This window comes from Leptinotarsa decemlineata, unplaced genomic scaffold, assembly GCF_025532065.1.
Source record: "Leptinotarsa decemlineata unplaced genomic scaffold, Ldec_3_MD MMD2_tig00001393_RagTag_RagTag, whole genome shotgun sequence".
In the NCBI taxonomy this organism is placed as follows: Eukaryota; Metazoa; Arthropoda; class Insecta; order Coleoptera; family Chrysomelidae; genus Leptinotarsa; species Leptinotarsa decemlineata.
In genome coordinates, this window is record NW_027412562.1 from 3,384,614 (window position 1) to 4,425,513 (window position 1,040,900).

Consider the following 1,040,900-nt stretch of genomic DNA (forward strand, 5'->3'; position numbering starts at 1 on the left):
TTAAAAATAATAGTCGTTCTCAAGACTTTACATTTTAAGCAATAACTCAATAACGCCGTAACCGAATTTCAAAAACCAAACATGAAATGATATCAGAATTTAACGTAGCATCTGAATATGTAATGATATACAGGGTGTTCTATTTTAAAAAATAGAATTTTGGTCTGTAGCACCTACACCAAACACCCTGTATATTTAAAAATTATATCAAAATATAGCTCTCATGAACTCCTAAATCTTTTGTATGAAACATTTTTGTGTATCTCCTTCAACAAACCAGATATTGCCTGTCACATAAAATGTGGGACACCCGGTATATTGTGCTGATTGGTGATTCAGTAAAGACATTTGTTCCCTGGGGAATTATAGAATGTTAAATTGTTCCTGCTAGATCTGAACAATTGATAAAATTTCCAACAAATTATGTTTGAAAAAAGGATACATAAAATTCGACCAATTATTTTTGTTGAAATAGCTTCGGAAATAACTGAAACTAAGGATGGCTGTCATGATTTATTTAAAAAAGTGAAGTGAATAATAAATAAAACAGTTGAAATTAAAAAAATATATGAGGTATGTTCAGAAAACAACAGGAATCTTTAAATTTCTGGGGTTTGAATAGCCCGTTAGTCATTTGTTTTTTTATTACATCGGAATACATGTCGTGAAGTATGATTAAGATTTCAACTGTATTCGTTGTTTACTTTGTCTTTAGCAAAACGTAGGTTTGGACATGTTTTTAAGAGCTCGGCGATAACAAGGTGGCCGTGAAGACGTGGAAGATGACTATCGCCCTGGACGCTCCAGCACATCAACAACCGATGAAATCATGGGAAAGTGAAAGAAACTGTTATGAATGATCGCCGATTCACAATCAGAAAAGTCATCATGATTTACGTTGAGCAATTTGAAATAAACACCCAGTATTGTGGAAACACAATTTATGGCTTTTGCATAACGATAATGCAATTATTTACACTTCATTACTCGTTCTCGAGTTTTTGACTGAAAACAAAACTGTTACGATGCCCCAGTATGCATATTCGCCAGATATGGGTCCGTGTGACTTTCTCGTATTTCCAAAAATGAAGAGAACCTCAAAGAGCCATCGTTTTACAAGTACAGATGACCGCATCGCTAATGGGGACTATTTTGAAGACAACATTAATGTGAATAAATAATTTTTTTAAATGTAAATTACCATTATTTCATAAACACACCTCGTACAACGATAACATTCTTATGAAAATCTAAAACAAATCAACAATAATTCGCAATACTGGATTGTTTTATGTGTGACAAGATAGTCCAAAAAATTTTCCTAACAGTCATCTTCATGATCGAAATCTTCGTCAAATGATTCTTCGTCAACATCTCCCATATCTTCACTTGTTATCAGCTCCATTATGGCCCTAAAAACATGAAATGTGATGAGAAATTACAAAGCTTTTATTCTCATTTATCAAATAACACAAGGTACAACGAAAAATACTTATAATTTTTGAATGGAACAAAAATGTTTTATTCATGATGATAATTAAAAATCTTCACAATATACCCTTTATTTCCATAATATGCAGGGTGTTTATTGAACATGCGGTAAAAAATTAAGGAACTATTCCTTGGACTATTCTAAAGATATTTCGTCCTTTGATGATTTTTGATAGGGCGCGTTTCGAAGATACGGAGCGAAAAAGAATTTCGACAATAACAATTTATTACCAGAAATTACATGTTTCTTAATCTCAATCATGAAAATAACAACCCCCACTCGGACTCAAGAATCCAATCTTCTCCTCATCGACTCACAAACTCTTTCAAATTGTTTCTGATTGCGTTAAGCCCAGCAATTATCCAATTTCTCAAATCTTCCACATTTTTCACTGGAGTAGTGTGAAATAATAACTTTAGGTGGCCCCATAGGAAATAATCCAGGGGGTTTAAGTCCTGTGATCGAGCAGGCCATAAGTGAGGTCCACATCAACCAATCTATAGATCTCTGTATGTTGCTGTTAAAAACTCTTGAGCCAATATGCTAAAATGCGCTGGTGCACCACACAAACCACATTGCATTTCTTGTAACCAATGGTACAAATTCTAGAAACTGAGGTAGCGTTTGTTCCAAAGAGTTGCGGTATACCTCGCCGGTAAGTCTTCCTGGCGGAAATACCGGTCCAATTAGGAAGTCACCTACAATTCCTACCCAAAAGTTCAACGAGAACTGATGTTGAAAGCGATCTACAAGCACCTCATGTAGATTTTCTTCAGCCTGAACATGGTTATTGTGGAAATTCCTTATGGCGTTTCTTGAGAAACTGGTCTCATTTTTCGAGTAGAAGTACCTGGATCTTCTTCTATCATACCCCGCACATTCTCTTCTACTTCTACCGTTCTTACTGTCATTGGCCTTCCTGGTCCTCCGTATCTCTTCAATTCTCCTGTTTCACGAAGTCATTAGTGTATACTTTGAAAGGCACATTACGACTAGGAAATCGTTTACTGTACAACCGCCTAGCTTCCAATGAATTGCCATCAGCAAATTCGTTAATGAAAAGCATCTTAGCCATCTTTGCGTTACTATAGCTATTCATGATAGAGGACTTCAATAACAAGACTTCAAATATTGAACACAAAAAGTGCACGTCAATAGATAAAGTCAATCAGTTTCAACCTATTCGACATATACAAATGATCACTTCCAAGACATACTATTCAAATTGATTGTGACTGAAAGTTACTTCTTTGCGTAATCTACACATCCATGTATAGAGTTACTTATTTTAAAATTGATTACTTTCTTCCTTTATTTGGAAGATTTCCACATTTTCTTGTATCAAGATGGAGTAGTAGAAAGCCAAAAACTTTCTTTCCCAAAAATTAGTCACTCCTGAAAATATAACCCTTTCAATTTAATCTGCTTTGTTGTAGAAATTTTAGAGTTGGCTATTCTAGGCTAAATACTAAAAATTTAAGATTCACAGTTCACTTGAAAGAATAATAATTTCGATAGCAAGATTTTGAGACCGAACACAATTAAATACACCCCCGCGGTCCTTTAGTGCTGGACTATCGCGAGTCAACTGTATATATACAGTGTCACACATAAAGTCCGCATCAAATGGGATTTTTTCTGTTCATCTCTTCAAGCAACTTTTGATATCTCCATTAGGTTGTGCTTTAAAAATGATGCCAAATGACATGCATATTACCGATCAAGTGATTTTTCTTCCCTGTCAAATTTGACATTTTTTCCAAAAAATGTTCAGAAAAGCAGTTATTGCTCCAAATTTCGAAAATCGGTAAATAGAAAAGATGATTGTTTTTTCATTTTTTACCCATATACCAATTTTTAGCTCTCTAGTACAAATTTAGTTTTTTTACAGTTTTTCGAAAATTTGACATTTGCCGATTTCTCAAATTTAGCCAAACCTCAACAAAGTTAGTGCTTTATGCCTAACTTATCTTTCCAACTCATTTTTATTACCAATTGCAATTCTAAATACAACTTATTTCGCAAAAATTTAAAACACCAGAATAAATTATGCCAGAAATGATGCAAAGTTGATACAATTTTCAAAAACAGATAAATATTTCACTTTATTTTTACTTTTTGCGAAATAGCTTGATACATAAGCATAATTAAAAAACAATATCAATGAAAAGTCAATAATTTATTCTTTACTGCCCTTTTCAAACAGTTAAACTTTGATTTACTAATTACGAAAAATTACAACGAAATTAAACTAAGGGTACTGTGGAAACAATTGAACTGAACTGAATAAGCAAAATATTTTATTGTCATATGACATTTGTTGAATAACTCAAAATAGTGTTTATCAGTTTTAGATTTAAAATAGTTTATTCGTTGTCTAGTGTGTTGTTAAAAATGCTGAATCTTCAAGAGAAAATTGAAATTGTTTTAATATGCGTCGAGAATACCGATCACCGACAAGTAGCTGATATTTTCAATGCCAGACATCCTGCAAGAAATATTCATCAGTCAACAGTTAGTAGGATAATAGCTAAGTTTAAATCTACTGGCTCGGTTGAGAGTAATTTTAGAAAAGCACATCAGCCTTCTAGACATACTGAAGAAGTGGAATTTGAAATATGTTTGGATGTCGTAGAACATAAAAAAACAAGTATTCAAGATATTGCAGATAGAACAGATGTTAACCGAGAGAGTGTACGACGTATTTTACACAAAAATAAATATACGCCTTATAAACCGAAATTTATCAATACATTAAAAGAAAGGGACTTCGATATGCGCTTGTATTTTTCTTTTTGGTTTCAAGGGGAAAAAGAAGAAAATTATCATTTTCCTTATCAAATTTTATGGACAGATGAAGCGACCTTCTCTTCAAATGGCGTTGTGAGCTCGCAAAACTGCAGGTGGTGGGCAAAAGAAAACCCACATTCCGTAATCGAATGTCGAGATCAATATTCGTTCAAGACGAATGTATGGTGTGGCATATTAAACGATCAAATTATAGGACCATACTTTTTTAGACATAATTTAAATTCTGCGGACTACCTACACTTTGTGAATACCGAACTATCTGAAGTTTTGGATAATATGCCCCTTCAAGTAAGAAATGTTGTGTGGTATCAGTGTGACGGTGCACCTATTCATACTACAAGGGTGGTTAAAGAGCGTCTTTTGGAAATATTTAGGAGCAAAGTAATCAGTCGCAATATGGAACATTTTTGGCCGCCTAGATCTCCTGATATAACCCCACTAGATTTCTTCTTGTGGGGTTACTTAAAACAAAAGGTGTATAAGCAAAGATCTTTTCGAGATATAAATCATTTAGAGACAATTATTCGAGAATGTGTTGTAAGCACGAAACCCCGTAGTATAAAGAATGCAGTTAAAGATGTTTTAAAAAGGACAATTGCGTGCATTGAACGTGGTAGAAGGCACACCGAAATGTGACTTTTTATTTTGTATTTCTATTGGTATTTACATGGTTTAGGCATATGTTTCGATTTGATTTAGTGTTCTTAATTTAAATTATAACTTTATTTTAACAGATGTTTGTTAGAATTTTTTACGGTTTAGTTTTCTAGGCAACAAAATCTAAATTGATTTCTGAAGTAATTTTGTTCATTCATACCTCATAAAAGATATTTAGTAAATGTGAAATTACTTTCATATAATTCCTTCCCTTAGTTTAATTGCGTTGGATTTTTCGTAATTAGTAAATCAAAGTTTAACTGTTTGAAAAGTGCAGTAAAGAATAAATTATTGACTTTTCATTAATATTGTTTTTTAATTATGCTTATGTATCAAGCTATTTCGCAAAAAGTAGAAATAAAGTGAAATATTTATCTGTTTTTGAAAACTGTATCAATTTTGCATCATTTTTGGCATAATTTTTTCTGGTGTTTTAAATTTTTGCGAAATAAGTTGTATTTAGAATTGCAATTGATAATAAAAATGGGTTGGAAAGATAAGTTAGGCATAAAACACTAACTTTGTTGAGGTTTGGCTAAATTTGAGAAATCAGCAAATGTCAAATTTCCGAAAAATTGTAAAAAAACTAAATTTGTACTAGAGAGCTAAAAATTGGTATATGGGTAAAAAATGAAAAAACAATCATCTTTTCTCTTTACCGATTTTCGAAATTTCCAGCAATAACTGCTTTTCTGAACATTTTTTGGAAAAAATGTCAAATTTGACAGGGAAGAAAAATCACTTGATCGGTCATATGCATGTCATTTGGCATCATTTTTAAAGCACAACCTAATGGAGATATCAAAATTTGCTTGAAGAGATGAACAAAAAAAATTCCATTTGATGAGGACTTGATTGATTAATGGAAAACATTTGGAAAATTATGTTAACACACTTGCCTAATATACAAAAAGTTAGAGAAGGTAGGATTAGGTTGAGGTAAAAAAAATTGAAAAGTTCTTTCCAAATGAAATTTATACTAACTTTAATACATTCAGTTCATCAGATGAACTTGTCCAATTGACACTGCCAGGATGAGTGATCTTGTGTTCCAAGAACCAGAACAGCCTATCCCTCAGATCTCTGATGATAGAGACCGTTCTTTCGGAGTCCGCCGTAAATCTAACCATATTGTTGACACCGACAATGTGCTTCCCATTTGCCTCGGAATGGATGTACCGATCACCGAAAAATAAAATGGGTAATGGATGTACCATCGTGGCGTCGTAAATAAAGTCGCACGTCGATTTCATTTTTTTGTAGTACACCACTAGAGGAAATGAAAAACTCCTCGTACGGCTCAAAACTGATTTTGGATGAAATTTGCACGATTGTCCTGTTTGCATTGAAGTCATGTACGGCTTGATTATTCCCTTTTTAGAAACCCTGTAACAACAAAAAACAATTGACGAAATTATTTTCCTAAAGTGCTTTAAGGTGTTATAACAAATATTCATCATTAGATATAATGAATATCTAATGATATAAATATGAAGAATTTTGTTATCTGAGAGATAAATTAAAAGCTTTGAGAAATACTTGCTATCAAGCATATATAAATAAATCAGAGAATAACATCAACAATAATCCCAAATATTTCTAGATCTGTCAGCGAAAATAGCAATGATTCTGTGAATCTGTCTGTATACTATTTCTTATATACAGGGCTATTCAAATTCGTTTCTGTACATGGGGATCTCGTAAACGATAAGAGATAGAGTGTCGATTAAATTATGGCAAAGTTGCGTATTTTAGAGACCTATTCAATGATGTAAAGAAATCGAATATAGCTCTTTTGGTTCTGGAGATATACAGGAAAAACAAAAAAATCCCAATTTATTTTTTTGCCTATATCTTCTTTACTCGGAGACATATTGAAAATCTGTCCACATTTTGCTATTGGCACTTGATGTAGGCTCTCAGAATATATCCATGACTCTTTTATACAGGGTGTCATCTGACTTGGGCCACCCCCATCTTTGAATTTGTAAATACGGACCTGTATTTTTTGTTGTAGTTTTTGGATCGTAGACGTTCACTTCATACTGAGAAATTGAATAAAATTTTATATTTCGGGATTTTTCGGTAATCTGTTTTAAAATCTGTTTTTCCGTTAACCAGCTGTCGCACCCCTACGAACGACAACCCTCAGAAGTCGAAACTTGTGCGAGCTAAGGATTAACGAGGTCTTACCTTTTAACGTGTGATTCCTAACACGATTATAATTTTGTGAATTATTCCCTTTTGAATTACGGCCCTGAAAATTGGTTGACTGAGTTGAATAAAAACACAATAGCAACATTCACGTCTCCCTATGTACCGTAGAGTTTTTTTTTACTTTTCAGGGACATATTCACATTTTTTCCATTGCTCCGAGCGTTTTCTACAATGAACTTCGAATAAGAAAACCTTGTATGATTATCTGAAACATATCTACAACAAAAATATATTATATGTGTTTTGATGGCAGAAAAAAAATGGTAGCAATAATAACATCCGAAACGAACACTACAGTTATAATGAAAATTGAAATGAAGTAAGTAATTTATATACACAAAAAAATTTATTGTGCAATAAATGTTCGAATTGGAGTCATTCCATTTCGTGACAATTAATGGGCTATTGGACTGTTTTCTATGGGGGACATTGAAAAATAGGATTTACGCTGGCAGAGAGATAGAAAACGTTGGAGACTCGAGATTGAGGATTTTGAATGATTTCGCAACAATGCAGCAAATAAGTGTATTAAGGGCAATAAATAATATAATAATATAATAATAATAATAATAATAATAATAATAATAATAATAATATCGTCTTTATTATCTTCTAATACATTTAGCAAATTAATTATGTAGGTACAGTTCATTTATTATAAGAAGATAAAAGGCGAAGTTCAATTTACATGATGACAAGTCATCATTCAATTGCTCTTCCACTTAACCTCAAAAATGTTGCCTAGTACGCAAAGGAATAAACAAAAAGAATTTTTATATCTCAAAATAATATGACTATTTATAGATTTCTAACAGGTAGGGAGCTATTGGGTCATTAATAGTTTGAAGATAATAAGAATCGTTTGAAATTGATATTAAAATGATTGAAATCATCTCGTTTCATGGGCTCGGGAATGTCATTATAAATTGCACAGATCTGGTAGCTGAAACTCCTTCTAAAGAACTCTGTGCGAAAGGATGGCGGAGTTAGTCGGCCTTTATACCTTACATTAATATTATGCACATCAGTTCTAAAAGTAATTTTCTGGTGTAAGTAAGACGGCACTTTACTATTAATTACTTTGTGAAACCAAGTTGCAGCATGTAACACTCTCCTGTCGTTCATATTTAACCAGCCGGTATCCTTCAGTTAATGTGATATTCTTTCTCTTCTTCTAATACCAAAAATTAACCGTAAGCAGGAATTCTGAACTTTTTGTATCTTTTTCTTGAATTGGTTGGTTAAACATAGACCATACAATACATCAGCATAATTGAATATAGATAAAACTAATGATTCGCACAACCTTCACCTTCATGGGTAGGAAATTTCGGTGTCCATATATAATTTTGAGCGAATAATATGCACGCCTAATAAACTGATTAACCAGGCTTTCGAATTTCAAGTTCTTATCTAAAACATGATGCCCAGGCTTTTGGCTTCTGGGACAAACCCAAGTACATGATCATTTACTACTACTTTCACAGATTTGCAAATATCATTTCTAGGGCCTTTTGGTCCGAAAACAATAACATTGGATTTACTACAATTTATATTTAAGCAGTGATCGGAAGCATTTTTCATAAATAATTTTAAGTCACTATTGATTTGAGTACATGCATTATACATCATTTCATGTGAGAAGCTATAATAGAACTGGGTATCGTTTGCATACAAATGTATATTACAAAATTTTAAACATTTTGCAAGATGAGATGTGTAGATAGCACACAAAAGGGGTCCCGAAATAGAGCGCTGTGGCACTCCACATATCAGCTTTAACTATTGTGAGCTGTTTCCTTCTATGGAAACCTTTTGTTGACGGTTGGTGAGATAAGAACTTATACTATAAACTAACAGTGGTTCATTACATTAGCCCTTATATACCACACCTGTAGGTACTAATAGAGGTACTTTCCTTGAAAATGTCCGCATAAGACGAAACTGCAGTAACATTAGTTACACATAAAAGTGGTAAAAAACATAGAAAGTTCAATTTCTCTTTTCTTCACAAATCTGGTCATTTATCAACACTTTACAATAAATGCCTTTGAAAAGAGACAACAGGTTGATTCTATTTGCACAGATTTTTCAAAGGCATTTGACCGAGTTTTTCACATTATGTTGTTGCATAAACCAAACGCTTTTACATTTTTTGAAAATTATTTTACCTACAGAGTCCAATATGTAAAATATGAAAACCCGCTATCTTCACCAATCGCAATCTGGTGTACCTCAGGGATCTCATTTGAGACCATTACTTTTCACCCTAACTATGAATGATGTTATTCTCTATTGTGAATTTCTTCTGTTTGCTGATTATCTGAAGATATTCAAAGTTATTCATGACACATCTGATACTCAATTATTACAGTAGAATTTATCTAACTTTGTATGCTGGTGTGATATAAGCTTATTACAATTGAATGTAGACAAACGTCATAAATTTACTTTTTACCGAAACAAAAATCCCATGAGTCCATATAAAATCAAGCAATCGGAAAAGGAAACAACAAATACAATACAAGATTTAGGAATCACTCTTGACCCATATATGTCATTCAAACCCTATATTGCTAATGTAACTTCTAGAGCACTAAAAATGTTAGGCTTCACTCTTAGATCTGCAGAGGAATTTTCTCTCTCTTCTTTAAAAATCATGTATTGTTAAATTGTTGAAAAAATAATCGAATACTTCACAATTTGGTGGATATTGATATGCTTGATAATGTTCAAGGCACTCTGGAATATTATATTGGTAAATATAACTTCTTTGATTGACGACTTGTTTATTTTGTGGAAATTCATGTTCACACTTTTGTCTATTTTCCACGATACTTCTTTATTGTTGACTAGTTTCGGCTATTACACCATTTTCAAAACTAACTGATTACATTTAAATCTGAGTAATTTCTACCCAAGTTGCCTATCCTATCATAAATAATTTGGTACCTACATTTTGTATACTTGTAATATCCATGAACATAACCAAACAAAGTTTTTGATATAATGTAGGTTTTGGGAACTGGATTATAGATTCAGGAGAGGAATATTATTTAGATCAAGTTGTTTGTTGAGGACAATAGAATTGGGATTTTTCTTTGACTTGTTTATTCCCATAGATTCCAACAGATTCATCATTTTCCCTTTTTCGCATGTATGAAGGATCTTTAAATTATCTTTATCTATTTTATGTTTCGAATTTTGAAGATGTTCGTACAGTAATGATTTTTTATCCGAAATGACATGTTCATGGTACCTTGTATCAAAATCTCTACTAGTTTGGCCTGTATATATAGCGGGGCATTCACCACATTCTAGTCGATATATACCAGATCTCTTCCTTTTGTCTAATTTAGGTTTGGCATTAAATAATATGTTTCCTAAATTTTCGTTGGATGTGAAGGATGTTTGTAGATTGAATTTTGATTGATAATTTTTAATATTCTCGGAGATTCTACCGGCATAATTGATACTAACATATTTGTGTTCTGGTCTTGCGGAAATTGAATATAGTTATTTCATTATTGATTTTTGTTGATATTTCATTATAATGTTGTTAACTAGAGTGGTAGGTATTTTGTTATTAACTGCTATTTGTTCGATGATTGAGATTTCATTTCGGAGCTTTTGATCAGAAAGGGGTATTGTGAAAGCCCTATGTATCATTGACCTGAATGCAGACAATTTCTGTGAAATCAGGTTAAAAGAGTCAATGGGTATTGTGCAATCTGTAAATGTGTTTTTTCGGAAAATGTTGAAGTCGAGTTTATCATTGTTTTTGGATACTGTCAGATCTAAAAAATTTATCCCATTGTTCTCTTCTGTCTCTACGGTGAATTTGATCTTATCGTGTAGACTATTGAGGAATTTCAAGTAATGAGATATTTGTCTAGTTGAACCATCAAAGCCTACTAATATGTCATCTACGTATCTAAACCAGAATACAATATGTTTATGGGAAAGAGAGATATTCAAAATTAGATTATTCTCTAAATTATTTAGGAAGATATCAGCTAGTAACGGACTTATTGGTGATCCCATCGGTAGGCCTGAATTTTGTATATAAAATGTATTATTGAATTTAAAATAGTTTTGTTTTAAACACGTGTTGAACAGTTCACAGAGTTCACTGTTGACATATGGGTTAGTATTATGTCTATCTAATATGTTTTTTATCAGGAGAAGGCATTCATCTGTTAGAATATTTGGAAACATGTTCTTGATTTCAAACAATACTAATTTAATGTTATTGTTAATTTTTATGTTGTTGAGTTTGTTTGTCAAGTCTATAGAACTTAGTATGGTGTGAGGTTTGAAATTAGTGATCCCCCTGAATTTGCAATTTAAGAATTTCGATAGCTTATAATTAGGGGTATTGGTATATGAAACTACTGGTCTGGCTGGGTTACCTTCTAGTCAATGCTGTAAAAAGTGTGTTTTTGTAGTGTATCCTCAGTGGTAAATATAACTATGATATTGGACATTCTCAACTTGAATACTCTGGCTCACAGAAGATTGGAATTACATCTTACACTAATTCACAAAATAATCAATGGTAGCAATAATTCCCCGGAACTTGTTGAACTTATAACTAAATGTGAATTCAAAGAGAATAAGAAATACAAAAATCTTCAAAGTATCCTTTCATCATACAAACTATGGCCAGAATGAGTGCATAGGCAGAGTTTTGAGACTTGCAAACACTTACAACATGGATTTAGAACTTTTCAATTATATTTTGGAACCATTTAAAAAGACTGAAAAGTTTGTAATTGTTTGGCTTATTTTTGCCTTTCTTTTATATTTTTCCCTGCATCTAGCTGATAGTTAAAGATTATTGTTATAGTGCATATGTGTGAATTTATTTATATTGTAAAAATAGTCAACGCTGTAAATAAATAAATACGACAAGTCCCTCCTCTCCTGCCGTGTCTACCAGTCTAAATGCGATATACTCAAAAACTACCAAATGGATTATCATATGGTTTTCACCAATGGGCAGAGATTCAAGGAAAAGGTTTGTTTGTATTGAACAAGAGTCATTGTTTGTGGAGGAAATGAGAAATTTGTATCTATCTTTCTGAGGATTTTCACCTTCAACAATCTGAAAAACACGTTTGAGTTGGTTAAATTTTGAAAAAAATGAATAGAAGGAGAAAACTGCAAGTTATATTTTAATTTTTTTCATTTCGGATAAAAACGAAAATTTTTGCCCTGCACAAAATTAAGGTAAGTATTGAAACTGTTAAAGAGTCAGAAAAATGTTTACAAGTGGTAAAGCTATAAAAAGTCGAAAAGATGTGAATCACGACGCTCGCCCTGAACGCTGCATGTGAAGAAAATTGTTATAGAGAATCGTCGAATCACTATTAGAGAAGTTGCTGAGGATGTCACAGTATTGATTGGCTTATGCCATGCAATTTTTTCGTGAATTTTAGGCATGTGGCAGCGAAGTTCGTTTCAAAATTGCTGAATTTTGATGTAAAAATCGGTCGCATGAGCATCCCTCAGGAATTGTTGAGTAACATCAACGGCGATCAAAATTTGCTTAAAAGGGTCATGAATGGTGACAAATCATGGGTATATGGTTTTGACATCTAAACCAAAGTCTAATCATCCCAATGGAAGAGCCCAGGAGAACCAAAAAAAGCTCGCCAAGTTCGATTAAGTGTCCAGGTTTTGCTCACTATTTTCTTCGATTACCGTGATGTAGTGCTTCAGGAATTATGCGCCGCTTGTGAGGAGCAATACGAAGAATACGTCCGGTATTGTGCAAAAACAATTCATGGATTCTTCATCTGATAGAGCTCAATGACATACCAAAAAAAAGGATACTGGAACTGCTTCTAGGATTGGAAAAAACGCTGACACAAGTGTATTACATCCAAGGGAGACTACTTTAACGAGGACGAAATAGAAATTGATGAATAAATAAATATTTGAGAACAATCAAAATTTACCCTATTTTTTCAACAGGCCTCTTACTTAGGTTAACTGGTGTTCATTGACAAGGAAATGAGAATACACTTGGGGTACCTATTGGAATATAATAGTTAGCTCTAAAAACGAAGACTCGTTCATGAAATTTTATGGTCAAGTAGACTTCTCGAATGTCTGGCTAAAGAAAATAAATTAATTCCAATTGGTTGAAAAATATATGTATCACAAAGGATACTTCCATTTTCAATGGGTCAGACAGTACATTTTGTATGGCAACTTGAATAAATTAATTCAATTTGTAAGATACTAAGCCTTGTCAGATCGGCAACACTAGGTCATATTCTGATAGTTCTTTTTGGTGAATTGAAGGGGTTATATTTTTAGGAGTGATTAATTTTTGGGAAAGAAAGTTTTTGGCTTTCTACTACTCCACCTTGATACAAAAAACAAGGACGAGGGAATCTTCCAAGGAAAGGAAGGAAGTAATCAATTTTAAAATAAGTACCTCTATACATGGATGTGTAGATCATGCAAAGAAGTAACTTTCAGACACAAACTGAAAGAAAGTCCTCCTGAAACAGTTACTTTCATATAAACATTGAATTACACGAAAGAAAAAAATTCTTTCGAAATAAATACTTCTATGTGAACACTGAATTATACAGAAGATACTTTTCTCTACTCAGTTTGTATTTCAAACATTCGTTGTGGAATAAAAATCAGATGTCATTCACATGAGTTCTACTTTAAATGAATGGTAATAAATTGCACTTACATGGAACACTGTCACCCTCACTGGTATACACCGATGTTTCGCCTTAAGACACTTGCCACAAGGCTCTTCAGTACCAAATTGGATAACATTATAGAAAAAACACACAGTTCATTCATGATTTACAATTTTTTATGTCACGGAATAAGCTTGATCTGCTTATGTCATTGATGACATCGTAATGTCATTCATTCACCTATTTGATTTAATCCCGGCCATGTGAATGACATCTGATTTTTATTCCACAACGAATGTTGGAAATACAAACTGAGTAGAGAAAAGTATCTTCTGTATAGAAGTATTTGTTTCGAAAGAATTTTTTCTTTTGTGTAATTCAATGTTTATATGAAAGTAGCTGTTTCAGGAGAACTTTCTTTCAGTTTGTGTCTGAAAGTTACTTCTTTGCATGATCTACACATCCATGTATAGAGTTACTTATTTTAAAATTGATTACTTCCTTCCTTTCCTTGGAAGATTCCCTCATCCTTGTATTTTGTATCAAGGTGGAGTAGTAGAAAGCCAAAAACTTTTTTTCTTTTTGGTGTTGTACTGATGCGTCAGAGAGTATTGTTTTCATGCGTTTCAGTTGTGAGTTATTGGAAAATTTAAATAAACAAAAAAGGTGATCTTATTTTACGGACTACTATAGTTATGGAGATACTTGTGCAAGCAAATACATACTTTAGTATTGCAACATTGGGATATAGCCCAGCACAGATCACAGCCTTAACCAAACTCATGTTTTTAGAATTCTGGTTGTTTTCAGCATTCTTCGGATTCAGATTGGAAACAAAATCTAAATCCTTCAAGTATCCCATAAATTGTTCCTTCATTTTTTTCAGCAGCTTGAGGGTGTACGGACTTAAAAAATATTCCCAACAAAACCGGCTCGGATCACTTTCGTATTCAAACGTTTCTAATGCCTGAAAAGAAACAAGAAGGCAAATGTTATTTTTTTTTAAAGGTTTCAATTCTTTCACTAAATTTAATAATCGTTTTTTGAGAAATGTTCAAAAATTCCACCTGTTCAATTTTGAAAAGAGGTGGTGATATAAGGTTCGTTCCAACCTTGAGTCACAAACAGATTTCCAACTGTTTGTAAATCGTTGTCAACGCGCATGTCTGGTAAATATTGGTTTCTGATTAATTTGAAATTTCTGATTGGAACAGCTGATAGTTCAACTGAAGTTTGGCATGGAATTTCAACATAACCTTAAAAAATAAATCTAGTCAAATGTATTTCTGGAGAGTAAAAGAAGGTTGCAGTATTTTATATCTCTATTCTATTTACTAATCAACATGGAACTGGAAGGTCACCGCAATAATTAATTTGTGTAATTAAAGATGTTCATATTTCAGGTTCACTTAAAGAATTCCTAATTTTTCCTGCGCCAGAAAATACATAATTTATTTTATAACAATGTTTGCAGGTTATGTTGTTTACAAGTTGCATGAAAATAAAACAGAAACAGTTATACGGAATACGCATGCTTCAGATTAATGGTTAGAAGATAATCCTCAAACCATTCTGATAGATTTCGAACAGGTTTGAATCTTGGATGGAACAGAAAACTGATAGTTTACTAATGGTTGGAAACTCACGTTGGAACGCAATCACATTACTGCGCAGAATCCTGACTGTCAGAAACTGTTTCTGACGCTGGTTGGAACGAACCTATAATAACAAAAAAAATACGAAGGTGACTTAGGGAGAATGTTGTAGCCAAAAGATTCGGAAGTGGAAGTTGAATGCTAGACAGAAGCCTACTTTTGTAATCAAAGATTACTTGCGTGCATGCAGATGCATTTGTTCACTGATATCAGTAATATAATTTCTGAGTTTTCTATGTATTCCCAAAGCAAGTGTGTTTGAGAAATTTATTATCATCGACTTGTGTAATATCAACTGCTTACACAAATTGGATGTTGTGAAAGTCAGAAGTTAACCTAGAATTACAGCTAAAGAAAAAAATATGTACTTCAACAATCTACATAAGTATCTATATGTGCATACATATAAGAGAACGTAGGATGAGTATGATGCATAAATAATAATAAATGATAATAAGTTTATTTGCAGTCTCTTCAAAATCAAATCAAATTAAAAAATCTTTATTTTCGTAGACTTAGGGAAGGCATGGAAAAAGTCACATAACTCAGTACAATTACAATGAGGTCACAATCATAAAACAACATAATTATAAGACATATTATATAAAATTCAGACCATAAAAGGGATACAAAAATTAAAATTTGAAATTCCAAATCAGACTGAAAAAATTCATCAAGTGAATAAAATACCTTTTCACATAATAGTTTCCTAACTTTTTGTTTAAAGAGCTTTACACTAGTTATTTTTTTAATGGATATTGGGAGCGTGTTGTACAGTTTTATTGACATGATATGAGGTCCATTAGTCATCTTGGCTAACTTATGACTAGGAATTAAAATGTTATAGTTTTTTCTCAGGGTGAAGCCTGAAAGAAGACATGTATCATCTCTGTTCTGAAACTTGGAGCAATTTGATCTAACGTAGATTACGCAATTAAAAATAGACATGCAAGTAACAGTTAATATATTCCATTTTGCAAATTGTGGTTTAGAGGAATCGAGGGGTTTTAAAACAAATTGTTCTAATAATCTTTTTCTGGACAATAAATAAGTCACTGATTCTATTGCAGTTGCCAGAACAAATAATACAGTAATTGAGGGCAGAGTAAACATATGCATAATAGTAACTTTTAAGAATTTCAATAGACACAAAATTACGCAGATTCCATATAACGAAACAATGTGTCGCTTATTTCTTAAGTATGATATCAACATGATGATTCCAATTGAGTTGGGAATCAATAAAAACTCCTAAAAATTTTTCATAGTCTACCTGTTCAATCTCAGACCTAACCAATACAGAATGGTGTTGGTTTTAAGATTATTTAGAATCAACCCATTCTTAGAACAATAATTTTGCATGTTGGATACAGCATCATTTGCTCTCACTGACAATGTTTCACATTCCGAACCACTGACAGTAAAAGATGTGTCATCAGCAAATTGTATAGAAGTATAGAGCACTGTGGATGATTAATTTTTGAAAGGTCATTAACAAATAAAATAAATAGTGTAGGCCCCAAAACACTACCTTGGGGCACACCTGTAACAACGTTTCGAAATTCAGAGAAAAATGACCCAGTCTGAAGCCTAACTTTAACAACCTGTGTACGACCAGTAAAATAGGTTTCAATCCATTTCAGACTTGGACCACGGACGCCCATGTCAAACAGCTTATCAAGAAGACCATAATGTATGGTATCAAACACTCGTGTCAAGTCGAAAAGAACACCGTTGTCGAAGTTTGATAATACATGATTATGTAGAGAAAGGATGGCATCCTGGGTTGACAAGCCCACTTGAAACCCATATTGGTTGTCAGATCCGATATTGTATTTATTTAAAAAGGACACAAGTCTGTTTTGATATGATTTTTCAAATATTTTCGAAAGTGGAGATAGTAAAGCAATAAATACCTCTGTAGTTCGACATTACATGCTTATCGCTTTTTTTATAGACTGGGACGACCATTGCTTGCTTAAGCCGGGAAGGAAAAATACCTTCAGAGAAAGATAAATTGATTAGATAAATCAGAGGTTCCATTATTTTCGAAGCAGCCTCTTGGTGACAATATAAACCATGTACAAAAACAAAGCAATTTCTTGAAACTAAAAATAAACAATAATTCCACAAAGCCGTGGATGTCTTTAGTATTGAGTTTATCTATGTCTAATCTTTTGAAAACCAGTAGTTACCAAGAACACTTCAACTATCTAATAATATTGTAATGAGTATAATACTCCAATCATCGAAAGTACATATATCCACACACTCACTCATATTAATGAACATATTTTCATACGAACAAATTTTGGATATCAGATGCAAATTAATGTGAAGAAACTTTAGATAAATATTCATTAATCGAACATTTGAAAAATTGCGCTTCTTTCTATGAAATACCATACTTTTTTTTAATTCAAAAGGAAAGTATGATTCGACTATTTCTCTTGCTAGGTAATTTAAAAATCGTGGGGCTGAAAATGCTTGCCATTTTTGACTTATTGTTTTCTTAGCAATTGGAATTTTGGGTTTGATGGAGTCCTATGCTTTAGTGAAATATCTATTGGAATATATAATCAAGCTCATTAGTTTTTTGTGTTCGAACAAATATATGATTGACTTGAAAAAACATAATTGTCTCATGATTTTGAAGAAAAGTTTTTGCATAACTTTCAGTTTGTGAAGATGTCTATAAAATGCAGCTCCCCAACCCAAAATCCTATAGGATAACGAGATTCAATTAATGCAAAAATGAAGTGTTTTTAGAAGAAACAGTGTCAATATTCTGCTCATGTTTCTGAATCTCCCTCGTAGTTCTCAGAACATTAGTGACATCTATGACAATCCCAACGTACCCAACGTAAATGACTGCATCGACTTTTATCCCTGAATATTCAAAATCTTCAACATAACTCTCAGAATATTGCTATGATTCTTCACTTCTAGATATTTGTAGTTGGGTAAACCGATTATATTACTTGTGATAGGCAGTGACATACTTTTATTTTATCAGAATTAATAGTGAACAGTCAATGATGGTATTCAACGAAAGTCATTTTTTGCGGAGGAAAAAATCAGATTTTTATCGACCTTTTTTGGGTAATTGTTACCTTCCACAATCTGAAAAAATATAAAAATTATAATGGAGAACTTTATACAAGTGTAGAAGGGTAAACTTTTTAGTTTACCCCGATAAGTTACTGCGTAAAATCAAAGTATTTTTCACAAAAAAAATCTTCTATTTATCAGTAACTTGTCGTATTTAACAATTTTTTTTTGACAGGCAAAATTGTTAAATACGACAAGTTCCTGATAAATAGAAGATTTTTCTTTGTGAAAAATACTTTGATATTTACGCAGTACCTTATCGAGGTAAACTAAAAAGTTTGTCCTTCTACACTTGTATAAAGTTCTCCATTATAATTTTTATATTTTTACAGATTGTGGAAGGTAACAATTACCCAAAAAAGGTCGATAAAAAACTAATCAATGATGGTATTTTGATTTTCTTCAATTTCGCACTTGAAGTCATTCCATGTCTCACCGGAACAAAATAACAGTATCGTTAGCAAAAGTCACTATTTCACCAGAGGGTTGTGAAGTTAGTAAGTTATTGATATAAATAATGAATAATATCGGTCCAAAAACCGTCCCTTGTGGAACTCCACACTGTACTACTCTATCCTTGCTTACATGACTATCTATTTTTACGTATTGCTGGCGACTATGATTCAAATATGCTGTATACACAGTGTCGAAGGCCTTTACAAGATCAAGGAATACTCCAATTGCGAGTCTGAAATTTTATATTGCATAATACATTTTTTGATAACTACTGAAATAGCATTTTGTTTTTGTTTAAAAAAGATTGTTATCGGACCTTGATAGTTTTCTCTGAAATTTTAGCAAAGTTACTAATAACCGAGATAGATCTATAGTTTGAGGGAGTGACTTTACATCATTTTTTATGAATGATGACATAAGGGTGCCGCTATTTCAGTGGACATTTATTTGAGTGTATAAACTTTAACTAATGAATTCATCTGCAATACCTTTGTTAATCATTTTTGGACGATATTTGTTTGTCAAATGATTCACGAAAGTTTTTAAATCAATTATAAACTGATAAATAATCATAGTGAAAAAAATTCCGTCAAACCTAAAATATCCGTCTGGAAATGTGTATTATTCAATGTAAATGAATAAAAAAATTGTTGAAAGCCAGAGCCCAAAAACAATGCATTTGATCCAACACTAGACAGCGCTGTTTTGACTTACCATAGGTCCCATCAGTGTTGCTAGGCTGGACCACAAATGCATTGCTGGAATCAGTTGTTCTTAAAAGACAAAGCTGAGTATGTATGGGCGATGACATCTTCTCTTACGAAGACTCCATCTATGGGATTGATAGATAACTCAATTCTTGATTTTCAAAGATAAATGAGCCCTCAAAGCGGTCAGTTGCAAAGCCAAGCTGAGGTTCAGCCTAGCACCACTGATGAGACCTATGGATCACAAATGGGTTGTGTTTGGGCTCTGGTTGCCTTTCAGTGCCTGCATTGAAAGACAGAGGGCGAACCTCGTTGGCGATCAATGTTGGAGCTTGACTTTGCAACTGACCGCCTTGGGGAGCCTAGTTTATCTTAGATATTCAAGGATTGAGTTATACATTATGTTACCATACTTTTGATGACAACTAGATTAGATATAAGTATTAGGAATAGGAAATGTCATGTTTGCAGTTAGTTACAAAAGCACGTTGTTGAATCATTAGCTCTTGAAGTGAATATTTCCTTTATATATTACATATTTAAATAAAGAAAATCAAAAATATAACATGGTGGCAGCGGTGTAAAAATAGACGCATAATTTTCTATCAATTTCACAGTTTTCACTTACATTATCCACTCGTTTAAGAATATTCAGTTTAATACAGCCTTCCAATCCTAAAATAGGTCGAGATTTTACATTTGTTATCAAGAAACCCAAATTGTGTTTATTATTGCATATTAATGATATTTTACCCAGAGCCTTACGTTTTGAAATTACCATAACTAACTAAAATCGCATTTGTTGACTGTACATTAAGCTTCAAATCATATAGAATTATTGGAATAACGAAATACACCCCTCAAACAATTACAAAAATCTCCAGCATAAATTATGCTCAATAAAACACTAAGAACAAAACTGCCCATTTTAGAAAGTGAGCTGATGCCAAATATCACTGAAGGGATTTAAGAAAAGAGAATATTAGCACATGAAAAACAAAAATTCTATTAAATAGAGGAGCAAAAGACCTACGGCCTTTGAATGAAGGGGATAATGTGTATTACAGAAAAGGAAAAGTTTGGGAGAGAGGTAAAATAAAGGGAATTCATTCATCTCCTAGGGCCTATGTGGTAGATACAGATGACAGTCAACTTTTGAGAAACAGAAAATTCTTTGGGTCAGAACCAACTATTAATAACAGTCCAGATCACAACACAACAAAAAAATATTTTTTGAATGTTTCCTACACTAAATTAGTCAATTCCTACTAATTTTGGGGTGATAAAAACGAAAATAACAATGAAAAATTTTTATTAGCTCTGGTTTTTGAGATACACAGTACTTAATCTTAAAGAGTAGTTATACTATACGTGAAAAGTGAAAGTACATAAAACAATATTGTTATGTTTCTTTTAGAACATCTTAAGTACGAAATTAATAAAAAAAACATTATTCTTAGTGTATTGACAAATAAAAGAAGTTTGTACCACCAAATTTCAATTAAGTCCATCCGATTCATTGTAAGATCGCTGTCGTTTAGCTTGTCTTTTATAAAACACTTCTGGAGCATCCCTACACACAGACCAGCAGTAGTCTGCAAGCATTGCTTCATTCCAACGGCCCTGATATCTCTGTTCCATTAAGGCAATGTCTTGATGGAATCTTTCTCCATGTTCGTCACTCACAGCTCCACAGTTTTGTGGGAAGAAATTAAGATGAGAGTGAAGAAAATGAATTTTTAAGGACATGTTGCATCCAAGTTGGTGGTGAGCTTGAAGAAGCTCTTTAACCAATGCTGTGAAGTTATCATCTCTTTTGTTACCTAAAAACCCATGTACAACCCCCTTAAAGGCTTCCCAGGCTCTTTTTTCATTTCCTGTTAAAATCATGTCAAAAGCAGGACCATTTACGATTTCACGGATTTGAGGCCCAATAAAGATGCCTTCCTTGACTTTAGCATCACTCAACCTGGGAAACTTTGCTCTCAAGTACTTAAAAGCTTGTCCTTCCTGGTCCATGGCCTTCACAAAGTTTTTCATTAGTCCCAACTTAATATGTAATGGGGGAAGGAGAACATCCTTAGGATCTACAAGAGGCTCGTAAACTACATTTTTCTCATTAGGGTTTAGGTCTCGTGTAGGCCAGTTCATTTTTTTATAGTGAGATTTTCTATCCCGACTGTCCCACAGACACAAAAAACAACAGTACTTGGTGAACCCTAATTGCATTCCTAGGAGTATAGCAATGACTTTCAGATCACCACAGATGTGCCACTTGTGTTGTTCATATTTGATTGATTGGAGAAGTGTTTTCATATTTATATACGTTTCCTTCATGTGAACTGCATGACCTATAGGAATAGAGGGTAGCTGATTTCCATTATGCAGAAGTACAGCTTTTAAGCTTAGTTTTGAAGAGTCTATAAACAGTCTCCATTCAGATGGAGTGTGATCCAAATTCAAGCAGTCCATCAAACCATTAACATCAGAACAAACTACGAGGTTTTCTTTTTTCTCAAAAAAAGGAAGCAAATCTTTTTGACGCTGTCTGTACTGAGATATTTTCACATCATGTTTTAGAAGATTCCACTGTTGTAGTCTTGACCCTAACAGCTCAGCCTTTTCCTTAGACAAGCGAAGATCTCTTATAAGGTCACTCAACTCTGCTTGACTAATTCTGTGCGGATCACTAGACCTATCGCTTACCTCAAAATCAGGGTCATAGGATGTAGAAGGATGGGTTGCTCCTTCTAAACAGTCTTCATCACCTTCCTCTAAAATTTCATAGTTTTGGGGTGGAGAAGGGACTGGCAAATTGTCTGAGTGTGGTACAGGCCGAAGAGCAGATGGGAGATTAGGGTATTTAACCGTTCCTCTTTTCTTCATAGATAAACCTTGCTTAATGGGAGGAGTCGTCTGTATGATTGGTAGGCTCACGCCAAACCATAGGTACTGCAAAAGCCATTGCCCGGTTTTTATTTTTCAGCCACTCTCGCAATATGACGGAACAAGAATTACAACATATATGAGGAGCCCATGATTTATCTTGGTCCCCAACTTTCACACCAAAATAATGTTCATAGGCTGTCTTAACGATAGGTGTCATTTTACGTTTCTGAGCCTTAAATGTTATTTCACCACATATATAGCAAAAGCTATCGACAGAATTCACACACTTTCGAGGCATTTCAGATCAGCACTTAAATTAATTTAAAAATCAACTTCACACGATAATTTCAATAGCAACCACGTGCGTACAATTGACAAACTCACATAGGTTATGTTTACTACTGATGAGAGGGGTGTTATGTAAACAAACATGTGTACCAACTGTTGGTGATGAAATATTTCATTTGTTGAAAACTCAATATACATATATATAATATAATGATACTATATCTTGAAAACAAGAGCTAATATATAATTTTTATGGTCACTTTCGGTTTTAACACGTGGAAATACATTAAAATCATCTAATTTCAACCCCGAAACAAAAACTTTGTTGTGTTGTGATAATCAGCCAGTGTAATCAGTGTTGTAGAGTCGAAACACATTTGCCATCGTCTTTTATTTCACCCATCCCTAGAAATTCAAAGACTTCGAATTATATAAGTAATTGAACTTGAACGGAGAGATGTTATATATTATATTACCATACTTTTGATGACAACTAGATATAAGTATTAGGAATAGGAACTGTAATATTTGTAGTTAGTTACAAAAGTATGTTGTTGAATCATGAGCTCTTGAAGTGAATATTTCCTTTATATATTATATATTTAAATAAAGAAAATAAAAAATATAACACTGTCGATCCCATATAATGGCGTATTTGTGAGGGAAGATGTCATCGCCCTTGAAAAAATCATAAATTTCATATTTGATGAGAAGTGACTTACAGAATCTGTGATAATTTGTGTTTTCTCGATATTCATCTTCAGTTCATTGGAAATGAACCATGATTCAGCTCTGGTTAATATTGTAGTCATAAGCTTCTCATAAGTACAGTGATTCTGACAAGAATTCATAAGTATCATCAGTAAAAACGATACACATGCTTGGTAGAAGAGTATGAAAAATGTCAACACATAAAGTTAATTACAGTTATGACACATGGACTGGTGTCATATGTCGATTGTTGGGATATAATTTAATGAAATTGCAAGGGAGTTTCCCTAACTATTTTAAAAAAATGTGTTCGTTCTGAAAAGTTTTTTAAAGATCTTGGAAGGAAAACATATCCAAAAGTTTCTACGACTATTTAAATAAATACATCTTCTAGAGAAAGCTTTCAAAATTATTCTGTATATAAAGGTGTACTCATATATGGAAGCATAATGTTCATCATTTCTTCAAATGTCATAACTGTCGGAATTTTCATTCAATTATTTGTTATTCGACTATTCTCTTAAAAAAATTAACATTGGATCTCACCCTATGTAAAACAATATGATCGCTCATGGTGTCATCTGCAAGTTCAGACCTTTTCTTGTCAGCCTCTTGCTCTTTTCCGAGTGGAATTTGAAATGCGTCCTTGAAATCCAAAGACACAGCAACCGATAGTATAGGATCCAAGCAACTGAATATGGCTCCCAACAATATCATTTTTCCCATTTGTGGAGCAACGGGCAACCTGGCTAAATGGTAACCAAGCGGGGTTAAATTTTCAACACTGTCCAAAGCATTTAAACGTTTGAGGAGGGCTAGCGCAATACTCAATGATTCCGCATCTGGGCTGACCATCAATTTGGAAAAAAATTCTTCGATTTTACCTGTCAAAGGAAAGATACCATGTGTTACTTCTGACTTCCAAACCAGTAAGATTCTAATATACAGCGAACACAGTGATTATGCAAACTATCAAAAATTATAGAAAAGTTTTAAACTTGGTTCAATTTATGTCGTTTCAAAAGTTTTGTCCGTTTCAATGTTCTGTGTTTTTGTAGCTCCATGTCTTTCCAAATTGAGAACAATTCGAACACTTCAACCGTTACCTCATGGCCTTTGATAATGTATACCGCAGCGGTAGACGAAACGGGCATAAAACCTGCAGATGATGACCAAAAAAACTGCAAAATAGCTTTGACATAGTTATCTCCGTCCGTGGGAGTTTAAACTCTTTGATCAATGATTCATCACTGCCATTAAAAAGAAAAAACCCAATCCACACCAAAATCTAATTTTGATTTTGTTACACTTTGAAATAATATCTAGATGATCCCATAAACTCTGCTAACTGGCTTTCTTTTTAACTGCAATCTGGACAGGTGACTTTCTTTTCAGTAAAACATCGAAGGCACATCTAAAATTACATTGTAGTAAGAAAGGCACAAAAATCAAGTAATTACGGAAAAAGTTGAATATTTGAAATGTTACTTATTCATTCAGTAGGTACTTCACTTTTAGAGGGGTACATTTATATTCCAGATATAGCAGATATTAATCATTTTTTAATGAAAACAGCTTTATTGTTTTTTGAAATATTCCCCTTGTGATCAATACACTTTTGGATTCGTTCAAACCATTTGTCAAAGCAGTTGTTCCATTCCTCTTGAGACACCTCCAAATAATAATAATAATAATATTTATTCACCATTTATGATACATAGCGTATATATGGTAGGTCAATGATTAATTAGGTAAAACAAAGAACAGTAAGTCACTTATGAATAAAATAATGAAATCAAAGCTTAAGCAAAAATTAATATTTGCATATACAAAGGTATAGGTACATATAGACATAGAGATATAAAATACTAATAGAAAAATAAATAAAAATTGTGGCAATTTTGCTTGCCGTAGTCAAATAAATATACTTATATTTACATACATATACACACGTATATACCCACATACATATATATAAAAAAACGATAAAATCGCCAGTCAGAACACTGAAACTAAAGCAAAACAAAAATTAGAACAATTGTATATTAGGTAAGATATACATCTTATTATTCTTCTGTGAAAGAATCCTCTAAATATTCCCTATGACTGTAGTAACATTTGTCCAGAAAGTTTTTAACTTTCTTACTGAACAAATGTGCAGAATCCAACCTCATTATAGAAAGTGGCAGTCTGTTATAAAAATGTATGGCATTATATAATGGAGATTTTTTGAAATGACCACTCTTATGTGAAGGGACCCTCAGAGCAGTAGCATGGCGAGTATCATGACCGTGAATGCTCAAGTTCGTCATGTACAAGTCAAGGTTCCTGTGCACAAAAATGACACATTTCATTATATATATTGCGGGTGCAGTCAACAAGCGTTCTCTTTTGAAAACGGGTCTACAACTTTCTTGGTACCCCAGGTTGAATATCAATCTTATCAGTCGTTTCTGAGAGATGAAAACTCTAGAAAATTCCTTCACACATCCCCAAGCCATTATGTTGAATCTGATGTGGGAGTATGCATTCGCAAAGTAAACATTTAGTAAACCAAACCTATCTAAACGATGTTTTAACTGTTTGATTGAATAATGAGCTGAATTGAGTTTACTGCACACTTTTTCTATGTGACTTCTCCAGGTGAGATTCTCATCTAAAATAGTTCTAAGAAAATTAACTTCTTTTGATATTTTTATGTCATTCAAAGTCACTAAATTACAACAGAAATCCCTCCTAACAAATGTTTTCATCAGCACCGACTTAGATTTATTTAAAATCAGTTTGTTACGTTGACACCAACTACTGAATTCGTCAATAACTAATTTTCATTCTAGTTTTTTCCAGAAACAGTGATTGTAGTATTGTCAGCGTACATAGTTATGTGACAATTTGATATGAATTCAGGCAAGTCATTGATGAAAGTCAAGAATAACAATGGACCCAGAACAGATCCTTGTGGAACACCTAGTTTCACATCATAAAGGACTGATGTAATTCCATTACATTTAACCACCAAACTACGGTTTTCCATGTACGATTCTATCCAACACAACACATCAATGGGAAAGCCTATTACTAGTAAGTTTTTCAATAGAAATTTGGAAGAAACAGTATCTAATGCTTTTGATAGGTCTAAAAAAAAAAAAAGAAAAAACCAGGTTATTATTATCCACTTGTGCATAAATATAGTTCAATAGTTGGTAAGATGCAGATTCAATTGATTTACTCTTCTTAAAACCATGTTGATTATTGCAGAATAGGACAAAACCAGGTTATTAAATGCTTCAACTTTTTCTTTGGCGATCGTAAATCGTTGACCACGCATTATATTTGGGAACAAGAAGAAGACATTGGGTGCCAAAGCAGGACTGTACAGAGGATGAGTTATCAATTCGATGTTTTGGACTGCTCAAAAGTTCACCTGTTTGACGAGTTGTGTGGGAGCTCGCATTGTTATGATGGAGAATGATTCATCTTCGGCGATTAATTTTACGAATTTCTCCAAAGACTTCATGCAAACAAGTCGTGTATCACTCAGAATTGACCGTTCACGTTGCTCAGTCGGAACAGTGACCCCATAATCCATTCGGCCGTAAAAACAGGCGATCATTTGCTTCGCTGTGCTTCTTCCACGAACAATTCTTGTTGGTTTTAGCTCGTCTTGGAATGCCCACAAGGTCTATTGCTGTTTTGTTTCCGTCTCATACGCATATTTCCATGATTTGTCACCTGTCACGATTTTATGTATAGATGTTGTTTTTGAGATGATTTCCTGAACTTCTTCAGGTGTTACAGGAGTTAAGAAAAAACTTTTATGAAATTTATCGAAATGTTGATCAAGGTTTGGTTTAGGACAATTTTGAAAGGAGTATATAAAATAATCATTGATATAATTGCTTTTTTCCAGTGGATCTGTTATCAGTTCACCATTGTCGTTTTTTACACTTATAGAAGGGTTCACCTTATTGTTCTTATTTTCTTTAATGATTTTACAACTTTCCCCCATTCTGTTGTTTGATTTAAGAACAAAGGACCGAGTTCATCGACACATTCTTGTTGAGATAATCCACGTCGAAAATTGTGAAAAGTAATCCAACGATAACCTTGTCTTGAAATTTCCAATTTTTGGCAAATTTATTTTCTTAACTCACTGTAAACAAAACAAATAGCACTTGTACATTGAAACGTTATGAGTACGAAATATACATAGTCCCCGATCGTACTTTTATGAAACTAAGTAGAGCACAAAGTAGAGACAAAGGTCAATAATATTACCTCCTCCGAAATTATTAATGATAATGGAGTGCCACAGGGTAGTACACTTGGGCCCTTACTCTTCCTTCTGTGTATAAATGACCTTGTTTCCGAGATCTCAGTGCAGATCACTCCTTAATATACTACTATTCTTATAACGTTAATGAGCTGGTAGATACTCTAAATAGTAAGCTCTGCAGAGTTAGTCGATGGTGTAAGTTCAACACTCTTGAACTGAATAGTGAAAAGACGAAATTTCTCTTACTGAGTAATAAAATAGGTTATGACAAAATCAAAAATAGAGGAGTAAGTATAAAGATTGCTAATGAGGATATCGAAAGTGTAACAGTGGTGAAGTATTTGGGAGTATTGATTGACCAAGGACTAACATTCAAAGAACATGTATTGATAAAAACAATCACCAATAAGGTAAATTTTCTGGTGAGAGTATCTACTAGGCTATCTAGATGGTCAAAAATTACAATTTATAATACATTAGTTTTACTACATCTTACTTTCTGTTCTTCAATACTATTTATTGCTAATATAAACAACTTGGATCGACTTTAAAAGCAACGAAATAGAGCCATGAGAGTCATACTGGGGGTACCAAGAAACACGCCAATAGTCAACATGTTGAAAGAATAATTGAAATGGATGTCATTAAAAGACTATGTGTACTATCAAACAATGGTAATGATATATAAGATGCATCACTATCTATCTCCGAACTACTTGAGCAGAAAAATAACATATAATGAAAATTATCATAATAACAATACCAGTATCAACCGAAATATCCATGTAGGAACCAAAAATAAGAGGTGTACTGAAAAATCTATTTACCATGCAGAAATGTTGGTTTTCAATAATTCAGATGATGGTATCAAAGATTGTAATTTGATAAGTCAATTCCAAGAAAGGTTGAAAATGCACATAATGGGCGAGCGATTTTGATATTGATTTATTGTTAATTCTTGGGTTCAATAACTTCATTACTATTCCAAGGTTTTCAAAGTGTTGTGTTTGTTGCTTTGTATCTGTATCAATACTTCTGTCTTACCTTTGCTGTCCACCTACGTGTAGATATTTCATATGAGGGTTGAAGTTTATTATTTGTGATTGTAACCAGTTATGTATATATGTATATATTTGTAATTCATTGTTTGAATATTTTGACATTAGCCTAATGATAGTTAGGATCAAACATATTGTATATTAGCGTATGCTAAATGAAGGAATTAATACAGTAAAACAGCTCCGGCAGTGATGAACTGTTTTTTCCACTCACCCAGTTGTAAGATTTTAGCTGTTAAAATAGTCCCTTCGAGCCTTTTACAAAGAATTTCAGGCTTCAGGTACTTTTCCAAAATCATATGCCGTGCCCTGCTATACAGATGAAAACACACTCCAGGCTGTACCCTTCCGGCACGCCCTCTTCTCTGATCTGCATTAGCAACGCTCACCCATCTTATTTTCAAAGTTTCCGTTTTCAGTTCTATGTCGAAATCTGCAGTCTTGATTTTGCCACAGTCAATGACGTACACGACATCGTCTGGAAATTGATGAAAAAAACAATGAAAAAACACATTTTTCCAAGAGAAAACCAACACAAACCTATTGTAATGGATGTCTCTGCGATGTTGGTTGACACAATTATTTTTCTCTTGCCTTGCGGAGCTGGATTGAAAATTTCTTTCTGGTCTATAGATGGCATCTGCGAGTGCAACGGAAATATGATGTATCGGGAAGGTGGAAACTTTGAAGAGTTTTCAATTTTCTTTATGAGGCCCGATATTTGCGATAATCCGGGACAGAAAATCAGTACTGATCCGTGTTTCTCTTCCTACAATATTGGATAAAAATTTATTATAAAGTTTACCAACATTAAGTCAAAAAGTAATAGTTTGAAAAACTTAATAAAAACACACTTTAATAGCAACACAAAAAGTAATAGTTCAAAAAACCTAAAAAAACACGCTTTAATAGCAACACAAACTAAAAAATTAAAAATAATTCGAAACTAATTTAAGATTGTGTTCAACATAGATAATGAGTCCTATGGTTTTATGTAACAAATGACTTTTAATCTGAAATCAGAATAAATCCATTTCCAAAAAAAATACTTTGTTGTAAAAAAGCGTGAGGATGCTAAATATCCATTGTTATAAATACTCGGTTAGGAGCTGTTTGCCAGATTGGCACAACAAAATAATTTTTTTTTGTAAATAGACTTATTCTGATTTCAGACTTATTAACAGTCATTAATTACATCAAGCCATAAGACTTATTTATTTATATACACTGTTCTACAGGTTACACCCAACTACAGAACAGGGATATAAGTCAAATTACAATACAATACAATTTCAATAAGTTATAAGGTAAAACCAATACATATAGAACTAGCGGAAGTAAAAAGACCTAATCTCAGAGATGGAACAGTAGAAAATGTCGAGCTGACAACTTGCAGAATTGCATTTGACACATGTTAAGCAGAGGTGAACGTTTCAGAATATTTGTATGTCGTGTTAGTATTGTATTATTGATAAAAACAATACTCTTTCCTTTTTACAAAACGGCTTTTATTTACGACTTCCACGTTTTTTAACAGAGTAGTAACAAAGTTTTATATTCAACTCAAGGACATTTTTATGCATCACACACATGATCCAAGAATATATATCGTTAATGTAGAAAACTTAGAAATCTGATTTGTATCGCCATCTATTTAAAATGGACCAAACTAAGGCTCAAACAGCATTTCATTTTAGCGTAACGATACAGATTTCTATGTAGATTCTTAACAGTTAGTAGATAAACAGGATTATCCACTCTAGAGGTTGGTCTAGGTACATTGAAATTGAGTTTTTGCAGAGTATGTGGGTCATTAATTAAATTATTAATCAGTTTAAAAAGAAAAATTGTGGAATGACAATCATGATGGCAACTCAAGCTATTCATAGCATGTCTAGCTAACAATGCATCATGGGGAAATTCAATTGGTGGATAGATGTTGTCTGATCTATAGGAGAGAAGTTCTAGGAAACGACGTTGTACTGATTCAACTTTCTCTATATACAACTGATGAGATGAATTCCAGATTGTGGATGCATATTCTAATTTTGATCTGACGAAAGCATAGCATAAGGTTTTCGATGTAGATGAGTGGCTTCAATGTGTGGCATGAAGGAAATTTTTGTGTCGTAGTTAACACCTAGATCGGTGAATGTAAGAGGCTGTTGAAGTGGAATATCGTTTATTAAATATTGATATGAAAATAGACAATTTTTTAGTGTGTACGTCATTACATCAATTACATTTACTGGCGTTTAAAGGAAGATAGTTGCTAAAACACCATTGCTCAACGCGTTCCAGATTGAGGGAGAGTTGAAGACAGTCCTCGATGCCATTGATCTCACGATATAATTTCAGGTCATCTGCGTATATCAAACAGTTCTAACCTCAACTATGTCGTTTATGAAGGCGTTAAAGAGAAGTAGACCTAGGTTGCTTCTTGTGAAACACCCGAGGTAGCTGCATATTCCACAGACTTGAAGCCATTGAATATAGGTTAGGTCCAAAGTAAGTAGGTCTATTCGACCCTCCACCGCAAACCGCATGGGTTTATTGTGGCTCACACCTATTCGCACTCCACCAAATAAACCCAGCCTCTTAAAGAACCCGATTAGTTTGTATGGTGAGTGGTCTCTCAGGTCAGATGGTAAGAGTACGGCTCTGTAGAACTCTGAAAGTCAAATAAATCCATAAAAATAAATAAGTCCATAAACCTTCTTGCCATCCAGGTGTTCAATCTTTGTTTGACAAAGCCTATGACAGGTTCTGGTCCAATGAAGCTGCTTGCAGCAGTAGCCTCATTGCCTTACAGGCCAGTATGGCCAGGAATCCAGACCAGAGACACTTTGTTAAGTCTTCCTATCGAGGAGAGTCGTTTTTGGTATTTTGCTACCAATTTAGACGTTGCTCGATAGGAGCCAAGAGCTTCCAACGCCGCTTGGCTGTCCGAGAATATTTTTATTGACTTGTGTATGATGTTGGATTCTTCCTATATCTCCGCACACAATTCAATAGCGTAAATTTCCGCTTGAAATACACTCGCATAGGTTCGTAGGCAGGTTGATATCTCTGTTCTGGGTCTGCGACTGAAAACACCTGAACCAGAACCGGAAGATGTTTTTGATCCATCTGTGAACCAACAACTATCTGCTCTAAATATTTTCTTCTCCCTGAGGATCCAGTCCTCTCTACTCGGGAACAGTACTTTATAAGGCAGTTCGTAGTCAACAGTTGGTGGCATAAAGTGAGAGGTCATTTCCAGAATGCTGTACTTCCAGTGTCAACCAACAGTCTGTTGTAGTCTGCATTAAATTAATTCGTGCAATTGGAAATGTGCACAATTCTATATGCAGTTCACCTAGCCTCTCTCTCCAGAAAAATGTGTAGAGGAGGTAGTTCTAGAAGGATTTCCATGGTCGCTAACGGTGTGTTACTGATGGCATCACAGATAGCCAGACAAGCCTGTCTCTATAAGTCAGAGATCTTCGCCTGGGCCCATTGAATATAACATACTGTCAGTGAAGTATGATACAAAAAGTGGTATGAGGGTCAGAGAAAAGTCGTACCTGTATAATTTCGATAGCAGTAATCCGTGATCAAGTCTGTCGAACGCCTTAGAGAAGTCCGTATATATCACATCAGTTTGGGATGTTGAACACAATTTTAAATTAGTTTCGAACTAATTTTTAGTTGGTGTTGCTATTAAAGCGTGTTTTTTTAGTTTTTCAAACTGTTATTTATTTTTCACTTTTTAGTTTGGCTTGCTGTTTCAAGCCCATTTCTTTTAATATAAAATATATAGGCATGCACAGACAGTGTGGTTGTCTCACTTGCTCTCACACAGAGACTGTGTGAGGAAATTATTTAATCCTGGCGATCCTGATCAGGATAATGAGATAAACTAATGATATTATTGTATGGTCACCGATTCTTGATAAGTGTATAAAGTCTAAAATATATCTGTCCGTTTAAAATTAGTCAAAATCGAGTCTGAAGGAGTCGGTTACAAACAAACATAAAAGTGATGCTAATATAAGCGTATTGAAAATTAAAAAGTGGGTGAATCTTGTTACTGGCGTAACTTCAACAAACCATATCTAACTAATCAATAGTGAATTCAAAATTTGTGAAACTGGGGCTATCAAATATTTAGGTATAATGATGGGTAGGCATTCAAAGTGAAACCATCACATTTCTTATATCATAAAAAACTACAATACCTTGTACCTGAATTAAAATTTTTGAAACAATTTATTTTAGTTTGTTCACGAATTTATTTCTTTTTATTAAATTTTGTAAGTCCGGCAACAACACCAACAACAGTGTGTTGGTACGAAGTGATGCTAGGGCGACATAACAGAATTAATTTAAATGTCGAGTGTAATACAGTGTAGTTTAGTTAAGCATTCGTTTTGTTAAATCAAAATTCTCAAATAAATCAGCTCAGATTATACATTCCACTCTATTGAAGAGTACATTACAAGTACAGAAACCTTCACAGTTAAATATTATCAGATGTTATATTTTTCTCTGGTACAGTCACAATTGAAGTATGGTGTTTTAGGATGGGGTGGTGTGAAACAAACTGTGCATAATTTGGAAGTAATTAACGGCCAACGTCATTAACATGAGTTCCCGCTCTCTGACGGGAATCCTTGTTGAGGAAAGGCCCAAATTTCGCCATTGCGCCAACATCTGTGCCCACTTTAGAGATAATTACTACAGTAGAATCCACCAGTTCACTTATTGACCAGACCGAGGCAAAAGAATTCAGATGAAAAATCAGAGAACAGCTGGATCGAGAAACAGTTCCAATATCTAACATTAGCAATGAAGAACGTTGAGCTCTGAACGGCCTACGTAGAGACAACACCCTCAAGATCCTACCTGCAGATAAAGGAAACGCTAATGTGGTGATGGATACTGTTCTCTACGAACAGAAGATCGAAGAGATTCTTCAGAATCTCACGAAGATCGTACAGGACCCTACTGCATCAATTGAAAGGAAGTTGTACCAGATTTAGAAAAAACACCAAGTCTATTTTTCGGACAAGGAAAGATCATCGCTAACACCGTACCACAGTAAGCCCCCTGACTTGTATGGACTACCCAAAATCCACAAGAAGGGCGTTCCGCTCAGACCGATCATCAGCTAAAGAGATTCGGCTACTCAAAACTTGTCTAGCATTTTACTCTCCATAATACAACCATTACAAGGAAAAACATCGTCTTTTGTGAAGAATTCCGGGCGTTTTGTCAAACTACTAGGGGCAATTGAAGTCACACAGGAAGACCAACTAATTAGTTTTGACGTAGAAAGCCTTTACACCAACGTTCCGGTCTAAGAAGCACTCCAAATCATACAGAGGAAGCTGTATGAAGACGAGGACCTGAAAGATAGAACGAATTTACCTATAGAAGTAATCATGGAATTACTAGGATGCTGTGTGCGAAACTGTTATTTCCAACTGAAGGACGAATTCTTTACACAAGATGAGGGACTGCCAATGGGATCGCCACTTTCACCAGTCATACTCAACATATATATGGAGTGGTTTGAAACTCTGGCCGTTGAAGAAGCCCACAAGAAACCTCGTGTCTGGTTGAGATACGTTGACGGCACCTTCATAATATGGAACCATGGGAATACTGAACTAGACGCCTTCCTGAAACACATCAACAGCATGAGACCTTCCATCACTTTCACAATGGAGAAGGAAATCCACAACGAATTGCCATTCTTAGACGTATTGGTGAAGAGGACCGACACTAAGTGGGAAACATCTGTAGACTGAAAACCCACTCACACGGGACAGTAACTGAACCACGAATCCAACCACCATCAATCAACTAAAAGAGGAATCATCAAGACTCTATTAGACCGTGCTTTCGGGCTGTGTAATACAAAGGAAGGTCTCGGGAAGGAACTAGACATCATCAAAAATGATCTTCAACGGAATGGCTACTCCAAAGCGATGGTAGAACAGAGTTTGGCTAAAAGACTGCAGGAGCCTCGCAAGGGAGAGAAGCCGTCACAACCAGTGCTAGCACTTCCCTACATCAGAGGATTATTGGAAAGGATAAGAAGAATCGGTTCCAAGTACAACGTCAGAACCTACTGTAGATCCTGAAATACTATCCGTAGCAGCCTCACGAAAACCAGGCCACCAAACGCGGACTGCGATTCCAAGAATTGCATTCAGCAAATACCCTGTGTGTACGGAAAATCTTATATGGCTGAAACTAAGAGGTCATTGAATGTTCGCATTGCTGAGAACAAGAAACACAAACAACGAGGAGAAACCAGCAAATCAGGAATAGCAAAGCACGTTTGGGCCCATCAACATAACATCGAGTGGTCCCATGCTGAGATCATACACAGAGAGGAGCATTGGTTTAGGAGGAAATTCAAAGAAGCTGCATACATGATGTCCAACAATGTATTCAGCCAAGCTAGCGTAGAGATACGCAACATATGGAAACCCAAAAAGCGGAGATGAGTGACAGTACTCGAATGACCCATAAATAGTCCCCTCTAGTAGGAATCAGTCCTGAAGACGATTGTGGATAGTAACAATCGAAACGTCGTGCAGTAACTTGGCTTGGAATCTCTCAACTTTTTATTTTTTGTTCAATTTTTCTATTTTTACTTGTATTTTATTTGACTATTATTTCATTTCAGGTTTTTTGCTTAATATAATTGTTATTTTTAGCTATTCATGTTCAATTCTTCTTTTTTAGTTCTTTCAGGGATTTCAAATCATTTTATATAATATCAGACAATGGAAGCCCAAACTAATGAAATTCAGTAAATAGGTACTTTACATGCACTATACCATGAGTCTGTGTCACCCGGTATAGTTTAGGATCTTATAATGTACAATATTTTGATTATTAAAATTACCTTCTCAACTATATAGACTAATAACTCGTAAACTAAATCCAAATTGAGGATTTCGCTATCTGGATTTTTCAACTGTTCACACACAAGCGCATCATACTTCTTCTCTCTTTCCAGGTTTCTGGCATACGGCATGATATATTCTTTGAATTCTTGCTCTTCTACACTTAGCGGACCCCTATTTTTTTGCACACGCTTTTTGTAATCCCACCTCGATGTAGCTGCAACAATGTATTATTAAAAAATCTCAATTCAATGGATTGTGGATGAGATTATATCAAAAAGGAAAACTGGAACCTCTGTATTAGAATATATCCAAAAAAGGTACCTTTCCCAAACACCAGAACACAGTTTTATTCATCTTTTGAAAGCGCCAACTTGGTTGAGGAAACACGCGTCGAGAAAAGTATTGCAGTTCTGGTGTTTGGGAGAAGTACTTTTTTGGATGAGACTATATCAATCAAGAAAAAATTAGGGTAAAAACTTACAAGGTTCAAACTGTTGGAATAATTTGCTTTGAGTTTTTTGCAAGACATCTTCTAAAAAGTATTCTGTCACAGGATATGTGAATCCAGGAATATTGATGTGAGGGCAGTTGTTATAATATTTCGAAAAAGCTTCTGCATTTAGTGTTGCACTCATTAGAATGATCTGAAAAAGAAAATGAACTAGCAGTGATGCATGAAAGGAAAAACTATTTGCTTAATTATTGTAGCATCTTTCAGTTATTATGAAATCTCTATGAGTAATTAAAATCTTCTAGTCACTGAGTTTGCTCATGTACAGTTAGGACAACGAAAGAATACACATGTGTCACCAATCTATGCATCCAACAAAGTAACCTTCAAATTTATTAAAAAGTAACCCTTTGTTATGATTTTCAATCAATTTCGTGAAATTTGTCAGCATTTTATTGAAATATGTTAAATTATATTCCATTTGGCAATTCATATATCAGGCAATTTGGAATTGAAATTTATAATTGATATAAAATTGGCTCTACTTTGTTGGATGTGAAAACATCCAGGAAATGATTGAAACCGTAGAAACTTTTCAACTGTAATATCTTTCTTCAATGAACAGTGCGCAAGCTAGCACTAGCATGAATAGACCAATTTCAGTTTTACCAGTATTATCTAAAATTATTGAGAAATCAGTACATTCTAGATTGTTTGAATATCTTGAAAAGACAAAATTATTATATGATTTGCAAAAAGGATTTTGAAAAAATTGTGACACAGAGTCCGCTGTATGAGATGCCATAATCCAATTGCAGCTAGATTTAGATTCAAACAAAATATGTGGAGTTCTTTCATTAGACCTGAAGAAAGCATTTGATACTATGGACCATAAAATTCTCCTGAAAATAATGCATAATATAGGTATCAGAAGTTTAGTTTATAATTGGTTTAAAAATTATTTAATGTATAGGAAGCAGTATGTCTATATTGGCGGCATAATTAGTAAAAAAAATATGTGGGGTACTACAAGGATCAGTACTTGGACCTGTTTTGTTTCTTATATATTTCAATTCTTTGGCTATAGTAAATTTATTTGGTGAGTCACAAATGTTTGATGACACCACTTTAATTTACAAGAAATCAAAATTAATATTTGAAAAGACCTTGATCAAATATCTTTATGGCTTCAATGCCATAAAATGACACTGAATTTTTAGAAATCTTCATATATGTTCATATTAAAAAGGTCTATATCAATTGATTCAAATGATCCAGTTAAATTCAGTAATGAAAATATTAAATACTCTTCTAGTGCTAAATTTCTTGATCTTATTCTTGATGAAAATGTATCATGGAGAAAACACATTGGAACAGTAAGAAAAAAATAGTTTCCATAATTGGCCAAAGATGGCTGAACACTTTGAGAACTTTGGAGCGCTGTAACTCTGGAAATAACGGAGATCTCCGATTATTTCTTTTCGATTCGTAATTAACATGTCCAAATACGTGTGGTCACATATTTTTTTTAAATCAGTGGGTGCAACCTATCCAAAATTTTACTTTGAATAAATATAGTGAGTAAATGAAATATACATTGATATTATTGAATGCAAACAGCGTCATCTACTGAGTTTGAGGAAATCACAAGTGATTGTTTAATGTGCCTGTACAATACAAACTCCCAAGAAGTTCAGGAAGAATTATATAAGTTGAATAAAAATGTAGCAGCTGGTTATGATAACTTAAATACTAACGATCTTTTAACACTCAAGGATTATATTATACCTATTTTAGTCAAATTAATAAATGAATCTTTCAAACAAGGCATATTCCCAGATATTCTCAAAGTCAGCAAGGTAACACCTATACACAAATCAGGACCAAATAACATTATTTCTAACTAGTGGTCATTGGTTGGTAATGCTGGCACGCCCTCCCGAATGTTCGAATGGCTTCGGGGGATAGGGCATGACCAGCGCACACTGCGGGAAAAAAAATTCACTTGTTGAACAGTATGAAAGCATTACAATAAACATTTACATACCGTAACAAGGAAGACGTACATGTATAAATAAAAACAAATATATATAAATATAAAACAACAAAACACGGCAGATAGTTATTTTAAAAAAACGTATTATCAATTACATGAAAAAATGTGTTGCCTTTGACAATTACCAATATGGATTCCAAGAAAATAGTGGCACCCTGAGAGCAACTATCGACTTCATTAACCACAATGCTTCTTCACTGGATGATAAATACTACACTATTGCTGTATTTGTTGATCTACGAAAAGCATTTGATGTTGTTGATTTCTCTATATTACTTGAAAAAATTGAAGATATGGGAATAAGAGGAAATGCTCTTTCTTTACTAAAAACATACCTTCTAGATCGCAAACAATTCACAATGGTTGATGGCATTTCAAGCAAAACTGAAACTACCAAAGCAGATGTGTCCCAAGGCTCAGTCTTTGGACCCCTACTCTATACATTACATGTTCTGTCATTGAAAACTACTAACATTATAATAATAATGTTTATTTTAGAAAATGCCACAATTATTTGTATAAAAAATAATTACAACATGTAATAAAATGACGTCAAACACAATTAGGTATGTTTCAAAACTGATGTTTGAAAAAATCCTCAGCACAATAGGGTTCTAGATCTACAAGTATCTTTTTAATGTTGTTTTTTTAAATTGATTGCTACTAGCAGAATGTCTAACAAGTACTGGTAACTTGTTGTACAATTTCATTGCCATATAATAGGGAGATTTTTCAGTAAGTCTCAATGTATGATATGGATAAATGAGGTCATGCCTCCTAGTGTTATATTCGTGTTCTGTAGCATTCAGATTAAAAAGTTCTCTATTTTTAAACAAATACATCAAACATTCTAAAATATACAGAGCATATACAGTCATGATGTTATTATTCTTAAAAACTGTTCGACAAGAGTCCTTATAATGTTTGTAATTGATTATTCTAATTATTTTTTTTTGTATAACAAATATTCTATTTGTATTCTTGATGGATCCCCAAAAAATTATTCCGTATCTCATGACAGATTCAAAATTTGCAAAGTAAAGAGATAAAGCTGCTTGCTTTTCTAGATGTTTACTGATTATTCTCAGTCCATAGAACACTTTTCCAAGCTTCGAAGAGATTTCCTCTATATGTTGTGACCAGTTCAGCCATTCATCAATGTAAACACCCAAAAACTTGGTATCATGCGATAACTGAAAGGAATTATTGAAAAATGATATATCATTTGGTTTTTCCTCTGCTGTTAGATAGTTTGCAAATAGCATCACTTTAGTTTTCGACTCGTTCAATACTAACTTATTTGTTTTCAACCAGTTTTTTGTTTTCTGAAAAATGTTACAACAGTTTACCATCATCTCCGGATATGTTTCTCCCCCTGCCAGAAGACTTGTATCATCAGCATATATAGTTATAAATTGATTCTCTACTAATTCAGATTTACATAAATCATTCATAAATATAACGAACAACAGTGGGCCCGCTACACTTCCTTGCGGTATACCTATAGATGTTGTTATAATATCAGATTTGAGGTTTTTTGAGTCTTTAGTGATACTGACTCTCTGTTGTCTGTTTGCTAAATATAGGTAGATAATTAAAATTCGCAGATGATACTGTTCTTGTATTTAAGAGTAAAGACTTGAAACAACTTGTAACACAGTAAATACCGACCTTGAAAGGTATCACAGATGGCTTGCAAAAAATAAACTTCAGATCAATGTAAAGAAGACTACTTTTATAATCATCTCTCAGAAGAACATGAAACAACAGGACATCATAGTGGAGATAGGAGGCAAAGAAATAACGAGAGTCCATAATACCAAATATCTGGGACTAATAGTTGATGAAAACCTATGCTGGAATAACCATATCACTCATGTAGAAAAAAAAAGTAATTGCAATGGTTAGTGCCCAATATCGTTGTAGAACCTATTTACGCCCATCTTCACTCCATCAAATATACAGTGCATATTTCTTATCAATTTTTAGCTATTTAATTCCTATATGGGGTACACGTGGACAGACATTATTTAAAGAAGTAAAAATACTTCAAAACAAAGTCGTGAAAATGTTATTCAGGCTCGACTACAGAACCTCAGCTGATACTTTATACAGTGTAACCAAGATACTGCCTATTCAGGATGTTCTAGAAAACGAGCAAGGTAAATTTGCATACAAGGTTATACATGAACAAGTCAAATGTAATACCAACTTCACTTTCATTAATTAGCTTCACAAATACAATACTCGTACCCATTATAATGTCTTTTTAGAACCTGTACGTACTAATATTGGCCTAAATAATCCCATTACACTATGCATGAAAACTTATAATTCTCTTCACAAGGAAATAACACATAGCAGTATCTTTAAGAATTAAATAAAAAGTTTTTATACTAGCATACTCAACGAAGGAACGGCTTATATCTATTCAATTCTCTGTATTAATTACTATTAAGTTTTCCGAGTCCAGCATTTTGGTGCTGCTTTGGATAACTTTTTTTTGGATAGTGCTATTTAAAATATTTATTGTAACCATGATTGCATTATCTGAATAACATTCTTCGAAAAAAAAAAGTTTTGCAGTTTTTCTCAAAAAATAAGAAATACCTTAAGATCATTCCTTTTCTTAATAACCTCCTTCAAAACAGTTATCAAAAAGTCTGAGGGAATGCTGCGTTCATGAATTTCATCAAGTATGATGTGGGACACTGTGCTCAAAGAGGGATCAGATTCCATTTGTTTGAGAACAACTCCCGTTGTACAAAATACTATTGATCCAGTGTCTCTGGGTAATTTCCTGAAAAAAAAAGTGTTATGGGTTACAAATTTTGAAGAGAAATTTATTATTATTACAATTGATAACAAAATTATAACATGTTTACGAATAATTACAATTAATAGGAGAGCCCACGATGCTAAATGAGAATTTACTCGGGGGGGGGGGGTGTCGTGCAGACCTGTTACGTTACGCAGATTAGATGATGGAAAGAAAAAGCATTATATGATGTAGGTATACGTTTTCAGCAGTGGGGAAAACGTTTAGTCTTTCAAAACTGTAAAAAAATAGTTTTATGAATATACCTACTCAAACACGTCTGATGTGGATGCCTCTAACAGAATCCTAACTGTGGTCTCCTTATTTATATATGAAACGATCTGCCTTCCCTTTAAATAATAGAAACTTGTTCCGACAACTTGGGCGAGTAAATGTATCAAACCAGGCAAAGATTCAGCTTCAAATTACCGCTGCCTTTTTCGACCCTAGTTGAAGATTCCATTATTTACAACGGTCTCAAAATCTTCAATTACTTTCCTCAAGCTATAAGAACCATAATTGACTACAGAGCTCTTAAGAAAGAGTTGAAAGACTTGCACTACTAAGCTAAGTAGAATTCTATGATGATAATTTCAATTGAGTATGATAACCTGTAATATCTACGGTATTTTATTGATTTGATTCAATTTAGTTTAAATTGATTTATTTCATTTTATTGAGCATTTTCTTATATCCTGAACGTTTGTATTAGGTTATTGTTATAACATGTCTCTTTTCAGTTCATGTTATCACTTACTTTTAGTGATTTTACTTTTGTGATTTCGTTTATGTTACTTGGGTATATTTCGCACACGGCTTTGTCAATAAGAATTCACTTTTCAGACAAAAAATGGAAAAAAAATGAAATTTACTCAATTGCTTCAGATATTCAGAGACGATGTCAAGTGAAACCAAATGAAGCTCCCATTCAAAAGACTGTGAGTGTGACGGCTTATAACGCCATCTCGTGGTGTTTTTCATTAATCTGAAAAACAATAATTTACAAATGTTCCTCCACCGCCAAACTTCACCGACGATTTTTGGTACTTTGATTAACCGAAATCGACAGATTCTACTTGTTCCTAATCCTCAAATTAATTCCATCAAAAGAAAAGAAATCAATCTTGCTCTAGAATGTCGAGTTGACGTCTTTTTCGCAAGTTTGTGACATTTGCACTTCCTCAACTCAGGCTGAAATCATCAAGATTTGTAAAATGCACATCTTTCGGCTTGTAAACAACTCATCATAGCCAAATCTGATGGGCTCGAGTATTTGAGACTACAATTCTGATCGCCTGTCATACAAGCGTGGCCCTATACCAGTGACAGGGCATCATTCAATTGTTTGTTAGACAAGAAAATTGACATTTTGTTATTAGACAAAGGATATCCCTAACGATAAACCAATTGAAAATCCCTTCCGGTTCGAGCACAAACGGACACACAAGTCAAAAATTCTTAGCAAAACCCTGTATATTTTTTGAACCATCTGATAAAATATGAAATTGTCTTTCCAGCGATGATCATGTGTCCAATTTAATTGAAAATGGCGGGGTAGGAACCATTTTGTCAAAATTCAATATGGCGGCACTATGACATCATCAAAGAAAATAATGTCAAACAAACAGATGTAGTGAGAAACAAAATAAGAAGTTTAGCTTAGCAATTTCAAAAGTTATACTTTTTTATATTATTAATATAGACATAACTTACTTTTCAAGCCTAATTTGGAAGCCAACACTCTCTCCTAGTTTTTCAGCCCGTTCTTCTGCAACCCGTTCTGCCACAGATATAGCACTTATCCTTCTTGGTTGCGTACATACTATTTTACAGGCAGACCCTTTGTTCTTCTCGATATAATCATCCAAAATAAACTGAGCAACTTGTGTTGTTTTGCCACATCCAGTTTCTCCGCTTATCAAAACCACCTGATTTTCTTCTATAATTTTCAATAGATCTTTCCTTTTTTCATATGACGGTAGTTTCCTCCTTTTGTTCAACATTGCTTGATACCTAAGGTCATTCTTTTTATTGGTCAGCTCAGAAAGAAATCTTTTGTCAAGACATTCGTTTCGAAATATTCCTGGCTCCACAGCTTTCAATCTCTCCATCATATTTCCCCTGATGTTACTGAGGAACTGATACTTGAATAGAGAGTCTTCAACATGATCGTAAGAATTGTTGTCAGTAATGAATATATTCCCCATTGAATTTGATCTCAGCATCATACCAATTTGTGACTTTTTTGTTTCCGAAAGGGTAATGGAACCAAGCTGAGAATTACAGTAAAGTATTTATTATAATAATTTATTGAATCTTTTACGATCACAAGGTGATAGCTGATAACAAAATAACCATTCCGACTCCCAACTCGATACCCGACTCCCAAGTCATGTCATTATCAACATATGTAGCAAGAAATTTAGTACTGGCTGCCGAGATCACATCATGACTCGAAAATCGGCAATTTTCATGTTAGTTCTGAAATAGAACTGCATCAAAACAGTCTTACTGGGAGTTACAACTAAATAGTTTTTGCGGCACCAAAATCACTGAGTTTAACTTGGAGCTCCACTGGGCTATCGACTTCCGCAGCAAGCGTTGTGTCGTCTGCATATAGAATTATTTGGTTTGTATTTACATGTTCTGGCACATAACTAATGATCAGAAGTCCCAAGATGGATCCCTGAGGGACTCCATTATCGTTACCGTATGGTTGTGATTGACAGTTATCATATTTCACGCACATTTTTCTGAGAGTCAAGTATGACTTCAGCCATGAAAGTTCATTTCCTCTAAAGTTTAAATCCTAGTGAGTATAACTTACTCAGGATTATTTCATGTTTGATATCGAATCACTTGGATAAATCGAAAAAAAGAGCACCAACGTACTTTTTTAATCAAGGGCATGATGAGCATATTCACAAAACTCGTATAAAGCACTTTCAATCGACGAAACCCGCTAAAATCGGTGTTGAAACTTGGTTATTATGTTCAACTTGTCCAAAAAACTAAACATCTTATTATACACACATTTCTCAAACACCTTTCATAATACCATGGATAATAATATAGGTCTGATTAACGGAAAAACAGATTTTAAACAGATTTTTTTTAAACATTTTCCAAAATTGGTGAAAGAAGACCAATTTTCAGTTCATCAGGATATTCGCTGAGTTTGGTAGAACGAATAATTAGAAATGCTACTGGTTCGCTATTGTATGAATGAATACTTTTCAAGTTTTTTGTGGAAATACAATCGATTCCTTTTAGGTTAGTATTTTTTAAAGATAAAATGATCTATTAATATCACTTGAGTGTGCAGGGAAGAAATGAAAGGTGCAACTTCCATGCATTGTCGTATAGCAGAGTAAGAAGTTATAAAAGCCTGTACAATTAAATTCAAGTAATGAGAAAATATACATGAATAATGATACAATAACATACAAGAAGTAAACGAATAAATATAAATTTTAATTATTAGTTTACATCACATCATTTGCAATTGACATCAACATATATCAAAAGCAAAAGAAAATAGAAAGGTGTATATCAAATTTCAACATAAAGTAACATTCATCAACAATGGAGACGGTTTCACAGAGGAATAAAGGTAATATAGTTCTTTCATCACCTGATTATGTGAGGTTTTTATATATTCTAGCAATTTATCGAACACCTAGATTCCCATTAACTGTGTGTTGTTAGTCTATGGAAGAGTTTTTATTGGGATGATTCTATGTTATGAAGGTTATAAGTGGTAAATGTAGATTGAGATTGCATTTAGAATACGCAGCTCTTTGAATAGTTCACAACTACTCGTAATTCTTACCACCATCAATGCATCAAATTACCCTTTGATGAAATACAAAGTTTCTCTGTCATTCAACATGAATCGCTGTTACAAACATTATTGTTCCTTGGGATTAATAAAGATCAAAAAATATTTATGTATGCTGATGACTCTAATATACTGGTCTCAGAAACTAACACACGAGAGGTAGTAGTAAAGGTGAATGTCACTGCAAATGAATTTTATAGATGGTATCTTAATAATGGACTATTAGTTAATGTATCCAAAACTTTTTATATGAATAATGATGTTAGCTATTTGATAACAACCAATAATAAAAGCATTCAACAACTGACTTCCATTAAATTTCTTGGAATTGTTATGAACCATAAGATGACATGGGAGGAACACCTCTATGCTCTTGTGCGAAAATTAGACACTACATGCTTTCTTATTAGGCAGCTACAAAGAACAGTATCTCTGCAAAACTGTCATATTTAGCAAGGTATGAGATGCTCTAATCGCTTTAAGGAACTGTTTGGTGCAACTCACAAATTGTCAAATTAAAATTACTTCAGGAATGCTCTTTACATATACTTGGAAGAAAACATATTTAATTTTTTCCAGGAATTTTTTATGAAAATGTATGTTCTTTAACGTGTTGCTGTCTTAATGTTCTCTGTTTGTACGATTGTTTCCTTTTATTAATAAACAGATGGTAGTTCTTTCAATACATAGGTACTTATATTTTTGTAGCTTTCAATGTTCTTTGACATACAACTGTTCTTTCACTTATGACCCGATAAGAGTTCTTTTAATATATACTTATTTTATCTGTACTGCTGTAGCTTCTGTTATGACTGGTCCAATAATTTTAGATGACTATACATTTGTATGGACTTCGATGATGAATAAATTTTGATTTTATTCATTATTAAGTAAAACATACTTTTCCTTTATACTACAAAATTAATATAAACATGCGCGAGCAGTTTTTTACATATTTATGATCAAGTTGTATCTACCAACCAAAGTACTTGGCTAAATTGCTTCCTAGAAATTTAGTTGATTGTACTTGTTTTTAGTATTTGTTTCTAATTTATATCAGAAACGAAAGTATCACTTTGAAATTGTAATCTTTTCTCTGATCTACTTTTCAATATTTTGCATGAAATTTATTTTTCAAAATAGTTTTTTTTACAAAAATAATGACTTATAATGCTTCAGAATAATTTTGAAATCTTTAAATAAATTACATATCAATAATATTGACACCTTTTTTTTTAAGTAGAGTTTTGACTGAAAATGTAATAAATACATAAGAAAGATTTCTCATGAGCAATAAATAGAATTTAAGAAATTGTATCACAAACAGAATGATATTCAGTACATTGGAATGCCTTATTCAATTAGTAAAAAAAAACTATTAAAAATATTACTTACTGGTTTTGCGTCTCTTTTCAGTTTCCAGTTCCCCTTTCCTCTTTCCTAAAAAATAATAATAACCGTTTGTTTAGCACAAGACTAAAAAAATACAATTTTTAAGAAAGAAATCGCATATTTAGAACATATACAAATAAAATTTCACAGGTAAAACAAATGTATTCATTACATCACTTGTCGTCCAAAAGATATGATGTCAAGATTTGTAAAATACAAGTTTAAATATAAAGTAAAAGTACGTTCTAACAATCAATGCATGAAACAATATTATTGTGAGGAATTTTGATTGAAATATTTCGAAACTTTCTGAAATTTATATGTCGGTTGGTAGTTGATTGTGAGCTTGAACTAGTGAATAACTGGTAGACTGTTGGAGAACATAATGAAAATTTTTCGATACTAAAATGGATGAATCATATTACTTTCTTAGGATTTTATAGACAAATGATGAATGAAATATGATTCTTTCTTGTTCTAGAGTAGAGAAAGAATATTATATTGATAAAAAACTTCATTTATTCCCAGAGTAACATAAGCTTTTGGGAAAGCAATTATTAAAAAACAATTTTTACTCTGTTTCGCCTTGCATAAAATAGTCCAATTTCTTTTCCTCTGAGTTCAGGTGGATGCCTTCCTGTATTACTTGATTGTGAGGTTCCTTCGCCTCCTTCATTAATGTTCATATTTCCATACATGTCGTCTCTTTTTCTCTTAAAGCCTCTTTTTGGCATGTTTAGTACCTAAATACTTGAATACTGTAGAATAAAAATTGTTATTTTCCAGTTCAATTATTGCTGATCACCCCACTTATCGCTAGAAATTCATAACCCACTAGGTACTTTTGAAAAATCAGCGTTACAACTAAAAAACCGGGAGAATGAATATTCCATAAATGATTTCATATTATAAATTATGGGATAACCTAATTGAAAAATAACATGAATCACCCATTAACATCATAATATGGACTGGTCATTAAAGAGAGAAAACTGACTTCAACACCTTAAAAGGGTGGAGAGATCCATGTTTTGGCAATACGTATTCATAAACTTGTATGTCATATCAACGTCATGATGTTTTACGTGTTGCATACTTTCACTGTAAATATTTTGGAATTTTGATTTATTTGTATATGAGTTTTGAGTATTTCGGTATTTTTTAGACTTTTTGATTATGGTGATTATTCAATTGAAAGTTAATACGGATTAATTGGGCATAGAAGTGTTGAACAAATGCGCATTTCAAGTGCTTGTGTGTGATTGATTTGTTTTCTTTTGATAATAGTAATTTTTCATTTTTCAGTTCCTGTGGATTGTTTAGACTATTTCAATCAAGACCTCATTTCGTGATTTCTGTAACTTGCGTTGCTGATAAATAAGTTGAACAGATTAGTAGAGATATATAGTTTACTTGTGATACACTGTTTGGAACCTTTGGTGTAGTAGGTGATGAATATTACTGGAGTTTCTTTCCCAACACCAAACGGTTATTTCAACACCTCGACACGTGTTTCGATCACTAAGTGATCATCTTCAAGAGGAAGATGAAACTGGTGTGAAAATAACGGTTTGGTGTTGAGAAAGAAACTCCAGTGATATCAATATATAGTTTAGTTCAATAGAAAGTCTAATTTATAGAAGTTCAGAATAAATTCAATTCATTGAAATATGGTTAGGGCCATATAATTAGTAAAGTTTCAACTATTGGAAATAATTCAAATTCATTCAAGCAAATACATGAATTGAAAGATGTTTCAACCTCAACTTCAATAATCTAAAACGAAAACACTCAGTATTCACAATTCCATCTTTTAATATTCTAAGTTCATAGACATCAAAATTGATACGATTACCGGATATGGAAAGTTTCACGGATACATATTAAGTATTTTACCATAGTACGGTGACCGGAGCAAAGTTGCAACCTCAGCATATGTATCTCTATAAATATTGAGGGAGGTCAAAATCATCAACAGAAAGTATTGAGATATTCATTCAGTATTCATTGATCACTCTTAAGAAACGGTTCCAGAGCATTTTTAGAATGCAGCACATCTTCTTTTCTTCGATCCTGATGGGTAGCAGTATAATGTAAGTGTTTGATGATTCTTTGTATTTTTCTCAAAAATAACTATTTAATGTTAGTTCATTCGGAGCGTATTTTTTCTCGTTTTTTCATAATTAATGTCTTATTAGGTTTCTAAATGAGTTCTCATTATTTGGATGAATGAGGGTTGGGTGAAACTGCGATAAATCCTCTCGTAATAAGCAAAGCGAGTAACGGGTTCCGACAATATTAGTTATGCCATAGTTCTTTTGTGCAGTGACATCATTTCCAAAACCGCGAATGTATATAAAAGTCTCCATATTGTCAAGTCTATGAAATCAATATAAAGAAGTAGGGTTAACTTCTACATGTTTTTCAGATTCATTTTTATAGCCACAACTCTCAAAGGTATCAGCCATCAGGGTTTGTATATAAGGAGGAATTACGAAAGCAAAGATTTTGACCGCCACATTTGTGATATCACTAGAGGAAGCGAGCGCTAAAGTTGAATATGATATGACGGAATGTAAACAAAAATTATAATCCCGCAGAAACATGTATTGAAATTGGCATGCTTAACACTTTCGAGCCTATTTGTGTACCTCCGCTAGACAGTTTATTTTTGAGTTCAATTTGATGAGAAGACTGAAAAGTTACATTGTTTTTGAATAAAATGAAGAATAAAACCCATTTTCAATTTACTTCAAAAATAAAATATTTACAGATACAACATTCAAAGTTTGGATTCCGTTAGCCAATGGAACGTTTGTGGTTTTCTATCAGCTGTGGTATTGATGATAACGTTGATTATAGTGGGGCCATCTTTCATCGTCAGAGCTTCCTTAACAGCTTTTCTCAATTCCGGGACATTGTTAACGAAGAACCCGCGACTGCCAAAAAGACTCATCATATTTTCGTAACGGGTTACGCTTGACAAACATCCTGGAGGCGTTCTGAAATATATACATACGTTAATACAATAAGTTTTCAGAAAACAAAAAAAAGTTGTCATATAGTCATATCCACTGAAAATCAAGAAATTGATGAAATTCAATAATGAGTTTTGAACAAATTTGAGTATCAGTTTCTAGATTGATACAATACAATGATGGCAGCTATAAGGTGATTGTTTTCACCACGAATAAGTTAATTTTTTTAGGAACCTTCAAACTAAATTGCTTAGTAAAGTTTTCAGGTTTACCCCCCACATTACAAAAACTTTCAAAATATCGAGAAACATTAACTCCGCCACAAAAATTGACAGCTGGCGTATAAAATACCAACATTTTGTGAAATATGGAAGGGTACTCATCTTTAAATCTCATATTTTGTTTGGATCTAAGAATATTGAATGAAGAAATGAAGTTAGTTGGTTGCTAAATTTAGCACATAATCAGACCACGATTTTTTTCGCTTCTGCGTGCCATACACAAACAAGTATGAAAGCCAAGACAATCGAAAGAATCCAAAAGATGATAAAAAGCAACTCATTTTCCAAACTTTACGCTTAATGGACAGCAGTGAGAAATTCGTTGAGGAAACAAAGTTTCTTGGGATAACGTTTGACTACAAACTGAATTGGAGCGCCTATATTCACGATGTTAAGAAATCTTGTCAAAATGGTTTGAACCTAATGAACGTCTTGTCAAATCACACCCGGGGAGCGGACTGCAATACTTTGTTAACCATCCATCGGGCGCTAATAAGATCTAAAATAAGATTATAGATGTATTGCCCACTCTACTGTAAATAAGTCAGCTCTTGTCATTGATGTGATGTCATTCACCATGCCGCTATCAGGATAGCCTTAGGAGCATGCCGTAGTAGTCCAGTGGAAAGTTTATTTATTGAAGCAGGAGAGCAGCCTCTCGATCTTCGCGGTGAATACATAACCATTACGTATGCTGCAAGAATTTTTGATAATATAAACAACTCCGCCTATCACTATACCTTCAGTAACAGATTTCCCCTTCTTTTCGATCAAAGTAATAAAGGTGCATTACCACTCTACGCAAAAATGTCAAAAATTCCTAATAATCCTGAAGTTCCTAAAAATGTCATGTCACTTGGTTTCTGCTCTCCACCACCCATCACCATGGACCATAAAGATTCCAACGCCTAACTAACCGCCCACAGAAAAAATGATATCACACCAAGTTTTATCCAAAAAACTTTCTCTGAAATAATCTCCAACTACAAGAAATACAATCACTTATACACAGATGCTTCGAAATCTTCTGATTGTGTGGGCGCAGCCGTCATCACAAGAGATATGGAGCATGCTTACCGTCTGCCGCCAATCTGTAGTGTTTATACAGGTGAATTATACGTCATAGATCAAGCCGTAGCACACTGTGAAAGACTGGACGGCAACTCTGTTATCACCGATTCTCTCAGCGCAATTCATGGAATCAGACAGGTATACTCAAGCAATTCACTACTTGTCCGTATGAAGAAAAGGGTATCCAAGCTAATGCAGAACCAAAAATGTATCAAATTAATCTGGATACCTTCCCATACTGGAATCTGAGGCAATGAGAAAACCGATGCGGTCACTTGTATGTTACAGTTACTTCTTCCGCAACACTGTTTGAACAAATTCCCCACTCAGATTACTTTAATACCATAAAGAAACTAATAGTAAACACTTGGAAAGAAAGATTTATGGCCATGGAATGAAATAAATTACGTAAGATAAATCTCGACATGCGCTTCCAGAATTACCAATCGGCCCAACGAAGACATCAAGTCATTCTTACTCGCCTCAGAATCGGATACACAAGACTAACACACCAACACCTTATGAAGAAAGAATATGCTGCGAAGTGTGATATTTGTGGTGTAATCAACAGTATGAAACACATTATCCTGGAGTGCCCAGTTTTTGAATATGAAAGACAAGAAGCAAGACTTTCCAGTGATCTCAATTCTGCCCTAGACGTGGTGAACTTGAACTCTTTACTAACCTTTTTGAAATCTATTCATGTATTACATAAAATATAATCATACCTAATTGTTCTCGCTAATAACACTTCGCGGTTGATGCGGTTATTTTTTTAATAAAAAAAGACAGGTAAGTCGAATACCCACATTTTGGCGAGAAATCATTTCAAACTATTTCAAAACATAATGTTTTTTGTTGAAATAATTTTGTCACATCTATCAAATACTGAATATATCAACTCGTAACACTATTTCAAATGAGTCATCAAAAAAAGTTTGAAAGTTAGGTGTTTCCATTTCCCATATATATGATTTTGTGCTCATTTGATCGTGCACGGCACATGCTGCCTCTAGACAATAGCGCTCTGACGAGGTTTATCTGCAGAATAAGCAGGAAAATCTCAAGAAACGTTTCACACTGGAACTGCGTGTTTGAAAATTCCATGCCATGTCGCCTAATGTGGTTGGCCACACTAATTAATATTTTCAGTCACTTCATGAAAAAAAAGTTTGAAAGTTAGGTGTTTTCATTGCCCATATATATGATTTTGTGCTCATTTGATCGTGCACGGTACATGCTGCCTCTAGACAATAGCGCTCTGACGAGGCTTATTTGCAGAATAAGTAAGAAAATCTCAAGAAACGTTTCACACTGGAACTGCGTGTTTGAAAATTCCATGCCATGTCGCCTAATGTGATTGGCCACACTAATTAATATTTTCAGTCACTTCATGAAAATTTAAAAATTAAATTTGATTCAGAATGCTGTATTTTTATTAGTATTGTCCCTATTAGAAAAATACATATCACTGAACTACAGTAAAGTAGTAAGAAATATATTACAATTTGTAATAGACCGGCAACACTACAACATATTTTCTAAGGCAAACCTCGTTGCGATTCCTTATTATTATGTTGAACGTTGAACAATGCATGATTGAAATATTAATAATTTCGAGGTTTGGGATAATTTGTACATTTTTGCGTTACATTGGTAGACGGTAGTTGTTGAATTCAGCCGCTGGAGAAAACGACACCTGTCAAAAGTTTCAATTTTTTATTACTCTGATGGTGAAAGTTGGGCCATATTTTGGCATGTTTGTGAAAATAATAATTTTAAATCGATAATTAATCGATTTTCCAGCAATTACTAGTTTATAAAAAATAACGATTACTGTATTGTTGTTTTTTTTTAATTCAATGAAAGATGCTTGTGAGTATGCTCTCCTCGGTATATCTAACCACATAAAGAAAATCATATGAAATAGTTAGGTTTTTTAGTATACTTACACCTTTGCAATTTCTGTCACTTCTACGTCTCTGATTTCTTTGAATACATCGGGATCCATTCCAGTATATATTCCAGAATTGTTTACAATCACGATAGTAATAGGCAATTTATACCTCACCATGGTTTCTATTTCCATACCGGAGAAGCCGAATGCTGAATCACCTTCAACACAAATCACTCTTTTGTCTGGCTCGTTGTCTCTACAGTATAATGCTGCTGCGATTCCAAAACCCATACCAACCTAAAATAAATCATGATTTATAATATATTCAAGGCATTATAAAAGAGTATGAGCAAAGTAACGATTTCTACAGTTGGGTCAACGAAAGAATACATGTGCGTCAACAATAAAATACGCGATTCAACACATACTTCAATACAGCATCCTTTTCTTCTACAAATGCCAAAGACTGACATAATAGTTAAAATTTGTGTTTAGTTGAAACAAACCAGAAATGTAATGTTCGTAATAGTCATCTTGGTTTTAAACAATTGGAGCCTGGATCTCTTACCCTCACAGCTGGCGTTCGTCAGAAGTTCGTCTAAAAGTCCTCAGACTTTCAGACTCAAATTCAGGAACTAGACATCATCAAAGCGATGGTGGAACAGACTTTGGCTAAAAGACAGCAGGAGCCTCGCAAGGAAGAAAAGCTGTCACAACCAGTGCTTGCACTTCCCTAAATCAGAGGATTATCGGAAAGGATAAAAAGAATTGGGTCCAAGTACAAAATCAGAACCTGCTTCAGATCCGGAAACACTATCCGTAGCAGCCTCACGAAAACTAGGCCATCAAACACGGACTGCGATTTCAAGAATTGCATTTACCGGATATCCTGTGAGTGCGGAAAATCCTTTATAGGTGGAACTAAGAAGGCATTGAATGTTCGCATTGCCGAGCACAAAAATCACACACAGCGAGGGAAAACCAGCAAATCAGGAATAGCAGAGCGTGTTTGGACTCAGATCATATACAGGGAGGAACATTGGTTTAGGAGGAAATTCAAGGAAGCCGCATACATGTTGTCCAACAACGTATTCAGCTAAGCTAGCGTAGAGATACGCAACATATGGAAACCCAAAATCAAGCGAAAAATGGCCAACTCCCGCCAAACGGCCATCTCCCACTAAACCGGTGAAGCGGAAAAAGGAAAGTGGAGACAAGAGAAAGTACTTGAATGACGCATAAATAGTCATTTCTCGGAGAAATTAGTCCAGTCATCACCCGAAGACGATTGTGGATACTAATAATCGAAACGTCGCGAAGTAGATTGGCTTGGAATCTCTTTATTTTTTTTTTATTTTTTGTTCAATTGCTCTATTTTTAGTTGTATTTAATTTCACTACTATTTCATTTCAGATTTTTTTGCTTACTATAATATTTTCAGCTATTATTTTTCAATTCTTCTTTTTTTCAGTTCTTTCAGGGATTTCGAATTATTTTACATATTAGACAATGGAAGTCTGAACTAATGAAATTCAACTCATTTTGTAGTCTCTTCAGAATTGCGTGAGATGAAAAACAGAGGTTGCATCTTTAGATGCAACCAACTGATCTTCAGCCTTTCCCGTTTCAGTAAATGTTCACATTTATTTGTTGTATCATTCTGGGAATAAATATATCATTATTATTATATTGCTCGGAGCCGCTTGTCCCCAGGCGCCAGAAGCATACATGATGACAGGCTTGAACATCGTATTGTAGTTGGTAAATTTGTTTTTCTAACTCATTTTTGACTTTCTGTTGTTCAGAGGGTACAGACTTCTGATCCGACCCTCGATCTTTGTCTTAACGGATTTAGTGTGCGGGTTCCAGGTAAGCCTACGGTCTATTAGAAGTCCGAGGTACTTTACCCGCGCTTGCCAGTCGATCTCCCTTCCAGAGACTCTCACTTTCCTAGCCGGAGAAAAAATCGTTCTCCGCCTGAGTCTTTAACGGGTTCAAGGTACCAGCGCTCGAGGTCGTCCAATGCACGTTGCATGTAGACGATCCCGAGCTCCTGACCCATTGGAAGATGAGAGGAGAGCCGTGTCGTCGGCGTAGAGAGACACATTCACACGCTCGGACCTCGGAAGGTCGCTGGTGTAGAGCGAGTATAGCGTGGGAAAGAGCACGGCTCCCTGTGGCACTCCAGCGAGGATCTCTCTGTTGTCAGACAAGGAGCCCCCTACTCTAATCTGAAATGTTCTGTCTTTCAGGAAAGACCCAATCCATGCCTTCATGCCACACACGGCCGAAGCCTTTCAAAATGTCTAAAAGGACAACGTGAACTTTATGATTATTGTTCAGCTCTTCGATGGTGTTTTCGACCAGTCTTAGAGCCTGTATCTCGGTGGAGTGTTCTCTCCTGAATCCGACTTGTTCGTTAGGCAGAACATTTCGGTCCTCAACTTCTTTGTTGAGCCTTTGCAGAACGACTCTTTCAGCCAGCTTAGGCGCCGACGAGAGCAGACTGATATGTGGAAAGTCATCTTCGTTTCAAGCAGGTTGGAGCCCAGCTCCCTTACCCTTAGGACTGATGCTCGTCAGAAGGACGAGCGGTTCAAGACTGATTATTTGGTGGCGGTATGAAAGTTCTCAGACATCGTTACCGCCCTTCATGGTGAACCTCTACCTGGCTGGGGTGTTTGGATGAAGATGTTGTTCATCTTCTAACGGAGGACATGAGGGCCTCATTCGACAGAGTGTCTGGGCCTTCTATATCGGGAAGGGTCGTCTACAGTATAATCCATAGATTCCCTGAATAACGGATCAGACTTATATTGCTGGAGTCAACTGTTCTTAAAGGACAAACCTGAGTGAGTAAGAGCGATGGCACGAAGACACCATCTGTGGGGCCGACAGAGAACTCAATTCTCGAATATCGAAGATGAGCGTGGCTTTCTGTTCTCCTGCTTAGCGCTTAGAGCCATCAATCTTGAAGTAGTCCATAGCCTTAACACCGGCTCGATCATTCAATCAATCTTGAGAATTTCTGCAAGAAGAGTATTGTGAGACAAATCTAAGAGGTGCAGCAAAAGAAATAAATCAAACCATGTAAGAAATGGACCATTCCAGTATAATTGATTGTATATCTGGAAGAGGAGTCACTTTCAAGTGTATCACTCCCTCTTCACCTCATATGGGAGAAGCTTGAAAGAGATTGTTTGGAATAGTAAAAAGAAGTATTAGCAAAGTTCTCCATGATCAGAGTCTTCGAGAAAAAACACTGCAAACTGTTTTTGCCTAAACGGGAAAGATCGTTAACTCTCGACCTTTGACGAGAGTATCGACTATCCCTACCAATGCAGATTCACTTACCCCGAACCATTTCTTGATTGGTTATTCCGGTGGTGATGGGAAGTTAGTACCATTGAAAACAAGTGAGAAGGGAAGGGAAAATATCTCGCATGTTATCACATTCTTTGTAGAATACATGAAAACATTTCAATGTGGCATTAATATACTGTACTCTGTCCAACCAAGCAACGGAGTGCTCCAAAACATTATCATGCTTAATGCACGTGATGTCCCAGGAAAGGCTGCTTGTTCAGAGTCGCGCTGAGATAATATGCGGCTGGGTATAGACATTTGACATCGTGAAAATTTTAAACATTAAAATACCGTATGTGTACATTCCACAGGCGTTGAAACGTAATTGACCACTTCGACGCTGTAACAATGAATTCCCCAGTTGGTTGCAATTAAATCTGATTGGCTAGCGTAAGGAATCACACGCTAAAAGGTGAGACCTGGTTAGTCCTTAGCTCGTACAAGTTTCTCAACTTCTGAGAGTTGTCGTTCGTATAGGGGCGACAGCTGATTGACGGAAAAACATATTTTAAACAGATTTTTTAAGAAGACTTGTTTATTTTACATAATAGATGCAAATGGAGAATCTCAGGTTGTTATTGCAATACATTACTAAAGATCTCGAATTACAAATATCAATAATAAATGGTTCAATATAAATTCCACCATCATTAGAAAATTAATTAATTAATTCATTTGATGTTCCTGTTAATAACAAATAAGAAAAACATTCATGTGCTACTCGCTATCAGCTGATTTTGAAATACAATTGTATCAGTCTTTATGAAATTTATTCTTCAATTTACTTATAATTTATTAATATTTATTAATAATTCATTTTATAATATTATATGTTATGAAAATTCCACCCCTGTAATTTTGAACCCATCAAAATACGTTTATTTTGACAAATCACCATGGCAAAGGAGGTATTTTAGTGTCAATTTTTTCTCGTGGGATACCCAACGAATTATACTGAAACTTTTTTAACGTTTACAACAGACCATTTTTGACAGCTTAATGGCGAAAATGCAGGACTTTGAATGTTTTCAATTGAGGGTCTATATCTGATAAAATATATATAATATTTGGACATTAATTTGATCACCTTTTTCCCATTCAGTACTTTAAATTTTGCGTAGTTTAGATGCAAATATTCGTGAACAATTCGGAACTCTTCAAGTTGGAGCCAGAATCTTCTATTAATGCGAGTAAATAAGTCATGGTACGATAATTGATCATTACATTAGACAATTTCAGGCATTTTTTGCATATGGTATGATTTTCAAATCGATTAATTTTTTAAACGAAGAATTTTGTTAGTTTTACTGGCTCTGCAATATTCTTTATTGCAACAAAACACGAGTTTTTTTGATGTTGTTTTTTTGATTCTATGATCGATGCTTGCTCATGCTAGTTATGAACTCCATACCATTAAAGTGCGCATAACCCATATTAATAAAAACGCAAAAAAAACAATTTTCTACCGCATGTACTTACTCAAAACTTATGCAAAATTGAAGAATATAGTATTTTCTATCTTGAAATGGTATTCTCATGCAACTACAATGAAAATAATTGGGATTGTTGAAAATGAAAAAATAAATTTTAAAAATATTTGATTTTCCACCACAATTCGATGTGGAATTTTCTCACCGAATTCCACGCGTGGCCAAATTAATATCCAAAAATTTTTTCTCGCTGATGAATATTTCTAGAAAATTTCAAATATTCAAAATATTCATGAGCTCGAAAAAATTTCCGGAATATATTTTACACTTACTGACCCTTGAGACAGACCAAATATACGGTGGCTTAATGCACAGATAAATGCACACTTTAATTATGAAATATAAAAATATAATTAACTTACTGATGACTTGATAGTGTGTCATAATGTGATTTGGCTTTCCTTGCAGAAGGCTGCTCACTTTCACTTTCTAAATCATCATCTGTCAGACATATTTTATTTTCATTTATTTTTGAAAATTATTTATTAAGTAGAACACAGGTTATGTATACTGTAGTAAACACAACTGTATACACTATAGTTATCCGAACTCAGTGTGGCAAAAGAGAGAATCGCACAGTCGCTTGCGCATGGCGACTCGTCGCCATACCAGCAATCGGTTTTACGTGCGGCTATAGATGTTACACATCAAAGCGTATTCTGCTTTCAATTAATTGTCCAAAGATTAGTATTTTCTTACATTTGACAATTTGAATGTTGAAAGTAAAAGTAAATATGTTAAAAATTGATTGCACCTCAACTACTGGAGAGCACTGAGATCATTAATTTTGTCCCTAAAACTGAAAACTATCAATACGCGTTATTGATATGACGCTTTTTGATAATTTAGAGGCATGTTTCATGGATATGAAATTGAATTTCAACCTGCTACTTTCAACTCACCCCCATTGTTCCAAATGTTCCAGCATCCAGTCTGTGCCTAGGTTGATTATTCAATAACATCGACCTTCCAATATCCATGGTATTAGCTCCTTCACTAACAATGATACAGTCTTCAGGCAAACTGTCAAATAAATTCTTGAAAACCGCATAATAATTCAATGGAACAGACACATCTGCAGCCATCGCCTACAAAAAATTAAACGCAGCTATATTTTTAATTATTCTCACAATTAGTACTAGAACTATGTACTATGTTATATTATCATTATCAACTTCAGATTCAATTGAACTTCCCCGTCTAATTCCCTACGCACAGATTTCATCTTCTGTAGGTTTGCTCATTCATTCCCCTTTCCCGTTTATCTTCTGCAGTGTGTCATATATATGTACAAAAATGTAAAACAAGAGTAGAATAAATTATTATTATTATCATTATTACTTTCCTTTAAGAATCAATAAAAAAAAAGGTTACTTATGTACACCTTTATTTTGAATGACCAAGTGACCCGCCAAAATTATCATTATTGGGATAACCGAAATATTAGGATTTGGTATTCTGAAAATTTCTCCAATGCTACTAATTTTTTACAAATATTATTTGTTTGCCACTTTTCAGTTCATTACCACAGTATAGAATAATACAACCAGTAGGCTCTCTTACCACGTGAGCTGCCCGAGTTGCCGGGACCTTCAACCGCTCTTAGGATGAGATTCTCATCCAACGCGTTCAGTGCTGTAGTATCGAAGGATTCGACGGGCCCACCGGCACCGGATTAGTTATAATCAACGGCCGAAAATTGATATCGTGTTCAGTTTATTCGCTGTTGTTATTATTGTTTTTAGTTTTTGTAGTTGTTATTATTGTTGTAGTTTTTTTGAACCAAAGTGCTACCGAAGTAGCCCAAAAAATTAACCAGGCATTTGGCAATGACAGTGTTGATGAACGCAGATTGTTTTGCAAAATTTCGTTCCGGAGATTTTGGCCTCGAAGATGAGCCCAGAAGTGGTCAGCCTACAGTAATCCAGGAAGATTTGAGGATCCTGGTGGAAACTGACCCATCACAAACGGTGGCCGTTAGCTCCCATGCGGTTTTTGATGGTTTGAAACATATTGGAAAGGTCCAAAAGTTCGAAATGATTTGCCCAAGATTTGAACGATCGACAAAAATCGTCACATTGCGAGGTCTCTTTTCCTTTGCTTTTGCGCAACCAAAACGATCCTCTTTTGGACCATAGTTACTGTATGGTTGTCAGAAGCTGGTGTGACCGGACCAAACCATCACATCAGAGTCCTTATGTGGGAAAATAGACTATATGTATCTGAAATTTCGTCAGCAGCAGCCGGCATTGGGCAACAGAAGAGGTCTGATGCTGATCCACAACAACGCTCGTTCGCACGTTTCACAAAACGTTGAAGTCCTGCCTCACGTACCGTATTGCACAGACCTCTCGCCAACCGACTACCATATTTTCAAGCACTTCGATGATTTTCTCACCGGTAGAACCTTCGCCAATCAGGACCAGGCAAAACAACCTTCATCGACTTTATCGAATCTCGAGCACACAATTTTTATGCGGACCGAACTAATCGACTTGTGTTACGTTGGCAAATTTGCACCGATTGAAATATTACAGTTCAACGTAGACTCATACAAACTGGTAAAACTTCTGAAACAACCTAATAGATAAAGACAGAAACATTGTACCTTAACAATTTTTTGATTTTCTTGGCATTTCTTCTTCAAAAGTTTCCACCATTCGCTACGATCACTGTAGACATAATTTTGCTTTTGCAAACCATCTGCTATTTGTCTCACCGCCGTTTTGATATCACTTTGAATGCCCACTTCAGATTTCACGCTGTTGTGAAGCTCCTCAGCGTTTAAGTCTACTTGGATGATTTTTACGTTTGGCGAAAATCTTTTGGGGCGACCAAAGTGGAGAATCCAGTTCAATCGTGCTCCCAAAAGGAGAATAACGTCTGCTTGCTGTAAAGCTGTAGATCTGAAAGGTGATTGCTTTTTTAAGATACTGGTCAGGTAATTTTGTGATATTCAGACTTCACAATTTGTAGTCCTTTGTAAGTGATATACCAATTAAAAAAAAGTAAGAATGATTTGCATGTGGTTATTTTGCCTTCATCTGTGAAAACGTGGGTTTGGAAAACAGAATTGAAGAAAAGCAAAAACAACCACAAGCAACAATGAAAACAGAAACTCTTGAATGTCTATTTTCTTCAATATTATTTGGAATACCGTCAGACATACTATAACTATACCTACCTAGCTGATCCAACACATTTTGGTGAAGTATCAGGAACTACTCCTTTACCCATTGGAGTAGCTAAAAATGGCAAATTGGTACATTCTATCAAGTCTCTAACTTCTTTTTCTGCTCTGGAATATGCGGCACCTTTTCCCACAATCACTAAAGGATTCTTTGCTTGACATATCACAGAAATGGCTCTACTTATATCTTGAGGGTTGGGATAAATCTGTGGAATCGGGGTTGGTCCATATTGGTCTGGAATGGAATCCTCTGATACTCGACCTATGAAGTGAGCGAAAATTTTGAAGATACCAGTATTAATTCGAATTCACAATTTTCAAAATATCTCATTGTTTTTTTGTCAGCAGTACAGATAGTTCGAGTGATAACTGTTATCGAAACATCGTGAAGTAACTTGGTTTGGAATCTTTCAATTTTATATTTTCAATTTTCATTTCTTGTTGATGATTTTTTAATTTTTCCAGCTCGTGTTGATAGTTCAATTTTCTTGGTTTTTTTGGTTGTTGCTTGTAGGTATGTTATTTCACTGTAATTTCATTTTTTTGCTCAATGAAATTGTTTTTTCAGCTAATCTTTTTAATTTTTTACAGATTCTTTCAGGGATTTCAAATCAATTTATATCATTTGGGAAAGAAAGTTTTTGGCTTTCTACTACTCCATCTTGATACAAAAAAAGGGGATGAGGGAATCTTCCGAAGAAAGGAAGGAAGTAATCAATTTGAAACTCTATACATGGATATGTAGATCATGCAAAGAAGTAACTCTCAGACACAAACTGAAAGAAAGTCCTCCTGAAACAGCTACTTTCATATAAACATTGAATTACATGAAAGAAAAAAAATTCTTTCGAAACAAATACTTCTATATGAACACTGAATTATACAGAAGATACTTTTCTCTACTCAGTACTCTACTGAGTACTCTACTGAGTAGAGTACTGAGTCCCCTTTTTTTGTATCAAGATGGAGTAGTAGAAAGCCAAAAACTTTCTTTCCCAAAAGTCAATCACTTCTAAAAATATAACCCCTTCAATTCAATTTATATCATATTAGACAATGGAAGTCCGAACTGATGAAATGCACATTGAAATTAAATTCATTATTACTTGAAATCCTGACTAACCTCTCAAGATATTGTCTGGGAAGTCGAGATACGCTGCTCCTGGTCTGCCAGTTTTTGCAAGACGAACAGCTTTTTCTACGTGAAGCGGAATCAGGGAGATACTGGCAGGTCTAGCGGAATATTTGCAGTAAGGTCTTGCCAATTCTACCTAAAATAGATGTTGCATCAGTCACAATTTTGCTGGATCATGAACCCTTCACAACTAAAATAAGCAATAATTTTGGATAATATAGTTAGCAGTAAAAATGTTGAAAAGTTGAGTTTAATGACAGATATTTAAAAAAAAAATCGGTCAATGCAGGAAAGATCGGATCCAAACAGCGGTATGCTTGGAATTCAAATGATTTCATTGCGGAATCACTGCATATACGATATCATCGTCTGGGAGAAATATTTGTTGATTAGAAACAGCTCCATTCTGTGGAAAAAATCCGTGTTCGATTACTTCCTCTATATTTTCATACTCTTCATCCAAGTTGATGTCAAGTCTTTAGATGTGTACTCCTTATTTCTATTTCTAGTCTCAGTTTCCTCCTTTTTTTAATGATCATACAGTGCATTTCTTTGATGTCCCCCCCTTTAATTTTTGAACGGGTCAACTCAAAAAATTGAAATTTGGGATAATGAAATTAATTCATGAATACTTTATTTTGAAGTGGAATTGACAGATGAAAATTTCAAGATGGCGACTGGGCACTATCTGGGAAAAAATTCAAATAGAAAGGGGGGACACATCATTTTGAAGCTCCTGACAAATATTTCACAACCCTAGAATATGAAGTCGATATCTTCACCTATTGCAAAATGACGGAACATTTAATAATTTCCTGAAGACAAACATATTAATATCGATATTTCTTGAAATATTCCTTTTAATCTGCCATATGGCAATTCCAACAACCCGATAAGGTTTGTTATTTTTTATTTATAAAAACGACAAAAAATGTCAGTACGACAATGAACATCATTGTTCAGTTAGAATATTCTTATTTAGTGTTCGGTTTCACTAGTAGAAAGATACCACGTCAAAAATATCTAAAATGGTCAATTATCGTCCATTGGAAAAAAAAAATTGAAGGTATTTTTATTAACGGTGCGACGCGTAACTTTCACGAGACCGAAAATATTTTCAATGAACGTTTTCCGAATCGTCCTATCTGTAGAAAATATTTGAGGGAACTTGTATCCAAATTCACAACTATCGGTAGCCCTCAGGTCATCCATCCATTCCGAAAGAACAGCAAGTGCAAATAATTGGTGAGATGGTAGTAAATCCTGAATAGTCTAATCAATTCCGTCGCAAATGTTTGTGAGGTGTCTCCTTTTACTGTGTGGTTACTTTCGAAGAGTAATAGGTATCATCCATACAAAATTAAAATGATACACCAATTAACTGAAGATGAACCTGATTGAAGAATAAAATTCTGCGAAATCATGATGGAAACTAATGCAAGGCATCCTTCCTATCTCCACAATATTTGTTTTAGTGACGAATGTACATTTTTTAAACGGCAATGTTCACAGACGAAATTGCCGTAATTGGAGTGACACCAACCCTCACGTTTTCCGGGAAACACATACCCAATATCCAGAAAAAATTAAAGTTTGGACAGGAATATTGGGAATCCATATTGTAGGACCTCCATTCATTGGTCAAAATTAAACAGGGAAACTGTATTTGAATATGCTGGAAACTACTGTTCACTCTCTCATCACTGAAATCGCTGAAGCGAATCCTAATCAATTCGATATGGATATTGTATTCCAACAAGATGGAGCACCACTATATTACTCCAGACAAGTAAGAAACTATTTGGATACTACTTTTTCCGGTTGTTGGATTGGCCGTCAAGGTCCTACAGAATGGCCATCCCGCTCGCCAGATTTGACACCTTTGGCCTTTTTTTATGGGGCTCATTGGGTGCAAGAGGTGAAGAAATTGAACCTGCTTCAATATTGGATACACGGCAGAGAATAATAAATATTTGTAGAGACATTGACGTTACTGTGTGTTCGAAAATGTTCGGCGTGAAATATCGGATAGGCTGTTCATATGTCAAGAAATTCAAGGCAACCATTTCAAGCATCTTCTGAACTGACCTCAAGCTTATTACCTTATATTATGTAGTTAAATGTCAATGCATCCAGGCAATCATTAAAAGTTCCGCCATTTTGTAGTAGTTGAAGATATTGACATTAAATTCTAGGGTTGTAAAGCATTTGTCAAGAGCTTCAAAAAGATGTGTCACAAGACCCCCCTTTCCATTAAATTTTTTTTCCAGATGGCGCCCAGTCGCCAGCTTGAAAGTTTCATCTGTCAATTTTACTTCAAAATGAAGTATTCATGCATTGATTTCATTATCCTATATTTCAATTTTTTGAGTTGACCCGTTCAAAAAATAAAAGGGGGGACATTAAAGAAATACACTGTATATGAACAACTGACCATATCAACATTTTATAAAATTTTATTCCTATCATTCTACTTGGTATTCTGTTATTTAGCGTCATTCTGTATCTTCCTAATCATCACTTGAATTCATTCTTTTTCATCACTCCAAGGTAGTTGCAAGTCTTGACATTTTCAATTTTGAAGTTGCCAGTTATTGAGCACTACTCTTTGTTTAATAATTTTTGTACTTACTTACTTACATTTTGATTTTTCTCATTAATATGCAGTCTATATTCCTTTGCTTCAGTTTCTTGTTCACTACTTGATTTTTACAGAAAGTCGAGAATATATGAATGACGCTCATCCTGGACGCCGATGAAAATGTCGAGAAAGTGAAAAAAATTGTTATGGAGAATCGTCGAATGACTTCAAGAGAAGTTGCTGAGGATGTCGGCATATCGGTTAGCTCATGATATGCAATTTTTTCGGAAGTTTTGAACATGAAGCGTGTGACAGCGAAGTTCGTTCCAAAATTGAAGAATTTTGACCAAAGAAACCGTCGCAGGAGCATTGCTCAAGAATTGTTGAATGACGTCAACGGCGATCCAGATTTGCTTGAAATCGTCATAACTGATGACGAATCATGGGTATATGATTATGACATCGAAACTAAAGTCCGATCGTCCCAGTGGAAGAGCCCAGGAAAAGCAAGACCAAAAAAAGCACGACAAGTTCGGATCAAATGTTTTCTTCGATTACTGTGGCTTAGTGTATCAGGTGCTCTTGTCACATGGTCGTACGATCAATGTTATATCTTGAAGTTATGTATATTCACGATGAAGAAAAACTCAAAGTCGTTTCCGCAATGTATTATCACCCTCAGATGTTAGAACGGTAAAACCATCAATCAGTACACGTTTCAAACGTATATAGGTTCATCTTCAGCTAATTATTCAAAAATTCTACAATAAAAGAAGAACAGCATAACAATATAAGAACTTGGTTCTAAATCATCTCAATGTTAGAACATCAGTTCCCTCACACCCCCATTAGACTGAGAGGTATGACATTTGAACTGGCTAACCCAAAAACCATTGAAGGTTATCCCGATATACATTTTGTGGGGTCCAATGACTAATCCATTAGTCATTGGTCACTGGTTAGCCAGTTCAAATATTATTCCTCTCAGTCTTATGGGGGTGTGAGGGAACTGATGGTCTTACATTGAGATGATTTAGAACCCAACTCTAAAATACACAAAATGGAGAAGGTCCATTTACCGCAACTGAGAGACGGGGCAAGGTTCCTCGATTCAATGTAACAATAGTTAATACAATGAAGTATGAAAATGAAGTATGAACAAAACGTATCAACGAAACTATGGAAAACTGTAAATGAAATGTTGAATATCCAGAAGAGTGAAGAAACAAACACCATTAGAGATCCAAACGGCAGGATGATAAACGAACCTTCTGAAATCGCAGAGAAATTCAATGATTTCTTCATTAATATCGGCAAAAACTTAGCAAAACGAATTGAGAAGCTCTCAAATTATGTAGAACATAAAAAAAATCATGAGAAAACAATTTTTTTGAATCCGACGGATGAACAGGAAATAAAAAATGTTATATATGAACTGAAAAATAAAAAGGCTCCGGGAATCGACGGTTAAATATTATAATTAATAAACCTCTGGAAACAGGTGAATTTCCCTCTGCCTTTAAGCTGTCGGTAGTCACGCCTATTTATAAAAGCGGAGATAAAACTAATATGAGTAACTATAGACCTATTTCCTTGATTTCAAACCTCGCCAAAATACTAGAAAAAATTTTGAAAACTATAGATTGAGCAAATTTATTAACAAATATGGATTACTTTCAACAACACAATACGGTTTTAGGGAGGGAAAATCTACCCAGGACGCAATTCAGGTGTTAACTGGAGACATCTACAATGCATTAGATAAAGGTATTCCATCAATAGCAGTATTTATAGATCTCACGAAGGCTTTCGATACCGTTGACCATTCCATTCTTCTACGAAAACTTGAGGACATAGGTATAAGAGGTTCATCATATGAATTATTAAAGAATTATCTAACAGACCGAGGACAAATATTGAAATTCAAAGGGAAAACGAGTCGAAAAAAATCCATTACATGTGGAGTACCCCAAGGAACGGTACTGGGACCAATATTATTCACAATATACCTCAACGACCTACTATGTGCGGAAAAAAGTGGAAAAATCACAAGCTTTGCTGATGATACTGTCCTTTTTTATACAGACAACAACTGGTATGACCTGAAAAATAAAATTCAAACAGACCTCAATAAATTGAAAATGTGGTTCGACTATAACCTCTTATCAATAAATTTCGAAAAGACACACTACCTACCATTTAACTGTCAAGATGCATTTCTTCCTACGTTTGATATTACTCTAACAAAATGTGCAATAAAACCAAAAGAAAAAATTAAATATTTAGGAATCATCATAGATTCACATCTTCGGTGGGATCAGCATATTAGCTATCTATTGAAAAAATTGCGATGCATTTTATATAGATTCAAGTATGTGACGGAGTACTTGGACCAAGATCAGAAAATCATTTTGTACAAAAGTCTTGTCGAACCGCATTTGAAATACGGCATTCTCGGATGGGGCGGGGTGTCAAGAACACACCTTGATGCATTGGAAGTATCCCAAAGAAGATTCTTGAAAATCATCCTGAATAAAAATGGTAGATACTCCAATGATAAGTATATAAAGAGACAAAAACGTTTGATCTGAGACAAATATACTTTGAACAGCTGAATATTGCAGTATTCCAAAAAAATTGACCTTCTCAATCTGGATCATACGTATCTTACCAGAGGAAGAAACAAATTTGTTCAACCGATAATGAGCAAGTCAGTAGGCCAGAAAAGTCATCAATTTTTGGGTCCAAGGGCTTTCAACACTCTTCCTGATGAAATAAAAATTCAACAATCGATATCAAAATTCAAAAGAGAGTTGAAAACATATGTATATCAGAGGAACCGGAAAGCGATCCACCAAATAATTGAAAAAATTGAAAAATAACATCTTACAGCAAAATTAGTACACAAATATATAGAATATTTTCTATGTACCCCGGTTTCATTCGTTCTGTTCGACTGTTGATTCTTTTGTGAAAGTTTCAGTTTGTATCTAATTACACCTTCTCCATCAAATTTGATTATTAAAAACAGATTAATAGATATTTCAATACATTTTATTTCATGATTGAGATATTTCAATGTCATTGTGAAAATGTAATATTTCAATTATTATTATTATTTATGTGTTATTTATAATGTTATTATCTGTCATATTTATGTTATCACGCACAAGTCACTTCTGTGACTTTTGTGGTATTGTCTGTTTGTTCAACTAAATTCTCTATCAAATGTATATAATGATATATCTGTGAATAAACATTATTATTATTATTATTATTATTATTATTATTATTATTATTACTTACATGGGGAAGAAGATTTCAAAATGGAGAAAAGAAAATTATCACCAATTAATAATTGGTCACAATGACATATTAATAGTAATGAACATTTTATATTTAGTAATATGAAGGAAGTTTATAACATCCTAGCTATTACTGAAGTATTGGAGGATGAGAGCTTTTATATCCACTAATTATTATCAAAATAAAAAAAACCCACATTACATTATGTGCCGCTTGAGAGAAGAAATACGAAGAAAACGTCCGGTTGTGTGAAAAAATAGTTCATGGCTTTTGCATCACGATAATGCACCTGCTCGTTCGTGATTGCTTCTTTCTGATTTTTGGACAAAAACAACAGCGTTATCATACCTCAGTCACCGTATTCACCACATTTGGTCCCGTGCGACTTTTTCCTGTTCCCAAGATTGAAGAGACCCATGAAAGGACGACGTTTTGCGACGATTGAAGAGATTAAAACCGAATCGCTAAGAAAGCTCAAGGACATACCAAGAAGTGCATATCAAAACTACTTCGAGAATTGGGAAAGATGCTGGCACAAGTGTATTTATATCTGAGGGAGACTACTTTGAAGGGGACAAAATAGAAATTGATGAATAAACAAATATTTGAGTCAAATTAAAAATGAGTTTATTTTTTGAACAGACGGCGTACATAGTCGAAGATGTTGATGTTATTAAAGAATATGTATCATAGACACGTTCAAAGTCAATAAATATCACGTGGACTTATCTGATGATTTTTTAGGAATGAACAAATTGAAATAGGATGTATTAAGATATGTTTTTATGTGACTGAATTTGAATAATGTTTGTTACACATATGAAAAAATCTTTCAAGCCATCATAAGGTTCCAATAGATAGATAGAAGTTTATTGATCAGACACCAATAAAACTTTGGATTGACAAGTCAAAATACCTTAGTTACATTTTATTTATTGCTAAAATAAAATATAAAAATTATTAATGTCCGTAAATTATAAAAAAACTTGAACAGGCTCGACTGGTTAGATCAAGCCAAAGTAGACCATATCACTTCCTTTGAAGTTTCAACAGCGTTCGATCTGTGCCTGAATCAGAGCTACCTACAGTTCAACAACAAATTCTATAAACATGATTTAGGTTTACCAATGGGCTCACCCTTTAGTCCACTTTTAGCAGACATATTTATGAACAACTTGGAGACCACTATATTAAACTCCAACCAGGGTAAAAAACATATTCATTTCTGGTACAGATATGTAAACGATATTCTTGCCTGTTTCAGAGGTACTACACGACAGCTGAACCAATTTATGACATTCATGAACAATCTCAATATCAACATTCAGTTCACACTCGAAACAGAGATAGAGAAACAGATAAATTTCTTAGACCTGGCCATTACACACAATCGGAATAAATTTGAGTTCAATGTTTTCAGAAATCCTAGCTATACAGACATCACCATCCCAAGCGATTATTTCCATCCAGACAGTCATAAATTAGCAGCCTACAACTCAATGTTGCACATAGCATTCGCACTGCCTTTGTCTGCAGACAATCTAGCTAGGGAAATTGATACAATTACACAGATAGGTCATAAAAATGGTTTCAACGCAGATACTATCCAGAAGTTAGTCAGGAAACAAAGCCGGAAATTCACTCACAGATTAATATATCCTCAGGTCAAACAACCAGAAATCAAGAAATGGGTAACGCTAACATATTTTAGAAAAAGAACAGAAATAATCACAGGTTTCTTCAGAAAAAACAATGTGGAAGTAACATTCAGACCTCATGTCAGGTTATCTCATTTCCTTTTCAATGCCAAAGATAAGGTCGACAAGTTGGAAAAATCTGGAGTTTATAAGCTTAAGTGTCCGGAGTGTAATAGTGTTTATGTGGGACAATGCAGACGAAATTTCCAAAAACGGTATGTTGAACATGAAAGGTCCTTCAGACTAGGAAAAATGATTCGATGTTTTCAAATCATTTCTTGACATGCAATCACAAGTTTCCGAATCTAAACGATACGGAAATTCTGCACTATGCAAGGAAGAGTTGCAAACTCAATTATTTAGAATCCTTGGAAATTTAGAAGCATAAACATTGCGGGTGCAACCTGTTAAACGATCAAATCGATTTAATTTACTCTCCGGTTTTTAAATTGGCACATCCGCATTGTGAACTGTAAATTCAGGTACTCAATGAATGAATCATTGTTAGTTTATTGTATTAGTTTGAGAATGTCCATATAGGACGAAACTGCAGTAACGTTAGTTACAATTAAAAGTGGTAAAAAACATAGAAATTTTCATTTCTATTTTCATTATGATCTCCTCCCACGTAGTAACGGCTACATCCATCAATTTATTAAATATCTTTTCTCCTCCGTGGTTGAGTATTTGTAACTAGGTTTATATCATAGTACGTCAATGACATCAACAACAAAATAAAAAATCCTCATGTACCAAAAAATATTTTAAAAAAATATTAAATTTGCCAATGCAAACCACAATGACAGTATTTTTTATGTATACTAAATATAATTTTGGGTGGCGGCACTCAGAGTCGGAACAATATTTCAGATTATTATCTTCCGAATTCAGCCAATACCTTTTTTGATAACATGAACATAAATTACTGCAAAACAAATTGACAGATATGTATCTTACGAAAGTTGAAAAGGATAACATATTAAAATTTTGTTTTCCAATAATTCTGATTTTATAAGACGAAATTTTAAAATCATTTTCAACTTTCGAAATTGAAAACAAATGAAAAAATATGTCGCCCCTTCAGTGGTTCCTCACTAACCTGATTACACTCCTGGAATCCCCCGATTCCTTCATGATCTACAGGGGCGGACCCACCGATAACCAGTACCGGCCAACAGTTGACTTGGGCATTCGCCAGGCCTCCAAAGGTGTGCAGCAATCCAGGACCGGACACGACTAAAACAGCTCCTGGAGTGCCAGTCAAGTATCCCATAGCCTGAGCCGCGTAGCATGCTGCCTGCTCGTTTCTCATCCCGATGTAGTTTATCCCAGCCATTTGTAGAGCCATACTTAGCTCTATGACTGGGTATCCGATGATTCCGAAGACATAGTCGATGCCCTGAATGAATGATTTTTTAGTTACAATAGTTTTTTTTTCGTTGACAAGGGTTTATTGTGGCTCACACCTATATTTCTCTCTACAAATTCTACGGTTCAGATGAGCAGTCTAGTTACAGTGTGTATATACAGGGTGTCCCTGGACTTCCTCTTTTCCTCTCGGGAATGTATAGATGGGGTCAAAATATCACCAGTACTTCATATAACTTTTTTTCCTAAAAGTCTTCGTAACCAAGTTACGGGCCCTCGAAGTTACAAAATGAAAAATATTTTTCTTTGATAACTTTTCAAGTGAATATTCAAAATCATCCAAATTTTGGTAATTGACTAAACAAATGAATTCCGTCGATGAGCTTTCATGCAGGAGTCAGTTGTTTTGCTACAAAGTCAGGAACGGACTACCCCCGATGGTCCACACCCCAAAACTTTGAAATGACAGATATTTTTCAATATTTTTCAACAAAATAAGGTTACTTGGACAATTTTATGAATAAAAGTACTCGTGTGGAAAGTCGATCGGAGCAACGAGTCTTGATAAAAATGTAGTTCTACTCGACGACATCAAACCCGCTCGTCCACCATTATTTGAAATGAATAATTATCAAAGCAGAAATAATAATGATAACGTTAATTCAACAACATTTATAACAGGAATAATACAAAGTATGCTAAAATGAAGTCGTAAACAAAAAGTACAGTACCTATATGGAAGTTTAAGTCACAATTGTGATAGCAGATATTTTTTCAAAAGAAATATCAAGTTCTGTAGATTCGTGGTGTTTTTAAACTAACAAGCTACTCTACTATGAAATATCGAAGTCATTCCATATTTTGTATGTACATAATACGTGTGGAATAATCACGTTTCGTGTTGATCAGTTATCTGAATCTCATGAAACTCAACATTAGAATGTTTCAAATTCTTCTTCACAGCTAAACTGTTGAGGAGTTTCACTGATAATTATAATTTTATGGGAGAAATTCTTTAACACGAATCTAAATTTAGCTGAAAAAACGCACATCGGAAAAAATATTTACTATACTAATAAAAAGCAAACGAATGAACTACAAAAACGGCTGCACATGATCAGGTGAAAAATATCCAGGGAATAATATTTCTTTCACAGATGTTGACAAAATAACCTTTTAGAAAGTTTTGATAAAAAATGAGAAACTGGAATGCGATTTTGTTTTGTTGAGTGGTGCGTTGTCATATGACTATCATTGTATTGTCAATATTCTATAGGATATTTTGAATTTTTTTGATATGGCCGAACAGTTTACATTTAATGAATATGCAGATATGCATGTATTTTATGGACGAGCATTTTGTAATGCTGCAGAAGCTCGTCGTCTGTATTCCGAGCATTTTCCCAATCGAACGGTACCGTCAAGAGAAACATTCGAGCGTGTCGATCGCAGCTTGAGGGAGACAGGTATGTAATAATTGATAATTAATTTGAGCACGTTGTTTTATTTCGATATTATTGTAGGTACAGTTTTGCCAAAACGAGGTGGTGAGGGCGCTCCTAGGACTGTACGTACCGTTGTATTGGAAGAAAATATTTTGGAAGCCGTCGCTGATGATCCTTCAATGAGCATCAGAAATCTATCAGAACAGTTCCATACATCCAAGTCCACTATTCATAGAATAATTAGGGAACAACTGCTCCACCCACTTCACATCCAGAAGGTACATGCCATGACACCTCAAGATTTTCCAGCACGACTGGAATATGCCAATTGGTTCATGGATAGGCAAAGAGAGGATATGACTTTTATTAATCGAGTTTTATTCACTGATGAAGCAGGTTTCAGTAGAGATGGAGTTATCAACTTTCATAATCTCCATATATGGGCCGAAGAAAATCCCCATGGGATATTGCAAACCAAACACCAACGGAAATTCAACGTGAATGTTTGGGCTGGTATCATAGGAAACCATCTTATAGGACCATTCGTTCTACAGGACCGATTGAATGGAGAACGTTATTTGGAGTTCATTCAGAACGATTTGAATGGACTTTTGGAACATGTTCCATTGCAAACCCGAAGAGATATGTGGTTTATGCATGATGGCGCTCCTCCTCATTTTAGTTTGATTGTGCGTGACCATCTGAACCATATTTTCCACAATAGATGGATTGGTAGAGGTGGGCCATATTCATGGCCATCGCGGTCTCCGGATTTAAATCCATTGGATTTCTTTCTGTGGGGGCATCTAAAAAGCCTTGTTTACGCTACACCTATTCACACAAGATATGCATTGTTGAATAGAATAACATTACATTGTGAAGCCATACGAAACGACCCTGGAATGCTATTTCAAGTACAGAGAGGGTGTCTTCGCAGACTAAGAAAATGTATAGAGAGAAAAGGTGGTCATATCGAGCAGTTTCTGTAGCGGATTTTTCATTTCTGTTTGCTCTTGAGGCTCTTGAGTTTCGTTAGTTAAACGTGTTTGCATTATAAAAATTCGTTATGAACATTTTACCTATCATTTCCATTTTCCTTAAAAACTAATATTTTCGAATAATGGTAGACATCTCAGGATAAATGTTGTTGAATTAACGTTATCATTATTATTTCTGCTTTGATAATTATTCATTTCAAATAATGGTGGACGAGCGGGTTTGATGTCGTCGAGTGAAACTACATTTTTATCAAGACTCGTTGCTCCGATCGACTTTCCACACGAGTACTTTTATTCATAAAATTGTCCAAGTAACCTTAATTTGTTGAAAAATATTGAAAAATATCTGTCATTTCAAAGTTTTGGGGTGTGGACCATCGGGGGTAGTCCGTTCCTGACTTTGTAGCAAAACAACTGACTCCTGCATGAAAGCTCATCGAAGGAATTCATTTGCTTAGTCAATTACCAAAATTTGAATGATTTTGAATATTCACTTGAAAAGTTATCAAAGAAAAACATTTTTCATTTTGTAACTTCGAGGGCCTGTTACTTGGTAAGAAGGATTTTAGGAAAAAAAGTTATATGAAGTACTGGTGATATTTTGACCCCATCTATACATTCCCGAGAGGAAAAGAGGAAGTCCAGGGACACCCTGTAGAAGAGGTAGAAGGACAGGAGCAGGGTAGGAGCAGGGCAGGAGGAGACTTCAATGCTGAGATCTAGGATGTCTGTAAAAAAAAGTCATCTCATAGCCCCACGGTAGGGTATTGGAAACCTCCCCGCTGAAGATGACGGGTGGATCTCTGCCCAACAGAGCGAGAATTGTCAGGATGTTGCACTTAGATACTTGATGGCGTATTGTAGCTGTTGTTCAGTATTTAGGTTTGCCTATAATCTCCTGGAAAATGCTCATGCAAAAACCAGGTTAGAGTAACTTTCGTATCACGGGTGACCTGTGAACCATCCTAGCTAGTTTTCTCATGAACTAAATGCGACCGTTTTTTCCGACTGAAACAGTTTCTTTCCCGCAAAAGGGCGCAAAAATAGAAAGTTAGGTAGCTAAAATTGGCATGCACGGTTTCCTTATAATGTATAATGTATAACATTATAAGATAAATCATTACATTTCAAACTTAACTTAAGGTACTTAAGGTAGAGATTGTGTCTGAAAAGGACGACCTAGGCACAGGTGCCTGATGTGTCTTTGTCCATTTCAGACAATAGAATTATATAACAAAAGGAAAGAAAAGCGATATGTAGAGGTAGGTAGTTACAAGAGGCAGACAACCTGGAACAGAGACCAGTAAGTGGAATATTACGAAAATACTAATTAACTAATTAATTAATTAATTAATGAGGAACAATATAAGATTATGATTAGATGATTGGAAGAGGGATTCAGATGATTTCTCAGAAAATATTGAATTGTGTAGCACTGTTTAAAATAAGCTTCTTTATTTCATATTTAAATTTATTTTTATTGCGGATTTTTTTAATGTCAGCTGGAATAATGTTAAATAGTTTCGGTCCATAATAAAGGAATGATCTTTGTGTGACAGCCTTTTTGAAATGATTGACTTCGACGTTAAGATTAGATGCTGCTCTAGTATTGAGGGGCTTTCTTGGAAAGTGTTCATGATTTTGATGCATTCGCAGGATACACTGGTAGATGTAGGTTTGTCTTATTTGGAATAAATTAGTATCCTGATAAAGTAATTTAGTAGAGAAGAGTTTTTTTTGTGAAGTATAATTTTTAGTAAAGTGTTCTGAGTTGTTTGTAAGTTTTGCAGTGTGCTTGTGAAAGCACCTCCCCAAATTGTTATGCAGTATCTTAGGGTAGATTCAACTAGCGAGTTGTATAGGTAACATAATAAGATTTTTTCGTGTTAGAATATCTCGTAGCAGATAAAATTTGTGAATCAGAGCTCTTAGTCGTTTTATCACATAGGTAATATGGTCAGACCACCTGATATGCTGGTCAATCATGACACCAAGGTATTTCAAGACTGAAACTTTTTGCAATTCAGGGCAGTTACAACCATAAAAATCCTCGCATTTGGGAGAGTGTAATTTGATTTTTATATTAGGTTGATCGCTTATCGTAGGTGAGAAGGTGATATATTTCTTTTTCGCAACGTTTAAGCTTAATAAGTTGTGATCCAACCAGATTTTTATATTTTTCAGATCCCTTTCAGTTTTTTTGTAAACTTCATCCCAGCTTCTCCCAGTGAATATAATTGCTGTATCGTCAGCATAGCAGATCATTCGACCTTCAAAGTTATTAATGTTTGCAATACTATTTATATATATTATAAAAAGTATGGGACCCAGTACTGTTCCTTGTGGCACTCCTGTCTCAATTATTGATTTATTGCTCAACTTATCACCTATCTTTATCCTCTGTGCTCGATTGTTCAGATAGTTTTCAAATAGACTTAGTGATAATCCTCGAATACCGTAATTACACATTTTTTCTAGTAATTTGTTGTGGGAGACAGTGTCCAAAGCCTTGGCCAAATCAAGGAAGACCGCTAGGCATTTATTCGATTTGTCCAAGGACCCCACCACCTTACCAACAAAATTCAAAATGGCATCCTCCGTGTTGTAATTCTGCAGAAATCCATATTGACAGCTGGTTATTATGTGGTGTTTATCCAAAAATTCGATTAGCCTTGTCTTAAGTGAATGTTCGAATAGTTTTGCAAAATTATTAATAACAGAGATGGGCCGATAATTAGTCAATATATTACGTTTCCCAGCTTTAAATACTGGGGTGACTACGGATTCTTTCCATTGTTCAGGCATTTTTCCATTGAGGAAGCAGAGATTTATAATGTGTTTCAGTGGAGTAAGGATATGTTTGTGGATAGCTTTTATAACTTTGGTATCAATTCCATCCGGCCCTGGGGAGCAATTATTTTTCAATTTTGATATGAAAGTTATTAGTTCCGGGGCTGTTATGGGTTCTAGGAATAATGATGATTGTATAGACTTGTCATTAAGAAAATGCCGGGGTAAGTTAATTTTTTCAATATTACTTGCCATTTTCGACCCTAAACTAGAGAAGAACTCATTAAACACATTTGCTTTTTCGTTATCATAATTTATTGAGAGTCCGTTTTCATTAAGAACGTCAGTTTGAGACACGTTTAAATTTTTTTTAGCACCTGAGATATCATTGATTAAAGCCCAAGTTTTCCTACAGTTCCCGGCTGCCTCACTTAACTTTCCTTGATAAAAATCATTTTTACTTTTTTTATTAGTGCGTTGAGATTATTCCGGTATCGTTTATATTTCTGTTCAAGTTCAATAGAATAGTTGTTCAGTAGTTGTTTTTTTTAATAAGTCCCTTTTATGTACTGAAGTAATTAGACCTAAGGAAATCCAAGGTTTTATTTTCCGAAATTTATTTTTTACAGTTTTCAGTTTAGTCGATTTCGTAATAAATTCATTGAGTTTTTGAATGAAGTGATCGTAAGATGTTTGAGGATCTTGATTTCTTACCACATTTATCCATTGCTCGTTGCTAGTCAATTTCTCGAGTTTTTCAAGATTTATTTGTTTTACTATTATTTCTTTTCTAGATGTTGAAGGATTCGGATTTTTTCCTGAAAATTTTATGAAGATGGAGGTACTGAAATGATCAGTGATATCAGTATGAAAAATTATTGGGTCTATTTGTGTTGTATTCAATATGCGGTTATTTTTTTTGATAAATATATGATCAATAATTGATTTAGAATCCTGTGTAACACGTGTTGGCTTATTAATGTATGAAACAAATCCATTCAGGTTAAGTAAATCAAGGTATTTATTTGTTTCACACAGATCTAATCTCAGTAAATTGATGTTGATATCTCCCAGATAGATTTCTAAGTTTTGCTTACTAATTGATAGCAGATATTCTTCCAAGTCTTCAATATAACTTTGAGTGCTTGTTGAAGGGGGTCTATAATAGGCGGTTATACCAATTTCATTATTATGCTTCAATTTGAAAGTAGCACGAAGGAATTTACTATCGTTGATTTTTTTTATTACAATGGTAGGGATTATGTGATTTTTTATATAGATTACAGTTCCGTCACATTGATTTATGCATGAATCATTAAAATAGACCGTATAATTTGGTATTATGAAATCATTTACTTCAACTTGCCTCGTTTCTGATAAAACTATCACATCTAAGACATCTTTTCCCTTTTCCAGATAAATAAGCAGTTCATCAAAGTGTTTCCTCAAACTACGAATGTTAAAATGTACTATTCCTATACCATTCTCTGTTTTTTCTCTTATCTCATCAATATATTCTTGTAAACTACCTAGTTCTCTTGTGTCAATTTGCTGTTGACTATCTATCTCATTTAGAAAATCCAGCATAATGAATGCGAAACCTGAAGAACTCCTGCAGATATTATTCAGCGATTAAGGCATGAATATTTGATGATGTGCTTAAACATAAAAATTATAGGCAAAAATACATGTATATACATTAATTTTCACACATATGCACATATATACTCACATGTACATATGCAATAGTTGAAACATAATCATATGATGTACAAAATGAGAAATTTCACATTTATTTTATGACCCTACCACATTTCTTATTTATTTTGTAGCTCATGGAAATTATTCGTATTTGTAATTAATTGAATTCTTTCATTATAAAATACATAAATTTTCCCATTTTCGGACCATACATTCTTAAATCCAATTTTTTCAGCTATTTGATTCACCAATTCCACTTTTTTCTTGGTCAGGTCTTCTTTAATAACTATCCCAGTGCCTTTGAGCATCTTCTTCTTCGCATATATGTTTTGTTTCACTGTTATGTTGCTTAACTTCAAATAGATACATCGGGATTGTTTGTTAGTCTGTTTACCCACTCTGTGACATATTTCTATATCCTCAGATTTCAGCTTCATTCCCATTTTTGAATTAAGGAGATCAATTAATGCAGTCCTGGTGCATGAAATTACCTTTTGAATGATGTGTCACACTTACTACTTTCCTTCAAATTGTTTGGGTGATAGTGACCGAGGGGTGAGGGAGAGGTGTGACAGTTGAGGTTATGAAAAAAAGATGTCCCACTTGAATTACAAATCGACGTGTTTTTGCAATCCTTTCAGAAAACATGTGTTTTGAAGATATTCGATCGTTTTCGTTGCCGTTGACGTTCCTCGTCAGCGGGCCTTTCGGTAAAAAGAACTTGAAAAATGTATGAGACAGCCTTCTAATATGATCAGTAACCCTCTGAGCTTCAGCCAGATCTAACAGATCATTCAATGAAATGTATCTGTCACTATTCGTGCAAATACGGAGCACCTTATTCTGCAACGTCTCCGAGTCTCCGCAAAAGAGTTTTCTTGAGGCTGCAGAATACGGAACAAGCGTACAACATAGCTGGTCTAATGCCGATTATATTATTTGGTGATCTTATAGGCCAGATGGAAAAGTAAAACTCTGAAAACCCCATTAGGCACCGTTGAAGATTGATTTAATTATTTGCCTCACTCTTTATTTATTTTGATTTGATATAAGGCATTTGGGTATTCTTACCTTCCACAATATGAAAAATTTGAAAATTGATTGATACTCTTATATTAACGAAGAGCCGAAGCTACTGAACTTAGATTCTTGAAATATGCAGGTAGGTTCTTTGTATAGTGTAAATAAGCATCCCCCTTAAGGGGAAAAAGAGGGTTTCAAATATTGTTTTGGATTTCGTCAGTTTTGAAGTTGGAAACCTGAAGTTTTGGGTTACTAAGAAAATATTGTAGATATTTGTTTAAAATGGTCTGTTACGAAACTTAATGTGACAAACCAATGTCAACGCGGGCAAGGCCGCAGGCAGCAACTAGTTGTTTATATTTCTCAACTTCTTCGACAGGAGTTTTGAAATGTGAATTGTGTCAATGTTGTTGATCGAATCCTTGAAACATTGAATGGAGTACAAGGTGTTCTCTGATATCAGTCTGTAGCTGTTTCGCCACTATTCATATATTTCTTCAAGACCAGTACCTAAGTACAATCCATTTCTACGGAGCTTGTCGAAATACACTTCTCTTCAGATATGAGAAAATATGCTGAATTTATATTTTAGATTTACGTCTCTCAGAGTGAGGTTCATTCAGGTATATCATAAATGTAATTTTTTGTTTCTTTTTCTGTGTTGTTAGGTTTTGTATGTGTGAGTATGGATCTCAATGTATTTTTTGTTTTGTACGAAGTTCTAACATCATTTCTATTTCCAATTCGTCTTATCTTTTCAGATAAGACCACTAAAAAAAGCTAAGTATGAATACTGAATTTTTTCAATTTGTAAGCAAAATTTATGAATACAAGTAACTGACTAATTGGACTCTTCAGTGGTTTACATTACGCAGAAACTTTTGAGAGTAAAATTTTCAGTTTGCCCTTCATTACACTTCAGCAGATTCTTTATTGATTCAGCTTTGTTTATTTTTATTGAGGGAGGTTATATTCCATAAGAAGTATTAAGTCCTTCAAAAAAAAAAGAATGTCACAAAATATCACAGAGTTATTTATGATTGAAAACATTGTGAATATATTTTTTCCAACGATATCTATTAATCCTCCTTGATAAGTAAGTCTCATGTTCGAATATTCAGAATTAGAAATCGATATTCTGATAATATTTTCCAATGGTATCAGTTGAGATTCAAACAATAAATTGTATAATTTTTACAGTAAGAGGACAATTTTCATTCGAGTTGATACTAGGTTGGTTCAAAAGTTTTGTCCGTTTTTGTAGCATTATATCTCAATAAATATTTATTCTACTGTGTCGTGATATACAGGGTGGAGCACCGAAAACGAAACAGATGGAATGTCTTCAAAATACATGTGTCCTGAAAAAAATGCAAAAACACGTCGATTTTTAATCCAAGGGGGACATCTTCCTGTCATAACCTCAACTGTAATATCTATTCCCCCACCCCTCGGTGACCAGCACCCAAACAATTTGAAAGTAGTAAGTGTGACACATCGTTAAAAAAGTAATTTTATAAGGAATTCAATTTCAACTACCTAACTTTCGATTTTGGCGCCTACCTGCGGGAAATAACCGTTCCGTATTCCAAATTATGATACTTCATTTGCAAGCTAATTTGACATAAATTAGGTGACAATGCATTATGGAGTTTTTCTAGGGAAAAAACAAGATGGCGGCTTCTCAATGGCGGAAAAGATTTCCAATTATGTTCCGACTTGATTCAAAATTGATGAGTGGTGGATGACAAGGGTCGGAAATTATGAATTTTTTTTCAATGCAAAAAATCAAGATTATGGTTCGATTTAACCCGAAAACGAATTCTTCAAAACACATGTGTTGTGAACATAATGCAAAAACACGTCAATTTTAAATCCAAGGGGAACAAATCTTATCGTTACCTCAACTGTCATACTTCTCTTCCCACCCGTTGTTCACTCATACAATTTGAACAGGTAAAATACTAAGGGTGATACAGCATTGAAAAGGTAATTCCATAAGGAATTCAGACATGAGAGGGTTCGCTACTTAACTTTTCATTTTGGCGCTCTATTGCAGGAAAAACAACTGTTTCGTTTTTCAATTCACATTTTATTTGAAAGGTAATGTGAATAATTCACGAAAAAAGAACAACCATTGAAAAAATTACATAATCCAATTATCGCAAACTACTTTAATTCACAGTAGATGATCAAAGTGTTCGCTATGAACTGCCATAAATGAGTAGGTATAAGTTATTCTCGAAACGCCGTCTGACGTTTTAGAGCATTTCTGAAGTTATTTGATGACATTCATACCTTTGAAATAACAATTGACTTACTACGCCTATGTATTGGTATAATGAAAAACCTTTTGTTTCAGTGCTTATTTATGTCAGTTTCTTGACAGTAGTACGTCAGGTACATTAACGAGTGAAATAAAAAATGCTTTATTCTATTCAGGATAGGGTAGAAATAATTGAATATTATTTCAAAAATAATGAATGTGCCATAATTACAAATTTCGTCCGCCATTTTGGAGCCACCATCTTGATTTTGTGCATTAAAAAACAATTCATAATTTCCGACCCTGAAAACCACCACTTATCAATTTTGAATCAAATCGGACTATAATTGTAAATCTTGTCCGCCATTGTGAAGCCGCCATCTTGTTTTTTCCCTAGAAAAACTCCATAATGCATTGTCACCTAATTTATGTCAAATAAGCCTGCGAATGAAGTATCATAATTTGGAATACGGAACAGTTTTTTTCCCGCAAGGTACCAATATCGAAAGTTAGGTAGCTAAAATTGCAATGGCTGAATTTCTTATGAAATTACATTTTTAACGATGTGTCACACTTACTACTTTCCCTATTCAAATTGTTTGAGTTATAGTCATCGAGGGGTGGGGGAAGAGGTATGACAGTTGAGGTTATAATAGGATTACAAATCGACGTGTTTTTGCATTTTTTTTAGAACACATGTGTTTTGAAGATATTCGATCTGTTTCGTTTTCGGTGTCCCACCCTGTATATTGATCGATAGAAATTTTGTACTCTATACATCGATGCTGCTCTTTTTTTTCCAAATTTTAATTTATTCCATTCGAGCGCAATTCTCCAAATGAAAGAGTTCTTAAACAATGACGTTTAGGACAGTGTTTGGACACCGATGAGCCACCCACGCCCTTCTGAAAGGCAAAACACACCAAAAACAAGACCATGGTTACTGTATGGTGGGTAGCGGCTAATGTGATTCACTATAACTTTCGGCAACCGGGCCAAACCATCAAAGCAGAGTCCTATCCAGGGGAAATCGACGAAATGTACCACAAAAATTTCGTCAGCAGCGGCCACCACTGATCAAAAGAAGAGGTTCAATACTGCTCCACGACACAGCCCGTCCGCACGATTCACAAATCACCGTCCGGAAATTAAATGAAGTGAGCGTTGGAGGTCTGCCTCACCCACCATACTCATCTTTTCAAGCACCTCGATAACTTTCTCACTAATAGTTTTTCGCATGGCGACTCATCAAATATTCAGACACAGTTATAAATCGTACCTTATTAGTACCTACGTATTATGGTAGAACAGAAGGTACTTTTGGTATTTTTAGAATTCTTCATAAAAATAATGATACTTTTCGTGAGATATTTGGTGCCGCCAGAAAAAATATGTATTACTAACTTATCAAAAATGTTTTCCTCCTGTATGAAATTTACATTTTTTGACTTCCTTTTGAAAAATATAGAAACTGATTTATGCAGTGCAGGTCACAGAAAAGTACAAAGTTTTATGAAAACCAACCAATGAAATAGACTACTTCATCTCCTGAAGATGCCATTTTGATAGGTGAAACTCGCGTCAAGAAGATTGTTGCAGTTCCGGTATTCGGGAACAGTGCATATTTCGGACTAATAGTCCCTAGTTTAGGTATTTAGTTAGATGACTGACACAGACTACGTAGACATCGTTTCCCTAATCGCAAATAGTGAAATTCGTGGAAAAATACAGTTTTAAACAGAGTTCCTCATGTGCTGTTTTTTGCTAGCACCTTGAGTTAGAAAAACCAACTCTGTGCGCTCCTGAACCAAATCCTAAAGCCGGCACTGCTCCTGTGAAGTATTTAATTTTCACTTTTGACTTTTGCACCGACAGTCGACAGTAGAGATGTGCTTTTGCCTAATTTCTTTGGACTACTAACTAACACAATTCCGACTGACATTCACATTCAATGTGCGCAAGCCCTTATAGAATGAATGGAATAAGATGTTCATCTGGGTTACTCAATCTTAATAGGGTTAACCATGTGTGAATAACTGAGAATTGAAAATTGTTAATTATCGTAAGTAGGTGTAGTTGCAAATCCTTTCAAAAAATACTTACTTGTTTCTTTAAAGCTTGAGCTATAACAGTGTTTCCGTCCACTTCGCCCATTGTAGATATTTACACTGTGTCAGCAAACTGAACCTTGACAAAACACAAAACACTGATAATAATAATCGTTCGAAATGTACTCATCCACAAAACAAATAAAATTTTATACAAGTTATATTCAATGGGTGAACCACTTGAAAAGTGATAAGTCTTTAAAAGGAACACATATTCGCTTTGGAGTAGAAGTGTCGAAGTTCATGTAATTGTTTAGTGACTAGCGACAGGTACTGATCTGCCCAAATTGACGAGATGACATTGAATGCTATCTACCATATGATTTAACTATAACTTTTGTAACCTAGGTATAATTCAATGTGAAAACTTTATTTTACGAACTTTCATTCATTCCCAACAAAATAATTCATACAGAGTGTACAAGAAATATTCATATATAAATAGGTAATTCCAAAGGGAGCCATTTCTCAATTGGTCAAATTAATAACAGAAACAAACATATATGATTGAAGACAAAATGTAAATAACCAAGAAAAGTACCAAATAAACATAACTGCGTAAACGCAAGCGAAACATAAGTGGAACTACCCATTGATAGATAAATAGTTGTTTATTGACTACGTTATATAAAAAATTACATTTGTAGCAGGTCATGAGGTGTGGACAATTTGTATGTATAAAATAGTAGAACACAGTATGCACTTAAAGACAAAAAATCACATAGGCATAAAACATTATAAGTATAGATAAAATTTGCCAAGCAGGCAATCAGACAACTAAATTATTAGCGGAGTTTATTAGCGAAATATGGGAGGCAGATCTGTGAATATGTAGCATAAGTGTGTGACAGAAAATAGGACGAAACTTTATATAATGCAGGCCATAGATTCGTCAACTGTGTAGAAATAGTGGTGGGAGCATATTTTCTTGATTTCTGCTTTGTATTGATTATAATTTAGGTTTTTAATTTCGTCAGGTAATTTGTTATACAGGGTGTTTGATAGCTGGGTGCAAACCTTTAAGGGGGTGATACACTAGCCCATGTAGAACATATTCATACAAACATTTTTATTTTCTAGCGCGTTTTTGATTTTTGAGGGAACTTTTACGATTTTCAGTACAAAAACCCAAAATTGGTCAATTGAATGCTAATAACTTCGAATCTTAACAGAAATGTCCGTTTTTTTAAATTTATTTTAGTAGTCTTATGTGCCCCCAATCGTACTAAAGTAGTTTGAAGCACCATTGTGTCCAAAAAAGTTATGTACAGAGCATTTAAACTTTACAAAAAAAGAAAGAAAATAAAAAATCTGACCTTTGATGCCAATTAAAAAAATAAATAAAATACATACAGGTGTTCAGACACCTTTAAAAACATGCTTAGTTATTGCTCTTTCGTTTGAGGTATCATTTACCTAGCTAAGTCTTAAAATTTTTCAATTAGGGTACCTGAACCAGTTAAAGGTCGTAAATATGGATATTTGAAAAATTAAAAAAAAAGTAATTTAAATGAAATTCAGCTCAAAAATCTTTAAACGAAAATCCTAAAGCAATATGCGATATTATTTTTAGGCTTACATGGAATAATAAGAAACTTGGTCCAACTTGAAAGAAGAGAAAACTGAACAAAGGCCGGTGCCGGTGGCATTTTACAAAAAAAAATTTGACCTGAAGCTAGTCATTAATTGGAATGCATTCTGTTGTTATGATTTAAACCTTATGCTAGGGCCATAAACTTGCTTTTGAGTTTATCAATTTTTAGGTACCTGAGTTGAGTAATCATTTTGGACCCCTCGCCGGGTCGGTTTGGTTGGCCAAACAAGTTTTCTACTCACTGCTTTGCCCTTTCGAGTTGCGAGTAGACGTTGGTTTTGTGTTCCCCATTTTTATAATTCACCGTGTTCAGTTGTAGCCTTTCGCTCCTGCAGGTGTTGTTTATTTTGGACTATCGAACTTTTTGTTGTGTGTGCTGCCATGGCTGAGTTTACGAGTCATGAACAAGCCGATATCATTTTTATGTATGGCAGAGCTGATGGTAACGCATCTCTGGCACGACGTTTGTACCAAGAACGTTACCCGAACCGCAGGTAAATTAATTTCTAATTGTAGCGGTAGTTAAATTTTGCCATTTTCACCTTCAAAACACCTTAAAAATTAGTTATTTTATTGCAGGGTGCCTAACGTCCGTGTGTTTTCCAACACATATCGTAGGCTTTCTGAATCTGGTATTCATCATGCTGAACCTGCAGTAAATCCAGGAAGACATAATGTCAATGTTGAGGAGCAAATTCTCGCAGCCTTCGAAGCGGATCCTACCACCAGCATCAGAGTTGTAGCGAGAGATTTGAACCTTTCGATATGGAAAGTGTGGAGTACGATGCACAACGAAAAGAAATATCTGTTTCACGACACGGATGTGCAAGGTTTGGAGGAAACGGATTCGGCGAGACGGATACGGTTCTGCGGTTTTTTTCTAAACGCAGATATTGACGACGCGTGGTTCTCAAAGTCCATTCTCTGGACTGACGAATCGAAGTTCTTCAGGGAAGGAATTACTAATTTCCACAACCTTCATGAATGGGCTGATAAGGACAGCAATCCAAATTGGAAAAAAACAGGTAAATAAATTATTTTTATTATTATTATTTTATTACCCGTGTTCAACACGTGTTTAATTACCTAAATTAACAAATTTTATTGCATTTTTGTTTCAGATTTCTTTCCAAAGACAATTTTCAATAAATGTGTGAGCTGGGGTCATCGGACGCACATTGGTTGGCCCACACATTTTGCCTGACAATTTGAATGGACAAAATTACCTCGAATTCATGATAAACGACTTGCCAATGTAACTCTATGATGCCGAAGTGCCAATATTGGACACGGACAGGCCGATCACATTTCAGCAAGATGGATGCCCAGCACATTAAGCTGTAAGCGTCCGCGAACACCTGAACCGCTGTTTTCATGGCAACTGGATCGGGAGAGATGGACCCATCCCCTGGCCTGCCAGATCGCCCGACCTGACTGCGTTGGATTTTTTTGTGTGGGGTCGGGTGAAAGAACTCGTATACACAACAGAAATCACCACGAGAGAAGAATTACTTCAGCGAATAGAGGCAGCGTTTGAAATTATGAAACAGGAAATGCAAATGAAAGTAACCACAACTGAAGTACGAAATCGTTGTAGAAAGTGTATACGCAATGGTGGAGGACATTTTGAACACCAACAATAAATTTTTACAGTACAAAACATTTTTTTCTTTAATTCCACAAAAATCCATATTTACGACCTTTAACTGGTACAGGTACCCTGATTAAAAAAGTTTAAGGCTTAGCTAGGTAAATGATACCTACCTCAAACGAAAGAGCAATAACTAAGCATGTTTTTAAAGGTGTCTGAACACCTGTATGTATTTTATTTATTTTTTTAATTGGCATCAAAGGTCAGATTTTTTATTTTCTTTCTTTTTTTGTAAAGTTTAAATGCTCTGTACATAACGTTTTTGGACACAATGGTGCTTCAAACTACTTTAGTACGATTGGGGACACATAAGACTACTAAAATAAATTTAAAAAACCGTTTTCTGTTAAGATTCGAAGTTATTAGCATTTAATCGACCAATTTATGGTTTTTGTACTAAAAATCGTAAAAGTTTCCTTAAAAATAAAAAACGCGCTAGAAAATAAAAATGTTTGTATGAATATGTTCTACATGGGCTAGTGTATCACCCCCTTAAAGGTTTGCACCCAGCTACCAAACACCCTGTATATCCTAATATCAACAGAGTTTCTGGCTGACTTGCTCAGACGATGTCTTGGTTCTCTTAGCAGATTTTTATTTCTGGTATTGTAGTTATGGAACTCCGCATTAGTTGAGTAGGCATTTTTGTTTTTATGTAGTGAGTGGTATATGTAGTAGTGAGTGGTATATGTATAGGGAAGGTACATACATTATTCCATACTCGACAAACAGCGGCCGGCAGTGATGCCTATGTCCTGGAACTGTTATTTTAACACCTCGACACGTGTTTCGATCACCAAGATGAAGATGATCATTTGGTGATCGAAACACGTGTCAAGGTGTTGAAATAACTGTCTGATGTTGGGAGAAAACTCCAGTAATATTCTTCAATCTGAGATAGTTCTTCAGATACTGCATTCTAGTTTCTGACAGTGAAAATAAAATGATTTTTCATTTTGTAATCAACGAAAAACTAACAATAGGGATATTGCTTTCGGCTACAAAACTTCTGTTATTCAAGCGATGAAACTGAAAAATATCTTCGAAAAAATATAGCTTACTCCAAAATATATTAATTGGCAAAAAAACATTGTACATCAGAAAAAGAGTTCGCCAAAAGTCTCCTGAGTTTACCAAAATTGAAAAAAACTATGTTTTCAACACATGGTGTAATGTTTTGGTCATTACTTTAGGAATTGTAAACATACATTTATTGAAACATGTTACTATTAATCTCACTACATATTGGTATAATTTCGACATTAAAAGTAAACACCATTCTATCCAGCGGTTTCAGATTCCTCCTTTGGATCTCCTTTCTGATTCCACTCCTGTATTTTCACTGATCCAAATATTATCCAAATCGTTCCCATCACGATGTAAACAGATCCACCAATTTGGAAGGCAGTTCCCCATTCTTTTATACCGCTCTGCAAAAATTCAAATACAGACACCAATTGTGACAAGCAAATTGAACATTCGGGTGTTTTTATGGAGCGAGAAATTGAGGTGAAAATTATTTATGGATTGTTAGCAAGCAAAGTATGCACCTGACTATACGGAGTAATAGGATGGAGAGGACTCCCGTCTAAATCCCAAGAGACTAAATATTAAATGTGTTCGGTTTTTTCAAAGCAATATGCCACTTACGTAGTTATGGATTAGCGCCCCTGTAACAGCTGGCACTATGAACCCAGTCGATCCACCAATGAAACTGTTTATACCATAGATGGTACCGGCAAAGTTCGGAGCCAAATCTTGAGGGTTTTGTAAATTTGTGTGAACGCAAGCACCGTTCAGGCCCAAGCTGAATGTGAGTAGCACCATAACCGGTATCCAATTGCAACCTACGAAACTAATGCCAATCAACAGGATGCCGGGTATTATGTGAGCTGAAAAAGAAAATCGAAAGGTCATGATATAATGAGTAATTTTTTTGCTGGTATCTTTTTAGCAACAGTGTTTATGAGAGATCACGCGTAAATCATATCTTATGTGCCATTGTCAAACTTGCCCAGTTTGGTCTATAATTTAACCATGAATCGACTTACGAATGAACAACGCTTGCAAATTATTTAATTTTATTATCAAAATTTATGCTCAGTAAAGAAAGTGCATCGAGCACTTCTTTCAATTTATGGGCAGTTTCGTCGGCCTACCGAAGGAGCTATTCGGAAGCTTGTGACTAAATTTCGAACCCAGTTTACATTATTGGACATTAAACCACCAACACGTATACGTAGAGTGAGGACCGAAGAAAACATTGCGGCTGTATCCGCCAGTGTTCGTGATGACCGTGAAATGTCGATTCGCCGCCGTTCGCAGTAACTGGGCCTCTGTTACTCCACTACGTGGAAAATTTTGAAAAAGGATTTGGGTGTAAAACCTTATAAGATACAGCTGGTGCAAGAAATGAAGCCACACGACCTCCCACAACGTCTAACAGTTGGTGAATGGACGCTGGCAAAGTTGGAGGAAGATCCACATTTTTATCGAAAAATTGTGTTCAGCGACGAGGCTCATTTCTGGTTGAATGTATAAGTTAACAAGCAAAATTGCCGCATCTGGAGGGAAGACCAACCACAAGCATTGCAAGAGCTACCGATGCATCCCGAAAAAGTCACTGTTTGGTGTGGGTTATGGGTCGATGGCATTATCGGGCCGTACTTCTTCAAAGACGACACTGGCCGGAACGCCTTTGGATTATTTCTCGTAGGGTCATGTTAAGGATCATGTCTACAGGGATAAACCAGCAACTACTGACACTCTGAAAGCCAATATTGAAACATTTTTACGTGAAATACCGGTCGATATGTTAGAGAGAGTGTGCCAAAATTGGACCTTGCGCATGAGCCATCCAAAGCGGAGTCGCGGACAACATTTGCATGAAATCATCTTCAAACATTAAATTATATTGATCGTTCTATCGATTTCAATAAAGATTTCAACAATTTTTGTGTTCTTTTCAAAATCAAATCCTATACCTCTTAAAAAATCACCCTATATATATCATCATGAAATTTGCTGAAATTTTCCGAGGAGTATATAAATTGTTGTATCATCAGAGGTGAATTTTTTTTAATGGGTTAATGTATAAATTAGCACTGGACCAAGGCTAGATCTGTGCTGCCCTCTGAATTTTCAAATTTTTTTCCTATGAGACTATTTTGATTTTATTTGCAAACTTATTGTTGTGTATCACTTTTATGATGTGGAAACCCATTAAGGTTATTCCCTCTGATGCCAAAATAATTTAGTTTTGACATCAATATACCATGATGTACCAGGGTGGTCCCAGATGTACCAGGGTAGTCCCAGAAGTACCCGGCTTGACCTAGAGATGGCGGTAATTGTTTCAAAAATATCTTTGTATTAGAAAGTACACAATCTATAAAGCATGTTTCAATATTGAAGACGCCGCGTTATTTAGTATTTGTTTGGCAGCCGTCAATAGTGAACGTTTTTATGGAATTGTGAAAATGGGTCATCGTTATGGATTCTACTCTGGGTGAGTCTGCTCATTCGTTTGAAACAGTGAAATATTGAGTAGCGGAGTTTAAACGAGGCCGTACGAGCTGCCAAGACGAGCAATGCTGTGGTCGACCAAATGAGGTGACGATTCCAGAAACGGTGAAGAAAATCCACAAAGCGGTACTGAGTGATTGTCGACGGAAAGTGCGCGAGCTAGCAGACTTAGTAGGCATTTCAAAAAGTGCGGTACATCGTAGGTATACAGGGTGTAACTAAATAAGTGTCAAACATTTAAGGAGGTGATTCCTCATCGAAAAAAAGATAGGATCTTTCATATACATAACATTTGTTCAACAATTTTTTTCACAAGCACTGAAAAAGTTACAATATTGAATTTACCTTGACGTTTTGTACTACCAAAAAGACACTTAGCCAGTAATTTATTGGGTTTACCCCATGGTTGTAAGGGGTGAAAAACGCAACCACTAAATTTCATTTCCAATGTAACTTTTTGTCTTGTTATTTGTTTACCATTTGAAAATTCATTTCCCATAGCCTGTTTCATTCTGAACAAAAAATGTCTCCTGGGTTTTTTGCACAAAATAAACCAGTTCGCAGCAAAAAATTATTTTACAAACAACTACTGAGATACATCGTCATAAATGCGAACTGGATTTATTGTTATATTGTAGTTAGTACCTGCATTGAACGATTAAAGGGTAATAAACAAAACTAATTTATTAATAACAAAACACACAATATGTAGAAATCATAGTAAATGTTCAATATGTCTACCTTCAGACATTACGCATGTGTCTAGACGTCGGCGCATTGAGCCACGTATTCGCTCAAATATTCCTGGAGTCTCTCTGATTACCCTGCACGCATCGATGATGCAGTTTCTTAAGTCCTCTACATCGCGATCAGGAGTACGATAAACCAAATGCTGTAAATGGCCCCAAATACAAATGGTTGAGATCCGGGGATCGAGCGGGCCAGTTCTGTGGTCCTCCTCGACCTATCCACTGATTTGCATATGTTTCAGTTGAATGCTGACGTGCTACTTGACCAAAATGGGCGGGGGTCCCATCATGCATAAAAAACATATCCCTTCTGACGCCCAAAGGAACTTCCTCCAGCAGTACTGAATGCACTTATCTTAAAAATTGAACGTATGCCTCACCATTTTGGGATGCACGTGGAATAATTTTCGTTGACTATCTTAAAAAAAGGCAAAACCATCAACGGCGAGTATAATGCGAATTTATTGCAACATTTGAGTGAAGAAACCAAGCAAAAACGGCCTTATTTAGCTATATAAGAAAAAAAATTGCTGTTTCATCAAGACAATGCACCAGCTCACAAATCCTAAATCACAATGACCAAAATTACCGAATTAAAGCTTGAATTGCTACCTAATGCACCCTATTCGTCAGATTTAGCCCCCTTGGATTATTTTCTGTATCTAAACTTGAAGAAATGGTTCAGTGGTCAAAGATTTCCCAACGTTGAAGAAGTAATGTCGGCAGTTATGGCTATTTTGAGGAGCAAGACAGCTCTTATTATAAAAACGGTATCAAACTTATTGAACGTCACTGCGAAAAGTGTATAGAGCTGCAAGGAGATTATGTTTGAAAATAGTATATTACGAACCTAGGGAGAAAAGTACGGCATTGTCACCCGCGAAATTTTGTCACCCGAGCCAAAGGCGTCCAGGGGCAAGGCCCAGTTTTTCAATCACAGATTAAAAATTCAACTGCCGTCACGTATTCCAAGTTATCATAGAGAGTTTGATAAACAATTCGTCGCTAGGTTCCCGAGAGAAAAAGTTAGTTATGGACATGCGCGTTAGTGTTATCTAACCGTGAGAGAACGAGGCACTTTCGTCCCGCATACAGGAGAAGAAAAGCGAACTTTTCATCCCGCAGTGAGAAAAAAGAATTTTTTCTGGGACAACCACGTACAGTATCAGTACATAAATCTGAAGACAAGAGGCAGCATTTTTTATCACTGCCAATTTCATTTTGAATTTTTAAACTGACATCCATTACTGCTACCTGCCAGGAACGTACTGATCATTATATAAAATATTATTGTAATATAATGCTCGTTTTTATTTTTGATCTTCTACAAAGTCTAAATTAAGTAGAATATGTATGAATGGAATAGGTACTCACAAAAAACCATGAATATTTTTCTCATGACAGCCTTGCTTAGCAGTCCTTTCAGCATGAAATAGTCCCCAAGGAATCCAAAGAGAAGGCCAAAAATCATTCGTGTTAGAGGCGGAAGCGATCCCAATCCTCCTGCAGCTTGAATGTCGAATCCTATCACTTCCGAAATGAATTTTGGAACGTTGACCAATTGCAGATAGAGTCCCCATTCGTTTCCAAAATGGCATAACGCCAAAATCCAAAATGGCCACGACTTTGCCATATCCCAGTATGGTGGAACAGTCTGAAAGTCACAAGACAAGTTAACAGTAAAAAAGCCTACAGAGTTCAATTAATTTTTTTCAACTCTTTGGAGTTTTTTCTTATTGTCATACGCAATACGCAATGGTTGTGTTGGTTACCATTGATTTTAAAAGTCAAATTGGAATGTTTGAGCTAATTTTTGGCCAAATGAATGAAGGTACATAATTTGAATTTGTGTAAGGATGACAAATCTAATAGTTTTTTGGTTTATACAAGTTTACTGAAGGCTCCTTGTATTTCAACTTGTATATACACCTTATAACATATATAATATTGTAACGAATCTGAACCCGGCCCTGACCGATATCTCAGCCAGCGAATAAATATGACACCACCGCGAAAGAAGCAGTCTGACTCGCCGGAAAAATACTAGGCTAGTATAGAGATCACTAGTAATTTTTTCTCCAAATTTCAATATTTTGACTCTTTTTAGCTTATTACTATATAATGTCGTTGAGTGACTTTCAGCCAATTTTTCTCTACGAATTCAAATTGAAACAATGCGCTGCCGAAACGTCCCGGAAAATCAACCAGGCTGATTTGCGAAAATTCGTTCCAGAAATTGCAGCCTCAAAGATGAGCCCCGAAGTGATCGATCTACAGTAATCCAGGACGAGGATTTGAGGATTCTGGTGAATATTGCAAAGAAGAATAGACCCCGAACTATTAGTTTTGTTCTTGTTCTACGAAATTCAGGTTCTAGGATGTCAGGATCATGCGCAGTTGATATAGAGCATTCTGGTTTATTGAGGATAATTTGGGACTGATTAATCCTCTGTTCTGGTTTCGACTGCGAAATGATCCTAAACTGTTTTGAACCGTCCCGAATAGTTCTTGCTCTCGAGGCTGAACTGTTGAGAACTGTTCCCGTTGCTCATGCGCATTCATCTGAAAATTTGTTTGGGCTATTTGCTAGGATGTTTTTTCATTTATTTGATTTGAATAATTGATGATTGAGGTTAGACAACTTTTGTGCTGACTTTAAGGATAAGGACATAACAAAATGGACATGATTAATAGTATTTTCTTGGCTTCATCTTTTCATATATACGATAGGTGGCACAGTTGTTTCCTCAAAATCGTTTTGGTTTAGACAAGTGTCCGATACTATTTCGGACTGTTTGAGATTGTTTGCTTGTACGCATCATGTCTTGCATTGATTCCAAACAGTTTCGGATGTTAGAACCAGAACAAACCTATTCTTCTTTGCTTTTGCGCAACCAAAACGATCCTTTTTTTGAAGTGAATCGTCAAGTACGATGAAAGGTGGATTCTCTACGACCACAGGAGACGTTCAGGATAGTGGTCGGACACCGATGAGTCACCCAGACACTTCTGAAAGGCGAAAACTCACCAAAAAAGACCGTCGTTTCTGTATGGTAGTAAGAGGATGGTGTCATTCACTACAGCTTTCTGCATCAGGGCCAAATAATCACAGCAGAATCCAATGGGGAATGTTCCTCCTGACGCAAATCAAGTAGTTTTCATAAAAGAGCTCTAAAACAACGCATTTTAAATCTATCATTTCAATCTTTTACTTTAAAAAAGTATTTAAATACTTAAAAAACAGGAATAAAATAATGCATTCAACATTTGAAGGGATTCGTTTCTATTTCACCATTCGGCAACATCGGTTATAGCTAATAAAGGACAATGAATCTGTTACCTGTATGAGACAAACAATGATGACATATTTCAGAGGCGTGCTGTTCTGTTTACTTATGTTCCGACTTCCAAGACATTCTGTGACATATGACATTTTGTGCACCTAACCTATCTTCCTCTATATAAATAAATAACAAAACAACTGTTGTTTATGTGGCTTGTGGAGGTGGTATTGAACTATAATTTATATTTTGCCTTAATTGTTGATTTATAAAGATACTTTTCCTTTTTTAAAGTAGAATATCTAGGTACGTATAAATTATTTCATCTTGATATAGGCGCTGTTGCCAATATGTGAATTAGAAACAAATCCCTTTAAAAATTAAAACCCAACATTTGAAACATCAATTTGAATACTTTTCGAAGTGAATTTGAAAAACTCATGAATTAAAGTCAACTTTATTTTGTTCAAACTTGCATTTGCTGTAATAGCCCAAATTGAGGAACATTCCCCATTGTGAGGACATCGATGAAATGTACCGAAAATTATATCAGCAGCAGCCGGCACTGGTCAACAAGAGATTTATGAAAACAACTATTTGTTTGGTATAAAAGAATTGAAACCGTGGAAACTTCAATAAACATGTTGACAATGTAAACTTTCAAGCGTTCTGAAAATCAAAGAAATTGTCTACGACTCAGGCTTGTACAGAGTGGGTCAAATTGGATAGTTTCAAAGGAAAACTCCTGTTTTGAAACTAGATAGATGAAAGTTGATGGTTGTGTCTGGGGGTCAAATTTTATGAAAAACTCAATGGCGAAAACCACATATCGATATCTATAATCGTTTCTGAGTTTTTGAAAGATGTGCATTTTCAAAAAGTTGCTGTAACTTTTTTCCGGTCAAAAATGTCTTGTTTCTATGATAACATTTCCAAAGCACTTTTTACGCAGAATTGAATGGTGTAATGGACTTATTTTTTGACATGAGATATCAATAGTCATTTTTTAATGAGTCATCCTGTATATTCCTGCATTTTTCAATAGAGTTCAAAATTACTTTTCAAAAAATGTAGCACATTTGATGTTTGCTAGAGTCATCTTTTAGGTTTTTTCTTGTAGACTTTGAAATGCACATTTTCATCAAGTAGGCTTTGGACGACGCGGCTATAAAACAGAAATAAATTGTTGAGTGGTAGCTATCAACTGTTGAGAAAGCTTTTCACAGCAATAATTGAAACGTATTGTTTCAATAAAACTGATAACAATTTATACTAAATATAGTATTAATAAATGAAACTTCAACAATAATAAAAAACAAACAATGAAATATATTTCTTTAGAGAAGGTGTTAGAAATGTTTACTAGCTTCTCCTACAGACAGGCGATACCTTTTCTGAACGTTTTTTGCTGAATTAACTAGTTCAATAAGAGTGAGAGAAGCAAAACTTTGCATCACTACCGCTTCCAATTCGTATCTTAAATTTCCTTCAACCTTTCCCAGTGGTAAAAGTCCATAGGCGTTAGGTGCGGTGACCGGGCCGGCCAACGGTTGGGTCCTTCAATTATTACCAAAATTTGCTGATAATTGCAGTGTTGTGAGGCGAAGACCCGTCTTGTTGAAAATATATATTTTTCCAAGCTCCACTGGTGGTAATTTATCAACAAGGGGTTCAATATTTTGCCTTAAAATTTCTAAATACCTCTGAGATGTGAGAGTACCATTAAAAATGAATGGGCCGATAATTCTACCCCTGAAAGCACCTGCCCACACATTAAACCGAATCTGCCTTGACTTCTGTTCTCAACAATAGAATGAGGATTTTGTTGTGCCAAAGTACAAGAATTGTAGTGGTTGGAAATGCCGGCTCACATAAGCTTCGTCTGTTCAAAAACAATTCAACGAAAAAACAAGCACTTAGTAACGACTTTCTAGGAACCACTGGCAAAAAGCCATGCGGCGTTTAAAGTCTCCTGGTCTGAATTAATGAACTTTTCTGATCCTATACGGCTTGAATTTGTGATTCTTCAAAATCCTTCTAACATTAGTTTTTGGTAGGCCTATTGATATTTTCAAACTTTCCTTTACGTTTTGGGATTATTTTCAACAGCTCATAAAACGACTATTTCTTCCAACTCCTTATCTCTATCCCAAATCCTATCCCAAATCGACCACCATCAATTTGGTTGTGTTGCTATCTTGCTTAAATGTCTCTAAAAGGTTGTTTTCTCTCTGGATACCCCTCGTGATACAAACTGCTTACTGCTTCTGCATTTTCCCCGGTATGTATAAAACACACTATCATACTCCATTTTTCATAAATTTCATACTTCAATGCAAACGTATTTGAAAATTGAACAACACTTCTAAGAGCATATTTACTGCTTAAATCAAAATTTGACAGCTACTAGTAAAGATTTGCATTCTGTTTTATCACCACATCGTCCAAAGCCTATTTGATCAAAGTGTGCGTTTCAAAGTCTATGTGAAAAAATCTGAAATCTCTGTATTTCAAAGTGTGCTACATTTTTGGAAACGTAATACAGGGTGTCTCATTGAAAAAAAATGTTTTCCATCAATAACTATTGATATCTCATTTGAACAAATACGTTTTTACACCATTGAATTCTACGTAAAATAGTGCTGAAATGTTTTCATAGAAACAAAAAATTTTGGACAGGAAAACAGTTACAGCAACTTTTCGAAAATGCACATCTGCGAAAAACATGCTGTAACTCAGAAACGATGATAGAAATCGATATGCGGTTTTGACTTTTAGGTTTGTCATAAAATTTGATCCCCTGACACAGCCATCAGTTTTAATCTATCTAGTTTAAAAACAGGAGTTTCCTTTGAAAGTGTCCAATTTGGCCCTCTCTGTACATCTATTTCTTTTTGATGTACTATGTGCATCATCATCATAAGAGCTAAGATTGAACGTAAACTTCAACGAGATAGATCAAAATAATGTACTACGGTTTTGTACACCTTGAAAAAGTCTACAAAAAAGTCCGCCATATTATATCTCTATTTCTTAGGGATAACACATAATAACCATTATTTATCCTTTACTTTCGACGAGAAATAATGGTTTATTTACGAAGCAGTTTCAAGCAATACAGCATTAATCCGTATCCAATTGAGTACTTCAAATACATTGTGAATTCAATATAGATCGACAAGGTCCTTTACAGCATGTAATTTAAATGAATATTTTTGAAGGTATTACAGATTGAAAATGCAGCGACATAGCGGTTGCGGCGGTACCGGCCGGGGGGGGCGGCACCGTAGCGATCGCACGCATTTATATGTATATTTAGTATCAGCATTGTACTCGTGCGTAGCCGAGGCGGGTCGCTAGTCTATAATACGTGGACTATGGGTGTTATGGTGATTCAATAATCCAGTTTCGATAGACTCACCTTCTTTTTCGTCACCTGAACACCTTGTGCTTTTTTTATGTAATCTCTTTCCTCTTCTGTGATCCATCTATTTGTCGTAGGAGAGTCTGAGCAGATGAAATAAAACAGAACACAAAAAATGACGTTCTTGATAGACACTGCGTAAAATCCCCAATCCCATCCGAAGTGGGTTGTGATGGCCCCTACCATTGGCCACGTGATACAAGTGCCTAGTACATTGCCCATCAGAGCGCCGACGAACTTTCCTTTTTCATCGGGAGGAGCCCAATGGGCTATCAAGCATTGGAGCGCTGGATAAACAAGGCCCTATGAAAATGAAATTTCTAAAATATAGTAATAGCCAAAATAGCAGATCTAGTACAGCTTGGCAAATTTAGCTATGCCTCCTAGATGCGCGAATGTTAGAGATGATAATTGTCCACTACCTATTTTTATCAGGAAGTACAATCGCAAAAGAATTTTGACATATAAATTGTGCAAGTGTTGACAACTACATATATTATACCAGGAGAAAACGGGAACCCAAATTGTTCCATTTGTGCAGGTGGAAAATAGTAAATAGATAAGTACTCTTTGATTTTTCTGATTTTCATGGAATTATTTTCCAGCAGCTTGACTGCATTAACCTTTCTAGATTTCATATCATTTCTAGAAACATGTGGATTCGTTTTCCGAATGCATTTCAGGTTAGCTTCCCAAGTTTCTGCTACCGCAGTTGTCGGTTGATTGGTCAAACCACCAACACTGACATAAAAACTTGGTAAGTTGACTTGGGTGTCACACCAATAGGTGGTTCCACTTATGTTTCGCTTGCGTTTACGCAGCTATTTTTATCAAGTACTTTCTTGGTTTTTTCTCATTTTGTCTTCAATCGAGGACCGCCTGCCCGGTACTGACGATGCCCAATAGGCTGAAACAGCTGTATACCGGTGGCTCTTAAATTGAAATCAATATGGGAATGATCTAAGGGTACTTATCTATTTATTTTTTGATTTTCATGGAATTATTTTCCAGCAGCTTGACTGCATTAACCTTTTTAGATTATATATATATATATATATATATATATATATATATATATATATATATATATATATATATATATATATATATATATATATATATATATATATATATATATATATATATATATATATGTCATAACCATATACCCATGATTCGTCACCAGCTATGTCCCTTTTAAGCAAATCTGAATCGACGTTGACGTTATTCAACAATTTTTTTTTTGTTAAAATCCAGCAATTTTGGAACGAACTTCGCTGCCACATGCTTCATGCCAAAAATTTTCGAAATAATTGCATGGCATAAGCCAACCAAAATGCCGACATCCTCAGAAACTTCTCTAATAGTGATTTGAAGATTCTCCATGACAATTTTTTTCACTTTCTCAACATTTTCATTCTGTATCTGAATGATACAGAATATATTATTTACAGACTGTGAGTTCGTCAACTTATTTGCAGATACATTATTGGCCTGTACTGGAGTAAATTCAGAAGAAACTGTTGATAGAATGAATAAAGTTCCAAAGAAAGTAGAAAAATATCTGAAAACCTATAACATGAAACTTAACGTTAAAAAAACAAAAGCAATGATAATTACTACTAAATTAAAATATAATCAAACAAATACAAACAACATAAATATAAAAATTGAAGATGAACGTATAGAAATAGTAACATCAGTGAAGTATTTGGGATTTCAACTTGATAATCGCTCATCATTCGACGACCACTTCAAATTTATTGAAAAAAATATTGCAAAAAAAATATATTTTTTTTCAAGAATCCCAATAACTTATCAATAGATACAAAAATTATGGTATATAAATCAATAATCCAACCTCATTTTGACTACTGTGCATCTTTTTTATTCTATTTTAATTTGAACAAAGTACAACAAATACAAAAACTACAAAATCGAGGAATGAGAATAATTTTAAAAAGTAATAGGTATACCCCAATTTCTAGTATGCTATCTGCTCTGCAATGGCTCCCAGTATCCACAAAATGTTTCTATTGTTCCATGGTTTTCTTTTATGAAATATTAAATAAAATGACCCCACACTTGCTATCATTAATAACTTTCAATGAGGACATTCATCACCATTCTACTAGGCACAACAGTCACATTCATATAAATATAATAAATACAAGAAATATAATGAGCAGTTTATTTTTTAAAGGTTGTGTCCGATTCAATGATTCACCTAATTCAATAAAATCTACTCTCTCATTAAATATTTTTAAGAGCGAACTGTTAAAATATATTCATGATGGAAATTGAAAAATTCCCTTTTGTTCAGTTCAAATTATGTATGTATATAAAGTTGTATTATTTATATAAAGTTTGTTGAATATATTATATTTTAAGTTAGCTAACCTGTATATTAGGGAATCCTAATTCAATAAATAAATTCAAATATATTGTTGATGTGGTGAACATTCACCTTATTTTTTAACAGTAATGTAACTGAAGGCAAAAAGGTGAGTTTCTACCAAATATAGAAAAACAGATCATTTTTGTAACAGGAAGAAATTGAAAACAAAAACACAGGTATTTCTAATTTTTATAGTAAAATTTCAGATTATATGGAAAACTGGATCACAGAAAAGTTGTAGATCTTGATATTTCCTACAACATTTGTATAAAACTTTTTTATCAGTAGGTCTGATTTCTGTGGAGATTATTGAAAACCATTTCCAACCCCTGAAATTCATCCATTCCATCCCCTGGATCTTAAATCAACATTGAATTATATTTTATTTGGCGTACACTGGCGTAAACATGTATATTCAATTAACCAAAACGTTTACAGTTTTAAAAAAGATAAAATCTAGAAATAAAACAATAAAAATTTCTCGTTCCTTCATTAACAAAATTCTTTTTAGAACCACATTGAAAACATGCGGATGCAAATGAGGGGGTATCTGCGAAAGCTCCACATATGCGGAGGAGGAGAGGTTCCGTTACAACCCTACAAAAAACTACGTGTATGAACAATCTGAGAATTCGGGACTTACCCCACAACATCCTAGAACGAATCTGCATACCACCAGTAATGACCAATGTATCCATGCCGCGTATATCGTCAGAGTATTGAAAATTGCAGCCACGACGTGTGCCCAGAATATGATTAGGAACGGTCCGAAATATTCCGAGAGAAAACCGGCTGGCAAGGAAAATATCACATATCCATAGAAATATCCTCCCAAAATTGTACCTTGTACTTTTTCGTCCCAATCGTATCGTGGTCCATACTGCAACATTGAAAGTTAGTTTAAAAAATGGGGACCAAATATAGTAAATTTAAGAGATATTTATTTGGAAAGCTTTGTACTATTCTCGGTCACTATAAATTCAAATGAATAAAAAATGTGACAGACAGAGATTCTACGCATTTTGAAGAACTGAATAAAACTTTGTTTTTTACCACTTTTATTTGTTACTAATGTAACTGGAGTTTCGTCTTATAAGGATATCTTCAAACAATTACAATAAACTGGAAATAAATCATGTTAGCCCTCATATATCTACTGTAGGTAATAATAGAGGTTCTCAACTTTATTGAGTACCAGAAATTTGTTTACCTGTGACAATGTGGATACGCTAATTTGGAAACTGGTGAGTAACATAGATTAGCTTCTAACTTATCTTCTTTATGTGTTTTAATCAGGCCATATAGTTTAGGGCAAGAGGGGTTCAAGAAGATAACTCCATAGTTTAGTTTAGTTTAGTTTTTTTATTGGTCACAAGTACACCATGGTGTCTGGACAAGTCACATAAAATACACATATATGACATATATAAAATTGTAAATTATGAACCATTTACATTGTAAAATTACAACATGATTACTAACACATGACATATGAAACAAAATTTAAAAGTGAAACATAAACATATTAAGGTCCATATAGATTATTAACAAATCTGTTAGTCATATTTATAAATAAGAGTTAGGAGTATTATGTAATAATTTGAAACAAATTTAACCAAAAGAATGAAAAAATAACAGGAATTGTAATTCAAATTAACTTAGGATAATTCGAAATCATTTACTTCGTAGTAGGCTTTCCTCAACAGAATACTCTTCAGTTTCTTTTTGAATATTTCCAGGTGTGTATCTTTCATTTCAATAGTTCATTTATTGAACAGTCTCATTCCTAGATAATTGCGACTAGTACTTGCTAATTTATGTAAATAGGCTGTAAGTAGATAGTGTCCCCAATTTAATAATCCATATGTCATAACATTATGAAATAGTGAATGGTATGTTATGATAGCCGCTTCCCTACCTAAATTAATTTTAACTTGTCTAATAGCATAAATGGCCTTAGATAACCTACTCGAAAGATTGTCTGTGTGAGTTTTCCACGACAAGTTGCTGTCCAAGTGGATTCCTAAAAACTTTAACGACTGAGCATCATTGACTTGGTTTGAGAATATCATAGAAGCTGTTTTCGCTTTATTGATTTGTAATTTATTTGCGTTGAACCAATCATTAGCTGACTCAGTTATGTCCTGGATAACGGTGTTTTCCTCTCCTTGTCTTACACTCGTATAAAATGTTGTGTCGTCGGCATATAAGATAGTCTTCATATTAATTGAAGAGGGCAAATCGTTTATATATATAAGAAACAGCAAGGGTCCAAGAATACTGCCTTGTGGTACTCCATATTCTATTGGGGATTGTTTACTGAATTTATTGTCATGGTACACAGATTGTGTTCGATTTGTCATATAAGATCACATCAAATCAAGAGATATACCTCTGAGACCATAGTATTCCAGTTTTTCGAGTAAAATATTTTTTGAGACACAATCGAAAGCTTTACTCAGATCAACAAATACGGCCAAGGTTGATACTTTGTCTTCGAATCCCTCTCCTATGAAATTGGCTAGCTCAAAAACTGCCCCAGCAGTACTTTTCCGCTTTCTAAATCCAAACTGCGAACTAGTGAATAAATTATTTTGTTCTAAAAATGAGGCTATTCGTATTGCAATTATTTTTTCAGCAATTTTACCCAAAATGGGGACCAATGCAACTGGTCTGTGGTTTGATATCGATGTTGTATCTCCTGATTTGAATATTGGTATCACTTTCGCTATTTTTAGTTTATCCGGAAATATTCCAGTTGTTAATATATTATTTATTATCTAAGTTACTGGTTTTAGTAATGCATCTAAGTTTTCTTTATATATACACACTGAGTGGTTGTAGATGTCAGTTGAATCGGAATTCTTGAATGATTTTATTATATCAGTTATTTCTTCTTCTGATGGTTATCTTCTTGAACCCCGGTAAGAGAACTAGGAATACGTCTTAACAAGTTGTTCAAAAAGTCCCCCGTCACAGCATTGAAAATTAGCTGACTTTAGTGGAAAAAATAAGTACCTAATCAAACCATGCCACATAATTTAATTTTAGTTTCATTCGATGTAAGAAATATGTTCTTCAACATACCGTACAACGAATGTAAACCTCTCATTTTAGATATATTAGATCAAGCCAAAGTAGACCATATAATTTCTTATGAAATTTCGGCAGCTTTCGATGTATGCCTGAATCAAAGTTACTCACAGTTCTACAACAAATTTCATAAACAGGATTCAGGTTTACCAATGGACTCACCCCTTAGTCCACTTTTAGCAGACTTATTTATGAACAGCTTGGAGACCACTATAGTAAATTCCGACCTGGGTAAAAAATATATTCATTTTTGGTACAGATATGTAGACAATATTCTTGTCTGTTTCAAAGCCTCAAATTTACTAACAAATCAATATACCCCCAGATCAAACAATCAGAAATCAAGAAATTTGTAACTCTAACATATTTTGGTAAAAGAACAGAAACAATTGCTGGTTTTTTCAGAAAAAACAATGTGGAAGTAGTATTCAGATCACATGACAGGTTATCTAATTTCCTTTTTGATGCCGAAGATAAAGTGGACACGATGAGGGAATCTGGAGTTTATAAGTTTAAGTGTCCGGAGTGTAATAGTGTTTATGTGGAACAGTGTGGTAAAAGACAGACTAGCTAAAAATGATTGGATGTTTTCTAACCATTCCCTGAAATGCAACCATAAGTTCCTGAATCTTAACGATACAGAAATTTTGCACCATGCAAACAAAGGTTGGAAACTCAATTATTTGGAATCCTTGAAAATTGCATAAGCATTGCGGATGATTAAATCGACCTTAGCGTATCCACATTGTCACAGGTAAACAAATGTCAGCTATTCAATTAAGTTGAGGACGTCTATTGTTACCTACAGTAGATATATAAAGGCTAGCATTATGATTTATTTTCAGTTTATTGTAATTGTTTGAAAATGCCCAGCTTACGTTTGTGGTTCTTACATATGAGATATATGAATAGTTTTTCTACAATGAATAAAATACCTCAAGAGTAACTTCACTATATTTACTCGACTCATAAATTTTTTCATCCTTCTTATCGCCTTTTCTACGTGTACTCTAGCTATAGTTTTATTTTGCTGAATTTGAGCTTTTGTGACTTCAAGATTCCGAGAGAAAAAGATGTGTTTCCATTTAAAAATTGACCTAGACCTCCAAATAATTTGCAAGGTCATGATCAAGGTCGAATCTAATATCACCGTCGAATAGTCGTGAGAAAAAGTGAACATCTGATACATTTTCTTTTTTTCACCCTTGTAGTATATTTGACTCTTAACTGTCTTTACGAGTTCAACATTAGAGTGGCTAAAGACCATATTGAGTCGTTGTTGTTTCCACTCTTTTTATTTCCGCATTAAAAGTATTAGTTTCAATTGAAAAATCCGATTTCGACTTTTAAGGTTGCAAGTTATTTGTTAAGGTCAAATCATAGGTCACCATCGGGTAAACCTAGGCTTGATCCTTGGTACTCCCTTGGGTCAATACCGTCGTTTTTGGTGAAATGCTGTTTCAAATATTTATTCTACTGTGTCGTGGTTTATACTGATCAATAGAGAATTTTGTACTCTATAGGTACATTCATTTTTTCCAAATTTCAATTTTTTGCCTTTTTTCAGCTCATTGAAAACAAAAAGGAACACTATCAGCATCAGGGGTTTATCGCATACCGTGCTCTTGTGGTATATATCGGATCCACTAAAAGATCTGTGGGAACCAGGTTGAAGGAGCATGAGAGAAAGTGAATTCCACAAACATACGGATAATTTCAACAGAAAAGAAGAAGCTGTGAACCTCAATCGAAAATGGAATTCCATTCTAAGGAATTTAAGAATAGCAAATAGCATGACGACAGGCAGAAAAAGTTCATCAGATGTTATTGACAATTTCCCTAAACCAGGTACAGGTATTAGCACACCAAACTACCTCAGAAGTCAGCATAAATACGGGTTACGTAGCCATAATATCCAGCCATCGGAGATATAATCTCAAGATGACTAAGCATCTGAAAAAGCTAGCCACTCTCGGCAGCGAAACGTCAGAAAGAAATTACAAAAATTCACGGCCTTTCAAACCCGAAGAATATTCACACAGAAATTATAACACTTGATAGTTCTCTCACAATGGCGGATGGATTTAGTAAGTTGGCATTAAAAGCACTCAAAATGATGAGATTTTTTTAAAATTATACAGTAACTGTTCAAACGATTTCAATGCTACAAAACTCGTAATCCATTTATTTACAGTACACCGAGCTGACAGAATTATTCGACTTGTGTTACGATGCCAAAAGTGTATTAATTCAAATGGCGCTTATTTTGATTGAATTATTAATAATAATAATAATAAATATACTTTATTGTCTGAAGATACAATAATCTTATCGACAAAGTGTAGACATTCATAAAACTTGATATATCATGGTTCACATGATATTGTCAATAAAATATAGGACTATCAATTAATTTAATTTTCAATTGGTTATAACTAAGTATTAAGATAAATAAATTAAATAACACATATTCCGTAATACTAATTAAAGCCAGATCCAGAAGAGAAGTTTTCAATTTTTTTCTGAACACAGCATATGTTTCAGAATGTTTTATTTCTGTTGGCAGATGATTGAATATTTTGGCAGCGTTATATATGCATGATTTTTTTTTGGGATTGGAAGTTTTATGTCATTTCTCTGGCGGGTGATTCCATCAGCGAACTTGTAAAGTGTTTTGTTTTTATATACTAGACAGGCAGTTTCGAGAATGAATAATGAGGGCAGAGTTAACAACTTACGAGTTTTGAATAGTTCTTTACAAGATACCCTGGGAGCCGCCTTACAAAGATAGCGAATTGCACGTTTTTGAAGAACAAAGATTGAGTTAAAATGTACTTGATTACAGACTCCCCAGAAAGCGATTCCTTATCGAATGTGCGATTCGATCAAGGCATGATAAACCTGCATTGCTGTCGCTGTACCTAGTTCATTTACAACGATGCGTAGTGCATAACCACCCGAGGCGATCCTTGAACCTAGCTGTGTAACATGATGCTGGAAGTTTAGTTCCCCATCCATGTGCACCCCTAGAAACTTATTACATGCATTATTTCTTATTGCACCATCACCCAGAGGGATATCCGGCAAAGATATCCCTCTGGGATGATACGCAGTTAGTTTTTTTAATATTGAAGGAGAGTAAATTAGCATCGCACCACTCTTTGATCTTTGTAATCCCTAAAACTATTTTTGAGTGCAAGTTATCAGCATCTTTATCGTACCATAGAATGGTAGTGTCATCAGCAAAGATTGTGAAAGAACCGTCGGTTGTAATATTTACTAAGTCGTTAAAATACAGTAAGAACAAAATTGGTCCCAGCACTGAGCCCTGAGGAACCCCACACTCGACGGAACCTCCATCTGAGAGCCTATGTGTTCTCACAATCTGAGTTCTCTGTTTAAGGTACGATTCTATCCAATCATAACTCTATTTTCTGAAACCATACTGGTTTAGTTTACGCAGTAGAATTTTATGGTTTACACAGTCAAATGCTTTTGCGGCAAAACATCGCCGCACATGCGTCTCCACGGTTTAGTGTAGTGTACAGTTCATTAAGGAAGACAAACATGGCATCTCCAATTCCTTTCCTAGCCTGAAAGCCAAATTGCTGCCTATTTAGAATTTTATTTCTTTCCACGAACTCCATTATTCTTACCTTTACTAGTTTCTCAATGATTTTACCAAGAATTGGTATAAGCGATATTGACCTATAATTGCAAGGGTCATTAATATCACCACCTTTATAGATTGGAATTACTATAGTGGTTTTTAGGAAGCCCGGATATGTTCCCGTCACAAACGAGTTGTTAATAAGTTGGACTAGTAATTCTAAAACGAAAATAGGCATGTTTCCAATGATACTAACTGAGATACTGTCATACCCACAACACTTTTTGTTTTTTATGCTACTAATAGTAGCCATAAGTTTTTGTAAATTGGTGTTATATAATATCAAGTTTTCGGATATTTTGATACTATCCATATAGATCAAGGGATCAGGGGAATCTGGAATGCTTATGGATAGTTTTTTTGCTATAGTGCAGTAAAATTCATTGAGTAAATTTGGATCAAGGGTAACGGTCTCAGTTCTTGGCTTGTTTCTTCCACTCAAATCATTTACAATCTGCCATGCCTCTTTGATAGCGTTCTTGCTATTAGACATTTTGTTATAATAATAGCTCCTCTTCGCTAATTTAATGACATTTTTATATACTCTATTATACCTGTTGTAGTATTCATGAAAGAATATGTTATTTGTATACTTTCTTATATTATATAACGATCTAAGATTTTTTGAGGATGTTTTTATCTCTTGTGTTAACCACGGTTTTTTGTTTTTTCGTTTTATTTTGATTTTTTGCATTGGAAATGAATAATTGAAGGAATTAGTCAGAAGAATTAAATTAGTATTCACTGAGATATTACAGTTTTAAGTCGACTTATTAAAAGTGGCACAACTTTTGAAATGGCAAAAAATTACTTACATTAGGTAACACACGAGGAGCTTTTGTGCTATTGTCTGTTTTGTCCGATTGTTGTGCCCTTTTGATACAGTCCGGGACAATCTTGTTTTCTCCTTTTGTCATTGAAACAATACTGACAGATATGTTTACACGGGTAGTGTAGCATGTGTAAGTCGTTAGAAAAACCATGCATCCAATCCAAAATCTGGTGGGGATTTTTATTTCTACAGAAGAGGTAAACAATCATGAAATATCCTCAGTTGATGTGATTTTATAAGGAAGCAAAATTGCTGTCTTCACTTTACTTTTTAGTTGTTGAAAATTCTATAACTTACTCATAACATCCACGAGAAAGTCCTCACTCAATGTATGTTAAATTGAGAATCTATTTGGTTTTCTTGGACGATACATGAACCAATCAGCTCTAATTTAACTATTTCAAACATAACTACTCTTCATACGTGAAATTAAATTTGACATTTGTTCATTTAATGTCAAATACCAGGCGTGCATTGTTGGCAAATAATCCCATCAGTGAACGATGATTTTCTTTCTCGAATCTTAAGGTCTGAAATCTGTACTGATTTGAGCTCCGAAATAATAATAATAATAATAATGTCACTCACAAGAGGTAAGAGCAGTGAAGAACTATCTCCGCGGCAAGTATCAGCACAAACATCCAATCTTACTCTACTCGTTTGGGGTAGTGAAGTGGACTCGGCGGGAACTGTATCAACTCGACGTAAAAACCGGAAAAATGATGCACCTCCACAGGAGTTTGCATCCCAAATCGTCCGTTCCTGTAGTTCTCCCGACAACAGGGAGGCCGTGGACTTTTGAGTTTGGAGTGTCTACATGATAGAATGGAACTGGATGGAGCCTGTAAAGTCATCAGGAGTTCGGGTCCCCTCCACTGCATGGTCTGCGACCATGAGAGAGCAGAAATTGGAGCATTCCTCTTTATAGGGCAGCTACCTGAGCAGCTGGTGAACTCGGTTTAGTTTTTGACACTGAACGAACTGAACTGAACTCTGTCACCGAGTTGATACCCGTTCAGCAAAAGGTCTATATAAAAGCCGCAGAGATCATTTTATTCATGCGACAAAACAAGGGTAAGCTAACTTGTTCGCTTGATGACCTATTCATTTTGTAGAAATCCATATTGAATATAGAATAAGAATACTGAAGAATACTGAATACTGAAGAAATTAGCGACACACTGTTTCGTTATATGGAATCTGCGTAATTTTGTGTCTATTGAAATTCTTAAAAGTTACTATTATGCATATGTTTACTCTGCCCTCAATCACTGTATTATTTGTTTTGGCAACTGCAATAGAATGAGTGACTTATTAATTTTCCAAAAAAAGATTATTAGAACAATTTGTTTTAAAAAACCACTCGATTCCTGTAAACCACTTTTTGCAAAGTTGAATATATTAATTGTTACTTGCATGTATATTCTTAATTGCGTAATCTACGTTAAATCAAATTGCTCCAAGTTTCAGAACAGAGATGATACATGTCTTCTTTCGGGCTTCACCCTGAGAAAAAACTATAACATTTTAATTCCTAGTCATATGTTAGCCAAGGTCACTAATGGACCTCATATCATGTCGATAAAACTGTACAACAAGCTCCCGATATCCATTAAAAAAATAACTAGTGTAAAGCTCTTTAAACAAAAAGTTCGGAAACTATTATGTGAAAAGGTATTTTATTCGCTTGATGAATTTTTTCACTCTGATTTGGAATTTTAAATTTTAATTTTTGTATCCCTTTTATGGTCTAAATGTTATATAGTATATCTTATAATTATGTTGTTTTATGATTGTGACCTCATTGTAATTGTACTGAGTAATGTGACTTTTTCCATGCCTTCCCTAGGTCTACGGAAATAAATATTTTTTGATTTTGATTTTGATGCCAATACATGGGGTCTTCCTCAACAACAGTGAAGATCTTGGCTTGCCAAAGCGCCTGACCTTCGCTTTTCTCAGGTCGAGCGGGCTGAAGTCTGAAAATGAGGGGTTCATCATGTCCTGCCAGGATGGTGTTTTCAACACCTTAGTCTACAGCAGTCGCGTGATAGGTATAGAGGTTCCTGATAGAAAGTGCAGGGCCGGCCACGAGGCATCTGAGATTTTAGAGCACTGTCCGCATATGACGAGACAGCGGTGTTGCCCTACGATCCGGGGGATGAATCCGTTGTGTGGAAAGAGAAGTGCCAAATATATTGGAACTATTCGTTCCCCACCAGAACAAAACAATATGTATCGTGGAGTTTTCAGCTCCTGGCGAGACGAATATCATCCGAAAAGAGGGGGAAAACAATATCGAGATTTCCTCTTGGAACGCCGCAGACTCTATCCAAAACTCTCTGTCAAGATGATTGTTTTGAGTCCTATGAATCTCAAAATCATGCCGGCTTGCCGCACTAAGACAGAAATATTAGCCGGATAAATGCAGAGGGCTGTCATTCTTGGCTCACCGCGCTCTCTCAGGGCACGTGATTCTCGGACTCAATGATTACTGACCCCACGGTGTGAAGAGTGGTCGTTGGTTGATAGTGCTAGCGCGCTCTCCCGGATGTATCGGGGCTTCGGGAAATAGGGCATGGCCAGCGCAAACTTAGACAAATATAAATAATAATAATAAATACTTTTATTGAAAGGTTACTGAGTACAAGATATATTAACCTAACCTAACAAATGGCAGAATTCAACATGTGTACGAGATAAATCAAGGCAGTAATTGCTCTTCTCTTCAACCATCAACAGCTTACTCATATTAACACAAAATATTTTGCAGTTGAAGTAGAAAGGAAGAAAAGCAGGAGAGGTGAAAAACAAATAGATGAGAATTTTATCCCTTTCACGTGAAAAGTCATGTCATAAACATAAAGGAAATTCAATATAATAATATAACGATAATTTTGGTATTTTCCCATATTTATGGTAAATGAATATTTGACCCATTTTTAATGGAAGCACCCCCCTAAAATTTGAAGTTGTAAATCGATTTCAATAATTTTTTTTTAAATGTCAAGTACTGAAAGGTCTACCTTGGGACATGGAAAATGTTTATTAAAGTTTCAGGGCATACTACGATATTTTTTCTTAGTCGAAAATCGGGATTTTTCATTAGCGATTTTTTATTGAAAAAATCACTACGCCACTGGATTCAGAGTGCCTCTAAATAGGTGTGACCAAAATTTCATGAAAAAATATTCATTATTAACAAAGTTATGACAACTCAAAAATTCGAAAACTCACACAGCTCACAGTCACAATATATCATTTTTTTAAATGATTTCAACAATAAAGTGCCACCAGATGGGAAGAAAACAAATAGCTAAATATTTTTAATGAAAATAACGGAATTACATTCACACAATTAAACTAACAAAGCAAAAAATTTTAATAAACGTAACTAATAACTAATTATTGAAATGTTTCGATTCAGTGCAACAATTAATTATAACTCATATTCTAGTAGCTTCTACTAATCCACCACGTATTTCGATACATGTGTCGTAGCGCTTACGAATGTTTTTGATTACGTTCCTTAGTTCTTGAGGGCTAATATCTGCACATACCTGTCGAATTCTTGCACAAAGTTCATTTCTATCTCTTGAGCGGTTTTTGTAAACCTTTTGTGTGAGAAGTCCCCAGAAAAAAAAGTCCAAAACTGTGAGGTCTGGAGATCTGGGTGGCCACTCTATAAACGGACTACCACGGCCTATCCATCGGTTTGGAAAATGTTCGTTAAGCCATTGCCTCACAGCTCTGGCATAATGAACTGAACACCCATCTAACTGGACAATTAAATTTGATCGTTCATTGATTGGCAGCTCGTGAATAGCATGAATAGCAGCTGTGTTTAAAAATTCTAGAAACCTCTGCGCATTAATGTTTTCCTCAAAAAAGAAAGGACCAATAATTCGTTCGTTCAATATCCCACACCAGACGTTGATTTTTTGGGAATACTGGCTTTTACAGTTTATTACCCAGTTAGGATTATCCGCTGCCCAATAGCGAAAATCTGTGATGACACTACTCCATTTGTAGTGAAAGTGGCTTCGTCGGTATATAAAATATGTTTTAGGAAATTTCTATTGTTTAAATATTCTCCTTGGGCTCATGAAAAATATTCCAGGCGTCTTGCTTCGTCACCTTCTTGAAGTGTGTGTAAAAATTTTGGCTTGAAAGGTTTAATATTCTTCGCCTTGAGACATCTCCGAATAGTATCTTGTGGAATATTCAAATCTAAAGTGGCATTCCTTATACTGGCATTAGGATTATTTCCGAAATAATCTAAAATGATTTCATCATTCCTGTCATTCCTGTTTCGTCTTTGTACAGGATTACTTTTTGACATCATTTTTGATACTGCACCAGTTTCATTGAATATTTTATTTACCGTACCGCAGCTAATACGAGGGCGATCTGGATGTCTCTCATTAAATACTGTACAAACATCTCTAGCACTTCTAACGTCATCTCCCGAAAGGCGTACAATTTCAATTTTCTCTCTTACGCAAGTGTCAAACTGTAAAATCATTTCCATGGCAACTGAGATTTAAATTGAAATATTAGGTCTTAGTTTTAGTTAATTTGCGTGAAAACTTGAATGGAATTCCGTTATTTTCATTGAAAATATTTACGCTATTTGTTTTTTTTTTCATCTGGCGGCACTTTATTGTTGAAATCATAAAAAAATATTCTCATGGCTGTATCTGTTGATATAGGGTGTTTTTTGTGACTGTTAGCTGTGTGAGTTTTTGAATTTTTGAGTTGTCATAACTTTGTTAATAATGAATATTTTTTCATGAAATTTTGGTCACACCTATTTAGAGGCACTCTGAATCCAGTGGCGTAGTGATTTTTTCAAAAAAAATCGCTAATGAAAAATCCCGATTTTCGACTAAGAAAAAATATTGTAGTATGCCCTGAAACTTTAATAAACATTTCAAATTTTGTCCCAAGGTAGACCTTTTAGTACTTGACATTTCAAAAAAAAATTATTAAAATCGGTTTACAACTTCAAATTTTAGGGGGGTGTTTCCATTAAAAATGGGTCACACTGTATAAGCGTGTAGATAATGTTACGAGAAAAAGAACCTCGAAAAAGAAAGGCTTTATGTTTGCGTGCAGGCAAAAGACGTTTAAATCCTAAATCAAGATTATTTATATCAGTTCTAAAGGACAATTTAGTGAATAGGTAAGCTGGTTTTCCAGTAGATATGACCTTATGGAATATAGTAGTGAAATGCAGTGTCCGCCTAGCATCCATGTTCAGCCACCCAAGTATTGATACATGTTCACGTCTCCTTGCGCCCGTGACTAGTCTTTTGCAGTTTTTGAAGTCTCTGCTTGTTAGATTTCAAGAGTTCTGGACCATAAAGAGTATCTGCATAATTGGCATGATATACATCCAGTGCGTCGCAGAGTAAAATTTTATTTTCGCTCAAGTAGGTATACTCGTTTTAGATTCATATAACCCTTTTGGAGAAACTAAGAAACGTGTATAGTGTACCGAAGAAGGCCTACATTTTTCGTGGCGTCTCTATTTGGTAGTTGAACCCCATCAATGGAAATATTAATCATTTCGCTACAACAGTTTTTAGCAGTTGGCCTACCAAAGAGCTTGCATTTAAAGAGAGACAGTATTTACTCGATTCAGTTATCAGAGAGTGTGAATCATGACTCATTTGATCGAGCGCAATATTGAGTGAATTTTCATCGAATTCTTGATACAACTATGTATCATAGGCGTAACAATGCATGGAAGTATGAAGCAGGCACTGTGAGATCAAAAAGCATATATAACAAAGAGAAGTGGGCGTAAAATCGATCTTTGAGGTACCCTATTATTTACTTTAAGGGTAGTCAGTTTTTTGTTAACAAATATGATACACTGAAAACGGTTAAGCACGCAATTTCCAAGAAGAGTTACCATGCGAAAGGGCGGAAGTTTGATGGATCACTGAAATCACCACCTTTGTGCAATGGGATAAGTTTATTATGAACTCGAGTGCATTTCATGCGGTATCAGGAAGGTTACCAAAAATTTTAATTACAATTTCGTCTATTCCAGCGACCTTTTTATTTTTAAAAAGACTGAATCATTTCTTTGAGCTCATTTGCATCAGTAGGGTGTAAAATAAAGTTATCATCGATCCAAATTTTCTCAAAATGAACCAGCGGATTATAAATAATGGGTATGTATTTTGTTAATTTTTCTACTAAGGAGCAAAAACAATTGTTCAGTTTGTCTCCATTTATTGGTATATCAACTCGCTCTTTTCTTTTTTTTCCCCTAAAATCAAAAATCATGGACGACATCTCTTTTGATTTATTGCTTGCTTGCAAAATTCTGCTGATAATTTTAACTTTGAAATAATTATAGAGCGAATTTTTTCCCAAATGTCATTCATGAGAAATTGGCCTTGTTTCATATATTTCAATGAAAATATATTATTTAGGTGCTTGAAAAATAAGTAATAGTAAAGAATGGGTTCATTTTTATTTAATGTTTTTATTACAATAACATACTTCATTATATTTCGAAAGTAGCCGTTTATTACAAGAATTATACTATTGGCGATGAATGAATCATGATGATCACAGTAGTAAATGCCTCCGAATTCGTAATATGAGTTTCTGTTTTTAACTAGCTTGCTCCTCAGGTTCTGATTGAGCAGTATCAGCTTTCCTATTCCAGCTTTGTTCTTCTACAGATCCAAATACCATGAACAAGATTCCAGACGCCATGTAGACGCATCCTCCTATTATGAAGTTGTAACCCCATTCTTTTGTTCCACTCTAAAAATGAAAAAGAATGTGAAACATGATAATTCGCCTGCAACTTGTAACAATTACAAAAATTTAAATTACTCATTATACAAGTAAATTGTGGAAATAAACCATAACTATCTAAGTAACTTTTTTATTGATAGTATTTTTCAAGAAATACGTAATGATGATATCAAAAAATATTACCTCCAAAATAAAAGTTGCGAAACTCAATTTTATCTTGACTCAAAAGAAGATGTTTTGGTTGGTTTCTGGGTTTTGCAGTGGTCTTCTTTGGTTACAACGTTTCAACTGCAAGTGGGGCAGTAATCTTCAGTGGCATGAATATTACTGAAGTTTTTTCCCATCACCATATCGTTTTTTCAACACCTCGACACGTGTTTCGATCACCAAGTGATCATCTTCAAGAAGAAGAAACACGTGTCGAGGTGTTAAAATAACGGTTTGGTGTTGGGGAAAGAACTACAGTAATATTCATTACTACACCAAAGATTCCAAATTCAGTGGCTTGGTCGAAGACCACGGCAAAACCCAGAAACCAATGCCAGCCGTCAAAGCCTACGCATCAAAAAGAGATGTAGCCGAAAACTTACCAAAAATGAAAAAAAGCAGCGGGTACTGATGGACTGTCAATTGGATTAAAAAAAGTGTCTGCCACACATTTGACCATACCTCATTAATATCATAAAAAGTATATTGTTGGTTAGCATATTTCCTACCAGTTAGAAGATAGCTTTGATCATATCAATTCTGAAATTTAACAACCACAGGAACAACTGAGCTGAGCCCAGGAGTTTACTTCTTGGTGTACCTCAAGGGTTAATAGTTGGTCCTTCCCACTTTATAATATATACTAGTCCGCTACCAACATTTTAGGTGTTCTGTAAAATTCACAAGTTCGCAGATGACACCCACTTATATCAGTGATGGTGTAATAGCGGAGTTAAAATGGACGGTGACCTTCAAACAATCTTTGAAGTATCAACTCATTATTCCCTCCAACTCAATTCTCATAAATCCAGCGTTATTTTATTTGGTACACTATAAACATCAGTGATGGTCTAATAGCGGAGTTTAAAATTGACGGTGACCTTCAAAAAAATCATTGAAATATCAACTAATTATTCCCTTCAACTCAATTCTCATACATCCAGCGGTTTTTTTTTTGGTACACAACAAACATCAGTGATGGTATAATAGCGGAGTTCAAAATTGACGGCGACCTTCAAAAAATCTTCGAAATATCAACTCATCATTCCGTCCAACTCGATTCTCATAAATCCAGCGTTATTTTGTTTGGTACACAACAAACAATCTCTACAGCTTAACATCAACGGGTCTACTTTAGCAAATGTAGAATCCTTGAAAAATCTTGGTCCGATCATTTAGATCTCTTCATGCATACAACAAGCTTATGTAATGAGACTATTATCTGTTCAAAATATGTTTTTCCGTTAACCAGCTGGCGAACGACAACCCTCAGAAGTCGAAACTTGTGCGAGCTAAGGATTAACGAGGTCTTACCTTTTAACGTATGATTCCTGACACGGGTTGAACGATAGCAAGTGAAAATCGATTGTTCAGCCTGGGACTTGAACCACCGACCGACACAGCGGTCGATTTGAGTGAGTGAACAAAGCACCCACGTCGAACCGACCGGCTACCAACCGACCATAGACAAAGTTCATGCAAATATACAAAACAATTTCTTTCTGTTTGGGACGAAACATGATATCAAGACTGCCAATCTCTTTCATAAAGGTCTTCTAGCTTATTATTTACAGCGAATGATTTCCAGTATAATTGTACATAGCTGCTGAGTAAAGTAGTAAGTTACTGTATTATCATCAAAGCAATATACAGTTCCTTACAGACTAGTCAAATAAGGATTTACATGATATATAGTATAAAATCTGGTTGATCTATTTTGTGTTTAGTGGACATATCCACCGCTGAAAAATGTTGAAGTACGAAATACAAAGAAGGTTAGGAAAGAAATGAAAAAGCTAGTCTATAAAACTTACGTGATGTTGAATAAGACCTCCAGTTATAGCTGGCACAATGAATCCTGTAGTTCCCCCAATGAAACTGATTATACCAAATATGGATCCAGCAAAGTTTGGCGCGAGATCTTGCGGATTCTGCAAATTGGTCAATACTGCTGCCCCATTGATCGCCATGCTGAAAGTCAACAAGGCCACAATTGGCGGCCAATTGCAACCAACGAAAGATATGCCTATCAGCAGTATACCTGGTATGATGTGCGCTGAAAAAATTAATCAAATGTAGAGTAATTTGAAAAATAAATTGGGATAGATATTATTAGCTAGTTTCAAAAGTTTATTCTTTTTTAGTTGATAAGACCAGATGATCTTCAGTTACAACCAAAACTCCTTTCATTTCACCAGCAGGCAAGAAATGTGCTTATTTGATTTTCTTTCAAGAAAAGGAAAAGAACGTGCACCTCTATTCTATTTTTCAGTCTAGTCTATTCTTCAGAGATTCTGCTCAAAACGCACTTTACAAAATTCTGTGAAGCAGAAGCAAAATGGACACAATCCTACAGGGGACTACAACCAGCTTCCAGTCTCACGGCATCTCAATCAAAACTTAACCCTGAAGATGTCGTTACTGGTTCTGTGTTACTGGAAGCGGTGTCAACGGCTTCCAGTTACACAGAACCCAGCCATAACTGGTCCTCCTACAAATTTCACTCCAATCCCAAAGTGTTCGATGAAGACAAACAAGCTGGTGCAATAACCGCCATCTTGAATTTGTAAGGTATTGTACTGTAATACAAATCAACTAAAACAGGATAAAACCAGATGATCTTCAGTTAAAACCAAAACTCCTTTCATAATATCACCAGCAACCAAGAAATGAGCTTATTTAATGTTCTCTCAAGAAAAGGAAACGAACGTGCACCTCTATTCTATTTTTCAGTCTAGTTTATTCTTTAGAGATTCTGCTCAAAATGCAACTTTACACAATTCTATGAAGATTTTTCAAACAAAATGGACTCAAAACCTACCGGAGACTACAACCAACTTCCAGTATCACACCACTTCAATCAAAACTTAACCATGAAGATGCCTCTTTAGTTACATCAAAGCTTCCAGTAGCACATAATCCAGCCATAGCTGGTTCTCCTACATAGTTCTTTACAATCCCAAAGTGTCCGATGAAGACAAAGAAGCTGATGCAATAACTGCCATCCTGAATTTGTAAAACATTGTGCTGTTATCAGAATCACTAATGATTCATTGGAAAAGGTGGATGAAGAAGCTGAAGTGACTAATGAAACCGAAGAACAAAGAAATGCCGAAAAAATAAAAGTACAAAACCTTTGCGATGAGTACAGTTCCGATTCTTTTATTTACTTTATCGCAGAGAAGATGAAAAAGATGTAGAAGAATATACTGAGGAAGTGAGCATCATTTGTTATGACTTTGGTGAAACTGAAGTCTGGTATTTTTGCAACAAATACTGAAAGTACTTCTTACGAAGGTCCACAGGAAGTGCACTGTACTATTGAAGCTCAATAGAAATTATTTTTGATTATTTTCCCATATGAAAAATAATAAGGATCGTTCTGCTGTGAGACAGGGAAAAAGTTAATTCTCCAATAACTTCTATGTGGCTACTGCAACTTTCACTGCAAGGCCACTCGTTGAAAATCAGTGACCAAACTCAGTGTGCAAACACAGCGCATTTTATGACCGCTTTGGGGAGCCTCGTTTATCATTGATATTCGAGGATTGAGTTCTCCATTGATCCCATAGATGGCGTCTTCTCAAGGGGAGATGTCGTCGAACTTACTTACACAGACTTGTCCTTAAGGACAATTGAGGCCACCAACGCATTAGCGGTTTAGCCTAGCACCACTGATGACATCAATGACGGGTCGAAACAGCGCTGTCTGGTGTTCAATCATAAATGCGTTATGTTTGTGCTCTGGTTTTCAATGTGAGAGACCTTTTGAAAAGTGAAATCTGCAACTGAAAAGTATGACAGCAAGTAATATATCATAGTTTGAGTAAAAACTACTTCTTGCTGATACTCACAACACAGAACAAATGATTTTCTGATAGCCTTGTTGGATAAGATTTTACGGCGTTTAAGAAAATCTCCGAGAGAACCGAATGCTGTGCCCAAAAATAGCCTCAACAAGTGTGGCAGAGCTGAAAGTCCACCGGCTTCTTTCAAATTGAATCCAACTACTTCGGCCATGAACTTGGGAACTGTGGTGAGTTGAAGGTAAAGGCCGTACAAGTTTCCAAAATGGAGAATGGTCAGCATCCAGAACGGGAATGATTTCAATATTGACCAATATGGAGGCACCGCCTGAAAAAAATATCATGTTTTAGAAAAGGAGCACTCGTAATATAGGGTCTTTCATTAGGCGCTTCCTATCTTTAAATTTAAATAAAATAAAGTGTGTGTGAGATACCATCAAATTTTTTTATTCGTTTGAAAGACCTGTTGATGCCATTATTTGTGGAATACAGTGCATTTCTTTAATGTCCCCCCCCCTTTATTTTTTGAAAGGGTCAACTGAAAAAATTTAAATTTGGGATAATGAAATTAATTTCACTTCAAAATAAAATATTCATGCATTAATTTCAAAGATTCATCTGTCAATTTCGCTTCAAAATAAAATATTCATGCATTGACAGATGAGTCTTTCAAAATGGCGACTGGGTGCCATCTAGGAAAAAGAATTTAAATAGAAAAGAGAGTCTTGTGACACACCATTTTGAAGCTCCTGACGAATACTTCACAACCCTAAGATATGAAGTCAATATCTTCACCTACTACAAAATGGCGGAAACATTTAATAATTTCCTGAAGACAAACACATTAATATCGATATTTTCAGAAATATTCCTTTTTATCTGACATAAGGCAATTTCAACAACCCGATAAGGTTTGTTAAGTTATTTTTTGTTTATAAAAACGACAAAAAATGTCAGTACGACAATGAACATCATTGTTCAGTTAAAATATTCTCATTTTCGGTTTTACTAGTAGAAAGGTACCACGTCAACAATATCTAAAATGGTCAATTCTCATCCAACGGAAGAAAAAATTTAAGCGATTTTTATTTACGGTGCGACGCCAAACTTTCACGAGACCGAAAGGATTTTCAATGAACGTTTTCCGAATCGTCCTATCTGTATAAAATCTTTGAAGAAACTTGTGTCCAAATTCACAACTACCGGCAGCAAGTGCAAATAACACAACACAACAAAAAAATATTTTTTGAATGTTTCCTACACTAAATTAGTCAATTTCTACTAATTTTGGGGTGATAAAAACGAAAATAACAATGAAAAATTTTTATTAGCTGTGTTTTTTGAGATACACAGTACTTAATCTTAAAGAGTAGTTATACTATACGTGAAAAGTGAAAGTACATAAAACAATATTGTTATGTTTCTTTTAGAATATTTTAAATACAAAATTAATAAAAAAAACATTATTCTTGGTGTTTTGATAAATAAAAGAAGTTTGTACCACCAAATTTCAATTAAGTCCATCCGATTCATTGTAAGATCGCTGTCGTTTAGCTTGTCTTTTATAAAACACTTCTGGAGCATCCCTACACACAGACCAGCAGTAGTCTGCAAGCATTGCTTCATTCCAACGGCCCTGATATCTCTGTTCCATTAAGGCAATGTCTTGATGGAATCTTTCTCCATGTTCGTCACTCACAGCTCCACAGTTTTGTGAGAAGAAATTAAGATGAGAGTGAAGAAAATGAATTTTTAAGGACATGTTGCATCCAAGTTGGTGGTAAGCTTGAAGAAGCTCTTTAACCAATGCTGTGAAGTTATCATCTCTTTTGTTACCTAAAAACCCATGTACAACCCCCTTAAAGGCTTCCCAGGCTCTTTTTTCATTTCCTGTTAAAATCATGTCAAAAGCAGGATCATTTACGATTTCACGGATTTGAGGTCCAATAAAGATGCCTTCCTTGACTTTAGCATCACTCAACCTGGGAAACTTTGCAGTCCATCAAACCATTAACATCAGAACAAACTACGAGGTTTTCTTTTTTCTCAAAAAAGGAAGCAAATCTTTTTGACGCTGTCTGTACTGAGATATTTTCACATCATGTTTTAGAAGATTCCACTGTTGTAGTATTGACCCTAACAGCTCAGCCTTTTCCTTAGACAAGCGAAGATCTCTTATAAGGTCACTCAACTCTGCTTGACTAATTCTGTGCGGATCACTAGACCTATCGCTTACCTCAAAATCAGGGTCATAGGATGTAGAAGGATGGGTTGCTCCTTCTAAACAGTCTTCATCACCTTCCTCTGAAATTTCATAGTTTTGGGGTGGAGAAGGGACTGGCAAATTGTCTGAGTGTGGTACAGGCCGAAGAGCAGATGGGAGATTAGGGTATTTGACCGTTCCTCTTTTCTTCATAGATAAACCTTGCTTAATGGGAGGAGTTAAGCAGAAATAACAGTCGTCTGTATGATTGGTAGGCTCACGCCAAACCATAGGTACTGCAAAAGCCATTGCCCGGTTTTTATTTTTCAGCCACTGTCGCAATATGACGGAACAAGAATTACAACATATATGAGGAGCCCATGATTTATCTTGGTCCCCAACTTTCACACCAAAATAATGTTCATAGACTGTCTTAACGATGGGTGTCATTTTACGTTTCTGAGCCTTAAATGTTATTTCACCACATATATAGCAAAAGCTATCGACAGAATTCACACACTTTCGAGGCATTTCAGATCAGCACTTAAATTAATTTAAAAATCAACTTCACACGATAATTTCAATAGCAACCACTTGCGTACAATTGACAAACTCACATAGGTTATGTTTACTACTTAAGAACAGCTGATGAGAGGGGTGTTATGTAAACAAACATGTGTACCAACTGTTGGTGATGAAATATTTCATTTGTTGAAAACTCAATATACATATATATAATATAATGATACTATATCTTGAAAACAAGAGCTAATATATAATTTTTATGGTCACTTTCGGTTTTAACACGTTTAACACATTAAAATCATCTAATTTCAACCCCGAAACAAAAACTTTGTTGTGTTGTGTAATTGGTGAGCTAGTAGTAAATCCTGAACAGTCTACTTATTCCGTCGCGAATGTTTGTGAGGTGTCTCCTACTACTGTGTGGAGACTTTTGGTAGCAATAGCTTGATTCATATTTGGCCAACAAACCAATGAAGCACGAAAACGACTTACCAAAACGGGAAGACATGGATATATTGCAACCGGAGAGCTGCAAACTGATTGTTACTTTCTCTGGTATTGAACTTCGTCACACAAGATGAAGGACTGCGAATGGAATGGTTCAAAATGCTGGCCATCGAAGACGCCGACAAAAACTACTTATTTGGATGACATCGGTTGATGACACCAGTGAAGTATGGCGAAATGGAGACAAACAAAACAACTTTTTGGAACACCTCAATAGCACGGAGCTATTCATTGAATATGAACCGAAAAGAGATTTCAGAAGAAGTTGCTGATAAAATGAGGTGGAACAACACTAGGTAGGAAACAGTTCATCGTCGTCAATATACAAAGAGGGAAGTCGTTAAAACACTGATTCATCTTGTTTTTGACCTTTGTAATAAAAATGAAAGTCTCAACATGGAACTGCAACCCATCAGGGAAGATCTTCAACGGAACTGATATTCCGAAGCTGGTAAAAGTAACATTAGCCATATCACGACAGGAGACCAACATAGAGAAAAACAATTTTTACTTCTGTCTAATGTGAAATGAATAATCGAGTAGATTGAAAGAACTATTTCTAAGAGCTATATCAGAATTTACTTCATCCGGATACTCAAAGACCGTACCACCAAACGGAATCAACAAATGTAGCAAACGTAGCTAATACTTCATAGTAAAGTACTTCGAGTTCTGCAATTATTGCATTCATTTTGCGTAATGCATAGCATACTCTAGTCATCCTTTCAATAGTATCAAAAACATGATTTCAAAATTGAATTTGCATTTGCCAAGAACATAGTATTTGATCACACAGGAAGGCAAGCAATGTGATGCTTTGTATTCTGGATTTTCACAAATGGTTCAAGCTGATGCCGTTTTTACCACATAAATAAAACATTTCGGTAGGTACGAGTATTTCTGTTCGTCTCATTCGCAAGATTTCTAAGATTTTGAATCAATCATACACAAGTTCCATCAAAGAAATTGCTGTCAACAACGGTTACAAATGAACCAGGTCGAACCAACCTCAAAAACGACGATAAGCCGGACACATATTATGAAAAAGAAGAACTTAGACGTGGCTTGCATAGCAAATGATAATTCAAGCAAATTCATCAAAAACAAAAAAGACTTAACCTCATTATCCATAGACCAGGAGTATATAATTGTGATGCACTGTTTGTAACCTTTGGTGTAGTAATAAATATTACTGGAGTTTCTTCCCAACACCAAACCGTTATTTTTAATAACTCGACACGTGTTTCAATCACCATGTGATTATCTTCAAGAGGAAGATTAAACTTCTTGTCCAAAATTTTATATTGGCCAAACGGGAAGAGCCTTCATCCAAAGAATGAAAGAACACAGGAGTGGTTTTTTTCAACGTGAAGACCAATTCCACATTCGCAAACAGTTTTTTTGACAGAGGGCCATGAGTTCAACCAGGACTATGGCGTGTTATATTTGGAAAAGAAAAGTTTGATAGCTAATCTTTTGGAGTTCTTGGAAATCAATAAATTTAAGAATTCGAAACATTTACTGAACAATCAAATAGAATTTAATGAATTTCCTTAATGTTGATACTGGTATTTAGTTGACATTGAATCTCAGTTAATTTTATTTCACTACATGTTCATTTAAATGTGTTTGTAAAAATTCTTCCAAATGTTTAGATTTGTAATTAGTTTATACCACAACTTAGTCACTGAGTAGGTAGAAAGACATGTTATTCAAATTTTTGATTCATAAGAACCACTAAGTAAGTAGAATTCAGTTAGTATGAACTTTTATAATATAGTATTATAGATTTTGATCAATTCCATCACATATAAATCAGAAATGATGTAGCTGGATTGATTTACTTTTCAGTACCTACCTTCTTACTGGAAACTGATGCCCCTTGGGCTTCCTTGATGAAGCTTTTTTCTTCTTCGCTGATAAACGAATGAGTGTCTGGACTATCCGCAGCGACGAAGAAGAATATGACGCAAAATACCGCAATTTGAATAGACACGACGTGAAATCCCCAATCCCAGCCAGCCGAAGAGGTTATGGCGCCAACCAGCGGCCACGTGATGCATGTGGCCAGCGTGTTTCCCATCAAACCGGCGACAAATTTTCCTTTTTCTGCTGGAGGAGCCCATTTTGCTATCAGGACTTGAAGCGCGGGGTACACAAGGCCCTAGAAATAGAATATAGCGAATATCAGACAGCATGGACACGCCTGAGGAAGCTATTGTATGGCGAAACACGTGTTGCGTGTTCAAAAAAACTGTCACTTCAATCAAGTTTAACGTGTCAGAACATATTTTAACTTACGTAAATTTCAAGGCTTACCTGCCATTGAAAATAATTGAAACACAATTGTTATTTGTCCTCGAAGGCAGTGATTTATAAATCTGGTCAACTATGATTATTTCGAAGGTGTGAGTTATGAGACCATTGCCTACTTACATAACAAGTAACGATCAGATATTCGACTCTTTTTTCAATAGTCATAGAAAAATTTACAGTTTGGCAAACCTAGCTGTGCCTCTGAATATTGGATGTGCAGTAGATCAGCCGGCGGGGTGGGACGAGAGCTCATTACCATCGAGAAACTCGAGTAGTATTATCGTGCCAGTACAGTAAGAGGGGAAATTATTCTGTGTGGTGAACTGTGAGTTATTTGTTGCCCTTGATAATGTCTTCGAACAGTATTCTGTATTCAACTTCAAATTAAAAGAGATGTATCAGACATTCCAAAAATTATGATGGATGATGCTGATTTGTCAGTTTTACGCATAATTAATTTCCATATCAAAAAGAAACAAGTTCACACGCTTAGGAAAACCCATAAAACTATCATCCGAGATATTTACTATCAGGGTATTAAAGGAGTCTTTGCAATAAAATTCATGAACTTGGATTTCGATGAAGAAATGTGAAAAATAACAGAAAAATATTGTTGGAACCCAGTCCATTCGACTACTTAGAATAGGATTCACGAGGAAAATGTGGACCAATAGAGAAAAATGTCGACCTATTATGGATGAAACATATATTCACGTTACACACGCCCCAAAAAAGTTAGAGTGATCAAATCGTCGAAGGTTTGAAGAAAACTGTTGAAAAAGGGCAACGGCACCATATCACAATGAACAAATCGACAAAATGTCAAGGAAATGACCAAAAAAGCCGATATGCAATCATGCTCATCAGAGAAGAATATTACATTTGGAAAAAACCTGCTGAAACCTGAATTATATGCCTTTATAAAAAAACCATGAGCCAAAATTCTAGGCGGTATGAAATAGATCAGGACTTTCTAGCAGCAAATAACAACGTTGTACTATTACCGCCACATCACCCGGATTTGAATCCATTTGAGTTTGGGCTGGACTGAAAGATTACGTGGCGAATAAAAATGTTACTTTCAATTTAAACGATGTTATGCAATATTTCGACGATTTCTTTCTGAACAGTTATCTTCCGTCAAACGGAAATCTCGTTTTGAACGAGCAAACAAATTTGAGGACGATTTCATGTCAAATGAGCCCATGATAGACACCATCGTGGATGATCTGATTGAATATAGGATAAAGAAAATAACTTTTGTCTGATTTCTACTAAGTTTTTCATTTGTTACGACCCGTTTCTGTTTTTCAAACCATTCTAAAGTAAACTGATACATTTTGTTGAAACACGTCCCCAAATATACGATGATACCGTCAGGATCAGAATCACCAACTATTGATCCCCAAAAACCTTCTTGGGGATTTTTCCAGCTACCAATGAATCCTAAACTAGTTTTCAAAATTCATTAATTCAAAAGGGAACATCTGTTTCTACAAGTAGATTCAATTAGAATTCAAACGGGAAGAGCTTTTTCCACAAGTCGATTTGTGAATTTTGACAATTAGTTTAGGATCCATTGGTAGCTGGAAAAATCGACAAGTAGGTTTTTGGGGATCAATAGTTGGTAATCCTGATATAGTATAGAAGATGAATATTTATCGTTTTAGTCTTGGTTAATTACTTTATCTTAAATAGGTTATCAATCGAACAAGATTACCTGATTATTTATTTACATGATGAGGATAGCGACACTGTATCGGAACAGGAATATGGGAATGTCGTTACAGAGGATGAAAATGGTAATCTATCCGGAATCGAAACACTTCCAGTCGAAAACCATCCATCAACAGTATGCGAAAAATCATATTTTAATCTTCAGGCAACCAATCTTCGCAATGTTTTGTAGATTATCTACCTGCTACATTTTATAATTATTTCTAGAAACTATGCGTTGATTATCCTATCAATTAATTATCCATCAATTACTATCGGTTGCCGAATTTAGTTAAGCCAACATTCTTTTCCCGATTGTACTTTTTGACAAAAGTTGGTAGTGAACAGTTACCATCTGTTTTTTATCGTTCGCGCATCTCAGGGGCACAGCTAGATTTTCCAAGATCTAAATTAGCTGAAAGCGTTATTACGAAAAAACTTACAGCAGCTAATCCTAATACAATTCTTGTAATCACGAGTACGGAGTAATGTATCCAGGTTCCAAACACGGACAGGGAATTCATGATGGCTGAGAGAACGTGCGTCCAGAATATCACTTTAAATGGACCCCATGTTTCTGAAACGAATCCGGCAGGTAAGGAACCGATGACGTAACCGTAGAAGTAGCTCGCCAATACTAGGGCTTGGGTATTTTCATCCCACTCGTATCGTGGTCCATACTGAAAAAATAGAAAAACGATAAATGATTGTCACAAAAATAAACAAGCAACGACGAAGAAGTCGATGAGATTGAATAGTTTCGAAATAGGTGATTTTTCAAGTTTAAATACCACAAACAAAAAAGTTTAATCGAATCGTAGTAATACTTCAATATGTAGTATTAATACTTAAGTAGTAATAGTAATACTTGAATAGTAGTAGTAATATTTAAATAGTAGTAGTAATAATTGAATGGTAGTAGTAATAGTTAATTGGTAGTAGTGCTACTTAATTAATAGTTTTTTTTTTCGGCGAGTGGAAAAATCTTCGAAAGACACCTAGTCGCCCTGTGACCAGATAGTGTCGGATTTTTACCGACTAAAAAACCACTCATGAGTCAAGCAGGCTACCCTATAGCCGCCCTCGGGCATTACTTCGGAATAGCAGACTGCAGTGATGGATCAGGGCTCTTCCTTTTCCTTCAGTACTTCATTATTATTCATCTAGTTCTTTTCTTTGTCAGGATGGTCTTGGAGAGTTTACTAACGGCTTCCCAGTTTTCTATACTTTTGAGCATCTTCCCTATCATGTTTTCCGGTGTTAATTCTCCTGTCGTCATTTCTGCGTTTCGTCTCTGTTCTTCCCAACGTATGCATTCAAAAAGATTGTATGTTCTATCGGATCCATCATTCCGCAATACTTGCACTCTTCTGTGTCACTCACTTTAAACCTAAACAGATACGCCTGAAAACACCCACGCCCCGTTAGTACTTGTGTGAGAAAGTAATTCACTTCTCCCCATTTTCTGTTCATCCATGGTTCTACGTCTCTTATCAGTCTTCTTGTCCTGTTGGCCTTTCCATCGTCTATCTCCCAAGATTGTTGCCATTTTTCCATAATATTTAACCTTGCTAACCCTTTTGATACGTTGTTTTGAACCATTTTTCTCTCTTCCGCCAGCAGATCTATTGAGGAGGTTCTTGCAATCATCAGCAAAGCTTTAGTTGATGTTGTTTTATATGCACACACTATTTTTATGGCTGCTTTCCGTTGAACACTAAGTAATATATTCCTGTACACCTTTTTTCCATGGATTTTTTCCAAATCGTTGCGCCATATAGCATGATCGACTGGGCGACTGAGCATAGAATTCTTCTGCTACCTTCTCGAGGACCCCCAACGTTGGGCATTATCCTGCTTATGTTGCTTATGGCTTTTCCCGCTTTTTCTGCTATTTTTCTAACATGAGCTCCCATTTTCATATTTCGATCCATGTGGATTCTCAGGTATTCGGTAGACTCTTGGCTACGGATGTTCGTTTCCTCCAATTCAATTATAATACTTTTCCGTTTTCCGCCTGCTGCCAGCAGTTGATTGATAGTAGTAATACATAAATAGTAGTAGTGATACTAGTAGTAGTAATAGTTAATTAGTAGTAGTAATGCTTAATTAGTAGTAGTGACACTTGAACAGTAGTAGTAATACTTATTTAGTACTAATACTACTCAAATAGTAGTAATAATACTCAATCAAAATGTAATAATACTTCGACCATTGAAGAGTAGTATAACTACGGTCCTTACAGCGGACCTACAATTTTTGAATAATTCTCTCAGTCTTCCAGTCCGTTTACCCGTCCGTTCGTCTGTCTGTCGTGCGACAGACAGAGATAACTCTCGAAAGACCAGATATATCTTTTTGAAATTTTCATTAGTTGATAAGGCCGTGATGAACTCCAGATAATCGGAGTTGGGGTACAATCCGGAAAACGGGGAAGTGTTTTTCCGGATCTTTTCCAAAAATCTCCAAACTTTCCGAGGAATGATTCAAAAAATGGGTAGAAATATCGTAAAAATTCAAATGAGTGTGATATACAAGTTCATGAGATTTACAAAAATTGTCCATAAACTTTTTCGATAACTACGATAGTATGCAAAAATTGACCTATACATCTGAACATATTTTTCCTAACTTCAAAAGTTCTGGAATGATTTGAGAATTCATAATTTTGATTATTCAACTTGTAGACCATGAAAATATCGAAAAGAATCATAGAAACATTGCCCCTTGGAAATTAAACAAAATATATGGACTTCATTACAATCCAAAATTTCCATTGACTCTATCATAAAACATATCAGTTTACTTACTTTTCCAAAAGTAAACAGCATTGACAATTGAAATGCCAACTTGACATCGTCATGTAATTGAATTCGCTGTCGTTCATTTTGATGAGGAAATCAACAACAAATAATATCAGTGGAAACAAAATCAACGGATGAACTGTTCAAAATGCTTCCACCTAGTTCCGTACAATAATACAGTCTACTCTTGAAAGCGTTCCGTACATTATTCAAGATACCCGGAGTCGGCAATCGGCATTCCCGAACAATTCTCTGTCGCAGGTCTTTTAGATTTGTAGGCTTAGTAGAGTATACTTTCGACTTCAGGTGCCCCCACAGAAAGAAGTCCATCGGTGTGAGATCTGGTGATCTAGCTGGCCACTCCACTGGAGCCCTTCTGCCGATCCAATGCATTGGAAAACGTTCGTCCAAAAACTGTCTCACCCAAACAGCAAAAAGGTGGGGGTGCACCATCCTGCTGGAATGTTATTTCATTTTCTACTAAACTGTCATCATTTTCTAAAATTTGTGTAGGATTTACACAGTCTTGTACTAGATTTACGTATGTATCTCCATTGAGATTATTTTCAATGAAGAATGGCCCAACACCATGATTACCAAGAATGCCGGCCCAGACATTCCATGTTTGTGGAGTTTGTGAATGTGTTTACATCACCAAATGAGGACTCACATCGCTTCAGTTACGACAATTATGTCTATTCACTTCACCATTCAACATGAAAGAACTTTCGTCTGAAAAACATGTGTTGTATAATAGGTTTGGGTTATTGGTCAGTTACTTGCTGAACACCTCACAAAACTGTCGACGATCAGGATAGTCTTTGTTTAATCCCTGAACTACCCTTATTTTGAAAGTATGAAATTTGTAGGCTTTCAAAATCCAAAAAACACTACTAGCTGATACCAGACGCTCTAACTACTTCTCTGATGGATTGTCGATTATCCATTTTTACTTGTTCTTAAACTAAAACTTCAACTCTGTCATTTCTGACAGGCGGGATACTTCATGTTTCCTGTTGTCCACAGAACCTGAAGTCCGAAACTTATCCATTAACTGTTTAATGTATTGATGGCTCACGTTGTGGTCTGGATGATTCCAAGGATGAATGAATAATAATTTATGACAGTGGCTAACTACCTGTTTTTTGTTCTGCGACAACTAGATTCAACAAAAACTACCAGTGCAGAAAAAACTAACAGTGTCGTCTATTTCACATCGTTTACTACAAATTGAATAAATTCTACAAATCTAGGAGACCTGCGACAGAGAATTATTCGGGAATGCCGATGTCTGACTCCGGACATCTTCAATTGTGTAAGGAACGCTTTCGAAAGTATATGGAACTAGATGGAGGTCATTTTGAACAGTTTATCCGTTGATTGTGTTGCCATTAATATTACTTTTGTTGATTTTCTCAATAAAATGAGCGACAGCGAATTTTCTGTTTTTTCTTCAATAAAACGTTGTACATTTAATTTCTCAATAACGAATGAACCCATTAAAAAATACAGAAGTAATAGAGGGACAAAAGACCTTTCAAATGACGTATCACTCGACCCCCATGCCATTGAAAAAAATAGGGGGAGTAAGGGGTGAAGTTTCGGGTATGATTTCCATATCAGTATTAGTCCCCCTAAAAATAAAAATTGACGTGTTTTTTGGAACTTTCGATTACACGTCCGTTTCTGACTTACAGTGGAGGGGCCAAGTTTTCGTTGGGTGAATAAATTCAGTTTCGTGTCAAAGTCTACTCCAAGGTCCTTAATACACGAGGGCTGTTGAAAAAATAAGGTGAATGTTCACATTTCGCGGGCTACGTACATTAGATTAGTTGTATTTTTTCAAGTTGGTACACTCTTCTCGAACATATGTTCACAGTTTCAGGCGTTTAGCATGTTTAGTTTGCTGATGAGAGGCATAAAAGTTGGAAGTGTTAGGTTAGGTCCAAAGTGATTGAGTCTATTCGACCCTCCACCGCAACCCGCAAGAGTTTATTGAGGCTCACATCTATTCACAGTCGACTAAATAAACCCAGCTTCTTAACGAAGCCGATTAGTTTGTATGGTGAGTGGTCATTCAGGTCAGATGGTAAGAGTACGGCTCTGTCAAACTCTAAAAACCTGATTTGGTCCCCAGTGGGACAGGAACAAAGTATGTGCTCTGATGTTTCATCGTTTTCCAAACAGAGGCGACACACACTGTTTTCCGACAGTCGGAGTCTCTGCATATGATGATTCAAATGACAGTGACCTGTAAGAAGGCCTGTTCCGGAAGATTCTGACAGAAGTCCATAAATCTTCTTGCCATCCAGGTGTTCAATCTTTGTTTGGCAAAGCCTAAAGCGATGCCAATGATAGGTTCTGGTCCGATGAAGCTGCTGGCAGCACCCTCCTTGGCATGGAAGTCAGCAGCCTCATTGCCTTCCAGGCCAGTAATGGCCAGGAATCCTGGCCAGAGACAATCTGAAAGACAATCTGTCTTTCTATCAAGGAGAATCGTTTTTGTTTATTTGCTACCAATTTAGTCGTTGCTCGATAGGAGCCCAGAGCTTCCATTGAGCCTCATTGCCATTCGGGCCAGTATGGCCAGGAATCCAGACCAGAGACAATTTGTTAAGTCTTAAGGAGAGTCGTTTTTGGTATTTTGATTTAGACGTTGCTCGATAGGAGCCCAGAGCTTCCACCGCCCCTTGACTGTTCGAGAATATTTTTATTGACTTGTGTATGATGTTAGATTCTTCCAATCTCTCCGCACACAATTCAATAGCGTAAATTTCCGCTTGAAATACAGACGCATAGCTTCCTAGGTAGGTTGATATCGCTGTCCTAGGTCTGCGACAGAAAACACCTGCACCAGAACCGCAAGGTGTTTTTTATCCATATGTGTACCAAGAACTATCTGCTCGTAATATTTCCTCTCCCGAAGGATCCAGTCCAGTCCTCTCTACTTGGGAACAGTACTTTATAAGGCAGTTTGTAGTTAGAAGTGTACCTCTTTCCAAAATTGCTGAATTTTGACCAAAAAAACCGCATCGATCATAAATTATTGAACGACGTCAACGACGGTCAAATAGAAATTGATAAACAAATAAATATATTTTGAGAATAATTGAAAATTCACCTTATTTTTTGAATAGATAGCGTTATTCACTCTATTTATTGTGGCAAATACAGAAATAATATCAGTGTAAACTTTCATGACCAAAGATAACTGTGTCTAAGCCATTTGTTTGGTTTACTGGCTCCGATCTGCATGTTTCCATGCCTGACATTTCGTCTACAACTCCTGTAGCCAATAACGAAGATAATGAGCACTTCATCCGTTGCCTTATTGCCTTTGATAATGACAACCTCAGTTGTAGATGAAACAGCAGACATGAAAATCTGCAGACCGCGACCTACATATACGTAGAATAAAAAAAAATAGGGACGAACAAATGTATTTTTTGAGAACACACATGCCATGAACTTTTAACACAATTGTTGACAAAATGTTGACGTGCTATTGATTTTTGCAGCATTGATGATTATTGTGAATATGAGGAATATATTATTGAAGACATTATTGAAGTATATAAAAAGTACAATATTTCATAACTGAGAAGACGTTTTCTGAGATTTGTATGATTTCGTAAATACTTACATCGGGTAAATGTTTTGGTATTTGGGTTGTCGATGAATTATTTGTTGTTTCCATGTCTTTGAGAAGACATTCCGGAGTCGTTTTACTTTTTCCTTTCGTCATTGATATAATACTGATAGACATGTTAACTCTGGTAGTGTAGTTGATGTAAGTCGTCAGAAAGACCATAATTCCTATCCAAAATCGGACGGGAATGTTGAATTTTTTGCCTGAGAAAAAAAAGAAGAATTATTGAATTTTTTTGTTACTTTTAAAACAGTACTTCAGTAAACAATAATTACAAAAATCCGTTTGATGACATGTGAAGGAATTGGTAGTAACTTGAATCATATGTCTTCTTTGATTGACGACTTGTTTATTTTGTGGAAATTCATGTTCACTGATGATACACTATAAAAACTATATAAATAAAATAGTTTTCAAAATGGTGTTGACCGAAACTAGTCAACAAATATAGAACTATCGTGAAAAATAGACAAAAGTGTGTTTTTATAGTGTATCCTCAGTGAATCATATGACCTAAGGTCATATGATCCAAATTATTTTATTAAATAAAGCACTGATTAGCTACAACTTAATCAGTATGAACACGGTTGACGAACCTATTGTATAGCGAAACACGTGTTGCGGTTTAGTAAAAAGTTCAGTGAAAATCTCACAATGCCAACATCTGATATCTAAACTCAATTCCCTGAAGTTTCTTTTTAATAATTTGAGATCGGTATTGACTAGAGCTGAGTTATTTAGTGTCTATTATACTCATGTAGACTCCGGAATTAGGTACGGTGTTTGTTTCTGGGGAGGGTCAACTTCGGCACAAAATGTATTCGTACGAACGTATTGTACGATGCTTTGCAAAGAGATTCTTGTAGATAGTATATTAAAAAATATAATATTTTAACTCTTGCATCGGTCTATATATTTGAAATGTGTGTATATGTGTTGAAAAATAAGTAAAATTTTACTAAATAAGAGTATTCACCACCACGATACGAGAATCAAAAACCAGTTCCATGTGCCAACTGCCAAATTCATAGTGACTTATTCTGGGCCAGAATACATTGGTCCAAAAATTCACAATGATCTTCCTGGATATGTGAAGGCTTCAAAGCAATTGTATAATAAAAAAAAACACTGAAAGCATATCTGTTAGAAATAGCAGATTTCTTTAATAATAATTCTTAGGTCTGTACTTATTTTACTATCGCCTCATTTAATTTCAGTAATTAACTCTTAGTATGTTTATTTTTTTGTGTTGACAGTTTCCTATAAAACTTTATATGGCCTAAATAGAAATAAAATATTATTATTATTATCATTTGAATACATTATGATATCGTATTTTACCAGAAATACTTTCTATGCATATGTGATTCAACTGGTCGATACTTAATACAAATCAGTTTAATAGTATTGACAGTTTACAAAAATAGCAACCACAGAGTATCTTTGTTCCTATATCTTTATACAGTGCATTTCTTTATTGCCCCCCCCCCACTTTTATTTCTTGAACGGGTCGACTCAAAAAATTGAAATTTGGGATAATTATATTAATGCATGAATTCTTTATTTTGAAGTGAAATTGACAGATGGAAATTTAAGATGGCGACTAGGCCCCGTATGGGAAAAAAATTAAATGGAAAGAGGGGTCTTGTAAATCATCTTTTTGAAGCTCCTGACAAATGCTTCACAACCCTAAAATATAATGACAATATCTTCAACTACTACAAAATAGCGGAGCTTTCAATAATTGCCTGAATACATTGACATTTAACTACATAATATGAGGTAAAGAGCTTCTAGTCAGTTCAGAAGATATAAACAGCCTATCCGATATTTCACGCCGAACATTTTCGAACACAGTAACGTCAATATCTCTACAAATATTTATTATTTTCTGCCGTATATCCCAATATTGAAGCAGGTTCAGTTTCGTACACGTTTTACTTCAAATAGCTCCATAAAAAAAGTCCAAAGGTGTCAAATCTGGCGAGCGGGTTGCCCATTCTGTAAGACCTCGACGGCCAATCCAACGACCGGGAAAAGTAGACTCCAAATAGTTTCTTACTTGTCTGGAGTAATGTGGTGGTGCTCCATCTTGTTGGAATATAATATCCATATCGAATTCATTAGGATTCGATTTGACGATTTCAGTGATGAGAGGGTCAACAGCAGTTTCCAGCATATTCAAATATAGCTTCAAATCGCTTCAACTTTTTATTCCAATGGATGAGAATTGACCATTTCAGAGATTGTTGACGTGGTATCTTTCCACTAGTAAAACCGAAAACTAAATGAGAATATGCTAGCTGAACAATGATGTTCATTGTTCATTTTTTTCGTTTTTATAAACAAAAAATAAATTAACAAACATCATCGTGTTGTTGTGATTGCCATACAGAGTGGTCCAACGAAAAGTATACACCTTGCTTTTCTCCTTTTTTTGTAACTTAACGCAAAAATGCTCGGACAGGTCAATTTTGTTTTTGAGGGGGACACATTTTAGATGTATTTTTCTACCTGTGTATTTTTCTACCTAATTTGTTGTATTTCACTCAAACATGTAGGTATTATGAAGAAAAACAACTACAACCCATTACTTTGAAATGTGTAATTGACTTAGTAGAATCCTACTTCAGCAAGTGCTGAAAATGTGACCCATTTGCTTCCATACAATAATACAGATTTTGTTCAAATCTATTCCTAACATTCTGTAGCAGATCAGGTGTTATACTTCTGCACTCTGCTGTAATTCGTTGGTGAAGATCTTCTATGGACTCGGGCCGCATAGCAAAACATTTATTTTTCAAGTGTCCCCAAAGGAAAAAGTCTAAAGGCGATAAATCAGGTGACCTGGCAGGCCATACGATGGGGCCTCTCCTTCCAATCCACCGTCCAGGAAACCGGTCATCTAAAAACTCTCTTACCGGAGCAACATAGTGAGGAGGTGCTCCATCTTGCTGGAAATGAAGCCGATCATCATTATGATTTTGGTCATTTTCAATTATTTCTGTTATGAGAGGATCAATTGTATCTTCAAGCATGTTCAGGTAGACCTCACCAGTTAAATTCCCAGGAATAAAAAGTGGCCCTACGATATGATTACCTAATATGCCACACCACACATTGATTTTTTGAGGGTACTGGGTATGGACCTCTCGGAATGAGTGTGGGTTACTGTCATCCCAGTAACGGCAATTATGCCTATTCTCAGCTCCATTCAAAAAAAATGTACTCTCATCGGAAAAGCACGTGTTGAATGATAGGTGCGGATCATCAATTAGTAGCTGGCTCAGTTATTCACAAAATTGCAGCTTTCCATCAGGATCATCTTCATTGAGTGCCTGTACTAATTTAATTTTGTACGGATGAAATTTATAGGCTTTTAATATCCGTATTATGGACGAACGGGAGACACCTGAGGCTGCAGACAGCAGACGGGTACTTTGAGTATGATCCAATTCAACATGTCCCAAAACAGCGACTTCCACTGCTTCATTTCTGATCGGTTTCCGTGGCTGGTGTTTCACATTGCAGACAGATCCGGTATCGACAAACTTTTGGAATAACTTGGCAACGCACGAATCATTCACATTTTTCCCGGGATGACTGTTATTAAAGAGGCGAGCAGTAAGTCTAGCACAACTATTATGTTGATAATAAAGTTTAACAATTTTAACTCGTTCAGGAATGGAATAAACCATTTTTACAGTAAAGTTGAAATAATTTCAAAAGCAACCGAACTGAATCAATGAACGTTTGCCTAAATTCTTTTTGTACACTTATCTGCTGTTGTTATTTGAACCAAAAAACGCACGAGAGAAATTGAGGAATGTAATAGTGATAAAAATGCCGTTTTTCCGCATTTTCATTAACACCAAAAATATCGAGTAAATGTTCTTGCTTTTTTTATAACTATTCAAGTAAATACAACAAATTAGGTATCATTGGAAAGAGAATTTTGTGTCCTTTCAAATGATATATCACTCGACCCCACTTTCCATTTAAAATTTTAGGGTTGTTACTCACCCTCGCTAGGGGGTTGAAGGCACAGGTAGAAAAATACATCTAAAATGTGTCCCCCTCAAAAGCAAAATTGACCTGTCCGAGCATTTTTGCGTTAAGTTACAAAAAAAGGAAAAAAGCAAGGTGCATACTTTTCGTTGGACCACTCGATATAGGAGATAAAAAGGAATAGTTTTAGAAATACCTATCGATATTAATGTGTTTTAACATCAAGAAATTATTAAATGTTTCGCCATTTTGTAGCAGGTAGAGATATTGACTTCATATTCTAGGGTTGTGAAGTATTCGTCAGTAGCTTCTAAATGATGTGTTACAAGACCCTCCATTCAATTACATTTTTTTTCCAGATGGCGCTCAGTCGCTATCTTGAAAGTTTCATCTGTTAATTTCACTTCAAAATGAAGTATTCATGTATTGATTTAATTATCCCAAATTTAAATTTTTTGAGTTGATCCAGTAAAAAAATAAAAGGGGGGGACATTAAAGAAATGCACTATATAAACATATAGAAACAAAGATACTCTGTGGTTGCCATTTTTGTGAACTGTCAATACTATACATTGATCCAGGACAAGGATTTCAGGACCCTGGTCTAGACTGACCCATCACAAACAGTGTGTGGAATGGCGGAAGAACGGGGCGTCAGCTCTTAAGCGGTTTTTGATGGTACAAAACGTATTGCAAAGGTCATAATGGCTTGAAGAGTGGATGATTTGAACGATCAACAGGAATTTTCACGTTTCGAAGTCTGTTCTTTGCTTTCGCCTAACCAAAACGATCCTTTCTGGGATTGCATTATCACGTGTGATGAAAAGTACACCCTCTACAACAGGAAACGTTCAGGACTGTGGTTGGACACCGATAAGTCACCCAGGCACTTCCCAAAGGCAAAAACCAATCAAAAAGTACCATGGCTACTGTAAAGTGGTCATCGGTTTGTATGATTGACTATAACTTGGCAAAAGTGCAGTGATTCAAATGGCGCTTGATTTGATTGAAGTGAATATGTATCCACTGAGATATTACATTGTAAAGTAGACTCACAAAAACTGATAAAACTTCTGAAACAACCTAATATTCGAAATGGAATAAAATATCAAAAATAGAAAGGATTTTTGAATGTTGAGAAACTAAATGATGTTGTTAAGGTTAAGGCAATTAATGACCAGATTTTTTACCGAAATGTCCAAAATGGTTCATCAACTGCTTCAGAAGAAGGGTAAGGGTTTTTTCGGACGAAGCACTCACTGTGAAACATGATTTGTTCAAATGACATTTAAAGTTTTCAAGTATTGCGACTGTTTTTTTTTAATATTTTAATTAGTTACATTTTTTATAAATGTTGATTCAGAGGTTATTTTAAATATGTTCTTATATTTTCATTAATTGAAATGGGAAGGAGGTAAAGAAATAGTTTGAAAGCGCCCTTTTGTTTATGTAAATACCCTAACCACTTCCACAGGAATATTCCTAATTCTCATCCGAAGTGACAAAATATTCTTATTGAAAATAACCGAAACCTAAACTCCCTGAAAGATCTTTATTCCAAATACCAACCTAACATTTGCTTTTCGTTCATTATCACTAGGAACCAAACACAACACTAAAACGAAGATACCTTCAATGTTGCTATCCAAGAATTTTTTTATACTCATTTGCGATTCTTCAGCAATGGCCAAACAAATCAGTGGCGTGACTCGAAGGTGCAAATCTCTGAAACGCGCCTCATATCAACTGAATACGGATTAATTAGATTTTTAGGTGACCTTGCCAGTTGGCGATTATCCAGCAGGAAGTTTGTTTGTAGAATAGACGTATTCTTAGTTTTTTGATGTGCGACTGAGATGTTATAGCTTCTGAGTGAATGATTTTATGTAAATTGATGGAAGTAGCCGTTACTACGTGGGGGAAAAAAAGAGTATTCAAACTTTCTATGTTTTTTACCACTTTTATTTGTAACTAACGTTACTGCAGTTTCGTCCTATAAGGACATTTTCAAACTTATATATTAAACTAACAATGGTTTATTACATTAGCCTTTATATAGCACCCCTGTAGGTAATAAGTGAGGTACTTGGTTGATAGGGTACCTGAATTTACAATTTATAATGCGGATGTGCTAATTTGAAAACCGGTGAGTAAACTAAATCGATTTGATCGTTTAACAGGTTGCACCCACAATGTTTATGCTTGTGAATTTTCGAAGGATTCTAAATAATTGAGTTTTTAACCCTTCCTTGCATAGTGCAAAATTTCCGTATCGTTTAGATTCGGGAACTTGTGGTTGCATGCCAAGGAATGGTTTGAAAATGTCGAATCATTTTCTCCTAGTTTGAAGGACCTTCCATGTTCAGCATACCGCTATTGTAAATTTCGACCACATTGCCCCACATTGCACTACGGACATTTAAGCTTCAGATTTCTCCAACTTGTCCACCTTATCTTTGGCATTGAAAAGAAAATCAGATAACTTGACATGTGGTCTGAATGCCACGTCCACATTGTTTCTTCTGAAGAAACCCGCAATTATCTCTGTTCTTTTCCCAAAATATGTTAGAGTTCCCCATATCTTCATGTTGTTTGACCTAAGGGTCACTTACAGATTAATATACCCTCAGGTCATACAACCAGAAATCAAGAAATGGGTATCTCTAACATATTTTGGAAAAAGAACAGAGATAATTGCGGGTTTCTTCAGAAAAAACAATGTGGAAGTGGCTGACCAAATGCCAGGTTATCTGATTTCCTTTTCAATGCTAAAGATAAGAGTGACAAGTTGGAGAAATCTGGAGTTTAAAAGCTTTTAAGTGTCCGGAGTGTAATAGTGTTTATGTTGCTGCGAAGGCAGCGATAGCTACCTGCGTGACATAGCACTTTTTTGAGTGCTATGTCCGATAAATCACACTCGAACATCTTCATACTTGTATTATTTCCTGGACCCGGATGTCACGCAGGTAGCTATAGCTGCCTTCATGGTGATATTAGTAGTATTCTTGTAAACACAAGATCGATTAACTGAAATGTCAAATGACCGGCTGGCTTCTGCTGATGGCTCCGTGCATTTGTAGTTATTTTGACAACCATACTGATGATGGGCCAAAAGCCCGAAACACGTGTCTATGGTTTGCCACTTTTTTGAGTGTTATGTCCGAGTGTTATGTCCGATCGAGACGCTCGAAAATCTTCATATATATAAACATTCTGCACATAACTGTTGTTTCAAATTATTACAATTACTAAATTGACTAGATCGCATGTGAAAGAATTCAAATATAAGTGAAAGTATAAAGACGTTATTTTTTCCACAGGTTGAACGTTGAACAGATCGTGAACACCCTTGGAAGCTTGATACCAAATAGTTGTTGGACTACAGTAGAGATGAACTAACAGGCCTTATTGCAGGTCATCATATGCAGAGACTCAGACTGTCGGAAGACAGTGTGTGTCACCTCTGTTTGGAAAATGATGAAACAGCAGAGCACATACTTTGCGCCTGCCCCGCTGGGGACCGTATTAGGTTTTTAGAGTTCGGCAGAGCCGTACTCTTACCATCTGACCTGAAAGACCACTCACCATACAAACTAATCAGCTTCCTTAAGAAGCTGGGTTTATTTGGTAGAGAGTAAAAAGTGTGAGCCACAATAAACTCTTGCGGGATGCGGTGGAAGGTCGAATAAACCCACTCACTTTGGACCCAACCTAACCTAACCTAAGGAAAGCTTGTGATACTGTTGATGACGACACCGATTCCAATAATGACTGCGGGAAAAACCTTTGGGACGATTCAAAAATGTTTTCATAACAAAACAAGTAGACGAGCTGGCGCAATATGTGAAACCTGTGAAAGCTCGGATTTTAGGTTCTACAGGAAAAAATCTTCGCGTAATGGCTATGCGAAATCACATAATTGTAAATGCTGTCTGCACGAATTAAATGTGTACTGGTTTTGCCCCATAGTGTTTCCCATCTCACCTCGGCTATGGGACAAAATATGTAATTTGACGAGTTTACATTATTCATTGTTTGCCAAAAATTTTCGTAAATTTGTAATCCTACTACGTTCAATTCTGTTAAAGAAGTTCATCAAAGAGTTGAATTATTTTGTATAACGAGTTTTGTCTTAGCTATCTCATTTTGTTCCGGTCTTTCCTACTACTGACATTACTCCTGGCTATTAAAAAATTACATTACGTAGACAAAAAATTTGTTGGCTCGAAAAAAATTAAAACAATTATGTTGCTGTAATGCAAGAAAGTTGCATTTCCATCAATATTTATCTTATCTGAACATGCCTCAATACACTACTACTATTCAAGAAGAATTATTATCTGCTGAATATTCGTCACGATGATGAATATAAATCCAATAATTACGTACTGATTGGCGTATGAGCGATTAACTTGAATTTTTAACGGTACAAACTGGAATCGTTTAATATTTCTGAAAATTCCGTTACATTCTTCTCAGTGGAAAAGTACCTACCTTAATATGAAATGTGTAAATACACAGCAAAAACATGATTCAAAACTTGAATTTGACATGGTTAGCACATATTTCAACGGTTTGTGAAAAGAATAATGAACTGATTATTGAAAAAAGTATATTTGGACATTTTATAATTTTTTCAGTTTTAGGCAAGATGAAATGGATTAAAATGTTCAAAATCGAGAAAAAATATAAAAAAACTCTGCGAAAAGTGAGCACCTCATCTACATAGTTTTCTTTCAGAGACAATGTCATTACCATGCTTTTATTAGCTTCACCTGTATGTATGTATGTATGTTTGTTTGTTTGTAACTCTCCTTTTCATTTCATATTTATTCCCGTTTGAATGCAAATGCTTGATGGCTTTGTGCCATTTTTTTTTGTATATCAAGCGCCCTTCGCTTTTTTCACAATAATACTAGTATTTTTCGTTCGTTATTGTTTTAAGCTTATTTAAAAAAATATATATTTTTAACTTTTTAGCTCGATGTTCTTTGAAAGCGTGTTTTTTAATTTTTTTAAACTATATTTATTTTATATCTGAATTTTATTCGAGAATTTTAAGTAACGTGGAAGTACCTTTGTAAATTTCTCACAACACAAAAACGTGTCAGGCAAATGTTACCGCAATCAAACACTGCGTAGTGTGCGTATTACAGCTCCCTATAAGTCTTTTCGCGACTTGTAGGGCGCTATAATAGGTCCAGAACCCTTCTGTGGACTGGTGAAGACAATTTTAAAGTCATCTATCAGTTCGTGGATGCAAGCCAAATCGCTAAGTTCGTGGAACTAGCAGATACAGCAGATACAAAAGTTCATAAACGAACCCTTTCCCAACTTTTACTGAACCTACTAAAAACCTACTAAACCACAACCGCAAAGTTCTAAGGATAGTAGCACATCTGCTAACAGGACATGATATGAGCATTATAGGCGTGGCGAAAGAAACCTCTTGCAGGTTCTGTCAGTAGGAGAGAATGTGAAGGATAAGGCATGGGAGATGCGGGAATGAGATACCAGAGGCGTTAGCTATATGAAGGAGCTAATATCAAGGCTGGCGAGCCTCAATGAAGAGATCAAGCTAGATACAGAGCTCTGATAACCAAAGAGAATTTCCTCACAATAGGACTTTGCTGTGATGGTTTGGTCCGGTTGCAGAAAATTATAGTGAATCACATCAGCCGCTGACCACCATACAATACCCATGGTCTTTTTTGGTGGGTTTTTGGCCTTTGGGTACTGCCTGGGTAGCTCATCCGTGTCCAACCACTGTTCTAAACATCTCCTGTTATCGTAGAGGATCCGCTTTTATTCACACGTAACGATACGATCCAAAAACGGATCGTTGTGGTTGCGCAAAAGCAAAGAAGAACAGACCTCGAAACGTGACAATTTGTGACATCATTCAAATCGTGGGGCACCCACTTTTCGAACTCTCCAGCCTTCCCACACAACAATTTTGATGGGTCAGTATCCACCGGGGTCCCCAAATCCTCCTCCTGAATTAGTGTAGGAACGAAACGAAACGGAACGTTTTTTTAAAGGACAAAATACAAGCACTACCGAAAAATCCTCAAGGAGCTCTCAGAGCGGTGCGTTTGCGAAAGTAGCGATTCACCTTTGATTCCACCGCTCTTGGTGGAATCAAATGCGCCAAGTCACTTTGAACACCTCCTGTATCTATATAAGAGAAACAAATCTCCAATCTTCTCCGATGTTCTAGGATATCAAGGTTGCACGTGATGTTCGCATCTCCAGTCAGGCGGATGGCTCTTTTCTGGATGAAATCCAGCAGCTTCAGGATATGTTTGGGAGCAGAGCTCCATACATGAGAACAATACTTCAAAGAAGGTCTGATGTGAGCTTTATAAAGCATCAAAAGTTGCTGAGTTGTGTACAGTTTTCTGGCTCGCAACAGGGTTCCAAGCTTTTGAAAAGCAGCCTTTGCAAACCATCATCACTATTATTGCCAAATGCCTGGTTAATTTTTCGGTTTGTTTCGGCAGCTTTTTGGTTCAATTTTAATTGGAAGAGAAATATATGAGTTGCAGTCCTCGTGGTTCTGGTTCCCTTTCAATGGAAGAGCTTCATGAAGCAAGAGCCGAATCGATCCCTCTACGAAACCCTTTTTCACTTGGAAGGATCGATCGCAGCTTGGAAAATGGTTCTTATGCAGATTATGTAAAACATGTTCTTCCTAACGAATCAGTAGAGAGTTGTCCTGAAAATTATGAAAAGAAAATTGGATTCGGTAATTTAGGAAACACTTGCTACATGAATAGCATTTTACAAGTGTTGTTTATGAAAAAAAATTTCAAGAACGAGGTTTTAATGATGAACGAGAACGAGATTGATTCCTACTTATTCACCAAACTCAAACACCTGTTCATGCAGCTGCAGTTCCGTAGGAATATATCATGTTTCGCTCCAACCAATTTCCTGGAGTCTTTAAAGTCCACTAGATACTCGTTAGGATAACAAGACGATTGTTCTGAATTCTTGGAGTTCTTGTTGAATACTCTTCGTGGGCAAAACAATAGCAAAATCAATACTCCTGGCCACTTTGGATTGAATGATTCCGTACAGTCTATCTCGCTTTGTGTTTGTAAATCTTTTGCTGGAAAAATCCTCACTTGTTTACTTTGTAGTAAATGTTCAAGAGGTAGCAAAAACGTATGTGAATTTCTGGAACTTCATCTAGCGTTCCCTGATGACTAATAACCAGTCCGTGCAAAGCTTACTGTTAAGTCATCTGAAAATGGAATTTTTAACAGGTGATGATCGACTGTTATAAGGAAAGAAGTAAAGCTGAGGCACCAGTCAATTTAATAACAATACTGATGATCTTCAAACAAGACTCAATCTCTGACGGGAGCACCAAGCTCTTTCGAAGGTTCGAAATAGATAAACACTGTAATCTAGCAGACCACTATTATAATATTCATGCAGTCATTGTTCACTGTGGTTCAGGCGTTGAATTTGGTCATTTTTACGCCTTGGTCAAAGACGAAATGGACTGGTTTAAGTGTGACGATAGTCGTGTCATGAAGTGTTCTGGCGAAGTATTGAATTCATTGGAGCCTCTGGAGACATCCTACATTTTGTTTTATGAGAGAGAAAGGACATTAGCAGATCAAGATCTTCAGATGATGTGGTGCTGCAGGTTTTTCCGGGTTTTCCCGCAGCTGAAAAAGTAAATGCGCCACTGGAATCAATGAAGTCGCTCCGGAGCGCCAATTAATTTTTATTGTTATTGTTATTTTTATATTATACTACTAAGCTGAAAAGAGAAACAAAAAATTTTAATTTGGAAAAATATGGACAGCACCAGTGTAGAAAGTAAAAAATTCTCTATCGATCAGCATATACCACGTCACAGTAAAATAAATATTTAATGAGATATGGAGCTACGAAAATACATGAAATCAAAACGGACAAAACTTTCAAAACAACCAATTGTTGAATTCCGTGCACTTGTTAAACAATGTACCTACTATTTTCTGATAACTTCTTGGGGGATAATTAGAACAAACTAATATGGTCTGGTCATTGTGCAATTTTTAATTTTTTTGGTAATAAGCGAGCAAACCAATGGTATATTCAAAGTTTTGAAAAACTCAGGAATAAAAAAATTATCGCTAAATTGACGTCAAGTTAACGATACAAGTATTGAAAAAAAGGAGGAGCGAAACCATATTTTCTACCGCAACCAATTAGCAACAAAATAGCATCCTAGACGTAGCTCTAGATCTAGATATTTCTGACCGAAAATAATTGTTTTCACCTCTCCATCAGCAACTGCTTCAATACTTTTTTGAGAGGCGAGACATTCATTTCTCATACATATGAAATTAATACTTTATTTCACAGGAAGAGACAAAAATTCCGCTCTTGTTATGATGACAGTTCGTAAAAACATTCACGTGATTAATTTAATCCTCAGCCATATTTGTTTTGTCTACGATATTGAAGAACTTGGCAACCTGAAAGCATTTTTGGTTTTGCATCTACATAGTCTTTGATAATATTAAAGTGAAAGACTAACTTCAAAACGAACTTATTACAAAGATGATCAGATCATGCACAGAATTTTTTTTCAGATATAAATTGGAAGAAATATCCATCCAAAACAACTACTTTCACATATGTGATATTGATTTACGCGAATTTGTCATTTTTACTCAAATCATTCGTGAACAGAATCAATCAAAGGAACGCTACACAACATACTATAGGAAAGTGTACTGCAAGAAAGCAAAAAATATTCCCTTTTCCAATTAATTTCTAGTGTACAACACTGTGTTGTTGAATTGTGGTTTTTCGTTCCAGCCGAAGCTCCGTAACAAATGGCAACCCTCAGAAGTCGAAACTTTTGCGAGGTCTTACCTTTAAACAACATGCGATCTCTAGCACGGATCAGAGCTTGTGGTGCGGTATTGATGATACACCCTGAATGTATTTCACTAAGAGGAGAGATATTTTTGTTTCAGGCGGTATTTCTGGCTTTCATCAACAATACCATAGAATTTCAAAAATATAATAAATCCGCCCATGTTTTACAAAGGTCAAACCTTATTATTCACATATTGTTACAGAACATTCCCCAACTAAGAAGTTGAGTAATTGTGCGAGGTGATGGGTAAACATAAATGTTGAAACGGTTTCAGTGTACGTGCTATAACTTTTCAACAATGAGCTTGACCTTCAGGTGCGATATTGGAATTATGAATAAGGCGATATTCACAGACATATAACTCATTGTTTTCGTAATACGATTGTTTTGACGTTCATGAATGCGGTTATCATTTCATTCCTCAAATCTGTTGAGATAGTTAATTTGTTAAAATAATTGCTAATAATTTCAAAAAACTAGTTTGACTTGTAAATTAGCAGAATTCAAAATACTTGACAGGCAACTATGTTACCTCCTAGCAGAGGCTTATCCAACAATTATTTTTGAAGGGTATAACATATGGGTTAACAGCATATTATCGTGTGAAGTGGATACTGATATGATGCAAAAGGAACTTCATTTTGACTCCTCATTCGGGTAGTTTCACGATTATTTAATCATCTTCAAATTACGTTGTGGAATTGGAAGCTACTTGATGACAATCCTTAACGTATTCAGATACGTTCTCCTATGTTCTTTTATTCTTTGGGAAAAGCTTCTTTCCGTTTGGCCAATATGAAGTTTTAGACAAAAACCACAAGTCAAGTCCTGATCTATCCGATACTGTAGTTTTGTATTTACTGTTTTCAATATATTCGTTCGGTAACTATTTAGTTTTTATGCCAATAGAATTGACTTCATATGCATATACGTCACCCTTAGAATTTCAAATGGGAGGGGGGTCAAGTGGCACATCATTTTGATTGGCATTCAATTCTGCTTCCAATGGTACCCTGACTTATTATTTTTTGATAAGCATTTTCCGAAAAATAGCGTTCTAAACTAACAGAAGTAATTTTTAGTACGCCTATACTGCGATGCATGGTTTGACCAGAACTGGTAAGAATATTAGGTGGTACCGTTCCAACCATTTATTAGGGGTAACATTAGCCATTAGCTCCAAATAATTTACATCAAAAAGTAGTCTAATAGTAAAACGGAGACGATAGTAAAGTTGAGTCAAGTAAATGTTGATACTTTAATTTTCATCGCAGAAAGTGTACAGAGAGCCGTCTTTTTTTACTACTACTACTGTAAAAAGTTTCTGTTCTTAGGCGCAAATTTGAACGATGTGATAGTATTGTGCATACAATTATACCTGTTGGGCTATTTGGTGATTACTTCAATTAGTGTATGAAACTGTAAAAATGATTTCCAATTTTCAAGACAGAATTGATATGACTACAATTCATCCAAGACGTACTGTAATATAAGTCACCGGTATGTGATTGATTTGGTGAATACGTATTACGAAATTGGTTTAGTGACAAATAAAAAAATCCAGAGTACTAAATGAGGCAGCTCAAATTGAAGTTTTGGGAACATTTGCTGCAGAGCCCACGAGCTCCTTACGATAAGTATCAGAACAGACGGGAATGTCACGCGAGACTGTAAGAAAAGCATTGAAAATGCTTCCTTATATAATGTAGATGTTTCAAGAGCACCACGAGGATGATTATGATAGAAGAATAGAATTTTGTGAAATCATGTTTCATCGAGTCAATACCATCCCTAATCTTCAGTAAAACATCTGTTTCAGTAATGAGTGTTCATTTTTTCTGAATGGCAAAATTGTCGATATTGGACTGACCAAACTCCACATATTTCTCGGGAAGAGCATTAACAACATCCACAAAAAGTTAATGTTTGGGTTGGTATTCTTGGAAATGGCATTATTGGTTCATTATTTCTGGAAAAAAACTTGGCTGGCAATCTGTACCTTGAAATGCTTGAAGAGACTATCGATTCTCTAATAACTTTCGAGGTAAAAACTCAAATGGATGCAGGAGGTAATGAACTTTTGCAAGAGGATCTGACAGTACTTCACCTCATTACTTTCATTTAATTATACTTTTCACATGGTATGAATAGAGTAGTCTATCGTCATATGTAATAGCCAGATTTTTCAATAACACCTCTTTGCATTTTTTCACATTGAAAAATAATTTATTTTTACAACGCCACTCGCAAACATAATGCAAGTCCTTCTGCAACATAACTCTGCCCCTGACAGTCTGATTTTTTTTTTAAATTTTGAAATCATCTGCAAATAATAAAAAGCTTGAGTACTTGAGAACCGGGGGCAAGTTTTTCATAAATATAACAAAGAGTAAGAGTCCTAGATTGGAACCCTGTGGTACTTCATAATCTTCATAATTAGCTTCATATTTCTCCGAGTTATTATGCTTAACTACTAAGAATATATTTTCAAGATAACTTCCGCACATTCTCAGTGTGATATCAGAGAGTCCAAACTCATTCAACTTTGTTATTAGTACATCGAGATAAACTTTGTCAAAAGTCTTTTTAAAATCATTAACTATTACATCAAGTTGTGACTTACTATTAACTGCTTCATACGCTGTACAAACAGGCTGAATACATTTGTGTTAACAGATTTTTTTTGGAAACAAAGCCATCCCAAGTAGCAATTTTATAATAGTTACGAAAATCTTTCGGAGAAATAAATTATAAAACTGTATTTCTCCCATAAATTTTTTCAATCTGTTTATAAAACAGTTATAAGTAGGAAATTAGCACCATTTTTAAAAATATTTTAGTCTTTATTATTATTTTGTAAGGCCTTTTACAAACACTACAGTTTTATAAACATTTCGGCAGTTACTATGAAATTTTTCTAACACGTCTAAAAAGTAGTTTTGTAAAGATACTTATAAAATAATTGAAATACAATTTTATAACAGTTTTTTTAGTAGCTCCAAGTAAGCGTAACAAAATATAACGCAGTCTAAAACGATAACGATAAAATGAAAGAGTGTTCAAAATGTTTTCTTAAAGACGCAAAAAGTGATTTTGTATTGGACACTAGGAAAATACAATAGATATGTCACCAAGAAATACGAGAACCAACTGCAATAGCTCCTTGTAGTCATCTCTGGGGTGGGTCTCGATTAATTTTGTCTCGAATTCAGCATAGCAATAAATTTTGCAATTACTTCTGAAGTTAGCGGATTTTGTATTAGATTGACACTGATAGCTATGTCCTATTTTTCTTTGTCTATCTTGCGCCACGCACTGAGCAATCTTTTAAAAATGTCTGGATGAAATGAAAAATGTGACAACGACATTGCAGAAATAACCCTGACCAAATTTTCCAATGTAGAGTTGGTGGGATTATCTTTTTTTGATCCCACCATTAGGCTCAGACGATGACAAGTTGTCAACGGCTAATAAATTGCTCAGTAGCACAGATGAACCATCAGAGCACGCTAGGGTTGTAAATCCAAAAGTTAAGAGAGAAAAAATAAAAGAGGTAGTTGATGGGGGATTGGTAAATTTACTTACCAAAAAACGATTACGTTTTTTGGTAAGTAAAGGACAAAAAGCAATATGTCCTGCAAGTTCTAAGCAAATGCCGCATTATATCCTGATGTTCAGAGCCTACTTTAACAAAAGCTCTAGAATAGATTAGATAACTATGTAAAATTATCAACTCATATAGGTATTACGTCTGTATCTTTTCTGTCTCTTTTGTAAGTATTATATACCTGATTTTTATATTTTAAAATAAAAAATGTCATTAAACTTATCAGAATTACTTCTTTTTTTTTATTATATTTCTACTTTGAACTTAAAAATATACCAAAAAAGCAAAATTCACCTGTTTGTTGACTGTTGTACCTCGGTTTGACTTAAAATAACAACAATTATGTATATAATACAAATTTTTAAAAACAACATTAGCTTTCTTATGAGATTTTATAATTCACGTTCTGGAGTTATGGCTCCATATGTCAACTTTTTGGCCAAAAATTTGGATTTTTTCAAACTTTGAGCGACGAACGGCACGGGTTAATATCGTTTAATCGAGCTCAAATTTCGGATATCTCAATATCTGAAAAGGGAAATCGTTTTGTGGGATCCAGACGAACAGAATTCCGACATCGATTTTTTGCAGTCCCTCTCGATACATGGTGCTCCACTTAAATCGTCGGATTTTCAATCATTAATAACCTTTCTCTGTTTTTAGCAAGAATAAAATTGAGGCACTAGGTTACGTGGGTCTTCGTCTAATACAAATCATTTTTCTTAATTTTTTTCCAATGACTAATATTACACGACATTATTGGGAATATTGTTGGAACACTAGTCAAATAAAACTGACAAACTATACTTCATTATACGACCTCTACAAAATCAATGTCAGCTGGTTCTTCTTGAATGCTGCATTTTATTCTTGGTGACAGCAAATATAACAGTTATTTTATTTTTTTGAAATTATAGTATATATACCGCACTATAAAATGGAAAACAAAATTGTGTTTTAAAGCATTCCTATAAAATAATTTCATTGAAGCTATAGGAAGCAGTTATAAAATAAGCAAAGCGTTTCTTTGAGGAATTTGTAAAACACTTTTATTGCCTACAACTATATTGTGTTCACGGCTCGACTAATATAAAATCAATAAACAATTTGGAAGTTATTATAAAATAACAACAAAATAAAACTGTTGTAGCACCATGGAATTATAAAACAATTTTGCTGATTGGAATGTTGCTGGATATGGATTGTATGGATACGTATCAACGTATTTCACTAGTTCGGACTTCCATTGTCTATTATATAAAATGATTTGAAATCCCTGAAACAAGTAAAAAAGAATAATTAAAAAGAATAGTTGAAAATAACAATTATATTAAGCAACAATAAACCTGAAATGAAATGATAGTGAAATAACCTACAAGTAAAAATATAATAATTGAATAAATAAAAATTAAAGGAATGCAAAAAGAAAATAATAAAAAATAAAAAAGGTGTAGAGATTCCAAGTCACGTTAGTTCACGACGTTTCGATTGTTGGTATCTACAATCGTCTTCTGGTGATGACTGGACTGATTCCTCCGAGAGATGACTATTTTATAGATCGTTGAAATACTTTCACTTTCTCTACTTTCCATTTTCCGCTTCACTGATTCCGTGAGAGATGACCGATTTGGCGGGAGTTGGTCATTTTTCGTTTGATGATGGGTTTCCATATGTTTCGTATATCTACGCTGGCCTGGCTGAATACGTTGTTGTCCAACAACGTATTCAGCCAGGCCAGCGTAGATATACGAAACATATGGAAACCCATCATCAAACGAAAAATGACCAACTCCCGCCAAATCGGTCATCTCTCACGGAATCAGTGAAGCGGAAAATGGAAAGTAGAGAAAGTGAAAGTATTTCAACGATCTATAAAATAGTCATCTCTCGGAGGAATCAGTCCAGTCATCACCAGAAGACGATTGTAGATACCAACAATCGAAACGTCGTGAACAAACTGACTTGGAATCTCTACACCTTTTTTATTTTTTATTATTTTCTTTTTGCATTCCTTTAATTTTTATTTATTCAATTATTATATTTTTACTTGTAGGTTATTTCACTATCATTTCATTTCAGGTTTATTGTTGCTTAATATAATTGTTATTTTCAACTATTCTTTTTAATTATTCTTTTTTACTTGTTTCAGGGATTTCAAATCATTTTATATAATAGACAATGGAAGTCCGAACTAGTGAAATTCATCACGAAACATTGTCAATCACCTTCAAACAAACGTATCAACGTATCCATACAATCTTGAATATATTATTTGTTCAAATACTTTGGAATATTGATACTGCCGGGGTAAATTAAAAACGTTGCCCTTTTTACACTTGCATAAAGTTTTCCATTAAAATTTTCATATTTTTCAAAGAAGATCCATCCCAACTAGCACTTTTATATTTTATAATGGTTGTGAAAACGTTTCGGAGAAACAAATTATAAAACTGTATTTCTCCCAAAAATGTGTTCAATGTGTTTATAAAACAGCTATGAATAGTAAATTGGAACCGTTTTATGAAACATTATAGTCTTTATAAATATTTCTTAAGGCCTTTCACAAACACTACAAAACAGTTTCGTAAACATTTCGGCAGTTAATATAAAATTTTTCTAACACTATTCATAAAAAATTAGCCTAAAACGATAACGATGAAATAAAAAAGTGTTCAAAATGTTTTCTTAAAGGCGCAAGAACTCATTTTGTATTGGACATTAGGAAAATATGATAGATATGTCACTAACTGAATACAGAAAAGTTGAAGCCATTTTAATAATTTCACTTTCGTACTCATAAAACTGTTAAAGACATTGTGCTTCAAAGATTTATATTTTAACTGCGAATGAAATTTTGTTGACGAATATATAGCCTATTATTAGTAAAATTTAAGCGCGCCACCCTTTTATTAAAATTTCTGGAAAAAAAATATTAATTATACAAAAATTCACTCTGTAGACGTATACATTTTTTAATCGCAAATTAACTCTGTTTGTTCTAAATAATATAATCTTATAATATCTATGTACTTTTCATCTGTAAATATCACTATAATGTGCACTATATCATATTTTCAACTCATCTAATGTCAGTATTCTGAATTGCTATCATATTAAAATTGCGTCATTCTATAAAATAATTTCTTATCAATAGCAAGTGTTTTAACGTATTTTAGCTTATATGTTATCCCTATAAAACTTTTAAGAGACACTTAGTTCTAGGAGTGACGGGTATTGCGACAGAGTCAGACTACTTTTAAAGTTATAGATTGCTATAAGAATGAAAATAGGATTTCTCACGTATTGTTTGGATAAATATTAGATATTAAATAAGAAGCTTCTTCCTTCGTATATAAAAGCTGAATTTCGAAGGAGTTTTCAGCTAGTGATTTGAGTGTATATAAACATGGTGCTCCACTCAAATTGACGGATTTTCATCATCAATAACCTTTTCCTGTTTTTCGCAAGAACAAAATTGAAGCACTAGATTACGTCTAAAACGAACCACTTTTCTTATTTTTTTTTCCAATGACCAATATTACACGACGTTATTAGGTATATAGTTATTGGGACGCTAGTCAAATAAAACTGGCAAATTATACTTAATTACACGACCTCTAAAATCAATGTTAGTTGGTTCTTCTTAAATGCTGCATATTATTCTTGGCGACAGCAAATATATATTAGCGGAAGCAATTTGATTTTATAATAGTTATTTTATTGTTTGTGAATTGTAGTAAATATACCATACTATAGAATAGTTGGGAAATTATTATTAAAGTGACAATATGGCAATGAAAACAAAATTATGTCTGAAAGCATTCTAATAAAATAATTTCATTGAAGCTACAGAAAGCAGTTATAAAATAATCTTGAAACAGTTTTATAAAGAGCATAAAAACCTCAAAGAAAAGTGCTATAAAACTGCTACAAAACAATTTACTTTTATAGGAAAATATGTTTTATAAGTTAATTGTAAAAACTCTTCTGTGATAATTTCGTGACTATTTTATAACGGATTTTTAATTTTATTTTATAAACGTTTCTATGAAAAATTTATAAAACACTTTTACTGCTTACAACTGTATTACGTTTACGACTCCTCTAATATAATGAATCACCATTTTGGAAGTAATTATGAAATACCAACAAAATAAAACTATTGCAGCTGGTTGGGATATGACACTAGCCAAAGAGAACAAAAATGAACATTTCTTCAACTGCACCTGCTTATTTTCGTTCACATAAGGTGTGATTGTTTGGTTTTTCTTCAAAGACCGAAAGCAATTTTAATTAAAAAATGTTTTTATAGTTTCAAGTATCGTGATGATGTTCCTGATAGTATATAAGACACTGTTAATCTGTAGATATTTATAATCTTGTATTTCATGTTGAGTTTTTATAATCTATTTGCATTTTTAAATTGTAGGTTTCCTTTTCTTCGAACTTCCTACTACCAACAATTCCGATACTTATAAATGTCGAAAGAAAAATAAAGATTTCGAATTGAATTGAAATGAACTTTTTAAGTTTCAAACATTGAAATTTCAAAAAACTCTGTTATATCGATATCTTACTGGATCTTTTCTAAGGAAAAACAATGTGGATGTTCCAGACTGTGCTATGAGGCCGTCATTTTAAAATTCCTGAAAAAACTCACCCTCATCGCCACAGGAGTAATCTTACTCACCCATAATGCACTGCTGAACTTTTTACTCACACAGACAAAAACCACAAACACAACACCACGGAACTGCAGTCCAAATTACTCTAAACCACATCTGAGGTAATTTTTAACTCGGTTACATTTTTTACTACTGCGTCAAAAATTGATTGACTGCGATTACGGAATGTCAAGATAGCTCGACCATTTCCTAGCTACTCGTCAACAATCAGCAGCAAACAACCATTATGATAGTGTTGTTTTGCATTCTGTACGTGAAGTTATCCTGGTGAGTTGATTGCCATATATTTTTTCAATTAATTAGGGGTAATTATCGTCGATTCGTTGAATTTAAGTTACGTGATCATTTGATGTTATGTCTCGGTTTGGGAAGACAGTAATATTTATATCTCAGTTCTCAATATTGATGTCAATTCAAGCTGATCAATCCTCACCGTGTTAACGCGAAACGATTATCTGAAATTAATTCACACAACAGATTCGGCAAACTTTATGAGAATTGTTAATATCCACAATGCCATGAATAACGCTAAATGACGATATAACTTTATCATTTTGTCATTAGAAATTATTTTTGTGAAACGATTTGGGCTTTTAACTTGGTGTAATGGAAAGTGGAACTAATCAAAATAACACAAATGAAAAAAGGAATATAAACGAAGGCATTATAAAAATTCAGACAGGATTGAAGTCTTTTGATTTGCCCTTTTCCTCCAAGTTTCCGAAACACACTGCATGATATTATTATGTTTGACATCCACCCCAAGAACTTCGTCTCCTGTAGTTATTCGAAAGGGCTCTTTATAGAATGCATTTTTAGATTTTCATGGCCGAAGTCACAAAATACGTTCTCGAAGTTCTCGAAGTCTTAGTGACGACTGACATACAAGCTACGTGTTCACTCGTATTTATAATTCAGCGGGTGTTAGGTGGGGCTGATCATGGCGATGGTGGCGGGGGAGATTGCGGAACGTCCATGCAAATATTCAAATACATATAAAATTAAATATAAAACGGCCCACGAAGCATCAGATGCCTGTATACGATGAAAAACGTATGCCTAAAAATAAAATCTGAAATATAAAATATACTTAACATCGAAAATGTTAAATATACTATGTACATTCATCATCTGGGATGAACAGTCCTGGGCCTTAGAGAGAAAGTGCATTTTTTTGTTTAAAATTGGCTTCATTTCTCAACGTAGTCCCCATCAAGAGTCACACAATCATTCCAGCGCCGCTATACTTGTAGAACGATTTATCTTTCATTTCAAAATAGGCCTCAGTTTTAACAATAGCCTCTTCATTCGAGCGAAATATTTTACTGATGAGCATTTTTTTGAGGCCTATGAACAGCTCTAGTCGTTGGGAGCCAAATCTGGCGAATATGGTATTTGCGGTAGCAATTTGAAGCCCATTTCATGCAATTTTGCCATCGTATTCATTAATTTGTGATACTATACATTGACTTGATGAAGCCGCACTTTCTTTTTTTGAAGTGGGGTCGTTTTTCTGCAATTTCGGCCTTCACATGCTTCAATAACGCTAAATAATATTCACTGTTGATGTTATTACCCTTCTCAAGATAGTCGATGAATATTACACCACGTACATCCCAAAACACCGAGACCATAACCTTACCAGCAGTTTGTTGTGATTTCGGGCGCTCTGGGCGAGTTTCACCACGGCCCAACACTGCTCATAATCATCACATCGCGTCTTGCGTTCATAAGGATTGTTTATGATTATTTTACGCTCAGCTGAGAGAGGAATTTCACCCGTTTTCCACCGGGTGCTTTGTTATTTTTGAGTTCCTCAATTATTATATTCGCAACTTGAATTGGAATGGTGGATTCAGAAAACACACACTTTGGATTCATATTTTCCACAAAATTATGTGTTTTTTTATTGTTGTTTCCCATATCTATATACGTATAGTTGAATATGTTTGATATTCTTTTTATATCATGGGTTATATTTCCGTCTTCAGTATTATCAACTCAATATCGCCTTTGTTTGAGGGTGATTGACAATGTTTCATGATGAATTTCACTAGTTCGGACTGGTTCCCAGTCATACCCGAAGACGATTGTAAATACTAACAATCGAAACGTCGTGAACCAGCGTGGCTTGGAATCTCTTAACTTTAATATTTGGATTTTCATTTTTATTTCTTTTTATTTTTTGTTTCAATCGTTCAATTTTTACTTGTATTTTATTTCACTATTCTTTCATTTCAGTTTATTTTTGCTTAACTTAATTGTTATTTTCAGCTATTCATTTTCAATTCTCCTTTTTTAGTTGTTTCAGGGATTTCAAATCATTTTATATATTAGACAATGGAAGTCCGAACTAGTGAAATTCTTAATATCACCTCTTTCATTTTCATTCTCATTAATTTTTATTCTGACTGATCCGCACTTTTGCTGGGTGATTCTGATTGGACCGTATTGTTACTAGGTTGTATTTTAGGTAATTTCTGGCCTTCTTGAGTACCTACCACGTTCTGTTGAACCGTACGTCTTCTTTTTTCTTGAAAACACTTTTCCCCCTTGACGCACGTTTCGCTAACCGAGTTTGTATCATCAGAAGACGACTAAGATAATGCATATGCACCACTATCAACTTTTTTTTATGAAAATAGGGTCTTGTCATACCTTTGTCAATGGGTATTTCAATTTTCTATCCAACGCTTTTTAATTTTTGGAAATCGATTCAGCCTATATTATATTCGTACATACGATTAATATTATAATTACAAGAGATCATATATTCAAAACTCAGTCCACAACAACAACAACGATAAATGTTCAAAATGTTCCTCTCCTGAAAAAAATGAAGTCATTATGATTTTTTTTGGGGTAATTTCGTTATACAAGTTCTAAAATGGACTGCTATTGTATATTGTGAACTTAGACCACATATCACCTCTAAAATACCTAGCGACGTCTTATCAGGTGATCTACTGGTCTATTTTAAGACACCGTGTCTGTCCGTCTACCGGTTTGGATAGGTTAGGTCAGGTTAGGTTAGGTCCAAAGTGAGTGGGTCTATTCGACCTTCCCCCACAACCTGCAAGGGTTTATTATGGTTCACACCTATTTACACTCGACCAAATGAACCCAGCTTTTTAACGAAGCCGATTAGTTTGTATGGTGAATGGTCAGATGGTAAGAGTACGGCTCTGCTCTTTCACCATTTTCTAAACAGAGGCGACACACACTGCCTACCGACAGTCCGAGTCTCTGCATATGATGATTCAAATGACAGTGACCTGTAAGAAGGCCTACTGTAGTCCAACAATTGTTTGGTATCAAGTTCCGAAGGTTGAATAAACGCCTTGGAATGGGCCAATCCTGGAAGATTGTGCCAGAAGTCCATAAATCTTCTTGCCATCCAGGTGTTCAATGTTTGTTTGGCAAAGCCTAAAGCGATACCAATGACAGGTTCTGGTCCGATGAAGCTTCTTGCAACACCCTCCTTTGCAAGGGAGTCAGCAGCCTCATTGCCAAGCCAGTATGGCCAGGAATCTAGACCAGAGATAATCTGTTAAGACTTCCAATCGAGGAGAGTCGTTTTTAGCAATTCGCTACTCGATAGGAGCCAAGAGCTTCCAACGCCGCTTGACTTTCCAAGAATATTTTTATTGACTTGAAACAATTCAATAGCGTAAAGTTCCACTTGAAATACAGTCGCATAAGTTCCTAGGCAGGTTGATATCTCTGTCCTGGGTCTGCGACTGAAAACACCTGCACCAGAACCTGAAGGTGTTTTTGATTCATCTGTGAACCAACAATTGGTTGGTTCACATTAAATTGATATGTGCAATTAGCAATGTGCACAAGTCAATATGCAGTCCATCTAGCCTCTCTCTCCGGAAAAATGTGGTGAGGAGGTAGATCTAGAAGGGTATTCGGTTTGACTAATTATCATCGTCGTAATAAAGAAATATCTTATCGTAACATCAGTTTGAAACTCATATGGATTTGTTGATTATTCAAAACGGTAGGTAGGAAGACGTGGTGTCTTAGAGGAGCCCACTAGATCACCTGATATGTCGCCTCTAGATGTTTTTGAGGAGATATGACATCTGAATAGTACGATAAATGATCTCAGTTTATTTTAGAACTCATGGATCGTAAAAGAGGTGTTTGCAACGAAATTTGTTGGCGAAGGTTTCACAGTGTTTCGTTATATTTTGAGTATGATAAAACTCAGGGTCGTGGATACCAAGAAGAATAATAAATTAATTCAATAACATTTGCCCTGAAAACCTAGTTATTATTTTTATCGCACTTGATTGCTTTTCAGTTCGGACTTCGTGAGTTATGGGTTTCCATCTGGTTTCGTTTGATAAACATTTAACGTTCGTGTACTACGTAACTATGCGAGCTCAAATTAATAGTTTCCAAATATAATTCGACTCAAGTGTTGATTCATTTTATGAATGACTAAGTCTAAAAATAAATTAAAACCGTCGGCAAAATACCAATTCAAATTGATTGAAACTGAACATTTTGCGATCAACATCTCCCACAGTTTCAGGAATCTTCTTTTTACTGTATTAGGTGTATCCATGCTAGTGCTCGTATACTGGGTGTCGAAAATTTAATTGCACACTATTGCTATCTCGGTAGGGTTGCTCCAAGTAAACGATATTATGTCGTATGAAAAATAAAAATATTGCATATTGCAACTTTCGTGAAGGTCAATTAAAAACCTTCATACACTTCGTTTCATATTTTGTATACTATAGATACAGAGCAGAAAAGTAGAAATAAATCAACGATTTAACTTTCTCGAGAACAGCTCATGATATTCTGTGGGAAACTTTCAGAGGAAGGAAGAAAAAATCTCTTTACGTGACATGAATAGATTTAACTCTTTCGTGACATAAGGTGGTAATTTTATGAATTGAATGCTTTATTTTGCAATGTTATCCAGATTGATCTTAAAGAAGCAATAAGACAAGTGTCTTATTCCGAAACATCGATGTCCGCCAATGAGGATGACAGTGAAAGTGACATGTTTCCCTATTGTGTAGCAATTCTGTAAATGATATCTGATTCAATTCTATAACGAATGTCTGGAGTACAAACTGAATAGGAAAAAGTGTTTTTTGTGTAATTCAATGTTCATATAAAGGTAGTTGTTTCCAAGGTTTTTTTTGTTTTGGTGTAATTCAATGTTTATATGAAAGTAATTGTTTCTAGAGGACTTTCTATTCCAGTTTGTGTCTGAAAGTTATTTCTTTTGTAAAGAGTTTATTTTGAAATATTAATTGCTTTCTTTCTTCGAAAAATTCCTGCATTTATTTTTTGTATAAAGATGGACAAGTAGAAAGCCAAAATCTTTCTTCCCCAAGAATTGATCTCTTGTGAAAATATACTTCTTTCAATTTGAACCTTTTGAAATTTTTGGACGTTAAAATAAAAATGATTCCATTTTTTAGTTGAACTTTTTAGAACGTCAACCTTTCATGTATGGTATGCAACCAGCATTACAACAAAGCATACTTGCCGCGTAATGAACACATACAGCGTTGCCACATTGTTAACTTTATTCTCCCTTGACAGAAATTTTGAATTGAGTTACAAAATGGCAATATCTGTAATATTAACATCTCCGAATATCATCCTTGATGGCATTTTGAGCCAACTTGAGTTTTTCGGATCTCAACTTTGTTTCTCTCAACGCTATATATCTGTGATTTCCACTTCAATATGGGAATATATTCATTTCGTTTTCTCTATTTCCTTTTTTTTTCCTCTGTAGTTCCCACCGTTCCCTTCAATCACTTTCGCATATTTCTTCTCAATAACTATTGTAGAATAACTAGAATTAACGTAAAACCGATAATTCGAAAGATATTTGGAAAATACATTTTGGAACTTTTGAAGGTTTAAATAAAAATAACGTTGGCTTTTCGGTATAAAGTTACTGTGCTAAATTAGAACTGTCAGCTTTATTCTACCTTTCATGCCTGGTATGCAACCAACATTACAGTGAAGTGTACCCGCGTATTGTTCACATAATGCGTTGCCAAATTGTTAACTTTATCTTCCCTTGTCAGAAATTTTGATTTGAGTTATGGTAATGTCTGTAATATTGGCATCTCTGAATATCAACCTCAATGGCATTTTGAGCCAACTTGAGTCTTATGGATTTCAACTTTTGTCTTAAGGATTTCAACTTTTATTCTTTATAGGTATATAGGTATATAGGTATAGGGAAATATTATATGAATTTGTTGACAAAGTGATAATGAATCATAATATGATATTATATACGGGGTGTTCCATTTGAGAAATCAAAGAAGCCGCTACTTTATAGTAGAAACGCCGCTCCGTCTGAAATATTTTAGGCGTGTAGGTCATAGTGATTTATGCATACTGTGAAATTTTCAGGTTGATCCGTTGAATAGTTTGTCAGAAACGGCTAATTAACGCTCATCATGAAAAACCCTGTATTGTTTGATAGAGTTGTAAATAAAACTACGAAAAAAGCAGGCTGTCGAGTGTTTTGGAATAATAAAAGTGTGACGGTTTCGTGTCCTCGAATTATTCTGTGATTTGAAAGTTTTATATCTTTCATAAATATAATTTGGCTTTTTGTAAATGAGGAATTTATGTGTATTGACGAGTAGGTGGAACTGCCAGGCTTTAGCAATCGGTAACCAACCTGACTCCTCGAACTTGGGGGATATATGGTCGAATTTTCTCACACCATAAGAAAGACGAATGCAATTGTTTTGTATTCTTTGTAAGCGATTTACATCAGTTTGTATCAAAGCAGGCCCGTAGATTATATCGAAATATGCTAATCTAGACAATATGAGGGTTTCACAAACTTCAATTTGGAAGTCATAATATCTTTACTTTGATAGAGTTGACGTAAGATACTGTATGAGCTACGACAAAGTGAATTTATATGTTTGTGAAATCTCAGATCAGCATCTAGCCATACACCCAAGTTCTTGCTTTCTGTAATTGTTTGTAGCAAGTCTTATCCAAGTTGGATTTCAATTCTTCCTTTTTGTGTTTCGGGCCAAAAAGTATCAGCTGAAATTTTTTAGAATTCAATTTCACGTTATGGGCTATAGATAGATCCAGTAACTTTTGTAGAAAGCTGTTAATTTTTTCCATTGCCCCCTGCCAGTTACTTGGAGGAAATCTATAAAATAACTGAGTGTCATCTGCATAATGATGAACTGTGCAATGATCAATTATTTTATGGAAGTCAGATATATATATAGAGAGAACAGAATTGGGCCAAGGAGAGAGCCCTGAAGTACTCCATAATCAACAGGTAAAGCACTAGAACACTTTCCATCCAGACATACCGACTGAGTCCGATTTCTGAGGTAACTTTTCAATAAATCTACAGTCCCTTCACTAAATCCGACACATAACATTTTCCTACACATAATATTGTGGTCTAATGTATCGAATGCCTTACTGTAGTCCAAGAGTACCATAGCAATTACTTCATTATTATCAGTTGCTTTGAATAAATCTTGGGTGATGTTGACAAGAGCGGTGGTGGTGCTATAGAATGTACGAAATCCAGATTGAACATTTGTTATTGAATTATTATTGTATACAAAAGAATTTGATCTTTCAGAATCCACTCGAATACCTTAGATAGGATAGGCAGTTTGCTAATTGGCCTCAAATGAGGTTATTCAGTTGGATTTTCACCGTGTTAGGAATCACACGTCAAAAGGTAAGACCTCGTTAGTCCTTAGCTCGACAAGTTTCTAAACTTCTGAGAGTTGTCGTTCGTATGGGGGCGACAGATGATTAACGGAAAAACAGAAACAGATTTTTTTAAACAGATTACAATTGCATGTTTTCATGCAGAAGGAAAATGATTTGTTTCTATAAAGGAATTGAATGGAGTGGTGTCCTATTTACAGCCAACATATTATTTCAATCGAGAAAGTCCAGAAAAAGTTCTTAAAGTTTCTATGTTCAAAACAGAAGGAACACATCCACCAAGAGGTACAGATTACTTCGAGCTTTTGCCGAGACTTATGCTCAAGTTTGATTTGATATCATCGGAAAAACGTCGGAAACGGACTTCTGTAATGTTTTTGTATAAACTTTTGAACGCCAAAATTGACTGCTGAGTATTATTGTCTCTATAAATATCTTCGTCCACGACTAACAACTAGTCGAGCCTGTATTTTTTGTGCAACAGATCTTATACCAACTTTTTATTTGAAACTTCGATATATTTTATGTGCACCAATTTTATTGAAATACGCGACTATTTCTTCAGTTTCTTTCATCGATTTTTGTAGCTACTGTAATAACGAATTTAGCAATGTATTACAAAAAATAAAATAAACTAATCAATTTATTAGTTTTTTAATATGGATTTTCAAGTATCGGCCAGTTCTATTGAATTAATGTATTACAAGTCCTTATATAAAAAAATTAAGTTGATGGTGAAATCTAATGAAAAAAATGTCGCACTGCGACTTGTTACAATCAGATTATAACAAATATATCACAGTATTGAAAGTTCCTCTGCCTTTTTTATATCATTCGAAATGGAGGCCGGGTGGACAAAAATCGAAATTTGACAATTCTAGTGTTTTACGATTATTTCAAAAACAACTACTGATATTGTCGATCTGAAAACAGATTCTAGTTCCCCAAAATAGAAAACTTTTGTCCAATTTAACTTTGTAGGTCTTGCTGTTTCCGACATAGCAATAGTGGATCAGCTAAAAAAACTGCCTGTATATTACACAGTGTGTTAATTTTCACTTGGGCACTGTAGAAAATATATAACTGTTTCGTCTTCAAAAAGGTTTATACCTTTACTATTTTGAATTAAATTAAACTTTTTATCCCCTTCTTCTAGTCGATATATACAAACTGGCAACCCGGCAAAAATTATCATATTACTTCATTTGAATGCCTGTAAATGTAAATACATGACTGACGCTTATTGACTATTGAGATAAACGTTTGTCGTCTCATTTTGTAAATACTTTCATCTGCATATCTGAGGATAAACTTCAGTTAGGAAATACCGAGGGAAATACATATTATGGATATTGTAATAGGTTTATCAGGCCCCCTTATCTGAGTATAAGAAACAAATGGACACAATTACAAGTCTTCAAATGCATTATTGCTGATAATAGTTTATGATAAGGAGGAATACTTCGGCTAAGCAGTCTATTTAAAAAGAAGTTAACCGAAGTACTTGTAAACAGTTTTGCTCATTCGGCAAATTTCATGATGAAATATTGTTTATTGTTCGTTAATAGACTCTATTTTTAATGGACTTCAAGGAGAATTTTCCCAATTCGTTAGGATCTTCGTGAATAAAAATCGAGTACTCAAAGATGCAAAATATATTTTTATACAACTAGTTGATTTATTTATTTTTTGTAAGAATATATATTTTCGAAACAATCATTAAGTCAGTAAAAATTGACTGTTGTAATTCTTTTTTTTCAGAATTTATTGAAAAAAATAATATACTTAGTGGGAAATCTATATCTCTACTAATATTATGAATGTGAAAGCTAAACGCCTAAACGACTGAATGGATTTACATAAATACAGCTTATACATCAGAATAAGGCTACAATTTACTAGTCAAAGTTCTGGAAAACTTTATAATAAAAAAGTGGTATCGCTAACTTGATATCAAGTTAGCGAGACAACATGTATTTTTTAAAAAAAGGAGTGAAAAAATATTTTTCTTCGCAACTAATTAGCGAATAAATATACTAAACCAATGGTCTAGTCAAAGTTCTGGAAAACTTTATAATAAAAAAGTGGTATCGCTAACTTGATATCAAGTTAGCGATACCACGCGACGGAAAACGGTGCGCGGGGGTAGATGATCGGTCTAAGCAATGAAGCACCATCGCCGAGAACGCGACCTGAACGCGGTGAGGCAGACGTCGTTAACGGTTGTGTTAGTTTTGCGGATTTCTAACATAATTCGATTCTCGAAGCTATTCATTTTTTAGTATAGTTGGCATACTTTTTTCAGTTACTGTATTTTAAAAGTGAAAATATAAATTACTAGCTGTTGCTCGCTCTTATATCACCAAACAGCCGAAAAAACTGAACCTAGAATCTTGAAATGTGCAGGTAGGTTCTTTGTATAGCGTAAATAAGCATCAAGAAAAGGAATCAGCAATTTCCACCCCCAGGGGAAAAAAAGAGGGGCTCAAAGATTGTATTGAATTTCGTTTTGGAAAAGGAGACCTAAAGTTTTCGGTTGATGAAAAAATATTGTAATTATTTGTTCAAAATGGTTTGTCACGAAACTTGATGTGACAAACCCAATTCTACCCGGGCGAAGCCGCGGGCAACAACTAGTCAGAAATAAAACACCCTAAGTACAGGGAAAAATGATTTTCCACCCTTCAAAATCCCCCTTTAATCCTGCTTTTTTTGTTTGAGTCCATTCTGTTCACGAAAACATATATAGAGACCGTCTTTTAAAAAATAATACCGCAATTCATTTAAATTTATGATTATCGTGTACTTCAGTTGAGTTGGAGTCAAATTTTTTTTGGGAAAGAAAGGTTTTGCCTTTCTGCTTCTCCATCTTAATACAAAAAATGGGGAAATCTTCCAAAAAAAAGGACGAATGCAAACAGTTTGGACTCCAAACATTCGTTATGGAATTGAATCAGATATCATTCACATAATTGCTACACAATAAACTCTGTCCATCCAACAAACAAAGTAACCCAAACAATGATAGACGCGTGATCAAAACATGATCACCGCGCACATTTGTTTCTACTGGGTAAAATAAACGAGCCTCCTTACGCTGGCCAATCAGATTTGATTGCAATCGGCTGGCATTCAAATATATCGCTGCAGAGTCGGAGTGGTGGGTTACGTTTTAACGCCTGTGGTGTGTACATATACGGAATTTAAAAGTTTAAAATTTTTAAAATATCAAGTACTGATACGGCTGTAGAAACTGCTAATTTGTGTCCCTACACTCCACCTAAAAAAAAAATCCTATACCCAGCCGCATATCATTAAAAAAAATTCAATAATTCCTTATATTTCCTTAGTGCAACTCTGTACAAGCAACCTTGTCTAGGAGATCACGTGCACTAAGCATGATAATGTTTTGAAGTAAATCAATGGAAATATGCAACCCGCAAAACATCGTGACGTTGCATCTGACGTTAAGTGTATGAGTGACGTGAATGCTATGACGTGAATTTCTTCATCTTTTTCAGTCGTTGAAGTCAATGTTCTCTCTTCAATGGCCAATCCATATTTCTTATTACGTCACTATTATAGATATATTAGTGGTATGTATTGGGTCTTCAATTAGGCGATTCCTATTGAGTGAAATCATCGAATTTTTTTATCCTTCGAAAGACCTATTGATGCCATTATGTGTGGAATATAACATCGTTCAAATGTATGCTACGGCTTCTCTGTAGAGCGCACCCGAAACGTCCAATTTTCCGCTTAAATCAGGCTGAATTTGACCGATGGCATAGGTTATGTTGGCTTAGAGGACCGTTGTGGTTTTTGGCTCATTCGCATACAACCGCGACTTAGAAAAACCCCACAAGAAAAAGTCTAACGGGATCAAATCGCACGATCTTGGTGGCCGGTTTACATCACCTCCATGTGAGATGACCATGCCCTCAAATCACTCATGCAGAATATCCAATGTGACATGAGCTGTGTGACACATTGTCGAAACCACATTTCGTCGGTATTCAAATCATTAAATTCAGGCCAAAAGAAGTTTGTATTCATCGACCTATGGTGCTCGCCGTTGACAGTGATGGTCTGGCCAACGTCGTTCTCAAAGAAATATAGACCTATGACCCTCCTCCTCCTCTACTCCACCTCCAACGGCAAGGGCACTTCCTGCGGCGTGCGCCAAGAGCTCAGCCTTGAATAAATGCAAGGAACCAGTTGCCCCTGCAGGAAAGCTCCCTTACTTGTACACCTCTACGGAGGGAACCCCAGGAAGGTTGAAGAAGCGACACTAATTTCGCTGCATCTTCCAAAACCTTCGTGGAGGCCACCGTGAGACACCTCAAGGTTGCCAAAGAGAGTGTGTGTTCAGCGAGTCTTGGCCTACACCTGCCAATACGTGTCCACCTTCCTGGAAAAGACAGGATGGACGAAGACCTAGGAGGGCAACTTCTCGGGAGGATGTACAATGGGTCACATATGGCCCAATTGCTGTGGGTCTACACCCACCCTCCCTATTCTACAGATACAGACCGATGACACCGCCAGCCCAAAATCCAGTAACAGAATCCAATGAATTTTTTGGATGCATTGGACGCTCTTGGATCTCATGTGGATTAGTCTCGTCCCAAATTAGACAATTTTGTTTGATCACGTACCTATTCATCCAGAAATGGGTCTCATCGCTAAAGATAATTTTTCGATGAAAATTAGGATCAAATGTCAACTTCCCCAGAGACCATTTAGCGAACACAAATTGTTGTCTATGGTCGTTTACCTTCAGTTCCTGGGTCAGTTGAATTTTGTACGGGTACAGGCCCAAGCCACGACGCAAAATTTGCCAAGTTGCGATCTGCAAAATGCTGAGGTCTTATGAGCGACACGAAAACAGCTGCCTCGGATTCTCCTGCGCATTCTCACAGACAGTGGCTATATTTTCGACAGATATTGCATTTCGTTTTCGATGTACGGGTGTTAATGAATCGTTTACTGAACCAGTTGCCAGAATGTCATCGTCAATTCTTCCAGGTTTGGAGACCAGCTCTCCTACCCTTTTGGCTGATTGTTGGTCTTGAGAGGGACCAATGGGTTCATGACTGATTGATGACGGCATGAAGTCCTTAGACATCAGTGCCGCCCTTCACGGGATACCTCTACCTGGCTGGGGTAGGATGGATGAGAAAGTTATTCATCCGTTAACGGGGGACATGAGGGCCTCATTCGACAGAGTGTCGGGGCCTTCTATATCGGGAGGGGTCGTCTGCAGCATAATCTGTGGCTTCCCTAACTAACGGGTTTTCATGAGTTTCTGTTCTTTCAAAAACTCTCTCATTCCTCGACTGGATGGACTGCCGAATGGAAGGCAGCTGCAAATCTCTGCGGATGGCTTCATTCCGCACGAACCAAGGAGCATTCACAATCATCCTAATTATCTTATTTTGCAACCTTTCCAAAATGAAAATGTTGGACGGAGCCGCTTGTCCCCAGACGCCTGAAGCGTACATGATGACAGGCTTGAACATCGTGTTATAGATCATAATTTTGTTATTCGTGCTCATTTTTGATTTTCTATTGATCAGAGGGTACAGACTGGCTATCCGACCCTCGATCTTAGACTTAACGTATATGATGTGCGGGTTCCACGTGAGCCTACGGTCTATTAGAAGGCCGAGGTACTTTACCCGCGCTTGCCAGTCAATCTCCCTTCCAGGGATTCTCACTTTTCTGGCCGGAGAAGATAGTAATCTTCCCATGGTTATCGCCTGAGTCTTTTCCGGGTTTACTCGGATCTTCCAATCGAGGTACCAGCGCTCGAGGTCGTCCAATGCACGTTGCATGTAGACGACGCCGAGCTCTCGACCCATGGAAGATGAGAGAAGAGCCGTGTCATCGGCGTACAGGGATATCTTCACTCGCTCGGACCTAGGCAGGTCGCTGGTATAGAGTGAATACAGCGTCGGAGAGAGCACGGCACCCTGTGGCACTCCAGCGAGGATCTATCTGCTATCAGACAGAGAGCCCTCTACTCTGACCTGAAAAGTTCTGACTTTCAGGAAAGACCCGATCCACCGAATCAGGCCCCGAGGTAGGTCGAACGCGTTTAGCTTGTGCAGAAGGCCTTCGTGCCATACTCGGTCGAAGGCCTTCGAAATATCTAACAGCACAATATGCACTTTATTGTTAGTGTTGAGCTCGCTGATGGTGTTTTCGACCAACCTTAGAGCCTGTAATTCAGTGGAGTGATCTCTCCTGAAACCGAATTGTTCGTTAGGCAGAACATTTCGGTCCTCAACTTCTTCTTTGAGTCTTTGCAGTACAACTCTTTCAGCCAGCTTAGCCGCCGACGAGAGTAGACTGATCGGGCGATAGTTCTGCGGGAACAGCTGATTCTGACCCTGAAGCATGACGACGATCGCATGCTTCCACCTTCTAGGGAAGTGTCTGAGGGCCAACGAACTGTTAATTAGGTTCAAGAGAAATTCAACGCAATTCACCGGGAGTCTCTTCAACAACTTGTTGGTTATTGAGTCGACCCCCGGAGCCTTATTGGCCTTTGCAGCCTTGATATGACTCTTCAGTTCCTCCATAGAAGCCGGACGGATGTACTGAACCAGTGGACTCAAATTTATTCACCACATTTCGTCCTCTCGGTAGGACGTTTGTGGCGAACGTGGGATGGAAGCGCGTGATACGTTACCCGAACAGAACACCCATTTTGATGAAACAATTTTGATTATTTGCACGTGCTGTTGAATGTTGTATCCGTCCATAGTGATTTGGCAAAAAAGACTCAATAAATGACAACTAATTTGACAGATATAGCTTCAACAAGAGAACCGTTATCAATTGTCAAAAGTAAATATGCATATTATACAGTTTATAATTAATAATTACTCAACATATGAAACTGAAATCTTTATATGTAATATTCACTGTCTGGCTACATGCTAGTTTTAATCTCAAATTGTTTAAATTAAAATTTTCTTACATACATTTTTTTTATATTTCATTGTGCTAGTGTTATTATTACACTCATAGATATGTATATTAGGTTTCCTATTTCAATAAAGATTATTATTATTATAGTTCTCTAGTTGAATCTGAGTATTAATTCATTTAGATGAACCAGAAACTGAAAATAAAAAAACGTTTCATCAAAAGCTGAATTTGTGAACCTACAAGAAAGAGATATTGTTATTCCTGTTGATCGACTGGAAAAGATGGGCATTTCAGAGTTTTCTAGGCCTTCTCAGGGGATAAAAATAAGGTGAGAATAGAAAAAATCATCTTTGTATATTGAATTTGCACATCTATAAGATTGAGATATGATAATCATAATAACTGATTCAACAATAAAATGTTCGATATTACAGCTGGTCGATTCTACACGATGAACATGGGACGTCAGCGTTGGAATAAGGGTGCAAAAACAATCCTCTTCATAAACAATTTTATGATCTCAATGCATAGTAAGATGTGGCTTTCACTTTTCATATTCGATATACTGCTACTATTCTAACAAAGTTTCAAAAATTCGTTACTTATATGGCCACTGCAATCAGCCAAGTTTATAAATTCAACTTGAAATTCAATTGTCGAAATTATACATATTTTTTTATAATTCCATCATATTTTCACCCCCCTGAGAGCCTGAAATACTCGTACATGATGTTTTTTGTTGAATCGATCAACAGGAAGAACATAACTCAATTTTATAAGTGTATATATTAAATTTTAAAGAATATGATTTTTTATATATTTCCATCCCCCACATCGTACAGAAACTTGAACGAGATGTTCATCCTGTTGAATCTATCAGCATAAATAACATAACTCAATGTATAAGGTAATTTAAATTCAACTTTTGATGATACGATTTTTTTTATATTTCACCCCCCTCCCACTCAGACGGCCTGGAAAATTCAGACGTGATATTTACTTTTTTGGTTAAAACTGAAGACACAATTTGACCACACAGAAGCGCTGTGGTGGATGGCGGAGTACGTCGGTTGGCGAAAGATATTCAGAATATATTTAGCATGCTACCTTTAGGATTTGGAAATCTCTATCGATTCATCCTTCCAGAATCGCTAGTTTTACGTGAATTCGAACGAATATTCAATTGTATATTAAAATACACACCTCGCCAAAATTTTTAGACCCCCCCTCGTGAAATGTAAAACGAAATATTCATCATGGCCAGTTTTTTGTACATTTAATCCTTATTTCTTTCACCAGTGCAGAGATTCAAAAATATTCACAATAATAATGTCCATATTTGGTTTAGTTAGTGATAATCGGCGACACAGAGTTTGGAGAGGGCCAGGACGACAAGAAAGACTTTCTTTTGCCAGAGAAGTCGTTCCATACCAAGGAGGATCAGTAATGTTTTGGCGAGGCATAATGCATGGTCGTCGTACACAGCGTATTCCCATTCCAGACACTAGGAGCCCCATCTTACGAGAATAGTTCAAAGTGCACTAGAGATTGAGAATATTCAAAGATTACATCGGCCAGCAAATTGGCCAGACATGAATCCCATTGAGCACGTGCGGAATTTCGTCAAACGAACAATCTCAAACAGAATTAATTCTTCTATCATCCTTCAGGAACTCACATTGGCGGCCCAAGAAGAATGGAACGACATCTCAATGGATATTATTTTTTCCATGCACAGGCGAGTTAACACCTTAGTACAGAACAGGGGAGGACTCGCCGAATATAAATGTATTTTTGATTTCGCTACAAAGTGGTTTTTTTCTAGATTTCTGTTTTCAGTAATCATTTTATTATGCACTACTTATTTTTCGTTTGTATTTTTTTTCTTGTTCTGTCAAAACAGAATTCAATCAATTTTAATTGGTTACGTAACCAAATCAAATGTACTTCGTAATATATTTCTTCACTTATAATAATAGTGTCTCATTTAGACAAACATTAGGGTGTCCAAGAATTATAGCGATGTGTGTATTAGACACTTTAATTTCCACAATAAAGTTGGAATTAAATGAATCAGAAACAGATTTTTGTTTATTTAGACAGGGCCATAAAACTCACTTTATATTCGCACGAGAATAAGTTACACTGTTATGTAATTTGGAACTAAGAAAAATAATAAAGAACTATATTGACATAAAATAATTTTTTATTCAAAAATTAGACATTTTCAATTTAAACAATTGAGTCACAACGACTCCACCAGAGAAGTCAATTGCAACATCTGACCTTTGAAATGGTCACACCATTATTAAGTAGGTTTGTTATCTCAATCAGTGTTACATATTCTTGATGTCCAGTCTATATCTAATAAATTTTCAATGGAGAGAATAAAACTCTTTCAATAATGTATGAACTAAATGAAAAATAAAAATTAATTTATTTTCAACTTCCATAACCAGTGCTAACTGCCGCCTTATTTTTTCACTAAATTAACATCTTTCGCAATGTTATGATGTAGCAATAATTGTGCAAATATAGAAATTTAATCTATCAAAGTAACGGAGACGTTTGGCAACACCGTCAATATCACGCATTAGCAAGTCTTGCGTTATCACCGTCGAACTGTTTTTGAACAGAAGAGGTTATGTCGAACTTTGACGAAAGTTACGGATTAAGTATATATCTCACCTTTCCCTCCACGTGGTTGAACAACCACATTTTTCTCCTTGTTTAACAAGTCTTCGATTTCGAAAGCTTCAGCGGGCGCGGGCTTACTCATTTTGAATAATAATCTCACAAGCTCACTCACACTACACTGGGAGTTTGATTATTTCCACTAAGAAGTAATTGGTTATCTCCACATTTAATTATTCGACGATTCAGAAGTCCACTCCACGTTCTAGTTTATTCGGAACCGCACATTGAACTGTGGGAATTTTGCCTGCTCCCTATACACTCACTGGTCACAAGTCAGAACATCTCTGGATATGCGGGTAGACGATTCACTGAAGCATTCTATTGAAGCCCGCCTGAAACGGAACGGAGAAAACAATAAACAAGCATGTGATACGCAGATATGCAAAATAAAGTTTATTATAGATACAGGAAAGTTCGTGTAGCCAGTGCGTGCTTGCGTTTTACTTTCGTAGGCAGGTATAAAATACATCCGATATGAAACCAGGTAGTTATTCGGTCAGGACACCGGATGCAACGACCTTTTAGGCGACTAACGGTTCTTGTTGTTTTTACCCGATGCACTTTCGAGTTTCAAACTTCATTCTTCGGTCCCTATCCTATGCTCTGGGATGCGAGACGTGATTGCGTTTTGTGTACAGGGCCGGACTGAAACTACCATTAAAATATAACGTCTTGAAATGGTAATTTTCGTATAAGCCCGGCAGGTGACTTATGACAGTATTTAAATGGAACTGGCCGATACTTGATGAAAATCCGTATTAAAACTAATTAATACGACACGTGTTTCGCTATACAATATTTTTCTACGCTTGTGGAAGCTATTGTATAGCGAAACACGTGTCGCGGTTTTTGTGAAACTCTTTTATAGTGAAAAGCATAAAATAAACTGTATTAATTAGTTTATTTTTATTACAGTATGTTTTACAGACGAGGCGACGTAGGAGTCGAGTCCAGAATATAACCGAGTACTGTGTATCTAACGGACTGTATAGTTCAAGTAAACGATATAGTGCCCCCTACCTTTCAGCAGTTCCCCTTTAATAGAATAGTTAGGAAGCTATAGTCTATTTCAAAAGAGTGTAGAGTAATAAAATCTCATTAAGTATTCAAAAGCGCTACAGGGTGATCCGTCAATAAATTCTGTCACTTCCCTAGTCCGCATTGCAAAATTATGTCGTTTCATAAAGAGCAGGTAGGTATCACCCTGTTTTAAGGGATTTGTCCATTGTTATCGACGGATAAATACTGAGCCAGAGGCGCGCTAGTGGGATAATTGCCAAAAGAATATGCATTCATAAAAATTATATTAAAGGAAATAAAAATTTAATACAGCAGAACAGTGTTATTAAAAAAATATAAAATGTAACAATAAAATATATACGAACCGAAATCGGGAAATACTCACAAACACACACGAACGAACTTTACGTATTGAAACACTTGTGGGGACTTTAAATCAATTTATTCACAAAAACGACAAGAACTTTACTGGATACGTTATTACAATATGACACTTGAACAATACTAAAACTGTGAACTTCCCTTAACGTTTAACAACACTCTATTTATACCCTAATTGAATGTTCTAGAGATTACTAGGTACAATTTTCGAGAACCTTCCGAGAAAATAATTATTCAGACTACCCTTAATTCTAAACCCTAACCTAAGCAAAAGTGTCACTGTCACTGATACACTGGTCTCTGTCCAGATTGCTTATCCCGCTACAGTATATTTACAATTCAATTAAATTATTCTACATCAGTATAGTCTTCATCCGAAGAACTGTCATCATCCCCTGGTGTTATAATTATAGGGTCAACCACCTGATCGACCAAGTTGTCCAGTTCCCACATTTTATCTTCCTCTTTTAAAACATGCTGGATTGCTTTTTGCCAGTTTTCTGATGTGATTTCCATAATGGCTTGATCAAACAATACCTTGACATCTTTCATTTTAAATGTGGTATTGTGCCTTGCAACATATCCTTTAACTTGTGCCCATATAAGTTCTATAGGATTTAATTCGCAATGATATGGCGGTAGGCGCAGCACAGTTACTTTATACTTTTCTGCTACATCTTCTACGGCATATTTCATGAAGCGAGATTTATGTTGTTTTACTATGGCTAGTAGTTCCTTCTTTACTGAATTCGTCTCAAACTGAATACCTTTTTTTGACAGCCAGTTAATAATTTCTTGCTTTCTCCAAGCTGAAGTTGGTACCTTCTCTAAGCGCCTTGAATGGTAGCTTGCATTATCCATAACCACGACCGAATCAGCTGAAAGAAATTTTAACATTTCCCCGAAGTAGTCTTCGAAGACATCCGAATTCATGTCCTCATGATAATCTCCCGTCCGGCACGACTCAAAGCTTAACAAACCTTCTTTTAAAAATCCGTCTTCGCTTCCAATGTGAGCAATTATAAGCCTCTTCCCTTTTCCCGAAGGCACTTTAATACCCGTCGAAAGGCCTTCTATGAAAGCTTGGCGAGAACTTGTTATATTTTTATCTTGCCACATTTTTTGACTATATAACCTTCGTTTATCCACGTCTCATCAAGATAAAAAATTTTCTTTTGCTCTCTGCGGTACTGCTTTATAGTTGTCAAATATTTTCGTCTCCAGCAAACAATTTCATCACTTTCCAGTAATAGTGCCTTTCGATTGTGCTTTTCCCAGGTAAAATTCATACTTTTTAAAGTTTTCCATAAAAGTTTTCTGGATATCAAAGGAATATCGTTATCTTGGCTTATCTCGATAAATATTTTTTCAAGAGTGGGTATTTCCTTTTTAAAATAAAACGAATGAACTTTTCTTCGAATGTCACATTTGGTGTCTTCATCTAAGATTTTTATTGGTCTTCCTGATTTTCTCTTGCATGGACTTACCTGGCCTGATATCTTTCTTTCTCGCAATAATTTAAAAATCGTGGACTGTCCAATTCCAGTCATTCGGGCACATCGCTCAACACTTTCTTGCACAGACAAACTAGGGTGATCGTGTTTTATGCAATCATATACATTTAAAATTATAACTTTTTCGCAAAACATATAGCGGAGAATTTTTTACACTTCTTTTCTTTGGAGTAAATGTCCCCATTTTATAACTTTTTCACTATTTCTATATCACAATATCACTGTACGTTTAATTGGTGTACTAACAATTACTATTATAACTCGAATGTTTAAGACACCATTACAATATATTTAAACCCTTTTTCTTAATTACCTGGGTTTAATAGGTATTGCATGATTGGTGGGCAGGGTCAAAAAGGGATTATTATAATGACATGGCACTTCGGAACTAAGTGTTAACCCTTTTTTGAGAAATCATGCTCAAGTATATGAACCCAAATTGCATATTAAATAAGTTTACAAGAACCACTAAAATTAATCTTAATCTTTTTTTAAGAAATTTTACTTACCTAAATACATGTAGGTACTTAGTTTTAGACCAAATTACTTCCCAAAAATGGCCTTTTATTATTATCTATGTCTGTAATTTTTAATTTACTTTAATTATTAAGTTTAATAATCCTAAGATTTGCCTACGCCCATGGACGACAACGAAATTCAGGCAAATTTTATGACACTTCATGATTTATTACTCTACACTCTTTTGAAATAGACTATTACTAATTTTGAGAAGTGCCAGAAGATGACAGATAAATATTTCACTTTATTTCTACTTTTTGCGAAATAGCTTCATACATAAGCATAATTAAAAAACAATATCAATGAAAAGTCAATAATTTATTCCTTACTGCACTTTTCAAACAGTTAAACTTTGATTTACTAATTACGAAAAATTACAACGAAATTAAACTAAGGGTACTGTAGAAACAATTGAACTGAACTGAATAAGCAAAATATTTTATTGTCATATGACATTTGTTGAATAACTCAAAATAGTGTTTATCAGTTTTAGATTTAAAATAGTTTATTCGTTGTCTAGTGTGTTGTTAAAAATGCTGAATCTTCAAGAGAAAATTGAAATCGTTTTACCGGCGAGAATACCGGTCACCGACAAGTAGCTGATATTTTCAATGCCAGACATCCTGCAAGAAATATTCATCAGTCAACAGTTAGTAGGATAATAGCTAAGTTTAAATCTACTGGCTCGGTTGAGAGTAATTTTAGAAAAGCACATCAGCCTTCTAGACATACTGAAGAAGTGGAATTTGAAATATGTTTGGATGTCGTAGAACATAAAAAAACAAGTATTCAAGATATTGCAGATAGAACAGATGTTAACCGAGAGAGTGTACGACGTATTTTACACAAAAATAAATTTACGCCTTATAAACCGAAATTTATCAATACATTAAAAGAAAGGGACTTCGATATGCGCTTGTCTTTTTCTTTTTGGTTTCAAGGGGAAAAAGAAGAAAATTATCATTTTCCTTATCAAATTTTATGGACAGATGGAGCGACCTTCTCTTCAAATGGCGTTGTGAGCTCGCAAAACTGCAGGTGGTGGGCAAAAGAAAACCCACATCTCGTAATCGAATGTCGAGATCAATATTCGTTTAAGACGAATGTATGGTGTGGCATATTAAATGATCAAATTATAGGACCATACTTTTTTAAACATAATTTAAATTCTGCGGACTACCTACACTTTGTGAATACCGAACTATCTGAAGTTTTGGATAATACGCCCCTTCAAGTAAGAAATGTTGTGTGGTATCAATGTGATGGTACACCTATTCATATTACAAGGGTGGTTAAAGAGCGTCTTTTGGAAATATTTAGGGGCAAAGTAATGAGTCGCAATATAGAACACTTTTGGCCGCCTAGATCTCCTGATATAACCCCACTAGATTTCTTCTTGTGGGGTTACTTAAAACAAAAGGTGTATAAGCAAAGACCTTTTCGAGATATAAACCATTTAGAGACAGTTATTCGAGAATGTGTTGTAAGCACGAAACCCCGTAGTATAAACAATGCAGTTAAAGATGTTTTAAAAAGGACAATTGATTGCATTGAACATGGTGGAAGGCACACCGAAATGTGACTTTTTATTTTGTATTTCTATTGGTATTTATATGGTTTGGGCATATGTTTCGATTTGATTTAGTGTTCTTAATTTAAATTATAACTTTATTTTAACAGACGTTTGTTAGAATTTTTTACGGTTTAGTTTTCTAGGCAACAAAATCTAAATTGATTTCTGAAGTAATTTTGTTCATTCATACCTCATAAAAGATATTTAGTAAATGTGAAATTACTTTCGTATAATTCCTTTCCTTAGTTTAATTGCGTTGTAATTTTTCGTAATTAGTAAATCAAAGTTTAACTGTTTGAAAAGTGCAGTAAAGAATAAATTATTGACTTTTCATTGATATTGTTTTTTAATTATGCTTATGTATCAAGCTATTTCGCAAAAAGTAGAAATAAAGTGAAATATTCATCTATTTTTAAAAACTGTATCAACTTTGCATCATTTTTGGCATAATTTTTTCTGGTGTTTTAAATTTTTGCGAAATAAGTTGTATTTAGAATTGCAATTGGTGATAAAAATGCGTTGGAATGATAAGTTAGGCATGAAGCATTAACTTTGTTGAGGTTTGGCTAAATTTGAGAAATCGGCAAATGTCAAATTTTTGAAAAACTGTAAAAAAACTAAATTTGTACTAGAGAGCTAAAAATTGGTATATGGGTAAAAAATTAAAAAACAATCATCTTTTCTCTTTACCGATTTTCGAAATTTCGAACAATAACTGCTTTTCTGAACATTTTTTGGAAAAAATGTCAAGTTTGACAAGGAAAAAAATCACTTGATCGGTCATATGCATGTCATTTGGCATCATTTTTAAAGCACAACCTAATGGAGATATCAAAAGTTGCTTGAAGAGATGAACAAAAATAAATCCCATTTGATGCGGACTTTATGTGTGATATATATATATATATATATATATATATATATATATATATATATATATATATATATATCTATATATTTATATCCTGGACCCGGAAGTCACGCAGGTAGCTGTAGCTGCCTCCGTGGTGATGTTATGATATCCTAGAAATTCTAGGTCTCCTAATTGAAATCACAAATGTGCGGTAGGCTCCTGTTGGTGACTCCGTTCGTTTGTGCTGTTTTTTCGTTTTTGACAACCAAGTGTTGCCCATCTCTGCACTTGGCTACACCGCGCTGATGAGGCCAATAGCCAGAAACACGTGTCCGCGGTTTGCCAATAATTTTTCTTGAGTGCTGTTCCGACTAATCATTTCCTATTTGAATTAAATCATAGACACTCGATAACACCTCCTTCCTTATATATATATATATATATATATATATATATATATATATATATATATATATATATACAAATATGAAAGTTATTGAGTGTCTTGAGATAGAAACAGAAGTTAATATCGGACATAGCACTCATGAAAGTGGCAAACCATAGACACGTGTTTCGGGCTTTTGGCCCATCATCAGTATGGTGCAGCCAAGTGTAAGGATGGGCAACACTTGGTTACCAAAAGATAGAAATACAAATGCACGGAGCCACCAACAGGAGCCAACCGCACATTTGTGGTTTCAGTTGATAGATCTCGTGTTCACAAGAAAACTATCAAAATCACCACGGAGGCAGCTATAGCTACCTGCGTGACATCCGGGTCCAGGAAATTATACAAATATGAAAGTTATTGAGTGTCTTGAGATAGAAACAGAAGTTAATATCGGACATAGCACTCATGAAAGTGGCAAACCATAGACACGTGTTTCGGGCTTTTGGCCCATCATCAGTATGGTGCAGCCAAGTGTAAGGATGGGCAACACTTGGTTACCAAAAGATAGAAATACAAATGCACGGAGCCACCAACAGGAGCCAACCGCACATTTGTGGTTTCAGTTGATAGATCTCGTGTTCACAAGAAAACTATCAAAATCACCACGGAGGCAGCTATAGCTACCTGCGTGACATCCGGGTCCAGGAAATTATACAAATATGAAAGTTATTGAGTGTCTTGAGATAGAAACAGAAGTTAATATCGGACATAGCACTCATGAAAGTGGCAAACCATAGACACGTGTTTCGGGCTTTTGGCCCATCATCAGTATGGTGCAGCCAAGTGTAAGGATGGGCAACACTTGGTTACCAAAAGATAGAAATACAAATGCACGGAGCCACCAACAGGAGCCAACCGCACATTTGTGGTTTCAGTTGATAGATCTCGTGTTCACAAGAAAACTATCAAAATCACCACGGAGGCAGCTATAGCTACCTGCGTGACATCCGGGTCCAGGAAATTATACAAATATGAAAGTTATTAACTTCTGTTTCTATCTCAAGACACTCAATAACTTTCATATTTGTATAATTTCCTGGACCCGGATGTCACGCAGGTAGCTATAGCTGCCTCCGTGGTGATTTTGATAGTTTTCTTGTGAACACGAGATCTATCAACTGAAACCACAAATGTGCGGTTGGCTCCTGTTGGTGGCTCCGTGCATTTGTATTTCTATCTTTTGGTAACCAAGTGTTGCCCATCCTTACACTTGGCTGCACCATACTGATGATGGGCCAAAAGCCCGAAACACGTGTCTATGGTTTGCCACTTTCATGAGTGCTATGTCCGATATTAACTTCTGTTTCTATCTCAAGACACTCAATAACTTTCATATTTGTATAATTTCCTGGACCCGGATGTCACGCAGGTAGCTATAGCTGCCTCCGTGGTGATTTTGATAGTTTTCTTGTGAACACGAGATCTATCAACTGAAACCACAAATGTGCGGTTGGCTCCTGTTGGTGGCTCCGTGCATTTGTATTTCTATCTTTTGGTAACCAAGTGTTGCCCATCCTTACACTTGGCTGCACCATACTGATGATGGGCCAAAAGCCCGAAACACGTGTCTATGGTTTGCCACTTTCATGAGTGCTATGTCCGATATTAACTTCTGTTTCTATCTCAAGACACTCAATAACTTTCATATTTGTATAATTTCCTGGACCCGGATGTCACGCAGGTAGCTATAGCTGCCTCCGTGGTGATTTTGATAGTTTTCTTGTGAACACGAGATCTATCAACTGAAACCACAAATGTGCGGTTGGCTCCTGTTGGTGGCTCCGTGCATTTGTATTTCTATCTTTTGGTAACCAAGTGTTGCCCATCCTTACACTTGGCTGCACCATACTGATGATGGGCCAAAAGCCCGAAACACGTGTCTATGGTTTGCCACTTTCATGAGTGCTATGTCCGATATTAACTTCTGTTTCTATATATATATATATATATATATATATTTTGTTTATATAGATGAGTGGGAAAGTAGGGATTCAAATAACAGAGTGATGATTGAAAATACTTCCGAATACTACTTACTCGCACTTGAATAGGTGTGAACTACAATAAACTCTTGCGGGTTGCGGGTTGCGGTGGAGGGTCGAATAGACCCAGTCGCTTGTCACCTAACCTAACATAACTACTTACTCCCATATATATACAATCGATCGCTTCAAAAACACTTCACTAACTTTCTTCAAAAGCTTCTGATAATTCCTCTTCCATATTCTCTGTTTCACTATCACTGTCGTCATTTAAATCAATAATGAATTTATTTCCACCATTGATATGGGAGTGTCCAATCTCCATATAGTCTTTTCCAACTAAAATTTCTTTTTTAATCCTTTTCTGTCGGTCTTCTTCGGTAGTATAAGATACTTCTTCTTTAACTAGCTCTGTTACCTTCTTATCAAATTTTGGAAAATTATTTTTACGCCTGGTGCTCAGTTTCAATTTTCCCCAAATCAACTCGATGGGATTGAAAACACAAGAATAGGGGGGAGAAGTCTCAATATGGTGTGTCCATACTTTTCAGCAATACTCTCAAGGGCATACACTTTTTCAAATGTTTTTGTCTGTAAAACTTCAAGTAGTAGGTTTTTGGTCAAAATACAAATTGTTATTTATCCAATTCTGAAGAGTTTTGTCACAGCAGCTCACATTAGAGCCGGAAGTATTCAATTTCTTCCTTATGATTTCAATTGTAAGAATCTCATTGCTTTTGTAGCAGTCGTATATTGTTTTTATAATGATTTTATTACATGAACATTTAAAGATTTTGGTAATCCCTCATCAAATCTCGTCTTGCGTTCATAAGGTTTGTTTTTGACTATTTTACGTACAGTTGAGAAAGGAATTTCGGTCAAATCTGATGTTGCTTGTAATAGTTTTTTCCATCGAAACTAAACTTAATATGTAGATTCTTATATACATTGAAACATACTCTCTGTGTCCGAATCTTATTCACTGGTATCTCTTTTTCGCATTTTTCACCAGCGCTGTTGGAATCACCATACAGGAAAAACTGTGCGTTGTTATCACACTCGTTATTACTATAAGTACTTGTCCAAATACGCCACATTTTGAACAAATAAAAATTTTAAGTAATGATAACTTCACCAATATCGAATTTCAACACTCAAATCGCGATTAGTTCCTAAACTGAACACGACGGCTCGCATTCTATTCGTCACCGTAACATGACTTCAAATTTAATTTTATGACTCTTCAGCCAATCATAAAACTAGGTTAGTAAAAATTATCCAATACGAACCGCCAATTCTTCAATCCACTTGGACTAATTCCTAGCGGCATTAGTTCTTTGTGTTGGTTTTTTTTGGCCTTTGAGTTCGCCGATAGCTTTAAGATTACTATATCGGTTACTTTGACTATACGAGATCTGTTAAAAAAAATTAGGTAAATTTTTAATTTCCTCAAAAATTATTCATCAATTTCTATTTTGTCCCACCCTCAGATATGATATATATGTGTTGACGTTTTTTTCCAATTTCCGCAGCAGTTCTGCTATGCATTTTTTCGTATATCCTTGCGCTTTCTCAGCGATTCGGTTTTTATCTCCTCAATTGTCGCAAAACACCATCCTTTCATGGGTCTCTTCAATCTTGGGAACAGAAAAAAGTCGCAGGGGGCAAATCTGGTGAATACGGTGGCTGGAGCTTGACCACGGTGTTGCTTTTGGCCATAAAATCACGAACAAACAATGACAGTGAACAGGTGCATTATCGTGATACAAAAGCCTTGAATGCTTTTTCCACAATACCGGACGTTTTCTTCGTATTGCTTTTCGCAAGAGGCGCATAACTTAAGATACTACTCCTTATTGACCATTATAACGATTAGACGCGAAATTTGAAAATTCACCTTATCTTTGGAGAACAAAATTTCGAACACTTTAATTGTATTTGTAATAAAAATTGGTGTTCGAACAGAAACAGTGTTAGTTTTATTTATATCAATATGTATACGACAATTCGGGCAATCGCTAATATCATTGAAGGGAACCAATTTGTTTGAAATACTTGGTATATTCAAATACATTTTATTGAAGTCACAACAAGAAGGTAAAGTTTTCCTTTCACACTGATTGTTTTTATCTGATAATTTTTAAATGGTTTTGGCAATATTAATTTTGTTTGCGAGGGAATTGCCTATGTATCTTTCAGCGACATCAGTGGACTTCCAGCCACCGTGTCTCTTCAAATTTGTGATATTTCCACCATTATCAGCAAATAATGTCACTGAAGTTCGATGAATGCTATGCCCTGTTCAATTTTTAGGATTTGGTAAATTTGAAAATACTGCGATTATTAATCCGAAATTCCCAAAACTATGGATACCAACAGAATGGATCGGACATTTTTTTGTAATTCACGAATATTCTGTTACTGTTAATATGCAACAGCAGTTTGAAGATGGTTGACAATGTTTCGTGGTGTATTTCATCAGTTCGGACTTCCATTGGTTTTTGCTTGTATGTTATTTCTCTGTAATTTCAGTTTTTTGTTTAATAAAAGTGTTATTTTCGGTTAAACTTATTAATTTTTTTCAGAGATTTCAAATCAATTTTTATTATATTAGACAATGGAGGTCCGAACTGATGAAATATGCAACAGCAGGTTCTCTTGTTCAATTCTGTCTGTTTTAAAATTTTTTTTTCCGTTAATCAGCTGTCGCCCCCATACGAACGACAACTCTCAGAAGTTGAGAAACTTTTGCGAGCTAAGGACTAACGAGGTTTTACCTGTTAACGTGTGATTCCCAACACGGTTGCAGAATCATCCCCGCTTCAACCAGATAAATTCTCTCGAGAAAAATATCTGGTCGAGGCGGGAATCGAACCCACGATCTTTCGATGGTGAGTCGGGCGCACTACCACTGCGGCCAATTACAACAACTTTTCTGAATATGTGTTTTGGAATTTGAGATTTTCACAACCAACATGTTTTTCTTGTCGTTTATTAGATCAAATAATATTTTTATTAGATTATTAGTCTACACGCACCGGTTAACCCAATAATTGTTACTACCTAAAAATAAAGCAAATCAAGTTGATAGTTTTATATTCTACAATCGTAATATTTTGTAAAAGTTAGGTAACACCTGGATTGGAAAGTTCCGGACCTGACAAATAAAACGCGTTTTTCTTTCGTTCCAAATTGGCTTTATTGTTAAATGTAATCTCCATAGAGAGTCATACAATTATTCCAGGCCTCAGTTTCAGTTCTATCTGAAATTCTTGACTTAGGTTATGTTAGGTCCAAAGTGAGTGAGTCTAATCGACCCTCTACCGCAACCCGCAAGGGTTTATTGTGGCTCACACATATTCACACTCGACCAAATAAACTCCCCAACGAAGCCGATCAGTTCGTATGGTGAGTGGTCTTTCAATCCGAGTCTCTGCATTTGATGATTCAAATGACTGGCCTGTAAGAAGGCATATTCGTAGTTTATCCCTACTATAGTCCAACAACTGTTCGGTATCAAGCTTCGAAGGGCGAATAAATGCCTTGAAGAGAGCCAATCCTGAAAGATTCTGCCATAAAGCTTCTTGTCATCCAGATGTTCAATCTCTGTTTGGCAAAGTCTAAAGCGATGTCAATGACAGGTTCTGGTCCGATGAAGCTGCTTGCAGCACCCTCCTTTGCCAGGGAATCAGCAGCCTCATTGCCTTCCAGGCCAGTATGGCCAGGAATCCAGACCAGAGATAATCTGTTACCTCTTCCTGTCAAGGAGAGTCGTTTTTGGCAATTTGCTACCAATTTAGACGTTGCTCGGTAGGAGTCAAGAGCTTCCAACGCCGCTTGACTGTCGGAGAATATTTTTATTGACGTGTGTATGAAATTGGATTCTTTCAATCTTTCCGCACACAATTCAATGGCATAAATTTCCGCTTGAAATACAGTCGCAAAGGTTCCTAGGCAGGTTGCTATCTCTGTCCTGGGTCTGCGACTGAAGACACCTGCACCAGAACCGGAAGGTGTTTTTGATCCATCTGTGAATCAACAACTATCTGCTCTTAATATTTCATTCTCTCGGAGGTCCCAGTCCTTTCTACTCGGGAACAGTACTTTACAAGGCAGTTGGAGGCATAAAGAGGTAATTTCCAGAATGCTGCGACTTTCAGTGTCAACCAACAGATTGTTGCACTATTCATTAAATTGATTTGTGCAATGGGTAATATACACAAGTCTATATGCAGTTCATCTAGCCTCTGTCTCCAGAAGAATGTGGAGAGAAGCTACATCTGGAAAGATCTCCATGGCGACACGTGTTTCGCTATAGAATAGCTTTCTCAGTCGTAAACTAAAATTTACTTCTTAATTTCAACCATTTTATACTCTAACCTATTACCTAGTCGTCTGCCTAATGAATGAATCTTCCTGTAAAGGTCAGGTATGAATTCATTTACTACATCAATGGATTTTTCGAAAGTACCTGACTATTTCTACCTGTAAATGAACAGATTCAATAATGGCGAATTATTCAAATCAGTTTGATCATTCATGAGATATTGAGAGTTTATGAATTTGTTCATTTCCATACTCCCTAACAGGTTAAGTTTTAAACCTTTCTTCTGGAAATGGAGGGGCTTGTATTCATGGTTGAACTCATGTCCCTCTGTAATCAAATGAGTGGCATATGTGGACTTTATTTTTCCAATCTGAAAACTATATTTGTGGTCCTTTAAGCGGGCTTTGAATGTTTCTTCAGTTTGACCTATATAACACATGACCCACATGACTCCTGAATTTTCTGAAACTGAACTTTCATCTTTGTTATTCTTAATGGGCATGCCTAAGTTGTTGTTGATTATGAAAGCAATATTCACACCTTTGTTGTGCAGAAAATCTGAAATATTTGTAGTGGGTTGGCCTAAGCAGGTTAAGGTTCTATAACTTTTATCCTATTCTCTTCGAATTGGGCAAACTTATTCCAAAGCTTGACTGTATAACTTTTTTGATAATAAAGAATGTATTACACTGCTATCGTAATCATTGTTGACGGCTATTTGCTTCATTATATTCAGTTCTTTATTGAAATTCGCCTCTGACAAGGGCACATTTATCAGTCTGTGGATCATACTGTTGAAAGCTGCTACCTTGTGCTGATATGGGTGGGTGAACGAATTATGAATGATAATATATGTATGTGCCGCTTTACGATAAATTGAGAAATAATTTTTTTTTATTTATCGACACACTACAATATTTCAGATTTTCTGAACAGCAAAGGTGTGAATATTGCTTTCAAAACCAACAAGATCTTAGGCATGCACATTACGAATAACAAAGATAAAAGTTCAGTTTCTGAAAAATCAGGAGTGTACAAATTTATCGTGTGGGTCATGTCCGATGTTTTATATGGGTCAAACTGGAAGAACGTTCAAAGCCCGCATGAAGGAACACAAATATAGTTTCCAGAATGTAAAAATAAATTCCACATATGCCATTCATTTAATCACAGAGGGACATGAGTTCAACTAGAATACAAGCCCCTCCATTTCCAGAAGAGAGGTTTGAAACTTAACCTGTTGGAGAGTATATATAATATATATAAATAAACAAATTCAAAAACTCTCAAAATCTCATGAACGATCAAACTGATTTGAATAATTCGTCATTATTAAATCTGTTCATTTCCAAGTAAAAATAGTCAGGTATATTTTACCGTACTTTCGAAAAATTTATTGTAGTTAATGAATTTATACCGGACCTTTTCAGGTAGATCCATTCATTAGGCAGACGAGTAGGTAATAGGTTAGAGTATAAAATGGTTGTAATTTAGAAGTAAATTTTAGTTTATGCTTAAGAAGGCTATTGTATGTATAGCGAAACACGTGTCGCGGTTTTTGTAAAACCCTTTGTAGTGAAAATCATACAATAAACTGTATCAATTAGTTTTTTTGCCCTATCAAACCCAGGCATTGGACAAAATGTTATTCACCCCAAAAATAGTTTAAAACGAATCTGTGGTGCAACTGAATGCATTGATTTTTCATACCTTTTTCGGAGATTTTCAATTAGGTGGGTGGTATATTCGATACATATATGCTATAGAAATGTATGAAAATTAAATAAAACGACGACGTTTCATATATTTCTCTATATCCTAGTTTTCTCTGGATCCTAGTGACTTTCGATAACAAAATTATTTCCCCTCACAAAATATATCATTTAAACAAATCTTATCATTACATATTTTATTTCCAGATCATCCAAATCACTTGATAACACGAATTATTTTCAAATAAAAGTCCAGTAACATATTCCTAAACTTACTCGTTAGAAATATTAAATAAAATGTTAAAATGTGACTAATACAGAAGAACGAACATATCACTAAAATATGGGCACAAAATTCACTATTTGTAATTCCTAACTTCGATCACCACAGGCTTAGATCCAGAGCTGTTGTACCACCTCTCTTGGCGCACGGTTTTAGCAGGTTCACTCCCACTTCTGGAATGGCTACTCCTGGTGATTTTGGTCTCGCTGGACTGGATCGTTTCGATAGCTCTCCCGTTCTGGGAAGGCACCGTCCTTTTGCTGAAACTTTTAGTGGTATTCGTGACGCTGGGGTGTAAAGGATCATCGTTCCTTTTGGTGGTGTAGTAGGTTTCGGAATAATCCGTGCTGGAAGCGCTGCCCCTCCTCACCACAGAACGGTTGGGAGTAGAGTTGATCAGCTTGGTATCCCTCAGCCTCGTGGGGGGTTCGTAAATGTCGTAGCTCCTCCCGTTCTTCATAGGGGTATAACTGTCGGGTTCCTCCAGGGTTTTGAACAGTTCCGGAGCCCTGTTCTTGAGAGTCGACAGAAAAACTCTTTTATTCTCAGGGTCCTCACTGACACCGTTTCTGGCAAAACGGGTGGTGTAGACGTCTTCGTTGATGTCTCGCTGGCTTCGATTAAGGCTTGAAATTAATCCAGGACTTTTGAGCCCGATAGCGTTTTGGTCCAGTCTATGGAGGTGCGGGTTGCTGGTGTACATACCTGGACTCGAAGGGTCCAAACCCGCATGGACGTTCAAACTTTTGCTTCTGGATAAATTAGATTTGTAAGTCCTCACAGGCTTCGCCGGGCCCTCTACCTTGCGAGGAGAAGACACTGTATTGATGATGGACACGTTAATGGTGCTGTTGGACTTATTGCCGAGTCTTGAGGGAGGTTCGTGTTTCGAAGGATGCCGAGGGAGTGTCTGTGAGTTTCTTTCTTCCGTCGATTGACTGCTCACTAGTCGGCTTGAAGATTTACTGAATCTGCCTAGAGTGCTTTGGGACCTGCAACAGTCGAGAGGAAAGTTAAAGGTGTGGAGTGGTGGTTTGTTTTTTGAGTGGCGCCCACGGTGTTATCGATTTTAATGAGAATTTTAATCGAGTTGGTCGATATATTCTGGTGCGTCATTAGTTCCGTGGGCGGCCCGATACTAATTTGGACAAGAATGTGGATTTTTAATGTAACATTCACTGTCTCCTAATTTGAAGATTGAACACACTTGAATGATGTTTACAAACTTTCTAATGCAATCAATCATTAAGAATATGGTTGGGTTATGAGGTTATTTTCATCTCTAAAAACTATAAATGAAAAAAGCATATAGTTTTTGGTGCCACATATTTTTCAGGCAGAAAAGTAGCTTTTGAGAAGAGAAAAATCAATGAGATGATTTTTGAGAGAGATTTTTTTTGCAAGCTGAGTAAGTATATGAAGAACAACAAGATGACTCTACCACAAAGTCATCTCTCCTGACATTACATGACCAATACAGTTTCGTTTCCAAATACGTTATGATTTGCTGTTTCATTCATATATCTTGAACTGATTGAAGATATTCTTAGATAACCTGTTTTAGATATTCTCAGTTTCCACTTGAATCGATAAAGGAGATATTGTCCAGTTGAGAAACATTTTCAAAAAAAACAGTTTTTCGGTTTTCCACTTCTCCATCTTTATCCAGAAAAGAGGAGGACATCCGAAGAGAGAAAGAATATAATTAAGTTGTATATAAACACATTGCTTTCTTTCTTTTTTCGGAAGCTTTCCATTTTTTACTTTGCTCAAAGATAAATATCCTTTATTTATATTAACTATATGTAATTTCAATGTGGTATCTGTATACAATTTTTGTAGCGCTTTTTTGTTCATAGTAAATGTTTTCATTCACATTAACTATATGTGATTTTAATGTAATATCTGTATACAATTTTCCTAGTGCTTTTTTTTGGTTCATACTGAAAAAAACTTTATTTTTATATTTCATTCATTATAATCTATTGTATATTAAAATGATATAACCTACGCACATGTTTATCCTTCTGTGGAAACTATATTTGTCGTTAACTAAGATTATTGTGTATTTCAAATTGAATGGCAAATAAATATTATTATTATATTATTATAATAACTTTCCGTCTTCATCATCAGAACACAATAGTTTTCTTATAAAATGTTTTTTGTTTAAAGGTGGTTGATAATGTTTCATGGTGAATTTCATTAGTTCGGACTTCTATTGTCTAATGTGATATAAAATGATTTGAAATCCCTTAATAAATCAATAAAATTAAAAAGAATAGCTGAAAATAACAATGAGATTAAGCATAAAAACCTTGAAGTGAAATTGCAATGAAATAAAATACAAGCAAAGTCAGAACTAATGAAAATTTCCTTTGGTGTGCACAACTCCTTTCGACAGTCGTTAAAGGACATTTAAAATAATGTCAATGTCACGACATTGACTTTGTAAAAATTGTTGTAGTTCCCTAATTATCGCTATTTCTATCACGAACGACCTAAGAAGTTATTACACCATGGGTGAAAAACAAGGTGAATTCTTTCAAATTACTCTTTGAATAATTTATCTACAAATTGTTGAAAAAAGTATTGATGTAATTTTCAATTCTAGTTATGCTGAAAGAAAAAAAATTCCCATATTGAAGTCATTCATAGCTGAAGAACAATTCAATAAAATCAATACGTTCTTTCACATCTAAAAGTTATGGATACAAAATATTTTTGCACCATCTCGTCACCATATTCAATATTGGAAATTCCTTCCCAGAAAAAAACTGTATATTTCTTGGGAAACGTAGGTAAACATTTTGATTACGTTCGGGAGCTATTCCAAATGAAAGGTTTAGTATAGTATAGTATTGTATAGTCTAGTATAGTATACTATAGTATATTTAGTGTAGTATAGAATATTATACGAGTCATTTTTTATTTATTTAATAATTTATCCAAACAGACAAAATTGGTCTCATTACATGGATTAATTAAATCTAACTTGAAGCTTGATGTTTATAATACGCATAATGCAGGACAGCACATATTAGCATTTATATAGAAGAATTTAAATTAAACTTATATCATAGAAATAGGTAATTAGTTTAAAAATAAAAACAACAATAAAAATTAATTGGCGCTCCGGGGCGACTATATTGATTTCAGTGGCGCATTTGCTTTTTCAGTTGCAGGAAAACCCGGAAAAACCTGCAGCAGCACATTATCTGAAGATCTTGATCTACCAATATCATCTCATTAAACAAAATGTAGGGTGTCTCCAGAGGCTCCAATGAATTCAATACATCGCCAGAACACTTCGCATTAGTTGTTACCAATCAAGGTAAATTGAACATAGCTAGTGTTCGAGTTCTGCGAAGAAGTACATTGAATTTGGTCAAAACCGGCAGTTCAGGATGATTTATTATATTTGTGATAATTTAGTGAAGGAAAACCAACATCCAGAAGGTAAGCCTATTTTCCGAAGGTGAAATATTAAATTCATTTCTAAAATTAGTTGTTCGCACTATATTATAATCTGCTCTAGTGTAATATTTTTCAAAATACATATATCTCATGAATTTGTTTTGTATTTTTTCAACCTTCTGAGGTATTGTCCGACTTTTCCCTAACCATATTTTTGAAGCAAATTGAAATTTAGGTCTAACCAGTGTATAGTAAAGGCACTTGATTGTAAATAAAACTAATAAATACAGTTTAACCCTATAAAAGGGTTTTACAAAAACCGCGACATGTATTGTAAAGCGAAACACTTGTCGCGGTTTTTGTAAAACCCTTTCATAGTGAATATCACACAATAAACTGTGATAATTAGTTCTAAAATGGATTTTCATCAAGTATCGACCAGTTCTATTCAAGCACTTATTTGTTTTTTTGCGAAGAATATCAAAGTTTTTATCCACCTTTTCTTTGTTATTGTCACATTCCACAATCTGGATATGTTGTAAGGGAGAACTTTAAACAGGTGTTGCAAACTAAGTGTTTTTCACAAAAACAAGTTTTATTTATCAGTAAATTATCGTATTCGATAAAGCGAACCAAATAATAAACTGTAAGCTACTTTAGATCATTTCCAATTCTGAAGACGAAGACAGATTGTTTTCGACAAATTACTGATGAATAAAACATTTTCCTTTGTGACAAATATTTTGAATTTACTCAGTGAAGTGGGGAAAATTTTGCTTTTTCCGTACCGTATAAAGTTCTCTATTACAATTTTCATTCGTTTTAGATTGTGAAGGGTAAAAATATCCAGAAATATCGATACATTATAATATAGTAGTATACAGAGTGTAACATAAGTACGTTAAAATATTCGAGTGACGTATTCCTGAGAAAATTTTAAGAAAAAAAAGTCTTTAGTTGTTTATTTTGACGATATCTACCACATACTAAGTTTTTGTAATGTTCTCAGCAACTTCACTTAGCGCCCTAGGAGCTGAATAATATGCATCGATATAGAAAATTGTAGATATCTCGAAAACGATCACCTCCAGCGTTGTTGAGAAGGTGTACCTTTTTTACTTGGAAAAGGTGTGGGAATTAGGTTTTTTTATGGAAAGTACCAAAAGTTCACTGTCAAAAAAGTTAGGATAATTTGAAATAAATAATGACAGCGTACGCAGCGCCCTCTAGATGTTACATGAAAATGAATACGAAATTATGATTTTTCCACGTCAAAAAAAAGAGTTATTTTCAAGAAGCAAACAAAAAAATTCAATTTCAACACCCCGTATCTCCGAAACGAAGCACTTTTAGACACAAGTTCATTAAGACTTGTTTTTTTAAAATTGTCTCAGGAATACGTCACTTGAATATTTTTACATTTTTACACCCTGTATATTATTTCGTCCCAAAAATTATATTCTCTGAATATCCAGTCGTCAAATTCAAAAATATCTGTACGAATGCTGTTTTATAATAGGTTATGCTCGGTAAGGTCCAAAGTGAGTGGGTCTATTCGACCCTCCACCGCAACCCGCAAGGGTTTAATGTGGCTAACACCTATTTCCCACAGTTTGAGTCTCTGCATATGATGATTCAAATGACAGTGACCTGTAAGAAGGCCTGTTAGACATCGTAGTTCATCCCTACTGTAGTCCAACAACTGTTTGGAATCAAGCTTCGAAGGGTAAATAAACGCCTTGGAGTGAGCCAATCCTGGAAGATTCTGCCAGAATTCCATAAATCTTCTTGCTATCCAGGTGTTCAATCTTTGTTTGGCAAAGCCTAAAGCGATGACAATGACAGGTTCTGGTCCGATGAAGCTGCTTGCAGCACCTTCCTTTGCAAGGGAGTCAGCAGCTTTATTGCCTTCCAGGCCAGTATGGCCAGGAATCCAGACCAGAGATAATGTGTTACGTCTTTCTATCGAAAAGAGTCGTTTTTGTCAATTTGCCACCAATTTAGATGTTGCTCGGTTAAAGCCAAGAGCTTTCAACGCCGCTTGACTACCCAAGAATATTTTATTGACTTGTGTATGAGGTTGGATTCTTCCAATCTCTTCGCACAAAATTCAATAGCATGAATTTCCGCTTGAAATACAGTCGCATAGATTCCTAGGCAGATTGATATCTCTGTCCTGGGTCTGCGAATGAAAACACCTGCACCAGAACCGGAAGGTATTTTTGATCCATCTGTGAACCAACAACTGTCTGCTCTTAATATTTCCTTCTCCCGGAGGATCCAGTCCTCTCTACTCGGGAAGTTGACAGTTGGAGGCATAAAATCAGAGGTCATTTCCAGAATGCTGTCACTTCCAATGTAAACCAACAGTCTGTTGCACTCTGCATTGAATTGATTTGTGCAATTGGCAATATGCACAAACAAGTCTATATCCAGTCCATCTGTGGAAAGGAAGTAGATCTAGAAGGATCTCCATGGATGCTGACGGTGTGGTACTGATGGCACCACTGATGGCCAGACAAGCCTGTCTCTGTTAGCCAGAGAGCTCCGCCTGGGCCGTTTTCTGTAGAGCCTTCGCCCACCAGCCAATTGCAAATATAGAATTGAAATTGCAGATTCAACCAATAATAAAATAGGTCTCTTCCATTGAGATGGGGATTTTTTTCCATATGTTTTCAAATAGAGATAATCACTTTTAGAAAATTTCCTGTTTGTTTCGCGTAGACATGATCGGCATCCTGACTACGGTTCAGAACGCGACTACATCAAATCTTCAAAATGTTGGTTTTATTGATAATGAAACAGTTTTTCTGTGGTTTTCCTCTAATACGAAATATAACAACAACTGATACCAACACAAAAAACAACCTCAACAACTGAAGTATTGCACTACAAATTCACTGTGCATACTGAAAGAGAGTAGAAAAAAATCATGAAATATGCAAAAAAGTGTATGAGACTTTTTTTATCATATTTGCTATCAAGTTTCTTATATCCATTTCATTGTAACACATTTGGGCTGGATTAAATGTTGGAATCACTCCTAATCTCTAACACTTTAGTTATTACACACATAAGAAATACCAAAATTAAGTTTTTCATTGTTGTCTATTGTTTAGATTGTAATTTTGAACACATTTGGTGTATCTGCAAAGTTTCTCCAAATTTACCAAATAGAAATTCATTATTCTTGAAGACGTACAATTTTTCACGAAAATTATATTGAAAATGGTTTTCTAATACGGATTCATCATCCCCCAAAAATATCGGAGTGGGGTCTATCGATAATGTTGTTTGTTCGAACTCACTTGGCAATTAATCTATTCCCTGATGAAGTGTGCATAATGAAATTACAATTTCTTGTTAAATCATTTATTTACATAAAATATAATGATTAGTCAATTTCGACATATGTAAAAGAAACTCCACTCACAATCATATACATTTAAAATAAAGAATGGTTACGATAATTCACATACCTATATAATAATATCTAAATTAACCAAAGTTGTTATTTATTCTAGGAATACTCAGAATTAATTTAAGTTCTATCGGACATATATGTGAGAAATTACATCTATTCGAACAGAGTGCTATGTATTGTTCGTGTTTTTGTGGTTTCTGTGATGAAATATCTAGTAAATTAATAAAATGTTTTCATTATTATGAGTTATCGGTTTCAATCTAAAAAGTTGCAAATAACAAAGTTTCAAATCACCATTAAAGACAATCATTTCACGAATATATCAAGCTTAATTGTCACCAATGTTAATAGCATTAAGCCAGGTAACATAACTTAAAGGCAAATTATACGTCATAATTCCATAAAAGTCGAAAAGAACCATATTCTCTTATAGTCCTCGTAAAAACGACCTCAACTGACATTCAAAACACTTTGTATGGAAACATGAACATTGTATCTATCCGAAGGCCATCTAACTATTAAATTACGCTAAGCTACATAAATTACAGCGACAGTTTTGTTTACAGAGTCACGAAATATTAAGGACAAAATGAGTATTTGGTTAAGATAAAAAAATGGCACTGAAAACAATTAAATACATTATTCAACAGCCTAATATCAACCGACACATTTGAGCTGAACTTGTTCGAAAAACAAACAGTATTAGTGGAATCGGTTGAGAAAATGAGAGTAACAAAAAATAATCAAGTCCTTCGATTTTCGAAGAAAATATATTGCTGATTAGTGCTGTAGATTTTACAAGTTTTCATTTAATTGGAGGAGCAAATGGGCCGTCAAAAATCATTATGCCTCAGAGAGTTCGTGAAACAACAATAAATCTAACATCAGCCGATACAGATCCTCCCGACACTCAAAGTATTTGATATAAAATAGTCAAACTTATTTATCATTATCAATATCAAGATATTCTGACGAATGGACCAATTAGGATATTTTGTGCACTAAACATTGAAAAGCCTAAATCTCTTACTTTCGAAAAGCCATATTTATTATCTTCAAAAAATGGATCCAAACATATTCTAGATTACTGTTACGAAGAACTTCTAAAGCAGATGCTTAAGAATGGATTCGTCATCATCAATGTGGATTCAAAGTAATTTATTACATCATATGAATAGTTCACAGAATATGTCACACTAATTATGGAAATTTAAGAAAATATCTGGGATTTATTGCTTAGTATCAAAAAATATAATCGTATAATTAATCTTGCTGACAATAAAGTTATAACTAGAGTGATAGTGGAGACATCGGACCGTTTCCCAGAAATATCTGGTGTCCTACAAAGTGAAAATATAGGTCCACCTCTATATCTACTAGTTATCACAGACTTTTTGATAAATAAAAAAAATAACCCTCTATAATTTTGTATTCTTGCAAGACATACAAATCAAAAACAGCCTCCGAGTTACTCTGAGGACTCTCACTCAAATTAAAACATTTGAAAATAGAAATATATACAGTGCATTTCTTTTATGCTCCCTCTTTTATTTTTTGAACGAGTCAACTCAAAAAATTTAAATTTGGGATAATGATGGTGAAATTGACAGATGAAACTTTCAAGATGGCGACTGGGTGCCATCTGGGAAAAAAATTAAATGGAAAGGGGGGTCTTGTGATACATTATTTTGAAGCTCCTGACAAATACTTCACAACCCTAGAATATGAAGTCAATATCTTCACCTACTACAAAATGGCGGAACATTTCATAATTTCCTGAATAAAACACATTAATATCGATATTTCTATAAATATTCCTTTTTATCTATCATATGGCAATTCCAACAACTCGATAAGATTCGTTAAGTTATTTTTCGTTTGTAAAAACGACAAAAAAGTCAGTACGACAATGAACATCATTGTTCAGTCAGAATATTCTCATTTAGTTTTCAGCTTTACTAGTATCAACAATCTCTAAAATGGTTAATTATTGACCATTGGAAAAAAAAATTGAAGCGATTTTCATTTACGGTGCAACGCATAACTTTCACGAGACCGAAAGGATTTTCAATGAACGTTTTTCGAATCGTCCTATCTGTAGAAAATATTTGAGAGAACTTGTATACAAATTCACAACTACCTGTAGTGTACATAACAAAAAGCCCCCAGGTCATCCGTCCATTTCGGAAGAACAGCAAGTGCAAATAATTGGTGAGATGGTAGTAAATCCTGAACAGTCTACTTATTCCGTCGCGAATGTTTGTGAGGTGTCTTCTTCTACTGTGTGGAGACTTTTGAAGAGGAAAATATATCATCCATACAAAGTTAAAATGGTTCACCAAATATCTGAAGATGACCCTGATCGAAGAACAGAATTCTGCGAAATCATGACGGAAACTATTGCAAGGCATCCTACGTATCTCCACAATATTTGTTATAGTGACGAATGTACATTTTTTAAACGGCAATGTTCACAGACAAAATTGGCGTTATTGGAGTGACACCAACCCTCACGTTTCCCGGAAAACAAACTCAATACCAGAAAAAATTAACGTTTGGGCAGGAATATTGGGAAACCATATTGTAGGACCTCTACTTATTGATCAAAATTTAACAGGGGAACTGTATTTGAATATGCTGGAAACTACTATCGACCCTCCCATCACTGAAGCCGTCGAAGCGAATCCTAATGAATTCGATATGAATATTGTATTCCAACAAGATGGAGCACCACCACATTACTCCAGAAAAGTGCGAAATTATTTGGATATTACTTTTCCCGGTCGTTAGATTGGCCGTCGAGGTCCTACAGAATGGCCAGCCCGCTCGCCAGATTTGACACCTTTGGACTTTTTTATGGGGCTATTTGAAGCAAAAAGTGTACTAAACTGAACCTGCTTCAATATTGGAGATATACGGCAGAGAATAATAAATATTTGTAGATATATTGACGTTACTGTGTTCGAATTTGTTCGGCGTGAAATATCGGATAGGCTGTTCATATGTCAAGAGGTTCAAGGCAACCATTTCGAGCATCTTATGAACTGACCTCAAGCTTATTACCTCATATTATGTAGTTAAATGTCAATGTATTGGGGCAATTATTAAAAGTTCCGCCATTTTGTAGTAGTTGAAGATATTGACATTATATTCTAGGGTTGTGAAGTATTTGTCAGGAGCTTCAAAAAGATTTGTCACAAGGCCCCCCTTTCCATTTGATTTTTTTCCCACATGGCGCCCAGTCGCCATCTTGAAAGATTAATCTGTCAATTTCACTTCAAAATAAAGTATTCATACATTAATTTCACTATCCCAAATTTCAATTTTTTGAGTTGACCCGTTCAAAATATAAAAGGGGGGGGGGACATTGAAGAAAAGCACTGTATAGAAAAGTGGATATTTAAAATCAATGAAATGAAGTCTTTTCAACTAACCTCAACCTTATCGAAACAAATAAACATATTGGAAGGCACATTACAATATAACAAAATGGAACGACATTGGTGTTAACAACTCCCCCGGCTAATATCACGCTGCATATTTAATATATGCAGCGGAGCCGCGTTGAAATCGATGAGTCCCAGACACTCTGACTAGGATATTTCCTGCACTGACGAGAGGTAATACCTCGAAACCGGTCTGTAGGTGATCTTCTCGATTGATTTCAACATGGTCCTGCTGCTAAATGAACGAGTGTGGTATTAGCCGGGGAAGTAGTTGTTTTCTAGCAGGCATTTACCAGAACCTACCAAGTAGGTAGTTGGGAGAGATGAGTGTTTCGAAATTCTTTCACTCGTAAGTTTATGTAACGAATGTTTTAAAACCACAACGAAATGAGTCGAGCAGTATTTTTACAGAAAGATATGCTGCACTCGTGGTTCCATACGTGACCCCTGGACTGATCTGAGAATGCCGCAAATAACTAAAGAAACTGGTGGACAGGAATGGATTGACCCCAAACTGACTGTCGGGGGACAACCAAGAATCTCAGACAGAAGAAACGGTGATAAATAAGGTGAGCCAGCTTTGGGGGTGTCAAAATGTTTAGTATGAGACCAGATCAGAAAAGTTCGATGAAAACTATTGACTGAGGAATAAACACATGGGGTAATCATTATAATAGGATCGGTTTCATTAAAGCAGGGAACGGCTCAAAATACTTACAAGGGTACTCACTGGACATTGTCCATTGAGAGGAAACCTCAACAAAATAGAGCTATATGGCGCGGACCATAGCTGCAAATGAAAGAACAAGGGAACATAAAAAGATCGGTATATTCCTTGCATATAGAAGCCAGCATTTTATGGACAACATAAGGTATGTCAAGAATGATCTGACAAACATCCTACATGAGATCTATTCAACCTACACTCATGAAAACAATAAAAGGATCACTACTTTGTAATGATCGTGTACAAGAATAAGTTTTATGATGAATATAATAATGTGACCCTATGGAATTTACTCTTTTTGGTAATGTTGGTAAGGCCAGATTATATATTTAATGGCCCCATTTGAAGGTGGATCAATAATGGTGTGGGGTAGAATAACACTCAATGATGGCACATACTTTGTAGTCATCCGCAACGTATCCCTGACCGCCCAAAGGTACGTTGGAAAGGTGTTGGATATTTAGATACGTTACAGAACAGAAACAGGAGGGCACAATTTCATTTCAATGCACGATCTGGCCTGTCCCCACGCTACAGAAATCGTGCGTCAGTACCTACAAGGCCACATTATCACCACTTTGGGGTGGCCCGCTGGCAGCCCCAACCTGAATCCCATAACATGACTAGGATCAACTGGAAAGAAGCTTCCGAAGCATTCAAAACTAACCCACCACTTTGGAGGATCTGAAAATTGCTCTTTGAGAAGAATGGGAGCGTTTGCACCAAAAAACCTCAGGAGACTCATTAGAACCACGCCCCGGCGAATCCGAGATGTGATTTATGTCCGAGGAAGAAACACACGACACTGAACTATTAATTCTATCACAAAAACAAACTTTTGTTTACTTTTCATTTCAACAGTTGAAAGGTTTTCATTTTGATTTTGATAGTTATTTACTTTTCTCAGGCAATACAATACAAAGGCATTGTCTTTCAAAATAAAATAAGTTTTTTTATACTGTTAAAAAAGTTACAAGCTCATTAAGAAGTGACCCTTTAATTGTTTTGAGAGGAACAAGGTTGTTGAAAAAACCATGAAGAGACGGGAAGAAAACACAATGAATCTAGGAGAATGCAAAAGACTCGAGTGAAAAAAATCAATGAGTCGGACGGATTCCAATTTATGAAAAAAAAACACCAATATTTGAACATCTTTGACTTGAGAAGAACAATATACAGAGTGTAACATAAGTACGTTAAAATATTCAAGTGACGTATTCCTGAAACAATTTTAAGAAAAAAAGTCTATATGAACTTGTGTCCGAAAATGCTTCGCCTGGAAGATACGGGGTGTTGAAATTGAATTTTTTGTTCGCTATTTGAAAATAACTCTTGCAAAAAATAAGTTATTTGCACGAAATTTGGTACCCGGGGTTTTTTTGACGTGGGAAATCATAATTTTGTATTAATTTTCATGTAACATCTAGAGGGCGCTGTGTACGATGTCATTATTTATTTCAAATTGCCCTAACTCTTTTGACAGTAAACTTTTGGTACTTTTCATGAAAAAAAAACAATTCCCACACCTTTTCCAAATAAAAAAAGGACACCTCCTCAACAACGCTGGAGGTGATCGTTTTCGAGATATTTACAATTTTCTATATCGATGCATATTACTTAGCTCCTAGGGCGCTAAGTGAAGTTGCTGAGAACATTACAAAAACCAGGTATGTGGTGGGTCTAATCAAAATGAACAACTTTTTTCTATGAAATGTTTGATGAAAATAACTTAAATTGCAAAAAACTTATGACAAAAACCAACCATGTTTTGAAAAATTTCAACAATCTGTATTTCGAAAACGAATCATTCTTCGTTGAACATTTTATTGGAACAAGTTGTTTATTTTGACGAGATCCACCACATACTTAGTTTTTGTAATGTTCTCAGCAACTTCACCAACTAGCCTAGGAGCTAGTAATATGCATCGATATAGAAAATTGTGAATATCTCGAAAACGATCACATCTAGCGTTGTTGAGAAGGTGTACCTTTTTTACTTGGAAAAGGTGTGTGAATTAGGTTTCTTCATGAAAAGTACCAAAAATTTACTGTTAAAAAAGTTAGGGCAATTTGAAATAAATAATGACAGCGTACGCAGCGCCCTCTAGATGTTACATGACAATTAATACGAAATTATGATTTCCCACGTCAAAAAACCCCGGGTACCAAATTTCGTGCAAAAAACTTATTTTTTGCAAGAGTTATTTTTAAAAAGCGAACAAAAAAAATCAATTTCAACACCCCGTATCTCCGAAACGAAGCATTTTCGGACACAAGTTCATATAGATTTTTTTTCTTAAAATTGTCTCAGGAATACGTCACTTGAATATTTTAATGTAGTCACACCCTGTATAAAACAGTACGGTTAATAAGATCATGAGAACATAGCATTTCATCCACTATTAGAACTGTGAACTATGAATTTGAACTGAAGAAGATTCAAAAAATTGCCAGTAGAGCTAAGAATGGTTGAAAAGGGATAAACTAGCGATGGATAAGACAACGTGCCATATAACAGCATAGATACATTTTTTAATCAGCCCTTCATCCTATCAACTTCCATCACATTCTCATTGTTGAATAAATATACATATTAAAAAAGTTATGCTGACTTTTCTCAACCTTTCGAAACGAACAGTTCCTCAAATGTGTCCGGCGAAAACCCCACTACCAAACAAACACAACACCTCACCACCCCATTTCGCTAAAAATTCTGAACACTCCTACCTTCTCTCCTCCTGCACGTCCCTAGGCCTCCTCGAGTTCCGCTGGGGCTTCGCCCCCTCGTACTTATTCTCCCTGCCGTAAATGCTGCCGGCGAAAGGGTCTTCCCCAAGGTAGTAGCGTTGGACCGGGGGATGCCTGTCTAGCCTCTCCATGCTGTGGCCGATGTTACTGTCGATCACGTGTCCTTGCTGATAAGAAGGGCTCGGGGATCTTCGGGCGCGCTGCTTGGCTTTGCGTTCAGCGCTCGCGGATCGAATCTTGCCGACTAACTTACGGATTGACTGGCCTGCGGACAGATAGACAATCATGAATAATCGATGGGTGAGTAATAATTGTTTATTGCGCTGGGTGTGACGAGTTAACGTTGCTGTATTTGTTCGTCGGCGAGTTCTACGTAAAACTTGATTATAGTACGCGGAATGAATTGAAATCATTCGTAAAATCATTTGTGGAATATTTTATACAGATTTAAGGATGAACGAGTATACAGTATGTAACGAAAGAATACAACAAGAAATTATTAGAGTAACGATGGGAATTTGGGAGAGCTGCGACTGAACGTAAGACCAAACCAATAGTACGAACACAGCCAAGACGAATAATTCAACAAAAACAAGAGAAATGATATGAGTGAGATGGAATATATGATGAAAGATATGAACAAGATAAAATATCGACAAGATATGAACTGGATATGAACAACAAGATATGAACAACAATATATGAACGATACGATACAAACAAGACATGGAGAAGATATCAACAGGATATGAACAATATTTGAACAGGATATAATCAAGCATACATGAACAAGATGTGGACAAGATATGAATGAGATGTGAAAAACGAGATAAATATATGAAAGAGATAAAGATATGAACGACAAATTGCCATTCTTGGACGTATTGGGTGAAGAGGACCAATACTATATGGAAAACATCTGTATACCAAAAATCCACTCACACGTGACAGTATCTATATCACGTATCCAACCAAAGGAATCATCAACACTCTAGTGGACGAAGGAAGGTCTCGAGAAGGAACTAGGCATCATCAAAAAAGATCTTCCACGGAATGGTTTCTCCAAAGTGAAATGGTTTTTCCAAAGTGAAGGCGGAACAGATTTTGGCCAGAAGACAGCAAGAGCCTCACAAGGAGGAGAAGCCGTGACAACCAGTGCTTGCCCTTCCCTATGTCAGAGGATTGTTGGAAAAGATTAAAAAAATTGGGTCCAAGTACAACATCAGAACCTGCTTCAGATCCGGAAACACCATTCGTAGTAGCCTGACGAAAACCAGGCGGTGAAACTAAGAGGTCATTGGAAGTCCGCATTGCTGAGCACAAAACGAACACACAGCGAGAAGAAACCAGCAAATCGGGAATAGCAGAGCATGTTTGTTCTCATCAACATAACATCAAGTGTTCCCAAATCGAGATCATTCACAGGGAGGAATACTGGCTCAAAAGGAAGTTCATTTTTATTTCTCCTAATTCTGCGGTCATTTTCATCTTTCATCTTGATTTATTTTATTCGTTTGATTATCTATTTTTACGTTTTACTGCTTAATATAATTGATATTTTAGCTATTCATTTTAATTTCATTTATTTTTCAGAGATTTCAAATCATATCAGAATCATATTAGACATATGATGGAATTGGCCGATACTGGATGAAAATCCACAACTAACGTATTAAAAAAATACTTTTTTGTGAGATTTTCAGTAATCAATTTTACAAAAATCCAACACGTGTTTCGCCATACAGTGGCTTCTTCGGGCGTGTTTTTACAACATGAACAAGATGAAATATATAAACAACAAGAGGAAAGATATGAAATAGATGAAATATATGAACAAGATAAAGTTATGATTAAGATTGAAGATATAAAACTATACTAATATTATAAATGTGAAAAGTTATGAGGATGGATAAATGTATGAATGTATGTATGTATATTTGCGCACTGGCTCTGCCTTAGCAGAAATCATTGTTTCTTAGCACTGAAATTATTTTTCTCAGCGAAATACCTTAGAATGTAAACATATTTTATGTTTCATATTTTACCTGTTTGTGCTGCAATAAACATTATTATTATTATCATTATATTTGTGATTCTTTCACGCCTAAACGACTGAACAGATTTAGATGAAACTTTACATAAATACGGCTTATACATCAGAAAAACATATTGGCTACAATTTATAAAGGTTTTGTGTAATTTTGATCATAATATAACGATAGGTATTAAATTTTTGTCTTTCACACAAAATAATTTGGACGCAACGCAGTAAGGCATTGCGCGTCGCGCCTACTGTAAAACGGTGGGGACGATGTGCGAGGGTAGAGAGGCGGTCTAAGCAATAAAGCGCCATCATCGAAACATGAACCAAATGCGGGCAGACGCGTGAGGGCAGACGTCGTTGACGATTGTGTTAGTTTTGCGAATTTCTTTGTAGGTAACATAATTCGATTCTCGAAACTATTCATTAATTAGTGCAGTTGACATATTAACCCAAACCTTCCAACTTCAGAACTGACGAAATTTAATAAATATTTGAACTCTTATTTTTTTCCCTTGAGGGTGGAAATTCCTGATTCTATTTCTTGATATTTATTTACGTTAGAGTAATTAGAGCCCTGGGGAACTCCGGAGTTGGCCTCAAATTTACACGATGTATTGCCATTATATTTTACCATTTGATATCTGTATTGCAAATAACTTCTCATCAGTTTAATTGTTAGTTGTTAGTTAGTAGGTGATCACCATATTACTGAACAATTAAAATTCTAATGGAAATGACTATGATAAAACATATACTGGATTTGTTAAGAGAAGAAGAAAATTACCTTTTATAATTAAATGAATAATTACCAAAGAATGTTAACAATCGCCTACCAGTACTGTATTGTTATATATTCATATTCGTTCCGTTGTTCCAAATAGGGCCACCTGTTCATGTAGAACAAACCATAATTTCACCAACCTCCGCACTGACTTGCACAGGGATCTTTAATATTCAAACTGTGAATAACAAACATGTTGACTTCGTATGTTGAGGTATGCGGAAATGTCGATGACAACCTTAGTTGTTGTAAATATCTATTTCATAGAAATGTTTACAAAGTGGCTCCAAAAATTCAAATTATCTTACGGATATCCTCCTTCTTCATCATCATGGATGAATACAAGATTGTAGAGAAACTAGAGATTTAGAACTTTTGTATGAACCAAAAAAAAAAATCGAAAAACCGGTATTTTCGTTTTGAAAAATAATTTGTTCTCTCTTAAGAAGAAACTTACCTTCCTCGCTTCGAAATAAACTGAGTTTTCAAATTGGAATATTCAGTATTACATTTTATTATGGTGTTGAACTTTAAAAAATACCTCATTTTCAGACTAAAAAACATGTGCTGAATACAGTTTTCAAGTTAAACTTCTTCATACGCGCTTGACTTGGGGAGTAAGCTGGTGAATGCGTGACGATAGCGTTACGAAAAGTGTGATCGGGCGAGGCGAACGGATGTTGAGAGGGAGGTATATGTTAGTGAAGAGGGTAAGAGAGAAAGGGAGAGTTGAGTTTCGTATATTACTGTAAGGACAAGAGAGAGAGAGAGAGAGAGAGGTGCGAGCACACATTTACGATCGAATAAGCTCTGAAAAATCAGGAGAAATTTATTATACGTTGCCATTAATTTCAGCGAGAGATTTCAATGTTAATTTCGCGTCCGAAGATACAGAAATTTTGGTAAACTTTCTGCAAGATAAATTAGAACTACAAATGAATAATAACCGAAATGAGCCTACCACAATACGTAGAACTTCAATCGTTGCGGTTTACTCTAGATATCAATCTAATTTTCATTCGAAAACATAAGTATCTTATTTCTCATACCATAAGCCTGTTGTTTGGTCCAACAATCAATCACAATAATTACTGATGTAGTCCTATGTTCTACTGAATAGAGAATATTACTGTAACAAATCTGAAGCCGGCCCTGACCGATATCTCAGCCAACGAATAAACACATAACTCACCGCGAACCGCCGCAAAAAGTATAGTACCGAAACCACTAGAGAAATTTAGAGCGATCGTTACCGATATAAAAGGCCGACTTTTCGTCCCGAGATGGCAGTCTGAGTTCGGAAAGCGAATCGAACGGTTGAAGAAGGAATTCAAATAGTGAAGATGAATTACCTTTAGTTCCTAAGTGTTGAATATAAATTAGTTGTGATAGAGAAATATTGTTAAAAATTAATTTATAATCAATGATAACTATTATTGGAAAGAATATGAAGTGTTTTGATTCTGTGGGTAACATTAGTTTACCTAAAAATTCGATTCCAGCTGAAAGGGATGAAGTGAGGTGAAGTTTTAGGGATGGAAAAAGCTTTATTATAATTTCCAAAGGAGCCAGACCTTTTCGATTTGTGAGTAACAGTCATAAAATCACATCTAAAAATTTTTTCCTTTGAGTTTTTGATTTCTCTTCGGTAATTTTCTTTTTTTGCACTTTACGTAATCTCTTTTATTCTTACTCTACCCTCTTCTGAAACTGTTCGTACCACCGCGAGAAGTTAAATAATTCTTCAGTAAGACCAAGAAAGCCTAAAGACGATGGTAACCCAAAAAAATTGACAGCTATTAGTCACCATCTTTTGTTCATTTATCTAGCGGAAAAACATGGTTGAAAAACAAAATATAAATGAGGTTGGACGATGTTCGTAGTTGGTGCCAGAGTAAAACCGTGCTAATCCATTATCGCAGAAGCAGAGTTAGAGAGCTAAATGATTCAACTCCAGTTTCCTTAAAAGAAAAGTGATTCCACTTGCAGCAGACGTGAAATATCTAGGAATTATTCCCGATGAAAAAAACCCATCCGTAACACTCACTTGACTTTAGAAAGTCAGTCTATCCTTCTGTATCTGTAGAGTATGGAGGATGAGTGTAGGCCCACAGCACTTAGACCACATGTACATCCTCCCGAGGAGTTGTCCTTCTGGGTCATCGTCCATCCTGTCAATAACTCCGGACACTCATATAAGACATGCCTGACAGTTTCATCTTCCTGTTCACACATCCTGCATAGAGGTGTGCCCACTAGCCCCATAATATGGAGGTGTTTCCTTAGTTGACAGTGGCCAGTCAAAAATCCTACTGGTAAGGGTAGGTTTTTCCTGGTCATCGCCAGATATTCCTTCGGTGCCAGCTTCCCAGGGTCGCCCAGGGTGATCCTGGCAAGACTGCATCTTTTAATTCCATCCCATCTCTTTAGGGATTGAGCATGGGTGGTGAGCATGGTTTGGCTAGTTCCGCAATTGTCGAAGCCATCAGGCCTTAGGTGTCACGGAGTCCAGTCTATCCTCATGGACATATCGAAGGATATGTGGAAAATCTTGAAGCATATGTACCAACAAATTCTACGGATATAATTGATGACTGTCAGACCAATAACCACAAACGGAAAAACTGCTTGGCGGCAGAAAACTTTACAGTAAACGACCAGACGAAGCTTTCTAGTGTACATAGAAAAGCGTATCTGACTATCCCTGGTGCAATCAGCACCACACCGTCTGCGGCCATAGGTCTTTTATAGACCTCCCTCCTCTCTATATCTTTCCAGAAAGAGTCTAGATGGACAATGTAAATGCAATGTACGTATTGCCAGTTGCACGAGACTAAAAGTTACATCATCCTGGAAATGACTTCCTACGTAATGCCTCCAACTATGATCTACCTTATACAGTAAGGAGGACTCAATGCTCCAAGAGGACAAAATATTGATCTCTTAGCCCCGAGATATCAACCTGTCTAGGGACGAGGATGAGTCCATTCCAAGGCATGAATACATCTTCTGAAGAATGTCACCAACCAACGGCCTCTAACATGTCTACTTACTAATAATAGTAATGAATACATTTATTGAATGTACCAAGGTAAGCATCGAAACTGGTAATGGGTTTTTATCGTAGGTATGTTCCTCTTCAAGAAAAGATAATAATCTTCATAGGACATTGACATGCTTTGGTGAATCGACATCGCTCGTTTTTTCAAAATGACGTGGCTTACAGGACAAATAATGATTCAAGCAAATTTATTTAAAAAAAAACAGGAAACTTCAGTGTTGGGTAGATCAGGAGTATATAAGTTGACTTTCGGTTCTTGCCTCCATATTGGCCAAACGGGTAGAACTTTTTCTAATGAATAAAAGAACAGAGAAGTAGTTTCTTGAACTTGAAAACCAATTTCACATTTGTGAACCATCTTTTGGCAACAACAACTGTGACTTTTTTGGAGTAGAAAGGTACAAAACTTAATATTTTGGATTCAGTTTACTCCATCTCCTGAATTCAACTTGATTGGTGAAACATCTGTCGAGAAGAGTATTGCAGTTCTGATGTTCTGACTTGAACCATTTTTATCCTATAAAACATTATGTATATTAAAGTAATTATTTATGAGATACGACCGAACGAGCTCAAGACTTCGACCCCTGAATATATGTTTACTAATTTTAGTAGGAGGGAAAGATGATCCACGCTATAGAAAGTTTTGACAAGTTGAAGAATACCTCAGCCACATCGTTTCCTCGATTGAGACCTACGATGGTCACTGTAATCTGAATCATTATATGGGAGACTTGGCCTGTCAGACGATTTGTCGTGTCTGTATCTGTTTTGGTAGATGATGGGCACATACACCAAACAAATTAATCGGCTTCGTTAAGAAGAAGGAATTATATAGGCGGGGGATCGAATTAGCCCATTGAATTTGTTCCTTACCTAATCTAACCTAACCTAGAAGAACACTCCTTTACAAACCTATTATATTGCCACTCTTCGGAGGTTTCGGCGGAGGATCGACAGCGAACCTAGTTTTTTGGTTCGGCTTCTTTGAGGCAGGCATTTGGGACGGATTCGGAGGAGAATAATCCGGAGGAGGTTCTTCTACAGGCTCGATCCTTTGATTCCTGCTATCATCGAATCTAGTATTTCTGTATTCACTATCATATCTGAAACAATAAAAAATGACCAGTGTTTCAGAAAATTATTTGCTGACCTTCTGCAACTTGTAACATATTGAACGAAAAAATTCACCTTGTCCTGTCCTCCACGACCCTTTGCCTCTGTCGTTCGTTTTTCGTCCTTCGTGGGGGTGTCGGAGTGATATTGATAACTTCCCTCTTCGGAGAAATTCTTGTCGGTCGGGAATAATCTGGAACTGGCGAATGATGGGGTCGGTAATCGGGTAGGGGTGAGTTGGCAGGCTTATAATCGGGGATGGGGGATTGACGACGTTGATGCTCACTTGGGTAGGGCGGAGAAAGGTATGGCAAGGGAGAACGACGATCCATGTACTGGTGTTCCTGACGTTGTTCTGACCATTCGGTGATTCCTGCGACAAATAATTATACATATATCACTATAAGCTATAGTTATCATCGGCTACTTCAAAGATGGTTTCAAGATGGTCTTCTGATTTTTGAGTCTATTGAGGAAGGAAGATTTAAATGAACAGTCTACTATCAGAGACTATCAAGAGGTCTTTAATAATTACAAATAAGCAGAGATGGCAGTCCATCATCTAAGGTCTTTGGTGAAGACACTCACCCAAACAACTAGTACAAAACTGGTTGGCAATCTAGGTGTATCCGGGAGGAGGAATCCAATCCTTCCCCCAATCCCGAGGAAAGGGTTGTGACGAGGGCCGCAATTCTACACAAAGAGTAGAATTTTGAGATAATGCTTATGCTGTGTTAGATACTGATGAACCTGCGCAAAGGGGGTTGATGACGAGAATGTAAAAGCATAAAAAACATGCCGCTTTTTCTACCTAAAACCTTAGGCAGAAGTGCTATATAGCCCCTCAACAACTTCTCTACATCGAAGTGGTAGAATTGCCAGTGGTAGAGAGAAAACTCACATCATGCCAACAGAGGAGACGATCGGAACAAGCAGGGCACTCTATAGAACTGGGCTCCTGAAGCCATAACAACTGACTTGTTGTGTGATGTTGTTGTGTGATGAGTGTAAAGTTTTCTGACGCCAAGTACAAAGTCTGCCGGGAGACTCTTATATATTTGCTGTCGGCATCTTCAGCACAGGCGGCTTCAGCCTAGATCCATCAACCAAACGTGGCCTCAAAAGTACATTATCAACATCTTTGGCACTGTTTGAAGGTGACTGACAATGTTTCATGATGAATTTCACTAGTTTGGACTTCCATTGTATACTATATAAAATGATTTGAAATCCCTGAAACAATTAAAAAAGAAGAATTAAAAATGGATAGCTGAAAATAACAATTATATTAAGCAAAATAAATCTGAAATAAAATAAAAGTGAAATAAAATACAAGTAAAATAGAACAATTATTGAACAAAAATAAATAAAAATAAAGAAATGAAAAAAGAGGTTCTTCAGAAGGGACGATACACAAAGATCGTACGGGACCCTACTACATCAATAGAAAGGAAGTTGTACCAGATTTTGAAAAAACACCAAGTCTATTTTTCGGTCAAGGAAAGATCATCGCTAACAACGCACCACAGTAAGCCCCCTCACTTGTATGGACTGCCCAAAATCCACAAGAAGGACGTTCCACTTAGACCGATCATCAGCTCTAGAGATTCGGCTACTCAAAACTTGTCTACATTTTTACTTCCGTTAATAAAACCATAGCGAGGAAAAACATCGTCTTTTGTGAAGAATTCAAGGCATTTTGTCGAACTACTAGGGTCGATTGAGGTCACACAGGAGGATCAACTAATTAGTTTCGACATGGAAAGCCTTTACACCAACGTTCCGGTCGAAGAAGCTCTCCAAATCATACAGAGAAAGCTATCCGAAGACGGGAACCTGAAAGAGAGAACGAATCTACCTATAGAAGTAATTATGGAATTACTAGGATTCTGTGTACGAAACTGTTATTTCCAACTGAAGGACGAATTCTCTACACAAGATGAGGGACTGCTAATGGGATTGCCACTTTTACCAGTCATAGCCAACATATATATGGAGTGGTTTGCAACTTTGGCCATTGAAGGAGCCCACAAGAAAGCACGAGTCTGGTTGAGATATGTTGACGGCACCTTCATAATATGGAACCATGGGAATACTGAAGTAGACGCCTTTCTGAAACACATCAACAGCGTGCGACCTTCCATCACTTTCACAATGAAGAAGGAAATCCACAACGAATAGCGATTTTTAGACGTTTTGGTGAAGAGGACCGACACTAAGTGGAAAATATCTGTATACCGAAAACTCACTCATACGGGACAGTATCTGAACCACGAATCCAACCACCATCAATCAACTAAAAGAGGAATCATCAAGACTATTAGACCATGCTTTTGGGCTCTGTAACACGAAGGAAGGTGTCGAGAAGGAACTAGAGATCATCAAAAATGATCTTCAATGGAATGGCTACTCCAAAGCGATGATAGAAAAGACCTTGGCTAAAAGACAGCAGGAGCCTCGCAAGGAAGAGAAGCCGTCACAACTAGTGCTTGCAGTTTCCTACATCAGAGGATTATCGGAGAGGATAAGAAGAATTGATTTCAAGTACAACATCAGAACCTGCTTCAGATCCGGTAACACTATCCGTAACAGCCTCATGAAAACCAGGCCACCAAACGCGGACTACGATTCCAAGAATTCCATTTACCGGATACCCTGTGAGTGCGGAAAATCCTATATTGGTGAAATTAAGAGGCCATTGAATGTTCGCATTGCCGAGCACAAGAAACACTCACAGCGAGGGGAAACCAGCAAATCAGGAATAGCAGACCATGTTTGGACCCATCAACACAACATCGAGTGGGCCCAAGCTGAGATCTTGCACAGAGAGGAACATTGGTTTAGGAGAAAATTCAAGGAAGCCGCTTACATGTTGTCCAACAACATATTCAGCCAAGCTAGCGTAGAAATACGCAACATATGGAAACCCATCATCAAGCGAAAAATGGCCATTTCCCGCCAAACGGTCATCTCCCACGGAACCAGTGAAGCGGAAAATGGAAAGCGGGGATAAGTGAAAGTACTCGAACGACCTATAAATAGTCACCTCTCGGAGGAATCAGTCCAGTCATCACCCGAAGATGATTGTAGATACTAACAATCGAAACTTCGTGAGCTAACGTGACTTGGAATCTCTCAACTTTTCATTTTTAATTTCTTTTTTTCATTTATTTATTTTTATTTATTTTTGTTCAATAGTTCTATTTTACTTTTATTTTATTTCACTATTATTTCATTTCAGGTTTATTTTGCTTAATATAAATGTTATTTTCAGCAATCCATTTTTAATTCTTCTTTTTTAGTTGTTTCAGGGATTTCAAATCATTTTATATAGTAGACAATGGAAGTCCGAACTAGTGAAATTCATCTTTGGCACTCTTACTCACTTTTTGGTATTGAAGAGACACAGATTTATTCTATCGGATAAAAAGTAAATGTTGTATTGGAACTATGCAGATGTTCAATAATGATGTTCAACTGAACCAAATAAGCCTATAGTCTGTGCGTGTTATGAAAAGACCAAATGAACTAACTAGACATTGCTAGATAGCAAAATGACATATATATTACAATAACTTTTCGGCTGAACTATGCGTCAAAAGACAAACTTGAATTGAGGTTTTCTGTTCAGAATTACCAGAATTCCAAATTACGTTTATTAGATCGTGACAAGCGTCTCACCTTTGAAATAACCACCCGTATGGTTCCTGTCTCTTTCGGGTTCAACAGGACTGTAAACGCGAGTGGTCTCCTTGATAGCTGTCACGTAACTGTTGTGATTAACCGGATCCGCTCTTGCTGGTTGTGATTTGATGGTCACGTTGAAAAAACTCGTTTTGGGAGGTTGTTCCTCGTCTTCCACCGTCGAATTGTTCGATGAACGAGATTCGCTCCCAAAGTGATGCTCCAACCATTTGGAAGTTTCCACTTTCCTCGTTTCTTCTTCTTGATCGAAGTCCAAAGGTTTGCGGGTGAGGGCGTCTTTCCTGTCGAGGGGAGAGATTCCTGCGTCATTTTCCAGACCTTCAATAATATAGAAAACAGTATTAGAAAATAAGTTCCAGGTAGGAAAATTGTATGCACAAATTAAAAAAAAAATATTTTGTGGTGAGCCAGACTAAGTATCTTCATCAACCACCTCACAAAAATATATCTGACAGACCGCCACATAGTAAGTGATCCAATCCTAGTAGAAAAGCATATGCAAGAAGGTTCTAGAAAAGTTCACGGCTCCAGTTTTATATGAATCCAAAGCACTGACAGAGATTCTCCGTTTCTAGGGTTAGATACACGTCTGTTGAGTTGGAAGATCTCCGGTTAATCTTTAACCATTCCTGAATGGACCAGTTGAAGCCATAAATAGTAACAGTATTCATTACTTTTGAGATTCAATATTTAATATCTCAAAAACACACATGTGTCCTTTGGGATTTACCAGACGTGTGTGAATACGTGAATTTTGGACACATCTCCAGATATGTACGATTTTGAAATGAAATTTGGAGTGATACTTATTAATCACAGTTCAATTTGATAGATTCGATATGAAGTTCTCTGAACAGAAATCACTTCTCAAAGGAAAACTTGCTAGAAGGAATTGTTTTCAGTAGTTCTCAAATAAATAATTCATCTTAACTATACATATATGGTAAAAAATCATTCGAAACGCTGAAGTCCTTTGAGGAGAAGTATAGGGCTAACAGGACTCTTCGTTTTATAAAAATGCAAAATCTGACATTTCTTTTTCACAATATGTTGTATAAACATCATTTAATTAACAATTTTTTAAGACAAAATGTTACGAATGAAATTAAAAACTTTTTCCACATCAGATATAAATAATCCTCTCTTGATGCGCGGATCACTAACCATATTAACATAATCAGGATATGACAAGAGAAATAGTGCTTCAGTTCTGGGTGTGGAAAGTATTTGAACTATCGGTGAGGATCAAATAGGGTACCAAAAACTTCGGCATGGGACAAGATATATACTGAAATGCTTTAACCAGTAACACACATGGGAAAAACTCAGAGAGAAGATAAGGGGGTTATGATAAACGGAAAAAAAATCTTCAATAAAGCAGGGACAGTCATATACATGTCTAGTCATTGGACATTGTTCATTTAGAGGACTCCTGAACGAAATAGGGTTGTATAACGAAAACTTTAACTGCACATTCATAAGTAATCAAAATTAACTGCGCCAAAACGCTTTTGAAAGTTTGTCGGCAATAGTCTGCTTCACGTCCGATTCTTCGTCTACAACTGTGGTAGACGAAAAAAGACGATATCCGAGGTGAAAAATGCATTTGTATTCAGAAAGTCGGGTTCTAACACTTATTTCAGTGAGTCCCATATAGACCAATCCAGAGCTAAACGAACTTTGACAATTGATAACGGCAATCTTGTTGAAGCTAAATCTGTCAAATTTTTTCAGTCTGTTTTGAGAATTTATAGGCAAATCCAAGGCAGTCGATTTCGCGTGCTCACAAGAACACATACACTTTTTTCACCGTGATTTGGCCTTTTTGCGTCTTAGTTGATTTAACTACTAGTATAGTCGAAGTAAACGATATTGTGCATATTTAAAGGTGGCGGCACTCTCAAAGGCCAAAAAACCAATACCTTGAAATGAACCGGCAACTAAATAGTCTACGTGGACCGTAGACTTGGCGGTTCGTATTGGATAATTTTTACTAACCGACTTTTATAATTGGCTGAAGAGTCATAAAATCAAATGTGAAGTTATGTTACGGTGACGAATAGAAATCGGGGAATGGTTATAGCCGTCGTGTTCAGTTTAGAAATTGATCGCGATTTGAGTGTTGAAATTCGATATTTGTGCAGTTATGAGTAATTAAAATTTTTGTTATCTGTTTGAAATGTGGCGTCCTTGGACAAGTACTAGTAGTAATAACGAATGTGATAACAACGCAGACATTTTCCAGTGTAGTGATTCCAATAGCGATGGTGAATAATGCGAAAGAGATACTATTGAATAAGATTCGGATGCATTTGAATATTGAAACACAGAGAGTATATTTCAATGTATATAAGAATCTACATCTCAAGTTTGGTTTCGAGGGAAACAAACTACTACAAGCAACATCAGATTTGACCGAAATTCCTTTCTCATCTATACGTAAAATAGTCAAAAACAAACTTTATGAACTTAAGACGCGATATGATATCAAAACCTTCAGATGTTCATGTAATAAAATTATTTAAAAGAACAATATACGACTGTTACAAAAGCAATGAGATTCCTACAACTGAAATTATAAGGAAGAAATTGAATACTTCCGGCCATAACGTGAGCTGCTGTGACAAAACTCTTCAGAATTTGTTGAAAAAACTAAGATTTAGATTTAAAATAATAAATAAACGCCAAGCAGTTATGGAAAGCAGAAGAATAGTGGAATTGCGTAACGAAAACTTAGAACAAATAACTAAATATAGACAAGAACAACGGCAATTTTTCTATTTGGACGAAACTTGGTATGACACTCACGACACAGTTACGAAAGGGTGGACTGATGGTTCGAGAACGTGTACGCCTAACATGCCTGCAAACAAAGGATCGCGACTAATCATTGTGCATTGCGGAGGAAGCAAAAGATGGGTACCGAATTCTTTGAAGTTATGTGGAAAAAAACTTGAGGACTGCAATGTTGACTGTCATAAGAACATGGAAGCTAAAATTTTTGAGGAATAGTTTGAAAACACATTGATCCCAAATTGGGATGCGAATAGTGTAATAGTTCTTGACAACGCTTCCTATCATTCGCGACAGCTCATCAAAGTACCGAATAAAAATTCGAGGAAAGATAAAATACAAAGTTTTTCAGTGGATAACAATTTGAATTTTGAAGTTTACTATTTCAAAAACCAGCTACTTGAAGTTTAACAGACAATAACATTTGAAAAAGTATATAGTATATGCCCTTTCTGAGTATTGCTGAAAAGTATGGACACACCAAACTGAGATTTCCCTCATATTTTTGTGTTTTCAATCCCATCGAGTTGATTTGTGGAAAATTGAAAGAAAGCATCAGGCCTAAAAATAATTTTCCAAAATTTGATAAGGAGGTGATAGAGATAAGACTGACAGAAAAGGATTAAAAAGAGTAATTTTATTCGAAAAAGACTATATGGAGATTGGACACTTCCATATTAATGGTGGAAATAAATTCATTATTGATTTTAATGACGACAGATAATGAAACAGAGAATATGGAAGGGAAATTATCACAAGATTTCGGAAAAAGGTATCTATGGTATAAATAAGGATAACATTGTAAGTATATTTAGTTTAATCTTCCTCTTGAAGATGATCACTTGGTGATCGAAACACGTGTCGAGGTGTTAAAATAGCGGCTTGGGGTTGGGATAAAACTCCAGTACTATACATAAGAGTTAATTTGTATACAATGTTAATTATAATATGATAATTCTGCCGTGGAAATCTCAAACACTGTTAAGTTAAAACTGTGATAGCAGAAAATAATTCAAAATCAGAAAATATCTGGAGTGGAGTACCCATCATCCTCCACTTATAATCAAAATGTAGTATTGCACAGAGTATAATTGTCATTAGTCACGCAAGTGATTTACAACATTTACTATCTGCAGAAAAAAAATAGACAAGTCGGCAGCTTCAACATGAAACTCACGAAGCCACAACATGTCTAATTGTTGGAATCATCAATTTAACGAACAAGTGATTGCATCACAGGATGTACGTTTAAGAACAAATACCAACTATTCGTGGCGTTAAATTCGACTCTTCATAACGACAGTTTTAATTATCGGATCCGATGTTAAGATAGCAACTATGTTATTACATGAATTGTGCATCAATTCATAATCCTTGCGTAACTGTTACACAACAACACGCCCGAAGCTGATTTGGTCTTTTTAAAAAATATCAGATGTCATGAGACTCGATAAAGTGCGTTTCGATTCGATGTTGAAATGACTATTGTCTTTATAAAATCAATTTTATTTCGTTAACTTGAATCGAGTTGGCTAATTCTTTTAATGGAACCACTTACTGAATCAGGTGAATTTCACTTGCATGACGAATTGTTTGATTTTCGGGTGTTAATGAAGTTGTTGAATGATTTGAACCTACGAATTCTCTTATGTTTATATAGACGTCTGAAAATAGATAATTTGATCTTGTGAATTATATCTTTGTTGAGTTTCAAACGATGCAGCAATAATCATTTCCTCGAAATAAACTAGCTTGCCAACGATTTCAAACAAAATTTACGGTCGAATTACACCTTATTCGAAAAAAATGTCAGTTCATTACACTGGTCTACAGTGGTTTTGTTGCCCTAGATATAAGATTGATTTTGGGTGTATTTATACTCACAATTCATGAAATTATCAATGGTTTTGTAAGATTTGCTCTCGTTTCCTTTTAAATATTTATTTTGATTTTACATTACAAAAATTCGAAAACAAGAAACAAAATAACAGATATATTTATAATCTCAGTTTTATTTGGAAAAAAAATGATACTTTGAAGTAAATAGAGAGGGAAATTTCCAAAAAAATATGTTATATTTCCATGAAACGCATTTTAAGAGCTTTTCTTTTATAATTTTTCAGAGGACAAACTCTTTTTAAAGACCAGCAGTAATCGGCCATCATGTGACAATCCCATCAACCCTGATATCTTTCTTCCATTACTTTTAGATCCTGGTGGAACTACTCTCCCTGCTCCTCACTATAATTTCCTAAATTATCTGGAAATTTATCCAAATGGTTGCGAAGATAGTGTAACTTGATACTCATATTTGCTCCTAAAATTGGAATTGGCCGCGGTGGTGGTGCGCCCGACTCACGATCGGAAGACCGTGGGTTCGATTCCCGCCTCGACCAGATATTTTTCTCGAGAGAATTTATCTGGTTGAAGCTGGAATGATTCTGCAACCGTGTTAGGAATCACAAGTTAAAAGGTAAGACCTCGTTAGTCCTTATCTCGCACAAGTTTCTCAACTTCTGAGAGTTGTCGTTCGTATGGGGGCGACAGATGATTAACGGAAAAACAGATTTCAGATTTTAGAATCTGAAAGTTTGTCGGCATATTTTGTACAATTTCTTCATAATTTGGTGCTTTATCGTTACCTAGGAAGTTTAAGTCAATTAATTTACAGAAAATTATCATGTCAGCAAAATTAGCTTGTTGAACATTTGGGTTTTCGTATTACTGCAAAACCGTGATAATAGAGACATTGCCGCCTTAGTAGTTTCAGAAGATTTCTGGGGAGGGAAAAAGCACAAAAGTATACAGTACATTCTTAGCAACACGCCTAACAACAATTTCATTTATAATTTATGTGAGTAGTCATTTTGATTGTTATAAGTTGTTTTACTTGTTTCAATATATGTTTTTGTCATCTTATCCAACTCTCTGTGATAATCCTTTCGTATAATTTTGTACAAGCACAATAATAACTTATTAAGTACCTTGAACCCAATAACGAAGCAAGTACTTTCGAGCCTATATGATTCCTTCCGAAGCTTGTAGGGATACAGGACAATATACCAAATGAAAACTATGAGACTGAAGTGAGTCCAACGAAAAACAGTAAATTCTTGAACATTTCATCAGAAGGAGTGCTCAAAAATACTTGAACAAAAAGGAAAATATTATTTTCGATATAGAAGGCAATCATCTTCACAACTACAGAACTAATAAACAACTTAAACCAATAATTTCAGTTGTGTTTTGAACAACACATAGAGAATTTCAACCTGCAGACACCCATTACATCCTTGTATAATTATTCCATCACTCAAAAAATATATTACCTCTTTGTCTATTCTGTTGTCTGTTGTTTGCTCGTCGTCTCGCTCTAGCTGACAGTGAATCGAATATGTCTGGCTCATCAACTCCATCTCCCCGTCTCTCCGCCTCCATAGTTTCCGTTCTGAACCTCATTTCGTGGCCTATATTCACGCCGTCTGCCACATAATCTACGTCTTCTTGTTCTTTCGTCTTCAGATATCTATCAAAAATAAAGAAAATTATTATATGTTTTTTCAAACTAACCTCAATACACAAAAGCGTAGGTATCTATGTTGCAGTAATATTATCCAGGGATTAACAAAAAAAGCACAGTTACAGATAGGTTGGGTCTTCCCATCGTGTTAATCATTTAAAATAGAGTAAAGTCTATTTAAACCATTGCAATCATTTTGCCACCCAATTAACAGTTTCCATACGTTTTCAATTCCCAATCAAACCACTAACAAATTTTCTAAGAAGGTGACTGTTAGAACCCTAATCAATTCATCTTCAGTGTCTGTAACACCAAGAAAGGTCTTTACAGGGTACTGGGATCATCAGAAGGAATCTTCGATAGAATGGAAACTTCCAGAATCTGGTAGTCAGGCCAGATGAAGGTAAGAACTCAATGACTATCAGATAGGATGAGAAGAATTGGATCTAAGTATGAGATAAAGGCACAGCCCCAACATAGCCTCACTAGAACCAAACCACCTAACGTTGATAACGACTTCACAAACTGCGTTCGCTGGATACCATGTGAATGTGGAAAATTCTACTTCTGAGAAAGACTGTGAATGGTGAGCTTGAAAGACATCTACTGAGGAGAAAATAAAAGGTTGAGACATGTCTGGACCTATCAAAATAACATTGAGTGGCGACTTCATCGATTCCAGTGGCGCATTTGCTTTTTCAGCTGCAGTAAATTCCGGAAAAACCTGCAGCACCACATCATCTGAAGATCTTGACCTACCAATGTCCTCTCTTTTATAAAACAAAATGTAGGGTGTCTCTACAGGCTCCAATAGATTCAATGCATCGCCAGAACACTTCGTGACATAATTCATTGAGAGGAACATTGGCTCAGAAGGAAATTTAGAAAGGCCCCCTATATAGGGTCTTTCATGAAGCGCCCCCTATGTTTGAATTTGAATAAAATGAAGTGTGTATCAGATATTATCGAAATTTTTCTTTCATTTGAAAGACCTATTGATGCCATCATGTGCGGAAGATAAAATCATTCACATATCCGCCACGTTTTCTTTGGGTGGAGCGCATATCAAACTTCCAATTTTCCATGACTTTGGAGCATAAATCAGGGTAAATTTGACCTATCCCATGGGTTATGTTGGCTTTGAGGACCGCTGTGGTTTGTGGCTTATTTGCATACACCTGCGACTCAAGGAACCCAACAAGAAAAAGTCTAGCGTGAGATGATCATGCCCTCGAGTCGCTCGTGCAGAATATCAAATGTGGCATATACGAGGTGTAACATAAGTACGTTGATATATTCAAGTGACGTAGTCCTGAGACAATTCTAAGAAAAAAAGTCTATATGAACTTGTGTCCGAAAATGCTTCATTTCGGAGATACGGGAGTGTTGAAATTGAATTTTCTCGTTCGCTTTTTGGAAATAACTCTTGCAAAAAATAAGTTATTTGCGTGCAATTCGGTACCCGGGGTTTTTTGCCCTAACTTTTTCGACAGTAAACTTTTGGTACTTTTCATGAAAAAACCTAATTCCCACACCTTTTCCAAGTAAAAAGGTACACCTTCTCAACAACGCTGGAGGTGATCGTTTTCGAGATATTTACAATTTTCTATATCGATGCATATTACTTTATCGCCAAATTTGATTTCAATAATTTTTGTCACTCTCCGCTTGCAAATTAAGTTAATTAAATCGTTTTGGGTTTATAAAAAAAGAAGTTTGCTGTCACATTTTTAACTATTAATTGACAAATTCACAGGTCGGAGTTTATAAAGTGATTTTTTGGTACCATGCCTGACTAGCCTGACTTTACGAATGATGAAATGACTGATATGGTTTTTGCGTAGGACTTGGCTGACGGAAATTCAAGCGAGGCCTTTCCTATCAGGAAAGGTATCCCCAACGCATAACTCCTTGTGCAGCGACATTTGCGAATCTTTTCCGGCGACTTTCCCAATCTGGAAGCTTTGAAACAAAGTCTGCAGTAAGACGGCCACGGACTACAAGAACTGTAGAATTGGAGAAGGCGGTTCTCGAAGAAATTAGTGAACATCCAGAGACAAGTAAAAAAAAATTAGTCAAACTTTAAATGTGAGTCACATGACAGTTTACAGAATTATTTTAAAAGAATATCAATTATATCCTTATCATATTCAGCGTGTCCAGGCACTTACGCTACGTGATTTCCAACCACGTATCGAATTTGATCATTTCAAGAAATGGTATCATGAACTTCCATAACAACTACATCTGTGCGGCAGATAACCCACATGCGATAACACAAACTCATTTCCAAGACAGATTCTCTTTTAATGTATGGGTAAGCATAATTGGGGTTTATTTAATAGTGTCCTATTTTCTCCCCTTACGTTTGAATGGAGATGATTACCTACATTTTTTGGAACACGAGCTTCCCAAACTTACGGAAGATGTTCCCATTGGTCTCCGAAATCACTCTTGGTTTATGCACAATGGAGCTCCTGCTCATTTTAGTGTGACAGCAAGAAATTTTTTAGACGTAGCATATCCCCAACGATGTATAGGAAGAGGAGGCACTGAGCATTGGCCCCCGAGGTCACCGGATCCCAATCCCGTCGATTTTTACTTTTGGGGACATCTAAAATCACTAGTTTATGCTAGCTCCATTGAAAACGGGAAAATGTTGAGGGATCGCATCATAGCTTGCTGCGAAACGATAAGAAACACTCCGGGCATTTTTCAACGGGTGCGGAATTCTTTGATGAAGAGAGCAGAAGCTTATAACTTGAACAGTTGTTGTAATATACGTTTCGTTCAATTTTTATATGTTTATTTTCCTAAGAAATAATATAGTGCTTCCTCGAATTGTTTTTTTTACAAACTCCGAAATGTAGCACTTTCTGATTGAATAATTGAACCTGACAAATTTTTTAAATTTGGATTGAATAAGCAGTTCGATAATGCTCAGTTTAGAAGAAGTCTGTATGGGTATACTGCGTATAAAGTTTGATATAAATAACTAAAATTGCAAAAAACTTATGACAAGAACCTACCATGTTTTGAAAAATTTCAACAATCTGTATTTCGAAAAGGAATCATTCTTCGTTGAACATTTTATAGGAAAAAGTTGTTTATTTTGACGAGATCCACCACATACTTAGTTTTTGTAATGTTCTCAGCAACTTCACTTAGCGCCCTAAAAGCTAAGTAATATGCATCGATATAGGAAATTGTAAATATCTCGAAAATGATCACCTCCAGCGTTGTTGAGGTGGTATACCTTTTTTACCTGGAGAAGGTGTGGGAATTAGGTTTTTTCATGAAAAGTACCAAACGTTTACTGTCAAAAAAGTTAGGGCAATTTGAAATAAATAATGACAGCGTACGCAGCGCCCTCTAGATGTTACATGAAAATTAATACAAAATTATGATTTCCCACGTCCAAAAAACCCCGGGTAGCAAATTTCGTGCAAATAACTAATTTTTTGCAAGAGTTACTTTCAAAAAGCGAACAAAAAAATTAAATTTCAACATCCCGTATCTCCGAAACGAAGTATTTTCGGACACAAGTTCATATAGACTTTTTTTCTCAAAATTGTCTCAGGAATACGTCACTTGAATATTTTAACGTACTAATGTTACACCCTGTTTATTTATCATACTCTGCTCACCTCTGTGAACTCTCCTTCTGGAAATTCTGATCTGGTGCTTCTTCAGGAAGCTCGTCGTCCTTAAGTTCTTCGTGTTCTGTAGTTCGTTCTGTTTCGGTGACAATTTTACCATCTGGCCGTACAGAACTGAGTTCCCTGGTGTCCTCTGTGTCAGTTACTTTGTTAGTTTTTCTAGATTCATGGATCAGTTTGGGTCCAGTAGAGACTATCTGTTGACCTGCCTCGTTGGATCTGAGAACTTTACGTAGGTCTTTTTCTCCGCTCCGGACTGCAGACAAGAACTCCTGAAAAAAAATCCGGTTCAGCATAGATCATAACACAGATTCACAAATATGTGCAATAGAAAATGGTAACAAAAATTGTTGGAAAATTAAAACATGATTATGGAAACGGTGTAGAAAGAGCTCAGTTTCTTGGTTCATTTGATTTTAGTAGTGAGGACTTCATCTTTGAGAACTGATGAAAAGCCAAGAAGAGTTTTGGATTTTTTCGAATCATTGGTTGGCATTGGAATCATTGGATAGGTCAAATATTTCCTCAGACTACTGCTGATCGGATTTGATAGATGGATAGTGAATAAGAAAAATCTGCATAATTATGGTTCCAAAAACCTTTTACAGAACCTGCAGTGTTTCAGAAGGAAAAAGTGGCTCAGCATTTTAGAAATTAACGAAAATAATCTCTATTTTCTGTGATGCATCAAGGTGTCACATTATTGGTTGTGAAAACCAAGCGCGCAAAAGCATGAAATAGCACCCAGCAACCTATTCCAGGCCGAAAAAGTCTAGAATGATCAAGTTGAAGACCAACAAATGTCATTAGATATCGGATCTTTAAAACATCTTGAAACAAATCAATTTGTGTTTTCAGGAGGACACATTTCCACGTGTCAGTCTCTTGTTAAAACACCCATAAATTAAAATGTCAAAAATTTCAGATACAAATAATAGTCACACGTTATTTGAAAGGTAATTCAACTCTGCATCGTTTTTGCAGTGATAAGCAATCTCAAAAAAATAAAAGAAAGAAGATGAAATAAGATGAGATGAGAAGAGATGGGAAGAGATAGATGAGACGAGACAGGACAAAAAAAATATAAGGCTAGACAAGGTAGGATAAGATGAGATTAGATGTGATAAAAGTCTGGAAGAAACAAGGTGGAAGTGAATAGAAACATATACTTATCAAATGTTGGAACTGAGCACCATCAATTTGCATACAATGGTATATTCTTCCCTTACATTCTGAAGAATATCAGATTTTTGTACCACCATGTCGACTGTCCTTATACAACTAGTTGTCAGACATTGTAATAAAGTATTATAATTATTAGACTGCGGCACCTGGTAATTTCTTTACGAAAACTATCTACAGCAGTTGGCTGCATCTCGTAGACTTTTGATATCAACCAAGTCGGGAGATCTGGGTGGCCATTCTACATAACCTCTATTTCAATCCATTCCAATCCATCAATTCGATTTCTGTTATTATAAAGGAACCATCATTCTGGTACCACGCAATGAGAAGGTGTCTCATCTTGTTGAGAATTACCCCACTTTGCAATGGAAGATATAACTGGAAGGCGTTGTTATAACTTGATATAACTTTATTATTCAAAAAAATTAAATAGCCTGCACCATTTGGGTTTGCTTTTAAAAAGATTCGTTCCATGAAACGATTACTCAAAATTTCTACCAAAAATACAGTTTTTTGGATCATTGAGTGAAAATCTGTAGTGCCAAATTGAGATTTGAATTTACTCCAGTATCGGGAATTAAGACAATTTACCATTAAGTTGAAAGCTACATTACTGCCATTTTTAATCCTAGACTTGATTTTGTGTTGTTTTTTGCTAAATCATCATCTGTGATATATAACATATTTCAGTTCTCACTGACGTATGATGTACAGTGTTACCCATTCTAATTGGAAACACCCCCCCAAAATTTGAAGTTGTAAACCAATTTAAATAATTTTTTTTTGAAATGTCAAGTACTGAAAGGTCTATCTTGGGACAAAATTTGAAATGTTTATTAAAGTTTCAGGGCATACTACGATACTTTTTCTTAGTCGAAAATCGGGATTTTTTATTAGCGATTTTTTTATTGAAAAAATCACTATGCCACTGGATTCAGAGTGCCTCTAAATAGGTGTGACCAAAATTTCATGAAAAATTATTCATTATTAACAAAGTTATGACAACTCAAAAATTCGAAAACTCACACAGCTAACAGTCACAATATATCATTTTTTTTATGATTTCGAAAATAAAGTGCCGCCAGATAAAAAAAACAAATAGCGTAAATATTTTTATTGAAAATAACGGAATTACATTCACACAATTCAACTAACAATGAAGCAAAAAATTTTAATAAACGTAACTAATAACTAATTATTGAAATGTTTCGATTCAGTGCAACAATCAATTCTAATTCATATTCTAGTAGCCTCTACTAATCCATCACGTATTTCGATACATGTGTCGTAGCGCTTACGAATGTTTCTGATTACGTTCCTTAGTTCTTGAGGGCTAATATCTGCACATATATATACCTGTCGAATTCTTGCACAAAGTTCATTTCTATCTCTTGAGCGATTTTTGTAAACCTTTTGTGTGAGAAGTCCCCAGAGACAAAAGTCCAAAACTGTGAGGTCTGGAGATCTGGGTGGCCACTCTATAAACGGACTACCACGGTCTATCCATCGGTTTGGAAAATGTTCGTTGAGCCATTGCCTCACAGCTCTGGCATAATGAACTGAACACCCATCTTACTGGATAATTAAATTTGATCGTTCATTGATTGGCAGCTCGTGAATAGCATCCCAAAACTCTGTGTTTAAAAATTCTAGAAACCTCTGCGCATTAATGTTTTCCTCAAAACAGAAAGGACCAATAATTCGTTCGTTCAATATCCCACACCAGACGTTGATTTTTTGGGAATACTCGCTTTTACAGTTTATTACCCAGGCCACTCTATAAACGGACTACCACGGCCTATCCATCGGTTTGGAAAATGTTCGTTGAGCCATTGCCTCACAGCTCTGGCATAATGAACTGAACACCCATCTAACTGGATAATTAAATTTGATCGTTCATTGATTGGCAGCTCGTGAATAGCATCCCAAAACTCTGTGTTTAAAAATTCTAGAAACCTCTGCGCATTAATGTTTTCCTCAAAACAGAAAGGACCAATAATTCGTTCGTTCAATATCCCACACCAGACGTTGATTTTTTGGGAATACTCGCTTTTACAGTTTATTACCCAGTTAGGATTATCCGCCGGCCAATAGCGACAATTCTGTGATGACGCTACTCCGTTTGTAGTGAAAGTGGCTTCGTCGGTATATAAAATATTTTTTAGGAAATTTCTATTGTTCAAATATTCCCCTTGGGCCCATAAACAATATTTCAGGCGTCTTGCTTCGTCGCCTTCTTGAAATGTGTGCAAAAATTTTGGCTTGAAAGGTTTAATATTCTTCTCCTTGAGACATCTCCGAATAGTTTCTCGCGGAATATTAAAATCTAAAGTGGCATTCCTTATACTGGCATTAGGATTATTTCCGAAATAATCTAAAATGATTTGATCATTCCTGTCATTCCTGTTTCGTCTTTGTACAGGATTACTTTTCAACATCATTTTTGATACTGCACCAGCTTCATTGAATATTTTATTTACCGTACCGCAGCTAATACAAGGACGATCTGGATGTCTCTCATTAAATACTCTACAAACCTCTCTAGCACTTCTAACGTCATCTCCCGAAAGGCGTACAATTTCAATTTTCTCTCTTACGCTCAATCTTGCAGCCATGACACAAAATAATTCGAAGAACTGTAAGGTGAATATCGTTGACAATAGTACACTTAAATCTTTCACAAGTGTCAAACTGTAATATCATTTCCATGGCAACTAAGATTTAAATTGAAACATTAGGTCTTAGTTTTAGTTAATTTGCGTGAAAACTTGAATGTAATTCCGTTATTTTCATTAAAAATATTTACGCTATTTGTTTTTTTTTTTCATCTGGCAGCACTTCATTGTTGAAATCATAAAAAAATATTCTAATGGCTATATCTGTTGATATAGGGTGTTTTTTGTAACTGTTAGCTGTGTGAGTTTTCGAATTTTTGAGTTGTCATAACTTTGTTAATAATGAATATTTTTCCATGAAATTTTGGTCACTCACACCTGTTTAGAGGCACTCTGAATCCAGTGGCATAGTGATTTTTTCAATAAAAAATCGCTAATAAAAAATCCCGATTTTCGACTAAGAAAAAATATCGTAGTATGCCCTGAAACTTCAATAAACATTTCAAATTTTGTCCCAAGATAGACCTTTCAGTACTTGACATTTCAAAAAAAAATTATTAAAATTGGTTTACAACTTCAAATTTTAGGGGGGCGTTTCCATTAAAAATGGGTCACACTGTATATGACACCATTTTTATGTAACAACGTTAATAAATTATCTATCTATATCATTCATCCGAAAAACATGTGGTGTATGTACAAAAAGCTGGATGATGACGCGTTTCAAGAGGATATGTCAAAATCCTCAATTCATATATTATTTTCATTTTGAGAGGGTGGAATTTATGTCGCTGATCAATTCTGAAGACCTCTGTACGACTCACCCCTGAAACTTGAGACCATTCAGTTTTTCACTTTTCCTAAACTGTCATGTCTGTTATTGACGTTACCCAGTTTCCATGAATTTATATAATAATTCCAATACATATTTGTCTGCTTGATGTCCTCGACAGAAGAAAAGTAGATCTGTAAGCTTATGCAGAAGACCTTGTCATCTTGGTAAGATCCACGTCGGGAAGGGTAGCTTGTAATATCCTCCAAAACACGATGGACATTGCCTGAGAAGGCGGATGTCTCTCAACCGCAACAAAACTGTGATACTCCCCTTCACCAAGAGGAGAAAATTGGACGATCTAACGCCACTTTCCCTTAATGATGTGGTCATTCCATTTGGAACGGAGGTGAAATATCTTGGCATTGTCCTTGATAAAAAACTCACCTGGAACACTCACTTGGAAAAAGTTTTACATGAAGCCAGACTGTACCTATGGACATTTCGAAGGGTTTGTGGGAAAACTTGGTCCCAAACAAATCTACTGGATTTATGTGATGATTGTCAGACCAATGATCACTTATAGTGCAATTGCCTGGTGGCCGAAGGCTTCACTAAAAACGTCCAGGCTTGTCTGGCCATCAGTGGTGCCATCAGTATCACATCGTCAGCAGTCATGGAGGACCTTCTACATCTTCTTCCTCTTCACATTTTTTTGGAGAGAGAGGCTAGCTGGAATGCATATAGACTTGTGCACATTGCCAATTGCACAAATTAATTTAATGCAGAGTGCAACAGACTGTTGGTTGACATTGGAAGTCGCAGCATTCTGGAAATGACCTCTGACTTTATACCTCCAACTGTCAACTAAGAACTGCCTTATAAAGTACTGTTCCCGAGTAGAGAGGACTGAATCATCCGGGAGAAGGAAATATTAAGAGCAGATAGTTGTTGGTTCACAGATGGATTAAAAACACCTTCCGGTTCTGGTGCAGGTGTTTTCAGTCGCAGACCCAGGACAGAGATATCAACCTGCCTGGCAACCTATGCGACTGTATTACAAGTGGAAATTTATGCTATTGAATTGTATGCGGAAAGTCAATGAAAATATTCTCGGGCAGTCAAGCGGCGTTGGAAGCTCTTGGCACCTACCGAGCAACGTCTAAATTGGTAGCAAATTGCCAAAAACGACTCTCCTAGATAGAAAGACTTAACATATTGTCTCTGATCTGGATTCCTGGCCATACTGGCCTGAAAGGCAATGAGGCTGCTGACTCTCTTGCAAAGGAAGGTGCTGCAAGCAGCTTCATCGGACCAGAACCTGTCACTGGCATCGGTTCAGGCTTTTCCAAACAAAGATTGAACACCTGGATGGCAAGAAGATTTATGGACTTCTGGCAGAATGTTCCAGGATTGGCTCACTCCTGATGAAAATGATGAAACAGCAGAGCACATACTTTGTGCTTGCCCCACTGAGGACCGAATCAGGTTTTTACAGTTCGGCATAGCCGTGCTCTTATCATCTGACCTGAAAGACCACTCACCGTACAAACTAATCGGCTTCGTTAAGAAGCTGGGTTTATTTGGTCGAGTGTGAATAAGTGTGAGCCACAATAAACCCTTGCGGGTTGCGGTGGAGGTCGAAGAGAACCACTCACTTTGGACCTAACCTAACCTACATTTCTGTCCAGATGATTTTCATGGAAAATACGAATTTCTATGTTCTCAGTACAAAACCATTATTTCAATCTAGTCTTAGAATATATAAACCATTTTTATTCAACGAAACAGAATAAACTCTAGTCGAAGCAAAAATAAAAAACTCTAATAATAATGTCTTTCACATCGACATCAACCACTAGGTGATAGAATTCAGGACCACGAAATGTATACATTATTTGTGATTGTAGTATCGAAGACAATAAAAAATTATCATATTTTTCAATGGAAACATTAATTGTAATATATTCTTATGCACAGGTACAATATTTTTCAATTCTCCCCAAGTAGTTACAGTTTGATAAATAACAATGTCATCATTTACACACATTTTCAAAAGTAACGGACCAAAACGAATACTCTGGGGTACTCCTTAAAAAAAGTGGAAAAATATTCATTGAATTATTCATGTACACGAATTGCGTTCGTTTTATTTGAGAACCGAGAAATGCAAAAATATGTTTTTTGTTTGAATAATTTACCAGAATCAATAAAATTTTCGAATTTTTTTACTTGCACTCCTTTATATAAGCAATATTCGTGATGAACATGTATATGCAATCCATAACAGGACTTTGTTTATTTTGCTATAACCTTTCTCTGTCGTCTACGTGAACGATGAATATTCATTGAAGCGATGGTCAGGCATTCTAATCAAATCGCAAGGCGATTCCATTAACATTAATATCGAGACCTTGAAAGGAGTACTTCTGAATCATGTGCATCGCTGTACTTTTACCGAAACGAAATAGTTGTGTTGCAGGGTGTGTAAACGGTATATGTTTGGTTATTTAGATTGAAAGAGAAAGTTCCCCCAGGGTAATATACTGGTCTAGTCCGTAAATGAACATGAATGTCTCAGAATTATTTTTGAATCTGAAATTCACGTGAAATTCAACTGAGCTACTATGATAATGTGTGAAAAATTGACGAAATAATGGATTATTACGCAAAAGTGAATAAACATCATTTTGCATGAATGATTGAATTTACTGGAGTATGTACCTAATACTAATACACAGAGCCGGATTTAGGGAGGCTACAATAGGGCCTCCACAATAGAGATAAAAAATATCTATATTTTACGGGTGACAAACTTTAACGTTTTTCCTTCCAAACATTTCTTTTGTATTTTTAGTAAGAATACTTGCACACACCTAATAGCTAATAATGTTATTGATATATCAGAAAGCCCTGATTGCAAGTTTCCATTTACTATCCATTTTTGATTTGATCAAGCTTTTCAGTGGCAATAGTTTTTTAATGTGTAATCTTACTGAACGCGTCGATTTTCCCCATTTCCCTTTTTTTTAAATTTTCAATTTTCCTAGCGGAAAGTTAAAATGTTATAAAAACATTTTTGAAGGCACATTTTTAACATTTCAAACTTTTACGGGGAGAAGAGGTCAATCAAGAAGAAGAACTCAGATAAAAATCAACAACAATACCTATATAGTAGAAAGCAGATCGTGTAAGGACAGTCTACTTCCGAACACGTAACAAACATCATTTTACCTATATATTAGGGAGCGCATCGAGTAAGTTTGGTCGACTTCCGAACATTTAACAGAAATCACCAGTAGATGACAAATGAGACTAGGTCGAAACGTCGTGAGATCAATCCCATTGAGGCTAATAGCACAGAACACGGATCAAAACCCGGAAAACAGTTCAGCATATATATACAGTGTCACCATTAAAGTGCGCACCATATGAAAAACTTTTTTTTCGAAAAGTTTCAATGAAGTTTAACTTCGGCACTTGTTGTTTGTGCTTTAAATTTAACTTAAAATGATGCATCCAACTGCGACCCACTGACGTTCAGTGTTTGTCAAATTCAACTTTTTTTTTGAAAAAAATTGAAAAAGTGCATTTCTAGTCGAATTTAACAAAAAGTTACTTGAAAAAGTTGTGTCTACGGCAATTTTATATCCATATGCCAAATTTTATGCAACTAGGATAAAGTTAACGTTTTGCTTATTTTTGACAGATATCCCCTTTATTTTAAAAAACAAGTTCGGTTAATTGTCATCAATTCATGTATACATAACAAACTCATCATGAAGTTTAACTTTTCTGATACATTTTTACTTATACGGACATTTTTAGAGAGAAATTGAAACTTTGCACCAGTCATGTTAAAATTTTTATAGCAAATTTTTAATTTCTCTCTAAAAATGTCCGTATAAGTTAAAATGTATCAGAAAAGTTGAACTCCATGATGAGTTTGTTATGTATACATGAATTGATGACAATTAACCGAACTTGTTTTTTAAAATAAAGGAGATATCTGTCAAAAATAAACAAAACGTTAACTTTATCCTAGTTGCATAAAATTTGGCATATGGATATAGAATTGCCGTAGACACAACTTTTTCAAGTAACTTTTTGTTAAATTCGATCTAGAAATGCACGTTTTCAATTTTTTTCAAAAAAAAAAGTTGAATTTGACAAACACTGAACGTCAGTGTGTATGTGGGTGTATATATATATATATATATATATATATATATATATATATATATATATATATAATCTAGAAAGGTTAATGCAGTCAAGCTGCTGGAAAATAATTCCATGAAAATCAAAAAATAAATAGATAAGTACTTTTTTGATCATTCCCATATTGATTTCAATTTAAGAGCCACCGGTAGACAGTTCAGCCTTTATATATATATATATATATATATATATAATTCCCATATTGAAATCAATATGGGAATGATCAAAAAAGTACTTATCTATTTATTTTTTGATTTTCATGGAATTATTTTCCAGCAGCTTGACTGCATTAACCTTTCTAGATTATATATATATATATATATATATATATATATATATATATATATATATATATATATATATATATACACCCACATACACACTGACGTTCAGTGTTTGTCAAATTCAACTTTTTTTTTTGAAAAAAATTGAAAACGTGCATTTCTAGATCGAATTTAACAAAAAGTTACTTGAAAAAGTTGTGTCTACGGCAATTCTATATCCATATGCCAAATTTTATGCAACTAGGATAAAGTTAACGTTTTGTTTATTTTTGACAGATATCTCCTTTATTTTAAAAAACAAGTTCGGTTAATTGTCATCAATTCATGTATACATAACAAACTCATCATGGAGTTCAACTTTTCTGATACATTTTAACTTATACGGACATTTTTAGAGAGAAATTAAAAATTTGCTATAAAAATTTTAACATGACTGGTGCAAAGTTTCAATTTCTCTCTAAAAATGTCCGTATAAGTAAAAATGTATCAGAAAAGTTAAACTTCATGATGAGTTTGTTATGTATACATGAATTGATGACAATTAACCGAACTTGTTTTTTAAAATAAAGGGGATATCTGTCAAAAATAAGCAAAACGTTAACTTTATCCTAGTTGCATAAAATTTGGCATATGGATATAAAATTGCCGTAGACACAACTTTTTCAAGTAACTTTTTGTTAAATTCGACTAGAAATGCACTTTTTCAATTTTTTTCAAAAAAAAAAGTTGAATTTGACAAACACTGAACGTCAGTGGGTCGCAGTTGGATGCATCATTTTAAGTTAAATTTAAAGCACAAACAACAAGTGCCGAAGTTAAACTTCATTGAAACTTTTCGAAAAAAAAGTTTTTCATATGGTGCGCACTTTAATGGTGACACTGTATATATATGCTGAACTGTTTTCCGGGTTTTGATCCGTGTTCTGTGCTATTAGCCTCAATGGGATTGATCTCACGACGTTTCGACCTAGTCTCATTTGTCATCTACTGGTGATTTCTGTTAAATGTTCGGAAGTCGACCAAACTTACTCGATGCGCTCCCTAATATATAGGTAAAATGATGTTTGTTACGTGTTCGGAAGTAGACTGTCCTTACACGATCTGCTTTCTACTATATAGGTATTGTTGTTGATTTTTATCTGAGTTCTTCTTCTTGATTGACCTCTTCTCCCCGTAAAAGTTTGAAATGTTAAAAATGTGCCTTCAAAAATGTTTTTATAACATTTTAACTTTCCGCTAGGAAAATTGAAAATTTAAAAAAAAGGGAAATGGGGAAAATCGACGCGTTCAGTAAGATTACACATTAAAAAACTATTGCCACTGAAAAGCTTGATCAAATCAAAAATGGATAGTAAATGGAAACTTGCAATCAGGGCTTTCTGATATATCAATAACATTATTAGCTATTAGGTGTGTGCAAGTATTCTCTATATATATATATATATATATATATATATATATATATATATATATATATATATATAGGTTATTTTTGAGTGGGTATTTCAGTCAAATCTCTGTGGGATATAGAAACACTATTTTCTGGTATTCAAGCTTTCGGAAATGTATTTTTTCCTTTTCCTTTATCAAGAATATCTACAAAAAGTATGATGCAAACATTATATAGTAATAAAATATCCACTCACCAAAGTTATTTTAAAATATAAATAGGCATATAAATCCAAACATAGAAAAGTCAACAAGTCAAATGCAAATTTGACGTTTTGTCACAGCACCAGAGAAAATGTGATTTTTAAGATATCTGCAAATCAAGTGAGATTTTAATGATGTAAGTGATATATAATTTTTTATATTGAAATTATTTGTTCAATTTCATTGATCAAAAGTTAAAATATGATTGTAAATTTGACTTAAATTTTGTATTTCTGATTTTTTGTTCAAGTTATTATTATTATTACTTATGTGAACCATTTCCAGAAATATCCTTCTGACTTTATTATTTTCAACTGCTAAAACTTTTGTATTTTCATAATCCATAAGATGATCTGAAGAGATAACATGTTCAGCCAGTCCACAAGAAGAAATTCTAATATTTTTCATGTCTCGAAATATATTAAGTAATTTGGGGGTTAGATTTGGAATATATCTCATAGAATAATTATATATAATTTGATTATTCTCATTAGAAGAAGGAGAATTATCTGTTTCAGAAAGTGCATGCCTAATGTTACGTGAAGTTAGTGTGGATAAATTTGGGTCACTTGAATTATGATGATTGAATTTGGGTAACATTAGTAACACAGATATTTGACTGAAATACCCACTCAAAAATAACCCATTGTTATACAAGCCAGTCGAATAAACTTGATCTTTCATATATATATTTTGAATGATGCAACTAATTTTTCTTTATTTTCAGTATTTTAATATTAATGTAAGTCACAAAAAGGATTTGAAGCTTTATAACTTCTATTTAATTATATGCGGGCGCTTTCGATAGCTGGTCGTACTATCATCATCTAGGCTCTACTCAAACAGAGTAGAGCCTAGATGATGTAGTTATGTTCATTGAATATATTTAATATTTGTGACACTCATATCAATATTTCTATTGAAGACTATGAATTTTATTATTATTATTTTCCAAAAGGTTCCCTATCCCCAAGGTCTGGAATCATTTGGAAGAGCGCGCCAGCATCATCAATCAGGGACCACTCCCCACACCGCGTGGGGTAAGTAATCATTGGGTCTGAGAAGCGTGTGCCCTAAGCAAGTAGAGAAGGCACCATTCCACCAAGGACTCCAATAAGTAAAACAAAAATCTCTACAGATTGGTCTGGATAGAGTCTGTGAAGTTTGGAGAGAAAATCGCGATATTTCATCCGTTTCTCCTGAAGACGCAATCCTGGCAGGCCATGATGGACTACTCAGTGTTCGACCTCAACCCACTCGACCCGAGGAAAGCGACGGTCAAGTGCTCTGATGGGCAGAGGTCTTCAATGTTGTTAAAGAAGACCCCATGCATTGGCTTATCCTTGTGATATCTTAGTTGTGATCACCTCGTTCCGTGGCAAAAACATTATTTTCATACTGAACACTGAATATCTTCGAAAAATGGCATTGTGCTCACAGTAGCTCGCTTGAAAAGTATGTCATACTTTTCTGACAATACCACCAAAATTCACTATAAAGGCGATTGTCAAAATAGTTGAATTTCATGTGTCCAAGAAATCATCAGGTGGTTCAATATACTCATATGCAACTAGCAACCCGCCCCGGCTCCGCACGATTGCAAAACTGATACTAAATATAAATTCACTCACCGAAAATTTAAGGGCATGGTGAAAAAGTGATGAAAAGATAATTTTGTTTTATGGACACTTCTGTTGGCACCCCAGTCTGAATATTTGAAAATCCTTCCTTATTGCACATCTATAATATAAAACGAACCTACATACAAAATTTGAGCCTCCGAAAATATACCGGTATGAAGAATCAGTGATGAAAAGGTACCTTTATTTAATGAACGCGCCTTTTTTCCCCGCAGCTGGCGCCCCAGTTGGAATCTTCAAAAATCCATTTTTATTGAATATTTACAACATGAAACGAACCTACATATGAAATTTTAGCTTCCGAAAGTATAGCGGTACGAAGAAACAGTGATGAATAAGTAATTTTCATAAGTAAACGCACCCCTTCAACTCACACGGGGAGCGTCCTAGTTGGAATATTCAAAAATCCTTTTTTTTGCACATCTACAACATAAAACGAACCTACATATAAAATTTTAGTTTCCGAAAGTATAGCGGTACGAAGAAACAGTGATGACTATGTAATTTTCATAAGTAAACGCACCTCTTCAACCCCCACGGGGAGCGCCCCAGTTGGAATATCTGAAAATCATTCATTTTTGTTTTCTTATTGCACATCTTCAACATGAAACGAACCTACATACAAAATTTCAGCCCCCGAAAATATAATGGTACGAAGAAATAGTGATGAAAAGGTAAAATTGTTTACGAACGCGCCTTTTCCGCCGCAGCTGGCTCCCCAGTTGGAATATTCAAAAATCCTCTTTCATTGCACATCTACAACATAAAACGAACCTACATATAAAATTTCAGCTTCCGAAAGGATAGCGGTAGGAAGAAACAGTGATGAATAGGTAATTTTCATAAGTAAACGCACCCCTTCAACCCCCACGGAAAGCGCCCCAGTTGGAATATCTGAAAATCATTCATTTTTGCTTTCTTATTGCACATCTTCAACATGAAACGAACCTACATGCAAAATTGCAGCCCTCAAAAATATAGCGGTACGAAGAAACAGTGATGAAAAGGTAAATTCATTTACGAACGCGCCTTTTCCGCCGCGGTTGGCTCCCCAGTTGGAATATTCAAAAATCCTTTTCTATTGCACATCTACAACATAAAACGAACCTACATATAAAATTTTAGTTTCCGAAAGTATAGCGATACGAAGAAACAGTGATGACTATGTAATTTTCATAAGTAAACGCACCTCTTCAACCCCCACGGGGAGCGCCCCAGTTGGAATATCTGAAAATCCTTTCTTTTCGCTTTCTTATTGCACATCTTCAATATGAAATGAACCTACATACAAAATTTCAGCCCCCGAAAATATAATGGTACGAAGAAACAGTGATGGAAAGGTAAATTTGTTTACGAACGCGCCTTTTCCGCCGCGGTTGGCTCCCCAGTTGGAATATTCAAAAATCCTTTTCTATTGCACATCTACAACATAAAACGAACCTACATATAAAATTTTAGTTTCCGAAAGTATAGCGATACGAAGAAACAGTGATGACTATGTAATTTTCATAAGTAAACGCACCTCTTCAACCCCCACGGGGAGCGCCCCAGTTGGAATATCTGAAAATCCTTTCTTTTCGCTTTCTTATTGCACATCTTCAATATGAAATGAACCTACATACAAAATTTCAGCCCCCGAAAATATAATGGTACGAAGAAACAGTGATGGAAAGGTAAATTTGTTTACGAACGCGCCTTTTCCGCCGCGGTTGGCTCCCCAGTTGGAATATTCAAAAATCCTTTTCTATTGCACATCTACAACATAAAACGAACCTACATATAAAATTTTAGTTTCCGAAAGTATAGCGATACGAAGAAACAGTGATGACTATGTAATTTTCATAAGTAAACGCACCTCTTCAACCCCCACGGGGAGCACCCCAGTTGGAATATCTGAAAATCCTTTCTTTTCGCTTTCTTATTGCACATCTTCAATATGAAATGAACCTACATACAAAATTTCAGCCCCCGAAAATATAATGGTACGAAGAAACAGTGATGGAAAGGTAAATTTGTTTACGAACGCGCCTTTTCCGCCGCGGTTGGCTCCCCAGTTGGAATATTCAAAAATCCTTTTCTATTGCACATCTACAACATAAAACGAACCTACATATAAAATTTTAGTTTCCGAAAGTATAGCGATACGAAGAAACAGTGATGACTATGTAATTTTCATAAGTAAACGCACCTCTTCAACCCCCACGGGGAGCGCCCCAGTTGGAATATCTGAAAATCCTTTCTTTTCGCTTTCTTATTGCACATCTTCAATATGAAATGAACCTACATACAAAATTTCAGCCCCCGAAAATATAATGGTACGAAGAAACAGTGATGGAAAGGTAAATTTGTTTACGAACGCGCCTTTTCCGCCGCGGTTGGCTCCCCAGTTGGAATATTCAAAAATCCTTTTCTATTGCACATCTACAACATAAAACGAACCTACATATAAAATTTTAGTTTCCGAAAGTATAGCGATACGAAGAAACAGTGATGACTATGTAATTTTCATAAGTAAACGCACCTCTTCAACCCCCACGGGGAGCGCCCCAGTTGAAATATCTGAAAATCCTTTCTTTTCGCTTTCTTATTGCACATCTTCAATATGAAATGAACCTACATACAAAATTTCAGCCCCCGAAAATATAATGGTACGAAGAAACAGTGATGGAAAGGTAAATTTGTTTACGAACGCGCCTTTTCCGCCGCGGTTGGCTCCCCAGTTGGAATATTCAAAAATCCCTTTCTATTGCACATCTACAACATAAAACGAACCTACATATAAAATTTTAGTTTCCGAAAGTATAGCGATACGAAGAAACAGTGATGACTATGTAATTTTCATAAGTAAACGCACCTCTTCAACCCCCACGGGGAGCGCCCCAGTTGGAATATCTGAAAATCCTTTCTTTTCGCTTTCTTATTGCACATCTTCAATATGAAATGAACCTACATACAAAATTTCAGCCCCCGAAAATATAATGGTACGAAGAAACAGTGATGGAAAGGTAAATTTGTTTACGAACGCGCCTTTTCCGCCGCGGTTGGCTCCCCAGTTGGAATATTCAAAAATCCTTTTCTATTGCACATCTACAACATAAAACGAACCTACATATAAAATTTTAGTTTCCGAAAGTATAGCGATACGAAGAAACAGTGATGACTATGTAATTTTCATAAGTAAACGCACCTCTTCAACCCCCACGGGGAGCGCCCCAGTTGGAATATCTGAAAATCCTTTCTTTTCGCTTTCTTATTGCACATCTTCAATATGAAATGAACCTACATACAAAATTTCAGCCCCCGAAAATATAATGGTACGAAGAAACAGTGATGGAAAGGTAAATTTGTTTACGAACGCGCCTTTTCCGCCGCGGTTGGCTCCCCAGTTGGAATATTTGAAAATCCTTTTTCATTGCACATCTACAACATAAAACGAACCTACATATAAAATTTTAGCTTCTGAAAGGATAGCGGTACGAAGAAACAGTGATGAATATGTAATTTTCATAAGTAAACGCACCCCTTAAACCCACAAGGGAAGCGTCCTAGTAGGAATATTTGAAAATCCTTTTTTATTGCACATCTACAACATAAAACGAACCTACATATAAAATGTTAGCTTTCGAAAGTATAGCGGTACGAAGAAACAGTGATGAATATGTAATTTTCATAAGTAAACGCACCCCTTCAACCTCCACGGGAAGCGCCCCAGTTGGAATATCTGAAAATCATTCATTTTTGTTTTCTTATTGCACATCTTCAACATGAAACGAACCTACATACAAAATTTCAGCCCCCGAAAATATAATGGTACGAAGAAATAGTGATGAAAAGGTAAAATTGTTTACGAACGCGCCTTTTCCGCCGCAGCTGGCTCCCCAGTTGGAATATTCAAAAATCCTCTTTCATTGCACATCTACAACATAAAACGAACCTACATATAAAATTTCAGCTTCCGAAAGGATAGCGGTAGGAAGAAACAGTGATGAATAGGTAATTTTCATAAGTAAACGCACCCCTTCAACCCCCACGGAAAGCGCCCCAGTTGGAATATCTGAAAATCATTCATTTTTGCTTTCTTATTGCACATCTTCAACATGAAACGAACCTACATGCAAAATTGCAGCCCTCAAAAATATAGCGGTACGAAGAAACAGTGATGAAAAGGTAAATTCATTTACGAACGCGCCTTTTCCGCCGCGGTTGGCTCCCCAGTTGGAATATTCAAAAATCCTTTTCTATTGCACATCTACAACATAAAACGAACCTACATATAAAATTTTAGTTTCCGAAAGTATAGCGATACGAAGAAACAGTGATGACTATGTAATTTTCATAAGTAAACGCACCTCTTCAACCCCCACGGGGAGCGCCCCAGTTGAAATATCTGAAAATCCTTTCTTTTCGCTTTCTTATTGCACATCTTTAACATGAAATGAACCTACATACAAAATTTCAGCCCCCGAAAATATAATGGTACGAAGAAACAGTGATGGAAAGGTAAATTTGTTTACGAACGCGCCTTTACCGCCGCGGTTGGCTCCCCAGTTGGGATATTTGAAAATCATTGTTCATTGCACATCTACAACATTGAACGAACCTACATATAAAATTTTAGCTTCTGAAAGGATAACGGTACGAAGAAACAGTGATGAATATGTAATTTTCATAAGTAAACGCACCCCTTCAACCCACAAGGGAAGCGTCCTAGTAGGAATATTTGAAAATCCTTTTTTATTGCACATCTACAACATAAAACGAACCTACATATAAAATGTTAGCTTTCGAAAGTATAGCGGTACGAAGAAACAGTGATGAATATGTAATTTTCATAAGTAAACGCACCCCTTCAACCTCCACGGGAAGCGCCCCAGTTGGAATATCTGAAAATCATTCATTTTTGTTTTCTTATTGCACATCTTCAACATGAAACGAACCTACATACAAAATTTCAGCCCCCAAAAATATAATGGTACGAAGAAATAGTGATGAAAAGGTAAAATTGTTTACGAACGCGCCTTTTCCGCCGCAGCTGGCTCCCCAGTTGGAATATTCAAAAATCCTTTTTCATTGCACATCTACAACATAAAACGAACCTACATATAAAATTTCAGCTTCCGAAAGGATAGCGGTAGGAAGAAACAGTGATGAATAGGTAATTTTCATAAGTAAACGCACCCCTTCAACCCACAAGGGGAGCGTCCTAGCTGGAATATTCGAAAATCCTTTTTTATTGCACATCTACAACATAAAACGAACCTACATTTAAAATGTTAGCTTTCGAAAGTATAGCGGTAGGAAGAAACAGTGATAAATAGGTAATTTTCATAAGTAAACGCACCCCTTCAACCCCCACGGGGAGCCCCCCAATTGGAATATTTGAAAATCCTTTCTTAGTGCGCATCTAAGACCTAAGAAGCACCTATTTTAGCTTCGTAGGACACACCAGTACGTAGAAACAGAGATGAATGAGTGTTAAGTGACTTTCCATTTATAACTATAAATTTTAAGTATTAACATTTCAAATATTTTAAAATGAAGTTATTTGCAGAAGAAATTATTCACACGTGAAAATATTGTATGTTATAGTTTTAGAATCGAAACTGTTTTTATATAAATAACTTTGATTCAAAAATATTATTTTTTATATGTATTAATGAAACATCGATAAATGTTATTTTCTATCATTTTTGTCCTAAATTGTATCACTTTCGTGGCAGTTGTAGTAGCAAAAAAAACCGTACTCTTAGTAAAATGCGATCAGGGTGTCCCTGGACTTCCTCTTTTCCTCTCGGGAATGTATAGATGGGGTCAAAATATCACCAGTACTTCATATAACTTTTTTTCCTAAAAGTCTTCGTAACCAAGTTACGGGCCCTCGAAGTTACAAAATGAAAAATGTTTTTCTTTGATAACTTTTCAAGTGAATATTCAAAATCATCCAAATTTTGGTAATTGATTAAACAAATGAATTCCTTCGATGAGCTTTCATGCAGGAGTCAGTTGTTTTGCTACAAAGTCAGGAACGGACTACCCTCGATGGTCCACACCCCAAAACTTTGAAATGACAGATATTTTTCAATATTTTTCAACAAAATACGGTTACTTGGACAATTTTATGAATAAAAGTACTCGTGTGGAAATTCGATCGGAGCAACGAGTCTTGATAAAAATGTAGTTCTACTCGACGACATCAAACCCGCTCGTCCACCATTATTTGAAATGAATAATTATCAAAGCAGAAATAATAATGATAACGTTAATTCAACAACATTTATAACAGGAATAATACAAAGTATGCTTAAATGAAGTCGTAAACAAAAAGTACAGTACCTATATGGAAGTTTAAGTCACAATTGTGATAGCAGATATTTTTTCAAAAGAAATATCAAGTTCTGTAGATTCGTGGTGTTTTTAAACTAACAGGCTACTCTACTATGAAATATCGAATTCATTCCATATTTTGTATGTACATAATACGTGTGGAATAATCACGTTTCGTGTTGATCAGTTATCTGAATCTCATGAAACTCAACATTCGAATGTTTCAAATTCTTCTTCACAGCTAAACTGTTGAGGAGTTTCACTGATAATTATAATTTTATGGGAGAAATTCTTTAACACGAATCTAAATTTAACTGAAAAAACGCACATCGGAAAAAATATTTACTATACTAATAAAAAGCAAACGAATGAACTACAAAAACGGCTGCACATGATCAGGTGAAAAATATCCAGGGAATAATATTTCTTTCACAGATGTTGACAAAAAAACCTTTTAGAAAATTTTGATAAAAAATGAGAAACTGGAATGCGATTTTGTTTTGTTGAGTGGTGCGTTGTCATATGACTATCATTGTATTGTCAATATTCTATAGGATATTTTGAATTTTTTTGATATGGCCGAACAGTTTGCATTCAATGAATATGCAGATATGCATGTATTTTATGGACGAGCATTTTGTAATGCTGCAGAAGCTCGTCGTCTGTATTCCGAGCATTTTCCCAATCGAACGGTACCGTCAAGAGAAACATTCGAGCGTGTCGATCGCAGCTTGAGGGAGACAGGTATGTAATAATTGATAATTAATTTGAGCACGTTGTTTTATTTCGATATTATTGTAGGTACAGTTTTGCCAAAACGAGGTGGTGAGGGCGCTCCTAGGACTGTACGTACCGTTGTATTGGTTTGGAAGCCGTCGCTGATGATCCTTCAATGAGCATCAGAAATCTATCAGAACAGTTCCATACATCCAAGTCCACTATTCATAGAATAATTAGGGAACAACTGCTCCACCCATTTCACATCCAGAAGGTACATGCCATGACACCTCAAGATTTTCCAGCACGACTGGAATATGCCAATTGGTTCATGGATAGGCAAAGAGAGGATATGACTTTTATTAATCGAGTTTTATTCACTGATGAAGCAGGTTTCAGTAGAGATGGAGTTATCAACTCTCATAATCTCCATATATGGACCGAAGAAAATCCCCATGGGATATTGCAAACCAAACACCAACGGAAATTCAACGTGAATATTTGGGCTGGTATCATAGGAAACCATCTTATAGGACCATTCGTTCTACAGGACCGATTGAATGGAGAACGTTATTTGGAGTTCATTCAGAACGATTTGAATGGACTTTTGGAACATGTTCCATTGCAAACCCGAAGAGATATGTGGTTTATGCATGATGGCGCTCCTCCTCATTTTAGTTTGATTGTGCGTGACCATCTGAACCATATTTTCCACAATAGATGGATTGGTAGAGGTGGGCCATATTCATGGCCATCGCGGTCTCCGGATTTAAATCCATTGGATTTCTTTCTGTGGGGGCATCTAAAAAGCCTTGTTTACGCTACACCTATTCACACAAGAGATGCATTGTTGAATAGAATAACATTACATTGTGAAGCCATACGAAACGACCCTGGAATGCTATTTCAAATACAGAGAGGGTGTCTTCGCAGACTAAGAAAATGTATAGAGAGAGAAGGTGGTCATATCGAGCAGTTTCTGTAGCGGATTTTTCATTTCTGTTTGCTCTTGGGGCTCTTGAGTTTCGTTAGTTAAACGTGTTTGCATTATAAACATTCGTTATGAACATTTTACCTATCATTTCCATTTTCCTTAAAAACTAATATTTTTGAATAATGGTAGACATCTCAGGATAAATGTTGTTGAATTAACGTTATCATTATTATTTCTGCTTTGATAATTATTCATTTCAAATAATGGTGGACGAGCGGGTTTGATGTCGTCGAGTGAAACTACATTTTTTCAAGACTCGTTGCTCCGATCGACTTTCCACACGAGTACTTTTATTCATAAAATTGTCCAAGTAACCTTAATTTGTTGAAAAATATTGAAAAATATCTGTCATTTCAAAGTTTTGGGGTGTGGACCATCGGGGGTAGTCCGTTCCTGACTTTGTAGCAAAACAACTGACTCCTGCATGAAAGCTCATCGACGGAATTCATTTGTTTAGTCAATTACCAAAATTTGGATGATTTTGAATATTCACTTGAAAAGTTATCAAAGAAAAACATTTTTCATTTTGTAACTTCGAGGGCCCGTAACTTGGTTACGAAGACTTTTAGGAAAAAAAGTTATATTAAGTACTGGTGATATTTTGACCCCATCTATACATTCCCGAGAGGAAAAGAGGAAGTCCAGGGACACCCTGTATATTTTGGCCATTATTTTTTACGATTCTCCAGAAAGCGAAGAAAATAACTTACTTTCCAAAAAAAACGCAAAATGTTTGTCAAATTATCAAGTTTATTCCGAAAATTTCCATAATTGTCCATAAGCTCATTCATGCAGTTTCGGAGATGAAAAATGAAGTTAGAGTGTTCTAGTGATATTCTCAACTATCTTTGTAAGTTCGAAAAGGCTGAATAATTTCATGTCGGATAATACTGAGCAATTATGGATTATTTTAGAAACCTCTTCGATTATTGTAGGACATAATAAATGTGTGTTCATTTCTCATAATGCCAGGAATGTATACACAATACTCCAGCACATAACAGAGAATTTAATATCGAGGTGACCCTCTCGTTGTACCGAGAATTTGTAGATACCAGCTGATATAGCTTTCGGCGCAATTTTAGAAAGCATCTGGTGCTTTGTCATTACAAAAGCATGTTTGCGTTATTGATTTTAGCGGTGAAATAATACACACAATTATTTTGTGAACGGTTGTGGTCGGTGAACAGCCGAGAGTTCTAAATTTGCATTCGAATTCTAAGAACTCGTTGAACATCTTTTCTATGAACTTAGTTTTCAGTGAGCGCTTTATTATTCAGTCTCATACATCGTTCAGATTTATGTAACTGCTGGACGGTGGGAAAACAGACTACATAGTAGGTGAGAAGGAATATCATGCTTAGGGACCATGGCCCCTAAAAAAATGCACACCGCAGTTGTGGGCGAAACTTCCAATGATACAACTTCTGAAGCAGCCCAATGAAATGAAATTTTTCGAAAAACCAATGTTTTTCACTTTCAAAAACTTCTTTAATAGAGAAGTTTTACAAATACACTAAACAGTTTTTTTTGGATATAGTCATTCCACAAACCATCCCATCAAGATACATAATGAAAAAACTCTCAGTTATGTACTGAGAGTACCACTGAGAGTACCACTGAGAAAAAAAACTCTGAATTTCTCTTTGAAACTCAAAATATGAGAGAATATTGCTAACAGAAACTTTGGTAGGATAACAACATCAACATCTACAGTTCTTTCTCTTTCTCTGTCTCTGTGTTTTTATGATAAGTAGACCATTTCATGTTTTTGGATCTCATTCAACGATATTTTTAGTTGCTGACGTCAACTTGACTGCTTCATTTGATCGATATGAAAGCAATATGCAGCGTACTGCCACTTGCAAAACTCAAGATTCAGCTGAAGAATCAAAAGATACTCCTTCAACCACTGTATTGTTTCTCTCACGATCTTATTCGAAGCTTGAATTTTTCCTTGTAGAAGATGAACTTGAGTTTCATCAGTATTTATCATTGAAACTTGGTACTTATTTTTGGCCAGAAATCTCCAGATCACCATTTCGGTTCTTGAAGAAACTAGTGTGTTCAAAGTCATAGAGGAAGAGCCCTATTTCAAAATTTATTGCACAGCTCTATTCGTAATTATTTTCCTTCAGACCACCAAACACACCAGACTGTAAAACTCATTGAAAGGAGTACATTTTTTTTAAATCATTAACAGTATTGTGATTATTCTACCCAATAACCCATTTCACCAAATGTTACACCCATGTTCAAACCCTAAAGAGATGTGATGGAATCAAAGGATGCAATTTTGCCAGGATCACCCTGGGCGACCCAGGAAAGCTGGCGCCGAAGAAATATCTGGCGATGACCAGGAAAAATCTACGCCTAACAGTAGGATTTCTGACTGGTCACTGTCAACTAAGGAAACACCTCCATAATATAGGGCTAGTAGACACACCTCTATGCAGCACGTGTAAATAGGACGATGAAACTGTCAGGCAAGTCCTATGAGAGTGTCCGGAGTTATTGTCAATGAGAGAGTGTGTGTGTTCGGCGAGTCTTGGCCTACACCTGTCGATATAATGGAGATGTCTCTCAGTGACCTGTCCACCTTCCTGGAAACGATAGGATGGACGATGACCTAGGAGGACAACACCTCGGGAGGATATACAATGGGTCACATGTGGCCTAAGTGATGTGGGCTTACACTCTCCCTCCCTACTCTACAGATACAGAACCTATTTCGCATATAATTTTCAAGACCATCTCATCAACCCAATGATGAGCCCTAGGATTGAGGTTACCATCTTAAGTATATTACTCTTCCGAAGTGATGTAGACTTCAAAGTTAATCAAACATTTCTCAAGAAGATGACAAATCCTCAACCCAAAGATTGCTCTTGGTGCTTGTGGAAATAGCTGTTTATGATAAAATGCACCATCAACGGAGAACACTTAGGGGCTCCATGAACAGTTAGTAGTTACGCTCGTGTGTTCAGTTTTCTGGTTCATAACAGTGCTTGTTGTTGCTTTTTCAGCAACATGATTGGCCAAAGACATATTGCTTTCCCATTTGACCCATCAGATTCATATTCACTGTCTTAGAAAATACTTGTCAGAGGAATAATATATTGAACATTTCATTCTCTTCAATAAAAAAAACAATGGAAGTTTCCATTAATCTTGAACAAACACCAACATAGTCAAAGTGTCTGACAGTTAGAGATAACTTTCACAATATTTCAAAATGTTGAAAGACTATAAACCAAAACTATCGGGCAATTCCTACAAATGCTGGCCAAAATCCATTCCGAAAGATAAGGACCTCCTTGTTTGAAGCTTTATCTAAAAAAAGAACGTTATGTGGTCTATAGTTCTATAGCTCATAGAGAGTTTTTTTATAAAGCTCCACCGATGACTCTTCAAGTTATGAATTAAATCTATGACAAAAATGTCTTCTTTTCAAGAAAGTAGCATTTTTCCGGCCTATTCCGGAAATTATGTACTTCCAGGATTAGGTTCCGATCTAATCCGGAAACTGACAGCTACTCGGCATTATATTAGTTGACATTTTGGTTTTTGAAAGTTTGGATGGTTTTTGTTCTCAATCATCGCAATAAACTACTGACTGAAAAGTCAAAGACCAGGTACGAACACGTTTATGAATTGTTTTCGAAATGGATGGATATGAAGATATGCAAAACTATTACAGAGAATGTACGTTTGACTTATTCGACGCAAAATCTGAAACTGAGAAATTCTCTACCTTGTGGAGCATGTACTCTTTGTTGGAAAGTACCATTTCCACTTTCCCAAAGGTTGAGGAACCGAATGAAACCGAATGATAGAAAGAACTAATAAAAATGTCGATCTAATAACACGTTGCTTGCAAAAATACCGGGTTCCAAAACACATATTCAGACAACTTGTTGGGCAAAAAATTCTGTTGTTGTATAGGCAATCCCATATTCCACCTCACAGATTATTATTCGTGAATTACAAAAAAGAAAAATGTTCGATTCAGCATGTTTGCATCCACAATTTTAGGAATACTGAATTAAGAATCGCAGAATGTTTGAATTCACCCTAAAAATTACACAAGCCATAGCATTCGACGAACTTCACCGATATAATTTGTTAATAATGGTGGAAATATCACAAATCTCACGGTGGCTGGAAGTCTACCAATGTCGCTGAAGGATATTAAGACAATCTACTCACAAACAAAATCAAAATTGGCAAAACAGTTCAAAATTCATCAGATGCAAATGATCAATGCTAAACGAAACCTTCCTTCTTATTCTGATTTTAACAAAAGGCATTCAAATCTTCCTTCAACATTAGCGAATGCTCGAATTTTAAAAAAACAATATTTTCCGGACTTGTAAAGTAAATTACTATTTTACTCCTATTTTACCTTGGCTTTCTACTTCTCCATTGTTATAAAAAGTTAAAAAGTTTTAAAGAAAGGAAGATAATTATATGGATCAAATGTTTTCAACAAAAATGTGTAGATCAAAGTTTTTCTTTCGCTTTGTAATCTAAAGAAACTTCTGTGCTGTAATCCACAAATATTTGTGTAGACCTTTCCTTATTAAATTTAACTGTATTCCTTCCTTTTGAAGTTTTACACTTTTCAAATCTAATCTCTCCTACAAAGTATTCCTTTTGTAATTAAACCATTTGTCTTTCTTTAATCTCAGTCATTTTTCCTATATTGTCAAGCCATTATCATTACGCCCCAGGAACCGAAGAAGACTTTGGTCCAGAACTACGAAACCTAATACTGAAAAAATGTGCATATCTGTTCTTGCCACAACAAAGAAACTGAAGTTTACCTTGTTACAGGCGATACATCTTTGCGAGATCGGCAGTTTATCCTTGAAACAAAATCACTATAATTAGATCCGGTTTTCAACGCACACTAAAGTTCACGACAGGGTCGCAAAACCGAAGAATCACACACAAACACTCGCGATTTCATAGACCGTCGTCGCCAGAAGAGAATCTTTCACGCTTTTTCAGCATCTGCAACAGTCCCGGAGGAAGACACGATGACTTTCAGCGACGTCTCCATGAAGACGTCCAACTTCTTCGTCTTGCTAGAAGCCGTTGCCGTTCTCCAGTCACCAGTCTGACTGCTCTGGTCCCCCTTGTCGCAAGTGCCCCCTCTCACGATCTTAAGACAAGTGCTTGACTTCATGCACAGCCGTTCCCTTGATGATGACCGTTCCAACATCTTCAGCGACGTGCTTTATAATTTATCTCTTTGATATTCTAGGGTTATGGGATTTTATTTATGGCTCTCGCCATAGGCATGTAGCTATTTCGTTTCTTACTGGAGCTCATCGATCAGGGGTGGATCGTACGGGATAATTGTTTGATCATGTATACAGAGTGTTTCTTACTAGGAAAATAATACCATTATTTATTTCGCAGAATACCTTTAAATCAGATTTATTTTTTATCGTTTTCAAGCAGTAACAGTTAATAATATCACATCAGAGTTGAAACTTGTCACACACAGTGTTCCCAAGGAATCAGTGTTGGGTTCTTCAGCATTCATTATATACATCAATAATCTGTACAAATATTGTTCAGTTTCAATTCGTAATTTCTACAGATGATACTTTTTTTATATACGCGGAAGAAAAGATTACGAATTTCTTGCGAACCCTTAGAAACGTAACAGAAACATCTGATTATTGGTTTGCAGTGAATGACAGCCTTACATATACAGGGTGTTTCAAATTCGATCCTCACCATTGGGATCTCGAAAACTATGAGAGATAGAAAGATGGTTAAAGAGGGACAAAGTTGCGCATTTTTACCTGACTAACAATAAGCCGTTGAGAAAGAGTTAAAATTCCGAGTATATCCGAAAAAACAGAAATTTCGAAAATGTTTTTATTATTTTCTAGCTTTATTTTTCGAAGGATTCGAAAATAAATTGCACGTTCGCATTGCCACTTTTCCCTGCTACATAATGGTGTTTTCAGATTTGCTATCCGACGTTTCGTCTTCCGGCCACCATCATCAACTTTATTTTTTCTTATACAACTTTAAATACAACTAGATTTTACCTTTTCAATTAAGTATCATAAGTAATCTTTCTTTTTCGAGAAATTGGAGATATTGAAAAAAATTGATTTTTATCATAATATACTTTATTATACTCACTTTATTATCTCACGAATGAGATTTGATACGAAAAGAGATATGATACAAATTTATTGCAAATACGATAGAAACAGTGTAAGGACATCAGAAATGTATTTAAACTTGTATCCCGAAAGACGACAACCACATCGAACTATGTTCAAGGTATTGGATCAAAATCTCACCGAGTCTGGTTCATTTGAAAAGCCGAGGAAAAAATACGGAGAAAGAATGGATTAGGAAACTGAAGAAAATTTAATAAATGAGGAATGTATGAGGTTAGTTAGACATTGTGTGCTTTTCAATAAAAATTAATAATTTGCAGATAAACATGAACCTGGGGAAATCTACACGTCAAATTTTCTCCAAAATGAATATTTGTCATACAAGTGCTTGGAGACATCTCAAAAAAGCGGTTTAAAATGTTTCACAATACACATATCTCAAATATTGCACCCAGGTGATTCCGAAAGGCAATTTGAATTTTGTAATTGGCTAATAAAAAGAACTGATTTTCCTGTTTTCCTAGAAAATGTAATATGGACAGATGAAAGCTCTTTTACGAATTGTGGGATATCAAACCGAAATAACGATCACATTTGGAGCATAAACAACCCCAGGCAGTTCCGAGAAATTCGACCCTCAAGTGCGATTCAGTATTAACGTGTGCGCAGGAATGAACAAAAATAGAATTTTGGGTCTTCATTTATTTGACGGAATTCTGAATGGATAAACCTATCACCAGTTTTTAATGTCGATTTCCGAAGACTATTTGGATGATCTACCTTTGGCTAACTATAACACACTACCAGACGAGTATCTAATTACCTGACTGAAAAGTTTGGTGATAAATGGGTAGGGAATAATGGGCCGGTGAGGTGGCCTGCAAGTATTCCAGACTTGAGTGTTATGGATACATTTTTATGGGGTACACTGATAAAAAGAGTTCATAGTTAGAGGGAATATCAAAATATTAAGTACCTTCAACACAGCATTGTTAGAAAGTTCGAAAGATTGAGTAGGACGAAAATTAATCATGCAGCGAATAATTTTCGAAAAAGGGCGCAGTTGTGTTATCATGAACAAGGCTAGCATTTTGAGCATTTGCTGTGATTTACTTTTGTCTTTACAGTTTACTTAATTATTGTTATTTGTTCAAAGTTCTTTTTTCTTCGAAAAGGACACTATGTCTAATTCACCTTGTACATACCCCATTTATCAAATTTTGATTGTTGATTCTGTCTCCGTATTTTTTCATTGGCGAAACAAACTCGGTGAGATTTTGATCCAATAGCTTGAACATAGTTCGATGTGGTTGTCCTCCTTCGGGATACAAGTTTAAATACATTTCCAATGTCCTAACACTGTTTCTATCGTATTTATGATAAATTTGTATCATATTTATTTGCATCATGATGCATCATTGAAAAAATAAAATCTGGTTCTATTCAAAACAGAACGAATTCAATGTAGCGCCCATAAGATAAAATAAAGTTGATAATGGTGGCCGAAAGATGAAACGTCGGATTGCAAATCTGAAAACATCATTATGTGGCAGGGAAAAGTGGCAATGTGGAAGTGCAATTCATTTTCGAATCCTTCGAAAAATAAAGCCAGAAAAAGTTAAAAACCATTTTCCGAAATTTCTGTATTTTTTCCGTATATCTCCGGATATACTTGGAACATTCTCAACGGCATATTGTTAGTCATGTAGATGCGCAACTTTTCCCCAATATAACCATCTTCGTATCTCTCATAGTTTCCGAGATCCCAATGGTGAAGATCTAATTTGAAACACCCTGTATGAACACGAAAGGGTTAAAATACTTGGGTTTTTCGACAATGATGAAAATAATAATGTTTATTTTCGTATGCATTGATGCAAATTAAATAAAAAATAAACAAGATAATCACAGAAGCCATAGGGATCTATAGCTTTTTCGTGACAAAATGTATTAAGAATTCAATATAAAAAACAAGAAAAGGATATACCACTACACAGGCCCCATAGCGAGCAACAACTACTCAATGTGCCTTTGTGCTTATTAGAATAATGCAACACTCATTTGAAAGGGTTATATATTTAGGAGTGACTAATTTTTGGGAAAGAAAGTTTTTGGCTTTCTACTCGTGCATCTTGATACAAAAAAAAATGTGGAAACCTTCCAAAGAAAGGAAAGAAGCAAAGAATTAACTCTATACATAAAAGTAACTCTAAAGTTAATTCTTTCAAAATCTTTACATACATTTGGCATCAGATTCGCTTATTCAATAGCAAATAAAATCCTGTGATAGTAAAAATGAATTCAAAGTCATTGTGAAATAAAATAACGCTTTCCTTTAAAAAAGAAAGTTATTGTGTTATATCTGCCAACTAGGAAAAGTATTTCGAACAAAAAATAAATGCTTTACAACAGTCTTCAATTATAGTCAACAGTAGCAACACTCGTATATATTAGAGTGCAATTAGCCATGGTTAAAGATATAATTTGAAGGGAGTTCAGTGACATTTCTCAAGATTTCAATTCGCTTAAATGAACTGAATTGAATAGTTCAATTCAATTTCTAAGAAATAAAAACTTTCAATCCGTGTATGAAAAAAGACTAGACATTAATGTTATGTTCAGGAATTTTTTCAATGTGTTCGGTATAGAACTATACCGAATAACAAAAAATGTGGATAATGACATGATAAAAAAAAGGAGCAGAATAAAAGCATACTCATGTGCAAGAGGTAATACTATCAGAACAAACTTTCCAAGTCAGAGAGTATACAAGGTCGAAAAAAACAAATATGTATAAAACTGTGAGTGAACTAACTGGAAAAGAAAATAAACAATACCGTCAACAAATGTACATTGAACATGAACTGATAGGGGGTGAATCCATTATTACTAACGAATTCGCCAAACACTATCCAACTGAAGTGCCAAATAGTTTGAAACAATATTTTAAGGATGTAAAACTTCCAGGGAATATTGATCCTCTTGATAATTCGAACAGTTTTTATTTTAACCCTGTTATTCCATCGGAAATGCACAATGTTATTCTTGGATTTGAAAATTAAAATTCCACAGACATGGACTGTCACTTGACAAAAATAATCAGTCATTTCTGAGTATATATGTGAACCACTGGCATGTATCATCAACAAATCTGTGTAAAACGGAATTGTATCGTGTTTCTATGAACAACTACTTCCTTTCTTAATGAAACATAATATAATTAATAAATTTTAAAATGGATTTTGCTCCAGTAAATTGCCGGAAAGTGCGGCTACAACTTTTTTGTAAAATATCTATGAAGGTATTGACAAGAGAAAGTTTGTGGCTGCACTGTTTTGATTCTGTAGACTTCAATATACTGGCCAATAAACTAAGTGCAATTGGAATTCAAGGTAAATTTCTATCTTGGATTACGTCCTATCCATGAAATTTTGCAAGGTGTATGTAAAATGGGATGATGTGAACTCGAATAGGTATGACTTAGAAGTTGGTGTTCCACAAGGCTCAATCCTGGGACCATTACTGTTTTTGCTATACATAAATGATTTGTCACAACATATCGGTATCAATCGATGGCTCCTTTTGCCGATGATATTGATATTTCTCAAGAAGCCAACAGTCCTTTGGAACTCCAGGACAAACTGAATGTAATAAGTCAAAATTTCTCAAAGTGGTGTCAAAGTGATAGACTTATGGTTAATGCAAAAAAACAGTATTGGTACAGTTTTTTTACAAGAAAAGCTGTGGAATATCCTACACACGATCTTATAAATAACATGAAGATAAACCCTTCAGAATTCACAAAGTTTTTAGGATTTCACATCGACCACGTATTGAATTGGCAATTTCAAATCGACTACGTGAGTAAAATATTCAATAGCAATTTCAACGCCTTAATGCGAAGAACACTTGTTAGATATTTACTACACTCTTGTGAATTCTGTTATATCTTATAATGTGGTCCAGTGGGGATATGCAAAAAATATTAACAGGGATTTTGTTGCTCAGAAACGAATAATTTGTATGCTTCAATTTAAGTATTCAGATGGAGAATCGGAGACTGTCTTTGAGATGTTTTGATTGGTTTCCGGGTTTTGCCGCGGTCTCCAAACGTTTCAAATGCAACTGCGGCAGTCATCTTCAGTAACGTGGTGGAAATATATATATATATATATATATATATATATATATATATATATATATATATATATATATATATATAAATAAATATATATATACATACACATATATACATATGTATACACGTACATATATACACATATATAAATATTCACATATCGGTCGGTAGCCAGGCGATTCGACGTTAGCTCGCACAAGTTTCTACTTCTGAGGGTTGTCGTTCGTAGGGATGCGACAGCTGGTTAACGGAAAAACAGATTTCAAACAATTTTTTACATATATACATATACACATATATACATACACAGCATATGTACTTATGCTGGTTCATTTTATAATTTTTATTTAGGTATATTTTGAATATCCACATTCGCCAGTCTACAATTTTTTCATTAATTACCTATTTTGACTATCATATATATGTATAAACACTTTTGATTACTTTTTTCTCTATACAAGCATTCTCATGTGTTAAATTTATTCATTTTGTAATACTTTGTTCATAAATACTTCATGTTTTACCACTGATGACTCATATATCACTGTAAAATGGTCATTTCAAGGAATAAATTTACAATTGTATTGTATTGTATTGTATTGTATTGTATTGCAGTTTTTCTAATTCGGAAATCACATCAAAACTTTCTCCCGGTCTTGTCCAATTATTTTTGAATAAATGAAACTTATGAAAAATTCAATTAATTGATTGTATTTTCGGTAGTTGCGGGTGACGGTGAGATTTGTGGTCCTTCGAGACGGATTATAAAATATGTGTTTGAAATTTTTAAAATAAAACACAATTATAACCTCGTCACCACCCAGTATTCCACCAAGTTAGTTGTGAAAATAAATTTATTTCAGGAAACTAATTTTCACTTTCCATCAAAATTAAATTTCCTGCTTCATCGCACGTTCCATAAAAAAGTGATAGACTGTTACCATAACAAATTACAATCACATTTCTAGTTAGTAAATCATAATTCATGGCTAATTGTGAAGTACTGAATCAAGTTTCTTCCAAGTGAAAATAATAAACTTGATTACAATCATTTGACTGATGAATTCACATCTTTCTACAAGGAAAAGAATGCATCAATTATCGCGAATGTGATATTATCGGCAGACAACTAACTCATGGGAAATTGGGCTCGGGTCAAATTTCTTGAGAGGAACTGGCCCACTTTTGGACACTGATATACATGAGAGTGTATTTTATCTCTCACCTTGCTAACTTTTTCTTAGAAAAAATCCATGGTCTAAAAAATCACTAATACTCCAGTTGACATAAAAATGAGATGCGAGTGCTAGAGGAAACGTGTAATGAGATAAAAGAGAAATTGTGAATTGGAAAGGTATTTACTATTTTTGTTGGTGAAATCAATCAAAAGTTATTGAGTATTGGATTTTTTGAATACAAAACACAAGCACCAAGCACCAAGCATCCTTAAGGCGCTATTAGAGCAGTGCCTGTGCGGGGGTAGCGATACTTATTGAATTTGAATCGCTGGAGATTATTTTCATTTTGAGAAACGTTTGCAAGAAGTCAATTTCAAATAAACGTAATTCTCCAAATGTAAGAGTTCTTGAACAGGGGAATTCGAGGTGTACTGAGTTATTAATAATGATAATAATAATAATAATAATAAGTGCCGAATTTATTGGAACTATTCGTTCCCCACCCTCAGGCTCATACAAGCTAATAAGCCTGATGTAGTCCTTCTCGACCACCAGACCAAAACGATATTTGTCATGGAGTTTTCAGCTCCTGCCGAGACGAATATCGTCAGAAAAGAGGAGGAAAAACGGATAAAATATCGAGATTTTCTCTTCGAACTCCGCAGACTCTATCCAGATCACTCTGTCAAGATGGTCGTTCTGATTATTGGAGTCCTTGGTGGAATGATGTCTTCTCTACTCTCGAATCTCAAAATCATACCGGCTTGCCGCACTAAGGCAGAAATCTTAGCCGCACAGATGCAGAAGGCTGTCATTCTTGGCTCACTGCGTTTGCTCAGGGCACATGATTCTCGGACCCAATGATCACTTACCCCACGGTGTGGGGAGTGGTCATTGGTTGATTATGCTGGCGCGCCCTCCCGAATGTATCGGGGCTTCGGGGGATAGGGCCTGACCAGCGCACACTACGGTGAAAAAAAAATAATAATGATAATAATAATAATATGCTTTAGTATCATAAGACATAATCTTGCAGACAAAGCTTGGGTAGAACTTACTTAAAAAAATGCAATACATACCAACTGAAATTAAAATTAAAATATAAATGATGCATGGGTACAAACTATGTTAAAATGGACGATATAAAAGATTTGTATATACAGCGTGACTCACGGTGATTTCTCTGAAAGTTCCACCTCTCACATTTCCTTACCTGTTCTATCGATCTAAAATATTTTCAGAATTGCGGCGTTGCCACTTCTATCAAAAAGTCTTAGCAATTATATTTTTTTAAATGGAACACCCCATATATCAATACATTTTTGGAATTGCTCTAGTATTTTAATACTTTTTTGTCAATAATGTCCTATACCTATCTCTATCTGTTTTCGAGATAAAAAATAAATTGTGCTAAATGTGGTCCAAAACATAGCCTTAATTGAAATTAAGTACATTAGTACTCTCAATTCATGAAAAGTTGATATTTTGATGATAGTTTGGACAAACTCGAAATATTCAAATAACACCAAGAAATCGACTCCATATCAAACAGGGCGTGCTAAAATTACTATTATTTCCATTGTGCATAAAAGTAGTCAAAAGTTCATTTTTTCAAATAAAATCCTCTGTATATTACTCGGTGAATTGAAAGATGGTGAAAAGTGCTTCAAGAAGATATCATGTCCCTATACCTAAATCGTCAAGTTTTCTCAATAAAGTCGCTTTTTCTAGAAACATTATTTTTTTTTAGAATTTGGATTTAGGTAGCAGTGGAATTATCAAGCTTATAGCAGTTCGGTTAGTTTTATAAGTGATTTACAAAGAGTTATCGACGGCGTTTCGAATCATCTTCCAAAATGAATGCAAATATCGGTTATTCAAACGAAGTAGTCGAAAGTTCATTTTTTCAAATGAAACCCCCTGTATATTACTCGATAAATTGAAAGATGGCGAAAAATGCTTCAAGATGATATACATGTCCCTATACCTAAATCGTCATGTTTTCTTAATGAAGCCGTTTTTGTGGAAAAATAGTTATTCACGTTTTACCTACAAGTGTTGAAAGTGGCATTTTATTTTGTGAGTGGGGATTACTGCAAAACGAGCGTCAGCGAGTGGAGCAAACTCACGAGCAAAATAAAATCACTTTTAACAAATGTATCATACAAATCTTTTTGTATAACGTTACTGCTGATACTAAAAAAAAATTATAGGGTCCATGGGATTTGAACACACGATCTTTGGATTACAAGGCATATGTTACAACTACATACGCCAATTAACATTATTTTAAGGAGGATTATTGGTTAGTCATGAAGGACTTTCTACAGTTGAACGGAATACTACTTCGTCATCGTCAGTTACTTCACAGGGATTTAATATTACCAATAGCACGAACTGCATGTGTGAACTTTTCTAAATGATTTTTTGGTAGGTGTTCTGATTGAAGTGTTTCTATCAAAGAGATTTTCAATAACAGTTGTACAAAAAATAATTTTTAAAGAATTTGATTTCTAGGTAACCGTGGAAATATCAAGCTTATGACAGTTTGGTGACTTTTATAAGTAATTTATAAATGGTTATTGATGGTGTTTCAAAAAAGCGCCAAAAATGAATGCAAATATTGATTATTCAAATGAAGTTCTTATGAAATTATTTATTATACACGGACAGTATGATCAAATCATTGCCAGAACTTATAGAAAACTCAACCAAATGTATCCTGAATTAACACCAATGAACGAGAGGAAGTTTGTAAGATTACAAAATAATTTCCCTAACTATGGCTCCATGTTAAAAGCGACTTCAACATTACCAAAACCTGTTACTTCAAATGAGGACGATACTGTTAACGTTTTGGCATATTTATATGCATATCCAGAAGCTTCAATTCGCAGTGCAGAAAAAGATTTAGGTGTATCACATGCTTCAGTACAACGAATTTTGAAAAATCACGGAATGCATCCGTATAAATTTACCAAAGTTCAAGCTCTAAAAGCAGAAGACTTCGAACGTAGAATGCATTTTTGTGAATCCCTTTTGATTCATACACAGGAAGATCGGGAATTTTTGTCAAAAGTAATTTGAAGCGACGAGGGATGGTATTTCCAATAGAAGGAATAAACATCATAATCCTCATGTTACAAAAGAAATGGGTTTTCAACCAAATATTAAGGACGACTGTAACCGATTTTCTTGAAAATTTGAAAATTTGCCTTTAGAGGAATATAGGAATTCGTGGTTTCAACTGGACGGAGCGCCAGCTCATTCCACCCAAGAAGTTTCCAGGAAACGTGACGAACTCTTCGACGATCATTGATTTAGGCGTTGAGGGCCATGGGATTGGCCACCGAGATCACCCGATCTCACGCCACTTGACTTTTTTTATGGAGTGTTTAAAAGAAAGGGTATACAGTACTCCAGTGCCTACCAAAAAAAGAATTGCAACGGCGAATAGTGCGGAGTATTGAAGATCTGGATCCCCAGGAAATTGAAAAAGCAACCACAAGTCGCGTACAAAAAAACATTTCAAAGTGTTTAGAATATAATGGACAACATTTTCAGCATTTATTGTGAAAATGTGATATCTTTTTTTTACAATTTCGTTATTTTGAATCATCCTATTCTGTTATTGTCTGTACTTTCACATGTTTTAGCCCACAAAATGTATGATATGGGGTCGATTTCTTGGTGTTATTTGAATATTTCGAGTTTGTCCAAACTATCATCAAAATATCAACTTTTCATGAATTGAGAGTACTGATGTACTTAATTTCAATTAAGGCTATGTTTTGGACCATATTTAGCACAATATATTTTTTATCTCGAAAACGTTTAGAGATAGGTACTGGACATTATTAGCAAAAAAGTATTGAAATACCAGAGCGATTCCAAAAATGTATTAGTATACGGGGGTTCCGTTTAAAAAAATAAAGTTGCTAAGACTTTTTGATGGAAGTGGCAACGCCGCGATGCTGAAAATATTTTAGATCGATAGAACAGGTAAGGAAATGTGAGAGGCGAAATTTTCAAAAAAATCATGCTTTGCGTTTTCCAGAAACGTCTAACTCACCATCGACCGTGAGTCACGCTGTATAAAAGAGTAAAAGTCAAGTTTATAAAAGAGTAGGCATAAGAAGTAACAACTTAAGAGCTTCTTAATAAGTAAAGATAAAAAATATGCTGAAGTTAGTTAAAAGCTATCGTTAAAATATTCATCCAAGGTATAATAGGGTCTATCAGATAGAAATTGTTTGACTAACTTCCTGAATTGGAAATCATTTATATTGGCAGATCTTATGTCTATGTGCTCTGAGCAAGCGCAGTGAGCCAAGAATGACAGCCTTCTGCATCTGTGCGGCTAAGATTTCTGCCTTAGTGCGGCAAACCGGTATGATTTTAAGATTCGAGAGTAGAGAGGACATCATTCAACCAAGGACTCCAATAATCAGAACAACCATCTTGACAAAATGATCTAGATGTCTGCGAAGTTCGAAGAGAAAATCTCGATATTCAATCCGTTTCTCCTCCGATTTTCGGACGATATTTGTCTCGCCAGGAGCTGAAAACCCCACGATAAATATCGTCTTGCTCTGGTGATCGGAAAGGACTACATCAGGCTTATTGGCTTGACGGAGCATGAGGGTGGGGAACGAACAGTTCCAATAAATTCGGCACTTCTCGTTCCTCACAACGAATTCAATATCCCCCGGAGCGTAGGGTAACACCGATGTCTCGTCAATACCGCAAGAGTGCCGTAGATGGTAATATAGCACTCTCAGGGCCGCGTTATATTGATGGATGTAGGCCGAGACCGCATATACTCGACATGCTGATAGCAAGTGCATTAGGGTCTCAGGCGCCTTGCGACAGGCCCTGCACCTTGTGTCAGGAACCTATATACCAATCATGCGACTGCGGTAGACTGAGGTGTTGAAAACACCATCCTGGCAAGCCATGATGAACCCCTCAGTTTCCGACTTCAGCCAACTCGACCTGAGGAAAGCAAAAGTCAGGCGCTTTGATAAGCCAAGGTCTTCAATGTTATTGAAGAAGACCCTATGCATTGGCTTGTCCTTGTGATCTTGTGTTTCCGCAGAAGTGAGGTTATCTCAGCTCTGCTGAACGGGTTCCAACTCGGTGACAGAGTTGTGGTCACCTTGTTCAGTGTCGAAAACTATACCGAGTTCATCAGCTGCTGGGGCAGCTGCCCTAAAGAGAAATGTTCTAATTCCTGCTCTATCATGGTTACGGACCATGTAGAGAAGGGAATCCGAACTCCTGACGACTTTACAGGCTGTATTCAGTACCATTCTCTCATGTAGACACTCCAAACTCAAAAGTCCACGGCCTCCCTGTTGTCGATTAAAGTACAACCGTGAAACGGATGATTTAGGATGCAAACTCCTATAGAGATGCATTATTTTTCGGGTATTTACGTCGAGTTGATACACCTCCTCTCGAGCCCACTTTACTACTCCAAAAGAGTAGAGTACGATTGGAACTGCAAGCATATTTGTTGCAGCAAATGTGTTCTTCCCCGACAGTTTCGATGACCAGATCTGTCGAAGTTTGTGCTGATACTTGCCGCGGAGAGAGTTCTTCACTGCTATTACCTCTTGTGAATGGCGTTGTTCCACCCCAAAGTAAGTTTACGTCTCTACGGCAACCAAATGGTATAGGATGCTTTCATCTACGAGCTGCACATCCTCTCCGTAGTCCCCGCATCGTCCTCTTTTGAGATTGACCATTGCACATTTGTCTATCCCGAATTACACACCGATAGCATGCGTGTACTCTTTCACCACCATCAAGGACTGATGGAGATCCTTCTCTCCAGAGGCATAAAGTTTAAGATCATCTATATAAAACAAATGGGTGACTTTGTGCCTCCGGTTTTCGGGGGTGCCATAGTTATACCCTCGAGTATTTCTGAGCGCAACGGATAATGGCAATAGTGAGTTGCAGAAGAGAAGGGGACTGAGAGAATCACCCTGAAATACACCCCTTCTGAAAGTGACCCACACTGTTTCGACTCTTGCTTGACCAAATGAAATGAGTTAGCTAGAGTGGTATCAGTTGTTCAATGCACCTCACTATTTTGTCGGGTACCGCAAGGCATCTGAGCAAATTTAAGATGATCTCATGCGATATTGTATCAAATGCCTTACGGTAATCGATCCAGGTCATTGAGAGGTTAAGCTTGTATCCTATCGAGTCCTGCGTTACACATCTATCAATGAGCAGGTTCTCTTTACATCCAGCGACTCATCTCTTCAAACCTCTCTGCTCATCTCATTATTATTATTATATGTACCACCCTGTATATTACTCAATTTTTTAATTTTTAAGAACATTCTAGACAGACATAATTCGTGTACAATGTACTAAAATTATCTCCAAGATATCGAATATTTTTAGACATAATGCAAAAGTTAACATTAGATAAAAAATTATTTCAATTGTAATTCAAAATTTCAAAGAAATAATTTTTTCAAATATAGTTTCATTGAACCCGGAGTAAATGAGGAATCTATTGACATTAGCACCAGACAAAATTCTAGGAAGAACCAACGAAATATATGAGCCAGAAGTTAGAAAGGCTACATCATGGCTATTAAGTAATTCCAAACACAAAAGCGAAGATACCTGACCTATCATGAATTGAAACGTGACAGCATTTTGTTTTACAGAAACGTTAGCGATTTTTCAACTCTTCACAATAACAACGTTGCATAAGTTTTTCGTGCCCATTCTGGCAAACGAATCATAGAATCACGGCATAACGACTAATAATGAAACTTCCTATAATTCATTACGTTTCAATATACACTTAGATAGAGACATCAAAGACTACCGCAAAATCTTATGTAACAGCTCTGAATGTACTGAATAATCATTACACATTGCAAATTAAAGTCCCCTGCCGTGTCTGTCTGTCTGTCTGTTGAACACGATGAATTGAAAAACTACCGAATGGATTTTCATACGGTTTTCACCAATTTTCGGAGTGGTTCTAAAAGACGGTTTATGTGTACAACTCATTAATGCTTTCTCATCAAAAACGCTGCCTAATCCCTTTGAGATGCAACAAAACAGATAACTGCATATTGCTCTACTGAAGGTCTACAAAAAAGTCCACGGTGGTATTCGAAATCTTTAAAATTTCGCGGACTATGTGCATTCGATTAGCGTTTTTTTATTTTTTTATATTGATACACTCGTTTTGAACCTATGTCCATAATTTCAGCTGTTTAGCATATTTATTCTGTCGATGAGAGGATTAAAAGTTAAAAGTGTTTTGCGGCTACTTTCTGCTACCAAAAAGGATCAAAGAATTTGCACCAAACTTTAGGTAAAAAATAGAATTATTTGCTCAGAGACAATTGAAATGTTGACAGTGGCATACGGTGTTTGTACTCTGAGTCAGTAAGATGTTTAGAAGTGGTACAAGCTTTAAACGAAATGTCGAGAAGATATGAATGATGACTATCGTCCTGGATGCCCCAGCATATCAACAACCGATGAAAATGTTTAGAAAGTGAAAAAAATTGTTATGGGGAATCTTTGAGTCGCTATCACTAGTGACAGTGAGCAAGAATATGCTGAAGATAATAACACTCAGTTTAAATTTAAATGTTACACGAAAAAGGTGTGCAAAGTTGCTGTTTGTGAAAATTGTCTCAACATCTACCATCTGAGTTGTGCGAGAAAGTTGTCTCTCGAAGTAAATGACGGTAAACTCATTTGCTGTAGTCCCGGAAATGGTCATAGGAAGAAGTGCGGGAACAACACAGCCCAACAGAAAGTAGTGGATGAAAATGAAAAATTGAAGTTGGAAATACCTAACCTAACAAACCTAACCAAGCTGAGAATCGCCAAACCAGTTCCATCGTCGGAAATCGGGCATACTCGGACCCAAATGTCAAAACCGAAATGACAGCCGGTAGTTCAATGTCTCCACCGACAAGGAAGGGAAAACACAGCTGACAGCGAAAACAAACATGTCCGAATCGCTACCAAAATAAACCAAAACACGAAACGAAAGTGAAGAAATAAACACCTTTGACAGTCAACATGAACACGAAGAATATACACGGGCAACACCAAAAAAATAGAAACACACTCAAGAAAAATCTAGGGACAGCTGAAGTTTCAGATGTAGAACGTGAAAATGGTTTCTCTGGAGGCGAAGAAAGAGTGTGGTTATGTATATAAAGTCTATCCAAATCCAAGATAGAGTAAAACAAAACAAAACCGAAGCGTGAAGTTCACGTGATCGCCCAGTGTCAGATGGAAAGGGCAGCGTTCATTGGTGAATTCGCCTTCTTGGTACGAGTTCGGTACCAGCACAGGGTGCTAATCAGTCGTTTGCGTGTTTGTGTGGCATGCGTTATAGTATACTGTTTGAAATATATGAATTTTGTATGGAAAAAAACGAGGGCGCAATATTTTATTATTGGATAGAGAGGAAAATGTGTTATGGAGGAGAGAGTATTTGACCAAAATTAAATATTATAGGTAACAACAGAGAAAATTTATTAAATGGATGAAACCTGGGTTGATGCTGGTCATACTACCCCTGAAGTATGGGTCGATGAAACTGTGACCTCATCTAGGAGGGCCTTTCTAGATGGACTATCCACCGGATTAACAAATCCATCAGGTAAACTTATATTTATATTAAGACCTGCCTCAATCTCAATATATAAAAAGTAAACCTCGTATTTGTTTTATTTACTTACATACCTCTTCATAATTTCAGGTAAATGAAAACGGCTTATTATTTGTCACATCGGCAATGAGAATGGGTTTGTTGCTGAAGGGCTGTGGTGTTTTGAGTCGAAGAAAACTGGAGATTATCACCACGAACAGTGGTTTTCCAAAGTTCTACCCCATCTGGAGGATAATGCTGTGATTGTAATGGACAATGCACCTTATCATTCGCGACGGTTAGAGAAGATTCCGACAACGTCTTCAAAGAAGGTTGAAATCCAAAATTGGCTGCGATCAAAGAATATTAGTTTTGAAGACTCAATGCTAAGAGTACAGCTACTAAAAATTGCGAAGGAGCGCAAGCTTGAATACCAAAAATATATAGTCGATGAGATGGCAGCAGGCCAAAACAAAATTGTCCTTCCCCTGCCTCCATACCACTGCGAGCTCAATCCCATCAAGTTAATATGGGCGGATGTGGAGATTTTTGTAGCTCAGCATAACACCACGTTCAAATTGGCAGATCTCAAAGTATTTTTTGCTGAGGCTTTGAAAAGAGTCACAGCGGAGAAATGGGAGAAGTGTGTTCGGCATGTGATATCGGAAGTCGAGACAAAGATGTGGAAGCTTGATAGCATAATAGAGGCACAAATCGAGCCACTGATAATTCAGATTGGTGAGGATGACACTACTGATGAAGAGACAAATTCATCCAGTTGAATAATTTTGATTAATATACCTTTTGATTTTACATGAAATAAAAATTATCAATAAAGAAATAATTACGTCTCTTTTCATATAATGCTTGAGTGCGCTGTGAAAAATTCAATGAAAATCTTTTTATATTACACATATTATCTGCATTTTTCTCGTTAAAATGCAAAACTTGCGCATTTCACTCGTTATTATACAAAAGTTTTCCCAAGTATGATATAGCATTTGCGATCAACAAGATGTTGGTTCTGAATACGACCCTGGCCAATGTTAACATCCACTCTATCTTGGATTTGAATTTGTTTTAGAGTAAAAAGAGCAGCAAACGAAGACCATATCAGAGAATATATATCAAAAAAACCTGGGTTCAAAAAGGATGCAATAATAGTCAAAGAACATCCAGGTGAACAGAAACAACTCAAAAGATTTGTTGTCGCAGCACCACTGGAAAAAAAGGAGGAACTGTACAAACCTGACTTCTGGCCAAAGTATGTAGGAGTCAAAAGATTCAACTTCGAGCGGCATCGCGAATTCCTTAATGGACAAGGTGGGGATTTTTTATAGAAAACCGAGCCACAGAGAGAACAAAAAAAAAATGTACTGAAACAAAAAAGTGACGGGAAAAATCAACATATTCCATCAAAATGTACAGTGTATACCAAACTGTCTCAACAATCTCAACTTCCTCAAAACATAAAAGACATCAAAGTGCACAATGTATCTAAACACAAACTAAAACAAATGCTCATTGCAGCAGAACCATATGCTTTGGATAATGTGGATGAGGGCACTTTCAAGAGATAACTGTCTCAAGCAATATGATATATGTTGTTCGTAATCCTTTTAATCTTTTTAACAAATTACTTCCCGATGTAATGGGATGAAAATGTACACTATTCCTTTTGACTTGTACTATACAAATTTTGTAAATTGTCCCTTGTGCGAAATAAATATTATTATTACTATTATCAGAACATTTGCTGAGGCTGTCAGCATATCGGTTGGCTAATGCCATGTAAATTTTTCGGAAATTTTGGGCATGAAACATCGAATGAGCATCGCTCAGGAATTGTTTAATGACATCAACGGCGATCCAGATTTGCCTGAAAGGGTCATAACTGATGAATTATGGGTATATGGTTATGATATCGAAACCAGAGTCCAATCGTCCCAATGGAAGAGCAATGCAGAGCCAAGACCAAAAATAGCACGCCAAGCTCGATCAATTGTCAGTGTTACTCACTGTTTTCTTCGATCACCGTGGCGCAATGCATCAGGAGTTCTTGCCACATGGCCGTAAGGTCAATAAACAGAATCATCTTGAAGTTATCCGCCGCTGGCAAGAAGAAATACGATGAAAACGTCCGGCATTGTGGAGAAACAAATCATGGCTTTTGTATCACAATGATACACCTGTTCACTGGTCATCAATTGTTCATATTTTTTTGGCCAAAACAACTCTGTAATCATAACTCAGCCACCGTATTCACCAGATTTGGCCCTCTGCGACCTTTTCCTGTTCGCTAGATTGAATTAATGGAACGACGACGTTCTCCTCTCGGGAAGTTTTCCTCCTAGGGCATCGTCCTGTCCTTTTCAGGAAGGTAGACAGGTCACTAGGAAGCATCTCCTTCAGATCGGCAGGTGAAGGCCAAGACTCGCCGAACACACACTCTCTTATTGACCATAACTCCGGACACTCGCATTGGACATGCCTGACAGTCTCATCTTCCTGTTCACACATCCTGCATAGAGGTGTGTTCACTAGCCCCATATTATGTAGGTGTTTCCTTAGTTGACAGTGGTTAGTCAAAATTCCTATTGTTAAGCGTAGATTTTTTCTGGTCATCGCCAGATATTTTTTCGGCGCCAGCTTCCCAGGGTCGCCCAGGGTGATCCTGGCAAGACTGCATCTTATGATTCCATTCTATCTCTTTAGGGATTGAGCATGGGTGTAACATTTGGCTAGTTCCGCAATTGTCGAGGTCATCAGGCCGTAGGTTCTTAGACCAGCCGCTTCCTTGGCTAAAGAGTCAGCAATACATACAGATTTTTCCTGGTCATCGCCAGATATTTCTTCGGCGCAAGCTACCCAGGATCGCCCAGGGTGATCTAGTAGTAGTAGTCTGGTAGTAGAGAGGTAGTATAAGTAGCTCTGTGTCATATAACTATCAATAGGCAAAAGACAGCTGCGTGTTCTTTTGTATACATTGCCACTAATAATTCACTCAAATTCGAACACGTTTTTCTATTTCCCATTCAGTCAAGAATTCAAAACGTTGTTGTAGTTATTAGAAAGTTTTCCCAAAAATAAGTGATCAGTCCACTTGGATTTGTCGAACTCACAATGGTTCTTCCGTTGTTATCAGTTCCCACAGTTCCTTCATTGAGCTCAGTTTGTCGACGCTTCTTAAAGAAAGCTTTAGACTATTTTAGGGCTGTGGTTTCACCAGTGATTTTTTAGCAGCCACTAATATTCGTTTTATATCAATGTATTGCTAATTGATGATCAGCAGTATGCCTGGACTCAATGTGTGCCCTACCGAATACGAGAAAATTCTACTGGTTGCTCTGTTATCCACCACAAATTGGATACGAGATGAATACTGTAGAGCCGATCCAACCTGAGCAATTAATTCCATGTACTAACTATTCAAATTTTCAAACCAGAAAGGTGGAATTATTCCTGTCTGGTTGAGAAACATCTATCGCTTGTTGATGGATCCCTCTGTGTTCCAGGCAGAAATAGCGGCCATCGGACACTGTACAGGGGAAATAAAAAGGTAGAAGGTCACAAATAAAACCATTATCATTTTCTCCGATAGCCAGGTGACAATTAAGGCGCCCACCTCATTTCAAGTCTTCTCAAGACTAGTGGGAAGCTGTCTGAGCTCACTTAAGGAGCTAAGGGTCATTCTAGCTTGAGAGTCACAAAAGCAATGAGGAGGCCGATGTTTTAGCCCGTGAAAGCGCATCCAAGGCTATGAACGGCCTAGCGAAAGCATGTATAAGCGTGGTAGCGAAAGCATGTATAAAGCTCCCAGAAATGAGGCAGGTAAAAGGGTTCATAATTAAACCATCGCCCAGATTCACCTGCTGAACCTGCTAAACCACAACCGTGAGGTTGTAAGGGTAGTGGTGGTTCTACTTACGGGGCATAGCCGATCCAGAAAACATATGCGTAACATGGGTCTGACAGGGTCTGTCAAGAAGAGGAAGAAACCGCACCGCATGTGCGAAGCGATGGCAAGGCTAAGACACGCAAGATGCGAGGAAGAGAAACCAGAAGCTGCCAGCTATATGAAGGGGTCAGTGTCAGGGCTATAGAGTCTCATCAAAGAGATCAAGCTAGACAATGAGTTCTAACAACCAGGAGCATCACAATAGATCTGAAAAGGTGGCAGTGAATCAGACCATGGGCCAGCTCCCCGACAATCTAATCTAATCTAATAGCGAAAGTACTTCTGAGTTATTTTACTACATATATGCTTTTATAAAACATCATAAACCTCCGCATCCGAACGAGCTAGGCTTCATGGGCCTAATTTTATGGAGCGAACTATTTCAGTTTCAATTCCAATTATCTCCACTACTGGTATGTATGATAAGAGATTTCCTTCACTACCTTTCCTCTGGCCCTCCCAAATGAGTCAGTTTTGAGTGCATCTGCTTTTCATTTAGGAAACCGATTGCAGAGTATACCGAAAGGTGAACCCTGTAGACTCACGGTCATTTCGTTTGTGTCGATGATATATTTTTTATTTCATAATTATTCATACGGAATGGTGTTAGAAACATCATTCCAAAACAGAAATGAATAATCATAAATAACAACGTTTGTATTGAATTGATGATATTCCTATTTCCAAAGTTCACTAGAGGCTGTCATCATACCAAATTTGGGATTGATTGCATTATCTAAAACTAACCTCGTCTGTGATGTCACCCAGGTGCTGCACATCTTCCGTCTCTTTGACTTCTTCTGTTTCCTCTCTGGATATAATCTTGCGTTCCTTAACCTCTCTGACGACTCCATCTGGATTGGGTACAGAGACCCAGTTGGATCTCTCGGCAATAACGTTATCAGCACCACCTTCCACAGCTTTTGGACCATCGACTTCATCATCGCCAAGCTTTCTCAACTGAAAATTAGTAACAGAAACTCATGAGATATATTAAAACATATAATACATATTCTGGATGAGTCTACAGCAATGTTGATGTGTTTGTAGCAAAAAAGTGATATTCAAAAAATTACTGGCCTTGGTAATATTATAAGATAATAACGGCAAAAATAGCAAATTCCTCCCGTTTTTGAACGTACCCATAACAAAGTTCAACAGCAACTATCCATGATTATTCCCAAAACCTATACCGAGTGGAATCATCCAAAGAAGATCAATCCTCAAACCTTATTGAATCCCAATCTGAAAACTAACTAGATCTTTCGAACACATCATAGCGAACTCCTCATATCTTAGACATCGTGCTTTCCAAATCTCCATCCTCCTAAGAGCCTTCATAGATATACTTCCCTAGAGATTTGGATAATCGTTATGAAATACCAATTTTTAACATAATTCTTATGATACATCAGATATTTTATCAGCCGATTAACGGAAAAACGAAAACGAGAATATTCGAAAAAAGTTTTCAGCACCTAGAAACCTTTGGTGCCTCCTCTGATCTTTCCTAGTCCACACCATGCCGTCAACTAGTCTAGTTTTTAATTATTGTTTCATCTACGTGCCTTGCAATGAAAGTTGCACAGAAAGACAGAAAGCGATTTCTATCTCCGAAGTAAATGCATGGAAGTTACAGAAAAAGAAGGAAGACGAACTCGTTCAATGATCGATGTCCAAGCTTGCTTTCGAAACAAATCTCCGTAAGGAACCCTTGTTCATCTTGTTTGTATAAGCAAGAGCTGAGTTTTCTACAGATCCCATAGACGCCAACTCAGAGAGAGGAGGTATCCATGCCCACTAAAGCTCTGGATTGTTCTTCAGAAGCAGTTAAATTGCAAGAATGCATCTGTGGTTCAGACAAGCACTTCTGATGAGACCTATACCAGGATAAAACAGCGCCGTCTAGTGTTTGAAAATATTTCATTTTAACATTTTGGTACGTCCTCTCTAATCGGATGTAAATAATAAATGTCCAATCAATGTAGGATACTCATACTTAGATGAACTTGTGGTCCAACACCAGACAGCGCTATTTTGATCCGACAAGGTCTCATCAGTGGTGCTAGGCTGAATTACTCAACTGTCCTAGAAAGGTCAAGCATGGAAGTGAATATAATGAAATCTCTCCCTAGGAAGAATCCTTCAATGGGATCGACAGAGAACTCATTCCTTGAATATCAAAGATACATTAGGCTACCTGAGGCAATTGTAAAGCTCAGCTTCGACATCGACCGCTGTACGAATAAAAACCAACTTCGAGAAAAGATTTTAGATATGAAGCGTACCTTTTAAGCATTACACTACTCCTCCACTGGACGTCAACTGAACTACCTCAACTGTCATTTCTGTAACATCGAGTCGAGAGTGAGAGCTTTTTAGTTCTTCAGCTTCTGATTCTGTTAACAAACCTAGCAGGCTGAGCCAGAAGGAGGCTCAGTCGCATCCTCAAAAGCAGAATATTTTTGAATTTAGCAGCAGAAGAAGAATCTGCATCAATACAGGAAATAAACTTCTCCTCCACAGATCAGCAGGCATGTTTGCTCAAACGATGATTCACCCAAATGAAAGGCGAAATCGATGTATCATCAAATATATCTTACAACCTCAGTTACGACCAATCAATTGAATTCTCTTCGATCTGCTCTCATGGCTGTCCTAGAGACATTTCAGGATACCTGAAGGAACCAGGATAGCGTCTAGTACTTCTTGGCTGCTGGGTGCAGTTGTTACTCAGTTGTAGCTATGGTGAAGCACTGCTCTGGAATTCCTCACAAGAGACATATTAATGCGCAATAGATTTTGTTGTTGATCTACCTGATGAATTAGGTCCTGACTTGATTAGGGGAAATTTACCATTGTCCGTCAACCCTAAAGCGAACTAGTGATCACTGGAAAATTTCGGGTTTGTAGTCCTATGTTGAAGGACCCGACAAAAGGTGGGGTAACGCAAATCAGTTGTAGGCATCGATTGATTTGTTGATTATTGTATTGGACATCAATTATCACAACACAACAAAGATTTTGTTTCGGGGTTGAAATTAGATGATTTTAATGTATTTCCACGTGTTAAAACCGAAAGTGACCATAAAAATTATATATTAGCTCTTGTTTTCAAGATATAGTATCATTATATTATATATATGTATATTGAGTTTTCAACAAATGAAATATTTCATCACCAACAGTTGTACACATGTTTGTTTACATAACACCCCTCTCATCAGCTGTTCTTAAGTAGTAAACATAACCTATGTGAGTTTGTCAATGGTACGCACGTAGTTGCTATTGAAATTATCGTGTGAAGTTGATTTTTAAATTAATTTAAGTGCTGATTTGAAATGCCTCGAAAGTGTGTGAATTCTGTCGATAGCTTTTGCTATATATGTGGTGAAATAACATTTAAGGCTCAGAAACGTAAAATGACACCTATCGTTAAGACAGCCTATGAACATTATTTTGGTGTGAAAGTTGGGGACCAAGATAAATCATGGGATCCACATACATGTTGTAATTCTTGTTCCGTCATATTGCGAGAGTGGCTGAAAAATAAAAACCGGGCAATGGCTTTTGCAGTACCTATGGTTTGGCGTGAGCCTACCAATCATACAGACGACTGTTATTTCTGCTTAACTCCTCCCATTAAGCAAGGTTTATCTATGAAGAAAAGAGGAACGGTTAAATACCCTAATCTCCCATCTGCTCTTCGGCCTGTACCACACTCAGACAATTTGCCAGTCCCTTCTCCACCCCAAAACTATGACATTTTAGAGGAAGGTGATGAAGACTGTTTAGAAGGAGCAACCCATCCTTCTACATCCTATGACCCTGATTTTGAGGTAAGCGATAGGTCTAGTGATCCGCACAGAATTAGTCAAGCAGAGTTGAATGACCTTATAAGAGATCTTCGCTTGTCTAAGGAAAAGGCTGAGCTGTTAGGGTCAAGACTACAACAGTGGAATCTTCTAAAACATGATGTGAAAATATCTCAGTACAGACAGCGTCAAAAAGATTTGCTTCCTTTTTTTGAGAAAAAAGAAAACCTCGTAGTTTGTTCTGATGTTAATGGTTTGATGGACTGCTTGAATTTGGATCACACTCCATCTGAATGGAGACTGTTTATAGACTCTTCAAAACTAAGCTTAAAAGCTGTAGTTCTGCATAATGGAAATCAGCTACCCTCTATTCCTATAGGTCATGCAGTTCACATGAAGGAAACGTATATAAATATGAAAACACTTCTCCAATCAATCAAATATGAACAACACAAGTGGCACATCTGTGGTGATCTGAAAGTCATTGCTATACTCCTAGGAATGCAATTAGGGTTCACCAAGTACTGTTGTTTTTTGTGTCTGTGGGACAGTCGGGATAGAAAATCTCACTATAAAAAAATGAACTGGCCTACACGAGACCTAAACCCTAATGAGAAAAATGTAGTTTACGAGCCTCTTGTAGATCCTAAGGATGTTCTCCTTCCCCCATTACATATTAAGTTGGGACTAATGAAAAACTTTGTGAAGGCCATGGACCAGGAAGGACAAGCTTTTAAGTACTTGAGAGCAAAGTTTCCCAGGTTGAGTGATGCTAAAGTCAAGGAAGGCATCTTTATTGGGCCTCAAATCCGTGAAATCGTAAATGATCCTGCTTTTGACATGATTTTAACAGGAAATGAAAAAAGAGCCTGGGAAGCCTTTAAGGGGGTTGTACATGGGTTTTTAGGTAACAAAAGAGATGATAACTTCACAGCATTGGTTAAAGAGCCTCTTCAAGCTTACCACCAACTTGGATGCAACATGTCCTTAAAAATTCATTTTCTTCACTCTCATCTTAATTTCTTCCCACAAAACTGTGGAGCTGTGAGTGACGAACATGGAGAAAGATTCCATCAAGACATTGCCTTAATGGAACAGAGATATCAGGGCCGTTGGAATGAAGCAATGCTTGCAGACTACTGCTGGTCTGTGTGTAGGGATGCTCCAGAAGTGTTTTATAAAAGACAAGCTAAACGACAGCGATCTTACAATGAATCGGATGAACTTAATTGAAATTTGGTGGTACAAACTTTTTTTATTTGTCAAAACACTAAGAATAATGTTTTTTTTGTTAATTTTGTACTTAAAATATTCTAAAAGAAACATAACAATATTGTTTTATGTACTTTCACTTTTCACGCATAGTATAACTACTCTTTAAGATTAAGTACTGTGTATCTCAAAAACCAGAGCTAATAAAAATTTTTCATTGTTATTTTCGTTTTTATCACCCCAAAATTAGTAGAAATTGACTAATTTAGTGTAGGAAACATTCAAAAAATATTTTTTGTTGTGTTGTGATCGGCCACTTGCTTCATTGAAATAGCTAATTCACCTCCTCAAAATAAGTTTGAACCTTAAAGTTGTAACACCTCAGCAAAACGTCTTTAAAATCTTAAATGATTTATTTAACCATCCCCCCTAATATTTCACATACTCAATTTCAATATTCAATTTCTGTTAGGTTTTTCCGACATATAAGTAAACAATTATGTGTCCTCGAAACACACAATTCTTACAACTATCTATTACCTCTGTTTGATGATGTTCCTGTGTTTCGGTGTCTTCGCTGGTATTGGTGGTAACCATTGGACCAGAATCTTCCACGACCTTTCCATCTTCAAGCACTACTTGTCTCTTCACTCTTGTTTCAATTTGTTTGGTGTTGGTGACTTCAGTTTTTTTCTTGCTCACCCATTCCTCTGAAAATGCCAGAATATGAGATAATTTGGCAATTACTCGCAAATTAAATGTTGAGAGATAGTGGTCGTTATTCAATTATCAGTTTTTCAATTATTTCTTGATTTTAAGAGGCAATTCTGTTCAAATTCAACGCAACCTTAGACGTTGGTGTGCAAAATTTCGTTCCGATTATTTTAGCCTCGAAGATGAGCCTCAAAGTGGTCGACCTAAAGTAATCCAGGGCGAGGATTTGAAGACCCTGTTGGAGACTCAACCATTACCATGGTTCGAGGGATGACGGAAGAACTGGGATTCAGCTCCCATGTGGTTTTCGATGGTTTGAAACTTATTGGTGAGGTTAGAAAGCTCGAAAATTGGGTGCCCCACTATTTGAACGATTGACAGAAATTGTCACGTTTCTAGGCATCTGCTTTTTTGCTTTCGCGCAATCGAAATGGTCCTTTTTGGATCGGATCGTCACGTGTGATATGGAAAATGGATCCTCTAAGATAACAGGAGTGAGCCACCTAGGTACTTCCTAGATGCGAAAACCTAACCAAAAAAGACATTGGTTACTGTATGGTGAATAACGGCTGATTTGATTCCCTAAAACTATCTGCAATCGGGCTAAACCATCACAGCAGTATCCTATAGTGAGAAAGTCGACGATATGCACTGAAAATTGCATCAGCAGCAGCCGACACTATCAACTATTGTTGATTGACAAATCCGTTTTTAGGCAATAAACACATTTTTAGGAAACGATATTTTTCAAATCATAATTTGCATCGAATATTATTTCCAAAAATTGTTCGATTTGTCCTATGAATAGCACATTTGTTTATAACAATTTTTTCAACAACAGCAGATATAAATTTACAAAAATTATTTTCATCAAGCTTTTGATCATAAAAAAACGGATACTGAAAAAAAAAATTCGATGTGTAATGAAGCTTTTTAATTTTAAACCTAAGTATATTGTTGATGACAAATTGAAAAATAACATTTTTTTATTTTCTCAACAGGGATCTTTTGTGAGACTTTTCAGAAATACCTCCAAAAAAATCTCAGATTTGTTACTCAACAATTATCGTACTGTTTGAGTAGAAACAAAATTGTTGATAAACTAAGTACCATCATTACCTGCAAAATCACGATAGAAATTTTTTGACCACGAATTATTGTTCATTCATTTATTCAGTATTCTAAATTTTGATATTTAATAAGTTGAAATAATATTTCTTCATTAAAGGTAGAGAATGGGCGTGTCTTGCTCAAGCCAGAGCACACGTTTTAGAACACATTTTCAACCCTTTGAGAAAATTATAAAAATTGGTCCTACTTTCCGGAAGGTTGATATTTTTTTGTAAGTTTCCACCTCTTTTTGAATATTTTTTTAAATGTGAAAAATGTCAAATAGTTTTTGAGATATTTGCAAGAAAACCTAACCCCATTTTTTCCAGATGAATTATTTATAACTTTTGCAATTTTTGTATATTTGTTATTTTTTATAAATGATTTGCCAGCAATGCTGATGGAATTATCAGAGTGTCTAATGTTTGCTGATGACCTAAAAATGTATGAACAAGTACAAACAGTGAGGGAATAGTGTAATGCTACAAAAAGATCAGGATAGGGTTTATGAGTGTTAGGAACGACACGTTAAAAGGCAAAACCTCGTTAATCCTTAGCTCGCACAAGTTTCGACTTCTGAGGGTTGTCATTCGTAGGGGTGCGACAGCTGGTTAACGGAAAAACAGATTTTGAACAATTTTTTTTTAATTTCTCAATATTGATAAATGTTTATTAATGTCGGTTACGCGCAAAAAAGGCTCTTGAAATAAATATAGAAATAAACGACCCATATAATAATACATGGGACTCCATATAATAATACATTATCATTCAAGACTGACACAAGAAATATTACAAGAAATGCAAATAAAATGTTAGGGATCATTATCAGGCAAACTAGAAATTTCAGCGAAAATGTCACTCCATCTAGTGGACGAGGTACTAACCAACTGCATATCCGAAATTTGCCCGATTCCTCGGAATAAGAAAGAAAAACTTTCTTATTAGTCAGTGGGCTATGCTTGAACATTTAAAGTTAATTTCTTTAGATTTGTTTACTGCCAATCTTCAAGCATTGCCCACTGGCTAATAAAAAAGTGTTTCTTTCTTATTCAGAGGAATCGTGCTAATTTCGGATATGCAGTTATATACAGATATCGGTTAGTACCTCGTCCACTAGATGGAGTGACATTTTTGTTGTTCGCTCCAACTTAAGACGAGGAATGAAATACTCTGAAAGAATTTCGATTTTCAATTCGTACCCGTTCGAAGAGGCAACGGTTATCCACATCCCGAAACCCAAGAAGAACCACCTGTTCCCAGACAATCACAGGCCAATTAGCTTACTTCCTTCCATAAGCAAAGTGGCGGAGCGTGTCATCTTGAAGAGACTCGAAGACCAAACCAGAGAACTAGGAATCCTCCCGGATGAGCAATTCGGTTTTATATCCGGAACACTCGACAGAGCTACAAGTCCTGAGGTTAGTAGACTTCGCGACCGAGGGCTTCAACCTCGGCAAAAAAGGACACAAAACCGGAGCCATCTTCTTAGACGTCTCCAAGGCGTTCGACAGAGTTTGGCACGACGGACTACTGGCCAAAATGAGCGATTTCGGATATTCAAAACCAATGGTAAGATTAATTCAGTAGAGTAGGAGACGAATTATCAACAATTCGACTACTGGAAGCAGGAGTCCTGCAAGGAGCAGTCCTTTCGCCACACCTCTTCTCCGTATACACAGCGGACGTGCCCAAGCCAGGAAACAACTGGCACTCTACGCAGACAACACGGTCCTGCTTGCGAGATCCACGAGCCAAGTACATGTCACAAGGTACTTGCAACAACAGGCGAACAGATTAGAGAAGTGGGCCAACCTGTGGAAGATCAGTATAAACCCTGACAAGAGTCAGGCGACACTGTTCACTCGCAGGTTTGTACAACCGGAAGGCAACGTCACCTTTAACGGGCAAGAGATTCCGTGGACCAATAAAGCGACATACCTGGGGGTAACCTTAGACAGGAGATTAACATTTCAGTCTCATGTATGGCAGATAATCGGAATGGCCAGACACGCCAAACAACGACTGGCACCAATCATAGGACGCAGAAGCAACATGGGGTTGAAAGTGAAGTTGCTGATGATTAAAACCGTTCTCATGCTCATAATACTGTATGCCTGCACTGCCTGGGGCCAGTGTGCACAGACATACAGGAAGAAGATACAGTCGTTCATGAACGCGAGCGTAAGAGCCGCCGTGAACGCACCGTACTACATCCTCAACAGATTTATGTACAGAGACTTAGACCGGGACACGCAATATGTGGACGTGTATGTGAGAGAACACGCAGAAAGCGTGTTCTATAAAATCAGCTCGCACTACAACCCAGCGCTACGCGATCTACACGATGCGTTGAATATGGATGATTTCCAGTTTTCCAGAAAGGGACAAACACTCAAGGCCGACAAAACAGAATCTACGACCGTCCCCAAGAGTCGCCGTCAGTCGACTCCGGTAAGCATTATTAATCAGACTTTCTTTCAGCAAGTTCACCGCAGAACAACTCTACCGCGATTCAATTATCCTTAGATTCACTAAAGAACGCTCGACGCTAACAACAATAGCCACCGGTTAGTTTTTGGGGGCCCCCATGCAAAAATTCAGTTAGGAATAGTCATGACAAAAAATTTTACCGATCGCGACAGAATAGCACCTAAAGGCTGACTTTCGACCAAAAGTCAATCTTGCTGAAGTGCCCATCAGTAAGTTGAGGACCGCTCAGAGAGCGGGGGTGGATGGAGTGGGGTTGTAGGTTCTCCTCGCTAACTAGCCGGGGGGTAGGGGAAGCTTCTACTTCAGGGCACTCAACCCGGGAGGGAGCATGGGGAGGGATTTTCAATTATGGAATATCATAGACTCTAGGTCTAGGTCACTATCTTGCACTGACGACTGGCTAAGGAGCTCGAAACCGGTCTGCAAGTGTGCCCGTTCCAAAATTGAAGGTCGATTCTTTCAGTTGTATGGCCAATTGCATATGCAGGACAATTTGTGTGCAGATTTCTGCACTGACGCCTGTCGGATATAATCCAACACCGTTCGTGGTTTTAGCCAGTGGAGTGGTTGTTTTCTGATAGGCGTCAGTCCATTCAACCTACTGTGTAGGTTGAATGGACTGGCTTGAACATTTAAAGTTCATTTCTTTATATTTATTATTGTTAGTTAATGTTCACGTTTCAACCAGAAAGACAATATTAAATACAATGTTTCATATACAGAAATTCTACTCCATAGGAAAGCAGGCATGTTACGTCTCGCAAATAAAGTGAATGTAATAGTCGATATAGATTGGACAGATTCTCGAACAAATTTGAGAAAAAATGTCATTCTACAGCTAGTGACAATGTCTTTGTAGGATCATCACACTTAGTAATCGACCCCATCAGTAACTGAGTGTTTTTTAGTGTATTATATTGTAATTAATAAGGTCATCCTTGTAATTAGGTCTACGTGGTCTGTTAGGGTGAATAAATAAATAAATATCGTATGTAAAATGTATTCTTTGTGAATTGCCCAAAAGCATTATTGTTTTTTTTTTATAGAATGAATAAGGAAATAAATTGAAATATAAAACTCCAACTTTATGAAATAATGATCTGTTTGTATGAAACACTTAAAACCCTAAATAAAAAAATGAATCCTTACCTTCTTTAGTCGTCGCAAATGTCTCCCCAGGCTCTACCTGCGTATGAAACAAACTTGGTTTAATGAAAATCTTCGAACTGTACGTAACTTTTTTTTTCGGAAAATTCGGATAGTACTGACCACTCGGGTCTGTCACAAACACTATTACCACCATTCAACATAGCACATTCTAGTCAAAAATATTTTCATTCAAACATGTTATTAGAGTTTTTCACCACCTCGCACCAGTGTTAGTATATATCCAGATTATGTCAAGAGTGAAATTTGCAGGTTCACCGCTCTTGAGCATTGTCCGACAAATGACAATCGATTATTATTCAAGTACCAATAGGCACAGGAACAAGTCCCTATTTGGATTGAAATTACCATCTCGATTTGGTGTCTTTCTCAATCAATGGACTGAATAGAGGACAACGGATTGATATTTCTGCAATGGAAATTGAGGTTCGAGCATTTTTGTTATTTGAAATGCCTTCAGTGTGGATGTGCTTTTCCTGAATATGTGGGCTTGACTCAATAACTAAGCAATCTGAGAATTGGGAAAGGAAAATTCTTTGAAAAACATTTTTTATGTGAAGAAAAGAGAAATGAAACTTTCCATGTTTTTTACCATTTTTATTCGTAACTAACGTTACTGCAGTTTCGTCCTATACGGACATTTTCAAACTTATACAATATTGTATACGGACATATACAATGTACGTATAGGACGAAACTGCATAGAGCAAAGAAAGTTTAATTTCTCTTTTCTTCATTATGATTTCCTACCACGTAGTAACGGCTACATCCATCAATTTATTTTTTGTGTGGCGGAGAACGCCCCAAATGTTGAAAACAATCTGAAAAGTTCATCCCAAAAAGTTTTTTCAATTGTACGCTTGAAGTCTAATTGCTTATAAAATGTAATTGATAATAATAATGTTTTTTATCGACCTTTTTTGGGTATTTGTTACCTTCCACAATCTTTATGTTTCGGAGGCCAAAATCTGCCTCCGTCGTCAGAAATGGACAAAAAATATTTTCTAAGATATTTGCAGTTATTCCTTTTGATTATTCATTTCTTAACTTCTTCGACAGATGTCAAAGCAATAACTGCAAATATCTTGTATTTTTTTTTATCCATTTCTGAAGACGGAGACAGATTTTGACCTCCGAAACTTATAGATTGGTTGATGGTTGATGAAAAACTGATTTTCCTCCACAAAAATGACTTCGTTGAATGATTATATTGTTCATTTGAATAATGAAATAAAATATTACAAAACAATGTAACACATGTAAAAAACAAATAAAAAAATCACAAAAGCAGTTCAATCTGCTTGTACGTGATACACTCCAGGTGAAGTCATATTTGGGTTTTTTGATAAGTTACATGTAGAGTAAATGACATAATCAGGAGGTACCCTTTTTTTTCAAATACTCACTTAGAATTTATCATATTACTAAAAATATTACGTCCCGTCTTGAGAATCCACTCAGTTGAAGAATTTTTGAGTTTCCTAAATTTTTCAATATTTTGAATCTCATGAGGTATTTGCTTATATATTCTTGGTACCAGGTAATTGACACTTCGTTGTCCAATCGTTTTGTCACATCGGGGTAAAAATATAGAATCATTTTTTCCTGTATTATGAGCATGTCTCTGTTTAAAAAAAAACATGTGTTTCCGTTAATCAGCTGTCGCCCCCATACAAACGACAACTCTCAGAAGTTGAGAAACTTGTGCGAGCTAAGAACTAACGAGGTCTTACCTTTTAACGTGTGATTCCTAACACGTTCATGAACTTTCAATATAATTTTTATATTTTCAATGAGTAATAATATTTTCTTGCAGAAAAGTTGTCTGGTGTCCATGATTTGAGCTCCTTTAAATAAGAAATCACTGCTATGGTCGCGTGTCTTGTCAAATATTACTTTTAGAATCCATTTTTGAACCATATTTACGTTTTCTGTAAAACAATCACTTACACTCCCCCCATCATAAAATTCCGTATGTAAGATGTGATTTTACTATCGAGAAGTAAATCATTTTTAATTGTCTAAAAATCTATTTAAAATATGTTTTTTCGTCGCACCCCTACAAACTACAACCCTCAGAAGTCAAAACTTCTGTGATTCCTAGCACGGGTGGGACGATAGCAAGTAAAAATTGATCGTTCAGGCTGGAACTTCAACCAGCGACCAACACGACGGTCGATTGATCGCCATATTGTCGTTCGTAGGGATGCGACAGCTGGTTAACGGAAAAGCAGTTTTTTTTAACAGAATTCAAGTGAGTGAACAAAACACCCCCGTCGAACCGACCGGCTACCGACCGACCATAAATTCCTTGAGATATCTAAATTTCGGTAATTCGCTAATGTAAGATATAAATGATGCGTATCAAGTTTTTTGGTAATCAACAGTTAATTTATTGAATTGGAACGGTTTGTTTCATATTGTGCCAAGTTGAAGAAGTGTACAAAATGTCAGTATCATCGGCGAAATTGATAGTTTGACCAGTGGTATCTAAAGAAAACAGACTATTTATATAGATAGTGAAAAGAAGTGGCCCCAGCACAGTGTCTTGGTGAACACCATAGGTCACAGTTCTGGGAACACTTAGGACACCATTAATTTCAACATTCTGTTCACTATATGATGAATAACTGGACAATGGGTTGTATGTATTCTCACGGATGCCATAATCATACAGCTTTTGTAAAAGGGTTTTGTGACATGCAGTGTCAAAAGCCCTGGCGAGGTATATAAATATTCCAAGTATGGGTATTGTTTTATCTATAGCATTATAAACAATTGTAGTAAGTTTACAAATGGCATCCTCGGTTGATCTGCCTTCTCTAAATCCTTACTGAAATTCCGACAATATGTTGAATTTCTTCAAAAACTTGGTCAGTCTAACTTTTATCAATGGTTCCAAAATTTTAAAAATTTGGACAGTAAAGAAATTGGTCTATAGTTACCGATTTTTAATTTATCTCCATTTCTATATAAAGGTTTGTAACAGCAACTGAAAGGAAAAACAATCTCAAAAATGATGGAATAAGGCGCCGGGTATGAGACAGGCCAACATTAAAGAGCCATCGCCAAAATTCACGGATAACCTACTGAGTCTGAATAGGCGATCAACTAGAGTTCTGATCGGGCTATTGACGGGACACTGTAGGCTCAACAAACACATGAACAACATCGGACTGGCAGACAATATATGGGGAACTTGAGGTCTGGCCTATGGAGTCTAGTTACAAGGACGGGCCTAGACAAGGAATTCTAGCATATATGAGGGCACACAAAATAGACCTGCAAAGATCGCAGTGTAGTGGCTGTTTAGCACAGAAGCCCCATATTAATCTAATCTAATCTAATCTAACTGATATGGTTTTATTAGTTTCCTATCTACCCTGTGCGCTGTGCGTCTATGTGTATTTGTGCGCGCTTGCCATTATTTTGTTTTGTTGAAACAAGCGCGAGCGAGTATCAAAATCAGAGTTGCGGGCGTGTGGGTGGGGGAAGCAAACTATCAGACGTAGCGCAAACCGCGGAGCAACCATTCATTTGTTTTGTGATTTTTCGCGTTTTAATAATATTTTCGTACCTACGCTAATATGGATTCTAAAAAGCGTGTAGTGGACAGTGAAAATAGGAGGTTTCTGGCAGAATTGACTGAACAATATTGTTTTATGCTGCCTAATAGGCCTCAAGCGGTTCCAGTGTGCCTTATACGCAATAAAGCTGGTGTTATTGTTAAGAGTGCTAATTTGAAGCGAGACTACGAAACAACTCATCAGCAATTTCACAAAAACTTTCCTTTTGCCAGTGAGGCTAGTAAAAAAAACTTCAATCTCAGTTCTCACAAAAAAAACACAAAATTATTAGTTCGTTGCATAAGCGAGCAAGAAAAATCCACAGAAGCAGCGCTATGTGTGTGCTGGACGCTTAATAAACAACAGAAACAATTTTCAGATTCCGAGATGGTAAAAAAATGTATGTTAGAAGTAGTCACGGCACTTTTTGAAGAAAAAAAGATGTTGTTGCTGCATTTCAAAATATTTCATTATCAGCGAGAAGTAATACACGAAAAACGGAAATTTTTGCTGCTGATATTAAAAACACTCTTCTTGAACTTCTGTAAAAGGCACCTTGCTACGACATATCATTTGATGAATCATGTGACATTGCTGATGATGAACAAAATGTCTATTTTAGTAACATTTCTTGATATTGAGTGTCAGATTTTTAGGGAAGAGTTGCTAGCAATATTGCCGTTGAAAGGTTACACTCAAAGAGAAGGTCATTGATGAATTTATTACTAAATCTAACATTAGTTAAGATGAAATTGTGAATCAGATTCTTTATTGATGTAGATTTGCCTATTGTTTCGAGAAAAGAAAGATGTTAGAGTTTGAGTTTCAGTTATTCATCTCTAAGTATTCAAATAACTTCCAATGTGTATAAATTAGCAATTGTTTCATTATATTTTTTGTTTCTCATATTCTCAACATTCAATGTATTGCCAATAACATTGTCCTTTCAATAAATCATTCATGAGTAGATGAAGGCAAAGGTCTCCCCCACGAAACTTTGAAGTACACCAGAAGTGTGATAGATTTCCACGTGAGAGAAATTTTTATATAATACTGTGATGAATTTTAATTCCATTTCGAATATTTATAGTATCAACTAAAGTCTATCCGAATCCAAGATAGAGTAAAACAAAACAAAACCGAAGCGTGATGTTCACGTGCTCGCCCAGTGTCAGATGGAAAGGGCAGCGTTCATTGGTGAATTCGCCTTCTTGGTACGAGTTCGGTACCAGCACAGGGTTGTAATCAGTCGTTTGCGTTTTTGTGTAGCGTGCGTTATAGTATATTGTTTAAAATTGTTTTCCAAGATGTCCAGTACAGACACTGCTGATGACACTGTGAGCTATCCTCCGAGTCCAGCCAGGAAACGATCCAAAAAAAGACATTTGAGTGTTGAGATGAAAGAAGTGATTTTAAATGTGTTCAAGAAAGAGATGGAAGAAATTGAGACATCGACTGTCGACGAAGTCGTATCGAAAGTTTCCGATGTTTCTGATGTTTTACGGGAATATAAGCAAAATCATACATTTTCCAAACAGAATACAAATCAGAATCGTCAAACCATTATAAAATCAATAGATGATGCTCATAAACATGCAATCTTGAGTACTTTTTCAGAAATGAAATACCCACGATAGGCAAAGTACTCACAGAAATAAATGAAGATGTTTTATTGCCAAGTTTTAAGCGGTCAACATTCCATAAAGTATTGAAACATTTGAATTTTGTATGGAAAAAACGAGGGCGCACTAGTTTATTGTTGGATAGAGAGGAAATTGTGTTATGGAGGAGAGAGTATTTGACCAAAATTAATTATTATAGGGAACAACAGAGAACAATTCATTATATGGATGAAACCTAGGTTAATGCTGGTCATACTACCCTTAAAGTATGGGTCGATGAAACAAAGTGTGACCCCCTCTAGGAGGGCCTTTTTAGATGGACTATCCACCGGATTAACAAATCCATCAGGTAAACTTATATTTATATTAAGACCTGCCTCAATCTCAATATATAAAAAGTAAACCTCGTATTTGTTATATTTACTTACATACCTCTTCATAATTTCAGGTAAAGGAAAACGGCTTATTATTTGTCACATCGGCAATGAGAATGGGTTTGTTGCTGAAGGGCTGTGGTGTTTCGAGTCGAAGAAAACTGGAGATTATCACGAAGAAATGAACGGTGAATCTTTCGAACAGTGGTTTTCCAAAGTTCTACCCCATCTGGAGGATAATGCTGTGATTGTAATGGACAATGCACCTTATCATTCGCGACGGTTACAGAAGATTCCGACAACGTCTTCAAAGAAGGTTGAAATCCAAAATTGGCTGCGATCAAAGAATATTAGCTTTGAAGACTCAATGCTAAGAGTACAGCTAGTAAAAATTGTCAAGGAGCGCAAGTATGAATACCAAAAATATATAGTCGATGAGATGGCAGCAGGCCAAAACAAAATTGTCCTTCGCCTGCCTCGATACCACTGCGAGCTCAATACCATCGAGTTAATATGGGCGGATGTGAAGAATTTTGTAGCTCAGCATAACACCACGTTCAAATTTGCAGATCTCAAAGTACTTTTTGATGAGGCTTTGAAAAAAGTCACAGCGGAGAAATGGGAGAAGTGTGTTCGGCATGTGATATCGGAAGTCGAGACAAAGATGTGGAAGCTTGATAACATAATAGAGGCACAAATCGAGTCATTGATAATTGATGATTGGTGAGGATGACACTACTGATGAAGAGACAAATTCATCTAGTTGAATAATTTTGATTGATATTCCTTTTGATTTTACATAAAATAAAAATTATCAATAAAGACATAATTGCGTCTCTTTTCATATAATGCTTGAGTGCGCTGTGAAAAATCCAATGAAAATCTTTTTATATTACACATTTTATCTGCATTTTTCCCGTTAAACTGCAAAACTTGTGCATTTCACTCGTTATTATAAAAAAGTTTTCCTAAGTATGATATAGCATTTGCGATCAACAAGATGTTGGTTCTGAATACGGCCCTGGACAATTCTTGGGATTTTCAATATCACGTGCATAGGGCATGTCAATGTTTACATCCTCTCTATCTTGGATTTGAATTTGCTTCAGATATGAAAAGTGATTGAAAGTTAATTGCTTCCTTTCTTTCTCCGTGAGTTTTCTATATTTTTTTGTTCAAGTATGGTGAAGTAAAAAGCCAAAAAGCATTTTGCCAGAAACTAATATTTCATAAAAACATTTCCTTTTCAATTCAAATAGGAAATAAGTACACTTTTTTCTACATGTTCAAATATCCTTCAACATTGTTGATTGGTGTATACGCGAGAGTGCTGAATATAGATATGAAAAGCCAATTGTGCTTTGAATAATTACAGCTTCTCTTCGGTTTATTATTATATTCTCGATTATAAAAGGAACTGAAACGTTACTGGCCCGTACCACTTCTATGAAAACAATCACCCATTATTTATTCCGCAAGATACGAACAGACACGTGGGAAATTTGTGTGAGGCTATAAAATAATAATAATTATCATCTCGCGGTATAATTCTAATTTCTTTCTAAGTGCAGATCTCGTTTTCGCAATGCTTGACCTTTACTTTCATAAACGGCTCGGATATTAAATGATAAATATGCCAAATTATCATCCAAAGGTGAAACGGATATCTTTGAAAATGCTATCGATATAAATATTTCACCAGCCGTAATCATCAGTATTTTTATGAAAACTGTTTTATTCATTATTTATTGTCAATTAATGTAACGACTACTTAGAAGTAATTATCATTTCCAACTAATAACTGAGTCGTTTCGAAGCTGTTGACTCATTCGACAAGGAATATGTTTCATTTCTGATATTTCAGACAGTTCTACAGTGCGCATCATAAGTGTTACCCCCCCAACTTACTCCTTACCGGACTCTTGTTAGGAAAAAAGCCAAGAGACACGTTAATTTTTGATTTCTACAGTGTACATTTTTCTATGAATAGTTCACCCCTAATTTCATCCCTTACAGAGGGGAGCGACTGTGTTGAAAAATCTAAATAGCATGGGTTGGTGAGTGATAGCTCATTTGGAAAGGAGTTTCATACTCTATTCAACCGTGCAAAGAATTACACCACAAACAGAAAGGCAACTAAACTAACACTAACTTTTTCCGTTATTACAGTAAATATTCAAAATGTTCCCCGTTGACCTCCTAGAAAAAATATAGTCTATTTTTAGTTTTAGTCCTATCGCTTTGCAACACACACACTTCCGTAATCCGCGCACGCAACTGCTGAATAGAGTGACACTGAGTCTCGTAGACTTTAGATTTTAGGTAACCCCATAGAAATAAATCTAAAGAAGTTAGATCTGGTGATATTGGAGGCCATTTCACAGATTCTTGGCACCCGATATTCATCGTCCTGCATAAACAGTATTCGAATAATTCCTCACAGCAACTGCAAAATGAGGAGGAGCTCCATCTTGAATACTGTCCATATCAAATTCTTCTGAATCATTTTCGACACTTGCCACTATCAGTGGATCTACCACTGTTTTCAACATTTCAAAGTAGAGGGCACCAGTCAGATTTTTCTCAATGAATAACGGACCTATAATGTGGTCACCCAGTATTCCTGCCCACACATTACCTTTTTGGGGAAAATGGGTATGAGTTTCGCGAAAAAATTGAGGATTTTCATCGGACCAGTATCTCACATTTTGTCTAAACACCTGACCGTTTGAAAAAAAAGTATCCTCATCACTGAAACAAATGTGTTTCAAATAGCTGAGATTTTGCAAAATATTGTTGGAGTCAGTTCACGTACCATTTTTATTTTGTAGGGATGACATTTATTTTTTTCAGAACTCTCAATACCATCATCAGCGGAACCTCAAGGCAACAGTTCTACTCGATGAGGATGGATTATTCACAAATTTGCTCGTAATGTCTACTTGTTTATCTTCCCCTGTAGTTGATCGCACAAAACGTGTTTTATTTTGCATACTGCCGTTCTCATAAAAATTGTCACTAACTGTTTGAAATGATGACAAATACGTCTTATTTGACGTCAGAACGATATCATACAATCATAACTCTTCAATTAATGTAGCACTCTTCAATTCCTCTGCACGATTGAATCTGTTCTGTTTAAAATCTGTTTATCCGTTAATCAGCTGTCGACCCCATACGAACGACAACTCTCAGTTGAGAAACTTGTGAGGGGACTAACGAGGTCTTACCTTTTAACGTGTGATTCCTAACACGGTTGTAGAATCATTCCAGCTTAAGCCAGATAAATTCTCTCGAGAAAAATATCTGGTCGAAGCAGGAATCGAATCCACGGTCTTCCGATCGTGAGTCGGGCGCACTACCACCGCGGCCAATTCCACAAATTGAAAATAACATCCTCTATCAAATGAGCTGTTACTCGCCATCACATGCTATTCAAATTTTTCAACTGTTCATACTCAAATGCACATTGTAGAAATCAAAAATCGACGTGTCTCGGCGATTTTCCTAACAATAGTCCAAGGTTTCAATTTTCAACGTTCGACCCCAAGAGAATGACCGGTACAAGTACCACGGAATGTATCATTAGATTTGTTTGAAAACCAAAGCCTAAACCCAACGCATTTGTGATTCAACACCAACCAGACTACGCTGTTTCGACCCGCCGTAGGCCTCGTCAGTGATGCTAGGCTGAACGAAATATGTATTGCTGGACTCAAGAGCACTTAAAAGACAAGCCTGAGTAGGTAAGGGCTATGACATACCTCCTTGAGTAGACGCCATCTATGGGATCGATATCCGCGGATATCAAAGATAAACGAGGCTATGGTTTTCAATCTCAAAGAGCCGTCATTTTACAAGCATTGATGACATTAAAAGCGCATCATTGAAAGAGCTAAAGACTATTAAAAAAATCAAGTTTGAGAAGTTTTTCGAAAAAGCACTGGCGTAAGTGCATACTATCTACTGGGGGCTATTTTGAAGGGACAGCATTAATGTAGACCAATACATTTTATTTCCTCGTATATTTGTATGTCATACTATTTCTCGAAGCGCGTTTCGATAACCACCAGGAGATGATATCTCCTGGTTAGCAAAACGCACATAGATGAACATAATTTTTGTTCTGAAAACATATTTTCAATAGAATCATTCTCGTTAGGTGAATACTCATTTTAGAACCTTCTAATTTCCTATTTTTTCAATCCCGATCTCCAGAAATATATACAGAGGAGGTGGGTCTCCCCGATCTCCAGAAATATATACAGAGGAGGTGGGTCTCCGAAAATTTACAGGACAGCCTGTCCAATATGGGGTAACTGGATGAGGCTCCACATCTAATTTCTGAAGAAACAGGCTGAAATAGCAAGTGATCTCGAACTGGAATGACGGATCATTGTCAGATTTGAGTTTTTTCGGAACCTCGAATTGAAAGAATCTCTTCAATAAAACTTTAATGATTGATGGTGACAATTGAAAATACAATCTCCATACATAAAAGTAGGTACAAGTATTCGTCAAACACTTTCCATATATATTTTTCATCGAAAAAGAGAGAGAGAGAGAGCCAACTTCAGTTTGGTTGGATGTTGCAGCACTGAGCACTGAGTCCCTCTCTAAGGACCAGAAGCGTGACCTTAGAAGTCCAAAAATACCTACATACTCTCGATGAGTAAGCCTGATGATCTAGCGCCGACGAAATCACAACTATGTTTCCTCTTTAATACCTACATACACTCTTCAGTTCTGATAACAATTGTAAAAAAAAGGTTGAAAATGGGGTACTATTTATCATACATATACAGGATGTAATTAAATAAGTGTAAAACATTCAAGGATGTGATTCCTCATCGAAAAAAAGATAGGATCTTTCATATAAAGAAATTTCATTGGAGCATCCCTTGTTAAGATACAGCCCCTTAAAGGGGATACATAAAATTTGTATAACAATTTTTTTCACAAGCACTAAAAAAGTTACAATATTGAAATTGACCTGACGTTTTGTACTACCAAAAAGACACTTAGCCAGGAATCTATTTGGTTTACCCCATGGTTGTAAGGGGTGGAAAACGCAACCCCTAAAATTTATTTCCCATGTACCTTTTTGTCTTATTATTTATTTACCATTTAAAAATTTATTTCCGATAGCCTGTTTCATTCTCTTGGGTTTTTTGCCCAAAATAAACCAGTTCGTAGCAAAAAATTATTTTACGAACAACTATAGAGATACATCGTCATAAATGCGAAAATACGAAACTAATCTATCTAGTAGGTCGCTATTAGCGATAGTGACAATTAAATTGGTATGGCGCTGTCAGTTTGTGAATTTTCGAAGTTGCATTAATACTAATTGTGTGTTGTTGTTGTTCTGTTCTTAATTTGTCACTTTAATAATTCACTTGTTATTAAAATGGCATAAACAAATGAGGAATTACGTTTACGGTCTGTCGCAGGGGAATGGTTCAGAAGCTTCTAGAAGATATGCTGAAATGTATCCTCAACGGCAGCATCCTTCACATAGAATATTTGCTCGACTTCATCAACGATTACGAGAATATGGTTCATTCGACAAAAGAACGCAGGATTGTGGACGCCATCGAAAAGTACGAACACCACAGCTTGAGGAAGCAGTACTCAATTTGATTGAAGAACAACCTACTACCAGTACTAGAAATATTGCTTTCCAGCTAAATGTTGATCATATGACGGTATTTCGAATTTAAAAGGAACAACTCTTAATACCCTTACCATCTGCAACAAGTACTGTTACCGAGAGACTTTCCGAACCGTCTTGAAATTTGTAATTGGATTCTGGAAATTATAAGAAGAAATTGTGACTTTCTGAAGACGATAGAATTCACAGACGAATGTAGTTTTTCTTGGGATAAGATCATTTATTTTCATATTTACCACATATGGGCTGATGAAAACCCTCACGCTATTATCGAAACTAATCATTAAGAACAGTTTTCTCTTAACGTGTGGCTCGGAGTTATTGGGGATGATTTAATTGGGCCTCACTTCCTACTTTTTCGATTGAATGGTGAGGCATACGTTCAATTTTTAAGAGAAGTGCATCCAGTACTGCTGGAGGAAGTTCCTTTGGGAGTCAGAAGGGATATATTTTTTATGCATGATGGGGCACCCGCCCATTCTAGTCAAGTAGCACGTCAGCATTTAACTGAAACATATTGAAATCAGTGGATAGGTCGAGGAGGACCACAGAACTGGCCCGCTCGATCCCCGAATCTCAATCCTCTCGATTTCTCTATTTGGGGTCATTTACAGCATTTAGTTTATCGTACTCCTGTTCGCGATGTAGATGACTTAAGAAACCGCATCATCGATGCGTGCAGGGTAATCAGAGAGACGTCTAGACGCATGCGTGTTTTGTTATTAATAAATTACTTTTGTTTATTACCCTTTAATCGTTTAATGCAGGTACTAACTACAAAATAACAATAAATCCAGTTCGCATTTATGACGATGTATCTCTGTAGTTGTTCGTAAAATAATTTTTTGCTACGAACTGGTTTATTTTGGGCAAAAAACCCAAGAAAATGAAACAGGCTATCGGAAATACATTTTTAAATGGTAAACAAATAATAACACAAAAAGTTACATGGGAAATAAATTTTAGGGGTTGCGTTTTCCACCCTTACAACCATGGGGTAAACCAAAAAAATTACTGGCTATGTGTCTTTTTGATTGTACAAAACGTCAGGTTAATTTCAATATTGTAACTTTTTCAGTGCTTGTGAAAAAAATTGTTATACAAATTTTATGTACCCCCTTTAAGGGGCTGTATCTTAACAAGGGATGCTCCAATGAAGTTTCTTTATATGAAAGATCCTATCTTTTTTTCGATGAGGAATCACCTCTTCGAATGTTTTACACTTATTCAGTTACACCCTGTATAACGACAATGCTAAAAAATTGAAATTTGTGCAAGCTAAAGTCTCATCTTTAAATGTGCTATTCCTAGAACTGCTCAGATACTCAGTAAGCATCCAGAATCCCAGAGCTGCATTCGAATTCTTATTCACAGTAGCAATGATTTCATGAATAGGAGTCACCAACCTGCCGATTATGGACTGACCAAAGAGAATCGACATTTTATTATATTTTCCCAACTAGAATTTCATCAGGGCTATCAGCTATCAACATCTTGAGAAACCTTCGATCGTATACCTCTAATATTTGTAATAACGCAAACGAGAAACAAGGAGAGTCAAGAGCTGTTGCGCTTGATATTTCTAAGGCGTTTGACCGTGTATGGCATGAGGTTTTGCTGGCCAAACTTCGATGCTATGGCTGCAGTAGAAGGATGCATATCTTAATGAGGATACAGCCGAAAATTTCATCAGATTATTACTTTCAGATAATTATTTCAGAAAAATGTACACCAACATAATGAAAAAATTGACAATCAAACTCTCCAAGCTGTGAAATTTAAAAATTAGAGTTATTTTCTGAACTACTCTCGTATAAGGATTCCAAGCCTTATAAAAAAACGTTATCAAATCAGATTACCACACTCGTAACAATATCTTATTGTTATCCAGAATGACAACTCCATCTATTTCAACCAAAATCATGTCTTTGCGGTTATTGAGTAACAATTATTTTTCACCACCATTGACTGTTTTAAACAATGTGAAAAGTGCATTCATTGTTGTTGAGTTGCACTGCTTCCGTTTCAAATTATTCTATTGAATTACTTCCGTTTCCTGTTGCACTAAATTTTCCATGAAAAAATTATAATTTCAATCAGGCGTTTGGAGAGATATGCGTCAATAAATTCGAGGAAAAGCTATTTGTTTCGTCAGTGTTGAGAATTTTATCAATTTCATCATGTGGCCGTCAGCTTTCTCGGAATATAATATCAAAATTCGGTATTGTGCATGAAAATATCACATTATAACAAGGCACTGTAACATAGCACTGTAAGGGGCGGGGGATCTTTGCTTTGTTCATTTTTGATGACATAGGGGGCGGGGGGGGTTTAGATAGTGATTACGTCAGCAGTAGTCATTTACATTTTTAGACATATGGCAACCCACACATTGTCTTTGTTTGAAAACTGTCATGCTCATTCAAGCTCAGACTGACAATCACAAAACTCACTTAGATACCAATTTCTTCTAATGCACATGGAATATAGAATCAAATTGCCTGATCACGAATCAATGAGCGGCATAAATTAAAATCATCAGTTTATGCTGGTATCAAAATCACTTCCAGTATGCTAGGACAACCGCAAGCCGTTGGATATTCTGGACCAACATACATTGCTATTCGAATTAAAAAGCATAGTTCATCTACTGCTAAAGGTAGGTTTTCCTAGCGACGTGTTTTAACTTATCACACGGTGTTTTAATGTTTTCCTAAAGCGTGTTTATTTTTTCAGTTGACGTACTGACGGACAACGGGCAGTGTCTCGGGTGTGTCATTATGGAACGAATCCAAAGAAGATAGAAAATTATTGTAATGATTATTCTTAAAAAAATGAAAAATGATGAAGAGGACCATATTTTCTAGAAACACGCGAAATTTAGAAAAGAAAAAAGTGACTTTTATAAAAATCGGGAAAACGAGGGGTTTCTCAAACTTTTAATCGATAGTCATCTCATTGATGAAGAATAACAGTTCAGAACCCAACTAGCAATTTCGTATTTTATAATAGTTGCGGAAACGTTTCGGAGAAACAAATTATAAAACTACATTTCTCCCAGAAATGTTTTCAATGTGTTTATAAAACTGCTATGAATAGGAAATTGACACCGTTTTATAAAACATTATACTTATTATCAATATTTTGTAAGGCTTTTTACAAACACTACAAAACAGTTTTATAAACATTTTGGCAGTTACCATAAAGTTTGTCTAACACTCTTCAAAAGTAGTTTCGTAAAGACTTCCCTTAATGCACTTTTGCAACATATTTAAGCGATACCTATAAAATAATCAGAAGACAGTTTTATTAGAGTTTTTTAGTAGTTCCAAGTAGGCGTTATAAAATTCAATACAGCCGGAAACGATGACAATAAAATAAAAAAGTCTTAAAAAATGTTTTCTTGAAGACGCAAAAAGTAATTTTGTATTGGAAACTAGGAAAATATAAATGATATGTCACCAACTGAAAACTAAGAAATAGAAAGGTTGAAGCCATTTTAAAATTTCACTTTTGCACTCATAAAACTGTTAAAGACATTGTTTGTGTTTCGAAGATTGATATTTTTACTGCAAATGAAATTTTATTGACAAATATATAGCCTATTATTAGCAAAATTTAAGCGCGCCACTCATTTATAAATGTTTTCGGTAAAATTATTAATTGTACAAAAATTCACTCTGTCGAGGTATTAATTTTCTAGTCACAAACTTAACTCACTTCATTCTAAATAATATAATGTTGAAATATTTATGTATTTTTCAGCTGTAAATATCACTATTTGTGCGGTATTTCATATTTTCAACTCATCTAATTTCAGTATCCCGTCAGTAAACCGTTATTTTAACACTTCGACACGTGTTTCGATCACCAAGTGATTATTTTCAAGAAGATTTGTGTTGGGGTAAAACTCCAGTAACATATCTTACTCTTTGTTGAACACCGTGTCAATAAACTTTGTTTGAATGAATATTATATGCGTTAAAGTCCTCTATCCTGAATCTATTTTCTTATTTCTAGAATTATGACTGCTGTTCATGAGTCAATAAAAAAACAGAATACATTGAAAGAACGATGCATATAACAATGTTTAAGTAAGCATGGGATGGGGTAACAGCTTTGCTTACTTTTGCTGACAAGGGGAGTGAGGGGATGAATAATTGTAATAAATATGCTTTTATAATGCTTGGCCCCCAACTTCAAAAAATCTTACTTCATGGGAGGTAGACTGGAACTTTCAATCGTGACTTCGAGCCTTCCATTTTTACGAGTTTTACCTTTCCGTTCACCCCGTTCTAATTATTTCCACGATAAATTCACGACATATTTCATAACACAAGTAAAAGTAATTATATTATTCAATCCACATAAAATTTTTCATAGCTCTTGAAAACATAAATAGAATTCGATTACGAGTATAACTTTAAACGACTACCTATATTCTGCATTGTATCACGTTGTTTTTGATTATAGATTTCAGTTTCGATTATATCTGTTCGCGGATACTTAGTAAATCAATAGTTTGAAAATTATACGTTCATTGCTGATAATGATGCATGAAACTTATTGACTGGTTGCAATCTAGGGTGTAACATAATAAGTCAATTTACCATTATCGCAAATTTTAGACTCTTTCACTCATACACCTCAGATATCGCATCAATTTATTTGAGATAACCATTACCGAAAGGTGGCGTTGGAGTGACGGCAAAACTAAGGAAAACAAAACAATCTATTAGATGTTTGTTAATACATCAATGTAAGTATCATTAGTGATCCAAATGATATTATTACATTCTTTATCGAGTCTATTCCCCAAACCAAACCATCGGATGAAATAATCAATTTTTATAAATCCAACATTCTTACTGACTCTGTGTTCACTTTCCATGAAATCAATGATTTATTTACCTACCTACGAAGCAATTTCTGGTATAAAGAATAGGGCTAAGATTATTGATGGATTGGCTATTGATATGGTCAAATTATATTGTCCACATATTATCGGTCGGTAGCCAAGCGGTTCGGCGTGGGTGCTTTGTTCACTCACTCGAATTGACTGCCGTGTTGGTCGTTGGTTCAAGCCCTAGTATGAACGATCGATCTTCACTTGCTATCGTCCAACCCGTATTAGGATTCACACGTTAAAAGGTAAGACCTCGTTAATCCTTAGCCCGCACAAGTTTCGACTTTTGAGGGTTGTCGTTCGTAGGGGTGCGACAGCTGGTTAACGGAAAAACAGATTTTAAACAGATTTTTTAAACAGATATTCCCTACATAACGCATATAATAAATTTTTGTATGATCGAAAATGTATTTCCAAATGCATGGAGACGGGCGATTGTGAGGGTTTTACCAAAAATAAAGGCTCCTACTGAATTCAAAGACCGGCACGCAATTAACATTTTGCCGATGCTTTCAAAAATTTTAGTGCTCGACTGACATGATCCGATTGATGACTACAATTGAGTTGGCAAAACTGGATGGCAGAATAAGAACAACCAATACATTGAAATCTCTTCTCACACGTTTGAAAGTCAGAGTGTCGATGATAAATAATATACTTTTTAATGTGGCTACTATAGATTGAACTGTGTGTGCTTCGTCTACACCGAAACGATGAGTTGAAGGTGGAAATTCAAACATGAACAGAATATGGGACCACGTCAATCAATCTTGAATCAGAATCTAAAACTTTCCCAAAAAAATGCTCACTACAATAATTGTTTTAGTATTCAGTATTCACATAAACATGTTACAGCTTGTCAAATCTAGGAAGCGACTTAGACTTGGCTTAGAGCTCCCCTAAGATGCGCGTTCGTTGAGACACTGTGTGAGAGAGAAAGAGGTTAGGTTAGGTTAGCTCCAATGTGAGTGGGTCTATTCGACCCTCCACCGCAACCCGCAAGGGTATATTGGGGCTCACACCTATTCACACTCGACCAAATAAACCCAGCTTCTTAACGAAGCCGAATAGTTTGTATGGTGAGTGGTCTTTCAGGTCAGATGAGTGAGATATAATTCTCAAATCTCTTCCCAGTTTTGACAAGATGTGTTGGTTTATATTCAGTTTCAGGTTATATCGAACTTTTCAAGGTGACATTTTCAATTTGCCCTTCAATACCCTTGGTAAGATTCTGTGAATTCATTACCATGGACTGTTCAAAAATTAAGGTGAATGTTCAAATTTCGTGGGATACGTACATTCGATTGGCGATTTTTCAATGTTGGTACATCATTCTCGAACATACGTTCACAGTATCAGCTGTTTAGCGTGTTCAATTTGTTGGCTAGAGGCATAAAATTTAGAAGTGTTTTGCGTGCTCAGCGATTTTCATCTATAGAAAATAATTGATCGAAGACTTTGCATCAAAATTTGTTTGAAAAATGGAATCGAGTGCTCAAAAACAGTTGGAATGTTAACAGTGGCATACGGTGATTGTACTCTCGAGTAAGAAAAATGTTTGAAAGTGGTACAAGCTTTTCACAGAATGTCAAAAGATGTGAATGACGACGCTCGCCCTGGACGCGAAAATATTATGAAAGTGAAGAAAATTAGTAACATAGCGCAAAATCCCATGTATTTTCTTACGACGCTTCATTCTAGCGAATTTTGGACTTCAGGGCCAGTTCACACAGAATAGAAGCGACAAAGGTCCGCGCCTCTGCCAGACGTCCATTCTGTGTGAATTAGGCCACAGACTTTCAGAACCCACTCTTCCACTTTTGCCGTCATACAGTCGACCAATCAGAAGCCACCGTGCATACATCGGGAAATTCAAATCAGTAGATGAGCAAACTTTTATCCCATGTATTTTCTTATGGAGCTGACCTTTTTGCAATTTTCATAACATCCGATCGGAATCTTGTGGAACACCCAATTTGAGGTAGGTGTGTTTCGGAGAGTGGGAGAGAAACGTGTGACATAATCGATGCAGAGAAGAATGGAATGAGAATCGGAGAGATTCAAAGAGCGTAGCCCCCCTTGGGCCCCCATGTATGTAATGGAGAATCGTCAAATCACTATTAGACAATAGTCTGGTTCACATGTACTCGATTTAGTTATTTTTATTTTTGCCTCGAAAGTTCAAGAAAAGGTCCGAAAACGCGCCGATGAAAATTACAGAAGTTATAAACAATTAGGTGAAAAAAAAATGGGGTTTTAGTTTTTCCTTAATATCTCGGAAAATTTTCAAAATTTTAAAAATTTGAAAAAAGATTCGAAAAGATAAATGAATTTGCGTAAAAAAAGTCCCAACTCCCGAAACTATATCTCGATTATTTATAATTTTTACAGAGCCCTGAAAATAGAGCCAAAAGCGGGTAGTCTGGCTCCCGCGCGCCTTTCGTCACTCTGACATAAAAACAAAAAAAAATATTTAAACATATTAAATGTAAATATTAAGGAATGAAAAAATTCATGTAATGTTGGGATACATCAATAAACAATAATCCGCAGTCAAAAAATTTGTATCCCAATTTTAACGTTAATTATAAATTTGTTAATTAATAACTTTTTCTGAATTGAAAGTTAATATAAAAATCTCTATAATCATTAAACTAAAACCCTGGCATTTTTTTACTTTGGTGAAGTTATCCTTAATAGGCAAAAAAATAGATTACCGTTGCCAAAATTTAAAAAATTGTCATTTTCTAAAATACATTACAATTTTTTTTTATTTTTTATCGTTTCAATGTCTCATGGCTAAAAACTAATTAATAATATTTTTTTTACAGCTATTGTCAATAAATTTATTATAAACAAATACATTGTTTATGAGCGATTCAAAACTTTTTTTTGCATCATTGACAAAAATCATGATTTAAAAAAAATGGTTTCTTAAAAAAAATTCTTTTCTGCTAAAAAATACGTTTGTTAATTAATAATCGTTTCTTGCAACTGAATATTAAAATTAAGGACCCGTTTTTTTTTAATCATAAATTCTATTTGTCTTTAAGGTTTTGAACAAACTTTTTTTATTCTTTTTTTAATTGTTTAATTGTAAGATTGGGGTTGGATCAAATCTGAAACAATGTTCCTGCCGATAAAAACAACGGAAAAACTGGCGCCTGACGACTTACTTGAGCTGGTTAATTGTGCCTGCATCGATATCGAACTCTAATCGTCCCAATGAAAGAGCTCAGGAGAGCCAACATCAAAAAAAGCACAACAAGTTCGATCAAATACTAGGTTTTGCTCACTGTTTTCGTAGATCACCGTAGCGTCGTGCATGGGAGTTCTTGTCATACAGTCGTACGGTCAATAAGGAGTATTATCTTGAAGTTATGAGCCGCTTGAGGGAAGCAATACGAAAAAAAGTCCGGTATTGTGGAAAAACAATTCATGCTTTTGCATCACGATAATATACTTGTTCAATCATCATTGCGTGTTCGCATTCACAAGATTTGGGCCCCTGCGTCTTTTTCCTGTTCCTAACATTGAAGAGACCCATGAAGGGTCGGCATTTTTGCGTCAATTGAGCGAGTTCCTGAGCGAGCTCAAGGACTTACCAAAAAGTGCATGTCAGAACTGCTTTGGAAGATTAGAAAAAACGCTAGCACAAGTGTAGGAGGACTACTTTGAAGGGGACAAAATAGAAATAGATGAACAAAAAAGTAGTATTTGAGAAAAATGAAAATTCTCCTTATTTTTTGAACAGACAAGAAGAAATGCCCAGAAGAGTTCAAAAGTCTTCAATTGCACCAAAAACTTCTTGAAAAATTTGGTACTGTGTGCTGTAATAAAAATTCCACTTTTTCACAGCTACTCTTCAAAATCCATAGTTTGGCAGTTGTCAACTCAGAAATTCGTACGATTCTCCATTATTATTTAATTTTCAATCTGAAACTAATTTGAAATACAATACCGCAGAAAATATAAATGTTGATCTGATAGTTTACTCGAAAATTTCGTTAAACTCGTCTTTTTTCACACGCTGCATTTTTGAGAGAGCAACAAAATCGTCTTTCATAGCCACTTTATTTGTGCAAGTATCACTCTGCCTAGAGTAACTGTAACTAATTATTGTAAGGATATACGTTACAACCTGTAGACATGTGTATTTGATACCAACGTCCAAGGTGATGCATAATGACACTAAATTACTTGAGGGACTATGATTGTGCAGTGACCTGTGTAGAAAATAGTTTCAGATGTCCACTTATGGAAATGTTCCAAGTGTTCGATTTGAGGTCTAAAAATACATTACAGAAAATTTCGTCATTCAGGCGAGATAAAACAAGGTAATAAAACATTCATTTGTGTAGTCACAAGGTTTAATTTTGAATGAAGTAGCTTTTCGTGAAGAACCAAAATATAACTTTTAATCAAAGAAAAAACTCTAAGATGATTGTAGATACAAGATGAACCAGACTTAAGGATGTTATGCAGAAATTGTACACAAATGTTCTAAAAATAAGTCTTGCATAAACTCATTTCGTTCAGATATGTTGTATGATGTAATCCATAAGTTATATGTGAAAAACACATCAGACGATGATGACATTCGAAAATTTAGATATGTTCTGAGTAGGTATACTAGAAAACGATATAGAAAATAGATAAAGTAGAAAATGAACTTCTTGTTTTTGGCTATTTGCTTAACATACAACATAAAACAAAATTCTGAGCCCGTCAACGTTTTCCCCAATATAACTACTCAAAAATGAAATTGTGTCAATCCTGATTGAATTCCCATTTTTTGTCCTTTTGAGTCACCCAAATATTTCGTTTCTGTTGTTATCCTGTTATTGTCAATATTTTATTCATTTTTATTTAATTTTTTCTTTCATAGATTTCATTTGAGACAATGGAAGGCCTGTACTATAACATTTGACTGAGCCTTCTACATAAAGGTGCGTATTCAGCAAAAAAGCGAGCACGAGCGAACAAGAGTGAACGACCATTCTGTATCAATAATCGTCTGGTGAGTACGGGCTAGCGAGCGAACGAACGTACGCTTGTTCGCGTTCAGAAAAGATCGAGAAGACGGCGGTACATCGAAAGGTGCTCGCACAAAGTAGATGGATCAACTACGAATACAAACTTGAAGATATTAGCTCTGGTGTGGACGAGACATCAATATGTCGAGCAAACACGAGCGAACATGTGCAAACATACACGAATATTCGCTCATGCTCGCTCGTGCTCGCTTTTTTGGTGAATACGCACCTTTATAGAGTTAGTTTCTCTAAAATGAGGATCTGTAAAATGCAGGATCTTTCTACCTCAGAATCGATAAAATTTTGAAAAATAACGCAAAATAATATTTTGAAGATGAATGACATGACAGGAAATTATACCTAACTGTGCCATTTTTCAAAAGTCGACAAGAGCGGTAATGCGAGTATACATAATGATGCGAACCATCTACTTTGACTTCTCAACTTTCAGACATTCTACCAACGATACATTCTTAATACAATAAGTTAGGAGATGCAGCAATGAATGTATCCCAATTATCACTTGGTACAGGTGGATTATGTCATTTCTATGGTAACTATGATGTAGAAGAATGCTGAAAAACCGTACTCGAAGCAAAGTATAAATTTTATCGATATTGGTAGATATTGTAAGAGCTGGAAAAACCAGATTCATCGGGATAACCGGATATCCTGTTTGCACTCTCCTAAAGTTCATCCAAAAAAGCAGCGTTCAAATTCACAAGATAGTGTCTTACTGTGGACTAAGATAGACGACACTTTGAAGTCATTCATACCTGAATTGGAGAAGAGGAAAATTGGCATAATTAATGGCGCAGCGAATTCAATGGGATTATTGAGTAATTTCGGACCCCAAAAATGGCATTCTGGGAATATTGGCAGTCTACTACAGCCTGCAACAAGAAGGGCCAGCAACTGTGCTGGTAGGAATAAATACGACGAAATTGTTAGAATACAACTTGGATGTTGCGTTTAATGGAATGTCTGAACGAGAGCGAGATGTTTACAAAAAAGTTCTGAAGATTTTCTTTCTTATTAGTCAGTGGGCTATGCTTGAAAACTGGCAGTAAACAAATCTAAAGCAAATTAACTTTAAACGTTCAAGCCAGTCTCGATATACCTACACAGGTCAATGATGGTCACTATCTTGCACTGACGAGTGGCTAATGAGCCCGAAACCGGTCTGTAAGTTTGCCCGTTCCAAAATTGAGGGTCGACTCTTTCAGTTGTATTGCCAATTGCATATGCAGGAAATTTTCTGTGAAGATTCCTGCACTGACGCCTGTCGGATATAATCGAACGCCCTTCGTGGTATTAGCCAGGAGAGTAGGTGTTTTCTGTTAGGCTTCAGTCCATTAAACCTACTGTGTAGGTATATCGAGACTGGCTTGAACGTTTAAAGTTCATTTGCTTTAGATTTTTCTAAAGATTTTCACAAAGTCAACCACTGAGTACTGGGAAAGCTGATGTAAAGCGAAAAATGACGCAGAATATTTCAAATAAAATAAAAGGCATGGTCCTTATTTCAAAACCATACGTTCACGTATGGCTGGTTCATACACACTTCACTTCATCTTAAGAAAGTGGTCACAATGGTTAATCATTGTAGTCCGGTCAAATTGGACCAAAAAATAAGAGTATCTAAATTCCCACCAAGCTGAAAATCAGTAAGATTGTTTAAAATATGATTAAAAATGAAATTTGAAAGTTCCCCATCTTTCCCCAGCATGGAAAAATTTTTATTCAAGGTCAAAAGTCAAAAAAAAGTTTTTTGCGATTTTCAGCAGAACGGTAAGTTTTATCATAAAAATACTTCAGACAAAAATCAAAAATTGTAGATCATAAAATTATCTACAAAAAATGTCCTAATACTTTTTTCCTACGTGTCACCGTTTTTGAGATATAACGATTCAAAAAGTTGTAAAAGTTGTAATCGTCATAATATGCACACGTTTCCACGCCACCTATGAGGTTGTGTACTCAGTGCATTTTTTTAACGTGGTTTTCAATGTTGAAAGAAAAATTTACTGCTGAAAATATGTAGGTAAAACAAGCTGATAATGATGCTAATCTACTGATAATTGATACAACAATAGAGCAATTCAATTCGACAAATACAACTATTGTTGTTGGTGAAGATGTAAACTTACTTGTATTACTCACTGCTCTAACTCCAACTGAAAAAACTATTTTCTTCTTAAAACCAGGAAAAGCTCAACATCCATCGGAAATATATTCATCAAAAAGTTTATCTACTTTTGCAAAGTGTCAAAATCATGTAGGTACTATTTTTACACGCAATAACTAGCTGTGATACGACATCTGCATTTTACAGAAGGGGTGAAATAACAATTTTCAAAATGTTCGAAAAACAAAATTTAGTTCAATGTGCTGAAGTTTTTAAAAATAGTAATTCAACTCGACAAGAAATTATCACTAACGGCATTCGCTTTCTTTTTTTTAAGTATGGAGCTCCTAAAAAACCTACCTGCTCAGATAAATATAGATATGCACGTTTCGTTAAAAATACCAAAAGTAAAAAACAAGTACAATTACATTGTCTTCCTCCAACCTCAGTTGCTGCTCATCAACATCTTTTAAGGGTATATTACCAAGTTCAAGTGTGGATTGGTTATCAGCTAGACCCTACAGGCTGGGTATTACTGGAGTTTTTTCCCAACACCAAATCGTTATTTTTTCACCTCGACACGTGTTTCGATCACCAAGTGATCATCTTCAAGAGGAAGATAAAACTTCCTCTTGAAACACTCCAGTAATATTCATTACTACACCAAAGGTTTCAAACAGTACATCACAAAAACCTACAGGCTGGGGTTGGAAATTGGTCAACAATTCATTATAACCAGTCCAAACGTTACTTCCACCTGCGCCGAAAAATCTGCTGAACACAATTTTTTTCAACTGCAAAAAGGAGTACAGTGCTAAATGTGGTTGCAAAAAAGCCAGACTGTTGTGTTCTCTGGCATGTACACATTGTCAAGGCCGGTCGTGCTCTAATATTGAATCACCAACAGTGGACGGTCCGTTTGATTCCAACGAGGCGACATGCGACACAACTGACCCGTGGAATAGGCCCACTGAGAAACCACGTAAAAAAAAATAGTGCTAAGTACACTATCTCATAGGTGGCGTGGAAACGTGTGCATATTATGCACACGTTTCCACGCCACGTACAACTTTTTGAATCGTTATATCTCAAAAATGGTGGCTCGCAGGAAAAAAGTATTGATACATTTTTTGTAGATAATTTCATGATCTACAATTTTTGTCTGAAGTACTTCCATGATAAAACCTACCGTTTTGCTGAAAATCGCAAAACACTAATTTTTTTGACCTTTGACCTTGAATAAAAATTTTTCCATACAGGGAAAAGATGGACTTCCAAATTTTATTTTCAATCATATTTTAAATGATCTTACAGATTTACAGCTTGGTACGAATTTAGGTAGTTTCGAATGTCCAAATTACCCGGACTATTGGGAGTGTTTACTTTTTCTTAGAGGAAAGCTGTGGTTGAATACTTTTTCATTGAGAGATATATTATTTGTAACATAACCCTGCTTTTTGTGAAGTGTAACACCGACATAAATTTAATGTTATAAACAAGTATTTTATCAACTTTCCCTTACAACTCTTAACGTTCGCCAATTCAAAATTTTTCAAATCACCAATAACTCAATAAATTGAGGTCTACAGCGTAAGCGCTACTTTTTCTCCAACAATGGTGTATGGATTTATCAATTTTAATCATTATTGTAAAAGTATAAGTTTCGTGTGTGAATCAGCAATTACAGTACTTATGCATTTCATCCACAATAATAAATTTAAAAAATTTTACATTTTACGTAAGATAATATGTTATATTCTACCAATGTTCTGTGCCACCGCTAAGAGCTAACTGGCTGAAGCGGTTTATTGTAAATGAATAAAAAATATAATATTGTTAATATGAAATCTTATTCATGTCAGAAAGCCATCAATTTTTTGAGAGAATGCTCTTCATAATTTTTTTTCGAATGTGAGTTGGGCTGAAAAGTTCATAGGCTAACATAGAGAAAAAAATTGATTTTATTATCAATTATAACTGCCTTCCAGGGCGATACAACGATTATAGCGGTCATACAATCTTCATCGGCGCTAAATTTTTCTTTCCAGCGATGCGAAAGCAATTCATGCAGTTTTGCCATCATTCTCATTGATTTGGGACACGTTCCATTGTGTTGATGACACATCACTTTTTTTATCTTCAAATGGGGCCTTTTTTCGTGATTTCATTCTTCAAACGCTCCAATACGGCTATCTAATAGTCCCTGTCGACGGTTTTTCCCTTTTTAAGATAGTCAATGAATATTACACCATGCGCATCCCAAAATACTGATACCATAACCTTGCCAGTGGACTGTTGTATATTTGCAAGCTTTTGAGTCAGTTCACCACTTGCAGTCCATTCAAATGACATCAATCGTTTTGATTCTGTTGTGAAATGATGGAGCCATGTTTCGTCCATTTTCTCATATCGACACATAATTTCGGGTTTTTCATGGTGGAACAGCTTCAAACACTGCTCAGAATCATCAATCCGTTATTATTCTTGGTCGATTGTTAGCTCGCACGGTACCACTTTGAACAGATCTTTCGCATACCAAAATATTCGTGCACGATATGTCCACCACGTTCCTCTGATATCTTCAGAGCCTCAGTTATATCGATCAACTCCACTTTGCGTTCATCCAAATATACGTTACGTGGATGACACCTTTGTCATCTGGAAACATGGAAGAGAAGCCCTGAACCGTTTCCTAAACCACTTGAACGCCCAACACCCGAGCATAGAATTCACCATGGAGAGTGAGCAAGACCAACGGATAGCTTTCCTAGATGTAATAGTAGAACGATGTGGTACCAGACTAACCCACAAAGTGTATCGAAAACCCACACACACAAATAGATACTTGCATGAACTATCGAACCAACATCTTAGTCAAAAGGAGTCATCTCAACTCTAACGGAACGTGCTCGGAGAATATGTGAACCAGAACATCTGGAGAGGAAACTGAAATACCTTGAAGTGACCTTGAGATCTAATGGATACAGTGCCTCCGAGACCAGAAAAGACATGAAACCGAAGGGCACCACTGTTCAGAAAGCGAGAAAGGATCAGATGGTTGCACGCGCATATCTAGCGTTTATTCCTAGGGTCACGGACAGAATTGGAAAACTATTGGGCAAACACGACATCGAAACAGTCTTCAAACCCACGAGGAAGATACAACAAAGCCTCAGGTCGGCCAAAGACAAAAGAGACAGCAGCAAGGGTCTATCGCATACCGTGCACTTGTGGAAAGGTATATATCGGAACCACCAAACGATCCATGGGAACAAGACTAAAAGAGCATAAAAGGAACTGCAGACTAGGCCAAACGGACAAGTCAGCTGTGGCAGAACACGCACTTAGTGAAGGAGACCACATAATTTTGTTTGAAAACACTGAACTAATTTCCCCCAACCAGGGATATCATAGCCGACTGGTACGGGAAGCAATAGAGATCCACAAACACACGGAGAATTTCAACAGAAAAGAAGAAGCGGTGAACCTCAATCGAATATGGAACCCCATTTTAAGGAATTCTAGAATAACGAACAGGACAACAGGCAGCAAGATTGTTAATGTTCCAGGTTCAAGTGCAGGTACGAGTATAGGTACGAACACAGGTACAAATACAACTGATTACCTGAGAAGGTTTACAATACGCTTTACGAATCCAAAAAGGTAGTCATCGGACAGCAAGCCATGATGGTTGAACCTCTGAAGAAGCTAGCCACTCGGGCCAGCGAAACGTCAGGAAAAAATTTCAAAAATCCACGGCTTTCAAACTCGAAAAGCAATGACACTGAAAACTAAGTAAAGTTGTTTCACTCAAAATGCTCTATCCCACAAACTAATAATCCAACAGCTGTAGAATTTGTACACGTTTTTTTGAAGGATAGGGTTAACTGAAAATTATACAGATTCAATACTATTAGCGCCATCTGTGTATTGGCCTACGAACTTTTCAGCCCACTTGATATATCAGAGTTCATACCACCTACAAGATTGAAAATTCGTAGGTAGACTAGTAATACCTTAAAAGGAAATATATTGATGATCTTCGACATTGGAAGTGTTATAACCAAAGGTCTACCGCAATGAAATTTCGTTATATAACGCACCAATTTCTATGAAAAAATATGTTACATTTTTCGATACACCAAGTTCTACAGAAAAGTATCGATATCCCTCAGTTTCCTAGATTTTTGACATGTTCGTAATTTGTATAGATTTCGTTACTTACATTGAATATGTTTCTTGTAAATTTTCAATTTTGAAATATTGAAAATTTGCTGGGCATTCAAACTGATTATTTATTTTCCATCAATTTATTGTCTGCTGAATAAAAATGGAAATTGGTTCAACTGATATATTGATATTTTCGATTGTTTTCAAAATACGGCTTGGAATTAAATTTTAATTTTTCTTTGATATTTTTTGTACTATTACAGTCATTATGGAATGTGTCCAACTCTTCTGAAGAATTTATAAAAATGAATAAAATAGGTTCCGTGCCAGTTTTTTTTATATTTTCGATGGCTGTCGAGCTACGTCAATTGACATTTTTATTTACATTTGTTATGAGGAATTCAAATTCGTTGAGGTTTTGACATTCCCATTTCGAAATAATTTATTTTAATATTTTGTAATTCATGGAAAAAAACTGTTGTCCATGGAACTTCGACAAAATGAACCATTTTCTCAATATTCGATTTTACTTTTCTTTTTCAATAGATCTGAATATAAAGACGAAATTCATTTACATCCTAAATTGCATAAACATATTTTGAAATATTTATGTAAACAAAAGCGACGATTAATTATATGCCTAGCTCTCACAAATGATTGATGTATCGGAAGTGTATTTTTCTGTTCTCAAAATCAAAAATTTTTCATAAAAATTCCTCAAAATAAATAATTTTCTTTCCTCAGTTCAAAGGCAAAAAAGTCCCTTCACAGGGTTATAATACAGTAACTTTTTGGGATTAACTTTTTAATTTGTTTTTTATAACACTAGTGCAGATTCTCTATTGATCTAGATTCATTTTGCAGGTAGTGGACGATCAAAAACTCATAAAACATCAAGAAATAGTGACAGGCATACAAAAACTGAATTTCAAAGAATATTTTCAATTTCCAATCGAAAGGGGTATATTTTTAAAAGAGATTAGTTTTTGAGAAAAAAATATTCTGGCGGTCTACTCTTTTCTCTTTATGAAAAGTTTATTTTGAACTTGATTGCAATTTTTCGTTTTATATAAAGATAGAGAAGTAGATAGCCAAACATTTTTTTTCCAGAAATTCTCAATTTTATCACACCTTCAATAGCTAACGATTTTTCTCCGAAATAAAATTTGAATCATACCAAACTACTCCAGGTATTTCTTACAATTGCCCATTCTGAATGTATTTTTTCAGGAAACGAACTACACTGGAGCCACCTCAAATAATTATTAATATTTGCTATCAAAACAATTTCCTTCAAATTTCCTCAAATACGCACTAATTTCGAACACAAACAGCATGTCAACCGTGGCACTTTCTTTACTCTACACTAATCACATTTTAATTCAAATCTATTTACACTCGTAACTTTCACGATGTTCTCGATGTGCCATATCCATATTTTCCGTACTCTGCGCTAGGAACCGATCAGCACGTGAATTTTTATTGACTACTCTACTATTTCTATTCTAGTACTGAATAAATATGCCATTGAGAATTGCACCTAGCAAGGTAGGAACTATAGACTTTGTTTACTATCTCCGCGGGAAACATTATATTCAACTACTTAGCACGGTTGCTTCGACTATTCACGTTTAATTCGATCACGTTTATTATTTGTTTGAAGATGATTGACATGATGAATTTCATTGGTTCGGACTTCCATTATCAAATATTATATAAAACTGATTTGATATCCCTGAAAGAACTAATAAAAAGAAGAATTGAAACTGAATAGCTGAAAATAACAATTACATTAGGCAAAAAACCTGAAATGAAATAATTATGAAATAAAATACAAGTAAAAATAGAACAATTGAACATAAAGATAAAAGTTTCGACGTTTCGATTGTTAGTATCCACAGTCGTCTTCGGTTTCAGGTGTCTTGTACCGAAACTTCGAAGTACACGATTGAGGATTATAGTGTTTCATGAAAGTGACATTATTTATCAATAATTTTTGATATGTCTCATTGTGTAGCGTTCCTATGAATTATATTTGTTTCAATTCCATAACGAATTTAAACGAAGGTAAATATTCGTTTTGAGGGCACCCGGCGATTTTGAAAAAATGTTTGAGTGTACTTACGTATTTTGATGCGTAGATTATCCGAAAGAAAATCCGAAAGAAAAAAGCGGCGCTCTCCCTATTTACAAAGTTACAGCCCTTTAATTTCAGAAAAGGGCAACTTTTCAGCCTTCTTTTTCACAAGACAAACTATTTTAAAACACAACCATTTATTCACTAGGTCACCTTTACACCTCATCCCTCCTTTCTTGAAATAAGGGAGAGCGCCACTTTTTTCTTTCGGATTCGTAATCTACGCATCAAAATACGTAAGTAGACTCAAACATTTTTTCAAAATCGCCGGGTGCCCTCAAAACGAATATTTACCCCTTAATTTTCTTGCAACATATCTGGAAGTACCCATAAACTCAAATTTATGCAACTTGTCCAACGATAACACAAGTACTACCAATTTTTAAATCGGAATCTCACACGAGTGTTGCAAACTATACAGGTTAGAACACGATGACAGTCGGTCAATTGTATTTTGGAAAATACCGGAAGTCGGTACCGGAAGTCGGTACAAATTTTCTTATTTCAAATAGTACACACTGTAATTCTTGTTGAGGTAACTTCTGAACCGCTCGGTATATACATATATAATCAATGCCTGCTTAAATTAGTTTAAATTTATGAAAGAATATTTTTTTTATCATTTCATCAACTATATCTTGATAGAATTCTTATTTAAAAAATTGTGTATTCGTCAACAAAGCCATAATATGCCAGATCACCTGATTTGACATTTTTGTTTTCCTAATAGTATGACCTAATTATTTTTCATTGTTGAAATGAACAACCTTCCCAGGAATGTACTACTATTCTAGTTTCTTAGTACTACATATTCCACTACCACGAGAAACCCTCCTACTACATGAAGAATTTCATTCAACCATCAATGGGAAAACATCATTCATCCCTGCTAACCCGTTGAATAAATCTTGTTATGGAGTATTATACAAAAACAAAAACAAAACGTCACTAAACTACACATAAACCACAATTTAGTTACTAGAATTAACAATATTCATTGATAATTACACATAAACACATAATCCACAATTTAGTTACTAGAATTAACAATATTCATTGTAGAACTCATTTGAAAAATCTGTAAAACATCAAATATTCTTCGAGTTTTTTGAGGTTAGGTTGAATTGATTCTGTTAAACGCATAGATATTCAAATATTGGACTGGTGTATAGAAAGAGAAAATTGAGGAGAGTATTATTGGAGAAGGATGAAATACTTTGGGTAAGGTGTTACCTCCTAAATGTGAACCAAAGAAAGAGACAAAATGGAAAAGATGGAATAATTGAGGTCATATATCATTTCAACATCTACAGTTTGTCTTTCCCTACTGTCGTTTCGCAAGGTATCAAGAAGTATAATGATGGGACGTCTGATCTAATAGTTATAATGTCTATACCTAAAAGCTAGTGACAATTTCTAATTTCATGAGTGTTTCTTGTTGCACTTGTTCGTCTGGCTGGTCGAGTAAACTTATTCCGTAAAAGTAAAATTTATCAAACGGTTTGACTGATTTATTTTTTGAGCATTTCGCAAGTAAAGAATTATTAATAGTTCCCTTCAATTTTTCAATTCTATAATTACGAATATAATGGGTGTTTTACTTTAAAGAGTGGCGATGAATGGCAATAAACATGGAAAACTAGTTAATTTTGGTGTTAAACGGTGATCGTAATGATATATCAGAAGTACACTGAATATTGAGAATGAGAACAAAAATTGATTACCATTACCACCAATTGGTAAGGTTAATAATTACACAAACTAGTTTTCCATCCCTCTCGAATAATACTTTCCTCAATCTTCTCTTTCTAAAGACCAGTCCAATATTTGAATATCTATGCGTTTAACAAACAGAATAAATTCGACCTAACCTAAAAAAGTGGGAGCGTATTTGACGTTTTACAGAGTTTTTAAATGAGTTCTACAATAAATATTGTTAATTCTAGTCAGAAAACTGTGGTTTACGTGTAGTTTAGTGACGTTTGTTATACATTACTCCAAAACAAGATATATTCAACAGGTTAGCAGAAATGAATGATGTTTTCCCATAGATTGGTTGAATGAAATTCGTCATGTGGTAGAAGGGTGTCTCGTGGTAGTAGAATGTGTAGTACTAGAAAACTAGAATAATAGTAGTACATTCCTGGGAAGGTTGTTCACTTCAACAATGAAAAATAATTAGGTCATACTATTAGGAAAACAAAAATATCAAATCAGGTGATCTGGTATATTGTGGCTTTGTTGACGAATACACTACCTTTTTTTTAAATTACGAATTCTATCAAGATATAGTTGATGATATATTCTTTCATAAATTCAAACTAATTTGAGCAGGCATTGATTATATGTGTATATACCGAGAGGTTCAAAAGTTATGTCAACAAGAATTGCAGGGTGTACTATTTGAAATAAGAAAATGTGTACCGACTTCTGGTATCATTTTAGAAATAAGAGTCCAATTATTTTCCAAAATACAATTGACCTACTGTCATCCTGTTCTAACCTGTATAGTTTGCAGCATTTGTGTGAGATTCCGATTTAAAAATTGGTAGTACTTGTTTTATCGTTGGACAAGTTGCATAAATTTGAGTTTGTGGGTACTTCTAGATATGTTGCAAGAAAATTGATGAATAACTTTCTACTCCTCCATCATCTAACGTGAATGTGGGAAATTTTCAAAGAAACGAAAAAAGAAAATAATTACAATGAAAACTCTGTAGAGATATATTGAACTTACAAGGGAGTTTCTTTGAGAAATAAATTGGAGAAAAAACTCCTTTCGAAACAACTACTTTCATATGGACATTAAATGAAACGAAAATCACTTCTCAATCGTTTTGTATTCGTTAATATTCGTAAACATTCGTTATGGAATTGAAACAAATATAATTCATAGAAACGCTACACATTATGACATATAAAAAATTATTGATAAATAATGTCACTTCCACCGAACACTATAATTCTCAATCGTGTACTTCGAAGTTTCGGTACAGGACACCTCTTTTATCACCGCATCATATCCTCTTTTCTATTCAAATTAAATCCTTTATCAGGAAAAATGAGTATACATACTTTTATTATGACAAATACACAGTTGAATATACGAGAGAGTAATACAAATCTAGCAAATGCCCTTTAATGAAGTTATTTTTCAGAGTCGCAAATGCAAATAACGTTTTACTGAGTTTTTCGTGTTTTTTTGAAGTCAAGTTTTCTGTTTAGTTGTGTTCCTAAACATTTTGTAACGGATGAGGTTGTCATGGAAACCGAATCTATATTTAGATTCAAGTCATTAGACCTACCCAGCTTGCTGATGAATTCAAGGCAAACTGCTTTAGACATACTTTTTAATGAGATGGTTTTTTGGCACCATACTGTGGCACCATACAAATTACATAGGTTATTTTTTCTTTCAGGAGGGATACTCCGCTATTACTATGATACATGTATCGTCGGAATACATGAATGGCTTACCATGTTCAATGAAACGGGGCAAGTCATTAACATAAAGAAGGAAAAGAAGAGGTCCCAGTATACCTCCCTGCGGGGTATCGATTTCGATCTGCCGTTCTTCTGAGCACGTCTTATTTATCTTTAATTTCTTTAATTCTTTCAGTCATGTATGAATTAATCCAACTGTTGATGGATCCTCATATGCCAATTTTACATTTCACACAAGAATTTAGGATTTATGGTTTCGAATGCTCGATAGATCACAAACGTGGTCTATCATTTAAATTTTCATGAATATATTGTATCATTTCGGCCAAGATAGTCTCGATCGAGAAATTCCTTCGAAATCCATGTCTGTAGGTTCCATTGCATGATATTCGGTTCAATTGTATGAATTCATATGAAAGAAGTTGTTTGGAAAGGGTTTTTTCCTTCCGGTTTGTATCTGTATACGCTCTACCTATCTATAGAAGGAGTTTTTATTGTAGTTATTTTCTTTCTTCCTTTTTTTTTGGAACACTCCTTTATTTTTTGTTTATTGACGAAGAAGTAGGAATCCAAAAATATTTTTTTGAAAAACTAACGGTTTCTTTTACAAATCAAATGACAAATGACGTTTTCCAAACTTCCACTGCAGTGAAACAAAGACATAATAAACCGGACTAAATTTGTTCACACAACTCTTACATCATAATAGCATTGCTCCACCTGTTAATGATTCCCGTCCCAGTTGCAATTCAATAGTGAAGTACCCTCCCACAGGTACTGTGCAATATTCGTCAAGTGCAATAAAACGAAAAAAAAAATAGCGTGCTCAACTATTCGACATGTTCCACGTCTTATTATGCAAATGATGTAACCTCTATTGTTTTAAAAGCATAATTATTGTCGCAGTCGTCGCTATTGATCTCGCATAAGTTGTCACGGTGTATTAGCGAAGGATTCGTGTCCGTTCAGGCATTTCAAGGTGGAAAAATATACAGGGAATATGAAATCTACCATTTCTTCTCTTTGCTAATTTTGATACTGAAACGACGAAAATAGGTTGATTCAAATGCAACTGGCGATATAAGCCAATTCAAATTCCACCAAATGCATTTGATAAGTTAATTTGATGAGTACTCTTTCAAATCGAATGGCGAGATGAAATTTTGCTAAACACTGAAATCCTGATCAGAGAGAACAAAATTTAAGCTGGCAAGCAGTGGTCGAATGTAACTTAGTTTGTTTGAAAAGTTTCATCAGTTTTTATGAGTCTACTTTGAACTGTTGGGAATCACACGTTGAAAGGTAAGACCTCGTTATTTCTTAGCTCACACAAGTTTCCCAGCTTCTGAGAGTTGTTGTTCGTATGGGGGCGACAGCTGATTAACGAAAAAACAGATTTTGAACAGAATTTTTACAGATTTTTTTTAAACTCTGATATACCGGTGAATACTCATTCAATTTAATCGAAATAACCCATATTTGAATCGGTGCATGTTCCATGTTAGAGACTCGCACTGTATATAGTTCCTAACAAAAAACAAAGATTAAAATATATGTTCAAGAAGTCATAACAAGCATATACCACGGGAAAATGATATTTTCATTGAGTTCATCACTCAATAACAATATTAGAATAACACTGTTATGTCACACTAGCTTAACGATTGTGGCTTGATTGAAATTGATTAAAATAACGAGAATGAGAAGTCATAAAAATTGAGAAATAAAACTCACTATGTTTCACACTGTTACTTCCGTTTCGTCCAAAAAGGACATCTTCAAACGAATACAAAAAAATGTTCTTGTAGGACGAAACTGCAGTAACGTTAGTTGAACTGTTTTTGGATTTTTTCTAAGCACAAAACACAAGCATTATATAAAAATCCTTAAGACGTTCTAAGAGCGGTGCCTGTGCTAAAATAGCAATTCACATTGGAATTGAATCGCTGGAGATTGAATCCATTTCGAAAAACGTTCTCACAAAGTAGATTCCCTATAAACACAGATCTCCAAATGAAAGAGTTCTTAAACAGTGAAGTTCGAGGTGTACTGAGTTGAAACTCAAAACGATGCCTGGGTTTTTGTGGCATTGAATTGAAACTGGTTACTTTCACCCCAATTGGAAATCACTTTTAGATCCTCATTAAGATATACAACCTCCTGCTGCCGGTGAAGATGTACCTCCGTAGCCAACGTCCTGGAATCCAAATGGAATGACGAGACAAGTGTGCTGTCGTCAGCAAAGCAATATATTGAATTTTTGGTTTTTTCCAATGAGTCGTTAATATACAATAAAAAGAGGTTTGGAGACAATATGTATCACTGCCATAGCATCGAAGTTTGGCCAGCAAACACTCATGCCATACACGGTCAAACGTCTAGAAATAAAAGCTCTTGACTTTCCATGTTTCTCGATTGCGTTATTCCAAATATGGGTAAACAGTTTACGCTTGAGGAAGCTATTGTATAGCGAAACACGTGTCGCGGTTTTTCTAAAAATCATACAACATACTGTATTAATACTGTATTAATTAGTTTTTCATATAAGTAAGTCCTACCATAGTTTGCATGAATTTCAGAATGCTCTATTATGGTTTTCTGAAAACCATTCAATGCTGTCATTTTTCTTTTTTTTTCAGTCGTTTTGGGTTGCATTAAACCACAAGAGATACTTTGTTGAAGATGCCATATATTTGTATTTCAAATTCGAAAAGTTTCCAACCGTTTCAAGTTTACACTGTTTTAAACAGAACCATCAGAAATTCATAAACTCAATACCACGGTCAGCTTCGGCTTTGTAAATATATTGTTTATTGTAGTTTCAAGAAACTGTTCTGATTTTGTACATTGTTTGTATTGTCACCAAGAGACTGCTAATAAACTTATTATTATTATTATTATAAACTACATACAAAAATATTAGATCCACTAGAAAGTGAAACCACTATAGTGATAAAAGATGAAGCAACGATTAGATGAATAAAACTATCGCAATCTTAGTGCAATGCCACAAAAGATTGCTGTTTTATTACCATTTTTCAAAGCATTTTTGGAGAAAAAGAATTTGATGTCGTTTCGTTATTTAGATATCGTCACCTCGAAATTTTCAAATAAGCAAATGATTTTTTCAACATAGTGTATAGTAATTTCAACAAATCAAATGTTTTCTGTTAAAGTATAGTAAAAATTATTTTTTAGTATCATCACCTTGACACTCTTAGCTGGCTGCCTCACCTTCATAATACCTTTAAAATTCACGAGAGTTCAAAGGGGAATGCAATAAATAAGAGAGAAAATGGTATACTGTTTTTTTTTTCAAATGTTTCACAGCAGACTGAAGATGCGAGCCATTCTCATTAGCAAAACCTTTAGGAACATTAATCGTCAATAGACCATTATAAAAAAAGCATTGCAAATATCGAGTGATGTAAATGTGCCACACTACTGAAACCTTCAATGTTTTTTATTTTAAAAATGCACCTAAATACCTCCCATACTATCTGGAAGACACGTTCTATTAACATACCACACCTAGTAAACTGCTTCGGTTCGTTTTATGCAAATTCACTCTCTCAACAGAATTTTATTCATCCAAATAGGGCGGTGGTTTCACAAAATAAACGGCCGTAAAATCATTGCATGAAATCAAAATGTCAATGCGAGAGAGAGAAAGGAAAATAAATTTTCTTTCGACAGCAGTACAGAAAATAGTTTCTGATTACAAAATTCCCAGAAGCGATTTCTATGGGACTAGAATGAATAAAAAATCGAAAATAAATTTCTTTTACGACTTGTTCACTGCTTTTTCAACAAATATGACAATAAATAAAGAATATTGCGATAAAGTTCAATAACTGAAATGTTTATCAGGAGTTAAATAACTTTGAAGTCTCAGAAGTTGGAAGGACAAGTTATTTTTCAAAAATGTGTAATATTACACATGGAAAGTACAATATTTCATTCAGAAAAATTGTGGATGAAGTGTTCATATCCTCAAGATGGTGTGAAAATTATAGTCAAAAAAATCTGGTACTAACCAAACTACATATGATACATTTTTAACAGAAAAATACACAAATCTCCTGAATGAATATAGGGCAGGTAGGTACTTTACTGTAAATAATCTCGAAAATCAAGGAGACAACTGTAGAAACGTGACATAGACTCATATATTAGGAATAGAATATATATTAGGAATATATATTATATTATAGAATATATATCAGGAATAGAATATATATTTTCATCCTGAAGCTAACAAAAGCTACATATATAATTTGCTAGTATACTATCATTATTCATTTTATGGCTGGGATTTTTTAATCAAATGAGCGAATGAATGGCATTACGTATTGTCATCGATGACGAGTAGATTAAACTCATTCGTGCCATAAAGTCGTAAATTTATCAATGAATTGCTGCATCTCAAAACGTTATCTATATTTGGTGCTGAAGAGGCAATAAGGCAAGTGTCTTACGGCCAAACATCGGACGTCTACCAGTGAGGATGACAGTGTTCCATGTAAGTGAAATTTCACCTCTTTCATTCACTATATTGCGTAGCAATCCTTCCTTCATTTCTTTGGAAGATTCCCACATTTCTTTGTATCTTCTTTTCATCTCCTTCTTTTTATCAAGTTATTGCTCCATGAAAAGAAGGCAGAACATGATCGCGGAATACAGGTTATATTACCATTGAGATTCTCACAGCAAATAAATTTATCACCGGATTCGCCACAAGGGTCTCCTCTAGGGACGATGCCATCCATACTATATATTTTCATCTGAGCCCAAGAGAGTGTCTGATAGAATTAATACATTGCTGTTTGAGAAAAGTAAAAGCATTCTCACAGTAGTTATAAACTGCCTCAAAGCTCATAAAACCGTACAGATTGGTTGGGGAAATCGAAAAGAGTGTTACAGTTCTGATTTATAGAAGAAGTATTTTTGTTAGATCAACCCTATACCAGAGGTTCCATTTAGTATGACAAATAGAATGGTGGATTTCTGGGTTAGGGGTACTAAATAAATACAAGTATGGACAATAAGAAAGAAACCTGTAAACGTGTATACGAAGAATGAACGAAGGGAAAAAGTAGGAGACCGCTAGAAAAATAATATAAAACCAATGAAACTGCATATAACCTTTCTATAACAGCGGTTTTCAAAACAACACAAAAAAATTTGATAGACGTTGCAGGTATACGAAAGCAGAACACAATATACATGGTCGCCATCTACAACTTACTGAAAAAAGTAGCCCCAAGAAAATGGATAGTAGCAGTGGAGAAATAAAGTATATCTACAAGAAGGAATGATTAATTTACTATAATAAAAACAATTTTTCTGCGTCAGACTAAAAGTACTGTCTCTTTGTCTGTCAATTTAATTAGCGAAAAGCGCGTCGAGAGATAGCATTTTTGTTCTGGTGCGGGAAAAATGTTTTCAGTAGTTGAGTTTTGCGCTAAAGGTTCCAATTCAACTTATTAAGATAAGTGATACATTAAAGAGTGCTTTTCATATGGAAAATTTTAATCGATATTCAAGTGTTGAAACAACTTTGGGTGTTTAATTAAAAAAGAATATATTCATTATCAACGCGAATGTTCCATATTTTTGTTATCCACCGTATACATACAACTACGAGATTTAAGATCAGTTATATTAGATTGTTTCAAAAGCTGTGTCCATATTTATGAGTCTACTCCAGCCTGTAATATGCCAATGAATGCTTATTCAATTTAATGGAAATGGGCACCATTTAAATTAGTGCACTTTTGCCAACGTAACACAACTCGACTAATTCCGTCAGCAAAAACATTGTATGCTCGGAGTTCGATGAAATTGACGAAGGCCGTTTTTGCCCGGATCTGATTGGCGAGGGTTTTACCGGTTAGAAAATTATCGAAGTGCTTTAAAAAATGGTAGTCAGTCTGAGATGTATGGTAGGTGTGGCAGAACTTCGGCGCTCAATTCGTTCAATTTTCGGACACGGGCGTTGTCTTGGAGCAGAATTGGACCTCTTCTTCTGACCAGTGCCGGCTGCTGCTGACAATAGGACTCTGCTGTGAAGGTTTCGCCCAGTTGCAGGAAGTTATAGTGAATCACACCAACCGTGGTGGGTTTTTTGCCACTAATGTCCAACCACTATCCTGAACATCTCTTGTTATCGTAGAGGTTCCACTTTTCACCACACGTGAAGATCCAATCTAAAAAGGATCGTTTTGGTTGTGCAAAAGCAAAGAAGAACATACCTCGAAACGTAACAATTTCTGTTGCAAATCGTAGGACATACACTTTTCGAGCTTTTTTTCCACTCCAATACGTTTTGAACCATCTAAAATCACACTGGAGCTGATGCCCAGCACTTACGATATCCCAAGCAACGTTTGTGATGTGTCAGTCTCCACCAAGATCCTCATTCTGGATAATTAAGTCGACCACTTCGGGACTAATCTTCGAAACTGCAATCTCCGGAACGAAATTCCTCAAACCAACGTCGAACAGTGCCTTAATATGTTTAAAATATGTTTTTTCCGTTAACCAGCTATCGCACCCCTACGAACGACAACCCTCAGAAGTCGAAACTTGTGTGAGCTAGGGGCTAACGAGGTCTTACCTTTTAACGTGTGATTCCTAACACGGGTTGGACGATAGCAAGCGTTCGGAGCTTGAATTCTCGACTGACACATCGGCCGATTGACTGAGTGAACAAAGCACATTGCTAAACGGCTGGGTAATTTTTCGGGCTGTTTCGGCATCACTTTGTTTCAATTTGAATTCGTAGAGAAAAATTGGCCAAAAATTGCTTAATGTAGTATTGAGATGTAAAGAGAGACAACATTAAAATCAATGCATCAAGTACAAAATTATACAAGTATACTGTCGATCAGTATATAGCATATAGTGGATATGGAGCTACAAAAACACATGATAGTAAAACGGCCAACACTTTGAAACAACCTAATATCCAGTCATTCAACAACATTGAATATTTAAAATGAAGACGAGTACTACATTTTTCATTTTTTAACCGACTCTATTATGTTTGGCTAGATTAGGTGCAAACTGAGTGGTTCTATTCGACCCTCCTCTACCCCCCGCAAGGGTTTATTGTGGCTCACACACTCTCCAAATGAACCCAGCTTCTTAAGGAAGCCGATTAGTATGGTGAGTGGTATTTCAGGTCAGATGGTGAGAGTACGGATCTAAGAACCTGATTCGGTCTCCATCGGGGCAGGCACAAAGTATATGCTCTACTGCCAAATAAACCCAGCTTCTTAACGAAGACGGTTAGTATATGCTCTGTTAATGAGGTAGTCGAATAGTAAAGTTTCAAGATTCCCACCTTCATACCCATGACAACCTTCCCATATGAGGGTTTTTGCAAGTCAGCTACACCTGACGATGCCTTAGATTCAACCGTGCAGGGTTTTTTCGCCTCTGGTTTTGGTGAATCATCACTTGAGCGCAAACGTTTGCTAACCTGCTCATGAGGGGTTTGTTCCCCCACCTGAGACAAACAGCTCTCGCTCCTGAACTAAATTTACAGGGAGGTCAGTTGACTCAATTATGTACAGTAATTTGAAAATGTTTTGTTATTCCGCTACTTAAGGAAATGGTATACAGCATTTATCTAATTCCGTCCTATCAATAAAATATCTACTGATCCTAATTTTAAAGTTATTCTGTGCCGTGTAATAATACTTCCAACTAGCGTCCTGTTTGATTTGTGAAGAAGGGTTTGTGTATCACCCCAAACACTTTCTCATCCTACTTCAATGAATAGACGAACCAATATCTCAACATCTCCGCACCTGTTGAACCAGTTCGATGCATTTTATGCAAATTCACTTTCATAGCGCACACTAAAACAATGTTACCATTCATCTGAAATACAGCATTGTTGCGTTATTTACGTGTGTGGGAACCATAAATCTAGTCTCGGCATCCTTATAAATTCTGGAAAAAGGCGATCTGGAACGCGGGTGTGGTTTATCGGAATGTGAACTACAAGACTTTGTATCTACTTTCGTTTTTGCCAACGCGCGGGGTGATACGCTAAAGTTCACATTTTCAACACAATGTTGGGCATCAAGGTGTTGGAATGTTACTGAAATTACACACAATACCAAAGTCTCCCAAAGAATACCATTATTTTAAATTGAAAGGGATGTATTTTTAGGAGAGATTAATTTTTGGAAAAGAAAAGTTTTGGCTTTCTACTTCTCTATCTTTACACAAAAAAAATTGGAGTCTTCCCATGGTCCATGATTAATGATTTTAGAGGAAAACAAAGGAAAGATCAAGTTGATATACCAATAAAGGCAAACATACTGAACAACTACTATTGCTCTATAGCAGAAAAATTAACAAAAATCATACCACCTTCTCTTGATCCGCTGACTCATTTAGAGAATGTATGGATCGTTGATAACTTTATTTTACACCCTCCTGTTGCAGATGAGCTCAAAGAAATAATTCAATTTTTTAAAAATAAAAAGGCCGCGGGAATAGACGAAATTTCAATTATCATTTTTGCTAACCTTCCTGATACCACATTAAATGCTCTAGCGTTCGTAATAAACTCATCCTTCAAGACCGGAACATTCCCTTCCTGTCTAAAAAAATCAATAGTTATCCCATTGCACAAAGGTGGTGATCTCAGTGATCCTTCAAACTTCCGTCCTATATATCTCATTCCCACTCTAGGCAAGCTAATATAGAGAAACTGGTTGAATTGAGACTGACAATTTTTTTAAATAATAATAGTGTCATAAGCAACAGCCAGTTCGGCATTCAATCAAAATCTTTGTTATGTGACGTTTATGGAAATATTAATAAAAAAGAGTCATCAGCAGCAGTGTTCTGTAACTTTTCTAAAGCCTTTGACTGTGTAGATCATGGAATACTGCTGAAAAAACTATATCACTATGGCATCCGTGGAATTACTCACAAGTGTTTCGAAAATTATCTCACAGGAAGAAGTCAGATTGTGAAAACCTCATCATCCTCATCAGAAGGCGAAATAAAAAATGGCGTACCACAAGGTTCAATACCGGGACCGATACTTTTCCTGCTATACATAAACGATTTAGCATCTATCGATATAAAAGAAAAATTCATCCTATTTGCTGATGACACCACAATATTGTGGTGTATTATCAACTGTATTTTTTATTAAACAAAGTATGGTATACTGCATTTGAACATTTTAAACTTTTTTTATTTATATTTTTGATTCAACATATTTTATATTTGAAGACAAATTTTATAAACAAATATTTGGCACACCTATAGGTTCCACCATTTCACCAATTTTATCGAGTTTTGTTTTAGATGAGCTTATTGATGATTGATGTAGATGATTTGATTCTGACCATACCTGCAGATGGAAAAGAAGAAATTTTGAACGTATTCAATTCATATGATCTCAATATCCAATTCACTATTGAAGAGGAAATAAACAACTCTATTCCTTTCCTCGATATGAAGTTATTGAGATCAGAACAAAATATTATCATCACTGAATGGTACAGAAAACCAACATCAAGTAATAGATTTATTAATTACCATTCCTATCATCCAAATAAAATGAAAATTAATTTAATAAAATCATTAAAAAACAGAATCATCAAAATTACCCATCCCGATTTACGAAACCAAAATTTGTCTAATTTCAGTAAAATTCTGATCCAAAATTCTTATCCTAAATCTTTAGTAATCAGAATTTTATTTTGTGAAAGAACAAACTTTCAAAATAATAATGAAGAAGTTGAACATAACAACGTTATACCTTCATTCATATATAAATCACTCCCATATATTCAAGAATTGACACCAAAATTGATTAATGTATTCCGAAACAATAACCTCAAAATATCTAAAGCAAATGTCACTTCTATATCTAAAAGTAAACTAAAAGCTCCAATTTCAAATAAACAAAAATCCAATTTAGTATACAAAATTTCTTGTATGGATTGTTCTAAAACATATATAGGACAAACATCTAGACCTCTAAGTAGTCGCATCACTTCCCATAAAAGCGACTGTAGACGAATTGTTAATTCTTGTGCATTAACAGAACATGTTAATTCGGAGGATCATATAATTAATTTTGAAAATCCAAATATTTTAGATAGAGAAACTAATACAACTAAAAGAATATTTTTGGAAATGATACATATTAACAACGAAGAACATTCAATGAATAAACGAACTGATATTGATAGTCTTAGCAAAATTTACACGTACCTACCGAAATATATGATAAAGAAAATAAAAGATCTAGTAATTCGAGTATCATTCAGAATTTTCCCACTTGACATTGTCAGCCAAAAATTTTTATCAACTGTCATTATTTAATGTTTTTCTATCTGTTTTTGAACCTTTTATTCTCACGTTAGTAAGTTCTCCATATTAAGGTGTGAAATATACCGAAAGCTTGACATATAACAAAGAGTTTTCTTTGTAACAACAGCCCAGCTATCGACTGCAACCTCACGAATTGAACCGATTTATATATATATATATATATATATATATATATATATATATATATATATATATATATATATATATATATATATATATATATATATATATTTATATTTATATATAACAACAGCGAATAAACTGAACACAATATCAATTTCCGACCGTTTATTATAACTAATCCGATGCCCGTGGTACCGTCGAATCCTTCGATACTACAGCACTGAAAGTGTTGGATGAGAATCTCATCCTAAGAGCGGGTGAAGGTCCCCGGCAATTCGAGCGGATCACGTGGTAAGGGAGCCTACTGGTTGCATTATTCTACTGTGGTTGTGAAATGTACGGCGTGACAGTAATGATCTCCATGAATGAGATGCTTCACAAAGATTGAGGGTACATTTAGCTTCATTTCGGCAACATCCGCGTATTATGTAAACAGATATTGAGTATTGTAATTATTCTGGCATTATATAATAATACAGAAAAAATATAGAACATTTCCAGGCAAATTCAAAGGAAAACAGTCGATATTTTCGCATCTAGGTACAAATGTACTAAACAATCAAGATCCCAATATTTCGTAAATGGCTGAACTGTAATAATATTGAGATATTGTATCAAGCCTGCTTTTCAGGTTTTCTGTGGTCTGCATATTTTCATGGCAGGACGTTTCGTTTACTTCTGTGGTAGACATCATCAAACGCTACCATTGCCTCATAGTTTCTGACAAAGGTTACCGCAGTCGTAGACGAAACGTCAGGCACAGACACCTGCAGACTATAGAAAACAATCCTATGACATGGTAATAATATTATAAAGGAAAAATCGATAACGCCTAATACTTGTGATATATATTTTCCAAATTTTCCTTTCGTTCTCAATGTTAACATAACGCACTGGATATATTATATTTGGTATACAGGGTGCCTTGCCAAAATACTGAGTGTTGATAAATATCTCACATTTCTTTTCATTGAAAATAATTACAACTGCTACAGATTTTTTTCTACAATAATAAATTGCATTTATAATCTGTGAAATAAATTTGCAAAAATCAACAGAGTAAAAACTGACTTCAAATCTACAGACTTATTCGCAAATTCCGCATGGCGCCCTGTATTATTCAGGTAGATGTTATTATATAAGTCTCGGTAATGAACTTTCATGACAGTGTGAGAATTCGTAATTGGCATTTTCATTTCTTACCAGCTCTAGGTCTGGGGGCGGTCCGGCTTCATAGTGCCTCACACTCGTTACTTCATGCTCGGCAGGCATCGGACTCGCTACTTCCGTCATTTTCGATTTAAATCATCGCCCACTATCCAACAGGTCCATATGAGCTGAAAGAGAAAAGGAAGGTAACAGAAAACTATGAAAGTGTAAATAAATGAAAGTGGATTTTGGTTGAACGATCTATTTATGAATTACAACTTTATTGATATATCTAGAAAGTGGGTCATCAAAAACGTACCACAAGGCTAGCAGGAGAGAAGTTTTTGCAAAAATCCAAAAGTAATACCTTATGAAAAATGGTTTTCAATTTTTCATCCATTGCTACTCAGCTTTTCTGGAAATTGATTCGCTCATTCAGAAGATATAAGACTTCGAAATACCAACGGTAGGTATATATCATTTCAGGTATTCAAAAAACCGACTCTGATGTGAGATTTCCACTTGAAATTTTACAAAACCGCGACACGTGTTTCGCAGCATCACATTGCTGTTTTTACAAATTCTGTGTCGTGGTTTTATCAAAATTTGAATTATTATGAATATTTCCACGAATTTCTACATGCCAAATTCATCACCTAAATTATAGCAAGCGCCAAACGTGATGGCAAGCACGCCCTCATGCGCACAAACTCATTTCCAGGGTAATCCCCACTACATCTCTTCCAAGACATACAAATGCTCTGTACAGAGGCGTCTTCCAATGCTGTTGACGTTTGGCATTGTCTGATAATTTTTGTTGTTTAAGTTTGACTATCCTCAAACTTAAACCATTCTGTTCCGTCTTTGACCAATGCGTAAGAATGACCAGATTCAACGTCAGAACCACAGTGAACAATGACTGCATAAAGATTATAATAGTGGTCTGCTAGATTGAAGTGACTTTCGTAAGAGTTTGGTTCTTCCGTCAGAGATTGAGTCATGTTTGAAGATCATCGGTGTTATTATTAGATTGACTGGTGCATCAGATATACTTGTTTTCTTATAATAGCCAGTTAGTTTGGTGCATGTTTGGCAATAATGTCGATCATCACCCGTTAAAAGTTCTATTTTCAAATGATTTAACAATAAGCTTTGCACGGACTGGTTATTAGTCGTATTTTATACTTTTTTGAATGTTTTAAATGAGTAATTCACCACTGGGTAATTTTGAGTTAATCATAGTCTATTTGACCTGATGTTGTTATGTGATTGATACTATCGATAAAATATTTATTGAATGCTGTAGTCATCTCTAGTGAATCAGTAACAGAGGAGATGAAAAAATTATTTTATTGAAGTCTTGGAAAATGTTAGGTTTTATAAGAGACTTCAAACGTTTCCACAGTCTTTAGGATTATTTCTATTTGAACCAATGTTTTTCTCATAATACACAATTTTCTCCTTTTTAAATGAGTTAACATAACTGACTTCTAATTCCGTCACAGTTCTTCATTCTCTTCAGTTTTACAATATCTGAAAATTCGATATGCCCTCTCTTTCTTGTGATTTAATTTTCAATTCAGTATCATAATATGGTATTTGATTGGGTCTAATAATGATATTCCGTTGTGGAGCAAGCTCATTAACTATCTTTTCTGTCAACAACATCAACACAGTCAAAATTCCAGAACTAATTTATCAACTTCAAGTTGATCTCATGATATGTTTCTAGTAATTTTAATATTATCTTGCATATTAATGCAATTTTTGAAACAGTCAACTCCTATTATAGAGTGGTCTGTTATTTTTGATAATTCGAATATATTTGCATCTGTACTAGCACAGTTAGTTATTACATAATTAACTAGAGTTTTACTATTATTGGTACACCCTGTGCACTGCTTTACAACCTATTCGAAGAGTTCCTTTTTCATAAAATCAATGTTAAAGTCACCAATAGATAGATAGATAGATAGATAAATTAGATAAATTTATTCAAGTAATTACATATTTTGATAATGGTATAAGAATGAATGAAAAATAAAAAATTTTGAAGGCTGATCTACCTAAGCAGAGCTTGAGTTGTAGTATCAACCTATAAACAACTTAAACGTTGATTATATATACACATATACATGAATATACACATACACACATCGGAAAAGTCTAGGGATATTTTTAAAAATGGCAATAATTTTTTTAGATCGCTTTAGGGACAAAAAAGTTGACGGGTGATTATTAAACGAATGTAACTTACAACAAAATTTATTAAATGGTCAAAAATACTGAGTACGCATATAAGCAAAACTAAAAAAAAATATGGATCTTCTCTGGCACCCCGAAAAAAAATCATAATACAAAAAAAATTGGAATCAGTACAAAATATGGCCTCCACGCTGGTTTATTACGGCCCTACATCTATCGTGTATCGACAAAATGAGATTGTCAATGTCTTGTTGAGGTACATTTGCCCATTCAGCGATTAAAAGCTCTCTCAGTTGAAACGTTGTGTGAATGTTCCCCATATGCGTAGTAATTCTTCGTTGAAGCATGTCCCACACATGCTCGATGGGATTCAGGTCCGGTGATTGTGCTGGCCATGGCAATACATCAACTCCTTCGTTGGTGAGCCAGTCAGTCACTAGACGCGCGACATGTGGACGAGCATTATCGTGCATTAGGTAGAAGTTTTCACCAACAGCACCAACAAACGGACGGACGATAGGTAGAAGAATGGTGTCGAGGTACTGTCGAGCTGTGAGGGAGTGATTTGGAAAAACGAGATCGGTTCTACCGCCGATCATGATTCCGCCCCATAGCATTACTGTACTACTCTGTATGTGTGGACTTCCTGGACGTGTCTCAAACGTTCATTATTTCCAGGTCGTCTCCACAGTCTTACTCGACGAGAATCTGGATGAAATCCAAATCTGGATTCGTCTGTAAACAAAACTGTGGCCCAATCATTTGCATCCCAGTTTTGATGTTCTTGACACCACTCTAATCTTCTACCGCGATTGCCTCTCGACAAAGGTGGACATCTAAGTGGCCTTCTGTTGTGGAGATCTGCTTCATGTAGTCGATTTCTGACAGTATCACGACCAATGGTTACCTGGTGCGTCTGCTGCAACACGTTAACCAACTCAGGTGCTGTGATTGTCGGTTGTCTTCTTGCGGTTAAGACAAAAAATCGGTCTTGAACTGCAGTTGTAGCGCGTCCTCGCCCTGGATGTTGTTCGGCTCGACTGCCAGTTTCACGGAAACGCCGCCGCAATCGACTGATAACACTTTGGGAGACCCCCAAACGAAGAGCTACATCATTTTGTCGCATGCCACCTTGAAGAAGCCCTATAGCTCTATTCATCTCAGCCAATGGTAAGTGATGGCGTTCCATGTTAAAGCACAATATTTCCAGTTTAATTGCGGAGCAAGAACCGCATAGAATGTACAAACTCGACACTTTCAGATTATTCATTTTAGCCGAAAACCTACAGTTTGTAAAAAACTTGATAAAAGATTAGTTACCGTTTTTGCAGGCTTTGTTCAACCCATAGAAATCTACAGGGAGGTCGAGTGTACCAATTTAATCGAAATTAAACGACCTCATGCATTTATTTTTATGATATTTAGTATGTTATAAAAATATCCCTAGACTTTTCCGATGTGTGTATATACATATGCATACATATATGTGTGAATGAACATATATACCCATATACATATATAAACACATACATATAAATGAGGTATCATTGTTGCATAATGAAGCTAACACTGACAATGTAAATACTACTGATACAAATAGTTGGAAGAAAGGAAAACTGATGGAAAGAGAGAGTAATATTCGAAGAGAAGGTGTCGTTGGATTGTTCTACTAATTCAAGATATTACCTACAATAGGATGTAGTTTATATTCACAGCTTAGAGAACTTCGATTATGAATCCAGTTCATAAACAGATTTCAATATATCATAGCTTTGATTCACATGTTCTTTCAGTTTTGACTTGAATTTTTATTTATTGGAGATTGCTCTAATGTCTGAAGTAACTAGGTTTATTACATTTGGGCCAGAGTATGATATAAATCACTGAGTGCGAGTTAATCTACAGCGAGGGGCATTCGTTTTTTGATGAAGTTTGGCTTGGGTTTCATAAATATGATTTATATCATGGATGAGGTTATTATGCATCCATAATATGCAGTGATAAGTGTATAATTTTCTCACATCAAATAAGTCTGATTCTTTGTAAAGTGCTACAGTGGAGGATCTTTTTCTACAATTGAAAATGATTTTCAGGATAGTATTTTGCATTACCTCTAGATTATGTAACAGGCTTTTGCTGACGCCACTCCATATTATAATCCAATATCTCAGAACTGATTCTGCGAGTGAGTTATATATCATTGTTAGTAGTTTTTTATTATTGAGATTTCTGAGTTGGTAGAATTTATAAGATAATTTACCAAGTCTGGTCTACATGTTCGTTCTGTCGTAGATGTTGGTCTACATATACACCAAGATATTTCATGTTGCTTACCTTATCAACTGTAGGACATGTGAATATCATTGAGATTTGGCAAAAAGGTTTGTGTATAGTGAGCTTATTTTTGAAAGGTTTATCTTTATTTGTGGGGGTAAATGTTACGTACTTAGTTTTAGCGATGTTTAGGCTCAAAAAACTTGTGTTTAACCAAGAGAAAACAGATGTAAGTCCCCTTTCAGCTCTTTCAAAGACGTCGTCCCACGTATCGCCTAGAAATGACAGAGCTGTATCGTCTGCATAAGATATAATGCTGCCTTGGATGTTTTCAGGTTTATAAATGTCATTGATGTATTTTGAGAACAAAATTGGGCCTAGTACTGTCCCCTGTGGGACGCCCATGGTTGTAGGTAGTGTTTTCATAAAGCTTAAGGGTAAGTAAGATATGATGATTGACAGTGTCAAAGGCTTTCGCCAAATCTAAAAAGACTGTTAGGCAATTTTTGCCAATATTCCATATACTATGAACTAATTGAAAGACAGCATTTTCTGTTGACGTATGTTCTCTGAATCCAAACTGGCATTCATTTAAGATAATAATCTTGTCTGGGTAATGAACAAGTCTATTTTTCAAGCATTTTTCGAAATTGTTTGTGATAGTTATTGGCCTATAATTTGTGGCAAATTTCTTGATGCCAGATTTGAATATTGGGATTGTGAAAGAGTGTTTGAAAGCAATAGGTACATATCCTTGTACGAAACATAGGTTAACAATATGAAACAATGGAGTCAGAAAAAAGCGATTATATTTTTTAATAAATTGAACTGATACACCACGGAGCTGTTGTTTTTCAGAGTGGATATAATTTTCACTTTACTTTACTTTATCCTTTTCACTGTATTTTTCAAGTACATCATCCAGTTCATCAAGGAAAATTGCATCACTAGAAGATGGAGAGTGATAGACGCCTAAAAACCATTTTTGTCTACTCACTAGGATTTTAATTGGTACGTATTATTTATACTCAGTCGTGTTTTGAAATTAATATAGGATTGAATTATTTTTATGAGCATATCCGAAACATTCGCTGGTGGAGCCTTTACAAACAATACCACAGGTCTGCTTGGAAAATTAGTTTCACGTAATTTATTGAGAGAATGAAGATTGGGTGGTTGTGGATTCATGACAAATGCCCTGCGTTTGTCAAATTCATTCATTACTACCTCCGTTGACTTGATTGTTTCTTTCACTTTTCTCTCACTTATAGTAAGATGCTAAATTCGAAAAATCTAGTGTTTTCCTTGCGTATTCGATCTTATATATGGCAATTACTGATCGACCTTACCAAAAAGGGTTTTCGATTTTGTATCCATTACTATTTAGCTTCTGGAAATTGATTTACTCCTTTACAAAATATGAAGCTTCAAAATGTCAACGGTACAATTTTCGAAAAAATCCGCCTTTAAATCGATTTTAAATAACAAATATAAGTATATACATTTCAAATATGCTTCTCAATAATTTGCAGTTGTTGCTATCTTTGATTTGCGCTGAAGGTTTAAAACAAATGTTTAGAACCATGTTTTACTGTGGACCTTTATTGTTATGGCAGTCAGAATACGTTAACCTGCTCCTTCGCCATCCTATAGAAGTCTTCGAACGGTTATTAATTACTTCATTATCCTCAGAAAGAATACAAAATGAGATACATGAATACAATCAACAAATTTAAACGATTTGCAAAAAACTATTATGTTCCATTTTTGTAATTCAAAACATGTAATTAGTATCTATGTGTAATGAGTCTCTAAAAATATACTCGTATCAAAAGCTTTCGCGAGACTTAGGAATCACACGTTGAAAGGTAAGACCTCGTTAGTCCTTAGCTCGCACAAGTTTCTCAACTTCTGAGAGTTGTCGTTCGTATGGGGGCGACAGCTGATTAACGGAAAAATAGATTTTAAACAGATTTAAACAGTGGATATTACTGGAGTTTTTTCCCAACACCAAATCGTTATTTTCAACACCTCGACACGTGTTTCGATCACCAAGTAATCATCTTCAAAGAGGAAGATTAAAACTAGAAACTAATGCGAAGCTAACCTTATTTATGCTATATAGGTATCCCATACAGGTAAACCATCCAGGCGTACCACCCATACAGGTATACCAACCTAAATTAATTTTACAATTTTGCCTTATCTATTATTTTACAATATATGTTTATATAAAACAATTTTCAGCTATATAAAAATTAATTTCACAATATTGTCTATCCAAATGTATTTTTGCAATGTGTCCTTATGTAGTAATCAGTACACTCAACAACATTATTTTATTTTATTTTAACAAGCTATATAGTATGCTCTTTGGTATAGGTCCGTCATCGTTATTCATAATAATATTGTGTTTACTTATTTCTACACTCTCATAGGCATCTAGTTGCCTGTTGTTGTTAACTTGTCTAACTAATCTTAATGAACTGAAGTCTATGGAATCGTTTTGTTGCAAAATATGATGGGCGACTGCTGTGTGTGCTATGTGTTCCTTATATCTTACTTTAATAGATTTTTTTTTTGTCTGCCCATAATATTTTGCATCGCAGTCCTTACATTCAATTTCGTAAATTCCAGACTTTTCCGAATTCTCGACTTTGTCTTTTGGACTTCCCAAAAGGCTCTGTAGTGTATGCCTTGTTTTAAAAACCACCTTCATACCTAGTTCCTTGAAAATCTTTCCAAAGTTCCTCGTATATTGGTGATATGGAACTGAGATGTATTATTTATCTTGGTTTTTGTCCTTTCTGAAAGTCGATATTTCGGTCATTCCTAACCTAAACTTCTTCTTCCTTATTATGTCATCTACAATACCCCTCGAGAAATCGTTAGTGGCTACTATTTCCTGTATTGTACGTCTTTCTTTTGTGAACCTGTCATGTGTTAGAGGGAAAGTCAAAAGACGATGCACTAAAAAATTCAACCCAGCACGTTAGTGCTGTCCACAATGATGTGAAATATCAGGAATATACATGTACGTGCTTGTTTCTTTTCAAAATATATCGTATTCTAACCCTCCATTTTGGCTCCTCATAACCAAAACGTCAAGAAATGGTAGTTGTCCCTTATTTTCTAACTCATACGTGAATTTCATTGATGGAAATCTAATATTTAAAATGGAAACAAAGTCGTCAATATTCGATTTTTTGGAATCGAATATCGCGAAAATATTATCCAGATACCAATCATACCATCTGATACCAACTTGTCATCAACAATACTTACTAAAAGCTTTCACCGATAGGAATCACACGTTAAAAGGTAAGACCTCGTTACCGCTAGATTGCACATGTTTCGACTTTTGTTCACTGTCGTCTAGCAAAACACAAGACAGACATATTCGTAAAATCGGTATTTCCTAATCATTTACAGCCAAGAAAATCGAATTGATTCTCGGACGATTAACTTTATGATGTAGTTCATGCAATTGAGTGTAATAAATATGCTTTGCCTTGCCTTCATGTCCCTTTTATGGACGAGAGAAATGGATCCGCCAAGGTTTCAGAGACTAATGATCTGAACAGAAATCAATGATATATGATTGCGAAAGTGTTATACTGCGAATAATAAATCATAAAAAGAGATATCTATTTTGGCGTATTTAAACGACCTCTCAAAAAGCCAAATAACAGTAATTCTGGCTGTCTCAACAGATGTTTAATGCCATCTTTAACGACCAAATGGAACGTAAAACAACCGTGAATGGGTCCATGGCTTGATTGTGATGGTAGAATATGAGACAAGAATGGCTTCTTTTTTTGGTTAAGAAAGTTTTTGGCTTTCTACTACTTCATTTTGTTAAAAAACATGTGGGAATCTTCCAAAGAAAGGGAGAAAGTAATCAATTTTAAAATAAGTAACTCTATACATGGATGTGTAGATCATTAAAAGAAGTAACTTTCAGACACAAACTGGAAGGAAAATCCCTCCTGAAACGTTCATATAAACATTTAATTACACGAAAGAAAAACTCGAAACAAATACTTTGCATGATCTACACATCCATGTATAGAGTTACTTATTTTAAAATTGATTACTTCCTTCCTTTCTTTGGAAGATGGAAGAAGTAGAAAGCAAAAAACTTTCTTTCTCAAAAATTAGTCACTCCTAAAAATATATTTCTTTCAATTTAAACTGGCTTCTATGTACGATTATATCGAATTCGGCAATAGGGTGAAAGATAAGAAATGGAGCTCACACCTAGTATGATACAGCACAAACTAACTGCGAAGGCAGTTGCCTTTTTAGGCACTCCTCCTTGAGGATCCCTACAGGATTTCATGGACAAACGAGGCAACTTTCACCTCGAACGGAACAGATAGTTCCCAAAATTATCGCTGGTGGTCCAACAATAATCCAAATTTTGTAATTGAACCGTGACCAATATTCATTCAAGACAAATGTGTGGTGTGGGTTATTACATAACCAAATACTTGGACCATATATTTTTAGAGAAAATTTTAAGGCAGACATGTAGAGAAATTCCATTACGAATCTGTGTCTGAAGTTTTGGATAATCTGCCTCAAAGTGTTAGATGAAATTTGTGGTATCAGCTCGACGACGCAACGATCCACCAAACGGTAAAAGTGAAACAGTGTCTCAGTCAGATTTTTAGAAGCAAAATGATAGGACGAGATTGAGAAGAATATTGGCCACCAAAATCACCGGACTTATCTCCGATGGAGTTTTTTCTATGGGGTTATCTGAAACAAAAAGTGTATAAGCACAGACATCATCAAATCATCAATTGCATCAAAATATTTCGAACTCATCTGCTGCTAATGGGATACAAATCTGCTAAAAAAAGGAATACGAGTGTATTAAGAATGAAGAGAAATCCGTTTATTCGATTACTGACATATTAACGTGCATACATTCAGAATCCGAAACAGTTTAACAATGAAATGAAAAAACTAGATCAAATTTGCAACAACAAAGGCGAATTTATAGGGGTGTATTTATTATTATGAAATTTGAATCATGTTTCGTTTGAATCGATAGACCGAAAGATTGGAAAAATTTTGAAAAATGTAAAAAAGTCGAAGTGATAGTAGAGAGTCCAAATTTTGAGCAAGGGTGTGAAATGGGAAAGTGAGCAACTTTATTCTTTGGCATTTTTCGAAATTTACGAAAAAATTAGATTTTTTGAGGATTTTAGAAAAAATGTCAAATTTGACAAGTTGAGAGAGTAGCACACGACAAAAGGAAAGATGCTGTTTTTACTCATTTTTTAAGCACAAACTAACTGCGAAGTCAAATTATCATTATATCTAATAATAAAAAATAAATCGATACGTCGCAAACTTTATGTGTGACACTGTATATTCTTGTATTCCTGATGAATCGGTTGACAATAATCATTTCATCAACTGAATTGACGTACAATCTGAATTATTAATGGGAGTTGAATCGAATAACAGTGAATTCATATTAAAAAACTAAAAAATACTAGGAAATATCCAGTTGAAGAATAAAGACATGAATGACGGTGATTTTGATGATAATTGTTAAACCATAAACAATCAAGAAACAACTAAAAGTTAATGAAGTATCGAGATTTGACTTTGTAGATGACTGTAATCTACAACACAGGTTTAAATATCGAAGTAAATGTCAATAAAGAACATAACAATAAGAACAATAATCTGTGAAAAAAGTTGAAAGTGTAAATTTACAGTATCAAAACTACAAAATTAAACCTTATTTTTTCATGTTTGAACGGTGCACATACAATATTAACATGTATGTGTGAAACGCGAAATGAGTAAATATAATTTTGTGAAAAAATACAAGGTGAAATGTTGCAACATGAGGACCGACGTATACCCAGCATCCTATAGATTTTGACCTTGGGATAAATTACTAGCTAGGTTACCAGAAAGTCAGTTTGGCTCATTAAATGAAATAAAAAAATTAATTAATTGCAGGAAGCTGAATCTCAAAAGGATGCAAACGAAATAATAAAAAATAAAATCCAAATATAATTGTAAAAGAATCCAAGCAGTGAATTTTTAGGTTGTTTCATAAGTTTTGTGCGGTTTATTGTCATGTGTTTTTGTAGTTCTATATCTCAATACGAGTACATATTTATTCTACTGCGTCATAGATAGATAGAGAATATTGTATTCTATACACTGATGCTGTTGATTTTTTTCAAATTTTAATTTTTTGCCTCTTTTCAGCTTATTATCATTATATGATATCGTTAAGCCAGTTTAGGTAAATTTTTCTCTACGAATTCAAGTTGAACCAAAGCACTTCCAAAACAGACCGAAAAATTAACCAGGCACAGTGTTGCCAACTGGATGAACTATAAAGTCACTACACATGAAACAAACTTCCGCTACACTGCTTCATACTCCGTTGCGCTTGTATAACTGATGCAATAAGTTTGCACATGCATCCCATACAAATTAAATACTACAGAACTTACAGTTTGTGTACAAACTGTCAGGAATCAGGATCATGCCCACTTTCGACCGCGCAACTCAGTAGAAGAGCATTACCTCAAAATCAATAATATTGAAAAAATATTCAAATATTTTCTTCTTCTCTTTGACTGTGCATTCAATTGTCAGATGTCATCTGTCAGCGTCGAATGTCCACTGGCTCTTCTTCGTCCATATTTTTTCAATATTGATTATTTCTCGCTACCGTCGAGGCATTTGGCAACGATAAAGTTAATGAACTCACTGTTTGACGTTGGTTTGCGAAATTTTAATGTTTTAAAACGTATTAGAGGTATTTTCTGGCGTTTAATTGTATTCGAACACGTATTCAAAAACGATTCGTAGTGAGGTCACTAATAATAAGAGTCGCCAGAATGAAATGATTTAATTTGTGTTAGATATCAAATTCAGTGATAAAAAAAAACTCTTCAATTTTCTCTAACCTCAATCAAAATCGGATTTGTGCATACAGCTTCATTTTGTACATCCTTACAACGTATTTGATAAAATGTTTTCAGCACTTTATAAACGATCAATATAAACTGACAACTAACGTGACGTAACATCAAATTCCGTTCCAAAACCAACCTCACGCTAGTTTTGAATCATCATAAATACGTTTCAAATCATAATTGATGTGACGTCATCGTTCAACGCTAGAATGAATGTATTTGAATCACAAACGAATACGTTTTGAATACATGAGCGCTATAAAACGGCTTAGAAGGTTCGAAAAACTCGAAAAGTAGGTGCCCCAGTCTGGTTTTGCGCAACCAGAGCGATTCTCATTTTGAAAAGTTCGTCACGTGTAATGAAAAGTTTATCCTCAACGACAACAGGAGATGTTCAGGAAAGTGGTTGGACACTGATGATTCTCCCAGACGCTTTCCAAAGACGAAAACCAACCAGAAAATTACCATAGTTACTATAGGGTGGTCAGCAGCTGATGTGATTCATTATAACTTTCTGCAACCACATGACATCACCGCATAAGGAATGCAGTCGGCCGATTAAAGTCTAGTTGAGTACCGAAACAACTGTAGAATTCTAGAACGATCGTTACTGATATATAAGGCGGCTTCTCGTCCAGAGAGAGCAGCTGAATTCAGAAATTGAATCGAGCGGTTAAACAAGGAATTCAAATAGTGGAAATAAATTAAGCGTTAGTTACCAAGTGTTGTAAATAAATTAGTTTGTAATAGTGAAATATTGTTGTAAATAAATTTGTTCAAGACAGTTAATTCGTTAAATTGTTACAACTGGTGTCAAAAGTGGGATTTTTAAAATAAATCTGTGAGTACTTGCTGGACAATCTTTGTATTACGGTGAAATTGCCTATAAAACTTATTTGTTCGCGCACAGAGACTGATGATGTGATGTGTTTGTTCGCTGGCCGACATATCGGTCAGGGGCGGCTTTAGATTCGTTACAATATTTTTAAGCACTTCGACAACTCTCTCACCGGTATAATCTTTGCCATTTAGGACCAAGCAAAAACGGCTTCCGTCGACATCTAATCCCGAGCACACAATTTTTATGCTGGCGGAATTAATCGACTTGTGTTACGTAGGCAAAAATGCACTGATTCAAAAAACGCTTCTTTCGATTAAATTGAATTAGTATTCATTCAGATATTATATTTTGAAGTAGACTCATAAAAACGGAAAAACCTTTTGAAACAACCTTATAGTAAACTGTGAAATATATAGAAATAACACGAGACATAGCAATGGTTTCGATCTGAATTGAAAATTATTACACATGCACCAGAGAAAGGTACTGCAGACATAGAATGCAGACTAAATCATAGCATAAATTATTTCGATTTAATTTTTTCCAATTTTAGCAGCATGAGATACATTTTACGCCAGATGTTCTACTTCTATCTATCTCATTTGGCTTCATTTCCAACGTTTTAGACATTCCGAAGCATTCAACAATAGAACGTTGACATGTAGAGATATTGGGTAACTCCTTAGATGGCACTCTTTGAAGGACTCCACGAAAGTGTGACGGACTTGAATCTGGTGACCTTGCAGGTCAAGAAAAGCTAAAGCATTCAAGTTGCTGAAAAATGATTCATGAAAAAAAGAAGATGAATAAATAACTACTAGTACTATTACGAAACCAGCCTGAGATTAATGACTCAATTGATTTCAGCATAGACTTTTTCCAGTTTGGTTGTGAGATTTTATTCTAAATTGGCTCGATGTCGAAAGACACGCAGAAAATGACCTAGAACTAATAAAAGATTGGTTTGATTATCAACAGCTATCACTGAACTTTGAAAACATACTTCTTACCATTTTGCAACAACAGACCCTCTTTATCACCGTATCAAACCTTAATAATCCAAAATACCTTTCAAATATGCTCAGCTACAAATATAAAGTATTTGAGAGTTATTATAGACCCTCACTCAAGATTGAATTTTCATATAAACTATCTAGTGAAAAAATTAAGAAGTATCCTATTTAAGTTCCGGCAACTCAAACACACCCTGGATCAGAAGGATAAAAAAAACATATATTTCAGCCGTGTGCAAAACCACTTGATATGCAATATATCAAGGGATGGGGAGGAGTGTCCAAAACCCACTTGTACCCACTGGAAGTTATCCAGAGAAAATTCATAAAACTGATACTGAATAAACCACCAAGATACAACATTAACGAATTATATAAAGAATCAGAAATACTGCTGTTTTTCAAAACCCTTGCATTGCATCATATAAAGAAAAGGCAAAACTCACCAGAGCCAATCATACATATACCACAAGACACAAAAACAAATACATAGTACCATTCGCTTTCAAAACATTAAGACAGAGCTCTCATCATTTTTGGGCTCAAAGGTGTTCAATTCCCTACCAGAAGATAAACAAAATTGTGAATCTACCAAGCACATGAAAAAGGCACTCAAAAATCTACTACTAGGCTTCATTGAATATTACTGAAGTTTTTTCCCACACCAAATCGTTATTTTTAACACTTCGACACGTGTTTCGATCACCGAGTGATCATCTTCAAAGAGGAAGATTAAAACTATAATTCTAAGAGATTACGGTTAGTGTACAGATGATCGATTTCTAAATCAAGCCATTTTTCTTTGGCGAATTTTTGGACTTTATCAGCAACTGAAGACTTAATAGGAATATTTACGGTAACAAAATTTGGAAAAATTGAATATCTTTTACAGCTATTTAGAAACCAAATATCTGCTTGTATTAGCCTAATTTTAGTTGAATACTTACGATACAGATTCAGTTCCGTTGACCTGGCCGTCATTAGGTACTTATGATGCACTGTTTGGAACCTTTGGTGTAGTAATGAATATTAATGGAGTTTTTTCCCAACACCAAAACGTTATTTTTAACACCTCGACACGTGTTTCGATCAACAAGTGATCATCAAAGAGGAAGATTAAAACTCTCAGTTTTAATTTTCCTCTTTGCAGATGATCACAAGATTAAAACTCTCAGTTTTAATCTTCCTCTTTGAAGATGATCACTTGGTGATCGAAACACGTGTCGAGGTGTTAAAAATAACGATTTGGTGTTGGGAAAAAACTCCAGTAATATTCATTACTACACCAAAGGTTCCAAACAGTGCATCAAAGTACTAGTCTTCATTGTATAAACATTGGAAGAATATTCGACCAACATAATTAAGTACGGATTACATGTCATTATACATCCCAAATCCTTTTTATCCCCTGATTTTAATATGTATATATTTATGTTTCACGTGATCTATTCTAATGATTTTTATCTTATACACCATTTCAATGGCTCTTTGCTTTTTTTTATACATAACAGTAAACTTATATTTCCATGTAACACAAATATTATTTTGTAAATGTTAAATATTTCATATGTAGGTACTTATTTTAGAATCATTTTTTCCATTTTAGTGTTCTAATAAAAAGAAAGTGTTGAACCAAATTGTGTTTCGCGACGTACAAACAGATTTTACTATTTCTGTGGCTTTTTTAATGTTTATTTGCTGAATGTATACTCTTGTAATTGTTTATTATATATGTGTGTAACCAGATACTACAAATGCAATACGCATATATACAGACGGCTCAAAAACCAAAGAAGGCTCAGGATATGGAATGTGCTCCAAATCACTAAGCCTAAGGATGGGGGAATGGGAAAAAATACCAGCGTGGTTCAAACAGAACTGACTGGTATCTCAATCGCCACAAAAGAAATAACCAGGAAAGGAATTTCTGGCAAAAACATAACAATCTGCACTGATAGCAGATCAATTTTCATTACAATTATAGTGTTCGTTTCGGATGTTTTTATTGCTATCATTTCTTTTTCTGCTCATAAAAACACATATAAAATATTTTTGTTGTATATATGTTTCAGATAATCATAAAAGATTTTCTTATTCGAAGTTAATTGTAGAAAACGATTAGAGCAATGGAGATATGAAAAAATATGAATAGGTACCAAAAATTAAAAAAAATCTTTCTAAAAACTCTACGGTACATAAGGAGATGTGAAAGTTGCTATTGTGTTTTTATTTAACTCAGTCAACCAATTTCCAGGGCCGTAATTTAAAAGGGAATAATTCACCCAATTATGATCAAATACTACCGAAACATCCAGAAATATAAAATAAAATTTATTTCTCAGTATGAAGTGAACGTCTTCGATCCAAAAACTACAAGAAAAAATACAGGTCCGTATTTAAAAATTCGGATATGGGGGTGGCCCAAGTCAGATATATAAAAGATTCATGAACATATTCTGATAGCTCACATTGAGTGCCAATAGCAAAATGTGGACAGATTTTCAATTTGTCTGCGAATGAAGAAGATATAGGCAAAAAAATAATTTGGGATTTTTTGGTTTTTCCTGTATATCTCCAGAATCAAAAGAGCTATATTCGATTTTTTCACATCATTGAATAGGTCTCTAAAATACGGAACTTCGCCACACTTTAACCGACACTCTATCTCTTATCGTTTACGAGATCCCCATGTACAGAAACGAATTTGAATAGCCATGTATATGTGTGTATGTGAGTATAGACGTATATTCATATTTGGAGTTATTTTATTTACTTACATCACCTCAATCATATATACTATTTTGTACTTTTTTTCTTAGTGAATAAACATAAATATTTAATTGATCTCCTTCTTTCTTCGGAGATTTTTCACTTTTTTGTATGAATATAGATAAGTAAAAAACCAAAAACCTTTTTTACCCAGTACTCTAAACGTTTCGAAGAAATTCACAATCATTCATCTTCCTGTCGTCGTTTTTGTTGTGTCCATTCTCGAGAATTTTGTTGATTCAAAATCCGACGCTTCTTGAATTACCAAGTAGACAGATTCATGTCCCAACTATTTCCATTCCAGCGATAACTGTGTGTAATAGTCCGAGAAACAGAAAGCAACAATACGTGCTTTATAAACAAATTATGTGAGAATAAAAGCAAACGAAATCGGTTAAGGCTTGACCAAGGTCAATTTGAGTCAACGTATATGATCATCCTACGTCACCCAGTAAATATACCCACATAATTTATTCAGCTAGGAATAATAGAAAATGGAAGTATCCGCGAGCTGAATAAGTACCGAGCGACACATGAAAAATGCAGAAACGAAAAAAAAATTACTCAGCGAATTGTTGAACGGTTTGCCATTTTGCCGAGTTTTATTGTTGAACTCAAGTGTAAAACAGTTTGAAACAGTATTTTAAAGATGTATCCTCTCCGATGACTACTAGAACTGTCGGTAATTTGAGTAGTTTTTATTTTAACCCAAGGTAAATATTCTCGACTTTATTCTTTCCAAGAAATTACCAAAACAAACCAATAAACAAGTCTATCCCACTTCAAGAAACGATAATGAGACTCATAGATTATTGGATTACTTTGGTGTACCCACCAAAATCATCGCTAGTTTCTTGAAAGAAAAAGAAAAGGATGATTCAGAAGTATAAACTGAGTTAACATAAAATTCTTGCCCAGAACTTTGTATTGGCAAAACAGAAAGAATCTTTTCCAAAAGAATGAAAGAGTATCGAAGTAGTTTCTTGAATGTTAATTAAGACCAACAGCACATTTGCAAATCATCTTTTGGCAAACTATGAAGTATTACAACTATGAAGTATTGCAATACTCGCGTGCCAACATTTTTTTAATCCTTGAAGGACTTCTGATATGTACTTTTTGGTTTGTTCTTGAGCCCTCTTAGCGATTCAGTTTTCATCTCCTCAATCGTCGCAAAACACCGTCCTTTCATGGGCCTCTTCGGGAACATATAAAAGTCTGTATTCACTAAATCTGGTGAATACGGTGGCTGAGGCATGATAACACGGTGTTGTTTTTGACAAAAAATTACGGACAAAGTACAATCACCGAATGCTCCTGTCAACATTTCAAGTGTTTTTGAGTACTTGATCCCATTTTTCACACAAAATTGATGCAAATTCTATGATTCACTTTTTTTGACTTATTACACCGAGAACTCCACTGTTTGAAACTCATCATCTGGAGAACTGCATTTATGTGAAATGAACTTCCTGAGAACGAGTTTTCAAATGGATTTAATCTCCAGCGATTCAAATCAATGTGAATCGCTACTTTCGCACAGGCACCGCTCTGCGAGCTCCTTGAGGATTTTCCTGAAGTGCTTGTGTTTTGCCGTTAAAAAAAATGAAACTTTGACCATACGTTCGAAACGAGTGTATCAACATAAAAAAATTTATAAAATCGCTAATCGAATGTACGTAGCCGCGAAATTTGAACATTCACTTCATTTTTTCAACATAGACCTCAAATACTTGTTATTCAATTTTCAAACCGTATTTTATAATTTAAAGTTTAGAAATATTTTATACTTTATACCCAAGTGGAAAACTGGTCTACCAGAGACTTGCATTACTTCATGTTATGTCATTAAACAATTTCCTGGAACCGAATTGGCAGTTGGAAATATCAATGATTGGTGAAGCGAGAAACTAATCCTAACCTGCTAATCGAAGCGTGCCGTTTCTCAGAAGCACAACTGAAGTGTTTATCATTGTTTTGAATTCCGCTCAGTTCGACACTGAGGAATGTATGAGTATTCAATTCTCTATAATGATGCGTACCTAATTTCCTTAGATACATTTTTAAATGTTTTCACCATATCCGCTTGCTGAGTTCAATTCTTCAAATTGGGTTATTATTTCAATTAGAAAAAGGATCATGATTATTTTTCAAATGTTTCTCAGTCTAGTAATTCGACTTCTGCTTCATGGCACATCGTCACCATGGCAACGTATCAAGATTCTCTCAAGAACGAGAAAAGTTAGAAAAATTTTCAGCTGCCTTGGATTGGTATATCTTCAGTGTAGCCCATCCAGATTGGAAACAATTGTGTTAAAATTAATTATCGACCGATTTCAATATCATAAAAGATCTATTTCGAGAGAAAATTCTAACGTTCATTTCAATTTTCAGGGAATACCATGATATTTTTTCATAGGTGGAAATAGATAAATTTTATTCGCAATTTTTTTTTGTTGAAAAAAAAAAATCAATGATTACAAAAACACGACAACTCACTGATCTAACAGTCACAAAAAATCACTCTATATGAACTAAAAAAAATATGTTAAAAATATGTTTTTCCGTTAATCAGCTATCGCACCCCTACGAACGACAACCCTCAAAAGTCGAAGCTTGTGCGACCTAAGGACTAACGAGATCTTACCTTTCAACGTGTGATTCCTAACACGGTAGTTATATAGTTTTTTAATAATTATATCGAAAACCACCAATGTCTGAAAAAGTTAATAAAAAATCAGCAAATTTTTTGATGTATAGCAAATTTTGTATATTTATATTCGTTTATTTATAACATTTTTTAACTTTATGCTTCCAAATATTCAATATAATGAATATTTTTTTTACTAGAGTTTTTTTATTTTATTGAGTAGCCACACAAAAAACCGTATGTAACCTCAGAATAATAATGTACAATGTCAAAGAGAACAAAATCTAGGCTGGTAGTCCGTGGTCGTATGAACGTGAAGTACCAAACGTCTAGTCTACTACTGCGGCCGACATCATCAGTATGTGCATTTAGTGCGAGGACGAAGGTTATACCTGGAACTCGAAGTTTTAACAACCACTTTCAATGGAGAATGTTCCTCCTGACGAAAATCAAGTAATTTCCATAAAAGAGCTCTTAAACAACGCATTCCAAACTTATCATTTCAGCCTTTTTCTTTAAAAAATTATTTAAATACTTGAAAAAGCGGAATGAAATAATGCATTCAACGTTTAAAGGGATTCGTTTCTATTTCACCATTTGGCAACATCGGTTACAGCTAATAAAGGACAATGAATCTGTCACCTGTATGAGACAAACAAAGATGACATATTTCAGAGGCGTGCTGTTTGTTCTGTTTACTTATGTTCCGAGTTCCGAGACATTTTGTGCACCTAACCTATCTTCCTCTATATATAAAAAAATAACAAAACAAGTGTTGTTTGTGTAGCTTGTGGAGGTGGTATTGAACTATAACTTATATTTTGCCTTAATTGTTGATTTATAAAGATAATTTTCCTTTTTTGAAGTAGAATATCTAGGTACGTATAAATTATTTAACTTGATATAGGCGCTGTTGCCAATATGTGAATTAGAAACAAATCCCTTTAAAAATTAAAACCCAACATCTGAAACATCAAATTTGAATACTTATCGAAGTGAATTCGAAAAACTCATGAATTAAAATCAACTTTATTTTGTTCAAACTTGCACTTGCTGTAATAACCCAAATTGAGGAACATTCCCCATTATATCTGAGGGTAATGCATTACCCTTATGTTTTGACATATGTCAAAAAAAATTTCTCAGTTTGCAATTGAGGCGATTTTCAAAAGATAATTTTTGGATTTTGAAAACAGAAAAGGATTATTTTCCGAGACGTCTCCCATCAAACATCAGAGACACGTCAAAAGATGAGAGTAATGCATTATCCATATGTATGACAAATATAGCTGTTTTCAATAGGCTTGTTTCTTGATTTTTGGTTTACTGTTCATTTGTTTGTAATTTCAAATTGAAAAGTAGTCTACTTTGTTTCAGCTCTCTAAATAGCGTTGTTTTCTCGTAATTAATGATTAAAAATCGGATTTTCTAGGCCCGTGACGTCACGGGCCTAGTCCCGCTTCTTGTTCGATTGACCGATAATGTCAAATAATGAACATTGCCAAATTGTAATATTCACGGAGCATATAAACAATTTTTGATTCATTCGTGATTCAAAGTAAAATCACACTCACTTCCGACAACTAAATCTAAAAAGAAAGTGTAAGAAATGCATTAGAAGGAAAAACCAATTATACATGGGATCTAAATAACAAAAAACGCAATAAAATCGTTATATATAGCATGAAACAAGGCCATTGAAACGTTCTTCACAAATCAATGTTTGGGTTTTGGAAACGGAAAAGGATTATTTTCTTAAACATCAACAATCCAACGTCAAACACAGATTTAAAGATATGGAAAATGCATTGACGTTCTTCACAAGTGAGTTTTTGGGTTTTAGAAACAAAAAAGGATCAAATCATCCAAAAACAATTCGTTCAGGCCAGTTTCAACTCCCTACACTGTGGTGGGGCTGACACCTATGGGCTGATACCTATTAGAAAACAACTACTCCCCTGGCTAATACCACGAAGGGCCTTGGATTATATCAGACAGGTGTCAGTGCAGGATTCTTTACTGAAGTTATTCCTGCATATGCTGTTGGCGATACAACTGTCGCATATAATCCAACTGTCAGATATAAAACAACGCCCTTCGTGGTATTAGCCAGAGGCGTAGTTGTTTTCTCATAGGTGTAAGTCCATTAACCTACAGTGTAGGACGTTGAAACTAGCCTGAACGAATTGTTCTTTCGGATGATTTGATTTATAGCCAGTCTTCAAGTATGCCCTCTGTCTATATGTGAAAAATATGTCAAAAGAAAAAACTTCGTTTTTTCCATTGATTATTCAATTTGTATGCAAAATTTTAAAATAAGACACGTCACTGACTAACTAACTTTTCAATGGTTCATTTTAGGCAGTAACTTTTCAGTTTACCATTTATTGCACTTCAGCTGGTTCTCTATTGATTTAGCTTCGTTCATTTTTCGGATTGTGAAAGGTCATACACCTACCCAAAAAACACTAAGTAACCTTGTTTCTTTTTCATTGGTCCACACTGTATAAAAATTCCCGATAAGCTTTAAAATGTCGCTAAGTAATCAAATGTCCATCATCTCCCTAACGAGTACGTAATTTGAAAAATATCTGCTATGCTATCGTATTTACATACCACACAAAGGATTGTATTCATTTTATCGTTTCTGGAAAAGCCGATTGTCATTCAACTAGTTATTTACTTTGACTAATACGTAGAGCTAATAGAACAAGTTAAAATAGAACTTGACTAATTTTACTATGTTCGCATCCTACAATAAAAATAGTTTCAATTATGAAGGATAATTTCAATTCTGACAAATTCAAAAATTTTGCAAGCTTCAAGTTTCACCAATATTCTAAATGAAAGAAATTATAAATACTCACTGCAGTACTGCAAATTAATTCCACGTTTGTGTTGCTCACTAGCTCCTTCAGTATTATTTCATATTTCTAACTTTGCAACAAAGTTTGTTTATGTTTCGATGTGCGGGAAATTCAATTTTCATTTTACGTATCAGCCAATTTCCAATGTTTACATTACAAAAAAGATTCAATGAAGGGAAAGTATTCAATTCAATTTGGTCATTCATTAAATTTTCCGAATTGGTAAATTTCAGCATTCCAAAAGATTGAATTTGTAACCTTTCTCTTTCAGATATAACACGTCAATTGGTCTTCACCATTCAAGAAACCAATCTGATGCTCTTTCATTCTTTAAAAAAAGGTTCTTCCTGTTTGATCAATATAAAGTTTTGGGCAAGAACCACAAAACAATGTATTTTGTTCAAAGTAAATTTGGGGAAAGCCATGATGTTGAGCCTTTTGTGGCTCACAATAGAATCCGGAAGTTGAATATTAACTTCCGGATTTGTAGAAAAAAAATTCTTACCCTTATTTTCATTTACATTTTGAAATGTATTATGTTCGCTAGACATAATTTATCGTTACTTGCAACCAATGGATCTTAACGCGAACAAACACACTGCATGGAACCACTTCATAGATACCTAATCAGCTGAAGCTAATGAACAGTGATGATGTATTTCATAATTAAGTCAGATTGCTATCAATAAGAAACTGTTATGAGTGATATTTTGGCATACACAGATTTTAGTTAAATTCTACCCTTGAAACGGTACCAATAATGATTGCTTTTATATATTTGATTTTCCATGTTTTATTCTCTGACCAAATTCCGATTTTGATATCAATTATTATTTCTCACTGTTGAGTATTCTATTTTTTCTTGTCAATCGTTTTCAAATAATGTTATGTTTAAGAAATATGAAATAAATTCGCATTTTGTAGGAATTTGTTGGATCCTAATCAGCATCCACCAAAAAAAAATTAATTTGATCCCATGAAATATGGTCATTGTACTCGAAGCAGAGAAAAGAAACTTTCAGTACCAAATTGTGCAAAAAGGGTGAGGCAACGTAGTATTGAATGTTCAAGTCTAAAGTTATATAACATCCTACCAGGTCACTTGAAATACATCAAAAACTTCAACTCATTCAAAACTCATATGAAGAAATAGTTACGACATACGGAACGATATACAGGGTGTTCCTTAAACACATGCTAATATTTAAGGAGGTAATTCTTAGACCCATTTTAAGGAAAAAACGTCCTATGGACGAATGTCCTAAACGCCTTAACTTTTGAGATACAGGGTGGCAAAGTTTTCAAAAATAATCAGTTTTTTAATAATAACTGAGATAATTTTTTAGACATCTTTGGCATATTTGGTACATATGTTCCATGCCTCCTGATGTACAATTTTCTTAATTTTCTCTGCCAGTGGCGTACGTATGAGTTTTGAAATGTATATTTTTGGCGAAAAAAATACTACGCCACTGCCTTATCTTGAATTAAAAATTATTTTTAAAATCTCCATACATTTTTGAGCACATTTGATTTGCTGGGTTTTCTTTGTCCGACGCATGGTTTTCGCTCAAAAAATTAAAAATCGTTTTACTTAAGGATAAATTCCTTAAAAATCGTGCATCGACTGAAAGCAAACTAAGAGATCAGATTTGTTGCAAAATAATTGAGGATCTAAAAGGTATTTGTTTGTTGTCAGATGCACTGTTCTCAATTAAAATTACGTCATAACGCAGCACCTGGAATAACTGACGTGTAGCAGAATTTATTTACTGCACCTCTTGGAAATATGGAGTTTGTCGATATGTGATTTCTTTTAAAGATTAAAAGCAGATAAAACAGCGTACCCACCATACAAACGTCAGTAGTACTAATTAACAAATTTGTGCTATTCGTTTAGAATTAATGTCACAAAATAAAATAAAACTCGTTTTTGTGAAAAATTTATTTTTTTGCAGATTATGTTTTCAAATATTATTAGGGAATTGGTAATGCGTTATGAAGCAATTTTCAGATTCTCATTCATTTTAGAATTGATCTAATATGCCAAAGATGTCTACAAAATTATCTCAGTTATTATTAAAAAACTGAATATTTTTGAAAACTTTGCCACCCTGTATCTCAAAAGTTAAGGCGTTTAGGACATACGTCAATAGAAAGTTTTTTTCTTAAATATTAGCATGTGTTTAAGGAACACCCTGTATATTACACCGTATTCGCCAGATATGGCTCTCAGCGACACTGGCTATCCGCAGACCTCAAAAAAATGCTCGCCGGTAAAAAATATGATGGAATGAAATGAGAAATAAGACGCAATAACACACGTAGAGCTGCTCAAAAAGTTAGAACATAGCAGTTGCTAGTCAAGCAGTAAAATCTGTCAAAATGTACTGCTTCCGAAGTGATGACGGCCCATGTAAATACGGCTTCTCTAAGTTTATTTCAAGTAAAGTAAAGTAAAGTAGAATTGGCCGCGGTGGTAGTGCGTCCGACTCACGATCGGAAGACCGTGGGTTCGATCCCCGCCTCGACCAGATATTTTTCTCGAGAGAATTTATCTGGTTGAAGCTGGAATGATTCTGCAACCGTGTTAGGAATCACACGTTAAAAGGTAAGACCTCTTTAGTCCTTAGCTCGCACAAGTTTCTCAACTTTTGAGAGTTGTCGTTCGTATGGGGGCGGCAGCTGATTAACGGAAAAACAGATTTTAAACAGACAGATTTTTTAAACAGTAAACGATATAGTGCATCCTCCCTTCCAACAGCTTCCCTTTATTAATATAGTAAGGGAGCTAAATAATTTCGTTATTCAATAATAATTTCTGATTATACAAGAATCACAATAACAATATAATATATATAATGATATATATAATAAATATTTCGTTTATATAGGTGAGTGGGAAAGTAGGGATTCAAATAACAGGGTGACAATTGAAAATACTACCGAATACTACCGAATACTACTTACTCACATATATACAATCGATCGCTTCAAAAACACTTCACTAATTTTCGGACTTCTCTGGTTCACTATCACTGTCGTCATTTAAATCAATAATGAATTTATTTCCACCACTAATATGGAAGTGTCCAATCTCCATATAGTCTTTTTCAACTAAAATTACTTTTTTAATCCTTTTTTGCCAGTCTTCTTCGGTGATATTAGATACTTCTTCTTTAATTAGCTCTATTATCTTCTTATCAAATTTTGTTTGCTGGCATGTTAGGCGTAAACATTCTCGAACCATCAGTCCACCCTTTCGTAACTGTTTCGTGAGTGTCATACCAAGTTTCGTCCAAATAGAAAATTTGCCGTTGTCTATATTTAGTTTTTTGTTATAAGTATTTGTTACGCGATTCCACTATTCTTCTGCTTTCCATGACTGCTTGGCGTTTGTTTATCATTTTAAATCTAAATCCTAGTTTCTTTATCCAATCCTGAAGAGTTTTATCACAGCAGCTCACGTTATGGCCGGAAGTATTCAACTTCTGCCTTATGATTTCAGTTGTAGGAATCTCATTGCTTTTGTAACAGTCGTATATTGTTTTTTTTTTCAATGATTTTATTAGATGAACATCTAAAGGTTCTGGTAATCCCGTATCACATCGTGTCTTGCGTTCATAAGGTTTGTTTTTGACTATTTTACGTACAGTTGAGAAAGGAATTTCGGTTAAATCTGATGTTGCTTGCAATAGCTTGTTTCTCTCGAAACCAAACTTGAGATGTAAATTCTTATATACATTGAAACACACTCTCTGTGTTTCAATATTCAAATGCATCCGAATCTTATTCGCTGGTATCTCTTTTTCACATTGTTCACCAATCGCTATTGGAATCACTACACAAGAAAAAGTCTGCGTTGTTACCACACTTTTTATTACTATTAGTACTTGTCCAAGGACGCCACATTTCAAACAGATAACAAAAATGTTAAGTAATTATAACTGCAACAATATCGAATTTCAACAATTAAATCGCGATCAGTCCCTGAACTGAACACGGCGGCGATAACCATCCCCGCATTCCCGATTTCTATTCGTCAAATTTCAAATTCAACTTCAAACGTCAACTTCAAATTTAATTTAATGGCTCTTCAGCCAATCATAAAACTCGGTTAGTAAAAATTATCCACTACGAACCGCCAATTCGACGGTCCACGTAGACCACTCCGCAGCCGGTTCATTTTCATGTATTGGTTTTTTTGTCCTTTGAGAGTGCCGACAAATTTAAGTTCGCACAATATCGTTTACTTCGACTATACCTAATGTATCTGTTAGCGACTGCAGCTTACATTGTTTCGCTGGTGTTGATGGTAGAACGACCCTGATGATTATCAGAAACAGAGGTTTCAAAACAATCTCTGCGAGAAGGTGTCTCCAAATCACTCCTGATCGGGTGGTACTAATACCGTACCACAAAATTCCTCTGATTGAAGACACAATCATTAATAGTCTAGTAAAGATATTCTGGAGAGAATCTAAGGCATACAGAGTCCGACTGATCTTCCGTCGCTTTCGAAGAAGAAGTTCAGGATTCAAGTTCAAAGTTGGGATTTCGAAAGAAATCTAAGGAAGATGCTTCTGGAGCTCAGTTTAGTCTACGATGTATCGTCGCCCAAAAAGTGTACTTACCAATTCCTCCGAATCAAGATAATCCTAATTCGCACGTGACACACAAATCGCACTGCAACTGCAACTGGAATTCATTCACAGAATCGGCACGTGCTATTTTCGCAACAACAACGGACACGCCACGATGAATCAACAACGCACTCTTCGAAAAGATTCGATCACAGCGTTCGATGGAGAATAAGCCGGACCGCAGCCTCACCTTCTGCAGAGTGCGGATCACCTTGTCCGGAGTGTACCTGCGGCGCTACCATGTAGGTGTCGACCTGGACCCTCTGACGACGGCGATCGCCTCATTTGTCTGTTTGTCGTTCGCGTTATTCACTCGATTTCAGTCGATGGGTTTCTTAATGATCCACGTACCAGGTGGATTTCTCTTTTCTTCTTTCAGTTTTTTTAGTGTGCAGAAATTTCGGTTCGTAGGTTTATTGAAACTGAAACTTTACTATTCGTATGATGCACAGTCACAGTGACCAGCCCAAACACTTACCCACCCCTGCTAAAAATCTTTAAAAATGATAAAGAAGGCCACAATTTTTAATATGTTGTCTCCGGAATATTTCGAATTATAAAGTCAAAATTTCGAATTTTACGCTGGAATTTAGACTTCGAACTCGAAATTTAGACCTTAAACAAAAAGTTTCAACTTCAGTATCGAAACTTTGCACTTCAGTCTTGCAATTCTGACTTCAATCTCAATATTTTGCATTTCATTAGTTCGGACTTCTGTCTTATATTATATAAAATGATTTAAAATCCCTGAAATAACTGAAAAAAGAGAATTAAAAATTAAAGAAGAAGAATGAAAATTAATAGCTGAAAAAACAATTATATTAAGCAAAAAACCTGAAATGAAATAATAGTGAAATAAAATACAAGTAAAAATGGAACAAATTGAACAAAACATAAATAAAATTAAAAAGTTGAGAGATTTCAAGCCAAGTTAATTCTCGACGTTTCGATTGTTGGTATTCACAATCATCTTCGGGTGATGACTGGACTGATTCCTCCGTAAGCCAACTATTTATAGGTCATTTGAGTACTTTCCTTTTTCCGTTTCACCGGTTTAGTGGGAGATGACCGTTTAGCGGGAGTTGGCCATTTTTCACTTGATTATGGCTTTCCATATGTTGGAGAACATGTATGAGGCTTCTTTGAATTTTCTCCTAAACCAGTGTTCCTCCTTGTCAATGTTTTCAGCTTGAGCCCACTTGATGTTATGTTGATGAGTCCAAACATGCTCTGCTACTCCTGATTTGCTGGTTTCCCCTCGCTGTGGGTGTTTCTTGTGCTCGGCATTCAATGGCTTCTTAGTTTCACTGATATAGGATTTTCCGCACTCACAGGGCACTCGGTAAATGCAATTCTTGGAGTAGCAGTTCTCGTTTGGTGGCCTGGTTTTCGTGAGGCTGCTACGGATAGTGTTCCCAGATCTGAAGAAGGTCATGATGTTGTACTTGGATCCAATTGTAGGGAAGTGCTTCTCTTCCTTTCGGGGCTCCTGCTGTCTTTTAGCCAAAGTCTGTTCCACCATCACTTTGGAGTAGCCATTTCGTTGAAGGTCATTTTTGAGGATGTCTAACTCCTTCTCGGGATTTTCCTTCGTATTACAAAGTCCGAAAGCACGGTCTAATAGAGTTTAGATGATTCCTTTTTTAGTCGATTAATGGTGGTTGGATTCGTGGTTCAGATACTGTCCCGTGTGAGTGGGTTTTCGGTATACAGATGTTTTCCACTTAGTGTCGGTCCTCTTCACCGATACGTCTAAAAATGGCAATTCGTTGTGGGCTTCCTTCTCCATTGTGAAAGTGATGGAAGTTCTTACGCTGTTGATGTGTTTCAGGAAGGCGTCTAGTTCAGTATTCCCATGGTTCTTGTGGGCTTCTTCAATGGCTAGAGTTTCAAACCACTCCATATATATGTTGGCTATGATTGGTAAAAGTGGCGATCCCATTGGCAGTCCCTCATCTTGTGTAAATAATTCGTCCTTCAGTTGGAAATAACAGTTTCGTACAAAGCATCCTAGTAATTCCATAATTACTTCTACAGGTAAATTCTTTATTTCAGGGATTTCAAATCATTTTATATAATATCAGACAATGGAAGTCCGAACTAATGAAATTCATCATGAAACATTGTCAATCACCTTCAATCAATATTTTGAGTTCCACCTCTAAGTTATGATTTTGATTTCAAAATTCGTAGAAATTTCGACATCCGATTCAAATTCATAAAGTAATGATAAAAAAATACGTGTGCTTCCCATCTTTCCGTAACTATCAGACATTGAAAAACTAATAGTACGCAAATATCTGCTGAAAAACACTCTTTATACACTATCTTCTGATGATGCTTACTTAGTAAGCGAAATCCGTGTCGAGAGTCAGTATTTTGTTTGTATTTATGTTGCGTGTGTTTTGCGTATATTTTGCGTGTTCGTCGATTTTCTGCTATCGGAAAAAATGCTTAGAAATACTTGAAACATTGACAGTGGCATACGGTGATAGTACTCTGAGTCAGAAAAATGTTTAAAAGTGGTACACGCTCTTGACAGAAGATCGAGAAGATGTGAATGACGACACTCGCCCTGGACGCCCCAGCACATCAACAACCGATAAAAATGTTGAGAAAGTGAAGGAAATTGTTATGGACAATCGTCGAATCACTATTAGAGAAGCTGCTGAGGATATCGGCAAATCGATTGGCTCATGCCATGCTACTTTTTTTTGGAAATTTTGGTCATGAAGCGTGTAGCAGCGAAGTTCGTTCCAAAATTGCTGAATTTTGATAAAGAAAAACAAATATACCAGGTATAGGAATGTAATCTTTCACGGCAACGTTTTGGATGGTTTCCGGGTTTTGCCGTGGTCTTCTTTGGTTATGATTTCCAAACTGCAGCAGTCATCTTCGGTGGCGTTGGCAAAGTACTCTTCTTGACATGTCAAATAAAACTAAAGCTCCCATTTCTGCCGTGCTGATTTTTCGGGCACTGTAATGGCGGGTTCGCGAGTACTTCCCGCGCGATTTACTTGACTTGGCTTCGTTTTGACGCTTTTCATAGCTGTGTGCCAGATCTTTGGTAGATATGTTCTCTCATCCTTTCTGTTGAAGTTATCTTGGTGTTTGTGTATTTTGATGGGTCCTAAATGCATTCTTGTTGAATAATGTTTCGAAGTTGCTAGCCTCTCCGTATTCTACATACAAAAATTTGAAGAAAGAGCCATCCAAACCTCAGAAATACGACCGAAGCACTGGTTGAGGTATGTAGATGAGATGTTCGTTGTTTGGAGTCATGGAAAAAAAGAACTTCAGAACTTCCTAAATCATCTGAATAGCTTTCATCCGAAAATCCAGCTCACCATGGAGTTAGAAGAAAACCTCCAAATCCCTTTCCTTGGCGTTTTAAAAGTAATCAAATAGGCCATAAGGTGTACAGAAAGAAAACACACACAGATCGATACCTACATAATGGCTCCAACTATCATCCAAAACGGAAACGAATTGTCATCAACACCCTAGTGAAGAGAAATTTGAGAATATGTGAAAAAGGTACGTCGACGACGAAATAAAACACCTAACAACTGTGTTACAAGCGAATGGCTACGACAGAAAAGACAGAGAAACACCAGTGAAGATCAACCCCAACTTGAATGACAAAATGTTTTGAAAGAGCCATAGACTCCAACCTCCAAAACAAGATATTGAATAGTTATGAACGAGTGAATTGCGATTTAAGACTGATAAATAACTGTTTTTCACAGAAATTAGCAATTTTACAGTTTGATATCATCTATATAACAGATAAATAGTTTATTAAGTGATTTTTATTTGCTGAAAGACTGTTTTTTGTGAAGAGGAACCCGGCTCTTTCATAGCACATGGCCAGCTCTTTCATAAACATGTTGCTTTGAAAGAGCCGATTTCCCTTTTTTCTTTAAGTTGCCATACTACTAATTTCTGTCATGGTATCTCATTTTATTTTGATTGGATAACCATGACTATTAAACTAATTACTTACAAAAAGCAATTTTATTCAATAACCACCACCTGACGTTAACTTTTTTTGATGTTTTTCATAACTGGCTCTTTCATACACACTCTCCCATACCCGCTTAGTCGAGCACAAGTGGAGTTGTTGATTGGGACAGGCCGAGATGTCTCGGGAAGTACTCGCGAATGCGCCATTACAGAAAGTGCGCGAAAAATCAGCACGGCAGAAATGGGAGCTTTAGTTTCAGTTGACATGTCAAAAAGACTACTTCAAACACGACACTGAAGATGACTGCCGCAGTTGCAGAAGACCAGGGAAAACCAGGAAACCATCCAAAACAACTACACTAGATGTTTCAACGAAAAGAATTCATCCTCAAATACTTTTTAAACATTTTTTTGGGAAAGAAAGTTTTTGGCTTTCTACTACTCCATCTGATACAAAAAAAGGGATGAGAGAATCTTCTAAAGAAAGGAAGGAAGTAATCAATTTGAAAGTCTATACATGAATGTGTAGATCATGCAAAAAAGTAACTTTCAGACACAAACTGAAAGAAAGTCCTCCTGAAACAACTACTTTCATATAAACATTGAATTACACGAAAGAAAATAATTCTTTCGAAACAAATACTTCTATATGAACACTGAATTATACAGAAGATACTTTTCTCTACTGTTTGTATTTCAAACATTTGTTGTGGAATAAGAATCAGATATCATTCACATGAGTTCTACTTCGAATGAATGATAATAAATTGTACTCACATAGAACACTGTCACCCTCACTGGTATACACCGATGTTTCGCCTTAAAACACTTGCCCTAAGGCTCTTCAGTACCAAATTGGATAACATTATAGAAAATACACACACTTCATTCATGCATAAAGGGTCCTGTAGACGGTCAAATTTGTTTGTCGAATTTGTTTGTCAAACTTCATGTTTTCATCAAACAAAAGCGCATACGATCAAACCAATAGATCAAATAAATTTGCCCATATTTCAGTTTTCTCCTTGACGTTCGTGTGTTGTTATCATCTTCTGTCGTATATAACAATGAGTGATAATACAGATAAGGCGTTTTTGGCATTGACACTAGCACTATGTATGAAGAAAAAGAAAAAAGGTCGTCGATGGTCTAGAGAATGGTTGAAATTACGGGATAAATATACGCACGAAAATTTGTTACGGGAAATAGTGCTCACAGAACCAAATGACTATGCAAACTTCCTGCGCATGGACCATAAAACATTTGAAGATTTATTAACATTGCTAAGTCCTTGCATAGCAAAACAAGATACCGTTATGCGTAAATCTATACCAGCTTCTCAAAGATTATCTATAACCTTGAGGTACCTGGCTAGTGGCGCCGATTTTGAAGACCTAAAATTTCAAGCCTGCATTGCACCTCGTACACTCAGCGGCATTATCATTGAAACTTGTGAGGCAATAAATGAAAAATTAAGCAATATTCAGGTAAGATTTTTATTTCAAAATTACAAAATATATAATTTAAAGAGAATAAAAATTGTTTATAAATTTGGCTGCTGTATCATCTTCAGTTTCTGTATTAGTTTCATTTGTTTGCGAGTCTGAAATATGAATCACCACAGGTTGCTCCGTATTGGACAGATATGATTGTTGTGAAATAGGAGATGGGCTGTACGGAGTAGGTGATGGAGTGTTCCAAGCGAGTGCTGGCTGAGACGGATTAATAACTACCGAATGTCGATGAAGGTTTCCTTCTTCTCCTTCAAAGAGTATTTCGTTTATAAATTTTTCTGCCAGTCTTCTTTGTTCTCCAGACATGCGCTCTAGCTTAAAGGCCCAGTTTCTTGCCATCACCTGATATTCATTTTCAGGTTTTTTGAAATGATCCCTGGCTAATGTCAATAAGTCCTGTTGCAAGTCCTCCTTTTTCTTCTTTTTTATTTGTACAGGACTAATAGATGCTGAAGGTGGCAAAGGTGATTGTGTTGATGTTGATGTTGATAGTTTTGACGATTCCTAGAAACCAAAACAATAAATATAAACATATTACATAATAATAATAATACATAATAATAAACATATTACATAATAATAATAAGTATTTTTATGTTTCAGATACCCAAAACACAAGAAAGTTGGAAAATATTGGCACGACAATTTGGAAATTCATGGAACTTTGATAATTGCATCGGAGCTGTAGACGGAAAGCATATCACGTTACAAAAACCTGAGCATTCCGGTTCCTATTATTATAATTATAAGGGAACACACAGCATAGTGCTTATGGCCATAGCTAATGCAAATTATGAATTTATCATGATTGATGTCGGTACAAATGGTAGAGTGTCAGATGGAGGAGTACTTAAAAATACAAAATTTTGGAATATGTTTGAGAACAACCAGTTGCAGATTCCAGAGCCACAGGAATTGCCAAACTTTAATAAAAAAATGCCATTTGTATTTGTAGGCGATGAAGCTTTCCAGCTTCTTCCAAATTTTATGAAGCCCTACAATAAGCAGGTTTTAAATGACAACAGAAGGATTTTCAATTATCGTTTATCCCGTGCTCGGCGAATAATTGAAAATGTATTCGGCATTCTTGCGAGTCGTTTTAAGATTCTCCAAAAACCCATCAAATTATGTCCTACAAAAGCTAAAATTGTAGTAATGGCGTGTTGTCATTTACACAATTTACTAATGAAACAAAAAAACTACATTAGGAATGGAGAATTAGACATGGAAGATTGTGTTACAGGGACTGTCATACAAGGATCTTGGAGAAATGAGTCAAATCAATTGTTGAATATCGAACGTGCACGGGCTGGAAATAGCGCTACATTAGCAAAAGAAGTGAGAGATGATTTTTGTGAATATTTTAATTCAACGGGTGCTATTCCATGGCAAAACAAATGTTTAGAATAGGTACCTAATCGTATTTGCTGTACTTGTGAAAATAAAAAATATTTATTAATTGGTTAAGTTAAAATATTATTATTGGTTAGGTTAAAATATTATGTTGTACCTATTTGTAACAAGTTGTTTATAAAAATATTCTTTTGAAAATGAATTCTTATTTGAAAATGAAAAAATTTCAAATGTTTAGAGTGGGTAACTGTATATGTTGTACTTGTAGAATTAAAATAAAATAAACATTGTTACTATTTACCGTTTGTCCTGTTATTGAACTGATCCCCGATTCTTCCTCCACTTGGTCTTGTAGAAATTCAAGCTCTTTGTAGTACCATAATGAAGGTACATAGAGTTCATCAGTACCAGATCCAGAAAGCATAGATTTCTTCACCTTATTATTTTCACGCTTGAAAGTTGTTCGTAAAATATTAATTTTTTTTTTAACATCTTCTTCAGTGATGTTCCCGCGAGACACTTTCAATAACTCCGTCATTTTTTTGATCGCATTCATTCTCTTGTGTTTATCCATATAGTCTTTTGATTTTATTCTCCACAGCATCGGCATGTCGCGATATACGGAGATAAATTCCAAAAGACATTCTTTTTCTGACATGTTGCCGTTATTGATTGTCGCAGTTGTGTTCTCCATGGTATCAAGGCAATAACTGAGATCTTATTTGACAAACACCATTGCACACTATCAAACAGGTTTGCCAAACACACCGTCAATCAAAATTTCCATCAAACAGGTCAAACATTTACATTGTTTGACAAACACGTCAAACAAGCTCGCACACTTTCAAAAAATTTGACAAACACGTTTGTCAAACGAATATTTGACAAATAATTTGATCGTTTACAGGGCCCTTTACGATTTTGAATGTCACGGAATAAGCTTGATCTGCTTATGTCATCGATGACATCGTAATGACATAAGGTGAATAATAGGTGAATTTGTAAACATATTCTGTAGTCAAAAACACAAAGACTAGTCCAAGTTTATATCAAAGGGGTTATGTTATTGAGATTCAGTGAGTCTTCTTGATTTCATTTCTGTATCCTCCAGAGGCATCTCATACGTATTTTTATGGATTAAGTTATGGACACTTTGATTTACGATATTTTTATTCTTTATAAGCGTTATTTTTAATTTTGTTCCATTATAGATAGATTATAGATAAATTATAGATATAAAAATAAGGATATTAGATTGTTTTGGTTTGAGAAATCAAACTTTCTTCAACACTGTGTGAACACAGTGACAAGCAAATGATACGATACTCTAAAATGAAGGGATATTCGTTACATCAACTCCCGATTCACCTCCTTGAAAAAGACATGAAGATTGTCAAAAGATGTTTAAATAATGCGGTGAATTTTGATTTTGCTCAAAAAATATTCATTCATTCATCAATTTCCATTTTGTCCCGTTCAAAGTAGTCCCCCTCAGATATAAGACACTTGTGCCAGAGAGAGTGCTGATATGCACTTTTTGGTATGTCCTTGAGCTTTCTTAGCGATTCGGTTTTTATCTCCTCAATCGTCGCAAAACGACATCCTTTCATGGGTCTCTTCAATCTTGGGAAGAGGAAAAAGTCGCAGGGAGGAAAGTCTCGTGAATACGGTGGCTGAGGCATGATTACAGTGTTATTTTCAGACATGAAAATATAAACAAGCAATGACGATTGGGCAGGTGTATTATTGTGATGCAAAAGCCATATGTTTTTCCACAATACCGGACTTTTTCTTCATATTGCTTCCCGCATGCGGCGCATAACTTCAAGATAATACTCCTCATTGACGACTATGTGGCAAGAACTCCTACTGCACTACTCCATGGTAATAGAAGAAAACAGTTCGCAAAATCTTGACATTTCATCGAACTGCTTGCGATCGGCGTGTTTTTCTTGTCTTGGTTCTTCTGCGCTCTTCTCCATTGGGAAGAATGGGCTTTGGTTTCGATGTCATAACCATATGCTCATGATTCGTCACCAGTTATGATCTTTTCAAGCAAATCTGGAACGTCGTTGACGTCATTCAACAATTCCTCTTCAACATTTTCATCGGTTGTTGATATGCTTTCTACGCGACATAAGCTTGGGTGAGCTATTGTTTTTCCGTCGCGTGTCTGCCACACGTACCTAAAAAATCGTTGGTCTCACATGAGAGGCAAGGGTTTAGTATTTTTACCAGAACTTCTGCATAAATATACACCTCTCCAGAATATATTTGAAAGTTCAGTTTAGCTGTTTCATATCATCATGATACTGAATATTCATGCAAATGAATTCATCAATAATCAAAAGAACATCAAATGATGCTCGTTATTTATCAAAACATTTATATATGAATATTCCTATATAATTTGAAAATCCTGTAAATGCAATCTTTATTGGAACGGAAGTAGGTACTTAAATCAGATTAATTATTGATTTTAAATGTCAAATTGTAACCGCTCTCTCAAAAAACCCATTGGCATTGGTAACATCCGACCCATTTCTGAAAAAAAGTTATTTCAAATAAACGGAGTTAACATTTTGGCATTTAATTTTTGGTCAAGTTGTCTGAACAATTCTGAATATATCATCTTGCAACACTGCTCTAATGCAGAATTATCCGACGTACCAATATTAATCCACTCATCTTAGTAAGTTCATACCTCAGAATTTGAGATACCCAGCTATAAACTCGTATAAACTTGTATTTTGACATCTGAAAAGTTATCTCAAAACCTTCATATGGTAGGGTGTACGATACTATTAAAATCTAAGGTCAATAATTACAAAATTTTATTTTTTGCATCTGGTATCTATAGAGTAGGGAGTGAGTGTAGACTCACAGCACTTAAGCCACATGTGACCCATTGTGCATTCTCCCAAGGAGTTCTCCTCCTAGGTCATCGTCCATCCTCTCTTTTCCAGGAAGGTGGACAGGTCACTAGGAGACATCTCCTCAATACTGGCAGGTTTAGACCAAGACTCGCCGAACACACACTCTCTTTGGCAACCTTTAAGGTGCACGGAAAAAAAAGATTTGTTGAATGAAATAAAATTCACTTCATTCAAAGAAATAAAAGGGTCATATATGCACAACAAAATATTTTGTTGATGCAAGTAAGAAGAATTCTTGACTCCTAACTATTTCTTCAAGCATATGTTCATTGTATCAAACAAATATTTCATTGAAACAATCACATCCATTATCGACCTTTTTTGGGTAATTGTTACCTTCCACAATCTGAAAAAATATAAAAATTATAATGGAGAACTTTATACAAGTGTAGTAGGGCAAACTTTTTAGTTTACCCCTATAAGTTACTGCGTAAATATCAAAGTATTTTTCACAAAGAAAAATCTTCTATTTATCAGTAACTTGTCGTATTTAACAATTTTGCCTATCAAAAAAATTATTAAGAAATAATGTATATCTTTTACGTTTCGGAGGCCAAAATCTGCCTCCGTCTTCAGAAATGGATAAAAAAAATTCGAATATATACGCAGTTATTCCTTTTTTGATAGCGTATTTCTTTACTTCTTTGACAGATGTCAAAGAAGTTTTGAAATATGAAATTATGTCAATGTTGTTGACTGACAACTGAAACATTCGATGTAATTCTCCGATATCAGTTTATTGCCATTTCGCCACTATCCAAAGTTTTCTTCAAGATGGGTAGCCAAGTACGGTTTATTTCTAAGAAGCTATTCGAGATACAATTCTCTCCAGACATGAGAATATACGATGATTCTTTTAGCTTACGTCTCTTAGAATGAGGCTCATTGGTAAATAATCTTTCTTGTCCTATTCCATTCCACCCCATGTTCACCGTCTGATTTTAAAAAAGGTCGATAAAAAACTGATTTTTTCCTCTACAAAAAATGACTTTCGTTGCACATCCATTAGTTATTTCAATTCAAAGAAGAATTGAATTCAAGTAATATTTTGTGTAATTGATAGCGAAAATGATTTAGAGTAAGTAGAACAAACAAAATTTAAAGATGGCTGAAATAGTGGATCTGATTGAAACAATCAAATGTATTTTCTATTTGAGTAAAAGTTATGTTGAAGAAACATAATATATCTGCAGGATGATGGAGAACTTTGCTTGTTTTAATAATGGGAAAATTTCCACTAAAATAATGATTTTGTTGAACAAATAATGAATAGTAGTTGAACGAACAATATTTTTACCTCATTGTGAGTATATTTCTGATAGAGTAAAGCATCTCGAAAGTTCAAAATAATTATGAATAATGATGTACCAAATGAAATAAAGTTACAAATCCAAATCCTTCCCTCTTGTTTGAATTTGGTTATTGGATTTAATTAACCAAATATTATACTAATCGAACCAGCATCTTGTTGGTAGTAATGGAATTTCAGATCAGTTCTACTGAAAATTACTTTTCTTTTCTCTAAAACTTCAATATGTTTTTTAAGTTTGTAGATAAAAAGCATTACGTATAGTTTTAGTATATTGAGAAAATTACTTTTCGCCAGAAACAGAAATACAGAGTCAGTGATTGAATTTACATGAATCTCCAATCAAAATAGATCAAGTTATTGAATAATTGTGAGAATATATTATAGTTTGTTCAACAACCCGATTTCTCAATACATTAAATATACTTTGTATCATTTTCTCAACTGGATTATTGATCTACTTACGTATCACGATTTTTTAATCAACTGCTGATGGGAGTCTTGCGGATAATATTTCATATTCAATACTGATTATGTAAATGTCATGGAAAATTGTTCAACGTAAGAATGAGCAAAATATAAATGAAAATTGAGAAATTTTAGTACCAAATTTATTCAAACAATTAATAAATTATAATAGACTTCTACAAATATTTAAATGAAAATATAAATTTTTCACAAATGGTTGTGAGTAATGATCTAAAATGAAAGAGAACAGAGATTAGTGATAGTCTACATTTTCGCAATAATACTATTGGATCAATTTCTACTAACTAGCTTAGATATTATCTCATAGAAATATAAAAATATAATTATTTTTTTTTAAATCCAATTTAACAAATGGAGATACCTTATTTTTTGATAATAGGAAAAAAACAATGACGTACTTCATCACAGAAAAATTTTATTAGAAATATGACTGTGATGACAAAATTTACCTAGGTCTCCAATCATAACTTTCAGGCCTTCAAATCTATTAAATTTAGAATTCTAGCATTTAATTACTTAGGTATAGACCTGAATAATAATAAGTATCTACAGCAAATCGCAAAAATATATAGTTATTTGAGAAAAATGAATATGTTTTTAATTGTAATGGTATACATATTTATTATTGAAGTTATGAATGAAAGACATACCTCTGTTATATATGATTCTTAATTTATTCCATCAATTGCTTCCTTGATTGAATATTTTTTTTGCCAATTGGGGGAGTCATTTCTTTCATTTCTTCATCAGTGAGCCTTTTAGCTATGTCTAATAAGGTTACATAATTTTCTGTCTGAAAAGTATGTGTTTTAAGTATATTATTAGGGGATAAATAATATATGTATTTTTTTACCTTTAAAAATGCCAATCAGTTCATTTAATTCCAAGTTATTAAGAAATTCCTCCATGTCTAAAAATAAAAGAGATTATATTGCATGTTTTGGGTTCGTGCAGTTTTGTTGGATGTCATCATTTCTGTAAATATGTTACAAATAACTTTTCTTTTTCGGTATTACTGATTTTAATAAAGCAATACAAGAGAAAACTGTGATTATTTCACAATGTTCTTTGAAAGGAAAATCTTAAAAAGAGGTTCCTTCAAAGGTTCGGTATATACTATCATGATGAAAATGAAATCATTGTTTACGGCACCATTCAATTATTTATGATGTAAGAAATTTAGAATTCGAACTAAAGGTACAGCTCTTCGCTGATATTGTATACCTACCCCTATTTCTGCGGCAAACACTTTGATTGTATTTACTCTGAAAATGTCCAATTCCTCTGTATCCAAAGATCAAAGGTCAACTAGGTACCCAGTGTATGCATACCTACCTACCTCTCAATGATAATCATTTCACTCGATAACTTCTACTTTCTTAAAAACAGAATTGAAAACATGGAAGCTTTCCTTCAGTCATTACAATAAACAATAAGAACTTCAAGCCACTTTTATAGATAGCTGTCGAGAAAAATGTATCGGCACGTGCTTGAAAAAACAATGTCCATTTATCCAATACATGCTATTCATAATTATTTCAAAATATGGAATGAAAGAAAGTATATTATCAACATACCTGTGAAAACACGGACAATCAAAAAGAAACTGTAAACCTCTTCGTCATTTCCTTGAAAAACACAAAACACATTTTTAATTCTTATTCCATTCGTGATTAGTTTACGGATCTTGCGAAAACGCAAATGGTGCCGACCGGCACTCTATTCCTTAGAAGTATTTCAACTATATCATTTTTTTCAAGGAAACAATTTAATTTTTCAAACCAACAAATAATAAAAATATTGAAATGAAATTGTCCATAGTCTTGAAATTATTTCCAAAATTAGTTAAAGGTATTGATATGTATTGTTGAAGTGAAAATAAATATTCAGTTGATTCAATTATATACTAGTGTCAAAACAGCACCCTATAGTGTTAAACTGACTTGGAAAGTTTTCATTCAACAGACGTACTTTTGATTTGATGAAATTATATTGTTTGACTCAACCGAATTATTTTGAGAACTCAATAAATGTTATCCTTGAAATGATCCACAATTAATTTGACTAAGTAAAAGACCTCTTGAATCGAAATATTAGAGAAATTAAAATGAGAATTTCATTTTGTCTCCGCAAAATTATCATATAATCGATACAATACACACGTCGTTTGGAATGAATGATATTTAATCAAAGTGATGAAATAAATTAGACTAAATAAATTTCTTTGAAGTAACAAATCTTTTTTTCCGTGTATCTAACGGTGGCCTCCGCGAAGGTTTTGGAAGGTACATCGATATTACTGTCATTGCGCGGTTTCTTCAACCTCTTTGGGATTCCCTCCGTGGAGGTGCACAAGTAAAGGAGCTTTTCTGCAGGGGCAGCCGATTCCTTGCCTTTATTCAAGGCGGAGCTCTTGGCGCCCGCCGCAGGAAGTGCCCTTGCTGTTGGAGGTGATCTGTTATCTCCAGCCTCATTCCAAGCGGTAGATTGGGGTGGACATTTCTGTTCATCTCCAGCACCACCTTAGATTGAGGTGAGAATTTCTGTCCAGCCTCAGGATTGATTTTTGTTTTTGTTGTTTCTGTTTTTGTGTTGTTTCATTCATGTGTGTTCCCACGAGTAGCAAGGGAAGAGTTGGTCACCTCTGGCAGAGCCTCGCATTACCAGAGGTAGGCTGATTACAATGAGGTTTCGATCAGTTCCCCAAGTGGATCGTTCGTAACCCCATATCACGGGCGATTTTTTGCATATTTTTTGCAAATATTTAGTTTCCTATAGGTTTTTCGCTATTATGTATCTTCGTTATCAATATCGTAGAAGATTAAATTTCCAACAACTTTCGTTTCAAAAATTGTTTTATACATTAGATCGTTTCGAGATAGAGGGCGAAGTGCGCGTGGTAAGAGCATCATTTAAGGTCAACCGGTAGTCCTGGTCAAAAACACGCCATAAAATGTTTATTTATTATTAATGTATACATAATTACCAACAATTTTTATTTCTCATCAACTATTACATTATATTTGATAATTGTTTCACGTATGTATATATTTTTAATTAAGTATAGACTTTCAATTTATTAACAATTCTTTATTTCTTTTTTTTTCATTCATTTAAAAAGTAACTAAAATAAATTACATGGAAATTGAAATATGATTTCAAGGATTTTTTTAACAATTCTATAACTATACAAGCAGATAAGTGTTATCATATTTCAGTTTCAATGTCATTTATTTTAGTTACTTCTTAAATGAATAAAAAAAGAATTATTAATAAATTGAAAGGGTATATTTTCAGGAGAGATTTATTTTCGGGAAAAAGTTTTTGGCCTTCTACTTCTCTGTCTTGATAGAGAAAATGTGGGAATCTTCCAGAGTAAAGAATAAAGCAATCAATTTAAAAAAATTGACGCTGTACAAAGATGTGTAGATCATGCAAAGAAAGTAAATTTCAGACACAAACAGGACAAAAAGCTCTCTCGAAACAGCTATTTTCATATTAACATTGAATTACACCAAAGAAAATTACTTTCGAAAAAAATACTTTTATATGAACACTGAATTATACGAAAAACAGTTTTCTCTATTCAGTTTGTATTCCAAACAATCGTAATGGAATCGATTCAAATATCATTCACAGGATTCCTACACAATATTATTGATTAAAGAAGTAAATTTTCACCGTCGTTCTCACTGCTAGACACCCGATGTTTGTAAGACACTTGCCTTATCGGCTCTTCAGTAGCAAATACGGAATCCCTTACAATTTAAACAAGATTTCTTTGGCTCGGATTCAATCAAATAAGCGAATGAATGTTATTTACGTACGTACTATCACGATGACAAGGCTGGATTCGACTCATTCCGTGACAAAAACTCGTAATTTCATGAACGAGTTGAGTGTTTTTTTTTATAATGTTATTCGTATTTAGTACTGAAGAACCAACAAGGCAAGTGTCTTATGGCGAAATATCAATATGTCTACCAGTGAGGATGACAGTGTTCCATGTAAGTGAAATTTGCTTCTTTCATTAATTGTATTGTGTAGAAATCCTATGAATGATATCTGATTTAATTTCATTACGAATGTTTGGAAAACAAATGAAATAGACAAAAGTGTTTTTCATATAATTCATCGTTTATATAAAAGTATTTGTTTCGAAAGTAATTTTCTTTCGTGTAATTCAATGTTTATATGAAAATAGCTGTTTTTAGAGGGCTTTTTCTTCCAGTTTGTGTCCGTAAGTTACTTTTGCATGATATACACACCTTTGTATAGAGGAAATTTTTTCAAATTGATTGCTTCCTCTCTTTCTTTAGAACATTCCCACATTTTTTGTATCAAGATGGAGATGTTAATTAATGTTTTTATTAAAAAAGATTCCATACATTCAAGATCGTGGAAATTGAAAAACTTGAATAAAAATTACAAGATAATTTCAATTATCTTCTTCTTCTTCTTCTTTATCGTCTTCAACGACATTTGTCTCCAGGTCTTCCATGATTTCGGGATCAAAGGTTCTGTCTTCATTGACATTGCTCTGATATGGTGTAGCAGTGACACACGCTTGCCCATTACACTGACCACAAACTAAAGCACTGCGTCTCCGATCTCCTGCATCCACTTCGCGTATCACAACCATTCTTCCTCTGGAGCAGGTGCTAAAATTGTCGTTATAGATTCCAGGAAATATAATGTAATAGTTGATTATAAATGAAAATTATTAATAATGTATTTATCAATAATTAATAAACTTCATATGGCATGTTTTTGAACGGGGCTACCGGTTGACCTTGGGTCAACCGGTAACCACGCGCACGCCGCCCTCTATCTCGAATATGATTGAACGTGTGAAACAAATGTTTAAACAAAATTGTAAGAAATTTTATCTTCTACAATCTGAATCGCGAATGCAAATGGCGAAAACCCCATAGGAAACGAGATATTTGCAAAAATGAGATTGGAAGATTGCTCGCGTATAGCCTTTTTCAAAATGGGCAAGAAAACCCTTCCAAATAACTATAGACCAGTCGCTTTGTTATCAGTGATATCAAAAATCATGGAGAAAGCCGCGTAAACCACCATATCCTCAAATATTTGGAAGGCTTCAACATCTTGAGCGATCATAAATATGGCTTTCGGAAACAAAGATCAACAGGCGACCTTCTTTCGTATGTCACCAATATTTGAAATAACTAAATCGAGAAACATGGAGTTAATAATAGACACTTTATTCACAGTAAAAAAAAACAATATGAATATATATGAATAATACAATTGCATGGAGTGAACAAGTGATTAAGGATAAGTACAAAGTACTTGTTTCCTTGAAATTAACAGATAAATAGACAAATAAAAAAGGAAAAATATATGTATAAAAATTATCAAATGGTAAAATTTTAAAAATATACAATTCTAAAACTAATATATATAGTCAGCTTAAATTCTATAAAGAATACAATTCAAATAATACAAAAAAGTTAAATGACATACATTGGTTGTATTCCACTAGGGTTCAAATAGTTGGGAGATCATATTCCTTTCATTTTCATTGATATATTTCTTTAACTTTTTCTTGAAGTTTTGTTTACTTTTACATTTTTTTATTTCTCCTGGTAGGGTATTATAAATTTTTATTGAAACATAAGAGTATGCTCTTTGAGTTTTTGATTTTGTAGCATACGGTAGGATGTGTTTGTTACGGTTTCGAGTATTGTATTCATGGTTAGGAATATCAGCTTTATGTTTTTGAAAGTGGTATTTCATATTCACACGAAGGTAAAATAATTGCCTGATATCCATGATTTTTATTTCCTTGTAGAGGCTATCAGAGTTGTATCTAGAGCTTTTCTGTTGGTGTTCTCTAGTTGCTGGCCAAACTTCGATGCTATGGCTTAATGGATCATTTTTGTGTATGGCTTTTCAGCTTCCTGAAGTGCAAGTGGCCTCTGATGGATACCTCCCGAATACTTTCACCATCGATGCTGGTGTTCCCCAGGGATCCATATTGTCTCCAACCTTTTTTTACTGTATATCAACGACTTATTGGCAAAACCAAGAATCCAATATATTGCTTTGCTGATGACAGCACACTTGTCTCATCATTTTATTTGGATTCCAGGACATCGGCTACGGAGCAGCTATGGAGCGGCAGCAGGAGGTTGGATATCTTAATAAGGATCTAGAAGTGATTTCGAATTGGGGTGAAAGTAACCAAGTTCAATTCAATGCCACAAAACTCCAGGCAACACTTTTCTCCAAGAAGATAAATGTCTCCGAACTGGATATAACAATGTCAGGACAGACAATCCGCTTTCTGCTTCAATAAGTTTGTTGGGGGATTGAAATGGACACCAATATGTCTTGGCACAATCATGTCGCTGGAATTGCAAAGGCTGCTTCTCAAAAGCTTGGAACACTGTTCTGAACCAGAGAACTGTACAAACCTCAGCAAGTTTTGATGCTTTATAAAGCTCAGATCAGACCTTCTTTGAAGTATTGTTCTCATTTATGGAGCTCCGCCCCGAAACATACCCTGAAACTGCTGTATTTCATCCAGGAAACAGCCATCCGCCTGATTGGACACTCCAACATCACTTGCAACCTTGATAGTCTGGAACATCGAAGAAAGGTTGGAGATTTGTATCTCTTCTATAGATACTTTCACGGGAGGTGTTCAAGTGACTTGGCACATTGTATTCCACCAAGAGCGGTACAGATCAGAAATATGCAATGGACTGTGGCTGCTCATCGTTTTCAGGTTCAACTCAGTACACCTAAAACTTTACTCTTCAAAAACTCTTTCATTTGGAGAACTGCGTCTATGTGGAATAAAGTTCCTGAGAACGTTTTTCCAAATGGATTTGATCTCTAGCGATTAAAATCCAATGGGAATCGCTACTTTCGCACAGGCACCGCTCTAAGAGCACATTAAGGATTTTCCTGTAGAGCTTGTGTTTTGTCCTTACAAAAATCGGCTTTTGTGACTCTTGACCAGAGATTTTGAAACTTGCGTACACAACTTTTCGGATGTCAAAATACAAGTTTTTACAAGTTTATAGCTGGGTATCCCAAATTCCGAGATACCAAGATACTAAGATGACTGGGCCACAAGTATAATGTTTTCAGCATTATACTTGTGACGACCATATTTAAGCTCTCAAAATCGTCGAATACGAACAGTTAGCACTCGTCGAAAACCCACAGGTACTGACGCAATCGGTCAAGAATCTACCGAGCAAACTACAAGCGGAGGCGGCCACCAATCCCCGCAACCAATACCAATAAAGGGATCAAGAAAACAAACATCGAAATAATCAAGGAGAACCCGTTGTTATCACACAGTTAGTTGTTTTGAAGATATGTTAATACGGAGACAGTTTGGATAGGTATTTATGAAACTGGTCATGAAAATACTAAATTACCTACTCAAATTATTTTCTTCAGATATTATTTTATGAATAAAAATATGAAGACCTCTGTTTTTTTGTTTTTTTCCATTAGAAAAGTTCTAATGTAGGAATCTTTCAAAGGAAGGAAGAAAGCAATTATTTATTTGCGGCTTTGCCTATTTGTACAAAAAAATTAACAAATTCACACATATGTACTATAACTATCAGCTAGACATAACGAAAAAATGAAAAAAGAAAGGCAGAAATAAGCCAATCAATTAAAATCTTTCCACGGTCTTTTTAAACGATTACAAAGAAGAATTAGAAAGTTCTAAATACACATTGTAACTCTTTGCAAGTCCAAGTCCAAGGCCATAGTTGGTATGATGAAAGGGTACTGTATTTCTTGTTTTCTTTAGATTCACATTCAAAGTTATACGTTCAACAAGTTCCGGGGAATTATTGATACTACCATTGATTGTTTTGTAATTAGTGTAAGATCTGATTCAAATCTGCTATGAGCCAGAGTATTCAAGTTAAGAATATATTAGGTTGAGTGGAAGAACATTAGGTTAGTGGAAGTTTAGCAGTTATTTGCATAGCTGCAATAATTGAACTTCGCCTTTTGCAACTGTGAAAAAAAATTGGTGGTTGTTTATTATTATTATTGTTTATTCACCGACGTTTGCGCTAGTTAGGCCCTATCTTCCATTCTTAACAGAGTGGTCTAGATAGAGTCTGCGAAGTTCTGAGAGAAAATCTCGATATTTCATCCATTTTTCCTTCTCTTTGCGAACGATATTCTTCTCGCCAGGAGCTGAGAAATCCACTACAAGTGTCGTCTTGCTCTGGTGGTTATTATTATTTCTTTTACCATAGTATGCGCTGGTCAGGCCCTATCCCCCGAAGCCCCGATACATTCGGGAGGACGCACCAGCGTTATCAACCAACGACCACTTCCCACACCGTGGGGTAAGTGGTCATTGGGTCCGAGAATCATGTGCTCTGAACAAGCACAGTGAGCCAAGAATGACAGCTCTACATCAGCAGCCAATGCTGCTACAGCACAATCATTGCCTGAAAAATCAAAGTTCAGGTACGAAAACGTTCATCATTTGTTTTCATAATTTTTGGCTTATTGTCAAATTCTCTACCTTGTGGAGCATGTACTCTATATTGAGAAGTTGCGTGGAGAAAAATGTAAACATAGCCATTTTTCCAAAGGTTATCGCATTTCTTAAATGGAAGAATGTTGGTTATAGAGTAAATAAATCAGAAGTCTTCAATAGCGAGCAGATCAATATATTCATTAGGGAAGTAAATACTGAAACAAATCTAATGAGCATTGGCAATTTTAACAAAATATTACGATTGTATGATCAGCATAATTTACTTTATTTTCAGGTAGCAACAATTATTGGGTTAGGCGTTGCATGAAGAAGGGAAAAACTAACCAAAATGTCAATTGATCTAATAAACAACAAGGAAGACATGTTGCTTGTGAAAGTACAATATTCCGAAACACTTTTTTTTGTACCTTGGGAGCTGTCTGACTTGTCCATTCAGTCCAAGTCTCCATAAAACACTGCAACCTCTTGGGTTTATTCTCCTATCTTCTCATGACACCCATTCCATCAGTCTCGTTCCCTGTACTAGTTTGTACAGGTTCCGTGTTGGATGTTCGTCATATTCTTCTGGGCGTAATTTTGTACGTCCATATATTGCCTGCCTCCTGTGATTCAGTGCCTCACATTCGCATAAGATGTGTAGAGCTGTTTCTGTCCCTTCGTTGCATAATCTGCAGCTAAGGTCTCCGTTGTACAGCCTCATTTTATTCAGGTGTCCTCTAAGCGGACAATGACCTGTTAGTAACCCTGTAATTATTCTGAGCCGATCCCTACTATATTGAAGTAGTTCTTCGGTTCTTTTCTTGGACGGTTCCCTAATGAAGGTTCTACTGTATTTGTTGCCAGTACTATGTGTGCTTCGTAATGGTCCATGTCCTAATATGGTTTCGTACCAATGATTTTGGTACCCCCAGAGCTGGTTCAGGACCTATATATGAAGTTGATGATCCGCGTCTAGCGCATTCATCAGCTTTATCATTACCTGTGATTCCTGGATGCCCTGGCACCCAGTAAAAAGTTAATTTGTTCCTGTTTGCAAGTTCATTCAGTTCTTCATGGCATTCCCAGACCAGTTTTGATGTCACCTTCGGGTTTGTCAGAGCCCCTAGTGCGCTCTTGCTGTCTATAAAAATATTGATCCGCTCATTTCTTTGAGATCTCAATTTAATAAGCCTTGCACACTCCAAGATAGCATACACTCCATCCTGAAAGACGGATGTGTATAGTCCTAGCGGATAGCTGTAGTTTAGATTTCTATCCGCTCGGTATCCGCTATCCGCATGTTTGGTCTTCGATCCATCTGTATACCAGGTGTTTTTTCCAAACATGTTTTCGGGATGACTAATGGTCTTCCACTATTCACGGCTTATGATTTTGGCCGTGAAGTTTGTGTTAAAAGTGTACTTCGGTGTCATGTGGTCCGTGCACATATTCAATATGTGCTCCTCCACTTGTTCCGGAATTTCTATTCGGTCCGATCTCTTGTAGTTCGGTGAGTTTTCCAGTCTGAATTGGCCCATCCTGGCCTCCCCCATTATCACAAAGTGTAATGGAGGTAGATTCAGGAGTGTCTCCAATGCAGCTGTTGGGGTAGATCTCATTGCTCCCGTTATTCCCAAACATGCAAGTCTTTGCACCTCGCCTAGTTTGTTGATGGCGGTCGCCTGCTTCATCTTTGACCACCAGACCAGAGATGCGTATGTTATCATGGGTTTAACCACCATCGTGTATAGCCAATATACCATGTCTGGTTTTAGCACCCATATTTTTCCATAGGTGCCTCTGGCGATCATCAGTGCTACCTCCGCTTTCCTCTTTAGGAAAGCGGAGGTAGCAAACTGACCTGGTTCAGGTCAGTTTGGAATCTAGGATTACTCCCAGATATTTAACCTCCCCCGACACTTGTATTTCTTCACCTCAAAGTTTTAGAGGTCCGAGACCCTCCGTTTTAGTCCTCTCGGTGAATGCTACTATGGTCAATTAAAATGGGCTTATGCTAAGCCCTTCTTCTTCGGTCCATCTTGTTATAATGTTCAGGGCCTTCTGCATGCATCCCTTCACTACATTATTGTATTTACCCTGGACTAAGATGACTAAGTCGTCTGCATAGCCCAGTGCTTTATACCCATTGTGGTCCAAGAGATATAGTAGCTCGTCCTTTACAAGGTTCCTTAAAAGAGAGGATAGACTCCCCCCCCCTGAGGACAGCCCCTTGCTAGCCGTGCCACGACTGTTTCCCCCATAATGGTTGTATATACCAATCTTCCCTTAAGCATGCAGTCTATCCACCTACAGCTTGTCTTGTCGATCCCTCTTCACACCGACGCCTGGATGATTGATTCTAAAGACGTATTATCAAATGCGCCCTCAATGTCCAAGAAAGCAGCTAAAAGTACATCCTTGTTTTTCTTAGTACCTTCTATTTAAGAAATAGTATGGGCCAAACTCAACTCCGACATTTATCGCTAATAGCAATTGATAACAAAACCGTATCAAGTCTGGATTTAACCGAAGTTATTGATACTTTTTCGAAAACTAAAGCTAGGAAAAGATTGTAATTATAATAGCTATTTAGTCAGTTGACAGGTCCGATCTTTATATAATAATGATAATAAAAATAAATCTTTTCTATTTCGTTTTATTGTCCAATACCTACTCCAATTATTAAAATAATTGTGATTTATGTTGTTAGTGTTTAATATTTTTACTAACTGCCCTGCAATGCATGAAAAAGAGCTGATGATAAATTAGCTCAGCATTTTCAAAGTATTTGTATATTTAATGATTTTACTTCATGAAACCTTACCAGTTTTGATAGCAGTGGAGCCTCATTTTTTATTTGCCCCAAGGCCCTAGATTACCTAGCTAGCCACTGTACAGAAATGTGATGTTTGATGAAAGCCCTTCTTTATAGAAAAAATTATTGTTTTCAGTCTGATACCAGTCTCAGATTCATTACAAAACCACTAATGTTCTCCAGAAAAGTTGAAATAATCAAGCCAAAACCAAAGTGTTGGAAATAAGGATATTACTATGTGAAGTTTACATAAGAAAAAGTGTTGGTTCCAGGGTTGATCATTTTAAACTCCAAACCAATGCAGATTTGATGGGTATAAACTAGGTTCATCCGTCAATCAGCTGTCGTTTCCTTATGAACGACAACTCTCAGAGGTCGAATCCTATGCGAGCTGAGCCATCCTTTTTTTTTTCGTGTGAGTTAGTACGCTTCAAACTATATGCAAGTACCTATATTAGATTTTATGATCAGGACTCGCTTATCTACTATTGTCGATAATGTAAATGGAAAGGGTGCAATTAGACCTCTGAAAATCATTTTTAAACGTTTGGAATCGTAATAAAAAGTTTAAATAGTTTTGTAGCAGTATGTTTGGTTGTCTATCTTTAAGTCACAATATTTAAATTACTAAATAGCAGATTTCCATAATGTTTCTTTCAGTACTTCCAATTCTTTACATCTAGATGGCAGCACATATTCGATTTTGAAATCGAACGTCAAAATTAGTTTTAAAGTGCAGACGTACGAAAGCACAGAAAGACCACATATTTTTGTTTCTTGAAAATTACGACTTCAAAACTCCAAAATTCTACATCAATCTCGAAATTTCGACTTTAATCTGTAAATTTCGACATCAAACCAAAAAAATCAAAGTCAAAATTAAGAGATTAATGTCATAATTTCGAGTTTAAAGTCGTATTTTCAAGTTTATAGTCGAAATTTACGAAGACATTTCGAGATTGAAGTTGTGATTTCGAGTGAGGGTGATGAAATCACCGCTTACGACGCCATCTATGGGATCGATAGAGAACTCAGTCCTTGGGTACCTATCAAAGATAAACGAGGCTCCCCAAGACGGTCAGTTGCAAAGCCAAGCTTCGACATTGACCCTCGATGAAATTAGTCCTCACTTTCACTGCAAGGCAACTAGTTGTAAACTAGAGCCCAAACACATTACATTTATCTTTCATACCAAACAGTGCTGTCTCAACCCGCCATAGGTCCATCAGTGCCTCTAGGCTGAACCACAAATGCGTCCCACAGATGACGTCTCTGCAAAGAGAGATCGTCATCACCCTTACATACTCAGAACGCTCAAGTAAGTAAGGGCGATGACAATCTCCACTTCTCTCCTTTAAGGACAGTGAAGTCTAGCAATGCATTTGTGGCCCAACTGACTGACGCCACTGACGAGACCTTTTTTTTTTAATGTTTTTTTCATTATCATATGTAATTGATCTAAATGGAATAAAAGATTTATTATTATATATGAGAAATAGTAGTGGGCCCAGTATGGAACCTTGCGGTACCCCTCTGATTAATAATATTTATTCACCATTTGTGATACTTATCGTATGTATAGGAATTCAAAAATGATCAATTAAATAAAATAAAAAACACAGTAGTAACACAGTAGAAACATGTGATATATTTCTCAAATAAAGTTTGTGGAGATCAAATCGTAAGATGTAGTTTATGAAAAAAATATATAATGCAGGTGCAGTCAACAAGCGTTCTCTTTAAAAAATTGGTCTAGAACTTTCTTGGTACCCCAGATTGAATATCAATCTTATCAGTCGTTTCTGAGAGATGAAGACTCTAGAAAATTCCTTCGCACATCCTCAAGCCACTATTATGTTCAAACTGATGTGGGACTATGCATTAGCAAAATAAATATTCAGTAAACCAAACCTATCTAAACAATAATTAAACTGTTTGAATAATAAGCTGAATCAAGTTTACTGCAAAATAGGAAACAACAGATTATTATTATCCACTTGTGCATAAATATAGTTCAAAAGTTAAATATGATGCTATTATATCTAAGTAAACGCCTTGGGACTCCATAGAAATTTATTTTAACACGCTTTTATTAGCTTCACCTGCATGTTTGTATGGTTGTTTGTAACTCTCAAGGTCGGGATCTGTATTTGACAGAATTATCGACACTATTGCTTGATCTATTAGCGGGCAGATGGCGCAGTACGGAACCTCCTTGATATATCAACTTTATTGCTTGATCTATTCGCGGCCAGATGGCGCTGTACGGAACCTCCTTGAAAAACTCTTAACTCACATTACATGTATTTCTTCATTTGAAATAAGTATTTTTTCATTAACACGTGCACCTGCTGCCTTATTTGAAACCCTCCTTTAGGCGCCTGCTGCCTTGGGCTTGGTAGCTGATTTTCAGGCTCCCTCTCCGGAATCGTAAAATATCAATGGTCATTTTTCTGGTCATATACGGCTGATTGATCCCAAAGTTTAGATAAAGTAAATGGAAGACTAAAAAACACGCTTTTATAGCATACGAAACTAAAAAATGAAAAATAAATATAGTTTAAAAACTAAAAAACACTATTTCAAAGAACATCGAACTAAAAAGTTGAAAATATTTTTTTTAAATAAGCTTTAAACAATTACGAATGAAAAATACTAGTATTATTGTGAAAAAAGCGTGGGCGCTTTGTGCCATATTTTTTGTATATTAAGCGCCGTGGCTTTTTCTTTAAATAATACTAGTATTTTTCGTTCGTTATTGTTTTAAGCTTATTTAAAAAAAATATTTTCAACTTTTTAGTTCGATGTTCTTCAAAAGCGTGTTTTTTTAGTTATCCAAACTATATTTATTTTTTTAAAGAAAGTTGAATATGATGCTATTATATCTAAGTAAACGCCTTGGGACTTCATAGAAATTTATTGTTTTTAAAAGAAATTGGTGATTCACACTGTCAAAAGCTGAAGTAATGTCATTAAAACGACTGATTCAATTATTTGTCCTTACAAAGGCCAGTTTTATGTTGTCTATTAGGGTATTTATTCATTATCTCATTTCACGAAAAATTCCCTCTTGAATCAACTAACCCAGGGAAAATAATCAAACCACCAAATACCAACATGCATATACCATTTAATTTACATCAATAACAAACATCAACAGTAACAAAAATATATAAAAAAAATTAAACCATTTCTTGGAGACTCTTATACCAATGAACACAAATGCAATTTGATACCTAATTAGTTTTTTGTTTTTCAGTTCTGTTTTCTTCAATAGTACTGATTGTTTTCAATTTCAAATGAATCAATATCAAATTTATCACATTGACTACATAAATTGACACGCACACTATACAAAAATCATATAATAAGAAGTAAAGAATGTACGCAAAGTAGAGAGACATGATGTTTGAGAGAACAATTCCTAAAAGAGACACTAGCACCATGAACCTCGAATTGGATTGGGCTGAAACAAAAATGAAAATATTAAACAAAAGTCATTTTTTGTGGAGTTAATAGGAGTTTTTCTATGTATCTGTGGGAATTAAAATGGAGAATAGAGGTGCAGAAAGGGCAAATTTCTGGTTCACCTCGATAGGTTTCTGTATAAATTCAATGTTAAAAAAAAAATGCGCTATTATCAGTAATTTGTATAAGGTTGTTTCAAAAAGTTTTGTCCGTTTTCATGAGTCGACTTCAAACTATAATATCTCAGTAAATACTTATTCAATTCAATCGAAATAAGAGTCATTTGAATCAGTGCATTTTTGCCAACGTAACATAGGTTAATTAATTTCATCAGCATAAAAATTGTGTGGTCGGAATTCGATGAAGTCGACGAAGGCTGTTTTTACCTGACCAGTGCCGTGGAGCAATATCGGACCTCTTCTGTAGTGTGCCGACTGCTACTAACGTAGTTTTCGGTAGAGTTGAAAAACAGCTTTAGCTACTATCAATCAATCAATCTATCACTGTACTTTATTGTCTAAGAAAAAAATCTTATTGACAAAGCATATGAAAACAATTCTATTACACAAAATAACATACACATATATATACATACACATATATAACACATATATGCACATATATACACACACATATATATATGAAATACAAGTTATCAAGTAATTATAAAGAAAAATAAAAATAACAGGTGCAGACAAAATAAAAATATAATAAAATATAATAGTCGAAGTTATGTAAAATTTCCAGAACTGTAAAAAGTTCAAAAAATAAAACCTAAATCAGAAGCTGGTCTCAAAGCCTGTCTTCAAAATATTCGACCAAGCTGTAATACGCTTTTAAGAGCAAAAGTTCTTTTACACGGTTACAGAATACCTTGTAGTTCACTATACTTTTCATTTCGGTAGGTAAATAGTTGAAAATCTTCCGACTCTCAAACAAAACAGAATGTTTTGTTAACGTTGTTATTGGAATAGGCAGAGGTATGTCGTGAATTTGACGGGTAAAGTAGGTATTTTCTGATCTGTAGCATTCTCTTCTTTTAAATATGAGACTTACTGTTTCCAAGATAAAAATGCAGTGTACAGTCAGTAATTTATTATTGATAAATAGGGGTTTGCAATGGTCCCTAATATTGGCTTTGTAGATGAATTCCACTGCTCTTTTTTGCAAAACGAAAACAGACTGTAGTAACTGTTTGCTACAAAACCCCCAGAAGGCGACACCATATCTCAAGTGAGATTCGATTAAAGCGTAGTACGCAGTTTTACCAGCAGTTGCTCCCAGTTCTTTAGTGATAACTCTAATGGCATAACAGCTAGATGAAAGTTTTTTGTTCAGATATTTTATATGATCTTCAAATTTCAGAAAGTTATCAATCCAAATTCCCAAGAATTTAGCAGATTGTTTATTTTCTATCATATGAGTTTGAAGGCAGAAATTTCCGTGCACAAATTTAAATGATAGAATGTTAGTTTTGCTGAAGTTAAAACATAGTGAGTTTGAGTCACACCAATACTAAATTTTTTCTAAATCAGCTTTAATGGTACTCTTCAAGGAAACCAAATCCTTTCCACGCCACAATAAAGTGGTGTCATCTGCAAATAGTGTAATTTTACCATCAATATTGATGTTAGGAAGATCATTCACGTATAGGAGAAATAAGATAGGACCTAGAACAGATCCTTGAGGAACTCCACGGCATATTTTGGAGAGACTGGATGCTTTATTTCCTTCCTTGACAATTTGATTTCTGTCAGAGAGAACACTTCACCCATTCGTCGTAAGGTTTTCTTTAATTCATGTGAATACAAATAAGATATCCTTTATCTCTTGTCATGAATAAAGTCGATTAATACTAATATCATTTTGATTTCTCCGTTTGATTTGAATATATGTTGGACACAATTTTTTTTTCTTCATTGAAAACCTCATCTATAGATATATTGGAATTGCAACCACATAAAATACTATTATTTCCAAAACGTTTTTCTAGTTTTTTGTTGGTTAACTTTCTGTGTAATAATATTTCATCAGTTTCTAGAGTGTGCTTGTACTCTGTACTCGTGTTGTGGAATTGGCCGCGGTGGTAGTGCGCCCGACTCACTATCAGAAGATCATGGGTTCGATTCCCGCCTCGACCAGATATTTTTCTCGAGAGAATTTATCTGGTTGAAGCGGGGATGATTCTGCAATTGTGTTAGGAATCACACGTTAAAAGGTAAGACCTCGTTAGTCCTTAGCTCGCACAAGTTTCTCAACTTCTGAGAGTTGTCGTTTGTATGGGGGCGACAGCTGATTAACGGAAGAACAGATTTTGAACAGATTTTTGAACTCTGAAGAAGCACTCCAAAAGTGTATTTTGTGAGATGTCCATTAGTTTCAATGGTTTACCTTATATTCCACCAAATATTATTAGTCACAGTGCACCACGAAAAGTTGTAAAAAGTCTGTTATATCATATTGAAGTGAGCAAAATAATAGCAGAATCAATACTCCTGACCGCTTCGGATTGAATGATTCCGCACAATCTATCTCGTCTTGTGTTTGTAAATCTTTTGCTGGAAAAATCCCCCCTTGTTTACTTTGTAATGAGTGTTCAAGAGGTAGCAAAAACGTATGTGATTTTCTGGAACTTCAACTAGCGTTTCCTAATATGACTAATAACCAGTCCGTGCAAAGCATCTGAAAATGGAACTTTCAACAGGTGATGATCGACTGTATTGCCAAACATGCGCCAAACTAACTGACTGTTATAAGGAAACAAGTATACCTGAGACACCAGTCAATCGTATAATAACACCATTCATCTTCAAACATGTCTCAACCTGTGACGTAAACACCAAACTCTTACGAAGGTTCGAAATAGATGAACACTTCAATCTAGCAGACCACTATTATAATATTCATGCAGTCATTGTTCACTGTCGTTCTGTAGTTGAATTTGGTTTGATGATAGTCGTATCACAAAATGTTCTGGCGATGTATTGAATTTATTGGAGCCTCTGGAGACACCCTACATTGTGTTTTATGAGAGAGAGGACATTGGCAGATCAAGATTTTCAGATGATGTGGTGCTGCAGGTTTTTCCGGGTTTTCCTGCAGCTGAAAAAGCAAATGCGCCACTGGAATGAAGTTGCCCCGAAGCGCCAATTAATTTTTATTGTTGTTTTATAATTTCATGATTTGTATTGTGAAAGTGTTATTATTATATTACTATCAAATTAAATATTGTAGAAATGATGAAACAAATTATCTACTAATGGAACATTTTGTTTTACAAACTCATTATGATATCAATGTTTTAAAGTTCAATTTGTAACCTTTTGTAATGACCAAATTATATTCTGAATTATATACAAAGTCATAAGAAAAAAATATAGATTTTTCATTCACTAACAGATTCTGCAAATTGTTACATTCTGACATTTTTCAAAACAAACCTTGATTGATTATCATTTATCAGTTACAATACACAGAGCTTCAAACCTAAATTTCTTCCTGTAATATTATTGATAAGCATTTATTTCACAAGCACATGAAAGTTTTCAAAAACTGACAAGATCATGAAGGCTAAAATTGTTTGTGCAACATCATTTACATTAAAAGCATACCCAATTTAGAAGTCGGACATTCTTAGAGTAATGCAAATTTCATTGATCAGAAGAACAACAATTATTTCTGTTTTGGTTTGGTTTCCAGGTTTTGTCGTGGTCTTCTTTGGTTTTATTCTCCAAATGTGTTAGGAATCAGTTAAAAAGTAAGACCTCGTTAATCCTTAGCTTACACAAGTTTCGATAGTTGAGTGTTGTCGTTTGTAGGGGTAAGACAGCAGGTTAACGGAAAAACAGATTTTAAATATATTTTTTTAACAGAAACAGATCTTCAGTGGCGTTGTCGAAGTATTCTTCTTGACGTATCAATACAGTAGAATCCGGATATAATTACCTTCAAGGGACCGGATACACTATGTCGTACTAACCGGACGACGCACAAAACGGATTGATTTTGTTGTAGTAAAGTGTACATTAGTTCATTAGTCTTTAATTTAGTTGTTCGGATTATAAATCCATAGGTGAATAAAACATTTTATAGGGATTACATATGCTTTATTTTAATAGTTCTCAAATATCCTCATGTACAAACATATGTACTGTACTGTAATACAAAGAGATAAAATACACACGAAATGCACGAAAAAACTGTGTTACTGACGTAGAAAGTCTGTTATTTGAGTTTGTTTTTGACAAACTTTTGTTTGGTAGTAAGAATTTCATACAGCATTATGAATTCGCGACATCATTGTTTTCATAACATCATCATGCAAGTTAGTCTGGACAAAGACATTGGGCGTTTCCGCAGACTCCAGAGCTTCAGACATACTCAAGATTGGATAAATCTTCTCTGGTTCGTCATCATCACCGTCATTATCTTTGCTGTTCGCGTCGTTGGCAATTATATTGTGCAAAATGTTTTCATCAGACGGTTCCTCGCAAATAGCGACAGCCTTATCCAACTGCTCATGAGTAGAATTCCTTACACGTTTGCATTTAAAAACATTGGCATTGAACAGTGACTCGATCTTATCTTTATTCTTTTTAATTGTGGATATTGTAGAATGGGATACACCAAACTCCTTTGCAAGGGCTGCATTTGATTCACCGGCTTCTAATCGGAGTAATATTGTACTTTTTTCTTCAATTGAAAAACACTTTCGCTTCACAGAATTCATTTTGTCGAACTTTATGAACTTACAAGTGACAAAGACCTCATACTGGAACCTCAGCGGAGTGCGCAGAGGTATTGGTACGCAGATTGTGCAAACAAAACATTGCGCGGTGTGTCAACCGGATGAATTATCATGAAAAACAGTCGCTATAAGCGGTTGGATGCTCAAACCGGAGTCGCAATAAACGGTATATTTTCTCAATAACTAAATATGAAATTAAACTTGAGTAAACATTATCGTCGCTGTAAACAGATAGTCGTTATAAGCGGAGTCGTTATATATGAATTCTACTGTAGTTGATACTATTTGATACAGTTTATTGTAAGAATTTCTTAGTGATTTTATAGTGAAAATCATACAATAAACTATGTCAATTAGTTTTTTTAATATGGATTTTCATCAAGTATCGGCCAGTTCTATTCAATTAATAGTTGATATATCTACAACTGTGACAGATTACTGTCGCAGTTGAAACATTTGGAGACTGTAACCAAAGATGACCACGGCAAAACACTGAAACCAACCAAAACATTGATGCCAGCCCTGAAGGCCTAGACTCCTATAACAATTATTTCTCTTGGTAAAAGTGATGAAGAAATGTTGCTTAAGTGATTATTATCATTATAATTATCATCATCATTACTTGAAGTAATAATCATATCTGAACAAGAATATTGGAAATATCGTTTGCTGGTTGAAATAAAAAGATTCCTCATGACTTCAAAAGCCATAATGATTGTTGAAGAATTGTATTCCCTTTGCTTTTTTTTTGTGAATTTTCATCAACTCTCATTTATAAATGAATTTTGAGAAGTTGTGGCTCTTATTATGACTTATGTCAACTGAAATCCTTATATGCAGTAAGTCTGAACCTACCTAAAGTTGCAATCATACTATAGAACATGAGTCCGAATAAACTGTTGGGTTGGTGAAGAGAAGAATCCTTTCCAAATATTCCGAAACCTTTTCCATACCTACAATAAAAGAAATAATTAAATTAATTTGGTACAGTTGAATTCTATGAAAAATGCTTAAAAAAACAGGAATATAGAAACTATACCATTTCAACTGTATACAACTATTTATTCTGGATATGAATTTAACTTATATGGAAGATTACCAAAATAGTTGGAATAATTTCAAGAGAAAAACAAAATACGACAAACATTGTGGAGTTTTCTTAGGAAATACATTTTTCGGTAACCCAGCCTAGGCCGTGAAGAATCACCTTGTTGTTTTTATGGTAGGTATGGTTTTGATAAATGCAGTTGATTATTACCATAGCAGCTAAATTACAACTGACCGCTATTTGACATGATATTAGTTGACATTTTTATTTCTGAAAGATTTCATGATTTTTGTTAGCAATTATCTCAATAAACTTTGGAAAGCAGCAGCTATATTAAATTTTAAATTATGCTTCACGAAATTTCCAATGCAGCATAATTATTGCCTGAAAAAAACAAAGTCCAGGTATGAAAATGTTTATGCTTTGTTCTCGAAATGGATGGATATAAAGAAAGACAAAACAATTACAGAGGATGTAATTTTGACCTATTTTGCAGAAAATCAGAAACTGTCAAATCCTCTACCTTGTGGAGAATGTCCTATATGCCATTTTAGTGAAGAAAAATGAAAACAGCCACTTTCACAAAGGTTACCCCATTTTTTTAAAGGAAGAATGTGAGGTAAGAACAGGAAGAACTAAAAAAATGTCAACTGATTCAATTAAACAAAAATGAAGAGATGTTGCCTGTGAAAATATCAGATTACATTATATCTCTGTGCAGGTGTAAATTTTTCGGTATACTCTAAGACTGTTGCATAAATCCACCCACTGATATAAAAGTTTACTTTTAGGAATGACAAAGGTACTGAGTGTTCCTTAAATAAGAAAACTAAATAACTCACTCTGATTTAAATGCCTTGGTACAGCTGACGTGGGGATTAATATCACACATAGGGGCATACTCATCATTCTTTTCAATTTGTATTTCAACACTATAAGCGTACAGTGATAAACCTAATCCTATTAGACAAGAAAGGGTCAATAAAGAGTTAATTCGAGATAGTGAAATAATCCACATTATTTTTTTGAGATATTCAATTTGAATAAAAAAGTTAAATCTATCTACAACTTGCCAAAAGCACCGTACCGTATAGAGTATAGAAGTAAACACAAGTTACCCCAGAAGAAGAGCTTTGTTCGTTTGTAGTTTGTGTAAGTTACACAGAATTGTATAAATTCTGTGACAGTAACAAAGAACGAGTTCTGGAATTGACCGATGTGACCACCAATAAATTTAACTATTGGTATTGGTTCATTCGAAATGCTTTTGTGTTTTTGATATTTAACGCAATCCATTAGACATTTTCTGTTGAATTCAGGAATTCATCTAAAATTTCTTATCCAGAGACATTTACACAGGACACATTTAATTCTGTGATGTGTCTAATGTGAAAACATTAGATACTTTCAAGTTCTAGTATTATGACTATTATTATTAGTTCATACAGAAAAATTTTACTTCAAGAAAGTTGTCTTAATGTAAATGAATGGGAGCGTTCATACACCACACTTTTACGTTGAATAGTGATGTATGAATGCTTTCATTTATTTACATTGTGACAACTTTGTTGACGTAACGTAAAAGATGAACAAAAAAAATCGGTGTATGAACCATCCATCAGTATTTTTCACAAATTGTAACCTTTAGACTTCCCAAATTTTGAGGATTACGGTGAGAACAAGGTAGGCATCGTCAATAATGCTCATGTCCGCAAGGTACCTCTTCTTTATCTCTTCTTCAACTTTCAACTGATCTAATTTGAATGACTTACATAAGTTAACTTCCCTCGGTACCATTCTCAATGAAATGTGGCAGATACATATATGTATCAATGATGGTTTTCAGCCTATTGAAAATATACTATTCTTATATATAGATTTTCGCATATTTAGATTAATTATAATTCTTGTGATACCACATACAATAGATATACCGACACAGATAATCTGAAGTTTAATTTTTGTTTTTCAAATGTATTATCGTTACCGGAATATAAAAACATTTATCAATAGAATTATAATATAGACTGCTCGACTTGCTCTTATGTTTCCAAAAAAATTCCAATACTATGAAATAGGTACCATATCCATTTATGCGGCATCTGAATTCTGCTAAATTTTTTAATTGATACGATCGTGTCATTTTTTACTTTTCAATGATTTTTTTTGGCAAAAGACATTATAAATTACCTCCATAAAATATTTCACTTTTCATTCTAATTTAAAAATCTGCATTCTCTATTAGCGCCACCTCCTCGACTACAACGCAAACCTTGACCTGATCTGAAAGCCAGTATAATAGGTAACTAACAATGATATGAATAATCTACAATATCGTTATCAGTTTAATCATCTGAGTTAAATAAATTAGTAAAATTATAATATGACCTGTACGATCAAAAAAATGTCTAATTTTGTGAACATATTGTTGAAAGTTTAGGGGCGGATACAGGTCATATTCAAGTAAGTTTCAGTCGAATAAATCCTGAGGTGTTTTCTGTCGTTTAATGGTATTCGAGCGCGTATTCAAAAACAATTCGCAGGGACGTCATCAATAATAAGATTTTCCAGAATAGAATGATTCAATTTGTGTCAGATGTCAAATTCAATAATTCTTGCAACGTATTTAATAAAAAGTTTTCAGCATTTTATAACGATCAAAGTAAAGCAGAAATTGACATCTGTCAATTCCGAAATTGACAACTGTCAATTCCGAAATTGACAACTGTCAAATTCCGTTTCAAAACCAACATCACGGTAGTTTTGAATCATCATAAATACGCTCTATATCATAGTTGATGTGACGTCATCGTTTCAACGCCAGAATGAATGTATTTGAATCACAGACGAATGAGTTTTGAATACATGAGCGCCAGAAAACGACTCTGTTCAGGTACAACCAAGCGAAGTTTTTTACATTGTTGAGGTTAGGCTTCACGAAACAAAGACGAAGATTTACTCTCCTATGATTTTAAATCGAGTCGAGAATAACCACATTTAGAATAATATATTGATCTCATCTCTATTTGTATATGAATAGTCAGTTCTTGCTGAGACTTCGAGTTACTACCTTCGTCCTCACAGTCAACGCCTACACCATTGAAGATGTATGCCGCAGTAGCAGACGAAACGTTCGATACTTCAAGTTCCTTATAACCGTGGTCTAACAGCCCTGATCTTATTGTTTCTCATAACCCCGCATGACAAAGAGTTGATAATATTACAACATTTATCTAACTGATATTGTAACCTACTGAATAGTTGGATTTTAGCATTTTTTCAAGTATTTTGGCGAAATTTTTCATTCACAATAACTTTCGATATCACTTTAAAAATAATTTTTCTGTGCTAAGGAAAAATAACAGTTTCAATACATTTGTTATTTATTAGGGATGGAGGTTAGGTTATCAATCTGTAACGTTTTCAATTTCTTTGTTGTGGTCCTATTCTTTTCTGGGAGTGGATATAAACCAATCCAAAATTATTTTGATTTTTTTGTGTCAATTCATGCAATTTCAAAACAATTTATTTGTTTGTATTAGATTTACTTTCTATTGGAAACAAATATTTAAGTTATAACTAATACATACGGGGGTGGTCCCAGAAATACTCGGCCTAACAAAAAAAACATGAAAATTTTGGAAAAATGTATTTATTTTTCAACATAATCTCCTTATACCTCTATACACTTTTTCCAGCGATAAGTTCGATACCGTTTTTACAATAAGAACTGTCATGCTGTCATGCTCCTCAAAATAGCCATTAACTGCCGACATCACTTTGTCATCGTTGGAAAATCTTTGATCACTGAGCAATTTTTTCAAGTTTGGGAACAGAAAATAATTCGAGGGGAGTAAATCTGGCGAATAAAGTGTATGAGGTAGCAATTCAAACTTCAATTTGTTAATTTTGATCATTGTGAAAAAGGAATTGTGAATACACCAGTTCTCTTGATGGAACAACACTATCATCCTCAATGGTATACCTACTTGGTAGTTTCGGGTGAAAACACTTGTCTTATCATCGCACCAGGACGGTTTTGGACATCATAACGACTTTATGTTACCGAAAGAGAAAACGATTTTTACCAAAACATCTGATCTCTGCTTTTCAATTAAAAAATCCTCGACATTTCAGAAAGACTCGTTCACTTCAATAAATGTTGGGCAACTCGAAGGATAGAATGACGAGAAATGAAAAGTCTGGGATTCATGAAATAAATTGTGAGGATTGCTGCATAAAGTATGTTGGTCAAACTGACGCGTTTTAAAGAACATGTTTTAGATATTTGATTCAATTGAAGAGAAGTCTAGTGTCGCTCAATAGGCTTTAGACAACGGTCATAGTATGAATGAGAAATTCTTGGAATTGTCAAGACCGGTACATGGCAGTAGGCTTTCAGACACCTTCGAAAGTTTAAAAATCAAAGAGTGTGGAAAGAGATCTGCAAATAGCGTCAAAGGTCCCATTTCAAACAGCCCGTGTTTTATTCTTTCACGTAATAATCACAAGTGGAAACCAGGGAAATATAAGTATAATTAGTCATTAGTAATTAACACATAAATTGGAATACCTACATCAAACTAACACAATAACTAAAATTATGAACTTATTTAATGACCGAAGGTAAATGTTCGTGTAGTTGTATATGTTGTTCCAAAAGTTTTGACCATTTTTATGAGTATACTTTAAACTGTGATATCTCAGTGGATAATTATTCAATTCAATCCACATAAGCGCTATTTGAGTCAATGCACTTTTGTCAACGTAACACAATCCGATCAATTCCGTCAACATAAAAATTGTGTACCAGGGATTCGATGAAGTCGACGAATGCCTTTTTTGCCTGGCCTTGATTGGCGAAGGTTCTACACAGTTATCGAAGTGCTTGAAAAGATGGTAGTCGGTTAGCAAGAGGTCTGGAGGGTATGTTGGGTGAGGCAGAACTCCGAAGCCGAATTCGTTGAATTTTCGAACGGTGATTCCTGAAATGTGCGGACGGGCGTTGTCGTGGAGCAGGATCGGACCTCTTCTGTTGATCAGTGACGTCTGCTGCGGATACAATTTTCAAGATATGACTCTGCTGTGATGGTTTGGCCCGGTTGCAAAAACCAAGTTTGGGTGGGGAAGTGGCTGGGTGGCTCTTCTGTGTCCAACCAATTTCCTGAACGTTTCCTGTTATCGTAGTGGATCCACTTTTCATAACACGTGTTGATCCGATCCAAAAAAACGATCGCAAAAAATTTAACTTTGGAAAAAAATGAGCAGCATCATAGGGTAGGGGAAGGGTGGATAAAGTGGCCCAGGCAGGTGAAGTGATCACCTTCTTTTTCCGGACGAATCAATAATAGCTATCTGTCAAAAACATATGGAAATAATTCATTGGTTGACGCCATATTGTCTCCATAAACACCGGCCGGGTCCGTGCTCGTCTTCAGATTTTATGGTGAAATAATTGTGTTTTGTGGTATCTGATCTAAGGTGAGTGATTTGAACATAGCTGAAAAGTAATGTCATCAGTTTCATAGAAAGACAATGCACGATTTTATCGATTTAATGGATGAATTGAGCTATTCATTTCGCTGCAAAATGGATCAATATAACCTCATTTGTCATTCTTTGTATTTTTTTTTTCACCGCATGCTAAATCGGGTAAAATGGCCCACCAATAGGTAAGGTAAAGTGACATGGTGGGCCACTTTACCTCCTTACTGCTTATTTTTTCTGCAAACAAATAATGTTTAGTGTTATTTCAGGTATGCCAATTAAATACACACGGACGCCACAGCAGCAGGAATGCAGTTCAGAGGTAATGTAAAATATAAAAATACTGGAGTCTCGTCGTCCAATTTTTAGTCCAAAACAAGAGGAAGAATCAGGACGTTAATATAAATACACTAGCTGCAGTTACTCCACCAACATTTGATCCTTACTTCAACCCGCAACCCAGAACATCCTTCGCAATATATTTCCGATTTCCAAAGCATTGCCTAAGACTAGAGCTGTGAATAGAAAAAGGGGGCGTACGGTAATTTTAACCAGCAGCTCATATAAAAATGAGTTGCAAAAAGAAACTATACAGCAAGAACAAAAGAAAGCTACCAGGAGAGTGGAAAAAGCTACTATTGAACCAACCCCAACTAAAACTGCCAAAAAACTTAAAAATAAAATAAAATAACGTGGCACGAACGTTGCTAAAAAGAAAAGTAACAAATATACTGACGACGATGATGACACAGATGATGACTCTGAATGCTTTCACTGTGGCGAACTTTGGTCTAAATCAAAACATGAAGATGGTTGGATACAGTGTTCTAGTTGTAAGCGATGGGTCCATGAAGAGTGCTCGGGTTGTGATTTCAACAATGATAACTTTCATTGTGAACTTTGTTCCTGGGAATATTTTCTATTAGGTTCGATTATGAACGAACAAATACAAATGAAGAGGTTGTTACTTATACTATATAGATTAGTAACTAAAAGTTGATTTAATTTGTTGTTAATGAATAATTGAGAAGAAGCTAACAAGTTAAGACTTAATTTTTGCAATTATTATAAAAGGCTGTTGATAAGTAAATAAAGACTGTTTATGATGAGTAAACGTAAGTATATTTAGATCAAGAAAAATGAAATACTCTTGATTATTGTGAATCAATATGTAGAATTAATATACTTATTGAATTAAGAACTGTTTAATTTAAATATTTTTTTCATGCAAAATTTCAATAAATCTGCATTTAAATAACATAATTCTGATATTTTATTTGAAGTAGGCCACTTTACCCGTCTATGAATTTGTATATAAAATTTTACCCGACCAGGATAGGTAAAGTGGTCAATTTCCCATTTCGACTTCAATCTTGAATTATGCTAAAATTATCAGAATATTGGTCTGTAAACAATATAATATCGAAACTTAATAAGTACACGGATAATAATAAACAAACAAACTGTAAACAGGTTGACATTTATTCGGTTGGCGTGTGTTTAAAGCTTAGGGTGGCCACTTTACCCTACCTTCCCCTACATATATAGGGTAGAAAATTCTCTATCGATCAGTGTACACCATGACACAGTAAAATAAGCATTACATCACATTACATCAAAACGGACAAAACTTTTGAAACAACACCTAACATATATATAACTTAGCTGTAAAATTTGTTTTAGTCGTTTTCTGATGATGCTAACCTGATTAGCGAAACGCATGGTATACTATTTTCTTGTGTAAATTTTTAAGTGTCAACTCAGTTGACTTACATTGAAAGCAGGTATTAACTTGCTTCTTTTGAATGGAACACTTAATAATCAATGTTAATTTAACATTTTTATAGATACAATAAAGATTATAATAACGACCACGAAAAACAATGAAATGTTTAAAGCTATTACTTCACTACCAAGAAAACTGTCTGGAAGTTCAGTTAAGAAATTTTTTGAAATTCAGAGTTCGTTAATTTCATTATTTTTCTTTCCGAATTAAATAATGGTTTTTTGAATTTTCTATAATTCGATAACAACAGATGAAGATGCCAAATCCACAAACTCCAGCGATTATATGGTTCTATAGTCCGTTCATAATTTGTCGATAGCACAAAATGAGGGCCCAAGTCATAAAACGGTCGTAAAACTCGTAAAATCATAGGCGGAGGTTCCTGAGGTGTTTATTCATTAAATATAAAGCTTCAGTTTATATTCGAAACTTGCCTTGAAAGGGTGAAGTTGTTACGAACGAAAATAATTTTTGGTTTAGTACATTTTTTAATCGCATTTAATTTACGGCTCGTTGGTGTTTCGGCGTCTACGGCAGTAATTAACGTCTCTAATATTTATTTTGCGAATTTTGTGCAGTGCGTGAGTAACTTTTTTTCATATTCCTACAAACATATACGTACCTTTCGTTCCTGCTTGTTTTGTTTGATTGCTTGCGATGGCTTCGTCATCATCATCAACATCATCAAGTTTTACACCGGTACTGTTGCGTACAGTCAGTAAGTCTGTCTATTCACCAAGAGAGAAGACTATTGTTTTGAACGTTCACGATGCTCTGGTTTCTCAAAATCCCACAAACACTGTTCAGAACATAATCAAGAGTTGTGCCAACATGACGGGCGTAGGGGAGTCAACAATATATAGGTTCCTATCAGAAAGAAAAAAAAAAGGTATAGCTAACCCAAATACAAACGAATACTTAAAGAGGGGGAGAAAACCTATTGAAATTGATGAATTTGCCAAAAATGGTATTCGAAGGAAAATTCACGAATTTTTTTACAAAAAAGAAATACCCAACTTAAACAAAATTTTACAAGAAGTTAGAGACGACTCGGATTTGCCTCATGTCGGACGAACCAAATTGTGGCAAGTTTTAAAAGAATTAAATTTCCGGTGGGAGAAATCAGACCGAAAATCACTTTTAATTGACCGGGAAGAGATTATATGTTGGAGAAGAAAGTATCTAAGATCTATACGAAAATTTCGGGCTGAAGGAAGGCCAATTTACTATCAGGACGAAATGTGGGTAAACGCAGGTCATACTCTCACAAAAATTTGGACAGATAAAAATATATCAAGCTCCAGGCAAGCCTTTATGGAAGGTTGGTCTTCCAACCTTCCAAAAGCACAAAAGACTATCACGAGGAGATGACAGCTGATGTTTTCGAAGAGTATTTTGAGCAGATGATTGAACATATACCACCAAACTCAATTATAGTATTAGATAATGCACCTTATCATTCACGACTAGTTGAAAGACTTCCAACGACTGCGTGGAAGAAACAGGATATCATTGACTGGCTGCGGAATAAGTCCCTGCCTTACGAAGATGGAATGGTTAAAGCAGAACTTTTAAAAATTGCCCGGCAACACAAATCTAAGTTCAAGAAATACGTAGTTGACAAAATGGCGGAAAGACGAAACATCACAGTCCTTAGACTTCCACCCTACCACTGCGAATTAAATCCAATTGAACTCATTTGGGCACAAATGAAAAGCTATGTGGCTAGAAAAAATACGTCATATAAAATACAAGCTGTACGTGAATTGTTATATGAGTCTTTACAACATATTACAGAACAAAATTGGCGAGATGCAGTAAGACATGCAATAGAAGAAGAACAAAAAATGTGGGATCTTGACAATATAATTGATGCGACTGTAGAGACACAACCGCTAATTATTAACCTGCAAGACGACTCGGATTCCGAAGATGATCCTGTTTATTTTGAATAGTTTTGTAAGTAATCGTAGTTTATATCATTTAAAAATAGGTATTAATTAAATAAATGTATCTTTTACAAATTGCAAGTAACTTATTATTTTTGAATAAAATAAAGAAATTTTTTTTAAATAAAAATACAGTTTACAGTACCTACAGTTTAAGAATATTAATATATTTATTTATTTAAAGTAACTAATATTTTAATCATATACTCTACGACACTGGTCACTCATTTCCACTCAAAATACCTACATAATCGGATTAAATGTGTTATAGCTGTATTGTATTTCTTCAGATACAAGGTGGGTTAGTCGAAAACATCTTAAACTGCCAGTTTTAGTTTGGTTTTTGTTATTATATCATATTAGCTGTCCTCTCTGTATTTCAGTTCTCTAATGAGGGTCAAACTTGCAGTGAGCTATCAACAAATTATGAACGGACTATAGCACGGTGTACTATTCGATTGCCACATCGAAAATTGGCAATACCTCAAAGAAATAACGCCCAATCATTGGGTAGAGAGGCAAGGATCCATGGAATGGCCAGCACAAAACCCTGATCTAACGTTATTAGATTTTTTCAGAAGTCAAAAGTATTGTATGCAAAAGTAAACTCCTCGACTAAGTGGTCTCAAGACTATTTCGGACAGGCCTGATATGATATGCGGAGTCATGTTGGAAAAAATCTATATTCTAGATTAGAATATTGCGCTTACTGCGCAACCTCTGCGGCAGGCAACAAGCGATGCAATTGAACCCAGGTTTGTGTTTAATAAACCCTACAAAATACAAATTAAGCAGAACATAGAGTCAGATGATACAAATGCAATACGGATTTATACAGACGGCTCAAAAACCAAAGAAGGCTCAGGGTGTGGAGTGTACTCCAGATCACTAAGCCTGAGAATAACGTGGGGAATGGGAAGAAATACGAGCGTGGTCCAAACAGAACTGGCTGGTATCTCAATCGCCACAAAAGAAATAATCCAGAAAAGAATTTCTGGCAAAAACATAACAATCTGCACTGACAGCAGACAAGCCCTATTAGCCTTAAACAGACAAGGTATAACCTCAGGGCTAGTACTAGAGTGTCACCAAGATTTAGCCAAAGCCTCGGTGGGTTAAAGGGTACGACAGGAGTAAGGGTAATCGCATTGCCGACTCTTCAGCTAAGGAAGCGGCTGGACTGAGAATTTTAGGACCCAGTGGCACCTACGGCCTGATGACTTCGACAATTGCGGAACTAGTCAAATGTTACACCCATGCTCAATCCTTAAAGAGATGAGATGGAATCAAAGGATGTAATCTTGCCAGGATCACCTTGGGCGACCCTGGGAAGCTGGCGCCGAAGAAATATCTGGCGATGACCAGGAAAAATCTATGCCTAACAGTAGGATTTCTGACTGACCACTGTCAACTAAGAAAACACCTCCATAATATGGGGTGTTTTTGAATTACCTGCAAATTATTATTTATTCCTGGTCGAAGAACGAAATTTTATATTCTTTTAGAAAAGTCAGACGTCTTTCAAAAACTTTACTTTTTTTTTTCAACAACTTATATTTTCACATCAACCTTGATCACTACTAACAAATGTCAACTAAAAACGATATACAGGGTGTAATCAGATAACAATGATAAATCTATAACATTGAATAACAAATTACTACTATTTTATAACATCTAAAACGATGAGTCTTGAAACTGGTCGTCGAAAAATCGTGCCACTACTATTCTTCACATCGACGATCCTGATTTTACCATCTTTGGCAGGATAAACTTCGTTGATAATACCTCTCTGCTAAATATTTCTGGGTCCATTTGGATCTACCATTAAAACAACATCTCCTACACTGACAGATTTTGAATCACCAGGCCATTTTGATCTCCTGATCAAACTTGGCAAATACTCCTTTGTCCATCTGAACCAGAATAAATCAGATAATTTCTGTGCAGCACGCCAACTGGACATCAAATTCATATCCCTATCGCTGGTTTCGGTACAGGAGAGTGCAGCATACGACGGACCGATGAGAAAGTGATTAGGAGTCAATGCCTCTGCATCTTCAGAGTCCAACGAAACATATGTTAAAGGCCTAGAATTTAAAAAAAAATCGCATTCAATCAAAAAAGTTCTCAGAATATGTTCTGGATAGTACTTTGATTTTGAAATTTCTTTTAAAACCTTTTTTATACTTTGAATAAGTCGTTCCCAACATCCTCCCATGTGAGGTGCTAGAGGAGGATTGAAAACCCATTGCACAAAATCGTAATATTTCATCCTGGTTCAACTTCTTCAGTTCTTGAGATATTTCCTTTTCAGCTCCTATATCATTATTATATGATCTGGCTGACCAAAACGATTTTTCAGTAAATCAATAACTTTGTCAACATTTTGTGGCATTATTAAAAGAGATTGAACAATTTTTTTGGCATTTCCTTTTAGGCACTTCTGTAGTCTAGATTGATTTTCCTCGTTTGAAAATCCACAAATAGCGTTAGAATTATTATAATGATAAATAAAATTGGGCCATTCACTTGAATTTCCGTCAAAAATGGGAAGTTCTCGTGGCAGAGATTGCCTTGTTAATATTTTTGTCATCTGAGGAAGAGTCATTTGATACATATTGTTATGAAAGAAAGGGGTAGAATACTTTTCCGGACTATTTTTAGAATGAGAATCTCTTACCAATTCATCTTCTTTTACCATAAATATCGAATGCTTATCTTCACCGTCATGCCCGTTTGTCCATGGAGTTTTACCGTCGATCCAATCTTCCACGTTAGGCTTTTGGGACTGATGCATTGACATTGACTCACTTTCATCACTATTCTCTTCAATTTCTGCTACTTTCAGGGCTAGTTCTAGATCTATAAGCTCTTTTTCTAATGTTTTCTTCTTTATTGCCGTTTCGATTTCCAATTTCTTCAGTCTTGAAGCTTGACTACTCCTACTGCTTCCTTTTAGTTTGGAAGGAGATTTTCTGATTGCTCCTTGACCTTCAATTGCTGTCTACTTCTACATCAGATTTAGCCTCTAGCTTCTCTTTCTTTTCTTTCAATCTTTGACTGTACCTCAGGATTTGAACAGATTTGCTTGCATTCATGCTATCCATGGGGTTGTTTCTTTGCATATCTCGAAGGACCATATGTTTTTGAATTACCTGCAAATTATTATTTATTCCGGGTCGAAGAATGAAAGTTTATATTCTTTTAGAAAAGTCAGACGTCTTTTAAAAACTTTACTTTTTGTTTTTTTTTCAACAACTTATATTTTCACATCAACCTTGATCACTACTAACAAATGTCAACTAAAAACGATATACAGGGTGTAATCAGATAACAATGATAAATCTATAACATGGGGCTAGTGGACACACCTCTGTGCAGGATGTGTGAACAGGAAGATGAGACTGTCCTGTGCGAGTGCCCGAAGTTATCGTCAATAAGAGAATGTGTGTTCGGCGAGTCTTGGCCTACACCTGCCGATATAAAGGAGAAGTCTCCCAGTGACCTGTCCACCTTCCTGGAAAGGACAGGATGGACGATAACCTAGGAAGACAATTCCTCGGGAGGATGTACAATGGGTCACATGTGGCCTAAGTGCGTGGGCTCACCCTCTCTACTCTACAGGTACAGATTGCCAAGTTGATTGCGGCGAACATTTCCATCTCATGCATTGAAATTAAAGCATTTCTTGATTTTCTCATTATCAATGAAAAAACACTTAATAATAAGTACTTCATAAGTGTATTTGTAATAAATTTTTGTAATCTAATATTGCTTAAATGGTATTTTTTGTCATAATTTCAAAAACACATAATATTTATTGTCGAGACGAACACAGCGTTTATCAACAACAAAATGTATTAACAACAACACAACACAACAACAAACAAAACACGAGAAAGAAAATTACAGGGCAACCTCGAGAAACTAACGCTAAGTTTTTTCTCGATCAGCGAGGAGAGTAGTTTAGTTCTCGGCAGAAATCTCATAACAGAATGAATGAATCGGCTAAGAAATGTGTTCGAAATAACTTTCTCACTGACTAACTAACTAACTAACTGACGATGGTCGGGGTCATAAATATAGTCGAAAAGGGTCAACCACTTGTGCCCGAATTCCTTGTCTTAATCCCTAAGATATTAACAATGGGTACCTACTCGATACATCCCAAGTGGTGTCTGTCGTTCTAAATATACATCTGTTTTTCGGCAATAAACTTTCATTTCGAGAGAAGAGAGCATTTGATATGTGATGAGAAAATACGAAATTGATAAGTAAAAGTTAAAATAAAAGAATCAATATAAAAACCCAATCAGATGGATATTTTGGACGACTGTTCGATAGTGCAGTTATGAAAAGTTAATTTCTTAACAAAAATTTATAATACAAAATAAAAAATCAATAAGGAAATAAAATGTTTCAAAAGTAAATAGTTGTAGGAAAAGCCCTACATTATGAAAGAGTTGAAGAGTGTACGTGATAGATGGTCTATAATGTTCTGAAGAATCGAAAAATTCAAAAATACACAGCGTGTGGCATTTAATATAAGAATGGTGATATTTTCCACTGTTGCCTGGTAACCATGGTGAAAATTTTCAATAAAAAAGGCACATTTAAAAATACCAATCGACTTGTCCAAACATTTGTTGAGCATCTGAACATGCCCTCATTTAATTATTATCGAATGTATTCTCTTTGACTGATACACACTGTAGACATTCGAAATGTGTGTGCGTGTACAACAAAAAATTAAGAACATCAATCATGAAGTATCAAATGTCGTAAAATAATGAAATAGTATTGTAAATATAAAATGAAATCAACTCAAAAGATAGCCAATAAATTCAACCGATGGACTTTTACGGTAGTGTAGTTATGATGTGTTGAATGAAAAGAAAAGTAATGAGTTGGACAACCATAAAATTCTTGCATGAATTTCCATAATTATGTATTTGAGCAAATATAATGTGGAATGTTTTCACATTAACCAGTAAGGTATTACCATAAAGGCCCCTTTTATTTATTGTAAAAATGTTTACTATTTAACGAACAAAAACATAAAAGTAAGTCGTTTGTAGGTGAAATATGATCGATATAAATATAAATAATGATGATATAAATGAAATTTGGCTGAGATTTAGCAAAAATTCGTTTTTATTGCAAATTTAATGTCAATTTCAGAACTTTTTTGCAATGGACTGCGAATGTAAAGTCAAATTCCTGAAAATTATTGTTGACGAGAGACATATATGAACATGGAATTCCTGAATATCATTCATTTAATAATTTCATGTTACTCGACTACCTTCATGATAATAATGTTTTGTTTGTTGGAGATTTCAATATTCCTTTTTTGGACACAAATGCGAGCGACAGTAAAGGAAAAAGTCTGAAAAATTTCATGGAAATTGCCGGACTATAACAATATAATATACAGGGCTATTCAAATTCGTTTCTGTACACAATAAGAGATACAGTGTCGGTAAAATTGTGGCAAAGTTGCGTATTTTAGAGACCTATTCAATGATGTAAATTAATCGAATATAGCTCTTTTGGCTCTGAAGATATACAGGAAAAACAAAAAAACCGAAATTATTTTTTTGCCTATATTTTCTTTATTCGCAGACATATTGAAAATCAGTACACAATTTGGAATTGGCACTTGATGTGGTCTCTCAGAATATATCCATGAATCTTTTATACAGAGTGTCATCTGACTTGGGCCACCCCCATCTTTGAATTTTTAAATACGGACCTGTATTTTTGTTGTAGTTTTTGGATCGTAGACGTTTACTTCATACTGAGAAACTGAATTCAATTTTATATTTCGGGATGTTTCGGTAATATTTGATTATAATTGGGTGAATTATTCCCTTTTAAATAACGGTCCTGGAAATTGGTTGACTGAGTTAAATAAAAACACAATAGCAACTTTCACGTCTCCCTATGTAACATAGGGTTTTTAGAAAGTTTTTTTTTTCATTTTTAGGTACCTATTCATATTTTTTTCCATTGCTCTGAGCGTTTATTACAATTAACTTCGAATAAGAAAACCTTTCATGATTATCTGAAACATATCTACAACAACAATATATTATATGTGTTTTGATGAGCAGAAAAAGAAATGATAGTAATAATAACATCCGAAACGAACACTATAAGTGTAATGAAAATTAATGGCGCAATACATGTTCGAATTGGAGTCCTTCCATTTCGGGACAAATAATGGACCAATGAGATGGTCTGCAAGATTACCAGATCTTACTATTTTGGACTATTTTCTATTGTGGACATTGAAAAATAGGATTTTCGCTGGCAGAGAGATAGAAAATGTGGAAGACTCGAGATTGAGGATTTCGAATGATTTCGCAACAACGCAGCTAATAAGTGTATTAAGGACAATAAATAATATGAAAAACTGAGTTCAGAAATGTCATGAAATGGAAGGACTCCAATTCGAACATTTATTGTGCCAATAATTTTTTTGCATATAAATTACTTCATTTCAATTTTCATTACAATGTTTGTTTTGGATGTTATTATTGCTATCATGTTTTTTTCTTCTTATTCAAACACATATAGATAGATATATCTTTATTTAAATAGAATATCCCAATAATATACAAATCAACTAGAATGGTAGAAATAAAAAAAAGGTATGTGTTACATATAGAAATCACTTAAATGTATGACAAATATAAGTTCAATAAAATATTTTTAAAGACATTACTACAAAAACAGCAACATTATACATTCGAAAAATTTCAATGCAACATGTAGAAAGATAAATTACATAATTATTTGAAATATATAACGAACATTAGATGAATGGAATTATACAAATTACAGCTACAGGTAACAAAGACATAATACATATCATATTTGTACATTTAAAACAAATTTCTTCAGTTCATTTTTGAACATGTTCAGAGATGGGCTATTTTTAATTGCATTAGGTAATTTGTTGAACCGATCAAAACCCTTGAAAAACAATGAGTTCATAGTATTTTTGTTTTTTGTTCTGTTAATATTTTTTATTATTTTTTTATTTTATTTATTCCATGTTAATATACAATTTGTTGTATGACATACATAATTAATAAATTTCAATTATCTTGAATGAGTAACTTTCACCTAGACATTGAAATGCCTGTATTGTGATCTGTTACTCACCAAGATAAGAGCTCAGTAAGTACATTTTATAAAATAATAAAAAAATATGATAATATTATAATAATCCATGGTAATAAGATTAGTGAGAAAGAGAAAAACATAAAATAAACATTTTTTTTTCAAACTCTGAGGAAACAAAAACAAAAAAAAAAACAATATACAAACGGTATAGGAATTGCTATTCAATGTGTAAAATTCTTTTTTATTCCTTTTAGTATATGTCAAATTTTTGAGGGTTTTCGATTATGAATTGTTTGAGCTTTGTAATATATAAGTTATTATTATTTCGAGTGAAGTGGTGGTGAATATCGTGATGAAAGAAAATATACTGATTAAAATAAGATGGTCCTAAATTGTTCAATATTTTGTATACGAAGATCATAGTGAAGTATAGCAGTCTTTGGGAAATGGATTGCCAATTTAAAAGATTGAGCATAATAGTGATAGGAGTATCTCTACGGCACTTCAAAATGATTCTCATACCACGATTCTGAAGTTTTTGGAGTTGAGACAATTTATTCTGATTGAATAGATATAGGATAGAGGAACAATAGTCGAAGTGAGGCTGAACAATTGACTTGTAAACTGTGATACTTGACTCCGTTGAAAGATTATTGGCAATTGTAGAAGAAAAGAATAATTTCTTTGAAATTTTTTTATGAATATACTCAAAATGTTCATCAAACGATAGAGTGTTATCTATCTGGAATCCCAGATATTTAGTTGAATTCACTATTTCAATTTTGTCATCATCAATGTTGAGATTAATAGTTTTAGAGTCTATTTGGCTGTATTTAAACTTGGTGGTGATTATCATCGCTTTAGTTTTCATCACATTCAGCTTGAGTTTATTAATTTTTAAATACTTGTTGACACTTGCTAGATTATTATTCATTTTTTGTATAGCCATCGTAAGGTTCACATCGCTACAAGCCAATAGAGTATCATCAGCAAAAAAGTTCATAAATTCACAGTCGACAAACAATGGCATGTCGTTTAAATATAGTATGAATAGAAGGGGTCCCAGAACACTACCCTGGGGAACTCCAACGTAATTGTCAATTTCACAAGAGAACATGTCTTTAACTCTTACCCGTTGTTTTCTGTTGGTCAAGTAATTAGATAACCAATTATACACTTTGCCCTCAATTTCATATATATTCAATTTGGCTAGTAGTATAGACCTATCAATGGTCTCAAATGGTCTTTTGAGGTCAAGGAACACGACTACAACAAACTTATTATTATCCAGCTCAGATTTAAATTTGTTTAGAGATAGTTGCACTGATGACTCACACGAATGCAATTTGCGAAAACCCGATTGATGTTGATTAAAATGTCGTTTTTTTCCACATATTCTATTAGTTGGTTTCATACTGCTGTTTCAAGTACCTTCTCAATCGGAGGTAAAGTGTTGATTGGCCTGAATTCTTTACATTTAATAGTATGAGGAATTTTGGGTATAGGAACAATAGTACTACTTTTCAATCTTTCTGGTATTTCGCCAGTTTCAAGAGAGATGTTGATAAGGTGCAATATAACGTGACCGATAGTCTCAAAAACTTGTTTCAATATTTTGAAGTTGAGGATTTCATGTATACTGCACTTATTATCCAAGGAAATTATAATTTTACGTAGGTCATTTAACGAAAGCAATCTGAATTCTGAGAAAGTTTTGTATAAATTAAAGTTTTTATTGCACCATGACTCTGAATAGTCAATGCTCGCCACAATTTCATTCATGCTTTCAACAAAATAACTGTTGAAGTTATCTGATATTTCAATAACATCTTTTAGTAATATAAGTTCACCAGTTTTCTCAAACTGAATACAATTTGGAAAGTCAATGTCATCTCTTTTAACTAGTTTTTTGAGAGTTTTCCACATTTGTTTAGAGTTGTTTCTATACCGATCAATTTTTTCAAAATAATATTGATCTCTTTTTCTTTTCAACACATTGACAACATCATTTCTTAATTTCTTGAAAGTTTACCAGTTATTTTGTTTTTCTAGATTTGAACAGTTTCTGAATATATTTTTAATGTAGATATGTTTCAAATAATCATAAAAGGTTTTCTTATTCGAAGTTCATTGCAGAAAACACTCAGAGCAATGGCAAAAATATGAAAAGGTACCTAAAAATGAAAAAGAAAACTGTAGAAAAACTCTACGGTACATAGAGAAACGTGAAAGTTGCTATTGTGTTTTTATTCCACTCAGTCAACTAATTTCCAGGGCCGTAATTTAAAAGGAAATAATTCACACAATTATAATCAAATATTGCCGAAATATCGCGAAATATAAAATTTAATTCAATTTCATAGTATGAAGTGAACGTCGACGATACAAAAACTACAACAAAAAATACAGGTCCCTATTTAAAAATTCAAAGATGGGGGTGGCCCAAGTCAGATGACACCCTGTATAAAAGATTCATGACATATTCTGATAGTCCACATGAAGTGGCAATAGCAAAATGTGGACAGATTTTCAATATGTCTGCGAATAAAGAAGATATAGGCAAAAAAATAATTTGGGATTTGTTGGTTTTTCCTGTATATCTCCAGAACCAAAAAAGCTATATTCGATTAATTCACATCATTGAATAGGTCTCTAAAATACTCAATTTTGCCATAATTTAACCGACACTCTATCTTTTATCGTTTACGAGATCCCTATGTACAGAAACGAATTTGAATAACCCTGTATATATAATTATTTGCATTGTGAATTTCTATATTTTAGTTCAATTGACTTTTTCCATGCTGTAGAGTCTCTTGAAATGAACTGATGACTAAGTTTCAGTCTCATCCTTTATAACTCTCGGAATTTTCGAGTTATCTCTTCTGTTCTGCATGAAATTCCAAAATGCACTTGGGTCTTTATTAATTTTGCGTTAACTTTCGTTAAGGAATTTTTTATAAGCATTGTTTATTTGTTCTTTCACTTCACTTCTCAACGCGATAAATTGCTGCTGATAAAAAGGTATTTTATATTTTGTCAGATTTTTGTGAGCCCGTTCTTTCTTATAAATGTTTTCAATTATATTTCGTGTGAACCAGGGCGGGTATCTACAGGACGATCAATTTTCAGGGGGACGGGTACATCAAAAACACCATACAGCGTACTGTTTAGGTTTAGATGATAGCCTGCGTCATTAATATTTGTTTGTTTTAAAATATGGGACCAATCTATATGAGAAATGGGTTGATACATCAGAGGGAAATTTGCTTTTCTGAAGTTGTAACTTTTTGAGATGTCATTGGTTTTCGAAAAATTATTGAAAGATTTGTGAGGTTCTGATTTCAAACAACAAAAAAGGGTGATGACTATCCTCCTCTACCAGTGGTTCCAAATCCCTATTTATATCACAAGTAACTATTGATCTATTAATAGAACAAGATCTAAAGTATGGTTGTTGACAATATCTACAGTAGTTTTTGGATCGTAGACGTTCACTTCATACTGAGAAATTGAATTCAATATTATATTTCGGGATTTTTCGGTAATATTCGATTATAATTGTGTGAATTATTCCCTTTTAAATTACGTCCCTGGAAATTGATTGATTGAGTTGAATGAAAACACAATAGCAACTTTCACGTCTCCCTATGTACCGTAGAGTTTTTCAAGAGTTTTTTTTCAGTTTCAGGTACCTATTCATATTTTTTCCATTGCTCTGAGCGTTTTCTATAATGAACTTCGAATAAGAAAACCTTTCATGATTATTTGAAACATATCTACATCAAAAATATATTATATGTATTTCAATAAGCAGAAAAAGAAATTATAGCAATAATAACATCCGAAACGAACACTATAATTGTAATTATAGATAGATTATAGTTAGATAAATCGTACTGTAATAATTCTTTTGTTCTTGATTTTCATCAATGATTTGATTAAAACAATAAACAAATCAAAACTGCTCTACGCCGATGACCTTGAAATATTCAAAGTGATAGAAAATTATGGGGACTGCTTAGAATAAAATTATGAATTAGATCTGATATATGATTGATGTTCCAATAACCGTTTGAATCTTAACATGGCTAAATGTCATGTATTGTCTTTTCCAGAAATTCTAATACAATTTACTTATGACATTAATAACAATATCATAAATCATAAGTTTTTCTTTAATAGTTCAAAGTTTAAGTTTTAGAACTAGATTATAATAGATTTTGGAATGTGACGTCACAAAATTTACTACCCCTCCCACCCCCTTGGCACACAGTGTCAAGGGGCGTCCACACTACGACATAGGCGACAGTTGCCTCGTACACGTAATACTGCTGTGTACACGTATTTCATCAGTCGACTATGAGTAGTTGAGTGAGACGAGAGTGAGTGAGAAATATTCTAAAATGAATTATATTTAGTGAAACAAGCAAAACAAAAACAAAATGAGTGATGAAGATGTTCTTATTGTTGCTGCCATTGCCATATTTATGTCCGCGCTTGTAAACCAACATGTACATCGTTCCAGGAGGTTTTGGATTCGACCTAGCCTTGTTAATGGAAAAAAAGTACAGTACAACTGAATTTATAACGGATTTATTGTTGGATGAAGTAGATCCGTTAAATTTAGAATACAGGTTTCCACAAAACTAAGTATCAAAAACTTTGTTGACACGTTCTACACGTCCACACTTGGCAATTATTTTCATTCGACTGTTAGAAAAATCCATTTCATTTGGATTACATTCGACTCAACATTTGTCGATCGATTTAGTCGATCGACATGTCCACACTACGTCGACTGTGTCTTTCGGCACATTCGACATAGTGTGGACGCGCCTTCAGAAGTCGCCGACCCCCTCCCTCTCCCTTAACGTGTGGCGTAATTTATGGATGGCCCCTTCTTATACATTTCGAATTTTTTCAAAACATTAAATTTTGTTAAAATTCCACACAATTGAATTGAAAAAACAGAGGAAAAAACCGCAAAACTGTATTTTGTAACAACTAACTATATATAAAATACCATCATTTTCACAAACATTGCAAAATCTAGGCAAGCGTAAAGCCATTTCTGTTATCCTGACGTAAAACCGTATTTAGGTAACTGATATATAAGGCGAATGAGGAATACGTCTTCGAATAATTTTCCAATCCAAATGATTACCTAACAGTTCAAACAACCCTCTTCGTATTCCCTCAGGGGGTAACGCGACCACCGTTACCCCACCGACAATGTCCATTGTTCAATTCAGAACAAATAGCTCGACCAACTCGCCTATTAGTCCAGTCAATATAGACATTTTCATTTACAATGATTCGCGTACAACTGAAAATTGGTACAGGTCTCAAATATACTGTAATGAATGAATTACCAAAAGTCAACACCGAATCTCATGAGCAAATTATTGATTGTCAAAAGTCAGAATTAGGGTTTTTTGCATTTTTTTCGTTACCAGCAATTGCTATCTTTAAAATAGATCAGATGACAGTTGTAGAACATGCAGTTGTCTACAAAAATTGTTTCTATCACCTTTTTCTAGTAATCGTCATTGTTGGGATATCACCATTTAAATATTATTTCACATACAGTTAATATATTCTGTGCCCAGCATTTGGAAATCGGAAACATAGATAGAGATACAAATCCAGTTGAATTAGAGAAAAGCTGCCCATCACAGGGCTTTTCTTTAAAATATGTCTTTAAATTTAGGAAATTTCAATTAGTTTTGGAGATACCCGAAAAGAACTGAAATTTGCCAACTGCAATTAAATTTGTCCTGGCGTTTCAAAAAGATATTGAATAATGAAAAAACAGTTTCTCATTGACACATTTCATGTTGTATAAAATGGTTTGACGTTTCGTCCCCGAAAAAAAACACCAATTTTAATGTTTATATGAACCGAATTCACCCGACATATAACCTTTTTGGCAAGAACTTTACTGATGTATCACCATAATCGTTCAATTAGTGAATTTTAAAACGTTCTGGTTTCCAATATTTCCAAACTGGCTCTACTTATCTTGGACATATTGTAAACATTGCATTTCATGGGTGAGCCACAGGATATAATATTTCTGAACAGTTTTTGTAGATCTACACCATTTACAACTTTTATCCGACCTATTTTTTGCGATAAATTTACCATTATTGAGAAAAAACAAAATACAGATATTTTTGACATTTGATCTTCAATAATATTTTCAGCACTCACAAGTACAATCAAAACTTTTGATATTCCATTAATGATAGTGTGATTTAGGTCTGTGTCAATTTTCAGCTCCATGTGAGTTATTATAAACGGAAATGTTTATTTCTACTGGACTATACCCCGACCGACTCGCCTCATGGTGAAATCTGGGGAGTTTGCGTTCGGCACCGTATCAAGTTGGCTGCACTGCGGCCATTTACTGAGTTCGCATATCCTCCGACAGAAGGCGCGGGCGCGTCGCGACATTTTACATGGTTATTGACTGACTGGTGCCGTGCCGTTGTAAATATTGTTTTTTCGGTGTGTTGAAAGTCGTGTGTGTTTTCAAGTGTATGGTGCGAGTGCCGAACGGTGAGTGTGACCGTGTACGATGTCCAGAAAACCAGCGGGTTGATGGAAACCTTCGCGAACAGGGTGAAAAATCCGCCATAGGTCGAGTAGCCTGTGGTAAATGCTTGCTATGTCGGCAAAGGGCCTCCCTAAAGGCGGCTGTAATGTCTGAGCCATGGATGTCGAAGTGAAACAGAGAAACCGCCGAAGAAAACGCGCTCAGCGTATGCAGGCACAACGCGAGATCAACAAAGCTGACCATCTCGATGGGGACAGCGGAGACGAAGATGTCATTCCGGCGAAGCCCCCGAGGCCCCCCAATCGACGAAAAAAGGCCAAGGAGCCCCTCTGCGAGGAGGACATTATCGACGGCTTCTCGGTGCTGCAGTTTCGAACCTACGAGGACCTAGAGGTGAGTTTTTAATTGGTTTTCTCTTGAAGTTTTCCGTGAGAAAGTGGAGAAAAGTCCGATAAATCCTCTGCAGCGATTAACCATTAGAAATCGCCGCAAAAAACTCTGATTGCGGCAGTTCTTGAAGCGGTTTCTTTGTTATGGGTTACACAACCTACCTCCTTTTTTATTTTGTTTGCGAGAAAGTACTCCTGCATTGGGAGGCCATTAAACTCAAATCTACGATTTTCAAGCATTCTTTAAAGCCGAGAAATTCGGTTTAGTCCAGTTGAAACAGACATTCCGACTTATAATCATTCCCATAGATCTCAAAAATTGTTACAGGTATCAAATTCAATGTTACGAATGCAATATAACATGTCACCGCTTATCACATGTGTGCTAAAAAATTATGAAAAGTCAAAAAGTCAAAAATAATGTTTTTTGGCTTTCTTCTTCTCCAACTGTATACAAAAAATGTGGGAAACTCCCGAGGAAAGGAAGAAAGCTACAAAGTTTTTCACAAAGGCTTTATTATATACAAATGGGAAACAAGTACTTTCACATGAACACTGAATTCCACGATAAAAACTTTTTCCCAGTCAGTTTGTACTCCAAACATTTATTGTAGAATTGAAACAGATTTCATTCACCTCATCAGCACCTCTTCATTTTCAAGTTAATTGCTTCATTATTTTCTTTGGAAGTTTACCATACTTTGTACTGGAAATCTCCCCCTGTCAATATAATTGAACAAATCAATATCTGTAGGTATATTTTCATTCAGTTATCAAGAAATGGCCTTGGCAATGGTACATGTTGGAGAAGAAAGTAATAATTTTATTGCAGCTGCAGTTTCCCCCACAACCATTTCTGCAATCACAAAAAATTTTCTGGATCAGATGGCAGTAAAGTCGGAATTGATTCTGGACTCTAAAATATTAGCACTTCATCTTCTGGGCCAGCCACCCTTGAACGTGATAGTGAGAATAAGAAAAGAATATGCAACAATGTTTAAAAAAGGAAATAATCTTAACAGTTCTTTTTAGCAGTATTAACAAATCAGCATATTCACCAACAACGATTGTAGTGAGTTGCTTTCTTGTTAATTCATTAAACTGTCATAAATTTATTGAAAACAACATAAGGAGATGAAGATATTTTTTTATTCCAAGACGGTGTTATTCTGCAGCTTCATTATTTTTCTTATAATCAATAAGTGTAGCCATCAACTACTATAGTCAATATATGACCAGAATGTCTACATTATAACATACTGATCGTATTCATCAAAAATGAAAAAAAATATAGTAATAAGTTTTGAAGACAAAAGCATTTTCTATAACTTTCGTTTTGGTCAATTTTTCGTTAACGAGAAAATGCAGACAAGCGATATTTTGAACCTTTGACTTACAATAAAATTTTCAGCACACGTTATTTTCTTTACAAACAGTGTACTTGAGGCCTGTATTTGAACACTTGTCAGATTTCCACTTTTTATGACTGTATCATTTACTTGAAATTCAAAATTGTTACAATGTATTCATTTGTATGCTCTAATGAACATTACCATCCTTTCAAAATAAATACATGACTGTTTCAAGCATTTTTCAGTCATAAAATTAGTGAGTATATCTTGTGAACAAATAAACAAACATAGTGATATGTCAATAAGGTTAGTAAACATACAACACTTATGATTTAATGACACGCTGGACGTTTGTTTTATTGATGAATGGTGGCTGTTAAAAATGATTGTTGAAAACAATTCAGCTTCTACATAACCTGAGACATAACCTCATTCTGTCATCCCCTTGAATTGAATATTGATAAAATTGAATTGAATATGCATGCATTAATATTAAAATATAAATCTGTTGAATAACTTTTTTCTTAGTTATTTTAGCGAATATATTGAATGATGACTGGTTATTAAAAGAAGTTGCTTGGTCCCATGAATAATTCTATGCAAAATTAACATCAGGTAATCATAAGTTTATTTCTTGGAAAAACTATGTATCAAATTTCTAATAAATTTGCAAACGTACCTACTTGCCGTCGGATGTCTGAAACCGAATGAATATTGAAATTATTTTTAAATACGTTCGACTTTGTTGTTCCACTTTAAATTTCTATTTGCAATGAATCCATAGCTTTTAATTACGTGTGAAAATGTTTCTTTGTCATATTTTTGTTTGACAAACTATAATAAATATAAGATTACTCAGTTTTAATACTGGTGCATCATTCAAAATTCCAAATGAAAAACAAATTATTTAATTTGATAAACGATAGTCTTGTTATATAAGTAGATAAAAAAATCTGAAGTTGTTATTTATTAATAGACAAGTGATATTTAAGGAACCATTAATTGTTTTAATGGTTTGCGAGACTTGGTGAAATACAATAACCTGAATTTATAAAATGAAATTGTTCACAACTGATGCCTACTCTTTAATTTTGAATAAATTATGGAAATGGCTTAAACCTTTCTGGGAAATTTCATCTCACCTAAATTAATGCTTTTGTGTAAATCCCTAATTTAAGTACTTATTTCATGGGATTATTAGTAGGAATTATTGATTCCAAATTAATTGTTAAATACTCCTTTCATTAGGTTTTATATATGATGTTCAAAATTTATTTGTAAACAATTTCATTAAATGAAATATTTAATTTGAAATATATGTTACTGCAGTAGTGCACTAAAATCCATTTTCCTCATCTGGTGAAAGTAAATACAATTTTAATAAGTCAATAGTTAATAACTTTGCTTATATTTTCATTCCTTGGACTAATGATTAGGATAAATTATTGGACAACTGGACAACTATTTGTTTTGTAATACCTTCAGAAAAAACAAGATTGCGTTTCTCTTGTAATATTGAAGTATTGAATTTGAATATTTATTTTGAAACATTTCAGGACTAGTTTTGAGACAAAACTAGATATTTGCGAAATGAAAAACCATTTCACTAGCTATTTGCACGTTAATGATTACACTGTACAAAAATATGAACAACGTGTTGCAAATCTATATGCAGTTATTGTTTAGATTTTTCAATGTTTTCTGTATAAAAAAAACATCGCTAAAATACCTGCGAAGAAAAAAGTTAAAGTTAATGGTGAAAAATCTGGGTATCAGGCTGGCCGTTGCATCTTCAGATTGTAGTGAATGCTACTTATGGGTCCAGGTAAGTGTGAAATTTCATTGCCCAAAGGAGAGGGAACATACCTAAGGGGCACCCCTTGGGTTAGAAAAATGGAGTATTTAGATTGACATGCCCGATATTTCTTTGGAACTGATATCTCCACCACATCCATATAAAGTCAATGGAATCTTTGATTTGGCTATTAAATAAGTAGTTGTTGAAATACGAGTTGGAATACTCTTATTAGTTACTGAACTCGGCACTGAAAATGTTATTAGATTATTTGTTTTCCCAAATGGCTTTCAGGGCGAATTGAATAAATTTTCCAGTTAAAAATGTTCAACAGGCATAAAACATTTCCACTATCATAATGATAGAACGGTTCAAACGATTTTCCAAACTAACTTGAAAAAAATTAAACTAATACAATTTTCAAGTAACATCTGATGATACTTTTCGATAAAACACTCAATTGTTTATCAATCTGTCACGTATCGTCAAGTTGACGTCACTATCACTTGAGAGCAATTGTGAAACACTTCAGCTAAACCTGTAAACATTCAATTTCAATAAGCATAAATTGACATAAGTTACCTTCAATTAATGCAGTCATCGACTCTGCAAGTGGAACGAGATTACAAAAAAAGGGAATCATTTAAAGGTTTTGACGTAGTTGAAATAACCGGCAGAATGGAGAAATAAAAAACTACAGATGGTTATAATGGTTTATAAAAATCTTCTTTTATACAACGGATTGCACTTTTCGAAATGATAACTTGATGATGATTATTTCTTAAATCATAATTCATCAATTTATCCAGATGAGAATGAAGGAGAAAGAGCACAATAAAAGAGTGAAATTAATCAAAATACAATTGGGATGTGTTGTTCTAGAAGCTTATAAACACAAAATGAATAGACATGTGATATGACAAATTGCAGTTTTAGCTAAACATAAAATAAGGAATTTCGAAATACTATAGAAATGGAAATAAAAAATGTAAATGTTCTGCGTAAATATATAAACATGTAACTTCTTTGTGAGATTTTCACATGACATTTCATAAAATCGCAGTACTTACGTGTTTCATTATACAATACCTTCTTCTGTATAGTTTAAACATGTCCAATCACGTTTTAGGAATCGACACAATAAAAAATCAAGGAGATGAAATCTGGTGACCGTGGAGGCCTTTCGGTTTTGCCCTTTCCCCCAATCCATTGTCGTGGAATATATCGATCTAAATATTAACACCGTCTTGTTAAAACAACAAATGATATTCAACATGCTGTTGATGCATACCAACATTTTCCACGGCACCGAAATAAATGAAGGTTTCGATTGAAAAACTGAAAGTAAATGTTTCTATCAATCGAACAGGCAAAACACCGAAACCTTTTGATCTTTTCGTCTGCCGAAGAGACGTTTGATTGTTGTTAAAAACAGTAGCTCGCCACACAAAGATTTCAAAATGTCTCTTATTTTGACAACTCAAGGTTTTGTTTTGTCAAAATCGACAGAGTAGCTGTTTTGTTGTACAGTTCAAGTAAACGATATAGTGCAACCACCTTTCAACAGTTCCACTTTAATAATATAGTTAGGAGCTAACTAATTTCGTTATTTAATAATTATTTCTGATTATATAAGAATCACAATAACTATATTATAATATAATGAATGATATATAACAATAATGAATTAATTTCCACCATTAATATAAGAAGTGACTAATCTACATATAGTCTTTTTCAACTAAAATTACTTTTTCAATCCTTTTCTGCCAGTCTTCTTCGGTAATATTAGATATTTCTTCAACTAGCTCTATTACTTCCTTATCAAATTTTGGAAAATTATTTTTACGCCTGATTCTTTGTTTCAATTTTCCCCAAATCAACTCTATGGGATTGAACACACAAAAATAGGGGGGAAGTCTCAGTATGGTGTGTCCATACTTTTCAGCAATACTCTCAAAGGCATACACTTTTTCGAATGTTTTTGTCTGTAAAACTTCAAGTAGTTGGTTTTTGGTATAGTCATCTTCAAAATACAAATTGTTATCCATTAAAAACTTAGTATTTCATTTTTCCTCGAATTTTTAGTCGGTACTTTGATGAGCTATCGCCAATTATTGAAAGCGTTGTCACTATTGTCACTATTCGCATCCAAATTTGGGATCAATGTGTTTTCAAACCATTTCTCGAAAATATTAGCTTCCATGTTCTTATGATAGACAACATTGTATGCCTCAATTTATTTTCACATTATTTCAAAGGATTCGGAACCCATCCTTTAATTCCTCCGCAATGCACAATGATTAGTCGCGATTCTTTGTTTGTCGACATGTTAGGCGTACACATTCTCAAACCATTAGTCCACCCTTTCGTAACTGTGTAGTGAGTGTCATACCAAGTTTCGTCCAAATAGAAAATTTGCCATTGTTCTTGTCTATATTTAGTTATTTGTTATAAGTATTTGTTACGCAATTCCACTATTCTTCTGCTTTCCATAACTGCTTGACGTTTGTTTATTATTTCAAATCTAAATCCTAGTTTTTTTATTCAATTCTGAAGAGTTTTGTCACAGCAGCTCACGTTATGGCCCGAAGTATTCAGTTTCTTCCTTATGATTTCAGTTGTAGGAATCTCATTGCTTTTGTTACAGTCGTATATTGTTTTTTCAATGATTTTATTACATGAACTTCTAAAGGTTTTGGTAATCCCGTATCAAATCGCGTCTTGCGTTCATAAGGTTTGTTTTTGAATATTTTACGTACAGTTGAGAAAGGAATTTCGGTCAAATCTGATGTTGCTTGTAATAGTTTGTTTTACTCGAAACCAAACTTGAGCTGTAGATTCTTATATACATGGAAACATACTCTCTGTATTTTAATATTCAAATGAATCCGAATCTTATTCACTGGTATCTCTTTTTCGCACTGTTCACCATCGCTATTGGTTAGTAAAAATTATCCAATACGAACCGCCAATTCTACAGTCCACGTGGATTAGTTGGCAGCGGCATTATTTCTCTGTATTTTTTTTGGCCTTTGAGATGCCGACAGCTTCAACTATTCACAATACAGGTTACTTCGACTATACCGTTTGGTGGAAGTTCGCCATTTAAATACTGAGAATGACTTTCAAGTGTCTTCATAAACCGATTCTCGATGTAGCCCTACAATTATACAGTGTGTAACAACAAAAACTTAACAGAGCCGTTTTCGAATTATAAAAAGTAAGATTTTTAAAAAAAGCTCGGAAACGTCGATTTTTAATTAAAGGGGGATACCTTTCAGACTAATCAGATTTTTTGTAGTACGCAGTCCCTCGGAGGGGTATTCGAAAGACCTTTAAAGCAAGGTGCCACTCGACCTACTTTCCCTATCTAAATAAGGGTCGTCCCTTAGTGATTAGTCCGAAAGGTTGTCCCCTTTTAATTAGAAATCGACGTGTCCGAGCTTTTTTTAAAAATCTTACTTTTTATATTCAAAAACGGCTCTGTTAAGTTTTCGTTGTTACACACTGTATAAACGCCGACGATTTCGTGAGTACAACCTGTATATGACAATATCACCCGGCGACGGTAATTCGTTAGGACCGGACAGCCTCGACCTATTTATGGTATAGCGCGGTCCGCGTATTATGCTGTCGGCTCGATAAAACAACCCTTTGAGGATATACACAACCCCTCGTTCAACTCCATCGAACAACTTGTGTAATAATGAGACACGCGCCACACAAGCTCGGAGATAGGCCAGTAGGCCCTCGAGGATGTAGGTCAATAGGAAATAGCGGATTTATCAAAAGAAGTTCCGTGTCATACCAGTTAATAATTGCTTATTTAGCAAGTACATTTTACCCTTATGCGGGCGTAAAAACAAAAAAGCAGTTTCTGATTGACTTATTTATCACTTTTATTAACGAAATTACAAAATATGGCGTTAAATATTGAAGAAAAGTCATTTTTTGTGAGACCGGAGTATAAATGATTTGTAATAGGTACAGCTGAGAATTTTGATGATGGAGAAGATTCATAAATAAAGTTATCGAACTAATATTACTGGAGTTTTATCCCAACACCAAATCGTTATTTTCGACACCTCGACACGTGTCTCGATCACCAAGTGATCTTCACGGGGAAGATTAAACTTATCTGTTTTGAAAGAGAAAGCTTATGATTATTTGTTCATAGATTCCTTAATAAATGCAGCAGAAAACGGACAATTGAATATCACATGGTGGTACAAACAGCAACACCAATTCATCAACTATCAACTCAACAATTACCGACGCAACAGCCGCCTTTCACAACTAACGTTATACTTTATATCATGTCCAGGTTGAGTTGAAAAACAGCCTTGACTTATACTACTTCTATGCACCTTTATACTGATTTTTTTTCTTCTTTTTCAATTGTACCTACTTTTTATAGTGGATAAAGACATTTAATTATTAGGTTATTATTATTATTATACTCCAAAGCTGTCTGAAAAGATAGAACGAATTTGGAAATATATATGATGTTAGAACACCTTACAAAACAAATAATACACTGAATACATTGATATCTATACTCACTAGGGTGATGACCCATCTTATGCTGCTACCCCTCAAAAAGGTTCCAAACCAAAATCCAAACCAAAGGTTCCACCAAAATTTCATTTTGACCTGATACGAGGAAGTGGTGCCGCATACAATGTTAATTCTGATAAAAATTATTTAATTATTTTCAAACAAGACTCAACCTCTGACGGAAGCAAGAAACTCTTTCGAAGGTTCGAAATAGATGATAATTTCAATCTAGCAGACCACTATTTTAATATTCATGCAGTCATTGTTCACTGTGGTTTTGGCGTTGAATTTGGTCATTATTACGCCTTGGTCAAAGACGAAACGGACTGGTTCAAGTTTGACAATAGTCGTGTGTTCTGGCGATGTATTGAATCTATTGGAGCCTCTGGAGAAATCCTACATTTTGTTTTATGAGAGATAGGACATTGGCAGATCAAGATCTTCAGAAATGATGTGGTGCTGCAGGTTTTTCCGGGTTTTCCTGCAGCTGAAAAAGCAAATGCGCCACTGGAATCAATGAAGTCGCCCCGGAGCGCCAAATAATTTTTAATGTTGTTTTTATTTTTATCGTTGTATTATAATTACACAAAAATTATCGATTAATATTATTATTGAAATTTAACAATTGCCTAGTTTTGCGAATATTTTGTATTTGTTAAGGGGAAATTTATTACAAAACAATATTTGCTTTATGCTCAATAAGAAATGGTTGAAATAACACTACATGTATACTTTTTCAAATATGTATATCATTGTATGTCAACGACTTATTGGAAAAAACGAAGAATCCAATATGTGGCTTTGCTGACTATAATAATGTCAGGTCAGACAATTCCGCTTTCTGCTTCGATAAGTTTGTTGGGGTTCAAAATGGACACAAATATGTCTTGGCATAATCATGTCGCTGGAATTGCAGAAGCCGCTTCTCAAAAGCTTGGAACAGTGTTCCGAATCAGAAAACTGTACACACCTCAGCAACTTTTGATGCTTTATAAAGCTCAGATCAAACCTTCTTTAGAGTATTGTTCTCATGTATGGAGCTCCGCCCTTAAGCATATCTCTCCAGCGATTCAAATCTAATGTGAATCACTACTTTCGCACAGGCACAGCTCTTATGGCATCTTTAGGATTTTCCTGTAGTGCTTGTGTTTTGCCCTAAAAAAAATGTGAAAAATAATGTACATTAAATCAGTTTACCCTATAAGTTTACTCAAGACTAGTCTAGTCTAAGACTGCAACATTGCATTTTAACATCTGGAAACATAAGTTTCAGAGAAATGAATTTACTATCAACAAATCATTCACATATAAGAAACAAAATCGGCCCAAGTGTAGACCCCTGCGATTCGTTTATGCATTCGATATGATATGATTGAAACCATTTATTAGTATTTCACGCACATCTCAGACGAAGAAATATAATCATAACTGTAGTTGAACCTTGTATCATCACTGTTGAATTTTTCAATGGAAATGGATACTCATTTGGTATCAATAAAAGTACACGAGATATGTCAAAAAATAGGTGAATTTTTATTTTTCTCAAAACAAATAATTCATTTATCAATTTTTATTGTGTCCCCTTCAAAGTAGTCCCCCTTGGATATAATAAATTTGTGCAAGCGCTTTTTTTAATCCTCCAAGCAGTTCTGATATGCACTTTTTTGTATCTTGAGTTCCCTCAGCGATTAGGTTTTCAACTCCTCAATCGTCGCAAAACGCCGTCCTCCAAAGGGTCTATTCAATCTTGAAAAAAATAAAAAAGTCGCAGGGTCAAATCTGGTGAATACGGTGGCTGATACATGATTACGGTGTTGTTTTTGATCGTACGAGCATATGGCAAGAACTCATGATGCACACCGCTATGGTAATCGAAGAAAACAGTGAGCAAAACCTTGACATTTATTTATTTATTTATTTATTTATTTGTAATACAATACTCTACAGGACATGGCCCAATTACAGAGCAGGAAATAACATAGTATAATAATACATCACAAACAAATGACTGTAAAGTCTGCAAACACTATAAACAATACTAACAAGTGACTATAAAGACTACACATTTTATATTTATTATAGGCGACAAAACAATTATTTTAGAAAGTGGGATTTTATATCTGACAATTTGCAACTAAATATATGTAAATTTTCGCTAACAGAGTTTGTCACTTTACACATGGTTTGGATCGGAGAATTCTCCAGAACATTTGTGCGAGATGTTTTTATATAAAAGGTACTCGGGTGTCTGGAACAGACTCTAGGAATGCAAATATTCAACTTTTCCAGTAATGTTGGGCAGTCAACTATGCTTTTGATAATTTTATAGGTTGTTAGTACAACGCTATAATGTTCACGCCTTTTTTCGAGACTGAAAAAGTTATGCTTTTGTAGCAATTCAGCGTGGGTTGTTCCTATTGGAGAATAAATGCCATCAGTTTTTAGGCTTAGCAGTTTTAAAAATCGTCGTTGAATTGCTTCTAATCTATCAATATGATATTGATAAAAGGGGCTCCACACAACTGACGCGTATTCTAACTTTAATCTTATGAAAGCGTAGAATAAAGTTTTTAAGGTCGAAGTTTCTTTGAAATCTCTACTGTTACGTGCAAATAATCCGTACTAACGACAGGAGGAGGTTACAACATTATCGATATGCCTATTAAATGGTAGTGCAGTTTCAAATGTGACGCCAAGATCAGTAGGTAAATGTTTTTGGTCTCACCAGGGAAACGTTTTCTATTGAATAATCAAAGATCAAGATGTTCGTTTTCAAACTGTAAGACATGACCTTACATTTATCCGGCTTTAGCGACAAGTTATTTCGATAACACCATTCTACAACCCGTCCTACCTTTGCTGAGAGGTTCACACACTTATCTATAATCTCAACGAGGCACTATAGTTTTAAATCATCGGCATATAAAAGGAAATACACATCTATAACATCTGCAATATCATCAATGAATATATTGAAGAGCAATGGCCCTAGATTTGACCCTTGTGGAGCACCGGAAGAAGCACTATATTCGGTAGATTTGGACCCATTGAGCTGAACATAATGTTTTCGATCCCGTAGATAGGACTGAAAGAGTGCGGTATTTGATTGAACTTGGCGTACTTCTTTTTGCTCTTGGCTTTCCTGGGCTCTTCCATTGGGACGACTGAACTTTGGTTTCGATGTCATAATCACATACTCATGATTCTTCACCAGTTATGACCCTTTTGAGCAAATCTGGATCGCCGTTGTCATCATTCAACAATTCGTGAGCGATGCTCATGCGATGTTTTTTTTTTGATCAGCAATTTTGGAACGAATTTCGCAGCCACACGATTCATGCCCAAAATTTCCGATAAAATTGCATTGCATGGGCCAACCGATATGTCGACACCCTCAGTAACTTCTCCAATAATGACTCGATCATTCTCCATAACAATTTTCTTCACTTTCTCAATATTTTCTTCACCTTCTGTTAAAAGCTTGCATCACTTGTAAAAAAAATCCAACCCAAAGTACAATCACCGTATGCTACTGTCAACATTTCAAGTGTTTTTTGAGCACTCATCTCCGTTTTTTTACACAAAATTTCATGTAAATTCTTTCATCCATTTTTTTCGATATAAGAAAATTGCCGAACACATAAAACACTCCTAACTTTTATGCATCTCACCAACAAACTAAACCTGCTGAAACTGTGAACATACGTTCGAGACGAGTGTACCAACTTAAAAAAATGATAACATTGCTTATTGAATTGTATACGTATCCCGGAAATTTTAACATTAACCTTATTTTTTGAAAAGAATTCGTAGATAAGTTTTTGATGTTATTCTTCGATGCAGTGTAACTCCAGCCACTGTACAATAACAGATTTATTCCTTTGATACTTCTGATTAAAGTTCAGATCTGAAACCTGCGAATTCAATCATGAAATCATTATTGGTAATTAAATTACAACTCTCTAACCTCCCGACAAGTGGTGATAATTACAACTATAATACAAGATACGGTTGCAGATACCACAACATAGAACAACCCTGCCTCTTCCTTTACAGGGATTCAACTATACAATTAGCTGCCTGAGGATATTGCGAGTGAGAGGAATTACAGAATATTCAAAAACAAATTGACAAAGCTAATCAGTAAATGTTACTATGAAGTAGATGAATTTTTTATTGAGTGACTATGGTGCCTGAATGCATTTCAAATCTATTTCAAATATGTATTTTATACTCTTAGGTATATGACCGGTGATAATGTTTAGAATATTACTTTATAATTTTTACTATTATTCAAAATTTTATATATACATGTGCTGTGTTCTCTTTTTTTGATTGTTCCAATATCATTTGAATTGTGATCTGCCTGGAATAAAATTATTATTATTATTATATAACCACTTTACAAAACCTCACCGTTTTTTATTTTAGTAAACAGTTTTGGTACAAATCTCGCAATCTCGATTGCATCTTGTCGAATTAAACCACACCATAAAATACGTTATATCTACATCCTGTAACGTTTTCTTTCAATTCTTCTGTCGACTGATCTACGACTTTATCATGGTATACTTGGGAGATGGAGAACTGAATATTTAGGTTCATCCATTGATGAATATTTCAAAGCGATATTTTTTTTTTCATAATTTTGTTAGATTAAGCTCCACCTCCAGAAATGAAGTAAAGAAATAAAATTAAAGTACGATCCAGAAGAAATCATTGATAAAACCCTTCACCGTATATAGGTTCCTCTGCCAGATAATAACTTTGATTTTGAATACTCGTAATTCTATCTTCGACGTACTCGTAGTTGTGGATAACTTCTAACCTGTCTTCGAAGGTGTAATTATATCAATATGTTTATATGTTGGCATCGATCTTGTGTAAACATATATCGAGTTTCGATAATATTTAGCCTATATCGCAGAAAGCTTCCTTTTGATCTTTCCAATACCGATGTGTTGGTTTGGATTTATTATTATAGTGTTTGGCCGTTATTTTTGCCGACGTTTATTTAGCTAATGGGATCAATCAAAGTAAGAAGTTAGTTTTAGAAAATGTTTTAGGAGGTTGTTGAAAGACAAGGGTTTGGAAAACAAAAATCTAAACCAGTTGGTTTTGAAGGGTTTGTATACATTTCGTTGATTTGACTTGATTTTAATGAAGTGAGGTGATTATTTTTCGTTGATGATAACTAATATCCAGATTTCACGACGATACTATTTATAAAACCCAGACAATATTAGTAAACTTATAATTACACTTTTATAGCGGTCAAGATAAACATAGTTTTTCATTTCATTTGGAGTTGAAAATGTTTTTCCCGCTATTTTCTATTCTGATTTGATTTTTCGTATAGTTCGTACACAAACCCTCAGCTACTCGTTCTTGAACCTTTTAAGTTCTGTTTAAATCTAATTAAACTCTGTTTTTCCGTTAACCAGCTGTCGCACCCCTACGAACGACAACCCTCAGAAGTCGAAACTTGCGTGAGCTAAAGATAAGGGAGGTCTTACCTTTTAACGTGTGATTCCTAACATGGGTTAGACGGTAGCAAGTGAAAATCGATCGTTCAGACTATTAGTTACAATTTAATCTTTTAATAATAATAATAATAATATGCTTTATTGCCCAAAGAACATTAGGTCTCATTGACAAATCTGCAAATTTTCATCAGTCATCATAAACATAAGCATATATATACAAATGTAATATACATATACACACATATACATATCTATACACACACATACATATATAAGGTACAAATATTATTTCTATTACTTCTTACAAGAGGAACTCTCATTTCATTGGCCGTTGCTTACACTTGCATAAATATTGAAACGTTGTTCAAAATTTTTCTGCTTTGTCCGCTGAGAATCTTGTTTTTCAATTTACCGTTCATCACGATGTTCACTACACGAGTTCGTCGATGTTGATGAGCTCTCGCCCCACTCCGCCGGCTGATCTATTGGGCATCCAATATTCAGAGCCACAGTTAGATTTGCCAAGCTGTATGTAATATTTTTTCAGTTTTTCGGACGTTCTTGGTTTTTTGTAGATCTCAAAACATTATTTCTGTCATCGTTATTTCTCCTGATTCTTCCAGAGAAGTTCATGACCATTGTTCTTTTTTGTTGTTTTTCAACACCCTTTAATTTATACAAATGCTTTGGTTTGCACGAAGGCTGTTCAAAAAGAGAAAAGCACTTTTCGAAGTACCTTTCCACGGTCCTACCACGTTCATAAACCAACACCAGACTTGATTATGAATTTCCGCCCCATTAGCATAATCTTTATTTTCATAAACAGTTGAAAATCCCAATGGGGCCAAGTCAGGTATGTACGTTGGATACGGTACAGCGCTTGAAATTGATTTAGTTAAACTGTTGTTAATGCTTCTCTGTGTGGTAATTATTGAACAATTGAGACATTATGGGAATGGATCAAATAAAATATTGAAATACCATTATCTAGAAAACAAAGAAGATAGTGCAACAGTTCAGTGAGTTTGAAATACATTATTTTTGTAGAGGAGTCAATGTTCCCTTATGTTTTTTGGGTTTCTAACCGTCCACAACCTGAAAAATAAATAAATATAGACCAACAGAAAATCTGATATCAAGTACAATGAAAGACAAATTGAAAAGTTCTTCCTGATAAGTTACTGCGTGATTTAAACCTATGAAAAGTTCAGTTGGTCAGTAACTTGTCGAGATTTTTATAGGTTCAACTTTAGCTAAATTAGGAAATTAATTATGAGAAGTCCTTGGACCATTATGCACTATAAAAATTGCTTGCTTATAAAATTCATTTGTTTGACCCCTCCCAGTAACTATCCTCCCGTGATCAAATGTGTCCTAGCTACAGAAATGCTCATAAATATAATTTTCCATGACTCTGGCGTGGGTTATGTTGGCTATGAAGAAGTTTGTAGCTTATGTCCAATGTGGCTCCATAATATGGGGCTAGTGGATACACCTCTATGTAGGATGTGTGAACAGGAATATGAAACTGTCAGGCATGTCCTATACGAGTGTCCCCGTAGTTATCGTCAATAAGAGAGTGTTTGTTCGGCGAGTCTTGGCCTACACCTGCCGATATAAAGGAGATATCTTCCAGAGAGCTGTCCACCTTCCTGGAAAGGACAGGATGGACGATGACTTAGGAGAACAACTCCTCGGGAAGATGTACAATATGTCACATATGGCCTAAGTGCTGTGGGCCTACACTCACCCTCCCTACTCTACAGATACAAAAACAAATTGACTCCTGTGTTAGACACACCTCTCAGGATGTGTGAACAGGAAGATGAAACTGTCAGGCATGTCCTATGCGAGTGTCCGGAGTTATCGTCAATAAGAGAGTGTGTGTTCGGCGAGTCTTGGCCTACACCTGCCGATATAAAGGAGATATCTTCCAGAGAGCTGTCCACCTTCCTGGAAAGGACAGGATGGACGATGACCTAGGAGGACAACTTCTCGGGAAGATGTACAATATGTCACATATGGCCTAAGTGCTGTGGGCCTACACTCACCCTCCCTACTCTACAGATACAAAAACAAATTGACTCCTGTGTTAGACACACCTCTCATGATGTGTGAACAGGAAGATGAAACTGTCAGGCATGTCCTATGCGAGTGTCCGGAGTTATCGTCAATAAGAGAGTGTGTGTTCGGCGAGTCTTGGCCTACACCTGCCGATATAAAGGAGATATCTTCCAGAAACCTGTCCACCTTCCTGGAAAGGACAGGATGGACGATGACTTAGGAGGACAACTCCTCGGGAAGATGTACAATGGGTTACATATGGCCTAAGTGCTGTGGGCCTACACTCACCCTCCCTACTCTACAGATACAAAAACAAATTGACTCCTGTGTTAGACACACCTTTCAGGATGTGTGAACAGGAAGATGGAACTGTCAGGCATGTCCTATGCGAGTGTCCGGAGTTATCGTTCATAAGAGAGTGTGTGTTCGGCGAGTCTTGGCCTACACCTGCCGATATAAAGGAGATGTCTCCTAGTGACCTGTCCACCTTCCTGAAAAGGACACGATCCTAGGAGGACAACTCCTCGGGAGGATGTACAATGGGTCACATGTGATCTAAGTGCTGTGAGCGTACACTCACCCTCCCTACTCTACAGAGAACACGTGTACAGGATGAACGATGACCTAGGGGGACAACTCCTCGGGAGGATGTACAATTGGTACCATGTGGCCTAAGTGCTGTGGGCCTACAGTCACCCTCCCTACTCTACAGATGTCCAATGTGGCATGAACTGTGTGGCACGTGGCGCCGCTCCATTGAAACCACATGTCGTGGTGTCCAGACCATCTAATTCAGGCCAAAAGAAGTTGGTAATCATCGACCTATAGTGATCGCCGTTGACAGTGATGGCCTGGCCAATATTATTTTCAAAGAAATATGGGCGCCGTTGTATATCGTCGTTTGCATTCAGTTCCTGGGTCAGTTGTATTTTGTTCGTGTGCAGGCCCAAGTCTCGACGCAAAATTTGCCAAGTTGTGGTCTGCGAAAGGCCGAGTTCTTGTGAGCGACTGCATCGGATTCTCCTGCTCACTCTCACAGACAGCGGCGATGTTTTCGACGGATTTTACGTTTCGTCGATGAACGGGTGTTGGTTTATCGTTTACAGAAAGAGCGGACTCGAATTTGTTACCACATTGCGATTATGGCGACCGTGAAATGGGCGAAGCGCGCGGTACGTTGCCCGAACAGGACACCTATTTTGATGAAACAATTTTATTATTTGCACGTGTTGTTGAATGCTATACCCAGCTATGGTAATTTGGCATAAGGAACTGAATAATTTGACAAATGTGACCGTTATCAGTTGTTTAAGTTTGGAAGTCCCTGTTAGAAGACCCGTTATCTGATTAAAACGTCATGTGAATTGAACATATTAATCAAACAATAGCTCTAAACCATTCGGGTTTTCCTATTATTAAGGAATCTCACCTACTGTTAGTGTTAGAATGAATGCAAGCAGGTAGGTAGTTTTATATTTCCAGGAAGTTCCCTTGGTCAGTTTCGGTGAGCTCGAGGGTATCTCGTTTCTAATCTGAACTTTAGAATATTGAAATGTTTGAAAGGGACGGTAAGCTTTGAAAACTCCTTTTCGAATACAACTCTAGCTGCGAATATTTGGCATTGAGTTTTCAGTAAGCGACGGCTTTATTTTTGAACCTCATATTTTTTTAATAAACCGCCCATTACCGCATCCTTGAGTCTAGATTAAACAAACATTTCGTATTTATGTTGTCGAGATCCACGAGGGTTTTATCATAAAGAGCAACGCTACGCGGAGTGGGTTGAAAGCTTTAAAGGAGTATGAATAGATACATGAGCTCTGGAGACTAATAAATAACTCTGTACCCTTTAAAATGTGTCTACCTGTCTTCGCAAGGCACTTCATAATACGAAAAACGTGCATCTGTTTTTACGCCGCACCACACACAGAGAGTAGAGGTTATAAAACGATTATGGTTTCTGTATGCCTACCTGACAGCTCGAATTTGTTTAGAACGTAATAAGGCCGGCGATTAGTTTGCTCGGTTTTGAGTAAGGGAATGCCTATATTAGTCTGGTTCACATGTGACATTTTTCAGCTCTGTTCAAAAATTACGACCAAGGTGTCATTCGATTCGTATTTTTGCCTAGAAAGTTTAAGGAAAGGTGCGAAAACGCGCCGATAAAAATTACAAAAGTTATAAACAATTAAGTGAAAAAAATGGGGCTTTAGTTTTTTTTTAAAATCTTGGGAAATTTTCAAAATTTTGGAAATTTGAAAAAAGATTTGAAAAAATCAATGAATTTGCGTAAAAAAAGTCCCGACTCCCGAAACTATCTCGATTATTTATAATTTTTACAGAGCCCTGAAAATAGAGCCAAAAGCGGGTAGTCTGGCTTCCACGCGCCTTTCGTCACTCTGACATAAAAACAAAAAAAAATTATTTAAACATATTAAATGTAAATATTGAGGAACAAAAAAATGCATGTAATGTTGGGATACATCAATAAACAAAAATGCGCATTTAAAAAATTTTGATCCCAATTTTAACGTCAATTATAAATTTGTTAATTAATAACTTAATTATTAAACTAAAACCCTGGAATTTTTTCCTTTGGTAAAGTTATCCTTAATAGGCAAAAAAATAAATTACCGTTGCCAAAATAAAGAAAATTGTTATTTTCTATATTTTTATTAACAATTGAAAATTATAATTTTATAAAAAATACATAACAATTTTTTTTTATTGTTTCAATGTCTCATGGCTAAAAACTAATTAATAATATTTTTTTTTAATTTTTTACAGCTATTGTTAATACATTTATTATAAACAAATACATTGTTTATAAGCAATTCGAATTTTTTTTTGCATTATGTTAATGGAAAAAAATCATGATTTATAGAAAAAAAAATGGTTTTTTAAAAAAATTTCTTTGTTGCTAAAAAATGCGTTTGTCAATTAACAATCGTTTTTTGCAACTAAATATTAAAATTAAGGAACCGTTTTTTTTAAATCATAAATTCTATTGTTCTTTAAGGTTTTGAAAAAACTTTTTTTTAATTCTTTTTTCAATTGTTCATTTAAAAAAATTGTTATAAACAAACTATTTTTTTATTTCACTACTTTGTTCTATAATAAAAGTAACTATGTGTGTTTTTTTTAATATCACAATATTAAAAGTTTTTTAAAAAATAGAATAAATCAAATAAATATCACAATATTAAAAGTTTTATAGAAAATAGAATAAATTTTAAAAAAACACAGAGTATAGAACAAAGTATTGAAAAAAATAATAATAATTTGTTTATAACAATTTTTTTAAATAAACAATTAAAAAAGAATAAAAAAGTTTTTTCAAAACCTTAAAGAACAATAGAATTTATGATTTAAAAAAAACGGTTCCTTCATTTTAATATTTAGTTGCAAAAAATGATTGTTAATTAACAAACGCATTTTTTAGCAACAAAGAATTTTTTTTAAGAATCATGATTTTTTTCAATGAACATAATGCAAAAAAAAATTCGAATTGCTTTTAAACAATGTATTTGTTTATAATAAATTTATTAACAATAGCTGTAAAAAATTAAAAAAATATATTATTAATTAGTTTTTAGCCACGAGACATTGAAACAATAAAAAAAATAGTAATGTATTTTTTATAACATTATAATTTTCAATTGTTATTGAAAAAATAGAAAATAACAATTTTTTTATTTTGGCAACGGTAATCTATTTTTTTGCCTATTAAGGATAACTTCACCAAAGGAAAAAAATGCCAGGGTTTTAGTTTAATAATGATAAAGATTTTTATATTACCTTTCAATTCAGAAAAAGTTATTAATTAACAAATTTATAATTGACGTTAAAATTGGAATAAAAATGTTTTGACTGCGCATTATTGTTTAATGATGTATCCCAACAGTACATGAATTTTTCCATTCCTTATTATTTACATTTAATATGTTTAAATAATTTTTTTTGTTTTTATGTCAGAGTGACGAAAGGCGCGCGGAAGCCAGACTACCCGATTTTGGCTCTATTTTCAGGGCTCTGTAAGAATTATAAATAATCGAGATACAGTTTCGGGAGTCGGGACTTTTTTTACGCAAATTCATTGATCTTTTCAAACCTTTTTTAAAATTTTCAATATTTTGAAAATTTTCCGAGATATTAAGAAAAAACTGAAGCCCTATTTTTTTCACTCAATTGTTTATAACTTTTGTAATTTTTATCGGCGCGTTTTCGGACCTTCCCTTAAACTTTCTAGGCAAAAATACGAATCGAATAACACCTTTGTTGTAATTTTTGGACAGGACTGAAAAATGTTACAAAAAAAAAGTACATGTGAACTAGACTATATATATACTTCGAGTCGAGTTGTATTTGTGGTTTGACGTGTGCGATGAAAGAATGAACTGTCGTAATGTAAACTCTTTCGTCATGATTACAAGATGCCCGAGAAATTACATTGCGCAAAGGGTTTTCAAAAAGTTGCTGTTTCCCGAATAAAAATAGTCGATTCTTAACATTTTTTTCGGTCGCATATACATGTTGTGTAGCTAAGTGTAACTAGGTACTGTTGATATCAACTGATAACAAACAATAAAGACAGAAAAATAACTGTGAAAGGCTCATTCTTTCATAAAGTTCAATAACATCACACATAATGACCAGTTTTTCAAAATTTATAGTCATGATAAGATCTCCAAAGGACAAACTTTTTGATCGATACTTATCTAAGCAGGTGGTTTTTTTCGGAGCTTTGCACAAAGAAAGAAGAAACTGAATCCCGTTGGTGATAATTTCTTGTTGAGTCGAATTACTTTTTTTGAAAACTTCAGCACATTGAACTAAATCTTGTTTTTAAAACATTTTAAAGACTGTTGCTTTCCCCCTCCTGTAAAATGCAGACGTCGTATCACAGCCAGTTATTGCGTGTAAAAATAAATAGTACATGATTTTGACTCTTTGCAAAAGCAGATAAACTTTTTGACGAATATAGGTATTTCGGTTTGACTTTGAGCTTTTCCTGGCTTTAGAAAGAAAATAGTTTTTTCAGGTGGAGTTCAAGCAGTAAAAAGTACGAGTAAGTCTACATCTTCACCAACAACAATAGTTGTATTTGTCAAATTTAATTACTTTAAAGCTGTTTCAATAATTAGTACTTTGGCATCGTTATTAGCCTGTTTAACCAATATATTTTCGCCAATAAACTTATCCTTCAACATTGAAATGAACCGAGATTTGTTGTGAGTATTTGCAAGAAATTTCTGACTGGTAGGAACTGTCATACGTTCATCATTCACGCACACAATTGAACAGGGAGACAGATGTTGGCTCAAGATTATACTAGCGTACAAATTAAGGGACTGGATTTCATTCTACCTGATATTCTTATATTTATACTTATGTATACCAATAGAAAAATATTTTTACTTAAATTACAACTTCAGAGATGTATATACGTGGCATGCTTATGCATATAATGACGATTCCAACTTATTGATTCGTCGTATCTCAGAAACGGTGGCTCTAAGAAAAAAAAAGATTGATACATTTTTTGTAGAGAATTTTATGATCTACAATTTGATCTGAGGTTATAAAACTTACCGTTTTCCTGAAAATCGCGAAAAACCAATTTTTTTCGAGATTTTTGACCTTTGACCTCGAATAAATTTTTTTACAGGCATCGCAATCATTCGGAATTTTAAAATCTTATTTTTAACTATGTTTTGAACAATTACATGCATTTGCAGCTTGTTGTAAATTTATGTACCTTAAGTTTTAATCTAATTTGACCGGACTATTTCTTTGTTGTGCCGGGTACTTCTGAGACCACCCTCGTACATAGAAGTCAGTTGAAAAAATCCAGGCAGCTTATATGTTTCAGACTTGTGAATCAAGACCTGTTGCGAAGGTTCATCACCATATTGACACATCAATTCACTATCGTTCGATTTAGATTTTTTTGTCCGTGAAGAGCACGAATTAGTTTCAGTATCATTTATTTCAAACCAGAGTCTCTGAACTGTTTCATCTCACTCGTCTTTCAGATAGACCAACTCTTTTTATTTGAATATTCAAAATTTCACATTATCCGCGCAATTTGTTTCTTCAATAACGTGTGCGGAAAGACACCTGAAATATATTTCCTGCTCCCTCTAAATCATCCTTTTGCAAACATTCCAATCTGGTTTGTCAAATTGGACAAGAACTCTCTCGGATTGTGGAAGTCGGAACACATTCAGTCATATTTGCTGGCAAGAGCGGAAACATATGAAATGGCAGAAGAAACCCTTCTGTCTGGTTCTGATTTATGGTCTTGTTACTCTCTTTCTGCGCTGTCTTCGCTCTTATATTTCCTTTATAAATCCGGAGAATATGAGAAGAAATCGCCGGATCTGGAGAAATTTGCGTTTTCGTGTTATTCTGAATACTTGGATCCAGGAAAATTTGATTCATTTTGAGGCGCTTTGGGCTGCAAGACGTTATTGAACGAAATTCTAACGCAATAAGGTTTTGGGATCTGAAAGTTGGCATGTGAATTGAGGAGATATTGAGGTTATTATTTTGAGTGTATTAAAACAAAGGAAACATTCAAAATTGTTTTGGAAAGCCATGAAAAATAGTTTACAGGTCAAGTAAAAGTGAGACTTCTGACGTACTTTTGATTGAGGTAGTTTTTCTGAAAGGTGGATCATGTGAAGTTGCAAATTTTTCTTGTGTTTTTATGGGTTTCTAACCTTTGGCGATTCGAAAAATGGACAGAGCAGAATCAACAAAGAATTTGCTTGAGTGTAATGGAGGGTAAAGGGAAAAGCCCACCCTGACAAGTTACTGCTCAGTTAACCCCAGAAAAAACAACATTGACACCCCCTTCAAAAAATATTTGCAAATTTTAATTGTTTTACCAGCAATTCAGTTCAGCTTCTAGCCGTAAAGTCTTCTTTAACGAAGTGAATGGAAGCACTTTTGTCTAATTTCCACTAGTTCTTTTATTTTTACCATCGGTTTTGGGTTTTATCCCATTGTCAAGTATAAAAACTAACTAATTAGTTATTATTATTAGTTAGTTTTTATACTTGATATCGAGAATCAAAATATTTTCATTAACGATAACCTCACTGTAAAATTACTATTCGCTGTAGTAATATTCGTATTTTAATCGCGGCTGAATAATATAAAATGACTTAATAGTTCCATTTTTGTGAGTATACTTCAAACGATAATATTTCAGTAATTACTTAATCAATTTAATCCAAATTAGCGTCATTTAAATGCACTTCTGCCAACGTAACACAATTCGATTAATTCCGACAGTATAAAAATTGTGTCGTCAGGATTCGATAAGGTCGACGAAGGCCGTTTTTGCCTGGTCCTGATTGGCGCAGGTTCTACCGGTGACAAAGTTATCACAGTGCTTGAAAAGATTATAGTCGGTCGGCTAGGCGATATTGTGCAATAAAACAACATTCAGTATTAGTAGTGGAAAATAGTTTTACAAAAAAATCGCTCAGGGACGCTTAGAAACTCAACTAAACATCCATTAAGATAGATTGCTTTCTCGGTAATGAAATACAAAATGTTTCAGATCGAGTGCCGTCGCTGTTACAGACAGCGTATCACAGGGATCAATTTTGGGTCCACTTCTGTTCAGTCTTTATATATCATATTTTCACAAACACGCTGTCAACTGCAGAATACACCATTAAATAGCTGATATGCGAATGTGCTATTTTTTTAACAAGGGAAATGCAAAACGCGAATATGCTATTCTTTTAACAAGGGAAATGCAAATCTCTCCAATACCAGTATTAATCATGACCTTCAGTCCCTATTTCATATCTCTTCCGCTCATAACTGTTTCTCCATTTCGCAAAGTCATATTATTCGGGTCGAGGGTTCAGAGTGATGTCTTTAATTTTCACATCAGTTTCGATAACAACCGTTTAGTCTAGAGAACGAGTGCTAACGCTTATGATTAGATTGAACTTTGAGATTTTAAAGTCATCTGTGTCAATTTTGACAATTTTATCAACAATTGTATTGTCAACAAACTTCACAATGATATTGTGAGACATAGTTTGTCACAAAGGAAAATGGAACAATTTTCTATGTGCGAATATTTTTTCTTTGAAGTTTTTTTTATAAAATTTTTGAAGAAATTTATATTGATTATTTATTCATTGATGATAATCTTCTGAAAAATAGTAAGAGACAAAACAAATGTTGTATGACAACTCAACTCAAAGAATCGCGATAAAGATGATTTTTTTAAAACGATTTTTTTAAATATATAATCTACGTAAAAGTTTGTGGTTAGATCACGCCATTTTTTTTCACATCAGCGTTGACAATGGAAACCAGTTTTCTAACAACTGCCGCGTTTCGTTGTGGTGGTATTGTGCATACACGAAGCCCAAAAAGGCTTTATCGATGTGATAAAAACTCCTTGGGGGATACCAACGTGTACCTACCTATATTTGTAGCGACGTTGTTCTTTCAACCATGGGAAAGAACTGTGGTATTGCACACATGAATCGCCATTGAAGTTTAGTAAAATATGAGAGAAACACTTTTTATACGAGGAAGAAATTGATAATATTATATATACAGGGTGGCTGATTTGACAGAAGATTCATCAAATGAAAAACAGTGAGTTCTCCAAATTTTGTTTACCGGTGAAGAAAAATTGACGATATCAGAACCGTTCACGGAAATATGGAGCAAAATCCAAAATCGGTCGATTTCGAGTTTTGTTCCTGTTCACTAGTTATTTATTTATTCATTTTTTTATTTAATACACTATTCTACAGGATGAAGTCAATTACAGAATAGGGAGTAACAGTGACATTTACTAATATGTACTTACATAGTATAATTTGTGAATCTATATAAAACAAATTAAAAACAGAACTGTCAGTTAGCTAAGAAATGTTTTTTGATTTGTATAATCTGGCAGTTGAATATATCTAGGACATGACTAACAGAATTAGTCATTGTATAAATTGGAGATTTTTTCATTATATTTGTACGCGGAGTGTTGAGATAAAATGTGACACTATTCCTAAATGATCGTCTAGAAACCCAAAAATTCAACATATGCAACAGTTGAGAGCAGGTGATGATATTGTGTATGACCTTGAACAAAAAAGAAATGAATAATATTTACACGTTACCTCGAGACTACAAAAATTGTGAGTCACAAGCAATTCATAATATAGGGTATTCCTACAGTAGGATACGCTCCTTCAATATAAAAAGACATATATTTCAGGAAGCGCCTCTCTAGGGCTTCTAGTTAATTTATATGAACCTGATAGTAGGGACTCCACACGACAGATGCATATTCCAGCTTAGATTGAACAAAAGTGAAGTAAAGTAATTTCAGTGTTGAAGCTTTTTCAAAGTCTTTTGTATTTCTAACTAAGGATCCATACATGCGATAAGCTGTTGTAAGAGTAGTGTCAAAATGTTTATTGAAAGAAAGGGATGAATCAAAAGTAACACCTAGATCGGTAAGTGTGTCTGAAAGCTCCAGAACTTGATTGTTTATGACGTAGTTATGTGAATTCAAGTTCGTTTTCAGTGAGTAACACATTACATACTCAACATATCCATTACATTTGGATATGTTGAGAGATAGATTATAAAGCGTGTTGTTTATAGAGGTATAGAACTTTAAGTTGCAATAAAACAACGATGGATTATTCGATTGACATGAATTTTATTTATCCGAAAGATAATCTTGTGGCATTACATTTTAAATATGATTTCTGGCATATGACCGCCACGGCTGGCGCGGATGTAGTCCAATCTGGACGTCCAATTTTCGATGACTTTTTCCAACATTTGTGGCCGTATATCGGCAATAACACGGCGAATGTTGTCTTCCAAATGGTCAAGCGTTTGTGGCGTATCCGCATAGACCAATGACTTTACATAGCCCCACAGAAAGTAGTCTAGCGGTGTTAAATCATAAGATCTTGGAGGCCAACTCACAGGACCAAAACGTGAAATTAGGCGGTCACCAAACGTGTCTTTCAATAAATCTATTGTGGCACGAGCTGTGTGGCATGTTGCACCGTCTTGTTGAAACCACATCTCCTGGACATCATGGTTATTCAATTCAGGAATGAAAAAGTTAGTAATCATGGCTCTATACCGATCACCATTGACTGTAACGTTCTGGCCACCATCGTTTTTTAAAAAGTACGGACCAATGATTCCACCAGCCCATAAAGCGCACCAAACAGTCAGTTTTTGTGGATGTAACGGTGTTTTGACATACACTTGAGGATTACCTTTACTCCAAATGCGACAGTTTTGTTTGTTGACGTAGCCATTCAACCAGAAGTGCGCTTCATCGCTAAACAAAATTTGCTTATGAAAATTGGGAACAACGGTAATCTTGTTTTGGGCCCATTCGACGAATCTACGCCTTACTTGATGATCGTTTGGCTTCAATTCTTGCACGAGTTGGATTTTGTAAGCACGCAAACCAAGATCCTTCCGCAAAATCTTCCATAAAGTGGATGGACACAGATCCAATTCCTGTGCTCGATGGCGGATGGACTCCTCCGGGTCTTCCTCAATGCTACGCTGTACAGCAGCAAGAGCTTCATCTGTACGCACCGTACGGCGTCTCTGGGGATGCGAGTTATCAATAAGAGTAAACGTGGTGCGAAAACGTTCCATGGTTAATCGAATTAACTGCTCTGATGGACGATTTTGTCGACGATAAAATGGACGTAGTGCGCGATACGTTTTCCGCACAGAACCATCATTTTCGAAATAAAATTGCACTGTTTGCAAGCGTTGTTCAGGCGTGAGTCTATTCATGATGAATTGCCAAACCAAACTAAGAATAAATCACTTGACAGCTGTTAAATCGGTCGCCATCTTGAAAAGTAATGCCAACTTAAAGTTCTATACCTCTATAAAAAACACCCATTATATAATCTTATCAACTATAAAGTTCTCTTTTAAACAACAAGGACCTGGATTTTTGTGAAAAAAGCTGTATGGTTTTCCCTTCTCCTTCTATATACGATACATTGTGATAAACTTCTGAAGGAAGGAAAACAAATAAGTGAAAACCAAAAAGTTTTTTTTCCAAAAATCAATCTCTCCTTAAAAAATACCCCTTTCATTCAAACGTATATTTTATAATATTTTATTCAACACAATTGAAAAATTTACAGTTTTTGAGAGAAGGGACGAAACAATGAATGACAATGTGTTGGTTCAAACTCAGATGGATCATTTGAAAGATTCATTCAATCCTTAAAGCCAGAAAAGAAACATTAATGACTGCTACTTCACAGGTAATAATGATCAGTTTCTTGAAATGGTCAATTGCTGAAAGATGATCATTTACTCAAAGTGATCAATTTCATACCCAATTTAAAGAAAAGTCAGGTGGTATTCAAAGACACAAACTTTATGAACTTATACTCGTGGATTGTAAAAAAAAGGTGAACGTTCAAAATTCGTGGACTACTTACATTGGATTAGCAATTTTTTAAATTGTTCAGCATGTTTAGTTTGTTGATGAAATGCATAAGAGTTAGGAGTTGCGAATTCGGCATATTTCTGCTATCGAAAAAAATGGATCAAGGAATTTGCATCAAAATTTGTGAAAAAAATAGAATTGAGTGATCAAAAATATTCGAAATGTTGACAGTGATTGTACTCAGAAAAGCGGTACAAGCTTTTTATAGAAGGTCGAGAAGATGAGAATGACGACGCTCGCCCTGGACGCACCATGCACCACATCAACAACCGATGAAAATGATGAGAAAGTGAAGGAAATTGTTATGGTCAATCGTCGAATCACTATTAGAGAAGTTGTTGAGGATGCCGGCAAATCGGTTGGCTCATGCCACATGCAATTATTTCGGAAATTTTGGGCATGAAACGTTCGTTTCAAAATTTCCGATTTTGATAAAAAAAGCCGTCGCATCGCTCAGGAATTGTTGAATGGCCTCAACGGCGATCCTGATTTGCTTAAAGTTCCATCAAATGTCAAGGTTTTGCTAACTGTTTTCTTCGATTACCGTGACGTAGTGCATCAGGAGTTCTTGCTCCTTGGTCGTACCATAGTAAAAATCAATCAGTAAGTCCACTCCTACTACCTTCATTAATAAATTCACAAAGTTCTCGGTGACCTCGAAACGAAGTGCGGGGCCAATTTCGTTCTTTTACCATAGGCGTGCGCTAATATAAAAACGAAATTTGAGGATATTATACATGATTTTGTGGTAAGTGACTTATAACCAACTACAAAAATTAAGAACAATAATAACAACAGCGAATAAACTAAGCACAATATCAATTTCCGACCGTTTATTATAACTAATCCGATGCCCGTGGTACCGTCGAATCCTTCGATACTACAGCACTGAACGCGTTGGATGAGTATCTCATCCTAAGAGCGGCAACTCGGGCGGATCACGTGGTAAGAGAGCCTACTCGTTATATCATTCTACTGTGGTGGTCAATAAGGAGTATTATCTTGAAGTTGTGCCAGAACTGGTGACCGAACTGTCATACTTTAGTGTGTAAAAGTATTTTTTTCAAGGACAAAACACAAACACTACAAGAATATCCGTAAGGCTCTCTCAGAGCGGTGCCTGTGCAAAAGTAGCGATTCCCATTGGATTTTAATCGCTGAAGATTAAATCCATTTGGAAAAACGATCTCAGGAAGTTTATTCCATATAAACGCAGCTCTCAAGATGAAAGAGTTCATAAACAGTGAAGTTCGAGGTGTTCTGAGTTGAACCTCAAAACGATGCGCAGCCACAGCCCGTCGCGTATTTCTGATATGCACCGCTCTTGGTGGAATCAAATGTGCCAAGTCACTTGAACACTTCCCGTGAAAGTATTTATAGAAGACAGACAAATATCCAACCTTTCGTCGATGTTCCAGGCTACCAAGTTGCACGTGATGTTTGCGTCTCCAATCAGGCGGATGGCTCTTTTCTGGATGGAATCCAGCAACTTCAGGATATGTTTGGGGACAGAGCTCCATACATAAGAACAATACTTTAAAGAAGTTCTGATCTGAGCTTTATAAAGCATCAAAAGTTGCTGAGGTGTGTACAGTTTTCTGGTTCGGAACAGTGTTCCAAGCTTTTGAGAAGCAGCCTTTGCAATTTCAGCGACGTAATTGTGCCAAGACATATTGGTGTCCATTTTAACCCCCAACAAACTTATCGAAGCAGAAAGTGGAATTATCTGACCTGACATCATTTTATCCGGTTCGGATTATTATATCCGGTTGGAGAAAACCGATCCCTGGGTTTTTGTGGCATCAACCTGGTTACCTGGAACCTGGTTACTTTCACCCCAATTCGAAATCACTTCTAGATCCTCATTAAGATATGCAACCTCCTGCTGCCGGTGAAGATCTGCCTCCGTAGCCGATGTCCTTGAATCCAAACGGAATAACAAGACAAGTGTGCTATCGTCAGCAAAGTAATATATTGGATTCTTGGTTTTTTCAAAAGTCGTTGATATAGGTACAGTAAAAAGAGGGTTGGAGACAATATGGATCCCTGTGGAACGTTGATGGTGAAAGTATTAGAGATGATACTTTAATTTATTTAAAGTAATTGACAACAGATGAATACTTGAAAAAATACCTTTGATAGAAATTACAAATGAGAATTAAAATATACAATATCAACATTATAATCTCAACGTAATGAAAGAGAAGTCTCAAGTTTTACGAGTAAAAAAGAGTCAAAACATCAAATAATTCTAAAAGGGGAAATTCTACTAGAGAAAAATCATACGATGGATTTGGGAAAATGTGATGTAACAAGTAACTCAGTAATTTGTTGCTAGGGTAAATGTAGACTCTGAATTTTTATCGAAAGTAATAATAATTGATGACGCACGTGTGAAGATTCACTGACCGTAGTGTAACACAGTCGCATTATGAACCTGTCATCGTGGAATAATTAACGACCAAAATACTAACACGGAAAACGCTTTAACCAAACAACGATCAGAGTCAGTCACGAGTAATCAATTCGGTAAGGAAACAATTAAAAACGTATCAATTTGAAAGCGTCGAAATTAGACGATTCGTTCTGAACATTCTCGAGGAATAAATAAAAAGTAAATTAGCTCGGCATTAACAAGTGTTTACGACAAGTATACGAGTGGAATTTGATACAACTGTTGCTCGTAGATAATTTTGTTTGGACAGTTAATCGAAAACGATTCTAATGCGACGACGTTATTAATGAGTTTCGATTGTAATCTTGAGAGAGGACAAGTGATTTAATATGTCGACTATTATAATGCATTGTGATTATTATCGAACGCCACGACGAATTTTTTTTTATACAGGGTGTTTCCTAACTACGGTACGAAACTTCTGAGGGTGACTCGTTAGGTCGTTATAAGTGTGTTAATGCTTGAAAGAAGCAAGGGTCGAAAAAATAGAAATCATCCACAAAATCATCCGCCAGATGAATTTTTTTCGATTTCAAAAAAGGCCTATCTTGACTAGAAACTATAATATCGCCTCGTGCAATTTTTTGTAATGAATCACCACCTGAAAAAACTATTTACAGTTGTCAAACAGAAACGGCAAGGAAAGTAGAACAAGGGACGGCGTTATAACAATAACAACTTGAACAGAACATGAAATAGGAACAGCAAGAGCAAGAATCGTAAATGCTCCAACATATGAAGGAGTAGTAAGGACTAACCAAATCTTCCAGAAGGAAATGACCAATTGGAAGGTCATAATAAAGTTTCAACGATCCAAAAGAGTCATAGGTCATAACATAGATGAACACATTGTGGGACCAACTCGGCGATCATAGTCATATGGCCAGGGAATCGGTTCTACTCGGACAGAGTAGACACCCACCTCAATGATGACCTTCTAACCAGCAGAAATTCGACCCTCGCCAGATGAAACACCAAATCCTCCAACCAGCATCCAACGTCAGCAGCTGGACCGGAAGGACCACTGCCTTAGTTCCAGACCAGCGAGACCAAGCACCGTGGAAATACTTCATAACATTCTGGATAGTAGTCAGAATGATTGCAAAGAATCGTGGAAGCTTGGGACATGCGATATAGGTGCGGTATGATACTTGAGTACTTGAAGTATCATACCGCAGTAACGCAAGTATAGCTGAACAGAAGTATCAGACTCCGAAAACTGCTTGGGGAAAAAGAAAACCAGATTCTCTAGAAAGAGGCGCAGCTAGAGATGCGAAAGGACCCCTGCAGAAAAACTGTAGAAAAAAGTACACATTATACAGAGAAGGTATCTACAAAATAAAGTGAATTAGAAATTACGAAGTTTACAGAAGAGATGAAGGACCCCCCAACTCCTATGATCTCGTGTCATCTCCAGGGATATGACACGAGTCTCCAACTTCAGAGAGAATGCATAGATCATCGACCATAGAGAGGAGCCAAGTCCGCAAAATTTTTATTTTTGTATTATAAGTTCTTGTTAGGAAATTGACTTTTCATAACTTAATTGTCGAGCAGCCGTCCAAAATATCCATCTGCTTGGATTTTTTATGTTAATTCTTTTATTTTAATTTTTACTTATCATTTTCATATTTTTTCATCACTTATCATTGGAATGCCCTCTTCTTTCCAAACGATAGTTTATTACCGAAAAAACAGATGATATTAAGAATGACAGACACCACTTATGATGTTTCGAGTAGACACTCATTGTAAAACTTTTATGGATTTAGACAAAGAATTCGGGCACAAGTGGTTGACCCTTCTCGACAATATTTATGACTCTGGCATTATTGTCGGTGATGATTATTCGAAAGTTACTTCGAATACAATTTTTAGACGAGGCATTTATTCATGCTGTTCAGGGATTTTCTGCCGGGAACTAATCCTAATTCTGGTTCTCCTCGCCCCGAGGTTACTATGTTATTTTCTGTTTGTTCATTTGTTGGTGTTGTCAATAAATATTATTATTTGTAAACGCTGTGTCCGTCTGATTAATAATTCACCTATCACCAGTCTCGACAATAGTACACTCAACGTATTTCCAGGAGAAATAGAAGAAGTTAATGAGGTCACACAAAAACTGATCAACGGCCAGATGAAAAAGCTAGTTGTCATTTTTGATCATTAGATAAAGCAATCACATTTGAATGTACCACTTATTTATTTGTTGATAAATCATGTATAGACGTAACATTGATTCGTGAGAATATATTGACGGTTGTTTATTTATTTTTTTTATATTCCAGGAGTTCAGGAATATTTACACATAAACAATCAAAAAAACTAACGAAATCGCAACTATAAGTCAGCAAGTGTAAAGGGTGAAACTTTTAAGAGAAAATCCACCACCGAAAGTAGGGAGATATCCTGAACACAAAAGAATACACTCTCACAATAATAAATTGAACCGTTTTCATTCTCTTCAGAGATGCAGGGAAATAATTTACAGATGCTTTTCTCTCTCAGATATCTCTCCCGGAGGTTATTTATTTTCGAGATCCAGCTCTTTCGTGAATTACTCGGTTTCGTTGGGTTTATTGTTGGTTTTAATATAACAGGAATCTGAATTGGAACGTTGAATGCGAGCTTGTTTTTTTTTTTCATTTTCTTCGATTGAAACACATCCGGGGAATTACTGTATCCTCTGAAAATAAAGGTGGTTCATAAGTGTTGGATGTTTGTTCTCAAACGTGAGAACACAAGGGGTTTACTTTTATTGTTGAATTTAAAAGGTGTACTCTTGAAATGAAGGAAATAGGTCTAGTAAAGTCTAGTAGGTGGAAAATTCACTATTAACAACGAAAGTAACAGGAATAAGAATGTGCTTGGTACTCAGAAGAATTGAAAAAAGAAAGAATAGTGAGTGAAAAAGGACACTGTATTTTTTTATTACAGTGTCAAAAATATAGTGACCAGTGAAGTCCACATTATCTATAATAAATGGATGCAAAAAGTCCCCCCTACTTTTTTAACTGAATAAATGTTTTCGGAACTCACTCCAGTTTATCCCAATAAATGTTAGAAATGCACACCATTCGATTGCTGACAATAATGGAGATTATTTCCAAATTCATTTCTGGGGAAACCACATATTTGATTGCTGAACTTTGAAAAACACATCAGATTTCACGATTCGCGACAAACAAAGTTTACCTGTCGATTGATTTTGATAATTATCATCCAGACACCCTGTCGTAATGAGAAGGTATCTCATCTTGTTGAAACGTAACGTCTGTTAAAAACCCATTCGGTTTGTCGTTTATCCAAATCGATAGATAGGCAGGTACGCGTGGCCCTTTAGTATGGCCCGCTAGCTCACCTGATTTGAAGCCTCTAGATGGTTTTTAGCAGATATGTGATATCGGAAGAGTACGATTCACAACCGAAGTACATTTCAGTATTTGTGGATTTAAAAAGACTCCTGTTGAGGTAGCAAAACCACTTTGGGTTTTTACATTTATTTTCAGGTCATAATTGTAAGCTAATTTTGTACTAATTTCCAAATTTTTGCTCTTCTCTCAACGGAAATCTTCAAGAAACACTTTGTGAAATTTTCTGTAATACCAAAGGTTCTGCTAGCTTAATGTTGAGCTAATGGGATCCAACTATCGAAAAAAACCATTTTGTTGAATCAGGCTACGTCACAATTTTATACTCATTATTGGATAATATTTCCCCTTTTGCCAATTTTCTATTTGCTGTTTTTTTCAATCTGTGAGATCTGCTAGCTTTACCGTTGACTTGACTGAACTAAATTTTGACCTTGCAATAATTTTAGGTCCATTTAAGACTCCTTTAGCTATCTAGCTATTGATAATTTTTGGCTCCTTGACTGAATTTAATATTTGGATGACTGTCTCAGGCGTACAGGCCAGGAGGGGAAATAATTCTTTCCCACTTTCGAAGAATGTGGAAGAAATGGAAATATATTGAGACTTTTAGGCTCATTGAAGACTCCTGTTTCTCCCCAGTTGGTTTTTTATCAATGGGTTCAGCCAGCTTTAGCGTTAAGCTGGCAGAACCATATCGAAATTCTTCGCTTTTTGAAAACTTTCAACTTGTAATTAGGCTTATTTCCTTCATTGCTAATTTTTTCCCATATTCGACAAATGTGGAAGAAATTGAAATATATTGAGAATTTTAGCCTCATTCAAGACTCCTATTTCTCCGCAGTTGTTTTTTATTAGTGGGTTCAGCTAGCTTTATCGAAATTCTTCGCTTTTTGGAAATTTTAAACTTGTAATTAGGCTTATTTCTGACTCCTTCATTGCTAATTCTTTCCCACCTTCGAAGAATGTGGAAGAGATTGAAATATATTGAGAATTTTAGGCTCATTCAAGACTCTTTGTTTCTCCCCAGTTGTTTTTTTATCAGTGGGTTCAGCTAGCTTTATCGAAATTCTTCGCTTTTTGGAAAATTTGAACTTGTAATTAGGCTCATTTCTGGCTCCTTCATTGCTAATTCTTTCCCACATTCGAAGAATGTGGAAGAGATTGAAATATATTGAGAATTTTAGTCTCATTCAAGACTCCTGTTTCTCCCCAGTTGTTTTTTTATTATTTGACTCAGCTAGCTTTATCGAAATTCTTCGCTTTTTGGAAAATTTGAACTTTTAATTAAGCTCATTTCTGGCTCCTTCATTGCTAATTCTTTCCCATATTCGAAGAATGTGGAAGAGATTGAAATATATTGAGAATTTTAGTCTCATTGAAGACTCCTGTTTCTCCCCAGTTGTTTTTTTATTATTTGACTCAGCTAGCTTCATCGAAATTCTTCGCTTTTTGGAAATTTTGAACTTGTAATCAGGCTTATTTCTGACTCCTTCATTGCTAATTCTTTCCCACATTCGAAGAATGTGGAAGAGATTAAAATATATTAAGAATTTTAGGCTCATTCAAGACTCCTGTTTCTCCCCAGTTGTTTTTTTATTATTTGACTCAGCTAGCTTCATCGAAATTCTTCGCTTTTTGGAAATTTTGAACTTTTAATTAGGCTCATTTCTGGCTCCTTCATTGCTAATTCTTTCCCATATTCGAAGAATGTGGAAGAGATTGAAATATATTAAGAATTTTAGGCTCATTCAAGACTCCTGTTTCTCCCCAGTTGTTTTTTTATTATTTGACTCAGCTAGCTTCATCGAAATTCTTCGCTTTTTGGAAATTTTGAACTTTTAATTAGGCTCATTTCTGGCTCCTTCATTGCTAATTCTTTCCCATATTCGAAGAATGTGGAAGAGATTGAAATATATTGAGAATTTTAGTCTCATTGAAGACTCCTGTTTCTCCCCAGTTGTTTTTTTATTATTTGACTCAGCTAGCTTCATCGAAATTCTTCGCTTTTTGGAAATTTTGAACTTTTAATTAGGCTCATTTCTGGCTCCTTCATTGCTAATTCTTTCCCATATTCGAAGAATGTGGAAGAGATTGAAATATATTAAGAATTTTAGGCTCATTCAAGACTCCTGTTTCTCCCCAGTTGTTTTTTTATTATTTGACTCAGCTAGCTTTATTGAAATTCTTCGCTTTTTGGAAATTTTGAACTTGTAATTAGGCTCATTTCTGACTCCTTCATTGCTAATTCTTTCCCACATATGAAGAATATGGAAGAGACTGAAATATATTGAGAATTCACGCAGCCTATTCGCAGGATCACAAATTTTTCATTTTCATGCAATAATTGTATGATACTCCATAAAATTTGGATCGATTTGGTTCTGTCAGCTAATCCTACCGATTTAAAAAAATAACACATGTAAAATCGGCGATAGGGGGTAATATGAGCCAAAAATCCTTATTAAATTTCTATTCCTCCTCCCACGTTTGAAGAATGGTTCCAAAATATTTTTTTCCGCTGCTGCCATGTGTATCAAAGGTGAACACCCAAATATTCAACTCAAACGAGGAGCAGAAAATTTTTCAACAAGGAGCCTTAAAGGTGCCTAAAATTATGATGTGGTCTGTTTCAACAACATATTTTTTTTGTCTGTGCGTGGACAAAGCTCAAAAAGTTACAAAAAAGAATACAAAATTATGGCATGAAGATTTATAGTGGTTCTGTTAGCCTAACATCAGTTTTGTAAACTGTTATTCGGAATCTCATAATGAATTGTTGTTCAAACATGTTTATCGGCAAAACCAACGGTTTTGCCGATAAACATCGGCAAAACCGATGTTTTCTTAGCTCTAATCAATATAAGCATCTAGGTACGACAAATCCTACACACCTTTCTTCTATGCTTAGAGTTATATTTAGAAGGTAGGTACCCTCTTCTTCGCGATGGGCGCCCTCTCGTCAGCTGACAGAAGTCGCTGCGAGCGGTCAATGCCCGTTTGGAAGTGCTGCCGACTCCGATGATGGTACCACTCCAAGGTCAGTTAGCCAGTTCACTATCCCGAGCTGGATTCCAAACCGACCACCTCACGACTTCTCGGACACTCGGAATAGACGACGGGGTCGATGCCGTCGATGAGATGCAATTCCATGCAAACGCGGTTTAATCAACTGATTTTGTAACTACAATGATTGATGGTAAAAAAATGAGTCAGTTGGAAACATGTCTACCTTCGGTAGGTGTAGGCCAAGATTCGCGGAACACACACTTCCTTATAGACGATAACTCCGGACGTTCGCATATGACATGCCTGACAGTTTCATCTTCCTGTTCATACATCGTGCATAGAGGTGTGTCTACTAGCCCCATATTGTGGAGGTGTTTCCTTAGTTGACAGTAGCCAGTCAGAAATCCTACTGTTAGGCGTAGATTTTTCTTGGTCATCGCCAGATATTTCTTCGGCGCCAGCTTCACAGGGTCGCCCAGGGTGATCCTGACAAGATTGCATCCTTCGATTTCATCCCATCTCTTTAGGGATTGAGCATGGGTGTGACTTTTGGCTAGTTCCGTAATTGTCGAAGTCATCAGGCCGTAGATGCTACTGGATCCTAAAATTCTTAGTCCAGTCGCTTCTTTGGCTAAAGAGTCGGCAATGCGATTACCTTTACTCCTGTCGTGCCCTTTAACCCACCTCAGTATAATGTTATTATCTACCGAGGTTTTGGCTAAATATTGGTGGCACTCTAGTAGGGTAGGGCGGGGCTAGTTGAGCAATTTTTTACTCAAGTGATTATAGCTCCTATACAATAAGCGTTAATAGTTTTTGTGGCATATCGATGGATTACTGATTTATTCTTCTACAAAAAAGCCCATAGCGATTTATTTCTAACAAATCAAGTTCAGCTGTTCAAACGAAGAAAATCAAGTATGCTCAACTTACCCCATGGGTGAGGTAAGTTGAGCAAGGGTATGAGGCAAATTGAGCAGTTAGTCTAACTAAGTCTAGTCTAACTAAGGTCTAACTGTTACTTTATTAATTTCTAAGTGAAAAAAATAAAACAAAGCATAAAAATAGAATCAACAAAAACGCAACATATTTAATGATTAATTTTTGGAATAGATTCATCCTTTCCACTTTCAATAAGGATTAAATTAAGAAAAAATATCCATAATGACTAAAACTAATCATAATCATCATCGGAATTGCAATTGATACAAATGAAATGAAGGCCAGTAACTTGAACAAATTTTTTATGTGCCAACCTTCGCATTGGATCCACTTCTCTCCTGGTATGCTGTCAGACCAGAATTCGCTACAAACCAGGCAGATACATTCATCTTTGTCACTTTCATCACTTGGCTGAAGTATTTTTTTACTAAAACTCTCATTTCTTTTTTTTTTATTTTCTTCTTTTGCTTCTTAACTTCTTCACTAGATTTATTTTGTTCTTCTTGCAACGCGTTTTTCTCGGGTGTATCTGTGCATGAGAGTTGCAACTTCTCTCATTCTTCGCATACTTGTACTTATCTTTCTTGGAGCTGCCTTTGGGTATGGCTGAACATTTTCTAGGGCTGTTCATTTTCTTTATTGTTCGTACTGGACCCAAGTTCACATTGACTGGCAGAGGTAGACGGAACGCGATCAGGTTGAGTGGTGGACATTGCTTGTTCTTGACGATCTCTTTCTAGGTCAATAGATGCCGGATCTGGATGATCGGTTACAGACGATGGTGAAAACTCATCGTCGCTAAAAATGTTGGGGTTATATGGGAAGATGCCAGTCTTTTTGAAACCATTCATAAAATTTATACTTGTCTGAGCAAAGGGCAGTGAATCAGCGACTATTTTTGGGATATCGTAAATGGTTATAGTCTACCCTGAGTTGTTTCGTAGCCATGAATCTTGCGCAAAGGCGCGATATGTTTTGAACGGTCCGCATTCTAAAACGAGAGGGAAATATAAGTCACTATTATTTTTAATCACGGGGTAAGTTGAGCAACAGTTGCTCAACATACCACAACCCGAGTATTTGAATTTAAAATGAAGTTATGAAAAAACTGTATTAGTTTAAACAAAATCCATGATAGATATCAAAAATACATGAAATTAATGAAACTTTAGCACTTACTTGATTGAAAATGAATAACATTTGACCTGTACAGAAGAAATTTACACAAACACGATTTTTTAATTTTTTTTTCGCAAAATAAACAAAGCGCTCGCGTGCCTTACTCGATCGTCAATTCGCCACTAGCGGTCGCGTGATCTGTTCCCCTCCCGCGCCCCGCATTTCTTTCATTTGACGTGCTAGCGTCCGGTGTATAGTTTCGGAGGTATTTTGATTGCCCAACTTACCCCAATGCTCAACTAGCCCCGCTCTACCCTACTAGATCTGAGGTAACACGTTGTCTGTTCAAGGCTAATAGGGCTTGTCTGCTATCAGTGCAGATTGTTATGTTTTTGCCAGAAATTCTTTTCCTGGTTATTTCTTTTGTGGCGATTGAGATACCATTATATATTTTCTAGGAGTATTTTCTGAGCTACTTTTTTTATTCTGTTATAATAGACACACCTAATCCCTATAGAGATTAGGTAAGCTTGTGAATATAATAGTTTAGGTATTTTTTAATATGTGTTGAGATATTCATCCTTCTATTATTGCATGCTCTACACGAAGACAAAATAATCAACTGTTAATACCACTTAGTTTCATAGAACTGTATTAGTAAAAATAACCAAGTGCAAATTTGTGAACAATCATCTGAGAACCAAAACTGAAAATGCACTTATTGCCCGGATGCTACCGTAGCATCCGGGCAACATAGTACACAGAACAAAAGCGTTGAGTACTTATTCAGTTTCAACTGTTGAAACACATCTCTCTCTCTCTATTTTAGATGGTCGTTGCTTCCTATCGTCAGGCGCATATGACCAATGCTCCTCCACTTGGTTAACAAGAGCTTCGTCGGGGGGCGCAGCGATCTTGGATACCGGTGGTTATCCGAACCACCCGGCCTGGATACCGGCGTGAATAAAGAGGGCCACTTATTCATCACTTTTTTAGACACTCCACATTTCAATTTTAATACGACACAACACAAAACGGAGCCCCACGATAGCACATGGCATCCGCGTAACTTCTTTGTGGACGGACGTTATCAGCACGTCCGTCCCCTACCACGGCCACCACGGAACTCTGTTGAAACACATATTACGATATTTTCCTTGAGTGGTTTATTTCACAAGGACACCTGTTTTTATTAAAACATTTTATTCATAGTGGAGTGCGACTCCATGAACTCGGCCATAGAGAATGGTAAAAAAATGAATCGGCGTTTATTATAAATGACTGGTTTAACTTTTTTAAGCGAAGTCGTTCAAGCAGAAATACCTACAGACAAAAAAAATGAACCATTGCTGAACCAAATGTGCCGTACCAGATACATGAATTAAAATATGAGGATTTTAAGGATCTGCAAGCCTTCGCTAAGCAGAAATCTTGATGAAAATGGTGACATTGTATCGTGGCTGAAACTAAAATGTATGAAATTTGAAAAAAAATTCGCTCGACATCTTATACTGCCAGTATGACCACTCCTCAGTATATCGAAAAATTGATATCCGCACTACGAAAAGATATCTCTACTGTCCTTGGACTTGAACCAGCTTTATAGTCAACTGCTTCCAATGAGCAAACAGAAGAAAGAGGACATTTCAAAACTGTGTCGCAAAATCTTATTACCGGAGGAGGGGCACTACTGGTTTGAATATCTACCGCTAACTATAAGGGGGCCGTTTGCCGGAACCTGATGTAGAAGATGAAAATAACGAATAATGAATAGTTATAATTATAGTTTCGAATTTTATCCCAAAAAAGCAATAAAAGTTTTTTCTTAAATGATATTTTATTCACTAACTACTATTGTTTCAGTAGTCATCTTAGAAGTAGAAATGAATAAGTACATTTTTTCAAAATTCTCCTCAAAAGAAAATACCACTTTGGGTGGCTTAACTAGTTGGAAAGGATAGCATAATAAAGTATTATCGAAAAAACATCAGGAATATCAGACGCAAGTTAAAATAGATAAGTGAAATTTATTATTCGTATTTCATTAACTGTAGATTATTTCCAAAGTCAGTTATTGTACTTGGTGAGTTTTACTTTCTAAGTGACGATTTGGTCTTGTATAGGTAGGTAGGTAGGTCTGAAGTGAGTGGGTCTATTCGACCCTCCACCGCAACCCATAAGGGTTTATTGTGGTTCACACCTATTCACACTCGGCCAAATAAACCCAGCTTCTTAACGAAGCCGATTACTTTGTATGGTGAGTGGTCTTTCAGGTCAGATGGTGAGAGCACGGATCTGCCGAACTCAAAGAACCTGATTTGGTCCCCAGCGGGGCAGGCACAAAGTATATGCTCTGCAGTTTCATCATTTTCCAGACAGAGGCGACACACACTGTCTTCCGACAGTCCAAGTCTCTGAATGTGTTGATTCAAATGACAGTGACCTGTAAGAAGGCCTGTTAGACATCGTAGTTCATCCCTACTGTAGTCCAACAACAGTTTGGAATCAAGCTTCGAAGGGCGAATAAACGCCTTGGAGTGAGCCAATCCTGGAAGATTCTGCCATCCAGGTGTTTGGCAAAGCCCAAAGCGATGCCAATGACAGGTTCTGGTCCAATGAAGCCGCTTGTAGCACCCTCCTTTGCAAGAGAGTCGGCAGCTTCATTGCCTTCTAGGCCAGTATAGCCAGGAATCCAGATCAGAGACAATCTGTTAAGTCTTCCTATCGAGGAGAGTGTTTTTTGGCAGTTTGCTACCAATTTAGACGTTGCTCGGTGGGAGCCAAGAGCTTCCAACGCCGCTTGACTGTCCGAGAATATTTTTGTTGACTTGTGAGTGAGGTTGGATTTATCCAATAAGTTCCTAGGCAGGTAGATAACTTTGTCTTGGGTCTGCGACTGAAAACACCTGCACCAGAACCAGAAGGTGTTTTTGATCCATCTGTGAACCAACAACTATCTGCTCTTAATATTTCCTTCTCCCTGATCTTTGTATAAGATAATTAACTTTTTTTGTCAAAATATTCCAGGTAGATCCGTTAAGTTTCTCAAAATCAAGTTTCAAACATAGGGCTTTCCGTAATTTTCTTTTTCATTATTCTAAGCTCTCCGCCAACGTTTCCCACGGCCCGCGAGGCAGCCCGAAGGCTCTCCCATCAGCAGATGTGGCATATATCATCTTGACGACGACCCGTCGCGAAATATCCAGATCATATGAGGCACGAGTACTCAAAAACACGATGTTGAACAATAAAAATTGCCATACACTGCAACCATTAAAATCTGCGAACAAGAAATAAATTGTTTAATGGAGTTAGTAAAGAGCGGAACACGCTGAGATTGTAGAACGGTTTTAACGATTTAATCGACCGAAAATAAATCGGGGCTAGTGTCGATTTTTTTGAGAAGGGAACGTTTTGATTGTAAGTATAGGGAATTCAAAATAATCGATACTCCCCCTGGTTTCGATATTGCGAACTAGAGCCAAATACATTGTTTTATCTTGGTATTCGATAATGTCATGTCATGATAATGTGCCCGAAAAACACTACCGTTTAAAACAGTGCCAAATTGCGAATCCTATTTGCCTCATAACACGAGGTAAATTTTTTAAAACGGAGTATCCTATTTTAGACCACGTTTGGTATTCGGTTTGTACGGAAAATAAAACACAGGGCCAACAAAAAAGTTTTTCTCGTTTAATGGAGCCGGTTAACCAATCGCATTTATCGTACCAGCTAATATTAAATCCACGATTTTTTCTATTATCGGACGATTCAATTGAAATCAAATTTGGTTGAGGCCTTCCCAGAGTTTCAATAATGTAAAATTTATTATCATAAGATAAAGACTTAAAATTATTTGTCAGCAACCAATCGACTACATCGTCAGATTTTTTAATTTCGTCCAACTTATCCATAATAAATGAAAAAAAAAACTTACCGAAAAGTGAAAACCTGAAAACTTCTTGAAATTGAAAGAAAACACTTTAAAACGATTTACCGGAATGTTTTTTAGTCTCGGTCCATCACGGTATCCCGTCCGAATAATTAAATAAAAAACAAACGCATTCGTACACTAACGGAGATCAACTGGAGGCTAGCCTCCTCTGACGCTATAATTTCTGCAACCTGAAATTACAAATCGGGACGTATGTCTCTGGTTGGATCGGTCTCGTGGAGCCTGTGTTTTTTAAAGCGGTCGGAGGCTTGGCTCCCTTGCAACGTATGCCATTTATTATTTCGAGTTGATAGTTTATTCGTTATTCGTTCATGGGCGGTGCGTTTGAGTTTTGTTGATACAGAATACAGTGTGGTACGTACTACGTAGTAGGCATATTATATCATAACCTTGTATATAATTCACATCATTTAGGTGAATTATAAACAGCAGTGGTCCCAGGACACTTGAGGTACGCCTATATTGTTTGAAATTTCATTTGAGAAACATTTCCCCACTATAGTTATTTGTGACCTGCCACTGAGATAATTTTTGAACCAACTCAAGGCTATTCCATCGATTCCTTAATATATCAATTTAGGAAGTAATATTTGCCTATCGATAATACAAATATCAATACAACTCAACGTAAAACATCGAAAACCAAGTTTCAAATAATACAAACAATGAAAACAGCATTAACAACAATGCTCCACAAATAATAATTTATTTTTCATTACCTAATCTAGGTAGTCTTCAGATAATATAAAAAAAATGTTGAGGTCAATTTGAACATGTGAAATTAGCTTTCAGAAATCTGAAGACTCTTAAGAAACGTTCTTCCAATTTGAAAGACAAAAAAGATATCATTTACTCATCTAATGTGGTTTATTCCATTCCTTGTTCCAGTTGTGAGAAGATTTATATTGGACAAACGAGTAGAAAATTAAAAGACAGAATTAGTTCCCACAAGAATGACATAAGATGAAGTAAATCATCCTGCATCTTTCTTTGTTTAAATAAAGATAATAAATTCAATAACAATTAAGAATCCATAAAGGAACCACTTTACCTTAATTGTCTGTTATGTATCATTTTATAGTTCTTTGAGATCTCATTGGCATCACTGTAATGGCCAGAACAAGAAATTCTGTCAATCACTGTCTGTATAATTACATGTGTCCTGTCAATTATGTCCGACAACCTGTTGAATTCATTTTCTAATACTCAGTTACATGTTATCTGTGCAATCATCTGATTTTATCATAAAAATAGTACATATTGTTATGTTTTTAACCAAATTTCAATCTTGACATACAAACATGAGGATTATCTTCGTTACTTTCCTGCAAACTTCATTTTAATCTTACTTTCGTAAGTATGAACACGTTGTCCATACCTTTGTTCATTCAATAATTATTGTAGAGTTCCGGCAACTGTAGTTTGAGTAGAGCCAATTAAAACTAATAGGTACGACACTGGCCGGCAAGTGGCTCATCGTAATCCAATAGGAATTCAGTTGGGCGAGTTTATACCTGCGCGATGGCTCGCCATCACGTTTGGCAGTTGCTATATGAGGTTCGAAATGTCCACCTCAGCAACCTTCCTATATGAGGGCATCTGTAGATTTATCATATAGCCGTTGAATTTTTGGATTCCATTCTCATTACTTGATATTTTTCTGAAACAGAAATACAAAGTACCTCTAATACGCAACCTACATTTGATTCACTATTCCTGCGTGTAATATTCAACGATATCGTTTTGTAACGAACTTGTTGAATAATGTTTCACACTTTCACTTTATGGCTATCAGTGTGAATCATTTCCTGATTTGCTGATTGACTATGAACCGTTTGAATAACTTATTAATCCTTTTTTTTGTTTTTGTTTCAGTTGGTGCTGAAAATATCCACCAAAGAAAACATAAAGAGGTTGACGGAAATCGAAAGGCCTAAAATCGAACCGAAGGCACACATTACCAATCATATTCTGGTACAACACAACCACGTAAGTATATAATAATAATAATAAATAATGAAACGACTTAATCCACTCCCTAACAGATTTTGACAAAACGATATACCTATTATAATGTGAAAAGGTGAAGTGTCACAAGTATTTATCAACTTAACCTATTAGCATATTGCAGCTTGGAAAAAACTACACTCATTTCACCTAATTATCATCTCCAACAAGTTTTCTGAGTGGTAAACCATGTTCCATATCCTCGAATGCCTTTTGGAGATCGATATATACTGACATTATACGTTTCTTATCTCCGAGTTCTGTAAATATGTTATTTTAACAATGTTGAGCTGGTCGCATTGTTAAGTATTTGTTTTGTGTTTTATTTTATTTTTATTTTTATTCCAAGTATTTTGAATTAAACACCGATAACAAAAATTGACCCATTGATTTTTTTATTTGTCTTTTGGAACTTTTCAAAATATTTTGGTACAAATTACGGAACGATTCAAGGCTGCATTGCATTTTTTGTTTTTTTTTATTATTTCATTTGTGATGGATCCAAATACACTGACAAAGGATTTATTGAAGACGGTTATAGTTTTCTTAATCTTTTTGTAAGTAATTTCCCAATTTTTTTTCAAAGACAAATAATACTTTTCTTCAGTAGGGAAAATTTATGTTTCGCTAGTATACAGTGTGGCCAATAAAATCTGTATCATGTTTTTTCAATGATTGAAATGAAATGAATAGAGAACCATGTGATTAGTATTATATGACAAATATTAATTTTTGTTGGGTTTATTTATCGAAATATCAGAAACAAAAAGTGACAGTACCCTTTCAAAGATAGTCTTTTTATGAAATCACTTTATACAGTGCGAAAACAAATACACTTTGCATCGAATGTGACCAAACTTCATTGGCCCTATTTGGTTTTGGTGCTCTGTGGAAGAAAACGTGTCTGAAATGAAGTTTTTTCAAAATTAAGAAGTTTCATTTAGGTTGCGTTTATTTTGCAAGCGGTACATAATAATGGACAAAATATCAAAATCAGCAATTGACTACCCATGTCATTGAAAAATATAGGGGAGGTAGTTGCTGGTATGATTATGATTCTGGTATGATTATGATTATTATTCTGACTTTCAGGGGGGTCAAGTTTTTGTTGACACGCCCTGTATATATCCTATCTTTACGACGTGAACGGTTACACGTTGAGAGACATTTGATTATGACATGAGGGGATATTATATTGTGTGAAAGCGCTAGAACCACAAAAACAATGGCCGTTTGCAAGTTGATAGTTTTGTGTGAAATTGTATCAATTAAAGTTTATAAATAGAAAAATATGCAACCTTGCGTAGTCGGTCTTGAAAAAATTGTGTTAGCAACAAATGTCAGCTTCTAACATTTTAATGTACATCCATTTCATTGTCACGTATGCTTTTCGTAGGTCATTAAAGTTAATTGGGATGTTTTTTATTCGTTTATTAAGTGTACAAGCGATTATGGTTTAACCTATATCGTTACCTTGGATTGTATAAGGAGTGTTTCACAAAACAAGATTGAACAGGAGTTAATATATTTTACTCGCATGAAAATCAAATCAGAATTGAAAAATTTTCAGCTCCTATAGGAGTTACAAAAATGTTCAGTTTATCTTTTTTACTGTAACCATTCATTTTTCCACTCTTAATTTTATAGTGTTTGCGAGGCAATCTGAACACGAGTAAAACCATTCCGTCAATGTTAACTTGTATGTTGTAAGATTTCAACAATTTTTTTAATGACAAAATACAAACACTACAGGAAAGCTTTCAAGGGCTCTAAGAGCGGTGTGCGATTCTCATTGGATTTGAATCGCTGGAGATTATATCGATTTGAAAAAACTTTCTCAGGAAGTTTATTAAATATAAACGTAGTTTTTCAAATCAAAAAGTTCTTGAACAGTGAAGTTCGAGCTGCTCATCGTTTTGTGGTTCAACTCAGTACACCTCGAACTTCACTGTTTAAGAACTCTTTACTGCAGCAGTACACTGGTAAAAATTTTTCCACCGGTACCGGTGGCAATTTAATTACCGCCCATATTAGCGAGAAATTACTTTCGTGTGTGATCTTAGATTCCATGTGGAATATTATTTTGTAATTCTACCCCGAAGACAAGTGTGGAATTTTTCAGTGTAATTTTTCATTTTGAGTGTACTTTTGTGTTGAAATAAAACTTTATAGGGTAAATTTGCGATATAAATTCATATCGAGATATTACACTCTTGACAAAATTTTACAGTAGAATTTTACACTCTTATATAATTTCACAGTGGAATTCTATACTCTGATAAAATTTTACGGTGTAATTTTTCATTTACGGGTTATATTACCTTGGGATATTCCGTTGTAAGAAGGTCCGTATTCAGAGTAGTTTTGAAGACAATGATACCTCAATCGGATGTTGACTCTTGACTCTTAAGAGGCCATTTTTCCTCATAATTTAGATAATCGAATGCACAAGACATATTACACATTGATATATTAAAAAAAATATGTATATACAAAATTAGTTCATATACATTCTTGGAATGAAATTCTACAAAACATTTTTTTTCATTTTCAAAAAAGTCAAATAACAGTACAAAATAAAAAAACCATTCTTCAAATTAACACATTTTCTTTCTTGCTCATGGTGGTATTATTCGGAAAGAGAAATGAAAGTAATATTCCTTTTTCTATTTTCCTCAATTCCTGTTATTATCCTAAAAGAGAAATATCATCAAATGAATAGGTTTAGAAATCTAAAAACACAGTAAGTTGACGAACACACATTCCTAGAGAAAAACTACGACTAGTTTGACTTCAATATTAATATTTCTCAAAACTTTTTGATACATATTCAACCGTTTAAATAAAAAATTTGATTTTTCCAAATGTTTTCCAACATTTTCTGAAATATAGCAAATATAGCTATAATGATATGGTATGAAGTGGTGATGAAGTGTTTTGTTCACCTCTTCAACAGAAACAAAAAGGTCCTAAAGTGTTTCTCGATTCCTTCAATTTTGAGTTCCAACTTGCCTCCCATCGCAAAAATGTTTTCAAGTTCAATAATAAGAATCATAAATCCTCAAATTTATCCAAAATTATGAGAGATACGAATGAAACGTTCAGATATTTTTTAGGTGAATGAAATTACGATTTAACATTGTCCGATATTTGCAACCACCAATACGAAACTTTATTCCTCATAGAAATTCATTTTTAAAATGGATCGTGCATACGGCGTCACTGATGAGTCACGCCACTGCTATCGAATATATCTCTTTTTCTCAATACCATTCAGTAATTATCACAAACATTTTCATATATATGTTCTGTAATTATTTGAAAATCAGTTAAAATATGTTGTACTATTCCATATAGTATGAAATAATTCGCGATGTGAGGTTAGGATATACTTGTAATAAAAAAACACTCTATAATGCATAACGAGAAAACTCAATGAATTCATCTGTTTATTGGACTAGTTATTGAAATTTTACAAGAAATGTACTCACCTTCTTTACTTATTTTCACCAACAACAAAAATATTCTAATACACACGTCAGACAAACCGATGCGCTTCTGTAGACAAGAATGAACAATACAATAATCGCTCACAAATACAAGCGTAATTTTACATTCGATAAAGAGATGGCGAAAATTTACATTTCACTAAGGGGGAATACCCATCGTCCAGTTAGTAATTCTCTTCACATGAAATAATACGTTATGATTTCACACATATATTAGATGAATATTTAATTCTCAATGAAAAGTACATTGCCCACTGAAATTACGCTCGGGGATGTGAATTATTCAATAGAGAGAGTATATTTTCAATAAAACTGAAGTAATTTTCTTCGTTCGAAATGAAAATTCCGAGGTAGATTTCAATCATTTTTCCCGGTGTACTCCGTACGAGTAAATAATTGTCAAAATTCAAAGGTTCATTTATCTTGATGATTCACCAATCGGTTAATCAGATTGTTACTATACACAATCGAAACGTCGCGCGTCGTGAAGTAACTTAGTTTGGAATCGTTAATTTTAATTTTCATTTCTTATTAATTTAATTGTTCAATTTATCAATTGCTGCTTGTATTTCATTTCATTGTAATTTCAGTTTTTGCCTGATATAAAAAACAAACGAATTCGTACACTAACGGACACCAACTGGAGGCTAGCTTCCTCTGACGCTATAATTTCTGCAACTGAAATTACAAATCGGGACGTATGTCTCTGGTTGGATCGGTCTCGTGGAGCCTGTGTTTTTTAATGCTGTCGGAGGCTTGGCTCCCTATGTCATTTATTATTTCGAGTTGTTATTTTTTCAGCTAATTCATTTATTTTATTGATTCTTTCAGGAAATTTAAATTATGGTATATTAGACAATGGAAATCCGAACTAATGAAAAGCACGTACTTTAGGTTGAGATGCCTGTCAGGATTCTAATAATTGGACAACTGTGCTGTAGTATTAGTGCACCTACTATTATTATAATGAAGTTCAATTATCGTTACTCTTTTTGCCGTAAAATAAACCATTCAGAACAAAATGTTATCCTGAAATAATCAACGTCAAAATCTGTGAGATACTGAATGTATATAAAAAGAATTCTAGATACTTTTAAAGAGAGGTCGACAAAAACTGCGTTTGCATCGATGATACTGATACAAAATTGTAATTAAAACCAGTAAGGTAATTCAAAATAAAATCGGGCTAGCTGCATAGTAAACAATAAGTATAAGTGCATAGATTTAGCTAAATAAGGTAATTTATATTTTGGTTTTTTTTAAGTTTCACAACGGTTGTAAAGTAAAGCTCAATGCGACTTACTCAAAACTTCTCAGTTTTGACTTCGCTACAATGCTTTATTCCAGACATATTTTCTGAGAAGTATCATTTTTTCCCTAAAGAATCTAGATGAGATTATTACTATTTGATAAAGTCTGATGCGAATCTCATTTGTTTTCAATCCTATATAAGAGATTTTCATGAAATATCTATTTTTGAAGAGGTACTTTGTCCAAAAGTAATACACAATAATATTATGAAAGCATTTTTAGTAACGAGTCGTTTCTTCTAAAAAACTAGATATACTTTTGTAAAGTCAACCGTTAATTTATTTTCACTCAATGCAGACTTTACTGATGACACTCAGCCAACCAAGATCTAGTATAGTGTCATAATTTCAGACACAGAATAGACACTTTATCCCTAGTCACAAAATTAACTGTGTACTACGTGAAAGCCATTCAATAATTTTTAACCCTGATCATAGATCAGTTATTCTCTCCAGACGTTTATCGGTGTCACTTCTCACTCGATGAATAGCACGGAGTAGGGATGAGAACAAAGCCGGTCTACTGTATCTCTCACACAATAAGCCTTCTCTCACTCTCTATACAGTTTTCGGCTACTTTATTGTTTATCCATCGAGCGTAGATAGAGTTTGCTATACCACCGAAACTAACAACTAAAGGTTAGATCGCTCCGTAATTTAAATTCACCACGGCTGTGCAACAGGCCGCGATTAGTCCATAAAGAATTAATTAATGAAAAACGTTGTGGAAGCCAGCATTTTGATTGATAAGTTCCGAGGTGAAAATATATTAATACCACGAATCCCTATTATACCTACAGATGAGCCAATCCATTTTAAACACGTGCAATTTCCAATTAGATAGGCATTTGCAGTGACTATTAATAAGTCCCAAGGCCAAACAATGTGCGTTTGTGGCTTGGATTTGAGCACAACAATTGTTACAATTATACGTATCTTGCTCTCGAGTGGGCAAATCACAGTTCGTTTGTGTTAGCTCAACATGGCCTAACAAAAAATATTATACACACTACAGGATTAAAGGATTAATATCATTTGTAAGTAATTGACCGCGGTGGTAGTGTGCACGACTCACGATCGGAAGGCCGTGGGTTCGATTCCCGCCTCGGGATATTCGGGATATTTGTTGGGTCTTATATTGATATTTAGTACATCAATCGAATCAACTCTACTTTTGAAAAAAATCTTTAATTAAGAAATAACTGCTCGATCCGACTCTGTTCTAACACAAAAAAGCGTCTGCTCTCAGGATCATGTTAAACGCACATTGCGAAAATAATTTGTTATGCATGTATTTGCAGAGAACACCGATTCTGTGATTCGAGGCAATAACTGTCAAATATAATGGAGGCCATTTATTATTCGAATGATACTTCATTTCCATGTTGAGCAGTCGGAATTTATTTTTCGTAGTCTCGGAGTGCTTGCATCGAGATATTATCAAGATTGAGATATCACAACTGATTGATGCTGATGGTCATTAGGACCGTTTGGAATTATGATTCGATGAGAGAAGGAAGAATGCCAAATGAATGCGCATCTGATTAAACTTCTAGTTTTTCATCATGGAGGTGGAAAAAGTAGACAACATGCGCCTAGTTGTTTGTGCAACTAGTTGAGAAATGACCATCTTCGGAAACCAAACGTATGTGACTCTTTACAAAGTGTTGCAGTTTACTCGTCTTTTCCTAATTTGAATCGTCACAGTCTGGAACTGGCATGTTACGCCAACCATAATTTTTAATATCTTACAGCTTGGCGGATCTAGCTGTGCCTCTGACATGAGCGAACAATTAATAGAGAAGGTAACTGTCCACTACCAACAAGAATTTTGGTGTTGACAACTACTCATATACCAGTAGGGAACGGAAACCTCAATTCTTCCTTTCGTGCAGGTGGAAAATACTGATAATGAGTGATTTACAATAGCAAGTGATCTATATTGTGACAAATTAATGACTGTCTTAAACAAATTTATTTCCAACAATATTTCACTAATCACAAACTATTCCTTTTGTTACAACACACAACTAACGCTTAATTTATTTCCACTATTTGAATTTCTTGTTTAACCGCTCAATTTACTTTCTGAACTGCCCTCTTGGGTAGGGAAGCCGTGCTTATATCGGTAACGGCCCTTTCTAGAATTCTGTAGTCGGTTTGGTACTAGAATTTTACCGGCGATTCCCGACTGCATTCTTTTGCAGTCGGCTGGCGTACTGGTCAGGAGCGACTTCAGATTCGTTACAATATGTACATTACCATTAGAGATCAATGAATTAAAAGGATATGGATAAACCTACAACCGATAAATGATAGATAATTGAATGCATAGTTACTAGAAATGATTATGAAACGTAGCAGGTAGATAATCTACAAAACATTGCTTACAATATTGATAATGACATACCACTAAATACATGAATACAATTCATATAATATTTTCGAAAATTGGTTGCCTAAAGATCATCATATGTTGATACATGGTTTTCGTCAAGAACTGTTTCTTTTTCGGATAGATTATCATCTTCATTGTCTGAAAAGTCATCTCAAATCAGCATCGTCCATTAACATTTTGGAATGTTTGATGATACATCGCTTTTTATTTAGAGTTTTCTCACCATTTTCAATTTTATCATCTCTGAGTTGATTTTCTGTACAGTTCACATGCAAACCCATGTAACGTCAGCTACTCGTTCTTGAACCCTCAAAAGTTGAAATACATTATTGTTTACAATTTTACTTATTGTAACTATTACTTCTTACCTTCGCAAGGGGAATTATTTTTCCTTTCAATACGTTGTTCACAGTTTCTGTGCTTTGTCCAGTGAGAACGTCGTTTTCCAGAATACTCTTTGAATGTCTTTTCAAAGATAACAACTCGTAGTTTACCATACAGAATAATTTTTCCACTAACTGCACATACTCGATGTTCACTACACGAGTTCATCGATGTTCACTACACGAGTTCATCGATGTTCTCTACACGAGTTCATCGATGTTAATGAGTTCTCGCTCCGCTTCGCCGCATGATCTACTGCGTATCCAATATTCAGAGACACAGTTAGATTTGCCAAGCTGTACTAATATGGATATGAATGTGGAATTGAAATTTTGATGAAACGATTAGTTTTGAAGTTGCGCCCTGATTTTCCGGCTTCCTAGAAGTCCTGATGTTCATTTTAATTCTGGGATAGAATATAGTGTTGAGATTGACACATCCAATTCCCATATACCAGAACTAAAGACTTACGTTTTCCCAACCAATTATATATTCATATAGTAAGGGTTATAAGGTGAATTCTTAGTAGTCATTATCGTGTTACTTTATTATTGTATTTTGTTCTTTCATTAACATCGTGTTGTGATACCCAGTACTAATTTTCAAGTTACCACATGTAATTATCATATGAAAGGGTTAACAAAGAAATGTTTAAAAAACCGTTGTCGCTGTGCTTAGATCTCATTCGACATTTTACCTTCAAAAAGGCCCAAATGTTTGTTGTCATGTACAGGTTTCAACAATTTCAAGTTTTCATATCTATTCTATGGCCGTTTCATAAGGCACGTTGAGCGACTACGTGAAACGAGTTATAATAGTCCACCCAGTTTGACCAACATATGTTTTGTCGCACTTCTCAACAGCTTAATTCGTAAATCATAGATCTTGTCGTTTCCATCATCCTGTTTTTCTGGTTGCCAATACTTATTGAAGTATACGAGTAGTTTTGAAAGTTTCTTTCATTATTTATTTTTCAAGACCAACTCAGATTTAACATGTAGAAATTATCCGTATTTTTTGAAATCAGAGGATTTACGAAGAAAATCTCTAAATTATCGTTTTCCAGCTCACCTATCGAAATATGTCTGAAAGAAACCTAGTACTTTCAACTATTTCCTTGATAACTTTTTTTTGATATCGCGTATTTTCATTGGTTCCCAATTTTTTTGGCTGTCAGGGATACACCCGAAAGTGTTAGTATTTTTTTTTCAAATTCCAAACCTTTATCATCTGTATAACAACTGGTCAATTATTGATGAAAATAATAGTGAATGTATTTATCATATCAATAACAACAACAAAAAACATACGATAGAAAACTGATCAACAGTTCTGAATTTCGACCCAGAACTGTTTTTAAACCTGACCTAATGACCAGTTGTCCAAAAATTGGAAATGTGTCACATACATAAAAATATATACAGTGTGAACGTAGACAGTAAGTATTTTCTTATTAAAATAAAGAATGATTTGATAGAGAATTGAAATATTTTGAAAACAGATACCTCAAAAATGACAGGATTTTGAATTTTTTGTTAGCCACAGGATTGTTGATACACAAGATACATATTTGATACTTTTTTAAAAACCAGTTATGTAGTTAATTTGGGACTGATGAAGATTCTGTTCGAACCCTATAATTTCATTTAAGATTCCCGTGATATTATGTAGACTTGTTGAATGCTTTCACATACATTTCGGTTTCAAAGTTATGGCACATTGTTCAAGTTTTCAAATAGCCCCTCGGTATAAAAGTTTACTGTAAAGTTTAGGATTATTACCGTCTATAAACACCAGGTTTCGAATTAACCAAGAAATTATTAGTCTTCATCAACGTTATCGTAAAAAGACATCGTATTCCTGTCAAGACCCCTCAACGCATGTTTACCATAGCCTGCCTCGACGTGAATATTCCATTAAAACAATATAATTTTAATTATATTTCATTAGCCCACTCATAATTAAGATGCTCGAGTAATGTTCGCCATTAATCAAAAGAGAAATAGCCCGACGGGGCGTCTACAAACGACCACTTTTTTACTTATTTTTATGCGCCCTTCTTTTTTTTTAATGAAAGGCCTTCATTAACGCCAACGATCGGTGTAAAAACCAATTCAAGCTTGTTATTCTGTTGGCGTAATTAGGGTTTTTCGATTTTACTGTCCGAATAATTGTACGGAATTGTTAGGAATAAAGCGTCGAATTACCGAGCTTTCAGCATTTTTCTCAGGCGACAGACAGGTTTGAAAGAGTTTTTTTGTTTGATTGGACTCATTGTTTGTTTAATGTGCTCAGGTTTTTTTTTCGATTTTCCAGTGGGGTATTTTAACGCGAGGTTTTAGTCAGGTAATAATAGTTTGATATTGTAATGAAGTACACTGTACACCTTTTTGTTAAAACTCAGTTTTATAGTATTTCCAATACCAATTGGAACAGCACAGGGAAGGAATTCCCGCCTCGACATAGGCGTCGGTATATTATTTTTCAGTAGTAGTTTTTCAGTTACTTATTCGTGCAATCATAGCAATTGATCACCCCATGAAAAAGTTATCTCAACTGAATTTTTCTACCATAGGTAATTATGAAAAACTTCGAAATTTAAGGTAGTTGATTTCCGAGTCGAAAACTCTAAAATACAATGAAAACACAAATAATCACACCGAATTCTCGTCAAACATATATTTACAAAATGATGAGGCCAACAAAATTGCTAAAAAAATTAAAATTCTTCTTCGCTTTACTCGGATGAGGTGAAATCATCATCGGGTTGAATGACGATCGGATTTATGGAACTTTGCACATGATATTTGTTCTCTTCTTTTATAACCTGGGCCACAAAGTTCTTCCACACATCACTATTACCTACTTCATTCACCACTCGCCTTATATTGTCAAGCACTACAGCATTCAAAGTCGGTGACTGATTACATTTCCGCAAGCTTTCTTTCATTGTGGCCCAAACCATTTCAATTGGATTGAACACACAATAGTATGGAGGCAAACGTAAAAGGATATGTCCACGTGTTTCACACATCGAATCAATAATATACTCTTTTTTGAAATTACGTTGTTTTATGGTCGCCAGTAATACGTTTTCGTTGGAATTTTTTTCGGGTATTTCCATGTCATGATTTCGCATGAAATAAACAATATCTGCTTTTTTTGTGTTATTGTTTGGTATTGTAGTCAATAACCGAGAATGATACAAAGCGTTATCCATAACAATAACCGAGTTCGGAGGAATATTTGGGAGAAGCTGCTCACTGAACCAGGTTTCGAATGAAGCCGCAGTCATATAGTGGTAATCAGTAGACGAATCTTTCATATTTTTGGCCGACAGAAGCAAAGCGTTAGGTACGAAACCACTTTAATTCCTGGCATGTAAAATTATAACACGTTTTCCCCTTGAAGAAGGTGTGTTCAAAGCACAATACTTGGTTTCGTCTACCCAGCCATATTTGACATCATGGGTGTCAAACCAAATTTCGTCCAGGTAGATTATATGTCTGCTGGATTCTCGGTAGCTTTTCATTCGCCTCAAATTTTCTTGTCGGAATTGAACAATGCGTGTCGATTCCATTATGACTATCCGATTGTTCAAGTTTTTATATTTGAAACCACAAGACAATAAGACACCTCGTAGAGTTTCTAAAAATTTGTAATTGTAATCGGGATCGTCGAGTAATTTATACCAAATCATTTCCAAGGTTGGTACTTCATTTTTTGGTATATACCATAAATTGTTCGCCGAATCACATCTTTTGTAGCACCATCAACGTTTGCGAATTTTTTATTCCTTTATTTTCGTTTCATTGCATGGTCAATGACATCCCCTATTTTAATGACTCGAACGAGACAGTTACGTTAACTCGCATATTCTATTTACAATAAATAGTATTCTGTAAAGTGTGACAGTTTTCCTTCTTCAAGCATTCATGAATATTTAAAATTACTCGCTGAACTTGAACATGCAAATCCTTATTTTCAAATTCCGGATCCCTGTCGATTGACACAGATTCCTCACACGTAATGTTATCATTTGTTTCAAAAGGTCTCCAGAAAGCCATATTGATGAAAGTACCGAAAAACACTAAGATTTTCACAAAAATCGGTTTAAACGATGAGATTAGAACCTTTGGTGTAAAAGCTGAAAAGTTTTTCTAGAGATCAATTACCCTAACACCAAACTGATATTTTTGCACTCGACGCGCGTTTCGCTAATAAGGTTAGCATCTTCAGGAGAAGCAAATTGATACTGAATCTAAAGACAAGGGTTAGCTGTTTGTATACCTAAAGTTTTTTGGTCCGATGTGGACTTTGTTTGTTAAATGATGATTATCCTAATTGATTTTTCGGTAATTAACTAGTGGAACCACTACCTGAAAATTAATTTGTCCGCTTTTTAATCTATTGTTGACATTGAGGTTTACACCAGTCGTGCGCAATCGTAACATGGCCATTAACGCAACCTCCTTAACGTACAGGTTAGGTCCAAAGGGGTCAGACCACGTAGGTTAATTAGTTACAGGGTCTTACTTTTGAAACAGTGATGCTATTTACAAAAATTGTCAAAAAAATCTAAATTATTTTATGCAGCTGAAATTTTGCGTATGGACATAAAATTGCATTCAAAAAGGTTTTTCGTTTTTATTATATTTCGAGAAACAACCCCATTTTTAAATTTTTGAGTAAAAAACATTGCACGTCACGTGACTATTTTTTTTTTCATTTTCATCCAAGCAAAAATGGATGTCAAAGTCAAATTTTGAATGAACCTATTATTATGTAACAATTGATCCCCAAATTATGAGTAAACTCAAAACTTGAAAAACCTTGGACTTGTTGAAATTAGAGTATTCCTTTTCGTCATACTCCCCTAATAAAGATTATTATGTTCGATACCTGTATAGTAAAAATTCAACAATGAAAATAATCGCGTGACTTTCACATCTCCATAATTCATTTCGGTTATCCGCCATCGTTAATTCAATATTTACCGATCGACGGATATATCTGACGTTCGCATGTTGAAAACAATACACCCCATAACACCCTAAACATTGAGTTGTTCACCGCAAACAATATTAACGATCTACGGCCGACGTGCGATGAAATGGAAAATTTCTGCCAGAATAACTAAAGGCGGGTTCATGCACTCTGTCTCAAGTCGTAAAATATATTAAACAATTAATCGTTAATTTGCACGAACACTTACTTATAATATGTAAATAATTGATTTATGAAGTGTTACTTAAATAAATTATGCATCACTATATGCATGAGTCTCAAGTCGTAATATCCATAGGCATGAATCTTGAGTCTGAGATATCCTAAATAGTTGATCATTAATTTGCACAATTCTTAAGTCGTAGGTAATATCTATGTGCATGAGATATGTTTAAATCGTAATGTATAGATGCATGATTGTACCTATATATCTTAAGGCCTAATATCTATGTGTATATAACATTTTTTGTCATTAATTTGTACAATTCTCAAGTCTTAATAGCTATATATATATTAGTCTATCTATAGACCTCAAGTCGCAATATCTATATGCATTATTTTTTTGTCGTAATATCTACTCGTATATGCATGATATATCTTTAGACCGTAATATCTAGGTGCAAGAATGTATCTGTATATCTTAGTCGTAATATTTATGTGTATGAGTATCTATATAACTTAGTGGTAATATCTATATGCATGAGTCTCTCAAGTTGTAATATCTATACGCATGAGTTATAAGTTTTTAGTAGATACAACTGATAATAGTGGCCTTTGATGGATTTCACTCAATCAAGAGCATTTTCATAACTATCAATTTCATTTTGTTGTGGAATTGGCCGCGGTGGTAGTGCGCCCGACTCACGCCTTTCGATTCGATTCGGTTCGATTCCCGCCTTGACCAGATATTTTTCTCGTGAGAATTTATCTGGTTGAAGCTGGGATGATTCTGCTAACGTGTTAGGAATCACATGTTTAAAGGTAAGACCTCGTTAGTCCTTAGCTTGCACAAGTTTCTCAACTTCCGAGAGTTGTTGTTCGTATGGGGGTGACAGCTGATTAACGGAAAAAGAGACAGACAGATTAAAGTAATTATGTACTCAAAGACAATACAAAACAAAAATGCTACCTAAACCTTCATCACGTGAGAGGCAATAGCAAACTTTCTTTTTCAGTAATGTTTATCGTGGAGTTTGTTGCTCTGGGCGGAGCAGATGTCCTAAAAAGAAAAGAAAAGCGGGAATCCTTATTGGTGCCCTCTCTCAAACTTCCACATCTCACTGGTTTGCCGCCAAACGGCAGAAATCTTGCCGGACAAATGCAGAAGGCAGTCATTCTTGATTCGCTACGACTTCTCAGGGCATTATATTCTGGACCCAATGATCACTTATCTTACGATTGTGGGGACTAGTCGTTGGTGAAATAATGTTAACTTTATTCATTACAATAAACTAATAAACTTGAGAAATATACAAAGAAATAATTGATATGCGCGTGGTGGATTCATCAGACGTTTGCATATCGTAAATAATACACCCTAAACATTGAGTTGTTCGCGGCAAACAATATTAACGATCGTCGGCCGGGCCAAGCGTTGAAATAGAGAATTTCTCTGAGAATAACTAACAAATTGAATCACGTTCATGAAATTATAATCGAGTTAGAACTTCACCGCTGGAATATAATTAATTTGCATGAATTCTCCCAAGTTTGAAGCGAACGAAATATACGTCGTCGGTTAATTTGAGTTTTAGGAGCGCCGGAATATTTAATTTGCATAGATATTTTTCATTTGTCGGAAGCCGTGGAATTTGAAACAGATCTAGTTTGGTGTGGAAGTGTAGGTTTTAATTTCAATAGGAATTTCTATCCTAGAGGCGTGATGTAGGAATTGGAACTATACGTGAGTCTAACGTGGGACAAACTATGAGGTTTTTGGACATCAGTATTAGTGACAACAAAATTGAAACTCAATAATAAGAAGAAATCAATCATGGTCGAATTAGAAATAACAAAAATATATAGCAGTGGGTTGTTTGGTAATTTCTGATTCTAACGAATATAACCTACGTTTCGTCACCTGTAACAAAGTTGTATTTGAATTTTGCAGTTGAATTTTTGACCATTTTTCAAAGCAATCGGTATGAGCTTTTTTCAAGTATCAGTCGGTCAAATTAAACTGATTATGTGAAATCGAATGTATTGCAGTCTTACGTTACGCCAATAATGCTCTATGTTACAATAATGTTACATACCTATCTTTTTCAATCATCTTTCTCACTTCATCGACGTTTTTGAATTCAACAGTCGATCTCAATCATCCTTCAACCCACTTTTGTTAAGTTGGGCGTTTCTTGAAATCCTAGAGAAAATCATGTAAAGAAAATTTTCACGAGAGATTTTCACTTTTTCACAGACTAGTTTTCTTTTTAAAACACTCGCTGTTGATTATGAGGACACTTTTCAGTGTACTTTAGAGGAAAACAAATTTTCAATGTTGAAGTATTATTCAGCATAATCTCTTAATTGAATACATTTGTTAGGCTTTTGAACCTTTCTATGTTTTCCACTTCGTCGGAAAAAAAATTACGTCCTTTTCAACTTTTTTTAGTGACTTCTGGTCAACAGTCAGAGATCTGTTGATGCAGAGATCTGTAGAGCCTCAGATATTTGTTTAGCCCAATCCGTCGATTTGATATAAAAATTATGTCGTGAACCGCGTCGATATATACGGGGGAAGACATGGAAACTGACCTTTTCGATTGGTCTTCAACTTCAATGGAAAATTCACCACTTTCTTAGCTTGCAATCGAAATTTTCACGGTCGTATACGAAAAAAATTAAGCATAACCCTGTGACACTGCTCATTACTTAACCCCTTCGAATACTACAGGTACTTGTAGTCCAGACAACATAGACGAAATAAAGGTCTGAGAATGTAAAAAGTCCCAAAAAGCTGAATTTTTGTACAGACCTTACCTACGTCATTATAAATGAAATGTCGAAAGTCCCTATCGATCCCGCGTGTGCGTCGTTTTTTATTCAAGGTCAAAGGTCACACATTTTTGTTTTTGCATGGTGAGAGCTACCAGGAAAATGATCAATAGAAAGTTTATACCATAATTCGACTTCAGGTCGAATTTAGGTCTACTTTAGGTCGATGATAGCCACTATCTTGCGGAAAGTTTATAGATCGTGGAATTCTCGACGAAAATGGTTTTCATACTTTTTTTCTTATGAAGCACTGTTCTGCAGTCACAGCGATTGCAGACCTTTGGAAAGTTGTATTTTCAATTGTATGCACGACGCCACCTCCGATGCAGTGTGCTCGGCGCTATTTTTAAATACGGTTACCCCTGTAGGAATATTCAACAATTTATAATATCATCGAGAAAATTTAATGGCACATTATTTTGTTGTAGCAGCAAAAAAATTACATTATCCATCATCAAACTCTATATCATCACTTGGATCTTTTTCTTCGATGTTTTTCTCATGGATCTTATCTTCCTATTGTTTATTTCGTGCAAGAGTTGCATTGAAATGGGTAAATACTAGTGATCAAAACCACCCAATTGTTCGTGCAGCCTTTTTGCAATTACCAAAAATTGTATTCAACGATTTCTCTGGAGCAAGTAAAAATATATTCTGGATTGGCTCCAAAGTACTATTCGTCAATTTTTAGCTGCTGTCTTCAGGATTTAGCTCATTATCCTGTCACACTTGCACTTGGTAGAACACACAAACCAAGTGTTGCTATGCAGAGGCAGATGTTGGAGGCAGACAAGATTACTGAATATATTGTTGTTTTTATTTTTTACGGAATTCAAAAATCTATACTTGTCTGTCGACTTCTTTCGGAGGTCAACCGCCTAATTTGGGGATAGAGATTGACTTACTCAGAATCGTAGATTCCTCATACATAGGTGCGTGAGTGATAAAAATGAGGACTTTTGACATTTCATTTTTAAGGTGTGTACAAAAATCCTGCTTGTTAGGAATCAATGCAAACAGGAATGTCTATTTTATCTGAGCTATTGATAGAATAGAGGTATGGTAGAATAAAAAACACAATTCAGGAAGCGATAAGTGATATATCACTTGTTTCGCTTTCAGAAACAAAAATAGTAAATGTAAATGTGAAACTAAATATAGATGTGAATTTTAGTACAAGAGAATTGATCAGAATTCTTGGGATTCTTGTTGAATACTCTTCGTGAGCAAAACAATAACAGAATCAATACTCCTTACCGCTCTGGACTGAATGATTCCGTACAGTCTATCTCGTCTTGTGTTTGTAAATTTTCTGCTGGAAAAATCCTCACTTGTTTACTTTGTAGTAAATGTTCAAGGGGCATCAAAAACGTATGTGAATTTCTGAAACTTCAACTAGCGTTTCTTAATATGACTAATAACCAGTCTTTGCAAAGCTTATTGTTGAATCATCTGAAAATTGAACTTTTAACAGGTGATGATCGACTAAATTTCCAAACATGTGCCAAACTAACTGGCTGTTATAAGAAAACAAGTATAGCTGAGGCACCAGTCAATCTAATAATAACTCTGATGATCTTCAAACATGACTCAACCTCTGACGGAAGCACCAAGGTTCGAAACAGATGCAACACTTCAATCTAGCGGACCACTATTAATCTTCATGCAGTCATTGTTCACTGTTGTTCTGGCGTTGAATCTGGGCATTATTACGCCTTGGTAAAGACGAAACGGACTGGTTTAAGTTTGACGATAGTCGTGTCACTAAGTGTTCTGGCGATGTATTGAATTTATTGGAGTCTCTGGAGACACCCTACATTTTGTTTAATGAGAGAGAGGACATTGGCAGATCAAGATCTTCAGATGATGTGGTGCTGATGTGATCCTGCAGCTGAAAAAGCAAATGAGCCACTGGAATCAATGAAGTTGTTTTATAATTTCATGATTTGTATTTTGGAAGTGTCGTAAATTTTTAAACTCAAAAATAATTGATACACACGACATGAAAAAAAGAAAAATGTATTGGAATATAAATAAATTCTGATCGATGATATCTAGTAGATCACATACAAACAAATTAGAGTACAAAGTATCGAATTTTAACGTATAGCTCTTCAGAATAAATTTCGAGAGCAACCGCATTAGCCCAGGCAAAATTGTCTGTCTGCCATGTGCTTGATCAGAGTAATTTAGAATTGAATATACATTGTTTGACATGGTGAGTAAGCACTAAACATTGATGAGTGCATAATAGTTTAACATTTAATATAGTTGCTTCCTGATATAGCTTATCGGTGGAAAAACGTTTATTTTTTTTTAGGATGATTTTTAATAGTGAGTTTTGTGTTGTTTGTATAATGTTCAGTGTGTTGTTGAAAGCTCCACCCCATATTGTGATGCAGTAAGACAGATTTGATTCGGCTAGAGAGTTGTAGAGCATTATGAGGTGTTTTCTGGAGAGGATGTCTCTTAGAGAATAAAAACTGTGTATAAGTGTTCAAAGGCGTTTGTTCACATGCATGATATGATCAGACCATCGTATGTGTTGGACTAGGACTACCCCTAAATATTTAACTGATGATATTTTTCTAATAGTAGAACACACACATACATTTTTGTGACAGTTTGTAGAGTGTAGTTTCAGAGACAAATTTGTGTTGACTAATGACCGTTGATGAAGGCTGTGTCGTCATCATAACAAATAAGGTGTCCTAGACCATCTATTTTTGCTATATTGTTCATGTACACAAGAAACGGTATTGGGCCCAACAGTGCTCCTTGAGGCACCCCGATTTTCACTATTGACTCCGTACTTACCTCATTCCCATATATTATTGTTCTAATATCGTTAGGACCTCTCAAAATACAAAAAGTCTTATTATAAAAATAAATGCAGTGTTTTTTTTTATTTTTGAAGAATACTTTAAAATATCAACTCTCACCATCAAATTGAAATCAAAAGTGATAATTTTGTCATCGCTCAAATAAAATGTTCAGGGTTTTCTAATAGTTATCCAACAGTTATTTTATTTCTCTCATTTTGTGAAATGATTTTTTTTTCAGTTCGTTTCTGATCTCACATCTTTTTCTTATTGCCTGTATTGTTGTCGGTATCGTGTTGTACTTTTTAATACAGACGAGTATGCTCCTTGTGATATCGATTTTCCACCATGTGGGACGGTTTTTTTTATATTCGGTGTGTTGTAATCGTGTCTAGGAATATCTGCTTGTTTTTTGTTGAAGTGTTTTTTAATATTCGTACAGAAAGAATATAGCTGTCTCATATCCATTACCTGACAGTCTGTACGATTCATTAGAGGAATACCTCCAGTTTTTCGATATAATCAGTTTCAGAATCCTTTTTAGCAAAATTTCTAGTGATTCAATTTTTATTCGTAGTGTTGACACCCAAAGAAATAACTATTGCATCTATCAGAGCACAATATAAAGTTTTTAAGTTCATTAGTAGTTCATTGATGGGGGTTCGATACTCCAACTTTTGAATTTTTACAATTCCGTTACAATTTTCATTGCGCAACCCTAGTTTGACTTCCCCTAGCTGACGCGAAACATTATCATATTTCCATAATGCCATCTAATGGTGGTTTGTAAAAACATGAAAGGCAACCCTCGTGGGCCGTGTATTCTTTCACTCACATCTCATTTTAGGCTGAAAAATACTTGATTCGTGTTATCAACGTTAGCGTTGGTGTTAGCAGTCGTAAAGCGGGGGTATCGCCGACCCGCATTATGTGGTCGCACGTTCATCTTTCTCTCCCCGTCCCCTGGGTGGCGGCACACAAAAGGCAAAACCTAACGCACGCACCGAGAAAACTAAATCATTCACGGTGACATCGCGGATTATCGGCTATGCATACCAACCCAAGGGAAGCTTTCAATTAGCCCTGCCGCACGCCGGAAAAAATGTAATCTAACCCCCGGGCGTTCGAATAAATAATGCAAAACGTTATCTGGGTTTATTGGCCTTTAGAGGGTGGCGACGATGACCACGAAAATAATGTTGCGGATTTTTATCGAGTAATTTACGGGGCAGTTGATTTTGTCGCAATGAAAGAAACAATGACGGAAAAAATCAATGAAAGGCACTAATAATACGCATTCGGTAGATGTTTGAGGTTTGGACTTTTATTCACTGAAAAGGTGTTGACAGATTTGAAAGCTATGAGAAGAAGAAGAAAACGTTAACTAGTGAAAATATAAAAAATACCAGGGCCGAAATATTTTAAGGGGGTAGTTATAATAAATCTATTTCGATGTGGGAAGTCTGAACACCAATGTACTTGTCGAAGAAGCACTTGAAGTCATACAGAGAAAGCTATTCGAAGACGAGGACTTGTGCCCGGAAATTCTTCGTTTCGGAGGTACAGGGTGTTGAAATAGATTTTTTGTTCGTTTTCCAAAAATAACTTTTGCAAAAATTAAGTTATTTGCATGAAATTTAGTGCCCAGAGTTTTTTTGATGTGGGAAATCATAATTTCGTAATAATTTTCTTGTAACATCTAGAGGACGCTGCGTACACTGTCATTATTTACCTGAAGTTACCCCAACTTTTTTGACAGTAATTTTTCGGTACTTTTCATGAAAAAAACCCAATTCCGACACATTTACCAAGTAAAAAATGTACACTTTCTCAACATCGCTGAAGATGATTGTTTTCGAGATATTTACAATGTTTCATATCGATGCGTATTATTTAGGTCCTAGGGTGAAGTTGCTGAGAACATTACAAAAACTAAGTACCTATGTGGTGGATCTCGTCAAAATAAACAACTTTTTCCTATGAAATGTTCGAGAAATCATTCGTTTTCGAAATACAAATAACTAAAACTGCAAAAAATTTATGACAAAAACCAATCCTGTTTTGAAAAATTTCAACAATTTGTTTTCTCAAAAACGAATGATTTTTCAATAAACATTTTATAGGAAAAAGTTGTTTATTTTGACGAGCTATCACATACTTAGTTTTTGTAATGTTCTAAGCAACGTCACTTAGGAGCTAAATAATATGCATCGATATAGAAAATTGTAAATATCTCGAAAACGATCACTTGCATCGTTGTTGAGGAGGTGTACTTGGAAAAGGTGTGGGAGTTGAATTTTTTTCATGAGAAGTACCAAAAGTTTACTGTCAAAAAAGTTAGGGCAATTTGAAATAAATAATGACTCCGTTCGCAGCACCCTCTAGATGTTATATGAAAATTAATACGAAATTATGATTTCCCAAGTCAAAAAAACCGAGTACCACATTTCGCGCAAATAATTTATATTTTGCAAAAGTTATTTTGAAAAAACGAACAAAAAAATCAATTTCAACACCCTGTGTCTCCGAAACGAAGCATTTTCGGACTTAAATTAATATAGACGTTTTTTCTTAAAATTATCTTAGGAATACGTCACTTGAATATTTTAACGTACCTTTGTTACACCCTGTGTAACAAAAACCCAATCACATGGTAAAGTATCTAAAATGCAATTCCAACCATCACATATCTACCAAGAAAGGAACCCTTAATACCCTAATTGATCGTCCATTCAAACTCTGTATGCAACACGAAGAGGAAGTATCTGCAAGGAAATATACAGTGCTAGTCAAAAGTCCCCTCCCCCCCTCGTATCTTTGGAACGGGTATACTTATAATAATGAAATTTGGAGGGTGGAAATAAACGGATGTAGGCTTCTTAACTGGTCATAACAGGTGACGCAATAGTCATAAATGACGTCACAAGGCCACTGTGACCAAAAATTTTAAATGGGACCCTAAGGCAAGTGACAGCTCGTTTGAAAGGTATTGAAAATACCTATTCAGTCATACCAATTTTGTTTGGGATTCGGCTGATTTTGATTGATAAATTGAAGAAATACGAAAATTATTGTTTCGCATTTAATTAATAAAGATTTTAAAGTACGCCTCTGGTTCATTGTCAAAAAGGTTGACGTGTTTGAATTATCTACTTATGAAAAGTGTTTATACCTTGAAAATTTACCTGAGCTATTGTTTAACGAGACGTTTAAGTGTTTACATAGGCAAAATGGTACGTACTGTAGCCGACAAAGTAGCAGCTATCTTAATAATTGGTGAATGTAGAAGCAATTTCCATGCAGCGGAACGACTGTTTAATGAGAGGTACCCCGATCGCCCTATATCGAGGGTTTATTTGAGGGAGCTTCTTCGGAAGTTTGAAGCATCAGGTAGTGTTCAAGATGCCAAACGATCTGGTCGACCAACAATTAGTGATGACAAAAAAATTGACATACTTGGAGAAATGGTAGTGAACCCTACTTCTTCCACAGCCCAAGTTGCGTCTATCTGTGAAGTCAGTCAAAGGACAGTACATAGGGTGTTGGCTAAAAACAAATTTCATCCATACAAATTAAAAATGGTGCACCAACTTTCAGATGATGACCCCGACCGAAGACTAGAATTCTGTGAAACTATGTCCGATAAAATGAACCAACAACCAGGCTACATACAGACAATTTGTTTTAGTGACGAAAGTACTTTCTTTCTCAATGGAAATGTTAACACTCAAAATGTGAGGTATTGGAGTGACACAAATCCTCACATCTTTCGTGAAAAACATACTCAATTTCCAGAAAAAGTAAATGTTTGGGCAGGTATTTTGGGAAACCACATAGTTGGGCCTCTTTTTCTCAATGCTAACTTAACCGGTGAATTGTATCTGGAGATGTTACAAACTGATATTGAGGCGTTAATTCTTGAAATTCTAGAAGATAATCCAGATGAATTCGACAACTTGGAAATAACGTTTCAATAAGATGGTGCTCCTGCACACTATTACGGTGCAGTAAGACGTTACCTAGATGAAGAATATCGTGGTAGATGGATTGGACGACGAGGTTCGATCAAATGGCCAGCTCGGTCACCGGACCTTACACCATTAGATTTTTTTCTATGGGGGTACTTGAAATCTAAGGTTTACGCTACAGCACCTGACAGTATTGCCATTCTGAAACAACGAATTGTTGAAGAATGTAGGGCAATTTCCGCTGACACACTGGGACGAGTACGACAAGAGTTTAGCAATAGGATGCATTACTGCCAGGAAGTAGATGGAGCACATTTTGAACACTTATTATAAGAACTGGTTCTTAAATCTTTATTAATTAAATGCGAAACTATAATTTTCGTATTTCTTCAATTTATCAATCAAAATCAGCCGAAACCCAAACAAAATTGGTATAACTGAATAGGTATTTTCAATACCTTTCAAACGAGCTGTCACTTGCCATAGGATCCCATTTAAAATTTTTGGTCACAGTGGCCTTGTGACGTCATTTATGACTATTGCGTCACCTGTTATGACCAGTTAAGAAGCCTACATCCGTTTATTTCCACACTCCAAATTTCATTATTATAAGTATACCCGTTCAAAAGATACGAGGGGGGGAGGGGACTTTTGACTAGCACTGTATGTATGTATGATGTATAGGCATCATCAACAGAATGGTCACTGAACAATCTCCTGGAACAGACCTTGATCAGAATATAACAACAGTCTCGCAAGGAAACTATCTTTTCTTGACATGAGCGGGTGTCAAAGAGAATGAAAACAATTGGGTTTTTAAGTAGAACATTAGGAACGGCTTCAAGTTCGTGAACAACATCCGTAGCAGCCTCACAAAAATCAAGTCACCAAACACGGACTCCGATCAAAAGAATTGCATTTACTGAATACCATGTGAGTGCGGTGTCAGTGAAACCAATAGATTGGTGATAACAAGAAAAACGTACAACGAAGAAACCAGTAAATTGAGAATGGCAGAGCATGTTTGGACTCATCGACATAACTCCAAGTGGAAGTGTAAATAAGCTGGATACATATTAAACAACGTCGCATCAGAGCAAGATTTTCGCCCTGAACCGGAAGGCGAAAGGATAAAGTTTCCAAATTATCTTTGAAGCGTTAGGACCTGAAGACGGTTGTATTTACTAACAATCGAAATGAAGGTTTGTTTAACGTATTTTTCAATAGTATCCCTACATTTTTTCTCATTTTTAATGTTTACTAACATTGACATTTCAAGTTAAAATAATTTGTTTTCTTTAAAAATCAGCCTTCATATTTTCCTTGAATTCCATACTCATTGTTTGTTTTTTCTCATTCATTTTTTATATTGTTTTCTTCTCCTTAATGAACTCTTCCGAATATTTTGGTCTTGATATTTTTAATATTGCATTCATTTTACTTTAGTTTCATAGATTTCAAATCTGTTGAGACTTTTTAAAGCAATGTTAGAAAGAGACTTGAAAACTTTTTCTCTATTTCTCCTTCCTATCTCTCACTGTCACTGTCTTCTAACAAATGCAGATCTAGTGGGCGGGACCATGACGGAATTCAGAAAGCTCTTCCTACGTTTGACAAGCTGCAGTCGATTACAAAAGAACAATGGATGATCAACAGACATTTTATATAGACAATCGAGCAATGAACAATTTCTAAATTACAATTCTTGACCTTCGAGCAAGCCGAAGGGACCTTTGAACTTCAATAACTTTCAGCCGGCACGATATTTATGTCGATTTTTCAATTTGTCATCAAAATACTTTAATAAAGGTGTATACTAAAATGACTGGATTATAAATGCTCACAAAAATTATTGATTATTATCGTATTTTATCTATAATTTTTTTTTCAGGGGTTGACATTAAACCATGACCCGGCCACGAGCGATGACAGTGGCCGTGCCTCCGAACGCCTCACTGGGTCATCGGTGGCTCCAAGAGATGCAGACAGCTCGAGGGATAGACTGAGTGATGTAAGTCGCGAATCATGTATTTTTTATTCAATACGATCAAGGACAATTGAGAAATATACAATCGCGAAACAGCTTTGAATAAACCTTCATTCGTTATATTAGAAAAATAAATTTTGCTTTTGTTCTTCTTCTTAGTCAATGAAGTACATTTTGAGCTAATCCGGGCCTGGCGTAATAAATAGTATAATAAACTATATCCAGCCTACAAAGACAGTAACCCATCTATTGGATCAAATAAACAAGCCTCGTCACGATGGCCAATCAGATTTAACTGCAATCGGCTGCCGGAATTCATTGTTACAGTGGCGGAGTGGTCAGTTACAATTTAACGCCTGTTTTGTTTTAAATATTAAAATTTTTAAAATGTCTAGAACTGATACGGCTGAAGAAACTGCTAATTTGTGTCTCTACACTCCATCTATAAAAATGTTCTATCCCCAGCCGCATATTATTAAAAAAAATAAATACAATTTTGGTCGTTCCTTAGTGCGACTCTGTACAAGCAGCGCTGCCTGAGAGATCACGTGCACTATGCATGATATTGTTTTGGAGCACTATTTTGCTTAGATGGACAGAGTATAGATATTTCGAACATTGTCGAACTTAAGGTATTATATATTAAAAGTATGAACACGCCTGAAACTGGACAGTTTACAAATAGCTTCCTCAAGCTTGTTCATACATGTATTAACACGCTCAAAGAAGATACTCTATAGTGAAACACGTGTTGTGGTTTTGCAAACTTTTCATTGTGATATTTTCGTCTGAACGATTTTCAAAATCGCAACACGGTTTCATTATACAATAGCTTCCTAAGACGTCTTCATACATGTATGAATATGCCTGAAACAGGAAAATTTACAAAAAGCTTCCTCAAGCTTGTTCATACATGTATTAACACGCTCGAAGAAGCTAATGTATAGGGAAACACGTGTTGCGCTTTTCTAAACTTTTCATTGTGAGATTTTTTGCTTGAACGACTTTCAAAACAGCAACACGTATTTCAACATACAATAGCCTCCTAAAACGTGTTCATACATGTATGAATACGCCGGAAAACTGGACAATTTACAAATAGCTTCCTCGAGCTTGTTCATACATGTATTAACACGCTCGAAGAAGCTAATGTATAGGGAAACACGTGTTGCGCTTTTCTAAACTTTTCATTGTGGGATTTTTGCTTGAACGACTTTCAAAACAGCAACACGTATTTCAACATACAATAGCCTCCTAAAACGTGTTCATACATGTATGAATACGCCAGAAAACTGGACAATTTACAAATAGCTTCCTCAAGATTGTTCATACATGTATTAACACGCTCAAAGAAGATACTCTATAGTGAAACACGTGTTGTGGTTTTGCAAACTTTTCATTGTGATATTTTCGCCTGAACGATTTTCAAAATCGCAACACGGTTTCATTATACAATAGCTTCCTAAGACGGTTCATACATGTATGAATACGCCTGAAACAGGAAAATTTACAAATAGCTTCCTCAAGCTTGTTCATACATGTATTAACACGCTCGAAGAAGCTAATGTATAGGGAAACACGTGTTGCGCTTTTCTAAACTTTTCATTGTGGGATAATTGCTTGAACGATTTTCAAAACAGCAACACGTATTTCAACATACAATAGCCTCCTAAAACGTGTTCATACATGTATGAATACGCCGGAAAACTGGACAATTTACAAATAGCTTCCTCGAGCTTGTTCATACATGTATTAACACGCTCGAAGAAGCTAATGTATAGAGAAACACGTGTTGCGCTTTTCTAAATTTTTGTGAGATTTTCCGCTTGAACAATTTTCAAAACCTCAGATTGTGTTTCACTATACAGTAGCTTCCTAAGACGTGTTCATACATGTATGAATACGCCTGAAATCCCAACAATTTACAGATAGCTTCCTCAAGCTTGTTCATACATGTATTAATACTCTCGAAAAAGCTAATGTGTAGTGAAACACGTGTGCGCTTTTCAAAACTTTTCATTGTGAGATTTTCGCTTGAGATGTTTCACTATACAATAGCTTCCTCAGACGTATTCACAAATGTATGAACACGTGTGAATTTTGACAGCTTCTTCAGGCTTGTTCATACGTGTATTAACGCGCCTGAAGAAGTTAATTTGTTGTGAAACACGTGTTTCACTATACAATAGCTTCCTCAGACGTGTTCACACATATATGAAAACGCTGAATTTGCACAGTTTATAAATAGCGTCCTCAAGCTTGTTCATACATGTATTAACGCGCCTGAAAAAGCAAATGTGCTATGGTTTTGTAAACTGTTCAGCGAAAATCTCTTAATGAGTTAAATATGTCGAATCTATGATCAACTAAGCCATCTTCAGTATAAATTGTGATATATAACAGATTACACACATCTACGTTGTTATTTTCTCTGTGTTTTTAAGGGTTCTTCAAATCAAGAGCATTTAATTCGTTCGGTAAAGGTAGCGAAAACGGTAACCTTCAGGATCTTCATGAAATTTGCACAGCTGATTCAAAACATGAAAAAAACACTATAGCAAGCGAAATTTTTGTACGGAAAATATATTTTTGAGAGATATGCTCTTTTATAATAAAAAAAAACGAGTTTTTGGGAAAAGTCACTCTAGCAATCTGTAGAACACTATAAACTATCCTTTTTGTAGCCAACAAACCAACTGCACCTTTATTCACCTATTTACTGTTGTTTTTTGCAAATAACATTGGATAATTCGTAAAAACACAAATTTTTATTATAAACCCCATAATATATATATATACATATATAAACAAATGTCAAAGTTGACAGATGATTTCAGATGAATTTCCTCTTTTTTTAGCCATTTACTCACCAAATTATCGCTAATTTTTCCGTATTGGGATGGACGTCAGTTTCGAAATAACGTTGTTCTGCATAAATTCATCAGTTTTTTCAAATATTTCCATTTCTAACTTATTTTCCTTCTCTGCCAACCCGATAAAGAATATGCAGGCAGGGTAAAGAGATTTCGAAACTGAGGAGTTGGCCATGTTCTCAAATTGCAAATCTAATAATTGAGATAAACAATTGCTGTTCAATTTTGATAGTTCGTTGCATTTGTACTGATCAATAACAATATTGTCAAAACTAATAAAATTTGTGATAATAAGCATGATATACTTATGCACTTGATAACTGGCAGCTAATACCGCAAGAAAGTGAATATTTATGTCCCAAATGTGATGGACCATACTCCTTTTTTCTTTAATTCATTTGATTATTCAAAATAATCAATTTACATTTCTTTTACAGGCCAGCAGTAGATGCAGTTCAGGAAAAGGATATATCGTAAGTACAACTTTTTTATTCTCATGTTCATACTTGTAGGGTGTTCAAAACATGTTCTTGGCATTTACATTTAGTTGTGGCACCTATGAACTTGTACTGAGAAAATCGCTGAGAAATTTTACAGATACTAATCTTAACATTTCGGAAGCTGAAATCTTCCTTCCTCTTCAAAAATGGAAAAATCTACGGACATTAGTTCGCTTTATTTCTAAACATTCTCGAAACATGTCAAACGCCCATAATAGAGCTCATTCAGCGAACATACGTCGTTGTCTATAGTCGTTTACCTTCAGTTCCTGGGTCAGTTGAATTTTGTACGGGTGCAGGCCTAAGTCACGACGCAAAATTCGCGTAGTTTGCACTGCGAATGGCCAAGTTCTTATGAGTAACGCGAAATCGGCTGCCTCGGATTCTCCTGCACTCTCTCACAGGCAGCGGCGGCGTTTTCTGCAGATTTTGCGTTTCATCCACGTTAGTTGATCGTTTGCTGAACAACTGGACTCCACCACATGGGGAATAATCCTTTGGGTAGCGCGAAGCGCGCGGTACTTTGCCTGAACAGAACACCCATTTCGATAGAACATTTTTATTTGCACGTTTTTTTTAATGTTATATCCGTCCATAGTGATTTGACAACTAATTTGACAGATGTAGCTTCAACAAGATGGCCGTTACCAATTGTCAAAGTTCGGAAATCTCTGTTGGAAGACCCTATGTAATTATAATTTCATCATCGTTCAAAACCGTCGAAATATTTACGAAACATCAATTAGAAAATGTTGTTTACTGAAAAGTTAACCCTCTCTCACCAACCCGACACGTAACAGCCTAATACAATTACAGGATTAATCAATGCGGAAATAGAGCTGCACCTCGCTGCCTCCATACAACTTTTATGCGCCAGATAACGGCATTAAACAAGTTCACCCCGATGCTAATCCAGATCTCTGTGCTATGCCTTTCATTAGATCCTGTCAAGCCATAGTCAATTAGGGTCGAGGAGGCCATTGTTTAGCAAGAAAGCAAGGGTGCATTTCGTCAACAAAATGCAGAATAAGCCCCCTCAGACGGCGCAACGCGTTAGGGGAGCGTTTTATTAAAGAATGAATAACAGTTGCTTACTTTTATCTCGATAATGAGTTTGGTTTCTATGGGGGCAGTAACAGGGTGAGGATGTTTTCTGGTAGTCTTTTTTTATTTGAGACAAAAAAAATGTATATGATTAAAAACGTATAGAAGAATGTATAGAACGTGACTTTCATACTTAGAGAGCATCAGCGGTTCTAGTTCTAACAAGATATCCAGAATCCATGCTCTCTCTCAGATAAAATAAGTAAAAGTTGATATCATATGTAGAATATTCAAAAATTGCGTCTGTCAAATCCTTTGGAACCCCTAAATGTCTACACTATTCTACCATATTTCTAATACCTATTACAGATATTAGGTGGGCTGAAAAGTAGGTAGGCTAACATACAGATGGCGCTACTAGTATCAAATCAATATGATTTTTAGTTAACCATAATCTTCAAATAAGCAGACAAGCCCTATTAGACAGACAACGTGTTACCTCAGAGCTAGTACTATAGTGCCACCAAGATTTACCCAAAGCCTCGGTAGATAATAACATTATCCTGAGGTGGATTAAAGGGCACGACAAGAGTAAAGGTAATAGCATTGCCGACTCTTTAGCCAAGGAAGTGGCTGGACTAAGAATTTTAGGATCCAGTGGCATCTACGGCCTGATGACTTCGACAATTGCGGAACTAGCCAAAAGTCATACCCATGCTCAATCCATAAAGAGATGGGATGAAATCAAAGGATGCACTCTTGCCAGGATCACCCTGGGCGACCCTGTGAGGCTGGGAAGAATTGTCTGGCGATGACCAGGAAAAATCTACGCTTAACAGTAATCCATAGAGAGTGTGTGTTAGGCGAGTCTTGGCCTACACCTGCCGATATAAAGGAGATGACTCCTAGTGACCTGTCCACCTACCTGGAAAGGACAGGATCCTAGGAGGACAACTCCTCGGGAGGATGTGCAATGGGTCACATGTGGTCTAAGTGCTGTGAGCGTACACTCACCCTCCCTACTCTACAGAGAACACGTGTACAAATTTCACAGCTGTCTGACTATTTGTTCGTGAGATACTTTCGAGTGAAGCAACTTTTGTCTGTTTGAAGAAAATGATGAAGAAATGAAATGAATTCGTGGTATTAGCCAGGGGGGTAGTTGTTTTCTGATAGGCGTCAGTCCACTCAACCTACTGTGTAGGTATATCCGAGACTGGCTTCAACGTTTAAAGTTCATTTCTTTAGATTTGTTTACTGCCAGTCTTCAAGTGGGCATAGCCCACTGACTAATAAGAAAGTTCGTAAGTATAGATAGGAAAGTACCATCAAACTGACATGAAAGTTGGGCAGAAAAGTTCGTAGGTTAGCATAGTAGGCTTAGTTTCGACGATTGCCTCTTCATCGGAGCTAAATTTCTTGCCAGGGGGCGTTCTCTTCAGGTCTGAGAACACAAAAAAGACGCTGGGGTCAGATCTGGAGAATGAGGTGGATGCGGAAGCAATTCAAAGACTAATTAATGCAATTTTGCCATCGTTTCCATTGATTTGTGACACGATACATTGTCTTAATAAAATAGCACTTTCTTTTTCTTCAAATGAGGCCATTTTTCCGCAATTTCGTCCTTCAAACGTTCCAATAACGCTACCTAATAGTCACTGTTGTTGTTTTTTTCATTTTCGAAGTAGTCGATGAATATTATACCATGCCCATCCCAAAATACTGATATCATTACCTTACCAACCGCCTGTTGCGTCTTTGCACGCTTTAGAGTCGGTTCACCACACACACTCCACTCATATGACGATCGTTTTGATTTTGGTATGAAATGATGAAGCCATGTTTCATCCATTATCACATATCGACGCACAAATTTGAGTTTTCTATGGTAAAACAGCTTCAAACACTGCTCAGAATCATCAATTCGTTGCTTTTTGTCGATTGCAATCTCTCCTGGCACCCACTTTGAATAGAGCTTTCGCATACCCTCAGCTATCTACATCACATTCACTTTGAGGTCATCCCAGATTATTTTGTGTAGTTTTTTGATGTTTTCATCGGTAACAGTTTCTTTGGGGCGTCCACTGCATGCATCGTCCTTGGTGCTCATTTCACGTCGTTTAAACTTCGCAAACCATTTCTCAACGGTTGATTTCTCTGGTGCAAAGTCCGAAAGTCGTGTGTTAATGAAGCAATGATCTATTAACACACAAAATTCCTTGTTATCCATTTTATTGAAACTAACAAAAGTTAGTTCACACAAAATGTTCTATCCCACAAACTAATAGTTTGACAGCTGTGAAATCTATATACGTGTCTTTTGAAGGTTAGGGTTAACTAAAAAAGAACAATTCAGACGTCTGTCAAACTTCATAAGTAACAGTAGAATCCTTCAATCTCAAACCGAATAGAAACATCACCGCTCCAATTCTTCTCGCCTGCACCGGAATCCTTCGAATGTCTACAATTCGAGAGGTCATCTATCCATCTAACTCACCCAAACTCGACTATATCGTCGGAAAAGTATAGTTTCCGGACAATGAAAACAATTTCTTTCGTTTCTCGCACAAAGCCGGATGTCGGAAAGCTAATCGCATAACGCGGTCGAGAAGAGAGAGGGTGAGAGAAAGAGCAGAAAGAGAACAAGATGGCGTTTTCGCTAGAGCTGGCCAATCTTGGAAATTATCCGTCGAATCCCTCTTTCCTCTCACACTCGACAACTTCTTCATTGCCTTTTTATTACATTGGCTCAACATTTTTGCGGGCGAACTACTTCCGAGTTTTATGGATCCGATGAATTAATTATTGGTGGAGAGGGGGGGTGTAATTATATTACCGGAGAGTGCGAGGAAAAAGGTTTCTATTTGTGTTTCCATTTTAGGTGGAATCGGAGAATATGATGGGTTTTTGGAGTTGTGAGTTTTGTGTTGTTTAGGGGGGATGAGTCATTACACAAAAACTTTCTGGAGGAAAAGCTCAGGCAACAACCAATTAAACTATATATATTCACAGTACTCTAAATATATGTTTAACGACAGCAGTCTAATTAATTAATATTACAGGAGTTTCTTCCCAATACCAAATCGTTAAAATAATGGAATGGTGCTGGGAAAAAACTGCAGTAATATTCATTACTACACCAAAGGTGCATCCCAAATAGATATAGATACAATTGAATTCTGTTACAAATGTATTATACAGAGTGGTCCAACGAAAAGTATGCACCTTGCTTTTCTCCTTTTTTTGTAACTTAACGCAAAAATGCTCGGACAGGTCAATTTTGCTTTTGAGGGGGATAAATTTTAGATGTATTTTTCTACCTGTGCCTTCAACCCCCTAGCGAGGGTGACTAACAACCTTAAAATTTTAAATGGAAAGTGGGGGGTCGAGTGATATATCATTTGAAAGGGCACAAAATTATGTTTCCAATGATACCTAATTTGTTGTATTTCACTCAAACATGTAGGTATTATGAAAAAAAACAACTACAACCCAGTACTTTGAAATGTGTAATTGACTTAGTAGAATCCTACTTCAGCAAGTGCTGAAAATGTGACCCATTTGCTTCCATACAATAATACAGATTTTGTTCAAATCTATTCCTAACATTCAGTAGCATATCAGGTGTTATACTTCTGCACTCTGCTGTAATTCGTTGACGAAGATCTTCTATGGACTCGGGCTGCGTAGCAAAACATTTATTTTTCAAGTGTCCCCAAAGGAAAAAGCCTGCCAGGTGACCTGGCAGGCCATTCGAAGGGGCCTCTCCTTCCAATCCACCGTCCAGGAAACCGGTCATCTAAAAACTCTCTTACCGGAGCAACATAGTGAGGAGGTGCTCCATCTTGCTGGAAATGAAGCCGATCATCATTATGATTTTGGTCATTTTCAATTATTTCTGTTATGAGAGGATCAATTGTATCTTCAAGCATGTTCAGTTAGACCTCACCAGTTAAATTCCCAGGAATAAAAAGTGGCTCTACGATATGACTACCTAATATGCCACACCAGACATTGATTTTTTGAGGGTACTGGGTATGGACCTCTCGGAATAAGTGTGGGTTACTGTCATCCCAGTAACGGCAATTATGCCTATTCACAGCTCCATTCAAAAAAATGTACTCTCATCGGAAAAGCATGTGTTGAATGATAGGTGCGGATCATCAATTAGTAGTTGGTTCAGTTGTTCACAAAATTGCAGCCTTCTATCAGGATCATCTTCATTGAGTTCCTGTACTAATTTAATTTTGTACGGATGAAATTTATAGGCTGTTATTATTCGTATTATGGACAAACGGGAGACACCTGAGGCTGCAGCAAGCTGACGGGTACTTTGAGTATAATCCAATTCAACATGTCCCAAAACAGCGACTTCCACTGCTTCATTTCTTATCGGTTTCCGTGGCTGGTGTTTCACATTACAGACAGATCCGGTATCGACAAACTTTTGGACTAACTTGGCAACGTACGAATCATTCACATTTTTCCCGGGATGACTGTTATTAAAGAGGCGAGCAGTAAGTCTAGCACAACTATTATGTTGATAATAAAGTTTAACAATTTCAACTCGTTCAGGAATGGAATAAACCATTTTTACAGTTAAGTTGAAATAATTTCAAAAGCAACCGAACTGAATCAACGAACGTTTGCCTAAATTATTTTTGTGCACTTATCTGCTGTTGTTATTTAAACCAAAAAACGCACGAGAGAAATTGAGGAATGTAGTAGTGATGAAAATGCCGTTTTTTCCGCATTTTCATTAACACCAAAAATATCGAGTAAATGTTCTTGCTTTTTTTATAACTATTCAAGTAAATACAACAAATTAGGTATCATTGGAAAGAGAATTTTGTGCCCTTTCAAATGATATATCACTCGACCCCACTTTCCATTTAAAATTTTAGGGTTGTTAGTCACCCTCGCTAGGGGGTTGACGGCACAGGTAGAAAAATACATCTAAAATGTGTCCCCCTCAAAAGCAAAATTGACCAGTCCGAGCATTTTTGCGTTAAGTTACAAAAAAGGAGAAAAGCAAGGTGCATACTTTTCGTTGGACCACTCGATATACAATAAACACCAGCAAGAACTTTAAATGTGACTTTGAATAAAAAGCGAGAGCTGTAAATGATACTGTTTGTTGGTAATGAGGTGCCTAGGCTTTAAACGCCGATAAAGAAACGGTTAGAAAAATTTAACACGAGGAATTACACATAACAAAAGTATGTGCGAAGATATCCTTGAAAGATTACTGATGAAAAACATTATTACTTGCGACGAAACGTGGATTTTTCAATACGATGTTTAAGCAAAGCGGCAATCGATGCATTGGAATCTTCAATCTTACAGAATCAAAAAAGCAAGGATGTCCAAATCAAAATTCAAGGCAATCTTGATCATTTCTTCGACATTAACGGTATCGCAATGACTGAATGGGTTCCACAAGGTCAGACTGTCAACCAGATACAATTTGTCAGTTTTGACAACACTGCAAGAACGAGTTCGTAAGAAACGGCTCGAGTTGTGGAAGAACAACTCGTGCCCTTAACGCGCTATCTGTGAAGCGGTATTAGGCCGATAAACGCACTCCAGTGCTCTAACACGCGCCGTACTCGCCAGATTTGGCACAGTGCGACTTTTTTTTGTTTCCGAAGATAAAATCTGCTTTGAAAGGGACCCAATTTGAGTCGATGAAGCGGTAAAGCAAAAAACGCCAGAGCTCCTAAGGGCCCTCACCAAAGAAAACTTCCAGTACTGCTTCGATCAATGGAAAGGTGTGTGGCGAGGGGAGGGGGCATAAAAAAATCTGTTTAAAATCTGTTTTTTCCGTTATTCAGCTGTCGTCCCCATACGAACGACAACTCTCAGAAGTTGGAAAACTTGTGCGAGCTAAGGACTAACGAGGTATTATTACCTTTTAACGTGTGATTCCTAACACGGGGAGCATTCGAATGTAGGGGAGCATTCGAATGTAGAATAATTTTTATAATAAAACCCTTTTTTCGTAACCAGTCTTGTTACGGACCTCGTAAAACTCAAGTGACTCAAGAGGTCTGCCTATACATTTCATTTGGAAGCGCATGTTAGAAGTTGTCAAGAAATAAGATGTCTTAAATGTGAAAAAAATAATTTCATATCAAAACAAAATAAAGATCTCCAAAAGTCGTTTGGGGAGACTATATTTGCAATAAATACCCACTGATGGTACTAATACAAAACTGTAAAATACTACATACTATAGATAAAAATATACAATTATATTTGATGCATATATCAAATGATGATAAAATGAAAAATAAAAGATTTTTTAATGGTTTGAGGTGAAAAATTGAAATAAACGAAATTGGATCATCTAAAAGAACAATTCGTTCAGGTCTCAACTCCCTACACTATAAGTTAATGGACTGACACCTATCAGAAAACAACTACTCTCCTGGTTAATACCACGAACGGCGTTGGATTATATCCGACAGCTGTCAGTGCAGGATTCTTCAGTGAAGTTATTCCTGCGCTGTTGGTGATGCCCACTGACTATATGTGGAAAAAAAAACTGGTTCAAAACGTTTTTCTTGCTCCAATGCTAAAGTTCACTTTGTATACCAGGTTATTATCACTATTACAGAAATACCATTCATTATAAAAGTCAAATGATCCTAGGAGTCATGCAGAGATTTTTTTAATGTGTCCGGTTAGACTACATGTGTGATGTATTCATTTCAATGAAACTTATGCAGTTATAAATTGTTGTTGAATAAACATTCCCTTCTTTTTTGGCAAATCTAAATTTTAAACAAATTATATCGATACGGTTGAAGGATTGAAACGATTTGCATTTGCGGAATATAATCAAGCAATTATGAAAATCGAGCACAGTTATCTTCTGCCGTTTCGTAATATTCGATGGGAAATTCAAGGTTTGGAACGTAAAAACCATTAACCGTATCGATGTGGTCTACTAGGAAGTTAGTTATCTTCGCCCGGTTTAAAAAATCCGCTTAGCATTGTCTGCCTTTTTAAATATTCCGTTATCTACTCTATTCACGCTCTAATAACGTTAAAATTTTTCCTAATTGAGTCATTAGTTTTAACTGACAGAATTATTAATATTGTGTTAAGGATTTTGTTATTTCAAGTAAATTTTTGTCGTTATTGACGAGTTTAATCAAAGTGTTCAGAACCACGAACCTTATTTAGCCGGAAGCATTCAAAATTATGTTATTTATTACAAATAGTATAGTTCAAGTAAACTATATAGTGCAACCTACTTTCCAACCGGTCCCCTTTAATAATATAGTTAGGGAGCTAACTAATTTCGTTATTCAATAATAAATATTTCGTTTATGTAGGTGAGTGGAAAAGTAGGGATTCAAATAACAGAGTGATAATTGAAAGTACTTCTGAATTCTTCTTACTCACATATACTTACAATCGATTGCTTCAAAAACACTTCACTAACTTTCTTCGAAAGCTTCTGATAATTCCTCTTCCATATTCTCTGTTTCACTATCACTGTCGTTATGTAAATCAATAATGAATTTATTACCTCCATTAATATGGAAGTGTCCAATCTCCATATAGTTTCTTTCAACTAAAATTACTTTTTTAATCCTTTTTTGCCAGTCTTCTTCGGTAATATTAGATACTTCTTCTATAATTAGCTCTATTACCTTCTTATCAAATTTTGGAAAATTATTTTTATGCCTGATGCTTCATTTCAATTTTCCCCAAATCAACTCGATGGGATTGAAAACACAAAAATGGGGGGGAAGTCTCAGTATGGTGTGTCCATACTTTTCAGCAATACTCTCAAGAGCATACACTTTTTCAAATGTTTTTGTCTGTAAAACTTCAAGTAGTTAGTTTTTGGTATAGTAATCTTCAAAATACAAATTGTTATCCATTGAAAAACTTTGTATTTTTCATCTATTCTCGAATTTTCATTCGGTACTTTGATGAGCTGTCGCGAATGATATGAAGCGTTGTCAAGAACTATTACACACTTCGCATCCAAATTTGGAATCAATGTATTTTCAAACCATTCTTCGAAAATATTAGCTTCCATGTTCTTATGATAGTCAACATTGCAGTCCTCAAGTTTTTTTCCACATAATTTCAAATAATTCGGAATCCATCCTTTACTTTTTCCGCAATGTACAATGATTATTGCATGCATGTTAGGCGTACGCGTTCTCGAACCATCAGTCCACCACTTCGTAACTGTGTCGTGAGTGTCATACCAAGTTTCATCCAAATAGAAAATTTGCCGTTGTTCTTGTCTATATTCAGTTATTTCTTCTAAGTATTTCCTACGCAATTCCACTATTCATCTGCTTTCCATAACTGCTTGACGTTTGTTTATTATTTTTAATCTAAATCCTAGTTTCTTTATCCAATTCTGAAGAGTGTTGTCACAGCAGCTCATGTTATGATTTCAGTTGTAGGAATCTCATAGCTTTTGTAACAGTTGTATATTGTTTTCTTCAATGATTTTATTAGATGAACATCTAAAGGTTTTAGTAATTCTGTATCACATCGCGTCTTGTGTTCATAAGGTTTTTTTTTACTATTTTACGTACAGCTGAGAAAGGCATTTTGGTCAAATCTAATGTTGCTTGTAATACTTTGTTTCCCTCGAAGCAAACTTGAGATGTAGATTCTTATGTACATTGAATCTTATTCGCATTGTTTACCATCGCTATTGGAATCACTACACTGCGTTGATATAACCCTCGTTATTATTACTGTTAGTACTTGTCCAAGGACGCCACATTTTAAACAGATAACAAAAATGTTAAGTAATTACAACTGCACCAATATCGAATTTCAACACTAGAATCGCGATCAGTTCCTGCACCAAACATTGTGGCGATAACCATTCCCGCATTCCCGATTTCTATTCGTCACCGTAACATGACTTCAAATTTAATTTTATGACTCTTCAGCCGATCATAAAAAAGATAGTAAAAATCATCGAATACGAACCGCCAAGACTACAGTCCACGTGGACTAATTCATAGCCGGTTCATTTCTATGTATTGTTTTTTTGTCCTTTGAGTGTGCCGCCAACTTTAATAGTGCACACTGTCGTTTACGTCGACTATATCAAAACTATCTTGGGATGACTCTCATCCCAAGATAGTTTTTTTGTAATTCACCAAGTCACGAATTCTTAAGTGTTCTGTGTTGTTTTGAATGAATGTCCGTCTCCGCAAGTTAACCCAGTTCGAACTGAAAGAAGTATATTCTTAAGATAGAAGAAAACTTCATGGCTTTCTACTTCTCCATCTTTATTCAAAAAATGTTGGAAAAACTCCCAAAGGAAGGAAAAAAGAAAACAATTAAGTATGTAGATCTTGCAAAGAAGTAACTTTCAGACACAAATTAGAAGATAAATACGTCTCAAAACAACTACTTTCACGTGAACTTTGAATTATATGAAAATCACTTGTCTACATTCATTATGTACTCCAAACATTTCAGTTTGAACTTCATCATGATTTTCTGTTTACACTTGTTGAAATATACACTGTGTCCGTAAAGTATGGAACAAATTCATTTTTAGCTAAACAGGTCATTTTAAGAAATAATCCTGAAACACGTCGATTTTTGATGTTAATTTACCGTATTTTAAAATAATAATCTAATATACAGGGTGAATAACGTTCGAGTAATGCCGTCACCGTCATTTTTTTTAAATAGAACACCCCCATTTTGTCTCAATTTTCGGATTACTCTAGCTGAGCTGATTCCAAAAATGTATCACATGTTGATTCCAATTGGTACAGGGTGGACAAAAATACCGTAGTTGTGTGTGTGCTAATAAAGTAAAGCGTAAAATTCTTTAATAGGTAAATTAACAATATTATCAAAAATACTTATTGTCTAGCAGACAGAATATGCTGGAATACATGACCTTATATTAAATGTTCGAACTGCAGCCCTTGCTGTATTTGACAGTAACCCAAACGGTGTACAAATTCCTGTTGAACCTTGTGTATGGTTTCTTGCGTAATATTGTTTATTTCTGTTCGAATTTTCACTTGTACATCTTCAATATTTGCTGGTTTCGTTTTATAAATAACATTCTTCAGATGGCCTCACAGAAAATAATCCAAAGGATTTAAATCTGGTGACCTCGCTGGCCATTTACTGGGTTCACGTCTACCAATCCACCTGTTCGGAAAAATTTCATCTACGTACCTTCTAACATCTACAGCATAATGTGGAGGTGCGCCATCCTGTTGAAACCATAAACTTTCATCAAAACCTCCAGGATTACGTCTGCTGGGAAATAAATTACGTAAAGTAGGTACGAGATACCCCCTTAAAAACTCAAGGTACTTTGCCCCGTTTAAATTACCTTCGATAAAGTAGGGTCCAATGATTCGATTTCGTACAATTCCAGCCCATACATTTACCTTTTGAGGGTATTGTGTATGATGCTCACGCATCCAGTGGGGGTTTTCTTTTGTCCAGTATCTACAATTCTGACGGTTAACCTCACCATTTAACGTGAAAGTGAACTCATCAGAAAAAATAATGTTTTGTATCAGGAGAGGGTCTCGGTGACATTTATCCATCATTTCTTCGCAAAATTGGAGTCGTCTATCGGGATCATCTTCGTTTAATTCTTGCACAAGTTTGATTTTATAAGGATGCCATTTTTCAAGCTTCAATAGTTTGTGTACCTTGTTTTGCCAACACCGATTTCGCGACTAACTTTACGAACAGAAGTGTGCGCATCTTCTTCAAAACTCAGTAAAACATCTAATGCTGTATCAGCATTTGCAGGGGGACGACCTGATTTGCGTACATTTGCAACCGTACCAGTTTCTCGAAATTTCGTTTCCAGCTTACTGACTGTTGAACGCGTTATAGGTCTTTCTGGATATTTATCATTAAACAAATTGCACACTTCCATCTGAGTTCGCGATCTGTCTCCATACCCAATCATCATAAATATTTCAATTCTTTGTTTTACACTTAACTCCATTTCTACTTCCAATTAAATCTAAGCAATCATTCGAATATTCACGAATACCAAAAATATTGTAGTACTAAACTGTCACTGAACATCAATAAATTACTAAACAAATAATGATATTTCACAAAAAAACTAAACGACTATGTTTTTTATAAATGTAGATAAGAAATAATTTCTTTCATATTCTGTCTGCTAGACCACAAGTACCAAACATGTTTGGAAACAGCTCATTTTTATTACTCTAAACATGTAGCAAACTACGAGGTGTTACATTTAAACCAATTGCCGCTAGACAATAAGTATTTTTGATAATATTGTTAATTTACCTAATAAAGAATGTTAAGCGTTACTTTATTAGCACACACACAACTACTGTATTTTTGTCCACCCTGTACCAATTGGAATCAACATGTGATACATTTTTGTAATCAGCTCAGCTAGAGTAACCCGAAAATTGAGACAAAATGGGGGTGTTCCATTTAAAAAAATGACGGTGGCGTCATTACTCGAACGAAATTTACCCTGTATATTAGATTATTATTTTAAAAAACGGTAAATTAACATCAAAAATCGACGTGTTTCAGGATTATTTCTCAAAATGACCTGTTTAGCTAAAAATGAATTTGTTCCATACTTTACGGACACAGTGTATGTGATATTTGTGTTCATCAGGAATGAGAATATAATTTGTTTTGCATGCTCAGTTGGCATTTTACTTTTTACTTACTTTAACTAAAGTTCATCGTGATCGTGATCAAATCAGAAAACCTTTCAAGTATGCACTCCCAACCCCTTTACAATAACAACTAGTCATGCAAAAAACTCATCGCTGTCTAAAATTCGAACATATCAGTTGACATTCTTTAACCAATTCCCGAACGAAAAACATTAGGACGTTTCCATTTATTATGCAATTAATTCTCTAGAAGTTTGCATGTCTGTATTTACTTTGGTGGAATACACCCCTTGGAATACAAACGAGGATTATTAGAACTTGTCGAACACGAACAGGGTGTTTTCTGGATATTCTGAAATTAATGTTTCGATAATTATGGTATTATTGGATATCGTTCGTTATTAGCATGTAATAATCCGGTTTGAATAATTCAAGAAGAAATTGAAGGTATTTGTTTTGGAAATTCTGATTACTATTCAGTTTGAAGATATTAAGATTTTAATGAATTTTCAATAATAGTAATAATAAATCTAAAGAAATCAACTTCAAAAGTTCAAGCCAGTCTCGAATATACCTACACAGTAGGTTGGATGGTCTGACGCCTATCAGAAAACCAACTACTCCCCTGGCTAATACCACGAAGGGCGTTGGATTATATCCGACTCTTTCAGTTGTATTGCCAATTGTATATGCAGGAAATTTTCTGTGAAGATTCCTGCACTGACGCCTGTTGGATATAATCCAACGCCCTTCGTGGTATTAGCCAGGGGAGTAGTTGTTTTCTGATAGGCGTTAGTCCATTCAACCAACTGTGTGGGTATATTCGAGACTGGCTTGAACGTTTAAAGTTCATTTCTTCAGATTTGTTTACTGCCAGTCTTCAAGCATAGCCCGTTGGCTAATAAGAAAGTATTTCTTAATTATCCAGAGGAATCGGGCAAATTTCGGATATATTCTTCGTGGAGTTTTCAGCTCCGGATAAGAAGAATATCGCCCGAGAAGAGAAAAAACCGATGACATATCGAGATTTTCACTCCGAATTCCGCTGCTTTCTTGAAAAAAATCAATTTATTATTTTATTTGGATAAATGGAATTAAATCAACATCAATTATTCCAATCTCTATTCGATTAAAAACCCAAATTTAACGTCTAAAGCCCTACCGCACTCAAAAAATTCAACAAAAACCGTTTTAAATTAAAAGAAAGTTATTCAATTATAAATGCTTTCCTAAATCTCATTCATGTTTATGAATATATACCATTAATGTCCGAGGGGTTTTATTTAACCCTCAAAGAAACCAAGAATATTATCCGGAAAACGTTGTATAATTGGAAAAGTTCCTCAATCTCAATCGCGAATTTCTGTGATATAATTCATCGAATGCGTTTTGTTCTCGAACGACTTTATAAAATGTATTTATTTTCTGGCAGCCGACACCGATAAATCATGCCCGAACAACTGGAAACAATAAATCAGGAAATCCCCCGAATTCATTCCGAAGAAAGCAACAACGAGAAATTTCCTGCCTCTCTCTCTCGAAAAGCTCTTCCTCCGCATAAAAAATTAATAGGGTTCAAAGTAAAATTTGTTCTCATCGCGAAATGGTCTGACCAGGGCCGGCCGTGAGGCTTTTGGCAAGCGAGCAGAGCTGAAATTTGGTGCCATCCCCCCAGAAATCCTAACAACTTGAGTAGTTTTGGATATACTTAAACCTTGCTAGTAATCGCACGATAAAGAGTGAGACCTTTTTGTTCTTTAGCCGGCGCAAGTTTCGGCTTATAAGGCGTGTCGGAAAAAATATCTACAGATTTTTTCAACAGAGACCAAGTTTGCATTTTGTTTAAAATACAATGCTTTGAGTAAACGGGTTTGGCAAAGATCAAAGAGTTCAGTCTTTCACGGCCAGAGATGATTGTGTCAAACTATTTTCAGGGTTTGTAGACCGTGGTCTGCAGTTATTTATGGTTGACGCTTCGTCGACTACTGCGGTAGATCAACATTTTATAATATTTCTCATGATTACTTAATGGAACGTATTCAAGCAAGGGAGCAAAAATGCGAGAAAATTCACACAAAAGAGAGGATATGGAATCATTAGTTGAAAGTGAGACATTACCAAAGAGTAGATGTGTCCCATCTAAGGATGTGGGGTACCTCTGATAGTAAACGAAACTGATGCTGACTTATTTGTGATGGACTTGTCAGAAATACATAAAAATGTATGTGATTTCACTATCAATTGCCAAAAAATCATTTATATGGCTGTTTTGATGGCAAATAATGCATTGAAGGGAGTTGTTAGATCTTGTTCAATGTGGTTTGAAAATTGCAGAAAGCTTGTGAATTTTTAGTTGAGTAGCTATGCCATGTTTAATATAACTAGATATTTTTCAAATATTTAGTACAGGCTCCTTCCATAAATCAATTTCAAAGAATAATTAATTGGCGATATGCCATATGTCTCAGTTTTAAAAAATATCGATTTCAGAATATACTTCACCTCCTTGGAGGTCCAATATTTCACAGAAAGGGCCCGCCAAGTAACCCAATGGGTTTTTGAAGTCTATTAGATTTGCCAGGCATACCGCCGCATAATTTACAACTGAAGGTTGGATCGCTCCGTAATTTGAATCCACCACGGCAGTGCAATGCCACGCGATTACTGCTAAAATCGAGAATAGTAGATAACTATGTAGGATCATTCCAATTATATTTTCAGCTCAGAATAATTTGAAGAAAGAAGCGATTAGAGAATATTTTTGATTTTCTTTGGATTTATGAGGTTTGCATTTGTCCCGGTTTCCCCGCCTTAGACCGGCACTGGTCCAGCTCCTCTGAGAATTGAAGGGAATAATCATTAATTTTCAGTTTACGCCTTTTATCTCTCTTTGCTCGTGTGCGAGCAGAATTGAAAAACACTCCTGCCTGAATTGTTTTCGCTTTTATTGGAAAAGTAAGAAAAAGCGTGCCCGCTAAGGGAGAAACGAGGGAAACGAGTTGAAAAAAGTTCGAGTGACTTTTTACTCGGTTAGTTTTCCTTTTCGTCTGACGAACACAATATCTTTTTCCGTCTCTTTTTTTTTCGTTGATTGTTTTTTTTTGCAGGATTGTAATGGATTTTTTTTGTTTCAGTGTGATAGCGAGGGCGAAGACGATAAGGTAAGTTTTTTGTGATTCTCTTTGGTAAAAATGGTTCTGATTTCTTTTTTACTTATATTTTGACTTGCAGGAATTGGATATTTCAGTTTTTATTATGATATTCATGTGCCCACTAATTAAATTGGATCATACATGGAAATAAAATTGATTCAAATAAATTATAATTCAGTTGAGCAATCTTTTCATTCGGTAATGGCAAAATTAATCCATTATTTAAGGCAAAACTGACAATTAATGGATTCCAAAATGAATATTTGTTTGACTTGAAAAATACTCGTTTGAATGTTTCAGTTTATTAGTTCAATTCAATTATTTTGGGTAATTTCATACTAGAATCACATATTAATTTGAATTTAATAATATATTGAATCTCTGCGGAATCTGAAATTCCAGAGTGTATTATAAACACGTCGATGATTAATTTATCGAGATTGGATTGAACGACTATTTATTTTATGTAAGGATTGAGTGAAAACGCTGCCCATTTGATGAAAAAAAATTACCTGATAGAAAATTGGTATATTGAATCCAATAACAGTTTTTCGATTTCAAATAAATAATTACTTGATTTTAGATTATGTTACACCGAACTACATATAAACATATATATTACCGAATGGCTGTGAGAATAAAACATTCAAATTTCTTCCTCACCATAATAGAGTAAGATCCCAGAGCAATCAGACATAACTTATTTTCACACAGATGAAACCTTAGAGTCTCAGTAGCGTCTCGTGTGTTTTGAATACCTGCGTGTTTATGAAACTTGGTGAGTGACACCTGGGCAGGTACCAGGTGAGAAAGGTAACTGATTTTTATACATATTTTGTAGAATATTATTTTGAATTACTTTAATAAGTGTCAGGCACTTGTCATGGACCAGAACTTTTGTCAGACGCTTTAAAGCTCCACTAAAATTAAATGAGTGAGTTAAAGAAGGAGAACCGAGTTATTATGGACGTCTCACTCACTCTAAAATGCAAGCACAACACTGTCGCGCTCATACTTCTGGTTAACTAATTTTTGTGTTTGAGGGATGTTTGGTCATTCTAATTTGTCTGACCGATTAATTATAACTTTATTATAGTCACATTAATAACATATTTAAAAATCAGACATGTAAAAGTAAGTAAAGTTCATTTAATTTTATTGGAGCTTTAAGGCGTCTGACAAAAGTTCTGGTCCATGACAAGTGTCTGACACTTAAGTAGCTCTTATTTTTAGTTACCTTTCTCACCTGGTACCTGCCCAGGTGTCGCTCAGCAAGTTTCATAAACACGCATCTGTGTGAAAATAAGTTATGTCTATGTCTGATCGCTCTGGGATCTTGGACTATAAATCTGATAATGAAAATAATGTTAACGTTTCGCTGACGAACTGAAAGGTAATGTCACAGGAAAATCTCTAGAAAATTATATAGTTTGTCGGGGCTAAAAAGGTTCAATTTTTTTTCTGTTAGTTGTTTCATGGGATATCGATTTCAGTATGTATCTGTTTCATCAAAAAGCTGAACAATTTTTCGGAATTTCATTTTCAGAACTGATTACTTCAATTCATTTAAGTATACTCATTCTTCAAATTTGTTATAGAAATTATTTTCACAATACATGCATATACAGTAGAACATCAGTTAATTTGACTAATTGGAAAGTGCACGAAATTTCAATTGCATTTCACACATAAATACCATCTTTTCCTAGCTATATTTTCTTTAAGGATTTTATAAGTCCAGCGCAGGGTGGTCAGCCAACTTATAAAAAGTTTACTTCAATGAAAATTGAAATGGTTGTCTAGTTTGTATAATCGAAATCAAAAGAAGAGAATTAATAGAACAGCACTATAGAAAAGGAAGGGGCAAACCGTGGAAACGTGTTTCTGTCTATTGGCCTCATCAACGCGGTGCAACCAAATGTCAGGATGGGCAACACTTGGACTTGGTTGCCAAAAACAAAAAACATCGCAAACCAACGGAGTCAATAACAGGAGCTACTGCTCATTTGTGGTTCTAGTTAGAATACATCTAATTTTACCACGTAGGCAGCTACAGCTATCTTTGTGACTTCCGGGTCCAGTATATATATAAAAAAATCCTGGACCCGAACAATAAGCTTATCAATGTTCTTTTGAAACTGAACAAAATGAGAACAAAGCCAGTAACGAGCCTTGGGGGTCGTCGAGTCATGCAGTTTCAGTGTTAATTGGTTCATGAGAAAGGCTTTAAAGCAGACGCCGAAACGTCGAATGAAGAAAAATATAGACGGAGTTCAACACGCACTAGAGTACACCAATTTGCTGACCGCAGAAATCTATTCGAACACACACATATAGGTTAATGTAGTCAAATTGCAAAAAAAATGCTTCCATGAAAATATAATAAACAGAAGAGTACTATTCCGATTTTTAAAAATTTAATTTCAATTTAGAAGCCACCGGTAGACAGCTGTTTCAGCCTGTTGGGCATCGTCAGTACCAGACAGGCGGTCTTTGATTGAAAACAAACTGTTGAAAACGATGACGAATATTTGATGAAAATGACTGCGTTTACGCAAGCGAGACATGAGTGGAACCACCTGTTGGTGTGACATACAAGTTTGTTTGCCAAGTTTTCATATTGGCATTGAAGCTTTGACCAATCTTTCAAATCGACAACTGCGTTAGCAAAAATTCTGGAAGCTCCCCGGGAATGTCATTTAAAAACCAATCCACATGTTCCTAGAAACATGTCTTAGTTTTTCAGAGTTTGTCTTCAATGGAGGACCACCTGCCTGGTACTGATCAAGAGGCTGAAACGGCTGTCTATCGCTAGCTCTTGAATTAAAATCAAATAGTGATTGATCGGAATAGTACTCATCCATTTATCTTATCTTCTGTTTATACTAAGTACCCTGTTTTTTTCACAAAAATAATTCCTGTTATCTTGTTTCCTGTTATCTTCTTTCCTGTACTCGAGTCCTATATTTTTAAATATCTTGTATAAACTTGTCCTATCAATGTCTGATGAATTTTTTTCGTTTCACTTTGAAAAAGACACAGTCCACAAAGTAAGTAGCGTCTTGATTACAGTTCCGTTCCGAACTTTTTTGACAAACACCTCGGACGCGGATATATGGTGGCTTGAGCTGAGTTTAACAGCTCAGAGACGTATCCTCTATGAATGTTCTGTAATTTTGAAAGCAATTGGTCCTCAGAAAACTGATCAGATGATTTAGCATCCCGCGGCTTGAATAATTTGGTTTCATGTACCGAAGACATTGTCAGTCGCAGTAAAGGGAGCCTGAAAAACCGTGCGACCAATTAAAGTCTAGATTGACTGATGAATCAAATCCTGGCAAACAACTTTTTTGAAATAACCTCGAATAACTGTGTAAAAGTCATTTTCCGCGTTTTTTGGCTGTGGTATGCAGGTTTTTTGTCTGACGTTTTGTCTACTGCTGCGGTATATATTATCAAAGGCAATGTAGTGATAGTCACAGTGGTATTTAACTTTGTTTTTTATCATTATTAATGGCGTAGGTTTGGTTTTACTTGATTGGGTTACCTCACCTTGTTTGTGTACCTTTAAGGATAGGTACCCAAATTTTACTAATGTTAATTGCCTCTTCTTTCCTATTGAAATTACCTCTGTGTTTTTTAATTTCTATTGCCTCTCTCTATACTCTTGAATAGTAATTCCGAGTTCTTTGTTGAGATAATGTTCGACTACAGCTTATTTGTCTGTTCGTCCGAGTCGACAATTTCTCTTGTGTTCAAAGCGACGGGTACCTACACTTCGTTTCGTGGTTCCAATGTGGACCGACCCGCATCCAGCTTTAGCAATACCTGGTATACCCGGTGTTGCTAAAGGTTCCAATGGGTTCCTTAGCTTACACTTACACATTGTCTGATAATTTTGTTGGCCTGAATATTGGTTTCACGACGTGTTCCCTAAAATTCTCCCAATAGTGAAGGAAAGTTTTTTCCTTGAGCAGCCTAGCTGGGGTTACTCTGGCGTTGTATTTCCTGGATTGTAAGCTTGCTCAAATTCTCCTTCGCTGTACCCATTCCCCTTGAAGGCATTTTTTAGGTGATTGAGTTCCTCAGGAAGACTCAGGTTCACAGATTCGTCGTGCTCTGTGAGCCAACGTTTTGATTTACCATCTCTTTTGTTGTGGCTGGTGTTTAGAGTAGAGGTACCTGTCTGTGTGTGTTGATTTCCTGTTCACTGTGTGGCCCAAAGAACCATCTTCATGTCCGTTCACAAGAACATCCAAGAAGGCTATAATCCCTTGGGTTTCTCGTTCCATTGTTAATTGAATTTTTGGGTCGAAAGAGTTTAGATAATAGAAAATCGTTTAATATCTCTTCACCATCTTGTCATACCACAAACTTGTCATCAACATAACGGAGCCAACGATATGGTTTCACGGCCGCTTGTTCGAAGGCCCATTGGTCGAACAACGGGAACAACTCAAGCACTGCGACCGTTGCCACATCGCCTTTGATAATATTTACCGCAGTGGTAGACGAAACGTCATACCACGATAGCTTTTACACAGTTATGTCCTGCCTTGAAAGTTTACATTCTTTGATTAACTACAAATGAATAAATTTCATCGTCGCGCCATCACCTAAATTTCTCATCAGGCAACAGATAATCCATCAACAGCGAACGCTGACAACATCAGAGAATAGTGATATGAAGAGACGGCGAACATCTGATCAGACAACGACGCAAACAACGTCGACAATAATAATGTCGCTACAAAGTTGGCAAAAGTCGCACAGGAAACGAGATTGTGCGGCGTGAAGGGGAAATAACCGCGTAATGTGACAGATGCTTTATGTATCTGTCATCGCCCCATGTAAAACGATCTGGTACGCGAGCGCGAATCATTTTTCACAGGAGATGATGGTGCGGCGTATATTTACGTGATCCGGAGTCCCGGGATGTGTTTGCGAATAGCTGAGAGTGTCGAAAAGTTAGGAATGGTTGAATGGAATGTTACATTATTTACTCGTTTTTTTTTGGGGGGATTGAAGAATAATCGGCTTACAAAATTTATGCCATGTTTAGAACAAGATGTGTGTTAATAATTATGTTAATCCTCTATAGATCAGGAGTCTCCACAAGATCCACAAGTCTCCACAAGGAGACTTGTGGATCTTGCCCAAAACTGTATATTGGCCAAACAGGGAGAATGTTTTCCCAAAGAAGTAAAGATCATAGAAGTAGTTTTGTGAATAGAAAGACCAATTCCACATTTGCAAACTACCTTTTAGTAGAAGGACATGAGTTCAATCATGAACACTACGTATTACATTTAGAAGAGAAAAGTTTGAAACTTAATCTTCTAGAATGTTTAAAAATCAATAGATCCAAGAATTCGAGTAATTCACTGAATGATCAATTAGAATTGAATAACTCACCGTTACTAAATATTTTTTCAAATGTGGAAACTGGGACATAAGCTCAGGTAATTTAATTCATCACAAACTCAGGTAAAACTCAGGTACTGAAAATATACGTACTTCAAATTGTAAAATTGTGTATATTGAGCACTGAATAGGCAAAAGCTTCGACACCGTCGATCACTCAGTTCTCCTAGCACATCAGTGAAGAAAAATCTAGTACATATGGTGTACCTCAAGGCACGGTGTTGGAGCCAATTCTCTTCATAATATATATGAACAATCTCTTCTTCACAAAAGGAGATAATAAGTTTCGCAGATGATACAGTCATTATACACGAAGACGAAACCTGGCAAAAACTGAAGAAAAAAATTGAAAATAACTTTCCTCACATTATAAAATGGCTGAATCATAAACTGCTTTCGATAAACCTAAAAAAACCGTTTACCTACCTTTTTGCAGCAACAAAACAGGTCTTCCGCATTTCAATCAAATTACACTGGATGATAACTTCACCCTACTCCCAGCAGATAAAATCAAATACCTTGGAATCATAATTGATAGACATTCAAAATGGAACTCACAGGTAGAATATCTGGTAAAAAAACTCCGATGTATTTTGAACAGATTCAAAAAACTTTCCGGAATATTCGATACAAAACAACTCAAAATTATATATATGAGTTTAGTAGAATCTCATTTGAACTACGGGATTATAGGATGGGGAAAAAGTCACCTCAAACATCTTGAAGTGGCACAAAAACGTTTTTTGAGAATGATCCTAGACAGAAATAATAGATATTCAAGCGACGCTCTTTATGAAGAGTCTAATATGTTTGATCTGAGATAATTATGTTTTATTAGCATAACTACAACACAGTTCATAAATAAAAATGACCTCCAGAAACCATCTAATGCTTATACAACAAGGCAAATTGGTAACTTCTCAATACCCTTCGCATCCAAATCAATTGGTCAAAGTTGTTACAAAGTCCTAGCTCCTAAGGCATTTAATATACTTCCTGAAGAATTGAAAAAGGAGACTTCCAAATTCAGATTCAATAAAGGAATGAAACTCTTCACGAAACAATCTGATCGATATGAGACTCGTGCACTAATTGAAAACTGAAAAAATAAAATAAATAAAAAAAAACAAATAGAAAAACAATAATTTTATTAACTACTATATCGATTGTTCACCATAATTTCCCAAGATGAAAAAATCACATTTTCAATACATACTGATACTATTCTTACATGTACACATTTATTTAAGCATATCGTAAATTCTTTTATATTCGTTCTTCATCCTTCACCATCCATATTGTATTATAAGCCTTGTTATTATCAATTTCAAATATGCCCATTCAATAACTACCATGTGACCCATTGAACATCCTCCCGAGGAGTTGTCCTCCTAGGTCGTCGTCCATCCTGTCCTTTCCAGGAAGGTGGACAGGTCGCTGGGAGACATCTCCTTCATATCGGCAGGTGTAGGCCAAGACTCGCCGAACACACACTCTCTTATTGACGATAACTCTGGGCACTCGCACAGGACATGCCTGACAGTCTCATCTTCCTGTTCACACATCCTGCATAGAGGTATGTCCACTAGCCCCATATTATGTAGGTGCTTCCTTAGCTGACAGTGGCCAGTCAGAAATCCTACTGTAAGGCGTAGATTTTTCCTGGTCATCGCCAGATATTTCTTCGGCGGCAGCTTCCCAGGGTCGCCCAAGGTGATCCTGGCAAGATTACATCCTTTGATTTCATCCCATCTCTTTAAAGATTGAGCATGGGTGTAACATTTGACTAGTTCCGCAATTGTCGAAGTCATCAGGCCGTGGGTGCCACTTGGTCCTAAAATTCTTAGTCCAGCCGCTTCCTTGGTTAAATAGTCGGCAATGCGATTACCTTTACTCCTGTCGTGCCCTTTAACCCACCTCAGGATAATGTTATTATCTACCGAGGCTTTGGCTAAATCTTGGTGGCACTCTAGTGCTAGCCCTGAAGTAATACGGTGTCTGTTCAAGGCTAATAGTGCTTGTCTGCTATCAGTGCAGATTGTTATGTTTTTGCCAGAAATTCTTTTCTTGGTTATTTCTTTAGTGGCGATTGAGATACCAGCCAGTTCTGTTTGGACCAGGCTGGTATTTCTTCCCATTCCCCACTTAATCCTTAGGCTTAGTGATCTGGAGTACACTCCACATCCTGAGCCTTCTTTGGTTTTTGAGCCATCTGTATAAATCCGTATTGCATTTGTAGCATCTGACTCTGTGTTCTGCTTAATTTGTATTTTGTAGGGTTTATTAAACACAAACCTGGGTTCAATTGCATCACTTGTTGCCTGCAGCAGAGGTTGCGCAGTAAGCGCTTCCCGCCATAGGCCCAACCTCAATCGACCCATTCCTACTTCTAGGTTTACACCAGCCGTGTGCAATCGTACCATGGCCATTAACGCAACCTCCTTAACGTACAGATCCAGAGGGGTCAGACCCGTGATTAATTCCATTGCCGCGGTTGGTGTTGTTCTCATGGCTCCTGTGATGTTTAAACAAGCCAGTCGCTGTATTTGATATAATTTTTGGATGGCCGTTGCTTGTAGAACTTTCGGTCCTCATGCAATGGCTCCATACGTTAACATGGGTCTTATTATTGCAGTGTAGATCCAGGCGACTACACGGGGTGAAAGACCCCATGCGCGTCCCACTGTCCTCCGACATTGCTCATAAGCCACGTATGCTCTTTTTGCTCTACTCTGTAGATGAGAGTTGCTGTGAATAAAATTATTATTATTTTTATAGGTACAGGGAAATGTCAAGAAAATCTTACAAAATAATGACCCTGACATCTGTGTCAGGATCATGATGTTTCATGTTATGTTTTTAAAAATAGAGATACGTTCAACAGAGTAGGAACGCAACAATCATTCTTATAATACAAAGAAGATCACCTTTTGACACTTCTTACCGAAAAGGTATTTCTTATAATGGATGTGTGTTTTATAATAGAATACACGACGGTATTAAGACAAACAGGCTCTAAAATAAGAGTCTAGGCACGTTAAAAAAAATTGAAGTCATTTCGATCAGGGCAAAAATTGTTATTCAGTAAGAGAGTTTTGTGTTTGCCTTCGGATGTTTTTAATTTTATTTACATTGTGTGTTGTGTACTCTGTCTATTTAATTTACTTTTTAGATACGAACAGAGAAACCTGTGTAATTTAATTTATATCGACGACATTTCTCCACATTATGTTATTGTTTGTTTCTGAAACTGTAAATGTTGGTATTGGAAGAAATTCCATTTCAATTATTTTGTACACAACATATTTCCAGAAACTTGTATTTTAGTGGGCTATCGAGTCTATCCATTCGAGACGTGATTTCATGTAAGCCGACTGATATCGGCTAAACTAACGAATCGATCCGACAAATAAGAAACAAGGAAAACATCAAACACGGAATCGTGACATCTCTTCGAAAGGAGAGATGACGGAATCAACTTCAATTTCCTTTATTTTTTTTTCGTTGAAAGGATCATAATAAAATTTAACGACGTTTCCCATCTCTTCGAGAGGTTTATTCATGATTCTCTGGAGAGCGGAGAAGAGCAGAGGAATATTTCCGATGATATCTCGATTTCCGCCACGCGAAACGGGAAGGGGGAGGGAGTTATTCGCCCTGGTGGAATTGCCGTGATTTTGGCTAGTCGATAGTTGTTGAACTGGGGTCGTTCGAAATTGCTCACTATCGTGTATTTTGTTTTACCTTCAGTGGCTTGGAAACTTTTTCAGAAAATTTTGTGGAGTCATGATTTTCAACAGCACTTCTCAATGTTCAAGTCGTTGACATCTCCCATTATCTACGGGATCGACAGAAGCCTTATTCTATGGAACTCAAGGATAAAGTAGGCTCCCAAGCTGCCACGTGCAAAGCCAATCTTTGATCTACCACTATCACCTGGTTGAAACCAGCCCAAAGATGGATCATTCATGATACAACACCAGATGCGTAACTGCCTACAAAGCACATGTATAAACGATCACATATGTCAGAACCAGCGTAAATTCCTACATCGAACCGGTGACCACATGGAGCCCACGTAGGAAATGTGTCCATACAAGGTAGGAAAAACACAGGATAGCTGAAAATTACTGCCCAAACTTTAGCTCAGAACAGGCGTGTTTATTGTTTTATGTTCACCCTACTGCATCGACAAGTGCCCTTTATAACTCCTTAAGGACGTAAGGTTGTTCAACAATTTGATTTTGGCTCTTAAAAGACTCCACCTCTAATATTTCCTGCATGAACAGGTGTTTGAGTTTGGTGAATTAGTAGAAAACATTCGTGTTCTCGTTCATCTTTAAAAAGCTCGTCATGAACAATATTTGTAAAATGCTATTCATGTATTTAATATTTTCTAAATCAACCAATCCAATTTTTTTCGCAAGATTTTCAGGACAACCGTTTACTGATCATTTAGGGAGAACATGTTTCACAGAATCTGCTTCAGAACCATTTCTCAAGCTGCAATCGATCCTTCCAAGTGATGAAGAGTTTTGTAGAGGGATTGACCCGGCTTTTACTCCGTGAAGTATTTTAGTAGCTTGATTTTTTTAAATAAAAATATTGGCGGCTACTTTTTGACTGCAACTTTATGTTCACTTTCAAGACATTATGACTTTGCACCATTCGATCAATCAAGTCACAACTTTTTGCCTCACTTCATTGAAAAATGATTGATAGTCTGAATGCGGATTCTTACTTTCGATCCTGTAGCTAAAGATCCTATATTTTAATGGGTTCTTGATGATTTTCACCCCATCTTCAAATTCTGTACAGGAATTTGTTCTGTTCTCCCATGTTTTGAGATGAGAATTCATGGTATTCGCAGGCACCATTCCATTACAATAGTTGCACAATTCCTGAACTGCACTTGGTGGGGCAGAACCCGATCTGGATTGTTTTGCTGGAGGACCTGTATCATCATCTGGCCTGCCGGAGTGCATTTGATGAAGACGCATGTTATCTTTACGTTATCAATATAAAATTGAATCCTGTGAGTGGCTCCTCTTTCACGCGTTTTTTCAAAAATTGAAAGAGAGAATGAGATTACTTATGCGCCTTCGAACTCACTTCAGCAAAGACATGATATTGCAGAAGGTCCACTCAAAGTCATACTGAAGGTCGTTCAAAGTCGAATCCTTAAGTCTTCGAAGTAGCCGTGTCAATCAATGAAGGTCGTTCAAGGTCAAACCCAAAACACTACCTCAAAGTTATGTTTCTACGTCGTGTGACGTCGGTCAGGGTCATTCTAGGTTAAGCACAAAACACTACCATAAAGTCACCTTGACTTTTACCTACGTGAGACGTAGGTAAAAGTCGTTTCAGGCATAGAAGTGGTGGGGGGAGGTTTCGAAATCGGCTTAAACCAACTACGGCACCTGTTCCGTGCAGTAGCCATTATTTAAATCTTCAACAATCATAGTAACTCGGGTAAGGTTTCTGCTGATTTTTTAGAAAAAAAAAACCTTTCTAGCTCTCAACGTTTTAATCAATTTATGAAGAGAGGGATACTCCAGGCCGTTATTTTTAGGTTGGTTAAATTGGACAACAGTTTCCTATTTTGGGAAACGAGTAATCTCTACAGCGAGAATATCAGTGGTTGTTTTTGAATTAATTATCAACTTTCATTTTATTGGCTCTACCGCCTCTATTCTAGTATTTGACGAATATTTCAAAACAACCACTTATATTCTCTATCTGAACAGGGATTATTCTAGTTCCCCAAAATAGGAAGCTTGTTCAATTTAACCGATCTTTATATAGACATTCAACTTTTGGGGATGTTGGGTATGTATTTCTACGTATTGTCTTGGGTTTTCATCCGATCAATAACGGCAATTGTGACGGTTCACTCAACCAATTAAAATAAAATGAGCTTTCGTCCGAAAAACAGATGTTATAAAGCAGCTCGGGATTTTGCATTAATCTCTCACTCATGCCCTCACAAAACTCCTGTCTTCGGTCAAAATCATCCTCATTGAGTTCATGAACAAGTTTAATTTTGTAAGGATGGCATTTGTGGTTTTTAAAGATTCTCCATGCGCTCATTTGGCTTATTCCGGCTATTGCTGATAAACCTCTGGTACTTAACCTAGGACTGGCGATGACTTGACCAATCACTCCAATCGCATTATCGTCATTCACTACTCTTCTCTGAACATTTCTTTTCTCATTTAAAACCGAACCTGTCTCCCTGAATTTTGTGACCAAATCCAGAACGTGATTTCTGCTTAGGTGTTTACCAGGGTTTTGCTCGTTAAATAAAATTGATGTTCTATTAGCATTTTGGTCGTTGCCAAAAAATAAAGCAATAACTGAAACCCTTTCAGCAGTAGTGTAAGGCATTTTTAAACAAATAACAATACACCACCCGTTTAAAAAAAAACAATCGAACGATGTACTAATGAACTGGAAGAAGAGGAGTGGGTATTGATTTTAAAAAAGTACGCACCCCTCCGAGGGGGTGCGTACTACAAAAAATCTGATTAGTCTGAAAGGTGTCCCCCTTTAATTAGAAATCGACGTGTCCGAGCTTTTTTAAAAACCTTACTTTTTATATTCAAAAGGGGCTCTGTTAAGTTTTCGTTGTTAGACACTGTATACATAAGACATGATATTTGAAATCTTCAATTCTAAAAATGTCTTTTTCATCACAACCATACACAACATCACAAAATGCAAAATGACTCAACACAAGCGCATTTGTTAATTTTATTTTCAAACTTATTCATAATAAATGACGATGCGGATAAAGCATTTCAAACTCATGTAACTTCTTTGAACATGTTTTGTAAACCTTAAATTCACGTCCATTTCGATACCTAAATTTTACTGCATACTGCATTATTACTGTATCACCAATAACAATAATAATATTTGACTAGAGATATGATTTTCTGACCCAAGTATTTACGGAACTAAAGTTTTTTCCTTTCAAACTGCAAAAACAAAAAATGCATTACGACCACCATCATGTTAAATCGAAGTCATTAAATTTGTTATCTTCTGAAACCGGCACTCAAATCACGAACTTTTTCAGTCTCCATCCTTGGTTGATGATTGGTATCGCGAAACATTCGTCAAGAAAAAAAACAGAAAAAACACGAAATCGATCAAGAATGCGGTCGTCACATTCGCGACGACGACAAAAATTAACAGGAGAATTTCATATGCGAGTCGTGCATCATTCCCATTAAGGTTATCTGTTTTATTAATCTGGACAAAAAAGTCGTTGAGCTTTCAAATCCGTTGTTCGAATGTAATGGCTGCTACTGTGTTGATAAAGTAAAAAAGATCATTGTATGTAAATCGGCCGGCTTTATATACAAATTGTGTAACACGATTTATTTTAATGTCTTCGCGCACAACATCAATAACGTTTATTTTCTTGTTAATGTAGCCGGATTTATGTAATGGCCATTCCCATTGTTCGGAGGTCTGTAGTGTCACAGGGGCACGACTAGAGTTTTGTTGTAAGATGTAAATTGGAGGTGCGGCGACATTTTCTTTCGCAAGATCCCTGTAGATAGAGATTTCTTACCTTGCAAGTGTGATCTCGAAAACTGTACTCACGGCACGATACAAAAGATTGCCGAAATGTTATCTCTCATATCGCAATTGAAATTATTTTTGCCATTAGAATAATTAGTGTTTTAATTTCGCTTATCCCAAATGTGTATTATGATCCGTATAAAATAAATAGGTACACTTCAATTTACAGGTTTAAAATACCCACCAATACACCATAACGCTAGAAGATCTTCCATAAATCTGTTATCTGTTACTAAATATGAGTTCAAAAGTTTATCGGTGGTGTACAGTACTAATACTTCAATAAAAACACCGAAGAAGTGATTTGTGTTCGTCCTGTACAGAAAATAAGTGGTTTAAACTTGTCGCCCACTTGTCCAGCACAGCACAGTACGGCCCGTCTCGTCAAAAAATGTATAGGATTGAAACAATGAAAATGAATAGACAACCGGCAACTAGCCCGGCACGGCACAGCCAAGAAAGAGCGTCCGCCGCCGGAAAGGATTCCAGCTCTCGCTAGTTGCACACACACCGATTTTGGACGGCCAGTATAAAATCGGCCGATAATTTATTGGTAGCGGGTGCTTGCACACTCACCGGATTTTTATCGGTCAATCAGATGCTTTTTTGTCGTAATTAGCACGCACTACCAAAACGAAGTAATGCGTAGTAACTACAATTTCACCGAGCATTCGACACTGGAATGGTCGGTAATAAACCGATGAGTATGCAAGAGTGTATTTAGTAATGTACGCCACTACTTCCCGGTACTGCCAGCGATACAGTGGCAGTGGACGGCTGCTCACCGGTATTTTACCGGCGACGATCACCGGTCGGCGTGTTTGCCAGGTCGTGTTCTCACATGTGGTTCACTATTGGAATTTGGACGACCGGTACAAAGTCGGCCGTCCAAAATCGGGGTATGTGCAACTAGCGTCTCCGATCCTGACCGGCAAATAACGCAAGTTGCATACACACTGATTTTGGACGGCCAGTATAAAATCGGCCGATATTTTATTGGTAGCGGGTTCTTGCACACTCACCGGATTTTTATCGGTCAAACAATCAGTTGCTTTGTTGTCGTTATTAGCACGCAGTACCAAAACGAAGTTAATGCATAGTAACTACAATTTCACCGAGCATTCGAGACCGGAATGGTCGGTAAAAAACCGGTGAGTATGCAAGAGTGTATTTAGTAATGTACGCCACTACTTCCCTGCTGGTACTGCCAGCGATACAGTGGCAGTGGACGGCTGCTCACCGGTATTTTACCGGCGACGATCACCGGTCGGCCTGTGTGCCAGGTCCCGTTCCCACATGTGGTTCACTATTGGAATTTGGACGACCGGTACAAATTCGGCCGTCCAAAATCGTTGTGTGTGCAACTAGCGTTAGAACAATGAAAATGAATGGACAACCGGCAACTAGCCCGGCACGGCACAGCCAAGAGCGTCCGCAGCCGGAAAGGATTCCAGCTCTCCGATCCTGACCGGCAAATAACGGTACGTGCTGTGACGGACTGGCCAAGTGAGCGCGTTGCCGGACAGCGCTTGCCAGCATCAACTTGTTTAAACGTGCCTAGGAAGTTTCTGTCTCTCTGTTTTGCCATTCCATCAGTTGATAGCACGGTGTCAGACGGTACCTATGAAAATGGACGAGGAAAAAATGAGTTGCTCGTTAAGGCAGGTTCTAGAATATCCAGAAGTTCTGAAAATTTGCCTGGATTCATTCGGAAATACTGGAAAAATGTCTCCTCGTCTTTTTTCAGGTCGTTGAAAAGATGATGAAACTGTCCGATTTGCCCTCTTTTGATCAATGTGATAGACCCACATACACCTTTTTTGTGGCTATTTTCTTCTACATTCAATAATGCGGCCACTATAATGAAGACTTCTTCGTCAGAACTGCTAATGATAGACATGTTTGTCACCGCTCGATTCTGAAATTCCCTTGAAATCGAACAAATAGCACCTTCAGTATGCTGGTTGCAGCTGAACAATTGGGCGATGCTATTACCCGTCGCTATTTAACGACGGAAAGCACGGTTCTGTGCTGTGCCGGACAAGTAGGCGACAAGCTTTAATCTTGTAGGGCGAAATTCAACGGAAATGTTGCCCAGTACTCAGCTTTATTTTGCCGTTAGTATTTACCTGAATTTGTAGATTATAAACCAGTTTATCGTAGTCGAGTATTAAATTCAATAATGAACACATTTTAGAGCTTAGGTTCCATCTTTCTTATCTGTCACCCTTGTTATGTTACCTATTATTGTGCACAGTTTTCCTTCGTGTTTTGACTGTATCTACTTAACTTATTGGCATCATCGCCATAAGATGCCCAGGATGACCTAAAATAAATCAGTGTGTGGTGAGTACACAGTTAAAGAGGTATCATTTCAATAGCTTAACCTCGAATATTAAACTACAAGTATCCTTCAAAGGCTATGGACTTATTTTAATTATTTGTTTTCGAAAAATTCTTGATGTAGTTTTATATTTCAAAATTCTGCCGAACGAAAGTCTTTGCTTGATGCCACAAACTCTCCCAGCACCAACTATGTAGTTGATTCTAGGCATGTACATTACCGCTGTTTTTCTTTGTAAATCCTGGTTCCATGATTTAAGATATTTTACTTTCGAATCAACAACACAACAAAAGAAGGCAGACACTATAAACGATATTGAGTCATGAAAAAAATTACAGAAAACTAAAGTATTACTGTTTTATTATACAAGATGTCATGTTCGTTTCTTTACTCTAACGGGACGTAGCTGGCCCTGATTGGCTTTCAAGATATTATGATTTTGTAGTTTCATTTCAATATCTATGGTAATAAATGCGTGTTTTGTTATACATTACTAGGGTTTCGTTAAATGAATACTGTTTATTGTATTCGTTTGAAAATGTTCGTGTAGGACGAAACTGCAATAACGTTAGTTACACATACAAGTGGTACAAAAACATAATAAGGTTGAATTCTCATTTTCCATTAGTGAGTTTTTACTTACTGTCTTTTATAATGATAGGCTTCATTACGAATGATAATATCACTCTTTGATATTACTTTTTTCTCATATATGTTTCGAACACATACTGTATTTCACTGAATCTAACTCCATCTGTGTACCTCGCAAACAAGCTTTACAGCTTCTGTGTGCGACTTTTACCAATATATTTCAACTTATACTAAGACCTACATATTTTCTATTGTTTGTAACTTTTATAATTTTTAAATCATGAAAGTTATATATTATATAAATTATGTGAAATATGAGTTTTATTATGTCCATATATTGTAAATATATAAATAATTATTTTATAATATATAAATGAATTTTCAAGTGAAAAACATTTACATCAACAATTCCATATTCTATGTGCGATTAACACTGAATATATTTTGATTGGTCAGTTGGAAAGTTGAAGACAATTTCAGACACTAATATTACAAAATACAACTATAAAAATAAAATAAAAACAACAATAAAAATTAATTGGCGCTCCGGGGCGACTTCATTGATTCCAGTGGCGCATTTGCTTTTTCAGCTGCAGGAAAACCCGGAAAAACCTGCAGCACCACATCATCTGAAGATCTTTATCTAACAATGTCCTCTCTCTTATAAAACAAAATGTAGGGTGTCTCCAGAGACTCCAATAAATTCAATGCATCGCCAGAACACTTCGTGACACGACTATCGTCAAACTTAAACCAGTCCGTTTCTTCTTTGACCAAGGCGTAATAATTACCAAATTCAACGCCAGAACCACAGTGAACAATGACTGCATGAATATTATAATAGTGGTCTGCTAGGTTGAAATGTTCATCTAGTTCGAATCTTCCAAAGAGTTTCTTGCTTCCGTTAGAGGTTGAGTCTTGTTTGAAAATCATCAGTGTTATTATTAGATTGACTGGAGTCTCAGCTATACTTGTTTCCTTATAACAGTCAGTTAGTTTGGCGCACGTTTGACAATACAGTCGATCATAACCTGTTAAAAATTCCATTTTCAGATGATTTAACAATAAGCTTTGCACGGACTGGTTACTAGTCGTATTAGGAAAAGCTAGATGAAGTTCCAGAAATTCACATAAGTTTTCAGTACTTCTTGAACATTTACCACAAAGTAAACAAGTGAGGATTTTTCCAGCAAAAGATTTACAAACACAAGACGAGATAGACTGTACGGAATCATTCAGTCCAGAGCGGTCAGGAGTATTGATTTTGCTATTGTTTTGCTCACGAAGAGTATTCAACAAGAACCCCAAGAATTCGGAACAATCCTCTTGTTGTCCTAACGAGTATCTAGTGGACTTCAAAGATTCCAGGAAATCGGTTGGAGGAAAAGATGATACCTTCTTACGAAACTGCAGCTGCATGAACAATTTTTTGAGTTTGATGAATAAGTAGAAAACATTCCCGTTCTCGTTCATCATTAAAACTTCGTTCTTGAAATTCTTCGTCATGAACAACACTTGTAAAATGCTATTCATGCAGCAAGTGTTTCCTAAATTATCCAATCCAATTTTCTTCTCTAGATTTTCAGGACAACTATCTACTGATTCGTAAGGAAGAACATGTTTCACAGAATCTCCATAAGAACCATTTCTCAAGCTGCGATCGATCCTTCCAAGTGAAGAAGGGTTTCGTAGAGGGATCAATTCGGCTCTTGCTTCAAGAAGCTCTTCCACTGAAAGGGTACCAGTTCTACGAGGACTGTAACTCATTTTTTGGGGGAAAGAATGACCTGAGTCCACTGATCGCACTGAAAAAGAAGAAGGTGGATCAATCACTTGTGAATTAATCTTGATAGGAAACTGATGAATATTCACATATCTCGGCTTGTTTCGAAGAGGTTTCAGTTCCGTACTGAAATTAGGGCAATGCATAATCTCATCAAAATTATGTGAAGGAGGAATAGTTCCAAGTACTGAAGCAGCATTGCCACGTTGAATAACAATACTAATTCTTTCTATCAAAAAAGAGGTAGAACGGTGATCTTTCGTTGCTTGGCCTATTCTCCTTCCGAGTTCATGAACGAATAACAGATACTCCGGGCCATAAACACCAAAAGTTTCAACCGCTACTGGATGAAACAGATAGTTGTTTCCAAAGTTTTGGTATTTTTTCCTTTTCAATTTCTCGCCAGACAATGCTGCAGCAGACTTGGAACTTTCGGCTAGATGGGAAGCCGCGACCGTGTCAACGCAAGTAAAGTCCCATACCACAGGTTTACCATGGTATGAGAGACATACCATCTGGTCGTTTACCATCATTTCGACTGGTACCTAAGGGTTCCAGAATTGCAGGAACATCCGCTGACAACATAGCTCGTTTCAATATGTCGTTCACTTGGTGATGTCGAGATGTACGCCCTGCACTTCTCCTGCAACTCAAACCATGTGTACCTTTCTCATCAACTATACTACCGCAAACACAAGTATGAGAAACACAAATAGATGAACCCATCCTAAGTTCTACTGCTATTCTGAAAGATTCATCGTCTAATAGTATTCCAAGAGATGCAACAGGTGAAGCATTTAGCCAAGCACCCGATTCCTCGATCATTGCTGCGATTTATCAATACATGGTTTTGCAAATTTTGAAGTTGCAAAAGGTACTTATTTAAAATTGAACCTTTTGAAACGCGTATATAACTAATTATAATGTTTGAGCAATATATATTATATTTTATAAAAATTTGAGTTTTTTGTAAATTCGATGTATATTGATTAGTATTGCAACAGTGCTTACGTAATAAGTATGGTACCAACGTTGAAGTTGTTTTTGATGGATATAATAATGACGGGACTGAAAATCCGAGATAAATCGTAGATATATGATTTATACTTTAATCAGTTATTCATTTGAAGAATGTATGTTTATAAAAAATTCTTTTTAGCTGCTGGTTACGTCATGTGATTGTGTGTGATTGATTTTGAGTAATTATCTTTTTGCCAACCCCATTCTTCAGGAGGTTAGAGCATTCTTTTTCTATAATTGAAGTTGCAGTCAAATTATCAATTTTTATTTTGCGGCTTCATGTGTTGGAGGTAAGGAATTGATGAACTGAGAACTGAGTTGTATAGTGTTTTTTAAAATATACCAGATTTACAGTTACAGCTAATGCACCTAACTTTTTGATAACTTTTGAAATTCCTTTTTCTTTCATCGTCATTCATGTATTATTATGGGCCTCAAGATAATTCCGTAATGAAGGTGAACTTATGTTTTGCAAATTATTAACTCGTGACCAAAACTTGCAATTTCGGTTGACTTGACATTCAAAAAAATATATTTTCAAAGAAGATGAGAAAAATGTATTTATTTTAATATGCCCCACTCGGGGTTTCCATTCTTGTTTTTGTAATTTGTAAGAAAAAAGAAATTGTGGCCAGAAAGGTTATAGTTTTGGTATCAATCATCATTCTGACTTGTCGAATATATTAGATTATACGAGTGTAGATCAGATACTCGAGGGACCCCATAAAACCGTCACGTTGGTTGTAAAGCAAGGGCGTCGTTATGGATCCTTTACGACCTCTTTAGGGTTTTAATTTGATGTGGGACAGCGTGAAGCAACACTCGTAAATCGCGTTTAATAAACTTTAACGACTTTGTGATCGTGGCTTACCGAGGTTTTCGTAAAATATTTTCCGCAACTCGCATCAGAAGCAGTAATAAACGTTATGTAGGATTTGTAGCGAAATATGTTTCAATACAGTCTTTGTTGACACATCTTATAGAAATTGAAACATCTGGCGGAAATAACACCTTACTGAACTTTATTTTTGTTACGTGGGAGTCGTTTCATCTCCGGAAAACACGGCATCCTCTTGTTCTTATTGCATTTTCTCTACCGTCCCTTCAATACTAATTCTAACAGATATTGTTTAGGTATTTCGTTTGATTTCTAAAATTTATTTTCCAGTATTCCGCCAATTGTAACAATTGACTGAAATCATCAATATAAATTTTATGATTGTATGTCAGGTGCTGTGTAAGACGGTTGGTAAAATAAAGCTAGCCTGTGAATGTGCATTCTTTTATAGTACCAACTGAACATGCTCTACGTTCATTATCAGGGATACACTCCCCTGATCGCCTCTTTAGCAACTTTATCAAGCACACTTTACGCCCAACAACTTCTTTCAGTAATTTATTGAAAATGCTTAATTTATCCGGAGTACCCTCAAACCATGGAAAATGACTAATTTATCTGTAGTATCGTTTTGTTTCATTGTTTCGTTCGGTGTTTGATTATTATTGTATTCAGAATAAAGGGATCGAGATTGATGTTTACTTTCAATTTATTTCGGTTCTGTCGTTTGTTCAATTAAACGTGAACGCAAAACTTTTGTCGCCGCTTGTACGTCAATATTAATTTCGATGTTCGACACGAAATATTTGAATAGGCGGTATTCGGGAAGAGTTGTTTGTTTGGATTGCGTGATGTCGCTTCTCTAAACTTTTTGTTTATCTGCCCGTTTCAATCGGAATGATTTCATTTTTTATAATAATATTGTATTTCCATATATTTGTCGCGGTGGGGTTTCAAATTCGTTTTTTATATGACAGGCATAGTATCGAAAGGTGAAGTGAATATTGTCAGGACAGGTGATAGGTGAATTATTAATCAGTCGGACGCAGCGTTTACAAATAATAAAATTTATTAACAACACCAACAAATGAACAAACAAAAAATAACTGTAACCTCGTGGCGAGAAGAATCAGAATTAGGATTAGTTCCCGGCCGAAATCCCTGAACAGAATGAATGCATCGGCTAAGAAAATCTGTTCAAATTCACTTTCGAATAATCATCACTGACAATATGGTCGAGGTCATAAATATGATCGAAAAGGATCAACCACTTGGACCCTTGTCTTAATCCATCGAAGTATTAACAATGAATACCTACTACCCAATTGGCTTCCTTCTAAAAATCAATATGATTTTTGGCAATACATTTTTGTTTTGAGAGAAGAGGGCATTTCAATGATATGCGATTAAAAAATACAAAACTGCTAAGTAAAAATCAAAATAAAAGAATAAAAATCAATAACGAAATGAAATATTTCTAAACTAAATAGTTGTAGGAAAAACCCTACAATATGTATATTGATTTGTTGGACTTAGTACTGATAAGATTTGTGAAATCGGATTACTCCATAAATGGTCTGGCGAGAATGAAGATATCAAAAGCGTTCTGTGTGTGACAACTCCAAGCTACAACTTTTGTGAATACAGCTTACATTCATATGGACAGAAGAATTCTCAATCTTTATGAAGATGGATCTCCAGAAACTAGGTAAATAGGAGGTTGGGAGTTTTGTATCCAATTCATGGATTTTTCCAGGAAATCGTCGGAAAATCAAGTGATGAGTATCGAATTTACAAACAGTATATATGCAACAATGAAACATTTACTATTTTCACGCCAAAATAAAAATCTAATATAAACAAAAGAGTCTTGAGAGTTAGAACAAAAAACTATTCATGGGCAGTTTTTTGAAGCAAAGATCGTAATAGGTTGTTCTTAGTAAAGACCTCAATAGCTCTGCAATTAAGAACATCTGAGGTGGCGTCCCCCAAGATAGTATATTAGGAGCTATATTCTTCTCAGGGTTCATTTTTGTTCTACTCCCTGTTCTTCGGTTCTCTCAGATACACTTGTACGCAGATGACAAAGAAATTTATATCTTGGTCATCCCGTCTCCAGCTAATTAAAATACGAACAACTTTTATATATATACCTGGATATCGATAAGATTACTCGGAGGATCACGGTTTACGTATCAACCCAAACAAAACGCTTGCGTTTTGTTAGGGCTTGACAAGGTTCTGCGTGGATTATCGCCAATTGAATAACGTGACAAAGAAAGAGCTACCCTTTTCCAAGAATTGACGGCACGCTAGCCGGCTCCACAATCTTCTCGACTTTGGATTCGATGAGTGGATATTGGCAAGTTGAATTAGCCCCAGAAGATCGAGAAAAGACAGCTTTCATCATCGGCTCAGGATTGTGGCGGCAGTTCACGGTGATGCCATTCGGGCTTTGTAATGCTCCAGCGACTTTCGCGAGATTGATGGAGACGGTTCTCAAGGGGCTCTCATGGAAGAAGTGTCTAGTTTATCTCGACGATATAATCGTGGTCGTAAAATCGTTCGACGATTTGAAAAGCTGGAGAAGGTCTGGAAGAAGACCGTTACCTTGGCCGGGTTGTCTCTGGGAAAGAAGTGGCGATAGACGAACAAAAGATCAAAGTAGTTAAGGATTGGCCCATCCCAAAAGACATACATCAGCTTCGGAGCTTCCTTGGTTTGTGCACCTACTATCGCAGATATGTGCTAAGGTTTGCCAACATCGCCAAACCATTGACCCGACTCACAGAAGGACAGATCCAGTTCCAGTGGTCCGAGGACTGTTGAGCTGAGCCTTGTATAGGCTCAGCCCAACAAGAGTCAGAAATCATAAATAACTGTATATTGTGTATCAATAATGAGAATATAAAATGGGTCTCATCTGCTATAAAATTCGGGATTTATTTCGATAACAACCACTTCACATATTTCATATGATGTCTTTGAGCGATTTTGAGCCAATTTTTTTCTACGAATTCAAATTGAACCAAAACTCTGCTTTAACAGACAAAAAAATCAACCAAGCATTTGGCAATGATAGTGGTAATGAAAACACTGTTCGACGTTTTTTTGCGAAATATCATTCCGGAGATTCTAGGCTCGAAGATGAGCCCCGAAGTGGCCGGCCTACAGTAATCCAGGACGAGGATTTGAGGACCTTGGTGGAGACTGACCCGTCACAAACGGTGCGTGGAATGGCTGAAGAACTGAGCGTCAGCCCTCATTCGGTTTCTGATGGTTTAAAACGTATTGGAAAGGTCGAAAAGCTCGAAAAGTGCCCCAGGATTTGAACGATCCTTTTTTGGATGGATAGTCACGTGTGATGAAAAGTGGATCCTCTACTTCCTGTTTTGCCTCATCGGTAGAACCTTCGTCAATCAGGACCAGTCAAAAAGACCATCGTTGACTTCATCGACGATGGTCGGCCAAAATTTTTGGAACAAGCTTATGACCATGTACTCTGCATTATTTTAACATTTTAGTCGTCGTATTGAACCACCAGATTCAATTCATAGATAGTTTTGATATCCTAAGTTATAATAGGCAAACCGGTAGTGACAACGACCATTGGATCTAGTGCTTGCAGTGAGCTGAGCCTGATACCAAATAGTTTCTTTAGTGTCTTTAACTGTAAAGGAGTGCCGACTTTTTAACATTTTTGATAGACAAGTAGCGAAAGGATTGCAGAAAGAGACAGGGTTTCTGGTCCGGTGAAGCTGCTTGCAGCACCTTCCTTTGCATGTGAGTCAGCAGCCTTATTACCTTCCAGGCCTGTATGGCCAGGAATCCAGACCATAGACAATCTGTTAAGTCTTCTTATCGAGGAGAGTCGTTATTGGCAATTAGCTACCAATTTAGACGTTGCTCGGTAGGAGCCAAGAGCTTCCAACGCCGCTTGACTGTCCGAGAATATTCTTATTGACTTGTGTATGCGGTTGGATTTATCCAATCTCACCGCACACAATTCAATGGCGTGAATTTCCGCTTGAAATAGAATCGCATAGGTTCCTAGGCAGGTTGATATCTCTGTCCTGGGTCTGCGAATGAAAGATACAAAGAACATAAATAATTGAAATAAAGGAAGTAAGGTGAGTTTTCATGAGAAATAGTCACACAAAGGAAGACTATGGGGAGACATTAAAAAAAAAGAGGAAGTGCCGATATCGACAGAATTCTTCCATACTCACATTATTGAAATCTGCTGTTTTAACCTGTGTTTCACGGGGAAACGAATGCTCCACAGTGTCTTTATGAATTCAAACCCATAGTCGTTAGAAAGCTATAATAAAACGAACTCGTGGCGAAACGATGAATCGGAAGCATCTTGCTTCATTTCGAAAGCCATCTCCGTCGGATTTTAACACATTTAAAGTCCACCACCATCGCGCCTAAAGAAAAACCTCCAGCAAGTCTTCGAGCCGTTTATTCAGCACGCGAATCTCGAACAGAGTTGTTCGTGTAGTCGTTTAGGACTTTTAGAAAAGGGTCTCGTCCCTATTTCGTATCCTCGTCTCGTCGTAAAAGTAAATTTCCAGCTCACGTTTTCCTACCAATAAAATTTATTGGAATTACGTGGATATCGACTCAGTTGGAACGTTTAATGTTTTCCCTCCTTCTTTCTACTCGAAGTTCGTCCTCTCCTACCCTTTTCCTCCCCCCTGCAGGGTTCTTCCATTCGACGTTTTCTGCAGGATCCGCAATACGTTCGGCACATTTTCTTTTTATTTCATCAAGATGGAATACATTGTATTGAATCATGTCCTGGATGTGCATGGCATAACAACGTCTTTCGGGACGTTTAAATCTTGGCTTTCACGAGAATGAATACCCCCGGGAAATAACATTATTTGTTCTTTCTGTTTTCGAGAGTATGAAACACGCTACTAGATTTCCATCACGGACGATGTGCTTTCAGAGAAAGGGGATTTTGAACGGGCTGCTTTCTGCGAGTTATCTAGTTTTGAAGGCTATGAACTGCTAACAATTTGTTTTTTCTGAGGTGAAATAAACGACTGGGAGTTTTGTGTTTACTAGAAATACTTGAAATAGAAATTTGGATTCAAATTCAAATTTTATTGCATCCATATCCTATTAACAAGAAATAGATCGGATTAGTCCAAGTTCACAAATTAAATTGTGTTTGATGAATATACAGGGTGTCCCTGGACTTCCTCTTTTCCTCTCGGGAATGTATAGATGGGGTCAAAATATCACCAGTACTTCATATAACTTTTTTTCCTAAAAGTCTTCGTAACCAAGTTACGGGCCCTCGAAGTTACAAAATGTAACTTTTTCTGCTTTGATAATTATTCATTTCAAATAATGGTGGACGAGCGGGTTTGATGTCGTCGAGTAGAACTACATTTTTATCAAGACTCGTTGCTCCGATCGACTTTCCACACGAGTACTTTTATTCATAAAATTGTTCAAGTAACCTTATTTTGTTGAAAAATATTGAAAAATATCTGTCATTTCAAAGTTTTGGGGTGTGGACCATCGGGGGTAGTCCGTTCCTGACTTTGTAGCAAAACAACTGACTCCTGCATGAAAGCTCATCGACGGAATTCATTTGTTTAGTCAATTACCAAAATTTGGATGATTTTGAATATTCATTTGAAAAGTTATCAAAGAAAAACATTTTTCATTTTGTAAGTTCGAGGGCCCGTTACTTGGTAACGAAGGATTTTAGGAAAAAAAGTTATATGAAGTACTGGTGATATTTTGACCCCATCTATACATTCCCGAGAGGAAAAGAGGAAGTCCAGGGACACCCTGTATACAATTAAAATGGCAAACATAAATAATGATGAAAAAAAAAGATTACATGTTATGAAACATCGAGTCAAAAACCGAATTTGAATCGGGTATTTCAGTGATGCATACTTCACCGCCTGTAAAAAATCATAAGACCATCACAAAGATATAGCAAAATATGAAGAAGCATGAGAAGGTCAGTACTGAAAGTCACTAACGACAAAAAAATTCGAATTCACGGAGGGAGTAAAAGCATCCTTCGGCCAGTTCTTTCTTCAATTTGCGTTTGAAGATATCTGGACGTCTGCTCTCTCTCTCTCTCTCTTTCAATTCGAAGGGCAGCATAATGAATAGATGAGTTTCAGTATTCACTGGAGCTTTTTTTGCATGGAGTGACAAATTTTCTTCCACCAAATGTTTCTTTTGTTTCTGGTGTCATACATGTGAATATCGCAATGCCTTTTAAAGCTGTTTAGGTTCTTGAAAATGTGAGTTAACAGTTTTAATAAATAAATACAGGGCTCCGTGAGAATTTTATTATTTTTGAAGGTGTCTCTGCATGATGTTCTATAAGATAAGCAGAAAATACGTCTAATAATACGTTTTTGCAACACAAACACTCTTTGTAGTTCGGACGCTTGACCCCAGACAACGATACTATATGAAATAGCGGAGTACCCCAGTACATAGTAAACTTCAAACAGACATTCTCGTTCCAGCATGTTTTGGAGTGTGGTGACCACATAAAAACATTTGTTCATCTTGCCACAAACTTCAACGACATGCGAGTTCCATGATAGGTTGCAGTCGAATTGTGTTCCTAAGAACTTCACCATTATTGATGGCTCAATTGACACTCCTTCAAATGGGAGCGGTAAATGCAGAGGTGTTCTATGTTTGCTACCAAACCCTATACATTCCGTCTTATTATGATTAATCATAAGTTTATTTTTAAAGCACCAGTCCTTGAACCCTCTTAGGATTGTGTTGACCTTTTCAGATAGTCTTACAGATGAAGTATCTGACACAGTAATGCAAGTATCATCTGCATATATAAGAACTCTTCCTTGAGATATGTAAATGGGAAGGTCGTTAATGAAAATGAGGAAAATTATAGGACCGAGAACGCTTCCATGGGGTGTACCAATATCTGTTTCAAATTCCTCCGAGATGACATCATCAATTTTAACAATGAACTTTCTTCGTTCGAGGAAGGACACGATCCACTCATTGATTGGGCCGCGGACACCAAGGTCGAAAGCTCTAGTAAGATCAAAGAAAATTGAGATCACAAATTCGCCAGAGTCCATTTTGTTGTTGACATATTGAACAAATTCAATCGTGCTTGTTTCAGTTGATAAGCCACTACGGAACCCATGCTAGTTGTCACATAAAACCTGAAATGTGTTGAATAAATGTGTGATTCAATAAAGTATCTTGGCATTTCCCGTTCAGGAAGCAATTTTCTTGTAATGGATATGGTTCCTGTTCCGTCAGTAAAAATCAACTAATGATTTCGGTGTTGGCCATTCTTGCACTGCCTTGATTTTTTCTGGATCTATTCCAACTCTTTTTGAGGGCTAACGTGTCCCAAGAAGTTCACCTTTTCCTGGAAGAGGGAACACTTCTTGGAATTGATCTGCAAATGAGCTTTACGCAGTCTCATGAAAACACTCCTTAAATTTGACTGATGTTAATGAAAACTTTTTCCAGTCACTATAATGTCATCAAGCAGCAGTTTTCCAGGTACGTCCTCTCGGCACCTCTCCAGCCAAGATGTTCAGGGTGTCATCTATTCTGGCAAGAAATACTGAATGAGGCAAGTACGTTCCTGTCCACTCTGAAAGGAGACATTACTTAGAGAGCAGATGGATCGAAACACCTTCAGGTCTTAGGACGACTAAAATTTGTCTCTGGTCTGAATTCCTGCCCGATCTGAACTGGTAGGAGAAGGCACTGCAAAAGAACCAGGACCTATCATTAGGACAAACAAATGCTGAATATCTTTAACAGAGGCAGAGTTTCAGACTTCTAGCAAATTCTGTCAAGGTTGATCCATTCCAAGGCAAACACAACATTCTTCGATGAGTGTTGTTGAACAACAGCAGGAGCTTTGAACCTCACCTAACTATTATCGAAATAGTTGAAAGTTCAACCAAATTTGAATGCAATATTTTTGTAGATCGTGTTTAGGAAACAATATTCCCACAACTCTAATCAAAATATGACACATTGGGTGAGGAAATCTGATCCTTGTCCACTTCTTGATGTTGCTCTGCAGAAATGGTGAATTTTATATAATTCAAAGATACTTGCGACTTTGCTAGATTTTGTTCAGCGTTAGTTATGGATACAACTGTAGAACAATAACGTAACCAAAGGCAAAACTAGAAGACTAGGAATGGAAAAGAAAAAGGAAACTGTAAAAACAGAATTGAAAAAGACAAGCATATTGCGAGACGCTGCAAAAACATTTAGAGCGACTCTAAGAGGAGACAAACAAAGTTAACTTCTTAACAAGTTCTTCTTAACGGTTAACAAGGTTCGAGGACTAACGAATCTTCCAGAAAGAAGTGGAAGATAAAATGAAAAAATCAATGCAAGTAAAAGAGGTCGAAAACATATTGTGAAAGAACAACGTACGTCTTATGAAACAATATTAGAAATAAAGATGAATACAGTTGGAACTGCAGAACAATGACAAAAAGTAAAATAAGAATAATATCAGAACTGGAATAAACATAAAAAAAGATGAAGAACAGAAAATTGTACGGATGTGGGTACCTTGTAAAAAGAGGCTAACATTAAATGACAAAAAGAGATTGAAGACTTCAATGAAAATGAAATAAAGGGATCTAGTAGTGGCAAGAACATAAATAAAATGAAGGCAGTGAGCTTCAGGGATGACTTAGTAGTAGTAGTGTAATCCTACATGTAATCCTACCAAATCATAGTAATGTTATATGTTGAATGAAAATCATAACTTAGGATTATCAGAAACATATTAATTTTTACAAGAATCATAGTATTGCCAAGCATAGCACCGATTCAGAAAAACAATTCAAATGTTAATTAAATCAAGGTAAAGAATAATGTTGATTGATCTGTCAGTCAATTTGTCTATGTTGATAGAATTGAAAACCTAGGAGTTGGTTTCATATTATATCATTAGTACCTGTGTACCAGATATTTACATTGACTGCTAAACAGAGATAAGTGTCTCATATTTGCAGGCTTGTTGAGAATGCTGTTATCGATAAAAACTCGAAGTTTCGAAAAACTTTCATTTCGAAGAAATACCTAATCAAATAACAAGCCAGTATTTTATGCAAAACGAATAAATAATTTATCTATCAAGTGTTATTGAATGTACTTGAGATCAAAACAGAGGATATTTTGTTTTTAAAAACAATAGAAGGCTTTAGTTAAATGGTATTAAATGATTTAAAGTATTCATAGAAGAAAGATAATGTGTTCATACAAGATGTTACAAAATCCGATTAGATTTTAATCATTGCAAGACATGTTATTCAATGATTTTTACTAACATGTGTGCTTCGCCCCTATATAAATAAATTGCCACTTGAAAGTTATTATTCATACTCATTCCTTGTCTACCAGTACCGGCAAATTATTTGATTGAGTTGTATCGTGTATTATTCTCCAAGAAGAATAATTAGCCTGCATTCGATTGTGATGTTATACATCTGTTTCGTTTTCATTTAATTTTTTATCTAGAATGAGGGTATGGTTTACTAAAGTTAGTAAAGACACACCCGAAGAAGCCATTGTATGACGAAACACGTGTTGGATTTTTGTAAAATCGTTTAGTAAAAATCTCACAGAGTGTTTTTTGAATACGTTACTTATGGATTTTCATCAAGTATCGGCCAATTCCATCATATACAGTGCATATCTTCAATGTCTCTCCCTTTTTATTTTTTGAACGGGTAAACTTGAAAAATTGAAATCTGGGATAATGAAATTAATGCATGCATACTTTATTTTGAAGTAAAATTGACAGATGAAGCTTTCAAAATGGCGACTGGGCGCCATCTGGAAAAAAAATTAAATGCAAATGGGGGTCTTGTGACACATAATTTTGAAGCTCCTGACAAATGCTTCACAACCATAGAATATGATGTCAATATCTTCAACTACTACAAAATGGCGGAACTTTTAATAATTGCCTGAATACATTGATATTTAACTACCATAATATGAGGTAATAAGCAGAAGATGCTCGAAATGGTTGCCTTGAACTTCTTGACATATGAACAGCTTCTCCGATATTTCACGCCGAACATTTTCGAACACAGTAACGTTAATATATCTACAAATATTGAAGCAGGTTCACTTTCGTACACCTCTTGCTTTAAATAGCCTCATAAAAAAGTCCAAAGGTGTCAAATCTGGCGAGCGGGTTGGCTATTCTGTAGGACCTCGACGGCCAATCCAACGACCGGAAAAGGTAGTTTCCAAATAATTTCTTACTTGTCTGGAGTAATGTGGTGGTGCTCCATCTTGTTGGAATACAATATCCATATCAAATTCATTGGGATTCGCTTCGACGATTTCAGTGATAAAAGGGTCAACAGTAGTTTCCAACATATTCAAATACAGTTCCCCTGTTGAATTTTGATCAATAGAAAGTGGTCCTGAAATATGGTTTCCCAATATTCCTGCCCAAACGTTGATTTTTTTCTGGATATTGAGTATGTGTTTCCCGGAAAATGTGAGGGTTGGTGTCATTCCAATAACGGCAATTTTGTCTGTGAACATTGCCGTTTAAATGGGGTTTTTCCTGCAATATTAAAAAATCTGTAGTCCTACCTCTTTTTAAAAAAGGAGACCCTCATATTATTGACAACTTTCGACCTATTTCAATAATACCTATACTTGGAAAAGTTATCGAGGTAATTGTCAAAAGCAGATTAATAGCATACTTAGAAGCTAATTCTCTTTTCTGCCCTTGACAATTTGCGTATAGAAAGGGTAAGTCCACAATCGATGCTCTTTTGAATAGTGATAGGTTTTGAGGAGAGCAGACATTCATTCATAACGTTGTGCGATCTATCGAAGAAATTTGATTGTGTTTCGCATAATATTCTGGTTAAGAAACTTTCCTATTATGGTATCCGTGGACTGTCCCTTAAATTCCTTGAATGCTATTTGCACGATAGATCACAGTGTGTATCATTACATGGGATTAAATCGAATGTGAAATCTGTCAAACATGGTGTGCCCCAGTGTTCTGTACTGGGACCAATCTTATTTATACTATATATAAATGACCCATACTACCATATACTTCCTAAAAAATCTTTTCTTTTTGCGGATGATACCACTTTGGTGGACTGTCACAGTACCTAGTGTTAATGATGTGAGTGTTTCTGCCAACGCCACCATGAAGTCTGCAAGTAACTGGTTTGTTTCAAATAGACTTCTCCTTAATGAGGCTAAAAATCAAAATCTTATAATTTCCACTAATACGTATTTAACCTCGGGTAATAGTGTTAAGCTACTGGGGATTCATATAGACGACAGATTGAACTGGTTATGTCATGTTGACAAACTGGCCAAGAAATTATCAAGTGTAATATTTATGATTCGTAGACTGAAGGATTCGCCGGTATCAGAGCGGTCAAATCTTCTTACTTCGGACTCTTCCATAATCACATGGTGTATGGCATAGTGTTGTGGGGGGATTCTTGTCATTCCAAAAAAATTTTTATATTGCAAAAAAGAGTTATACGTCTAATACTTTAATGATCTTTAATACTTTAAAGATCATTGTCACCCACTTTTTATTCATCTCAAAATTATGCCGCTTCCTACAGCTTTTGTATATGAAACATTGATTGAAATTCATAAAAATAAATCAAAATACATTTTACAATCGCAACAACATGAATATCCTACAAGATCAGGAAATCTGATAAGAACTGAGAGATTCAGACTGAGCACTTCACAAAATAATTCATTAAATTTGAAATTCTATAATAAGTTACCATGTCACATAAAACAACTCAGTTTCTACTGTTTCAAGCAAAAACTGAAATAATTTTTTTTTGAATACATGTTATACAACATAGATAATTCATGTGACTTTGAGTGAGTAACAATTGTTCTCATTTTAAACATTAGTTGATTGATTGTTTTTATTATTATGTACACTGTTCTGTTATACAAGCATTGTGATAGTTTTATTTGTATATATGACGTCATATTTATAAATTTTTGTGTTTTAACTTACTACACTTGACTTACTATTGGCTACGTGACAAATGTATCACGTAGCCAATAAACTATTCTATTCTATTCTATTCGATCAGGGTCATCTTTCTCTTCAAATGTCTCCACACAGTAGAAGGTGACACCTCACAAACATTCGCGACGGAATAAGTAGACTGTTCAGGATTTACTAGCATCTCACCAATTATTTGCACTTGCTGTTATTTCGGAATGGACGGATGACCTGGGGGTTTTCTGTTATATGTACACTACCGGTTGTTGTGAATTTGGATACAAGTTCCCTCAAATATTTTCTACAGATAGGACGATTCGGAAAACGTTCATTAAAAACCCTTTCGGTCTCGTGACCGAGTTACGCGTCGCACCGTAAATAAAAATTGCTTAAATTTTTTTCTCCAATGGTCGAGAATTGACCATTTTAGAGATTGTTGACGTGATACCGAAAACTAAATGAGAATATTCTAACTGAACAATAATGTTCATTTTCGTACTGACATTTTTTGTCGTTTTAAAAAACAAAAAATAACCTAACAGGTTGTGGGAATTGCCGTATGGCAGATAAAAAGGAATATTTCTAGAAATATCGATATTAACGTGTTCATCTTCAGGAAATTATTAAATGTTCCGCCATTTTGTAGTAGGTGAAGACATTGATTTCATATTCTAGGGTTATGAAGTATTTGTCAGGAGCTTCAGAATGATGTGTCACAAGACCCCCCTTTTCATTTATTTTTTTTCCAGATGGCGCCCAGTCGCCATTTCGAAAGTTTCATCTGTCAATTATTCATGCATTAATTTCATTATCCAAAATTTCAATTTTTTGAGTTGACCCGTTCAAATGCACTGTATGATAGGTGGAAATCTCAGAATCAATTTTTAATTTTCAATTCGAACGATAACGTTATTCTGAATTTCAATGAAATCGAAAAGAATACGCGACGTATTGGTGATGCATCTGGCCGTGTCAAGTAGGTCGGCTATTGTTGAAAAATACGAGTTTAGTCATTTAAGTAACTAGTCTTATCATATGATCGAAATTGATATGATTTAATAATTGATATTTTATTCTTACATCGATGCATTCAGCTGAGAATATTTCAGTTTTCATCAAATGGAAATTAATCGAAGAAATTTCCAAATCTTGTATTACTTCCGATTCATTTTGAAAAAACCTAGGTCGGGTGAAGTTAATGAATCCCCAATAAAAAAATCAGTAGCTATGGACCACTGAAACACAACCAAATGTTAATACATTCCCTATTCAATGAAAATGCCTGCGTAATTTCCAACTATTCTCTCGCAAACCTCGTCCGCAGGTCGCGCAAAACGTTTATTAAAAGCGATCCGAGCGCGGCGCGGACGAAAAGAAAGGCTAATTGAAAATTGATGAAAGTGCTGATACGGCAGCCAGACCGGCGGTTGGTGAGGAGAACCGTCCCCGGCAACGTGCCACCCCCGCCCGCATTTCCATATTAAAGAGCCTTTTAAATATTTAGAAGAGAGCAGAACCGCGCTTACACATCCTCGCCGACATTACTTCGAGGAAGACAAAATGTACGACCAATTTAACAGACTCCCGTCTGAACGTTGTACAAATTTTACATTGTCGCCAAATTGCGAACTTCCACCGAGAGTCGTTTGCATAATTCAAAATTGAAGCTGTGCATTTATTTTGCATGGAATTATGGTGAATGGTGTTTTGAATAAAAGTCCGCGTTCAGGGATTTGTCGGAGTAGAAGAGCTTCAAGTAAAGAGAATTTTCTTCTCGCACGAGATATACGACAATTCTTAGTAGCCTTTCCAATGAAAGATATGCAAGACAATCAAATTTTTAAGTTGTCAATAACGTTCATACGGACGTGTTCATACTTTCATACGGAACGTGTTCATACTTTCATACGGAACGTTTTCATACTTTCATACGGAACGTGTTCATACTTTCATACGGAACGTGTTCATTCTTTCATGCGGATGTATTCGGGAATTTGTTTACACATCCTTATTCGGGTATTTGTTGGTGTTGAAAGGCTTCGCGTAAATAGGATTTTCTTTTCGCTCGAAATCAACGACAGCTTTTCATATTTTGAATAGCCTTTCCAATGGAAGATGTGCAAGATAACTGAATTATTTTCAAGTTGTGAATAATGTTCATACAGACGTGTTCATACTTTCATGCGGACGTATTTGGGAATTTGTTCATACGTCCGTGTTCGGGTGTTTGCCTGTGTGGAAAGGCTTCGAGTGAATAGGATTTTTTTTTGCTCGAGATCAACGACAGCTTTTCATAAATGGAAGATGTGCAAAATAATTGAATTTCCAAGTTGTCAATAACGTTCATACGGACGTGTTCATACTTTCATGCGGACGTATTCCGGAATTTGTTCATACGACCGTGTTCGGGTATTTGCTGGTGTGAAGAGGCTTCGAGTAAATAGGCTTTTCTTTTTGCTCGAGGTCAACAACAGCTTTTCATATTTTCAGTAGCCCCTCGAATGGAAGATGTGCAAGTTAATTGAATTTTCAAGTTGTCAGTAACGTTCATATGGTCGTGTTCATACGAAACGTGTTCATACTTTCATGCGGACGTATTCGGAATTTGTTCGTATAGCTCGTCAAATGTAGGAAGAGCTTTTTGAACTCCTTTATGGTTCCGCCCACTAGATGTGCGTTCGTTAGAAGACTATGAGAGCGAGAAACAGAATTCTCAAGTCTCTTCCTAGATTTGAGAAGTTGTAAATTGTCGATCACGTTCATACGGACTTATTCAGGAATTTGTCGTTATGAAAGGTCGAGTGAAGATTTTCTTTTCGCTCGAAATTAACGACTGCTTTCCATATTTCTAGTAGTGTTTTCAGTGGAAGATGTGCAAGTAAATTGAAATTTCAATTACGTGCATACGTATTCGGGAATTTGGTCATACGTTCGTATTCGGAGATTTGTCGGTGTGGAAGGTCTTCGAGTAAAGAGGATTTTCTTTTCGCTCGAGATCAACGACAGCTTTTCATATAATTTTACTATCCTTTCCAATGGAAGATGTGCAAGATAATTAAATTTTCAAGTTGTCAATCACGTTCATACAGAAGTGTTCATACTGAACGTGTGCATACTGATGTATTCGGGAATCTGTTCATACGTCCGTATTCAGGTATTTGTTGATGTCAAAAGGCTTCGAGTGAAGAGGATTTTTTTTTCGCTCGAGATCAACGACAGCTTTTCATATTTTTAGTAGCCTTTCCAATGGAAGATGTGCAAGATAATTGAATATCAAGTTGTTAATCACGTTCATACGGACGTGGTCATACGAAACATGTTCATACAGACGTATTCGGTAATTCGTTCATACGTTCGTGTTCGGGGGCTTCGAAGAAAGGGAACAGTTAGCTTGCTTTATATATTTTTAGTAGCCTTTGGGTTTAGTTTCCGGCACTAAACGAGGTGACTGCAACTCTGTCACCGTGTCGGTTTGCTTTGCAAAGCACTCTTGCTTGCCACACATGGACGCATGGGGTTTTCTTCAACAACGTCGAAGCTCATTAAGGCAACTGATCTTTGCTTTTCTTAGGTCGAGTGGACTGAAATCGGAAACTGAGGGGTCCAAACACTTTGGTGTTCCATAGTTGCGTGATGGGTAGGAGAAAACTTCTATGCACTTGCTGCCGACATGTCCACCATATACTGCCTCAGCCTGTATTAATCGCACATAAGTATCTCACGAGTACTTTATTACCACATTCGGTACTCCTACTATATTGACGAGATACTGGTGTTGCCTTATGCTACTTAGCTAGTTATGGGGAATGTGAAGTGCCAAATTTTTCGCCGTCAGGCTGATATAAGCTGATGTAGCCCTTCTGGTCCATCAGAAAGACGGCATTCGTCATGTAAATGAGCAACCACTCTGCTACAAAAATCTTTGCCGGATAAATGCAAAAAATCTGTCGTCATTTTTGGCACACAATTCTCGAAATCTGATCACTTTCTTCATAGTGTGGATTTAAGAAAGTAGTTATTGGCCAAAGATCCAAACACCGAACCGTCATTATTAACAAGCCAGACAGTCTGCAAAGACTTGCTTGTTTGGGAATGATGAGAGCAATTAAAATCTCGTCAACAGCTGCATTTTAAACGTTATTTACACCTTGTAGTGGGGGAAAAATAGTGAGCCAATCCATTTGAATTATTTGAAAAAAGTACCCGTAAATACATGTGTTGCTACTATTATTTCATTGTATTTCGTTTCAGAGAACACGATATTTCAATTTCCAATGCGATTTATTATCAAATGGAATAGAATTATTGTACGAGCTCATAAACAAGTTAATATTTCACATTTCAAATAGCAAAAACATAAATTTGTTTGCTGATCGTATTATCGTCGTAGAATTTAATAGTTTAATTTTCAGTTCATCGATGTTGCCATAATCACTTCAATGAATATATTTCATTACGCTCGCTTTTATTAACATTGGTCGGCATATGGTATAACGGTTGATTAATTTGTTCAATTGAATTTCCAGATCGAACATTTGTTTATACGGTGTATCCCGTAATTTATGCATCAAACTTGAAGGTTTATAGGGAATGTCATTTCCAATCAAAATTTTTGTGTAACGTGAGTTTCAATTACTAATGGTTTTTGGGTAATTTTGATTCTTACAAAAATCCTTGTTTTTGAAAAGAGTTTAAGTTATTTTTAAAAGTCAAGGACATGTTGACAAATTTTTATTTTGAAGTAAGTAGTAGTATTGTTGATCTGTCATTTTCAGCAAGTGCAAAAGAACCTGTAGTAGAAGTCCATTATATCTCAAAGCCGAGTGCAGTGAGAAGCATAAAAACTCAAAGTCGTCTCCACAATTCATTATTCCCTCATATGTTGGAACGGTAAAACCATCAATCAGTACATGTTTCGAACGTATATAGGTTCATCATCAGATAATGATTTACAAATTCTACAATAAAAGAAAAACAACATAACAGTAGTTAATACATTGAAGGATCACAACCAAATTGTCCTGCTCAGTATGTTGGACAAAGTGATAGGAAAATTAAAACAAGAGTTCTTGAACATGTTAAACTAATTGACAATTTCAGAAATCTACACTTAGATGAGTATAACACAAAAAGTTCGTTCTCTAATCACATTCTTAAGTACAACCATAGTTTTGGTATTGGTTCTGATTTAGATATTTTACATGTTGGCCAAAAACACACTATACTTAATTCACTTGGAATTTTTTATATCAACTCTGCTATTAATAACCCCAATGGTATCTCTCCCTAATGAACAAGTACAGTATGATTGGCAAAAGTTTTCTAATTCTCATATTGTAACTAAATTTCCCCTGCTTTGATCTTCCATAAACCCTTATTTTATTAATTTCATTAGTATGGTTGTACAGTTGTTTGGTGGTCGGCTCTAGTTGTTTGACACCTTTTCTTCATTCCTTGTATGGGCAATAGATGTCTCGTATGGTGTTACTGATCGAATCAATTGTTACTCCAACCTTTCTGATCTCACAATACAACTCATAGGATTATTTTCACAAATTATTGTAACAAGATGGCATGTATAGATGGTGTGGGATCTGTTTACTCAGAACACGAGTTGATATGTATGTGATAGTCCTTCTTCTGTTGTTTTCTGTGTTTGCAGATCTCTTGTCACTGTTCCATGTAATCTCGATTATATTTCTTTATATACCCATACTTCAATAATTTATAGCTAAGATGTTATAAATTTCCGTCGTTAACTAAATATTTTTCTATTACTCAAATGCTCGTAATTCAAAGTAATACAACAATAAAATTAAATCTTTGTTATATGAAAATATACGAGCTTTATGAGTTTACTTGTTAGTCCTTTGGTAAACTATTCTGGAAATCGTACCCATTGTGGAAAGTACATTTATCATGTTATTGTTTTATGACGGCTGATTTCTGCTGTATTTAGTAATGAGAAAATCTCCAAGTAAGTCATATATTAGCTGTACTAAATAAAATACTACAGATTTTGATCTATTTAATTGCCTTCTGATCCCATAATTCCAATTTTCATGTTAGATAACTTGGAAATGGCGTTTGATGTAAAAAGATGAACAAATATCAAAAGTTGTTTACAGATATACAAATTAGGCTTTGTTTTCTATTCATGGAACTTGAATAAATGAAATTTCAGGTATAATTCCAGAACATTCATAGAATTCATCCTTCATCATGAAAATTATCAAAAAATGTGTTTGACGTCACTCCACAGCGATTGCTTGACCAGTATTGGCGTTCTGGAGCGAAATTTGAAACAGGATTTGAAATACTTAACATTTTAATAAAAAAACCTCTCTAATTCTCAATTGTTTTTCGTTATTTTCTAGTAATTTTCATATTTTCGTTCAGTTAGCGTTTGTCTCAAGGCTGAATTATTAGAATTCTAAAAATTGTCATACAATTTCTTCATGAAGACATTGTATTTTACTATACAGGGTGGCGAAATACAGTCCGTTATCTGCCTTAACATGTGGCCACCACGGTCACCAGGTTTCTCACTTTGCGATTTTTTTTGTGTGGATGCCTAGAAAGTAGAACATATTAGTTTCTTCAGAAAAACATTTCAAAAATATCTTGATTACCCTATTGACACTATAGACGCAGGTGATCATAAGTTATCAGTTTGAACATTTACTTAACTAACTGGTTTTTGTTTTTCCGCTCTGTATATCATGACACGTATTCAATTGAGTACTTTGGCAACCGGAAGTATCATATACTGTTTCAAGGATTTCTAACAGCCACCTCGATCTCCCGATATAACCCTTCTACAAATTTTTCGAGTGCCACCTCAACACGTCGCAAATAGAATCACAGCTAGTGGTCGAACAGTCAACAACACAATTAGCTTCTGTCGACGTAAACTATATCACATCGACAAGAGAATGGAACCATTTGGGACTAAAAAAACGAACAATCGCGCAATAAAACATCGTTCCGTCAAAGGTATGAATAAGAAATTGTTAAACGATCGATTCAGGTTGTAAATCGTCTGTTCAACAACGCGGTCGGATTCTGTTACAAGACAACCGATAACGCAAGATTGGTGTTTGTACCTTTGCCGAGGTCGATAATGGGAGTATACGGGGTGTCGTTAGAAAGTACAGCTTTCCAGTCAAAGTGGCTGTGTCGGTTTTTGTGGCTTGAAAAAAATCTAGATGCGTCATATGTGGTAATCCAGCAGGCTACTGCATAACCTCAGAGATGTGAGACAAAAAGAACGAAAATTGAGAGAGATAATTGGTATTACGTAGTTTGGGTTGCTGTCAAAGTAATTAAAAATCAATTTTTAGTCATGGCGATATATTTTTCCTACGATTTGATATCGTAATATCTCTTGAAATCCGTTACCAAATTGAATAACGAAGCGGCGGTTCTGACATCAAAGGAAATTGGCGGAGCTTGCCATCAGTATATTTCATTTTAATCTGTGGTATGGCAATCTTATGCAGTCTTGTGTGGCTATACAGTAGATTGTTGTTTTTGTTATTACACATCCCTACTACCTTCACCTTCATTTATTCTGGAAAAAGTAAAAAGAAGCAATCGTTTCTCTTCTTCTTATCTGAAGTATTCAATAACCATCAAGTCCGGATACCGCGAAGCAACGAAAATGTATGACGACGCCGGTTTTTGTGCGAAGCCAATTTCCAAATCCGCGATCGATCTGAAATCGGATTTGTATAATCGGGACACGTTTTGCAACTTCACAATGCGTCTTCAGATAAAATAGTCGCGTTGTCTCCGTTCTCGCACGCTTCTAACGCTTATTTGTTCTGTACACAATGCATGTCCGGTCGATTCGAGCGCAGTGGTCTCGAAGTATCGCTTATCTAACACCATTGAATTTATTTATGTGCTCGTCGGGGTTTTCGTTCCTATTTTTTTCGGCTATAAATTCAATGAAGCCTACCGAGAGTACTCTTATAGAAATGGGGTTGTGTAGATTGTTTTCAACTTCCCACTCTGTCTTTTTTTTTGGTGATCTGGGACTTTTGTCGAACTAAAGTTGATTCCGCGGTAATATAATTACAGTTTTCGTCTTCATCTTATGACATATACCTAAATCTGGAAAGGGTGTTCGATACTGTTAACCATTTTTAGTTGTTGAGCTTCTTGGAGAAATCAGAAATGAGGGTAAAGGCTATTCGGTGGTTCCACAAGGAACTATCCTAGGACCTGCTCTCTTCATAATCTATTTCAATAGTTTGCTCAGTAAAAAAACATATGGTGAAATCTTCAGTTTTACACAGGGTTGTCCTGATTTATATCGTGATTTTCGAAATTTCTGTCAATAATTCAATTCATTTTTTGATAGGATGGCAACCGTCAAGTTGGAGGGAATTCTGTCGAAATGTTGAAGAAAACCAATTGTTAAATTTCCGACAATTCGACTATTTTTTTTTTAGGATTCATAATGACCAGCAGTTCAAGTCTAATGAATGATAAATAATCATCTGTTGTTATATCTATTTGTTCAACTTCAATTTGAAAATCAGTCCACTCTGTTTTAAGTTAATTTTTGTTGTGAAACAAAATGGATATTTGAAAGTTAGAAATGTATATTTAAAAAAGTGATTAGAAAAATACATAGTCAGTTTTTTATAATTTATAAAACAAAATCAATGGTTCAGTTCAAGACAATATGATTTCGAATTCTTGTACAGCGTATCAAAACCAAAACGTTGTTGTCCCATAAATAATTCTCAACCTTTTTTAAGAACTTCATAGTCGACAAAACTAGAAAATACTGTGTACACTACGAAAGATTAGTCTTTCAGGGTTCTTTCCTGAAATTCAATTAAATAGTTTGAGAATCATCACCTGGTATATGTAACGTCTGTCTTGAGTGATGATGATAAAAAGCGCAGACGAGAGAGTAATTCTTGATTAGCAGCGCAATCGAAACAAAAACTAGTTGGCACTTTGATAAATTAAAGGCTACACCGAAGAAAGGGGCAAAAACTCGCCTGAAAATTGATGCTGGCAACTTATACAAATAGTGCATGTTAATGGAAGATTTCATGATGGTGACGATGCTAAAAAACCCGCATCCGACACGTATAATACCATTAATTGAAATTCAATCAATATCCCGAGATGTATCTCCGACCTCTTTTCTTTTAATTATCTCCCGACAAGAAACTAGTCACAAATGAAAATAATCTCATTTCACCGCTACACGGCATAGATCTCGTTGGCAGATAAAAGAAAGCCATTTTCCGTTTCTTCAATTTGCTGCATTCGTTTAGAATTACTTCATGAGGTACGTGAGTCTCTTATACGTGTCTTTCAAAGTCGACTTGAGAAAATCCATTAATTGCAGCACACTCGGATTGTTACACACTGGTTTGTTGTTTTGTTTCGCGATCTCGGTGATAATCGTTTTCTTGGGTATTGTATGCAGATGAATGAGTTTGCACAAGCCATCGAGATTGTTACTCGCAGATTAGTGAGGTGGAGACTCAATTGCAGTCGTTGGTCACGACACGATAAAATAAAATATCAGAAGTTCGGACTTTTATCGATCCGTGGTAAAGTGCTAACAGATTTTAAAAGGAAAGATCTACAACAGAATGGTTGTTTCCAAAAGCTGGTAGAAAAGAGGTTGGTCAGGACACAACAATAGCTAAAAGCGCGATAATATCTCTTCTTTATGTTAGAGGACTTACGAAAAGGATTATAAAAATTTTGCACGAGCAACATCAGTCGCAGCCCCACCAAGCCAACAGAATGGTATTGCCGAAAACTGGTAGAAAAAACCTTGGTCAGGGGACAACAATAGCCAAAAGCCCGATGCTATTCTTCTTGATGTCGAAGGACTGTCGGAAAGGATTAGAAAAATTTTCCACGAGCAACATCAGTCGCAGCTCCACATAAACCAAACCAACAGAATGGTCATTTTCGAAAGCTGGTAGAGAAGACTTTGGTTAGGAGACAACAATAGCCAAAAGCCCGATGCTATATCATCTTGATGTCGGAGGACTGTCGGAAAGGATTCGAAAAATTTTGCACGAGCAACATCAGTCGCAGCCCCACATAAACCAAACCAACAGAATGATAATTTCCGAAAACTGGTAGAAATGACCTTGGTCAGGAGACAACACTAGCCAAAAGCCCGACGCTATCTCTTCTTGATGTTGGAGGACTGTCGGAAAGGATTAGAAAAATTTTCCACGAGCAACATCAGTCACAGCTCCACATAAACCAAACCAACAGAATGGTCATTTCCGAAAGCTAGTAGAAGAGACCTTGGTCAGGAGACAACAATAGCCAAAAGTCCGATGCTATCTTTTCTTGATGTCGGAGGACTGTTGGAAAGGATGAGAAAAATATTGCACTAGCAACATCAGTTGCAGCCCCACATAAACCAAACCAACAGAATGATCATTTCTGAAAACTGGTAGAAAAGACCTTGGTCGGAAACAACAATAGCCAAAAGCCCGATGCTATATCTTCTTCATGTCAGAGGACTGTCGGAAAGGATTAGAAAAATTTTGCACGAGCAACATCAGTCGCAGCCCCACATAAACCAAACCAACAAAATGGTAATTTCCGAAAGCTGATGTCAACCGTGTCAACCGATGCTATCTCTTCTTCATGTCAGAGGACTGTGGGAGAGGATAACAAGAAATTTGAACGTGCTTCAGATCCATGAACAACATCCGTCGCAGCCCCACAGAAACCAAGCCATCAAACGCGGATAACGACTGCAGGAATTATGTTTATGGGGCGAGACGCCCTACATGAAAAAACCCACCGAGTAAAAACCAGAAACTCCAGAATAAGACCATGTTTGGACTCAACAACATCAAGTGGTCTGAAGCCGAAATCTTTCACAAAAAGAACATAGGTTACAGAGGCAAACTTGTTGACCAACGACTTGTGGTACACAAATTTCATTATATATAGGGAGCGATTAGAAGTTTTTGAGAATATTTTTATATTTTGAAAAACACATTTATGTTTTCCTGTGTGTTGTATCGTCTGTACATAAGCAAGAGAGAGTAGTTTTCTGATGAAATTTTGGGCAACTGATTTATATGAAGGTTGAATAATATTGGTTTGCCACTGATTATAGAAATCCTACAGTTTATTTTATAATGTGTTTTACACATTTTCAGGATTATTTTTCTCCTCCAAACACTGCGGAATTTCATTATAAATGGCGTACTTGGTGGAATGGCCTTTACGGAAACCGTATTGACTATGCTTTTTCATCAGAAACCACATTGAAAGTGTCTTTGGCAATTATCGCAATAAACTAGGGAAAGCAACAGCGATAGTGAGTTTGAAAATATGCCTTAAAATAAATATTTACAATACAGCAGCTTCTGCTATAGCATAATTATTGTCTAAATGGATGGATGTGAAGAAATTCAAAACTATTACAAAGAATATAATTTTGGGTTATTTGGCGCAAACTATGTTGGAAACTGTCATTTTAATGAAGAAAAATGTAGACATCACCACTTTCCCAAAAGTTATCACATTTCTCGAAAGGAAGAATGTTGGTTAAAGAGTAAAGAAATCATATTTATATAAAGAACATAAATGAAGAAATATGTCCCATTGATTTGTTACGGTTGCCAAAAAATAGCAACGCAACATGTCAGAAAACTTTTTTTGTGGACTCACAGACTTTCTACAGCTCGTCCTAGAATTTTGTCTACTCGTCCAAAAAACAGTATTTCCGGAATTGTTAAATGAATTACTATTTCGATGCGCATGTGTACTTTTTGTTTTAGAGCAAAAGTGCACCAATAACTGCATTAATTCTAATACGAATCACGAAAGGTTAGCAAACAAATCCCTTCTATGTTAATGTGATGATGAACTCCACTTCAGTTTGAACGTTTATGGTGCATACATTTCGGCAGTTAATAATGCAAATCGCCTACCTTCTTCGCATAATAATGTCGCAAGAGGACCCAAAAACAGAAAGCAGTGACATTCGAAGTGCATATCGAATTTCGTCACGAATGTACGAGTAAACTAAGCGACTATTACTTAGGCGAATATGCCTTAAGCGAATATCAATTGGTTAATTGTAAGTTTCAGTTGTATTGTATTCCGATTAAAACGTTGGTGACTCTCGTAACTGTCTGTATACGATGTCTATCAGCCATAAGGTGTTTGACAGTCGAGAGACAAAGCAAGTTCTTGATTAATATGTGACCAATTCCTTTAGTTCTAGGTAGAAGTGACTGGATGTTATACTGAAGGTAGGCTGTTTGCTGTTTTGACACACTAATTCCAACATGTCTTTTCTACTGTGAAAAAGTAAGAAGATGGCCACCAATCCAACGAAGAAGTCGAGAAAGACCGAGGACAAGATGGTGGAACGACATAAAAGAGGATCTGAAAGCACTGAAAATGGAAATGAATAAATAGATAATATAACAGAAAAAAGCCACTCATTCATATCAGAATAGCGATGATGATGATTTTGTTGATGCATAACTTCGATAAACTATCTCATGAACCACAGTAATTATTATATAACGTCAAAAAACACCTTCATCGGAGTTGTATGTATGTATATTCTTATATACATTGAAACATACTCTCTGTTCATCGGAGTTGTATGTATGTATATTCTTATATGCAAACATACTCTCTGTGTAACATTTCAACACTCTAATCGCGATCAGTTCCTGAACTGAACACGACGGCGATAACCATGCACGAGTCCCCGATTTCTATTCGTCACCGTGACATAACTTCAAATTTAATTTTATGACTTTTCAACCAATTATAAAACTCGGTTAGTAAAAATTATCCAATACGAACCGCCTACAGTCCACCTGGACTAGTTCGATGCCGGTTCATTTCTATGTATTGGTTTTTTTTGACCTTTGAGAGTGCCGCCAACTTTAAGAGTGTACAGTATCGTTTACTTCGACTATACCTGTCGTATTCCTTACAGGTCAAGTAGGCACTTTAATGAGAAAGTATTTTCATGAAATTGTCTGTTCATTGAATTCGCAAGTGTTTTGAATAATAATAGTAGTGTATCACTTTATGTCTCTTTGTATCAATATCAGACAGGCTATATTCACTATGACATTAAACAACTGATTGTAGACAGCTTTTATTGTTCGCGTACCAGCAACTTTCTCTAGCGTTAACATATGTAAATGAATCCCAATGATTTGCAACAAAGGGATAATCAAAACAATAGTGAATAATCCAAATGGTATAATACTATCGCTCTACGTAAATTGTTCTTGTTTAGGCCGTAATAAATACGCATTCAAACGGATTGTAATTAAACGTTCGTTTGTTACATGCAACGTACAAACGAATATTAATTCAGCGTTGCTAATTCATAAAGTGTATGCTAACATTATATATTTTCGAGCCTCTATACCATATTTTCGAACAATGGACGATGAAATTTATTAAATGGTTTCCCGTTTTCAACAACTGTTATTATACGTTCTTCTATTATGGTGTTTACGGGGAAATTATAAATAATTTTTTTTCGATGTGGTCACGGAACGCGGGTTAATAATGGAAGTAAAACGTTCTTATCGAGACTATGAATTGTAGTAATTTTCAATGGATAATGACCGATTAGGTTATGTATGCACGACTATTGATTTCAGTTTCATCATCGTACACGGTGTCGGTAATGCGATCCGCAATAAAACTCATTTTGCGGACAGAAATCGGCAAAGTACTTTGCTGGAATAGATGCATATCAACGTACATGATATTTCATAGGTCATGGTTCAAACTAAGGAAGGAATGGGTATAGGATATCATTCCATACAAAAAGTTCATATAACGTGGAGACGGATTTTTCAACGTTATCGATTTCATGTTATAAAAAAACTCAAGAACATTACAATTTCTGTTTTTCAAAATGGGCAATAATATGAAGGACTGTAACTAAAGGCGACGCGGTCAAAAAGTTACCAATTTTGGTGAAAACTACTACATTTTTGTTGATCACCTAATGTTATTTCCATTCCAAAAAATAAAAAAACTGAAATATTAGACATTTTTCATAATTTTCATCCAAACTAAAATGTACTCTAGAAATGGAAGAAAACAATTCGTTAGCATTTTTAGATACTAAAATAATCAAAGATGAAAACCGAATTTTAAAGGTAGACTGGTATCATAAACCAACTTTCTCTGAGAGATTTTTAAATTATTTTTTGAAACATAATTTTCAAAATAAAATCAATATTATGAGGAATTTGAAATCAAGAGCAATTGCCATTTCCAATTCTGAATTCCATAACAAAAATCTCCAATTGATTGAGAATTACCTAGTAAAAAATAATTTTCCTAGAGCCCTTATTAGAAAAATAATTGAAAAAAGAAGATTCTCCTCCCAAAATACAGGAGTGAAACCCAAATATCAAAAAAAAATCCATTTGTAGACAATTTATCTGTTAAACTTGGAATGCTACTCAATACCGAAGAAATAAAAGTGGATTTTTCAAATGAAAATACAGTTGGAAAGCATTTTTTTTTTCGAAACAAAAAACTAAAACACCACAAGAAATACAATCCAATATTGTGTACAAATTGAACCGTGGAAGCTGTCACAAATGCTATGTTGGTCAAACCGGACGGTATCTTAAAATACGAGTTTCAGAACACATGAGAGACTCTAAGAAACTGAATATGAAAAATCCCACAGCTCTCGTAGAAAATGAAAAAGAGTATGGACACATTTTTTATTTTGATAATCCAACTATTTTAGATGTTCAACCATACTTATCAAAAAGACTTTTGAGCAAATTGATACATATCCTCAAATGCGATAGTATTAACACTAGAAGAGATGTCGATGGCCTTAATACCGCATATTTTAATTTGATACGTAAAATACCTGAATAATTTACACTTTTTTCATTCATTTTCTTTCTGCCATTGATTAAAAAACAGACACCACCTTATTAGAATCAGAGATAAATCCATTCGTTTGTTTCATGTCGTTTTGTGTTGGTGTTGTCTCGAAAATTTGTTAGTTGCAATGTGTTTTTCATTTTTCAAATACGTATCTAATATGTCTGATGATTTTTAAAATAGTAATATCATCAACACGAAAAAACTACTTTTAGGTGAGTAATTTAAATGAGAACTCATTATTTCTTGTGAAATTGAAATAAGTTTTGTGGAAGATATATTCATGAAAATCCATTGTTACAGAGCCCTGAAGAAGAATTCAATTAAATTCGAAACGTCGGCAAGAATACAATTGTTTTTTTAAGAAAAAATTGATCCTGTTACCCAACTAACCCCCTTTTTCAGAAAAATTATTGGATCACTAAATTAGTTAACGGATATTGGTAATGTCAAATGATAATTATCGAAAATACCTATAATAAAACAAATAATACAATAATAAACATTACAACAGTCAAAGTATGTATAAAGGCTTAGGCTTAGGACCTCCCTAAGGGGAGGACCTAAGCCGAGACTTTGAAGTCGCTTCCTAGATTTGACAAGCTACACTTGACTCTAAAAATTCAAAATTTTTGCTTTTTTGCGCAGTCGGTATTACTCCGGAATTATGGTAAATATCGCCTACATTAAAATGTAATGAAAACTCCGTTGTTTGTATGTGTGCCGCTATAATTTACACTTTCACAAATATTCTCGATAATTAATGAACCTAACTCGTTAGTACCACGGTGTGAATTTACTCAGTGAATTAGCATTCACATATAAAGTGGCGGTAATCCACCCAGTATGTTTGTTGAAATGGTCAGGACGTTTATACAAAGGGATTTTTAAAATGCTGTACCATATGTCAGTTTACCCAACATATTTCACCCTAGACATGATAATAAAGTCCATCTGACAAACAATTTCAGTCTACTGAAGCTGATTTTTTTGTATATTGACCCAAAGATCTTTTCAGTGTATTACGAAAGGAACAAAAGTTTTTGAATGACGTAACTGTTTTTTCTGTTCCCAGTACTCAAAAGTGCTATAGCAATACTAGATTCTCATGGAAAGGGTATTACCTCAATATCAGAAATATTCAATCAGTGAATCAACACAATCAAAACTCTAAAAACATTTATTTATAAAACACAATATTTCTTTAAATTGAAAGGGTTATAATTTTAAGAGTGACTAAAATTGATTGCTTCCTTCCTTTTTTTGGAAGATTGCCACTTCTTTTTGTATCAAGATGGAGTAGTAGAAAGCCAAAAACTGTATTTCCCAAAAATTAGTCACTCCTAAAAATATAACCCTTTCAATTTAAATAAAAATTCCTTTTGGCTGGGATTTAATCAAATACGTGAATGGATGTCATCGATGACATAAGTAGTTCAAACTTATTCCGTGACAAAAAAAACCGTAATTTATGAATGAATTGTGTGTTTGTTTTTTCTTATAATTTCATCCAGATTTTGTCTTACGGCGAAACATCGATGTCTACCAGTGAGCCTGACAGTGTTCCTTTAATTTAATATACTGTGTAGAAATCCTGTGAATGATATCTGATTCAATTCCATAACGAATGTTTGAAACACATTTATCGTGAAAAAATCAGTCACAAAGATCATTCTCTTTTACTGCTGCAAAACTTTATAACACAATACCAGAAGCGATAAAAAATATATTTCATGAGTCATTGTTCAAATAAGAATTTAAAAAATGTGTATTTTTTAAATTCTTATTTAATCTAGAAAATGTGTATACATTTTCTAGATTAAAGTTTATAAAACTAGTCCTACACAAATATTTACTTATCTTGGTTTTTATCTATTCATTTTCAATACTTAATCGTGTTATTTCTACTGCAAAATAATATCATCATAGCATAACGTATACTGTTAATGAACTATTTTATTTAAACTTTTTTATTACATTATCATTGTATTATTTTTAACTATTTCATTATATTCGACGAAAGTCATTTTTTGTGGAGGAAAAAATCAGTTTTTTTATCGACCTTTTTTGGGTAATTGTTACCTTTTTTGCCTTGATAGGCAAAATTGTTAAATACGACAAGTTACTGATAAATAGAAGATTTTTCTTTGTGAAAAATACTTTGATTTTTACGCAGTAACTTATCGGGGTAAACTGAAAAGTTTGACTATCTACACTTGTATAAAGTTCTCCATTATAATTTTTATATTTTTTCAGATTGTGGAAGGTAACAATTACCCAAAAAAGGTCGATATTTCATTATGTTTTGAATCATCATTTTTATTTTTCGTGATGTAATATTATTGTTTTTCATTGTTTTATTTTTTGTATTACATTATACTTATCAATTGTTTGTAAAACAAGTATGCAACAGCACTTGTTTCGCACTTTGTCCCCTTAAAAAATCCTCTCTTACTCTTGTGAATAAAGTTGTTATTATTATTATTATCATTATTATAGGAAATTAGCTAAGCTCTGTCCGAATTTTTTTGTATTAGTTGACGATGTCTACTCTTGTATAGATGAAAGTTTTATATTTTTTGTGTCCAATAATAGTCATTCGTTATCAAGAAAGAGTCTCCCGAACAAACTGTTGTCACAAAAATCCTTTCTTTTCAGATAGATTCTCGGAAAGGTTCATCACCTCAAAAATTTCATTATCGAAGTTTTTCCTGGGAAAGTTCAACGTTGAAAATAGTTTTTTTTCCAAGTCAACGTAATGTAGCATCGTTCAGTAGTATGCTTCACTAACTATTGAATATTCCAATATCGGAAAGTAATTTTCATAGAGAAATAAGTTTCAAACAAGTTGCTGTCAACAACCTTTGTAAACCGGATATTATCGACTCCAAACAAGCTGTGAATCAAGTATATTAACGTTCAAGGAAGGAAATTAAGCGTCATAGGATATTGATATATATTTTGGTAAACTCACCAATGATATCGTTCGTTCTGTAAAAAACAAAGACTTGGATGTAGCTTACAGACAATAAAGACAATACTCAAGTGTACGAAAGATCAATTTGTCTTGTGGTTCTTGTCCAATACTTTATACTGGTCAAACTGGAAAAACCTATTTCTGAAGATTGAAAGATCATAAAAATAGGATGTGAGGACCAATTCCACATAACAGACGGACGGATATACATTCAATCAAGACCATGCAATTTTTTATATGGAAGAGAGATTTTGAAAATCAAACTTGTTGGAATATTTGTTAATCAATAAATTATAGAATGACCAAATAGAATTGAATACAAGTCTTTTGTTAAATTTTTTTCCTAATGTTGAAATTGGACATATTTCTCGGATAGAATCAAAATATGGATAGCACTATACAAGTATATCACTTCATTTAAAAAATCTAATTTCGATATGCCACTTTTCTACTGGATAAGTACCCTGTACATTGGTAAATAATATAGGAAAGATCATTTTACTGATACATGAATCATTTATTCCAAATAATTTTCATTTCAATTCACTCTTATAAGGCTCTGTCTGTCTTGTGCCGGTCCTGTAAACTGCTTCAAGGGGTTCGAATTTATTTTCCGTTTGATATCAGATACGATTCACCGAGTGGATTTCTTTTCTCGGAAACGAAATCCCCGCAGATGTTTCGCGCATATCGCGTCTGTCGAATTTCGATGGTTTCGTTCCGCATGCTCCAAGTTTCTCGTTTCGAGCTTCGCTGCCAGGGTCGGCTCTGGGATTTGGGCAACCCATACAGATTTTCGTGTACATAATTCAACATTTTCATTTGGTGTTAGGAAACAATCTGTCTGAAATCGTGTTTTGGTACCTTGGTATAAGAGGTAATTGAATGAATTTGTTAGGACTATTTCAAGGAATGCAGGAATTATAATACTGCCTCATGAGTTTTTTGCAGTCATGGTGTAAGACTGGTTTTTCAATATTTTCTCTATTAAACTGTTTTAGTCGTAAATATGCGTCAAATATGTGTGTTTAAAATATGTTTTTTCCGTTAACCAACTATCACACCCCTACGAACGATAACCCCCAGAAGTCGAAACTTGTTCGAGCTAAGGACTAACGAGGTCTTACCTTTCAACGTGTGATTCCTAACACAGTTGGACGACAGCAAGTTAAAATCGAGCGTTCAGCCTGGGGCTTGAACCATCGACTCACACATCGGCCGATTGACTGAGTGAAAGAAGCACCCACGTCAAACCGCCAGACTACCGACATGGAAAGAAAGGTAAAATAATGCAGAGATCGATTAACAGTTGACCACAATGGCTTTTGTCAACAAAAATCAATCTGGATGAGTTATTCCAGGTTTTGTTACAGATGCCCTCTATCGAGAGATACGGTAAATCTCTGACAAGGTGGTTCTTCTCCGGCTTCGTGAATGATAACCATTGAGTAGTATCATTCCCTGGTTGTCTGTAGGTCATTGATACGCTCGTTGATTTCATTATGGCCTCAAATTGGTTTAGAAATTGACCGAGTTGATAGCTTTGATGTGAACTCGCGTCTGTTCACCAGGTGTTTCGGAATGACTGCTCAGCATCCACTTTTCACAGTTTTAAATGTTATTCCATGTACATTCGTCCATATTTTTAGTTTGCCCAATCCTTGATCATTGAACTTTCCTGTCTGATTTGGCTGTTCCTCCTAGTCCCTCTCTCCACTTCAGATGTATTATCGAAGAAATCTATAAGGATTCCAAAGTTGCTCTTAGTAGGATTTTCATTGAACCCGTTATTCCCAAACAACCCCCAGCTAGGAATAGAACTAATCACAAACATCCAAAACCTTTGCAAAAAACTTCAATCCTTTAAAAGTTCCATCTTCCATTTTGCGATAGGAATGAAATTGAGTGATGCCTCATTGGAAAGAGCTTTTGATTTCCTATCCATTACTGCTCCGCTTTTGCAAATCAGTCTACTTTGAAATGCCAACAATATGTTTTCCGAGAAATGCAAGAAATATTGGATTGTAGGCAAAAAGTTGTCGTATCAATAAAGTAAATGCTGGAAACATCCCTACAGAAGTCAAGTTTGTTCTTGTATGTCTTCCAATGAATCAGGTAGAGTGTGGCACATTTCTGTGTCTCCACAGAAAACCTCAATTTGGATTACCGAGTAAACCACTCAGTTGTACTTCTACCTATCCAGCTTGAATGAGCAATACGGAAAAGCACTGTAGCACTGTGTTGTTGAATCATCATTCTCTTCAATTTTTGCGGGATCATCTTCTATAATATTACTAAGAGCTGTCTGAATCGACAGCAGATCCCATTCAATTCCCAAAAATACTGTTACCATACTGCCACTCTTGAGACTTTGTAGATATTTCGTAAATATCCCTTGGATTGTTATCAGCTCACTAACCGATCATTACACAAGATCGAACTTGTTTACAAGATTCGCCAGACACTTTTACAAGTCACGCCTAAGGCAGCTACCTTTTTTTCGTTGAGCGTACCATCCATTACAGTTTGTTAAATATTTCATTCAGTACTGTATCTTTTTGTTTTAAACGTATTTGGTTTCGCAAAATTCTGCTACTGATTCTCAATTTTCCCGGAAAGATGACTCACTCTGCAAACCATGTCTACACCTGCAATATGTATATCTTACCAAATTGCTCAGATTATCCACAGAAAAGAAAACTGGTTTGAAAAAAAATCAAGAAATGGTTCATATACTGGACAGCTATGATTTCAGGGCATACAGGTCAGCGTAGAGATCACTATATAATTCAAAAATAGAGAGAGGAAGAAGTAAGCCCTCCTGATTGCTCTATAACGGACAAGCGAGTCTTTGCTAGAAATTGATGTAGATAATAAAAACGTTGTGAACTAATTCGATATTAAATCGATTAACATTTTTAGTTTTGGAAATGTATATATAAAATCAGTGTTCCAGCAGTCGATGAATATCTCTCGAATACTTTTACCATCAACTCTGGTGTTCTCCAGGAATCCATATTGTATCCAACCTTTTTTTATTGTATATCAGTTACTTGCTGCAGGAGGTTGCATATGTTAATGAGGATCTAGAGGTGATTTCGAATTGGGGTGAAAATAATCATGTCGCTGGAATTGTAAAAGATGCTTTTCAAATGCTTGGAACACTGTTTCGAACCAGAAAACTGTACATACCTCAGCAACTTTTGATGCTTTATAAAGCTCAGATCAGACCTTCACATGTATGGAGCTTCGTCCCTGAGCATACCCTGAAGCTGCTGGATTCCATCCAGAAAAGAGCCATTCGTCTGATTGAAGACACTAACATTACTTGCAGCCTCAATAGTCTGGAACATCGAAAAAAGGTTGGAGATGTGTCCCCCTTTTATATATACTGTCACGGGAGGTGTTCAAGTGACTTGGCGCATTTGATTCCACCAAGAGCGGTACATATCAGAAATACGCGACAGATTTTGGCTGCTCATCGTTTTGAGGTTCAACTCAGGTTGAGAGAAGGTCTAGCTCCCCTCGTCACACTTTGGTGAATCGACGCCCAGCACATATTCAAAGGTTTTCGAAGTCCGAAAAGAAATGAATTGCGCCTACTAAAAGAGATCATTGTGGGTCATCGTCGACTGGGGAAATGTTTTGATTTTTTTTTGGAACAGGAAAAGGTTGCAGAACTTCAGAGTACACTACATGGGATTGTATGATATAGCAGAAGTGAATTTTTACATCAAGATCGGATTATGTGTGCTTAACTTGTGTTATATTGATTTGTTCATCCTTTTATTAGTTTGCTTTTATTTATTGAAAATACGACCCTGTAGATAAAAAACAAAATGTTTTAGATAGTTACTGATAATTTGCCAAAGGAAAAGTCATTAAAAGTTTATCCCGACTAAAAGTAGGATTTATTGGGCATTTTCGAGTTTGATAGTTATCAAGGAAACAACAACTTGCTTGTGGGACGAACTGGTTGAAAGAAGGACGAAAATTCTATTTAATATTCATGCAAATACATAGTGTGGCTTCTCTCGTGTAGCTTTTTGTTAAGATAGATCAGACGCTCAAGTTGATATCTTGAAATTTATTATAATTATGATATTGGAAAACCTTACTTAACAACTGTCATACAACAGTTCTCGTTGTCAAAGAAAGGTTTCAATATTTCGTTCTGTTCTAAAGCGATCTCATTTCAAAGAATATAAGAACATACAAACATACAAACGACAGATGGAAAATACTTTTCGTTGATAGCCACAATTCAACTAGAGGTCTACTCTGGTATTCATGTCGCCCACGTCCCTGTACCGGCCCTGCCCGTCCGCTAAATCGCTATATCTCTCCGTCCCTATCTCCTCTCGATCCGCGCGTTGCATCTCCTCGCGCCTCGCGTCCGTCCATTCTCTCGATGCACTCGTTTTGCATGCTACTGCACACGTTAGGAGGTACACTCTTTCGCAGCTACACGTAGACAGTCCTGGGCCTGGCGAAGAGGCCGCGCAAGCGCACGCAAACTACGCCAGCCCGTCAAACCTGTAAGTGTCGCGGTCTCTCAGTGTGAGACTGAACTCCCGCCGCGATAGTCATTGCGCCGGACCGCGCTGTTTCGTGTCCGCATATTCGCGACCCAATTTCTGTCCGCTTTGTGTTGGTGTGTGCGAGTGCGGATGATATAGTATCCGCCGGATATTCCTGGATATAACTACAGACGCGGCAGTGGTTAGTTGGGGAGCTGTCGCTCGTCGAGCTGGGATTAATTTTGCATTATTGGGTAGGGTTTTAGTTTAGATGTGAGTGATATAATTTGGGATTGCTCTTTTGGGAGGAAACCACACTACGAGTTATTCGCTTTTTATAGATTCGGAATTGTGAGGTGATTACGTATCGTTCAGTTTACTGCGGAATTTAGATCTAAGAGTGAAACTGTTTCTTGATTCCCTCAAAACTCATCAGAAAACAGTGATTGAAATATTTTATCGTTTGGGTCACACTCAGTTTTCTGATGATTTCTCACATCAAATTTGGGTAAATGTTTCTTTCTTCGGGACGCGCTAGTTTTCAAAAAATCAGACTCTGTCTAATTATCGCGAATCTCTCGATGAGACGGCCACCCATAAGTCATACATGAGTTCATTTATACAAAAGCAAAATAGAAATGTGCTGAAAGAAAAACCAAACGATTACTTTTAGCGATCAGAGACATCAACCAGCCCATTCTGAGTATTCAATTTGGAGAACGTGTCCCAAAGAATGCATCCCTATCTGAATATGTCGTGGAATGAGCTTCCACAAGATGATCAGTTCAGTTCTATATCCTTCTTGGAGTTTCTGAAGGACTCTATGCCAGGGGTTCCCAACCTTTTGGCACCTGCGTTCCACTTGACTTTTTTAGAAATATTGGCGTACCACCAGACCTAAATATTTTAATATACAAATAATATTTACTCTAGAGGTATTCAAAGGCTTTTTTAATTGAATTCCTGAGAAAACTTCGTATTTAATGGTTAGATATTTGTTTATTTATACCATGCTTATAATAAAGGAGGAATACAAAGATTAAAATGTATTAATTTACAGTTTAATTTATTACCCATAGGTCTAAAAACATACAAATAAAAAATTATTAAAAAGTCAGCAAAAAAGTAATCATCATACAAAATATACGTTTATAGTCTTTAGTGCGAAACTTGTTGTTGTTTTTCTGTGATTAAAATATCAACCTTAGGAGTAATGGAACTTATGTTCACTCTTAAATTTTCTTCAACTTCAACACTTATTCTGCTTCTATATTTATTTTGTATGTATAAGAGTTCAGAAAATTCACTCTCAGACAAGTAACTCGTAACAAATGGCATCAAAAATAGCAGAGCTTGCCGGAAGAGCAAAGGATACTGGGTTTCACATCCGATCCAGAAATTAGTTGAAGATTTGTCGTTAAAATAATCTTTTATGGAACTATCTTCTGTTAGGTCGATAAAACTTTCTTTTAGTTCCAATTCATTTGGTGAGGTTCCCGAAAAAGGATTTCTGATCCAGTCCACTTTTGAATAATTTTCAGAGAAATACTTCTTAAAGCTTTTTTGAAGGCCTATGATATCTGCAACCACATCTGGCATTGGAAATATTTCATTTTCTTCAAAAAATGATGATAGAGTGGGAAATGCAGATAAATTCTCTTCCTGTATTCGTGAACAAAACAGGCCCAACTTTCTCTTGAAGAAGCTTATTTTGTCACTGGCTGTGAAAGCTGTTGTGTTTGGTCCCTGAAGTCCCAAGTTCAATGTGTTGAGTTTGTCAAAAATGTCGGCTAGGTAAGCCAATCTTGACAACCATTCTTCATCAGCAAACAATTTTTTCATGTCATGATTTTTTCACTTAAAAACATGAAAACTTCTGATCTCAGTTCAAAGACACGGTTCAAAATTTTCCCGCGAGATAACCACCTCGTTTCTGTATGCAGGAGTAAAGTTTTGAACTTGCCACCCATTTCTTCACACATCAAAAGGAGAATAATTTTATGTTTAGAGCCCTAACCTTTATGAAGTTGATAACTTTCACAGCATCTGATAGAACGGAGTTAAGATTTTCCGGCATACCTTTATCAGCTAATGCTTCTCAATGGATGGATGGAGTCATGTTTGCTATTAACAGCATGTTGCTCACATCACTCATGCGTACTACTTGAAACGTTCCCTCGTACCACTGGTGGTACGCGTACCACCGGGTGGGAACCCCTGCTCTATGTTATTTGGAAAGCACGTAGAGGTGAGCAATCCATATATATCAAACTTAATTGAGTACTCTTGGAACCTATTACCACACGTCCATACCATCTTTATTTATTTTGAAGAATTGCTCCAAATTCCATTGAAATATAATCAATTGACACTACTCTAACATATATTGAAGACGAATTAGCCGTAAAGACTTGGAACAAGATCTCATCTGATCTGACGAATCCAATAGAACGGTTTTTTGGGGCGCCTGTGAAAATATATGAGGATCGATAAAAAAGTCCAGATGTCGAGTCGGTACTCATTCTCGCTCGCAAATATATCAAAATGGATCTAAGCACTTGTGAAATGTGTGGAGCTTTTGCTATTGAACATTTTTCAACAGGGTAACGATTTATAATCTGAAAAAAGCCAGAACGAAGATATTTCATTTTCAGTCTGGAACATATTTGGAGTTCAGAAAGTGAAGAATGATTTTTAAAGATTGTAGGTGAACCTGATACATCTTTTGTAACCGATTTCGGAGTTACTAAAATCTAGGTAGAGAAAAACAGAAAGCATTGTACAAACTGAAGAACGTTTTTCGGGTGAGGTATAAGGTGTTATTTTCCAAAGTATTTGAAGATCTTTTTTGTTGAGAAATTGCTTTCGTTTGACCTTTGGAACAATAACTGAAGCATATATGCTGATCCTGAACTAAGTTTTCAGTGAAGGTATCCAAACAATTTTCTTTGCTAAAAATACTTAAATTTATTGGTTAGCGGGATTCTATGAACTAGTTTTGTAACAAAGAAGGAAAAAGTCATGAAGATCATCTATTTCGAAAGGAAAAGACATTTTGGGAGCTATCGTTGATAGTTTTATTTGAATGGAAAAAAACCTTTGGAAAAATGTTGATCTAATTCAGTAAAAAATATCTAAAAAACATCAGATCTATCTGTAATTAGCAAAGATGCTGTCAAAATATACAATCCAAGTTTGACTGATAATCTCGTTCATAGAACGACATACCTCTTGAAAAGACATCTTCTTAATGAACGAAACTTACTTTTTAACTTTTTAGGGCAAGTCAGTAGGAACCTTGTATTCACAAATTTTGGTTAATGATTTAGAAAATGAATCCTCAAACTTCAGGAGGAGTGCCTAGAAGATGACAGTACTACCAAGTGTCGAAAGCGCTCGCAGATAATTAATAGAAGATATGAAGCTTCAAATCCTTTTTGTAGAATTTAATATTGAAATATTGAAAATATTGAATATATATATATATATATATATATATATATATATATATATATATATGACTTTTCATGTTTTACTCTATTTACCTACTATTTGCTTCAAAATTTGCTTCACCAGCCCCAATTGTGTTATCCGTCTACCCTTTATATATTCACAATGTTCCTTTCTTCTTACATCTAAGGGTAATGAAGTTTCACCTATATAATTTCACTTTTTTGTTTTTTCAACCGTATTCTCTGGTTTTGTCCGTGTCAGATGAGAATTCAGTATATACGAAGTTCAAAAAGTTGTGGATATATCGTTAACCGATTAGTCGTACTTTTCAAATTTTTCAGCTTCATTGCATTTTAATAGATTATCTGTCGATTTAAATTCCTTTTTCAGATTGTGGGAGGTTACATACTTAAAAAATACAACAAGAAATATCAACTCCTCTACAAGAAACTTCTTTCAATGAATATCCAAAATATATGATTTACATCGGGTCCTTTCGAAGCCGTTCGGAGGTTATCGTGTCCAGATTTCGGAACCGTACTAATGTAATTTTGGCATTTGTCGTAATTTTGGCATTTGTCGTAATTTTGGCATTTGTCAACATCAGTATAACAATTCCTCTTGTCTCAAAATGCCTCTCTTGTTGCCCATAATAATATTCTATTAATTTATTTTCACATGATTTTGAGCTTCGTTATAATATATAGGTATGAACTAAGTATTGTATTATTCGACATTATTATTCAAAAATTCAAATGCAAAATATTCAAATATATTTCAAAAATTCGATGATAACACAGTTTCTGCATATCATGCCTTAGAATTGGACCTTCGTGAATATTCTATATTTTTCCGTGATAATTTTCAGTAATCGGTTGAAAATGTATATTTTGGAGCTATAAAAACTCTGAGTAATTACCTTTGTTTCCCGAGGTCACATTCAAATTGTCACATAGCATTATTACCTCTTATCGCTTCATTGACGTACAAAGTAACTTTTTGAAACGTTTTTTGTCTAATTTTATCGCCAGCCGGCAGCAAATAAGTACGTCTCATAACGTTCTGCGTGGAAGAATTTTTTTTTCAATGTCAAACGCTATTTCATAGGGAATGGAAAAACATAATTTTTTATTCGCTTTCATAAAGAATATCTTCAAATGGCCGATAAAAGTGTTATAAATTTTTTTCCAATCTTCTTGATGATTGTATGCAAGCTATAACTTATTCAAGAAATACTTTATTCTGAGATTACAGTTGAAAGTTTTACAAAGACGCAACACGTGTTTCGCTATGCAATGTCTTCTTCAGGGGTGTCTAGGCGTGTTAGTACAGACACGCCTGAAGAATCTATTGTATAGCGAAACAGGTGTTGCGTTTTTCTATGAAAATCTGACAATGAAGTGTTTCTTGAATACGTTATTGATTTTCATCAACTATCAGTCTATACCACCACGTATCAAGCTATCTCTTTGTACTTATGAATAATTTGTCCTTGGCCGTTGAGTAACGTGTGTTTCACATAATTTTTTGTTGGAAGTCATTAGTGGTGAATGAATGCAGAGGCAAAATAAATCTATCAATTATAAATAAATATTCATAAACAAAAGTAGGAGTTCTTGGCCGACTGGAATTGATAACAGTGTGCGTAATAAATAATCACATATAAATAACAATTTATTTAAATGAGTTACGACTGGGAAGTATAACTTATCATTATATGAACGGAAAAAATTCATTAGCATTCAATCAAGCATTTCATTGCTCCTCAAAACTATTCCAATAATTACCGTAATTACGTATTGGCAATTAGTATAATGACAACTTCGTTTTCTTTATCGCATTGATGAGCCGTTTCGAATTTTCCGTTTGATACTGAAATCGTTCACTTATCGCTTTTGAACCGGTTGAAACTAAATATCGAAGTACCCATTCTCGTTTTATTTTTTATATAACGAAGACGAATTTGTTTAAGCATAGTCGATATATGTTTCAGAAAGATGTAGTAGTTATTTCTGTAAATTCACAATGAATATCAATGTTAATTTAAAGCCACGGCTATAATTGTAATTTCACGTTGTACATTTTACTGATTTGTACTGATATGTAATTATTATAAAATGTAGAATGGATGAGAAATACATAAAGAGTGTAAACTTCCAAAACAATAATGTAAAACTTTGGTGCCATGACTTGTCATGTGAATATATCAATTCATATGTGAAAAAAAATACGTATTGAATGTAGTTCAAATAAGGGGTGTTGACATATTCCCAAGAAGAATTTTTGTTAATGATAAAATGAATTTCTCGTAATTTTTCATGTAAACTACAAATCTCTAGATTTCTAAGTTTATTCATTTATTAAGCAAAGATATTTTGAATGGATCCAACTGAAGGAATACCATATTTTCCTAAACACTGTTTTAAAATTTACATATCTTATTGAATGATGTAAACACTTCATTTTTGGATGATTTTTGAATTTTTTCACGTTTCTGAATGAATTTGGAAACGGAACCTTTTAGATAAACTAAAACTATTCAGTGAATTCAAATTGTGAAATGAAACAGATCATAATTGATTCAGAAAACTGACTATAGTCCGTTCATAATTTGTCGATAGCACAAAATGAGGGCCCAAGTCATAAAACGGTCGTAAAACTCGTAAAATCATAGGCGGAGGTTCCTGAGGTGTTTATTCATTAAATATAAAGCTTCAGTTTATATTCGAAACTTGCCTTGAAAGGGTGAAGTTGTTACGAACGAAAATAATTTTTGGTTTAGTACATTTTTTAATCGCATTTAATTTACGGCTCGTTGGTGTTTCGGCGTCTACGGCAGTAATTAACGTCTCTAATATTTATTTTGCGAATTTTGTGAAGTGCGTGAGTAACTTTTTTTCATATTCCTACAAACATATACGTACCTTTCGTTCCTGCTTGTTTTGTTTGATTGCTTGCGATGGCTTCGTCATCATCATCAACATCATCAAGTTTTACAGCGGTACTGTTGCGTACAGTCAGTAAGTCTGTCTATTCACCAAGAGAGAAGACTATTGTTTTGAACGTTCACGATGCTCTGGTTTCTCAGAATCCCACAAACACTGTTCAGAACATAATCAAGAGTTGTGCCAACATGACGGGCGTAGAGGAGTCAACAATATATAGGTTCCTATCAGAAAGAAAAAAAAAAGGTATAGCTAACCCAAATACAAACGAATACTTAAAGAGGGGGAGAAAACCTATTGAAATTGATGAATTTGCCAAAAATGGTATTCGAAGGAAAATTCACGAATTTTTTTACAAAAAAGAAATACCCAACTTAAACAAAATTTTACAAGAAGTTAGAGACGACCCGGATTTGCCTCATGTCGGACGAACCAAATTGTGGCAAGTTTTAAAAGAATTAAATTTCCGGTGGGAGAAATCAGACCGAAAATCACTTTTGATTGACCGGGAAGAGATAATATGTTGGAGAAGAAAGTATCTAAGATCTATACGAAAATTTCGGGCTGAAGGAAGGCCAATTTACTATCAGGACGAAACGTAGGTAAACGCAGGTCATACTCTCACACAAATTTGGACAGATAAAAATATATCAAGCTCCAGGCAAGCCTTTATGGAAGGTTGGTCTACTGGTATTTCCCCACCCTCTGGTAAAGGCAGTAGATTAATAGTTTCTCACATTGGCAGTGAAAAAGGATTTGCTAAGCATGGTTTGTTGGAATTTGAATCCAAAAGCACAAAAGACTATCACGAGGAGATGACAGCTGATGTTTTCGAAGAGTATTTTGAGCAGATGATTGAACATATACCACCAAACTCAATTATAGTATTAGATAATGCACCTTATCATTCACGACTAGTTGAAAGACTTCCAACGACTGCGTGGAAGAAACAGGATATCATTGACTGGCTGCGGAATAAGTCCCTGCCTTACGAAGATGGAATGGTTAAAGCAGAACTTTTAAAAATTGCCCGGCAACACAAATCTAAGTTCAAGAAATACGTAGTTGACAAAATGGCGGAAAGACGAAACATCGCAGTCCTTAGACTTCCACCCTACCACTGCGAATTAAATCCAATTGAACTCATTTGGGCACAAATGAAAAGCTATGTGGCTAGAAAAAATACGTCATATAAAATACGTGAATTGTTATATGAGTCTTTACAACATATTACAGAACAAAATTGGCGAGATGCAGTAAGACATGCAATAGAAGAAGAACAAAAAATGTGGGATCTAGACAATATAATTGATGCGACTGTAGAGACACAACCGCTAATTATTAACCTGCAAGACGACTCGGATTCCGAAGATGATCCTGTTTATTTTGAATTTGAATAGTTTTGTAAGTAATCGTAGTTTATATCATTTAAAAATAGGTATTAATTAAATAAATGTATCTTTTACAAATTGCAAGTAACTTATTATTTTTGAATAAAATAAAGAAATTTTTTTAAAATAAAAATACAGTTTACAGTACCTACAGTTTAAGAATATTAATATATTTATTTATTTAAAGTAACTAATGTTTTAATCATATACTCTACGACACTGGTCACTCATTTCCACTCAAAATACCTACATAATCGGATTAAAAGTTTTATAGCTGTATTGTATTTCTTCAGATACAAGGTGGGTTAGTCGAAAACATCTTAAACTGCCAGTTTTAGTTTGGTTTTTGTTATTATATCATATTAGCTGTCCTCTCTGTATTTCAGTTCTCTAATGAGGGTCAAACTTGCAGTGAGCTATCAACAAATTATGAACGGACTATAGATGAGTATTAATCCTTTAAAATAAATCATCTTGAATAATTATTTGTGTATTCCTAAGATGTTTATATTTATTTATAATACCTTGCCTCGTATTACAATAGTTATGAAGACCTAAAAACTCAAATTACGGCAAGTCCATTTACAACTTACTTTTTATTGACTGTATTTCCATATCCATACCAGTATCTATATGATGCGACAATAAAAATTTCCTAATTTGTTTGTTTGGATATTAATGTTTAAACAAACTGTTCTCAAAATTCGCAAACAACAGTTGTGCTATTTTTATATGTTATTTGCGATGCTGCTAAAAATAATCTATTTTGATATATTCATATAATTGATTATTGCAATGCTGCTAAAAATATCTATTTTGATAGATTCATATAATTGATTACAGGTTTATGAAAAATTTTGACTTTTACTACTGTGCTATTTGCCAGTTTATTTATCCCGTGAAAACATCCAGAATTTTATTTTATCGGTACATTTATCAGTTTGTAAGATGGAATTAGTTACCTTGGATGTTTTTGGAAGCTCTCCAACCAAATCTGATGTCGACAGACAAATGTTGGGTTTTAAAAACATTGATGTATCTCCCGAAGCGGTCGGATGATTTGTTCTTGATGTTTTTGTTGGCAACGAATCTATCCAAATGAGAAAATAACTGCTGAGTTTATAGCGAATGATGAAATGATACAGGCTCAATATTTTGAAAGGAAATATTTATGAGCTGTTTAATTCAATGTAGCGGGGTTCTTTCTTGGCTTAGACAATTGGCCCTGGTTCTTTTTTTTTTAATTAATGGAATACACCAGGTTTAGCATCATCATAATGTTTATTTCAATGGAAATGACGAAATAACTTGTTTTGACACATGTATACTACGACTGAACTGAAAACAAGAATGATTTTAATTTAATAAAATTGAAACGTATTCAAATATATTATTGGAAACCAGTTATGTGAATACCGTTTGTGAATTATCCCCTGAAAAAAATAACACTGTCCGACACTGGCCTTCACCGATTGACTGCGACTTTGCCAAGATCGCGCTCTCTCGAAAATTCTGGAACGCCGACTCCCTTCGAGAATTGTTCCACCGGCTTCTATAGACATCCTTCGAGTTATATAAGCGTTGCTACGACGTAGGAGAGGCAGTCTAGTTTGGAAAGTACAGTGCGAATTGAGCTAATGAGGCAATAGATATTTGGGAGATATTGTCAGTGTAATGCTGACATAAAGTCGAGTTAAATTGCACAATGAGGTCAATTATTTCCTCGAGGTTACCCTGTAATTTTCTTTTTCATGTTTTGTTTGTCGTTGTGTCTTGTAGTTGAAAAATTTTGTTATTGATAAACGCTGTGTTCGTCTAAATAATAATCCACCTATCACCAGTCCCGACAGTTCGACAATAAGTCTTTTCTCGATCAGCGAGGAGACTGTAGAGAGGGTTTAGTTCTCGGCGGAAACCCCTGAATAAGAAATAGTTCTCGGCCGAAGTCTCAGAACAGAATGAATGCATGCCTCTGCAAAAAAATTTGTTCGAAGTAACCCTCGAAAAAATCATCACTGATATTGGTCGAGGTCATAAATATGGTCAAAAAGGATAACCACTTTGGCCCGAATTCCGTATTTTAATCCATAAAAGTGTTAACAATGAGTACCTACTCGAAACATCCCAAGTGGTGTTCGTCGTTTTCAATTTTCGGCATTAAACTATCGTTTCTGAAGCAGAGAGCATTAGTGATATATGATGAGAAAATACGAAAGTGATAAGTAAAAATTAAAATAAAAGAATTAACTTAAAGACCCAAGCAGATGGCTATTTTGACGACTGCTCGATAATGCAGTTATGAAAAGTATAGTAGAAATACTATAACCGTATGACTGTTTCAACTCGCTTCGATAATAATAATAATGATAATAATAATAATTAAATCAATTAATTAAATTATTGGAACTATTCGTTTCCCACCCTCAGGCTCATACAAGCTAATAAGCCTAATGTAGTCCTTCTCGACCACCAGAGCAAAATGATATTTGTCGTGGAGTTTTCAGCTCCTGGCGAGACGAATATCGTCAGAAAAGAGGAGGAAAAACGGATAAAGTATCGAGATTTTCTCTGCGAACTCCGCAGACTCTATCCAGATCACTCTGTCAAGATGGTTGTTCTGATTATTGGAGTCCTTGGTGGAATGATGTTCTCTCTACTCTCGAATCTTAAAATCATACCGGCTTGCCGCACTAAGACAGAAATCTTAGCCGCACAGATGCAGAAGGCTGTCATTCTTGGCTCACTGCGCTTGCTCAGGGCACATGATTCTCGGACCCAATGATCACTTACCCCACGGTGTGGGGGAGTGGTCATTGGTTGATCATGCTGGCGCGCCCTCCCGAATGTATCGGGGTTTCGGGGAATAGGGCCTGACCAGCGCACACTACGGTGAAAAAAATAATAAAATCATACCGGCCTGCCACACCGATGCAGAAGCCTTAGCCGGGCAGATGCAGAAGGTTGTCATTCTTGGCTCACTGCGCTTGCTCAGGGCACATAATTCTCGGGACCAATGATCACTTACCCCACGGTGTGGGGAGTGGTTGATAATGCTGGTGCGCCCTCCTGAATGTATCGGGGCTTCGGGGGATAGGGACTGACCAGCGCATACTTCGGTGAAAAAAAATTATAATACCCTTTATTCCAATTAGATCATGATGAAATGATATTGGAATAGTCTATATAAAAGTAGTAGTACACACAAATAATTTATCAAATGTGTTTCTTGAGACAAAAGTTGATTATATTTTCACTTTTCGTCATACATTTGTTGAGCTATTATATAGTTATGGTAGGTTCTATAACCATTTATTTTTATTTCAGATCTTTGATTAAATTGACTCATTTATTTTTCTGATTGATTCGGCCTTACCTGATGAAGATAAATAGTAATTCACTGCGAAAAAGCTACTATAAGGTTTTATATTTCTGATAAGTATATATGGGTGGAATCGCAGGCTTTTAAGGTTTTGAAACTGTATTTGTAATTGGTTTCTGAGAAGTCAATTTTATTTTAATCAATTTCAACTATTTGGAACGTAATGTCATTTGCATTTTTGTTTTTTTTCTTTATGAAACAACAACAAAAATTAAATGGCGCTCCGGGGCGAGATTCCAGTGGCGCATTTGCTTTCTCAGCTGCAGGAAAACCGGAAAAACCTGCAGCACCACATTACCTGAAGATTTTGATCTGCCAATGTCCTCTCTTTCATAGAATAAAATGTAAGGTGTCTCCGGAGTCTCCAATAAATTCAAGATATTGCCAGTATATTTAGTGACACAACTATCGTCAAACTTGAACCAGTCTGTTTCCTCTTTGACCATTGAATTTAGATTAATTTCTGGGTGGATGTTGATTGGTTTCAAAAGGTCAACAGACCAAGGATAGAACAGAGTACTAAAATATTGTGACCAAGGTTGATTAAATCGTTATCAGGTTGAGCAAGATTACCGAAAATCGGAACGGTTAACGTATTTTAATTTGATCCGCGCATAATTTTTCTTTCATTGTTTTATACTCTTTAGCTCCATCTATAACAAGAAAAGAAATGGATTACACCACATTTTGATGATCATGAGACCTTTAAATTTGAAAGCTTTTTCCTTTGTTTTGTCTCGCCTTTGTCATTAGGGACCTATTGTTTTGAGTTCCTGTTGAACTCGTGTGGATCAACTGGATGCTATATATTTGGGTCATCCAGCTCACGAATGAATAAAAACACTTCGTGTATCTCTCCAGTCTAATGCCGCCATTAAATTTTTATGCGCTCGGCATAACTTTATATTCATAGAACCAGTCTTTGTGACGGAATTTATGGATGTTTGTTCATTGTTTTCGCGATGCATATTCATTAGCCGCCATTGATTATTCATATTAGTTTTATTGTGATAAAAATTGAAAGTCACAACTGAAATCGAATCAGCTATTGCATATATAATGGAGGTCGTATTGATTTATGCTTTTTTGCCTCGAGGAAACTTATGTTGGTATTCACTGATACGCAAAAAACAGCGGTTTATTAATTCTTCTCAATTATGTTGCAAATACGAAAGGGCTTTTACATTCTCACAGAAGTGAAAATTGTGTTCAACGGATTTCCAGAATTTGTTCTCTCAAGTTGGACTCATAAGAAAATTATATTTTCACCATAAATATCTGTTAGGTAACCTTCTGTGATTCCACTGAGATTAATATTCCAAATTTAACTACTTTGAAAGAAACTGCCTGTTACTGTAATTACGCATCGACCATGCACATTAAAAATCTGTAGAGCGAGTACTGTATATTTTGAGTAAGGTTAGGTCTATTCGATCCTCCACCGCAACCCGCAAGGGTTTATTGTGGCTCATACCCATTCACCCTCGGCCAAATAAACCCAGCTTCTTAACGAAGCCGATTAGTTTGTATGCTTAGTGGTCTTTCAGGTCAGATGGTAAGAGTACGGCTCTGCCAAACTCTAAAAACCTGATTTGGTCCCCAGCGGGGCAGGCACAAAGTATATGCTCTGCTGTTTCACCATTTTCCAGACAGAGGCGAGACACACTGTCTTCCGACAGTCCAAGTCTCTGCATATGATGCAGAGACTTGGACTGTAAGAAGGCCTGTTAGACATCGTACTTCATCCCTACTGTAGTCCAACAACTGTTTGGTATCATGTTTCGAAGGGTGAATAAACGCCTTGGAGTGAGCCACTCCTGGAATATCCTGCCATAATTCCAGGTGTTCAATCTTTGTTTGGCAAAGCCTAAAGCGATGACAATGACAGGTTCTGGTCCGATGAAACTGCTTGCAGCAACCTCCTATCGAGGAGAGTCGTTTTTGCAAATTTTCTACCAATTTAGACTCCACACACAATTCAATAGCATAAATTTCCGCTTGAAATACAGTCGCATAGGTTCCTAGGCAGGTTGATATATCTGTCCTGGGTCTGCGACCGAAAACACCTGCACCAAAACCGGAAGGTGTTCTTGATCCATCTGTGAACCAACAACTATCTGCTCTTGATATTTCCTTCTCCCGGAGGATCCAGTCCTCTATGCTAGGGAACAGTACTTTATAACTTTATGAGGCAGTTCGTAGTTGACAAAATTTTCAGTACTTGAAGTAGGTACTTTGAAAACTTGAATTATTTTGAAGTATTTCCAATGTACTTGAAGTTTATCCAATACTCAATTGAGGTATCACCCCTGTTGAGCTGATAGTATCACTTTAAATAGTCTAGATCTCAACAAGTATTTTCTAACCATCATTTTAGGCAAATTTTAAACTCTATTTCCAAATCATTTGCTCATCATTCAAGTGAGAAAACATTTTCTTATATCGGAGTACACCATAGTTACGAGGTGGTTCCAGAAGTACCGGCCCAACAAATAAAACACAAAAATTTTGGAATAAAAATGTATGTATTCTTCAACATAATTTCCTTGCAGCTCTATACACTTTTCCCAGCTACGTTCAATATTTGGATACCGTTTTTATAATAAGAACTGTCTTTCTTCTCAAATTAGCCATTAACTGCTGATATTACTTCTTCATCGTTGAAAAATCTTTGGCCACTGAGCCATTTTTTCAACTTTGGGAACAGACAATAATCCGAGGGGGCTAAATCTGGTGAATAGGGTGCGTGAGGTAGCAATTCATACTTTATTTCGTTAATTTTGGTCTTTGCTATAATGGATTTGTGAGCTGGTGCATAATACTCGCCGTTGATAGTTTTAATTTTTAATGATAGTCAATGAAACTTATCCCATGCGCATCCTTAAAAACGGATGCCATGTCCTTGCCTTCTTTGGAGCCGGTTCTCCCTTTCGAATCCACTGTTTTGGTTGTTCTTTTGTCTCGAGTGTAAAGTGATGAACCCATGTTTCATCAATGGTTATAAAACGACGCAAGAATTCTGCTTTGTTGCTGTGAAACTTCGCTAAACACTCAATTGAAACATCTTTACGACTCTTTTTTTCTCGAGTGTGAGCAAACGCGGCACCCATCTTACACATAGCTTTTTCATCTCTGAATATTCAGATAATATACGATGTACCGCTTTGTGGAATTTCTTCACCGTTTCTCATGACCAATTTTCTCCATTTTCACAAATTCACCGAAAACTTTCTCTATTGATGACAGCCAAATAAATACTAAACAACGCAGCGTCTTCAAACTTGAAACACATGCTTTATAGTGAATTTCACTAGTTCGGACTTCCATTGTCTACTATGGAAGTCCGAACTAGTGAAATTCATCATGAAACATTGTCAATCACCTTCAAACACATGCTTTATAGATTGTGTATTTTCTAATCACGTGATATTTTTTTCAAACAACTACGGCCATCTCTTGGTCAGGTCGGGTACTTCTGGGACCACCCTATTATAGGGCCGTTTTGGGCTCTTATCTATCACCCAATTTCCTAGTATTACTTTTGTCGGTTCAGCTGGCTTTCATTTTCTGAAAATTTTGCATTTGCAATAATTTCAGGCTCATTTTTGGTTCCTTGTTTGAATAGAATATTTGGGTGAGTACCATAGGCGCGCATGGTGAAAGCGAAAAGGTAGCAGAAAAGAAAAACAAATTATGGCATAGTCCGATTCAACAAAATGTTTTTTCGGTATGTGTGCTAAACGAAGAGCATAAAATTTGGATAAAGAATATGAAATCAACCCAAAATTATGGCCTGAAAATATATAAATCCAAAGTGGTTCTGTCAAGGGGTACTTCGTCATTTGAACTTGGTGTTATCAACCCTCAAGAGTGTAAGAGTAGAGGTTTAAATAAAAAATCGATGTATTCGTGTAGAGTTTTTGAAACATTTTTGTGAAAATTTTCAAGTATTTATCCATTACTATGTAAGAAATCGGTTTTACTACTGAAATTAATTCAAAAACTCGTTCCATAATTCTAAAGAAATGTAGCATAAAACCGATATCATGCTAATGGTATATACGAACAAATTCAGCTATAAAACTCTTTTATCTGCATGAAACTTGAACGAATTAAAATTATTGCGACGTGAAAAAGTACTTCATTATGTGGCACGCGATGTCTGGAACTCGAAACGGAACATTCCTACCTGGCGAAAGAGTTTTATTTTAAGAATGGCATCGAGACTTCCCTTCTCTTTTAACTTGATTCAAATATTCAGCAAATAAAAGTGAAGTATCTACTTGGAACTTTGTTACAAATTTTACGTAAAACATACATTATATGTATAAACACCGTAATCTAATGAGAATTGTATGATTACTTATCACTGAACAATTAACTAGTTCTTTCCTTGTAGTTTTTTTTTAAAACATTTTGATATATCTTCTGATTGTAGATATCCTCAAACTGATGTACTTTAAATATACTTGAACGAGACCCTAAAACAGCGACATGCCTATGAACCTTGTTTTGTAATGAAACATGAAGTCTTTCAGTTTCCGGAGAAGTATTGCGAGATATACCTTCAAGGTCACAATTTCACTCTTTTGTAGATATTCTTGCGAATCTCAGGTTTATATGACATTTGGAGCTCAACTGAAACGATTTGATGTTTTCAGATGACAACATTTCAGGATCACACATTGAAATCGGAAAGAAATTGCAGGGCTAACTTTTTCTCAAAACTTACGTCTTACGTGACCAATGAATCATTTTTGAGCTCCATAATTTTTCCAAAAACTGTATTATTCATCCATCGCTGCTTTAGAAACCACTTTCTCAGTTCTATTATTATCACGTCACAATAGGTATTTTATATAATTGTCAATATAAAGGGTTATACGCTCCTAGATTGGCTTCTTGCTAAATGGGATTGGGGATGTTACGTTGAGATTGACATGGAGTATCTGTTTTTGTTACCGACTATGAATTATATTTAGGGTGCTCGAAAAAGGTCTGAACCTGTTTTCAGCATTGACTCCGATTTCTTTATTTTAGTGACACATTTAAGTGCTATCACAATGCCATTCATGAATATAAGTTATAAGAGGCAATACCATTCATGAATAAGTTATAAGAGTACTGTTCCCGAGTAGCGAGGACTGAATCCTCCGGAAGAAGGAAATATTAAGAGCAGATAGTTGTTGGTTCACAGATGATCAAAAACACCTTCTGGTTCTTGTGCAGGTGTTTTCAGTCGCAGACCCAGAACAGAGATATCAACCTCCCTAGGAACATATCCGACTGCTCTTGGCTCCTACCGAGCAACGTCTAAATTGGTAGCAAAATACCAAAAACGACTCTCCTCGATAGAAAGACTTGACAAATTGTCTGTGGTCTGGATTCCTGGCCTGGAAGGCAATGAGGCTGCTGACTGCCTATATATATATATATATATATATATATATATATATATATATATATATATATATATATATATATATATATATGTCACATTATAAATAAAATAATATCAATATGGAAAAATACAAACATTCTGATTAAAAATACAAATGTATAAATAAAAAGTTACATAAGAAAGTCATACATAGGAATATACTATATTTTTATTGAAACAATGTACTCCTTTATAAAATAAAGAATTATATGTACTATTTTTTTATATTTTTCAACTTTTATATTGTTTCTGTTTCCATGTATTTCATCCACATAAGTTAAGTTATTCTGTAGATATACAGGTGAATATCCAATTTTGATTTTAAAAATAAAAATTAGTGTTTGGTACTCGAAGAGTTTCTTCACTGGTAGCCATTGAAGGGTTTGCAACATATTTGCTATGGGTGTTATCCTCGAACATTGTAAGATTATTCGCATAGCACGATTCTGCATCTTTTGTAGTCTGTTTATTAAATTTTGATTGAGAAAGAACAGAATACTAGAACAATAATTCAAATGGGGAAGGATTATGGAGTTGTAGACTAATAATTTAGACCACTGGCTCATATATGGGGAAACTCTTCTTAAATAGTTGATTTTGTAAGCTATTGTTTTGATAACTTGATTACCACGTTCCTTGAATTTCAAGTTGCTGTCAATAGTTACACCCAAGTACACGAATTTGTTTACCTTCTCTATATTACTGTCATTCAATCGTAGAAGTAGGTTTTCATTATTATGATCTCTACGTTTCACCTTCAGCAGATTTGCAGAGCAATATCTATACACCCTTTCAAGACTAGCGTTTATAGTATCAACCACACTCATGTAAAGTTTTTTATTTGTTAAATGTGTGCACTAATTGATAAAATCACATGGTCAACATCATTTTAGAGGTTTAATTTTTCTAATATCGTTTTTTGTGCAGTGAATGAGATATTCCCCTCTTTTCTTCAGTCCCACTTTTCGAGAATATAAAAATAGTGATTTTCATTAGATGAAAATAACGTCGAAAGTTAAAATACATAAAGAAATCTAATGAAGGAGTACTTATTAATAAACATCCGTCTTATTGTAATTGCCTGTTATTATTTTATAATTGAACACTCGAAAAATTAATTGAAACTAATAAACTAGAATTAGTAACGCACAAGTTTTATGTGTAACTTTTAATATGGATAATTCATGGCATGAAATATCTTACCTGCATCGTTGTTGATTATATGAAAAGTTTTTCAGAAAAAGCAATTATTATTTTTTCTTCTTGAAAACCATTAAAATTATTTTTCAAATGAGATATTAATGACGGAGATATGACGCCAAGAGATAATTTAATACCAATTACGTTTACGGCTATATAAATCACAGCCATCAATTTTTACGACGACTATGAATTTTGTTATTGTTATTACGCGACTCGTATATTTCACGGGGGGTCATAAACGTTTTCCTTGAGTAACATGCTATAAAATGCTCGATAAAATGAAAATTTAATACATTTTCGTAGTTATTGACTGCTAATAGAAAACGGCTTATGTGTTGCCATTTGATATTCTTAGGAGAACTTTTAAGTATTCATTATGACTGGTGTAAAAAAGTTTTCAGTGTAAAAACTATTTTATTATACGTTTCCATTTCCTGGTAGGTAATGAATATAACTGGAGTTGTTTTCCCAACATCAAACCGTTGTTTTAACATCTTTAATCCTCTTCAAGAGGAAGATCAAACTCTTTGATCTTCTTCTTGAAGATGATCACTTGGTGATCGAAACATGTGTCGAGGTGTTAAAATAACGGTTTGGTGTTGGGAAAAAACTTCCGTAATAGTCATTACTACATCACAAAGCTTCCAAACAGTGCATTACAAATCCTGGTGGGTATGTAGAATAAAGGGGAAAGAGTTTGTTTGGTTGATTGTTTTTGTCTTTTTCTTGAGGAAATTTTATTGATACTTATGCTTTTGTGCAAATTTTCTATTCAACATTGAATCAGCACAAAGCCTATAACACAGTTTTTTTCTGGCACAAAACATTTTTTCATTTTTCTGACTGTGAATCGAAAAAAAAACTGCTTTTGAATTAACTTTTTGTTTTCTTTCCTGTAATTTTTTGAATCATTAACTGATTTTTGAAAGAGAAGACATTGGCAGATGAAATACTTCAAATGATGTCGTGCTACAGGTTTTTCCTTGTTTTCCTGCAGTTGAAAAAGCAAATGCGCCACTGGAATCAATGAAGTCGCCCCTGAGCGCCAATTAATTTTTGTTATGTCATAATTTCAAGATTTGTATTAGTTTGCTCCTTATTTGAATTAAAGGGGTTATATTTTTAGGAGTGATTAATTTTTTGTGAGTGAGTTTTATCTTTTACCGGCAGTCACTTTCCTGAGAACAAAACCTTCAAAAGTCGAAACTACTTCGAGCTGAGGATAAACCAGATCTTACCTTATAAGGTGCGATTCGGATGTTCATTTTTACTTCTTATCAAGTATTTCACGAGGTAACTCATCATTGTCTGATCTTTCTCTTGAATAAACAGTGAGTTAATATTAATATAGTTTAAAATATGCTTTTCCCATTAACCAGCTATCGCACCCCTACGAACGACAACCCTCAGAAGTCGAAACTTGTAGTAGTAATTTGAGACAATTCATTAAGAGTATTTAGGATGCTTTTTGTTCAATCATGGAGCGTAGGATATTTTATATAGGAATGGAGAGGTCCTTAGATGAATCCCAGTATTTTGAAGAATTTGAGGATAGTTGATAGTTATTTTGATTGTATGTATTCACCATGTCGAACAATTTGAAGTCTCAAGGGAGACTCATTATATAATATCATTATATAAAAAAATAATTGTATATAATTCTTCAAAATCCTTTCCCAAACTTTTATTCTAATTTAATCTTCAGAGAATCGATTTCAAGCCTCTGCACTTTCAAATTGTTCCATTCTTTTGATGCTTCCGTGAATCTTTTATTTCATCTACTATTTGCCTTCTCTATTGCCAACTCGCGTAAAAAACCTTTTTACCATCGCGTGTTGAAAGTCTTTTGTCGAATAAAAACGTTTTATTCTTCTATAATTATGACTATTTCGAGCTTTATTGGGTAATAAAAATGGAAAATGTCCACGAACTATGCCAAGGCTTTTTTACTACTTTCGTCGAGTGCCAAGGGTGAGGTTTAGAATGTATACGGGGTGATGCGGTAGTTTCGGCTACAGTAATGAACGTTAGACAATTGTTTTTTTTCTCAGATTAATTTTGGTTGGAAATGAGTTCAATTCAGATGTTTTCAATTTATTTAGCCTGTAGAAAAAAAATAGTAGGTATAAAATAGAATAATAAAAAAAACCTACTAGAATTGGAATCATTTGATATCAACCGTTAAAAACCACTAGAACAAAAACGATGCGCGTTTCGCTAACTAAGTTAGCATCTTCAGGAAATGACTAAAACCCATTCTTACAGCTGTGTAAGAATTTTTATATACATCTGGACAAAATATTAATCAGTGACAGTAAATTAATTCTCACTATTATTAATTGTGATACTTTGTTATCGTATTTGTAATTCCTAATTCAAATGGTAATGGCTACATGTTGCGACAGCTAATATTCACCTGTTTTCTACCTGGAAATACTACGTACAAGAGTCAACAACGTGTGTGGAATGTGATCTTTGTCGTTGTTTACAGATCCTCTTTCACATTTTTTGATTTCCAAACATCCAAAGGTATCTAAAAGTGTTGTTGAGTGACACAAGACCTCTTAGATCTATGAAACCGAGTGTGTGAAAAATGTTCCTTATAACTAGTTGTTATAGTCTGCTTAGTTTGACCAACATACCTTTTGTCGTAATGCTCTCAGTTTATTTCGTAAATCCCAGACTTCTTCTCTTGTGTCTTTCGTTTATGTTTTGAGAGCCTCTTTCATATTTACTTTTTCACAAATTTGGCATATTTTGCTTCATGAGGGAGAGATAAAATGTTTAGTCTTCGTCTTGGTGCCTAAATTCTTCAGGCCTGCCATTTTGAAAAACACCATTGAAGATCCTGAACTGTCGAAAAAAGTTATTGCATATGATGAATCATGTGTTTTTTCACTTAGGACTCGGAAATTTATTGCATATGATGAATCATGTGTTTTTTCACTTAGGACTCGGAAATTGAGCGCCAATTAATGACTTTAATAAATGACTTTGACTTGAACAGTGTAAAATTCGAATGAAAAAGTCTACGAATAGAAGAGGTGAGTATGTTGAAGCGGCAAGTTGAAGTAAAAGAGAAAAACCCTGTATTTTTTAATCAGACTTCGTAATTCAAGTTTGTTTTCGTGTTAGGCATGTTAGAGCTTTTCACACTCATATTCTTGAAGCCTGCTCTACCCTAAATACAATTTTTTGTACACACTTATTTCATTCACACAAATATGACTATCTACAATTAAGTTTTAGGTTAACTGTTTCTCAAACAAATTAAATATTGATCCACCCTTTCAACTTTGGTACAATTAATTTTTTCTCCATCTAGTGAATTTTCCTGTAACTGACTGACAGCAGATGAACAGAAACAGGGAAAATTTGTGTTGAAATGCTGAAAGGTTAAAAAATAACTGATTCATAAAGTAAAGGATAAATTTAATTCCCCCAATATAGCTGAAATCCTGCGTTATTTATTTCTTCATATCTATATTGTTCAATCATTTCATGCAAAAACGCTATTGGATCAAATTTTTCAATTTCGTGATTTTTGCTGATTCATAATTCATCCGCTACTTTCCCAAGCTTCGGAGATGATGACATCAGTTCACAGGTAAAGTTGTTACAGCCATTGAGAATCGCTCTCAACTGCCAACTCATCTCTGTAATAAACCGAATTAAAATGTATTACAGAAGCCATTTAATTAAAGCATAATTGGTGGAATTAAAACCGACGAACAAAGCATGTGATTAGAGTCATTATATTAATTCGACTTATATCTGGGCAATAATCTAAACAACAAAGCAACCTTATCATTATGCTCGATAATAATGACGGAACGTCTCTTATGTAACTATAATTACTCGTTCTTGCACTTAGATGGAAAGCCCGGATAATTACGGTGATTTACAAGTGGGGAATATTATTTATAAATACTAATTTGAATAATTATGACATGGGAAATTGTTAACACCTGTTATTAAAATTACATTTGCATAGATGGATGGAATAGTGTTGGGTATCAAAAATAGCCAGTCGACGGTGAAGGTTCTTTTACTTGGTTGCTGCGAATGAATTCATAGGTATGTCGATCAAGGAAGTTCATTTTCAAAATTGTTGAAAACAAATCCGGTCTTGAAACACAGTTAGGATTGGATATTGTAGATTGTGATGGGTTGCAAGAACTTGCAACCTCTTGGTACTGCTGCCCATAATGGACAATTCCTTAAAATCTCAAAGCTTTAGTGTTCAAGGTCAGAGCCTGACATTGTCTCAGGGTTTTTTTGTCCAACCCAGCTTTGCCGTTAGGGTAATCAATCTTTTCTTTGTCCAGTGATATTTCAGTTGATCAAGTTTCTAATTTCCGGACTGCTCTCTTCCTGAAGCTCTTAAAGAATACATAGAAAGGTTCCATTTCACAGAAAAGGGTATTCGCTCCCTCCTTCTTGAAGATATTGACTTCAACATTTTTTTTTGTGATCTGGCACCCACATCGATGTTATTCGATTTATCTCTGCCAGATGTTTTGGATAAGGTTTGCAGACCAAACCCAGCTCAGGCTTACGATTGAATGATTTCAGCTGGATCCTTGTGCTACAAGTGCACACATCCGTTCTAACTGAAAGCTTAAGGGGTTGATAGAACCTGAATTTAGGGTCAATCACTCACACTGTTAACCCTTTTTTCTGTCCCGGGTAAAGGCTTGGTTAAAAGGGCAGATCGGCCATTCCAGTAACGAGGTTTCCATATTTGTTGATTTCGATGTCCACAGTATCAAAGTTCTGAAATTTTGAAAGATCGATAATTAGCAAGAATGCGTTAAACTACTTGGATTATAAAAGAGGCAACATGGATTTCTGACCGACTTGAAGGATTTACTGGTCTTGTGGATCTATATCTGGTGCCAATCCAGAATATTGACTAAATAGCCACCGTAAAGTTTCTATTCAAGTAATTCAACAACACACGAATTAGTATCGAATGAATTGAAAATATGAGTGTCTGTTGAAGAACCCAACAAATTTTTAAAATGGGCAGATCTTCAAGACCAATTTTACTACTGAATCGTACCAAATGATGCAGTAGCAAAAGCACTGACAGAAAAAGTATTTCCAAGATGAATAAATATTACTGGCACTGTGAAAATCTCAACAGTGGACCAAGTTCCTTACGTGAGGGGTTGTAGACACGCCTTTACTCTATTATGTCTTCCTTGTAGTCAAAATATGGGGACTGACATAAGATTCACTGCCTTTCAATTGTATGCCAATAGTTTTCCAAGTATGAAGACGGTCATGCCGTATATTTCAATGCATAGTGCACCACAGATGCACTATGTATCTTCATCAAGTAACGGCAGACTCAATCAGGAAACTTTAGTCATCTGTATAACATTTGAAAGTATCATTGGAGTTGTATAGTTAATCCAGTCAACTGGCCCTCTTCACCTCGTTGACTTTTAAAGATGAAATGGTATGATTCTGAAGTTGAAACAACTTCTCTCGAAGTTTATCATATGCACATGACACAACCTTTATATATAGGGTTTATCTTTAGATAGTGGACTGGGAACCAGATGTTCATGTAACAATCTGTTCGATTTGTCTTACGACTCGACTTCTTTTTGTTGAAAACTTGTTTTACACACTTAGTACTCGATAAGTTCACAATTCTTAGAATGGTATTTGTTAATTTACAACTGCTGCTGTAGAGGTTGCTGTGGAAATAGCTATTAAAACAAATACAATTGGTTCCATAATACGCTACGAAGTGCTTTCAACAAATCCATATTAGTAATGGTATCAATCAACGTGGTCTAGTAACTTTGCACCACGTAATAATAATATCGGATTCACCAGAAGCTAAACACTTGTTATTAGAAAGAATAAAAAATTACTAGTTCCCTCTAATGAAACGGTAAAAGTATATGCCTCTCTCTCTCTCGTCTAGCAACTGCAGCGAAACTACTTTGTAGAAACTCCGTCATAGGGTATAATTCCTACATATAAAAATAGAATGAACTTTCCGTCGATCGTGGGATTACAATCATTAAAAGCACAATGTAGGTTATGAAGTTGAATTACAAGCGGGGCAAATGGATGTGTTTAGCGTCGAAATGTCCGACACAAAGAACAATAATTCGTAGTCTCATGTTATAAAATGTTAATCTTCTTTGGCGCATTGTACTTCTCGTCGTTTTATTACATGTTGTCGTAATTCCGACTAACCACTAGTTTTATTCAGCCAGAGTGCCCGAACCTACCATTTACCAGTCTTATATTGTAGAATGAGAACCGTCGGAACAAATTACAAGCCTTGTGACGGTTTTGTGAATCGTTCGGAGCTGTAGCTTCTGTTTGTTCGTTCGAAGTGATGAGAATATTATAGTGCCGGGGGATGTATCGATGGTCACTTTTCTCACAATAAACACTCATTCATGTCATGTCAATATGCGAAAGATTGGTATTCGTTCAGAAGCTCTTCATGATTTGTTTATTGTTATTTCTCGTCGATTTCAATTCTTATAGTTTATTGTCCTTCGATATCATTTTTGTCGCTTCTTTCTGAAATTGTATCGATTTTTGAAATTACTTACGCGTATAATGGTGTTATGTACACAGGAGATCATATCAAAACTTATCTAAGCACGTAGTTTTTTTAGGAGCTCGATACATATAGAGAGAAGAAAGCGATTTCCTTTGGTATAGTTGAATTACTCTTTTTAAAAACTTCAGCACGTTGAATTAAATCTTGTTTTTCAAACATTTTTAAAACTGTTGTTTTACCCCTCCTAAAAAATGCAGATGTGTGTATCACAGCCAATTATTGCTTGTAAAAATTGTACATGATATCGACACTTTGCCAACTTAGATAAACTTTTCGATGAATATATTTCCTATTGATGTTGGAGTTCGAGCTGTGAGTAATACATGATCTGAATGGTTGGAATCTCCATTCCTATTCATTTATAATCTAGCGATTAAACACGAAGAGTTCCCAATGATTTGGAAGTCAGGCATATGTGTACCCATTTACAAATCCAGGGGCAAAAACGATATCACCAATTATAGGGGCAAAATTGTTTCAGCAAATCATATACAACAAAATTTATTTTCATGCTCAAAATACTATTGATGAGTGGCAACATGGTTTTGTTAATAAACAATCTAAAAATACAAATTTATTCCTAATTCATCAATGATGTTTACAAAACTTTTGAGAATGAACAGCAACTTGATACGATTTATACAGATTTCTCGAAAGCTTTCGATAAAGTTGATCATAACATATTGCTTTCAAAACTCAACAAATTTAATATCAATCATGGTTCAATCAATAATTATCTCCAGAATGGTAACTTTGTAGTCAGATATAATGGTATTAATCTGATCCCTATGAAATATCAACTCGGGTGTCCCACAGGGATCAAACTTGGGGCCTTTGCTGTTTGTTTTATTTGTCAATGATCTAACATTATGTTTACATTCTTATAAAGGGCTCCTTTTCGAAGATGATTTCAAATGCTTTAAAGAAATTCAAACCGTCAGAGATTGTGTTGCACTACAAAAAGACATTGATAGAATATATAATTGGACCATTGAAAATAAATTATACTTCAATATTGATAAATGTAATATCGTTACCCTTTCTTTGCGAAAAAACCCCATTGAATTTAGTTACAACGGTAACTAATCTTTTATTAAGTTTACTACAAACTGTAGGTTTTCGGCTAAAATGAATAATCTGAAAGTGTCGAGTTTGTACATTCTATGCAGTTCTTGCTCAGCAGTTAAACTGGAAATATTGTGCTTTAACATGGAACGCCATCACTTACCATTGGCTGAGATGAATAGAGCTGTAGGGCTTCTTCAAGGTGGCATGCGACAAAATGATGTAGCTCTTCGTTTGGAGGTCTCCCAAAGTGTTATGAGTCGATTGTGGCGGCGTTTCCGTGAAACTGGCAGTCCAGCCGAACAACATCCAGGGCGAGGACGCGCTACAACTGTCAGAAATCGACTGCATGAAGCAGATCTCCACAACAGAAGGTCACTTAGATGTCCACCTTTGTCGAGAGGCAATCGCGGTAGAAGATTAGAGTGGTGTCAAGAACATCAAAACTGGGATGCAAATGATTGGGCCACAGTTTTGTTTACAGACGAATCCAGATTTGGATTTCATCCAGATTCTCGTCGAGTAAGACTGTGGAGACGACCTGGAAATAATGAACGTTTGAGACACGTCCACACATACAGAGGTGGTACAGTAATGCTATGGGGCGGAATCATGATCGGCGGCAGAACCGATCTCGTTTTTTCAAATCGCTCCCTCACAGCTCGACAGTACCTCGACACCATTCTTCTACCTATCGTCCGTCCGTTTGCTGGTGCTGTTGGTGAAAACTTCCACCTAATGCACGGTAATGCTCGTCCACATGTCGCGGGTCTAGTGACTGACTGGCTCACCAACGAAGGAGTTGATGTATTGCCATGGCCAGCACAATCACCGGACCTGAATCCCATGGAGCATGTGTGGGACATGCTTCAACGAAGAATTACTCCGCATATGGGGAACATTCACACAACGTTTCAATTGAGAGAGCGTTCAATCGCTGAATGGGCAAATGTACCTCAACAAGACATTGACAATCTCATTTTGTCGATGCACGATAGATGTAGGGCCGTAATAAACCAGCGTGGAGGCCATACTTTGTACTGATTCCAATTTTTTTTGTATTATGATTTTTTTTCGGGGTACCAAAGAAGAGCCATATTTTTTTTTAGTTTTGCTTTTATGCGCACTCAGTATTTTTGACCATTTAATAAATTTTGTTGTGAGTTACATTCGTTTAATAATCATCCGTCAACTTTTTTTTCCCTAAAGCGATCTAAAAAAAATATTGCCATTTTAAAAAATATCCCTAGACTTTTCCGATGTGTGTAGTATTGCATGTATTCTTATTCTTATAGAATATTCTTATTCTTATTCTAAGATGAAGCAGGTATATGAATGACCCTAGCAACGTTGGATTAGGAATAAAGGCATTTACACATTTTTCATAGATAATTATCTGATGAGCATGAGGATTTTTAAGATTTCATTTATGATAGTATTTGGAAAAATTCTATCAACATTGAGCTGGGTGCGAATTTTTGTAACCTCATTGTGACTGAATTTATGTATAATTTTGTATTTCTCTCTGGCAAATATATCTGTGAATTAACTGTATGATAGCTTCATATTTATACTTCTTTCTTCTGATATAATGGATTTGTAAATTATGGTAATCTGTACACAAGTACCACACAAGAGAAATCATTTCTCATTTCCACTTCGTGCGTGAAATTCAATTGTTCCGTGTAGACTTGATATTGTAAACGGCCTCACCTAACGAACATTATTACAACTATATACACACATTTCATTCAACAGTCAACTTAGTTATTGAGACTGAATTGTTACTCCTTTGTTTTCGCCTCACCCACTCTGTTTACGTTTTTCGAACGTCTCCAAAGTACGTGTGTTGGCGTATACTTACAATTCGTTCCGGGAACTTTATTCTCTTCGTAATATGTGTCTCGAAATACATATTCGCCATATGTTATGTACGACATGTTGACGGTATTCTGAAAGCTATTTTATTAGTCGCGTAAACAGAACATAAACGGCTTTGATTGGACGAGGCTATTGCGTTCGGTTTATGTAAACCATAATAACTCGCTTTTTAACGATGTAGAACCGTTTATTATTAGGTAGTAAATTTTAACATCATTTTTTATGTGCTTGTAAAGGGCGGGAGGTGCATTAGCAGCACCCTAAGCGATAAAGTTTCAATAAGCCGACACGGTGTCTCTGATTCAACTGTAAAATGATCGATAAAGATACATTTATACTCATTTTTTATTCGATTGTTGACAGTTTTGCGATAAAGTTTTCGGTAATGTACCGAAGAACTACGAATTTCCGTTGGGCAGCTCGCCGCATTTTAATTTTGCAATGTGTTGAAAATTTACTGCATCATGGCAATGCTTCCCATCCCCCACTCCTCCCCAGCTCATAATATATTGGATTTCCAAACACTTTCGGCACCGCTTTTCACCCCGTCCCATCCACCTGACATTCCCGATTTAATTCCCTTGTAATTCCTGTCTGTTTTCAGAAAGGGGACGAAAAAAAAGAGTTCGATAACTGGGGGCTAATTCTTGTTCAAAATGAGTAAGGGCCGGAGGGAGAAGTGTATTAGAACGGGGGGGTATGTCGAAGAAGAGCGCGCAGGTCGCATCTCTATACTTATAAATATGCAAAAGTTACTCACTAAACACTCACCCTTTTATCCGTACTGGTAAGTCATAGGAAGCAAAATTTTGGTATATAGGTGCTTCTTTGGTCTTAGATGCGCAATAAGAAAGGATTTACATAAATATGTGTGATTGATGACTTGTTTACTTTATTGTAATTCATGATCACTTGAATGAAATGGATAAAAACACTTTTGTCTAAATACCAGTGGAAAATTTTTATTTATACGACCGGTTTCGGGTTTGATCCCATTATCAAGTATAAAACTGAAATATGAATTTTGAAATATCGATTTTATTAGAATTTTAAGATATGCTGCCAGGACAGGTATTTGAGAGACAGGATGCCAACTTAAATACCACCCTTATGTTAAACTCATAAATTCAAGAGAGGAGATCTACATAAATCAAGTTGCTTGTTTAGGGGTATATGTTTCTGGTTATTTCTTGATTTCCATGGCCTCCAATAGATTCATTTTTCTCCCTTTATTACATATATGTAAGATTTTGAGGTTATCTACATTTATCTTGTGGTTTGATTCTTGAAGATGTTCGTATATTGCAGATTTTTTTGTCCAAACAGATGTGTTCACGCAGTCTTATTTCAAATTTCTACCGGTTTGGCCTGTATATACTGCAGAGCTTTCGCATGCTGGAAAAATCAGGTATATATAGAATAGACTGTGGTGAAGGCTCTGCAGTATATATGCAGGCCAAACCGGTAGAAATTTTGAAATAAGACTGCGTGAACACGTTTGTTTGGACAAAAAATCTGCAATGTACGAACATCTTCAAGAATCAAACCACAAGATAAATGAAGATAACCTCAAAATCTTACATATATGTTGATTAAAAACCAGAAACGTTGTATTGTCTACTGACAAAAAAACCGTGAATGTTGTATATAAAGACATTCTGTAGTATATTTCGTATCAGCATTGCACCCGTACGAAGCCGAGGCGGATCGCTAGTTTGTATATATTTTCTCCACAACGTTTTTACAATTACTTCATATAATTTTTTGAACAAATGGTGTATAAACAAAAAACGAATTATAGATTGGAAATTCGAAAAAAATTATATTAAAAAAAATTATACCGTCACTTCGTAATTTTAAATCGAACACCCCATATACTATATTCTCCTATAGTATACATCAATTAATAGATTTAGATATTATATCATTCTGAAATAGCTTCCAAAATATTTGATATTCAAAATAAATAACTACCTCAGTACTTTCTAATATTTTTCCATTAAGAAAAGTTAGGATTTGAAGTAGATTAAAGGAATAACATCCCAAATTCGCAGGATATACAGAACAGTTGTTGAAAGTTGATACTTACATTAAACTGGCAAAAGTAACTTTTTTAAATGTAGAGTAAGAAAACTAAATTTGTTTACTGACGTGCCAAATTATAATCATTTACAAAAATGATTGGTCTCGTTTTTGCTTTTAATCGAGTTCTGAAAAATACTTTGTTTCACAGTTCAACGATTTCATGTGCAATTACACATTCCTCATGATCTTTTCATTCGCTTAACACTTGGCTGGATGGGAACTCGAAAATCTCATTAAAGAATAATTTAAAAATTATCGGAGAGATTACACAAAAACTAACTCGAGTATTTCAAGCAACAAGAAAACGTCGCTGTTTACATTATGTTGAATCATCTACAAAGAAAACGTGCCTATCATGATGCGGTTTGTTGAACGTCGGCTTACAGCATTAAATAAATACTAGCTCTCTAAGTAAATAATGGGTTTTTATGCGGAGATTAAGTCGTATTGTGGTTTCACTCAATAGGGATTAGTTGTGGGATTTTATGCTTTTTATGCGTTCTCGTCTAACGTTCTTGTTTGTTTTGTTATCGCATAGAAGACGATTGTAAAGGAACGTGAGATCAACCTCATTCGGTAATTTTGAGTGAAAATTTGTGTCAAGATCTTGTGTCGAAATTGTGCTGAAAAAATGGTTACACGGTTCAACATAGTTTTATTCTGGTAGAAGACAGTTAGTCTTTGTGATGAAGGCTGGTGGCACACACCATGAATTTTCAAGGGTGCTGTAGGAACCTATACTTTTTAGCCGGGAGGTACATTCAAAATTGTATATCCACTGCTGCTGTTGATATGGCAAAACAAGGTGGGTCTTTGCACTTTGGTAAGATTGTTAACAACAGAAGCTTGTTTCTTTTTGAACTACCAAACCGAAAAAACATATGTTATCATGTGTTTAATCATCATTGAGTATTGTCATTACTCCACGTCTGGTTTCAATTCCCCATATCCTTCCATAAGTACATCCAGGCCAATATTACTGCCACCTCCACTTTTTCAAAATGTCTAAATGTTAGCTCCAGGTTAGTTTGGGAAGTTCAGTACTTTCCACCTATTATGGCTTAGAAATCCTAGTAATTCGTCCTATATGAGGTTCTTAACAGTGGACACAATCCTCATCACTGAAGGCATCTAACAAATTATTATCAAATGTGACATCAATTGGAAAAAGCAACAGAAATTACTTCTTTGGTTCTCGTAGACTTCTTCTGTCGCTTCCATTGACTTACTGGACTGTACGCACACTTGTCTCGGTGCAGTAATAAATTCCGAATGTAAATGTCATGAATGAAGGTTGTAACTGTGCCAAACTTACTCTGAGGCTTAAACAGTTTCTGCAGCATTGCTGGATGAATACCTTCTGATTCTGGTTAAAAAAGCTGACGGCCCATTTCCTCTTCTTCAAGTTCGCCACTTTGCGACTAGCACTTAAGCCAATATACGTTTCTTAAAAAAATATCTTATTCGTCAGCAACATTTCGTATTTAATATCAATCCTCTGTTTCATTTCTATTCCTTGATTGCCATCGGATTTCACTATCTCCGTAGAAATGTGTATCGTTATCCAGCTATTCTGAATGTTCAACTATTAGCTGCAACTAAGCAGAGTTCTACCCTATTTATTGTTCTGGACATAAATAAGTTGAGAGAAGATTAGTCTAATTTGAATCCAACATGGAGATTGGTATGTTCAATAGATAATGAATAATACTGGTCCTAGAATGGAGCCTTGCGGTATACCAGGTTCGATAAGTACACATTCAGAGGTTGCCTGATCGGTTAGTAAATATTTCTGTTCGTTTTTGTTTTCATGGAAGAAATCTTCACAAACTCATAATTCGCGAAGCTTTTCCAAACTCCAAAGTTCACAATTCGATAAACGTCGGTATGCGATGCGTTCACGAAATCTTGGCACCACTTGAAACGTTCCTTATCCGAGGTGTTATCTCACATTCCTCGAACGCATGAATGATATCGCTAAGGTGTTATTATTGATCATTTCAGAAGGCGTAATTGATGCAAAGGTCGACTCTCTGTGCGTAAAATAACTTTTCGTCTACTCAATTTACGCGACAGATTGGATGTGTCTGTTCCGCGGAACCGGACCAAAATTGATCAGAAGGCCAGAATAACTTGGAACTTGGCCAAAGTCGTTTTTGCGTGACGTGACTGCTATTTTTTTTTGTTCGTGACTGTGGACGTCGAATGTGACATTCTTCCGTCGGCGCCTGGATTTAATGAACCCGAAATGAAAGTGTTTTGATATTCGGCGCGAGTAGACGTGGCAAGCCGTCAACATAGCTATCATTGTGCGGCTTCAGGATAATACCGATCAGGATGTGGGCAAAGAGGCGACCGAGATCAAAGAGAAGGAAGGACACCAGGAGACGGTAGATACGCCTCTGACGTCGCCGTCTGATGAAATTCCGATACAGGTAATGTGTTAATGAACAATACATGTTATTTGCTTCGTCAAGATACAGAAAAATTAAATTACACGATAGGTACGCGACAAAAAACTTTTGACATATCAGTAAACCAATATACTTGATAAAATGATTGTCAATGTGTTTTGTACGATTTTAAACATACTTGAAATCTACTCAGCCTATGAGTTACTTTGATATCTTGAAGTGATCTGTCAAATGATCATTTGATTAGTAATTTGACTAGTAATAGGTGTTTAAGAATCTCTGGGATTATGATGGGAATGTATAATTTCAATCGATTTAGGATCCTGTTGAAAATTTCTAAAAGCTATATGTATAATTAAATTATTGAAAATTCTTATGCCTATGCCTATGAGAGTGTGGAAATAAGTAAACATAATAATATTATGAATAACGATAACGGACCAATACCAAATAGCATACTATATAGCTTGTTGAAATAATATTGTTGGGTTTACTGATTACTACAAAAAGACACATTGTAAATATATTTAGATAGGCAATATTGTGAAACTAATTTTATATAGCCGAAAATTGTTCTATATATAGCTGTAACATTTAAACATACAGAAGGACATATTGTAAATAATAGAAAGGCCAATTGTAAAATTAATTTAGGGTGGTACACTTGTATGGGTGGTATTACTGATTACCTACCTGTATGATGTACCTGATTAGTATAAGTAGCTATTGTTTTGAGTAGTTATTAGTTTTATCTTCCTCTTGAAGATGATCACTTGGTGATCGAAACACGTGTCGATGTGTAAAAATAACGATTTGGTGTTGGGAAAAAACTCTGGTAATATTGAAAATTCTTATGTTTTTAAACCTAACCTAGCGTTACTGCAGTTTCTCTAACAAGAATATTTTCAAACGAACACAATAAACACAATGTGGAAGTAGCATTCAGGCAATTGCCAAGTTACTTGAACTCCTTTCAATGCCAAAGATAAAGTGGACAACATGGAGAAATCTGGGGATTATAAGCTTAAGTGTCCGGAGTGTAATAGTCTTTATGTGGGATAATGTGGTCGAAATTTCTCAAAACGGTATGCTGAAAATTAAAGGTTTTTCAGACTAGGTAAAAATGATTCGACATTTTCAAACCATTCCTTGGCATGCAACCACAAGTTCCCAAATATAAATGATACGGAAATTTTACGCTATGCAAGGAAGGGTTGCAAACTCAATTTGACCAAATCCACATTATCACACGTAAACAAAATTTAGGTAATAAAGTTATTAAGGACCATCTGTAATTTCCTGCAGTCCTTCATTCAGTTGAAACGTGTTCTTCTTCTTATTGAGAAAACTAACTTCCAACGCCAGAACATCCTCAAAACAGCCAATGTTGACGTAGAACCATAATGGCCTGGTATTTTTGCGAAAGACCAGGCCATTATCAACGTCAGGGAACTGATCACCAACATTGGGTCTGGAGTAGAAAGTTCACCCTCCAGCTGCTACTGCAGCTGGAGCTGCAGCACCTCCTGCCGCATCAAGTACCGGACAATGTCATCATTTATTGAAAATAACAAATTAATGACTCAAATTAAATTTTCAACGAATACCGAAACAGACATTGTCAAATGAAAAAAAATAAACAATTTTTTACCCTATAATAGCTCACCAACAATTTTCCAAAATAAAATTTAAAGAAACCTAAAAAATAAGACATTATAAGTTATATAAGACATTGTAAGTTTAAAGTGTATTTTTTAGGAGAGATTAATTATATCTCAATGAATGAAAAAAAAAGTAAGTTATATACAAAATATCCCAATCTAGAGGAGGGTAAAAGTTATACTTTGTACCGCTTTCTTTGAACCGGATAGAATTGTGATATAAACCAGGTTGGACGAATTAACTTTGGCGGCGCTTTCTTCGGAGTCAAAAAACATATTGATATTGAACAGAAAAAATCTGTTCAGACCTAAATTTTTTATCAGGGTCAAAAAATATCTAATGTAATGTGAGGATTATAATCTTCTTTGCACTTGAGCAAAGAAAATTCTAATTTTTTCTTATCATAAATTTTCGTTATTCCTTGGATAAGTTTATTTGATGTTATGGTAACTAAGTGCTTTGGCAACAACGTGAGGTTAGCTTTGGAATTGAGGGTGGTTGAAACATTTTTAGATAACTGCAACAGGCATGACCCAAAAAGTGACCCTTGTGATACTCCAGCTAAATATATCGAGAATTTCATAAGTAGAAGTATCATATTTGTTTTCATTCCACAAACTAGTAATATAAGTTTCAAAAAAATGATAGATTGCAAACGCATCATTTAGTATGTTAAACTCACTTGCAAATTACTGTATTTGTATGTCAATAATTGCCTTCGGATTATTAATTGTCGTTCAGAATTTTCAGCAGGTATTCAATGAACTAATTAAAAAATATATCATCCTGCATCATAAGATTGAATATCGTAAGTCGTAAAATGTACATAGTTGACTCATTACACTCATTACATCAGTGTCAACACTGATAATAACCTCGAAGTCCTAATTATTAATTGTATAAAATTAATCACCTCCTTGGGGTTAATTAAGATAAATGTTCGAGGCAGCATATAATTATAACTCGTAGTTTGAACAGTTGGTTCTACATCATTGAAAACTTAATTGTTTCGGACGACATAAAAGTTAACTTTGACGTTAAACGCGGTTGGAGGGAGTTTAGTTATAGTCCTTTTAGTACAGTTTTCAGTTCGCCTTCACAGAGAATTGTGATTGGCTGGTCATTCGTAGCGTATATCATGATTCGATCCTTAATGATCAGAAAATTTGCTGAAAAACAATAAACTTATCAGTCATGAATATTGAATAACTATCGCAATTTTCCTCTCAATTTTGTTTTTGTCAACATTTTGTTCAAGTTTCCAAAACTAGATAGTATTCAAAATTGAAACCTGGATTTTTTTCCTCTTCTGAAACCATTTTTGAAGGCTTCAGAAAATACCCTAGATGGAAAAATTATCAAAATATTCTAAATATGTCGAGCCGGAGCGAAAATTAATTTTTATTGTTATTTTTATTTTATTTTTATTTTTGTTTCTAAATATGTCAAAAACTATTGCAGATATGAAAAATTGGAAAAAAGTTCTTATACCAGCAGAAAATTTGCTTTACAAAGTACACTTTCTGGAATTATACAATTTTGAATGAGCTGTGAAAATACAGCTACAACATATAATATTTCAACCCTATAAATATGAATATTGAGAGTTAAAAAAATATTGCAATTTTCATCTTAATTATGCTTTTGTTGATTAACATTGATTGACATCATTGGAGTTATTTTTGAAGGCTTTGCAGAAATAAATTGTTTTTTCATCAAAAAACTACATATATTTTTAAAATGTTTATTCTTATTGTTTGAAACATATGCCTCGTCCAAGAATATCAACTTGATAGGTAGAACAATATTTCCACACCAAAACCAAAATACTGTGTAGAGTAGGGGTTTTACTAACCAAGAAAGCATCATCAGGAAATAAGTAGTTTTAATCATCTCCCTGATGATGCTATTTCTGTTAACGAATCTCTCGTTGACAGTATTTTTGTTCATTTGTAAATATCATTATTGAGGAATAATTTTTTTCCAGAATAATTCTACAGCTCTCTGGTTTTCCGTTTTTTTTTTTTAGTTTCCAATACCTATATTTATTCAATAAACAATTTGTATAAACGAATAAATTTCACTATCACTATTTTTAAAAAGTAGAAGAATATGTAAATCTGATCCATTTCAATAACACACATACATAATTTTTTATAAAAAATATTTGGTTTTAAAAATAATCAAAGTTTTTATGTGAACCTTTAAATGGTTTTTTTTGTGGGTGGATTATTGTTGTTATTCATTTTTTTATTGATCAATCTAATATATAATTTCTCGTGTCACAGTGTTAGTTACCATACTCCTCGGAAACGGCCTAATTTCATATGTATATTTATTTTTCATATTCCTAAGTGAAAAGGGTGTTCTACCACTTTTTTTATTTTTTTACATTTTTTTTATGATGTGGCTGAAAAATACATATAAATCTCAATTTTTTTCTCCTCTATCAACAATCCTTATTTTCAACAGCCATTTTAGGAATTACGGAGTAACAGCACGGAGTAGGGATGAGAACGAAGCCGGTCTCCTGTCTTTCTCACACAATAAGCCTTCTCTCACTTCCTACACAGTTTTCGGCCATTATCGAGCGTAAATGCAGTTTGCGATGCCACCGAAGCTGTGAATTATCCGTTGCACGGCTGTGCAACTGCACGCGATTAGTCGTTAAAGAATTAATGAGAAACGTTGTCGAAGCCAGCATTCTAAATGACAAGTTCCGAGCTGAAAATTTATTAAAAATAAAAAAAAATATGTTTTTTCCATTAACCAGCTGTCACCCCTACGAACGACAACCGACTAACGAGGTCTTACCTTTCAACGTGTGATTCCTAACAGAGGTTGGACGATAGCAAGTGAAAATCGATCGTTCAACCTGCGGCATGAACCACCATATCAATTCCACGAATCCCTATTACCTACAGATATGCCAATTCCATTCGCAATTACTATTAATAAGTCCCAAAGCCAAACAATGTCCGTTTGTATCTTGACTTTGAGCACACCATGTTTTTCACATGGAAAGTTATATGTAGCATGCTGTCGAGTGGGCAAACCGTCCATTTTATTTGTTTTAGCTAAACATGGACTAACGAAAAATAGTGTGCACACTATAGCATCAAGGGATTAATATTGTTTGTAAGTGTTGTTGTTCCAATAGAAATAATTCATGTGAAGGGTCAGCTAAGTTAATATAAATATTGGTGCTACAGTTCCAAGAGCAAAGTATTCTTTTGGTGAATTCTTTGTTCCTCTTGGATCTTTTTTATTTTGCATATCTGCTATAGTTTTTGAGATGTCCACAAAAAACGAACAATTTATTTTCAAACTAAAATGTTTATAACTCTCCAACAATTTTTTTGCGGAACTTGGCACAAATAGTAAGTTATTTTGCATGAAATTACGAATCGAATGACACCCCAATCATAATATTTTCTATGAAGGCTTATTCAAAAGTTGCGATATGTCACTAGACTAATTAAAAAAGTTTTTTTTTTTCGAATTCTCGTCTGTCAGAATGGACGTGTCTGCATTCTTATGGTATCTCAATCGTGATTACTTTTCGCTGCAGGAATACCAATGTCGGTTATGTTTATTGAATTTGTCGATGGCCGACAAGGCTGCCAACCTGGCGAGCTATTAAAGTTACACTCATTAGTCGATGCTGGTATTTTATGTTCGACCGCGGTTATGTAAACTGTCGACATAAACTGCCATTACCGAGTTGCCGTTTTATTATCGTCAGTTGTAAACATTTTGAAGGTTTAATTAACGGCCTCATAAATTGCAGCGGCCGGGTGGAAGTTATGGTGGGGAGTGGAGATCGTTGTACGAGGTGTCACAAATAAAAGTTGTCGTTAAAAAAATATCGCAATTCTTTCGGACCTACATACAGCTCGATATCTAGGTGTGGATTACATGGGCTGAGAAGTTTCCGGTCTAACACATAGATGACACTAGTCTTCACCGCTCACTGTTGACGAAAAACAAAAAAGTCTTGATGATTCTGAGCAGTGTTTGGCCATGTTTGAATATAACAAACCGAATTTTCACGTTTACATGTGACAATTGATTAAACATGGATCCATCCCTTCGCTCCGAAATCAAAACGATCGCCATCTGAGTGGAGAGCAACTGTTGAACCTCGTCCAAAGCGTTCGAAAGTACATCAATCGGCTGGAAAGGTTATGGCCTCGGTATTTTGGTATGTGCGTGGTGTAATATTCATCGACTATCTGAAGAAGACAAATATCATCAACAGTGAATATTATATAGCGTTATTGGAGAGTTTGAAGTCCGAAACTGCAACGAAACGACCGCATATGGTGGTCAATCAAAACAATGGCAAAACTATATGAATTGAACTTCGAATTCGTGTCACATCCACCGTATTCGCTAGATTTGGCTCCCAGCGACTACTTTCTACAAAAGTTGGATTAAAATGATTGTGTGGCTCTTGATGGAGATTACGTTGGTGAATAAAGGAAATTTTGAACAGAAAAAAACGCGTTTTGTTTCTTAGACACGAGACTCTTTAGCTCTTGTTTTACAGCTAACACGACAAGAATATAGATAATATTAAATTGGTGAATTAAATAAAGGTTTTCCAATTTTGGTCAATTCTCGGATCGAACTGCTAAGCATTACTCTCTATAACAAGCCTCATTCAAAATGCAGAAATAAAAACGCCTCTGGATTCGAATCAACCTCAAAAATTCATTTGATTCAAAGTCTTTTTCACTTGTTTATTCAAAGGAATCGGGCAAATTACGGATATGCAGTTGGTTAGTACCTCGTCCACTAGATGGAGTGACATTTTGTTGTTTCGCTCCAACTTAGGAAGAGGAATGAAATACTCTCAAATAATTCAGATTTTCAATTATGGAATTTCATTGACTTTAGGTTGATAATGGTCACTATCTTACACTGATGAGTGGCTAATGAGCCCGAAACCGGTCTGCAAGTGTGCCCGTTCCAAAATTGAAGATCGATTTTACAAATATGATGGAGATTTGTTAATCAATATTTTATGAAAGAGGGTAGCCGAGTGTAAAACACGTCTATTTTCCATAGGTAACCAATTGGTTTCCCTAAGTTTATATGAAATTCTGTTATATTTTCTAATACCACATATATATATATATATATATATATATATATATATATATATATATATATATATATATATATATATATATATTCTCGGGTTTCGCTCCGACTAGACTAGTCTAGTTGACTAGTCTAGTTGAAAAAACCAGACATCACCAGAAGATGGCAAATGAGACTTTGCCGAAACGTTGTGAAAATAATCCTTATGGGGAGAAAATACACAGAACACGGAGCGAAACCCGAGAAAACAGCTCATCATACTTTATCCGTGAGAATCTTCGAGTTAATATATATATATATATATATATATATATATATATATATATATATATATATATATATATATATATATATATATATATATATATATATATATATATATATACCTAAGACATGATTTTTGAACTCTCTCAATTCTTAAAATGTCTTTTTTTTTCAAACTTATTGATAATAAATGACGTCAAACTCATGTAACTTCTTTGAACACATTTTGTGACATGTTTTGTGAACCTTAAATTCACGTCCATTTCGATACCTAAATTTTTTGCCACGTTCGTGGGGCATATTACTGTATCACTAATAACAATAATAATATGTCTTTCCACCAAGCTACGATTAGTACCAAAAACGAGCAGATTAGTTCTGTTAGAATTGATTTTGAGGTTATGAGCTTCAGATGCTGAAATAAGACGAGCTAGATCTTCATTCGGTTTTTGATTAGCACTAGCAAAGTCCTGCATATGCAGGAAATTTTCTGTGAAGATTCCTGCACTGACGCCTGTCGGATATAATCCAACGCCCTTCGTAGTATTAGCCAGGGAAGTAGTTGTTTTCTGATAGGCGTCAGTCCATTTAACCTACTGTGTAGGTATATTCAAGACTGGCTTGAACGTTTAAAGTTCATCTCTTTAGATTTCTTTTTCGATTGGTTGACAAATTGAGTAACTCTACTTTATCCTTCAACTTCTTTCAAAACACATTTTAACGAAGATATTACTTCTGGTTATAGCACACATGTCAAAAGTGGCAAAATCTGAATCCACAATGTATCCTGAATAATAACATGAACACATGAGATGAAGAATTACTCGATTTTTACTAATTTCAGACAAATATCAAGACGATATTGCTATAATCCTAATTTATACTCTCAACCTAGTGACTGAAATGTCCAAATATTCCAATTTCCGACGTCTAATTTGCTTCGAATTTTTTCCTACATTGGTTAATATGAAGTAAATAACATGTAAACATGTATTCTTCTGGAAAGGTCCCCGACCTAATCCAAAATCAAAATAACTAAAAATGTTAGTTAGGGAGTGTTTGATGACTCGTTTGGGTTTTGAAATTGTGAGCAAAAAAGCAACATTTTGGAATTTTTCATTTTGTTGAATTAGTTATGACTGAATTTTGAAGTTTCCCAAATCTCTCTAAGTTGATTTTGGTTTTGGTATGGCATACCCTCGTGGCTCAGGTAGCACACTATCATTCTCTTATGGATTATTTTCGAAAGATAAAGATAATAGAAGTACTTTTCAGAGATTCCATACCTCTCATATGAGGTCTTTTAGTCAATCAGTACTATTCCTCTAATGAGAACTGGTGAATTTTACTTGGAACACCCAGTACTTGTAGCTTCGATCTCTATCTATTTTTACGTTCGATCGTACCTCGTTAAGAGCGCTAAAACCGAGGATTTTATTGCTAGAACATCATCGAAAAGGTGTAAATAAAATCAAAGTTTCAATGAAAATTAAATAATAACCCTGTTTTAGTGCTTTACGTTTGAGATGGTAGTAAAACGTTTACATGGATTTTATTATCTGGTATGAATTGTCGTTTATATCTTAAATGGGACTAGCTTAAGTGACATGAACTTTTATGGTTGTTTTCCTAAGCCGAGTAAGGAAAGGAACGATAATGACGGTTATTTGAGGACGTTAGAGAAAATAGCGTCATATGTCAATGTGAATGAGAAAGGTTCATCAAAAAGTTTCAGTTGATACGTCAAGAAAAGTAATTGGATCACGCCACTGGAGATTACTGTCGCAGTTGTAGTTGAAACGTTTGGGGATTGTAACCAAAAACCACGGCAAAAAGTAGTATAGCTAGGAGAGTTCCAGCGCAAAATCTCATGTATTTTCTTATGACACTTCATTTTGGCGATTTTTTAACCTCAGGCTCCGTTCACACGAAAGGCACAAAGGTCCGCGCCTCATCTCTGTCAGACGTCCATTATGTGTGAACTGGGCCTGAGGACTAAAAATCGACAGAATGAAGCGCCATAAGAAAATACATGAGATTTTGCGCTGGAACTCTTCTAGCTATATTACTGCAAAAACCAAAAACCAACCAAAACATGGATAAAAAATTCAACATTTTTGGCTGTATACAGTGGTGACAGCCTTCAAGAAAATGTATGAAAGTACATATATCTCTCATAAGTGACACATCGAAAAATGATAGCTTCCCAGTGCTCTCATTTTCTATGTATCCTCAGTATTTTTGAATATGTTGTAACATTATTTATCATAAAGTCAACCCTTTTTTTGTGTCAGAAATAGCAAATACATCGTCTTCATATCGGATACAAATCCGCGAAATGGAATTTAACTTCTTTGTTGCTTCCATTTCATATCTGCTCATCGGAGATTACTCAGGATGTATAAACCTTGCGCCAGCGAAACGTCAGGAAGAAAATCCAAATATCAACGGCCTTCAAAACCGAAAAAAAGTGACCCTGCTCATGAATAAGTTAGACAGTGAATTCATGTGGCGTATTGTTTGATAAATATCAGATAAAATATCTGTCAAAAATTCGAATTTTGGATAATCTCAATTGAACCATGAACAGATATTGAACAGAACCCATTCCTTAGTATTCAATAAAACGTGGCTTTCTCTGGTCTGAGATGGTGGTGTTGATCCTAAAGATCAAGCTGACACCGTTATCAAACCAAACCTACCTATTCTGCTTCATCTGACCAAAAAGATAAAGTTAAACTGGGTCTGTGAGGTGAAAGACTAATTCGTTTTGTAAAATCTACATGCATTCATCGTTGCCAAGGAAAACAAATCGTATTTGCGTTAAGTTTGGGTCGGTGTATAACAAAGGAAGTGTTAGGAAAAAATAAATAGTAACTTTTGTTTGCAATTTTACGTTCACGGCTCGAATAATCTAACATATTGATAACTTATTTCTACACATCTACTGCACATCTTGAGGGAGGGGCCCCTCGCCGGCCATGACTCAGTCCGGCAGCTGTAATGGCTTATTGATATCGTTGTCCAGAAGTTGAAGATACATCTCACCGTTTAATTTGCAACTAATACAGGAGGAACCTTCGATACTGCTTCCTAAGATTCCTATAGATGTGAATTTCTGAGAATTCAGATTATGAATTCCACCAAACACATTAAGTTTGAACTTTTCAAATATAAATTTTAAGCCAGCAGTTAATGGTCATACCAAAGATACCTGAAAAAAGAATTCTTTCGATTGGAATCGTCATAGAAAGCTGGGTATCGTCTGCCTTCATCTGCATCTAATGGATATGGTTGTGAAATTCTCGTATTCTCTCATTTTCTTAAAAAAAAATATGTTGTCACGATATATTGAGGATAATTAAGACAGAAACTCTGGATTAGAAGCTGTGATAGGTTGATGGTGCCATACTCGTAAGACCATTTTTGAAAATATATGCAATAACATTGAACTCGCCTAAAATATCTTCTTCCAATTCGTCATTTCTTGAAATAACTGGTCACAACAAGAATCAGTTGACTCACAAACAAGAAACAGACTCAAGTATTGACTATGGGATACCTTTCAACTAAAAAAATGCCGCCATGATCCAGAATGAGAGCTACAGTGACGTATTGAAATTGTTAGTATTTTATACAAAAATCTTTGAAAAAGTTTCAAAAAATTGAATCTTATCGCGCACTGTGGGTCTTATCTGCACACTCCAGAAACTAATCCGTATCGAAAATACAAGATAACACAATCACACGATATGGTGAAAGCTTCATAGGCTACATGTGTTACGTACTCGTGACAACAATAATAATGCAGCGGCGAACAAACACATTTAGTGTTCGTCTGTGTGTATACAACAACCGACGCCTCCGGATTACCGGTCGGTTATCTAAAGTGCTTTCCACTTATCGACCGCATCTGCCCGTTAATTGGTAGTTAATTAGCGCCGGGGTGCAGGTGTATCAATTCGGAGAACACTTCCTGGCAACACCTGATGACCCGCGGTGTGTTTTTCGGTCACAGTGTAAGGGGCGGTGGTGCCGAGTGATAATGGTGATTGATGTCTGATGTAAAATCTTATTTTCCAGTGATCTTACTGTCATTGTTGAAAGTGATTTTTAGTTAGGTAATACTAGTTCGATAGGTAGAATTGGAACTTGTGACGTAAAATTTATATATTTGGCGCCCAACGTGGGGCCGATTTACCAAAAATTTGCAAAATGACTTATAATAGTACAAGAATATCGTCATCCAAACTGGTAATTCGGGTACCTATGACTGTTCCATGGTCCACGAAAATCAACTCTACAAGGAGCTATTCTAAAAACAAGTTGGTAATCGAACATAACCATAAATTTAAAAAATACTTCACTTCAGGTTCAGGTAGTGTCAAAATCCATCTTTTGATGATGACTGATCATGAATCAAATCGAGTGCAACAGGACTGATAATTGAATATTTCACATTTGCTTTCAATTTCTATACTGGGTATACTGCTGTTCATTACATTTGCTGTTTCTTTGAACTTTGGTTTCAACTAGTGTCTCTCCTTATAAATTACTAGTACTATGTTGCTGTATCGCTGCTGTTCCAATGTTTTGACAGAACCAGAATCAACGAACTTAGACGTGCGCAGCGTTATAGAACAGTGCTTTCAAAAACTTGTTCTACAGCGCCAACTATTAGCGAGTTACAAAAAAATTAATAGTCTAAAAACCTTCTCTATGAAAAATTACTCATACATGTCAAGTTTCATCACTATCGGTTGAGCGATGTAGAAGTTTATCACTTACCAACCAACCAACAAACAAACATCCATTTTTATATATTAGATTTCAGCTTCAGACTACTTGATGTTGTGGTGATGGGGTTAGACGTAGTTCATTCTTATGCTCGCTAATCCAGATGTTCATTGACCGCTTACTTTCACTGATATAGTTTTGCGTTTGGTGGTCTGGTCTCTGAAGATTAATGATGATTTTGGATCCAATCAGAAAGAGAATGCTCTGGTTGTAAGGGATGTTTCTCTTCGTCCGTTATAGTTCCCTGGCCAATGTCGACCAAATACGTGAAGTTGATTATTTGATTTGATTATTTTATAGTTACTACAAAATTTGTTCTTATTTTTATCCGATATCAGTTTCCAGACGATAGACTAGCCTTGAGGCTGGAACCATCACCGCAGGTGGTTTGAAACTGATATTAGAATGTGACACCTTCCTCTCTTTCAATTCTGGTGATATCGTTGACGTTTGCGACTTTCCAATTAATCTCTGATCCGCCACTTGAATTCTTCTACCTTGGTATTAATGCAGTGACAAAGAAGTTGGCAGGAATGGATTTTGACGGTTTTGTTAACCGATTTCTTGGCTGGCCTAAGATCATCTGTTCATTTCACCGTTGAAAAAATTAAATGGTCAATATGGTCATATTCTGAGATATGTCTTCTGATTCCCTGAATACATTTGGAAACATTTTTGTGAAGTACCGTTCTCTACAAAAACTAAACTTCTCATGTTATTTTTCCCAAAAGTAAATGTGCAACCTTTTTAATTGTTATTAGTTATTTAACGTATTTTTCTGCAAGAGAGACCAAGCCATTTGATAGAATTGCATTACTTAACGTTGGATAATCGTAATAAATTGGGGAAACATACTGGAAATACTTCATATGAGAACGCCAGTGCTTAATTAACTAACTAATCAGGAATTGATGAGCATGGGAGCTCATTAAAGATTTTAAAGCCGATTTTTCATTCGCGAATCCATCGAGCGTAGATTAAGCGGAGTATTCGAGGGTTAATTAATGGCATTACACCAGCTAGAGATCGATTCTCTAATCTCCCCACGCGTTGAACAACGCGAGTTATGAGCCCAACACGGTTCCAGATAAAATGACAGCCACGCGGGGGACGCACAAAAGGAAGAACGGGAAAATTTGTCTTTCGGCAAGTTTACCCTCGCGTTTTCTCCCGCAACATTATTATATTACCGTGGAATGCGGCACTAAATCGCCGCTGTGGCATAAAAAGCCCTTCGACGATATATGAGACGCTGTCAAGGAAACGGCTATCAGTTAAGGGTGAGTTTTTGCAAATCTGCGTTCTCGAAATCTTGAGATGTAAGGGACAGAGTTTTGTTTCGTATTATTTCAGAGGTGATTGAAATTGCAGTGTTAAGGCGGGTTTACATGTTTTCACAAGTCGTAGCGTGTGAACAGGAGGTTAAACTCTTTGGAGTTTGAGTCTGGAATTCGAAGCGACAAATTGTTACGTGTAGATAGTCACGAATACATATCGTTGCGATCTAGACGCCAGTTGTGTCGCACTCTCAATGTACATGTTTTCTATTTTTTGTGAAATTTTACTGCTTTCTATAGTGTGATCACTTTTTGTACTATATGCCTCTTTTGGTTTTGTAGTGTAAATTGTTTTATCTGTTGTAACCTGTTTTGTTTCATGCAAATAATATGTCGGATTTGTATCAAGCATCCCGAGAATTTTTAAAAGAGTTTAAGAATTGTACAAAAGTTTTCATGTTTGTAGCAGGTGAAAAGTAAAGACTATTCTGACAGGAATAAGAAAGACTAGGCTTATGCTGAACTTGTAACTGAATACAAAGAAATATATTTGACAGGTCTAAGTAGTTTTTCCAGTCGGCGTGTTTACTGCTTAATTCTTTAAACAACTCAACATGTGAAAAATATTTTTAGTAACCATTCATGACACAACTTACTTCTAGGTTTTTCTCTTTTCACACTTCTAGGTAAACAAATAACGTAGCAACTACTCCAACCGAAATAGAAAAATGCGATATCGACCTAATCATCAATCAGATTATATTCATCAACCAACATCTTCAACTGAAATTAAAAGCAAAGTTAAAGGAAAAGCGACAGTACACATCCAACCCTGTAACGACTTATCACTGCAGACAAGTCGTTTCGTTTTGTCGCACCGTGTGGACTCGCCTTTATATTCCAAACAAGAATTGTGCAGCCCATACCGGGTTTGTTTTTTCTCTTTTTCTCTTCTCTTACCGTCTGCCAGTGTGTCTGTCTGTCTATCTGGCAAACTGTTCGACTTAAATTTTGCAGTTGATCTCGAACTAACTTTTCCCATGTATCGTCAGACATAGAATCATTATTTCTACTGTATATAATCTAGTTCTGGTTTGTGGAATAAGTGTTTTCTATTCATGATGAAATATATATCTTTGCAGACTTCTTTAATTATATACACGAATGAAAGCGTAGCCTATTTATCTATTTCAGAGATGCAGTTTCTTTTGAAAAACATGTTTAAATAGTCCTAAAAGGTGTTACGAAAGAACTTGTTTTCACCCTATTTTTTTGTTCTTTGTAACCAATAACCGAAATTTTTGACGACTGATTTTTGCAAACTGGTTTTTTATGGGTATGCCACTTCCCTTTAAAATTATGAGTTATAACGGTTTATTATTTTAATATTATTGTTAAGAGTTTCCGTTAGATATAATTTAAGAAGAACTCTCGAAAGGGGGTTCTGCAACCCCTCAAATGGTTGATTCCGTATCGAAAGGGGGTTCTGCAACCCCTCAAATGGTTGATTCCGTAGTTTGTTCCTATCTCTCGCACAGAAAAAAGTATTAATTTTATATTTTGAGGTATTTTCGAAGGTGTTGTGATGTTTCTGGGACTGCATTGGAAATATTAAAAACTATAGGCGATAGGAAAACTCACTATTTGCAAAACTAGACACATAATTTTCTCGAATGTTCTAAAATGTTATCAGTAATAAATCCCATAAGTGTTTAATACCGAAATTCTACAGTTAATTAGATATTAGAATGCATTATTTTCTGAGTGATTTGGATGAAGTCAGTTCTTGAACTCATTTTTGGCTTTTTAGTGTGATTCTCTAATAGTTTTCCACTTATTGTGGATTTGTATAATTGCAAACTTGGAGTACATACAAATATTGCCATTATTATATCCGGTTCGGAGTTGCTGGATTCCATTCAGAAAAGAGCCATCCGCCTGATTGGAGACGCAAACCTCACTTGGAACTTTGATAGTCTGGAACATTGAAGAAAGGTTGGGGATTTGTCTCTCTTCTATAGATACTTTCACGGAAAGTGACTTGGCACATTTGATTTCACTAAGAACGGTACATATCTGGTGGAATAACATGGGTAGTTTGCTCCACTCACTCAATCGAACGCTGTGTGAACCGGTGGTTCAAGCCGCGAGGCTGAACGATCGATGTTCACTTCCTATCGTCCAACCCGTGTTAGGAATCACACGTTAAAAGATAAGACCCCGTTAATCCTCAGCTCGCACAAGTTTGAGCGTTGTCGTTCGTAGGAGGACCACGACAACTGGTTAACGGAAAAACAGATTTTAAACAGAATAGATTTTTTAAACTGTCCACAGATCTTTGCAAACAAAAAATACGATTCAAACTCAAATCATAATAATGTTCCGAGACATATAACAACAGTCATTGACTTGAAGCTTTCTGACTCTGGATAACTTTCATTCAGGCAAGGTATTATACCACCTAGAAAAAAATCTTTTTCACGGGGAACCGGCTATTTTGTTGTACCAGTCTCCAAACAAGTTCTTAACATGCGTTAAGCATTAAATTATATTGTGTTTGGCCGTTCGTGCGTGTGTCATGAGACCTCTCCACCTCGAGCCACCTGCTGGGCCATTTTTCCCCGCGATCATAAACCACTAGAACAGCTGCTTCGTCATTATCGAATGAATTACAACGGCGAAGTGTTGTATATCGTCCTCTTCCGATTTATGACGTTCCGTGTTCGTCTGGAGTATATAAATATAAGTATCTGAGGGGCTTGGAGTGTCACTTTTGAACTTTTTTGTTATACGGGATGATCCGATGATGAATTTTTGAATTTATAATAAGAACTAATGAGAAATCCGGTTCAAAGGACCAAATTTTTCGAACGAGGTCTGATGAGCTTCGAACTATTGTAATTTGTTGATTTCTCTTTTGTATCAATAGTGACCAACTGTTTCTACTATCTCTTTCAGCACAAGTTTATAACTAGTATCTCTTCAAATATCGTTCTTGGATGACTGCAGTCTCCAACTGAAGATTGCAATTAGATACTTCCCCGTGATACCCCCATATAAGACAAAAACCTTTTTATTGATAATACTTTTACTTCAACAATAACTTTTCTGAGTTATGATTTTTCATTAAAAGAAATCTCAATGATGAATAGAGAATACAGTTTAGGTATATCATCTCATTTCAAATAGATTTCTAAACAGCGGAGCACGTAAGTGAAAAACGCTCGTTACGTCTCGTTTACGATTATGGAGAGCATTAGCGACACTGAGAGCCTTCGCTAATTGGGCCATTCTCGTTGGGGCGGCAGTTGTTTTGGGAAAACTGCCGCAATGACCGTCCCAAGACGATATTAACTCGTCACGGAAGTAGGAAAATACACAATCCCGGCTTGTATAATGGCTGGAAATAAAAGTTCGAAACGGTCTTCGAGGACGCGGCGGGGATTTTAAAGCGATGTTCAGAAAGATTATCGGCGATGAAGTATTCGTAATGGCGCGAAATGAAAGCGACTTATCTTGATGTTTTTTTTAATGAAATTATGTTTGTAAGAGGGTGGTCCAAGTACTCAGCCCAACAAAGCAAACACAAACACTTTTCGAGTTATTTCAACGTTTCAAAAAAGATTTCTATTTTTTCAATTGACATTTCTATCCACACCATATTGTGAGAGTTTCAAAAAACCCACAACACGGGTTTCTCTATATAATTGTTTCTCGAGTCGTGTTCAATATTAAATTAAACTACTCATAGGGCTCCTCAAATATATTAATAAATAAATGAAAATTAATATTTCGAAATAAAATGTCCAAACATTTCTCTCTCGCAACTACCTACATAGAAGGTTCTTGTCTACCAAGAAACAACTACTATCCCGACTAATACCACGCTGGATATTCTGCAGGTGATCTACTTGAATAATTCGGCAGACATTGACTAGAACCTACTGTGCAGGTAGTTGGTATTTATCCTCGATACAGTATTCAATTTTGATATCAATTCATAAATTATAAGAACAATTATAGGAACAAGCTCATTAAAACCGAATTATTCAATTCTGACCTACCATTAATCAGGTGTTCTGATATCGATACCCACGCGTTATAAACTGTAAGATAGTTTTATGTTTTCATATCCCAATAATAATGATTGAAAACGTGATCTTCTAATGAACTATCATTTATGCAAGCTGAATTGAATAAACACATTTGAAAATACTTCTACGGTATTTTACTCTTTTAAGAAAAGTTCGCCCCGTTTGACCAATATAGAATCGGGGACAATACAACTTATATACTCCTGATCTACCAAAAACGGAAGATTTGCCTTCATTATTTTAACAAATTTGCTCAGATCTATAAACTACTTCCAAGTCTTTCAAAAAATGGTCAGTATTGTTGTAAACCACATAACCTCCATGTAATTTCATCACTGAAGAAAGACATTTCCTAACCTACCTCATTTACTCTCCTCGGGTGAATTTTGGAAAGCATCGTTCTTCTAAAGAAACGAATACATAACCTTCAACTTCAAACTCATCTGGTTTCTTTTATAAAACATCAGTCTCGACATCAATACTAGAACCTTCTGGAAATGCATCTTCAGAAGAAACGAGAACTCTTTCGCCCACAAGGGTTTGTTGTTGTATACATGTATATTTTTTGAGATAGGATTATTATCTGTTTCATTATTATTATTTCGTTTAAGAAGGGGGTACTCCTCAGGATCGAAATTGCGGAAGGCTTTCCAGCATCCTTAAGCACTCTTCACAACCGTGAAGTGACCGGTCATTGGGCCCGAGAATCGGGTGATCTGAGCTAATGTAGAAACCAAGAATGACAAACTTCTGCATTTGATCGACTAAGGCGTGTATCCTTCTCTTACGAAATCTTGGGAACTCGTACGACTAAGTCAATACGACCAAACCATTTTGTTTTTTCATCAGTTTTCGTAAGGAAACCATGCTATCTTGTTATAAAATTTATTGTTAAAATGGACTGTGAGCAACTTATCTCTTTGGTAGAATAAAGAAGATCGCTACCACAAATATATAACCAAATGAAGATGGTGACATACGTGTATATCCAAAAAAACTTTTTAGAACATTCTCTTCATTTGGTCTCTCCAATTCCCCGTTTTCACTTCTAGATGCGAATAACTTGTGAACCCATGCCCAATAAAAAAAGCTTTATGGCAGGTGGATCTAATAGATATTCAAGCTCATTGGATCGATCCACCTCTGACCGAAGCAAGTCGTGAACTTACACGTTCGCAATCAATGTTACCACTTTCGTAGGGATTCAAACAAAATTCTTCTCCCGAATTCGTACGAAAAGATTTTGGTACGAATTTTTATCCAATGTAATCACTGCCTAAGATTTCTGCCATTTTGAGGCAAGCCGGTATCATCTCAAGATTATTATTATCATTATCAAAAACATTGCAAAAATATTTATTGAATATTATACGATTATGTACGATAACTTCGTGTGGAATAGTTTTAATATTAACGTCTCTAGATCGTCAGTAGTTAAGATCTTTTTTAGATATACGAGCAATCCAGAATAGAAAACAAGTTTTCAAACAAATAAACTGCAGTTAAACAATATTGATATTTGAATCTTAAATGACTAGAACCACAGAAGTTATACGTGGAGAAAAAAGATTTGTTGTTCCTTAGAACAATAGAAACAAGATAAGTTCCTTTAACATTTTTCACGCAATCTACAATCTACTGCAGCTTTTATGGAATAGAAATCAATTGAATATTTTGGAATTTTTATATGTGACATATTGAGTGAATTTTTCACTAGAGAATCTAGTAGTTTTTTTATCCTGATTGCTTGATTTGAATTTATATTCCTTTCCTTCCATTATGTTATTATGTTTCCTTCCAAGTGTACCTAACTATTTTTCCATAAATTATTTCAATATATTTTGTGATGGAAAAATAAAACCCGAAGTTTTCATTCAAACTCAGTTGTTGCTAGGAATTTATATCTCTTGATACTTGGAATCATTTTCGTTCATCTCATATCTTGAAGAAGCATTGAAAAAAATCATATTTACCTTCTTCTTTCTACGTAAGTACTCATTGTACATAAATCGTTTTCTGACACAATAAATTATAACAAGAAAATTTCCCCCAGTCAAATGTCACACCAGGTAGATTTGTTGCTACAAAGGCGTTTAGGGTTATACGACACAATTAAAGATTCTTTCATCTCTCATTACGCTATTGTGTATCTGCCGAACTGCTGTCGAACTCTTTTAAAATCCAACAGTCATCGGTCACAATTTCGCTTCGACAAATTGTCTGTCGGCTCCTTTGTGTTTTGGGGGATGTGCAACCTGAGATAGATCGAATCAATTGTCTTGGCTTGTCTCTTCGGGATGCGCTTGATTCGTCGGTTCGTTTCGCTTTTACCGGTAACAGGACCGGCCTCAGGGGCAATATTTTCACCTAATAATTGATGGTATCTGTTAGCCCCATCAAGAAACGAGTCGTCTCCTGATAATGCTAAATTGGTTAGCGTTAGAGAGACAGTACTTTGTTATGGCGAATGAAGAGTGTTTTCAGTAGATTCATTTCACGTCAGAGGTTTCAATTTTACCTATCAATTGAAGGTGAAGTAATAATTGTTTCAACTAGCTGAAATTTGTGCCTTCGCTCATGGAGTTGATGTGAGATTGAGTTGAAGTTGGGATAAAATGGTTAACTACAAATTGTAAGATGTCGAAGGATCTTGCTTTATATACTCCTACCAATTAGGTAGCCCCACACATACAAAATGGCTTCGAATAGTCCACAAGGTTTCAGAATATTCCATGATGATCTTAAACATTTCAGACTGTTTCAGAATTTTCTAGAATGCTTAGGGTGTTCTGGACTACTGTGAAATAATGCTCACGAATACTCTCGACTGTTCTGGGTAATTCTAGCCTCTAGACATTTCTAGAACGAAGACCGTAAACTTTCATTTCTCAACCTCATCAAAAATCACTATCAGGAATAACCACATATCTCATATTTACTTAATGTTTGTTTTCCACAAACACAACATAACATATATTATATTAAATATAAACAAATTTAAGATACTTTGTAAATATTTAATCCTACGTTTTCTAAGTACGAGCTAATATCACGAATGTTTATAGATACTTATATAATTGTTCTAGTTATTCTTATGCTCAAAATGATCTAATATGGCGGAGTTATCTGTCTCAACTTGTACAAAATAAATACTGATAAGGTAATAATTTTAATCTCTGTTAAGAACGGCTTTGGAATTGAAATCGTATTTTCAGGTCGTATTTTTAAACCAATTCAATGATAGTGTTTTACGATATGTTTTGATTTTCATTTGAAGGAGACATCGGGAATTCTGCTAGCTCAGTCTAGCTGGCTTGAGCTATCACCCCACCTGAAGTAAATATTTTTTGACGATTTGGTCTAGGATACAATTCTAGGAGATCATTTACCGATTTGTTAGAACCAAATGGAAACCCTTTTAAGAAATTATGAATTTGCAATAGTTTTATACTCATTTTAGGCTCTCACACTATCTTAGTGTACGTTTTTTACTTTTAGTTTGTCTAGTTTCCGGACACAAATAGTAACAGAAAAAATAACGATAAGCAGGCTCTTTCTAGTTTCTAATACCCGAAATCTTCATTTTGCTCGGTCGGTAGCCGGGCGGTTCGACGTGGGTGCTTTGTTCACTCAGTCAATCGGCCGATGTGTGAGTCGATGGTTCAAGCCCCAGGCTGAACGTTCGATTTTCACTTGCTATCGGCCAACCCGTGTTAGGAATCACACGTTAGTCCTTAGCTCGCATAAGTTTCGACTTCTGAGGGTTGTCGTTCGTAGGGGTGCGATAGCTGGTTAACGGAAAACACATATTTTAAACACATAACATATTGCTACGTGTTTTTAAGGATCTGCTAGTTACTGTTAAACTGACGGCACCCACTCTTTTTAATCAAAATTGAATTCGGGATAGGTGGGATTAGGAACCTACAATAAGACAAAAATTATGGTGTAGTATACGATTCGATAAATTGTTTTTTTCAGTTCGATTCCTTTAGCTCAACGTTCAACTCGAGTCTAAGTTGAATGAAAAATTTGTTAAAATTATGGCCTAAAAATAAATTGAAGTTTCAAAGTGTTTCTTCAGTTATTCCACATAAATTCTTCAATAATATTTGAATAATATCCACCTTTGAATGGCAGATAGAGGCTGTGATTTTATATGATTATTAATAGGCTTTTGCTGTGCCTTTGCTTTTCCTTTTTACTCAGATTCAAAAGTTTGTCGTGTTTTCAAGACAACGGAAAACCGAACATTTACCAGTCAATGGATATCCCATCAATATAGAGCCTAATTGACAGTTCAAACTGTTGCTGTTCAATGGAAAACACGTTGTCTATAATCAAGTTTCAACTTCGTTTTTGGCTGATAGACATTTTGAACGATCAATTATAAAATAGTACTCTGTGACCCCTTTAATTCCTTTGTAGTCATCGACATAAATCTCAAACCGAAGCGGGCCAGAAACCGAACCTTGTGATACACCCAGCTTGATCATAAATATATATCGCGGTTATTCGTTTCCCTCCAAGACCGCCTCTGGTAGGAAGAACGCCAAGAGAACTGTGCTTTTATTGATTTGCACCCGGTTACACCGCTCTCTTTGTGTTTGTTTGAACGGGGCAACGGCGCGCCACGACGCCTCTCGCTATCGGGATCCGACGTCTGTCCGGATGTTCGAGCACTGATTCTCACTTCATCTAAAAATACTTACGGTTCTTCTCTCGTCGTCTCGATGGGTGGGATTCAGTTTTTATTTGCGATGACAGAAGATGGAGATAGAGAGAAAGAGAGAGAGGAAGCGTTCTGTCGGCGGTGTTGATAGCCTCTCGTCGAAGAAAAAACTCGGTCTCTAAGCTTCTGGATGGCTTTAATGTGGAGAATGAAATCGTTTCGAGAGTCTGTTTATAAGCTTCTCGAACATCGGTTCCGTGTCTGTCGCGTTGCGGGAGTTTTTTTTGCTTCGTGAAACGATGTGAACGGCACTTGATTTGAATCTGTTTGGCGGGTGGTTTTTTGGTCGAAAATCGCCTTTCTATCGTCGAAAGTAAAATCATTTCCAAATTTCAACTTGACGAACCAGCTCGAATTAATTTCACAGCATAGGAATTACCCACTCGCTTATTCACATAATTACGTAATTAATTATTTTATCAATTATAGCTTACCAGTTCTTCAGACGACAAATTCGGTGTGCGGACTTACCTCACGTCACTTGTCAAGACTCCTGCATGGTCGCCGAAGGTGCCCACCGCATTTGTGGGCAAAACGTCCAGTCAAACCTCATTCTTTAATGACTCCGTATATTGTTCCTCCTATTGATATTATTTTCCATGAGAAATTTAGTACAGTTGAGACAATAAATGAATACACATGCTTCATCAATAAAATACTTTTTTATAACATCCGTTTCTTTTACGAGTGAAAAATGGTTTATTCAGAGGGAAATAGAGAGAGAGAGAGAGAGAGAAAGAGCTCTTGTATATCGAAGTACTCGGGAGACGTCTGTAATTTCTTGAATATTGAAACCAATTGTTGGCGTATTACCATCTTATGACAGTTTATATTGTTCACATCTTGTTTATTGGAAAGTTTCTATGGTCCCACTGTCTTTATACTACACAAATGTTTTCATAACTATTAAACTGTAGGCATTTCATATATCCCAGTAAATACTAAATTAATTTTAATTTCAAATGTAAACTTTCGTTATCTAATGTTCGGCATACCTAATTATTCAAATTGCAGGATATCGAATTTGAAAAATGTAATGTAAAATATTTGTTTCTGCAGAATAATAAAGTGCTAACAGAAGTCATAGAGTGACCTAATAAAATTAACTAGGCGTTTCTTTTTAGTGAATTTCAAAAATGAAAACAATTATTCAGTAAAAGGTTAAGCTGTCCGACGTAGCAGCCACGTCTCTTCGCATTTATTACCTTGCTGAATTACTTCGGATGCATTAATTGGTGATGGATGTGTATTATCTCATGGTATAGTCGAAGTAAACGATATTGTGCACATTTAAAGTTGTCGGCACTCTCAAAGGCCAAAGAAACCAATACATAGAAATGAACTGTTGGGAAATAGTACACGTGAACTGTAGACTTGGCGGTTCGTATAGGATAATTTTTACTAACCGAGTTTTATGATTGGCTGAAGAGTCATAAAATTGAATTTGAAGTCAAGTTACGGTGACGAATGGAAATCGGGAATGCGGGTGTAGTTATCGCCGTCGTATTCAGTTCAGGAACTCATCGCGATTTGATTGTTGAAATTCAATGTTGATGCAGTTATAATTACTAAAAAATTTTATTATCCGTTTAAAATGTGGCGTCCTTGGACAAATACTAATAGTAAAAACGAGTGTGATAACAACTCAGACTTTTTCCAATGTAGTAAGTCCAATAGCAATGGTGAACAATGCGAAAAAGCGAAGACAGTGAATATTATTCGGATGAATTTGAATTTTGCAGAGAGTATGTTTCAATGTATATGAGAATATACATTTCAAGTTTTGTTTCAAGGGAAACAAACTATCACAAGCAACATCAGATTTGACCGAAATTCCTTTCTCAACTGTACGTAAAATAGTCAAAAACAAACATGAACGCAAGACGCGATGTGATACAGGATTACCAAAACCTTTAGATGTTCATCTAATAAAATCATTGAAAACAACAATATACGACTGTTACAAAAGCAGTAAGATTCCTACAACTGAAATCATAAGGAAGAAATTGAATACTTCCGGCCATAACGTGAGCTGCTGTTACAAAACTCTTCAGATTTGGATAAAGAAACTAGGATTTATATTTAAAATAATAAACAAACGTCAAGCAGTTATAGAAAGCAGAAGAATAGTGGAATTGCGTAACAAATACTTAGAACAAATATAGACAAGAACAACGACGGCAATTTTTTTATTTGGATGAAACTTGTTGTGACACTCACGACACAGATACGAAAGGGTGGACTGATGGTTCGAGAATGTGTACGCCTAACATGCCTGCAAACAAAGGATTGCCACTAATCATTGTGCATTGCGGAGGAAGTAAAGGATGGGTTCCAAATTCTTTGAAATCATGTGGAAAAAACTTGAGGACTGCGATATTGACTATCACAAGAACATGGAAGCTAGTATGTGTGAAAACACATTGTTCCTTTTTTTGTGTTTTCAATCCTATCGAGGTGATTTAGGGAAAATTTAAACAAAGCATCAGGCTTAAAAATAATTTTCCAAAATTATTTTTAAGGGTTTCGACCCATCAGGTCTCATCAGTGCTAGGATCTATATAGGGATATAGAGATCGTCGTATTCATTTTAGTTTGAAACGTGATAAGTAAATATTCGATTAATTTTCAATTCAGTTTATACGATATATCGAAAAACATCCGTTTATGCGATGTAAGGAAAATACCGAAAGGCATCCGACACTTATAGATTGTAATGATTATAATAAGACGAAATGGATGAAACCTAAAATTTTTCTAGGAATATTGATAAATACATAAAAATTGAACTATTTTTTCAAACCAAGGATATTTATTCTTTCGATACAATGATTTAGTGTACTGAGAAAATAATTATTTGGAATCAAAATCTCGACAATAAAATCCTCAAGTTTAGCTTTCCGCAGGGATCGGTTTTGGTACCTTCGCATTTAATTGTTAACCAAATCTGTGATAAACTTGAAAGTGAAAATGTTAGTTACAAAATAACACTAATATTTTCATAGAGTTCATCATCAAGTTGAAGTAATGTGCAGAAGCTTCACCATACGTCTTTAGAATCAATCGTCCAGTCTTCAAGACACTACTAGTATTGAAGGATCAGTATTGACACTAGTTCCAAAGGGTTGTGTGTGGAATCTTCTGGAATCTTGCGATGACCGAGCTGCTACTCTTTTGGACTATAATGGACATGAAGTACTTGGGTATTCAATTATAGTATGTTTCAACAAGAGATTCCTATTAGAGGTACTAAGATTACCTGGAACACCCATAATCTAAAAATAAGTTTTAAAAGGCGCAGGTAATGCTGATGTTTGCCAGACTCGCCTATGAAAATACATGGAGGCTGAAACTAAACATGATGTATTAACTATAGACAATGTAGGTTGAATCCATGGTAACATGTGGACTAGTGAAACAAATGATCGCTATTTACAAACTGCGCGAAGTGCAGCAGCATTGGAGACTTGAGACCCGCGAGATACTTAATTGTGGAAGCAATTTATTCGACTGATGGTCGGCTTCGATTGATCATGGGTGTGCCATGGGAAGATGAGATGAAAAAAGTAATGAGGAGCCTATGAGGTTACAGTTCTTCATTGAGAATTGGAAGAAACAGACAAATATGGGCAGCGAGAAGACCTCAAGAGTTCAACACGAATACTGCTCTGACACTCCGGAACTGCAACTATGCCCTATCGATGCACTTTTTACGAATCAAGTGGTAGAGTGAGTGATAAGAAAGCTGAAAAATAGGTGAAATGGAAGTGAAATTCGAGTCATCATTCTGAAAATGTTATCTGCCATGTTTGATCATTTCTGTGTTTGAAATGAGCAATTGTTTCAACCAGACATAGCCTGTTCACCTATTTTATGAACGCACTTTTTTAATCTCGCAGTTACGGCAGATCAATGACTGCAAATACTACAATAATGATTACTTCATCATTCATCCATCTCCTGTACGGTGAGCTCCATGGAGAAGTAATAAAAACGATCCATCCACTTCTTAATAATGTTAATTTATTGTAGTCATTTCGAAATTCGCTTCGAGCAGGTAGTTTTTTTCATGAATGACAGATAATGACGGTTAGGTTACATCGTAATGGGAAATATCAATGTAGAAATGAATGTATGTGGTATTCGTTGAATGAGGCTTCATAACTGAATTTAACAGGCCGTGACGGTAACCAGTTATTAAGGGTCATTCAGATAGGGATTATAATGAATAATGGACGGACCGCTGAAATAATTTATTATTTTATTACTGACGTGATCCGCATTTGCATATACCTATTACAGCTTTGATTATATGTTATCGTATTATGTTATTATTATATAGGTAGGCATGTTGCGTTGTGGTTAATTGAAAGTTTTGAAATGATATCGCCGGTAAATTGGTTATCGAGAAAAGGCAAAAAGTTTAATGTGTGATACTCGGGAAGTTGTGTTTTTTTCGAATTGAGAGAACAGGTGATGTTTTTATCGGTACTGTTGCAGTTTTAGTTACACGCGAAGTGTTCTGAAACATGCATGCGATATGGAAATTTATTGCAGGTTTGTTTTACGTTTGATTGAAGTGCTTGGAAGTTTCTTTGAGGAGTACTGGTAAAAGGTTTAATTTAAACGGTTCAATTAGGTTTTTTCGCGTGGGTTAGATCCAACAAAAATAGTTTTCGCGCGTTTCATCCGTTAAAGTACTGTTTACTAGATGTACATGAAGGTTGAGAGAAAAATTGGAAAAATTCCAAATAGGCAAGTCCCAGGTAGCGCTATTTTTCAAAAATGTTGAACTGAACCTATATATTTTTATAAGAAAATGAATATTTCGAAACGGTATCTCTAAACATTCATCTCTCCCATGGATCCTATACATCAGTATGATCTGATGAATGTCTGCAGGAAAACAACTTTTTCCACTGAATCTTAAATCTGAGAGGAAGATTTGTTAACTAGTAACAGTTCCATTTGGTGAACAAGGCCCCAAAAGCAGGGAAAAAACATCCCATGTACCAAATGTCTAACAGAAATCCACATAAGTCTGTGTACTGTAGCCCAACAGGCACTTCAGCTTTTTGACAATTGATGATGGCTATCTTGTTGTAACTACATCCGTCAAATCAGTTGTCATTCATTCAGGCTGTTTTGCCAAGTCCCCATGGACGGATATAGCATTCAACCACACGTGCAAATGATTCAAATTGTTTCATCAAAATGGTTGTTCTGTTCGGGCAACGTACCGCGCGCTTCGCCCATTTTACAGTCACCATAATCGTTCTACGGAGGGGACTATCTGTATCTGTAGAGTGGACCCACAGCACTTAGGTCACATGTGACACATTGTACATCCTTCCGAGAAGTTGTCCTCCTAGGTCTTCGTCCATTCTATCCCTTCCAGGAAGGTGGACAGGTCACTAGGAGACATCTCCTTTATATTGGCAGGTGTAGGCCACACACACTCTCTTTGGCAACCTTGAGGTGTCTCACGGTGGCATCCGCGAAGGTTTTGGAAGATGCAGCGACATTACTGTCGTTGCGCGGCTTCTTCATCCTTCTTGGGGTTTCCTCCGTGGAGGTGCACAAGTGAGGGAGCTTTCCTGCAGGGGCAGCCGGTTCCTTGCCTTTATTCAAGGCGGAGCTGTTGGCCCCCGCCGCAGAAAGTGCTCTTGCTGTTGGAGGTGGAGTGTGGGAGGAGGAGGGTGCACTTATAATTGCCGCCATGCCTGCCTCCTTCACTCTCTTTCTCATTTTAGCCTCGGCGCTGCAAATGCGCTTACGCCTTGGTCTTTCTATTACATCACGAGGTGATATGCTATGTCCAGCCTCATTCCAAACGGTAGATTGTGTGGACATTTCTGTTCATCCCAAGCCACCGCCTTAGACTGAGGTGAGCAGTTCTGTCCAGCCTCGGGATTGGTTTTTGTTTTTGTTGTTTCTGTTTTTGTGTTTGTTTCATTCATGTCTGTTTCCACGAGTAGCAAGGGAAGAGTTGGTCACCTCTGGCAGAGCCCCGCATTACCAGAGGTTATGGGGGATCGTTCCTAACCGCATATCACCCTGCGGTCATTCAGCTGTCGACACGATTCCTTACGTCTTAGCTTGGGTAGGACGGTTCACGGTGGCTGTTTTGCAAAGGCTTTTGGGCAGTTTTAGTTCCCCTCACTCTACTCATTTCTGCCACTGTCCAGGAGTCTGAATATTGAGAAATTTCAGCAAGAACATTTGTACAGTGTTCGAATATATGAACAGAATACGTAAATGACTAAACTCGTATTTGTCAACAATAGCCGACCGCTGAATGCATCACCAATGCGTCGCGTATTCTTTTCAGTTTCGTTGAAATTCAGAATAACGTTACCATTCGAATTAAAAATGTCCTATTATACTAACGAGTTTCGATTGGGATCTTGAGATTTCTGAATATCATATTTGAATTATTTGTATTCAAGGAAGAGTTTGAATCGAAGGATTATTGTCTTGCATGATTGAAGTGAAGTTTCAGTTTTCATTCCTGTTCATTGCATTGGTGAGTTCAATATGATTTACATATCAGTTTGCGTTGTGTCAGTAGAATTAGGGTCTGGTCACTGTCATACTCATAATATCAAATTAAACCCATAGATTTCTTCAGAAGCATTGATGGAAAGTTTCAATATTTAGTTACAACTAATTGTATTCATCTATTGGTGAGTTTTGTTTGTTTTACATATTCATTTGAGTTTTGTCAGTAGAGTTAGGGACTGGTCACAGTCATAATCATAATATAAAATCAGTAGGGTTGGTTACGGTCTAGTCACTGTCATAATCATAACATTGAATTGATGCTGCGAATGTATGTAAAGAAGCATTTATGCAAAGTTTTAATATTTAGTGACAATTGTATTTGAATATTTGATCGCTCTAACACTGTTTTGGTGGCTCACCCTTCAATGTTTCCATCATTCCATCGGTTTGAGGAAAATAGTCTCAGAATTTTCCTGGTTCGCCGTTATTTATCAAATTATCAGCATAGACTAGCGCCATAATTGCCATCGAGGAAGCAGTTCGTAAAAAATTATGCAAATACCGTTTCAATCCTCACTCGATTCTCGAAGCCATTGAATAATTCATATTCGCCATTACCGATTCATTGGCTTGCAATTCAACGCTGCTTCGTCTCGAAAAAAAGTTTTGTTTTGTTGTGTTGGGGAGCTGCAGCTTCGCGACCGTTATCGATTTGCGGCGCGTTTTTAATTGCGCCTGGGATTCTATTGCTGCACAGCGCGCCATCCTTGATTCGGTGTCGATAAAGACTATAGAAGAGAGAAAGGAGTGGAAGAGGACTCCGGTCGATTTACGAGCTCGATGGGTAGATGTATACAAGGAGGTACTCAATAATATGCGCTAAAAGAACGGAGTTTTGGTCCATTTCAAGAAAAAAAAGTTCTGAATCACTTGTAATACAGAAAAATTATAAATTCCTATTGCTTTTCTGTGTTCTTCATGAATATTTCAAACTACCGTTTTCAACACTCTAGGATTATTATTTGATTATTTTTTTCATCGACGATGTTCTTTGAGAACAGTACATTCGTGGTTTAGCCTGGCACCACTGACATATGGCAGATCGAAACAGTGCTTGCTGTCTGGTGTTGGATTTCGAATGCTTTTTTTAGGATGTGTATATGCTCTGCTGTTTCATAATTTTCCAAACAGAGGCGACACAAACTGTCTTCCGAAAGTCCGAGTCTCTGCATATGATGATTCAAATCACAGTGACCTGTGAGAAGGCCTGTTAGGCATCGTAGTTCATCCCTACTGTAGTCCAACAACTGTTTGGTATCAAGCTTCGAAGGGTGAATAAACGCCTTGGAGTGAGCCAATCCTGGAAGATTCTGCCAGAAGTCCATAAATCTTCTTGCCATCCAGGTGTTCATTATTTGTTTGGCAAAGCCTAAAGCGATGTCAATGACAGGTTCTGGTCCGATGAAGCTGCTTGGAGCACCCTCCTTTGCAAGGGAGTCAGCAGCTTCAGTCTGGCCATACTGGTCTGGATTCCAGGCCAGTAATCCAGACCAGAGACAATCTGTTGAGTCTTCCTATCGAGAAGAGTCGTTTTTGCAACCAAGTCAAGCGGCATTGGAGCCAAGAGCCAAGAGCCAAGCAATAACGTATTCGATTGACTTTTTATATAACCGTTAATTTATTCTATTGCTTTGTATGAATAGTTCATACATCCCCACCTCTCTTTCATTTAAGGTAATTTTTCTCTTTGGAGAAAATCTAACAATACCACAGAACAAACTTATTTCAAACCTATCCTTCTTCTTAGCAACGAACGTGAAATTACAAGAAGTTTGATCGTGAATAGTACGATTCAGTCATATTTGTCTGGAACAAGGCCAAAAAAAATTTTATAATACATACCCATTGTCATATTTATAAATGTAGCCAATTTTAATTAAGGAGGTCTACTCAAAGTTTTGTAATACACCGAACATTCTTTCTGTTGTTCAGTGTGTTATTATAATTAACAATTTTTATAGTGAATTTCACTAGTTCGGACTTCCATTGTCTACTATATAAAATGATTTGAAATCCCTGAAACAAGAAAAAAGAGTAATTAAAAAGGAATAGTTGAAAATAACAATTATATTAAGCAACAATAAACCTGAAATGAAATGATAGTGAAATAACCTACAAGTAAAAATAAAATAATTGAATAAATAAAAATTAAAGGAATGAAAAAAGAAAATAATAAAAAAATAAAAAAGTGTAGAGATTCCAAGTCACGTTAGTTCACGACGTTTCGATTGTTGGTATCTACAATCGTCTTCGGGTGATGACCGGACTGATTCCTCCGAGAGATGACTATTTTATAGGTCGTTGAAATACTTTCATTTTCTCTACTTTCCATTTTCCGCTTCACTGATTCCGTGAGAGATGACCGTTTTGGCGGGAGTTGGTCATTTTTCGTTTGATGATGGGTTTCCATATGTTTCGTATATCTACGCTGGCCTGGCTGAATACGTTGTTGGACAACATGTATGCGGCTTCCTTAAATTTTCTCCTGAACCAATGTTCCTCTCTGTGCAAGATCTCAGCTTGGGACCACTCGATGTTGTGTTGATGGGTCCAAACATGGTCTGCTATTCCTGATTTGCTGGTTTCTCCTCGCTGTGTATGCTTCTTGTGCTCGGCAATGCGAACATTCAATGGCCTCTTAGTTTCACCAATATAGGATTTTCCGCACTCACAGGGTATCCGGTAAATGCAATTCTTGGAATCGCAGTCCGCGTTTGGGGGCCTGGTTTTCGTGAGGCTGCTACGGATAGTGTTACCGGATCTGAAACAGGTTCTGGAACCAATTCTTCTTATCCTCTCCGATAATCCTCTGATGTAGGGAAGTGCAAGCACTGGTTGTGACGGCTTCTCTTCCTTGCGAGGCTCCTGCTGTTTTTTAGCCAAAGTCTTTTCCACCATCGCTTTGGAGTATCCATTCCGTTGAAGATCATTTTTGATGATGTCTAGTTCCTTCTCGAGACCTTCCTTTGTATTACAGAGCCCAAAAGCACGGTCTAATAGAGTCTTGATGATTACTCTTTTTGTCGATTGATGGTGGTTGGATTCGTGGTTCAGATACTGTCCCGTATGAGTGGGTTTTCGGTATACAGATATTTCCCACTTAGTGTCGGTCCTCTTCACCAAAACGTCTAAGAATGGCAATTCATTGTGGATTTCCTTCTCCTTTGTGAAAGTGATGGAAGGTCTCACGCTGTTGATGTGTTTCAGGAAGGCGTCTAGTTCAGTATTCCCATGGTTCCATATTATGAAGGTGTCTTTTTTAATTATTCTTTTTTCTTGTTTCAGGGATTTCAAATCATTTTATATAGTAGACAATGGAAGTCCGAACTAGTGAAATTCATCACGAAACATTGTCAATCACCTTCAACCAATTTTTATAGTTTCATTGGACGGAATTGCAAAGTGATACGCCACTGGTGTTTCTTGAAATAAAAATTATTTTTAAAATCCTCATTACTTTATGAGAAAATCTGGTTGATTTCTACGGTTTCAACATAGAAAATGTTATTGCTTCATTTGCATCACGCAGAATTTATGTAACTTCAAACGATGATTTCATTCGAGGAAAGGAACATTAAACGGTTGGAATAATCCAAAAAAACACAAAATTCAGTCTACTTCTTCCTTAATACACAATTTTATAACAACGTACAAAAGAATGAGTTTTTTATGTGAAAACACTAAACCAAAAGATCAGGTGGCCAAATTTGTTCAGAATTGGGATTTCTAAAAAAATACTTTTAGAAAAAGCAGTAGCGTCTCATTTTTCTGTTGCTGAATATTGTTGCTAACATACTATGCCAAAATTTACTTCTACACAAAAATCATAAAGTGGCTGATAAATGACAATGCGTCTTGGTGAATAAATATTTGGACACACATTGTCTTAAAAGGTATTAACAGATTTGAAATCTATGGAAAAATAAATGAAATTTTAAAGTTATCGAGTGGAAAGATTCCAAGTAAGTTCACTGCTTCAATACTTTTTTGTATTTATTTCATCATGCATCGTTTATTTCACTTTATATTTAATTCACTTTTTCATTGTTCATATTCAATGAACATATCACTTATGGTTTAATATAATTATTCCATTTTGATTTCACTTTACAAAAATTTGTTTTCTTTACTTTTCTTTACTTTACTATTAATTTTTGCTCAATTTTTTGATACTATTTCTCCAACTGAGAACCGAATATTCCTGTCCTTCATTTTTAGTTTTTTCAATAATTTTTAACATTCCATTGCATCTAATTTTTTTTTCAACGCAAGCACTTTTTCCCACTCAACAGAAGTGCAATATTCATGTCGTCAACACCTTTTTAGACAATGGAAGTCCTGTTTTGGAACGCAAACTGGGAGGGTTAAACTGAAGGCTGTGACCTTCCACTCTAGAACCTGTGTCGTTCCCACCAGTGGTCCTCAGGGTAGCGTCCTAAGACCTATGCTCTTTCTCTTATTCGTACATGACCTCAATAACAGTAATCGTCAACTTTGTACAGTGCAATTTGTCGACGATTCTTCGTTCACTCTAAAGTCCACGGAATTTGAGGGATTGTCGTGTCAGGCCAATCAAGCAGTTGCTAATATGCAAAAGTAGTATTTTCAAAATGGTCTGTAAAACTAATACAATCGTCTTTTCACTAAATGAGAATGATCGCAGTGTTCTGGTCAAAATAAATGGCAAGTCAATACAACTTCAAAATATAATCAATATGCTTGTAACAAGCATATTGATGCTTGGAACAAGCAACATTGTTTTGTAATTTGTAATCTCCGTAATTTTGATCCGTTAAATATATTCAAGAGCTTACTATGCTTATATTCAATCTTCACTCAGTAATTGGCTGATCAACTTCGGTAACTGTACAAGAATAAACGAATTACCTACTAATAGCTCAAAAAAAAATTGTGAGAACAATGTCTTTAAGAAAATATGATGACTCATTTAGGGAGCTGTTTACCTTTTTGGATATTATAACCATTATTTCACTATATATATTCAACTGTGTTGTTTATGTCAAAACTCATCTCAACAACTTTGAATCAAGAGATAATTTTCGGCTCGCCACAGGATATAAGTTAAGATCCAAGTATAATTTTATTGTTCCCCACTATAAATTGACGAAATTATGCCCATCAAATTATTCAACAAACTACCTATCTTTCTTAAATAGCAATTAAACCTGCATTTCTTAAAAAAAAAAACGTTAAAAAACTGTTACATGACAATACATTTTATTCCCTCAATGAATACTTCCAGGCTGATTTGGAAATATTAATCACTTGATTGAAACAGTATCGATTGTACTATTTTCTTTCAATTCTATATTATTATGTATTTATATTCTCAACTTCCATATTTAATAGTATTAGTGTTCAAACTCAACTGTTCATATTTTTTTCATACTTCTGTTTGATATTTTCATATCTTTACTCTCTTATGTGTATATATATTTATTTGTTTTGTGAATTTCTACTTTTTCCATGTGTAAGTCTCTGGAAATAAACTGATTTGATTTGAACTTGCAATATTCATAATGATTTCAATCATTAGTTGATTATTAGTGAAGTTGAATTCCGTTAGTTTCATTCAATTTTTATATTTTTTCAACAATTAATTGAAGAAAAATCATTTACATGGCTATCTTTTGATACAGGGTGTTTTTTCGACTATTATTTCAGTATTCGAATTGTAAGTTATATCTCTATCACTAAAAAATATATCTTCATGAATTTCTGGTCACCTATTTGGAGGTTCTGAAGCGGTAGCGTCATAATTTTTTAATGAAAATTATACATTTCCGACTGCTGGAAATTGAAATAAACAATTTGAATTTTGTCTCCAACCTTTCATTACTTAACACTTCAAAAAAAGTTTGAAATCAGTTAACGAATTTAGATCTTACAAAGGTGTTCCCAGACGAAATGAGTCACTGTATAAGGCTCGGTGTAAGGTTTGTGAACGCTCATCATCAACCACTCGAAATGACATATTGATGTCGACGATTTCACTTACGCCGCGCCGTCCGTTGTTTTTGAACGATTAATCTGTTACAATAGCCGAGGGGGATATAAAAGAAATCCCGTTTGACTCTTAAACAGTGTCTTTTTTTTGATGTAGGTAAGGAAGGTAAGGCGCGTGTCACTCTTTAACAGATTCGTCGTGTTTAGGGTCGTTCGAAATGGAATAATAAAATAGATAGGGGATGTTGTTGAGTGGTATTCATATCGACTCGTCCCCTTTTATTTTTTGTGAGAACCTTTTAGATTAGGTTGTGTACCTGTATGTAGCTTCCATGAATGAAAGGTCCAAATATATACTCAATCCGGCTCGAAGGACCGTTTTATAACCGAAAGATAACTAATGAAACCCTGTATCTGTGATTATAAAAAATCGGTACATTACGTTACCGGGATATTACTGATTAACAACCCATGCCACAACGAGTTTGAATACCATTGAGAAAAAACATGACAGGATTTAATTCACGGGTTTCGACAAGTATCATCTATGAATGTCTTATTTTTTATTTTACAAAACTTTCGCCGCAGTTATCCAAGATACTTATATCAGTGGTAATTTATACAATTTATTCAAATGCTATTTTATCAGCAAAAAGTAGGACGTCGAATATCGTAAGCACTTTAGAAATAATTACAAGATGGGTGATAAAAGTGACAATCACTTTTTTCCTGATAAATTAAATTGAAAACATTCCAGTTTGTAATTGAATATAAATGTGGCCTTTGACGGATAATAATTATAAATCAAATTCCAGATTTTCAAATAAAATTTATGAATCAATTGTTCATTAATTGATCATTCGTCATAAACCTTGAATATTAATTTCAACATTTCAAATTGAATATCTCGACAATTATTTTTATGAATAATTCATAAACTTCACAAGAAAGTATGTCTTTGTCAGTACGGCGTATAGAAAATATCCAAATATAACAATTTTAGAAAGTATTGCAATCAATAGAGATTCAAATAGACAACTGTATTCAAATAGACTGTGTATTATATATCTTCTAAGATTGGCAACACTGTGTCAGATTCTGTCATTCCTCTTGGGTGTTATATTATTGTGTGGGATAGTCTTGTTATTATGATTGTTTGAATATGTTCTTCAATTTGAATCAAATCCATAGTTGCATAGTTCTGGGATCAACGGAGATCCAGATTCGCTTAAAAGGGCCATAACTGGTTACGAATCATGGGTAAATATGGTTATGACATGGAAACCAAATTCCAAGTGTCCCAGTGGAAGAGCCCAGAGGAGCCAAGACCAAAAAAAGCACGCCATGTTCGATCAAATGTCAAGGTTTTGCTCAGTATTTTCTTCGATAACCGTGACGTAATGCATCAGGATTTCTTGCCACATTGTCATTCGACAACCCTCAGAAGTCGGAACTTGTGCGAGCTAAGGATTAACAAGGTCTTACCTTTTAACGTGTGTTTCCTAACACGGTAAATAAGGAGTGTATTATCTTGAAGTTGGGCGACGCTTGCGAGAAACAATACGAAGAAAACATCCGGTATTGTGGAAAAACAGTTGATGGTTGTTGCTTAACGATAATGCTCCAGTAATTATGAGTCAGCCACCGTATACACCAGATTTGGAACCCTGCAACTTTTTTCTGTTCTCAAGATTGAAGATACCCATAAAAGGAAGGCGTTTGCTACGATTGAGGAGATGAAAACCAAATCACTGACAGAGCTCAAGGACATACCAAAAAGTGCAAGTTTGAAAGAAATACGAATAGGATTGTAATGATGAAAAGAAAGTTTTTGCTAGCACTGAGTAGCCTATCAAAAGTTTTCACAATGTGAATTCGGTTTGAATTACAAGTTACTTTTATTCAAATGACCAAAAAAAAATCGGGCTTGTTCTAGATCTGACGTCTCTGGTATTTTCATGAAAGTTGAATTTTCGTGAGAATTTTTTATTGAATGAGAAAATGCTGTCGGGACTGGCGATAGGTGAATTATTATTTACACGAACACATCGTTTATCAACAACTAAATTTATAAACAACAAAACACAATGACAAACAAAACACGAAAAAGGAAATTAAAGGGTTACCTTGAGAAACTAACGCTAAGTCTTTTCTCGATCAGCGAGGAAATTGTAGAGCGGGTTTAGTTCTCGGTGGAAACCTCTGAATGAGAAATAGTCCTCGGCCGAAATCTCAAAACAGAATGAAGGAATGCATCGGCTAAAAATGTGTTCGAAATAATTCTCGAAAAAAATCATGTCTCACAATGGTTGGGGTTATAAATGTAGTCAAGAAAGGTCAACCACTTGGGCCCGAATTCCTTGTCTAAATCCATAAAAGTGTTAACAATGAGTACCTACTCGAAACATCCCAAGTGGTGTCTGTCGTTCTAAATATTCATCTGTGTTTCGACAATAAACTTTTGTTTCAAGAAAAGAGAGCATTTCGATGATATGCGATGAGAAAATACGAAAATGATGAGTAAAAATCAAAATAAAAGAATTAACATAAAAAACTCAAGCAGATGTATATTTTGGACGACTGCTCGATAATGCAGTTAATTTCCTAACAAAAATTTATAATACAAAAATACAAAGTAAAAATCAACAAAGAAATAAAATGTTTATAAACTAAATAATTGTAGGAAAAACCCTACAATGCTTTTTATCTGATTTTCTAATAGTCCAAAGCTAGTAAGAATATACAGTGCCACCATTAAATCGGCAACATATGGATTTTTTTTTGTTTGAGCAAAAAAAAACACAAAAACCTGTTAAGGAATTAAGAAAAATATTTTTTGACATTTTTGATAAATAATTGGTTAATCATATCGATGAATTATAATTCATCTATTGATTTACTATTCCGCTAATCTTTACCTAATAATCATGCAAATTAAATGTTCTCAGTTGATGCGACTGACAACTCTCTTGAAAAACTCCAAGAGCTGCCGAGTCGTCATATTGAAAAAAATAAATGAAACTCAATTAAAAAGTTTCGAGAGCCTTTATTATATTTACACTTCCATTATTCTCGTCTCTCTACTACTCATTCAACTGTTCGAATTCATCGGTGATTAGATAGAATTTCGGGCAATTATTTCGTAACAACGACATAATCGTTGAGATAATGAGCCACTTGAGATCACAATCGTTGACTAATCATCGTTTTATCTGTTCATTAAGGGGATACAGAAACAGACGGACGATGATGATGGTACTACAAACCGGTTAACGATCTGGCGCTGATACACTTTAATTAAGAAATGGAACCGGGAGAAGAGAACCGCTTGAATGAATGGGAGAGTTCTCGATTGTGATTGAATAGTAGGTGATGAAATATTTGTAGGGTTTTTCCTACTACTTACCTTAGAAACATTTCATTTCATTATTGATTTTTATTTTTGTATTATAAATTCTCGTTAGGAAATTAACTTTTCATAACTCTATTGTTGAGCAGTCGTACAAAATATCCATCTACTTGTTTATTTTTATGATAATTCTTTCATTTGGATTGTTAATTATCATTTTCGTATTTAATCATCGCATATCATTGAAATGTTCTCTTCTCTCGAACCGAAAGTTTATTGCCGACAAAACATATAGATATTACGAGAAACAGGCCACTTGGGATGTTTCGAGTAGGTACTAATTGTTAACACTTTCGTGGATTAAGAAAAGGGCCCAAGTGGTTGACCTTTCTTGACTAAAATTTTCTTAGCCGATGCATTCATTCTGTTCCGAGATTTCGGCCAGACACTAATACTGATTCTGATTCTCCTCGCCACGAGGTTACACGGTTATTTTCTGTTTGTTCATTTGTTGGTGTTTTGAAAAAAATATTATTTGTGCACGCTGTGTCCATCTGATTAATTATTTACCTGTCACAAGTCCCGACATACTCGAATAGAGAAGGCAATTGTTTGAAACATATTTCAGTTCGTGCCCTGATGATGGAATCAATTAAGGTCGAAACGACGGCGATAACAATTATTTCTAATGCTTCAATCAATATATGAGAGTATTACAATATTAAAACAAAAGAAACTTGAAATAAAAGTTGAAATAAATCAACTTATATGACCGATATTGTTCTTGCCTACTTGTGATTTCGTTTTCTTGGTTGATTTCGTAAAAATATATTAAAATATCATCTCTCAGTTCTGAATTGATTTCTTTTGAAGTTATTTTTTCATTACTTATTATTTTTTAATCTTTAAATAGCTAGTATGGGATAGCCTGGTAATTTTATTATTATTTTTGTAGTTATCGTCTCGGATTTGTACCGTGAGGTCAGCTTGGTTTCGACAAAGTTGATTATAATTCACATTTATATCTCATCATTATGTTTCAAATATTTGAAGCAGGTCAGTGTATTTTTACACTAGTAGATGTTTAGGATAAAAATAAATATAGTTTAAATAAAACTAAAAAACACGCTTTCAAAGAACATCGAACTAAAAAGTTTAAAATATTTATGAGCTTAAAACAATAACGACCGATAAATACTAGTATTATTTTGAAAAAAGCGACGGGTGCTTGATATACAAAAAATATGGCACAAAGCGTCCACGCTTTTTTCACAATAATACTATTTTTCAATCGTTATTTAAAAAAATCATTTTTAACTTTTTAGTTCGATGTTCTTTAAAAGCGTGTTTTTTAGTTTTTTTAAACTAGATTTATTTTTTACTTTTAAGTTTTATATGCTATAAAAGCGTGTTTTTTAATTTTTAAACTATATTTATGAAATATTCAAAGTAACTGAATTTATAGGGGTACATTTTACGATAACGTTTTCATTGCTGAAATCCATATTCTGGTTTGCTTTAAAATAATCGAATTAGATTTTAAAATGTATCTTTCGTTTCGTTCAAAACTTTTTTCTGTACTAAATCACGGGTAATTGAAAATATTTGAATATCTAAATATTTCATCTGTAGTACAAAATTTCGCTAACACTTATAATTCTAAAAATACATTTTTATTTTGATTTTCTTTTGAACAACCTATCAAAGAGGTTACGTGCAGCGCCATCTGCCCACGAACAGATCAAGCAATAATATCAATAGTTACGTACAGCGCCATCTGCCCGCGAATAGATCAAGCAATAATGTCGATAATTCTGTCAATACAGATCCTGAGATTGAGAGTTACAAACAAACAAACGTGCATACATATATACATACAGGTGAAGCTAATATAAAGCGTGTAAAAATAGGGAGGACCCTGTGAAGTATCATAAACCCGCCTAGAGCAGCTGTGGCAAATCAAATGGCGTTTTGCATTTATGCGCACTTAGTGTAGCTTCCGAATAGTTATTAAAATGTATGAGCATTATAAATGACTGTTTTATAACCATTGGCTCAATCCACGGCGGATAGTTATTCCATCACGATATTATTTTATAATTATTTCAAAGTGCTTCTAATAAATCTTATAGCGATGCAGTAAAATATAGTCGGTCAATTTTAGAATGGATTAAAGTCCAATTTCCTAACCTCGTATCTCGAACGAGTTTCTAAATCGGTTCTCCAACTTCAATTTCCGCTAACTGGTGAAAGATTAAGCTGATTAAGGCAGTTCATTAGTCGCAATTATACCATTACAGAATTAGTACTACACAAATGTGGCGTAGATTGCGGATCGCAAATTAACTGATGTTTTTCCCATGTCTTGATTAGTCCATTATCCACGAAGACGTCGTAGTAATTCTCAGAGGATGAAAATAGGTTTACGACACCGTCAACAGTTTCATTGCCCGTCATGAACTAGGTAATCGCACTTCTTTAGTTAATCTAATAGTAAAAAATCCAGTTGACATATTAAGTTGTGGTGGTTTGTTAGATTTGGGAAGAAAGTCACTTGAGTACCAGAAGGACTTGGCCCAATAAAGAAAAGACAAAAATTTTGGAAAAAATATAAGAATCTACATCTCAAGTTTGGTTTCGAGGAAAAAAACTATTACAAGCAACAACAGATACCTTTAGAAGTTCATCTAATAAAATCATTGAAAAAAACAATATACGATTGTTGCAAAATCAATGAGATTCCTACAACAGAAATCATAAGGAAGAAATTGAATACTTCCGGCCATAACGTTAGCTGCTCTGACAAAACTCTTCAGAATTGGATAAAGAAGCTAGGATTTAGATTTAAAATAATAAATAAACGTCAAGCAGTTATGGAAAGCAGAAGAATAGTGGAATTGCGTAACAAATACTTAGAACAAATAACTAAATATAGACCAGAACAACGGCAAATTTTTTATTTGGACGAAACTTGGTATGACACAGTTACGAAATGGTGGACTGATGGTTCGAGAATGTGTACGCCTAACATGCCTGTGGAAAAAATTGAGGACTGCAATGTTGACTATCATAAGAACATGGAAGCTAATATTTTCGAGGAATGGTTTGAAAACACATCGATCACAAATTTGAATGCGAATAGTTTAATAGGATGACATCACATCCTATCATTCGCGACAGCTCATCAAAGTACCGAATAGAAATGACAAATACAAAATTTTTTAATGGATAATAATTTATATTTTGAAAATTACTGTACCAAAAACCAACTACTTGGAAGTTTTACAGACAAAAATATTTGAAGAAGTGTATGTTCCTAAGAGGATTCTTGAAAAGTTTATGACGATGACCAATTTTCTCCATTTTCACAAATTCACCAAAAACGTTCGCTATTGATGGCTGCCAAACAAATACTAAATAACGCAGCGTCTTCAAACTTGTAGATTGTGTACTTTCTAATACAGTGATATTTTTCAAACAATTACCGCCATCTTTAGGTCAGGCCATTGCCAGTGAACACGCTTTGTCTTTTTTTTCTTCTCCAGCCTCTGGTGGATAGCATTAGCAATTTTACGAAAAGGCTGTAGTTCTTCAGAGATGGAGGTAAAAATGACACTTATAATGAGCCAAATCCAATTTTTGTCATGTTGTCTTTTTATTTCACCTAAAAGTTTGTAACCATTATACATTTTTCGTCTTCATTTCTAGTTTGGTTACATTCGATAATGATCTATGGAAGTAGACACCTGCATAGTTGAATTTGAAAATAAGTTATAAGTCAAACACAGTAACAGTAATGAATTTACAGAACATCCATTTACTTATTAATTGGGCATGGTCGTATGGTGGCATATTGAATGAAACATTTTCATGTTTGCCATAAACTCGGGACAAATTTTAAACCGACAGGTGTCGCTTCAACTTGCGGAGTATTCATAAGACAACCGCAAAAGCGCTGTATAAATAAAACATTGGAACTAATGGCATTATACCTTCGAAGAACTGTAAATCATTTTCGCCGACGACAGACAGTAAAAAGTTATTGAAGCAAATGGAATTGTTTGAGCAACGTGATATCCCTAGCAAATCGCTGCTTTAATATTCTCCTGGCAAAGTACCAACATTCATTTTATAACTTGAAAATAAATCTCATTTGAGTCACCGCCGCTGTTTTATCTGGCGACTCGTTATCAAATGGGAATGAAATGGACCACATCGCATCGATCTTCTGCAGTGCATTCTTGGCGTGGACAAATTGTTTTAACGGTTTTAACCAATTTTTTATGTGCTTTCAATTGTTTGATAGGTTGAAATGAACATTCGACAGTGTTGCTTGCTAACCTCAAAATTGTAGAATTTTTGGAAAGATTGTACATCGGGATTAGTTAGACGGGATTACACACATACCTCATGAAACGTAAATTTCATGAGTTCTGTGGGTTACAGTATAAGCCCACCTCAGAAATTCACGTTAGTATCTTTTTCTGTTGGAAAAAGTTATATATTCTCCATCCTTATTCAATATCACCTTCAATAAAGACGAAGGTACATAAAATGTATGCTTCAACTGGTAAACAGTGTTGCTCTGATAGAATTTTGAATAGGATGGTCATTAACCTCGAAATTGCACAAATCGTGGGAAATTTGTATAGGGTCTTTCGAACTTTGACAATTGATAACGGCCATCTTGTTGAAGCTATATCTGTCAAATCAGTTGTCATTTATTCGGCCTGTTTGGCCAAGTCACCATGGACGGACAAAACAATCAAAAATACTGCATTGACCAGATTTGTACAAGGTTTCGAGGTATTTTTTCGAAAGTGCTACAACACGTACAATATGACATGAAATAGTGCAACATGTTTCACCATTGTACAACATGACTCGTCAAAACACTCTTGTTGCGTCGCGAAGACCTAGAAACAATCGTGGGCGAACAAACAACGACAAACCACAGAACACGGTTATTTTGATTCGACTTTGTGTGTTGTGTGTGCCGTTTCTTGTCAACACGGCATCGACCTAATTACACAGACTGTTACGGTTGTATGAATAGCCTTTGTAGTCGGTCGGCTCAAGCGTAATAATCTCGACGACCCTTCCGGGAGAGCGTGTTCATCATCGGGTTCTTAAGTTAATTGCGGTCCATTGGAACATACAAGCGAAAACGTGTCATGACTTCGGGGCTTCCTTGGTGAAACATTTAATTATAAAAGTGCATTTGAACTGTGCTTCTGTTCAGTGAGCTTTGGTTAAAATTTGAAAAAACACGGGTTATTAGACCGTAGTCGTCTGCTACTGAGGAGACGAAGGAAATATCTCGAGCAATATTACAAGTAGTGCATATTCAGATTGCCGGCAATATAGTCAAGGTTATACTTCTACAGGAAATAGTGTCAAGTGTCAAACGGTAAAACAAACGCAGAGTCCTGTCAGCTGTCTTTAACGTTATTTGAAGGTTATGCTTTGCTGGCACTAATCTTATTCCATTACCATCGACTCTGTTCGATGTATTTTGATCGAGCACAGAGAGTGAATAACTTTTGGCGGGAATGACGCGTGTCAAATAACCCGTTCTGACATGAACAAATGCTGTGACCCAACTGAGCAAGCTAGTGTCTTTCAACCGGATAGAATGTGGAGAGGGATATCAAGCGACTAGGCAGTATTGCGTTTGACTCGCTTACACCGTCTCACAGAAAAGCAGTCCCATTATTTTCGAGCCACACGTACACAAATAGAAAATAGTAGTCTAATAGATATTATTTTATCATTGAAATATTGAATTCCAGGATTTTGTGTGGAATTTCTACCTTAAAAAGAGTATCACCCAGCATCAAATGTGATTGATAATGGAGCTCTCGTTTTAGGCCGGTGAATATTCAAACTTGAGAGCACATGCAGTACCAAATCCTAGACCGATGAATCAGTTGTCAAAAATATTTATTTATAGAGGGTCGTCATAAATAATAAATATGTAATGTTTTATCGATTGTGGAGTAATACACCTACTGAAACATGAATTGCTTTCTATTCTCTGTGATTGTTTATTTGTTGTTCGAAAGTGGTTGACAATGTTTCATGGTGAATTTACTAGTTCGGACTTCTATTGTCTAATATGATATAATATGATTTGACATCTCTTAAAGAACAAATAAAATTGAAATGAGTAAAAGTTACTTCATGACGTTTCGATTGTTAGTATCCACCATTGTCTTCGGGTGATGACTGGGCTATCCCTCGATAGATGACTACAGGTCTTTCGAGCGCTTTCACATATCCCCTCTTCCCCCTCTCCGCTTCACCGGTTTAGTGGGAGTTGACCGTCTTTCTGCTTGATTAAAGGTTTCCATATATAACAAATCACAACGCTGGCTGAATGCGTCGTTTAACAACATATATGCATCTTCTTCGAACTTCCTCTCAAACCAGTGTTCCTCCCGGTAATTGATCTCAGCTTGGGACCACTTGATATTATATTGATGAGTCCAAACATGCTCTGCTATTCTCGATTTGCTGGTTTCTCCTCGCTGTGTGTTCCTCTTGTGGACTTTCAATGGCCTTTTAGTTTCACTGATATAAGATTTGTCGCACTCACAGGGTATACTTTAAATGCAACTCTTGGAATCGCAGTCCGTGTTTGGTGGCCTGGTTTTCGTAAGGCTGCTACGGATGGTGTTTCCGGATCTGAAGCAGCTTCTGATGTTGAACTTTGACCCAATTCTCTTATCCTTTCCGACAATCCTCTGACATAGCACTGGTTGACGGCTTCTCTTTCTTGCGAGGCTCTTGCTGTTTTCTAGCCAAAATATGTTCCACCATCACTTTGGAGTAACCATTCCGTTGAAGATCTTTTTTGATGATTACTAGTTCCTTCTCAAGACCTTCCTTCGTATTACAGAGCCCGAAAGTACGATTTACTAGAGTCTTGATGATCCTTTTTTTGGTAGATTTCTGGTGATAGTATTCGAGGTTCAGATACTGTCCCGTGTGAGTGGGTTTTCGGTATAGTTTCCCACTTAGTATTGGTCATCTTCACCAGTAATTCTAAAAATGACAATTCGTTGTGGATTTCCTTCTCCATTTGAAGGTTATGGATGGTTTTACGCTGTTGATGTGCTTCAGAAAGGTGTCTAGTTCTGTATTCCCATGGTTCCATACTATGAAGGTGTCGTCAACGTATCTCAACCAGACCTGGGCTTCTTGTGGGCTTCTTTAATGGCCAAAGTTCCATATATATGTTGGCTATAACTGGTGAAAGTGGCGATCCCACTGGCAATCCCTCATCTTGCGTAAATAATACGTCCTTCAGTGGGAAATAGCAGTTCCGTACACAGCATCCTATATAGTAAGTTCAAGATTACTTCTAGAGAAAGTTCGTTTTATCTTCCAGGTCCTCGTCTTCGGATAGCTTGGGATAGATTTGAAGTGCTTCTTCGTAGGGAACGTCGAAACTGATTAATTGATCTTGATCCGTGACTTTGATTGCCTCTAGTAATTCTACAAAATGCCTTGAATACTCCACAAAAGATGAAGACAGTGGAAGTTACAGTTTTTAGAAAAGTGGTATTTTGAAGAGATTGGGAAATGGTTTACCGTGATCATATATAAATTATACATAAATATTTACAATGTGTGCACAGTACCGTTGCAATAGGACACGCATTTTCAACTTTCGATCACAAAACCATCCGAGAACGTACATAATGGAGAAAGGGGGTAGTGAGTAAACGGAGTGAGTGAGATGGTTTTAATTCGCGAACTCCGCTGCGTTTCATTCCAATAACTGCACCCTGATCCCTACGGGATGCAATCACGAAGCTTGTTAAATCGTTTGCATCTGAATTTGCAATTAATACGGCGCCATCCGCACCTTGATGAATCATTAAAACGCAATTTCACGGCGCAACTCCGACGTCTTCCATTCGTTCTAAGGGTTTCCGTTCGAATATGCCGGCCTCCACACAATCACTGAGCGCCGATACCTAGTAATTAGTGCATAGGTATTGCCGCCCCCGCAACAGACATCTCGAACGAGCCACAAGCAGTCTATAACTCAACAAGTTGGCGAGGAGTTCCTGTGAAATTCGTGATAATCGTTGAGTGGGATATGGCTGGGAAGGTTAGATGAAGGATGGGGCCATATTTTTCGAATGCTGAACAAAGTAGATGCGATGATTCATGTTTGCATGTTGGAAATCGGTGTGAAGTAAAACGAAGGTCTCTCTCTCTCCCTAATTTTTATGGCCGTTGCTTCTCATTCGAGCGCATTTGGCCACACAAATTTTGTCCATAGTGAACAGAAGCTTCGTCCGGGGGCGCAGCAGTCTTGCTCAAGACAATGCTGCCACCCTACGTTTTTTGTTCACTTCTATCGCGTCCTTCTCGGGAGGTCTTCGGATAAAAATAACACATTATCGAACTGACAACTTCGTCGAATCCGTCGACATCCAGCCTGGTTACTGGCGTATGCGGCCGCCAATAACTAGGCCTCTCTTCTTCTTTCCTCTTCATTTGTTCCGCTAACACTGATCCTGCTGTCTGTTTCTTTGTGTATTTCTGGTATTCATTCTGTCATTTACTTGGCGATGTCGGTGTTTTAACGGAATAACTTTGAAGAAGGTATACTGTGAATTTTCGTTTGTTTTTTTATGTGAGAAGATATGTATTTTATTTCGAAAATTACTCCGATAACTTGACACATTTCGTTTCCAGAAACATCTTGGTTGTGTAAAGTAATCGTTAGGTAATGTAACCGATCGAGGTTTTACGCCGTTCACAAAAACTAAAGATACCCGATACTTATATTATTACTTAGTAAAATAATTCAAATAATGACATCATAACTGTTGCCAATTTGTTGTACCCAAAGAAAAGAAGCTTTCAAGCTTTTATAATGCTTTCATTGTGTGAACCACTGTAATGACGTGTCACCCTCCATTATTTGTTATATCACAACATATGCGTGTCATGTCATGCCATACCATAATAGCATTTAGATATCGATGAGCATCAATTTCTCCCCTCTTGAATACCTTGCTTGCCGCTGGCTGAACTTAAAGCCGTGAACCGTGATGTTTATGTTCAGCGCGGCGTTGTCAATTTGTAACTTTTGTGACACTTTAATTACAGATGTATTTTAATAATTAATATATTTAAGAGTTATCACCACACCTAGAATGTTTTGAAATTGTCATAGAGCCATTATTGAGTTCATTCAATTTTGTGTCACAGGGTACGCAAAGTTGTCTCCACTAGCGATTAGAGACAGCAGCACTGTAGCAGATTATCACTTTCCACTGCGAAATATACTGAATATACCGTTATAATTTTTTTGCAACGGATTTTTCACAAATATAAATATTTCATAATATCAGTGAAACCAAACTCAATCTTTAACTTAGCCTTGATCCTAGATGGAGTAATGGCATTAAAAAACGAAATCAGATATAATGTATTGCAAATTCGTTGAAAATAGATGGTATCAGCGAAATCTAATATGCATTCAGGAGTGGGTGGTCAATTTGAATTACAATTAATTATTATCAGTATTCTATAAATGTGCATTAAACACTGATGGGTAAATTTACCTGACTAACATACTAGTTGGATGCGTGATAGTAAAATTCTCAATAAAGCTTGTCGCCATACGTAACATAACAATACTCTCTAGCGACAGCTAAAAACCGGCAAATAGTGGTTTTGTTTACAAAGGCGCGTAATATATACGGATTCACGAAATGAGACATTTCGTTTCCAGAAACATCTTGGTTGTGTGAAGTAATCGGTAGGTAATGTAACCGATCAAGGTTTTACGCCGTTCACAAAAAGCAAAGATACCCGATACTTATACTCGACCCTTCTAGTTACCATACGTAACATCCTTTGATGTATTGTTACGGATTACATGCACGCGGGTCAAGTGGTGACGATGAAATTAAACAGTATTCTGTCTTCATTGACCGGAAACTGTTCGCGGTTACGTTACGGACTCTTTGTTACAAATGGATTCGATCCCTACGGGTCCACTAACCGTAACGTAACGTGTTCGCGGCAACGTTACGGGTCATTTGTTGTTAATGTTACGTTACGAACTATGTGCTACAAATGGATTCGTTCCTTGCGGGTACGCGTGGCGAATTGGTTACGGATAAAGTGCAACACTAATATGTCTCTTCTAGACGTAACTTAACATGCTCGCGGTAACGTTACGGGTCACTTGTTACTCATGTGTTCGCCCCTCAACAAAAATATGTTACGTAATGACGAACATGTTACGTTACGTGCCTAATGGAGGCGGATACTATGACACGCCTAACCGTTACAAGCCGGTCTTAAGTCGTCGAATCAATGGTATGTGACGTTATGCATCGTGAGAAGTTGAGACGAGTATGTATGTATTGCGTATCTCTCTACCTGTTGCATGCGGCGTTGTTTAATAATCTCGTTAGGTTACGTTACGGAATAATTGACATGCTTCCGGAAGAGAACCGTGTCATCTCGCAACGAATTTAACATGTTCGGTATGATACAGGGCATTAACTTTATGGATTCGTGTCATAATATGTTGAAATGATCGTGTGATCGTCTGATCATCGAAGGTATTTGTAAGAAAAGTATGATGAATTAATGACGTTAAATATGTTCTGTAATTATCACTCCTATTGCAATGCGCGGAAGTCTGCGGAACTGAGTATAAGATGTATAAGCGAGGAGTTGCTGCCTACAAACTTTTCTTAAAGTGTTTTGGGGTCTAATTACTTATATTTCTCGGTTAGGTGATATACGGTTTTGGGAATTTAATGTTTTTATTGATTTCATCAGATTTTAGGGGAATGAAATAGTGCGAAGAAGTAAATTTTCCCTGTGGCAACACTGGTTCGACGTAACCCGCGTGTCACGTACGATATTGTTTGTAGATTATTTCCCGAAAGCGGCATGTAAACGTAACGCAAATTACAATCCACGGCCAACTTGTTTATTCGCATTATCGGGCGTTAATCTAACTCGAGAGCAGCTCTAATAACTGATGTGTACGATCTCCCCGCCCATTACGTGCTCTCGTCGTAATTAAGTGACTGCCCGTTTCGATAATATCGTTAAATCGTAAATAACATTATTGAAATTATCTGCCGTTCCGTCGGTCGGTTAATCGATTCACTGGGACTGCCACTCACTCTCTCCGAAAGCTGCTAAAACATTAATTACATGATGCATTACGCGAGGCCGGATGTACCCGATAAACATCGCTTTTTAATTGGGTTACGGATAAAAATTAATAACTCGAATCCGAAGCGAGATTTATCGATACCGTGTTGTCGAATAACGTTTTTGGATTAATAGATGGTGACACCGTTCGTAATCCCACTCCTGAAATGTATATATGACGAGTTTATGGGCGCGGTGATTGCGACATTTAGATAGGTTTCATGATTTGTGATATGGTCGAACACATGTCACTATCGTATTTAGATATGTTAAAATTTGAGGGCGTTCAATATCCATCAACTATATTTTTTGTTGTGCTACAAGAAGTTTTTCCTTTGAACTGAATATAAGTCATTTTTTTTATTATTCGAAGGTACTCAATATATTATCTTTGTTTCAGGGTTCCGATGCCAGCTCGGTGATATTTCCTTCGACGCCGGCGTCGAGGAAACACGAATTTCCCGGCGCCCTGCCACCAAGCCTGCCGAGCCTGAATCATGGCACGAGTAGTTCGCCCGTGCCGGCGCCGACGCCGCCGAATATCCCCGTACCGTCGCCCGCTCCCGCCCAACAACCGCCTCAGCACCCGCCGCAGGCCATACCTTCGGCGGCGGTTTCGACATCCGCCAGCGTAGTCGCTACCCCTACTGCTGCGGCCGCCGTCAAGCCCATCCAAGGTAAGAGGTTTGCCATTTCGAAATAGTTCCATATTCTATCAATTGTATCAGAATCAGTTGAAAAAACTTTGGAAAAGTTATGAAATATTACCTCCAATTGATCTGCAACTCTAAAAAAAACTTCAATATAAAAGCTGTCATGTTCTTTGAAACATGCAAAAAAGTTGTACCAGTTTGTCCTATATAAAAGACCTAGTGTCACTTTCTTTTGCCCACTGATCACTCGAACATGGAACATCTCATTCACGAATCATTTTTTTGTTAAAATTATGAGCAGATATCCATTTTTACTCGTGAAACATATTGATACGTTCTATCACAATAGAAACAATTGCATCTCACACTATTTATTGAATTTTCCTGATATGGAATTGTACTCATAACTTTTGGGACTTTTTATAATTACGCCAAGCTACGTTGGTTTTTATTCAAATTCAGTAACTTCATTCAATAACTCAAATTACAACTGGGTGCTTTGTTCACTCAGTCGACCGCCGTGTTGGTCGGTGGTTCAAGCCGCAGGCTGAACGATCGATTTTCACTTGCTATCGTCCAACCCATGTTAGGAATCACACATTAAAAGATAAGACCTCGCACAAGTTTCGTAAAGGTGAGACAGCTGGTTACGGAAAAACATATTTAAATACATATTTCAAAACACTATGGGTGCCAGCGACGTAACAGTATATCAATGTTATGTAATGTAACCTCTGCGGCATTGAACCGAATGTCTTCTCTTCCAGAAACTTTCCTTCCTCCTCCTCCGTCGACGATAGCGAGCGTTCCTCAGACTCCGATGGTCGCGATGCCGAGCGTCCCGACTGCGGTCGCCATGCCGCCCCAGCCAGCCGCGGCCGCCCCCATGGCCCACCACCCACCGGCACTCGATTCGACGACGCTGCCGGGCGGCCACGCAATGAGGACGGACAGCCCGGCGGTGGCGACGTCTGCCAATGTTGCCGTCGCGCCGTCTCCCAGCCAGTACCATCACCCCTCATCATACCAGCCACAACCTCTGTACGCGCCTTACGCAGCCGCCTCCGCTACCGTACCGCAGACGCATGCCACGACCCCCTACGTTTCGAACGTTGTTGCGGCGGCGGCGACAATTCCGGCGGTGGTTGAAGCGACGCCGCCTCCACCGCAGCCTATCGCGGTGGTGCCGCCTCCGGTGGGCATTAAGGCGCCGCACCTCGAGAGGGAGAAGCAGATGGTGGCACCATCGCCAAGAGGACCGAGTCCTGTAAGGGAGAACAGGGAGAGCTACAGGTGAGTTTATTAACTGGTTTTATAGGGTTTGATTATTGATATACAGTACCGTACCACTACATTCTCTGAATGAAAACTGATTATTATTGAATGAATTACATTTGTTAAAAAAATCAGTTGTGTAGAATAATAACTTGCTTGCTTTTAATTTGAATTTTTTACCGTTTTTCTAGCTGCGTCAGTAGTCTAAGTCGAAGTAGCGTCACAACGACGCTAAGTTGTCCCCCACCAACCACCGCAGTGTCTTCTAGTCTAGCAAGTAGTCTGAGCAAGCCGTGGAGCGGCAGCGCGCAGCCGGCGCCACCCCCCACGCAAGTCAGCCCCGCTCCTCCCCGCCCTACGCCGCCCCTCCATTCAACCTTCCCCGCGAACCCGATGTTCGCGGCCCCCCTACCTCCTCCGGTGTCTAGGGCGAGTCCGATGACGGCCCCCGCTGCCGCACCCCCTCAAGCGAATCCCAACCCATTCTCGGCAGAGAGTCTGTTCCAGCCCAACAAGTATCCGACGAGTAAGTACACAATGTAGCTGACATTAAAAAAATGAGGTTATGACGATTGCTGATTTTTTGGCATACAGTTTATATATTCTTCAAAGTTACATATCGATGCGGGGCTTGTAATATAAACAGAGCAAAACACCGGTCCTAGTTATGTTCCCTGTGGAACTCATATTTCATCGTCAACTATTATACATAGACTAAAAGGCTCATTTTTTAATATTTTCAATGTACATGAATGTATGAAACATGAAATTTAAAAAAACTAAGCCACACTTACATTTTGGGTTGCATTTTTTTTAAAGTTTAGCACACTGGTTTGACTTTTTTTTTCAAACTTTACGATAAGTGAAGCCAGTTTAATTTTTAGAATGATTGGTTAAAGTCCACACCAGTTATAGGTGCATTCCCCATTTTATTATTCGCTGGCTGAAAGTTTCATTTTTTATGAATCTGGAAAGAAATTATGAAGAGGTAATTTTTTAAAGGGAAAATATAAAAAGTCTTGTTCCAAAAACAATGTTATTTATACTGTAGTATAAGTTCACACTGTTAACAGTTTTTGTTCTTTGGGAAACTCCAAATTTATTTTTATACACATACCGGAAGCTTAATTTTTTAGAGTTTTTGAAGAAAAATACATGTATCAAACCGGAAATTGGAGAATGGAAGGTAATTTTTTTGTAAAGAAAAATTAAATTAATTTCCAAAAACCATTTTTCACTTATGTTTCACATTGTAATTTTAAATTTTACTCTTTGTTTTTTCTTCAACAGTATGGCTACACAAAAATCTTTAATTTTCAAAATGATTATAGTCAAGTCCATACTGATCCTAGTTTTGCTCTCTGGGAAACCTCGATTTTATTATCTTCATTCACTCAGATTCTCATAAATGAGTAACTTCATATCAGGTTTACTTCGTCACAATTTTCTTGAAGAAATTGCATTGTTTTGCTCAATTCGATTTTGCTCAATTCGATTCGTTATTTTAACACCTGGACACGTGTTTCGATCACCAAGTGATTTTCTTCAAGGTTTATTTAATTTTGTGCTTTTATTAAAATATGTTTGATTGTTTTTTCAAATATTTTATTTGAACTCGTCATAAATATTGAATTACCTATATCAATTTTCATTAATATTTTAAGATCTTTCAAGATAATAATATCTTTGTGCATAAAAAATATCCGAATTTTCGTCAGTCCTTATCATTGATATACATTTTGTAAAATATTGATTTTAATCACAGCTTAATTTTCAATTCTTTTTCGTTTGAAAAAATATATAATCCAGTATTTATGATGAAAAGGACCACGATCTGAAATTGTGGACTTCCACAAGAAACAATTATGGGTCTCACTTGCCTTCTATTTATATTCATACGTTATTAATGTATCTACTTCAGGTAATTCAATTTGACCCTTACAGAAATAAGTGGTTAAATATGTAATTGTAGTTTCAGAAAAAAAAAATATAGTGTAAAGTATCTATTCTCTAGACGCTATAAAATAACTTGACCTAATGATTTCATTCGTGAAATTTCAAAGTATTCTTCATTTCTCTCATTCTTATCTCACTTTTCATTTTCAGATCAAGCAGATATGCTCAGAAGGGAATTGGATAACAGGTTTTTAGCATCACAGGATCGTACGATGGGAGTAGCGCCACCCCCGTACTTGAGAACGGAAATGCATCAGCATCAGCATCACCACACGCATGTACATCAACATACTACTTCATTACTTCCCCCTCCCGCAGCTTCTTCTCTATATCCTTCCCAATTGGTGAGTATGAAAGTTATCGGATTATTTTGTGGCAGTTGCCTATGTTTATAGTGAAAGCTGCATTGAGGAGAAAGCGATTTTCCAGTCAGCGGTCGATGTTAACGGTTGACTTCGCAATAGAGTGTGGTTACTGTTCATCTACAATGACTGGATTTGAGTTTTCTTGTCAACCGATAGATGGTGCTCTTGTGAAAGAGATACCCTCCTCTTAGTATGTTTATCAAGTCCATATTATTGAAAATCTGGCCTCCAAAACTGAAAATTATGGCCGAAGTAACATTCTATTTGAAACAGCATTTTTTTTACTCATACTTTTTTCAGATGTGTTTCGGATGCCATTACGAATCGAATGACAGTTTGATAATAATGTCCTGTTCAGGTTTTCAATGAAATGGACCTTGAGAACCTTGTACCACACCATTTGTTAAAGAATGTTATTGTTGTCACTGCATAATTTATTTCAAATTAAGTAACGTGTTGAAAAAATTATGCTTGGAGACAGAATACATTATCTTATTTTATTACAACTTTATCCTTTTTAATGAAGAGAAAAGTTATAATTTATGACTTTCAATTGACTCTAAAATATAAAGTGTTACTAATGAAATTACCAGGTTTGGTTTTTATTCAAAACTTTCTAGAGCTATATGAATGAAACAAATTTGAAACTTGTCCACTATATACTACAAATGGCTTTTTTGCAAACTTTCTTTATGAAATGTTTGTGATTTTTATTTTCATTTTTTGGTGGAGGTATTTTCATTAACCTTGTTTTTGAGAGCAAATTTACTAGAGAAATGAATCCCTGTAAAATTGCTAGCAATGTTTTCATGATTTAAAATTCTCTTTTTGTTTCTGATAGTCGATGTCTCCAATGGAACGTCTAGCAAGAAGAAGTCAAAGTAGTGTAAGTATTTGTGAATTATTCTTTCGACAGTAATGGTACAAGTCTTTTTCTTCCAAAATATTCGTGTTGTTTATGAAATATTGAGGGATATTCCTTCAAATCAAAGTCAGTATGCGTGCAGATTGCCAGCAATTTTGCAAGTGATCAAAACTTCATACAATAGTTAGGTACATGTTTTTTTACAGTTTAAAGATATCCCGAAACTGGGTAGTGTGGAATCGTCCTTCTACAGACAGAATATGGGGCTTCCTGGTGCTTACCCCGGTTATGCTCCTGGTCTTATGCATCCCGGGTTGACGACAGGCCCCACACCTTTCGCACCGCCTAACCATTTGCCCACGTTCCAACCTAAGGTTAGTTTCTTGTGGTATTTTCAAAACTAATGCATCTCACATCATTTTATTACGAATAAAATATGTCTATTGAATACAAGAAGTCGGTTCAAATGCACAGTGTAGGTCTTTTCAAAAATAGCAAAAAACTTTAAGACAGGATTTGTGCTTTCGTAAATAATTGAATATGATGCAGTTTTGATTATGCGAAAAAAATTACCTTCATTGTGGAATAAAAATATTATATTATGTTCAACTTGAACTATTCCTTTATGCATCCCAAGAAACAAATTTGTTTATATTGAGGATTTCAACAGAATTAAAAAATATACATAAAAACATAACAATATTTTTGTCATATTGTCGAAAAAATTTGTGACAAAAAATGTTTGAATCTTTGATAGTAAGAGTTTATTTCTCCAAAAAAAGATTTCGATTTGTTTATAAATTTTCCTACGGATATTTTATTTTTTATTCTTTCTGGTCACCGTTGATAAATATTAGCTTTTTTCAAAAGTTTTCATCGTTTTTTACGACTCCACTTCAAACTGCTAGATCACAGTGAATACTTATTCAATTTAATTGAAATAAGCGCCATTTGAATCAGTGCAGACAAAATTTATTCGACGATGAAGTCAAGGATGGCCGTTTTCGCCTGTTCCTTATTAGTGAAGGTTCTACTGATGAGAAAGTTGTCGAAGTTCTTGAAAAGATGGTAGTATTATGTATAGGTGTCATTCTATTGCAGAGTAATATTCGCATTCCACGATTTTGTAATTTTTGTAATTGGTTTAATTTGTTATGATTCAAGAGATATAAGAGAGTCCCGCAAAAATCATAATGAGGTTTTATTCTGCAATTATAGCACGTTATTTTGGCATACATTGATAATACAGATGCCACTCTAGAAAAAAAATACAGTTTCTTTGATATTTTGCTTATTACATAGTCAGCATTCAATGAAATTATATTATCTACAATGAACCCTAGATACTTGATTTTACTCACTATTTCTACATCAGTTTCGTTAATTTTAATTTTTACTGTGTTTCTCCCAATTTTATTTTGTTTATACTTTTTTGTAATGATCATCGCCTTAGTTTTAGTGATATTAAGTTTCAGTTTATTTATTCCAAGGTACAAATCAATATTTTTCAATGAATTATTCATCTTTTCAATAGCGACTTGCAAGGTTTTATCGCAGGTATATATTAATGTATCATCTGCAAATAAGTTAATCACATGATCACCATCTACGTAATTGATATCGTTTAGTATCATAGTAAAGGTCCTAATACACTACCTTGTGGAACTCCCAAATCATTTACTTACTCTTGTGAGTAGCACCTTTTAATTTTTGTTATTTGACTTCCCGAACTGAGGTAACTTTTCATCCACTTCAAAACTACATCACCAATACCATAATATTTGAGCTTTTATATTAATATATCTCTGTCTTTTGTTTCGAATGCCCTCTTTAAATCCAAGAATGTACAAACAACGTAATTATCTTTATCAATTTTTTTTATCCCAATTTGTTATTATGAACTGTAAGGCAGCCTCACACGAATGTTTTTTTCTGAAGCCTGACTGACAGTCATTGAAAAGTATTGTATGAAATTATTAATAACATCATTAGCGAAAAAAATATATATGTGAAACTTAAACATTTGCATTTCGAGACCGTCCAAATGATCTGTTGAAAAATCCAATCCGCACACAGTTAATTTTGGATGTTACATGAGTTGACATATTTTATTCGTAAATAACTTGCTTGTGGCATGTAAACTTCATTGGCGCCCCAGTAAGCTATAGCTCGTAGCATGTGCAACGCAACCCCTAACGCTTTTCTTTGTCCACAGTCGGTGAATCCCCCAGATCCAACGAAGCCAAAACTGATGGTACGTATAAAATGCCCAGTCTTAATTTTTAGTGCCTCCTGGCTGAACGTTCGCCAACCTATCGCTTTCTAATCTCACTTTCCATACTTATATAAGACGTCGGTTCACTAATATTCGAAGACCTCAGATAATTTCATTTGGACATTGATAGAATCTACTGTTTCTTTTCTAGAAATCCGGCAAATGGAATGCGATGCACGTGAGAGTTGCATGGGAGATCTACCATCACCAGCAGAAGAGCGGAGAAGCCAAGGGCAGCATAACGACAGCCAAGCCGCCTGGAGACTTGCTCAGGCCGCCTACGCATTTATTTTCGCCAAGCGTACACTCTCAGAGGCCTCCTCACGATCTGTCACCATTCCCTTTGTCCCTGTCTGGTCATCGACCCCCTGGTTACGATCAGCCGCATCATCCGGGTTCGCTGTTTAGTGCTCCTCCAGGGCATTTAGGTAAGATATTTATAGTACAGTTTTTGGCAATACTGACAGCTTTTGTCAGTAATCAATAACATGAATCAATGCACAAGAATATTACCTTTTTTTCCAGTTTTTTTTTAGATTACTGATACAATTTGGTAAAAAAGTACATAATTTTCATAAACTATCAATTTTTCTAGTTAAGTGTCTTTAGCCTTTAGTTACGAAAACGTATACCGCCAGATGGCAGTGCGATTTCGCCCGATGAAATAAATACAAACTCCTCCCTAATTCTAACTTGACCAGGCCGGGGCATTCCAGGGCCGAACTTAATTCGCCGACGTGTTCGTTCTTCCAAATTACATTTTAGATAAAAACATGTTCGTTTTCGTGTTGATCTCAAGGTTTGCACGAAAATTGCAGATTATTTGAAAATTATGAATCTTTTATCAAAATTGATAAATTCAAGATGCGGACGAGATTTGTGATTAGGAGAGTGATTGACTTGCTATAAGGAAGTTTTCAGGGTCAGAGATTATGAATCTTTTGTCAAACTTAACGAATTCAAGATGACGGTTCTGAGATATCGAACGAGACATGTGATTATGGTCCGAATCCGAATCTTCAGTTAAAATTAATGAATTCAAGATGGCGGCTTCAAGATGTCTGACGAATATTGTGATTATGGACCGATTCCATTTGAAATTGGTATTTTGTAGTCTCTAGGCGTGATTTTTTTCTATTGAATTTCGGAAATTCAAGAGGGTGGACTAGTTTTGTGATATCTGGTCGGGCTCTATGGAAGACTGGCTTTAAGGTTTGAAGATAGTTATTTTTCTTTTGGAATTCAGAAATTCGAGATGGCAAACAAGTTTTGTTATTAATTGTCAAATTATATATAACACTGGTATTTTGAGGTTGAAGATAATGAGTTTTTCATCAAATTTCAAGAATTCAAAATAGCAGCATAAAGATGGCTATGGGTTATTTTGTGATTTATAGTCGTGTTCTGTTCAAAATTTATTTTTTCGAAAACATAAGCAGGGTGTTCAGAAAATAAAAAATTGAGAAATCATGTATCAGATTTTGTCTTTCAAGTAAGGGTCCTTTCACAATATCAATTTTCAGCATTAGTTCGAAATGACGGAAAGATTTTATGATTCATAGTCGGATCCTCAAAAATAATTCATCTAGGGCTCTCCGGGGTAAATTACTCATATTTTTCCTCAAAATTAATTCATACTGCCAGATATATTTTTGAAATAGAATATTTTGCAGGAAATGTCCACAGTTTAAATAATATGTCTGATTCCATATAAAGGATTAGACAATATAAGTCAATACCAATCGTAAATAATTCAATTCCGCTGATGTGTATACAACTGTTGAAAATAAATGGAATCCAACAGTGTTTTTGCTACCAATTTTGATTGTAATCAAATCAAAAATAACGAAATTCGTCTAACATTCTAGAGCCTCCATCTTAGTATTTCTTAATATGAAAATATCATGAAGTGTTGTCCCTAGTAATGAATACCTGTAAAATTTCAAGCCAATCGGAAGATATTAGACTTGCAAGATTTGATACAAACGTGTACACACGCAAACATACAGATAGGTAAGTTGAAAACTATCTGGTTATTGTAGAAATTTTAATATTTCAATCTTTCGTTCGGTCAGAATAACTTTTATCTTTTCCTATTCCCAATCCGACCCTGTGTTACATTTTACAATGGCTCTATGATACTCTCTCTCTCCCTCACCAGACGTGTGGGAGGAACTACCTGACGGGCGTGTCATTTAAAAGAAATTCATCTACTATTCTGACTCCAGATTCAAAAGTAATAATTAGTTTTCACTAGTCGACGGCTGAAGCAAAACTTTATTAGTTGACTTTGATAAAATTTGATATTTCCCATTTCGAAAGGCATAATGCAAGGAAATCAAATTCGTATAAATAACACATTCTTATTAAATTAATAACAAACTAAAGGAAACATTAAAAAGAAAAATGAGAAAGTCGTTCAACTGAGAAAATGATAGGCTTCAATACCGAAATGGAATAACACCAAAATATTCGTTAGTTTTGATGGTGGAATTGAAGAAAAATGCCCAAAAATGAGAGAGAGAATACTTTTTATTCATCTAATATTCGAAAAATATTTTTTTTATTATTTTTCCTTTATACACTCATACAATCTTTCCTCAATCAGAATAAGAAAAATCGTTTCTGACTCCTTTTTTTTCAGGGATGAAGACCCTTAAGAATGAATAATATCTAATGAACAAAATTTTCTGGGCTTTAGAATTTTATTAAATTATATCTTATATTATATTTGAAACAACCAAGCTCAACAACAACAAAACGGCAGCAATCTTTCTGGATATGAACAAAGCATTCGATATCATCTAGCACAAGGGTCTTTTATTCAAACTGCATCAACTGGGTTATCCTAACTATCTAGTACATACAATAAAGAATCTGCTAATTGACAGGAAACTGAGCATTAAAATACTGAGTAGTGTTTCAGACGAATTTCCACAGAGTTCACCGCTCTCACCATTGTTATATAATTTATACAGATCTGGTATTTATCATCACCAACAAGGAAATATCAACCACTTCAGGCATGAAGCATATATTCTCCAGTATGCAGATGACACCGCCCTAATTGCACACAATCAAACGCTAGACAAAGTTATCAACAATTTGGAACATCTTGCAATAATAACAAATAACTGGTTCAATAAAAGAAGGCTCCAGCCAAACCCATCCAAGTCCCAATTCATCATTTTTAATCATTGGAATTCCGCAACTTTTCCAACAATCAACGTTTCCCAACATATCTTACATGCAAAATCGACAGTTAATTACCTAGGTTGTTATGCCTGATATCAGACTGAATTTCAACAGCCACGTCAATAACAAAAAAAAAGTGATTGCAAGAGCTGCACATTTCACAAGTTTGACAAACCCGGGAGCAGGTGCAAACATCTCAACAGCAAGCCGAATATATAAACTAATCTGTCGTCTACTTATTGAATACTCGCACCCACTGTTTCTCAATATCAAACAAAGTATCTGAAACAACGGCTATAAGGAAAATGACAAGATTAAGGCATCCCAATAACCCCAAACACAACCCTCCAAACCCTCTGCTGTACCAACTCACTGGTATTAGGTTCGTTCCAACCAGCGTCAGAAACAGTTTCTGACAGTCAGGATTCTGCGCAGTATTGTGATTGCGTTCTAACGTGAGTTTCCAACCATTAGTAAACTATCAGTTTTCTGTTCCATCCAAGATTCAAACCAGTTCGAAATCTATCAGAATGGTTTGAGGATTATCTTCTAACCATCAATCTGACGCATGCGTATTCCGTATTACTGTTTCTGTTTTATGTTCATGCAACTTACAAACAACAACATAACCTGCAAAAGTTGTTATAAAATAAATTATGTATTTGCTGGCGCAGGAAAAATTAAGAATTCTTTAAGTGAACCTAAAATATGAACATCTTTAATTACACAAATTAATTATTGCGGTGACCTCCCAGTTCCATGTTGATTAGTAAATAGAATAGAGATATAAAATACTGCAACCTTCTTTTACTCTCCAGAAGTACACTTGATTTGATTTATTTTTAAAGAATTGAAGGGGTTATAATTTTATGAGTGACATTCGTTGTGGAATGTTTGAAATACAAACTGAGTAGAGAAAAGTATCTTCTGTATAATTCAGTGTTCATATAGAAGTACTTGTTTCGAAAGATTTTTTTTCTTTCGTGTAATTCAATGTTTATATGAAAGTAGCTGTTTCAGGAGGACATTCTTTCAGTTTGTGTCTGAAAGTTACTTCTTTGCATGATCTACACCTCCATGTATAGAGTTATTTATTTTCAAATTGATTACTTCCTTCCTTTCTTTGGAAGATTCCCTCATCCTCTTTTTTTGTATCAAGATGGAGTAGTAGAAAGCCAAAAACTTTCTTTCCCAAATTATTTTTAAAGGTTATGTTGAAATTCCATGCCAAACTTCAGTTGAACTATCAGCTGTTCCAATCAGAAATTTCAAATTAATCAGAAACCAATATTTACCAGACATGCGCGTTGACAACGATTTACAAACAGTTGGAAATCTGTTTGTGACTCAAGGTTGGAACGAACCTATTATCTCCATTGAGGAAAGACTACCGTCACTTACTCAGAAGTTTGCTAGAAAAGACAACGATGTATGCTGTGACAAGAAACCCCCATGGAAGAGTATGACAACGATACCCAACAGAAACACTGTTAGAAAAATTAACACAACTTTATCAATGAAATTTTTTTGTTTGTTCATTTTTATATCTATATAATATTTTTTTTTGATATTGTAAAAAAAGCTATGTTATTTCAAAGCAATTTTGTTACACAGGCGAAAGGACTTCAGTCGATACCCAGTTGAGCAAAATTGTAATTTTGTTCAATGAATTTCAATTGACATTATTATTATTATTATATTTCGTGGGCTACGTACATACGAAGAAAACGTCCGATATTGTAGAAAAACAATATCTGGCTTTCACATCAAATTTTTTGAGAAAAATATAAATTCACCTCATTTTTTGAACAGACTACGTATATGTATCTTTCATATCATTTTTCCTGTTACTGGTACTAATCCTGCCATTGTTATTCTTACAGGTAAATCTCCTTTCACTGCCAACTCGGCCATGTCCCCTTTCACAAGATACGGAGGGAGTCACTTGGGTGCATCAGGTACTTCCCCCTTCTCCATGTCCCCCTTCGCGGCCGCGGCCGCCAGAGAGAGCCACCTGGGATTGGGACCACTCCACCACGATCCTTGGCGATCCCTTCAAAGGACCATACCCAACTTCCCTCCGACTGTGAATCCCCTGCCACCCACTTTGCCTGGTTTGACGCAACCAGGGCCAGCCCCATGGGCTATAAAACCGGACCCTATACTGGAACAGAGAGAAAGAGAAGCTAGAGAACGCGAGGAAAGAGAAAGAGAGAGGCTCAGGCGAGAGAGGGAAGAGAGGGAAAGACGTGAGAGGGAAGAGAAGCAGAGGAGGATAGAACAACAGGTTTGATTGATTTTTCACAAGGGGCAATGAATCTTTACACTTTCGTGATCAATATCTGATGTGAAGTAACATATACTTTTATAAGTCTTCTTGTTTTCTTCTTTACATGAGGAACGCAAAAAAACTGTTTATGTTTACTTTTGATCAAAGAGATCTCTTGTTTGAATGAAGTTACATAACATGTTGTAGACAAAGGCTTATAATTATCATTTGCCAGCAATTGGTAATAAGTCTACTGGTGACGTTCAATTTTGGGTAAAATTATGGATAGCTGCACTCTTAGATTATGAATTTGGAATAAAACATTGTTGCTCTCCCTTTATTTCCAGAATGACAGGCATCCAATTCTTCATTAAAAGCTTAGGTTGCTTAGGGCAGTAGCTATGTTGTTTCCTTTTCATTAGTTTGTCGACTTATTTCAGATGCACAAATTGATCACTCATGTGTAAGGATCCATTGACCGTACTGTACATTTTTTTACTTGGTCCTTTATAAAAGATTTTTTTGAGCAGCAGCAGGAGCAGCGTGAGCGAGAGAGAAAAGAACGCGAAAAGAGGGAAATGGAGAGACGAGAACTAGAGAGGCAGAGAGAACGTGAAAGAGAGAGGTTGCTGCAAGAGCAAAGGATGGCTGAAACGGCCAAGCTACAGCCTACGATAATCAGAGACAGGTCGCCTTTGAGAAATGGCGATTTGTCTGAAATAAGAGTGAAAGAGGAGCCACGAGTGAAAGAAGAGGATATTATGTCGCGTTCGGATGCAAGGTACGAAACGTTTATTTCTTGTTTTATAGAAATGATATCTCAGATGTGACACCTGAAAACTCTAACTTCTTATTGACCACACCCTGTATATAAGTCGGGAGAATTGAATATACTAATTCAGTAATTAAATAAAAGAGAGCAAGGAAAAGTCATCAAAAGCACCTTGCCTTTTGAGTTCCATATTCACGCAGAAATTTTTTAAAGGAACAGAAATTCATAGTTACTGGTACTTTCATTAGTTCAGAAAATTAAATTACTTGGTTTTCAACTTACATTGCTATTTATACATGTCACTACAGCAGGCTAAAGAACATGTTTTATTCAACAGCTTTTGCGAAGTTATATTGTTATACTTTTTGTTATATTGTTATACTTTTTGGGTTTCCCAAAGCACCAAGATTGTCAGTGTCAGTTGTTCCATTGACATTTAGATTATGGAAGAAAGTACGCCTTGAAAGTCGTAATTCTCCCAAATAACAGATGTTAAGAAACAAAATATCATCTTCTTGAAAATCTTCTCGGAAAGTAATTTGCAATTTGAATAATACTTTTATATTTGTGGTTATATGTTCAAACATTCTCTAATGTAAGTATTTGATAGTACTGTTCACATTTTCCCATGTTCTTGTATAAATGGAATCAATTTACTACTTCTTTAATTCTTCATAATTCATAAAATTGAAATAAAAATTTTATTTTATTTTTTATTTCATTAATGATAAATAAATGAATAGATAAATATTGGAATACGGGCATTGGAACTAGTTGCAATTAATGTCATTGGTTGAAATCTCTTATCCAAATCCTTTTCCAGGTATCATCCATACCTACGTCATCCTGGAACGTTGCCACCGCCCCCTACCGGCCACCCGTCGATGCTGGACCGTACCAGAATGCTGCAGCACGCCCTTCCTCCCCACCCTTACCACCACGCTCCTGCCACCCACTGGGGGGCGCCCCCGCAGGCGGATCCCTTCTACAGATACAGTTACAACCCTCTCGTCGACGCTATGAGGGCGCAGGAGGAAAGAGCGAACTTCTTCAATGCATACAATGCGCAGCACCACCAGGCCCAGCTGAGGCCCAAAGATCCGGCCCTTATGCAATTCAGAACGGGGCCTGGGCCGGGACCTCCACCGACACACCTCAAGATGAGCATCACCCCACCCACAGATCTACACAAGAAAGAAGAACCTCGATAGCACAGGCAGATGAATGAAGCGAAGATTAAAGTCGAAATGAAGGAGTGAAGAGAGAAGAAGGAAATGAAGTAGTGAAGAGAGAAGAAGCGGAAGGTTTTTTGTTGTTTTTTTTTTTCTGTTCGGGAGATTCAAAGGAGTTATATGGGTTGATGCAGGTTCTTGTTGAAAGGTTTAAATGGTTTTTGTAATGCCAGTCCCCTTTTTATAGACATATGAGAATATTGGGACTGAAGGAGAGTCTTGGTGTGGAAAGACAAAGTTGGTTTTGACTAGAAATATTACTGCATTTGTATAGGAACTGGATGGGGATTTATCTAGCTTGTCTTCTCATTATAAATTTTGCCTATATACTTCAAAAAACAAAAATATGAATTTTCAATGAAGATCTGATGTTTCAGAAACCACCAGTGTTCCCTTTTTCGAATTCTGATGCTTTGTTCAATAGTCATAGAAAAATATATTTATAACATTCCTATAGACTCACCATCAACCCAGCATTGTTCAAAATATTGAAAAACTACTAAACATTTGGAAATGGAGTTGCACAGTAATTTTGTATAGTTCATTTTTTTTGGCAACAAAAAATAAATGCTCAATATAACTCGCTTGAATCTCCAATCGATATTTTTCATTTGTCAAATAGTGAAGTATTCTGAATTTACTTTGTACGACCACATTGAAACTTTGATTTGTATGATCTCATGTAGCATAATCAAAAGGGGCTTAGAGGTTCCCCCAACATATTTTTGCAATCGATTTATATATATGTGCGTGTGTGTAGGTTTATCCGTATATCACATATATATAGCGAACAGGCCGTCACTTTCCCTTTAGCATTAAATTACTTGAACAGAAGATTGTAACAAGACTACCACTGAGGGGGTCCAATCATGAATTTGTTTGTAAAATCTCGCTCTGTTGGTGATTTTTGCAGACTCATTTGTGAGTATATTCAGGTCATCGGTTTGAATTTGAAAAACTGAACACATTTAGGTCATTACTTGAGATTGTTGAATATCGAGCTTGCTTTACCGAACATTGAGTTTTTTTCACAAGTTTTAGAAAACATTTCACATATCATACAATATACACAACAGTACATATCCTGAGAGTTTATTTGATAAAAAGTACAGGATTTTCAAAATATTCATTCCAACACCTGATTTTTCAAATAATTCAGACCTAGTTTGTATTTTATTTTATTGTAATCAACAAAGTATCTGGGTGATTGAAGTGTTTTTGGTCTTCTTTCAAGAAAAAAAATCAATTAACTGATTTCTATGAGTGAAAGAGAAAATTCAAACTTTCTACAAAAAATATTCACAAAATGAACTACTTGAAATCAATTACTTTGAATAAATATATCAATTCCAAATTACTGAAAGTCTTCATGGTTTGTCCGGCACATTTTCTATCATTTGTTAAGAAATATATTTGTAGTGAATTACTTTGAAAGTAACTCAACAGAAAACCATTTTTCCTAGAGGTGGTAGTTTGGTTGTTTCAAGTGAAATGTCATCTGCATGTCTGAACAGTTTTAAAATGATGAATCTTTCTGCAATTTAAGTGAATTTATGTTTATTTTTTTTATAACTTCAGTGCCACTTTTCCAAACTATATTTTTTTTACTTTTCAATTCCATATATTTTTTACAATCGGCAGTTCAAACCGTTGTATAATTCATTGATCAACCATAATTGAGACATGAAACTGTTGATTCTTATATATTATGATGGGCAAATTGAACTGTCAATTATTGAAAAAAATACTCGATTACTCAGACATCATACTTTTTGACAAGAATTATACTTGTTTGATTTTAAAGACATTGAAAATCTGAAATACTCTTCTCAACCCAGTAAATTTGATTACATAAAAGAATTCAACTTTGCACAATATCACATGGTTGATTACTATTCATAAGATTCCCAACCTAATCACCACAAGCCTCAGAGTGAAAAATTATAAACTAGGAGTTGAAGATACGCATTTCTTAGTTTTTTTTTACAAACTTCAGTTTTTGGTTGAACTATACAATTATATTTGTTCAGTCAGACAAAGCAAGCTTCCGTTTAAGTTGTATATTATTACTACAACAAAATTTGTTTTGTGCTTTCAAAAACATCTTCGTTAATTTACTATGTATTCTGAATTGAATTATTTTCATATAAATTATGAATAGAATAACAGACAGTTTCACTTAATATAACTTTCAGTTCCACAAAAATGAAAAAAAATTCAGTCCGTGTTTTAGAAATGACTTTCTTATTGACCAAAAGAAGTGTTACACAAGTTACTATGCAGTGAAGATGATAGCTGCTATGAAGTGGGGATCTTGAGTAAATGTTTCCTTAGTCGTTTTGGTCCGATGTAGATTTAAAAATAGACGGGTCCAGGAGAAAAAAATGTTCGTGTGTCCATTTGAATGTATTTTGCGAAAACAGAGAAATAAAGTTCAACATCCAAAAACTATAGTAAAATTTGGGTTGTAAAATTTGTTAAAAATAAAAACAATGTTAAAAAACTATTTATTGCTTAGAGTTTTATGAGAAAAATAGAAATTCTTACGAAATAATGTTTATTAAAAGTGAATTTCTAGAAATCATCTGGACGTCAACGTATCTTCCTTTGTAGTTTGGTTCATCAGCGTCTATTGGCGGGTCATCCATTATTCATCCTCATTCCCATCCGGATCATCTATGCCTGCTTGTAAGTTGGAATAGAAAATTCTTGAATCTGCCTTTCGTAAAAACTGCTTTAGGTGTTGCATATCTCTGTATTTACCCAACTTAATTGCAATTGGGCCAAAATACAAAGGACTCAACGTCTTCGCTTTTCTTTTTCTTAGTTTTTTTTACGTTTTCTTGGATCGAAGACTTGATGAACGCACCGAAATATGAGCTCTTGTGCAATATGAACTTCGGTTGGTCTTTGACAATTTTGACCACTCTAGATAGTTTTCGTTCCCATGGGGCATGTTTCTCTGTAAATTCTGGACAGGTACTGTATCCATGTTTGAAACTGTACATCTTCTCCACAGTTTACTATGATGAAATGTGACGGCTTTACTATGCTATTTATTAACATATTACGCAAATCATTGTGTCAACTCTGTATACCATTTAGAAAGAAAACTTGCATCGAGGACATTGAGGTTTCTTTCCCAGGCACTCCCGGACCTAAACGTTTCTTCCCATGGACATGAAAACTTCAATCACAATTATTTAGGTGATCTAAACGTTTCCTCCCCTGAAACGAATATGCGATCTAAAGTTTAGTCTGAAGTGGGTTTAATGCCTTCATTGACTCAAATCCGACAAATAATGGACATAAACGTTTTTTCCCTTGGCCCCGTAAAATGTTGCATAGCAAGCAGACAGACTGGATAGAGGGTAGATAGCAAAATGCGGAACAGTTTCTAGGTTTTCTTTTAACAATCTCAATGATGAAATGTTGGAGTTGATGGATTTGTTTAAATGTTATATTGTTGACTCTGCTACGGGCAATGATTCAAGTGATGAGTGGAAGGTTTTGGGATAAAAAATTTATGGATATTTAAATAGAAGGACCAACTTTGCCAATACACCGATAAGCAACATCTTTGAGGAGCAATTAAAGTTGAATATACATCGTGCACATTACTGAGAATATCCAACCTTTTCTCACGCTGCCTCTCAACATTGAGAAAGTTGAAACTGTCAGGGAAGCATGTGAGGTATTCGTCTCCAAAAACAGATTAGAAGGGATGATATCGTTAAAAAATAAAGGGCAGGTTGAAGCGTGGAAGCAATTAATACTCTGCAAATCTCCCGTTATCGTCATACTGCATCTGAAGTTTTTATATTACACCACGATGGTTGCAAGAGGATTATCAAGGTTTTGTGGTTTGGATTCGACTTGAAAATTGATTTGAACCTGGTTTTGATGAAAACACATTCTCTAGAAGAAGAGCAGCTCAAGCTATTGGCCGGTAAAGAGGCGAACACGGGTCACTACATAATCGATGCTTTCCACATCGGCTACAACTGTTGGTTGAGGTACGACAATTCCTCGGTTGAGACGAGCTCATTATTTTTGTTCTACAGGCACAGCGATACAATCCAACCGATATATTCCTAGGGGGATGAGCTTGCTCAGGGAATTTTTATGTCACTAAGTTTCTAACAACTGATGCTACTAAAACCAATATTAACACTTGTGAAAACACCATTTTCATCCAATGATATCAAACAGGTTCAATATCGCTAAACCTTTTGAAAAGAGAGTTAACTTGATGAAAGAAGATTTGCTGTGTCCTGTAAATACCCACTGTAAGCAGTGTAACAACTTAGTGACATAAAAATTCCCAACCGTGGGTGAATGATGATTTATTGAAAGGGCTTATTCATGAAAAATAAATAGAATTAATACAAACTAAGAAATAAAATGGTACTCTAGGTGGATACAGAAAGAAAGTATACCTGCCGAGAAGTATTACCTGAAAAGTTTACATTTTATATGAAAAATAAGGTCAATGCCCTGACAGCTGTTATAGTATTGAATTAGCAGTTACTTCAGAGTTGACAATGATGGTAGTCAATAATGAGTTTATAATAACAAAGCGTTCCAGCTTTGATTTATAGTATTTTTTCTACCGTCAGGTAATGAATTGGGCTTTTTTGCTTTTTATTGACCAAGAAAACATTTACTCAAGGTATCCCCTTTAAAGCAAGTTTCATCAAAAGTGTCAATATTGGTTTTATTAATGTCAGTTGTTAGAAATGCTCCTTTAAGATGCCGTAAACCTAGTCTTTCACATACTAAACTCTTATACTTAGAATGACAGACAGATATGTCTAATTGTGATTGAGGTATGATTACTCTAAGTGTAACATTTGTGAAACACTTCATCAGATTTTTTTTTAATTTAATTGAAGTCTTTTTGGAGGAGTTCGATTGTCTTTCAAGATAACGGTGAAGAAAACTAAAGGAATGTGTTATCAGCTCGCAGACTTTTATCCTAATGTTACTTTGCCGATAATTGAGTTATGTGTTTTTCTCTAAGTAATGTTTGTTTAATTTGATCTTGAGCTCTTGTTTGTGTATAACCTCCTACTTTTGAAAAATACTTGAAGATATATTAAATTGCAATCTAAAATAGAACTGGCCATTATCAAAAAATTTGTTTGCAGGTAAACACAATACTTTCTATTGGTCCAACGAAATCCTCGTATATTCATGAAACTAAATGTTTTCTCAATTAGAACATATTGATCAGAAAGAAAAATGATTAGAGCTAGAGCACGTGAATGCCATACCTTCTTTATTTGCAAGTTGAAAGTCTCGGCTCATTCTGCCTACACAACTGGGAACAAGGGCTAATATCAGCCCATCAGCCAATATTAGCCCATCATTCTGACCTTTTTTAATGGGGTAAGATACTCTTTGAGCTTTTATAAAAAGGAGGGGTCTGGCATTCACAAGCTCTTAGACTAGAAGCGAGTACATGGATCAGTTAAATTTAATCAACTTGCTGGTTGAAAGTAGTAATTTTTCAGCTGCACACTGCTATTGAGTTTAATTGTTACTACTATTGTTGTTTTTACCACACCCACCTTAAAAATACGTAAATAGTGTCTTGAGGGAATTGAAAAATTTTGTTTCAGTAACTACATAACGTAAACATGTTTCAGTTTTTTTGTGATAGGAATAGGAACTTCGAGAATATGACCTGTGATTATCCAATTATATAAATATAGTCATTGGACTTTGGCACCCACTGCATATTTAAAATTTGTTAACTAGATGGATGTGTACAAATTATTGTAGTTAAATGTAAATGTTTCCCATACATATATATATTTTTGATCAATTGCACAACTGTATATAATTCAGAAATCGACTAACTGATTAAGCTTTAATTAGTGTGATTTGCCGGTTCAAATTGAGAATCCAGTCGGTGACGATGCAGTGGTTGTTCATTGAATTTTGTCATGATACATTCGTCTTTTTTGTTCATGTAGAAAGTATCGAAGTTGCTTGAAAGTTATTGTAAATATTGAAAAGCTTATGGACGTGTAAAAATACTTGAAATTTTGTAAAATGCTGTTTTTGTCATGTTCCCTTTCATTTTATTCTAATTTATTTTTGTACATACTTATCTTAATAGGTAATTTATTTAAGACTGATGACTAATCATCTTTTTTACATAGCTGACTTTTATTTATACTTTTAATTGTAAGTTTTAATTAACGTATGATTGTTTGTGTTTATTTATTGTTTTGTATCCTTATTTTTGAATATGAACCACAGCACTAGCAGAGTTCCAGAGCTATTTCATGCCTTGGTTCATATCGGGGTTGTGGATTTTCTTCCCATTTGTGACAATGTAGGCTTGTAACAAAGTATGTCGAAAACGCCTGTAGATAAGTGCTTTTTTTAAATAAATTGAAACATGTAGATAAATCACTGTGCTCTAAATGTTTGTTAGGAAACAATTTTTTATGTGTATGATTCTGAAAGAATCGAGTGATGTAATATATAATAAATAATGCTGTTTCTATAATATTAGAAACATTAGTCATAATGACTTTTTTATTTACCTTTCTTCATCCATATCATCCTAAAAGTTAGACACAAATTTATTTGAATATTTTTTTCTTATATTTATTCAACATTTTTAAAGTTTACAAAACTTGTTCAAAGGTTCTCTTGTTTATGCATTAAGCAAGATTGAAATCCTTGGCTAAATGGGAATTAATTTTTCTTCCTTGATTTGGAAATGAATTTATCTGTTCAAATTTTTGCAAAAATCAACAAAAAACTTTATATATCTGGCTACTAACTCATTATGAATTATACAAATAGGATTTTTGATCCTATAGAAAAAAAATCTATATCTGACAATTAATTCTATGTCCTGTAGTAAACCTAGTGTGAGTTGAAGTAATTTAAGTTGTACTCTAGATAACTGTCGTGGAAAAAACATAATGATTAAGGAAACTAGTATTAATGTTAAGTAAAGGTGGATATCGAATGGGGTATTCTCATGTCAGGATATTCTGCTACATATCTCTCAATACAAGCTACAAAAGCTTTCCCATGTATGACTAAGAATGACTGATTTCATTGTACCCCAGAGAAAAATCAAGTACTGTCATATTAGGTAATCTTGTAGGCCATACAACAAATTCACTTCGACATGTTGATTCCTAAGTTACATATTCAAGTAATCCCAAAATAGAACTGCTCCCGCATATCAGAAGTATACTACCTGTTGAAATTTACATTAATAACGCTGAATGTCTGAAAATTTGAAAAAAAATTATTAACTTTGATAGGTGAACCTTTTCTACTTTCTAAATAGTAAGATACCCTTCATTTATTTGCTAAATAACTGCTGTTCGCTGTACATGAACTTTGAAGTGAATCGTTTTTACTGTATGTTGTTGGTCAAAATTGCTTGTTTATTTAAGAGTTTCCCAGTACAGCGCATCTTCTGATGACACCAACTTGTTTAGTTTAACACGCTTCAAGAAGAATCCTGCAGTTCTTGTGTGTAAAAACGATATTTTCGTTGGATTCATTCCAATTCAAATTAATTTATTCATTCAATCTTTTCAGGAAAAGAAATAATCACAACTCAAGAGTAAGAATATTAAAATTTTGTTACAAATTGAAACGTTTCGGATTTGAGTTCATTCCTAATATGTGCAGGTTATTTATATAAAATGTTACGCCAATTAAGAGTAGACCGTTTGACGCTATTTCAGCTTGAATAGACGAAATGGTTATATCTAGTTTGATATTCATGTATATCCAAGCCTGAGAAGATTGCTTCAGATCTTATTAATATAATGAGGCAACTTTCATTACGTGCAGGCAGACCCGAGGTAGAATATTTAGCTTCCCGATTATAGGTTTAAGAAAAAGTCTGTAGTAAAAATATATTCTGTACCATAGAAGTCCTCACTATAGACTAGGTATAGACAGGATTCAGCCAATTCTAACACAAAACTGGCCGATATTTCATGGAAATCTATAAAGTATTCAAGTAATACCCTTGTTAGATTTTACTGAGCAGTATTCAGTACGGAACACACATCTCACTATACATGGACCTTTAAAAAAATAAGATGAATATCATCCTCACTGTCTTTCCCAAAAATTAGTCACTCCTAAAAATATAACCCATTCAATTTAAACAAGATTCTTTTTGGCTGGGATTTAATCATCCATATAAGTGAAATTTTAACCTTTCATTTAGTATATTGTGTAGGAATCCTGTGAATGATATCTGATTCGATTTCATAACGAATGTTTGGACTATAAACTGAGTGTTTTTTGTATAATTCAGTGTTCATATAAAAGTTGTTGTTTGGAAAGAATTTTTTATTGTAATTCAATGTTTATATGAAAGTAGTTGTTTCAGGAGGGCTTTTTCTTCCAGTTTGTGTTTGAAAGTTACTTCTTTGCATGATTTACACATCTATGTATAGAGTTACTTTAAAAATTAATAGCTTCCTTCATTTCTTTGGAAGAGTCCCACATTTTTTTGTATCAAGATGGAGTAGTAGAAAGCCAAAAACTTTTTTTTGATGAAAACTGTTATGGAGAATCACTATCAAATAAGTGGCTGAGGATGCCAAGCTATTTTTTCGAAAAGTTTGGTATAAAGCGTCTGGCAGCAAAGTTTGTTCCAAAATTGCTGAATTTTTCCCAAAAAAAACCGTCGCGGGAGCATTGCTCAATAATTGTTGAATGACGTAAATGGCGATCCAGATTTGCTCAAAAACTTTATATCAACATTTTCATCGGTTGTTGGTGTACTGAGACGTACAGAATGAGTGTCGTCATTCACATCTTCTCAACTTCTCTGAACTTTCACCTTATTTTTTGAACAGTCCACATAGATATTATTGATTCCATTCTTTCGAAAAAACTACAGAAACGACATCTTTGTCATCTTCTGACACTCCTCAAACTGCAGTTTGAGGAGTGCCAGATGACAGTACTACCAACTGTCGAAAGCGCTCGCAGATAATTAATAGAAGATATAAAGCTTCAAATCCTTTTTGTAGAATTTAATATTGAAATATATATATATATATATATATATATATATATATATATATATATATATATATATAGTACTTGAATCATCAGATAGGGAAGTCCAAGAATATAGTCAGATCTCACTTGCTACAGAATTAAAAGACATCGAAACCAGGAAATTCAATACTGAAGATAATTTTTTATATCATCTCCAGGACCAAGAACACCATCCATAGACGATGTTCCAAGAATCACATCAAACATATTAGTCAGCAAATACACTTCAACAACATTACCTCATAAAAACAGAAACGTTGTCAATTTATCCACTTCAAAGGTTTTTACTTTGATTCATCAAAATGTACAAGGGTTCAGTAACAAATTGTTAGATTTTGAAATTTTTTTAGAAGACAATAATTGCGACATATTTTGTGTATCAGAACACTGGGCCAGAGACAATAGTATATCATCTCTAAAAATAGAGGGTTTCCAGATTGCAAATTCTTTTTGTAGGGATAAATATATACATGGAGGGGTAGCTATATATGTCAGAAATAATATAAATTTTGACATAGTAAAAACTAATTCTGTCGAAATGGATTTAGAGGTGACAGCAATCAGATGTAAGGCAGGTACACTTGGCAAAGGCATGTTAAATAGCCTAGTTATAACATTCACTATGAATTATATAAGAGTACAGTAGTAGATAATTATTTTAGTGATCATCAAAATGCTCAACTGATCTATATTGATACCAACTCACATGAAATTACAGAAACAAAACCTCGACAGCAATTTAGAGACCTTAATAATAAATTTAATATTGAACACTTTATCTCATTTTTGAGGCAGGAAGATTGGAATGATATGTATATGTGTGGGGGTAATGCAAACGAAAAATTTGAGATCTTTTTTCGAACTTTTAAATATTACTTCGACATTGCTTTTCCTCTAAAGAAAGTAAAAGAAAAACAGGCATCATATAAAAGAAAAGCATGGTTAACTAAAGGTTTACTCATTTCTGGAGAGAAATTAAAATATCTGTAGTCGCTAACCTTAAACGGAAATGAGGATACCAAAGAATATTATAAAAAATATAAAAAGTTATATAAACATCTATTGAATGTATCAAAAAAGCATTATAATGATGGCATAATTGCAAACGCAAAAAATAAATCTAAAACGGCCTGGACTATTATAGGATCAGGCAAAAAATCAAAAAGGAGGTTGGAACCAATTCACTTAAATATTGATAACAATATTGTACAGGCACCCCAGAATGTAGCAAATCACTTTGTTGAATATTTTAATACCATACCCACACTACTGGCCAGCAATGTTGAAGAATCATCAGAAGAACCCACACTAGATACTTCAATCCTTATACTTTTTCATTTAAACCAACAACAGAACCAGAAATAAATGATATCATCAAAAACCTAAAATCATCTCAATCTACTGGTAATGATGAAATAAGTCCTAATCTTTTAAAAAAGTGTTCGTCATTTATTGCAGGCCCACTAACTTTTACCATCAACTGCTCGTTGGAAGAAGGTATTTACCCAGATAGCTTAAAAATTGGAAAAATAAAACCTATACATAAAAATGGAAATAAAACTCAAGTTGAAAATTACAGGCCCATTACTGTCCCCAGTGCTTTTGCAAAGGTTTATGAAAAATGGGTGTCAAATTCAGTCGTTTCATTCTTTGATCTTCATAAGCTATTCAATGAAAATCAATTTGGTTTTAAAAAGGGACGTTCAACAACACAAGCTATAATAAAACTACTAAAAGAGCTATGTAATAGTCTAGATATGGGTAATCGAACTCTGGGTATTTTCTTAGATCTAAGTAAGGCATTTGATCTTGTAGACCACAGAATTCTACTAGACAAATTGGAAAAGTATGGTTTTAGGGGAAACTCACGTAGATGGTTTGAAAGTTATCTCCAAAATCGAACACAATACGTTGAAATAGATCAGTATCAATCTAAACGTTTAAAGTATACTATTGGAGTACCACAAGGCTCTATTTTGGGACCTCTACTTTATATAATTTATGTCAATGACTTTGAAGGAAATTTTGTAATGTATGCGGATGACACAACACTACTGGTTAGTGGTAAGAATGTTACATCCACAGTAGACTTGGCTCACAGGGAAATTTTAAAAGCCCAGGACTGGTTTTCTAGCAATAAATTAATCTGTAATGATAAAAAATCATCCTTCCTAAGATTTAGTTATGCCCCAAATGGTCATGATCACAGTTTACTGTTAAAATCACAGCACGGTTTAATGAAACAGGTGAATTCAGTAAAATTTCTAGGACTTACTCTCACTGAAGATTGTAAATGGAATCAACATATTAATGAAATATGTAAAAAAATAACGCCTATGTGTTACTGTATCTATCAACTCAGTAAAATTATAGATAAGTCGGTGGTACTCATGTACTATCATGCCCAATTACACTCAACAATCTCATATAGTATAGTAGCTTGGGGCCTATCACGTGAGGCACAAAGGGTATTTATTTTACAGAAGAGAGCTGTCAGAAACATTCAGAGTGTAAATAGACGTACTAGCTGCAGAGATCTATTCAAAGTTTTAAGAATATTAACTCTCCCATGCATTTATATGTACCAACTGTTAATTTTTGTAAAATCGGATCAGCGACCTTTTACCTTCTTAAACAAAAATAATTACGGCACAAGAAATTCAACATTGTTAGAAATACCAAATCATAGACTGGCTAGATCAGAATCAAGTCCAATTTTCATGGGTGTCAGGCTATTTAAGAAATTGCCAAATCATGTTAGAAAAATGTCACTAAGAAAATTTAAACTGTTCCTAAAAAACTTTCTGATTGATAAAGCCTACTACTCCATTGAAGAGTTTATAAATGACTTATCAATATAACTGAAGAATTGAGATTGTCATCTAGGGTTGTTAATATATTATAATTTTACCTAGTTATAAGTTTTAATATATAATTTTACATAACTGTTCATATCCTATATGTACATAATTTTTTCTTTTTTATAAGTTTATCTATATCATATTACACTGACTTGTTCTATATCATTGAGTTATGATCCAGAAGAACCAATAAAATATTATTATTATTATTATATATACATATATATGATTCTTTTCTTCCTGAAGTTCCATACTCTCTGTAAATTGATAGAGAAGTAGAAAGCTGAAAAGATTTTTTTTCGAAAAAAGGAGTATATCTAATAAAAATATTCTCCTTTTTACTCAAGGTTTGAAGATCAAAAACTTAAACTTCAAGCTTGATTCTTCGATATGAACAATATTCAAGAATAAAAAAAAATAACTGTGAGAGTTTAATCATCGATTGGAATTAGGCTTCTCCAACAATAAATATTTATAAAACAAACTCATTTGAACTTAAAATATGAAGACAATTCAGTTATTTACAAGAATGGAGGTTTGGTTCCTGACAAGATTATATTATAAAATTTATTATTTTTTATTGCTAAGGTAAGTTTTTCAAATTACTTTCTGTACCACATCTGAAGAGTATTCATTCTTTTAACTTTCTTCTGGAGTTGCAAGATTCCATAAAGGAGCGCTTCTGCTGTCGGTGGACATCCTGGCACATATATATCAACAGGAACAATTCTGTCACAACCCCTAAAATAAAATAGCAGCTATTCAAATCATATGTTTCATAGATGCACAGGTTATTATTCAAAAACTATATACAGTAGGAGAAACGGGCCAAAAATTTCACCTAATGAAGTACTTTACTTGAGTAAAGTACCCTCAATATATAGTTTCCAGTAAAACAGCATTTCATGAATTTTTTTTACAAAAATTTTGGTTTCATTTTTTTGGATAGCATTTTTCTGCTTCAAAAGCAATTGCTGTTTGTTAGCGTGTTCTGGCTAACCAAGGGCAGGAATTGTATTAATAAATAATTAGTATAACTGAGAACTTAATACACGTGTAGAATATAGAGATGGCAAACATTTTAGTTCACCAGTTTTCAACATTGTAAAGTAATAAAGTCTTAAAAAGACACTGACAATGATACATACACAAAGGTACACCTACCAAAGTGAAAAGTAAATTTAAAACCAAAATTTATTTCATTTATGAAAATCAACATTTTACAAGATGTGATGATTGAAGAAATTTTCTTAAAAAGCATTTTGTTAAAAACTTTAAAATGAAGATACTTTACTCTAATGAAAGATGTGAATATTTTGCCTTTCATACACACTGTATAAAATTTTCAAGGAAAGTACAGAATGATCATTTATCATAAAAAGTGGACTTTTTACCTCACAACCGAATAAGAATAATGATAATATCCTCCTCCATTTGCACAACTACCCATTGAAATAACCCATCTCGGTTCCGGCATCTGATCATAAACCTTCCTCAGAGCCGGGGCCATTTTATTGGTTAAAGTTCCTGCTACTATCATGACATCTGCCTGACGAGGAGATGCTCGAAATACGACACCATACCTTGAAAATAACACAAAAGTGATGATATCTGGTTTGATTTCAAAAGTTTTGAAGACAGAGAGAATATGCTTCATTGTAGACATGTTGAGATTATAGGTTCGTTCCAACCAGCGTCAGAAACAGTTTCTGACAGTCAGGATTCTGCGCAGTAATGTGATTGCGTTCCAACGTGAGTTTCCAACCATTTGTAAACTATCAGTTTTCTGTTCCATCCAAGATTCAAACCTGTTCGAAATCTATCAGAATGGTTTGAGGATTATCTTCTAACCATCAATCTGACGCATGCGTATTCCGTATTACTGTTTTTGTTTTTATGTTCATGCAACTTGCAAACAACATAACCTGCAAAAATTGTTATAAAGTAAATTATATTTTTGTTATTTGACTTTGAACATTCAATAAAATATGAGTGAAGAAGGATATAGCGAGGTGAGTGACATATCGTCAATGACAAGTAGCGATGACGATGATGTAGAACTGATGTTAGATCTACACGAGCAGAGAATTAAAAACAAAAATTATTTAGGTAAGCTGGTATTTTTTGCACTTGAGTAATATGGATCATATTGTGTTGATATTTTTCAGAAGAAATAGTGCCACAGTATTCCGAGGAAGTGTTTTTTGAACATTTTAGACTGACAAGGCAAACTGCTGGCCACTTGGGCGAAAGGTTTGAAATGAGCCCGAACTTTAATAGTCAAGTGGGACAATATAGGAACATACTAGCTTTGCAACAAGTATGATGAAACTATTGGTGTTTGGTATTTTCTTCATGAAAACTTTAATTTCAGGTTCTCATTTATTTATGGTACATGGGGCACCAGACTTCCAGTTTTCGAGACGTTGCTGATAGATTTGGTGTGACAATAAGTTCTATACATAGAATTATTCATAGAATCACTATGTTTTTGAGTAATCTCTCTCCAGAAATAATAAAATGGCCAAACGAAAATGAAAAACAAATTATTAAAGAGCACTTCTTCGCAAATGGATTTCCAAATGTAATTGGAGCCATTGATGGCACTCACATTAAAGTGGATAAACCAGAAAATGATCCAGACTCCTACATCAATAGGAAAGGATATTATTCTATACAGGTAGGTTCATATTATTTTTTATATCATAAACTTCATAATAAAATACTACCACCTGAAGAATAATAATTGTTTCACTTCAGATGCAAGCTGTTTGTGATCATAGAAGGAAAATAATAGATGTTTTCATTGGATACCCTGGTTCGGTGCATGATAGCAGAGTATTCAGAAACTCTCCATTGAAAAACAGACTGGAAGAGAAATGTGGCAGATATTATCTTTTGGGAGATAGTGGTTATCCTCTGCTTCCTAATTTATTAACCCCTTATAAAGATAGGGGCAACTTAACTAGACGACAGCAAAATTATAATTTAAAGTTATCAAAAAATCGATATGTCATAGAACATTGTTTTGGTTTATTAAAACAGAAGTTTCGACAGATGTACCATGTAAAAATAAGGAAAATTAGGATAATTTGTCATTTTATCAGAGCAGCATGTGTACTCCATAACATTGCATTAGATGACAACTTCATTGTGGACAATGATGCAGTGGAAGTAAATAATGAGCAGGTTGCACCAGGTGATGAACAACCAGATGATGATGATGATGTAGAAGACATGGGAGCCCGTGCTATTAGGGATCAGGTAGCAAACACTTTACGACTGTAAAGGTCGTCAAACTGATATCAATCTGTCTTGAAATATGCAAATAGGTAGAACAATTATGGTTGTGAATTTATGAATAATACAAGGAATTTCTAAGGGTTTCTGCTTATTTTTATTTATTCACCCCAACACATTCTCACATAACTCAATTGTACATATATCCAATGCATATTCATATTTATTTGAACTAATGAACTCAATACCTTCCACGAAAATAAACTTACTAAAATTATATCACAATTCTTTGTTAAAAAATCAACAATTTGTCTCTTTTTAGGAGCTCATTCATTTCCTTAAAGTCCAAGATCCCCATCTGTTGAATGGATGAAAAGTATACTCCACAAACATAAACTAAATAATAAATACTAAAATTAAATCATAATTCTTTGGTAAAAAAAATCAACAATTTGTCTCTTTTTAGGAGCTCATTCATTTCCTTAAAGTCTAAGATCCCCATCTGTTGAATGGATGAAAAGTATACTCCACAAACATAAACTAAATAATAAATACTAAAATTAAATCATAATTCTTTGGTAAAAAAAATCAACAATTTGTCTCTTTTTAGGAGATCATTCATTTCCTTAAAGTCTAAGATCCCCATCTGTTGAATGGATGAAAAGTATACTCCACAAACTTAAACAAAATAATAAATACTAAAATTAAATCATAATTCTTTGGTAAAAAATTCCACAAAGTGGATTTATAAAGTTAGTTAGAGTCTCTTTTCAGGAGCTCATTTCTTTCTCTGAACAGATTATTTCTTTCCTTCATTAATACTACTTTCTGCTTTTCAACTTCTAACTTCTGTTTTTCAACTTCTATTCTCTCTTTATAATATTCTTTTCTATCTCTTCTTAATTGCTCTAAGGTGAGATTTTTAGTTGTTGCGGGATTTCTTCGTTTCAATGATAAACCTTTTCCTAGGGTCTGAGATGTAGCTGTAGCTGAATTTGAGGTAGATTGAATAGGTTCTTCATTGGCTGGCTCTACTTCTTCTACATGTTCAATGGTATCTGTTGACAACAGAACATCGGGCTTAACATTTTTTTTGCCTCTAAATATATTGTCCATTTCCTCTTGATACTCAAAATATTTTTTGCCCCTCCCTGTTTTTGTCTGGTTATCAACAAATTTTTTGTATGACCGTTCAACAACTCTCCACCTATTCTCCACATGACTTGAACTGTAGTTAGATTTAAGGATCTCATTCATTTCTGCAGCTAAAACTTCCCATAGCCTTTTTAAATTCTTGATTTGGAAACTCCCAACCTTTGGACGATATTTTTTATAAAGATCTAGCATCACTTTTGTCTGGTCACTAGTCCAATTAGCAACAAATTCATGTTCACGTTTTTCTTGTAGTCTGGGCTGGTATGGGTGTAATGTTGATTGTTCTGTGTTAACCACTGCTGGAGCAGGAAAAATTAAGAATTTTTTAAGTGAACCTAAAATATGAACATCTTTAATTACACAAATTAATTATTGCGGTGACCGACTTACCTCCCAGTTCCATGTTGATTATTAAATAGAACAGATATATAAAATACTGCAACCTTCTTTTACTCTTCAGAAATACACTTGTTTAGATTTATTTTTAAAGGTTATGTTGAAATTCCATTCCAAACTTCAGTTGAACTATCAGATGTTCCAATCAGAAATTTCAAATTGATCAGAAACCAATATTTAACAGACATGCGCGTTGACAACGATTTACAAACAGTTGGAAATCTGTTTGTGACTCAAGGTTGGAACGAACCTTATGATTACAGAGCATATCAAAAATAATAATAACTGAAGGTGTAAAAAACCAATTCAAATTTTAAAAGCCCCAATAAGGTATAAAACACAAATACAAAAATGTAATGAATCAAATTTTAGAAAATAATATATATCTATAACGAGACCTATAATACAATTACAAAGGTTTGAAACATGAGCGAAATAAGAATAATAAAATATTCAATACAGCATAAGAAAGTTACTGAGCCATTGAAACATTGTTAAGATGGCAGTTAGTCTTATTAATTAATAGATTTTTCATTGCCCCTGAGAGGTAGGAATATGTTTTGAAAAAAATGTTTAAAATATGTTTTTTCCGTTAACTGGCTATCGCACCCCTACGAATCACAACCCTTGTAAGTAAAAACTTGTGCGAGCTTAACGAGGTCTTATTTTTTAACGTGTGATTCCTAACACGGGTTGGACGATAGCAAGTTAAAATCGAGCGTTCAGCCTGGGGCTTGAACTATCGATTCGCACATCGGCCGATTGACTGAGTGAACAAAGCACCCATGTCGAACCGCCCGGCTACCAACCGAGCGGTTGATTCATCACTTAAATGATTGGTTTTTACAATGGATGTAAAGGTAAAACTGAAAAGAATCATCAAATAAAGCACAAGTAGGTCTAGAAAGTTCGATAAAATCATTTTGCTTAGGAAAATAGTGTATTTAGTGAGACTTAAATCTAATGGGGTTTTTTATTCCCGTGACAGTTTGTAGAACATATTTATTGCCATTCCAAGTTTTATAAATAATGATTTGCAACAATCAAAATAATCAGCTTAAGACTTTTGTGTACTTGTTTTCTGATGGGCGTCAGTCCATTCAACCTACTGTGTAGGTATATTCGAGACTGGCTCGAACGTTTAAAGTTCATTTCTTTAGATTTGTTTACTGCCAGTCTTCAAGCATAGCCCACTGACTAATAAGAAAGAATCCACTTGGTTGTAAGTCCTCTGCTGCTTCTGCAGCAGAGGACTTATTTTGTGATCATCACATTCAAAAGCCTAGAACGAACTGCTTCAACATAACTGTCTGAGATCCTAATTATTTTTTTTAATTGTAGAAAATTCTCATTATAGTTCTTGAACATCAGTTTCATGCTAAATAAATGTTTCAACAACTTTGAAGCCCTTGAAATTCCCATGGGTCTTCTTGTGGTATATTTATTATGTAAACAGGTGCATCAATTAGTTTTTTCTTTTAGTGTTTTTGTTTTAGTGTAAATTATTGTTTTTATATTGATTCTGTTTAGTCAGTTATTCTAAAAATATTTCTGTTCTTGATGAAATAGCTATGCAAATTATCAGTATTGATGAATTTTCTCAAGAAATGCAAGCAGCACAGCAAAAACAATTCTCACCTATCCATATCATATCGTGGAGCAGCAATGTGCATCATTTCAACAGCACAGCATGCCAAACCGAATGTAAGGGGCCACATAGACCCCTTTCTTCCCCAATTCAGCAAGTCATCTACACGAGCAAGAGCATATTCGGCCAAATTAGTTTTGGGTACCTGATGCGGGGAGTAAGGCCTTTCAGCTGGGGCAGATTGTGTGGACTGATTTCTATTTAGGATTTGAACTGTGCCAAAACTGCCAGACAAGTTCCGAAGTATATTGGAAGAAGCGACTGCCTCTTTGCAAGGATTTAGAGCGGTGCGAAGCATCTGAAAGATTTTCAGTCTATTAATAACTAGTTTTAATATTTTTCAAAGTTCATTTTAAAGATATATATTGATATCTTCAAAAGAAATTGCAGTGATTTACCTTTAACTGAATCTATTTTTCTGTTTCTTTATAACGGAACCAGTCACTCTTGGGAATTGGGGATTTTTTAGAATATTTTATATTTACGTAATTTTTTAGAGGAAGTTTACATCGCTCGACATATGTCAAATCAAAGTTGTCTGGTTGTCAATGTCATATGAAATATGTGAGAAACAGTGTTGTAAATGCCATGATGTCACAAATAAAGATATTCTTTGAATGACATTATTTTTTGTAGATGAATGGACCTTTACACTGATATTGGAATAACCAAATAGGTGAAAACTATATGCACAATAGTTCTTCATCCAGTATATTATGTTTTATTCTAAAGGAAATCGCCAGTTTAATACAACATAATAACAGAATAAAGAAATAAAAATTCACCGAAGCCAACACAAAAAAAACAACTTCTATAAAAACTAGACGAAGAAATTCCTTATGATCCCAGACTCTGAGCAAGCTCATCCACCTAGGGGTGCGTTAATTATTTAGGTCGGATCATATCGCTGCGCCTGTAGAACAATAAATAAGGAACTCGCGTTGCCTGGAACTTCAGCACGTATTCTTCCTGCACGGTCTTGATCGAGGAATCATCGTACCTCGTTTCATATTTCTCACAAGTTTCTGTCAGAATGTTTTCAAAATCGAGTAAAAACGATGGTCATGACGTCACTAACATTTGATATGAACTTAGAAACACCATTTATATTCAATAATTTAAATGTATTCTTCTTGTATTGTTGTTATTCTGTCCACAAACATTTTTGTGTCACTTCATCCTGATGAATGTACCTATCTCTAGAACAGAGAATCTACTCATACGAAATAAAGAGCAAACTCAAAAGTTCACCCCGATAATAGTTACTGCGTAATATTCTTAATACTTAGCTTCTTGAAAACGGCTGACGTTTCTGTCTTCATTTTTGAAACTTAACTGGATATAAAAAAGCATATCTATTATAGGTACGTGCTTTATGCGATGAAAATTATGAAAAAGTACCTTAGTTCTGACAAGTGCAGCGATTCTTTGACCAACGAACAATTCTTTGTCAAAAATAATTGAGGTTAGGTATAAGTTTGAAAAGCTTCAAATTTGAATTTTTTCCAAATATGGATTTTCCTCGATATGAATTTTGTAAAGAAAATAACTCGTTACTAATGGAGTTTATGAAAAAAGCCGAGGAGAACAAATCGAATGTATTTTGTGACCATCAAAAATATAATTTATTATCAAAATTTCTTCCAAAGGTACATTTTAATGATTTACTGAATGCAGTGTTATAAAGCAAGATTCCATAGTCGCCAGAGTTACTCCATTTCAACAAACCTAATACTTTTGACAATAAATAGGTGTAATCGTAGTTGAGAATGTATGCATACTAGCTTATAAGTGGACTTCTTCAACATGGTAATATCAGCTCATTGATATTAACATATCATCATACGAGTAGCAAGAGACAAGGTGTAGATTTATGTAGAAAATTTTTCAAAAAGTACAGTAATAAATTCAGTAAAAAACTCTTCATTTAAGACCCAGAATAAAAACATTCAAAAAGCTTGTAAAGAGTATATTCAAAACTGGAATTGTTGAAGACCTAAGTTATTTCTGGTGATACATCAGTTCAGTTGAAAAACAATTGCAATTCAGATATAGGGGGATCTATACTAACACACAATCAGAATATCATATAAATCAATTTAATTTTGCCAAAAATGTTATGGAAATTTATATATTAGCGATTTCAAAGATAAAGAAATGACTTCCATCAAATCTTTGAAACAAAAATCTGTCGGGCCCAACAAATTACATAATTGAAGGTAGAGAGCCCTATGAACAAAAACATTTACAATTTCATAAGTCCTTCATTGAGTGAAAAATAACATGAGAGAGCAAAAGATATCGCCTCACAAATTCAACCAGTTATATGCAAATTGATTTTTGTAAAGGTTTTTATAAGGTAGACCATGATGTGTTGATTGGAAAATTATTGAACTTAGGATTTTTGAAAAAAAAATTGAAACTATGTACATCATTTCTTAAGGGACATCAGCAGTGTTTGGTATGAGACGTAACATTTCAGAAAATTTCCTTGCAAGATTATGTATAATAAATACATTAATTTTTAATTTCTTTGTCTATAATTTATTTACAGATGATTTAAAGGTATTCAAAAGGATTGAAGATATTTCTGACGTACATCTTTTACAAAGGGATTTGGAGAATGTTTGGCTTTGTTCTGAAGGAAACACACTTCCTCTCAATATCAAAAATGAAAGCTCCTTAGTAACAAAGTGCTCATATCACCATAATATTACCAATTTTCACAAGCATTTTGACAAATGATCCTTGTTTCTGAGTTCCCATTCCAGAAATGCCTTCAATTGAAACAGAATGAAAAATAACAGCTGAAAAAAAAAATCAATAGTGGTCAATTATAGCAAAGAATGCAGGTACTGCAAAATCAAGAATAAATATTCATGCAAGCAATGACCTGATAAAAATTCAAAAGGGGACCTTTTGTTCTCAAATGACTAATTTGGAATGGCTTATTCACTGAATATCTAAAATGTACAGTTATTCCCTTTTTCAAGGGTGGTTACAAAGATGACCCAATAAACTTTGACCTCTCATTTGCTCCTACCTTATCCAAAATTATAAAAAGAAACACCGAAAACAGTTTATGAGACATCATTCAAAAGATTTCAATATGGAAGAAACTACTGCAGGTGTCCGTCAAGGATCCATTCTTAGACCCATATTGTTTTTATTGTAAACTGGAGGATTTTCATTAATAAATCAGTAAATATCAGAGCTGAACATAAGAGCCCCAATATATTATTTGTAGATGACATCACGTTGGTGTGATAGGAAAAAGTCTTTTAAAAGTCAGTATGAATGATGAAATTTTCGAGGTAAAATTGACATCTAAATACCTAGGACTTCATTTTGACGGTGAACTTAAATTTGAAGAGCATGTAATCAATTTCAATGAGAAACTTGCAACAGGTTTTCTTGCTACCAAGTCAGTTTCAAGAAAGCTGGGTACAAAATTTATGAAAAGTGTTTATTTTGACTTTGTTTATGCATTTTCATATATGCCGTTGCTCTTTGCTGCTGCTAATTATGATGGTTCTACAGAAATGAATCCTCACTTTGATATCTATCTTTATTTTCAAAATAATAAATAAATTAAAAATATACCTATTCTTGACGACTAATCAATCACACTATAATACACATCTAGTTAACTTAATCAGACTTCTATGACAATGATGGCACTTGTGAAAGATTTAATAAAGTGGAATGAAAATGTACAAAAATAAATTTCCGTCAGCCTGAAGAGTCATTCCTTGGTTAATTTTAGAAAAAAAAATTGAATGATATTCTGATTGAATTGAAGGTTGTAAAGATTTATATTAGTTTTACAATGACAATTAATTTTATGGATTGTAGAATTTACTTATATTATCTCTCTATAATGTGGTATATATTTTTGAAGAAAGTTTTAATCTGTATACATGCTGTTTGTTTTGTTACAATGTTCATGACATAATCTACTTCATATAGGTGAGGTTTTAGTGCTTCGAGAGTTTTGTGTGTTTTAAAGTCATTTGTTTTTGTAGCTCCATATCTCAATTATTTAATCTACTTGTCGTGCTATATACTGATCGATAGATAATTTTTTATTCTGTACATTGAAGCTGTCCATTTTGTTACAAATTTTAATTTTCTGACTGTTTTCAACTTATTACTATATGATGTCGTTGAGCGATTTTCGGCAAATTTTTCTCTACGAATTCAAATTGAACCAAGGCGCTTTGCCAAAATAGCCCGAAAAATTATTCAGACATTTGGTAATGAATAGTATTAGTCCGTTCGACTTTGGTTTGCGAAATTTCGTTCCGGAGATATTAGACTCGAAAATGAGCCACAAAGAATTTGAGGACCCTAGTGGAGAATGACCCATCACAAACGGTGCGAGGGATTGCGGAAAAACTGGGTGTCGGCTAGAATAGTGGGTGTCCCACGAGTTAATGATCGACAGAAATTGTTACGTTTCAAGATCTGTTTTTCTTTGCTTTTGCGCAACAAAAACGATCCTTGTTTTCAATTGAGATGTTCTTCATAAATGAATTTATTGGGTTTTGAGTACGGAAAAGAATGGTTTTCCGGAACATTACCCATCTGAAGGAAGCTGAGAATAGAAATTCATCTTTTTCCATTGATTACCCAATTTCTAGGCAAAACTAATGAATGTGATAAATTACTGACTAATTGGACTCTTTAGTGGTTCATACTATGCAGTAACTTTTCAAGGCGAACTTCTCACTTTGCCCTTTCACTATATTATCTACTTATTTTGTGATATATTTTGAGGAAGGCGATAAACAGAAAAAAACATGTTACTCTTTTTTATACAAAAAGTATTAGCAGTACTTGAATGATTCAAATCTGGCTGCTCTCTAGCTAGACTAATACACCAAATATTTTATACAGGGAAATGAATTTTGAAGGTGGTAATCTTTTTTTCTGCTTTATTCTATCTTAAGCGACCCAAATTTCAAACTATCAAAATTCCATTTTCAGATAAACCTCAAACAGCCTGAAGTAAGGGATGTAACAGTTATTGACATTACCGAAAGTGATGAAGAAAACTGTGACGCACCCTTCATTCAGTCACAGACGCAAGTGGATGATGAACTGGAAGAAATGCCTGAACAGAGTTTGCAAAATATGAATGAAACCACATCAGACGACATACTATACGCTATAAAGGAAAATCTAGAGACTGAAAACATTCTATCAACATCTGTGATATCTCATTTGCACAATTCCCGTGTCAACCTGGAAAGTATTTTTTCCCATTTAACAGGAGTATTGAATGTGGAAGAAGTACTACATTTTGGGTCATCTTTAAAATCTGAAGTAGTAAACAACGATATCATTTCATGTTATGTCCGGCATTTACTTTTAAAAAAGGTTGTATTGTCAGTTTCAAATGAATTCAAGTTGAATCTACGCTCTGTTGAATTTCTAGCTGTCTGAAGAGTTTTCTGAACAACTTCAGTCTACCTTCAACGAATTTTGTAAAAAATACCCCAGTATACTGAAAGTAGAAATCTCAAGTATTTTAATGAACACAAAGGAGAGCTATTCCAAAGTTTTCCTTCAGTTTTTAGATGGACTGGCAGATGAATTCAAATCAAGTATATTAAAGTGAGTTGAAATATTTATCAGTTGATACTACTTCATTGTAACTATTGAAATATTCAATACTTTTTTCAGGAACTTCATATTCAGCTGTGAGGATCTCCAGTTACATCACATAAGCCTTATCGATATTTTATTGAACAGTCAAGTAGAAATAGAATCATTGAATAAATTAGTCGAGACAATGTCCTTTGCTGCAGATAAATACACCACCGAAAAGACTTTTGGAAAATTATTAATGAATGCATTGAAATTACTAGGAAAAAATGTTGCCCTTTTGGAAAAGCCATTGAATCACATTATTGCATCACATAGGTCTGTTTGGAAATCAAAAATACAGAAAATTTTTGATGAAAACTTTGAAGATAATAGCATGGTGATGACTCAGTCATTCAGGTTTTAATATTTATTCCAAAGTAATGAAAACTCTATTTGTACTTTTGCATAGTAATAAATTGAACAAAACATTGCAATTTTGAATTTCATTATTTCATTGATTGCAAAATCATTGTAGGCGTTTAAATTCTGAAATGGATTTGAAAGTGTTCTAACTTTGTCATCAAATGATTCGAAAGAAATAGTAACTAGAAGAAATCAATGTTGCAAAGATGATATTTCAATGGTAAAATCTCCACAACAGACTCATCACTAATTATTGCAGAATACTGGAATTCAATTGACGCGTCAGTTTCAAACCCAGATAACTCACAAAATTGTTGATTTTGGGTCCATGTCATTTTCAATTAGGAAAAATTCAGAGCTACATCTATACTAAGTTATAATCATGGTGTGCACATATATTGTTTAAAAACAAGGCTAAATACATTTATTTTGCACTATTTCAAAACCAAATAAGTCCAATGATGAGTTTCAAAATCAAAAAGATTCTCCATACCACAATAAACCATATAGTGTGATTTCAACATATTATGAAAATGGTGACTGATATACACAAGGAAATAATAGGAGGGGATTTGACAAAAGGCTTATTTAGAAAGACAAAATCAGTAAAGGACTTAATTTAAAAGTTTAAAATACTGAGTCTCTACTGTAGGAACATCACGAAGGTAGTACATGAGTCTTTGAAATCTACTAGATACTCGTTAGGACAATAAGAGGATTGTTCCGAATTCTTGGGGTCCTTGTTGAATACTCTTCGTGAGCAAGAGCAGAATCAATACTCTTGACCACCCTGGATTGAATGATTCCGTATAGTCTATCTCGTCTTTTGTTTTTAAATATTTTTCTGGAAAAATCCTCACTTATTTACTTTGTAATAAATGTTCACGAGGTAGTAAAAACGTATGTGAATTTCTGGAACTTCAACTATCGTTTCCTAATATCACTAATAACCAGTCCGTGCAAAGCTTATTGTTAAATCATCTGAAAATAGAACTTTTAACCGGTGATGATCGACTGTATTGCCAAACTGACTGTTATAAGAAAACAAGTATAGCTGAGGCACCAGTCAATCTAATAATAACTCTGACGATCTTCAAACATGACTCAACCTCTGACGGATGCACCGAAATAGATGAACGCTTCAATATAGCAGACCACTATTATTCATGCAGTCATTGTTCACTGTGGTTCTGGCTTTGAATCTGATCATAACGCCTTGGTCAAAGACGAAACGGACTGGTTTAAGTTTGACGATAGTGTCCCTAAGTGTTCTGGCAATGCAGTGAATTTAGTGGAGCCTCTGGAGACACCCTACATTTTCGTTTATGAGAGAGGATATTGGCAGATCAAGACCTTCAGATGATGTGGTGCTGCAGGTTTTTCCGGGTTTTCCTGCAGCTGAAAAACCAAATGCGCCACTGGAATCAATGAAGTCGCCCCGGAGCGCCAATTAATTTTTGTTGTTGTTTCATAATTTGTATAAGAAAATAAATATTTCAAAATAAATTTCGGAATATTATTCTCTTGCAACTACCTACACACTAGGCTCTGGTTTGACGTCCCCGGCTAATACCACGCTGGATATTGAATTATATCCGACAGTAGCTCTCCTCGATAGTTCTCACTTTTGATTTGTTAGGTAGTATAAACCTCAGATCTAACATCAAGAGAATGTGCCAAAGTGGAAGTGAAGAGAAATGAGTTTTGAACAGACACTGACAGATCTGGATTTTTAACAACGGATCAGTGTTCAACCTGCCTATCACTTGTCGAGATTAAAAATTTGTACAGCATCAAAAATAAAATTAATGGTCGACAAGAAGGAAAAAGTAGAAAATTTATAATTTTATCTTTTGACAAAAAAATCAGGTAATTCCCAAAAGGCATACTATTCGGGGAAACTATACATAAATATAACTTGACGAGGTTGTTAGCACTTCAAGAAGTAAACCAAATGAAATGTTTTTAACGAAATTGGTTTCAGTAATCAATTTATCATTAATATAATTGAACAATAAGATTCACATAACTTTCTTGTTCATACCCACTAGTCAACATTTGCAATCTGTAAAAATCAGTAGTTAAGTTAATTACGATTTTTTTGTTTTGTAATCATCAGCTAATGATACCATTCTTAAATTTCAGAGGGCTTTCGATGTTTATTAATACAAATTGTTGATTAAAAAAATTAGCAAATTTATGATCATATTTCTTAAAGGAAGTCGCTGAAGATTTTGCGAACTGATTATAATGGCCAATTTTTACTTCATGTGTTGGTGTTGTCTCGGAAATTTGGTTGTTGCAATGTTTTTTATTTTCTTTTATAAATATGTATCTAATATGTCTGGTGGTTTTTAAACAAGTAATATTATCAACACGAAAAAACTACTTTTCGAGCCCTGAAGAATTTAAATAAATTCGAAACGTCGGCAAGAAAACAATTGTTTAAAAAAAAATTGATTCTGTTACTCAACCAACCTTTTTTTAGAAAAATTATTGGATCACTAAACTAGGTAACTGAATATATAAAAAAATGTCTATGTTTAAATTGAAAGGAGTTTTTCCCCACTCCTAAACCCCACAAAAAAGCCAAAATATTTTTATAGGGTCATCCTTCAACTTGAGCCGCCTTGATGGGTTTCCTGTATTCATTGACAACGAATTCATTCCTCCTGAAGTTGAATGTTTTGGTGTTATTAAGACCAACAGCCCCAATTCTGCAAACAATTAGGTAGCATCGCAAAGAGAACCTACACGAGCCTAAAAAAATAATTCCCCTTCAAACGAGATCTGGAAACTAGCAATAAAAAAATTCTTTGCACGTCTCTCGTCCTCTCGCATACTAACTATGCTGATATAGTTTATGGACCTTGTTCATCACATAAAGATTGCAAAAAATGCTAAATCAATGCATTTGTTTCATGAAGGCGGTTCCCCCTCAAGCACATATCACCCCCCATTATTAGAGAATTGCAACTTCTGAAATTGAATGACACGTGTTTCATTCACTACACTTGTCTTGTCAACAAGATCCTGACTACTGGACTACCCAAGTACCTAGCCTCAAAAATAGTTCAAAGGGGGAACATTCACAACAGATCACCGAGGAACACAAATGATAGATTTTCTATTTTTGTCCATCGTTATTTGCTAAATAATAAGCCTTCAAAGTACCGTAATTTATCTGCACCTACTCTGAAGAAAAATCCCAAATGGCTATCCTGAATGGGCAGCTGAATTCAATAAATTTTAGATTGGTGCCATTTTAAATGTACTTGGTCCTTTTCTGTAATTTTGAATTTTATGACAAAATAAATACTCATTATTATCATCACTTTGGAATAATTTAAACAGACTATGGTGTATTTTTTGTGGGAAATCATCAGTATACATTTGATAAGATAATAAACGAATTTAGAAAAACTATTTATTGAAAAAATACAAAATCGTTGATTTGAAACTCCTGAAACTTAACAATATTCACTTAGGCAGTTGGACAGCATCAATTTCTGGTTTAACTCAGCTTTTATTCACTTTCCTGGTAATCACTGAAACGCCATCAACAAATTTGGTTCGGAAGAGCACGTTAGCATTGTTGAACATACCATCTTTCAGAGATACGATTATGAACTATAACAAAATAAATACAGGTTATAAACAGTTTCGTACACATTAAAGATAAGAATTAGGAATTGGGCAGAAAAGCTGTTTTCAGTAGGTAAAATTCAATAATTTGATTGAATTTACTGGTACCTACGTGGTGAGTACTGGTAAATGCCTGCTGGAAAATAACTACTTCCCCGGCTAATACCACGATGGACATTGAATTATATTCAACAGACACTAATGGAAGATCAGCAGCAGGACCACGCTAAAATTAATTGATTACATCACCTACGGAACGGTTTTGGTATTACCTCAAAACATATATATTTCTCCTCGATACAGTCTTCAGGCTTATCTTGATTTCTGTTTGATAAAATAGATCAATAAATGAAGAGTATTTGTACATGCTTCTTCTCCGCTTGAGGCTTATTTCACCAGATGGAACTATTACTAGTTAACGATCTTGATCTTAAACAATAGTTGCATACATGCAGTCAAGCCACGTTGAAGTCAACCGAGGATTTTTTCTGCACTGATAAGAGATGATCTACTCGATTGTTTTTAATGCGGTCCCACTGCTAGATAAACGAAAAACATCTGCAAGACCAACCATTTGCACGAACTTCATTGTCCGAGAACATTTTCTTTTACAAATTTTATACAATCATACATGTATGGGTATCGGGCCTAAGATTTATTGAGACTTTAAAAACTCCCTAAAAGGGTATAATGACTTTATTTGTAGAGCCTCTTTAATGAATCTCCTACTTTACCAATGAGAAAATATGTTGAAAAAATGTAACTGATAGTTTTTTTAAAAGATTCCCCTATTTTTATATCCACTGAGAAATGGAAAACCAAAAGTTTTTTCTAGATAACTAATTGCTACCAAGAATACTTTTTCCTTAACAAGCATAATCCCAAGCTGAGAAATATAGACTTACCTGACTCTTTTTGAAATGTGATTTCAACATGTTTCCTATATTCTGTGTATGAGACAAATCTAATGCTGCGTCCACTTCGTCTAGGATGTATAGAGGAGCTGGTTTGAATAATAACATAGCTAATATAAGAGCTAATGCTGCTAGAGATCTCTGTCCTCCACTGAGCTCGGTTAAACTCTCCTTCCATACGCCACCCAATGATACTTTCACCTTCAATTTCAGTATTTCGTTAAGAAGAGTTTAATGAACAAACAGTATTATTTTTTATTTTTCTATATTTATCAAATTTCCGAAGGCATCAAACATTTCCATTCTTTTCTCTGACTCATATTTCATAGCATGAATAGATGATGAGCTCCGAGAAACTTTAAAAATTATACAAAATAATAAAAAAACAAGTAAATTCAAACAGCATTAATAGTAAATCATTCCCTTCAACATTCCCGGAGTAAAATATCGAAAACTCATCTCAATAAAGTACTTACTATTCAAAAATCTGCTTGAGAAATATAATTTATACGGAATTTGATGAAACTTGCAGACAGATATTCAAAGTTCTAAAAAATATCTCACTCATACTGACATTCAGCATTACAATACAAAAAACAGTGTGTTGAAAACGGATGAAAATGTAGGTATGTATTTAGAATCACTAAAAAAATTCGAGGACAATATAGGCCATTTTGGGAATGAACATTTTAAAACGTAACCAATTTTTTTAAATAATAGTAGAATAATGGTATTATTATATCACTATCAACAAATATGTAATGAAAAAACTAACCTCTAATCCCTGCAAAATTGTTTTTCCTGGCGGCGGTAGCAGTTTCGCATTGGCACCTGGTAAGAGAGTGGAAAAAATTGATCCAAAGTCTTTGGACACCTGCTCGTAGGCTAATTTCAAGGCATTCTCTTTCTGTTTATCCATCTCTGCTATCGTAGCTATGATTTTCTGTCTGTCTGCTTCGACAATTTTTTCTTTTTTACGAAGTTCATTGTACTAAAAAACAAAGCTGTATACTCTGTTTGATATACGTTTAAAAAAATTACCAGTTTTTCTTCGTGTTCAAACATACTCTGCGCTTTCGTATTAACGACTCTACCGAGCTTGAGTTTTTTCTCTTGGTTGGCTTTAATACGAGCTTCCAATTCTGAACCTTCTTTTCGAGAGAGCTCTTCTGCTTTCTGCAAATTCGGGTTGTTGCTTTTGATTTTCTTCGACTGTTCTTGCTCCTGGAAATATTTTGAAGGGTGAAAAAATAGTCAAAAAAGAATTAAATTATTGATTTGTTTACCCACACGAGGCAATTTGATTAAACAGCTTTCAAGGGCATACGAAACAGTATTTATGAAGTGTATAATACTTATAATACACTTTTTGGAAACTTTGGTGTAGTAATGAACATTACTTGAGTTTTTTCCCAACACCGAATCGTTATTTTCAACACCTCAACACGTGTTTCGATCACCAAGTGACCATCTTCAAGAGGCAGATCAAACTGATCTTCCTTTTGGAGATGGTCACTTGGTGATCGAAACAAGTGTCGAGGTGTTGAAAATAACGATTTGGTGATGGGAACAATTAGTACCCGGCCTGACCTAGAGAAATATCAATGTATAAGAAAGTCTTTAAAGTCCACTAGATACTCGTTAGGACAACAAGAGGATTGTTTCGAATTCTTGGGGTTCTTGTTGAATACTTTTCGTGAGCAAAACAATAGAAAAATCAATACTCCTGACCACTCTGGATTGAATGATTCCGTACAATCCATCTCGTCTTGTGTTTGTAAAACTTTTGCTGGAAAAATCCTCACTTGTTCACTTTGTAGTAAATGTTCAAGAGGTAGCGAAAACCTATGTGAATTTCTGGAACTTCATCTAGCTTTTTCTAGTATGACTAATAACCAGTCCATGCAAACCTTATTGTTAAATAATCTGAAAATGGAATTTTCAACAGGTGATGATCGACTGTATTGTCAAACATGCGCCAAACTAACTGACTGTTATAAGGAAACAAGTATAGGTGAGGCACCAGTCAATCTAATAATAACACTGATGATCTTCAAACAAGACTCAACCTCTGACGGAAGCAAGAAACTCTTTTGAAGGTTCGAAATAGATGAACATTTCAATCTAGCAGACCACTATATAATATTCATGCAGTCATTGTTCACGGTGGTTCTGGCGTTGAATTTGGTCATTATTACGCCTTGGTCAAAGACAAAACGGACTGGTTTAAGTTTGACGATAGTGTCTCTAAGTGCTCTGGAGATACATTGAATCTATTGGAGCCTCTGGAGACACCCTATATTTTGTTTTATAAAAGAGAGGACATTGGTAGATCAAGAACTTCAGATGATGTGGTGCTGCAGGTTTTTGCTGCAGCTGAAAAAGCAAATGTGCCACTGGAATCAATGAAGTCGCCCCGGAGCGCCAATTAATTTTCATTGTTGTTTTTATTTTTATTGTTGTTTTAATCTAATATATAAAAATGGATGTTTGTTGGTTGGTTGGTAAGTGATAAACTTCTACATTGCTCAACCGATCGTGATGAAACTTGACATGTATAAGTTATTTTTCATAGAGAAGGTTTTTAGGCTATCAATTTTTCTATAACTCGCCACTAGATGGCGCTGTAGAACAATTTTTTTGAAAGCACTGTTCTATAACGCTGCGCACGGCTCAGTTCGTTGATTCTGATTCTGTCAAAATATTGGAACAGAAGTGATACAGCAACATAGTACTAGTAAATCTATAAAGCATATGTTTCAAGTTTGAAGACGTTGCGTTGTTTAGTATTTGTTTGGCAGCCGTCAATAGCGAACGTTTTCGGAGAATTTGTGAAAATGGAGATAATTGGTCATCGTTATGTGGTACAATACTTGTTCCTTCGTTTACAACAGAAAAATATTGGATAGCAGAGATTGAACGAGGCCGTACGAGCTGCCAACACGAGCATCGCAGTGGTTAACCAAATGAGTTGACGACTCCAGAAATGGTGAAGAAAATTCCTAAAGCGGTACTGAATGATCATTGACTGAAAGTGCGCGAGCTAGCAGACTTAGTAGGCATTTCAAAAAGTGTGGTCTTTGTACTCTTAAGCAATGGACAAGTTTCCAATGATGCCTGAAGAAATCTGAAAATGAAACGAAAAATTCTAAGTTTTGCATGTCAAACATCACATCAGGTGGTCGTCCATTAATCACGTGATGTTTTTCAGCAACTTGTTGACCCCCTCTCCCCTTTGGTGATGTTTGGTAAGGTTTTGGACTACCTTTCCCCCTAACCAAAATCATGTGTATCTTTTTGAAACAAAAAATCAAAATATTATCGTCGAATTTATAAAACAAAGAATATTATAGAACTGACAGATACTTGATTAAAATCCATTATGAAGTATTCAAAAAACAAACTTTAATGTAAGATTTACATTTGAATACAATACCATGTACGGACGTAACAATGATAGATAGATGGATAATTGTATTATTCTCCATAAATCATTTACACGGCATGAGATGAGTCCACTCGTAGTCATAAAGATAAGACAAATGAATATAAAAGTTTTCATAATCAGGTATTTACACATAACTACAGTAAGTAATTGATGGAACAAATGACAAATATAGGTCAAGAGTTGGATGCCAACTTATTATAAAACTTGTTAAAAATGTAAAATAAAATGTACATATAAAACATATTGAAATTGTGTGAAATTGTCTATAGCTCATTGGATGTAGTTCTAATATTCAACTCAATGCATTCAGTTAATGAATTGAAGGAGTGATGAAGCAAACAATTTTTTAGGTTAGATTTTTGTATTGAGGCATTCTCTAAAAATGATTTTTTTCAATCATCAAATTTCAATGAAAAAAAAAACAGTTATTTTGAAACAATTACCCTTATCTTGCAGTTTTTCAAATTATCTTCAAGTTTTTTGATTTCGTGGTTGTGCTCTTTTATTTTCAATTGAATTTCATTATTTTTTGCTAGCAATTCTTCCCTCTTTCGGTTATTCTTTTCTATATTTTTATTCTTTTCCGCAATCAACGTCTTGGCTTTCTTAACTTCATCTTGAAGGTTTTTCACAAGTTCCTGAAAATTTTTGTTTTGTAATTCAACATATTTGCAGGTGGCAAACTTACGCTCAATTCAGTGATACTGGAGGCCTGCTCTTGATACTGAGCTTTCAATCTGACAATATTCTCTTCGCAAGCCTGAATTTGTGCCTTGATATTCTCAAGTCCCTTCTTCAGTTCCGATATTTCCAAGTTCAGAGTTTCATAGTCCTGTTCCCTTTGCTTCCATTCCTTTCTACTTTTATCAGCCTTCAATTTCATTTTCTTCATTTCCGATTCTGCTTCTTTTAATTGTTTCTCTCTATAGCCTTTAGAATCTTTCATTTTATTTTCCAATTCTTTGGCCTTCTTATTGCACCTATTTTCGGTTTCCTGGCACATTTTTACTTTCTCCATCAACTCATCTGAAATAAAAAATTAATTTATATGGTAGGCTCCAAACACCCTATATAATGTATGATTAACTAAGCCGAAGTGGCTATACACAGGGAAAGCAAAACACAAAAAAATAGGGTCCTATATAGTTTCTACTAGTGCACATATTATGTAATTACTTTTTCTATATATAAAATTACATCATACTGAATAATACTTGAAAGCTACTGCTATATTTCTAGATTTCAAGTGTGCCTTTGAAACAATTAATAGGAAAACTTTATTCAATGAACTGAAGTATTATGGTGTAAATGGAAAAGCATTAAACTGGTTACATAGTTATCTTGAGCAGAGAAGTCAAAGGACTAAAATTTGTGATGTAATGTCAGATCAAATTATAAATGACATAGGTGTACCACAAGGCAGTGTTTTAGGACCACTGCTATTCATTATTTATATAAATGATATCAACTATGTACCTGGTTCACACCATATTAATTTATTTGCTGATGATACCCTTGTATATATGGAAAATATATCAATATATCATTAAAGAACAAGTGAATGAACTCAAATTAAATATCAATAAATCTAAGGCAATGATTGTTATAACAAATTCGAATCAAAGAAAGATTGATACTGATGACGTTGATATCAGCGTATTCAATAATCAACTCACAATTGTAAACGAAATAATTCATTATAGACCATAAATTAAATTTGAATAAGCATGCCGAATACACCATTAGAAAGATTTGTAAGAAAATTTTTTTCTCTAGAATTTCAAAATCTTCATCAACCTTTACTAGACTAACATGTTACAACTGCATAATGAGACCACACTTTGACTACTGTGCCACACTGATGTATCTATTCAACCAAAATCAAATGGGACAGTTGCAGAAACTACAAAATCGAAGTATGAGAATCATTTTGAGATGCAACCAGTATACCCCTATTGAATCTATGTTGAATACTCTACAGAGGCAGCCGGTACATAAAAGACTTTATTATTTGAGCATGATTTTTATTTTCAAAATTTCGAGTGGGATACAACCAGCCTATCGTTGCAGATATTTAGTTCGAAATAGTGACATTCATTCATATAACACAAGAACATTACACAATACATTTTATATATCCCGAACAAATTGTGTAAGAGTGGAATGAATTCATTGTTCTTTAAAGGTCTAGATAGTTTCAATAAGTTACCTGATGAAATAAAACATGTAAATTCCTTAAAAGTATTTCAAAAGTTATTAGAATATATGAAATTATAATACATGACATACTGTAAAATTATATATGTATATAAATTATTCATATATGCATAACTATATATTGTATATCAGGATTCCTAAAATAAAGTCTACTACTACTAATTTAAATATTTTTGTTCAATTTCCATGGACATTTACTTCTCACCTTCTATATTTTTCAAAATATCTTGTTTAATTTTTATATCATAAATGACTGAATTGTGAGTTCCAAAAAGTAACTTTCTCAGTTTTGACCTCTTAGATTTTGTGTTTCAGTTTTTAATTACTAATTGAATTACTAATTTGCACAGTTTTCCAAAAAGATAACTGTCAAGTAACATACCTATTTGGGCCTTCAATTTGTTAACTTCCTCTTGCTGTCTGTGATGAGTCGACTGTTGCAGCCTTTGATGAACTAAGTTGAGTTCGTGACGATTCAAATCGAGCTTTTCCTTCATTGAGTTGTAACTTTCTTGAGCCCCGCTCATTTGTTGGAGTTCAAGATTGATTTTTTCCAGTTCCCTCTCTTTCATTTTCAATTGATCCTAGAATGTAGACGATATAGTTGGGTTCAAAAATAAAATAGTTTATCAAAATGTCTACCTCGTATTGCTGCATTTCCGACAGCTGTAAAAGTATACTTCCTCCCTTTTGGGGAGCACCTCCGCTCAGGGTACCTGAAGGATCTGTCACATCGCCGTCCAATGTAACGCATTTCCTTCTGATTCTATCGTGAAAAGTAACTTGTTTCGCCACATTTATATCCTTACAAATGAAGACGTTTCCAAAAATGAATTCCATTGCATTTTGGAGTTCTTTGTTGTATTTCAAGAGCGAGAGTGCTGGTTTGCAGTTTTCTTCTCCAACCTGAAAAGAGTTTATGAAAAAATTGTAAAAGGGATACAAGATATCTCTTCGGGATGTATCAAAGATGTGTGGGTGGAAAATAGCCGCTTTCCTAGTTGAGATAGGGAAAATGTTTTATAAAAGTTATAACTGGAACCTCTGGCTTAGAATGAATACAAAACAAGCACCTTTCGACGAGCGTTGAGCGCCACATCATTGATAAATCCAAAAATAAGCAGATACAGAAATAGTTTCTTGAATGGAATGACCAATTTATTTTCGCAAACGAGTTTTTTCAGAGGGACATAAGTTCAATTATGATTTTGAAGCATAACATTCAAAAGAAATAATATTAAAATTCAATATTTGAAAGTGATTAGAAATTTTTAAAGTGTTCAAACATTCGAAACAAAAGCCCAATCAGTTAAAATTGGATAATTCTGTATTAAATTTGTTTTCTTACGATGATGAACTTAGTAATTTGTCAAAAAATTCAATTACTGTGGGCAATTGAAATCAAAATATTTTAAATTCTTGGAATACCAAAGGATCCCATCTTAGTCTACAACTTTGTGAGTTTCATACACTATTAGTAAATATTTGAAAATGATTGAACTGATATTCATAAAATTAATTTTCAGGTATAGTTGAACGCCTTGAAGATGGGATCTTTTGTATGCCATTCAACATTTTATGAATATTCTTACCAACTGCTGGGCCAAACGAATAGTGTTGCTGTCCATTTTACCGCCTCTGATCTTATTGAGGGGTATGAACGTTGTACGGATTTGGAGATTTCCATCTCTCAACAGTTTTTTGCTGGTTACTTCATTGTCAACAACAACATTGTAGAGCTAAAATAAATGAAATGCTGAAAGGGCATAAAATAAAAAATTCAAATATGATGAATGAACTGCAAATCCCTTGCAAGATCAACAATTCATATTAAGATTTAAATTGAAGGCGCAGGATTTCAAGATGTCTCGATCAATTACGAGGTCAGGAGTTTTTCAAGGATCCTAGATTGTTTCAAAATTGTTCCCTCTTTTGTGTGACTTTTGGCAGAATTCATTGAAAACTATTAATTTCTAATGAATATATTTAAAAAAGTGGAATTTAAGGAAGAACATTGGGCAAATTATTCAAACTGACATTGTTAAGTAAGCACTTAATCAAGATTAACAAATCATAATTACTCAACAAAATGGTTAAGGCTTTCGCGGCCGAGGTTTTCAGTATAACTTTTTTCCGAGTTTGAAGGCCGTGGGTTTTTGAAATTTCTTTCTAAAGTTTTGCAGGCGCAAGTGGCTAGCTTCCTCAAAGGTTCATACATCTTGAGTTTATCTCCAATGACTGGATATTACGGATGACTGGATATTACGCAGCCGTAACATCCAGTGTAAAAAATCAAAATTTCAAGGTTGATATATTGATGAAACTTTGTCATGGAGTGCAATATTCAAAATATAAGAAAAAAACATCACCAGTCAGGAATTTTATATATGTTGGGCACTTTATTTATTATCTTCAGAATATATAAAAAATTATTTACTTCTCTTTTATTCATTCAAAACTTCTAAGATTTGATTTTTGGTAGGGGCTCTCCCACAAAATTAACTTTGAAACCTTCGAAAACTTTACAAAATAAAGCAGTAAAATGTATTTACAATTTGCCATTCCTAGAACCAACAGCTAAATTACACAAACCATTAAATATACTGGACATTGATTTATAGAAAAAAAAAACAAACTTCGAACACATCTCAAACATTTCATTGTGGCTAAATTTTCATAAATTGGGTTAAAAATTTCGAAAAACCTAGTTATAGTCAATTCTGATTCCAATGACCACCTCACAAGAAAATCAAACTTTTTAAAACATTTTCAAATAAAAAGTAAAGTTGGTGAAAGTTTATTTTTCACTGGAATAACAATTTATAAAAATCCGCCAAACTTACATAAAGAACATATTAAAATCTCATATAAATATAGTCATAGATAGTACATTTGTAGTAAGTCAAAATCGTAACTGAAATAAATTAAAATCATTTAAAATTCCTGGATTGTATCTTATAAACTTCCAGATAAGATACCTATATAGAAAAACGTATATACATAATAATAATAATAATCGTCTTCATTGTTTCCCAGCTGTAGTTACATTCAAATATTTAAATAAATTACAGAGTTAGTTGCTGATATAATAAAAGGCGAGGTTCAACTGAGCACAAGTGCTACTAAGTTGTTCTTCCACATAGACTCAGATTATACACAAATTACATAAAAATATACATATCAAACACATTAAAATTGAAAATGATGAAATATTTATATGGCTTTAAATCCAATGGATATAAACGAGGTCTATTCAAAATAAATATTGTTTAAGAAACTAAAAAACACGTTTTTAAAGAACATCCAACTAAAAAGTTGAAAATATTTTTATTTAAATAAGCTTAAAACAATAACGAACGAAAAATACTACTATTATTGTGAAAAAAGCGACGAGCGCTTGATATACCAAAAATGTGGAACAAAGCGCCCACGCTTTTTTTTTAAATATTACTAGTATTTTTCGTTCATTATTGTTTTAAGCTTATTAAAATAAAATATTTTTAATTTTTTAGTTCTATGTTCTTTAAAAACGTGTTTTTTAAACTATATTTATTTTTCATTTTTTAGTTTCGTATGCTATAAAAGCTTGTTTTTTAGTATTTTTTAAATATATTTATTATATCTAAACTTTGGGATCAATCAGCCGTATATTGTTTAGAAAAATGACCATTGATATTTTCCGATTCCAGAGAGGGAGTCATCTGCGCCATCAACCCGCGAATAAATCAAGCAATAATGTCGATATATCAAGGAGGTTACATACAGCGCCATCTGCCCGCGAAAAAATCAAGCAATAATGTTGATATATCAAGGAGGTTACGTATGGCGCCATCTGTCCGCGAAAACGTGTTAAATGAAAAAAAGATGAACATATATTCACAGATTCAGCTGTTTAGCATGTTCAGTTTGTTGGTGAGAGGTATAAAAGTTAGAAGTGTTTTGTGTGTTCGGCGATATTCTGCTATTGAAAAAATGGATCAAAGAATTTGCATCAAATTTTGTGTGCTCCAGTGCTCAAAAATACTTGAAATGTTGACAGTGGCACAAGGTGACTGTACTCTTGTGTCAGAGAAATGTTGACTATCGATACAAGTATATGATTGTGACGTTGAAACCAAAGTCCTCTTATTATTTAAGCTCGAGCGATATGGTATAAGGGGTGTAGCATTGAATTTAATGAAATCATACTCAACTGATCGATCCCAGAGTGTAATTATCAACACAACTCAGAGCCAATCTCTCATTGTTAAACAGGGAGTTCCCCAAGGCTTAATTTTTGGACCTTTGTCATTTTCAATCTATGCTAATGATCTCATTAATTTCCTTCTTGATATCTCTAAAGTGCAAGTAATATCATATGCTGATGATACAAATCTACTCATAACTGGCGAAGATACTACTGAACTTGTGATAACATCAGAAATGGTATACAATAAATTAATGAAGTGGTCCGAAATAAATCATCTGACGGTAAATGTATCTAAAACCTCTTTGATGAAATTTAATTTGAGTAAATTTCATCAAAGAGGTTGCTGGAGTACCTGTACCTCTTGGTCACGTGTTTTCGCTCTGCAAACATTTGCTGTGAGAATTGTTGAAGGACTAAATTGGAGGCAGTCATGTAGCTTTCATCAGCAGTCATGAAGCTTTTAAGCAACTAAAGATATTAACTTTGACAGGCTTGTATCTGTATGAACAATGTATATATGTATACAAACATAAAGATAAATTCTTCAATAGAACAGATCATCAATATGACACTAGATCCAGAAATCTTCTTGTGCCTGCTATGCACAGAACTAACCTATATCAAAGAAGTCACTTATATTTGGGATGCAAAGTTTTTAATCACCTCAATGTCTCCATCCAAACATCTCCAAATATCAATATTTTTAAATCCGGACTTGAAGAATTTCTTATTGAGAAGAACTGTTACAGTATTAGTGAATTTATGACATAATAGTATATTTTATAAAGATGTTTTTCTACTCCCGTACGTGAAATAGTACTTTCACACACCGTTCACGAATCGTAAAATGTAATTTCACGCCCTTGTGCGTGAAATTATTTTACGGCCTAGGGCGTGAAATAAACCCATGAGAATAACATGGTACATTCAAGTGTTTTTATTACCAGTGCGTGAAATATACTCATAAGAAATACATTGTAGTCTGTCCATAAGACCTAATACATGAATAATTCGCTGATAGGCGGCCTTAGTGCATCTTTTGTTTAAGAGCAGCAATAAATTATAAATAAACTGTCAGAATAGCTTGATCATTATTGTTGTGAGCTCATTGTTGAGAGTTAATTATTAATATTTTAACATTATATTATAATGGATTCTGATCATTCAGATATACGAAGTACCCCGCCGGATGTTATGGATGCAGCCAATGAGGCTAGTAAGACTTTATTACCCCAAAAATCATTGAGCGTGTATGAAAATACGTATGAGAAATTCATGGCATGGAGGAAAACAAAGAATATCAATTCATTTTCTGAAAACGTAATATTGGCATATTTGTCAGAATTATCCAAGAACTTTAAGGCAGCAACACTTTGGAGTAATTTCTCAATGCTAAAAAGTATCATCAGCATTAAAAAAAAGCATAAATATTGACTATCCTAAGGTACGTGCTTTTTTAAAAAGGAAGAGTGAGGGATACGTTCCCAAAAAATCCAGAGAAGAAGCTCCTGACGAAAAATTTTCATTGACCAAGGTAAGTTTAATGTCTCACGATAGTATTAAATAAATAGAAAATAATATCTATAAATAAAGTAGATCCTAATAAGTATAGTTGGCCAAATCAGATATATTATCTGAAACTATGTTAATGTGATATTTAACTATGATCTTCTAAATTATTTTAAATTGGGCGTTGAGAATCGCGTTTTCACACATATATTTGTAAATACGAATGGTTCAGCGGTAGTGCGTCGGCCTCGTGCGCCCAAGGGTTCGATTTCTGACAGCCATAATCTTTTTTAGTTTCTATATTGTAATTTCTTTTTCTTTTAGGTTATACTAATATTTGGACTTGCTGGAGCTCTTAGAAGAGATGAACTGTATAAACTGAAATTAGATGATATTGACGATTTAGGTACAATACTCATAGTAAACGTCCATGATACAAAAACCAAAATCTCAAGAAAATTCACCATCACGGAACATCTTGAATTATACCGAAAATATATGGCACTCCGTCCGCGAAAATACGCAGAAAAAAATTATTTATTGAATATCAAGGTGGAAAATGTACCTGCCAGATCGTTGGTATAAATAAAATTGGTAAAGTTCCTTCGGTAATCGCAAAATACCTAAATTTACTTCATGCTGAACAATATACAGGCCACTGTTTTAGGCGGTCATTCGCCACGTTATTAGTAGAAGCTGGAGGCGATTTGCTTACCTTAAAAAAACATGGAGGTTGGAAATCCTCTGCAGTGGCAGAGCATTATATAGAAAACTCAATTACTCAGAAAATTGATGTGGCAAATAAAATTTTATCGCCTCAAAATCAAATTTCCTCAGCCCCTATCGCCACTACTTCTATCATCTTAACTTCCAAGTCAAGAAACACACTAATAGAAAAATCAAATGCTGCAGGTGTAAGTTTTGGAATGGTCACAGGTTCCAATATTACTATTAATAATCATTATTATTCCACATCAGAATGAAAACCAAAAATAATAATCTCAGTATAAGAATTAATTGTTAATTTTATAATATAGGTACTTACTAATTATTCTGAAATTCAATAAAGCTCTTTAAACTAATGGTGCTTAATTTTCTCTGTATGGTCGTAGAAAAAGTATAGTGTGCAACATGTGCGTGAAGACTTTTTTACACTCGCTTTGTTTGCGACACTCGCCTGAGGACTCGTGTCGCAAATTCCACGCTTGTGTAAAAAAGTCGATTTCACGCACTTGTTACACAATATACTATTTTTTGTTGACAATTCAAATATTATATTTGTGCTGTTGTTTTTCAACTGACAGTTGTCATTTGTACTATGACACTTTTAGCCTTTTTCTGATATGTTCTTGCTGTGTCTTTTTTAATTAAGTCGATAGGTTCTATGAATTTTTTACATTTCTATATAATTATATATTTTACTTCTTTTATATTAATAACTTATGACTGTGTTCATATCATTTAAAATCATTTCTATATTGATCATGACGTTTTTGTCAGTTACTGCTGGAATGTATTCATACATTTATGCTTTTTAACTGAAAAATAAAGATTTATCATTATTATTATTATTATTATTTATGAGTTGTTCATCAAACCAGCGAACAGGTGGTTTACTTTTATCAACTTCGACTTTATGCAATGGAAATACAGAACTGACATTATAGCTCAAAATATTCACTGGGTAATTAGCCAAAAAGTTCGGGTCAGAATTATTTTCAGATTAATCCAACTTAGAATTAGCGATATCTATAGAATATCATTAGAAAGTGAAGATTAAGGTTTTCAGATAAAAAAGTTTAGATTCCAATGTCAAAACATAATTATTTTTTTATCACCAAGCTTTCTTCACTCTCATTATTAGTGTTTGTGGGAAACAGATATTTAAAACAAAGTTAAAAGACCCATTACGTCTTATCAATCATCTGATGGAAACCACGACGATTATTGTATTTTGAATATATACTTACTTTACCACCAGCCGCAGTTTCCAGGGCAAGGCAGGCATTCTGATCGTCAGATCTAATCAGTCTACAGACCACGCCTTTCACAGAGCTCTTGTTAAAATTAGGTTCCGGATCCGAGTAACGAAAGTTTGTATGAGGTTTGCGAGCATAGAAATTTTCAAGCCGCTCTTTAAGATTCCTGATTTCTGATATCAAAATTCTCCTCCTGTCAGTTAACTCTCTCATTCTATTTTCATTGAAGTTCAGTTTATTGATGCTAGCCTAAAAAAAATGAGATGACGAAAAAATGAGGAATGAGGAACACTGTTTCACCTCTAGAACTTTAACTTCATTTTCCTTCTTCTTCAACATAACTTCATCTTTCTGTGTGTCGAATGAATTCGAACTCAACTCCTTTTGCCGCTCAGCCAACTGAGACCTGTAAGAGTTCAGAAGCATGGATGACTGTTTACTCTCAGTATTGGCCCTAACGGCTTCCTCTTTTGCCTGCATGAACTGCTCTTGGAGAGTTTGAGCCTCTCCGTCTTCATTAACCTCCATACCTGCACTGACAGCTTCGAACTTTCTTTGTGACAAAGCGAATCCCTCGTTATCTCTCTTGTCGTTTTCCTTCAAAGTTTCGAATAACGATTGGACTTTGCTCAATTCTTGTTCTTTTGCTTCCAAGGCTTTGCTGTCCTCATCGAAATTTTTCTTCAACTGATCCCTTCTCTTCTCTTCAGATTTGGTGTCGTCTTTTACAGATTTCAGAGCAGCTGCTGATTTGGCCTCTTTCTTTTCTTTCTCTTTCAGCTGCGCTTCTAGCTCTTGGAGTTTCAGGGAATCTTCCTGTGAAACAAAATATTACCCACATGAAAGAATTTTTTTTTACTAACGGTCAGTGTTTTGAACTAAAATAAAATCAAGATATTCCAGATGTAAATTAAATATCAACAAGAAATACCAGACTTGTCTGCTCCAGAGAGGTAGTATCATTAAAATATTCGTCAGTTGAGTAGTACGCTTTCTTTAGGAGAATAATTTTTGGATTATTTTTGAGCGTTCTTTTTAGAAAGTATTTTTAGTGTATATGAAAATTTGTTGTGAATTTTTATCAGAATGTATGGAACATTTATCTGTATAAAAGTAAAATTTGGAATATTAGTAACAATAACAATAAGACAATAATTATAAGTTCACAAAGACTTGAAAAAAGAATGACTAAAAGAAAGAAAATCAATGCAATAATATTAATAATGATGAGCAAGGATGGCTACTAAGACCTAAGGCCTTTGATGAGTTGTGCCACCACTTACCCAAAAAAAGGTACAAAAACAGACCGGCAACCAGTAGACAAAAAAACTCGGTTCCTGGTAGTCGAGGAAGGCGCCCCCACAATCGAGTTGCTCAGTGGGGTCAGAGGCAAGGTGGTGGGGCCCATAATGATGATGTGCCTAACGATGGCAACCTTGGCAATGACAACGGATTCTTTGAGTTAAGAGCTAAGAGATGGCCTAACGCATTGCTACGAGAGAAGTGAGCCCACGCGAAGAGGGTACATGGCAAGAATGCATGCTCTGTGAAACACATCCGGAGCATGCCGCCTTTTCCGTCCAAATTCTTAGGGTTATCTTCGGCGGCAGGGTTATATAGCTTGGGCCATGCCACCAATGAAGATAATCGGAACACGCAGGGCGCTCCACAGAATCAGTCCCCGAAGCACCAAGAACTGGCTTGTTTGAATGAAAAGGCTGACATCTGGTAAATTAACCCCGCCTTGTACGGCGTTGTCCGTTTTACGAATCGGAAGGACGAAATCCAGGCTATGCGGTTCGTAAGATTGAACGGCGGGTACACAAGATGAAGGTTAAGATCACGTGTGTGTGATGGATTACAGCCGCAGTGCGGCGAATAGTCGCCAGACTATGACGTTTCCATCACACTTTGAGTCAAGGCGTGCTGCTGACCACCAAACAGCACTGCCTTGATGAAATACAAATGCTAGTATAGTATTTCCAATACCCATTGGAACAGCACAGAGAAGGAATTCCCGCCTCGACATAGGCGTCGGTATGTTGTAGTTTTTCAGTTACTTATTCTTACAATCATAGCAATTGATCACCCCATGAAAAAGGTATCTCAACAGAATTTTTCCACCATGGGTAATTATGAAAAACTTTGAAATTCAAGGTAGTTGATTTCCGAGTCGAAAACTAAAATACAATGAAAACACAAATAATCACACCGAATTCTCGTCAAACATATTTTTACAAAATAATAGAGGCCAACAAAATTGCTAGAAAAATCAAAATTCTTCTTCGCTATATTCGGATGAGGTGGAATCATCATCGGGTTGAATAACTATCGGATTTATGGAACTTAGCACATAATATTTGTTCTCTTCTTTTATAACGTGGGCCACACAGTTCTTCCACACATCACTATTACCTACTTCATTCACCACTCGCCTTATATTGTCAAGCACTACAGCATTCAAAGTGGGTGACTGATTACATTTCCGCAAGCTTTCTTTCATTGTGGCCCAAACCATTTCAATTGGATTGAACACACAATAGTATGGAAGCAAACGTAAGAGAATATGACCACGTGTTTCACACATCGAATCAATAATATACTCTTTGTTGAAATTACGTTGTTTTATGGTCGCCAGTAATACCTTTTTCGTTGGAATCTTTTCGGGTATTTCCATGTCATGATTTCGCATGAAATCAACAATATCTGCTTTTTTTGTGTTATTGTTTGGTATTGTAGTCAATAACCGAGAATGATACGGAGCGTTATCCATAACAATAACCGAGTTTGGAGGAATATTTGGGAGAAGCTGCTCACTGAACCAGGTTTCGAATCACAGTCGCAGTCATATCTTCGTGGTAATCAGCAGACGAATCTTTTATATTTTTGGCCGACAGAAGCAAAGCGTTAGGTACGAAACCACTTTCATTCCCCTTGAAGAAGGTGTGTTCAAAGCACAATACTTGGTTTCGTCTACCCAGCCATATTTGACAACATCGTGGGTGTCAAACCAAGTTTCATCGAGGTAGATTATATGTCTGCTGGATGCTCGGTAGCTTTTCATTCGCCTCAAATATTCTTGTAGGAGTTGAACAATGCATGTCGATTCCATTATGACCATCCGATTGTTCAATTTTTTGTATTTTAAACCACAAGACAATAAGAAAGCTCGTAGAGTTTCTAATTGTAATCGGTATAGTCGAGTAATTTATACCAAATCATTTCCAAGGTTGGTACTTCATTTTTTTGGTATATACCATAAATTGTTCACTGAATCACTTCTTTTGTAACACCATCAACGTTTGCGAATTTTTTATTCCTTTGTTGTCGTTTCATTGCATGATCAATGACATCCCCTATTTTAATGACTTGAAGAACTGTCGAACGAGACAGTTCCTTTAACTCGCATATTCTATTCACATCAGCATTCTGTGAAGTGTAACAGTTTTCCTTCTTCAAGCATTCATGAATATTTAAAATTACTCGCTGAACTTATTTTGAACTTAATTTGTTGCTTTTTATTCTATTGTTGACAAATTAATTTGCAGATAGTGGTTCCACTAGTTAATTCCCGAAAAATCAATTAGGATAATCATCATTTAACAAACAAAGTCCACATCGGACCAAAAAAGGTATATAAACAGCTAACCTTTGTCATTAGATTCAGTATCAATTTGCTTCTCCTGAAGATTCTATCCTTGTTAGCGAAACGCGCGTCGAGTGCAAAAATATCAGTTTGGTGTTAGGGTAATTAATCTCTAGAAAAAGTTTTCAAAAATCGGTTTGCATAACCACTCACTACCTCACCTAACCCCACGAACACACGGCACTGATAAAAAAATATTGTCAAATGGGTAAAAAAATTAGTATTCAGCCAGTCCAGCTAGCCGAGCCTTTATTCCTCAACTACATTTGATAGCACGTTTACTAACTATCTGGGCGACTAGGGGCTACAGGTAAGAAATGTTTATGACTGTACTCTTATTTTTATTGCCGTTCCAATTGGGAATGGATAGACTATAGCTGCTAAGAAGTCACCAATAATACGATCAAGAAGTATCATGGTGTCTTCAACACCTTAGTCTACCGCAGTCATGTGATGGGGTAAAAGTTCCTGACATAAGGTGCAAGGCACCTCTATGCATTTGATCTAACTTGGCGTGTTTTTTTTTGGTCTTGCACTCCTGAGCTCTTCCACTGAGACGATTAGACTGGTTTCGATGTCATAACCATATACCCATGATTCTTTACCAGTTATGACCCATTCCAGCAAATCTGGATCGCCGTTGACGTCATTCAACAATTTCTGAGCGATGCTCATGCGACAGTTTGGTCACAATTCAGCAATTTTGGAAAGAACTTCGCTGCCACACGCCTCATTTACGAAAAAAAAAATGCATGGCATGAGCCAAGCGATATGCCAACATCATTAGCAACTTCCCTAATAGTGATTCGACGATTTTCCATAACAATTTTTTTCACTTTCTCAACATTTTCATTGTTTGTTGATGCGCTGGAACGTCCAGGGCAAAGGTATTGACCTTCTGTAGTACTTCTAAACATTTTTCTGACTCAGAGTACTATCACCGTATGCCAGTGTCAACATTACGAGTGTATTCATGCACTTAATTTAATTTTGTACACAAAATTTGATGAAAGAATGAATACATTTTTATTTGAATAGGAAGGAAATCATAATATACAAACATTACATTAATACATTGGTTTAATAATACACATACAAGGACAACTATATATATATATATATATATATATATATATATATATATATATATATATATATATATATATATATATATACATATATCTAATCACTTCAATATCATTGAATATTATTCATTCGGCAAATGAAAATTATTGATTTGTCTTGTATTATAATTATGTGTGGTACTTCGAAATGTAATGAATTCACTGAAATATGATGGTAGCATATTATTAACAGTTTTGAAAATGAATATCATTGCTGCTTTATACAACCTGTCTTCTACTGCGAACCACTGTAGAGCATCCAGCATAAATGTTATACTGGTATACCGGTTACATTTCAGAATCACTCTCATTTTTGTAGTTTTTGTAATGATATAATTTTGTTTTGATCTAAACCATATAACAGTGTACTGCAATAATCAAAATGTGTCTGTATAATCGTGTTATATATAGTGATTTTGGCAGCAGTAGACAAGTGAGTGGAGATTCTTGTGAAAAAATAAAGTTTCTCTGCTATTTTTTTGTTACATATGTGTGATGTACATTTAAAGATAAGCCGTTGTCCAATATTAAACCTAGATACTTGAACTCTGTTACAAGTTCAATTTCATTTTAGTTGATTTTCAATAGGCAGGAGTTTATATTGAGTTGTTTGTATGGTGTAGTTAGAATCATGGCTTTGGTTTTGGATATATTTAATTTCAATTTATTGACAATCAAGAACTCATTAATTTTTTCTAAAGAAGAATTCATTTTAGTTACAGCTACATCTAGGCTTTTATGAGATATAGACAGCAGTGTATCATCAGCAAATAAATTCATAAAATCACAGTTGTGACATAAGCCAATATTGTTAATGTAAATTAAAAACAGAAAAGGTCCCAATACACTACCCTGAGGTACACCAAATTTGGTGTTGACAGGATTTGAATAAACATTATCCATTTTAGTGATTTGTTTTCGGTTATTTAGGTAGTCTTTAAACCATTTCAGTACAGTTTCTTTTATTCCTATAGCTTCCATTTACTTTTACTGGTAAATCTATTGTTTCAAAAGCTTTTTGTTGAATTGGCCGCGGTGGTAGTGCGCCCGACTCACGATCGGAAGACCGTGGGTTCGATTCCCGCCTCGACCAGATATTTTTCTCGAGATAATTTATCTGGTTGAAGCTGGAATGATTCTGCAACCATGTTAGGCATCACACGTTAAAAGGTAAGACCTCGTTAGTCCTTAGCACGCACAAGGTTCTCAACTTCTGAGAGTTGTCATTCTTATGGGGGCGACAGCTGATTAACGGAAAAACATATTTTTTTTTTTAGATTTTTAGTCAACCTATATGACAAAAGAACAGATTCTGAATTATAGCACAATATTCTAATTTAAATTTGAAATATGAGTAGTAAAGTGTTTTGATAGCATGAAAAATGTGAATCAAAATTTCCCATGTGTGACAAAAATTGAACATGACAAAAATTAACGTTACTGCAGTTTCGTCCTACACGGACATTTTCAAACGAACACAATGTCCTTGTAGGACAAAACTACAAAAATGTTAGATACAAAAAGGTGGTATAGAAATATAGAAAGTTTTAATCCTCATTTTTCATGATAATCTCCTAGCAAGTAGTAACAGCTACATGCATCAATTTATTTTGTTTGCATTCATATTGATGAATGTATTTCAATATTTTAATTTGAAAATTTAATCACCGTTAAAATCAGTACTTCATCAAAGTATATGAGAATTGACTTCTTGATAGTTTGACTTTTGCTGTGGTCACTGTTGATCATATTGTTGTTTTTCTATTGATGTGGTAAGTAAACGACTTATCTGAATGAATAAAACACAAGTCTTTGGTTGTATAGCACCATATTAGTAGGATTTTTCCTGTTAATGTTATCCAAATGAAAGTTCTAGTTCCTTTCAGTAACGTAATACTCACATTTTTCTGGTTACTGGTAATTTTTTCATTTTGCCTTTCCAATTCTTTGATGGTCTCAATATTTTCCTCGATATTAGATTCAAACTTTTTAATATCTTTGAGACCATCTTCCAAACATTTCATCGCATTTTTTACCATTACTTTAGATTGGACATATTGCCAACATTGATAAAGACCTAACATCCTCTCTAATTCCCTATCGACCTGCTGATATTCAAGGTACTGTTCTCTCTCTTGCCTCAGCTTTTTCAATTTTGGAGCAACTTCTTCCGAGAAAATCTAAAAAAAAAAAGGTCATCAGCAAATTGCAAACACATTTTATTTTAGCGAATCACACTTTGAATAAACATTATATTCATTCACAATTCATAATTGCAAATATACAAAGTTTTCATTTATGTAAGTTTAGTACCATGTGATAAACATTTTCACAAAACCCAAATTGTTAATTTCATTTGAGATGTTTATTCTTGTATGCCTGCATTTTCCTTCAACAAATTTGATTCTCAATTCCCATTTGAATATGAATTTCAGGTTGAACTAAAAAAATGTTGACAGGAAACAGTTTTTCTGTTTTTTTTTGTGGAAATTTATGAAATTACAATTGTAGAAGCGGTGAGTTGAATAATTGAAGATAAACACAGAGTTAGAATAATTGAAATTTCTTATATAATTACCGCTCTCAATTCCTGTAATTTGGCATCTTTCTTCTCAATAGTTTTTTGAGCAACTTGTCTTTTAACTTCATACATTCTTGTGCCTGCAGCTTCTTCTACCATGGCTAAAATCTAGAAAAAATAATTCCTTTAGATTTCATAATGCACAGAAAAGTATAGACATCAACACTTGAAAAAAATCTGGTTTCGACATGGCAGCAAACACTGAAGAAATGTTTGCTACCCTGTGGAAATCTAGGTATGTGTGAGCCCAACGTTTTGTTGCAGTTTAGGTCATACAAAATGGTTTCTGAAAATCAGTAATTCAGGTGCTCCCCAAGGTACTCTTTTTACTGCATCACCTGGATATATATACTTATTTTGATATACAGATCATAAAAGACTTCAAACAATAATCAAACTTTATCTAGGAATAAGGAATAATAATAAAAAAAAAGCTACCTTACTTCAAATGTGAACTATCTAACATATTACTTGGTGAAGATCAATTGGCCTACAATTATCTTTAAGCGATTGAATATCAATACTATTAGATTTTTATATTAGAGCCTGTAATGCCATAAATGTACATTTGGCCTCAATTTACTCTCAGCCGTCAAGTGAAATACTATTTTGGAACTCACATAGTGATAAACTTTTTCATTCAATCTTTGTGCTACAGAAAACAACACTCAGATACTTATTCAAAGTCAATTAGTTATAGCAAATTGACTTGATTTTGAATGCCTATGATAAGTTGACTGACTTAAGTAAGTTTTTAATAAATAATTGAAAAAAGGGAGAAATCAGTATGTTACACAGCATAGAAATTCACAATAAGCATAACCGTAGTTTGCCTAAGTTACCTAGTGTAAAATTTACCTCTGGAGCTTTCATATTCAACACTTTGGTAATTTTCCCCTGCATAATCAAGAAATGCGGATTATTGACATTCAACTGAATTGAACAGAAAAGATCCTGGACCTTTTTATTAGGAACATTTGTTCCATTTATCATATACTTATTTTTTCCTCCCATCACAATTTGCCTTGTGACAGTAATTTCTTTGTACTGTTCGAATCCAGGAGGACATTGTGAAGGGTTGCTGTTATCGAAAGTGATAGAAACAGTGGCTTTATTCACACCTGCTTGTCCACATTTGTATATCAAATCCTGTAAACTAGCAGCTCTCACCTAAAAACGAATATTATGTTAAATTCAAGGAAAGTTTTCTGTTATCCAATGTTTACATGAGTGAGGTTGGATATTCCCAAAACAAAACAGATTGAGTCCAGTATATTTGATTTTCCACTACCATTTAAGCCAGTGATTGCGTTAAATTGATCATCAAAACCATTGATCTCTGTCCTTTGTCCATAAGATTTGAATCCATCTAATACAATGGACTTTATATACATCTTAAAAGCTGAATAAAAATATTTTATGGCATCAAAATATAGAGATACAAACGCTTTAATTTGACAGACATTAAACCGTCACCCGCTCTTTTTAAACATCTGTCAATGACTATAATGTCAAATGTCATGATTTCGACATTTTTCCATAGAAGCTGTATTCGAGTTGACGCCCTTTCAAGCGACATGAACCAGGCTCAATACCATTGAAAACTCAAAACAATAAGTTCAATATGCTTTCTCTTCTTATTTTGAGTGGAACTAGAAAATATACTCTTGTTTATCGAGGGTCAGGACATAGAGAGCCATATAAATGAAACAGAAGCAAATGTTTAAATTGAAAGGTTTATATTTTTAGGATTAATTTTTGGGAAAGAAGAATCCTACATTTTTTCGTATATCAAGCCAAAAACTTTCTTTCCCAAGAAGCGAATGCTTATGCCTACATTTTTTGAGACATACTTTTTCAGTGTGTAAAACTGATGACAAGGATGGGAAAAGAGAAAAAGCTTTTAATTCTATTCATTCGCAAGGACCAGTGGCATAAGTGGTTGCTTGTTTATTGAGGTTTAGAAGACAGAGGCGTGAAAAGGTTTTTTGAGAAAGAACGTTAAGTATATTAACACTTCTCTGAGTATCATTTCATCACTAATAAAGAAAGATTATAATTGAATCTTGTCACGCTACTGTTCTCTGGTCCTCAGTAAGCAACACGATTTCAATGCTCTACCCCTCTCGTCCATAAAATCGACAATGAAGGATAGATACATGTTGGGCACACTCAGTAGCTAAATAGGAAAGGTGCTTCTAGATATTTTATTGCACGGAGATTGAAACAAAAGCACCAGATCTCATCCCGTGTTTCAAAAGAAACAAACGTCCCACGACAGCGGGAACTTGGCCCCAAGAGTTTGAAAGGGAAAAATTCATAGCACCATTTTCTATAATTGAAACTCAGTAAAGTTTAAAATCGAAATTTCCAAGCTAGATGTCGGAAAAACATAAATCCTAGTTTGAAGTCGGCATCATAAAAAAAATAATTACTATGAACCTTTTACGTTTTTAAAGAACTGGTACAAAATTTAGTGTAACTCGATAACAAAAGAAAAGTCAAAATATCATTTGGGGCACGCTCTGGGCTCTCTGGCATTTTGGCAACGCTGAAACACCGGATACATTAAAAGTCAAAATTAACAGGTTATGAGTACTGTCACATATTTATTTTGAAAAAATGGAAGATTTACATCTGTCAGATACTCTGCAAAGATATTTTTCCGATGTTTTTTTATGTTGCGATGAAGAAAAATCCGGTAAAGCTACAGTAAGCAAAACTATTGAACTAATAGAGTCAGGGACTGTGCCTGAAGACGTCATTTCACAGGTAAAATTTGTCTGGTGATCTATTACTTTGATTGAAACAACACTCTATTTACAGAACAATTTTTCTGCACATTTCTCATAATTTTGATTACGAAAATCGAAAATTCTATGGGAATTCGAAATCATGTTTCAAATTAATTAATGTCCCTTTGTTGACCATGTCATTTTTGTTGGAATCAGTACATAAATACATACAGCACTGTTCTAGTTATTGAAGACAAAAAACTCAGTCTACAAAATGTATGTTTCTATCACAAGTCATCTTCAGATTACTTGGTTTTTCAACTGATTTCATTTTAATTATGATTCATTCATTTATTCCACAAAAACATGTCTTGATGACAGTACTGACAGTTATCATATGAAATTCGTGTCATGTTTGTCTTTGCTAGCATGAGATATAATTGTAAATTATTGTTAATAAAATTATATTGCTAGTATTATGCTTTGTTGACACAGTTCAGTCAGATGTGTGTTTAAATAAATATGTAACCTTTATTAACAAACCATTTCACTAGATTTCAGAAATCTGTTGGACCCCAAACACGAGTCATCTCAACAAGAAACAATTTTTTTCTGCTTTGAAATTAGTAGCAGCTTACCAGGCCAATATTCCCGTCAGGAGTGACGTAGTTACTTCAAAAGTTGATCTCCCTCTTCCTCGATTTACATGGACCATCATAGAAAATACGAGTCCTGTACAAGATCTGATTGAATTACGACATGATCTGAATAACTATACGGAACAAGTGAGTAGGGGAGATTGAGGTAAAACAACCACTCTTATGATGAACATTCGCCCAACGAAGGAAAATTCAGTTACAAAAATTATTCAATCTGTATAACATTTTTTGAAGAACAGATAGACGTCAGCAATGTCTGAATTCTCTAATTCTTGCAGAGTCGCAACGAATGGTCATCCAATATCATTTCATAAAATAACAAATTGCCTTGAATGGAAATTTTACTTCATCATATGATGTATCACTTTAGGGTTAATTAAACTGAGCTTTCATCAATGTCACTACAAAAAATGAATTGGTAATGAAAAACTATATTGATGACAGAAAAAACTGTATGGACCATAACATCTCCTGTTGCTAAATTGCCATCTGTGGGATTAATATTAGACTTGAGCCACGAATATCAAAGATGAAGGGAATAAATGCAAGGGCAATCTTTGACATTGACCATCAAACAATATTTTTTATACTGTTTTTTTTTGGGTTTATAACCTTCCACAATCTGAAAAAATAAAAGCTAAATCAGTAGAGAATCTGCTGAAGTGTAGTAAAGGGCAAACTGAAAAGTTACTGCGTAATATAAACTACTGAAAAGTCCAATTAGTCAGTAACTTGCCTACAAGTTGGAAAAATTAAATATTGATACTTACCTTTCTCAAATGGTTGACATTTGGGAAAACAATCCTTTTCCGTTTTCAAAATTTGAAATTCACTATAAAAATCTCGTCCTAAACTGTGATAATTCTGAATTCTTCTGATACAATTCAAAATTAGACCTTCAAGACAGCAAACTTTAGAATACGACAAGTTACTGACTAATTGGACTCTTCAGTAATTTATATTACGCAGTAAATTTTCAGTTTGTCCTTCACAACACTTCAGCAGATTCTCTATTGACTTTTGTACTATTGCATGAAGACTGACATATTTTGTCGTACGCGACATATTAGAAATTTGTCAAAATTTGCCGCTCTTATTTGTCATTTATGTCAATGACTTATGCAAATATATGATGCCGTTCAAATCAGTTCTCTTTGCGGACGACACCGCTTTCATTCTGTCGGATAAAAATAATGATATGTTACAGTCTCATATCGACGAGGTATCTAATAGTGCTAATCAGTGGTTTCTATCTAATAAGCTGAAACTAAATTGTCAGAAAACACAATAAATCCAGATTTACGCTATAATCAAATTATCTCTAATTGTGAAACTAATAAAGTTAAATTACTGGGCATTACATTAGATAATAGACTCAACTGGTCTGCACATATTTCTCAACCGAAGAGAAAACTCTCGGGTTCTCTGTTTGTTCTTCACCAATTGAAAAAACCTTATTTTCATAGTTTCACTCTCATATTAGTTATGTTGTACAACTTTGGGGAAATTCATGTCATTTCATTCAAATATTTAGGATGCAAAAAAAGGTATTGACAGTGCTGGCTAATATTGGATGCAGGGATCACTGCCAAGAATATTTCAAAAACTTTATTTCTTTATTAGGTTTTGATTGAAATCCATAAGAAGAAACCATCCTTGGAAAAACAATGTCATATTCACAAACATAACACACGAAACGCTCACCACATTAGAATAAATCTATTTTGTCTTCACTTATCGCAAAAATATTCCATAGATTACTCTCTGTACAATATTTTGCCCCAAGATTTCAAAAAACTCAGTCTGAACACTTACAAGAGAAAATTGAAAAATTATTTGTTGAGGCATTGCTTCTATTCTGTCGATGACTTCAGAACACATTTTTGTGGTGACACACAAGTTACTACTTCTTTTTGATTTTCAAAGTTTTTACATATGTGATTGTTGTTGTATGCTTATAAATTTTAACTTGTGAATTTCAAATGTAAAGCCAAACATGACTTGCTACAGACATATTGTATTATGTAACGTAGTCAAATAAATATTTTTATTATCATTATAACCATAGAGTAGAGTCCAAAATTTACAAAAAATGTACGGCTTAAGCCAACCAATATACAGAAATCATCAGCAACTTCTCTAATAGTGATTTGATGATTCTCCATAACTATTTTCTTCACTTTCGCAACATTTTCATTGGTTATTGATATGCTGGGGCGTCCAGGGCGAACATCGTCATTTTCACATCTTTTTGACCCTCTGTGAGAAGCTTATTATCATTTGTAAACATTTTTCTGACTCAGAGTACAGTCACCGTATGGGTCTGGCAACATTGCAAGTGTTTTTGGGCACTTAATTCCATTTTTTACACAAAATTTGATCCAAATTCTTTGAGCCATTTTTTCGAAAGCAGAAAATCGTCGAACACACAGAAAATTCACGAATGAAACATTTTTCTGGAACTATTTCAATAATTACAAAAAAGTATATTGTTCCACTATCAGTCAAGCTAAGAGACTATATTACGGCAACAGAATGGGGGAATCGAAGAATAAAATTAAAGAAACTTGGTCAATTATTAGTGATATAAGAGGTAAAACAATAAAGAAAAACTCTGAACTCTCACTTAATCCTAATATCATAAATGAGTTCTACTGTTCTATTGCTGAACAGTTGAGTAACACAATTCATGCTCCATATGATCCATTGATCAACTTAGAAAATATAAAAATTCATGATAGTCTTATTTTATATGACACTGACCTTAATGAATTCTTCAAAACACTTCATGACATTAAAAATAAAAACACGGCCGGATATGATGATATTTCCGTTAAGATTCTCTTGAATTTACCACTGCTCTACCAATGCTCTAGAAACTTTGGTCGCCCTTATTAATACCTCATTCAGAACTGGCTCATTTCCTTCTTCCCTGAAGACTTCCGTTGTCATTCCACTACATAAAGGTGGTGATTTAGATAATCCCTCCAATCTGCGTCCTATTTCCTTAATACCGACTTTAGCAAAAATTATTGAGAAATTAGTCAAAGTACGTTTAGATGAATTCTTAAAACTGCACTGTGTTATAAGCAAAAACCAGTTTGGGTTTCAAGAGAAAAAAAGATAAAAATGATGCTATCTTCTCTTCTTTATATGAAATTTACTCTGAATTGAATGCTGGTGAAGTAGCCGCCGCAATTTTTTTCGATATTTCAAAGGCGTTTGATTGCGTTAATCATAAAATTTTATTAAAAAAACTTCATAAATATGGATGTAGAGGTGTAACGAACACTCGGTTCGAATCGTACCTTTCAGGTCGGAGTCAAATGGTGAGGACAACGGAACTCTCGGAGAACAGGGCCATTGAATCTGGTGTACCACAGGGTTCTGTGTTAGGCCCTATTTTGTTTCTGTTATATATGAATGACATATCTATGATTAATATATCTGGTAGTTTCACTCTATTCGCGGATGATACTACAATATTGTGGAAAGAAAAAAATTCAATGAAGCTAAATAAAATAATATCATCTGACTTGAAGAAGGTGAAGAGCTGGTGTGATGCAAATTTACTCTCTCTAAATGCATCCAAAACGAATATAATATCATTCAAATGTTCTCTTGATGACATTTCAATAGACGCTGACGTATTACAAAATAAATTAAACACAAAGTTTCTCGATGTATTCATTGATAATAGGCTGAAATTTGATGAGCACCTTAAACAACTCAAGAGTAAGATCTCCTCCGGATGTTATGCAGTTAGAGTGGTTTCAAATGAGTTGGGTTTCCATGTCGCATGGACTTGTTGAATCTCGACTATGTTATGGAATACCTTTTTGGGGAGCATGCAACTCATCCCTCCTCTCTTCTGTATTGATATTACAGAAGAGGGCACTAAGATGTCTCTGTAAAGTTAAACCCAGAGAATCGTGCAGGAATTTGTTTACTGCCAATAAAATGTTAACAGTCATCGCACTTTTTATCTTAGAGACAGTTTGCCTTATTTATAAACAAAAATCGAAGTTCAACTTTGCTTCTACTCTTTATGCTACTCGCAATAGCATTATACCTTTAGACTTCCCATCCCAACTTCAAATTTAATCAAGGATTCCATATACTACAATGGTGGTAAATTGTTCAATCATTTACCATTAGAAATGAGATCTGTAAATTTAAGCAACGTTCATTTCAAAAAGGCGGTGAAGAACCTACTTGTGGGTAGACACTATTATAGTTTGGAAGAGTATTTTAGCGAATCCTTTTAGTAATATATTGCTTATATTTTTACTACTATTGTACCATCACTTTATACATGGTGGTATTTTATCTATAAATTTTTAGAACTTTTTTTTATATTTACATTTATTCATTTTTGGAACTTTTTTATATTTACATTTATACTTTTTTAGTACTTTTTTTATATCAACATTGTATTTCTTGGACTTTCTCAATAAGATGCAAATCTTCGGACAATAAAGTATATTTTGATTTGAACACTTCTAACTTTTATACCTCTCACCAACAAACTTAACATGCTAAACAACTGAAACTGTGAACATATGTTCGAGACAACTGTACGTTGCCCGTGAAATTTGAACATTCATCATATTCTTTGAACAAACCTCATGTGTTCAATTAGGGCCAATGGCCACTTTACCCATACATTTTATCTCAGTCTTGTATAAATAGTGTGTTTTGTATTATAACTTTGTGAGGAAGTGAGTGAATAGTATAAAATCCTATATTCAATGTCATTTCATACGCTACATCACAGTAAAATGATTTTTTTGTATTGTTTTTCAGGTTGATACTGCTAGCACAGATTCTGAAGTGGACAGTGAAACGGTGAGAAATGGTTCTCCAAGTGCATCTAGCGCCGCTTCGGACAGTCCCACACCTACAAACAGTGTGCAGGATAGGAGCTGGGTAGTACCAGGAGTGTGGCAGGGACTTCTATCCGAAGAACAGAGACAGTTGCTAGGTATTGACTGAATATATTTTTGTCTGGTAGGATTTATTCTAATATCCAGAGACATACAAAATTTAGGGCCAATCAAGTTAATGAAATAACAGAAAAGTATTAGAAATTGAACTGAATTCCATGTGGATAACACATTCATACTGTGTTTCTTAATAGTAAAAAGTAGTGTCCGACCGAAACTGGTTTTTACGACCGAAACTGAAAAAGAATTTATTTATTTATTTATTTATTTATTTATTTATTTATTTATTTGACACTTTGGTACATTGAGTACATGTGCTAAGTCATAATTAAAAAAAAAATAAAACTACAGAAGTTGAACAATACAAAAACAATAAATATGGTTCACGTCCACAAACTTCCACAACATAGAAGTATTATATAAAAAATCGGAGAAGCTCTAGCAAATACTCTCAAAATGTCATGAAAAAGTGTCGTGCAAGAATTTCTCAAGACTGTAGTAACACTTCTGTAACAGAAGTTTCTTCACCTCAATTTTAAAAAGTTTATCTGACTCGATTTTCCTAATAGATGCCGGCAAGTTATTGTAACAGTTTGTTGTATTAAATAGTGGGGAGCATCTAAAGTGAGCCGTTTTGTGTGAGGGGGTTCTTAACAGTTTCCCATGACGGGTGTCTCTACCATGTATATCCGCGTTTGTGACAAATTCAGTTATATTGTTACGGGCAAAAGTGACACACTTCAAGATAAATATAGAAGGTGCCGTCAATAGGCCCTCTCTTAAGAAAATTGGTCTACAACTATCTTGAAAATCTATATTAAAAATTAGTCTCAGCAATCTTTTCTGAGCAACAAAAACTCGTGGAAATTCCCTTGCACATCCCCAAGAAATGATATTAAAGCTGATGTGAGAATAAGCCATAGAAAAGTAGACATTCATCAATCCAAAATTATCTAGAGTGTTTTTCAATTGTTTGAGTAATATGCGGAATTGAGTTTATTGCAGACTTTCTGAATATGACCGCTCCAGGTCAAATTTTCGTCTAAAGACGTTCCTAAAAACAAGACTTCGCTGGGAGATCGAATACCATTTATTGTGGAAGAGTCACTGCTGAAATTTTTCCTAATAAATGATTTCATTGAAACAGATTTAGATTTATTCAGAATAAGTTTGTTGCGTTGACACCAAGCACTGAATTTATCTATTATTTTATTTATTCTATCTGACAACTCAACTTCGTTTTTGTCGGCCACAGTAATTGCAGTGTCATCCGCAAACATGGTTATGTGACACTCAGAAAAGAATTCAGACAGGTCTTTTATGAAATTGAGGAACAACAATGGTCCCAGGACAGAACCTTGAGGCACCCCTAGTTTTACATCTTTGGGACTTGATAAAATTCCATTGCAGCTAACTATTAGACTACGGTTTTCCATATACGATTTCACCCAGTTCAATAGATTATTTGGGAAACCTAGGCCTGCAAGTTTAATTATAAGAAATTCGGAAGAAATGGTATCAAATGCTTTTGACAAATCGAAAAAAAGTGTTACAACTAGTTTATTCGAGTCAACCTGTGTATAAATGAAATTTAATAAATGGTATGAAGCTGATTCAATTGATTTGTTCTTCCTGAAGCCATATTGGTTATTACTAAAAAGATTATTTTGATCCATGTAATTCAGAATTCTGTTACTAACAACTTTCTCAAACAGTTTAGAGAGGGAACAAAGTAAAGATATCTGTCTGTAGTTGTCTACCTCAGTTTTGTCGCCTTTTTTATATAGAGGAAATATGAGAGCCGTTTTAAATGAATTTGGAAAACAACCTACAAAAAATGACTGATTCATCAAAAACAATAGTGGCTCGATTATAAGGTCTACAATTTTTTTCACAGTAACTATTGAGATACCATCAGTACCTGCGGAGTTTTTATTTGCCATTGTTTCCAGAGTACCTAGAATTTCTGTCTTTGTGAATGGGGATGTATCGAAGGGATAGTGACTAACAGTATTCTTCGAATAGGTACAGGAAAGTAATACATTTTGACCAAAGTGCTCTGAGATGAGCAATTCAGCAGAAGATGAAAAATGTTCAACGAAAAGGTTTGAAATTTCTTGTGGATTGTTAATTTCTTCCTTTAATTCATTTTTTAGAGTAATAGGTTTGTTTCCAAGTGCCCTTTTTTTATTTCCCAATTCATTATTTATTATTTTCCAAACTTGTTTAGTTTTGTTACTGGATTTCCTGATTTTTGAATCGTAATAGTGACTTTTTTCTTTTTTTATATTTAATTTGTGTTCTTTAATTTTTTGTTTATACAATTGCATAGCTTGATGGTCCACATTACAGTTAGTGGAAATTAACCAAAACAAATCTCTTAAGGCTTTGCTCTCTTTGACTAAATCATTTGAGATCCATAAGTTTGATTTATTTTCCCTAGGCCTAGTTCTTTTAAAAGGACAAGAAACATCATAACACCAGGAAATTTGTTCAGAAAAATAAGAAAATCCACAATTCATATCAGTGAAATATAGTGAGGTCCAATCAATTGAGCCTAGTCTTGTTCTGAATTCATTGATGTTTTCAGGGTGCAACTGACGTTTACTTATAGATGCATTAGCCATTTCCCTAAATTTATTGGGATCACTGCCTATAATGAACGATAATAAATGACCCAAATGGTCAGCTATATTGGGTTGAACTATTTTACACGAACAAACATCAACAGGAAGTGTAGTAACCATATAGTCAATGCATGTAGAACTAGTGTAATCATTTTTGTTTGTAAATATTCTAGTAGGGCCCAAGTAATAATTATTAAAATTATAACATTCAAAAATATCAGTCAGAAGTTTGGTGTTTTTATCCTGTTTCAGAAAATCAATATTGAGATCTCCACATAAGATCAAACAATCAGCTCGATTATAGGCTGTGTCAACTGCCTGGGTCAAACACTTAATAAAAGTATGAATATCACCATCTGGGGGTCTGTAGACTGAGATTATGCAAATTTTTACATCTCCAATTTTAAGACTAGTCGCGCACAGTTCAATGTGACATTCAATAGATAGGTTTTTAATACATGAAATTTCAGCAAATTTATGGCTTGATTTTTTTACGAGTATGAGAGCTCCTCCGCGAATATGGTTTTGTCTAGTAAAAGATGTGATCACTCTATAATTCGTGAAATATTCACTATTCACTAAATATTCACCGGCAACGGTCTCAGTTTTGGTCGAAACCGAATCCGAAACTTCCTTACAAGGATTATGTTTTGAGAAAAAAATAAAGAAAACGTTATTATAATTAGTCAGTCTCTATTTTTTTCATCTTTAAATTACAACGTTATGAAGTCTTCGACATTTTTACTTATTGATAATCAACATAACGAACCCTTGTTTATGAAAAAATAATAATTGCACCTTAAAAATACTTGAAATAGGTGAGGTGTTTATTCGAGTAGGTGTAGATCCTTTTTTTGAATATTATTGATGGTTTTTTAAGAATATTAAACATAAAATTACTTATTTAAGTTGTTGCCTAATATCACAATAGGTACTTAATATGTTATATTTTTAGGAGTGATTAATTTTTGAGAAAGAAGGTTTTTGGCTTTCTACTACTCCATCTTGATACAAAAAAAAGGATGAGGGAATCTTCCAAAGAAAGAAAGGAAGTAATCAAATTTGAAAATAAGTAACTCTATACATGGATGTGTAGATCATGCAAAGAAGTAACTTTCAGACACAAACTGAAAGAAAGTCCTCCTGAAACAGCTACTTTCATATAAACATTGAATTATACGAAAGAAAAAAAATCTTTCGAAACAAATACTCCTATATGAACACTGAATTATACAGAAGATACTTTTCTCTACTCAGTTTGTATTTCAAACATTCGATGTGGAATAAAAATCAGATATCATTCACATGAGTTCTACTTTAAATGAATGGTAACAAATTGCACTTACATAGAACACTGTCATACTCACTGGTATACACCGATGTTTCGCCTTAAGACACTTGCCCTAAGGCTCTTTAGTACCAAATTGGATAACATTATAGAAAATACACACACTTCATTCATGAATTACGAATTTTTAATGTCACGGAATAAGCTTGATCTGCTTATGTCATCGATGACATCGTAATGACATTCATTCACCTATTTGATTCCCTCATCCTTTTTTTGTTTGTATCAAGACGGAGTAGTGGAAAGCCAAAAACCTTCTTTCCCAAAAAAGGTACTTAATATTTATGTAATAAACAAAGTAAGTCATGAGTCACGACATGATTAGGCATGTGGACGCGGCAAAATGTCTTCGTCGCTTGTATGAAATTCAACGCGCCGAACATGACCGATCACAGTGCGGGAACTCCCGAATGCAGTTTCGGTCGTAGTTTCGGCAGATTTGCCGCCGAAAACGAAACCTGTTTTTTTGCCGAAACTTGACCGAAACCGAACTTTCGGTCGAACTAAGTAGTAAATGCTCATTATGAATGCGAAACGCTAACAGAGTACTCAAACAAAATTTTGTGATTCACTTAAGAAGTGCTGCAGCAGGTATGGGCGGATTTATAATACTTTACCAGATCAACTCTATTTTGGCATCGCAAAAGGGTCGCAAACAAAAGATTTTATGAGCTCTCTTGTCGTTATATTACCTGCAGTGGCGTGCGTTTGGATATTTGAAAAAAAATAATTTTATTTATATACAGTTGGTATTGTTATAAAGTTTTAACTTAAAATATTTACATAGTAATGAATAGGTATGCTCCAATCTTGTAACTTCAACTTGTGTAAACACCTGGAATTTATTATTTGGTCAAGTGTAATATTAGGAATCATACGTTAAAAGGTAAGACCTCGTTAATCCTTAGCTCGCACAAGTTTCAACTTCTGAGGGTTTTCGTTTGTAGGGGTGCAACAGCTGGTTAACGGAAAAACAAATTTTTTTTTAAACAGATTTCGATTGTTACTGAATAAGATTATTACCTCTTATCAGTACCTCTTACTGATAAAATTGTTAGCGGTAAGAAATAATGAAATAAATATTAAAAGTCTCAAAGTTAACACTGTTACTTCGAAAGTACCAATAATATTTGAATTTGTGTCATCAATTCCAAGATTCTCACTATATGTTTGAAATACATTGACCACGTTTACACGAACATATAACATCTATTGTTATAACAACCGGGGTTCCAACATTCACCATCTGGAAAGTATTTACTTGGATGAAGCTTAAATACACCTCTTCCTTTATAAAACTCATCCCCAACTACCATCACTGCCACAACACATTTGACTAGCTGTTCGTTTTGGTATATGACCTGACGGACATTTGAGCTCATTTTTCCTATAAAATGGAAAACTGAGGAAATGCTTCGTACTTTCTGGGATCATATTATTTTGACATTTGTAGTCTTGAGGAAAAAAATTGAATATGCAGATACCCAGGAATTCCTATTTTACTTTTTCTTATGAATTATAAACTTAGTTTTCAATGAAATTGTTCGATGTTTCCGGGTTTATTAGCCGTGGTCTGACGTTTCGTCTGCTACTGCGGCAGACATTATCGAAGACAATGCAGCAACGTTCGAAGTGATAAAGAACTTGCATGCGTTCAAAGGCAGTGTTATGACTGCCCTCTGAGAGAGCATGCTGCAGGACACGCTCTCTTATGCCTGCTGTCTGAGAGAGTGTGTTGCAGAATTGTCAGGTATAGAAACCTGAAGACCACGGCTAATAAACCCAGAAACATTGGACGATTTGTTAGACACCGACCGTGAAAGCTTACACATCATTACTTTTCAATACTCTCAAACATGTTTGCATATATTTGGCATTTTTCCAGTAAGAAAAGAGATTTCAATGAATATAACTTTATACATTTCGAAAAATGTTTGATACCGGAAAATTGGGAATGCATCGTTGGCATAGACGATTTCAATGAGGCTTTCAACGTTTTCTATGTGATATGATACGTTATCACTTCAATATGAATTTTGCTAAAAAACGTTCTACTGTAAAGATTAAAAGAGATGGGTGGATGGATCAGTTAAGTTATCAATTACATTTCTGAAACATTTGTGTATTCTGAAAAATACATATCCTGTTCATAAACCTGCATATAAAGAAACACCATTTATTGACTCACACTATTATCAAAACAGGATATTCAGTTCACCAAGGACAAGTCACTCTTTGTGGAAAGTTGTATCTTAGATCACAAATGAAAATAAAACACGAAGGGATATTACATTAAAGATAGGTGATCATATAATTGAAGACTCAAATACAATTGTATCTAAATATAATAATTTTTTCATTCAAGCTCCCATTGATTTGGTAAGCCAAATACCTTTCAACACAAACTTTTATTGTAAAAGTGACTTCAATCCCTTTACTTTATTTTTGAATCCTTTCATAGAAAGTGAATTACTTCATTTAGTGAATAACAAACTTAAAAATAAAAAATCGTCAGGTCCAGATGAACATTCCAATGTTTATACTAAAAAGAGTTCTTCCTTTATTAATACAACCATTAACACATTTGATCATATTGTTGTTCTCATCAGGAGTTTTTCCTCAGCAATTGAAAACTGGAAAAATAATTCCTATATTTAAGAGACGGGACATGACTGCTGGAAAATTATCGTCCTATTTCAACCCTATATGGCTTTTTTTCTAAATTATTTGAATATGCCTTTCTGGATATACTTCATTCATTTTCAAATCAGCATTCCATTTTGACCCAAAAGCAACATGGATTTTGTTAACAAAAGTTTACTAATACAGCAATGTTTTTATTAATAAATCAAATAATCACACATATTGATGCAGGGGACTGTCCGGTAGTACTCCTGTGTGACTTTTGTGACATTTGAATGTGTCAATAATGAAAAACTGGCTTCAAAATTGGAATATTATGGTATAAGAGGTGTTTCACTCACTAAATTCATTTCTTTAGAACCGGAATCAATTTGTGTCATTGCAAATGACGAATAATAATAATATTTTCAAATTTGACTCTGAATATAGAAACAAAACAATGGGTGTACCACAGGGCTCCATAAAGTGATGGTAGTAGTGTTAAATTTTTAGGTAATGTATCTGGATGAATTCCTGAATTGTAATAGTCATTGCCATTATCTGATATCTAAACTTAATTCCCTGAAGTTCCTTTTTATTAATTTGAGATCAGTATTGGCTAGAGCTCAGTTATTTAGTATCACAAGTAGACTCTAGAATTAGGTACAGTGTTTGTTTCTGGGAAGGGTCAACTTCAGCAAAAAATGTATTCGTTGCACAAAAGCGCATTGTAAGATACATGGCAAATATTTCCCAAAGAGATTATTATAGACATTATTTTATAAAATATAATATTTCAACTCTATATACTTGAAATGTGTGTATATTTGTTTAAAAATGAGTCAAATTCTACATTAAATAATAGTATTCACCACCATGATACAAGATTCAAAAACCAGTTTCATGCGCCATTGTGAAATTAAAAGTAACTTATTCTGGGCCAGAATACATCGGTCCAAAAATTTATAGTAATCTTCCTGAATATGTGAAGGCTTCAAAACAACTGCATAATTGAAAAAAAAACACTGAAAGCATATCTGTTAGTAAGTTTTTATTATACACTAGCAGAGTTTTTTAATATTTGTTAGGTCTGTATTTATTTTACTGACGCCTCATTTAATTTTTATAATTAACTCTTAGTATCTTTATTTTATTGTGTTGACAGTTTCCTATACAACTTTGTATTGTCTTTATGAAAATAAAGTATTATTATTATTATCATGTAGGTTCTACTTAATGGGAAAATATTTGATGAACCTAAATCTTTTTTCATCTAATTTCACCCACCACTTGCATTTTTAATAATAAGTTAAGTAAGCAGTAAGGTCTTACTATAGTTAAATAGGACATACTTTTAAAAGAAAGTTCACTTACTGATACAGGAAATTTTCATGTCACTAAATTCATCGACAAAAATGGTGTTTACATGGAAATTAACGGTGGTTTTAGTAACATCGGTTGTTGGAAGTCCTCCTTTAAGTTGCATTGTAAACGTGGTCAACATTGTACTTCAAAAAGAAAAAAATTACAAACCTATTTTTGTCATATCATTATACCGGTATTTTTTTGCATCTTGAATAAAAAATTCAAAATTCATTAATTTATTAAAAAGTAAATTTCCATTCACAGGTACTGAAGAAGAATCATCAGAAAAACATAGCAGCGAAGAGGACACCGAGGTTTCTAACGAGGTCTGGACTATAACGGCCGAACAGAGAGAGTATTACACCAATCAGTTCAGATCCCTCCAGCCGGATACCAATGCCTTACTAGCCGGCCCTGTAGCGAGAATGTTCTTCGAGAAATCCAGGCTCCCCATTCACGAACTCAGAAAAATATGGCAACTAGCCGATGTAACCAAAGACGGCGCCTTATCGCTACAGGAGTTCAACACGGCTATGCACCTCGTGGTTCTGAGGAGAAATCACATCGAGTTGCCGGAAGTCCTGCCTCCCTCTTTGGCCCCAGGAAACGAAACTCCAGTATCCGGCAGTCCCGAAACAGAACCTATCTTATCGCCCCAAACGAAAGACACCGCGAAAGAATGGACGAAGTTCATAGATAGCCCCACCAGCTCGGTATCTTCCCCGGGACCGAAACCTGTCAATTTTGACTTCCAGAAGGTCACTCTGGACAAAGATCCGAAAATATTGCACCCCGTACCTTTACGCCTTACCCCTGAAGTATCCAACGCCCAAATTGAAGATCAGACGGACAGCATCGACCTGCACAGCCCCAAGAAGTATATCGACGCTTCTACAGTTTCGCTTGCACAGAACACGCAGAGTTTATGCGTGAATGCGCAGAATAGCGCGATTCAGCGACCGCAGCCGAAGAAGATCAGTATTCCGGGCCGGGGAGCCATACCGCCCCCTCCCACAAATCAGAACAGCGCCGAAGAAGGTCCTATAAGTCTTCCCGCGTTCCCACCTCCCAAAAAAGAAAAACCTCCTCCCCCTCCACCTAGACCGTTCAAAACGCATGGGCGCAGTTCTTCCCTGGACTTGAACAGGCTGACCAAACTGGGAGCGCCCCCTATAGTGCCTCCCAGGATCAGCCCGAACATACAGGGCGCCAAGAAGCTTATCAATCAAAGATCTGAGGGAGACTGTGTATCTCAAATCGAAACTTTCGCCGACTTTGACCAGTTCGAGAAGTACGAAAACGTCTCTGAGGGGATTTTTCGTGGGGACATTTATGAAGCTCAAAGGAAGAAACTGTTTGCCCAGCTTTCGGCTCCAGAGAATGAAGATGCACCTCCTCAAAAGCACGGGGCTTTTGAGGTCTATCGAAAGCCACAAGTTAAAGAGAAGGACAGTCCCGTATCTGCTGAGGAAAAGGCCAAATGGCAACTTTTCAAGCAGTTGCAGGACGAAAATACGGTGTTGCTGAGGATTTGCCAAGAACTAAGCCAGGAACTGGCCGAGCTGAGAGAGGAGAAGCTAAGCTTGAAAGTTAGGTTAGAAAAACAAATGAACGGCGGCTAGGGTAGGTCGATTTGATTCATGTGAACTTTAGTCCCAGTAATTTCAATAATTACCATCTCAAGTTATCCTAGTACCTACGTCATTGTAAGAACACCAGTGTTTCAAAGGATATATTTCAATTTGGCAGTATTTCTTATCGATAGAAGATGTGCAGTATATATCATGTTTTTGTTGAGCATTATTTGAGTAAAAATATTGTATTTTTTGAGATTCTATGAGGGAAGTTATTTGATAAAGAGAAAATTTAATCGAAGAGATAAATATAATTTTAATTGTATTGAATTTTGTTTTATTACACGGTTGGAGTTTACACTTCAGAGAATCTGAGCGTTCACGGCCAGAGATGTTGAAGCTATTTTTCGAGATTTTTGGCTGTAACCTGTAGGTTTATATGCTTATATACTTTCCATAAATGTTTCTACAGAAATTCACAGGTTTAATTTGATATTATGATGACGACAGTAATCAGATCCTCGCCTTTACTGAGACAAGTCAAAAAAATATGTAAATCAAATATAATTCACCAATACAATGAACAGATACAAGAGACCGAAATGAAGAAAGGATTTGCCACACTTCACTGATTCACATAACCTCACTAAAATATGACAACAATCCTTCAATTCAAACTCTTACTTGAATACAAACAATTCATACATGATATCCAGAAATCTCAATATACTAATCGTAACTTATTCGTATAATGAGATATTTTTAATTGGAATGGAAACATTACTCTGAAAACCAATGAAATCGAAAACAGTACGCGCCGTATTGGTGATGCATTTATACATGTCAAGTTGGTAAGTCGCTATTGTTGACAAATACGAGATTAGTCTAGAGTAGTTTCCGTCCTGTTCCCAAGAAACTACTGCAGATGGCAGGTATCGAAGACTGCTATACATCAGCCAAGGGCTCCACTGGTAAGCTGGGTAATTTCGCCAAGGCAACTTATGCAGCAATTGCCAAGACTTACGCAAACTTAACGCCAGATTTGTGGAAGGAGATGCCTTTTACCAAGACACCCTACCAGGAGTTTGCGGATTACCTGTACAAAAATCACCGCAATGAATCTGCCGCAGCACGTACTGAAACTGCTTAGATCGTGTTTAATTGTCGTGATCGTGTAATATTGTACTTCTATACAAATATTCTTCCTGAAATTTCTCTTTTTTCAGGTGATGAAACTTATTTAATTTGAGAATTGACATTTTGTTCATGTATCGATGAATTCAGCTGAGAATATTTCAGGAAATAATTTTTTCGAATACCACTCGACTTAAATATTTTCACAGACAAATGTACATTTTTTCAACTCAAACTTTGTTATTTTTGAGCATTCGAACAACCAGCGATAGATGAAAACACTCGTCCTACGGTATTGCTAAATAACAAAGTTTTCAAATTGAAAGTGGGTATATTTTCATGAGAGATTAATTTTTGGGAAAGGTTTTGGCTTTCTACTACTCAATTTTGATACGAAAAAATGTGGGAATTTTCCAAAGAAAGGAAGAGAGTGGTCTTTCAGGTCAGATGGTAAGAGTACGGCTCTGCCGAACTCTAAAAACCTGATTCGGTCCTCTGCGGGGCAGGCACAAAGTATGTGTTCTGCTGTTTCATTTTCCAAACAGAGGCGACTTACACTGTCGTCCGAGTCTCTGCATATGATGATTCAAATGACAGAGACCTGTTAAAAGGCCTGTTAGACTTTATAGTACATCCCTACTGTAGTCCAACAACTTTGGTATCAAGCTTCGAAGGGTGAATAACGCCTTGGAGTGAGCCTTTGCAAGGGAGTCAGCAGCCTCATTGCCTTCCAGTCCAGTATGGCCAGGAATCCAGACCAGAGACAATCTAAGTCTTCCTATCGAAGAGAGTCGTTTTTGGCAATTTGCTACCAATTTAGACTTTGCTCGGTAGAAGCCAAGAGCTTCCAACGCCGCTTGACTGTCCGAGAATATTTTTATTGACTTGTGTATGAGGGTGGATTCTTGCAATCTTTCCGCATATAATTCAATAGCGTAAATTTCCGCTTGAAATACAGTCGCATAGGTTCCTAGGCAGGTTAATATCTCTGTCCTGGGTCTGCGACTGAAAACACCTGCACCGGAACCGAAAGGTGTTCTTGATCCATCTGTGAACCAACAACTATCTGCTCCTAATATTTCCTTTTCCCAGAGGATCCAGTCCTCTCTACTCGGAAACAGTACCTACTTTATAAGGCAGTTCATAGTTGACAGTTGGAGGCATAAAGTCAGATGCAAAGAAGTAACTTTCAGCCACTACTTTTTTATGAATATTGAATAAAAAAACATTTTTTTTCTATTCAGTTTATACTACAAACATTCATTATAGAATTGAATCATAACGTAGTATAAAACAAAGTCGCCTCCCGCTGTACGTTCCTATGTATATTTAGATCTTTAAAACTACGCAACCGATTATGATGCGGGTTATCTTAATAGACAGAGTGATTCAAGAGGAAGGTTTATATGTACATAATATGCATAATAAAGTAGAGAAACACAAATCATATTAGAGATTTCTAATTTGATGTAGTAAATAAACAAACTTTTTGGGGTAACATTGCAAACGCTGGCTGAACCCTACGAGATAGATCAAAAAATATACAGCAAACAGTATTGTACACCGTAAAAAGGTCTACAAAAAAGTTCGCGATGGTATATGTCTATCTTTTAGGGGTAACCCACAATAAACATCCGTGGCTTATTTACGAAGCGATTTTAAGCATTATTATACAGCATTAATCCTTATTCAGTATCTTGAGTATCTTGAATATATTGTGCATTTAATATAGATCGATATGGCGTTTTACAGCATGTAATTCAAATGAATATTTTCGAAGATATTACAGATTTAAATGCAGGGACATAGCGGTTGAGGCGGTATCGGCTAGGGGGTCGGCGGCGTGTACTTATTATCAGCAGTGCACCCGTACGGAGCCGGGGCGGGTCGCTAGAATAGTATAGGTATGAAACAGGTAAAATTACACTTACATAGAACACTGTCATCCTGAATGTCGGATATCTATGTTTCGGAATATGAGACTTGCCTTATTGCCTCTTCAGCACCGATCTTGATAACATTACAAGATGAAACACATACCTACATGAAACATATATATTCATAATATTACGAATTTATGTCACAAATGAGTTAAATCTACTCATGTCATCGATGACAGTGTGTAATGACATTCAGTTACTTATTTGATTAAATCCCAGCCATATGAATCTTGTTCAAATTGAAACATATATATTCATAATATTACGAATTTATGTCACAAATGAGTTAAATCTACTCATGTCATCGATGACAGTGTGTAATGACATTCAGTTACTTATTTGATTAAATCCCAGCCATATGAATCTTGTTCAAATTGAAACATATATATTCATAATATTACGAATTTATGTCACAAATGAGTTAAAACTACTCATGTCATCGATGACAGTGTGTAATGACATTCAGTTACTTATTTGATTAAATCCCAGCCATATGAATCTTGTTCAAATTGAAAGGGTTAATTTTTAGGAGATATTAACTTTTGTAAAAGAAAGGTTTTGGTTTTCTACTTCTCCATCCTTATTCATACAAAAAAATGTGGGAAACTTCCAAAGAAATGAAAAAAGCAATATATTTTAAAGATCTGTATATCTTGCAAAGAAGTAACAGACACACGAAAGGAAGATAACTTTCTAAACAATTACTTTTATATGAACATACATACAAAAAATCACTTTTTCCTATTCAGTTTGTACTTCAAGCATTCGTTATGATTCAATTCCATAACGATTCAGTATCCCACCCGCAATTGTAAACGAAACGCCAGGAATCATAACTAGCAGACCATAGGAAACAAACCCGAAAAATAGTTTTGATACACTTCTGAGCTTGCTCATTATTTCTTTCATTCAGTTGACGAATGCTTTAGTCCGGTCAAATTAGACCAAAAAATAGAGTAAAGCTACCTAAATTCCCACCAAGCTGAAATTCAGTAGTAAGATTGTTTAAAATATGATTTAAAATAAAATTTGAAAGTTACCCATCTTTCCCCTGTATGGAAAAAATTGTAGTCAAGGTCAAAGGTCAAAAAAATTAGTTTTTCGCGATTTTCAGCAAAACGGTAAGTTTTATCATAAAAATACTTCAGACAAAAATTGTAGATCATCAGATGATCTACAATCTTTCTACTTTCTTTCCTACGAGCCACCGTTTTTGAGATATAACGATTCAAAAAGTTGTAAAAGTTGTAATCGTCATAATATGCATACGTTTTCACGCCACCTAAGAGGTAGTGTACTTTCGCGTTCCACGGGTCAGTTGTGATCCTGTTTAATTTGAAATTATTGCAAAATAATGGATATTAGCAGAGATTGAAAAAATGAAAGCAATTTAAGTTGAAAAAAGTAGTGAAATTTAATCGTCCGAGTCGTAATTTTCTTCTTCTTCTTGTTTTTGTTCTTCTTCATCTTCATCCTGAGTACATGTAAAATGCGTTAATAGCGATGAATCGCTTGTCGCCTCGTTGAAATCAAACGGATCCTCTACTGTTGGCGATTCAATATTAGAGCACGACCGGCCTTGACAATGTATACATGTCAGAGAACAAAACAGTCCGGCTTTTTCGCAACCACATTTAGCACTGCTCCCCTTTTTGCAGTTGCACAAAATTGTGTTCAGCAGTTTTTCCGGCGCAGGTGGAAGTAAAGTTTGGACTAGTTGTAATGAATTGTTGACCAACTTCCAACACTAGTCTGTAGGGTCTAGCTGATAACCAAGCCACACTTGAACTTGGTAATATACCCGAAAAAGATGTTGATGAGCAGCAACTGAGGTTGGAGGAGGGCAAGGTAATTGTTCTTGTTTTTTACTTTTGCTATTTTAACGAAACTGACCATGAATAAAAAAATTTCCATACAGGGGTAAAATGGGGAACTTTCAAATTTTATTTTTAATCATATTTTGAACAATCTAACTGATTTTCAGCTTGGTGGGAATTTAGGTAGCTTCGAATGTTTAAATTGACCGGACAAATTCTGGACAAACAATAGAAGACGTGATCCATTATATATTGATGAATTTCGACCATTTCAAGTCCCCACTTCAGTTGAAATGAAACTTCAAATGTACCTAGTTGATCTTTCATTTAGCTTCATTCGCAACCACATTAAAGTCAAAATAAGCAATAGAATATAATTCTTCAATTTATTTATTCGGATTGTAAACAGTACTCTAGTGAATATTCAGAGGTTCTGGCTTCCAGAATTGTCTATGGAATTGTTGAAACATTTGAAATCTATAAAAAGAAAAAAATATGAATGAAATATTAATAATTCCAGATAACAAGTTTCTGTATACATGTTTTAAAAACAAGAAAATAAACTTTACATTTAAACAAACCTGCCAATTCAGTACACTATACTACGCCATCTATGGGTTCGACAGAAAACTCAACACATAGATAATATCATATTTCAATAAATTTACATGAAAGATTGAATAATCATTCACATAAACCTTTCTCTTGAACCAATCCGTCTATTTGTGATTGTCGTATGAAAATCCGTTCGGTAGTTTTTCCATTTATCCCGTTCAGACAGATAGACAGACGCTACGAGGTGATCCATCGTATATTTACACTTGAGTTGATTACGTGTAAACGAATATGATTTTATGATTGTCACCTCGTACATTCGCCTTCTTCATCCTTCATCGGCTATACCGTAAAATTCCGTCAAACCAATTCAAGAATGGTCCGTTTAAGATCAAGGTGAGTTTGAGATGAACGATTATATCAATAATGTTCAATACGACCCTGACACGAATTGGAAACTCAATTTATGGTCACGCGTTTCAGTCAATATATCTGAAATCTGATGTAAATTGACATACAAAATATCCTCTCTGATCACGTTTTGGCATAAATGTCAATAACATTTTTATAAATTACCTGTTTTCCTAGAAGTAATTTTCTGTTGTTATGATTTTATTAAAATCTACTCTGTTGTATAAAAGGTATTGTAGAAAAGTTTGATATACCTACCAGTCCAACTGATCCCAGCAAACAAACATAATTATGTAAAATTGACATGAATGTTACAAAACTGATAATACCTACGTGTTATGTAACTATGTTACGTAAAACTTACATCCCTGTTTTGGCGAAATATCCGCCACAAATACAACCCGATTTTTATATAACACTAATGTCATTATTTTACATATATAATATATATAGTCTCAGTGAGTAAATATAAACAAATATAACACTCGCTCGTAGAAAAACTTGGAATCATTAACTGGAAAAAGCATCCTTCGATAACCAAAACTTCCTGACCAAACTCTGCTTCGTTTTTTTTTGTAAAAAATACCCATCAACAAAAACACAAATCTCAACGTATCACGTGATAAGAATGTTTCAAAAACTCTAGCCTCTCCCACAGAACTTCACACAGACTCGAAAACTCAGAGAGATTCTCTTCTGTCAAAAAGTCAAGTGCGCCTGGATGTTACAAGTTACAACCTGAAAACAATATACCATATTGACGTAAGTTTTTACGTATTAGCTACGACCTATTCACATAAATTATTTATGTAAATATGGGGTAAAAGTATCTTAGACTTGCTACATCTTGTATCTTGACTTGTATCGTGACATGCTACAAACATGAAAATGTATTCTATTTACATAAATGTATTACATAAACATGTCATGTTAATTTTATGTCATATTTACGTAAATGTAACGAGTGTGTTTGTTTGCTGAGATGAAGCCACAATGAGCGAAACGCGTCTTAAATAAAATGTATTGTCAAAATTGTATAATTATTATGGATAGTTCACCCAGAAGAACGATTTTCTATAGTATAAAAACAAAATTTAAAATAACTACATCAAAAATTACCCATTATCATAATCAATATCGGATGTTCATGTGCACCCACCTTTATATTAACTGAAGTTTTACTACAGACAACTAAAGAAAACACTTTTTCCACACAAAAATGAAAATTCTATCTCGCAGAGTGTTTTCTTTAGATAGTTTTCCATTGATATAACGTTAAATTCGTCACATAATATTGATAATGATTATTTATATGTTTATTTTATATGAGAAAAAAGTAAAGAAAATGTCGGGACTGGTGATAGGTGAATTATTATTTAGACGAACACAGCGTTCATCAATAATAAAATATATCAACAACAAAGCACAACGACAAACAAAACACGAAAAAGAAAATTAAAAGGTAACCTCGAGGAACTAACGCTGAGTCTTTTCTCGATCAGCGAGGAGACTGTAGAGAGGGTTTAGTTTTCGGCGGAAACCCCTGAAAAAATGGTCGGGGTCATAAATATAGTTGAGAAGGGTCAATCACTTGGACCCTAATTCTTTGTCTAAATCGATAAAAGTGTTAACGATTAGTACCTACTCGAAACATCCCTAGTGGTGTCTGTCGTTCTAAATATTCATCTGTTTTTCGGAAATAAACTTTCGTTTCGAGAAAAGGGAGCATCTCGACGATATGCGATGAGAAAATACGAAAATGATAAGTAAAAATTAAATTAAAAAAATTAACATGAAAATCCAAGCAGATGGATATTTTGATTACTGCTCGATAATGCAGTTATGAAAAGTTAATTTTCCAACAAAAATTTATTATACAAAATAAAAAAATCAATAAAGAAACTACATAGTTGTATGAAAAAACCTACAAAAACTATCTCAGAGCTACCTGTATATTAGGCAAGTACAGATAGTTTTAATGGCCTTCAAAGTGGTCAACATTTTACAAAATCTATTGATTTCCTTCGAGGAATCTCAGAAAAATGTTATTGTATAGACACTTTGTATCTATAGAACAATGTCAAACATATTTTTTTATAATATACCTACATCATTACACTATAATTACTAGCACTGATTATTTTATTAACATTTTGCGGCAAGTTTTCAAGTGCACTCCAATTATGACCTTGAGAATATTTTCCACCAATATAATCGATAAATATAATTTTTAATTATGAAAATTATTGGGATATAAGCATCGTCAACTTCGTTTTACCTGGCTTAACAACAGTTATGCTTTTCATATATTTTTATTTGATCACTGTGATCTGTGATTTTGTTTTTTCAAATTTTTGTGAAATGTAGAAAATCGGAAAGTTTTTTTCGTCTCAGTGATTCAGTAATATTTACTAATTAGATGAACCGCGACGTTATTATCCAATGCTAATATGCAATGTTCAATTGATTTCTTCCATTTTGGAATTAGTTCAAAAGCGTAATATACTTTAACGCAATTTTTGGAATCCACGCTCTTGTTTATAGTGACTAACAAATGCTGCCTTGATCTCAAATCTGACATTACAATTAAAATTACTATTTCGTTTGGTTCAGTAAACGTTCAGCAAACGATCGACCAACATTTATACGTCAACGAAATGCAAGATCTGCCGAAAACATCGCCGCTGTCTGTGAGAGTTTGCAGGAAAATCCACTGTAGTCGATTGTGCGTCGCTCACAAGAACTCGGCCTTTCGCAGACCACAACTTGACGAATTTTGCGTCGTGACTTGGACCTGCACCTGTATAAAATTCAACTGACCCAGAAACTGAAGATAAACGACCATAGACAACGACGTGTGTTCGCAGAATGGGCTCTGGAACAGTTGGAAACTGCTCCAGAGCCCAGCGCTGTTTAACGGGTGCGTGAACAAACAAAATTGACGAATTTGGGACGATATCAATCCACAAGAGATCCAAGAGCATCTAATACATTCCGAAAATGTCACTGTTTGGAGTGGATTTTGGGTTGGCGTTGTCATCGGTCCATTTTTATTTGAGAATGACGGCGAGCACTATAGGTTGATGATTACCAACTTTTTTTGGCGAAAATTGGTTGCACTCGACACCAAAGACATGTGGTTTCAACAGAAACGCGCTACGTACCACGCAGCTCATGCCACATTGAATATTCTGCACGAGCTTGGTCATCTCACATCTGGAGGAGATGTGAACTGGCCACTGAGATCGTGCGATTTGACCCCATTAGACTTTTTCTTGTGGGGTCGCAGGTGTATGCACGAATTGATAAAATCAATTGAAAAAATTAAATATTTATACTTAGCTTTTTGTGGCCGACGTTTCGGAAAACAATCTTTTCTGTTTTGAAAACCCGAATTTCGCCTGTTTTGCTAGAATCAATGTTTTATTTCACACATAATGGCATCAATAGCTCTTTCAAACAAATGAAAAATTTCGATGATATCTCTCACACTATTTTATTTAAATTCAAAGATAGGAAGCCGTTAATGAAAGATCTTATATAACTTCGACATTCCACAGATCAGCTGTGTTTGACGAACGAATTATTTTTGTTGTAGAAGCGTTCCTCGGACATACAGTAGACTCAGTCTACACAGATCTTCACAAGGACTTTGATAAAGCGGATCCTGTATTTCTGATAAACAAACTCACAACTACATATTTTTCTTTACGGTTTATGAAATGGATGCTGAGCAATCTTTCGGATAAAACACAAACTGTAAAAAGAAATCACAGATCTTCCTCCATTCAAGTTTCTTCAGGAGTATCTCAAGGACCTAATTTGTTCAACTTAGATTAGGTTAGGTTAAAAGTGAGTGGATCTATTCTACCCTCCACCGCAACCCACAATGGTTTATTGTGGCTCACACCTATTCACACTCGACTAAATAAACCCAGCTAGGAAAAGATGGTCAATCACGGCCGAGCCCCGCATTACCGTGACAAGGCGATGCTACGACGAGAGGGCGCCTAGTATCTCGAAGGTTCCGTGGAGACTGATAATAGGCTAAGTGTCATTCTTCCTCTCGGCACGGATACACACACCTTAGGATTAAGCCATCGTTGGGATACTATTCAATTAGGGAATGACAGAACCAGAAGTGATTCTGTCATTCCCCTATCCAGCGGGGCTACGTGGAAGCAGGCATCCAATGGCCGGTTTGCTCAACCCCCACATCCCAAGCCAATGTACTCGCCAAAAACAGCATGCACAGTGGTTCAGGCAATGAAAGATGAACAAGGACAGGCAACCCGCCTTGTTCAACTTATTTATGGACGATATTGGACATGTTTTCCAATAATCTAAATTTTTGCTTTTTACTGATATGTAACATCTATTTGACTGCGAAACACTATGTTATGACTGATATGACTTTATTTACTGTTATGAACTGATAACCCATTTTCTGAAAACAATTAATCTACGCCTTCCTAAATTCCATTGCTTGACTGATGATAACAAATAATTATTATAAAGTCTGCATGAATTTGAGAATGACTCTAGCAGCGTTTCAAATTAATTATTCAGTTACATTTTCCATAGGTACCCTAATCTTCATCTTCAGCCCAGATATACAGGGTGTCCCTGGACTTCCTCTTTTCCTCTCGGGAATGTATAGATGGGGTCAAAATATCACCAGTACTTCATATAACTTTTTTTCCTAAAAGTCTTCGTAACCAAGTTACGGGCCCTCGAAGTTACAAAATGAAAAATGTTTTTCTTTGATAACTTTTCAAGTGAATATTCAAAATCATCCAAATTTTGGTAATTAACTAAACAAATGAATTCCGTCGATGAGCTTTCATGCAGTAGTCAGTTGTTTTGCTACAAAGTCAGGAACGGACTACCCCCGATGGTCCACACCCCAAAACTTTGAAATGACAGATATTTTTCAATATTTTCCAACAAAATAAGGTTACTTGGACAATTTTATGAATAAAAGTACTCGTGTGGAAAGTCGATCGGAGCAACGAGTCTTGATAAAAATGTAGTTCTACTCGACGACATCAAACCCGCTCGTCCACCATTATTTGAAATGAATAATTATCAAAGCAGAAATAATAATGATAACGTTAATTCAACAACATTTATAACAGGAATAATACAAAGTATGCTAAAATGAAGTCGTAAACAAAAAGTACAGTACCTATATGGAAGTTTAAGTCACAATTGTGATAGCAGATATTTTTTCAAAAGAAATATCAAGTTCTGTAGATTCGTGGTGTTTTTAAACTAACAAGCTACTCTACTATGAAATATCGAATTCATTCCATATTTTGTATGTACATAATACGTGTGGAATAATCACGTTTCGTGTTGATCAGTTATCTGAATCTCATGAAACTCAACATTCGAATGTTTCAAATTCTTCTTCACAGCTAAACTGTTGAGGAGTTTCTCTGATAATTATAATTTTATGGGAGAAATTCTTTAACACGAATCTAAATTTAGCTGAAAAAACGCACATCGGAAAAAATATTTACTATACTAATAAAAAGCAAACGAATGAACTACAAAAACGGCTGCACATGATCAGGTGAAAAATATCCAGGGAATAATTATGTTCCATTTCTTTCACAGATGTTGACAAAAAAACCTTTTAGAAAGTTTTGATAGAAAATGAGAAACTGGAATGCAAGATTTTCCAGCACGACTGGAATATGCCAATTGGTTCATGGATAGGCAAAGAGAGGATATAACTTTTATTAATCGAGTTTTATTCACTGATGAAGCAGGTTTCAGTAGAGATGGAGTTATCAACTCTCATAATCTCCATATATCTCCATATATCTCCCCATGGGATATTGCAAACCAAACACCAACGGAAATTCAACGTGAATGTTTGGGCTGGTATCATAGGAAACCATCTTATAGGACCATTCGTTCTACAGGACCGATTGAATGGAGAACGTTATTTGGAGTTCATTCAGAATGATTTGAATGGACTTTTGGAACATGTTCCATTGCAAACCCGAAGAGATATGTGGTTTATGCATGATGGCGCTCCTCCTCATTTTAGTTTGATTGTGCGTGACCATCTGAACCATATTTTCCACAATAGATGGATTGGTAGAGGTGGGCCATATTCATGGCCATCGCGGTCTCCGAATTTAAATCCATTGGATTTCTTTCTGTGGGGGCATCTAAAAAGCCTTGTTTACGCTACACCTATTCACACAAGAGATGCATTGTTGAATAGAATAACATTACATTGTGAAGCCATACGAAACGACCCTGGAATGCTATTTCAAGTACAGAGAGGGTGTCTTCGCAGACTAAGAAAATGTATAGAGAGAGAAGGTGGTCATATCGAGCAGTTTCTGTAGCGGATTTTTCATTTCTGTTTGCTCTTAAGGCTCTTGAGTTTCGTTAGTTAAACGTGTTTGCATTATAAAAATTCGTTATGAACATTTTACCTATCATTTCCATTTTCCTTAAAAACTAATATTTTCGAATAATGGTAGACATCTCAGGATAAATGTTGTTGAATTAACGTTATCATTATTATTTCCGCTTTGATAATTATTCATTTCAAATAATGGTGGACGAGCGGGTTTGATGTCGTCGAGTGAAACTACATTTTTATCAAGACTCGTTGCTCCGATCGACTTTCCACACGAGTACTTTTATTCATAAAATTGTCCAAGTAACCTTAATTTGTTGAAAAATATTGAAAAATATCTGTCATTTCAAAGTTTTGGGGTGTGGACCATCGGGGGTAGTCCGTTCCTGACTTTGTAGCAAAACAACTGACTCCTGCATGAAAGCTCATCGAAGGAATTCATTTGTTTAGTCAATTACCAAAATTTGGATGATTTTGAATATTCACTTGAAAAGTTATCGAGGGCCCGTTACTTGGTAACGAAGGATTTTAGGAAAAAAAGTTATATGAAGTACTGGTGATATTTTGACCCCATCTATACATTCCCGAGAGGAAAAGAGGAAGTCCAGGGACACCCTGTATAATCTCATCTTTGATAATACGAGTAAATGCCATGGTATATACCTACATTCTATTTGACTGTCTGAATATTACTTTTGCCCTATTATGTGTATGACTTTAGAGGTTTACTTTCAAAAAATATTTTCAATCAAAAGTTCATTAGGATTCTTTAAAAAAACTTGTATATCAGTTATTATCTCTAATTTTGAAAATGTTACGACCTAAAATCGTATATTCTTGGTATCTTGTGATTATATTTCGAAGAAGGTACGCCACTGCAAATTACTCACCTACCTCAAAGGAATAATGTTGCACCCTGTATAACCTTCGGAAACGAACAGTAATTATTCAGCCTTTTGCTGGAAGTGATTGTTATTTAGAACAGTTCTATTTGTAGGATTTGTCGGGTGCGAGAATCGACAACTTTTAAGAAAAAACTCGTGAATGAAAACTTGTTTGTGGGTACCAGTGTCAAGTGTTACTTAATTGCGTGAAAATGAATGAGTACGATTTGCAACTGGCTAGAGCTATAGTCGCAGATGAACAACACAGGAAGGAAATGCAGGATTCCCCTACGGATTTGAAGGTCGGGATTCCCAAGGCATCGGAAAAATTTGATAAATTCAGGTAAATTTTACTATTGACATAAGATTTTATATATTTAAGAAGCACTTTATTGTGATATTTTTACTAGACAGTTTAACAAAAAACGTAACACATGTTTCGCTATACAATAACTTCTTCAGGCGTGTCAACACTATATATTGTCTATATAGTTAGGGTTAATACTATATAGTGTCTGTATAATTATAGTATAGACACGTCTGAAGGAGCTATTGTGTAGCGAAACACGTGTTGCGCTTTTGTAAAGCTGTGTAGTGAAATTCTCATAATAAAGTGTTTCTTGAATAAGTTATGAATTTCTATCACATAATATATAGAGCATTTCTTTAATGTCCCCCTCTTTCATTTTTTGAACGGATCAACTCAAAAAATTGAAGTTTGGGATAATGAAATTAATGCATGAATACTTCGTTTTGAAGTGGAATTGACAAATGAAACTTTCAAGATGACGACTGGCCGCCATATGGGGAAAAAATTGAACGGAAAGGGGGTCTTGTGACACATCATAGTGTTTGTATAATTATAGTATAGACACGTCTGAAGATGCTATTGTATAGCGAAACACGTGTTGCGCTTTTGTAAAACTGTGTGAAATTCTCATAATAAAGTGTTTCTTGAATAAGTTATGAATTTCTATCACATAATATACAGAGCATTTCTTTAATGTCCCCCCCCTTTTATTTTTTGAACGGGTCAACTCAGAAAACTGAAGTTTGGGATAATGAAATTATTGCATGAATACTTCATTTTGAAGTGGAATTGACAAATGAAACTTTCAAGATGACGACTGGGACGAATGGGGAAAAAATTGAATGGAAAGGGGGTCTTGTGACATATCATTTTGAAGCTCCTGACGAATAGGTACTTCACAACCCTAGAATATGAAGTCAACATCTTCATCTACTACAAAATGGCGGAACATTTAATAATTTCCTGAAGACAAACACATTATTATCGATATTTCTAGAAATATTCCTTTTTATCTGTCATATGGCAATTCCAACAAATAGATGAGGTTTGTTATTTTATTTTTTGTTTATAAAAACGACAAAAAATGTCAGTACGACAATGAACATCATTGTTCAACTAGAATATTCTCATTTAGTTTTCGGTTTTACCAGTACAAAGGTACCACGTCAACAATCTCTAAAATGGTCAATTCCCGTCCATTGGAAGAAAAAAGTGAAGCGATTTTTATTTACGGAGCGACGCGTAACTTTCACGAGACCGAAAAGATTTTCAATGAACGTTTTCCGAATCGTCCTTTCTGTAGAAAATATTTGAGAAAACTTGTATCCAAATTCACAACCACCGGTAGTATACATAACAAAAATCCCCCAGGTCATCCGTCCATTCTGAAAGAACAGCAAGAGCCAAATAATTGGTGAGACGGTATTAAATCCTGAACAGTCTACTTATTCCGTTGCGAATGTTTGTGAGGTGTCTCCTTCTACTGTGTGGAGACTTTTGAAGGGGAATAGGTATCGTCAATACAAAATTAACAGATGATAACCCTAATCGAAGAACAGCATTCTGCGAAATCATGACGGAAACTATTGCAAGGCATCCTACCTATCTCCACAATATTTGTTTTAGTGACGAATGTTTTCCTTTTCAAACGGCAATGTTCATAGACAAAATTGCCGTTATTGGAGTGACACCAACCCTCACGTTTTCCAGGAAACACATACCCAATATCCAGAAAAAATTAACGTTTGGGCAGGAATATTGGGAAACCACATCGTAGGACCTCTATTTATTGATCAAAATTTAACAGGGCAATTGTATTTGAATATGCTGGAAACTACTGTTGACCCACTCATCACTGAAATCGTCGAAGCGAATCCTAATTCCACATTACTCCAGACAAGTAAGAAACTATTCGGATGCTACTTTTCCCGATCGTTGAATTGGCCGTCGAGGTCCTACAGAATGGCCAGCTCGCTCGCCAGATTTGACATCTTTGGACTTTTTTATGGGGCTATTTGAAGCAAAAGGTTTACGAAACTGAACCTGCTTCAATATTGGATATACGGCAGAGAATGATAAATATTTGTAGAGATATTGACGTTTATGTGTTCAAAAATGTTCGGCGTGAAATATCGGATAAGCTGTTCATATGTCAAGAAGTTCAAGGCAACCATTTCGACCATCTCCTGAACTGACCTCAAGCTTATTACCTCATATTATGTAGTTAAATGTCAATATATTCAGACAATTATTAAAAGTTCTGTCATTTTGTAGTAGGTAGTTGAAGATATTGACATTATATTCCAGGGTTGTGAAGCATTTGTCAGGAGCTTCAAAAAGATGTGTCACAAGACACCCCTTTCTATTTAATTTTTTTCCCAGATGGCGCCCAGTCGCTATCTTGAAAGTTTCATCTGTCAATTTCACTTCAAAATATTCATGCATTAATTTTATTATCCCAAATTTCAATTTTTTGAGTTGACCCGTTCAAAAAATAAAAGGGGGAAGGACATTAAAGAAATGTACTGTATAATCCAAATCAGGACATTTAGAGATATGATAGTGATGAAGTGTTTATCACGTCATCGACTACATAATCGCAGAAATCTTTTTTTAAGTGAAGATTGATGTGGGGTTCTATTCTTTGAATATTCGAGGAGTGACACAATATGCGTGGTACGCCAGTGCTTAGTGATAACTTTTTATCTACAGGAAAAAACCATCCTGGAAACTGTCTGTGGTTGCAAGTTTGAGCTGAAATCGTTTCCTTGTCCTCTTATGAACTGTTTTTGATGAGATTGTACAGGAAATAAATGAACATCCTTTTGGCAAAGACTGAAACGAAAGTTACATTTTAATGAAAAGTAACACGAATATAATAATAATTTTATCTGTTATTTTATATTAAAAATGCGGCAGAAATCTTAGGACTATTCCTTGGAGTATTCTAAGGATATTTTGTCCTTTGATGATTTTCGATAAGACGCTTTGTTTCGAAGATACGGAGTAGTGATTCCAATAGCGATGGTGAACAATCTGAAAAAGATACCAGTGGATAAGATTCGGATGCATTTGAATATTGAGACACAGAGAGTATGTTTCAATGTATATAAGAATCTACAGATCAAGTTTGATTTCGAGGGAAAAAAACTATTACAAGCAACATCAGATTTCGAAATTCCTTTCTCAATTGTACGTAAAATAGTCAAAAACAAACCTTATGAACGCAAGACGCGATTTGATGCGGGATTACCAAAACCTTTAGATGTCATCTGATAAAATCATTAAAAAAAACAATATACGACTGTTGGATAAAGAAACTAGGATTTAGATTTAAAATAATAATCACACGTCAAGCAGTTATGGAAAGCAGAAGAATAGTGGAATTGCGTAACAAATACTTAGAACAAATAACAAAATATAGACAAGAACAACGGCAAATTTTCTATTTGAACTAAACTTGGTATGTCACTCATGACACAGTTACGAAATGGTGGACTGATGGTTCGAGAATGTGTACGCCTAACATGCCTGCAAACGAAGGATCGCGACTCTTCATTGTGCATTGCGGAGGAAGTGAAAGATGAATTCCGAATTCTTTGAAATTATTTGGAAAAAAACTTGAGGACTGCAATGTTGACTATCATAAGAACATGGATGCTAATATTTTTGAGGAATGGTTTGAAAACACAATTATTACAAATTTGGATGCGAATAGTGTAATGGTTCTTGACAACGCTCCCTATCATTCGCGACAGCTCATCAAAGTACCGAATGAAAATTCGAGGAGAGATTAAATACAAAGTTTTTCAATGGGTAACATTGAAGTTTTACACACAAAAACATTTGAAAAAGTGTACGCACTTTAGAGTATTGCTGAAAAGTATGGACACACCATATTGAGACATCCCCCCTATTTTTGTGTTTTCAATCCCATCGAGTTGATTTGGGGAAAATTGAAACAAAGCATCAGGTTAAAAATAATTTACCAAAATTTGATAAGAAGGTGATAGAGCTAGTTAAATAAGAAGTATCTAATATTACCGAAGAAGACTGGCAGAAAAGGATTAAAAAAGTAATTTTAGTTGAAAAAGACTATATGGAGATTGGACACTTCCATATCAATGGTGGAAATAAATTCATTATTGATTTAAATGACGACAGTGATATATGAAAATAAAACAAAGGAAAATCGTGAAATCAATCCATCACTGGGACAAAGTCTCATTTGTCATCTACTGCATCATCTACAAACAGCCACGAGTTCTAGCCACGGATTTTTCAAAACGTCGCGCGAGACCCGACAGTCATCGGCTCCCAAAAGGGGGATCAGATTCGTGGCCAGCAGTGACTTTACTCGAAGACCTCAAATAAAAATCAATAATTCTTTCAAATCATTCGTTGATAGGGAATTTTTTCTTCGAATATATTCATTCAAGCATACAGAACAAAACCCATATGTTGAAATATTTTGTCTGGGAGAAAAACAACCCCCTACTCCGTATATAATAATTTTTGAAGAAAAGTCCATAATTTCTTCAAATATTTCATGGATGGGGATTTTTTCTTTGAATGTATTTAATTTGGGATACAGAATGAGTCCCATATGTTGAAATATTTTGCCGAGCAGGAAAACAACCTCCACACACCCTTATATGCTTTTAAAATTAAATTCAATAACTTCATCAAAATATTCGTGAATAGGAATGTTTTTTGCATAATTATATACTACGAGAGGTGCTGATAGTGAGACCTGTATCTCAGAATATTTTGCCAGGCAGAAAAACAACCTTCGCACACCCTTATATGCTTTTAAAATAAAATTCAATAACTCCATCAAAATGTTTGGCTTTCTACTTCTCCATCTTGATACAAAAAATGTGGGAATCGTCCAAAGAAAGGAAGGAAGTAATCCATTTTAAAATAGTAACTCTATACATGGATGTGTAGATCATGCAAAGAAGTAACTTTCAGACACAAACGGGAAAAAACCCCTTCTCGAAACAGCTTTTTTCATATAAACATTGAATTACACGTACTGTCACAAGTTTTTAACTTTGTGGAGTAATGTATATTGATTTTTTGTTATATGATGGAATCGGCCGATACTTGATGAAAATCCATAACTAACGTATTCTAAAAACACTTTATTGTGTGATTTTCCCTAGACAGTTTTACAAAAACGCAACACGTGTTTCGCCATACAATGGAAGCCATTGTATGGTGAAATACGTGAAATTTTTTTATTAAAATTATCTATTGTACTATTTTTATTATGAAACAATAACACTATTCTTATTATTTTTTCATTAATTACTTCAGTTCCATCATTATTATACTCATCAATGACAAACAACGTCTCCGTTCGTCACATAATTATTACGTAAATATCTAATGTACCTACCATTTTTAAATCAATATACCTTCGGCGAATTTTTTGAAAAAAGTCAAACAAACCCCAATTTTTTATAAAAATCCCACACATATTTTGCAAAATATGAATAATCTTGTTTCCGCTTCAAAAAGTTTCTTATTTCGAATAATATAAAAAACATTTCTGAAGAAAAGCTTCTCTAATTGAAAATTAAGTATACATTAGTGGTAGGCAGTGTAATATAACTATTACTTCATAAAAAAAATGGCATTTTCAAGTTATTGAAATTGCCCTATCAAATAAGAAAAATTAAAAAATCATGCACTGCCCGGGAATCGAACCCGGGTCGCAAGAATGGGAATCTTGCATGATACCACTACACCAGCAGTGCTTGATGTTAATGGTTGCGATTGAAACATAAATGTGACGAAATGCCACACATATTGTCATATATTGTTCATTATATTGAACAACTGTAGCTGAATAAGTCTTCGAAATCATTGGATACAATTTTTTAGGAATATCATATAACTGTAACAACTCTACTACTATTTCAAATCCTTCATATATCTCTCAACAACAAAAAATTGATTGAACTGTAACTAATGATGGAGAGTGTATTTGTAGAATTGTGGAAGTTGAACTCGAAAATAATATTTATTATCAACGAAACGTTTTTTCACTTCTAGTGACATCTATCGTAGAATAGCTGATACACAAAATAGATTTGTGTATTTGTTACTGTCAAGTACGTAAATAATCATTTGATTCGTGACGGAAAAACCATGTTTTTTTTAAATGACGAGAAAGTTGTTTTTCATCCACGCGAGATGTTTGAGAAATGTACTCTGAGGGACATCAACCATTCAATAGATATTGACATCGCATTGAGAGAGTTTACGAAATCACGGTTCATTTGAAAAACCCTCTAATACAGAGTACAAAGTATGAAAGAGTTGTACAGTAACTAAAACAGGTGGCGATCCTGAAACTGGTGTTTTGGGACATTCCCAGTAATAATGAAGTGATATTTATTCGATTCTGGATTTGTGAAGTACCGAAAAATATTTTGTAGATCGTTCAGGCAATATCGTCAGGATAATGAAATCTGTAACAACATTTTATAGTGCGATATATATTTCTGTGATAGGTACCGTTTGTAAATCTACTCTCACAGTGTAAATCAAAATCGAAAGAATTTTGAATTTATAGTCGAAATTCGAGTTTCAAGTCAAACTACTGATGAGGTTAAAGTTGTTTCCGGAGGTTTCTCTACATTGGTATTACATATCTACAACATTTTTAAACTTTATTGTAACTCTTATATACTTTTACTCCATATATAAATTAAATATCGTGTAAGTAACTTGAAACACAAACAATTGAGAAAATTTATACTTCATTTAACAAAATTACAATCTTTGAAATATTGAAAGATACCTATAAAAGAGAGACTTTTAGAGAGTCAACTATATTTGTTTTACTTTCCGCTACATCTGGAATTCACCGCCAATTAAAACGTCTTCGAAAACCGCCAATCAGCTGTCCAATACAAGCAACCTTAAAAGTATTTTGGAGACTTCAATGTGCTATCCTAAGACCAAGCCATTTACTATCTCAGTAATAGACAGTACCTATTTTGTTATTTTCCTGTAACAGTATAATTATGATAAAAATTTTATCCAAATATTTTAAAAACGACATTATTCTGTTACTTTTCTGTAATATGTTAACTTTTTCAGCCAAACATTTAAAAACGGATTCAGTAACAAAATGAATATTTGAAAAAAATTCCGGTACCGGGAATCGAACCCGAGCCTCCTGGGTGAGAGCCAGGTATCCTAGCCACTAGACCATACCGGATATGTTAGATATTGGATTAATGCAGATTAAGTAATATAATTTACTAGGTTGTTTTCAATAAAATGATTTTTTCAATTGAATGTGGCTCCATTCTTAGTTTCAACACAAATAATGTTTTTTTTTACATTTTCACATCCAATTTTCCAAGATTTTAGCGCCCTGAAAAATTGATTGAATGTTGATGGAGAATTATCTCCCTAAAACTCTGTAAATTTATCCTTGTTTAAAGATGTTTCACTTTCTCTTTATTGTTTGTTATGAATTCCACAAGGCAAACTCCAGTTTCTTCAGGTTGATTTGAGTGAAAGTTTTGTTTTCTCTTGAAAAATAAAATTTGTTCAACGTGCAAAAGGAATTGAAATACGCATGCGTTGCATTTCATATTGAAAATCAAGAAATCACTTCGTGATCCACGAACCTTAACCTATATAGGTACAGTAATTCAATTATTTTTCTGCAAGATTAATGATGGAGTTAATCATTCGGTAATTAAGTACATTGTAGTTTGACGTTACCTATCAGAAACATTCATTAAAGTGAAATGACCTCGTTATGGCTTGGTTCGGAAGTGGATTTGTCAATTTTGCGACAGTGTAGGATGGCTGATAGGTTAGAATTCAGGCTGACCTGTTTACATAATAAAAAGACTCCGAACCAAGAACATGCCAGCGGAAAGTGTAGTGAATTCGTAGAAAGTAAATCTTTCGAGGAAATCAGTGATGTTCAAAGGAGGAGGCGGTCAGGAACTTGGCCGTAAGTTTTCCTTTCCGTCAGATGTTACCTAGTTGTAGATCAAAGAAACATTTTGTATTACTTATGTTTCTGTAGAATAGTATACTCGGTGTCGTATGAGTTATAATAATTACAGTGTTGATAAAAATAATAGATAATATATTAAAAGTCGATAATTACCTCTTAAGTATTCTAGTAAAAGAGTTGCTATCTTAATATTCAATCCGGTATGGTCTAGTGGCTAGGATACCTGGCTTTCACCCAGGAGGCTCGGGTTCGATTCCCGGTACCGGAATTTTTTTCTTTGAGAAATTAGGCTCATTTTCACAAGGATCGATTTTTTGGCCCAATCTACACCAGAAATTAAACCACGGGTTCGTCCTATAGAACAAAATAAAAAATATCTATAGGTATAGCTAGGCAGAGCCTAGCCAATTCCAAAAGTCTTGAAATTCCAAGAAAGTTTTTGTGTATCAATAAAAACAAAATCATAAAATTTTGCAAGAGTGCAATAAACGGGACATTGTTTTATTTTACATCGAGAATTGCAAAAGCTTTGCAAACTGCTAATACCAGCAGTAATGTTGAAAACCATGCATTAAATCAGTAAGCATGTAAGAGTTACGAAAGAAACATCGTTTTTTGCTGTTAAGTCTTGTTTTTCCTTCTAAATTATTTTAAAATTCATCTGCATACACATACGTACAGTTGCAATTTTATTAGTTCAACTAATATTTGAGGGCAACATTATCACTAGATGGCGGTGCAAACTTCAAGGAAAACAATGAATTATCAAAGTGACATTGTGTACCTACCTTTATACCTATCTAGAGCATTGACCTTCGAAAAATTATCTACTCATGAGATTAACTCTGGTATCTCCAACAAGATGGATCATTGGTAGTCCAATTTTGAAACAGTTCAGTTTTGTCTTTATAATACCGGGTGTATCTTAAATGATGTTATTAATTTCAGGTGGTGATTAGGTACGAATCATATTTTATAAAAGAAATGCATATGCACGTGTGTCGTAACTTGCTTCGTTTCCGAGTAACGGGGTGTCAAAGTTTGACAAAAAATATTTTTCTTTTATCAATAACTCAAAAATTTTTCCGCCGATTTTAAATAAACTAGGTTTGTTTGTTAGTAATAACAAGATGGTTTTTTCGTGAAATTAGGTTACGACGGATAATAATTCTAGTGGCGTCACAGAGGGTTACCTGATTGATATTTATGGTAAAAATTATTGTGCGCCACTGTTTTTCTCCACGTTCTTGAATGACTTGTTTATGCGATACCAGTTGTGGATGAAAATGACTTGAGGAACATAATTACGTATTTTTATTTATTTCATGAAAGTGATCATGAATTTCCACAAAATGAACAGGTCATCAATCCAAAATCTAATTTTATGAAAAGAAGTCCCTTGTTACTCATTAATAAAAGAACAATATTTTTAGTAAAATTTTGACATCCCGTTACTCGGAAACGAAGCAAGTTGGGACACACGTTCATATGAACTTTTTTCATAAGATATGACAAGTAATCGCAACCTGAAAGTAGTGACATCATTTGAGATACACCCTGCCTATCGTTATAATATGAACCTTTTTCCTGAAGTACGAAAAATCACCCACTAGCAGCGCTAGTAGTTCGGTAGGGACAAACACTTCCTAATCCTCATATAAACATATGGTAAAATACAATTAAAAAAGAATGTTTTTAACAGAAGAAAATGTTCCTAGAGCAAAACTGAAATTTGCAACTGTAAAGGATAACAATGTTGTAACATTAAAACGTTGGCTTGCATGCCGTAATTTGGCAAAAAAAGTGAATTAATAGACATGTAAAAAAGTAGCGGTAGATTCAAGCTGTAGGTAATAAAAGAAATTCAAAATAATTATGAATTTCAGATTTATTTCCGAATGAAATATGAATGAAATATAGATATTTTTTTGGGAAAGAAAGTTTTTGGCTTTCTACTACTCCATCTGATACAAAAGAAAGGGATGAGAGAATCTTCCAAAGAAAGGAAGGAAGTAATCAATTTGAAACTTTATACATGAATGTGTAGATCATACAAAGAAGTAACTTTCAGACACAAACTGAAAGAAAGTCCTCCTGAAACAGCTACTTTCATATAAACATTGAATTACACGAAAGAAAATAATTCTTTCGAAACAAATACTTCTATATGAACACTGAATTATACAGAAGATACTTTTCTCTACTCAGTTTGTATTTCAAACATTTGTTGTGAAATAAGAATCAGATATCATTCACATGAGTTCTACTTTGAATAAATGGTAATAAATTGCACTTATATGAAACACTGTCACCCTCACTGGTATACACCGATGTTTCGCCTTAAGACACTTGCCCTAAGGCTCTTCAGTACCAAATTGGATAACATTATAGAAAATACACACACTTCATTCATGAATTACGATTTTGAATGTCACGGAATAAGCTTGATCTGCTTATGTCATCGATGACATCCATGATGAATCCACTCTCCTCGAAGCGTGTATCCATTTCTTACATCTAACCTCATTAATATGAGGTTTTATAAATGGTATAAAAACCACGTTTTCTTCCGGATATCGATTATCAGACGTAGAATTGGCAAAACAGCAATGCTTTGTTGGCATTATACTAGCACAAAATAATTTTTTATATCAGATTTATATTTTTAAATAGTAAATTAATATAACGTAAATAACACTGTTTTACATGTGAATAGTTTATGTTTGTCCCTACTACTAGTGCTGCCTCTCGTGACAAGTTCGCTTTACTATTCTCAAGAAAATAATAAACCTTTGAGAATACATACGCATATATAAATAAATACACAACAATATCTTTTGGATTTACTAGTCATAATGAAGAGTTGTCCTATATATTTCTTCCAAGGATTTTCCAGTAGATACAAACAATGTGTTACAAACAATGTGTATGTCATATTGTAAGATTTTCAAATGTTTCAAGTATGTCTGTGGCTTGCTCTAAATTTACATTGCATTAGGTTGTTTCAAAAGATTTGTACGTTTTAATGTCATGTATTTTTGACCAGCGTGAAGGCAACCATGGGTTTCAGCCACGAATTGGGGGAATTTACCGTTTTAACGGAAAGGAGAGCGCCAAGCCACCATTGGTCGTTAAAATTCATAGCTGGTCATGAAAACTTGTCTTTTAGAACAATAATTTTTTGGCCAGCCATGGAAATTTCCACATGAAACGATAGTTTTCAACGTTTTCAATAATACATTTATAGTCCTCGATTTTGCCGTGGAAAAGACCATCCCCTGCAACCCCTTTAATCATTTGGATTGAAAAAATCCTATCTTTTGAAAAATTTGATTTGTGCTTCTGGGGTTATTTTCACATAAAACGATGTGTTGGAAAACTACTGAAGAACAGGAACTTGAACTAGTAGAGTCAGAAGAACTTGAAGAAATATTACTTCGCTTCCGTTTGTTTTTCGCCATGATCACACACTTATCAATTTTACTCGATAATGCAAAAAACGTGTACGCGATTCTTTATCCCACTCTTGGGTTGTTGGAAAACTAATAATTGAAACACAATTCATTCCCCAAAAATATATATTTCACTTCCGTACGTTACAAGTGGTATCGATAGAATGAATAACTTTCTCTCCCTTTGTCGTGCCTATGACTCAACTCCCTGATTCCTCTACCACATAAAAACTTTAATAAATATGAAAACGAATATATACATCTATTGAGTGGTCGCTTATCATGAGATTTCTAACAGATGGTATGGGGAGTATTCAATGATATCTTTATAGTCCTACATTTTGTTGCGGAAAAATACACCCCTTGCAAGCCCTTTCATCATTTGGATTAAAAAAAATCATATCTTTTGAAAAATTTGTGCTGCCGAGGTTATTTTCACATGAAACGATGGTATTCGGCGTATTCTATGAAACCTTTATGGTCCTCGATTTTATCGCGGAAAAATACACTCCCTGAAACCCCTTCCATGATTTGGAATAAAAAAATCATATCTTTTGAAAAATTTGTGCTGCTGGCAACATTTTCACATAAAACGAAGGTATTCGGCGTATTCTATGATACTTTTATGGTCCATCAAAATGATGGGAGGGGTTGCAGGGGGTGTATTTTTCCGCGACAAAATCGAGGATCAAATAGGTATCATAGAATACGCCGAATACTTTCGTTTTTCGATTTTTCAGAAGACAATATCTCCAACTTTAAAACATTCTTGGAAAATGAAGATCGGCATGCTCTTTGAACTGAAACATGTCCCAATGCAGCATACGATATTTTTTACAGAACTGTCTTGTACTATATTGAATTATCTTTTCCAATGAGACGCATTATATCGGGGTCAATTTATAACAAAATCGTAGTACCGGATGAAATTATCAAACTACAAGAGTTGGTTACATTATATTCTCAATTAGTTAACGTTGACGCATCATATAGAGATATAAGCCAGCAATTAACAAAAAGATACAGGCAGCAGTTGCAAGAAAATAGAAAAAAAACAATCGATCTGAGGATAGCCAACTCAACGAATAAAACAAAAACCACATGACAGTTGGTTAACCAAATAAAAAAGAAACCCAACCAAGTAACAGAAATTTTCTTTAAAGCGAACGGAACAGAATTATCCACTACAGAAATGGTCGAGAAATTCAATAATTATTTTACACCCACTCCAGGAAAAGTCGGACATGATTTTAAATTTACGCAAAAAATTATACCTATTTGTTCAACATCACTCTTTTTTTCACCAATTTCTGAATTTGAGGTATTAGATTTGATTCATAACCAGAAAAACACGTATTCATGTGGGCATGATGGGATATCTAATAATCTTATTAAGAAATGTAGTAAGGAACTGTGTTTTCCCTTGGATTTTCTAATAAATTTGTCAGTAGTAAAAGGGATTTTCCCAGACAAACTCAAGTCTGGGCTCATAAACCCAGTTTCACTCAAAACTACAGAGGAATAAGTCTTCTATCAAGTTTTAGCAAGCTCATGAGTTGAATATGAAAAATCAACTGCTTTCATTCTTAACTATGAATAAGTTGCTATCTTCAAGTCAGCATGGTTTCACAAATGGCAGAAATACTGAAACTGTCGTATATAATTTTCAAGAAAATGTAATAACAGCCTTGGATAGAAAACTCCAGATTTGTGGGCTATTTATTGACTTTTCTCGGGCCTTTGATTGTGTTAATCATGTCCTCTTATTAATTAAGCTCGAGCGATATGGTATAAGGGGTGTAGCATTGAATTTAATGAAATCATACTTAACTGATCGATCCCAGAGTGTAATCATCAACACAACTCAGAGCCAATCTCTCATTGTTAAACAGGAAGTTCCCCAAGGCTCCATTCTTGGACCTTTGTTATTTTTAATCTATGCTAATGATCTCATTAATTTCCTTCTTGACATCTCTAAAGTCCAAGTAATATCATATGCTGATGATACAAATCTACTCATAACTGGCGAAGATACTACTGAACTTGTGATAAGATCAGAAATGGTATACAATAAAGTAATGGAGTGGTTCGAAAAAAATCATCTAACGGTAAATGTATCTAAAACCTCTTTGATGAAATTTACTTTGAGGGGAACTATGGAACAGTTTCAAATTTTTAAAGACAATGACATGAATGTATATGCTCATGAAACGACTAAGTTGCTTGGACTAAGAAACGACTATAAATTGTGCTGGGAACTACACTTTGCTATACTTTGTAAAAAGTTAAGAAAAAATTGTTATGCGTTAAAGTTCTTATCAAATCATTGTCATGAAAACATACTACTAATCGTTTATTATGCAAACATCAACTGTCATCTGCGATATGGTATTCTTGACTGGAGTACTTGTACCTCTTGGTCACGTGTTTTCGCTCTGCAAAAATTTGCTGTAAGAATTGTTGCAGGACTAAATTGGAGGCAGTCATGTAGAGAGGCTTTTAAGCGACTAAAGATATTAACTTTGACAGGCTTGTATCTGTATAAACTGTGTATATATATGATATTAATGTATATGTATATATCATACATATACATGCAGGTGTATATACATGTATGATATATACATACATACATACATGTATGTATCACACATGTATATCATGTATGATATACATGCTATGCATGTGTATATGTGAACTGTATATATGTATACAAGCAAAAAGATAAATTTTTAAATAGAACAGATCATCAATATGACACTAGATCCAGAAATCTTTTTGTGCCTGCTGTGCACTAAACTAACCTATACCAAAAAAGTCACTTATATTTGGGATGCAAAGTTTTTAATCACCTCGATGTCTCTATCCAAACATCTCCAAATATCAATATTTTCAAATCCAGTCTTAAAGCATTTCTTATTGAGAAGAACTGTTACAGTATTAGTGAATTTATGACATAATAGTATATTTTATAAACATGTTTTCTTGTTGACAATTCAAATATTATATTTGTGCTGTTGTTTTTCAACTGACAGTTGTCATTTGTACTATGACACTTTTAACCTTTTTCTAATATGTTCTTGTTGTGTCTTTTTTATTTAAGTCGATAGGTTCTATGAATTTTTTATATTTCTATATAACTATATATTTTACTTCTTTCATAATAATAACTTATGACTGTGTTCATATCATTTAAATTCATTTCTATATTAATTATGACGTTTTTGTCAGTTATACTGCTGGAGTGTATTCATACATTTATGCTTTTTAACTGAAAAATAAAGATTTATTATTATTATTAATTTTTATTTTATTTTTTTCACCGTAGTGTGCGCTGGTCAGGCCCTATCCCCGAAGCCCCGATACATTCGGGAGGACGCGCCAGCATTATCAACCAATGACCACTCCCCACACAGTGGGGTAAGTGATCATTGGGTCCGAGAATCATGTGCCCTGAGCAAGCGCAGTGAGTCAAGAATGACAGCCTTCTGCATCTGTGCGGCTAAGATTTCTGCCTTAGTGCGGCAAGCCGGTATGATTTTAAGATTCGAGAGTAGAGAGGACATCATTCCACCAAGGACTCCAATAATCAGAACAACCATCTTGACAGAGTGATCTGGATAGAGTCTGCGGAGTTCAAAGAGAAAAATCTTGATAGTTTATCCGTTTTTCCTCCTCTTTTCTGACGATATTCGTCTCGCCAGGAGCTGAAAACTCCACGACAAATATCGTTTTGCTCTGGTGATCGAGAAGGACTATATCAGGCTTATTAGCTTGTATGAGCCTGAGGGTGGCGAACGAATAGTTCCAATAAATTCGGCATTTCTTGTTCCCCACAACGGATTCAATATCCCCCGGAGCGTAGGGCAACACCGATGTCTCGTCAATACCGTAAGAGTGCCGTAGATGGTAATATAGCACTCTTAGGGCCGCGTTATGTCGATGGATATAGGCCGAGACCGCATATGCTGTACATGCTGATAGCAAGTGCACTAGGGTCTCGGGCGCCTCGCGGCAGGCCCTGCACCTTGTGTCAGGAACCTCTATACCCATCACGCGACTGCGGTAGACTAAGGTGTTGAAGACATCATCCTGGCAAGCCATGATGAACCCCTCGTTTTCATCTGAGCTTTTTGCTGAATGAGTTCCAACTCGGTGACAGTCCACGACCTCCCTGTTGTCGGGGGAAGTATAACCGTGGAACGGACGATTTGGGATACAAACTCCTATAAAGATGCATCATTTTTCGGGTCCTTACGTCGAGTTGATACAGCCCTCCCGAGTCCACTTCACTACTCCAAACGAGTAGAGTAAGATTGGAACGGCAAGCATATTTGTTGCAGCTACTTTGTTCTTCCCCGACAGTTCCGATGACCAGATCTGTCGAAGTTTGTGCTTATACTTGCCGCGGAGAGAGTTTTTCACTGCAGTTACCTCTTGTGAGTGGCGTTGTTCCACCCCGAGGTAAGTATATGTCTCTCCGGCATCCAGATGGTGTAGGATGCTTCCATCTATGAGCTGCACATTCTCTCCGTAGTTCCCGCATCGTCCTCTTTTGAGATGAACCATTGCACATTTGTCTATCCCGAATTTCATACCGATAGCATGCGTGTACTCTTCCACCACCCTCAAGGACTGATGGAGATCCTTCTCTCCAGAGGCATAAAGTTTAAGATCATCCATATAAAACAGATGGGTGACCTTGTGCCTCCGGTTTCCGGGGGTGCCACAGTTATACCCTCGAGTGTTTCTGAGCGCAACGGATAATGGCAATAGTGAGATGCAGAATAGAAGGGGACTGAGGGAATCACCCTGAAATACACCCCTTCTGAAAGTGACCCACCCTGTTTATTATTATTATTATTCATGTGAAAATAGCCCCAGCAGCATATATTTTTCGAAAGATATGATTTTTTTTATCAAAATAATGGAAGGGGTTGCAGGGGGTGTATTTTTCCGCGACAAAATCGACTGTAAAGGTATTATTGAAAACATTGAAAACTATTGTTTCATGTGAAAATTTCCATGGCTGGCCCTGAAATTATTTTTCTAAAAGACAACATTTCATGGCCAGCTATGAATTTCAACGACCAATGGTGGTTTGGCGTACTCCTTTCCGTTAACGGTAAATTCCCCCAATTCGTGGCCGAAAACCCATGGCTGCCTTCATACTGGTCAAAAATACATGACATTAAAACGTACAAAACTTTTGAAACAACCTAATACAATGCAATACAACCTTCACACTGGTGTATTTTTGTAGCTCCATTTCACGATAACTATTTATTCTACTGTGTCGTGGTCTATTCTGATCGATAGAGAAAATTGTACTCTATACATTGATGCTGTTCATTTTTTCTAAAATTTGTCTTTTTTCGGCTTATTACTATACGAATTTGAATTGAACCAAAGGGCTGCCAAAATAGTCCGAAAAATTACCCAGGCATTTGGTAATGATAGTGTTAATGAACGCACTGTTGGACGTTGGTTTGCAGAATTTTCTTCCGGAGATTTTAGCTTCAAAGATGAGCCCCGAAGTGGTCGTACTATAGGACGAGGATTTGAGGACCCTGGTGGAGACTGATCCATCACAAACAGTGTGTGGGATGGCGAATGAACTGGGCGTCAGCTCCTATGCGGTTTTAGATGGTTTAAAACGAATTGGAAAGGTGAAAAGTGGGTGCCCCACGATTTCAACGATCGACAGAAATTGTCACGTTTCAAGGTCTGTCGTTCTTTGTTTTCGCGCAATTAAAACGATTTTTGTTTGGATTGGATCGTCACGTGTGATGAAAAGTGGATCCTCTACAACAACAGAAGACGTTTAGAGCAGTGGTTACTGTTTGCTGGTCAGCGTCTGGTGTGATTCACTATAACTTTCTACAACCGAACGAAAACATCACAGCAGAATTCTTATTGTGAGGAAATTGCAGCAGCCGGCACTGATCAACAGAAGGTATTTGATCCGGCTCCACGACAACGCCCGTCCGCACGTTCCACAAATCACCGTCCAAAAATTAAACGAATTGAGCGTCGAAGTTCTGTTTTACCCACCATACTCCCCAGACCTTTCGCCAACCGACTACCATCTTCTCAAGCGAAAACGGCCTTCATCGACTTCATTGAATCATGAACATACAGTCTTCGTAGCGTAGTAGTCCGATCAAATTAGACCTGAAAACAGTAATGAAATAACGAAAATGGCGACAGAGCTAAATTTTGCTGATGACCTTTATTTTACCATAAAAAAATAAAAATTTGAAAGTCCCAATCTGTCCCATGAGCACTTCAAAAGTTATTCAGGGTCAAATGTCAAAATTTCAGGTTTTTTGAGTTTTTCTCGAAAACCGTAAGTTTTATCAAAAAAATACCTCCAACCAAAGTTGAACATCTCAAAATTCTCTACAAAAATGGTTCTCATGATTTTTTCTGTAAGTATTACCGTTTCTAAAATATCGCAATTGTAAAAGTCACGTTCAATGTAATATGCACACGTTTCCACACCACCTGTGAGGTAGTGTACTTGGCGAGTTTTTTTTAAAGTGGTTTCCCCAGTAGAACTATTCCACGAATCGTTATTACGTAATTTTTAGTTACAATACTTATTTAACTGCATGAAGATTATTCGGGTTGATAATGTTTATGGAGTGTAATTGTCAGTTTGATTTTTTCTGATACTTCAATCTGATTCATTCATTCATTCTACCTGGTGGGGGGTATATCGTATTGTCAAACACACAAGATTGAATATCTTCTCGTAATTGTCTATAAAACAAATAAATGTTAATTTCCCGGGTTTCTCTGTAATAATAATGCTACTACCATATTTTAACTTCAATCGTACTTTTAGAATTCTGTTATCTAAAGCTACATTTTCACAAAAATTCTTTAATTCATCTAACCTAAACCAGCAGTCGTTACTATTTTCCAAAAATTAATAAAATTCCTCCATTGCACTTTGTGGACGTCCAATTTTACCGCCAGCATTATGTCTTAGAAAAGACTTGTAACAACTATCATGGTATTTAGCATCAGCATCTACTAAATCATATTCAAAATTAATACGATCAACGACAGCTTTTGATAAGTCATCAGAATTATGTTTAGCTAATTTCAAAATAGATTCTTTAAATTTGAGTGTAGAAACTTTGTAAACTTTTTTTTGAAGACTCTGCGGTTCCTTTTTCTCAGCCTGTTCATCTGCTTCATCGCCACAAAATAAGCAGTTTTCTTTAAAACTAAAGCTGGATTCACTTACTCGTGCTCTAGTACGAGGTGGACTTACTTTTGAAGTACTAGCCTGTTCATCTTCACGTTGTCTTTTTGCTGCGGCAATTGAAGTTTTCCGGGTGTACGATTTTCTGCAATTAGACCTTTTGAATATTCAGTAAACTCATCACTTCTCGCATCACTTGCATCGATTAAAGTTTGCATTCCACGATTAACCACAACAGTTTCACCTTCAGTCAAAAGCTTAGACAAATAAAGCAAAATTGCTACTTTTTTTTCAAATATTAATCACTAAAAACTCTTATAGTAGACGCTTGTAATAAATACGTATATTCATTTGAATAGAACGTTTACCTCTAAAAGAAGCAGGCACATGAACGACGCCACATGGACAATAGAATAGGTAGCCAGATGTTATATTCAAGGCCATACGGGTAGAGGGGATTTTCGAAGGGACTGACGGTCCTTTAAATGTATATTTTCTGAATATAATATATAGTATAAACATAAAAAAGACAAAAATAGGCATTTTTACTTGCTTAAGTACCTGTATGTGTTTATACGTGGCTAATGTGTGCGTATTACATAGAACTTGACTTTTACAATTGCGATATCTCAGGCACGGTGATACTTACAGAAAAAAGCATAAGGACCATTTTTGAAGAGAATTTTGAGATCTACAACTTTGGTCCGAGGTATTTTTTGATAAAACTTAGGGTTTTCGAGAAAAACTAAAAAACCTGAAATTTTCACCTTTGACCCCGAATAACTTTTGAAGCGCTCATGGGACAGATTGGCACTTTCAAACTTTTATTTTTTATGGTAAAATAAAGGTCTTCACCAAAATTAAGCTCTGTCGCAATTTTCGTTAATTCAATATTGTATAATGACCGGACTAGTAGAAAATCACCCTTTTTCGTGGGACAAAAGCGACCCCTGTTTTGCTAACAAACTGGAAAGAGATAAAAGCATGGAGGGTAACAGGGGCACTTATATAACAGAAACCTTCTTTTTCCTGGTTCCTCTTTTGTTGCACGTCGTACCTCCTTGGGTGGCGTCTTCCAGCAAGAGCACCTTCTGCTTCCAAAGCGCAAAGGGATATCACCATTCGATGGTAAAATATCGCAGCAACAGCAAACTTCATAGTGGTTGCTTTGAAGGCTTTGAAGGACGACAAGGGAATATTCCACCTCCAGTTAGAAATCCGTACTGTTAGGAAATCGCACGGAAATCGCGGACAATGTCAGGTACTCACTGTAGCGATTTTTACTCAGCAATTTCCGCACGGAAACCGCGCTGGAAAAAACCGCTCGGAAATCGCAAAGTATGTCACCGGCATTAGGGACGAAAATATTACAAATATTAAATTGTTTTCGGTATCCAATAACTCAAAACTAAATACTAACAAAGATGCAGTAGTAAAAAACTATACAAATAATTATTAACCGAAGTAACAAAGATGAATATCCAAACATCATGATAAAACAACAGAATTTGACTGTTTCCGTACTGATGAGAATATAAAATAAAGGAATTGTTTTATTGCGTCGCGGGCCATTTCAAATGCCCGTTGAATAAATTCGATAGAATAGGAGTTTAAACACTCCAAAGTATGCCAGAAGCATCGACTCGTAGAGTTTTTTGACGTCACATACTCCCCAGACCTTTCGCCAACCGACTATCTTCTCTTCAAGCGAAGATACGGCCTTCGTCGACTTCATCGAATCCCGAAGACACGACCTTAATGTTGACGGAATTAATCGACTTGTGTTACGTTGCCAAAAGCGCACTGGATCAAATAGACCACGGTCGATAATTTTTGAAACCAAAAAAAAACAGTAGGATGAAATTCATTGGAAAAATATGATGTGATAAAAATGATAGGAAAAACAAATTACGGGCGATCTGAGTTCGGGAAGTGGGAGAGAGTGAGTTTTTAAGGGTAAAAAATGGTTTATCTCGATTTTCGGCAAAACTACAAGTCCTGTGGAAAAAATTTAAATGGCAAAGTTGTAGGTAATAAGTAGATCTACAATTTTTGTATTTACAGTTTTTTCACATAACCTCAAAATTAATGTGAAAAATTCAAATAACCAAGTTTTTGATATTTTATGTCTTTTTCAAAAAAAAATCTACGAAATTTGGTTAAAACTTACCTTGTTATGTCCCAAATACACTGTAATTTATTTGATTTAAAATATTTATTTTTTCACCTTATTTTGACTTAATATCAAAAAAAGCACCCTAATTTTCAATCGAAAATTATCGCGTCAAAATTCAGCTTCTTTCAAAAAGTCAGTGTGCTTTTTGTTCGTTGAAATCTCTTCTTTCTGATGGTACAAAAAATTTACATTACTATAGTAAATGTTCTCAGAAAATGCAAAAAATCGAAAAAAACTCGAATTCGATTTTTTTCAAATCTTCCTGTACAATTTCAAAAAAAAATGTGATCGCTACAATTTAATTCAGTTGAAAAATGTATTCATTTATTTCTAATTACATTCATGTCATAGAAAATCTCATAAAATATAAATGTACATGTAAATCGTACTATTGAATTTAGATACTTCATAGTGGACTTCAAGAGGCTTTTTGTTAAATATATGCCGAAAATTCATCCGACAAATCTCTTTCCGGGCAGGCATATGCACGAGCTATCAGAGGACATTTTCTAGTGCAGCTCGCCTCGTCTGCATTAATTTTATCATCGATGTAGTTGTCGGACACAGAGAAGGGGATAATAAATACTTTTTGCTGGATTTAGGAACAGAACATTTTGAAGACAATTTGCATCACGAAGATTTTAGGATCATAAAAGAAAAATTTGTTGAGCATCTAAAATTTGTACAAAAAAGAGCTCAAAAATATCAATTGGCAAAAATTAAATCATCTTCCATTTTGGCAAACCTCCCACCCACAGAGGGAGCAGCAGAACAACATTGTTACAGGGCATATTATCAGCTTCAAACTTGGTTGGGTAACGAACTGACAGCAACAGATAGGGAAAACAACATCAATGCGGCATTATGCCCAAATTTACAGAAAAGGAATTAATTCCGGAAGTATTCCTTAAAAAACTAACAGTTTAAAATGTGGCTGTCGAAAACATAGTTTGAAATGCCCAAATTTATGGTCATATTGTCATGGTTCTGAAAATTGCTGCAATCTGGAAGAAAAAACCTACGAGGAAGTTAATGATTCAGGTGAAATTGTGAATGAAGAACCAATGCAAACTGGAAATAATATTGGAGACGAAGAAGGTGATGGTCTTGAAGATTTCGAAGATATACTTGAATTGGAAAGGTTTGTCGAATCTAACAACGAAAAAATGCCATCAAAGAGACAAAAACTAATGGATAAGTAATTAAAATTCAAGATGAGTTATTTATGAATAGCAAGATTAAGGTTGTTAAAAATATAATTAATCTAAATTCAATAATACGATTTTCATGTATATTTATATTTTATGAGATTTTATACGACATGCATGTACCTAATTAGAATTTAATAAATAAACTTTTTAACCGAAAAAATTGCAGCAATCACATTTTTTTGATGAAATTGTACAAAATGATAAAAAAATTCGAATTCGATTTTTTTTCGATTTTTTGCATTTTCTGGGAACATTTACTATAGTGATGTATATTTTTTTAAACCATCAGAAAGTAGAGATTTCAACGAACGAAAAGCACACCCACTTTTTGAAAAAAGCTGATATTTTGACGTGAGAATTTTCGATTGAAAATTAGGGTGCTTTTTTGATATTAAGTCAAAATAAGGTGAAAAAATTATTATTTTAAATCAAATCAATTACAGTGTATTTGTGATATGAAAAGATAAGTTTTCACCAGATTTTGTAGATTTTTTTTGAAAAAGATAAAATTAAAAAACCAAAAACTTGGTGATTTGAATTTTTCACATAAATTTTGAGGTTGTGTAAAAAAATTGTTAATACAAAAGTTGTAGATCTTTTTATTACCTACAACTTTGCCATTTAACTTTTTTCCATAGGACTTGTAGTTTTGCCATAAATCAAGATAAACCATTTTTTACTCACCCCCTCCCACTTTCCGAACTCAGATCTCCTGTAATTTATTTTTCCTTTTTTAATCGGTTTTATAGCTTTTAAACATTTCTGAAGGCTTCAGCCCTGGTCGAAAAGGCGCCTATTTGGAATTACTTGAATACGTATTTACTGAGATATTACATAGAACTGGACAATACTTTCGAAACAACCCGATATTCAAAATGGTTAATTACTCTACTCTACTACACTCTACTATTATAAAACGAACATATTGTTTAGATCATATAGAATTTTTGTATTTTTCAGAGGTCCTTAGAGCAGAACTCTCGTTACACAAGTAACAATTTCAACAAAAAAAATACCTCAAAGAATATTTGAATAACTTCCGAAGAAATTGAATTTCATTTCTATTTCTTTCAGCTGTCTTCCTGAAATGACTCGCTGTACTACAGTGTAAATCTATTTTTATATCCGCGGCATCAAGAAAAAATACATTTTGCCAGCGTGTTCTGAGAAAAGTGAAAGAATGAATAATCGAGATAAACATATTTCCCGTCACACTTTTTATGTCGTTCTAATTCAGTTTTCGAACAGTTCCTTGCAGTATAGTTTGAACTGCTTTTCGCTTCATCAGCGTGTTCTTGTTTAAAAATTCACGACTACAACGATCGATTATTTCTTCAATAATGGAACAGAAGAATAATTATACGCGGTGTGTCAGCCTTATCGACGAACAGGAATTGTTAACAAGGTATTTTGGAGTTGTCTGTCGTGTATTCATTTATAGGATCTATCTTGGAAGTGATTCTCATTACTTGCGAGGTATCAGTTTGTTCGTCCAGGTCAGCATTCAGGCGAACTTTGAGCAGGATTGCCGTGACGCCGCATAGTGATAATCTATATCTATATTCTATATACTAATATAAATGTGAACGTTTGTGAGGATAGATGTATGTTTGACTTGAGGCTCTTTCGCGCCTAAACGACTGAACGGATTTAGTAGTTGAAACTCTACATAAATACAGTTTATATAGTATTTCCAATACCGATTGGAACAGCACAGAGAAGGAATTACCGCCTCGACATAGGCGTCGGCATATTATTTTTCAGTGGAATTTTTTCAGTTACTTATTCTTACAATCATAGCAATTGATCACCTCATGAAAAAGTTATCTCAACTGAATTTTTCCACCATGGGTAATTATGAAAAACTTCGAAATTCAAGGTAGTTGATTTCCGAGTCGAAAACTCTAAAATACAATGAAAACACAAATAATTACACGGAATTCTCGTCAAACATATATTTGAAAAATAATAGAGGCCAACAAAATTGCTAGAAAAATCAAAATTCTTCTTCGCTATATTCGGATGTGGTGGAATCATCATCGGGTTGAATAACGATCGGATTTATGGAACTTTGCACGTCATATTTCTTCTCTTCTTTTATAACGTGGGCCACACAGTTCTTCCACACATCACTATTATCTACTTCATTCACCACTCGCCTTATATTGTCAAGCACCACAGCATTCAAAGTGGGTGACTGATTACATTTCCGCAAGCTTTCTTTTATTGTGGCCCAAACCATTTCAATTGGATTGAACACACAATAGTATGGAGGCAAACGTAAGAGAATATGACCACGTCTTTCACACATCGATTCAATAATATACTCTTTTTTGAAATTACGTTGTTTTATGGTCGCCAGTAATACCTTTTTCGTTGGAATCTTTTCGGGTATTTCCATGTTATGATTTCGCATGAAATCAACAATATCTGCTTTCTTTATGTTATTGTTTGGTAATGAAATCAATAACCGAGAATGATACGAAGCGTTATCCATAACAATAACCGAGTTTGGAGAAATATTTGGGAGAAGCTGCTACAGAACCAGGTTTCGAATAAAGCCGCAGTCATATCTTGGTGGTAATCAGCAGACGAATCTTTTATATTTTTGGCCGACAGAAGCAAAGCGTTAGATACAAAACCACTTTCATTCCCGGCATGCAAAATTATAACACGTTTTCCCCTTGAAGAAGGTGTGTTCAAAGTGCGCAGTGCAAAGTGCAAACCAAGTTTCGTCGAGGTAGATTATATGTCTGCTGGATTCTCGGTAGCTTTTCATTCGCCTCAAATATTCTTGTCGGAGTTGAACAATGCGTGTCGAATCCATTATGACCATACGAATGTTCAATTTTTTATATTTGAAACCACAAGACAATAAGACACATCGTAGAGTTTCTAAAGATTTGTAATTGTAATGGGGATAGTCGAGTAATTTATACCAAATCATTTCCAAGGTTGGTACTTCATTTTTTTGGTATATACCATAAATTGTTCGCCGAATCACATCTTTTGTAGCACCATCAACGTTTGCGAATTTTTCATTCCTTTGTTTTCGTTTCATTGCATGGTCAATGACATCCCCTATTTTAATGACTCGAAGAACTGCCAAACGAGATAGTTTCGTTAACACGCATATTCTATTCACAATAGCATTCTGTGAAGTGTGACAGTTTTCCTTATTCAAGCAATCATGAATATTTAAAATTACTCGCTGAACTTGAACAAGTAAGTCCTTATTTTCAAATTCCGGATCCCTGTCGATTGACACAGATTCCTCATAATGGTATCATTTGTTTCAAAAGATATCCAGAAAGCCATATTGATGAAAGTACCCTAAAACACTAAGATTTTCACAAAAATCGTTTCAAACGATGAGATTGGAACCTTTGGTGTGAAAGTTGAAAACTTTTTCTAGAGATCAATTACCTTAACACCAAACTGATATTTTTGCACTCGACGCGCGTTTCGCCAACAAAGTTAGCATCTTCAGGAGAAGCCAATTGATACTGAATCTAAAGACAAGGGTTAGCTATTTATATACCTAAAGTTTTTTGGTCCGATGTGGACTTTGTTTGTTAAATGATGATTATCCTAATTGATTTTTCGATAATTAACTAGTGGAACCATTACCTGCAAATTAATTTGTCAACAATAGATTAAAAAGCTAGTGGAACCACTACCTGCAAATTAATTTGTCCGCTTTTTAGTCTACAATTATTTTCCTTTGTGGATTTCCAGTGGAACTGGAGGCATATACTATTCGTAAAGTTCAATTTCATCAAATTCAATTCATAAAAAAAGTCTGCATATTAATGACTTCACTATATATGGTCTATAACAATTTATTTTATGACTTTCATTATATGTTCATGTGTTTTTGCGAATTTCTTTATAGGTAACATAATTCCATTCTCTAAGCTATTCATTACTTAGTGCAGTTGGCATATTTTTTCAGTTATTGTATTTTTAAAGTAAAAATATAAATTACTAGCTGTTGCCCGCTCTTATAATATAATAATAATACTTAATATTTATTTACCAAAGAGTCAATACATACTTTCAATTCATTATTGAAGAATGCAAGTAAATAAACACAGAGAAAATCCACAAAGGCTAACCTGCTCGTGGATCACTAAGGTTATTATACAATGAATTCTAAAATAAATAATTAGTTATTTGTAAATATATAGTAAATTTATAAAATATTTGAAAGCAATTGAATAAATACTCTACTTATATAAACATACAGCCGAAGCTACTGAACCTAGTATCTTGAGATATGCAGGTAGGTTCTTTGTATAGCGTAAATGAGCATCAAGAAAGGGAATCAGGAATTTCCACCCCCAAGGGGAAAAATAGGGGTTTAAAGATTGTATTGAATTTCGTCAGTTTGGAAGTTGGAAACCTGAAGTTTTGGTTTAATAAAAAAATAATGTAACTATTTGTTACATGTTACAATGATCTCTCACGAAACTTAATGTGACAAACCAAATTCTACGCTGGCGAAGCCGCGTGCAACAACTAGTAATAAATAACATTAATGAAGCATTTATTGCCCGAAAATAACAACAATTTACAGATCAATTTTAGGTGAGACATGAAGTTAATAATACTTCTAGCATCGATATATAAATTGAAAGTGTGTGAAAACATACATTAACTTATCATTAATATTGCTTATTTGCTCTAGACAAGGTACTCACAAATTTTATTATATTAGGCTGTTTCTCATTCATAAGTTTTGTCCGTTTTCTAAGTCTACTTTAAACTGTAATATCCCAGTGGTCCTAAACTTTATGCCTCTGGAGATAAGGGGCTCCATGAGTCCTTGAGGGTGGTGGAAGAGTACATACATGCTATCGGTATGATATTCGGGATAGACAAATGTGCAATGATCCATCTCAAAAGAGGACGATGCAGAGACTACGGAGAGGATGTGCAGCTCGTGGATGGAGCATCCTACGTCATTTGGATGCCGGAGAGACGTATACTTACCTCGGGGTGAAACAACGCCACTCACAAGAGGTAACAGCAGTGAAGAACTCTCTCCGCGGCAAGTATCAACACAAACTTCGACAGATCTGGTCATCGGAACTGTCGGGGAAGAACAAAGTTGCTGCAACAAGTATGCTTGCCGTTCCAATCTTGCTCTACTCGTTTGGATTTTTGAAGTGGACTCGGGAGGAGCTGTATCAACTCGACGTAAAGACCCGAAAAATGATGCATCTCTATGGAAGTTTGCATCCCAAATCGTCCGTTCCACGGTTGTACTTCGCCCGACAACAGGGAGGCCGTGGACTTTTGAGTTTGGAGTGTCTACATGACAGAATGGTACTGGATGTAGCCTGTAAAGTCGACAGGAGTTTGGATTCCCTTCTCTGCATGGTCCGTGACCATGAGAGAGCAGGAATTGGAGCATTTATCTTCACGGCAGCTGTCCGAGCAGCTGATGAACTTGGTATAGTTTTCGACTCTGAACGAGGTGACCACAACTCTGTCACCGAGTTGGAACCCGTTCAGCAAAAAGCTCATACGAAAGCCGCAGATATCACCTAACTTCTGCGGTAACACCAGGATAAGCCAATGCATGGGGTCTTCTTCAATAACATTGAAGACTTTGGGGCTTATCAAAGCGCCTGACTTTCGCTTTCCTCAGCTTGAGGGGGCTGAAGTCGGAAACTGAGGGGTTCGTCTTGGCATGCTTGATGGTGTCTTCAACATCTCATTCTACCGCAGTCGCGTGATCGTTATAGAGGTTCCTGACAGAAGGCCAATGGCGAGAAATAGTGATGCACTATGTCTGTATGTATTTTCAATAGCGAAATTTTTAAATTATTGTTTCTTTTCCAGGAGGACCAGATCACTGAATGCACCTTCACCAGTTCAACAATTTGGACCATGTGGTCGTATTATGAAAAATTCATCTATGGTCATGTAAGTGTTTTCTTTACACATCAAAATTTTACTTTGCAATATCATACAGCAAATTATTGCAAAATATTGTCATCGGTTTCGGAATCACTACATAGTATGAAACAAAGTCTCTTCTCGCTCTCTGTCCCTATGTATGCTTAGATTTTTAAAACTACGCAACGGATTTTGATGGGGTATTTTTAAATAGATAGAGATAGAAGAGGAAGGTTTATATGTATATAACATGCATAACATAATACAGAAACACTTATAATTTCAGAGGTTTCTAATGTAATGTCGTGAATAAACACATTTTTTTTGCGCGAGAAAGCTCAAAAAATATTCTGCTGTATTGTACACCTTTGAAAGGTCTTCGAAAAAGTTCCAGATAGTATATGTCTATCTCTTAGGGATACCCCACAATAACCGTTTTTTATCATCGAGAAATAATGGCTTATTTACGAAGCGATTTTAAGCAGTAGGTACAGCATTAATCCTTATTAAGTCTGTTGAATTATCATTTACCTTAAATACATTAAATACATTATTAAGTACCTTAAATACATTGTGCATTTAATAGGTATAGATCAATATGAATGTTGTCGAAGATATTACAGATTTAAAATGCAGGGATATAGAGGTTGCGGCGGTACCGGCCGGAGGCGGCGGCTCGTGCCTATTAATAGCGCGTCAAAGGCCGCGCTTCGCCCTATAGTACTTTATGATTAGTAGCGACCACACGCGTTTATGTGTATATTTTGTATCAGCATTACACCTATGCAGAGCTGGGGCGGAACGCTAGTTTATATAAAATCATCTAAGGTTAATGCAGTCAAGCTACTGGAAAATAATTCTATGCAAATGAGACAACATTTAAAGCATCAAGAAAATTACTTGATAAAATGAGCTGCGTAAACGCAAGCGAGGCGTAAGTGGCACCACCTATTGGTATGACATCCAAGTTAGCTATGTCAGCGTTGGTGGTCTGACCAAACTTTAAAACCGACATCTGCGATAGCAGAAATTTAGGAACGCCATCAGAAAACGAATCAACGTGTTTGTAAAAATGACATAATATTAAGAAGGGTTGATGCAGTCAAGCTGCTGGAGAATAATTCCATGAAAATGAAAAATATAAATAGATGAGCACTATTTCGATCATAATATACAGCGTGACTCACGGTCGATGGTAGGTTAGACGTTTCTGGAAAACGCAAAGCATGATTTTTCTGAAAATTTCACCTCTCACATTTCCTTACCTGTTCTATCGATCTAAAATATTTTCAGCATTGCGGCGTTGCCACTTCCATCAAAAAGTCCTAGCAACTTTATTTTTTTGAATGGAACACCCCGTATATTAATACATTTTTGGAATCGCTCTGGTATTTTAATACATTTTTGTTAATAATGTCCTGTACCTATCTCTATCTGTTTTCGAGATAAAAAATAAATTGTGCTAAATATGGTCCAAAACATAGCCTTAATTGAAATTAAGTACATCAGTACTCTCAATTCATGAAAAGTTGATATTTTGATGATAGTTTCGACAAACTCTAAATATTCAAATAACACCAAGAAATCGACTCCATATCATACAGGGCGTGCTAAAATTACTATTATTTCCATTGTGCATAAAAGTAGTCAAAAGTTCATTTTTTCAAATGAAACCCCCCGTATATTACTTGGTAAATTGAAAGATGGTGAAAAATGATTCAAGATGATGTATCATATCCCTATACCTAAATCGTCAAATTTTCTCAATAAAGTCGCTTCTTCTAGAAACATTTTTTTTTTAGAATTTGGATTTAGGAGGCAGTGGAATTATCAAGCTTATAGCAGTTCGGTTACTTTTATAAGTAATTTACAAAGAGTTATCGATGGTGTTTCGAATCATCTTCCAAAATGAATGCAAATATCGATTATTCAAACGAAGTTCTTATGAAATTATTTATTATACACATGAACAAAGTGATCAAATTATTGTCAGAACGTGTAAAAAATTCAACCAAATGTATCCTGAATTAACACCAATGAACGAGAGGAAGTTTGTAAGGTTACAAAATAATTTCCTTAACTATGGCTCAAAGTTTCCAGGGAACAACTGTACCAAAAATCAGTCATTTCTAGGTAAAAAGTAATATTTTGTGGGCTAAAACATGTGAAAGTACAGACAATAACAGAATAGGATGATTCAAAATAACAAAATTGTAAACAAAATATCACATTTTCACAATAAATGCTGAAAATGTTTTTTTGTACGCGACTTGTGGTTGCTTTTTCAATTTCTTGGAGATCCAGATCTTCAATACTCCGCACTATTCGCCGTCGCAATTCTTCTTTGGTAGGCACTGGAGTACTGTATACCCTTTCTTATAAAACACCCCATAAAAAAAGTCAAGTGGCGTGAGATCGGGTGATCTCGGTGGCCAATCCCACGGCCTTAAACGCCTAAACCAACGATCGTCGAAGAGTTCAAGTTTCCTGGAAACTTCCTGGGTGGAATGAGCTGGCGCTCCGTCCAGTTGAAACCACGAATTCCTATATTCCTCTAAAGGCAAATTTTCAAGAAAATCGGTTACAGTCGTTCTTAATATTTGGAGATATCTCTCTGCATTCAGTGTGTCTTCATAAATAAAAAAGCTAATTTTATTGTTCTTCAGAATACAGAAAACATTCAGGTCAAATTTTTCTTGAAAACCCATTTCTTTTGTAACATGAGGATTATGATCAGCCCAAAAATGTTTATTCCTTCTATTGAAAATACCATCCCTCGTAAATTTGGATTCGTCGCTCCAAATTATTTTTGACAAAAATTCCCGATCTTTCTGTTTATGAATCGAAAGCGATTCACAAAAATGCATTCTACGTTCGAAGTATTCTGCTTTTAGAGCTTGAACTTTGGTAAATTTATACGGATGCATTCCGTGATTTTTCAAAATTCGTTGTACTGAAGAATGTGATACACCTAAATCTTTTTCTGCACTGCGATTGGAAGCTTCTGGATATGCATAAAAATATGCCAAAACGTTAACAGTATTGTCCTCATTTGAAGTAACAGGTTTTGGTAATGTTGAAGGCGCTTTTAACATGGAGCCATAGTTAAGGAAATTATTTTGTTATCTTACAAACTTCCTCTTGTTCATTGGTGTTAATTCAGGATACATTTGGTTGAATTTTCTACAAGTTCTGGCAATGATTCGATCACACTGTCCGTGTATAATAAATAATTTCATAAGAACTTCGTTTGAATAATCAATATTTGCATTCATTTTTGCCGATTTTTTGAAACACCGTCAATAACCATTTATCGATTACTTATAAAAGTCACCAAACTGTCATAAGCTTGATATTTCCACGGCTACCTAGAAATCAAATTATTTAAAAATTATTTTTTGTACAACTGTTATTGAAAATGTCTTTGATAGAAACACTTCAATCAGAACATCTACCAAAAAATCATTTAGAAAAGTTCACACATGTAGTTCGTGCTATTGGTAATATTAAATCCCTGTGAAGTTACTGACGATGACGAAGTAGTATTCAGTCCAACTGTAGAAAGTCCTTCATGACTAACCAATAATCCTCCTTAAAATAACGTGAGTTGGCGTATGTAGTTGTAACATATGCCTAGTAATCCAAAGATCGTGTGTTCAAATCCCATGGACCCTATAATTTTTTTTATTATCAGCAGTAACGTTATACAAAAATATTTTTATGATACATTTGTTAAAAGTGATTTTATTTTGCTTGTGAGTTTGCTCCACTTGCTGACGCTCGTTTTGCAATAATCCCCACTCACAAAATAAAATGCCGCTTTCAACACTTGTAGGTAAAACGTGAATAACTATTTTTACACAAAAACGGCTTTATTAAGAAAACTTGACGATTTAGGTATAGGGGCATGTATATCATCTTGAAGCATTTTTCACCATCCTTCAATTTATCGAGTAATATATAGGGGGTTTCATTTGAAAAAATTAACTTTCGACTACTATTATGCACAATGGAATTAATAGTAATTGTAGCACGCACTGTATGATATGGAGTCGATTTATTGGTGTTATTTGAATATTTCGAGTTTGTCGAAACTATCATCAAAATATCAACTTTTCATGAATGGAGAGTACTGATGTACTTAATTTCAATTAAGGCTATGTTTTGGACCATATTTAGCACAATTTATTTTTTATCTCGAAAACAGATAGAGATAGGTACAGGACATTATTAACAAAAAAGTATTAAAATACCAGAGCGATTCCAAAAATGTATTAATATACGGGGTGTTCCATTTAAAAAAATATAATTGCTAGGACTTTTTGATAGAAGTGGCAACGCCGCAATGCTGAAAATATTTTGGATCGATAGAACAGGTAAGGAAATGTGAGAGGTGAAATTTTCAGAAAAATCATGCTTTGCGTTTTCCAGAAACGTCTAACCTACCATCGACCTTGAGTCACGCTGAATACAATTTGATGTCAGTGTTTACTGCTGTTTGTGTCATCAGTACCGGGCAGGCAGTCTTCGATTGAAGAGCAAAAAAGATTAAGTAATGATTTATATCAGGTGAACCTTCTTTTCAAATAACTTGAGATATTCTGGAATATTGTTATATAAGGGTTTTAACACAGTTTCTACAAAAACTTCCAAAAAAGAAATAGATACCCTATATTTTTTACTAAAAACATAAAGGAATGTTTAGTGAATAAAAATGAATATATATATCTCAAACATTTATCCGACGATTATATGACCTTATATAAGACTGAAAGAAGCCGCCTTGAACGGCTTCTTATAACAGGGTTTTGATAACTACATCAATGGTATTGAAAACGCTATCAAAAATGAAACCAGCACATTTTGGACATAAACAGAGTGAGTCAACAAGATTTGCTCGGTCCATTGCTGTCAGGGAAAACAATTTTTCGAATTGCTCTTTTTTTTTCGCAGTCATATCGATAAATATTGTCTTTAAAAATTATTAGCCGAGCGTGGCCAACCAAAGTTATATTTTTTCAAATGGAACACCCAGTATATGAATACGTCATTCGATTCCATATTTTTTAGCTCTCGAAGAATTTTTTGCGGCATTGCGGCATTGCTAAGTTATTTTAGTTTTCAGACAATATTTTTTTAATTCACCACCCGCATGTCTACAGCAATGAAATGATTTTTTTAGGAATAATTAGTCAACATCACTATGATAATTTCTGGAGTCTCAACTTTCGGAAACAATATATTGGGTGCTCGGTAAAACCGGTCAAGTGTCATTCATTCACAATTCAACTTTTACAAATGGAACCACTGTATTTTTTCATTTGTATGAAATGTTTCAACATTTCACTACATTTTTTTATCAGACGTATACTATACGAAAAATTGATATTTTACAAATTATACCCAATTTCATTAATTGTTGTAATCACAAAAAAATGTATTTCCTTACGTTCACTTACTCAAATTTGTTTTTTGAATATTGTCTGTCATCAGCATAAAGATAAGCCAAAAATTTTTTAAGAGAATCTGTGAAACCTGAAGTGTATATGGTGACCAATAACGGCCCTAGAATGGATTCCTGGGGTACACCACCCCGAATATACTTATACTAATATTGTTTATTATCTATACATACTTTTTGTTTTTGTACTGTCGAGTAGTTTTTGAAAAATATCAGAGCTGCTTCAGAGATCGTGGATAAAGGGCTTCAAAATATAACTATTTTGATCGTTCCACAATGATCGGGCATATTCCAGAATATTCTCTAACGTTCCAGATTATTTCCGAATACTCCATCTCAATGCACAATATTCTGGAACGTTGTGGAATGCTCTTAAATTCTGGACTATTTTAGAACTTTCTAGAGGGTGAAATCGAGAGTGAAACTTTCAACCGTTATATGTAAAAGCACGTCTGGTTGTTCACGTTAAGAAGAGAATGACGTCACAAGATGACAAGTTACGGCGTTGCCAACATGTGCACTATTTAGAACTTTCAAATATTTTTGTACTGTTGATATGTTTTATTGCTATTATCCTTACTTACTTTTAGTATTTGTTGAGATTATTCCGGCAATGCTTTAGGCATATTGAATATACGCAGGTCTTATCAAAAGAAATGTTTAGTTCTGAAAACAAAAGAAAGACTGACAGTTTTCGAGTTTTTTTCGATTCGGCAACGTCTGAAATTTTACTATCAATTGAGCAACTTACAAAATGAAATGTTACTAGTTTCATTGCTGTTGAACGCATTCCAGTGGGAATTTTAACGTTGTTATGTTGCATATACAAAATTACCAAAAATGACGTCATTCCCTTCTGAACATGAACAGCCGATGGGAGATATAGAGCTACCGCACCAGATAATTCCCTCCAACTTTCCACAATAATCTGAGATGTTTCGGACTATTCGTGAACATTTTTCAATATTCCAGAATGTTCCAGGATGTTCTGGAATTTTGTGGAACGCTCTGGAATATTCCCGAGATTTCTGGACTGTTCTAAATAGCGAATCTACTCTCATATTTTCAAAATCACGCCCTTCAGATAAAAACGGGCACCTTCTTCGCTGGTGTCAGATAATGTGGAAACATTTAATCATGATTGTCTAATCGAATAACAAATTCTGAAGGTAATTATTCAAAATGTGGAACGAACTCATTATAAATACGCATTTGAAATGCAAAATAAGGTAAATTACGATATTCGGTGTAACCTCGATTGAGTTTAAAATTTAAGACAAACGTTGAAAATGGATTACCTCAGAAGTCAGGATCGTAATGAGAATTTTTTGATGAATTTCAATAAAAGATCGAATTCACAAAGAAGTAATCAATAAATGGTGAGAGGGATCGAGGGAATGGTTAGAGAAGAGGGGTGGTGAACAAAGTGAGAGAGGTAGAGTATATTATACAGTGAGTTTCAAAAAGTTTGCACCATATGTGAAACTTTTTTATTAACAATTTGTTAGAAAATTTTATTCCTTATAGAAATTGGTGCGCATTGCAGGAAACTCGGATTTGAATTGTCAAAATTCTGGAATTCCCAACGGTGTTTAAAAAAGTTGTTTGAATTTGAACACAATATTCATATTTGAAACACAACCACCTACGTAACAAAACAAATGAAAAACAATCTTTTTATGGTTCTAACCTCATGAAGAGTAGTAGTACCTATCTCATATACACCTTAGGCGCCTCCCTTAATAATATTTCAATTCAAAATTTAGTCCAATTCATTATTCGAACTATAGTATATCGATGTTTGTTGAAAATGGTTTGAAGTTTTACTAGTGTTTTGGTGCAAAATCGATATTTCACTCTGTATGTATCTCCATAAGAACTATTAGTTTGATTTAATGACAAGAAATAATTGACTAAATTGATTAATGCTAAACAATTGAGTAATACAAATCTGTTTAAGTGAGTATTTTTCAACTGTTAGCAGTAGCATATCCAAACCTGATACTAAAAATATTAACTATATGTCATCTTCACATCAAAGTATTTTTTATATCCAACAACTAAGGTGGAAATTGAACAAGTTATCAAAAAAGTTTGTTAGAAAATATTGATGAAATTCCTGGTCTGGTTATAAAAAACGTTGCCAATGTAATTTCTGAGCCTTTGACTCATATAGGTAACTCCACTTTCATAGAGGGGAGGTTTCCTGATATACTGAAAATGTCAAAGGTTTTGCCAATATATAAAAATAAGGGCTCGAGATCTGACTGTGCATCTCACAGGCCTATATCGCTACTTAGTTAGTTTTCTAAGATTATTGAATACTGTTTCTATCAAAGATTATACGATTACTTTGAATCATTCAGATTATTTTCTTCTAGTCAGAATGCTTAATAGAAGAAATAAATCCACAATTGGTGCAATTGATCAACTCATTAAACATGTGTTGGAAATCCTGGAAAACAAACAGCAGACTCTGGGGTTATTTTTTGATTTGAGCAAAGCTTTTGACCTCGTTGACCATGACATACTGCTACACAAATTGCAGTTTTATGGTATACGTGGCCCTGCATTGAATTGGGTTAGATCTTACCTGACTGGTCGTAGTCAGCTGGTGTGTGTGAATGGAATTAACTCTGTAAGTAAATGTATAGTAAGAGGGGTACCTCAAGGCTCTGTTTTAGGACCTCTTTTATTTTTTGTTTTTATTAATGATCTTCGAAAGCTTCCATTACTATAATTTTTGCGGATGACACTAACATCCTGGTATCTGCGGAAACTATGTCCGAAGTAATTGTCAAAGCTATTTGGTAAGATTGAATAATGAAACTTTACATCAAGTTAATTGTACTAAATTCTTGGGTGTTGATATTGATAATAAACTTACCTGGAGGTTCCATGTTGATAGTGTCAAACTGAAGCTCAGTAAACATATATATTTACTTCGTAGGTTGAAACAAACAGTCTCTTCTGATGTTTTCATGATTTTATACCACAGTTTAATTCAGTCAGTGATTTCCTATGGTCTTGAACAGTGGGGCTTATCAGCTAAAGCTGATGAAGTGTTTGTTATTGATAAAAATGTAATCAGAATTCTGGCTGGGGCATCTTCAAGTGCAAACTGCAGGCCATTATTCATCCGTTATAGTGTATTAACAATGCCTAGTTTGTATATCTACCAAACTCTGATATATATAAGAAACAATATTTCAATTATTCCTAGAAATGAGCAAATCCATGAACATTTCACCAGAAATAACCCTCAACTTTATCAGCCTTATAATAGATTGACAGTATCAAAGAATCACCCCATGTGCTGTGAGATTGAACTATATAATGAGCTTAGTGATGACATTAAGTCCTCAAACATCAATGTCTTTAAAAGGCAGCTTAAGGTTTTTGTTTATTGCAGAAAGCATACTACTCTGTGGATAAGTTTCTCTTTTAATCATAATTTGATTGTAGCTTAGTAATTTTATTTTTATTTAAGTTATGCTTTTTATTTGATTTTTTTATAATAGTTTGACCTGTTGTATCAGCCAGTATTTTATGATGATGTTTGCCTAATGTGATTGTAAATGAAAACTGATTCAATAAATGTTTGATTGATTGATTGATTGAGAGTACTAGTACCCTTTATGGGGCTAGAACCATATAAAAGTGGATTTTTTTTTGTTTTGTTACGTAGGTGGTTGTTTCAAATCTGAATATTGTTTTCAAATTTAAACAACTATTATAAATAAACTTTTTTAATAATGTCGAAAATGAGGGTAGTCTACTCTTGATCAAAATTTCTATTTTTTGTTCTTCACTGTACACCGTTGGGAAATTTAGAATTTTGACAACTACTGTCCAAGTTTCCCGCAATGTACCAATTTTTATCAAGACTAACATTTTCTGACAAATTGATAATAAAAAATTGTGTCCCATATGATGCACTCTTTGAAACTCACTGTAGATAGAGGAATAGTGGAAAGACAGAGAAAACAGAGCTGACAGAGAGAGGAATATATTTTAGAAATTTTTTCATGAATTTCCAACTTTAAAAATTATTTTTAAATCTGATTATTTCAAATAATTACGTTATTTGTGATATAGTTTTTGTAAGAATCAAAGATATTCCATTAGTAGATCTATCAATTTGGTATCAATCGAACGGTGACCTCTTAAGACAAGTTGAGAATTTTTCGTTCAAATGATAGTAGAAGAGGTACAAGTCAATGAACAGCTCCTACTCCAGATTTGTCCCCACTCTATTTTTTTCTGATATCTGAAAGATATCGTTCAAACTACTCAGCCTTCTGAGTTGCATTATTTGAAAACCGTAATTTGTTGAGTATATCATTGTATCGCACCAAATATGGTAAAAGCTATCTGCCAAAGAAAACTGAACCGTTCATATCTGAGATTGAAATGGATTTCGAGCAATTCGAACAATTATAATATACAAAGTGCAATGCCAGTTTCAATATTGAGATTTTTTCGCATTTTAAAATGAAAGTCATATCAAAAAACCGCTTTCGTTTTCATCTACAGATAAGTAATTTTGGATATTCCATTTCCACTAATAGTATTTGTTCAATGATATGATGTGAGATTATTATTTATCAGATATCTCCATAAATGGCGTTTTTCTAAATTCATTATTGTTAGGAAAAAGTGTTTAATTTTTCAACGTCGTAATTGATAGGTTATTACATTCTTTGCAGATTTTGCAATAATATCTAGGTTGGGCCGTTCAAAATAAACAACTCACGTTTTTTTTACGTTCCTATTAATAATTTTTTTGAATATGAATGCCAATACTTAAACAAGAGTTATCAGTTATTTTATATTGTGTTTTTGAAGCATTACGTGGGGCCATACTAGCACGGCCAGTGTTGCTAGATTATTTTCATGCCCAGCTGTAAAATTTGATTTATCTGGTAAAAGGATATCTGATCCAGTCCACTTTTGAATAATCTTCAGAGAAATACTTCTTGAAGCTTTTTTGAAGGACCAAGTGAACAATAATATCTGCAACCACACATCTTTGAACAGTAGATTGATTTAAAAAACAGTTTCCACTATTTACGGTCATGAAATAATTTTTATAGCAAATTAACTGGGTCATTAGTAAAATTCAACTTTCAAATAGTAGAAGAGTAACTCGAGAGCTAAAAAAATAGATATACTGCATAAACTGTAGACTTGGCAACATTGAACACAGCGCTCTCCTAGGGCGATTTCTACTTCATTCATAGTGGATTTATTCGTAATATTCCGCAGTCTACTTGCATTACGGCTTCTTCGTTGTGAAATATTCGATCTTCTTGTTCGTTACATGGTGAAGAACATTGTGATGGATATGGCTTTACTTTTATTATGACATAACAAATATTCATGTGCACTTAATCATAAATGTCATAATCTCAATTGTCAAGAATAACCTAACAAATCGAACGCCATTAAATTGTTTGATCTTAATTTTTTTCATAAATGGTGTAACGAATATCTTTTCATAATTTTTTTTACATTCCAATAGTAAGCAGTCTAAGTATAAAAGATCCATCTTTTCAAGTTTAAAATCACAATTTAATCTAGAAACCTTTTGACTGGAAAAAAATACAGCTTATTTGGGTCACCGAAAGCTTAATTGGAACTAAATTTCGCGAATTCGCGAAAAACAAACTGTTGTAGGAATAAAGAATAAAACAAAATGCCCGTTTCTCCAATTTTACTGTGAAATTGTATTTTTCTCTAACAGTTTGGTCGATACAACTCAAAACATCTAACATTTTCAAGAGGCTAGAGCCTTTGAATAAAATGCCATTTGAAAGATATCTTTCGGACAAAAGTCGTTCCGAATCGGTAATAACGAAATATAAATTATCTTCCCTAAAATAATTTTTTTTACACGCTTTATTATCAGCTTCACCTCTATGTATGTATGTATGTATGTATGTATGTATGTATGAACGTATATTTGTTTGTTTGTAACTCTCAAGCTCGTGATCTGTATTTGATATAATTACCGACATTATTGCTTGATCTATTCGCGGGCAGATGGCGCTGTACGTAACCTCCTTGATATAATTCGAACTCACTTTACATGTATTTCTTCATTTGAAAAATATATTTTTTTTATTACCACGCGCGCCTGCTGCCTTATTTGTAACCCACCTTTGGCGCCTGCTACCTTGGGCTTGGTAGCCGATTTTCAGGCCCCTTCTCCGGAATCGAAAAATATCAACGGTCATTTTTCTAAACAATATACGGCTGATTGATCTCAAAGTTTAGATAAAATAAAAATAGTTTAAAAAGACTAAAAAACACGCTTTCATAGCATACGAAACTAAAAAATGAAAAATAAATATAGTTTTAAAAACTAAAAAACACGCTTTTGAAGAACATCGAACTAAAAAGGTAAAAATTTTTTTTAATAAACTTGAAACAATAACGAACGAAAAATACTAGTATTATTGATTGGCGTGAAGTTATCCACAGATTTCTGGCCACACATGCTGACGTAGAGGAAAATAAAAATCTGTGGTTGGGATACGAAATTATTAGCACCCGTACTAATATCTGTGGCTGGAAATACCTATTCACTATAGGTTGAACGTGGAATTATTAAGAATATTTGGTGTTTAACTTTTTTATAAAATGTTGAGTAGATTGACGCGTTGATAATCGTTTTCTCATCAACAATACAGATTTAGGGTAAAATAAAATTGGAAATATTAGACTTACTTTCCAATACCCCATATAAAAATGATATCCGATGATGTGCGTCCATCAAAATCACACAACTTCCATAGTTTTTTGAGTAGATTAACTTGGTGATGACAGTTTTCTTGTCATCTAGACAGATTTCGAAAAAGAAATTGTTGCAACAATCAGACTCATTTTTTGAGATTCCTTGTAGAATTGGAACCAGAAGATGTGCGTTCATGAAAATCACACAACTCTTATAGAATCTTGGGTAGATCGACTCAAAACTGTTTTCTTGTCACCTCTACAGATTTCGATAAAAAAATTGTTGCAACAATAATACTCATTTTTTGAGATTCTTTGTAGAATTGAACCCAGAAGATGTGCGTTCATGAAAATTACACAACTGTTATAGAATCTTGGGTAGATCGATAAAGTGAAAACCGTTTTCTTGTCACCCATACAGATTTCAAGAAAAACATTGTTGCAACAATCAGACTCACTTTTTAAAACACCTTGTAGAATTGGAACCATATGATATGCGTTCATGAAAATCACACAACTCTTATAGAATCTTGGGTAGATCGATATAGATCTATAGATATAGATCAATATCGTGGCATTAGCCAGGGGAGTAGTTGTTTTCTGATGGGCGTCAGTCTATTCAACCTACTGTGTAGGGTATATCGAGACTGGCTTGAACGTTTAAAGTTCATTTCCTTAGATTAGTTTATTGCCAGTCTACAAGTCTACAGTCTGACTAATAAGAAAGTTTAATTTTTTAGTTCGATGTTTTTTAAAAGCGTGTTTTTTAGTTTTTAAACTATTTTTTTTAGAAAAAATTATTTTGATGTAAATATCAAATACTTTGGTCTATTTTAAATATACAGGGCGGAGGACGAAAACACGGCTTCTAGAAAATGTGTCTCAAATGGAAGTAGAAAAAAATGTCAGTAAATAACCACAAGTGTATAGGTTATTTAATAATCGTGTGGCTCATTGATATTTTTTTTTCAAATGAGACACCTTACATAATTTCACTCTGTTTTTCTTCAAAGAAGCCGTTCTCAAAAATAAAGTGTTGTTTGGATGCTAGGAATCGCACGTTAATAGGCAAGACCTCGTTAATATTTTGTTCGCAAAAATCTCGACTTCTGAGGGTTGAGGTTGGTAAGAAGACGAAAGCTACTTAATGGAAAAAACAGTTCCACTCTCGTACCGGCTGGTACGGAAGTAATGCTGGGATTTATTTCACTAGATGGATTCAACAACCAATATTTCTTACTCGATCAAATGGAACTAGTAAATATTTCAACCAGATGTCTTAGAAAGTAGTTTAGTTTCAATTTCTAGTCCAACTATACTGATTCGCGCTTTTTCGATAAAAAAGTAACCAACATTTTTTGCTGATTAATTATTTTTTAATTGCCATAAGGTCATATCAGGATTATTCTTTATTATCCCAAGAAATATTAGATGTTTATAAATAGGGATTAACTGAAATAATTAAAGATACGAATTCAACAAAATAATGACATATCAAACAAGAAAATACAAGTAATTAATTTGAGCAGTGAACACTGAATTTGTTAGTAGATATTAAAAACTAACATATAAATAATTATAAGTAATTGAACAATCAATATAGCTAAACATTCAAATGTGAAATTCTCCATAATCATTTCACATATAGTGGGCATACTTGAAGGCTGGCTATTAATCAAATCATCTAAAAGAACAATTCGTTCAGGCCAGTCTCAACTCCCTACGCAGTAGGTTATTTCCCTGGCTAATACCACGAAGGGCGTTGGATTATATCCGACAGGTGCAGGACAGGATTCTTCACTGAAGTTATTCCTGCATATGATGTTGGCGATACAACTACCGCATTAGATTTTCAATTATTGGAACACACTTGCAGAACGGTTTCTTGGTGTTTGACCACTCGTCAGTGCAAGGTAGTGTCTATCATCAACATTAAGTTGATTTCCGATAATTGAAAATTGAATTCCTTCAGAGCATCATTCCTCGAACTAGGCTGAAGCTGACAACAAACATCAGGTTTGTCATAGCTCCATCTGCCTGTGAACGAGGTAACCAACCGCATATCCAAAATTTGCCCAACTCCTCGTAAAAGGAAAGAAAACTTTTCACATATAGTCAGTGGGCATACTTGAACACTGACTATAAATCAAATCATCTGGGGCTTCTCTGTGATTATTTTTGGACACTGGCTGCGAAAACGACCATTTGTAATGAACAGTAGACCTGGAACCTGTGGAATAAATCCAAAACGAAATCAATTATATATCTACAGATATATTTTTTCTTTTTAATTATATATTCTTTATGGGTCAAAAATACTCAAATTTCAGATTTTTCGAACCTTTAAAAATTCGTATCTCCAAAACTATTAACTTTATCGTAAATAGTCATAGGACTTTTTTATTTATACTTCGACACTGAATTCTGTTTTAAAATCTGTTTTTCCGTTAATCATCTCAGTTTCAACCAGATAAATTCTCTCGAGAAAAATATCTGGTCGAGGCGGAATCGAACCCACGGCCTTCCGATCGTGAGTCGGGCGCACTACCACCGTGGCCAATTCCACAAATTGAAGAAAAAAATTGTCTGGTTGGAAAAAAAAACCAATTCCTTGCAATTTTTTAAACAATTTCGGTTCAAACAATATGGCATGGCGTTGCCCCATGGCAACATGCATTTGTATCATCATTAGGGTGATTTCAAGAGGATCGAATAAAAAAATTGAGGTGGGATAGTTTTCGGTACTAATTGCGCCGATTCCTCGTTGACTGATTTCTAAGTAATCATATGCATCCAAAAGTCTAGTGTCGTGTGCCGATCTCAACAATTTTAGATAGTGCCATTTATTCGATGGCCGATCTTCAAGGTATTTGAGTGACACTAGACTCTTCGATTGCCGACTAATGTTCCCCCTCCCACTCTTTTTTTTTGAAAGGGTCAATTCAAAAGATTGAAAATTTTGGATAATGAAATTAATGATGCATGAATACCTTATTTTGAAGTGAAATTGACAGATGAAACTTTCAAGATGAAGCTCTTAACAAATGCATCACAACACCAGAATATAATGTCAATATCTTCAACTACTTACTACAAAATGGCGGAACTTTTAATAATTGTCTGAATATATTGCCATTTAACTACATAATATGAGGTAATAAGCTTGAGCCCAGTTCAGGAGATGCTCGAAAATGGTTGCCTTGAACTTCTTGATATATGAACAGCCTTTCCACGAAACATTGTCAACCACTAAAACAGCCTTTCCAATATTTCACACCTTACATTTTCGAACACAGTAACGTCAATATCTCTACAAATATTTATTATTCTCTGCCGTATATCCCCAATATTGAAGCAGGTTCAGTTTCGTACACTTTTTGCTTTAAATAGCCCCATAAAAAAGTCCAAAGGTGTCAAATCTGGCGAGCGGGCTTCCCATTCTGTAGGACCTGGACGGCCAATCCAACGACCGGGAAAAGTAGTATCCAAATAGTTTCTTATTTGTCTGGAGTTATGTGGTGGTGCTCCATCTTGTTGGAATACAATATATCGAATTCATTAGGATTCGCTTCAATGATTTCAGTGATAAGAGGGCCAACAGTAGTTTCCGGCATATTCAAATACAGTTCCCTGTTAAATTTTGATCAATAAATAGAGGTCCTACAATATGGTTTCCCAATATTCCTGCCCAAACGCTAATTTTTTCTGGATATTGGGTATGTGTTTCTCGGATAACGTGAGGGTTGGTGTCACTCCAATAACGGCAATTTCGTCTGTTAACATTGCCGTTAAAAAAAATGTATATTCGTCACTAAAACAAATATTATGGAGATAGGTAGGATTTCTTGCAATGGTTTCCGTTATGATTTCGCAGAATTCTGTTCTTTGATCAGGGTCATCTTCATTTAATTGGTGTACCATTTTAATTTTGTATGGAGTCTCTACACAGAAGGAGACACCTCACAAATATTCGCGACGGAATAAGTAGACTGTTCAGGATTTACTACCATCTTACCAATTATCTGCACTTGTTGTTCTTCCTGAATGAACGGATGACCTGGGGGCTTTTTGTTATGTACATTACCTGTAGTTGTGAATTTGGATACAAATTCCCTCAAATATTTTCCACAGATAGGACGATTCGGAAAACGTTCATTTAAAATCCTTTCGGTCTCGTGAAAGTTACGCGTTGCACCGTAAATAAAAATTGCTTCAATTTTCTCTTCCAATGGACGAGAATGGACCATTTTAGAGATTGTTGACGTGGTACCTTTCTACTAGTAAAACCGAAAACTAAATGAGAATATTCTAGTTGAACAATTATGTTCATTGTCGTACTGACATTTTTTGTCGTTTTTATAAACAAAAAATAACTTAACAAACCTTATCGGGTTGTTGGATTTGCGTTATGGCAGATGAAAAGTACTATTTCTAGAAATATCGATATTAATGTGTTTGTCATCAAGAAATTATTGAATGTTCCGCCTTTGTAGTAGGTGAAGATATTAACTTCATTTGATATGAAGTGTTTATATTTTTAGGAGTGATTAATTTTTGGAAAAGAAAGTGTTTGGCTTTCTACTACTCCATCTTGATACAAAAAAATGTGGGAATCTTCCAAAGAAAAAAAGGAAGTAATCAATTTGAAAATAAGTAACTCTATACATGAATGTGTAGATCATGTTCATGTCTGAAAGTTACTTCTTTGCAAGATCTACACATACATGTATAGAGTTACTTATTTTCAAATTGATTACTTTCTTCCTTCCTTTGGAAGATACCCACATTTTTTTGTATCAAGATGTGGTAATAGAAAGCCAAAAACTTTCTTTCCCAAAAATTAACTTCATATTCTAGGATTGTGAATTATTCGTCAGGAGCTTCAAAATGATGTGTCACAAGTCCCCCTTTTCCATTTATCAATTTCACTTCGAAATAAAGTATTCATGCATTGATTTCATTATCCCAAATTTCAATTTTTTGAGTTGATCCGTTCAAAAAATAAAAGGGGGGGCATTAAAGAAATGCACTGTATGTGCAGCGTGTTCTTTGAAACGAAGTGCGATAGCTCGTTTAATCTGACCAATATTCTGTTTGTACAGCTCGTTTCATACAACCCTGACTTTTCATTTTCCATTATTTTCCATTCAATTGTCCTTTGGAAGACCTAAATGAACAAGCGGTTATTCAAAACTGCGTTTCTCCAACTTGGTTTGTGAGTTTTAAGTCGGGCTAGCGAGCGACTCTGATCTGATCGCCACGAACTAATTGATTCTTGGATATCAGCCCTTAATGCGCTTCGGGGTATTTCCTCAACTCTATTGCAGTACTTTTAAAAAACCCGTATAGTCTGAGGCGATTTTGCCGGGTATTTAAATTGACCCGACGTACGGATCTGTTCGATAGACTTTTTATCAGTTTGTGTGTATCTACGTTCGACTGGAGGTCACAAATTACTCATTGCTCCTCTAGAAACGGTAGCGTCATAACGGATGGATCGCGCTTGTGAATTTGTACAACTTATCGCCAGTTCTATTGATTCGAAGTGACACCGAGAACAATGTATAATTCCAAAAAGCAAACGCGTTTTCCTATCGAATGCATTATCTATCGAAACGAATCGATGACTGCCGCAAATGAAAATACGATCACTATAAAAGCGAATGAATGTTTTGTATGTAAATTGTGACGGTGATGCGAGTGAATTTCAAAGTGCCCTCCAATTTTTCCTGTGATATTCCATTAATTTCCGTTTCGTTGGTATGTTGTTGTTGACGACGATGGTCTGTAACGGTGAAGTGTATTGTCTGCAAAAGGGCGAAAACAGCCCTAGTGGGCACCCCAAAGAAGTGTTCGCCAGCCCTGAAAATTGTCGAGAAAAAGCTGCCGAAGAACCCGAGAGAAGATACCAATACAGGTATGTTATATTGTGTAATTTGAAAAAAAAGTTAAAGTCTTGCCAATGACAGTTCTTTGAAACAATAATAACTTTTATAAGAACATAGTCTTTCACGGCCGACGGCAACTTGTAGTATCAAACGTTTCGTCTGCTACTGCGGCAAACATCATCAGTGGTATGTGCGTTGACTGCGAGGATGAAGATTATATCTAGAAATACATATTTGCAATGATTGCCTGAATCAGTCGTTGTTGAGTGTTTTGCTTTCTAAAATCTGTTTCCTAATAGTAAAAAGTAATGAATGATCAATAATCATTCGTTATGATTTTCCACAGCTGCTAAGAGCAGGTGTATAATACTTTACCAGGAGTACACTATTTTTGTATGGCAAACGGGTCGCAAACAAAAGATTTTATGAGCTTTAGGGTTGTTTTATAGCTACAGTGGCGTGCATTTGGGTCTTTGATAAAAAATATAAGGTCTTTCATTAAGAGCTTCCTATCTTTAAATTCAAATAAAACAAAGTGTGTGTGAGATATCATCAAAATCCTTTAGTAATAATAATAATAATAAGACGTGATGAGCAAGGTGGCCACTAACACCCTTGGCTTGTGGTGAGTTGTGACACAACTTACCCGAGCAACTGGTGCAAAACCGGACCGGCAGCCCAGGCGCACCCGGTAAGGAGAACTCCATTGTCCCTCCGGTGCCGGCCGTGGGTCCACCGGGTGGTTAGCCCTTGGTTCCACCCCTTGCCCTTGGTTCCCAATAATCGAGGAAGAGGCCCCCACAATCGACCCGCTCGGAGGGGTCAGAGGCAAGGTGGTGTGAACGAGAAGTGTGTGTGAACGAGAAGTGCCGAATTTATTGGAACTATTCGTTTCCCACCCTCAGGCTCATACAAGCTAATAAGTCTGATGTAGTCCTTCTCGACCATCAAAGCAAAACGATATTTGTCGTGGAGTTTTCAGCTCCTGGCGAGACGAATATCGTCAGAAAAGAGGAGGAAAAACGGATAAAATATCGAGATTTTCTCTTCGAACTCCGCAGACTCTATCCAGATTACTCTGTCAAGATGGTTGTTCTGATTATTGGAGTCTTTGGTGGAATGATGCCCTCTCTACTCTCGAATCTTAAAATCATACCGGCTTGCCGCACTAAGGCAGAAATCTTAGCCGCACAGATGCAGAAGGCTGTCATTCTTAGCTCACTGCGCTTGCTCAGGGCACATGATTCTCGGACCCAATGATCACTTACCCCATGGTGTGGGGAGTGGTCATTGGTTGATAACGCTGGCGCGCCCTCCTGAATGTATCGGGGCTTCTGGGAATAGGGCCTGACCAGCACACATTACGGTGAAAAAAAAATAATAAGACGTTTATTAATCCGAATTCACAATTACATGACCAGTATGATAATACATATATTTTGTGGTATACAGATTAATTGGCCCACTGTCAGCTTTCTGATACGAGATCAGGTGCTGTTGTGGCCCAGAGGGAAAATGTACATATCTAAGTAAATGGTAATCGACTAAGATTATTATATTTCTGATATTATGAAAACTGCCAGTTGAGTACTAAATATATTAATGTTGAGGTAGCTTCTCTTTTTTTATTCTTTTGAAGGACGCCATCGATTTTGTGAAGTCAGTTATCCTGAATTTATTCAGAAGATTTGCCATGCAGTATGTGAAGGAACGTTTGAATATCTCTTTCTTATGGGAGGGTAAAGTTATAATTCCTCTTCTACAAATATTGGCATTATGAACATGGCTTCTAAATATTTTTTTTGTGTAAATAACAGGTTTTATGAAGTAGTCTTCGATTATACATATTCATCCAGTTTATTTTCTTCGGTTTATGCGACACTATCTGTCTTCGCCTTATACCAAATATCAACCTCAAACAAGAATTTTGTAATTTCTGAATGCGTCCGGAAATACGGCGTCCGGAAATTGTATGAGAGAACAATTGAATCACATAGTTCTTTCTTTGTGCTTTGATTTAGAAATTTTCTCTAGGGGTAGATCATCTTCAAATTAGCATAGCCAATTCTCAACTCTAACGTGACGTGCTCCGTGAATTTGAGTTTATTGTCAATTATCAAACCCAGATTTCTATCGGATGTTCTCATTAGCCATACTAATGTTCAAATATGCCTGCAATTATTTTCTGATTCTATCATTACAAAAAAGCATAGTTATGGATTTTTTTGGAAACATATGTTCATGATATTTCGAAAAGTTTTTTCTGATCATAGTTGAGGGAATATTCTGCTGCTGCAGTTTCTGATGGGTTAACGGAAAATTATAGCTGCGTGTCGTCTGCGTATAGATGATACTTGAACGAGTTAAGGACTTTACGAACTGTGCAGAATAAATTGCATAAAATAATGGACCCAAAATATTTCCTTGAGGTACACCAGTGGTGTAGAAATGAGACATCGTCGTCGATGTCTCATTTCCATACACTACTCGCTGTAATCTGTTCGTTGGGAATGATTTTATCAAATCGCAAGCTCGAACAGAAAAGCCGATATGATTTAGAATTGCCAATAGAATTCTATAATTCAACATATCGAACGCTTTTGTGTAGTCTAGGAGGAAAGACCTACTGATACCATCATGAACATCGTTCAAATGTCCGCCACGGCATAAATCAGACTGAATTTGAACAATGGCATGGGTTATGTTGGCTTTGAAGACCGCTGTGGTTTACGGCTTATTCGCATACACCTGCAATTTTTTTTCTTAGACCCTGGTCAACTGCTGTAGGTATATGATTTTTAAAGAATGTTGTGTGCAACTAATAAATTACGAAGTAAAACATATTCGGTCGTATCTCGTTATATCTCTCTCATACAATAGTTCTCTAATGAGGGTAATCGAAGATAATGATACACGATTCATTTTTGTATGTTGCGTAATTATTTTCACATAATTATTGGTTGGACATTAAAACAGTAATCTCGTAAAGAGCATTTCCAATGTCAGGACACTTACAAATAATGGAGCGGATATAAAACCATATGAAAACAAAACTTAAAAAATATCTTTGGGTGATTTTCCAAGTTTTGTTCTTAACTAGTCAGCAAAGACTGTCCTTCAAATACATATATATATATATATATATATATATATATATATATCTATATATATATATATATATATATATATATATATATATATATATATATATAAATAGATAAGTACTTTCTGATCATTTCCATATTGATTTCAATTCAAGAGCCACCGGTAGACAGCTGTTTCAGCCTATTGGGCATCGTCAGTACCGAGCAGGCGGTCCTCGATTGAAAACAAAACGTGAAAAAACAGAAAAGTACTTGATAAAAAAAACTGCGTAAATGCAAGCGGAACCACTTATTGGTGTGACACCCAAGTCAACTTGACGATGCCCAATAAGCTTAAACAGCTGTCTACCGGTGGCTCTTAAATTGAAATCAATAGGTATGGGAATGATCAGAAAGTACTTATCTATTCAGATTTTGATTTTTATGGAATTATTTTCCAGCAGCTTGACTGCATTAACCTTTCTCGATTTATGTATAATATATATATATATATATATATATATATATATATATATATATATATATATATATATATATATATATATATATATATATATATATATATATATATATATATATATATATATATATAAATTTTGTAGCTTTTCCTTGAAGATGATAATACATTTTATCGAAATAGTGGAATAACTTGTGTTATAAGGGTACACATCCGTTCTGCTGATCACCCAAAGATATTTTAGAAGTTTTGTTCTTAACTGGTCAGCAAAGACTGTCCTTCAACTTAATCAACAGGTATAGGTTTCTATGGAGATCTAAGAGCTACTCATGGAAATTTAATAGTCAATGAAATGAAACAGTGGTTCCGCCTAAAGAAGAATTTGGCCAAAGAAAAAAACCGTAGATGTTACCTCCTGAGATGTCTTACAGTAGGAATACTACCAAAACACATCACACACGTTACAAAACACATTGATCAATTAGTAGAATATAACAACACAACAGAAACATTCATTTGCAGGTTAGGAACCAAACTTCTTAACTATGAAATCAATAGTAATCATGAGTCTTTGTATTACATTCAACACAAATTAGAGTTGCCTTGTTTACAGGCATGTTAAGCGTACACATTCCGAACCATCAGTCCTCCCTTTCGTAACTTTATCGTGGAGTGTCATACCAAGTTTCCATAAGTGCTTGATATTTGTTTATTATTTAATATCTAAATCCTAGTTTCTTTATCCAATTCTGAAGAGTTTTGTCACAGCAGCTTATGTTATGGCCGGAAGTATTCAATTTCTTCCTTATGATTTCTGTTGTAGGAATCTCATTGCTTTTGTAACAGTCGTATATTATTTTTTTCAATTATTTGATTAGAAAAACATCTAAAGGTTTTGGAATCCTATATCACATCGCGTCTTGCGTTCATAATGTTTGTTTTTAACTATTTTAACGTACAGTTGAAAACGCAATTTCGTTTAAATCTGATGTTGCTTGTAATAGTTTGTTTTCCTCGATATACATTGAAACATACTCTCTGTCTTTCAATATTCAAATTCATCCGAATCTTATTCATTTGTATCTCTTTTTTGCATTGTTCACCATCGCTATTGGAACCACTACACTACACTCGTTATTACTATTAGTCATTGTCCAAGGACGCCACATTTTAAACAGATAACAAAAATTTTAAGTAATTATAACTGCACCAATATCGAATTTCAATACTCAAATCGCGATCAGTCCCTGAACTGAAAACGACGGCGTTAATAACCATCACCGCATTCCCAATTTCTATTCGTCACTGTAACATTACTTTAAATTTAATTTTATGGCTCCAGACAATCATAAAACTCGGTTAGTAAAAATTATCTAATACGAACCGCCAATGAGTCCACGTGGACTATTTCACAGCCGGTTCATTACTTTGTATTGGTTTTTTTGGCCTTTGAGAGTGCCGACAACTTTAAGTGTGCACAATACCGTTTACTTCGACTATACTATTGATAAACATTTCAAATATTGGAAACTATTAACTCCAATGCATTGGAAAAATAATTGGAATATATACCGACCAGATACATTCTTCTTAGTCAATATACCCTGCTGACACCTACAAAACACTCATTACATATATGGGGAGGTTATAAGAAAAAATGAAAAGATTACTAACAGAACTTTAATATAACAAACAAGATTGGAATCACCCTAGTTAACACCTGGGCTAGAAAAGTCCCGGGCCTAAGAAAGAAAACACTTTTTTTGTTCAAAATTGGCTTCATTCATCAACGTAATCTCCATCAAGAGTCACACAATCATTTCAGCGCCGCTCTAACATTTCAATATCACTTTTGTGGAACCTCTTCATTCGAGTAAATTTCCTTACCGGTGAGCATTTTCTTGATGTCTGATAGCAGAAAAAAGTCGCGGGGGGGCAAATCTGGAGAATACGGTGGATGCGGAAGCAATTCGATGCCCAATTCATGCAATAATGCCATTGTTTGCATTAACTGGTGACTGAAGTCCCGGAAGTTATTCTATCGTCCATGGATGCATATATTCCTTTTTCAATGAAACGACCTGTCGCGTCTTCGAATACTTGAAAAATGAGAAAAATGAAAACAAGACGCACTAGTATTTCTAAAATGCCACAACTCAAAAATCGGTATATTTGAGTTGAGACTATGAAAAAATTGGTAAATATTTCTGTATCAAGTTGTATTAACTGTATCAAGTTGTATTAACATCCAAACTATATCAACTTGATATAGTTCAGATGATACTGTATCAACTTGATACAGTTTATATGATCGATAAAGAAATATTTATTGATTTTTTTCATATTGATTTTTGAGTTGTGTCCCTTTAGAAATACTAGTGCGAAGAGGACTGTAAGAATTGTGGTATAAAGCGAACTCACCGAATTCCTCGCACAAATCCCTGCTTCTGAAAGGGCCCTTTCTTGGAGTGTTCTTTCTTCAGCTTCACTGGATTGTACAACAAAACGGCAAGTTAAAATGAGTTACCAAACAGTCAGAGATGGCACAGAGTCTAGAGCACACACGGCGAAATGAGTAATTAGCAAAAAAATAGCGATTCACGTTTCTTGTACGCAGCATGAGATCGTAGGTAGGTCTCTATTGATATGGTTTAGATGGATAAGCATACTTCAATCGAGTCTTGAGCATGCGCCCTTAGGAGTTGCTCCATGCCAACAATAATAATACTAATAATAATATAAAATTATGACGCAACACGACCGTCTAACAGCAAACCTTAGTTCAACAAAAATTGCGAGCTGTTTAGAACCAGAAAACTACACACCTCAGCAACTTTTGATGTTTTATGAAGCTCTGATCAGACCTTCTTTGGAGTATTGTTCTCATGTATGTAGCTCCGCCCCCAAACGTACCCGGAAGCTGATGGATTCCGCCCAGAAAAGAGTCTGGAACATCGAGGAAAGGTTGGGGATTTGCCTCTCTTCTAAAAATACTTTCCAAGAATTGTTCAAGTAACTTGGCACATTTGATTCCACCAAGAGCGGTGCATATCAGAAATTCGCGACGGCTGTGTCTGCTCATCGTTTTAAGGTTCAACTCAGTACACCTCAAACTTCACTGTTCAAAAATTCTTTCATTTGGAGAACTACGTTTATGTGGAATAAACTTCCTGAGGACTTTTTTCCAAATGGATTTAATCCCCAGCGATTCAAATCCAATGTGAATCACTACTTATGCACAGGCACCAGAGCGTCTTAAGGATTTTCCTGTAGTGCTTTTCTTTCGGTCTTCAAACGAAATAATAATTTTAAAATGCGTTGTTCTAGAGCTCTTTTATGAAAACTACTTGATTTTCATCAGGAGGAACATTCCCCTTGTTGTGTTTTCGAGCGCTTTGGATGAGGTTCATCAGTTGCTCTCTACTCAGATGACGATCGTTTTAATTTCGGAGTGAAGTGACGGATCTGTGTTTCATTCTTTGTCACATATCAACGCAAAAAATCTATTTGTTATCTCAAAACATGGCCAAACACTGCTCAGAATCAAGATGTTCTTGTATTTGGACAAAGCTCGCGCGGCACCCACTTTGAAAAGAGCTTCATCATAGTCAAATGCTCATGCAATATAAAGCCAACACGTTTTTTTTGAAATTTTTACAATGTCAGCTATAACTCACGCAACTTCACTTTTCGACCATTCAAGACGAAAATATTCAATCGTAAATGTAATTAAAAATGCACAGCTATTATAATTTGTTATTATACTTAAAATAAAATAAAATGAAAAAACAAACACTAAAATACAATATAAAGATACAGTCCAAGATTATTTAACTTTCAACCAGTTTTGTTTAATATAATATATTGGTTATGTTATGTTATTCAATTTTCATTTTCTTCAAAATAAAAATATGAAAACAAATAGTATAATACAGTAACACAATTTTCAACTTAGCGATCAAACTTTTAAACAGTTCAGTTCAATAATCTATATTAGTCTAGTTCACATGTACTTTTTTTTTGTAACATTTTTCAGCCCTGTCCAAAAATTACGACCAAGGTGTCATTCGATTCATATTTTTGCCTAGAAAGTTTAAGGAAAGATCCGAAAACGCGCCGATAAAAATTACAAAAGTTATAAACAATTAAGTGAAAAAAAAATGGGGCTTTAGTTTTTTCTTAATATCTCGGAAAATTTCCAAAATTTTGGAAATTTGAAAAAAGATTTGAAAAGATCAATGTATTAGCGTAAAAAAAGTCCCGACTCCCGAAACTGCATACCGATTATTTATAATTTTTACAGAGCCCTGAAAATAGAGCCAAAAGCGGGTAGTCTGGCTTCCGCGCGCTTTTCGTCACTCTGACATAAAAACAAAAGAAATTATTCAAACATATTAAATGTAAATATTAAGGAATGAAAAAATTCATGTAATGTTGGGATACATCAATAAACAATAATCTGCAGTCAAAAAATTTTTATCCCAATTTTAACGTTAATTATAAATTTGTTAATTAATAACTTTTTCTGAATTGAAACTTAATATAAAAATCCCTATAATTATTAAACTAAAACCCTGGCATTTTTTCCTTTGGTGAAGTTATCCTTAATGATAAAAAAAATAGATTACCTTTGCCAAAATAAAAAAAATGTTATTTTCTATTTTTTTATTAACAATTGAAAATTATAATTTTATTAAAAATACTAAATTAAAATACTAATTAATAATATTTTTTTTTTACAGCTATTGTTAATAAATTTGTTATAAACAAATACATTGTTTATAAGCAATTCGAAAAATTTTTTTGCATTATGTTAATTGAAAAAAATCATGATTTTTAGAAAAAAATGGTTTCCTAAAAAAATTTCTTTGTTGCTAAAAATGCGTTTGTTAATTAACAATCGTTTTTTGCAACTAAATATTAAAATTAAGGAACCGTTTTTTTTAAATCATAAATTCTATTGTTCTTTAAGGTTTTGGAAACACTTTTTTTTATTCTTTTTTTAATTGTTTATTTAAAAAAAAATGTTATAAACAAATTTTTTTTCATTTTTTTTTCAATACTTTGTTCCATAATAAAAGTAACTACGTGTTTTTTTCCATTTATTCTATTTTTTATAAAACTTTTAATATTGTGATACCTTGATACTTGCCTTTTTCATTCGCTTCTTCGCTTTTATAATTATAATAACTTTCAAACTATTGCAGTTATGATAAATATGCTTCAAGTCTTTTTTGTTCATTATGAATTTATTAACAATTTAAGCCTTTCACTAAAGTTGTAGTCCTATCATTTATTTGATTATTGATCGTTATTTATTGAAAAAAAAAAATTTTGAGTCTTTTCAACATAAACTTCGTGTCATGTAACAATAAATCATAAGGATTTTATTACTTGCACTTTTAGTAGTTGTAGGATCATTAACATTCACTTATTGTCATATTTGTATGGAGTTTAAGAAAATTAAATGAAGCAATCAGTCATTCTGTTAATTTGATTTTAATGAGTTTACTCATTAACCTTCTTCAAATTTCCGATGCTCACAAATTTTTAATTTACTTTAAAAATTCCGGTTTATACCTATATGCGATATTCTTTTGTTACGTGGAAGAAACATCTGCTTACGGTTTGGAGGGTTAAATAAACAATTAAAAAAAGAATAAAAAAAAAGTTTTTTCAAAACCTTAAAGAACAATAGAATTCATGATTTAAAAAAAACGGTTCCTTAATTTTAATATTTAGTTGCAAAAAACGATTGTTAATCAACAAACGCATTTTTTAGCAACAAAGAAATTTTTTTAGGAAACCATTTTTTTCTAAAAATCATGATTTTTTTCAATTAACATAATGCCAAAAAAAATTTCGAATTGCTTATAAACAATGTATATGTTTATAAAAAATGTATTAACAATAGCTGTAAAAAAAAATATTATTAATTAGTTTTTAGCCATGAGACATTGAAACAATAAAAAATTTGAAAAAAAATTTGTAATGTATTTTTTATAAAATTATAATTTTCAATTGTTAATAAAAAAATAGAAAATAACATTTTTTTTATTTTGGCAGCGGTAATCTATTTTTTTGCCTATTAAGGATAACTTCACCAAAGGAAAAAAATGCCAGGGTTTTAGTTTAATAATTATAGGGATTTTTATATTAACTTTCAATTCAGAAAAAGTTATTAATTAACAAATTTATAATTAAAGTTAAAATTGGGATAAAAATGTTTTGACTGCGGATTATTGTTTATTGATGTATCCTAACATTACATGAATTTTTTCATTCCTTAATATTTACATTTAATATGTTTGAATAATTTTTTTTGTTTTTATGTCAGAGTGACGAAAGGCGCGCGGAAACCAGACTACCTGCTTTTGGCTCTATTTTCAGGGCTCTGTAAAAATTATAAATAATCGAGATACAGTTTCGGGAGTCGGGACTTTTTTTACGCAAATTCATTGATTTTTTTAAATCTCCTTTCAAATTTCCAAAATTTTGAAAATTTTCCGAGATATTAAGAAAAAACTAAAGCCACATTTTTTTCACTTAATTGTTTATAACTTTTGTAATTTTTATCGGCACGTTTTCGGACCTTTCCTTAAACTTTCTAGGCAAAAATACGAATCGAATGACACCTTGGTCGTTATTTTTGGACAAGGCTGAAAAATGTCACCAAAAAGAGCTAAATCGAGTACATGTGAACCAGACTATATACCTGTTTGCTAACAGTGATACATCGGTATTTAAAAGGTTTTCAATTTTCATTTTCCTTCGATTATTTTAGTGACTATTATTCTAGGCATTTTCAGAATGTGTTTTTTAAATTCTTTCTTAAAAGTAAAAATATTTTTGATCTCGGTTATTAATTTGGGAATAGAATTATATACTTTAGGTGCAATGTATCTGTATGACCTTTGACCAAACGATTTAGCCATGTGAGGTACTTGACGATTACCATACAATGTAATTTTTGTCTAAAAGGTAATAAAGTATTATTATTATCATTATATATGTTGATTTTTCTGGTGAGTTTCGTAATGGTGAGTAGGTAGCTGTGCCTGATTCCGTGAAGTATGATATTTCAAACCAGTTTTCAGATAGTACAATTAATTGCCTTGGATCGAGGATATAACTTTCACTAAAAAGCTGGTCTGAAGGATATCTGTTTTTTTTTTTGATAGCATTATTCTCAGAAATCTTTTTTGAATGGTTTCCAGAGGCTTAAGGTGCGTTTTCAGTGCGTCGCCCCATCCCAAAATACCTTATCTCAAATGATTTTCTACCAAGGTGTGGTACAAGGTTTTCAGCTGGTCATATTTCAGTATTTTTTTTCAAATATTTGAATCTGTATAGTATTGTCTGTAGTTTTTTAATAATATACGTGATATGGCGATCCCACTTTAAATGACAATCAAAGAAGACGCTCAAATATTTGATTTTTTCTACTGGTTGAATTTTGATGGGTAGACCTTGAATGTTGACCTCTAAATTGTTAAAGGGAATGTGTTTTGATTTGTTGCACGTGAATGTCATGTAATTCGTTTTTTTCTAAATTAACTGTAAGGAGTTTGTGTTCTAACCAGGTTTTAATACGACTAAAGCCTTCATATAATATGGCTGTGTCATCAGCAAATCCTATAATATCCCCACCACTCTCTAGCGCGAATAAAGGACAAAAGTTAAACCTGTTGGAGTCCCAGGAAATCAATGAACGAAAACAAGTCTAATTCGCTGTGAAACGGCCGACAAGTTAATCACTAATCACCATGAACCTAAGTTCATAAAAAACTTCGAAATATTCATCACTAGGTACCCACTTACTGTTTGAGTTTTACTTGTGTACCTAGAATTAATATTGTATGGTAATTACTTTTGCTAAAAATATACTTATTCACCTGGAATTCCCAAATCACCCCTTCAGATAAGTTTCGAAAATGACATCATTATTATTATTATTTGGGACAGTAACTGAAAATCTATATGCTTGAATTGAAAATAATTGAACCAACAATAACTCTAATATACAGGCTGATTCACGGTGGATGGCACATTAGACGTTTCTGGTGAATCAGACAACGGATCACTTTGAAAATTTAATGGAGGGCATATTCGGACATTCTCTAGCCAACTAAAATATTTTCGACAATGCGGTGTTGCCGCTTCTATTAGAAAGCAGTAGCAACTTTGATTTTTCAAATGGAACACTCTGTATATAATATTATTTTTGGAATCTCCAACAATTGCCCGACAACTAAAATATTTTCGACAATGCGGTGTTGCCGCTTCTATTAGAAAGCAGTAGCAACTTTGATTTTTCAAATGGAACACTCTGTATATAATATTATTTTTGGAATCTCCAACAATTGCCCGACAACTTTTCTTGATATTTCCTATTCCTATCTGTTACCGTTTTCGAAATAAAAATTAATTTCAATTTTTTTCTTCGAAAATCATGACTTCTAAAAATGCCGATATCTTTTAGTTAAGAAGTACTATGATATCGAAATTTGGTTTGGAGTTAGGTGATACTTGGACACTTCCCACACGTCAGCCTAATCTCCGTTACTTCAATACAGGGTGGTAAAAAAATACAGTTTTTTCGTTTGCTTGAAAAAGTTGCTGAAATTTGATTATTTTAAATGGAACACCCTGTATATTATTGAAAATTCGAAAAGCTGCTGAAATTTGCTTTCTTTCTATGTATATTATACCTATACCTAACTAGTCAAGTTTCGGACTTATGAACATTTATTTGTGAAAATGTCCCTTCAGAATGGTATTTCCATTCGGTATTTGGTAAGCAGGCCATGATTACTATTTGACAGTAGCATTGTGACATTCTCCTAATAATATCGACATTTTCGTCACTTCAGAAGTTGCAAATACCTTCAAAACGATGGAACAAAACTATTCAAACGAAGTTCTTATGAATTTGTTTATTATTTTTGGACAGTGTGACAAAATTATCAGCAGAACATGTAGAAAGTTCAATGAAATGTATCCGAATCTACCGCCAATGAACCTCAAGAAATTTATACGAATTCAGAACAATTCCAATGCATTTGAATCAACTTTGAAAGCACCAAGAAACTTGAAATTGGAAATATTGATATGAATAATTATAAAAAAGTAAAACAATCCTGTGGAATATTTCAAAATATGTTTGAATCGCTGGCCGTTCACTTCCAAGCACTTTAAAATGCAAGTGTTGACTGCTTTCGTGGTGGCAGATCTGATTTCATTGGGATCCAAATCTTCAAATGTTTGGGCAATCCTTTCTAACAATTCATCTCTCGAACGCACGGGTATTTTGTAAACTTTTTCTTTAAACATTCCCCACAAATAAAAATTTAATGGATTAAGATCGGGTGATCTCGCTGGCCAATTCCATGGTCCCAAGCGCCTCATCCACCGATCGTCAAATAGTCTATCCAGTTCTGCGCTCACTTCTCTTGTGCAATGTGCAGGAGCTCCGTCTAGTTGGTACCAACAGTTTCGATAATCTTCGAGTGGCAGAATATCCACGAAACTGTCTACAGTATTCTCCAAAATATTCAGGTAGCTTCTGGATGTTAATGACTCCTCGTATATCACGTACCTGCATCAACATGCAGAAGACATTAAAACTAAATTTTTCTTGAAATCCGGCTTCTTTTGTGACGTGAGGATTTTCACTGGACCAATAATGACGATTTTTTCTATTGAAAATCCCTTCTCTCGAAAATTTCGATTCATCAGTCCAAATAATTTTATTTAAAAAAAGTGGATCTTCTTGAATGCGTGTCAACAACATTTCACAAAATTCTACTCTCTGTTGAGGATCTTGAGGCTTCACTGCTTGAATTTTGGTGAATTTATAATCATGCATTTTATGTCTTCGCAAGATTCTTTGAACCGATGAATATTTTATACCCAAATCTTCTTCAGCACTTCTTATCGATGACTCGGGATATGCGTGAAAATATGCTAAGACATTAATCTGGTTGTCTTCGAAAGTTACGGGTCGAGGCAAGTTTCTTGGTGCTTTTAAAGTTGATCCAAATGCATTGAAATTGTTCTGAATTCGTATAAATTTCTTGAGGTTCATTGGCGGTAGATTCGGATACATTTCATTGAACTTTCTACATGTTCTGCTGATAATTTTGTCACTCTGTCCAAAAATAATAAACAAATTCATAAGAACTTCGTTTGAATAGTTTTGTTCCATCGTTTTGAAGGTATTTGCAACTTCTGAAGTGACGAAAATGTCGATATTATTAGGAGAATGTCACAACGCTACTGTCAAATAGTAATCATGGCCTGCTTACCAAATACCGAATGGAAATACCATTCTGAAGGGACATTTTCACAAATGAATGTTCATAAGTCCGAAACTTGACTAGTTAGGTATAGGTATGATATACATAGAAAGAAAGCAAATTTCAGCAGCTTTCCGAATTTTCAATAATATACAGGGTGTTCCATTTAAAATAATCAAATTTCAGCAACTTTTTCAAGCAAACGAAAAAACTGTATTTTTTACCACCCTGTATTGAAGTAACGGAGATTAGGCTGACGTGTGGGAAGTGTCCAAGTATCACCTAACTCCAAACCAAATTTCGATATAATAGTACTTCTTAACTAAAAGATATCGGCATTTTTAGAAGTCATGATTTTCGAAGAAAAAAATTGAAATTCATTTTTATTTCGAAAACGGTAACAGATAGGTATAGGAAATATCAAGAAAAGTTGTCGGGCAATTGTTGGAGATTCCAAAAATAATATTATATACAGAGTGTTCCATTTGAAAAATCAAAGTTGCTACTGCTTTCTAATAGAAGCGGCAACACCGCATTGTCGAAAATATTTTAGTTGGCTAGAGAATGTCCGAATATGCCCTGCATTAAATTTTCAAAGTGATCCGTTGTCTGGTTCACCAGAAACGTCTAATGTGCCATCCACCGTGAATCAGCCTGTATGACTATTTGATTATTACTGATATACAACTCTAATACATTTTGTAAGAAAGTCGTTATTTCTTAAATTATGTCCTTTTGCCGAAGAATCCGGAAGGTCGATTTTTATTGTTTTGGGTTTTCAGTATACGGGGCATCTAGAAAGTAACATATAAACACATTATTATTTAATTGAACAATCACATTAAATATGCCCCAAACAAAGCGAATTTTGATTTTGATTTACCGTTTTTTGTAAAATTCATTGAATATACGGACTTGGTGTCCTATTGTATTATAGTATAGATGTTTTAAAAATTGAAATAAAAAGTTATGCGTTACCATAACTCTCAAAAAGTAATACATGAAAACTGAACGTAACAAATTTTTTAAATTATTTTATATCGTTATGCAGCTACTCAATACACTACTGTAACAAACCAAAGGAAATTCACTCGCTATAGTTGCTCCTTTCCTCTCCTGCAGACCTACGACTTTGTAGGTCTGCATAGTAGGTCATAGTGGGAAATAATTTGCGACGAATCTTCCAAATCGAAGATGTTGCACAGGTGTCTGATGATTTTACTTCAAATCTCTGCGCGGCTTTAGCTGGGTTAGTTGTTGTTTTTCCGTTGAGTATCTGTCACACGTACCTACAAAGTCGTAGATCTGCATGAGAGGAAAGGGGCAACCTTGGACATGTCATAACCTCTCCGGAATCATTATTCCGACTCCCACCCCGGAGTATGCTTGTGGAGATGTTTCCTGGCTCTATCTGCAGGTGGCGCAGTAGACATCCCACTGAACCAACTGCAGAAAGATTTCATAACTAGCTGGAATTATATTTGTTTGGATGATTCACACTGTTCTGAAATGACCTTGCCCGGTACTGATGATGGGGCAATCACCCCGAAACCGTTCTATCGGTTGGTTGTATCGATCAAACGAAATTAAGTTCTGCTTTTCATAGTGGGAAATAATTTGCTACGAATCTTGCAAGTCGGAGACGTTGAACAGGTGCCTGATGGTTTTACTTCAACTCTCTGCGCGGCGTTAGCTGGTTTGGTTGTTGTTTTTCCGTTGGGTATCTATCACACGTACTTACAAAGTCGTAGGTCAATTGATAAAAAAAACAGTAAATTAAAATAAAAAAATCGACCTCTTTCAGGAAATTTCAACAATTATGTTCAACATAAACAAGTTAAGTTGCGAATATTTCTATGTTCCTATTGAAATCATTTAATTTCTTTCACGTCAGTCGTCTAGTCGTTCAGAATTTGGCTGTGAATAAACAAAATATGAAAAGATTGCAAAACAACTATTATTTAATATCTTCATCATCAAACACGGATGATCAGTTTCTTTAAAAATGTTGTCTGCCTCAATTAGTTGAATAACAGAAAAATCTCTTTTGATGTGACCTTGAGATTTCTATAAAAGTTGTTTACATACAAAATCTGTTATTTATGTATTATATTTGATTGTGGTCGGTCCCAATCTCGACATTGAAAACACTCGGGTGAATAAAAAATACAGGATATTACGGTTAATTTTTGATTTAAATAATAAATATTATTCGTAAACAGTGTTACAATATGTGAGGAATCCCCCATATTGTAAGAATTTTATACTCATGTCACAATTTTGTACTTGTTATGTACTGTTTGAAACCTTTTTGGTATAGTAATGAATATTATTGCAGTTTTTTCCCAACACCAAACCGTTATTTTAACACTTCAACACGTTTTTCGATCCTCTTGAAGATGATCGCTTGGTGATCGAAACACGTGTCAAGGTGTTACAATAACGGTTTGGTGTTGGAAAAAACTCCAGTAATATTCAAAAATTTTTATTTATTCACATGTGAGGATTTCGAGGGAAATCAGTTTCTAACGCATAAAGAAGAGATTATGAAACGTTATGTTTTACTAGCGAACCCTTCCGGCTCCACACGGGTGCAATGCTGATACTTAATATAACTTCTCTCACCGGAAATTTAAGGGCATGGAGAAACAGTCATGAAAAGGTAACTTTATTTTTTCTACACCCGTACTCTAACAATACACTTATATGACCATAATCCGTTTCATAATGATATCCATTATGATACAGATTTTTCATAACGATACAGATTATCAACCAATAGAAACCCATAATTTTTCAATCAAGAATCCTGTTCCTTTGTTTGTCCTAGATTCTAACCTAAGTAACTAATTGCTTTATTTGTCAAAATCAGTTTTCATATTACCTACCTATATTATCAAAATGTCTGAAAACAGCGATATAGAAGGAATACCATCGACTCCATTATTTTTAAAAGATCAGATTAATTACAGTTGTTATACTCAATATAAATATAATTAGAATCTTTATAGTTTTCATATATCCATGATAATACCATTAAGTTTGTGTTTTTTTTTTAAAAATATGAGTTAATTACTGTAAATGTGTTCAATACAAATATAATATTTATAGTTTTTCATTATTTATCGGGTTTAGAAAAAAAAGCGTATGCAATTCTCATGTAATGGTTATTAATACACTCGCATATACCATACAAAACTCGCCTTCGGCTCGTTTCGTATCCCGGTTAATGCTCGTGTCTTAATAACCATCATTACATGATCGTTGCATAATATACTATTATGAACTCGCCATTTTCGGCGCGGCTGGCGCCCAGTTGGAATATTAAAAAATCCTTTCTTATTGCACATCTACAACATAAAACGAACCTACATCAGTGATGAAAAGGTAATTTTCATTTGTTAACGCGCCCCTTTTACCCCTACGGGAGGAGTCCCAGTTGGAATGTTTAAAAAATCCTTTCTTGTTGCACTTCTATAATAATAAAACGATTCTATATAGAAAATGTCAGCCTCCGAAAATATATCGGTAAGAAGAAATAGTGATGAAAATGTAACTTTATTTTATGAAAGCGTCTCCCCAGGTATTCATTCATTTTCCTCAATTGCTGGATTGTGTATAGTCGAAGTAAACGATATTGTGCACATTTAAAGTTGGCGGCACTCTCAAAGACAAAAAAACCAATACATAGATATGAACCAGCAGCGAACTAGTCCACGTGCACTGTAGACTTGGCGGTTCGTATTGGATAATTTCTACTAACCAAGTTTTATGATTGGCTGAAGAGTCATAACGTTAAATTTGAAGTCATGTTTCAGTGACGAAAAGAAATCGGGGAATATGGGTATGGTTATCGCCGTCGTGTTCACTTCAGAAACTGATTGCGATTTGATTTGAAATTTGATATTGGTGCAGTTATAATTACTTAAAATTTTTGTTATCTGGTTAAAATGTGTCGTCCTTGGACAAGTACTAATAGTAATAACGAGTGTGATAACAACGCAGTCTTTTTCCAGTGCAGTGATTCCAATGGCGATGGTGAACAATGCGAAAAAGAGATACCAGTGAATAAGATTCGGATGCGTTTGAAACTTGTTCCAATATACCTATATAAGAATCTACATCTCAAGTTTGGTTTCGAGGGAAACAAATTATCACAAGCAACATCAGATTTGACCGAAATTTCTTTCTCGAGTGTACGTAAAATAGTCAAAAACAAACTTTATGAACGCAAGACACGATGTGATACAGGATTAATAAAACCTTCAGATGTTCATCTAATAAAATTATTAAAAAACAATATACGACTGTTACAAAAGCAATGAGATTCCTACAACTGAAATCATAAGAAAGAAATTGAATACTTCCGGCCATAACGTGAGCTGCTGTGACAAAACTCTTCAGAAACTAGGATTTAGATTTAATATAATAAACAAACGTCAAGCAGTTATGGAAAGCAAAAGAATAGTGGAATTGCGTAACACATACTTAGAACAAATAACTAAATATAGGCAAGAACAACGGTATGACACTCACGACACAGTTACGAAAGGGTGGACGGATGGTTCGAGAATGTGTACGCCTAACATGCCTGCAAAAAAGGGATCGCCACTAATCCTTGTGCATTGCGGAGGAAGTAAAGGATGGGTTCCTAATCCTTTAAAATTATGTGGAAAAAAACTTGAGGACTGTAATGTTGACTATCATGAGAACATGGAAGCTAATATTTTCGAGGAATGGTTCTAAAACACATTGATCCCAAACTTGAATGCGAATAGTGTAATAATTCTTGACAACGCTTCCTATCATTTGCGACAGCTCATCAAAGTACCGAATAAAAATTTGAAGGAAAGATGAAATACAAAGTTTTTCAATGGATAACAATTTGTATTTTGGAGATTACCATACCAAAAACAAACTACTTGAAGTACTACCTGAAGTAATTTGACATACTTCAACGGAAAAATGCTACCGCTACCTTAAACCCCCGTCGAATGACAGGTACAACCTCCAATTTTTTAAATGGGAAGTATAGGTTTGTGATATATTGTTTGAAGGGTCTCTTCATTCTCTATTCAAAAATGTTATCGCTTCCAAATTTATTGCAACAATTAAGATACAATAAATCAAAATGATGTGGTTACCGAAATTCGATAAAATACATACAAAACTTTTTGCGATATACTTATTTCATGTTGAGGTATTGATATTGAAACATTGATCAAAAACCATAGCAAATAATATTTTTAGATGGTATCCTTTAAAAAACGGTGAATAATTTCCGTGGCAACGTTAGTTTAAAACGCCTTGTCAACTTGTTTTGTAATTTACAACATTAGTTGTCAGTATTTCAATTTAAGTTTGGTTCGTTAACTTCTAGTCTGACAGATGCATAAAATAACAGTTTTACAAAATAGACAGGCAGTTTCGCGAACTTGGTCATGTGGGGCAGATAAAAAAAGCAGCTGCCAATGCAATGAGTGATGAACTCAAATTAGATGTGATGCTTGAGTTTGAAAAAAAACTCACATACATCCACTACATTCAATGTTAGCCATACATCGATAGTAAACATATTTAAAGAAAATAAAATGCATCCCTATAAAATGATATCTACTCAGGAGCACAGGAAAGACGATTTTGATAGAACTTATTTTTGTTGGATAACAGTATCATCCAATTAGAAGACGTTATGTTTTCTGATGAGTGTCTCTTAACGGTCATGCTAATCGGCAAAATTGCCGCTACTGGTCAACGGAAAATCCTCACTGGATGAGAGAAAAACACACGCAATACCCTCAAAAGGTTAATGTTTGGGCAGGGATTGTAGAAAACCATATCATTGGTCGCTTTTTCATTGAGGGCAATTTGAATGGCGATAATTATTTGGCACTACTTCAAAATGATGTCATTCCAAGTTTAGCAAATTTATATCCTGATAGAGGAAACCCTCAAGTTCCAGTGAGTACGATATGGTTTCAGCAGGATGGAGCACCACCACATTACCAAGTTAATGTCCGGCAATATCTCGATACAACATTTCCCAATCGGTGGATAGGGAGGCGAGAATCGATTGAATGGCCAGCGCGATCACCTGATCTTTCATCATTAGATTTCTTTTTATGGGGATATGTAAAGAGCAATGTGTACAAAACAAAACCTTCAGATTTGAATGACTTTAAAGAACGAATAACGCTTGCGATTAGGTCGGTTATGCCTGATATGTTAAAATAATGTTAGAAGACAGTTTTGTTTGATATTAGGATGTTGTTAAGACGTTTGCGGTAAACATATTGAACATATTGAACATCTACTTCGTTAACATCCATAGTTTTTTTTCGTATTCTACATATCATTACATTTTAGTTTTTGAGTGTATTTTATCGAATTTCGGTAACCACATGATTTTAATTTTTTTTATCTTGATTGTTGCAATGAACTTGAAAGCGATAGCATTTTTGAATAATGAATGGAAATACCTTTCAAACGATATATCACAAACCTATACTTCCCATTTAAAAAATTGGAGGTTGTACCTGTCATTCGAATGGGGTTGAAGTTAGAAGTGGCATTTTTACGTTGAAGTATGTCAAATTATAATTTACATTAGACGTGTTTCGGGTTTTTTTTTGTAATACAGGGTGTTCCTTGAACACATGCTAATATTTAAGGAGGTAATTCTTAGACCCATTTTAAGAAAAAAACTTCCTATGGACGTATGTCCTAAACGCCTTAACTTTTGAGATACAGGGTGGCAAAGTTTTTTAATAATAACCGAGATAATTTTGTAGACATCTTTGGCATATTTGATACATATGTTCCATGCCTCAAGGCGCATTTTCTGATGTACACAAATTTGTATTTTTTCAAACAGTGGCATCCCTACGGGTTTCGCATTGAATATTTTTGGAGAAAAAGTACTACGCCAATGCTTTCTTTTCAAAATAAAATCATTTTTAAAATCCTCATTTATTTTTGAGAAAATTTGATATCCTGGTATTTCTTTGTCCGACGCATGATTTTCACTCAAAAAAATAAAAATCGACAGAAAGCAAATTAAGAAATTAGATCAATTCTAAAATGAATGAGAATCTGAAAATTGCTTCATAACGCATTACCAATTCCCTAATAATATTTGAAAACATAATCTGCAAAAAAATAAATTTTTCACAAAAACGAGTTTTATTTTATTTTGTGACAGTAAGTACAAACGAATAGCACAAATTTGTTAATTAGTAATAATACCAAAACTGATTATAAAAATTGTTGGAAGTGGCCACCTGCACTTAGTATGCATGCTTCCGCCCTTCTACGCATGGAATTACGCACCCGTTCAAATATTCCCGCCGTATTTCGTATAGTTTCACACGAGGAAACTATTCGCTCTCTTAAATCTTCTAAAGTATTAACGGGAGTTTTATACACAAGAGTTTTAAGGTGACCCCATAAAAAAAATCTAAACTGTTGAGATCGGGGGATCTTGCTGGCCATTGCTGAGGTCCTCCGCGACCTATCCAACGATTAGGATAAACTGTATTTAAATGGTTTCGGACAATTACACTGAAATGAGCAGGGGCGCCATCGTGCATGTACCATATTCGATTCCTTAACGCAAGTGGCACATCTTCCAATAACCCAGGTAAGTCTTCTTCGAGAAAGTGTAAATAAGAACGACCATCAAGGCGTCCTGGTAGAAAAAATGGGCCTATTAGATGATCACCTATAATTCCTGCCCATACATTAACCGAAAATTGGTGTTGGAAATGGGTTTCGGTTATTGCATGGGGATTTTCTTCAGCCCACACATGATTGTTATGGAAATTTTGAATGGCATTCCGAGAAAAATTTGCTTCGTCTGTGAACAAAATTTTTGTCTCAAACTGCGGATTTAGTGCAATACTTTGTAGATACCACTGACTGAAGTTCACACGCTGTGGAAAATCTCTGGGGAGTAATGCCTGCACTCTTGAAATATGGTATGGGTATAACAAAAAATCAACCAAAATACGCCAAACGATCTTCCTCGTACTCGTCTCAGGATGTTCCTCAATTTCTTGCAGCACCGCTTCCTCAATTTCAGGAGTTCTTACTACACGAGGTCTACCTTCCGGAGTCCCTTTCTTGAAACTACCAGTTTCCCCAAGTCGACGATGAATATTTGAAAAGGTTCGGCTATCTGGTAAGGCACGATTAGGATATCTTTCCTGATAAATGCGCCTGGCTTCTGTTGCATTACCATCGGCAAGGCCATATACGTAATGCATTTGCGCCATTTCCGCATTCGTATAATTTACCATATTTACTGATATTCAGAAAAACAGCGGACTACCAAAATAACTTCAATAACACTTCAAAATCAATCAAAACGCGCTGTGACAGTTTTTAACACCAACACCTTACTTTAAACCAACATCAATATTAGCTACTGACGTTTGTACATACAGAGAATTCGTTTTTTATTGCTATGGTGGGTACGCTGTTTTTTCTGCTTTTAATCTTTAAAAGAAATCACATATCGACAAACTCCATATTTCCAAGAGGTGCTGTAAATAAATTCTGCTACACGTCATTTATTCCAGGATAACTAAATTTATGTTTTCAAAAATTATTAAGCGGTGCTGCGTTATAACGTAATTTTAATTGAGAACAGTGCATCTGACAACAAACAAATACCTTTTAGATCCTCAATTATTTTGCAACAAATCTGATCTCTTAGTTTGCTTTCAGTCGATGCACGATACCGCATCAGATTTTTAAGGAATTTATCCTTAAGTAAAGCGATTTTTAATTTTTTGAGCGAAAATCATGCGTCGGACAAAGAAAACCCAGCAAATCAAATGTGCTCAAAAATGTATGGAGATTTTAAAAATAATTTTTAATTCAAGATAAAGCAGTGGCGTAGTATTTTTTTCGCCAAAAATATACATTTCAAAACTCGTACGTACGCCACTGGCAGAGAAAATTAAGAAAATTATACATCAGAAAATGCGCCTTGAGGCATGGAACATATGTACCAAATATGCCAAAGATGTCTACAAAATTATCTCAGTTATTATTAAAAAACTGATTATTTTTGAAAACTTTGCCACCCTGTATCTCAAAAGTTAAGGCGTTTAGGACATACGTCCATAGGACGTTTTTTCCTTAAAATGGGTCTAAGAATTACCTCCTTAAATATTAGCATGTGTTTAAGGAACACACTGTATACAGTAACCGATATAATGAATTTATTCCATTTAGCTTTTACACACTGTATTTTAGATCATGTTAAGTAGGACAATACAAGTTTGTTTGATACGAAATCTTTTGAAGTAGTAGAGTTCAAAATTACACTGTAATGAATTCTTCATGGGTACTATTGGAGGATAATGATCTAGTCATCATTTTCTGGAGCATTTACAATATATTTCAAGGTGATATATGTTGAAATGAGATAAGTCCTCATGTAGTACAAGATAAATATTGATTTGAAAATGGTCTGGTTCTCTTTTTTATACTTTTTACGACGTCGAACTGTGATGAATTCTTCATCGGAAGGAATAGATCATCAGGAATAACATATCTCAATTTTGTAGGTGTACAAAGTCGATTTTTCATGTTATGAAATTTTTAAATATTTCCAACCTATTTTCACCCCCTTAGACGGCTTGGAAAACTATGACGTGAAGTTTTCTTTGTCGAATAGATCATCAGGAATAACATGTCTCAATTAGGTGTACAAAGTCGATTTTTCATGTTACGAATTTTTTAAATATTTCCATCCTATTTTCACCCATTCAGACAGTTCAATAAATTTGAACGGTTTTTTTCACTAAATCAGTCAATAAGTGTATCATATTAAAAAATGGTAGGTGTACAGAATCGGTAAATGAAAAAAAATAATAATTCGATATATTTTTCTCAGTGTACTTTGTGGATGTGTATAACTTCACACACGTGAGCTACACATCACTCTTTGGAGCTATTACAATATGTTTCGAAGTGATATCTGTGAAATTGAGATATGACCTCATGCAGTACAAAATAACTATCAATTTAGAAATGAGCTGGTTCCCTTTTTTATACTTGTCGAATCACCGGTTACTAGAACTATAATTACTCGAAGTTGCTACCTAATTGCTTGATAATCTGGTTTTGTAATTATACCACAAATGACTTAAAACTACCTCGTTGATAACAAAGTACCACATAACTTCAAGGTGAAGTTTGATGAAACATCAAAAAATGAATTCATTCTAATTCAGTAACATGCATTGAATATTCAATTTGAGGTTATGTATTTACAGAAATGAACAAATTGGAGCATTTAAAATTATGAATTCCATTTTATTCTTCATGTAGAATTAAACGAGCTGTATTTTCAAACGGTTTTCGAATGCTCATGAACCCTAATAAAATAAATCAATTATGCATTCATGCCACCCACCAAAAGTAAGAAATTCAACGTTACTGGTATATTAGCCATGTTGTCATCCAGTCAGCTAGCTCTCTCTGTAGTGTATGCGGCAATGTGCTCTTTCTAATGTCAATGGTTTCTACAAACTTCGTATTTTTGTTAAAATAATTTCAAAATGAATGTTGAGCCTAGTTTTTTAAAGCTGACTCCCGACAACTTACCAAGAGTCGATTTTGAAATGATCGATGAATTTTACTTGAAAAATTTGCAATACTTTGGTACCGAAATAAAGAATGAAAAATTGAAACGGTAGGTGGTATATTTAGTAGGTCCCTTTTATTTATATAACATTCATTTCAGACTTTGTCTTTTATCGAAGGATGGAAAGTGTTGATTCAATTTTTATTTATCTCGGCCAAGGAGCAGTATGGTGACTGAAAAGAGAAGCAAAAATATATAGAATTGCTTCAGAACATATCAATCCAAAAATAACCTGAAAAAATATTTTTCGGAATGTAAACTAATGACACGGAATATGCAGCAAAATAGGCACCCGCCGAGACCTACCTTTTGCAAAAAAACGTTCTTTAATTAGATAATTGTAACAGTTGTATTCACACCCAGTTGACAACAATAACAAAAAAAATGGCGTCTGTCAAATTGGATCATCAGATCTCTGATTGGATATTAAAAACCAATACACTTGGCAACTCCGCTCTAGACACGATCAATTTTATTGGTCAACAGACACGCGGCCAATTTAAATTCTTGCTTTTCGAATTGTTCTTTTTTCTGCAAATATAAAGAGATTTTGGGACCGATTAGGCTTGATGAGTATAATATACCCCTAACTCGATCAGTCTATAAGCAAAACAGTATTATTTTCCATAGTATGAAACAAGACCATTTCTGTCGATCGTTCGCAAGTGGGGCACCCACTTATTGGTATTTCCAATATATTTTAAATCATCATAAACCGTATAGGAGCTGACGTCCAGTTCTTTTACTATTCCACGCGCCGTTTGTGATGAGTCAGTCTCCACCAGGGTCCTCCGATCCTCGTCCTGGATTAATTCGACTACTACGGGACTTAACTTTGACAGGAAAATCTCCAGAACAAAATTTCGCAAACCAACATAACCATACCTATCCAGTGTTGCCACAAGCCATCATCTAGGTAGATTTCTGAAAGGGAGCGGGGTAGAACCGGGGTGGATCCACATTCATATGGTGACACCAATCACAATGATGCATTGACGTATACCTATGATTGTCGTTCTTTGTTCTATGATCAATTTGACGATGGTAATCAAAAACAGAAGTCACATGTCATCGCATCCAAATTTGGGATCAATGTTTTTCCAAACCATTCCTCGAAAATATTAGCTTCCATGGTCTTATGATAGTCAACATTGCAGTCCTCAAGTTTTTTTCCATATCACTTCAAAGAATTTGGACCCATCCTTTACTTCCTCCGCAATGAACAATGATAAGTCGCGATCCTTTGTTTGCAGGCTTGTTAGGTGTACACATTCTCGAACCATCAGTCCACCCTTTCGTAACTGTGTCGTGAGTGTTATACCAAGTTTCGTCCAAAAGAAAATGGCCGTTGTTCTTGTCTATATTTAGTTATTTGTTCTGAGTATTTGTTACGCAATTCCACTATTCTTCTGCTTTCCATAATAGTTTGACGTTTGTTTATTATTTTAAATGTAAATCCTAGTTTCTTTATCCAATTCTGAAGAGTTTTGTCACAGCAGCTCACGTTATGGCCGGAAGTATTCTATTTCTTCCTTATGATTTCTGTTGTAGGAATCTCATTGCTTTTGTAACAGTCGTATATTGTTTTTTCAATGATTTTATTAGATGAACATCTAAAGTTTTTGTAATCCTGTATCACATCTTGCGTTCATTAGGTTTGTTTTTGACTGTTTTACGTACAGTTGAGAAAGGAATTTCGGTCAAATCTGATGTTACTTGTAAAAGTTTCTTCCCCTCGAAACCAAACTTGAGATGTATATTCTTATATACATTGAAACATACTCTCTGTGTTTTAATATTGAAATGCATCCGAATTTTATTCACTGGTATGTCTTTTACGCATTGTTTACCGTCGCTATTTGAATCACTACACTGGAAAAAGTCTGTGTTGTTATCACACTTGTTATTACTATTAGTACTAGTCCAAGGACGCCATATTTTGAACAGATAACAGAAATTTTAAGTAATTATAACTGCACCAACGTCGAATTTCCACACTCAAATCGCGATCAGTTCCTGAACTGAACCAAAGGCCGCATTCCCAGATTTCAGCCAGTCACAAAACTCGGTTAGTAAAAATTATCCAATACGAAACGCCAAGTCTCTACAGTCCACGTGGAATAGTTTTTTTGGTCTTTGAGAGTGCCGACAACTTTAAGAATGCACAATATCGGTTACTTCGACTATACATATACCTACATTTATATCACAGACTGAGATTGCACATAATATAAACATTTCCATATTTACGTTCTCAACTTTGACTAAAAATGTCGAATGTCATGTCACAAACATCAAATAACATTTCACACGCCCAGAGCATGATCACGGCACTCGGTATCATTGGAAGAGCATTGTAGTGTAACTCAGTACTCAGTCACAGAATATCAGAACTATCAATGTAAGAGTCTTACAGTAAGACACAACCCAAGGAAACACCGCCAGCGGCGCCAGACACTCAGTCTACGCCAATTTGCCACGGGTACTCGGCTCGTGTAACGCGGTAGATTCAAAATCAAACCTCAAATAATTGTTAATTTTTTCAATTTTCATTTTACATTCTTTTGTTTTATATCTGAGCGGGGTAGGTTTACTTGAGGGGAGCGAGAGGGTGAAATTAAGTTCAAGAGGGTAGAACTACCCCGTACGGGGTAGCTGTGGCAGCAGTGTACCTACCTGGTTAATTATTATACCTCATTAATTACTCGATCTGTTTCGGCAGCGCTTCAGTTCAATTTGAATTCGTAGAGAAAAATTGGCCGAAAATCTCTTAAAGACGTCATGTATTAATAAGCTGAAGAGTCAAAAATTAAAATTTGGAAAGAAATGAACAGCATCAATGCATAGAGTAGGAAATTCTCTATCAAGTCAGTATATACCTAGACACTAGTTTACAGTCAATTTACGACTGTAATGCCGAAGGCAGTTCTTTGTTAATTTTTGGTCCCTAAATGCGAAAATGATAGTGAAAATTTCCTAACACGTAAGATTTTTGAGTTATGATTTTTTTCACAAAAATTTAATGAAAACGACATTCCAGATTTGCTTTTCCCCTAAATTGAGGAAATTGTTTAAAATCTGGTAACACAGGGGCTCTGTCCAGTATTCGAATCTGCTTCCGCTGTATGTGAGACTTGTAACGCCGCTTTTCGAACTTCCGATACTCGAAGTTTCCAGAAAATACCAGAAATACGGAAGTGCTATAAAACCGCTATAAAAGTAGCAGGTTGACCTAAAAATCACAGGACTATTACTAAGTCTTCAGGGCGGATTAACGAAGTTATGCTGTTTTTTTGCCTTTGGAACAGTAGGGCAACACAGAGCCATGATCAAGTAAAAGAATGGACTCCGAGAGATGAATATATTCCAGGTAAAGCTAACGTGAAGAATATACCTCTTGTTAATTCCAAAAACGTTTTGTTGCCTCCATTACATATTAAACAGGGGTCAATGAAAAATTTTGCAAAAGCATCAGACAAAGAAGGTGTATTTCATCAGTTCGGACTTCCATTGTCTAGTATAATATAAATTGATTCGAAAACCCTGAAAAAAAACAATTAAAAAATCAATAAGATTAACCAAAAATAACAATTTTATTAAAAAAGTTAAATTACCAAGAAATAACATACATGCATCAACCAAACAAATAAACATTTCTTATATTAATAAAAGCTTAAAAATTAAAATTAGAAATTATTATTAACAAAAATCCCGTCTTCGGGTGATAACTGTCAGTTATCATTGTGGATACTAGTAATCGAAACGTCGTGACATAACTTGGTTTGAAATCTTTTAATTTTAATTATTCATTTTTTGTTAATAATAACTTTTAATTTTTATTTCTCAGGTTTTATTAATATTTCAATTTTTATTTGTTTGTTTGTTGCATGTATGTTATTTCTTGGTAATTTCAGTTTTTCAATAAAATTGTTATTTTCGGTTAATCTTATTAATTTTTTTAATTGTTTTTTTTTCAGGGTTTTCAAATCAATTTATATTATATTAGACAGTGGAAGTCCGAACTGATGATACACCACAAAACATTGTCAACCACCTTCAAACAGACAAAGAAGGTGATGCGTTTAAAAATCTTAAACACGTTTTTCCAAAATCAATTGATGCAAAGCTCGAGGAAAGTATATTTGTTGGACTACAAATTAGAAAACTACTAAGTAATCAATAGTTTGATAAAAAATTATGTAATGTTGAATTAGCTACGTGGATTTCTTTCAAAAGAATTGTTTCGGAGTTTATAGGGAAAGTAGAAAATTACGAAACACTTGTAGAAGAACTACTTGAATACTACTGCAGCATGGGATGTTGCATGTCTCTCAAAATCCATTTCTTGCACTCCCATTTGAATTTTTTCCCAGAAAATGTGTGTGTTGTCAGTGAGGAACAAGGGGAAAGGAGCAACGTTACCAAGGCAGATGGAATGCAGCAATGGTGGGGATTATTGTTAGTTCCTTATGAGGGAAACGATGAAACATATAAACTAAAGTCAACATTTGCAAAAAGGTTGTTCCTTATAGCAGGGAAGCCCACGATGCAAAATGGGAATTTACTCGAGTGTCATTGAGACATATTAGGTTGCAAAGCTTAGATGATAAGAAGAAAAAAATGTTATATAATATATACCTTTTCATCGGTGGGGAAAGCGGCTATAGATTTTTAAATATGTAAAAAAATACTGTTGCATGGACATACTCGAGCGCGTCAGATATTGATAGCACCAATGTCCTACGTATGTTTGATAATGTTGATATGTTAGTATGATCGTTTGCATGATGTGGGTGGTTGTACGTAAGGGTTAAAAGTGAAAAGAAAAAATATTTTTTTGAGCGCGTCAGATTTTCTAAGGAGGTGTTAAGTGCAACAAAAAAAAACTCTCATTCAATAATCTGACGATTTCGATCTGACGATTTCGATCTGACGCAAACTCGCGGCCATTATTATAATGTGCAAAAAAAATTCGCTATTTTGAAATACTCTAGCGCATCAGATTAAGATATATATGGTTCATTTTTATGTTTTAGATGTGTTGTCTCATAATTTGACGATTATCTAGAAGGATTCGCTTACTCTGACAAAAACAATATTTTACAAAAATTTTTTTTATTCATTGAACTTAATTAATTGAAAAGCTCAGGAAATAGCATGCAAATAAATAAGTGTATGTTTTTTAAGTAGAATACTTGTAATTATAAGAAAATAATAAAAAAAATGCTCGAAAAAATTAAATTTTTTATAATCAATTGATTAATTAATGAAGAAAAGAGAAATGAAACTTTCTATATTTTTCCACTTTTATTTGTATGTAACGTTACTGCAGTTTCGTCCAATAAGGACATTTTCAAACTTATATATTGTATAAGTATAAGGACATTTTCAAACTTATATATTGTGTAAGTTTGAAAATGTCCTTATAGGACGAAACTGGAGTAACGTCAGTTACAAATAAATGTGGTAGAAAACATAGAAAGTTTAATTTCTCTTTTCTTCATTATGATTTCCTACCACGTAGTAACGGCTACATTCATCAATTAATTGATTAATTAATCATCATCTTCATATTCATCACGAACGAGTCTCTGTGACTAGCTGTGATGTCGTCATGGCAACAGAATTCAGAGTGAAGGCAGATAGAGAAAAAGTGAATAGAGAATAGAGGAATAGAAACTCGGAGAGGGAAATATGGGTATCACACAGGTGCACGCATTAAACTTCATCGAAGAATTTTTGTTATTTTGGTTTGCGGAAATCGTCAGATTATATATTTTCCGTTATCTTTGAATTATTTCCTTCAAAATAAAAAAAATTACCTAGGTTCGAGAATGTTGAAATGACGTTATTTTTTCACAACTTTGCTGCCCTCCCCTTTCTTTACGTAACTCTCAAATTGTCAGATTACTGGAATATACACTTTTTAGCAGGTAATTAACTCACCCTAACTTAATCTGACGCGCTCGAGAATTTATGATGATCAATTTTTTTTACTAATCTGATCCTTTATCCCTCACATGCCGCGTTATATATGAGGCTCATATTTGGTGGAGGTACTTAACCGGGTACAAGGTACCCCCCTGTATATTAATCTGCCGCGCTTAAGTAAATCCCGAAATCCCCGCTTTGGCTTCCCTATTATTATGAGGGAAAACAATGAAACATATAAACGAAAGCCAACATTCGCAAAAAGTTTATGCACAAAAGACTTCATTTGAATGTTTTTTCATGTGTATTGTAAATAAAGTCTGTAATACTCAAAATATATTGCTTTTTTTTGTTTTGATTCTATATTTCCCTTTAATATGTGAAAACTTTTGTATAAAATAAAAATAACTATAACTCAAAATCTTTACGTGTTGGAACATTTTTAATGTTGAAGTCGCAGTCAGGATTCTTCAAACTCTTATGTATAGCCATTATAATATTAATCGCATTTTTTTTCCTATTTCTTGGCTAGTGATTTATTGAGATATGGAGCTACAAAAACACAACCTTTAAAACGGACAAAACGTTTGCAACAACCTAATATTGAAGTTACAAATAAAACCGTAAGAACAAAAACTCTTAGTAGTGCAAGGACAATGTTTTGAAAAAAATATTTTTGGATATTTCAACCTTGATCTTATCCTAATTGTTTTGCAGTATATGAGCACAAAATCATGAGGTAACAGATAAGCGAATACATATCTAGTTATCTTTCCGAAATTAATGAGAATTTGAAGTACTCGTTTTTAATGATATCGTAAACCGCATGCACGACCCACACTGTCAAAGAGTGATGGCGAAACAGAATTATCAATAACAATTTGAAATGATAATGAACCGTTTGTTTTTGTTATTGTAAATGGTTGTGGCGGAATCGATAACGAAGATCAGTTGAAAGTCGAATCATTTTTCCAAATATGGTAGTTTATGAACGCTGTCAATCAATGTTGTCCGCCCACCAATCACCTAATCCTTAAAGTCACATATTTTCCTTTTCACAAAAAGGAAAATAAATTCATGTTTTATAGCAATGAAACTAAAAAACAAAACTCCCTGATTGACTACACGAAAAATTGGAGACAATTTGCTAGGAATCGCACGTTAAAAAGTAATACTTCTTCAATCGAAGAAAAGAGAATTGAAACTTTCTATGTTTTTGCCACTTTCATTTGTAACTAACGTTACTGCAGTTTCCTCCTATAAGGACATTTTCAAACTCATACATTAATGTATAAGTTATACGTATGTCTTAATGTATACGTTTGAAAATTTTCAAACTTATACATTAGTGTATAAGTTTCTTTATACTTATATCTTGATGTATAAGTTAGAAAATTAATGTATGAGTTCGAAAATGTCCTTATAGGACTAAACTGCAGTATCGTTACTGCAGTTTCCTTCTATAAGGACATTTTCAAACGTATACACCAATGCATAAATTGACTTATAGTTATACATTAATGTATAAGTTTGAAAATGTACTTATAGGACGAAACTGCAGTAACGTTACTGCAGTTTCCTCTTATAAGGACATTTTCAAATTTATACATTAATGTATAAGTTTACTTATACATCAATGTATAAGTTTACTTACACGTATACATTAATGTATAAGTTTGAAAATGTCCTTATAGGACGAAACTGCAATAACGTTAGTCACAAATTAAAGTGGTAAAAAATATAGAAAGTTTCAATTATCTTTTCTTCATTATGATTTCCTACCACGTAGTAACGGCCCAAATCCATCAATTTACTTCTTCAATCCTTAGCTCGCACAAACTCAGACTTTTGAGGGTTGTCGTTCGTAGGGACCGACAGCTGGTTAATGGAAAAACAAATGTTTTACTATATTTGAGTGTCTCACATGTTTTTGTTTGAAGACTTTTAAATGACTTTTTATTATATCCCTGAACCATTCTTCACCATTCAACTGGTTTAGGCTCTCCTTCTTCACGATCTTCCATTGTGTGTACCGTTTCCTTACTTTTTTCCAATATGAATAAAAAAAGCGGTACATGATGCCCAGTTGGAATGACTAGCTCTTGATTTTCGTCGGCAAGGGCGCAGGTCGATTCTTGATTTTTTTTTTTAATAGAGATTCAATTCTAAGTGCTGAAAAGGGTTACCAAATTGAAAGCTCTTGTTCCGATCTACAGAAGTTTCTAGAAATACTGTACCCTTTTCAACACCTGTCACTGTAGACCAACTAACTTACACTGGGATAGGGGACACTTCAAGAATACCAATAAAACAAGGAATACAGTTTACTTGAGAGTTTTGTTAGGGATTTGTATCCCTGTCCTTGAAATGAATGAATGATAATACTAAATTATCACACTTAAACATAAATTGTCACTTGAAGCAGTTCTGATTTGGTATGTTCTTGATCTCTCAGCGATTCAGTTTTATCGTCCTTTCATGAGTCTCTTCAATCTTGGGAACAGTAAAAAGTCGCAGGGGGTGAATCTGGTGAATATGGTGTCCGAGGCATGATTACGGTGTTGTTTTTGGCAAAAAAATTACGAACAAGTAACGAGAGAGCCATACATTGTTTTTCCACAATATTGGACGTTTTCTTCGTATTGCTTCTCGCAAGTGGCGCATAACTTCAAGATAATACTTCTTATTGATCGTACGACCATGTGGCAAGAACTCCTGATGTACCACGCCACGATAATCGAAAAAAACAGTGAGCAAAACCTTGACATTAGAAAGAACTTGGTGTGCTTTTTTTTGGTCTTGGTTCTCCTGGGCTCTTCCATTGGGACGATTGGACTTTGGTTTCGATGTCATAACCATATACCCATGATTTGTCACCAGTTATGAGCATTCACCTTATTTTTTGACTAGTCCACGTATACTCCTTTAAACTGGGGAGATGGTGACATCATTTCATCCAGAATTGATGAAATAATTGATTATTTAATGACATTCTATCAGGTTTTGTTTGAACCAGAACATAATTTTTAAGCTTTATTGTTTGACTTCATAACACTTCATAAGCTGTTAGGTTTGACTTCATAACACTTTCTACCTATTTGAATTTATTGTTTATTTCTGTTGATATTTGCAAATTTCAGTGTAGTTATTTAAGGTCGACTTGAAAAACAGATTCTGCTGACAATCTTCCAATCTAGGACAAAAATGAGAATTAACGATATTTTAGTGGAAAATTATTTCAGGATGCTGAAGTATTCGACATCAGGTAACTTCATTGTGAAGCACTAATAATAAAACAGTATAAAGTAAATAAATATAGTTTTAAAAAACACGCTTTTAAAGAACATCGAACTAAAAAGTTATTTTTTTTTCTTAATAAGCTTAAAACAATAACGAACGAAAAATACTAGTATTATTGTGAAAAAAGCGTGGGCACTTTGTGTCATATTTTTTTTAATATGAAGCGCCCGTGGATTTTTTCACAATAATACTAGTATTTTTCGTTCGTTTTTGTTTTAAGCTTATTAAAAAATATATATTTTTAACGTTTTAGTTCGATGTTCTTTAAAGCGTGTTTTAGAGTTTTCTTAAACTATAATTATTTTTCATTTTTTAGTCCGATTTATTGTCAAAAATAAATTATTTTTTTAAGTTCTAGTCACTAGTATTATAATTATTCAACAGACGGTGCACGAATGTAAAATTCCTCTCAAACAACATAATAAAGTTTGAGGTCTTAAATTCTATAGTAATACAGAGATGTAGTAAGTCTCCAACAGAGGGCGGACAGTTGTAAAATTTGTTTCGAAGTAAAGAGAAAATTAGCAGTAATCATTTCAAAAAACAATTCAGTCTTGATGTTTTGATTTGAAGTTTCATTCAAAATATTAATAGATTCAGAATATGTTTTCAGTGAATAATTTTATTTTTCAAATCAATCATTTGATTTGATATGTATGTCAAGCACTTTGATTCTAATTTTTCGATTTTTTGAAATATTTAAGTAACTGAATTTTTTAGGTGTACAATTTATGATAACGTTTTCATTGTTTAATGCATATTCTGGTTTGCTTTCAAATAAGGGAATTAGATTTTAAAATGTATCTTCCGTTGCGTTCAAAACTTTTTTCTGTACTGAATCACGGCTAATTGAAAATATTTAAATGTCTAAATATTTCATCTGTAGTACAACATTTCGCTAACACTTATAATTCTTAAAATCCATTTTTTATTTTGATTTTCTTTTGAACAACCTATCAAGGTTGCTACGTACAGCGCCATCTGCCCGCGAATAGATCAAGCAATAATATCGATAAGTCTGTCAATACAGATCCCGAGCTTGAGAGTTACAAACAAACATACATACATACATACATACAGGTGAAGCTAATATAAAGCGTGTAAAAATGAATGGCGTTATCATACTAGAACATAGTTATTCAACTCGAAATAGAGACATATTCATAATTTCATTCAAAACTAAATCGATAGGTCAAAGATCATATGAATACTGAAATCCGTCGTTTATTTATTCACAAACTCATCGAATAAATAATGAAGATTGATAATATTGAATTTGTACAGTGCTTTTCTTTAATGCCCCCCCTCTTTTATTTTTTGAACTCAAAAAATTTAAATTTGGGAAAATGAAATTAATGTATGAATACTTTATTTTGAAGTGAAATTGACAGATGAAACGTTCAAGATGGCGACTGGGCGCCATCTCGAACGTACACTACCGGTAGTTGTGAATTAGGATACACGTTTCCTTAAATATTTTCTATAGATGGACGTCTCTGAGAAAGTTTCACGAGCTCTTTCGGTCTCGTGAAAGTTACGCGTCGCACCGTAAATCAAAATCGCTTCAATTTTTTCTTTAAATGGACGAGAATTGATTATTTAAGAGATTATTGACGTGGTACCTTTCTACTAGTAAAACCGAAAACTAAATAAGAATATTCCAACTGAACAATGATGTTCATTGTCGTACTGACATTTTTTGTCGTTTTTTAAAAAAAAAATAACTTGCCAAACCTTATCGGGTTGTTGGAATTGTCATATGGCAGATAAAAAGGAATATTTCTAGAAATATCGATATTAATGTGTTTGTCTTCAGGAAATTATTAAATGTTCCGCCATTTTGTAGTAGGTAAAGATATTGACTTAATTTTCTAGGGTTGTGAAGTATTCGTCAGGAACTTCAAAATGAAATGTGTTCTATTTAATTTTTTTTCCAGATGGCGCCCTGTCGCCATCTTGAAAGTTTCATCTGTCAATTTCTCTTCAAAATAAAGTACTCATACAATAATTTCATTATCCCATATTTAAATTTTTGAGTCGTCCAGTTCAAAAAATAAAAGGGGGGGGGAAATTAAAGAAATGCACTGTATATTCAATTATATATACCACACAAGGAAATAGTTTCTTTTGTGGTTTCAAAATTTTTTCATATATCGCCAATCATTGAAAATTATTGTAGATTATATGATATTATTTTGAATAAATAATTAGTATATTTTCCCCGAACTGTAAGTTTGTTGGGCCCTGTCCCCAAACTTCAGACACTTTCGGGAAGGTACGTCAGCATTATCAACCAATGACCACTCCCCACACCGTAGGGTAAGTGATCATTGGGTCCGGAAATCATGTGACCTGAGCAAACGCAGTGAGCCAAGAATGACAGCCTTCTGCATTTGTCCTTCTAAGATTTCTACCTCTCTCGTCAACCGAATACCATATTTTCAAGCACTTCGATTAATTTCCTACCGGTATAACATTCGCCAATCAGAACCAGAAGAAAAGGCCTTCGTGGACTTCATCGAATCCTGAGCACTCAATTTTAATGCTGACAGAATTAACCGACTTGTGTTACGTTGGCAAAAGTGCACCGCTTATTTCGATTAAACTGAATACTGAGTTATTACAGTTTGGAATAGACTCATAAAAACGAAAAAAATTTTTGAAACGACCTAATGTAAGTGTTAAGATAAAATGAAAGTTTGGTATATGGTCCAGCAGTGTTAGCGTGCATTCAACACAAGAACGGAAGGTTGAACGTTGTACACGTGTACATAGGTTAGGTTAGGTCTAAAGTGAGTGGGTCTATTCCATCCTCCACCGCAACTCGCAAAGGTTTATTGTGGCTCATACTTATTTACACTCTACCAAATAAACCCAGATTCTTAACGAAGCCGATTAGTTTGCATGGTGAGTGGTCTCTCAGGTCAGATGGTAAGATTACGGCTCTGCCAAACTCTAAAAGCCTGATTCGGTCCCCAGCGGGGCAGGCACAATGTATATGCTTTGATGTTTCATTATTTTCCAAACAGAGGCGACACACACTGTCTTTCGACAGTTCTAGTCTCTGCATATGATGATTCAAATGACAGTGACCTGCAAGAAGGCCTGTTAGACATTGTAGTTTATCCTTACTGTAGTCCAAAAACTGTTTGGTATCAAGCTTTGATGGGCGAATAAACGCCTTGGAGTGAACCAATCCTGGAAGATTCTGCCAGAAGTCCATAAATCTTCTTGCCATCCAGGTGTTCACTCTTTATTTGGCAAAGCCTAAAGCGATGCCAATGACAGGTTCTGGTCCGATGAAGCTGCTTGCATTATCCTCCTTTGCAAAGGAGTCAACAGCCTCATTGCCTTCCAATGCAGTATGGCTAGGAATCCAGACCAGAGACCAGACCAGTCTTCCTCTGGAGGAGAGTCATTTTTGGCAATTTGTTACCAATTTGGACGTTGCTCGGTAGGAGCCAAGAGCTTCCAATGCCGCATATTTTTATTGACTTATGTATGAGGTTGGATTTCCGCTTAAAATACAGTCGCATAGGTTCCTAGGCAGGTAAATATCCTGCCTGTCCTGGGTCTGCGACTTAAAAACACCTGTACCAGAACCGGAAGGTGTTTTTGATCCATCTGTGAACCAACAGATTAATAATAATAATAATAATAATAATGTTTATTTGCATAATAAAATAAAATATTACAAAACCAATATAACACATGCAAAAAAACAAATAAATAGAAAAATCACAGAAGCAGTTCAAACTGCTTGTACGTGATATAATGACACATCCGGGTAAAGTCATATTTGGGTTTTTTGATAAGTCACATGTTAGGTAAATTTCACACTTCGGTAAATGACATAATCAGGAGGTACTCTTTTTTCATTTTTCATACTCATTTGGAATTTATGATATTACTGAAAATATTACGTTCCGTGTTGAGAATCCACTCAGTTGAAAAAAATTTGAATTTTCTAAATTTCTCAATATTCAGCATCTCATGAGGTATTTGCTTGTATATTCTGGGTGCCAGATAATTGACACTTCGTTGTCCGATCGTTTTGTCACATCGGGGTAAAAATAAAGAATAATTACTTCGTGTATTATGAGTATGTTCAAAAACTTGTAATGGATTTTTTTTATTTTTAATGAATAATAATATTTTCATACAGAAAAGTTGTCTGATATCCATGATTTTAGCTTCTTTATATAAAAGATCACTACTATAATCACGTGTCTTGCCAAATATTAGTTTAAGAATCCATTTCTGAACCACATTTACGTTTTCTGCAAAACAATCACTAACACCCCCCCATCCTAGAATTCCGTATGTAAGTTGTGACTGTATTAGTGAAAAAATATTCATTTTTAATTGTCCGATGTCCATAAATTCTTTAAGATATCTAAATTTCGGAAGAAACCCTCTTAATTTTTTGAGAAGTTGTTTCATATGTAAATCCCACTTCATATGTCGATCTATCGTGACACCAAGGTATTTCACCGATGTTGCTGTAGGGATTTGTTTGTTCAAACCTACTTTGAGAGGACCTAGGTTCGGTAATCCGCTAATATAAGATGTGAATGGTAAGTACCAAGTTTGTTTGTAGTTAACAGTCAATTTATTGAATTGGAACCATTCCGAAATTTTTGGAAAATCCTCTTCAACGGTTTGCTTCATATTTTGCCAAGTTGAAGAAGTGTACAAAATGGCAGTATCGTCGGCGAAACAGTTCGACCTGTGGTTTTCAAAGAAAACAGACTATTCATATAGATAGTGACATACAGTGTCAAAAGCCCTAGAGAGGTCTATGAATATTCCAATTATGGGTATTTTTTTATCTAGAGCATTATACACAACTGTAGTTAGTTTATAAATGGCATCCTCGGTTGATCTGCCTTCTCTAAAACCGTACTGAAATTCCGACAATAAGTTAAATTGCTTCAAAAACTTAGTCAGTCTAATTTTTATTAATCGTTTTGAAATTTTAGAAACATTAGACAGTAAAGAAATTGGTCTATAATTACTGATTTTTGATTTATCTCCATTTTTATATAAAGGTTTTATCAATCCATATTTCGAAACATCTGGAAAACACCCAGAGTCGAAACATTTGTTACACAAAAATTTTAGCGGAGAGCATATCTCATTCGCTACTTCTTTCAAAGTTTCTGATCGGATATTATCATATCCGGGTGACTTTCTTGGTTTTAATTTTTTTATTGTTTCAATAATTTCGAGCTCATTCGTAGGGTATAGGTACATTGTGTGTTCCAGATTGACAGATTCAACTCTATAATTTTGTAAATCTGGTATATCGTTTGCTAAGTTTTTTCCCAATTCGCTATAATGCTTGTTGAAACTATCGGCAATCTCCATTTTCTCTGTGATGATAGACCCATCATCTAATTCTATTTTGTCAATAATTTTTTTTTGTTCATTCTCCCCACACACGTTCTTAATGAACTGCCAAATAGCTTTGGAGTTATTTTTACTCTTTTGAATTTGTTGTAAATAGAATGTTTTCTTAGCTACCTTGACGATTTTGTTGTGCTTATTTCTGTATGATACAGATAGGAAATAAGACAGGATTGTATCCTCCTCCCGGAGGATCCAGTCCTATCTAATCGGGAACAGTACTTTATAAGGCAGTTCGTAGTTGACAGTTGGAGGCATAAAGTCAGAGGTCATTTCCAGAATACTGTGACTTCTAGTGTCAACCAACAGTTTGTTGGTTGACACTGTAGATAAATAAATATCTGTTATTTGTACTAAAAGTGGTACTGGTTAGACCTCACCGCAGACAAAAAGCTAAGTTAGGTTCATAAAAACTTGGCTTGAAAGCTCTAAGTTGCAAGAGTGGAGGGGCTAACTTCAACTTTTGTTAGGATGCATATAAAATTTACGAATTAAGAGGGCTTAAGATCTAAGCCAAGCTTAATACTTTACGGAGAATAGGGACATAAATTGAAATAATATGTAATAAATTATATTATTATATCTCTAAGGGATTAGAATATGTTGTGAGGTTCTTGTATAATGATTTCTCTAGATAAGAAAAATATTTTTGGGGTATCCCAGAAAATAATGTGTATTTGGCGACTGATTCAGAATTTGCAAAGTGGAGATTTTTTACAAAGTTTTCATCAAGGTATATGTTGACGACTATTATTCCGTATGGTTTTTTTCAAAATGTATTTGATGTGTATTCAACTTGTTGATTCTATTTTAATATCTCATCAATGTAGAATCCAAATAATTTTACATCTTTCGCAAAATTCCGCGTCTTGTGGCACTGATATGGTGGTATTTTGGTGTTATCCTTATCTTTTTTTTTCAGGATAATTCAAGACCCCGCTAGTCAAAGACTGACATGGTACAAACCACCTCTTACAGTTCTTGTGATAAAAAAAGTTCGTGATGCTAATGTATATCTGCCTTTTGTTCAACTTGTCCACTGGCTCATACAGGTAAGTTGGTCGAAAAAATTAAGTAGATTAAACGGAAAAACTAGTGTGACGTCACTTCTCGGCGAGAGGGAGCTATTATTTTTTCAACCGGAAAGAGACCGTTCTGCTGTTAGAAGTTGTATTGCCTTTTTTATAATATGCTCTCGAAAAATAAATATCATAGTCCGGTCAATTTAGACCTGAAAACAGTAATGAAATAACGAAAGTTGCGACAGAGCTAACTTTTGATGAAGACCTTTATTTTACCATAAAAATAAAAATTTTAAAGTCCCAATCTGTCCCATGAGCGCTTCAAAAGTTATTCGAGGTCAAAGGTCAAAACTTCAGGTTTTTTGAGTTTTTCTCGAAAACCGTAAGTTTTATTTAAAAAAATACCTCAGACCAAAGTTGTAGATCTCAAAATTCTCTACCAAAATGGTTACTATATTTTTTTCTGTATCACCGTTCCTGAGATATCGCAATTGTAAAAGTCACGTTCTATGTAATATGCACCTGTAATATGCACCTCGACGCGTTTTTTAAACGTGGTTTTCCCAGTAGGCCTATTCCACGAATCATTATTACGAAATTTTTAGTTACAATACTTATTTAACTGCATGAAGATTATTCGGGTTGATAATTTTTATGGAGTGTAATTGTCAGTTTGATTTCTTTTGATACTTTAATCTGATTCATACTCGTCATAGTTGACTTCAACAATCATGTCTTCTGTGATTTATTCTTCGTCTTCCTCTTCTTGCCGGATGTTCATAAATTGTTCAAATACTAATGTATCAGTTGTCTCTTAATCAGCATCACATGAATCGTCCTCTGTTATACTCAACTCAACATTTGAACAAGAGTGACCTTGGCAATTGGTACACGCAGGTGAACACTGTAACCCTACTTTTCTACAGCCACATTTGGCACTACAACCTTTCTTGCAATTGCAAAAAATTGTGTTAAAGAAGTTTTCAGGAGTAGGGGGGAGCAAAGTTTTATGTGATTCCAGAGTATTATTTATTAATTTCCAACCCCAGTCTTCAGGGTTGAGTTTATTTCCTTGCCATGTCTGAACTTGATAATTAATATACCCGATACAAGTGTTGAATAGCAGATGCCGATGTTGGAGGAAGACAAGATATTTGTACTTGCTTCTTGTTTCGGGTATTTTTGACAATGGTTAAATATCTGTACTTATCAATGCAATCTACTTTTTTTGGAGCTCCATAAATAGCAAGAAGAAATCTATTTCCTTTTGTAATAATGGTCTGAGGTGGAGAATCAATGTCCGTAAAGACTTTCGCACAGTCAATTAAATCAAATAATGTAAAAATGAATTTTTGCCCCTTCTGTACATTGCCGATGTAGTATCACAACCGGTTATCGTATGTAAAAATAAAATATATTTTGGGCATTTTGGATAAGCTGATAAACTTTTTGAAGAATATATTTCTGTTCGCTATTGAGCCTTTCCAGGTGTCACAAAGTAAATAGTTTTATCAATTGGAGTCCTTCCGGTAAGTAGAACCAACAAACCAACATCTTCACCCACTACAATTGTTGTGTTTGTTGCATTAAATTTTTCTATAGCTGTTCCAATTATGAGAACATCTGCGTCATTTTGAGCTTGTTTAAACGTCAATTTGTCACTTAACATGGAAATGAAACGAGATTTATTATTAATGTTAGCTAAGAATTGTTGTTGGTTTATTGTTGTTGTTGGTCATAAATTCATCGAATCTTATGTCGGAACTCGGGGATGTTTCAGTAGTTCGACGACATTGTTCAGCAGCTTTGATTTTTTTTGTTGCGTCACTATAGCCATCAAATACTACCGTCACTGAATAACCGTAATGTCTACGCAAATAGCCATATGTTATATTCAAGGCCATACGGGTAGAGGGGATTTTCGAAGGGACTGACGGTCCTCTCTTTGCTCTGTAGAGTAGGGAGGGTGAGTGTAAGCCCACGCACTTAGGTCACATGTGACCCATTGTACATCCTCCCGAGGAGTTGTCCTCCTAGGTCATCGTTCATCCTGTCCTTTCCAGGAAGGTGGACAGGTCGCTGGGAGACATATCCTTTATATCGGCAGGTGTAGGCCAAGACTCGCCAAACACACACTCTCTTATTGACGATAACTCCGGGCACTCGCACAGGACATGCCTGACAGTCTCATCTTCCTGTTCACACATCGTGCATAGAGGTGTGTCCACTAGCCCCATATCATGTAGGTGTTTCCTTAGCTGACAGTGGCCAGTCAGAAATCCTACTGTGAGGCGTAGATTTTTCCTGGTCATCGCCAGATATTTCTTCGGCGCCAGCTTCCCAGGGTCGCCCAAGGTGATCCTGGCAAGATTACATCCTTTGATTTCATCCCATCTCTTTAGAGATTGAGCATGGGTGTAACTTTTGACTAGTTCCGCAATTGTCGAAGTCATCAGGCCGTGGGTGCCACTTGGTCCTAAAATTCTTAGTCCAGCCGCTTCCTTGGCTAAAGAGTCGGCAATGCGATTACCTTTACTCCTGTCGTGCCCTTCAACCCACCTCAGAATAATGTTATTATCTACCGAGGCTTTGGCTAAATCTTGGTGGCACTCTAGTGCTAGCCCTGAAGTAACACGGTGCCTGTTCAAGGCTAATAGTGCTTGTCTGCTATCAGTGCAGATTGTTAAGTTTTTGCCAGAAATTCTTTTCTTGATTATTTCTTTTGTGGCGATTGAGATACCAGCCAGTTCTGTTTGGACCACGCTGGTATTTCTTCCCATTCCCCACTTAATCCTTAGGCTTAGTGATCTGGAGTACACTCCACATCCTGAGGTTTTTGAGCCATCTGTATAAATCCTTATTGCATTTGTAACATCTGACTCTGTGTTCTGCTTAATTTGTATTTTGTAGGGTTTATTAAACACAAACCTGGGTTCAATTGCATCACTTGTTGCCTGCAGCAGAGGTTGCGCAGTAAGCGCTTCCCGCCATAGGCCCAACCTCAATCGACCCATTCCTACTTCTAGGTTTACGCCAGCCGTGTGCAATCGTACCATGGCCATTAACGCAACCTCCTTAACGTACAGGTCCAGAGGCGTCAGACCCGTGATTAATTCCATTGCCGCGGTTGGTGTTGTTCTCATGGCTCCTGTGATGTTTAAACAAGCCAGTCGCTGTATTTGATATAATTTTTGGATGGCCGTTGCTTGTAGAACTTTCAGTCCCCATGTAATGGCTCTATACGTTAACATAGGTCTTATTATTGCAGTGTAGATCCAGGCGACTACACGGGGTGAAAGACCCCTTGCGCGTCCCACTGTCTTCCGACATTGCTCATAAGCCACGTATGCTCTTTTTGCTCTACTCTGTTGATGAGAGTTCCATGTTAGCTTCTTGTCGAGGATAATACCAAGGTATTTCACCTCTTCAGAGAAGTTTAGTTGGTTTTTGAAGATTTCGGGAGGTTTTAAGCCCGTTAAACTTCTTTTCCTGGTGAAAAGGACCATCTCAGTCTTCTTGGGATTGATCGACAGTGAGTATTCCTTACACCACTGACGGTCCTTTAAATGTAGATTTTCTGAATATAATATAAAGTATATACATAAAAGAAACACAAACAGGCATTTTTACTTGCTTAAGAACTGAGTGTGTATATACGTGGCTAATGTGCATATTACATAGAACGTGACTTTTACAATTGCGATATCTCAGGAACGGTGATACTTACAGAAAAAAATCATAAAAACCATTTTGTAGAGAATTTTCAGATCTACAACTTTGATCTTTGGTATTTTTTTGATAAAACTTACGGTTTTCGAGAAAAAATCAAAAATCCTGAAATTTTGACCTTTGACCTCGAATAACTTTTGAGGCGCTCATGGGACAGATTGGGACCTTCAATTTTTTTATTTTTTATGGTAAAATGAAGGTCTTCACCAAAATTTAGCTCTGTCGCAATTTTCGTTAATTCAATATTGTATAATGACCGGACTATCATAATTTCAATAAAAAATGTATTCGAAAGCCACTTCTGTTCATCCCTTTAAATGATCAAAATATTCACCATTCACTTCCTAACTATAATTAAGTATCGAATAATATACACTTTCACGGCCGTAGATAACTACTATTTCCAAACTCCTAACTACTATTTCCGTCCAGTACGGAAAAAGTAGTTAATGCGTTGGATACAACAGGAACAAGAACCAGAGCACCAGCTCGATTATTGCGATCGTTACCACATCGCTTTTGAAAATGTCTACCGCAGCAGTAGACGAAACGTCAGGCATAAAACCTGCACACCTTGGCCAGAAAACCCGGAAATAGCCTTCATATAATGAGACATTCATTTCTGGAGAGTGAACTTGAATTGTATAACGTTTACTTTCAATTTCACGAATTCCTACAAAAAGCTCAAAACGTCATATCAGGTGATCTAGCAGGCCATTCAAAGGGGCACGTCTTCCTATTCATCGGTTCATATAATACACTGCTTCCAGACTCTTGAAAGCATCTAAAAACGTAGTTATAGATTTGGAAAGCTGAATATACTTGAAAGTGTATAATCATAAAATTATAGCAAAGCGCTTTCGACTTTTGTCATCATCAGTGCTCACTTGTCAGGCTACAGGAAGTATTAAAATAAGTACATAGCACATTTGTAATATTTGTTGACTTATACAGTGCTAGTCAAAAGTCCCCTCCCCCCCTCGTATCTTTGGAACGGGTATACTTATAATAATGAAATTTGGAGGGTGGAAATAAACGGATGTAGGCTTCTTAACTGGTCATAACAGGTGACGCAATAGTCATAAATGACGTCACAAGGCCACTGTGACCAAAAATTTTAAATGGGACCCTATGGCAAGTGACAGCTCGTTTGAAAGGTATTGAAAATACCTATTCAGTCATACCAATTTTGTTTGGGTTTCGGCTGATTTTGATTGATAAATTGAAGAAATACGAAAATTATTGTTTGGCATTTAATTAATAAAGATTTTAAAGTACGCCTCTGGTTCATTGTCAAAAAGGTTGACGTGTTTGAATTATCTACTTGTCAAAAGTGTTTATACCTTGAAAATTTACCTAAGCTATTGTTTAACGAGACGTTTAAGTGTTTACATAGGCAAAATGGTACGTACTGTAGCCGACAAAGTAGCAGCTATCTTAATAATTGGTGAATGTAGAAACAATTTCCATGCAGCGGAACGACTGTTTAATGAGTGGTACCCCGATCGCCCTATATCGAGGGTTTATTTGAGGGAGCTTCTTCGGAAGTTTGAAGCATCAGGTAGTGTTCAAGATGCCAAACGATCTGGTCGACCAACAATTAGTGATGACAAAAAAATTGACATACTTGGAGAAATGGTAGTGAACCCTACTTCTTCCACAGCCCAAGTTGCATCTATCTGTGAAGTCAGTCAAAGGACAGTACATAGGGTGTTGGCTAAAAACAAATTTCATCCATACAAATTAAAAATGGTGCACCAACTTTCAGATGATGACCCCGACCGAAGACTAGAATTCTGTGAAACTATGTCCGATAAAATGAACCAACAACCAGGCTACATACAGACAATTTGTTTTAGTGACGAAAGTACTTTCTTTCTCAATGAAAATGTTAACACTCAAAATGTGAGGTATTGGAGTGACACAAATCCTCACATCTTTCGTGAAAAACATACTCAATTTCCAGAAAAAGTAAATGTTTGGGCAGGTATTTTGGGAAACCACATAGTTGGGCCTCTTTTTCTCAATGCTAACTTAACCGGTGAATTGTATCTGGAGATGTTACAAACTGATATTGAGGCGTTAATTCTTGAAATTCTAGAAGATAATCCAGATGAATTCGACAACTTGGAAATAACGTTTCAACAAGATGGTGCTCCTGCACACTACTACGGTGCAGTAAGACGTTACCTAGATGAAGAATATCGTGGTAGATGGATTGGACGACGAGGTTCGATCGAATGGCCAGCTCGGTCACCGGACCTTACACCATTAGATTTTTTTCTATGGGGGTACTTGAAATCTAAGGTTTACGCTACAGCACCTGACAGTATTGCCATTCTGAAACAACGAATTGTTGAAGAATGTAGGGCAATTTCCGCTGACACACTGGGACGAGTACGACAAGAGTTTAGCAATAGGATGCATTACTGCCAGGAAGTAGATGGAGCACATTTTGAACACTTATTATAAGAACTGGTTCTTAAATCTTCATTAATTAAATGCGAAACTATAATTTTCGTATTTCTTCAATTTATCAATCAAAATCAGCCGAAACCCAAACAAAATTGGTATGACTGAATAGGTATTTTCAATACCTTTCAAACGAGCTGTCACTTGCCATAGGGTCCCATTTAAAATTTTTGGTCACAGTGGCCTTGTGACGTCATTTATGACTATTGCGTCACCTGTTATGACCAGTTAAGAAGCCTACATCCGTTTATTTCCACACTCCAAATTTCATTATTATAAGTATACTCGTTCAAAAGATACGAGGGGGGGGAGGGGACTTTTGACTAGCACTGTATAAAACAAAATAGGGTGATAGCCAAGAGAATACATTTTTGGATTGAATCCATGTGGTTTCATAAAATACTTTGGCTGAACCACATGGCTTCAGTCCAAAAATGTATTTTCTTGGCTATCAGCCTATATAAGTCAAATATTACAAATGTGCTATGTACTTATTTTGATACTTCCTGTAGCCTGACAAGTGAGCACTGATGATGAAGAAAGTCGAAAGTGTTTTCTATAATTTTATGATTATACACTTTCATACAAAAACCTCTTCGATTCATAAAAAAGTAGTGTCCCAACAGTTCCGAACAATTTTCATGCATTCCACGGCCGTTCTGTCATAATAAGAAGTTATCCCACTTTGCTGAGTTTAAAACTCGTTGGGTCGGAACTACTTCATCAACCTGATACGATTTTGCAGCATATCCAGATTCAAAGACCCAGTTGAATTGTCTTCTGAAAATATTGTTCCTACATATAGTATAACTCACCTTGATAGACAATAACTCTTTCCTAGAGTGGGTTAAAGGGCACGACAGGAGTAAAGGTAATCGCATTGCCGACTATTTAGCCAAGAAAGCGGATGGACTAAGAATTTTAGGACCCAGTGACACCTACGGCCTGATGACTTCGATAATTGTGGAACTAGCCAAACTTAACACCCATGCTCAATCCGTAAAGAGATGGGATGGAATCAAAGGATGCGGTCTTGTCAGGATCATCCTGGGCGACCCTGGGAAGCTAGCGCCGAAGAAATATCTGGCGATGACCTGGAAAAACCTACGCTTAACATTAGGATTTCTGACTGGCTACTGTCAACTAAGGAAAAACCTCCATATTATGGGGTTAGTGGGCGCACCTCTATGCAGGATGTATGAACAGGAAGATGGAATTTTCAGGCATATCCAATGCGAATGTCCGTAGTTATCGTCAATAAGAGAATGTGTGTTCGGCGAGTCTTGGCCTACACCTGCCGATATAAAGGAGATGTCTCCTAGTGACCTGTCCACCTTCCTGGAAAGGACAGGATGGGCGATGACTTAGAAAGACAACTCCTCGGGAGGATGTACAATGGATCACATGTGACCTAAGTGCTGTGGACTCACCCTCCCCACTCTACAGATACAGATAGTATAACTCCTGCAATGACCCCAGAAAAATTCCGAAATGAATGAAATACATGTTCATTATCAGAAAGTCGAAGGCAAATAAATTGAAAGGTGTACGAGGGTTGTCTGAAAAGTTTAAAACCTGACAAAGATTTCTTTTTCTGCAAATGTGGCCGTTTTCCCGCAAGTTCTGCCTTCAGCTTGTCAAGTAATGGTTCTTCCTTTTTTGGAAGATCGATTGAAATAACTACATGACTATCCTAAAAAATAGTCGCCATCACCTTCCTAGGCGAAAAAACAGTTTTTGCTATTTTTGAAGCCGGTTACCCCTTTATAGTCCACTGTTTGGACTGTTTGTTTTTGTTTCGGGCGTATTATGGTATATCCAAGTTTCATCTACAGTAATAAATCGGCGTCAAAACTCGGATGTATTGCGCTTAAACCGCGCCAACAGAGCGTTGGAAATGTTTATTCGAATACGTTTCTGGTCTAACGTGAACAAGCGCGGCACCCAACGCGCGGATAGCTTTCTCATGCCTAAATGTTGATTCAATATGTGACAAACACGATATTTCGACATATTCATAACCTCTGCTCGCTTCAATTCGGCGGTTATCTATCACCATTTGGTGAACTTTGGGGATTTTTTCGTCGGTAGTTGCAGTTTTTGGACGTCTCGTACGTTCACCGTCTCCCAAGCTCTTACGATCACCTTTAAATTCAGCAGCCCAAAATTTCACTGTGATAAATGATGGTGCAGAGTCCCCTTACACATAATTCAACTCATCTTCGATTTGCGTAGACGTATTGTCTTTCAAAAACAAATATTCAGTGATAGCACTAGCTTTTATTTACGAGTACTGCTATCTTCATGTTGAGATGGAAAACTTTTCATACCACCCTCGTATATTTCTTTGGGAGAGATTAGTTTTTTAGAAAAAATCTTCTTGGCTTTCTACTTCTCTATCATTAAACAAAAACCTTCAATTCACTAATTCATTTTTGCTGTTATAGGTTAGGTTAAGTTAGATCCAAAGTGAGGAGGGTCTATTCGACCCTCCACCGCAACCCGCAAGGGTTTATTGTGGCTCACACCTATTCACACTCGACCAAATAAACCCAGCTTCTTAACGAAGCCGATTAGTTTGTATGGTGAGTGGTCTTTCAGGTCAGATGGTAAGAGTACGGCTCTGCCGAACTCTAAAAACCTGGTTCGGTCCCCAGCGGGGCAGGCACAAAGTATGTGCTCTGCTGTTTCATCATCATCATCATCGAGTCTCTACATATGATGATTCAAATGACAGTGACCTGTAAGAAGGCCTGTTAGACATCGTGGTTCACCTCTACTGTAGTCCAACAACTGTTTGGTATCAAGATCCTAAAGATGAATAAACGCCTTGGAGTGAGCCAATCCTGGAAGATTGTGCCAGAATGACAGGTTCTGGTCCGATGAAGCTGCTTGCATACCCCTCCTTTGCAAGGGAGTCAGCATCCTCATTGCCTTCCAGGCCAGTATGGCCAGGAATCCAGACCAGAGACAATCTGTCAAGTCTTCCGATCGAGGACAGTCATTTTTGGCAATTTGCTACCAATTTAGATGTTGTTCGGTAGGAGCCAAGAGCTTCCAACGCTTGACTGTCCGAGAATATCTATATTGACTCATGTATGAGATTGGATTCTTCCAATCTCTCTGCACACAATTCAGTACCATATATTTCCGTTTGAAATACAGTTGCAGAGGTTCCTAGGCAGGTTGATATCTCTGGGCTGGTTCTGCGACTGAAAGCACCTGCTCCGGAACCTGAAGGTCTTTTTGATCCATCTGTGAACCAACAACTGTCTGCTCCTAATATTTCCTTCTCCCTGAGGATCCAGTTCTCTCTACTCGGGAGCAGTACCTTATAAGGCAGTTCGTAGTTAACAGTTGTAGGTCATTTCCAGAATGCTGTGACTTCCAGTGCTATAAGCGTATTTTTTTTACCTTTTCTTCTTCGCTATCATGCTCATGCACGATTCAATAGTTCTTGTTTTTTAGGAAAAACGTATGGTGGTCTTCGTCGAATCCACCGTAATGGATGACACAAACCTAGACCAGTACAAATCCTTCACCAAAATCAAAGACTCCTTGATGACTTTTCGGGACGGCAAGGACGATTTAACCGACAAAATAGACTTTATAATCTGCCTGGGAGGTGACGGAACCCTGCTATACGCCAGTCAACTTTTCCAACAATCCGTACCGCCTGTGATGGCTTTCCATTTGGGTTCTCTGGGCTTCTTGACGCCGTTCCAGTTCGACAATTTCCAGGACCAAGTGAATAACGTTTTGGAAGGTGAGTGTCGATGATAATGATGATCAAGAATGTTACCGTTTAATTGGCTTGACAAATTTTGCCGGAAAAGTCACCACCAAAATAGAAATTTTGTCGAGTTATTAGTGAATTCGAATAAGATCAAACAAAGTTAGCTCAATTTCAATATTGACTCAAAGATCTGTAACAATGATAAGATTATATATCCGATGAGTTTTTTGACTCCCCGCATTGTTTTTTGAGTTTTCTTGTCTTTTCATTCATTCAGCCAACAAACTCAATTTAATTTATTTGTATATTCAAGTAATGTTATTCCACTTAATTCATTTAGATTCAGATATGGCTTATCGCTGTTAAAGCTTTCTATATCCTCTATTGTCTATGATTGTCTTGGATACACATATCTTCCTCCGTTTTGTTATATTTCTTGCTATTTCTCTCAACTTTTCAACTCAACAGGTCTTCTTTCACCTCTTTTAACCAGCTTGATCTAGGTCTTCCTCTTCTTTTGCTCCCTGCTGGTTTTCAATTCGTCATCATTCTCATTTCATTATCTTTTTTCATTCTCCATTTGTGTCCCTGCCATCTGGCTCTTCGTTTCTTGATTTCTAAGACTATATCTTCTTCACCTTTCTTAGTCATTGACATTGTTTCTGCTGCGTACATTATTGATGGTCTTCATTTCAGTGTTACTTGAGATTTCCTTATTTTTCAGTAGTTTCCTATTTGCCATTTCCATACTTCCATCTTTTGTTATTGTGACCCTAAGATATTTAAATATCTCCACCTCTTCGGAAGAGTGCTCCCCAATCTTGTTTTTTGTCTGTCCTTTCCCAACTGTTTTCTGTTTGTTTATCACCAGGTCCAATTTGTTTTCTTTTGTACTTACTTCTTTCAACATATTTTTCATTGTCTCTTCTCTTTGCAAGAATCATTAAGTCATCTGCCTAGCCTATTAATTGTCCACTCCTGTTCTTATTGTTCTATATTCTATTGTCTCCTTGTCTTGCCCCTTTATTTATCTTTCGTTTGCTCTAGTTCCCTCAAATGGAACTTTGAAGGGGACAAAAAGGAAAATGATGAATAAATAAGTATTTTTTGAGAAAAATGAAATTCAACTTAATTTTTTAACAGAGTAGTAAATAGTTCGACATTAGGGAGATGTAAAAAGTGTGATTGAAAGAAAATAATTGAAATTCTAACTTTTTCATTCAGAAACTCTTGTATTGAGTACTAACTTACTTAACTTAATATTCTCTTCAAATTTTGTTTGAATTGTTCACGGTTCATGCTCGAAATTTTCCAGCTAACATATTTTTTTGTAGAATTTTATCCCCGTATAATGTGGATTGTCTTGTCCCATTGACAATCTTGAGAAGGGTTGATTTATTTTGGTTTTATATTGAACGTTTGGATCGTATGTACCCTTCATTGCTGTGGGATAACAGTTTTCATTCATAATCTGCTGATCCAGTCTGGAAAAAATGTGTTTATTGGTGTCAAAAATGTAGTCAAGTAGCTATGGAGCAAAATCAAGCTCTATTTATAACATTTTGCTAAATACGTCACAATAAAAACTCAACAAAATAATAGATAGGTAGTTGAGAAATACCTCTCTCTCTCTCCAGATTTATTGGACGTTGCTTCCCAGTCGGGTGCATTTGTCCATCCTCCTCCTATAAAAATTGACAGGAGCTTCGTCGGTGGGAGCAGCGGTGTTGCTCGAAGCAATGCTGCCACCCCTTGTCGAACTTTTTCAATTATAAAAACACTTGAAAATTTTTATAAAGTCGCCTGTTCGGGAGGCTTTCTGACTTTTCACACATATCTTTCGTATAATTGGTACAATCCTATTCCCACGTGGACATCTGGTCCACCCCGGCCTTTAACCGGCGTGAATGGGGGTAGGTGTTATATAAATCCACTTGAGCACTTCCACGTGGACATCCGGTCCACCCCTATCTCCAACTGGCGTGGATGAGAGTGCCATTTCTTATAAAAACACTTACATGAAAAATTATTTTAATGGTGGCACGTTCTATGGCGGCGGATAATCACAACACAAACTGATTTCCATCTCCAACAATGGCGTCCGTGTACCTTCTTTGTGGACGGTCGTTATCGGCACGGCCTTCCATCACCATATCAGAGACGAAACTCGTTGAGAAATACCTAATTCGGAATCAGAGGATTTAGAATAAATATTTGAAACTTGCAATGAGTATTTTCCAATGATCGTGAATAAAATCTTATACTAGAATTTAAGTGTAACGTGTGAATTATTAATATTTTGGGAAAGTAATACAAATCATTAAATTATGAAACAACAACAAAAATTAATTGGCGCTCCGGGGCGACTTGATTGATTCCAGTGGCGCATTTGCTTTTTCAGCTGCAGGAAAACCCAGAATAACCTGCAGCACCACATCTCATCTTGTCCCATTGATCTCCCAATGTCCTCTCTTTCATAAAACAAAATGTAGGGTGTCTCCAGAGGTTCCAATGAATTCAAGACATCGCCAGAACACTTAGTGACACGATTATCGTCAAACTTAAACCAGTCCGTTTTGACCAATGCGTAATAATGACGATATTCAATCACAGTGAACAATGACTGTATGAAGATTATAATAGTGGATTATAATAGTGGATTATAATAGTGGTCATCTATTTCGAACCTTCGTTAAGAGTTTGGTGCTTCCGTCACAGGTTGAGTCATGTTTGAAGATCATCAGTATTATTATCAGATTAACTGGTGCCTCAGCTATACTTGTTTTCTTGTAATAGTTAGTTTGGTGCATTTTTGGCAATGCAGTCGATCATCAATCGTTAAAAGTTTCATTTTCAGTTGATTCAACAATAAGCTTTGCACGGACTAGTTTTGCTACTTTTTGCTACCTCTTGAACATTTACTACAAAGTAAACAACTGAGGATTTTTCCAGTAAAAGATTCACAAACACAAGATGAGATAGACTGTAAGGAATCATTCAATCCAGAGCGGTTGATTCTGCTATTTTTTTGGTCACGAAGAATACTCAACAAGAATCCCAAGAATTCGGAACAATCCACTTGTCTTAACGAGTATCTAGTGGACTTCAAAGACTCCAGGAAATCGGTTGGTGGGAAAGATGATATATACTTACGAAACTACATGAACAATTGTTTGAGTTTGGTGAATAAGTAGGAAACATTATCGTTCTCATTCATCGATAAAACCTCGTTCTTGAAATTCTTCGTCATGAACAACACTTGTAAAACGCTATCATAATGTAGCAAGTGTTTCCTAAATCATCTAATCCAATTTCCTTTGCAAGATTTTGAGGACAACTGTCTACTGATTCGTAAGGAAGAACATGTTTCACAGAATCTGCATCAGAACCATTTCTCAAGCTGCAATCGATCCTTCCAAGTGATGAAGGTTTTCGTAGAGGGATCGATTCGGCTTTTGCTTCATGAAGCTCTTCCACTGAAAGGGAACCAGAACCACGAGGACTGCAACTCATATTTGGGGGGCAAGAATGACCTAAGTCTATTAACCGCACTGAAAAAGAAGAAGGTGGATCAACCACTTGCGGATTAACAATCTTGATAGGAGACTGATGAATATATACATATCTCGGCTTGTTTCGAAGAGAGGAAAATTATGTGAAGGAGGAATAGTTCCAAGGACCGAAGCAAAATCACCACTTCGAATTGCAATACTAATTCTTTCAATCAAAAATGAGGAAGAAAGGTAATCTTTCGTTGCTTGGCCTATTCTCCTTCCGAGTTCATGAACGAATAACAGAGACTCTGGATCATAAATACCAAAAGTTTCTCCCGCTACTGGCCGGAACAGATAGTTGTTACCAGGATTTTGGTATTTTTTTCGTTTCAATTTTTCGCTAGCCAATGCTGCGGTTCCAGCAGACTTCGAACTTTCGGCTAGACGGGAAGCCGCGATCGTGTCAACGCAAGTGAAGTCCCATACCACTGATTTACCATATTTTCATGGTATCAGAGACATTCCATTTCGTCTTTTACCATCATCTCGACTGGTACCTAGAATTTATTATCATTATTTTTCCATTAGCGCTAAGTACACACAAAAAACGTTATTACCTATTGTAATGGTTCCCTTACTATTAGTTTCCAGTTTGCATTTCCATAATGATCAAGGTCTCTGTGATAAAGCTACAGAGTCATTTCATGCTTGGATGGACTGATATGAATTATTGGTTTCAGGTCACGCCGCATTAACTTTGAGGAGTCGTCTGAGGTGTATAGTAATGAAGAAGACCGACACGGGCAAGTCGTGCGACAAGTCGAAAATCGCTGACGTTCCTACGAATGTATTGGTTCTTAATGAAGTCGTTATCGATAGAGGACCGTCTCCATATTTATCGAATATAGGTTGGTATTTGAAATCTGTTTACGATATTCATTTTTTTGGTTTGGAGAAATTATGTGTATATTTTCTCTCTCATTGAATCAATGTGAAGCAATTCAAATCGATTGTATCATGTTTTTACTTAGATCTCTTCTCAAGTTGACTGTTATTGAAAATCTGTTCCAAAAATTCAGCCGAGAGAGAAAGTTCTTTGGTAAAGTTGGTAACAGGTTCTGTCACACCCCAGTTCCTTTAAAGAACAGCATATGAATATGTCCTTAGAACTGTTGATAAATGATATTTATTGAAGATGGAAACCAACAATGATGTTATAATGTCGAAATTATGTTATGAATTTGCCTAAATGTAACCTAGAAATGTTTGTCTTGTTTATTGAACATGAAGAATTATGTACAGTAGAACTTCGGCTTCCTATCAATGGGTGGCGTCTTGTGTATAATTTATTAGTATGGTATTCTATTATTTTCATGTTCTGAGATTGTGGAAATATTTTTCTCGTCCTTTTTGTGAGAAGAAATCTGTGGAAATATACTAGGAGTAAAGTTTTTAGGTGATCTCACATGGGATTTCCACAAAGACAGTGGGATGACAGATGAAACTAGAGCCTCAAACCAAAGCAGTCGTGAGCCAACTATATAGTGCTGTTTTGACTTGCCATAAACATCATCAGTGATGTTAGGGTGAACTATGAATGCATTGCAACTAATGAGTGATACATAACACTAATTTCTCAACTATTGAGACCACTATCCATCTTCCGACGGTGTTCATTAACTCTCAGTGGGAAAGGCTGTCCTATATAACGTCAAACACTCGTTGAAGTTAATCCCCTCGGAATTGATCCCCTAGGAATCGATCCCCTAGCTAGATCAATTTACAATATTAATGGAATTTTCATCATTCCCTACAAAATACGCAAAAGTTACCTGCCTAACGCTTTATCTTGCGAAACCTGTGATCAACTTTTGAAGTTGGAAGACGCGTTTTCAGCCGCAGTGCTCAGATGCAATGGTTGATTCCTAGTGTTAGGCCTCCATGTGACGCAAATTCTGCCCTAATACAGAATGGGCCAATATAGAGCTTCCTTCCATTTACCTCTTAGGGTGATAATGCATTATCTCAAGTTGTATCAAATTCTTTCTATATTTGGTTGCTCCTCTACACAACCAAATCCGTCCAATTAGTTCCAGATCTGACTGTGGGTATCTCGAATTACAATAATATGCCAGTTTTAAATGGATACTCTATTGTTCTCCTTCATATACAGAGATATGTATTTGTTTGCTGAAAATGAAAGTTCCAAAAACAAAACGAACTTTGGCTCCACTATCCTAGGTTAGGTTAGGTTAGGTTCAAAGTGAGTGGGTCTATTCGACCCTCCTCCGCAACCCGCAGGGGTTTATTGTGGGTCACTCCTATTCACACTCGACCAAATAAACCCAGCTTCTTAACGAAGGCGATTAGTTTGTATGGTAGGTGGTCTTTAAGGTCAGATAGTAAGAGTACGGCTCTACCGAACTCTAAAAACCTGATTCGGTCCCCAACCAGCGGGGCAGGCACATAGACGACACACACTGTCTTCCGACAGTCCGAGTCTCTTGCATATGACGATTCAAATGACAGTGACCTGTAAGAAGGCCTGTTAGACATCGTAGTTCATCCCTAGTGTAGTCCAACAACTGTTTGGTATCAAGCTTGGAAGAATCCTGAAGGATTGTGCCGAGAAGTCCATAAATCTTCTTGCCATCCAGGTGTTCAATCTTTGTTTGGCAAAGCCTAAAGCGATGCCAATGACAGGTTCTGGTCCGATGAAGCTGCTTGCAGCATCCTCCTTTGCAAAGGAGTCAGCAGCCTTATTGCTTTCCAGGCCAGAATGGCTAGGAATCCAGACCAGGGACAATCTGTTATGTTTTCATATCGAGGAGATTCGTTTTTGGCTATTACCTACTAATTTAGACGTTGCTCGGTAGGAGCCAAAAGCTTCCAACGCCTATTGACTTGTGTATGAGGTTGGATGTTTCCAATCTCTTCCCACACAATTCAATAGCGTAAATTTCCACTTGAAATACAGTCGCATAGGCTCCTAGGGAGGTTGATATCTCTGTCCTGGGTCTCCGAGTGAAAACACCTGCACTGGTATCGGAAGGTGTTTTTGATCCATCTGTGAACCAACAACTATCTGCTCTCAACATTTCCTTCTCCCGCAGGATCCAGTCCTCTCTACTTTCTCTACTCTCCACTCCTCTCTACTTTCTCTACTCTCTACTTTATAAGGCAGTTTGTAGTTGACAGTTGGAGACATAGTGTCAGAGGCCATTTCCAGAATGCTGTGACTTCCAGGGTGAATAAACGCTTATGGCCGCTGACGGTGTGGTACTGATGGGACCACTGATGGCCAGACAAGCCTGTCTCTGTAAGTCAGAGAGCTTCGCCTGTCTATCGTAAATTAACAGATAAACTGGTGAACAACGAATTCTTTTCCTGCCGATTACCTTCTTTAGTTCATTCAGGATGGAGCATAGTTCCCCTACCCGATGATTACCGTCCAGCACCCCTTCCTGACTGGAGTATTTGTTGAAAACGCTATTCACCCGTTAACGGAGGACTCTCTTGAGTGTCGAGGCCTTCTATATCGGGGGGCGGTCGTCTACAGCATAATCTATAGCTTTCCTTTCCAACCAATTATCCTGAGTTTCCGTGTTCTTTCCTTTCGAAACTTGGAATCAATTTATATCCCTGTTCTACCCGTTGATTGGCGGAGACGGTGAAAATGGTGAAAGACAGTGAAAGTGGGACTAATTTCGATGTTTACGTTTTGTTTCATTTCGCAGACTTCGAATGAAATATTATCTTTTATGTGATTAAGGATGCATTTTTAATTTATCTGAAATAACTCTAATGTGGCAGTTTGTCCTAAAAGGACAAACTTGAGTAAGTAGAGCCGGTGACATCTCCATTTACGACGACGCCATCTATAGGACAATCTAAGAATATCAAATATAAACGAGGTTTGCAAAGGCAGTCTGTTGGAAAGCCAGGCTTTGACATCAACCGCTGACGAGATTAGTCACTGCAGCTTTCACTGGAAGGCAACCTGTTGAAACTAGAACCCAAAAACAAAGCATTCGTGTCCAACATGAGACGGCGTTATTACGACCTGCCACGGTTCTCATTTATGGTGCTAGGCAGAACCACGAATGGCCTCTTCGTGAGGGGAGTTGTTATCGCCTTTTTTTCATTCAGGCTTGTCCTTAGTGATAGTCGACTCCAACAACCTAGCGTCACTGATGGGAGGTCAAAACAGTGCTGCCTGGTGTTAGATCACGAATGCTTTGTCTTTGGACACTAGTTTTGATTAAATCATTAGTTTGAGAATTCCTTGGGTACACTTGACCAAAACAAAGAAATGATGATTTATCCAGTTCTGTATTTTCAGATCTCTACCTGGATGGCAAACACATTACCTCTGTCCAAGGAGATGGCCTCATTGTGAGTACTCCAACTGGCAGTACCGCATACGCGGTCGCGGCCGGAGCTTCTATGATTCATCCCAGTGTCCCTGCCATTATGGTGACTCCCATCTGTCCTCATTCTTTGAGTTTCCGGCCTATCGTCGTGCCAGCTGGTGTCGAACTGAAGGTGAGTTGACTGACTGTTGCACAAATTTTTATTTCTCTATTGAATTTCAGATAATAAGAAAACAGATTTAATAGAGGGGAAGAATTCAATTCTTTTTGGTCATTCAGTAACTTCTTGGAATTCCTGAATTTAATAATTTCCAACCACTCCAAGAGATTGAGTTTCGAACCTTTCTCTTCCATATGTAATGTGTCATGCCCCTCTGCCAGAAGATGGTTTACAAATGTTGAATTGGTCTTCACAATCAAGAATCTCGTCATATGTTCTTTTATTCTTTAGAAAAGGTTGTTCCCGTTTGGCCAATATGAAGTTTCGGGCAAGAACCACAAGTTAACTTGTATACTTCTGATCTATCCAACACTAAATATTTATCTTGACTGTTCAATAAATTTATTCTGTAAGCGACGTCAAAGTCTTTCTTTTTTAAAAAACGAACGATATCATCGGTGGGTTCATTATTTTCATTTGTTCAGTTATCTATTCATTACACATTCAGATTAGATTTATATGTGTAGTCTATTGAAAGATCTGACTTCAGTTTTTGTTACAGATATCAGTTTCCCCAGATAGTAGAAATACCTCTTGGGTATCTTTCGATGGAAGGAATCGACAAGAACTGGCGCATGGAGACAGGTATACACCTTATTCCTATATCTTGAACTTCAGTTGAACTTTCTCTTCTTTGTCTAATTACTTTGCTTCATATATCTAGTGTTGTTTCATTTAATGATGGAAAATGAAATTCTGAACATATTCACTAAATGCTTTTTTGAAATTAAATAAGAATTTTATTGAAGAATGTAAACTTTCAAAGGTTAAGATAAATATGAACGAATGAATCTTTATTGAATAGGAAACTTATCTTGATATACATACAATTGAAAAAGAAAAAAAATCAATAACAAAAGAAGATATTATTAACATGTATATAGATCCGTAAACATAATGATAATATTGGATCAAATATTAGAGATTAGATCTAATATGCATAATAACAATAATTATTTTCACATCCCTTATGTGATTAGGTAGTTCACTGTATTTTTGCAAACCCTTGTTTGTATGTATATAGTAGGGAGGGTGAGTGTAAGCCCACGCACTTAGGCCACATGTGACCCATTGTACATCCTCCCGAGGAGTTGTCCTCCTAAGTCATCGTCCATCCTTTCCTTTCCAGGAAGGGGACACGTCACTAGGAAACATCTGCTTCATTTCGGCAAGTGTAGGCCAAGACTCGCCAAACACACACTCTCTTTGGCAACCTTGAGGTATCTCACGGCGGCCTTGCCTTCATTAAATGCCTTTGTATTACATCACGAGGTGATCTGCTATGTCCAGCCTCATTCCGAGCGGTAGATTGGGGTGGACATTTCTGTTCATCCCCAGCCACCGCCTTAAATTGAGGTGAGCACTTTTGACCAGCCTCGGGATTGCTTTTGTTGGGTCTGTTTGTTTGTTTCACATATGTGTGTTCCCACGAGTAGCAAGGGAAGAGTTGGTCACGTTTGCCCAGAGCATTACCAGAGGAAGGCTGATTACAATGAGGTTTCGCCCGGTTCCCCAAGGGGATCGTTCGTAACCGCTTATCACCCAGCGGCCATTCAGCTATCTGCACGATTCCTTACACCTTAGCTTGGGTAGGCTGGTCCACGGTGGCATTTTTCGAAAAGGCTTTCAGGGAGTTTTAGTTCCACCCTATTTATTTCTGCCACTAACTAGGAGCCCGGCGATCCCGTCTGTAAGGCCACATATTGGCTTACCGGACAGGGTCCCCAGTCCCTTGGCCGTTCCCCTATCTGCTGCCTGGGGACGCGCCCGATAGGTAGCCCAACCCACGGGTTTGCTAACCCTTATTTAATTATTTCATTAACTTAGTAAGATTTCATTTAGAAAGATGAAAGTCATAGATGTCAAGTATAATCATAATAATAATGACACTGATAATCATTTTAATGAGTCCAATATGAAAATAATATTTTTATATCCGTTACAGCTTAAGATTATACGCATTCCTCTATTCTGCAATTTCTGTAGACTTGAAATTTTGTTAGCATCAAAGAAATATAATATACTCCCATTGAAATCAAAGTGAGGTTGAATAAGTGTATTATAAACCGTTAATCTGGAATATAAAGATAGCTCAGATGAGACTCTAGTAAAGAAATATATCTTTTTCGAAATTTTTCTGTGAATATAATTGAAATGGGCATTGAAAGAAAGAGTATTAGTTAACTAGCATGAAAACCCAAATACTTAATCTCGTTTGCAAATGTGATGTTTTCACCATTTATTGAAATCATTGCTTTAGTTTCATTTATATTAAGTTAAAGTTTATTGTTATTAAGATATGAATTAATTGTTGTTAGTAAGTTGTTAGTAAGTTTCTTGAAAAGACATAGCTGTTAAGCACATATTCGATTTATATAGATTCCTGTATATACAGAAGGCAACTCTTCTTTGAAGTCTTTCACATAATAATCATAAGTATTGCTCACATCGAAAGTTACATACTTGAAGAAATCTAATTTTGGCATTTAAAATTATGCCTTTTATCTCTTTATACATATTTGAGGTTAGTGTGAATATGTATGGACACACATTTCATTTTCGGAGCCAAAAATAAACTGCAATTCTTCAGAGACAATGGAAATTAGTATTCTCAATGAGTTATCTGAAGAGATTGAAGATAGTTCTGCACTAAGTAAATTTGAAGTGACTTGAAGAAAATTTCACATAAAATAATGCTGCTACACACAAATTAGTGAGACATACTAGCGAGACTGATATTTGACATGAACTACTTAGAGAGTAGGCCAGGATTCATTAGAGAAAGGTTTCTGTCAGCTCCCTGCATATACATATATCAATGTGTGAACTACTCCAGAAAAAACGAGTTACTGCTTGAAGATACCTCATCATGTCATGAATATCCAACGTGTAATGGAAATTTATTAAAGGTGCCTATACACAAAACCTCCAAATTTAAAGAATCACCACTATATAATGCAATCAGCCTTTACAATGCTCTGGCGTCTGCTATTACGCAAACTAAACAGACAAGTTATTCTACAGGAGCAGTAAAAAACTCTTACTAGACAAATGTTACTACAGTTGCGAAGAATTCCTGAATGATTTTAACAGTTAAATGTCTGTAAACTGTGGATTTGATAAGTATATGTCTGATATATAATTATTTTACTGTTAACCAGGAGAGTCAAGACCAAAAAAGCACGCCAAGTTCGATCAAATATAGATTACCGTGACGTAGTGCATCAGGAGTTTTTGTCACATGGTTGTACGGTCAATAATGAGTATTATCTTGAAGTTATGCACCGCTTGCGAGAAACAATAGAAAACTTCCGATATTGTGGAAAAAAAATTCATTGCTTTTGCAACACTATAATGCAGCTGCTCACTCGTTATTGCTTGTTCGTAATTTTTCGGACAAAAACAACACCGTAATCATGCGTCAGCCACCGGATTCACCAGATTTCGCCCCTGCGACTTTTTACTGTTCCCAAAATTGAAGAGACCCATGATTGGACGGTGTTTTTTGTGACTATTGAGGATATAAAAACCGAATTGCTAAGAAAATTCAAGGACATACCAAAGAGTGCATATCGGTGCTTCGTGGATTGGAAAAAACGCTGCGAGTACTTTGAAGGGGACAAAAGAGAAGTTGATGAATAAATGATTACTTTTCGGGAAAAATGAAAATTCACCTTATTTACTGAACAGGCAGCGTATTTATCTGTCAGACTTTTTTTGTAGTGCATACATTGTTTGTATTTTTTCTCCCCCTCCAAATCTTTACTACGAAGCCAATTATACATACTGTTTTATAGAAAAATGAATTGTTAACGTTTTTTTTTTCCACCATTCATCTCGAAAAGGAGCCTAACCAACCTTTTTTTCTTCATTCCAGTTTGAGAGTGACCACTTCAGTTTACCCCGTACCTAGCATTTGTGCCCAGGATCAGATAACGGACTGGTTTGATTCCTTGGCCGAATGTTTGCACTGGAATGTAAGGAAGAAGCAGAAACATCTCGACGAACTGACAGATCTTACCCATTCGAGCTCATACGACACATTGGACTCCTTGGATAGGGATCTATTGGAAAAGGAGGAGAAGTCATAGTTGTTGCCTTCATAATGTTCGGTTGTTGTTAACCACTCTCTTTTAGAGACTTTTTTTTGTATTTATATTCATTCGCTTCAAAGTTACCTTTTGTATAAAACACTTTTTTTTTAATTCAGGAAGTCGTTTAAGAACCCCCAGCATTTTATCAATGAAGTATTTTATACTATACTTACATACATTAAGTTGTATACTAATTCAATCGCAATATAGTTTTTTCTGAGACAAACGTCGTATATTCAGGATAAATTCTTGAAATATTTTGTTTTTGTTGAGAGTTGAAATTTTATGAAAAAAATATATTTTTGTACATTTAGGTTGAGGTAGGCAATTTTTAGATTTTTAAGGTTAGGAGTAGTTGATTATGCCGACTCTAAACTTTTGTGTAATGAACGGGCACATTTTTTATGTTGTAGAGGACCAGTCTCTGTGCCAACGCAATTTTCATTAAATAATTTAAAGCTCTGATATTTTTTATCATTTTCCTGATAATGGACAAAATTCATGATGGAATTTACACAATTTCGAGAAAGGTGAAGCATCCCCTACGTACTCTATGTTTGGAGAGATAATGGTTAAATTATAAACATTGTCCAAACTGATGAATTGGTAGGAAAAGGCCGGCAGAATGGCCACCACATCCACCCGACCTCAATTCGACAGTTTTTTTTTTCAGGGAGCATTTGAAATAGTGTTCCATTTCCTCATTTGGGTTTTTGATGTTTCCCAATCTGAAAAATGAATCTGATTGTTCCAAACAATTGATAGATCACGAATATAATCATTGTTATAGATACCACTAGATACCAACAATTCTGATTGCCACGACCACCTCACAAGAAACCAAACTATTTTAATACTTTTAGAATGAAACTAAAGTTATTGGAACAAATCTGGAACGAAATTGTTACATTTCACCCACTTATATCTAGCACTGATGTATGAGGAAAACTTATCCTGTGCGATACCACCATATGATTCTAATGTTTGGAAGGAAATGTTATCATTTACAGACTCAAATGCTGTAGAGGAATCTATGAACAACCCAAAAGCTGTGCTTCTGAAACTCCATTAATAAATTCGCACAGGGTGGAGTCAGTACTGCTATTTTTTGTGAATTCATGTTAGCAATCAGATAATCCAGAAATTCAAAAGTCTTATCATTTACAACTGCTTCAAACGCCGTAGGAACTTTGTGTATATGTAGAGGTGGGAATGAACAAAGAATATAAAGCCCGTAGAAGCTTAGAAGTGGCATTTTCGTGTCACGAAAAGTTTTTAGTACTTACCCTGACCACCAGAGGGCGAGGGCAGTATTTAATGTAAGTATCAACAGAATTGGGTAGCTAACAGTCGCTAACAACCAGTTGGCCGGGTATTATCGACATTGGGATATACGCCAAAATTAAATTAAATTTGAAATCATACTGGTTTGTCAGCGACTGCTATCCAGTTCTGTTTGTAATCACATTAAATACTTACATCGCACTAGCATCACCCTCAGGTGGTCAGGGTAAGTACTAACAATTTTACGGTAGAGGAAAATACCAGTTCTGAGCTTCTGTGGGCTTTGTATTCTTTGAAGTGATTTCGGTCATTTTTCTACTAGTCACTAGATGTCGCTCATTGATATTGGAGTTTGAAGAGCACAGAATATAATTAAAAACTTTGTATTCTTTGTTGTAAGTATGGAAGGTGTTTAATGATTTTCGGTTTAGAGACATCTTTTAATGATTTCTTTCAAAAGAGAAGGATATAAGACATCAACTTTTACAACTTGAGCTTCTGCTGTGAGAGATGCGCTTATCATGTGGTGTTGTAATAGCAGTTTTTGAGGGTGTTTTTCAAACTAAGAAAATATCACTCTGATTTGTTTGGAAGTCCTTGATTCTTTGGACATATATGAAATTGCTCAAATTTTCTATAGATGGCGCCATTCAAGCAACACTAATTAAAACTCAGTAATATTCAGTAAATTATCAGATTGGTAAAATTAGCTACAAGATCAGTCCAAAGGGTAAGGGAGCAAGGCTCCATCCTGTTTGAAATTAAGATGTACCGCGTTATGATTATCTTATCTATCAATTATTAATTATCAATCACTATTCAAAGTGTGATTGATAATTTTTATCAATATAGTTGCATTTAGGATCATACTAAAATATTAAGGTAAAATATCAAGTATTCTACAGATCAATTCATGAAAATTCTAAATTCATAAATTTCCCATAGATGGCAGGACATCCTCATCACTAATTTTGCCTCAGTAACATTCAATAACTCATCTCTGTTTCAATTATAAAATTACAATTACATTTCTATGATGGGAGGGGGTATTTGTTGAATCTAGTTCATATCATTGCAAAATCAAAAGTGTAAAAGGTATATGGAATATATATAGTCGTCAAATATATACGACCAAATTAAGATCGCCGAATTCAAAGTTTGTGTGTGGCCCGCCCACCCGATGTACTGTTAACCCATCTATGCTTGCATTACTAATATTCGTTCATTATGTATGTATATCAGTAACTTTTAAGTGGCTCCATCTTTTGGATGTTTTATACACCGTTCCCCAACCCACCAGATTGAAAAAATAAAATTGTCGATAAAAGCTCAGATGTCCATCCAAAAATGAAATTGACCAACTTCGTTCACATGAACAAGAATCGTTTCCAAGTGCAGTGAGCCTCTGTGAATGGAATGAAATATTTTGCAGTTATATTTATGCATCTTGCATAAACTCACCATGTAAGTTTGTCAAATTGGAGTTTTCTCAGATGGGAGAGGGTTTGTGAATCCCTCTCTGTCCCTGCAGTACTTATAATATTTATTCATTGTCAAAGTATATCAGTCTCTTTCAAGTGACTCCATCTCTGGGATTTTTTACCAATTCAGAAAATTCAAAATCATTAAATTTTCAAATGCAAAATCTATTTTAGATTAGTACATACCTACCTTCTCCAATTGAAGTTTCTGTGTGTCACACACATCTTTCTGTCTGCATTACTTATATTATTTAGTTTGGAGGTATATTAGTAGTCTTTAAGTGGCTCCATCTCTTTGATTTTTATACGATTATTCTCGTGTTGTTCAGAATTGAAAATGCAAATAACACTAAGATTTTCACTGTGAACATCATAGAAGAAAATTTTCCTAGTTTTTTTCCCATTAACATAACCTTTTGTGCTTCATTTAATAACAATTTGTACGGTGATAGTTCGTACTGGATCTCCTGAGGATGCTAACTTTGTTAACGAAACATGCGTCGAGAGACCGTAATTTTTTTTCTGGTGTTGGGAAAGTGTTTTCAATAAAACAACTTGTATCATATGACCTTCAACCTGAGTTTAGGTATAAACTAATAAAAATTTTGAAAATTATAAAGAAAATTTTACCAACTTATTGAAAGGACACGTAACAAACTATCAAATTCCACATTAGGAAAAACATATTCAGAAGAGGTGATCAATCAGTAAATTTTCAGAATTCTCGAATCTATTCATTCCTAATCATTCCCAAAGATTGCTGATATTTCGGATCCGAGTGATTTGGAGAGTGCTCGAGAGATATTTGGGGGAGAAGAGGTAAACTAAGGTCACAGTAGAATTTTACTTTGGTAAGGTCGTGTTAAGTTTCAAATATAAGTACTGATATAATAACAAACTGGAACCTCTGGCGTAAAGTGAACCCAAAAACAAGCACTTTTCCCAATCACCAGAAATGATATTACTCTTCTCGACAAGGAGCGTTTCACCAACCAAGTTGACGTCTTCAGGTATTTAGGTGGTTAGTACTGATGTTCATTTTTTCTACCCTTGATGATTGCTTTTTTCTATTAATCTACCTGAGGTGCACATTTTTTCTGTATAAAGAAGTTACGTTTATTTTTTTAAATCTTTCGGGTTTTATTAGTCAGTAAAAAGTTACATAGGTAGTTGTGAATGAACCCCAATTGCTCTGCAAATTTTCAGGTAATCTTATGTTGGCTTTCTTTCCCCAAACTTTGAAGGAATAGAACAAACAAAAGTGAAGTAAAATAAAAGTTGATTTATTAAAATTCTAACAATATACGATTTGATGATCTCTATGTACAAAAATAAATAAATCTATGAAATTTCATGTTAACTGATTCTTACAATTACAGCTTGCATTTTAATTGGACAGTCAAGTGGTCAACACTTTACGAAACTTATACACATCGTTCAAATGCGAGTCAGAATTAACGAGGCGCCTCGAGAAGTTAACAGCCTGTCTATCTTGGTGCGACGTCTCGTTCTTGTTCTCGAAATATTTACAAATCTCCCTAACCGCGATGTGAGTATTCAGATTACTCAAGTCGTGGAGAGACCTGGCACGTTTCGTCGGGGTCACTACCTTCAGCGAAACGTCTTCAGTACTCCTGACTTTCCTCCCCATTTTACAAAGCGACTCGAAAAGGAAGAGTTTTTCTTTCACGGGCACGTAGCTTTCACTGTTTTGGCATTTCTTCAGGAGATCCTCGACGTACTTCTCTTCTACCTCTGACGGAGCATTGCGTGTTTCAGCAATTCCGGGAGGCTGGTCTATAATCTTTGTCGGAACGTTTTGGCAGTTTTTGACGCAGCTATTGCACGCTTTGTCGGCGGGTTTCTCCAAACGAATTTGCGGAACGCAGTTGTTGAAATTCCAGTCTTTTTCGTAGTTTTCTTCTCTCCTCTTCCAGCAGTCGGCTATTGTCAGGATGTCCAGGTATTTGATGGCGTCTAGAGGCGTTTGACGAATCAGTTCGATGGCTATCGTTTTGACCCACTGGTCGAAGGATCTCTCGCTGGCAGCCTGAAAAAGAAAACAGATGCGTATTAAAACTGGAATTAGTGAAAAATTCCTTTGCAAAAAATGAAAGAAAAACGTTATTTTAACACGCAGTGACTTGACAACGTTGTATTAAAGATAATTAAATTTGCCACGACTAATTGGAATTTCGATTCATCACGTGCATTTCACACAAATATTGTCAAACTAGCGACACGACTGGCAAATAAGCCTTCATTTTTTACACGCTTTATATTAGCTTCACCTGTATGTATGTATGTTTGTTTGTAACTCTCAAGCTCGGGATCTGTATTGACAAAATTATCGGCATTATGGCTCGATCTATTCGCGGGCAGATGGCGCTGTACGTAACCTTATTGATATTTCTTGATCTATTCGCGGGCAGATGGCACTGTACGTAACTATCAACTATTGCTTGACCTGTTTGCGGGCAGATGGCGCTGTACGTAACTATCAATTGTTGCTTGAGCTATTCGCGGGCAGATGCCGCTATACGTTACCTCCTTGATAGGTTGTTCAAAAGAAAATCAAAATAAAAAACATATTTTAAGAATTATAAGTGTTAGCGAAATTTTGTACTACAGATGAAATATTTAAATATTTACAATTACCCGTGATTCAGTACAGAAAAAAGTTTTGAACGAAACGGAAGATACATTTTAAAATTTAATTCGATTATTTGAAAGCAAACCAGAATATGGATTTCGACAATGAAAACTTTATCGTAAATTGTACACCTGAAAAATTCAGTTAATCAAAAAATCGAAAAATCAGAATTAAGGTGCTTGACATACATATCAAATCAAAAGATTGATTTGAAAAATAAAATTGTTCGATGAAAAAATATTTTTAGTCCATTAATATTTTGCATGAAACTTCAAATCAAAACATCAAGACTGAATTGTTTTTTGAAATTATTACTGCAGATTTTCTCTTTACTTCAAAACAAATTTTATAACTGTTCGCCCTCTGTTGGAGACTTACTGCATCTCAGTATTACTATAGAATTTGAGACCTCAAACTTTATTATGTTGTTTGAGAGGAATTTTACATTCGTGCGCCGTCTGTTAAAGATTTATAATACTAGTGACTGAAACTTAGAAAAAAATTATTTTTGACAATAAATCGGAATAAAAAGTGAAAAATAAATATAGTTTAAAAAAACTAAAAACACGCTTTTAAAGAACATCGAACAAAAAGTTAAAAATATTTTTTTAAATAAGCTTGAAACAGTAAAGAACGAAAAATACGATAATTGTTTCAAGTTTATTTGAATTTTTTTTTTAACTTTATAGTTCGATGTTCTTTAAAAGCGTGTTTTTTAGTTTTTTTAAACTATATTTTTTTCTATCATAGTGTCGCATCATTTTATGACTAATGATAATGACCTTTGATAAAATTCATTCCAACAAAACAAAAATATGTTCACAACTATCAATTAAAATTTTAAAATAGGTTAAGTACCTATTTTCCTAAACGCCATTCCAACTTTAAAAAATGATTCACTGAGTAAAACAAAGCCAGTTCAAGACTAAACTAAAAAAAATGGGTGCCTTTTGTTCTCACTGACAAATCTAGTGATGATACTATCCATGATAATAATTGAATAATTGTCACAAACATTTTTTTAATTCTAGACGCGTTTCGGAAACACCGTAGCTTAATAAGTAGTAATAAATAGTACACATTGGACTACATTTCTTATATTCAACAGTAAGTTACATGAGTGTTAGCAAAACGCATCCGAAATTGAAAAAAAAGTTTGGAAATTGTTTAATTATTATCATGGATAGTGTTATCTATAATAACGATTTCATAACTAGTGATAATAACACATGGGCTAAAAAGTTCCAGGCCTAAGAAAGAAGTTACGTCAGGTCAGCGACACATTGACATCAAGTCGTCTCTCAGCTCGCCAGACAAGATATACAGACCACCCAGCTAACCAGAGTGCACCAAATTGTTACGTTGTATCCTAAACTGTCACCCAGCTAGCTAGGCGGTGAAACAACCAATCAAAGCGTACCAAATTGTCACGTGGTGCCCTGAAACTGTCGCCCAGCTCGCCAATCAATCAGAGCGTAAGCTTCAGCATCTCAAAACATTATGTCTACCCAGGCGGGAGATTTGAATTTTCTGCGGACATAAATATTTCAAGCAGACAACCAGGCAGACCACCCAGACAACCAGAATCAGGCGCACACAACCCGCCAGCCTCTCAACGAGACAACTAATACGAGTGCATGCTTTTGCATCTCAGACCACCACTCACTCGGCTACACAGGTGTGAGATTTGAAATTTCTGTGGATTTGGGAAAACGAATACTTCAAACAGCCACGTCAGCACACCTGTACTGGCTGGGAGCCAGTACTGGCTTTGGACGAGGTTCTCAGTTGCTCTCAACTCAGATTCCGGAGTGAAGTAATGGATCCATGTTTCATCCATTGTCACATATCGACGCAAAAATTTCGGTTTGTTGTATTTAATCATGGCCAAACACTGCTCAGAATCATCAAGACGTTCCAGATTTTGGTCAACAGTGAGCTCGCGCGGCACCCACTTTGAACAGTGCTTTCTCATAGTCGAATGCTCATGCAATATAAATCCAACACGTTCTTTTGATGTCTTTACAATGTCAGCTAACTCATGCAACTTCACTTTTCGATCATTCAAAACGATTTTGTGGATTTTTTTATGTTTTCTGGTGTTACTGCCTCATTGGGACGTCCACTGCGTTCTGCATCATTTGACGTCAGTAAACCAACCTTTAATTGTTGTTTCTGATGAAGTGAAGTGATTATAACACTTTTCCCATCAAGAAACAGTGTGAAATTAAAACACGAAATTGTTTTTGATCCATTGCTCTGAAAATAACAAAAGTAGTGTCACTTTTAGCACTACAAATCACAAACTTATGAGTAGAATATCATGAAATTTCAACACCTTTTTTTTGAAGGTTGGTACTAATTGAAAAAGCGTTGAATGCAATAAAACTAGCGCCATCTATGTGTCAGCCCCGATACTTTTCAACACATGTTTTAGATGTTATCTCTAGATGAATATTCACCTTAACAAAAATGGATTCTACACAATTGCATACACAGATGACATAGTTATCTTGCAGACCGGCAAATTTGTAAACACACTGTGCGATAGAGCGCAGGATGGGCTCAAATTGATAGAAACATGGTGTAAGGAACACTCACTGTCGATCAATCCCAAGAAGACTGAGATGGTCCTTTTCACCAGGAAAAGAAGTTTAACGGGCTTAAAACCTCCCGAAATCTTCAAAAGCCAACTGAACTTCTCTGAAGAGGTGAAATACCTTGGTATTATCCTCGACAAGAAGCTAACATGGAACTCTCATCTACAGAGTAGAGCAAAAAGAGCATACGTGGCTTATGAGCAATGTCGGAGGACAGTGGGACGCGCATGGGGTCTTTCACCTCGTGTAGTCGCCTGGATCTACACTGCAATAATAAGACCTATGTTAACGTATGGAGCCATTGCATGGGGACCGAAAGTTCTACAAGCAACGGCCACCCAAAAATTATATCAAATACAGCGACTGGCTTGTTTAAACATCACAGGAGCCATGAGAACAACACCAACCGCGGCAATGGAATTAATCACGGGTCTGACCCTTCTGGATCTGTACGTTAAGGAGGTTGCGTTAATGGCCATGATACGATTGCACACGGCTGGTGTAAACCTAGAAGTAGGAATGGGTCGATTGAGGCTGGCCCTATGGCCAGCCTTGTGTTTATTAAACACAAACCCAGGTTTGTGTTTAATAAACCCTACAAAATACAAATTAAGCAGAACACAGAGTCAGATGCTACAAATGCAATACGGATTTATACAGATGGCTCAAAAACCAAAGAAGGTTCAGGATGTGGAGTGTACTCCAGATCACTAAGCCTAAGGATTAAATGGGAAATGGGAAGAAATACCAGCGTGGTCCAAACAGAACTGGCTGGTATCTCAATCGCCACAAAAGAAATAACCAAGAAAAGAATTTCTGGCAAAAACATAACAATCTGCACTGATAGCAGACAAGCACTATTAGTCTTGAACAGACACCGTGTTACTTCAGGGCTAGCACTAGAGTGCCACCAAGATTTAGCCAAAGCCTCGGTAGATAATAACATTATCCTGAGGCGGGTTAAAGGGCACGAAAGGAGTAAAGGTAATCGTATTGCCGACTCTTTAGCCAAGGAAGCGGCTGGACTAAGAATTTTAGGACCAAGTGGCACCCACGGCCTGATGACATCGACAATTGCGGAACTAGTCAAATGTAACACCCATGCTCAATCTTTAAAGAGATGGGATGAAATCAAAGGATGTAATCTTGCCAGGATCACCTTGGGCGACCCTGGGAAGCTGGCGCCGAAGAAATATCTGGCGATGACCAGGAAAAATCTACGCCTTACAGTAGGATTTCTGACTGGCCACTGTCAGCTAAGGAAACACCTACATAATATGGGGCTAGTGGACACACCTCTATGCAGGATGTGTGAACAGGAAGATGAGACTGTCAGGCATGTCCTGTGCGAGTGCCCGGAGTTATCGTCAATAAGAGAGTGTGTTCGGCGAGTCTTGGCCTACACCTGCCGATATAAAGGAGATGTCTTCCAGCGACCTGTCCACCTTCCTGGAAAGGACAGGATGGACGACGACCTAGGAGGACAACTCCTCGGGAGGATGTACAATGGGTCACATGTGGCCTAAGTGCGTGGGCTTACACTCACCCTCCCTACTCTACAGATACAGATAGATGAATATTCAGAAGAGCTAATCCCGCCAGCCTATCGTCTAGTATGTTTTTTCCCAACCTTAAACACGTAGAAAATGATCTCTCTTACGTTACATCACTTATAAGAAGGGTTACCAAAATTTACCAAAAAGAATATATATTTTGGAAGAGATTGTTGCGGCAAACTTTGATTTTTGAAACGGCACAACTATAAAAACTTTCGAGTGTCTACGTTTGCTTAAAATCGTCAACTCAAAAAGGTTAATGGTATCCGCAGAAAGTCAGTCTTTTAAGTAAATCGTTATGCTCCCTAGAATTTGAATTGCAACAGTACTCCAAAAATATTAATAGTAATTTTCTTGATAATTATTGCGACGGGTCTGTAAAGTGGCAGTGGCAGCTTCTTGATTTTTCAATTATTTCGACAAATAAGTTATATGCAAATTTTCTTCAGCATTTTTCTGTTTACGTGGCGTAGCATTCAGTGCTGAGTTTAACTCTAATGTTTCTTTTCAAAAAAAACTACCTTAACGATAATAGAAACAAGCAATCAATCATTCTGCGCCGATTGGAACTGACGTGATACCGTTTTTTTTTTCAAAAATTATTTGACTACCTATTTTTGATTTCATTGTTCAATCTGAGCATGAATTTAATTGTTTATTAATTTTTTGTAAATTGACGATTTTTATAAAAGTGTGGTCAATTAGAAACGGACATGATTCCTGGTACTCTCCCACTTGGACCGCCCCTGAGTTCCTGACCATAAATCCATTGAAAGAAAGGCAAGCCGTGGTAGACAACTTCATTTTTATTAAATTTCTAGAGTAGTCAGGTAGATAACAAATTACACTGAGTGGCACGATTCAGTGAAATTACGTGACTATTTTACCGTTTCCTTTCAAAATTTCTAAAAAGAAGTCTTAATTGCAAAATGTTCCATTTCATGGAATACTTAACAACATGAATCGTTTTTGTGATTCGTGTATGAAGACGAAAGTTTCTCCGAGAAAATGCATAGATCATTTTGTTTTGGGAAAGAAAAGTTTCGGCTTACCTCTCCATCTTCATACATGAAGATTCCCACATCTTTATGTGGGAATCTTCCGAAGCAAGTAAGAAACCAATTCATTTCGAATAAACTCTTTACAAAGATGTGTAGATCATGCAAAGGAGTAACTTTCAGACACAAACTGGAAGAAAAAACCCACTCGAAACAGCTGCTTTTATATAAACATTGCAAATATACAAAATAAAAATCCTATTCAGTTTGTACTCCAAGCGTATGAAATTGAATCAGATATAGCTCACAGGATTACTACACAATATAGTATGTGAAAGAAATGAAATGTCACTTACACGGAACACTGCCATCCTCAATGGCGGACATCCGATGTTTCGAAATGATAGACTTGCCCTATTGCCTCTACAGCACTCATCTGGATAACATTACAAGATGAATCACTCAACTCATTCACAAAATTACGACTAATATGTGACGAATGAGTTAAATGTACCCATGTCATCGATTACAGTTCGCAATGCCATTCAGTCGCACATTTGATTCAATACCAGCCACAAGAATTTTGTTTGAATTAAGGGGGCTATATTTTGGGAAAGAAAACCAAAACCTTTCTTTACGTATGGCTTTCATATACTATACTGTGTAGCAATTCTGTGGATGACATCTGATTGAATTCCATAACGGATGTATAGAGTACATACTGATTAGGAAAAAAGTTCGTTACCTAACGCGTAACAGCACCAGTTTGTCTGACTTCCCTTTTTCTCGCGCATACGTTAGCGGAAGGCAGGATCCTCCTCTCTCGTCGGACAGACGCTCAGTGTTTAGTGTGCGTTAGACATACACTGTACAGAAGTAATAGAGGGACAAAATACCTTTCAAATGATGTATCATTCGACCTCCCATGCAATTGAAAAAAATAGGGGGGGTAGTTGCTGATCGCAGGGGGGTTAAATGAAAATAGTTGTTTGGAGAGGGGTTTTTCTTCCAGTTTGTGTCTGTTCCTTCTTTGCATGATCTACACATTTTTGTAAAGTGCTTATTTTGAAATTAATTGCTTGTTCCTGTCGTTTGGAAGATTCCCACTTTTTTGTATAGAGATAAAAAAAACCAGAACCTTTCTTTCCCAAAAATTAATTTCTCCTAAAAATATAACTCCTTCAGGTTGATTTTGTTTTATTTTTGTCGAAAACATCAACAAGTCAACCCATTTTTCAGTAAGATTGGAAGCAAAAAAATGATTTGAATGATCTGTTTCTTCTCATTTCGTTAAGAGAAATCCGGTACCGTTTAAAAACTAGTTTTTGAGAGACCTCAAAGTTAATATCGTTCACATTAAAATTTATTCGGTCCAAATCCAAATTGCGGATATAAAATGAAGCGTTCCTCATAAAAAATTGTCTCATTCGTGGCAGATGGTAAGTTGATTCCACTTATACAGCCATATAAATTAATAAAAAAACAAACCTCCATTGTAAGTGAAGCGGTATATTTGGTCATTAAAATCTGGAATAAGATGCATTGAATCAAAATATAGCTATGAATGAGGGGTTTCATAAAATTGTTTCAATAGTTTTTTTGATGGGCTTCTTTGGCCAAGCTAAACTCTGACACGTCACAATATACTTATATAAAACAGTAATATCAGATTATTTGAAGTAGATCCTACAGGGTACAGTGTTTGGCCCACTATTATTTATTATATACGCCGATTTTTAGTTGATCCCACTATTATTATCTCGAAAACGGTGCGACCTACAAAGTCTGTAGAATTGGACAAAATATATCTATTTTGAGGAACTAGAATGCTCTCTTTTCAGAGCATATCAGTGGTTCTTTTTCGAATATTCGCCAAAAACTAGAATTGTCGAATTTCGGTCGTATTTCCAATGATATAAAAAAGGCAGAGTTCAATACAGTTTCATATTCATTATAATCTAAATGTACCAAATTGCAATGTGATGTTTCGTCCACAGAAAATTTAAATCAGTTTAACAATGAAATGAAAAAACTAGATGAACTTTGCAACAACAAAGATGTATTTCTGGAGGTGTATTCATTTATTTTTCTGGTAACAGGCTGATGCGGGTATTTTCTGAGCAAGATATGACATTGAAGTCTCGTATTCATCAAAATTAAGAAATATGTTCGTTCGAATCGAAAAAGCGAAATATTCGAAAAATTAAAAAAAAATTGGGAAAAAGTCGAAGTGACAGTAGAGAGTCCAAATTTCGAGCAAGGCTATAAAACTGTAAAGTGAGCAACTTTTTTCTTTGTCATTTTTCGAAATAAACAAAAACTGACTTTTTGAGGATTTTAGACAATTTGACAGGTTTAAAGTTGCACATCACAAAAAGAAGGAGGCTGTTTTTTACTAATTTTTCACGCACAAACCAAATGCGAAGTCAAATTTTCATTATATCTAATAATAAAAAAAAACTCCCATGTGTCGCGAACTTTATGTGTTACACTGTATATTCCTAAACAATTGTTCATCAAAATCATTTGTGAATAACTTCTCAAATACTCTGCAGATGAATTATTTGAAGAAATGTGAAAAATCAATTATTTTTCATGTAAAAGTTTTTTAATACATAAAATACTCTGTAATGAAATTACATCAAAATTCAAAGTTTCGCAAAGCTGTTGCTCAAAAATTCCACCTTTATAATACTATCCTTTATATATATATATATATATATATATATATATATGTTGCCAAAAAAAATAAGGATTTTTTTGGTGTCGAGTAATTATTATGCACTGTTTTTTATTATTTTTATGATTTGTACAAACCCGCCTCTAATGATTTTTTGAAAGTTCTAAAAATAAACTGTAACTTATGATAATGTATGTCGCACAAAACCAACAAATCATAAAAATTTCCATACCGCATAATAATTATCATCAGATTTGTTTCAGTTCTCGTATATCTCGATATTTCTACAACCGAACTCTAATTTCTACCCTAAACTGATAAATGAACCAGGTCTAAATATAGTTGTAATGTGATAACTTTCGGTAGGGATTGGAATTTGCCACTATCAAGGCAACGAAGTTTTTTTATACCTCCCAGTCATTAACGCAGAAGATATAATAATCTGCTTGTTTATTCAATCGACCCAAACACAAACCAACTCAAGTCATAAATTATATTGCAAATTGATGTTTTCCTCTACCTTTGAAGGTCTGGCTATATTCTCGACCTAATTAGGTTAAATTGATGATGAATATTCAACAATTGCAAAGCTTGTCAATTCGTTCTCACCCACAATAAGCGTCCTTCACAGTTTTATGCACCGTTACAAAAATATTACTGTGATGGTAGTGATGTTTCTCAGACATGTAGGATGTCTAGAAAGTCAGTTATTAGAACTTATCCTCTAATGTGAGATTTCTACTTGAAAGTGTAGTTTTTTGAATACATTATAATGGATTTTCACCAAGTAACGGTCTGTTCTATTATATCAGTTATTAGAGCTGCAGTTGACTAAGATATAAAAAAAGAGAGAATAAACTCAATCTTCGAATATCAAAGATGAACGAAGCTCCCCAAAGGGGTCAGTTGCAATTGATATTCGAGGATCTATCGATCCCATAGGTGGCTTCTTCTTAAGGGGATATGTCATCGCCATTCTTTACTTAGGCTTGTCCATTATTGATTGTTAAGTCCAGCAATGAATTAGTGATCGGAGCGATATTTCTAGACGTATTCAAAGGCGTTCGATAAGAGTGGCACGACCAAAATGACAAATGTTGGCTATTCGAGACCAATTGTAACAATAATCTAGCTGACTGATGATTCAAATGCAGAGCAGGACAAGAACTCTCCACCAGGCGACTTCTGGAAGCAGGAGTCCCACAAGGTGCAGTTCTATCCCCACACCTCTTCTTGGTGTATACAGCAGAATTGTCTAAGCCAGAGAACAACTTCAACAAGTTGGCACTCTACGCGGATGACACAGCTCTGCTAATGGCGAGATCCACCAACCACGCGTTAGTTACAGGATACCTGCAACAGCAATTCCTGGCTCACCCACACAATAAGCCTTCTCTCGCACCACCCTTTTTGGTCACTAGCATTGTTTATCCATCGAGCGTGGATTCAGTTTCCGATGCCACCGAAGCTGTGAATAATTTAACAGAGTTTTTGAACACACTAGATTTGCCAGGCATACCATCGCATAATTTAGAACTGAAAGTTGGATAGCTCCGTAATTTGCATTGACCACGGCTGTGCGACGGCACGCGATTAGTAATTGAAAAATTATTGTAAAATGTTGTCGCAGCCAGGAGCCAGCATTTTGAATGGCAAGTTCCGAGTAAAAAATATATCATACCACGAATCCCTATTATATCTACAGATGTGGCAATTCATTTTGAACGTGTGCAATTTACAATTAGATTGGCATTTGCAATGACTATAAATGAGTCCCAAGGCCAAAATGTCCGTTTGTAGCTTGGATTTGAGCACACCATGTTTTTCCCACGGACAAATATACGTGGCAAACCATCCATTTTATTTGTGTTAGCTAAACATGGACTAACATATTGTAAACACTATAACATTGAGGGATTACTATCATTTGTAAGTGTTATTGTTCCGATAGAAATAATTTATGTTGCAAAATAATGTTTGCCGGGTCACCTAGTATATGATATATGTTCATATCTATACACCCGATAACCTTCATGTATATGATACAGAACATTATGGAAATTTAAAAACTATTGAATGTACTGAGTGTTTCATTTCATTCCGGCATACCCGGAAAAAAGTGTTACACTTTTCGTAATATACCTAACCAGCCCTCCTTAAAAATCACCCTGTATAACAAGTTACGAAACGGCGATTTTTAGGCATTTGACATATTTTTTTAAGATCACGAAATACAAAACCACAAAAAGAGTAATTAAAATTGTAATGAATTTTGATAATATACAGACTGTTTTTTGGCTGATTCCACTATTGCTATCTCGGAAACGGAGACCTACAAGGTTCGTTAAATTGGACAAAAGTTTCCTATTTTTGGGAACTAGATCGAGAATAACAATGGTTGTTTTTGAAATATTTGCCAAAAATTTGGATTGTCGTTTTTTGGTTCTACCGCCTCCATTTCGAATGTTATAAAAAAGCAGAGAAACATTCAATAATGTTTCATATTTGTTATAATCGGATATGAACCAATGCGAAGAAATGCGCGTTACCATAATAAGATTTCAACTTTTTTTTAAATACGAACCTGAACATATACATAGCTTGATTTGTTATCATAGTGGCTACAAAAATCGGCGAAAAAAACTAGAGTACCGTATTTCAAAAAATAAAGTTGATGAACGCATTGAAAATTGGTTTATATTAGATCATATATTTGGTCGGTCGGTAGCCAAGCGGTTCGGCGTGGGTGTTTTGTTCACTCACTTGAATTGACTGCCGTGTTGATCGGTGGTTCAAGCCCCAGTCTGAACGATCGATCTTCACTTGCTATCGTCCAACCCGTGTGAGGAATCACACGTTAAAAAGTAAGACCTCGTTAATCCTTAGCTCGCACAAGTTTCGACTTCTGAGGGTTGTCGTTCGTAGGGGTGCGACAGCTGGTTAACGGAAAAACAGATTTTTAAACAGATTTTTTTTTGTATCAGATCAAATATGGAACGATATTTGAAGTTTTTCTGCCTTATTTTATGTCATCCGAAACGGAGATGGTAGAGCCAAAACAAAATTCGACAATACTAGTTTTCAACAAATATTTCAAAAACAATAATTTTTCAAGGACAACACACAGATACTACAGGAAAATCCTCAAGGAGATCAAATCCATTTGGAAAAACGTTCACCTAATGCTTTAGCTATTGGCAATATAAATATCAAGATCATTTCTTTAGTGATACCATACTGTATTGACGAAGTTGAAACATATTTTCAACGAGTCCCACAGACAGGGGATTTTTCCAGATGTTTGGAAGGTTGCTATAATTCCAATTCCGAAAAAGAATGCACCAACCACGTTCAGTGACCTACGTCGTATCAGCATTCTGCCCTCATTCTCTAAAATATTCGATAACGATGTTTCCCTTCAAGTAAGAGCTTTTCTTGAAGAAAATCGAATATTCCCGTACGAGCAGTCTAGGTTTTGCAAAAAACACTAAACACAGACTGCCCTCTTGAAAGTAATCGACGGTCTTGCGAGATTCAGAGATTAATCAAAAGTCACCATTGTAGTACTGCTTGATCAAAGTAAAGTTTTCGATTAAGTTGATTTCAATTTACTTATCAGCAAGCTCAAGTTCATAGGATTCCATGACATTTCTCTTAAATGGATGACCACCTATCTCACAGGCCGATCACAGAAGGTCAAACTGGATGATTACTCATGGTCATCTCTAAAAAAACAATCTCAGGTGTACCGCAGGAAAGTATTTTAGGACCCTTGATGTTTTCAGTGTTTATTTTTGATTGCCTCACTTTCTAATCATATTGTCGAGTACATCTATACGTAGATGATATACAGTTATATTTGTCTTCTCATAACACTGATACAGAAAGTTGCGTGGCCAATATAAACATAGATTTGCACAAAACACTCCTATACTCGGAGAATCATGGACTGAAAATCAATCCAAATAAAACTTTGGCCTTATGCATAGGTCTCAAAGACAAATAGTAGTGTAACTTTAGGCTCACTCTCGATAACGCAGACATTGAGTGGGTAGATACTGCTAAAAATCTTGGCGTAACCATAGATAGCTATGTAAATATCCAGTGCTTTTCAGATAAAAGTATCCACCTTTAATAACTTTTGTAATACTGGTATTTAGGAAAAATACAAAAACACGTCAATTTATGTAGGAAGGGGCAAGCATTATGGCTTATTTGAAATTACTGGAGAAGCCACCCCCTCACCCCTAGCATCATCCCTTTTTTTTAAATTACTTCTCATATTTTTTATGAAAAATTTGGATACTCCTCTTTGAGCTGATTTCAAAAATGTATAATACTTGTAGGTTAAAGTGGTTAGTTTATGAGATAAACAATTTTTCTTTTAATAGCACAAATTTTACTAATTTTTTACTTTCACCTTATTTGCCTGTACTAAAATGGGTTGTACAACAGTTCAAACTCTTTAATCTATTTAACTGTGCTATTTATTCTACTTCAAAAATCCAAACAACAAAAAACTCTACTTTTTATTAAAGTTTGACATTGTCAACTACAGTTTTCCGAGTTCTACATAAATTCAAGTACCACCCAGACAAAGTTAAGTTGGTGCACGAGTTGAATAAAGATGATTTTGATCGTCGTCTAGAGTTTTGCGAATCAATGACGCAATTTATCAATAACAATCCACAATTGTTAAACAATATTTGCTTTTCTGATGAATGCTCATTTTCATTAAATGGCTTAATAAATAGGCATAATTGTAGATATTGGGCTGAAAGTGATCCCCAAAAGTTAAACGTTTGGTGTGGTATCCTAGGTGACCACATTGTCGGACCTTTCTTCATCAACGGAAATTTAAATGGTGAATCATATCTTGAGTTACTCAGGGAAGGGGTTGACCCACGTATTACAACAATAATAGAAAATGATGATAACCTTTCCGAAGATTTACTGGTATTTCAACAAGACGGAGCTCCCCCACACTATGCTATGCCTGTCCGACAATTTTTAAACGAAACATTCCCCGCTCGTTGGATAGGTAGAAGAGGGCAGATGATGGAGTGGCCACTTAGGTCACCGGATTTAACACCCCTAGACTTCTTTTTCTGGGGGTATTTAAAAACAAAAGTTTATGCTACCCAACCAGAATCTCTGGATGATTTACGAGAGAGGATAGAAAATGAATGTCGACAATTAAATCCAGCCGTATTAAGTAATGTCAGAGAGGCATTTCAAAATAGATTATACCATTGTATGGAAGTGAATGGTACTCATTTTGAACACTTATTGTAACTTCATAATAAATAGCACAGTTAAAAAGATTAAAGAGTTTGAACTGTTGTACAACCCATTTTATTACAGGCAAATAAGGTGAAAGTAAAAAATAAGTAAAATTTGTGCTATTAAAAGAAAAATTGTTTATCTCATAAACTAACCACTTTAACCTACAAGTATTATACATTTTTGAAATCAGCTCAAAGAGGAGTATCCAAATTTTACATAAAATTACAGTACAAAAGTTATTAAAGGTGGATACTTTTATCTGAAAAGCACTGTATATATAAATTCAAGTATATCAGAAAAAATGAAACACAGGTTTGTTAAAACCCTTATTTATCCCCATATCGAGTATTGTTGTTCGGGGTATTACAATTTTTTGTCGCAATACAACAAGAAAAAGTTACAACGTAAACAAAATTCTTGCATGCGATTCGTATGCTGTATACTATATGGTGAACATGCCAGACTACTTTTGTTAAAAATGAGGGAGCTGAATGTGAGGTACAGAGTCCAATATTTGATAACAATTTTTTTGTTTAGGTTGCTTCAAACTAACAGACCTAGTTATTTATATAGTTTATTAAGCAGGCATTCTGACATACATATGGTCAATTTGAGAATCAACTCATTCAACATACCTAGGCACCGTACTTCCAAATTTCAAGGATGTTTTTCTTATACAGCCCCGTCTTATCTGAATGAAATTTTAGCCCATAATATTCATCAATTCAAGAAAGAAATGAAATCACAGATGCTTCCTGCTCAATGCTAATTTGAAAAATTTAAAATTGAATGTAAGGTAGTGCAATGAAATTGTTAAATTGACCAAAATAATGTTAAAAATATTAGGAGTTATTAGCAACTATATGATCTATTATTTTTTCTCTTCTCTATCATTGTTATGATAGTAAATAAGTATTTTTATAATTATTTTCTTACACTCACTGTATAATTTTTGGGAGGTGTGAAAGATAGCCTTAGGCAAACTTTTTTCTTTCATCTATAAATGTATTTTTTATGCATAATAAACGATATTATTTTTTTTTTCACCGTAGTGTGCGCTGGTCAGGTCCTATCCCCCGAAACCCCGATACATTCGGGAGGGCGCGCCAGCATTATCAACCAATGACCATTCCCCACACCGCGGGGTAGGTGATCATTGGGTCCGAAAATCATGTGCCCTGAGCAAGCGAACTGAGCCAAGAATGACAGCCTTCTGCTGGGTGCGCCAGCATTATCAACCAATGACCACTCCCCACACCGCGGGGTAGGTGATCATTGGGTCCGAAAATCATGTGCCCTGAGCAAGCGCAGTGAGCCAAGAATGACAGCCTTTTGCTGGGCGCGCCAGCATTATCAACCAATGACCACTCCCCACACCGCGGGGTAGGTGATCATTGGGTCCGAAAATCATGTGCCCTGAGCAAGCGCAGTGAGCCAAGAATGACAGCCTTCTGCTGGGCGCGCCAGCATTATCAACCAATGACCACTCCCCACACCGCGGGGTAGGTGATCATTGGGTCCGAAAATCATGTGCCCTGAGCAAGCGCAGTGAGCCAAGAATGACAGCCTTCTGCATCTGTGCGGCCAAGATTCGAGAGTAGAGGGGGCATCATTCCACCAAGGACTCCAATAATCAGAACAACCATCTTGACAGAGTGTTCTGGATAGAGTCTGCGAAGTTCGAAGAGAAAATCTCGTTATTTCATCCGTTTTTTTCTCCTCTTTTCTGACGATATTTGTCTCCCCATTATTATTATCATTATAAGTTCATTGCACATTACCGCGGTTCTCCAGATTGAAGAGTTCTTAAACAGTGAAGTTCGAGGTGTACTGAGTTGAACCTTAAAACGATGAGCAGCCACAGTGCATCGCGTATTTCTGATATGTACCGCTCTTGGTGGAATCAAATTTGCCAAGGGGCGGAGCCCCTAACAATACTCTAAAGAAGGTCTGATCTGAGCTCTATGAGGCATCAAAAGTAGCTGACGTGTATACAGGTTTTTGGTTCGGAACAGTGTTCCAACGTTTGAGAAGCAGCTGTTGCAATTCCAGCGATATTAATGTCCATTTTGATCCCCAGTAAACTTATCGAAGCAGAAAGCGTATTTGCCTGTCCTGACATTATTATATTCGGTTCGGAGACATTTACCTTTTTGGCGAAACCAATGCCTGGTGGAATTGAACCATTGATATTCTCGATCTGAAAGAGATTATTCTAGTTCCTCAAAATAGAAAACTCTTGTCCAATTTAACCGAACTTGTAGATTTTATAGCAATAATGAGATGAGCTGAAAAAACAGCCTCTATAATATGCATAATATATGGGACCAAACACATAGCCTTGTAGCATACCCAATTATTGACTTGGTAGTAATTTCACTTCAGTATTTGATGCTCTTACGTAGTGCAGAATATCCCAACAATGTCTTATCTTGTTTTCATTACGGACACAGAAAATATAATTAATGTACTTTATAAATTGGTCTTCGCAAACCACGATGATATTTTGTTTATTCGATTTCTTGCATATTACCATAATTTCCTAACCAGCCTAGATACGTATACAGACACCGACAAAAATCAATGAAATTCCAAAGCCAATTACTCTATCTTTCCTGAAATTTTGCATCGGATAATGAAAACAAAAGAGACATGATAGTTGGGTAATTCCGATGAAATTATCTACTTTGTTCTCCGTTATGCAAGAAGCTCTTAGAATCGTCCTACTCACGACATTTCTGGCGTGCTTCAAGATTCCAGCAAGGACAACCTACCTACAAATACAAATTGTTCAATTGTAGGTAGAATGACCATTATTTAATGAATAGTTATGTAGATTTTTGCCGAAGACGAATGCGTTTCGAAGGAAAACACGTTACGCAAGGCTTTTCAATTGATTTTACCGTTGTTTTTGCGAAAGTACGGGGTATATAATTGAATGTCGTAATCTATGCAAGGAACAATAGCTATAGAAAGACAGTTTGACATGTAATAGGGTTGCAATAGAAGTTGATTGGACAGAAAAATATACTCAATGAATGACAATTGTACCATCAACAAATTTCTCTTTTGTCAACTGAACAATAGACATTCAACTCCATTACAGAAAACGTTCCTGATAAATTAGTAAGACCATTGAGGCAAAAAGGATGGAGAGACATTCGCAAGGTATAACAAAATTTGAAGATTTCTTTCGTAACACTATCTTGAAACTCTGACGTTATGTAAATGTTTCATTTGCCAAAAGTTCTGAGAAGAAAATTTAGTTTTATCTCATTGCTTTCTTCCTACACGACATTGTAGATGGATTGACAGATTGGGGAAAACTGAATGGCCTCCAAGTTTACCTGATTCAACCCCTTCAGTGTTAGTTCTTTGGAGAAATTTCCGTTGTTTATAAAACACAACTTGCTGATGTAGATGAATGCGAAAACATAGTATTTAAAGCACAATGAACACCATTTTGCAAAGGTAATAATACTTATATTGAAAAAACGGTTAAGTACGTAAACTTATGTACTTTGTTACTGATTTTTTTTCTCGACAATTGAAAGTTACTATTGTGAAAGTAAAACGATCAATAATGAAAAATCAAATGATTTTTTTCATAACTCAAGAGTTGAAATGATGCCACTTAATATTCTCTTTTTACTAAAGGAGAATCATGTTTTTTTCACATAATAATCTGACAAATTCGGTATCAATGGAAAAGAGACTCACTGCAATAATTTTTATTTGAATAATGATTAATAAAAAGGAGACTAAATTAAACTTACTGAAATGATTTTCGTTTAAAATAATAATCTGACAACCATTAAGGTAAGTTGAGTTATGACAATAGAAAGGAGACTAAATCAGACTTACTGAAATGATTTTCGTTCAAAATAATATTTCAACCTCCATGGTGAATAAATTATTATTGGAATCATTTTTGTTCCAATAGTATTCTGACAACCGTTGAAGCAAATTCAGCATCAATGGAAAGGAGACTCGCTGCAATAATTTTGTTCAATCAATAATTTGACAACCTCTTGAGGCAAACTATGGTGTCAATGAAAATGAGACCCACTGCCATGTTTTCGGTTCAAATAATAATCTGACAACCTTCAAGGTGAATTAAAGTATAACTGAAAAGAAGACTGTAATGATTTTTGTTCAACTATTGATCTGACAATCATTAAGGCAAATTCGGTATCAATGAAAAGGATGCTAAATGAGAATCACTGCAATAATGTTTGCTCAACTAATAATCTGGAAGGAGACTGAAGGAGACTCACTGCAATGATTTTTACTCAAATATTGATCAGACAACCATAGAGGCAAATTCCTTATCGATGGAAAGAATACCAAAGTCAACTTGCTGCAATGATTTTATGCAATAATAATCTGACCAATTTTGAGTCAAATTAAGGTATCAATGGAAAAGGTACTAAACTAGACTCTGTGCAATAATATATGTTCAAATAATAATCTGACCAGAATAAAGGCAAACTAAGGTATGAATGAACACGAGATTGAAAGAGACTCGTTACAATGATTTCTGTTTTAATAATAATCTGACAACTATTGAAGCAATTTGAGCTACTACTGGAAAGATAATTAAAAAATATTGTGAAATATAAAATAGGGAGATAAAAGATATAACCGAAAAGTGTGAAACTTAAATTATTGTCTAATACTCTATCTTCGTCATAAATATTTCTTTGAAATCATCGTTACTGTGTCAGGTGTTAACATTACTTTCATTTTCATTGCTCAATGACTCAGAAAAACCCAGAATTGTGTTTTTCGGAATGATGCACACAGACACTTCAAGTTATCCTGAACAGATTGATGCATCTTTTCCCTACAAAAATAGAACACACGTACAATGTCTAACCAGATTAGCCTTATCAGCCCATGTTTTGTTTGAAGAAGTGATGATATAATCAGAAGCACATAAAGTAAATTAGATAAATTTGTTTTTAGAAATAAATCATCATAAAAGTTATCCATGCAGGATGCAACGAACAATTTGCGATATTTCGAAATAATGTTTACTCGATGCACAATAAACCCTCTACATATCTTGAAACTTCAAGTAGAAATGTTGAAGTTGATAGGGTTTGACAAGCGAACTAAGAGTCTCAATTTCTAACAATCGAACGAACATTTTCAGTCTTCTTTCAGTCAAAAACACGAAATTCAATTCTTTCGTTTTTAACTTTTACTTTTCTCAACGACATTTATTTATATTTTTTGGGAAAGAAAGTTTTTGGCTTTCTACTACTCCATCTGATACAAAAAAAGGGGATGAGAGAATGTTCCAAAGAAAGGAAGGAAGTAATCAATAAGAAAATAAGGCTCTTCAGTACTAAATTGGATAATATTATAGAAAATACACACACTTCATTCATGAATTACGATTTTTAATGTCACGGAATAAACTTGATCTGCTTATGTCATCGATGACATCGTAATGACATTCATTCACCTATTTGATTTAATCCCAGCCAAGAGGAATCTTATTTGAATTGAAGGGGTTATATTTTTAGGAGTTATTAATTTTTGGGAAAGAAAGTTTTTGGCTTTCTACTACTCCATCTGATACAAAAAAAGGGGATGAGAGAATGTTCCAAAGAAAGGAAGTAATCAATTTGAAAATAAGTAACTCTATACATGGATGTGTAGATCCCAAAAATTAATCACTCCTAAAAATATAACCCCTTCAATTCAAATAAGAATCCTCTTGGCTGGGATTAAATCAAATAGGTGAATGAATGAATGTCATTACGATGTCATCGATGACTTAAGCAGATCAAGCTTATTCCGTGACATTAAAAATCGTAATTCATGAATGAAGTGTGTGTATTTTCAATAATGTTATCCAATTTGGTACTGAAGAGCCTTAGGGCAAGTGTCTTAAGGCGAAACATCGGTGTATACCAGTGAGGGAGACAGTGTTCCATGTGAGTGCAATTTATTACCATTCATTCAAAGTAAAACTCATGTGAATGATATCTGATTCTTATTCCACAACGAATGTTTGAAATACAAACTGAGTAGAGAAAAGTATCTTCAGTATAATTCAGTGTTCATATAGAAGTATTTGTTTCGAAAGAATTTTTTCTTTCGTGTAATTCAATGTTTATATGAAAGTAGCTGTTTCAGGAGGGCTTTCTTCCAGTTTCTGTCTGAAAGTTACTTCTTTGCATGATCTACACATCCATGTATAGAGTTACTTATTTTAAAATTGATTACTTCCTTTCTTCCCTTGGAAGATTCCCTCATCCTTGTTTTTTGTATCAAGATGGAGTAGTAGAAAGCCAAAAACTTTCTTTCTCAGCAAAGTTATTGTTGAAGTAAAAGTATTATCAATAAAAAGGTTATTGCCTTATATGGGGGTATCACGGGGAAGTATCTAATTGCAATCTTCAGTTGGAGAATGCAGTCATCCAAGAACGATATTCGAAGAGATACTAGTTATAAACTTGTGCTGAAAGACAGAGTAGAAACATTTGGTCACTATTGATACAAAAGAGAAATCAACAAATTACAACAGTTCGAAGCTCATCAGACCTCGTTCGAAAAATTTGGTCCTTTGAGCCGGATTTCTCATTAGTTCTTATTATAAATTCAAAAATTATAGAATCCCAAAAATTAATCACTCTTAAAAATATAACCCCTTCAATTCAAATTTATTTATAATTTCGACGATCGTATTCAAAAAACACTTTATTAGGAGAATTTCACTAAATAGTTTTACAAAAACGCAACACGTGTTTCGCCATACTATGGTTTCTTCGGGCGTGTCTTTACTAACTATAATCTACATATTCAATGCTAAATATAACTAATTTTACAATTTGAAGGACTACATTCAAGTACCTGCGCTTATGTCCCAGTTTCCACATTTGAAAAAATATTTATCAACTGGGAAATATTCAATTCCAATTGATAGTAAATTACCCAAATTCTTGAATCTATTGATTTCTAAACATACTAGAAGATTGAGTTTCAAACTTTTCTCTTCTGAATGAAGCACGCCGTATTCATGATTGAACACATGTCTTTCTGCTAAAAGTTGGTTTGCACATGTGGAATGGGTCTTTCTATTTACAAAAACTACTTCTATGCTCTTTAATCCTTTGGGAAAATGTTCTCCCTGTTTGGCCAATATACAGTTTTGGTCAGCTTATATACTCTTGATCTATCCGACACTGAAGTTTTGTCTTTATTGTTTCTAATAAATTTACTTAGACTAATTATCTTACGTATTCTTTGTTCAAAAAAATGGCAATATTATTAGTGGGTTCACACAAATATGACAATGTCGTATAACTGACGTTATCGCATATTGAATTTGGGTAGACCTGGTCCATGACTTGATTTTGTAGTTTTTTGAAAAGAATGGAGTTTATAATATCTACTTAATAACCGTTGTTGATCGCGAGTTGTTTGATCAAACTCAGCTCACCGTGAAAATTACTCTCAGACAGTGGAATATTCAATAGTTTGTGAAGCATACTATTGAATGCAGCAACTTTATGCTGGTAAGGGTGTGTGGAGGAATTATGTATGCTAATGTCCGTGTAAAGATGGTTTGTGGAAAATTGCAAATTCATGTTTATTGTTATTTTTTGTAATAGTTAAGTCAAGGTAATTTAGTGAATTATTCAGCTTTCAGTGGTGAATTTTATTGAAGGGTGGATGGAATTGACATATTCAACGAACTTGCCTAATTGCTTAATTAGGTAAGTAGGTTATCGTTGATCTTGCCTGTTAGAAATGATAATAGGCATGATAACTGATTTTGTCATTGTTTTATTCGTATTCTTACGTACAGTTTCTGAGAGTGGCAATATTTTCAGAAAATATTCGAGTTTCGAAGTCAAAAATTAATTATTTGAATTTCAAGTTCGAAACTCGCGTTAAATAGCTCGCTGGCGTCATGGCGCCATTCCATAGCGTCACATTTGTCAACAGTAATAATAATTTACTGAGATAATCATGAACTCTGTAGTTCATGAGTGGTGTGTAGTTCATCAGTGTGATAACTCAGCAAGTTATTAATTTACATTGAGATTACTTTGATTTTCAAAACAGAGTGATGTGCATAATCATCTAATTTTTGTGTAAAACTTTGCATATTTACTACAATTGAAGCCGATTTTACTGATTCAAGTCCTAAAATACAAACGATCTAGTTTTCATTATTATAAATTTACTTGAAAAGGAAGTCTTGACATTTCTAAATTCTGCTGCTTTGTTCGATGCAAAAAACACCCCTAGTACCAACAAATCAACACTAGTCAATATATTAGGATTTTTCAAAAGTTATGTCTGTTTTCATGAGTCTACTTTAAACTGTAACCTCAGTGAAAACTTATTCAATTTAATTGAAATAGTTGAATCAGTACACTTTAACCAACGTAACATAAATCAATCAATTCCGTCAGCATAAAGTGCTCGGGATTCGATGAAGTCGACAAAGGCCGTTATTGACTGGTCTTCTATGGCAAAGGTTATACCGGTGAGAAAGTTATCGAAGTGCTTGGAAAGATGGTAGTCGGTTGGCGATAGATCTGGAGAGTATGGTGGGCGAGGCAGAAATTTGACGCTCAATTCATTTAATTTTCGGATGGTGATTTGTGAAACGTGCAGACGAGCATGGTCGTGGAGCAGGATCGGACCTCTTCTGTTTATCAGTGCCGGCTGTTGCTGACGCAATCTCGGTATACTTCGTCGATTTCCTCACAATAGGACAGAACTTTTCAAACGACCTATTACATCTAGTTGTTTTAATAAATATTTGTTCGACAGTTTACATTTCTTGTATTTTATTTTGGTATAGTTCAAGTAAACGATCAACACAATCGATCGCTTCAAAAACATTTCACTAACTTTCTTCGAAATCTTCTGATAATTCCTCTGCCATATTCTCTGTTTCACTGTCACTGTCGTCATTCAAATCAATAATAAATTTATTTCCATAATTGATATGAAAGTGTCCAATCTCCATATAGTCTTTTTCAACTAAAATTACTTTTTTAATCCTTTTCTGCCAGTCTTCCTAGATACTTCTATAATTAGCAGTATAACCTTATTATCAAATTTTGGAAAATTATTTTTACGCCTGATGCTTTGTTTCAATTTTTCCCAAATCAATTCGATGGGATTGAAAACACAAAAATAGGGGGAAAGTCTCAGTATGGTGTGTCAATACTTCTCAGCAATACTCTCAAGGGCATACACTTTTTCAAATGTTTTTGTCTGTAAAACTTCAAGTAGTTGGTTTTTGGTATAGTAATCTTCAAAACACAAATTGGTCATAGCAGCTCACGTTATAGCCGGAAATATTCAATTTCTTCCTTATGATTTCAGTTGTAGGAATCTCTTTGCTTTTGTAACAGTCGTATATTGTTTTCTTCAATGATTTTATTAGATGAACATCTGAAGGTTTTGGTAATACTGTATCACATCGCGTCTTGCGTTCATTAGTTTTATTTTTGACTATTTTACGTACAGCTGAGAAAGGAATTTCGGTCAAATCTGATGTTGCTTCCCTTAAAACCAAACTTGATATGTAGATTCTTATATACATTGAAATATACTCTCTGCGTTTCAATAATCAAATGCATCCGAATCTTATTCACTGGTATCTCTTTTTCGCATTGTTCACCACCGCTATTGGAATCACTACACTGGAAAAAGTCTGCGTTGTTATCACACTCGTTATTACTATTAGTACTTGTCCAAGGATGCTACATTGTAAACAGATAACAAAAATTTCAAGTAATTATAACTGCACCAATATCGAATTTCAACACTCAAATCGCGATCAGTTCCTGAACTTAACATTGACAACACGACGGCTGTAACCATCCTCGCATTCTATTCGTCATCGTAACATGACTTCAAATTTCAATTTATGACTCTTCAGCCAATCATAAAACTTAGTAAAAATTATCCAATACGAACCGCCAATTTTACAGTCCTCGTGGACTATTTCGCAGCCGGTTCTTTTCTATATATTGGTTTTTTTGGCCTTCGAGAGTGCCGCCAACTTTAAGTGTGCACAATATCGTTCACTTATAACTGAAAAGATAAATGTGACTTCAGTCGCTCTGATTGGTATTTTACTTATCATTGCAGACTGCTGTATTTTGTATTTTATGAAAAATGGATATCAGAATCTAATCAGTAGTAGGTTTGACGACTCCGGATGGTTAAGGTTTGCAAAACTACGTACTTTACATATCCTTACAAACATACATAAATTACTTTCAACAAAAAAACCTGATTATTTATATACTTGTTAGTTTATCCCAGACTAACAACTATTGAATACTCGAAATGGCTTTGTCTTGGTCATTCCCAAACACAACTTGACACTTTTTACTCATATTTTTCTCTATATTTCCTCTGAACTCTCTAAACTGTATAATAAATTGCCCAATGATTTCAGACTCTACATGACAATAACATTTAATAAACGCTTAAATCTAGGAATTTTTGATGAGCTCTCATTTAATTATTACCCATTTCAATCAAGTTTGTATTATTGTGTGATCACCTGGATCTACACTGCAATAATAAGACCTATGTTAACGTACGGAGCCATTGCATGGGGACCGCAAGCAACGGCCATCCAAAAACTATATCAGATACAGCGACTGGCTTGTTTAAACATCACAGGAGCCATGAGAACAACACCAACCGCGGCCATGGAATTATTTACTGGTCTGACCCCTCTGGACCTGTACGTTAAGGAGGTTGCGTTAATTGCCAAGTTACGATTGCACACGTGTGGTGTAAACCTCGAAGTAGGAATTGGTCAATTGAGGCTTATCCTATGGCGATAAGCGCTTACTACGCAACCTCTGCTGCAGACAACCAGTGTTTGTGTTTGATAAACCCTACAGAGTCAGATGCTACAAATGCAATACGCATATAGACAGACGGCTCAAAAACCAAAGAAGACTCAGGTTGTGGAGTATACTCCAGATCACTAAGCCTAAGGATTAAGTGGAGAATGGGAAAAAATACCGGCATGGTCCAAACAGAACTGGCTGGTATCTCAATCGCCACAAAAGAAATAACCAGGAAAGGAATTTCTGGCAAAAACATAACAATCTGCATTGACAGCAGACACGCCCTATTAGCCTTGAACAGACAACGTGTTACCTCAGGGCTAGTACTAGAGTGCCACCAAGATTTAGTCAAAGCCTCGGTAGATAATAACATTATACTGAGGTGGGTTAAAGGGCACGACAGGGGTAAAGGTAATCGCATTGCCGACTCTTTAGCCAAGGAAGCGGCTGGAGTAAGAATTTTAAGACCCAGTGGCACCTACGGCCTTCTGATGACTTCGACAATTGCGGAACTAGCCAAATGTTACACCCATGCTCAATCCCAAAAGGGATGGGATGGAATCAAAGGATGCAATCTTGCCTGGATCACCCTGGGCGACCTTGAGAAGCTGGCGCCGCAGAAATATCTGGCGATAACCAGGAAAAATCTACGCTTAACAGTAGGATTTCTGACTGGCCACTGTCAACTAAGGAAACACCTCCATAATATGGGGCTTCCGATATTAAGGGAATGTTTCCCAGTGACCTGTCCACCTTCCTGGAAAGGACAGGATGAACGATGACCTAGGAGGACAACTCCTCGGGAGGATGTACAATGGGTCACATGTGGCCTAAGTGCTGTGGGCTTACACTCACGTTAATTTATGTTCTATTCCATACTTTTTTTAATATAATTTTTTTGTGTTTTTTTTGTAGTGTTGATTAGAAAAAACAGTATACGCTGATAATTCGCCTGTTCATCTAATCTACTTTCATTACTTTCATTATTATTATAATGGGATATATAGAAATGAAAACATTGTTTCATATAATAAATGCCGAATATTAGTGGTTTTTGGATGCTATCACCATTGCTGTTCTATTTGAACTAAGTTCAACATGTGGGCCTCAATCTGTTAAAATGAAATTACCTGCATAGTTATGACTTTGTTCTGTCCTTTGCATAGCGAGAAACTATTCGGCAGCGGTCCAGCCTGCAGACTCAAATGTCTCAGTGGCAATTTTATCGAGGTGGGACCATCTTGTCCATGGGCAGTGGAAACCAGCAGTTGACCACACCTTATGGACACTCTCCTAGGCCACCATATCCTGTCGTTCCCCAGTTTCAGCAAAAGATCACCTGCAAGTAAAAAAACAATAGTTTAAGGACTGTGAAACCATTTAAAATACTGGGGCAAACAAGCAACAGTCAAAATATCTTTAAAACATTTCTGTGATAGGTACCAAGGAGGAATTGAAGCTATATCTTTTTGGGGAATGCATTATTAACCATATATTGGTTATCAGGGCCAGCCTCCAAAAGATTATAGATGAAATAGGAGCGCAAGTGACGTATTCTTTTGTAAAACCCAGCATTTATTATTTGCAATAAATGAGTTGGAATAGTATAAGTAAAACAGAGATGAAAATTAGATACTACTCTTGTTGAAGGTTCGATGCATCTTCAACAAGACAAAGCATCCTATCGCTGTATCTGTATCTGTAGAGTAGGGAGGGTGAGTATAGGCACACTGCACTTAGATCAAATGTGACCCATTGTACATCATCCCAATGAGTTGTCCTTCTAGGTCATCCTCCATCCTGTCCTTTCCAGGACGGTGGACAGGTATCTGGAAGACATCTCCTTTATTTATTTATTTATTTGATCCATACAAACTTGTTAAGTTTTATTACATGGATTCCTATTATTAACAATATATACAATGTAAATTCAACTTAAAAAAAAATATATTTTTATTACGTACCTACTATAAGAACTGTTGGGGTACAGATTTAGGTAGATTTAATTTTCACGAAGATATATTCAGTATATTATTCAGTATTGTGTTACGGAATTTGGAATATGGTAAAGACCAATCAATATCCGTTATTTCATTGAATTCATTAGCTAATATCAACATGGTTGCGAGAGGTGATCTAGTGCTAGATATTGACACAGAAATATTGAACATAATTGTATGTCGAGTACGGCGTGAAGGAACATGAAACGGAATCAAGTGTAGGATTTCGGGAGAATCAATTCGATTATTAATTATTTTATATATGAATATCAGGGCTGACAAATTGCGTCTTTGTTCTAATGATAATATTTTGAATTCGCTCCTTAGCCGTGATGTTCGTATTAAATTGTAATCGGGCCATTTATGATATTTTTTAAAATAGAGATATCGAAGAAATTTGTTTTGAACCTTTTCAATTTCTTTTAAAGTAGTTTTGTATTCTCCTGTCCAAATTGTTGAAGCAAACTCCAGTTTTGGTCTAACTATAGTATAGTAGAGTAATTTAATTGTATTTATATTATTAAATTCACGCGTTTGTCTCATTAAATATCCCAACATACGATTTGCAGATTTTACTAATACCATTATATGCTTTGTGAAGGAAAAAGTACTATTATAAGTAATGCCTAAGTCTTTCACCTCGGTTTTTTCACCCAGGACCTCTCCATCCATATGATATTCAAATTTGATCACATCTTTCAAACGGGATATTGTTAACGTATAACATTTTTTTATATTGAAAAATAACTTATTAGTATAACTCCAATTCACAATGTTGTTGATGTCTTTTTGCAATGATACGCAGTCTCTAACAGTCTGGATACGTTTAAAAATTTTGAGATCATCTGCAAACATCAGACAATGTGAATGATGTAAGACCGAGGGTAAATCATTAATGAATAATAAGAATAGAAAAGGTCCTAGATTTGATCCCTGAGGAACACCGGAATTAGCATAAAATTTTCCCGAAGTGTTCCCATTATGTTTAACAATGAAATATCTATTTCTCAAGTAATTTTTAATCAATTCAAGAAAATTCCTCGACAACCCAAATTTACTAATTTTTAGCAAAAGCACATCATGATTTACTTGATCAAAGGCTTTACGGAAGTCTGTGAATACTATGTCCAATTGAGATTTATTTTGTAAAGTTTCAAAAGCATGGTTGCTAAAAATAAATAAATTAGTATTTACTGACTTCTGGGTCATAAAGCCATGTTGTTCAGGTGCTATGTATTTATTTATATCGGCAGGTGTAGGCCAAGACTCACCGAACACACACTCTCTTATTGACGTAACTCCGGACATTCGCACAGGACATGCCTGACAGTCTCATCTTCCTGTTCACACATCCTACATAGATGTGGGTCCCTAGCCCCATATTGTGGAGGTATGGCCAGAAATCCTACTGTTAAGCGTAGATTTTTCTTGGTCATCACCAGATATTTCTTCGGCGCCAGCTTCCCAGGGTCGCCCATGGCAAGACTGCATCCTTTGATATCATCCTATCATCTTTAGGGATTGAGCATAGGTGTGACGTTTGGCTAGTTCCGCAATTATCTAAGTCATCAGGCCATAAGTGTCACTGGGTCCTAAAATTCTTAGTCCAGTCGCTTTCTTGGCTGAAGAGCCGGCAATGCGATTACCTTAACTCCTGTCGTGCCCTTCAACCCACCTCAGTATAATGTTATTATCTACCGAGGTTTTGGCTAAATCTTGGTGGCACTCTAGTATTAGCCCTGAGGTAACACGTTGTCTGTTCAAGGCTAATAGGGCTATCATTGCAGATTGTTTCTGCGAGAAATTCCTTTCCTGGTTATTTCTATTGTGGCGATTGAGATACCTGCCAGTTCTGTTTGAACTATTTCCCATTTCCCACTTAATCCCTAGGCTTAGTGATTTGGAGTACACTCCACATCCTGAGCCTTCTTTTCGAGCCGTCTGTATATATGTGTATAGCATTTGTAGTACCTGACTCAGTGTTCTGTTTTATTTGTATTTTGTAGGGTTAATTAAACACAAATCTGGGTTCAATTGCATCACTGGTTGCCTGCAGCAGAGGTTGCGCAGTAAGCGCTTCTCGCCACAGGATCAGCCTCAATTCACCATTTCCCACTTCGAGGTTTACACCACCCGTGTGCAATCGTAACATGGCAATTAACGCAACCTCCATAACGTACAGGTCCAGAGGGGTCAGACCAGTAATTAATTCCATTGCCGCGGTTGGTGTTGTTCTCATGGCTCCTGTGATGTTTAAACAAGCCAATCGCTGTATTTGATATAATTTTTGTATGACCGTTGCTTGTAGAACTTTCGGACCCCATGCAATGGATCCGTACGTTAACATAGATCTTATTATTGCAGTGTAGATCCAGGTGACACCACACGGGGTGAAAGACTCTATGCGCATCCCACCGTCCCCCGACATTGCTCATAAGCCACATATGCTCTTTTTCCTCAACTCTGTAGGTAAGAGTTCCATGTTAGCTTCCTGTCGAGGATAGTACCAAGGTATTTCACCTCTTCAGAGAAGTTTAGTTTGCTTTTGAAGATTTCGGGAGGTTTTGAGCCCGATAAACTTCTTTTCCTGGTGAAAAGGACCATCTCAGTCTTCTTGCAATTGATCGACAGTGAGTGTTCCTTACATCATATTTCTATTAATTTGAGCCCATCCTGCGCTCTATCGCACAGTGTGTTCACAAATTTGCCGGTCTGCAAGATAACTATGTCATCTGCATATGCAAATGTGTAGAACCCATTATTGTTGAGGTGATTAATCGGGGTATCCTATCCTATCACTGTATTCTGCTTCTCAGACCATTGGCAGACGAATGGGACTCACTGACTTGCCAGATCTACAAAGCATTACTTTTATTTTTGGAAACACATAAAACCAGTCGAGTTTCAAAAGTAGACGATCACAATTGAGAAGTTGAAACGATTACACAAGAGAAAATGTATTACCGTTCTCGAAGAGTTCGGAAATGAACTCTTTTTTGTTCACACACAATGTACAGACAAACTATGTGCATAATTAACTTTGAAGAAAAAAATGTATAAAAATATTGTCTTGAAGAACTTAAAACCAAGAAGACAACTACACAGAGAAAAAACGATTATAGACTATTTCCTTGGGCACGGAGTAAAAAATCACAACAAAGTCGCTGTTCCATAGGCGTACATGAATGGGTCGGTTAAAATGTAGTATTTATTTTGAACATTCAATATTGTATGATTTGATGTAACAAATCTAGAAAGACTTTTTATAGTTGTATGTATACTGTGAGTAACAAAAATATGGAACACCTGCAATAATAATTGATTAGTATGTGAATTGAAATGACTACTTCAGCTTTTCCTTTCAACATGTTTATTATGTAAATATTTGAAATAAAATGTTATAATAATAAAAATTGTATATATAAAAATTGTATATGAATGAATAAACATAGTTATTAGTTTTGAAAAGTATTTTTGATTGAATATCTAAACGCACGCCACTTCTGGTAATAAAACGACTCGAACGGTCATAAAATCTTTGGTCTGCGACCCGTTTGCGAATAAAAAACAGAATGGACCTTGTAAAGTATTATAAACCGCCCCACAACAGCTGTAGCAAATAATAACGAAATAATAAAATTTTGTTCGGGCACTCTGTTTTGCATTTATAACGAACATAATTTTTTACTATTAAAAAACAGAGTATACCTGTAGTATAATAATTACAAAGTTCTTTTTTGGCATAGTCTGAGAAAGAAAACATGAGATTGAAACACTGAGGGTTAGGAATATACACTTAAGTCTCTACTTCATTCTTTAAGCTATTCTTAACACCTTCCTTATTTTAAATGTTTTTTTATTCCTTTATATCGAATATCGGTCAGTCGGTAGCCAAGCGGTTCGGCGTGAGTGCTTTGTTCACTCACTCGAATTGACTGCCGTGTTGGTCGGTGGTTCCAGCCCTAGTCTGAACGATCGATCTTCACTTGCTACCGTCCAACCCGTGTTAGGAATCACACGTTAAAAGGTAAGACCTCGTTAATCCTTAGCTCGCACAAGTTTCGACTTCTGAGGGTTGTCGTTCGTAGGGGTGCGACAGCTGGTTAACGGAAAAACAGATTTTAAACAGATTTTTTAAACAGAATACAAACAATGATATATAAATCGTCATAATGACAAAATACATGCATGAATTGCTTTCATACCCAATTGTAGAAAATATAAAGTTATTAACAATGATAAATATAAATGAACATTTGAACTTAGGACACATATGAAATTATTAAAATATAAGAATATGTTGCACTTCGCAACAACAACAACATACTCAAAGTATGACATTCAAAATACTTTTTTACAGAGTAAAACACTTCTCAAGCAGATATTCTTTGACTTCGAGTTTGAAAACATTTACAGTTCGAATGTTTTCAATATCTGAAGGTATGTAATTGAAGAGCTTTGACTCTACTAAATTCTGCCCGGCTAACAAACAAAGGTACCGTGATCAAAGCATGATCACCACGCACATTTGCATCTATTTGTTAAAATAAACAAGCCTCCCTACGCTGGCCAATCGGAATCAACTGCAATCGGCTGGGGGAATTTATTCAGGTATATCGCTACAGGTAATAAACTAGAAGAAGACAGTAAAAGTAACCAAAAACTATTCTACAAAGCACTAAAATCCATGAGATCAGATAAACCCGTAAATCAAGAATTCAAAAGGTGAAATAATTACAAACGAAATAGATATAATGAAGAGATGGAAAGAATATTTCCAGACACTACTAGGACAAGGAAATGAAGAAGGATCAATAGCAACAACAGAAACGAACCAGTTAAACGAAAGCGAACCATTGATAGAAATGCAAGAATTAGATGAAGTAATTAAAACATTGAAGAATGGGAAAGCACCAGGAGAGGACAAAATAACATCAGAAATGATGAAAAACTTAGGAAAAACTGGAAGAAAGAGCCTACTAGAAATAATCAATAAGGCATGGAAAAAAGAAACTCTATTAGAGGAGTGGGGAACAGCTCTAATAACACCGATACATAAAAAAAGAGACTACAAAAATTGCAATAATTATAGAGGGATTACGCTACTGAATACTATAACAAAAATAATAGAAAGAATAATTAACAACAAACTCAGGAATAAAATAGAGTCACAACTCTCAAAACCACAAAGTGGGTTCAGGCCCGGAAGAAGCACACAAGACCACATCTTCACAATAAAACAAATAATAGAAAAGAGAAGATCAGAAAACCAAAATATATATTTGGCATTCATAGACCTAGAAAAAGCTTTCGACAAGGTACCAAGAACAGAATTATGGGAGAGTCTGAAAAATAGAAATATCGATGAAAAAACCATAAATATGATTAAAAACATATAGAAATGATAGAAATTATGTTATCAAGAACAACATGAAATCAGAAGGTTTCAAAACAAAAGAGGGTTTGAGACAAGGTGCATCATTGAGCCCAATGCTTTTTAACATTTTCATGGACGACATCATCAAGGAATGAGATAGAAATAGCAAAAAAATGTGCATTGGATACAAAAATATGCAAAGAGTAAAGATAGCTGAGGGAGCATTTGCCGATGACATAATACTGATAGCTGAAAATGAAGAACGATTACAACATAATATAAAAATATGGAATGAAACATTGAAGAGAAAACAAATGAGAATAAACAAAGATAAAACCAAGGTGATGACCATAGAAGGAGAAGAAATAAATATAAAGATAGATGATAAAACAATAGAACAAGTAAAAGATTTCAAATATCTAGGCGTAACTATAGACGAAAAAGGAAGACAAGAAGCAGATATTAATAACAGAATCGAGAAAACCATAAAACTGTACTATACAATGAATAAGAACTTCATCAATAAAAGAGAAATTTCAAGACAGACAAAACTACAAATATTCAAAATAATATATAGGCCAGTATTAACATATGGATGTGAATCTAGGATATTAACAAAAAAAATCAAAAGTAGAATACAAGCAACAGCAACATACAAGATAAGATAAGAAATACACGAATAAGAGAAGAACTAGACATAGAAGACATTATTTCATTTATAGAACAAAAACAATTAGGATGGTGGGGACACACACAGAGAATGCCAAACAATAGACCTGTGAAACAAATCTATGAAGCGAAAACACAAAACAAGAGGAGAAGAGGAAGACATGATAGGAAAGATCCTACAAGGAAGAAATAAACAATGGAACGAAGTAAAGACACTGACTAGAGATAGAAAGGAATGGAAAAAGTTCATAAAGCAACAATAAAATGATAACCCGACACCCTGAGGGTATATATATATATATATATATATATATATATATATATATATATATATATATATATATATATATATATATATATATATATATATATATATATATATATATATATATATATATATCGCTACAGGATCGGAGTGGTGAGTTACGTTTTAATATGCGTACATATACGGTATTTTAAAGTTTGAAATTTATAAAATGTCAAGTATTGATATGGCTGAAGAAACTGCTATTTTGTGTACCAACACTCCACCAAAAAAAAATCCTTTAACCAGCCGCATATTATTAAAAAATGATATTAAAATTTCGGTGCATGAACATAAACAGCAATAGTAGTCATTTATTCAGTCTGTTTTGGAAAATCACCATGGACAGATACAGCATTTCATCAAAATGGGTGTTCTGTTCAGTCAACGTACGTATTTTTTTTGTTAAAATACCCATTAACATATTCAAATGCATTTCTCCGCTAATTGGCATTCGAGAAAATTGGGTTTACATTTGGAAGACAGCGGGGGGCATTTTGTTCCAACAAAGCGAGTCGAACCTGCCATCCTGCAGGCATATGTTCTCAAAAACACACTGGACCCGTTTGTGAAATATAAATAGCATTCCAACCATTTGCATATGAATTTAACTTTATAAAAGAGATCATTTCATCGTCATCTGGTCCACAAATACAGCAGACGCTCGCTAATTATTGAGTAATCACAAAACTGCCATGCAACTTCATGGTTCGCGGTTTCGCTACATAAATAAACTCACGTTTTTTATCGTTATGAATTCATGATTTCGGTAGTTACACAATACTTTTGTACTTTTGCCTACCGCTAGCGATGTTAGCGGGAAAATGAAATTTTTACTGCTAGATATTGCGGAATGAATCAAGAACGTTAGCAGTGCATGTTCAACAGAACATAAAGAAGCCCATTAAGAAACCAAAAGCTTGACTCCTTTTACAATTTGTTGAAAAAATTATGGTGAGAAAATCTAGATTATGAGAAACAGGTTACAGATTCAACTTTTTGACAAATCTATATGTGAAAAGAATATGAAATTACAGAGAAATGGTCAGAAGAATAACACACCTTGGTATAGTCGAAGTGAACGATATTGTGCACACTTAAAGTTGGCGGCACTATCAAAGGTCAAAAAAAACAATATATGGAAATGAAACGGCTGCGAACTAGTCCACGTTGACTGTAGAATTGGCGGTACGTATTCGATAATTTTAACTAACCGATTTTTATGATTGGCTGAAGAGTCATAAAATTAAATTTGAAGTCATATTACGGTGACGAATAAAAATCGGGGAATGCGGGGATGGTTATCGCCGTCGCGTTCAGTTCAGGAACCGATCGCAATTTGAGTGTTGAAATTCGATATTGGTGCAGTTAGAAATACTTAAAATTTTTGTTATAAAATGTGGCGTCCTTGGACAAGTACTGATAATAATAACGAGTGTGGTAACAACGCAGACTTTTTCCAGTGTAGTGACTCCAATAGCGATGGTGAACAATGCGAAAAATAGATACTAGTGAATGAGATTCGGGTGCATTTGAATACTGAAACACAGAGAATATGTTTCAATGTATATAAGAATCTACATTTCAAGTTTGGTTTCGAGGAAAACAAACTAATACAAGCAACATAAGATTTGTCCGAAATTCCTTTCTCAACTGCACGTAAAATAGTCAAAAACAAACCTTATGAACGCAAGACGCGATGTGATACAGGATTACCAAAACCTTCAGATGTTCATCTAATAAAATCGTTGAAAAAAAAACAATATACGACTGTTACAAAAGCAATGAAATTCCTACAACTGAAATCATAAGAAAGAAATTGACTACTTCCGGCCATAACGTGAGCCGCTGTGACAAAACTCTTCATGATTGGATAAAAAAACTAAGATTTAGAATTTAAATTATAAACAAACATCAAGCAGTTATGGAAAGCAGAAGAATAGTGGAATTGCGTAACAAATTCTTAAAACAAATAACTAAATATAGACAAGAACAACGGCAAATTTTCTATTTGGACGAAACTTGGTATGACACGACACAGTTACGAAAGGGTGGACTGATGTTTCTAGAATCTGTACGCCTAACATGTCTTCAAACAAAGGATAGCGACTATTCATTCTGCATTGCGGAGGAAGTAAAGGATGGGTTCCGAATTCTTTGAAATTCTGTGGAAAAAAAATTGAGGACTGCAATGTTGACTATCATAAGAATATGGAAGCTAATATTTTCGTGGAATGGTTTGAAAACACATTGATCCCAAATTTGGATACGAATAGTGTAATAGTTCTTGACAACGCTTCCTATCATTCGCGACAATTCATCAAAGTACTGAATAAAAATTCGAGGAAAGATGAAACACAAAGTTTTTTAATGGATAACAATTTGTATTTTACTATACCAAAAACCAACTACATGAAGTTTTACAGACAAAAACATTCGAAAAACTGTATGCCTTTGTGAGTATTGCTGAAAAGTATGGATACATCATACTGGGACTTCCCCCCTATTTTTGAGTTTTCAAACCCATCTAGTTGATTTAGGGAAAATCGAAACAAAGCATCACGAACTTAATCCCATAGAACTCATTTTAAGTAAAGGGTTTAGTTGCAAAAAGAAATATATTTCAGATTAAAGATGTTAAAATACTCTTTGAGGAAGGAGTCCTTAAAAAATTTCAATTCCGAAAAATGTCGAAAATGTATTAAACATGTTATAAAAAAGAAAAATGTCGAAAATGTATTAAACATGTTATAAAAAAGAGGATAACATGTGGAAATTAGTTTAGTTGGGGAAATTATAGAACCTTTAACGACGAAGATTCTTCGAATTCATCTGATGACAACACATAATTTTTGCTTATACCTTCTGTCTTCTTAAATAAGCATACCTATTTATTATTATCCCAAAAATGTTAAATTGAAATGTATGTATATAAATGTATTTATATAAATATATAAACATAGTCAGTAGTTTTAAGTATTCTGGAATAAATACCCTTTTCAGGAAATAAAAAGAACCAAAAGCTCATAAAATCTCACCCTTTTGGGATACAAAAATAGGGTGGACCTGGTAAAGTATTATAACCGGTGGTTACACACAGCTGGTGTGCACCAGCTGTGATAAGTCATAATGAAATCACAAAATTTTTTATTATTACTTAGAGGTTAGACACTATCTTGCACTGACGAGTGGCCAAACAGCCCGAAACCGGTCTGCAAGTGTGTTCCAATAATTGAAAATCGATTGCGGCAGTTGTATCGCCAACAACTTATGCAGAAATAACTTCAGTGAAGAATCCTGCACTAAAATCTGCCGTATATAATCCAACGCCCTTCGTGGTATTAGCCAGGGGAATAGTTGTTTTCTGATGGGTGTCAGTCCATTAACTTACAGTGTAGGGAGTTGAGACTGGCCTCAACGAATTGTTCCTTTAGCTTTAGATGATTTGATTTACAGCCAGTGTTCAAGTATGCCCACTGACTATTTGTGAAAAATCAGGATCAGAACATAAAATTGGTATAAAATTACCCCAAAATCACAGACTAATCGATAAAAGTAAAAATTCAAAGTTCCTCTATTACCTCAAAAGAGAGGATTAAAAACGGTGTTATTATTATCAGATATTTCAATTTGTCCCTACTTTAGCAAATTCATAAACTTTGAATTTCATGTCATAGAAATGTATGAGCACTACAGAAAAATTCTCAAGATGTTCTGAAAGCTAAGCCTGTGCGAAAATGAAATACACGTCGGATTTTAACCGTTCTGCGTGTAATCAATATTTTCCAGCAGTTTTTATCTGCGTTTTATTACGTCCCAGAAAAATTTTTGAGAAAATAAATCGATTTTGTAATTAACTGTTATATGACTAGAAAAGTGTGAAATGAAGTAACAAACTTTCACTGTAATTAAGTTGACAGACGTTGCATTTCACGTTACGGGTAGGATCGGCTCATTGTTTCTCCGACAGCCGATATCTACCTATTCATATTGTAAAAGTTGCCACACCTCAAAGGAGTACCTACGATAACCCATTAGCTAAAATTTCTACTTTATCTTTTGTCACATAAGTACTTTCATTACCTATTTCGCCACAGATGTTTACTGTGGGAGCGCATGTATAAGCAATTACTCATTGTTTCAGACGACTTTGGTTCCCTTGAGCTTTTAAAACATCAAAAGGTATACTCAACGATACATCCTCTTGAATAGTTCGTTTTACGGTTATTTATATTGCGTCCAGGCGACGACGGATTTTATAACCAAAATTCATAGACCGTTTTATGAGTGACTCCCTCAATAGTTGCCTTATTGTCGTATATAGTTATATATAAATTCATCGTTTCTGCTTGAGGAAGGTATTATATAGCAAAACACGGTTTTGTAAACCTTTCATAATAAACATTCCAAAATATCACTTAGTTTTGATACAACTATTGACTTGATCTTCACATACATAATATGTAATTCGCCTTTTTGTAGCTGTAGCCATTTTGAATTTGCATCTTTTTCAAGCCCTGTCATTTGATACCCATTTTGAGGTAGTTGTGAAAAATAGTAATCCGCCATTTTGTAACTGAGGCCACTTTGAATTTGTATCTTTTTCAAAGTGTACTACTATTCTACTTGTCAACCCCTGTCATTTGATACCTATATTGAGGTAGTTGTGAAAAACTATGCAATCCGCCATTTTGATACATGATACAGAATTCATTAAATTGAATTGTCATCAAAATTAAATGTGTTTACCAAATATCAGATCAATCTGTCTACAGAAAGGGAGTCAAACTCCAATTACTAAAGTTGGCCCAACTAAATAAATAAACAAACAGGGCTAGCTAAATAAAACTGTTCAAAAATATCTGAAAAGGCAGGCCGATTTTTGATTTATTGTATTTTCAAACCAGGGTGACTTTCCTAACAGTAATGACGTCATAAATGGGTTTTGAAGAGCATGCCGAGCCGATTAAAAAAATCATCACTTTTTTTAAACAAAATGGTTCACTATCGGCAAGAGTACAGGTGTTTCTACAATTCAATTAGAAAGTTACATGTTACTGTAATTTTACAAAATAACACACGAGAATACATTTCAAAACTGATTAATACAGTTTATTGCATGATTTTCACTATAAAAGGTTTTACAAAAACCGCGACACGTGTTTTGGTATACATTAGCTTTCTCAAGCATAAATTAAAACCTTTTTATGCTTGGGAAAGCTTTTGTATAGCGAAACTAATTTATGCTTGTGAAAACTATTGTATAGGTGTATTAATACAGTTTATACAATAAACATACAATATCCTTGAGAAAAACTATAACTTACCATTCAGTAGTTATGACAACTCTTTACAGAATATGACATCAAAATCTCCAATACGAAAGTCATCCAACCCACAAGGAGAATAAAATGTTTTGGAATAATTTTAGACCGCAATCTCAGATGCGGGACCAGCACATAGACCACATAGTTAAAAAATTACGTTGCATGCTTTACAACTTCAAACGGATAGCAAACATACTCAATCAAAAACATAAAATTATGTTACATAATAGTTTAGTAAAGCTCCATCTGAGATATGGTATAATTGGTTGGGGTGGAGTGTCGAAAACTCATCTACATTCTCTTGAGGTTATGCAGAAGAGATTTATCAGATGTATGCTACGGATATTCTCTGATTGATTCAGCCGTTACTTGATGAAGATCCATAGTAATTTCATAAACCATACCACACGATTTGATCACAAACTTTATTTGAAAAATATATCACGACATATTTCGCTAACACAGTAGCTTCTTCAACAGTGATTTTAATACTGAGTATTCTGAGTAGTTTGGGGAAAAAAATCCTACGGAAAGGTTACGACTACCCTAGCGATCTTCTTTATTCAGAATCTCGAATATTTAATCCCAAACAGCTGTTTTTATTTACCTGAATAAGTGTAAAACATTTAAGGGGGCGATTCCTCATCGAAAAAAAGATAGGATTTTTCATATAAAGAAACTTCATTACATACAGCCCCTCAAAGGGGGTACATAAAATTTGTATAACAATTTTTTTCACAAGCACTGAAAAAGTTACAATATTGAAATTAACCTGACGTTTTGTACTACCAAAAAGACACTTAGCCAGTAATTTATTTGGTTTATCCCATGGTTGTAAGGGGTGGAGAACGCAACCCCTAAAATGTATTTCCAATGTAACTTTTTGTCTCATTATTTGTTTACCATTTACAATTTTATTTCCGATAGCCTGTTTCATTCTAAACAAGAAATGTTTCTTGGGTTTTTTGCCCAAAATAAACCAGTTCGCAGCAACATTATTTTACGAACAACAACAGAGATACATCGTCATAAATGCTTACTGGATTTATTGTTATTTTGTAGTTAGTACCTGCATTAAACGATTAAAGGGTAATAAACAAAACTAATTTATTAATAACAAAACACACAACATGTTCAATTTGTCTACCTTCAGACATTACGCATGCGTCTAGACGTCAGCGCATTGAGCCACGTATTCGCTCAAATATTCCTGGAGTCTCTGTGACTACCCTGCACGCATCGATGATGCGGTTTCTCAAGTCCTCTACATCGCGAACAGGTGTACGATAAACCAAATGTTGTAAATGGCCCCAAATAGAGAAATCGAGAGGATTGAGATCCGGGATCGAGCGGACCAGTTCTGTGGTCCTCCTCCACTGATTTGCATATGTTTCAGTTAAATGCTGACGTGCTACTTGACTAAAATGGGCGGGAGCCCCATCATGCATAAAAAACATATCCCTTCTGAAGCCCAAAGGAACTTTCTCCAGCAGTGCTGGATGCCCTTCTCTTAAAAATTGAACGTATGCCTCACCATTCAATCGAGGAGGTAGAAAATGAGGCCCAATTAAATCATCCCCCAATAACTCCGAGCCACACGTTAAGAGAAAATTGTTCTTGATGGTTAGTTTCGACAATAGCATGAGGGTTTTCATCATTTCATCATTTCCAGCATTCAATTGCAAAATTGAAGACGGTTCGAAAAGTCTCGCGGTAAGAGTGCCTGTACTCGTTGCAGATGGTAAGGGTATAAGAGTTGTTCCTTTAAAATTCGAAATACCGTCATATGATCAACATTTAGCTGGAAAGCAATCTTTCTAGTACTGGTAGTAGGTTGTCCTTCAATCAAATTAAATACTGTTTCCTCAAGCTGTGGTGTTCGTACTTCTCGATGGCGACCACAATCCTGCGTTCTTTTGTCGAATGAACCATATTCTCGTAATCGTTGATGAAGTCGAGCAAATATTCTATGTGAAGGATGCTGCCGTTGAGGATACATTTCAGCATATCTTCTAGAAGTCTCTAACCAATTCCCCTGCGACAGACCGTAAACGTAATGCATATCAGCCATTTTCTCATTTGTGTATGCCATTTTAATAACAAGTGAATTATTTATGTAACAAATTAAGAACAGAACAACAACACACAATTAGTATCAATTCAATTTCGAAAATTCACAAACTGACAGCGTCATACCAATTTAATTGTCACTATCGCTAATAGTGACCTACTAGATAGAATAGTTTCGTATTTTCGCGTTTATGACGATGTATCTCTGTAGTTTTTGGTTTTGGTTTACTGGCTAATTGTCTTTTTGGTAGTACAAAACGTTAGGTTAATTTCAATATTGTAACTTTTTCAGTGCTTGTGAAAAAACTTGTTATACAAATTTTATGTACCCCCTTTAAGGGGCTGTATTTTAACAAGGGATGCTCCATTGAAATTTCTTTATATGAAAGATCCTATCTTTTTTTCGATGAGGAATCACCTTCTTGAATGTTTCACACTTATTTAGTTACACCCTGTATATTACTGTTGTACAGCACAAAAACAAAACTGAATTAATTACTTATCCCCATAAATATGGTACACGTCAGAATCATAGTATCGTCATACCATTAATGCTCAAATCATTTGGGCAGAAATCCTAGCGGTATTTAGGATCAAAACTTTACAGTTTTCTTCCTGAAAATTCAAGATTCAAATCAAATCTCAAAAAATGTATGATAAAGATCAAATTATTTGTTGAGAACATACCACGAAATATTTATTGTGTATTAATTTGTTTTTAGTCTGGAACCATTATGATTAAAATCACCTCAATTGATTGTTTTCATTTATTTATATTATGTTCGAATGTGTCCAGTTCAAACTTATGTTTTTATTCCCCCTTTGTATCCATTCAATACATTGGTTTATTTTCAATTATTCATATTCTGTTCAGATATCTCCAGTTTAAACTATTTTAAATTTATATATTAGTACTTAATTTAATGCATGAATTATAATTAATAACGTGTTAGGAATCACACGTTGAAAGGTAAGACCTCGTTAGTCCTTAGCTCGCACAAGTTTCTCAACTTCTGAGAGTTGTCGTTCGTATGAGGGCGACAGCTGATTAACGGAAAAACAGAATTTAAACAGAACAGAATCTCATAGAATGTCAGATTCAGTGCTTTTATTCCTTACACACAGGCAGATGATTTTGCCTCGTAAGATGTATTTTATTTGTTCACTGTTCATGTAGTTTTACTGTAAACAATCTTAAGACAGTGAATGAATACATATTATTATTATTATTGCTTATTAATTTCCTTTCTGTCTTTCTCTTCTTAGATAATTAAAATTAGATAAAAGACACATGCAACATTTTCTAAACGCTAGTTCTTGAACAAACTTCGTTAGTCACTTCCCCAGGAATGTCTTAAAAACGTCAATATATCCAAAACAAATAAGACAATTACTACCCGCAATCAATCACTCAACAAAAGAACTAAACCATCTGGGCAGTTATTAAGACAAATTTGGTCAAGTGCATTCACACATCTGGAATTTAGAATTTTTTTCAAATTAATTCTATGTAAACACACCATTCACAGGCCGAAGACGTGAAATACGAACCGTAATTTAAAAAATATCACGTTTCGAAACGTCAAGGAACCCCCCATGCGTGAAGGAGGTCAATTCTAACACCCAAAACAGACATATGGTCACTTGTCAGTGAATAATGTGGGACAAAATCACGGTTGAGACTGAGGAATTCCTCCACAAATTATTCACGGCAATGCACAAAGATATTATTTATGAGTTTCTATAATGGAAATTATCTTAAAATTAACGGATTAGGCAATATCGACGTGGTGAGTTCAAGACAACTCAAAGTGTGAAACAAAAATTATATACAGCGGGAACGTAAACTCTCCCCCTCCCTCTCAACCTTTAAAAGGGAGAAGGTATCAGAGTCAGAGAATATGTATGTGAAAAGGTATTACATTTAGTATTTTTTGATAAGACAATAGTGTTACAACTCTTGTCGTCGATGAAAAGGAGGGTGTTGTGATATATTATTTGACTACTATTTTAATTGTCTATTCATTAAATGTTCAAATTCCAAAGACAAAAACGAGAATAGGTCTTTATTTTTGCATTGTTGGAAAAAAACATTGACTATTTTAATAAATACGTTGCATTACGCCCTTCTGTTTTCTGAAATACTCAGATTATAAATGCAGTGCCAACCCAGTTGGTATAAAAACGTTTGGGAAAATGCCCTCAACCATTGCTGAGTTTCTGAACCTCTCAGAACCAAATGAATATACAGGTCACTGTTTCAGAAGGTCTTCTGCTTCTTTGCTAGCAGAATCAGGAGCAGATATAACGGATATTAAGAAGCATGGAGGATGCAAGCCTACCACAGTAGCTGAGAGTTAAATCGATCAATCTATTTCTCATAGAAGGCTAATGCCGAAAAAATAATCCCATGTCCCATAATAATAATCCCATAATAATGGCCATGAAATTGTCAACTCAGATAGACAGTTCAAATATATTACCAAGCTTTTCAACATCGCAAGGTAATAATATCAGCAGTTGTTCTAATTGTACTTTTCATATTAATGTTCATAAATGATAATAATGTAATTAATGTATATAATACATTTGTAACAGAACTTAATTGTATCTATATCTATTGTTCATAATAAAACTTCTTTGAAAATTGAATAATTATGTTTTTAATACCCTTGACAACCATTTAAAACTGCCACTTTCAATGACAGTTGTATAAAAACAGTTTTTTTGGCTCGTAGACTTCCATTTTGTCTAGTATTTTTCGAACTTGTTACGTAAATTACGATTTTGGGGTAACTTTTACATCTTTTATTTTTACAATGGATTCTCTAAACCGGCCAAACAGTTGCATCTTCAAACTGGAAAGAAATATATAATTGTCAATTAACTTTTATGTCATCATTCTTTAATCAACTTGTTTCATTTTTAAAATATTACTCATTTGATAGCGTTCATGAACGCAATGTGTTATTATTCCACGCCTCATTTCGTTTAATATATTGTTTTGTTATCAACTGGAAGTTTAAAATAGTCCATAACAAAGATGCGTATTATATTTCCAAGAGATAATTGAACATGTGTTTATTTTATTTATCGCCGGTCAAAAAATTCTCTTTTATTACTCCCAATGGGTTATTAATGTGTTTATATGTCTCTTGATGAAGAAAAAGTGTGTTAACGACATCACATAATAATTTTATATATTTGTTATTAAATAGCTTGATGGATTCGAAACGTCAACGCAATGATCCGTGATGTTTCACGATCGATTGGAAAATTTATTGATAATTTCTTCAATATATATCAAAACTTTTATCAATATGCATGTATAGCATTTGTATAGCAGATTCGTGCTGAAGAGGAAATAAAGCAAGTGTCTAATTCAGAAACATCGGATGTCCGCCATTGAAGACGACAGTGATCAATGTAAGTGAAATTTTACCTCTTTCATTTACTATATTGTGTAACAATCCTGTGGATGATATCTGATTCAATTCCATAACGAATGTTTGTAGTACAGAGTGGGCCAAATTGGACATTTTTAAAGGGAAACTCCTGGAGTACAAACTGAATAGGATAAAATGTTTTTTGAATGTTTCAATGTTCATATAAAAGTAGTGTTTCGAGAGAGCTTTTTCTTTCAGTTTTGTATCTGAAAGTTACTTCTTTGCATGGATCAACACATCTTTATGAAGAATATTTTTCAAAATTAATTGATTTCGTTCTTTCTTTGAAAGATTCCCACATTTTTTGTTTAAAAATCGAAAAGTTGAAAGTCAAACATTTTTTTTCTAAAAATGTATACTTTCATTTTCATTTCAACTTTTTATACAAAAAAAAGCTAAATGAATAAACTTTAAACGTTCAAGCCAGTCTCGAATATACGTACACACTACGTTGAATGGACTGACGTCTATCAGAAAACAACTACTCCCCTGGCTAATACCATGACAGGCGTCAGTACAGAGTCGACCTTCAATTTTGGAACGGGCACACTTGCAGACGACTTATTTCACTTGGCACCCAAAAAAATTCAAATATTAGTTGTCCATTTAAGAACGCACGTGAATGTCAACTCATAGGAAGTAATTAGAAACTACTCATTTCCACAAAAGTCAAAAATATATAATAATTTTTAAAGCTTGTAAACTTTTCAACCGGAAATAATGCCAGGTATTCACCAAAAGGAACAGGAACTGAACATACAAACAATGGCCATTCAATTTCCGAGCGATTACTTATCATTGTTACCAATTTTACCACGGCCATGCAGCTAAGCAAAGCCCGGTATTCGAAGATGCGGTAAGGCTAGCCACACACTAGCAAATTTTTAATCAAAATAACTTTAAATGATGTCTTTATTTCATATCAAATTCAACTATTTGAACTGAAACAGACTGAAAGAAAAAGTATAGTATATAAATATTGAATATTATAAAAAGATTTTCTCTATTAAGTTTGTGGGGGCCATTAAATAAACTTCTTCTGGACACTTTTAAAGGGAAACTCTTGTTTTCAAATTACATGGAACTTGACGACAATTTAAAAATAACACCTTTCAACCTTTCCCAGAAGTAAAAGTCCATAGGCGTTAGGTCCGGTGACCTGGCCGACCAACGATTGGCTCCTTGGTTGGCTATCCAATTATTACCAAAATTTGCAGCCAAGAAATTGGTAAAAATTGCTGTGCTGTGAGGCGAAGCCCCGTCTTGTTGAAAATAAATTTTTCTGAGCTCCATTAGTGGCAAATCATCAACAAGGTGTTTAATATTTTGCCTTAGAATTTCCAAATACCTCTGAGATGTTAGAGTGCCATTATAAATGAACGGGCCGATAATTCTACCCATGAAAACACGAAATCCAAATTTTCCTTGACTTCTCTGCTCCACAATAGAATGAGGATTTTGTTGTGCCCAAGTATAAGAATTGTAGCGGTTGAAAATGCCGTCACTGCTCACATAAGCTTTGTCATACAATTCAACGAAAAATCACGTTCTTAGTTACAACTTTCCAGGAACCACTGGAAAAAGCCATACGGCGTTTAAAATCTCATGGTCTAAGTTGATGAACTCTTCTGGTCCTGAATGGTTCGAATTTGGGTTTTTCTTTCAAAATCCTCCTAACGTTAGTTCTTGGTAGGCATGTTGTTATTTTCAAATTTCGCGTTGACGTTCTGGGATTATTTTCAACAGCTCCTAAAACGACTATTTCTTCCAACTCCTTATCCCTATTCGATTTTTATAATTTTGTTTTTTTCTTTTCAAATTGACCACCATCAATTAGGTTGTGTTGCAATCTTGCGAAAATGTCTCTAAGAGGCTGTCTTTTCTCTGGATACCTCTCGTGATACAAATTGCTTACTGCTTCTGCATTTTCCCCGGTTTGTATGGAACAGACTATCATATCACATTTTTCATAATTCTCTTACTTCATTGCGAATGTGTTTGAGAATTGAACTGAAACCGCTATTTGAAAATTGTCTTTACTTCTTAAATCAAAATTTGACAGCTACCAGTAAATATTTCATCGCCACATCGTCCAAAGCATACTTGTTCAAAGTGTGCGTTTCAAAGTCTACATAAAAAATCCAAAAGCTCTGTATTTTAAAGATGACTCTAGCAAAACAGCAAGTGAGCTACATTTTTGGAAATGTAATTTTAAGCTCTATTGAAATATGCAGGAATATACAGGGTGTCTCACTGAAACAAAATAGTATTCCATGAATAACTATTGACATCTCATTTGAAAAAAAAATGTTTGCACCATTGAATTTTAAGTAAAAAATACTTTTCAAAAATACACATTTTCGAAAAACATGCTGTAACTCAAAAACGATGATAGATATCGAAATGCGGTTTTCATCATAAAGTTTGTCATAAAATTTGAACCTGAGACAAACCCATCAGTTTCCATCTATCTAGTTTGAAAACAGGAGTTTCTCTTTAAAAGTGTCCAGATGAAGTTTATTTGATGGCCAGAAATAGTTAATAAAGTGTTTTGAACACGAGAAAATTTGACTGTGGTACCGAATAGTTCAAGGAACATATCATTCATGCAATGAAGTTCGGCACTTGTTTGTGCTTTAAATTTAACTTAAAATGATGCGGCCAACTGCGACCCACTGACGTTCAGTGTTTGTCAAATTCAACTATTTTTTTGAAAAAAATTGAAAAAGTGTATTTCTAGATCGAATTTAACAAAAAGTTACTTGAAAAAGTTGTGTCTACGGCAATTTTATATGCATATGCCAAATTTTATGCAACTAGGATAAAGTTAACGTTTTGCCTATTTTTGACAGATATCCCCTTTATTTAAAAAAAAACAAGTTCGGTTCATTGTCATCAATTCATGTATACATAACAAACTCATCATGGAGTTTAACTTTTCTGATACATTTTTACTTATACGGACATTTTTAGAGAGAAATTAAAAATGTGCTATAAAAATTTTAACATGACTGGTGCAAAGTTTCAATCACTTTTCTATTTTCTTAAACAAACCTTTGATTTCGAAAAAGCAGAGGCAACTGAAAAAAAATGCAAATAATTTCGATAGAACTATTATTATTATTATTATAAATTTTAAACAGCAATAATATTATAGAAAAAACAAATGGGTACAAAAAATTACTTATTGATCTAAATGAGGTTGTCAAACACTTATAGCCTACATTTCAGTATGTCGTCCTCCACGTTCAATACAAATTATGGTCCTTCTACTGACATCTGTAACTGCATTTTCAATAAATCGGGGATTTATATTTGCACAGCACTCGCGAATGGTATTTTCCAGATATTGTATGTCATCAGTAAATGATCTACTTCGGTACACTTTTTGTTTCAGGTAACCCCACAAGTAAAAGTCTAAAGGCGTCAAGTCGGGTGATCTAGGTGGCCAATAATGTTCCCAGTTACGTCCAATAACTTTGCCTCTGAATATTTGTTGGAAGGACTGTTTTACAGCAACCGTGTGATGTATTGGTGCGCCATCAAGCTGAAACCATAGGTCGTATTTAATATTTAAAGGCATATTATCTAAAACTTCACCAACCTCATTATTTAAAAGGTTGAGATAACCGACGGAAGATGAATTTTCCCTAAAGAAAAATGGCCCAATAATTTGGTCGTTAAGTATCCCACACCATACATTAGTTTTAAAGGAATACTGATCACCACATTCAACTGTGAAATTGGGATTTTCTTGGGCCCACCATCGGCAATTTTGAGAACTTACCGTTCCATTTGAAGAGAACGTTGCCTCATCTGTCCATAAAGTTTTATACGGAAACTTTACATTTTCTTCTCTCTCTCCTTGAAACCAGAATGAAAACCCCAAACGGACATCAATATCTCGTTCTTTTAATGTGTTAATAAATTTTGGCTTGCCAAAATTTATTCTTTAATAAAATTTTTCTAACACTTTCTCTCTTGTAATCGGTATTTTCTATAATATCGGTTATGCTCGTTTGCCCGTGTTCAACAACTTTTAAACAAATGTTAAGTTGGGCCTCCTCATCATATTTACTTGGAGTGTGCTTTTTCTTAAATTGATTTGCTACGGATCTTGTTTCTATGAATTTCGACATTATCCTTGACACAGTAGTATGTTGAACATTTTTTCCTGGATGCCGTTCATTAAAAATGAACTATTCTATTCTTTCCTGAAGAGACAACATTATAGCAACAATAACTGTTTAAAATTTGACAAGTAAATCAACAACTTGACACTACCATAGTATGCATTTTGTTTGTCAAGATCTACTTAAAAATTTTATTCAACGTGATTAAGCATCCTTCCCGCCCTAGTTAGTGTTTATAAATAATCTGTAAATACTGAATATTGAAATTTTAATGTAATTTCAACTCTAGTAATTTTATTAATACTTATTGCATTTTTTGAGTTGTGTGTGCTTTTTCAAAATTGAAGGTATTGATGTTTGTTTAAGAAAATAGCTAAGTGATGGAAACTTTGCACCAGTCATGTTAAAATTTTTATAGCACATTTTAAATTTCTCTCTAAAAATGTCCGTATACTTAAGTAAAAATTCATCTGAAAAGTTAAACTCCATGATGAGTTTGTTATGTATACATGAATTGATGACAATGAACCGAACTTGTTTTTTTTTAAAATAAAGGGGATATCTGTCAAAAATAAGCAAAACGTTAACTTTATCCTAGTTGCATAAAATTTGGCATATGGATATAAAATTGCCGTAGACACAACTTTTTCAAGTAACTTTTTGTTGAATTCGATCTAGAAATGCACTTTTTCATTTTTTTTCAAAAAAACAGTTGAATTTGACAAACACTGAACGTCAATGGGTCGCATATATACATTTATTAAATTACTTTTTTCCCGGGGGAAAAAGAAATTTCATAAAAAGTGACATTTTGTTACCTGTCATCAGAGATAAAATGTAAAACTTTTTTCCCATCACAAAAAAAATATAGAAAAGTGTGTATCCATCCATATATACCACTGATGATATCTGCCGCAGTAGTAAACGAAACGTTTGGCATCACAAGTTTCATTCGACCACGGCCTTTCCAGCCCGAATTTTGTTCTCTCTATTTTATTTGCAGGAAAATTTTGTGAATACAAGTTACTGATTATTTGGACTTTCCAATTGTTTTGTATTACGCAGTAATTTTTATAGGCAAAAGTTCATTCCGTTCTCTATTGAATCAGCAAATTGGCTCTCCACAAAAAGTCTATCAGAAAATAAATAATACGTCCTATTTCCGTGTTCAAAAAGTTACTCGAATAAAGTTGCCAGTGTGTGGCTAGCCTAAATATTTTGTTTATTCACTGTTTTTTTTCTTTTTCGAGAAAACCTTTTAGCGCAATTTCGTCGTATAAAGAGCTTCCTTTCAGTCAGGTCTCGCCTTTCATTCATTCGTTCTGGCACCAGCGAGATAGATAACATTATAAGCTCAGACCGTACAATATTGGAATACTTTCTAGGACTTGTCAAAAAAGAAATATACTTGCACTTCATTTTGATAAGTGCGACGGTATGTAGACACGTAATTGAAGAATTCGGATGTGAGTAATTCGTTTGGCAGTGGCGTGCGACTGAAATTATATTACTTATTAAAAATACAGGGTGTTTATTAAATATGCGGCGCTTTGTTTCGAAGATACGAGGCGAAAAAGAATGTCGACAATAACAATTTATTACTAAAAATCACATGTTATGTTTCTTAATCTACAAGAAATGTTGAAAATGACTGACTACCCCCGCTCGGATGCAAGAACCCAATCTTCTCCTCATTGACTCCCGAACTCCTTCAGAAACACCAGGGTTGTTTCTGATTGCATTACACCCATCAAATTGAATGTCTGCAGCCGTTTGTAGTAATCCGAATATTGTTGATAGGTATCAATGGAATTATTAGATTCTTATTACTTGGTAGGTCCAGTGTAGTACGCTATACTTTTATTTCGGCTACGTTAATAATTTTAAAATTACCAAAATTGTCATTATTTTTGCCCTGTATCTTTGAAACAAAGCGCCTTATCAAAATCATCAAAGGACATCGATGTAAATTATAATTTGACATTCTTCGACGTAAAAATGCCACCCCTACCTTCAGCCCCTTCGAATAACCCCCAATTTTTTAAATGGGAAGTATAGGTTTGTGATATATCGTTTGAAAGGTCTCTTCATTCTCTATCCAAAAATGTTATGGCTTTCAAGTTCATTGCAACAATTAAGATAAAATAAATTAAAATGATGTGGTTACCGAAATTCAGTAAAATACAATCAAAAACTAAAATTCAGTGCTAAACGTAATTAAATGTAGAAAACGAAAAAGAACTATGGATGTTAACGAAGTAGACGTTCAAAATGTTCACAACGAACGTCCGGGCAACATCCTAATCTCAAATAAAACTGTCTTCTAACATTATTTAGCATATCAGGCGTGACCGACCTAATCGCCAGCGTTATTCGTTCTTTTAAGTCATTCAAACCTGAAGGTTTAGTTTTGTACACATTGCCCTTTACATATCCCCATAAAATACAATCTAATGATGAAAGATCAGGTGATTGTGCTGGCCATTCAATCGATCCTCGCCTCCATATCCACCGATTGGGAAATGTTGTATCGAGGTATTGCCGGACATTAACTTGGTAATGTGGTGGTGCTCCATCCTGCTGAAACCGTATCGTATTCAGTGAAACTTGAACAGGATATAAATTTGCTAAACTTGGAATGACATCATTATGAAGTAGTGCCAAATAATTATTGACATTCAAGTTGCCCTCAATGAAAAAGGAGCCAATGATATGGTTTCCTACAATCCCTGCCCAAACATTAACCTTCTGAGGGTATTGCGTGTGTTCTTCTCTCATCCAGTGAGGATTTTCCGTTGACCAGTAACGGCAATTTTGCCGATTAGCATGACCGTTAAGAGACAAAGTACACTCATCAGAAAACATTACGTCTTCTAATTGGATGATATTGTTATCCAACATGTCAATCATTTGCTCACAAAAATAAAATCTTCTATCAAAATCGTCTTCTATGAGCTCCTGAGTAGGTATCATTTTATAGGGATGCATTTTATTTTCATTCAATATGTTTACTATTGATGTATGGCTAATAGTGAATGTAGTGGATGCCTGCTTACTCAATGTATGTTGGTTTTCCTCAAACTCAAGCATCACATCTAATTTGAGTTCATCACTCAATGCATTGGCAGCTGATTTTTTTATCTGCCCCACATGACCAAGCTCGCGAAACTGCTTCTCTATTTTGCTTGAGATATGGGCGGAAAATTAGGAAATTTCTCATGAAATAGCCGAGCTACTTCCTATTGTGTTCGGGTTTTATCTCCGTAACCAATCTTCTGCAAAACTGTTAATTTATGCATTTTCGTTAATCTAACCATTTGTCAGACTTAAAGTTAACGAACTTTAAAGCTAAATTAAAATACTGACAACTGATGTTTCAACATATAAAACAAGTTGACAAGGCGTTACAAACTAACGTTGCCACGGAAATGATTTACAGTTTTCTAAAGAATACCGTTTGAAAAGAACATTGCTATGGTTTTTGCTCACTTTCTTATTATCAATACCTCAACAAGAAATGTTATGAAATAAGTTTCGACTATATTGCAATAGGTTTTGGGTAACCACATAATTCCAATTTATTTTATCTCAATTGTTGCAATAAACTTGAAAGCGATAACATTTTTAAATAGAGAATGAATAGACCTTTCAAACGATATATCACAAGCCTATACTTTGCATTCAAAAATTGGGGGTTGTACCTGCCATTCGACGGGGGTTGAAGGTAGGGGTAGCATTTTTCCGTTGAAGTATGTCAAATTATAATTTAAATCTGAAATGTTTCGGGATTTTGTTAAAATATGCACCGTAACCGAAATAATGAATTTATTACACACTGTAGGGTCATTGCCTCTTGAAATTATCCCTGTTTCTGAATTTCTTTTTTATTTTCGTATATTTTTGGATAGTCACTTTGAGTTTACTCGAGGCTGTAGGCTCTCTGGAGTCCATAGCTGACCTTAGGTCATTTAATCCAATTAGAAGATACGAAGCCACGCCCTCCTACATAGAATAACAGACAACTTCCAGCAAGGTAGTTTCTGCTTTGAAAACAACAACTGAAGCACCAACTCGATAACTTTGACAGCTAACTCATCGCCTTTGATAATGTCTACCGCAGTAGTAGACGGAACATCAGGTATAAAAACCCTGCAGACCATGGTCAAAAAACCCGGAAAATAGCTTTGACACAGTTATATCCGGCTGTGATAGTTTACTCTCTCTTTAAATAATTATTGTTCATATGAAGCTAGATTTCAGTTTTTTTTGGTTTGATATTTTTTGTCATTCAAAATATCAGCAAAAAAAGCTGTTTATTGAAAGAAAAGGTGAAAAAATATTGAAATGAAATTCTGAAGTTTTAGAAGATACTTATAGATAAAATTATTCTCAGTCTTCTCATGTATCAACTCAAAAATAAGAAAGTTTCGATTCGGATAACACAAGACACAAAACAAACGCTCTTAACATACCAAAACCAGAAAAAACCATTGCACAAAACCTAAATTGAAGTCATAAAAAAAATGGTTACTTACTATATCTCGAGAAAACTTACACCGATTTATCGATACAAAAAATAATTACTACATTACAAAACTATGATGAGAGATGCTGTGAAGATAAATTTTTAAAAATGCAAATAACAAAATAAAAAAGTGTTTTTCTAAGAAGCTACCTTGAATTGTTTGAACCCACTCTAGTTTGTGGAGTACCTACTGCTGAATTGATAGAAGCTGGTTTATGTTAAAATCTGAGATTTTTTAAGCCCCTTCTATAATTGTCGGTACATGAACATTGTTAGTTATAATCACATGACTAAACGACTGTTATGCATTGTTATTAACTAAAGACTGTTAGCATACATCATTATGTACATTAAGTGATAACTTTCATTATTTTCTTTTTTAATCTTTTCCCCTTCTTTTCGCTTTTCTCTTAACCACGATACAAAACAATGCTTCATGTGGCTAACTCTTTATTTATTTGTAATATTGACATTGGTTACTGCAGTTGTTTTTATCAAATAAATATTATTATAATATTATTGTTATTATTATAAAATCAATCTCATGGTAAATGGCAAACGAAAGATCGTCACTGCCGAAAACCCCGTGAAATAGCATTATTATGGCCGTATCGTCCGTCAGGTAGAAGATATCAACAAACACACCCTTGGAGCGAACTTCCTGCCAGTAACAGTAATCGACCAAAATAACCAAACATACAAATCACTATCGTATCTTATCGAAGAAGCTTACATTTCTTCAATCGACGAATGAATGTGGAAAATAAATAACACCACCAACAAATCAACATATCTGTTATTTATGGTGCTATCACCCTTCAAAAATCATTACCGAACTCTGATTGCCTATCTTTTTTGTTGAAGTCATCAAAGATAAAGTAGGGTTCTTGGCAGACGGTTTGCTGATTCTAAATTGTATCTTTCAAATATTGTACGAACATTGCAGAATTGGTTATCCACTTTTTGATAGATTAATAGGTTTTTGTCCCATGACATATAACCCAGATTCAAGAAAAATGATTGATAAATAAGCATCAGCAGTGTTGTGTGGTGTTCTATTTTTGTTCAATATAAATGATCTGATGCAAATGATTATATTTTCAAATTGTTTGAATTTTTGCGAAAGTATCATTCAACTGATGAAATTCCTCAAACAAGTTTATCTTTCTCAAGTTTCGATTGAATTTCGGAGTTGTAGTCCAAAAAGGTAGTACACAATAACTCAATAGAATAAATTTTTAAGTAAAATAACCCTTGAAAACCCTTAAAAAATGAAAATCTATTTTCATAAACAAACAAGCAATCACACAATAATGTATGTATATGAACACTATTGTTCCATACTATATTCATAACACTAAGGAGCTTCCATTATTTGTTGAAACCTTTCAAGAATCCTTTTGGATCTTTAAAAAATTTTATTCAAAGTTATTTGCCGAAAATTACATTTTCTTGTTATGTCTTATGCACAAGGTGTCACCTTTTATGGGTTTTCTATTTTATTTGCTATATATATATATATATATATATATATATATATATATATATATATATATATATAACAGCCCAATATGCTGTTTCAGCCTATTGGGCATCGTCAGTACCGGGCAGGCGGTCCTGCGTCAACTTGCCAAGTTTTTTTGACTTGGGTGTCACACCAATAGGTGGTTCCACTTATGTTTCGCTTGCGTTTACGCAGCTATTTTTATCAAGTACTTTCTTGGTTTTTCTCATTTTGTCTTCAATCGAGGACCGCCTGCCCGGTACTGACGATGCCCAATAGGCTGAAACAGCTGTCTACCGGTGGCTCTTAAATTGAAATCAATATGGGAATGATCAAAAAGTGCGCAATGATCTAAGAATGACAGCCTTCTGCATCTGTGCGGCTAAGATTTCTGCCTTAGTGCGGCAAGCCGGTATGATTTTAATATTCGAGAGTAGAGAGGGCATCATTCCACCAAGGACTCCAATAATCAGAACAACTATCTTGACAGAGTGATCTGGATAGTCTGCGGAGTTCGAAGAGAATATCTCGATATTTAATCAATTTTTCCTCCCCTTTTCTGCCGATATTTGTCTCGCCAAGAGCTGAAAACTCCACTACAAACATCGTTTTGCTCTGATGGTCGAGAAGTACTACATCAGGCTTATTAACTTGTATGAGCCTGAGGGTGGGGAACGAATAGTTCCAATAAATTCGGCCCTTCTCGTTCCACACAATGGATTCAATATCCCCTGGAGCGTAGGGCAACACCGAAGTCTCATCAATACCGTAAGAGTGACGTAGATGGTAATATAGCACTCTTAGGGCCGCGTTAAATAACTCAAATACTTGAAGAAATCAAGATAAATAAAGAACAAAACGTTTTGTTCACTTACTAATTCAACTACAGTAGATGAAATGGATTCCACACATGGCTTGTAGTTTGGTTCAATTTGCTGTTATCTATTTTTATTACGGTTTACTGGAAAATATAGTGATTAATGTTTTTTTCCATGGATCAATTGAATGATCCATTAATATCTTTAGCAATTATTTCTATTGCTCAAATTAAAACAAAAAATTACCTTTATTATGGTCGACTAAGTCAATAAATTGATGCAAATTCTTCTCCAAATCAAATCAAATATGATATCCAAATATGATAGAAAAACTTCAATTCTGAATAGCAATGAAGAATAGTCATGAAAAACGCTGAGCAATATTTTTGAAATTGTCTGATGCAATTGATATTGCAAAATATTTGCAATTTTTAGAAAGGTATTTATTGCATGGATGTAATTTCCTGAACAAGTGAATTTTTTCAACTTTCGAATCAATTTCTTTGTTGTAGTCCAGAAAGGTATTACAAATGAAACTTTGTAACATAACGGAATACAATTTTTGGTAAAATAAGATATTGAAAAATAAAAATGTATTTTCGAAAAAAAACAATCACACAATAATGAACGGAAGCGCAGATATTTAAAGTCGATATTACAGTTGTAATTTCGAGATGAAAGTGGTAATTTTGAATTGAAACTGGAAATTTCGAGATTAAAGTCGTAATTTCGAGTTTGAAGTTAAAGTTTTGAAATAAACAAGAAATTTCGAGTTCATAGTCGCGATTTTGAGATTAAAGTTGTAATTTCGAATTTAAACTAGAAAGTTCGAGATTAAAATCGTAATCATGAGTTTTTAAAGTCGAAATTTCGAGTTTGAAGTCGTAATTTCTACCAAAAATCTTGAAATCATGACTTCAAACTGGAAATTTTGACTTTATACTCGAAATTTACGGATTTACGTGATTTAACTTGTAATTTCGAGTTTAAAGACGTAATTTTGAGATTAAAGTCGTAATTTCGAATTTAAAGTCAAAATTTCGAGTTTGAAGTCGTAATTTCGAAATTGAAGTCGTAATTTCTACTAAAATCTCCAAATTATGACTTCAAACTCGAAATTTTGACCTAATACTCGAAATTTTGACCTAATACTCGAAATTTCGAGTTGAAACTCGTAATTTCAGGTTAAAAGTTGGAATTTCGAGAATGAAGCCTCAATTTCGAATTTAAACTGAAAAGTTCGAGATTATAATCGCAATTAGCAGTTTGAAGTAGAAATTTCGAGATTAAAGTTGAAATTTTGAGTTAGAAGATATAATTTCGAGATTAAAATTGTAATTTCGATTCGAAACCCGTAATTTCGAAACTAAAATTGTAATTTCAATTTTAAAGTTGAAATTTCGAGTTTAAAGACATAATTTTGAGATTGAAGTGGTAATTGCGTATTCAAAGTAGAAATTTCGAGATTGGAGTCGTAATTTCTACTAAAATCTCAAAATCACGACTTCGAACGAGATTAAAGTTGAAATTTCCAGTTGAAACTCGTAATTTCGAATTCAAAGTAGAAATTTTGAGATTGAAGTCGTAATTTATACTAAAATCTCGAAATCATGACTTCGAACGAGATTAAAGTCAAAATTTCGAGTTGAAACTCGTAATTTTAAGTTTAAAGTTGGAATTTCCAGTTTAAAGACTGAATTTCGAGATGAAAGTTGTAATTTCAAGATTGAGGTCCAAATTTAGAAATTTCAAAATAAGTATATTAGATATCTAAATGGTGTGACAGAAACACTCTAATTTTGAATAGCAATGAGGAATAGTCATGCAAAACTCTAAGTAGTATTTTTTGAAATCTTATCCGGTATCATATAGAAAATGTAACGACAAATTATATGATGAAATTATAGTATGAAACAAGTGTTACGGTTTTGTAAACTGCCCAGTTGTCCAGTGAAACTTTCGCAATAGAGTTTTATTTGAACAAATTATATTGCAGGTCCAAGTAATTTGTCCTAAATGTTGAAATATCCTGAAATTTTTTTTGTCAAAAGAAAAATATAACCTGAATCAAATTTCCTCACCAAACAAATTAAAGTGAATCCTGATATAATTGTGGTATTTTGATTGCCTGATGGACCAGCTTGGGCTCTCTGGAAATGAATTCCAGTTATTGGTAAGTCTTCTTTTGTCCAATATTTGAAACGAAATTCAGTGAAAGTTCCAGTTAAAGAAAAAACAAATTCGTTAGCACTCTGACACAAGAACATTATTTTAAATACACTTCTCGGTGTGATTCGGGCATTCCTGGTTTGCGAATCAGCGAAAGTGAATCATCACTTCTAAATAAAGTCTCATGGGCGCCTCCACATGAAATGTATCAGACCCAAATACGGCAACGAATATATTCATTGCCACTCTACAAGGAAACAAAAAGGTTTCTGCGATCAGTAAGAATGGACCTTGAAAAATTCAATCATGTACTGCTACAAGAAGGATATGAAAGAAATGAAGTTATCATTAACGCAAATTGAATTCTTTATAGTTTTTGTCAACCTCAAGCGAATAATTCATTATTTTTATAATTCCATTATCCCAAAAAATATACAGTGTGATTCATTTGAAATTGAAAAACACTGTAGACATTTTGTTCGCCCCGTAGAAAAAAAGAAGTTGATGATCTTCTACTGAACGACATATTTTTCAAACTACCTCTACTTTCTCAAAGATGAACAGATTTCGATGAAATTCTTGACAGTAATGAACACAAACCAGCTGAATCCAGTGAAGTGGTCAGGGGTAGATATTCAAATTGAATATTTTCCAAATGAAAAATAATAACAGCCAGCCCTGAAAATGAAAACTCAATGAAGAAAATTGGTGGTCCAGTAGTCTCTTGAAATATCTACTTAACCAAAAAACGAAATTACAATCGGCTATAAAACTAGGTTCATAATATATGTTTTACAGGGTCCCTCCATTTTGAATTGGCCACACTGTATATACACAATAATGGGATAAATGGACCAACAATGAATTTGGAATTCAATTAGCAATAATTCTGAGATGTGAAAAAAAATTATATTTCAGGAATTTAGTGTCTATCTCTTGACATTCTCTTGTCTATCTCCCTAAAAATAATATATATTGATGTTGAAGAGAATCAAATTTATAATAATAAATTTATGATAACAAAAATTATCACCCTGTTATTTGAATCCTTACTTTCCCACTCACTGTTTTTTCACAGTAAAATCAATTATTCAAAAATGGTTGTTCCAGAAATGATATCACTATAAAATCTCATGAGGAATACAGACCTATCAATAAAAAACAATTGAATAATTACAACCAAATTGAGTTGATTATATGAATAACAAAGAACATGTGTAAGAACACGTAAAACCTGATATATTAGTTTACCAGTTATTTCAATGTTTATTCAAAATGATATACATACAGGGTACAATTACATTGAAAATTCAAATAAATAGGAAAACGCTAACAGGCTGGATGCATTAATTATTTATTAAAGGGTAGGAGTACCGTTCCCTCTCTCAATTACAATTGAATAGAGGATAACATTTAACTCAGTAATATCGCAAAGCCACATACTAACTGCGTCGATTTGCTGCAATTTTTGTTTAAACACATAATAAGTGTTTAAAATCCGCAACTATTAAATTATATAAATATAGTAGAATATCATCCAAAAAGATTAAAAATTTCAGTATCCGAATATATAATTGAAAATTAATTTTTAAAAACCTTCTTTGAAAACACCTCTAATATTATTACACAGCTCTACAGAAATTTTTTTTTGTGTTGCCCTGGATATTTTTGCAAATTTTTATGTTTTCTAAATCACGAATATATTTATGAAAGTACTGAATGTGCTCTATTTTTTATGATTTTTACGTATCTTGTATTTTTAATAATAATCGGCTTGTTAGTAAAAAAAAAAATTATTTTCTCAGTCATGATTAGGCTTCTGCGCAACTTCTTTGCGCGTAAAAACATCACGTGATCCCCACTTTTCGGACTCCTTGCTCTGCAAAACAGCTGAGAACTCAGTTATTTGATAAAATTGAAGTACTAACACGGAAATCTGGATAAGTTGTTATATGTTAATATTTTGTTTCAATTGTTGAGTGTCCGTTCTAATATATTCATCTTGTCTTTTTAAACATGAGTTTGTCACGAGGGAAGTGCAAATATAGTAGTGATTTATTCTGTTATATTTGTGGTATTTATATATCAAAGAAACAAAAAAGAAATATCACATACTTTGTTAAGGAAACATATGCTGAATATTTCGGTTTTAAGGGTCTTCATCCCTGAAATAAAAAGAGTCAGAAACGATTTTTCTTATTCTGATTGAGGAAAGATTGTGTGAGTGTATAAAGGAAAAATAATAAAAAAAATATTTTTCGAATATTAGATGAATAAAAAGTATTCTCTCTCTCATTTTTGGGCATTTTTCTTCAATTCCACCATCAAAACTAACGAATATTTTGGTGTTATTCCATTTCGGTATTGAAGCCTATCATTTTCTCAGTTAAACGACTTTCTCATTTTTCTTTTTAATGTTTCCTTTATTTTGTTATCAATTTAATAAGAATGTGTTATGAAATGAAATTTTACAGGTATTCATTACTAGGGACAAAACTTCATGATATTTTCATATTAAGAAATACTAAGATGGAGGCTCTAGAATGTTGGACGAATTTCGTTATTTTTGATTTGATTACAATCAAAATTGGTAGCAAAAACATTGTTGGATTTCATTTATTTTCAACAGTTGCATACACATCAGCGGAATTGAATTATTCACGATTGGTATTGACTTATATTGTCTAACCCTTTATATGGAATCAGACATAGTATTTAAACTGTGGACCTTTCCTGCAAAATATTATATTAAAATCATTCAATTTTAAAAATATATCTGGCAGTATGAATTAATTTTGAGGAAAAATATGAGTAATTTACCCCGGAGAGCCCTAGATGAATTATTTTTGAGGATCCGACTATGAATCATAAAATCTTTTCTGATACTTGATTTCTCAATAAAAAATAAATTTTGAACAGAACACGACTATAAATCACAAAATAACCCATAGCCATCTTTATGCTGCAATTTTTAATTCTTGAAATTTGATGAAAAACTCATTATCTTCAACCTCAAAATACCAGTGTTATATATAATTTCACAATTAATAACAAAACTCGTTTGCCATCTCGAATTTCTGAGTTCCAACAGAAAAATAACTATCTTCGAACCTTAAAGCCCGACCAGATCTCACAAAACTAGTCCGCCCTCTTGAATTTCCGAAATTCAATAGAAAAAAATCACGCCTAGAGACTACAAAATACCAATTTTAAATCGAATCAGTCCATAATCACAATACTCGTCAGACATCTTGAAGCCGCCATCTTGAATTCATTAATTTTAACTAAAGATTCATAATGTGCGACCCCAAAAACCCCATTGTACCAAATATGAATCGGATAACACAACTTGTCCGTCACCTTGAATTCATTAATTTTGACAATACATTTATACTCTACGAGCCCAAAAAAATCCACATACTAATTTCAAATCGATTCGTACAATAATCACATATCTCGTTCGATATCTTGGAACCGTCATCTTGAATTCGTTAAGTTTGACAAAAGATTCATAATCTCTGACCCCGAAAACTTCCTTATAGCAAGTCAAATCGGGCCCTAATCACAAATCTCGTCCGCATCTTGAATTTATCAATTTTGATAAAAGAGTCATAATTTTCAAATAATCTGCAATTTTCGTGCAAACTTTGAGATCAACACGAAAACGAACATGTTTTAATCTAAAATGTAATTTGGAAGAACGAACAGTCGGCGAATAAAGTTCGGCCCTGGAATGCCCCGGCCTGATCAAGTTAGAATTAGGGAGGAGTTTGTATTTATTTCATAGGGCGAAATCGAACTGCCATCTGGCGGTATACGTTTTCGTAACTAAAGGCTAAAGACACTTAAAATGGACAAATTAGATAAATCATGGGTTCCTATAAAGTTTGTAAGTCTTGCGTTGAGTCTTTGCGGTTGTGGAAAAAAGGAGAACGTTCTGGATTAGACTTTGGTATTCCTATGATCTGGATGGAGCCTAAGAATCATTTCGATGATTGTTACTTTTGCGTAGTAGATGCTAAAGGTTTTAATCGAAATCAAACGTGGAGATATCCAGACTTACAGTCTACAAAATGTCCTGTTTTACACAGTGAAAATCTCCCTCGGCTTATTTATGTTTCAAAAGTGATTCGCATGCCCTCAGAAACAATGATGTTGCCAAATTCACAGAAATCGAATCAGTCTACCAGTGGAAGTGAATGGGAGGGTGAAACATCTACGCCAAAGTTGTTTTCTCAAAATGAACTCAGTGATTCAATACGTGATCTAAATTTATCAAAACAAGGATCAGAACTGTTAGCTTCAAGATTGAAAGAAAACAATTTATTGGCACCGACAGTTACAATTACAACGTACAGAACGCAAGAAAGTGAGCTATTACAATTTTTTGATGAAAATAAAGGATTGGTATACTGTAATAATATTGCGAAGCTGCTTCTGAATATGGGTTTGAAAGAATACAAACCTACTGAGTGGCGTCTTTTTATTGATAGCTGTAAAAGAAGTTTAAAATGCGTCTTACTGCATAATGGAAATAAATTTGCATCAATTCTAATTGCCCATTCTACAAAACTCAAAGAAGAATATGAAAATGTCAAATTAGTTTTAGAAAAAATGCATTACTCGGAGCATCAATGGTCGATCTGTGTGGATTTAAAAATGGTTAATTTTTTACTTGGTCAACAAAGTGGATACACGAAATACCCTTGCTTCATTTGTATGTGGGACAGTAGAGCAAAGCAACGTCATTGGGAACAAGATGTTTGGCCTGAAAGAAATTTTTTAACTGTCGGTAAAGCTAATGTAAAAAGAGAGCCGTTGGTGAGCAGAGACAAAATTATACTTCCACCATTGCATATTAAGTTAAGAATGATAAAGCAATTCGTAAAAGCTTTGGACAAGGAAGGAGATTGTTTTAAATATATTTGTAGAAAATTTACAAAACTTAGTATGGAAAAGTGGAAAGGTGGAATATTTGATGGTCCTCAAATACGGCAATTGATGAAAGACATTGATTTTATTAAAGTTATGACTGTTCCGGAAAGTAAAGTTTGGGAAAGTTTTGTGTTGGTAGTCGAAAATTTCCTAGGTAACCATAAAGCACCAAATTCTGAAGAAATTGTACAAAATATGTTGACAAACTTTCAGATTCTAAGAGCAAATATGAGTATCAAGTTACACTATCTTCGTAACCATTTGGATAAATTTCCAGATAATTTAGGAAATTATAGTGGGGAGCAGGGAGAGCGGTTCCACCAGGATCTAAAAGTAATGGAAGGAAGATATCAGGGTCGATGGGATTGTCACATGATGGCCGATTACTGCTGGTCTTTAAAAAAATATTGTCCTCTGAAAAATTATAAAAGATAAGCTCTTAAAAGGCGTTTCATGGAAATATAACATGTTTTCGAAATTTCCCTCTCTATTTACTTCAAAGTATTATATTTTTTTTCAAATAAAACTGAGATTATAAATATATCTGTTATTTTGTTTCTTGTTTTCGAATTTTTGTAATGTAAAATGAAAATAAATATTTAAAAGAAAACGAGAGCAAATCTTACAAAACCATTGATAATTTCATGAATTGTGAGTATAAATACACCCAAAATCAATCTTATATCTAGGGCAACAAAACCACTGTAGACCAGTGTTATTGATTAATATTCACGTCACGCTCTAATCAAAATTTTTCCCAGAGGATCTAGAGCCTATACCAAAAATATTTTGCCAATTTTTCATTTAATATTTTGAAAATTGTTATACGTGACAAAAATTAAGTGACAAATCTACTGTAACACATTGCATTTCAGTAATCTCGGTTTCCTAACATCAATGCGTAGGTAAGTCAGTAATCCTACATCTTGAATATCTAACGATTTTATCAGATACAGAAGACGGACCCGAACATACTAAGTGGGTCATTCGGAAACTAAATCAGATGAAGCCTTGGAAATGGATTATGGCTTGACCTAGTTCTTCATAAGGAGATTATTGTTTATGTTCTAGTTTTCAAAGTGTCAAACAAATCCGATTTCAGCATTGGGATATTTCAAAACTTTCGAAATCTTACAATATTTTCCCAAAGATTATTTCAGTTGATAAGGTTGAGTAATTGCAATTTTGGTAAAAAATTGTGAGACGATGACAAGAACAAAACAATTTTGAGATTGTAGATAGTAATGAGAAAGACATGTTTTTTGTATTCAGTCTATGAAAACACAGGAAAGCAGTTTTTAAAACGGTAAAATTAGGGTAAATTACAAGATACTTTTTAATACTGGATCTAGCATGTATAGTCGAAGTAACTGGTATTGTGCATACTTAAAGCGTCGGCACTCTGAAAGGCCAAAAAACCAATACAGAGAAATAAAGCCGCTGCCAACTAGTCCACATGGACCGAAGAATTGGCGGTTCATATTGGATGATTTTTACTAACCGAGTGTTATGATTGGCTGAAGTCATAAAATTAAATTTAAAGTCATGTTACGGTGAGCAATATAATGTAGCGACGAGAACCGCCGTTGTGTAGTCAATGTTCAGTTCAGAACTGATCACGATTTGATTGTTGAAATTCGATATTGGTGCAGTTATAATTACTTAAAATTTTTGTTATCTGTTTAAAATATGGCGTCTTTGGACAAGTACTAATAGTAATAACGAGTGTGATAACAACGCAGACTTTTTCCTGTGAAGTGATTCCAATAGCGATGGTGAACAATGCGAAAAAAAGATACCAGTGAATAAGATTTGAATGCATTTGAATATTGAAACACAGATATTATGTTTCAATGTATATAAGAGTCTACATCTCAGGTTTGGTTTCGAGGGAAACAAACTATTACAAGCAACATCAGATTTGACTGAAATTTCTTTCTCATCTGTAAGTAAAATAGTCAAAAACAAACCTTATGTGATAAAGGATTACCAAAACCTTTAGATGTTCATCTAACACCATAACGTGAGCTGCTGTGACGAAACTCTTCAGAATTGGATAAAAAAACTAGGATTCATATTTAAAATAATGAACAAACGTCAAGCAGTCATGGAAAGCAGAAGAATAGTGGAATTGTGTAAAAAATACTTGAAACAAATAACTAAATATAGACAAGCACAACGGTAAATTTTCTATTTGGACGAAACTTGGTATGACACTCACGACATAGTTACGAAAGAGTGGACTGATGGTTCGAGAATGTGTACACCTAATATGCCTGCAAAAAAAGGATCGCGACCAATCATTGTGCATTGCGGAGGAAGTGAAGGATGGATTCCGATTTATTTTAAATTATGTGGAAAAAAAGGACATGGAAGCTAATATTTTTGAGGAATGGTTTGAAAACACATTGATCCCAAATTTGGATGCGAAGAGTGTGATAGTTCTTGACAACGCTCATCTAAATATTATATTATATGGTTATTGTGATTCTTTTGGAAGGTAGGTTGTACTATATCGTTTACTTGAACTATACCAGAGAATCATAATCAATAATTCAATAATTCTATTTTCGAGAAAGTATTTTGAAAGTATTTTTGGTTATATTTTTAGGAGTGATTAATTTTTTTGGGAAAGAAAGTTTTTGGCTTTCTACTACTCCATCTGATACAAAAAAAAAGGATCAGAGAATCTTCCAAAGAAAGGAAGGAAGTGATCAATTTGAAACTCTATATATAAAAATTGACATATATGTATGAATGGTATTATGTACAAAAACATATGCATGTAACATTTAGAAAAAATGACATAATTAATAATGTTATAAAAAATTATGAAGTATGGAAATTGTAACAATTTAAAAATGCGTGTGTGTATATAAATAAAATAAGTCAAGCATCATAAAGAATACACAATGCAATAATAATAATAATTGATTTGAAGTAGTAACTTATCAATCAGAGTGAACTACAAGTTTTTCTGGTGTACACCTGTATAAAGTTTTTCATCACAGTTCTAATAGTGAAATATTATTATACTTAAAAAAATGTCCAGAACAAAGGTTTTGATCTCATCTCTAACTGCTCTGATCAATTTTCACTACAGTACTATTCATCTCTGGCAAAAATAATATTGTGTGATATTTTATACTTATTTTATGGGTAATATTGTAGAGGTAATTGAATTTCCTAATTATTCTTCCCACAATTACAATCCATCTTTGGCATTAACTATAGAAAGTATGACTCACCGACATGGTTCTTTCAAAAGAAGATTTCAGGTTTATTGCCGAACCATAAGTCTGCTTGATCGAGGAATATCTGTTTCTATAATCGTGCAAATCGTAGCAAAAAATTGGATTATAGCTTTTCTAAACATTTTAAAACAAGTACCATAAAAAGTAAATGAATTGATGTGAATTACGCAAAAGGTAAACGTTCGATTCAGTCTGTTGATATCCACAGTTTTTGGAATGATTCACAAAAGATAAATACAAATATGAACACAAATAAGTTTCAACGTAGAATGAATGAATAAAGCGATTTTAGGATAAGTGCAAAGCACTTGTTTCCCATAAAAATTGACATATATGTATGAATGGTATTATGACATATTAAATTACATTAAAAAATGACAAAATTAATAATGTTATAAAAAATTATGTATTGTAACAATTTAAAATGCGTGTGTATATAAATAAAATAAGTCAAGCATCATAAAGAATACACAATGCAATAATAACAACAATAATAACAACTTAACACATAGCTGAACAGAATATAAAATATAAATACATTTTAAAATAATTATTAAATGAATAAGACAGTAAAAAACGATAAGTACCCAAGTACTTGTTTCGTTATAGCAATAAAACATACATGAAATTTATTTTAAATAGATCTATAAAAATTACAATGAATTTTCAATGAAGTTACATAATAAAATAATAGGTAGGTATATAAACATTATAATAAAATTTCAATATAGTAATATTGTATATATACAAAGGTAATATGATGAAAAAATGCAATGAGTGAGGAGAATTTCATCTGCGAAAGACGCGTTAAGATCAGTCGTTAAAGTTGTGTCAAGTCCTGGAAAGTATTTGAAGTCCAGCTCAGCATTTGTACAAAATATCTTTCAGTTATTTTTTCAATAAATGCTTATTATTACTTTTTTTATTGTTTCAGGTACCGAACTATAAAATTTTAACGAAACAAATGAAAAGGCTCGTTGGGAAATTGATTTCTTTAGAATGTATGGGTAGGTGAGTACATTTCGATTTCGTGTATTATATTCGTGTCCTGGCTTAGCTGGTTCTGAGTTACAGAAATGAAATCTGACGTTTACACACAGGAAATGTAGCTGTCCAATATAAAAAAATGGACTCTTTAAACAGGCTATCGGAAAAAATCTGAGGAGTTAATTGAGAATCCAGGATTAGGAATCGCAGAATTTTCAAATTCACCCAATCCTAAAAATAACACAGGCCATAGCATTTGTCGAACTTCAGCTATTGATAATGGTGGAAACATCACAAATTTGAAGAGACACGGTGGCTGGAAGTCCACCACTGTTGCTGAAGGCTACATAGATAATTCCCTTACAAACAAAATTTATATTGCCAAAACCATTCAAAAATTATCAGATGAAAACAATCAATGTGAAACGGAAACTTTATCTTATTGTTATTCCACACGGTTGCCGAAAAAATAATTTACGCAACATGCCAGAAAACAGTTTTTTTTGGACTCGCAGTAGTTTGGACTCGTAGATATTTACTTGTTACATAAATTACTATTTCAGGAAACAGCGAAAATAAAAATCGGTATACTGATATCCTTTGCAAAATCATATTGATTGGAATAAAGAAGTGACGTGAATCACTCAATTCCAAAATGAACTCTAGATAGTAATTTCCATGATGTCGTTATTATAGTACAGGACATTGATGTGTTAATGGCCATTGACTGGACTAAATCTATTTTAAATGTTCTCGCTATAAACAAACTTCTCGTTGTATAAAGCAAAAGCGTATTTAGTTTTCATTGCCATTTTCGATCCTTGAACAATTTCCATCCTGGTTGAAATAATTCTTCCTGGGCCCATTACCTACTATTGTTAAGTTGAATAACAAACAACATATGAGACATAAAATTCTATGAAATTGGAAATGTATTTAATGATTAAATATAATTTCAAAGAGCGAGGTTAAAATAATTATGTCGGAGCAATTATGGTTACATGCCGCAAAATCCAGCAAAAGAATATTATGTAAAATAGTTATCAGATGGATGTTATTTTATAAAATACTGTTTATTTTCTGAATAATATAAATATTACATATCTATCGTCATAGAGATATTAATTATCTCAAAGCAAAAAGTTAATTTGCAGAAATACATACATACAGAGAGACATACAATACGCGATTTGTACAAGATATCCTAGACGTATTCCAAAATAAGGACGTAAGGCTGGTATCACACTACGCGTTTTCACCGCAAGTCCAAAAAAAAATACAATCATATTGTGGTAAATTTCAAGCGAAATTCAAGAAGAGTTATAACATTTTTTAATATGGTAATTAAAGACCAGCAATAGTCCAGACTATCAAGGTTGCAAGTGGTGTTCGCGTCTCTAATCAGGCGGTTGGCTCTTTTCTGGATGGAATCCAGCAGCTTCAAGGAATGCTCAGGAGCGGAGCTTCATGCAAGAGAATAATACTCCAGGGAAGGTTTGATTTGAGCTTCATAAAGTTGCTGTACAGTTTTGTGGTTCGGAACAGTGTTCCAAGTTTTTGAGAAGCAACCTTTGCAACATGATTATGCCAAGACATATTGGTGTTCATTTTGATCCCCAACAAACTTATCGAAGCAGAAAGTGGAATTGTCTGACCTGACATTATTATATAATTCTGACTATTAAATTATTATTCTAACATTATTATTTTACCACAAAAAGCTATTACATCATTGTTTTCCCCCTTCTCCCCTATTATGGAAATTGTTTTCAGCGATTTCTTATATTTCATTGGGTTGCTCAGATATACAGGGTGTTAATCAAGTATATACCATGAATTTAACAGACGATTCTTTAGGTAATTTTAAGACGAAATCTGTTTAAATCTGTTTAAAATCTGTTTTTCCGTTAATCAGCTGTCGCCCCCAAACGAACAACAACTCTCAGAAGTTGGGAAACTTGTGCGAGCTAAGGACTAACGAGGTCTTACTTTTTAGTCCTTAGCTGTTTATATAAACATGGGTCCGCAAATCCTTCGTTCTCAAGATACAGGGTGTTAAAATAAAAATTAAAAAAAAGTTATTCGTAAATATCTTAGATATCGTTAACCTAATTTTGTTGTAATTTGGCAATGGAATTTATAAAATTAAGGAGCTAATTTAGCCCGAACGTGATTCAATTTATTAAGTCCAGTGGCGTCTCGAGCGGGATTTGAACGAATATTTTTGACTTAAAAATGTACGCCACTGACTTTTGTGCAATTTTTATTATTTCTTTGGATTAATCACTTGGAAATACAACTTTTTTGTCTCTTGAATTTTTTTCGTATCTTGCTCAGTTTTTAAGAAAAAAAAGTCGACCTAATCGCGTATCCCTGGACCTCACAAGAAATAATATGGGGAATTAAATGTTTCTAAAGAATCGTCTGTTAAATTTATGGTACATACTTAATTAACACCCTGAAGTCATTGTAAGTTTTAAAATTGTCACCCGATATATTTTATCATTTTTCCTCATCTGTTTGGTAATATTTCCGTACACCACGTCATTATTGAGAATTTGTGATTTTTTTCAATAGATAGTTGATGTACGATATAGATCTTTGAGGGACACTAGCTATTTGTGAGGCAAGTCAAATGCCTTTTTGCCATCACTCAACTTTCAAGTTACGAACCTTGCTTTTTTGCCGAATCAGTGATACATTATCTTGCCTATTGCATTTTGATCAGTGATAGTGATATTTCCATTTTTAAATATCCATATTTGTTCATTCGAATATTTAAAAAAAACATGTTATAGTAGCTCATTACCTCATATAGAGGTAAACAACCTTTTCCACGCTCTCAAATAGTTCATCAACCCCAATATCGAACAATGGTCATGGGAAGAATTCCGAACGAAATTATTGTAAACCGAGTCATTTTCCACTGCGAAAATTTCAGAGAATTCAAACTAATTATCCCCTAACAGCTATGACGATACACTTTCGAATCGTTTCCAGAAACAATTCATTATGTTTCAACTCGGCGCAATTACAAGACAATAAAATTGTAACGAATCTTCAAATGGAACAACAGATGGTAAGAAGTTAAATATGATTATGGTCTTGCAATAAAACCATTCTTCTGGTTATTACAATTATTTACGTTAGCCCAATCAAGTGTGATTGATAACTATATAATTCTGTTCAGCTCTACAGGGGTTTTACAAAATGATAGGCAAAACCGACTGATTGTTTTTTGCTTGTATCTTTTTGGCAACACTGTTTTTGACAGATCACGAGCGAATCATGTCATGTGTCATTGTCAAACTTGTTCAGTTTAGTCTATAATTTAACCATGAATCGACTTACGAATGAACAACGCTTGCAAATTTTTGAATTTTATTATCAAAATTCATGCTCGGTGAAGAAAGTGCATCGTGCACTTCTTCCAATTTATGGGCAGTTTCGTCGGCCTACTGAAGGAGCTATTCGGAAGCTTGTGACTAAATTTCGAACCCAGTTCACATTATTGGACATTAAACCACCAACACGCAAACAAAGAGTAAGGACCGAAGAAAATATTGCAGCTGTATCCGCCAGTGTTCGTGATAACTGTGAAAGGTCGATTCGTCGCCGTTCGCACCAATTGGGCCTCTGTTACTCTCCTACGTGGAAAAAATTTTGCGAAAGGATTTGGGTGTAAAACCTTATAAGATACAGCTGGTGCAAGAAAAATGAAGCCACATGACCTCCCACAACGTTTAACAATTGGTGAATGGGCGCTGGCAAAGTTGGAGGAAGATCCCCAATTTTATCGAAAAATTGTGTTCAGCGACGAGGTTCATTTCTAATTGAATGGATAGGCTAACAAGCAAAATTGCCGCATCAGGAGTGAAGACCAGCCACAAGCATTGTAAGAGCTACCGATGCATTCCGAAAAAGTCACTGTTTGGTGGATTATGGGTTGGTGGTATCATCGGGCCGACAATGACCGAAAAGTTATTGTGAATGGCGAGCGATACCGTGTGCTGATTGGCAACTTTTTGTTGCCCAGAATGGAAGAATTGCACATGCCTGACATGTGGTTTCAACAAGACGGTGCCACATGCCACACGGCACGCGAAACAATGGCCCAGTTAAGAGCCGCCCGTTTATTGGCCGTCTAGATCGTGTGATTTAACGCCTTTGGATTATTTCTTGTGGGGGTCATGTTAGACTCATGTCTACAGGAATAAACCATCAACGACTGACGGTCTGGAAGCCAATATTGAGCATTTATACGTGAAATACCGGTCGATATGTTAAAGTGTGCAAAAATTTGACCTTGCGCATGGCCTACTCTGTACAATGTTACCAAACAAACTGACAGAGAACGCAAAAATATTTACATTTACATATTTATATTTACAATTGTATATCATATCATTATTATACTCAATAGAGGAGCTACAAGCTACAAGGAGCAACAAAGGAACCCATTTTTGAAAATTTTTGACTTACACCACTCTCATTCTAGGCAGTCCAATCTTAGTCTACAGATTTTTTCTGCACGCAAATAATGATTATTTCGTTTTATGAAATGAACAAGAGCCATTTTAAAGATGTTGTTAACAATGAACAGAAAACAGTGCAGTGGAGGAAACATGTATTAGGCGTTTCTTGAATAATTCCTCTTGTAAATTTCCTGTGTAATTACTAGTATAATTGGAGTACTTGAAAAATACCCATTAACTACATCAAATATGTAGTTTTCCGCATATAAACTACGTATTCACATAGGATATTGTAAGTGATGTAAATTCACTTACTGCGAAATAACTTGCAACCTGCTTTTTCGTCAATTCTACATGTAGTACTGAAATGTAAAAATACATTTCAGTAAAATTACATGCATATCCGTGGTTTCAAAATACCATTGATATTCATTGTAAATTTACAGGAGTAATTTTCACATAAATTGGTCATGAACCGGCTGCGATGTTACCAAAATCTCTGGACCAGATCAGATCAAATGGGAAACAAAAATTGTACTGGAACATAATCATCTGCAGAGACATCTATTGCGAAGTTAATTATTCGAATATTTTTTGTTTGGTCGATACGGGTCATATGTATCTTTTTACAAACTTTTGATAATTTCCAAATGAAAACCTGTACTTGATTTGACCAAGAAAAATCATTATTGATTTGATAGTCAATTCCACCTTCACGCTGTAACATGTAAGATAACGATAAAAGAGATTTATGCTGGTTTCTTGAACGAAAATTGTGACTTATCGTTTTTATACAAACATCAAAGATTTACGAGAGAGCAAATGATGATCTAATTTTGAATCGATCGGTCCTTGTTCAATAGAAACATTTCGCAAACCAGTCGTAATTCATTGGAAAGTTGAAACGACAGAAAAATGTTAATTTATGAACGTGGACTGATTCTTTGCAGAAATGTTAATTTCGACATGGATATGAATTATCACAACGTTCAATCGGGGAATAATTATACCATATTCGAATAACTGAAGAAATTTCGTAGCAGCGTAACACTTCCTATTTCCTGCTGTAGATTCCTGAGAAATGTGTACAGGAGCAGCGAGTCGTTTTGAAATAGATGGAACCTTGACTAGAATTGTTATTAAATTCATTTTAATTATGATGTTTCACTACACAGTCAAGATTTCACTTTTTGTCAACTCGTTCCACAAATCTCATTAGATTCGTTATAGAAATTGCAATGTGAAGTAAAAGGAAACTGAATTTTTAATGTTTTTATTGGAAGCTTCTTTGCACATGCGGTCCAATTACAGTTTCGCTTCTGCTGTGTTGGGCAATGTTTAGTCTTAGTTTCTTGCAGAATTGTTCATTTCATGCTGGAATATTCAAAACTTGAATTTTCCCTTTTCAGGGAACATTTGAAGGCAACATGAAGGACATATGTATTTCGCTTACCCAGCCGCAGGATCACGATGAAATTGATGGAGTAGACTATCTTCTGTGACGGATGTGATGAAAGAAAAAAAGTTAAGAGCTATTATTTTTTCATTTAACGACTTTATAGGTACATCTACAATTTTTCAATATGATACGCTTGTTTACAGATATGGTTTAAAAAAAGGACCGTCCTAGCTTTTAGGGGATGAAATATGGTGGAAATATTTATAAAATAATTCAACATAAAAAAAGTTTTCACCTCATTTCCACCCCCTCAGACGGCCTGTGAAACTATGGCGTAATGTTTTTCTTCTCGAATCGGTCATCAGGAATAATTTATCTGAATCTTATAGGTGCACAAATTTCACCCCCTCATACGGCTTGTAAAACTATGGCGTGATGTTTTTCTTGTCGATTCGGTTATTACGAATAACATATCCCATTTTGATAGGTGTACAAAGTTGATTTCTCGTGTTACGAATTTTATAAATATTTCCACTCCATTTTCACCCCCTCTGACGACCTGTAAAACTATGGCATTATGTTTTCCTTGTCAATTTGGTTATCTGAAATAACATATCTCAATCTTGTAGTTGTTTAAATTCAATTTTTGATTATACGATTTTTTGAAGTTTCCACCCCATTTTCACCCCCTCAGACGACCTGTAAAACTATGGCATTATGTTTTCCCTGTTGATTTGGTCAGCTGAAATAACATATCTCAATCTTGTGGTTGTTTAAATTAATTTTTGATTATACGATTTTTTGAAGTTTCCATCCCATTTTCACCCCCTCAGGCGACCTGTAAAACTATGACGTGATATTTTTCTTGTCGATTCGGTCATCAGAAATAACATATCTCAATCTTGTGGCTGTTTAAATTAATTTTTGATTATACGATTTTTTGAAGTTTCCATCCCATTTTCACCCCCTCAGGCGACCTGTAAAACTATGGCGTGATGTTTTTCTTGTCGATTCGGTTATTAGGAATAACATATCCCATTTTGATAGGTGTACAAAGTTGATTTCTCGTGTTACGAAATTTATAAATATTTCCACTCCATTTTCACCCCCTCTGACGACTTGTAAAACTATGGCATTATGTTTTCCTTGTCAATTTGGTCAGCTGAAATAACATATCTCAATCTTGTGGTTGTTTGAATTAATTTTTGATTATACGATTTTTTGAAGTTTCTATCCCATTTTCACCACCTCAGGCGACCTTTAAAAAGTATGGCGTGATGTTTTTCTTGTTGATTTGGTCAGCTGAAATAACATATCTCAATCTTGTGGTTGTTTAAATTAATTTTTGATTATACGATTTTTTGAAGTTTCCATCCCATTTTCACCCCCTCAGGCGACCTGTAAAACTATGGCGTGATGTTTTTCTTGTCGATTCGGTCATCAGGAATAACATATCCCATTTTGATAGGTGTACAACGTCGATTTTTCATGTTACGAATTTTATAAATATTTACACCCCATATACACCCCCTCAGACGGTCTGTAAAACTATGGCGTGATGTTTTTCTTGTCGATTTGGTCATCTCAAATAACATACCTCAATCTTGTAGTTTTTTAAATTCAATTTTTGATGATATGATTTTTTGAAGTTTCCACCCCATTTTCACCCCCTCAGCCGACCTGTAAAACTATGGCATTATGGTTTCCTTGTCGATTTGGTCATCTGAAATAACATATCTCAATCTTGTAGTTGTTTAAATTCAATTTTTGATTATATGATTTTTTAAAGTTTCCACCCCATTTTCACCCCCTCAGACGACCTATCAAACTATGACGTGATATTTTTCTTGTCGATTCGGTCATCAGAAATAACATATCCCATTTTGGTAGGTGTACAAAGTCGATATTTCATGTTACCAATTTTATAAATATGTCCTCCCTTTTAGACGGCCTAAAAGATAGTCATTTAAGAAGCGTATCATATTGAAAAATGGTAGATGTACAAAGTAATTAAATGAAAAAATAATAGTTCAATATGTTTTTTTCAGTGTACTCTGTATTTATTAAAACCTACTGTGCAGGTACGTTGAGAGAATTTTCATTTATTTACTCATGACTTATGTTGATTTCTGTTGTATAAAGATTCAATTCTCCGAAATAAAAATTGTGTTTGATGCCAATCCATGCTTCCAAGATATCAACATCTTATAATACAATTTTTTCAACGTGCACTTTCGATTGACACCTTTCTCCGCCAAAATCAAGGTCCTTAGGTATTAGTTTAACTTCACTCAAGCTTGTAGCACGAACACAGATGAAACAAAAAAGTTGGTAACTCTTTGTTGACATTTCAGATGAGATAATAACGACATTTTAATCGTATCATCCTTGACGAAACGGTGGTAAAAACAAATGTTTTTAGCTAAAAATTTGCCTAGTTACATAACGCAACGACTTTTTTGCAGGATATTATATACGCCGTTTCTTTTATCATTCCGTCAATGAATCTAAATCTCACAAGTGACAATATATGCGCGTACAAGGTCAGATGTCTGCGGAAAATAATAGTAAAAGGCTAATTATGATAATGTTCGACGTATCTAGAATCATGATAGAACGCAATTTGACAAAACAACTTGGACGGTGGATTCGAACAAGTTTCAACGGCTTTCGCTATAGTTTTTGAAAACAAATTTGATTGGTCTTACTCAACTGATCACGTCTCTGAAGACAAATTTTCGCGTTCCGGTGTACTTGCAGATATTTTTCTCAGCTCTCGGACGCATTAACCATAATCAAAAGTCGGAACTGTAAATAATCTTGTTTCAAAAATATTAACTTCTCCAGATGCGATTCATCTATCGCAAAGATGGCAATCACTCACCAGCGTATGCACATATCTGTATAGAAAACCAAAACGTTAATCTATCTTTCGAAACGTAGGAAGACGCTATGATAAAAGTAAAACATAAATGCGGAAGTGGGAAAGAGATACTTTTCTGTAGGCATATTTCGCCTATAAACAATCTAGCTAAAATTTTTGACAAAATTCTGAAAGAAATAAGGATAACCAACTATTTAAATAATTGTCAGATGCTACAAATGCAATACGCATATATACAGACGGCTCAAAAACCAAAAAAGGCTCAGGGTGTGGAGTTTACTCCCGGTCACTAAGCATGAGGATTCAAATTCAAATTCAAATTTCATGCATCCATATCCTATTAACAAGGAATAAATCGGATTAGTCCAAGTTCACAAATTAAATTGTGCCTGATGAATATATACAAATAAAATGACATTACATAAATAATGGTTAAAAAAAAATTACATTCTTGAATGTTATGAAACATCAAGTCAAAAACCGAATTTGAATCGGGTATTTCAGTGATGTATACTTCACCGCCTGTGAAAAATCACACAAAGATAAATCAAGATATGAAGAAACATGACAAGGTCAGTAATGAAAGTCACAAACGACAAAAAAGTTCGAATTAACGGTGGGAGTAAAAGCATCCTTCGACCAGTACTTTCTTTAATTTGCCTTTGAAGATATCTGGACTTCTGCTCTCTCTCAATTCAAGGGGTAGAAGGTTGAATAGACGAATTCCAGTAGTCACTGGAGCTTTTCTTTACATGGAGTGACAAATTTTCTTCGGTAGGATATTTCTTTTGTTTCTGGTGTCATACATGTGAATATCGCAATGCCTTCTAAAGCTGCTTAGGTTCTTGAAACTGTGAGTCAAAAGTTTTAATAATAAATACAGGGCACCGTGAGAATTTTATTACTTTTGAAGGTGTCTCTACACGATGTTCTATAAGATCAGCTGAAAATACGTCTTATATTACGTTTTTGCAACACAAACACTATTTGTAGTTCGGACGCTTGACCCCAGACAACGATACTATATGAAATAGCGGAGTACCCCAGTGCATAGTAAACTTCAAGCAGACAATCTCGTTCCAGCATGTTTTGGAGTGTGGTGACCACATAAAAACATTTGTTCAGCTTGCCACAAACTACATCGACATGCGAGTTCCATGATAGGTTGCAGTCGAATTGTGTTCCTAAGAACTTTACCATTATAGATGGCTCAAATGACACTCCTTCAAATTAGTGCGGTAAATGCAGAGATGTTCTATGTTTGCTACAAAACTCTATATATTCCGTCTTATTATGATTAATCATAAGTTTATTTTTAAAGCACTAGTCCTTGAACTCTCTTAGGATTGTGCTGACCTTCTCAGATAGTCTTACAGATGAAGTATCTGACACAGTAATGCAAGTATCATCTGCATACATAAGCACCCTTCCTTGAGATATGTGAATGGGAAGGTCGTTAATGAAAATGAGGAAAATTTCCTGGGGTGTACCAATATCTGTTTCAAATTCCTCCGAGATGACGTCATCAATCTTAACAATGAACTTTCTTCGTTCGAGGAAGGACACGATCCACTCATTGATTAGGCCGCGGACACCAAAGTTATTCAATTTATGAAATATGAAAGAAATATCGACCGAGTCGAAAGCTCTGGTAAGATCAAAGAAAATTGAGATCACAAATTCGCCAGAGTCCATTTTGTTGTTGACATATTGAACAAATTCAATCGTGCTTGTTTCTGTTGATAAACCACTACGGAATCCATGCTGGTTGTCACATAAAATCTGATATGTGTTGAGAAAATTTGTGATTCTATTGGCCATTATCTATCTCTATCAGTTTAGAAAAAATGCTTAGGAAAGCGATTGGTCTATAATCCTCAATATTACTTGGATCGTCTTTTTTGAAAATGAGAATTATAGAGGCTAATTTGAGACTAGAGGGAAATTTGCCTTGCAATACGGACAGAATAATAATATGCTCGAAAGCTGGTGCAATTATATCACTGGTGTCTTTAATTACTGAAATCGGAATTTCGTCCGGACCTGTAGATTTTTTATTCGGTAATGAGTTTATGACCTCAAGTATTTCGTCCTTTGTGACGGGTTCAAAGAACATTGACGCAGGATTGAATTCACCTGGTACATTGTGTGGAAAACTGTTGACCAAAATGTTCATTCAATTTATCAGTTATCACTGTTGATAAATATCGTCCAAACACAGGGGCCATGTTTTCTGGTTCGGTTAGGACTTCGTTATTAAAATTAATTTCAGGTATTTTGTTAGATTTATGTTTTCCTTCAACTTTGTTTACAATGTGCCAAAGTGTTTTCGTTTTGTTATCCGATTCACTAATTATTGCTTTATAATGCGATTTTTTTCGAGAGAATTTTTTTTATCAATATTCCTCTTCAGTAATTTATACTTTTCTTTTACCGTTACATCATCTGTCCTCTTGCGTAACCAACCAAATCCTTTAACCTTTCTCTCATTTGATTTAGGTCATGTGAAAATTTGGTATTTTCACTTTTCATAGAAAAAATTTTTTTTTTTAGTTTTTTTTAGGAAACGAGCAATTAAAACACCAAAGGAAATCATTCATGTAGTTGTCAAATATGATACCAACATCGTTGACATGACTGGTATCGACATTAATTTTAGCAAGTAAATATCTGAACGTTTCTGGAGTTCTGATCAATTTTTTTGTAAGAATATTTTTCTACATTCGTTACTGAATTGAGAACCGAGGACAAGCGACAGGTTGCGATTTGTCCGTGATGATCAGAGAGACCCGGGTCAAGATTAGTGGTTTCAATTAATTCAGGTGTATTCCAGAACAACATAATCAATAGCAGAGGAACTTATGTAATTTACTGTTGAAAATGTTCTGGTATTTTCATTTATCAGAGACGTCATCTCGTAAGAACTGAAGAGATCTTTCAATAATTTCGAGACCAAATTATTAATACATTGATCTATGTGGGGAATGGGAAAAAATACCAACGTGGTTCAAACAGAACTAGCTGGTATCTCAATTGCTACGAGAAAAATAACCAGGAAAAGAATTTTTGGCAAAAACATAACAACCTGCACTGATACCAGACAAGCTCTATTAGCCTTGAACAGACAACGTATAACCTCAGGGCTAGTACTAGAGTGTCACCAAGTTTTAGCCAAAGACAATGGAAAATTACTCTCCGAATATTTATAGGTTTGCCAGTAAAACTCTTGTAATCTCTTTGTAACCTTTTACACAATATTCCAAGAATCTACCGACACGGCCTACGTAATGAAAAAGAAATCGCCAGATAGAATATATTAAACACTTATTATATTGAAAAGATCTTCATTTCATCAGTTCGGACTTCCATTGTCTAATATAGTATAAATTGATTTGAACTCCCTGAAAAAAATTGAAAAGATTAACCGGGAGATGACCGTTTGGCGGGAGTTGGTCGTTTTTTCTAAAACACATTAACAACGTAGTCCTTCCATCACTTTCACAATGGAAAAGGAAGTCCAAAACGTCTGAGCCTTCTTAGACGTAGTGGTGAAGAGGACCGACACTAAATGGGAAACATCTGTATATCGAAAACCCACTCACACAGGACAGTATCTGAACCAGAAATCCAATCACCATCAATCGACTAAGAGAGGAATCATCAAGACTCTACTAGACCGTGCCTTCGGGCTCTGTAATACAAAGGAAGGTCTCGAAAAGGAATCAACTAGGCATCATCAAAAATGACTTTCAACGAAATGGTTACTCCAGAGTGAGTGTAGAACAGGCTTTAGCTAAAGACAGCAAGAGCTCCACAAGGAAGAGAAACCGCCACAAGCAGTACTTGTACTTCCCTATATCAAAGGATTATCGGAAAGGATACGAAGGATTGGGTCCAGGACCTGCTTCAGATCTGGGAACACTATCAGTAGAAGCCTCACGAAAACCAGGCCACCAAACGCAGACTGCGATTCCAAGAATTGCATTTACCGGATACCCTGCGAGTGCGGAGAATCATACATCGGTGAAACTAAGAGGCCATTGAAAGTTCGCATTGCTGAGCACAAGAAACACACACAGCGAGGAGAAACCAGCAAATCCGGAATAGCAGAGCATGTTTGAACTCATCAACCTTACATCAAGTGGGCTCAAGCTGAAATCATCAACAAAGAGGAACACTGGTTTAGGAGATAATTCAAAGAAGCCGCGTATATGTTGTCCAACAACACATTTAGTCAAGCTAGCGTAGAGATACGTAACATATGAAAACCTCTAATCAAGCGAAAAACGACCAATTCCCGCCAAACGGTCATCTCCCGCTAAAACCAATGAAGCGGTGAGAGGGAAGAGGGGATAGGTGAAAGCACTCGAATGACCTATAAATAGTCAGATCTCGGAGGAATAAGTCCAGTTATCACCCGAAGATGATTGTGGATACTAACAATCGAAACGTCGTGACGTAACTTGGTTTGGAATCTTTTAATTTTTTTTATTTTTCATTTTTTGTTATTAATATTTTTTAATTTTCAGGTTTTATTAATATTTCAATTTTTTATTTTTTTGTTGTTGCTTGCATGTTTTTTCTTTGTAATTTCAGTTTTTTGTTTCAATAAAATTGTTATTTTCGGTTAATCTTTTCAATTTTTTTCAGGGATTTCAAATCAATTTATATTATATTAGACAATGGAAGTCCGAACTGATGAAATACACCACGAAATATTGTAAACCACCTTCAAACAAAAAAGATCTTTGATTCACTTGTTCAATTGAAATAATTATTAATCTAACTCTGCAGAGCCACAATAAAATAAACAAAGGTATGTATTTCAGTCTTCGAAAGAAAATGTTACTGGCTCCATTACAAAACGAAATAATAGTAATAATGGTAGATTCAGTATTTCCCTGGTGAATTGTTTCTAGACATTCGAAGATTCACTGAATTAGCGAAGCATTTAATGCAAATAATCTTGATCCAAATTGATATTCTGTTTGTTACTGTTCGATAACAACTTTTCAGAATCAGCTCCTAGTCATCAGCATGACAAATGTTTTGTATGAATAATGAATATTCATCTCTCAAACATGCAAAATACGTCTAATAATAATTCAAAGAGATTATACAAACCACGAATTGACCATAATATCTACTACTGGACGGTTTAAATATAAATAATTAATCGAAAACGAAGCATCGTGTTTTCGAGATCGTACTTATTTAATGAAAGGAAATGATCAAGTCATAATGAACTATTTATTCATACAAAATGAAAAACGAAATATTGCCTTTTTCGGAAAGTAATTTTGATAGAACCAGCTGGTATATAAGTATATACATAGTGGATTTGTGTTCTAGTGGTCGCACGTAAAAAGGAAAGACCTCGTTGTTCCTTATCTTCCACAACTTTTGAAGGTTGTCGCTTTCAACGCAATTTTCTTCATATAACTTCGTGAAATCATAAAACACGTGCGTTGATTCAAATTGAAGTATTCATCGAGATATATAGCAGACTCACCATAACAGCCTGATAGTTTTTCACACCCATAATCAGCATTAAGATAGCTGAACCTAATATTCACCTGCTTTCTACTTCTCTGGCCTGCGAAACCGAATATTTGAAACATGTTCCTTGAAACGTGTTAGTATAGTTCGCTCAGTTTGACCAACATACCTCACAGTTCCTTTGGTGAATCCCAGACTTTCATCTCCCCGCGAATGAAAGAACTCTGGTTCTCCCAAAACAGTTGTGAGGGTTGCGACAAAATGTATGTTGGTCAAACTTGGCGAATTATAATAACGCGTTTCAAGGAACATGGGTCACATATTCGGTTTCGTAGGCAACAGAAGTCTAGTATCGCTCAAAATGCCGCAGAGAAGGTAATATTATTTCCTGAAATATTCTCAGCTGAATGTATCGATATAAGACAAACAAAATATCAATTATCAAATTGAACAAATCTAATTTCAATTTAATTGAAATTCAGAATAACATTTCATTCGAATTGAAAATGTCTTATTTAACGAATAAGAAACGTTTTATAGCTGAAAATTTGTCCCAATCTATCTGAAAATTACTCAATACTTGTAGTGAAATTTCCTTACATTCATGTTAATCCATGATAAAATATAATCTTTGGTCTCCAAAGTCACGGTCCATTTCCGGCATCACAAAGGGAATATTGTTTGTTATAAAGTCGGCACAACTGACGATCATCGGCAAATACAGAAGAAAATATCAAGTATCGGCAATAAATGCCAACCACTTAATATGCTAAACGAAACAGACAATATTACTTGTACGTTATAGTCTCCCATAATGAAGAGTCTGCAGATGTCCGTCACACGTGTTGAGACAACCAATCAATGAACCAATAGAAAACGAAATTATCGTTATATGATAATGAATTTGAAGATAAAATAAATAAAAGTGTTATAATATCGACTCACAAGGAATTGCTGACATATCGATTTCTTGGTAGAGTCTATAGAAATGATATCGAGAATGATATCGTTTTTCATATAGTCAATTTGTTGAATAACAATGCATAGTGGTGTGAGCGCAGAAGTGAAACAAACAATGATAACGATGAAAAAATATCTAAACTTTTTTGAATACTACTACTACGATATCAAAATAAGTCTGACGATTGTTTCTAGGGAAGATATAGAAAATAAATACTTCAAACAAATTTGAATATTCACCTTTTTCAACGATCCTATTATGGTCCGGTCAAATTAGACCCAAAAATAAGAGTAAAGCTACCTGAATTCCCAACAAGCTGAACATCAGTAAGATAGTTTAAAATATGATTGAAAATAAAATTTGAAAGTTTTCCGGCTTTCCCCTGTATAGAAACAATTTTATTCAAGGTCAAAGATCAAAAAAATGAGCTTTTCGCGATTTTCAGCAAAATAGTAGGTTTTATTATAAAAATACTTCAGACAACAATTGTAGACCATAAAATTATCTACAAAAAATGTATCAAAACTTTTTTCCTACGAGCCACCGTTTTTGAGATATAACGACTCAAAAAGTTGTGAAAGTTGTAATCGTCATAATATGTAACTTACACTTATAATATGAAATAAACGTAAGTTATAACTCTATAAGAGTATCAGGTAAAATGAAACCCAGTCTCTTAATTTATACGCCATTGTAACCTTGAGACAACATCTATCCCCTGTTCAATTGTGTGCGTGGCTGCTCATCAACATATTTTTCGGGTATATTACCAAATTAAAGTGTGGCTTGGTTATCAGCCAGATCGTACAGACTGGGGTTGAAAGTTGGCCAACAATTCATTAGAACCAGTCTAAACTTTACTTCCATCTGCTTCGGAAAAACTGCTGAACACAATTTTTTGCAACTGCAAAAAGGGGCACAGAGTGCTAAATGAGGTTGCAAAAAAGCCGGATTGTTTTGTTCTCTGGCATGTACACATTGTCAAGGTCGGTCGTGCTCTAATATTGAATCGCCAACAGTGGAGGATCTGCTAGTATCCATTATTTTCCAATATGTTTCGAATACAACAGGATCACAACTAACCCGTGGAATAGGCCTACTGGGGAAACTAACTGACTGCTATAAGGAAACAAGTATAGTTGAGGCACCAGTCAATCTAATGATAACACTGATGATGTGAATTGAAGGGGTTATATTTTTAGGAGTGATTAATTTTTTGGGAGAGAAAGTTTTTGGCTTTCTACTACTCCATCTGTTTCAAGAGGACTTTCTTTCAGTTTGTGTCTGAAAGTTACTTCTTTGCATGATCTACACATCCATGTATAGAGTTACTTATTTTCAAATTGATTACTTCCTTCCTTTCTTTGGAAGATTCTCTCATCCTTTTTTTTTGTATCAGATGGAGTAGTAGAAAGCCAAAAACTTTCTTTCCCAAAAAACACTGATGATCTTCAAACAAGACTCAACTTATGACGGAAGCAAGAAACTCTTTAGAAGGTTCAAAATAGATGAACATTTCAATCTAGCAGACCACTATTATAATATTCATGCAGTCATTGTTCACTGTGTTGAATTTGTTCCTGGCGTTGAATTTGGTCATTATTACGCCTTGGTCAAAGACGAAAGAGAGAGAGAGAGAGGACATTGGTAGATCAAGATCTTCAGATGATGTGGTGCTGCAGGTTTTTCCGGGTTTTCCTGCAACTGAAAAAGCAAATGCGCCACTGGAATCAATGAAGTTGCTCCGAAGCGCCAATTAATTTTTATTGTTGTTTTTATTGTTTTATATTTTTATCGCTGTTCAGGGAGTGTTCTGAATACTGTAAAAAATTTATTCTCGTTGTAAAAAAAAAAAACTTAAATTGAATCATTGAAAAAGCTAGATAATTATTAATTAACAAAAATTTACTTGACTTGCCTCGTCATTGAAGACGACAAAATTTTTTCAATCATATTTCAAGAATTTTTTTGCTTCGTGGAGCTCTTTTTATCAGTGTACTTAATAAGATCACGATATAAAAAATTAAAATATGTTACAGTTTCGTTCATATTTTTTTACAATAACAAAAAATGTATGTTCGACGTAATGTAACAATTTTTCTATATTTACCATCATATTCCCGTTTTTGTATTGAATAAAGACATTCGGCATGTTAAACAAAAATTTTTAGCGCCATTTGTTTATAAATTGTTTTTTAACAAATACGAGTATTCAAAAATAAAATTGGTAATTTTGTTTTCTCCATAATATATTAATTTTCAGAAAAAAATTTCCTAATAATGTTTAATCGTTTATAATTGTTTGTTTTTGAATTTCAAATGAATAAATAGTTGGTAACGAAATATTTTCTATTTTAAAAAACATAATTGACATTCCTCTACAAATTAACAAAAAAAATATTAATAATATTATTGTTACTAACTAAACAATTTGGTATAAACAAATTCGCAACCGCGATATATTTTTTTCTCAAACTCTTGAAAATTACAAAAACAATTATACATTTTAAACTTTCGAATAATTTTTTAAATTTTTATTGTACTTTTAAAAATTACGTGCCACAAAAATTGCATGAAGCACTTGATTTGTAAACTAAAAAATAGTTATAACATTGAAACTATTAAAGATATGAAAATAAACATTGAATACATTTTCATAGAGAATTATTGATGTTCCAAATAAGCTTTTCAACAAATTTGTAACTATTATAATTATTCAATTGTTATTTGGCATTTGTTTATAAAAATAACAAGCATTTTTGACGATTTTTTCACTTTTAGCATGGTAAATAACGCAAACATAATAATATAGGTACCTTCAAGTAAATGTTCATTGATTCAATCTGCAACCGATGCAACTGTTTATTGGGAAATAATCTGTTTTTTCATTTATTAATTTATTTCCTTGCAATTCTACCAAAGGAGACATATTTGAGTATTATGAAAATAAATATTTGGACAATATTTCTCGCTGATAGGTAGAATTCGAACTTCTAGCATAAAATGAATCTGAAGAAAAACATACCTGAACTAGAACACCCTCTCTCGACTCGCGTTTCGCCAATCAAATTGGCATCATCAGAAGATGATGTAAAAAGAGTATTTCATCTGAGTTAGACCTGATCATATGCATCATCACCTGAGGTAATTTATATGTTAGAGACTACATATTATGTACCTGATATTAACCTGGTTTCTATTACTCTGGCCTACGGACCGGAATATGAAGCATGTTCCTTGAAATTAGTAAGTATGGTTTGCTTAGTTTTACCAACATATATTTTGTCGCAATCCTCCCAGACGTTCGCCACCGCGTGATAAAAACCTCTAGGTTTTCCAAAACAGTTGTGAGAATTGCAACAAAATGTATGTTGGTCGAACTAAGCGAAATATAATAACGCGTTTCATGAAACATGCTTCATATATTCAGTTTCGTAGTTTGGAGAAGTCTGGTATCGCTCAAAATGCCGTAGAGAACGTAAGATTATTTCCTGAAGTATTCTCAACTGAATATATCGATTTAAAAACAAAATATTGATTCTCAAATTAAACAAATTTTATTACGTGAATAACGGACAATTTCAGCAAGAATATTTGTTTGGAAGTGCAATGTTTGAATATTCAAAGAGAGAACGTAAATAACTAAACTAGTATTTTTCAACAATAGCCGACCTACTTGACGCGGCTGGATGCATCATCAGAATGTCGCGTATTCTTTTCGATTTCGTAGAAATCAATAACGTTTCCATTACAATGAAAAATGTCTCATTATACTAATGAGAAACGTATATTTTTGTTTTAGTGGCCCATCATTTTATCGGTTTGAAGGAAATAATCAATATAAACATCATAAAGTAATTCATTTCGCTTTCAGTGGAATTCTTTCAAAAGTCAAAATGAGTATTTATACAGTTATCTATCGAAAGCACCATCACGATATCCAAACATAAAATCTATATCACAAAATTATGAGGCGCATGGAAATTCAGCTAGTTGGACTTCTAATGGAAACTTCCACCGGAATACTAATACTTTACCTAAATCTGGCACGCAATGCTCTATTCTAAAATCAGAAAACTACAACCGATAACGATTTCTCGAAATAACTAATTCATGAATGAATGGACACGAACGAGTGTTGGTTCTCTGTATAGTGCCCATCAATATCACATTAGGCTAACCTGAAACGATTATTTTCGTTACGTAAATCACGTACGTAGGAATCGTCGAATCTTTGTCAATAGCTCTGAATTCCTCACGTATCTGTTTGTGGATTGTTTGTTTATCTGTCTTAGCATAATCGCAATAAAATACTTCGCATCTCGAAGAAATGATTTACATAATCGAACCTTGAGAACGATTTTGCTGAATAAGTTAGAACTCATTTTGCAATATCAGTGTGCATCAAAAAATAGTCCATAATACGTCGATAATAAAATTGTATATCGCACGCTGTGAACTTGTGGGAAGCTATACATCGGAACCACCAAAAGAACCATGGCAACAAGACTGAAGGAACATGAGAAAAACTGCAGACTAAGCTAAACGGCTGTGGCTCTAGTAGGAATTTTTCCAGCTTTTCTGGAACCATCTAGCGCATGGAGCGTTGTCTAAAACAATTGCACAATTCTCTTCTAGTTTCGGAACTATGTTACTAAACCAGAACTCATGATAGTCGCCCGTTTCTTAAAAATAACATCACATAACAATATACACGGTTTCTTGAGACTATAATAAGGTGGTTTTTACCTGAAGGGTTTCCCAATCCAGTTGAGAGGCCATCTAAAAAGGTTTGTCTTGAAGAAGTTATTGATTCATCAACCCAAATTTTCGACTAAGTAAGGCCTGCGTTTACCCACGTTATTTCATCCAGGTAATACATTTTCTTATTCTCTCTTCTGAAGGCTTTTATTGTCATTAAATATTGTCGTCTGAATCTGAATTTATTGTTGACATTTCCTTTCAAAAAAAATGATGTACTTCATTTATATTATTAACAACAATATTTATTTTCGTGAGGGATATGGTTTTGGAGCCGAAAACCATATTCGTTTATATTCTCTCCATAGGCACTTGAAGGAGACACACCAGCAATGTTCCTTACTTTTTTCACGATTTCATCAACGGACAATCAAGGATTTGCTTCAATTTAATTTTTGTAAATAGTTCATAATTCAATTTTTTTCTGTTTTTTTTTCTGTCGTATCAAGTACTTGACAATTCAAAAATGTTAAACTTTAAAGTGTCCTATATCCACACACCACAGGTTTCAAAACGTAACTGACCACCCTGACACTGTAGCGATATACCTGAAACAATTAATTCCGCCAGCCGATTGCAGTTAAATCTGATTGGCCAGCGTAAGGAGAGTTATTTATTTTACCAATTGATGCAAATGTGCGTGGTGATCATGCTTTGAACACGCATCTATTGTTGTTTGGGTTGCTTTGTTTGTTGGATGGATATATAGTAAAACCAATAATGATTGAGAGTAAAGCGCGTTGTCATATCTAAATTTTACGTTACCAGTTTATAGCAGAATCAAAATATAGTAAGCAGTAGAGTTGTAGGTTGTGGCAAATTATGGATAATACACAATACTAGTACGATTAAAAGGTATTATTTATGACAAAAATCAGTAATGAGCTTGTAATGAGTAATACTTATACATTTCCTGATTACTGATCAGTTAAAATTCATTATTTTCTGTATAGTGTTAGATATTTATTACAACTAGTGGCAACGCTGTACGCAACGATATTTCTGTCTTTGTCACTTTACCGTACCTTCCATCTCATCGTTGCAGTCCTCACTAATGTATTTGCAGCCATGAGTGTATCATTGGTTTGTGAATTATACAGCATGAATTGTACGTTTTACAGTTAAGTTAGTCAGCAATCGACGTGTTGTGATAACAATTGGTGAAAATAATAGTGCTAGTAAGTGTTTAAGCGTTACATAATTATATTTCTACACCGTTCTCAAACTACTCAAAAAATGGGAGACATGGTAGGGCCTTCCACGTCGAAAAAGGTAAAACGGTCGGAGTCTCGGTCAGTAAGAGAAAAACAAATTGTACTGCGAGTATTTCACTGTCTTGAAAGAGATCATCAGCCACCAAAAGATGACTTTGTGCATATGTGCTGTAATTCTACGTGTGTACCTCCGAATAACCAACCGGGCATTTCTACATCATTAAGTTCCACAATTACAAAAGATAAATTAGTTGATATGTGCTCTGATTATACCGGTGTACCAAAATCATCGATTTACAAAATACTAAGAGAAGCAGAAATTCATGGGGACGTACAAACGCCAAAAACTAGTAGCAAACGAAAAAAAATCACAGTTGATGAAGAAGCCAAAACCAGTATACGACCAATATGAATTGGTCCCAAAAATGGGTAAAGAAACTTTTAGGAAACTTGTACACGAAATGAAATTTACGTACGGAAAAGTTGACAGGAAAAGCATTCTCATTGAATGTCAAGAAATAATAGCATGGAGAAGAAACTATCTAAGAAAAATTGACGAATTTCGGAAGCTCAAAAAAAAATTGTACTTCATGGACGAGACATGGGTTAACCAAGGACATACTGTCAAAAAAGTATGGCAGGATGGTAATATAACAAGTGCACGACAATTCTTTATTGAAGGTTTGTCAGTTGGGTTAAAACAGTTATCTGGAAAAGGTAGTCGTCTGATAGTTACGCATATAGGAAGCGACATTGGATTTTTACCAAATGGTGAATTAATATTTAAATCTAAGAAAACAGGTGACTATCATAAAGATATGAATGCGGGGGTGTTTGAAAAATGGTTTGAAGGCATCATTCAACTTGTGGAAACTGGGTCTGTCATCGTCATGACATCGACCATAGTCGACATTTAGAACCATTACCGAAACAATCATGGAAAAAGCAGCAATTCAAGAATGGTTAATTAATAAGAACATCCAATATAACAAAGATAGTTTAAAGGCAGAACTACTTCAGCTAACAAAATTACACACAGACAAATATAAAAAATTCGCAGTGGATGAAATGACGTTAAGTCGTGGAATTACAGTTTTAAGGTTACCACTATACCACTGCGAATTAAACCCAATAGAATTAATCTGGGCGCAAGTAAAAGGATATGTGGCACGAGAAAACAGAACATTTGAATTAGTGGACGTGCAACATCACCTACAAGAAGCTATTCGAACTGTTTCTGCAGAAGACTGGAAGAAATGCATGCAGCATGTTTTAAAAGAAGAGCAAAAAATGTGGGACGTAGACAACCGTATTGAACACAATATTGAACCAATCATAATTCACTTTGATGATAGCGGTAGCAACAGTGACGAATCTGAGGTTGAAGATTAGACGAAAATTTGTACATTTACATTTATATTATATTCTATTATCAAAAATTTGTAATTTGTATTTTCTAGTACCCCTGACGATGAGTTTAAGTTACTCGAAAGCTTGAGAATAGTTATAAAGAGTTCACGTATCAATTGCTGCAACCCAATATATATATATATATATATATATATATATATATATATATATATATATATATATATATATATATATATATATATATATATATATATATATATATATATACAGTTCACAACAAACGATACTGCAAATTTTGCAAAGTTTTAATGAAATAAATAAAAAATGTGTATGAATATTTTAACTAATTGTACTAAGAATTTTTCTTTCTTAACCCTCTCAAAAATTAATAAGCACGCCCCCGATTTGCTGTCAACTGGGCTTACTTCTACTCTCAATTATTATTGGTTTTAGTATAGTATAAAACACTGCAGGTAATAATACGTACCAAACCCCAAAAAAATCTTATTTACGACTGGTTTGCGTTACAAAAATAGGGTGGACCCGCTAAAGTATTATGAAACCGCCTTTTCCAGCTGAGTCAAATGTTAAACCAAGTCACGAAATTTTGTTTGAGCACTCAGCGTTTTGAATTTATAATGAGCATTCATTACTTTTTATTATTAGGAATCAGAGTATGGAAACACTATCAGTTACGAAGAAAGTTTAATGACTTTAATTTCCAAACGTTGATATCAGTACTCCGCTTAAAACCAATCAAAATTATGGAAGTCCAACAGAGTTGATTACCATATTTTCGAATTCCCGACTCAATCAATTCGTTTCTCGTGATGAGGCGCTATAAAAACAAACACAAGACGAATGTTATTTTCACTATTAAAAACATAAATAAGTATTATTGAAAAACTTTGTATTTCAAACGGTAAATCAACCGAATTCGACGACGGCTCTATAAAGATGTATCAGATTACCTAGAGGTCGTTTGAGCATTCACGTGACATTCGTCACGTAGACTCGAATATTATTTTTTGAATATCCTCTAATCCGTGTCCCTGTCCAATATATCTTGCCTGATGGAGTTAAGTATCTTTCGTGACAATGACGGCCCAGGATAGAGAAACACTTGTTCCATAGATATTTAAAACTCTTGTCGGCCATGCTTTTATTTTGTCCTGTGCACTCACTGGTCGTAAATCTTTTCGAACTTGGTTTCAATAAAAGCCTTGTTTTATACTTTCACTTTTTCCATGTGATTGATTAGATATAATATTATGGAAATCGGATATTCAGTTCCAAAAATTAATAGCAAATGGAGGAAATGGACTCACATGAGACGCATTTTTGATGAATTATGCTGAACAGAATATTTGAAACTATGGTGACCAATCTCAATTTTCCTAAATTCCAGCTCGTTCAATTTTGACTTTACACTATGAATTTTTATTACAACTATGGACTGAATATTTCAATAAAAGTCAACTTTGAACTCAATATTTCGTTAAATTCTGACTTCAGATAAGTAATTTCACTAAATATTGACTTGCAACTTAGGAGCTTACCAAATGGCGACTGTGAACTGAAAATTTTAATGGATTTCGACTTTCAACTCTAAATGTCGCTGAATTCCGACTTCAGACTAGCAACTTTACCAAATTTCGAGTTGCAGCTTGAATGTTTACTATATCACGACTATGGAATTGTGATTTCAATGATTTTCGACCTTAAACTCTAAATTTCATTGGATTCCGACTTCAGTCTAGTAATTTTACTAAATTTTGACTTGCAGTTCGTAAGTTTACTAAATTACAAGTATGAGCTGAATATTTCAATGAAAGTCAACTTTAAACTCGAAATTTTGTTGAATTCTGACTTCAGGTAAGTGAATTTTCTAAATATTGACTTGCAGCTTGGGAGAATACCAAATAACGACTATGTACTGAAAATTTTAATGGATTTCGACTTTCAACTCTAAAATTTCGCTGAATTCCGACTTCAGACTAGCAACTTTACCAAATTTTGACTTGCAGCTTGAATGTTTACTAAATCACGACTATGGATTGGCGATTTCAATGATTTTCGACCTTAAACTCTAAATTTCATTGGATTCCAACTTCAGACTAGTAATGTTACTAAATTTTGACTTGCAGTTCATAAGTTTACTAAATTACAAGTAAGAGCTGAATATTTCAATAAAACTCAACTTTAAACTCGAAATTTCGTTGAATTCCGACTTCAGATAAGTGAATTTTCTAAATATTGACTTGCAGTTTGGAATAATACCAAATAACGACTATGGACTGGAAATTTTAATGGATTTCGACTTTCAACTCTAAATTTCGCTGAATTCCGACTTCAGACTAGCAACTTTACCAAATTTTGACTTGCAGCTTGAATGTTTACTAAATCACGACTATGGATTGGCGATTTCAATGATTTTCGACCATAAACTCAAAATTTCATTGGATTCCAACTTCAGACTAGTAATGTTACTAAATTTTGACTTGCAGTTCATAAGTTTACTAAATTACAAGTAAGAGCTGAATATTTCAATAAAACTCAACTTTAAACTCGAAATTTCGTTGAATTCCGACTTCAGATAAGTGAATTTTCTAAATATTGACTTGCAGTTTGGAATAATACCAAATAACGACTATGGACTGGAAATTTTAATGGATTTCGACTTTCAACTCTAAATTTCGCTGAATTCCGACTTCAGACTAGCAACTTTACCAAATTTTGACTTGCAGCTTGAATGTTTACTAAATCACGACTATGGATTGGCGATTTCAATGATTTTCGACCATAAACTCAAAATTTCATTGAATTCCGACTTAAACTAGAAATTTTACTAATTTCTGACTTTCAAACTCCAAAAAAGCAATTCATTTCAAAATAAACTCTTCACAAATATTGTAGATCATGCAAAAATGTAATTTTCAGACACAAACTAGAAGGTAGTCTCTGGAAACAATTACGAAAAAAAAATACTTTCGAAACAACTAGTTTTATATGAACACTGCATTATAAAAAAACACTCTTTCCTATTCAGCTTGTACTTCAAACATTCGTTATGGAATTGAATCAGATATCATTCACAGGATTGCTACATAATATAGTATATGAAAGAAGTTAAACTTCACTTACATCATCCTCAATTGTTGAAATTCGATATTTCGGCATAAGACACTTCCATACAAAAAATTAATCTCTCCTAAAAATATAACCCTTTCAATTTAAATAGTATATCCTTCCAAATGACAATGGAACGAAATGCTAACCTAAGAAATTGGTTCACCCGACATCCTTTGTCACGTTTCTCATACAATAATTTCAACATACCTCTATTTTGTACACAATGCTTAGAAAGATTCAACAAAAGACCGTCTTCGTGGGCTTGAAATATTTATTCCGACACCGTTGAGACAATAATTAAAAACATACAAAGCAAACCATCAAAGGGAGTGTAACTCGTTTTCAGGCAGAAATAACAAGCAGTCACTGTAATAATAATTATATGTACGTGCATGTAATATCCAATTTATTGAACAATGAAAGAATAGTTCCTTAAGAGCAACTATTTTGCAATTGATTAGGAATTACTCGTATTGTGCAGCAAAATCGGTACGAACCTTGAAAATCTTACGGTGTAGAGAATTCTTGAGGCGATAGATAAAGAAATAACTAGGTTTCGATATGAAATATGTATGAGAGTTAATGAATGTCTGTGTGGAAAGGTTACAGACAGACACAGAAATGTTTTTTATGAGAAAGAGATTGGAACGAGATTTACCAGAAAGAAATCTACATGCTATCAAGCATTTGAATTATTTGGGTAATTAGAGATATCCCTCGGGATATGCTACGATTGATATTTCCAGGTTTCGGTCTGTTCAAAAATGAAGTTTTCCCTATACATTATGGCAATTTGAGAAGTGGCAAATTTCAAAAAAACATGATTCAATCTTTTTATGAAGAGGAAATTATATTTTGGGACATTTGGTAACGACGACTTGAATATTATCATTCATTTTTGTTATCCTTTGATTGTGCCTATCATTACTCACATACTAAACCAATTTTTAATGAAAAATGTTTTCCCACATCATCTGCAAAAATGATCCTTTTATCAAAAATAAACCACCCAGAGGAGTTCAGTGATTTTCGATTAATTAGTGTGCTTCCACTTTGTCCAAAAATAATTGAGAAGATAATGGAAACTCAGATAATAGACTCCTTGACTTGTAATCACTCATTAACTCAAAAGTAATCAGGGTTTAGGCAAGGTTATAGTTGTGTGACAGCCATGGCTAATGTGTTAGATGGCATTATTGATGCTACCGACAAAAATAAAAGTATAGTCGAAGAAAAAGATATTGTGCACTCTTAAAGTTGCCGGCACTCTCAAAGGCCAAAAAAACCAATACATAGAAATAAACCGGCAGCGAACTAGTCCACGTGGACTGTAGACTTACGCTAGTTGCACACACACCGATTTTGGACGGCCGACTTTGTACCGGTCGTCCAAATTCCAATTGTGAACCACATGTGGGAACGGGACCTGGCACACACGCCGACCGGTGATCGTCGCCGGTAAAATACCGGTGAGCAGCCGTCCTCTGCCACTGTATCGCTGGCAGTACCGGTAAGTAGTGGCGTACATGACTAAATACACTCTTGCATACTCACCGGTTTTTTTACCGACCATTCCAGTCTCGACTGCTCGGTGAAATTGTAGTTACTATGTATTAACTTAGTTTTGGTAGAGCGTGCTAATTACGGTGACCGGTAAAAATCCGGTGAGTCTGCAAGGACCCGCTACCAATAAAATATCGGCCGATTTTATACTGGCCGTCCAAAATCGGTGTGTGTAACTAGCCTTATACTTTTACTAACCGAGGTTTATGACTGGCTGAAGAGTCATAAAATTAAATTTGGAAGTCATGTTACGGTGACAAATAGAAATCGTGGTATGTGGAGACGGTTATCGCCGTCGTGTTCAGTTCAGGATCTGATCGCGATTCGAGTGTTGAAATTCGATATTAGTGCAGTTATAATTACTTAAAATTTTTGTTATCTGTTTGAAATGTGGCTTCCCTGGACAAGTGCTAATACTAATAAAGATTGTGATAACAACGCAGACTTTTTCCAGTGTAGTGATTCCAATAGCGATGGTGAATAAGATTCAGATGCATTTGAATATTGAAATACAGAGAGTATGTTTCAATGTATATAAAAATCTACATCTCAAGTTTGGTTTCGAGGAAAACAAACTATTACAAGCAACAACACATTTGACGGAAATTCCTTTCTCAACTGTACATAAAATTGTCAAAAACAAGACACAAGACGCGATGCGATATGATATAGGATTACCAAAACCTTTAGATGTTCATTTAATGAAATAATTGAAAAAACAATATACGACTGACACAAAATCAATGAGATTCCTACAACTAAAATTGAATACTTCCGACCATAATGTGAGCTGCTGTGACAAAATTCTTCAGAATTGGATAAAGAAACTAGGATTTTGATTTAAAATAATAAACGCAGTTATGGAAAGCAGAAGAATAATGGAATTGCGTAACAAATATTTAGAATGAATAACTAAATATAGACAAGAACAACAACAAATTTTCTGTTTGGACGAAACTTGGTGTGACACTCACGACACAGTTACGAAAGAGTGGACTGATGGTTCGAAAATGTGTACGCCTAACATGCCTGCGAACAAAGGATCGCGACTAATCATTTTGGATTGCGGAGGAAGTAGAGGATGGGTTTCGCATTCTCTGAAATTATGTGGAAAAATACCTGACGACTGCAATGTTGACTATCATAAGAACATGGAAGCTAATATTAACGAGGAATGGTATGAAAACACATTGATCCCAAATTTGGATGCGAATAGTGTAATAGTTCTTGACAACGCTTTCTATCATTCGCGACAGCTCATCAAAGTACCGAATAAAAATTAGAGGAAAGTTGAAATACCAAGTTTTTCAATCCCATCGAGTTGAGTTGGGGAAAATTGAAACAAAGCATCAGGCGTAAAAATAATTTTCCAAAATTTAATAAGAAGCTTATAGAGCTTATAGAAGAAGTATCTAATATTACCAAAGAAGACTGGCAAAAAAGGATCAAAAAGTAATTTCACTTGGAAAAGACTATATGGAGATTGGACACTTCCATACTAATGGTGAAAATAAATTAATTATAGATTTAAATGACGACAGCGATAGTGAAACAGAGAATATCGACGACGAATTATAAGAAGCTTTCGAAAAAAGTTTTTGAAGCGATCGATTGTGTATATATTATTCAGAAGTATTTTGAAGACCTAGAATTCCCAGGCTACATCTAACATGACCACGTAGGCAGCTATAGCTACCTGCGTGACATCCGGGTCCAGGATATAAATACTGATAGAGATTTTATCGACTGTGTATGATACAAATCAAGAATGAAATAATTCGTGGACACAACACTTTTTTTTTGAGTGTTGTGTCCACGAATTATTTCATTTTTGATTTGTATCATACACACTCGATAAAATCTCTATCTGTATATATATATATATATATATATATATATATATATATATATATATATATAATATAGTTATTGTGATTCTTATATAATCAGAAATGATTATTGAATAACGAAGTTAGTTAGCTCCTTAACTATATTATTAAAAGGGAGCTCTTGGAAGGTAGAATGCACTATATCGGTTACTTGAACTATACGATTGACATTTAGCTGCTCAAATTAACAACTCTCAGGTAAAAATTTCAAAAAGAAATAATAATAGTCGAGTGAGCCCTAATTTAAAATTATAAATTGTTTATAACTTTTGCAATTTTTTTGAGGTCCCCTTCAAATTTTTCAAAAAATTGCCAGAGGTCATTCCGAATGGAATGAGCACTGGATCATAATTTTCGGTGCCTTTAGACAGAAGTCAAAAAAAGATCTTGTGACCCAGACTATATGGCCGTTTAACCAATACCATTTCAGATTCCCGTAAGTCAGGAGGCGACCACGCGCTGGTCATTGTTGAAATGCGATGAATTTAGGATTGTAATATACTCCAATAGACTTGCGGTCTGCTAAAGTTGGTACTGTTTGATATTTACTCAGATATTCACTTCATCTTTTCATCATTGTCATCAGCCTTTATAGTCAGTAACTAGTTTAGTGAATTTTCTCATTTTCCTTACTGAAAGCTTCGATTTGGATGAAGAAGTATGTAACAAACTGCTCAGGGATGTATAAATTATAAAACAGATAATACAATTCTCTTGATGCCATTGTTCAAAAACTAATTAAAACGCTCATTAAGATTAATATGAGCGCAAAGGTCAATCAATTCAGCAAAACAAAAAATAAGAAAATGTCAGTTGAGTGAACACCGAGAAATTCTAATTGGCCTGAATTGTTATTGAACACAATTGAAAGTTTTTTAGTAATAGTAATAAAGTACTTATTAACCAAGAGAGTGAAATATGAAGAATGACAGGCTTAACAGTCGGATGACTGCTACTTTCAAGTCGAGATCGAACAGTGACAGTCTTTTTTGTTCTAGTTACCGATACAAATGAGCATCGATTCATCATAGAGTAGAAAGGTCGCGACAGTTCGATTAAATTCAAGCGAATAACGTTCCGCACAGTGAGCTTTGGCTAAGGCACTTTCAATGACGTTAACTGGAAGGAAAAAAATACGAATTAATTACATGCCAGAACATGTGGTGACGTGCTTCAATCATTCCTGCAGCTGGAGTGTGTTTTGAAAAACTCATAAGACACATGTACATAGCAAAACAAATTTTACATTCCGGATTCGTTATTGTTTTTAGTTCTGACAATTCCAACTAGACTCAGTTGCATCATCATCTGGAGACCTAAAAATTTGTTGCTAAATTCATTTACACAAAGGAATAAAAGCTTAGCATTGCATTCATTTTGTTGCTGTTTGAATATTCGGATAGAAAAATGTTGAGGATTTCCAGACACACTTGGTCAAAAAAATTAAAATTTGTTTCAACGCAGTCACTGATGAACTAAGAAACGTTTGTAACTTTGTTAGATATATTTTAATATACAGAACCAGTCTGAAGAGTTTCTATTTGGAAAAAAATGTAACAACTCTCACTTGTGAGAAAGTAACATAAGTAAGTTGTATCTATCCTTTGAAAAATGTTTTTTATGGAGGAGTCAATATTTCTTTCTACTTCTCTGGGTTTGGAACTTTCACAATTTTAAAAATTTACGGAGCTGAATCTGCTAAAGTGTAATAAACGGCAACTTGAAAAGTTTACCCCGAAAATTTTTTGCCAAAAAAATTATCCTATCAAATTTGTCTATTTCTAGTCATGTGTGTCGAAATAACCAATGAAACCATCATTACACTGATAACTACCCATGGATAGTTTTCACGGGTAGTTATCACTTATGTCATGACATTGCTAAGCAACCAACACAATAAAGTTGTTTGACATTTCAGTAATTCAATTTATTTCGAAAATGTCACTTCCTCGCTTTGGTGTTCAAAATGATGCGGCAATTGACAAAATCATTGAAGAAAATACACCAAAAAATACTGTCAATAGTAAAAAATACACTTGGAAAATATTTATGGAGTTTTGTGACGCCAGAAAATATGAATTGGATGGAAATCGTACTCTCGAAGAGCTTGCATTAATACTCAAGGATTGGGCGATTAATATGAGAAAAAAGGATAGCACAGAGTTTAAGGAGGCTACTGTTAAAACCGTATGGAATATAACAAGCAAATTATTACAAGAAAAGTATTACAAGGAGTATAATATCATGCTAGACCCCTTTAAAAGTGTTGCATTCAAACAAGCGCGGAATGCACGCGACGCAGCACGAAGAAATTTACAAACAGATCCCACTAAACGCAAAACAAGCTCAGTACCATTAACTTCAAATGAAATGAGTAAAATTATAAACTTTTGGGATGAAAATACCCCTATAGGACTCCTACGCAAATTTTATCACATAGCAGCGGTGGAATTGGCTTGGAGAGGTGGTGATGGTGCTGCTTGCTTAGTTGATTATTTTCATATCGAAAAGGACAACAATGGATCTCCAACTAAAAGGATAGAATATAATCCAATTTTCAGTAAAACCTGCCAAGGGGTTCAAAGAACTGCGCCTCTAGCAAATGGTTAGTTCAAAATAGTGATAACAATGCTTGTCCTGTCAGATTATTCATTAAATTATTATCAAAACGAGGCACAAATATCAAGACAAATAGACTATTTTTAAGGCCAAATCGTCACTGGAAGACAGGAAGCGATAACTGGTATGACAATATGCCTCTGGGTAGAAATATAATCAACGGATGGACGAAATCTTCTGCTGAAGCAATTGGCTTGGATACGAAACAGAGGAAAATAACCAATCACTCTAATAGAGCAACTGCAGTCAGTCAACTAGCTAAGAGTGGAGTTCAAGAACAGCAATTGTTGAAAATTACTGGGCACAATAATGGAAATTCCATAAAACCTTATTTGAATATTGATCAGGAACATCATAACCAAATAATCAATAGTATGCGTGGAAACACCTATGCAGTAACCGAGGCAAATACAGCAAGATCAACGGAATATCATTATACGAATTGTTCTTTTAATAACTGTGTGTTCAATAAATAATTTTGTTCGAATTGCAAAAAATTTTCTCACCGAATATCCCTCGAACATTGATAAATAACTCATAATTTTATCACAACTTCCTCAAGCACGTTATTTTAGGTAACATCCCTCCGCCTTCGGCGTCGGGATGTTACCAAATAACGTGCTTTCGAAAACTGTGATAAAATTATTTCGTTAGTTATCAATGTCCTTGGGATATTATAGCTGAAAAATAACTACTTAATAAAACCACTGAAGAGTTCTATTGGTCACTAAATTATGCCTACAAATGAAATATTCAATGAAAATAGAAAAAAATGAAATTTTTGTACAACTGCCATCAAAAGTGACATTTTCAATGGTTGTCAAGAGTATCAAAAGATGATGTTTACAAAGTGGCGATGTACAAAAAACTTTGTATGATATTTGTGTTAAAAGTAACTTTTATTTTATTCGTAAAACTACTCAACTCGCTACACTCGTTTCGCAAACTTTTTTAACTCATAAAATAAAACCTTACTTTCAACACTCATATCCCAATGATGCAATTGAACCCAGGTTTGTGTTTAATAAACCCTACAAAATACAAATAAAACCGAACACAGAGTGAGATGCTACAAATGCAATACGCATATATACCTACAGATGGTTCAAAAACCGAAGAAGGCTCAAGATGTGGAGTATACTCCAGATCACTAAGCCTAAGGATTAAGTGGGGAATGGAAAAAAATATCAGTGTGGTCCAAACAGAACTGGCTGGTATCTCAATCGCCACAAAAGCAATAATCCGGAAAAGAATTTCATGCAAAAACACAACAATCTGCACTGACAACAGACAAGCTCTATTAGCCTTGAAGATACAACGTGTTACCTCAGGGCTAGTACTAGAGTGCCACCAAGAAGGAAGACAACTCCTCGGGAGGATGTACAATGGGTCACATGTGGCCTAAGTGCGTGGGCTTACACTCACCTCCCTACTCTACAGATACAGATACAAAATACTCGTATCATAAATAGCTATTATTTATTCAGCTTTTAAGGATTGTTAACTTTTCGGAAAACTATCATTTTCCATGTATTTCATAAGTTCGGACTTCCATTGTCTAATATAATATAAATTGATTTGAAATTACTGAAGAATATTAAAAAGATCAACCGAAAACAACAATTTTATTCGAACAAAAAAACTGAAATTACAAAGAAATAACATAAAACCAAGAGAGATAAGAGGGGATAGTCTGTTTAATATTTTTCAGGAATTTCAAATCAATTTATATTATATTAGACAATGGAAGTCCGAACTGTTGAAATACACCACGAAACATTTTCAACCACCTTCAAACAAATATCATTTTCCATTCTCAAAACCCAAAAATTCACTTTTATGAAAAATGCCTCCGGTATATACAACAGGTTTGTTTAGTTTGCCTTAATTACCTTTCAGCAGATTTTTTTATGATTTGGTCTTTTATGTTTTTGATTGTAAAAGGTTAAACACCCAGAAAAACAGGAAAAACTGATAGTGTAGTTATTAACGAAAGAAAATCTAATCTAACTTCTCAACGTAACCATAGCTAGATGATCTGCCGAGAGCCAGTGTACATGCGAGGAGATTGTTGTCTGCAGACGTATTCATGATAAACTGCATACACTACTGACATAAACCTACTGGAGACAGGCACATTCTAAATATTCGGTTGTTTATAAAGTTTTGTCTGTTTTGATGATTCTATTTTAAACTGTAATATACTTAATAATGAATACTTATTCAATTCAATCTAAATAAGCGCCATTTGAATCAATGCACTTTTGCCAATGTAACAAAAATCGATTAATTCCATTAGCATAAAAATTGTGTGCCCGGGATTCGATGAAGCCGACGAAGACCGTTTATTTCTGGTCCTGATTGGCGAACTGATTCCGGTGAGCAAGTTATCGAAGTACTTGAAGAGACGGTCGAACGGTAGCCGGTCGGTAAGACGTGGGTGCTTTGTTCACTCACTCAAAGACCTCGTTAGTCCTTAGATCGCACATGTTTCGAATTCTGAGGGTTGTCGTTCGTAAGGGGGCAACAGCTAGTTAACAGAAAAACAGATTTTAAATAAATTTTAAACAGATTTAAACAGACAGATGGTAGTCGATAGGCGATAGGTCTGGGGACTATGGTGCGTGAGGCAGAAGTTAGACGTTCAATTCTTTTAATTTTCGGATGTTGATTTAGGAAACGTGGGGATTGGCTTGTTGTGAGGCAGTGACGGCTGCTGCTGACGCAATTTTTGGTACATTTCGTCGGTTTCTTCACAGTAGGACTCTGCTGTGATGGTTTGGCCCAACTGCAAAAAGTTATAGTGAATCACACCAGCCGCTCACAACCATACAGTAATAATAGACTTTTCTTGGTGGATTTTCGTCTTCGGGAAGTTCCTGGGTGGCTCAACGGTATCCAACCACTGTCCTGAACGTCTCCTGTTGTCGAAGAGAACCCACTTTTTAACACAAGTGACGATCCGATCCAAAAAGAATCGTCGTAAAATTGACATTTAATTCCAACTCGATTTTTATGAACAATTATAATGAAGTGGAAACAATACAATTCTGAGAGAATTGAACGTTTTAAATGGAAAAAAGAAAGTAGTAAGTGAATAAAGGTCCGCAGTATGATATCACAAAATTTTCTTTGAGCACTCCATTAGCGTTTTGCGTTTATAATGAGCTTTTATCAATAATGATAATAATACTAAGCCAATGCAAGGGGGTCTTCTTCAATAATATTGGAGACCTTGGCCTATCAAAGCGCCTGACATTCGCTTTTTTCAGGTCGAGTGGGCTGAAGTCGAAAACTGAGGGTTTCATTATGGCTTGCCAGGATGGTGTCTTCAACACCTTAGTCTACCGCAGTCGCGTGATAAGTATAGAGGTTCCTGACACAAGGTGCAGGGCTTACCGCGAGGCGCCCGAGATCCTGATGCACTTGCTATCAGCATGTCCAGCATATGCGGTCTCGGCCTATATCCATCGACATAACGCGACCCTAAGGTTGCTATATTACCATCTACGGCTCTCTTACGGTATTGACGAGACAACGGTGTTGCCCTACGCTCCGGGGAACATTGAATCCGCTGTGGGGAACGAGAAGTGCCGAATTCATTGGAACTATTCGTTCCCCACCCTCAGGCTCATACAAGCTAATAAGCCTGATGTGGTCCTTCTCGACCACCAGAGCAAAACGATATTTGTCGTCGGCCTGACCAGCGCACAACACTACGGTGGAAAAATACACACATCGGAAAAGTCTAGGGATATTTTTAAAAATGGCAATAATTTTTTTAGATCGCTTTAGGGAAAGAAAAAGTTGACGGGTGATTATTAAACGAATGTAACTTACAACAAAATTTATTAAATGGTCAAAAATACTGAGTGCGCATATAAGCAAAACTAAAAAAAATATGGCTCTTCTTTGGCACCCCGAAAAAAAATCATAAAACAAAAAAAAATGGAATCAGTACAAAGTATGGCCTCCACGCTGGTTTATTACGGCCCTACATCTATCGTGCATCGACAAAATGAGATTGTTAATGTCTTGTTGAGGTACATTTGCCCATTCAGTGATTAAAAGCTCTCTCAATTGAAACGTTGTGTGAATGTTCCCCATATGCGGAGTAATTCTTCGTTGAAGCATGTCCCACACATGCTCGATGGGATTCAGGTCCGGTGATTGTGCTGGCCATGGCAATCCATCAACTCCTTCGTTGGTGAGCCAGTCAGTCACTAGACGCGCGACATGTGGACGAGCATTATCGTGCATTAGGTGGAAGTTTTCACCAACAGCACCAGCAAACGGACAGACGATAGGTAGAAGAATGGTGTCGAGGTACTGCCGAGCTGAGAGGGAGCGATTTGGAAAAACGAGATCGGTTCTGCCGCCGATCATGATTCCACCACATAGCATTACTGTATCACCTCTGTATGTGTGGACTTCCTGGACGTGTCTCAAACATTCATTATTTCCAGGTCGTCTCCACAGTCTTCTCGACGAGAATCTGGATGAAATCCAAATCTGGATTCGTCTGTAAACAAAACTGTGGCCCAATCATTTGCATCCCAGTTTTGATGTTCTTGACACCACTCTAATCTTCTACCGCGATTGCCTCTCGAGAAAGGTGGACATCTAAGTGGCCTTCTGTTGTGGAGATCTGCTTCATACAGTCGATTTCTGACAGTAGCACGACCAATGGTTACCTGGTGCGTCTGCTGCAACACGTTAACCAACTCAGGTGCTGTGATTGTCGGTTGTCTTCTTGCGGTTAAGTCCAAAAATCGGTCTTGAACTGCAGTTGTAGCGCGTCCTCGCCCTATATGTTGTTCGGTTGGACTGCCAGTTTCACGGAAACGCCGCCACAATCGACTGATAACACTTTGGGAGACCCCCAAACGAAGAGCTACATCATTTTGTCGCATGCTACCTTGAAGAAGCCCTACAGCTCTATTCATCTCAGCCAATGGTTAGTGATGGCGTTCCATGTTAAAGCACAATATTTCTAGTTTAATTGCTGAGCAAGAACTGCATAGAATGTAAAAACTCGACACTTTCAGATTATTCATTTTAGCCGAAAACCTACAGTTTGTAAAAAACTTGATAAAAGATTAGTTACCGTTTTTGCAGGCTTTGTTCAACTCATAGAAATCTACAGGGTGGTCGAGTGTACCAATTTAATCGAAATTAAACGACCTCATGTATTCATTTTTATGATATTTAGTATGTTATAAAAATATCTCTAGACTTTTCCGATGTGTGTAATAATAAACGTCTTTATCATTACAACCAGAAAAAAAATCAGAATATTAAATTCTAACCACATATACTAAGTTATAGTAAAAGGCGAAGTTCGATTTTCGCTGCTATGCAAATAACTGCTAACTAAATTGTTCTTCCACTTATCCTAAAAAAAGTCTCTGCATGGGTATTGAAGTAGCATAGCATTAACATAAGTAAATACGTTTATTAAGAGCAATGACAGGCGATGATACAAAACTAAGCAAACTATTATTGGTCATGAATCACTCAAAAAGGGAAAAAATAGAAGAAGATAGAAAAGCGAAATGGTAAAAAGTTCATCATGTTACTGATTTCCAAAAATATATAATTTCAATTTGATTTTAAACTGAGAGGGAAGCAGTTTTTTTTAAAGTTCAGGAATAGCATTCAATACTTTAGTTATCTGGTAACTGAAAGAGCGTTTGGGTTGTGAAAATGGGAGGTGTTAAAGAGCTTTTGAACCTGATGTTAACATTATGAACATCGATTCGAAACGTTACTTTTTACTAACACATGGTCTGAAAAGTAATCAGTCAGTCTGTGCTAGGGAGTTAATGCGAAGTTGTCTTTCCGGAGTGAAATTTTAGAACTTGTTGAACATTAGACATTGAATAAATGCAAACGTTTCTAGGCCAGATCCGGCTCTGTAGACTGAATCGGAGTTTGCACCTCACGCGGGACTTGGAATACGCGCAAATATTGCTTCAATTAATTGTCGCTGCCTCCTCTAATTAACTGGCGACCCACTTAGAAAAAATCCAGTTATCTCGAGCGTCATCTTGCTTTAAATTTACCGATGTTATAATTACTGATAATTCGATCGAGTTTACTTTGTTCTTAGATAAAATTATGAACTTGCTCGTTAATCAATTTTATATGGATCAACTCATCTTTAGAGTGTAACAACCGTACTTATGAAGTGGCTGTCGATGTCAAAGCTTGGCTTTGCAACTGACTGCCTTTGGGGGCCTCACTTATCTTCAATATTCGAAGTCGATCTCATATGCTTATGTTTATTAAGGAACGGGTAGCTACAGAACAATTCAAAAATAAAAAATCATAAACATAGAAACCTCATATTAACCAAGTTGGTTGTATATGAGTTGACATCTTTTTTTTCAGTTACTGAGTCAAATACAAAACACAACAGAAAAGGAGAGAAAAAAAATAAAAGGATAATAATTTAAACATATATGTTTACCAATAATGGAAGTCCCTGAGCGTATTGCTTGTATGCATGTATGTACAGGGAGACACACATATAGCGGGTGATTATCTACAGTGGCTCACCCCCATAACTTTTTTATTATTGGAGATAGAAAAAGGAAATTTGTGGGTTGTGTATTATAGTTCCATTAACATGTTTTGACATATTTACTTGCTCTGCTATACTTCCGGTTTGACCGGACACGACCCCAACTTTCGATTTTTAAATGGGACATCCTGTATATTTTCACTTATTTCGATCGGGAATGAGATTCAAAATCCAACATTACTTCACTTGTCAATATTTGACAAATAAAATAATTTTTAATCCAGTTTTTATTTTTTGATCTAGAATGCCATGGATCGTGTAAATCGCTTCATTCTTGATCAAGTAACATGGGAAAACTACGACTTTGAGGCTCATGACTTGACAGTCGTTTTAAGAATTATTTAGCATGTTAGAAATATTGTTATAGTGTGGTGAAAATTGTATTGAAAATTCCAGGAAATATAAGCGCATATATACAGAGTGAATCAATATTTGACATACCTACGTCATTTGGAACCCCTCAAAATCCTTCGAAAACTTCCCCAGAAAATGAAAAAGCACCCAAGTCCCCAAAACCCACATAACTCCTAAAAATTCTCTCGAAAAGCAGAAATAATGCTGACGTAGTTGAAACGAAACTTTCAACTACGTCAGCATTTTTTCACACACTTTCACTTTATTTTCTCTATTTTTCTCAATAATTGCAAGAAAGTCGCAATTTTTTTTTCCAATTGTTGCGCGCATCTCATTGATTAGCTGTTCCTTAGTGATGTTCTGGAATGCCACCCTTACTTTATGCTCTAGTTCTTCACGAGTAGTTGATGTTGTATTATAAACCTGATTTTTAATTGTTCCCAGAGAAAAAAAATTTGCAGAGTAAGATGTGGTGATCTAGAATATGAAAAAAATAATACATTTATGTAAAATATGACAACTTAAGAATGTACCTCGCAGGCCACTGAATAGGTCCATAAGTGCCAATCCACTTTTCTGGGAAGGTGTCATTCAGATGTTCTCTTACGACTTGAGAATTGTGAGGTGGCGCTCCATCTTGTTGGAAATAGATATCAACTTGGTTAGCCAGTGGCAAATCTTCAATGAAATCATTAAATTGATTTCTAAGGAACTGTAGATATCTTTCCCCAGTCAGTTGTCCGTTGAAAATTATTGGCCCAAAAGTTTTCCTCCGATAATACCAATCCAGCAATTGAAACCAAATCGCTCTTGAAAATTTCTTTCTTGCATCAGATGTAAGTTTATGTGTTTTATTTGAATAAATAATTTTGAATAGAAAACGTACATCTTCTCTGTATTCAGTCAAAAACCACTTGCAATAAGTCAATTTTTGGTTGTGATCGTTATCGTAAAGATGTTGGTGTAGTTGGTACTTGAATGATCGATAATTATACTTGTAAAGAATCCTCCAAACGGACGAAGAACTATATATATATATATATATATATATATATATATATATATATATATATATATATATATATATATATATATATATATATATATATATACCAGAAACAATTTGGCGAATTGACGCCGTACAATTCACTTCAACACGGCCAACACGTCTACTTCTTTTTTTTCACTGACAATGAAGTTATTGGTATTTTCTTCTGGTTCATTTTGCATTTTTCTTTCTAGTTTTGGAAAATAATGCCGAGTGGGTTCGCAACGATTAGGGGACCTCTGAGCATAAATTTGAGCTGCATCAGTTGCATTCTTTTTTTGTTTCTCCAAAAATTAGCAACATGTCAATTTTCTCATTTCTAGTATAATTTGTCTTATCTAATTATAAACCCTTCAATTTACACTATTTTACAAATAACGATAAAAATAAAAACAACAATAAAAATTAATTGGCGGTCCGGAGCGACTTCATTGATTCCAGTGGCGCATTTGCTTTTTCAGCTGCAGGAAAACCAGGAAAAACCTGCAGCACCACATTATTTGAAGATCTTGATCTGCCAATGTCCTCTCTCTCTCATAAAACAAAATGTAGGGTGTCTTCAGAGGCTCCAATAGATTCAATACATCGCCAGAACACTCGTGACACGACTATCGTCAAACTTAAATCAGTCCGTTTAGTCTTTGACCAAGGCGTAATAATGACCAAATTCAACGCCAGCACCACAGTGAACAATGACTGCATGAATATTATAATAGTAGTCTGCTAGATTGAAATGTTCATCTATTTCAAACCTTCGAAAGAGTTTCTTGCTTCCGTAAGAGGTTGAGTCTTGTTTGAAGATCATCAGTGTTATTATTAGATTGACTGGTGCCTCAGCTATACTTGTTTCCTTATAACAGTCAGTTAGTTTGGCGCATGTTTGGCAATACAGTCGATCATCACCTGTTAAAAATTCCATTTTCAGATGATTTAACAATAAGTTTTGCACGGACTGGTTATTAGTCATATTAGGAAACGCTAGATGAAGTTCCAGAAATTCACATAAGTTTTCGCTACCTCTTGAACATTTACTACAAAGCAAATAAGTGAGGATTTTTTCAGCAAAATATTTTCAAACACAAGACGAGATGGACTGTACGGTATCATTCAATCCAGAACGATCAGGAGTATTGATTTTGCTATTGTTTTGCTCACGAAGAGTATTCAACAAGAACACCAAGAATTCGGAACAATCCTCCTGTTTTTCTAACAAGTATCTAGTGGACTCCAAAGACTCCAGGAAATCGGTTGGAGGGAAAGATGATACATTCTTACGAAAATGCAGCTGCATGAACAGGTGTTTTGAGTTTGATGAATAAGTAGGAAACATTCCCGTTCTCGTTCATCATTAAAACCTCGTTCTTGAAGTTCTTCGTCATGAACAACGAGGACGAGGACTGCAACTCATATTTGGGGGGCAAGAATGACCTAAGTCCTTTAACCGCACTGAAAAAGAAGAAGGTGGATCAATCACTTGCGAATTAACCTTGATAGGAGACTGATGAGTATTCACATATCTCGGCTTGTTCCGAAGAGATTTTAGTTCCGTACTGAAATTAGGGCAATGCATGATCTCATCAAAATTATGGGAAGGAGGAATAGTTCCAAGGACCGAACAGGCATTGCCACGTTGAATAGCAACTAATTCTTTCTATCAAAACAGAGATAGAACGGTGATTTTTCGTTGCTTGGCCTATTCTCCTCCCGAGTTCATGAACGAATAACAGAGACTTCGGGCCATAAACATCAAAAGTTCCAACAGCTACTGAATGGAACAGATAGTTGTTACCAAGATTTTGGTATGTTTTTCTTTTCAATTTCTCGCCAGACAATGCTGCAGTTTCAGCAGACTTTGAACTTCCGGCTAGATGGGAAGCCGCGACCGTGTCAATGCAAGTGAAGTCCCATACCACAGGTTTACCGTATTTCCATGATATGAGAGACATACCATCTGGTCGTTTACCATCATCACGACTGGTACCTAAGGGTTCCAGAATTGCAGGAACATCCGCTGACAACATAGCTCGTTTCAATATATCGTTCACTTGGTGATGTCGAGATGTACGCCCTGCACTTCTCCTGCAACTCAAACCATGTGTACCTTTCTCATCAACTATACTACCGCAAACACAAGTATGAGGCACACAAATAGATGAACCCACCCTAAGTCCTGCTATTCTGAAAGATTCATCGTCTAATAGTGTTCCAAGAGATGCAACAGGTAAAGCATTCAGCCAATCGCCCGATTCCTTGATCATTGCTGCTTTTAGACGAGCCTTATCGTATACACTTGTAGATTTCAGAAGATTATCAGAAGAGGTCGGTCCCATGCACTTTGTATTTTCTTTTTATCTGTAGGAGGAACAATATTATTTGCGGCATGCCAAAGTGATTCACCTTCAGCATAAAAAATGTCTTTGATATTGATAAATATGGAAGGAAGGATGGAATCGATAAGATCAGAAACACTATTTACTGACGACAGAAAAGCTAGTACAGCTAAGGAAGAAGCCGAACGTAGCCCTAGTCCGACAAGGTCTATAAACTACACAACAAATAAATTTTTAAAAGTGACAGCATATTCATCAGCCTATTTGTTTAGGTAGTCCTAGCAGCAGCGTCAATTGTTTATCACGAATAACTAGTATAACAGTTCCAGGAGTACGGCATACTGAAGATCTCAGATATATATTCAGAGGGTTTCCAACAAGAATTAATAACATTTCTGAAAGTGACAAGTTAACGAGCAATACATTTATGTGTAGATCATGCAAAGAAGCAACTTTCAGACACAAACTGGAAGAAAGCCCTCCTGAAACAGCTACTTTCATATAAACATTGAATTACACGAAAGAAAAAAATCTTTCGAAACAAATACTTTTATATGAACACTGAATTATATAGAAGATACTTTTTTCTACTCAGTTTTTATTCCAAAGATTCGTTATGGAATAAAATCAGATATCATTCACATCATTCTACTTTAAATGAATGGTAACAAATTGCACTTACATGGAACACTGTCATCCTTACTGGTAGACACCGATGTTTCGCCGTAAGTCTTGTTAACTTGAATATCAGTGCGAATTTGGAGATTGGAATAAACCCTTTCCACGATAACATGAAGTTTTATGATGAAGAGATATACGGAGAATATGGCCAACCACCTTATGATACTTATTGATTTTGTTATACGAGTTTAAAAAATAAATTAAATATTTCAAACGAATAACAGGATTTAGTGCATAAATATACCGAATACGTATCATTTCAGTAAATAGAGAAAATAAAGCGAAAGTGTGTGGCATCAAATTATTCGTTAGAAAATGATCTTTCACAAAAAAGTCGACGAGCCACACCCTTTTCATTTGAAAAAATCAAGTAACTGGAAAAATTCATGTTTGCGACTGTGAAAGAATTCTTAAAACGACTGTGAAGTCATAATCCTCAAAGTCGTAGTTTTCCCATGTTACTTGATCAAGAATGAAGCGATTTACACGATCCATGGCATTCTAGATAAAAAAATAAAAATTGGAATAAAATTGATTTTATTTGTCAAATATTGACAATAGTGACAAGTGACATATTGTTGGATTTAGAATGTCATTCTCGATGGAAATAAGTGAAAATATATAGGATGTCCCGTTTATAAATCGAAAGTTGGGGTCATTTCCAGTCAATCCGAAGGTACGGCAAAGCAAGTAAATACATCAAAAAATGTAAATTGAACCATAATACACAACCCCCAAATTTCGTTTTTTCATCTCCAATAATAAAAAAGTTATAGGGATGAGCCACCTTAGAGAATCACCCTGTATACTAAAAATTTCATTCAAGCAGACGGGAACAAATTTCCACAAGTTGCAAAACCATCAATCTTGGCCGTAAAACTACATTTAGCGATTTCGATTTCGAAAGGCGTTCGTATTAAATTTTAGTTGATTGAGAAATCGATTACTGGTACGCTAGAAGGGTGTACCGTTAGGGACCATTAACTACCCTACGTAAGCAATTCCTCCATATCTCCGAGCTTCAATTGTGTTTGTCAGAGTGAAACAAAGACTACGTGACGGCATGCACAGGAAGTTAGGGTCTTTATCATCGTTCAACACCGACTTATCTCAATCATAGATTATGTGACATGAGTGCACTTTATCGAACGCTTACGACATCTTTCAATATTGGTGTAACTGAATATATGGCAAGTACATGAACTTTTCGTAATTTCCCGAGAAATATTTTGTGATATGAAATTAAAGATACGCGATAGAAAAATATTGTATGTTTCGGGAGAACGATTGGTTTGAAACGTAATAGATTTAATGTTATATAATTAGTGTCACTCATCATTAGTTTAACAGTTCAACAGTGAATTCTAACAAAAGGTTACAAATCTGAACTTTAGAACAAAATTTGATGTATAATACTGGAGTTTTTTCACAACACCAAATCGTTATTTTTAACACCTCGACACGTGTTTCGATCACCAAGTAAGTGATAATCTTCAAAGAGGTGTAATATTCATTACTACACCAAAGGTTCCAAACAGTGCATCATAAAAATTTGATGTGAAAATAATAAAATCATTGTAGTTAATAGCAATAGTCCAAAGATACTGCTATTCACTAGGTGCCATTTTCAAAAACATGTTGTTTGCTGAGATGTGGCTGTTTAAAATTAGATTTTTTTTAATTACTCCACTTTTTACCATTTACCATTTTATTTTCGTATACTAATATAGCTTTCAACAAATAAACAAATTACCTTGATCTAGTATTGATACCAAACGGGTCCTTTATTAAAAAAATTGCATTTGTTCATATCTGTCACTGGATAGAAATTATTTGAAAAATCGAATCCAGAAACTGGATAACTCTGAACTGATACAAAAGGGACAGAGGCTATTTTACAAGTTCTTTTACAAGTTCTTTACTTTACTTCGAACATTAAAATTTTTGAAATGATAAATTAAGTAATCATTGTGTTCGTAGATGTGCCTTATTTAATGAAAAAGATGCGATTACATTTATTTTTTTATTGTTTATAATAAATATACAGTGCATTTTTTTAATGTCCCCTCCCCCTTTTATTTTTGAACTGGTCAACTCAAAAAATAGAAATTTGGGATAATGAAATGAATGCATAAATAATTTATTTTGAAGTGAAATTGACAGATGAAATATCGTTATCAAAAAAGGAGATCAAACCATTGAAAATCCTTCTCTTATTGAGACTGAACTCAACAATTTTTTTATTGAAGCGCCTCAAGTCTTGGTACAAAGTATTAACGTAGAAGATCATAATACAAACTGCCCTAGCAACATCGGCTTTGACTCTAATCCACACATAATGTTTCTGAAGCCATACAGTGAAATGGAATTGCTCAAGTTGATTATTAAAAAAGTGAAAAACAAAAAATCATCGGGTATAGATGAAATACCTGTTTTCATTATAAAAAAAATATTGCACGTCATTATTGAACCAATTACATATATAGTGAACCTCTCTTTCTTAACTGTCACTTTTCCAACGGTTCTGAAAGTTGGAAAAGTAATTCCTATTTAAAAAAACAAAAAACACTCATAGAGAATTTCAGAGCAATCACTATTTCCCAGATAAGGTTTTCAAGTACGCGTTTTTGGAACGTTTAATGGAATTCATAAATTTTCATAGAATTTTAATACCAATGCAACGTGGTTTCAGATCAGGAAAATCAACTCAAACTGCTTTACTTAGTTTTTATGATGACCTAGTGAAGTTTATTGATGCGGGCGAGTGCCCTGCTGCAATTTTATGTGATTTAAGCAGGGCGTTCGATTGCGTCAATCATGTAAAATTATTGAATATTCTGGAATCTTACGGTCTGAGGGGAAATTCTTTCAATTGGGCTTCTCTGTTTCTCACTTATCGAAATCAATGCGTGTCTCATAAATTTGATTATGGAGATACTATCTGTTCTTCCACATCCGAAATGAAAACGATTCAGGCTGGAGTGCCACAGGGATCCATCCTGGGACCGATTCTCTTCATACTGTTTATAAACAATATAGATAGAGAAATTTCATACCCCATATTTTATGGCTATGCAGATGATATATCGTTACTTATATCTGATAAACGAACAGATGTCTTAATTAATAAGTATGAAAATGTTATGACTCTGACTTCCAAATATCTCAAAAATCAAGATCTAGTTTTAAATAACAAAAAAACCCAAATAATTCGTTTCCATAATTACCAAAACAAAGTCGAAACACTTGATCTGAATATCAATAACACAAACCTGCAAAGTAATCACACTGCAAAATTTCTAGGTATACATATCGATGAAAATTTAAATTGGAATGCCCATTGTGATCAGCTAGTATTCAAGTTAAGCTCAGTAACTTATATGTTCAGAAATTTGAGGGTTGTTCTTAATAAAGACCAACTAATGAAGGTTTATTATGCTCAGGTCGAATCCAGGTTGCGTTACGGTTTTTGCTTGTGGGGCAACTCAACAATGAGCAAGAATGTTTTTATTGCACAAAAAGCAATACTTCGATGTATATTTAATATTTCTCAGAGAGATTCTTGCAAAATAATTTTAAAATAATATAAACTTTTAACTCTAGTGTGTATATATATTTTCGAGTTATGCGTCTGTCTATGTGTTTACGAACAAAACCGATTTCTCCCTGAAAAGTGATATCCATAATTTTGATACACGTCAAAAGGGACTAATATACACTGAATATAAATTACTTTAATATATAAATTACTAAATATAAAATTACTCAAAATTCTCCTAAATTAATGGGACCTAAAATTTTCAATCAATTACCAAATATAATAAAAACCACTAAAAACTCAACCAAATTCAGAAATAGACTGAAGTCGTTTTTGTTCGACCATTGTTTTTATACACTGAATGAATATTTTGATCTTTTTGCCTTATGATTACTTATATTTTATCTGAATATTTGTATTTGTTTCACCTCGTATTTATTTATTTACTTGTTTTACGTTGAAAATGTGTATGTGCTTTGACAATTCCTATACGAAATGTAAATGTTCGTCATAATGAAGGAAATAAAGAAATCTATCTATCTATTTATTCATTTATTTATTTATTTATTATACACACAAGCTATTACAGCCTAATAACATGGATGAAAAAGTTAAAGTTCATATAATCCTTGAAATACTTATGAATATATAAAAATAATAAAATAATAAAATATGTACCAGAATTGTAGAGGAAAATACTGCTTAAATAGGTAAATTTAACATATTTTCCAAAATTTTTTGGCGGAATGCTGATTGGGAAAGTGTCCAATCAATATCTATTGATATATTCAAACTATTGGCTAACTTTAGTAAGGATATTAGTGGTGCTTTCGTTGCGGTACTTACGGTTGGAATATTAAACATGAGCGAAAATCGGGTGCGACGAGGAGGTACGTGAAATGGTAACATACTGAGAATTTCTGAAGAATCAATGTTGTTATTCAAGAGTTTATGCATGAATATCATTGCTGATAATTGGCGTCGCTGTTCTAAAGATAATATTTTAAATTCATGTCGTAGGTCCAAAGACCTTGTTGAGTTATAGTTTGGCCACCTGTGATGTCGCTTAAAAAATAGATACCTCAAGAATTTGTTCTGAATTTTCTCTAGTTCTTTCATATAGGTTTGGTACTCCGCAAACCAAATAATAGAAGCAAACTCCAATTTCGGTCTTACTAACGAAAAATAAAGTAATTCAATAATGTCTATATTAGAGTATGAAGAAGTTTGTCTGATTACAAAACCCAACATTCGACTACCAGATTTCATAATATCTCGTATATGATCAGCAAATGAGTGTATTATACCTCAATCCAAGATCTTTAGTATCAGTTTTTCTTTCAAGAACCACACCATCAATCTCATAACTAAATATGATTGGCTCCTTCATGCGAGTTATTGAGATGACTGAACATTTATTGAGATTGAAGTATAATTTCTTCTTCAAACTCCAATCTGAGATGTTATTTATATCCCTTTGCAGATATGTACAGTCTCGGACTGTTTGCACTGATTTAAAGAGTTTCAAATCATCAGCAAAAAGAAAAGAGTCCGAATATTTCAGGGTTGATGGTAAATCATTGATGAAAATTATGAATAAAAGTGGACCTAGATTTGATCCTTGTGGTATATCTGAGCTAGCTGGAAATTTATCCGAAATTTTTACATTATGTTTGACAATGAAAAACCGATTTTGAAGATAATTTTTCGTTAGTTCTAGAAAGTTTCTTGAAATTCCATATTTACTAAGCTTTTCTATCAGAATATCATGATGAACCTGAAAAAGCTTTACGAAAATCAGTGAAAGCAACGTCTAATTGAGTTTTATTATCTAAAACTTCGAAGGCTTTATTACTGAATTCAAATAAATTTGTATTGATAGACTTTTTTCTCATAAATCCATGTTGTTGAGGTACTATATATTTGTTGATGTAAACACTGAGTTTCTTAAAAATGATATGTTCGAATAATTTTGCTGGTGAAGACATGACATCTAAGATGGCGACTGGGCGCCATCTGGAAGAAAAAATTAAATGGAAAGAGGGGCCTTGTGACATATCATTTTGAAGCTTCTGACGAATACTTCACCCTAGAATATGAAGTCAATATCTTCACCTACTACAAAATGGCGGAGCATTTAATAATTTCTTGAAGACAAACACAATCATATCGATATTTCTAGAAATATTCCTTTTTATCTGCCGTATGGTAATTCCAACAACCCGATAAGGTTTGTTAAGTTATTTTTTGTTTATAAAAACGACAAAAAATGTCAGTACGACAATGAACATCATTGTTCATTTAGAATAATCTCATTTAGTTTTCGGTTTTGCTAGGAGAAAAGTACTGAAATGGTCAATTCTCGTCCGATGGAAGAAAAAATTTAAGCGATTTTTATTTACGGTGCGACGCGTAACTTTCACGAAACCGAAAGGATTTTCAATGAACGTTTTCCGAATCGTCCTATTCAAGGGAACTTGTATCCAAATTTTCCCAACCCCACCAGCAAACCAACTTTCGAAAAAATGAAGGCCGAGGGATTAGTTACTACTATAATATATTAATTTTCTTACTTAACCATCCAAAGATTGGCTGAATGCTTATACCCGTTAGGGTAGGCACAAACAAAAATTTTTTTTTTCTATCTTCACGGCCCAAAATTTCACAACTTTTTCCCAAGTCGAAAAAGCAGGGGGGAGGCTCACCCCATCCCCTCATGGCGACGGCCCTGCCCCCAGATCATCCGTCCAGATCATGACGGAAATAAAGGAATTCCTTTAATTTTTATTTATTCAATTATTATATTTTTACTTGTAGGTTATTTCACTATCATTTCATTTCAGGTTTATTGTTGCTTAATATAATTGTTATTTTCAGCTATCCTTTTTTAATTATTCTTTGTTACTTGTTTCAGGGATTTCAAATCATTTTATATAGTAGACAATGGAAGTCCGAACTAGTGAAATTCATCACGAAACATTGTCAATCACCTTCAAACAAATGATGAAATATGTATTTGAATATGTTGGAAACTACTGTTGACCCTCTCATCACTGAAATCGTCGAAGCGAATCCTAATGAATCCGATATGGAAAATATATTCCAACAAGATGGAGCACCACCACATTACTCCAGAGAAGTAAGAAACTATTTGGATACTACTTTTCCCGGTCGTTGGATTGGCCGTCGAGGTCCTACAGAATGGCCAGCCCGCTTGCCAGATTTGACACCTTTGGATTTTTTATGGGGCTATTTGAAGCAAAAGGTGTACGGAACTGTCATATTATGCAGTTAAATGTCAATGTATTCAGGCAATTATTAAAAGTTCCGCCATTTTGTAGTAGTTGAAGATATTGACATTATATTCTAGGTTTGTGAAGTATTCGTCAGAAGCTTCAACATAATGTGTCACAAGACCCCCTTTCCATTTAATTTTTTCCCCAGATGGCGTCCAGTCGCCATCTAGTAAGTTTCATCTGTCAATTTCACTTCAAAATAAAGTATTCATGCATTAGTTTCATTATCCCAAATTTCAATTATTTGAGTTGACCCGTTCAAAAAATTAAAGGGGGGGACATTAAAGAAATGCACTGTATGATAGTCCTACAGGGATTCTTTCGAAGCAAGTGAACAGAACATTCCTGTTTTGAATACTTTGGAAAAAAATTTCTTACAGATCAAAATTCTTCTGAATTCTCTGTGTCTCTCAGTATCCATTTTCATAGAAAATAAATGAGGATCTGCTCCCGACAAGAACAGACTACGTGATAATTTAGGCATTAGTCATTTACCTGAATACTGATCTGCACAGACGTGAAGAACATAATACTAATCGAGGTATCATTTCACATCTCTCTGGGTAAGTTAATTGGGTATTTCCGATACCTTTCTATTGTCCGAAATCGAAGAAAGAAATAATAAAAACACGAATAAACAGCTAGCCGTAAACGCTATTTAAGTTTGCTTGAATTTGCCAATTACGCGAGTTTTCATAGCTTTGCCTTTCCCAATAATGACATATAATCTTCCGAATCGAAAGTATGCGACAATTGCAATCGCAGATGATGTACAAACTGTCGTTTTCCCCTCGTTTTTTATCAAACCGTTCTTTACCGTTGCATTCTTATGATTACTGGTAATTAGGCATAGCCCTTGCGAACAAAAACGAATCGAAAGTAACACCATGGGAACTTTTTAATGCGAAGGGCTTCAAAGTCCAAGATCTGGTGTCATGTGATTTATTTCATAGGGGCTGAGGGGTTATTTATGTATTCAGAGAGATAAACAACCCCTATCAGTTGTTAAGGTGGCCTTAAAAGCAATACATCATCGTATGGGATGAAACTCAAAAGCAGTTTTCAGACCTTAAATTTGACGTGTATATTGTATGACTTGTATTTTGAAAAAACTTTTCCAAAACTAAAAAAAATTATTCAGAGAAGTAATCATTCAACTTGCCAGTAGCACAAAAGACACACATATATGGATATCAAATGAAAATATACCTGCTTCCTCAAACTCAAAAAAATTGTACACACTTGTAATATTAGTTTTTTATCGACCTTCTTTGGGATAGACTTCTGCTTTGGGAAGCAGAAGTCTATACGTCCCTATCCTTGAATAGGGGCGACTGAATTCCGCCCTTACACACTATTATGGGATATAGTATTGTATTATCGTATTATAATTAAGTGTGAATAAAGACATATTATTATTATTATTATTATTATTATTATTTCATAACTTCTTCGATTGATGTCAAAGGAGTTTTGACATTTTAAGATTGTGAAGGGGAAAATATCCAAAGAAGGTTGATAAAAAACTAATTTTCCTCCACACAAATGATTATACAATCTCTGTAATTGGAATTTTTGGAGTTGTCAATTTTTTTTATTTTGGTTCTCGTTTTTCTTCGAGTTGATGATGACCTTAAATAATTTCGTGTTTGGGACATTGAATTTGGACTCATTCGTCTTATCTTTTCATAAAGATCAGAGAAGTGAGTAGAGTATCACATTTTAATAAATTGACTGTTGTTGTGGTAATATTTATATTTGATGGTGTTGTGGTATAGTCGAAGTAAACATTATTGTGCATATTTAAGGGTGACGGCACTCTCAAAGGCCAAAAAAACCAATAAATACAAAGCCGAACTAGTTCACGTGGACTGTAGACTTTGCGGTTCGTATTGGATAACTTTTAATAACTGAGTATGACTGGAGAGTCATAAAATTAAATTTGGAAAGACATGTTACGGGGACGAATAGAAATCGGGGAACTCGTAGAATGTTATCGCCGTCGTGTACAGTTAAGGATCTGATGGCAATTTGCGTGTTGAAATTCGATATTGGTGCAGTTATAATTACTTAAAATTTTTGTTATTTGTTCAAAATGTGGCATCCTCGGGCAAGTACTAATAGTAATAACAAGTGTGATAACAACGCAGACTTTTTCCAGTGAAGTGATTCCATTAGCGATGGTGAACAATGCGAAAAAGAGATACCAGTAAATAAGATTCGGATGCATTTGAATATTGAAACACAGAGAGTATGTTTCAATGAATATGAGAATCTACACATCAAGTTCAGTTTTGAGAGAAACAAACTATTACAAGCAACATCAGATTTCACGAAAATTCCTATCTCAACTGTACGTAAAATAGTCAAAAACAAACCTTATGAACGCAAGACGCGATGTGATACAGGATTACCGAAACCTTTAGATGTTCATCTAATAAAATCATTAAAAAAAAACAAAATGAAACTGATGTTACAAAATCAATGAGATTCCTACAACTGAAATTATAAGGAAGAAATTGAATAATTCCGGCCATAACGTGAGCTGCTGTGACAAAACTCTTTAGAATTGGATAAAGAAACTAGGATTTAGATTTAAAATAATACACGCAGTTATGGAAACCAGAAGAAGAAATAATCTAAAATGATTTGATCATTCCTGTCATTCCTGTTTCGTCTTTGTACAGGATTACTTTTCAACATCATTTTTGATACTGCACCAGTTTCATTGAATATTTTATTTATTTTATTTACCGTACCGCAGCTACTACGAAGACGATCTGGATGTCTCTCATTAAATACTCTATCTACAAACCTCTCTAGCACTTCTAACGTCATCTCTCGAAAGGCGTACAATTTCAATTTTCTCTCTTACGCTCAATCTTGCAGCCATGACACAAAATAATTCGAAGAACTGTAAGGTGAATATTGTTGACAATAGTACACTTAAATCTTACACAAGTGTCAAACTGTAATATCATTTCCATGGCAACTAAGATTTAAATTGAAATATTAGGTCTTAGTTTCAGTTAATTTGCGTGAAAACTTGAATGTAATTCCGTTATTTTCATTAAAAATATTTACGCTATTTGTTTTTTCATCTGGCGGTACTTTATTGTTGAAATCATAAAAAAAAATATTCTCATGGCTATATCTGTTGATATAAGGTGTTTTTGTAACTGTTAGCTGTGAGTTTTCGAATTTTTGAGTTGTCATACCTTTGTTAATAATGAATATTTTCTCATAAAATTTTGGTCACACCTGTTTAGAGGCACTCTGAATCCAGTGGCATAGTGATTTTTTTCAATAAAAAATCGGTAATAAAAAATCCCGATTTTCGACTAAGAAAAAATATCCTACTATGCCCTTAAACTTTAATAAACATTTCAAATTTTGTCCCAAGGTAGACCTTTTAGTACTTGACATTTCAAAAAAAAATTATTAAAATCAGTTTACAACTTCAAATTTTAGGGGTGTATATATATATATATATATATATATATATATATATATATATATATATATATATTTGAAGTGTTTTGATAATACCTCTTTTTCAAGTTAATCTGATGCTTCGAATGAACATTTGAATACCTATTTACCCTCAAAAAGTTCCCAATTTTTGTTATTAGTACATCAATGAAGGAGAGTTGATTGTTTTCCTTCCTTTTTCGAATGAATTTTATTGTGGGTCCTTTATTTTTAATAACGACAATAAAGTGTTTATAACAAGTTGGATAAATCTTTATCTGAATTTTCATTCAAACACAGTAACATGTCTACATTAATATGAAAAATTGCACTTTTCATTTCATTATTCATTTATTTTTTTATTCCAGGGGACTGAATACACATAAATACCAGGAATAACAATTCACAGCTCGATTACAACTATTAAGTATATCCTTTCTCTAACTTCTCCTTCTTACAACAATATATCAGTATCTTGAATTCTTTCCATAAAGTTAACCGACCCAGAAAAAACTTATTTTTATGACATTCAAAAAGCAGATTTCTGGATAATCAATTGTACCCTGCTTGAAATACCCCCCTCCCCTCTTGACTTTTGCTCCAGTTTGTAAATATCACTTTTTTTGCAGAATATGACTCAACCTCTCTAATCTACAAAACATTTTTTGACAATGCACGTTTTCTTTGATGTAACCCCATATTTTTTTTCACTAAAAATCCCGTGAGATATCCCAATACTGAGTAATTAGGCAAGGCTATAATAATTTATAATTTGGTCATATGTGATACAAAGTTCATTAATTTTTGTAGAAATAAGATAACTTCATAGAATTTCTTTTCCCGAATTTTGGGAAATTATTTCAAAAAGCATGCCTGATTGTGAAAGTGAATGACCGTAATAGAAAAAGTATTTGAATTATCAACTTCTTCTTAATCACAAAGATCAAAAACAAATTACTTCAAATTTCAAACGTGTTTTAGAGAAAACGGCCACGTTAAATTTTGTTTAGATGGAAATTTAGACCCGAGTTTCGACTAAAATAATTTGTATGAACAAAAAAGGCTTCAGTACCTTATCATCGAACATCCTGTAATCGTTACTAATCTCAGATGACACTGATGAACCGTATTTCGCTATCTTGATTGGTATATGACTCATTTTTTTTCACTTTCAAGGCTATTGAATTCTGGTTGTATAGATAAAAACCACCCAATCATCTTGAAACGTCTAATAGATAATTAAAAAAGCGATATATTTTTGAAAGTGTATGAAACATGATGCGGATAACTCAAAAAATTCCGTTATGGAACATTAATAACTGAAAGAAATCTACCCTAGTATTTTTCTACCTTCGCACAGAAGGACGAATAAATAGATAATCTTGTGTGGTAACAGGCTTCTATGGGCAAAAAAACCTGTCCAAATAACAGGGTCCGATCTAGGGGAGTTCAACAGGGTTATTGTCTTCAGCGGTAGGTATACAGGGTGTCAATGCTAAAAATGCTAAAATGCTATAAATGCTAAATATGCTAGATAAAATTCTTTTTATACGGCCCCTAAAAAAGAATATAAACAGAATGAGAAGCAAATGAAAGCTCAATAAAATAGCAACAAAAGATATCATTCGATCCTGATATCGGTGATCAACTAGTCTTCAAAATTTACTATAGTGCCTACAAACCTCTACTGTCACATACTCATACCTACTCACGAGCCTATTCAATATTTTAAAAAGGAAAGTAAAGTTCAAACTTCAAAGTAGGCCTAACCACAGTTCTATCTATTCATTAAATTTTGTGATACTTACTTTTATATAAGTATGTATGTACCTACTAAAGTTGAAGAAATAATCTTATCTCTTTGATCTCTCTTTAATGTCACAGGGGACTCCCAAAGTTGGTTTCGGATGAATATATTCGTTTTTAACTCATCATATGATTTTTGAATCACTTCAATTACGATAGCAGTTCGAAAGAAATAACCAATAGTTTTAAGTAAAAATTGATAGTTCAAAAAGTATTTATGATAAGTTACCAATTTACAATATCATGTTTTTCTAATTGTGATTCAGTCTTTTTCATTTACATTTACATTTTTACATTTAAGTGTAATTCATGAAATGCAATCGAATTTTTTTAATTTGAGCGTTCTTATTCCAATTATGTCGACATATTTCCTTGTAAAGAACGATTTTTTCAATTTTTCTATGTTACTTAGGTAATTGAGTAACAGTAGTTACTATGGTATTACGATTTTAGATGATTAAGTAAGTACCAAGTCATTTATAAATAAGTACCAGTATATTCAGGAATATAAAATATTTATACTTCTTAGAAAAGACTCTTTGAAAATGAAAAAGAAATTATTGGAAAAAAAAAACGTATAAGTTCACTTATGCGTATATTCAATTAATTATGTAAGTATTACAAATATCAGATGAATACATAAAAAGGTGGAAAATCATAATACGAAGCATATTGAGACGTTTTAGCAATAACGGAATATGAATAATTTACCTTGGAGTGGGGCAAATATGTTAAATCTTCATTAAAATGAAATTATCTAAAAGAATAATTTTGTGAAGATTCATTAAAATAGTCTCGAGAATTGTAGAACGCCTCTACAAGAAACATTATGATGGTTTTTCTGAAGATGTCGATTGAACTAATGTTTTTATTGTCAACAGAAGATGGTTATACTTTTCAACTACATTGTGAATCAATTAATTTGTTATTAAATTGGTTCTTCTTTAGTTTTTCAGATTATTTTACCCAATATATCATAATTTTGTAACAATTCATAAATGATTCGAGAAAGATTGGTAATCATTTCTGTCGAAGAAACAAGAAAGCTAGATCCGGCCCTGTCGAGAGAGAACTTCCTAAGAAATTTAATTGCATGAGTTTCATATTCTATAAAAAATGAATTCAGTTTGGGACTACTGAAAAAATAATTACGTTGAAAAACCGACAATAACCTACAACATATATATTTCCATCAAAATCCTCACATAAAAATATTCACATTCGCAACTTACCCGCCAATTTAACCCTAAAAGTGGTTGACGAACCATAATAATTCTTGTAGCTCTTCCGAATTTCGGAAATAATCCTGGGCGGGTTCTTGTCACACACATCCAAATCTCTATACGGAGTTGCAATGAGCATTATTTACTCGGAAATTAACACACAAAACTCGCAAAACGACGTTAAATTCAAAATCAACACTAACACTTTAAAACTGCATAAAACGAACTAATTTCACTGAGCGACACTCTCTCGGACATCAAAGAAAAAGTTGTTTTCAAAATTAGGCATGATCGTTTTTATTAGCTGCCGTCACTTTCTTTCTAACCTTCTGTTTATGTCCAACTGTCAAGAAGCGTTGGTGACTCGAAATTGTTTACGTGCGAGCATGGCTCTCTAGAAACAGCTGTCTGCCCGGGTAAACCAGAGCTTTGTGCGGTTCGACTGATTGTGATTGTCTGATTAAAGCTGGAGTTGTCACGGAAATTCAGCCGAGATAAACTGCTCAGCTGTTGAGATGATTCTTGGCTAGATTGGTGGACGAATACGGTTGGATTATGTGCGTGTGGTACGTTGTTATAATGGTAGTAGGCAGTTTGGCGTCTGGTAATGATGGGTGCTGGAGACTGTAGAGAGGGTAGTGATTCATTTATTGATGATGAAGTCAAGAGGGGGTCTGTCCATAAACTGTTTACATTCGGTGTTGTAAACCCGAGAGGGCAAAGGAATTTTATACCGATAATAGTTCGCGTTTTGCATTGTTTCGGTAACTGTGAGTGCTTTGATTATGAATAACGGAAAATAATTGAACAGAGAATATTTATAAGAGAGAAAAGTTTTTCACATTTTTTGTTTGTTAATGGTGGAGAAAGCCAAAAAGTTTTTTTCCATGGTGAAAAATGTTTCATACATTTTTGATAACATGCGATAGTCACGATCAAACCGGAGTTCAAAATTCACTCATTTATTTTTTCAAATCAAAAATATTTTACGATTTGGTCACAATTTGGGATTATACGATTATTCATACCTACAGTGTGACCGATCATGTCTATATAATATACATTTTTTTTCCTTTAATTGATAGCATCTGCTCTCCTTCGATCGAGATGAAGAATAACCCAAAAATGGTCACTGATTCGCATTTTTTGTCAAAATTTGTTTTTTTCCAAGTAGGTTAGATTAGATCAAAAGTGAGTGGATCAATTTGACCCTTCACCGCAACCCGCAAGGGTTCATTGTGGATCTCACCTATTCAAACTCGTCTTTGAGGTCAGATGGTAAGAGTACGGCTCCGCCAAACTCTGAAAACCTGATTTCTCTGCTGTTTCATTTTTTCCAAACAGAGGCGACACACACTGTCTTCCGAGAGTCCGAGTCCCTGCATATGATGGTTCAGACAACAATGACTTGTGAGAAGGCCTGTTAAACATCGTACTTCATCCCTACAGGTTATTCAACAACTGTTTGATTTCGATCTTCGAAGGGTAAATGAACGCCTTGGAGCGAGACAATCCTGGAAGATTTTACCAGAAGTCCTTAAATCTTCTTTCCATCCAGGTGTGTTGTTTGGCAAAGCCTAAAGAGATGACAATGACAGATTCTGGTCCGATGAAGCTGCTTGCAGCACCCTTCTTTGCAAGGGAGTCAGCAGCCTCATTGCTTTTCAGACCAGTATGGCCAGGAATCCAGACCAGTCACAAGTGAGAAAAACGACATATTTCTCACGAGCACAGAAGTTCGCAAATCGCAAATCAAACGAGTGAGAAATATGTCATTTTCTCACGCATTGTACACTGTACTTTTTCTACGGTTCAGTTGTTTTCAAGTATTGAAAATTAAAATACATATATAATAATACTTGTATGTCATTAACTCATTTTTATATTTTATTTAAAATAGTAATTAACAGTTATATTTGAACAATTTTGTGAAGTAATTCCTGGTGGGTCGTTTTGTTTCAATATGTTGAGTTTAATTCATTAGTTTTTCAAATTCACTTCGAAAAGTATTCAAATTGATGTTTCAAATGTTGGGTTTTAATTTTTAAAACGATTTGTTTCTAATTCACATATTGGCAACAGCACCTATATCAAGTTGGAATAATTTATACGTACCTAGATATTCTACTTTCAAAAAGGAAAATTATCTCTATAAATCAACAATTAAGGCAAAATATAAATTATAATTCAATACCACCTCCACAAGCCACATAAACAACAGTTGTTTTGCTATTTATTTATATAGAAAAAGATAGGTTAGGTGTACAAAATGCTATATGTCACAAAATGTCTCGGAACTCGAAACATAAGTAAACAGAAGAGCACGCCTCTGAAATATGTCATCTTTGTTTGTTTCATAAAAGTAACAGAATCATTGTCCTTTATTAGCTATAACCGATGTTGCCAAATGGTGAAATAGAAACGAATCCCTTTAAATGTTGAATGCATTATTTCATTCCTCTTTTTCAAGTATTTAAATAATTTTTTAAAGAAAAAGGTTGAAATGATAAGTTTATAATCCGTTGTTTTAAAGCTCTTTTGAAATATTAGCTGCGGTACTGAGCTTCCACAGCATTGTTGTGTTCAGGTTCTAATGGCGCTGGAGGCTGAATGGATTCTACTATACTTTTTGAAATTTTCATTTTGTTAGCTATGAAGTTGTCGATATAAAATTCAGCAACATTGCTGGATTTCCAACCCCCATGGTGTTTTAAAGTTGAAAGATCTGCCCCTGCATTAACTAAAATAGTCGCAGATGACCTTCGGAAACAGTGGCCAGTAGATATATAATTCAGGGTTCGGTAATTGCAAAAATTTCGCTATTTCTTTCGCCATGGTGCCAAATTCATTTATCCACACAGGCTGTTTCGTACATTCGCTATTTTTATAATTTAAAAAAAAACGTGTTTCATTTGTGCATGGTCGAAGCTTCAAGTATTTTTTATTAATTTGGTAGAATTATCCTGTGACTGTGAAATTTCTAGGAACCTTGGTTTTAGTATCGGGTAATTTTATTAAAAGGGCCGAATCAAGATCTTCCATGTCTTCAATTTTCGAAGTTCATCAGAACGGCATGTCTCTATAAGGCGAATAGCTAAAGCAGCCTGAAATCAAAACCAAACATTCATTTTTCGATAACAATTTAAAAATTTTCGATTCATATCTTTATCAGCAAATACTTTTCATCAGGTGCATATTTTGAAAATTGTTGAATTTCTTCAGATTTAACTGTTTTGAAGCATATTTTTCAGATTTGCGTTTTAAAAGTACACGTAGTTTTACGTATTTTGATAATCAAGGTTATCCTCAGCATCGAGTAATGAGTCCAAAATGTTGATGATTTCAATCTTCTTGACACCTCTTCAAAATAAACTAACAAGGTATTTTCGGAACAAGAATTTACCTTGGCTTTCATTTTCCAGTCCATGAAGTTTATGCAAGCGATTTCATATTTTTCTCTTGACGTGCTTGGTAGCAAATTATTGCAAACATCTATTGCTTTCTGAACAATTTCTGGAGGTGTATTTTCCAACTCTAAATCTTCGTATTTCATTATATTCAATATTCAATAAATCTAAACTGTTTATACTATAATAATCAACAATAAAACTATTTTTGGTTGGGTAAGTTGACAGCAATAATTATGTAGCGCTTCGGTTTTGTTGTTATGGAAACGCCGACAATGGGCTACTTGGATATTGCACGCGAATCGTCGGCGTAGCGTTGTCAACATGGAGAACTTTGTCATATCAATCTGACATGTAACAATTCATGACTGACTTGGGTTATCTTGATAACAGTGAGAAGTTATTTCTCACTGTAATGGCAGGTATTTCTCACTGCGTGAGAAATCTTTCGTTTTGAACGTATGAAAGCGATTAGAGAAGTGGCACATTGTATAGCATCCGTAGAAATAATCTGTTGTCTTCCTATCGAGGAAAGTCGTTTCTGGCAATTTGCTACCAATTTAGACGTTGCTCGGTAAGAGCCAAGAGATTTCAAAGCCGCTTGACTGTCCGATAATATTTTTATTGAACTGTGTATGAGATTGGGAACAGTACTGTACTGTGTAAAGCAGGTTCGTAGTACCAAAAGTAGAGTTATTTCTCAAAATGTGGAAAAGTTTTTCTAAATACAGATTTTAGTGCATATGCAAAATATGAGTTGTATAAATTTTTTTTTGAGAATTACATTACTGTTCAATTGAAAAAAGTCAAAATGATTTGAAGTGGAACTTGATTATGATTTTTTACAAGCAAATTTGAGTGTATTCTGTTCAACTATTATTTAAATAAATTGATCGATGTAGCCGTTACTACGTGATAGTAGATCATCATGAAAAATGAGAAATGAAACTTTCTATGTTGTAACTATCGTTACTAATAAAAGTGGTAAAAAATATAGAAAATTTCATTTCTCATTTTTCATATTATTTCAATACCGATGTGTAGTAATTTTTGACACAAACTATCTTCTCAAACATAGATATTTCATGAAGTTACCCTACACAGAGTGAAAAACAAAAAAAACTTGCATCACCTGTGACCAAATTGTGTTGGTCCTATTTCGATTTTGTAGAAAAACATATCTATAGTTATAAATGCGAAAGTCACTTATTATTATACAAAAACACTCTCCTCTACTCGGTTTGTATTCCAAACTTTCATTATAGAATTGAATCAGATATCATTCATAAGATTCCTACACAATATAGGTACTAAATGAAAATTAAAAATTTCACTTACTTGGAACACTGTCATCCTCACTGGTAGACATCGATGTTTCGCCGTATGACACTTGCCTTAAGGCTTTTCAGTACCAATCTGAATAACATTATAAGAAAAAACACACAATTCTTATAATGTTATCCAGATTGGTTATCCAAATTGTATAATTCAGTGTTCATATAAAACTATTTGTTTCTAAAGAATTTTTCTTTCGTGTAATTCAATGTTTATATGAAGGTAGTTGTTTCAGGAGGGCTTTTTCTTCCAGTTTGTGTCTGAAAGTTACTTCTTTGCATGATCTATACATCTATGTATATAAATTCACTTCTGCTTCCTTCCTGCTTCTTTGGCAGATTTCCTCATTTTTTTGTATCCAGATGGTAGTAGTAGAAAGCCAAAAGCTTTTTTCTCAAAAATTAATCTCTCCTGAAAATATAACCCCATTTGGGCAAAAATAGTGAAGATTCTTCTGAAATATATCCCTCCGGATGATAAAATTTACCTTGTCATTTTTTCCGCATTTTATAATTGGGAAAACATGGAGAAAACAACAACATTTATGAAAATTTTACAAGAAACATCCCTCTGTCGATACTCCTTCTCTGATGCCCCTTCTATAATTGAAAATTATGTATAATTCTTAATTCTATTTGATGAATCAAAATTATTATCATATCACTAGTGAATATCTTGTAGTGACAAAACGAAAACCAATATACCTACATACATTTGTCTTTCAACCTCTGGGGAAGTAATGAGAGATAAATTATTTTGTCCATAATTTACATTAATGTGATTTGCGAAAATTTCCACAAATATTTGTGAAAGAAATGAGGTTTGTTTATAGAAATCCTTTTGTAGGTATTTGTTATATTTGTTATGGAGTTTATCTTCATATTAGTCAGCTCGACTAAATTATGTCTATTAGAATCAGTATGGGTTTATGATTGAAGAAACCAGAAGAATAATTGATAATATTTCTTCGAAGTGATATGATTCTTGAAAATCATTTTGCAAAATAAATTCTTATCATAGTGGAATCGACTAGACGGACTAGACAAAATCTGTGTTTCATAGCAGAATCATTTTTATTCACGAAATAAGGGCTTAAAGAGATATTCCAGACTGAAATAATGAAAATGAAATTGACACAATTATTTGAGACAGTGATTTTGTGAGTAAAAACAGTATCACCAAATCATAACTCACCGAAATAAAATCTTCTAAACCAATATGGAGAAGAAATATTCTTTGTTCGTTCTTTTCGATGAATAAAGTCAAAAACTACTTAATCAATTTTCAAAACTATTTCATCTATAGAAACATAGAAACAGTGCTAGAAATCGTTGTTCTGGCCTCTTAAAATTTGTAGTAGATGGAACAGAACTTCCCTTGAACGGAGTTACAAAAAACTTGGGCCTATGTCTTGACAACAGTCCTCGTTATAAAACACACATTTCGCAAATCTTGAAACGGGGTAATGCAAATTTGAAAATGATATATTCCAATAGAGCATTTCAGAATAAAACAAGATAATTTATACTCCGCGATGCTTTAGTTCTTTCACATGCCAACTATGGTCCAGGAATTTTGAAGAGTGACAGTTTTAGAATCCAAAAGCTCCAGAATGCATGCATTAGGCTAATTACAGGTATGAGGAAACGACTAACATAAGGGCTGTATTCTATTTCCAAAAATCCACTTTTTTTTATTCAAAGTGTTAATTTATGATGGATGTAAATTTCGATGATCTCAGTTCTCAATTCATTGCTAGGTCATCAATTATCAAAGCTACCATAATTTTATCTCTGCCATAATCCATTTGTTTTCTCAACAATAATCCCATTTAATATCTCGTTTTTTTGACTCTCGCTCCTTTCGCTCAAAAGATTCAATTATGAGAAACCGCAGGCCATTATAAAAATATCATCTGTGCGAAAGTAATGATTCACATTGGACTTTAATCGCTCTAGATTAAATCCATTTGAAAAAACATTCTCAGGAAGTTTATTCCACATCTGTATCTGTATCTGTAGAGTAGGGAGGGTGAGTGTAGAATCACAGCACTTAGGCCACATGTGACTCATTGTACATCCTCCCAAGGAGTTATCCTCCTAGGTCATTGTCCATCCTGTCCTTTTCAGGAAGGTGGACAGGTCACTAGGATACATCTCCTTCATATTGGCAGGTGTAGGCCAAGAATCGCTGAACACACACTCTCTTTGGCAACCTTCTTGGTGTTCCCTCTGTAGAGGTGAACAATTGAGGGAGCTTTCCTACAGTGGCGGTCGGTTCCTTGCCTTCTTTCAAGGAGATCTTGGCGCTCGCCGCAGGAAGTGCCTTTGCTGTTGGAGGTGGAGTGGGAGAGAAGGAGGGTGCACTTATAGTTGCTGCCACTCCTGCCTCTATCGCTCTCTTTTTCCTTTTGGCACTTACGTGACATAATTTTATTATTATTGTTTTGTGTTCGATGGAGCATGTTTCAGTGTTTTCTTTTTTCTCTCTCTTAATCACCGTGAAAGAAGTTGTTTTACTTATTAATGATTAATTGAAATATAATGTGGTTAATGCATCTGCAAAGTTGGTATAGAATTGAGGATAATGAATATGATAGAACGGAAAGTTTAATTATATAAAAATTGCCATAATTTCATCTCTTCCATAATCTATTCATCTTCTCAATAGTAATCTCATCCAATGTCTCGTTTCTTTTGGTTCTCGCTCCATTCACTCAAAAGTTCTTAAACAGTGAACTTATAGGTGTACTGAGTTGAACTTCAAAACGATAAGCAGCCACAGTCAGTCGCGTATTTCTGATATGTACCGTTCTTGGTGGAATCAAATGTGCCAAGTCACTTGAACACTTCCCATGAAAGTATCTATAGAAAAGAGACAAATCTCCAACATTTCTTAGATGTTCCAGACTATCAAGATTGCAAGTGATGTTCGCGTCTCCAATCAGGCGGATGGCTCTTTTCTGGATGTGATCCAGCAGCTTCAGGGTATGTTTGGGGGCGGAGCTCCATACATGAGAACAATATTCCATAGAAGGTCCAATCTGAGCTTTATAAAGCATCAAATGTTGCTGAAGTATATACAGTTTTCTGGTTCGGAACAGTGTTCCAAGATTTTGAGAAGAAACTTTGCCATTCCAGCGATATGATTGTGTCAAGACATATTATTTTAACCCCCTACAAACCTATCTAAGCAGAAAGCGGAATTGTATGACCTGACACTATTATATCTGGTTCGGAGACATTCGGGTTACTTTCACCCCAGTTACTTTTAGATCCTCATCAGCAAATGCAACCTCCTGCTGCCGGCGAAGATGTGCATCCTCAGCCGATCTCCAGGAATCCAAATGTAATGACGAGATAAGTGTGCTGTCGTCAGCAAGGCAATAAATTGGATTCTTGGTTTTTCCAATAAGTTTTTGATAAACAATAAAAAGAGGGTTGGAAGCAATATGGACCCCTGGAAAACACCAGCGTTGAGGGCGAATTTTTTTAAGAGATATTCATCGACGGCCACTTGCAGAAAACTTTCTCTCGGGAAGCTGAAGAGCTATACACAAAACTGATCCGACAAGACAGAGCATCGAAGTTTGACAAGCAAACCCTCATGTCACATACGGTCAAAGGCTGTCGGAAAGTAATTTCCGGCATTGTGGATTCCAGTGTGGGAATAGTGGGTGGTGCCTTTCCCAGAAAATCGACCATGGATTTGGACACAAATTGTTCAGCTAGTAGATTTTCTTTATCTGAGAATCATCATTAAGATTAATTATCTACAGATTTCAGTCAACTAAATAATCCATTAGATGGTCTTACCTTAACATTTTCATTTTCACTTTATCTTTCACATGTCCTACGCCATTATTCCATTTTTTAGCGGTAATGGACGAAACAGCTTCCGCAAAAATATTTCTAAGATCAGAACATTTAAAAGTAGGAATTTTTTTGGCAACATAGTTTTTTATGTCCGTCCAAATAAGCTTTAGTGGGTTGAGCTCGCAGTGGTGGGGAAGACGTAATACTCTTCTATTATGTGCTTTGGCAATTTCGTCAACAATATATTTGGTTCTATACTCATTCACTCTCCTCAAAAGTCTTGAATTACAGCTTTTTTGTGAATGTAGTGGGATTTTTTTCAGCTTTTCTGGATGGTATGGAGCTTTTCCTAAAACAATTCCCTTTTAGTTTAGAACTATATTCCTAAACCAGTTATCAAAAGATGTGCCATCCATTTTCTCATGATAGCCGTCTGTTTCCCTAGGTTTCTCTTCCTATGTGACATACTATCAAACCTTTATCTTTTCCTGAAAAAGCATTTATTTTGTTTCAGTTGAAACAGGAGGAGCGATTTTTTTACGAATACCATCACATAACAATAAAGAGTTATCTTGTTCACCAACTTGCGCGGTTTCTTGAGAGTATAATAAGGTGATTCTCACCTGAAAGGTTCTTCAAGCCAGTTGATTCATCAACCCCAATTTTGGACTTACCCTGCGTTTACCCTCGTTTCATCTAGGTAATAGATTTCTCTATTCTCTCGTTTGTAGAGTCTTAGTTTCATTGAATATTGTCGTCTTCACAATATTTTTTCTAGTTTCTCGAGTAACAAACTATTTCTCCCTCATTTTCTAAATTTAAAACTTAATTTTTTTCATTAATTTGTGGAATGTCGACCTTTTGAAATTTGGTAGATCAGGATCATCGTTTACAACTTTTAGAACTGAATTTATTGTTGTCATTTCGTTTCGAAAAAAAAATATGTACTTTCCTTCTAATAGCGTTTAATAAATCAAAATCGTCCACCGTATCAATCATTTTCTTTCGTGAGGGATCTTGTTTTGAAGCCCATAAATGCATTTGTTTATATTCTCTCATAACCAAATGAACACTTGAAGGAGACACTCCAGCAATGTTTAAAAACTTTACTCACGATTTCATCAACGGTCTTTTTAGGTGGAGTATAGGGACACAATTTAGCAGTTTCTTTAGCCGTATCAGTACTTGACTTTTTGAAAATTTTGAACTTTAAAATACCGTATATGTACACATATGTCGGTAGCCGGTCGGTACGACGTAGGTGCTTTGTTCACTAATTCAAATCAACCGTCGTGTTGGTCAGTGGTTCAAGCCCCAGACTGAACGATCAATTTTCACTTGCTATCGTCCAACCCGTGTTAGGAATCACACGTTAAAAGGTAAGACCGCGTCAGTCCTTAGCTCACACAAGTTTCGACTTGGACTGAGGGTTGTCGTTCGTAAGGATGCAACAGCTGGTTACGTTCAAACGTAACTATTACTTCGACATTGCAGTTAATTCCGATTGGTCAGCGTAAGGAGGCTTGTTTATTTCACCCAATAGATGCAAATGTGTGTGGTGATCATGCTTTGATCATGCATCTATCGTTGTTTGATTTGCTTTGTTTGTTGGATGGACAGAGTTTAGTTTCGCAAAAACCCTTTCTGTGGTTGACCAGTTTATATTAGAAGCACACAGATTGTAATTTTATGATGTTGAGACATTCTGAGGAGTCTCTCCGGCCAATATGTCTGGGACGGGGGACCCTCATATAAAGGGATTTCGTCCATAAAAATATTCTGAGGTTGACGTGACACTATAAAGAATTCGGTAGGTAATGACATGAATGATATCCGAGCGGTGGCTATTAAAAAAAGAAACGTTGAAATAAATTACAGACAGATTTCTTGTATTCAGTCCCTCAGTTCATCAAACGAATACATAAATAGGTTATTATGTGAAGAATCGGACAAATGGACAGACATAATTTTATTATTAGTGTTGTTGTGTTCGATGGAGCATGTCTCAGTGTCTGGGTTTTCTCACCATGAAAAATTCAAGATCATTTGAAAGAAGCTGTTTTACTTATTAATGATTAATTGAAATATAATGCGGTTAATTCATTTGGGAAGTTGGCATAGAATTGAGGATAATTAATATGATAGAATTGAAAGTTTAATTATAAAAATTGATTCACTGTAAAAATTATAATTTTCCATAAAAAATAAGGAGTAGGTCGTATGCCTTGAAAATATAGAATAAACTCTCTTTTTTTCGAATCTGAGGGACAGACAAAGCGATTTCTCCACTGGGTAATATTAAAACCAAGAAAAGTCAGAGACTTCAATTCATTTATTAATTATTAAATTATTAATTAACACGCTTTTATTAGCTTCACCTGTATTTATGTATGTTTGTTTGCTTGTAACTCTCAAGCTCAGGATCTGTATTTGACAGAATTATCGACATTATTGCTTGATCTATTCGCGGAAAGATGGGGCTATATGTAACCTTCTTGATATAATTCGAACTCGCTTTGCGTGTATTTCTTCATTATTTTTATTACCACGTCCGACTGCTGCCTTATTTGTAGCCCACCTTTGCGTGCCTCCTGCCTTGGGCTTGGTAGCTGATTTTTAGACTCCCTCTCCGGAATCGGAAAATATCAATGGTCATTTTTCTAAAAAATATACGGCTGATTGATCCCAAAGTTTAGATCAAATAATAAAGTTCAAAAAGACGAAAAACCATGCTTTTATAGCATACGATACTAAAAAATGAAAAATAAATATAGTTTAAAAAACTGAAAAATACGCTTTTAAAGAACATCGAACTAAAAAGTTAAAAATATTTTTTTAAATAAGCTTAAAACAATAACGAACGAAAAATACTAGTATATTATTGCTGAAAAAGCGTGTATTTCTGTATATCAAGCGCCCGACGTTTTTTTCACAATAATAATAGTATTTTTCGTTCGTTATTATTTTGAGCTTATTTAAAAAATTTTTTAAACTTTTCAGTTCGATGTTCTTTAAAAGCGCATTTTTTAGTTGAACTATATTGATTTTGTATATATGTACAGTGTTACAGATAAAATCCACAACTTATGGAAGTTTTTTTCATTGAATAGATATATTAAATCTTTGACTTCGAAGTCAGTTTGTGCTTGAGAAATAAATGAAAATGATTATCATTGCTTTCATTATGTGCTACTCTAAACCTGTCAAATTAGGCATTTTTTCGAAAAATCTCAAAAAAGTTTCTCTTCATTCTCATTATACTCGTATTCTACACGCTTTATATCACCTTCACCTGTATGTATGTATGTATGCATGTTTGTATGTATGTTTGTTTGTTTTAACTCTCAAGCTCGGGATCTGTATCGACAGAATTATCTACAGTATTGCTTGATCTATTCGCAGGCAGATGGCGCTGTATGTATCCTTCTTGATAGGTTGTTCAAAAGAAAATAAAAATAAAAATGGATTTTAAGAATTGTATGAAGAATTTTGTACTACAGATGAAATATTTAGATATTCAAATATTTTTAATTGCCCGTGATTTAGTACAGAAAAATGTTTTCAACGAAACGAAAAATACATTTTAAAATCTATTTCGATTATTTGCCAGCAAACCAGAATATGGATTTCACCAATGAAAACGTTATCGTAAAGTGTACACCGAAAAAATTCAGTTATTTGAATATTCCATTATTATTGTTTAAAAAACTAAAATACACGCTTTAACATATGAAACTAAAAAGTAAGAAATAAATATGATTAAAAAAAATAAAAAATACGATTTCAAAGAACATCGAACTGAAAAGTTAAAAATGTATTTTTTAAAATCAACTTAAAACCAAAACGAACGAAAAATACTAGTATTGTTGTGAAAAAAGCGTGGGCGCTTTGTGCCATATTTTTTGTATAACTAGCGCGCACGCTTTTTTCACAATAATACTAGTATTTTTTTATCGTTATTGTTTCAAGCTTATTTAAAAAAATATTTCTCACTTTTTAGTTCGATGTTCTTTGAAAGCGTGTTTTTTGTTTTTTCAATTTATATTTATTTTTTAATATATATCCAGTTTGATTATTTTTTGAGACGATTACATTTTTAATCACTGCTACTCTACATTATATCATTCACTGATGATTTACACATCTACCTTACTCGTATATCTTCATTGAAAATGAGTTGACTTGTACGTGTGAAAAAATCAGCTTTGATTTACACACTCTGAATAATCTGGAAAGTAGTTGTTTGAGTATCAATGCCAAATAGAAAACTGTCGATCCTCTATATGAAGGGGATACAAATTTTCACAAAATCATTTCCTCCAAACTCGAATAATTCGTTTAAATTGAAACGGATATATTTTTAGTTGTGATTAATTTTGGGAAAGAGAGGTTTTGACCTTCTACCTCTCCATCTCCGTAAAAAAAGTATGTCTGATAGTTACTTCTTTATATGAACTACACATTTTTATATGTAGTTTATTTTGAAATTAATTGTTTTTTTCCTTTCTTTTGAATATTTCCACCATATTCTGCGAAAATGTAGCCATTTCAATTTAAACAAAATTCATATGACTGGGGTTAAATCAAATAATACTAATAATAATAATGTTTATTCACTATAATCAATAAAACAATCAGTAAGTATACAGCATGGTTATATTATACAATGTTTATATAATAAAAGTATTTGTTTGGAGAGCGCTTTTTCTTTCAGTTCGTATCTGAAAGTTACTTCTCTGCATGATCTACACATCTTCGTTAATATTTTATTTTAAAATAATTGCTTTCTTCAGTTCTTCGGAAACTTTCCCACATTTTTTGTTTAAAGATGAGAAAGTAGAAAGCCAGAACCTTTCTTTCCCAAAGAATAATGTGACTATCGAAGTTCAATTTATTATCAATAGTAACTCCAATCCACAACTTCTTCAAAACTAGTCGTTTTTTTGCAAAATTGTCAATTATTGTTCGTATTATTCCCAATGATAAATGGCAATGTTAGTTGTATTATATTTCAGTCGATCAAAACTTCAACGGGACTAAATATCTACATATCTGCCAATAGTTGACTTTTCGGTCACTGCAAACATTTTTCCATATCACACAAATAACTGAAGAGCAGTGGCTCCAAATGAGAGCTCTGTTGCACACCTCATGTAACACTTCTGCAAGTTGACTCACAATTGTTTATTGACACATCTATCGAATATAGCAGGTGAATAATTTCACCCGCTATATTTAAGAGTGTTTTTTTTAGGGACAAATCACAAGTATTGCAGGAAAACATTCTCAGAAAGTTTATTGCACATAAACGGAGTTCTCCAGATGAAAGAGTTCTTAAATAGTGGAGTTCGAGGTGTACTGAGTTGAACCTCAAAACGATGAGCAGCCACTGTCCGTCGCGTATTTCTGATATGTACCCCTCTTAGTGGAATGAAATGTGCCAAGTCACTTGAACACCTCTTGTTAAAGTATCTATAGAAAAGAGGTAAAATCTCCAACCTTTCTTCGATGTTCCAGGTTCGATGTTCGATTTTATCGAACCCTCAATCATGGATCTTGGCACAAGTTTGACATTTATTTATGGTGCCATATGATAAACGTCCAATTGATTGGATTGTTCCTACCACTAGAATAATTGCAAGGCTAAGATAATTTCAATTTTATTTTTCCTGAGTAGTCTGCCGGAGATGATGCAAGAAGCCTTCAAAGTGATCTGAAGTATTAGAGCATATAAGGTTCTAATACAATTGCTCTCCTGCATACAACTCTTGTTCAGTATGCAGCTTTTAGTTAATATCTCTCCTGAACAGTGGGCGAATAGGAACTGTTCAGTGGCCACGACGTTCACCAGACTTGAATACCACGGAAAATTTTTCTGTTATAAGTACCGCGTGCCCATTTAACAATATTTCTGCCGAAGGCATGAATGTTAGTGAAAAAGCTTGGATGTTTACACACTCAGTGTACTGACACTGATATATTAATAAATTACCTGTTTTCCTGGAAGTCTTATTACACTGTTATTCTTTTTTTTAGAATCTATATGTTTTATCAAAATTGATCATTTATCCAGTTAAGTTTTAAAACTACTTATTGGTATATAAAAGACACTGTATACTCGTTTGATGTACCAGCCCAACAGGTACACGTCTTGAATAATATTTATAATGTGAAAATTATAACATATATTTTGAAAGTTTACACTGCAATATTTTGTAGTCAAAAATGTCAGAATAACTTTAATCTATAGCTTCGAATCTTGTAGTGTTTTAATAAAATATACCATTATATAATGGTATCTGAATAAATTATGCTCGGAGTGATGTATTTATTTTTGTTTATGAAAGTTATATCAGTAGCGCCATATGAGACTTCAACACCAATAAATCACCCACTATTTTGATAATTAAACATTACTAATTGACTCCACTTGCATAATGGCTCCCTGGCTCCAATTTCAATTCAAAACAACACTGTTGAAGTCATAACTATTGATATTGAAGTATTTTATTCGACAAATAACACCTGCGTAGGCCATTATTTCAAATCAAAACGAACCGTTTAAAGATATTTTTCGAGCACTGCAAGACAATTTTCAGAAAACTCTGAGGGCGGTGTCTGTGCGTGCAGGTGATTTACAGAAATCAAAATAAGTTCAATGACTGTGTCGGGCAGAGATACATTCTTATTGAGAAAATGAATATTCTTAATGAAATGTGGTAGAATTGGTCGATACTTGATGAAAATCAATAACGTATTCAAATAACACTCAAATGTGAGATTTTCGCTAGAGAGTTTAAAAAACTGCAACACGTGTTTCGCTATACAATAACTTCCTCAGGTGTGTTCATACTGACAAAATTTTAGTGCTTTACACTATAACAATTTGAATCTTATGGCCAACAATACTGAATTAGTAATAATGCTGAGTTTAGGTGCTAATAAATACAAAATTTAAACATCATAATAAATGTCATCTCAATAAATGGATATCTAATGAACTGAAGAGATGAAGAATTGAATCCCAATTTACTATTGATAATCGTTAATCCAGTATGCATAAATTCACCTCTTTTCCCAAGTTTATTTATCTTTGGTTTTATTAAAGTTTACGCAGCTTACTTAACACAGCTGCGGTGTCCGAGTGGTTAAGGAGATGGACTTGAAATCCATTGGGCTCTGCCCGCACAGGTTCGAATCCTGTCCGCAGCGATTTTTTTGTTGAAGACGAGTCATTATATTTTTTATTTGATGGAAGTATATTCAGCTCGAACAACGGGGTTTGAAATGGAATTCAGGGTAAAGATTTAATTTTTGATCATTCTCTATAATTTGAAACATGGTATAACTAGCTACAGCAAACGTACTTGAGATACACACTGAAAACTTTTCAGTATATTTATATGCCAGGACAACATTTTTTGATTTCAATTGTGTCTGGAAATAACTTCTATGCGTAATCTACGCTTCTTTGTGAAGAGTGGATTTCGAAGTTGATTTCTTTCTTGCTTCCTCTGGGAATTTCCAACATTTTTTTGTAGAAGCATGAAGAAATTGAATTTTTTTCAAAAAACTAATATTTCGTTAAAATATACATGTATATATGAATATGTTTACATATGCGCGTAGGTATGTTATTTTGATATTTTTCAGAAAATGTGATATTCAAAATTTTAATATTTTTATGGTAGGACTCTTAGATATTTTTATTAATCTACTAGCATATACTCTGATTTCATGTACTGTTTTTTTTTTCATAACAGCAATGTTTACCAAAGCTTTGTCAATAAGAATTTCTCTTTGGACAATAAAGCATATCATTATTGTTATTATTATTATTATTAGCCTATTACTGAATTGTGAAATTTTTTCATACCCAAAATTTTCTTTTCGAAAATAATCAACCTGATCAAGATTCATGTCTGGGAGGCCCGCCCTGCAAGAATATCTGCCGACCTACAAAATGTATTTTCAATTTTTTGAGAACTGGGAAATTTTTGGGTGGGGGTTGGAAAATTTTTCTGTCGAAAATGATTAACCTTGTCGAGTCATGTCTGGGAGATCCGACCTGCAAGAATTTTTGCCGACCTGCAAACTCTGTACTTTTTATTTTTTGTGAATTGTAAAATTTTTGGGTTGGGATTGATCAACTAGTACTGGATCCTACCAGAATTACTAATAACAGTGAAACTCTAATTGATTATGTACTAACTAATGATAATTGTGCAAACTGTTTTGTTCATCCTACTCCTAAAATAAGTGACCATTAATTGATATCTATTTGTCTCAAAAATAACAAACGAACCTCTGCTTTTTATCTGATACTTAAATGACATACACTTGTTTATAAATGTTGATTTTATAAATTTCTTTGCAGATGATACACTATTGGCATGGTATGATACAAGCTTAGATAAAGCTATTGATAAAATGAATGCCGCATTAAAGGATGTAAATGAGTACCTCATGGCAAATAAATAAAAACTGAATAAAATGAATACTAAAGGAATGATTATTACAACAAAATATAAATGGAACAAACTTGATTTAAATGAAATAAATTTACAAATTGATAATGAAAACATTGAAATTGTATCATGTATCAAATATCTTGAATTTCAGTTAGATAATTTATTATTTTTTGGCAGTCATCTCGATTATATGTGTAAAAAAATATCTAAAAAACTATATTTCTTTGCAAGAATTTCTGGCAATTTATCCACTCAGTCTGAAATTACTGTGTACAATGTGATTATCCAACCACATTTTGATTACTGTGCTTCTATTATTTTCTTGTTTAATCTAAATCAAACATCTCAATTACAAAAACTGCAAAATCGTGGTATGCGAATTGTTCTAAAACTGAATAGATTCACTGAAATCGGAATTATGTTACAAACTTTGAGGTGGCTACCAGTTTCTTCACGGTTGTATTACTTAACTATGAAATTTATATATAAAATTCTGAATAAGTTATCACCATCATATTTTTCTGAATTTGTTAGTTTGAATTAAGAAGTGCACAAATATGCCACAAGAAATCATACTAATTTGCATTTATGCAGAACAAATAGGAGAAGTGCCATGAATTCTTTATTTTTCAAAGGGTTTGATACGTACAATAAATTACCAATTGAGATTAAATCTAGTCCATCATTAAGTATTTTTAAAAAACAGCTATTGAAATCCATCCACAATGGTAGATAGAATAAAACTTGGTAATATTTTTAATTTCTATGTTAGTAGTATGTTTTATATAATATTGTGTATTAGGATCAGCTATTTCAATAAATATATTCTTCTTCTTAATAGTTTGTGCTATGTTCAACAAGCTATTCAGGCAGGACTGTCAGGGATTTGTACATATTTTATAAACAGTAAATGACCTTTTCCGCCATCTATCAGAAATTATGTATCATTCGCCAAAGTACCGATTACAGTTTTCTGTAAAAAACCCGATCAACCTTTGGTATGTTAAATTGTTGAAAGATGGCGATACTTGGGAAAATGGCCAGGGAAGTATCACATTTGAAAAAATTTAACTTTTTTTGTGTTTGTTGTGGTAATGTTTGTTACTTGTTGGTTTCGTGGTGGATGTTTCATTTTAATTTTGAATTGTTTCATGAACAAAATATTTGGGATATCACAGTATATTAATTAATCCCTCTTTTTACACTAGTTGAATGATTGTTGAAATGATCAAAATGTTGGTTGTTTTTTGTATTTGTGGTCAGACACAAACTAGTGAGGAATCAAGAAATCAATAGGAAAATCTGAACAGAATAACAAAAAACTAAAAAAGAAATCCAAATCAGTCCAGCATATTTTGATAAAAGTGTATCAATTTCAAGCGATAAAAACCTAACCTAACTAACTAGGTAACTAACGTTCTAGCTCTATACCGACCAAGCGTCTTCATTTCGTTCAGGTTGCAGCCTGACTCCCTTACCCTTTCAACTGATGTTTGTTAGAGAGACAAATGGGTCATGACTGATGGTAAGATGGCGATATGAATGTTCTCAGAACATCAGTGCCGCCCTTCACGGTGTACCCCACCTAGCTGGGTGGGATGGATGAAAAAAATTGTTCATCTTTTGACGGACGACATAGGGGCCTCATTCGTCAGAGTGTCGGGGCCTTCTATATCGGGAGGAGTCGTCTACAACATAATCCATAGCTTCCTTAACTAACGTTCTAGCTCTGTCAACAGCCATCTTGGGTTCAAACAGGTTGGAGCCTGGTTCCCTTACCCTTTGGACTGAGGTTCGTCAGGAAGACAAACGGGTCAAAACTGATGATATGGGATGACGGTATGAATGTCCTCAGACATTAGTGCCGCCCTTCACGTGGACCCCTACCTGACTGGGGTATTTGGATGAAGATATTGTTCATCTTTTAACGGAGTACATGAGAACCTCACTCGACAGAGTGTCAGGGCCTTCTATATCGGGAGGAGTCTTCTAGCTCTAGCTCTGTAAGTAATAATTACAATACATTTGTGTAGATGTGTTAGTGTGGGGCCCTGATATAGGCTTAGGTATGCTTCTTCGATAGCTCTGTGGAAGGTCATCTTCGTTTCATTCAGGCTTGGAGTCCAGCTCCCTTACCCTTTTGGCTGCGATAGCTCTGTATATAGACGGATAGTCTATATACAAAGCTTCTAGGATAGTAAGAGGCGAATATTACGAATATAGGTATGTTTCGCCATCTATCGGTCGACTGTAAAAACACAAAATGACGACCTTCCTAAAAACTGTCACAGCATAATTGTTACCTAAGCTGTTACTTTGTTAACCAGTTTGAAGTTGTACCGTTGTATATAGACTATAAAAAGGTTGTACCATTTAAATAATAAGTTGTCCAAGCTGAAGTCATATCAGAACTTATTTTAAAAGTTTCTCACACTTTCAACTGAAAAGTTTCAGATAATTCTGAAACATTGTGAACATATATTTACCAATAACTGTAGATTTCTTTCTGACGAACTCATTTTCAAAGACTTGGTATCCAGTCTGTCTTCTAAAATTTTCAAGGGTCAAAAAAAGGCATGCCTATCGATAATTGCCAGTGTTGGTTTTCGTGATTCTTGTAGAAACTTGTTCAGAGAATTAAAAGTTATTACAATGTTTTCTGTATATATTGCAGAATTTAGATATTATTCTGAGTTACATGAATACAACACAAGAAATAATTTCCTCATTTTGAACTCAGTCAATAAACTCCCAAATGAGGTCATAAAAAATTCAAAATAACAATCAAATGGTTTTTAACGTTTCTTTGAAGATGATTGACAATGTTTCATGATGAATTTCATTAGTTGGGATTTCCATTGTCTGATATTATATCCCTGAAAGAACTAATAAAAAGAAGAATTAAAAATTAAATAAGAAGAATAAAAATGAATAGCTGAAAAAACAATCACATTAGGCAAAAAAAAACCTGATATGAAAAAATAGTGAAATAAAATACAAGTTACTTCACGACGTTTCGATTGTTAGTATTGACAATCGTCTTCGGGTGATGACTATTCTTCTCATTTAATTTTTACTATTCTTTTTCAGTTCTTTCAGCGATTTCAAATAATTTTATATAATATCAGACAATAGAAGTCCTAACTAATGAAATTCAAATGGTTTTTCAATAGCAACTTTTTTTACACTCTTGACGAATATGAACTTGCCAATTGTATGGCTATAACAATGTATTAGTTTTTAATGAATTTCATATGTACCCATTTCATGATAGTTTTATTATGCGTGTCAAATTAGACGAAAAAATAGGAGTGAAGAAGCTATTAAAATTTGCACCTAGCTCAAAATTGGTAGAACTGTTCAAAACACTATCATGAATTGAATCTAAAAAAAATAACATCGATCCGATACCTGGAAAAAAATTTGTTGGGGTCAGAAGTCACAAAAACGGATTTTTCGCGAATTTCAGGAAAAATGGTTAGTTTATCATAAAATAAGTTCAGACAAAAAATGTTTGTCCAACAACGCATTTAGTCAAGCTAGCGTAGAGATACGTAACATATGGAAACCTCTAATCAAGTGAAAAACGACCAACTCCCACCAAACGTCATCTCTCGCTAAAACCAATGAAGCGGAGAGAGGGAAGAGGGGATAAGTGAAAGCACTTGAATGACCTATAAATAGTCGGATCTCGGAGGAATAAGTCCAGTTATCACCCGAAGACGATTGTTGATACTACTAATAGAAACGTCGTGAGGTAACTTGCTTTGGAATCTTTTAATTTTTATTCTTCAGTTTTTGTTAATTACATTTTTTAATTTTCAGCTTTTATTATTATTTAAATTTTAATTTTTGTAATTCCAGTTTTTTGTTTAATAAAATTGTTATTTTCGGTTAATCTTTTTAATTTTTTTTTCAGGGATTTCAAATAAATTTATATTATATTAGACAATGAAAGTCCAAAATGATGAAATACACCACGAAACATTGTTAACCACCTTCAAACAAACACACATTGTTGATTAAATAAATATCTATAAAAAATGTTCGAATATTTTTTTCCTCAGAGCCACCGTTTCTGAGATATAACGATTCAAAAAGTTGGAAGAGTTGTAATTATCATGATTTGCACACGTTAAGCGCACCCGTTAAGCGGTGTGAATTAAAAAAAATAGGGAAATTTATTCGACTTGAATCATAATTCTCTAATAATTCTGCTTCCTCTTCTTTTTGTTCGTCTTCTTCATCCCGGGTGCAATTAAATGGCCTCATGTCTCCTCGTTGGTATCAAACAAAGAAATCGTTGATTGTTGATCTATAGTTTCAGTTTTGCAAACATTTTCAATTTGTTCAAAGTGAACTGATAGCCATCGCTATTTTCGATGTAAGTGAATATGTCCTCTATTGCCAAATCCGTATTTTATCTTGAGTACGATCGACTCTAGCCCCAGTGGTCGGTTCCAATCATAATAATAGTTATCCTCAGCAGAAACTAAATCAATTTCGAACTCGACTCGAGCATGAACAGCTCGTGCCATAGCATCAGAACGAATCCGAGCTGTTTCCAGAATCGAATCTTCAAAGGTAACACTTGTCAAATCTAGAAAGAGACTTGAGAATTCTCTCTCTCTCTCTCTCGCTCTCATAGTCTTCTAACGAACGCACATCTACTAGGCGGGACCATAACGGAATTCGGAAAGCTCTTCCTACATCTGACAAGCTGTACAGCTGCCGGACTGAGTCATGGCCGGTGAGAAGCCCCTCCCTCCAGATGTGCAGTAGATGTGTAGAAATCTGTTATCAGTCAGTTAGATTATTCGAGCCGTAAACGTAAAATTTCAAACAAAAGTTTCTATTTTCTTTTTCATGATACTTTCTTCGTCATACACCCAAATTCTATGCAGATACGATATCTCCCACCGGTCATGACTCAGTCCGGTTGCTGTGAGAATCCAAGGACTTTCTTTTCTCCTGCTCTTCATTCAATTCCTGGTCGCAAAATAAACATTGTTATTTTTGTTATCTGTTTAAAATGGGGCGTCCTGGGACAAGCACTGATAGTACTGATAGTACGAGTGTGATAACAATGCAGTTTTTTTCTAGTGTAGTGATTCCAATAACGATGGTGAACAATGCGAAACAGAGATACCAGTATGTTTCAATGTATATAATAATATACGTCTCAAGTTTGGTTTCGAGGGAAACAAACTATTACAAGCAACATCAGATTTGACAGAAATTCCTTTTTCAATTGTACGTAAAATAGGCAAAAACAAACCTTATGAACGCAAGACGCGATGTGATATAGGATTACTCATCCTTTAGATGTTCATCTAATAAAATCATTGAAAAAAAAACACTATATGACTGTTACAAAAGCAATGAGATTCCTACAACTGAAATCATGAGGAAGAAATTGAATACTTCCGGCGATAACGTGAGCTGCTATGACAAAGCTCTTCAAAATTGGATAAAGAAACTAGGATTTAGATTTAAAATAATAAACAAATGTCAATCAATTATGGAAAGCAGAAGAATAGTGGAATTGAGTAACAAATACTTAGAAAAAATAACTAAATATAGACAAGAACAACGGCAAATTTTCTATTTGGACGAAACTTGGTATGACACTCACGACACAGTTACGAAAGGGTGGGCTGATGGTTCGAGAATGTGTACACCTAACATGCCTGCAAACAAAGGATCGCGACTAATCATTATGCATTGCGGAAGAAGTGAAGGCTGGGTCCCGAATTCTTTGAAATTATGTGGAAAAAAACTCAAGGACTGCAATGTTTACTATTATAAGAACATGGAAGCTAATATTAACGAGGAATGGTTTGAAAACACATTGATCCCAAATTTGGATGGGAATAGTGTAATAGTTGTTGACAACGCGTCCTATATCGCGACAACTCGTCAAAGTACCGAATAAAAATTCGGGAAAAGATGAAATACAAAGTTTTTTAATGGATTTTTTTTTTGTATTTTGAAGATTACTATACCAAAAACCAACTACTTGAAGTTTTACAGACAAAAACATTTGAAAAAGTGTATGCCCTTGAGAGTATTGCTGAAAAGTATGGACATACCATACTGAGACTTCCCCCCTATTTTTGTGTTTTCAATCCTATAAGGTTGATTTGGGGAAAATTGAAACAAAGCTTCAGGCGTAAAAACAATTTTCCAAAATTTGATAAGAAGGTGATAGAGCTAGTTGAAGAAGAAGTATATCTAATATTACCGAAGACGACTGGCAGAAAAGGATTTAAAAAGTAATTTTAGTTGAAAAAGACTATATGGAGATTGGACACTTCCATATTAATGGTGGAAATGAATTCATTATTGATTTAAATGATGACACTGGTAGTGGAACAGAGAATATGGAAGAGGAAGCTTTTCTAAGAAAGTTAGTGAAGTGTTTTTGAAGCGATAGATTTTGTATATATGTAAGTAAGTAGTATTCAGAAGTATTTTCAATTATCACCTTTTTTCTGAATCCCTACTTTTCCACTCATCTGTACATAATGATTAAGCATAAAAATAAACAAAAGCGCTTCTCGAAAAAATATATATATATTTTATATTTATCATGATCGGAATGAATTTTTCATTTGGGCATTAGTATAGATCATTAATTTTTGGAAATATGCCATTTTCAATAGAGAATGCAAACATTCCAACGCCCGTTTCACACGTTGCGTTGAACTTTTGAAAAGTTCATCCCAATTATTTTTTTCTTGATGAAAGTGTAATGACCCCGAAATTTATATGTAAATATTCCTGTACTCGTTTTGGAGTTCCAAAGACCCGGGAGCCGGTTTCGAATGACATTCTCGATGACAGACTAATATATAAGATTCGATACTCCTTCAATTGTTCAGTCAGTGCACGACTTTCACAAATCGTTAGTCATATGTTACAATCATCTGAATATAACGGTAAGTTTCAAATTGCGAATTGAAATTGAACATTCTGACATTATTAATCTGTCGCATGAACTTGGCCTCTGTGTTTAGTGTGCGGGATAAGAAAATTATTTGTTTATAAGAAGCAGTCAGTCAGCTGGCGGCTTCTTTGTTGAAGTGTTTATATTATTCCATTGCCATAACAAGTACAGGGACGGATCAAGCTGGAAAATCATCTCAGGCGACCAAAAAATGCACCTTATAATGGATCATTTCTGAAAAGTGGTAAAATTTCAAAGTTCAGTTATTTATCGTTCAAGATGACGCGTTAAAGAATTTTGTCCACGTGATGCAGTGGGGAGTTAACTAATTTTTACAAGTCTATAAAGCATTGTATTGTCGAGTATATTAGTCTTTTTGTTTCCGTATAGATCTTTTTAATTTTTCGAAGGACAAAACGCAAGCACTACGGGAAAATAAGAGCGCCTTAAGGAAAAATGCCTGGAAAAACGTTCTCAGGAAGTTTGATTCACATAAACGCAGTTTTCTAAATGAAAAAGTTCTTGAACAGTGAAGTTTGAGGTGCACAGAGTTGATCCTCAAAACGATGAGCAGCCACAGTCCGTCGCGTATTTCTGATATGTACCGCTCTTGGTGGAATCAAATGTGTCACTTGAACTGTTTCCGTGAAAGTATCTATAGAAGAGTGGCAAATCCTCAACCTTACTTCGATATTCCGGACTATCAAGTTTGATGAACTCTCAACAGAGGCACTATTGTCTCTTTATAAAAAAAAATTCTTTTAAACGTAGATAACAAAGAAGCCACGGCTTGCATATTCCCTGATTTGCGTCGTGCTCTTGATGTGATTGATATATATCTACTATGGAAGAAACTAGAATGTATTAGCCTCAGTGGCAATCCACTGCGTTGGTTCAGTTTCTTCTCACTTCACAGACCTCAAAAAACAGAATTACGTATCAATTCAAAAGTCTACAAATCGCATGAAAAACTTTCCCTGAAGGCGGTGATCTGGCTCCATTATTTTATTCATAGCTTTCATCAATGATATTTTTCTTCTATTTGCCAGAGAATATCTAGCATTATTTGCAGATGACACAATATCATCCACTTCCAATAAAGCCCTCAAAGAGCTAAGTTTAAGATCAAATGAGATAGTAACTCCATGAAACATTATTGCAACACTAATAAAATAATACTGAATGATAAAAAGACAGAACTAATGGTATTCTCATGAAGGACTTGAATAGCAGTCTTCTGATGCGCGTTCATGAAAACACAATCGCACAAAAAAACGTCACAAAGTACTTAGGAGTTTACTTAGACTCGTAACCTGGTCGAATCAAATAGATCATATTTTATGTGAACTGTCGGTGGGCTGTTTTGTCGTATGGAGGCTTCGCACGTAGGTAGGTGAGTGGTAGGTAAGTGAGTGGGTCTATTCGACCCTCCACCGTAACCCACAAGGATTTATTGTGGCTCACACCTATTCACACTCGGTCAAATGAACCCAGCTTCTTAACGAAGCCGATTAGTTTGTATGGTGAGTGGTCTTTCAGGTCAGATGGTGAGAGTACGGATCTGCCGAACTCAAAGAAGCTGATTCGGTCCCCAGCGGGGCAAGCACAAAGTATATGCTCTGCTGTTTCATCATTTTCCAGTCAGAGGCGACACACAGTGTCTTTCGACAGTCCAAGTTTCTGCATATGATGATTCCAATGACAATGTCCTGTAAAAAGGCCTGTTAGACATCGTAGTTCACCGCTACTGTAGTCCAACAACTGTTTGGAATTAAGCTTCGAAGAGTGAATAAACGCCTTGGAGTGAGCAAATCCTGGAAGATTCGGCCAGAAGTCCATAAATCTACTTGCCATCCAGGTGTTCAGTGTTTGTTTGGCAAAGCCCAAAGCGATGCCAATGAAAGGTTCTGGGCCAATGACGCCGCTTGCAGCACCCTTCTTTGCAAGAGAGTCAGCAGCGTCATTGCCTTCCAGGCCAGTATGGCCAGGAATCCATACCAGAGACAATCTGTTAAGTCTTCTTATCGAGGAGAGTCGTTTTTGGCAGTTTGCTACCAATTTATACGTTGCTCGGTAGGAGCCATGAGCTTCCAACACCGCTTGACTGTCCGAGAATATTTTTATTGACTTGTGAGTGAGGTTGGATTTATCCAATCTCTTCGCACACAATTCAATAGCGTAAATTTCCTCTTGAAATACTGTCGCATAAGTTCCTAGGCAGGTAGATAACTCTGCATCAGAACCGGAAGGTGTTTTTGATCCATTTGTGAACCAACAACTATGTTCTCTTAATATTTCCTTCTCCCGGGGGATCCAGTCCTCTCTACTCGGGAATAGTACTTTATAAGGCAGTTTCTAGTTGACAGTTGGAGGCATAAAGTCAGAGGTCATTTCCAGAATGCTGTGACTTCCAATGTTAACCAACAGTGTGTTGCACTCTGCATTGATTTGATTTGTGCAATTATCAATGTGCACAAGTCTGTATACAGTCCATCTAGCCTCTCTTTCCAGAAAAATGTGGAGAGGAGGTAGCTATAGAAGGATCTCCATTGCCGCTGACAGTGTGGTACTGATGGCACCACTGATAGCCAGACAAGCCTGTCTCTGTGAGTCAGAGAGCTTCGCTTGGGCCGTTTTCTGTAAAGCCCTCGGCCACCAAACAATTGCACCATAAGTAATCATTGGTCTGAAATCATCACATTAATTCAATGGATTTGTTTGGGACCTAAACCCCAAGTTTTACCACAAATCCTTCGACATGTCCATAGAGACAGTCTGGCTTTGTTTGAAACTTTTTCCAAGTGAGCGTTCCAGGTGAGTCTTTAATCAAGGACAATGCCAAGATATTTCACCTCTGTTCCAAATGGAATGCCCACACCATTGAGGGAAAGTGGCTTTAGATCATCCAATTTCCTTCTCTTGGTGAAGGGGATTAACACAGTTTTGCTGGGGTTGACAGACATCTGCTCCCTCAGGCACCAACTGTGAACAACATCCAACGCGCTTTGGAGGATATTACAAGCTACCCTTTCCTGTCAAGGGCATCAAGCAGACTATTCACCAGGAGCGACCACAGAAGGGGAGATAGTACCCCACCTTGAGGGCAGCCCCTGGTGACCTTGAACCTGATAGCCTCGCCTTGAAGAGTCATAGTTGCAGTTCCTACTTCGCACGTTGCTTCGCACGTATTTGAGCTACTTAAATTATTTTACTCTGCTTACGTACACTCATACCTTAACTACGAAAATCTGTGATGGAAAAAAAGCACTAGATTTGTCGCCATTTATTTATTAATGCAGACTTTTTGACACTACCAAGATTATATATCGTGAATAGTATTTTGCATGCTAGGAAGAATTCGTCAGAGTTTTTTATTTCACGATACGATTCAATACCCTATCAATTCAGTCAAAAGTAGGTATTTGGGAATCCCAAGTTACAGATTAACGCTGATTTCACATAATTCTGTAGAACTACCTGCTGAACTATTCAACAAGCAACCAACCGATCTTAAAAATATTAATAGTTATGACTACTTCAAATTTATATTGAAAAGTCACCTTACCCACCATGCATTCTAGTCCATCGAGGAATTTTTTGATTGTAAGAATTTTCAGAACGGTCTCCAGTATCTTTTTGACATTATCCTACACTTGTACTTTGCAGGTCTTTTAATAAATAAGTTGTATTATTATATGGTATGATAACGTCAAAAACCAACTTGTGACCTAACCTAACCTAACTACTAACTCACATATATATACAATCGATCGCTTCAAAAACACTTCACTAACTTTCTTCGAAAGCTTCTGATAATTCCTCTTCCATATTCTCCGTTTCACTATCACTGCCGTCATTTGAATCAATGATGAATTTATTTCCACCATTGTTATGGAAGTGTCCAATCTCCATATAGTCTTTTTCAACTAAAATTACTCTTTTAATCCTTTTCTGCCAGTCTCCTTCGGTAATATTAGATACTTCTTCTTCAACTAGCTCTATCACCTTCTTATCAAATTTTGGAAAATTATTTTTCCGCCTGATGTTTTGTGTCAAGTTTCCCAAATCACCTCGATGGGATTGAAAACACAGAAATAGGGGGAAGTCTCAATATGGTGTCTCCATACTTTTCAAGCAATACTCTCAAGGGCATACACTTTTTCAAATGTTTTTGTCTGTAAAACTTCAAGTAGTTGGTTTTTGGTATAGTTATCTTCAAAATACAAATTGCTATCCATTAAAAAACTTTGTATTTCATCTTTCCTCGAATTTTTATTCGGTACTTTGATGAGCTGTCGCGAATGATAGGAAGCGTTGTCAAGAACTATTACACTATTCGCATCCAAATTTGAGACCAATGGTTTTCAAACTATTCCTCAGAAATATTAGCTTCCATGTTCTTATGATAGTCAACATTGCAGTCCTCAAGTTTTTTTCCACATAATTTCAAAGAACTCAGAACCCATCCTTCACTTCCTCCGCAATGCATAATGATTAGTCGCGATCCTTTCTTTGTCGGCATGTTAGGCGTACACATTCTCGAACCATCAGTCCACCCTTTCGTAACTGTCTTGATTGTCATACCAAGTTTCATCCAAATAGAAAAATTGCCGTTTTTCTTGTCTATATTTAGTTATTTGCTCTAAGTATTTGCTACGCAATTCCACTATTCTTTTGCTTTCCATAACTGCTTGACGTTTGTTTGATATTTTAAATCTAAATCCTAGTTTCTTTATCCAATTCTGAAAAGTTTTGTCACAGCAGCTCACGTTATGGCCGGAAGTATTCAATTTCTTCCTTATGATTTCAATTGTAGGAATCTCATTGCTTTTGTAACAGTCATATATTGTTTTTTTAATGATTTTATTAGATGAACTTCTAAATGTTTTGGTAATCGCGCATCAAATCGCGTCTTGCGTTCATAAGGTTGTTTTTGACTATTTTACGTACAGTTGAGAAAGGAATTTCGGTCAAATCTGATGTTGCTGGTAATAGTTTTTTTCCCTCGAAACCAAACTTGATATGTAGATTCTTATATACATTAAAATATACTCTCAGTGTTTCAATATTTAAATGCATCCGAATCTTATTCACTGGTATCTATTTTTCGCATTGTTCGCCCGCGCTATTGGAATCACTACACAGGAAAAAGTCTGCCTTGTTATCACATTCGTTATTACTATTAGTACTTGTCCAAGGATGCCACATTTTAAACAAATAACAGAAATTTTAATTATCTATAACTTCATCAATATCGAATTTCAACACTCAAATCGCGATCAGTTCCTGAACTGAACATTGACAACACGACTGCTATAAATATCCACACATTCTATTCGTCACCGTAACATGACTTTAAATTTAATTTTATGACTCTTCGGCCAATCATAAAACTCGATTAGAAAAAATTATCCAATAAAAACCGGCAGTTCTTCAGTCCACCTGGACTAATTCGTAGCGGCATTATTTCTTTGTATTGGTTTTTTTTGGCTTTTGAGTTACTTCGACTATGCCCATAAAACCAACCTAATATACAGATATCACAAACCCAGTACAAAGTTCATTCATATTCCAATTACCACTGATACGTTTACTTATCTCCAAAATGATGTTATTTTCATTCGTTATCATAACTGAGAGGTTCGCTCATCGATTAAAAAATTCAGGTGGAATTTTATATTCAATTCTATTAGAAAAAGATTCATACAGCTACGACTTATTCAACCATTTTTTTTCAGGTTGAGATTTGGAGGCATGTATCGACGCAGTTTTGTGATATGTATTGGGTTCGGATTGCTGTTAATTGTGAGGTGAGAGAAAACAACAAATGATCATTGATTGGTTATATTCAATTAACACTTAACTGTAGAATTTTTACTGAAGAGTTTACAAACCGCGCTATAATAGCTTCTCAGATGTTGTCACACTGTATGACGTGTCTAAGGAAGCGATTATACCAGAGGTGTCAAACTCAATTTTGCAGAAATCCATTTATTGAATTTAGAATGTGTGGGCGTACCAGATTCAAATAAAAAAACGTACTGAATTATTATAACATTTTATTTATTTAATTATGCAGGCCTTTTTTTTCGTCTTGTGGTAACATTGCTATATTCTAAATCGTAACAGATACGAAGACGATTGAATGAGAAATAAAAATAGTTAAAAAAACAAAAAAACACGCTTTTAAAGAACATCGAACTAAAAAGTTTAAAACATTTTTGAATAAGCTTAAAACAATAACGAACGAAAAATACTAGTATTATTGTGAAAAAAGCGACGGGCGCCTGATATACAAAAATGAAAATATGGCACAAAGCGCTCAGGCTTTTTTCACAATAAAACTAGTATTTTTCGTTCGTTATTGTTTTAAGCTTATTTAAATAAATATTTTTAACTCTTCAGTTCTTCAGTTCAGTTCAGTTTTTTAGTTTTTTCAAACTATATTTATTTTTCACTTTTTAGTCCGATTTATTGTCAAAAATACTTTTTTTTCAAGTTCTAGTCACTAGTATTATAAATCTTTAACATACGGCGCACGAATGTAAAATTCCTCTCAAACAACATAATAAAGTTTGAGGTCTTAAATTCTATAGTAATACTGAGATGCAGTAAGTCTCCAACAGAGGGCGGACAGTTGTAAAATTTGTTTCGAAGTAAAGAAAAAATTTGCGGTAATAATTTCAAAAAACAATTCAGTCTTGATGTTTTGTTTCATTCAAAACATTAATGGACTAAAAATATTTTTTCAGTGAATAATTTTATTTTTCAAATCAATCTGTTAATTTGGCATGTATGTCAAGCACCTTAACTCTAATTTTTCGATTTTTTGAAATATTTGAGTAACTGAATTTTCAGGTGTACAATTTACGATAAAGTTTTCATTGTTGAAATCCATATTCTGGTTTGCTTTCAAATAATCGAATTAGATTTTAAAATGTATGTTCCGTTTCGTTCAAAACTTTTTTCTGTACTGAATCTCGGTAGTTGTAAATATTTAAATATTTGATCTGTGGTACAAAATTTCGCTAACACGTATAATTCTTAAAATATGTTTTTTATTTGGATTTTCTTGTGAAAAACCTATCAAGGAGGTTACGTATAGCGGCATCTGCCCACGAATAGCAAGCAATAATTGATAGTTACGAACAGCGCCATCTGCCCGCAACCAGATCAAGCAATAATTGATAGTTACGTACAACGCCATCTGCCCACGAATAGATCAAGAAATATCAATGAGGTTACGTACAGCGCCATCTGCTCGCGAATAGATCAACCAATAATGCCGATAATTCTGTCAATACCGATCCCGAGCTTGAGAGTTACAAACAATCATACATACAAACATACATACATATGGATGAAGCTAATATAAAGCGTGTAAAAAGGTAAGTGTCATCGGGAACAATACAATGGTCTAAGAAAATGTACGGAGACAATCGCCCTTCTCGAGTTATACGAGGAAATTGCAACGAAAAATGTGTGGTTGCTGGAAGTGTGAGGAATCAAATAAATGTTATGGGTGAGCAAATATTACCACATAAAAATTTACACAGTAAAAACATCTTTTTTTTCAAATCAGGATTGGCCAGTTACAAAAATTATGCTAATCAAGATTGTTCTTTACGAGAAATTGCCCACGAAATGGATTTCTATAAAATCCACCAGAACTATTTTGAAAAAGAACAAATATAAATGCTACAGGACATGCATAGTTCATCATCTCAATGAAAGGGATTACGGAAGTTGGAAATATTTGTAAAATAATATGGACGGACGAATCAAAATTCACCAACAATGGTTGTTTTAACAGAAATATCCATTATAGGTGGAATAATGCAAAAGAACATTTACATATGGAAACCAATTTCCAAGCAAGGTTCTGAATAAATGTTTGGTTGGGAATTGTGGGAACACACATCCTTGGCCCTTTCTTTTACGATGATCATTTGAATAGTGAAATGTATCTTCATTTTCTATTCAATGAATTCGATAGCTACTTAGATGAATTGCCACTGAATGTCCGCCATGAAATACAATATTTTCAACAGGACGACGCTCCTCCCCATAATGCAGTAATAATAAGGGAACATTTAGATGCAAAATTCCCAAGAAAATGGATTGGAAACAATGGACCAAGTAATCGACCAGCTCGATCCCCAGATATTACTCTTTTAGATTTTTTGTCTGGGGATACATAAAGGATAAAGTTTTTTCAACATCAAGTGCAGATATCGTCCATCTTAAACAAAAAATAAAATGTATTAGTATTACACTTAATTAGCTAGAAAATTGTCACAGAATTTGTCTGGGCCGACAACTTATGTGCATTCAACAAAGAGGTCGTCAATTCGAGCATTAATTGTAAATTGCCATGTAGCTTTTCCGTATTGGTTTCATTTTTCCCAAAAGTTCATGATAAAATAAATTGTTTTTCTGTTTGATTGTTGTCACTGATGATGGTGGTTATTTCAAATGAAACGCTATAAAAATATCAAATGTGATATATGCTTGGATTGTGAATTTATCGCTTTATCAATATCTCTAATTAAAAAGACAGGTCTATATTTAAAAAAAAGTCGATGGTGGCCATGTTGACACGAAACGTTTCATCGAATATTTATTTTTACATCGTCTTAATATACTACCAAATAGGTACTACCAAAAATGCACAGAATGTGTGCTGCATGCTTTCTCAATGGGCTTGTTTCATGATTTTTGGTTTACAGTTCACTTGATAGAAATTTCGAATTGAAAAACAGTGCATTTTGTTTCAGCTCTCTAAGTACCGTAGTTTTCCCGTAATTAATTATTAAAAATCGAATGTGGTAGGTTGGTGACGTCACGGGCCTATTACCGCTTCTTGTTCGATTGACCAATAGGAACAATAAAAATAATCAACATTGCCAAATCGTAAAATTTTCGAAGCCTATAATTATCAATTCAATTATAGAAGTGTATATGAACCCGTTAACGTTTCAATTAATGAAAATTTCTCACATGGAATAAAATGTACACGTTCTCATTTCACTTTTTATATGATTTCTATAAAGTCTTGGAAGAAGGATTGTAGTTTTTCTTTTCAATACTTTAACCCATTTTTTTCTCATAATTTTATACTTTGGGAACCTAAACTCATTATATGAAATAACTCACCTATAAACCAATGCGTTTTCTGTTTTCTTGTGCCTTTCCGCACAATTGAAATCAGCACAAGAATGCACCATATTAATATTCAAATATATCTCTAAAACACTTTTAAATCACATACAAACTCGATAAAAAAACGAATTGTTCCTACGCGAGCTGTCAGCTAAGAAAAAGTTGAAACTCAATGTTGCAAATACAAGCAGAATGTGATATGGGTACTTGATTTTCCTGAGAAAATGAACGATCAATTGAAATTTTCTGTAAATATTCATTCATTTTTTTTAAAGAATAAGGCCAGCAAACAAATAAATATACAATAATAAGATCGCTCTAATCCACGAATAAGGCATAAAAATGGTCAATAATATTTGCTTTGATAACTGATATGGTACAAGTTATATCTAAATATGATTCTAAATAGAATTTAACGAGCTGTATTTTCAAATGGGTTTTGATTGCCCATGAACCCTAATATAATAAATCAATTATGCATTCATGCCACCCACAAAAAATAAGAAATTCAACGTTACTGTTATATTAGCCATATTGTCATCCAGTCAGCCAGCGCCCTCTGTAGTGTATGCGAGAATGTACTCTTTCTAATGTTAATGGTTTCCACACATAACTTCGTATTTTTGTTAAAATAATTTCAAAATTAATGTTGAGCCTAGTTTTGTTAAATCTGACTCTTACCAAGAGTCGATTTTCATCGATGAATTTTACTTGAAAAATTTACAATACTTTGGTACCGAAATGAAGAATGAAAAATTGAAACGGTAGGTAGTATATTTAGTAGGTTCCTTTCATTTATATGACATTCATTTCTGACTTTGTCTTTTGTCGATGGATGGAAAGTTTTGATTTAAATTTTGTTTTACCTCGGCCAACTGAAGAAAACCATAGATCTCTTAGAGTTTCTTTTTTTTGGAACACTGAAAAAATTTTTGTAACAGTTGTATTCACACCGAGTTGACAACAATAACAACAAAAATGGCCTTTGTCAAATTGGATCATCACATCTGTGATTGGATATTAAAAACCAATACACTTGGCAACTCCGCTCTAGACACGATCAATTTTATTGGTCAACAGATACGCGGTCAATTTAAATTCTTGCTTTTCGAATTGTTCTTTTTTCTGCAAATTTAAAGAGATCTTGGGACTGATTAAGCTTGATAAGTTTAATATATCCCTAACTCTATCAGTCTATAAGCAAACTAGTATCATTTTCCATAGCATATAACAAGCCCATTCCGGGTTATCCAAACTCTTGAAGTATTGAGTATAAAATGTAAGAGCATTAACCTCTTTAAATTATTCTTTCAAAAAACTGCCCGATTGAAGATGTATCAACTCCATTTTGCAAATGAACTGGTGCCTCTGAAGTTTGAAAATTGAATGGATTGTTGAAAATTGAGAATTCCATTTTATTCATTTTGTGGAAATCTTCAAAACGATTGTTGAATTCCGTGATCAGATTTTACAGAAGTTGAGAATACTGATCAAACTTTTTTCGTTCACTGTGCCAAATTATTTTGAATGAGGGGAAAGATCCAAAGTTTGATTTTTCACTTGATTTTCCCACAGCCTCAACTTTGTTTCAAAGGTTTGAATACATGAATACATTTGAGTGATAATTAGAGTTTTACCCTGTAACATTATATTCAGTCAAGTGTTTATTCATATCCACCGAAAAGGCACAATCAACTCACCAGTCATTGTCATAATCAATTGGGTTGCCTTTTTCTAATATGAAAGCTTGAATAGGTTCACGTAATGCAAAAAATCTTTCCAAAACTACTCCTTGACTGAGCCAACGAACTTCGGTGAAATAAGGGTTATCAGAAAACTTTTCGGCCACATCTTGTAAAAACTGTCTGAATTGTCGGTGATTTAGTCCTCTGCTCCTTATAAAATCTACTATTTCAATGGGGAATGTTCCTCAATTTGGGTTATTACAGCAAATGCAAGTTTGAACAAAATAAAGTTGAGTTCAATTCATGAGTTTTTCAAATTCACTCCGAAAAGTATTCAAATTGTTGTTTCAAATGTTGGGTTTTAATTTAACAACGCCTAGAATTACTTACACGTATCTAGATATTCTACTTTAAAAAAGGAAAATTATCTTTATAAATCAACAATTAAGGCAAAATATAAATTATAGTTCAATACCACCTCCACAAGCCACATAAACAACAGTTGTTTTGTTATTTATTTATATAGAGGAAGATAGGTTAGGTGCACAAAATGTCATATGTCACAGAATGTCTCCGAACTCGGAACATAAGTAAACAGAACATCATGCCTGTGAAATATGTCATATTTGTTTGTCTCACACAGGTAACAGATTCATTCTCCTTTATTAGCTATAACCGATGTTGCCAAATGGTGAAATAGAAACGAATCCCTTTAAAAGTTGAATGCATTATTTCATTCCTCTTTTTAAAGTATTCAAATAATTTTTCAAAGAAAAAGGTTGAAATGATAAGTTTAAAATGCGTTGTTTTAGAACTCTTTTATGAAAACTACTTGATTTTCGTCAGGAGGAACATTCCCCATTGTAGGTTGCATGACATGGTCCACTTTTGAATCTTTGAATTTCAATGATTCCTGATGAATTATTACAGAGAAATCACACAAAATTTCCTGATCTTTTATGTTTTAATTTAGTTACAACCCCTGAATGACTTTGTGAAATTTCTTTTCTAATCGAAGTTGCAATTAGTTCTACACTTAGGTAAAAGTATTAGTCACTAAGTAGATGGAAAGTCATACTATTCAAATTGTATATTAATAAAGGTAAAACTGGAACCTTTGGCTTAGAATTAATCCAAAAAAGCACTTTTCGCTGATAGCAGAACTGCAATGTTATTCTCGACGCGCGTTTCACTAACCAAGTTGTCGTCTTCAGAAGATGAAGAAAACTTATCGAAAATTCAGGACTATATTGTTAGTGACTCACTTCGTTCTTTCTCAATTTATTAGACTTGATAAATTTAATTTTTTATCTATGTCATAAAAGTCGAAAACAATAAAAGTTCAATATTATTTTAATCGTACAATAGCCAATCACTTGATTATCAGTATATAAACTTTTATTGTTTCAAAAGTTTTGTCCGTTTCGTTGTCATGTGTTTTTGAAACTCCAGTTTATTACTATATGATGTCGTTAAGCTATTTTCAGCCAAATTTTCTCTACGAATTCAAACTGAACCAGAGTGCTACCGAAACAGCCCGAAAAATTAATCAGGCATTTGGCAACGATAATGTTAATGAACGACATTATTTTGCGGAATTTCGCTCTGAAGATTTTAGCGTTGAAGATATTCCTCGACGGGGTTGACCTACAGTAATCCAAGAGGAAGATTTGAGTACCCTGGTGGAGACTAGAAAGATAAAAAAGATCGAAAAGTGGGTGCCCCGCTATTTGAGCGATCCACAGAAATTGCCACATCAGACCTCTCGCCAACCGACTACCATCTTCTGAAGCACTTTGATAACTTTCTCACCGGGTCGAAAACGGCTTTCGTCGACTGCATCGAATCTCGATGACCCAGTTTTCATGTAGACGGAATTACTCGACTTCTACTAAGTTAGCAAAAAAGAACTCATTCAAATGGCGTTTATTTAGATTAAATTGAATAAGTATACACATATTATATATTACAGTTTAAAGTAGACTCATAAAAACGGATAAACTGTTGAAACAACCTAATATTACTATAAAAACCAATTAATACAGTTGATTGTATGATTTTCACTTCAAAGGGTTTTACGAAAACCATGACACGTGTTTCGCTATACAATAGCTTCCTCAAGCGTACCATACTCTCCAGTAGGCTAAGTTTCAAACCTTCACTCTGGAAATGGAGGGGCTTGAGTTCATGGTTGAACTCATGTCCCTCTGTGATTAAATGAGTGGCATATGTGGAATTTATTTTTCAGTCTGAAAACTATTTTTATGTTCCTTCATGCGGGTTTTGAACGTTCTTCCAGTTTAACCTATATAAAACATCGGACATGACCCACATGAAAATCCCGATTTTTCTGAAACTGAAGTTTTATCTTTGTTATCCTTAATGTGCATGCCTAAGTTGTTGTTGGTTTTGAAAGCAATATTTACACCTTTGTTGTGCAGATTTGTATAAGAAAAATTATACAGCAAAGCTTTCAAGGAAGTTTATCCAATTCGAAGAAATGAGGATAAGAGTTATAGGACCTTAACCTACTTAGGCCAACCCACTACAAATATTTCAGATTTTCTTCACAACAAAAGTGTAAATATTGCTTTGAAAACCAAAAAGAACTTGGGTTTCAGCAAAATCGGGAGAAACTGAATAATCGGGAGAAACTGAATTAACGTTCAAAGCCCGCATAAAGAAACACAAAAAAAGTTTTCAGATTGGAAAAATAAGTTCCACATTTGCCACTCATTTAATCACAGAGGGACATGAGTTCAACCATGAATTCAAGTCCCTCCACTTCCAGAAGAAAGGTTTGAAACCTAACCTGTTGGAGAGTATGGAAATAAAGAAATTCGAACACTCGGATATCTTTAATTTTTTCCGAGATATTTGCAAAAAACCAAACCCCTCTTTTTTTACTAAATTGTTTATAACTTTTGCAATTTTTTTGAGTCCCTCTTGAAATTTTCCAAAAAGTTGCAAGAGGTCTTTTCGAATCGAATGAGCCCTGGATCATAATTTTCGGTGCCCTTGGACAGAAATTCCAAAAAAAGTATCTTGTGGCCCAGACTATAAATATCACCATTGTCATTAAACGTTACACCAGAAGCAACCTAGAGTACCACTGTAGCTCCTCCTGAAACCGGAGGCGTAAAGTCACTCATTTGTTTTATATGCATGACCTTGAACTTTTTTTCTCCGGAAGAAAGGAACTGCATCATTCTTCAAGGGTGGTGGAGGAGTACACACTGGCTATGGGTGTATGGAGTGTGGAGCAACAAAATTGTAGTCCTCGGCTCATCAAAACATCTGATCTGCATTTTCCTCAGGTCGAGTAGGCTGAAGTCGGCCTGCCAGGATTGTGTCTTCAACAGCCTACTCTACTGTAGTCGCGTGATGGGTATAGAGGTTCCTGACACCAGGTGCAGGGCTTGCCGAGATGCCCTAATACACTTGCTTTAGGTATGACCGGTATATGTGATCTAAGCCAATATCTATCGATATAACGCGGCCCTAAGAGTGCTTTGTTACTCCCTACGACACTTCTACGATATTAACAAGACACCTTATGCTTCGGGGATAATGAATACGTTATGTAGAATGAGAAGTGCTCATTTTATTGAAACCATTCATTTCAACAACCACCGTCAAGCAAGTTACAAAGAAATGCATACACACAAATCCAATTGAAACCAAAAATAAAATTACAATGAATGTAGTTTAAAAAACTAAAAAACACGCTTTTAAAGAACATCGAACTGAAAATATTTTTTTAATAAGCCTAAAATAATAACGAACGAAAAATATTAGTATTATTGTGAAAATAGGGACGGGCGCTTGATATACAAAAAATATGGTACAAAGCGCCCACGATTTTTTCACAATAATACTAGTATTTTTCTTTCGTTATTGTTTTAAGCTTATTTAAAAAACATTCATTTTCAACTTTTTAGTTCGATGTTCTCTAAAAGCTTGTTTTTCAGTTTTCTCAACTATATTTATTTTTTCATTTTTTAGTTTCGTATGCTATAAAAGCGTGTTTTTTAGTCTTTTTGAACTATATTTATTTTATCTAAACTTTGGGATCAATCAGCAGTATATTGTTTAGAAAAATGACCATTGATATTTTCCGATTCCGGAGAGGGAGCCTGAAAATCAGTTATCAAGCAGGCGCTCAAAGGGGGGTTACTAATAAGGCAGCAGGCGCGCGTGTTAATGAAAAAATATTTTTTTCAAATGGAGAAATACATGTAAAGTGAGTTCTAATTATATCAAGGAGGTTACGTACAGCGCCATCTGCCCGCGAATAGATCAAGCAATAATGTCGATAATTCTGTCAAATACAGATCCCAAGCTTGAGAGTTACAAGCAAACAAACACACATACATACATACATACAGGTGAAGCTAATGAAAGCGTATTTCACTAGTTCGGACTTCCATTGTCTACTATATAAAATGATTTGGAATCCCTGATACAACTACGTTTTGGTGAAGAGGACCGACACTAAGTGGGAAACATCTGTATACTGAAAACCCACTCATACGGGCCAGTATCTGAACCACGAATCCAACCACCATCAATCGACTATTACCGTGCTTTTGGGCTCTGTAATACGAAGGAAGGTCTCGAGAAGGAACTAGACATCATCAAAAATGATCTTCAACGGAATGGTTACTCCAAAGCGATGGTAGAAAATACTTTGGCTAAAAGACAGCAGGAGCCTCGCAAGGAAGAGAAGCCGTCACAACCGGTGCTTGCACTTCCCTACATCAGAGGATTATCGGAGAGGATAAGAAGAATTTATTCCAAGTACAACATCAGAACTTGCTTCAGATCCAGTAACACTATCCGTAGCAGCCTCACGAAAACCAGGCCACCAAACGCGGACTGTGATTCCAAGAATTGCATTTATCGGATTCCCTGTGAGTGCGGAAAATCCTATATTGGTGAAACTAAGAGGCCATTGAATGTTCGCATTGCCGAGCATAAGAAACACACAGCGAGGGGAAACCAGCAAATCAGGAATAGCAGACCATGTTTGGACCCATTAACACAACATCGAGTGGTCCCAAGCTGAGATTTTACACAGAGAGGAACATTGGTTTAGGAGAAAATTCAAGGAAGCCGCATACATGTAGTTCAACAACGTATTCAGCCAAGCCAGCGTAGAAATACGCAACATATGGAAACCCATCATCAAGTAAAAAATGGCCAACTCCCGCCAAAACGGTCATCTCCCACGGAACCAGTGAAGCGGAAAATAGAAAGCGGGGATAAGTGAAAGTACTCGAACGACCTATAAATAGTCATCTCTCGGAGGAATCAGTCCAGTCATCACCCGAAGATGATTGTAGACACTAACAATCGAAACGTCGTGAACTAACGTGGCTTGGAATCTCTCAACTTTTTATTTTTATTTTCTTTTTTTTTATTTTCTTTTTCATTTCTTTATTTTTATTTATTTTTTGTTCTATCTTTGCTTGTATTTTATTTCACTTTTATTTCATTTCAGATTTTTTTGCTTAATATAATTGTTATTTTCAGCTATTCATTTTTAATTCGTCGTTTTTAGTTGTTTCAGGGATTTCAAATCATTTTATATAGTGGATAATGGAAGTCAGAACTAGTGAAAGTCATCATGAAACATTGTCAATCACCTTCAAACAAACTTTATTGAAAGCGTGTTAAAAAAAGTGAATTTTGATTATTAGTTGGATACTAAATTCGTTAAAACTAACATCGAGTTTAGTTAGGATATTTATAATGAAAGCTAACGTTTCGAAATTGAATTTTAATTAAAATACTGTTGACATATCTATTGTATTTCGGGAAAATAAAAATCATATATTCAAGTAGGTAAACAAAACGATTATGGGAACTTTGAAAAGGAATGAGCCAATCATCCGGTTTATCGCAGTCTAAAACCACAATTGGCTGATAATCCCGCATTTGAAAGCATAAATATATGGACTAAAAATAAACATGTATTGTTCATACAGATAGTGAATAGTCAGGTGAAGATTTTTGTTGGCAAAGTGGATTGTGACTGTGATTTTTCTATGAAATGAATTATAATTTTGGAAAATGTAGCAGAAAGAAGATACTGATTTATTCAGTTGGCGGTGTTGCCATTGGTATTTTGGTTGCACTTCTTCTCATTTATTTTTTGGTAATTGATGCAGGAAATGGAGTAGATGTTGATTGGTGAGTTTTATTTATGAGAATGAAAAATGAATAACAACATCAAAATCATTATATATCTAGGAATGAAAAGTGTGCTCATTACAGGATAGATTAATTAAAGTTTATCTCAGGTACGGGGGGTGAAATGAAGGAATTTTAGGGGTGGAAAAGGGTTTTTTATGATTTCCACTGGAACAAGATATCGTTATAGAAAATATAAAGCTATACTACTCTTGTATGAACCATTTCTCAACATAATCTTAAAATTTTCAAGAAAATGGAAAAACCCGTTTTTTTGTGTTTGATATTTATTTTCTGTCTTTTTTTTACTAGTGTTTTATTGGGTGTATAACCTTTCACAGTCTTTCTTCAGTGGTAAAAATAAGTCTTTTTTCAGAAAAAATATTGTTTTTCGAAAAGTCGACTACTAAAGAAAGATAGTGGAAGGTTATATAAACAAAAAAAAACAGTAAGAAGTGTTGAATCCTTCACAAAAAATGAGAATATATACCTTTTTGTGTTCCGAATACGCTGAGTTTTATTTAAATGAAAATATGCAGTAAAACATTTCATTTAAATTTGAAAAATATCTCATTTCCAGCTGAAAATAACCTTGTTCTGAAAGCAGCTTGTTCTGAATCAATTGATTACTCTCAGATGATGCGAAAGAAAAATGAGATTACATCGGAAAAATTTGTCAGGATAAGAAAATAACTGAAAAATGTGTGCAATTTACAAACATTTTCAGTCTAAATTTTTGAAAAATGTGGCATTCTGCAGTATGAGATATTGTAAAAAGTATATATTTTTTTCGTTTCCAGATTTAAAATCAAAGATTTCGATAATAAGAGTAAGGATAAAGCGACTTTATTTACATTTGTCACAGAATTTGACAAAACAATATATTATAGTGTGAAAAGTTGAAGTGTTTTTTCAGTTCATTCTAGAATTACTCAATCGATTATTAAATTCATTGAACAAATGAAACTTAATAATGAAGATAATAAAACAATAAAGATATAGGAGTCATATAATAATAAAGTCATGAACAATAGAAAATGCCAGATTACCGAAACAGTTTTTACGTTTGGTTGAGAAGAAGAAATTAAATGGGAAAGAAAGATTTTGGCTTTCTATTTTTCCATCTCTATTAAAAAAAATGTGGAAATCTTCCAAAGAAAGGAAGGAAGCAATCAATTTCAAAAAAGTAATTATAATTTCGAAATAAATTCTTCACAAAGATGTGTAGATCATGCAAAGAAGTAACTTTCGGAGACAAACTGGAAAAAAGCCCTCTCGAAACTTTCATATAAACATTGAATAACACGAAAGGAGAATTCCTTCGAAACGAATACTCTTATATAAACACTGAATTATACAAAAAACACCTTTCTCTACTCAGTTTGTATTCCAAGCGTTCGTTATGGAATCAAATCAGATATCATTCACTGGATTTCTACACAATATGCTAAATGAAAGTTGAAAATTTCACTTACATGGAACACTGTCATCCTCACTGCTAGACATCCGATGTTTCGCCGTAACACACTTGCCTCTTCAGCTCTTCAGAACCAAATCTGGATAACATTAAAAACACAATTACGGCTTTGTGTTACCGAATTTGTTTAATTTACTCATGTTTCACCAACCAAGTTGGTGTCTTTGGGAGATGAAGAAAACTAATTCCCAACTCTAAGATTATCAATTTATATATTACAGGACACATTGTCATTTTCCCTTTCACATCAATGATTTTGAAGTGAACATTTGCGAGAAATTTTCTTGCAAAAGTTTCCTTAAATTTTAACAGAGTGTAGCGATCTCAACTATTCTGAAGGTTTTTATTCATTCTATGCCTGTTCTCTCATGCGTTTTGAGACACACTGTATATTTAATGTTCTTTGAAACGAGTTTCAATGACTCGCTTAATCTGACCGATATATTTTTGTCACAGTCTTTACAGCCCATTTGCAATGTTTCTAATGATCTATTCACACCATCCCAATAAGTATTAATATTATAGCTTTCAATCTGTTCTGATGATATAAGGTAACAGGGCAGTGCAAAAGCTTTCAGGTGAAAAATCATAGAAATTGATATTTTTCAGCAAAAAACAAGAAAATAACAATACTTGAACAACTTGGTTTCATGCGACGAACATTTAAAAGAAACTTCCTTTTTTGAATACCAGAAAACTATGTTTTATTCATGATATTCAAGATTTTATCTTGCCTAAAACATATCTCATCAAAATATCAACTTCTTATAAACTTTTTTTCTATAATCAGTAGTGTTCAGTTTTCACCGAAACATCTAGATGAAATAAAGGGTTATATTTTTAGGAGTGATTAATTTTTGGGAAAGAAAAATATAATCCTTTCAATTCAAGTAAGATTCCTCTTGGCTGGGATTAAATTAAATAGGTGAATGAATGTCATTACGATGTCATCGATGACATAAACAGATCAAGCTTATTCCGTGACATTAAAAATTGTAATTCATGAATGAATTGTGTGTATTTTCTATAATGTTATTTAATTTGGTACTGAAGAGCCTTAGGGCAAGTGTCTTAAGGCGAAACATCGATACCAGTGAGGGTGACAGTGTTCCATGTAAGTGCAATTTGTTACCATTCATTTAAAGTAGAACTCATGTGAATGATATCTGATTTTTATTCCACAACGAATGTTTGAAATACAAACTGAGTAGAGAAAAGTATCTTCTGTATAATTCAGTGTTCATATAGAAGTATTTGTTTCGAGAGAATTTTTTTCTTTCGTCTAATTCAATTTTTATATGAAAGTAGCTGTTTTAGGAGGACTTTCTTTCAGTTTGTGTCTGAAAGTTACTTCTTTGCATGATCTACACATCCATGTATAGAGTTACTTATTTTCAAATTGATTACTTTCTTCCTTTCTTTGGAAGATTCCCTCATTCTTTTTTGTATCAAGATGGAGTAGTAATCTAGATAATCTAGATGTGAAAAACAAATGAAAGTTATTCAAAATTGGGTTTTAAAGTAATTCGTATAATCTGACAAATTTCCCCATAGAAATGTTACTTTTTCTTCACTTCATCTGAATTTAGATAGTCAGATATAAAAATACCACTGCTAATTAAACAAATTGTTTTCAAAACAAAGATTCAACATGCTTATTTCCATTTGAATTAATCATAGATTATTTAGACTACTAAAATGTGAGTTTTCACCAGATTTCGTGGGAAACAAATCAGTTTTCTACGAGAAAAAGAAACAAAAACAGAAAAAACGGTTTTTCCTAATTTTCTAGAAAAATTTCAGGTTTTGTGGAGAACTGTTCAGATGGAAGCTGTAGATCTTCATATTTTCTATAACATTCATTTGTATTCGATTTTGTTAGTTTTAATGTACATTATAAAAAACTACTTTTGACCTCTGAAATTTATCCTATTTGATCCCCTGTACCTTGGGTTGACTTTAATTCCATTTTTCTTTTCCGATTAGTTTTGTTTCTAAATTTTTTTTTTGCGTTTTTACCAGGCTTCCGCAATGGTCTATTGTAATAAAAGTGGACTGTTATCTGTACATGGAAGATATTTGAAAAAACTATAATTGGGGGTCTTTATCAACGCCACAGTAGAACTTAAACTAAGATTTCTACTGTGTCAACCCACCAGAACCCAAATAATGATTTTTTGAACGTTTATAAGTTTGCCTGTGCATTTGTGCACGTTAATCACAAAATGGTTTTAATTAATTTAGGTACGGTTTTCAGTTATGTATTGTGGGGAGCTTCACTTGGTGTTTGATTCGTTGCAGATGGTTTCTAACTAAAAAAGTTGTGTCAATTCAAAGAATCAATTTGAACAGTTATGGGAAAAATTCCTACAGAAATTATGTTCAGTTGATTTGGCTGGGTATTTGTAAAGTTTGAGAATAAGTTTTTTGAATACAAACCAGGCATGAAGACAAAAAAATCATGTTCATTTGTTGTAGTAGAATTTTTACAAAAATATGAAGATTGTAGACCATCAAGCTGGCTATCATTTTTCAAAAATAATCTAATGGTATAGCATACAAATTACGGCCTGGTAAGTGGATAAATATTAGTTAGTAAGTTTATCAAGAGACAAAAGTATTAAAAACTCCTGAATTGTGTAATAGCATAGTATAAAGATAATAAGATCTTTATACTATGGTAATAAACCCCATCAACCAGAGGTATTTTGACCTCATTTCTGAATCTATTGTATACCAAGATTTCCTACCCAGAAGCAATTCCGTATCTGATATGGGAATCTATGAGAGCAAAATAGGCTGTTATTGAATGGACATAGCCTAGTTTTGTAGAGCAGACGCGTAGCAGACTGAGGAAAGCTTCTTGCTCAAGTTTATTGTATGGTCCTTGAACGTCAATTTATCATCTATATTCAGCCCCCAAAATGAGTATGTATTCTTTCTAATATTTCATTACCAAGGCAGATCTCAGGTAAGGTGCAGCGAAAAGTAAGAATTCTGATTTCATTGATATTGAAGGATAACTTATTTCAGTCACACCATTATTTTTTTTTTTTGATGTCTGCAAAGATGATCTCATGCAGAACGGCATTATCCTTATTGTGCCATATAGAGAAGAAATATTTCTATAAATATCCACAACAATCATTATTATGAATCTGTGTTTTGATTTGATTATTGATGTTGAAGTTGAAATTATGGTAAAATCCTGAATTTTGTGGTTCTTTACATAAGTATCTGCCTTCAATTATATTTTCCGCTACAACATACACGGTGAGTCAACTCAACAAGATTCACTCGGTACATTGCTATCAAGGAAAACAATTTTTCGAGTTGCTCAATTTTTTTTGCAGTCATATCGATAAATAATATCTTTTGACATTATTTTCTCGCTTTCTCGCATACTGGGTGATTCAGCCGAGCGTGGCCAACGAAAGTTATATTATTTTGAATGGAACACTTAGTATATGAATACGTTATCCGAATCCATATTTTTTAGCTATCTAAGGAATTTGTGTTTTCGAATTTCCATTGCGGCATTGCCAAGTTATTCCAGAAAAAAACTATTTCGCAGACAATGTTTTTTTAATCCACCACCCGCATGTCTATAGCAATTAAGTGAATTTTCTTAGGAATAGTTAGTCAACATCAGCGTAATAATTTCTGGAATCTGAACTTTTGGAAGCAATATATATGATGCTTGGTGAAACCAGTCAAGTTTCAATCATTTTCAAACAGACACAATTCAACTTTTTCAAATAGAACAGTCTGATTTTTTCATTTGTATGAAATGTTTCAACATTTTTTATCAGAGGTATACTATACGAAAATCTGATAATTTACAAATTATACCTAGTTTTATTATTTGTTGTAACCACAAAAAATTCCTTTATTTACGTTCACTTAAATTTTTTCAATATGAACAATAGCGACTAAATTTTCTATTCAATAGAGAAAGGAGTCCAAAAGGTGTTCAAAATGGCGACCCTTTTCTGCAACACATCATATCAGTCTTTTTTTAAATGAATTAATTCTACACGTTCCAGCATATCCTCTGGGATTTCCCTGAAAGCTCTAGTGATTGTTTGTTTCATGCCTTCTCTAGATGTTGGAGGAGTTTGCTATACAATCCATTTGATATACCTCCATTAAAAATCCATTTTGGTCAGGTCAGGTGATCTAGGTGGCCACGCCACAGGCTCACTCCTACCTATCCATTTTTTATTGAAATTATCGTTTTAAAATGTGGTGATCTTGTTGTAGCCACATTCCAAGTCTTGTTTTATATGGAACATATGGTGAGATGCTCATCCAGAAAATACAGACCGTTAACTCTTTTTCTGAGAATTCCACCCCAAACATTCAGTGACCAACGCTGTTGATGTTTCAGGCAACGAACAAAATGGGGGTTTTTCGTTGCATAATAATGCATGTTATGCCGATTCATGATTCCATTTTTATGGAAAGTCGCTTCATCAGAAAATAACACAAAATCGAAAAAGTCACTTTCCTGATTGATCTTTTCTAAGCCCGCTCGGCAAAATTGAACATTTTTTTCAAAATCTCCTGGTTTTGGAGCCCAAAATGCCTTTTCAACTGGTTGTTTTCTTTCGGAGAACTTCTTTTTGTAAATCCTACATTCAAGGAGGCAGTTTCCGTCACTTTCCCCCAAAGCATAGACAATTTGCACCTTATCTCCCAATACATAATTCATAATGAAAATTATTCAATCTACACGCGGAAGAAACCTTCAACAATGGCGTTATTGACAGATTCCTTAATCTCGGAACCCAGTTATCTAAGATGTCTAAAAACCCTGGTGCATCTACTCATACCTGCAAAAGTTTGGGGTAAAATGAGGGATTTATGGCTAACTTGATTAGCAGAGATCAACGCCGTTTACGCCGTTTCAGATGGCGCAAGCAGGCATTACAGTAAACTGTAATCATAAGACCACACAGGGTGTATTTGTATTTATATTTAATTCCACATTCATTTTTCATACCTACTGTGCTTTTAGGATAACTTAAAAAGTGAGTTAATGAATTTTTTGTGTTTTAAGTGTTATTGACGAATTGTCAGTATTAAATTGAAAGATAAGTGTCCAAGTTCTGGTGAATTATTAGTTCAAGTTTCAACCCAAGCAAAGTTTTGAAGAAATTTCGTGTAATTTCTTGATATTTCAACTCAAGAAATGTTGGCAGGTATTATGTAGTTGACATTGGTTGTTTATCGGAACGAATTCCGCAAAACAGGTGGTAAGTATAAAGATTATATACTTGAATAAATGTTTTTAGTATGGTATTGGAATGGAAAAACTGAATAATTCACTAGATTACAAAGAAATATTCCCAGTGAATTCTTTGTCGAACTTTTCGATTACCTGTTAAGAGATCATTTTGATAAGCACCAACTTTTAACCGTTTTTTTTTAATTAATAATTAAAAAGTTTCCTCATTGATGCATAAAATTTGGAATAAGCGGTTTATATACGAAGAACAATGTAATGAGTAGAAACACAGCTGTTTTCTAATAGATATTCAACCAAAATACATCTACTCATAGTGACTATGGATGTATGTATGTATACACATCTCGTTAAGTACAGAAAATCACTCAAGAGAAATAGCACTACAGTCCCACCTTGAACTCGTCATGCAAGCCTTTGGGTTCTGCAAATAACTTGAGAGAAATTACAAGGCAAAATTTATTAATTTACAATATATGTAAGATGGTCAATTACCTTCCGTTGATCATCAGATGTATTGAATAACTTCTTTGGTTCAGAAAGAATGTGAACTATTTATTGTCTGTAAAAGTATATTAAAGTTTATAAGATTTCTGTATTTATAATTATTGAAATTTACAGTTCCAGCATAAATTGAACAAAGTTTAATTCAAACATCTTCCATTATTATTATTTTAATTTGATTTCATTGAGTCATATTTTTTGCAATGATTGCATGTGCAGGTCATCACTGATAGATCAATTTGACACTTGACCCCCATGCCAATTAAAATTTCAAATTTTTCAAAAAATAGTATCGGTAATAGCCCCCAAACGTTTTTTTCATGTTTCTACGTCAAACCGTTCAAAAGTTAAGTTAGTTTTTTATCAGTCTGAGGTGAAACTGTATTTAATATCCTTACCAGTGGTAAATTAACTTCCAGTTTCCTTGTGATGGGATTTCTTTTATATTCAGGTTCCCACGAAAAGTAAAATACCGTAATGTTCAGAGAACACTAGGTTGAATTTCTGCAGACTGCATGAAAGTAGATTAGCGTCTTTTAGAATACAAATACAAAATGTCTTCTGATATACTTTAATTGCTCACTACAACCTTTTACATTGAGTGTGTAAAAGAGTTCTTTTTTTCAAACAATGTGATCATCAATTATGATGGTAGTTTTTTGAAAATATTCAATCAAATTTTAAAAAAAACATACATCTGATGAGAGTTTCACATCTCAACAGATATTTTCAGATTTTTCGAAATTTGACTCACAGAAAATTGTATTTTTTTAAATTTTTATTTTCGAGGGCTCTTTCATTATGCTCTTTAGCACAGCAGATATTCAATCTAGAGATCAAATATGCCCTCAGTGCCTCTCTTAACAATTCTTCCTTGTGGTGTTCACAACCTACAATATTTTTGGGAAAAAAATTTGACAATTTGATTAAAATTACTGGAAAGCAATTTCTTTTAAGTTCCCTCTCAAAAACACCTGATATTATTGTGGCTTCAACATCGTGAAGAAAGCTATTAATTTTTTGTGATGGTAATGTTAAAAATCCTCTGCTCTTGTTTCTTATGAGGGAATTGAATATTTCATTTCCCTTCTCCAATATCGAATCCACACATTCTCCACATTTGGTGTTGCCTTTAATTTTTTTTGCAACATATTCACAGAAATAAGCAAAAGCTTCATCAATACCTGAGAAGTCAATTTCGGAGATAGTTTTTTCTATTTCAATATAGAATATAAATTTTTGCTGTTTTTCTTTCAGATCTCCAATATGAAGAAGGGATTTCATCATTTCTCCTCCACTAACATTACTTTCCCTGGGCGGTTTTATCAGAGAATAGAGGGACATTAGGCGGAATATTTGTCCAACTTGAATTGACTTGGGATGAGTATTGCATCCACCTGCAGCTCTCATCATCCCAAAAATGCTGAAAATGATATCAACAAAGTTGATTGGAATTGTTATGGATATGTGAACATTATCACCTCCAAATGATCTTGGTTCAATCTGGATGTCATCAAGTATTTGAAACCAAAATGGGGTTAGGAATATTCTCTAGTTGAATACTGCTAGAATTTGCCAATGGATGTTTTGTGACAGAGTGTGAATCGGGTAGAATACTACAGGATGGACTAGGAAAAACGTTTAGTGGAAGTTCAGGAGCGGTTTCACTGAGAAATAAAAAATATCAAAATACCTATTTTTATTATAAAAATGACTATCACGTCAATTTCACAATAGAACTTGTCTAAAATCTAAATTTTTCATAATGATCTTCTACCACATAGTAACGGCTATATATCCATCAATTTACTTGTCTAAAACATGTTTTACCCTTTAGATCAATAAATGTTATTTAATTAAATTAATAAAACTATATAAATAATCACACAATTCTTATCAGATATTTGGCAGAAGCTTTATCAAATATTCTTTGAAAAAACTGATCACAGAACTAAATATAGGAATTCAAGTATTTCAGTTGTTCATGTTTCAAACGGAGTTTTTTCCACTGGATAATCCAACTGCAAACTGAAAAATAAAACCAGTTATGAAAAAATTAAAATCAATCTTTGAATCTGGGAAAATTTCAGCATCCTTCATCAATAATTTTCAACAGCTCATGTAGTATGATTTCATGACTGACTTCAATGTTTTGGTTGGTTTTTGGGTTTTGCTGTTGTCTTCTTTGGTAAACTCCAAACGTTTCAAGTGCAACTACGACAGTCAGCGGCGTTGACGAAGTACTCCTCATAAGATATTCATTGAAACTAATTTCAGTATCAACTTCATTCTCTAAGATTACTTCATCAACGCAACTGAATATGATTGTCTCAGTTGCAGTCAAATATTTTTACTGAAAATGATCAGGGCAAAGCCAGGAAACTAACTATTACGTAATTAGACAGGATGGGTTTATACATTCAGTTCAATTTTAGAAATATTTCATGCTGATTTCAGAATCGAAGTTACATTAAATCATTAGTTTATCTATTCAAAATTATATCTGGTTTCATTGATTGTCCGGAAATTCTCTCCCCTATAACTTTCAACGTTCCACGAAGGTCCATCAGACAAATAAAGCTATTTATTACACCATATCACTTAACTAACTATGGGTATCATTCTCCATCTCCAACATCTAAAATGTTGAGACTTGAAAATAACTACTCTGATAAAATCAATTTCTTCTGTGATGATGAAAATATTTTTAAGAATCTCACTCTTTACTCATGCAAATGTTTTTCATTACTTTAATTTTGTCCTTCATTAAACACACATAAATCTGTCTATAATAATTATAGTAGTAGTAGTAGTATAAGTGGTTACAGCACAAGCTTTCTTTGTTATATAATTTATTGTAAACAAAACTGAATAAATTGAGATCCCTGTAAATAAACATGGACAAAAAACTTAAATGGTATTTGTTAAAATTGGTTTTTCTGTAAACCAGCTGTCGTTCCCCTACGAACGGCAGCCCTCAGAAGTCGAAACTTGTGCGAACAGGGATTAACGCAATCTTACCTTTCAACGTGCGATTCTAAGCTAAATATAACCCTTTGTTCGATAACAACTTTTTCATTAATTTTTTTTTTAAATTCCTACTGGCATTTAATTATAACCGTCTCACAAGAAGATTCTAAAAGATACAGCTTTTTTTTATTATGTTCTCAGAAGAGGCTGTTTATAATAATGACAACGTATTTATTATTTCCATGTGTAAGCAGTAAGCTTACACAGATATTGACAAATATGAAATATCAGAAAATAGAGGGTAAAGTTAATGAAGTAAATTTTCTGTGAATCAGGCATTTATAGAAAATGTTCTTCAACTTTACCCCTTTCTTCCACTATCACCTCTTATTTATAGAATGATATTAGCACATATTAGCCCGTATTGAATAATGATGTATTTTATGAAAGGTATCAAGGGAAAATATGATGTAAAATATTGAACAAAACAGCAGTTGCGATCATTGAAATGAAAAATAATATGAAATGTTATAACTAAACTCCACACATTTGGACAATTTGTAACATATCCCTTTTTCAACATGATTCAATTAAATAATGGTTACATAAATATCTCTTCTCATATTATGTTATCAATAACTTTCTTTTTAAAGTCCGTTATGAGCCTTATATGAAATTTGTAAAAGGACATTGATATGCTTGAGTTGAACTGAAAACAACAACAATCTTTTATCTTCAAGAGAAATGAATGGCATAGAGTGTTTGTTTCCAACTGCGAACTTCTCAGGGTTACCGTTAGAGAACAGCCGGTTGAAAAGAACCTTTTTTTGTAGATAGGTAAAGCTAGAAGGGGTTATTTATCATTTCATATATGAATAATTTGATATTTATCATTTTGATAACACCAAGTGTTCTCTCTTGATTTGTATGTGATCAAATTTGCTTTTGATACCTTATTCAACGGATACTTTCCAACTACAGAAATTATTAGTGAACTGGTTCTGGAAATGGTGCACGTTTTCTTGAAATTCGTACAATTAAGTACTTCTCTATAAGTGCACCTTGAAAAAAATATACAAATCTTTGATAGGATTTATAGGTAGTGCTGTAGAAACTGAATACTCACATGCATGATGGTTTGGCACCCTTCAATAGTTTTTTCTCACCAATGAAATGGATGGGAAAATGCTTTGAGCAAATAAAAGCACCATCAGGCAGATATTTCTTAACAGCATCCATCCACAGTTTCCTCTTGTTTTCATCCTATAAATTACAGATTTTGATCAGGTACAATGCACAAATAAAACCATTCAAATCACCAATTGAGAACAAGTAAAGTTAAAAGAGCATACTGTTTGGTTGCTTGGAATTCTATATGCAATCAACTACTACGAGTATATATTTAAGAGAGCATTAGGTTTCTCATCATACATGAGTAGTCTTTTAACCACCCAATAAATTTTCTTTATACAAGTCCACAATACAACAACACCCTCGATTTCTACAATAATTTTCCACAAGATTTCAAAAATATACAACATTCTGTTAGGCTTGGGGAACTATTTGTTTGACATGGAGCCCTACTCAGAGAGTGATTTTCAAACTTAATCTATGATTTATTAATTGTTGATTTGGATTTAATTTTTTATTAGTTTTAAATTTTATGCTGATATTAATATCATGATATTTTAAATGGATGTTAAATTTCATGTAACTGTAAACTTACTTACTTCTCATAATAATTCTGTAGAAATGCAATAAATCTCTCTGCATACTGCATACAATATTCATCTGTAGGTATCTATGATTCTATGAGTAGACTTTTCTTGCAACTAGGTATTAAGTTGTATTTAAAAAAAAATTAAAAAAGCATAAGTGAATGTTTATTTTCAATTTGATATTATGATTAAGAAAGTAATGATACTCTAGTAGCAGAAGGTGGATTTGAAAGGGTGAAGGATTATTCAAAATATGAAGTTGGTTTTTGGTGTAGGCTGATACAAACTTAGTTTATCCGTGGTGGATTGACAGTAATTATAAAATGTTTCATTTACCTTTGGCACTGAATACAGATGATTACTCGAATTTTTACACTGTTCACACAAAATACAGAATTGTCCCATTTTACAAAAAGTATCCTTATACACTATATAAAACTATTCCTTATTACTACTGAAAAATGTAACCAAACTAAAATAACTAAGAACTAACGAACGAAAACTATAATAAAAAATGCGAACAATGTAAAGATTGGGATGACAAAAAATATCAATTTCAAAATACCAAAAGTTGAAAATTCTTTTTGACAATGACAGATAATAATTAATTTGACTGACTCAGCGGGGACTCGAACAATTCAGAATAGCGCCATCTTGGGAAAACCTCGTAAGTGTTGTTAAAAGCAACAGGTGGTTCCTTCAAAAAGTTCAAAACAAAATCTAAGCGTTACCAACACCAGGGTTTCTAGGAATCTTACAGTTATCCATGTCAGTCATGGATAACTGGGTTTTTAAAGAAAAAATCAATTGAAAAAAACCGTTGAAACCGCTGATAACTATCACTAGATGCTATGAAAAATGCTAATGTATTAGCGATTAGTTTGAATATTCGAAAAACAAATTTGGGTAAGTGAACGTAAGAAAAAACATTTTTTGTGGCTACAACAATTACTAGAACAGGGTGTTCTATTGAAAAAGTTGAATCATGTCTGTTTGAAAATGAATGAAACTTGACCGGTTTTACCGAGCACCCTATATATTGTTTCTGAAGTTGAGATTCCACAAATTATCATAGTGATGTTGAATAACTTCCAGTAAAAAAATCCACTTAATTGCTGTAAACATGCTGGTGATGAATTAAAAAATTGTCTGCAAAATAGGTTTTTCTGGAATAACTTGGCAATGCCGCAATGGAAATTCCAAAACAAAAAAGCTAAAAAAATATGGAAGTGAATGACGTATTCATATACTGGGTATTCTATTTCAAAAATGAAACTTTGGTTGTCCACGTTCGGCTGAATCACCCAGTATGCGAGAAAATAATTTAAAAGATAGTATTTATCGATATAACTGCAAAAAAAATTGAAAATTGTTGACTCACCCTGTACTTACAAGTAACTTTGTTTCGAAGTTCATTCATTAGAAAAATTTTTTGATTTGTGTTTATGCAGATCAAGATTTCAAAAAAAGAAGATAACGTTATTTTTTTAAAGAGGTTTTGGCTTTTTACTTCTTCAAGCCAAAACCGTTGTTTCCCAAAAAAGAATCTCTCCCAAAAATATACCCTTTCAAGTTATTGTTTAATTTAATTTTAGGCATTAAAAAATCATTTTCAATGCCTAGTCATTGAAAAAGTCCCCTCTAAGATGAATGTCACCGAAATTTACGTTAAATGTCATGTCATATTTTTTTCGAACTGTCCCATTGCCTAAAATAAGCATAACACGTGACTAATTTTTTTTGCAGTGGACTCAATTCTGTCTGGCGATGGGAGAGTGAAAAAAACGCTTGCCAGAAAAAATTAATCACTGCGGAAACAGAAGACTCTGCTCTCAGCTTAGCCGCTTGTCGATTATTTTCTTCAGATTCAGCAGGAATATGGCCCAAAGCAACAGGAGACGTTTCCATCGGAAATGTCTTAGCGAAAATCAATATCAATAGCATAGATGTGGTTCCAGTTTCAACTGAAGCTCCAGCATCTGCCTTGCTTCGATCTGCTGCAAAAGAGTTCCAGAAAGACATTGAGGTAAATATACTGGTTTGCTGAATGCTTGATTGCTGCAGATCTGATGGCAATACGAATTTCGAAAAAATAGTTCATTAGATGCCATAACCCAATTCCAGCTAGAATTAAATTCGAACAAGAAATGTGGAGGTTTCTGATTAGACCTAAAGAAAGCATTTGATACCGTGGACCATAAAATTTTTCTGATGATAATGCATAACATTGGTATCTGACGTTTAATTTATAATTGGTTTCGAAATCATTTGTTGAAAATGAAGCGATATGTCCATATTGGCGACATAATCAGTTAAAAAAAAGGGTACCGCAATGATCAATATTTTGACCTGTTTCGTTTCTCATATATTTCAATTATCTGAGTTGTACAACTTGAGTTGTATATTTTTTCTGATACCAATGAGTTCACGCTTGTTATTAAGATGCTACATCCGATTCTCTAGTTATAGATATATTATTTGTTTGGCATGGGTTTCTGGAAACCCAGGTTCCAATCAACCTAATTCATTGCACGTTAAAATGTAAGACCTCGTTAATCCTTTTGAGGCTTAGTGTTCATAGGGGGCGATAGCTGGTTAACTGAAAGAAGGATTTGACCAGAATGTTTTCAACATTCTAACGGCAAACAGATCAAGGAATAGTCCAGTATATCTACGATATCCAAAGTAATTTGTGATTTTTCCAGATATAGGTAGGTAGGTAGGTCTGAAGTGAGTGGCTCTATTCGACCCTCCACCGCAACCCATAAGGGTTTATTGTGGCTCACACCTATTCACACTCGGCCAAATGAACCCAGCTTCTTAACGAAGCCGATTAGTTTATATGGTGGGTGGTCTTTCAGGTCAGATGGTAAGAGTACGGAACTGTCGAACTCAAATAACCTGATTCGGTCCCCAGCGGGGCAGGCACAAAGTATATGCTCTGCAGTTTCATCATTTTCCAGACAGAGGAGACACACACTGTCTCCCGACAGTCCAAGTCTCTGCATGTGATGATTCAAATGACAGTGACCTGTAAGAAGGCCTGTTAGACATCGTAGTTCATCCCTACTGTAGTCCAACAATGAATAAAAAGGTGAATAAACGCCTTGGAGGTAGCCAATCCTGGAAGATTCTGCCAGAAGTCCATAACTCTTCTTGCCATCCAGGTGTTAAGTGTTTGTTTGGCAAAGCCCAAAGCGATGCCAATGACTGGTTCTGGTCCGATGAAGTCGCTCGCAGCACCCTCCTTTGCAAGAGAGTCACCAGCTTCATTGCCTTCCAGGCCAGTATGGCCAGGAATCCAGACCCGAGAAAATCTGTTTAGTCTTCCTATCAAGGAGAGTCTTTTTTGGCAGTTTGCTACCAATTTAGACGTTGCTCGGTGGGAGCCAAGAGCTTCCAACGCCGCTTGACTGTCCGAGAATATTTTTATTGACTTGTGAGTGAGGTAGGATTTATCCAATCTCTCCGCACACAATTCAATAGCGTAAATTTCCGCTTCCTAGTTCCTAGGCAGGTAGATAACTCTGTCTTGGGTCTGCGACTGAAAACAACTGCACCAGAACCGAAAGGTGTCTGTGAACCAACAACTATCTGCTCTTAATATCTCCTTCTCCAGCAGGATCCAGTCCTCTCTACTCGGAAACAGTACTTTATAAGGCAGTTAGTAGTTGACAGTTGGAGGCATAAAGTCAGAGGTCATTTCCAGAATGCTGTGACTTCCAATGTCAACCAACAGTCTGTTGCACTCTGCATCGAATTAATTTGTGCAATTGGCAATGTGCACAAGTGAAAGTGGCGTTAGATCGTCCAATTTCCTTCTCTTGGTGAAGGGGATTAACACAGTTTTGCTGAGGTTGACAGACATCTGCTTCCTCAGGCACCAACTGTGAACAACGTTCAACGCGCTTTGGAGGATATTACAAGCTACCTTTCCCGACGTGGACCTTGCCAGGACCTTTCCAGGATGACAAGGTCATCTGCATAAGCTTGCAACTTTTCTGTCGAGGGATCAAGCAGACTATCCACCAGGAGCGACCACAGAAGGGGAGATAGTATCCCACCTTGAGGGCAGCCCCTGGTGACCCTGAACCTGATATCCTCGCCTTGAAGAGTCGTAGTTGCAGTTCTGTTTACTAGCATGGTATAGATCCAGCCAGTTATGGTCGATTCTATACCCATTCCAAATATAAGAACAAGTATAGAGTGACAGGGTGTTACTTACGTTTTTTAAGTTGATATGAATATTGAAATCTGCAGGATATTTTGGTGTTGATGGGTAGAGTTTATGACTAGCGGCTCTCGTCAGCCCTAACCTCTAGTGGATATGAGATGTGACGTTAGTTTCTTGTCTCCTTAGAGTATTGACCGGAGTATTGACCGGAAACGGACCTGTTCATCCACTAGGATTCTTAGTTCGTTGGTGTTGAACTCAAGTCTTTTCAGTATGACGCGTTCTGTCACCTTGATCATCGATGGGGTCAAGCTTATCGGGCAATGATTTTGGGGAAAGTGGTATTCTTGTTGAGCTTCGGGATCATATTGACCGGGGACATGTTACAGTCGGAGTATAGTCTTGGTGATGTTCGTTATTGCCGCTCTACACTTTCCGGGTAGGGCTTTCAGCTCCCAGTTTGGGATTTGATCCGGACCTAGGAATCTCCGGTTAGCAAGGCCTCTTACGATGCCTCTGACTTCCTCGGGGGATGTGGGATTCAGGGGTTGAGCATCGTCCCTTCGCACCATTCTGCACACCCTCTATTCGACCGTTTTCCACCTCGTCTGTAATGGAAACCTAATTTTCTCTATTCTATTTTTCGAAATTGTCTCTTGATCGATGTAGACGATACAATGCTTACCGTGTATTGGTGGGCCTGGTTTTTGGTGGTTCTTGCTTAGGACGCTCTGCATATTCTATATAGACTGGTCTTCGGTGTTGAATTCTGCCAGACGGGTTGTCCATCGTTGGCCTCGAAGTACACGCAGCTTTTGCCACAGAACTTTGCTGGCTCTGTGCAAGCATCTTTTGTCCGTTGGGGCAAGTGTCCGTTGGTATCCTCTCTACAGGTGTCTTCTGGTCCTGATGAGCTCCATTACTTAGGTTGGTACTACTAATGTTTCAACATACTTGGATTATAACAGAATATTATATTTCTATTTATTCATATTGCAGGCCTCGGCGAGAGGAAACATCAAAGCAGGTGGTAAATCAGTGATAGTCAACGTCGATATCAAGAAGCCTTCAGTGTCACGATTAACTTTGGACACAGACGAGAGCTATACTTTGAACATAAGCGAATTATCGGATGGGCGGATTCAAGTGCTCATCACAGCTACTACTTTCTTTGGAGCTCGACACGGTCTCCAAACACTCACCCAGTTGATAATATACGACGATTTGAGAGACGAGTTGCAAATTCCAAGGTAAGTTGAGTATTTGTTCTGTACAATTAATGTCAGTTCTGGATTTGGACTGTTCTCTGCGAACTACCCTTTTGTCGTCATTTCCGTCAGTTCAACCAGTGGAACCATTCTCATATCTTTGATTCCAAAAAAACAGGTCGGAAATCTAGCTCTTAGTAGTCAGTTCATTTCAAGAACAACAGCGCTTTCTTAGATAGTAGCTTTGAGTTTTGTCAACCGCTTTGAACGTGATGACAAGAATGATTTCTGACTACATGTTTATAGTCTATTTCAAAAGAGTGTAGAGTAATAAATCATGAAGTGTCATAAAATTTGCCTGAATTTCGTTGTCGTCCATGGGCGTAGGCAAATCTTAGGATTATTGAACTTAATAATTAAAGTAAATTAAAAATTACAGACATAGATAATAATAAAAGGCCATTTTTGGGAAGTAATTTGGTCTAAAACTAAGTACCTACATGTATTTAGGTAAGTAAAATTTCTTAAAAAAAGATTAAGATTAATTTTAGTGGTTCTTGTAAACTTATTTAATATGCAATTTGGGTTCATATACTTGAGCATGATTTCTCAAAAAAGGGTTAACACTTAGTTCCGAGGTGCCATGTCATTATAATAATCCCTTTTTGACCCTGCCCACCAATCATGCAATACCTATTAAACCCAGGTAATTAAGAAAAAGGGTTTAAATATATTGTAATGGTGTCTTAAACATTCGAGTTATAATAGTAATTGTTACTACACCAATTAAACGTACAGTGATATTGTGATATAGAAATAGTGAAAAAGTTATAAAATGGGGACATTTACTCCAAAGAAAAGAAGTGTAAAAAATTCTCCGCTATCTGTTTGCGAAAAAGTTATAATTTTAAATGTATATGATTGCATAAAACACGATCACCCTAGTTTGTCTGTGCAAGAAAGTGTTGAGCGATGTGCCCGAATGACTGGAATTGGACAGTCCACGATTTTTAAATTATTGCGAGAAAGAAAGATATCAGGCCAGGTAAGTCCATGCAAGAGAAAATCAGGAAGACCAATAAAAATCTTAGATGAAGACACCAAATGTGACATTCGAAGAAAAGTTCATTCGTTTTATTTTAAAAAGGAAATACCCACTCTTGAAAAAATATTTATCGAGATAAGCCAAGATAACGATATTCCTTTGATATCCAGAAAACTTTTATGGAAAACTTTAAAAAGTATGAATTTTGCCTGGGAAAAGCACAATCGAAAGGCACTATTACTGGAAAGTGATGAAATTGTTTGCTGGAGACGAAAATATTTGACAACTATAAAGCAGTACCGCAGAGAGCAAAAGAAAATTTTTTATCTTGATGAGACGTGGATAAACGAAGGTTATATAGTCAAAAAAATGTGGCAAGATAAAAATATAACAAGTTCTCGCCAAGCTTTCATAGAAGGCCTTTCGACGGGTATTAAAGTGCCTTCGGGAAAAGGGAAGAGGCTTATAATTGCTCACATTGGAAGCGAAGACGGATTTTTAAAAGAAGGTTTGTTAAGCTTTGAGTCGTGCCGGACGGGAGATTATCATGAGGACATGAATTCGGATGTCTTCGAAGACTACTTCGGGGAAATGTTAAAATTTCTTTCAGCTGATTCGGTCGTGGTTATGGATAATGCAAGCTACCATTCAAGGCGCTTAGAGAAGGTACCAACTTCAGCTTGGAGAAAGCAAGAAATTATTAACTGGCTGTCAAAAAAAGGTATTCAGTTTGAGACGAATTCAGTAAAGAAGGAACTACTAGCCATAGTAAAACAACATAAATCTCGCTTCATGAAATATGCCGTAGAAGATGTAGCAGAAAAGTATAAAGTAACTGTGCTGCGCCTACCGCCATATCATTGCGAATTAAATCCTATAGAACTTATATGGGCACAAGTTAAAGGATATGTTGCAAGGCACAATACCACATTTAAAATGAAAGATGTCAAGGTATTGTTTGATCAAGCCATTATGGAAATCACATCAGAAAACTGGCAAAAAGCAATCCAGCATGTTTTAAAAGAGGAAGATAAAATGTGGGAACTGGACAACTTGGTCGATCAGGTGGTTGACCCTATAATTATAACACCAGGGGATGATGACAGTTCTTCGGATGAAGACTATACTGATGTAGAATAATTTAATTGAATTGTAAATATACTGTAGCGGGATAAGCAATCTGGACAGAGACCAGTGTATCAGTGACAGTGACACTTTTGCTTAGGTTAGGGTTTAGAATTAAGGGTAGTCTGAATAATTATTTTCTCGGAAGGTTCTCGAAAATTGTACCTAGTAATCTCTAGAACATTCAATTAGGGTATAAATAGAGTGTTGTTAAACGTTAAGGGAAGTTCACAGTTTTAGTATTGTTCAAGTGTCAAATTGTAATAACGTATCCAGTAAAGTTCTTGTCGTTTTTGTGAATAAATTGATTTAAAGTCCCCACAAGTGTTTCAATACGTAAAGTTCGTTCGTGTGTGTTTGTGAGTATTTCCCGATTTCGGTTCGTATATATTTTATTGTTACATTTTATATTTTTTTAATAACACTGTTCTGCTGTATTAAATTTTTATTTCCTTTAATATAATTTTTATGAATGCATATTCTTTTGGCAATTATCCCACTAGCGCGCCTCTGGCTCAGTATTTATCCGTCGATAACAATGGACAAATCCCTTAAAACAGGGTGATACCTACCTGCTCTTTATGAAACGACATAATTTTGCAATGCGGACTAGGGAAGTGACAGAATTTATTGACGGATCACCCTGTAGCGCTTTTGAATACTTAATGAGATTTTATTACTCTACACTCTTTTGAAATAGACTATAGGTACTGGTGTTCTAACAATATCTTTCTTGGTCCAATATAGTTCGATCTGCAGCTGGCTACAAAATATTCGATATACCCTATGTGGTGGTGTTCCAGAGACCCCGTAGCAACTCTTCATTTTTTATAAAACTCATATTGATTTTTTTTAGAATGTTGCTCATAAATGTGGAGCATTACCCTTAAGCGGGTCCTGAGGGTGCTAGATTCTACCAAAAAAGAATCATCCAGTTGATTGGAGACTCAAATATCTCAAACAATCTTGATAACCTGGAAAATAGAACGAGAGCTGAAGACGTATAAAACATAAAACTGAAAGGTATTTTTTCAAATACTCTTAAAACATAACTGAAAAGACACACCATTGGGGAAAAAACAAGAATGTGGAATATTTAACGAAATCAAGCATAAAAATCTGTATAAATATACATGAACAACCACTTAATATTTAAGAGATGGTGTGTGACGTAAGACACGACGTAAGACCATGAGGATATTGTTGTTACAATGCCTCAATAGTAGAAGCAGTTATTTAGCAGAAATCATCTTCACTTCGGCTTTCAAAGTCTGTTTACTTGAGTTTTTCTAAATTTCGTGTAGTATATTTTAAAGTTTGGCATCCAGCGAATTTTTGAATCACGTAATGAAATTTTAGCAAATGAGTGTTGTATCTATCATTGGCAAAAAGTATGAATTTATTTGAATGGAGGAAACAAATAAATGTTCGCAGTACCCATCAAAAAAGAGCTGTAGTCATGTTAACAAACCTTGAACTACACTTTTCAAGAACTCTTTTTCTTTTTGGCGAACGGCGACCTTGTGGAATAAAAGTTCTCAAAACAGTTTTTCCACATGAATATAATCTATAGCGTTTTTGATCCAAAATAAGTCGCTTTCTCAAAGGCAATATGAATTTGGAGTTTAGTTGTAAAATTCTGTTGCTATAGGCCGTAGTTAGGCGACTTTTTCAAATTCCAAAGAAATATGGTTGTACAATTTTTTACTCTCATGGAAAGATGAATTTCTGTAAGAACTGTCTCTGGGACTCTCTGGGATTATATTTTTCATAAATCTGAAGAAATGAACTTTAATGGACTGACGCCTATCAGAAAACAACTACTCCCCTGGCTAATACCACGAAGGGCGTTGAATTATATCCGACAGGCGTCAGTGCAGGAATCTTCACAGAAAATTTCCTGCGTATGCAATTGGCAATACAACTGAAAGAGTCGACCTTCAATTTTGGAACGGGCACACTTCCATACCGGTTTCGGGCTCATTAGCCACTCATCAGTGCAAGATAGTGACCATTATCTACCTAAAGTTAATGATATTCCATAATTGAAAATCGGAATTCTCTCAGAGTATTTCATTCCTCTTCTTAAGTTGGAGCGAAACAACAAAATGTCACTTCATCTAGTGGACGAGGTACTAACCAACTGCATATCCGAAATGTGCCCGATTCCTTTAAGTGTCTTTAGCCTTTAGTTACGAAAACGTATACCGCCAGATGGCAGTGCGATTTCGCCCGATGAAATAAATACAAACTCCTCCCTAACTCTAACTTGACCAGGCCGGGGCATTCCAGGGCCTAACTTTATTCGCCGACGTGTTCGTTCTTCCAAATTACATTTTAGATTAAAACATGTTCGTTTTCGTGTTGATCTCAAAGTTTGCACGAAAATTGCAGATTATTTGAAAATTATGAATCTTTTATCAAAATTGATAAATTCAAGATGCGGACGAGATTTGTGATTAGGGCCCGATTTGACTTGCTATAAGGAAGTTTTCGGGGTCAGAGATTATGAATCTTTTGTCAAACTTAACGAATTCAAGATGACGGTTCCAAGATATCGAACGAGATATGTGATTATGGTCCGAATCGATTTGAAATTAGTATGTGGATTTTTTGGGGCCCTAAAATATAAATGTATTGTCAAAATTAATGAATTCAAGGTGACAGACAAGTTGTGTTATCAGATTCATATTTGGTACAATGGGGTTTTCGGGGTCGCACATTATGAATCTTTAATGAATTTCAAGAATTCAAAATAGCAGCATAAAGATGGCTATGGGTTATTTTGTGATTTATAGTCGTGTTCTGTTCAAAATTTATTTTTTCGAAAACACGAGCAGGGTGTTCAGAAAATCAGATGATACTTATGAATAAAAAATTGAGAAATCAAGTATCAGATTTTGTCTTTCAAGTAAGGGTCCTTTCACAATATCAATTTTCAGCATTAGTTCGAAATGACGGAAAGATTTTATGATTCATAGTCGGATCCTCAAAAATAATTCATCTAGGGCTCTCCGGGGTAAATTACTCCTATTTTTCCTCAAAATTAATTCATATTGCCAGATATATTTTTAAAATTGAATGATTTAAATATAATATTTTGCAGGAAAGGTCCACAGTTTAAATAATATGTCTGATTCCATATAAAGGGTTAGAAAATATAAGTCAATACCAATCGTGAATAATTCAATTCCGCTGATGTGTATGCAACTGTTGAAAATAAATGAAATCCAACAATGTTTTTGCTACCAATTTTGATTGTAATCAAATCAAAAATAACGAAATTCGTCCAACATTCTAGAGCCTCCATCTTAGTATTTCTTAATATGAAAATATCATGAAGTTTTGTCCCTAGTAATGAATACCTGTAAAATTTCAAACCAATCGGAAGATATTAGACTTGCAAAATTTGATATAAACGTGTACACACGCAAACATACAGATATGTAAGTTGAAAACTATCTGGTTATTGTAGAAATTTCAATATTTCAATCTTTCGTTCGGTCAGAATAACTTTTATCTTTTCCTATTCTCAATCCGACCCTGTGCTACATTTTACAATGGCTCTACGATACTCTCTCTCTCCCTCACCAGACGTGTGGGAGGAGCTACCTGACGGGCGTGTCATTTAAAAGAAATTCATCTACTATTCTGACTACAGATTCAAAAGTAATAATTAGTTTTCACTAGTCGACGGCTGAAGCAAAACTTTATTAGTTGACTTTGATAAAATTTGATATTTCCCATTTCGAAAGGCATAATGCAAGGAAATCAAATTCGTATAAATAACACATTCTTATTAAATTAATAACAAAATAAAGGAAACATTAAAAAGAAAAATGAGAAAGTCGTTTAACTGAGAAAATGATAGGCTTCAATACCGAAATGGAATAACACCAAAATATTCGTTAGTTTTGATGGTGGAATTGAAGAAAAATGCCCAAAAATGAGAGAGAATACTTTTTATTCATCTAATATTCGAAAAATATTTTTTTTATTATTTTTCCTTTATACACTCATACAATCTTTCCTCAATCAGAATAAGAAAAATCGTTTCTGACTCCTTTTTTTTCAGGGATGAAGACCCTTAAACAAGGAAAAAAAACTTTCTTATTAGTCAGAGGGCTATGCTTGAAGACTGGCAGTAAACAACCTACTGTGTAGGTATATTCGAGACTGGCTTGAACGTTCAAAGTTCATTTCTTCAGATTTGTTTACTGCCAGTCTTCAAGCATAGTCCACTGACTAATAATAAAGTGTTTCTATAGTCAGAATTCTTTCTCGTTTAAAAATCGTTTATATGATTAGAGAGGTCTGAAGCAAATTCAAATCCAAAATAGAGTGGATGTTAACCAACATCTTGTTGATCGCAAATGCTATATCACACTTAGGAAAACGTTTTTATAATAACGAGTGAAATGCACAAGTTTTGCAGTTTAACGGAAAAAATGCATATAATATGTGTAATATAAAAATACTTTCATTGGATTTTTCACAGCGCACTCAAGCATTATATGAAAAGAGACGTAATTATTTCTTCATTGATAATTTTTATTTTATGTAAAATCAAAAGGAATATTAATGAAAATTATTAAACTGGATGAATTTGTCTCTTCATCAGTAGTGTCATCCTCACCAATCTGAATTATCAGTGGCTCGATTTGTGCCTCTATTATGTTATCAAGCTTTCACATCTTTGTCTCGACTTCCGATATCACATGACGAACACACTTCTCCCATTTCTCCGCTGTGACCCTTTTCAAAGCATCATCAAAAAGTACTTTGAGATCTGCAAATCTGAACGTGTTGTTATGGTGAGCTACAAAATTCTTCACACACACTACTCGATGGGATTGAGCTCGCAGTGGTATGGAGGCAGGCGAAGGACAATTTTGTTTTGGCCTGCTGCCATCTCATCGACTATAAATTTTTGGTATTCAAGCTTGCGCTCCTTGACAATTTTTAGTAGCTGTACTCTTAGCATTGAGTCTTCAAAGCTAATATTCTTTGATCGCAGCCAATTTTGGATTTCAACCTTCTTTGAAGACGTTGTCGGAATCTTCTCTAACCGTCGCGAATGATAAGGTGCATTGTCCATTACAATCACAGCATTATCCTCCAGATGGGGTAGAACTTTGGAAAACCACTGTTCGAAAGATTCACCGTTCATTTCTTTGTGATAATCTCCAGTTTCTTCGACTCAAAACACCACAGCCCTTCAGCAACAAACCCATTCTCATTGCCGATGTGACAAATAATAAGCCGTTTTCCTTTACCTGAAATTATGAAGAGGTATGTAAGTAAATAAAACAAATACGAGGGTTACTTTTTATATATTGAGATTGAGGCAGGTCTTAATATAAATATAAGTTCACCTGATGGATTTGTTAATCCGGTGGATAGTCCATCTAGAAAGGCCCTCCTAGATAAGGTCACAGTTTCATCGACCCATACTTTAGGGGTAGTATGACCAGCATTAACCCAGGTTTCATCCATATAATAAATCGTTCTCTGTTGTTCCTTATAATATTTAATTTTGGTCAAATACTCTCTTCTCCATATCACAATTTCCTCTTTATCCAATTATAAACTTTTGCGCCCTCGTTTTTTCTATACAAAATTCAAATGTTTCAATACTTTATGGAGTGTTGACCACTTAAAACTTGGCAATAAAACATCTTCATTTATTTCTGTGAGTACTTTGTCTATCGTGGGTATTTCATTTCTGAAAAAGTACTCATGCACTTTCTTCCTGATTGCATGTTTATCAGCATCATCTATTGATTTTATAATGGTTTGACGATTCTGATTTGTATTCGGTTTGGAAAATGTAGGATTTTGTTTATATTCCCGTTGAACATTGTAAATCGAAGCGCAACACACTCCAATTTTATGGGAAACTTTCGATACGACTTCGTCGACAGTCGATGTCTCAATTTCTTCCATCTCTTTCTTGAACACATTTAAAATCACTCTCAAATGTCTTTTTTTGGATCGTTTCCTGGCTGGACTCAGCGGATAGCTCACAGTGTCATCAGCAGTGTCTGTACTGGACATCTTGGAAAACAATTTTAAACAATATACTATAACGCACGCCACACAAACACGCAAGCGACTGATTACAACCCTGTGCTGGTACCGAACTCGTACCAAGAAGGCGAATTCACCAATGAACGCTGCCCTTTCCATCTGACACTGGGCGATCACGTGAACATCACGCTTCGGTTTTGTTTTGTTTTACTCTATCTTGGATTTGGATAGACTTTAGAGATGAAAAGATCTCTACTGGAAGAGAGCTTGGCTTCATAATTCACGTATTGTTGTCTTTGGATTTATTCTACGCCAGATATTTCATTTTTACGTCTATTGCCATAAGAAGGTCCAGCCTCCTTGAGGTTAGAATTTGGAAAAACTCAGAATGTACTTTTTCTTTTATATCTAACCAACGCCAAATACCGAGCTTCGTGTTCAGAATATTAGAAATGATGAAAGTGCCATAAGAGTCATAAGCTGAAAAGGGGCAAAACATTGATATTAGGAAAAAAATCAACAGCATCAAGTTATAGAGTACGAAATTTTATATCAATCAGTATACATCCCCACACAGTAGAATGAATATTTATTGAGATATGGAGCTACAAATACACATGACATTAAAACGGATAAAACTTTTGAAATAACCTAATATATATCTAAGTGGATTACATTTCATTCCATCATGCTTTCAGGGACGTTCTGATCACGGATAGGCCGGCTTACCCATACAGAGGAATTCTTCTTGATACATCCAGGAACTATGTTTCAGTCAAAGTCATCAAAAAAACCATCAAAGCCATGGGCGCCTCAAAACTCAATACGTTCCACTGGCACATCACGGACTCTCACAGTTTTCCCTACGTTTCCAAGTCGTACCCTAACCTCACAAAATATGGAGCGTATACCCCCAGCAAAATATATACCGATAGCGATATCAAAGAAATTATCGAGTATGGACTGATACGTGGCGTTCGCGTCTTGCCTGAATTCGATGCCCCTGCTCATGTTGGAGAAGGATGGCAAGATACTGGTTTTCTGACGTGCTTTAACTATCAGCCTTGGCAGAGTTTCTGCGTCGAACCACCTTGCGGGCAGTTTGATCCTACTCAGGATAAACTGTATGATGTGTTGGAAGGTAAGACATGTTTTTTTTTTGCTTCAATCTCAAGTATGTTTCATAATGAAATACAAATCAATGAACAGAATTTAGCTCATAGAAAAAGAAAAATAAAACGCCTCAAAAGTGCTGCTTCGTTTCCTCCTGTTCATAAAAGAGGGCATATGCCTCCTTACTTACAAAAGATTTCGGTGAAATTGGGTATACGTGTGAATCGTTGTACTCATGCCACGTGCCACTATAAGGGTGTTTGCAATAAGCTGTGTAGTCCCACTGTGATTCGAAAGCGTATATAGATTATAACGACAAGGCGCAACATTGTCTGTTGCATAATTGCTCATATCTAATCCTTCTGAAGGAAAGTCAATGGCAACATTCAATTTGCCTCTGAATCTTTCCGTTGTAGAGAATCTTTCTAAATGAATTACTAAAATACGGGGAAACTTATGGATTGATAGGAACTTTCTGCATTTTCTTCTTTCCTTGCACCCCGGACAAGTTGGTTTTTTATCTCCATCCAGAGTTTCTACTCTTGTGAAGAAACCCAAGCATTGTGACAAACTCAATTGGACAGTTCTTTTTGGTATAGGGAGAGACCAATCCCAGAGAGGATCGAAAGTTACTGATGAGAATTCACATTGTGTCCACTTCATAGTGGATTTTAATTGACCAACGAAATTGTCTACAATCTTAGAGTTGGCCATGTTCAAATATCTCAGCGCTTTTCCTCTGTCGCTCATTTTTTCGTCAATCTCCGTTAAGGACCGTTTATGTTCCTCAGTAATTCCATTGAGGTTCTCATGTAAACCTTCTAAATGATTTTTTTTCTGATTGATTCGGCCGTTACTTGATGAAGATCCACAGTAACTTCATAAACTACACCTCACGATTTGATTTCCATAAACTTTATTTGAAAAATATATCATGACATGTTTCGCTAACACAGTAGCTCAGTGATTTGATATATTTTTCAGATAAAGTTTGTAGATATCAAATCGTGAGGTGTTGTTTATGAAACTTTGATAATATATCGAAGAAATTCCTGGGCGTCTTGATGATGGGAAAACTATTGATGTGAGTAAATAACAGTAGGATGACCTATCAAAAAAAAAACAAAACACACATGATATTCCATGCGACTACTACTTCAAAAAATTTGAATGAATAACCCTGCAAAATATCGGGCATATGATGGTTTTGGTGGACTGTAAATATACCAAAATAGTTTCTTAATGAGATGATCATAAAAATGATTTATAATTTATTTGTCGACGTTCGTAATTGGATGTTATGAATCCTGTTTTTTCACCATTGAACTATTTGGTAAAACGTCATAAATATGTCTCATATATGTCTCAATAGGTGGTTCCACGTATGTCTCGCTTGCGTTTACGCAATTACTTTTATCAAGTACTTTTCCTGGTTCTTCACATTTTGTCTTCAATCGAGGACCGCCTGCCCGGTACTGACGATGCCCAGTAGGCTGAAACAGCTGTCTACCGGTGGCTCTTAAATTGAAATCAATATGGGAATGATCAGAATAGTACTCATCTATTTATCTTTTGATTATTTTCCAGTAGCTTGACTGCATTAACCTTCCTCGATTTCATTTCTCGAGACACGTGGATTCGTTTTTCGTTGGCATTTCAGGATAGTACTATTCTGATCACTTCTATATTGACCTTAATCTAATATATAATCAAGCACCATTCTACCATACACTGGTCTAGGGTGAGTTATATCAAACACAAATTACACTTTTTGGGAAAGAAAGTGTTTGGCTTTCTACTACTCCATCTTGATACCAAAAATAGAAAGCCAAAAACTTTCTTTCCCAAAAATTAATCACTCCTGAAAAATATAACCCCCTTCAATTCACAAATTACACCTTTCTTAACAACTATTTTTACAAAATAATTTTCAGTCTTTTCTGTTAGTACTTAAATGCTTCGCTTCTGCCCATGTTATTCCTCTTTCCTGTATGTGTCGTATTGTCTTATCCCATGTTTTCCTTGGACCATCCTTTTTCTTATTCTTCGTAATTACTTTCACTCGTCTGGATTCTACTCTTTTGCTTTTCTGTGAGTATCCATGATTCACAGCTGTGTGTTAACACTGGTCGGTAAATGGATTTGAATACTTTCAGTTTAGTTTTCGGGTTATCACTTCATTATCTACTATGATCACTATATCGTCTGCAAGCTCCTTCAGATATTTCTACTCTTTGCAGTTTCCTGTATTCCACATTAAGTTTTTTTACTCATCGCTGTACATTTCTTAATTTTGTCTCGCCTATGAGTATTATATGTAGTTTGTAAAATGATAAGTAGATTCATAACACGGTTTTGTTAAAAATATGGGAAAACCCAAAAACTAAGTCGCGGCCAATAGCTAGTACATATTCATTGAAACATATTTATATCCAGAACAAAACGTGATTTGGCCAAACATTTTTTGAAAGAAATATGATACTCCAGTCATCACTCCAACTACTCCCAATCGAGAAACCTCTCATGCAAGGCCACCATCGATTATATCTTTGACACCTGAGTAACCTCTATCGTCATTTGTTTTCACATACGAGTACCCCATAAAATCAGGGCTATACTGATTGAAAATAAAACAAACAAACGAGTGAGAAAGCTTATTAGAAGAGAGATTAGTTCTGGTAAATGATGGGATTGAACTTAATCTTGTTGGGAAATCGATCGATCTGTTATAATAGAGCCACATGGATGCTTAATATGATTTTCTTATCTCAATTGATGTTATGAACGAACAAATATGATTGATAAAGCTGGTGATAATAGAGGGAGTGCCAACGTTCTGCCTAGTTAGGATGGTGAAAACTTCTCAAATTAAAAACAAACAAAATTATAATCTGTATGGCAACACAGGATCGATTATTACATTCATATAAAAACGAAATTTGAGGATATTATAGAAGATTTTGTGGTAAGTTATTTATAACCAACTACAAAAACTAAAAACAATAATAACAACAGCGAATAAACTGAACACAGTATCAATTTCCGACCGTTTATTATAACTAATCCGATGCCCGTGGTACCGTCGAATCCTTCGATACTACAGCACTGAACGCGTTGGATGAGGATCTCATCCTAAGAGCGGTTGAAGGTCCCCGGCAACTCGGGCGGATCACGTGGTAAGGGAGCCTACTGGTTGTATTATTCAAACCTCAACCTTTGATAGACACGTGTTCAAATTTCACAGCTGTCGGACTATTAATCTGTAGTATAGAACCGGTATATTCCTTGTGTTGAAGGCAACTATAATGAATGATGAAACAAAATTTTATCAAAACATGTTTTTCTGTTAGCCTACGAAGTTTTCAGGCCAACTGTTAAGTTAAATAAAGGGTGGTAAGAGCAGATATATTCGAAAATGATCTACAACTGCGAACTATAGAGTCATAAGCTCTCGAAACTTCAGTTGCTTTTGATCTAATATGGTTGGAAAAATACAAATTTTATTAAAAACACACATCAAGATATTTCATCGAGTCACTACATGACAGTGTAGTGACTCGATGAAATATTTCACAGCTGTCGGACTATTAATCTGTAGTATAGAACCGGTATATTCGTTGTGTTGAAAGCAACTATAATGAATGATAAAATAAAATGTTATCAAAACATGTTTTTCTGTTAGCCTACGAAGTTTTCAGGTCAACTGTTAAGTTAAATAAAGGGTGGTAAGAGCAGATATATTCGAAAATGATCTACAACTGCGAACTATAGAGTCATACATGACAGTGTAATGGTATCTAATCTATATTTTTTCAAGGACAAAACACAAGCACTACAGGAAAATCCTTGAGCCGCTCTAGGAGCGGTGCCTGTGGATTTGGATTTGAATCACTGCAGATTGAATCCATTTGGAAAATTGTTCTCAGGAAGTTTATTCCTCATAAACTCAATTCTCCAAATGGAAGAGTTCTTGATCAGTGAACTCCAAGGTATACTGAGTTGCACCTAGAAACGATGAGAAGCCACAGTCCGTTGCGTATTTCTGATATATACCGCTCTTGGTGGAATTAAATGTGCCAAGTCACTTGAAAGTCTGATCTGAGCTTTATAAAGCATCAAAATTTGCATCCCGAGTATCACATCAGTTTGTCAGGTCGTTTGAATTAGTTATTAATTTTAAGAGTTTGGTGTACTAGCGTTTTTTCGGTAAGAACCAATATCACATACTATACAGGAAAATTCAAATTCGACCACCACCTTTGGAACTCCCAATCTACCGGAGATACGTCGAAGCTTGAATTGGGGCAAATTTGCGTTTTTTTTGCTCAACAAAATACTGTTTTGAAACAACTGAAAATCGGAATTTTCGTTATAATTTTTTTCTAGTGTTATTCGACAACATAGCTCAAAACCAAAAACACATTTTCATTGATACTATTTTTTTAGGTACATGTTTTCATCTTCAGATTCACTATCCGAAGTTTCATCTTCTGGTAATCATCATCAACTTTTTTTTCTATTATGGGCGCCATATTGTTTTTTACACAGAAGAATAGTGCTTCTCATTCTGATTTCATTGATGTAGGATTTGTTATGAAATTCTCTTTTGAAACCACAGGTATTAAAAAACACCTTCATCTGATCGAAAAATTTTGTTTAATGAACACTAGTTGTCAGAACTCTCCACTTGAAATATATCATCCTTTTCAGTCTATTCAATTCACTGTACGTACTGTACTAATTTGACTTATTTTCCTCATTTTGTTTTAATTTTCATATGTATCTTGACTTACTACATATACCAAGTTTATCATAATCACACTTATGACATTTATTTTTTATTGGCCAGTGATGCGATCAAACCGCACTTCTTCAAGCACACTAGTGGTTCTTTGCCATAAGAATCCGCAGCCTTGGTATGGAGAATTTTGGTAGTACAATTTGTCTAATAAAATCAATTTGCCTTTATGCGAGGTTCTATTGACAAGTTCATCAGTTCCATTAGTTGTTAATGTAACATGGCTATTATCATGCCAGCGGAGCAAAGCAATATTGGTGCTTCCATCTAGAAGTCCATTAGCAGATCCTAGAGGTTTCTTTTTTGAATCCTTCAAAGGGGCTTTCTGTATACGATCCTCTCGGATTGTGACCGTAACTATAATATTATGTGCTTTCATTTCTTCAAGCAAGTGCAAAGAATTGGAATAGATCCTCATAAATATTCGTTTTCCCCAGGAACATATCCTTAAGTCATTCTATTTGTCACCGAACTTCCCAAATAAATGTTTGGTTCTCTGCCTTTTCCTTCATAAAACTCAAACCTAACGGATTTGGATTGTTCAAGCACCAATACTTGTTTTCTCCTTATGAATTGCTTGAAGTTGACGTCCATAATACGGTTCCTTGGCTTCATCCAAAGACCATATTGTAGGTAACAGATCAGAATACGGTTGAAATTTCAAAGACATATAATTTACTCCTGGATTCATGGTTTTATTGTTACTTAAATGTGAATAATATTAAAAATGTGTAAATATCTATCGCGATACCTGGCCTTTTTTGTAAGTGTTTGGCGAGTTTTTCAAATACATTCTTCTATTTGGCAATTTTACATATCCAGACAAAAGCAGGATAACTGAAAACTTCCAGTGTAATTGTATGTGATTATTTTCCTTCTTTATAGTTTGCATATTCAAAGGACTCATCACTCTTCTACATACACTCTCTCTAATTGTATGGACGTTGCTTTCCACTCGGGCGCGTTTGTTCAGGCTCCTCCTATCAAATTGACATCAATTTGACAGAAGCTTCGTCGGTGGGAGGGGGAGGGCAGCGGTCTTGCTCGAAGCAATGCTGCCACCCCTTTTTGTCACACTTTTTGTAATAAAAAACAATGTGCTTTTTTACTGTCGCCTCTTGCCCAGAAGACCTTTTGATTTTTTACATATATTTATTGGGTCGCATTCTCTTCAGGAGACCTGATTTTTGAATTCACATATATGGTCTCTCACGATAGCACATGGCATCCGCGTATCTTCTTTGTAGACGGACGTTATCAGCATGTCCGTCCACTACCACGGCCACCACGAGCCTCCATCCTCAACCAGTTGAAATATATTGTTTCAAAGACTGGATAAATTTCTTTACCTTTGAATTGACATAACCTGACATAAAAAGTGGCTGAATATATTTATTTTTTATAGGTATTTATGGTGATATGATCGACCAGTTCCAGCCGGATATTTTCCACATGGGTGGTGATGAGGTAAGCTTCACTTGCTGGAACCAAAGCTCAAAAATAATGGAGTGGATGTCATCTAAAGGTTGGGGAAATACCGAAGAGGACTTCATAAAACTCTGGAACCATTTCCAGACCAACGCACTTGAAAGACTGTTCAAGAAAACAGGAAAACCAATCCCCGTAATTATGTGGACTAGTCATCTCACCCACAAGGAGTATGTTCTAAATTCTCTGCCTAATGATACGTATATTATTCAAATTTGGACAACGGGCGATGATCCACAAGTGACGAATCTTCTAGAGAACGACTACAAGCTGATTCTCAGCAATTACGACGCGCTTTATTTGGATTGTGGATTTGCTGGATGGGTCGATAAAGGGAACAACTGGTGCTCTCCGTATATTGGATGGCAAAAAGTCTATGAAAACAAACCAGCTGTAGTTGCAGGTAAAGTATTAGTAGTAACAGTTCAAACAAAACTGCTAAGCAAGTTTATTGAGAAAATTGTAATGATGTTTTCATTATGAACCATTTTTCGTGGACTATTAAATCAGAAAATTTTCCTACTTTTAAAAAAGTGCTTCGATCGCGTTTTGACCCGTAATTTATTGCTCATTTAGAAGTACTCAGCCAACCTGGTTAACATTGTTTTTGCAAAATATCGGTCAATTGATGATCATAGGGTTGATTCATAAATTATGTTCAAATGATCGTCAACTTCATGACGATTAGCGGAACGATAATAACTTTTTTCAATATATTACTACAAAAATTAAAAGAAAACTCGGGTACATTTACTGAGAGCCACGAATAATCGTTGAAAGAGCCGCATGTGGCTCGCGATTCTCAGGTTGGCCCCCTGCTACATATATTGAATCCTGACCCCTTATTGATATTTCTTATAACTAGAACATGGAGAAATGGTAGCTCTTTGTTAGCTTCATATCATTTCGTTAGTGCACTTCACATTCATACCAGGGCTGAAGCCTTCAGAAATGGTAAAAAGTGAAAAAAATAATAGTGGGAAGAAACCCACTATCACACAGTGGCACTTCTCGTAATAGGCATAATTTGCTCATTCCCAGGCATTCCACAGCAATGTTGACTCGAAGTTTCTCCTACAGTGCGGCAGAGTTGTATAACACCATCCCTACAGACAATGAGAAACTTTAAGAAAAGATTTTTTTATGGAAAAAAGTTAAATGGCAAAATTGCAGGTAATAAAAAGATCTACAACTTTTGTATTCACAATTTTTTCATATAACCTCAAAATTTATGTGAAAAATTCACATAACCAAGTTTTTAATTTTTTATTTTCCTTTAAAAAAAATTCTAGGAAATTTGTTGAAAACTTACCTTTTTATGTCTCAAATATACTGTAATTTATTTGATTTAAAATATAACTTATTTCACTTTATTTTGACTTAATATCAAAAATATTATTAATGACCAAAATATCAGCTTTTGTCAAAAAGTCGGTGTGCTTTTTGTTCGTTGAAATCTCTACTTTCTGATGGTGTAAAAAAATATACATTACTAGGTATAGTAAATGATCTCAGAAAATGCAAACAATCGAAAAACACTCGTTTTCGAAACATTTTTTTAATCATTGTGTACAATTTTGGGCTGTTCATTAAAATTTACACTTTAATCACCCATGTTTCATTGATAAATGAAAAAATTGCAAATCGAAATATACTACTATAATTAACAAACAAATAAGTTAATAAAGTTAATATTTAATAAAACATTTACAATATTTTGAGAAGGTTGTAGAATCTTCTTTAAATAATATATGTAGATGCCTATTTATTGCTGTTTTGAAATAATTTATATTCCTGAGAGATTTACGGAAAAGTTTTGGCCAATTGAAAGGTATTTCATAGAGAAGTGGGAAAGGAGCTAGGAGGGTCTGGCCCTTACTACATACCTGTTATTTCATAGCAGCTGTAAAAACCGTTAGCCAGTATTGGAGATACAGAGTAGTGTACAACAAAGGGTTTTTTTGTAAACAAGTAGAAGATGATGATGCTGACATAATTAAGACCTCGATAGAAATTGCCAGTGATACTAATAAAACTGTCATTGTTGTGGGTCAAGATATTGATCTTTCGGTTCTTTTAAATTTAAATTTAAATGAATAATTTAGGAAACAATTGCTACATGAATAACATTTTACAAGTGTTGCTCATGACGAAGAATTTCAAGAACGAAGTTTTAATGATGAACGAGAACGGGAATGTTTCCTACTTATTCATCAAACTCAAACACCTGTTCACGCAGCTGCAGTTTCGTAAGAAGGTATCATTTTTCCCTCCAACCGATTTCCTGGAGTCTTTAGATACTCGTAAGGACAACTCGAATTCTTGGGGTTCTTGTTGAATACTCTTCGTGAGCAAAACAATAGCAAAATCAATACTCCTGACCGCTCTGGACTGAATGATTCCGTACTGCCCATCTCGTCTTGTGAATCTTTTGCTGAAAAAATCCTCACTTGTTTACTTTGTGGTAAATGTTCAAGGAGTACCGAAAACTTATGTGAATTTCTGGAACTAGCTTTTCCTAATATGACTAATAACCAGTCCGTGCAAAGCTTATTGTTAAATCATCTGAAAATGGAATTTTTAACAGGTGATGATCGACTGTATTGTCAAACATGCGCCAAACTAACTGACTGTTATAAGGAAACAAGTATAGCTGAGGCACTAGTCAATCTAATAATAACACTGATGATTTTCAAACAAGACTCAACCTCTAACGGAAGCAAGAAACTCTTTGGAAGTTTCGAAATAGATGAACATTTCAACCTAGCAAACTACTATTATAATATTCATGCAGTCATTGTTCACTGTGGTTCTGGCGTCGAATTTGGTCATTATTACGCCTTGCTCAAAGACGAAACGGACTGGTTTAAGTTTGACGATAGTTGTGTCACGAAGTGTTCTGGCGATGCATTGAATTTATTGGAGCCTCTGGAGACACCCTACATTTTGTTTTATAAGAGAGAGGACATTGTTAGATCAAGATCTTCAGATGATGTGGTGCTGCAGGTTTTTCCGGGTTTTCCTGCAGCTGAAAAAGCAAATGCGCCACTGAAATCAATGAAGTCGCCCCGAAACGCCAATTAATTTTTATTGTTGTTTTTATTTTATTTTTATCGTTGTTTTGATAAAATTAAAATCAAATTATCATGACATTTATTTTCCCAAACCAGGTTCTGGAAATGTAAAGGATCTATTTTTCACGTCTAATAGTTTCAAACATGAATTCTTCAAAAATATTGTAGTATTTCTGCATTGTTTTTCCGGTTATGATACAACATCTGGATTTGCCGGAAAAGGAAAGAAAAATATCGTAAATTCATTATAGATGCTGAAAATCCGTCAAATTTGGCCAATGTTTTTTATAAGAAAGATGCAAGTAAAGAAGATATAAAAAATGGAATACAATTAATCAAATCTATTTATAAATGTAAAAATGAGAAAATTACGCTGAGTCAATTGAGATTTCAAAAATATCAATTGGCAAAAATTAAATCATCTTTCATTTTGTCAAACCTCCCACCCACAGAAGGAACAGCAGAACAACATTGTTACAGGGCATATTATCAGCTTCAAACTTGGTTGGGTTACGAACTGACAACAACAGATAGGGGCTGGAAGCAACATCAACTAGGGCATTATGCCCAAATTTACAGAAAAGGAATTAATTCCGTAGGTATTGCTTAAAACTATTTGCTGCAGCTGTGACACTGTATTCTAACAGTAATGTACATTTTTTTCATCATCAGAAAGCAGAGATTTCAACGAATGAAAAGCACACTGACTTTTTGAAAAATGCTGATAATTGGACGCGAGAATTTTCGATTGAAAAATAGGGTGCTTTTTTGATATTGAGTCAAAATAAGGTGAAAAAAATGAATATTTCAAATCAAATGAATTACAGTGCATTTGGGACTTAAAACGGTAAGATTTCACCAAACTTCTTAAAAAAATGTTTTGTGAAAAAGATAAAAAAACAAAAACTTGGTTATTTGAATTTTTCACATAAATTTCGAGGTAATATGAAGAAATTGTGAACACAAAAGTTGTAGATTTTTATTACCTACAACTATGATATTTAACTTTTTTTCATAGGACCCTTGAAAACTCACCCCCTCCCACTTCCCGAACTCAGATAGCTCGTGTTTTTCTTCTTTCATTTTTATCATATTCTCCTCCTTTTCTAATGGGTTTCATTCTACTGTATTTTTTTTTGATTTCAAAAATTATCGACCCTCGTCTAATTAGCGAGTGTGTTATTGAGCTAAGATAAAAATCTTTACGTCACCCCCTATTCGTGTCGAATATTACACAAAAGTAATAAATACATACGTCTATGTATCTGGTATCTGTAGAGTAGGAAGGGTGAGTGTAAGCCCACGCACTTAAGTCACATGTGACCCATTGTACATCCTCCCGAGGAGTTGTCCTCTCAGGTCATCGTCCATCCTGTCCTTTACAGGAAGGTGAACAGGTCACTAGGAGATATCTCCTTTATATTGGCAGGTGTAGGCCAAGACTCGCCGAACACACACTCTCTTTGGCAACCTTGAGGTGTCTCACGGTGGCCTCCATGAAGGTTTTGGAAGGTGCAGCGATATTACTGTCGTTGCATGCCTTCTCCAACCTTCTTGGGGTTCCCTCCGTGGAGGTGCACTAGTGAAGGAGCTTTCCTGCTGGGACAGCTGGTTTCTTGCCTTCATTCAAAGCGGAGCTTTTGGCGCCCGCCACAGGAAGTGCCTTTGCTGTTGGAGGTGATCTGCTATGTCCAGCCTCATTCCAAGCGGTAAATTGGGGTGGACAGTACTGTTCATCCCCAGCCACCGCCTTAGATTGGGGTGAGAACTTTTGTGCAGCCTCGTGATTGGTTTTTGTTTCTGTTGTTTCATTCATGTGTGTTCTAACGAGTAGCAAGGGAAAAGTTGGTCACCTCGGGCAAAGCCCCGCATTACCAGAGATAGGCTGATTACAATGAGGTTTCCCCCAGTTCCCCAAGGGGATCGTTCGTGGCTGCATATCACCCTGCGGCCATTCAGCTGTCGGCACGATTCCTTACACCTCAGCTTGGGTAGGCTGCTCCACGGTGGCATGATTTGCAAAGGTTTTTGGGGGGTTTCAGTTCCCCTCACCCTACTCATTTCTGCCACTGACCAGGAGTCCAGCAACCCCGTCCGTAAGGCTACATTGGCTTCCCGGACAGGGCCTCTAGTCCCCAGGCCGCCACCTGGGGACGCGCTCGATAGGTAGCCCAACCCACTTAATACGTGGATGTAATCTATGAACAACATTTTGTCCTGAGAAGAATAACCCATAATCGGTTAGTAGCTGTCTGATGTTTCATCTACAACTGATGTGGATGATTTATATAAAGGCAAGGAAACTGAGGTACCTACACATTCTTTATCTAAAATTAATTATTTTGCACATTATTTCGAAAGTAACTCAGCAAAAAATATGACTGATTCGACAAACTCTGTGAACCTTCTTTTCAGTGAATCTCAAAACCACATAACTAAAGAAAACACCCATTTCAGGTGAAAGAAAAAATCAAATACTTGGAGGAGAAGCCACGCTGTGGACAGAGCAGGCCGACTCCTCTTCAATTGATGGTCGATTGTGGCCCAGGGCAGCAGCGATGGGAGAAGTCTTCTGGTCTGAGCCCCAGACTGGTTGGGAAGAAGCAGAAGGCAGATTTTTAGTTCATCGAGAACGACTGGTCAACTTGGGTATAGATGCTGATGCCATAGAACCAGAATGGTGTATGCAAAACGAGGAAAATTGCAGGATAGGTGCAGCCTTCAATAGGGTTTAGGTCAATTTTATGACAATAATTGATTTGCTCTTACTCACAATAATTGCAAAGACTACAACTATCAATCTATATATTTTCATTGAATAAATTCTTTTAATAATATGTAGTTATTTCTCGTAATTTTCTTTCAGATTGTTTGTGTGGGAGTCCAGTGGGACTAAGAAATTACAGACAAATTATTCAACTTTTTGTCGAAGCTAGTTTTTAGGTTTGTTGGCCGTGGTCTACAGGTATTTGAACCTGACGTTTCGTCCACTACTGCTGTGGACATTATTAAAGGCAATGAGGTAACGGACACAGTGTAGCTTTCACTAATTATTATATATATACAATGCAATAAAACTTATAAATAACAAACATACTGACTGACAATTGCGGAAATATGAAAAAATCCAATGAGTATCAGACTTGTCTAAATCTAAAAATAAATATTCATAAATCATTTCCACACAGGCATTTAAATGTGTAACTATAAATTAATACAATGGTTGATGCGTGTACGTGGTATAAGATTGTCTATATGACATTTAAATGACACAAATGTTATAAGCGGTGTGTTAGAAATTATAATAAATAAACAAGGTAAAATGTTCAATCATGATGTACTAATATATAATACGAGGTTCTATTGTAAAGTAATAACAATATTGATCTTTCACACATTTTTGACATTGATAAAACCTTTATTTCAAATTTTTTTTTGTTAACAAAATCAGAAATCATTTGTTTTGGCTGTCTGCATATAAATTGCCTCAATAAGTTTTTGAAGTGGTGAAATATATTAATGTTTTTTATTTTATTGGGAAAAGTATTGAATATTTTTGGAGCCAGGTAAGTATATGAATGCTGCAAAAGTGATTTTGGTGTTAATGGAATTACATGATGATTTTTTTTCGGGTGTTCTTTTTGTGGTACGTTGGGCGTTGGATTATATCCGACAGGCGTCAGTGCAGGATATACTCGGATATATATAGCTTGAACGTTTAAAGTTCATTTCTTTAGATTTGTTTACTGCCAGTATTCAAATATAGCCCACTGACTGATAAAAAAGATATTAAATTCAATTTTGAGATGTATGATGTTAGTCTTTTTCTGAGTGATTTCTCGATAAGTTTAGTTAGATGTGTTATCAGCGATATGGGGCGATAATTTGTCGTAATATTTGTATTACCGGGAAAGAAAGTTTTTGGTTCTCTACTACTCCATTTTGAAAGCCAAAAACTTTCTTTCCCAAAAATTAATGACTCCTAAAAATATAACCCCTTCAATTCATCTGTATTACCCTTCTTAAACAAAGGAATAACAATCGATTTTTTGAATACTGTTGGCCAGTAGCCTTTCTACACACACAATTTGAACAAATATGCTAATGGCTCCTCAACACACTTGTCCACTCGTCAGTGCAAGGTAGTGTCTATCGTCAACATAAAGTCGATGATTTCCGATAAATTGAAAGTGAAATTCCTTCAGAGCATCATTCCACGAACTGGGCTGAAGCGAACAACAAACAACATGTTTGTCATTGCCCCATCTGCCTGTGAACGAGGTAACCAACCGCATATATGAAATTTGCCCAATTCCTAGTATACAGAAAAAAATTTCAGTTGGAGACTGGCTGTAAATCAGATTATCCAAAAGAAAAATTCGTTCAGGCCAGTCTCAAATTACCTACACTGTAGGTTAATGGACTGATACTGGTCTGCAAGTGTGTTCCAGTAATTGAAAATCGAATAAGGCACTGACACCTTTCGTGGTATTAGCCAGGGGAGAAGTTGTTTTCTGATAAGTGTCAGTCCTACAGTGTAGGTAATTTGAGACTGGAATTGTTCTTTTAGATCTGTATCTGTAAAGTAGGGAGGGTGAGTGTGAGCCCACAGCACTTAGGCCACATGTGACCCATTGTACATCCTCCCGAGGAGTTGTCCTCCTAGGTCATCGTCGATCCTGTCCTTTCCAGGAAGGTGGACAGGTCACTGGGATACATCTCCTTTATATCGGCAGGTGTAGGCCAAGACTCGCCGAACACACACTCTCTTATTGACGATAACTCCGGGCACTCGCACAGGACATGCCTGATAGTCTCATCTTCCTGTACACACATCCTGCATAGAGGTGTGTCCACTAGCCCCATATTATGGAAAAACACTGGCCACTGTCTGTCACATTAAGTGACAGTGGCCACTGACTGGCCACTGTCACTTAGTTGACAGTGGCCAGTCAGAAATCCTACTATGTGGCGTAGATTTTTCCTGGTTTTCCTGGGTCGCCCAAGGGGATCCTGGCAAGATTACATCCTTTGATTCCATCCCATCTCTTGAGGATTGAGCATGGGTGTAACATTTGACTAGTTTCCCAATTGTCGAAGTCATCAGGCCGTAGGTGCCACTGGGTCCTAAAATTCTTACTCCAGCCGCTTCCTTGGCTAAAGAGTCGGTAATGCGATTACTTTTATTCCTGTCGTGCCCTTTAACCCATCGTAGCTTTGGCTAAATCTTGGTGACCCTCTAGTACTAGCCCTGAGGTTATACGTTGTTTGTTCAAGGCTAACACGGCTTGTCTGCTGTCAGTGCAGATGTTTTTGCCAGAAATTCCTTTCTTGGTTATTTCTTTTGTGGCGATTGAAATACCAGCCAGTTCTGTTTGGATCACGCTGGTATTTCTTCCCATTCCCCACTTAATCCTTAGGCTTAGTGATCTGGAGTACACTCCACATCCTGAGCCTTCTTTGATATTTGAGCCCTCTGTATAAATCCGTATTGCATTTGTAGCATCTGACTCTGTGTTATGCTTAATTAGTATTTTGTAGGTTTTATTAAACACAAACCTGGGTTCAATTGCATCACTTGTTGCCTGCAGCAGAGGTTGCGCAGTAAGCACTTCCTGCCATAGGCCCAGCCTCAATTGACCCATTCCTACTTCGAGGTTTACACCAGCCGTGCGCAATCGTACCAAGGCCATTAACGCAAGATAATTTAAAATTATTATAGATGAAAACTCTACTGTCAGCGGAACATGTCGTGATATATTTTAAAAAATGAAGTTTGTGAAGATCAAATGGTAGGGTGTAGTTAATGAAATTGAAACTTAAATATGTCACTGTGTCAGTTTTTCCAGAATCTTCCTAAGACAACCCGTATATTGTCACATTTATTACATCGGACTTATTGTCAAATAGTACACCAGGTCTGAATTTGCATCTTTATAGTTAACAGCAAGTTCTCTACTAGTTTGAAGGGTTATTGAGTCGTCATCCAAAGGCTGGCAGCAATTGATGAGTATAACTTTAGTACAGTCACTACCAAATTTGGAAAATTTCATTTCGCAGCGATATTTTTTTGCATCTTCAGATTTTCCGATGAATTTCACTTTCCACGACAACGTTGAGGTATTCAGAATAGTTTGAAGCCAAAATAAATTATTGAATGCCTTCACAATATTCACCACAGAAGAGTTATTTTTAATTTTGGTACAGAATATAAAGTGACCCGACGAACTTTTATACAAGAAATTTTGATGGTTTGATACTGCATGGGATTCGAGGTCTTCTAAACGACCTAACCAGTTGCACTCCAAGCAGCGGTATCCTCTATGACCACATTTCGATTCGTGTTCTTTTCGACCGCTGTAATGTACCATTTCCGGGCATCCCCAAGGTTTGTTTTGACATGGGTACTGCAGCTTCGTAGCTAAAGCTTCAAGTGTAACATTTCTTGCAGAAGTCATGTTACCTCGACATAGCGGACACTGGCGGATCCGATTACGACAGTTGCTACAAGTGCTGTGGCCATTCTGACATAGATAAATGGGGGGTTCCAAGTATGATTTACAAATGGGACACTCCAGATCTTCCAATAATTCCATCTCTGAAACTAATATTGAATAATGAAGGGAATGATGGAATAATAGTAAATAAACATTAGTCACTATTCGAACGTCACAAATTGATGAGGCATGCATAAGATGTCAGTTGAATAAATAAATATAGTTTAAAAAAACTAAAGAACACGCTTTTAAAGAACATCGAACTAAAAAGTTGAAAATATTTTTTAAATAAGCTTAATACAATAACGAACGAAAAATACTAGTATTATTGTGAAAAAAGCGATGGGCGCCTGATATACAAAAATATGGCACAAAGCGCCCATGCTTTTTCACAATACTACTACTATTTTTCGTTCGTTATTGTTTTGAGCTTATTTAAAAAAATTATTTTTAACTTTTTAGTTCGATGTTCTATAAAAGCGTGTTTTTTAAACTATATTTATTTTTCACTTTTCAGTCCAATTTATTGTAAAAAATATTTTTTTTTAAGTTCTAGTCACTAGTACTATAAATCTTTAACAGACGGCGTACGAATGTAAAATTCCTCTCATACAACATAATGAAGTTTGAGGTCTCAAATTCTATAGTAATACTGAGATGCAGTAAGTCTCCAACAGAGGGCGGACAGTTGTAAAATTTGTTTCGAAGTAAAGAGAAAATTTGCAGTAATAATTTCAAAAAACAATTCAGTCTTAATGTTTTGATTTGAAGTTTCATTCAAAATATTAATGGACTAAAATATTTTTTCAATGAATAATTTCATTTTTCAAATCAATCTCTTGATTATTTGATCTATACATATGTAAAGCACCTTAATTCTAATTTTTTAATTTTTTGAAATATTTGAGTAACTGAATTTTTCTGGTTTACAATTTACGATAAAGTTTTCATTGTTGAAATCCATATTCTGGTTTGCTTTCAAATAATCGAATTAGATTTTAAAACGTATCTTCCGTTCCGTTCAAAACTTTTTTCTGTACTGAATCACGAGTGATTGTAAATATTCAAATATTTCATCTGCAGTACAAAATTTCGCTAACACTTATAATTCTTAAAATATGTTTTTTATTTTGAATTTTTTTTGAACAACCTATCAAGTATAGCGGCATCTGCCCGCGAATAGCTCAAGCAATAATTGATGTTTACGTACAGCGCCATCTGCCCGCAAACAGATCAAGCAATAATTGATAGTTACGTACAGCGCCATCTGCCCGCGAATAGATTAAGAAATATCAATGAGGTTACGTACAGCGTCATCTGCCCACGAATAGATCAAGCAATAATACCGATAATTCTGTCAATACACATCCCGAGCTTGAGAGTTACAAACAAACATACATACAAACAAACATACATACAGGTGAAGCTAATATAAAGCGAGTAATAAGGTAAATGTTCGAATTTTGCGGGCTACGTATATTCGATTAGTGACTTTTTTATATTTTTCATCTTGGTACACTCGTTTCAAACATATGTTCACAGTTTCAGTTGTTCAGCATGTTTAGTTTGTTGGTGAGAGGCATAAAATTGTGAAGTGCTTTGCGTGTTCAACGATTTTCTGCTATCGAAAAAAACAAATCAAAGAATTTGCATCAAATTTTGTGTGAAAAATGGAATTAAGTGCCAAAAAATACTTAAATTGACAGTAGCATACGGTGGTTGTACTCTGAAGCAGAAAAATGTTTACAAGTGGTACAAGCTTTTCACAGAAGGTCTTGAAGATGTTAATGACAAAGCTCACCCTTTTTTTTAAGAACAAAACACAAGCACTAAAGGAAAATCTTCAAGGCTCTCTCAGAGCGGTGCCTGTGTGAAAGTAGCGATTCAAATTGGATTTGAATCGCTGGAAATCAAATCCATTTGGAAAAACGTTTCCAGGAAGTTCATTCCACATAAACGCAGTTCTCCAGATGAAAGAGTTCTCAAATAGTGAAGTTCGAGGTGTACTAAGTTGAACCTCAAAACGATGAGCTGCAACAGTCCGTCGCGTATTTCTGATATGTGCCGCTCTTGGTGGAATCGAATGTGTCAAGTCACTTGAACACTTCCCGTGAAAGTATCTATAGAAAAGAGACAAATCTCCAACCCTTCTTCGATGTTCCAGTCTATCCAGGTTGCTTGTGAAATCCAGCAACTTCAAGATTTGTTTGGTGGCAGAGTTCCATACCTGAGAACAATACTCCAAAGAAGGTCTGATCTGAGCTTTATAAAGCATCAAAAGTTGCTGAGGTGTGTACAGTTTTCTAGTTTGGAACAGTGTTCCAAGCTTTCGAGAAGCAGCCTTTGCTGATTATGCCAAGACATATTGGTGTTCATTTTCACCCCGAACAAACCTATCGAAGCAGACAGCTTGTGTAACCTGACATTATTATATCCAGTTCGGAGATATTTATCTTCTTGGAGAAAACCGATGTCTGGGTTTTTGTGGCTTTGATGAACCTGGTACAAGAAAATTGCCTTATAAGCCGATACCGGCCGTAACGAATAAATAAACACAGTAGAAAGTAGACAAAAGTATTTTCTTCATTCTATATTCAACATGAATTTCTACAAAATAAATAAGTCATCAATCGAACTATTCAATAAGGAGTATTATCTTGAAGTTATGCATCGCTTCCGAGAAGCAATACTAAGAAAAAGTCCGGTATTGTGGAAGAACAATTCATGTCTTTTGCATCACGATCATGCAACTACTCACTCGTCATTGCTCGTTCGTAAATTTTTGACCGAAAACAACACCGTAATCATGCGTCAGCCACCGTATTCACCAGATTTGGGCCCCTGTGACACTTTCCTGTTCCCAAGATGAAAAAAAACTCATGAAAGGCCGGCGTTTCGCAACGATTGAGAAGATGATAACTGATTCGCCGAGAACTCAAGGACATACCAATAAGTGCATATCAGAACTGCTTCGAAGATAGGAAAAAACGGTGGAAGGGGACAAAATATAAATTGATGAATAAGTGAATATTTTTTGAGAAAAATGGAAAGTCGCAGTATTTTTGAACAGACCTCGTATATCCTTGTCGCATTGTAAGGGTGCCGCAAATATTATATAAAAAACGTATCGGAGTATTAGCTATTAGGCAATATAATGATTGTCATATTATTCTAGCTTTCAGTCTACATGTTAGCATTTCTATAACAGTATTTTACTTACATAGCTTTCGTACTTCTT

General features: G+C 35.1%; 19 protein-coding genes, 3 long non-coding RNA genes and 4 other non-coding genes across 39 annotated transcripts; 12 read left to right on the top strand and 14 right to left on the bottom strand.

Moving 5' to 3' along the window:
* Positions 1–500: 500 nt before the first annotated feature.
* Rhau (ATP-dependent RNA helicase Rhau) lies at positions 501–47,427 on the bottom strand. The gene is made up of 12 exons (XM_074175816.1): positions 47,041–47,427; positions 46,469–46,513; positions 42,946–43,505; positions 41,025–41,214; positions 36,389–36,551; positions 35,904–36,121; positions 29,540–29,768; positions 29,214–29,477; positions 24,212–24,549; positions 14,574–14,815; positions 5,945–6,346; positions 501–1,412 (listed from the first exon to the last, which is right to left on the bottom strand). The coding sequence occupies exons 1-12, from the start codon at positions 47,197–47,199 to the stop codon at positions 1,322–1,324; spliced, it is 2,901 nt and encodes a 966-aa protein (XP_074031917.1). The 5' UTR covers positions 47,200–47,427; the 3' UTR covers positions 501–1,321.
* Positions 47,428–49,195: 1,768 nt separating this feature from the next.
* On the bottom strand, positions 49,196–83,397 carry Hacl (2-hydroxyacyl-CoA lyase). Its single transcript, XM_074175817.1, has 8 exons — positions 83,152–83,397; positions 70,557–70,856; positions 61,862–62,009; positions 60,733–61,000; positions 60,157–60,454; positions 58,451–58,636; positions 52,748–52,989; positions 49,196–49,467 (listed from the first exon to the last, which is right to left on the bottom strand). Exons 1-8 carry the CDS (start codon positions 83,200–83,202, stop codon positions 49,248–49,250), a joined length of 1,713 nt encoding a protein of 570 aa, XP_074031918.1. The 5' UTR covers positions 83,203–83,397; the 3' UTR covers positions 49,196–49,247.
* Positions 83,398–84,966: 1,569 nt separating this feature from the next.
* LOC141482487 (uncharacterized) lies at positions 84,967–86,108 on the top strand. The gene is made up of 2 exons (XM_074175818.1): positions 84,967–85,244; positions 85,330–86,108. Exons 1-2 carry the CDS (start codon positions 85,132–85,134, stop codon positions 85,781–85,783), a joined length of 567 nt encoding a protein of 188 aa, XP_074031919.1. The 5' UTR covers positions 84,967–85,131; the 3' UTR covers positions 85,784–86,108.
* Positions 86,109–87,589: 1,481 nt separating this feature from the next.
* Positions 87,590–107,837, bottom strand: LOC111511259 (sialin-like). The gene is made up of 7 exons (XM_074175820.1): positions 107,671–107,837; positions 107,357–107,559; positions 100,422–100,658; positions 97,378–97,683; positions 92,050–92,329; positions 88,052–88,293; positions 87,590–87,831 (listed from the first exon to the last, which is right to left on the bottom strand). Exons 1-7 carry the CDS (start codon positions 107,672–107,674, stop codon positions 87,682–87,684), a joined length of 1,422 nt encoding a protein of 473 aa, XP_074031921.1. The 5' UTR covers positions 107,675–107,837; the 3' UTR covers positions 87,590–87,681.
* Positions 107,838–113,844: 6,007 nt separating this feature from the next.
* Positions 113,845–170,977, bottom strand: LOC111516107 (sialin). Of its 3 annotated transcripts, none has more exons than XM_074175821.1 (7): positions 170,426–170,977; positions 131,884–132,092; positions 125,880–126,116; positions 123,263–123,568; positions 118,218–118,497; positions 116,178–116,419; positions 113,845–114,162 (listed from the first exon to the last, which is right to left on the bottom strand). In XM_074175821.1, exons 1-7 carry the CDS (start codon positions 170,514–170,516, stop codon positions 114,007–114,009), a joined length of 1,521 nt encoding a protein of 506 aa, XP_074031922.1. In that variant the 5' UTR covers positions 170,517–170,977; the 3' UTR covers positions 113,845–114,006. The 3 variants fall into 3 exon arrangements, with proteins under 3 accessions (XP_074031922.1, XP_074031924.1, XP_074031923.1); XM_074175823.1 differs by lacking the exon at positions 170,426–170,977 and adding an exon at positions 153,085–153,236; XM_074175822.1 differs by lacking the exon at positions 170,426–170,977 and adding an exon at positions 137,467–137,576.
* Positions 153,235–170,427, top strand: LOC141482488 (uncharacterized). The gene is made up of 3 exons (XR_012465560.1): positions 153,235–153,346; positions 160,704–160,805; positions 169,086–170,427. It is a non-coding gene; the product is annotated as an uncharacterized lncRNA (long non-coding RNA).
* Positions 170,978–184,948: 13,971 nt separating the features above from the next.
* On the bottom strand, positions 184,949–345,675 carry chas (chascon). 2 transcript variants are annotated; one of them, XM_074175825.1, is made up of 12 exons: positions 345,404–345,675; positions 319,243–319,376; positions 274,468–274,504; positions 269,542–269,711; positions 264,722–264,934; positions 219,479–219,762; positions 215,641–215,837; positions 209,495–209,836; positions 205,889–206,186; positions 205,613–205,803; positions 198,791–199,076; positions 184,949–186,041 (listed from the first exon to the last, which is right to left on the bottom strand). In XM_074175825.1, exons 2-12 carry the CDS (start codon positions 319,330–319,332, stop codon positions 185,126–185,128), a joined length of 3,024 nt encoding a protein of 1,007 aa, XP_074031926.1. In that variant the 5' UTR covers positions 319,333–319,376; positions 345,404–345,675; the 3' UTR covers positions 184,949–185,125. The 2 variants fall into 2 exon arrangements, with proteins under 2 accessions (XP_074031926.1, XP_074031925.1); XM_074175824.1 differs by lacking the exons at positions 319,243–319,376; positions 345,404–345,675 and adding an exon at positions 303,277–303,440 and having other exon boundaries at positions 274,468–274,894.
* Positions 345,676–350,860: 5,185 nt separating this feature from the next.
* On the bottom strand, positions 350,861–353,162 carry LOC141482489 (uncharacterized). The gene is made up of 2 exons (XM_074175826.1): positions 352,547–353,162; positions 350,861–351,396 (listed from the first exon to the last, which is right to left on the bottom strand). The coding sequence occupies exons 1-2, from the start codon at positions 352,937–352,939 to the stop codon at positions 350,902–350,904; spliced, it is 888 nt and encodes a 295-aa protein (XP_074031927.1). The 5' UTR covers positions 352,940–353,162; the 3' UTR covers positions 350,861–350,901.
* An 18,242-nt stretch (positions 353,163–371,404) lies between these two features.
* Vkor (Vitamin-K epoxide reductase) lies at positions 371,405–378,638 on the bottom strand. The gene is made up of 3 exons (XM_074175831.1): positions 378,400–378,638; positions 377,365–377,462; positions 371,405–371,760 (listed from the first exon to the last, which is right to left on the bottom strand). Exons 1-3 carry the CDS (start codon positions 378,573–378,575, stop codon positions 371,531–371,533), a joined length of 504 nt encoding a protein of 167 aa, XP_074031932.1. The 5' UTR covers positions 378,576–378,638; the 3' UTR covers positions 371,405–371,530.
* Positions 377,797–378,643, top strand: LOC141482491 (uncharacterized). The gene is made up of 2 exons (XR_012465561.1): positions 377,797–377,961; positions 378,054–378,643. It is a non-coding gene; the product is annotated as an uncharacterized lncRNA (long non-coding RNA).
* Positions 378,644–400,352: 21,709 nt separating this feature from the next.
* tay (tay bridge kinase) lies at positions 400,353–638,060 on the top strand. Of its 4 annotated transcripts, XM_074175827.1 has the most exons (16): positions 400,354–400,871; positions 444,351–444,464; positions 468,766–468,885; positions 472,172–472,207; positions 488,070–488,096; positions 623,420–623,696; positions 624,440–624,965; positions 625,139–625,473; positions 627,054–627,247; positions 628,110–628,154; positions 628,340–628,507; positions 630,349–630,387; positions 630,560–630,836; positions 635,487–635,890; positions 636,403–636,653; positions 637,468–638,060. In XM_074175827.1, exons 1-16 carry the CDS (start codon positions 400,635–400,637, stop codon positions 637,853–637,855), a joined length of 3,438 nt encoding a protein of 1,145 aa, XP_074031928.1. In that variant the 5' UTR covers positions 400,354–400,634; the 3' UTR covers positions 637,856–638,060. The 4 variants fall into 4 exon arrangements, with proteins under 4 accessions (XP_074031929.1, XP_074031931.1, XP_074031928.1 ...); XM_074175828.1 differs by lacking the exon at positions 630,349–630,387 and having other exon boundaries at positions 400,353–400,871; XM_074175829.1 differs by lacking the exon at positions 628,110–628,154.
* A 12,164-nt stretch (positions 638,061–650,224) lies between these two features.
* Positions 650,225–656,805, bottom strand: LOC111516900 (NADH-quinone oxidoreductase subunit B 2). Its single transcript, XM_074175834.1, has 4 exons — positions 656,644–656,805; positions 656,236–656,543; positions 651,201–651,389; positions 650,225–650,547 (listed from the first exon to the last, which is right to left on the bottom strand). Exons 2-4 carry the CDS (start codon positions 656,541–656,543, stop codon positions 650,409–650,411), a joined length of 636 nt encoding a protein of 211 aa, XP_074031935.1. The 5' UTR covers positions 656,644–656,805; the 3' UTR covers positions 650,225–650,408.
* Positions 651,655–653,094, top strand: LOC111507307 (putative nuclease HARBI1). Its single transcript, XM_074175832.1, has 4 exons — positions 651,655–651,915; positions 651,975–652,126; positions 652,181–652,486; positions 652,567–653,094. The coding sequence occupies exons 1-4, from the start codon at positions 651,795–651,797 to the stop codon at positions 653,092–653,094; spliced, it is 1,107 nt and encodes a 368-aa protein (XP_074031933.1). The 5' UTR covers positions 651,655–651,794.
* Positions 653,713–654,807, bottom strand: LOC141482492 (uncharacterized). The gene is made up of 2 exons (XM_074175833.1): positions 654,592–654,807; positions 653,713–654,536 (listed from the first exon to the last, which is right to left on the bottom strand). Exons 1-2 carry the CDS (start codon positions 654,602–654,604, stop codon positions 653,800–653,802), a joined length of 750 nt encoding a protein of 249 aa, XP_074031934.1. The 5' UTR covers positions 654,605–654,807; the 3' UTR covers positions 653,713–653,799.
* A 916-nt stretch (positions 656,806–657,721) lies between the features above and the next one.
* LOC111511231 (uncharacterized) lies at positions 657,722–662,331 on the top strand. The gene is made up of 4 exons (XM_023167246.2): positions 657,722–657,894; positions 661,235–661,627; positions 661,686–661,864; positions 661,934–662,331. The coding sequence occupies exons 1-4, from the start codon at positions 657,757–657,759 to the stop codon at positions 662,259–662,261; spliced, it is 1,038 nt and encodes a 345-aa protein (XP_023023014.2). The 5' UTR covers positions 657,722–657,756; the 3' UTR covers positions 662,262–662,331.
* A 3,342-nt stretch (positions 662,332–665,673) lies between these two features.
* SMC2 (Structural maintenance of chromosomes 2) lies at positions 665,674–689,012 on the bottom strand. Its single transcript, XM_074175835.1, has 15 exons — positions 688,739–689,012; positions 688,371–688,682; positions 687,510–687,620; positions 686,833–687,111; positions 680,462–680,977; positions 680,153–680,410; positions 674,077–674,223; positions 673,127–673,390; positions 672,867–673,068; positions 670,956–671,293; positions 670,711–670,905; positions 667,861–668,043; positions 667,595–667,810; positions 666,811–667,020; positions 665,674–665,890 (listed from the first exon to the last, which is right to left on the bottom strand). The coding sequence occupies exons 1-15, from the start codon at positions 688,904–688,906 to the stop codon at positions 665,780–665,782; spliced, it is 3,510 nt and encodes a 1,169-aa protein (XP_074031936.1). The 5' UTR covers positions 688,907–689,012; the 3' UTR covers positions 665,674–665,779.
* A 1,053-nt stretch (positions 689,013–690,065) lies between these two features.
* Positions 690,066–705,713, top strand: Reps (RALBP1 associated Eps domain containing). Its single transcript, XM_023167243.2, has 4 exons — positions 690,066–690,284; positions 690,802–691,032; positions 695,713–695,890; positions 704,079–705,713. The coding sequence occupies exons 1-4, from the start codon at positions 690,135–690,137 to the stop codon at positions 705,434–705,436; spliced, it is 1,917 nt and encodes a 638-aa protein (XP_023023011.2). The 5' UTR covers positions 690,066–690,134; the 3' UTR covers positions 705,437–705,713.
* A 12,873-nt stretch (positions 705,714–718,586) lies between these two features.
* Positions 718,587–827,630, top strand: LOC111513033 (NAD kinase). 4 transcript variants are annotated; one of them, XM_074175837.1, is made up of 8 exons: positions 718,587–718,857; positions 746,726–746,809; positions 804,948–805,077; positions 814,717–815,014; positions 819,219–819,386; positions 822,821–823,023; positions 823,574–823,656; positions 826,949–827,630. In XM_074175837.1, exons 1-8 carry the CDS (start codon positions 718,727–718,729, stop codon positions 827,160–827,162), a joined length of 1,311 nt encoding a protein of 436 aa, XP_074031938.1. In that variant the 5' UTR covers positions 718,587–718,726; the 3' UTR covers positions 827,163–827,630. The 4 variants fall into 4 exon arrangements, with proteins under 4 accessions (XP_074031938.1, XP_074031937.1, XP_074031940.1 ...); XM_074175836.1 differs by lacking the exon at positions 718,587–718,857 and adding an exon at positions 726,449–726,814; XM_074175839.1 differs by lacking the exon at positions 718,587–718,857 and adding an exon at positions 742,140–742,280.
* Positions 724,519–724,589, bottom strand: TRNAG-CCC (transfer RNA glycine (anticodon CCC)). The gene has a single exon. It is a non-coding gene; the product is annotated as a tRNA-Gly (tRNA).
* On the bottom strand, positions 725,990–726,061 carry TRNAE-CUC (transfer RNA glutamic acid (anticodon CUC)). The gene has a single exon. It is a non-coding gene; the product is annotated as a tRNA-Glu (tRNA).
* TRNAE-UUC (transfer RNA glutamic acid (anticodon UUC)) lies at positions 727,017–727,088 on the top strand. Its single transcript has one exon. It is a non-coding gene; the product is annotated as a tRNA-Glu (tRNA).
* Positions 827,631–831,197: 3,567 nt separating the features above from the next.
* On the bottom strand, positions 831,198–954,644 carry LOC141482493 (uncharacterized). Its single transcript, XM_074175840.1, has 3 exons — positions 954,184–954,644; positions 857,687–857,895; positions 831,198–831,980 (listed from the first exon to the last, which is right to left on the bottom strand). Exons 1-3 carry the CDS (start codon positions 954,311–954,313, stop codon positions 831,330–831,332), a joined length of 990 nt encoding a protein of 329 aa, XP_074031941.1. The 5' UTR covers positions 954,314–954,644; the 3' UTR covers positions 831,198–831,329.
* A 15,217-nt stretch (positions 954,645–969,861) lies between these two features.
* Positions 969,862–969,943, top strand: TRNAS-UGA (transfer RNA serine (anticodon UGA)). The gene has a single exon. It is a non-coding gene; the product is annotated as a tRNA-Ser (tRNA).
* An 8,095-nt stretch (positions 969,944–978,038) lies between these two features.
* Positions 978,039–1,034,002, top strand: Hexo1 (beta-hexosaminidase 1). Of its 4 annotated transcripts, none has more exons than XM_074175847.1 (7): positions 978,039–978,143; positions 983,890–983,961; positions 1,008,857–1,009,136; positions 1,012,284–1,012,534; positions 1,021,391–1,021,833; positions 1,028,009–1,028,494; positions 1,033,623–1,034,002. In XM_074175847.1, exons 2-7 carry the CDS (start codon positions 983,906–983,908, stop codon positions 1,033,898–1,033,900), a joined length of 1,794 nt encoding a protein of 597 aa, XP_074031948.1. In that variant the 5' UTR covers positions 978,039–978,143; positions 983,890–983,905; the 3' UTR covers positions 1,033,901–1,034,002. The 4 variants fall into 4 exon arrangements, with proteins under 4 accessions (XP_074031948.1, XP_074031950.1, XP_074031949.1 ...); XM_074175849.1 differs by lacking the exon at positions 978,039–978,143 and adding an exon at positions 983,744–983,817; XM_074175848.1 differs by lacking the exon at positions 978,039–978,143 and having other exon boundaries at positions 983,824–983,961.
* Positions 1,001,437–1,004,112, top strand: LOC141482495 (uncharacterized). Its single transcript, XR_012465562.1, has 2 exons — positions 1,001,437–1,001,928; positions 1,003,680–1,004,112. It is a non-coding gene; the product is annotated as an uncharacterized lncRNA (long non-coding RNA).
* LOC141482494 (uncharacterized) lies at positions 1,003,936–1,007,870 on the bottom strand. 2 transcript variants are annotated; one of them, XM_074175841.1, is made up of 3 exons: positions 1,007,447–1,007,870; positions 1,006,519–1,006,655; positions 1,003,936–1,004,089 (listed from the first exon to the last, which is right to left on the bottom strand). In XM_074175841.1, the coding sequence occupies exons 1-3, from the start codon at positions 1,007,513–1,007,515 to the stop codon at positions 1,003,936–1,003,938; spliced, it is 360 nt and encodes a 119-aa protein (XP_074031942.1). In that variant the 5' UTR covers positions 1,007,516–1,007,870. The 2 variants fall into 2 exon arrangements, with proteins under 2 accessions (XP_074031942.1, XP_074031943.1); XM_074175842.1 differs by lacking the exon at positions 1,003,936–1,004,089 and adding an exon at positions 1,004,105–1,004,450.
* Positions 1,034,003–1,040,900: the final 6,898 nt, after the last annotated feature.

Coding starts and splice junctions, on each gene's coding strand:
- LOC111507307 (XM_074175832.1), top strand. CDS start 651,795: ATGAGTGAAGAAGGATATAGCGAGGTGAGTGACATATCGTCAATGACA. Junction 651,916..651,974: donor TAAAAACAAAAATTATTTAG/GTAAGCTGGTAT, acceptor GATATTTTTCAG/AAGAAATAGTGCCACAGTAT. Junction 652,127..652,180: donor ACATACTAGCTTTGCAACAA/GTATGATGAAAC, acceptor CTTTAATTTCAG/GTTCTCATTTATTTATGGTA.
- LOC141482487 (XM_074175818.1), top strand. CDS start 85,132: ATGGCTGAGTTTACGAGTCATGAACAAGCCGATATCATTTTTATGTAT. Junction 85,245..85,329: donor GAACGTTACCCGAACCGCAG/GTAAATTAATTT, acceptor ATTTTATTGCAG/GGTGCCTAACGTCCGTGTGT.
- SMC2 (XM_074175835.1), bottom strand. CDS start 688,906: ATGTATATAAAGTCCATTGTATTAGATGGATTCAAATCTTATGGACAA. Junction 688,683..688,738: donor GAATATCCAACCTCACTCAT/GTAAACATTGGA, acceptor ATTCGTTTTTAG/GTGAGAGCTGCTAGTTTACA. Junction 673,391..674,076: donor TTCGTTTGGCCCAGCAGTTG/GTAAGAATATTC, acceptor AACTCTTTTCAG/GTTGGAGAAGAAAACTGCAA.
- LOC111516900 (XM_074175834.1), bottom strand. CDS start 656,543: ATGCTTCGCACCGCTCTAAATCCTTGCAAAGAGGCAGTCGCTTCTTCC. Junction 651,390..656,235: donor CCACGATATGATATGGATAG/GTGAGAATTGTT, acceptor GTTATTTTCAAG/GTATGGTGTCGTATTTCGAG. Junction 650,548..651,200: donor TATTCTTATTCGGTTGTGAG/GTAAAAAGTCCA, acceptor ATTTTATTTTAG/GGGTTGTGACAGAATTGTTC.
- Hexo1 (XM_074175846.1), top strand. CDS start 995,054: ATGAATTATAATTTTGGAAAATGTAGCAGAAAGAAGATACTGATTTAT. Junction 995,194..1,008,856: donor AATGGAGTAGATGTTGATTG/GTGAGTTTTATT, acceptor TTTTTTTTGCAG/TGGACTCAATTCTGTCTGGC. Junction 1,021,834..1,028,008: donor ACTGTATGATGTGTTGGAAG/GTAAGACATGTT, acceptor TATTTTTTATAG/GTATTTATGGTGATATGATC.
- chas (XM_074175824.1), bottom strand. CDS start 274,621: ATGGTGGTAATAGTGTTTGTGACAGACCCGAGTGGTCAGTACTATCCG. Junction 215,838..219,478: donor CAGAAGGAGAGTTCACAGAG/GTGAGCAGAGTA, acceptor TATTTTTGATAG/ATATCTGAAGACGAAAGAAC. Junction 199,077..205,612: donor GAAGAGTGGCAATATAATAG/GTTTGTAAAGGA, acceptor ATCTGTCCGCAG/GCCAGTCAATCCGTAAGTTA.
- Reps (XM_023167243.2), top strand. CDS start 690,135: ATGGAAGATTTACATCTGTCAGATACTCTGCAAAGATATTTTTCCGAT. Junction 691,033..695,712: donor TGAATAACTATACGGAACAA/GTGAGTAGGGGA, acceptor ATTGTTTTTCAG/GTTGATACTGCTAGCACAGA. Junction 695,891..704,078: donor AGAACAGAGACAGTTGCTAG/GTATTGACTGAA, acceptor TTCCATTCACAG/GTACTGAAGAAGAATCATCA.
- Rhau (XM_074175816.1), bottom strand. CDS start 47,199: ATGCCAAAAAGAGGCTTTAAGAGAAAAAGAGACGACATGTATGGAAAT. Junction 36,122..36,388: donor ATTCCAACAGTTTGAACCTT/GTAAGTTTTTAC, acceptor ACATTGTTGCAG/CTACATCGAGGTGGGATTAC. Junction 1,413..5,944: donor GATGAACTGAATGTATTAAA/GTTAGTATAAAT, acceptor TCATGTTTTTAG/GGCCATAATGGAGCTGATAA.
- LOC111511231 (XM_023167246.2), top strand. CDS start 657,757: ATGGATTTTCCTCGATATGAATTTTGTAAAGAAAATAACTCGTTACTA. Junction 661,628..661,685: donor GGCATTTACTTTTAAAAAAG/GTTGTATTGTCA, acceptor TTGAATTTCTAG/CTGTCTGAAGAGTTTTCTGA. Junction 661,865..661,933: donor TTCAAATCAAGTATATTAAA/GTGAGTTGAAAT, acceptor TACTTTTTTCAG/GAACTTCATATTCAGCTGTG.
- LOC111513033 (XM_074175836.1), top strand. CDS start 726,603: ATGACCTCGTTATGGCTTGGTTCGGAAGTGGATTTGTCAATTTTGCGA. Junction 726,815..746,725: donor AGGCGGTCAGGAACTTGGCC/GTAAGTTTTCCT, acceptor TTTCTTTTCCAG/GAGGACCAGATCACTGAATG. Junction 805,078..814,716: donor TTGTCCACTGGCTCATACAG/GTAAGTTGGTCG, acceptor CTTGTTTTTTAG/GAAAAACGTATGGTGGTCTT.
- Vkor (XM_074175831.1), bottom strand. CDS start 378,575: ATGTGGATTATTTCACTATCTCGAATTAACTCTTTATTGACCCTTTCT. Junction 377,463..378,399: donor ACCAAGGCATTTAAATCAGA/GTGAGTTATTTA, acceptor CTTTTATTGTAG/GTATGGAAAAGGTTTCGGAA. Junction 371,761..377,364: donor TAGTATGATTGCAACTTTAG/GTAGGTTCAGAC, acceptor TTTTTGTTTCAG/CCCAATCCAATTCGAGGTTC.
- LOC141482494 (XM_074175841.1), bottom strand. CDS start 1,007,515: ATGGGACAATTCTGTATTTTGTGTGAACAGTGTAAAAATTCGAGTAAT. Junction 1,006,656..1,007,446: donor ATCTGTATTCAGTGCCAAAG/GTAAATGAAACA, acceptor TGTAATTTATAG/GATGAAAACAAGAGGAAACT. Junction 1,004,090..1,006,518: donor GGTGCCAAACCATCATGCAT/GTGAGTATTCAG, acceptor TTTATTTCTCAG/TGAAACCGCTCCTGAACTTC.
- Hacl (XM_074175817.1), bottom strand. CDS start 83,202: ATGGGCGAAGTGGACGGAAACACTGTTATAGCTCAAGCTTTAAAGAAA. Junction 60,455..60,732: donor AAATGTGTTGGATCAGCTAG/GTAGGTATAGTT, acceptor ATCACCTTTCAG/ATCTACAGCTTTACAGCAAG. Junction 52,990..58,450: donor GAACATTTGGAACAATGGGG/GTGAGTTGAAAG, acceptor GATTTATTTTAG/GTTGGTATGGGTTTTGGAAT.
- LOC141482493 (XM_074175840.1), bottom strand. CDS start 954,313: ATGCTCATTGCAACTCCGTATAGAGATTTGGATGTGTGTGACAAGAAC. Junction 857,896..954,183: donor TTTTAGGGTTAAATTGGCGG/GTAAGTTGCGAA, acceptor TTTTACTTGCAG/GTGATCTTTTGCTGAAACTG. Junction 831,981..857,686: donor ACAAAGTCATAACTATGCAG/GTAATTTCATTT, acceptor TTTCTTTTTCAG/GCTGCCAGCGAGAGATCCTT.
- LOC111511259 (XM_074175820.1), bottom strand. Junction 100,659..107,356: donor CTCCTCGTGTGTTACCTAAT/GTAAGTAATTTT, acceptor TCAATGTTGCAG/TATGGACCACGATACGATTG. Junction 92,330..97,377: donor TTCAGGTGACGAAAAAGAAG/GTGAGTCTATCG, acceptor TGTGACTTTCAG/ACTGTTCCACCATACTGGGA.
- LOC141482489 (XM_074175826.1), bottom strand. CDS start 352,939: ATGGAGAACACAACTGCGACAATCAATAACGGCAACATGTCAGAAAAA. Junction 351,397..352,546: donor GTTCAATAACAGGACAAACG/GTAAATAGTAAC, acceptor TTTGGTTTCTAG/GAATCGTCAAAACTATCAAC.
- tay (XM_074175827.1), top strand. CDS start 400,635: ATGGATGTCGAAGTGAAACAGAGAAACCGCCGAAGAAAACGCGCTCAG. Junction 488,097..623,419: donor GCGAGGGCGAAGACGATAAG/GTAAGTTTTTTG, acceptor TCTTTGTTTCAG/GGTTCCGATGCCAGCTCGGT. Junction 628,508..630,348: donor TGCCCACGTTCCAACCTAAG/GTTAGTTTCTTG, acceptor CTTTGTCCACAG/TCGGTGAATCCCCCAGATCC.
- LOC111516107 (XM_074175821.1), bottom strand. CDS start 170,516: ATGAGTAAGCCCGCGCCCGCTGAAGCTTTCGAAATCGAAGACTTGTTA. Junction 132,093..170,425: donor TCAACCACGTGGAGGGAAAG/GTGAGATATATA, acceptor TTTTTTTCTCAG/GCAAAAAATTCAACATTCCC. Junction 126,117..131,883: donor TACCAAAACATTTACCCGAT/GTAAGTATTTAC, acceptor CTATTTTTTCAG/TATGGACCACGATACGAGTG.